We start from the raw sequence: 961,534 nt of genomic DNA on the forward strand, positions 1-961,534 counted from the left end.
TTCTCCGAAGCTCTGGAGCGCGGGGCGCTGGGTAGTCGGGCTCCTTGGGCATGAAATCGGGCCCCAGGGCACCGCCGGCCGTGAGGGAGAGCTCAGGGGCAGGCACCTGCCCAAAACCTGTCACTGGTACTGCCGCTGTGGGGACATTTCCCCAGGCGGGGAGACTCCCTGGCAGCTCCTGGAGAGCCCCTCGCAGGAGAGGAGCTGCCCTGGTGTGGGCTGGTGTGTGGTGGTGTGGGTGGCATGAGGAGGCAGCTGAGGAGGACGGCTCCTACGGGCCCAGCTGTGGGGCCCAGTGACATCTCGGTTTCCCCCCAATAAACCACATGTGGTAACTGACACATTCCCCAGGGGCTGCAGTGAAATGTGCTGCTAATGCCAGCTCTCCAGAAATTGCACATGTAATGTCCTCCTTCAGCTACAGGCCAGGTTTGCAGGGAAAACGCAAGCAGGCTCCTCTCTGTCGCTTAACCTCCATGGCTGGGACCTTCCAAGATCCAAAATGTTCTCACATTTCTTGTTTTCAGCCCAAGAAACACAAACGTGCTTCCATTTGCAAAGCAGAGGCAGTACCAGGTGCTGAATTCAGCAGGGGTGCTACACTTCAAAGGGAAGTTACCCAGGGGAATCCTCTGCGCGCAGCACCCACGTGACTGTGCATACGGGGCTTGGCCTGAACGCATTATCCAGAATGCATATTTCCAACAGCTGTCTCCTCTCACCAGACTTTCAAGCAGCTACTTCATCCAAAATGCAAGCCAGAACTGTTCCCAGAACATTCAGCTGGAAAAAAAAAAAAAAACAACAAACGCAAACCCTTAGGAAATTGAAATGCAAAGATTACACGAGGTTTCTCTGCATCATTATCTTCTCCCTGGATGCACCATCCTCCTTATTCTTCTTTGTTTCTGAATCAAGCAAAGAGGCACAGCCACAAAAAACATGGGCCTTAATGTTAACTGGCAAACATCCAGAAAATAAAGCAACTGAAATCAGTGGGAATTTCAAAACATTGCATGCAAAAATCGTTTCCCAGATTCACATAGGAGGTGCTTGGGCAGAAGTATGAGCATGGCACTGACTCTGAGTTTCAGGCTGATGCCCTGACCCCCAAATCATCTCCTGTTCACAAATTAAACTAAGAAGAAGATACCATGGGGTTTTTTTCCTTACATCTTTTTGCATATCCCTCTGCTTGGAAAGCAAAACCAAAGCAGAAAGCTGCCTTCCCTCTCACAGTTGCTTCTCAATTACTTTCAGACTGCTGCTCTCAGCCAGCAGCACAACACAGTGATGTTTGAGCCAAACATGTTCCAAAATGACTAGACAGACAAGACATTTCTACCAGTCCCAAGTTTTCTGCTGATTTTATGAAAACATTCCTGACCTGGCATAGCTCTTAAAATACTGTATTCCCAGTAGCCTTGGTGTAACTCTTAATCTTATTCACATTCTCTGGATTTCTGACAAAAAATTTTGCAAAACATGGTGCCCTAAACCTTAATTTCTAAGGAACAATTCCTGGTTTATAATATGCTCTACTTCCAAATGGAAAGTATTTGAGGGCTAGCAAGGAAAAGGTCAGGACACACTATTGTAAATAAAGTTCTAATGTATGCTTCAGCTATGTATAACTTTTACAAATATTTCTTAGGTAATTAAATTGATTTGTTGCCATTACTGCTGCTCTGCTTGGCTGCTAACTTGGCCTCACCATATAGTCACTGGTGACCAAAGGGAAAGGGGGATGTGGTGGGAAAGGAAAAGAAGATGACCCTAGAGATCACCTAGCTGGACAAGCTGAGCATCTAGCATGGCAAACTGCACATCCACAGGGCTGTGCTGTGGGTCTGGGTCGCGTTCTGTGCAGCCGATCTTCCCACAGTTTCCATGTAAGGGGAAAAATTAGTTCTCCAGGGCCTTATACTGGAAGTAAAGCTTCAAGGTGCTTTAATCCTCTTGGACAACAAAGAATTGGGAGAAACTTCATAGCATTCCTAAGAAATCCAACACAATTTCCTCCTTTCCACCTTTTCTTGGAGACTGAGAACAGGGCTCTGTGGGTAATATGCAGGATTAACGGCCATGGGTGTTCTGTTCCTGTCATGCCCACTTACTCCTGTCAGCAGTGCCTTTCTAACAAAGATCCTTCCTGTCTCAGCAGGATGGCGGGATAGTACACTATTCCCTAAGGACCTGAGAGTGTATTACACACACACTCCTGATAATGCAAACTCATTATCCTCATTGCAGATACCTGGAGGCTTAACAGTGTTCTCCCCTACTGGCTATCTAAAACAATGTCAGTGATTAAATCTCCCTTCTCTAATCACACCATAATAATATCCCTTCTAGGAACATGCCATACTAGTATAAACACTACAACACAAGCATTTTTATGCTGCTGTTACTGTGCTTACCCAAGAGGAATTCCATCTTTTTGACAATACAGGCAAAACAGTGGGAGTTCGTGTGCGTGGATGAGCACTGAAAATGTTCAAAAATACTTCCAGAAGGTGCCATATTGTCTAGTAGTGATACAAATCTACTACGGGAAGCAAATCAGCAAGTACCACACAGGCTTTCTCCTATCATGCTCTGAGCAGACCTGAACAATATGCTTGCTAAACCGAGACATCCTGTTTGCCTGATATTTCCATCTTGGTAGTGCTGCATCAGAGATGAGCAAGCAGTTTCAGAGTACTTCAGAGAACTTCAGTATAGGCAACTTTTATAAGAAATAAAAAGGTCTTTTGCCAGGCTCCTGAAAGGAAGAAACAGAAGAAGGAAATGTTGAATGGTGATGCTATATGTTAGCACAGCTAGGTGTTCATTTTGAAATAGTGGGCATAAATATATTTAATAAGCAAAGCTATGCAGTTGCCATCATTAATACAGAAAGGATGCAAATAGCAAGAATGCTTTAAAATCTTTCTTCCATGGAAAAGCATCACGCAAACAGCTTGTCAAGAGCCATGGGCTGTGCATAGCAGAAGAATATTCTCTAGCACAAGATACACGTACTTCTTAGGGAACCATGTTTTACAGCTTGACTATACTTTCTATCTCAACTGTCTAGATATGGTTAATCCTACAGGGCAAATACTTAATTCAGGTTCTCTTTGCTTCCATTTTAGAATGGGGATTTCCCCCACATGGCCATTTACTTCTCTCCTGCTGAAACGCAAGGAGACTGGAGCCTTGGAGTCTGCAGCTTTGTGTTTAGTCACTGCCTACAGAGTCACTGCAGATGGTATCTGCTCAATGTTACCAAATGCTAGATGTGTCTATTAAGAGCACAAAACGCCTCGTAAAAGTATTTCAAAATGCTTTCAAAGTACACATGCCTCTTCAAGGGGGTGAATAAGTTCAGTCAAGGGTCCTACTCAAACACATTCTGTAAATTCAGCTTTAACTTATGAAGTATGTATTTTAGTGTCATACAGGACAAAAGAAAATGTCTGTGCTTCCAAATCCCTCCAAAAAGATAATTGCATAGGGAGGACTGGATCTTGTAATTATTATTTTTATAAATTTGTTTCAGTTGGACTGTTCCATGGCAGGGAAGGCTTCTTTTCTCAGTGGGGCTCTGTGTACAAGATAACCAGGATTAAAGACCACAACCATTCAGTGAATAAGAAAATCCCTCAGAAGAGAGAAACAGCTGGAGAGAAGCCAAAATCTCTGCCAAGAGATGCTTCAGTGAGTGAGTGTATTCACTCTGATTAGGAGGGGCAGAGGATGGCTCTTGAGAAACAGTTCCTGAATTAGCTTTCAGTCTTGTTATCTGGCAGTGAACTTTATAGCTCTCACAACGAGGAGTAGGCTTCACAATCCAGCCCAGTGTCCTTCCAGCGATGACATACTGGATGTCACTAGACTGTAGGAGAAAGACTGTCAGCTAAGGCAACCTGTTAACAAAGGGTTGAAATGTTCTTTTTCCTTACTGTGTATTGCTTTTGGCTCAAGAACAAAACTGACAGTGCAAAAGGAAGGTTGCCAGCAAAGTAATAAAGAGAAAAGGGATTAAACCGAGTTTAACTTTCTAAAAGTGACTGGTTTACATTAATGGTTTGCCGGGAACACAGAGAAAGTACTGGGCAGTTTGCATGGTGGTGAACAACTGAGTATCCAATACGCAGAGAATCGCAAAGGATTTTGCCCTTTCCATTCATTAGTGAAGACTGCTTGTAGCTTTGCAGGATCAGGCCTTACCCAAACTGCTCCTTAAACTTGAGATTTCCATTATTTGAACAGGGAACAGCAGAAGGTTAAAATATCAAATGAACCCTACATCTCTTTGAGGTGCCATTTACTTCTTTCTTTTGAAGTCACTTGTGGCTCTTTAATAAGTTGTACTCACCGCATTTTATATGTCCTCTTAAATAAAACACGTGTGGCTTTTGGCAATGCAGCTTATATGCTCATAAAATCTGAGTAACTGTGCTAAATTCTAATTAAGAAATTTAATTGAGCCTCCAGTTGCTACTCTGCCTATGTAAGCAGCAGCTGGGGACCACCTAATCATTCAGAGATCTGTGCTACTTATTTAAAGAACTGTACATGACACTGTTCTTTCTTTACAACAAATTCCCTTGAAATATTGGACAATGAATGAAAACAGCGTGTGTAGGCCTTGTGGCTATTCCTAGACAACCATCTGAGTACTCTGTAACTGATACTGAAGCTCTCTCTTTTTGCCTTAGGTCAAAACCCTTTCTTGAGTGGTGCAGAAAAATAGAAACATTCTTCATTCTTGAAAGCATTTACTATTAGAGAGGCTAAATTGTCAAAAGAAACATTTTATTGTTATAGAGATTTCACTGCAATTATTTTCCACTGTGTTCTTCACTCTGAGACTTTGTTACACATCAAAAAAAGAAAAAAAAATTATCCAGTGTCAATCATCTGTCTATTGGTGGTAGAAAGTGACATCCATATGAAGATCAGAGCCTTCAAATGAGACTTTGAGTTTGCCGTACTGGTAAATATCCAGAATAGCTTTGCTGCAGTCATTACAGATATTCTGGTGTAACTCAGGTCAGGCTCTGTGTACAGTGGCCAGCTTCCTCTGAGAAAGATCAGTTGCACTCCAGTAAATTAAACAGTAACACAAATAACAGCCCAGACACCCAGATTTTTCAAAAGTCTTACCCCTCCCAAGCCTATTTAGCCACGCTTACATATAATTAAAGCATACAATAGCCTAACTGCTACCATATTTCAAAGCGCCTGCATCTCGGTTTTGTTAAGGGCCCAGTTCCGTTGAAACGGTTTCAGCTGATAAGATTATTCTGGTAAGCAGGGCTTAACCTTGGGAAAACAAAGAATGGATTAAAATAGAGAGTTCACCCTTCCCTTCTCTTCCAGTCTGCACATGCACGCACAGGCTACTTGCACTTCCCTCTTTTTAAACCCCATCCACACCAATCATCTTGCCAGAATGCCATAGCCCCTTCCACGCGTTTCCCACCGCAGGGTGCAGAGCGCTGATCGGCCTCTGCCACCTGCTGGCAAAGCCAAAAACGTTCAAGACGTTAAATCGGAGGCTAAAGCGTTGCCTACGCACGTCTAAAATCGGCTCTTTTAGCTAAAAACCATCACGGTACAAACAGGACAATTTGCTGGTGCTGTTGCATTTCCCACAGCTTTGGCTGCAAAGCCTGTGCTGCCAGAAGTCTGTCAGGAAAATACCTCCAAAATGAAAATAGTTGTTACTACATACATACAAAATAGGTCTTGGCTGCTTATAGCACAGTGACAGGATGTGAGGCTGATAATGTGTTTTTAAGGCAATCAAAAAACCTTAAACTTCTATGATACCTGCATCTGTTCCAGAATTAAGACTGAACATCTGAACTCATCCTCATTAGGCCTAATGATTTCTGCTCCTGAATGCTGGTAAAAACTGAAATGTAGGTCTGGGTTGAAACCTTGGCAATGGCAAAGTTAAAAGAGGCGAAAATCTGCTTTTCAGTGTCATGTCTTAGGCCCGGTATGCAAAGTGGGCCACCCCCCCACCCCCAATGCATCTGCATAGGCCTGGTGTGTGTTAGCTGCTTATTTAACATACTGCATGAAGCCAACAGACGTCGGTGAGAGGCTAATAACACCCGCGTGAACCAGGGCACACCTGGGTAATTGCTCCAGTTAAATGCTTTAGACCCACAGCAGTTTCCAGAGATGAAATTCTCATGCAAAATCCATTCCCATGAATTACCAGAGTCCATCAGAGATTCTTCTCACAGGAGTATTGCATAGTGAATTCCTTGTACTGAAGCTTGGTTTTGATCAGAAAAAGCATCAACACAGCCTGGCAATACAAACCCCTAAAGTTTTTCATGTGTGCCGTCAAGCTGTCTTGCTGGTCTGTCCTCCTACCCTCCGGCAAAGCTTCCTCTGGGAAGGACACTGTCCTTCTGAGAAGCTTCAGGCCCAGGAGAGAGATGGAGAGAGAATAAAGGTCTGCCCCGGTTATTAGGCTGTTAGTGCATTTGGCAAAAAACACCCGCGCTACACGCCAGGCCTGCCTCTTGTTTTGGGGCTCGTTTGCAAGGATGTGGCCTTTGACCTGGCAAGGAAGAGGGGTGGCACAGCAGCGCTGCCTCCGTCCGGCCTGGAATTCTCTTCCTTGCACAAAAGAACCTTATGAAATAGGTTTTACCTCATCTCGCCTCACTAGGCTGCAGAGCCGTTGCGCGCTGCCCAGCAGCACGCCCGCAGGGGGCTGCTCTGAACGGACCCTCTCTGCACGTGCCGAGCGCCCTTCCAGCAGGAAGCTTTCCGGGCGGGGAACGGAGCCGCGCACATCAGTTCCTAGCGGAACCGCCTCGCCTGTCCTTTTTCGTGGCGCGGGAAGGAAATAAGCCCGGCCCGTTTTAATCGCACATGGTGGCAAAATGTAAGACTTTCTGTCTTATACGGCGTCACAGCTGCACACGCAGAACTCCCTTCCGCGGGCAGACGCGCGGGGCCCGTCTCCACGGAAATCCCGCGTCCGGGACGCTCCCGGGCGCACCCGCACGCACAGGCCCCGGCGGAAGCGGGGCGGGGCGGCGCGAGCGGCCATGGCGGCGGGCGGCGCGGAGGAGCTGCGGCGGCGGCTGGGGCGGCTCTCGGCGCTCTCGGTGTACCGGCGGGTGGCGGGCGCCGGGCGGCTGGAGCGGCGCGGCCGCGGGAAGCCGCCGCCCGCGGGCGGCAGTAGGGCCAAGGCGCGGCCGAGGCGCGGCGAGGCGGGAGGCAGCGGCCCGCAGCCGGAGCCTCCGCCACCGCCACAGCCGCCGCCGAGCGCTGCCGCGCCCCCCAGCCAGGCGGAGGCGGAGGCAGAGCCGGCCAAGGCGGCGGGCGGCGGACCTGAAGCGAAGCGGAGGCGCGGCCCCGCGGCGAGCGGCTGCGGCCCGCGGCCCACGGGAGAGGGCGGCGTGGTGGGGCTGCTGCGGCGGCTGGGGCGGCTGGAGGACAGCCGGCAGCGGGCGGGCGAGCTGTTCCGCTGGCTGGTGGCCCCGGTGGCGCCGGCAGAGTTCCTGGGGCGGCACTGGGAGCGGGCGCCGCTGCTGGTGCGGCGGGGCGACCCCGGCTACTACACGGGGCTCTTCTCCACGGCCGAGTTCGACGCCGCCCTGCGAAGCGGCCGGGTGCACTTTGGGACCCACCTGGACGTGACCAGCTATGCCGACGGCGTGCGGGAGACGCACAACCCGGCCGGCCCGGCCCTGCCAGCCGTCGTCTGGGACTTTTACCAGAACGGCTGCTCCCTGCGGCTCCTCAGCCCCCAGGCCTTCTCCTCCACTGTCTGGCAGTTCCTCTCCATCCTGCAGGAGCACTTCGGCAGCATGGCGGGGGCCAACACGTACCTGACGCCGCCAGGGACACAGGGCTTTGCACCCCACTACGATGACATCGAGGCCTTTGTGCTGCAGCTGGAGGGGAAGAAGCACTGGCGTGTCTACAGCCCCCGGACAGATGCCGAGGTGCTGCCTCGCTTCTCCAGCACAAACCTGACGCAGGCTGAGCTCGGCAAGCCCGTGCTGGAGACTGTGCTGGAGGCTGGGGACATGCTGTACTTCCCTCGTGGCTTTATCCACCAGGGTGACTGTCTCCCTGATGCACACTCGCTCCACATCACTGTGTCTTCCTACCAGAGGAACACCTGGGGGGACCTCCTGGAGAAGCTCCTCCCAGCTGCTCTGCAGATGGCTCTGGAAGAGGACGTGGAGTACCGGCAAGGGCTTCCCATGGACTACCTGGGCTACATGGGGGTTGCCAACTCAGACGTAGCTGACGCTCGCCGAACTGCCTTTATGGAGAAGGTGCAGAGCCTGATAAAGAAACTCGTGGACTATGCACCCATTGATGCAGCTGTGGATCAGAGAGCCAAGTCATTTCTTCATGACTCTCTCCCACCGGTGCTTACGCAAAGTGAAAAGGTGCAGAGTGTGTACGGCTTCCCAGCCCGGTGGCAAGATGGAGGCCCCTGCAATGTTGATATACTTATAACAAAAGATACAGAAGTACGTCTCCTCCGCCATGGCATCATTAGGTTGTGTAATGAAGAAGCAGGTGTGATGCTATATTATACGACAGAAAACTCAAGAGTGTATCACAAGGAAGAACCAAAGTTCCTCGAGCTAGATCCAGAGTATACAGATAGTATTGAATTTCTGCTGTCTTCCTATCCAAACCATGTCAGCGTGGATACCCTTCCATGTGAAACCTTGGAGGACAAGATTTCTCTAGCCACACTCCTGTTTGAGAAGGGCATTCTGACTACAAAGAAACCTCTGGTGCAAGTGTAACTTTTATTTTTTAACAAAATAAACATACATTTGTTCTAGGAAGTGTTCCGTCTTATTCTCACCTTACACCTGTCAGGTGTGAATCAGTCTGGATCACGCTGCGTCTTCTAGGGGCAGAAGCACTTCGGCATGGGTGGAGAAATCAAATGTTCTGATTACAACAGGTGTCACTCTAGAAGCAATACTGCATGGCTGAGTGGCTAGAGAAGGGAAGTGCATAATTTGTTATTTTTTCCTTTCACCAACCATATTACTACACGCTAAGTAACTTCAGGAAGTTAGTGAACTTTTTTTGCAGTTTGTAATGTGTTTATAGTGTTTTAAAGCAGCCTACCCTACTACAAGAAGTACTCTCATTACTTGCAGGTGTGCCTGTGCTGTGGCACACTGTACATGCAGTGTGGCCCTCAGGCCTGTGCTCTGTTGCAAAGATCCCTGGGCCATGTGAAAAGCTTGGCCAACTCTTCCTAGAAGTGGAGCCCACATGCAGCTCCCACTCAGTGCCAGCGATTATGCTGCATGTGTGGCTCTGCCTTTACTGAACAGTGCTGCAAGATTTTCTCGTGTGAACATGAGCTACTGCATTTGAAATGCTCTGTCTCCTCTTTTTCATTCTGCCAATTTCAAGCTGTCTTAGTGATAGAATAACGTTCCCCACTAGTCTTACCACAGAAGCCCATAGCAAGGAAATTGCTGGTCCTTTCAAGGCAAATGGGGCACTCTTAATATGGGAGTTTTCAGGCTGGGTGCAAAAAGTTTCGTATTGGGACCTAACAAGTTACATGAATACATGCCTGGCTGTGTGGGCAGTTCCCATAAATACTGACAAGCATCAGATACACTTTTGTGCAATACTGTTTTATCATTGCAGTCAGCAGGTGACAAATATTCTGTCTTTAAAGCCTCCTGAAGCCATACCCACAAGGAGCGGGCTGTGTTATCCTGTGCTCCTCTGAGCTGCTGGGTCATCAGGGTTTTGCAAGATGGTACCAACACACACTCTTTAATTGTTTAGGATTCAAGTGCACACTATATCCTCCAAAGCCCCATACTTGCAACAGCCAGTGCACCAGCCTTCCTTTTCCACTTCTGCCTGTATGCTTTTGATAAATCTTGGGCTGTGTAAAACTGCACACCACAAGAGTGTGCTGAGGTGCACCCGGGGTGGGGTGGGGTGGCTTTGCTTTGTGAATCAATAGTGGCTGGACAGAAATGCTATTGCCACATACATCCTCTGACCCCTCTGTCTGCTTATCCTCACCAGAGGATCAATGGTCCTCATCCCACCATTCATGCCGCTGGCAAATAGCTTGTGCTTCAGTGGTGTGCTTCCTGGGCCGTTTCATGTGCCCACCTTGCAAGAAGTGGCACCTGCACCACAGCTGCCTGTGCCACAAGCACTTGCAATGCATTTGGCTGCATAAAGGGCAGCTGTATGGCAGGCACCTGCACCGCAGCTTGCTGCATCAGTAGCTCACGCAGCTCCTTCTGCGCTGGCTGTAAGCACTGCCACGTCGTTTCAAGCATGTTAATCATATTAGTAACAAAAGACAGCACAAATTCTTAGCTTTTCCTTTCCCTGGCCCCTCTTTTCTAAGACAGCATAATACTTAAGCTGGTCTGGGGCATTCTGATAATTCCTCGTCAGTTTCTAAATCTACTGGGGAAACTGCCTGGGCTAAACACCGTGCAAATACTGCTCTTGGATTTGTGTGGGGCCAGCCAGGCACAGAGTTTCTCTTCCAGAAAGGCATTTCTTACTGAGACCTGCTGACTGCACCAGATGTTCTGCACTAGGAGGTGCTGATACATTATGGTCTTGGTAAGAAAGGCACTCACATTCTGTAAGGTATCATTAAAAATGCTATGTATTAGAGCTAACAGTCTAAGAAGAGAATAGTATAGTGTATTGGCTCTGGCTGAGCCCCACAGCAGCCCTCCCAGTGCTGTGCTTGTACTGGTAGCCAGAAGGGTGCTGCTAACACACCGGTGTTTGGCTGCTGCTGAGCAGCGCTCGCACAGCACCAAGGCTGGCTCTCCAACATCCCCCCATCACCAGCAGGCTGGGGGTGGGCAGGGTCTTGGGAGGGGACAGAGCCAGGACAGCTGACCCAAACTGACCCAAGGGATATTCCATACCATATGACATCTGCTCAGATACAAAAGCCAATGGAAAGGAGGAGGAAGCATTTGTTACTTACATTTGTCTTGTGGATCAACTGCTATACACACACAGAAGCCCTGCTTCCTGGGAAGTGGCCGAACATCGCCAGCTGATGGGAAGTAGAGAATAACATCTTTTGTTTTCCTTTGCTTTGGTGCACACAAATTTTGCTGTTGCTTCATTAAACTGTCTTTATCTTGACTCACAAGTTTGGGTTTTTTTCCATCTTATTTTCTCCCTCCCTGTTCTGCTGAGGAGGGGCGAGAGAGAGCAGCTTGGTGGGCACCTGGCATCCAGCCAAGGTCAACGCACCACACACAGGTAATCTTACATGCCTTTAGATGTTGGGAATCCTGAGCAGTGTAGCATGTAACAGGAATCCAACCCACATACCTCACACCATGCAGATATGGTCCATAGCAGACAATCTTACCTTTTGGTCTTTCAAGGTATTGTAAGATATTTATATAAATAGGAAACAACTCTATTTATCATGTCTACTGTCAAACATAAACAATGTTCACATGAAACATCTTGCTGCACGGTTTGATATAGGCAAGGCCATACAGGTAGTACAATCACAGGTACTGGGTGGGAGTGCCTGTGGGCTCCTCTTCCTGTAAGGAAGAGCTGGCAGTGTTCCTCCTGTGGCCTCTCAAGAAGTAGAAGCTCCAGAGGGTTGATGAGCAGCCCATGTTGCTCCACCACAGCACGTGCACAAGCTGTGATAGCCTTGAGCCTATTGATAATGTGTATGCTTGTGAGAGCCCTCGTTAAATGTTCTGATGTCACACTTTATCACTGGGGATCTGGTACTGGAGAGGAAAATGTGTTCAGACAACTGGCATCGCAATCTTCTCTATACTTCTTACATATAGAAGATCTCCCTGGGATATATTCAACAGGAAAACAGAGGAGGCTTTCATCATTCCCATAGCTGCCCTTTGTTTCCCGTTTCCCTGCTCTAGAGATGGCATTTCCATGCGACCTAAAGCAGTTCAGTCAGAAATGGGCTTCCAAAATGACCTCATGGTGGTGAAGAGATTTGCAGAATGTGAGTGGAACTCTGAAGCTGCCGTGCCCACAACAGGAAATTCCTGGAATTTCAGCTTAAACCTCCTCATCCAAAGGCTAGCTATAACTATTCTCAGAGTTTACTGTTGATATTCCTTTACTGGGAGGAAATGGGAAAAGTGCAAGAATACACTTGTATTATAGTCTATCTATGGGTAAAACAGTTCTGCTCCTCTAAGTGATCATACATTATCTGCCACAGGGCACTTCCTCTGCGCAGTTTTCCTGTCATCACATCTTGGACCTCACCCCTCATGATAACCCTATACAACAATCTGATCAATGGTCTGAGGATGGCTGCCAGAAGGAAAGGCACAGCTGATGCATCAGCCTCAGTCCTTTCTGCTCTGTCAGAAACCTGGGTGTACCCTTGGTACTCCTACAGCTGAGTACTAGTACTTAGATGTCCTAGTGTCTGGATTCATCCTATTCACCACACATAGGTGATCTCCAGTATACTTTTTTGAGCACCCAAACTGTTGTTGTTAATTCCCTACATACATGAATTCGGGGAAAGGGGCAACCCTTTCCAAAGGAGGCCTGCGGCTTTGCCGAGCTTGGGAGAGAAGTCTGGGTATGGGGCTGCAGCTGTACCTTCCCCTGGGTCCATTCCTGCAAAGATAATAACCAACAGGCCTGAAGGCAGATTGCTCCCAAGAACCTGCCCTGTGTTTGCACTTGCCATTTGGAAACTGCCCCCGTGGCAGCTGGATTAGGTCTTTGTCTTCTGTGCCTTGGGTTTGTCCCCCCCTCAGAAATACGTGCTCTGACTGGAGCCACCTTCTTTTTAACCACAATGCCTTGGTCATCCTGCAAGCTCCTCTGTCTGATTTATATTCAGTACAATCTTCTTTCAGAAGAACGCAGTATCCTTTTTGCTTTGGAATAATGGGGAAAAAATGGGATCAGAATTCCTTGAAGTAATTAGCTGAGCTTTCATGGGAGCAGGGCATTTTTCTTTGGACCACATGAGGTGAAATCACTTTATGATTTCATATGAGGGAGTATGGATGCCAGACTGCACATATAAAGCCCAGATAAGAAAGCACATGACACTTACAGAGGGAGAGAAAAAGCAATTTTCTTGGACAAGGAAAATCTCTGGAGAGTCTACCCAGTGCCTCTGACTACTTGGTATTACAAAACGGGACCACCTAAGGGTTCCCTCACATGTCTCCAAGCAGTGCAGAAACACAAATGTAGCTACAGGGAGCAGATCCACCATTTTTTCCAAGAGGAGCTGTGCAGGACAGGAGAGCTATGAGAGAGCAGGGCTTTATTTGCTGTCATAATCAGCCCCTCTGGGGCTCTGGTACAGCATCTTTTTGAAGCATACAAGGACTACTGGCTTCACAACAGCCACATGGGGCAGGGAGAGAGGGGAAGGGAGCCGGCAGTCCTACCCCTGCCAGCGCAAGAGGAGGAGGAGGCAGCTCTCCATGACAGGCTGCCCAGGCGCAGGAGCCAGGACATACGACTTAAATACAATCATGATGCAGTTGAGTGGATCACAGGAGCAGCAGCAGATTGCTCCCATCTTTCGTTGCTGAGCACGGCTGTGGTCATAGCAGACAAGGTTTCTCTTGTCTAGCATTTCCACATCACTCATCCCCAATGGTGGTCCCAACCATTGACCCCTTGCCTGCTGCCCACAGCCCCTGCCCTCTCCTCACAGAAGCCATCCTTATAGCTCCCCACTACCAAAACTTTTCCACGCTAGCTCTGAATAGTTTTACTTTTCTCCTGCAACTGGTGCTCAAATGCTGCCAGTGTGTTTGCTGTGTCTTGGCTGTTGTCATAGCACTAGGGAACGTTTTTCATGGGAGTGGAAGAAATTTGTGCGTAGGAGGTGCTTGGCACTTGTCCAGAAGAAAAACCGATCATTGCCATTGCCTTCTCCATGGTGTTTTGCAAACTCCCAGCGCTATGCAGTGTCCCTCTCCAGGAACCAGCTGTCGTGTTTCTCAGCTCAGTACTGATGGGGATTTCCTCCTGTCCTCCAGGTGAAGGGACCAGGGGTTGGCCTGCTCGGTTGCTCCAAAGGTGCTGATCTGTGTCTCACCATGGCCGCCTTCCTGAAGAACATCACGGCCGTTGTTTCCCTCAACGGCCCTGTGGCCGTTACGATTTACCCGCTCTGTTACAAGGATAAAACCATCCCCGCTTTGCCCATCGATGAACAACAGGTCAAAATCGTTGACTCCAATCTTCTTGATTATTCCGACATCCCTGCTGATGCCTTCCAAGCCCCTGGCAACCAAAGCCTGATCCCACTAGAGAAAACTGAGGCACAGTTACTGTTCATTGTTGGGCAAGATGACCATGTTGTTAAAAGTGAGTATTACGCTACTGAAGCCTGCAAGCTTTTGCAGGCTCAAGGGAAGGAAAATTTTCAGATTCTCTCCTACCCTGGAACAGGGCACTGCTTTGACCCTCCCTTTTTCCCTTTGTACTCCATAGGAAGCCATCCCATTTTTCACAAGCGGGCAGTCCTGGGTGGGGAGCTCAGGGCTTATTCTAAAGCTCAGGCTCATTCTTGGCCACGGATCCAGGCTTTTTTCAACAGGTATTTAAATGACAACTAATGTGCAAGAAAGACGCAGCTCTTAATGACCTAACCTGGCAGATGCTTTCAGACTTGCCAGGTCAAAACTTGTTCACAGTTGCACCAGTACAGCTGCAGTATCTTCCACCGCTTTGCACATCTGTAACTCAGAAAAGAGCTGCGTTTGCCTTTTCTGGTTTTCCCTGAACTTGCTTGGGTAAGTGTTAAGAAAAGGAATGGCAAACAGGTTTGCATTAGCCATTGATAAAACTGGTCACGTGCAAAATGCACAGTTACATTTCTTAGGTGGTTTCTGTTCTTCCAAATGCCTGGCAGTACTTCACATATCACTGTGGTCTCTACATGCATACCTCATCCTCAGCTTTAAAGCAATCTACTGTAAAGCAACGCCTCTCAAATGCTGATTTTGGACCAGGGTTTTCACCACTCTTGTGGTGATTGTCTCATCGTAAACGGAAATGTCTCTGATCTCTGTGCTGCTGGAAGTGTGCAGGAATGGATGTTACAGCCAGGATGCTGGGGTGACTCCGGTTAAGCCTCAGGAAGGGTTGCTGGCCCTCTGTGCCACCTCTCTGTCCTCTCCTCAGAGGAAGTGCTCTGGTTCATCGATACTTCTGGCCCCAAGATGTCACACAAAAAGCCATTCTGCTAAATGTACAGCCATTGTGATCTTCTCCCACATGATGTGGAACTTTTTCAGCTTTGTTGTTAGGGTGAGAATTGTAATAAAGAGACTGAGATTTGAAAGCCATGGAGTCATTTGCCGGGCTTGGGTTAGAAGCAGGGATCTTTGCATCTTGAACACTCTCACCTCAGGGTGGAGCAGGGGGCCTATGGGTGGAAGGCCCTGAGGACCTCCTGCCCCACCTTGGCAGAACAGCCACACTCACCCCAGCACACTGGCATGTGATGAACTACCACCAGCATCCCTGTTTTGTCCCCCTCTAGCATGCCAGGAGCCATCATCCTTTTGGTTTCTGGAGAGTTTCCACCTCCCTTGTGAATGCCAGCTCCCACCACCCTGCTGAAGCAGCTGTCCTGGATGTCCCCAGGCTTTGGGTGTCCTCCTGGCCAGCCTGGAACTCTGGAACAGAACTTAGAGCTGTCAGCTGCCTCTCAGCCCTGTCCTGTTTTCTGCACCTGGGTGTCCTCACTGTGGCACCACAGCCTTTCCCTGCCTGGCAGGTTTTGTAATGGATGGTATCCGCACGCTGGCTGATGCTGGGTAAAGCACTCTATCTGGGCATGGGCAAGAAGAGCAGGTGACAGAGCAGGAGAGATGGGGTGACAGGAGCCTTGGGGCAGGCTGTGGTCATGCCAGCTGATGTCATCTGGTAAGAGGTGCAAGACTGCAAGTCCCAGGGGATGCCAGGAGAGCAGCGCCGGGATCATGGGGTTGTCTCTGCCCTGAGATGCTCTGCGGCCACAGCCCCCTGCACCCACACTAGCACAGGGCCACACCAGCCCCTTTGGAAAGTCCCCACCAGTAAGGTGGGCTCCCATCCCATATGAGCTTCTGCAGAACATCTTTCCCTGGGGGGGTAGGTGGGGCCTGAGCCCTGAACGAGCTCCCTTTGTGCCCCATCTAGCTGGCTTGGAGCCCCCCAGAGGTTGAGCACAAGATCCCCCTGGGACGACTCCTAGCAGTTCCTGCTGCTGCAGAACATCTCTCTCCACATGCATTGGCATGGGACAGGAGCTGGGACAGAGGGGAGTGGAAAGGAGCTCTGTGCCAGAGCCTGCCATGCTGCCTTACCCCTGTCCCCGTGCCGGCAGCTGGTCACACATGACAACGCCCTGCTGGGTTCAGGATCATGTCACAGGGGTGGCCTTTCTCGGGGCAGCAGCCCACGCTGGTGGCAGGAGCAAGCTGCCAAAATGCTGCCAGGCTGTGTTGCCAATTGCCTGCAAGTCTGCAGGCAGCACAGCTGTAGCCTTTTCCAAAGGGAGCCTGGAGCCTGACCGAGTTCAGGAGGTGAAAGACAAGAGCCTGTGAGAGAAGCCCAGGGCGGAGAGCTGCACCTGCACCTGGCCTGGGTCCGGTCCTGCAAAGTAACCAGCAGGCCTGGTTCGGAGAACTGCCCCCGCAGCAGATAAGCACGCTGCCTGTCAGCAAGTGTCTGCGCAGAGCTGCCACCCTTCACAGCTACCCCACAGTGCCACGCTGCCAGCTGTGCCGATCCCGCCCTGCCGTGGGTGCTGACAGGGCTGCAGCAACGACTCCAGGCAGCCTGGATGTCTCCCAGCATGGTGCGGGCCCACACAGCTCCCGCCGCAATTCCCCTCCCCTCGCCTGTGTGTGGGAGGCAGGGAGCAGCATTTGAAGACGAAGCCTCAGCCTGGACGCAGACACAGTGAAGGCAGCAACCAGGGGCCATGTGGCACGTCGCCGCCCGCTCCCTGTCCCGGGCCAGCTCCCGCGCCTGGCAGAAGCAGCTGCCCCGGCCCAGCCCCGCGCCCGCAGCCCCGCAGCGCCGCGGCCCTGCATGGACGCCCGGGATGGCCTCCGCCCGCGGCCTCTCCGCCATGGCCCCCTCCATCCGCCTCTCGCCCGCCGCCCGCAGCCTCTTCGATGAGCCGCTGGCCATCGCCGTGCAGGGCCTGGGCCCGCGGCAGCAGGTCACGCTGCGGGCGTCCTTGCGGGATGAGGCGGGTGAGCTCTTCCAGGCCCGCGCCCGCTACCAGGCGGGGGACGACGGGGAGCTGGACCTGGCCCGCTGCCCCGCGCTGCCGGGCGGCAGCTTCTCCGGCCTGGAGCCCATGGGGCTGCTCTGGGCTTTGCAGCCCCAGAAGCCTTTCCGGTATATGCTGAAGAAGGATGTGCAGAGCCCCTTCGTTGTGCAGCTGGAGGTGTTCGAGGGCCACGGGGAGCCCCCCGGGCGGCTCCTGGCGCAGGCACAGCATGAGCGGGCGTTCCTGCGGGATGGCGTGCGGAGAGTCCCGGTGCGAGAGGGGAGGATCCGGGCGACGCTTTTCGTGCCCCCCGGTGAGTACTGGCTGCAGCCATCCTTTTTTCCCTAAACCAATGTTCTGTCAGTGCAAACTGTTCCATGACTTCTGTAAAGAGGAGTCTGTGAAAGCCCCTGTCCTTGCCTCCCTGCCTCCCTCCCCGTACCACCAACCAACCTGACCTGATTGTTCCCAATTCACCTGGCTGTGCGGGCACCAGGACATGGTTGCAGGAGCAGGCAGAATAACCCTTCTTGCCCGGAGCTTGAGATTACAAATGTGGAGAAAAGCACAACAAGTGCGGAGTGAGTGTGCCTGGAGGGCCACTGGAGATGAGAAGCTGCAGAAGAAAGTGGTGGAGAGGGGCTCTGTGCCAGTCCTTGACAGTCCTCCTCACTGAGAGGGTCTGGGGGATCCTCCCTCTCCCCCCAGCACAGTAACAAGTAACTATATGGTGACCACGGTCCACCATGTTGGGGGTCCTCTGGGCATCATCAATTCATGAAAGGGGGAAGAGGGGGGACTCAAGAACACTTACAGGGATGAAACCTTTCCAGCAGGAAAAGGCAGTCATTTAATTGCTCTGCAAAAGGTGCAAGCACCTTTCTGAGGTGTAAGAGTTGCCCAAGACAATCCCAGGCTGCAGCATCTTCTCGGCACCTACACGGAGATTTCACTGCCAGAGTCCATGGTGACGAGGGCTGAGGCTCAGCATCCCAACAGCAGCAAGGTCAGGGCTCCCTCGCTTGCCTCACCTCTATGCCTACCTGCTGACTGGGAGACAGAAGCAGCCAGCTGCATACATTTTGTATCTAAAATGTCCTGCTTTCCCTGAGATAAGGCACTTAAAGTAAGCCAAATATTGCTGCGTTTCCCCCGTGTCCCCTGACCCGCTCCTTTGGTGTGTGTTTTAAAATGATAGGCCCTTGCTGTACTCTCTGGTGCTTTGAATTGTTTCCTAGGCACAGGACGGAAGGCATTCATTCTCATCCTGCTCTCACCACAGCTGATGGTCAGCTTAGAAAGACTGTAGGCTTGCTCTGTAGTCAGTATTTCTGCTACACGGAGAGATGTTTTGCCACCATGATTTCACCACACTCAAATTGTCCTGCACTGAGATACCCCCATTGTGATTTTCTGTTCTTGGGAGTGCTCTCTTACAGTACATCTCCACATGTGGATTCAGGAGCTGGATACTCTGAAACAAACAACCTAAGGCCATGTAAACTCTACAGCTCAAAGGGCTTTTGCTATAGTACTGTCCCACATCCCCTGTGCACCACCGCAGCCTTATTCACTGTTACCACCTTTTCTGTGCATGTTCAGTGCAAGCCCACAGAGACCTGTGACACTCAGCTGAGCCATGGGCCACAGATAACTGCACTCCTGGCCTCTGAGGTACACAGCCACTGCTCTGAATGCCCACCTTCTATGGAGAGCCAGTAGATGTGCTGTTGCGAGCATGCTGACAGTGGCAGAAGGAAGAGCACAGTATCATTGTGGATGGTAAGGCTCTCCTTGTCCCAGGGTAGAGGGTGAGCAGATGCTATGCGCTTCATTCTCCTCCATGACCCCCAGCAGCATGTTCCCACCTTCCACAGGATGCACAGGCCACCATGGTGCAGCGTGTGAGACCATGGCAGGAGACATCCCTGAAGAGTGGAAGGCATGAGCACACTCAGTGGCTCTCCTGAAGCCAAGAGCAGGGGTGAGCTGGGTGGGCATCCACTCCTCAACATGGCCAGGGGCACCTTCTTTGGCTTGGGGCCTGTGGAGCTTTCCTGGACCCTGTGGTCCCAAACCCCATCAGGCTGTAGGAATGCAACATGCAGAACACCCTCTATCCTTGCACTGGGTGGACAGGAGCAGGATTTTCACAGGATGAGGAAAAGAGGATCCTGGGGCAAGAAGGGGAGATCCAAACAACGATCTTCCAATCACCCAGTGAGATACCCATGGCATCCTATGCCGAATTTGATACTGATCACAGTCAGAGACATGATTCCCAAAGATGAAGTGCTGGCTGGGTGGATCCCACTTTTCAAGGGATCCCAAACATTCAAAAGACACAATACAAACACAAATGCTTACCGTTTCTAGTTTAATAATATTACATCTATCAAATCATGATATCTTGAGGATTTTTACAGTGCCAGGTAAAGTGGGCATTGTTACAGGGCTGCTTACAGGGAGAAGAGAAGCTGGGACAAGACACCTTCTCCGAACAGTCCCTGTCTGTTGGCCCTAAGGACAAATAGAAATACTGCCAATACTTAAAACAAATAAGGGTTTGCACCTTACCTAAGATGTTCTGCTCCTCAGCCTTTTTTATCTCTGCAAGACACTCTAGGGTTTTTTTCAGCTGCTGACACCACACAGCTGAGTGATTAATCATGTCCTTTCCCCAAAAGATGACTTTCTGCAGTTCCTGTTGTGTACCTGGTTTGGTGCTTTCTAAACCAGAAAAACATTTAAATGAGTAATTTCAGGCAATACTGCTCTTCATCTTGTTTGCTCCAGGAGAAGATGCCTTTCCAGGGGTCATTGACATACATGGACTTGGAGGAGGTCTTTTTGAGCAGAGAGCCAGCCTGCTGGCCAATCATGGGTTTGCCACACTGGCTCTGGCTTATTATCAATATGAGGACCTGCCCCAGCAGCCAACTGAACTCCACCTGGAATATTTTGAAGAAGCAGTGAACTATATGCTGCAGCACCCACAGGTAGGACCACCCTCCCTGTCCCTCTGGGTTCCCCTGGGAGTGCTTCTTCTGCAAAGTGCCTGTCACTTTGCCTGAGTTATCGCTGGAGGAAGCTGCTGAAATACTCACCTGGCTCCATCTGCCAGGAATTTGGGTGCCTGAGCTCTAGGAAAAAGGAAGGGTCAAACACATATGCACTAGAAAAGCAGAGGATGGGTACCATTCATGTACCATTATCTGGAGTGACAGAGATGGTGTCTGAGACATAACAAGGTAGTGAGGTTGTGGAAGACAGAGACATGCATTTTTCAAAGCAGCATTCATGAATTGTCACCACATGCCCCCATATGAACCCTTAGTCTAAATAATACAAAGTAAAAAAAAAATTGCTGGTATCTAGCTGTGGTGGATTGATCTTGGCTGGCTGTCAGATACCCACCAAGCTGCCCTCTCACTCCCCTTCATCAACAGGAGAGGTAGAGAAATTAAGATAAAAAATCTCATGAGTCAAGGTAAGGACAGGGAGAAAACTCACCAATTATCATCACGGGCAAAACAGACTGACTTAGGGCAGATTAATTTCATTTATTGCCAGTAAATAACAGAGTAGCATAGTGAGAAATAAGAACAAAACTAAAACCACCTTCTGTTCCCCGTCCTGTCCCTCCTCCATCTCTGGGCAGCAGTGGGTCTGTTTTGGAGCTGGCTGAAACTGCCTGTGTCCAACATGGGGGCAACCCCTGCCCTCTCCTCACAGAAGCCATCCTTATAGCTCCCCACTACCAAAACTTTTCCACTCTAGCTCTGAATAGTTTTACTTTTCTCCTGCAACTGGTGCTCAAATGCTGTCAGTGTGTTTGCTGTGTCTTGGCTGTTGTCATAGCACTAGGGAACGTTTTTCATGGGAGTGGAAGAAATTTGTGCGTAGGAGGTGCTTGGCACTTGTCCAGAAGAAAAACCGATCATTGCCATTGCCTTCTCCATGGTGTTTTGCAAACTCCCAGCGCTATGCAGTGTCCCTCTCCAGGAACCAGCTGTCGTGTTTCTCAGCTCAGTACTGATGGGGATTTCCTCCTGTCCTCCAGGTGAAGGGACCAGGGGTTGGCCTGCTCGGTTGCTCCAAAGGTGCTGATCTGTGTCTCACCATGGCCGCCTTCCTGAAGAACATCACGGCCGTTGTTTCCCTCAACGGCCCTGTGGCCGTTACGATTTACCCGCTCTGTTACAAGGATAAAACCATCCCTGCTTTGCCCATCGATGAACAACAGGTCAAAATCATTGACTCCAATCTTCTTGATTATTCTGACATCCCTGCTGATGCCTTCCAAGCCCCTGGCAACCAAAGCCTGATCCCACTAGAGAAAACTGAGGCACAGTTACTGTTCATTGTTGGGCAAGATGACCATGTTGTTAAAAGTGAGTATTACGCTACTGAAGCCTGCAAGCTTTTGCAGGCTCAAGGGAAGGAAAATTTTCAGATTCTCTCCTACCCTGGAACAGGGCACTGCTTTGACCCTCCCTTTTTCCCTTTGTACTCCATAGGAAGCCATCCCATTTTTCACAAGCGGGCAGTCCTGGGTGGGGAGCTCAGGGCTTATTCTAAAGCTCAGGCTCATTCTTGGCCACGGATCCAGGCTTTTTTCAACAGGTATTTAAATGACAACTAATGTGCAAGAAAGACGCAGCTCTTAATGACCTAACCTGGCAGATGCTTTCAGACTTGCCAGGTCAAAACTTGTTCACAGTTGCACCAGTACAGCTGCAGTATCTTCCACCGCTTTGCACATCTGTAACTCAGAAAAGAGCTGCGTTTGCCTTTTCTGGTTTTCCCTGAACTTGCTTGGGTAAGTGTTAAGAAAAGGAATGGCAAACAGGTTTGCATTAGCCATTGATAAAACTGGTCACGTGCAAAATGCACAGTTACATTTCTTAGGTGGTTTCTGTTCTTCCAAATGCCTGGCAGTACTTCACATATCACTGTGGTCTCTACATGCATACCTCATCCTCAGCTTTAAAGCAATCTACTGTAAAGCAACGCCTCTCAAATGCTGATTTTGGACCAGGGTTTTCACCACTCTTGTGGTGATTGTCTCATCGTAAACGGAAATGTCTCTGATCTCTGTGCTGCTGGAAGTGTGCAGGAATGGATGTTACAGCCAGGATGCTGGGGTGACTCCGGTTAAGCCTCAGGAAGGGTTGCTGGCCCTCTGTGCCACCTCTCTGTCCTCTCCTCAGAGGAAGTGCTCTGGCTCGTCGATACTTCTGGCCCCAAGATGTCACGCAAAAAGCCATTCTGCTAAATGTACAGCCATTGTGATCTTCTCCCACATGATGTGGAACTTTTTCAGCTTTGTTATTAGGGTGAGAATTGTAATAAAGAGACTGAGATTTGAAAGCCATGGAGTCATTTGCCGGGCTTGGGTTAGAAGCAGGGATCTTTGCATCTTGAACACTCACACCTCAGGGTGGAACTTGTACCAGCTTGGGAACAGGGGCTGCCCAGGTGGTGCGAGGATACTAGAGAAGACTGACACACAGTTCCCTTACCTTGCCCCTTCCATTGCTCTTGGGGCACCAAGCCTCCTGGGCCCTTTCCCTTAGCATCTGATCCAACATATGGTCAAGGTGGTGCTCAAATCCAGCACCGCAAGGCAACGAGTGTTGCTCTCAACACCATAAATTGCCACACATTTAGAGCTGGGTGCCAGACGACATGCCCTAATGCAAGATGACAAAGCATCTCACCTGTTCAGGAGAGATGGAGAGATGGAGCAATCTCCAGGTGGGACAAAAGACTACTGAGGCTCTGCCCAACACTTTTAACCACTTAGTATTTGAAAATAGGACAATGCTGAGGATTCCCTCAGATGTTTCCACTTATTTCACACCACTAAGTCAGGCATGTGGAGCTCTACCTGCATCTCCCAGGAAGATTTGGTGTGCCTGAGGAAGTGACTCTGCCTTTGCAATTCCCTTTAGAGCAAAAGATCCAGCTCTGGGTAAGACAGACAGAATGGCCTTAGTAAAGCCTTGTGCAACCCATTAGTGGGAGAACCAGATGTTTCTTAACCTGCTTAAAGAATCTGTGACAGCACCCCTCCCTCATGCCTCCCACACCCCGTACCACCCTCCCAATCCATCCGTCTGGGCAGGTGCCAGGGCTGGGCAGAGCCTGATGGAGACATAACCTGCCTTGCCCAGGCCTTGGGGCAACCAGCGCGGAGGAAGAGGCTGCAAGAAGACGTGTAGCAGTGCTGGGCTGGCGCTGGGTTGGCTTCTCCCCGCCGTGGCTGGGGCTGGCTCCAGCCCCTCGGCTGAGCGACACAGCACGGCACGGCCCTGCATGCAGGGCTGCTGCTGGCGGGCTGGGACCCCCGCCTGCCCGGGCCACCATGGTGTCGTGGTGTAACCCCGGCTGGCAGCAAAGCACCACGCAGCCTCTTGCTCACTCCCCCCCCAACCCAGAGGGATGGGGAGAGAATCGGAAGGGGATGTAAAACTCAGGGGTTGAGATAAGAACAGTTGAACAGGTAAAGCAAAAGCCACGCACGCAGAGCAGCAAAGCAAAGCAAGGAATTCATTCACCACTTCCCATGGGCAGGCAGGTGTTCGGCCACCCCCGGGGAAGCCGGGCTGTGCCATGTGTAATGGTTACTTAGGAAGACAAATGCCATAATGCCAGATGTCCCCCCCCCCCCCCCTTCTTCTTCCCCCAGTTCATATACTCAGCATGATGCCGTATGGAATATCCCTTTGGCTAGCTTGGGCCACCTGTCCTGGCTGTGTCCCCTCCCAATCTCCTCCGACCCTCCAGCTCTCTCACTGGCAGGGCCCGAGAAACTGGAAAGTCCTTGATTTAGCGTAAACATCACCCAGCAACAGCTAAAGACATCAGTGTGCTATCAACCCTGTTCTCACATCAGAGCCAAAACACAGCACTGTACTAACGACTAAGAAGAAAATTAACTCTGTCCCTGCTGAAAGCAGGACACCCGTCCCTGCGCGGGCGGCTGCGCACCGCCCTTCCCTGTCCTGGCAGCGAACCTGACCGCGATGCTGCCCGGCGGCACCTCTGCCCGCCCTGTCCCGCACGTCGACCACTGCAGCCGCCTGGCGCTGGGGAGCCCGGGGGGAGCCCGAGGAGGAGCCCCGGGCGCTGGGCAGGTCTCAGGCCACGCAGCCTGTAGCCGGGATCCCCCGCAGCCGGGGCGGGGGAGGAGGCGGGCGGGCAGGCGGGGCGAGGGAGGTGCCGTCTTGCTCCTGACAGGCCCTGGAACCCGCCCCAGAGTCGGAAGCGTCCCGCGGCCATGTGGCACGTCGCCGCCCGCTCCCTGTCCCGGGCCAGCTCCCGCGCCTGGCAGAAGCAGCTGCCCCGGCCCAGCCCCGCGCCCGCAGCCCCGCAGCGCCGCGGCCCTGCATGGACGCCCGGGATGGCCTCCGCCCGCGGCCTTTCCGCCATGGCCCCCTCCATCCGCCTCTCGCCCGCCGCCCGCAGCCTCTTCGATGAGCCGCTGGCCATCGCCGTGCAGGGCCTGGGCCCGCGGCAGCAGGTCACGCTGCGGGCGTCCTTGCGGGATGAGGCGGGTGAGCTCTTCCAGGCCCGCGCCCGCTACCAGGCGGGGGACGACGGGGAGCTGGACCTGGCCCGCTGCCCCGCGCTGCCGGGCGGCAGCTTCTCCGGCCTGGAGCCCATGGGGCTGCTCTGGGCTTTGCAACCCCAGAAGCCCTTCAGGCGCCTGATGAAGAAGGATGTGCAGAGCCCCTTCGTTGTGCAGCTGGAGGTGTTCGAGGGCCACGGGGAGCCCCCCGGGCGGCTCCTGGCGCAGGCACAGCATGAGCGGGTGTTCCTGCGGGATGGCGTGCGGAGAGTCCCGGTGCGAGAGGGGAGGGTCCGGGCGACGCTATTTGTGCCCCCCGGTGAGTACCAGCCGTGCGGGCTCCTTCCCTGGCGGGTGCTGCCTCCCCCCAGCCGGGGCCGGGCTCCCTCTAGATGCCCCTTGAGCCTGGCACCAGGCCGAGGACGAGCGGGGCTGGACCATGCCAGTCGCATGGGCCCTCCAAGGAGCGGCCTCACAAGCCCGGCTGGCTGCGATCTGCTGGCCACATGCCTCATGCAGCACGAGGCATTGATCACAGCACCCTTTTTGTTTTCAAATGCCGTGGGAGGTGGTGTCAGCTGGTCTGCAAGGTACCTTTCCCCTACCTGGCTGTTTTCCAGGGAACGCAGCTTGTAATTCTTTGAGTCAGTTGAAGGTTGCTTTCCAAAAGCCTAGCCCTAAGCCTGCTGCTTCTCTTCCCATCCCAGCCTCTCCGCACATGCCGAACTTGGCAATGCCATAGTAGCTGCAGCCCAAGCTGCCTTTTACTGCTGCATTTATTCCCATTTCTTCCCCATTTGTGAGCAAAAGACCAAGTAAAGCATCAGATAGGTGTGCCCTTACAGTATTTTTGTCAGAAAATAATCATTGAGAGGGTCTGTGAGGTTTTCAGATTGCCTGAGAAATGCTGTGTTGTTCTCCCAGCAGCTGTCCAGACTTCTGCTAGTGGTCTTTAGGAAGCCTCATCTCTTGCCTTGTCTGAGTGGTCTGTAGCAGCCACACCACCACCACATTCCACCTTCCCTTCCCCCTGTGATCCAGAGACTTTCACCAGGCTTGTCTCTGGAACCCATGTACTCAGGGAGCTCCTCTGTGTAGCATGTGCCTTCCCCGCTCCCCTTTCTTCCCTGTCTGTCCCTGGTAACTCCTCCACATTAGTGCCAAAATCATGTGCTGTCCCAGCAGGTTGTGCTGGACCCAGTGTTGTAGCCTTGTGCCTGGAGGTGAATTTCCAGTTGTTCTGGTTTGTTGCCCAGTTCTGTGTGTTAGTCTGCAGGCACCTGAGGGAAGCCTCAGCCTCCCTTCTGAGCAGGAATGTGAGTGGCTCTCTTGGTCTCCTCCTCTCAGTACTGGAAGTCTGCAGCAATCCCAGCATGAGGACTTCAGTCCCTGTCTCCTGATGAACCTCATGTAATAAAGCTTCCCCCACCAGGTAGCAAGGCTGGTTGCAAATACTTTCTTCTCTTAATCCCAGAAAAAATGGCTGTAGTACATCTACACTGAAACTGAGAGGCTGGAACCATCAGAAGATGAGAGTTTTTGGATCAGTCTTCTGAGAAATGCATAGGGAAGAAGCCTTCTGGGTATTTTTGAAGCAGAGCTCGATACCTTTGCAGTGAATTTGCTATTTGCATGAATTTGGGCTAGTTGTGACTGTCAAGGGATCCCAACCCCTTCCAGCCATGTGTTCTCTGATGTCATCCAAAACATCAGCAGGCCTGCTATTTTGTGCTGTCTTGTTTAATCTTGAAGTAATGTAGCCATTTACTGAAAACTGGCACAGTAATTTAGGACCCTTAGAGTACAATTCTGCTGCTTTATGATTTTTTTTCTTTTAAAAAGACACATTCTGAGGCCTGTGAGGGGATTGAGTGCACCTTCAGTAAATTTGCAGGTGACACCAAGCTGTGGGGGAGTGTTGACCTGCTGGAGGGCAGGCAGGCTCTGCAGGGGCATCCGGACAGGCTGGACCCGTGGGCCGAGGCCGGTTGTACCAGGTTCAACAAGGCTCAGTGCCGGGTCCTGCACGTGGGTCACAGCAGCCCCACACAGCGCTACGGGCTGGGGGCAGAGCGGCTGGAAAGTGCCTGGGGGAAAAGGGCCTGGGGGTGCTGGCTGACGGCCGGCTGAACGTGGGCCAGCAGTGTGCCCAGGTGGCCGAGAACCCAACAGCATCCTGGCTTGTGTCCAAAGCAGTGTGGCCAGCAGGGCAAGGGGAGTGGTTGTCCCCCTGTACTGGGCACTGGTGGGGCTGCACCTCAAACACTGTGTTGAGTTTTGGGCCCCTCACTGCAAGAGGGACATTGAGGTGCCGGAGCGTGTCCAGAGAAGGGCAACGGAGCTGGTGAAGGGTCTGGAGCACGAGTCTTATGAGGAGCGGCTGAGGGAACTGCGTTTTTTTATTCTGGAGAAAAGGGGGCTCAGGCAGGACCTTATCACTCTCTGCAACTACCTGAAAGGAGGCTGTAGGCAGGTGGGGTCAGTCTCTTCTCCCAAATAACAAGTGACAGGAAAAGAGGAAATGGCCTCAAGTTGCACCAGGGGAGGTTTACATTGGATATTAGGAAAAATTTCTTCACTGAAAATGTGGTCAAGCATTGGAACAGGCTGTCTAGGGAGGTGGTGGAATCACCATCCCTGGAGGTGTTAAAAAAATGCATAGTTGTGCCACTTAGGGTCATGGTTTAGTGGTGGACTTGGCAGTCCTGGGCTAACAGTTGCACTTTATGATCTTCAAAGTCTTTTCCAACCTAAATGATTCTATGATTCTATGAATTTGGAATGCAAATTAAAGATTGTGGGTTAATGTGTTTTGTTATGTGGTCTCTTGCAGGAAATGGTCCCTTTCCGGGAATTATTGACTTGTATGGAATTGGAGGAGGACTCCTTGAATACAGGGCATGCCTGCTGGCCAACTATGGCTTTTCTGTGCTGGCTCTGGCTTTCTACGACTATGAAGATCTCCCTAAAGAGGCGAAGGAATTCCACCTAGAATATTTTGAAGAAGCCATAAACTATATGTTACAACACAACCAGGTTGGTTTCTTCATTGACACTCTCACTACAGGGAACTCTCGTTAGTCAGGTCCTGTCAGACTGCAGATGAGGCGGAGCTGCTGTACTTAAAATAGCATCTCCATTCAAGTTGGCTGTAATTAACTGGGTTTGTATCTTTAACTCACTCTCATTACAATGGTTCTCTGGCAGATTATTCCAATTGTTCCTTTTGAACTGTCCAGGTGACACAGTGATGCATAGGTCATGTACTGGTAATTTCTATAACACTGGTAACTAGTGTTACAGCTAGGGTTGTAACCCTCGTTGCAACCTCTGGTTCCCTGGAGGTTTATTGGACTTCCAGCAGGACTTTTAGGTTTATGCTCTGTAGAATGTCCTTCAAAACTAAATGCCCTTTTCAGCCATGGAGCACTTGATAACCTTCTGTGAGCCGGGTCTCAAGGAAGTCCACCAGTACATGTTTGTTTCTGTGTATTGTATAAGCTGTTAAAATCACTCCAAATGGTAATATTTGGTGAGCGTGTGTTTTAGTATATAGTTGTGAACTTGGGGTTCCTTTTAAGTTGATACCTCTTGGAAGAGAACCCTGCTTGGTCCTGCATCTCCTTCCAAGTATCTGTGCATGACAATAACTAGAATTACACAAGGCAACACTTGGTTTCTCTGGAGAACTCAGATACCTTCGTCAGCCTCAGAAAGATGAGTAGCTGTTTAAAGGTCTCAGTTGGTTTTCAGTTGCCCTAACCCCAACTGCTCATGCCACCTCTTTGCCCAAAAAACCCTGAAAATTGCTTCCCCTCTGCCTTTTTTTCTTCCTCGAGAGCAGTACCATAGCCTTCCGTGAACACCTCTGCTGATACCCTCACCATGCTTTTAACATGTTGCAAAGTTTCAGCCATATGTTCTCATTTGTCCCTTTTCATGCTTCAGAGTCAGTGCGTTTGGAGCCTATTACACTCCTGATAAGGTACAAAAGGTATTAAATTCTGATGCCGTCTCAGTCGCCTGTTTACCCCTGAGGGTCTTTGGATATTGGAGCAGCTGTGATATTAGCTAACCTTCCAACATCCGTAGAGGATTTCAGCACCCTGTAAGATCATTTAGCTTTCCTGTTCTAGTTAATTTGCCTGTGTAAAAGAAAAGGAGGGTAACCTATTCTAGATTGACTCCAGGGGACTGTACAGTTCACTTAGAAAAATGGGTTTAATAGGTTATTTTTTAAAGATACATTTTAACGAGTAAGGTGCCTCAGAATATTTCCTTTTCACTGTGAGTTAGACACCAACCATACTAGAGGAACAGGAGAGCAGCTGATAGGGAGCAGCCTCATGTTAGCTTATTAGTAGGCAAATCAAACACAGTGGTTGAATATAAGAAATGCATTATCATAACTGATGACAGTTTCATAGCCATTGTTGACTTGGAGCATTTGTAGAAGAGGCCTTCCCTGCCCCTTCCCTCTTCTTCCCCAAACTGCCTTATAAGCAAAGTGAGTCAGGGACCGTGCATCTGCATGCTTTTTGCAAGCACAGCTGTACCCTCTGCATATGCTTCAGCACCAGGCCTTGTAGCTTTATTAGGATGATGCTGCAGTCTCAGCAGGGCTTATGATCATAAATCAAGCACGGAAGAGTGCCTCAGGGTCCCTTGGGTGTGGGCCCTGCACACAGGTCCTTAGATCCTGTACCTGGGGTCTAGATTCAGGACAGACCCTGCTGCAAACATGGCAACATTTTAAAGAAGCCGTTTGCCATTGTTCATTGCTTGTGGTTTCTCTTCTCTCTTCTCCAGGTTAAAGGTCCAGGGATTGGGTTGCTTGGATTCTCAAAGGGGGGTGATCTGTGCGTCTCCATGGCCTCCTTCCTAAAGGGCATCACAGCCACCGCCCTGATCAATGGCTCAGTGGCAAATGTGGGCACAGTGCTCCGCTACAAGGACATCACCATTCCACCCCTTGGTGTCAATGCAAAACGCATCAAGGTCAACGAGTCTGGGATTGCTGATATTATTGATGTACTGAACAACCCACTAGAAGGGCCTGACTGCCAAAGCTTTATCCCTCTGGAGAAGGCAGAGTGTCGCTTCTTGTTCATTGTTGGCCAAGATGATCACAACTGGAAAAGCGAATTCTTTGCAGTTGAGGGGAGCAAACGTTTGCAAGCTCACGGAAAGGAAAAGCCTGAGATAGTCTGTTATCCTGGAGCAGGGCACTACATCGAACCCCCGTTTTTCCCGATGTGTGCAGCCTCAATGCACCTGCTAGTTGGCAGGCCTGTGCTGTGGGGAGGGGAGCCCAAGGCACACTGCGATGCACAGATAGATGCTTGGCAGCAGATCCAAGCTTTCTTCCGCAAACACCTCGCGGGCAAGCCATCTGGAACATCTAGTAAGCTGTGATCTGAGTTAGGTTACTTTACAGATGAAGGTGCTGGTGTTTCAGGTTTGTTTTGTTAAATGGCTCTGTTGAGAGCAAAGAACATCAGCAAATTAGCTGTTGGGTTTCTTGGAGAATGACAGTGGGTGAGAGCATGATTGCTGCTTCCTTTAACACCTTCCTCTGACCTTGGTTAGAGGTCTTGGCCTCCTGTTGTCTGGTAGTGTGGGATCACAAGCTGTGGAAAAATGATGGTGGTAAGGTTGGGTCTGCTTTGAATGTGAATTTAAGTAGAAGGTAACTCATCCAAGCTGAGAACTGTGACGAAAATTTGCTTTGGCTTTCTCAGAGGAAACACGCTCTGTGCCATTGCCCTTACCAGAGCTAGCTTCATGTTCTAGTTTTTCTGGAAGCAGTTTGTTTTCTCTTCCTGCCTCCAGTGATTTTTCTGTTGTGTGTGCTTCCCTCTCCTTTGTTGTGCCTTCCTTTTCTCCCAGGTCACTGAAATGCATCTGCCTTAACACTTCATATCTAATATTTCACTTACCAAAAGCAGCAACACTGTGCCTGCATCCTCAGATCACACACACACTCCCCCCCATTCACAGACAACGGCCCGTAGCCCGACGCGGCATTCGGGGCACATGCAATAGAAATGAGACGTTTGTACCGTTTTGGGAAGCTGGTGAGCACGGAGACAGCGGCGCCGGAGCCCTCGGCAGCGTGCGGGGACTGCTCGCGGGCATCCCCTCAGCGGGGCGGGCTGTCCCGGGGCGGGCCCGCAGCTCTGCCGCGGCCGCTCCTCCCAGCCTCCGCGCTCCCTTAACGCGCCCACCGCTGCCTGCGCCGAAGTGCTGCTGGGGACAGCGCGGCTGCGAAGGGGCCCAGGCGGGCGGCAGCGGCCGCGGGGCTCCCGCCTTCACCGGCTGGGCCCCCCGGGGGCGGGGGCTGCGGCCCGGGCTCTGCCCCCCCCGCCTGGGCATTGTCGGTCATGTTTGGCACCCGCCTACGAGCCTGAAAGAAAAAGCGCTGAATATTGCTCGTGGGGTGCTGGTGAGTTTGCACTATTGTATAAAAAATAAGTTATTAGCACGGCAGTGCCTGACGCAGCCGGGCCGGGCGGGTGTAGGCTGAGGCGCCGTTCGTGTTTGTTGTGAATTCCGTGAGTGCGTTGGCGCGTTTTGCACTCGCTGTTATTTTATTAACGGATTAAAATGAAACGTTAACCGAGGGCTGGTGGCGCCTGGTGATTTGGTGGTTTGGGGAAGGCTGGGGGGCGGGAGGGGGCGGGCACGGCGCCGGTGGGGGCGGCTTTCCCGCTCCGGCCCCGCGCCGCCGCAGTTGCTGCCGCCATCGCGCCGTGGGGCGGGGGGTCCGCGGGCTCCGCGCTCGAGTGAGGCCGCCTGCAGGGGCGGCGGCCGCGCTGCCGTTACTGCGGTTGGCGCCGCCGCTCTCGCCCACCTGCCGCCGCCATGTGGAGAGCGGTGGCCGCCGCCTCGGCCTCGGCGCGGGCCCTGCTCCGCGCCCCGCGGCGGGCCGTAAGCGTGGCCGTGTCCCCCGCCGCCGGCCTGGCGGACGAGCGGGTGGAGACGCGGGTGACGGGGCTGGGCCCGGGGCAGCCGGTGACCCTGCGGGCGCTGGCGGCCGATGAGCGCGGCTGCCTCTTCCAGTCGTGCGCTCACTACCGGGCGGACGGCCGCGGCGAGCTGCACCTCGGCACGGACGCCTCGCACGGCGGGGACTACACTGGCGTGGAGCCCATGGGGCTCTTCTGGAGCCTCGCCCCAGCCGGCATGGAGAGGCCGTACCAGCGGCTGGTTCCCCGCAGCACCGGCACCCCGATGAAGGTGGAGATGTCGGTCCACCGGGGCCACAGCCTGCCCGGCGCCATCCCTGGGCCGGTGGTGGCCAAGGCCGACGTGGAGAGGTGGTTCACGGTCCCCGGCGTGCGGAGGATCCGGCTGAAGGAGGGAGGCGTGAGGGGCTCCCTGTTCCTGCCGCCGGGTGAGTGCCCGGCCGGGGACCCCCAGCTTCTCCGGCCTCCCCTAAAAGAAACCCGAAGGGTATCACCCGGGAGACCCGCGTCCCGCCACCGGTCGGAACGCCGCCCTGCGGGCAGGCGGCCGGTGCCTTTTGCCTTGAAATCTTAGGGAGACGCTCCCAAAGGCGTGCGGGGACGCGGCCCCGCCGCCGGCTCCGCACCGGGCAGGCACGGGCAGGTGGCGCTTGTGACAGGCACGAGCCAAATGCGAACTGGGCCTCTGGAGTTCGCCGTGTCGCTGCTCGCAGCGTACGGTTTTTCGGCAGGTTTGATGTTTGCTCTGTGCTATCTGAACCTGTAACATTCTGCAAAGCTGATACGCTCCATCGTGGGAGCCTGCTGTGCTGTCTCCCAAGGGCTTTACTGAGAGTAGAATTGAATCGAAAAGGCTTTTTTCTTCGGTGTGAAACACACGCCAGTAAGCAGAACAGAAGAGATTCTAGAAAATACACTGGAGTATTGCAGCTCTGTTACGCCAGGGCTGAAGCTGAGTTAATAGCTGAGTTATTTCAGTTGTTCTGTGGTAGAAAATCAAGATATTTCTGAGCAAGTTCTACCTGTTCTGTTTGTGGGATGGTTGTGCTTTATGAGGTGTGATATTCTGGTGGACTGCTGGTGTTGGAAAACAAAACCTTATACTGATAATGGTGTTTGTACACTTGAGATGTGATCTAAACTTGTATTTGCCTGAGGGTTGTGCTACTAGAACTGCCCTCTGTATTACCTCTAAATTTATAATGACTTGGTTCAGCAAATCTTCTAAGTACTGCTACAGTTATTAGGGATTGAAGTATTTTCAGTGGATTATTTTCAAACCAATAATCTTTTTACCCATTTAGATACGACTCCAAAGTCCGCTGAAGAAAAAAACAACAACAGAGACTGAACTTTGAATTTTGGATCAAATGTTTAGTCAGCATGCTGGATTTTCCATCACCAAGATGTGGTTGTTTTGATCTATCCTGCCTTAGAGGTTGAGCTGGATTTCTGTTGAGCTCAGTGGGAATCCAGAAATCGGCAAGATGGAACTGCGTTTTTCCCTTTAGAAAGTCTGGTGGTGTAATAGCATGGAAGAGTCTGGAATCGTTGCTGAAATGATACTGGCATCCTTCTTGATGAAGGATGCAGTTACAGCAGTACTACCATACCTTTCTTCACTTCAGGGATGGAAAAATATTAATATTATAAAGACAGGAATCTTGAACGTGAACTGTTCTTAGTGAAAGTGAGATTACATGAGTGGGTTTATGCTGTAATTTTAATATAAGAGATTTCTCAATTTGGGCATGAGTTACTAGTGTGGGGTTTTGTTTGTTTTTAAGCAGTAGTAAAGTTGTCTAGCCCATTTTAGTCTGCTCTTTAGTGAGCTATGCGGAAACTGTATACTTGGGCATATGTAGGCACTCGGGAAGACAGTGCAGGATCATTGTGCAAGTTAAAGGTTGTCTTCCTGAAAGAGAAGCACATTCCTTCTTGACTGTGTAGAGCTTTCCAGGTAGGGGTGATAAATGAATACTTTTCTTCTAGCTATCTAGACTGACTGTTGTTAACTAAAAGTTACTGTTGATCATGGTATGATAAATTTATCCAGACATAGCTTCTCGCAGACCTGAAAGAAAAATAACCCAAAAGCAAGGTTCAGTGCTTTTCTGACTTCCTAATGCTTGTATGGCGGGAGGTTTCCACTGTCTAGCATGACTTGTCCAAAACTTCCTTTTCTCAAGCACCTTGAAATGCCAGAGATCTTTCCTTTATTGCATAAAGGTAATATCAGAGAGTTAATGTGCTCTTGCACTTTCTGCTGAGATAGTTGTAGTAAGCTGGATCAGAGTACATCAGTGGTGACATCAGGTGGCCAGGAATAAAAAAAGACATTGTCTGCCTGGGGTCTTTATAGTTCCAAGGGGTTGTATCCTTAGTCTTTTAACCCAAGATCTGCTGGCATGGCATACAGTGATACCACAACACAACCTTTGGCTGCAAAACCATGCTCATTTAAAATTGTGGTGCTGATTGTTTCTGTAGTTTTGTGGGACTGACTGTACACATGTATATGCATGTTATCTATATATCAGTCACGCACACAACCGCACCCATACAGCTCTCAGTTTTACCCTCTCTTCACATCTGCAGTAGCAGTTCTTCTGCGAGGTGTTACAGTGCTGATGTTGAGACAGAGCCTGTAAGTCCACCTGATTTCATCTAGCAATGGGTGTCTGCTGTGCTTTGTTCAATACACCTCACTTCAGAGTTTGCGTAACTTACAGGCTGAGCCCTCTTGCCTCATTAGTAATGAGCTTGCACTTTGCTAATTAAGGTATGACTTTGTGGGAAAACAGATGATTTAGAGTATGACTGTTCTGAGGGCAGGAGATTAAGACCATTAACCAATTCACATATTTTTACAGTAAGGTAAGGACCTGTTCTTAGTTTGAAATAGCTAAAGTGGGATACAGCACTCTAATCTCTGCTGTGCAAATGGAAAAGTAATGAGAAAACGTTTTAAGCCTTCTGTATTTTCTTAATCACTCTTCACCAGATAGTTTTTAGTGTCCTGTTTGATAACTTGTCCTCTGTACCTCTTCTTTTTAATACAGGGGATGGCCCCTTTCCAGGAGTGATTGACATGTATGGTGATGAAGGAGGTTTGATTGAATTTAGATCCAGTCTTCTGGCTACCCATGGTTTTGCTGCTCTTTCTCTGCCGTATTTTGACTTTGAAGATCTGCCCAAGGTCATGAAAGAATTCAAACTTGAGTACTTTGAGGAGGCAGCTAGATTCCTACAGCGTCACCCGAAGGTGAGTGTAATGAGACATGTCTCAGGACGAGGGAGGATTTGACAGTCATGCCCAAGTGGTGGTGGTGATTTATTTTTTTTAGTATTGGGTTCTGCTGGGCAGGCTTAGGCCCAATAATGGAAAAAGTGTAGGTCCTGCATAGGTGGCTACACATATGACTGCGAAGAGTGAACTTCTTCTAGCACAAGTTGTCTGTTAAATAAACTCATGCTGGAAACTACAAGATTCCTGATCATTCAAACAGCGAAGTGCTGGAATATCCTCTGAACAGGAGCAGTGGTGATAAAGATAGGTTTTTTTTAAATGATAGCAATTAGTTTAAGAGAGGATTATACAAAACTGCTTAATAAGCTGCAAAGGAATGAATGTGATGACTTGGGATGTTGCTTTCAGTTTTATCTTCCAGGCTAGAAAAGGACAAGACTAAGTATAAGTACTACTTTTCTAATCCTTCAAATTTTACTTGTGAGGATACTTTATTTGCCTGAGAGGTATATAGCAATAGACTGTGCTTGAATTTCTGCTACCTATTTTGGGAAAAAAGAGAAAATATTTGCATCAACATAAGCATCAGGGACTAGGTGAGATCCAAGTGATGGTGCATCTTGTGCCTGTTTGTATTATTTTTGTGGGCTTTGACTGCTCATGGTGTCTCTGAAAAATAAGACACTTAAACAGGGGGGAGCCTGGGTCCAGGCTGTAGCTTTCCAACAGGTCACATCAATAATTAACCTAACTTTTTTTTTTTTTAATAACACAACTCCAAAGGCATTTAATGGCTAATCCCATTATAATGCATACTTCCTTTATTCCTTTCTTCCTCTCTTCCCCACCCTCTATTTCATCTGAAGGTGAAGGGCCCAGGAGTTGGAGTGATTGGGACTGGGAAAGGGGCAGAATTAGCACTCTCCATGATCACTTTCCTGCCAGAAGTAGTGGCTGCTGTCTGTATCTCCGGCTGTAGTTCAAACACAGTTGCAGACCTCCATTATGGTGAGATGACTCTGCCTGGGCTGCGTTTTGATATGAGTAAGGTCAGTGTTTCAGACGCTGGTGTATTTGACATTTTTGAAGCTCTGGATGACCCAACAAATCCTGCTAATTCTCCTTGCACAATCCCCATTGAAAAAGCAGAAGGTCACTTTCTCTTAGTGGTAGGGGAAGATGATCGTGTGTGGAAGAGCTCCTTATATGCTGAGCTGGCAATTGCGCGTCTACGCCAGCATGGGAAAGAAAACTTTGAACTCCTGAGTTACCCAGGAGCAGGTCACCGAATTGATCCTCCTTCTACTCCATTCTGTCAAGTAGCTATGGATCGTGTTTTGGGGGTGCCTGTCCTGGGGGGTGGAGAGAGCAAAGCACATTCCCATGCACAGGAACACTCCTGGGGAAAGATTCAGGAGTTTTTGCACTTGCATTTGGGATGAACGTTTTAAGTACCTGCAAGCTGTTGCAGAGCTGCAGAGGACTGAGCTTGAGCCACCAAAATGACCAGTGAATTGGAGGGACTGACTGAGAAAAGCTTTGAAATATGGAATAGCCAAATGACTACTTAGCTACAAGCATAAATCCAAAAGGAAAGTGATTTAATTGGACTGGCCTAAGTTATTTTAACTAGGTACACAGAGAAGTGGAACAATAAGTAGGCTGCATTATAGCACAAATTTGGCAGCTTGAGTTGGTGATGGTATCAAGAAACAAGTATCTGAAGAGAGTAGTAGGTACTTTCTCACTTGCAGTATTTCCGACTTCGAGAATTTAATAGCTAGCTGCACCCTCAGCAATGACAGACTGCATCGCACCTGGGGAATGATGGCAACCCATGGATGATAAATTTTGACAACAGAACAATGAATGATTCTGGCTTTGGGTCTTAAGTTACCTTAGCCCAGAATGCTGATTTACAGCCATAAACACTTTGGAAATGTTTTCTATTTACTTGAAGCCGACAATATCCATTTGTTATGAGGCTCATATACCTTGACCTTAGGTAGTGGTCTTCTGGTGACACAGTCTGTTTCCAACAAAAAAATACCTGTAGAGTGGGAAAATTAAGAATAATTTTCCTGTCATCCAGGGAAAGTGGCAGCACTAGCACTGTCTTGTATTAAGAATGTAATCATCTATTCCTATAATGTCTTAAGATTGGCATTTGGCACTTGGTGGTATTAAAATTCTGTTGGATAGGTTAAAGAATGGTTAAATGCAGTTATGCAATGTGCAAGTCTTCCTTCTCTCTTAGTTGCTTGTTTTAAACTAATAACACCTACTGTTAAGTTAGGGATTAATTACTTGCGGAACTCTTCAGTAATGATGTCAGTGGATGCTGACAGCTGTTCTTAGGAAAGAAGCACACTTGAGAGACAGAAAACCTAGCCAGGAGGAGATTAAGACTGACTGTAAAAAGCTGTCACCTTATGGCAATGATTAAGTTGGAATTGTAATACTTAAAAAAACCCAAACAAACAAACAAAAAAACCAAAACAAAACCAACAACCTCCCAATCCCTCCCCCCCCCCCCCCCCCCAATTCAAAACCTAAAAACCCCCACCAAAACCAAACCAACCTAGGGTATCTTTTCCATGACTGCCTGAGATTGTGGTGAGTTTTTGTAATCCTAATTAACTTTTGGCTAGTGCCTTATTTTTGCCTGCCATCTAGGTAGAAAGAAACTTCTTCCCAAATGAGCTGATCTCTTGAGGTCTTGCTGGAATGGTGCCAGTGCTGAAGGCCTGTTTAAAAAGGCCCTCCATCAATACAATTTCTCCAAGGTCGTTTTGTCAGATCAGTTTTGAGAGCTGCCCAGAAAGATACAAAATCTTCCTTTATGTTACTCAGTTTTGCATTGCTCTCAGGGATCTTTTCTCTCCAGTTAACTGTCATTATGCTGCTGCTCAGGTCTCATTAGCTTTCCGCAACTCTTATTACTCCTTATCATTTGATTGAAGTCACATGTTCTTCACATGCCATCACTGCCAATTGAACAATTTATCCATCCACTCCTTACCAGAGAAGCTCCATCTTGCTCACTCCATTCAAAATGTCTTTATGCCTAGTCTCTCTAAACTCCCTCACTAGTTGAAGAGGCTTTTGCAGTCATATCTGGTACTTGAACTTCCACTAAAACCAGCAGCCCCATAAGTCCAGGACCACAGCCTGCTGTGATGCACATGTTGGTGTCACCCGTGCTTAGTACACTGCCTTTTTTCCAAACTCACTCCAAGTTGCAATTGCAGAGGAAAGGGTTATCTGAAGGCTTCTGTTTGTTCAGTCTGCCTTGTCGCGTGCATCTTCAGTAGCTGGAGCTGTGTAACTGTGGTAGAGCAGTACCTCCCCTAACCCTTTTTGTTACCCTCCCAGTACTGATAGCTGTGTCTCCACACTGCAGTCCTACCTCGGCATATCGACTGCCATGCAAGAGTGCAAGCTGGAGGTTCAGGAAGTAGGTGCTGAGTTGTAAGTAAAACAAAAATGAGGTAGTTTAAAAGTCCTCAGACAATTTCTAGAGCACAAGCCTTCAGAATAATTCATTGTTGTATGTCATCAGATATATGCAAATTGAAAGAGAAGTAAACCACTTCATTAAAAAGCAAGCCTGTCTGTTTGATGTTATGGTTTTGTTTCTGAATAGTTCATTTGTTTGGAAAGCTGAATGGCATTTTTTAAACAAAGAAAGGAGAAAAAATAAAGAAAAAAAAATAATTTTACTGTGAAGATCCTTTTGTGGACAGGTCAGGGTATTCCTGGACAAAATAATTCACAGAAGGGTCTGTAAGAGAGCAGCCAACTTTCGCACTAGTATTCTGCGTATTTATAATGGTACTTGGAGACCAGAGACAGATCGCAGACAACGTAGCTATTTTCTGAAGTATACAGTGAACTGAGTGCCCGATGATGGCCTTAGTTCAAGTGACATGATTCCTATCGTTCTGCATTCCTTACCTGGCAAAACTGCCATAGCATTTCAATGAGAGTTGCTTGGGTGGTGGGATTGGCTTCTCTTGCTGCACCTGGGGCAGGCTTGGGCCTGAGGCACAGCCGACCCTGCGGCTCCCAACCCGAGGGGACCGCGCAGCCCGCGGAGCTCTGAGGGGCGCCCCGGGGTGCCTCACCGGGCCCTTCCCGCCCCGGCGGCCGCAGCGCAGGGTGCCGGCGCCGTTTGTCATCTGCACGTTGCTGTAACTTTTTTTCACCGACTGGTGTCAATAAAAGGCGTTTGATAAAGCTGGGGAGGCGGGCGGCTCGTTTTTCACCGTCAGGCCCGCCTGGCGGGGGGACCGCGCCACGTCCCACAATGCGCCGCGGAGCGCCCCCTACGTGACTTCCGGGATGGGGCTTTCCCTGTGGGCGCGCATCTCTATGACCGCCAGGTGCGGCTGCCTTCGTGCTCGGCCCCCCTGCCGCGACGTGTTGGTGGCGCTGCGCATGCGCGGGAGGCGGCCGTGCCATAGCAACCGGAGCGTTAACGGTAGCAACGGCAATGGTGGGTCCTGCAGTGCCGGCGCGGGCGCCGGGCGGGGAGGGCGCTGGGCCTGCGGGGGCGGCGGCCGGCGTGGCGCCAGGTGGGGACGCCCGTGGTTTGGGGAGACCCTCAGCCGGGGCGTCCTCGGGACCTGCCGGCGGCGGCGGCGGCCGCGGCCGCGGGGGGGACGGGACGGCTGGGGCCTGCTCCGGGACGGGACGGCCGGCGCCGCTCCCCTGGTGCGGCGAGGTGGAAGGTGCCGGGCCGCGTGTGCGCGGCGTCCCCTCAGGGCCGCCCCGCCCCGGTGCTGCGAGCGGCGGCGCGGGGCCGGTGCCGCCGCCCGAGCTCCGCCGGCCGGGCCGGTGCCCAGCAGCCCGGGCAGGAGGCGGCCCGGGGCTCGGCGTGGCGCCTGCGGCCGCGGGCCGGGAAGGGGGTTTCGGGCGGGGGGGTGGCGGCGGCGGGCGGCGGGGGTGCTGTCGTCTGAAACACGCGGTACAGGGGCTGGAGGCAGCGGTATCTGCGGTTACTGCAGCGATTAGCTTGGTACCTGCTGCTGTGCAGTTCTCATTTGCTCTATTTAACGTGTAAATAAATGTTTGCAAATGAAGGCAAAGTGTCACTGTTCTGCTTTTTCTTGCGGGTCTGAATTTTGTAAATACTCTGTGTCTGATATCCATGTCTTTGGGAGGAAGAATACTTCTTCTGTAACAACTTTTATATGCACAGGGATGGGTTTTTTTCCCCTTAAGGTGTTACAGTTCTTGTTCCCGCCATGTTGATGGTGACTCTTCAGGGCGGCAGTTTCAGCTGTTGATCCCTTGCTGTTATGAACATTTTAAGCAGTATGATTTTGTTTAATCTAAATACCTGTAGGAGACTGTTCAATGTGGAGGTAGAGGAACTCTGAAAATAGGCTTCTCAGAGGGAGGCTGGCAAAAGATACTATGATTTATCCACAGAAATTTAAAGTGTACTTCAGGGAAAATGATATCCATGATATGTGTTCTCCAGACAACCCACTATGCTGATTTTCCTATTTCCACCAAATTGGATATTATGATGAGAGAGACAAGTCAGCAGAGGTCAGGGAAGAAGCTACTCCTTGTGCTCACATGGATCACTAGCTTTAAAGTCCAGTCTGGGTTTAGGGATGTGTTTGAAACAGAAGCAGGCATTGGTCATATAAATCCATTTCTGTCTTCAACGTGAGTGATCAAGATCACGTACCTGAATGCCGTAATGATTGCTTACCGTAATTATGAAAAATGCAACAAAGTTTCTGGCCAAAAAACCAGATTAACTGGAAGCCGGCTGTTTTAGCTGGCACGCTGGTAGCTGTTAGTTAGGTTTCATGCGGCTGTTGAAGTGGGAACTAGGGGTGTGATCTTCTGAGCAGGAGCAGGTCACATGGGTGTTTATCTGCAGCAGACACCAAGGAGATACTGCTGTAGTACAAGCTTGCCAGGTCGTCTACAATGGGACCTAGAGCTAGCTATCCCATGGTATAGCAGGATTAAAATGAACGCCCGTCAGTGAGCAGAAGCAGGTGGAACATCTGAGGATGCTAAGTGATGTATGTCTAAAGCAAGGTATATATTGATGTCTGTGCATGTATGCTGAGACTCCTTGGTATTGCTGGGTCTTAGACTGTTGCTGGGTGTTCAGTGGCTGTGGCCATTCATTTACATGCAGCTGCCTCAACTGTTGTCGTTTACCGTTGAGTCCAGAGTTTCCAGTGGTCTAGAGTAAAGTATCCAACCCTAAAGCTCTGTGACCAGCGTGATTGCCTGTAAGATTTTGGGTGGAAGTTGTTTGTTGGTTTTAACTTTTAAAATCTGATTGCCCAAAAGGCTACTTCTATCCACATGTCATAGTGCTACACATAGAGCAATAGAGATGGCCAGAGTCCTCCTGTTTTTGTGGAAAGGAGGCTGTTGATCAGTTTTTGTGAAAGATTGGTCTCTGAAACCTTTTTAATCTGAAAGACACCTTGGAATGTGTTTATGTTTAGGATATATTGGTTTCTTTATATGCTACTGTTTTGGATATCATTGTGGAGTTTTGATAAGACTCTGATGTGGGGCAGAAAAGATGGAGTCAATGACAATAGAGAGTTGGTCAGTAAGTCAGTCCTTAAAAAGCCATGTACAGCAGCTCTCAAATTTTTCCTAACAGAATAATACATGTTTTCACATCGCATGATGTGATTCAACATGAAACAATTGGAGAAAAACAAACAATCCAGCTTGCTCTTGAGTTTTGGCAAGACATACCTTATTTTCCTCAGTGAATCTTAAGAGGCTGTATCATTCTGTCTGCTCACAGACTTGCTTTCAGACGGGAAAATGCTAATGCACAATAATAGAAAATGTGGAGTTTTAAGAGCATTAGACCACATTTTTCAGTGCAGTAACAAGAATTCCTAAGTCTTTGAATTGAATTTCACCATCACAGCTAACAAGCAACATCCTAAACCCATGCTCTAGACAGGGCAGAAGGTAAGATCAGGAAGGTAATACTCTCACGTGAAGCCCATTTTGTTGCTTCTGAAAGTGCTGCTGAGTACCCCAGAAAATAAAATTACAGGACACTGAGGAGTTCCAGGTTCTTAGACTCAGCTGGAGGAGGATAATACATAGTAAAGTGGGTGTAGACAAGCAGGATAGGGAGACAGAAGCGAGAAGAGATAGGTTTGCACTGAACAAGCCAACTACAAGTTTGCAATGAGTACTCATTTAGATTTTTTTCATTTTTAGGCAAAAGCAACAACTATCAAAGAAGCTCTAGCCAAATGGGTAAGTACTAGAACAGTATGTAGCTGCTTTGCAGTACTCCATGGCATGGTGTTTGACTGGATTCAGCTAAATTTGTTTTTCAAACATTGTAAGAAATATGTTTGCTTGAAACATGTGCTATAAAAAGTTTCACAAAGTTAAATTATCATTATCATTATTGTTACATTCTGTTGGACTTTCTGTGTGTTCTTTAAATTGATATGGCTGGTAAAGATGAGTCTTTTACTCTCCTGCCTTGTTCTGCTGAATATGCACTGATGGAAGGCCTGAGGCTATGAAGAGATTTAAAGTTGGGGATGTCTTATGTTCTAATTATGCTCTGTTCATTTCACCTGAGTTTAGTCCTGCCCACAGAATAAATAAGTATGAAATTCTCACTGTACTGAAGTTGGTGAAACTTCTACTGTTGCCTTTTAACATATTGTGCCCCATATTGTGCAAAGCTTAACTTGGAATGAGTTTCATGCTCATTTTTCTTCCCAAAGTACTGTGTTAATACAGGCAGTCATTTAGGGTGGTGCCTGACCTGGTCTTGGAGCCTTCTAGAAAGCTGTTTGTTGGCAAGGATGTGGGCATAATTTCAAATGATCATATAGGATGCTGTGGGGTCAGGTTCACACTCCAGTAAAACCAGTGAGAATCTTTCCCCAGTCTCAGTGAACTTTAGATTAGGGCCCAGATGTGCTATTTAGTATACACGGGCTCTCCTGCTAATTCTGGCTAGCTGCTAGAGCAAGAGTCTATAGATGTTTTGGTCTCTAGAAAATCTGGATGTGAGGCGGTGTGGGCGTGTACAGTTAAAAGCCAGAAGATCTGTACCATCAGCTCGAGGTACTGGTCTGTAATTGAAGACTACTTCCTTTTTGAATTTTATCATTGTTTAGTACCTTCAGTGTTTCAGTTTCTTTTCAGTTATGTTGGTATATCCCACAAACCTCACTCCTGCTCTCCCAATAAGAACTAGAATGCAATAACTTGCGGACATTGGCAGTGCCAGAGATGTGAACTGAATGTTAAAAAATTTTGCTTTTGCTCCCTCAATCTTTCAGCCCTCCAAAACCTCAACTCCATGTTTCCTATTAAAAATTTATTTTCCATTTGCTCCTGTCACATGTGTCTTAGAGATAATAGACCTGTGTCAGTGAGTTTCCGTTAATGTTAGACATGAGGCGCTGAATTTGCTTTTCTGTTCATGTTATTGGGGGTGGGTCTAAATCTTCCTTTTGCTACTTGTAAAATTGGATCCAGAGTGTTGTTGCATTCTGGATGTTTTTCTTCCCTTTGGCATAAGGGTTTACCTGTGCCCTACAGTCAGGGTGACATTAGTTAAAGCAACTTTAATTTAGCAAACACTTAACCTGTTCTTAAAAAAGTGTCTCTTCTACCTGTGGTTTCTCTGTGGCTTATTGTGGTTGTTCAGCTGACCTTTCTTCCAGAAGTGCACAGCAATTGGGATGACTTTTCTTCCCGAAAGTGCTCACTGCTGGCCACAGTCTGTGCTGAAAGGCCTCTCCCTTTCATGTTTTTAAGAAAAAATGTATTTTTATTTGGTGGTATGAACTGATAGATTATAAACTGAGTATAAATGCAAATATATATATAGTTTTGTTCTTGGAAAATAAAATGAAAGTTTCACATTTATATAGTGACTTAGTTTGAACACATTCACGGTATTTAGCAAAACATCTGACATGCTTATTTTCTAAATCACTAAGTATGAATAAAAATATTATCACACTGTATTTGGACAGAAACTGAAATATAAGTAAATGCACAAGGCAACATGCTTTTTTTTTAAAATTAGATTAAGTTGCCTGAAGTATTTTGGGTACATAAGAGAAAATGATGTTATCAAAACTGGGTCTTGGGCTGTGGTGTTCTTAATGACTTCTGGGATGCAATTAATTTCATTACAAAGTAGCCATATAAACCAGGCCAGACCTCAGCTATCTCACTTTCCAGTAGCTGCATAAAAACGGGGGAGAAAACAAGAGTCCTTGTTTTGAAAGCGCCAAGTATATTTCTCCTTTGTTAATGGACCTCCAGTACTCCCACTGAATGCTGAGAGAACTGACAAGTGCTCCCTTTGTGCTGTCGGTGAAGTAGCTGTCAAAACCGGTGGCAGTACAGATACTTGTGCCAAGTGTTTAGTCAATAATTACCATTGTTTCAGAATTTTAAAAGATTTAATAGATCATATTTTTTAATGTAAATATTAAACCCAAATGCTGAAGTTGTGGATGTTTTTCTAAAGCTCTGAGCTTTATGAAGTAACCTAGAAAATTACCAGCCTGGGTCGTAAGTAGGAAATGTGTCTTTTGCTGTACTCTCTAAATGTGGTGAAATCTTTCCCCACTCTTTTTTAATGGCTAATGAGATTTATTTTTTTATATTCTTAACTCTGTGAATCTGTTGAGGTTCTCCCCCAAAACACACTCCCGTGTGTTCAGTTTATGTTGTGAGTTAGACTTGAGTTCTGAGTTTTCTGGGTCAAGTTGGAAGGCGATTTTTTTTTTGTCAGAGCTTTTAAGAATCTGCTTCTGCTATGGGTTGGTCCTAGCTGAGGCTCCTGTATGTCAGTCTCCATGGCAGTACCTTTATTCAGAATTTTAAACCTCTGTCTATTCTCCATTACTTTACAGCAGAGGGCCCCTTAATTAAATTGCTCAAGTGTAACACAACTTTTAAAAAAATCATATGTAATGTATAAATTCATTTGATATCTTGAAAATAAGCTAGCCTTCCCCTCTTTGTGCTGTGCCAGCAGGAATCTTGATAAACAGCATTCAAAATGCTTTCTCTGTTCAGTAATATGTTTTAGTAGTATATTGGAATTACTTCTATAGTAATTACTTTTATAGTACGTTTTTAGTATAGTAATTTTTAGTAACTGCATGTAGCAGTGAGCATGTTCTTCACCTTCTCTTTTCTTTAGGAAGAAAAAAATGGCCAGAAGGCTTCAGAGGCAAAGGAGGTGAAACTGTATGGTCAGATTCCTCCTGTAGAGAGGATGGATGAATCTCTCTCCACACTTGTTAACTGCGAGTAAGTTCAGTTAAAAACGATCTGGAAACCAAATAGTCTCTTCTCTTTGTATTAATATTCAGTGTTTCTGCTGTCCCCTGTGAAAATATGTATTTACTCTGTTTAATACATCAAAGCAGCGGCTTTCCCTTCTTTTTTGTCAGCTGAGCTTCTCTTTCCACACACAGTTCCTCTTTTTAATTCAAAGATCCCTGTCACTTAACTGATAAGGTGTCAGGATAAATTCTGTATTTATATTTGTTCCCAACAGAAAAAATATATATACTGTTTATCACTATAGAATTACAGGTCCATGTTTGGAGTTTGTCAGCTAAATGGCACATTTATGATCCATTCTAAAATTTATGAAAAAAAAAAAAAGAGAGAGAGAGACTTAAGCAGGATTTCCGGAAAGAGATTAGAGACATTTCAAAAATAAACGTCCATGCATTTGAAAAAGTTAGGCATAAAAAGATAAACCAGTATGTCATGTTACTTACATGTTACATACCTTCCCAGAAGCTAGGTAAAGTTACAGCATTGATGATTTGAGGATATTTTGAGTCTGTTTACACATCCATTTAGTTTGCCATCCTAATGAGAGAGGAACAGAGAATTATTTCTAACGCAATGGTATTTGGATGTGGAACTCTTTTGATACAGTGATCCCCTGTATACTGTGAATTGATTATTCTTGCTTTTAAAGGAAACTATCGCTGTCTACAAACTGCATTGAAAGAATCGCCAACTTGAACAGCCTAAGTAAGTGACAAGCCAGTGATCAATTATGTTTGTTTTCTAGTTGTTTGGATAGGATGTATACCATAATGCATTATATGTGTTCAGCTTTACACTTATTATTACCCTTTTAAATTCCTTCCTCTTAGAAAATAACAAGTGACCTTTAAAATTATTAGTCGTACTGGGATATTAAAGTGCATTAAAATGTATCCCTGCATTAGCCTTGGCAGTTGTCTCACTCTGCAAGTTTAACAAAAGAAAAAAAAAAAAAGCAAAATCCATCAAAAAGGCAGCTATGAACACTCCAGTGGGCCTAGTTGTGGTATTCAACACCTAATCAGTTCTGGAGTAATTTATTGACCAATTTTCACACTCATGATGGAGATAGTCTGCAGTTCAAGAACTCTGTAATTGTGGTATTGGTTGGAGCGAGGTTGGGGTATTGTAGACCTGGGTGGAAAAATGTCATTCCATTTTGCAGAGGATTAGAAATATTTGGTTCGGTTTTGTTTGTACTTACAAGAGGTGTGCCATTTATCTAGAAATGGAACTGAACTTTTATTTTTTGGGCAGCTGTCTATAAACCTTGAAACTCATTGGGTTACTGACTTTGGGACAGAATTCTTACTGGTCTGTCCTCAATAATTTAAATCTGTGGCATGAGGCTGGCTGCAGCTTCCACACTTTTCTGTCCCCATTAAATTGCCAGGTGGACAGACAAGGAACCTGGAATCCCATCCTCTCCAGCTACACACCAATGTGGCTGTCAAGGAGCTTGATAAATTCATTTGTTTTCATAATATGCTCAGACTTCAATAAATTTGCATATCATAATCAGGGAAAAAATATTCTGGTAGTCTTTCCAAATTACTGTAGTATTTTTTGCTCATGATAAAGTTACTCAAATGGAAATAATTAGGCAGTTATATATAAAAGCTAAACAATGGATTTTTTTAGTAGGACAAAACATTAAAAGCTTTTAAAGCATCTTACATATTTATATTAATAAAATGTAAAATCAAAACATCCAGTCTATACCAAGTATATGATCCTAAAGCCAGACAAACTGGAACTATGTGCTCTGCCTCTTAAAGGTACAGAATATGAGGAACTCATTGTCTCTATTGGCTTCTGAGAAAGAGAGAGAAAGCAGTGCTTACAGCTATGAAAACCAAGCCACTAATTATTAGATACTCGCTTTTGCTTATTGCGGAGAGGAAGCTGAGAAATCCTTTTAAGCATCTACACTCTCTTCAGACTGAAAAGATTACTGTTAGTTTATATACCTGCTACTGCAGTTATGGCGAGTAGATTATTCTGTGTAAAAGATCACACCCCTGTATCTGTAAATGTGAGGAAGATGTCTTAGATGACAGCAACAAGTGTCAGTTTTGTGGTTTAGAGAGTGTAAATGTTCCATGGGGGAGATCTATCCCTTTAAAATACAGAATATCTCAGAACAAGAGTAACAAAAAGCAGTAACAGCAGTTAGAAACAATTTTAAGGCATAGCTTTTTGAGCAACTGTCATTTTTGTATTTGTAAGCATCCTTTCATTTCTTAAAAATTTCAAAAGTTAGTGGAAACTTATAATTTATAAATGTGAGTGTCATGGTTTAACCCCAGGTGGCAAGTAAGTACCACGCAGCCGCTCGCTTATACCCCACCCCACTGCAGTGGGATGGGGAGGATGATTGGGAAGGGATGTAGAACTCGAGGGTTGAGATAAGAGCAATTTAATAATTGAAATAAAATAAAACCAATAATAATTATTATCATGAAAAGGACAGAGATGGGGAAAGGAATGAAATCCAAAGGGAAGGCTTACCAGCTACTGACTGATGGCCAGCCAGTCCCCAAGCAGTGATCAGCAGGCCCCAGGCATCCCACCTCACCCCCCCCTCCAGTTTACATACTGAGCATGACGTTCTATGGTATGGAATATCCCTTTGGCTCGTTCAGGTCAGCTGTCCTGGCTGCGGTCTCTACCAATTTCTTGTGCCTCTCCAGCCCTCTGGCTGGCAGGGCCTGAGAAACTGAAAGGTCCTTGACTCAGTATAAACATTACTTAGTGACAACTGAAAACATCTGTTGTCAACATTACTCTCACACCAAATCCAAAACACAGCGCTGCACCAGATTTTAAGAAGAAAACGAACTCTATTCCAGCCAGAACCAGGGCAGTGAGTTACGGAGACACTAGCTGGCTAGACCAAAAGGACATCTCCCAGCACTTCTCCCCTGTGGATGAGGATCCTTAGGGATAATCTGGAGAACAGCAGCAGCAGTAGACTTCAGATTTACTGATTATGATTCTTGAATCCTCATCTGTAGCAATCTCTAGCCACTACATGTGCAGTCTATGGAGTATCTGTTGCTACTAGGCTGGAATTTTCACTGGTTTTGCCATTAATTATTGTACCTTGTATTTTTGATGATTATACATACAAGGGTGAAACAAGATCATTAGGTATTTAATCCTTAATGCAGTTAAGAAGAAGCATTAAAGCATTCATGAGTGGTATAGATCCGAAGTTAACGCAACTGCATGCTGCAACTCAGTTTGCTTATTTACACCTGCAAGAAAGCTTGTGTGAAAAATGAAAATCAGTTATGCAAAGAGACTGCTGTTTTGTGATAGCTTTGCGTTACACTCGTATTACACTAAACCCCATGAAGAACAGCTCACTTGGAAAGGCGTTTTGTCTGGGTGCTGGACTAAGTTTCAATTACTCTCATCAGATTTCTGAAAGGCAGCTTTAAATGCTGACTCCATTATAGAAATCCAATCTGCTGCCTTAAGATAAGATGGGAGCAACTTTTGCCTGGAAAAGAAGGGGTATGAACTATGTAAGGTCAAAATTAGCAAGTTAGCAGTTAGAGTTCAGGTGCAAGGTGAAATAATATTTCTAATTCAGTATTTATCTGGACTGAATTTCAACTAGGTAACCTACACATGAGCAGCTTGGCATTCATGGGCATGTTTCTGAGCTGTTCACTGCCTTCATTCCTGATGATCTGTGTAGGTCAGGAGGTTTTGTTTCTGTGAAGTCATTATTTTCTTAATAAAGTCTGTTCAGAGTGCAGCTTGCTTGTAACTAGAATATGGTGTTTTATGTGACTTACAGCATCTTCTTATATTGAACACCCCCCCCCCCCATATATTAACAAGAAACTTTCTTTTATCTATTACAGAAAATTTGAGGATTTTGTCTTTGGGAAGAAATAACATAAAGAACTTGAATGGATTGGTATGCACTTCTTAGTATCAATTCTTTGCTAACAAAGTGGAGTGCTGTCTAGAATGTGGGATAATTGCCCTATGTTCATAAAAGTCTTTGCTGAATTTACATTATTGCCTAACCATTTATTTTCTCCTTTCACTACAATCTGTTCACCCTCTTACACATTGCTTCTGAATTTTCAGACAGTCCTTCTATTTTTTTCGTTTAAGCACTCTTCACATTGTGAGATTCTTCAGGGCTGTTTTACTACATAAAAGAATTTCAGAGAGAGATTTTGTTGTCTTTGACAAAGATGAGCAGAACTTTTATCTGAAAACTGCTGTCTGTAAAGCCCTTTAACTTCTACTGGCTTTGCATGAAAATAAATCCTGCAGACTTTTTGTACGAGGAATTTTCTACCTGAAGATACTTAGCCTATGCTTCTTTACTACAAATACCGGCAGTCCTATGAATGCACATTTCATGAAAGTCTGTTCTTTTTCTGTTAACTACCACCTGGAGCAGTATGGCTTCAGGGGAGAAGGTGGTGGCAGGACCAGGTCTGCTAGGCGGGGGAAAATCTGTTGAGGAAAAAATGGGGTCAGTGTTGTTACGTTTGAATTAAGGGCAGAACTTTTTTTCAGTCACTTTTTTTTTTTAATGAATATAGAAATTCTTCTCTTCCTCAAGAGATACTGTGTGTTTCTCCAGAATGTTTCTCTTCAAAGCTATTCCCACCTTCAGGGATGCCACATCTCTTAAGTGTGAAATGCAGTCAGTGTGTAATGGCTGGTTTACAAACCCTCTATTTTGAGAGAATTATGAAAGCACCTTCTGGCCAACAAGTACAAACATACGTGCACCTGAAATGAGTCATTCCCTCCTGTTGTATAAAATGCCTTCTAAAGTAGTTGTTGAATTGCATTCACTTTTATGTATACTTGCAGTGCACAAGCAGCCAAATTTGTCTCCTCTGCCCCTATGCCTTAAGAACAACTACTCCAGCCAGCTATTCCTTGTCTTATTCTAATATTGTGGGTTTTGTCCTCCTAAATACATTTCAGATCCTTTCCTCTTAATTTCTGTGAGTATTTGCCATGTATAATTAGGGACCTGCTTAAAAAGAAATGAGGACCAATATACCTCAGTATTTTCTCACGTGATGTGACCCACAAGGGGGTGAAGAGAGAATCTGAAGAATAAGGAAGCTGTACTTTTGCTTACCTGAGTAGTCCTGTCATTTTCCAGGAGGCAGTTGCAGATACTTTAGAGGAGCTGTGGATCTCATATAACTTCATTGAGAAACTGAGGGGTATCCGTGTAATGAAGAAGCTGAAGGTTCTTTATATGTCAAATAATTTGGTGAAAGACTGGGGTAAGCCATGCCTCTCTGTTCTGTAACTTCTCTTGTAGTATGGTGAATGCATGAGTTAAGTCACCAAGTAAAAAGTAGTTCTGTGTGTTACAGGGCTGTAAGTCTCACTGATAAGCCTGCAGACATGTGCAGAATCCCTAAATAGCCACTCATGCAAGAGAGTAAAAATAATTAGAATATTGAATTTAACTTCTGAGCCTTATTGGAGTTTGTTCTTTGAATCATCTTTCTCAGACTTCTTTTAAAACGCATACCTGTCTTTAACTTGATACCAGTTCAAGTCCAGCAATCCCTATCCTGTTGTATCCCGTGCGATTTATGTTTGCACTGCGTTTGAAAGGAGTGTGTGGTGCAGATGTACTTTCCGTGTTCCACAATCTGGTTGGTGTTCTTACCTTTGTGGTTGCAGCAGAGTTTGTGAGACTGGCAGAGCTGCCATTACTAGAGGATCTGGTGTTTGTAGGCAATCCACTGCAAGAGAAATACGCCTCTGATCAGAAGAACAATTGGATTGAAGAAGCAACCAAACGGGTACCCAAGCTGAAAAAGCTGGATGGTGAGTTTGGGGCATGAGGCAATTTGTGTGTTAACAGCTTAATATAAAGACAACCACAGGGAAGTGAATCATAACCTCGGAAATTCATCTGCATGCCCATGTAATTAGTATTCCTCCCTCCTCTCTTTGGAAGTAGTTATGCAGATCCTGGCTGCAGGATCTTCCGAGTGTTTGATGGATTTTTGAGTGTTAAATCCAAGTGGTCTTGCAGCCTACAGGTGGTCTTCACTCTTGAAGTTACCCAGGCAAATAGCTTTAGCATGTAACTAATAGGGAACAGAAAGATTTAGCATTAAGTAAGTTAACAAGGCTTTCATCTGCCAAGCTGAATCACAGTTTTCTCACCAAATTTGATTTAGTTTTCCCAACAAAAGAGGGTGACGTGGGGGAGCGGGGCTAGACAGGGATATGCTCTTTTGCTTCGGTTGCAAGGACATGTTTTCAGAACTCCATGCAAATTTCCTGAGTGCCTGTATCCCCCTCTTGTCACTGCAGTAAGCCTCAATTTGTGCGCTGTCCTCTCCTTTTGGAGTCACTGATGTGAAAATATATTAAAGCATGTCCTGATTAGTGACTGAAATTGAGATAATTTTTAAATATATTTTTAAATATGTTGATTTCTGTTAATGGAAATGTTAGCTGTTTACTGTTATCCCCTGTTTACTAAAGTGGTGAAGAAGAGAGCAGGACTGGTAACACTCGTAGTCAGAGTAGCATCAGGGAAAGTACAAGTGTAGGGATGGCGACAAGAGGACAGCTTCATTACAGGGAGCAGTAGCTGGGAAATCGAAGCCAGATCAGCTGAAGTAGTACGCATTACTAGGAAGTGGAAGCCTGGTGAGAGAAGTGTATTGCTCTGAAGGATGGCCTGCAGTGGTCCATTTGTTGTTGTAGTAAGAAACGTTTTTAGAGTAAAACCAAACTGGGATAGGGCAAATATATGGGTAAAGAGTAACCTTGTTAGTATAAGGTTAGACCCTTAGTTCCTGAAGCATTTTTGCACCCTGGAGCAATAGACAGCTCTGAATTGGGCAGGTACATTTCCTATGCAACGTAGAAAGAGAGGATGATATTTAAGAATGGAAACCACAAAAGGTAGAACGCTGAACAAAAAAGATGTCAGAAACACTGTAGCTGGCCATAAGGTTGCCTGTTGCAGTGCCCCAGGGTCCTGTTACGCTTATGTATTGTATGTGAAATGGCTAATACAGGGACCTCAAAATTATTGAGATGGTTGAAGATGTTCTGAACAAAAATAAGCACCGAAGGTCTCTTTCAGCAGGTGCGCATCCCTTTTCTGTTAGTTCCTGTGCCAGGAACCCTGCTCAGCGGTTAGGTGCCTAAAGCACAACACAAACCAGGCTCTGGTGGGTTTATTTTCCTTTTCCGACCTGTGAAAAAAGAAACACAGCACCCCAATCTTACAGTAAACGAAGGACTCTCACCACAAAGCCTCGCCATAGTCCTAGTCTGCCTCAAGCTGAGCAAAGCATCAGCGTGACCCAGCTCCCGCTACCCAGGTGGCAGCACAGGTGAATGGACATACACCTTCATGACCTGCTGTTCTTGTACTAGTTATTTAGGCGTGTATTTGATTGTGCCATTTCAGCATGCTGTGAGCTTACCTGTACTACTGGGTTTTGCTACTGTCAGGAAAATTTATGACTTGATAAATCTCTTTTGACTATTGCATTTCAGCTTATTTTAAGAACAAATTACCATGAGGTGGCATGAACCCTGCAGACTGCCATGATCTGAGGTGTCTTTGCTCAACATGGCTGTTAAAAAGTGATATTATTTAAGTACCCAAGGGGTGGGTATAGACTATGACACTACTGCACAATGCCTCTCTATTCCATGACATCCAAGTTATCCCTAAGATGTGACCATACAGCTTCTCAGATCCACATTGATATAATTGTATTTTGTAGTCTGGAACTACTACTACAAGGAGGTATCCTGTACTAAAACTTGGTCATGTATGTTGTGGAAACAGCAGCGCAAAGTAGGGGCCCAACAAGGGTGATGTGCTAGTTGGTCATTAGCAGTTGAACTCATGTGGTGTGTCTCCCAGAGACCAAGGCAGGCTGATATTTGCAGGTCCTGCTTTAGTACCTTTTTTTATTCCCTATTACTTAAGAAGTTGGGAAAACATCCAACAGAAGATGTCATCAGTTAAAGGCTTTTCCGGTTAAGAAAGTTCAAGTATGCAGAGGTTTATGTCAGTTAGAAGCAGTGGCAGGAAATACAACTCCTTCTGCCAGTCCAGCTCTTTCCAACAGTCCAGATGAGCTTTCAGGTCTATCAGTATTAACTATTGTCTTTGCATAATCTGTTCCTAAACCTCTTCAGATTTTTTTTCTCTCTTTTTTCCTCTTAGGTATTCTAGTTATTAAACAAGAAGAAGATGAAGAAGGAGCAAACTGATGACACTTTCTTGTTGGGTATTTAATTATTTAAGTAACTCCAGATAGCTGGGCATATAGAACTTTTATATAAAATGTTTGTTTTGAAGAAAATCTTTGGGCAATTTTTAAAAGACCAGCTTATCTGCAGAGTCTCACCCAAAGAGTTAGTTACCAAAATTTGGGCACTCCAATTTTGTCAAGCTTATGACACCTTCTGTAGAGACTAGTGGAGCCAAGTCTATCTGCTGTTTGGCTAGCAAGAGATCTTCACCTAAACTAATACATAGCTATTTTTAATCCCTGATTAATGGTGCTTGTTGTTCGCTCTTGGGTTCTAATAGAACCATTTTAGCTCGTTAGGTGCAGCTGGCCAACGTTGTCATTGGAGATGCTGAGGCCAGAAGAACAATGTTGTGGTTTAGAGACACATTGCAGGTTTGTTGTGTTTAATTTTTGTCATGTGAATCCCTCAGTATTTTAAATATGCGAGTTTGCCTTTTCATCCCCTTAACTGTTATGCCAAACAAGCCCAGTAGTTGTGGACCTACGCACAAACAAGGTATTGGTTTGATGATAACTTGTTACCGGCCTTAAGTTTCGAATTGGGCTTCTCGCAGTGGAACTCGACTGCATCGCTTAGAAGGCCAAGTATAACTTATATTTATTTATTTTAAAGAGGCAATGGGAATTTGCATGGTTTCAGTGAGACTAAAATATCTGCTAGCTTTTTCTTTTTTTTGTCTTTTACTAAGAAGTTATTTCAGATTGGAATATGTGGCCTATTAGCCTACAGCTGGTTCCTAGTCTTGGTTTGGATCACTGGTGGACATAATCCTTCTCAGCTCTGGAATCTCCCTATAACTAAGTAGGCCGATCCTAAGACAGACACAAACAATGAACGGAAAACCTGGGCTTGAGGACAGAAAATTGTGGCCTTGATGAAAGCACAGACGAAGCAGTGAGAGGAAGTGTATGTAGTTAGTGAGGAAGGTGAGATGAGATGGAAAGTGGGCATTGGGAATAAACGTATTGAAGATGTACCAAGTGTGCTATATTGCAGGGTAAGCAGTTTTAGAAAAGCTTCCTGATACAACAGGTAACTACTTTTAGTGGAAAGCATTAAACAATGATGAAAACATACATGATTGCACTGTTGGATGCCAACAGTGTGCTTTTCTTTTCTTCAGAGAATAGATCAATATTCTCTGTCACTGGAGTAGATTTTTCTGCAGCTCATTTTTGGTTTTTTACAAGCTTTTCTTCTAATTCATAGTACCATCTTTTCTTAAATTAAAATGGCAACAACCTGCCAGGCATAGAAGGAATGGAGGCAGAACACCATTCTTAATTGTTTGTGAAGGTGTGGCAGGAGTTGAAATCTTGGAAGTCATGGTCAGAGATAAAAAGGTAGAATTGGTCCAGGCAACAGTGGTATTGATCTCAAGCTCCAGATAGAAGTGTAGTACAAGATACTCTCTCTCTGATGAATTTCTAAGTGAAGAGCGTGAAGTAGATTACAAGACAATCACAGTCTAGTTTCTATGATTGTTAAGAGGCATTCCAATGTAAACTGGCGATTGCTGATACAGCTTGAAATTGATTTAGATCTGTTATTTAAAACAAGGTCAAGAGTGCAATGGCAAGAACTGTGGACATTCTTCACCTAGCACAAACTATTTCCAGACATTTCCATTTCTGATCTCTTGACCAGAAAGCAGTTTCTTAGTTAACAAGCTCACTGGCTTGTTCTTGCAGACAACTTTATATTCGTATGTAATTTCTTTTAGAATGACTCCCCTAGCTTTAGCGTGAGTAAAGGCACCGCTGACCAAGCAGCACAGCGGCACGGAGGGTATATATACAGTCAACAGCCATTTCACACTGGCTTCTTTTAAACCTAAGCCATTCCGTTCACTTGCAGCCAACCGCTTTGGCAAAGTGATGTGCTTTGGCAGCACACTCAGCCCCTGCTGCCCCCAGCTCCTCGGGTGGGTCACGGGGGTTGGCCTGTGCCCTTGACGACTGTAACTGAAGTGTGGTTAACGTGAACCAGAGCCAGAGGGGAGCGAAACTTGACCTGTGAATACTGCCAACAAATGGAAATGCCGAATCCATCTCCATGTTTAGAGACGTTTTCAGAACAGACCATGCAGTGCTCATGCGCTAGTGCTTGGCCACAAAGAAAAGCATTTGAACCCCCGTAGCTGGTCCCTCCTAGCACATCATCTACAAGTGTGGTACGTGTGGCTACGTTAGCACCTCAAATGGAACGCAACGGGAGAAAAAGTGAGCAACCAGCACAGTCCAATGCCAAGAAATCCTGCTGATTGATGAATATATAAATATGGTCCAAGTCTGTACGTTTCTGAAGGTCATGTTTGATACAGCAAATACTCTATGCTTTGGCTATATTTTGAGAGCAGAATAGAAACTTAAGTGTACCGACTGCCTGGTGATGATTGGAATGAAACTGCTCCCGTGAGAGGACGTGAGGGGTAAGAGCAGTTTCTGGCTCCTGTAAGTGACCAGTACAGGCGGTACCTGTGGGAATTGGTCCAAGAACTGTTGCAGTTGTCAGCAGAGCTGTGTGTATTGTGGGGCCCACTGTCATCAGCTCTTTTCACAGATTAACAGCACAAATTCACTAACTTTTTTTTGGGGGGGGCCTGTATTATAGTTACCACCAAAAAAGAAAAAAAAAATCAATATTGAAGGAACGGAGCAACCAGTCTCAGCACAATTATAACAGCAGTAAGGGCACTTACAAGATTTCCCTCGCCTTTCACCCTTCATGCTGTGATAAATTAGCATAAAGTTAAAAACCTTTCAGATAAAAACTGTATGTCAAATCTCAATGAATCAATACAGTAAGAAAAGAATAAACTCTGGCTCTCATCTGTCAGGAGATGCTTCAGGTCAAAGCTGGGTGGAATATTCAGCTTCATGTTGCTTCGCCTGATGAATCATGATTAGTCTCAAGAAAAAATCAACCTCCCCTGAACTTCTTTTCCTCCAAAATAAGTAAAGTTTTCCTAAATTTTAAAATTTGCACTTTAAAATTAAGCACTGGATGTGGTGGAAGACATAGGTGGCAGAATTAAAGCAGCCGATCTGCGTATCGATGGTGCTACGCCATGTCACGTATAAGCTAAAAGCAAAGCTCGACCTGCACGCCCATAGCGAGGGGCCGTGTAAAATGCGGAAAGGCTTGTCTTTCTTTGCTCTTCCCTATCACGCCGCATCCGATAAAGCAGTAAGCACATTATTATTCATGGATGAAAAGAGCACCCATGTAAAACTTGCAAGCCATATAGAATTTTGCTTTTCCCAGTGAAATATGAAGGATTAGCATCCACTTTATTCCTTAGAGAAAAATCCTAAAATTAAATTAGTGATAGGAAATAGCTAGGTCTTTTACTTGCCTGTTAGCACACTGACCTCTTTTCAAAGAGCTGATATATGCAGTGATTATATTGAGAATTGCTGGAAAAATGTGAGAAGAGACCTGAGAACCAGCAGATGACTCAGGTTACACTAGAAGTAGACTCATCTAGAAAAACCTTCAAGCAAGAGAGCACTTTTAACATCCTCTTTGGCTATCTTTTGTATACAGTAATTTTGTAGCATGGCCAAGCTGTTAAGTCTGCTGTGTTTAAATTATTTAGGCCTATGTTTATAAATGTTATTCTGTGAAACTTGTTTAAAAATAATATAACGTTATTTTATACAAACGTCTGGCTGTTGTGTAATGAAATAGTTCAGCTTGTGGAGAGTGTTCAGAAATTAAATTTTGTTCTCATTAAACTTTCCTAGCTGCTCAGGGAGCAATGTATTTATAGTATGATAGTATGTAAATGCTGTTTCCTTATTGCCTCTATATTTTAGAATAGAAAATAACCTAGACTTTAAAAATGCTGATATATTGTGATTGTTGTCATCTGATACATAAATATTTTTCAATCTTTTAAGACACTGGTTGTCACACTTTGTTCTTAGGTCCTAAGAGAAAAGTCTACTACTGCTATATGAGGGGAAAAAACCCCTCAAGTTAAATAAATGGCTAGTCTTTCTTCAGTACAAAATTACAATTCACTTGGAATTTCAGTTTTGTTAACAGCAATATTCTGTCAGTTCCATTAAACCCAAACCACAGAAGGTTAACTGATTAAAAAGACAGTGTCACTGAAATGTAATTTCAAAACTCCAGTATCAAGAAAAAGCTTTATACCCCACAGTCCACAGCAACCAGTCTCAATAACGACAACAATAGCACCCTGCAACATGCATGGCTTCACAGTTTTAGCACAAAGTAGTCAAATCTTAGCACTTGTGCCAGTTGGCTTTGACAGGGAGGTAAATACATTATTTAAAGCCCTAAGTAAAGTCCTGCTCTGCTATCTGAACCAAAAGCTTCGGTGCTCGCCGTCTCTTTTGCCCACCAAGCAAAATATGACTTTTCCAAATGCTATTGCTGACCAACAGCCACAGGAGTAAATTAAACCAAGGGTTTCTAGACCAAGCTGAAAAAAAAAAAAAAAAAAAAAAGCAGCATTTTAATGGCTTCAGCTGAGTCTTTCTCCTGCCAGCTTTACCAAGAATACTGAAATTAAAATTTGCCAGCATAAATTAACAACTAAAACCAGAACAGGTGTGCTGCCATAGGTTGAAACCTAGCAGGAGGCCAGTCAGACACAGGGACGTGTTTCTGTCATCTGCTTTATGTAGTGAAACATTTGCAGCTTTTAAAGACTTCATGCCCACAGGTGTGAGAAACACCTCTGTAGCTTAGTTAACTAAAAACCAGTTAACTACCAAAGCAGAAGGAACCTTTGTTTTGAGGCTGGGTGGAAGCAAATTAATATTGAAAATTAACAGCAAGAGATCCAGCTGCTGTCAGAGGAAGTGAGATTAGCACTGTATAAAAAAAAAAAAAATGTTTAAAAACCCCCTTAATTCAGGTAAGTGTCTTTAAGGCGGGACTGACTAAAACTTTTTTAAACTCTACCATTGAAAAATACAATGCAATATGATTTACAATTGAAGTAATTGTTTCTACAACCAGCAGATTCAACTACTAAACAGCAGGAAAACATTAACTCTTTTTTCCAGCAGCTCTGGATTTACTTCAGTCTCTATTTTCTGTCCCAGCCACAGCCATCCAGGAATTCAGACTGGATACAGGCCTCTCACGTACCAAGTTACTCCATGCTGCCTTTGCCCACTTGGCTTTGCAGTTGTTTCAGGTAGTGTCAGAATCCCGCTGGCCTTACTTACTACTTACGGCACGGCAGGCCTAGAACTATTCCCCAAAAATTTCTAACCCACTATCAAGGTTGTTGCTGGCATCCTGGGAAGGTGCTCGGGACAGCCCCTCAACACTCCTGTAAAGCAACAGGAGCTGCATCTGCCAGTTATTTTCTTGGACATAAGACATAAAACACACTGCAGGCTGCTGTCTTCGGGGGGAAGTTTACATTGAGAAACAGCCTCGAGGATTGCTGTGGGAAACACAGAGGTGGGTATGATGAGAGCAGACTAGCTACAAGGACTTGTAACCACTTCCCTTGCATGAATGCACCACAGTCACTATCGGCCTGAGCCCCCCAGCCACCCCCTCGTACCATTGAAAAAACTCGGCTATGAAACTACTTTTTAAACCTCATTTAATAAAAGGGTTTTTAGATAGATAGAGGATATTAAGTAAATAAGTTACATAGTACATTACAATCACATCAGCAAGATTTCCTTTAGTGTATTAATATTTTATAAAAAAGCACACAAAAAATAAATTCAGTCCAGTCTATCACAACTGTACAGCAACAGGTAAATATATTTATATATGTACATTTTAAACATGTAACAGTCTTTTAAAAGGTGCCCTAGGCAGCAAACACGCAAAAGGAAGTGTCTGCTCACTTGTTAAAATAAAAGTAATATACTTTATTATAAAGCATTTATACAGTAATTACAAAGGCTGACTGCTCCTGTACAGTACACCAAAGCTTTGCTACAAATTTAAAAACAGAACATAAAAAGAATGAACACAAAAAAGTTGATATCAAATCTGAACTAAAAGGGGAAAAATACATGTGGAGAAGCTGCAGGAAACGTTTTTAAAATATACAATTACATTTCTATAAAAATATATGTTGTCTTTAATCTGGAGAAGTTAAGGTTTTTTCAGGCTCAGCTGTCAGCGGAATCCTAGTCTTGGAAAGAAAAATCCTTAGACAGCTGGGGATTCAACATCTGTGTCTTTCTAACATTTGACACGGGAGAGAATGAGGGCAAGGAAAGCAGCTGAATCCAAGTGACAAATTTACAGAGAAACTCACACCCCCCCCCCGACAAAAATCAAACATCATTTGTAGACACTGCTTCTCTGTCTCTTTAAAGCTTTATAAACTTTCAGACATACATCAGAAGATAGAACAGGGAGAAAAGGAAGTCTGTGGGAAAACGTGTTTTAGAATAAGGTTTCTGGCAGAGGTAATCATTGGACTAAAAGTGCCGTTGTATGAAAGCAGACAAGACTTCTATGGCTATAGTCCTCCCTGCTCCCATTTCTTTTAAAATAGGATATGTGTATATATATATATATATATATATATGAACTTTCTAGTCCGCTGCCTGAAAGAGAATTAAGAAGTGTATAATCACTGAGAGCGAGAAAGCTCACTCTGCATGGTTTAGGAAACACCTTTTAATTGAATGTTGATTTTAATCTAAGCTTGTTGCAATGCGAAGTGACCAAAAGCCTCAGTTTGATAAATTAGAGGGTATTAATAGCTAATTTGGACTTCACATTACACGTCCAGTATGGGATTAATAGATGAGTTACTTTTAAGCTTTAGAAAGTCTCTTTGACCTGCCTTTAAACAGCTATATGCCTACCTGGTCCTAGCCAGCAAAACACCAAGGTCCTGCACAGCCGACTGAAATTCGGTAGGCCTTCGACTTACAGAGTTGAGTTCTCTCAGATACTGTTATTACCTGTCTCAGTAAATGGAAAAATATCAAATAAATTAAAATGCAGAGTTGTTCTTGCAGCTAGACTGCAAAACACCTGTAGCTGTATCAGATATGCATCAGAAGTGCATGCATGTATCTAGCAATTATATTCACACGCAGTCTTAAAAAACTGAGATGCTGTTCCATGCAGATCACAAACCTGAAAGACTGAATCTATCCGTAAAGGGCAGACAACACAGGCAGAAGGATGCAAACAGGGCAAAAGGTGATCCGTCGCTGCATCTCCGCAATGCCCAATGCTGCCATCAAGACTCAAACAGGTAATGGTTTTGAAGTACAGCCACCTGACTGCTTGGGTATATGACCACCTGAAGCCTGATCTCACACTGTGAAAGGCAAATCTATTAGGATGCATTTACACAATTGCAGTCTGTATGTATTTGTTCCTATAGCAAAGAGATGCTTTGTTCAAACTCAGCTTAATGACTGAGCATATACTGCCTTTTTTCTAAATTAACAGCAAGCCCCTTTACTAAATGTAATCAATAAATAGGCCTTTAAATGATGGAAAATAATGAGCATAGGTTTTAAAATGGACAAATCAACAGGACAGAGACAAGAATTTTATATCATAGACAAGATTTAAAAATCATAATTGGAACAACACAGCCTTAAATTAACACTGTGCTGCAGTAAAGACCCACTCAAGTTACTTGTTCTCCTGCTAAGAAAAGTAAAAGATTTCATTGCAGATTAGACAAATTCCATTCAAATGCTTTGTCCTCAGCAACTGGGGGTTAGTTGGTTTGTTTGTTTTAAAACCATTCTCTGCCAGCTTTTGCTAGTAGGCAGGATCTAATTCAGATGTAGATGAATTCCAAACTCCTACTGTAAGCAAGCGGGCAGCAGATTTGCTGGTGTTTGTTTTTAAACAAGACACTAGGGAGCATGTTTACTTATTACCATGACAGAAGAGAGCTCTTCTGGTGGCTACTAGCAATATGTAAACATGCTCAGAAAGATTTCCATTTGATGCCACTTGCTTGGAACATTTACCTGATTTTGGTCAGCCACGCTCACCCACAGCTGTCTGAGGTTATCCTCAGAAAAAGCCCTTTTCCAATTTTCTTCCAGTGACAGACCTCACAGTATCAAATTTTCCTGTTTTCTTCTACTGCAGCAGGGTGGGAGAGAAACAACCAGTACTAGATTCAGTGTGTAACAGACACACTATTTTTGGACAACTAAAGAAAACACCTTATTTGTTCTTATCAGCACCTCAATAGCTTATTGTTGATGAGAGGAAAAATTACTCTCATATCAATTTCCTGTAATAGGGAGAATCAGTGAAAGACCTGGTCTTTGGAAGATTGGGATAGTGCTTGCATTCAAGCATCATCATATCTAAAAGAAGATTAAATTGATACTTAAAGCAATCCCATGATTTGCTCCCTAAATATTTGTACTTCATTTCATCTGATCAGTTGTCACCATAATTTGCTATGCCGTATCTAAAACTACTTCAAGCTTGATGACTTGAGGGCCATGACTAAATGTTTGCTCATTATCACACACAGGCATACTTCCAGATACTAAAAATACTAGAGTAAATGCAGGTAGATACAGAGAGCAGAAGAGTAAAAGGCAGAGAAGTGTCCCGATTTTCCGCCCATGAGGAGAATGGTACATTTCAGTGCACATCTCTCTGCAGATTTGCCTTACAAACACACATAAGTTCTTCTACTTTAGCATCCTATTTTCTAGCTAGAACTACACCGGCTAGTCCGTACTGTCCCTCGCTTTTTTCCTAAGCATCTGCTCCTGACCACTGTCAGAAACAAGACCAGGAGCTAGACAGGGCTTTGGTTTGCCCAGTATGAACAGTCTTCGTTTTTTCCTAAGGGGTCATACACTGTTTGATTTTGCACTGTTTTAGCAAGGATAGTAAAGGCATTTTCCTAAGACAGTTTGTTTAATGTTATTTTAATTCTCAAGTTTAATCAGATCTCCCCTCCAATCTAAAAAAAAAAAGTAAAAAAAATAAATCTTCCATTTTTTCTGTGTTTCTCACTGTGTGCCAGTTCAACCTCCATCTCCCTTTTGTATGCGTTTCTAGGCCTTCCCAGTTTCTGTTAAGTACCTGTACGCTGTTCTGCTGCTGCAACACGCTATTCCAGGCAAAGGCATTCATTCCGACAATATAACAGTAACTACATTACTTTAAGTCCTTTTTAGATATACTCACAAGCCCTGCTTGTTTCTGAACTGTTGCCCTGTAGTTCTCAAGATCTAGAAACTACTGGTAGTTTCCCATAAACATACTTCAGAACTTTAAATGAATCATTGCTTTTTACTGGAATTAACCCCAGCACAAGCCAAGCACAAGGTCTGGCTGCCGCACCTACTGTCTGCCCTAGCACAGTGTGCTAAAGCTTCTCTTCTCTCTCAAGGCCCTGGGATAATGGCAGACAAGCATCCTCTCCAATTTACAAAAGCAAAAAGCTAACAATCAACACTGAAACTCTTAATAGGAAGACTGATTTGCTGAAGCTGCTTCTTAAAGATTTGTAGCTTTTAGTCCTTCGCAGTTTTTGAATGATTTTAACAGTTCATGACATGCCATCTGCTTCCACAGCCTAGTTAGTCAACCAGACCTGTGCATGTAGGGACATGGAACAGTCATCCAAATGCTGAAAGGAAACCTAATTTTGTTAGGAATGAAAAATACACCCTTGGCAGAAAATTGAACACTTAAAAGGCAAAAGTGTCAACATGGAAAGAAGTGCAGTCCTTAATGATACTCCTACTTGTTTTGTAAAAGTAGTAACTGTTTCTGCTACCAAGAAAAAGGATTCTATCCAAAGGCATATATATGTCAAAGCAAACATGGTACAACACACAGCCTCCCAGACTTGGAGGGTGAAGCAATCATGGCTGCACAAAACCACAGGGCAGGAAAAGATTGCCAGATGGCACACTGGAGTTAAAGCCACTTTCCATAGTCAACCTGGAATTTATCTAGCAGCATGAAGGGTCAAGATTTTTTTTTTTTTTAAAGAAAAAATAAATAAAAAACAGCCGGTCAGGAACACTGTAGTTCATGTCCAGCAGCCCCCCTAGGATCCCTGCTCGGGAATACAGGAGCAGTTGGCTCCTGCAGCACGGCCGCAGTGGCGCAGTGCCCACGCAATCTGACGCAGCGCTGGCACTCGGCGGCTGGGGGCTCAGCGCTGTGCTAAGCGCTGGCTAGAGGGAGGGAGCTGAGCCAGGACTGACCAGCTATGAAGCACAAGGAAGTGATCCGTTTCCTTGCGTTTTTACAAAATAATGATACATGTGGGCTATAAAGATGTACAGAACGTTCCTGTGCAAATCTAACATTTATGTCACCTGGACTACTTCTCTGTAACTCTCCTTCACCAGCAGGCTTTTGGTGGCTAGACTTTTTGGGCTGTTAGCATGTGTCAGTTCTGAAGGAAGAATCGGCCTTTCAGCGGAGAGCAAGGCTCACAGCAGGACAACCCCGCGGGCAGTGCTGTCCAGCCACTGGTGTGAAAACAAGTGATGAGCTTCTCCTGTGTGTATGTACTGTCTGACAGGAGGTGTTTGGGAAATGAGGGCCCCACCACACAGGCTCCTGGTGATGGGCATTTCAAGGAATAAATGAGGGCTACCACAAGACAGAAATGGGCACGTTGAGAGGTAAAAGCCATGTAAAAGCCATTCACAGAGGGATCACTGCTGGAGACGAGAGTCCATTCCTCCCATCTCGGAGGTGCACACAATCCAGCGCACACGGTGGTCCTGGTTCATTTTCGCTAAACCAGCTTGCTCCCATTTATGCAAAGTCAAAACCAGCAGTTTTAATTTCAAATTGCACTTGTAAAGCCCAGACTACTTTCCATTGAGTCAATCAAAGGCAGACTATTTTGTTTTCCAAGATGAGACAACCCACAAGCTCTGTGGCTACTCTAATCCCACAGGATTTTTTTTATATCCACTGCTGCATTCTTAATGGCATAAGAGAAACCACCTCAAGCTTCTTTCTGAAAAATAAAACTTCCTCTCAAAAGGAAGAAGAGTGTCTTGCTCATCCCGCTTCTCATGTTTGTGAAGCAGAGGCCAAAAGCGCACACCATCTTTCCACAAAACTTGTTGGCTGCCTGAGTAAGTACTCAGAAAGGAAGGCAGGAAAGTGTAACAGGAAGGAGAACTTGCTGAGAAAGGAAACATCTAGAAATCACCAGTGTCACAGTAACTGGATACACTTAGCTCAGAGCAGAGCATAATTTTCTCACTTTTGTCTGGAAACTTTTATATTTCAAGAGTCCTGTTATCACAATTCCTGTGTCGAGCACAAAAAGAAAGGTCTGACTGACCTGAGAGAGAACTTACTTCCACTGCAGGTGACATTGTTCCGTTACGTACGTCAGGTATCATTATAAATAGAATAGAAACCCCTTATTTGTTTAAAAAAAAAAAAAAAAAGCCAAGTTGAATCAAATCTTTTCATCCACCATTCCGGCTTGGTCAGTACTGGCAAGGTGAAGTGGAACACGTAGCATGAGGAAACAGCAGCACTGAAACTGAGACCTGATGTTCAGGTAAGAAAAGTGCAAGCAAAAAAGAGTGAGACCACCAAGAGGGAGGTTGGGTCCAGCCTTGCTACTCCCTCCACTTCTGGTCTGCTGCTATATTTCTTCATCTGAGCTCTCGCTGCTGCTTCCACTGCTGCTGCTCCCGCTGTCACTGCTCTCTTCCTGCCGGGCCCGACTGTGGGCTGCTGCTGCTGCCGCTGCCTCTTTCTCTTGCTGCTTCAGTGCAGCTGCCTTCTTCTCCTGCTCCGCGTGGCTTTTCATGTGAGCACTGCGGCTCTTCACCTTGTAGAACACCCTGAGGAAGCACGCACGTACGTTAGCATTGGTCTCTCCTACAGCCTCCTTCATTAATTCTCCAAAAGAGCTTCTGCTGCTGCAGCCTCAAGTTTCTGACCTTCAGCACAGGAACTCACTTTGGCATTGCAATAGATCATCTACAGCAAACACTCCTTCTGACTCGGCACTGCCAGCGCTAGGTGGAATACCAGCGGGGATCCTGAGCACCCTCAAACCACTCGCTTTGTTTCTTAATGTGCCCATTTCCTCTTACCTCTCATTCAGCTCTTAAGTTTTCTAAATTCAGACGGGCAGCACGGGTACCCGAAATATGCATGTGCTGCTTAACACAACAGGGCCCTGGTTTTTAGGAATTCCCCCTATGCTGCAAAAATACAACAAACATGGAGGTGAACAATGGCCAAATGCCACTACTCCTGAGCCTCGTCCACACAGCTAGAAATGCTTGAGCTTTTTCCTCCGTGACTTTGCACTTCTATGACCTATCCCTCCATCTTTCACCAGTAACTATTTGGCTTTTGCACCAAATGCCATGAGAAAAGTTTAGACAACGTTAAGAACCCTTGTCTGCTTCTCCTTTGTCAGTGGCCAGGATCAAATCCTAGCTGCCCAACGCCACATGCTGTCTGAGGGCACAAAGGCAGGGTACCTTGGCAGGGCCAGCTAAGTCCCAGCCCCAGCAGGAATCTATCAGCACTCCTGGTGATGCACCTAGACAGGGTTTTCATTTCCTTGCCATGCCCTAGTTTGGTGCCTTTTTTAAATAAAGGGATAACCCTGGTATTACAAGAGACACTGTTGTTTGAAGAGTAAGCAATTTATGGAATCAGAACCATTTAGGTTGGAAAAGACCTTTAAGATCAGAGTCCAGCTGTTAACCCAGGACAGCCAAGAACACCACTAAACCATGTCCCTAAGTGGGAACTGAATTTTCTTAACATTTATGAATCTGTTGGCAACAAAGCTACAAGAACAACTAGAACCGTGTGAGGAAATACAAGTATATTTTACAGTCACAAAAGACGGGTACAAGTTTAACCAGATGTAATATCTGCTGCTACATCAATGGTAGCGTCTTGTATTTCTACACCACTGTTCATTAGAAAGTCCTAATGTTCTTAATATGTGATTTAGCAAATATATAGAAATTACTCATTACAAAAATAAGCATTACAGAGGGGCAATATAGCAGCTGTTTGAGAGTGCAGCTTAACACCACATACTGCACACAGTTGAAATGCGGGTAGCGTCTCATTCCATTTGAGAAAAAACAGTCAGCAGCAGCAGGTAATTATCCAAGTAGTAGTATCTTAATATCAATTATGTAAAAATTCCTAATCTGCAAGTATGAGTAGGGTAATAAGTCATTAAAATTATGGCCAATGTCTCTGGCCTAAATAGACAGAAGGAAAGCTCATTTGAGAATACACTTCCACAGGAGATGGCCTACTGCAGTCCTGTGACTATTGCTGGAAGCGGAGTTGCTCTTACCTGCCGCATTTTTTACATGGAAACGTGTTTTCTGTGTTCTGAGTTTTACTGGTAGCATCTGCTTTTATCTTCTGTTTCCGCCGCCTCCTCTGCACTGGAGCAATAATGGGTTTTCGAGGCTTCACTGTTGTCTCCCTTGGCTTCCTTCCAATTCTGCCTGTGACAATTGCCTCCTGACTGCCCATATTTGCATCATTGGCCTTTGGAGAGAGGGGACAGTTAAGGCAAACTGAACTTAAACCCACCATCAGAAGGAAAACAATGGCTGAGCTCCTGTGCTTCGTTTATTTAATTTAATGAGGAAGTCTTCAGGATATTTCTCATCATGATCCTATGCACGCACCAACCACAAAGAATTATATTGGGTTTTTTTCCCTTACTCATCCCAGTTCTCCCACCACAGCACACAGTTTGGTTGCTAGTAATACTCTAAGCTACCGCAGCCCAGTCTTGGCTCTGGGAGAAGTTAGAGGTGGAAACTTTTTCTGTATGGAACTCTGCACCTGGTATTTTCTAAACTAGCTGCAGAGTGCAGGCGGCATAGAAAGCACAACACGCACAATGCAGCACTTACTATTGTTACTGCTACTTACTATTAAACCATCTTGTAGTGTCTGTTCATCTTTGAGAGGAACTGTGCTCTTCTTTCTGTTATCCAACCCTTCCTCTGCCTCCTCTTCTTCCTCCTCTTCCTCCACATGCCCCTGTTCTTCACTGTAAATGTCCCGTCTGGGAGGAAGAACACGTGCAAACCTATGGGAACTCTTCACCAGAAGATAAAAGAATGTTAATTTTGGTGTCTGTCAGTAAATGTCATTACAAGACACAGGGCATAAGCTTCTGAGTCTAGACTTTTCCACACTGGCCAGACCATTTCTGCTTTTGATTTTACCAGCAAATGAGACAACACACAAAATCAGACTTCACACCACAGCCCAAAAGAGGTGAGAAAAATTTAGGAAATTACCTTGATGTCAACTTCAGCTTCATCTTTCATAGATTTCTCATTAGCACCATCAATGTCCCCAAAGATTAAGGTCCCATTCCGACCAATTTTCACTTGTTTCTTGTATGTGTAGTAGAATTCCACACACTGCGCCACTGTTTTTGTTTTTATCTAGTGTTTAAAAAACAAAGTCCAACAGAATAGATGATTTCAAGAAGGCCTATAAATAATCACTAAAGGTGCAATAAATACACTTCATATTTTTCTTTTCTCAGTAGGCTCCATTCCATCACAGCTGCTGTTAGAGCTGCCTTTTCTGCATCATATTCACCTGCATGCCCCATCCCACAGCCCATCCCCTATTGCCACTGTTATTCACTGGTCACTACAGGACCAACTTCCCAAAGAGAAGCTGGTCAACGTAAAGGTGACAGAACCTGGCACTTCATAAGCTTAGCCTCCGAAATGTTCCATTTGAGCTGTCAGGCTTGAGAGAAGCCTTTCAGTTTTATGGGGGACCTTTATTTTCCAGCAGCACTTCAGAAGACCAGACCAGAATACCAATCCAAAAATGGAAAGTAAGTTTTGCAGCTCTTTCCCGTTTTGGACACATGCATTTCATACACAAACAGTGGTAGAAAATTATCAGTACAGACCTGCGACCATCTACATATTCTCTATCATTGATTTTCCTGAAGTTTTGGAATATATTCTTAGCTTCTGGGCTTTTGCAACTTGAATGCCTTTTGGGAATTTATTCAGTAAACATGTACGCAGCTTTTGGGTTTGCACTCTCCTTCAGTGATTTCCCCAGCACTGAAGTGTCATACCTCGTGAAAATAGGCGGGAGGGATCATTTTTACCGTCATTGTCACAGAAAACTGGAAAGAGATCCTAAAAGATGCATCATTCACATACCCTTCTTTGGTCCTTTTCATCACTAGCAAGGATGTGTTTCTATTTAGTTTTATAAGCAAGCCATTTAAGCTGTACTGGAACACAACCAACGCTCTAAATACACCCTGTAAAAGTGATACCTGCAGCATGGACTACTGGAAGTGATGCCGTAAGTACAAGGGTTAAGTAAACAACGACAGCAAAACAAACACACTATTGTTCTAGCTTTCTAGTGAGATTTTATGCTGTGCTGGATGATAAAACTTACCCGAAATCTTTTGAGTGCGGGAGTTAATACCACAGTTTCATAAAAATTAAGATTGAACTCCCTGTATTAAATGCTGAACAAACACATCAGAATGTATCCTAGCTGTCATTAAAAAACACAAAAGTAACTTACAAGCTTTTGGACCAAAAAAAAGTCTTTCTTGTAGATTGCAATGCCTTTGTTGAAAAGTTTTTTTTCAGCAACTTTCCACTTGTCTGATCCTATAGAAAAAAAATATTGTAACAGAAGCCCTTGAAATTTGAAATGTTTAGTCTTCTATGTACTTTTTTTTCATGTTTGCCTTAAATAAGACAAATAACACACACACAAGGGTGCAGTCTCTCATCATACCTAATCCAGCATAACTGTAAACTGCTGTTAATGCCTCCCCTACCGCTCCACTTCAGCCTGCCTCTCATCACTGTGTGTTAGATCCATTACTCATCCCCACCGGTTAACTCAATTCAGCTTGCAAAAACCAGTCAATTAGATAAATTAAGATGTTTTCCAAAAAAACAGCAAGATAAATAGACAGACACACTTTCTGGTGGCCCAGTCATAGGATTTTATGCAAGGGAAATGGTGTGGCAGGAAAACAGCATCTTCCCCTTCATCAGCAATCCACTGTACTTGAAGATCTATTACATCTCAAATATTCCTACTGTCCTAGCACCCTCCCCTCTAATAACACACACATTTTGGAATCTCCTCCTGTCTTATAGATACTACTCAAGTACTATTTCTCAACGATTACAGTAGGAGCATGCAATAGTGAAGAAATGTAATTTCTATAGTTTGTCGCACAGCTAGTAGATGTCTCTCCACCACCTTACATCAAGTCTTTCAGGTGGCTAGGGCCACTCTAAATCACCGAAGTTAATGTTACATGGCTAGCTATTTTCTAATTAGGTACAAGGCAAAACAAAGGCCGTTTATGGCACTTAAGATTTTGCAGAAACGTTGACAGACGTCAAAAGTTGGCTGAGGTTTCTACAGCAAACTCTTGAAAACTCCTCCCACGAAACTTCCTCTTTAACTCCACCCTGGAAATTCATGCCAGAGAGCCTGTGGTTCTGAGGTTACCACAGCCTTTCTTGTATGTACTAGCTATCTTTCTGCATTCTCTGTGGCTTGATGTAAGAGATCATATTCCCTTTTCCCCATGAAGAAAATCAGAACACACACATGCAAATTCACACATGCACATGTTCTGAGAGGTGCAGTGTTTTTTACATTAGAAGTGTCATAATTTGCACAGGCAAAATTCCTGGCAGACCATCGTTTGGCTTATCAGGGAGAACAGCGGTCTTTTAATCTTACTTTAATGTTACAGTGTTTCTCAAAAGAACAGAAAAGAATAAAAAGATTCCTTTATGATAGACAGGCAACACAGTTATTCTGGTTAACAAACCTGTGTAGTGATAATCTGCCAAAGGGTGGGTAGGTGATCGTACTGGCCTCTTCAATAGCAGTTTGGTCAAAGCTCCCTAAGATAAACATAAAAGAATTACTTTAGTGTTTGGGGTATCCAAAACAAAGATCAGACAATTGTTAATCCCCTCCTTTCTGGCAAGCTAACTGAAAAGAACGGTAGCACAGTTTAACATCTGGGACAATTTTAAACATCACATTCTTGACTATCCACCGAGTCTTACAGGTGAGTGGTAAGCTCCCAGCACCCCTTCATGTCTCTGTGAATTGCCACTTTCCAATGCAACCACCACAGCACTGGGAGAGAGTTAATTCCATAGAGACCATGCAGCAATTTCCTCTCATTTACTGAAGGCTAAAGTTACATACTCATATCCAAAACCACTGCCCTAAATGATGTCTGTCTTAAACATTCAAGTCATTGTGATCTTACCTCATTTAACTAGGCAGTATTTCAAACTAAACAGGGCACTCACATGACTGAAAGATTCCGCACCAAAAAAAAAAAAACAAAACCCAAACAAACCTCTCAAGCTGCTTTTTACTTCGCATTGAAATTGGAAGCGCTTTCAAAGTTAGCAGGAAGGAAAGAATGGAGTCATGCTTCCATCAGCAATTTACATCACCCTAACAGTGAGCTCCTGCAGCCAGGGGCAACCTTGCGCCTCCCTAATGCCAGCAACAGCATTTGCAATGGTGGCTGGTTTGGGGAACTTACCTAGCAGAAACCTAACACATATGCACAAAAGTTACTTTTTATTTGTTCTCTTCTCCAATGTAGGTCAATACAGTCTCACAATTGTCAGTGCTAGCACACCACAGGGGACACGAAACAAGCAGCCAGGCAAAAAAGGTGCGGGATACTCCTGACCACAGGGCTGATTTATGCCAAGTCAAATCACTCACAGAACTAAAAAAGGATGACAACCCTGTGCCATACGCTATGCTCTGCTCTTTCATGTTACCTCCCCAGGGGTGTCAAAGGGCATTCACGAAAGTGTATCATGTCTTACAGTACTGATGTAAAATTAGCAGCACAGCCATTCTATAAACATGCACAGAGAAAGCACTTCCAAAAACTAAGAGGAGCAAGATACTGCGCTTCATCTCAACTTCAGCTCCAGCTTCTTATTTTTCCTTCCAATGGTCATCTTCCCAGGAAGACAACATTTAAGATTCATTTAGCAGTCTCAGCTTGCTCACCCTGGTAGACTACCAGTCTGTTGGTTAAAAAGCCAAACATGTCAAAGTTGGAAATGTGCAACACAGTAATTGAACATGGCGCTGTACATGAGGCAGAACCCACTTTAGGAACATCCAAAAGACACTAAACAGTGGGAGCCATGTGCATAGGAAGGAGTTTGCAAGGTTCTCCACTCAGGAATGACAGGTTACCTGGCCTTCATTAACATCTTTGACCACATCAAGGTGAAAAGCTGGGAAGACTCACCAGAACGCTTCCCTTTGCTTCATGTAAGAAATGCAATGCCAGCTCCTGGTTGGTTCCAGCCCCAGGAAAAATGCTTGAACAGGCAGCAGCTAGCAGGTTTTCCACTATTTCCACAAAGGTACCAAACAAATTCAGATAAGAAGATTAAAATGGATTTTCCTACAGGCTTTGCAACATTAATCAGCTCTTTTGAAGCAGGACTAGGCATAACAGCAAGTAAAACTCTCAGCGAAGTTGAACATCCTTGCAAAGTTATCTGGGTCAAATTTGAACACAAGAACTGATTAGACCACAAGGTCATACAGCATTACTCTGCACGCAGCACTTTTTATACAGGGAGTTTTCTGCAAATCTCCTCCCTCCTGTAACGTCTTCCCATCTCCCTTCACCTCAGAAATTTCCCAAATTCCCCCTTACACTGTGAATTTCCATTTCCCAACACACTTTTTTCCTCTCTCTCATCAGAAAGATTTCTTCCAAGCCTGCCTACTTCCTCTTCCCTTCAGGATTTACACATGCCACAATCCCTGTGCACCAAGAGCTCCCCAAGTCTGCTACTAGCCGCTTCCTTGTCCTTATTTCCATCTATAACTTGATTTCTCAAAAATGCTATTATGTGTAGAACACCCCTTGAAAATACAGGAATTGCATGCATATGGCATTCAAATGTTAGCAAAAGACAAGGAAGCTTCACTGAGCAAATGCTGCTCTCTGCCTGACTAGTAACATATGGTCCCATTTTATCTCAATTAACAGAATTCTATCTCTCACACACACACACACACCCCACCCCATCAGACACAACCTGAGTTTTACTCCTAAGACTGTTTTCAAGACCACTCGAACTTAATATCTCTGAGCTACCAGTTAAGTAATAAGTTACACATACAGTAGATATGTGGTTTCCCCTACTACAATTGTGACAATTCAGTCCTGTTTACCAGCCTTCCACATTCTTACCATTCTTTTGGGTGACTTTGTTGGTTTCCAGGTCACCCCATGGCTGCCACACCAGCTCTGCTTTATGTTCATCAGCTGCTGCCAGAGACCTGTCTTGGAGTGATGGGATTTCTGCCTGAAAGCGAATTCCTACATTTATTCGCCTACAGAAAACGTAAAAAGTAACGGTCAGGCCCCCTTTACAATATCCAGGCAGTCTCCATCTCTGCTAGAAGCGCTAATTGTGAAGAAACTGAAATGCAGCAAGCTCTTGCATATAGCATGAACAGCTTTCAGGCGTTGTAGGTTACATCAATAAGTATGACTCAAAAGGTGAGAGGTTTTACATTCATTACCAGTTTCCATTGTCTTATCAACAACAGTTGAAATTGGATTTAAATTAGGATCCCCTAATAACCGCTCAAAGGTCAAAACCTGGGGGGAAACAAAAAATATCTGTCCAAGAAGGGGTTCCCCTGGATAAGTGTGAAATTAACCAACAACTAAGAGATCAATTAAGCCATTTTCAAAACAGATTTATACACCACCAGATGTGCTTATTTCCATGAATGGGCTCAGTCTGGAAGGGATCTGCAAAAGTGACAAAGAATAATCTGGGTTCATTCACCATTGAAAATTTCCTCAGGACAGCCTGCTGTCAAAAGTGCATAGAACAGCTTCAAACAGGATGGTAAAAATGGAAAAAGGGTGAGAAAAAAATATATTGGCAGCAAACGCTCCATTCAATTTTTAAAACACAAGCCATTTTGAAAGAAAAAGTAAAAAAATCTAGTATTTCTCTGGGGACAGTTTGAGTTAAACATCTCCAACGTTACAGGATACACTGCCGAGTCAGAGCAGGTTCCTGCCTGCACAGTCAGCAGTGCAGAGCCATGTGGGCGGTTTTATGCCATATGGGTGTTTCCATGCCATGCATCTCCACATTTAGGTTTCGCAAGAGTTCACTAACCTAAGTGTAAGAATGAATTGGAATTATCTTGTTGTAGTTCCACAGCACCGAACTTGAGCTGATAACACTCCCAGAGGGTCTGCAAGGGCTGTGCAGAGACATTTGCTACTCTGCTTACGTTTAACAGGACCGGCGCCAAGCCTGAGCTTACAACTTCAGCTTCAGTATCTCCAAACTCTGTTCCCTAGTGCTGCTGGGTCCACATATGTCTGAGCTTTCCCAGCATACAGCCAGCTAAACAGACTAATGAGGCTTATTAGCTCAGGTCACACACACTGTATGCAGCCAGTTGTAGTGCTTTCAGACTGAGCTAGCCCACGAGGGAGCAAAGTCATGTTCACAGTTATGCCGCAGCTAATAACCACATGGACAGCTTGCAATCAGGCCAGTTAACGTGAGAGCTAACTACATTTTTCCATACATTTTGGCCTTCCTCTAAAGAAGCATTATTTCCCTACTCTGAAACAAACATACAGTATACAAAGAAGTGTTTGTATACAACAAAAAAGGACAGATTCCCCTTTAGCTGACAAACAGTATTTCAGCCCAGAGACAGATGGGCACTAACAGAGAGCAGTTAGTATCACCAGAATTACAAGGTGCGTTTGCCCATATAAATTTTATCTACCTTACTGAATAATTTTTATGAAGACAATTTATATTTTGAGTCACTGGTAGGAATTGCTTTAATGTTTCTAATAGATACATCAACTGTACAGGGAGCAGCTCGAAGGTTTAGGAGGAAGAAAGGAAGCACATTTACTACCAGGCTAATAATCTACTGGGTACTTACGGTTCAATGCTGACTGGGGTGGCTTCCCCCACTACTGTAAGAACAGGAGGGGTAACTTCTGAACTATCTGCAAGGAAAAGAAAGAACTGCTCAGACAGCTCATCTTCACATTTGAGATACACTCTTCACACAGCTTGTAAATGTAATCCTTTTTTGAGAGCTGGATAGCTATGTAGCTATACACTAAGGGAGTTTAAGATAACCAAGAACGTACCTTCCAGTCACCATCTACATCTCAGTAATAACTATTTACTGGCCCTTGGTTCAAGATAATGACAATCTATTAAAGAGAAACTGGCTTTTCCATTCCTACGAACGTCAGTAGGGGGTGTTGCAGATTACATGGAAATGCATCTTGACATGTGTGCCCAGATGGAAGCACTATCGCATTTCCCCCATCCTAGCTCCCCAGACTATGATGGAGTTGTCCCATTTCCACATAACCACACTTCCTAAAGTCATGATCTTCCTCCTATCACTCCACAGCTCCTAATCATAAATTAACCACGAAAGGAAGCATAAAGCGGAACTTACTTGATCTAAGAAGAGTTCTGTGAGCACTTTTAGGAGTCATGGGAGGTGGAACTGAATGACCACTTGAAGAGAGGATAGCATTAAAATATAGCCCAGATCCTTCTCTCACAGGACTGAGAATTGGCGGAGGAGTGTAAGGAGGTAGCTCAAAGTTCCTATCCGAAGGATGATCTGCCAGACGGACAGGTGACCTTAAGTGGCTCTGATATGGAGTAATGTTAGAATAAACAGGTGGTGCAATAAAGGTGCCAGCTTTTGGTGGTATGAAGAGGGGCTCAGGCCTTGGCCGCTGCTTTGGTTTCCGGGCAAAGCCCTCTGCTTCATCCTTTGGAACAGCATCTTCATGCTATTAGAAAAAAATTACATACTTAATTTCATTTAAAAATCTCAGGAAATTTGAAAAACTTCAGTGAGATTAAAACATCCCTTCGTGGCAGCTCAAAATCTGGACAGGACAGTCAGAGGGCGTCTCAACAATTAGCACAAAGGGAATGAGGGAGGAAGAAGATGGGGAATGGAATGGCCACAGAAACTATTAGGTAGCAACACTAGCTCTGAGTGCTTATGAGTTATATTTTACGAGAACTACACATATGTCCAGTTCAGCCTTTGGTTGGAAAGAGAATGACCTCACGGTAGCTTTAAAAAAAGGACATAAAAGTGTAGCAGAAACCTGGTACAGAGACAAGGTCACACCAAATAGCAATAAGAGAACAGAAGGCAATATAACAATATTGTCTTAGATGGTCAAGAATTTAAATGCGTAAGAAACTGCCGCAGATGCCTGTAGTTTCTTTCTTATCCGAACATTCTATTGTACTCCTGAATACAAAAGACAAAAAAAACCCTGAAAAGTAAAACCTGACTCAACAGCATCCCACTGAAGGGGAACACTCAAGTGCTGACCTTCAGAACCTCAGTAATAGATTTCAATTGCTTGAGAATAAATCTTCACTTTGTATTTTATTCATATACAGAGATATGTGCACTACTCAGAGTTTATTTATTATTATCTGTGTATGTCTGGAGAAAGCTGTCTTTACTTGGACAGCAATTTATTCTAGTGTTATTGACCATCTGACTTTATTCACTATTTAGTAGTGCGGCAATGCTTTGTTGTACTAGCATTAGCTTTAGGTCATGAAAAGCCAGTGATACCCACATATATGGCAATATTATGATGAAAACAATTCACAGTACCCAGAGTACATCCATTCCAAGTTCAAGCCCTGATATTCAATAGAAGAGCTTATGGATAAAAACTATGTTATTAAATCTAACAGATTTGGTTCACCCTTGATTTCTTAGTCTATCCATACCTGATTTGAGGTTTCCATGTTAGTATTACGATTAGATCGCCTCCGAGTGACTATCACAGAAGGCTTGCGTTCACAAGGAGCTCGATCGTTTGTTTGGCCTCTCTGGAGTTTTCCATCCTCAGACTTTTCCTTTCCAAGGCTCTGCAAGTCAATTTTTCTCACTGGCACAGACACAGGAATGATAAGAGGCACAAGGCTGTTATCTTCCCGGGCTCTTTTGGGAGCTGGTGAAGAACTGGCAAATTCCACAACACTTTTTGCAGCTGTAGGTCCTGGAGCCATTTGCATACTCTTCTTCTCTTCTGAAGTATCCAGTTCCTGAGAAGACAAATAGATTCCTTAGAAGTTCTGTAGCACTTACATAATAAATCAGAGAATATCTCACCTTCAGTGTGTATCAAGTTTCTCAATGCAATTTCCAAGCTGAAATGGGTTTGAAAAAGTCTTACTGGAGGAAAAAAAAGCATACTTCACAAAAGTGTTACCAAAATTTCTTAGTATTATTTTAGGACTGACTGAAGTCTCAACTGCTAGAATCTTTGTATAAATCACTCTCCAGTATCACTTCACTACCTATGGTTTGACATATTATTCTCCAGATATATTTTTTTTGTGCCCTGCCATATAACTTCCAACAAACATTCTTTAGTTTTAGTAATGATCAAAAGCTGCAGGTTACTAATTTCAAAGATTGGACCTCCATTCCAGGAAAGACCAAACCATGATAATCTTAATTAAATCTCTCATACAAAAAAACAGAGCTAGCTTTTTTGCTGCATTTTTTCCAATTTACACAACAGAAGCAACTTTCCTTATTATAACTGGAGCCTTTCAGGTTTGTTGTCTAACCAGGACTGAGCCTGAAGGACTTTTGCTCAGCAGAATCAACAAGGCCTAACTGCAAGTGTGCACTTCTTGCAGAGACAGCTTCCGTGTCTCTGCTTTCTTTTACTCATGGAAACTCTAGAAAAATGAGCTCCAAGGAGATGGGAACGGAGGGCGAGTTACTGAATAAACACATGGGTACTGTAATACCAAATGGTTTCAGGCACTGTCACATCAGTGAGTTCTAGTCCCTCAAATGACTATCCACATATTCATTCCGCTCTCAATTCAAAAGCGGTTGCCAGCTCACTTAGAAGCCAGATGTTAAACTTTTAAAAACACCTTTCTTCAGGGATGCAAAAAGTCTTCTTCAGGTCTTATGAAGTGCAATCTAGAAGCTGTAGAAGATGCTCCTTTTGGTGTTTCAGAACTTCTCTCCTGACGCTCTCTTTCGAAAGACTTTGGATAGGATTAAGTATGTAAACTCATCCTCTGTCAGAGCCACAATCTACTGAGGAATCTACCTGAACATCTGTGTTTTGTAGGTGGAAACTAAGGCATGCCATCTCTCAGGTATGACAAGAGGTCTCCAAGCTAGACTTCCAAAATTTTGAAGGTATTTACCAAAGTCCTCAAAAAGAACCTATTGTGTGCCATTAAGAATACCTAATCCTGATTAAAAAGCTAGCATAAGCAGGTTCCATCCTAAGGATTCAGACACATCCCCAGTCATTTCACTGTGGTCATAGATCAAGAAAGCTGGTTTTACTGATGAGCGAGAGAACACACTCCAGCTGGCCCTCAAAGAGCCAACCCATGATAGCTACAAGGACATGAGACTCAAGTCCCACTCTGATACTATATTTATTGAGGGAAGCACAACTGTATTGTCACAAGATGCGTCAGAGCCTGGAGTTAAGCGCTCTGGCCTCTCTCTGAGACTCCTGGTAACTTTTATTACTTTCGTAAGTAAACAGGTCCACTCTGAAACACTAAGCCTTCAAGAAAAAGCTATGTGCTAAGCTTGAGCAAATAAAATCAATCACAGTAAGAAGATTTAGGACTGCCTCCTTCCAAGACCTTTTATTAGACTAAGGCTAAGTGTGCACTGAAAGGTTTGTCCTGGAAGTGATACTTCAGTTTAGAAGTCTGACTGCTTCTTCACAGAGACTGAAGATACCTGCCCTCACCACACACAATGATGGAACACACAACTGAAGAGTCACAATTGTCATCAGCTGCTCCAGATTGCACTGCAGAAGGCATGAATGAGCTCTCGAGGACCTCCCTTCACTCCAGGTTGGTGACATGCACCTGTATTTCCCCATGAGACTATCAGTTTTGTGTTTGGAGGGCATTCATCATGCTGACAGATATGTCACTACACACCACTGCCTCTAGATAGTAAGGGGCTCTTGCAAATTTTTGTAGCCTCCCTCCACTACTTCAGGAAAGAGACTAACAAGGATGCCTTTCCCAACATATAAACAGGTGATGGAAACCAACACCAGCTTCGACTAGTTGTGCCCATACCTGAAAAAGCAGCTCACATACGGCTTATGCTGACATACATGGGCCTCCATTCATCAGGGAAATTTATCCTGTTATCACCTTCATTACTGAAGCCTAGTTAAACATCTGGGAAAGCTTTGGGATCACCTTCTGGCGGTAAGATCGATAGTCAATAGTTTTGCACCACTGCTCAGAGCAGTGCATTCATACTACATCTAGATCGCTGCCAAGAAAAGTCTTGGGTTTAATCAGGTTACTTTTTTCCCTCCTGACGTAGCTGTTACTAGTGCAAGCACTGTGGCATACTTTCTGGGTATCTGAGAGGCTAACAGCAATCAAACACGTAATGACAATACAAATACATGAACGAGCACCAATTCTGACCAATCTACAAACCTCGGATATGTCCTGTGTGCTACACAGATCTCTGTAGGTCAAGAGACATGAACTAATTTCCTGACCACAAGGAGGAAATTATGACAGCTAGTCACACAAAATATATCACATTTCTCTGGCTGAATGATCAGTTAACCATGTTCCTTTTATTTTCAAGATTAGGAGGTAACCAGCAAGGACTCTCCTTCCTTGATGATGGGAGAGAAATTCAAGATAAATGAGGAAGGAGGAGACCTGAATAGTTGTAAAGACAGAGAGAAGGCACCACTGAGAACTTAATATAAGCAATCGAGACACTCTTAAAGATGCTCTGGTCTACACCAGGGCTTTTCTGGTCATGAAAGATCACACATACCTAAGGTTTACCAAGAGAGGACACAACTGATTTTGGAATTAAGCTATTTGCTCCAGATCCCTAAATAGTTTGCTTACCCCTGAGCATAATCAAACAGTTAAGAGAAAGAAGTCACTGAACAAGTGACAGGACTTTCATTTGTAGAACTGCTAGGGGATTTTCAGCTAACTCAGCATTTCTGTTGCTGAATTTAAAGCAGGAGGGCTGCTGGATAACTCCAGTAAGCACAACTTGTTGCACTTCCACTTAGACTCTTGCATAAATACTGAAGGATGAACTAGTGATCAAGAGTCCTCCAGAACACCCACAGAAACCCATCAGAGTCTTTCTGGCACTGATCCTTTCTATCCTTCAAGTGGTTTCTAAAAAAATTTAGAATTCACCGACAAAACTCAATTGCAATAGCTGGAAGAGCTGTTCCAAGGTCACTGCTGTGATCAGACAAGAAACCACACCACCCTTCTAGAAGTACCTGCCTGTACAGTGCTTTCTGCCATCATTCTGCATCACCTTGCTAACAGTAAAGGCAGCTTCTCTTTGCAGTCAAACTGAAGCTTGTCCATGGAGAAGGTAAGTTCAGAACTGCAATTTCTTTTTTTCTTTTGTATGCAGCTAGTGCCTTGTCCTGTGCCAGGGGAAAGAGCCCAGGTAATTAAAACCTCTGCCAACCTTCCATGAAGGAATATTTAAATCCAGGCAACCTTAAGACTACCATTTCAGATCTAAGTTTTCTGCACTGTTAAAGAAAACAAATTACACTGACTTTTTGCATACAACAGTTACATGTGAAATGAAACCATAAAACAAAGAGTTGAGAATTTGCTATGGCCTGTAAGCAGCAGTAAGCTTCCACCTCCTGAAAAAGGCAGGCACAGTAAGATGGGCAGTTGTGGTGCAAAGCATCAGTACTTACACTACATGTAGAGACAACTACTGCTGTTGAAAATAATGTTTTGTATAAGGTACACACACCTACATTGCAATGTTAAACCATCTGGTTCAAATTATGAACATATCTTCTTTCATCACTAATTTAATCCTATGGCCTTCTTACAAGCTTTCCACATAACTTCCACTAGAGAACTTTCTAGGTTTTTTATAACAGAAAGACACTGGTAAGAGAAGCAGACCACTCTCCTCCACTAAACATGTTTCATTTTTCTCCCTCACGTGATATCCAACCCCTTGAAAGATGTAAAATCCATCAGATCTCAGGTAAGAGCTTTAACATCTTTCAAAACCTCATCCTGAAAGCCTGAAGAGATCTAAACATAAAGAGGAGTTCTGCTAGAGCCATCATAGAAGCAAACAAGCTGCTTGCATAACTGCAAAGAACAAAAGAGCATCTGTCAAAACACTTTTCTGATGGGTCTTTACATTACAAATCAAGCTGCAAACAGGCATGCCTTCAAACAGCCAGTTTCTTGCTTCACCTCTCAGGGCCTTTTCCTAGATGATTTATTAGCTTTTTCTTGCCACTGTGTTGGTGATCAGACCAGAATGTGAATCATAGACCTTCCTGCAATAAAACCATACAATGGCTGGGACAGTATGATCAAATAGCTCACGTTGCTAACTACTACTCATTTTTTATCAAATCTGCTTGTTCAACTGGAATTAGAGCAAAAAAACCTTGAAGACAGCGCCAACAGTCACTGGTTGCTGTCTGCTGTACAAGAGATGGAGCAGGCTATGGATAGTTGCCTCATTGTTTATTAGTTCAGTTCTTTCACTCAAATAACCCATCCATCTAAGGAAGGGATGAGAAAAAAATGGCCACAGACAGACTAGGAAAAAAAAATTATGACAAGGGAAACAGAGGGAATAAAGTTACCTTCCCTTTGTTGTCTGACTGGACAGCAACTCAGGTGGGGAAACCGTAGGCAAAAGTAGCTCATGCTCTAACACCTGTATTTCAACAGCCTCTAGCAACAAGGCCTCTGAAGAAAAGCGTATCTTTACTTTTCATGAGACACACTCAATGAAAGATTACTCAAACCACAACTGAAAGAAAACCTTAAGAAAAGCCCTCAAGAAATCCTCACCCAACTGCAAAAGTCTCACCACTTGCCTCCCCTAGGCTAATTAATATTGAACGTTGTCATCTGGCCATATGGAACACATACTGTTCAGTTTAGACTGACGGGACACCAAAAGGATGAAAGTAGCCAACTACCTCATCAGCCAACCCTAATTTCTACCCCATCAAGCCCTACAGAACATCTACAGGCAGACTTTGTCCTCAGGTTACCAATCTCTTAAACATTTGCTGCAGGTCATTCCCAGAAACAGGATACCTGATCAACCTTTGTTATGTCTGGTATAAGTTCTTCATGTAAGTGAGGCTTCCTCAGGCTTTTAATATTTGGGAAATACTGAACATGTAACTTAGGTAATTTTTGGATAGCACAGTTTAGAAACACCTCAACAGCTAAAACTGAGAAACCGGCAGGTGAGCAGTAGTCTTTTAATATAAAAGGAAGATAACGTTACATTGATAAAAAGACACCAAGTGAACCGCTTATACTTGTCTCTAAATTCCTGATCAGTTTAAGGCTTAAGCTGCAAATGTCCATATTTTGAAGCCCTGAGCTAAAATCACATTCAGTATTAGCGAAATAAAACTGTCCTTAGGTGGTTTCACTGCACTAGGAGGTGTCTGTTCTCCCGCATCTATGAATTACAGAAGCTGAATTTACATGCCACCACTCCAGAGCTGCCCTTGCACTACTACAAAAGTTCTTGCATCAAGGTACCATCCTATCCTGCATATGTCCATAGGTTCACTTCATTTCAGCCCTATTTTGTCGTCCAAAACATACTGGTAAGGATGTATACCTTACCTTTACATTCTGAAGAGAAGCCAGCTCAACAGCTTTTTGGGCCAAAGTTAACAAATTGGCTTCTTGGGAAACACGCCGTCTCCGCCGCGTACTCTGGATTACACCACCCCTGACACCCTGAAAATCATTAGTTCTCTGAGTGGTTTCTTCAGCTGCTGCTGCCTGTTTCTCCCCATCTCTACCATTCTGGGCTGTGGCTTCCCTGTCTGTTTCCATCTGGCACAGCTCACTGTTGACCAGGACATCCTTCTGGCCCAGATCTATTCTCTTGGGGTGTGAATAGCTACTTTTGTTGTGGGCCAGTGATTCAGGTGGCTGCTGTAATGGAACTTCTTGCTGATGCGTTTGCCAGTGATGCAGAAATAAATTGGTAGGTTGTTCTTCTGTCTGCTTGGAAGCCAGCACTTCTCCTGTAGATGTCAGCAGGACACCTTCTTTGGAGAGTCTCCGTGACCTTCTTGGAAAGGGAATCTGGGTCTGAGGTAGCACCGTCGGTTGGTTCTGCTCTGTTAGAGCCTTGAATAGCTCCTGGTTCCTCTCTGTTTGCTGAAACTGGTGTGCCATCATGTGATGCTGAGGTGCTGCTGCTGCCACATGAGGCTGTGCTATGGAAGTTGTTTGCTGCAGACCAAAGGCTTGTGTGGCAGCCTGTTGCTGCTGCTGCTGTTGAGGATAAAAATTTTCAAACAGTTGTAGCTGGGGAAGAGCTTGCTGTTTCTGTTGGGCGGTAAATGCTGGACTGGAAGAAGCTGGAGCTTCTTGAAAGACATGTAATAATTCAGGAAGACCCTGCTTTTGGCCTTGGTGACCAAATGCTAGTTGGAAAGGCTGTAACGGCAGACTTTGATTCTGCTGCTGCTGCTTCTGCATCTGATGAAAAGAATTCATCTGAGCTTGCTGCCTAACCAGGGCTTGCTGTTCCAGCTGAGCCTTCTGGGACATCATCTGCTGGACAGCATCTCCATACAAGTCAAGCTGTGACACAAACACTCCTTTCTCTTGATTTCTTTTAAGGGCTTCTGGGTGGCCATAGAAGCCTGGGGCACCAGCATTGGAGTGGGGCCCTTTTGGGTTGCCCGCAAAAACCATACTGTGGTTCCACATCGAAGGTGGAGACTGCCAGTGGCTGTCACCCCTCTCTGGCAACCGGTTTCCCATTAGTGAATTCTGCCATTTGACAGCTGTTACTGTCTGGGACATCATCATTGATTCTCCCCTATCTTGATTGTAAACAGAGTTCATCAAAGCAACATTGTTGGGGGCACTTGTTAATCCTCCTGCATGAGACATCTCCATAGTTTGGGAGACAGGTATATTCCCTCCATGACCATAGAACTGTCCTTCCTTAAGCTGCTGCTGTGGTTCTTTTGATGACACATTTATTTCCTGGTCATTAAAATAGGCAATTCGTTTTCCAGTCCTTTTGCTTGAAGACTTTTGCTGAGCTTGAAGATTCATGGTTCAGTTTATTCTCCCAGCTGCACGCACTGTATTTACAATCCACCCATCCCTGAGGCTGGGGGAGGAAAGGCACGGAAGTTTCTCTTTTCCATTCAGTTCTAGTAATAAAGGGCAGGAAAGAAGTCCAGATGAAAGTGCATCCACTTCCTCTTTCTTTGTGTGCTTCTCTCACTTCTTTTCACTCTTACCCTTTGTGGTTCAGAAGTCAGTAGGGTCCACTTAGTTACAGGTCCTGAAACAGAGAAGCAACTGCAATGAATCATCAAAAGATATAACTGGTATATAAACTCTCACGCGATAAGCAACAATGCATATGTCTGTCCCATTTCCCATGGAAACAAAGATCAGGATAACATGTGTAAGAAATAATAGAACTGGCCTGCTAGAAGCATGTAAAACAAAACAACTTAGTTTACAAAACAGGTATCACACTGTATTTGCATGATGCAACTCCCAACTGCACGCAGACTTCTGACTAATCACTCGAGCTCATCCTGAAGGTTTTTCTTTTGAACTCCCTCTCATCTGGCCAATTACTTCTATGGCTTCCTGTAGCCAGAATAATCTGTTTTTAATCTGAACTCAAAAACACAACGCAAAAAAAATGCTCGTGACTTGCCAATAACAGAAAAATAACGTCTCAGGCCGCATTTCCCAAAGACATCTAAAACACACACATGTACGTGATAGCTGCAGCCAAACACGTAGCAAGATGCTGAATTCAGTGTTGTGAAGGAAAGGATCAGGCAGCAGCAGCTCATCGTTCACACCCCTTAACCCAAACATTACAGTTCCTTTCCAATTAAGAACTGCCACCAAGCATCCAAGCACTGAAGACAGGGCCTGTTCAACCTGTTGCCCTCTCAGATGCTTTCTTCAACAGCTGAAAACAACTGCTCCTGCTCAGGTCACACTCATGGAAAAGTAGTGCAGGCAGATTGTTACAGCTGCTCCAGGGCACCAGCAAATATCTGTTAGTGTAAAGCTACAAACATAATAGGAGAAAGCCTTTCCAGAACAGGCAATCTAGGACAACTCTACCCTACTCTTCCACAGAAAAAGCTATCCACAAACTTAGGCTTTAAAAGCCTAGTTTGCAGGATTAAAGCCTAATGTATTAACACATACACCATTGTTTCTATTAGGACCTAAAACCTTCTAAAAAGTTTACTTTTGAATTCATTTAAATTCTTAAACTAATGTGTAATAACTTGAGTTTTAGTAGAAGTCCTATTACTATGCACTCTTCCACTTCAAGTCACACTGCCAATGTATTACAGAAAGATTTTAGTAAATTGTTAAACACCTACTTTTATTGCTATAAAACCAAATTTCTCTTGAGCGAAGCAGGTAAGATTAACACACACATTCCCTCCAATAAAACCTGCAATTCACTTCTCTCTATAAAATGAAAAATAATAAAACAAGAGCATTACAGCACACTGAAGTCCTGTAACCTGTAACCTCCTCTAAATGGATTTGGCTACAGTGCGGATTTTAATACCGAGGTGGGGTTGGGAGCATGAGGAGGAGGAAAGACAAAGAATTCAAATTAACTTACGCAACTTCCACCTCAGAGGCCAGGTTTGGCTTCAGTGCTACTGGAACCATGGGCCTGTGTTTCAGAGCGAAAGTGACTCACTTCCTCAGGCTGTTACATAGCTGTTCCCCCCACGCTCCCTCCCCTCTTCGTCTTGGCTAGAAATTGTGGACCTCTGCCACCCCGTATCACAAGGGCCTCACTCCTGTAAGCACAATGTTTCAGCTCATTTTCCAGCCCTCTCTCAACAGGATGAAAATAACTCTAGAAGAAATTATGGACACGTGAGACGGAAAATTCTCCCTAAACTGCAACTAGTACACAAATAAGGATGTCATAAAGTAAGTTTTTCCTATTTCAAAACTTCACTAGAAGAGGAAAAAACATCCTACAGCAGTAAACTAGGTCCCTGGTAGCAAAAATGTAGAGTGGAAAGGTTGCTATGTGCCTTTCAGAAGTATTAATGTTATATATGTGGCAGTGCTGTAAAAATCAAGGAGAGAGTAACAGAGATAACAGCTAAACCACAGTAACTGAAGTATATACTACGAACAGTGGTTTCTGACACTAGCTTACCTTCTGAAATCATCACAAGCTACTTTTCTCTCCAAACCAGACCATCTTGTAACAGTTTTCCTTTTACTGATGCTTGTGTGCTTTTGTATTCATCAGTCACATGATTCTGATGAAAACAATGCAAATTTTTCCTGTATATCAGAAGACATTAACACTAGATCAAATATAAACCTGCCAGACAACTTTTAGCAGCTCTGCTGTAGATATTCTACACTGTGAGGAAGATCGCAACAATAACTGCCCAAAAGCTGGGATACAATTCCAGGAGTCCTTGTTTTCAACCCTTGTAAAAAACCAAAACCAACCAACCAAAACAAAACAAAACACCACCAAACCAAACAAAAACCCCAAACAGCTCATGCTGTTCTTAATAGTGGTGGCTGAGATTTGCAACTACCACACACACACACAAGTATCCAGAACACCTTTAGAAAGGGGGCTCTCAGGTTAGCAAGAACACATTGCATTGGTCCAGCTCCCCGAACCTCCACTTGGACTTTGGCTCTGTTTCCTCCATTACTACATAATAAGCCAGAAGCATTGCAAAGCCTAACTCAAACCAGTTTAGAACTGCACCTATCTAGGAAAGAGATATAACAAAAGTATTAAGATGCAAAGTTTTTCTAAAAAAAAGTTCAGAGACAAACTAGAGGAGGGAAAGGAATGTGCGTTCCACCAAGGGAGTCCTATAAACACTATGTATCTCTTACGGAAGTTATCTTCATACTTAAGACTGTAGTGATTGAGAACAACTGAAGTTACAGCCGCACAAAAAACAGGATAGTGAAACCACCATCACCAGGGAGGAAAGAGATTTAAGATACTTTGATCAAAACATGCTTACTGACCATCTCCGTTCTCCAAACTGCATGCAAAAATAAGTGAAACCTAACTAAGAGATCTCAAAAAAAAAAAAAAAGGGGGAGGGGGGGGAAGGGGGATTTGGTGCATCCAGTATTAGGTGGTAAAGTAACACATCACAAAATTAGCTTTTTAGAATTTCTTTCTATATGGAAAAATTTCAGGGAAATGTCTTGTAGGTCATCCCAATAATAATAGTCCATAGTTTAAGCTGAAGCGATAAATGCTCAAGCTGCAGCATGACTGTGCTCCAGGAAAGCTCACACTTGGCTGCTTCACTGGCTGAGCACTGCTGGCCCTATGACTAAGCAGGCTTCCCTCCCTGAGGTTGAGAGATGAGCTCACATTATCATCATCCCAGCCAATTACTAGCTTTGGTGGATTTTTTTGGTTGTTTTTTTTTTGTGTTTGGTTTTTTTTTTTACTTTAACTTCAGCACAAGAGTCAGCCTGCAGTAGCGCAGTAAAATGGCAACACGCTTCCAGTCTTAAGTGTGCTTTGGAACAGTACACCCCTGACCACTTCTTACCTTTGCATAAAGCACAGAGCCAGTTCTGATACTGTATTCCCAGAAGATACTGTGTCTTGCCTCCAAATATACTGAAGGGTTAATGATACCTTGCATTGCTTTTACACTGCACAGAGAAAAAGCAGAACCTAACATCAGTATATTCTGTTTTAGTAACTCTTAAGATTTCTCACGCAATATCATCAGTTATTTTCACTTCCAGGAACTTTTGGCATGCAAAAACATCTCTCAAAATTTCCTTTGGATGAATATGAATTATATGTCACCTCCTTTAATATTGTAAATACTTTCAGATTTCTAAGGAATTTTACATGTTGCAAGGCTTTCTCTTCTAGACCGAAAAAGAATGTCAAATTAGAGACACATATACCCAATGGGCACTTATGCAGTATTTTCTGAAATGAAAAAAAAAAATTAAGTAACCTACGGCACCTTACTGAGAGAAGATGGTGTTAGCACTTTTAGCTAAAACTTCTCCAGCATATCTGCGCTACAGCATTAAAGAAAGTCATAAACTCATACAAAACACCACATTGGCTAGATTTAGCCAGTCACCTGAAAGACTTACTTAAGTATACAACAGAACTAAGGAGGGGTCTTCTGCCTGCATTCAGGGTGCAGTTCTCAAATTAATAAAGTCCTTCAAAAGCAGAGAGATCTGAGGAGTGCAGGGCACTCACAGGCACTCACTAGGCTGGTACCAGCCCTAAGCACCCATTAGCAGATTTTATTCAACCCAAAGTAAGTTCTACAGAATTGTTTGGATGCCCCTATCTGTTGCAACCATCTTGTCCCTGTTTATCATTAGCCTGGAATTAGCCTGGAGAGTTTGCTATAAAACCTTTTTAAGGTGGGGGGTGGGGGTGTGCGTTGGGGTTTTTTTCTGTTTGTTTTTTAATTAAAGTTAAAAGGTTATTTGATTTTGAGAACAAATTAAAAACACTCAGTTGCAACCATTTAATTTTAAATCCCTTTATGTCCATTTAAAACCTTTTGCCTGTGTATTTAATAACCACCTACCATTATTCCATCTCTTTATATATTCTCTTCACTACGTATGAGCATATTTGTATAATTTCACACAGCTAGTTCATAACCTCACACACTGTAGTAACCTTAAACTCTACTCTTCAGCCCACCTGTTGAGGGCTGTGCTGTCCTGTGCTTTGCTCAGTTCATTTGCTACACCACCTATATTTGGCATGATAAGCAAGTTTAAATTTTGCACACTCCTAATCTTCTTTGAGATCATTTGTACACAATTCTCTCCAATAGAATGCTGCAGAAATTACTCTGGAAAGACTGATTTATTCTCTAACCCTGGCAAAGTTAAGGATGTGGAAAATAGTAACAAGTGGTCACAGACCATCTCCTATTTCACCACTTTACTCTTAGCTCCTAAAATACTTCTATTTTAGGTTTTTTTTTTCCAAGTTAAAAATGAAGTTTTCCTGTGTTCTACCTAATGTACTTTCTCAGCCCCAGCTGCAACAATGCTGTCACAGTTCCTTGCAGGAAATCTGTCAACTTAGTGTAATAAGAACAATTTCTTTCTAAATCCTCCTGCTGCCAGCAACTCAAATCACTGATCTCCCCTGTAAGAAGCTCGATCACTTTTAATGATGATGAACAGAAAATGTAAGAAATGTTCTTGGTTAAGTCAAACACAGCAAGCTACTTGGTGTCCTTCTGAGACAGAGCAATTGAGCCTTCTTCTCTAAATTGCTCATTATTATGGTCAAATCCCACATCAGGTAAAGAATCATGACACACATTTTACTGCTGAGGAACAAAAATAGAGGAATTAACTCACTTCTAAGATCACACAACAAACCAAGTCAAAAACCAAGAGCAGAATATAGGATACTAGTTACCAGTTTCCCTCCAGTCCTGCAAGAAAACATGGGCTTAAATCTTGCATGCAAAAGATAAAAATTGGGTGAACTATTTACATGCGCACAGAAAGGGCAAAGAAAATTTAATTCATTCAGTGCAATAGCAGGGCAGAGGTCATTCAACAGAGTAGGTCTTGTTTCTGGCTTTTGTGATATTTTTTTTTAAATGACTGGAGACTTACAGGGCATCACAAACAAGAAACTTGCTCCAGCTAACAGAAATTTGTCCCTATGAAATCACCACCACCACCTATTGCAACAGTCTTGAGCAACAACCAAGAAAGCAATGAAAACATGGGACAGTTTTTGTGTTTGGTAGAAGATTTGCAAAGCTTATTGCACAGCTTATCCATATCCTATGCTTAGCTGGCTATATATGAAAACAACTTCAGTCTCTCCCTCAAAAAGCTCTCCCGCACACTGTCACATTTTTTTCCAGACAGTTAGCTACATCAAAATTCCTGCAGATTATCTGCAACCTCCCACTCACCACCTTCAGACACCTTGAACAGCAAGAATAACAGCACAGCTTTCCTACATACTGCACTGGGAGGGAACAAGAGAAAACAAAACATAGACCGTGTTAGTGAATTCTCTACAGCAATGCACAGCAATCTACCTTCTGAAGACAAAGAAAAGCTCAAAGCAACTGAGCAGCACAATATTGTCCAAGAAAGCCAAAAATGCAAATGAAGGATGAAGTTTTTATGTTTCTGTCACATTATTCCAAATGGTGTGGCATTCTCCAGATATCTAGAGAGCCTGTCTCTACAGCAATAGGTGTATTTTTCCAGGAATCTAGCACCACAGAAGAGCAGCAACTGAAGCCCAAAGAGAACAAGCAAAACCAACCCAGTGAACAGTCTCTACTTTAAAAGCCCACTGCAAAAGAACATAAGCAGGTTAACAATTACACCACCACCACCCACACCTCCAAGTAAAAAACTAATCTAGGGAACTGTACCAGACCATAGTCCTAGAATCAATACAGTCTACGAAATGGGGAAGGCTTACTTGTTTGTGAAACGTTGCATAGCGAAAAAGGAACTCTACAGCATGCCCATATTAGGGGCATAGAGATCAAAGAAAGCGGCTTCACAGGCAGACAGACAACAACAAAAGGGGAAACACAGCATCCAGGAGGCTTGACAACTTCCACTGTTGCCTGAAAGTGCCTGACCAAATCAGTAGCACACATCCAAGATGTTTATGGCCCACCCAGGTTTTCATGTGATGAGCCCATTTTCTCACTGCAGAGAAAGCTGAAGCTGTGATTGACTTCAAGGGCACCTCTGCCCTGGGGACAGCATAGTTCAAATTACCTTGCTACCACTTTCACTTTCCCATTTTCAGAGGCTGGGAATTGATAAAGCTGTATTAAACCACTGTACTAATCAGAGATTCAAAAGTGAAATCCATTGGCTGTCTGACTGAAGCAGGGAAGACTGGTCATGCTGAAGGACTATGTGCCAGCAAAATCAGGTAGCTTATATTGCACCATTAGATGTGACTACTGCTCCAATCTAGACCATTCCTGACGTTCAGCATCACAGCTTAATGGTTAATAACATAGAGCAAGCAAAATAACACAAAATGTATAATTAACATATTGTTTGGAGGAAATACACATACCCAAGAAGAAAATATTAACTATGCCTCGTGAACTAATCAAACCAATAATAATAATAAATAAAAATCCTACTTAAGTAAAATATTTTCATCTATTACAATAAAGGATGTAATAATGGAAAGGCAGTGAAAATGTGTTCTCACAGATGTTATTTAATTAGGCAGCTTCCTTTTCTGTTTGAATGGTCTTAAAACTCACCTAAGCATGCATTCTGGTTCTATTTTGACCTACTATTTACATTTGTGGACATGATTTTATTTATCACTTATCACCACAGTTTTCCATATTCCATCTAAACACTCAGATGCATTCTAGTATGCAGAACGTTTAGAGAAGGATTTTTGGTTTTTGAATTATGGTGTCTGAAGCACCACAGATGCACCTCAAAAGGAAGTCTGCAGTAAACACTTCTGAGAGAGAGGAGTTGTGTATTTTCAAGGAATAGTCCAAAAATAACCTGTATTTCGGGTTGTCTTCCTCAGTTCAAGTGTAAACTCAGTACAGGTATTAGAGGTTCACTTTTCAAAACACATCTGGGATGGTCCACATAATTTTGTTTTAAAGGGATGAGGAAGGCACAGAAATTTTTTACAATGAAAACATCCATTAAGTGCTGATTAGTCTTGTCCTTACAACAAATGGGACAGGCAAAACTGGCACAGATGAGGAAGAAAGACTATTAAGAAATTAGGTGGGTTGACCTTGGCTGGACACCAGGTGCCCACCAAGCTTGCTCTATCACTCCCCTCCTCAGCAGAACAGGGAGGGGAGAAAACCAGATGGAAAAAAAAAATAATTGTGGGTCAAGATAAAGGCAGTTTAATGAAGCAATAGCAGAATTTGTGCATGTGGAAGTGAACAAAAACCAAACGATGTTATTCTTTACTTCCCATCAGCTGGCGATGTTCAGCCACTTCCTGGGAAGGACAGCTTCAGTACACGTAGAAGACAAACAACATAAATAACGAATGTCACCGGCCTGCTGCCGCTGCCCCCCCCTCCCCCCTTGGCTTTCATATCTGAGCAGACGTCATATGGTATGGAATATCCCTTGGGTCAGTTTGGGTCAGCTGTCCTGGCTCTGTCCCCTCCCAAGACCCTGCCCACCCCCAGCCTGCTGGTGATGGGGGGATGTTGGAGAGCCAGCCTTGGTGCTGTGCGAGCGCTGCTCAGCAGCAGCCAAACACCGGTGTGTTAGCAGCACCCTTCTGGCTACCAGTACAAGCACAGCACTGGGAGGGCTGCTGTGGGGCTCAGCCAAAGCCAGTACAAAAAGCAGACCAGAATTTTATAACTTAGCAGATTATTAAACAAACAACAAAAGGGGAAAAATAACCCACCCCGATATATTTTTTAATGAAACTGACGTTGTTTCTCCCAGCTACTGGAAAGGTACTATAGCAAATGCAAGTTAGATCCTCAATTTATCTTCAAGCAAAACTTTGAATGGTATAATTGGAACTTCGACCAAACCTCATCTCATGAAAACAAAAAATTCATCATTTGCACCAGACCCATCTTTCATCTTTCACAGCAACAACATGCAGTTCTTAGAGAAAACTATGAGAAAGAGACAATTACATAAACTGGACCTTTGCAAATAAATATGCAGGAAAGCCCATCTTTACAAATGGCTTTGCAACACAGTGCAGGCTTACCCTTTAATAAAATACATACATGGTGCATTTCTTAAATTAATGTTATAAACTGTACTGAAGTTAGGAATATTAGTTATTATAATCTGTCATCATGATAAACACCATGATCTGAAGAGGCTTGGGCAGCCCTAGACTGCGGAAGGAACACAGCTGTTAATGAGTATGAAATGTTGCTTTGAGACTTTGTAAAGTTACATTAACATACTATTCTTTCCCACTGGAAATGGGTTAATAGTTCTTCCCACTGTAAGCACTTGATAGTTATTTTAAGCTTTTTTGTTTGGAGCTGTCAGGGAAGGCAGTTGCTAGCAACAAAGAGACCAACACTCCAATATGCAGGAATCACAGCAGGCGCCAAAGTCAGAATGGCAAAGAGCAGGCCAAAATCTTCTCCCTGCCCTCACATTCACATAGCTGACATAGCCACATTGTGTCCTTTCGCTCCAAATGCCCCTACAGCCACAAACACACTAGCTGCAGAATCACATCGATACACCCCAGAGACAGAACAAATCTCTGCGATTTAGCCCTGAGAAGAAAACACATCTGAGCACCGAGTTGCAACAGGAAAGATTGCTGCAGGTTCAGTTGTTTTCATCTTGACCTCTCCAGCACTCCATCACAAACAAGACATAAAAATAGGTGTCCAGTGTATGAATACCATAGCCTGAGCGCTTCACAGATTCCTTCAAGGCTTTGCAAGAGTAACAGCCTACAAATAAGGGAAGAAAAAGGGGAAAGTTCATAGAGGTGAGAATACTCTCCATTCCCAGAAGTTTCTTCACGGGAGACAAAAATGCACTCAATACTCTGACCATAGCTCTCAGCAGAGATGCTCTTGACGCCATGAAGGAGGATAATCACTCGCCCAAATCTGACTGGACAATAGCTGGGACTAAAAGCCCAAGCAGAACCTCAGAGAATGTGGGATCAATTTCCAGTTCTGCTACAAACATGCATCTTAAGCAAGCCACTTCAGATCAGTTAATAAAATGAGAATACCACCTGAAAACCAATACACTAATACTCAAAAGTATTTTGAGGTCATAAAAGTCTCTTAACACTAACAGGCTACATGGGGATTCTTTCACAAAGACCTTAGAAGTCTGACTTGAGACATGATGCAACAGGGCAGTGATAACCAAAGAAGAGGGAGCAGTCCAAAAAATGAAGGGAAAAGGTCACACAAATAATAACATAGTTGTTCTTTTGTCATATGCCTCTTTCTGCCTCACCTGACCCAGAAATATCTTTTTTGGTTTTCAGCAGTTATCTAAGATGAAGTGGCGCTGATCTTGATTTGCCCACATCCACACACAGCCAGACAGATGCCAGTATTGACTGGGCTCATAATTATAAAACTACTCAAGTAGTCAGTCTTTAACAGCACTGACACGACTTTAGTTCAGATTTCTAAAATTATGTCTTTTAAGTAGTCTTGCGGTCTCTGTTAAATATAAAAAGGTCTTTTAATTGTGCTGGTCTGCTGCAAGGTACAGTAACCTCTCGGCCATGACTGGGGCTATCAGGCATTACAACACAGCTAAGCAAATGCACGCTAGTGAATACTAGGGGTAGAAACACTAGAAGACATGGGCAAGCACAGTCACCACACAGTGGAAACGAGCAAGGTTTAAAGAATCCAGGGGCCCAGAGAGCACTCTGATTTCTTAATCTTTCGTTAGAGGAATCAGAACACTCTCCAGGCCCTTGGATTCAGAGGTCCCTGCCAGTTACCTGCCAGACGCCTGCCCGATCTCCTCCTTTTATCCATAGGGATCTCAGCAGAGGAAAGAAAGAGCAGATGGTTGGCACCAATACTGGATCAAATACAAGGCAAGCCTCTTCTATTTCTGTAGTGACTTATTTGTATCTGTACTAACATTAAAAAGCATTTCCACAATTGGACATAAGCGACACCAGCCTCATATGTACTCAGAGCAAAGTCAGAAACTTCCTAAAGATTCAGCTCAACAAGTCTACCTGAAGCAAACCACCCATCCTGCACTCTATAACTAGAAAGGAAAAATGTCATTCAGTAACAGCATGTGGAAAAGTGCCCTCTATTAAGCACGCTTACAAAGCTATTTTAAATTGAGCAAAACACTTTCAATTATTCTCAGGAGAACACAAAATCAAGGTCACAATGATCAAGTTCAGTATTACGGGAAAAGTTAAAGCTCACACATTAATCCACCTGCACATGGAATTCTGTGAGCATTAAGCTGATCAGAAGCATAACATGATTTTACATTCCCTCCTGCATTTATATAGTTTGCTCTGTGAGTCCTGGAGCAATATAAATACATTTTATCAGAAGTAATAACATTTTTGAGTCAATAATCGCACATTACACTTTGAATAGCTGTATTTCCTAAAGATACAAACCATGTAATGGCTATTAACAGGAACAGTAAGTCCCTCTCAATTGTAAAAAATAAGGCAATAAATAATTGGAAAGTCACACAGCAGCTTACTAGAAAAGCCAGTAAAAGTATCAGTGCTAAACACCTGACCATCTCCAAAAGAAATTGCTAAGCATTAAAAAAAAAAAATCCTTTACATAATCCAGTTTTCACTCTCAGAATGAAAGGCTAATGGACTAGTTATCCCTTCAGGTGTATGGGTTGCATCAACCTGATCCTCTCATACCAAAGAAAAAGAAATTCTGAGATTGATACTCCTTTAGAATCCATAACATATCTAGTGAATTCTAAAGGATCTTTCCATGCCAGCTGGATCTCTTATTTCAAACAGTTTACTAGTTCAGCTTATATCCCACAGCTTCTGATGACTTTACTATTTTCAACAAATCTCCAAACAATGAGAACGAACATCCAGTCTCTCATCAGCAAGCTGACATTCATTACACAGTCCTCCCCCATTTGGGAGAGATCTACGAATCAACCAAGGCAGAAAAATATTCTACTAGTTGCTACCCTGAAGACAAATTTTGTTTGGGGAAAGTAATTGAAGGAACTTGCCCACAAACAAAGTTGATGTTATTGGAATACTTAACATTTAGGTAACCATTTGCAACAGTTAAAGCAATATATTAACACCAAATCATCCAACCACATAACATGTGTCGTGTGCAACATTCTGTATTTTTAATAGGCAAACAATGAGAGACAAAGCAGCCTGTTTTGCACTAAAGAGTGAATGGGTAGCCAACAAGAGATTATTCTTCTGGAATTCCTTGATCTCAGTTTTGTCCACTGTTCACTCATTCATATTGTGTAGATACAGACTGCATTTGCAAGATGTCAGGTAAAGCATCTTAATTTTGAACAGATACACTAAAATTCAGAAACTGGTATAGAACACTACTTAAAATACCTTGCAGAACTTCCCCCCCCACCCCGATATAAATGTAAAAGCTATTCTGATATAAAAATCACAACGTATTCTAAAACACATAAAAGTTCACCCACCCAGTATCTGTAGAAGAGCTCTAACATTAAATTGTATATGGCAGTATTATACTAGAGATCTCTAACCAATACTCTACAGATGCAGCATTCTACAATACCTTTGTATGGCCCAGGAGCTCTGCCTGTACTGTGGGCTAAAGGGAAGGGCTCTTCCACTTGCATGAATTGTACTGGTTGGAGCTGTGTTTTGGTGTTTCCTTTTTTTAAAATGACATTAGCCAGCTGACCACAGCTTCATTTCTTGCACTGTAGTACAGAAACTGAATTATAGCAATTTCTGTTTAACACAGTTGCATGGCTTCATAATCACAGCATAACAAACAGCACTATATACTCTTTCATGTACTTAGTCTGGCAATGCTTCTTTAAGGGAAGGAACTACTATTACTCGCTTTTATTGAAGGGGACTAAGTCAGAGAAAGAAACTATTAAGTGATTTGCCTGAAGAGGTCTGCGACAGATCAGGGAACCCAACTCAGTCTCAAGCTAGTGCCGTACCCTTTCAAATCATCTTTAGTCTCTTACTCAGTTTGAAATCCCATCCTAAGGATGGCTAAAGTGCAAATGAAACCACCCTGAAACGTTTGTCCCTATTTCAGCAGGCCCATGAGACTGTATGCCATGCATAATAAACAACTCCAAATAAGCATATGGCAGTCAACGCAGATTCATTGTGGATCTGAAGATATTCTTCTAGTTTTCATAAGAGTTGCCACCTATGAGGCATATATGCATAATGATACACTAGCCTTGGCTGCAGGAGCGTCCATGGGGGACACAGAGCAATTCAGGAATACTAGGCAGACCTATTCAGGTGTAAACATGACATGATTAGTAATTTTGTCTAGGGATTAGGTAACAATGCTGAAGAACCTCATCAAATCCCTTCCCTGTATGCAATTACAAATTCAAATTAAGAAAGAAAGGGAGGAATATACTAAATTATAGCTGTAAGTAGATTGGCTTCGATAAGTATTTTCATCTGTTTACATCTCTTAGGATCACCATAAGCATAAAAGCATACTTTGGAATCAGAGAATAAAAAAAGGAAAGGGAGCTCTTAAGTTCTGTTAGACAGTGCTTTTAGCAATTACCATGACATACATATTCCTCCCATCTTTGCAACCTCCTTCCCAACAACCACTCCAAGGGAAAAGAATTTTTGTTCTTTTCTCACAACCACAACATCTGAGGCACCACAAGTAAGAAAGAGTTTTCAAGCCCACAAGAAACGGATGTGTTGGGAGTTGCACATGTTCAGAGCCTGCCCAGCCAGGAACAAGCTTCCACCCCTTGAACCCTCTAACTGGATATTCTGTTTAACCCTGTCTCTGGCCAAGTTAAGAGCAAAACTTGTACTGATTTTTAGCAGGAACGTGGCAGACACAGCAGCAGCTGGTCTGTAGGAACAGGGACTCTTTCAGCAGACCATGGAAGGGGCTCTGCCACTACCACCACTGGCCTTTCTGAGGCCCCACCGGCGGGCAGGCACTGTGGTCCCGCCCCAGTGTCCCAAACATCACATTTCTGTCATTTAAGGGAAAAAAAGGGGAAGAGAGGGGGAGAACCATCACACATTTGGTTGTGAAATATAATGAAATGTCATGGAAAAATAAAACAGGGGTCAGAGTTTTTAAATTCAGAGATTAAATCTCAAGTCTTCTTTTTCCCCTTTCCATAAAAAGCTATGTATTTATAGCAACTGCTTTATTAAAAAAAAAAAGCCTTGAGAGTTATGCATGAGGATGCATGAGGAATGCTAAGGCACAGTATTACTTAGAACGAACAAGTACTAATTTGCACATAACTGTGATGAAATTCACCTATTACAGTAGATTAAGTTGTTAAGTCAATTCCGCTGCTAAATCTCCCACCACTTGCATTTGTGGCTTTGTTCTTTCCCTTACTCTAAAACTTGAACACTCAGCACAAAAGGCTCCCCTGCAGACAAAATTTGTCAAATCAGAGTCACAGAAGTACTGTCAGAGCCACGAAACTGAACAAAAAAGCACAAGAAAATTCACACTCGTTGCTACCTCTGCATAAGACCATCAGGAAAAAAAGTTCAGATTAAAAAATGGCTTCTACACATAACGCAGTTCTTGCACATGGCAGGCTAGGTTTGTACTGTAGCCACTTCTAAACTTACAGCTTTGCTTAAGGTTTTCACATTCTTCAGGTATCTTCAGCTCACTTTCTGCAAGACGCGTGACCCTGATTTTGGCATAAAGCTTCACAGCAGCATCTACAAAGAGACAGGGATTCCCCCAGCTGCAGTTTCAGAGGCCTAAGGCTGAAGAATTTATCACTTTCAATTTTAGATTGAGGTCAAATACAATGGTTGGTTTCCATTCATGTTGCAACACGTAGGAAGCCAACATGTGAGAAAAAGGTGATACGACAAAAAAAACTAGCAGGAAGAAGATAACATCTCCCTTCTGAAACCAGAAGTGTATCAGTCCCTGCAGATGCCCCTCCTCTTGTACCTACATTCCCAGTACATTTTCTAGCACATGATGCCTTCCAAGTTAAATGTAATTGGTTCCCAAAGATACCATGGCAGGACAAACTGTTTGAAGAGGCATGAGCCACCCATCCAATGAAGCAACTATAGTAAGTTCTTAGTGTTTTGTTTGGGTTTTTTTAATAGCTTCTCACAATTGGCAATTTCTTTACTATAATTTTTTTGATTTCTACCTTTATCTGAAAGTAATAGGTCAAGTTAGGACATAAAAAAGCTACAACTAATAAACAGAAGTTGTTTACCATTTTAGTTACTACTTCTCAGCTCCCTTCCTTGAAGAAATAAAAGGTTTTCCCAAATGTTTCAGTTAATATATATTTTTTAATTTTATGCACAGATATTTGCAGTGAAGAGGAATTAACCCTTCCTTTTTTTGGATATGGAAAGAATATTGTGTGCCAAATTTCTCAGTATCACTGGAGGAACTGCTTATAGTTTGAAAGATTGTTAATTCTCAAACACCAACTGAAGAAATTCATGCACATACCTCCCCCTAACATTCAGTAGACACTGGATTTAAAGGTTCAGGGTTTTAACAGCAGCAGTTGCTCAAGTCCCAGTATCACTTCACTAGCTCTCTAGTCAAATTCTAAAATAAGCAGATCTGCCACTCTAATTTTAAAAAAGGAGATTGCTTACCACAGTCCAACTTTTCAAGCTTTTTATACCTTAAACAAGTAAAATGACACTTCTTTGAATAAACAGTTTAAAATAAAGTCCATAGCAATAAAGATACTTTGCTTGCCTAGCTGCAATAGTAAAAATTTCCTCAGTCGAGTATGGATGTGTTCTCTTGCTGTTCATTGTGGAGAACTAACTCTTCAGTAACAAAATCCACTCACTGTGTGTTTCTTGCAATTCTGTGTACTTACCACAGTCTTGACTATCAAGAGCAACTTAGCTGTTTCCCTAAACTAGCCTAGGACTAATTTCCACAACCATTCTGAGGAGGAATGAGGGAAGATGTACACTTGTAAATGGTTAACACTCTCCCCGCTGCCCTCCAAGCAAATTGCACACACAAGCCAAAAGGCAAGGGAAATAATTAACCTTCCAGCTCCCAAATTGGAAGCTTCAATTCCCTGAAGTAGCTTCATGCACAAAATCAACATGTGGAAAGAATAATCAGTGGTGACCAGTTTGCTGAGAGTTGTGGAAAACCAGCCTGTGGAACACAACGAGGGCTTGCCAGAGATCTGCTGCAGTCTCTTCCGCCGCACAGACCTCAGTGAACGTGCACCACAAGAGCAGCACCATGTCCTTTCCAGGCATTCTGGAAAACCTCAGTGTTTAAAAGCAATCACAGACCACCTCCTCCTCCTCCCTCCCATGCTAAAGCTTAAAAACTTTTTTTCCTTTTTTTTTTTAAAGAAAAAAAAAAGACAGCCATACAATTGCAAACATATGCACTAACTTAAAGCCACTTTGTAGTCTTTAGGGCCATGTGACAAAGTTGCATGCCTTAAGGCCTCCTCTGGATACTGGCACCGTTTCTGTCAGGAGATACAATCCATTTATTTTAAAACACAGAGGGTGTTGTTTAAATCTACAAGTTTGCTTTCAGTTTGAAGCTGCCTTTTTAAAGCAAAACCCCATCAGTAACAACTGCCTCTTCATTAAAGTACCTTAGTATTTGAAGATGAAGTGATGAACATCCTGGAATGATCTTATACCAGATCCACTATTTCAGTGTCATAATTCCCTCCTGAAGAAGCAGCAGCTGTCATAAGTGCTGTCTGCATATAATTTTAGCTCTGTACTTTGGTCTACTTAGTATCAAATATTTTAGGAAGTGTATCTGTAATTACTAAATATCTTTCAAATTTGTATTATTTAAAAAAATAAAACGAACACAACTTATTTTTCTACCTAAAATGAAATCTGTATGTTGGAACTTGCAAGACACTGGGTTTCCCCCTGGCAGGGGAAGGCTCTCCTCCCCTACTCTCTGAGCATACTGACATCCAGTATGTTAGTACCTCTGGCACATACACCTCTGTTATCCAGGTCCGCTCACACTGCTGTAGAACTGCTCACAGATGCTTTTGTAGGCATCTGGGGAACAATAAATTTTAACACACATTTGCTGTTGTAGCTCATGGCCTGTACCTCCCTAGCTTCTTTAGTTTTTCAAACTCCCTGAAGTGCCAATCTCATTTGCACTAGGCAGGAGTAGTCCTCCAACTGCTGCTGCAAGAAGCTACTGTAAGGACAATTTCCATTTATAACTCTACTAAAAAAGTTTTTTCCTCTTGTTGAGGCAAAGACTGGCCTCAGTATGATTACAATCCATCTGTGCATATATCTGGTAGAACAGTTATTTCCTCTTACAAAGGGATATATTTATTTAGCTGTAGTACAGCTGCTCCAAAGCCACTTGGAGTCTAAAAGCATGCTTTTCTGATGTTGCATTTCCCAATGAAATGCATCAGCTGCTGAGCAAGAACCCAAGTGACAGCCTGAAGAAACAGTATCTCTGAAAGGGTTTAAGTCCACACTGCAGCTGAGCTCACTGGTCTCAAGAGTCATGAAGCTCAGGCTGCCCTCAAAACCAGACACCTGGCAGCTTCCCCCGCCCTCGCAGGCAGCCTGGCATGCCATGCCCTGTGGCTGCAGTGACATCCAGTCCCCACCCCATTATTTTAAGGACCCCCAGGCCCAGCCAGGCAGTAAACACCCCTGCAAAGACCGATGAAGCACTACACATTTGCAGCACAACCATGGAATCCCGTACCCTCTTTAGCAGTGCACATAAAGGCATCCCAGAATACATTAATTTCATTTAGGTCTTGGGTGAGGATTTTTAATTATTCTTTTTTAATATACAGCCCCTTCTGTTGTTTATACTACTTGTTCTGCATTTCCATGAGCAACGAATATACATGGCTTCTTTTTCAACTTCTGCATTAGAAGGAAATCAAGCTCCCTTAAATGATAAATTAGATTAAAAAGAGCCTTGATACATCACAATTGTTCATACTTCACTAGAAAAGAAGGGGTTTCTTTTGAATAGTAAAAAAAAATAATTATACACTGCTACCCATAATCCCCAAGAAAAACCCTAAAACAAAGTATCTCTCAACTGTTTTAATCCTTAACTCCCAAAAGATGCAATCCTTTCCATGAAATTAAGGCTATAACATATTTGCAGCTTGGTCCCTGGTCAAAAATGTGTTCTCCCTTACACTAGCATCCAGTTTATATTTGGATATTTTGTTTGGCAAGAAGAGAAAATGAATGCTATTTGTAAAGCACATTTTGTTTGAAGTCACAACACTATGCAACTCCTGTGATCACTGATCAGCTGTATTCTATCTTGGCTATATATTATACCTATATAGTTATGTGTACATGCATACATTTACATGACTACATCCACTGCAGATAAGAACCAATTTAAATGAAAGGAATTCTTCAGAAGTAGTTTACTTAAATAATTTTTTTCTTAAAATGATGCTTTATCTCCACAAACAAACAAGCACTACACAAACAATCTGATTAAATTATGAAGGCTTCAATGTACCAATAATAACTTTGCAGTCATGAAGAAAACACTCCCTGTTTAAATTTTTAACTAAACCCCATTATTTTGCTTTCAAGAAGTTATTATAAAAGAGATGTGTCAAGGACTTGAGTTTTCTCACCTCCAAAAATTCAATTTGTTTGAGAACCTTCTCAGTTATCAAGAAACTCTTAAGCAACATGAAACTACTACTACTACATATTTTTAAATATATTTTTTTCAGAGAATTTCTGATGGTATAACAGTACAACACATTTAAAGCCAAAAGAAAACCAACTTTCTTCTAGAATAAACTCCCCACTTACTCCATGCCTTGTATCAGCTCTCCAAACCAGGATTTGTAGTAGTAGCTACAAGGAACCCAGTACAAGAAAGCTTTCTTGTTCTTACTCTCTTACACACTACGCTAAGCGGTAATAGTTTTGTGCAAATCAGTCAGGTGCAGAAAACATAATAGGAAGGGCAAAGTTTCTGTAAGACTTCGCAGTTGTTACTGTCAGTTTTTGATCCTGTTTGCTGGGTCTACCTCTAGCTACACAGTGCAAGAGCAGTATCAGTGTCAAGCAAAAATACAGCTGTGCTTCTGTACATAAATACAACTTCCCTCAGCTCCCTATTTGTTTCAGAATCCTGTATTACCTGTGTGCAAAACAGCTGTCTTCTCTGTGTAGTAGCATTTGTGCCCCAGACCAATTCTGAATCCAAGCCACAGCTATTGCCAATGAAGCGTATAACATTATAAAGGGTTACAAACAAGCTACCACAAATGTTTTTTCCCCCTTTTTCAAACAAGAAAACTCCACACGCTTCAAACCTGTTGTATGATGCATTTAAGCAATTTCATGCTGATGTAGTATTAGATCTTAATTAAAATATATCAACACCATACAAAAATGTTCAGTGGGAAAGCAAGGGGCTAAAAACCTCCATTACAGTTGCCACAAAGAAATAGTTGCAAGTAACTTGAGAAAATATTCACTAAGTTTCCTGCATTCAAAGTCATTACACGTTTCCCCTTCAGGCAGGGTCACTATGTCCTGCCAATTCATGAGCTCCCAAAAATAAACTAGTTGAGTAACTAAAGATGTCAATAGATTTTCACATTCCCTCCGTGCATCCAAACTGTACAGCTCAGATGGTTACTTGTAAACAGCTAGGCACCCTACATGTAATCTAGAGCACTTTCCCAAGCAAATTCTGTCACTTACAGTAACTGAGTTATAGCTGTCACTAAACACAAAGTATCTTTCCACCTCCAAACTGTACTTTACTCTCATAAATCAAGTCACTCAGGAGTAACTGTCATCTTAAAATACTTTTTAGCACACAGCAAAACTGAGTAATTCTGTTCAATCCTCACAATAAAAAACATAATAGAGCAGCTGACAGATGAATAGACCTGGCAAAAATGTCCCGAAACCATGTTCCAAGGGAGAAAGTTGATTAACCGCTTTGGTTTCCTCCACCTTTGACCTTTTCAATGACACTGTCAAAGTTGCCCAACTGAGAAACAGCGAAGTATGAAACAGCTCTCCATAAGAGCCAGACTGAAATCACCTAAGCCACAGAGATCATAATTTTGTTCACTGATGACCTCATTTAAAGCAAAGTAACCTGGCTAGGGAAACTCTACTCAATCTGCTCTACACAGAAACTGGGGCCTCATTTCTAATGTGCAGTCCAGAAGCCTCAGTTCCATATCTCAGATCTGTAGAACAAACATAAAGGGATTAAGCATCTCGCAGAGAACCAAAAGTCAGACTTGCAACCAGGATATCCAGGAAAAAGCCAGTCAAAAGGGCCCATAAAGGATGCATCATAGGAGCAAATATGTATCTTCATCTGAATGAAAAAAAGTTGCTATTCCACCTAAGGCCTAAGTGCCTCTATCTGCTGGAGGCCCACAGTGGGTCCACAGACTCTTTCTGAACAACAAAGCTAGCTCCTTCCTAAACAACAGTAGGTGTGAGAGAGCATGACCTGTACAAAGCAAGCTGACAAAACACACACCCAGCCACCCAGATGCAGATTCAGACTCTCTTGTATCAGCCTTCCCCTAATGGACATGCATCCCCATCAAGCAGCTCCCTTGGATGGAGCAGCATCTCTGTTCCCACTCTTGACCTTGTATGCTTCTTGTTAGGTCAGAGTATAGTTCTGTAGCCTTTGTTGAGGGTAATATCATCAACACAGATGATAACAAGGCACAAACAATCTAAGTTGTAAATTTACATTACAATGTGAATTAAAGCAGTGAGATTGCAAGAAAGGGAGAAGGTTGGGCAGTTTTGTTGTATGTCTTGTGTCACCAGAAAACACTTCCTCCCTGTACAGTATTTTTTTTACCTTTTCTTTCAAGTCTGTCTTTGGTCTTAGCTGTCCCACAATTGTCTACCAGTTTGTAAATCTAAGTGTGAACTCACATATTAGATGCAGGAAACTCCATGACTGGAAAATCTAATGGTCCTCTGGGTCAGGGCAATGAGCAAGACTTCCTCTAAATTCTAGGTACCTGCTTCTTGCTACTGAGCATTTTAATTTCAGTATAAGCAGCCTGTTGTGACTACTTATGAATAAAAGGCTCAATGAAATGATAAATAGAAACACTTCCGCCAACCCCCCAAATAGTAACACCAGTTAACTTCGGAGGTGGAACACCAAAAGCACTCCAGGCTAATAAAAGAGGTGAAGAGCAAGATTTTACTTAAGATTTTTAAAGGCTAAACAAACACTTCTTGGTAAGACTATGGATGTAATTTCTTAAACATTTTAACCCAACTAATACATTAGAAAGCTCCCCTTAAATTCAATTTCTAAGCGGTATTCTTGAAACAGACCTCCATAAGACCTGCTGGTACAGATCCAGTCACAGCATTACAACCTCCACTAACAGATCAGACCCGCAAATTTGCTTGACAAAAGGGACAGCTACAGCTCACTTAGAACTTTAAGGTCTACATGTAGCCTGCAACTTGTTACATATTATTCAAACTAAAATGGTAAATCCGTGCAGTTTTTATGTTATGAGCCTGCATATTGGCTCAGAATATGAAAGAGTAAAACTGCAGACTTATCTATACCATGTAGCCTGAGAATTACAAAGCAGGTGCAGTCTTTTCTCTTAACACTCACCATGTGAAGAGCAGAAGCAAACCATCATAAGCAGATCTGAATTATTCTCAAAAGTCTCTTAAGTAGATTTCTGCTCAAATTTTTTTACAAGAGACTATAGAAAACTGAATTATTTTTTTTGTTTCTTAAGAAATTATATTTCTATATTAGACACCAAAGACCTACTGCAAACATCAGTGCCATCTCTGCTGAGTAACATGTGAACCAGCTCAAATACTGGGGTTTCTTGTTTGCTTTTTGTCATGCAGTCCTTGAAACATTTTATTACTGTACTAGATGGACTGAAGCGTTTACAACCTGAGATCCTGATCCAAGTATAGTTTAAATACCAGTACCTTCCATGAAGGAAGCATTAAAAACTTCTAAATCAAAGTGTTTTCCTACCTTGGTGCTTTTTTATTTTGTGTGTGCTTAAGAAGGATTTTTTGGTTTGGGGCTGTCTTTTAAAATCAAGAAGTTTTGCCCTTTCATAGAAAACTCATTCAGTAAATAGTAAATTACAAACATCAACAGTAACTTCACAGTATTGTAACAACAGAATATTGCTGGTCAGGATTGGAAAAGATTATTGATTGACATTTACCACCACGGGGGGAAAAAAACACAAAACACTTCTGTTTTAAAACAGTAAAAGCCAATTCAACATCACCCAAATATATAGTCAGCATAAAAGCAGCAGCATCTTGCCAACATGGCTGTTTTAATATCAGCTCTGTCCCTTTAACTAAGTATCAAGCAATTGTTGATGTTGATAAGTATTTGGGCCACTGCCTTTGGTCTCATACTTCCCTAATGATACTTCTGACAAAGGTGTCTTATGGAGAAATCCATAAGTTTGCTAAAAAAGCAGCAGTGCAACCTGAAGAGCCGTAAAAGGTCTCCAACCTCGCTCTGTCACCTCCAAGTTAGAGGGATGCTTTGCTTCTTTATGACCAGCCTGCTCAAGTTCCTTTTGTCTCCTGGGCTTTGCACTTCAGCAGATACATGCTTCTGCCATTCTCGGACAAATAAACAAAAACCTGCATCTTTGCATAGATGTGTGCACAGGCAGGCTACTTCGTTTTAAAATGCCAGGAGAGATTACCTGAATGAGGAAACTGAATCTTCCAGCGTGCAATTTGTATCAATAGTAATTATTATTATTTAAGAGCATTTCCAGATGTAGAGAAAAACTTAGAAATCAAGTATTCAAATTTGCATTTTATTTCTTTTGCTAAGAAAGTTATCCGATTTTAATTTCCTCTGTAAAGGTAAGGTAACTAGGTTTATTTATATTGCAAATTAAAAACTTCAGATAGGCTTTGTTTTTAAGGAAAAAATACCAGCATTGACTGCAATGAAGCTTCTTGCAAGGTAGCCCATTATTGACCATTAACAAGCATAAAACCAGAGTACAGTACCATGTGTAACAAACATCTGAGGTTTTTGATACCTCAGTACTTCAAATGTTTATAAATTAATTTTAATTTTGAGTCTGAGATGCAAAGAATAAGGAGTTTAAGGAGTTCTATATTCTTTGCATATTCTTCGGCAATAGAAGAGCATTTTCATTTCAGATCAATTTTTTCTACAGAAAAAGTTATACTACATTTTCTATACAAAGTGGTAACAGCAAAATAAGCCAGCTAGTACCATAACTAAAATATTTCACTTTTGCCAAATAAAGAGGACTATAAAACAAACAAACCCCAACAAAAACAAGGAGTCAAAGTAGTTCTTATACTGCCATAGGAAAGAGGAAATGTCTTAAATATATTTTGCATTCTTGCATGTATTTAGAAAATCATGGTAACAGAGACCACTTCAATACTGAAATTATATCAGAAAAAAATGAAGCCCATAATCAAACACAACATTTAGCACAATTCTTTACTTGCAATAACACCCTTTAAGTAAAAAAGACTTTCTGAATATTGAAAGAGGGCAATTTTTACTTAATACTGACTTTTAATACTAAGAACGCTCAATGGTAAAGTAATACTTTTTCATTCCTAGCTTTCATTTATAGTATATTTACTTTCCCCCAGCATCTCAACACCCCTTAAAACACCTTCATTTAAACAAATACTGATGTAGAAAGACTACATGATTTACTTACGATATATACTTGAAAAAAACTTACATTTTCTAAGAATGTGCAAATATTATAGCTTTCCAATTAAAATACATATAAATTTATAATCTTAATTCAATATAATGAAGATTATATTATAAATATTCCCAATATTTAGCATGTCTCATACAGGATAACATCTAGAGTTTGTCGAAAAAGATTCTAAGAATACAATTCAATACAGATTTTTTCTAAGTAATGAAATCAAACTAAACCATAGGGCCAGTAAGTTTTCCCTGCCAGTTTCACATACACAAGTATTTGGCATCCTAAGTTGTCATCATTGGAATCTCCTAAAGCAATCAGAATGCCTTACAGCTGTGATGCTCTCTCCTCTCACCAGGAATTTGGCAGTGCTGGGATTTCATTCTCAAATGGTATAAAACCAATTCAAGATAGAAAAATACTTCTCCACCCAAGTGTAGTCATTTCCCACAAACACAGCAAATTCTCCTTTCAGGAAGTGCTTGAAAGAATGAACAATACATTATGCAGGAAGAAATAAACCCTGAAAATAAGACAATTTAATGGCAAATAGTCCAACAGAATCCCAACAGTATTTTTAACATATGGCACTTTGTCTTACTTTTCTTCTGAATGTGTCTAAAGGTGACTATTCAGGATCAAAAATCTGAACAGTTAAGAATATTACTCAATGCCAGACTTGTTGACTTGCATTACTAAAAAACTCTAAATAATAATGTAATTTATGACAAATTACTACGAGACTGATGCAGGAGTTTATAAGGAGATGCTCAAAGAATCGTAAGTGTACACAGACACGGCAGATATGGCTGCACCTAAACATAAATGATTAAGCCACATTTGAAATCATGCAACATCCTCAAACAACCTGGGATCCAAACAGAACTGCAATTTTACCCTATGAACTATACCGTAACATAACAACTTGAAATTATTCAGACTCCTGGAACTAGTTTCAGCTTTAGACTTCATCAAAATGCACACTGCAGACAAGGTGACAAGCATTTCAGCAATCCTTCTGCCCCACAAAAGGTAGCTTCAGAGAACAGATTCTATTTTACCCATGCTGAAGGGATGCAGCCAGTCTGGTAGCTGGAAATCAACCATCTAAAACTGTACTACAACTAGACCACAAAGCCAAACCAGTATTTCAAAAAGCCTTCTTAGTTAAGAATAAAGATAAAGAAAAGAACAATCCTTGCAGCCACAATTCACATTTTGGTCACTATAGCTCTAGAAATACCAAAAGCAACATTATTAAAAACAATCAACTAAGATAAAACCCAAAATTCAGCAATATTCAAGCTTGAAATAATAGTACAAACAATCAAAACTTTTAAAAAGTTTTATAAAATATAAACAAAACTTCACAAGCAGTACTCTAACACCACAAGAAAAAAAAAAAACACATTTGTTCTCAGGGAAACTGAGTTTAAAATGAGAAACATAAAGGTATATAACAGAATAGTGTTTGTGTACACATAAATATACATGCACATTTAATTTGTCTTCCCAAAATAAATGAGAAGAGGATACACCAAGATATATTACAGTGTAACCTCTCCTATTAGTAAGCTATGATGGGGAAAGCCAAGCATCTGAGAACCAATTTTCATGTGAGAAAATAATATACAGTAAAGAAGAAACAAAATGTGAATACTGACTTGATTCCACTTCCTATCTCTTTACATCCCAATATTGACCGCGTAATGAATCAATAACATATTTAGTAAGAAAGATAACAGAATTGTTTCTCAGTTTACTAGTTTGGTCATTCATAATATTTAACTTGTTTCAATCTTTACCAATACTTACTATGCAAAACCTTAAAACTGATTTTCAAAAACTAAAGACTAAAAATGAAAGCATTATTCCATGTTTTGCTGTAGGCCTTTAAACAACAACAAAAAAGAAAAAAACAAACCACTGAACACTTTGCCACCCCTCCAAATCTAGCCTTTCCCAGTTAACTTCTTTATCAACAACAGCTGTAGATGCAACAAGAGGCATTCATGTAATTTACTTGTACATAAAAAAAAAAATAATTCATTTCTAAGACGTAAATTTCAAAGCATATCAGTACATCTTCCATAGTACATATAGACTAATTAATGATATTAATACAGGTCTGCTAATCAGGTGGCTGTCAGTTGCACCAAATGCGATAAAAAGCATCAACACAGCCAGAAAAGCAAGGAATTAATTACCAAGATTTATCTCTACATCCCCATTCCATCATTTGCTCCTGAATACCTGAATGTTGGCTGCATTCAGAATGCATACACTCACATTTTTTCCCTGGCTTGAAGAGCATAGCTTTTATTGTAACATTCTGTGTTATTTTTCAGTTGGTGGAGCTGATCAGCAGAGCACTCAAGAAGGGGTACAGTTGGAGACCATTCAGAGTCAGAAGTTACACAAAACGTTGTGAAGTGTTTATTGAGCAGCCTCATGCTGGAAACACATGCCATTTGTGCACTGGGAGCTGCTGTAGCTGCCAAAGAGCTTCCACATGGAATGCAAGTTGCTGGTATGCAGCTACAAAAATTTAAATTATTACTTGAGCAACCACCTCCTTCAAGGGCCTACGTATCACACAGGCATTTCTTGGTTTGAATGCTCAAATCACACTAAAGGGAACATGTGATTCAAAGCATGGACAACTCCTGCTGACAGATAGCTCTGTGCCACACTTCCAATTGCTAGGGGAGGTCCTAACGATGATATTTCCTTGAATTAGCAGTACATCCCTCCTATTTACAAATTGCTCAGTGACAAGTCTTCCATTTGGAGCTGACTCATGAGCCTCGGCTTGCCTGTGCCAGAATTCGCTAGCTTTTTGGACACGTGTTGCAAAACCTCACTGCATGAACTCCAGCCTCCCCTACCCCCCGGCCCCACCCCTCACCCCATTTCACATGATACTCAGAAAAGTGGGGGGTTTATCCCTTTATGGGAAACATAACTAACTGCACTGGAGACAATAAGCATATTTACTACATTTCATTTTAGCGTAAACTGTAAGTTACTGCAACCAGTACTAAGATTTTATGCAACGCCTCAGAAAATGAAAAAAAAAAATCTTTTTTTATAAAAAAAAAGGTGAAACGACAAAAAAAATCAGCTCTTATCCCTAATACAAGTCCCTTCAACATCCTCATTCCACGATTTGATCAACAGATTAAAAAAGCAGCTGCTAAACGTTTACCTGAGCTCAAGGGAAAATTAGGTACATCTCTTGAGTAGAAACTCCTCAAGAATTGCTAAGCATATAGAATACATATCCATCTTTGGAAACAGGATCACGGGCTAGACAGACTACCATCCTTATTCATGGCAATCACTCCTGTCTTACTACATGCCGGAACACACCCCTCCACACAAACTGCTTGCTACCACCATCACCCAGGTAGCCATTTCCAAAGAAAGGCTACAGGTCCTGCATCAGTGGCAACTTAAGGGATTGCCTGGCACAGCTTGGCAGAATAGTATCATGGGAGGGATGCCAGGCTTGAAAATACCTCCTACAGTTCTGCAGCTACCACTTATGTCACTTATGGATGACAATAAAAGTGAAAATGCAAAAGCATAAATTAACATCTGGAATGATTACGTAGGATCCCAAAATGCTTGTTCCGTGCTACAGCCCTCAGCATTTCATATCACCTACTACTCTCATGCACCTGGAAGGGTTAAAGGCCAGCACAGCTACACCTCCCTTTGCTAACATGTACACAAATGTGTATCTATGACTAATTCCACTGAGCACCACAGGACAACTCATGGACATTAAAGTTACCTACTCCTTTGTATACAAGCCCAAAGAATCCTGACCTAAAATGTTTTCCCCCACCAGGTAGGCTGTGAAAAGCAAAATACTTACCTTAAGTAATAGTTACGTTGTATCACTACCACAAATGAGTCAAGGCATCTTTAAGCAGTTTCTATTTTCACCCAGAAGTAATTTTGACATTAAAACACCCAGTATAACATAGATTGACAAGCCGATCAAGACATTAAGAACAATCCAAAGAAAAAGCTACAAATAAAACATTGTAGTAATGCACAGATAAAATGTAACTTGACTTATTTTGTGTTAAAACAAAATGCTCCTATAAATTTACAGGATTATCATGAAAGTCTGTCAAGTGATAGGCCTAATACAGCGGTTAATCAGCCACTTGCTAACAAAACAAAACTGTAACAACCCCCTCATCCCCCCCCAAAAAAAAACCCCAAATGTAAACTTCAGCACATCACTATGTTCTTCATTAACAAAGCTACATATATTTTACATGAAGCATTTAGCTGACAACCTGAGGGGACTACCAGTAATAAGATGATCTGTGTGTATTCAACTAAAATATGTTCCAGTTGAACACCAAGAAATTTTAAAGCAGCTTTTCATTTTCACATTACTTTCCATCACAGTGCTCAAAACACTTTATAAGCCTTCACAGAATTTATTAAGACATCAGCAATGATGGTTAACACTTTTCCAGAAAATTTTCACTAATCTTAGGTCGATTTCTGAGTCCAGATCTGAAATCTTTTGGATTTGATACTTCATGAATTTCAAGTACTTCCAAACTGATAAAATTACAGGTAACCAACATCTCTGAAAAACAAATCTTACGAGTTGCATCCACAAGAACTTCGGCATAATTTTGACAGTCTTTTAGTTGAAATTTCAACTTGCTAATACAGTGTCTGTGGCTCAATGCCTTGTCCTGTCTCTCAGCCAGCGCTGCCTGCAAGATCACCGAGCACGATGCAACTCTTCAACTAAAGTTGAAACAGCATGTTCAAAATTTATGTCCAGTCCAGCACTCCTGTCAACCTCTAATTTTTTGTGGCCTGACACATAAGCTCTTCCAGTTCTCTCCATTTCCAAGAAAGCTAGCTGAACTGCAGTTGCTAGAAACAAACCGGTGTTTCTCCCACACAAGAACTTAGACTAGTGCAAGAACTGCACTAAACCTGCAGGACTGTTAGCTAGCCTGCCTGATTTTCACCTGCTGCATAATCACTTCAGAAACATGAACCTCAGATACAACGAGCTTTCAGTTTCTTCCGTGATTTCAGGGACTACTGGTGGCGTTTCTTTTCTGCTGACTATTTCAGGTCTGCGACTTCTACTATCAGCCTCGTTCCACTTCTCCTCCCCCCCCCTTTCGGTAAAGTCGAAGAGAAATGGGGCGGTTCAATGCAGAATGCATTCTCTTTTTAGCATTTGCAATGCAAAAATAGGTTTTGTTCGGTACAGAAGTCTTGCACAATAGCCTGTGTATACGTATTCGGTCCAACAATGCTGTCCTATGCAATCATTCTGTAATTACACACAGTCATAAAGCTGCTGCTCTTGCTGCCTGGAACTGCAGTCTCGCCCTCTAAACAACCTAATATCAGTCTCCGCATTAGGACATTTCTTTTCTCTCTTCCCCTCCCGTAACTGCTTACTCCAGTACAGATGGCCTTTACACTGCGCCCAAAACACGTAGTCGGGAGGAAATCAAATTATTGTAAAAATGAAACTGTTTTAAAGAGAATGCCAAGTAAATCTCCGTTGAGCAAAGAGAATATTTCTCTGATTCTGCAGGCTGCAACCACATAAGACTTTACAGACCATAAATAAATCCTGCTTCTGCCTGTTTAAGAAAAAAAACACACGAAAACCAACCACACACACCAGCAACTTAAGTATTATATAAGACTCTCACATACGTGCGTGGGTGTATTGTCAGCTTCTACTGGTAAACTGCAAAGAATCAGTCCTTTGCAGTTGCTGCCAGAGAAAGAGCTGTACATTTGAGAGCACGGGATTTTTCAGAAATTATCAAATAGATTTCTCCCCACCCCATCCCCCTTCCACTGCGTAAATCCCAGCAAAGAAACCCAACCCTTGCAAGCCGAGCCCCGCCGCACGGCGTGCTCGCCACAGGCCGCGGCACACACGGAGCTACCCCGCTCCGGCACGCAGCGAGCACCGAGAAAAGCACACACACCCCCCAGTCCACCCCCCAAAATACCGTCCGCGGGCAGCTCACCCGGGCGCGGACACAGCCTCGCCGCCGCGGCAGCCCAGCGGCAGCCGGGGGGCCCGCCGGAGCCGCGAGGCGGCAGGCAGCGGCGAGCAGCCCCCTGCAGCAGCGCCGCGACCCCGGCCCCGGGGGGCTGCTCGGCCCAGGCGCGGAGCCGCTCAGCCCCGCCACCTCCACAGGTGCCTCTCCTCCTCATCCTGCACCCAGCGCCCACAAACAAAGCACATACCACACACACACACCGAAGACAAAAAAAAAAAAAAAAAAAAAGCGCCCCAGGAAAGACACCCCTTCTCCAAAATGGCAGGAAAACGGAAGCAAATCGTGCGGAAAAAGAAAAAAAGATAAACCCGCGGAAAAGAGGAGAGGGAAGAAAACGTGCTTGCTCACCTGCGAGGCGAGGCAGGGCCGCCGCGGCCGGGCACCTGCGGGGGGACGCGGAGCGGCAGTTCGCAAATGCGTGGGGGGTGGGGTGGGGATGCTAAAGAAGGAGGAGAAAAAAAAAACCAAAACCCCAAACTTTGTTTCTTTCTCTCCGGGACTCAGGGAAAGCGTCACTTCCTAGTGCGGTAAGCGGGGAGGCTCCCGGGCCCGGGCTCCTCAACTCCTCCTCCCGCCTCCCTCCTCCAGCCCCCCCGCAGCGCCGCCAGCAGCCCCGCCGAGCTCAGCCTCGCCTCCTGGCACCGCCTGGCTCCCCTGCCCTTCCACAGATCTCGGCATGACCTTCTGTGCTCGGCGGTGGCTGCAGTTTGCAGGGAAGGAGGGGAAATCCCCGACGAGTAAGGGGCGGGGAGAGAGTTTGCGACGCTGATTTGGAAGCCAAGCCCTGCAAAATACTGCCATGTTCAACACCTGGCAAAACTCGCCGCTCCGATGCCCCGAGTCCAGTGCCAGCCTCTCCAGCGCGATCAGGCCTTGTGGCCTTTCTTTCTAAGGAAAAACAAAGAGCTTTTTGGGTTTTAGGAACCACTCGAACCCGAGGAAAACGTGGGTTTTGTTTCCCCCTTTTGGCCCCTTTTTTCACAGCTTTTTCTGAAGAAAAAGTGAAAAAACAGGGAAGGGAAAAAGGATTTGTATTAGGTACACAAATCCTCAGGTCGTCTCTATACTGTTGGCTGTTTTACCAAACACCTGAAATTTACTTTCAGAAGAAAGCTTAAATCTGCTTTCACAAGAACACATACTGCTGAGGTTCCTAAAAATGTTCCGCTTGCCTGCTGGAATATGGCTTCCTTGTTGCCTTGGTCTGAAAGTAAAAAACAGAGCGTTCTGGCAAATGCAGGCACGCTACTTAAGGCAGGAAATAAAGAAGTTGCTTCTTCACTGCTCCCCCTGTAGACTGCTCTGATACTCGAGTTTGTTCACAACCAACGAAACTTGCAGAATATAAAATAACATTAAGACAGCATTCACAGATTAGACACTCGTTCAGTGAAACATGCTAAGCAACACGAAAATGCCAAACATTTTTCCCCGACGTGCACGCTGCCACGTGTTTACCTTCATCCAGCCTTAGATCATCCAGCGCACAGCAGCGCAACTTTTTTTTCAGACCAGCAGGGCAATTTCCCTTCTAGCATGTATTGCTTTATAGAGTGAAATACAAAAGTAATTTCTGCACTGCTTGTTCTAGTTTGCATTTCTTTCATGACAGTTCCTGGCTCCTATGCAGAACTTTTTACCAGGGAGGCTCAAGTTGTGTGGAAACAGCAGCCCAGGGAAGTGACTTACCCATGACTACAGAACGTATCTGATGCATAACCAGGTTTCTCTGATGAGTCCCAGGTCAGTAGTCTAATTACCACACCCAATCTTTTCCTGTCACAGTGCAGAGAATAATAAAGACACATGGAGGTGAAAAGCAAAATAGTAGCCACAGGTACTGCTGGTAACGTTTTTCTTCTTTCACAACCAAAGGTATCATTTGATACAACACTGTCTCAATAGGACATTCAAGGAAAACTCTTCTACACTGCCATTAGTACATTTGCTTTTCTAAACTCCTGAATAGACTGGAGCAATGGGTCAATAACTATTTAAATCAATACAGAAATAATATTCACAGCTGTTCATAAATTAGCTACTATGTAAAGCAAACTTAAATAACTGAACATATAATGACTAAAACTGAAGTCAAAGGCATGCAACCCATTAGTTTAATTTGCCCTAATAAAGGCTGAAAAGACAGATTTCATAAACTGGAATTATTTCCTCCTCTGTTATAAAATGTTAGACAACCACTGCCTCCCAATGAAGCACATCAGATATCGATAAGATTGAAACTGCTTATCTCAACTTTCATTGGGGAAAACAACCAACCAACCACCAATCCACCGCTCTTCTATGACTGTAAATCATGTTGTAACACCAAAGCATAGCTCCTCCTTCCAGCCAGAACAAATGCACGTTGTACCTCACATGTGTGTTTTCAGTTTGGGAAGCAAAATTATGAGCAGTGTCTCGTGTTTCACAACACATAATCACGTAAGAGCAGCAGACAATGGCAGAAACATCATCATCTGGCTACAGAAGCTAACACTGCACAGACCGGGGATTATGCTTTCTACCCTTGTCTAGGAGACATGTTAACATTGTTGGGTTTTGATAGTTGCCTCCTAAATAACGTATAAGCTAGATAGGAGTCCTTCTTTACTGAGCCAAAGACAACATAGTAACCACAAGGATGAAGTTGAAACACACTGTAAGATGCAAAATCTACAGGAAAGGATGGCACCTCTTCCTAAACATACCAAATGGGATAAGAACAAAACCAGGCAAGCATGTAGGTACACCGGACAGCTGATAGATCCGAAACAGAAGCAGCACACTTCAAACACATCATGGCATGAGGCATGTTTATAGAGCTGTATGCTACTGTTTATCTTACTGAGCCATAAACAGTTTTATGAAGTGTTTTGTAAAGATTTTGCCACTACACGCTCTTCAGTTTTTAATCTGTTCCTCACGTTATGCAGTCCTTACATCTCCTCCAAAACCAGCTATCATAATTTTCCTCCTTGCAGTAGCAGCTTTTGCTATTTTTTTTTTCTTCTTTTCTCAGCATATGCTGAGACTGCATGCAGGCTGCACTTCCTTTAGTTTTACAGTAACAAAATTTAATACGCATATATTCCCTGTTACATTGTTATTTTATTACTGCACTGAAGGAGATTGGAAGATTTCCTAGCTATCACCATATAAAAATCTTAGGTTTCTTTGGCTTGTACAGACACATCATGTGATGTAACAACATCGACTCATATCATTAAATAAACTGGATTGCACTGAGTCAGAATCTGGATTAAAGACCATGTTTTGCATACTTACGTTTGCACAGCTGGGCGATAGGCTCAGTAGGTGGCACTTTTCACCAAGTCAGGGTAGAACAAACACCCCATCCTCTTTCTGGTCCCCAGGAGCTGAACTAGTGCTCTGGTATTACAGGAGACAATATGGAGCTATTACTTTTCCCTGAAATTAAGTATAAAATGAAGGTCTTAATCACTATCGCTAGTAAGAAAATAATTATGCTCTTTGTAATAGAAGTTTCAGATTCCAATAAGCCTAAAACTTCCATCTCAGAAGATAAGCTAGAGAATCAACTGACAGGAACCACGTGAAGTTCAGCACAGACTAAAGCAAAGCCTGGCACTTTGGCTGAACTAACCTTTTGCCATTTCACAGGCTGGGACTGACAAACTACTTGGAACCACTGGATAAGATCTGGGAGGTCCTGGTGAACAGTGGGGTAAACACCAGCCAGCAGTGAAGGCTAACAGCATCCTGAGCTGTATAAAGATAAGCACAGCTAGGTAAAGGGAAATAACTATTCCTCCTTACTACTCATTTGTTATCTGTGTCTGGAATACTGTGTCCAGTTTTTGGTATCCGAGTACAAGAAAGAAGTTGATAAACTTTAGTCAATAGAAAGCCAAAATGGTCAGAGGCTTGAACACATGTTCTCTGCAAAGACAGGCTAAGGGAAGCTGGGCTTCTCTAGTGTGGAAAGGAGAACAGGTAGCAGAGACTTAATGCCAGCCTTCCAGTAGCTACAAGGCTAGATCTTTACCTACAAGCAAAGGCAAAGCCAGGCTCTTTATTGAGGTGCACAGGGGGAGAAAGACAACGATCATAAATTGAAACAAAGCTGTTCCAACCAGCTAGCGAGGACAGTGAAGCAATGCAACAGGTTGCCACAAGAGGCTGTGGAATTTCCTTTCTTGGAAGTTTCCCATAGCTGCCAAAGAAAGCCCTGAGCAACATGGTCTGATTTCAGTGTTGACCCCGCTTTGAGCGGGTTGAACTGGTGACCTCCCAAAATCCCCTCCAACCTGAGTGATTCTATAATTCAAGAAGCAAATCCCTTCATCTCACATAAAAGGAGGATTAATTAAATGATAGGAAAATAGTTTGAAAAAATCTTATAGGAAATACAAGTTGTTTGTATGTTTCAGGTTGGTTGGGCTTTAGTGTTGAGGCTGTGAATTTAGATCATCAGCATAAATACAAAGATAGTCAGCATTTTTCAGCTGCATTATTGCCGGAGAAAATGCTTATAAGAATGCTTTTATTTCTTTTTATACAAGATTAATTATTCCTTATTACAGAGAAATTTCAGTTTCCCCAGTAACTATGTCTATCTCACATCTTTGTCAGAATTAAAATGAAACACTCAAGCTGTTACATTTGAAATATTATTTTAGTGTACAACTACTCTTGGGAAATTTGATGCAGTCAGAATGTTTGGAAAGAAAGGGTTTGCCTTTCTTAGAAGGGTTTGCAAAAAAACCCAAACTTGCGTATTTATTTTACTCTTCATATCTGAGTTTAAAACAGAACACTGAGTTTGCTTTACTAACTTGAGCAAGATTCAGCTTCTTTGATCAACTGTTTTATTTATAGAGCGTGTGTGTGTAAATACACATGTATACACACACAGAAGTATCATGAACTGGCTCCCTGAGAACCAGGATGAGACCCTGTTATATGAGGTAAAGGGAGGGACACTGTGGTGGTTTAGAGGAGAAACCGCATGTAAAAAAAAAAAAAAAAAGAAAAAGTTATTCACATTGATTAAACACTACTGAAAGAAGATTAGAAACCATGGTGAGAAAGACACTGTAAGAATCTATGAAGTACCAATGTATGTGGCATGCTGAAAACCAGGACTGCTGAAACTTTCCTCCTAATTTTACTAGGTTGTGCAGCCTTAAACACACTTTGCAGTCCTTTCTGTGTTTACTATCACTTTTCCCAGAATCCCACATGCTTTATTTTACAAACAATAGTCTGGGGTAACATTATTCATTGTTTACAATTGAAAAAAAAACAAACGTGGAGAAGCTAAGCAGTGAGCTAAAGGCCACATGGAGGTTCAATAGCTGAGCTTTGGTTAGCAAACTTTTTTAATCAAAATTTATCAATTTTTTTATCAAAATTTATAATAAAAATCAATTTGATGAGCAAGTTACATCATATTGATTTTCATGTCTGGACTCCAGAAGTATTTTGGCAGTCCTCCAAGCTGCCTTCCAATGCCAACTTGTGTCTACCTCAACTAGCAGTCTGTTTATCTCCATGATCTCTGAACATTCCTTAATTCTGTCATAAGTTACATAGCATGTTCAATAATATAGAAAAATAATTCAGTTCCTCTCTGTATGTTTATCGGTACAAATCTCATTATGGAATTTTCCCTTTTTCCCTCCACTTCTGCTGGTTTGTTGTGGGGTTTTTTTTTATAGTGAAAACTTGGTAAATCTTTTTTTCTTGCCAATAGGAACCTTAAAAAGCCTCATGCTCAAAGTACACTGTACAACTACAGCTATTTTGCAATATCTACATAGGGTATAAAATGCAATTTTAAAGCATAGCCCTAGCTAGGATGTGGTATTCCAAGGCAGGAATGCTTTCCAAGTATGGATGTGGTTATATTATTGTTGTCCACTGAGCATTTGAATTACCAGAAATACACTAACAACACTCAAGAGAAACACATACCTTCATGGCTGCCACAAGATTGCTAGCCTGAAGAATATCAGAAGCAGCAATTCTAACAGGCAGTCACGATGTCTTTTATCAACCCATCTCAATATATTTTGCATGTACTCTTAAACCCTCCTCTTTCTACAAACTAAGCAGGATCTTTCCTCCCTTGCAAATGCATGCTCCTCCCTTATTTCCTACTCTGCTCCTGCAGTCTTCTTTAGCTCCTCGAAGCCACAGTGGACTGAGAAAGCAAAGAAAACAAGCTGGAGGACGCCAACATAACGAGGAGCTACAGCAGAACAAACACAGGAATACACGTGGTCTATGAAGGCACCAACTGAAGAGGTATTCAAATAGCAAGCAAGACCACTTGCTGTAGCATTATATATCTGACGGATTTACCACAGCCTCTGCTTACAGGTACTTATAAATTAGTTTCTTTGCTCTCTCCTCACATGTACGAAAGAGGCATCCTCCAGTATCACTACTGCCTCAAGCAATCATCATCAAGCAATCAACAAAAGCAATCATTATCCTGGCCTCAGCAAGATCTCCTCCCCACAAGAAATGCTCTGAATATGCTTATGTTGTCTTCATGCTGCCATTTTAAGAAACAGCAGAAATCCACCATGCTCAAGGCAGGGAGTATCAAATCCACTGTCTACCAGTAATCACTGTGGAATCATGACATTGGGCTTTACAGATCAAAGTACATGAGAGAAAGGATGGAGATAACTTACCACTTCTAGAGTCTCTGAGGAATGGGAAGTGCAGGAAATTTGCACATGAAAAATGCAGGGGGAAAAGCAGCCCAATTAAAAAACAAAACAAAACAAAAATCACCTACAGACAACCCTCAAACCTCGTGTTTCCATGAACCAACTATGAAAGTTAGGAAGAAGTTATCAAGTTATGGGATCATCATTCTTAACATCCGCATTACTAAGAAAACAAATGTTACTACTGTTCAATATCAGGCGACTAAAACGGTTGGTGGTTTTTTTCCTCGTTTTGTAAAAGATTAGTGGAAGTTTTTGAAAGGTGCAGATTGGCTAAGGAGAAGACAACATTACCAGAGGATCAAAGCAACACAGAGGACAAAAAAAGAGGACTTCCCAACAACAAACACTGTCACAATTCACTATGAAAGATTATTTCATAATTTGCAGGGCGAAGCTTTGCTGCACTGGAGGCACACAGAAAAATTGATGGGGAAATTCAAAATGAGATAATGGACTTAAACAGGAGCCTATTTTCTGAGACCACTGTTTGTAAAAATTACAACCTCTCTCCTATTGCATGCACTTCAGTCTGAGAGTCATCAGCTGTGGTCTGAATATCACCAGCAGACCCTCAACCACGATTCTCCTAGTCTGTTCCAGCGAACAGCATCCTGTGTTCATTTCTCTGACATCCAAACAACATTCTGTCATGGCATTTCAGCTTCCAAAAAGTAGTGGTGGGAACTGTGAGAAAAGACTAATTATAGAAATTATGTAACAAGTTCACTTGGACAGCTCCTTGATTTGTAGACCTGATATCTCAAATTAGTCATGTACTGATAATAAAAATAATAATTAAAATATACACGTTTGCCAGCACTATGATATAGTCTATTTATTCCTATTCAGCATTCAACATTCTATTTTAAATTAACACAATTTGCAGTGTTTGCAAAGCCAGTACCCACTAAGGGACTTAGAGGATTATCCTGTTAGTGCTATCTTGTATGGCCCACCGAAGAAAGCCACACAAAGAACTAGGCAAGAAAGGCATCCAAACAAGATCTCATTTCCTCCATAGATGTACAAATGATCTCCCCAAAATGCCCTTAGAGACTGTCATTTAGATAGTCTCATGTACTGCTTAGAAACAGCGGAAAGCCTCTTCACTGCCAGCCAGCGATGCTTGGTAAAGCACAGTATGCCAATTATGATCTGAAGCAGGTTTTGCTTAGTTGCATCAGACCTTCCAGTTACCAATTGTTGATCAGCCTCTAAAAGACAACCCTTACCGTTACACTGCAGTTGCTTAGCTGAGAGTCAACACAGTTGCATCTAAGTTTCACATGTCCAATAAAATACTTGATCATCCATAATAAGAAGAGTAAGCACAACATCCTAGAATACAGTCACTGACACCATTAATACATTCCAGGCCAGTTGTGCTTACCAATCCTGCTTCTTTTCCTTAGAGGAAACAGGTGTAAGTCTTTACAAATTCTCATCTCCAGGCCAGTGGAACACAACAGCTGATTTGCTAACATCAAAGTTGTTAATAATTGACTGATAATAACCAAGTGCTGTAAATTTCCAGAATGGAATGTCTAAATGCTGAATAGATGAGAAGCATTCTACTAACATCCAGCAGCTCTGAAACAAGCACTGCACAGAGCTCCAAAAATATGCCTTTGTTATCTTGAGACTTTGCAAGTCTACATAGTCCTCTTCCACAAACTATTACTTGCTTTTCAAAAATAACACATCTTGCATGTGATGCTAAGTGCAAGAAAAGTTCCTTCTGAAGTTTTCTCATTCATTTTCCTCTTTTTCACACCTGTCATTATTCACCTTTTATCAGCTTCCATCTTTCATCTACATCCCAAATGTGTTTTCCCACAAATGCATAGGTTGAAACCCACAAGATGGAACTTTCCAATTCTGTTTGGTCAAGGATTAGCATACCAAGGAATCTTACAAGGAAGCTATACTACGTATAACTTCACACAGTCCCAAATACATCCCTCATACGAACAATATTTTTTCTAATTATAGAAGACCCATTTCTCTTTCTGCTTCATTAGCCATTAGCATCAGCTCTTCTAGCACTGGGATGCATAAGAAAACAGGGCAGTTTTACAATTACTTTGAATTTCAAGTATGAAAAAGAACAGAAATATGATGCACTATTTATTAACATTAGGATTTCTCTATGCAGCACAATCTATCACCCACTGCTGCCTCCTGCTCTGGTGTAGCAATCAGTAGCATTTTCAGCAAAGGTACTCATACATTTTCTGTCCTCAGTTCAGACAGAAACACTTGTCTTGACCGTTTTCTGTCAGCAATTTTAAACCAAAGAAACATAACCTAACATTACCATAAGTGTGATTGTGCAAAGATCATTTTGCGTTCTGAATAAGTCATTCCAGCCTTCATGACAGCACTTCTTCCTTCCCCCATTTTTCAGGATGGTCTAATATCTTGGTTACCTACATAATACATCTTAATTTATGATAACTTCTGTTCTTTCTAAATTACAAATTTAGTTTCATTTCCACTGAATGTTGCCAGTTTCCATCCACATAAGCTCTAAAATCACAGAACGGTCAGGGTTGGAAGGGATCTCTGGAGATCATCTAGTCCAGGGGTCCTCAAACTACAGCCCATGGGCCGGATATGGCCCCCCAGGGTCCTCAATCTGGCCCCCAGTATTTACAGACACACACACCCGGGGTTGTAGGTGGAAACTGAGCAGCCACAGATAACTTCCTGCCACTTCTGTGCACCGACCCACTGTTTAAAAAGTTTGAGGACCCCTGAAGTCCAACCCCATGCTAAAGCAGGTTCACCTGGAGCTGGTTGCAGTCACATCCAGGTGGGTTTTGAATGTCTCCAGAGAAGGAGACTCTACAACCTCTCTGGGCAGCCTATTCCAGTGCTCTGGCACCCTCAAAGTAAAGGTGGTCTTCCTCATACTGAGAAGGATTAATGTGTTGCAGTCTGTGCTCATTGCCCCTTGTCCTGTGGCTGGGCACTACTGAAAAAAGCCTGGCCCCGTCCTCTTGACACTCACCCTTAAGATATTTGTAGACATCGATAAGATCCCCTCTCAGTCTTCTCTTCTCCAGGCTACACAGGCCCAGCTCTCTCAGCCTTTCCTCACAAGGGAGATGCTCCAGTCCCATCATCTTTGCAGCCCTCTGCTGGACCCTCTCCAGTGGTTCCCTGTGTCTTTTGAACTGCTCTGTTGATTACAACCCTCTGAGCTCTGCCATTCAGCCAGTTCTCAGTCCCCCTCACTGTCCACTCATCTAGTCCACACTTCCTGAGTTTATGCATGAGTATGTTATGGGAGACAGTGTCAAAAGCCTTGCTGAGGTCAAGGTAGGCAGCATCCACTGCTCTCCCCTTGTATGCACAGCCAGTCATTCCATCATAGAAGGCTATCAGGCTGGTCAGGCATGATTTCCCCTTGGTGAATCCACACTGACTGTTCCTGATGACCTTATTTTTCTTTACATGCTTAGAGATGACCTTCAGGATGAGCTGTTCCATCACCTTTCCAGGGATGGAGGTGAGGCTGATTGCCTGTAGTTTCCTCACTTCTCCTATAAAACAAGAAAAAATAAGGGATCACTTACATTTAACATATTTATTTCCAATCTTGCAGTATTTTTTTAGACAAAGTGGAGAAACCAGCAGTAGAAGGAAATACTTTCAAGGTTATTGGTATTGTTCATCTAAAAACCACTCAATCTTTCCTGGTTTTAACTATAATTATGCATTACAAAGCACATACAACAACTACAGGCCATGACAACAAAATTAAAATTTAAACTTTTCAGTGGTGTCTACAACAGATGAGCGGTGACACTTCATATTGAATTGCAAAAATTCAAGGTATTTTTCCTGATACAGACATGCATGACTGAATCTTAAAGTATGAAACAATACTTATATTAGTACTTCACTGGTTGCAGATTTCTAGAGTATTAGTAGAACCATTTTTAAATTATAACTGGGAGATAGCATTAAATGGAAATGGCACACGGAGCGATAAAGAAAGAAATTTCCCCCATAGATGTGTATGCTTATCTAACATCATGATTCTAGATCAGAAGGTCCTGATTTCCTCAACTGTTCTGCAATAAAAAATGAAAGATATGATCCTAATATGATGCTGCACAGCAACAGAACAGTTCTCATCTACAATGTGCTCAGGTTGTTTATAAACATTAAATAAGTAGATATACCAAAATGTAGCTTTACCATATTTAATACTATAAAAGTTACTAGAAGATCACCTGACTTTTGGATTTGATTTAGGAAACTCACTAACAAACTAAAGACAACAGGAAAATCAGTCTCTGCAGCAAGCACTTAAATATTTTCTTCTCTTAAGGATAAAAAAAGGGTACAGACAGGAAAGGAAGCAAAATTATGAGTAAAACTTTGTGATAACCAAACAGCAGTAATCACTATCAGATTAAAATAACAACATTGTGCTCAGTTTTCATGTATTTAAAAGGTTTTACAAAATGGTAAAAGATCAGGTCCAACAACATTTATGCAAAAGCCTTTTAACCCTATGTTTTCATTACAAAAGTCAGATATCAAGTTGTGTTACTGACATAATTTACTTTACTAACAAAATAAGTTATTTACCTTAAAATGAATGGGATTCTTCAAGATGTGCCCTACAGACAGTCTTAAGGGTGAACATATATTAAAACCAGTAGCTTTGACTAGCAAAGTCTGTTTATAGAGCAAAACTTCCTTACCATCACAAAAGTGTAAGTGACAAAACAAATTCAGAACCTGCCTATGCCCTTTGGCCAATCAGAATCCAGATGAACATTTTAAAACAATGGCAAAAATGCATCAGGGCATTCCCAAGCATTACACATCAGAAAAACTAAGTTATTATAAAAAGTAGCAATTGGTTCTTTATCAGTATACCTACCAGCACAGATGAAGCCCACTTTGTGATTAGCTAGCAATTAGCATCAGTTAGCATTAGCCTCATATGACAGCTAAGTGGCCACCTGCAAAACTTTCCCACAAGTATTTCTGCCTCAGGCTAATGCTCAGTCCATCAGCAATACATTGTGAAGTTTGTTTCTTTTTACAGAACAAGACCTGCATGAATAAAAAATGCAAAAGCAGAGCAAAATTTAGAAGTGGATGGCATAACTTGAGTTGGATGATAGCTTGCTTTCACCAGCTGTCTACCCTTTCCAACATTTTCAACCAACAGGGAGCTGAGCTGCTCACAAATCACCTTTAAACTGCACTCTACAGCATGGTAAGTCACTCCGACATAAAGTCAGCTAAATGGCTCAGTTCAACCTCAGCAGCTGTCTCAAGTTAAACTTTTTCAGTTCATTTCTTACACTGATTCAAGCAATCACTGCAAATTGTGGTAATGACCTTAATGTGTTACTGTGCTCTGCTAAAGTTGTTGCATCCAGTTTAGCTAGCAGAATGAATCATCCGCAAGCCCTTAAAACATTTCATGCAAAGATATGTAGATTAGCTCAAATTAGACTCAACAGCACGTCACTCAACATTGCATTGAGTGAACAAGGGTGCTTTCTCCTTGTCTGCTCTGGCTCAGCAACGAAGGCAAGAAATATAACTGAAGGCTGGTAAACTAATGGTTTAGAAAAACAGAAACATCAAGCCTGCTATGGATGATTTTGCAATAATTTTTCTTACTGCAGCATAAAACACTGTTTTAGAATTTGTAGGACAAGTCAACTGGTTTTGTTACCCATTAACATGGAAAGGTATTGCTCTCTGAGTTCTTCCATAAGGCTGTTTTATAAATGGAGAAGGCACACTTTTTCTCAAGATACTTTCAGCACATTTCATCAGTTCTGTGAAGAATAGCTTCAAAGATGTTTAACTTTCTGTACACTTAAAAAACTGCTTTCCCACAGCAGAAAAGGGCATCTTATTTTCCTGTCATGTGAGACTTACTATCTCAAAAACAAACAGTTAAATTATGTTGCATTTGAGTAATGTAATTGATCATTCCTATCCACAGAATCCATGAAGGATGTTTCTGGAGAGACTTCATAGACCACTTTGCTCCCTACACACACAGGCTACAGAATCTGGTGTTATTCAGAATGCATGCACACCCTATATTTTGACGGCCAAAACATAGCTGCATTCAATTACATAACCGTCTACATTATTCATCTATACAGATTTAAAAAGACTACTTATTATAATGGTATTAATTAAAAATAACAAAGAAAGGGCACACATCTGTCAAGACTGTGAGTTACCTATGAAAATGGAAATGCGTAAAAGGTGAATTATTATTACATACTCTCATCAATATGATCCATGAGCCCAGCAATTCTTGGAAAATGAACAGGACTACTTTGTACTTTGAAATCATTTAAGCCTCACAGTATAGGCAGAATATGTAAGGTTTATATTTCGATATTGAGAGCAGGTAAACAGAAACAAAAAGATGATCTTCAGTTAGCTAAACAGTCAGTCAGTCTTAAAGGGAAAAAAAAAAAAAAGCCACCAGACTTTGAGTTCTATTTTAATCATTATCATTGGCTTCACCAAAATTGACAGCAATGTGATTTTAATCACTCTGAACCAGACAGCTGTTCCACTTTTATGTTCTGTCCAAGTTTACAGGATTCTGGGAGCTAATGACTTTGTATCCATGAGCTTTTTTTTTTTGTCCTTTTTTTGATCCTTTCAGATGAAATGGGATGAAGTCTTTTTAATCCCACCATGTGGCTAAGATACGTTTTTGCTTTCTCAAATTTGCCTGAAGTTGGTCAGAGAAAACTTTGAACTGGGGGGAGTGTCTGTCCAGTGAAGTAAGGCTCAGTGGAATGACATATCCCTATTCAGGTAGGCAGCGATGGTTTTTTTGGCAATGACCACAACCGTCTTCCAGCATAAACACATCCCCCATTTCATCTCTACCCCATCACTGTTTGACTTTAAAATGACAACACTCAGGTTGATTTAGCCTTATTTATATGTGGCAACAACCCCTAATATCTGTTAGGTAACAACTATTCCACTACCACCTGCTTGCAAGGACAGTTTTCTTTCACGTGAAAGGTGACTTTGTGTGGTTTGGTTGAGTCTGAGGTAGATTAAGCTAAACCACAAAAAGGCATTCTTAGAGTAGAACATGGATCCACAAGGCAAGTTAGTGCAGAAAAGCTACTGCATTTTAAATTCACACCTAAGCTTATTTCACAATAGCTTCATTAACAAAAGAGATAAGGGGGGGTGGGTGAGGGGTGGAATATAAGGGTTAAAACAGTAAACTGCAAATGATTGCTGTAACCACCTTTCAGGATAATCTTGTTTGTGGAGAAAACAAAGCTATGCTGTGCTAGGCAAGAGAAGGCAGGGTTGTACAGAGATTTTAAAAGCCCATTTAATGCATTGGGGTTTGGGTTGTTTTGGGGTTGGGTTTGTGGTTTTTTTGTGTATTTATAAAACATCTGAAGTTGCACTGTCATTATATATGGGAAAAAATATGCTCATGTACCCATATACAGCATTTGTTTTCACCACTTTTCTTTCAATTATTACTAGTCACTGAGATATACTACTTCTAAATTAACAGGGAGCTGTTCTCCATTAATACACTTCATAATCTTTTCCTGTTTGCTCATATAATGACATGTAACACTGGTTTCTGAAATAATTATTTCTGTAGTAATTGGGCTGCTCTTTTCTTGCACAAGTATGAAGCAAGTCAGTATTCGTTCATTTTAATGCAGGCCTTCTACATACAAGATAAGCCCATTTGAAACCACGGGGACAATGAAGAGTTATTTTCAGTGCATTACACTAGTAAGAAGTTGACCTATCTTTAGATCAAGTGATACTAGAAAAAAAAAGTATGGATGTATAAATCCCTTATTAAGATTCCTCATTCTTTCCCCTAGACTGTTATAGTTCCAGTAATGTTATTTCAACTAATATGAAAGGCAAAATTTTGTATATTACAGTGGCACAAATGTAAGTCATTCTCTTAAGACATGTATTATTAAACCTCTATGGGTAAAGCTACAATAGAAAGGGCTTTGCCAGCCTTTATGTGAGAGGCAGAGTACAAAGTCATCAGGATCATTAGTTTGGAAGAATTTTTCCAGTATTTGGTGGTCACTTTGAGTCTGCAGTAATTTCCACGGACTCAGTGGCCACTTCATGGACCTGTTTGCCTTTCCAGCATGGCGAGCCACCGCAACGAAGGGTGAGTACACAAAGCAATCCAGTCAGGCAGTGCCAGAACCTGAGCCCCACCCCGGGAAAGCTCTGGTTCCTCAGTTATTCATCCTTCTACAGCTGGTTCTTTCAGTAAAGATGCTTCTTCATCTGTATTCCACCATAGCAAAAACATGTATATAGTAAATACAACATTATAATTATGCAATAGCAACTTTGCTGGAATTCTACAAATGGCCATAATACAGCTTTGTATCGCATCAGTGAACAACATCTCATCCACTAGCAGTCCCAGGGACGAAGTACCTCTCAGCATTACTCTCTCTCTCCAAGGAAAACACCCCATGAGCTGCAAGGGCCTCATAATACAGACTTACATTGCATCAATGAACAACACCTCATCCACTAGAAGACGCAGGGAGAAAGTATCTCTCAGCGTTACCCTCCCTCTGCAAGGAAAACCCCACAGGAGCTGCAAGCGCCTTGTCCCAGCACCTCAGCAGATGGGCCACCATCACCTCACCCGCACAGGCGGCCGGGCCGCGAGGCAGGAGACCCCGGCTCACAGCCGTATCACCCACTCCCCGCGACACGGGAGGGCAAAACCGGGCACCTGGTGCCGTGGGAGACCATAAGCGGCCCAGGGCTGAGGACGCAGCCCCTGCCCGCCGCCCCGCGCCACTGCCGCTCTACGCCGCGCTCCTCAGCGCTTCCCTGTTTGAGGCGCGCGCGCATGCGCGCGGCGGGGCTGGGGCGGGGCCGCCCGCGCGCCCCGTGACTAACGTGCTGGAGCGCTCGAGGCGCGGGTCAAGGTGAGCGGGGGCCCCTCGCGGGTGGCGCGCGGGGCGGCGTGCGGCGGGGGCCAGGCCCGTGTTCGTGCGCGCGCGGGGAGGGGTGGCGCGCGCTGAGCGGCGCGGCGGGGCCTCGGCGGCCTCCGGGGTCGGGCCCGTGGGCGCCCGCCGGCCCCCTCGAGATGAGCCTGCCGCGACGCCCGGCGTAGAACCGGGAGGCCCTGCGGCCGCGTCCCGCCTGGAGGGAGCTTGGCAGCGTCCTCCGAGCCCTCCCCCTGCCCTGCTGCCCGGGAGCCGTTTCCTCAGGGGAGAGCGCCGCGTCGTTGCAGGGTAGGCGGGGGCGCAGGTGTGACGGTAGGAAGGGGCTGCTGTGGGGTCGCCTGCTCCCTGGAACAGGAGCTAGTTTTACCCAGTCTCCGCATTGAACCGTGGCCCGAGGCAGCGGAGGATCCCAGAGGAAAGGAGGCCTCAGCGCCCAGGACACGGCCTCTCTGCGGTTTGTGGAACTGAACGTCCTCCATTGCTTCTGACCTCTCGGTTTCTCTCTCTCACGTTATTCTGTCTGCAGCTTCTGAAACTGGTAGAACTATCTGCAAGACAGTCTTCAGTGGCTTTTCTGCCTTTGACAGCAGTGACTTCTAACTTGGTCTTTGGTCATACCTAGGAAAGTGGATAATCGGTACACTCTTTGGGATTGCTGTCATGTGGGAGCCTGAATACTACACCACAGGTTTCTCAAAAAAATATCAGGTGATGCTCCTGGCTTTCTGGGAGCAATCTGCATTCTTCTGTTCATTCCCAACTTGAAATTCTGCTGAAGAAAACCAGGCCTTTTGTGTTGGAATGTTTACAATTTTCAGCAACTCCAATACAACTTTTTATTTATTAAAAAAAAAAAAAAGTATGCCCAAGAGGAGGTAACTGAGAGCTTTCAGCTTTTCTGATGCCTGGATCTGAAAAAGTAAAGTTTATACAACCCTGTTATGTGTAGATGGGTGTATACTTTTGCTCTGTATGGCAGTCAAATTTGATAAAAATATCAAACATATTAGGCTTCTTGGAATATAAAAAGGATGGCTGGATCAAGATCCTACTACTATTGTCATTCTTCCATATTCATCTGTTTCTTTCTTGAGGGAAAGACTGCAGCCCTACAGTGTGTCAGGGAATCCACATGGAGAAAATACCTATGGGAGGGGGAACTTCACACCAGAGATTTCAGAGATGAGACATGAATCACTGGAAAATCTGAATTTGTTGGTTCAGTTCATGAAAGTACTTAGCTTTTTATGGCATGCGTTTTTCTCCATTCATGATAGTTAGTGTTGATACTGGCTTCTTTTTGAAAACTTTAGTTTGGAATTAATTAACATTCTTCAAGTGTAGAGCTCCTTAGTGGTGTGACGGAGAGTTTGGTGCCTAATCCATTACATTTGCTTTTCCATTTCCATTCACCTCACCTTACCAGTTGAAGTTACCATTTTTTTGCTTTTTGCCCAGCCATTCACATGAGTTTGCTTGGTTGTGTCTCATCTATTGTTCACAGTTTCTCTGGTTCTCTTTCCCCATTCTATTTCTCACTTTCCTGCTTTACTAGCCTTTAAGTTGCTATTCTTGCCATGTTTATCTGTTCTCCCTGATTCCTAGTGGCAGTCCTTCCCATCTTTCCTTCCTGCATGTTCCTCATTCAGAGTCATTCCTCCTTGAAATGTCTTTCCTTGAGTTTCCTCTGAGGATCCTCATTCCAGCCATTTTGAGACCACAGTTCCAGAAGACTTTCAGTCTTACTTGTCCTCCGTTTAGACTGATTGCCACCTAGGCCTGATACAGGAGGGATAAACTACCTGCTCTTCATTTTTCTATTAGGTTGCACCTGGCATGGGCTCTAACAAGTTGGAAGCAGGTGAATCTTTTTGGCAAAAGCATATGTAACTGTAAACAATGTCTTATGGGCAGTCTAACAAGAAGGTAGAGGAACCAAGCCCAGGATAAACAAACTGGAGCGTTTTAGTGCTGAGGAATTTATTTAACATTTTTAAAGGGACCTGTCATGTCTCTGCAAAAATGGGAAAAGAAAAGCAAGGGGAGAAAGGGGTAAGAATAAAACTGGGCAAGAACATACTAGAGACTCCCCTGAAGGTACTGCTGTTGTGCTGCTTAATGCTTCCGTTGTACTTGGAGGGTGGGACAGGTGATCTTGGCATAGAATGATGATAAAACTTATAATGGAGTTTCACTCCATTTGAGTTAAAAAATAGAACCATCTCATTATTGTTGTTTGGAAAAGCTAAAAAATAGTAATGCATGTTGCTTCCTGTTGGTCTTAAAAAAATATTCAAAAGCATGTGTCATATTGGCATCATGCATATATTGAGAAGGATTATGTATATGATACAAATCCCCTTTATTTAACTTTTAAAAAATCTTCTCTTTCTCCAAAAGGTTTCCTCAGTTTATGGTGCTAAAGGATGGTGCCTCTACCTTACTTTGTTTAGTCACTTCTGCATTGTTTATAATGTGAGGAAAGTTTGATTGTTACTATGTGATGATATTGGTATGAACATTTGCTTGTGTAATGGTGTTATTTATTTCCACCGTAGAGTGAATGCAGTTATATTTAGAAGTAAATGTCCATTTCCAGTGTTGTATTTTACTGTGACAGCTGTCATAGAATGAGTGACAATTCAGTTGCCAGCCTCCCTTTCTGCCCACCCACTCACAGTATCTGGAAGATCTTCAAATTGAATTTGAAGGCTTCTCAACACAGCCTTCTCAACAAAAAGCTGAGAAAATGATCTGGGAAATCAACAGTGGTTTTGTTCCCTCAGAATGTCAGGCATTCAAAGAAGTAATCTGAACTTAAATTGTATGCTTTTTCCCCTCATCTTTCTATGCTGCTCTGTATTGCTTTTGCTTTAATATGCTAAGATCTATGGTTTTTTTCTTTAAAGACCTATTTTTTCCCCTGTACTATTATAGCAGATATTTCAAGCATGTGTTGGGCACAATAAAATTGCTTTTCATCATCTTTTTTGTTGTTCAGATTGGGTTTTTGTGTTTTTATAATACAGGTATTTAGTTTCAGGATAAAAATTGAGTGAGTAGTGTTGATGGCGGACGTTTCTGTAAGGCATGAGCTGTAAAGCAGTTCTGCTTACTCTGTGTGGTTTATAAACAGTGGATCAAACCCCTAACACCATGGACAGATTTAAACTGACTACAAATAGTGATTTGCCCAAATTTCATGTGAGCTGTCAAGATTGCTGGCGGTTTATATTCACCGCATTCTTAACTTATTTCTGCACAGGGTAGTTTCATTAGTGGTTATGAACTTCAGCCAAGTTCTGTATGTCTACAAATTATTTACTGGGGTAAAGTTGTTTTAAATTGCACTGGGTACATCTGACAGTTTATAAAATGCTTATTGTATTAGCAGAAATTCTCAGATGCTAAGACAGTTGCTCTAGGGATAACAACTGTACCACTTCAATGTAGTTTTGTTAGGCAAATGTTATCAGGAGGAATTTGGAGTTTCATTCTGAAAAGTATTTTATAAGAGAAGTACAAAGTGATGTACCCATGATCACACAGAAAGTATATAGTAGAGTACATTTATTCCAGAGCTGTGTGGATATAAAAATCCATTGTTATGTTTCTTTAACTGTTAATTCCTGTATTTTCAATGCTCATTTTTAATTTTTTAAACAGTAACTAATAACTTAATCAAAGTGTGGGGTTCTTTCCTTTTGTTGTAGACTGATATTCTACATTGTTCTGTCCAGAGAACTGTGCAGGTCACTTATTTTTCACTGATGTAATGCTTTAAAACACATTTGAGATCCATTTCTCATAGTTTTTCTAAATCACTTTGGCAGCTCACAGTTGTAAGAAGACACATTTACAGTCCTCTTTTAAACTGTTGAAATTCAATGAGAAATTTTTCAGTAAAACAGATCAAACGGTGATCTAATTCTTTCTTACCTCTGAGCCAGACCATTTCATAGGAGAAAATGCACTGCTAATAGAAAGACTTGCTGTTTCATATGGAACATCTTACACAACAATCTTTTTGTCATGTATCTGCATAGTGCTATTGCTGGCATGAGTGCATGCCTTTTAGTGAGTTGCATCTTACACATGCAAAGCTGCCTCGGTGACTTAGGTGGGAGCAGTGTTCTCAGCATGGAAAGCAAACCAAACACCTCTCCTACAGCTTAGCACAGTAGGGAGTGATGATCTTACAAGGAGCACAGTACATTATAATTTTCAGTCTTTCCAGAAGGTGCTAGTGTGACATTGTATAAAATCACAGCTCTAACAAGATAAACAGGGAAACTATTCACAAGTTTGTTTTTATTTACATTTATATGATTCTTGGTCATAGATGCTGAAGTTGGTGAGGCACATATTTCATCCCACTTGCAAATTACTAAGTACTTTACACCATACTCTCTTTCAAGAAAATTTATGTTTCAGTCCTTGAAACAATGTTTTCCTTTGCAGGAGCCCAGTGTGAAATTGCTGCAAAAGCAGGGATGATTATACAGAGAGTAGTGCTGAATTCACGCCCCGGTATGTATTTCTCTCCAATAAAGGAGCAGTATTTTCGTTATGGTTGCCTAATGCTCCAAAATGGTGAGGGGAGAAACAGACACTAACTTAAGAGTTACTGACATTTATGTATCTTAATACTGCATGCAGCAATAAGTAAAGTTTATTTTGAGGTGTGTTTATTTAGTCTGGATATACAGATTTCTAAATTCTTGGGTGAGAAAAAAAAAGATTGTCACATAAAATGTGAGAAACCCCAAAGTGAAGAAACATGACCAAGCATTGCTTTTTAGTTCTGACATTTATTCTTTTTGCATTTTAAGAGATGACTGAAATAGTGTTTTGTTACTGTTAATTTTTGTTTTCTTTCAGTAAATACTAAATCTTTTATTCCTCCCATGTTTCAAAGTTTTTATTTTTTAAATTTACACTCTTGACTATTTGTTTACTTCCTTGTTTACACATTTGCCTTGTTACGGATGACAGCACAATATTTTGAATAGTGAGTTTATAAATAGTCTGTTGTAGAAAACCCACATGTGTGCATTAAGTTTTTGGGGCAGTATTGTATGCTGCTCAATGCCAAAATACTCCTAAGAGGTAAGAACTATTGTGTGACCTGCAAATAAGTCTTTATTAATGCAAATCTAATTTTTCAGTGGTAGCCTGCTGTAGTCACCCAGTCACTCTGACTTAAAACATACATGGGTATCTGTCTCTCTCCTTTTAGTGCTGGTGGTTCCAGTTGTTAGTCTGATTGATCCGCTGTATGCGGTACCAACCTGAGGATGAAGCCTCCAGGTCTGGGGCTCTTGACACACATTTTGTAGGTGTTTCTGGGAAGCTTTAAGGAGGTCCATCTGTGACTGTGAAGAGATGCTCTTGCAGCATATGCATGTGCAGTGGCAATGGTCTGTATTCCCCCAATCTCACTGAGTCAAAAGAGACTGAAAGGTGAGGGTTTAAAATTTACCTAGTTAAAATGTATGGTCATTTGCTACTCACAAAATAATACACAGTGGTTTTGTTATGTGAGAGAACTCCCAATGCATGTTTTTGTTTTGAAAGTTAGGGGCTTTTTAGTACATAGGGTATATAGACCCATTTTTTGAGCATGAAACCTTTTTTTTTTTCCCCCTTTAATTTGCCCTAATTGTTCATAAAAATTATGTGTAGCAAACAGCACAGAAACTGTCAGTCAGTGCAAGTGCTTGGTGCCGACCCAGGTAAATGTAAGCTGACAGATCAATGGGTCTTCAGTTTGGATGGTGGTAGCGCACCCATTTAAATCATAGTCTGTGACACAAAATCCAAATTTTGTTTGGTAGTTTTATACCCGAGTAAAGATAGACCCTAACTTGTTCTAAAAAGCACTGTCTAAGGGCTTCCCATATTGATTAAGGGAATCTTTATATTGATTCATTTATTTGTTTGACTTTAAAACAATTCTAGGTAAGAATGGAGTGCCAGTGGCTGAAAACTTCCGGCTGGAACAAGGTACAATAGCAGATACAATCCAAGCAGGACAGGTGTGCGTTAGAACCCTTTATCTCTCTGTGGACCCATACATGGTAGGTTTAAAATATCTTCAACTCTATACCTGTCATGATGTTTAACACCAAAGTTACCAATTATAGCACAAATGTATCTCTAGTACTAAACAGTAATTCTGTTCATTCTGATGGTGTTCTATTGGGAAGGAATTTGGCATTAATGTGCCTGCAATATATATAGGAATATGACTTTATAGGACCAGGAGGAGACTGTGAGCCCTGGTATACCATTACAAATTTGTATCAGCTTTTTCTGAACGTTGTCTTTTTTATATGTACATTTTTAACTTTTTTTTTTCTTCCCCATGGATGGAAATATTTTTTAATTGAGGGGTGTGTGGGCAGAGGAGGAATAATATTTCATGATGAAGCAAGGGAGTGACATGATCAGGCAAAAAGATTCCAGACAAAACACATAAATGAATCAAGTTAAATGTTATTTGGCTATTACCAGTTTTGTTTACATATGAAAGTCGTATTTTCTCCTCAGGTGGGTGATAGCAGAACAAAATGTGTCAATACTTTGTAAACAATGACAACAGAGAGAGGATTAGTGAACGAAGCCATAATGAGCACTTGTACCTAATTCTGCAAAACTGTAGAAATCATGTGCTTGGGAGAGTTTGTTGAAATGGAAGTGAAAGTAGGAGAATCAGGCAGACCTGGTCTGCTAATATGTAAAAGTTTGCTATAAGGAGAATTCTGATCTTTTGTTCCTGCACAGATGAAGATAGTAGGAAAGAAGCATTCTTAATGTCAGGAAAGTGCATTTAGCTTGGAAATTAAGGAATAGTTTAAGAATCGTGAAGTACTAACTCAGACTACAGGGGGAGATACAAAGAAAAGACTTCAGACTTCAAGATGTTCCTTAAAAACGGATCTCTGTTGGGGTGGTCTACTTAAATTTGACTGTTCTTCAGTGCATAGGCATGGACTGAGGGACTTGTGGGTGTTTTTTTTCAATCCTGCATTTCTGTGGTTCATCCAGTTAAGGAATGGCATTTACAGGATTCTTGTCAGACCCAAGCCAGTAGTCTTTGGTTGCACAGCTGACTTTGAGGCAGCGTCTACAGAATGTGTTGGCTTTGGTAAAGCTGCTGGAGGTGATAAGAATTGTCCGTCCTCCTTTTGTACTGAGCAAACAAGCGGGGAAAGAGGGATCTACGAAAAGATGATGAATATTTGGGGCTTACTGAGAGATTTTTGAGTAGCCCTTGTGTTTGAAGTTCTAAACATACCTCATCCCCAACTTCATTTGAAGTTATAAACAAATTGTGTGTTCCACCAAAGCCTTGCATTAAAGCCTTGTCTTTCAGCGCTGCCGAATGAATGAGGATACTGGCTCCGATTACCTCCTGCCCTGGCAGCTGTCCGAAGTTGCTGATGGTGGGGGCATTGGGGTTGTGGAGGAGAGCAAGCATGATAACCTTGCTAAAGGAGACTTTGTAACTTCCTTTAATTGGCCCTGGCAAACAGTGGCAGTTCTAGACGGAAGCTTGCTACAAAAGGTAATATAAATGCAAAGCCCAGATTGTCACTATTTTCTTTTATTAAACCTTTTTTTTTTAAGTAGTGGCTAATGATACTTAGTGAAAAACAAGCCAATATTTTTAAAACAACTAGTTCTCAAAAGGCAGCTCAACTCACAGGTGGCAAAATCTACATAAATTTCTCTCTTTTCTTAACAAAAATGTAAATGCTTTTGATGGTTACCAGACATGTCAGTATTATTCCAGTAGTTGGGTTTTAAATCAATTTCCATGAAGCTGCTTCTGTTAATTAATTCTGTAAATTATTCTGATTCTAGTAGAATTCCTGATCCTTGAGAGTGTGGTCATATGACATGAAAGGCTTCATATATATTTAATTAAATTTATTTTACTAACATATGTTAGTGAAAGCTTTTACTTGAGGCTTTACATCCACAGAAGAAAGGGTATTCAATATTAAGTTGAAAGTGGAGAGGAAACAGTCCATTAGGACTATTGTGTTGATCATCCTCATGTAACACAGAAAAATATTGTAGTTTAGGAATGTATACTTTCCAATAAACTCTTTCCTTTAGGACCCTTTGCCAATGATATGCAATCACAGTATTTGATAAAGCGGTGCTGTTTTATCCTTAACGCTGGCATAGGGGTAATTCACCATTGCTGGAAACTTATCTCCCAACTGCCTTTTGACAGGTGCATCATTTAAGTTTTTGTGAGCAACTTGGTTTAAAAACATTTTCTAAAACTATAGAAATGTAATCTTTGTTTCATTTTGTATGAACTTGTTATTAGGGTAGAGCTAGTTTATAGATAGCTTGTCCCTACCAGTTGTACCTTGCCTGGTAAATATCCTGAGTTGGTCTTCTATCCTCAGACAATCAAATAGCAAACAGCAAAACCGCACCTTAAAAAGAAATGAACACCACCATGCGTTTCTGTTTTGTAGCTTGTTCCACAGCTTGTAAATGGACACCTTTCCTACTTTCTCGGTGCAGCTGGCATCACAGGACTGACAGCCCTGCTAGGTATAAAGGAGAAAGGACACGTGGCTGTGGGTGCAAATCAGACAATGGTGGTGAGTGGGGCAGCTGGTGCCTGCGGCTCTCTGGCTGGCCAGGTAGGTAGACTTAAGATACACAAGCATACTGTGTTACCGAGTCTGTTTTCTGATACATGCTGGTTAGTAAACGTACATATAAAATCTAAAATGTAAAAGTGAGCAGGAATAACTCCATGGGAAGGGTCAGTTTCACAGATTTGGCCAAACTCTCACTGGGAAAGATTTTAGGTGTGAACCTTGTTTCATGAAACTGGGATAGGAGAAAACGACCCAAGGTGATTACTTGTCCCTAGCATAAATAAAATAGATGATACAAATACATGTGTATATGTATAGTAATCTGCTGTTTGATGAGTTGACTGGCAACTTTCATTTTTTTCTGTATTAGAAAATAGTCAGTAAAAAAAAATGTAATAAACCCTTCATTGTGTTGTGTTCCATGATATTCTTTGTTTTTTGAGATTTACAGCACTTTTACTCTCGTTAGCTTTGCAGAACTTGTTACAGTGTGTTTGTGTATCAGTGTCTGTGCATATCTACAAATGTACACACACATACACGCATATGGAAACATAAACACAATAGATATTAAGTAAGCTTAAGACTTACTGATAAAGAGAAGCTATGAAGAAATAATGCATACGCAAATCTGTGAAGAATGTATTTAAATAAATTATTGTCCAATCTTTTTGGCCTTTTATTAGCTATTATCTTTTATTATGGTACTAGGCAGATGGTCGTTTTATACTATCATTGGCTCTCCAATCCTGCCAGTTGTTGGTGATGACTCAGACTAGGTCTCCTGCAGTCAGCGAGTTTGGAAAGATGGCAGATTGTGATTTTATCTGCCCCTTCTCTAGGTGTGAGGACAGAGTGACAAGAGGCAGTTGTGTCACATGACAGAGGAGATAGGAGCCTCTGCTGAACTTTGCTGCCTGGGGTTTAGTGGGTGGGGGATAACTGATAACACCCCTTAGGCCCCCTGACTCCCACTGGTACCTTTATGCAGATGAATGATCTAACTTCTCTTTATTGTTTGGGTTTTTTTGTTGTTTAACTGTGTGCCTGCAGATTGGCCGTTTGGAGGGCTGCTCTAGAGTTGTGGGGATTGCTGGCACAGATGAAAAGTGCTCCATTTTGGTTGAAGAAATGGGGTTTGATGCTGCTATCAATTACAAGAAGGGGGATGTGGCAGAGCAGCTACGTGAACTCTGCCCGGGTGGTGTGGATGTTTACTTTGACAATGTTGGTGGAGACATCAGTGATGCAGTTATAAGTCAGGTGATTATACTGGCTGTTGGGTTTATTCTAGTAAATCTCCAATGTCTGCATGTCCAGCTTTGACTCAGTTCATACTGGAGACAGCAGAGCAGGCTTTCCACTTCACTGATCTAATCCAGGTGCTGATTCTGGTCTTTGGGAGAAATCAGGTATTTGAAATCAGTGTCTGTCATTTGGACTAGCCTGGCAGTATAGTGATAGAAACACAATTTCCGCTGCTTGTCTCTTGCTTCTTTGGCCGGGAGACTTGGTAATATTCTAAAACCCCTTGTCTGTCAGTGTAGTAATCTTGTGTTTTTTCAGCTTTGGTTTTCTGGTTTCACAAAAGACCAGCTCTGCTGGGCCTCCATAAAGGCTCTTGACCAGCCCTCTTCATTGTTAACATGAAAATACTCTCTCTTGGTGGGGGAGGCTTTGGTGGCAATGCCATCTTTGGGAGCTCTAAGTCACAGCTGTATCCAACAGCTGGGTGAAACTTCTTTGTCCTGTTGCCCCTCTCCTCCTGACAAAAAGGGCACACGGTAAGGTAACAGTTTCTCACATTCCTTGTATTTGATGCCTTTTTAAATTACACATAGGCTGCATAGAGTTTATTTTTCCACTATTGCCCTGCATTTGAATGTAGTCATAGGTTGAATGGGACTGACTGCAATTTTCCCACTCTTTTCTAGGAAATGTGGCTTTAAATAAGGGTACCCATCTGGAAAATTTGCAATATAATCTATTGCATCTCTAGAAAATGTAGTTTTTGAGACCAAGGAATGTAATTTTCCTTTGTGCTGTCCCAACAGATGAATCAGAACAGCCATATCATCCTGTGTGGACAGATATCTCAGTATAACAAAGATGTGCCATATCCTCCTCCACTGCCTCCTGACATAGAAAAAGTACAGAAAGAAAGGAATATCACAAGGTACATTTCTTCTTCAGAACTTGTGACCAGGTTCCAGCTAGATTGCACATGTGATGTTGTGACTCGAGTGTTCGGAAGGTAGCCTGTAGATCCGCAGTAGGCACGTTTTATTGGAACAGAATATTAGCATAGTAAAAAAGGAAACGATAATCACGATGTCAGTAAATCCTTTCTCTTACGTTTGTCTGTATCAGCATAAAAAATGGGAAAGAATGTTGTTACTTGTTAACATAGTTATGTGTGTTTGTGGTTGCTTGATTTAGTCCTGGAGTCCCTGACAGATTCTTCAGTATGAGGGAAGAACGTGTTTCCATGGTTCTGTTCTCGGATGTTTTGCAGAGTGCCTTCTCTCCAAGTGTAATAGTTCAGGCAGAGAGAAAACCAAATAATTTTAAAGTAAGGATGCAGCTGACGTGGTGATTGTATCGAAATTACATCTTTTGTGTTTGGGGTTTTATTAGATAATGGATATGTAGGTGTGACAGATACATACAGATAGAACGCTGATTTTTGTTCTGACTCTGAGAATTGCTGAATCTCCTACCAGGATTCAGGTGGAGCTAAGGCAGAGATTATGAGCAAAGTCTTAAGAGACTTTTCATTTGTTGCACTGCAGAAAGTTAGGGAGACTTTTGATTTCCGTGCAAACAGATTGACCTCTTCTAACTAACGTTCTTTTCTTATCCCTGTTACTGTTCTCTGCGCTTTTAAAAAATGGATAAAAATACTAAACCCCACCATGCATAGTAGAAGGCAGTGGAGAATTTAGTCGGTATGTTGCTACAAGTAATTATCATCTTTTATGATTGTTTCAGTTTCTCTTGATTGTTATAGACAAATGTGACAGCAGGATATGCAAAATTCTGGGGAGCCTGAAAGTCAGTTTATACTCGCCATCTAGTTGCAGGTCCATAACTTATTCTTCCTACCACAAAACACCGAACACCCTCCTGACACCCCCCGCCACGCCCCCCACCCCCAAAAAAAAGGAATTCACTCACATTTTATGGACATTTGCTTATTCTGGCAATACTACTTGATTTTTATTACTTTTCTCCCTGGTACTTTAACAGGATAACTTGTCTAAGACCGATGTTACTGTCAAGCTCCCGCAGCAGGGAGCTGTCTCAATAAGCTGACAAAACTCAGAGTTAGGTCTCATTGTAATTAGTACTCATAACCCTTCAGTTTCAATTAACGCTGTTTCCTGAAAAGATTTGTAAAGATTTCAAAATATGCGTACCAACGTTTCTTAAGTCAAGGCTCATTCTTGTCTTCCACAGGGAAAGATTCTTAGTGTTGAACTATATGCACAAACAAGAAGCTAGTGTATTACAACTCTGTCAGTGGATCCAAGAGGGTAAACTGAAGGTAAGAACTTTTACATTTAATCTATGGCCTTTAATACTATTTCCTCCGATCATGGGCTGACTACAGGAAGTCCAATTTCTTTTCCCTGGCTCTCTTCCCATGCCTCAGGATTGAGCAGATTTTCTTAAGAATATGTAAGTATAATTGAAAGCTTATTAAGTAGCACTGTTTTAGTAGGTACCTGCTGAGGATGGCATGACTGTAATATGACAGACTTTTCTAATTACACGCTGCTGATATCTGTATTCTTTCTTTCAGCATAGGGTGCAAGGGCTTTTTTACTTAAGGGATCAGACCTTCTAAAATACGTACTTTCAAATACCTGATTAATTAGTGTCCTGAATGCTTTTGGGGATCTTGTCTGAAATTTTGTTTCAAGCTTTATAATCAATCACCGTTTATTGTTTTGTGATGGGTAGGTGCTTTATCCATCCCTTCCCTGTGAATCTGTCTAAATTATTTTTTGATTCTTTAAGTGATCATTCAGTTTTCTTGGGATAATCCCGAGATATGAAATTTTGGCAGGGGCAGGGATATTCTAGTTCTGATTGAAGAATTAAATCACCTACATGTTTATCAGAAAGTATTTCTCTTTTGATGAAAGCATCTGGCCCAAACAGAGCACTGTCCATTGTAGCAACAGAATTATTTAGATTTTTGTAGTTTCTTTGGCAGTTTCATGGCACATAACTAAGAAATGTTAATCTTGTTTGAAGAAAACTAAAAGGATTTGTTTGCATTGACAGGTCAGAGAGACCATTGTAGAAGGCTTAGCAAACATTGGTGGTAAGATTTTTACACCATTTTCTAAGAGTAATCATCTGACTAAATACAATGACGGTAGAGGTGAACTACCTCCTTTGTTTCATTTGCCAATTCAGATTTGTGCATTTTATCTAAACTGTGATTTTTATGTTTATTACAGACTAGATTTTTTTGTTTCCTTCTTAATTTAGCACATCATTAAGGATAAATATGTCTGGGTCCAAAACATGATCCTCCTTTTTGGGCAGCTGTTTGATATATTTGCTCGTACCACTTTTTTTTTCTTTTTTAAAAGCTACTGGTCACATTTTGCTTGGCGCTAACTTTTTTCTTTATTTCTCTTGAAGCCGCTTTCCAGTCTATGATGAATGGAGGCAATATTGGAAAGCAGATCGTCTTGGTTTCTAAGTGAAAGTCATTGCTTCAGGAAAAATAGTTGGATTCTATCTCTAACAGTGAGCAAGTTTTTACTTACGCTAATTTCAATTTTCTTAAATAAACTATTGACTTGTTCTGTATGTACTGAAAGCAGAGATTCTGGGATGCTAATAAACTAAATAGAACTGGAAACAGGAATGTAATCCTTTATACTAGAAACTAATAATATGTTCTTTGACACGATTTAAACAGTTGCTGGCTAGCACATTTGAAAATATTTTATGTTATGGTTTGAAAGTTAGAGTGTCCCAGGGAACCATTTCCAAAAAGCAGTTTGTATGCAGCCACCTAGTTTTGGTTGTTAGAAGAATTTACTAGCATAGATGTGCACCATTCACGTGCTAGTTTGTCTCAGTGGCCAGAAACTTCTCTAGGAATTTTTAATTTACTGGTGTGAGTTTGCCCTGACAGTCCAGTCAGTCTGGCTAATTATTTTAAAATTTAACTGATGTCATTTTTACAGATAATTGCAATGAAAAATTCAATTTCTAGAATTCAGCGTTGCTTATAACAAAGGTATTTCCATTTTACCATCTGGAACAAATTTCCACTGACCTTCTTGCCCACTTCTTTGCATTGTATCATTATATCCCCTATTTTCAGAGCACTTGAAATCTAATTCAGTTACAATTCCATCTACATGCAACCCGAGACTTTAATGAGAGATTGGTTCCGATGTAGGATGAACTTTATTTACTCTTCTCAATATTTGCATTCCAAACTTAAGTGAAGTTTTCTTTTTAAATTCCTTTTTAGAAATCTACTGTATCTTATTTTTATGGTAATCTTCCCTATTTCAGTAGTTTTTCTGGTTTTTACACCTCTCCAAGATGTGTACCACAGGACAATCTTAAAACATGTTGCTTGATGACAGAAGGTAACTTTGCAGACAAATGACCTTCTGTTCCCTCAGTAACTTATCTTGGTTCAGAACTGTTGGTCAAGCAATGCTCTTTTGCCATCTCAATAGGGAAACTTGAAAAAATGAGTCACCATTTCCAAGTTTGACTATCATAACCCCAAGCCAAATGGGACTGATAAGATTAAGTCTGTGTCTTCATAAGCAAGGAACAGAGAAGGGAACAGATAATTATTTTAAAGAGATTAGAATTCCACTACTGTGTACATTTAGAAACACTTAACACATTTATTTAGAGTACAGGATTATTCATATTGGTTTTGTTTTTAAGTTGTTTGCCTTTGAGAAGCGCTTCCAAACAGCAGGGTCAGCTGAACTATCCAGAGAATGGATTATGTAGATTTGTGTGAGTCACTACCTAGGCCAAACTAAATGGAATCCAAGGACTAGGAAAGAAACACTGTACAAGAAATTTGGTATTTTATAAATCATTTGGTGTGCTGTGGAAGGTAGGCGAGTATAAAAAATGCTTGATATGGTTGTGAGCAATATGAAAAACAGTCCTTTCATTTCCTAGTTCTGAAGCTGGCCCTAATAGAAGGAAGCATGCAGTGATGGATGCCATAAACTTGAGGAAGAGAAAGACACCTGCAGTATAGCATTAGATGGTCTAAAATCTTCCAGCATGCATTTTTCACCTACAAAACTTATGACTGGTTCACTTTCAGCTAGATTGTGAATCCACTGTCAGCATAACTAACTCAAGCAGCATTAGTAAGTGTTGCACTGGGATAGAAGCCAAAATTTTTATGCAGTAAAATGAGTATGATCCTAGTTGGCAAATGAAGACAGAAAGCAACAGGTGAGTGAAATTCTATGAATTCGTGCATATTGACTGCTCATAGATGATAACTCAGTTGTGAAAGTTAAGCAGTGCAGGCTTGCAAGGCTTGGTAATTCATATATCCATTAAAAAGAGGCAGGAGGAAATGCAGTGATCCTGACCACTGTCTCTAGGCTTGGATTCCTGTCATGTCTGCTGTATTTAATGGGGAGGGAGATGATGGAACTACAATTTCCAAACACAGGTCTAAGGAGTGTGCTGATGTGTCCGTTGTCCCCTTTCCGTCCTTTCCTCCCTCCCACTTGCTCCCACATGCATATGCCTGATTGATAGGAATATTCAGAGTGAAACAGCGTCACCATCACCCTATGCACCCTATATTCTGCATTCAGTTTTTGTCAGGCAGCAGATGAACTTCAATGCACTTTAAGACACTTAATCTTTCTGAACAAGTGTCCTCATTCTTATGTTATCCGAAGCCTGGGTTCTTCACCCAGTGTGAAGAGCTGATCCACACAGTGTCCAGATACTTGTTTATTGCAGGTCTGCACAGAGATGGGTGCTAGGTGGTAAATCCACAAAGCTAGCACCCCTTTTAACACATGGTAAAACTTTTTATACCCTTTGAACAATTGTTTACAATTACATTTAGTCACACTTGAGTCTCATTGGTTCTTAAGAGCCTTGTCTCCATCTAAGGTACAGCGCTCTTCTTTTTTACCTCACAGGTTCTGTGGGGAGGGGGCTTTGTTAGTAGGGGGCTCGATTTGCTCAAGGGTGGATCTTTTAGTGTGCTAATTAGAATGGTTCACACATAGTTCAACTAATTTTCTGTTTAGTCTCAAATTCTTTCTTGTTTTTCACTATAGATACTTAATTTCCCCACCCCCTTTTTTAAAAAAAAATAAATAATTCTTGTATTGCAGTTCATTCCTAAAGGAAATAGCAAAATGCAAAAGAGAACAGTCCACTCTGTGTACATGACCAACAATTAACAGTCCACACCCCCGCAGCAAAGCTGGTCTTAACGTGAGGCTCTGTTGCTACTACTGAAAACTTACCAATGCAAGAGGATTTTTACAAATGAGAGTATTGGTATTGCCATTCCTGCTGAGTTGAAATAGTATCAGTTTTACTTAGGAACAGAAAGTCCTCCATTTAATTGGAAGTTGTGTGTGTGTCTAATTGTACATAAATATATGTGTTGTTTTTTGGGGGCATGGTGTCACCATGGTGTTTTCCTATTCTTTTCCACCTCCAAAGGGTAACCTCCTCCCACACACAAGTTTCAGTGTCCTATGGTATGCATTTCCCTGTATTTGGCTTCCTCCAAGCTATCAATTTTATTTCATTTTCAACAACCTGTTTTGAGAAAAATGCCTTTTATTCTTAAAACTGAGGACCATTCTTCTGTTTTATTTCAGCCTGCTTGGAAGGAAATACATCATAGGGTAGTATCCAAAGCAAGCTAATTAGATACCTGTATATTTCAAAAGGGACTTCCACTATGAAAAAACCAATACAACCCCCCCAAAATCAATACATTTGTGTTGTATGAATGTAACAAAGCAATCGTAACAATAACAAATTTTGAACATATTTGCTGAGGAGCTGCTCCAGAGTGAGCTCATCTCTGGCACTGTGAGTTGACTCACCTTCCAGGAATGATAGTCCTCTAGGAAGTTACTTTTCACAACTGAAACAAAATATGATAAAATTGTAAAATTCCCAGCACTATTACTTTTACAGCAATTACTTAGCAATGCACCCAAGTCATAAGCCTGTTAAGACCTGATGATGTGAGAGCTGATCCAGAATCAGATCATGCTGAGATACTGACTCAGGCAGCTTGCTTGCAGCAGCATTCCTATAGTTAGGTAAGCTATGAGAGCCATATAGGTTTTATCTGCATTAGTCAAATGGCTTTAGAGGGAAAAAAAAAATAAAAGATGGTGACAGGCAAATTATACCTTACCCTGGTACCCTCAATGTTTAGGGTTCTCACAGAGGCATTTCTTTACTTGTGAATCCTGGCTTATGTTACCTCTTAAGAATAAATACAAATCAAAGGGTGAAAATGTTTTAAACCAAGCACCCACAGTTGTAAAAAATATTAATACATATTTTTTTCACCTTGTCTTAATGTCTTAGTTATTGTAATAGTGTGACTCTTTAGCAATTTTACATTTAGCACTGTAGGAGAGGTCTCATTTAACAAGGTGTGACAAATATTGGTAACAAAAAACCAAGATGCTTTGGATGTAGTAGTCACTGGCTGCAGAAGACCAGCATTTGTGAATGTTTACATGAGTGCTTCATGTAAAGCATGAAGCTCTACCTTGTGAAGATGGTGAGTGATAGTTGTAAGATCTTAAGCAAGGGCAAGCATGAATTCAGAGTACGAGTTGTGTGACCACGGTAAGGTACTAGAAATTCAGCTATACAGTCTTTATAAATAAACATATCTCATTGCAAAGGGCAACAAAACTTAAGTAGTATTGGGCAGAGAGACCTTTTTTTCTTATTTTTATTTGAGCCAATCTTCTGCTTGGTTTGCATTTGGTAAAGTTTCATGCACTCCCATTTCCATCCCTTCTGTCTTTGCACCTTGAAGAGTAGCTGTTGGCTGTCCTGTGTTTCATTTTATTCCCTTCTGCTTTCTTACCCTCCATTCCCCCCTGCCCCTTTTCCTTAACTTTTATTTAGTTCATCATATTTCTTGTCCTCCTTCTTGGCTTCTTCCTTGATAATCAAACATGCTCTGTTCACAGGAACACCTGTTAGTGGTTTAGTGCTAGGCTGTGTAGTTTAATGTCAGGATTTTATGGGAAATGTCAGCAATACCTTGAAAAGAGCTTGCCAGCCCAGACATAAATGTTTATTATGCAGTTTATAGTAGCTGTTGTTACAAAAGTGGAGAGTGAAGGCAGATGCCTTTCAAATAGCTTCATGTCTTTATTCTATATTTGAATGCATTGATCATGGAAGAAGCAGATGCAGGATTACTTAGTCCTGTGGTTTGTCACATTGCTCTCCTCTATTGCTCCTCTGCCTTTCTCTTTACTGGGCTCTCTTCACAGTGGGAAATGTTCATACAATCCATAAATAGACTGCTAGGGAATAAAAGATCACAGGCAGAGGGCATTATCACGCAATAGGACAGGGTAACAGCAGCTGGAATAAGCTCCAAATTGAGAAAGTGTTTTGTGAGACACAACTGGGAAATCTTTAGGAAAAGCGCAGAAAGAAGCAGAAATGAGTCAGGACTTTTTAGCCACAGGAGTACAGAATTTTGCATCCAGAAAGATACCCTGGATAGCAGAATTCAGGTTTGTTACAGCACTCTACTCTGGGCAGAGTGGTGGTGAGAGGGTGGCTGAATAGGTCAGAAGTATTGAAAGAAAACTGGAAGTATTAAGTGGCAAAGCACGGTTTATGCAGGGATGGGGAGGTGCAATTTATTTGTATTGAGACTGAGGGCAAATGGCGAGAGAAGGGAGTAAGGTTTTGTGGGGCTATGGGTCTACCCTCTGCTCCACCCTCTTCTGGGATGGGCTTCTCCATATATCTGAGACCTTCCCTCAGTCCCTACTCCTCTGTGAGAAGGAGCCTTCCTCACCTGATCAGCCCCTACTTGCTTTCCCTTGCCTCCCAGGCAGGGGAGTGTGGGAAGGGAAAGGGCCAAGGACCAGCTCTGGTGGGGTGAAGTTTGGGCAGGAGCCAGCATGGTTGGACATCCTGCTGGTTCTGGGGGTGACTGTGGAAGGGCAGGACTGTCTACTGGTGCTTTTCCAGCTGGGATGGAGCTGCCTTTACGTCCCACTACCCCCGAGTAATACCTACATCTCGCTTTTGGCAGTAACAATCCCGTTAGAAAGCTGCATGGACAGCAACGAGCATTTCAGACTGGAACAGCCTGTTGTGTGTCCTTGGGTCAGGCTGCCCGTGTGAGCCTTCGGTGCCCTACAGGCAGCAGTCTCTCACCTCTGCCTTGGCTGGCTCCAGAAAGAGGTTCTTTCTCTTTGAACCTTTGGAGCTGTTTTGGTTGGGGTTTTTTGTTTGTTAGCTTTTTTAATTTATTTTTTTTAGTATGCTATAGATGTAGTGGGGAAAACCACATAGAAAAAGCCACTGTTGCCTCCTGTCCTGCATTTTCCACTACACTGAACGCCAAGATGACTGGGTTGGACAGGCCTTCACTGATGACAGTTATAGGAAATTATGCAAGGCAGCAGCATTCCCCTGGGAACTTCCCTTTGCAAGTTACTGCTCAGCCCTCAGAACGCTGAGGGTAACGCACATAAAATAACCTCTCTTTTTCCTATTTATGTTACGCATTTCATAGCATCTTGGATGTATTTCACTGATGAATGCAAGAATTCCTTCATAAGCAAACAGCAGCATGAAAAATTACATGTGCTTTTTCTAAGAATTAAAAAAGCAAACAACAAAATGTATTTGGAAGGTATGGTCAGTTTTTTTTCCCCAGATAATAATTTCAAGTGTCCTTTTAGAGTAGTTTCAAATGGGAATCAAGTATTTTAAAGGAGCTTCTCTGTGCAGATTAAAAAAAAAAACAAATGCAAATCAAACCAACAAACCCTGCAGAGTATTGTAATAGAAACATTTATACTATGAAAGATTGATTTATCGTAGGTCACACTAATGTCCGTCAGCAGTATGTAAAGTACTTCGGCAGCCTGGTTCCACGATCTGCCACGTGCTTTGCTTACTTCACATAGCTCTGATTGTCCTCCTCGTGAGCAGCTTGGAAAGACTGCTCGTGATTTCAGAAGACCTCTGTGTTCTCTGGCTTACCCCAAAACGGCCATGCAGTAGTACTTTAAAAGAAAGATAACTGTGCCAGAAGTAATGAATGCCAAAGCCATTTGCTTCTGTTTAAGTAAAAAAGTTCATAAATAAAATCTTTTCATCCATAATCTGGAAAAAATGTCGTAAACCGTGTAACACTATGAGAGATCTTACACCGATGATGATTGATGTAAATGCTAAGATACATTACAGCACAATATTGTGTTGTCTCAGTAGAAATGCAGCCTATCAGTAGAAGAGCTTAATTTGAAAGAAGGCCAGACGCAGGCCGTTCACCAGGACTACACGGGGCCTGTTAACCCTGGGAATGTCACTGCAGCCCGCTGTGTCGATTGCTGCTTCCTGGGCACCACGGGCCAACAGAGGAGTGAATGCAGTTTTCTTTATAGGGTGGTTTGCAGGTTTATCATATCTGCATAGGTGTCAAAGGCTTGGCCAGTTATCACAGATTCAAGTGACTGGTGATGTGTTCTGGAAGGTGGGCTGCAAGTTATATAGCCAATTTATTTTGTTTGAATTTTAACAGAAAACATCGTGTATTGTGATTTTTGTAACTTATCGTTAACTTGGGCAACCGCTTGTCTATATGATAAGGACAGCTAAATTACAGGCTAGCTTCTAGTTGGTGCTTCTACAAACTTTTAGCCTACTGAAAGGAATTAAAACATTTTTAAGAAGGTATGGGTAAATAGTTTTCCTATGTTAAAGTGTACAGCTCAAGTAGGAAAGTTAGTATTTTCCCCCTAAGGTATTTAGAATAGTGGAAAACTGTTTACGGAAGAAATCTGAATTAATGTGAGACAAGGTCAGTTTTAGTTGTCTGTTAAGCAACAAAAAGCTGTAATAGCTGTGCCTGTAGAACATGAGCACTGAGTTTCTACAGTGTGCTGTAGAAAATGTGATACCAAGGTAGTGGGATAGTCCTTTTCTCTTAAGATTTATTACATGATTCCCACATACAATCCACACATCAACTATGTTTCAGAGCATGTGATTCTTACTTAGGTCCTTGGAGCCAGGGATTACACAAATAAACCATCTTTGCTTGCCACGCTAAGAATAGAGATGAGAGATTCTTAACAGAATTCCATCTGTCTACCAGACACATCCTATGGACCCAAAAAGTATGTATTTGATGGATTGTAAGATTTTTAATCTTACACAAACCAGACATTGGACTACATTGAGATTTTATGACACTGCAATCTACTGCTACCACCACAACAAAAAAAAAGTCTCATTTCAGAACAGGGTCTTGTCACAGGGTATAGATATATTTTATTGTCACTTCTTATGCTCCTGATCATATAAAAGTAATTTGTGAAATGTCCGTTTTGTTATTAATATTTCAGTAGTGTTTCTCACAAGTGAATTTTGTGCCCTGCCCCTGATTTTCTAACAGCTTTGCAAGACAAACATGTAGCGGCAAATGACATTCTGTTTAACAGTGTATTTAACTTGTGCAGATGAGAGCTGTTACTCTCTTTTTCCTATTATAGCATCAGTCATTGAGGAACAGGAATTAAGGAACAGGAAACCTGTCACCTTTTAGAAATAAATGAATGAATGAATAAATAAATAAATCGTAGTTGAAGTTAATATTTTCTTCCAATTCAATTTATTTTCCCATATCCTTTTTCTTGAGGAGCCATAAATAAGTTACTGTAAAATTACCTCAAGTCTTTTGTTCCACTCACAGCAGTCTAGTGAAGTAAGACAGTGTTCTCCTTACTTTACAGATAAAGGCACCTCAGCTCTCTTTCTCTGGCTCATTGCATTCTTCATAAATGTAACTATTCTATCATTTTTAGACTTAGAAAAACTGAAAACTAATGAGTTTTCCTAGGTCACTCTGGCACATTTGACTGAGATGCAGAAATACAGCTCTGACCCCTCTCACTTACAGACTTTATAGGTATCAGACTACATGATTCCTTCGGCCTCTCCCGTCCCAAGGACGTTGCTTCCATTCTTTGCTTTAAAGCTGACCTCTGACTACAGCTGGAAATCCCAGCAACATTGATCATTCACTGTCCTTTCACTGGTGAAGTGTGGAAAAACTGGCAACCTGGGCAGTGGAAAACATAACTCCTTCCTCCCAGAGAGAGAGCATGTTAATAGCCAGCACTCCCGGGACAGAAGCAATAGGCCATGGCTCAGCTACACATGAACACACATACGCACCTAATAGCCTATAAACTGCTCATATATAGCATTACGAAGTGAAAAAGTGTACAAGCACTTACTGTACGGACTCTCACTGAGAAGGGCACCACAGCACCTTTGCAATAACCATTAATTCATAAAGGCATCCGGTCTAGTCTTGTAGAAATATATGTAAATCTTGAAATAAAAAGCAAAGTTAAGCACAAATCCTGGAGTTCATTATCAAAGTCTGTGCTCATTTTTCCCACCATTATAAAAGTCAATAATTTAATGAATTAAAAATATTTTTTCCATTCACAGTGGTAATAGGCAAACATTTCCATTTGTGATCCATTTGGACATACCTGTCTTCTTATCACAAAACCCCCTATTAAAGAGATTATTATACAGTTTACTGTATACTGTATTAATGTATAACTGTATTATATAACCTGTATTATACAGTGTGTTGTATAATACAATAAAAGTATGTATTACAGATTGTTACACATTCACTATTTGATACAGCTCTGTAGCGATGCAAGTGGAGCTTCAGATCTTGCCACCTAAAGGTTGGGCTGTATAAAATTCCAGCATCACAAACTATAGGTTGTGCCTTCACAGTTTTTAAGTCAAAAAACTTTGAATACGTATATTTTGCTTCAGGAGCTCTGACAGTTTTTCATTTCTAGAATGTAAGTTCTGAGCTCAGATGATTTCAGTGTCCAGGTTTTCCAAATCAGAGCTGAGGTCAGCACCACCAGCCACGTTCTCATCGGAGAGAGGAAGAAAGCCAAGGTCCCGTAGGTTCGCTGCAGGAAATAGCAGGAATAGACCTGCCAGGCCAGGAGGAGTGCCATTGCCAGGTGGACAAGCACAGCCATGAGGCGTGGGATGTGATGGACATGAGAATGGAAGCTGTAACCCTGGCATCGCAGCAACAGGCACCAGCACAGGTAGGCCATTAATGGCAGGTTGAAAAACAACAGCTGAAAAGAAGAGCAGAGAAAAGTAAGATGATGAGCAAAACAAGTGTTCTTGGTAACATGCATGAGGGCACAGAAAGGTAAGGGCATATAAAACTGCCCCATCGTAAGGGCCAAGTACAATTCCCAGACCTGGGATCTCAGGATGCAGTTCCAAGACTCTGCAGCTGACAGACGTGTGGCTGCCTGTGCCTCAGTCCCTGGCCAAACGTTCCTGTCCACTCCCTTGCAGGGGGAGGCACTGGCACACATTTGACCTTTTTTGGAGCTAGTTCAGGGAGCTAGAGTTTGGCAAAATACTAGCACAGTAAAAAAGGAAGGTCCTTACGTCAGTGTAGCTCTCTGACCCAGCCCACTGTGATGTGAGACAAGTGTTAGCACTGGCATAAGGGCCAGACCGCAAAGCAGGCAATACTAGCACAGTCTGGCTTAAATGCCAAGGAACAACACCCTCTCTTTCAGACTAAGGGCAGCTGGGAAAACCAGAGGGCAGGCAGGTCAGACTGCTGGGAAACCTGGACTTGTGTGTACTGGGAGTGATGCCCGCTGAGCTGAATGGCTATTCAGTCTGCAAAGGCTGCCCTGGCCTTTCAGTTCCTTTTGCTTAAATCACTGCAACCCGCACCTGAACTGAGGACAAAAAAAAAATAAAATAAAAAAATGGTGTGGTAAATCTGTAGAGATGGCCTCTACTCCAGACATCCAGGGAGACCAAAGCAACATCAAATAGAGGAAAAGAGAAGTTTGAGAAAATATTGTACAACCTCCTTCCCTTCTGCACTTCACATTTGCAGAAAGGTAAGAGCTGTTTGTGGTCAGGCATGGCCACTAATCTCTATCCTTCCGAGACTCCTTTCTTTATAAAACTATATATAAAAAACCCCCTCTTTTCTTGAAAAAACATATACAAAGATCAGACACACCACTACCCCCCCAGAAGAGAGCAGTTTGTCAGCCTTAATTTTTATAAATATGTACCTGTAAAATCCCAACCACAAATGTCAGACTGCCCTGGAAGAAGGAACCACCAACAAACAGCCCAAAGGAAAAACAGGCCCCCACCTGGCCATCTATCAGTTCACCTACAAACCACGGTCCTGCAAGAGAGGAAACCAAACATACAACGCTATCAGAGAAGACAATGTAGACATGGCCCTTTTTCACACGGCCTTTCGTATTCCTGAGCACAAAGTGGTTAACTGAGGCACGTGACTTCTCTACTGCTTGTCTATAGCAGTGAGGCTCATGTTTTCATCCTCAACAAACAGCAATCTGATGAACCTTCCTGATGTGAAAGTATTACGGTACACCAATGAGCTGTGGCATGCAATGAAAATACTTCCATGTTGGTTTAATCTCTCTGGCCGTTTTGATGATCACAACTAAATTTTTCCTTATGGGAGGAAGTGAAAAGGCAGATTCTTCCAAATGCTGTCCTTTTCCCTGAGTTACAGTAAAAGATATGAAAGACATGGTCGTAAACAATTCCGGCTCGGCTCAGCTTAGATGTCAAAATGGGCAGGCTGCGCTATGTTATGCATGCTACCCTGACTGCCAAGAAAGGAGCTATTTTTGTAATTTATATTATCAGAGGAGAAATAAACTGATATTGTTAGCACCAGAGCTAAGCTTAGTGACATGTCATATGAAACGTCCATTCCATATACTCATTTTACACCACAGTACAACCAGATCTTACCCAAAGAATAAGTGAAAGCCAAATTAAAAATAATCACTTTTCTTTCAGAGCAATTTATTAAATTAAGTTTTTAATTCATTCTAGGGCTTTTAAGTTAGGCTCTTACAAACTAATCTTTAGTCCTTTTGGATGTTAGCTTTCTAAGTTCCACATTTATTTTGTAACTTAAGTAGATTTTCCCCATTCTCCAAGATGCTAGAAGTCTCATTTTTCATCAGGCTTTGATGTGTAATAGAAAAATACGAATTTATATCCGCCAGTACACTAGGTTACTTACCTAGAATGGTGTATAAATTCAAAAACATAATTGAGTAATAGAAGGTATTTGTTTTACTGAAGACATGAAGGGAATACGAGGTCAGAGTAAGTAATCCTGGCTTTTCTAAACAGAGACAACATTTAAGAAAAATACCCTTAATTCAGGTTGCAACACACAAACACACACACATATATACATATATAAAATATTGGTCTTTCTGAAACAAATGTGCACGTTATTTACGCATTCTATTAAATAAGAAACATAAAATTAGTATTTGGCATGCCCACAGAACAAACACAAAAGAATGCATTTCTGGTGCTACTGTGATACCTGAAAGTAAGGAAACAATAAATATAAACAATCTATGTTAAAACCATCAGAAGCTGCCATTCTAAATGAGTACACTTACTGTATGTAAGTGAAACTGAATGACCATTCTACACCCAGAAAATTAAGTTAGCTAGAGTGAAAAACATGGAGAATGTTCATATTAAATGAAAATAAGAGATTCAAAAAAGTAACTGTGCCAACCCAAAAAGGCTGGTCAGCAATGACTAGATTAACTGGATTTTCGTTGATTAAATCTACTTAGTGAGATCTGATAGCAAATCAGATAAAACGAAGGCTAGGGGTTAAAATGGCAGCGTTCGGAGATCAAGAGAGCCTTCCTATAAAAGTTAGCTTGTAGAGTTTCACCTGTTACATGGCTGCAGTTCTCACAAAGCATTAACTCCCAGAGGGCAAGCTTGACCAATGGAAATACACAGCTCTAATAATTTGTTCACTGATCTGTAAAACATTTGTCATGGTCTACAGGGACCTAGCTGATCACAGAGTGCTAGCTCTTCATTTTTAGCTGCTGAGTACCATAAAGGCACCTGAAAATCTGTTCATCTATTCTTTTTCTATGAGGGCAGTTGCTGTAGTTACCTCAGGATGCTATGTGATCAGTGTTAAGCAAAGGACATACACCGACATGAACAGGAAGGGAGGTGGCTTCCAGAAAAATCTCATTAGTAAGCTGTGGTTCAAGCAATTGTTTAAAGGATAAATACCACAAGCTTAACAATATTAAGTTTAATCTACCAGATTTATCACAAACAAAATACCAAGTTATGATAGAACTGGTCTTTGAGAAAGACCCAAGCCTGTTCATGCTTTTTGTAAAGATCAACAAACATTATTTTTATAGAAGGAAATTGTTTCTCCACTCAGGTGACTGAATTTTGTGCCAGCTCTACTGAAACAAGCACACATACAGAACTAATGCAAAATAAAACATTCCTTTCCCTATGCATTGCATTCTTCAGTGCGACAATTAAAATTAAACCTTTAGACGTCAATTAATTGAATTTTTGTTTAAACACAAGATACCTGATCCAGTTTTTAGGTTTTAATTTACTTTATTTGATATACAGAAGATTTTCTGGGTCCCCTTAAAAGCAAACCAGCAGTTTCTGAGAACCCAATCAAAGCCCACAGTACTAGATGCAGAACGCGCATGGTGATTAACAGTGCTATTACTTACGTATTGTTAGCATACAGATAAACAGTGAAAAAAAGTTTAGGGAAATCAGAATGTCTAAAAACCACAGACAAACACCGGTACATACCTTTAAGCGTTGGCTTTTGGAGGTATCTGAAAATAACGAGCAAGGTGATCTGAATCAGCACAATCAGTCCAAAGAGCACACGAGCCTGAAAAGACAGTTGTCACTCTAAGCCAGCCCTGGAGCAGTAGCTGCCTTTGAGCCTTATGGACATTGAAAGAACGATACAAAGATTGCTAACTGAAACACATATTCAGAGCTTGATGGTGCCATTGAACTGAAGAACAAAACAAAACTTAGGAGTTTCTAAGTTATTGAACCTGCATCTTATGGACTTGAATTCAGTTGGATGGCTCAAAGTGATAGACCTGAATCTTTAGAAAAATGGATTGTAAACCACATCCATTGAAAAAGTGTAAATACACTTCCTATATAAAACATTTTTGCAGTGAGTACTAAATAGAAATGCAGTTCAAGACATTGGGGAGACTATCAGTTACTGATTAACAAAAGTAATATAATTTTGAGCCAATTATGATACTATCTACAGTCATGTGGACTTTTCCACCTTGCTCTGTAAGTGCACCTAATCTATTATGGCATGCCTTCTTTGCATGTACTGAGCTGTAACAGTTCCGCGTATGACCTGGAACTCACTGAGGTCAATGGGAATTTTGCCTTCCTCTTTGCTAGAGCTAGCTACAATGTCAGCAGCTGATTTGAGACTTTTTCCAGCATTTTTGCCAGTACATGTATTGCAATAGGCCACAGTGAAGTCTTCTTTGATTTAATGTTTCCTTTTTCTACTATGTCCATAGCTGCTTTTCCATTTCTTGCTTGCACAAACTGTATGTATACCAATGCCCAGAAATGGACAACTATGACTAAATCGACTAAGTCAAATGTTTGCATGAACCACTGCTGCACATTCACATTTGAAACGTGCAACGTAAGAAAGGAAACTTGAAATATTTGTGAAATTCCAATGGAGTCATATCTGGAAACAGCAAAGTGCATTCAAGTCAGCCAGGAATTAGGAAAATGCCTCGTGCAGTCTCTGGGGAAACCAACACGGAATGACAGCTGTTTTGCTGAAAGTACTTACTAGAACATAGTAGTCAATGAGAAGAATAACAGATGGCCAAAAGTCAAATCTACGAGAGAGATTTTCTTCCAAAGCAAATATATGGCTCCGTGTGCTAATTCTTCCTGAAGCATCCTAGATTGACAGAAAATAAGAGAGCAATTAGATACCAGTAGCACACAAAATACCTAGTTAAAGTTGTTAATCATCACTGCAGCTTTTCTGGAAAGATCCGATTGGCACATGCATGTCTGGCATACTGCCATGTTAAATACTTTACCTACAAAGGAATACTTACTGCCAATTTTGTAGTTTCAAGTAAATTAAGATTATGATTTTATAATCACCAAAGTGCTGTGTATAATGAGATCCTGTCAGAGATTCAGCAGTTTGTAGAAGACAGTGACTACTGCCCCCCCCTTGTTTTCTGAAAGCTCAGCTCTAGATAATAGCCCATCTTAGAATACTTTGAAGCTTTGTCATGCTTCTTTTCTGACATATTTGCTAGTAACTGATATTGCTAATCAGTAACAGTGCCACATTTATTCATCAATTCGATATTTCTGCATGTGTAACACTGACATCTGTGGTGGGTTGACCCTGGCTGGACACCAGGTGCCCACCACAGCCATTCTGTCACTGCCCTCCTCAGCTGGACAGGGGAGAGAAAGAACAAAAAGCTTGTGGGTCGAGATAGGGAGAGGGAGATCACTACCAATTACTGGCACAGGCAAAACAGACTCAACTTGGGGAAATTAGTTCAATTTATTACCAATCAGATCAGAGCAGGATATTGTGAAGTAAAACCAAATCTTAAAAACACTCTCCTCCCACCCCTCCCTTCTTCCCAGGCTAACTTCACTCCTGATTTCCTCTACCACCTCTCCTGCAGTGGCTCAGGGGGACAGGGAGTGAGGCGTTTGGTCAGGTCATTGCACATTGTCTCTGCTGCTCCTTCCTCCTCAGGGGAGGACTCCTCACACTCTTCCCTGCTCCAGCACGGTGTCCCTCCCACGGGAGACAGTTCTTCATGAACTTCTCCAGCATGAGTCCTTCCCATGGGCTACAGTTCTTCACAAACTGCTCCAGCGTGGGTCCCTCCCATGGGGTGCAGTCCCTTCAGGAACCGACTGCTCCAGCGTGGGTCCCCCACTGGGTCACAAGCCCTGCCAGCCCACCTGCCCCAGCGCGGGCTCCTCTCTGCACGAGGCACAGGGCCTGCCAGGAGTCTGCTCCATCACAGGCTTCCCACAGGTCACAGCCTCCTTCGGGCATCCACCGGCTCTGGTGGGGTCCTCCACGGGCTGCAGGTGGATATCGGCTCCGCCATTACCCTCCATGGGCTGAGGGGGACAGCCTGCATCACCATGGTCTTCACCACGGGCTGCAGGGGAATCTGCTCCAGTGCTTGGAGCACCTCCTGCCCTCCTTCAGCACCGACCCTGGTGTCTGCAGAGTTGTTTCCCTCACATATTTGCACTGCTCTCAGCTGGCTGCTGTTGCACAGCTTCCCCCGCTCACCCCCACCCCCTTCTTAAATATGCTATCACAGAGGTGCTATCACAGAGGTGCTATCACAGAGGTGCTATCACAGAGGTGCTATCACAGAGGTGCTGCCACAGAGGTGCTGCCACAGAGGTGCTGCCACAGAGGTGCTGCCACCGTTCCTGATGGGCTTGGCCTTGGCCAGTCGCTGGTCTGTCTTGGAGCCAGCTGGCACTGGCTCCGGTGGACACAGGGAAAACTTCTGGCAGCTCCTCACAGAAGCCACCCCTGTAGCCCCTCTGCTAACTAAAACCTTCCCACACAAACCCGATACAACATCTTATCTTCCAGTACAAAATCAATGGTGTATTTATGGTAAAGGATTCAGTATGTTCAGTGTGATAACAGCTGAGACAATATTTGGGCAATCCCAGAAACAATGCACAGCAAGTGAGTGTTCGTATTTTCTCCAGGTACCTAACTCCAGTTAACACTTCACCCTCCTTATTTTCCCAGAACTATTCAGTTACTAGATGTAATAGTTATTTATGAATGGAGGGGAAAGGAAATTGTTTTTTTTAAAATCCCATTCAGCTACCTGATAACAAGCATAATTTGCAAGCAAACTACTGCTAGGTAGGCCTGTATAACCCTCTTCAAAGGTTACTCAGCTTTGTGCATATGTTTTCATCATCATTAAAAAACCAAAAAAATAAATGCAGCTTTCCCAAGTAAAGCATCACAGAAAACAGTAACAAGCTAGGAGGTCGAACACTGGCAGTACAAAAAGGCCATTAGAAAAAAAAAGCAGTATCGCTTTTGTCCTGTGAAAAATAATACCTAGCTGGGTTCCATCAAGCAGGACAAAGCTTCCCATTTTCCCAACTATCCCATTACTATTGTGCAAATGTGCAGAATGTTAGAACAGTCTGATCAAGTTCTTCCAAGACCACTTGAAGATACAAAAATAAAATATAGTACAAGAACAGAAGCGTTCACTGGAAAACATTTTTTGCACCCAGGAATCTAATACCAGTTAAGTCTGATGTTCTGGGAAACAGAAACCATATTCACTGTCAGACTGTAAGAAATCATGAAAAGAACTTCAAATAGATAATCAAAGACAGTATTCGAATCTTCCAGATCCAGTTCCTTTGCCTTCTGGACTAACATGATGTTATTTCCTATTTTCCTTGATCAAACCCGATCTTTTCTTTCCCAAGACAACCTTAAAAGTTAATTGTTGTCTGTTACTGAATTTATTTTTGACCAATTACTTGCTCTTCTGTCATGTCTTACTATATTTCTCATGAAAATAAGAATCCTTTATTTTGTCCAGATGCTTTACAAATGCTTTAGTGCTCAGCAGCGTTTTTTCATTTAATAAATCCTTTGGTTTTTGTAATCAGATAAATATGAAAGGAAGTCTGTTATCACATATTTTGTCCCTAGTTATGTGATGCAGAAGGGTGATGGAGCAGACATGACCACACAGAAATCCAATACAAAGAATGCCAACAGGTACCTTACCTGGACAGTCACATCTATGTGATGGAACCCTTCACTGTAGTTTTGTGGGCTCCACTTCAGTACATAGAGAGGGCCAGACACTGGATGCGCGTTCCCCAAGTGAACTCCGTCTATATTGACTTTGACAGAGATAATGACAGAAGGAGAGAAGGCCAGAATTCTAAGGAGTGAATAAAAAGTAAAATAAACAGATTTGTTACAGGACTTGCAGATTTGTCTTTACTTCCTGAAGAAAAGCCCCTAAAGATTATGCTACCTTGTACTTCAGAGTTCAAAAGAGTTAGAAATTAAAATGGTGAAATATGTAGGCTAACAGTCACATGGTAGCTCTTTCCTACAGTTAAAGAGAGAAGTTCAGTATGGTATTGTGCAAAAGATTAGGATAGAAAACCGGGCTGTGGAACAGCTGCAAAAGTGGCAGAGATCCTCAGGTCCTGGCAGAAATAATCTTAGAACTCTTGCTGTCAAAACATTTGCTAACACAAGTGGGATGCATCCTCCTGCACACAGACAGACACATAATCAAATACTTGTAGATACCTCAATTAAAAATTGCCAGTCTCTCTCTCTCTAAAGTCCTTTGTTACTTTTTTTGTTTGGTTGGTTGGTTCCTGCTTTTTACTTTTGCTAGTCAAAACATAACCTCTCAATCTTTATAACTGAATTTATGAGAAACTGAGTGGAACGCAAGACTGGTATTACAGATCTGAGATACCAACAAATTCAGTACCACTTGGCAGTGCTTATCTTCAGAGAAACAGCCATACTAATGTAGACTCAATATATTGCACACAAAACTTCTTTTATTTCTGGTAATACAAAAGGCATTCCAAAGCATGTTTCAGTCAAAGGAAGGAGTCCACCACTAAGCTATGTCCCTAAGTGCCACATCTACATGTCTTTCAAATGCCTCCAGGGACAGTGACTCAACCACTTCCCTGGGCAGCCTGTTCCAACGCTTGACCACCCTTTCCTTTCAGTGAAGAAGTTTTCCTAATATCCAACCTAACCCTGCTCTGGCGCAACTGGAGGCTGTTTCTCTCATCCTATCACCTGTTACCCAGGAAAAGAGACTGACCCTCACCTCGCTACAACCTCCTTTCAGGTAGTTGTAAAAAGCAATAATGTCTCCCCTGAGCCTCCTTTTCTCCAGGCTAAACAACCCCAGTTCCCTCAGCCACTCCTCACAAGACTTGTGCTCCAGACCCTTCACCAGCTCCGTTGCCCTTCTCTGGACACGCTCCAGCACCTCAATGTCCCTCTTGCAGTGAGGGGCCCAAAACTCAACACAGTGTTCGAGGTGCAGCCCCACCAGTGCCTAGTACAGGGGGACAATCACTCCCTAGTCCTGCTGGCCACGCTGTTTCTGATACAGGCCAGGATGCTGTTGGCCTCCCTTATTTATGGAGGAGTTTTACAGAACAATATGGTTGGATTCAATAATCTTAAAGGTCTTTTCCAACCTAAATGATTCACTGCTTCTACGTTGAATGATTTGACCAGTTCATATATTTAATATAATCATCAGAAAGGTTCAGATCAAGTTCAGATAAGGTTCTAAATAGGAAACTGGAAAGTAGGTAGACTTAGTAGGACACTGCTTCCTAACTGAAAGTATGATGAACCTCTTTTAATTGTAATTCTGTGTATGCAATATGTATTTCATGCCTATTGGTCTAACAGCAAATTTAAGACACTGGAAAGGGCACAGAAATTTGAAATACAAATAAAAAAAGAAAAGGTAGAAAAGGAAGGATGGAAAGATCTAAAACCAATATGAAAATTGGCAGAGGCTTCAGATGCTTTAATATATAAGGGATGTAAAACTGGAAAGACAAGAGGCTTAGGAGTCTGAAGCCAACAGAGAAAACACTTAGAAAAATACATACAAAATCCTGAAATCATCAGTGTCAAATGTGAACATGTGAAATAAATAACAGAGATTATGTGTTAATCTAACTCTACCAGCTTTGGGTACATAAAAAAGTTTAATTGACTTTAGGGGGAAATAACTGCATAAATAAACATGAATTGCTACTATATGATCTCCTTTTATCACAGATATGATACGAAGTGAGTTCTCAAGAACAAACTTCCAGAGAAAAGGGGATTCTGAGAACAGTAGACACACATTTAAAAAAAAATAATACATTTTGGGTATATACATTTTGGGTATATACATATAAATATAGATGTACATCACAACCAAGACAGACCCCCAACTATTAAGATGTAGTTAAATATTGTGAAATCAAAAGATTACAGGGTACCTGACATGAGTGGAATGAAGAATTTTGACTAGCGGTTCATGAGCAGAACTGCTGTAAAGGAAGGATTTGGGATTGGTGATGAGAACTACAGGCCATTCTTCAAAGTTAAGATCTGAGAAGCTAAAGAGGTCATGATCAAACGCAAGGATCCGGTACCTATAATGAAAGGGAAAAAAAAATTGTTAATACAAATTACTGCATGCACAGCTGAGTCCCATGCTTCCCAAGTTCCTAAACAGAACTTGTTTATTTTCCATTTATTCTCTTCTGTAGTTGATCCCATATTAAACAACTTGCTGTATTTCTGTACAGCTGGTTACCTCTAATCAGCTTCATTTTATTATAAATCACTGAAGCACTACTCAAAATTCTGAACGTCAAGTTCTATTGAATTTTGCACATGAATCAGTTAGATGAACATTATGTTAAAGTTTTCAAATATAATGTACATTACTACAGTGTCCGAGTAGGTACTCTAGTTATGGACAAAGACCCCAGTGTGCTCTCTTCCTGCATGCATACAAGTATCTTAGGATCACTGCAGAATAAAGGCTAATACACTACTATACATTCCATATAGCATCGGACACGTTTTGATATGCTGCTAACATAACATTTCTCAGGTAGACTATTTCCGTCTCTAAAATTCTGATTTTTATCAGATGCTGAATTTTATTACAATATATTTGTCTATTTTGAATACTAAACGCATACTCAATATTTAGATATCCTCTTTTTAATTTTTAAACACCAAGAATGGATAAAAAAATTACTTAATTTATTAGGACACTGTTGGTATAGGGAAAAAAAAAATCCCAAACTTAAGAGAAATTTCTCAAAAGCACTAATAGTAATAACCAGTCAGGCAGATCTAATGCTTCTTTCAAATTCTCCAAACAGCATAAAAGGGAATCACAGTATAACCAGGTAGGCTCCATATAGTAATTTGCTCACTTACTTAACAGGAGGTTTTACTTACCTCCTGTTATCCATCCAGTCTCCCAATTCAAGTTCCAGAGTGCCGCCACGGTGTTGACTGTGCAAGGCTGGCATCAGCCCACCCAGTGTATGGAGATGTCCACATAAATAGGCTGTGGCAGAACTAATAAAACAACACAAGAATTGTGATTGTTTGGGCGGGAAGGAAATACCACTGCAGAAAACCTGAAAAGTGACAGGCAAGCATGTGAAGAGAGGCAAGAAATGTACCTCAGACTGAAAACATACAGGGAAAAAAGAAGTATCTTACCTCATTAATGTTCGTATGCCTGGGGCTGAGGAGATGATTGTTGAGGTGGGAAAATGGCCAAACCAGATAGTGTGATTGCTGTGCAGACTTTCTGTTGCCATCAAAGATAGCTCTTTCATTTGATTCTGAAATAGGCAGGTGTTTGAAAGACAACCAAACAAACTTCTTTAACATTCAGCGTATTTAGAAAGAATAGCAAAAGGAAAGCAGAAAGAAATTAATCAAGAATGTAATTCATCAATTAATCTTTTTTTTTTCCTTCAGAGAATAGTCTCAGTTGCTTCAGGGACCTAAAATCCAATGTTGGAAAAATAAAGTGAAAACAAGACACTCAACATCTTCCTTGCAACTGAACACAGGCAAAGTGCAATGTAAAGATTTTAGTGAACAATCTATCTATCCTTTCTGCTGCGTATTTATATAGTCAAAGACAACACACTTGAGTTGATTTTACAAACATCTTTACCTTACAGTTATCATCCCTACTATCTCTTTTGAGTTGCTAGATGGCCTTTTATAGGCATGACAGACCACAGAAACTGTGTACCATATGCTTCAGTCATTTAACTGGACTAACTCTGGTGCTGAATCTTGAAAATATTGCTCAACCATTGCTGTTAAAAGTTAAGCAAAAGTAACACTTACACACAGCAGGTAAAATTTCTCTCCTTTACTTGTTTGACTTCCAATATTAAATCAACCACTTACTGTCCAGAGAGACCCCCAATACCAATAAGGTCTCAAAGTCTAACAGAAGAGGCAAAAAACTAAAACCAGAAAAGAACACAAATCCTCTCTTTCACCATTTTGCAGATCATATTTTAGGGTAACCCTGAGAACCACCATCACATTCTTTCCAAACTACCTGAAAAGAAACACTGATGGGCATGAATAAAGGAAACAGAAATAAAGGTATATTAAAAAAGAATGGATTCAGTATTTGCTTTTATGAATTTGGGCTTTAAGAATATGTTTACTTAAGCTACACAATCAAATCACTGATACAAATCTAATTTATTTTTGAAATTCCTGGCAGAGGTTTAATTCTTAGAAGTTACAGGTATCTACCTTGACTTCCAGTTTTGTGCAAAAATCTGCTCTCTGGACTCCTGCAGCTGGGTAATTAACAACCAAATGCTTGACTTACTGCAGCCAAGGACAGGAGTTCTAGACTCAACTGCATTTCTTAGCTCCTTGAGTTTGTCTGCAAATCTACTGCACCCACTACAGATTACAGTAAATTATGAAAACAGTGCTTGGCACTTCTACATCACCTTCCATTTAAGTATCACCAAGCGCTTTACAAACAATTAAATGTCAAGCCTCCTTTAGACAAGATTAGAGGGAGACCACTTTACTTTTAATCACAGGCAAAATATGACATCTTTTTACCAGAACACAGTAACTTTCTGCCAACACTTCAGAAGAGTATCTCAAGAACAGCATATCAACAAACTACAGAGAAAAAAAAATCACAAAGAATCAAAATGTTATCTATATGCCATGTTATCTGATATGCGATATAAACATTGCTATTAGTATTATACTTTCAAAGCAATACTATGTCATTTTTATGGTCTCAGAAGATCAGAACTCACTTTGAGGTGATGACATTTCTTTATAGCATTACCTTTCACATTATTCCATTGATAAGTGCAATACTCATCTGTAATATTAATAAAAAAATAATGAAAAAAAGCATCTAACAAAGCAAAAAGGAGTGAAATCAGAAAGTTTTTGTTTGGGTTTTTGTTTGTTTTTTTAAAAATAGCTTTACAGCATATAAGGGAATTATCACTCAATTCTAGCTAAATGTTAAGAAACTACTGACAATGTCCTTAAAATGTCTAATTTGATGTTTTTGTATGAGATTATTTCTTAAGAGAGAGAACACAGGTACTCTATATGTTGACTCATTCATTTTTCTAAATAAATGCCCCACATGCATAACTTTAAAACATAGTCTCTCTTAGATAAACACAAATCTTTCAGACAAGCCTTCTTTATAAAGAACAAACAAACAAAACCCCCAAACAAACCACTGTAGAAGTAAAATAGCCAGAAAAATGGAATGCCAAGACTTAGAAAATACCATGTTTAAAATCCCGAAGAAATTATAGGGTCTCTTAGGGCCTGGGCTGAGTGTGGCATCCACACAGATGAATGAATAGTTCCCAAAAGAGGTGGTGTGGATGTAATGGAAAGAGCCATCTTTTCGCCAGGAAGAGTATTTCCTGCCAAAATAAATGGCAATATTGCTGTTAGGAAAGCTTGCAGCAATGACAAAAGCAACCTGCATAGTATAAATACAAGATTTCTTGCATTAAATCTAGCTCCATCTGGTTACTGCAGTGAAGTCTCTTCTTAGTAATCTATGACATTGAAAAGTCTACACTTGAAAGAAGATGCATGACATGGGTCATGTATTAAGACAAGAAGCAGGTTATCACACAGACATTTAAAAAAAACATGTTAGCACAAGTACATTTTCCCTGGTACTTTTTACATGGTACTTATTTTATGGATAAAGGATAGGCCAGCAGCATAAATGATGCTAAACAAAGGCAAGATGACAGCAGAGCAGGATCTTAAACACCCTTAATTAAAGGAGATCTGCAAAGGAAAAAAAAAAAAAAGCCTTGTGTTTATTGTTGGTGTCTGAAAGAATCTGTCAAAAAGGATTTCTCCTTGCTTACCTAGAAATATCAAAGACCTCAAGTCTTGTCTCCACCATTCTGTTAGAGATCGCTTAAATTACTTTTACGTAGAATGATCTGCTGTTGGCTACTGGAATATGATTTTGAACCAAAGAAATATTGAACCTTTTCCAAAAGTTCCAAACCAGAGATGCTATACTACACCAAATCTTATAAATAGTGAAGACGGCAGCATTTCCTCTTGCTTATTACTCTTTTGTGTTTCTTGACATAGCAAATCTTACCAGTTCTCCTGTCACCTGTGGAATGTCATCAGAATTCTTCATTCAAAGAGTAAAAGGAGAGAGCAAAAAGGGTTGCTGCTCTTTTGCATGTTACCTGATGTTAATTGATTCTTGAATCTTCATCTTAAAATACTCTAAAGAGAGAACTGTAAACAGGGAAGGACTTAAAAGACATGTCAACTAGTTCCACCTTTTCCCCCCCCCTGGTTTTATGCTAATATTGGCTATGATAAATATATGTAATAACGAATATACACATTGCTTTCTCTCCTTCCACTGACAACAGGTATTTTCAGTTTTTCTAACTTCTAAAACTGAAGTGCTTTTGATAATTTATGCTAGATGGGAATTCCACATATCCTCCACTGGCAAAGACAGGCAACGTTCCAACTAATGGTACCTAACACATTGCTCAGTTAAGAATTAAATTCTATAACTAAAATTACTGTGAGTAAATTTGAGATTAACTAAAATTTATTTGGTTTAATTGGGGGGGATTTTTCTGTTTTCTTTTGGGTTATGTTTTTGTGTGCGTGTGTGTGCGCACACACATTTGGTTTTGTTGGTTTTGGGGTTTTCATTGTTTGGGATTTTTTTTTTTTAACTCCCTGCATGATATGTGGAAGCTAAAACATCCCTGAGTTCAGATAATGAGTATAGTTTGTAAACAGCCACCCAGAAAGCAGTTCTTATCACTATTACTCTACCAATCAGATTAAACAATAAAAACACCAAAAAGGCTGACCTGAACAGAATAAAAGCCAATATATCAAAAAAAAAGTTTCAGATATAAATCAATACTGCCAATGTCATAAAGACACTTTCACAATGCTTTTTTTTTTTGAAGTTAATGTTACCTTTATGAACATCATGAACTTCAATAAGAAAACCGGAAGCTCAGTATCAAAATGCTCAGACTTCTGCCTTTAGTCCCACTTAGAGTATGTGTAACAGTTGAATTATCCTCTGCTCATACTGTGGACATAAAATAGGAACCCACGTTTTTCTGTAAAAATGTTATTGTATTTCAATACAACTGCTGCCTTCTTTAATTTTAATACTTACTCAACACCACATCTGGTGTTCATTATCCGTTTTTCCTAGCCTCTGTTTGTATCTGCAAGCTTGCAGTGCTCCAACGTGTATGGCAAAAAATGAATTATTTGTTCAGGAATCACATAAAGGCAATCAGATACTGCCTTACTGTTGCTCAGACAACAACAACAAAAAAATTACATCGTCCTTTTGACTGTTTAACTTCACAGGGGCAGGTGGGGGACACAAAAAGGCTTCCACAAGACTCCATTTCACTCCACCATCTCCTCTCTCTTCCTAGAGTGTGGCACATTTACTAAAATTTTTCTTGATCTTTATATTTTATCAATACATTAGATTATTAACATTGTCCCTGTAAAGATAGTTCTGTCTTTAATGATGCTTAATAGCTTTTGAGGACTCTTAGTGCCTTTCTTCAGTCTTAGATAGAAATTATGATACATCTCATTAAAGTTTCTTTATTTTGCTATGATAACAGACTACAATGAAGCAAAAACCATTATGAGAACACATTTGTTTAGCAAGAGACTGTTAATTAATAAGGAACGACTTTTTCACCTGACTTAGAACTCCACTCAGAAATTCTTAGGTTGGCTAAATTGCTTTGAAATTTCATCTTAATCCTTTCTAATCCCTTTTGCTGTCAGCGCGTCTTCAGTGTGAACTACAGGCAGGTGACTGATACATCTTTCCAAACAGTAGAGCTCATCCAGGCCAAACAACAATTCAGGGATGATCTGGCAAATTCACTGGTGCTACACCTTCCCATGTGTATCACTAGGACCTCTGACAGCAGCCTTAAACTAGGGCGGAAGACTGATACTAGATTGTTATGAAGCCACAACTGTGGCAAAAGATACAGGGACATGCACTGCACTAGCACATCCATAAACTGTGTTAGCACCATACATTCATCCCTTCGTGGTAAACCCACATGCGGATTCCATGTTCTTCTGCAAATGCAGCTGCTGTAGAATCCTGTCCCACAGAATTTATGGGAAAATGTATCTGCTCCTGCTGGGCCACAGGGAACTGGAGCAAATTGTACTATCAGATGTTTAATCTGTGTTCTTATTGCAAAGTAGATGGCTACAGAGCCTGAATTAAAGTAGAATTTAAATTTCCAGGTCCTCCTCCAGTTCCAAAGAGTCAAAGCTGAAAGCACCACCAAAATTACAAATGAAGATTTTGTGTTCAGATATGAAGGACAGGAGAAACTGAGAAGTCAAACACGAGTTACAACTGAGCCTATCTTTACAATATACAGGCAAAAGAGCCAGCTGAAGAGAGGAAAGTTTCCTCTCCTATCTTCACATTTAAATCTCAAGTGTGTTCCTCAAGAATATTTGTCCACCCATCACCATCATCTGCCTTCAATACTTGCATTTTCTAAAATGACTCCGACGTGAAGAATTGGCTCAGATAAGATTTAGACCCACACGACATGAAAAGCCCTTTTGGGCATGCAGAAAAAACATTTAAAAATAGTGAAGTTTTTTTCTTGCTTTGTTTTTCTTTTCTCATCTATTTTGAGGCATAAACGCGTTCCTTTGAGAACACTGGTTTTACAGAAATATATCACACAACTGTTCTGAGGACACTGAACACATAATGCATAGAACATCTCCTAGACATAGGCAGATTTAAAATATATTCAATTACAAAACATGGAGGTATAAGAGATATGAAGTCTGCACAACGAATTCTCTATTTTCTCAATCTATTCTGCTCTACTAACTGGCAATGGAAAAGCTAGAGGAAGTAACAAATATGATCCTTGACTATAGAAAAGTCAGTGAAAAGGCATATATGATATATGTGATAATTGAAAACAGAATATCGTTTAGTGATTTTTATCTTGAATATAACAAGATCTGTATGGTAAATAAAAGTACCTGTAATAATTCCAAACGCTATCCAGGTGTGGAATATTGAAGGAATCTGTAAGAGAGAGAAGGAAATGAAGAAACTTTCAGACCAAAATGATCATTGACCTCTGCATTTTATTTCCTAATGTTGAGATAAAGCAGTCTCAGCTGGCACTGAAGAGCTATTTTTCTAAATATATAATTGACAAGCAGACTGTGAAACTGTGCAGAGAAGAAATGATATTATATATATATATTATCATATATACTTGATGCAGTTGACCTAGAAGTGGGAGTAGTTTTTTCATTTACGTTTCCGTTCAAAGATAACAGTTGTGGGAATGTAAACTGTCATTTAGTGGCTAAAAATTAACCACGTGTCTCCACTTTGGCTATAAAGCTTTTCAGAAGCTTTTTGGATTGGGCGCATTTTCCATAACTAAGACCTAACTCACTGAAGGAAAATAAAGTAGTAATAGCATCACAGAACAGCATGTATAAAACAGACAGCAAGCTGGGGACATTTGTACTGTGACTGGGGTCCACCTCTCCATTAAAGCTGGTAACAGAAGCCTGATCATGAAATGGGAGTAAAATGTCATATATGGGCTGTATAGGACAAAGCATGCACTTTTTTCTTCCCCAGTGCTAGGCTTCCTAGTTTTGCCCTTCCTCTAACAGCTGGGTTATATAGCCTACAATGTTGTTAGCTTGTGTTTGAATATTTATAATATAGTGGCATCTACAATGTGCACAAACTTCCATGAGTTCCTTCTGTTCAAAAGAAACCAAATTTCCTTTGATTGCTGAACCTGTGATACTTCTTAACTTAAATCTGTGGGGAGAGGTCTATGAAAATTAAATTCACACCATTTATTCAGTAGGGTAAGGTTACAGTTTGCCCTTCCATTAAAAGATACAGTATATAAACTAATGACCTGGAAACTAACATCCAAAGCTATGTTCTATCACTTGCCAGGCAAAAGCAATAAATGAAGAGTCTTGCTTCCCTGGTATTAAAACTCCAGTCGGTGTCTGTAAACAAAGCGTGCCCTCAGTAGAGCAGACACGTGGATGGCAGGCCCCTCTTCAGACTTATAACGACTATTAACATGCTAGTAATTACTAACACTTTACCTCTATGCTCTAACTTGCCTAAATCAGCTCTGCAATCACAGAAAGGAAAGAGATGTTTCATTTCCTTCTTACCATGATTCCCTTTGATGTCTATCCACTTGGTTTTTTCCATGACCCTTGATCTCTTCAGGATTGAGTGGTAAGTTTTCCATTCTACTTCTACCTGCTCAGATCCCAGTTTATCTCTTGTCTTAGCATCTGTCAGGTCACCTAAAAGAGTACAAAGGTAAGCTATAACTAGAGCCTACACAGCTTACACAAATACTGTCAGTAGGCAAGCATGCAATCCAAGCCTGCTAGCGTAGGCAAGCATGCAATCCAAGCCCGCTAGCGTAAGCGGCTGCAAGTCTCCCGTGCGCAATCTGGACGTTCCTGTTGTCTGGTCCAATTGGTTCCTATAAGGGCAAAGGCCTTCTAACGCAGACATGGCAGCCTGTTCAAACATCAACAGCTGGACTTGATGACCTTAAAGGTCTTTTCCAACTTAAATGACTCTGTGCCTCTATGATATATCAGCCATGTCACTGCAGTGCTTTCACTGATTCCATATCAAAGTAAATTGTTACACATTCGTTATACCTGAAGATTCATAGGAGCTTGTTTAACTTCACACCTTCTGTACCCCCTCAAGCTCCAATTAATGTTCAAACCATTCCCATTTCTGTTCACATAGTAAGGCCTCCCTGCACTGCTAGTTAAAATATGCTATTTCTGAACTCTTAAAAAGCAAGCAGATTAGTAACTCTCTATAGAAACAAAAGTACAGGTCTATCATTAAGATGCTAAAGCCTTGCATATGTCAATGGCTCAAAGTCTTTCTGATTTGCTTGCCAAAACTTAATCCATTTCAATAGCAATAGCAAGCTACCAAATGAAGAGGCAAGGCTTATTTCACCTGTCTTGGTATGCTATGTTCAAATGGAAATCAGCAATGAAATCTTACGTTAGCTCACAGGTGAATTTCAGACAAATGAGCAGGGATTGTTCTGAAAGAGAAACTGTCTCCTAATGACTAATCAGAGACATTGCTTACTTCTGTAATTTCAAATACACATGACGTAGAATCACTACCAGGAGGACAAGAAGGAAGATAGTTGCTAGCAGGGACTAAGGTTCAGCAACAAAGACTGGGAAAACAATAGCTATATTGCATAATTACATCTGTTACATATATACACACGAAACTCACTATCAGACATAAGACATTGAACAAAAACTAATTCTCTTGAGAAGTTATTCTCTTCTGCTTCTAGGAGTCTATCTTTAGCTGCAATCTCATTTCCATTGCTTAAAATACCATAAGGCTTTAAAGCTCTCTCTTGAGATCCTAGAATTTTGCTTATTTGCTCTTCCTTTGACAACATTCAACAGGAAATTCACACTTTTGAATTGCTTACCTGTTGCCAGAACAAGTGCGGGCTGAATTATATCAATTGTTTCAGAACAGAATTTTTCAAAGTCTGGAGCTCGTTTGGGATCCCGAAATCTACTGATATGGATATCTGACACCTGCAAAAAAGAAAAATGAAATGCTGTTCTAAGCAGAGGGTTATTGCTCCACAGGTTATTCTGCAAAGCCAACTACGTAAGAATGCAACGTAAGAGCAGTTATAGTGATTCATATCAGTAAAAGGGATACAGGGAGAAACAGAGGAGGATGACTAGGGGAGAACAAAAGCAGAGTAAGCATATGATATTGCACCTGTAACCCATAAAATCACATTTACATCAAGAAAATGTCCTTAAATCTAAGGGTATACAATAAAACGGGGAAATACGTAGCTATCTACAGTAAGTTTTGATGGCTCTAAGGGCCTGTTGACTTTCAAATTCTGTGAACTTCTGGTGCAACACAGTGATCTTGCTGCAAGAGAGAACACTTAAGTAGTTCTGCAAAGCAAGAATAGGTTAAAGTTACCTAAGACTTGAAGCATACTGATAACTGAATTTGTACCTGGTGTGACATTTCCAGTAGCTGGGTGGAAGGACTTCTAACATTCTATCCGTGCATTATAATGGAGCAAATGAGTGTGTTTAGACCCCATTCCATATGTCTCCATGAAGGCAATGATTGTCCAAGAAATGATACCATTTGTACAGAACTGTAAAAGATGCTGTTCATTTCTGAACCAAACACTCAAAGTCCCCTATCAGAAGTCTCATACGGGGTGGGATGGGGGTGATAATAAAAATAAGATTTTAAATTATTTTTTTTAAGTATTGTGGTTCTTCAGGTTTCTCCAAAATTAATCTTGGGTGAATGCTTTCAATTCCACTTTCCACACTTCCCATTCCATTTCAGTCAGTCAATTAATAAATCATTCTCCTCAGTTTAGACAAATGGTATTTGATACTCAAAAAAAAGTGAGCACATGGTAACAACCACCTGACGATATCACTAACTGAGAAAGAAAAACATAAACTTTTGCATTCAATTTAATAAACCTGGCTTTTAATTTTTTAAAAATCCAGATAAAATACCTTAGAGACAAAATGCCTTAGCTTCTACTTACTCAGTCATTTGAGTATATAGCAAACATTGATTGAATTCCATTTTTTAATTCTGCTTATGAAAATCCCCCATTTGCTTATATGGAACTTTTGCTGAGATCAGAATCGGATGCTAAGAGGAAAACACTTTTAAACATAAACGTAACTTCATTTTTTTTTACACGTTCAAGGTAGCATGAATCAAAGAGCACAGTAGAACTACCTTGATACATCAAACCCAATTTAATAATTGACAAAGATACAACATCTTATTTTGCTTCTCCTCAGCCCCTGGATTTGCAATTCATCTATTTCAGCAATCAAACAGAGAAAATAAAAACTTCTGTTGTTGCAGTCTCCAGATTCTTGAGCAAAAAGTCTTAAAAGAAACTTTACTCCTGTTCTGCTGATAACTATGGAGCATGTACATTTCCAGCCTTTTAGCAGACAGTGGTTGGGAAGCCTGATTTTCTACAAAGTTCTTCCCACTTGTTTTCCCCCTACGTTATACAAGTTTAAGGTTTGCAAAATTGTAAATGTACAAAGATCAAAATTTAGTTCAGTTTAAGAAGATACTGTCCTGTGGATGGGAGGATAAACAATGCAGAAAAAGGCTGGGGGCAGAACCAGTCGTCTTGAGCTCTAGCCAGTGACCTAGATTAGACCTATGGAGTCACCAGGGAGCCTGAAGCCTGTTTCCCACAACATCATCATACACAACATCAAATTTAGTGCTTGGTTAATTTCCAAGTTAGGTCATTGATAAAGCAGCTGTTAAAGGGCACGTCTGAAAGAGAACATAACCACTTGAAAATAAAGCCAATTCTCAAATTAGCTGTGCTATGACCCATCCTTGCGAGAGCTCCACTTGAAGTAACACAGAGAGAATATGGCAAGAGAAGTATGGAGTGGAACATGCTGCTTGTCAGCAATAGCTCTGCAGCTGCTAAATGCTACTGTAGTCGACTTTCAAAACATCAACTCAAGATAGGGGGTTTTATCTACATTAATGCAAGCCTATCTTTAATCTTGACATGTGTTCTGCATTAAAGATAAGCCTTAAGTAATTTAAGGAAAAATTACTGCAAAAACTGACTTTGACAATACATAGCAAATGGAAGAGAACGAAAGGACTAGTAATACAGCAGCAAACATGTAAACAGCTTGCGGTTAGTTACACACTAAGTGCTTCAGAAATACCTGGGGGTGTGACAGTGGAACAGTCAGAAGAGAGGCCACAGCAGCACCCAGATGTGACAGTTTACTTTCAAGGCTATGCCAGGTTAATTTGGATTTTATGTTCAACCTGGAAACAAAGTTGTGCACATCGAAGCTAACATACATTGCTCTCTCTCACCCTGGCCCAGCACTTCTATTGCTAAAAATCTGTGTAACTATTTTCTCAGACACACAATTCTGAGTTCTGGAAGGGGAAAAGGACAGGCAGGGCCCACATGTCTCACTGGGACGTCGGATAATACCGCGTCGGCTACTGGTGCAACATATAGGATAGTGTAGTAATTAGGCGAGTTTTAATTACCTGCTTCTACCACCACCACCACCTTATCTTCTGGACAGTCTGGCAAACCTGTAGCTTCGGCTTGACCGCCAGCCTCCGGGACAGCAACGGGGGACGCCGGCCGGGAGGTGCCGCAGCACCGCGGCGGGGACCCTCCCCGGCCTCGCACAGCGACCGCCGCCGCTACCGAGACCCGCAACGCGGGGGGCGGCCGCACCTCAGCGCGGCGCCTCCCGCCGCCTCCCGCCGGACCCACTCACCTGCACTACCCACAGCAGGTTGGCGGCCTCCGCACCAGGTGCAGGCCGAGCGGCCCGGCGGCGGCGCTGGCCCACGGGCGGCTGCACTCCCGAAGGCGCGTACGAATCCAGCAGCAGCGCCACGGCGGCCGCCGCCAGCAGCCCCAGGACCAGCTTCAGCATCCTGCTCCGCGTTACCACCATGCGCGGCCCCGGCCGGCCCCCGCGCCTCCGCCGGGCAGCGCCGCCGGCTTCAGCACTTCCGCGTGGCGGCCCACCTCCGCGGCTGGCCGGGCCGCCTGCGGCGCGTCTGCGGTTGGCTCGGAGGGCCGATGCCGGCGGGGGAGGGGTGCGGTGGGCACTCCCCGTATTTTGGCGGTTTTATGTGGTTTCATTTTGGCGGGCCCGCCTGATGCGGCCCGGCCCCGCGGCCCTAGGCCGCCCGCGGCCTGCGCTCTGAGGCGCCGGCTGCCCCCCTAGCTGCAGGGCGCTGGAAGCGCCTCGGCGGGAACGGGACAGGCCGAAACGTTGGCTGAAGTGCGCGGCCTGCCTTAGTCTGTAAGCCCTTGTCGTTATCCGGGGGGAACAATGTACCGTGAGGGGGCCTCGGGCCGTCTTCAGTCAGGAATGGTCGGGTCAAAAACCAGACACAGAGAGATCAGCGTCCCATCCTGCTTTCTTCCAAGGACAGCATGTACTTGGAAAAAACCCTTTTTTGTCTCCTGGCAGTATTTATAAATCTGCCTGCTCAAAAATCTTGGCAATTGACTTTTTTGTTTTACTCCTGACTTCCTTAAAAAGTCTTTTTGTGGTCTTTTGAACACCTTTTTTTTTATATACATAATTTTAACCTTACTATAGCAACAGTACATAATCGTACAGTTTGATAATTGGTAACTTACTCTGTGCTATCAACTCTTGTTTCCTAACTGCTGCCCGCATTTACTGTTGAGGTTTTTTTCTTACCAGCTTAAGCACGAGTTTAGCTGAAAAAGCTTCTGGTGCTTCACAACACTTTGCTTTGATATTTAATGCAGTATTCTCAAACTTTTCAGAAGTTTCTAATTAAATATTGCTTATTATTAATTATCTTTTTATATAATTTGTCATAGGACAAAGATTTAATTTTTAGCATTGATCAAAACCCACACGCTTCAGATCGGTTACACTTTATTAATATATTACACCCTTTTTCAGATGGTCTTGATAATTTAGCTGCACTTTTGTGGGGCTTAAAGTATGCTTGCTGTCTTTTTTTCAGCCGCTTTCCATCTTGCTTGTCTGCTTCCTACTTCCTCCAGAAAAACATGCCAAACAACTGCTCTTAAACCAACATTTAGCAATCGATATTCCTGGTAATCTTGGGGAGTAATCTTGAAAATTAGGGTTTGCACTTCTTCATGGAGCTCTACTGTTTTCTTTTAGCTCTAGCAAGACTGCCAAGCTTCAGCATTTTGTCTCTATTAAAATTTATCTGAACTCCTTTTTTGTTGTTCTTATTTCCTCTATTACTTTAGTATCCATGGAGATTGTGGTGGTTTGTGCCATTTCTGCCTGGGTAGTGGAGCCAACTTTTGTTTCAGAGATTTGCTGCCCCTTCTTTTGCTGTCTCCCAGCATATGTGGGTTCCAAATCTTTCTTTTTTGTATTATTTTTGTTGTGTAAGTCTATACTCTTGTTCAACTAAAGCAGCTGGTTTACATTAGCATAACTTCTTCTAAAAGTCCCACAGTAAAGTGAAACCATACTAGTAGTTCAGCTAAAAGATGTGGCCACGTGAGAGACTTGTCTCCCAGCAGAGAGGACCACAGGCAGCCCTCCTGCTGCTTGAGCGTGTTTGTTGCTGTCTTGGAATTACAGCATTGCCTCTCTTGCTTGACAATGTTGGAAGCTGGATTATACAATTGCTACTGTCGATGCTAAAACATGAGGAGGACTCCAGCAATGGCAGTCTAAACTTGGCTGCTGTGCAGATAGCACTGCTGGTTAGTGGTCAGCCATGCTATCGAAGAGGATTGCGTACGAATCTGCAACATGTAAAGACAAAACTAGATTCAGCTTTGAATTGATTGCTCAGTGGCTCAATGGCAAAATTAACTTTGTTGGTTTTGTCTGGTGTCTAAACCCATTTCAGTAACAGTATCTACACAGTAATTTTAAGTGACAGATTTCAGTAAGCCTGCAGTGACCTCTTAAAATGAAGTGGGAGCTACTACAGAAAAGCTACAGTCAGAGGTTCTGAAGACTTAAGAGAAGACCTTTGAGAGTACCTGTGACCAGGTACAGTGAGAAAAATCTACTGAATATACCTGAAAATGTCATATGCAAACTTTATCCGATTGATACTGATAACTAAAGAACATGGAAAAGTTGTTTGGAGGCTTGAAGCAGTAAGACTGCAATGGCAGGAGGCAGTCTTTTTCCAGAGATACTAGACATTTGATAGGTGGTTAGTATGTATGCCTGCAAGGTCCAAAGCTATGGCTATTTGCCTATTCCCCCAGCCCTAAAAAGGTACAAACACAGGGAATTGTGCAGCTGGACTGGTTTGCAATAATCTGGAAAGTTTGCAGCAGTGCTTAGGCCAGGTCTGTCACGTATCAACCAAGTTCCTAAATGACCTAATCTTCTGCTGGAGTAGCAAATGCAGAGTACTTGGAACAGTTATATGCTGTAGCAAGGAGGCATGGAGGAAAAATGTTGACCTTGGAGACAATCATATACCTAAAGCTACTGTCGCCTCCTATGCTTGTTTGAAGTTCATTAAATTTTGCCTTCACTTAATCCAAATGAGACACATGCCATGTCTGCTGAAGGAGTATCAATCTGCATTAGCATATATGAAAATTACTTCAGGTATCACCTTGTTATTAAGGCAGTGCCCTAAGTGAACACCCACACTGTGCAGTTTAAGTGCCCGCAGAGGAACTTCGTCCGCGTAACTTCACAGACAGAATCAACCCAAGTTTCGCTCACCGACCATCCTGACAGACCCTGGGGCGGCGCCTCGCTTCAGCCTCCCGTGGGAGGCCGGAGACGCGGCTGGACAGGCCCGGGCCTCCCCAACCCCTCACGGCGCTCCTCAGCAGGCCTGGCCGGGTCACGACGACCACACCCGCCGCGCCTCCCGCGCTCGGTCATCGGCCCCCTCCGCCCGGCCGCCCCGGTGCGCACGTCCCGCCCGCCGCCGCCTCTGCCCTCAGCCCGCGCCGAACCCGGCCTACGGAGCATGCGCGCGGGGCGGCCCAGGCGGCCGCGGGGGGTGGGCTGAGGAGGCGGCGCGGCGCCGCGGCCGGGTGACGGCGGCGGCTCCTTCCGGGCGGTGACGTCGTCGCCGGCTGCGTCCCTCGCTCTCAAAATGGCGGACGGAGCTGACGAAGGGCCTCGAGCGGGAGCAGCGGGTGGCTGGCTCCCCGTGCAGCCCCAGGAGCGAGCCACGGTGAGGCTGTAGCCCGGCGCGGCGGCGCGGTTCCCTCTGCCCCCGTTCGGGGGCCGCCTGTGGGCTGCCCGCGCCGCGACCCCGCCGCCCGGGCGAGCTTTTCCGGCCGCAGGGCGCCCCGCCGCTGGCGGCGGAGGGAGCCGGTGGGGCCGGGGCCGCCGCCTCCTCTTTGGCGGGGCTGCTGTACCGCCACGCGCCGTTGTGCGCTCGCTGTTGGCGGCGGCACCCACCGAGACGCGGCCGCGCGCCGTGGGGCCGGGACGACCGGGGCCGAGGGCGGGCGGCCCGCTCGCTGCTCCCCGGCGGGGCCCGGCCGCGCACCCGGCCGCTGCCCGCCCCTGGCCCCGGCGGCGCGGGCTGCCCCCGGCCCCGGTCGTCTGTGCGCGGGGAGCGGGTCCTGCCTTCAGCCCGGCGAGCCGCTGCCCGGCGGCCCGGGGGGACGCGGCTGGTCGCCAGCTCCCCGCAGCGTCACCCACCCCCTGTGCCGTGTCTTCGTTTGACCTCTACGTTATTAAACGAGATCAAACTTAAGCAAGCCCAGCGCCCTTAAAACCTTATAGCATATACATGCATCTTTTATCCTTTTTCTGACCTTACGTTTCTTAATTTAACGTGATTTTACTGGGGGGGGGGGGGGAAGACTGAAGGCTAACAAATTATTGTTTTACGGAGTGTGAATGAAGCCACAAATAATGGAGTTTAGAAAGGATGTAGATGGAGATGGTTGCTTGTTTGCTGAACAGAGTTACCTTCTCTTTTTCTTTTCTGTGAATTCCTTTAATCGTCTATGGATTTAACAGTCCCTCACTGAACACATCTTGGTGTTGCATCTGTCCGGTGGTGGTAGATAAGGGCGTGCTGTGCTTTCCTTCACAGCCTTGTAAAGTAATTGCTATGCTGCAAGCACTTTTGCTGGAGGAGTTTAAAACCCAGAGGCTGTCAGTTTAAGAGAGGGAGCCTGAATGTGTTTCAGAAACCTTACATGTTTAAAGGGATGTTTAAAAGTCAAGCACTGGCAAGCCTGCGCACCACTAAAAAAAATAGGGGGATATAAATAGGAAAATGTTTACTCATAGATCTTTTCTCACAGGTTGCAGTGTTAAGCCAGCAACTTTATTCACTGTACCTTTCCTCTCAGAATTATAAGAGTGTATACAAATCATGAGGTTGCAGTCTGCGACTACAGAGGCACTTCTAAAGTGAAGTATAATTCTGTGGCAGTAGCAGACCTATGTGTGGCTTTTCTTTCTGTATTGCAAATGATTTAATTTTAAACTCGTGAAAACGTAATTCGATTGCTTTATAGCGTCAAAAAATGCAACCTGAGTCAGGCAACTTCCTAAGCTTTGAGAGCCATGTCTAGGGTCAGAGGCACTGAGAATAATAGTTGCAATTGGCAGCAAAGCAATGTGATCAGCCTTTCATTATTTGGGGACATAAGAAGCTGAGTTAGCTCAGGCAGCCCGTTAAACTGATAATAGTCATATTGTGAAAAACATAGGGGAAGATGTCGAAGAGATCTTCAGGTGCTTAAAGTTGATACTGATCCACTAAGTTGTCTTAATTTGTATGTGGTTTCAGCCAATTGAGAATCTCTGTGCCAAAATTATCATTATTCCAGGACAGGCGGGTGGCCGCCCAGGCGGCATTGTCTGCCATATACCCAAGCAAACTGCAGAAATTTTCATAGGGAGTATGAGGTGAGTGTATTGCATCAAGGGAGAAGGGGAGCTAGGGGTCTGGGCTTAGGTGGTGTCCGATAGCATTCATGAAGTCAGGTTGCAAACCTAGCTATACTGATGTCAGAGAGCTGTAACCTGGAAGCAGTACTCCCAATTTATTGTTGTAGTAAAGGTGGTACTAGTTAGGTGGAACTAACATATCCTGATTGCCTTATGTTTTCACTGTGCGCAGCTGGTCTGAATGTTCTTTCACTGTGGTGCTGGAATCAGGAAGTTGAGGGACTGCGGAGCTGAAACAACTGACTGAATGGAGTGAGATTTGGCGTTGGTGAACTTGTCAAATCTGTCTCGGTGTCAGCCCAGTCAGACTGACTCTCACTTTCCATCTCTGGCTTTGGGTGCTGTGCAGTACCACACCGTGACTAGTAAACCTTCTTAGAGTGCTGGCTGCATGATGCAGGATTACCTGAATGATTCTGCAGGAGCAGCACTGATTCTGAAATGGATTTTGATGATTTGGGTAGTAAACCTTTCAGCACGCAGTCCAACTTGGTGGTTTCTTCTGTGTGCTGAACTCCAGCTCTTTGAGTTCAATGACTGCAGTTGGAAATACCTGAGTTGGCGTTTCACTGTATTAGTTGAAGTCATGTCCTGGCTCTGCCCTCTACTTACTGTAGTGGCTGTATGCTTCCTGAGCTGAACCGCCCTGAGAGAGGGAGGGCTGAATTTGGGGTGTACTGGCACTGACCTAGTAATAAACTCTGTCTACCAAACTTTTACTTTCTTTCTTTCCCAACGGCATCTTAAGTTTGCTTGGCTGATTGGTGGGCTGGACTTGGCTTGTCTAGTAGTTGGCTAGCAGGCATTACTGGTGGCCTAATAAAAGCCTGCTTAGCAGGCTGGATCCATCCCTTTAGTTGGTTGTCCATCTGTATTCTAAACAAATTCCAGTTTGACTTCTGCCTGCTTTGCTGGCTGGTATCTGGAATATACGAGCAAGGTTTAGATATTAAAACATTTCAAAGATTTTAGTTTATACTAGATCTTCGAATTTTGACATATATGTACCTTCTCCTTTATAATTGTGAGGAAAAGGGATTTTTTTCAGAACTACTGTCTTGTCATCAGTCAGTATGTCTATAAAAATGTATAGATGTAAGTGGGGTACTGGTGTTTAAGAAGAGAAGAGCTTCATAATGAGGAAATTGCCTTTAAAGGCAGGAAAATAATTTTATTTTGATTTTTTTTTTAATCTCAGAAAGCAAAACGATGCAGGTACTTGTGTATTCTAAAGTATTTCAGATCTTGTGTTGTGTGTCATTCAATGCTATTACATAGTTGAAGAAATGCACATGAGGAGCCTTGCTTCTGTAGTTGTATTGTAATCAAGTAGTAATATGGAGGGGATACTCATATACAGGTTATTTGTTGAGATTAATGAAATTGGAGCCAGGCATCTTATTTTGGAGTTGCAGTGACTTCTGCCAGTTTTAAATCCAATCTCTCCTAAACTGAATTAACCTGGTTAGACCAGATGATAGTCCACATAATTTTATATCAGGTTATGTTAAGCTAAATTAGTTTAAAACTTTAGGTAAACCAGCATGTTCTTTTGTGTAAATAAGTCCTAAACAGCATATAGTCAAAGCCGCTGGTTTTAGAACAGTGCAGTGTATTAGCAGAACAGTGTATTCTGTGCACTTGTATTGGTGTCCAAGAAGTGGAGTCTGTGAAGTTGCAACAGGTAACTTGAGCATCGCCTGCTTGCGTCCTTATGCTTTTATTTTGTCAACGGCATTGGGCAGTGCTGTGTCTTCTCCTTCCTCGTCTGCTTTCATGTTTACTCATAAGTCTTGGTGATTTTTGTTGCTTTGTAAGCTATGGTTAGTGCAGGAGTAAACTGTCATTTTGAAGGTATCTTTGCTCTGGTCTGCATAAAGCACACAAATTTTGGTTGCTGTAATTCTGCTATAATACTGTTACAGTGCTGCAAGAGGTACGTGACTCCAGGAGAATGTAGCTGCAAGTGGATGTCCCTGATAGCATGCAGCTGTTTAGGTGGTTCCTAGATCCCAGAGCAGTAGACAATCAAGGGAAAAACAGGCTGGTTTTGGTGTACAGGGGAAAGCATTTGGGAGATGCTGAGTGAGTGCTAAATACAGATAGATGTACCTGAATTTTATTACACATTCATTTTTGCAGAATTAGACTATGAATACGATGGATCTTAAAATTAATGGTAATTGGAAAATTGGGTGGTTGTAAGACAAGTTGGAGTACGCAGGAATTAATACAAAAACCTAGTGGGTTTTTTGTTTTCCCCAAACATAACTGTACCAAATTCATTAATTACTACTTTATAAATATCAACTGTAGTTGCCATTTCTGAAGTGCAGCGTCCTGTGAAGAAATTTGATAGATATTCAAGGGTAGGAGAACATGGAATAGATGTTAAGGATCAGACAATGAGAGAATCAGATTCTTTCTTTTGTTCCTCTGGAAACAAAAAGGATCTGTTGAATAGTCAGAACTTTAAGAAAAAGTTTGATTTTAAAATCTCAAAGACTACAAATAACTCTGCAAAGATGATAATTTTGTTATTTTTCTAGGGAGAATAGCTCCCCCCCCAATGTATTTTGCACAACGTTTTGTTTAATTGTGTGATACTGAAATCCTGTTTCCACTGTTAATGGTACATTGCTGTCTACCTTATGCTTGTTTGACCAAAAATTTTGGAACATAAAAGGTGTTTAGATTGCAGTGCCTTGAAGACTTGGGAATTAATTCTAGAATTTCTGGCTACTTTGTTTTGCCTGTTGAACCTACTTAATAGTATCCTGCTAATTTTGTAGCATATTTAGACTAGAGTGCCTAGTTGGTAGACAGTATGATAGAGATACCTTCAGCATGGTAGGGAGAGAACTGTGGGCAACGCTTTTACTTAAGGTGTCTCCTTGGGCACCTGATTGCATTCAGGCACTTACCCTCATAAACTGAAGCTGCACTCTTGTGTTTTGGAGATGACTGTGATTTAAAACTGACGTCTGACCCCATGGTTTCAAAAAGGTTGAACAGCCTTGCTCTCTTGTGTTGTTTACCCTGAAGCCGACATTTTCGGCTGCTGGACAGCTAGAACTAGAGTAACCGGTGGTGTTGGTGGTTACTTTTTCTTCTCTGATTGTCACTGGTTTGCTCTGGTTCAGCTACATTGGCAGTTGTTGAAGACTACTGGAATCAAGGTAGATTTCTACTGTAGTCAAAGCTTTAGTTGTCTGCGCTGCTGTTACGAGTCTCATTCCCATTGGGCAAACACCTGCATCATTAAAGCATCTTTTAACATTAATTGGCACCCTGCTTTGACTTAGGGGCCAAAGTTTAAATGAATGTAGAGATCAAACAGTTCTTTCATGTCTTCAGGTCAGAGTTGATGTTTTGTTAGGACAATGTTAGGCAGTCTGGAATGTTACCCATGTTTTGCCAATAGAAAATAACTTTTGAAACCAAACTTGCTTCTTTCGGTGTAATTACAGATATCCAGACCAGACTGAATTTTGGTATATGGCTGGTTCCCAGCCATGTTATATGAAGGAGCCATGTGACTGACCTGTCAGAGAACAGGTATTTCATGATTCAGTTCTAAATGGTAATTTTTTTTTTTTAGATTAGCTTAGATTCTCTACTAAAACATTAGCTTTATTTTGTTAGAGAATGTGAAACACATCATGAACAGCTACATAGTGCTTCTGTGACAAAAACTAGAGGAGTTTCCATTTTAACTCCCTGAACTGTGCCCTTCCTGAGGTAGTAAAATTTATGCTCCTGAAAAAATCATTTTGATTTATGGCAGGGAAGAGCAAATATGCTAATTAATTTCTAGTGCTGATTTCTGAAACCTCTTCTTTGGGGAATATAAATCTTTGAGGTTGAAATAGATTGCCTTATCTCCTTGTTACTTTTACTAAAAATAATGCCTAGGTGTTCTGTACTGTAGTTGGATCTTATTTTCAGTGCATTAGAAAACTGATATTTTTAAACCAAATTAAACAGAAGGGAAAATTGAACTAAAAATTTAAAAGCAGAACTTTATATGGAAATGTTAGTTCAAGAATCTTTTGGAGTTTGCTTTCTAAAGAATTTTTAAGTGTTCTGTATAGTTACCAAAGAACTACTGTGTGGTTATCCTTTTAAAATGTCTTTTATAGTTGCTCAATTGCATAGATAATATCAGAATAAAAATTTTCTGTGATCTGTTGTCCTGCTAATCTCTGATTAACTAGTAACATTAGAGCAAAGGTGCATTGGAGCAAAGCAGCCTTTTGGATTTGGTATTTGTTGAATGGCACCTGCTTGAAATCAGTTGTGTCCCCAGCATTTTATGTATTTACTTCTAAAACCCTGCTTCTATCTGCTGTTTTGACAGGCAGCTGGTATTGCCATCTCGTGCTTGACAGATTTGTGTCATGTACAAACTTCAAAGTGGTTTTTTTACTACTACTTTAAATTGGAATATTGGGCCAGATAAAGGTTTTAGTTTGTGCTGCTGGCAGTGCCTATTCCTTCATAATTTGTTATTTAATGTGTATAAATATTAATATTCCTTCTTGTCACTGATTGCATCAAAACTATATTTTTAGATATAGAAAAATTTATATGGTCCCATTTGCACTAAAAGATCAGTGTGTTAATCAGTGCAGTTGAAGTAGAGCTGCCTTTTATAATATTGCCTAATACAAAGTGTTAGTTTGAAAAGACTTCAGAATTCAGACAGAGCTGTGCTTAGAATGTAAATCAAAAACTTGTCATGGAAGGTGGTGGCTACTGAATTAATGTATGTAATAAACCTGTTGCAACGATAAAGAAATTCTGTCACAGTGGTAAGAAATCTCATTTGATGCTTGATCTATAAGTGAAAAGGGAATTGAAAGAGTTTGTTCACTTTTTTCTTTATATGCTTTACTTAGCTCTCATTCCTATTATTATTTGCAGTATTCACAAATGAATGCATATGTGAATGACAAAATTGGATATAGATACATTGGATATATGTGACAGATATTTTGGTTTTTTCATAGCAGTATTTGTGGGGAAATATTCTTCATCTTCTCTGACCTTTTCTGATGTGATGCTTGTTTAAAGGGTTTGGAAAAAGCTTATACGCTGTCTTCTTAGGTGTAGTAGAAACCTGTGTGTTTGGTTGGAATTGACTTGGGATGATCTGGGCATGCTTACACATGAGAAGGAATATTGGTAGTCTGATCCCACAAAGAAACACACGTTTCCATGCAAGATAAGAGACTATCTCCTGATCTTTCTCAAGTGGTATTGCAAGGTACCGCTCTTAAAGATTACAGACTACTGCTTTTGTTATACGTAACAAATCAAATGGTTGGGACAGAATGGTTGCTCTCTCTGCTCTTTTGACAAAACTGCTTATGCTTGAGAAACGTAGCTTTACAGCTCCTCTTCATTCCCTTCATGTAGTTTGAGAATTATTGTAATCTTAAAAAAAGGAGAACGTGACAGGAATCTGTGATTAAAGGAGGAAAAGAGGTGGGGCTGGAGAAGGTTAGAGATACTAAATGTAAAAGAAAAGAGGCAATAAGTGTCTTTGATGCATGCTCTTCACTAGTGTCAGTTTCCCAAGTGTCACTTTTGCCTGTCGTTTTAGATGCCTGGCAGTGCCCACCGACATGGGGTGGATGTTGCTCCCTCAGCAGCACGGGTGGTGGTGTGCTGCTGCTGTGATTACTCCCTCAGCTCACTGGTCATTGTGGCGGTTTTATTTCTGGACCATGTGTATGTCTGTATGGTAATTCTTCAGTTAACTTTTAATAAAAATGAGAAAATGACCAAAAATCCAATTAAAAGAACATTACTAAGATTGCTAATATAGATACTCAAAAGCTGAGAAATTTCAGAATTCAAATTTGAGGTGAAGCCTTAATTTACTCCAAATGTATGTGGAGGTGATATTTTTTCTAAATTCGGTAATTTTCGGCTTGCAGCCTAAAAATACTTTGCAGTGGAATAATGGCAGTTGGAGTGGAGCGTGTTCAGGTCTGCTTTGTCTGGACTTTGCTCTGTTACAGTGTCCTGGGCTGTGAGCACTGGGGGGCTGTGGAGAGCCAGTCAATGGTAGCATTTTAGTTACGTGATAATGTTTTTATCTTAATTGTGTTATGTTATGACCTCTGCCTCTTTCAGTACCTATTTCAGATTTATTCTTGAGTGGAGTCACATTTGGAAAATTACTTTTCTGTGGGGCTTACTTGTAGAAGAAATTGGAATTTTAATAGGGATTGAGAAAGAAACAGTATTTCCCCTGGTGAAGGCATTTGAATCACAGAATATTTAGGGCTGGAAGGGACCTCTGGAGGTCATCCTGTCCAAACTCCCTGCTCAAGCAGGGTCATCTAGAACAAGTTGCCCAGGTCCGTGTCCCGTTGGCTTTTGAGTATGTCCAAGGACGACACCTCCACAGCCTCTTGGGGCAGCCTGTGCCAGCGCTGGGCTGAAAGCTGCAGTGCAAAAGCCCCCTGTCTGTACTTGCAGCTGTCTTGTACAGCTCCTGGGCTTTTCTAGACTCCCAGCCTATCCTGTGCATAGGATGGTTGGAACTTCATCGATGGTCATCAATGACCAGTTGATGATGATACAGTAATTTATTTCCTCTTCACCAGTCAGTATATGATCAGTAAAGGAAAACTAACAATTTAATTTTTTATGGTTTTTTGTATCTGTAGCAACTAAGGACTTGACAGATGTGTGCTTAGGTAAAGGAGTGTTCATCAAAGTATTCAAACCTGAGTTTCAGTATATGTGTGCAAAGGGACCAAGCTAGCATTGGACAGTCAATCTGAGCTTAGGGGTGTGCTTTATTTGGCAGCTTCTGTATTTTTTCATGGGTTTGTGCCTAGTTTTATACAGTAGAATATAGCATACCAAACACATTTTGATGCAAGGAATAAATTACTTCTAGGAGACACAGAGTATGGAATAGATCTGAAGTTTAGCCTCGGGCAGCTTTTAGAAATAAGAAAAAGAATATTCTTCTTGTGAATATAATGGGTATTTCCTGGGTAGTGTATAGGTTGGAGATGTAATTTAGTGTGTTTACCAGAAGACAGCCAGCCTGCTTGAGAAAGTTTTCTCTCTTCCCTTCTTCCCTCTCGTTCCCTATGTCCTGTCATCCTTCCTCTGAACAGCATTTAAATAGAATTAAAAGCTTTGCACAGGAATGCTTGAAATGTTTGTGAATTAGACTGTATGAGAACCCATTCTACACTTCTGGCAGATTTTAAGGAAAGCTCAGCCTTGTGTTTCTTAAAGCTATGATGCGCTCTGTTCCAACAACGCAGAAGCTAAATTTATACCATCCTTTGGGAATAGAGCTTACCAAGATAGAAGAGCTACAGACTGGGATTCTCTTGTGCTTTGCTAAGGGATCACTTACCACGCACCCCATGTGAACAAATACAGTAACCAAATTGGGAAGGGAACTTGCTAAAGCCATAGTGCAGTATAGGTAAATTAAAACAAAAACTAAAAAACAAATTAGAGGAGGGAACCTGTTTAAGGAGGAACATTAGATTATGGAGTTTCATCGTTACAGGAATAATTTACTTCTGCTCATGTTAAATCAGACATATAAAAATAGAGACGTGATCAAGGAATTAAGTTTTCAGTTAAATTTAACAGTATGATATCTTTCTGAGAACCCCCAGCTAAGTGTGATATTTTTCTTCTTTAAGTGTTGTTATGCAAGTATGTGATAAATTAGGATTTCATTTTCGGTTGCTTTTTAAAATTTGGTGTCTCTTGCCCCAGGTAAGCATAATTTTTATTTTAAAAAATGTTGCTAGGTAGTTGAAAAATTTGAACAACTTAATTAAAAAGGCACTCAGCTAATTTGTGTCCTTTCCTTTGGTTCCTTTAGCACTGTGAATATGTGAAAATAAATAGGTACCTATATATTTGAGTGCATATCTGTATATGTATACGGAATGCATATGTATTACATACATGTGTATGCTAAAGTTTTTATGACCAATATGATGGTCACAGTCATGCTTACTGTTCAAGTAATAAATCTGTTCTTGATCTAGAATTTTTATTAGAATTGGCATTTAAATAAGTGGTTCCCTTCACTTCATGGATGGATATGTAAGGATGGATTGAATGCTTTGTGATTCTAGAAATCTGATTAGACTGGTCAACTTGCCCTTATAAAGTGAGGATATTCTAGGATGATTTGAGGACAAATTTGCTCTTCTGCTTTACCATATTATTCATGAATTTTCTTTTCCATCAGTGTCTGCCATGCATTTTTTTCCATAACTTTGAGCTCATGGATCACCATGATAAATGAAGTAATGGACTAGCTAAGGGTAATGCTAAGGAAAATTGGTGGGTAAAATACCAGTAGAAGCCTTGGGCTAAACCTAAACATATTAGTTTAGCACTACAGAAGTGTAGTGTCTTGTTAAAGACATGAAGAAAGTGTTTAGAGTGACTACAACCTGGAACAAATCTCCTTAAACAGATTAGTTTTGGGCAATGGATGTTATTGTTAATCTAGGCTGTTGCAACATTGTATCTTGTTTCCATTTCTTCTGTTTAGGTTTTGTATGTAGGCAGTTTTTTGTGGTTGGTTGTTAGATAAACATGCCGTTTTTCAGAAAACAAATATGCAATTTCTACAGGTTGTTTGCAGATCTGGCTTTCAGAGTACCTGGGATTGCAGCACTTTGGACTGCATATATTCCGGATGAATTTCTTTTTTTGGAGAACTGTTCTGATCTAGGCGGTAAACTAGGGAGCTGTAACCTTATAGATCTATTATTTAATCCCTTAGCTCTGTCGATTTGGGGGATGGGGGGTGGGCAATCCAATGGTTTGATTGATGTAGTTTTCATTTTAATTAAGAAACTGGGGTATTTTTTGCCTTTCACATAAGATAATGTGCAATTTCATCCTTCAAAAAAATTGAATAGTCTGCTTCATTGAGCCTTCTCTCAATCAGAATTCTTTGGGTGATTGCTTTGCTTATTTTCTGCTTGCTGGCCTAAAGGAAATTCCTTTTACAGCTATTTGTGAACCTGCATACATAGTTTTTTCTTGAAAAATTAATTTTGGGGTGTTAAGGTTGTGTATGAAAGGATGTTGTCTTTAAGAGCCTTGATGGGTACAATTGTTACCTGATTTGCAGTGGGGAAAAACATGGTATTTTGAAGTAATGGGACGAATGTGAAGGAAATAATTCAGACTTGAAGGACAGAAATAGAACAGTTGGAGAGAACTGTTCTGAAACTAGAGTAGTTAAAAGTAGAATTAGGGACTTAAATTAAGAAGACTTAGAACCTCAAGTCAAAACACGAGTACTTTCTTTAATTGTCTTATAAATATAAAATTGCATTTTAGTCTGGTTTCCCAAGGGCATTAAGCTTACGTAATCAGTTGTTTTTTTTTTTCCCCCTCAGCAGCTAGTTAACACTGACGACCAGTTTCAACAAGGCTTTACTGAAGTGTAACATTTTCAAAGACATTTCAGTTGCTGCACGTTTTTTGATTATCAGGAGGCTAAGGAATGAATCCCAAACTTATTTCCCAGCTAAGACACAGAAACCTGCTGTTGCTTTTTCCATTTGTTGGCAGCTGAACAGACATCAAGATTTGTATATTCACTGACGTGTTGGCAAGCATGTAGTTGAAAATGAATTAGTGCATGCATTGCTCTACAGTAGCATACTTGCCAACTCTTGCCTCAGAGCGTTTTACTAGAAGACTTCAAGGTAACAGAGGTTACTGTGGTGGGTACTGAAAGGAAAATAGCAAAGAAATCCTGGGAAAACATGATTTCTTGGGTTTTATTGCTTGCAGAACTGACTTGTGATGTGGAAAAGAATTCTGGATTCATAGAAAAAGTGCTTAATGTTATTTTCTTTTTATTTATTTATTAATTTATGTTTATCCACGTGTGTACTTTTCTTGCAGTGGTATGATGAAAGATTCAACTTCCAAGCTACATTTTTACAGTGCTTGGCAAAACATGTGCCAAATATTTACTCAGCTGAAATGGACCCCTTGCTGGAGAAACAAGAAGAAATGGTCCAGGCAGCAATATTATATCCCTTGGAATGTTACTTGTTTGGGGAAGACCCAGATATATTCCTGGAGAAACTACAACAGAGTGGAACCTCCCAGCTCTGTGGGAAAGTGTTCAAAGGAGGGGAGACAACATACTCTTGCAGGTAAGAATGAAGGTATGTTATCATGAATGTTCCCATGTGAGATAAGTGGTTTAATAAAATCAGTTGCACTGCTAACTAGTAATTTCTTGTGTCATGGTAGGTCTTTACTTAAATGACAGTGGCATTTGCTTCACATTCAAAACCACTTCACAGTGAGGGAAATTGCATATGAAAAGCGGGCTCTGACAGAGAAATGGGAAAGAATGTGGAAAGGATACTAAAGGTGCTGAAAGCAATTCGTTAAAAGTACTGGATGATAGGGTATGAGTATGGGGTCTCGACCTGAACTGAGCGAGAACAGGCATAAAAATCTGCGCGCTGTACAGGGCTCACCCTTTCAAAGTCTGAAACAGAGTCCAGCATTTCTGAGCATCATTGGTCCTTTGCTTAAGCAATAGGTTTGTGACCAATGGTCATTTTTTCACCTTCTTTCTCATCCTGGAATATATGAAAGATGGCATTCCATTGATTTGATTAAAATTATTTTATTAATTATGATTAATACAAATATATTAATATGAATAATATATTGATACTAGAAAGCCGGAGGTCTCTGGTGGATGTAAAGACTGCAATAATTAGCATTAATATGATACTGTTGTCATAGTTTATTGTACTTTCAGTTTATCTTAGAAGCCTAGAAAAATTCATCAGAAATACTGAAGGAATATTGTTAGGAATGATTAATTTTATTATGGCTAAAATAACCAGCCCTTAGAGTTTAGGAAGTGTCAAAGTGAAAGCTCTATGTGAACTTTATGTTTATGAATCACACTGTAAGGTTTTAATCAATCACATACTCTTCAGCTTTTCCTAGGAATGAATTAGTGTTGTATATGAAAGGAGAATGGTCTTTGAAGAAATCCTTACGTGTTTGCTAAAAGGTATATAGCAAATGCAGCATTGGACTCTACAAAGGAAAAGGATGGTCAAGGCAGTTCAGTGCTGCTGTAACAGCAATAACTCTGTTTCTGCCTCTGCAGAGTTCTTATATGGTAGCAGGCAAAAAGGCAAAGTTATGTCAGAGGTGGTCACTTTTTCTTATTTTTTTGAGTTCCTTTCTTGCAAAAATGTGGCAGTATTTGTACAAAATGCTGTACTTAACTACTGCAACTGCAGTTAATATGAGTTTGCTTTAGGCTTCTAAAATGCTGAAAATAATAGATACTCTGAAATATTAAAATCGGAGTGCCTTGAATTGGCCATTCAAATCTAGCAGGCACTTCTGGCTTGTTTTTTCTTTTAATTCACTTTGCAGTAGATTTATGGTAATAAATGAATGTTAGTTAAGTATTAAATTATTGTAATGATGATGATCATCTAAAGGTTTAAAGAAAATTTATTCTGTAATCATAATTACCACACTATTTTATTCATATTGTAAAGAAGGCTTGAACTAAATATTGAATGATGGTGTGAAACAAAAAACTTCATATATTGTCATGGAACGCTTGTCATCGACATTTTGCATAGATTGAAACAGCATTTAAAGCAAGAAGAGTGACGCATGTTTTAGGGAAAAAAAGGCAATGTAAAAAAGCATATGTTTGGAGCATGGGGGGGGGGGGGGGGGAAAGAATTAATTGCCCATGAGTGTAATTCTGGATTTTCAGATACTTGAGAGCATGACTGAAACTGTTAAAATTAAATTTTAAAATGTATATATTCTTTGGCTCATTTAATAAAGTAATTATCTGTAGACTTTGACTTTTAACTGTTTTGAAAGTTACAAACATAACCTAGCAGAAGTGTAACAAAAGTTTCATTAGCAAACTGGCTACAGTTGTTGGAAACAATAATAAAGGTTACTTCAGAGTCATCGTGGTTTTTAATAGCTGCTGATTCTTAGCAAGAGAGAAATATGTTAGCAACAAGTTTTGAAAGTGGAAATCAGGCATGTTTCTGATAGAATCTGGTATAACAGGTTCAAGTACGTGGTTCAAGCCTAACAAGATAAGCTTTCATCTTCTTTCTGTGACATGGAGTAGCCAATGTTTTTGTAATTTGAATCTGTTAATCTCTATTCTTATTTTCAGAGTAGCATTTTCTTTTGTGCCTGAAAATTCTGTGTGTTTGTTTGAGAAAGTTTTCCAGTTACCATCTTTGTTGCAGAGACTGTGCAGTTGATCCAACTTGTGTACTCTGTATGGACTGCTTCCAGAATAGCATTCACAAGAACCACCGGTACAAGGTAGAAAAATCTTAGATTAAGAAATTGTACTTTTAGCTTTAGAGAAGATTTTTTGAGGATATAATAAACTGCATATAAACCATATAGTAATTTTTATTTCAAAACATAAAATCTGGGATTAGTTATTTATCTGTTTCTCAAGTTTCTAACTATGAAAAGCCTCTTTTAAGAATAATAACTTTCTAATTCAAGAACCAATGGCTAAGAAAGTGTTTATGAATGCATACGTTGTTACTCTGGCAATATCACAGAAGCGTATGTCAGAGCAAAAAGCTGTGACTGAAAATGACGGTCGTGTCCTGAGTCCCAGTCGGTACTCTTTGGAAATTTAGAATGAGAAGGGCCATTACTTCAGCACTTACATCACTGATGAAGTCTCGTGTGTTTCTACTCTGTTATTCCATTTAGATTTCTGTAAACTACTTTCTGCTTAGTGTGGACTATGATAAAGTTAAAACAAATGTTAAGCATCAGGTTTTTTGAGGAGATTGTTCTAGAATTGGATCATCTCTTTCTGATATCCTTTTGATTCTCTTCAATCCAAATCTGTTATCTTTGAGAGATTCTCATGCTTTAATTAAAGAAGGATCTTTTAAATATTCTTAGCTAGCTCATTGCCTAAACTGTCATCTACTATTTCCTTCCCAGGCCCCCTCTTTTGCTCGCCCTCTTCACTGGGCACTCTGTAATTTCAACAGCCTTGGAAGCAGAAATGGAAAACGATAACATTCTTATTTTCAAAGCTGGTCTAATTCTGTCTGCTGCAAGAGGCAAGAAAATATACCGAAGCATCATGTATTCAAATTGATTGTCTTTGACGAGCAAAAAGTGGGCTAGATTTTTTTCAGCTATTCCTTCTAGTCATTGACATGACATCCATTGAAGAGATTTGACTTTGTATTATCAGTTAGTCATAAATCCCCTTCAAATTGGTATGTTTCAATGAGAGACGGTTTTGAAGAACCTAGCATTCTCAACATTAACTGGGACTGAAATACAATATTCTGCCCCTCTGTATGCGACCTTGTATACTGATCTGAAAATGTATTGTAAATATTGATTCAAAGATGCCCAAAACTACTTGGATAATGCAAATATAACTTCCATATACACATGCACGTGTGCACACTTCACAGAGGTAAGGTGAAAACTAGAGGAAATAGTAGTGATTACAGAGCAATTTGGGATCATGGCTGGACTGAGGAGCTGTTGTCCTTTCCCTGTTTTTCAGTAGCTTCTTCAGGCAAAACATCAGCCATGGAAATAGGTGGTCAGATGGGAGCAGATTTACTGCATTTCCCTTTTAAAGATGCAGCCTAAATAATACAGATTATGCTTTTTATAGATCCATAGAATATCTGGAAGGGACCTAAGGAGGTCACGTAGTCCAACCTCCTGCCTGAAGTACGTCTGATTAGATCAGGTTATTCTAAAATGTTTCAAGTAAATAACAAATTTTTGAATGTCTTTTTATTGGGTCACTTAGTGTTTTTTATAATTATTTTAGGATTGAGAATTTAGAGTAAGCTGAAGATAATTATTTTTGCCTGAGTTTTGTCAGAACTTTTTGCTAAGGTGAAGGGTCAGAATTTGTACTTTTCTGGAAGTGTAATGCAAAGGTAAAGTTGCAGGAATGTATTTAGGTGCTGATTATATCTTATTTTCTTTGTTTAGAAGTAGAGATACTACTAAATGTTCAATATATGCATGTCCTTGTTTATATTGTTTTCTGACTTTACTAAGTATATTGTAAAGAAGGGTTTAAATAAATTTGCTATAATTTTGCTAATAAAATCAGGAAGCACTTATTCATCAGTCCTAGGCTTTTTCACACTCTTTCTAGTTAAATTTGTTTGACTTGCATACCTTTTGCAGCAGCAACTGTATTTCTTGCTTTATTTTCTGCTTCAAAAAGTTTAGGTTTTTCTCCTGCACTCCTTTGATAAGTCTCCTTTTATCTAAGAAAAGAAAAAAAATGTAGTTAGTCCATTGGTTATGTAGTGATTCTTGTATTTTGTAACTAGGTATTTATATTTGTGTTTAACTTAATGCATGTTTCTATTTATCTTGCTTTTTATGTGCATATTTCATGACTGAAATACATGTTTTTTTACAGATGCATAGCTCCACTGGAGGCGGATTTTGTGACTGTGGGGATACAGAGGCATGGAAGGCTGGACCACTGTGTACTAAACATGAGCCTGGAGCATCAGGTTCTCCAAAAGAAGTAAGAATATTGCTTAAAGTGAAAGACAAAATATTGTAAATATCTCCTTTTTTAAAAAGTTCTGTTTCCTGTGTATGGAAGTATATATATTGTATAATTCATGTAGCAGGTCCAGTTGAGCTGAATCAGGATTTCCTTGGTCAAGGTGTTTGGGGGCCAAATGTATATATTTGACATCCTTTTGTCTCTGAACAAAAGGCAAAACCCAATAGAACAGTTCTATCTTAAGCATTTCTGTCTTTGGTTCAGAATTTAAATTGCATTTTCTTGCTCTTTTCTTTGCTGTGTGTGTTACTCAGTTCCTGTTGATAAATAATGGGTTTCCCAGGGATTAGTAAATGTTTAGATATAGTGCTTGATTTTAATATTTTCTTTTTCTTTATTACTGAACAGTTTTTTTTGGGTTTTTTTGTCAGTTATGTCTGTGTGATCTGTCACTGTGACTAAAAGAAGTCCTTATGTTTTAAAACTAACCTTATGGTAGGATGCATCGTGCTTAAAGGATGCATCGTGCTTATTATACTTGTTCAAGCAGCACATTAACAAAAAATATGCCATCTTATAAGCAGTTCTTGAAGAGAATATAAGCAAATCAGTTGCTTCAGGTAAAATTGTTTTTTCAGAGTCCTACATTCTGAGATAACCAGGACAAAAAAACCTTAGCATTTCTCATTGCACATAGACGCCTAATTCCTCCTGGCTTTGTTGCAAAAATACTGTTCATTATGATCTAGCAAAAAATCAAATGGAAAAGGCATAAAGAGCACTGACCTTACAGAAAAATGTGACAAAGATTTCCTTCACTCATTCCTCCTTCAAAAAAAACATGAGACTGAAAAGTCCTTGATGTAGTATAACCATTACTTAGCAACAACCAAAACCATCAGTGTGCTATCAACATTGCTCTCACACCAAATCCAAAACAAAGCACTGCACCAGCTGCTAAGAAGAAAATGAACTCTATCTCTGAAACCAGGAAATAAGTGATATTACTCAGGTGACCAGTTTCTTACAGACAGTAGCATACGTTATGGATTTCACCTGTCATGGCTCACAAAAAAAATAATCACACAGATACCTGGATGAATGTGGGCCTATGAGGCACATTCAGAACTTTAACAAAGAGATTCTAAACAAAATACATTGTATCTCCCTGCGTTAAAAGTCTTCTGTTCTAAATCTAATAGATCTTCTAACAGTTGTTTCAGTACTTTACTTTTGAGAATCATAGTATTTTTTGGTTCCACCAACTCTGACCAGAGTCCCTAAAATGGTTTATGAAATGTTTACCTCCAACTGGGGAACCTGTTTCTCTGCAAGGTACAGATTTTGACCTCACAGATATGGTATTTGCATCTGTGACAGCATATTCTGGTTTTTACCTCCCTTTTCTTTAGAACAACTTTTTCATAACAACAAAATAATTAAAAAAAAATGTTAGGATAGTCACCAATACCATTATCAATAGAAGTTTATCGCATGCTTGTCAAGCAACAAGCAAGTCTTTTCTGGATGATCCTGACCAGTGTTCTTTTGATTACTCTAAGGGCAGAGGATGTATCTTGCTAGGGTGTTCATAAACTTACTCTGATAAGGTAGGAGCAAGTAAGAAGAGGGATATGTTTGCAATATGTTTGTCTGCTATGCAGAACGTGGTAAAAATGTGCTTAGGAACTGGCTGCTATTTTTAAAAGGTAGATTAAGTTTATAGTTTGATCTACAGAGTGACCTCTTCTTGAAAATGAGCCCCGAGTAGAGGACAGGTTTCAATCTACAACATCAAAGATAAGCACCAGAGTTTTTAGCATTTCTGAGATAATGAGGTGAGCATTAGTAAAATACGGTATTAAAAAAAAATTACAGTGAGGAGATATTTATGAAGCTTGGTGTGTATGTAATATGGGCTCAGAAAAGCAACCCTTCATTTTAGAATCCCTACTCCAGGCATTTGGGAGTCATCTGTTCTCTATTGGTTCCAAACTGATGTCTTTATTATGCTTGTATATAAAACCTTTTTGCCTAAATCTATCCTTAAAAACAGATAACTGAGAATTCATGTCTGAGATAAACAAATGGACCTGGAAAGTATTTTTACCTTTTCAAAAAAATAAAAGATAAAAAAATTGGTGGTTAGTTATTTTTAAACTTTGAACATACTTAGTTCATTTTTCCATGATTTTGTTTTTTGAAGCTTTACCTGAAGCTTAAAAAAATACGCATTTTTGGGCATAGTTCTGAGGCAATTCTATTTTCACACTTTCAATTTACATTAGCTGTATCTTAATTCATTTTAGTGTGACTTCTACTAATGTGGATAGCATCGCAGGTGGCATTGCATCATTTAACTTTTCACTACTTGTATGAGTGCAATCCCCACTTTCAGCAGTTTGATGTGGTTTCCTTCGGTTTGTTCTACAGACTGAAGGAGAGCAGCATGTCTTACTACAGGTTCTTGTTCAGAGTATCTCTGTGTGCAGCTCTATTTTCCTACAGCTCTTATCATTTTTGCTTAATGTGTTACTGCTTAAAAAGCCAAACTCCTAAGAAATACAGGGGGGGGAAAAATTAGTATATTTACAACTCAATTCAACTAGATTATTCATAGTGCTGTGGTTTATTCATCCTTCTCCAAACTTTATGATGATGATAGCTTTGTCAGTCTGGGGGGAAAAAAAAAATTACCCTAGACATTACATTCTTAATATCTACCAAGATCTACTATGAGCTTATCCAAAACTAAGTATGTACACACAGTGATATTTATAGACCATGATTTCATTGGCAGACATTTTAGATTTTATGTTTGACTCCAAATTATTCTTCTAATGCTTATGAGGTCAGAAAACTGTTCAGTGCTTTGGAAGCAGTTGATCATGGTAATGTATTTTCAATTATCTTACACTGTGTTTTTAGCTTTTCCATTATATGGACACAACATGTTTTTACTTGGTTTTTTATTATATTTTTAAAGCAATCTGCTTCATAAATGGATAAATGTGACTTTAGTTGACTGAAGAATTTTTCAAAAACATGATTCTTAGCTATATTAAACACATCACTCTTTCTGTTCTTTTATATTTAACATATGCCAGTTTGTAGAGGTGAGAGTGCCCATAGTACTTGGGATTAAGTCACATGTGAAAAGCTTTATTTTTGGAACAGATCTTTGTTTCTCATCTTTTCTGACTTTGGTAAATACATACGTACTCAGATTATGTAGGCAGTTTGGGTGATCCCAAAATTATAGGAAACTTCGTGTGAATACTCTAGAAAATATCACCTTCTGTCATATTTATATACAAAATTAATGGATTTGGTTGTGTTAACATTAATAACATTATATAACATTTTATATATTCATACGCTGGAAGGAAGGAGGTATGGGGAAAAGGTCATCAGGGCCCTTGGATTAAAACTCTCTTTTCACACAATATCCTTGTCGTGTATCTGTGTCTTGTAACTGAATATTGATTGTTTCATTCTTAAGTGTAGATTTGGTAATTATTTTCTTAGCTTATAACTTAAATTGCTCTCCTGTTTACATGCTTATGGGAAGGTTTAATAATGCTGTATGGCGTAGGCAATTCACTTTGAGTGGATGGGAAATACATCAGTTCACAGGGATATTTTAAATGATTTCTAGACCTGGGATGGGATCTCTGTAGAGAACAGAATTGGGTTCCTTTAGATGATTCTGTTCAAGGAGAATCATAAGTATTTGACAGAATATTTGGAGAAGAGCAAGCAATGCAGGGGAAGAATTTTGATCTGGCCTGCAAACTTTTGGTATCTTTAGGTGTACAGAAAGCAATTAACCAGCTTTTTAAAATTTAAGTTTTAAAAATAAATTGAAGCTTCCTAACACATTTGGTGAGGCCTTTTGTCATCTATTCCTACACAAAAACTGTAAAAAAGGTAGGTGAAACTGTTGGAATACTACTGAGAGCCCTTGGGGTGAAATAATTTTTAAGAGAAGAAATTAGGCGATAATAATTTGCTTGAAAATCATGAAAAGGCTAAATTTCCGGCAGCAAATACAGTAATAAGATATTCTACCAACCGTTTTTTTAATTTTTTTTTTCCATATTAATGTTATCTTCTGTTTTACAGAATTCTGAATGTCAGTTGAATGAAGAAATCATGGAGCATTCTAGGAGGGTGTTTCCCTCTGTGATAAAATACATTGTAGACATGCTTATATGGGAAGAAGAAAAAGAACTGCCTCTGGAGCTCACAGTTAGGTAGGGAGTATTTCCAACTTTCTCTTCAGGGCATTAAAACTGATAATAATTTTGCCTGTGGTATTCTTACAGACATGCAAACATTAGTGCCAAAATTCCTGTAAATAGCACTGTAGCAATTTTGATCTACAGTTATATAGAGGAAAGCTCTTGATACATCATGGGAAAAGTAGTGCGTGACTGTGCTCCATCAGTCACTGAGGGAGCTGCTCTGGTGTCAGCCCTGTCCACAGCAGAGCAGCAGATCTTGGTGCACAGTGGGTCTTCCTGAGGCAGGGAAAAGCCGGTGGAGAGGCCCACCAGGAGCTGACAGCTCTCGTGGGAGATGTTGACAAGTTCTGGGCATTGCCAGAGTGACCACGACTGCCTCCATGCCTATAAAAAGCAGCCTAGGGAGCATAAGTGACCAGGAGTGCTGCAAGCAGTGTGGCATGTCAGGCAGGGCATGGCAGTTTCTGCTGCAGGGCGTGTAGGAAGGGCATAGTCACCCTGCTGGCTCAAGAGGTGAGTTCATTTGGTGGTCATCACCCTCTCAAAAGGAGCTTAGCTGTGGTATCCACCCCAGTGGAAAGCTGTGTCCTCTGCACTTGCCAGAATTGATGTGGTGACCCAGACAGAGCTCCCACAAAAACATGCAGCCATCTAGGTCTCAGGCTGCAGAGAGTGCCAAGGGCCTTTCACTGGTAACGGATGGCAGCAGTGGGAACAGCTGTGTGAGGTGCGACCAGATAGATGATTTGCTCAGCCTGGTGGCAGTGCTGTGTGAGGAAGTAGAAAGGTTAAGGTGCGTCAGGGAGTCTGAGAAAGAGACTGACCGGTGGAGCCATGCTCTGCCCTGCCTGAGACAGAAACAGGAGCAGCCACCAGAAAAAAAAACAAGACCAAGGGAATACTGTACGCTCCCCCTGCCAGGCTGGAGACAGTAGCTTAAAGGAGAGAAGTGAATGGAGACAAGTCCACATGCAGGGTGGCAATTGAAAACCCTCCTTGCCCACCTTGCTTTCCCAGGTGCCTCTGTACAATAGGTATGAGGCTCTGGATGTGGAATGCAGGTCAGTGGATGATGATCCATCTACACCAGAGGTGTTGCTATGGTCAGTAAGGCCTACCCCACCCCACTCCCACCCCCCCATCACAACCACCTCCACAAGGAGGGAAAGACAGGTTATAGTATAGGCAGCTCCCTTCTGAGGGGAACAGAGGGTCTGATACGCTGGACAGACCCTCTTAGGGAAGTCTGATCCCTCCCTGGGGCTTTGGTTAAGGACATAACTAGGAAACTTCCCAGCCTGGTACAGCCCTTGCAGTACTACCTGTTACTGCTCTTTCATGTGACTGGTGATGAAGCTGCAACATGTAGTCCAAGGGTGATCAAGAGACTCAAGGCCTTGGGGTGGTTGATAAGGGACTCTGGAGCACAGGTTATTTTTTCCTCCCCCTCAAGTTGTGGGCAGCAACACTGGAAGAAACAGATGGGTCTAGTCTATTAATAAATGGCTCTGTGGTTGATGTCACTGCCGCAGTTAGGGAGTTTTTGATAATGGGATGACCTATGTGGCACCAGGCTTGCTGGTGTCAGATGGGATTCACCTTTCTTGAAGAGGGTCTTTGCTCACAAGCTAGCCGGGCTCTGACAGCTTTAAACTAGGCTTGAAGGGGAATGATACGGGGCTTGCCCGTGAGGAGCTGTGGGATGCCATGCCAAGGTTAGAGGGTCAGGTGCTAGCAAAGGCCCTCAGCCTGTTGCTTTGAGACATGCTGGCTATACTGCAGCACACACGTTCAAGTGTCTTACAGTCTTACAGAGATGAACCAGCAGGTCCTGGGGTAACAGGATCCGACAGGGAAACACCAGTGAAATAGCCCAAAGGAATTAGAGGGCCTTCCTCTAAGAAGGCAACATGGCCAGCAGCCCAGCTGAAGTGCCTCTATGCCAATGCACGCAGTATGGGCAACAAATAGGAGGAGTGGAAAGCCACCATGCTGTTAGAAAGCTACGACCTAAGTGCCATTACTGAAACTTGGTGGGATGAATCCCATGACATGGCTACAGGCTTCAGAAGGGATAGGTGAGGAAGGAGGGATGGAGGTGTTTGCCTCTACATCATGAAGCGGATAGTGTGAATAACTGTGAAGAATAGCCACAAGCAGGTTGAAAGCATAGGGGTAAGAATCAGAGACTGAGGTAACAAAGGGAACCTTGTGGTTGGTGTCTACTACAGGCCACCCAATCAGTGGGAGCCTATTGATAAAGCCTTCATACTTGAGGCTCTTGTTATGCTGGGGGACTTCAACCACCTTGACATCTGCTGGAAAAGTAGCATGGCGAGCTGTAGGCAATTCAGGAGACTCCTGGAATGCATTGAGGATAACTCCTTAAGCCAGCCCTACCAGAGGGGATGTGATACTGGACTTGTTGGTCACCAATGCAACTGAGCTAATCAGTGATGTCAAGACTGGAGGCAGCCTGGGCTGCAGTGATCATGCACTGGTGGAATTCGCAGTCCTGAGGGATATGGATCACATGAAGAGTGAAGTCAGGACCCTGAATTTGAGGAAAGCAGAATTCCAGCTGTCCAAGGAGTTAGCCAGTAGGACCCCCTGGGAAACTGTTCTCAGGGACAAGGGAGCAGAACAGAGCTGGCAGATCTTCAAGGATGCTTTCCATAGAATGTAAGAGCTCTCAATCCCCAGGTGTATGAAATCAGGAAAGGAAGGCAAGAGACCAGCATGGATGAGTTGAGACCTGCTGGTCAAACTAAAGGCCAAGAATAAAATGCACAGGCAGTGGAGGCAGAGACAGGTATCCTGGGAAGAGTATAGGGATGCTGCCCAGTTGTGTAGGGATGGGGTCAGGAAGGCCAAGGCACAGCTGGAGCTGAACTTGGCAAGGGATGCAAAAAATAGTAAGAAGGGCTTCTACAGATAGGTCAGTCAGAAAAGGAAGGTTAAAGAAAGTGTGACTGTTAACACTTGCCACTGGAAAGTAGCAAACTAGTAACAGTAGATGAGGAGACAGCTGAGGTACTCAACTTTTTTGCCTCCTATTCACTGGCAGTCTCTCTTCCCACACCTTCTGGAGTGGATGGACATGAAGATGGGGGAGCAGAAGCCCTCCCACTCTAAAAGAAGAGCAGGTTTGTGACCACCTGAGGAACCTGAATATACAGAAGTCTATGGGACCCGACCAGATGCATCCCAGAGTCCTGAGGGAATTGGCTGATGTAGTTGCCAAGTGATGCTCCGTGATATTTGGAAAGTCATGGCAGTCAGGTGAAGTCCCTGATGACTGGAAAAAGGGAAACATTGCACCCATTTTAAAAAAAGGTAGAAAGGACGACCCTTGGAATTACTGACCTGTCACCCTTATGTCTCTTCCTGGGAAGATCATGAAACAGATTCTCCTAGAAGCTACACTATGGCTGACACAGCCCAGCTGGCTTCACCAAGGGGAAATCCTGCCTGACCCACCTAGGGGGCCTTCTATGATGGAGTGACTATATCAGTGGACAAGGGAAGAGCTATGGATGTCATCTGTCTGGACTTCTGTAAGGCCTTTGACATGGTCCCCCACAATATCTTTCTCAACAAATTGGAGAGATACGGATTTGATGGCTGGACTGTTCAGTGGATGAGGAATTGGTTGGGTGGTAGCATCCACAGGGTAGTGGCCAACAGCTCAATGTCCAGATGGAGACTGGTGACAGGTGGTGTCCCTTAGGAGTCTGTACTGGGACCTGTACTGTTTTAATATCTTGATCAATGACATAGTGGGATTGAGCGTACCTTTGGCAAGTTTGTAGATGACACCAAGCCAAGTGGTGTGGTTGACACACCTGAGGGATAGGATGTCATCCAGAGTGACCTGGACAACCTCGAGAAGTGGGCCTGTGTGAGCCTCATGAGGTTCAGCAAGGGCAAATGCAAGGTCTTGTACCTGGGCCAGGGCAACCTCTGATAAGAATACAGGCAGAGGAATAAAGGGGGATTGAGAAGAGTGCTGTGGAGAAGAACTTGGGGGTACTGGTGGATGAAAAGCTGGACACCAGCTGACGATGCACGCTTGCAGCCCAGAAGGCTGTATCAAAAGAAGCATGGCCAGCAGGTTGAGGGAGGCAGTTCTGCCCCTCTGCTCCACTCAGATGAGACCCCACCTGGAATGCTGTGTCCAGCTCGGGAGCCCTCAGCACAGAAAAGACATAGATCTGTTGGAGTGGTTCCAGAGAATGTTCACAAAAATGAGCTGAGGGCTGGAACACCTCTCCTATGAGGAAAGGCTGAGAGAGTTGGTTTTTTTCAGCCTGCAGAAGACCCTAGAGAGACCTTATTGTGGCCTTTCAGTACTTAAAGATGGGGACAGATGTGTTAGGAAGGCCTGTTATGAGAGGACATGGGGTAATGGTTTTAAACTGAAAGAGGGTAGATTTAGACTAGATAAAGGAAGAAATTTTTTACAATGAAGTTAGTGAAACACTGGAATGGGTTGCCGACAGAGGTGGTAGATGCCCCATCCCTGGAAATGTTCAAGGTCAGGCCAGATGGGGCTTTAAGCAACCTGAACTAGTTGAAGATGACCTGCTCATTGCAGGGGGGTTGGAGTAGAGATCCCTTCCAACCCAAACTATTCTGTGATTTAATGAAAACGGAAAACAACTGTTGTGTGTCATGTTAAGAAGACAAATGGTATCATAAAACAGCAGAGAGAGGGAATAATAATGGAATAATCAAGTAACTTAAAATCTCTTTTGTACTTGGTACAGGGTTTTTGTGGCTTTTTCTGGTATAGATGGTGAAGGGTGTGTGTCTTTGACATGAAAAACATGCTTAATTTTCTTCTGTAATTTTTTTTGTTTGACATTTTTCTCAAGCTTGTCAGGTGTTGCTTATATTACATAGGACACTACTTTCAGTTTTATTTTTATTTGTTTGCTAATATGTTGGCTTTTTCCCCAGTAGAGAGAAGGTAGACAGCTACTACTGTGTCCTTTTCAATGATGAACATCATTCTTACGATCATGTCATCTATAGCCTGCAAAGGGCACTTGGCTGTGAACTTGGTGAAGCCCAGTTGCATACTACTGCCATAGATAAAGAGGTTAGTGCATTCTGGATATGGGAGAAAGTAACTTTTTAATCACTAAGAAGTACTCCTGTAGTCTCTGGATCATAGAATTTTTGTTTCTGGGTGCTGGAGCTTGAGGAGAGAGAGAAAGGCATGTTGCAGAGTAACTGTTAATCAACACTTGCTTCAAGAAAGCTTGTAAACTGTGTTAATTTTCTTCTTCAGAATAAAAACCCACTTTCCTGACAAAGGGAAGAGCTGATTAATCTGAAGTTGCTCCTTGCATGTTTGGCATACTTGCTTTACCTTTTTTTTCTTAGCTGAGATTAATGTTTTATTTTAATGGTATTTGTCTGAAAAATATACAGGTCAGCAATACGCATATTCAGTTATATTTCATCAGAAATGTACCTTACGTTTTGCAAGAAGAGATAGAGCTTGTTTTGGCTTATACTTCATTTGAAACTCTTAAAGCTTCAAATTAAGCAAATGAAACCAGGAAGAATCCATGAAAGAATGCAAGTGAACTTGACAATTCTACTACTTCATTTTTCAAACTAATGTCCTATGTAAAAACCTTACATTAGTAACCTAAACTTTTTCTACACTGGCAGGGGGGGAAGCATGATCAGTTTTTGAACAATCTCAATTGCAACCGTATTTTTTACCTCACTAAAGTACAAGACTTAAGTGTTTGCGTATGGAGAAACTTTGTCTATACCTCTGTATATGTGTTATTTCATATGTAAATAACATATCTTACTAATATTAGAATCCTTTTTTTAATCTGTAAAAATTGTTTTCGTGTTTCTCTTTGTTTGGGTAATGAGATTTTAGTTCTGTTTAGTTCATAGTGTCAGTCTTATGTAATTACAAGTCTTGTCTGGCAGTTGCAGGTTTTGTAAAACGTGTATACGTGTGTGCTTAGAGTAAATTGGAAAGGTTTTCATTATGAAGGTTCCTTTTGATTGAAATCTAAATTTTAGATCCAGAGTTGATCAGACTTTTCATTTTACAAAGCACCTGCTCCAACACAGGACTGTATGTTATATTGTTTTAACTGTAACAGCTCCACAGCATACAGCCACTTCCCCTCTTCTTGTGTGCAGTTTTGCTGTGTGGAGAACTTGTTTTGGAAGCCTCAGGTATGCCTCTGAAGTGCTTTGAGTGGAATTTGAGGTCTAAGCTGGACCTAATCTTGGCTTTATCAAACCCACACTTATAATATATCCTGCTATTTTCATATGCAGAAGTAAGAAATAGTAGGAAAGACTGTAGAAAAGCAAATTCAGGATGAGTTGTGCTAGGAAGAAAGTTGATGTGGTTTGTGTTTAAAGTATTCTGCAGAAATTCCTCTCATCTGTTTTAATGTGTACATGAGTGTTCCTTATCTAATAATACCTGAGTAAGATACCCAGACTTTACTTTGTTGTTCTGTAGTTAATTTAATTAAAATAGCTTTTTTTCTAAAGATAATTATGTTAATTTTGATTTGCTTCTAGATGTCTAAAAGCATCATGAGTGAGTGATATTGGTCCCTGGTTTGTTTTTTTATGTATTAAAAAAACATAATGGGTCAGGCTTGTGACATTTTGGCTTTGCTTTATGTTTGTCTCATGCTCAATATTTTCTTTAAACAGGGTCGTAGAGCTGTTAAGGCAGGACATTATGCCTCTTGTCAGGAAGCAAAAGAAGAAATCAAGGTAAGTTCCTAATTTTTTTAATTAATTACTGATTAAATATTTTAATAAATATTTATTATTAATACTGAAGACTTACTTCTCTTAACTTTCATGCTTTTATGACCTGCCTGTGAACTTTTTGAAATCAAATTCACATTACCACATTTGGTATAGGTAGGTATCTTATCTTGAGAAATAGAACATCAAACTGATTTCTTCTTTTGCTTGGGAGATATAATGGGTGGCAAAGGCAAATATGAAAATTCATGTTACATTTATTTTATGTCTCACAATATTTACCTGACTCCTAGAGGCATTCTGAAAATGTTTCTCAACGACCACTTCATGTGGAGGTTCTGCATGCTGATGTTATGGCTCACCAGAAGTTTGCCTTGCGCCTTGGTTCTTGGCTGAACAAACTCATGAGCTATTCAAGTAAGCATAACTGATTTTTGTTATGATAATGCCATGTCAGTATTTGAATGACTAATTGTCTCAAAAAATGTGTTTAGTAGTGTTATATATGATATTCCCTTATTAAAATATTTCATATTCCTCCTAATAAGTACATTAATAATACAGTAGTACAGGTTCTGATATCCACCAGTATAGTTATGAATAGCAGTACTTCTCTTTTCCTTCTTGCTAAAAGTACTTCTCTTTTCCTTCTTGTTCCTCTTAAAAGTTTTACAATCCTTAGTTTCATCATCCCATGCCCTATGTCAGTGACGATTTAGCTTAAAAGCTGCTCTCCCTGGTGCTAGTGGAAAGCTGTAGAACACCTCCATTAGTAAAAGCATACATCCTCTGCTTGAAGTAATTCCCGCTTCAGATTTGATAGCTGTGACTAATTAGACAGGGCCAGTAAAACAAAAGCCTTAGTTCAAGATTTTGTCCAGTAGTGGAAGGTCTATTTTAAGCTTTCAGACATTGCTCTGGTGTTTGATGATACAGTTTTAAACAATACTTCTGAATCAATCTACTTTTGATTGCTATTACTGGGTTTTGTCATACCTGTGTTTTGCCGAACTTAAGCCATTATAGTCTCTTCACCGTACAAATATGCATAGATTAAGCTCTGCTCACCACTTCCCCTCCTTCTTGATAAGATAAATCTGTTGGTCTGCTTTAGCCTCTTTTGTAAGCTTGGGTAATAAAGTGAATTTCTTATCTTTTTTCCTGAATGCTTATTCTCTAGTCTTTTCTTTGAAATACATACGTCAGAACTGTACCTTTTTGTAATTTTTTAAGAGTTTTAGCTTTCTGTTATTTTCAACTTTGTATTTATTTCACTGATGGTATTTTCTTGCTAGTCTGAGTTCCTCAGTTGTTTTTAATAGGCACAAGTTTTACCTATGTGGTTTTACCTGTGTGGTTTATTTCAGGGTTTCTAGTGTAAGTTCAATTTCTATCCACATTTTTCTTCCTAGATAATTTTTATTATTTTCAATTTTGAGATTCCTCTAAACTCAGCTATTGACTCTGAGTATAGACAAGTCAGTGTCAATACCTCAGCAAATCCTCACATTTTTATGTTTCTAAGCATAATCTTTTTAGCTGATGAGATAAGCTAAAGCTAAAAAGGAGTATTCCATGTTGGGTGTAGCATTTTGGGTTAGGAAATTGTTACAGGTTAACTGATACTTTAATATGTTTTATGAGAGTCTTCAAGCACAAGGATTGAAGTCTAATAATCCTGTCCTTGTTCTTCTAGATTATATATGTAGATGCTTTATGAGCCTGATGTTCTGTAGTCAGTTGGAATTTTTTTGTGGTCTGGTGGTTCCTGTTCTTATCCTGATTTCGCTTCAAGTGGCAGAACAGGAATAAAGAAGCATTCAATACTATTAATTTCCAGGTTGTCAGGAACTTTCCACTTCACTTTTCCATTTGAAATTAGTCATGTAAGAGCTCATTTTCGAATGTTAGTAACCCATTGATGACTCTGATATGTTGATACTCAAAACTGCTTCTGCAAGTACTGTATTTACTAATAGGTGCAAGGAAATACAAAATACGGTTCTGAAATTCTACAAAAGACTTCCAGGGCCCAAGGTCGGGGCCAGTGTAGACTTGCTTAGCCTGTGCATTTCTGTGCTGACGTAGTGAACTGTTCTTATGGATCTGCTTTGCAAAGCTGTCTAAATTATTTTAATCTTAAAATACTCTTAACTACTTCATAAATCCAGTGATGCAGAAGAATAACAGGAAGAAATTAAAGTAGTGTATGTGGGAGTATATTCACTGAGAAAGAATGTTGTTAAGAAATAATTCAATTTGAAGTGCCTTATTTTTTCTTTTTATTTAAAGAACAGAATTCTGTAATTCTCATTTTATTGGCTCACATAATTTAATTATCCAAGCATTCTTGTACAAATGAATAGTTTTATCTCTATAGGTGACTTTCGCCAGATCTTTTGTCAGATATGTCTCAAAGAAGAAGCTGGATCTGAAAAGCCATGCTTCATAAGCAAGTTGATGCTGTGGGATGCAAAACTTCATAAAGGTTTGTGTGTCCATGTTGCTATAAACTAAAGAAGCAAATCAGTTTCTCATGTGTGTAACAAGTGTGTAAAAGCAAGTGCTATGCAAGTGGGGTTGTTTTTAATTATGATTTTTGTACAGCATTTATTTGTACGACTGAGATTCGATATTTTGCCTTTTTTCTCAATTTTTCCTGCTTTACATATTTTGAAGAATCTTTTCAGAAGATCTAGCCTGATTGAGTGACTTCATGCTTATTTACCCTGTTTTAAATATGTACCAATAAATGTTAAAAATAGGAAAAAAATAATAACTTTTTTCATATACTTTGTAACCATTTCAAGCCTTTTAATGATTTTTTTAAACTGTAATTTAATAATCTCTTTCTCTTTTCTACAAAAAGCTGCATCTTAGTGCAATAAAGTGACATGCACTGTATTGGCTTTTCACAGGGGCAAGGAAGGTTCTTCATGAACTTATCTTCAGTAGTTTTTTCATGGAAATGGAATACAAAAAACATTTTGCTGTGGAATTTGTGAAGGTAAATGGTCATTTGTTTTTTATGCTATGAATTTTACTAGCTTTGAAAAACTTGCTCCAACCCTAGAAATTGTTTCAATATAAATAATGATTTTTCCACAAGCAGAGCTTTAAAAACTAACTCAGCCTTTATAGAGTGTGTTGATTCCAATGCCATGGGTTTGTTCCTTGTAATCATGTAGGTATATGCTCATTTTGAATGAGTATTGTTAGCCTTCTGTGTATCTCTTGAAATGACAGATGAACTGCAACTAACTGGTTTGTTTTGGTTGGTTTTTTTTAATTAGATACAGTAGTTAGAAATATACACAACATAAGACCAAGTCTTTTTTGTTTTAGGGTGAGATTTTTCTTTTTAATCCTAATAAAGGTGACTGACAATTCATGGTTTTCTCTGGTCGCTTTGTTTCAGTCCAGACTTCAATTACTCATTGTACACATCTTTTATAGTCAGCTGTTGAATAACTATCCATGCAACACTGTAAGAGGAAGACTTGTGTTGTAATAATGTAATGTCTTTATTGATCTCTTTTTTACATATTATATTTACTGGGGAAGATTGGTTGTAGGAGACGAAATATTTTGCTTCCAAACTGGCAGAATAGTTAAATTTGTGCTTATCTTCAGTATTGAGTCAGTGGGGCACATGTTTAATTGGCTTGATGCGTTGAGGATGTTGTGTTGTTTTTGTTGTCTGAACTGCTTCTATTAAAAAGGAAGAAGGACACTGATACGTAATTCTTTCAAATAAAAAAAGTGTTTTAAATAAACACTTGTTTTATTTCATTTCCCCAATATTCTCTTTTCCTAGTATTACAAGGCATTGCAAAAAGAATACATCAGTGATGATCATGACAGAGTTCTTTCTGTCACAGCACTCTCAGTTCAGATGTTCACCGTACCTACTCTGGTATGTACAGCCTGTCTCCTCTAGAAACATAAAATATATTTGAGAATTGCTAGCAGTACCACTTTTGCAGACTGCTGTACTTGGCAGAGAGTCTTTATGCGTTGCTGAGTTGAAAATGATTGTTCAGGTTTGTTGAGGCCGATATGAAGGCACAAGCTTGATTTTATGTGAATATTCATTACAGAAGGTAGAGGAAATGCAAATGAGTAGAAATTTTAGGCAGCATCCTTCTTTGCATTAACTTTGTGTTCTTTTACTCTTCACATTTACCTTCTTATGTAACTTTAAAAACTTGGGGGGAGGGGGCAAAAATGATTAAATGTTTTTTTTTTTTTGTGTAGCTGAAATATGTTAAATCCTGTGAGAGGGAAAAAGTATACCTCTAGGTTTTAAAGGTTATATATTTCTTGCCTGAAATACTAATATAAAAGTACTTTTCTACGTGATCTTTCTAGAAAAAATAGCATATCTCTTACATTGAAGCTGTCAGAGTGAGAAACCATGTTGACTTGATGGAAACTTGTGTTCATACATGATGAATATTATGGGAGGTTTTGTAGTTTGGACTTTTTAAAAATGCTTGAAATATTTTTCCTTTGAATCCAGTCTTTTTGATTAGAAATTTACTTTGACCCTTCTCTTCAACAAAAGTAGGAAGAACATTTTTTAATTTTCTTCTTATAGGCTCGGCATCTTATTGAAGAGCAAAATGTAATCACCACCATTACAGAGACACTCCTAGAAGTGCTTCCAGAGTACCTAGACAAAAATGACAAGTTCAACTTCCAAGGTTACAGTCAGGACAAACTGAACCGGGTATATGCAGTAATATATGACCTCAGGTAAGTGTAAAGCTGAGAAGCTAGGGCAATTCTCTAGAAAATTAGCAGTAGGATGAGGTGTTTCAATTCAGGAATCTGATGATAAAACTGCTTTAAAAAAATGCAAACTCCTCAAGAACCACACGTGAAACCTGAATGTTTTATTTTTCAGTGGAAACATAACATTTTCAAATACCAAAATTATATTCTATAAAGACATTTTTGGTGATTCTCACTAATATAATTCCATAAAACAATTGCATTAATAAACAAAATATATCTACTGTAAGACAATACAGGTAATTTGGCTTCTATTCATTATCATTCTGGCAAAGCTGTTTGTAATTCTCATCTGCATAGCGTTTTCCACTCTTACGGGTTCCAGATTACTTCAATAAACAGCATATGTAAAAGCAAACCACCCCAAATACCTTGGAATTTAAAAAAATCTGTTTATTTCAATTGATGGAGTCGCATCAAGCAACTCTAATGTTTAGTAAAAATGTTAAGAGGAGTTTGAGATGGGGAGGGGGATGTAATGTGATGATGCAATTCATTACTGTAATACAAAGAACAATAAATACAAGCAGAAACGGAAGTTTGAGCAAAAGATGATAATGTTTTCTTTGGGGACAGGTATGTCTTAGTCAGCAAGCCTACATTATGGACAGACCGTCTGAGGGAGCGGTTCTTAGAAGGATTTATTTCTTTCCTAAGGATTCTAACTTGCATGCAGGTACAACGCATTTAAACAATTTCTTTCTAATATGCTGTAATAAACATATTACAGCATTTCTGTTTGCTCATCTTTTTGTCCATAGCAATATTGTGCATATAAATGTGCAATTATGATGGTAAGTTCTTCAATCCATTTCTTGGGTGGGTGTACAGGTAATGTTTATAGAAGTATTCTTCAATTTTAGCTACATGTATCCGAATAACCTATATTTTACTATTTGCTTACAGAATTTTCTGTTGTTTTAAGCCTGTGTTCGTTGATTTAGCTTGAGTATTTTGTGGCATATCCATTTCAGGGAATGGAGGAGATAAAAAGACAGATTGGTCAGCACATTGAGGTGGACCCTGACTGGGAAGCAGCTATTGCTATACAGATGCAGCTCAAGAACATTCTTTTGATGTTCCAGGAGTGGTGTGCCTGTGATGTAAGTGTATCAGTTGTCTGGGATTCTTACACGCATGCCTTCTGTGAATATTCCTGAGTGCTTTTTAAATAGCAGCTTTTTAAAAAAGCTCACTATAGTTCAATACAGATCTCCACAAAAAATGAGCCTGAAAGAATTAATCTGTGGTGTGAGAAGGAGAGGTGGGATCTCAGGAGAGTATAATCTGGCTGACAAAGCTGCACAGGGGTGTCAGGCAGATCATAAAGGAAAATACTTCCCATAATACTGTTAGGTTTTCAGTTTTTGAAGCATACGGTGTTAATTTTCAATTGCAAGGTAGACTGCAGAAACTTTGTGCTAATTGAGGAATTGCGCTGTAAGTATTCCTAATCAGTGCTGGAGCTTGTCACTGTGCTGGGGGAAGGGAGGAAATTGTACACAATTTAAAGATATTTTGAAATTGGTTTCTTTTTTGTTTCTTTTTTTTTTTTCACCAGGGAGAGAAAGGATAAACTACAGCAGTTCAGGAGCTTTATCCCATTTGGGGTACAAACTGCAAACTATTGAAATATCCCATCTTAAATAAGTACATGGATTTTAGAGCATTTGACAGAGCAGCTTTTTTGAACAGAAGCATATTCTTGGTTAGCTTTAGTGGATGCTCCACTGTTCCAGTCCGGTACTTCTCCATATAAGAAACAGAATAGTAATATATTGTGGACTTTAACTGTTTATGCCATCAGAAAAAACAAGTGAGGAATTTCAGTGCATACATAGGATTTTTAAACATAGTGCTATGCATTTATTTTAAACTCTAGGAAGAGCTGTTGCTGAAGGCCTACAGTGAATGTCATAAAGCTGTGATGAGGTGCAGCACAAGTGGCCGCTCACGGGAAAAAACAGTGTTTCACTTGTGTGGCCATACTCTGGAGAGCAGACCTTACAGAGTGTCTGCAGATCCTGTCAGCATACATTTACCGCTGTCTAGGACTCTTGCTGGTAGGTGGTGTGTTTTGTTTTGATTCATGTTTGAATTACCTTTATCACCCATCTCGATTTCTTTACTCTAGAAACCATTTAGATGAAGTGCTTCATGGATCAGTCACTGTCAGACTTTCTGACATACTCATGATCAGGCAATGCTGTTCCCCACATGTCCCACGAAAGGAAGGTTTTCCTCAAAAAAAAAAAAAAAATTGCCATGGAAGTTGGAGGTCATTTTTTAAACAGGAGAGAGATGAGAAAGTCAGATGAGAAGGAAAAAGTTCCATGTTTTAATGAGATCTTCAGTTTTCTCTGGACTATTTCTATTTATGTTGCTGTGTTTCTGTTTCTACCTGTTCTGCCTAAATGAATGTTCATTATTACTGTATCTCAAATCTGTTTTCCTGCTACCTGTATCTTAGGACTTTTAAAATGCTCCTCCTAAAAGACATATGTTTGCAGCATGCCAGGACAGATTTCCAGTCAGTGTTCAATGGTTTACAGCAGTGGGGGATCGCTGCTTTTTGTAGAATACAAATGAAATCATACGCTATTATTAAGCTGTATATTCTTTATCACATCATTTGATGCCAGGATACCATCTGTTAAGCCTTGTAATCTTGAAATTCAGTTATTACTGACATACGATTTAGATGTGAAATGAAAATTTTGCTAGTACTACTTAGCATCTCAATTTAAATAGTTTTAATGGATTCATTAAATGAATAGATTTATTCATAAAATAATGGATTGTAAGATGGGCAAGAACTGTTTTCATAATGTAATAGATCTTCTATCTTAAAATAAAAAGAAAAAGAAAATTAAAAAGCAAGTCACAAGTCTTTCCTACATAAACAACTTCTTTTCTGTAATTTTCTGGGTTGTAGATGATTTAGCTATCATCTAGAATGGGTTGGAGGAGAAACTTTACTAATTTTGATTTATTTTCTGATTTTCTTCCTGTTGGTTTTGTAGGTCTTCACGTACGATTAAGCAAGACTGGAACCATCTCAAGACTGCATGAGTTTGTTTCTCCTGTAAGTTGGCTTCTTCCCTCCCTTCCTTCCCCCCAGCCCCCGAGTGTTTGTGATTTATACTCTGGGAATGAAAAATCCTAAAATTTTATCCTGTAACTTTCATGGCACACACACAAGTTATTTAGCAACTGTCAGTATGTCTTTGTTCATTAGGACTTACACTTTAAAAATCACTGTCAGACTCATTATTGCTTGATTTTTCTTTTCCTTTTTTAAATTTTAGGAAGAATTTCAAGTGGAATTGCTAGTAGAATATCCTTTGCGATGTCTTGTCTTGGTTGCTCAGGTTTCTGCAGAGATGTGGAGAAGGAATGGGCTCTCACTGATAAGCCAGGTATTCTTAAAATTTTCAGTAATGAATTGGTCAGTCCTGTTGATGTATGCAAGTGTTTCTCAGTAATGCTCCCAGTGGTGGTTTCATCCGGTGCATAAAAAGGTCATGGGGGTCATTCTCACACTAAATAGAAAGGTTTCTAGGTGGGAGTTTAGATGACTTGGGTTTATTTCCAGCTTTATCAGTGGCTTGTCTCCCCATATTACACAAATATTTTCATCTCTCTTATGACTCTTTCTGACTGTGAAATGGTGTTTCTGTTACTGACATCTACTGGTAAACTACTTGCAGATCTTAGGAAGAAATCACTGCATAAATACTGTTAGTACTGTTGCTTATAAGAAAATGTTAGAAGAATCTCTCAGTGTATGGTAGTCATATGCAAAAGTTAAATCGATGTAAACTCATACTAAACTTTTCAGTGCAATATAACTGGATATAACAAACATTTTATAATACTTGCGGGCTTTTTTGTTGCAAGAGTGAAGGTAAAAGGAAGAGTCTGCCCTAAAGTACTTGTATTTTGCCTGCTTTGGCTTCACTTTTTTTTTTCTTTTGGCAGAAGTTCTCTGAGTTTCCCTTTCACAGGACCCTTTGCTGCAATCAAAGTAAATACCGCTAGCCCCCTGTAGAGTTGTATCTCTGACAACTGGGGTACGAGAAGGAGGATATTTTGACTTTAATCAGTAGCAGCCATTAGAATTATCTTGTCTTGGGTGAGGGTATGAAAAAGTACAGCATAGACTTTCTCTGGATAAGTGAAAAAACATTTTTAACTTCCATCAAAGTACATACTTGTTTTGAAAGAAGCATCAGACTTTCCCTTAATAGAGGTGCTGTACAGTTTAAAAAAGCTTCAGTCATTAATCGGTATGCATTTGATAGTGTATTACTTCTCTACTTAAATTTTGTTTTCCTCTTTCTCAGGTATTCTATTATCAAGATGTTAAATGCAGAGAAGAGATGTATGATAAAGACATCATCATGCTCCAGGTATAATGTTCTGAATCGTTGCTTGCTTGACTCGGAATTGTCATGGAATTCCTTTGAACTAGATTTGTATGATTGTAAACATTTTTCTTGGTAAAGTATTTTTCATAATTAATGAAGAACTGTAGTAGTAACTGATACTAATATTAGTTTGGGTTTTTTGATAGATAGGTGCATCCCTTATGGATCCAAACCAGTTCCTCCTGCTGATATTGCAGAGATATGAGCTTGCTGATGCTTTCAAAAAGATCAAGCCCACCAAAGATCAGGTAAGTGCCAAGTGTTTCTGCTGATGAATTTTTTTGCTTTGAATTTATGGAGCATTAATAAGAAAAACTAGCTACTGGTGATAACTGCATTTTTATGACCACACTAAAAGTCAGTCAACACAGGATCTAGTTGTTAGATAACTGATTTGAAATCAGAATTTGTAGGAGTTTATTTAAAATTAACAGGTTTTGCCCTCTTTGACCTTTATTTCATAAGGCATCTACCAAATTCCATGTAAATTACTTACCTATAAAATTTCTATGTCTCTTAAGCCATTTTATGTATTCTTGCTTTGGCTGGAAGTTCCTTGGATTGTTGTGCTACTTCTTGAGGCTTGAACTTTCATAAAATCCTTTATCTGGGATACTCTTTTAGCTGTCACTTCTTTTCCTGCGTGTGAATCTTGCAATTCCATTGTGGAATAGTATTTCCTCTACAAGCACAGATATTTTTCCAACTTGTTAGAATGGAGTTTTCTTCTTACATTATGGTGCTTTGGCAAAGTAGTGCATCTGAAGGCTGAGCTCCATGTTTGACGGATTTTCCTGCTTGGTGTTGTTTGTTTGGTTGGTTTTTTGGTGTTTGTTTTGCTTTTTTAAATGATTTCTCTAACTCTTGTAGGATTTGATCAAACAATGTAATGTGTTAATAGAAGAGATGTTACAGATTCTCATCTACGTTGTGGGTAAGTTTCATTTCTCTCTGTTGAAGTATTGGGTTATTACAGTTTGACAAAATAGGCTTAATGACTTTGTTTAATGTAGGTGGTATGGAGAGGATACGGCAGTATGCCTATTTTAAATAGATTGTTCAGTAACACAAGTAATTGTCAACCAGAATCAATAGGGGTTGCATAGTGAAAAAAGCTGTTAAGTAACTTCATAATTGACTATTAAAGTAGCATGTGAAGAGATACTCCATGTCAACCCATTTTCTTAGGAAGCTAGGCTAAAAAACATTTTTTTTCTCAAGACATTTGGGGTTAGGTTTCTGGCAAATGCAAGCTTTAACTATGAAATACCTCAGCAATAGCATTACCTCTGGTTAGGTTTCTGGCAAATGCAAGCTTATACTATGAAATACCTCAGCAATAGCATTACCTCTAAGCAAAATTCAAAATTGCTTTGTAACTGTCATGTTTGCTGTTCTCCTTTTGATTCGCTCTGGTAGGGGAAAGATACGTGCCTGGAGTGAGTAATGTGACAAAAGAAGATGTTATTATGAGAGAAATTATCCATCTGTTATGTATTGAACCAATGGCTCACAGTGCAATTACCAAGTCCTTGCCTGAAAATGTGAGTCCTGGTTTATTTTTTTCCTGTTAATTTACTTTTTCTTGGTTTATGTCTTTTTCTTCTTTAGCTTCCATATCTTTATATGGAAGCATTTTATTTCTGTTATAAAGCTCAATTGTTGGTTTCAGAATTACAAAATGGCATGACAAAGGGTCTTACACACCTTACTGATTTAAAGGTAAATGTCATAGATTTGAGTATGGTACAATCTGAAAAGGCTTGTATGGAGATTGTGGGTTTTGTTGAAGAGGTAAAATTTTTTAGGATATTCAGCTGTAGTTCTCCTAGATTCATAAAGAAAAGTTTTAAAATTATTTTCTCTTTTGGCCCTGTAGGACCATGCAGTTGGATTCCACTCTGCCCTGTGTACCATCAATAAATTTGATCCTGTAATTTTGATCACTTAAACCTGTACAGATCCATTGGAAGTCAAGTATTCTACAGGTCTATTTGAAAGCACGGATTTTCCTGCCATTATATTCCAACTTTTCAAAATTCAAGCAGAGGAGAGGGATGTGGATTAGGTTTTGTAACCTGTGCAAGTTTTCAGGCATGGCAATCGATGCAAAACCCCCTCAGTTTTATTGTAAATTAAATAGCTTGGAATACTGTTTTAAAAGACTAAAACTCTGTTTTTCCCTTCATTGAGGTTGGGTAAGGCACGGCTTTGTTTCTGGAGATCACTCTTACAAATGAAATTTTACATGATTAAATGATAGTATTATCTCTTTGACATGTTACATGGAAGTACCAATTATGAATATCTGCTTTCTGAATAACAGTGGGCAAAATATATTAATTCATGAATTAGAGAACTGATCTAAATCTGTATGTCTATTTTTGTTACACCTAGCATAATACTGAAGATATTTGAATCATTATGTATTTATCCCAAACTAAATTTTTTACCAGGAGAACAATGAAACTGGCTTGGAGAAAGTAATTGATAAAGTGGCTACATTTAAGTAAGTTTTTAATATTGTTTTATAAGTCTTGAACATGAAATAATTGTGTTATATTATATGGGTTAAACAAGCTGCACTGCACAGTCTCTGTTCAGCTAATATTTTGCTGTCTTGGAAATACATATGCTTTCAAATATACATAGGAAAGAAAAGCTTATGGAATATCCAAACCTGCTGCTTCTCTCCTTTTGCCCTTGTCAGTCTTCAAATTCAGCTTGAGGGAGTCTCAGGAGTTTAGTAATCTCAAATCCTAGTGGGCAAGTCTTAAAAAGTTAATTTTGTGTCAAAGGTGGCTGGAACTGTAACAGGTCATTGTACCTTTGACAGTCCCCACCTAATCATTGGTTTAGAAGTTACTTCGTTGCTAACTTGCTGTAACTTTCAGATGGGAGTTATTTTTTTTTTAACATATATAGAACAACTGATTGTAGCAGTTGAGAAAAAGTAGTTCAAATGTCTATTTTTGTCACAAAAATGTCTTTTAATTATTTTAGTATATCTTATTTGAAATTTCATGTGTTTCGCTTGTGTGTGTTTAATCAAGGGCAGCTATAGGTGTAAGTGGGAATTTTGCTTTGGGAATTGTATGGAAGGTTCAAAAAAATCTCACTAGCTGGAAAGTTCATATTACTTGTTTTGTATCTTGGTTAAAAAAGTAATTTTCTTTTTACTGTAACATCCAATGTCTGAAATTCTAAGCCATGAAGTTAAAAAGAATTTACCTGTCAGAGGCTATGTGGTGTGCTGTAGCTTGTGTAGACTAGAAACATTTTGCTTTTGGGTAGGATTTACAGAAGTAAGCAGTCTTGAAAGACTGATTGCTGTACTCACTCTGTGCTTTTAAGTTAATGAAGCAACCACCACTATTCCATTTCTTACTAGCACTTCCTTAGAGAATAAATTGTGTCACTGGTGTGTTTACATTTAAATATGTGCTGAACATAAATTATTAATCTGTATATCATGAAATATTTCTCTGTAAGGAAACCAGGTGTGTCTGGCCATGGAGTTTATGAACTGAAAGATGAGTGCTTGAAGGAGTTCAATATGTTCTTTTATCACTATACTAAGACCCAGCACAGCAAGGTGAGCAGTGTAAGATTCACTCTCAAAGGTTAAAAAATAGTACATATCAACTAAAGAAGTTTGTTGAATCAAAGGAATTAATGGTATTTAAAGAAACTGATTCAGTAGAGAGCATATGCAGCTAACTTCAAACCTCTAATGAAGTTCAAATTGTTAATACAAATTCATGTGGGTGGTTTGCATTAGTGTTTTCACTAAAGTGACTTCTATGTTAACTCTGTTAACTGTTTATGCTAAAGAACAAAGTATGATATCTCTTTGAACTGGAAAACCCCAAATTTATCTATTGTAATTCATGCTGAGGAAGCAAGTATGTCCAATTGTTTTATATCTACTACTAATTGAAATAAAATGCAGTGTTGTTAAACAGATTTCAGACAAGATTCTAGTTAAATGACCAAGTATTGACTATGTATCTTCCCACATTTCCAGTTTAGGATTTCTAATTGCTTCATTCTGTACTTCTGTGGAAGTACTGATGTAACAACACTACTTTTTCTGTAGGCTGAGCATACACAAAAGAAAAGAAGAAAACAAGAAAACAGAGATGAAGGTAAAAATTTGAAACTGATGACTCAACAAATGTGATAAGTCAGTAGTGTATGTAGTTGTGCATATAAAATGAGCTGTGGGAAATGTGACTTAATTGTGGATAGTTGAGTTCATATTGTTTGTTGTGATCTGTAGTAATTGTAATTAATTAACTGCTGTTAGCTTTTATCTTCCCCCACCCCCTTTTTGTTTTTTAACAAAGATAGAGATTTTGGAATTTTTAGTTTAATTTCCATGTAGACAAACATGGCATAGTATACATTGACAAAATGAACAACTTGAAGTTTCTAGGGAGGAGTAACTAGGAGGCAGAAGTTTATTTTTTGTTAGTGCAGTGTTGAGGCATAATAATGTCATGTAGAGAAGGCTGCCACAGGAGCTAGTGCTCGTATCCATTCTGTAAGTAGCTTGAGACTTAGGTTTTATAAATCAAAACTTTATTTTTTTTAGAAGCTACAAATACGTGTAACAGTAAACCCCCATGTTTCTGTTGTAACACAAGTGTGTTTTCCTTTTGAGTTTACTGTTACCTATTCAAGTCATGAGCATTAATTGAATTGATTTGAGGAAGACTTTGTAAGCTGAATGAATAAGTACAGTGAACAATTTAATAAAATCAGCTATCACCTGCTTTTTTAAGTTGCAACAGATAAAAGTGTTTTTCTTTTCCCAGATTGCCCTTCCAGTTGAATACCTTAATCTTTACTTCCTAATCTGAAGTATATTTTTATTTTTGTGTACAATCAGGGGAACTACAGCATTTCATACCCAAGATGACTAAAATTCATTCTGAGTAAATTTTACTTGCTTTGGGTTCCTTTCACTTGAAAAAATGGAACTGAAGAAGAATTAATTAGTATTGTCATTTAGGAGGGACACAAATAAATCAGGAATCGGATTCTCTTTGAAAAAAATGTAATTTCCCTCGGTTTAAAGTAACTTGGAATATGACAGCTGGAAAAAAAAAAGAGAAAAAATATCTTTGGATTACTTTTGGTTTCTTTCTCCACTTCCTGTTTTATACAGTTGTCACATTTTCATTAGTAACTTTTCAATGTTCTGCACCGTGCCCCCCCCCCCTTCACTTCAGCAGCTCTAAAATGTTAGCAAGGATGTTTATTTTGTGGAACTTTAAATGCAAATACTGTGTCAGAAACTCATACAAAGATAACTTTATATTAATGTGTGTTCCCCTGAGGCTACCCATTTTGTTGCTTATACTTTATGCATATGCTTTTGTGTGGCTGTGTTGTCTTTGTCAGTAAGTTTTTAAAATTCATTTAGTCTAAATTGTCAAAAGATTGATGGTTTCAGAGACACACTGTTCATAGAAGTTTTCAGAAAAGAGGCATCCAGGTACCAAGAGAAGGCTTAAGTCAATGCTTCCAGGTAGGGAAAGGTTGCAGCATTAATTGAGCTGCTGTTAGTAGCTGCCAAGATTCCAGGTGGCTTCTGCGTGAGATACCACATCACACAGTTTCAATATTAGCTCAGAAAATGTACTTAGAAATTATCGGGATGGCCCAGTAGCAGGAAGAATTTAAACATCCAGCCATATTAAGCATGGGACACGGTAATGTGAGACATCACACTCTAGAAGATCCACTGCTCACTGTTCTTTAACTACTTAAAAACTTGATATCTGATGCAAAACATAAACACTATGTTTATTAGTGATACTTAAATAAGGCAGTGTAAAATATTAAATATTTGCATTTACCGATAAAATTAAACACTTCTGATCGATTGTTTAGCTTAGCTTGCATGTGTTTTATATAAGAACTTACTAAAAGTACTTAGTTTTGCTAAAGATAAAAGCTGACTTAGGCAAACAATTGTGTTTGAGCGTGGTTTTATTAATTTAGAAGTCCATTTGTCCTTTCACTGGAATACGTGTGTTTGCTCTCTGCTTTTTGCCTGCAACCTTTGAGGTGCCAGTTTGTTAATATATTTGCGCGTGTCTGTTTTCTAGCATTGCCACCACCACCTCCTCCAGACTTCTGTCCTGCATTCAGCAATGTGGTGAGGATTCTGAACTGTGATGTTATGATGCACATACTGCGGACTGTTCTTCAGAGAGCAGTAGAACTGGAGACCCACTTGTGGACCGAGGCTATGATCCAAATGGTATGGTTGGCTTTGGTCTTCTTCCTATGGTCATTCCTGTGTTGACCGTGTTTGCTTATGATGAGATCAAAATGTGTAAAGATGAACTTTAAATTGGAATGGTAAGAACTTACTTTTTGTCCCCAAACATCTTTCCATAATTAGAAATATTTTCTTTGTTGATAACATTTATTTACCTCCACTGTAAAATAGATAAGTGAAATGCAATAATATCTAAATTGGGAATATTCTTCAGTTTGCTACTTTGCTTTCCCCTCTGTGTTGCCTCATCACTGAAGCTGTTTCAATACGTAATTCTCCTTACTTTGTCTTTTTCTTGAAACTTCGTATACAAATAAGTAACCCTTTAATCACCTTAAAGAAATTGGAGTTGCTTCATCTTGTAAGCTGCAGAGTCTCCAAATAAGTAAATGTCTTTGGGGCCTTAGCCATGAAATAATAAAATTTTGGAAGTATTTAGACATTGGATTTTACCACAGTGACTTTATGCTTTAAGAAAAAAGGAATTACTGATGTTGTGAAGTTCTTTTTGTGGGTGCTTTTTTTGTTTTGTTTTTTTAAGTATTTATACGATTAGGACCTGAAGTTACAAACTGATTGAATTAATCAGTTCTGTTAATTAAAGTCTCTAGATTATTTAATCACTTTGACTTACCTGCTAATTGTTGGATTATGGAAATAACCAAAGATTTTGCTGATAAGAATTTATTAAAAGATTCATATGTTACTAATGTAAAGCGTGTGCAAATTTATTAGGTTTAGTGCAAGTAATATGCAGGAAAATTATGTTGCGAGTTGTGATTTCACTGTCCACGTACAATCTCAGCACTTCTTCTCATTTCTGTGTTTTGTCATGGATATAATCAGCATATAGTACAGAACTATACTAAACATATTAATTTTATATGCTGTTTTACCAGACATCTAACAGTGAATGATACTTACTTTTTTTTAGGTGCTTCATCTCCTTTCTTTAGGGTTATTAGAAGAGAAGCAGCAGTTACAGAAGTCTCCAGAAGAAGAAGTAACCTTTGATTTTTATCACAAAGCAACACGTATGTTTCATTTTCTTTAAAAGAGCGAAGTATATTAGGCAAATGTGATTTTGTGAGGACAAAAATAGAGTAGAAGAAAGTGTTTGGTGATTTTTAGATAGAAAGGATTTATTTTTTGCTGTAGAATTAAAACATGATAAAATAAGTATTTTAAATAATGAAGAAACCATGTTTGGACTAGCTTCCTGTTTCCTTAGTTGCCAGATATGTTGAAAAGGGGGTGTGCTTCTCTTTCTGGAAGAGAAAAGGAAAAGTAATACTAGTGTTACATAACTGAAAATGGTTCTTCCTTGACAAGAACATGATTGAAATGGGAGCTAAGAACTTGAGAAATGACAGTGGATTTAAGTGAACTGTCACCATCTTTTTTACTCCTGAGCTGTACAATTACTGATTGACCTGCAAGTTAGTTTTTTACTATGGTACTGGTAATAGAAGCAAAAGTTAGTGGCTGTGAAGCCACTTGAATACTTTTCTTCTTTCTTTACTTTTCCAAATCCCTACAGAGCACTTTGTAATCTTACATTCGAGACTAGTGAGTGTGAGCTGGAATCTACATTTTCCAAATAATCTTATCTAGAGTTTCTGCTTCACTGTGTAAGAAGAAATAATAAAGATTCCATTATCAAGCTAGACATAATTGTCACTTCAGAGGTGAAACGGAGATAAGAAATGTGAAGTAAAATTATAGAATCATAGGATTACTTAGATTGAAAAAGACCTTTAAGATCATAGTCCAATCATTAACTTAGTACTGGCAAGTCCACCACTAAACCGTGTTGTAAGCACCACATTTACACTTGTTTTAAATACCTCCTAGGTAAATAAATACATAAAGCTGCTGAACCGCCTTTCTTTAGTTTTTCAAAAATGTTGTGTAAACAGGTGTTACTGAGTTTGAAAAGCACTCCCATTTCACTTTTTTATTTTTGATTTTTTCTTACTGTTGAGCAACAAGAATTGTTATCGTCACACTGAATGTATTTCTGTTTAAGAAGCTTCATGTCGACTACAAGAATACACTAAAAGGAATTACAATTGAGACATTACAGAATTGTTTGCCAGCTTTAGTTTTGCATAACGAGACAAACAAAAGCCCCATTTATACATAAGGCATGCAAAAATAATCAGTATTTTTGTAAGAAAACTCTTATTGAGAAGTGAATTAAAACTCCAATACTATTTAAATGTTTGTCTCGCTTCTAAAAACATGCAAATTAATTTCAAATGGGAAGTGCTGCAAAAGAAATGCAATGGAAGAGAATGGTCTCAATTTTAAATCATGTTAGAGAATGGCCTAGGTGTGAAGAAGCAAATAATTACTGTAATTATAATAATTTTTGTGATAGAAATAACTTGTGCACTGAGCTGTTAGCAAACTCATGTAAACTATAACATCTTTACAACTTCTATTTGAAGCAAAAGGCAATTTTGGTTTTGTCTGTACTTCTGCCCTTGGAAGGAGCAAAAATGATTGATCTACGAGGGGTGAAGAAGGATTATACTATGTTTAAGTGAAATAAACAGATGAAATTAAAACAGAAATGTAACTACACAGATTGTATTCATGTTTGTATTACGTAATTAGCAATGTTTTAAGGCATTTCCATAGTTACAAATACATTGAAATGCTGAGTTTTTTTCCCCTCAAGACCCATGCTTTTCTGTTGTTCTTTAATTTGTAAAGGAATGGGAAGCTCAGCCTTGAATGCTGTGAACGTGTTAATGCTTTTGGAAAAATTAAAGAGAGTTCCTCAGTTAGAGGCACAGAAGGACACAGTCAATTGGATACTGCAGGTACACAAGGGGGGAGATAGGAATGATCTTGGTTTAGTAATTTAGGAAACTTTCATTAAAGAAGCGATGATTCCTGCACATAACCCAGTGTTTACAGCTGCAGTGATTTCTTGAGAAGCTTAATCTGATGTAACATTTTTTCCCCAGATGAGATGGTCTATTGAATACTGTGTTAATGTGTCCATTTTACTTGCTATTGCTACTTTCAAGTATTGGGTCAATTTTTGCTTAGAGAACTCATTCCGGTAATGATATTTTTAATGCATAAACTTTATTCCTCATATGCTGCAAAATAACAGCAAGTGATAAGTAAAACTTACATTATTTGGGAAAGCATTTTAGAGGCTGCTTGTGGTAAGACTTGAGTCATGTGGATGTGACTAATGGCCACATTGTATGTTTGGCTTGTGGATTTTTTCCATCCAACTGCTTGCCATTACCCAGTAAGAGAAGGGAAGAACCTCTGGAGCTGTGACACCTTCTCCAGTGTAGGAGGCTGCTGCTTCTGCTTAGCAGTAATACTGCTGTGCTGTTGCATTTTGGGTTTCCTGGTTTAGGTGGCAAATGTAGAAGACGGTGCTCTTGGAAAAGAGAGTAAGAATCCATAGTAGGGTTCCAAAATTATCCTCAGCTATTAACATTGGACTGCCCTTGTACATTAGGGAGGCAGGTTTGAAAATTTTTTTGGAGAAGTTATTCCTCTAAAATTCTAAGGGCAAAAGTAAAAGTGTACTAAGTACATGCAACTTTTTAATTATATGTATAGTAAATGTAGGATATTTAGTATTAACCAAACTTCAAGATGCATGTTAAAGATAGCTGGAGAAAGTAGTAAATTAAAATTGAAGGCTCAGTTTTAGCTAATTGGACACATGCTGTAAAGCTTTCTTGATGTTCCAGATGTATAGGTGTTTGCATGATTTCAGTGACTATTTCCATGAGGTGATCCACATCTCACCTATTTGAAATAAGCTAGCAGCCTCTATCCATGTTTCTAACGTATGGAATCTTCAGCTGTTTAGCAGAATTAGTGCCAGAAGACTGAAACATTTGGAAGAATTATACTTCCCTTCACACTGAGCAGTGCTCGTCAGGTTTAGGATACAGACACAGCAGTGTTACAGGATGCACATTATGGTCTGTTAGATGTTTTTGTTATTTAGGAGTATGGCAGTTGGTTTCATCCATATCAAAATCTGAAAATAATGTGAAACAAAGTATCAGGATCTTTAATCAGTTTTATTTTTAACATCTAAGTTTCTATTCCTAGATGTTTGAGACAGTGAAAAGAATGAGAGAAAAATCTAGTGTGACAACAGTAGTAGCAGCTACATCAGGCTCAGAAGCTACAAAAGGTGATGAGGTAATAACAAAAAACCCATGTTCTATGGAAGCCTTGCATTTAATGTTTTGAATGGCTGTTTTCAAAAAGTTGCCTAAATTTATTGCTACCTTAAATGACAGTTTTATAAATACTAATTTCTGATACATTGCCTAAAAATAGGATTAATAATTTTAATAAATGAAATTTATGCTAAGCATGTTTCATGGAATTATCAACAGCTAATGTGGTTTTGGTTGTACTTCCAAATTAAGTGAAACAACGGAGGGGGGTGAAGAAGTAATTTGTGTTAATTGCTCTCTATCTTTGTGATTTGACCACCTTTTCTATGATGTTTACATGGTGCAATAATTAGAAATACAAATCCACTTAGAATGATGTCTTGTATGTGACCTATGAAGAGGTTATCTGCCTTGCTTTGATTGTATAAAGACGTCAAGCTTAGGTGATTATTCTGTCTTTTTATCAGTCTCTACACACTTCCCTCAAAATAACTTCTGAATCCAGTGGCCAGATGAGAGTGAAATGGAGATTTCAAAGATTACTGCAGTCCCATGAATTCCTTTTTTGTTTTTCTAAATTGGCAGTTGAATAGAAAAGAAGAATCCAGTTACCCTTAGGCAGTGTACAAAGACAAGCCAGTTTGCTCTTGCACATTCTGTTTGGCAACAGCTCACTGCCAAACAATTTCTTGGCTAGTCATTGCATGCATAGCTCTAAACTTATCAAGCATCCGCTGTGTTTCTTTTTTTAGAAAGGTGTCCTGTGATATCTAGTAAGGTAAGGGAACAAAATACAAAAGTCAGTAAGAAATGAGACACAGTTCCACTACATGTGGAGCAATTTGTTGTTTCGTTTCCTCAAAAAGTAATACCACTGTGAATGGAAGCAATATGTATAATGCTGAATTGTCTCTAAGTAATTGAATAATTAGTTAGGTTCTGTATGTTTTAATTAAGTCTGTGGGTTTTGAATCCTGCATTTCCAGAGCATATAAATATTTTGTTTATAGTTTTTGAAAACATGGTAGGTGAGGAAATACTGGAAGAAGAGTTTCCCAGTCTACAATAAAGAAGAATAGGGGGAAAATACAATCTTCAGATGCATAAAATGCTGACACAAAAATGTAGGAACGTTCTTTGTGTCGTGCATAGTTCAAGATAAATTTTTCTTGAATTCCTGCAAAGGAGGTACTGAATACTCAGTAGGGGCTTGGCTTATGGGGAGAATAACACAACACTGGAGGAGGCTTGTGATGTTACCTTACTGAAGTTTCTTAAGAACGGACAAGCACCTAATTAAAATAGATCAGGTATTATTGATCCTGTCTTTGGGCAAGGGATTGTACTAGTGATCTTTTGTGGAACGCTCAAAATCTTTCTGCTGACTAAGTTAATGGACCTAGTCAACATTTAAGATTTTTGTTTTACATTTTTCAGACAGCAGTTAACTTTCTTTTTTATCATTAAAGTGTGCCAGTTAAGGAATTTCTCAGTGGTTAGAATGCATATAGTTGGGGAAAGAGTCTTCTCATTTTCTGATGTTCTCTGTTGTGTGTGATTTCTTTATTCTCTTTTATTGTAAAACCCAGAGTACTCAGGACAAAGAGAAAGCTGAGCGGAAGAGAAAGGCAGAAGCAGCTAGGTTGCACCGTCAGAAGATAATGGCCCAGATGTCTGCGCTACAGAGGAATTTCATTGAAACCCATAAGCTCCTGTACGAAAACACACTAGAGGCACAGGGGAAAGAAGATGCAATTATGGAGGAAGAAAGGTGAGAAACAACAGAAATCCAGAGTTCCCGTGGAAAGAGTTTGTTACCTTCTACATATGTTCATTATGCTACCTTAAAATTCTGAAAGTACATTCAAGAGAAGGATTGTGTCATCCCAGTCAGCAAACTTGTATCTCTATTTACTTCTAAGTAATCTTCCATTACAGAATTATATATAAATATATGTAAACTAGCATGTATATGCTAATGTAAGAACAGCGGACTCATTTGTGGAGCAGCATAAGATAAACAAGAAAATTCATTATTTCTTCAAATGATGGATCATTTAATCGTTTAACATTTGAAAAATTATGTTAGAAAGCTGCTGAGTTGACAACATTGTAATTTTGGAGGTGACTGTCTAACTTTCATGAATATTTAAGTGTTAAATTTGGAAAGAATATAAAAGCCCATATGCCTTAAGGTTAAGTTGCAACAAAGAAAATGTTTCTTGTAGCTCGAGTCACTGGTATTTCTGTTCACTAGTTTTTAAAATCTGATTTCACACTGAAAACTTTTGGTTTATATTGTTTGTAATTCTGTTGTTACGGGTTGCTCCTGTTGTAGAGATGCTGCAACAATATACCTAATACAACTCACAATATTGGTCATCTTGGGGCTGCACAAAACTAATCTGATGTCAAAAAAGTACACTTCTGTGTGCTTTGATTTTTAATCATTTTCTGTAAATCATTGTTGAACTCTGGAATAAGGAATATTTAAAAAAATATATGGAAGCGTATTGTGTGTCAAACCACTGAATTAAGGTAGTGGCATTCATTTCCAGTATATTTTCTTTAAGAATGGGGAACATTTTTAATGTATCTGTAAGATTAAAATATATTTAATCTGATCTACATTAAATACAGCTTCGTGACTTTCCTACTGTATGAAAACCATTTCATTGTGTTTTTCTGTTTCAGTTGGCTTTTGCTTTCTGTTTTTAAAGAATACTGCATTTTAGGGAGGATTGAGGTGTTTCTTCATTGTTTGGTCATCATTTGGTTTTGTAAAGCACTTCGGTGTAAAACTAGGAATGTTAGCAGTGTACAACATATTTAGATGCCTGGAAGTAGTTTGCTTGGAAAAAGCCATCTGATTATTTTGTATCTCTGTGTCACTTATGGTCTTACAGCATGTCTTCGGCAATTGACTACTCAAGGATTGCTTTGGGTCCCAAACGAGGTCCATCTGTTGCTGAGAAAGAAGTTCTGACCTGTATTCTTTGTCAGGAGGAGCAGGAAGTAAAGTTGGAAAGTGCTGCCATGGTATTATCTGCCTGTGTCCAGAAATCAACTGCCTTAACTCAGAATAGGAGCAGAATTCTTGAACTCTCAGGGGGTATGCAATCTTTCTTCTAGACTCAAGCAGTTCTGTACCTAGAGGTCATACCCCTTGAAACTCATTAAACTCTGTACTCTGTCAGATCGCTAAATGGCTTACTAAAATGAAGGTGAAAATTTTGAAATTGTTATAAAATCCATGCTTTAAAACAGGGGTCCTCAAACTACGGCCCACGGGCTGGATATGGCCCCCCAGGGTCCTCAATCCGGCCCCCGGTATTTACAGACACCCCCCCCCCCCCCCGCCCCCCCGCCAGGGGCTGCCTGCCACTGCATCCGCGCGCCGGCCCCCTGCTTAAAAAGTTTGAGGACCCCTGCTTTAAAACTTAAAAATGAGAAATACGTAAAGATTTTCATTTGTCCCTGGGAAATCAGAAATTGCTTTAATCTCACAAGAAGATTTAATAAAACTTAAGAGATTTGGTAGTAGATGTCACTCTGGAAGAAATCCAAGAATGTTAAGTTCTGTTTATTCAAGCATAGCAACAAATTTTCCCAATATGGAGGAAATGTATGAACGTTATCAGAGGCCAATATGGCAGCCCCAGGAGGGTTTGGGTTTTGTATTGTTTCTGTGGTTTTTTGTTGTAGGTTAGTTTTTTGTTTTGGTTTGAATTTTGGTTTAGTTTGGTTTTGGGGGGTGTGTGTGTGTGTTTGGGTTTTTTTTCATGTCCAGAAAGTAATGAAAACATCAACATAATAAAAATACAGAAAAGTGTAAGCAAGAATTATGAATAAATAAAAAAATACAAGAAAATAATACAAACTAATGAGTTACAGTTGCACAATAGCATATTGGTAGCAGGAAGCATGAATAAAAACCAGAATTTTTTTGTAACAGCTGCTTAAACATGAGAAAGATTTTGATCAGTTACTCAAGGGGAAGAAAGAAAATAAATAGAAGGAAAAGGGAAAACTTCAGTATTCACTGATTTTATTGCTTTTTTTGAAAAAGCATAATTAATAATAATTAAGGATCAGATGCCCGATTAATTTTAACAAGAGAGAAATACAGACCAGAATAGGATAAGAAAAGTTGAAATGATATATAGGTAACTTCAACATATTCATCTTGGTAATTATTAAAGTAATACTGAAAGTTTTATCAGAACCATTGTCTTCAGTGTAATCTTCAACTATTTTTTAAAATCATAGTAGATAGTTGACATCTCAGAAAGCTAGTAAGGGCAAACAAGTATTTGTCTAAAAAACCCACCAAAAACCCAGAAGTGAAATGAGAAAGTTCTGAGAATTTGCGTGTGCCATCCAGCCTGGATGCCAAGTATGTTGGATGATAGTAATTATTTTCTATATTGTCCTATAAACTAAAAATAAAGAGAGACAATAAAGCAGTAAGAATTGTCAAAAATGAATTTGTCAAGAAAGGAGCTTAGTAAGCCACCTGAATTCTTTGACCAGGTTTTGTGGGTAAGGAGAAGGTACACTAATCTATTCTCATTATATTTTTTGGCTCTGTCCTACTTGATATACAGCCTGGGCAAATGTTGTTTAGGTGTAATCACCCCAAGGTGGCTACATTACATCATAAAACTAGTAGTTCAATTCAAGCACACTATAATATTAAATAATAATTAAAAGTTAATGGTCATTTTTCCCTGTAAATTGGATTATAATTATTTTAACACAGAAAAAAATGTGAATAGCTGTTACCTATTAAATAATGAATATGCATTCTCTGTGTATCTGCCCATATATTATTATAAAGCTGAGTCAATAATTGTTTCAAATCCTGCTTATTCAAGCTAACTAATATATAAGGAATAAGCATGTAGCATTGAAAGATATTTTTTCAGTGACACTGCTGTCTAGCAAATGGTTTTAAATTCTGTGTTCGTGTAGTTCAGAACCACTCATGAATGTTATCAAAAAAACTCTAAAGAAAAGGGAGGTTCAGCATTGTTTTTTATTTCTCTAGGGCTGTAGGGTAGTACCCTGTGCTCTGTCATGCTTGCAGACCTTTACCAAGTTGTGTCACTTGATAAGATGTTTTGTGTTTCCTCTTCTGGGTCATTAAAAAATACTAAACAGTCCTAGACCCAGGACAGACTCATACAGAATCCAGTTTGATACATTTTTCTTTTTAACAGTGACTGATAATGGCAATTTTGAGCCAGCTGTATAGAATTTTTATCTAGGCCATCTACTAACTGCATCCTTTTTTTCCCCCTTCCTCTTTTCTGTGGTACTCTGAAGTACAAATTAAATCCTATGCTCCTGTAGTCAGATACACTTGTAAGCTTTCTGCAGCGACATGTTGGGCTATTGAAGGAATTGGACAAAGAAGGAAATGAAGTTCCTTTTCCTAAGTCCACTTCTGGATATTATTCATAGCACTTACTCTCTGCTGCGTGGTCCTCTGCAGCTCATCAGTTAGAAGTAGGCCTGTAAGAGCTTTTGTTCTTTCAAGATCTAAGTAAGTGGGAAAACGCTTGTTCCCACAGCAGAAGTGCAAATAGTGACAAATTAGTGTTATACTGATGTTCATTTTCTTGTTTCAGTCTCCATTTAATTTAGAACAGCTTCAGCTGCTGTCAAATAGAATTATATTATCAGTGCAATTTGGATGCTATGTGGGTTTATTTAAAAAAATTACTTATTTTTGTTTTCATTGTGTCAAATTCAGGTGTATCTGTTCCAAATCATGAACAGTGCACCAGGTGAGATTTGGAGGACTACCGTTGTTCAGCTCAGCATTATTTAGGTATCTTTAAGGGGAAAATGGAATTTCACTTCAAGTGCATATGCAGCACAAAGACACCATTACATTCTCATAATGTTTTTGCTATTAAGAATTCTGTAAGATTAGTAAAAAATAGACTTGGCTTTGTTATTCACCAGTGCTCATTAGCTGTAGGAATGCCTACTCTTTCTTGTCCTTAGTAGTTTTTTTTTTTATTATTTAAAAATACAGCAATGAATACATTAAAAACTGCAGTGATAGAGAATCCATCCACAGAGCTATTCCAGTACTGAAGAACTCTTTATTTTTCTTTTTTTTTTTTTTTTCCTGACCAATTTGCTATTTGTCATCTCTTCATTTGTAATTAGTGGAAAGCCTTCAGTAGTTAGTGGGCTTTGTCTCTTGACTACTTTGCTGGAGTATTGGTCTGGAAAAGCTAGCCAAAAGGGATTTTAATGTGCAAACTGCAGGAAAATAAAATCCGAAGGCTTATGTTCAGTGTATACTTATGTTCAGTGCTCATCTGTTTGTACCGATGGGAAGTTATGTTACTGTTCTTTAAGTAATTTCTTTCTGCTGCATCTTTCTAGATACACTAGATCCTCTCTTCATGCACCCTGACTTACCTTGTGGGACTCACACAGGAAGCTGTGGTCATGTGATGCACGCAGCCTGCTGGCAGAAGTAAGGATGTGTCTTTGCAGCCTTTTAATGTTTTTTTTTCTATTAAATTTATTTTCCAAAACATCTAAGTGAATGCTAAAAGCACAGTACAGTAAGTGCAGATGTAATTAAGGAGTCAGAACTATTTGTACTCATCAAAAATGAAATATGGCACAAAAGTTTTGACTTGAAGAAAATCATCATCAAAGTTTTTAGTGCCTTCTATGACCCAAAGAAGAATCTCTAAGGACTTATGAATTTATGCAACTAAAACCAATGGAGTAAAATTGGTCAAGGATAAGAAATTGTGTGTAGTAGGTTTATTTTTAACAATCCAGTGAGAACCAGTAGAAATCTTCCAGGTGAGCTTTCTATAGCAACAGTACTTTGAAAGTCCGTCACCAGGTCAGTACTTAAAAGATGAAGCTGACTTACTCCACTGAGTCTTTAGATGAGAATCCAGCATTCAGAACAGAATATGAATGGTTAAATCTATCAATATTTGTTCCCCACCCCTCCTCTGTCAGTGAACAAACTCTTACTATAAAAAATAAGAGGGAAGAGTTGATACAGTGCTTAAAAACTTTAAGCAATTGATCTAGTGATTTCTGTTGTTGATGGGAGCCCACAGTTTAGACCAAATGTGTTGGATTAGAATGAAACCTGAAATATTAAAAGATCGAGTTACTTAGCCTGCAGAATATAGTCAGCCTGGTTGCAGGTACATTTGTAGGATTATGGAGATCAGAACTAATGCTCTCAGCATTTGACTCCACAAAGGTCTGGCAAGTCTAAACAAGATAAATAGTGAGAAATAATAATAGAAATAATCCCACTGAAACATTATCAACAGATAAAGATAGTTGGGTCATGCAATTGCAAGCTACATTGTATTGTTGTATGATATAAACAGTCTCTTGAGGTTTGTTGTTTGTGTTTGTGCCATTTTACTTCAAAAAAAATCTGACTAAACTTCTAGTGCTTATTATTACTTTCCTATAAATATGTGTCTATATATTTTTTTTTAACAATACAACATCAGTACAAAATAAATAGGTGCACACACTTCAAATGATACGGAAGTATGTTCCTTGAGTATAATACATCTGCTCTTGGCAGATCCATCTACATCTGCGTAGATCTAAGTAGTGCAACATTGGAGCTCAGTTCCCTTGCTCTTTTTAAGAAAAGATGACTTGCTGTATGGGTATATGGGATTAAAATGGACAACAGGCTCTTCTCATACGGGATGGCACAGAAGGTTTGAGTATAGTCTTTTATTTATTACATAACAGACATTCTAACTTACTAATATTCCTCCAAACAATGCCTGCCACACCTTTCTAGAGTATCTGTGGAGCCTAAAAATACAGCAGAATACTCTCTAGAACAGTACAAGTTCAAATGAACTGAGTATCTTTGTAGTTGCCATGTATCAGGAAGAGGAGTTGCTTGCAAAAACATAGTTGTTTGTTTTGAAGTAAATGTATGCTTTTGTTGATTGTAACAGAATACTATCCTAAATATTCTGTAATCTCTAGAACTTCTGCAGATGCCCCTGCTGCACGCACACTTTCTTTTTACTACATAAGTGGGATTTTATTTTTTCACTTAAGATGTAAAATTTAAAGAAAAAAATAATCTAGTTACCTACCTTAGTGCAGAAGTTAGATTATTTCCTATCTGTCTTTTAAGATACTACATACCCAGTCTGAACATGAGTACTGAATTTAGTTGCTTGTCTCCAGGCAAGATGATCTGAATGTTGCATTTTTTTGTTCCTAATAATACCGCTGAGACATTAATGAAATTGAAGCCTTACAATTGAATCCACTGAGACGGCAAAACTATAATGAAATCTGTATAAAGATCACTATTGTTCTCTTAGTTTCCTTTTGAGTTTAAAATAGCTCAACTGTGGTATTGTAATATAAATTATCTTCTCTGTTAAAAGAAGGCTACAGTTTCATTGTCTAGTCATGAGGCTCAGTCATTGACATTAATAGCTGATTATTCATTCATGAAATGTTGCCAGTAGTTTTTCCTGAAATTAAATAAAAACATGTACAATCCCTGTTTAAAACTTACTGTATGAGTTGCATATGAGAGATACTGGGTACAAAGTTTCATTGTGTTGTTGAAGATGCTGAGAGAAGGGTAGAAAATCTAAAGACTGCTTGTCTGTAAAAATGTTAATGAAATTTAGAAGGATCTTAAAAGCAAGGAGAAGTTGCCATCATTTTTGCATGACTGGTATACCATGCATTTTTGCATGAGTTCATCCATGTATTGAAAGGTTTTATTTTATTTTCACATCCAAGCACATGAAAGAATTATAAATCAAAGGAAAAGACTTGTTTGTTGGCTTGGATAGGTATTTGCTAGATAATAACACTTTTAATTATTTTAATGTTTGTTTTCATGTTACATTTGTGCCATTTCACTTTCTAGTAATTTCCTTTTCAATGTTGTAGGTACTTTGAAGCCATGCAGCTAAACTTTCGACAACGTCTGCATGTTGAACAGATATTTGACTTGGAGAATGGAGAGTATCTTTGTCCACTTTGCAAATCTCTGTGCAATACTGTGATTCCTATCGTTCCATTGCAGGCTCAGAAAATTAACAGGTGAATTATACCAGATTGCATAGCCTTTAAATTAAAAACAACCTCCCTCCTCCCAAAACAAACAAACAAAATTAAAAATTACTTTGAGGCTGATTGGCTTTTCAAATTTTTGGAAAGAAAGCTTGGGCTGACCTTCCTAATCTGTGTAAAAGACTACATATCTCCTTATTGACTATTCAGCCAAAAATACTGCTTCTGGTAGTAAAGTGGGTGTTTTTAATATGTATTTAAAAAGTAGCATTTTTGGAGTGGCTAGTATTTGGAGCTGATATCAAATGAGGAAGTACAGAGATCTATCTAGTATTTAGCCTAACACTTCATTTTGTACTGTTTGCTTAAAATTTACAAAGCCAGCAAAACTGCAAATACTGAGTTAATGTCTTTTGATCTAAATCTGTCTTCAGTTTTTGAAGATATGGTGTTTCTTTGAGTGTTAAAGTAAAACCTGCTTTCTGTTTCTGTTTTCAGTGAGGATGCAGAGGCAGTAGCTCAAATTCTGTCCCTGGCTAGGTGGATGGAGATTATCATAGTCAGGATATCAGGCTACAGTGTGAAAAATGCCAAAGGTTTGTTACCTTAATTTTGAAGCTATTCTGTGGGATTTCTAATATGCTAGTACATATTTTAACTAATACCAAGATAAAACTTCAAAGACTACATTTTGCCATCAATGAAGACAGTATCAAATAAAGCTGGGGATATAGTCACAGCCCTTTCTGAGCTGATGTCTCGGTTTCACAGTGCCCTCACCAATTTTCGAGTTTCTGTTAAATCCTTTCCATCTTTCCTGTAGAACAAAATTATGTACACTTGGAGAGGACAGCCACCAACTAGCAATCAGAGTTAAACTTTTGTGTTGACTTGGGTAAAAAAAGAGAAAAAATAAATTTAAAAGGTCAAAATAAAAACATGTATGAATGTTTAGAAAACAGAAAGTACCAAGAATCAACATATTCCTTTGACTCCTATAATGCAGGAAAGTTCTTTTTCCTCACCAGTAAAGCACTACTTTTAATCCTCATATTTCTGGGAATAGAAGAAAATGTTACTTAAGGATGAGGGTTAGAAGGCAGTCTGGCTGGTGAGGTCTGTTAACAATTATTTTCAAACCAGTTTAAAATAAAAAGATGTCTCACTTCTGTTAGACTGCAGTATAAACTGTAGCAACTTCTTTGTTTTTTAATGTGGATGTAATCTTTTTTTTTTCCTGGAAGGAGAGAAACAAAATCTTCCAGCTTTCACCAGCAAGGGAATGGGGAACTCTGCTTTGGAATTCCATTCCATCCTTAGTTTTGGAGTTCAGTCTTCGTAAGTGTTACTGGAAGTGCTCTCTGCATTATGCTAATTCTCCCTAAAATAACCTAGATAGGCTTCAGGATTTGTATTGAAGGAAAGGCATATGATTTGCTTGGTCTGAATATGGGCTTACTTAAACTCTTCCTTTAGCATTCACTGAATGTCAGATATATACAGCTCTAGATGGACCGCTTGGTCAAATCCAGTCTGGTAGTTCTTACATTGCTGGCACAAAGCTAGGAGTCTGGAATCTTCTAATCCATAGTTCCAATTATTTGGGTCACTTCCTGTGCCTCCAGGCAAGTTTTATTTAATGTCTGTCTGCCTTAATTTTCCTGCTATATGTCAGTTTCAGGGATAGATTTCACTTGGGTTTGGATGCAATAATGTAACATAGGTTAGTCAAAGGAATAGGGCTGTGTTGTCCTGTTTCTATCCCAGTGGGCAAAAGCACTCATCCACGAAACCAGAATGAATTAATAGATAGTTTTCAAGTCTGTCATCTTTTTGGATCATACTAGAAGTACTCTGCTTCTGACTGACATCATAGTTACGCAAAGTACTTGGAAATATCTGCTATTTGTAAAAATGTCATCAGAAAGTTGAATCAGATTCTTTCTTGGTAACTGGTCTCTGTGGAAAAAAAATATAGTTTTCCTTTAAACGGTGTGGCATTTAAGTATGAGCCTGGCTAAACCCCAGACTTCATAGTACAGTTGTTTTGGTTGTAGAGATTTGGAGAATTAATATGAATATTAAATATTTCTGTTTAAAAGTTCTGTGAATGATTTTGGAAAAACACAAGCCATTAAACCTGTACGTGTTTTTGCCTAGGCATTTTTCTGATATAACTGCATTTACATAAACTAACCCAATGTCAGTTGAAAAGAGATTAAACATTAAAAAATGTGTTTTAAAACACGTTTGAAATGTCTGTCTTCCCATTTCTGGTGCCTTATGAGATGGGATACGTATTCACTCCAGAACTTACAATTATACTCTTATTCGCATCTGTTTTTTTCGTTGTATTTTACATGGTTAAAATGTTTATATTTTTTGAATGCAGATTATAATACAGTATATAGAAATAGACTCCTTCTAGCCTGACAGCTCTTAATCTCTCAATTTGTAGAGCCTGTCATGTCAAGGTACTTGTTTACTACTGGAAACTAGTGATTTTTGTCACCTCTGTACAGACAGAAGGCCTTTGTAGTCAAGAATTCTTTCATAAGTAACTTAGACTTACTGGTCAATCAATCGCTAACAAAGTAATAAGCTCTCTTGATAATTCAGACTGAATTTATCTTGGCTTGATTTTGCAGGGTAAAATACTCAAGCAGTATCAAGGAGATGCTTATTCTCTTTGCCACCACCATTTATAGAGTTGGGCTAAAAGTTGCTCCAAATGAAGCTGATTACAGGATTCCTATGATGACCTGGAGCACATGTGCTTTTACCATCCAGTGTATAGGTAAAGAATAACTGATTGTATGAATAATAATAATAGTTCTACATAAATAAAGGCAATGCTGTAGTATAACAACTTATATGTAATTGCATATGTAATAATAGAATGATAATCTATTATCATATTGTCACAGCAGGGAGTGACATGTTCCACGTTACTAATTGTAATATTAGGCATGTTCAGTGAATATCTTCAGGCTTCTAAAGATCATTGAGCTGTATCCATCTCCTACATAACTAAATATCTAACAGCTATGAAATAGTACTCCCTCACTTCATTTTGTCTGTGTTGTCAAAGAATTATCATGGAAATTGTGGAAGAAATAGTCTTCCATATTCTGAAATTGCTAAGCATATATCTGGTAGAAAAAAAAATGCGAACAACCCCAAAAATTCTCTGGCATGAATTTATTTTTGAAGGCAGTATAATTAACATAAAAATGATGGCATTTTCGGGGATAATGTGCTTGTTTAGCAGTCACTCTCTTTTCATTTATCTACTATATACACAAAGAAGTTTGTGCAATAAACACGAAGCTGTATATAAGTCTGTAGTGGATTCCAGGCAGGGAGAGAAGCAAGAGGAAAGTCTGAAATGCATACTGAAGGAATGGAGAATGTAATTGTACCTCTCCACAAATAGGATTGGTCATGTATGACATTTTTTCTGCTGAAGCTGTTGAGATACTAGTGTAGTCTCTCTTAAATCTATAGTGGACTTGACTCAACTGGAGTATCAAGTGTTCAAAAGGTTTTTAGGAGAATTGGGAATATTCTGATAAGGCAGGATTAGTCATGAAAACTGATTACATCGGTTTAGTGTTGGGTTTGATCAGTGTTTTTTTAATGAGTCGGGGAAGGAGTGGAAGTCACTCAGCTCTGTTAACATTAATGCACCTAATGCTGTGCCACTAATGAGCACTAGAATAATATACAGTAAGGCAAGTCAAGCCCCATGGCAACCACAGGAGCCTGCCAATTAATAGCTAAACAGCAGTAACAGTTATATATTTGATCTGGCATGTTCCAATCAAATCTGTTGTTATCTTGAACCCTTTGAGCCCCATGTTGGGCACCAGAAAGGGCTGTCATGGTTTAAGGCCAGCCAGCAACTAAGCCCCATACAGCCGTTCACTCACTCCCCCCAGCGGGATGGGGAGAGAGTCAGAAGACTAAAAGTGAGAAAACTTGTGGGCTGAGATAAAGACAGCTTAATAAGTAAAGCAAAAGCCACACGCACAAGCAAAGCAAACCAAGGAATTCATTCTCCACTTCCCATTGGCAGGCAGTGTTCTGACATCTCCAGGAAAGCCGGGCTCCATCATGCATAATGGTTACTTGGGAAGACAAACAGCATCACTCCATATGTTCCTCCACTTCCTTCCCGCAGCTTTATATGCTGGGCATGATACCATATGGTATGGAAAATCCTTTTGGTTAGTTGGGGCCAGCTGTGTCCTCTCCCAACTTGTGGTGCACCCCCAGCTTACCTGCTGGTGGGGTGGGGTGAGAAGCAGAAGAGTCCTTGACTCTGCGTAAGCACTGCTCAGCAATAAGTAAAATGCTGTTTTCACCACAAATCCAAAACATAGCCCATACTAGCTGCTATGAAGAAAACTAACTCTGTCCCAACCAAACCCAGCACAGTGGGCATGCAAGCAAGGAACCTTAGCTACCTGTTGTTAATGGAGTCTCTTTTTTTTTTCCCCATGTTTCATCAGCAGCTCCACATGTTGTGTGTTAAACTGATATATGGAAGTTCTAAGTTAAAACACTTTCACTTTTTGTTAGAGGTGGTTAAAACAAACAAATAATAACAACACCCCACCCCCCCCACCCCCCAAATAAACCCAATGAAAACATCACAAGACAATTTCTGAGATCTTGGAAGTGTACTGATATATCACTAATAAGTCACTAAAGCACAAAACCATTTTAAATTATACCTTTTTTACTCAATTAAGTTAATTTGGTTTCTTATTTTTATTGGCTTATTTTCTCATTATTATCCCTTCAGAGCCAATGCACTCAGGGAGGAAAGCTGAATTCTCTTTTAGCCTGGACATTTTGTTTTCAAACAGTTTTTGAAACTACAGTCAAATGCAGTAGTGCAAATCTGAGGGTAAGATGGCTGTATAGCATCCCTGGAAACATACCCAGAGGCTTCTGAGCACTGTTTAAGGGTGACTGAAAAAAATGCAACAAAAATTGTAGAATGTCTTGCTATTCATGTGAAATGGTGTTCCTTTAAATCCCTAGTTAGCAAGATCTGAGAACCAAATGTCTTTTAGAAGCTTGTTGCAACCATTTATCTGGGAAACATTAAGTACCATTTAAGATAGAATTTTCAAGAGAATTCTCTTATCACAATAAAGTTGAACTTTAAAAGTAGTACATACACTAAGAATGAATTAATCTTGGACTAAGTGTATTCTAACATAAATGTTATGTTAGTTTGTGTGGAACAAAACAGCTTAATTCTTTCTGTGTTTAATTTTAAGAAAACCTCTTGGAAACAGAAGGCAAGCCCTTATTTGGATCTCTACAAAATAGACAGGTATGGGCAAGTAAGATATGCAATACGTTTTAGATAAAAAGTTTGCAACTATATAATACACATGCATATATATATATAAAATAAAAACTTATTGTTGCAACTGCTAACATTAAGATTGTTCTCTGTTGAGGGATAACTCTCAAAATTTTTAGTTTGATAACATAAAGAGCATTTTGGAAGAAAAATATTTCTATTTCTACATGGAAGTTCATATTAAATTAACTTAACAATGTGTTTTCTGTCCACAGAAGTAGATATGTTTTTACAGCTTTATTTCACTATTGTATCTTTCCTTTTTTCTGTCCAACCATTTTTCTCTTGCGCTCTAGCACAGTGGCCTTAAAGCATTAGTGCAGTTTGCAGCTGCTCAGAGAACAACATCACCACAGGTCCTGATTCAGAAACATCTGATTCGTCTTCTAGGAGGTATTGTATTCTATTCTTTACTACCTTTGTTGTTGCAGAAGCTTCTATTGCAAAATGGCACACACATTAATAAAACACAGGAGCAAAGGTTAGACTACTGATAACAGTTAACTTCAGTTTCTCTAATGTTGCCTGAAATCACGGAGTATTCCTTGAAATGAAGTAATCAATAATTCTGTTAACCCAGCCCTGTATCACAGAATTGCTCAAAATGTCCTCTATCCTAGATTTGACTATCTCCAGGCCTAGGTAATCTGGAATATTTACAGTGGTGAACAATCTAGTTCTGGTAGTGTTCAAAATTACTCAAATTCTTTGCCAGACAGGTGGATAAAGTGACAAAACAGGTACTATTCTTTAGTAATTGTGAGATTTCATCTTTTCAATAGTTTTAAAGGACTGCTAGCAGCCTAGTTTAAGATAATTTGGTCTCAAGGAGAGCTAGTTTGAGACCCATAGCTATCCTCCGTGTTTCTTACTGATTAAGATAGCATGGTGGCCTTTGTGAATCCCACTTTGACTTCCCTTTTATTCAGTAGGATTCTTAGGTGTGGTACAGGCTTTTGTTTTGGGCTAGGTTGTGAGGCCTCTAGTGTTGCAGCGCCTAAGTACCCTTGTGGACTTTGCAGCCTTAACACCTTGTGTGTGCTTTATTAGAGCTGGAGAAATAATTGAGGATTTTTATCTCAGAATTTTTAAGATACAGTTATTAAAATTGTAAACTGGTTGGTCATGTGGAAATAGCTAGAGATGCACGATTAAGTAAGTGGTAGGCAGTTAATTAAACAGATACTTCCTTAGTTCAGAGACTTGAACATTTTTTTTTATGAAAACACAGAAATGATAGAAGCTGTAAAATCAGATTCTGATATTGTAGTGCAATCCAAAAGAAGAAAATAATATCAAATGAATAATTGATATCTTTATTTTGTAGTTCTTCTACCAAACTTTAAAGTGGAGGACACTCCATCCCTCTTAGAAGTAGATATGTTCCACATTTTGGTAAGCAGGTTCATTTTATTCTTCATATTAATACTTTTTTTTTAACATGGATTTTTGTGTACTTTATCCTGAAGATAGTCCTGCAGAGTCAAATGATTATACATGAGCATTGCATACAAGCAAATGACTACATATGGCTGCTATATAGGAGTGTTTACTTTCAGTTCTGCTGTTCTTCTACCTTAAGTCTTTGCTGTCTCACTCTTACTAAATGTCATGCTTGCAGTCTCAGTCATCTTTCTACCACCGCCACTGCTATTAAGCCTCAAAAAAACCCTGAGAAATGCACCGCTCTGCTTGTTTCCCCTCACTTTCCCTTTGCCTCAATAGGCCTCTCATACCTTCTGATTTTCTCACATTCACACCCCTTACCTTCTGTAACTCTCCTTAGCCTCGTCTTTCTGTTCTTAATACAAATCTGTATTATAGTTTCTTTTACTGTTTAAAAAAACCCACAAACCCACACAACAAAAAAGCCAACAAAACAGAAACAAAGAAAAAACCAAACCCACCAGAATAAAACCTGTTTTGCCCTGGTTGCCTCTCTTAACTAATGCTTGGTCTCACTTCGAAAAAAAAAAAAGTGTTTTGTCTTATGTCAAAAACCAGAAATTAAGCTTTCTAGGAACTGGACAAGATTTCTTGGTGTATCTCTAAACTGGCCATTACAGTGGATTTATATCCTACGTGCTGGAGGCACAAATAGTTAAGATTTTCCAATGAGTTTTTACTATACTTTGTGAATTAAAGCTAGCTAGATAAATGTACGTATTTAAATTGACTACAGAAATGAAATATATAGTGAGAATGTAAATTCTGTTACTCATGTAGATCTTACCAAACTTCTGTTAGTTTAATATTTGCTCCTTCCATTTCACTGTAGGTGGCAGTTGTGCTGTCCTTTCCATCTTTATACTGGGAGGATGCTGTAGACTTGCAACCTTCATCAGTTAGCTCAGCCTATAACCACCTCTACCTCTTCCATCTGACAACACTGGCACACATAACGCAAATTGTCGTCTCTTCAGCAACAGGTAGAGGTGTATTTGGGTTGGATTCTTCTGGCATTTTCATACAGTTTCTTAAAAATAATGAATGGACACTATTAGTGTCTTCCAGGTATAAACGTCCACATAATAAATGACACCTTGTGCTAGGTAGTAATAACTGTGTTCTGGTAAAACATAGAACTACATAATTTTCAGAGCATTTTATTATTTCAGTTGTGTGTGCTTAGCCTAAGAAAATAAAGTAGTTGTTGATATATCAGTACTTGGTCAAGTCTGTCATTTCACAGTGGTAACTTCCCCTCTTCACACCCTGCAGGAGAAGCAAAGCTGTGCCCAGCAGCAGCATTCTGAGCTGTACAGTGACAGTTAGTATGCATTTGGGAAGTAAACTTATCTTTACACTTCAACCTAGTAAATAACCAGAGCCGAAGTACAGAATCCTGTAAACTGATAGGATTTAACTTTTAATTTAATTTAACTTTTCTCTATATTTCTTACTACTGTTAAAAACTGTCAGTAATCTGCAGGTTCCCTAGCTACTACTTTGTTTTCTTAAGCATGATGGGAATTAAAAACCCAAACCACCACAACACATAACAAACCTTTAGCTTAATCTATGTAGGGCAATAACTTCAGGAGTTCTGGGGAAGGAAGCAGTTTTTACATGAAGATAAGCAATAAGGCAGTAATCCTGATTGTTCTTTACAGCATGCAGTTTTAGGAGAATATTTGTTACGGTAAAAACATCAAATAGAAAAGAATTAGGCAAAACAAAGTGGAAATACTTCTGTAATGCAATTTTTTTTTTAAAAAAGAGCCCAGGATGTGTCATAAATGAGTGCGTTTACAGTGGGATTCATCTTTTTGTGTGCAGAATCCCCTACTGCTCGATCATCTGACAACAGTGAGGAGGCACGGTCTGCACAGTCTTTCTGTAGAGAGGTTTGCCAGTACACCAGTGGGTAAGTAGCAGTTACAGCATTGCGTTCCCCTGGAAAGATGGCAATCCACAGGGATTAACCCGAACGGCGGAGGGAATGGGGGAGGGGGGGAAATACAATGCCTTGTGCTTTCTTCCCATACTCCTGAACGCTGAAAAAAAGGAAACTGTTGAAGGGAACACTTTTAGTTAATATAGCTACTTCTTGTGGACAACAGTAAATTCTTAGTCTAAGGATGAAAAAATACCTGTTATCCATTCTGGAGAGGAATACAACCACTAACTATAGTAGTTATTTTTTCTTTGCCTTGATTGGTTTTGTGGGTTTTTTTAGATATCTCAGTTATAGATGGAAGCCAGAAAAAAGGAAATGGTTCTACTATAGAAGGGGGAGAAGTGTAAAGCCAAGCACAGTTGCTTATTTGTTTGAGAGTCGGTGGCCATCTTTTCAGACTATTTTTGATAGATATAGCTACAGACTCTGTAGTACTTCAGTATTTGCACGTGAAATAAACTAGAAAATACAGATTCACCCTCTGCATGTTCTGCTTTTGTTTATCTTCACCAAAGCTAGTTGCAAAGGTGTGTTTCTCAGGGACTGACAGCGCTACCCATTTACCTAAAAGTTTTAAGTCAATACATTTCTACATATTTAAAATTTGGTATTTAATTAATAGGAGTAATTTTTTGAAGGCATGAGCTTTAGAGCCCAACCGTAGGTGCTGCGTATTTTGGAAAATCAGGTCACTGTACTGAGATGCCTAGGTACAGAAGTAAATGCCAAAGATTAGGCAACCCAGCTCTGAAACTTCTGGTGTTGCCTTCTACAGCAACTTTTAGTAGTTGTGTTCATTTCTATGTATGCGCTGTTGTCTTCTAACTCTGACCTTAAACAGCACAGTCTGGATAATAATTTTGCAGTGGTCTATGATGTTATAATACAGGTTGTTCTTCAGCAGTAAGTTAGTTAAATTTACTATGAAATTTAGAGTAAATGCTCATATTGCCCAAACTACAAGAATAATTAATGAGGAGTATCACTCCAGTATTTTTGTCAAAAAAAGGATTAATATAGCTTTATTTTAAACTGAGTGTTACTGTTGTGACTTCTATAATGAAGTATGGGGTATTAATTTTTTAATTCTGTTAGGTTTTTTGTTCCTGAAGAATATTTATGTCTGTTTGTTGTTTTCTCATTTTTGAATTGGATTCCAAACACCAACTGAATGAAAAACTTTCACCATTTCAAAAAATTGCTGGCTTTCGGTAATAAAAACCCACCAGTGTAAGAATCAATTATTCTGTGTGATGCTGTATTGTACAGTTTAAATCAGGTTATTTTGAGTTACCTAGAGATGGACAGCTATGTATCTGCTCTTTATTTTTTAGAATTCTGAAAAATAAATTGAGATAATTTGAAGGCTTAATGTAGGTGTTCTATGTAAACTTAGTACTCATTCCTTAGGCAAAGGAGAAGTGGGAAGTTAGGTGCTGGTGGCTATGTTTCACAGAATTTGGGGTACATCAGTGTTAATTCTACACAGCTGCTGTTCTACCAATGCTAGCCAAAATGTGAAAGTGTTAGAAGGATTTGCACTGTGAACTACTGCAGCTGTTTTCTCATTTGTGTATTACAGTTGCTTTAGTCAGGATATTCCAGGCTGGCTTGTGTGGGACTGCGTTAAAAAAGGCATCATGCCTTACCTTCGTTGTGCTGCTTTATTTTTTCATTATTTGCTGGGAGTTTCTCCACCTGAGGAACTACTACAAGGTAAATATGAGAAAGCAGATCTATCTATATATTGACTTTGTTTACTGTTTTCTTGGAAGAATGGAAATTTTAAGTGTTCACAATAGTTAAGACGTTAAAGTAAGACTTGGAAAGAAAAGAATATATTAATTTGTATAGGAAGGGGCAGGCATGAGAAGCTGAGTTGTCTCAGTCTTCTTTGCATGGAAAGGAGCTACGCTTCTGAGTATGTGCAAATATGTGAATTATCAGTGATGTATTAACAGTAAGTATTTGTGGATACAAAGATTCTGTGATTTAAGGATAATTCTGTGGGCTTAGATTACATCGCCTGAGAATTACCCTGGAGTGTATTTAGGAAAAAAACCAAACCTTTTTGTGCAGTTGCTAATGTCAGTAAATGCTAAAGACATAGGCATCCAGCAAAACAGAGCCAAGTAGAAATAAAGCACATTATAAAACTTGAACCTTTTCCTTAAAGGATTTAATGCATTACAGATACTATAGCCAAAATTAATTACTTTGTCTTCTGTCAAAATGCAATGAAACACAGAAGCTATTTGGAAAGGAGGACCAAAATTGCTATGAAAGACTGAAACAAAATACAGCATCTTAAGTAGATTTAGATAAACTGTGAACTAAGTTTGAATTTGATTACTATATATGAGTCAAAATCTCTGCGCTTTGGGATATGCTGTTGTCTTCACCATTAGTTTGGAACTTTGATTCTATAAAGAAGAGTCTTCCTGGTGAATCAGCGATGCTATTTTCTGTAGCAGAGCAAATGAATGACCACCCAGCAAACTATTAAACTAGCCTGACTTTATGTAATGTGTTAGCACTGACTTGATCGTAGCAAAATTTACTATCAGTGCAGGCCAAAAGGATAGTAGAAAGCTAAAATATCATAAGTACAGAAATCTGCTACATTAACATGTTTTACTTATTAGGCAATAATTTAAGCAAGGAATTCTGTTATTAGTGACATATGTGTGACTTAAAAATTACTTAATAACATCTATCAAATTTGTTAAACCTAAAGCAGATCGTCAGCTAATGCAATTTATTATAGCTCCAATTAAGTCAGTGGAATTACATCCAATTTTATTAGCTAGGAGCTATGCTGAAGCTGTAAGATACATATTGTTCAATGGAAAAGGGATTTGGAGATTTCTAGTTTTGAGTGAATTATTAGGCAGTATTGAAATGCTGTAACCGTTGTTCATGTTTTTCTTTTGCAGTTTCTGAAGAAGGGCAGTTCAAGGCCCTTTGTAGTTACCTCTCTCTACCTACCAATTTGTTCCTGCTCTTCCAGGAATATTGGGACACAGTAAATCCACTGCTTCAAAGGTACTAGCTGGGACTGGACAGGCCACGTTTTTTCTGTTGTGATAACCTTACAGGAATTCTGGATCAAATTTGTTAATAAATGACTGAGCTTGAACTCATACTAGAGTTCCAAACATTTGTTTGATGTGCAGAGGTATACAGAATCTTTAAAGCACTTTAAAAGAATAAAACATTTCATATTTTATGGTAATCCAAACATTAAGCAATTACAGTTTAAGGGACTAGAGCTTGCAGACCTACATGAAATCATTCATGCAGAAAGATGTTATCATAAACCTTTGCTCTCATGGTGTGCCACTTACTGTTCATTGGCCTATTTTTAATCTGTCTACAGCGAAAGTGCTGATTACACGAGCTATAAAATGAGGATATGGAAAATTACGTAGCTGGCAGGGTGAGGCTTCGTACTGTTTGTTCTCTGGATTTCCAAAATAGACTGATGAATGCTGAAGTTAGCTTAATGGTTAAAATGTACAATTTAGGTATTATATACACTGCAATCTAGCAGTAAAGAAATAACTGGTAAATTTCTCCTTTGAAAAACACAAATTAAAATAAAGAGGCATGACACGCCCCCACACTAGCTCTGAGAATAACCCTGCTGTATTGTGCTGGAGAATGAGGACTTGGTTGCACTAATGATCATCCCTGGTTCTTTCTTGGCAGAATTCTCTGGCTCACACTAGTTTTTGATGTTGGGTGGGTTGGTTTGTTGGTGTTTTATCTTTGTTCTCTTTTGTTGTCTGGATTCCTTCAATTTAGGGACTTTGAGCTGTTGACTCCAACCTACAGTCCGTATAACTGTCAAATGATTCCCTACATACAATTTTACTTCCACTAATTGCGTTTCTAGTATATATTACTTAAAAATTAATAGCATTTTCACAAGTAAATTATTAAATAATTGTCTTGTACGTTTATACATGGCTACTCAAAGACATAACGGTGCTTATAAAAGAACGCAGAGGATAGGTGCTTGGGAACATTAGAAAACGTTCACTAGATGCAGGGCTAACAAATCCATTGTAGTGCTCCCAGTCAAAAACAGAGGTTTCAAGTAGGAGGCTACATATTTAATGTAATAGTAACAGTTTTCAAATCATCATGCAAGTTCCCATATGTTTTTTGAACGAATCTTTTTTCAGAAGACTAAATTTGATGATTGTCGAGATATGTGTTAAATGAAGCTTACTAGATTGACCATCTGCTACAGTTCTTTCTCCCTTCTCCTTTTTGTAGAAATAACTTGAAAGACATACCAATTCCTTTGTTTAGTAACTCGCCAATATCTGCCATTGTTCTGGTAAACACATTTGGCCATTCTAAGCAAGCATACAACATGCAATAAAAGCATTGTAAAATAACCATTGGGTCATAGTTATTAAATAAAAGCAATAAATATTTTCCTAATATAACAATTATAATAACAACAAATATTATCCTAGTACGGTATTTTCTGATGCTGTGGCTTTCAGCAGATATATTCCAAACGGTGGTGTGTGTTGTAGCCCACTTTGAGAACTGGAATATATCTGAAGACTGTTAGCATTTTTAAACTCTGTAAGCACTGTGTCTTCGTGTGCATGTCAGTAATTTAAAGCACTGTTCTTTCTCACATATGTTTCTCTCTTGTGTAAAAACTTAAATTCTTTTCCTGAAGCAAAACTGTAAAGAATAGCTGTTTCTCCCTGTGAAGTTTTAATTAGAACTATCAGTGCTTTAGCTGTGCTCTGTATTTGCTTTGTGGTTTAGTTTAGTGATCCTAAATGTATATTATTATCTAACACTGTCATCTGCAAATGTTTGTTTGAAACAGGTGGTGTGCTGACCCGCTGGTGTTAAGTTGTTTGAAGGGGAAGAGCATTGCAGTAAGGTAAGTTTGGTTTTGTTGCTAGTGTTGTTTTTTCTTCTGTTTTTGACTTAAAACTGTTGAAAGAATGAAGTGCTTGTTGTGGGCAAGTTAGAGTGCTTGTATCTTCTTCCTCCTGTTCTGCTACCAGAAATAGGTTTCTCTCTAAACGGTTGTGTATTATTTCTCATGCAATGACTCTTGGTTGCAAATGCACAACATTGTTAGACAAGCTATCCAGCCTACTCTAGGGAAAAACAAAAGCTAACTGGAATACGAAATGTCTTCATACATGTAGGTTACATATGGAATTTAATTCATCACCTTTGCTGGAAGCTAGAAATGCTGAAGCTTCCATGTGGAGCCTCTCTTGGGCTCCTAGGACTGAAGAACCGCTCTAGAACTGTGGCAGTTTACAGAAAGAACTGAAAGCTTAGCAGGAATTTATACCTATCCATTCTGTTCTTTGCTGCGATCTTTATTATTCTAATTATAGATGTTTTTGTTTTTTTCTCAGATACCCTAGGAAAAGAAATAGTTTAATAGAGCTTCCTGAAGACTATAGCTGCCTTCTGAACCAAGCCTCTCAGTTTAGGTAAAATATGACATGTTTAGTTGTCTTCGTAGGTTGTTTTGTTGCTTTTATATTCTTGCAGTACTGTAACTGGTGTTCAAACTGTGTACAGAGATTATTTTGCAGAGGGGAAGGCACTGTTACAGTTATACTGGCCAATGTTAATTTTAAACCTGCATTTAAATCATGCACATGTTCATTTTAAATCTGAAACACAACAGCTTACTAAATGAAGTCACTTGGTGTTTTATAGGATAGCATATGAAATTATTATAGCTTAATGTGCTGGTTGTTTTTCACCAGTGCAATGTGCATTTGGCTTCACCATAAGCCTGAAAATAATTTTTGCACCATAAGCCTGAAAATAATTTTTGCACTGGACACAAGAAGCCCGGAAGGTTGGCACTGTTTTATGCCAGGAAGAGTGAATCATAGGATAATTCAGGTTAGAAGGGACTTCAGCAGGTCATCTAGTCCAGCATCCTGCTTAAAGCAGAATATTTTATCTTGCAGATAAAATTTTCCAAGCAATGTAAAAACATAGCCAATGGAGGCGGATAAGTGAAATACAGTTATGATATAGTATGTCTTAGGTTTTTGATTGTTTGTGGGCTGGGTGTTTTTTTTGCTTTATTTTGTTTGTTATTTTTTAAGCAACATTATCCATAGTTAACTTTTCTCTTGAAGTTTTAATTCCAGCACTAACATTCTGGTTATGCTTCTTCTAGATGCCCACGGTCTTCTGATGATGAACAAAAACATCCAGTATTGTGTTTATTCTGTGGGGCTATGTTGTGTTCCCAGAATACTTGCTGTCAGGAACTGGTGAATGGGGAGGAGCTGGGAGCCTGTACTTCTCATGCTCTTCAGTGTGGAGCTGGAGTCTGTATGTTTCTCAAGTAAGTAGCTAGCCAGAATTGGATGTGTTACAGAGTAAAGGGGAATATTTGAAGGTCAAAATTCATAACATTGTTAAAGCGCTTGACTCTTCTTGTCAGAGATGAAGAAACATTGCTTTGACCTATAAACATAGCTCACCAAAAATTTAAAAACTTGCTGGGAGTTGTCTTGTATTTTAAGTGTAGCTATTTTTTCCTTAAGAATCAGGGAATGCAAAGTTGTCCTCATTGAAGGTAAAACCAGGGGCTGCTTATATCCTGCTCCCTACTTGGATGAATATGGAGAAACAGATCCAGGTCTGAAGTAAGTAAATGTTTGACTTTTTCTGAATTTCCACTTTGGTATCTCTTTCGTTTCTTGTACCCATTAGACAACATGTTCTTCCAGCTAGCATGTACAGCACCGTAATATGTATCTTGGCCTGGTGGACATGAGTTCAAATTCTTGATGGCAGTTCCTACTCATGAATGGGTCATTAATAATGGAAAAATACCCTTTTTTGTTACTGCTAAACTTTTCTCAGGAATGCTTTGTATGTTCTTTCATCAGAAATGTGCAGCAACTACCATTGCTGAAATGTCATCTGGGATGGCAGTCATTGCTTGTCACGTGTAGAATTCTTTCATTTCCAGTAGACTTGTTGGAATTGACGTTCATACAAGCATTTCATGTGTTCTGCTTATCTTTAAGAGTGTTAATGCTAGACTAGTAACGAACAGTTTTTCAGTTGTTATTCTGATATGCTTATTGGGTATTCTCCTTTTTTTCTTCTATGAAGAAGAGGCAATCCCCTGCACTTATGTCAGGAGCGTTACCGGAAGCTCCATCTGCTATGGCAGCAACACTGCATCATAGAGGAGATTGCCAGGAGCCAAGAAACAAATCAGATCTTCTTTGGATTCAACTGGCAACTGCTCTGAGTCTCTTATTTTTAGTGAAAACTCTTACCTTTGGCTGTACTTTGGAAAAGGAAAGGAGGGTGGCAGTAAGTAGTCCACTCTCAAGTGGATTCTGTAGTTCAGACACAGTTGATGGATTCTCCAGGTTGGATGTATTACTGACACATTGAAACAGAACCTCACATCACGTTTTGCTTTTCCTCTCCCCCCCGCCAAAAAAAGGAAACCCATATTATATAATTATTACTGAATATTCAGGTCCAAAAATACATCCACTTTTTTGAGAAGTTGTAATTGTTTCACGTGTTTTGAGGAAGGCAGCTTCCCAAATGCTGTGCTTCTGGGCACATACTACATTTTTGTCTCTTCCATGCCTTGAGAATATACCTAAATGTTGTTGTTATGGAAAAGCTGCCTTTATTTGTTCCTGGGTTCTTTTCCCAAGCTTAGTGAAGCTTTTAAATAGGTCAGGATCTGTGGTATAACGCTGGAGTGGAAGTGATGCCAGGTCTTTAGCAATCTGTAGCAACAGGTACAGCAGACTAAGTTGTACAGAAAAAGCCCGCATTCCACTATATCCCGGGTTGTAATGAAGAGTTTTCATTAATTGAACTCTCAAAAGGAGAAGTGTGGGATAGAAACTGCATGGGGGAATTGCCATCTTGCTTGTTGCATCAAAACAAAGTCTGTGCTGTTCGCATTGCCAGAACTGCACTTCGTCTAATGAATTTGTCCTCTGTTAAAATTCTGTATGCCAAGAGGTCTAGGGCTACGCCATTTGGCTAGGTTATGATTAGTTCTTGTACAGTTTGTCTTTTGAGATTTTCCCCAAGAACCAAACATGGAAATGCTGTTGGGTAGTTGTAGCGTAGCTCTGGAAGTTGTACAAGAGCCAGAGACTTCAGTGAAGTAGACTGCCTTCAAAGCTACCACTGAATTAATATCAAGACCCCAAACCAGCAAGTTTTAGAATCAGAAATAAGTTTTTGTCCATATTTGAGGAGTTTTCCACTCTTCATCTGTCACTGTTGTTGGAGCTCTGCCTGCATAAATGAAATTGTGTGTTTTGAGGGGCATGTTCAGTGGTTTGGTGCCACTTAGAGCACAAGAGGGGGGGGAAAAAAGGTGGCTAGGTCGGCGTCTTTGCCCTTCAGTAGTTAATAATACATTGTGATTGAACTCTCTCAATGATACGTGATTGTGCTTTAGTTCTAAATGTTTGTTGTTCTGTTTTCTGAACTTCAGCCACAATATACATGAGAGAATTTGTAATACGATGGGTAAAAATGCTTTCCTAGGAAATCCCGTTTCTGTATGCAAGTTTGAAGTTGTCAGTACTCTAAATTTCCCTGTCCCTTCGCTATTTGAATTTTTATGTCATTTTAATAAGACTTGCAAGGGGAGGTTTTTAAATTAATGTCGGAGAGCACGTTTTTGTTTGGTTTCTTTTCGGGTTTTGTGGGTTTTTTTTGGTTTGGGGTTTTGGGGTTTCTTTTGCCACTGATTGAGAGATAGTAGAATCACAAATAATGATTTAGATTTAAATGTCATTGTTCTCTTTAAAAGTTTTTAGAGTTTGAGTGCACTGAACGGCATCAAAACTCATTTAAAAATGGAATACTGATGAACTCAAATATTGTTCAAATTTCAAATACTTTTTCTGTAAATTTTGCTATAATTCTTCCCTGATGGTATAAGTAGTTGGCTTTGGTATGTTTTCCAGGTATTCTTTCTTGCAATTAAGGCCGCTATCCTTTGTTTTGATTCTTCTAGATTTTAAACCTGAATATGAAACTCTCTTTAAAGACAAACATTATTTCTGTCAGTCGTCTCTAAAATGTATTTAAAATGCATACTGAATTTAGTAGAACAGTTGTCGTAAACTTGCATGCACTGGTGATTTCCAAGGTCATCAGAACACTTCTTACCAACAAAAATACTGGATATATGCCTTGTTGATACCAAAACTATATTAATTTACTGTTTCCCTCTGGTATTTGCCTATTCATTTTTTTAAAAACTTTCAGTTACCTTGCACTTCAGTGATACAACAATTCCGTTATCAAACATGCAGTGAGATTGCTTTATTTTGTTTTCTGTCTGAACTGTGTATATAACAGGAGCTGGGCTGAGCAGGTGAGCTCATGTTTAAAGTTCTAGAAACCTCTTTGTAGCTGAAGAAGTGGGAGAGGAAGGTTGCATCTATCTGTACGTTTGCACATACTAATTTAGCAAGTGGGCTCCCACATCATTCACTGACTAGCGTGGTCATCTTTCATTTCATAAATTACTATGCAGTTTTGTTCACTGTGAGTATAATCTGTATTTAGTGATCGCAAGATGCTTATGCCACTGATTTCTGTTCCATCCAAGCTGACAGAAGACGTTATCTGATAATGCACATATTGGTATCTTTAATTGCAAAAATGTAAATTTGAAACTTGTATAATGTTCTTGTGCTTTTGAAATAAAATATCTTGTATATGTATATTTAAAAAAAAGAAATAAAATAACTTCTCATAGATTATTCAGTTTTTATTTGGAGGTGCTTTGACACTTCACAGCTGATTTTACAAGAGCATTATAGCAGTGTCTGTCAGTATGGAAAAAGAGAAGAGTTAGTAAATGATTGGTAAACAATACCAGTTATCCCTGTAGTCCGTATCATCATTGTACCAGTTAGTAATGGTGGCACACTTTTTTCTTATTTGAAGAAATACTCCACTTGAAACTTGTCCTGGTATTTTACAGACGCAAATTCCTGCAGTGTCTACCTCAATTAGTAAAAGAAGTCTTAAGTACAAAATTCAATATTTAGATGACCCTGAACCGATTAGTTGAGTGATTCTGGTTTTGTAGCTTCTTAACAGACAGTACAGCCAGTTCTTCTTTATTAGTTACCCTCTAGAAAGGGAAAGTTTGTGGGTTTGTGGTGTTGGTCTGATGTGCTGTATGATACATATTAAAAAAAAAAAACAAAAACAAAAACAAAAAACCCAACCAAATGTATTTTATTACAGAGATAAGCAAACAGCCAAGAAATCTCACCTAAAAAAACAGCCGGTACTTCTTGCCCCTTTTTATGTTACAAGCTGCTGGCTGTCATTACTTTCTCACTGCTTTGTTGTAGCTTCGGGCACCATTAAGCTTACAGAGTTTGGGTGTTAATGGCATTGCTCTCTCTATGCTTAGTCTTAGTAAAGCAAATGTTTCAGAACAAATTCCTGAGGTAAAGGTAGATAGATTAAAGTCTACTAGGAAAAATGTTCTGAAGAACATTAGAACAAGCAGCCCGTTCATTAAGGGGGGAAAAGGAAAAAGCTACAGCACCATTTCTTGTGTGGTAAGAATCTCAAGGTTCAATGTACAAATGTACAAAATCGTGTGGAGGAGGATTTTGGCCATCATACACTTTGCTTTGTGGTTGAAATCCACTTTAGTTGCTAGACAATATCCTTGAATAATCCCCATTGTAAACTAGTCAGATTCGTGGTAAATCATCTAAATTTTTTACTTAGATTCTTTTAACCTATTACTTGACAAGATTCTTCAAAGATGAAAGTTGTTTCCTTTCTGTGGCACAATCTTTTATTTGCTTTTTATCTGTTTTGCGGGTAGGCTAAATTTGGGGGTTGATACAGAAAACATGGATAATAATGAAAATCCACTCCTATACAAGTGTCTCAAGCTCCATTATTTCTAATCCTAGCTACATTTCTCTAAACTTACGTTCATTATGGTCGAAAGCATACATGAAAGAGCAGCTGTGTAAAGAAAAAGTGCATTGAAGGAGAGCAAGCTGAAGTTCAGAAGGGTTATATATACATTTTTTTGTGTTTACAGTTAGAGGAGACCAGGTATAAGCATGAAACATTAAAACTGGACCTGAGTTTTCATTTCTGTCTGACTATAGTTCGTGAGATCAGTGTCAGAAAAAGGAGTAGTTTGTGCTAATTAATTACAGGTTATTAAACAACTTTGAATACACCAGACTCAATTTTAGGAGGTTTCTAGGCTTCGTGCTTCAGTGAATGAGACTCAGCAGTATGTTGTGAAGTGGGTAGTTGGGCACTGTGGATTTCATGATGGTTTCGAGTCCTTGCTGTATTTGTTAAGATCTGTGGTTAGCCTTTTTCAGCAGACTGCTGCAGAACCTTGTGTCTCCTTCCTCTAGATAGTGCCCAAAATGTAGCATTAGCCTCTGGGTACAAGTATTGAGATGTGGTCTCCAGTGCTTGGAGAGAGGTCATCCCGGTGTACCAGAGTTTCTGCTTGACGGTTATCCTGAACATACCATGGCAGCCTGAGGAATAATCCACTCTAGATAATAAAAAGTCTCCAGTCTTCTTTCCTCTCATTTTTCATTCTGTGAATCATGCTGACCTCTACTGAAAGTGGCAAAACCAACGTATCTCAATCTCATGACACTGCAGATGACCTAGGGATATTTATTTCCCCAATCCAGGCTTAAACAGAACTTCATGGAGCAATTCAGTTTGCATACTGCGGGCACTCTGCCTCAGTTAATTGACACAGAGGAGCAGGACAAGATCATCTATTGAAGTGACGGTCTCCTCATAACTGAGGACTCCACCTGTGTTCCTTGAGCTTCACACCTTTCTCGTTCTTTGCTAAATACAGAATACGGCATGCAGAGCCTATAGCGCTCCCAGTGTGGGAAACTTGATACAAAGCACATGTGTACCAAGTGATTTGCAAGATTTTAAATATCATGAATCTTGTGTTGTAGAGAGCTCTATGTGTGCAATTTAAAAAAATCTGTTTGCAGAAGGGAGGTTTCTAGCTTCTAAGGATATGTGCTATGTTCATTTTTTTATATATAAATGAAACTCTAAATGTGCTTTACTTGTGTATTTCTTATTAATATTTTTTTCTTTGTGATCAACATAGAACAAGCGTTTTCAGTGGTAATCGGAAAGCTTTAAAGGAAGAGCGTAATCATTGCAATTTCTACAGGAACTGTCAATAGTGCCTTCACCAGAAACTGAACGTTAAAATGTTTCAGTCTTTTTTTTAATTAAAAAACTTCATAAAGACGACAGTTTTATGCATTAGGTGAGTTCCTAGCTCTGGAAGTTGCTGTTGCACAAATGTATTGTTATTAATTCTGACTGGATTAAGCATTAATAACAAATAGGATAAGAAGTGTCCCCCAAATCGTATTTATTTCTGTATCTGAGCAGATGCTCCGGCTTAAAGGCTTGGCTTGCTAATGCTATTTTTGTCTTTGTAAATTACAGAGAATTAAAGATGGAGTCTGTGCTGCTACCCGAGTTTCTTTTCTTGATCCAGTGGCTGTAACATGAAATACTCCAGGAAACCCAAACTATTGTGACAGGTGCTGTAAAGCAAGTTAGATATGTAGGGTGCACATCCACTGTCTGAGGGAAACATACAAAGCAAAGAAGAAAGCATTTATTTTAAAAAGTAAATTTTATACTGATCACTGTGAAATGCGCTGTCATCTTTTTGTAATATATCTATATCAGTGGGGACTCTGAATGCCTATACAGAATAGAAATGAACAATCTAATGACTAAGTAATTAATGGTAATAGTCAAGACAACAACTGTTCCCTGTGAAATGTATGCTGATACTCAGTTAATTTCACAAGTGATCCCATTGCTAGCCACTGCTGCAGGTTTTGGCAGCTGGCTGAGAGACAAAGGTAAACTTGCCAAATATTAACTAGTCTTTTTATGGTGAAATGTGTTATTTTCATACAACAGTAAATGAGCTCTGGGGGCTCAAGGAGAATGGGGAAGATGTGTGGCCGGACAGTTACACCTCTGCTCTTCACGCTAATGTGTTACAGCAGCTACTGTGAAATTTCTGTTTTTACAGAGACGCTCAGGCTGGATGGTCATTGTAGTTCACTCTTCCTTCCAAATCTGTTTTTCGGAGCAGATTCTTGACAAATCCATCATACAGGGACCTCTACTAGAGAGTTATCAAAAGAGTAAGCTCACAGTTCTTGTAATATACTGCAAGGTAGGTAGTTGACCTAGAGACACTTGTTAAGTGGTACAAAATGTCAGGTTTTGTCTGCTTCTACAGTTAAATATGTCGCCATTAGGAAATATTTCCTAAAATACAGAATAAGGTTTCCTTTTTTAAAAAATTATGATCTTATTTCCTGTTTTACAACCTTTTTCATCATGCTGAACCATTATTCGCTTTCTTTTCATTCTTTAAAGTATTTTAAGTTTTAAAATTTACATATTCTTAGTCCCCTTGACTCAGTTTTTCCTAATGAAGCAAATCTACAGAAATAATTTCTGGTTTTCTCCGACTTATTTCTGATTCTTACACATTTTTGTTACTGAAAAATCTAGAGCTGTTCTTCCAATTGTACATGCACTGAAATTGTGTAGAGGAAGTGATTGCTATTGACTGACGCACATGGCACTTTGCATACTCATCTAAAAAAAAATTGCCTTAAAAAAAATTCTGCTGCAAACTCTGATTAATTTGCAATATATAGCAAAGTCTTTATATATATTTTATATAGCAAAATATATATTGCAAGTCTTTCTTCTTCATCCCTCAAGGTACTACAGCTTTCTGTGTTCACTTTTTTTCCCAGTATGTATCACCTAATTCTAGTGCTGCTGGTGAGGCTCAGGATACTGTTGTGCTCAGTGTTCTGCAACACCACCACCACAGCAGACAGTGATGCAGAAGTAAGATTTTTTGGCTCTCGGAAATGGTTGAAGGAATTATGCACCCGTTAAGTTTAATTCCACACTGGACAAAGTGATTGAAATGAACAGAAGTTGACAAATAGGTAAATGCAGTGCAAAGGGAAGAGTTAACATATAGTTCTTGTAAAGGGAAGGCTGAGCTTACAGATTGAATTCTCTGAAGGAGTTAACAAATATGATGAGGATGTTGAGCCAATCAGTAATAATGTGGATTTCAAAAAACTTTGACTAGTGTCTTCCAACTAACTCACAGAATTAGAAGAAGCTGTCATGAGATAAATGGAAGATCTGGTTCAGCAACAAAGTAAAAGAATAAATGGTGCATTTAACAACTGAGATACACAGAAATCTGTGTGGCTTTTTCAGCATTTTCAGAAGTGATCTGAAAAAGGGAATTATAAAGTGGCAAACTGACAACGATACAAAGATATTCCATAAAACTTATTTTGAATGTTTTCAGGAGGCTGTTACTAAATTTAGCAGCTGGATAATAACAGAAGGTTTAGCTTTTGGTAAATGAAAATTAATGTAGCTATGCAAAAACTAACATTTGCAATAGACTAGACTATGTCAGTTGGAAGAGACCTAAAATGATATCTGGTCCAGCTGCCTGACCAGTTCAGGGCTGACCAAAAGTTAGAGCATGCCAAGGGCACCGTCCAAATGCCTTGAACACTGACAGGCTTGGGGCATCAACCACCTCTCTGGGAAGCCTGTTCCAGTGTTTGACCGCTCTTGGTAAAGAAATGCTTCCTCATGTCCAGTTTAAACCTCTCCTGGCTCAGCTTTCAACCATTCCCATGTGTCCTACTATCGCTGGATACCAGGGAGAAGAGCTCAGCACCTCCCTCTCCACCTCCCCTCCTCAGGAAGGTGCAGAGAGCAGTGAGGTTGCCCCTCAGCCTCTTCTTCTCCAAACTAAACAAAGCCCACAGTCCTTCGCCGCTCCTCACAGGACATTCCTTCCAGCCCTTTCACCAGCTTTGTTGCCCCCTGGACACGTTCAAGGACCTTCACATCTTTCTTAAACTGAGGGGCCCAGAACCGCACACAGTACCCCAGGTGAGGCCGCACCACCGCTAAATACAGCAGGATAATCACCTCCTGTGGCCGGCTGGTTGTACTGTGGTTGATGCACCCCAGGGTTTGCCCTCTTGGCTCCAGGGCACGCTGCAGCTTATACTGAGCCTGTTGTCGAACAGCACCCCCAGGTATATTCATGTCAAAGATTTTCTTAGTATTTTTATGGATAGTCCTGTGAAAATTTGTCTCTGCTCATAACAAGTCAAAAACAATGATAGGAATTCTTAGGAAAAGGATAGAAGACCTATTTAGTTCATGATGTCTTCGGCTCTACACAGCGTTGTCCATTTCAAAATGATAAATGGAGAAGAGTGGTGAAAATTATCGAAGGTATGAAATAACTTCCATAGAGTAAAAGGTTAAATAGCAACTTCTTCAACTTGGAAAGATAGGATCAAGAGAGATTATATTAGAAGACTCTAAAATTGGGAACGGCATGGAGGGAATAATTAAGGAATGACTGTCAGCTACATCTTACAGCAAGAATTGGGGGATACCTGACTAAGTTGCCAGGGAGTTAACAAGCGAAGAGAAGCAGTTTTACAACAATGCAGAACTGAATTGAGGGTTAAAAATCTGAAGCTCACTGTTGTGTCTTAAATATCAAAACTATAAATGAGTTTTTTTTAAAAAAATTACTATGCAGATTTGTAGAAAAAACATCCACTGAGATTTTTTTAAAACACAGTGATACAAATACCCTCTTTGTCATACCAGGTCCCAAAGAGCTGTTTCCTGGAAGTCAGGAGGCTTTGTCAGGGAAGCAGCTATTTTCTAATGGTGTTGCCTCTTATGTGCCTTTGCAAAACATCTGCTACAGGCTACTGGTGCAGACAGACCACATCTGTCTGGTTTTGTTTAATATTCCTAGGTATAGGCCTAACATTTTAAGCAGTGAAGCAATCGCATTTGAAATTATGATTGTATATGTAGCCTGCTTGAATTATGGTACAGATTTTTACTTCACACTTTGTTTACCATATATTATTACAGCATAATTCTTGCTTACTCTATTGCTGTAGAAAACAACATTGCTTAGACAGGTAAAACTTTTACTGTTACTTTCACACAATTTCAAAAGTAGGAATAGTTATGCTTTGAATATCCCAGTGGTGTAATCTTTACTTGTACTTGATTGTACGTGAAAAATGGCTGCTCATGGCTTGGGCGGGTGCACTCTGCGCTGGGTAAAAAGCTGCTGGACGGCCGGGCCCAGGGAGTGGTGGTGGATGGAGTTACACCCAGCTGGTGCCCGGTCACAAGTGGTGTTCCCAGGGCTCAGTGCTGGGGCCAGCTCTGTTTAGTATCTTTATCGACGATCTGGACGAGGGGATCGAGTGCACCCTCAGCCAGTTTGCAGGCGACACCGAGCTGGGGGGAGTGTTGACCTGCTGGAGGGCAGGCAGGCTCTGCAGGGGCAGCCGGACAGGCTGGACCCGTGGGCCGAGGCCGGTTGTACCAGGTTCAACAAGGCTCAGTGCCGGGTCCTGCACGTGGGTCACAGCAGCCCCACACAGCGCTACGGGCTGGGGGCAGAGCGGCTGGAAAGTGCCTGGGGGAAAAGGGCCTGGGGGTGCTGGCTGACGGCCGGCTGAACGTGGGCCAGCAGTGTGCCCAGGTGGCCGAGAACCCAACAGCATCCTGGCTTGTGTCCAAAGCAGTGTGGCCAGTAGGGCAAGGGGAGTGGTTGTCCCCCTATACTGGGCACTGGTGGGGCTGCACCTCAAACACTGTGCTGAGTTTTGGGCCCCTCACTGCAAGAGGGACATTGAGGTGCTGGAGCGTGTCCAGAGAAGGGCAACGGAGCTGGTGAAGGGTCTGGAGCACAAGTCTTGTGAGGAGCTGCTGAGGGAACTGGGTTTTTTTATTCTGGAGAAAAGGGGGCTCAGGCAGGACCTTATCACTCTCTGCAACTACCTGACAGGAGGCTGTAGGCAGGTGGGGTCAGTCTCTTCTCCCAGATAACAAGTGACAGGACAAGAGGAAACAGCTTCAAGTTGCAGTAGGGGAGGTTTAGATTGGATATTAGGGAAAATGTCTTCACCAAAAGGGTTGTCAAGTACTGGAACAGGCTGCCCAGGGAAGTGGTTTAATCACCATCCTGGGACATATTTAAGAGATTTGTAGATGTGGCACTTAGAGACATGGTTCAGTAGTGGACTTTGCAATCCTGGGTTAACGGTTGGAAGCAATGATCTTAGCCTGGGAGGTTTAGCCTGAAGGAGACACAAGAGGGATCTTTATTGCTGTCTATAACTACCTGAAAGGAGGCTGTAGGCAGGTGGGGTCAGGCTCTTCTCCCAGGTAACTAGTGACAGGACAAGAGGAGACGGCTGCAATTTGAGCCAGGGGAGGTTTAGATTGGATATTAGGAAAAATTTCTTCACTGAAAGGGTGGTCAAGCATTGGAACAGGCTGCCCAGGGAGGTGGTGGAATCACCATTCCTGGAGGCATTTAAAGAACATGTAGATGCGGTGCTTAGGGACGTGGTTTAGGGATGGACTTGGCAGTCCTGGGTTAATGGTTGGACTTTATGATCTCCAAGGTCTTTTCCAATTTTCCAAATAATTCTATGGTTCTAAAAATGCACAAGCTGTCCAAACTTACATTCAAACAATGCATTATTCACAACAATAACAAGTAAAATATTTTATTTGGTCTTTTATCCTCTGTTCTGTATTGATATGTTTTTCTGCTTGCGAGTAATGATGAATTACAGTCACAGGGCATTCTGTATCTCTCAGTGTCTTGGGTGTAGAAGGCTCTCGCTTCGTGCTTTGACAAAGTTCCTGAGCTCTGTACTAGGAATGTGATGGAGATCTGTCAGTCTGTGGCTTCATTGGTTCCAAATAATCCCTTATCTTCCAGACCCTGGATCTACGTAAGTACTTTTGAAGAGCTTTTAAACACGTAGGATTATTACTGTTTATTTTATGGGAAGTGTCTGCTTGTTTTTAGATTGTGCTATCACATGTTACTTCGAATTTTAAATATCCTGGCATGAGCTGTCAATTAGTTTTCTTGAGCAGAGAACTCCTTTCAGCAGTACCCATTGACTTTGAGGGAGGTATGGCAGCTGGCTTTCCCTGAACTATGGATGGAGAAAAATTAAGAAATACTCCAGACTATTCTGGGGAAAAAAATAATTTGGAATAGCTTATGCTAATTTTCATTGCCTTCAACTCAATTTCACTACCCAGTAGGTTCTCTTAGAAGGGCTGTCATATATATGTAGAATTGTGCTAAAATTTCCCCGATCCTAACTTGGACTAATAGTTTTCATTTCAGAGTTTTTGTCTTTTTTAAAGAAACTTTTTATTTGGTGTAATATTTTTTTTTTATTATTTTCCTGCTGCTGGGATTTCTATAGACGTATAGACATTCTATATGACATTAATGACAAACGTTGGTACGCAGGAGACCAATCTGTATGTTAGTAGATGTAGACCCATCTTATCTGGAACATTTGTTTGTGCATAATCATTATTCTGACGTATTCAGACCATGACAGAAGTACGTAAGCAAGGGAGAGAAAGTGGAGAAAATTCCAGAAGTTTATTTTGTGCAGTGTTGACAATCGGGGATTTCACAAGAATGTGTAAAAATACATCCAGCCAAAGAAGTATCAGTTTTTTTGGAGCTGTCACCAGTCCATGGTTTGTTCAGTTGTCTTACTAGTTTTCCTACCCTTTTTTGCCTACGAGTGAAAAGTCCGGTATCTGTAAGACTGTAATATGTCAAAGCTTGTGATACAGTTTCTGTGAAGACTTGCCTAGCTAGCTGCTGGGATAGATTTTGTTATAACATTGGTTTTGCCACAGTTTGTGTTTTGAATGTCAATGTTGGGGTCGTTCATGCCTGAGACAGTGGAGATCTGGTTGGCTTTGCCAAGGTTCTTAATGATACTGATGTTGTATTTAGCAGTTTCCACAAAGCTGTTTTCTAGTAACCAACCATCTGATTCACCCTCCAGATCTCCTAGCAGAAGGACGTTCTTCATGGCTGTTTGTAGGTACCGGACACCAATAAGTACAGAGAGCTGGAAACAGTTAATGGTTAAACAGAGAGTTTAAATTACAGCCTTGATCCTACTACTAAGTCAGCTTTCTGACGTGTGTTTACAGGCCTAATAATTAATATTGAGTAAAGCAGACAGATTCTTTATCTCAGCAATATTTCCAACCGCTCTCCCAATTAATCAAATTTTAAAGAAAGAAAAATACCAGGGAGAGATTGATTGATTATCTCTCTGTTCTTCAGGTAGCATTCCCATTTGCGTGTTACTAGCACATAAATACCTAGAGTTACTCGGGAACAGTGCAGCCTTAGAGACTACAACTAACTGGTGTAGAATGAATGATCAATTAATGGAGCCATCAGTCACTGGGGAAGAAAAAGTTTAAATTATAGTGTGTTAACTTCCATGGATTTTTTTTTTCCCACTGACCTTGATTAAACTGGTATTTTCTCAAAGGAGTTCAATTATTAATATGTAAGTCATATGTCTCCTACATGGCACTGCATTAAAATTAAGAAGGATGGCCTATAGTAGAGGCTTAAGTTTAGGAAAAAGTTCCACATTCATAGTTCTGTTGGATTCAAGATCAGTGTGCCCAGCTTGTCAATATTTAAGGGAGCACAGAGAGCTGGCTCACCGCGTTTTCAGGTCCTGCCAAAGTCCTGTTGTTTCTGGCACCACCCCTGCATCTAGCACTGCTTGAGGACTGTTGTGAACTATTTTAATTATAGTGGTGTTATTTATGCAGTAGAGCAATAATCAGAAAAGGAAAACTTATTAAAAAGGGAGGAAACCCATATTTTAGCCTATGCCACTGGGGAGTCATTTACCTGTGATGACAACATTGAGACAGCTTTCTTTACAGGTGCCAGCAGAAAGACCGCTGGCCCGAAATATGCCATGTTTGCAAGTACTGTTTGTATGGTGAAGCTATGTAATGTAAAAGGAGGCTTTGAGATATTCATACTTATGCTCAGTTTTTACTATAAATAAAATTAATGTATTCAGCCACAGGCCTGCCAACATTTTGTACTTTTTTTGTCAAAATGGACTTAAAACAATCCTCAGACCTTATCACCTCATTTCCTTGCAGTTGTGTCACTGCATATATCATCCTGTATCTGACCCCAGAAATGCTTCAGGGAAGGCAATATGCCATAGTCTATTGAAAAAGCTGTGTAAATGTACAGAAATATATACGTAATTTCTATTAGTTTTAATCTTCAATGAGATTTGCTTTTGCTTAGGGGACTTGAGAAAGTTGCCTTCCTAAAGGAAGTCCTGTAACATTCTGGAAGTGCTTGTGGAATTTATATTAGATATCGAGGCGCTTCTCATAGATTACAGTGTAATTGCTTCCCATCCTAGAGAGCAGGAAGACTCTGATTAATCCGATACAGGCCATTTTTATTAGACTTACCTCAAACAACCAAATAAGCAACGCTGCAATACCAATGGATCTCATAATAGCTGTGTAGTAATCCAGCAGGGCCTCTCTGCACCCCTTCACCCAGATGTTGAGCTCCTCTGTCAGAAAATCATAGTTGTAGTGAGCACTGTTGTTAGTCAGCTGGTACTGGATACAGGGCCGTGGGGAGCTTGGGTTGCAGCAGCTGAAGGGTACTCCATCCACCAAGAACTTGCCATCAACATTGCTCTTTAGGCGGCTGCAACAGCACAGAAAGTTTGGGCGTTACAAATCTGCTATCAGCAGCAGGTAGTGTCTGTGATGTTTATAAAAGGATGTAATGCAAGTCTGCTGCAATGTAGGGCTCTGCAATGTAACAAAAGGAAAATGGGAATATATTTTCAACTGGAAAAGTTGCTTATTGCAGGAAAACTAAATTTTTCATTTGCTCTATTTGCGTGGTATCGGCACAGTATCTCACATGGTTCTCAGTACTGTGTGTGCAAGGTGTGGAATCGGCGTTCACAGCGATGATGCCTTTTTTGGTATCTCTGTGCTGAAAATACTAAAGACAATTTCTGAACTTATTTATTGTGGTGGAACTCTAATGGAAGTTACAGCCTTAGAAATCCTTCTGGATTGATTTTTAACACAAGCATTCCTTAAGAGAGAACCTAATTCGAGGATAACTTTGCATGCCCCAGGAACCACTGGAAATTGTCTGCTGGCGTTCCATCATTGTACCTCTGTGCAGTGGCTGGTTTGGTGCCGTGGTTTGAGACTACTTCACAATGGAGTTTCTACTTCTTGTAACTATACTATTTCTGACTTTTGCAACTATATTTATGGTTAAAAATTATTCCTTTCTCTCCCTTATACGACCAGGATAAGAACAAGTGGGAAAAGAAGGAAGATACAGGAGAGAGAAAAAAAAATCACAGGATGTAAAGAGAACGCAGTCTCAGATTAATGGAGTTTCTGGAACAGTTAAATGAATCCTTGACGTCAGTTTTCCTTGTATTGCCTGCTCTTTAGCTACTGTATCCTTGTGAGGACCTCTGTTTCCAGGCAGGCTCTTTGGAGAAATAGATTTTCCAGAAACTGGAGAGTATATAAGATGTTAAGAGATGCTCTCACACTTTGGGGAAGTTGCCTCTAACCATGTATCTATTTTCATGCACATTGCAAAGGCTTATTTCCTGAGACAGCCCCACAGGTGAGAACTGTGGCCTGTTTTAATGAAGCCCATGCCCTTCAGCCTTCGTTAGGGAGCCAGAATACATGAAAGACAATTTTCTCTTAGATATCCAGCTTTTGCCATTTGCTAATAATAGAATTTTTAATATTTTCCAAAACCCCACAGAGGGAGGAGAGGAAGGCCAGCACATTGTGAAAGGGGAGCTTTTACCCAGGCCAGCAAAACACCTTGTATATTTTAGTGACAAGACCCAAATACAGTACAGCATCTAAAATGGTTAAAATACAACCTCAAACTAAGTCTTTAGCTTTCCTTTTGATGCCAAGCACCAATTTAGTTGCGTGGGGTTTTTTATCTACTTCCTGCCACATGTTATAACAAAGAATGTTCTTTCTGCTGCCAACAACAGCAGTTTCCAGACTTGGATAATGTGCCCCTGCCATCCTGTTTCCTCTACTACTGACAAATTAAAGAATGATGCATCTTGGTACTGTTAGAAGGGAAGACTTCAGTAACAGAGCTGACAGAGTGAGACATTCATTATTTGTTATTGCAATTCAAAGTTCTTAGGTATTGTAAAGCTAAATTTGCTTTTGAGACTATAAAAAGATGATTTTTACTGAACCAAAGCAATGATAGAATCAGGATGGTTTGGGGTGGCAGGGACCTTAAAGATCATCTAGTTCCACCCCCCCTGCCATGGGCAGGGACACCTGCCACCGGACCAGGTTGTTCACAGCCCCGTCCAGCCTGGCCTTGAACACTGCCAGGGATGGGGCATCCACAGCTGCTCTGGGCAGCCTGTGCCAGTGTCTCACCACCCTCACGGTAAAGAATTTCTTCCTAATAGCTGATCTACATCTGCCCTCTTCCAGTTTGAAGCCATTCCCCTGTATCCTGTCACTATGGGTGCCTGTAAAAAGTCCCTCTCCAGCTTTCCTGCAGGCCCCCTTTAGGTGCTGGAAGGCTGCTGTAAGGTCTTCCTGGAACCTTCTCTTCTCCAGGCTGACCAACCCCAACTCTCTCAGCCTGTCCTCATAGGAGAGGGGCTCCAGCCCTCTGACCATCTTTGCAGCCCTCCTCTGGGCTCGCTCCAACAGGTCTGTGTCCTCCTCATGTTGGGGGCCCCAGAGCTGAATGCAGTACTCCATATGGGGTCTCATGAGAGTGGAGTAGAGTGGGAGGATCACCTCCCTCAACCTGCTGGTTAGGGACTTTACTGCTGGTACGACCTGGATGGGATTGTGTCCACTGTAACCTGTCTCACCCTCCTGCCGTTCCCGTTGATTGTCTCCATTTCTTGTCACGTAGTGGTGTTGGCAATGGAGACACAGAAGAGAGGGGAGAGAAGAGGATTATGAGGGAAGGTGCAAAGTTCAGTTTTGCAAAAGTTACATGCGAGTTGACAGTATGTCAGTTCTCACCTGCTTTGCCTCTCAATCTACCAAGTATTAATTGACATACAGTACAAAATGAAACCCAGAAAAATATTTGGTTTCTTCTCCGTTCTTTCTGAACATTACCAGCTGGACTTTGCTTCCAACAATTTAATATCAAATGTTTCACTACCAGATTTTTGGAAATCATAGTGTAATTTGGTTATACATCACCAACTTGGATACTAGCAATTCAGATGGAATTATCCAATTTATCTACAGTAAAAGAAATTCTGCAGTGTAGTAACTGCTCTCACATGCATTTCACTGGCAATTTCTGCCTACATGAGGCAAAAATTAACTGACAGTGTATTTTCAAAACAGTGGCAGGGCACAGGTGACCCTGCAGAAGGAGAGTTTAGCTAAGACCCTGGGTAAAACATTGTTTCTGCATGTCTCACAGAAATAAGACTCAGTATATTTTACTTTTGTCCTCACAATAAGATGCTACTCCTAAGTTCCTGTGGACCACCTTGGTTGTCATGTCAGTTTTTGGTGTAGAACGAGGATTTAAAACATGTCTTGGGTCACTGCTTTGTAGCACTGTTGCTTTCCAGCTTTTCCCTTGAGAACACTTTTCTAAAGCTTGTTTTATTTCCACAGCCAACTGCCTTATGCACGTTGACGCCCTCTTGTCCATATTCTCCTAGGTCCCATCCTCTGACATGTTTGTAGCTCTGTACGATGGCAGTTTCAAGTTGCAAATTCTGTGAAAACAAGATCTTCAGCTTCCCTTCCTCTAGCTTTGTTGTTGCTGATTTTTGAGTTCAACAAAACAGAACACTTGAAAAATGCCAGTCAAGCTTTTTGTGTTTCTTTCCCAAGAATACATAACTACTATACTCTGTCAGTGAAGACTTTTTTTTCAGCTTTAGAAGAATTGTCACATATTGGATTGTCTTAATTTAAAATATTTTTGTCACCTTTTCTACTGTCTGTAAGAATTACCAGACTCTTCTGTTTAAGCATATAATTTTATAATAGTTACATCATGTAAAGAACCACCAAAAAAAACCCCAAAACTAACACACCCACACCCACCCACCCAAATTTCAAGGATTTCTCTCCTCCTTTTTGATGCAGTGTATGTGGTGTTGGCAGTTTCTCACATGTGAACATACAGATTTGAATCTGGGTTTGCAAAATCTTAAAATCTTGAAGGAGAAAGATCTTTCAGTGTTTAGAATTGACTGTGTATTGATAGTACAACCCTTTTTCTCTTTCCGTTATCAGCTCACTTTAATTGAAATCTTTAGGTAGCTAATTCACCACATTAAAAAAGGAAAGATACATCTTTGCTTTGCTTAGCGACCCTAAAAAGCTAGCAAAAAGCAACTTGTGATTATGCATGTAGTTAGCGTATTTTGTGAGTAATGTGGTCATCCTATGGTTTTTTTTAAGAAACAAAGGTCCAGTAAAAGCTAGTACGTACTTTGCCTTCTTGAATGAGTTTTTTCTCCTATAATTGTTACAACTAGTAAATACTTACTCCAGAACTTCCTTGGAAGCCATATTCAGGTAACGAGGAGATACCCACTGAATTTCAAACCAGTCTCTAAAGCCATTGTTTCCACAGCACTGGAATGCAATTTGTAACATATCCACTCTTTTCTTCAAGAAGCATCGGCCAGGTATGTCTGTGTCCTTATAGAACTTAATAGCATCCCTCAGTCCCAGATAGAGAGACTCTTCCAGCTCGTTCCTCATGGTATAGCACATGAGAGCACCAACCAGGATGCAGAAGGTGAAACAGAAGGTACATACAATGTATGGGAGCATAACTAGTTTCCATCGAGAGAACTTGTTGGCATCCGAGCAGTCATAGCAGATTTTGCCACCCAGAAAGTTGATGATACATGCTATGACCCCTACAGAGATCAGCATGTTGGGGAGAGAGTTAACATCCCCTTTTGCCATCACTTCATTGCGCTTCTTGATCTCTATTTTCAGGAAGAGGCCAAGACTGAAGAGAATGATCCCGCTCACTACAGATACCCAGTTGAGGATCCATAAGATCTGAGCCAATTTGTCCCTCTTGGTTTTGGTGAATTTTACTTTGAGGACAGCCATAGTCAGATCAGCATTAGGAAAAGAAGCGTAGGTCAAGGAAAACTTCTAAGCTCTTTAGGAGCATGTATCCAAGGCATGCAGCAGAAATCTGATGAAAAGAGAGAGATGGATTATAGTCTGTTTGACAAGGTATTTGTAGAGACTACAGAAAACTTCCCATAAAGCCTCATGCACTGTGAGTCCTGCCGAGGGAGTGCCCTGGTGAAATTTATTGCTTAAATTTCATACAATGTGAATCACTTAAAAAATAAATTCTAAGAACTGACTAGAACAATTAAAAACAAGTGAACAGTAGAACCAGTGAACCTGGATTCTTAGGATTTTTGTCAAGAGCAATTTTCTGTGCAGGTTTTCTGATGTCTAGAAGTGACTTGATCTGCTGTCTTTCCCTCCGGAAGACTCATGGTGCCCTTCTACTTGTTGCGTGTATTTTCTTGGTGATTCTAGGAATTAATCATTCCTAGATTACTATGTCATGGTCAGATTTGCAGTCAAAAGTTGATCAAGCAGGACAAACAAGCAGATAGATACAGCATAATCACATGAGCTTTTTTTCCAGATGGAAAAAAACCCAGAAAATAGTACCAGAAGCACAGTATCCCATGGTTATTTTGAGCCATTTCATGGATAATGTGCAGTAAAACATGATTTTTTTCTACCAAAAGGCAGTTTTATGCCTACAGTTACACTACGAAGATAAAATCCCTCTGGCAAAAACTGCAGGGGGAACTGAGCATGGTTATCCACAGACACAAAATGCTCAACAAATAGTTAAACTATCAATGACTCTGCTGTTTTTCTAGAAAATATTATGAAACTTTTATTAACTTTTAAGAGTTATGACTATATATTATGACTGAATATATTACTGGTAACAAACTATCCTCCACTGCATGTTTCCCACTTGATCTGGCATAAAAGCATAACCATTTTTATGTGAAGTAACATACCACCCTACAAAAAAAAGCAGAGTATCTTCATACCTGAAGAAAAAATCAGCAGTTTAAGATGCTCTGATTTTTTTGTGTGATTGTCCTTCCTTTCTTTATGAAAGTTCTTATTAAAAAACAGGCTTTGGAATAGCATGATGTATTAAATGAGGCCTATTTAATCCTTAGGGAATCACCATTACTGTCTTAACCTCTGCTCCTGCAGCTGAAGTTGCTTATTCTTTGCCTTTGTGCTGCGAACTGTGACAGTCACACCTTTTTCCAACCCTCCTGCCACCTGCAGACTGGTTTCCTTTCTGGGTCTGCCGTATTCCAGTCGGAATCCTAAACTTCATTCCTGGCTGCATGTTCTGCAACAACCTTGACTTCTTCACCGCCCGCTGAACTGCTTCCGTTCTCCTGTCTGAAGAAGACTCTGCAGCCCAAGTGACACCACAGTATTTTTTGGAAGGGTGGAACCATGTGAAAAATGACAGTAAACTACTTGTGTTTAGTAATCTGTATCTTGTATGTTTTATTTTGATTTTGAAACACCTACTCTTAAGTTATTAACAATTTACTTCCCCATGTAATCTACAGACTCTTATTTCTCTCCGAAGATCACAATGATGGGCATAAAAAGTATTTGAAGACTTCTCCTCCCTGGCCCTGAGTTTCAAATCTGGTATTTCAGAGTTTCACAGCTGAAGGAGGCCTGCCGTGTTTCAAGGTCTGTCGTCTTTTCTCCAGGTATTCTAAGAATCTAAGAATCTCCAGGATCTAAGAAAAAATACCATCTTTCCCAGCACTTTTAAACTTGCTTCTTTGCAGCACTACTAATAACTTCTCCTTTGTACCTCTCCAGTTATATCATGATCACAAGCAGAAAACAGCTAATAACATCCAAGATCTAAAACTTCTTAGAGCTGGAGACAATGTGTTTTCAGTGTATGTGATGTGGATGTAGAACTACACTGCAGTACCTCCGGCTGAAGCCATGAACTTTTACCCTTCTTCAGTGTTTCCGATGCTTTGTGATCGCCTTTCCTCAACATGTGCAAGCTATATAGAGTTCTTTCTTTCCTCCCCAGAAAACCTGCTCTCAGCAGGGTCTCCAACTAATTTAGCAATTTTCAAGAGAGTGATTTTATGCTATACAACTATGTATTTATATGATTATAGTCATCTAATTCTGCTACTACAATGGCATTTATAAACAGTAAAACGTAATCCTGTACATTTGGGGAAACAGAGAAGCATAAGCCTCATCATTTTCTTACAATGTTTTTTAAGCTAGTGGACTCCACTGCTTTACTTTATTGGAATAAAGCTGGTATCTGCTAAAACAGCATGAAAACCACCTGCAGGCAAGCTGTACAAAAGTAGGGCTACGCATACCCGCTAAAGGATCCACAGCTGCAATGAAGCTTAACATGGGGTAAGCAGATTGTTGTAGAGTGCAGCTTAAAAAGGTAATGGTATCCCAGTGTCTTCATCTGTGTATGTCAGAAGGAATCAGTTTTGTTTGTACAGGCAAGGGATAGGTTGTTCCATTCATATTAAAACATATTAATGCCTGTGAGATCTTAATCATTCATGTTGTGTGTATTTTCTCTGCATTTACAGAGGAAACTAATTGCCCTCAAAACTATTCACCTCTGTATATCTTTTGTACAATACACAGAACAGTGTGCAAAATGCACAGTATTTTTCTTTACCGGTCTTCTTTCCAAAGGTGTTGAGGCCATCAGCTCTCGGGAGTTTAAAAACAGGGTCCTGATTTTAATGATTAAGGCTGATTATCAGTTATGGTTGAATATTAATTGTGATCATAATGTGACAATCATATAGAATATCATGATGAAATACTGATTACTGGTAGACACCTCTGTACAAACAAGTCCAGAGAACAGGTATCTATAAAATGGCACCGCTTTCTTCACACCATTCTTCTGTGGTACCCTTCAGACCTCATTTAAAAGGATCACGCTCTGCCGGCAGAGAATTAAGCCTCCATACGAATTCAGCTGACAGCCTGTCTGCTAAAGCCTGGAGCCAGTATCTTTGATTGCTTCACCAGTTAAGCAGTTCATGACTTGAACTTAAAATAGCTGTAAGATGGCTGCTTTTGCCCCCAGTACTCAGGTCTCAGAGCTCACAACAGAGAGAATCTGTTGTGAAATTTCCTAGCTGCTGATATGCAGTTCAAAGCCAATGGCCAGCGTATATGAATGCATCACTCGCTGTTCATTTCTATGAAATACATGTACATATTTGTTAGGCACACATATAGTTAAAGTGTCACTGAGAACACCCTACTTGCCAAACACCTTTTGCTTTAACATTTGAACAAAAGTTGTAAAGTTTTACCTTTTCCTAAAATTCATCTACTCAAGAGGCACTGTTGATGTAAATTTGAGACTTTCTATCATGTTATAGCAATGAAGAAATTTGTAGCTGAATTCCATAAGCAGGAATACATTCAATCTCGTGTAGCTATTCTGAGATAGCACCCTTCCCCATTTTTAGATGCCTAAAGTTAAAAGAGAAATTTCTGTACAAGAGCAACCTTTCTAGTAAGTCCATGCCTCCTGTAATTATCACAAGGTATTCCCAGCTTCCTTGGTGCAATTTTATTATTGTTGTAAGACCAGATTTCATACACATTCACCTAACAGATGTACCCACGCTACAGTGCTCCAGCAGTATAAGATCTGCTATTTTATATGAGCCAAACTGTCAGAGGAGAGAGGGGGGAATGACTGGTTGTTGTAGTGCAGTGAACACTCCTTTACTGACCCTGGCTGTCACTGATATACCTGGGATTGCACAAAGGATCTTCGGGGGATGCTATGCTTCTCATTAAATGTGAGTGCATCAAGTCTGGGACAGAAGAACAGCTTACCTACTCTGTTGCTGTGTTCCCAGCTTCTGTGTGGGTATTTCTCTTCAGATTATTTTTTCCTATGCTAACAGTTTACTGAATTTATTTTAGATGAGAAGAGTCTCTTCCCATCGCAATAAATTTTGTAAATACATCATAACATTATTCTTTCCCTAACTGTTCAACAAAGTATTGAATATATTTTAGCATAAGATGTATTGCAACACACACGCTGCCATATAGTAGCATTTTTTGAGCACCATGAAGGAAGTTCTTCCAGCTGAAAGAACTGAAGTGCAGTTACGAGCTGAAAGTGTCATTGTCTTGCTCTGCAGTATGTATCTGTTCTTCAAGTTGTATTTGACAGTGGGCTATTGTAAAACCTCAAGTGCTCCTAGTAGTTCAGTGGAATAAACATGTATATCAAAGCTCTTAGAAACACACTCCACATGAGCCACTCCAGAGTTATGAAGCATATATAAGCAGACATTTTTTCCCCAGCTATGGGACAGCAAGCTAGATTTTTATTCTATAGAGGGAGAAATATTTCTTTCAACAGAAGAAGCCAAATACATGTGGAAATCTCTCCCATATTATTGATACTGTTCTCAAATTTTCTTTGTCTAACTCACTTCAAACACTGCTTCCATCAGCATGCAGTAGCTTTTTGCTTCCAGGATGCCACCTACCTGTTCTTTCACTATCAAATTCCCCATAGTACATACAACAAGACAGCACAGCTATTTATTTGTTTATAACATTTACTTATTAGGTGCAAATTGTCCAAAGAAATCTGGCTTGCAATTTTGTCATATCTTATCTTACCAATTTCACTAAAATCTGCCATTTTAGCTAAACACATGTTCCTATCTGTGACTTACTGTAAAAGAAACCACTAACCTGCTTCACAGGACTGAACAGGATCTCGAAACCGATAACTTGCTGAGTACAGGGGAGAAAATACCTGGATCAGGCATCCTGAGAAAGACTGAAGTACCCTTTTCCTGATGCCTCTGTAGTTCTTCTGTCTTTACACTGACTCACCAGTGGAGATGCAGAAAAAGACTTCAACTCTCCTGCCCATGCTAATCTCTCTTTCATCTCTAATCGTAGCTAAGAGATTTATTTCAAGGTTCTTATGCCACCAGGTTAAATCCTGCAAAACAGGCCAATTAACTGAGTGTGAACTGAGATCTCACCAACAAAATGGATTTTTAGTAATTTCTTTTACCTTTTTGTCCCAAAGAGGTTTGGGCTAGTAAACAACAGAGACTGTTCAGACTGTTCTTCAGTACCTGCTAATGTCTTTATTAGTTCTTAATTTGTTCTTAACAATAAATACAGGTCCGAGAGAGAGAAGAATGAAACTAATGAAACTTTGTGCTTCTGTGGGAAGGGAGAATCTTAGACAATCATAATTTACATTCACTGTTACGTGTCTTACTGATCATTCCATATTTTCCTGCTTTGGATGGAACTGTCTGTTCTCCGTATATTGAATGTATCCAAGAAAGGAATTCAAGTAACCAGGAGCAATTGGATCATCCTGTATGACTCACAGTAGATTCTGGTTTGGGAAGCTTTCCAGGTTCAAGAACAATCTAGTAGAAACCCTCTGTCCTACACTCTTAAAAGCTTTATCCCAAGTCAGAAGCAAAAGCGTCTTGTCCTCTGACATTTCTGAGCCCAGCATGTAGCAGTTTGCAGGACAGACATGGCTGGGTTGAACTGGCAACAGTAGCGGCAACAAGCTCAGTCTGCAGCAATGCCTGGTGAAGCTAGTGGTGATGCTAGTACCAGAACTGAATCACTAAGCAGGACCAGGTTTGATCCACAGGGTCCACACCACATCAGCACAGCAGAGGGGGTTCAGTGAGCGCACATGACTGCAAAGGACCCTGCATCAGGGATTGTAATGCATATGGATATTCTCAGAAGCATAAATGGTCCTCTCCCAGCTAATGATGAGCAATAAACTGATACCATGATATTACTGGGGTTAAACCGCAACAGTTTCTAACGCTGTATTCTGTGAATATGCCTGCTCACCCTGTTTATAGTCTCATGCTTTCTTAAAGATAGACACTCCTCTGCATACAGCAGTATTATCACACTTACCAGGGAAAGGTGAAAGGTTAGTTACCAGTGCAACTCAGTCTTTCAAAGTCTTGAGTAAAGCAAAGACTGGAGTATCTAACTACAATATTGTAAGAAGAAAATACAATTAAGACTTGTTCACTTGGCAAAAGTAATTTCATACATTACTGCGTGGAAGAGGGAAACTCCTAATTGCCAGTGTCACTCTGTGCCTCCACAGGGAGAAACAACCCCAAGGACATGTCCCAACAGGATGAAGTCACACAGTGAAATTCTCTCCCTTTCCAGTTTTTCTGATACAGTCAAACTCATAACTAATGTTTATGCTGAAGGCTCCATCTAACAATCCATCATCTAGTACCATATGACAAACTTGTACAGAGCCACTTCCTTGACATGTGGGGTTCCCTGGAAGCCATATGTGCCTTTTTGCTGGCAACTTCACTTCAGAAAAATATAATTTACTTTACCTTCACCTTTGTAGTGGGTTTGCATGGCAAGATTCTGGTAGGGGAAGGGGGGCGCTACAAAGGTGGCTTCTGCGAGAAGATGCCAGAAGCTTCCCAATGGAACCAATGCCAGCCGGCTCCAAAATGGACCCACCAGTGGCCAAAGTCCAGTTGGTAGTGCCTCTGTGATAGCACATTAAGAAGGGAAAAAAAAATAAAAATCTGCACCAGTGAGAGAGAGAGGAGTGAGAAAGCAGCAACTCTGCAGACACCAAGGTCAGTGCAGAAGGAGGGGCAGGAGGTGCTCCAGGCGCCAGAGCAGAGATTCCCCTGCAGCCCGTGGTGAAGACCACGGTAAGGCAGGCTGTCCCCCTCAGCCCGTGGAGGTTAACGGTGGAGCAGATCTCCACCTGCAGCCTGTAGAGGACACCATACCGGAGCAGGTGGGTGCCTGAAGGAGGCTGTGACCCATGAGAAGCCTGCACTGAAGCAGGTTTGCCAGCTGGACTTGTGGACCCATGGAGAGAACCCACGCTGAAACAGGCAGGACTTGTGACCCCCGTGGGGGTCCCATACTGGAGCAGTCTATTCCTGAAGGGCTGTACCCCATGGAAGGGACCTACACTGGAGCAGTGTGTGAAGAACTGTAGCGCACGGGAAGGACTCATGCTGGAAAAGTTAACGAAGAACTGTCTCCCATGGGAGGGACCCCACACTGGAGCAGGGGAAGAGTGTGAGGAGGAAGGAGCAGCAGAAACAACATGTGGTGAACTGACTGTAACCCCCATTCCCTGTTCCCCTGCACCGCTCAGGGGGAGGAGGTAGAGCAACTGGGAATTAAGTTAAACTCAGGAAGAAGGGAGGGGTGGAGGGAAGGTGTTTTTTTCTGATTTGAATGGTAATAAAACTAATTTTCCCCAGGTCGAGTCTGTTTTGCCCATGGTGGTAATTATTGAGTGATCTCCCTGTCCTTATCTTGACCCATGTGCCTTTTGTTATATTTTCTCTCCCCTGTCCAGCTGAGGAGGGGAGTGATAGAGCAGTTTTGGTGGGCACCTGACACTCAACCAGGGTCAAAATATCACAAGCTTTTTAAAGAAAATATCTGAAATAGGGCTTCCAGCTTTCTATCTTGCTTATGTGCTGATGTACAGCGCATCCAGGAAACATCAGATCAAGAACGTATGCGATACATCTGGGAGCTGCTCGACCTACTGCATGTGGACCGCGGAAATGCTTGCATATGATCAAATATACTCCAACTGCATTGAATTAGTCCTATGTATATGGATCATTCATGGTTTGGACTTGCTGTACTTGTGCAGACCACAAGGAATATGTTAAATCTGTTCAAATGTGTACATCTGTGCATAGATCAACTCTATGGAGCATATTCAACAGGTGTAATATATTCCTTCGAGACAGCACAAGTACACAAATGGACACATTTGCCTGGGGTTTTTTAGCTGTTGCTTTGGCTGGGGTGTGATACATTAGAAATCCTGGGTAAATGTCTGAAGTCCTTTTCTATGCCCAGAAAAAGTTCACATCTGACCCCCCCCCCACATCTATAGAACTTCAGACATATGTTATCCCTGAATATTAGATGTTATTGCCTCAGACACCTACTAGAAGAAAAATGCACCTTCCCTGTTGCGTTGTGATATAAACATAGTACTTGCATGCATGAAGGAAAGTAAGCAGAAGATGGCAGTGCTGCTGTATGTAGTTTTTTTCTACAATGCAAAGTTAGGTTTTTTTTTTTTCATTTGTGTTAGGTCACTCACAGCTAGTGGAAGCTCAGGAATATGCATCATTTGATGAAATAACTTAAATCCAATCTTAATGCAACTAGAGTCAATGCCACCTGTATTTTTTTTCCATCTCATATCGGGAAATGATTTCAGCTGTAAAGTTAATATAAAAAGTTGAATTATTCAGAAATTAGTTTTGTTTTATGGCAATCTATAACTAACCATGATGTACTTTCTTACAGACCTGCTGGGAAGCCTGGACACCAACACCATAATGATAGAGTAGCATTTTGTAACTCAGCAGGAGTGGTTGTACATGTGCATCTGCTATCTGTCATCCAGTGCTGTAGAAAGAAAAGACTTGCCTGCTAACAGTGGAGATTGCTGTGCGGTGGCTTTGGATCTGAAAGAGGTAAATTTAATAAATGTTTGGCCAGTTACTTACCTGTTTAGTACCATTCATATATAAGTCCACAAGTAAGGACAGATGTGTTAGGAATTAGCCTAATTACATAGCTAGTTGGGATGATGAATGCTGCAAAATCTAAATTTACATCTAGTTTCCAAAAATTAATGGTTTATTTTTTTTTATATTGGGATGGCTTTCCATTTCATCTTGTATTTAATTCAAATGATAACTAACAATAAGAGGTTTTGGAGTAATGAGCTAAAAACTGGAGGCACCCAGCAAGTCTGACACAAGCAGGTACTATACACCCTTTCTTTCACATGTCAGTGCTTCTCGCAGGAGCGTCTGTGTTCAGGAACAGATTCTCACTGATATGTGTTAGTGGGGAGAGGGTATGAAAGAAGGAGTTCAGACCATCTGCTTTTTTTTGGCTTTTGCAAAGTTGTGAACCACACAGTAGATACTGAGGGGCATTATTAGGCAAATAGAAGCAACTGGGTCTTTGCAGAATATTCATCTCTCAATTACATTTTTGAACTTTTCGGAAGAAAGTATAGCGGTATCTAGGTGATTATGGTTGTTTTGGTTAGATGAAGATACCTAAGTTAAATCGCAACATTTGAAATTCTTATGGAATTGCAGAGTTGGCAGGGGGAATGCTAAAACTCAAAGGCAAGAGGTAATGGGACAGACAGTAATTAAAAAAGACCCAGTTTGTATATTTTCACACCATAAAGCTTATTGCAAACTAAGCCAATGGTATGTTGTCACAACTACAGCTATACACCGTAGTACAGTTGTACCAGAAGACCCACTGTACTATGTTCCAAGCAAAATACAAACACTGTAACTGTATCTCATTTAATTGCCCAAAAAACATCACAGATTAAACAAATCAGAAGAAGAAGTATTACAATTTTCATTTTTCAGATGTTTAAAGGTTACAACAATATGGATGCTGGAGCCAGTCTCAGGCAAAAAGGAAATTATAGCAGACTTGCATGAACTGCACTGCACATGTATGCAAGAGCATATTCCGGGAAACACCTTGCAGGTAGCTATCTGATTTCAGTGCATAGGAGCTGTACTGTTCATAGGAGCTGTACTGTCCATAACCTCTGAGTCATCTGCTCCTGACTCATGGTGAGTCATTACAAATGGAAAACCAAGGCACAGAAATAGTGTATTCACCTTAAAATCAGACCAGCAGTCAGTAGCAAAGCTGGAAAGTAAACCTGTATTTTAAATTGGTTGGTAACCTGAAGCTTCCATCTTGGCTATAACTTTTTGTGAAGATTAGAATCCATTTTTATTACCTTATTCATAATTAGACCATGCAGCAATCTTGCTTTTACCTTTGTACCTTATTCACTATGGATTGTATCATCACAAGCCGGTAATCAGAAAGCTTTTTGCAGAATGGAATTATACACATATTAGGAGGGTTCCCAACAAAATTCCCCTTACATAATGAGGTAAAATTTCTTTTTTCTATTTCATATCTCATAGCATAAATACTTTGGTGTACTATACTGCCAACTGACCTTTCTTCCCCTAGCAAAGTAGTCAGATATACACTCTCACATTTCTCCTCAGTGAGACCTCCTACACGAATCAGGAAGTCTCCCTGCTCTTACCTTATTATAAACTGGATGTTGATGCTGTTCTTCACTCTCTAAACACCATTTGAACTGAACAATATTACTTGGGACATCTTGTAGGGAATCTGAGATTCTTTTAGAAAGAGATGAGACAGTTACCTAAAAAATAATAATAAAAAAATGGACTCACAAAGTTTTTGAAGCTGTCAGATAGACAAAAAACAGCACCTAGACACATTACTCTTAGAGCTCTTCTGAAAAACACACAAGATCCCTCTGTCCCTTCAGCAGCTACTTCAGGCTTATTGACACTCTGTGCCTAGAAATCATGATCTATGAAAAAAGACTGAAGGAACTCAGTTTTCTTAGTGTAGAGAAGACTGATGGTAAGAGGTGAAAATAACATTCAAGTAATTTTAAGGTAATTGCACAGAGGAAGGGAATAAATTCCTTTGGTAACAGGAGGAGAAACAATGTGCGAAATCTTTCTTTTAGTGAGAATAGTGGAACAGCCCATGAAAGAGCTTGATCTCCATCCACAGAGTACTTTTAGAAGAGGCTGACAAATACTGGCCAGGAATGCTGTAGGGACAGTTGGTCACTCCCTGGAAAAAGGGCTGAACTAGATGTCTCGAGATTTTTCATTTGCTATGAACTAGATAGCTGTTTAAACATCTACAAAACTTTGTAAGCACTATCCCATCTTTGGTCAATACTTCTTTTGCTCATTGACTTTTGCCTGAAACATGAGCTTATAAAACATATTTACCTTTCTACTCCTCAGTGACAGCATTGTTTCCACCTCCATTTGTGTATTAAGTTTTACTTATAATTTTAAACAAATTCTATTACTTGGTGGATGTTAATTTACTGATCAACCAAACCTATGAATTTTCCGTCTCTTGGGAATGAATACTTATAAAGTCTGTGCATCTTGCCATCTATCCTCTCTCCTCCTTCCCCCCCCCCCCCTTTTTTTTTTTATTTTTCTCTCTTCTTTTTTTCTGACAATCATTTGATTTCTGACTCTCCAAAAAGCTTTCTGGAGTTTTGTTTCCTACTTCTGTGGTCAGCTAAGCAGAAACATTATTCAGAACTTCTGGCTCATACAGAAATAAATAAATAATCCCAACACCCTGACATCTAGGCAAAGAAGTTCCAATGAAAATATTTGAAATCAAGGAGTCTGTACTTTGCAGGATGAATCATGTACTCCCATACATATTTGAAGAAAATAACAGCAGAATTCAGAAGGTCTTACACATTGTTAATCATGTCACCCTTCTCCATCAGCATATATATGCATCTTTTTGTATAGGTGTGGTTTTTAATTTTTAAAGATTCCTTGAAGAAACATTAAATCATTCCATTTAGAAAAAAAAAAAAAAAGAAAAACCCAAACAAAAAACCTCTGATGAAAATTCTCACATTTCCCTTACCCCATAAGGAAGAAGGTTTCCAGGAAAGCAAACTTACTTTTCCATCATTACTCATTATGATGCTTAAGAAAGCAGAACTTGACACACTAGAAAGTTGTGTTCCATCTACAGACAATCCTGGAAGTTCTGATCTTGTCCCTCAAACACGAAAGATAGATATTGGGAGTTTATATCTAGGTATGTTCTCATTCTCTCTTCTTTTTTAAGTAAAAAATCATAAAAGCTAGAGTTGTGTCCAGAAATAGTTTACTGTCACTTTGGTCTTTACAGAATTGTTTCTACATTTTTAAAATTCAGAGCAGTCCTATTTATTGCTTCATCAGGTGATTTAATACTTATTATTAAACTGAAGCTATATTAGATATGGAAGAACATATTTATAAGACTGGGAATTATTTTTCATACAAACTTGTATTGCCATGCATATGCCATGCACAACTAAATTTTTCTCTCTTGTTTTTGTTCACAGCTTTCTAGAGCAACTACTTGGTTATAATAAAGTTTGGTCAGGAATTTGGATTTTTGGGGTAATTTCTGCATTAAGTTTGGATGCGTAGTGTTGATTGGGCTTCTCCTCCAACTTCAGAGTTGTCCTGCAGTACTCTTATTTTGTATTCTTGCAGTCTACAGCCACATTAGACATTTAGGATTGAACTAAGACAGTCTGCTTTACCGATTTATTTTGCACCACCTGAGATACTTCACAACAAACACAGAGGTGTCCATTTGTAGCGGTTTACAGCTGTTGACTAACTTTGCTAAGTAACTTCATTTTCCCTCTAATATGGAAGTAACAGACTAAAGTTTCTGCTGATACAATCATTCTGACTTCAGAAAAGTTAAACTAGAAGACAGTTGTTTCCAGGACTTTTTCTTCTCCATCCCAAGGTGAAATCCACCTCTTGGCAAGATCTGAACCTTTGCTAATGCAAATAATGATTTTCCCCTTCCTGTGATTGTAATAATTTATTTATAAAAGTAACATTTTTGGTATAATTTATGATAAAATGTTAACTTAATTTCAATGTGTTTCTCAGGAATAATGAAAGCAATGTAATTGTTTTAAGAAGAAATACCTAGGTATACTGTTTACATGCACAGACAAGTAAAATGTACTGATGAGAATTCCCTTTCCAGAGAATATTCATAGTAGGAATAGACTCAGAGATCTGCAACAGATTGGAGTTAGAAGCTCCTCTTCTTTCCCCTTTTCTTTCTACATAAGTACTAGTAAACTAAAATTACTAGATTAATTCACAGCCACATCAGAGTTAAATGTTTAGCTGTGCTGTGCTTGAATATGAATATATATTCACTTGAATATGCTTGCAAGAGCTGTCTGGTTTTATAGGAGGACCTAGGATGCTCATTGTCATTCCATGGAGATTCACAGATGGCTCCTCACTCACATACGTTTGATATAGATTCAAAGGCTGCACGATAAACTCCCATACAAAAAATACAGATACTTCAGAACATAGGAAACACCCTGCAGGGTCAGACCAGTTATCCACCTGGCCCTCTAGTCTGTCTCTAACAGCAGAAAGAGTAGATACTATTTAGAGGCACTTTTTACAGTTAATCCCCCTTTTACTCCCCCTGCATCCCAAACTTTTGTTAATGGGATGTTACGGAATACCAGATAATTACCACATAAAGCCAGATAGAGCAACAAAATAGAATTGGCTAAAAGATAAGAACAAGGTCACACTTACGCTGCAAAAAGCAGCACATTTTTACATTGAGATACCCTATTAGAACAGGGTAAAACCTCCATAAAGGGCATAGGACAGTTTGTGGCTTAGGGCAACCTTTTCTATGCATCTAAGCTTAACTACCTGTACTACCACAAAAAAGCTAGAATAGCTTGATTCCATATTTACATAGAGATTTTAATGTTATGGAGTTTGTTTGTTTGTTTTGTTTTGATTTTTTTTTTATTGTGGTGAAGATATTCTGCAAGTTTGCACTGACAGAGGAAACACTGGTATCTGTTATACTTACCGTCATCTTTGAACCAAAATAGAACAGAAAGCCCTGAAGAACCTCTTGGTATATTTCTGGAGCAGTGAATTAAAAAAGATTAGATCTTTTCTGTAAAGACCTCCTGCACTTAAGTGGAAACAGATTTTCCTTTTGAGAAGACTCAGCTTTTAGTTTATTTTTTTCCCTACTTGACTTACTTGAGCCATTAAGGTTTTGTCTGCTTATGAAGAGTTCCTGGTAATTTGAAAACTAACAGATCACTGTAACTTTTAAACTAACTGATGACGGAGGGAAAGGCTATTCAGTCTTTTAAAGCTTGCAGTGTGCAGGCTGACTTACAGTATGCTAAGAAGGAATGTAGTCATGATATGATTTCTGTGATATTGTGCATGACAATGTGGTTATATTAGAAAATGTATTAATTTTTGAAGTTACAAATTGATAGGAGAAACTATGCACCTTGGATTAGCAATGATAAACAGGTACACAGACAAACCAGATAAACAGGATATTTAAAGCCTTTCCATTCTTTTTAATTGATTCAGAAAATTTTCCTGAAGAATTGTATACCTCAGGCAATACATCAGTTATTTGGGGAACAATAAAGTAGTCTTCAAAGTTGGATTCATATTCATGAGCACCCCGTTACATCTAACACACAACGAGTTTTGTTGGCATTAACGTAAGAGGTGGTTAGGGCATTCATCTACCCACAATTATAGTTTGGGAGGAAAAATTATGTCTACTTTAGAGGGAATGTGAAAAATTATTTGTTTAGTGCATAAGAGTAGGTATAAAAAGCAGGCCTATCCCAGAATAATTGTCACTTTTGCAATGCCTTCAAGACAGATTTGAAAGAATAAGTAGCTCCAACAGAATATTTTCCATCTCAGAAACTGTGAATGTCTATTAATAGTAAGTAACTCGTAACTCCGTTTTGCAATTGGGGAAAAGATGTAGTACTGAAAAAAAAATGAAAAAGAAGAAAAAACCCTCCTCACCTATTTCAGTCGAGGTTGGTTCATTTCCATTGACAAAATGAACATTTCTTCATAATATAAGCTTTCTTATTAACTGTTTCAGCTGTTATTTGGGATATAGAATACACACACACCCTCTCTATACACAGAAGAATATATGCTTATCACCAGTGTTTATCCACACCACAATGACTGGTGGTCTGCTGCTTGAGGCAGTTCACTTTGTGAATGAAGGAGCATCTGGCTGAAGTTGACACTGAGCAAGTCACAACTGTTTGGGCTCACTTAGGTTCACAGCTCCCACTGCTGGGTAATTCCATTTGTAAATGACAAGCACTAAGATCTTCCTATTCATAAAGCAGCAGCAGTAGGAGATACTGTTTTCTAAATTTACTCTTTGACTCTGATCTCCTTGTGACGCATGAAGAAAGGGTTTACATTAGTCACACTAGCATCATCTTATCTGCCTGACAGTAAGGAAATAAAAGCTTCTTTTTTTTTTTCTTTTTCTTTTTTTTTTTTAAGGAAACTTCACATGAGGGGAGGATTGCGGTGCGTTTACTCACTTTGTATGAGCTGCTGCAAGCACAGCAAATCTGTCCATACCCCCTCATCACAGCACAGATCTTTCCTAGCTGCCGTCTGCCAGACGACTCCAGCCTCTGGGCTAGCACCGTGGCCTACAAACGCCTACTGTCGCATGCTGTCGGCAGCCGTGCGACACGCTGGCTGGCACCCACCAAGGAGTGCCCGCTCCGTTGCCTCACGAAGCCTTCCCTTCGAAGGGGGCACTGGCCCCTGCGTGGGGTACATCAACCGCTTCCTACTGCCGCAGCATGGGACCCGCTGGGACAGCCCTCTTGTGCCATTAGGGCAGCGTTTGTCCCTGCAGGGCCCAGAAGTCCCTGAGGCGATTCAAGGGGCCGACCTCGCCCCCTCCTCCTCCGCGCCAGCCTCTTTCCTCAGCCCTCACGCCCCGCCGCGGCACGGTGGAGGCCGCAGGGCAGCGGCCTGGGCCCGCGAAGGTCTCGGGCATCCTCGAGGTGAGGGCAGCTTCGCCGATGAGGCCCGGGGACGGCCGAGGCCGGGCCGCTGAGGCGGAGGCCGGTGCTGCAAGGCGGACGCAGCTCGGCCCCGGACCTGAGCGGGCGCTGCGGCGGGGAGCGGCGTGCGGCGGGGAGCGTCGCGGAACGGGCACGGTCCCCGCCACGGGCACAGCCCCGCCACGGGCACGGCCCGCCGCCCCCTCACAGCTTCGGCGGGAAGCAGCGCGCGATGGGACTACAGCGCCCAGCGCGCACCTCGGCCCCGCGGCGGCGCGGGGGTGGCCGTGGCTGGCAGCGGGTCTCGGCGGCTCTCAACCAACCCCGCACACAGCGCCGTTTCCAGGTGCGCCCGCCTCCGCTGTCCTAATTGATGAGCCTGACAACCAATCAGCCGGGAGGAATCTCCGCGGCTGCCCAATCACCGCTCCGGAAAGGGGATGTGGGCAGCGTCCCGCAGGACAGCGAGCTTGGTGGCGTCGCGGCTGAGGACGGGCGAGAGCGGGGGAGGCGGCGCGGGGGAGCGCGGCCGGCACTGCCGCAGGGATGGCGGCGGCGGCCGCGAGGGGGTTAACCCCGCCGGAGAAGGCCGCGGGCCCCTCCGTGACCCCCTGAGCGTCCCTCTGCTCTGCGCGTACCCGTCGTCCCTCCCCGCGGGCAGGCCGGCGCCGTCCCGGCACCGCAGTCGCCATAGAGACCGCGCCGCACGCCATGGGGCGGAGGCTGAGCCGGAGGCTGGGCCGGGGGGCGCCGCTCTAGCCCCCGCCCCGCTCCGTGCAGACCATCCCCTGCGGCGGCCGGGGGCACCGGGCTCCGCAGGGACTCGCCGAGCCGCCGCCGCCCCGAGGAGCCGCCGCCGCCTCCTCGGCCCCGTTCCAGGTGAGGAGCCGCGGTGTTACGCGGCGGCCGTCGCCGTTACCCCTGCGCGCCCCGCGGCGCGGGCCCCGGCGGCCGGGCGAGGGTGTCCCCGGGGGGCGCTGCGGCCGCTTCACCGGGGCGCGGCTCTGGGGCTTCGGTGGCCGAGCCCCTGCCGCCCGGCCGGGCGCGGCGGGGCTGCGTGGGGCCGCGTCGCGGTTTCGCTCCCCGCCGGAGAGGGAGTTCGCCGGGCGCGGGAGCTGCGGGGGCCCTGAGCGGGGCTTATTGCAGCGCGGGGAGCGCGGGCGGGACGGGGCGGCCCTCCCCGCCGAGTTAAGGTCAGCGGGTCCGGCGGGCTCTAGCAGCGGGCACCGCCGCCCCGGCCTCTACGGAGAATTCAAATTTATAGGCACGAGATCTTTTTTGTCCCTCCCACTTGCTGCAGGAAGGCAAGCGGTAGATATTTACGTGTTCCGATGGCGAAACGTCCCTGTTTTAAAATAGCTGCAGCTATATTTCCAGTCCTTAATTGCGGCATGCGTGTAACGGATGCATATGTGGGCAAGGCTGGATGGGGGCATCGGGCTGTCTGTCGTCTGGCGCTTTAAGTGCTGGAGCCATTAGCGGCAGTTGCATCAATATATGAATACAGATATGCCTGGCTAGGCCGCGGATGCACTCGCTACGGTGATAATAGTAAACATGTAAACTGCATGTGGAAGGAATTTCACAAACATTTTTACACATACTTTTAGCTTGAAAAAAAAGGAAACGGGGAAATACCTTGTTCCTGAGTCTACAGATGATCTCTGGATCTGGAGCTGCAGCTGCATCCTTGTACTTCTGTTGTCACTCCAGCAGAAGCGATGAGAGGACAAAGATGGGTATGAGGTTTCTGACCCCTGGTGTCAGCCAGAGCTGTTGAGAACAAACTGCTAGTGTGAACGGGGGCGGATTTGCAAATAATAATATTAGCGTGTTGTCCTCGGGAGAGGGGGACATGAACACAAAGGGAAGACCCCTGACTATAGCACAGCCTTTTGAGAATTTTCTACTGTATTTATAATCAAGACCATAGGAAATGAGCTATAAAATAGGTTGTAGTGGCTTTCTTAGTTAGACTGTATGTGCAGAACCAGTTGAATTTCAGTTTAAATGTTCAGAATTAGTAAGCTATATTGAGAGGAAGGTTGAGAGCCCTGAAATAAACCATACTCTATTTATTTTAAAATAATGTTAGCCTTAGAGTGAGTGATTAGTTTCCATGTTGTGGCTCTGGAAAAAACGAGCAGCTTTTAAATATATTCTGCGTAGTTAATGCTGTACCTCTGTTGAACACATGCTATGCTTGTGTTATGCTTGGTTACATTAGTTGTTGTAACGGTGAAAACAGAAGATTCAAGCTTATTTTGCTGGTCTTGTTTGATTTTTGTAGTTTTTTTTGGAGGGATCTTAACAATGTGAACTCGCGGTACAAAGATACCTGACATTTTAATTCTGTGTTAAATTGCACAGAATACTTCATTGATGATGATTCCTTTGTTTTATGGTGCAAATTACACTTAAAGTATTAAAAGTTTTTTAACTTGTTAAACCAGAAGTATGCCTATTAGCATACTTGTTTGGCTTGTCAAAAAATTGTATATAGGAAAGTTTGACTACAGTAGTATGGATATTCATTGGTCAAAAGTTATTTTGAAAATAGTGCATCAAGATACCATAGTTCAAAAATGTGAAGATGGTACCTATTATCTCTGACAGATACTTTGTTCTTTTCTGATATATTTCCAATGTACCATTATGCTCATCAAGTTCAGCATTTTTTTAGACTTCTTGTTTTGGAAATGATGGGGTTAGAATGAGAAGAGCAAATTGAGCAACCGGAGTATTGTGATGTTGCTCAGATGTAGTGTAGTCACTGTACTGCTGCTGCGTGCTGCAGGCTCTGTTACCTCTAACATTACAAATTCCAGAGAGGTTGTTCCAGTGTGACTGATCAAATCAAGAAGGATTTTTGAATGTGACAAAAGAGGGAGATGAGCAGAGTTTTTTAGCAGTTCTAGATATGTGTACAGAAGGTTAAACATTTGCTTAGTGTATGGAGTTGCACTATATGGTATATTAATATACTACTGTGTTTTCTGTGTTAGCTAAGATTTGTTTATCTAGTGGGAATGAATTGATACTTTACAACAGGAGGGTGACAGTTTCTGTGTATTCTTCCTGTGTGTTGTGTCGTCTCTTTACCCTGCTCTGGGAAAGCACTACACGAAGCCTTTGTGTTTGACTAGAGGGGAGGAGAAACAGCTGCCTTTTCAGTACAAGACACCAGGATCGTGGTCTCACAGGGATGTGTTGTATGTGGACTAGCCACTGTCCTTCCTCCCTCATTCTGTTAAAGCACTCTTTCCTCATGACAGAGAAACCTGAGCTTTGTTTGATCGATCTCAGGAGAGCAGTGTGTTGCGCCATGGATCTGGCAGATCAGTCTGATGGACCAATTGTTAAAAGAATTGATGGGCAAGAATTAAGACGTGCAAAATTGACCAAATGGAAGGTGTATGTTAAGGAATCCCAGAGCTACAGATCATGCGTGTTTAAAAGTTACTTAAGTATCAACTTGATTTCTTGTCAGTGATTGGGCTGAAAGGAACTTGTTCAAATGGGTAATCTTTTATTTGTTTTTTTCTTTTAACTGTTTAGTATCTAGACTACTTAAAAGGGAATTAAACATGTTAACTTTAAGAAGAGGAAATAAAAATGGATGAGAGAGTATAATTAAACAGAGCAGTTTCATTTTGTTCGTTTCCATAGAGAGTACTGTATTCTGTGTCACACAGTGGTAGAATAAAAGTTAACTTCCTTCTCTATGTTGGAAACATTGAATACTATGTAGTGTGGCTTTTAGTAACTATATCTTATATGTTCTTTCAGAATTACTTCTATGAAAATATCATCCCATCTTTTACTTATTCTTTAAAAAGACATCATATTTATTAATTTTAAAGTTTGGTTTTTTTCTTTCCTTTTTTTTCCCCTCTCTGTTTTTCTTCCCCTTCAGTGCTAGATGTTAAGTAGTATGCTTTTCAGGGAATCCGGTAACTTGGGTTTATTTTTAAGCTGCTTATGAAATTGAAGTGCCATTCTTAGCAGTTTAAATTTATAGTCTTTTTTTTTCTTTTTTCCTTCCTGTATTAGCTTAAGGTCACTAATCTTGAAACCTAAGTAGTGGAAAATTTAAACAATAAAATCTTATCTTTTGACACTTCACCTCTTGATCTTGTTGAGTACCTTTTTCCCATTTTTGAGATGTTGTGCAAGTCATAACTTTCAATAACTTATTATTAAAATTTGGTTTTCAGTTAATGAAGACAAATCTTTGAAAACCTTGAGGAATTTCTGGGGAGAAGGGAAAGACTGTATTTGAGAGCAGAGAGGGAAAGGAGGGGAAACTGGGAAACCGAATAAGTCTGTAGTATTTTTCACAAAACTGTATCTGTTTAAGAATTCAAAAATGTGTTCATTGTTATGTTCATACATGTTTTTCTGTGGTTCTTGTACTACATGGTTGAGAGCAATTCTGTGATGAAAAGCATCGCTGGAATGCTGTTTCATTCTGTTGTTTTGTCTCTGAAGATATTGATGAATTATTGAGAATTAGGTTATTTGCGTTGATGATGAACTCCATCTGGTAATTCTTCCTTTCAGAGAAATGTGTATGTTGCATATCCTTGTGTTTGAGTGCAAGAGAAGCTTCTGGGCAGTTGGAAGAGTTGAAGGCTAGCTGGGTTTTTATGGATGGCACTTCTCTCACAACTGAAGCTACACAAAAATTGTATTGTGTGTTAATGCACTTGTTCCACTGGACTTACCCACAGTTACAGTTAGGAAAGATCTTGTCTTTCAGACTTTGCATCTTTTCAGTACTTGGGAACTGTCTCCAATCAGCAACTGCTTACTGATTCTGAAAGAGGGGGTGTGTTCTGCTCTCTATCACTTCCCAGATAATTCTCAGATAGCATTTATTGCTTCTGTCATGCAGTCTCTTAGGATATTAACATTTTGTGAGGGTTTTAGCAACACTTATTTGAAACATTGTTCTTCAGCAGCGTAGTAAGAATGAGATTGCTTTGTTGTGTGGTGTATCAGCAGGATGTGTCTTGTTGCAGCTGTTTACTGCTATTGTAATGCTTCAAATGCTACTCTTGGTGAGCAGTATGACTTCAGAGCAAATTAAGTATGTCTGTTTAGCTTCACACTGTTGAAGTATTTAAAAAAAGGGGGCGATGATCTATAAATAGAGCATTCTTTTCAGCATCAAACAGGTGACTTTTTAGCATGTACTTGTATTGTTGTTTTGTTTTATATAATGCTATATTGAGTTATTTACTGTCTGAAATAAATATTTTCCTGGCTTTCCATTTGTCAGCTTCCTGACTTAAACAGATCCAAAAGGGGCATTATCAACTGGTTGAAATTGTATTAGGTGAGGAATGACTGTGCTACTCCTGAAGTTTTGTTGAATGCCCTGCCTTCGTTTGTGACGCTTTAATTTTCTGTTTCCAGTAGTCTATAAAATCAAAGTATAATACCCTAAGTTGAGTCAGCTTAGAACAAATTGGCATGTCATAATCTGAGAGCTGAAGGAGAGGAGGATTTTATATTGGATCATGATTCTTTTTCTGCATAAAGTGTATTTGCTGTTTCATCAGGCTCTAGAGATTACTGTGATAATCATTATCATATTGGTGAAATTATAGTTTTACAGTTTTGAGCAAGATGGTGTTTCCAGTGGGGAAACCTGTTGAAGAGTTTGTCTGGATGGAGAAAAATCATGAAAGAATCAGAAGATAGAGCAGTGTGAAGAAAGTATTTATTGTCCTGCAGGACAAATGTGCTAGCTAGCCTAGTCAGTTCTTGTCTTGACTAGGCAAGAACTAAGAAGTCAATGCTGAAGCTGAGGAGCAAGCCGTGAGCCTCCCACAGTAAAGCAAATGCATGCAGGAAGGAGGCTCCATTATTGACTGCCTGGTGCTGGCTGTCATTTATTTGTAGGTATACATACATATAATTGTATTTTTCACGTGTTAGCTCCTGTGGATGAAATTGCACATTATTGTTGAACCAGTCTAAGAGCTAGCTGCTGTTTATAAGCAGAAGATGATATCCTCCGCCTGTGCCTTTTCTAGTGTCCATTGATCTCTGAGCTACTGTGATTCAGCTTGCTAATTTGACAGAGAATGATTGTAAGAAGGGTGTCGTTTATACTGCTTTTTTGTTGAGATAGGTTTATAACTCTTCCTAGGTCATGCTGTTATGTGTAACTTCACCCTGAATGTCCAGCTGATATCTAGTCATAACCAGCTCTTTCTATTACTGTAGCCTGGTGCTCAGCTGATAGGTCTTTCTGCCCTATCGTCAGCTTAGGGAAGAAGAAAGAGGAAGAGGAACATCTTATCTGAAGGACTGCTTTGAGGCCATGTTGCACTACTTTCTCTGTTGATTTGAAGGAAGTTCAGCTAGATGCTAAAATTCAGCCTGGACATTTTGCCCTGTTGTCCATATTGGGTGTATGTGTTTCGTAAGTTTTGAGCCTCAGATACCTTGATCGTGTGGCCATACTTCTTCTGTACATATCTCCAAAGGCTGGACCAACCTTTCCTTGATGAGTCAATTTTCCCTTGACCTCCCTCTGCAATTAGGGAGCAACTGTACTTTGCTTGATTTGTGGGAGTTTGTAGGTAATACTTCAATTCTATTGTTGAGAACATGTATCGCCATGTAACGGCTCCCTGATTTTTTTTAATTTTTTTTTTTTTTCCTGGAGTGGTGATCTGGACAGAATTGATTTACGGTCTGAGTGAGGACCAGGGCCTGCCATACAAGTAGCCCTGCAGTAGATATTGCTCATATTTGGTGTTGACATGTTATAATGTACTCTTATATTCCTTGCTCTGGAAGAGGTAGAAGCTGGAATCTTGTTCTTAATAAAGAAGAATACAGTTATTACTACTCTTACCTGTATTATTACTGTTCTAGTTCCTTGTATTAATAAAACAAAAATGTACACAGATTTCACCCATATCATTGTTTCCTGTTTCTCAATAGAAACCTCATAACCCCACTTGCCATATGTTTGCATATCCAGCATGTTCTCTTATAGAGTAGAAATTAATTTTTGTTCAAATAATAATTTCAAAATGAAAAAGTATCTCACCACAGTTTAGAATTGAATATCCTTAAAACAAAGGTAATGGCTGTTAGTGTATTTAAAAAAAAAAAAAAAAAAGGAAAACAAAAAAAAACCCCAAACCCTTATAACTTTTGTTGATGGAATTGGGTTTCTTATAAGTACATTCAAGAACCTATCAAGTACTGCTATTATTTTAGTGTTATTGCACTTTTGCCATTATGGTGTCATGTGTTACTGTTTCCATATCTACAAAAATAAATCTGCACTCAATGTGAAGTAAAATTTAATCTAGTTTTAGACATCTTATTTGTATAGATCAAGCATTTAAATATTCAATATATACAAATATAGCAGGTTATATGTAAAAAATACAACCAGGAATATTTTTAAAGCCCAAGCTTTAATTCTGACAGATTTGGTATTGAATATCTTTATTTACACACAGCAAGTATTTCTTAAAACATGATACCAACGTAGTACTTTTTTAATTATTTAAGTAAGGATGAAATAAAAGGCTGTAATGGGTTTTGGGAAACTTTGCTGTTGTGTTCTTAGGAATAATTTTGTGTTTGGCAGATAGCTAAAATTTGAGCTTGCACTGTTAGCTGCTCTTGTGTGTAATAAATTCACATAACTTTTGAGAGTCTCTTGATCCCCATGTTTGTAATACTTAAACTTGCTGATTCTTACGCCTCATCATTTTTATATATACATTTATGTATATCACTATATATATATATGTCAATATATACATTTATATATATCACTTTATATATAAAAGGCCACGCTTTATTTTTTCAGCTGATTGCTGGACTGTTGAAAAGTACTTTTGTGGATTTAGGACAGTCTCAGCATACTAAATTTGCCTGGGATAATTATATTTTCATAATGAAATATACTCATATAGTTAATTTTCAAAGATAAAATACTCATCACTTATCTCAGCCTGACTGCTTTAAGACCAAGGGAGCTCTGGTGGTTATTGAGGCTACTTCATGCGTAACACCAGCTTCCCTAGGACTTCTCTGAATTACGTGTGCTAACAGTAGTTGAATAAGATCATATAATTTAGAAAATAATTCTGTTGTCTTTTAAGAATTTCAATAATGCAGAATTCAGTGAAATATTTCGTGAAGTATTCTGATGGAATATCTCTATTGACTAAAATTAAAGACCATGATCTTTTTATGTTTGTAAGTAATCTAAAGGTTCAGCCTTTTACCAGTATGATTTTGTATGTTAGAATGAAGATCTTTTGTAATTTCTTAGCCTAAAGCCATTTTTATTCGATAATCTGGAGGAATTGAGCTTCATAATTTTGACACTAAATACATAGACTCTGGTATTTTATTATTTTGTTCTTCTGCATCGTTTTGTTTTTTCTTGAAATGTGAACACCGGAACTGGATATAATATTCCAGCAGCAATCCTACAATGAGCAGATGGAGAGGTATTATGCTCTCCCATAGAACTTATTTCCCTGCTCATCTGTAGTTGGTATAGCCTTAGCGCCGCATTTATCAAAAGTGGCTGATCATCTGTAATGTGTTAGGTGATGTTTCCATTTATTCTTTGCTCCTTGATGTATATTCTCTTCTTTTATCTGAGTTGGAACTTGTGTAGCTTGGTTGCAGTCTGACAGCTGATGAAGTTTGTGCTACACCACTTCCTGATCTCAGTATCAACTACAAAATTGATTTTTGTTTCCTCCCTAGTAAAAAACCTTTCAGGATAAAGTCAGAAATTTATGGGACTAATTAGAGAAATATTGGTTCAGTTGAATTGCAGTTATATTTTGGGACCTATTATTTAATGTGTGATCTGTTGATTTTCTGCTATTTTAGTTTCTTAAAAACAGACCATGCTGTGTGGTGCAAACTTAGATGTCTTCCAGAAGTGTAAGTGCTGTAGTAACTGTTACGTTTATAGGCCAAACTTGTAACGTAGCCAGAAAAAGTTACTTTGACAAGGAGGGGAACTTGGTTGAATGGCAGTAATTATATTGTCTTCCTTTTAATTTTTAATACTCGAGTCCTCTGTTTTGCCTGGCATGTGTATCAAGCGGATGGCCCATAGTTGCCAAAGGAATTTTAACGTTTGGAAAGGATAAGTAACATTAACTGTCTTCTGGAGTCGTCTGTGTTGGAGGAATTTGTGGGAATCCGCAACTATAAATCGGAAGTCTCCTTGAATATCCCTAGGACAACAAAGGATATTCAAGCGCCAGTCCAGCTTAGCAGCATCTGACTGATACTGATCGCGGGAGCACAAGATGCATCGTCACCGCCACCCGTTTCCCCCGGCCCGGGGCTGGGCGGGGCGGCGGCAGCGGCGGCGCTGAGCTAGCCAGGGTGCTGACCGGCCCGCCCGCCTTGGCCCCGGGGGGGGGCGCCTTGGCCTCGGGGGGGGGGAGGGCGGCAGCCTTGGCCCCGGGGAGGGGGCCCGCGCACGAGGCAAGTAGGGAACGACTTCGTTACAAAAGAAAGGGTGCTGCGAATGTAGCATCTGGTTTATACATATCGTTATGTCCTGGGGCTTGCGCAGGAAATCTACACCATTGCTGGCTGTACCAGAAGAAGATGCTACTGTGAAAGAAGTTTTCCGGGAATCACAGCTCCGGGCTTTTTAATAGCCCCAGTCATGCTAAACTCGTCGTCATCAGCAGCAGGTTCCTTGTCATCCAAATTATGTCAAATGTATTTACACCATCCCTGAGCAAGAGATACAAACTTTTCCAATGCACTTCCAAAAAGTTTCACTCTGAAGTGTAACTTAACCAATCGCTGTACATCACAGCAAACTTCCAGGCAGTGTCTAAAGGGCAAACCCATTAATCTGCCTGTAGCTCAACAATTTTCACAAAACAGGTGTTTTGTCATCTCAGCTCTGGCCTCAAGATGAACATGGAAAATAACACTAACATCTATAAATAACTTCCAGTGTATTACAGATGCTAGTTTCAATTTTTTCCCTCCACGTCCCACTAATTGCTGTCTTCTGTCTTCTTCCCCACATCACTCTTTTATTTCTTATGTACTTCAAAGATGATTAGTGATAGGACCATTTTTAATTATTATTAGACAGAAACCCCCTTGTTTGAGTAAATCACTTTTACAAATGCCTTACCCCATTTACCAAGCATTAGGGCATGTTCATTTGCATTTATATGTAGCTACGTCACCAAATTTGCAACAGTTTTATCTAAGTAGGTACGGTTAATAACATGAATCTTCATTGATACAATTAGGAAGTTCTGTATTCCCGTAAAGTATATAATGGTGTATTTGGAATGTACACATAATATATATGTAAATGATGTAAACATATGTATGTATAATGTAAAATTACATGTGTGGGGTGTGTATGTGTGTGTATATATATATATATGTATGTTATGGAATATTCTTTATTGCAAGGTATGTTAGTGTAGTGGTATGATTCCCTGCATTAGTTTTTGGCTTGATGCAGATATACCTCAGCTGATGCAGAGCAGAAGCTGCTAGGCTTTGGTGACCTCATTAGCAGTTATGAGGAAGTAGTTACAAGAACTGGGAGAGAAGCAAGACGAGGGAGTGCCATAGTGCTAGAAGGTGTTTTGAACATCTGGCATCTTCCTCTTCCTCCCCTTTTCCGACCAATTTAGTTTGCTTCAGGCCTTTCCTGGTGAAAGGTTTGGATGCCTTTCTGCTGTGAGGACTCCATGGCTCTCAGGCGAGAGCCTGCACTTCTTGAGATGGCTTCTGTTCTGTGTAGTGCAAAGCAATCAGAATAAGTAAGGGAACTCGAGGGAGGCAGCTATAGATGGATTAAAAAAAAAGGGGAAAAAATAGAGGATTCATTTATTTTTATTTATTTAGTCTTTGTGCGTGAAAATTGGATTGTGTAGTCTCTAAACTTGGCAATGGAAAATAATGTCTATGAATTTTTTGTTTGAAATCCATGACGTATTTTGTTAAGTTTTGTAAGTTTTGATAAGCTTCATTTCTTATGTGTGACCATATGCCTGGCAATTTTATTTGACACAAAAAAGTAATCTCTAGTTAGTTGATTTAACTACTTTCCTTTTTTTGAGAGTATGACTATTACTTTATCCATGGGTGCTTTTTTTATTTCCTTAAAAGTAAGATGTAAGCCTCTTGAATCCTTTTTTGATTTCACAGCTTTAAAATTGTTACAGAACAATTGTTAGTCGTTATTGAACTCCTATTGCTAGCTACCGGACTGAAGCAAAGGTACTGGACTGAAGCAATTTTAAAACACTTTTAAAACTGCAACACTGCAACCTTCAACACTTAAGTAAAACTTCTGAAAATGCACCTGAGACTTGCATCTCTTCTGCTGTTGTTTCTATTACCAGCTATCTCAGCTCAGCAAGCTTTCCAGGGATAGGTTTTTCTTTTGTCAGGCTTGACAACTGATAATGACCAACAGATAGATTAAAAAGCATACTTTTGCATGTATTTTTCCCTGCCCTGTAGGATCTTGTAGGATTTTAAATATTTAATAGTGTGGTTTAAAGCCTAGTCCTCTTGAGGGAGGAAATTCTGTGTCAGCTAAAGTGTGTGATCCTTTCTCTAGCAAAGATGTAGAAATCTTCGTACCATTCTTTCTTTTATGCAGGTAGTACCAGATCAAACCTAGGTGTAACTGGGCTGAATGTAATTAGGAAAATAAAAAGTCTTAATCCAGTGGTAAGAATTGAACCGAAAAAGCCTGCATGGTATTGCATGTAATCAAGATTTGCCTCTTTGTGTTTCCTGTGAGAAAGGCAGCAAAGATTAGAATTTAGCTAAAGTTCAGAGATTCCTTATGAAATTACATTAGAGAATATCCAACAAAAAACATATAAAAAAATGAAAAGAATGTTAAGGGGTGTGAATGTTGTATCAAGTGGCAAAGAATTTATATGAATTCTTGTCCCCTTTTTCATCAGTTTAACTGATTTATGGAAGGACAGTCATATGTCTTCCCAGTTGTTTTACAGCAGTTGTTTATGGCTGTTCATGAGAGACAGATTTTTTTTTTTTTTTTTCTAAATGAAACACAGTATTGAAAGTTCCCTGAAGTAACCTAAAGTAGATATGAAAATCACAGTAGTTGTGGCTGTTTATACCCTTGCTTCTCTTGATGCTCAGACCTCTTTAGCAGCCTGAAATTTTTTGGTGTCACCTATATAAAAATCACTGTCATATGTTTTGCTGCTGCCAGAAGTAATAACCGGTTTTTAAATGCAGATTTTCAAACTGTAGCATTGCTGTACCTGGCTTGTCGGTGCATTCTGTGAATTTTAATTGTTAAAAATCTTAACCTTTGTGTTTGCACCAGCTTTATTAAGAGAAAGCCTTGAGGTTATGAGATATGTATTAATGTGTTGGTTGTCTGTATCCAAGTTACAGAATTATTCGAGTGTAATGATCAGAGGCATTTCCAAGTATTTTATAAAGCCAGATGCAGAGAAGGAAACCTATTCCTTGTCAAATCAGTATCTTTGATCAATCAGTTATAGCGTGTTTTTTTATCAAATTAAAGTTGTGTAACAAAGTGACATGGTAAAATGATAACAGCAGAGATAATGGCATTAGGATTGGCATGGATGCATTTGGTGTGACATCTTTGGCATCTGTAGGATAAAGTAATGGAAAAATTACAAGTAATGTGTGAACTCATAGGTAAGACAGATTTGCTGCTTCCATCTGATCAATGTGTGGAAGTCATCAATGATCCTTATGGCTCTGGAGGTTCATCTGCCCATGATCACCACTATTGAATCACACCATGCTTTAAAGTTCTACTAGCTCAGTTCTGTGCATGCATGACTCCCTATTCATTAAGAAGTGTTAAGACCTGTTGAGAAAAATAATTGAGTAGGTGAGTAGGTTAGGCATTTAAAAAAAGAAAAAACAAACAACAAACAAAACTTGATTGTGATGTGATTAGGATTTATACAGAAGACTCAGACTGTATGGTTTTTAGTGTATTTTGTATTAAAATTATTTTGCAGATTCTGCAAGTTTTTTCTGGTTGTTAAGATGGTTCTAAATAATTGAATTAACAATAACAAAAAGTTATTTTGGCATAACTTTTGTCTCTGGGACAAAAAACTTATTAGAGTGCATTGCATAAAGGCTTTTAGCTAGACTGGAGAGGAGAAAAATAAATTATTGACAATAGTAATCAGAATCGTTTTACTTGGAAAAGACCTTTAAGATCATTGCTTCCAACCGTTAACCCAGGATTGCAAAGTCCACTACTGAACCATGTCTCTAAGCGCCACATCTACAAATCTCTTAAAATATGTCCCAGGATGGTGATTAAACCACTTCCCTGGGCAGCCTGTTCCAGTACTTGACAACCCTTTTGGTGAAGAAATTTTCCCTAATATCCAATCTAAAGCTCCCCTACTGCAACTTGAAGCTGTTTCCTCTTGTCCTGTCACTTGTTATTTGGGAGAAGAGACTGACCCCACCTGCCTACAGCCTCCTGTCAGGTAGTTGCAGAGAGTGATAAGGTCCTGCCTGAGCCCCCTTTTCTCCAGAATAAAAAAACCCAGTTCCCTCAGCCACTCCTCATAAGACTTGTGCTCCAGGCCCTTCACCAGCTCCGTTGAGGTGCTGGAGCGTGTCCAGAGAAGGGCAATGTCCCTCTTGCAGTGAGGGGCCCAAAACTCAACACAGTGTTTGAGGTGCAGCCCCACCAGTGCCCAGTACAGGGGGACAATCACTCCCTTGCCCTGCTGGCCACACTGCTTTGGACACAAGCCAGGATGCTGTTGGGTTCTCGGCCACCTGGGCACACTGCTGGCCCACGTTCAGCCGGCCGTCAGCCAGCACCCCCAGGCCCTTTTCCCCCAGGCACTTTCCAGCCGCTCTGCCCCCAGCCCGTAGCGCTGTGTGGGGCTGCTGTGACCCACGTGCAGGACCCGGCACTGAGCCTTGTTGAACCTGGTACAACCGGCCTCGGCCCACGGGTCCAGCCTGTCCGGATGCCCCTGCAGAGCCTGCCTGCCCTCCAGCAGGTCAACACTCCCCCCAGCTCGGTGTTGCCTGCAAACTGGCTGAGGGTGCACTCGATCCCCTCGTCCAGATCGTCGATAAAGATACTAAACAGAGCTGGCCCCAGCACTGAGCCCTGGGGAGCACCACTTGTGACCGGGCACCAGCTGGGTGTAACTCCATCCACCACCACTCCTTGGGCTTAGCCAGCCAGCTAAGTTAACCTGTGCTATTACTTTACATGTAGGTACTTTAACACTGCCACCTTGAAAACAATTCTATCCATTCACCCTCTCTCTTGATAAAAGGATTTGTATTGCCACTTAGTGATTTAGATCAGGCAACTGAGCTAGCTTAAAAACTGCTTTTCTGAAAGGGTTAGTATTTTATGTTCCTTAGGCCAGTTCACTGTGTAATCTGGAGTGTTAAGGATGAGTTTTTAATGTGATGGATGAATTTACTCAGTGAAGTGCACTCCTGGACCTGTTACTGAGGAGTAAAGAAGAACTGGTCACACATATGAAGGCTGATGGCAGCCTTGACTGCTAAGATCATGAGACACACGGTGTAAGACCAAAGGGAAGCGAGGAAAGTGAGAAGCAGCATAGGGACATTAGTCTTGAGAAGAGCAGACTTTGTCTTATTCAGAGAATGAACGGGTGAGATCCTGTGGCAGGCTGCTCTGAAGTTTACACGAGCTGACGATATTTTTCTACGATTCTGTTGGTAGAATAGAATTAGCAAAAGATGTTCTTCTATGGACTCTCAGTAATATCAGTCTGTTTTGTGAAACGAATCACCAGTTTTAGAAAAGTTTAAAAAACCTACATGTCTGCTGCCAAAATAGGAGTTGGACTCTGTCATGTGCTGTAAATTGCAAGTGCAACCTAAATAGGAAAAGTTTTTAAAAGTACTTTCTAAACTGTTTCTAACTTTTTTATTAATCAAAAGAGCTGTTGCAATTCAAGTAGCAATACTTAGCTGTGATATCATTCGAGTATGATTATATGATGATAAGTGATTTTGATAACACTGTACATTTTAATGTTTGAAAGTCTTTTGCTATAATAGCATATTCTATGAATAGCCTCAACTTTTTTTCTATAGCAGTGAGTATTACTGAAAACTTTACATTGTTACCGCATAGGATTATAGCAAAAGCAGTATTATAACTGTTCGGTATTTATGTAAGAATTTAAGTGTGGTCGTAACCATCAAAACACAATGAACATTAATTAATTGTCACCAAAACTGAGGTGTGTTTAATAGCCTATGAATGGTTTGATCTCTGCTATAGTTAAAATTGCTTTAAATGCCACACTACACTGTGACTGCTCCAAGCCATTTTTCCTTTCATCTTTTTTGTGTAAGTTAACGTTTATAAAAGATACATGGAAACTCATTTTTAGAAACGTTTTTTTCTGTATTTTTTTAAAATGCATATTGTAGTAGATTTTGATGCTTCAGCTGAGGAGTATGTTTCTAATTTTACTGGTTGGCAGGATCACAAACTTGCTCTGTGTAATGATACCAAATTTAAAAAGGAGTATTCTGCTTCAGTTATAAGTGAAAAAAGATGAATGAATACGAAAGATCATTGAAAGTAGCAGACGTACTATAGCTGCAAGTTATTAGATCAACATAATTTCACTGCTGTTCACAGACTTGATGCACCTTTATTAGAGGTAGAATTCAGGCTTATAATATTAGTGATCAGTATTAGTTTTTAATGTGCATGTGAAAATCTGCATTTGAGTAAGAAGCCTGGTGCTGGAGGGGATAGAAATATGCCAGCTGATGGGAAGGGCATTATAAATAGAAACACTGAGATTAGAGTTTAAACCCAGCATGAAATGGAAGGGACATAATGTGGAAAACAGAAGTTGAAATAATGGAAAAAATTACACCCGAGTGTTTCTTGCATACAAGTGTTTATAAATTCTCCCCCGCCCCCCCCCCAAAAAAAAAAATAAAACCCACACAAAACCCCAACAAACAAACCAACCTCACAGAATGCCAGAAAGAAGAGTTTACTTGAGTTGAAATGGTTTGCTTTCTGCTGTTATTCCCACACCAGTTAGTCAATAGTTTGAAGGTTGGAGCTTCTTTTAAATAACTGACAAAAGATTACACACAGGAATTTAATTCAAATTGTAGCTCATCAGTTCATATAATTTGAATTTATTATTTATAGGGAGTAGAATTTCTTTATTATCTCTTCATCTTCTCAAACATAATGTATGAATGTAAAATTCTGGAGCAGACTAAAGGTCTATCTTCAAGAGTGGTCATAAGTGGATGCCTAAGGAAAAGTGCAAGAACAGAGAAAATATACATTATACTTTCCTCTAGTACTTTTCCATCTTCTGTTAAGGGACTTCCGGAGCTGAATATGCTTAATATGTATTTTCAGTAACCCATAAAGTTTTCTTTTCCATGTAGTTGTCCAATGCCCTCTTGAACCATTGTGAACCTTTATCATTCACAGTATCCATTAGCAAGAGGTTGCACAGGTTAGCTACAAATTAATGAAGAACTCCTTTCTCATGTTTGTTCTGAGCCTGGCTCTTGCTGACATCTTTTGATATTTTTTAGTTCCTTCATTGAATGAGATTGTGATTAGTTGATTCCAAGCCAACCTCTCTGCACCCCTAATGATTTTGTAGACTTCTGTCAAATACACCTCTCTACTTCCCATTATTTCTTAAAAAAATAGTCATTCATTACCTCATGTGCAAATTAGTCTGTACCTCTGATTTTTTTGTTTCATTTTTTGAACCTTCCCCCTCCCCCCCCCCCCCCCTTTTTTTTTTTTTGAGATGGGAAGGACTAGAATTGCGTACAATAGTCAAGGTATCAGTGAACGATGGAGATGACATATACATGATCTTCATGTTGTCATCAGTTTTGTCTGAATTCTTAACGTATGATTTTTTTTGACTGCTCTTTAGTATTGAGTTGCCATCTTTTGTAACTGTATATCATAATACCAAGACCCGATTCTTGATTGCTAATAGTTTCTCATATTTTTAATGAGAAGTTAGGATTATTTTTCTGACATACATAATTTTACATTTACCTATACAGAACCCCACCTACCATTTTATTGCCTGGTTACTCAGTACCATAAAGTCACCCAGCAGTTCCTCACAGTTGTCCTTCATCTTTTCTTGATTTCTGTTTTTTAAAGACCAAGTCACATGTTACTGTCAGCCAACTTTTGTTACTTTAGTTCTCACCCTGTTTTCCTTTAACTGCACAGATCATGTTCTGCTTCTTGCACAACTCTGCTTGTAGCCTCGTTCCACTGTGTGAAATCCTGTGTTTCCTGCCTTTTTGCCATTTTTTTTTGTGTGTAGAGGACTTGTCCTCTTATGCCATGCCTGTTTAGGTTCTTTAAAAAGACTTTATCAAATACTTTTTAGGAATCCAAATAGACTTTATTTGGATCATTCTTACCTGTCTGACTGACTGTCTCTTTTAAGAGCTCTGAGATTTGGAAGATGGCACTTTGTTTTATCAAAGCCATGTTATCTTCTCAACTCTATCACTTATGTTCAAGTGTTCAGTAATTCTGTTCGTTGTTACAGTTTCTACTGATTCATTGGGTACAAATATTGGATTTCCAAGCCTGAAGCTTGGATGTCCCGTGTAACCCTTTATTGGCAATGTATTTGCCACACTCCAATGCAGGTATAAATGAGACATTATGTATCATCATAAATAGATTCACAATTTAATTCTTAAGTTTCTTTCGAATCTAGTGGCCTGGTTTTGGCTGGGATAGAGTTAGAGTCAGTTTTGCTTTGTCCTTGTTGTGCTTTTGCAGTTGCTGCAATTTACCATTTTTTTTTAATTATTTGCTTTCTTCTGCTTAGAAATTCTCTTAACCTGCTGTTCTTTCATGTTGGCTTTGCTTTGACCTTTTTCAAGTCTGTCTTAATTGATATTTTATGCTTTGCTTCCTGCTTGGGTTTGTGTTAGAGAGACTGCTTGGTTTGCAAGACCAAAATAAAACAGAAACAGAAGATACGGTCAGGCAGTATCTCTAAAAAATGTGACTATGAATTATGTCACATGCTGAATAATGATCTTGTGAAGAAAGATTGTGTTTAGATATCTAAGGAATCCATTCCAAATGTGAAAGCAGAGCTGTTAATGATCCAGATGGAAGATTATGATTCAGGTTTTCTAGATATGAATAATCTGTGCACATCAGCCTAAAAAGTATACCTCTCTGTGCTGTAGTGTGTATTCACAGATGGTCTAGAAAAGATGCAAATGCTGAAGTTACAAAGTCTGGTGATACAAGGGTATTGAAATTAGTAAAGATGGAGAGAAGGAGATGAGCTGGAGAAAGACCTTGCACCTCTGAGGTAATACGTCCTGGTTTCAGCTGGGACAGAGTTAATTTTCTTCTTAGTAGCTGGTGCAGTGCTGTGTTTTGGATTTGGTGTGAGAACAGTGTCGATAGCACACCGATAGGTTTGGTTGTTGCTGGGTGATGGTTATACTAAGTCACTTTTCAGTTCCTTGGGCCCTGCCAGTGAGAGGGCTGGAGGGCCACAAGGAATCGGGAGGGGACACAGCCAGGACAGCTGACCCAAACTAGCCAAAGGGATATTCCATACCATATGATGTCATGCTGAGCGTATAAGGTGGGGGGACATTCAGCATTATGGCATTTGTCTTCCCAAGGAACTGTTGTGTGTGATGGAGCCTGGTTTTCCTGGAGGTGACTGAACACCTGCCCGCTGATGGGAAGTGGATGAATTCCTTGTTTTGCTTTGCTTGCATGTGCAGCTCTTGCTTTAGCTATTAAACTGTCTTTATCTCAACCCACAAATTTTCTCACTTTTACTTTTCCGATCTTCTCCCCCATCCCACTGTGGGGGGAGTGAGTGGGTGGCTGCGTGTTGCTTTGTCACCAGCCAGGGTTAAACCACAACATAATGATAAGTGAAAATTATTATAAAGCAGTTAATGTAGGGAAAAATAATTTTAGAATTTACACAGTGATGAGCTTCTTTGGAATGGGATCTTGCAGGTTCTCTGAAAATAGCAGGTCAGTGTATAATAACATTGCTGGTCTCCACATCTCAGAGGGGATGTCGTAGAACTGGGAAAAGCACACAGATCAAAGTCAGTGAAAGACTAAATAGGAGAAGAGATAAATGAGGGGTACATGGTAGCAAATGTGTTCCCTGTGTAGGACTAAGGTGAACAGGGAGCAACAGTAAACTCTACCTTCCAGTACAAGGGTCAGTGAACCTCAAATGTAACTAGCAAAAGACAAATTGGAAACAAAGATGTGCTTCTTCCCACAGCATGGAATTAAGTTAACGATTTACTTGCAGTAGATGTGTTACGGATGCTAAAAGATTTCATGGGTTCAGAAAAGATCTGATGAACTCAGAGGTGAAAAATCTTAAATACCATCTTTGGCTCAGAATGTGTTTTGTGTCCCAGCTTGTTACATCCTCAGAAAATATTCTGGGAAAGTATGAGTTTATGCTTCCTGCATCCTTGTATTCTTCCTTAGGCGTCTGCTGCTGGCAACAGTCAGAGATGGGAGATTGGGCTAGGTGGATCTTTGATCTAATGCAGCCTGTCTGCTCTTGTCATTAGCTGTCCATGCTATTTACTTTTCTACTGTCTAACCTAGTTTTTTTCTGCTGAAAATTAAGTCGATATTTTTGGGTTTGTCCCAACTTGAAATGCCTTTGCTGAAGTTCCATTTCAGTTTTCTAATACCTGTCTCCCATTTCAAACTTAAGGACCTCCAATTAGGAGCTCAGTTTTCAGTCATTGTTTCTTGAAGCTGCCATCAACTATGGCTACAAAACAGGTGCATGCTCTGGCCAAGTCATTTTATTGACTCTAACCCCTGTACCTTGGAAGTTCCCAGCATGAATATTTTTTAGGGGCAGACTGCTCAGGCAGTCCTAGATGAGCTACCTTTCTCCTTTGCTTTTCTGGATTGTGCTTCTAGATTCAGTATTGCCTGAGCCCATGTGATCATTGTGGAAAATATCCTGTGAGCAAGAGAGACTCCCTAGCACTGTAGAAAGCCCTGCTGAAGCCAGATCAAAGTGAAGATAAAGTAATAGCTTGTGCTGTTCTGCTGGCAAGAGCTTGTACGTTTATTTTAGCTGCCTTAGTGCCATCTTCCTTCAGCACAGCCAAGCACTAAGCCATTTCCCATATCTCATGTCATTTGGCAGTCCATAAGGGTCCACTTCAAGTGACTGTCTCCTACCCACTGGCGCTAGCGATGTTGACATCAGTGCTGAGTAGTTGGTCTTGGCATGAGGGTCAGCACAGGGTCTCTTTTTTTTTTTTTGTCTTTTCTTTGTGTCTGACTTCTGTAGGCTGTTACCTACTGCTGGAAAGTACTCTGGTATCTCCTGCATAAACTAGAATGTGATGGTGTGTCTTTCCTCCTTAACTCTTTCAGGGATTGCTGCGTTGTGTGGCAGGATGGCTGTGCATTCCCTTCATCGAGGAAGCCAAAGCCTTTCAGAGTTTGGTAGACCTCCTGCACTGCATGGACTCACTCAGATTCCATCTTCCTGTCAGCTAGGCTCTTTTGAAGTCTTCTTGCTTGGTGTAGCAGTTACTGACCTCATTTCACACACTGACTAAAAGGAGAGTTGCTGTCTTCATGTATTTAAGGAGATGGGATACCTTTGTGTGCATGGCCGGTGCCCTGTCTTTATCACAATACTGCTGCAGATTTTAGAGTTACGTGCCCTTAAGATAAGGATGCTAAGAGATTAGACATTACAGATTAAAAAAAGATTATTCTATTGCTTTTCTCCTGTTCTGCTTAGCAAACTGTTGGGCCTTATTCACTATGTTTTTGTGATGTGCTTTATCAACTGACGTATCAAGGGAATTCTCAGCTTTTGTTAGTGAGGTCCAGATCACTTCATGCATAGTGCTGCAGCCTGAGCACCATACAGTGAGTATAGACTTGTGGTCTGCCAGCTGGGCTGCTTGTCTGCCTCTGGCAGTCTGGATCATTTGAACACTATCAGTGCAGACAGCATTTTGCTGTTTGCGTGTCGTCTGTCTCATCATCTCACCAACGTTCCTCTGCCGATTTTTTTATTATTTTTTTTTACACAACAAAAATGTTGTGTAATTTTTATTTTTATATTTAGTTTTACAAAATTTATATTCAGAATTTACCTTGAACTTTGCTTGATTGGATAAAGCATTCAGAGGTTAATAGCAGTTAGTTGTATATACGTCCTTCCATCATTCTTGCACAGTCCTTAGCAGCAGCTCTTCTCTATAAATCACTGTTTATCTACTGCAAAAAGTTGTGTAGGCTTTGGAAGAAAATCTTCAGAGAAGTGTGTTGTTTGCCTTCTTGCCCTCTGTAGTTGTGTGTTGTATGCCTGGGTTGGGCGTTTATGTTTTTCCTTACTGAGAAAACCGATTTATGAAATAATAGAAACAGATAGTACTAGTGAAAAAGGCGATAGTTCAAAGTGTCTTAAAGGATCAGTTTATGTTAATCTTGGCATATAAAGTTAGTGGCATTGATGGTAAGCTATTAATATTCTAAGTGTATCCTATGGAGATAACTGACTATTCCAACATTTCAAAAAACTGGAAACAAAGGTTTTATTTTGCTGATAAATAGTTTTATATTATATTATTGTGCCGTTATTTAAAATATCTTAATTGTTTGACTTCAGGCTGTCTTTGTATCAGTGTTCAAAACTATACTTCACTATCACTTAGCTCTTCTGCAATGAAAATTTTACAAGGATCTTTGAAAATAATTACTGTAATGCTGTATAATTTAGGTAATTGCAGAACTGACTTTCCGTTTGTGTGTTTAAAAGTTTTTTTCACTTTATGTAAGTGATCAGAGACCTAGCTTCTTTGAAGAAGACTTTTATGAGAGGTAAACCAAAATCTTATCATAGGAGAAAACCTTACTTTGAGTTTCATTTATGTTTGTTGTAAATACCACATTATTTTTTTTTTTAAGAAATGACACTTCTAGGATTTTAAAATTAATTTTTGCATAATTAGTAAGGTTGCACAAGCCTCTTTTTTACTTGGAACTCATTCTGAGTTGTGGAAAAACCTGAGACTAATAGTGTTATTTGGCATGAAGGTGACCTCTCCATAGGGTTAGGTTTCCCCATTTATATTAAAGGCTCTGCACCTGAGGTTGTAGTTCTACAACTGGTTTGAGTTGAAAGCACCACAGTAGTCCAACCTTTCCCTGTCCCCCACAGCTAACTTCCATTCTTTCTCTTGTTCTGACATTAAGTCTTTGTGCAATTGTGTGACAGATCAGATTAGGAAATGAACTCACTTGTCTGAAAAATACTGTGGCAAAAATATCATCTAATAAATGGAGTTTTTGTTTCATGGGTCATTCTAATTCTCCTTGACCAAAAATTTCTGATTGTCTGTAGGTAATAAATTAGGTGCTGTGTTTCTCATAGGAGCCACAACCCTATAGTCTCTCCCTGTCACACGCATATCCAGGTGCTTCCCTTTCTTTATGGCAAGTATTGAATACCTTTTACCTCAGTTGGTCTAACCAAAAAACATAATGAAATTTACTGTAGTGCAATTGCTTTCAAGTTCAGTTTAATTTTAAAGTTCTCATTCTATTTTGGACTTGAAGAGGGGTTTGTGTGTCTAAAACTTGTAGGGATTTGCCACCTGTATTAGTTGGTTTAGTGAAAGATAATATACTCCTTCCATAAACTTTGCCTTACTTGGGTTTTTGTAACATTTTGGTGCTGGATTCTCTTGCAAACTGGAAATAATGTAGTAGCTTGAAATATGTGTTTTTAAAATAAGATTGTCACTTGAAACTAAATGTTATATTTTTAACTCTGTCTTCAAACTGAGGAAATATTGCCCCTTTTGTAATAACAACATAGCTGTAAGTGCAGAAGTTGCCAGAAGGAAATCTAGACTCTTTAGCTATAGCACACAAGACAGTTGGGAGCTTTTCACACCTGGAATCTGCAAATCGTGATGAGTATTTTGGCACCCAAGAGCTTGAGATTGGAAAACCTAAAATGGCATTGGTTATGTGTTGGATCTTAAAAAAGATTTTCTTCACAACCAGTACGGTTGGAAATTTAGGTCAACACTTTAAATTTGGTTTTCTCGTTGACGTACTGAATAATGATTTTCAGGACCCCAGCTTGTAATGAATGCATTTAGAAAATATTTGGGTTAGAGGTGCAGGATAGCTTTCTAGTTTGGATGCTCAAATAGACACATTTAAATTCTGGCTTTAGAATTTACAATTTGAACATGCTTCTTAGCCTGTCTAAGAAAATGGACTTTACCATAAATGTGGTGAAATTAGGACCTTTGACTACTTCCTATCCTGATTTTCTCTTTATGCTGACTTGTTACATTTTCTTTGTTCCTTTAAGTTCTTCTGTTCAAAAGTAAAAAGTACAGAACCTTAGATCTGGATTTAAACAACTACAAAGGCTGGTAAGCACAGATTGGCTTCAGTTTAGAGCCATCTCTAAAGAAATATATACATGCACACAAATTACGTAAAACAATTGACTTTGCTTGCTGAGCTAGAATCAGCTTTTACAAAATTGAATTTGTTTTTTTCTGGAGTTTTAAAGCTTTTTTCTAATAGCATATAATCTTTCAGTATACTTGGTTGGGGTAATTTAAAGAAGTCTTGTGGGGATGATACATAGCTAAAAGCAGTTAAGTGGATAGAAGAGATTTAAATAATGGATGCTGTTTGTACAATATTCAATTCTGGATATAAGTGCTAACCTTCCTTTAGCTGTTCTCATGTTATACTGTGATCGGTTCCCAGGCAAAGGCTTATGTTATGGAACAAAGTTTGTACTCATTGTGTTGTCCTAGTTATTACATGACCTGTCACCTGGAAATAAATTTGATAGAGGGCTAATTGCCTTTAATTGTGATAATTCTGTTACCTTACACATTTCCTTTGATCTGATAAACTGGTCTGATAATGAAACTGATGTCTTAATGGAATGTAGAATTCCATGAGATATATTGCAATTAAAATGTCTGTTACTTTTTTAGGAGAATTATAGTGTTCATTGTGCAGAAAATAACCATACTGCCACCTGTAAAATTGTACTGCCAAATGATTCATCTGTTGAATGAGTAAGGGAAAGCTTGCACCTTAACTGTATGTCATTAACCAATCACCTGCTTCAGTGGGATACAGATCATACAGAGCTTTCTTAATTGTTTAACAGCATTGTAGGCAATATATGCCTGTATTTCAGTAATACAAATGGAACTGTATCTACTTTTATGGTCTTTAATTCATCTGTGGAGTTTAGAATGCGCCAAACTATCTGAATTCAGGTACTTAAAAATTTAGAGAAGTTTCAGTTTTGTCCTGAGCACCACCTCCAAAGAATGCATATTGATGTCTGTCCAAAAGTCCTTTAAATATAGTCCTCTCCAGTAACGTCCAGGGTTTTTTCCACATGAATTTGGAGAACGTGATTGTAATCTAAATTGCACCTACCAGGATACGTGTTTTCTGTTATTAGGTAAGGAATATAAAGATATTTATCTAATGCAGTACATTAATAACTAACAGATTTTCAGTTATGCAGTGTTAAGGTTGTTAGAGAACACAGGAGCAATGAAACCCAGTCTATAACAAACTTTGAATAAAAGCTTTAAAGAAACCATATTCTTGCAGCAGTGCCTGTGTATAAGCATCTGGGAAGAGTTGTGATTTAGCAAAAGTATAGAACAGCTTCAGACTTAAATTAAGGAAATAAGACTGCTATCACAAAGAAATAAGAACCCCTCTTTTCTTCATATTAGGTATTGGTATGCTTGAGTGTAATTCAGTGTTGGTGTCTAACTCAATTTTGTTGCCCATAACACAAGAAGAATGGGGAGCAAGGAGAGGATTTTCAGAGGCCTACAGAAAAGACCCATGGGATAGAGAGGGAGGCTTAAAGCTTAATTTAGAGGAAGTTGAAGAACTGTGTTTAGATGCTTAAATGAGGTGAAATTACTGGGGATGAAATTTGGTTTCCAAAAATGTAACAAAGTCCTGTAGTAAAAAACTAAAATCAGACAGATTAAACTGTGAAACAAAGCAAGTCATGCTTACTGTGAAGGAAGAGATGTACTAGAACATGTTGCTAGTGAAGATTGGGGACTCTTAATCATTTGGAGTCTTACAAATTAGCCTGTGCTAGTTCACTAAGGGAGTGAAGTTCTGTGGCCTGATCAGGTAAAAGTTCAGGCTAGTTTTAAGGTTTCTGGCCTTGAAATTTGTGATTGAATCCTCCTGCTACTTTATGTAGGGTCTAGAAGAAAATATAATTCTTCAAATTAACCTTAACATGTTTGTAAAACATTTTTAAGTAAAATACTGCTTGCCTTCAGGGGGTGTTTAACACCTTGTCTTCAGGGGTTCAGGACAGAAATTTTTGCCTCCCTGTGTGACAGTTTAATGGGTCCTGGGGTTTTGGTGCTTTGAATATGAGTGACAATGCAGAATAGATTTTATTGCTCTGTAATGACATAGGATGACAAGAGATTTAACAAGGAATTAGTGTATTGGAATAGGATTGAGGAATTGTGTATAAATGAAGATTTTGTTGCCCTGGCCCTGCAGATGTTATCTACAGTAATACAGTACTTCTATGATGATTCTTAAAATATGGGATGGTTCTGTGGATATATGTATTTTACCATTGCACTCTGGGCCAGTTACTGGTGCTCTGTTAGTATGCTCAAGAATTTGTGAATGAATAGCTATCAGAAATGTTTGTCAGAGCTGTGCCTGTACGTTGTAATTTGAAGTGTATTTAAAAAAAAAAAGTTCAAATCAGGTATTGGATCAAGGCTGATAGCAGTATTAACAGAAAACGCTAAAACCACTGTTGTCATATCTTTGCTTTAATAAAGCATTTACTTTTCCTGCAGGTGATGAATTTTGCTCATGTTTGAAAGCTGTAGCAAAAGTCATACTTGCCAATTTTAGATTTTGCTCCAGTGAGATGAATACTTCCTCTATTACTGTTTTTTAAGCAGGGTTCAGAAAAACACCCCTTGAAGTCCCAGTATAGGAGTAAACATATTACTTAGTGAAGACCACCACCTACTTTGATGTAACTGGGGTGGTGGTGGAAGGGGAAGCAAAGATCTGAGTAAATGAAAAAATCACTGTACATGCTGTAAGCATGTAATTTTGGAAATAAATCTTTTTTCCTTCATTAGTGCCATTTCATTTTCTCTTCAACTGACTTAGTTCCTGACTGTGTTACAATAATTCTGTTAGAAAGGTCAGTAATTATGGTCAGTGGTTAGTAATGTTAAGGGTGTTCACATAGATGACTCTAGCTCTCTTTAGAATTTTGACCTTATCTGCAGGGGAGAATTTACCAGCACTGGTAGAATTTAAATTGGTTTAGGTCAACTTGATTAAATTGCAGCGTGGATGCTGTTACTCAGAGCACGCAATCTTAATTTGGTTTCCCTTCATTTGTTTGAATTAAACCAATTCAGGCTACATATTCTGAATGAACAGTCTTTTACAGGGATGTAATCTACTCTAATTTGGTATAAATTTAGATCTTAAACTAATCCTGATTAATTTTTCTCCAGAGGGGTCTGTTTTGTTTGGAGTTGGTTTAAATGTCAGAATTTACAATTGAAGCAAGAAAGGTGTAAATGAAATATAAAAAATAAATATGAAAGAATATGAAAAAAAATCCCACAGTTACTGTCATGTCAAACAAACATCTGTTTTAAAAGCTAGGTCATTCAAGCAGCAGATTGTTTTTTAAAAAGGCTAATTTAACCCCAGTAGTAAACTTGGCATTTACCCACATGGAAGGGCTTACTGTTAATTTAAATCAGAGTGGTTGTACTAATTTAACATACAATTTGTGTGTTGATTCAGTGAGAAAAAGAATTTTTTCGTTTTCAGTTCATGCTATTTTGGAAGTGATAGAAATAAATTCAAAGCAAATACGCTTCTGAAGAGTCCTATCGTTGGATGAGAGTTTATACAGAGTTACACTTGTATAATTATACCAGTGTAACAAATAAGAATAATTCTAGAAAAACTTCAAACAATTGGAACAAGCTTTTAATTGGTTGTAGCAGTTGCTAATGGGAGCCATTATGGATGGATTAATCTCCAAAACACAAACTTTTACGTTGCTATATAAAATTTGATTTACAGATGATTGCCTAAAGCCAGAAAATTAAGAAATTAAACTGATGCAATTACCTAAGACAATTTTTTTCCTTTAGCTATTTGTACTCTGAAATAAAACAACAAAATTTTACTTTAGACATATTTAATCATTAGTAATCCTATCTATGTTGAAACACACTGTAAAATGTGGAATAGTCTGTATGCAATGCAATAAATTAAATTGCAATGCTGATTTTAATTATTTTTAATTCTGAAATTTTTTGGTTAATACTACTTCAAACTTGTTATTATACATTACTATTACTTATGTAACCAATTATTTAGTAAATTATTTTTTTAGGTTTAAAAAGTTGTTTTTATTACAATTAATTATAAATGTAATTATGATTTACAACAATTTGAAACTGCCTGCAGAATATAACTTTGAAAATGTTGATATTCGTTAATACTATTTTGAGATTGGGCTTGAGGATTTCAGAGAGAACAGGTTAAAAAAATAAAGAAGAGTATACTTGACTATCTTTCTGTACTGGAAGTTATTTGGCTAGAATTCCAGCTTGAGTCACGGTGGGATACAAAACTTAGTTAAGATTCTGGGTGAGAAACACAACTTTTTCTGTATTTCATGTTGTTCTGTTGTTATTCACTGAGATCCCATGTTCTGCTCTGTTTCTGCAGTCCCTGGTTAAATGGAAGCCACTCCTGGGATCTGGATGGTTTCTACTGAGATAGACTTTGCATAGCAGCTCCATCGCTTCAGGAGGTTGCAATGAGTGGAGGAGGGGAGCAGCCTGACATCCTCAGTGTGGGAATCTTGGTCAAAGAAAGATGGAAGGTGGTGAGTATGCCTTTCTGCAATTTTTTCTCCTTTGAAACATGTTTTTAAAAAGAAGTAGTTTGTGGCTTGAAATCTGTTTCAAAATTCTTGTGAGATATGTTTTGCTTAATACTTATGTTAAATGGTTAAAGGACTTTACAACCGTGTGTTTCTTTTAGCCTACTTTAAAAAGAATTTATATGCATTTGTGTTGGTGTTTTTTTTTTTTTTTTTTTTTTTTTTTTGTGGTAAGGACTTAGGAAAGCTTATAAATCCTGACTTAGTGCCTGTTCAGAGCACAAGTGGAAGAGTCCTGTTAGTATATTGAATCCAGTCAGGCAGTGATTATGTCAGCCTGTTTTGGAAATCAGTCAGGCACCCTTTTGAGACTAGTCAGATTGTGAGATTTGTTAGTTCTTACAGGAAGACCTTTCAGGACCTTGCTGCTCTTGCGATTAGAAATGATTTTTGTTTGTTATATTTTGTAGCGTAGATTTATTCCTGAGTGATTTATATCCATTTGATTGTGTGCCAGTATCGGTGTTACTATAAATAGCTCTGTTCCTTTTTGGTGTTCATATCCTTGATTTACATCTAGAGGGAAATAGAATCCACTTGAAAGTATTTTTGCTGGGAAGGACAGGCTTAGTTCTCACAGTTCCTCCTCCATTCCCCTAATGACTTAAGAATTTTTTTGCATGTGTATTTGTTTAGATCTAAAAAAAAAAAAAAGGGTGGGGGTGGGGGGGAAGAGCCAAAAAAAAGCACCACTTCATAATGGAACATTTTGGGTATCTCTTTGTGTTTAGTAGGCTGTGAATGGATACTGAATCACTATTTTTTGCGCTGTCTTTGGTTTATATTACTCCCATGTTTCAATATTTTATTTAAAACTGTGACACTGAGAAGATACAGATTCAGCATTCATTTCAAATTCATATAGAGAAAATTTCAACTGTCTTGTGTCCTGTCCTTCATTGAAAAATGCAGGAAGCTGATACTAGCTTTGTGTAGGAAAACTTTATATTTCCTTTTGTGTAAATAGAACATACTTATGCTCCAAAGATAGCCATTTATTTGTAAAATGTCTTCTTACATTGCATCTTAATATTGCAGTAAAGTAAAAAGTGAAATCATAGTCTTGAATCAGATCAAATAGAGTAAGATAGAATTATAAATAGAAAACAGTATACTAATATATCACTAGCCACAAAATTACTCCGTTGTCTGATACGTGCAACAGTAGTCCTGTTTCCTGCAGATTTATTTTCTTCCCTAGATAATGAAGACTGATCATCAGATCAGTGTCTTTTGGAAATTTTGAGAGTAGGCTGTTGTTCATCTCATGTGATTATACATTTTAACTTGTATGTTTTCCAAATAAAGTATTACAGGTAGATGAGTGCCAAATATTGTCTGGGGGTAACTCTTAATTTTCTTAATTTCTGTGGCAGTTATTAAGGATGTCTTGATGGCATCTAGAGGTGATATACTTCTTTTGGAATTCAGGATTTCACAGGACAGTGTGCCAGTGGAAGAACATAACATACAAATTTTAGAAATTCCTTAATGCTTGAAATGTACATTAACATAAGGAGTACTGTTCTGTTAGGTTATGAAGTTTTTTGCTAGTGTTCTTGAAACAGCAGTGTACTTAAAAATTCCTTGTGTAGAAAGATGTATAAACTGGTGGACGTTCAAAATTTAGTGGCAATGAGTACTGTCCCTAATTATCAGTAGTACTTCTGATTTTTCCTTGTGGAACTGTCCCAATATCCTGCTTTTTTTCCTCCATTGAAGAATGGCAGCACTGTAGTATGATTGCATGAGATTATTTTGTTGCAACCAGTTTAAGAAAAAAAAGAACACTATCTGGAAGTTATGTGAAGATTTGTGGCTGAAATGCAATTTTCAGAATTTTTGCTGTTCAGGACCTTGGTCTTTGTAATTGTGAAAACATACCTGGAAATTGTGGACACGAACATTTTTTAAAACTGTGCTCAAATAAATTTAACTTTAACCTAGACATTTTTTAGAGTGATTCTATCTTGAAAAGACATAGAGTATTTTTTCCTCATTGATACCCTCCCTCTCTGCTGGTCTCTGTATCTGTTAATGCTTGCTTTTATCCTCTGTCAATGCCTTTTCTCGTCCCTCTGTTTCGCCTTTGAAATGTTTCTTAGAGTCCTGACTTGGAGATACTTGATTGTAATTAAAATTGGTTTTAGGTAGGTTTAAGAACATCATTCAATATGCAATGTAAGCGAAAGTACCAAGATAAAATATGTTGGAAATTGTATGCTGTAGACTTGAAGCATACAAAGAAACAGGAGTTGAAGAGAGAACGGAGAGGATGAGTTTGGGGTATGAGATGCTGAATGCAAAGAAGAGAAGCTTGAAACTAATGTACAAAATGGGAGAATGTGGTGCAGGTGTAAATGAGGGCAGCATGATCCTTGTCAAGGTAAAAGATGTGCAGATGTGGCAGGAGGTGAGTATGGTTGAACAGTCATCTCCTGTCTGAACTCAAAAGCAAAATGGAAGCAAACAGAAGGTGGAAACAAGGATGGGCTGCCCAAGATTAATACGGAGACATTACCTCTGTGTGTTGGGATGAATGTATAGGAAAGCCAGAGCTCAGCTGGCAGTCAAAACTGGTGAGGGATGTGAAAAGCACTGAGAAAGGCTTCTACAGGGATATTGGCAGCAAAAAGACAACCATGGAAAACATGGGCTCATTGCTGAATGTGGTGCATGACCCAGTGACAAAGGGCATGGAAAGTATTTTTCCTACAAGCAGAGGTGCACTTGTGCTTGGAATTATTGACCAAGGTCATTATTGAATGTTTGTTAATGATTCTGGTGTACTTTCTATCTAAGGATAGAAATTGATCTGTTTATTTTATTAGTATGGTAATGTGTTTGTTTTTTAATTTTTTTTAAGCACACAAGCAGAAAAAAACCCTTTCAGTAGCAGTCTTTCTCAGTCTGGCTATTTCTCAAGGCCAGTAAATGAAGATATATGGTAAACTGCTGTAAGTCTGCGTAGAGGATGGCTGTGTCGCCTCTTTCCTTTTCCCCTCTCACCTTTTTCTCCATGCATTCTCACTGTCCATTGTCCTTGTACTATGCTGAAAATTTATGTGCTTATGCTGAAAACTACAGTCAGATCAATGTCTATGCTTAACTCTTGGAGCCCTGTTAATAGCTCAGAGCTCAGTGAAGATAATGGCATTACCAGACCAAGAGGTGGAATGGAAAAGTACAGACTTAAAATGGCCAAACTAGTCACAAAGCTACATCTTTGAGAGATATACATAGATACACACATAATTAAAAAATAATCAAAACAACAAAACCATATATGTAATCCTGTTAGAACTTCTTTTTTTTTTCCCTGATATGTAGATGGCAAATCTCCTTCCCTTATGTAAGGACTATCACTCTGCATATATTGGATACATCTGAATGTAACAAAGAGATACTGAATATTTCACTGGACTTGACAGGCTTCTATTTTTCACAGTTTGTCATTATTTCAGAGTTAACCCTAGATTCTTACCGTAGTAGTGCCTTAAACAAGTCGCGTCTGAAGACACAAACTTCTTATTCAGGATTTGTGATACTCTGATCTTGAATTTGTTAAGTTCTTGAAACGTGTATGCTAAAGAGTAAAGGTGTAAGCCTGCATTGGTAGTATGCGTTGGTAGTATTCAGAGGAAGTATACAGCCTGTGGAGGAAATTGTGTTTGCTAACAGCTAGTGTGCTTATTAGAAAGAAATAAACATCTGAACTTGCAGGCAGCAGGTGTTGCACTAGAAGCGTATGATTAGGTGCATTAGTTCTGTAGGTCTGAAAATGTGGTGTACTGTCTATTTTATACACCTCTTTAAAATTGGTAATGAATTGGCCAGAAGTGAGTAATTTAGATCATGCTACATATCTTGAACCATATTTTCCTCATCTTAAGAGTACTGAAATAGCAGTTGCTTGCGCTGGTCAAACATCTTCAGGACAGAAGGTACATGGTGAAATACTGAGTACTGTTGTAATCATACAGAACAAAGATTTCATGCAATACGATTTGAAAAATGCAGGTAAACAATGTGAGTATTTTATCTGTTACCTTCTTCCTTTTTCTTAGGGGCCTAGACTATTTTAAAAATTGTTATTCCTTCTCAGTCAGATGGCTTGTTTTATTTTCTGGATTAGGAGACATGAGGTTTATTTTCAGAATCTGAAGATAGGTCAGCGTATTGCTGATCTGCAGATCCCCAGGATGTTTAGATGACCCTTAATACACTATACTCATATAACCTTATGTTTTCAAATGATGTTTAGAAAACAATGTCATTTCTTTCAAGGTAAAATATAGTAAAAATACAATATTGTGTGTTTCTTAGGGTAATTCTTTTTGTTTCCTTTTCTATCAGCTTTAGAATGGCAGCTACAGGGGAGATCACTATATGAAAGCATTACATGAAATAACTTTGACATTTTTGGTACTGAAAACCAGACAAATCTCTGCTCCCTGTGAAAATTTAAAGCAGGGTGAAAATACAACTATTAATATTTGCTCTGAATGTAGTGCAAACTGTTCAATATGCCAGGAGCATTCTTTTTACCTCTTCCTAACTCGGATGAACTTTCAATTGTGCAAGTTTCTTGAGTGTGTCTGTTAATAAGAATGGTACTGGTGAACCATGAGTAAGTGTGAGTGTAACATTAAAATATAATCTTAGCCATTTCTTACTATTTATGATTTAACTGTTATGTGTAAATCACTGGATATAATAGAAAATGCTGTCTCTTTTCAGTAAGTCCAGGAACTTTTATACCTTTGATATTCAGTGTGTTTATCTCTGAAAAAAGGGAAAAGATGGCATATTTTAAAAAATTCACTGTACTTTTGTATTTGGAGGTCTCTGGGTAGCATGTGAATATTTGAAGAAAGATTTTATTTAGCATGATGACTTTGGTTGTATTCATGTTGGGAATGCTAGTGCATTCTTCTATTTTATAAAATACAAGAAGTTTAGTGCAGATGGAGATCAGGTGCATTAACCTAGAATTTCCTAGAATTCCTAGTTTTCCTAGAATTCTCTTACAAACTTTATTTAACCATACCTTTGTAGATTATTCAGTAGCTCTTTTATGTACTAGAAGGCTATGATTATGTTATTTTAAAATCTGTTAGTAATACAACAGTGTTTGCAGTATGGCAGGCAGTACAAAGAAGTATTGATGTTTTCTTTCCTTTCTTCTCCCTTCTTTTAAATATGTTTTTGTTCTTTCTGTTTTTTCCCAATATAGTTGAGGAAAATAGGAGGCGGAGGATTTGGGGAAATTTACGATGCACTGGACTTGCTTACTCGGGAAAATGTTGCACTGAAGGTGGAATCGGCTCAGCAACCAAAGCAAGTGCTGAAAATGGAAGTAGCTGTGTTGAAGAAATTGCAAGGTAGGGCTGTACCCTGGATATGCTAGAAGCAGAATGTCAGTGTATTGCCTTAAAAAAATCATTATAATCTCTATTTAGTCACAGTTTGAGAGAATGTTCCCCATATTCTGCATGTTATTGCTAAATGGTTATGAAATGTGGAATAGAAGCTCTTCCAGCTTCTGAAAGTTTTGCAACAGTGAACCTTTTCTTCGAAACAGGGTGATATGAAAAAAAACCCAAGAAAAAATTAAACCTGTTTTAATGCAAAACCTGTTCTCAACTGTGTTTTATTCTGAATCCATATCTTCTCCTTACCTTTATTTCTCTAGACTTTGTTGTTAGCTTTTTATTTCCCCTTCTAAATTGGTATCTTTTTTTCCTATACTGTCTAGCATTGATTATTTGTGGGTTCTTCATATAGCATCCAGGATAAGGATGTTTGTGTTTCTTTGCCTTTGCAAGTATTGCCAAGAATAATTCTGTTGTTGAAATGGGAGACATATTTGAACCCCACACAAACAAACAAAAAAACAATTTTAAAATGCTGTAACTTGTAGGAAAAAAATTATATTATTGGCATGTAGGAACCTGAAATACTTTAGGGTTCAGGTCGTTGGCCATTCAGAATCACAGCTTTGAATAGTCACTTTTGATGTCTGAAGCTATCAATACAGAGGAATAGGCAATGGCTTCTTGTCATTGGTTTTCACAACATAGGATTATAAAAAAGTTTAAATTGCGACTTTTTTCTTTAAAACAATTATTTTGTATCTGGAAGATTTTGACTAATACATCCATCCCTGTCAGCAGCTCGATTTTTCCAAACTCTTAATTTGAATAAAGCAAAATCTGCATGACATATGGTGCTGCCTAATCTACTGTAAAGGTCACATTGCAGTAGAAATTGATGGCCTCTATAGATTTGAGAGGGCAAGCATGTCACGTGTCACAGTGTTAACAAACTGTTCCTACGTTTTTATCTTTTTAAATAATTTCACAAAAACGTCTAGCATAATAGTCAAGCGAGGAGATTCAGGAACTGCATATTGGTTTTCTTTCAGTTTTAGAATTTCTAGTACAGAGATTAATAGTAAATTTCAGTATTACCAATTCTGAATTTAGAAACCATTTGTGAGGGTTCTTGAAAGAAACTGTCTTAAACATCGTGTGTTTTGAAGTTACTCTATAACTGCTGGGTTTTTAAATGCTCAGAATTATTTTTTCAAGTTGTTTTTTTTTTTTTTTTTTTTTTTTCCTGCACAGGAGCTTGATTTTGGTTTTAACAAAAATGGTCTTTCAAATGGTGTAGGTGAAACAGCTAAAGTAATAAGGAAAACAGTAATAACTGAAAGATATTGGAATTTGGTAACACTGCAAGGCCAGTGTTTCTAAAAACATAGCCTTATATATGACTGCATAACTTGAGTGCTTTATAACTTTCTACTGTGAATTTAAGTGAAATCTGAGTTAAGATGTTACAAAAATACTTTTTTCTTATTAAAATCTTATTTACCTTTTGAAAACCAAGAACGTTTCCTGAAATAATAAGAAATGGATTTGTGAAGAATTGCCATAGGGCCTTAGAGAAGTTATAATTTTTGTTATCAGTCTTCCTTTGGGAGTATAATTCCTTTAACAATGCGTCTTCCTGCAGAGGAGTCTCTGGTTCCACTCAATCATGGGAAGGGCTGTCTAGATGAAAAGAACAGAACAATGAAACACCTGAACAACAGATCCACTGAGGCGAATAATCCAAATAATACATAATCCAAACAATATATAATAAAGCACGTTCAGTTATTTTTGTTCCAAATGTTATTTCTCTGAGAAAACAATAAAGAGGAGTTTTTATATGACTGAAACCCTGATTTGCTATGAGATCTTCAGAAGGCGCTCTTTTGACAGTCTTTAGGAGAAAACAATCTAAAAATTATTCCTTAATTTTTAATGTCTTTTTTTAAAAAAGATCTCTTACTATTCTCTAGCATATTTAAAAAAAAAAAGTTGATGGTTCCATGTAAGTAACACTAGAGGCGATCTTTAGTCAATGAAGTGCAAGTTCCTGTGTAACTGCTCTGGTTGTAGATAGGGAATAGTTCAGATGACCGGGAAAGTCACTGCAGTAAGAGACAGGTCAAGGCTGAACCTTTTGCATATATTGAGATCTGTAGTTTGCACAGATGGATAACTTTATTTTTACATGCATACATTTTCATCCATACTTAAAGGATTTTTATTCAATAAGATTATGGTAGAGATCATTTTATGTTTTACATAAAATTTTGATTCCTAGGAGACATTTCCATTAATTATTCTACCTTCCCAAGTTTTCAGTATGCAAGAGCTAGAAATTTGAAGCAGAGAGAAAATCAAGAAAAAGGAAAAAAAATAGGCAGTAAAACCAACTTTATCATATTTTTTAATTAAATGCTTCATTTACCATGTGGAAATTTTTCTTATTTTTGACAAGGTTTTTTTAATGCAGATTCAGAGCAGGTGAAATTGTAAACAGTTCTTTTAGGATATTTTTGTAACAACCTTCTAATAGCATATATCCTCTGAGACTTTTTTTCTTCTGTCCCTTTTTGGCGTGTGTGTGTGTATATGTATATATATGTATGTATATGATTACTATCCTTTTCTCAAAGGGCTTATGTTCTTTTACTTTCAAGGTGTTCTAGTTACCTTGAACATAAATCAGAGGAAGGAATGTAATTGTCATAAAAATCCTTTTCCTTGCAAATATTTGGGAAGTTTTTTCTACGAATAGTATGTAATGAGAGACAGGGAGCTGACAGGTTCATTCAGAATTGTCTTGGTGTGTAGATCTGATTTTTAAAATATGTATTTATTAACATGCTCTGTTTCTGGGGAAAATTATGTAAGAAACATATGGAGAGGAGTATGTTCACTGATACAGCCATTTATTACAGCTTAGTCATCAACTGTATCTTTGATTTATTTACTTGTTTTTTCCTGCTAATGATGCTGTCTCCTAATTATTGTTGTCAGAATACTGTTTAACTCTTTAAGCTCTGGGTTTTTTTGTTTTGTTTTAAAAAAGAAATCTGCTGCAACAGATTGTTGTTTTAATCATGTTGTTAGGCCATCTGTTCCCACAGTCAGATGGGAGAAGACAAATTTACCACATCTCACTCAGTGAGGGTGAGATTCACTCAGTTGGTTTCCGTCTCACACAACGTTACAAACTTCTGCCTCACTCACTTACAGCTCTCTAGCATAATTTAGTGATGGGTTGCATCTGGTATGGGCTGAAAAGCTATCTGTAGTGATACACTGCAGCCTGGGGAATGGCATGTAGGCTTCGTACCCTCACTAGGAAGCTTTTCAAGGGCATAGTTGTTCACTGCAGCCTAGTACCATCTTTTCCTCCTGCTCCCTAGCCATATAGCTCACTGGTGTGAGAAAATCCTCTTTTCTCACTGAGGGAAAAGGAACTGAAGGTATCTGCAAGGGTGAAGTTAAGTGTGTGTACCCACACTGGAGTGGCAGAGGATCATGCTATTTGAATAAGGTGCACAGGTCCTACTTCTGTCCTTTGCCGTTTCCTCCGATTTTTATAAATGTAGTTTCCAGGCAATATATCACACAACTTAAGTTGCTGCTGCAGTTAAAATGGGGTTTCTCTGACCAGACTGAGTTTTGGACATTTACTGAATTTGTCAGATGAAATCTGACTAATATCTGTTTTTCTGAAGATGTTCCTTCAGCATACCCACAGTGACTGTAAAATGAATCATTAATATTTCAGATGAGACTTTATTAACTGGAAACTGCAGCAATGAATATACAAAATTTAATCTTGACAAATTTGCTGCAAATCATTTTTCTTCATGAAATTACAGTGTCTGTAATATTGCCTGTCTTAAACAAATGAGTGGAAGGAAAAAGAAGAGGAAGAGCAGCGGTACTTACGTGCTTGGCAGAAGTTGTAGAGATTTCTTTTTAAATAATTCTTTTAAAATAAATTATTTTGTTTAATCCTGTACTGTTTTCTTTGCTTAAATGATCCTCTTTCTTAATTGTATGTGGCAGGGAGCTTCCTGAGGAAGCAATAAACAGGCAACCGCTCTTCTGTCAAGTGAAGTGAGAATATTCAGAAGCCGTAGGGCCAAGTTTTAGGGGTTTGGTGGAACTATGAGTACAGCAGTAACAATAAGTCCCCCCTGGATCTGTATGTAGCAGTAATAGTATTTTGAAAGCAGTAATTATTATTTTTTTAATTTTTTAAATTACTTTTCTCCTATGAGTTTTTTTTACTGTTTTTTGGGGTTTTTTTTTATTTATTTATGACATTCTGGTAATCCTAAGGGTAAAGATATTCATGAAAGAAACGTTAGGTGACACAAATTTTAGATAGCTTTAGCAACCACTTGTGCCCATCTGCTTTCTCTTGGCTATAGCTTCCATGGTGTCAGAACGACAGGTAAATGGCCCGAGGGACTTAAACCCTGCCGTTCCCTGTTCTGTCATGGAGTGGGGTCATACGGGGTCCCACCTTCTCTGCAAGTCAATAAATAGAGATACTGGAATGACAATGAGGTTGCATTCCCTTTCTGTTTCCCTACTGCAGTCTTTGGCTTGCCTTTTTCTCTATTTACATTGGGAATCTTATACTTTGGCTTAGAACTGCAGGATATTAAGGAGAAGATTTTTGACCAACCCTCTTCTCCACAGTTTGTTCCTGGGACAGGAGGAGGCTTTAAAGAAAATTGGCTTAAGCCAAACTGTGGTTTTTAACTACTACAATTCTTTTATCTCTGCTCAGTGTACCTGAGCTGAATTTGTCTTTTGTAACTAAACAGAAAAGATCATATTCTAGAAAAACATATTACTAAATTGGATTAGTTGAATTACTTTTTGTACAATTGTTTTTAATACAAAATGTGACCTGCAGTTAACTGCTACTGTTTTCATTCCTTGTGGCAGCTGCCCCTTATAGAAAAAGGGGAATCGTGCCTAGGAATATTGTCTATAAAAAGCCACCAGCTTTGCAAGAAAATAACCTCTTCCCAATCCAAAATTCCTCTAGTTTGTGGACATTTAGGCATGTTGTGATGCATGTTTTCTTATGGAAGAGTGATAACTGTGGTAGGTCTGCATATTTTATGGGAAAAAACTTCTATTTAATTGGGGGTAGAACTGACATTGCTTTACAGCTCTTGAACTGTGGAGATGAGAAGCTTAAATAAAAAAAAATCTCCAAAGAAATAAAATCGCCTCTTCCAGCAATTTGCTAGGTTTCCAAAGGAATAAACCACAGAATTTAATTATTATTGGCTAATTTGCTTCTTTTTCTCTCAGGAAAAGATCATGTCTGTAGATTCATTGGATGTGGAAGGAATGACAAATTTAACTATGTGGTCATGCAGTTGCAGGTCAGTATCAAACAACTCTCCAAGTTTGCTTGCATGTTTTGGTTTATTAGCCCAGCATGTATGAAAACACCAGCAAAACTTTAGAGGATGGCAAATTCTAAAAAATCCCAAAGGTAATAAGCAAACCTAAACTAAGCATATATATATATCTTTATTCTTTGATATCCTTTCCATAATTCTCTCAGAAAAGAGAAAGTTTGCATCCTCAGAAAGACCTGACTATTGAAAGAGTGAACCATGATGTCTTCTGAGATAATTCATATTCCTTTGAAGTCTTCATCTGAAGATGGTCTAAAATATAACACATTAGTCTGTGCATTTTGTTGGCTTTTTTGATGAAAGTGAAAAAATACCCTTTGCAAGTAAAAGAAAACAATTAATTCACTTTACTGAAAGACTTGTTCCTGTGAAGAGGGATAAAATGGGTGATTAACACTTAAAGTTATGGGATTATTGTCTTTTATCATCTTGATAAATGTGAATACTGGAGAAAAAAAAAAATGCCCTGTTGCTGCACTCTCCAAACTAGCCAGCTGCAACAAGGTCTTTTACCATCTCACACCAACACACTCTTCATGTCAGTCCCTCTGCTGCTTTCTCCTAGTCTCTCCTTATCCCAGGCACACATTCTCTCTCTCTTCTCTCTACTTCTTCCTCCTCTCTCTTCCTTGGCTGCTCAACCACTTAACAGAACCAGCCACAGCTGCACCTTATCTACAGCAGCCAACCCACTGCCACTGAAGCCAGCCCACAGCTATATATTAACAATATTCATTAACCCAGCTTCATTCCTCTACAATTCCTCCTTTTTTAAAAAAAAATTTCATATCATATGTTACAACCTTTTTACAAATAAATTTTTTGTACAGTCCTCCAGAATTCCTCTACAATTCCCCTCCTTTTTAACATTTCATACCTTAGGTATTTAACAATCATCATAGCTTTTTTACAAATAAGCTTTTCATACAGTCCGGACAACTTGTCCCTGAACAAATACTCATATTCCTTCTTCACTTTTATCTTGGGCTTTTCATCTTCTGCAGGTTGATCACCTTTCTTCTTATCTGCTTTCTTAGCATCGGGGATTTTGATTTCTTCAGAGGGGGGTTCTGATGAACTTATAGTGCCTTGTCCTTTCACCTCTTGGGTCACACTGGACAGTAACCCGAGTGAGTTTTCAGCAGCAGCAGATCTAGAATATAGCACTGACACATCATTCTGTGTCCTGAAAAACTTCTTAACATCCTTGTGGTCACCCATTTCTTCTACAAGTGGAGACACCTTCAACAAGCACACAAACACCAGCAAGAATACCACCAGGCCGAGCAGCAGCAGCAACGGTGGGAGCTGCCCACGGCACTGCGCTGCTCCCACACCTTCCCCCGGCACAGCCGTCACTGCTGTCTGGCCAGACCCGCTCTGGACCCACCACAGCTGTGGGCTGCTGCCACGTCTGGCCATGTACTTTGCTGCTGTCACCCGTTACCCTCAGTCTCTTAACTCCATGGCAGTCAGGCTTCCTTCTCCTTGATCCCAACAGCTCACCTTTACCGGTGTCTGATCCAGATCCCCAGGTTCTTCCCACCTATCTCAACGTGATCTGGATCACAGTCTATCCCCCCCTGTCTCCGCTATGTTGGGCACCACCATCACTGTTCAAAACTTCAAACATCCCCCAGCACAGCCATCACCGCTGTTGCTGCTCGTTACACTCAGTCTCATAATCCAAAGGGCCTCACACAGGGCACCAATTGTCACAGCACTCTCCAAACTAGCCAGCTGCAACAAGGTCTTTTACCATCTCATACCAACACACTCTTCATGGCAGTCCCTCTGCTGCCTTCTCCTAGTCTCTCCTCATCCCAGGCACACATTCTCTCTCTTCCTTGGCTGCCTAAGCCTTTAACAGAACCAGCCACAGCTGCACCTTATCTGCATCAGCCAACCTGCCCCTGAAGCCAGCCCACAGCTGTATGTTATCAATGTTAATTAACCCAGCTTCATCCCTCTACAGTGCCCTCGTTCACACTGTTCATCTTCTGTTATTTTGGCAGACCAACAGTTCTGTGATATTGTGGGTGTGTATTTCCTGCATAGTATGTTTTTCATCTCTTTGATTAAGTAGTCAGAGATGCACTGTATAAATAAATAAATGATGTACTCTTCCTTAGAGGTGAGTGTGAAGAAGTCTTTGTGAGCATTTTTTCAGTGGCCTCTTTTCAGGTTGATGCAGATACAATGTTAATTAATAGTGTATGTCCTAGTCTTCTAATAGAGATTAGTTTGGTCCATGTTATTTAGAAGTAGAAAGATACTAGGATTCATATATTCAAAAATAAATTATGAACTTAATGTTGGAGACACTCAAGGACATACAGTCATTGCATTTAGGTAAGATATGTTATTATTGTGTATGAAGATAGGCAATGAGTATTCCATGGTTAACCATGAACAGCTAAAGAAGTAGGAAAACTACACTGTCTTGGTATTAGTATTTTTTTATGAAAATGTCCTTTTAATTTCATCAGGGTCGGAACTTGGCAGACCTGCGTCGGAGTCAATCTCGAGGAACATTCACCATTAGTACCACTCTGCGGCTTGGAAAGCAGATTTTGGAATCTATTGAAAGTATCCATTCTGTGGGATTCCTGCACAGGGACATAAAACCAGTAAGTCTGCCCATTAAATCCAAACAGGCAAGTAATATATGGTCATTAGATGGCTGCATAAATAAGAATAGGTTCTATACTGGATGTTAAAATGAAAAAATGAGAAGGGACAGAAACTTGAATGTTTGTTCATCAAGGGCAGATTTTTTCTATTGATTAATGTTGAATTGCAACAACAACTGCAGTCTTTGTCATCATTGTCTCCAGTTACTTAGGACTCTTTGCAGTTTCCTGTAGCTAAAACTTCCAGCTCTTACCTGTAGCATCAAGCAATCAAGAGTGTTTGTCATGAGTTTGGTTAATGGCAATTAATATCTTCACATAATAAATCTAAGAGAATAGATACTAAATGTAGGGTGTATTTGTAAGATCTTCAGTAGCATTTTATTTGTGGTTAATATATCTAAAACAAGGAAAGAAAAGACAGAGAAAACTATTGAATTGTTTTATTGTGCAATTCTGGTAAAATGAGTGTTGTCAAATGTCATGAGGGCAGTGCCTTCTTGATAGCACCATGCTTTTGTTCTTATTGTTTTTTATGGTTTTCTTTCAATTGATTCCTGGTTTATTTATATCAGTTCTATATTAAAATTACCATTAGAACTCTGAACTTTCAACATTTGTAAATGAGAAAAAATAAGTGAATCTTATGTTTTCTAATAGATGCAAATATGGCTGGTTATATCTGGCATATATAGCTAAATTTCCTGTCAGCTGAATAATATTTACGTAAAACTTCTGGTAAGTTTCTGTGCATTAGGGAATTTTCATTTTCATCACTTCTTCCTTGCAACTTTTATAAAACTTGCCTTCTCCTGACCCATCCCCAAGACTTCATTTAACAGGAAAAGGATACAGAAGCAGTGAATGTCAAGTGAAATAGGTGAGAAGGGGTTAGCTGGAGCACAAGATTTTAATGATGAAAACAATTCAAGTTTTGAATGGGAAATGTGTTCCTTTATGGCTGGCAGGATGGATTGGGGACATCTTGTTATCTAGCTGTATCTTGGAGTTTTTTGGGCCAAATAAGATGGAAATGGAGAATGCTGTTAGGGGATGGAAAATCCCAGAAAATTAAATGTTGAGCCAGGATAAACAGCAGTGTAAGGTAGTATATTAGATTCATAAAACAAAGAATTTTTCTTCCCCTTTACGAGTTATGTTGTGACTTACATGTGCAAAAGAAGGCATGATTGCTTTCTAACATGCAGTTTTCCTGGCTTGAAAATTCAAGTCCATTTTATTTTTTATTATGCATTTTCTAGATAGATTATACTAAAAGTAAGTGTTGCGCTGAGCTGAAATCTTGAAATCCTTGGTTGGTTTTTTGACTTGTGGTGAATTAGGCAATACTGAAATTCTGTTCCATTTAAAAATAATGTTAAACACACTCATGTCAATTTATGGTTTCAATTGGTTTTCACCCTCATCCTTTGACATTGAAGCAGCTGTGAATTTCAGTTTTATTTAGAACAGTACTACTGTTTCACTTCATGGGAAAAGCAAAGTAGTTTTTCTAGAGTTAACTGCATTAAGCTTCCAGTTTGCTCAGATATGTAGTTTGAATTCCATTTCACAGAACTTGTTTTTAGCTTTATCTTTTTTAATCCATTTTAAGGGGATTTGGTGGGGAGAGACTTGAACCAATATAGCCAATATGTTCAAGCATCATAAACTAGGAGTGTTGAAGAATTGTTTTGAAAGGGCTAACGTGGAATGGTAATCTGTAGAGGCAAATAAGAAAACTTACTGAAGCTTTTCAGAATTAATTACCTCCATAAGTCCTCACTAACTTTACAGCTCTTACTGTTTAGTTGTTTTTGGGTTTTTGGGGGGTTTCTTTGGTTAAACCTGATTCTTCCCCCTCACATGAAAAGCAAAAGGCAGTGTGCGTGCCCTATTGTGCATTCTGCATATATGATAGTGCATTTGTTTGGATGAACTTGTCAGTCCCAGGGTTGGCAGTTTTTTGAAGTGTCAAAACCAAATGATGTGAGTAGGTGACACAATTGAAAAAATTCTTGCTAAAAATTAATATATTCTAAGTGGCAAAGTAAGATGACAATCTCTTTGGACCATGTAGGCTGCTGCTCAGATACGCTAACTTGCATGTCTCGTTTTCTTAACAATGTTTTCTTTAAGTTTAATGAGAATTTAGTAGAACTGAAAATATGGAAGGAAGGATAGAGAGGTAGAATGTAGATTTTCTATGATTGTGTTACTGCATTGATACATGCACATATTGAAATGTATGTGTATTTATCTATCTTTCTCTCTGTATTTGTTTTTTTTCCTAGTCAAACTTCGCCATGGGACGTTTTCCTAGCACCTGTAGGAAGTGTTATATGCTGGATTTTGGCTTGGCACGACAATTTACCAACTCATGTGGGGATGTCAGACCAGTAAGATTCTTTCAAAGTTTCAATTTGATTAATTGAATGTGTTAGTATGCTGTCTTTTTTTTCTGGAGAAGTATGAGACTTGCATTGAACTGGTAACTGGTCTGAACTTGACAAACATTATCCCAGATCAGAAATGCAGTGTGATTTATTGATTATATTAAAAGATTGGCAGTCAGGAGTGAATTACGTTTCTGATCATTGGCTTGAGCCAGAGGTGTAGTCTATAATATTTTTGGATGACCTCTCTTCTGGAAAGAAAAAGAGGAAATCAAGTGACAAATAGGTTTTCATTAAATATCAGAGTAATACACCACAGTTGAATTTCACTTGGTATTAAATATTTCATTAAAAAAAAATCTATGTAGGAGAAAAAAATCAAACACTAAACTGAATGTATAATCTTCTGAAAGAGAAAGTCTGAATAATTAAAAGTGATAGGAGACTAATTATAACATACAACAGGACGTAGTTATGTGCAGTTGCTTTATTCCCATGTGATACAGTCTGAAGAAAATTGTAGATAAAAGCGTATCAATGAGGACATTATAATTTTAAGTACAGCAGAGCCTCCCTAATTCACTGGTGGGCAGTCCTTTTGTTAATTTCAAAGTTTAAAAATGAGCAAGTCAGTACTGTGGTATATGGTGATGTTTAGTTTACGTTTTGGTGGTAATACTGAATAATGTACTAGTCAATATTGTGTAGCATATTTATTAATGTGATGTGATTTGAGTGGTAGAAACCATCTCTACAGGATTTTCAATTTTATGTTGGCTAAGACATTGGGAAAGCAGCAAATTTTTGTGTGCAAATCATGAGGTATGTGAATTAGTACGGTAAATTAGCAGGGTTCTGCTGTACTCTATTCCTTCAGCCATAATGCTGGACACTGCAATGAAAGCAAAGAGCAGGGGAGACCAACAGAGTGGCTGCTGCTGTTGGAAAGGTGAGCTAAACATTTTACGTAGTTTTAAATTTTTTTTTAATTTTTATTTCTCAGTGTTCTTGTTGTGTTCTGTATGTTTGGCTGCTTATATTTTTCTAACTAACCTGTAATTTCGAAGAGAAAACAATTTCCAAGATTCTGTAATTTTTATATATATACACACACCCCAGTGGTAGTATTTTCAGGAAAAAATAGGCGATGACAACAGAAAATTTAATATTTCTGCTATTCTCTCTTTTGTAACAACTCAGCTCTTGCCTTTTTGTTTTTCATTGCAGTGCCCTACAATGTAACTGAAGTAATTAATTGATTTAATGTTTAGAATTTTCTGACAGTGTAATCCATATTAGTAGAGTGGCAGTGAGGGGGAAAAAAAAAAGACTAGTTTTATTTATACTTAATAGTCAGAAATGGCTCTTGTATTGATAGCAACCATACTGTTGGCCTTGCTTACTAATAAAATGTATTAATATTTTCATTAAATGTGCTATATGCTTCTCCTTAAGGCTATCCTTCTTCTAAACTTCATTAGATTTCTTCAGCAGATACTGCAAATAACCTGGAAAAATGTAAAAGCATGTTCTACAAAAAACATAGTACTCTGTTGGTAAGAACCTGTTCCTTAGTTAAGGCTGATTGTTAGATTATTATGCTAAGTCTAATTTTCTACATACGTGACTTTCACAGAAAGAATCTAGTCCCATTGAGATTTTACATATCACCACCGAGTCCTTGAATTTTCAGTGTGTTCTAAAAGAATGAGAAGAGCAGTTTTGGAAATTATAGTATCAAGTTTTAGTCCTTTAGTACTTTTGTATTCCGCCCAACATTAAGGAATTCCTGGTGGCCATAAATCTGTTTGTTCAACTCAAAAAGATGGAAGAAACTTATATGGATATATAAGTTGAAAGCAGAAAAGTTTATGACAGGACAGTATTTCCCTCCGGAAGTCATTGGCCAGCACCACTGGTTAGCATATACATTGCAACAAGTGGAGAAAATAGTTTCCTTCAAGACTGATAGAGAAGAAAGGTGTGTAGTTCTTAGACAAAATGCAATTTAGACTGGCAAGTGGGTTGAAACTAAAACACAATTACAAGCATAAATTATAATCAGCTTTATAGTGTACATCTTCTTGTTAATCTAGGTAGTATTCACTTGACTGAAGTTCAAACAAGAAGTTGAAAATAGGTCCTTATGGTAAGGGAGACTTGCTTTATCTTGTGAAATGAGGTCAAGAAGCAAAGAGGAAGTGAGAAATTTATCAAACCATTAAGCTACCCAACATTAGAGTCTTGGTCAATTGCAGTATATTGTACCAAGACAGAGGAATGCAGCAGAGTTTCATACGTCTTCAGTGTGATAAGGTGTTCTTGTTTCAGATCTGTTATAAAAAGAGGAATTATAAAACGGGAATCTATGGTTTTATTCTGGTATTTGCCTGAACTATGTGCTGGTGGCTACTACTATGTTCGACCATCCATTTGGACTCTTCCATATTTCTGTTAAGCCTGTGCTTATTCTAGTCTGAACCTTTTCTTTTGTTTCCCCGCTCTGGTTTCCTTTCTACATCCACCTTCTCATACTGCTTTGCTTCCAGTTTGCAGTTTTGGTGCCCACTGGAATAGTACAATACAACTAAGTGAAATTTTCTTTGCTCTGAGTTTCTCTTCTTGGCATCATGATGAAAGCTGAAAGCGTTCTGGAGTAAGAGAAAAGAATTTCAGGCTGGTGCAGCTCTGGATTGAATTATGCCTCGTGACAGATAGAGCACTTGAAGAATCTAGATGCCTTATTCAAACAAGACTGTACTGAGTTTGTGTGAAATACAGCTTTGCAAAAGCTCAGGCATAATCAGTTTGTGATGGCTAGTAGAATATTCCTTGACATCATCATGGTACACTCTCAGATCTCTCCTTGTCTACCTTAATTCCGAGGCACACAGGATGTAGGGTTCCTACAAATTACTGTGAGAGTTAATAACCGAAACAAACATTTGTGTCAGCTGCATTAAAGAACAGTTAGAAATGGTTTGCTGAATTAAAAGCAAGCAGCTACAAACCCAGTCATCTAACATGAAGAATTTCAACTTAAGTTAGTAATATGCCATAAGTTTCAAGTGGCTGAATGCAGGAGCTTATATGGAAAATAGTGGCTAGTGTTTAAGTATACATTTTACTACAGTTGCTACATATGATACATTGGCAGCGAAGTTCACAAACAGGCAGCAGTGCTAGTGAGTCTGGAGGAATTTTGATGAAGTTCCAGCAATATTCTAATAGAAAATGTTTATGCTTCAAAGTAGAAATGAAGATTCATTCAGGCTAGATAACTTAAATATTTCTGGTGCTATCTGTAGTAATTACTTTTTTTGTTTCACATTGTTATTACAATAGTTACCAAACATACCTGTTTTCATTACAGAAAACACACTGATGATACAGACACTTCCCTGGCATGGACTTGGTTCCCCCTCATCTTTTCTATGCTGTATAGACCCGTTCTGAACATTAGTTTCTTCATGTGTACTGACTTGTCTATAATACTCCAAATCATGACCTATGGAACTAAGTCTCCCACGCATACTATTAATTCAATTGCAGCGGTTTAATGAGTTATCAGACTCTTTCTGGGCAAATTTTACAGTAGCATTGGATCTATTTGTATTTGCTGCAGTCTGTTTTCTCATCTTGCTGCCATGCTTTTCTACCTTCCCGAATTAAGTTAAAAGCAGAATTAAGTTAAAAGCATCTCTTATCTTCCATGATAAATTAAATTATTCTCTAGAGTAAATAGATGTTATAACAGCAAAAATTGCTCACAGGATTTTTGTGCATTACAGACAAACAAAGCCTGTGTTCAAGTACTGCTTGTTTCAGTTGAACTTGAGTATAATCTATATTTTCCTCCTTTTTGGGTGCACTGACATCTTGAATTCTCATTTGATTGTTGTTTATTGCTAGAGAGTTTTAGAATGAGACATTGACACATTAACTAGAATAAGAACATATTTTAATTTATGATTACTGTGAAATAAAATAAGATTTATCTCACTGTTTTGTTTTTTCTGCTGTTGTTTACCATAAGTAGTGTTTATTATAAAGTTCACAACAAATAAAGCTATTCTGATTCAGTCTGCCTTGAAATTAAAAGTGGCTCATACATTAATAAGTTGAAATTATTCTATTTATTAAAAAAAGATGTATTAATTAAATTGTCTAGGGATCATAATATAATCAAGCTTGCAAAGAAAATTGTGTAGGTAGTTTACAATTGGAAGAAAATGTTTAACTTGTCTTTAGTGAGAGATGTTAGCATCCAGAATTTTAAAATTTCTGTAATTATGCCATCAGAACTAATTTATATATTTTCCCATGCCCATCTGATAACTACATCCCGTCTATTGACATCTTCTTTTCCTGTGCTGGTTTTTCTTCTCACCATTACTAGCTTTTCTCTTCTGTGATTCCCATCAGCTTTCTCTCCTTTTCTCAGTTTTTGCCATTTTCCATTAATAGAAGTCTTAAACCTGAATCCACATAATTTCTGCTTCTCTGTCTTTGGTGACAGTCTTGCTTTGTCTCACTTTCCTCTGGCTTCAGCTTCTTTCGTGATTTAATTTCAAGTCTTCTTTCTTCAGTGTATCCCCCTCTAGTTTTATGTTCCCTCCTTTTCCCCTTTATCTTCAGATAGCCTCATTCATAAACGCATTTTTTAATCTCTAAGCATGTGATTCACATTTATGATACCTCTGTTCCAGTACAGTTTCCTTCTGTTCAAACTAAAACTGTCATCTGTCTCTACCGTCTTGTTAACATCTTATGATGAACTCAGACCCAACATGCTCTTGGTGTCCTTTCTCCTGAGCCAGCCACTCAGTGCTACTTCTGTTCCTAGTCATGGCACATGAGATCATCTTCCTGTCACCAAGGCCTACTGGCAGTTTTGACTTGGTGTGTCTTTATATCCAGGCTCTATACAGAAAACACTGTCAGGATATATAGAATGTGTGCATACATTCACATGTATATGTATAAGGTGGGTTGGATTTTTTTTTTTTTCATTCACAAACCTGAAGATCTTGTGTAGGATCACCATCCCCTGCCCTGACTGTTACAGTACCCATTTTCTGGTTTGATGAATATAAGGTTTTTGTCTTGACAAACACCAAAATTCAGGGTGCTACTACAGATAGAATTTACGTGATTTGTTTTGATTATATTACCCTTCTGAAGTGCATCAAACAAGCTACTTATTTTCATTTTTAAGGCTTCTAAAGATCTCTGCCCACACAGCCTATTATCTTTCATTCACAGGACAGATAAGCAACAGTAAAGATGCTCTGTTTACTACTTCTGGATTTTTTTAGAAAAGGAATTTAATTCTTTATTTCAGGCTGTTGCTTATGTTGGGAGGGAGATTTCTATAACCACCCAAAACCTCACTGTTTTCTTTTAAATCACTGTTTGGAAACAAAACTGGACAAGTATCATTGTTTTCTGTAGGAGTTGGAAGTAATATTTGTTTGTCCCTAAACCTTCAACTACAGTCTTTTATGACTGTAGTTGTTATTTAAGGTTTAAATGTAATGTGTGCTTAACAGCAAAAAGCAGAATGTAGTGGCCAGTCTGTATAGAACTACACAAGGATGGAGATAATACTGCATATGGAAAAGATTATTTTCTAATACAGAAACTATACATGAATGATAGGAGGTCTTATATATGCATGTGCTATGTACATATTGCTGGCAGCTTATTTTTAATTACTCAAAAAAGTAGTTTCAATATTGCATTTTCACTTTGGCTGTTATTAATTATTTCTGGTAGACAGTTATGGAGGGAGGATTTTTTGTTGTCAGTTTGTTATTTTCTTCCTGAGAAGTTATGGTGTCTCATTCGACTTCTTACCTGGAAGAATGGTCAAGGCACAGAGCTTAGAATGAGAAAGCCTTTCTTGAAGATCATCCCGGCTAATTCCATGAAGGGTTCAAACCATACTTGAAAATTAAAGGATCCCACAGATTTTTGCTGTCATGCTTGTTAGATCCTAAGACATCTCAGTCTTGTTTTCAGAAATGTTGTTCATCTTTGTACTCACCATCTCAATGTCTGACTCCATGGTGATTTAGCACCATTAAATTTTTGCTACTAGGGAGTCAGTTCAGCTGTGGTTGCTCCTATCTAAATGCTGTTTTGAGAAAAAGCAGGTTTAATATAAAGAGCTTCTCAGAAAGTAATATTTAAAGAACAGAAAGAGGAGTCCTAAGTGAATAATTCAGTTCTTCAACACTTGTAGTACTTACTGTATTTTTCATTGCATTTTGGAGTGTCACATGTGGACTGTCTGTTTACAGAATTGAAGAGCAAGCAGTTTTCAGCCCATTTCACTGTTTTTTCCCAGTGGGATTTGCAATAGCATGTTGTTGTGGTTTTTTTCCCTTGGATTAGGTTATCTAAAATGATCTTCATTTGGTTTGCAGCAGCCAGATGACAGTAAAGATGATTTTGAAAGTAAAAAAAATGAGACTTGAAGGAGCTATATTGTTGCTTATCCACCAAGAATGTGATAGAATCTAAGAAATTGTTTCTGTAGGTATTAGACGTCTTTATATCCACGTTTTTCTATCCATCAAATGCCCTTTTTCAAGAAAAATGCAGAACAGTCACAAAGCTTAGGCTTTTGAAGTCAGTAAGCAGCAGTTTTCATATGAACTGCTGTTACAGGATGCACTGATTTTTGCATGTCTGAAGGACACAAATGATTCACATGAAATATCTGTTTTTCTTCTTAATTATCAGTTAGCTTTTCCTCATTTATTGACTCGGGGACCTGGCCAGTCATGTTGTTTGGGTCATCCATTCCATCTGCTCCAAGCTTTCAATACAAATAAAGGAGTTAAAGAGCACAGGATTGCCACCAGTTTTTACAATTGGGAATAAATTGCTGTAAACACAGAAGCATATGGTATTTTTGTTTTTCCTTATTCTTTCTGGTTTCCCTTGTACTTCTGTCATCGCCTTTTTTGCTTTTTTACGGAAGCTTCCCACACTGCAGCTGAAATAGCCTTTTATAGCCTCTCTGCAGAACTATATAATTTCTTCCTCCAACAATACAGAACTCTTTCAGAAAACAATGAAATAATACATCTCCAGTGTATTTCCCAAATATTTTAGTTGTAGCTGTCTTGGTTCCCTTCCCTACAAAGTGAATGCATAGTTTCAAAGTCTTATTTTTACACATCAACTGTATAGGTAGTAATCTGTTGTAAAGTTGATAAAAAGGGATGGAATTGATCATAAATATAATACACCAATGGTTAGAGGAGGACTAATCTGTTCTGGTATTCCATAATCATTATCTAGACTGTAACTTCAAATTCAGCGTTTTCCTTATGGGAAAATAATCACCCTTCTTTATAAAGATGAGTAAAAGTTCATTTCAGGAAATTATTGGAAGGAGTATTTTAAGAGAGGATTTTATGTAATGAAAATGTTTGTGTTCAAGCTTTATTGGTCTGTGTTTAATTTTTGTTTTCTGGGAACATATTTTGACCACATATTCTTTTGGGAAACCTTGAGCAATGGTATGTGTGTAGCTGGGAATAGGATGAAGAATATGGAAACTCGGGCAGTATCCAAAATCTGAAACTAGATTTTACATGTTGAGGACAGTACTAAGAAGCAGGTATTTGGGGCAGATGTAGAACTAAATTCTAGAATGGAAGTTGGTAAGGAAACACTTATTGGTGTGAGGAGCTTTGTCTGGTGACAGAAAAGATTGGAGGAGAAAAATGTGTGTGGGAAGAACAAAAAAACTGCTGGGGATGATGTAGGCTGTTAGAAGAAGGAAGGAGGAAATAGGGTCAGGGCAATAAATTGTTGGAGAGAGGAAGCCAGTAATTGAATTAATGGTGTAGATAAGAATTGATTACTGCAAAGCAGGGTAATTAGAATTTAATTGTGGGGAGACTCTCTAGTCATCAGGCAAATATATTTAGCAGGGTGCAAATCCAGTATATTTATGAGATTCATAGTCTACTGTTTATTGTTTTTTGAGACTGTTGTCAAAGGGTATTTTACCTACCATTTTGTTTTCCATTGTCCTAGTGATAGCTGAAGTAAGTAGTACCAGCATTTGTTTTTTCTTAAGACAAAGAATAAATTATTCTTTTTCAGTGTAAACCTAACTTCATAAACCTTCAGTTTACATATATCTATTTACATGGCGATAGTGGAAAGTGAAGGTGTCAGCTGTGGTTCAGAAATAAAAAACCTTGAGGGACAAAATCCAAAGGACGCTTGTATTCTTAATATCATCAGTCCTACAGCTAGCTCTTGGGCAGTTGTCATCAGCCTTGTTTTAAAGTGAATGTTAAACACAACTGTTCTTTGAGGTACTATTAAATTTAATATAAAGCAAGCAAAATAAAAGAAAAAAGAAGCTGCTAGTCATTGCTTTTAAACACATTAACCTTTAAAAATGAATTTGAGTTCATAATTCTTTAAAAAAATCCGTAAATTCAACCATCATGTATTATCACAGGCCTGTGTTTTGTCATCTTTCATTTATGTGGACTTCAAGTTACAAATAACTGAAATGTATTTGTTTTACAGAGAAGATAATATAACTTGTATGCAAGCTGAGATGACAAAGTTAGGGAAAAACACATTTGAATTGAAAAAGTGTCTATAAGAAGGTGGTGTTTAGATAAGACCTTTTTATCTAAAACATTTGTGTTTTTCTACTCACTGACTGACAGCCTAAAGAATTATTGAATTAACAGCCAGTCCTTTGAGTCTGGTGATTTGGACTCAGCAAAGATGATTGAAGGAGAAAACTCCTTTTTGTTCATTTTGGTGCTTAGTTTGGTATGTGAGCTGCCTCTTTCAGAGTATTCTAACTAGTGGGTTAAAAGGTGTTCTAATGAGACTGTTTAGTCTGTGGAACTGTGCTATTTTTGATAAGTAAGGTTTTTTAGGTCAAAGAGAGAGTTACCCTATGACTGCTTTTCTCCCTCTCCCCACCTTTTTCCTGCCCTTCCCAGTGACTAGATTTTGGGTCATTCTTCCATTGTTACATAAAATGGACAGTTCCCACCCTCATAGGTTTGTTTAGCATCACCTTAATTTCAAGTGTCTAAACTTTCTGTATTTATTTGAAATAAGTAAAAAATTAAAATTAATTCTTTTAACATACATTATGGAGGTTTATGGTATTTTAAATCTAACTTGCTAGATTTCTTTTTTTACCTGGAAATTTGAGATCTCAAATCTAACCAAGCTGGGAAGTCTTGATTTGAGAACAACTAGGAAATGTAGTAACTGTTTTTTCTGATACCTTTGCGTTAAAGGAGTCACAAAACTCTTACTCTAAACATTAACAAAAGGATTCAAATCCAAAGGAGACAGAGTACCCACCAAAATTTTCTGAGGAATTAATCATGCTCTTTACTAGTCACCTGTCAGTAACAAAATTGTCTCTGACTCCTGCTAAAGCAGAAGATACAGCAGCTGCTACACAGTCTGACCCTTAGAAAAATGCAGTGAAAGCAATTGTGAATGCAAATGTTTAGATCTTTTTATTGTCTAGGGAAGCAATTACAAACCTGTTCACATCAAACAATGAACATATTATTCTATCCAGGTGTTTATGTACTAAATCAGATAAGTACTGCTTGCCTTTCGGCAGTGCCCTCAGGTTCTGAGGATTTTCCAGCAAATGAGTTTTTATCTTCAAGTTTCACTTTAGGATGACAGATGGTGTCTGGGAAATATACTTTGAAGGAGCAGAATTCTTTGCGGGGGGGACAAGCAACAGGAATCTCAACAAAAAAACCCAAAACAAAATAAACACCTAAAACCAACCCCACCCAGCCCCTGCACAGAGTGCGGCACAGAAGTGAGTTGGTAAATAGCAAAGCAGAGTATTAGGTACATTTTGAAAGCTTTCAAAGTCTATTGTACTTCAGTTAAATACAGGGAGAGAAGGTATAAGTTTCTTGTATATTCATCTTTTACTTTTGTTTTTTACTTCATGAAAATTTGGGACTGGTTATGCATGTGAATGGCATAGTGTGTGTTTCTTTTAATATTCTGGATTATCTTGATTGCTTGATCTCCTGTCACCTTGACAGAAGAATTGCAGATTGTTTATTTCTGTATTTGGAAGAGAACATAGTTTTTATGGTACTGAAAGAGTGGAAGCTATATCCACTAAATGCTTTCTATGATGGGAGAAAGTGTGGAATAATTTTAAGGACTAAAGGAGCAATGGTGAATCTACACTGTTGTAAGAAACAAAATCACTGTAAATCTTTAGTCTTCTCTGAAGGCAGTTTGGACCCAGAGACTGCTTAAAGATGGATTGCTCATATATGCTTCCAAATCTCATTTTCAAGTAAATGCTGTTATAGCCTGATCTGGAAACACTGATATTACTTCAAGAAAAAAAAGTCTCAAATGTGGTCGGTCCACAGGTAGTACTGACTAAAACTGGTGCCGTTTTATTTGTTTGCCCCAGTGCCACTGATGATTTAGAATTTGTGTCAGTAACTAGTCCTGAATAATACCTTGACTGTATGCATTTATTACAAATAAAGAGTCTATATACTGGAAGTTGTGCAAGAATAGTTACTGAACATTGCATCTGAATTAAAATTTGAGTTGAATTGAGACTCCTTATTATATTTAAATTATTGGAGCACTTTGGTCACCTCCAGAAATTAGTGAATTTATCAGGTTTTGGTTTTATTTAAAGAGCAGGAAGATACATTGTATCTTCATCAGTTTCTTGATACATTCTCTGCTTTGAATGACACAGATTAAGACAAAATCCAAGGACAACTAGGACGTGTTTTATGAGTACAGTATTAAATGGCAGTGGATTATATGAAAAAAATTAAATAGTACAAAAAAGTTCCAGGGAGCTGTTTCAATTCATAGTGCTCCATATTAAGCATATAATAAATAATTGGCTAAAATATGTAACAGGTCTAAAAAGACCTCTCTTCCAAACCTGACTGAAACTGTTGAAAGCCAGATGCTGCAGGGTAATGGTCCACGTCATTTTATTAAATGTACTGTTCAGTGATTGTTTCATCCTGTTGAGAAGCATTTTGTTGCTGGCATTTACCTTATGCTATCTTTTCTCAGTAATGTTCTCAGTCCCTAACAGTACATTACACAGGGATGTGATTAGTTGAGGACTGCATATTTGCACCTAAACAAGTAAAATCATATTTATTTTTCCTTTTGAAATCTTACCTTCCTCAGCTATACTGCCTGTCTTATATTTAACACATATTGTCACTTAAACTTGCAGTACAATTTTTGAGCTCCTCTTCATTTCATTTTTACCTTCAAGTTGTCACTAAATCATATTGTTTTCTCATGGAAACTTATGCAAACGTCTCTGAAATTTATCCACATGCCTTCAGTCTTTGGATAAAATTTTCATCAATCCTTAGGTTATTTCCTTGTAATTTATTGCAACAACTTCTTTTTAGCCCCCTCTTTTCAGTGTCACTGTTGTGTGAGTGTAGTTTACTGGAGTCATGCCTTGCTAATAATTGCGCTCCTGTGTAGTTAGGCAGCTCCTGTCCGGGCTGCAAGTGATGATCGTGACAAAGAAGTGTCTCTGCAGTTGTAGGTGCTATGGTACTATAAATAATATGTTATAAAGAGGAATTTGAATCTGAAGATAATCCTGTTTACCCTTCCCTTTTATCGTTTTCCTAACTGGTTTCTGAAAAACACAAGAACATGAATAGTTCAGCATGCATTCTCAAGCTGAGTATGGAGGCACCCTGTGACATGGAGCAAGAGCTATGTAATTGTTCAGGCATGGCACAAGAAGCACTCAAGAGCCTTCCAGTGCTCCCATGGGGCTAATCTGCTCAGGCTCAGCAAAGGCTTGTCTTCATTACTGCTGTACTGGACTAATAACAACATCACCTTCTCCTCTTTACTGTCATAGAAAGATTCAAATTATGGGAAGGATGATGGAGGAAGCAAAACTTGTTAATCATTTTCTATGTGTATAATAATGCTCTGAGGCTTTTACACATTGATATGCTTTAGAGTAGATCTTTCACAAGTTGTATCTTTGAGTGAACACTCCATTATCTTGCAACAGAATTTTTTAAGCAGGGAAGTGATGAAAAGTTACTTTTCCCTCAGCATTTGCATGAAAGCTATGCATGCTGTACTGGACACCTCAACGCTACTGGTTATAAAGCATGTGCATGTTAAAATTTGGCATGAGAAGTTCCCAGGATGAAATGTCTATAACTGGGCAATCCTAAAACCAGATTTTTTTTTATTAATTTCTACAGTTTGTCTAACAAAGACATAAATTAATGTGAAGAATGCACTGAACACGTTGAAGTAATGTCAGGCATTAAATGGTTATGTATCTTGCAGTGGCTCCTCCCTATCAAATCCTTTCAACCAATCTTTACCAAATCACTGTGAGTTCCAATTAACTCTTAAAATTCTCCCTTATTCCTTGTGAGGTCTGTGATCAGATTTCTTGAAATAAGGGAGAGAAATGCAGTGTATGAGGTATGAGAAAGTGCAAGGGAAAAACAGGAGGAGGAGGAGGAGAGGGAAAAGGGTGACAGAGAGAATGAGTATTATTTACCTGCCCCATTCCCTCTCTACTGCAGAAGTAAAGATATCAGGTGCCAAAACAAAGAACAAGAAATGTTTGGTGATAACCTCAAAGGTAAATGCCTCAGTGACCTTTAAATCTGGAGGTAGTTCAGCTGTATTAGTGTGAAGCATTGTGTGGGCTATCTGGCCTGGGGAGACCACTGTGCTCTGCCAGGACCAGAAGTAGTGCCTGTCTCTGTAGAGCATTGCACGAGGTCAGCTGCGTCTTGAAAGAGTTTGAGAAATATTTCTTCTGATCTGTATGAAGGGAGGAAGAAGACATGACAGGGAAGTGGGGTGTAGTGCAACAAAGCTAACCAATTTTTCATTGTTTCCAGCTTAATGAAGAGTTTGACATGATAGAATAAGTGGCAAGTTGCAGTTTTAGCTTGAACCATAGGACAAGTGTCTTAATCACATATTTTGAGATCAGCCTCCTAACAGCCATCTCTCTTCTCTTCAGCACTTCTTGGGAAGATTCAAGAGCTGGGGCTGTAAAACATTAAAAATAAGTAATAGTTTTGTAGTGAACTCTCTAGCAGAAAGGCATAGAATGAGCAAGAAATTATAAACAAAGGAATATTTTAAATATTTGGTGTGTAAATCTTAGTTTATGTTAATAAAGTTTTGCACTGATTGTGTGTTTTGCAGCAGTTAGCAAAATTACTTCAGCTATTATGGCACCAATGAAAATATTTAAGGAGGGACCAATGGAGACACATGTATGTGATACAATTAAGCTGCCAAATAGAATGTGATAAAGTCCTGAAAATAGAGTTGGAAACTATTTACTGCATGTTCTTTGTTTCTAAAATAAATATTTTTATTAGTAAATAATGTTTCAAAAGTAGTGTTGGAGGAGAGGACTGAGGTAATTTTTTTGAAACCTGACCATCCTTTCCTGTTGTAGCCCATTTCTGCTTTTCCTGTCTATAAAATTAAACTTTGTACATTTTGCTACTGTAGAACAAATAAAATGTCTAAACAACAAAGATTTTAAAACTGTGTTTTCAGGTTTTCTTCACTAAATCTGCATGCCAGCCTATATTACATGTATTTTTGGAAATAGATGAGATCTGCAAGATTTCCTTCTGAATTCTGAGCTAAGCATTTGATAGTTGATAGCTTTCTAAAAAATGAACTACTTTAAAGAAAAGAAGATTTGTTTCAGTAAATGGAGTTCTGTTGAAGAGTCTGAGATTAATTATTACAGTTTTATATTTTCTTTATTACTTTCAGTTCTGTTGCAAAGGAATTGTTATATAACATCAGAGCCATTCAATGCAAGACATAAACAAATAGCCTCATTCTTAAATAACCTGTACATATTCCTTAATTCTTTCCCTCATCATCTAAGTCAACAAAGACTGGAGCCTAATTAATCTTTTCTTTTCTTTTCTTTTTTTTTTCTCCTTAAATCCCAGGGAATACTAAAGAAGGTCTAGATTTTTATGTCAAAATGTCCTACATGGAAATGGTCATTTGCCGGGGAGACTAAACCAAGAGGCCTTTGTTTTATTAGTCTTACCAGAAGGAATCTGCATGAGTTGAAAGAATTAGGACATTAGTCATTTCAGGCTCCATTTCTGAATTATGACAACTTTATAGGGAAAACAAGGCAGTTAGTTTGGAGAGGTTTTTGCAGACCTTATTTTTTAATAAAGAGATTAAAATAACTATTAAATAGTTATGTTTCAAAAATTTTTGAAGTAATGCATAGTTGTGATATACCTACCAGTGTTATACCTGTGCAGATATAATGACACAGCTGTGTTATACCTACCAGTGTAACACTGTTACGTTTCTCTGCCATAACGTCCTTCAAGGACATAGAGGGAGATTATTTAAGACATATAGTCTTTATATGTAGCATTTTGAACATGACCCTTCCAAGTTTGATTGTGCTATTACTGACAAAGAAGAAATGAAGGAAATCAGTGTTATAGAGACAGACAGCTGGTGTCTTGTGTGTGATGTGTGATAGTGTGAGGTGAAAAAGGCAGGTAGTGAGTTAAAGATGAAAAACAAGAATTATGAATTGACTTACAAGCGACACAAGTAGAATGGGTATATGAATTGAATCTGATCTGATATTTTAGAACATCTCTATGGAGTATTCTTGCAACAATTAAATGAAATGAAAAACTTGAGAAAATCATGTATGGTTATTTGTTTGAGAGGAAGATTGTTTGTGACCTGGTGTTTGAGAGTTTTTGGGTGAAAAATAAAAAGAATATACAGTCTATTAATATCCTTCCTGAAGGAACAGGTTGATAAATAGTTGAGATATGAAAAAGATTTAATTCACATAATACAATACTTTGTAATTGTTGGAATATATTGGGTTTTTTCTCCTTTCCTGTGGTGTGCAGAACACTGATATCATATCCAGACAATCACTGAACAGTTTAATTCTGATACAGCAGTTCCTTTATTTTCTATAGAACTGACAGATGCCTAGGCGAATGGGCTGTTGTAACAGTCCATTAAAACAAAGAGAAATAGTTTTTCCACTGAGATTTGATATTATCTTTGAAAAAAATCAAATTATTTCATGCATCATGAAACTTACTTCATTCCTATAGTTTTGTGTACTGGTTCCCTTATGCCCTCCAAACTGCTTAGTATTTTCACCTTCATACTATACTCTGCCTTTGTGACCAGTCCGTAGTCACAGTTCTGGGACTAGGCATGTCTTGCGTGCCATCTAAAGTGCATGCTGATTGACCAGCTGACTGGTGTCTTTTAAGATGGAAGTGAGCCATTTTAATTGTATTTTAACGGTCTTCCTCTGTGTCAAGATAATAATTTGGGTTCTATCTGTAATCACTAATTTTCATTAATCTTGTAGAAACTGCTGAAAGTCTTTGAGAGCTGTCCTGTTTGCTTGAAATTAAAAGCTATTATCGTGGAAAGACACATGGTTTGGTCCAGTAAAATTTGTTTCCTAGTGAAAATAGAAGCAAACCAAAGCCAAACCAGAAACTTTAGTTTCTAATTCTTTCTGAGCTATTGACTGAATTCTCTGCTGAGTTACGAAAAATTATTTCAAATAGTTTAAAAGAAAGAAGGAAAGTGTGTTATTTTATGTACATTAGCTTGCTTGAGACCTTTTGCTTCTCATCCTTAGTTGTAAATAAGTCTACTACTGAAATAAGTCTACTTCTGGATTGATGCAACTCTTTAATGTATGGTATTATTATAAATACTAAATATGATATGTACAAAACAATTAAAAATTAAGGTCTCAGTTCTCAAGTCTGCTAAAAGCACGTGACTTCCCATAATGCAGAACAACCATAGAATTTTCACTTACGAAGATAAGTAGAACAATATTCTGTTGTCTGGGGAAATTCTCTGCCAAAGCATTAGGTGGTTTACGTAGGTAGTCTTCATCTCACAGTAATCTCTGCTTCAGCTCTTGGTGGGAGAGAAAGATGGCACAGGGCAAAGCAAACATACACATGGTAGATTTATCATGTGTGATTTTTCACTGCAGTAAGTTCAGGTTTGTGACAGACACTTGGTAGGTTGTTCCCACCTCCAGCCCACCAGACGTTTTCTCTGCATATGAGTCAGCTGTGGAATGATTGCCATTTTCTGCTAGTGCATCACATTGGCTAAGTAAATGCTCCAGATTGAAAACGGAGTAGCTTGGGAGCTGGTTTTGCATATCAAATACTGCTGTTTAGAGATGGTGATGCTCTTTATAGCATATGCAGTTGGAGTTAAATTTTCATTTGTCACTACACATCTGTTAGAACTCACAATAGCAAAATTTAATTGTACTGTTACATGTTAATTGGGCTTGTTACCCAGCTGCTGCTGGAATGAGGTAACATAGGATCAGACAGCTGTAATCAATATTTGGAAATCATGACTTCTGTTTAGGTATGTCTGAGTCCAAATAATGTATCATACCAACAACTGGCAGGAGGTGGGTCGATAAAGAGTTCTAAGTACAAGTACTTGGTTGTTAGTGTCTGATGTAGTTTTTACAGGGGGCTAAAAATGCAGCTTTGAAGAGCTGTGTATATAAGGTGAAAACTAATACGTAGAATATATTGTAATGGCAATTGTATTTCAGGTGCTTACTGTTTCTTTACCCAAATGATCCCTGAATTTTTCATTTACTTTAAACTGGTGCTAACACATGCTAGGCATTAAATTAGATTGCAAAGCCTACATCCACAGAAAAGGGGGGATTGGAATGTGAATTATTGAAACCATTTGGTATGAAAAAAGGCTCCAAAGAATTGGAACTGTGTATAGTTCCAATTCTGAAAATACATTCCTGTTGGGTAAAAGAACTTTTAAAAGTTCTTTTTAAAAGTTTTTTTAAAAGTAATAGACTTTTTAAAGGGAAAAGAGAATAAAGGAGGATTCTACCTTTAACAAAGGGAAATAGAGGTAATGGAGGTGGGTGCTTCTCTACCCACCCCACTATGTGCTTTAGAGGCAGCACTGAGAAGGTGGGGGTCACTGCTTGAGCTGGTTTCTCAATCCAAAACATAAAGACACTTAAGAATTCTCAGCCATTGCCTGACTGATAGAAAGAAACATGGTGTGTGTCAGGAATAGTGTAAATAATGATTATTATTTTATTTTTCCATATTTAATATCTAGTTTACATGACTGTAGTAAAAAGTTAACTTTTTGCTCTGCATTAACATTTCCAACATTGCCGAAAGCAATAAACACAGAACGTTTAGCTAGAGATACTCAACTGAGCTGAGGATTGTTATTTCCCTTCTCCACAGCCCCTCCAAAGAAGCAACAGTCATAGACAGGTTTGTAAGCATAGTGTCTCCCAGGAATCTGCAAACCTGTGTGCTGGGAGGAAATGGTTCGCTTTTCTAGGAACTCCTTATTTCCCGCATGTAGTTTATCTAAGACATTGTCATGTGTTTCCAGGGCAGGGCCACCTCCAAAGAAAACTGATGTTACGTTAAAAAGTACCTTTGTGTGTAGAAAAATTCTTCAAAGTCACTAAATCTGCTTCATATGCATTTATCTTAAAAAAATATATATTTTAACTTATATTTGAAGAATCTAATGATAGTAATCAAATCTGAGACAACTCAGACTTCCAGATCACCACTTGAGCTAATTATATTAAAAAACCCTTTTTTGTGTGAACTGATGCAAACAAGTTACAGTTTTGTAGATTGTCTAAGTATTTTTTCTGTCAAATATAACTATGGAAGAACTCTAGTCTTGTTTGAAATTATATCCCTTATTCTAATCAAGTGACTACATCATGTGATTTGTATGGCCATTACTACTAATTTAATACCTGGGATTTAAGGCAAAGGTTTGTAGGAATTATTTTTTTTGCAGAAAGTATGACTCCCAAAATTTAAGAACTCTTCCCTAATTTTCTGTTTTTCTTTCTGTGCCAGTTTGAGGGTGGTTTATTTCAAATGTTTGCTTACTCTGTCTGAAGGGAAAACTTGCTGGCAATGGTTGCTGTAAATAAACAGAAATGAATGCAAGCTAAATAAAGATGTTAAGTACAGAAGAGCTGGAGAATGGAATCCACTGCTGAGTGGACTGTTAATAGATACCTGCAACTGAGACAGCATCTGGATGTGGCAGTTTCTCCCAGTCTGGAGAAAAAAAAAACCACTAAATTTCAAGTGAAAAAACAGGAGAATGTTGATTATGACATTCGTCATGGAAAGGGACATAGATGTGATCCATTTTAATCAAGGGCATCAGGGGAATTCACAGGTGTATTCGAATGTAAGATGCACTATCTCTTTAGTGCAAATACCCTTTCCAGCTATATCCTCCAAAAATGCCATAGATTCTATTGGTTGTCTTAATAGGTCACCTGTAATGATTTTAAAAAATGGTCCTATTAAGCTTTTTTCTCAGCATGGAAATCTACTTTGCTTTAAGGAAACTCAGTTGCTGTGGTAGCAGCTTGCTTAGATAAGGCATCTGGAAGACAATACTATAACCAATGTTTCTGTAAGGCTCTTTTCCATTCTTCCCCTGGTGGCAGGTGAGCTCAGACGGAAAATTTGGCGGTGTTTAAAAACAAATCGACATGATCAATAACATCAGAGGAGGATTTTATTTGAAAAAAATGCAGGGAATTGTTCAGGAAGTTGCTATTTTTGCCTCTGATATTTTGCTTTTACTACGTGAGCCATTGTGAGACGCATAAAAAGCTCTGAAACAGTTTCAGAAGTTTTGCAAATGCTCGGAAGTCTGTAAATTCTATTCTGAATTGGGCAAACTTGATTTGAGCTACTAGGGACATCATTCATGTTGTTAGTGACACGATGGAATTTATTTATTGTTGTTGTGCGGCATTGTAATACTACTGTTAAATAGTGACCAGCTGCATTATGAAAGATATTTCATTATGTATTAAATTACATATGCTCTTAAGTCAGATTTATGCAAACTACACTTTAAGGCAATAGATAGTAAAAGGAGGCAAGAAATTGTGAAAGGATTTAGATATCCTTGCTGGGGTGAATAATTCAGAATTCATTTCCTGATAAACTAACGTATAGAAACAATATGTATGGTTGCCCCCCCAGTGAGGTGATTCTCAGATGATTGAAATCATCTTAGGGCACATGATTTCATAGGGTTGTCTAGGGATGGCAGTGACTTTTAACATTTAAAAGCAGTTGAGCTGGTACACAATGAAATTCCTCATATGGACATTTCTCCACCAGGACAGAACTGGAATAGGTCAGATTATTAGTTTTTGTAAACTGTATGGGATAATTTAGATTCCATATGCCATTTTTTACCCTTTTTTAATTTCCTTGTCAAGCAACTGGAATGTTTTTGTGTTAGTTATCAAGTAAGATTTGAAGTTGTTACTCTAGGAATAAAAGCCTCATTTCATCATAGTTTTCCTATTTTTCATTAATCTTAGAAGAATGGAAATATTTACCTTAGTAAAACTGAATATAGTCCTTCCTTTTTAACATTCAGACCAGAGGCTTAAGACAGTAAGCATTTGGTTTCATCTCCTGAAACTTTATGCTCTTGGGATTTACTGAATTTCTGTTTCTGGGTGTTCTGAAGTTAAGGTCTCAGTGCCCTTCTGAGAAGTGTTAGTCATCAGACTGCATCTTTTCTGGAAATTTACCTGTATTTTGATTGTCTTGGCAGTAATGCTGTATTATTCTTACTTGGATGGTTTGCCAGTCTTCAAAGCTACTAAGGAGACTTAAGTCCTTTTTTTGAAAAATGTAGTTTCTACTTAAATTTAGCAGTTCAAAAGCATTTTGAGCTATTCTTTTTATAATTGCATGGTACTTGGAAATTTCTGCAACTACAGTGTTATGCTTCATTTCAGGATAATGTTCAGTATGCAATATGATATAGTTACAAGATGTAAGATAGTAACTCAGTTGTCTGTCCTGCCTGGACACAAAATGTGTTCCAAGTACCATTTACACTTTATGATAACGTGCAAAACCTAAGATTTAAGGAATATCCTCTGAGAACCTGGTCATGTTAACAACATCCTAGAAAATACTTTCCACCTGAACTAACGTTGGTTCAGCTCTCATCGTACCACTCTAGCAGATATTGATTATATGGGCTGTTGAATCCCTTTTAAAGACATTTAATGCATAATCCTGCTGTATTTAATTGATAGGGTTATTAACAGTAATGGCAGCTCCTGACATACTTAAATGATAACTCTCAGTGTAGCGTCTCTTGGTGGATAAGAAGAAATTATACCTATGTATGTATAGATGGGGAGATACTGAAGTGTTTTATCTTAATAGGGTAATAATTATGTATTGTAGTGATCTCTGTGTGTATATCAAACCAGACTTTTCAACGTAGTGTGCAAAATTTTTAAAAATCGTAATGTTCATGAGTCTGGGGCAGGCAGACACATCACCAATACCCTTTTTAATTACAAGACAGAGCTGAGGAAAATAATTCAGGTTTCTCACATTCACTGTTAGAGGAAATAAAAAGAAATATTGATTGGGAAGATAAGACTGTGTAAAAGAACACAAATTTAGCAGTTCTGGCAGTTCCCTCTATATAAAATGATTAATTAAGGAGGTGACATGGATTTGATATTTGTTTTAGGCAAAGTAATATACCACCGTTTGATTTTTTTTAATTGTAAATGTATACTAATTATGACTATTATCAATTATATAATTCCTTTTGTAACATTTTATTTGAAGGAAAGATGTATGGGAATATATACTCTCTGATTACAAAACACCAATTGACTCATGTTCATACAAGATCTGGAGTGTCAGGGAGAAAATGCCGGTATTCATGAACTAGAAAAGAATGAAATGTTTCTAACTGATGCTTGTAGTGCAGCCCTTGTTATTTATTGCTTAGCCGCAGCTTTGAAACTTACCTGTGGCGTTCCCTACTTTTTGAATTTCTCAAAAAATTGATTGGTTTGTTAGTTCGGAAAAGAATTTGTGAAAATGTTGCTAGGACATTTCAATAAATGGCTGGTTGTCTGTTCATACCACATAATATTGGTGTATTTTAGTAAAGTGGAAGAAATCATTATGGTTTATATCCTGTCAGAATTTAAAAACTCAAACTTCTAATGCTTAAACCCAAGAAATAATTTCATTATTGGAGAAAAAAGAGGAATAGTTCTGCCATATAGCTTTTTTGAGGGATGAGGTAACTAGAACTTGATGTCTGTGAGAACAAAAACTGACATAAATCGATGGTTTAAAAAACTATGGCATATGTCACTGTATGCTGCCAACTTGGATTTCCACTGAGGACTTGTAGATACACGGTAAATTGAAATAAAACAAAAAGTTTCAAATTATATGTGTTGTGGCTCCATACTCACTTTGCAGATGCCAAGTTTAGTAGTCAGAGGGTATATTTCTGACAATAAGAATCTTTTTCTGTTCTTTGACAGCCACGAGCTGTCGCTGGTTTTCGAGGAACAGTACGATATGCATCGATCAATGCTCACAGAAACAGAGTGAGTATCTCAATCTGTATCATATCCATGTCATGTAGCTGAAAGCAGTCAGTAATGCAGTTACTATTGATTTTTTGTATTCTTATGTGTGAATTTATTGGGTAGAAATTATAAATTTTGGGAAAAGATAATAAATTTTACTGTAGTGGAGTATAAAAAAGTTCTTGTAGAAATAATAGTAGTTTAACTAGTTACCTTTGGTGTTCAATTGTATTTTAAGTTAAGAAATTAAAAAGGTGAAGTTACTGAGTTTTATAAAATATAGAATATCTATAATATCCAGTATATCATCTTAACATCATACGCTAAACAAATCTGAATAAACAGCTCTTCCAGTATAGAGATCTGCAATGTTATTTTAACATACTTCAGCTTCTGTTTTGTTTCTCTGGTCTTCTGTGGAAATTTACTTGGCTGTTTCTACTTGAAATAGTGGCTGGATTTAATTATACAAAATTGTTTTGCAGTGTTGATTATAGTAATTTTATAGATAATAATTTGTCTCCAGAGCAGTAAAGAATCTATGTTCCCTGTTGTCTTATAGGTATTTGTAAGATGCATTAGAATAATATTTCTTTTTCACAGGAAATGGGTCGGCATGATGACCTCTGGTCCCTGTTTTACATGTTGGTGGAATTTGTGGTTGGGCAACTGCCTTGGAGAAAAATAAAAGATAAGGTAAACCTAGAAGCGAAACCAAAGAGCATGAGGGAGATTTACTTCTGGATTGCAAGTGAATGCTGTGATATCCACTAAGAATCACTAGTTTGTTACATTTTCCAGTGTTTTCTAGTGTTCTCATTGCTAGTGTCATGCTATAAAAAGCAGACAAGTTTTACAAACTGTTCTAGGCAGGCAGTGGATTGTATTTCTAGTTTGCAAATGTTTTACAAGGCCGAAGTAAGTGTATATATGCCACTTATTTAATTTTTCTGTTTTCACTTGAGGACTTTTTGATTTCACCTATCACAAGTTTAGAGTTACTTATCTATTTTGATTATTTGTGAAAGGAGTGTTTTTTTACTTGCTGGTGAAGAATAGTGAATCAGTCAATCTGTGGTAGTGCCTTTAGTCATGTATCACAGGTGAGGTATGCAAAGAAATAGTGTCTAATTTGCCTGTCATTACTTCTTCCAACTTCTTTTGAAGTTAGATTGAAACAAGATTACTCTCTGATGTAGTTTATGCTTTGGTAGATGACAAAGTGGTATACAGTCTCTTTTTTGGTTTTGATTTACTTGTCTTACACTAAATAGGATTTGCTAATCTTAGGCAGTATGATGTGATGACCAAATATACACCAATAAGTGGCTGGACTTCAGATGATGCAGCAGGATATTTAAATCTGTAAAACATGCTTTTTAGAAGGGTTGGAGTGTCTAATGACAGTCCTTGATATCAGGCAGCATTCAAACACAGCAGAAAATTAAATGGCTTTTCATACTGAATTTCAAGTTTCAAAATTATTTTGCATGTGCACTGAGGGGAATGACACAATCTCTTTCCTTGCTGTCTGATGTAGTCCACAGTACTATTCAGTGTAATATACTTACCGGTCTTTCTGGCCACTCATGTATTGAGTGTGTTGTAGCAGAGAATGAAGGCGTGTTAATGTTTGTTGTATTATTTACTCCTAGGAGCAAGTGGGCTCCATTAAGGAAAGGTATGAGCACAGACTTATGTTGAAACATCTTCCTCAAGAATTCAACATCTTTCTGGATCACATTTCTAATTTAGATTACTTTACGAAGCCTGATTACCAGGTAAACATTTTTCTATTTTGTCTCTATGATTTTTAAACAGCAGAATTTTATGCTGTTTCATCTTCAATTTCCTTTGATTTCATTGTTTAGTCTTGGTAGTTATGATGGATTGTGCCATCACAAAGTTATTTTTATGACCTTCTAGTGCCGTGGAAACTTTGTAGTTCAAAGATGTAATTTTTTCCCATTTTGGAAGAGTAAGGCAGTTAAGTTTCTAAAAACAATTGACAGTTGCTTTACAGTCAGTATGCGGTGCAGTCGGGTGCTATCCTACTATTGTAGCTTCTCGTGGGTGCTCCTTAAGTTAAATCAATCATACTGTTTTCTCAGTCATAGTCATTCTGGCAGTTTTCCAAAATCTGGAGCTCAGCACCTACAATATATACAGCTAGAACACAACGTGCAGCCATGGTGAGTTTTTCAGACTGAAGTATTGCCTCCAGAGATCACCAGAAAACTAGTAATTTTAGTTTGTTTAAGAGCATTGCCTGTTCAAATGAACAGCCTCAGCTTAGTGATAAGGTGACAGCTGCCAAGAGGATATGCTGTAGAATGTGTCTTACTCAGTGTTGACCCATGATTTAACAATAAATAAAACACAAAGACAGAACTTACTTCAGTCCCACTATGTGGAAAGCGGCAGGGGAATGCTCAGGGAAAGCAGGGAGGGAGAGACTGAGTTGTTGAAGGTTGGCAGTGACTTTAACATTCAAAAGTGACTCTAACATTACGCTGCAGGTTGTCCCTGTGTGCCTTCCCTCTGGCTCCCAGAAGCACACATTCTTGTCAGCTTCCCACTTACATTACTTGTCTGCCTCTGTGCATTTGTTCAACTCACTAACTCGGCAAACCAGAAGGAATAGTTTTCTGCTGATGTGCAAGCTGAATTGGTTCAACTCAAATAAATCATTCTGACTAAGTGTGGAATTGTAACTTTGATAAGAATGATTCCTGTGCTTTACTTAGATAGATTAACAGAGAAATCAAGATATATAACATTTGAAATAAGAACTGAAATTCTCAACTAATTTCCTGTTAGTAAATGAATCTCATTAGATGTAGTAGTATGTTCTTCTGCACATTTGCAAAAAAAAATAAATTCATTTTTGTGAAAAAATTTGATGGCAAAGAAAAATCTTATTACAAATACAGGAAATGTTTAGCCTTCCTGAAAAATAAATACCTTGGGTTTTTTTCCTTTCCTATTAAAAATTTCCATGGAATTTATCCAGTAGTTTTCAATTAAGTGAGGAAAATTATTAAGAAATTTTTGAGTGGTTTTTGTGCCTAGTTATAAAGATGAATCAGATTTCTTTTTTTTCTTCTATGGTAAAAATCACTGATTGCAGAAATTTTGATGTTGTATAGAAAAACCTTGATTGTAGACTGATAAATATGTTCTATTTACATTATACATCCTGAATGATAGCACATACACACAGGCATATTTTTGCAAAACCTTTTCCTTGTGGTCTACTTGTATCTAACACGGCACATGCTCAAGGATTAACATGATACCAGGATAGAATTTCTCTGTGATAGAGACAGCCCAGTAATTTACAGTCCTCTGGTTGGTCATGGAACATTTGCAGCTGCACAGCTGCAGCCTGAGCCTTCCAACAGAGTCTTGCCTCTGTGCTTTAGACCAGAGCAGGGTGGTTTTATTTAGAGCCGTGAGGAAGTGCTTTACTTTCCATGGTCGTTTAAGCTCTGGTCTTTCTTAACTAGTATTTGTTGTAGTTGTTGTAGCAGTGCTATGCATGCCTTCGATATCTATTGTTCTTTGTTTATATGGTTAGGCACTGAACAAGAATGTACATGGTCAGGATCCCTGCTTTGAAGAGTTACAGTCTAAAAAGCTTTTTAGCTTTTAGGAAAAAAAAAAAAAAGACTAATTTTAGAAAGGTTACAGAGTAAGAGATGATGTGATATGGACACAACCTTCCCACCAGTGACTAGAATTAGGCAAAGTTTTTTCACAGGGAGGGAACAGTAGACGCAATTTCTTTCTCTGTCATGGACACAAATTGGTCTAGGTGAAAATTGGTCTAGGTGATTTTTTCTTTGCATAAAATGAGGGTGGAAGGCTTCCAGTGTGACATTTCTGTGGGATGGATGTCAGCATTAGATAAAATAAACAATACGTGGTTCTAAATAACAGAAATGTACGAATTAGCAAATCATTATCCTTCCCTATGTACTCCTCATTCATTTCCTTAGTTTCTAGTGGTGTTACCAAATATATTATTTTATCTTCCCCTGCTGGAGAGCCATTTGATGCTATTCTGAAGCAATGTAGTTATGCCTCTGTGTGCCTTTCTGTCTTCTTATGGAAGGCTATGGTGTATCTTTGCCTTTCTTTACTGATGAAAACACAGGTGTATATGTGTTTTTTAAAAAATAAAACAGAATTTTGCATATCTTGAAAAATAAGAAATGGTTACTATAAATAACTGTGTCCTTATTTATGTAAATTGTCTGTCAAAATCTTGAAGAGACATATTTAAGTATTACAGGAGGATATTTTTTAATCGCTTGGTCTCTTAGACAAAAGTTAAACTTACTAACTTTATTCCTTCATTTTTAGCTTCTCATGTCTGTGTTTGACAACAGCATGAAAACATTTGGGGTTATTGAAAGTGACCCTTTTGACTGGGAGAAGAGTGGAACTGATGGCTCTCTGACAACGACAACAACTTCAACCACACCTCAGTTACACACTCGTCTTACTCCAGCTGCAATTGGGTATGTATGCACATTGTGGTCACTTAAAAAGCAGCCGCAGAGTACCAAAAGGAAATTATCTCCATAATTTAGGGGGTTTGTGCAGGATGTTGAATAAATAGAGGAACAGCAGTTTGGGAGCATTTCAAGTGTTTGCTTTTTTAGGGTTCCTGTCTGTACTATCCTGAAAGATCAGTACAGCAGACTTAAATTTATGGCAATAAAAAATAGTACCTCAGGAAACTGCATATAATTTGCTAGTCCATCCTTTGCTAAATCGTATTTTGTGAAACTAAATGGTTTGCCCTGAGTTTAACTGCCTGGAAATAAACCCATTGTTTTCTGTAAACTTTGAATAAACTACTAGCTGCTGTCTCCTTATAACTTTGAAAAATGAATGGACCTTTATAGGAAATTTGGAAATAGCTTTTGGTCATGTTTAAAATATTATGTGGTCTTTGAGATCTTCCATAATTAAGTTGAATGAGATGTGATGTTTAGTAATACCCATACTCATCTCAGGAAACTGGAGAATAGAAGAAATGTTTATGGATGAGAAGGAACATTTTGTGCCTGTTCTGGGCCTTGAGTAGATCAGCTTTTTATCCAAGAGTCACAAAGGTCGTGACATGGGAGTTTTGACAGTGTAGTAAGGCTGAAAATAGCTAGAATTTCATGTAGAATGTATTGAATTCCCAGTATTTCAAGGTAATTAAAAAAAAAAAGTTAAAATAAATGTCAGTCAAGACTTTAACTGGTGTTAATATTACACAGGTGTACAGTGTGCGCTGTTGAACACACTGAAGTTGACAGGGATTTTGCATAGGATTCAGCCCCATTATCACACTAAGCATCACATAGGAGTTATCAATAGTCTTGGCTGCGGTTAACAATTTTGGTGGCTATAAAGAAATGACTTTTAATTGACCTCCCAACCATTCATTTTTTAGATACAGCGTTGCTTCAGTTTCAGAATACTAAGCTAAGCCTTAGCCCTATTTAGCCCCAAGTCAATGGTACTACAGAACTTCAATTAAAATGTCCTGTTAGTGTTATGCTTATAAGTATAGTGATTAAAACTGTTTAAAAATTTAGTCTGCTGAGTGATTTGTCTTCCTTACACAGTATGTTTTGTTTTTCTACCAAATTTTGGGGGAAACTATATTATGAAAGTTGCCCATTCGGGTTTTTTTAATAGAAAAATATGTGTAGAAGAATCAGGAGCGTAGCTGAGCCTGGACTTGATCTGTTACAAAGTTGCTGAGAAGTTACTTCAAAAACATTCATAAAACAGCTTTTAAGTGATTGGGTTTTCATTTCACCTTTTGTTATGTGCCTAAATTAAAGAAATGTGAATTGTGAAAGCCAAGAAGTAGGGGGTATTATATTAAATAATTTAAAAGATTTAGTTTTCTACAGAAGCATACTTTTACTTGAAAGGTTTTTTTCTTTTAATAGACTAGAAAATAATTGCAAGAAACACATTAGAGTCTCAAAATTTTTACCTTTCCATTTTTTTTTAAACTACTTTTGTAGAATTGCCAATGCCACTCCTATCCCAGGAGATCTGCTGCGAGAAAACACAGATGAGGTGTTTCCTGATGAACAGCTCAGTGATGGAGAGAATGGTATTCCAGTTGGTGTCTCACCAGAGAAACTACCTGGATCCCCTGGGCATCAGCGTCCTCAGGAGAAAGACGTTTGGGAAGAAATGGATGCAAACAGAAACAAAATAAAACTAGGGATCTGTAAGGTACTTGCAATTCTGCATTGTGTATGCCACCTTTGAACAGTTTCCTGTCCTCATAGTGCACATAAGATATAATAAATAATGCAGTCTTATTAATATCGATTAGCCAGAATGGTCTAAGAAAACGAGATTTATGGTACAGCTAACACATTTTATTAGAGCAACTTATGTACTGGAACAAGCAGACAAGCCTTTGGGCCTTGTGTCACTTTATCAGGTCTTTATGATGAATGGTATATTGCTGATAATTTGAGATTCTTTGCAGTTTATTCATATTCATGTTCTTCAGACACAATTTTGATTCTGAATCACTGAATGAAAGCAAAGCAAATTTCCTGCATCTTGCATGCGTGGCAGTCAGATATTGAATATACAAAACTGAATTTAATGTTATTCTTCAATTGACAGGTTGGCAGTGTGATTGGCAGTGTCCATTTACTTCACTTGGTGGTTTTGCGTCCATAAGATACGATACCTTTGTACTGATCCAGAGTGGTTCATTGGCTAGTCTTTAGAAGGGAATGCTGCTTTATTTTGAAAAGTAGTCTCTGAGAAATGATTCCTGTCTCCCTTGCTCACAATCACAAGATTTTATATTCTGACAAATATAGCCCTGTTTCATTATATAAACATATTTATTACATGAAGAGGAATCTGGTACTGAAATGTTCTTTAGCTAGGAGAACTGTCTAGTTTGAGGCTGTTACTTCTTGTTTACTAGAAAAAAAAACATTGTGGGAGAGAATATGGCATGGTGTCTATTTTCAAATTTTCTTACTTGTTTGTTTTTTACCAAGGAGGGAGAAAGATGATTATTCTGGTTTAAACGAAGGCAATTTCTATTAGCTATACCTGTTCAAACTAAGGATGATTGTGATTTCCCAGCTCTACATCGTAACTAGTCAGTGTACAAGGTGTAATGCGATTTAACTAAAACAGTTCTGTCACAGAAATATCTAGTAGATTTAGTGTATAACAGTGTTACATGGTCCAGAGAATCATAAAGACAGCTTAGAAGCTAACTTCTTTTTAATAAGAGCACTTGAGTATAAAGCAGACCGAAGAACCTACCAAGTGTCAGGTTTCAGACCATTATTAAAGAAAATTTCAGAGATCAATATGAAATATCAGAGTAAATTTAAGTGTATTATTAGGCTTTTGGAACTCTTGTTCTCAGACCTACCCAGAACTAGTATATTACTAGTATTTTGTCAGTTGTAGGTGTGTGCTGAAGAGCATATCTAAAGTACATTAACTATGGCATAAACTTAAGGACCATTCCAAACACAAATTGGCTTGTCACAGGCTAAAAACCTGGATGGTGTCCACCATGTAGTACCTTGTCTTCCTCTGTTTTGACACTCCTAGTAAGTTATATTTTTACTTTACTTTTTGAACAGGTTGCCACAGAGGAAGAAAACAGCCATGGGCCAGTGAACGGAATGCTTAACGCACCAAGTCTTGGTTCTCCAATTCGTGTTCGCTCAGAGACCACCCAGCTAGACAGAGATGTCCCACTGGTGCGAAAGTTACGTTCAATTCACAGCTTTGAACTGGAGAAGCGCCTGACATTGGAGTCTAAGCCAGATACTGATAAATTTCTTGAGACCTGGTAAAGAAATTATTTTGTTCTTATGCTTAGATCTTTTCAGAATATGTGGTTAAGATACTGTCATCTTTCTTCTATTGTGTGAAAACCAGGAATGGAGCTACTGGGTTATGCTTATGCAAGCTACAGCAAAGTATTTATTATGTTCATAATGTGTCTGGATAATGGATGTTACCACTTGGCAGCTTCTTTAAAAAAAGATTAGTGCTGGTATACAGTTAAAGCTGGACTTCCACACTTGAGAATTTTTTATTTCAAGACCTATTGGTCTAACCCTGGTATTTATTACCTTTTTCTTCGGTGGGATACTCTTGACAGTCAGTACAACTCATCCTAAATAAAAAATGATGACATCAGGTGCTCAGTAGAGGTAACATGGAATTAGATTATATGAAATAAGGACAGTTTACAAGAAGTGGAGTTACGAAGTTAGAAGTCTGTCTGCATGCAGCAGGTTTAGTTATGCCCAAAGGTGTTGCACCAACATTAAAAAAGTCTTGATAGAATTAAAATAAAAATGGCAATTAAAGGCAGAGAGAGACAGATATATGAGAACAGGTTCAATCAGTTTGCTTATATGTAGAAAAAATAAGGGGAGAAGGACACAGTGAAATCTAGCTGAAAAGCAGAGGCTGAGTGGGGACAGTGGAAGACAGCTGAGATGCTAACAGTGGCAAAACCTTTCTAAATATGTCATAGGAGGGTTAGGAATTTGTTTGATGAAGCAAGTTATGCAAAGCCCAAGTAAGGAATCAAAACAATCAATAACATTGGTCTTGAAAGCATCTACTAACTTCTGCTGGAGACATCTGTTTCTTCTGTTCTGCTTTGAATCTCTGCTTTGTAGCATAAATTCAGTCCAGTGGGCGTCTGGTGGTAGCCTCACCACTGAGCTGATATCCACTCACTATGCTCCCTTCTGGTAATTACATTTACAATACAACATGATAGATTACAATTACACTTACAATGTGTGCAAATTTCTAAGACCATCCACCCATTTTTACTTGACATCAGAGTTATTTGTCTCAAATTGTGGATTTTTCAACCATTGTAGATTCTTCTAAAATATGACAACAAGTTTTCATATGTCTAGTTTTCCTCTACTGAAATAATTTAATTCATTCTTAACTAAGTCACATATTATCTTCTTTTCTTAAGTTTGGAGAAGATGCAGAAAGACTTGAATGCTGCGGCAGAGCCTCCTGTTGCTGCTGTTCCTCCTCTTTCTCAGAAAACACCCATTCCTGCTCCTGTAACTGCCCGTATGGACCATGTTTGGCACTATGATGAAGAATACCTTCCAGATGCTTCAAAACCTGTGTCAGCTAGCTCTCCAGAACATGTTGATGGTGTTATTAGCAATGGATTTGTAGCGGTCAACTTAAGTTCCTGCAGGCAGGAGGTTGATTCTAAGGAATGGGTGATAATAGATAAGGAACGGGACTTGCAGGACTTCAGGACAAATGAAGCTTTAGGTCACAAAACAACTGGAAGTCCCTCAGATGAAGAGCCAGAGGTACTACAAGTTCTAGAGGAGTCCCCTCCAGAAGAACAGCCCAGACAGGGTGGTTGGGCAGGAAACAGTGTCCATGCCAAGAACCAAACCTCAGGGGTGGAGTTTGTTCTAGCCATGGAGTGTCATCCTGCTGCTTCCGAACAGCTTACAGATAAATTGGAACTTCTGTCTGGAGCTGCTGGACAGCTTCTTGCAGCCACCCCTACAAGTCCTATGGAAGCTCAAGCAGAAGGAGCACTCACTCCGGTAAGAGAAATGGCTGCTGTTTTATTAAACCTCTCTTTATTCAGAATTACATGATGAGACAGTAAGGCAAAATGCTGTGACTGAAATACAGTAGTGTAGCAGAAATTCCTAGTTTCATCAGATATGGGACTTGATTCTTGAGGAGTGATCTTCCATGTTCTGTTAATGAGTGTTTACATTCTCTCATGGCGGTGGCTATTAGTTCTGCAGGTATGTTCCACAGAACTAGCCTCAATCAAAAAAAAAAAATATATATATATATATGTACACACACAAACAAGCTCCTTATGCTTTGATTCCTAATCAGTGAGAGATACACATGCAAATATATATATTTACATTTGCAGTACAGAAATGTACGATGACAATGAATGTGTAAAGCACTGCTACAATGTTTCACGTGTTTCAGGAAAAGCCTAAATGGCTGAAATCAAAGAACCAGAGTTACTTGCTCCTCACCATCATCGATGTAGTGTTTTCTTTTGGAATTCCATTTGTTTCTTCTGAAATTTCTAGTGGTTCTTTTACAAACAACTTGTTGGCTTTTATAAATAGTTGCTACTTCTGACTTCCAAGATATTTTTGCAGCCGCTGCTTTGCTCCCAGAATTTTCTCTTCACTAAGACAGATTGGTTTGCTTCCATTGCATCCTCTTTTTTTTGTGTTTCTGCATCTTTTCTAAAGAATTCTCATTTCTACAGTTTTTGAACATTTACTTTTTTTCTTTTGTCACTGACTTTACTGAAGGAGGAAGTGAAATTAACGATTAAGTGATTTGGCATCAGCTCCTGATTTTGCTTCTCCCCTTTTATGAGTAGAAATTGTGTCATTATGATATAAAGGGCAATTCTTTCAAGCTCCTTTGAGCGAAGAAACCTGGCTGTACTTCTTCCTCACTTACCACCACTTCCTGTGAAGGTTACAGCCAGCTCATTAGAAAACGAAACTTGTCACCTACACTCATTTATTATAAAGTGTGGAATATACGGTGAAAACGTAATTAACTATAGCTGTACAATAAAATTTCAAATACACCTATGTTCTCTGGAAAATACAAGATTGTATCTTTCATACAAGATTATAGTCACTTTGTGAATTACGCAGTTTAAGGAATATAATAAGTTCAAAATACAGAACTGTATTAAACAACAGAAGATTTTTGAGATTTAAGTTGAAATATTAGTTGCGTTAAGTTTTTGATTGGTTAAAAACTTCTAAAGACTAAAAATTAATTTAAATTGCTCGGTTGATTTCAGTTTGATTTTTGTATTTTAATGTCAGTTTTAGTAAAGCAGACAAGAAAGAGCAACACAGTCTTGTACAAAATACTAATTATTGGGTGTGTTTATTTTGAAAGCTATTAAAAAACAGCTTTCAATTTTGTGTGCAAATGCACTATCCCACTTTATACAAATTTGGCTCTTTTTGGGGAAACAGCTATTTTACTTAAAACTGAAAGTAGAGGTGATATAAACATCATGCACTGCAGTGCAAATAATGGACAATATCTGGAAAGGAAGAAGCTTCTAAGCGTGGGAGCAGCAATAGTTATAAACAAGGTCAACAAATTACAGGATGTATTGCAAGAAACACTGGTTGAAGTAGACACTGGGGTAAGATTATAATTTAGTCTGGCTTTGCAAGCAGGTACGGGATATTTGTCATGACCTCAAAAATGGGGAGAGTGAATATGATTTATATTATCCTGGAAGAGCAAGTAGTGCTGTGAGGGCAAGATGACTGGCGGGAAGGAGCTTACTGTTTTGAAGGTGCGTCATGTGGAATTGAAACAATAAATAGAACTGGGAATAAAGAAAACAAATTATTTGGCTGATTTAGAAACTGGGAACAGAGTATGTCTATGCAGTATGTCTATTCCAACTGTAATGCCAATTTGCGGTAGTATTCCCTCTACTTCATTAGCCCTTGAAAGTCCAGGAAGATATTTGGAGGCCAATTGTTCTTTCTGTCCTTCGTTGGTGGTATTGCACTTCATAAAAGTTACTTAAATATTCCTTGAGATGGGTACTGGAACCTAGCTGTTCTTTTAGGTGAGTGTCCTAGTCACTTCACAGGGAGACAGTATACATATGCCTCTTCATACAGTATTTCTGTCTGTTCCAGAGACCTGGTGACCTTTAGGAGCTGTTTGGCAGAGTCCTTTTTCTTCTTCCTCAAAGCATTTACCCACCTGAAACTGTTCTTTGAATGGGATTCTTGTTTGCAGATCAGATGTTCTTGTTCTTTAGTAATTTTATCTAGGTAGTGCCTTCCTGACAATACAAGTAATAGGTGAAGGGTCGTATTTTACTTTTGTGCTGATTTAATGATATTGCACCAGTTACTAAGAGCAGGTTGGGATCCAAGAATGTAAGGTTAGGACCATAAATCAAATTACTTAAGTATTGATAAAAGGCGTTAAAAATACATGTTGAAATTTTAGTAGTATAATAGCTTAATATAATTTGTGAAACCGTTTACTCATTTCAAATGGTTTGAAACTGTAGGATGTCACCACTCACGGTCATCATGCTTATGAGTATGCCTCCCATACGGATTTCTAGTGATGCGCTTCACTGTCACTTAGGAGAAAGTATGATGAATTACATTCTTTGAGCTTATTCTAATAGGTTTGTTAAATATGCAAGCAATTACTTCAATGGTGAATGAATAAAATAGTTTTCCTGTTTTATATAATTTTTTTTATTTTTCATTTTTACTTTGATGATTCTTCTTTCTTTCAGGGCTTTATTGCTCACTATTTTAGTAGTAAGTAGTAGCAAGGATGTTTCTATATGAGAAACTAAAGTTTCATATACTCACCCATAATTTTATTTTCTCCTGGAGAAAAGAAATTGCTGGTCTGCAGTCCTCCCATTTGTAGGTAAATGTTCTTCCTGAAACTGTGTGTACACGGACTTCCTGTTATTGATGATAATATCACTTCTTACCCGTTTCATGCAGCATCAGCATTCTAATGGCAATGTTAAGTTGTAGCAGTTCAGGAAGGAAAACTGAACTCAAAAAATAAGGGAGAAGTTATTGGCTTGGAGATGAGCAAGTTTCAGGCATTAAAAGATAGAGCAAGTTATGCTATCTATTATGAAAAAAACTCTGCAGGTAAGAGAACTAATTTTCATGTTAGCAGTCATGGTTTTCCAGTTGCAATACAGATTCTGTGTGCTACCAGCAAATACCAGTTTGATCTGGCTCTGTCATGGGCGCATGGTCACGTTCCTGTTGATCTATTCAGAGCATGCTAAGGTGTATATGCTGGCTTCACGCTTTCCTGATGGCTCTGTGTTGACTTTGGCTGCAGGAAGACAGACAGTACCTGATTTACTGTAATATCTGGTGGTATAACATTAATCTGTCAAAAGAATTAGAACTGATCTAGACTAGTGGTGAATTTATATTGGAGCAGCACTTTACATCATACAGCTCTAGTTTAATTTTCCTTGAGCTGGTACTAAGAGCCTAAAGCTGGACTTGCTGTGTTGTTGAATCATGGCCTCAGTAATTTACTGTGTTTGTAGGTTTTAACAGTTGGACTTGATCACCTATTGCGGTTTAACCCCAGCCAGAAATCAAGCTCACTCACTGCCCCCAACCCCAGAGGGATGGGGAGGAGAATCAGGAAGGAATGCAAAACTCGAGGGTTGAGATAAGAACAATTTAATGATTTGAATAAAATAAAATAGGAGAGGGGAAAACCCCACAGCAATAATAATAACAATTATAGTGAAAAGGAGGGTGAAGGGGAGAGGAGTAAAATCCAAAGGGAAGGGTAAAAAAGCAAGTGATGCACAATACAGTTGCTCACCACCCACTGACCAGTGACCAGCCAGTCCCTGAGCAGCCAGTTGGCAGGCCCGGCCGACTCTCCTCAGTTTATATACTATACTACCTTCTATGGTATGGAATATCCCTTTGGCTCGTTCAGGTCAGCTGTCCTGGCTGTGGCCCCTACCAATTTCTTGTGCCTCTCCAGCCCTCTGGCTGGCAGGGCCTGAGAAACTGAAAGGTCCTTGACTCAGTATAAACATTACTTAGTGACAACTAAAAACATCTGTTGTCAACATTACTCTCACACCAAATCACAAACAAAAAACACAGCACTGCACCAGCTACCGAGAAGAAAATCAACTCTCCCAGCCGAAACTAGGACATCATCTTAAAGGTCTTTTCCAACCCAAGTGATTCTATGATTCTACTGAATTGCAGTGAACTCCACACAATGCATGCACAAAACTTTGCAATGTATATTTGTCAAGGAGATATTTCAGCAAAGAAATTATAATGGCATTGAAGTAATAGAATATGTAACAGCTAATTCCATTTTTATCTTCAGTTTAAATTAAACTATAGTTTGCTCTGGTCAAACTTTGTTGACAACCTAATACCGTGCGTGTGTGTGTGTGTATGTATTTATATACACACAAACACGCGCACACACACATGTGCACACATGGTTAGAAAAGAGGTTTGATTGTATGGATCTATTTATTTTTATTATTTAGAAATATTACTGAAATGAATATTTTTGTACATTGAGGTACTAAGTTTTATCAAAAACTTGCTCTTAAATTTCCATTTATTTCTGAATTCTAAGTTGTTTAATTTTCATGTACCTTCTGTTCTCGGTTGATGCATTTGTGAGATACTGGAAATACTCTTTCCTATTTTTTTCTAGTTGAGAGACAGCTATGCATTATGGAAACTAAAGCTTTAGGACTGAGACAGTTCAAAATACCTTTTCATTAGATACTAAAATGCTTGATAGGTGCTCTGTTTCCAAGACACATAGAATTGCAAATACCATGGTAGGAAACAGAAAATCACCTTCATGAAGATTAGAGATATGGAAACTTTTTGCAGTCTTCATGGTTTTGTTTAAATATACTTGGAAGAAGGGCTTGCAAGCTGTATATAGCGATCTCATTTGCAGGTATTTGGATGTGTCACCACCAGATACTTATTCAGCACTGGAAAAGGTCTTGCAAAAGATCAGTTCGTTTCAGAGTTGTATGTCAAAGCTGTAGGTTTATTAGAATCATCAATAACCAATTTCAAAATGTACTTTCTCTAAAATGATTAGTTTGGAACACTTTGCAGCTCCTGGTCTTTATTTTTTCTTCCCTTTTCTCTAAATGCTTGAGCGATGTACTTCAATATGAAGCAATCGCTCATGGATTCTTCAGGCCAGCGTATCCTTCCAGTTCAATCCTATATTTGGGATATTTCATCAAAATTATTTAGTACTAATCTTACTGATTAATCCTGTCAGCTATAGTTCTTAATATGTGCTGCTATAGCTGTAGTTACACAGTCACATTTCTAAACCCTGCAGTGGGTGTATGTGCTAAAAATACAGTCATCTCAGAAAACAATGCTGTTGCAGGGATGTGCTAAGCATTTGCAAGGACCAGTCAACAATCAATTAGTTTGTGTACACGATGCCCTTGGAACAGACTATGTTAGTTTATTAAATATGCCCTAGATTTTTACTGACTGATTGACTGAAGGTAGGAACCAGCTAGAGAAAGGATGATGACTTCTGATTTTGATACTTGATTTTTAAAAATTGATGGAAAATGTGAAGATTAGACTTAAGATGCCTCTTAAATTGTCAGCTTTTAACCTGTGAGGAACTTGTGAATATGGTCTTCTAAGAAAATGTATCTAGGCAAGACATAAACAAGAATTATTAAAATATTGATTTATAAACCTTATTTTCTTCCCCACCATGTTGTTCTCACAGCTCAACTCATCTCATGCGCTGCATTTCTCCACTCCAAGAATTTCAAGTCCCATCCTCCGCACCATGAGCCCTATAGCCTATCTATCCATCCACTTGGACCCTCTGAAAGAGGCTGGTTTACCAAGGAGTCAGTCAGCTGAGAGCCACTCCTCTTCCTCCCGCTCAACTGGTCGTAGGCAGCTTCCAGTCATTCCCTGTGGCAACAAGTTCCCCCCTGCCATTTGCATCTCAAAAGCACAACTTCAGCAGGTGAATAAGCCTTGTTTTCATAAAAGTGACTGCATTTTAGCAGTCATCTGCAAAGTTTAACATTTTCAGTTGCTCTGCACAGTCCAGTAGTAGGCATATGCTAATCATACTGCTATACCCAACATCCAAAAAAATATTTTGAAAGATCAAGTTGGGGAATAAGAATGGATCTTGTCCAGGACTAGAGTCAGGAGTACTCTATGAGAAAGATGACTGTCCCACTTAGAAGAGGTAATATTAGAGAGAGAGGAGTATTTAAGGAGGTTGTGGTCTGGAGCATCAGCCCTCTCTGGATGTTCTGGAAGATAGACTCACTTCCTCAGAGGGATTTTCTGTTGAAAAAGGTAGGATTATAAATTCTGGAAAAGTTTGTTGCTTCTTTCAAAACTAAGATTAAAATCTCACTTTTTTTATGTGTTCCTATAATCAGTACCAGGTGGATTTTGAATGAGGAACACATATTAAAATTTGGACTACCTTAAATCATTTTAATGTGAGGAAAAATATCTAGAGATAGTGGAATTGCTACTTGGGGAATGAACAAATAATGAATTGTTCCACTGCTTGCAGTATACAAAGCAAAGATGGCAATTATCAGGAGTCATAGCTAATGAAAATGTCACTAGAGAAAGGGGACTTCTCATAGTTTTGTATTCACAGTTCATTTCAACATGAGAAAGATGAAGGCTTAGAATCATAATTGAAGTTAATCATAATTTGTCTGTTAGTCACAAAAATACTGAAATTTGCTAAGCAGCATGAGCTTGCATTGACTGGTAAAACAGTATGACATAGCATTAATGCATAAGACCCTAACATATCATCATCATTTTACCATTAATATTTCATTTGGATTATATTTTGTGTGCCTTTTATTTCTAATGTATTTTTTCAGTATAAATATTTCTATATTTATATAGACTTCTTTTTTTTCAGTGAAGCATGCACAGGAGTATTGATATTAAAAGTAACCATCAACATTAGCTTCTTTCAAACTTCCACAGGATCAGTGTTGAGTGATAACAAGGCAAACAAAGCAGCTAGTGTCAACATTTTGTCTGTTAACTCAAAAAGCAGTGTTTTTTTCCAGCAACTCCTGGCTGCTTTTTATCTGAATATAAAAAAAACAGTTCTGTCCTCGATGTATGGAAATGGAAAAAGAGTAGCTCCCAGATGTTCATTACTGTGAACTTTATGAGATACCAAAATACCACATTCTTCATGATGACTGACATATTGACTAGTGCAAAGGACTTAGAAGAAATTAACTCATGAAAAGTTAAGCTTCAGTATTTTTCAGGATTAGTTTGTATCCCAGGATGCAAAATGGCCTCTAAATTTTTTTTGCCTGTATATGTATGATTTAAATACTCAAAGGAAGTAGGTTGGCAGAGAGGGTCTTCTCTGGCTTCTTTAGTACCCAACAAATGAATAAAGCTGCAATATTAATATGGGCTGCAAAGTGATACACTTCCTTGTCATGTGAAAAAGAACTGGTATTGTGTCAGGTGCTGCTGCTACTGAGTGGAGTGAGGATTACATGTAGCATTCTCAGCCTCCTCTTTCTTTTTACCTGGTAAGTCCATGACTGCTGTGTTCCTTTTCAAGCTGTGGTTTTGAAACTCCTGACTGTTGAGGATTTAACTTCCAGTTTTTCATTTACTATGGAAACTACAAGCACATGATTCTTTAGTTCATTCCAACAATGAAGGCCTCGTGTACTTCATGGCTTACTGAAACACTGAAATACTTCTTCAAGTGTTTCTCTTTTCTACAGTGCAGTAATGTTAGGTATTTAGCAAACTGGAAGTTCCAGCAGCCTGAAAGATGAATATGCATGTTAATAAGCTAAAGCTTTTCTCTAGTTTAATATTAAAAATAATTTGTATGTAATTCTATATTGTTCTATATAAATATTTGGTACTGAATATATGTTTGTGTATTTCATGCTGTTTGCAATTTGGTTCAATGTTCATAACTCATGAATTGCAGAGGTCAGGGATCTGTGCTGTTGAATTTAGTTTCCTGTATTAAAAAATAAAAAATGATACATTTGTTCCTGAAATCAAGCAAAGGGATTTTCTCTCCTCATTGTTGATGAGTGAGGGTTCGGAAGCTATAGCCCACCTCCCTCTAGTTTGACATCAGATAGAGGAGGTCATGAAATTTCTGTATATTCCGTGCTCCCTAGTGCAGAGAGGGTATGGGATGTCGGTTTACCTTTACAATATAAGACATATGATAGAGAACTGCTCTCTTGCCATATATATGTTATGTAAAAGAATTGAAGTATTTTGCTTCAACTCTCTGTATTTACTCAGCTTGCAGCATAGAAGAGCCTGGCAGCATTAGAGCTGACAAAAACCAGAATGAATGCTTTGACTGTACTTGAATCTGAAGAGTGGGGCTAGAGGGCTATTAGCGTCATGTGCCTCTGTAGCATGGTCAAATTGTACGGCAAATCCTCTTGAAACATAACCTTTTCCTTTCTGTGAATTTTTCAGTCAGGTAAGTTCTCTGAACTCTGCTCATTAGAGGACTGCGTAGCGTGTTGTGTGAGGCCAATGGAAAAGGTGATGTGATGGCAGCAACTACTGGCCAGGGCTGTGTATGAAGAGACTGCTTAGGTAGACGTTGTGCTAAATGTGTAACTGTGTCTTGAGAAACAATCAAAATAAGTGGTCTCAGATGTTGATCTCTGTGGTTTCTCAGCTTGAGTTCTTCAATAAGATAGTAAGCACCCCTTCTAGCCACAGCAGCCAGCTAAAATACTTGTAAACTGGCTGCTATACAGTCAAATTCAGCCCTTAACAAAGGTGGATTTTGTATTTTTTATTTTTATTTTTGGTCATGCTGGCATATTTTCATTTTGTGAATGTGCTTAATGGGACATGTACAAGGGGACTAATTTTAATCTAATGATTTTGTGGTTATTCATTGTGTTAGGGAAGGATAATCTGTGTGTCTCAGGTTAAGCAGTTGAAATTAGTTGGCACTTACACAAATATTTTATGTCTTAATTTTCTGAAATTTCTACCTTACTGGAACATTTTAAAAATTATTTTGTAGCTATATAGACATGTTATTAGTTACAAAGTGCTCTGAAATCTTCCCACACAAGATGCTATGGAAATGCAAACCATCATATTCATATCCAGGATGAGAAATAATATACTGATCTGAGTTGAAAAATTTACCTTAATTTTTAAGCATCTCACTGGAATTCAGGGACCTATGGAAGAATAAGGTAAGACTTCTTGACGTGTTCAAGGGGTATTTAGAGAAAGAATGCATATCCTTTATCATTGTAACTTTATTTTGGATGTTTTAGGTTTATAAGCCAGGAGTGCACGTAAATGTTGTAAATTTTGCCATTTTTTATGAACTAGTTTTGGCAGGTTTCACTAGTCTGCAATAGCAAGAGATGAACGTTTACATTGGTTTTCACATTTAACAATCCCTTTTAGAGCCACAAATAAACAAACAAAACCCTAAAGATGCTCCTCTCTTGTTACAGTGTTCTTTTAAAATTATTTTTGGTGTCGGCATTAACTTGAAGTTTTCATGTCTGTTAGGATCTGCCTTTGGTATAAAGAAGAATTAAAAATTACACCATGTTAGGGTAGCTTTTCCTTCAATGGAAACTTCACACGTTGTAAAATAAGAAACAAACGGTTGAGGACAAGCAGTCAGTATAAATGCCTTGGTTTTTTTCAAATAGTGTGTTGCCTGTAGAGAGAACATCCATTTTTAATGACAGAACACTCTTGGTCATTTTTCTGCAGGTTTCAGAAGCAGCAGAGAAGTCATAGTGAAGGTCAGGACAATAAATTAGCCTTGGTAACAGCATCCACATACACCGATCATGTAGGAAAAAAAGAACCAATAAAAAGTTGATAATTGTTTAAAATGTCCATGTCTTCTGGAATCCACAGTACTTTTAAGATTCCCAAAATTGATAACCACATGGTTCATCTGTTCTTGTCTGTCCTTGAAGTGGCCAATTTTTATTTTTTTTAAAAAAAATCTTATCCCAAACATATGTGAATTACTACATTTTTCTAGCATCATAATTCCATTAACTTGGAATAAGTAAAGATAATTCAGGAAAGCTAAATGGTCTGTGGGATTTGCCATGGAGGGCTGCTCAACTCTGGTGTCAATAATTGTTTCCATGATGACAATTCATGCAGTAATATTCTTGCAATAAGTAGGTGGTTACAATTCAGAGCGTAATGGCCAAGGACTAATGATTATTTCTCATGTAATTAAGGTATAATTGATCTAATTAATGAATATTGTATATAAATAATTGCAGATATTGTCCATCCATAAGAGAATCTTCAGTTAAGATGTATTTATCTCTTAAAATCTTTTTCCTGCTGTCATTAAAATCACATATAATACTAGTCCAACTAGAATTACAGGAAAAAAAATATCTTTATTTGGAGTTTGTGAATGTGTCAGCATCTTAGCATTTTGTCCTGGTTAGATAGGTCTGTCATAGGGAAGGAGTAGACAAAATAGGGAAACAACTAAAATTAGGACAAGTGCTCTGTGGGGGTCTCTAATATTTCTTAACTGCCACAACGTGATTTTTGAAAATCAGTTCAGTTTCAAATTATTATTAAAATTTCTAGTATTGGGCAACTCTACAGTGTTGCTCTACATGAGCCACAGGGATGTGTTTACATATTACCTAGCTACAAATGTGGAGCTCTTCTGGCTGCTTTCAGGCAGCTTCTAGAGACAGAATATATGTAGACAGCTTACAGATGGGCTAAAGTGATACTCCCTTATTGGCGTATCTAATCTTAGTAATCAGGCTAGCAACCAAAACAGAATCAGAACAAACTGGTGGTGCCTTTGTAAGTATTTTTAAGGAGCTTGCAACATGTATTATACTGTAGATCACTTGAGTGCTTGGATGGAATCAGCCGTGTTATAACTGCTTCATGGAGGTGTGCTTTTACATTTATCATCACTCCTGTTCACAGAGGCAAGGCTATGTAATATAACAGGCTCCCAAAAGTTCTAGGTATTTCATTTTTAAAAGATAAGCTGGATTCTAATCGTATCTTTGTGTCTGTAAACTTTGTGACTATAAAACCTTGTGTGCAGAGGACAGAATATATGAAAAGACACTGTAAGAAAAGAGAAGGACTCTTAGTATAGATAAGATGCTTATCTCTAGGTCTGTCTTCTCTAAAGGATATCTATTAAACATGCTTATAAGCAAACTGAAAGCAGCTAGTTCTTTATGTGAATTACAACTACTGTTGGTGGTAGTGCACTGTGGGCAGGAGAAAACCCATAATGCTTTCAAATAGATCCTGACAATTCTGAGGAGAGATATTAAGAAAATTTTAATCTGGATTTCAAGATTGAAAATTAAATTTTATGTGTACAGTAATTTTAATTCATCTGAAATTAGCATGTGTATTAAAATTATACTTGCAGGGTTTCATCAGTTTTTCTGGTATGTTTGACTCATCCATAGAAATTTTAGTGTTCACAGATTCTCTCCCTTGCAAACATAACACAACTGTGGGCAATGTGCTAACGTAGTGCCAGTCTTATAACTGGATAGAACTGGATTTAATTTATTTCAACATACAAATGAGTGGATTCACTATCTGACTGGAGGATCACAAGTCAGGAAGACTTAATTTTGATATGGTTGGTTTTTTAATGTGTTGCTGGAGCTGCTTTTTTAAAGAATGTTGCTGTTAGAACATGAAACATACTTTTACCTTTGCAAAAAATCAAAAATACAGTGTAAATGGCAAAACTGAAGCATAAATGTAGCACAACAGTAACATGTGAATTACCGATACTTTGTGATGACCCTTTATTGGAATTGATAAGTTGCAGAGGAATATTCAGTATTAATCTAAACAGTAGTAGCCAGACCCCACTGTTGTTACACATAAAAGCAAGTTTTATGTGATTGAGTCTCTTTTTCATGACAGAGACTCTTTACTTGAATTGAACCTGGGTTCAGAATAGAGCATTTCAAATGAATTTTCCAAAGGAGATACTGGGTTAAAAAAACAAACCAACAAAACCAAAAAAAACCCAAAGCCCCAAACCCCCCCAAGTACTGGCCCTTAATGTGTAAAAGGTATAGTGTGGCTTTGAAAATGAGAGTTCAGGGTTTTCCTGAGGAAGTATTAGCCTGTGTTTTTATTGTTTCTTAAAATTGCAGGTATTCTCTCTGTAGGGACAGATATTAACGTAGAGCTTAGCTTCAAAAAGATCAAATGTAGTAAAAATTGTTTCTAAACTAAGAAAAATATATACTAATACATTTCTCACAGCTAGCTGCTGAAACAAAGCAAGGTTTACTTAAAGATGCTTACATCATTATTAGCTATGATAATAACAATAACAGTAATAATAGTAACAATAAAATGAAAATATTTTAACTGCATTTTATATACCAAAAGTGGTTGCACCATTAATTAAAAAATAAATGTCACTTCATATTTAATGTTTCCTCTATTAGAGGAGGAACCTTCTCATTTGTGGTGTTGTATTGTGCTTCTTAACAGAGTACCTAAGTATACTTGAGCAGCACAGTCCCTAAATATGCTTGAACATAACCTCTCATGGAGAACTAATTCACATCCTATTGAAGATTGTTAGATGTTTTACAAAATCTAGATTTAGAAATGCTAAATATATTATAATATTTATTTCTAATTCTATAATATTATTTATATTTTATAATAATATTATATTATATCATTATAAATATATACTTATTCACCGGCTTTCATACTAAAACCACAGTCTTCATGGAATCGGTAGTTTCCAACTTCCCAGAGGAAAAAGTCTCCAATTGGGCAAGCTTCTGAAAATAGTTCTTCATCTCTAGAACTTTTGTGACTTTAGAAAATAGCCATGGTAAGGTAGGAATTCAGTTTCTGTAAACAAGGAAATAATAGCATGAGATGGGAAGGTAGAAATAGGCTTTAGTTGCCATCTTCTCACATCTCTGAACTGTTCATTAAGGCAAATTCATGCTTTCTTTGTTAGAAAAAGCCTGTTTCTGTGGTTTTCAAGAAAAATATTACAATACTGGCCCATTTTTAATAGGAGTATATGGCAGGAGTATTGTGTGAGTGTTATGAAGTAATAGCCTGGAAGCACCACTGCTTCCCAGTTCTCCAACAATATAAGTAAATGTCGAGAATATTCTTCAATTGGTTTATGCACTATATAGCAGTTTCAAATTACATGAGTACTTGTTTTAGTCACATTACCAAACTAATTAGCCACTTATTACAATGACAGTCATTCTCTAAACACAATTAAAGATACTACTTTTAGAGCAATCATTATCTGCCCTATTGGATGTTTGAGGACAAAAGTTTATGTTAGAACAACAAAAAAATCTTCCTCTACCTTGTAAGTGGTGTAGGAATAACTGAAAAGGGAAGATACTTTAAAAATACTGAAATTAAGCCATGATTAATAAGTTTTAAAGTAAGACTGTACACACAGATCTGTGTATTTTATCCTCAAAAGATACCTATCACATAAAAGAATGTGAAAACCCAGTTGTCTTGTTAATTTGCAGCTTTACATCTGTATTCCATCCTCTTCCCATTTCTTGCAACCTCCATATAAATTGATGCAAAAATTAGCATTATAGAATAGCAGAAAGAATATATCTGAGAAGTTACGGAGAGCAACACAGTCCTCTTTTCAGCCAAATACAAGTAAACCTTCAGATGTTGCTTTAGTTTATGATTAGGGCCTGTCATATATGAATTATTAACAACAGAAGGTAGTATCGTGGGGAACACCAGTTCCTAAAAACGCCTGCAATGCTTGCAGTACTACATATATATGTGACTGTTCAAAGGGATTCAGTATCAAAACTTACAATCATCTCTGGTCTTATGTTCCATAACAGCATGAATTGCAGCCGTATATTCCTCCTGTTTATCCCCATATTAGTCTACCTGTAGAAACAGCCTATGTATCTATAATCAATTATATTTAACTTCTTCTCTGCTGTGAATTTAATCTGGGAAGGGATACAAAGTAAGGGATACAAAGGATTAGACTAAAATGTCAGTAAGTAGTAGGCAGGGAGGATTTTGAAGAGTAGAAGGGGTGTCCTGAACAGTAACCTAGGTTGTCTACAAAAATGTAAGCATAGCAGTGGTTTATTCATGTGAGAATAATGCTAGCAGTAAATTACAGGACAGTGCATTAAAATACCCTTTATGCTTTCATACAAACTGCAGTTCACGTTTCTTTGCAGAGGCCTATGGTTGTGCAAGTAAGTAGAAATTATGTGACATAAATAAAAGAAAAACTCAAGAAGTAGAGGAAGCTGTTGAACTGGAAAGATTCAGGGAGGTTGTTCGGTATTGCAGAAGCTGCAGACTCATACTAACATTGGTCATATTCCTGGTAGGCAACAGAGCTAACGACAGATGAAAAAGAGAAGCAGGGAAAATAGAAAAGATATGAGTTTTGTTCTCATAGATACATAAACTTTAGTAAGATAGGAAAGAAGTTCTGGAGGGTAGACATTAGGTAAAGTGCCTTCAGAATGCCAAGTAATATGCTAATGGCTTATTGATGTGAGAAGTTACAAATAATGACAGTATTAGCCGAACAACGGATCTGTACATATGTTTCTAAGAGGCCTGGAGTCCTGACAGTACTGGACATGCTTGCACAAGTAGCAGACAGCATGAGTGGAGGGGAAAAGCTGTAGCTGAGGGGTCAGATGTTTACCTGCTAGTGTTGTACAATAATCCATATTCACACCTTTAGCTCTTTCAGACTTAGCAACTTTTCGGAGCAAAACTCAGTATTTCACTCCTCTGCAATTTGCTGTATACATTCACAGAGAATTTCATCCAAACATATCACTTGCTATTGCAGCCTGTCAAAGGTTTAAAAGGAGGAAAGTTTGTCAGATGTCATAAAGGATGTCCAAGAGGTATTTATGTTGTTGTTATTGTTGTTTTGTTCTTTTTCCTTCTTAACATCCAACTCACCATCTTGTAAAGTTTCTTGAAGAAAGTGCAGTCTAATTTCTCGTCTTTGTCAGGTGCTAATTTGAAAAATCAAAAGGGGGTTAAATTATTTAGGGAAGGCAAAAGAATTCAAGACTGTGGTGGTAATAATTTCATTCCAATGTTTTGGAGTGAAAGGAGAACCTCAAATTCATTGTTCCATAAATTGTCTCAGCCATTTTTGGTAATCTGCTGCATTGCATAACTTCTGCTGAACTATGGAAATCGTGATAATCAGGTAGATAGTGTTATAAACTGATTATCATAATGAGCTGAGAGGCAGCATTTTAAATTCTATTCCCCACATTTTTCCTCTTAGATGAATTGCCCATAACACATTGTATTATTTGTTCCTTAGGTTCAGTGTTTTACAAAATTGACATGACTAGTCATAGAAATCTCATAGCATACGATTTTAATTAGTGGCAGAAGAAAAGAAAGTATGAGGATTATTTATGATTATGATTTTTTAAAAAAATTTACAAGTTAGGCCATTTATTATTTGTTTTGTAACAAGACATGTATTGAATAACCTTGAGATTTCTGTCTCCCTGAATTAGACTAAATGATAAGATAAATTGGTTATTTTGTATGTCTTGGGATCAGCCCTCCTCAGACTGCTTGATTCTGACTTCTGTCTTGCAAGGTTTCACAAACAAGAGAGTGAGAAGACCATGGGATAATTAAGGCCACAGGATTATATATTTTTCCCCCCCTTAAATTGTTTTAACAGATTCAAAACTTCCTCCAGTCTTTTTACTTAGAATCCTGCATAGTGTGAATCGTGAAGTTATCTGTAGTGGCCAGCCTTGTAAATAAAGAAGCTGATGCTTTATCCAGAGAAATCTTACAAGGGGCCTTAGGAGGATCATCTACAAGCTTCTTCCATTTCTTCAATAATTGACTATTACATCCAAGTTCTTCCAAATGAAAGCATTTGTATCACTGCCCATGACAGGGGGCTTGGCACTAGATGGTCTTTAAAGCCCTTTCCAATCCACACCATTCTATGATTCTATGTTTTAACAGGATTCAGTTCTATGCAAGTTCTGTTTTCTCATACATGTTCCCAGATTTTTTAAAAATTGGCCTTGCTCTGTTGTTTCTCTCTTAAAGCTGCACCTGAAGTTGTAGCAACCCTTGCATGAAAAGCACTTCTGCATGATTACCCATTTAAATGTCTTGCATGTATAGGTGAAATGTCAAGCCCAACAGGGATATAATTTGATTATTGTGCCTTGAGAAGACTATTAAGAGGTTTATTTACCATCTGAGAAAACAAGCTTTTGTTTGTTAGTGAAGAATATCACAAATCAAGAAAGTGATCTATATGTTCAAAAAGCCATTTCTGAAACTGAACTACTCAGTAGTACTGAGTCTTTGATGGTACTTAGTCATCCAGTATCTGGTTCTTTCCTCCACTTGTTCAGTGTTTTTCTTTCATAAGTAGTTCCTGCCTGTTCTATTGTAGGCTGTTCAACAAACTTCTATTTCTTAGGTGTAAGGGTTAAATCTGAGTTTGCCAAGATAGGCCTGAAAGGAAATTCTCTCTCCAGATGTGACAAAGGATATAAAGTCTGTTGAAAAATGTAATAAATTTCAGGTCAGAGCTGGTTTTCGTTAACAGAGAGTTGACATACGAGAGAGAGGTCACAAGGAAAAGAGAGGTTGAGCAAAGGAGGAGTTAAACGCAATTGCAGCACTTCTGGAAATACACCAAGAAGATAAATATCTTCCTAAAAGCAAATAATTAAGGTTGTCTTACCTCTGAAAATTGAGAGGACACCAGAGCCATTTGAAGGGAAGCCATCCTTCTTCAAATAAGTGGAAGACAACTCGGTTTTTTTGATTCCTGTGTTATTTGAATTGGCAACCAGATTAGCTCATCAAGTGAAAAGTTTGGAAAAGGAAATATTTTACCAGATTTTCTTACTTTGGGGATTCTGCCTGCAGCCCTGGGGAACAAGGTGTTGAAACAAGCTGGAGACAAAGCTGAGTGGACAGCAGCTCCCCAAGTGATCTCTGGAAAATCTGAACCTGCTATGCCAAGGACTATGTTGCAGTAAAATTTTATGAATCCACTTTTTACCCAGCTTGTAGTTGAGAATTCCTAAGAGATTTGATGATTTTTGTGTGACAGGCCAAAAAATGTTCTCCTGTAATATGAAAGCGAGTCCTTCAATACCTGGAGATGTGTTGCCTCAGGGCAACTTTCTAGAGAGGTAAGGAAACATGTGGAAGAGCTGCCCTGTTTCCTAGACCTTTTTTCTTCATTTTTTTCTCTGGTTTTATACCTTTTCCTTTCTATGCAGAGTTCTTGCTAAACTATTTTTGTTTAACACTCAAGATTTAGGCACTAATTGACCTAATCTGGAAATGTGCTTTTAAAAAAAAAATAATAATCTACTTCCTCTGGTATTTCTGTAGCAAAACTAATGTGCTTGGATTCTCTCATAAGAAAGCTTTTTGAAGTAAGAAAGACTTCTCTAACTCAAAAGAGAAATAGTGTCTCTTTCAGAGGAAAGAACTGAGACCAAGAGTAAGAGGAGATGAGGAGGACTGTTTGGCCAAAACTAAGTAACTTCAGTTTGTTTCTGAATGTGCTATTTTAATTCAGCAAACTTGAAGGGACTGTAGTGGTCCAAACTTGTAAACAAATTATCAGGGAGACAAAAAGTAGCCTCTTGCTGCAGGTCTTAAGTGTTGGGGGGTTTTTGTTGTGGTTTGCTTTTTCCTCTATTTCAATAATAGAGAAAAAAAGAGAAATTTTCCTCTATTTCAATAAATCTCAACCTGGGAAAGATGCTACAGACAGCTTAAGTCTACTTAGAAAAACAAGAGTTCAATTACCTTACATTTCTGCTCTTCCTGCCCCCATTCCAGTGAAAAATACCACTTGCTGTAGCCTAACAGCTAATCCTATTTAAAAAACTAAGGAATTTTTTTTTCCCAAAATTTTTTTTTCCAAATTTCTCAAAAATACGATTCCACATTTTTAGTTTAAGGTCCAAAAACTGCATTAGGTAAATTAGAGAGGTTCATAATGCATTGTATAGTATAGAAATATTTTCTTTAACATAAATAATTGTCCTCTCTAATTCAACTTTATGCCTGTGATTTGTGTTTCATGTTTTGTTTCAGTGAACTGTTTATAATATCAGTTGAATGTTTGTGTTTCATGGAGGTAAATGTGTGCCCATAATGATGAAAATTTTATTGTACAGGACTATGAAAAAAATGCAAAAAGAAAAAGAAATCAGCAAGAATGTCAATGATGCTGTTATACTCTCATGGGAAACCTGAGAAATCTCCTTCACTGTCAGTTCCCATTTTTTATTTTGGAGAGGTGTTCTATATTTGTGAATTTGAGTACACAGTGTAAATTGTTACAGGTCCTGACAGATGAGCTTGGTCTCTACCACCCAGTAGTACCAATGTACTAGCTCTTACAAAAACCTGTTAAGCTCAGCAGCGTGTATAATTTCTGCAGCAAGGTCAAGTGAAATCTGTCTTGTAACATAGAATCGTGACAACACTGGAAATAGGCTACCACTAGTGGTCTCTTCTACAATCAGTGCATCAAGAAGTCTTTTTGCCCAAACCCAGACTCCAGTCTTCCACTTTCTGTTGAGGGTTACAAACTCAAACTGTGTCAAGTTAATGAGGCTAAAGAATATCAGGAAAAAAAGGAGCTGAACTCTCTATACATGTAGAGAAAGATGTAAGGGTAGCCCCCTGAGGTTTTTTTACTGTCATTTACAAATGACTCAATCCAATATGTATAAACCAGAATCTAGGACTCCTCTCAACATGACAGCGCGTTCCTCCCTTGGCCATAGAGGTAAAACTCCCCTCACTTTTGTGTGTGCACTGTCACCCTCTGACCTCATGACTCTTGCATTTCTGTTGGTGCAACGGCCTGACTTCAGCAGGGAAGGTGAGAAGCAACTCTGTTCTGATTTTTCCATACATGATGGGAACTGGGGCAAGTGGGTTAATGTCCCTCAGGTGGAGAGTGGGGGTTTCCTGAACGTGTGCTCTAACAATTAAGCTGTGTGCTAGAGGCAATACTCATCATGACGACTGTTTTTCAAAGGGACTCTGACTAAATACTATATCTAGGTTTTAGGAGTGCTTTAGGTGTATCTATTGGATTAGACCCGTTAGGGGATTTAGATGTGTGAATATTTAGTTTGTGAAGCTCTTAATGACCTTAGGTAAGGAGATGTCCTAACCAGTTTGCTTGGTTAAAACGAGGCATAAGCTTCTGTAGGGAAGGTAACAGCTAAAATTTGGGTATTCGAGAAAGTTTTTCTGGACAAAAAATATAGGTATTACAGGTATGGATGTATTTAATTAGGTAAATAAAGTTTTTTGTTAATTGTTTTGTTAACGAAGTATCTAAATTCTGCCTAAATGGAAATTTAAGTCCATTCCTGAATCTGGATCTCACTGTGTTCTTTGTCTTCTGTACTTGTCTAAAATATTGTTGTGCACTTGTTAAAGATTGTGTGTTTATATTTTATTCTAAGGGTATTCAAACTAATGTAAAATAAATTAAAAGCCTACCTGTTAGGCTGGATCTCATTTCCAGGAGGGTTACTTGGTAACTGCAACATTTTCCACTGAGCTTATGTTTGTTTTTACCTGTTACACATTTCTGTCTTGGGGTGATAGAGCATTTTCTTTTCTAATTATTTAGATGTAAATTACGAAATTGGGTATTACTTGAACATTGTGAGTCATAGGAATCATTCTGTAATGCATCTTGAAGACATGGAATCAAAAGTGCTATTTAAAGAATGTTAATCTGTATAACATTCCAGAGTTTCTCACCTTTGCCTTCTCTAATTTTCCAATGCAGATAACAATACCCAGACCTTCAGTGGCATCCACACAGTCTGCTTCGGAGAGCTTTCATTATGGCCACCAGCTAGAGAAAAGAGAGCAGGATGCTCAGTCTGTGGAACACACTGTGGAACTTTCCTCTCCGAAGGAAAGTTTGCCAGGTTTGGTTGTAACAGAAGACGCACTTCCAGCTAGTGCCAGCAGGCAAGATTTGGTACTTAATATCAGCCAAGAGGTGCTTGACAGGGAAGGACTTGTCAAAGAATGTGTCAGCATCCTGGACTGTGGCCAAAAGGACCTACCTGATCAACATAGTGGGATACAGGAAGGGAAAGAACTTGAAAATATGCCTGTGGAGGCAGCTGAGGAAGAAAGGCTTCCGGTGGTTTCTGAGGATGCCATTGAAATGCTAAGCAAAGAACAGAATTCTTTGCCAGGAAACTCAAAATCTGCAGAGGAAGAACCTCTAACGAGTACTGAAGCTGCTGAAGAATCAAAGCCAAGGCCTGTCTGTTTGGTGCCAAATCAAGATGAGGTTCTGAAGTCGATAGCACCTAAAACATCAGAATTTTCTCCTTCAAGATTTACCAACACACACGTTAATAGACAGGCAAGCAAAATAGCACCAGTTCAGGAAAATGGTTTTCATTCTAATAAGGAAGAAGTTCATATCCAAGACTTGAAATGCCACCAAGTGGCCCTTACTACTTTTTTGCACCAGGAGGACAAAAAAGAGAAAAACGCACCCAGAAATGGAGAGTTATTCCACTGTATTTCAGAAAATGAGAATTCTCATCGATCTAAGAAGGACTTAGTTAAATCTCCTTTTGTATTCAGACAGAGCCGAATCCCAGTTTTAGCACAAGAGATAGACTCAACGTCAGAGTCCTCTTCTCCTGTTTCAGCAAAGGAAAAACTTCTTCTAAAAAAGGCCCATCAGACAGACTTGGTCAGACTACTTATGGAAAAGAGACAGCTCAAATCTTTCCTTGGTGACCTCTCAAGTGCCTCTGATAAGTCACTGGAGGAAAAAATGGCTGCTGCTCCAGTACAGTTTTCTGAGGATAATGTCTTATCCTCATTTTCTAGATTGACACTGGACTCTCATTTCAGCAAGCAGACAGAAGACATCTCTTTATCTCCAAGCAGCCCTCAGTCCAGAAAAAGCAAGATTCCAAGGCCAGTGTCGTGGGCAACCACTGATCAAGTCACCAGTTCAAGTTCAGCTCAGTTCTTTCCTCGGCCACCACCAGGAAAACCACCTACTAGACCTGGGGTAGAAGCTAGGTAATGCAGAGAAAATAGAAACAGGTTTGCGGGCTGAAAATGGATTTGAGCTAGACTGCAGTTACTATGCAGTGTGAAATCCTGTAGAAGTTCCATCCTTTAACTAATATTTTTTTAAATGCTGGACTTCAGTTTTCTGAGAAATCTTACATTGGAGAATGAATGAGGAGAGGCTGTTACACAAGAATGAGCCTGCTTCACCGTTAAACCTTATACATCTATAGTTGTGTATTCAGTATTTTGAAACCTGTCAATCTATAACTAAATCTTTACAGTTTTTTCCGAAGTGGGGTCACATTTCTGGAACTGTTGATTATTCACAAACCCAAAGAGATCAACAGGATTTGTCATATCCAGCCCCTTTGAAAATTAAACTGTTCTTATTGTAGACGTTTTAAGTATTCAAGAATTTGGAGATTCCAGCCGTGAGTACTGAGTGAGTTAGCTATGCTTAGATCATGGCTAAGTAAAACCAGCTAATTAAAGGAGGGCAGAGTGAAATCTAGAAGCCCTCCTTTGCCAATTCTGTATACAGACAACCATGATCTAGTTTCTTCAGTGCCTACATTACCAGGATAAGGACAATTTTGATACAGTAGTGTGAAATCCTCTGAAGGAAGTTGTGGTGTACCTTGTCATCCCCTAAAATTGTGCACAGGAGTGTATTGGTGGTGTGCAGGAATGGATGTACTCCTCCAAAACAGGCAATAAGCAGTGCTCTTCAGTGTACTTCTTCCAGCACCACCAGGACATTTCAGTTATCCTGTAAACACGTAGGCTGTTTAATGTGAGTGAGTTTATGCAAATATAAATACTGTGTTGATTTGAACAATACAGAAGCCAAAGCCTAGATCCAAACACCTCTACCTTATACGAAAGATCAGCTCCAGATGTCTGTTCTGCAATGTAAACTCATCTGTAGTTGCTAGTGATACTGTGTTTCTAGATGAACTTTAGTGAATAGATGGGAACAGAAATAATCTTTCTTCATTTCTTCTTAAGGTTACGCAGATACAGAGTCCTAGGGAGTAGCAGCTCGGACTCAGATCTTATTTCTCGTCTGGCTCAAATCCTACAGAATGGATCTCAAAGACCAAGGAGTTCTACCCAGTGTAAGAGCCCAGGATCTCCACATAGTCCAAAAACACCACCCAAAAGCCCTGTCATCCCCCGACGCAGTCCCAGTGCCTCCCCTAGGAGCTCTTCTTTACCCCGTACTGCCAGTTCTTCTCCATCCCGGGCTGGGAGACCCCATCATGATCAGAGGAGTTCATCCCCACATCTTGGGAGGAGTAAATCACCTCCTAGCCATTCAGGCTCCTCATCTTCTAGGAGATCCTGCCAACAAGAGCACTGCTGCAACAAACCAAGCAAGAATGGTCTGAAAGGTTCTGGCAGTTCCTTCCACCATTCCCCAAACACTAAAACTCCCACAGGAAAGAGCAAATCAACCACTAAGCTTAGCAGATAGGAACTGGGCCTTGACAAGGTATAAAGCCTCCTCCTAAATCTGATGCATGTTATGTCTGTGTACTGTGTATTTAAAAAAAGAAAAAAAAAAATCAAAAAAATACATTAAAAAAAAAAAGGTGTTGAATCTGCGCTTTTTAAAGAAAGTAAGCATCATAAACTATTCATGAGAAAGCATACTGTGTAAATAAGTGGCCAGGCATTGCCTAAGAGCAGGCAGCAAGCAGATCTGCAAGAGGGGAAGTGGAGGCCAGGATAAAGATGACTAGACAGTCAAAGAGGTGCAATGTATTTAAAGTGAAAAATATCTTAAGGTGAGTGTTTTAAAAGGATATTTATTTCTGGTTTTAATTTACCTAGCTAAAAGGTTTGGCCTAATAATTTCAGGCATTACATACGCAAGTAGTATGTAAGAAAACCTGAAACAATTATTCCCAAAATGACATCACCACTTGGGAGATAAATAGTGCTCAAGCATGTCCTTGCAGTTTTAAAAAAGCACACAATTTAGAAGACAATTTTATTTCTGCCTTAGAAGTCTCTTCCATTTTGAGTGACCATCTCTGAGTCACTCAGTGCTCGTCTTCTCCCTATCTACCATGGCACAGCCTTTTTATGTAAGGAAGTATCATATACCTTGTCCCTTCTTGACACTGATGACATTTTAAAAATTAATATTAACATCTGCCAAGACGTTTTTATAGCTATATTCTTTAGAAATTTGTTTAGTACTAATTAGGACCCAAGAAGCTAATTCCCAGTTCTGTATCATATGCTTCTTTGGGAGTCATGGTGGGGTTCTTCAAACTGCATTTGGTAGAATTTGGAAAAGCATTCCTGTCTAGGAAATGAGGGGAAGGAGGAGATGTCTGCACTTCAGTGGATGTTGCAGATTTACGATAAATTGCAATACAAGTTAGAAAACTGATGTACCTTTTTTCCCCTTAATTCATCTGCTAAAAGAACCCTTGTTTGTGCTGGTTTTTGTTTTTCTGTTAGTTATGGCTCACTTAAGCCACTGATCTTACCGTGCAGAGATGATTACCAACCCAGATTTGCTTTTTTAGTCATTCATTTTATAAAAACAAGAAAGATGGAAGAGAGATGAGGAGATTATCTACTTCATGAACTTGGTAGGTTATAGATGACAGAAATATACTTAACACCTTTACAAAATGTTGTTAATAGTAATAGCCATCAAAGCAAAATATACAGAAAGCAATCTGAGTTATATTTTTTATTGGATTCTTGTCATTCTTTTGCCCAAATGTTTTTTGATAGCCAGGCTTCATTATCTTTCAGTAAAGTCCATGGGTTCTAATTTCTCCAACTTTGGATCTCTGTAGGGAACATAACGGTACAGCACCTTTTGCTGTATTCAGAAGAGAATAGTGGGTCAGGATAGTAATGCACAAGAACACAAGCCTGAGAAAGATGCAGCCAGCTCACCGTAATTATTCCTCTTGTGGTGATGCTGGATGCATAGGGGACTTGTCAGTTACTGATCTGCTTGCTGTAGTCATATGCCTCTTCAGCCAGCATCCGTGCATTTTTATTTAACCTCTGCCAAATGAATACCTTTGGATTAAAAAGGGAATATTTTGTCTCTGAGCTAACACATTCTAATGCTGCATTAAAGCTGCCCTGGAGCTGCACTGAATTTCACTTGCTTTGTCAGACTATGTTGATTTTATTTTTTTTCCTTTTCTTACGATGAATATGTATATCGTTTCCCATATGTAATGTAGCACAGTGTGGAACCTTAATTTCATTCAGGTTTCAAGCACTACAGATGAATGCAATAGGTAGGATATACCTGCTTTTTCTGAAGAAACTGTACCATTGGAAAGTCCTAATCCTTTGTATTATATTGTATAATAGGTGCTATACCAATAATTGCATGTCCTCATGGTAAATTATATAATATAAATATTTATATATATACACATATGTATATGCTTATATAAACTCATCCTTTCTCATTTTTCATTTGTAATTTATGGACCACAAATAATACAGCTCCCTTTCTGTTAGTTCCTGAATACTTTTGGCATTACATCTTCTATTTCGCCCCAAGAAATTCTGGTATGCACAAATTCTAATAGCCTTTATACCTTGGTACAAGATTGAAGGACTGCTGATTTTTCAACCAGCCAATGTTTTGTCTTGCAGCTTGCTTTTTTTCTTTATAATTTTGTGTGCGCATTTGCATATGGAACAAGAACAGAGACTCAAAGGTATTTTTATTTTTGATTACAAGTAGAGCTTGTCGTTACTAATTTTTATTTCATAATGTGAGTTCTTAATTATTACAAATACTCATCATATAGGAGCAGTGACAGTCAACGGATACGTAACAGACAAATGTGACAACAACAAACTCCATCTTTTCCTTCCTATTTTCCTCATGTTTCCTTAGGTATACCATAAAGAGAATTTGGTGCCATTGTGTTATTTTTGCCCTGGGCACTGCTGGAATTGTTTGTTAAGGTGGTGTAGCAGACCATGATTATTTTTCCTCTCCTCTCCCTTATTTCTGAAAAGCATTCATTATGGTCTTGTAAGATTATTCCTACATTAACATGGTCAGCTTTAATAGGTACCAACTTCATGCATCCTTGCGTGAAATGCTGAAGTTGAGGAGTTTGTATTTTCTCTCCAGTCTCCAGAAACAGGTAATTGCTTTAAAGGTGAGAAAGAACTGTCTTCAAAGTACAGACTTGTCCATTGTTACATATTACAATGTAAAGTCAATGCTGTAGAAATTAACTTGAACTACTTGCCAATGTAAAAATAGTAAACTATGCCAAAATGGAGAAAGAGGTATCAATCGTGATTCATGACCTGGGCTTTTTCAGTGCAGAAAAAGGTAAAAGGACTGTATATCCGAAGTTGCTTTTTGCTGTAGTTTCAACAGGATCTAGTGAGAAAATCATGAAGATACGAATGGAGGAGTGGTTGTGAATAACTTGCCATGAAGTACCCGCTCTTCCGGAGTTTTTTGTTGCTTGATACCTTCCCCTCAAAAGTTTACAGAATTGCTTACTATAGTCTAATGTAGCAATCAGTTAATGTAGTTAGGTAATGGTCAGCTGATCAACTCATGCATAAATATTAGCTTAATATTTCTAGAGGGCCTGTATAATCATCAAGAACTCTGTAAGCTTCAATATTTGAATATGCAACTGACTGCATAAAACCACCAATGTATGTGTGTGGCCCTTGCACAGAGTGTGAATGAATGGTTTAGAGGGTTATCTGCAAAAAATTTTCAGGGACAGGGAAGATTTTTCTCCATTGTATGAAACAGTTACAGTTATTCTGCATAGCATGGAGCAGCTTACACGGGTTTTTTAGCTGGGAAACAATACAATTCAAGGAGCTGTTGCTTTGCCCTCTTCAAGCCTCCTTTTCTTTGTAGGGCAGTGCAGTGGAGCCATGACATGTAGCAGATGCAGATGCTGCACACGCTTTTTCTCTTGATGGTGTTTCCTGTGTTGTGGCCAGCACTTTGGAGCATTTTTTAGAGAAATAGAGGCATGAAGCCTTTAAACTAAAATAGAACTTGAAAAGACTGGACATTTCATGCAGACTTTTATGCTGCAGTATTGCATGGTATAATCAATCTAAATTGCAACCTCAAAAATCTATATTAATACTAATAAAACTCATTATTAATTACAAATGCCAATTACTAACTAAGCAAAACCCTGTTAGAAGTAATAGAAGGTGTGATACAGTAGAGCAACACTGGCAAGTGGTAGGATGCTAGGCACCCATCTACTACTTGAGCAGGATCGGTAAGCATAGAAAATTTCACTGCTCAAAGGCAGGAGCAGTATGAGGTCTTAACTGCTAGTTACATACAATTACTGAGGAGGCAGACTCCTGGGGAGTGACGCGGGGCATTCGTTACAGCCACTAGTCACATCCTATCCTGGGAAATCTGGACATATTCTTGCCTTGAAGTCTGCATGTTCGAGATCAAGCTTTCTCACGTGACTCACTAAACAGTCTTGATGTAAAGAGGAGGATCTGGTCCTATATATTTAAAAATAGCTTGAAATATTTTTCAGCTGAAAAAGACTTGCGAGAGCTCTATCATTTACAATTTGTAGTATTATCTTATTAATTGTAGCTGGGAAAACACGATTTTTGTTTTATATATATAAATACACATTTGTACATAAGTGTATCTATATATACGCTTATATAGATACTGTATATTATATGGATACATATATACATACATGCATATGTGTGTATATACATATAGATAGGAACAGTCTCAGCTATTGCATCCTGTTTACTGGAATTTATTTGCCAGAGTGAGCCAAGGCCTGTTTTGCTTTGATTTGCTCTGATCTCCTCCCATCTACCATAATTTGCTATGCCCTAATTCTCATTCTGCCTTTTCCATATTACAAGGCCTGATCCTATAGTCCTATGTGGGCAAAGCTCCCATAAGACCTTCTTATTGCAGTAACATTTACGCAATGGTTGACTGTAATGCTTTAAAAAAAAAAAATGTTCTTTTTCTCTTCATTGAGAATGTACACAAAGCCAGACTTACAGTACAGTCTCTTTCCTGTAAATAGAATTTTTCCATAATGAATTGGACATTTTTGTGGATCACTAAGATGCGTAAATTCTGGTAAGAAGAAAGTGATTATTCCAATTTCTTAAAAGGGTCTAATGGCAAACTAGGGATATGTACCTCCATTATTTACAATCAATGTTAAATGAGAGAGGAATCATCTGAAAAGGAACAGGAGAATAAAAGAGAGCTCGAAGTCAAATCAGTTTCTCATTATAGGCCTATAATATATTGATCTTAATTTTTTCATGCAGGACTAATGCTGTGAGCTGGCAAAAGCCATGCCTGTCTTGTCAATTCCAGCGAGCAAGGGGCTGTGTAGGTGTCTTAGGTAAACACCATGATTCCTTATGCTGCATTCTCAGTATGCTTTTCCACTACAAGTAGTCAGAGAACTGTCAGCTATATAAATCAAAGCCTTGACAATTATCTGTGATTCCTTTCTTCAACTGCTAAAAGCTTTGGATGCTTGTTCCTATTTCTGAAACTTGTGGAACAGTGCATAATATTTTTATTCTACTTTTAGCTAATCAAATAGGCAGTGAACTGAAGGGGTTTGTTTGCTGTTTTGCTTTTGGCTTAAATGACATTGGTTGCAATTTTCAGTAACCTGTAATGCTGGTGAAATGAAGCGAGGTTCAGTGTTTTGACTACATGCAATACGTAAGCAGAGGTCATACATTTCTTAGCTAATACATGCAGATCACATAAACACGCACCTCACACAAGAATACCTCAGCTGTCTGCTTGAAGCCAGTCTTCCTTTTCCCTACGCACAACATTTGTAAAAAAAGAAACTAAGTAAAAGTCAGCCTGAGTTGTGTAATAATTGTCTGAAATTATCTTAAGATACTGTCCAATGTTGAAAAGTTCTATCGCTCATTTTCCTGTGGTTTAAATAACCAGGCTTTAAAATACTAACCTTTGAGGTTTTGGTTGTTTGGTTTTTTTTTTTATTAAGGCAAAGTGCAAAAGAGTGTATTGTGTTGAAGTCTAATATATTAAACTTGGCAATTACTCTAGCCATCCAAGTTCGAACATGTAACTTGATTTTTACTCTCCGTTGTTGCTAACACATTCTCTCTTAACAGTGACAATCCCAAATGTTAGCATATGCCATTTAGGTGTTTTGCTTCTGTTTCTCCGCTACATGAAGAGCTTGGATCCTTGGGAATTCTTGCTGTTCCTGTGCAGGTGAAACTCTCATCAAAATCAGTAGAGGGTCTTGTTTTGTTTTTTCCCATTTAGGGACTGAAGGAATAAACTCAGTCTATAAATACCGTATTTGCAGTTGCTGTATTTTAAATTGCAAAATGTTTTTTTTTTGGTTACTAATACGACATGACATGCCTTTTGATCTCTACTTTTCTGTAAGAATTACTACCGAGAGCCAGCTTTGGCCAAGAGTACAAAGTGGTTTCTTCTAAAACAATACTGTAAGTGAGCTACTCATATGAGGTCCATATGATCATCCACAACTCTGTGGGAATTCAGCTGACGTTTATTTGAATTACAGATACTTGTTTCCTTTTGCGATCACTTGATCTTTGACCTAAATTTTATATAAAAGACCTATAATAACAGCAGACCAGCTTACTTAAAAGATACAGTGTAATTAGTTTGGTCTACCTGGCTTCAAATCCTTTAAAACAGGTATCTACTGCATGGCAGGCAAGGTCATAAAAGTTTGACACAAGGTGAGGTGGGATTTTTTTTTTTTTTTGGTATTTCACTTTTTTTTTGTCTGACTGGAGATCTGGATTGGTTGCCTAGCAGCCTTCTTTGTATCGTCTTAACTTTCCTTGGCTAGAAAGCAAGATTTGAAATTCTTCCCCAACTTCTTTCTTTCTATAGAGTCAGCCCAGGGATGAGTTGCAGTACTTGTGCTAACAGATGTCAATTTTCAAACGCTTTCCTGTGAATATCCAAACTAGTAAATTAAGGAAATCACCAGCAATGCCTTCAGACAAGTACTGACTTTTGAAGCTGCCAGCCAATGGCTACTAATCTAAAATCTCTGGGCAGTACCACAAAGCATGAAAACTGTGTAATAATTAAAAATACAATATTGTCACCCCATAAGAAATTAAGTACTCGATAGTAAAATCTGCAGCATGATTAAATTAAGTGGAAAGTAGTTCCAAGATTGTTTGTTATCACTGAGGAAGACAAATGTAGAGTCCTTCAAATTCTCTTGCTCAGTAATTGCAGTTCTCTTCCCCTCCTTGGAAACCTTCTAAGCCATTCTTTTCCTTTTAAGTTTGCTCAGGCACCCAAGAACATAAAGAGTTAATGCCCTTATAACGGTCATTTGTACATAAAGTTGTAATTATTTATTTTCTCATTTGTACCATATCAAGGCTTTGTACAATGTTTTAAGTTTTGTTTTCAAATTATTTTGTATTTTATTTTTATAAACTGGTTCTAAATAAAATATTCATTCAGCATGCAAAACTTCAATTCTTGATTGTGTTTGTATAATGATTTAATTATTTATGAAACTTCAGTTGAATTTTTTCAGTATTTTTTATTATTGTAACCCTGTACTTTAAATGGAGAAAGTGCTTTGACAGTGATGGTGGGTTGTTTTTTTTTCTCCATTAGAAGAAATCAAAAAGCAAATGTCTGTTGGTCCTACTGCAGCATGAATTGGATGTTTGTATTGTAACTCAGAATGATTGGATCAATGGAAGTTTTACTGATTTAGTAGGTTCATGTGTTGTATATGAATAAGAATAGAAAAACTCAACTGGCCTCCTTAGAAGCCTCCCTTTCTATTTGCTCATGCTCTTATCCATACTGTCTGTATTCAGCCAAACAACGAATGATTGCCACAACCCAATCAGATCAATTTTAGAAATGACATGGTGGATTACAGCCTTGTTCTGAAAGGCCAGCTACTTCTTTTTTTTCATCCATCCCCCCCCCCCCCCCCCCCCCCTTTCAAAATTGTAGTTTCTTATTTAGTCAGAGGCCACCATAATTGATTTCTTTGGAGATGATCAGCTATCTGGAAATAGTCACTGAGCTTTTACAGCCTCTTGAAGAGACCTGTCATGCTCTGTATGGTATGCTTAAGTGGCAGCTAGCGGAGAAATGAACAAACTGAATCTGAGCAGTTTGAGCTCTGTGGAAATGCAGTGTTAAGCTACTAGTTGCTCTAGTTTCCTCTAAGATCCTTTCCTTTCTTTTTCTAGTAAAAGTAGGTAAGAGTAGAGTAGAATATCTTCAAAATTTATACTTGTGGTTTGTGTGCCTGCATGCCTTAGCCCTTGTATGCTGTGCAAAATGCTGCCTGCTCATTGCATAGCAGAGCAAGGTTTTTAGGGAAGCGCAGAAGAACTGGAGAAAATTCCCTGGTTCTCTTTCTCAGCATTATCACTGTTAGGCCTTGCACATATGGCAAAATAAAAGCCAGCTCTGCTTTTGTTCAAATTATTGGTAGTATTTTCATTAAAGCTTCCTGACCAGGTCATTAGCTTTTGTCACTTATATAAATAGCCCATATTACTTTGAATGACAGGAAACAAATTGGGAATTCATTTACACAGTAACATTCTGAGAAAATTATGTTTCACCTTGTGTTAAGAGCAGCCAGAAATTTAACGGCATGCTTCTGGATGGCATGTGCTTCTAGTGGTCCCAACAGAACCTCCGTTTGATCACAGAAAGGGCGCATAAATAAATAGCAAGCCAGCTGTATTAATATGAAGATTAAAGTAACAAATTTGCTCACTCTGTACTGGTGAGAGGTAGCTCAGTATCCTTCCTAGTTTTAAATATGTAAATCTGGATCATACCAGAAATGGAAGAGTGGGTTTCATCTGGCTTCAGTATACAGTATCAGTACAACTGGCAGACTGTGGGAAAGAGGCAAGATTGGAACAAAGACACTGTTGAGGTCTGGTAGCTGTCTGACCACTGAAGTGTCTTCTAGCATTGCCTGGCTTTGTCATCTTCATTCATACAGGAGATCCAGTCTGCCCACTCCACTCTTAGGATCTTGCTGCGCTTTGCACTTGCACTGTACCTGCCTCTCATTTAAATTTGCATTCAAACATGAGAAAGCTATGTGGGAGACAGAAGTCAGCTCTCCCTAGAAATGCTGTTGTAAGTGAAATTCAAGAATTAAGTTAGAGAAAGAATTGAAACATTCAAAAAAAAGTCAGAAAGGTAAGAACCGGCTGATGCAACCTGGACAAGCTCAAACTGCTGCCCAGAAGGACCAGGTAAACTGTAGATCACAGTTTACTAATCTACCTGGAATGTCACAGTAGCGTTAATTGTCATCTTTGTACATGAGAACAAAATCCAAATGAAGGATGCCTTCTTCAGTTACAGAAAACACTGCTTGAGACAGCCCATCTGTACTAATGGGGGAGAAATAATGCTTCCAACACGTGAATTTGGGAAGTTTTAACAAGATAGACTCTACATTACATTTAAAAACAGGAAATAACTAATCCTGCTAAAACGAGCAATTTAGAAATAAGGCAGTGATACCTGTCACCCACACCATCTCCTTGTGTTAAGATAAACCTGAAAACAAGAATCTCCTCTTCTTCGAGGCGTTAATCCCAATTAACAATGCTTATGTTTTAATTTTGTGAGATATTTGCGTATTTCACTCCATCTATAATACTGAAGGGAAGCACTTGCTAACAACATGACTACCCTGTATTCACATTTCATTAGGCAGCAGCTGTTGTTTTTTGAGACGTACGTGTGCATGATTGGTATACCATAATGGTCTAAGGGCAGAAGTAGTACTTCAAAGTATGTTTTCATATGCTATAGCGTTCTGTCAAAACTGACTGCAAAAATGATGTATCTTACCCCAGGATTGCATGTTCTTATGCGGCTGGGAGAGGGACAATTGGGTTGCCATTCTCTACATCATTTGCATTTGCTAAATTCTTGCAGTAGGAACGCTTGTGCAAAATGATTCAAAAACTAGAGGCAGCTAGTCATTGGTATAGGCCATATTTATCTGTAGAACTTTAATATTGGTGGTAAATGCTTAAGAAGAGAACTGCATGATTTTTCAGGTCATTGGATAAAATTACAGGTGAGAAGCTTTTTGTTTCCCCTTCAGCATGGACACTGGACATAAGAACACAGCACCTCTGCTAATCTTGAATTGTGCAAAGTAGAGCGACTCTTAACATATAAGCCTTAAACACATCTTAAGAATAGCACCAGTGACAATAGTTTCTTCCTATCTAAATGTGAAAAGGAGGTTTTTATTTTTCACATTAGGATAAAATGATTCCTTTGTGCTTGTTTTAGAGTTGACACTTAACAGGTTGCTTTTTCCTTCAACTCTACCTTGTCTTTCTTCTTCCTTGGATATATAGTTAAAAGAATGGAAGATATTATTCATCTCTCCAATACGTGAAGAGGAACGCTTCAGAAACTATGCAGGAGCATTTGTACCATCTGGAGCGAAGTCAGCTCCTGCCTCCTGTAATTTGTTTAACAGCCGATCTACTGTTTCATGTAGAATAAGGAAACTTTTTTGCTCTCTGTATTTCAAATGTTGCGGTATTGATTCCAGAAGTCTTGCAAAATCTGCTGCAGATACAGCCTGCTCATAAACCATATGGAGAAAATTTAGTCCATGTAAAAAACAGGCATTACTCATCAATTACTATTTTTTGCTGTATTTCTCTATTTTAATCTTGTGACAAGAGCGAGCCTACCCTGCTAGTGCAGTAAAACAAAATACCTCTGTGAAGAAGGTGCATTTGACAAGCTGGGAAATGAACAATAGCCAAGTGGAACAGTGCTGTATGAATTCTAAGTACATTCATAATTGAATCAACAGCTCAGTCCTAAACCATTCCTAAAGTAAGCAGGTACGTCACTCTTCCTGTGATGCCTTGCACAGCGCAGGCTTAAAACATAAAAACACCACCAAGCAAACACCCCCAACATTATAATTATTGAAAAAACTAGTACTTAAAAAAAAATCAACTACTTCTGAGGTTTGTATAAGCAACTTGTGTAAGACAGCTCCTGCTGGTCAGTAACCATAATGTTACTTTTTTACCCCACTCATGCCTTTTATTTTTCAAAAGGTCACATTAAACAAAGGATGATACAGACACCAGTCTTAGTCAAAATAAATCTGGGTTTTTTTGTTTGTTTTTTTAAGAGAATGAGAGGATAAAGAAAACAGAAGAAAATTATTAGCCAACTGCACAGAGTTAACAAACAATAGACTGGTAATTAGTGTTTAATGCCACCTATAGCAAAATGTTTCCCACTGGGAAAAATGTGGGAGGCAAGTCCACTTTGCTCCTTTGAAATCACAGGCCGGAGCAGAACATACAACAGCACCTAACACCACAGTCACTTTACATATATTCAAGTTTTTACACATCTGCAAAGCAGAAGTAGTAGCAGCCATTTGGATGTTCTTTCTTAATGGTTCTCAGGGGGGGCCTAGGAAACTCTGAAGGACCTGGTTCTTGTGACATGGAGCTGGAGCTGCAGCTGCTGCTTCTGCTGCTGCTTCCAGCCACCTGCACTCTACCTCTGTCCTCAGCGGAAGAGACCTGGGGGGAGCCTGGGCTCAGGTACCCAGCCGTGGTTTGAGTAGAGGCAGTGGCATACGTCGTCGGGCCAGTGTTGTTTTTCACGTAGACGTTTTTGATAGCAACAAGCGTATGCGCCATGATGCTGAGGCTGTTACTCAGATCTTGCATGCCTTGCTGCAGCAGCCGAAGATTGTGGTTGACACTGTCAAAGCCAGACTGGATCACCTGCATCTGGGTCTGCTGGATCTGCACTAGGTCCTCTTCAGTTATTTCATTTTGGTCTGCCTGGGATCTGCCTTTTGTTTTGGCTTTTACTTTCCCAGAGGAACCACCACCAGGTGTCCCCAGAAAAGGCAGTTGTTCTTGGCTAGGCGGAACCACTGCCATGTCCTCAGAGCTTTCTTCTGGCTCTACCACTTTCACTACTATCTCTTCTTTGAGGTTCATCTTCTCAAGACTGGATTGATGAGATGTTCCAGGATCATCATTAAACCCTAGAGGAGATGGGGGGAGAGGAAAAGCAAAGGAGAGTCAGTGAGAAACTTCATGACCTTGGCGGTCAGCGAACTGTGTTCTCATCCACTTAGGACTAATATTCGTCCTCGGTGAAATGTGTTCTCATCCGCTAAGGGCTAACATTAGTCCTCGAACCAAGACTCTAACTTGCACTGCATTATCTTTGATGCTTTTAAAACGCCTATTACCTTGACAGGTGGGACAAAAACCATGAGGAAGCATTCACCAGTTAACCATATATTTGCATGCTACAGATCCCCTACCGGCCCCACCACAGAAAGCAGTTTTAGGCTCCGAGAGACAAAGTTCATTGCAGGCTCATTCCGCGTGCACGCCAGCAACAGCACTGCTGAAACACTGTGATTGCATGAAATCCCTCGGTATTGAAGGCGATCGTTGCAGCGCACTAACGCGATGCCTCTCTGCTACGCACAACGCTGGGTACTCGCGGCACTCTGTACTGCCTGCACCGCCCGGAACCAGCCGGTACGGCCCTTGGCACGGCCAGCGCAGGGTGAACGCAGCGGCCGGGTCCGATGCCTCACAGGCAGGCATCTACCGCGGGACAGGGCTCGCTCGTAGGCGCCTTTTTATGGCCCACAGCGCAAAACATCCCGGTTCTGCGCGCGTTTACAGACCGTTTGCGCCTACGAGGAGAGAAGCCCGCTCGCCAGGACGGGCACCCTCAGGCGGGGCCGGTGCCGGCGGCGCCCGGCGGGCAGGCCGAGAGCGGGGCGCTCCCCGCGGGGGCCGAGCATGCGGGCGGCGGGGGGAGGCCGGGCGCTGGGGCCGCGGCAGGGCCGCGGCGGCCGGTCCCGCACTCACCCATCTCCCCCACGACGGCGCCGGGCAGCTCCAGCGTGTCGATGCCGCCCACGATGGGCACGGCCTCGGCGGGCAGCAGGGAGCCGTAGGCGCGGTGGTGGTGGTGCAGGTGGTGGCGGCGGCCGGGAGGCGCGACGGCGGGCGGCATCTCCTCGGGGGCCAGCAGGAGGCCGAGGGCGGGCGGGCCGGGCGGCCCGCAGCCCTGCGAGAGGCGGCAGAGCTTGCTGCGGTCGCGGCGCTTCAGGTCCCGCCAGCGCTTCTTCAGGTCCTCCACGTCGCGGGGGCAGGCGGCCACCGGGTTCACCTTGTGCCGGATCAGCTCCCACACCTTCCGCTTCTGGCCCGGGGAGGCGCGGCCCGGCCCCGCCGCGAACAGCAGCTGCTCGTGCTTCAGCACCTGCTCGATCAGCACCTCCGTCTCCGCCTCGTTGAAATTCGCCTTGCGCCGCTTGGGCGAGTCCTCGGCCATCCTCCGCCGCGGGGGGCCGGGGCGGCCCGAGCCCGGCGCCGGCGGCCGGGCGGGCGCGGAGCCGCGGGGGGCGCCACCGCCCCTTCCCCCGCCCCGGCCCGCGGGCGCCGCCGCCGCTGCTAGGCCGGGCCCCGAGCCCTGCTGGGGAAGCAAATACCGCGCATGAGAGGAAAAGACGCGCACGGACCGGCGCAGGCGCCCCGTGCCCCGCGTGTTGACATGGGGAGGGGGCCCGGCCCCGGCCCGCGCCGGCCCCGCCCCCCCCCGCCGGCCCCGCCTCCCCGGCGGGAATCCCCGTGGCCGCCCCGCCCCGGCGGGCGGGGAGGGACGCGACGGGCCCGGTCGGGCGCGCGCCGCGAACTCTCCCGCCCGCTCGCCCGCAGCCGGCGGCCGCCCGCCCCGCCCCGCCCCCCCACCCCGGCGCGGGCTGCGCGCGTGCTCGGCGGCGGCGGCGGCCGGGAATGGCGGCCGTTTTGGAGCTGCTGCTGCGGGAGGAGGTGGCGGTCAGCGCCGTGGTGCGGTGGCTCCGGCACGGCCCCGGCCACCGCCCGGCTGAGGTAACGCGCGGGAGGTGTCGCCCCGCTCGCCCGACCGCAGCGCGCTGGATCTGGCGGGGCCGGGCCCGCCGCCCCCCGCACCCTGCCGCCGCCGCGGGCCGGGGCCGCGCGGGACAGCCGGCGGCGGGGGCGGCCGCGCCGCGTCGCGGTGAGGGGCGAGGCCCGCGGGGTCAGGCCCCCGCCGCGGGCGGGCTGCGGGCGGAGCGGAGCGGAGGGAAGGCGCGGCTGCCGGCGGCGTGCAAACCGTTAAAATCCGCAGAGCTGAGCCCGCCCGGACCCGGCGGCCGCGGCCTCCGGCGGGCCGTGGTGCCGCGCGGCCCCGGGGCGGGAGCGGCGGCGGGAGCCCTGCGGCGGCCGGCGCGGGCAGCGTGGCGCGGTGCCTGGGGGCCCTGGCTGCCGTGTGCCCGCGGGGGGCGGGGGCGGGGCAGCTGGCGTCTCGAGGGGCCGCGGTACGCGAGGGGCCGACGCTGCCCGCGCCTTCGCCGGGAAAGCGGCGGGGCGGGGCGGCCGGAGCTGTCACCCGCTGCCGGCGGCGCTGTGCGGTGCCAGGGCCTCGGGCCTGGCGCGGCGGGGCGCGGCCGCGTGCGATCGCCGCCGCTGCGTGTCCCGGCCTGGGTGTTGAGGGGGCTCTTGGGGCACGGAGAGGGGCGTTGCTGCGTTTGGGTCGCCTGAGTTTTGTGACAGGGTGCGGCTGGGGAGTCTGGGCTCCTGTGGCAATAAAAGCATTTATCGCCGTAGATGGACTATGCGTGCAGACGTTTCACTGCTAATGTGGGGAAGTGACCTCTGTTTAAAGCATTTTCTGCCTGAGCCCCTCGGTGCACGTTACCTAGTATTAACGAAAATCAAAACTCGCTACTGTCACCCCCATGAGTTAGTCGAGTATCGCTGTCATCCTGAACTTCAGCAGGAAGAAGGGACCAGCATTTCATGGTATCTGGTATTTCCTAAACTGTGACTTGCAGAAGCAGACCTGTGGAGGCTGTGAAGTTTGAGATGCTGGCAGCTCAGCTCACATTGCGTGATTGAGGGATGCAGAGGCCAGAATGTTTGCCCTTACAAGGGAGTTGCCAACTGCCTTTTGCTGCTGGGAGCAGCTTGGTTGCTTCAGAGTGAGAAAGCAAGTGGGAGGCTCGCAGTTGGCAGCTGGTTGCTGCTAACAGGTTGCTGTTACCCAGCCATGGAGGAATAAACCTCTATTGATTTGCACACGGAGAGATGAGTTGAAAGCACGTTGTGCTCTGAAAAGCTGAAGAAACTACCTGACCTTGTGCATAGCGCAGACTGTAATTGTCCTTGTTCCTCTGCACTAAACCCAGGGGGCACCTGAGGAAACCGTGGACTATGTCTTGCACTAGCTTCCCTGGCAGTTTCAGACTGCTGGTGGTAGAAGCTGGATCTCCTGACACCTCATGGGGTTTGTGTTCTGACCTGGGTTGTTTCACTGAGTGCTAAAGCAGGGAGTCTTGGCCGCTTGGCTTGTTATCCAGGCTGTGCTGGAGTCTCATGCTTCTCCAGGAAGCTGAATTGGTCTCATACTTTCAAACGTGAATTTCAGCCTAAGTGTCAAGGATTGTAGGAGTCTAGTAATGGCTATGCTTTCACGCCTCCTTTTGGACAAAAAAGTCATGCAGAAATAGCATTTGCTTTCTTGACTTTTCATGTAGTGGAGGTGTGAATATAAATGAACAGGAATATGTGTGCAATGATTTTAATATTGGTAAGGAATAAGTTGCTGCCTGTGAGAGCAGCTCTGTTGTTTCTGGAAGTGGTGCTGATTCCCATTGACAGGAAACAGAAACCTGGTGCAGTGTTAGGAACAAAAGAAATTTTACCCAGGAAATAAAACTTACAAAGTCTTTTTTTTTTTTTTTTTTTTTTTTTGTGTCTACATTTACCCTTGTAAGATCACCACCGCTTGTTTAGATTTTAAATGTGTTGAGTCTGTGGTGGCTTTTTTTGTTTGTTTGTTTATGTTTCTTCCACATACCTTAAAAGCTGCAAGGTCTTGGTTTAGACCTCTGTGAGGTCTCAAGGGAGCAAAATTAGGTAATTGAAATGCAAGAGCAGCTTTGGTCTTGTATTTGACACTGCCAGACCCAAAGTGCTTAAACAACTGTTGTTATAGCACCCCTCTGTGGAAGCAGGTGCCATTCATAGACACATAGGGTATGGAGAAGTTGCAGATTTTAGATTTTTCTGTTAGAAGTAGCTACTTCATTATCAGTGTCTTTGAAATGTTGAACTTAGGGGTGCCAGTTGCTCCAAGTTCTCCCTGGCTGTAGCTTCAGTAAGTATTACTGGTGTTCCCATGGAACAGTGCCACTGTTTTCCAGTCAGAGACCAAAGTGAATGACTCCATCTGAAAACTTCTGCCAAAACATCTTATGTGGAGGCTGAGTTTCAGATCTATGGCCACTGCTAAGGTTGCTTGAATTTCAGTGACCTGCTTTGACAAGTCATGTTTTTTATTGTGCGTTGCAGTCCCACAGTTACTACTTAAATGAGTCTGGGTAGGTGGACAGAAAGAATCGGGTAGCATCTTTACATTAATGCTTTGTCCTCTTTCCTTGTAGGAGAACCACATCCATGACAAGCTGATATCTCTTAGTTTGCTTCAGAAAGACTTTGTGCCTTTTCTGCTAAATTTTTTAAGGGAGCAGACCAGCCAGATCCTGACTAATGGACCCTCTACTCCTGCTAAGACTCCTAATTCCAAGGCCCGCGGGAGCCATGGGATAGGATCGGAAAGAAGGGCAGGCCACGCAACCAGCAGCCGAGTGCAGCTCTTTTCCCAAAGGATTTCAGTGACCACCAGCACCACAGATACCAGCTTTTCTTCTGCTGCAGCACCCAGCAGCTCCTCTTCCTTTTCTGGGTCAAACCTGTCTAGCCCTTGCGGTGACTTCCCTAGCATGGGCTCCAGTAGCAGCCCGAGCTTTGGGTACAGCCCTGTGCTTAACCACAGTGAGAGGCGGTCATCTCAGAAGGCCAGCCTGGGGAGCTTCCTTACAGCCACGCCTGAAGCCCTGCCAGCGAGACGAGGCCGGAGGAAAGGCAGCAACTCGGTCAGTGCCTCTGGCCGGCAGGTAGCTCGGGATCTGGGGCGTTCCCTTGCTGACGAGGAAGAAGGAAAGAATGAGAGTCTATCTTGGAGCGGAGGGAGAAGGAAGCGGAGTGAAGTGCCTCTTGTTTCTGCCAGATCCCCGCCCAGCCAGCTAAATCTTAACAACTTGGAGGAGTTTCCGCCTATGGGTGCTGCCTCTGGCTGGACAAAGTAAGAGCAAGTCTGCCTCGCTGTCTCATTTGGATTTTGCTGCGGGTTACTGTTCCTTGGCTAGCTCATCCTGTTGTGCATGTCCAGATACACAGAAGATGCCGTAATAAAAAATATCTGGGAGCCGACTTCTGAGCTCCTTTGTCAGAACTGCTTTGTTACGGCTGCCGTGTAGGGAGGGGAATTGTTTCAATGGGTAGTCAGGCTTTTAATCTAGCAACTTACCCAAGACACCTCTTTAGCCTCTCACTTGTGATGCTTCCCACAGCTTACTGGTACACAGGCTGATACGAAGCTGAGCACATCTTTGTCCCTTGCATGTTCTAGCAAGTCAGCATTATCTTGGCTCTTCACATTTCTCATTTAACGCAATAGCAATTGCTAATGAAGAGCAGTCCTGGAAGGCTCTTCACCTTTACTGATGCTAGCAAAAAAGCTTTCGGATTGACGTTCTGTGGCTTCTCGTAACAGATGTTAGCATGCGGCTTCATTTGTGCTGTGTGGTCAAGGACAAAATAACTAGTATTATTGATGCCTGTATTCTTTCTGGTCTGCAGCAAGCCCTGGTCTCCCTGATGACTTTGGCTTAGCTTCTGGGCAGCTGTTTGTGTTGTGGTTGCCTCAGTCCGTCTCTTTATCTTTGAGATGTTACTCTTTAAAGTCCTCATTACCAAATATAACGCTTTTATGTTAGTCTGTTTGCTCCAAGTAACCAGCACTGGTCTCTGAAAGTGGGCCTTTCTAGGTGGACGTGCAGAATTCCAGCTGAAATTTGATAGGTCTGGGTCTGTACAGCAGACACAGATGCTGGGTCTAGATGGCACTCTAGATGATGCTTTGGCTGAGGGAGATAAGGTGTGTTTCTAGCATAGCCAGTAAGTCTCTCTTCCTCAATTGCACTATGCCCGATTAGGAAAAAGAGTAAGGAAAGAGGTTTACAGGGTTTTGGGAAGCCAATGCTGTAGTGATTTTGAGAATACCGTAGCAATTAATATGTAGCAACCAGCATTTCCTTGAGAAATGTAATGCCTTAGGTTTCTATATCTCATTTCCACTATGTCTCTTACTGCATTACAGAGCCACTTCCTAAAGGACAAATCTAGGTATGATTTATGCAGGGAGGATGGGTTTTCCTAGACTGAAAGGGCCTGTGGTAACTCGGAAGCCTGGACTCTTACTGATAGACAATGACAGCGTGATGTTTCTGGGGTTTTGGTTGTTTTTTTTCCCCTCATGGTCATATTAGAAGCTGCCAGTGAATTAGTCTCTTATTAAAATGAGGCACATCCTGTCCTCTCAAATTAAAAATGTTTGGAAGAGTTGTGTGGCAGTGTGTTATCTGTTCTGTGACTTGGTGATTGACAATTAACTTCACAGCAAGGGTCAGCAGGCTGTTTTTAGCAGCCTGTAGCTCTGTGACATTTTATTCAGTGACAAGAATGAAGTCAGCAACTATGTGCACAGTTTAGAAGTTCAATATTCTGACTTCATATCCATTTTATTTTAGCATTAGGTTCTTCTGGAAGAGTTGCATACATCTGTCTTGAGACCTAATTTTTTTTTGTTGTTTAGCTTGATTTCAGTGGAATCACTTCTCACTTTTTCAGCAGAAGCAAACCATCAAGGCGAATCAACCCAACTCCTGTAAGTGCTGAGCGCCCCCTCTCAAAACCAAAGATGTGCTTCACTTCTACGCCTGTCAGCCAGTCTCCAGCTGCTCGATTTTCATCTGGGTCAAGCCTTGAGGCCTTTACTGCTGTCCAGGAAGGAAACCTTACATCTGTGATAAGCACCAGCCTTCAGGAGGAGAGGGAGATGCTGAAGAAAGAACGGTACAGTTTGAGCAGGGTGGCAATAGGCTTGTATTGATATTTAATTCTCTTGTCTTAAGGTGGTACCAATACAAGAGTGAAACAATCAGAAGAATATCCAAAATGAGTATTGGTGACCTTAAACTGTAATTTGCCTAAAACCAAGTGTGACTCTGATATCAGACTAGGATATTAATGCAGCTAGCTCATGTTTATCATTTTAGAGGTGTGCTGACTAGGACAATGACCCTCACTTTTTCAGAAGTCCAGTTAATACTTACTGCTTTCATAAGATTACCTCTTCGTGGGCTTGCACATGTGGCTGTCCCCTGTGCAGCTTTCCTTAGACTGCACAGGTGAAGTGAGTGGGTTTGAGTTGGTATAATAAGGCTGTCTTTAAAGACTGTGTCTGTGATGGAAGACACACATGTGGGGAAAGCGTTAGTGATTTTGCAAGGTAGGCAGACTAACACAGGCTTGCAGTCAGAGAAAACAGGACATGGGTAGCATGAGATTTTGTTTTAAAAGTTACTGCTGCAGTTATCTGTTGAAAATGATGTTTGGGAGATTAGGCGAATTCTAGCTTCTAATTTTGTCTGCTGTTCAGTTACTGTGTGACTTTCATCCTCTGTAAAGTTAGTCTGTGAGGACTGATACTTCAGAAAAAAAGTAAAGCACAGTAGTAAAGAAACTATTGTTTATAATTGCTGACAGAACTGTTGCAGTTCTTTGTAGATTTTGTTCTGGGGAAACTCCTCAGGACGTGTGGGTAGTCTTTTCCTGCTAAGCCTTGCAGTTCACTTCAGCAGGACCAGAACTGGCTGAAACAGACCCAGTAGAGTTTCCTGAGTCACTGCTTGTGTTGCAGCTGTAACAGAACTGCTCAGGATTCAAATCTGCTTCTCTGCACTTCAATGAAGCACATATTTCAGTCTGAATTCTACCAGAAATGTCCCCCTAATCTGTATAAGCTAAGTTCAGCGAAATAGCAGTATGTGGGCTGGAACTTGCCTGTGAGGTGATCTCATCCGATCCATTATGCTTGAGAGCTGGGAGCTGCTGTTGTGTCCTCAATAGTAGTGGTGAAGTGAGATGCAAAACTAACACAGCACCTAGCTTGCTCTGAGCAAGGGCAGGAGGTGGAATTCATGCTGAGGTAGATGACAACACTGAGGCAGAGGTGAAGCAGAATCTAACTACATTATTGAAGTCTTACCTTGGTGGGTTTACAAAGTGCTTTATACATAATTTTCTTGAGTTCTGTCAGTTGGGTGCTTATGTTCTTTTCAAGGGAGATATTAAATAACCTTTCTACTCCCATTTTGGGACTAATTTATTCTTCACCACAGCCATTCCACTAGAAATTGGCCAATAGAAAAAGTTCTTTGCTGCAATTAAAAAGGTTTCTGTCTTCCCCACAGCCTTTGAAGTGACTTTCAAAGATTTTTACTATTTGAGACAATGTGGTAAGAGGTGCTGTGATGTTCCAAGTGTGAATGTTCCACTGGAGTCTTTCAGAATCATTTGATACTGCTGTTACTGGCTTTTTTCCTGCTTCTCATGTGTCTTACATATGCCACTCTGCTGCTGCATTCTTGAATGACCTCTGTAGGTATATTTTTTTACAATATCTGTGTATTTAACTGAGTGATCATTGTTAATTTAGAATGCAGCAATTATAGTTTGTTCCTTCTGTTGTTTAACTTGCCAGTATGGAATTTAATCAGTTGTTGCATTGCCTTTCAACTTAGTGATATTGGATCTTCTCAGGGCATTGTTACCTTACAAATATATCTGAAGGTATGGATGTGAACCTTATTTTCGTAGATTTCTTGAAGTGTCTAGCTGTCAGAAATTGTACATGTAAAAATTTTTTTTAGGACCTGGTCTCTAACAGATTCCATGTCCTTAACAAATACTGGTTTAGATGAGAAGCAATAACATAGGTTAGTTAAATGATTTGGTCAAAGTGCCACGCTATTTTAGTAGAGTTGGAATATGAATGTCATTCTTTTTGAGTTTTTTGATTGTTAGCCCTAAGATCTTTCCTCATTAAGAGAAAGAGGAGTTCAAATATTATTATGATGAAAAGCAGCTTTAGACAGTGTAAATTACATGGTTAGTTATTGCAGGAACTCCTTCATGCTAGACTGCAAGAGAAAGACCTCTTCTAGCCACATGGCTGCTGTGTATTCATCTTCAGTCATGTATTATGTTGTTGCTCTTGAATTTCAGATGCAAACTGCTGCACCAGGCATCTTCTCCTGCAGGGATATCTCTTGATCCTGGTACTGCTACTAAGCCTAGCTACACTCGCAGTGCTAGCCTTCCTGCTGAAAGCCATCTGGTGACTTGTGCAAATCCTACTAAGGTTTCCTGCAAGAAACAGTTGGAGTGTCTGGCACAGCTCTATTCATCGTGTATAGCAGGTGAAGGCCCAGAAGATGTGAGACTGACCTTTCTTTGAGCTTTGAACTTGCATGTGTGTTGTGAGGGGGAGGTAGATGAGAAGTGAAAGTTGTGGGACAGTTACAGTGTACAAACAAATAACATCTGGAAAAATAAACTAAGCCAACACTGTTATTAGAAAAAATGGGTGCTAGGTAAAAGTTGAGGGAATGAGGTGAATCTGATGCAGTACTCTGAGCTGTAGTAGGCTGACGTTGTATGGCCCTGTCTGAAACCAGGCCTCTCCCTAACACATCTTTCCTGTAATTCTCATATTGATTTACACTGTGGCTCGGGTGGGGTGGGGGAGGGGTTGTTTGCTGACTGTGCCATAGAACAGGTATCTATCTTTTACCTTTGTTTATTAAAGCAGGTCAATACTGAATATCCACCTTTAGTATCTCATTTCCTCTCTTCCAGAAAACCTGGTACCAAATATTTTTCTAGAGCTCTTTTTTGTTCTGCAGCTGTTGACATCTAAAGGCACTTCTACTGCAGAAGATGAAGATAGTGACCTTGAGGTCAATGAAAGAAGTAAAGGTAAGCACTAGTACTGAGCGGAAAGAATGCTACTTTCAAGGAATGATAATATGATACAGAGTAGTTGCCTTTAGCTTGGACAGTTAGCCTGAAATTCCATGAAAATGGGACTTAACTGAAATGCTGACAAAAATCATGCATGTATGGGGAGTGCCTCTACCATATGATAACGTGGAGTTGCTAGATCTTGTTTGAATTGAGTTTTCTGCTGTTGTGTGAGATTTGCTGTAGCTACTTGCGAACACTGACTTTCACAGAGAAGGATGGATATGCTAAAGTCTCTCTTCCATTGGTGCTTGCAACTCAGAAGTGCTGTTGATCTGATACGTGTTTCTTAAATTTAAGGTTGGGTTATAAGTGCACAGAATCTATCCATATAGATGTGTAATCACTGCGTTTGTTTTTTGGCAAATTCACACTTAACTTGATGCAGTTAGTGCTTTGATATGGGTATATAAAAAACAAAACAGTGGCTTTAAGATGGGACAACGCCCACCTCTAGATGCCCCAGCTTGATTGACTTTTGTTTTGCCACTTACTGATTCTTAGGGGCTAAGATTAAGAACACGAAGTCTCCAGCTACAGGAACAGCAGCTGGTGATTGGTTGCAGTCAGTCTGCTTTTCATCCTTGATCTGCTTACTGTTGGCCAGAAGGCTGAGTAGGAATCTTTTCTTCATACAGCGTTAAACACTTCAGTTGCCTTTAGTACAGGAAGGATAGGGACGGGAGGATTTGTCTATTCAGGTGGCAGGGAATGGAAACTTGCGTAAATTAGATACTGCTCTGGAAGACTATTTCTGGATATGGCAGTTCCTACTTTCCTTGGGAGTTAATTGTTGTTGGTCTTTTAGTTTATAAATGGTGATAGATGCTGTTGTCTCATGTTTCTTTTTTTCCCTTAGATGCACCAGGGAGACAGCATTTCCGAAGTGTGCACAATTGTGTTTATTTTGCTGTTCAAGTCTTGGATTATCAGTATGAGTGAGTTGAGTATTTTTTCCCCCTCTGCTTATGTCTGCAGATGTGTGAGATTAAGCAGGTGTGCTTGGACTTGAGAGCTTTTACCTTACAGGGACAGAGTTGTTAATTTCCCCTCAAAACATACAACTTGACCTGGGTTTGGATATCTTGAGTTTTTCTTGCACTGATTTGTCTACTGAACTTCAGTGTAATTGTGCAACAATGGGAGAGTCACGAGATTGTAACGATAAAAAATGACCCTACAGATGCCAGTAGGATTTTACAGTGGGTGCCTGGGGCTTAGAAGTCTTTACTTGGGAGCCTCATAAAAAATGAGCATAAGCATGTCTTTAGGTCTGATAATGTGTTGTTTATGTCTGTCTGTCTGGGTTTTAACTATGTTGTCTTGGCAGAATTATTTCCCGTTTAGAAAAGGGGATGCTGAAGCTTTTGGCTGAAAATGAACGGATTGCATCTTTTTCTCCCACCTTGCATGAGAGGCTCAGGCAGGCTTATGAAAGCAGCACAGCCAAGGTAAGAATTGGCAGACCTTAACTGACGTTGCTTCAAACCTTTGTGGTGTTGCTCTTTTATCTGTGATGACTTTCATGTTAAATCTCATTCCTTCTACTTCAAGTATCTTGTCGTGTCATCTTTGGCAAGTGTCTAGAAACTACTTTTTTTTTCTTCTCAGTGGGTGAGTAAATTGCTAGGTCCAGTGATTGTTAGCTGCAAGTCACTGCTGGATAGCCTTGCATTGTGCTTCAGGCACTGACCTCAACCAGTGACTTTAACAGGGTCAAATTTTGTTTATGAGATTCTCATTTAATGAACATGGATCCCAGAAGAATGATTGGTTAGATGCAATGTAAGAGTGTAGTTTGGAAGAAGCGGAGTTGTTTCATACCTACAGACTCCTTTTAGGCAAGCAAAGCTTCAGAGGAGACCATGCAGCTTGTGAAAACTCATTTCCTGATCTGGGTTAGGAAACTAATGCTAAATGGTAGGAATGCCTTCCTTAATGTATTTTGTATCTTGTTTCATCTGTCTTTTAAAAATGGAAATTACTCTTGGCAAAGAAAGTAGTGTACTTTCTGAGACTAGGGCATTTCAATAGCTGAGCTTTTTAGTTAAAGCTGTAAATAAGGGTCTTTTGTTACTTGAAGGCATAGGCTTTTCAAATAGGAGAAAGAAGAATAATACAGGAATTTCCAGCTACTATACTGCATTGTCTGGAGCCCTGTATGGAAGGTACACTTTAGCTGTTTGCAGATCATTCTTTCCAAGCTGTATCAATACTAGTTGCAATCTATTCTGCAGAGATTTCTGAGAGAGAGACAAGGTGCTTCCACTCATAATGTTGAGTGATTCTGCCTCTGTAGTGTAATGTAGGTTGTAAAACTGTTGGTGTTTACTACAGTTAGCAACTGGGAAATGGCTAGTGTCTGAACAACTCAACTAGTGGTACTTGGTTTCCTCATCATGTCTTTTCCCTGTTTTTTTGAGATCTCATATTGTTGGATAAACTAGAGTCTTATATTAGTCTAATGGCTGCCTTTATATTTTTAACAGGTGTCTCTCATGCTCCCATGCTCTGTACAGTCTGTTTCTTTCCAGCCGGAAACTGACAATCGCTCTAACTTTCCCAGTGACAGAGCATTTCACATATTTAAGAAACAAAGGTAAGCTTCTTCTGCTGTTAACTGTATGGCTCAGGGGGTGTAATCTTTCCATGATTGTGAACAAAGGATATTAAGAATGTCTCGTGTATACTACATGCTGTAGAAAAATCTTGAGTTTTCACTCTGATTAAAAAAAAAAAAAAGAAAAAAGAAAAAAAAAGTCTTTGTCCATATTGACTGCAGGAGCTAAATGCTTAATGTCTTTAGAGAAGAACAGCCTAATTCTTCAGGAGTTAATGAGACTTCTGGTAAATGCCAGTACAGTGTGTCACCCTACTGGATTGCTTCTGCATATAAATCTGGTATGCTTTTATTCTTCCTGCCACCTCCCTCCATGCTTGCAGCAACAGGGTGAGGGGAGAATGGCAAGTTGTCTTGGTCCTTTTTTCTCTCCTCATAGGTATTATTTCATGTGGCTTATTCTTTCCTGCCTCTCAGTCTTCAGTATGTCTGGTAATGGGTGTTTTGGTCAGTCCGTCAGAGCTTGGGCATAACAAGCTTAAGCACTTGCTGTCAAAGACATGGAAAATGGAAACTCGCTGAAGTACCGCTAACATTAATGAGTTTTGCAAAGGTATCCGAATGCTTAGAGGCTCGACTTAAACTGAATTAGGTTCTTGCTGGGGAACTTAGGAGCAATTGAATATTCATTTGTTGTTACTTCAAATTTTGAAGAGCTTCATACCATTCAATGTCTTGATTCTCAGGGATATATTTTATGAACTGCTGCGTGAATGGGAGGATAACCATGAAAAAACTGGCTGGAACTTTGAAGGAGTGCTGGGCAACAAGGTCAGGTAGGAGTCTTAATGAATGATTAAGCAGCTTCAGCTAGCCCTTTAATGTAGCTGGATTGCTGGTAAAGCATACTAGACTCAGCGTACTAGCCTCAGCATCCTAAGTTCCATGTTCTCCCCAAGTCTTCTGCACTAATCTGTAGGGAGCTGTGCTTCTTGGAAGATGCTGTCCATATAAACTTGCTTCTGTATTTGAAAGTATCAACTCTTTATCTTGAAGAAACAAACCATAAGTGGCAAGGGCCTAATTTGATCAGTCTTGGTGTAGCTCTTTCCCTGTTCATAATCACAGGAAGAGCCACTGACACAACCAGTATGTTGTGGTCTGAACACTGTCCTTGTACACACGTGTGTGCGTGTTTCCAATGCCCCACTCTTAAGTGTGGAGAAGTATGTTACCTGTTCAGAAACTCTTAGTGTATTGGCTCTGCAAACAAGACAATTGTGGCTCTTTCTTTGGAAAGCAGACTGGTTTATTCATTTATTGCTTTATCAAAATAGAATATATATAAAGAAGCTGTTACTGTTTTGAAAGTAGTTGCCTGTTGGGTTTCAGTCGTAGTCTTAACCACCAGCCTACTCCAAGTTACATGTATGTAGGTGAATTCGCCACAGGAGCAAAACAAGGCTGAGATTAAAACCAAGAAAATTTCCTTCTTTTAGGGCATCAGAAGCATTGCAGGTTTTGTTTTCTTACTTGCATATGTGTGAACTCTCAACTTGCTGCTGTGTGCAGGGGAGAATGGGAGCAGAACGAGTTAAATTTTCTTCCTAAATAACATGATCATTGCAGAAAAGAGAGAGAATCTTTTTATCTCTACAGCTGTGTTTGCACTGCAGGTGCTTGGGGAGAGCTTTTGCTTACATGTTCAGCAGATGGGGCTCAGCACTTGGGAAACCTAGTTATAAAGACATTGCTTTTTGCAATGGACTTTGGAGATTGCTTTCTTAAAAGCATTTGTTTTTTTCTTTTCATATAGTTTGAGGTTAGAATAGGTTTTTTTGTACCACAGAAATCCAGTCAGCATTTTGTGATGTTTTCCTTCACAGGGCCATGATGGCTCACCTATCTGCAACCTGCAACCACAGCCATTTTGCCAGGCTCTTTCAGAAACAGCTTATCCAGGTAAATGACTTTTTTTTTTTTTTAAATGAAGATACACATCAAAGCAGATTTGCACCTTCCTTTGCCTGAGAAAACAAACCATGTCTTGCAAGTTTCTTCGAGATTTTCTTATTGAAACTTTTTTTGGAAGAGCCAGATTTTCAGGATGGGAATTTCCTTCCTCTTCCAGAAACAGAAATCGGTGGCAAATTACTGATGAACTCTGTAAATTGGGGATAAGGCACACTGAGCACATAATGAGCTGTAAGAATTCATTCTTCGTGATTATTTACTTTGACCTGCTAATTTTAGAACAGTTACAGTTTTTAGAAATTGTAAGGATATATTTTGATATGTATCAAATGCAGAGGCTTGCCAGTTACGTTCATTAGCAACATAAGTGTACTACCTGCAGAGTCTGTAGTTGTTCTGTGTAACACTGCAGCAGCCTCTTTTTGATATAGTGTTGCTGTTGTAGTTTACAGGGGGTTTTTTTGGCCAGTTTTAAGCATCATCTGACTTCGCTGTGACTGAGAAATGAAGAAAGAAAAGATGCTTCTGATTGGAGTGTAGATATTCACTGTATTCTCTATAAATGGCTGGCTTATTTGTGGGCTCCTTTTGGTCTGATGTGTATGTTCAGGGAGATTGTGGGAAAGAGATTAGAGATGGACTTTGTTGCATCAACAGGACAACATTAGTCTTAGGTACTTGTAGTGAGTGGGTTTGCATGGCAGTGTTTTTGTAGGGGGGGTGTGCTACAGGGGTGTCTTCTGTGAGAAGATGCCAGAAGCTTCCCCCATGTCCAATGGAATCAATGCCAGCCGGCTCCAAGATGGACCAGGCACTGGCCAAGGCTGAGCCTGTTAGCAAAGGTGGTAGTGTCTCTGTGATAACATATTAAGAAAGGGAAAAAAAAAAATCTGCACCAGTGAGAGAGAGGAGTGAGATGATGTGAAAGCAGCAACTCTGCAGACACCAAGGTCAGTGAAGAAGGAAGGGGAGGAGGTGCTCCAGGCGCCAGAGCAGAGATTCCCCTGCAGCCTGTGGTGGAGACCGTGGTGATGCAGGCTGTCCCACTCAGCCCATGGAGGGTAACGGTGGAGCAGATCTCCACCTGCAGCCTGTGGAGGACCCCACACTGGAGCAGGTGGATGCCCGAAGGAGACTGTGACCTGTAGGAAGCCTGTGATGGAGCAGGTTTTCCAGCAGGACTTGTGGACCCATGGGGGACCCATGCTAGGGCAGTCTGTTCCTGAAGGGCTGCACCCTGTGGAAGGCACCCACCCACGCTGGAGCAGTGTGTGGATAATTGTAACCTGTAGGACAGACTCACACTGGAGAAGTTAACTGAGAACTGTCTCCCATGGGAGGGACCCTACGCTGCAGCTAGGGAAGAGTGTGAGGAGGAAGAAGTGGCAGAAACAACATGATGAACTGACTGTAACCCCCATTCCCCTGTGCCACTTTCGGGGAGGAGGCAGAGAAATCGGGAATTAAGCCCAGGAAGAAGGGAGGGGTTGGTTATGTTACAACTGGAGTACTGTGTCCAGTTCAGGGCTCACAGGTACAAGAAAGATACAGGCTTACTAGAGCAAGTCCGGCACGGGGCCACATAAATGTTTAAGGTACTAGAGCATTTTTTTGTATGAGGAGAAACTGAGAGAGCTGGGACTGTTCAGCCTGAAGAAAAGGCTCCAGGTTATCTTAGCACTATATACAAACACCTGATGGGAAGGAATGAAGAAGAGGGAGCCAAATTTTTCTCAGTAGTGGTCACTGACAGGACATGAGGCGATAGACGCAAACTGAGAAAAAGGAAATGCCACCTGAACACAGGAGGACACTTCTCTACTGCAGAAGTGTTAAAACATTAAAACAAGTTGCCCAGAGGGGTTGTGAAATCCCAGTCTAGAGACATTCAAAACCCACTTGAACATAGTCCTGGACAACCTGCTATAGCTGACCGTGAGTGAGCAAGAGGGTTGGAGATAATCCCAGATGTCCCTTCCAACCTAAACAGTTTTGCAACTGTGTGATTCTTTGAGTATTGAGTAGCATCTATGAGTTTGAGGGATGGGGGCGTTAATTTTTTAATTTTATTTAGCTCTGTGGAAACTCCAGGAAGACCTGGTCTGGGAATGCATATTGCAGTATCACAGTTCTTGGAGACTGGGCTAAAGATCCTACTAATTAGTTCGTTAAGACTATGCAAGTGATAGGTGTTCTCTTCACGCATCCACATGTAGCCTGCTAGATGTGCCTGAGTTGAACGTATAGATCAGAATTACATCTCTCAAGATCTCTAAGCTGTTCGTGGCCAAGGTGGGTAGCATGTTTTGGCATGAAAAGAGACCTTCTGTATGTGGGCTGCCTGAAAAGGCCATGCTTGGATTACTCTGAAAACAAACGCTTGTGAGGAAGGGAGAATATGTGGCATAAGAGATGAAGTGAAATGATGCCTTATTACAGATTTTCTACCTCACTACTCTTTCTATCTCCTGAAGATGTGTAAAGGTCCTGTTGGTGGTGGCGCAAGCTGGGGAGATGCCCCAGACCAGGATGTCCTTAATATGCTGGGTTCTGATAATCTGAGCCGTCTGAAGAGGCTGCAGGAAAGATTTGTTGTTCCTCAGAGCATCAGAGGTCCTTGTCCACCCCCTTCGTTCCCAGGGTGCCAGCAGTTCTTCAGGGACTTCATCCTCAGCGCAGGAAGGTTAGCTGCTCGTGGTTGCTGTTTCCTTCATGAAATGTGTGAGTGAGTGGGAAATACCAGCATGTTGCTCTTGTGGCGGGGAGTTGTCCAGAGAGCTTGAGGTGTGGTGTAACCTGGGCAGAGCGTATAAAAAAATTACTACGCTTCGTGTTCTTGGCCAGCATGCGTGGTGAACGTGTCAATAAGCAGGCAGGTTCTGTCTGGGGCATGGAGTGTGTATGTGTGCTACGGTAGGCTAGACTATATGGTAATAATTTTCCTTCTATAAAACCATAATATCTTGTCACAGGCCATCAGCATTTCCCAGTGCCAAGGCTTGCAGTGCTGCCTAGCAGGGGCACCGGACTGGCCAAGTTTTTCTTGTGTGGTAGTGCACGAAGCTAAGGAGTTACAGGATGAAGCCAGGTTCATGGTTTTGTTTAATGAGTTTTACACAATCCACAGCATGGAGGAGTTGTGATCTATGGGAGATTTGACTCTTCAGTTATTTTACAGCTTCCTCGTTTGACAGACCCATATTATTATCCTTATGCTGGGACTTGCTAAATAGTGTTTGTTCAAAAACAAGTATAAAGTAAGAGTGGAAAAGAAAGGGGTTGGCCAGTACTAGTCTTGTCCTTTGCTTTCTTGTCTGTCAGCCTGTCTGCTGATGCTTGATGCAACTCATGAGACAAGCTTGGAATTTTGCATTGTGTTAGTTGAGGTTTTACTGCTGTTTTCAGCCCAGTCTGACTCAACATCTTTTGCTGAAGTTACCAGTTCAATCAGCACCTGATGGACAGTCTGTGCCTGAAGATACTTGAACTGAATGGCCTTACTCTGGTGGAGCATGAACACAGTGATGGAGAAGCAGATATGGATGAACAAGTAAGCTTGTTTTTTTGCAAACACATCTGGCAGGAATTTCCCTGAGCTGTTCCAGTACCCAGAGAATTACTGGCTTGATTGTGAGTTGCCTAGAGCTTCCACTGCTGTATTTGCAGGACAAGAGCTTCTTCATTTGGTTTTATCATTTACTTGTGGTTTTTGGGATGCTTCATAGAACTGTGTCGGAAGAGGATAATGCACAATAGTTTGAAAAGTGAGAGCCTCTTCTTAGGTAGTTAGTACCCTGTGTTAGATCAATTAAGTAGTTGAGTTCAGTTGTTGGACTTAGTTGCAATAGCTCCTTGTTATTTTTCATGTAGAAAGATTTTAATTAGAATGAATTTGTAGTCAGCCCTGTTCATACCTGTTTGTACGTTTCTTCACTCATCTATACCTATCAGAGGTGTCACAGCTCATAGTCTGTTAGGAAAGTAGTAGCCAAAGGTTCATGTAAACTTGCAGAGCAGTAGTGGTATAAAGGAGACGAGAGGAGATCAGTTTTCTGCCTTCTCGTTGACTCCAAAGTTGTTAATATGAAGATATGATTGAATAGCTGCTTGTTTTGGAAAGCTCTTGAATTAATTTCTTCTCACTGTAAGTGAAGCAGTGGAGGCAGAAGGAATTTAAAATGATTAATAAATATCTAGTTTGGAAATTTAGCTTTATTAAAAGAAGTGATGAAGCTATGTGGTCCTTTTACATGAAGGGACTGGAAGTTTAGTGTAGGTAGTTGCTTTACCAGTTTAGGGTGGCAGTGCCCCAGCTTGCTTTTCTCCATTTCAGGATGAAAAGAAGCGTTTCACCGTGGTCCTGTTAAGCCTACGACTCCTCGCCAAGTTCCTGGGGTTTCTTGTTTTCTTGCCATATCGCACTGTGGAGCAGCCAACCAGAGACTTGCAAGACTCTGCAGTAGCATTAAGAAACAAAGTAAGGAACCAAACTCTTCTAAGAAGTCTAATACGGCCTTTTGCTTGACAGGCAGGTTTTCTAATCCAAGCAGGGGATTATGAATAGTTACGCCCTTTCAAAGCAAGCCAGTGGTTCCTGGGCTGGTTTTACACTGTTCTGTGCCCCTGCTGCACATGCTGGGATTGGGAACAAAGGAAAGGAGAGTTTCTGTAAGCTAGAAAAGAGGGAGTGAATGCACTGATGGTGAGGTACTGAGTCTTCTGTTATTTCTGCTAATCTGTCATACCAGAACTCTGACCGTGCCAAGGAGGCTTGTATTTATGGTGTAAAATCCAGCTACCAGGAATGTTTTTGTTAGTTTTGCACCTGTCTCCTAGCAGTGTGTCATACTGAATGCAAGGAGGCAGGGCTTACACCTTGAGTCCACTTGTACATAGCCAGGCATGCAGCCTTACTTCTGAAAGTCCCGTGGGACCTCAGGTTGTCATCATGATGTGCTTTTTACTTCTACACATGTGCAGAGAAATGTTTTAAATAGCCGGAAAGTCACCTCTTATTTGTATAAAAGGTGAAATCCTAGAAAGAAAAGTCAAGATGTAGATAACATTTTTCTAAGTATCAAAAGGTAACTTCAAAGCTGCTGCTTTAACTTCTGTTGTCCATAAAGACCCTGCCTGCACTGGATGTATTAATGCTTCTGAGACAATCTATTCGGGATCAACGTTCTATCCTCACTATTCCTTGGATTGTGGAGTACCTTTCCCTCGTGGATCATATTGCTCCTTTACTTGATTACTACAGGAAAGTATTTTGTCTCTTGCTGCAGGTATACAGGTAAGAGCCTGGGAAAGTATATTTATCAAGAACTTTTCTGTGAACGTTTGCTTATTTAGTTGAGGTGCCTGGCGTTTGGGAATGCATGCTGGCCCTAGTTTGAGATTCTATTAGAAGTACATTTTTTTGTGTGCATAAAGCTGCAAAAGGAGCACATCCTAAACTCAGAGATTACTGTTTGATTTAAATATGTGAGTTTTCATTAAGGAAACAAAATTCTTTAGATCCCCACTTACTCATTCTGCAGATGCAGCTGTGAATTTTAAATGTTGAATTTGAACCTTAAACCTGCAAAATCTCCCGGGCCTAAGTAATGCGCTAGTTTTATTTCCTATATACATGAGGAAAACTTGAAGCACATTCTAGAGAGTTAGTTAACGCTGTCTTTTCCAGCGTAAGCTTAAAACAGCATGTTATTCAGACGCATACATTCATAAAAGTAGAGCTTGCTCTCCACTCCTTTAAGCATACAAGTAAGGCATGTGCACATGGTGACAAACAGTGTAATTGGGAAGTGAGTGGTATCAGATTTTTTTTCCTTAATGAGAATGAAGCTACTGTAATCTAACACTTTCTGTTGCTGCTTTTGCTTCCTGGCAGGTTAACGGTCCTTTCTGAAGATAAGGAGATGAGTTTCCTGAACAAGCTGCTGATACTTGCAGTACTGGGTTGGCTTTTTCAGGTAGTCTCTCCTGTGTGTACACAGCTCTTCCCTGAAGAAAAACCTGGGCACAGAACTCAGTAGAAAACAGTATTAAAATCAGCTAAAACAGTAGTTTGTTGTTTTGTTGAGGTCTTTTTACAGTCATGTGGACTTTCAAAGAATCCTCTGTATTCTAATGGAGAATTATTTTCCTTTAGTGGAAATGTGTAACGCAACATTTTTTTTCCAATATGAATTCTAATTGCTGCTGAAACATATTCTGTACTTGGAAATCTGAATCTTGTAAGCAAATTCACAGCTCATTCCTGTTAGAACTGGAAGCTCTTGTCACAAACATGGAGTGCTAGCTGGCAGCATTGAATTCCTGGGGAATTTTTTGTCTGAAAAAAGGATGGGAGGTGATGAACTTCTAAAATCCTTCCGTGCCTCCAGTTGGAAGCAAGGTAACTGCTTAGCAGGAACCTGCTGGAAGGGTGAAAGGTGCTGTCTGGGGAGGGTAAGGAAGGCAGTTTCTGTTATTGTGGTCAAACTATATCTTTAATTCTATGGAAAGGTTCTCCATAGGGCAGAAGAGAGGACCCTTAGTGCTAGTTATGTTTTGTGTGGGTGGCAGGTTGGTGAGATTTTACTGTCCTTTTTATCAGAAATGGTGTCAGTTACTGACTGATGGTTTGGGTTGTAACTGCTGGGGTTTCTGTTTCAGGTTCCGTCAGTCCCTGAAGAGTTGTTCTTTACCACTGATGTCAGGCAGGAGGGATTGATAATGGATACTGTGACATCTGCTGAGGCTTTGGTGAGTTAGTGCAGTAGCAAGTCCTCTGAATCTGTGGGTAAGGGTAGATCAACCACGGCCTCAGGAGTTTATCAAGAACTTGGCTTCAGTGCAGCTGCATTGAGCATATGTAATCCAATAGATGTGATGCCCCAGTTTGTCCAGGTGCCTTAATTGCATTGTGCCCTGGATTGTAAACTCTCTGTGTTACAGCTCTGGGGCTTTTGTCGAGCAGGAGCCATCTCACCTGCTGCAATGGCTTGCAGGTGTATCTTGTTCTAACTAGAAAGTTCTGTTTTGCACTCTCTCTTCAGTGTCATAGATAATACGCAGAGATCAGCTGGTTTTCTTCTTACTTTTTTTTCCCCACCAAATGAGTGCAGTGTACGGGGCCTGCATGGATGGGTTCTGAAGTTGCTTTTCCTCCCATACCTCTGGCTGTGCTGTGTAATACTGGGGTGACATTACTCTGCAGTGTGGTGTTCCAGTGAGACTGGGTGAAGACACTTGCGGAGGTGTAACACATAGCAGATGTGTCTCATTTATTCTTCTCCATGGACAGGTTTCTCTTTTACAAGTAGCAGCTGTTGCCAACGGTCCTTGTTGCCTTCTGTAATCATCAGTTTTCAGCTGGGCTTTGACTAAATGTAGAGCAGCTCAGTTGTGGCTTGGACTGAATGCTTGGGCTGCAGCGTTCATAATTTTACTGTGGATTTGGAATCCATGTATCTTTTATTGTTTTCATGGAAAGACAGTTCTGAAACCTGCCTGTGACCATGCACGTGGGATATCTGACTTGCTGAAGACTGATCCTTTCCTGCTGTGTCCTTTCAGCATTTCCTTCCTTTTCTCACCAGGACTCTGTACCCTTGGTGGATCAGCAGTTACTTTATACCTGCTGTCCCTATCTTGGTGAGTATTTTATTTGCTATATAAATAAAATATATTAGTATATATCTGTATTCACTTAGGCTTTTTGTTTTTATTTATATTTCTCCTTTGGCATTGTGAGTCCTCAGATCATCTTTCTTGCCCCTCCTCACAACTTCAGGTCTCAGTTGTGTATGAGTCAACCTTGGTAAAAAGCTGTATTGCAGAAGCTCATGCAGCTGTGAATAATATCTGTTGAAATTGTGGGAGGGAGGCTACACAGTCAGGATAGCTGATCTACAGAGCTTGAATGCAGAGGGACAGGGGAGCTCATCCTTCACAAACTGGAAGGAAACATTATAAGGAGTAAGTGTATAACTTTTCCATCCCAGGGTGTAGGGAAAGATGTTTGTACTGTGAGGAATGCCTTGATCCTTGAGCGTATTTCTGCTGCTAGGCAGAGAGGAAGAATCCTTTTGTGCCTTGGTGCTTTATCAAGTTGATGTTTGAGGTATCTTTTTCCTGGGATCTGACTGCCATTGGTGAAATCCCTCTCTAGACAACAGTCCCACCCAGATGGTGGGATGGTGCTCTGCTTCTTGGGATTTAGCTGCTAAGAAAAACTGTCATGTTAAACCTGTATCGTGAAGCTTCTAGGGGTCAAACATGTCTTCAGGCTTTGCCCCAGGTATTTTCTCCTGACCCTTTTGGAATTTTATGTAGCTGCTTGCCTTGTAGTCCTTGTAGACTTTACAGTTCCCGCTTGGCATGCTAAAAAGGGATGCGTAGAAATCACCGCTCCCTGATCCTTTTGAACAAGTCCTATGTACCAGGGAGCTTTTTGGAAGCTTCGTCATTTATCATCAGAGCCTTGCCTGCCTTGCTATGCCCTGCTGGTTAAATGAGTGGGATGCCCCTCTGCTCTTCTGGAACTTCACCTGTTACAGAAGCTGAGAGAATCTGCTCCGGAACCAGGACTGGCAATGTGAAAGGCTCTTGAGTTTTGATTTGTTTCCTTGCTTATGGGGATGATGACTGCTTTTGTGTCTTTTTCCTGTACAGGTGAGCTGCGGAAACTACTTGCCTCTTTTGTGGCTGGCAGTGGAGCAAAAAATGGTGGCTTTATGAGGAAAATCACTCCCACAGCGGCAGAGTCCTTGGCACCCAAGGCATCTGTCACACAGCGGAAACTGCAGGTATTGAAATAAGGGAGTCACAAGGGGAAGCAGGGCAGGAGAAATTGTGTGAGGGTAGGGTACACAGTGATATCCTAATGCCAGGGAAAGAAAAGAATGGGCAGCAGCAAATGTTGTGTTAAACAGTCAGGTATCCTTACTTCTCATTCTTCTGTTATAGTAGTGTGGCTGGGATACTGTGTGGTTGTTGAAATCCAGGTAACTTCAGTAAATGTTCTTGCAATTGGAACAAGTAGCCTAAAAGTTGGTGTGTTTCTCATACTCTTGTTTTGGTTAGATTAGAGCCATGCTTTCCACCAAAAGAATGAACTGTGTAGGAGCTTACAGGATTACCAGCCTGTAATTAAAAGAGAGGATCCTTTTTAAAAACAAACCCTGTGTGGTGACCCATTATTAGTAGGTGATGTCAGAACTCTCCCGTTCTTCCCTTTACTGGGCTTTTGCTTTTGTAGCTTCGTAAACCCTGATAATGAGCTTTGGGTTAAATGATTAGAAGGAAATAGGGAGCAAATACTTTACAGGGGTGCTGAATGCTACAGTAGCAGAAAATTCTAGTGTAGGCAAATTGCATGCCTTTTAGCACAATTCCAGACAGTAGCTCTGTCCACCCCTGTGCTGAGGAGAGGAGGATCTGAGTGGAATGCTCTAATCAATTGTAGCATTTTTCTCTTGAACAGGTAGAGCTGGAACAAGCTTTCTTCCACAACCAGCCTCCCTCCCTACGGAGAACAGTTGAATTTGTGGCAGAGAGGGTGGGATCCAATTGTGTCAAGCATATCAAGTAAGTGCTCGTGATCTATTCTGTGACTGAAGAAGTAACTTTACACTAATGAGACAAAATGTTGATCCTTTAAAACTTTGTATGGGGGAAAGAAAATTTCCCTCGAAGTATGCTGTATAGCAGAACACCAATACTATAAAAGGCTAAGACAGTGGGGTCGGGCAACATCTGATTGCCATCGTAGAGGGGAATTTGTGAAGGGATGCAGAGAGGAGGCTTATATGACTGTGGGACACCTGGAATGTGAACATAGTGCAGCATTTTGAGACTTTATATCCCTTTCAGAACATTCTTGCTAGCGATAGGAAAATCTCAGGTCAGAAGGGGCCTTTGGAGGTCATCTGGTCCAAACTCCTGCTCAAAGCAGGGCCGGTTTTCAAGTTAGATCAGGTTACTTGGCACCTTTCCCAGCTGAGTTGTGGAAGTCTCTAAGGATGGGGATTCAGCAGCTTCTTAGGGCCATGTTCCAATGCTTAATTTCCCCAGACTTTGTCAAAAATGTTTCCTTATATCCTACCAGAATTTCCCTTGTTTCAGCTTGTGTGTATTGCCTGTCAACCTTTAGCTGCATACTTCCTGGAAGAGTCTTCTGTCTTCTCCATAACCCTTTCTTCTCCCTTTACCTTCTCTTCTCCAGGCTAAATGAAACTGGCTCCCCCAGTCTCCTTTCAGGTCTTGTGCTCCAGCATCCCAGCTATCTCAATGCTTTTTTCTTTTCTCCTGCAGTCACTCAAATTATCAATGACTTTCTTGTACTGGGGTCCCAAAGCTGGACAGGGTACTCCAGATGCAGCCTCACAGCACCAAGGGAAGCAGTAACTTCCCTTGACTTGCTGGCTGTCCTGTTGCTAATGTCAGCCCGGTATAAAGCTGGCCTTCTTTGGACACTGCTAACTTATTTAGCTTGTCTACTGGGAACCCCAGATCCTTTTCTGCAGAGCTGCTCCCTAGCCAGTAGACCCCAGCCTGTACAGGTGCACAGTCACCACCCCACTGTCAGCCCTTTTCTCCGCCTTGTCACAGTCCTGAATGGCAGCCCTGCCCTCCAACATGTCACTCCTGAGCTTGCTGAAGAGTTTGCACTGTCCTGTTCTCCAGTGTGTTGAAGACAGTAAAATGATACCAGCCTACAGGAATGTTGGTGGTAGTGGGCTGCTGTGGACAGTTTTGAACTTCTGACCACTGTCCATGGCTTAAGAGTATAAGGGTATTGTTGCCAGAAAAAATACCTGTAACCATATATGTTTCTATTAAAACCTAAAGGCTTTTGACTCTTGAGTATTAGTAATATTTTTATATCTTCATTGCTGCTTTCTTCCTTACAAAAAGAGCAAGGAGATGGTAGAGTACTGAACGCAGCGTGATTAACTGTTTTTTTTTAGCAGAGTTTTATTGCATTTGAGATGGCTATCCCCCTAAATCAGGGAGGACAGCTGGTTACAGTCGGTGTGCACTGTTTCTTGCATTGATTTCAGTCTCTCTGATTGTTCTTGTCTTTTTACAGGGCAACACTGGTAGCAGAGTTGGTTCAAAGGGCTGAAGTCATGTTGCAAGATAAAGTGAAGGAGGATGCTAATCATGACAAACTGCTTGAAGAGGTGTGCGCTCATCTGTATGAGGAAGGGGCCCAGGCACTCATCAAAGGCAGAGAGTAAGGAGGAAAAGTTATTTAAACTTCTGCCTTCCCTTCTGTTCTTACTGAGGAATCTATAAGCCTAATTCGGCTTGGCCTGTCATGCTCAGGTTCTGGTAGTTATAATCCCTGACCTCTGCTCTTCTTAGGGTGACTGTCTGCTGTGCCTCCAGCCAGTTAATCGTATTTGTAGGAAGGAATAAAGGTGCTGTGTGTCCCTCTGCGTCCAGCTCCAAGCGGACATCCACTGCAGCTATTGTATTTCCCCTGTTTGGAAAACTGAGTATTGCAGCTTGGTGGCTTGTAATCGCTCTTTCTTTGTCTGGTTCTTTTGGTCTGAATTATCTCACTGCAGTCTTCCAACTGGTTTTGACTGTGAGAGAACATGTGAAAGTTGCTACGGTAACCTCTGAGTGTTGTCCAAGAACTTTGACTAATGCTGCGGCACGTTTTCTTTCCTTTCTTGCAGATTTTGCAAAAAGAAGGGTCCTGAGGCAGTAAGGGTGTTATTGCCAGAAGAGACATCTGCAGCAGTATGTATTTCCATTAAAACTTACTAACTAAAGGCCTTGACTTCCAGTCTGGACCCATTACCATTTTTCCATTGCTGCTTCACTTATCCATTAATGGCTTAGGATGTTGGAATCTATTGATGCCCTCGCGTGAGGACTGATAGCTAAGGAGAGTCACCTCTGCCAGGCTGCCTTGGGTATTCTGGGGACCCTAGCCAACAGCTAACTGTTGAGACTAGAATGGCATATAAATTGCCTTCATCTTGTGAGGATATCTCATTGTTTTAGCATCAACTGCCTCAAGAGTTGATGGGGTCTGTATGGGGTTGATGAGGTTTGAGAAATCAAAATGGGTCAGTCCTGTTGCTCAGACTAGCAGTTCCCACAGAGGTGGTGGTCCTCTATTTAAATGTTGCATGTCAGATTTTAAGCTTTATCCCCTGTAGACCTCCTTCTGACTTCTCACTGACTGTGGTGCTGTGGCTGGTAGAAAATCTTCTCTATCACTTGTTATCCTTCCTGTAAGGTTTTAAGTAGCGCAGAAGACATTGCAGTGGAACTGGCTACTGAGAAAGCCTGTGGCTGGCTTTCTGCCAACATTGCAGGTGAGTCTCCTTGCTCTGAACGGGGGCTTCTGACCTGTGTATTGTACTCTTCTTCTGAGATCAAGGGGTAGAATTTATTCCAGTGGTATAAAGTACTTGGCCCTACTCATTTTTCTTTTAGTGGGAAGTATGCAGTTGTTCTGTCCCTCCTTGTTTAGAAATAAGAGGAATGATTTCTAGCTCCAGGAACCTTCTTCAGGGACTTTTCAGGCTTGGCCCTGTAAGTGATTTTTAGTTATGGAGGCTCGTAGGATGGTGAGAATGAATGCTGTGGAAAGCTTCTTCTAAAATGTCATCCAGGCTGAAGTTGTCTTAGTACTTCAAATGAATGATACAGATGGCTGCTCTTTCAAGCCACCTTATGGTCCACATGTACAAGGTCTTTCTGAAGTGTTTTATAAAACAAACTCCTCTTGGACTGGGTGTGTATTCAGCAGGCTGAAGCTGAAGGCAGTTGTGGTCCTTTCACTCTGTAATAGTGCTCTGGCAGCTCCTCAGAATCTCTGAAAACATGTTGTTTCAGGAGGTTGTGCCAAGAATCCAGGGAGGAATATCCAGCACCATTTGCAGCAGCAGCAGGAGTTTAGTGTTTTGGATGCTGGTCAAAACTTATTTTGGTAGAAAAGTATGGTTTTCATGGGCACAGTGGTTGAACTGGTATGATCACGCTGATTCAGCTTTCTGCTTTGGCATTGCTTCCTGGCTTAGTTACTGTGTTCATTAAACCTGAAGAAATATTTTCATAAAAAATGAGATGGGTTGCCAGTGGTACCTGATGGTAACGAGTGGCTGCCTTTTAGAGCTGTGGGTTAACACGCTCCACCTGTGCCTGTGCCCCTGCCCATTAAATATAACAGGAGCTGGGGGGGGGGAAGGGGAGGGGTTGAAGATGTAAACTGTCGTTTCCTCATTTGCCGTGGCCCTCAGAATGAGAGGCTAAGATGGGTAGCGTTTGGAGACAGTCGTCTGCCTCGCTGAAGAGAAAAGCTGAAGTAGTCTGGATTTGTTCCCTGTTCTTTATAGCACTCATCAAAAGAGAAGTGAAGGCAACCTTCAACAGAATGCTCAGGGTCCCAGGATTTCCCTTGCCTGGTGAGGATGCTCCGGAGCCGAGAAGGGACTGCCCTCCAGGCTGTCAGCACTGTGCCCAGTTTCCCTCCCAAGTCATCAATGAGATTAAGGTACGCAGCCTTCACTTCCTGGCTTGCCCAAACTCCCTTTTTATTTTTCACATTGGTGATTTTTGTTTGTTGTTGTGGTTGGGGCTTTTTTGTTTGGTTGGTTGTTTTTTGGTTTTTTTAGAAAGGGATATTCTGGTTCTAAGGATCTGGCTGTGAGTGTTCAGGAAGCACGATGAAAAGGTCTCATGTTTTTTCATCCCTCTGTTTGCTGTCTGTGTAGATCAGAGTTCCCTGGTCAGGAGTACTGTCTCAAACACAGGATTTTTGGTAGCATGGCAGCGGCCTGTTTGACACGAGTAGCATAGAAACCCTAGTGTGGGGAGTGTTACATACAGCTGTATGCTGAAGAGTCAGCATATTGAAATGGCTACTTTTTTGTAGACCTACTCTTTTTATGGAGAGTCTCCTGGCCTCTCAGGAGTTCAGAGTAGTTTCTGTTGGTTCTCTCAGTTCTGTAGAACTTGGTAAACTGTCCCACCTTACATGCTAGGAATTCTACGTTGAACTAAGTGTCAGATGGATCTGTACAAATCTGTTGAAAGACTTTTGCTGGTCTGTATCTGCATCTTTGTTCAGCTACAGTAAGGGAGAACCAGAGTATCTTAAAAAGGTGATGATGGTATGGGCTTAATTTCAGCCTTAGGTCTAAACAATTTTCTACTCAAGCTGGTTCAAATTACATTTTAGTCTTTTCTCCCAGGCTTTTAAAAGGGCTATGCTTTTTTAAAAAATCATGCAGTTAGATAACCTGCATGAGTAACCCGTAAGGAAAAGAACTGTAAAAACCTCACTTTTTTACCATTACATGTTCTGCCTTTTTTTTTTTTTTTCCTGTTTCTTGTCTGTTTGAGCAATGATACTGGATCTCACTGCCATTCCCAGCATCTGTATAAGAATGACTACACATCCTTTAATGCTTTCTTGCTTGAGCTATAAAATAAAGAGGAGGTAAAGTGAGGAAACCAAGGGCCTTTTTAATAAACTGTTGCTTTTTGATGATCCAATATCTTGAGATACAGCTTCTAAATTTTTTTTTCTTTTGTTTTCCATCCTGGATTTCTGATACTGGATGGTAAATTGCTGGTGATGGAAAGCACTACCACATGAAAATTGTCTAAGCCAGTTTTCACACCGTATCCCTGTTAGCGCTCTTCATACTCAGCTTTGTGTTGACACTGAAGCTACCTTGACAATGTAAGAGGACTCTGCATTTCTGTAGCACTTCTACCCTGGGCTCGCTTGCTGTGATACCACATCTACCAAGTGCTTTGGGAGCTAGTTTCTTTTAAGAAGGATGAACTGGTTGCCCTGGTTGACGTTGACTTTGACTTCATAACATTAGCGAGAACTATGGTAGAAAAATTAGACCTAGGTGAGGTTGTGAAAAAATCAGCTTTAATCTGTCTTTTGAAGTGAGTAGGATACAAGCTTAATTTTACTGCTTTATTTTTTTTTTATGAGGACCTGAGGACTGTCTGAACTGCTTTATCAAGGGTCCAATCTGTTTGTGGAAGTGCAGGTTACTAATAGGTGAATTACTGCTGTCTTTTTTTATCAAGGATGTGCTCTGTGTTGCTGTGGGCCCCCGGGATGAGGGTGAAGTGGTTGACTGCGCCTGGCTGGAGTGCTTGCTAGGAAGACTGAGTCAGACACTTCGATGCAGAAAGGTAGAAGAAGTAAAAAAGCAACAAAACTCCCTTTGGACTACTTTGAGCTCTCTCCATACCTGTAAACTTGTTAGCTTCCCTTGCCTCACAGTTGAGTTCAGTTGAGTGTTTTTTGTTGGAGCTCAAATGTGACGAAGTTGAACTGGGTTGGTTTTTTTTTATACTGTAGATCTGCTTGTTATTTCAAGTTAGCCTTTGTGGGTCCCCTTTTCATGTATGATCTTTTCTTGTCTTTCAGTCTTTAATGGTTTCCTGATTACAGCTCTGTGCTTCTTGCTGTAAATTGCCTGCTCTTTTCTGATATTTTTATCCCTTGTGAAGCCCTGTTTTGTCCAGTCTGCAGTATGGGGACAAAGATACTTTTTTTTTGTATTTTCCAGTTTATGTGTCCCACATCAGAACAGCAGCTGGCAAAGTGCACGGTTGAGTTGGCTTCTTTGCTAGGTGAGTCAGTCATGATAAGCTATTTAAGACGGAAATCTGTTATTACAGTTCTCTTAAGTCCTTGGGGTCAGAGACTGCAGTATTTCGAGTTCGTGGATGTTTGATTCTTTTTGCTGTCACTGAGTCTGCAGATTTTTTTTTCTGTCAGATTGAGTGGTTGGTCTTATTCCCTTCCACCTTCTGCTAAACAGCCTTATACTGTGACTAACCATCCTTCAGGTCTGGTGTTCTTGTTCACATCTCCATTGTTATTTATTGATACCTTCATGTAAACGTGTGTTACGTTTTCCAGTATTTCCACCTCAGAAAAGTTGCAGCTGAGTGTTTTTTCCCCTAAAAGTAAGGGCCTGTTCCCTTGAATTATATTTTTATGGCTCTTTTTGGAGAGAATGGAAGTAAGTTGTTTTCTGCGTATTGTCAGTTTGGTGAATGTTTTCGGGGGGGGGGGGGGGTTCCCCTCTTGCTCTAATGTGTTAAATACAATAATTTTCTCAGTGGGAGCTAGTGATCTGGATGCAGGTGTGTTTTCATTTGGCGACTTTCTAATGTCCTGAGTTTAGAACCTTCTTAAGAAGTTTTATACATGGTTCATTCTTTCAGAAAGCAGTTCACATCTGAATATACTGAAATTTCATTCTGGGGGGTAGCATTGTTAATCTGCCCCGCTCCATGAGACTGTACCAAGGAGGATCTGGTATGTTCCCTCTGTGTATGTTTAGCTGCAGTTCAACACCGTTCAGTTTTACTTTCACTTGTATGAAGTTATGCAACTCTGCCTGTAGGCAAAACTGAGCAACTGTTTAATCTGTTTATAGATTTAAATGTTGTCTTACTGAGTTACTCTCCTCTCCTTTGAAGTAACACCTAGGCCCTCTTTTATTAAACATTAGGCTGACTTGTATGTATTAAGTCATCTTTCAAGGCTTGGGGCTATATGCCAACAAAATGGTATTCTTTATCTGAGTAGTATAAATCTCTTACTATGTAACACTTGTTTGAATAGTTTCAAAGCTTATAATCTTGCATGTTTCTGAACTACAGCCCTCTCAGGTTCACTGGTTTACACTTAGTAGGTGTTTTTACTTCAGTGATTGTTTAGATACCAGCTATGCAAAATGTGCTGTTGGACCAAGATGATGACTGTAAAAGGAAAATAACGCAGCTATAGAAGTTCACTTTTCTTCCTTTTCTTAGTTTCAGGTCGTGTTCCTCTGAGTCTCAGGACCAAGTCCCCAGAGAAGAGCTCTGAGAGGCTTCATGTAAAGAGTAATCCCACCTATGGCCTTCTAAAACTGCTGCTTTCTGTCTGGAAGGAGGACTTCGGGACACCTGTTCCTGTGCAGCTGATGTTCAGTGAGAAGAACATCAGTTACCTTGCAGGAGTTAAGCAGCGAGAGGTAAAGCTTAATCCGACCTGTGGAGCTGCCAGTTACCACTGGTCCGTTCCCTCGGAGCTCTGCCTGCCTGCAGCCTTAACGGGCTGCTTGTGCGAACGCGGCCGGCAGGACTTGGTCTGCTGTCAGCTGGTGTTTCTGCAGGGGCAGAGAAAAAGGCAGCTGCATACTGCTTGTTAGTGTTTGATATCTGTCTGGGGGGACCGTTTGATTTAGGAACAAATGGCAAAATGGCCCATTTGGCCTGGGAGATCGAGGACTGAATGCATGTGACACTGGTTGCATTCGTGTATCTTTTATCAACTTTCATTTTTGCATGCATATTAGTGTTATAAGACCCTCAACTATGAAGCTGAAAATAATTTAGTTGCAGCTAAAACTAGTTTATTTCAGAAGGTAAGAAAATAGTTTTTCAAGCTCTTCTTGGAACACACAGGGATTAAATACTTGGTGTGTTTGGAAACTGGGAATGAGAAATTTTGAGACTTTATGGTAGGGTACAATGTAGGAACTGAAGGAGTTTTGTTCACTCATTTTGGATGTTGCTCTTTGGTGTCCTTCATTGCCACACCCAGATTATTAATGTGCTTTCTCCTTTTGCTCCTTTTTTACACATTCTGATCCAAGAAGAAAAACATGAATTGTATGTAGGTCTAAAGAAGCGATCACAAAATCCATTTTTTTTTTGAGTTGTTGATTTATTTTTTTTTTCTCTTCTGCAGTGGGATTTGTTCCTTTTCATGCTTCATGGACTTGTAGAACATGACCTAATGAGAACTAATGAAATAGAGAGTTGCTTGCATGGCCTTAGAGAGCTCCCTTGGTCTTCAGTAAGTAATTAGATGTGGAGAACAAGAAGTGAAATAAGAAGTATAGCTACATGAACAGTCCATCCTTGTAGTTTTATTTCACCTGCATGAAACCCGTAACCTTCCTATCTATAGTTCCTGCTGAATGCCGCAGAAGCAGTGGCTTCCAGCAGGCTTGTTCCAGGTGTTCAGCTGAAAGCTGTACCTGTGTGGATCCCAGCATTGCCATGCAGGGCAAACATTTCCAAGAAAATTGTAAACAAAGTTTGGAGACCAGCTGGCTCAGCTGCCAGCTCTCAGTTCTAGCCTGAGTGTGTTTGCTGTGCTCCAGCTGAAAATGACGTGTCGGGCTGGGTCTTCATCGACCAGGTTTGCATTTAAACCTCTTTGCCTCCTACCACCAGAATGGGAGAGGAGTGGGTCTATTCTAGCCAGAGTCCAAATGCAGGAGACCACCCAGCACCCTTGCTAAAAATGGAGAGCGTTTCAAGGCTGGTGAGCACTTGCATACTGGAGATGTTTAACCGTTCAAACTGGCATTGATCTCCTCTGAGGAGATTGTGGGGTTTAGAGGAGAGTCCGAACATGTAGACCCACAAGCATTCATCTTTACAAACAATGTTGTAGCTTGTCTAGGTTTCTGCACTGGAAAGCCATCAACATGTTTAACCTGGTAAAGTTCTTTACTAGAAAAATTAGGTAAGCCTCTTCGCTGACATTTGTTAATAAGGGTTCTCTGGTTTGTTTATGTTTGTTACAGAATTTCTTAAAAGAACTGGAAATACTGTCCAGAGCATTTGTATCAGAACTTCGTAGAGAAGAGCCCAGGACTAATCGTTGCAAGCTGACCAGACAATCTCTAGGTGCTGTGACAGCCCAGAGTTAGCGGAGGTGGACTCTCTGGGGGCACAAATTACTAATGAAGATGCAAATGGAATTTTTAGTGTTTCAGAATGTGTCGTGAGCTCTTTGCTGGGAGCGTACCGCAGAGAAGGGGTCACTGTGCAAAACCTGCACTGGTCTTTCTGTTCATGGATGTTTTGCCATGGTGATGCTATGCTGAAGGATTTACATGAGCAAATGAATCTCCAAGTCAAAAGTCCTTTAAAAGCACCTTGATCATGGCTCAGAGCAGCCGTTTTTTAGACTCAAGAGACACATTTTGTACGTGTGCAGCAGCAGGCTGTGACCAAAGCCAGGAAGCAATTCACGTGGAGAAGTTACTTCATGGTCAGAGAGGTGGTTTCCTGGTGGCTGTCTCTTCTCTTAAGTAAATGTGATTTCTCACTCTGCCTAGGGGAGGGAAAAGCTGAACCTGTATGACATGGAGATGAGCCTGTATTTATTTTTCATTTTAAGCTCAGTTTTGAAGGTTTAATTTTTTTGAAGGCTCATTTTAAAAGTTAAACCATATTAAATATATACACCAGAACATTGATGGCATCTTTCTTAAAGACTGTAGATGCTTAAGTGTTTTTCCATCTCTCATTGGAAACAGAACTTGTAATTTCCTGAGGTTTTTAACAGAAATAAGGGAGAAAGATATCTGTTTATATTTTTTACTGAAGGCAGTATTTTTAAGACACTTTTGTAGTATGTGAACATAAATGGCATCTGGCTGCTATTCACTGTTTTTTTATAAACCTTCTTGCCTTGAGTTTGGGTTTTATCATACAGGAAATGCTGCAGCAAGAAAACTACAGCCTGGAAGAGCAGACAAAAAAGCAGCACAAGAGCACTGTGACATCCCCTGGAGGGCTGCTCTTGAAAGGAATCCTTTTTGTGAAGGACAGCGGGTGTTCTCTGCTTCTCTGCCCTTGTGGATAGATCACCACGGGTGTGACCTCCTGTTCACACTGCACCGTGCCCCCTCCCCCAGTATTTCTTTAAGCTGGGGTTTGTGGTAGGCACTGCTGGTTGTGAGCAGAGTATGAGTAGACGCTCTTTGCTGTCTCATGGGGTTCCCCCTGCCCGTAGCCGTGAGGATATTGCTGCCTTTTGTCTGGGAGTGTCCTATTAGTGCAGGTTTTTCCAGAAAGCAAATACTGTGTTATGTAAGAACAATATTTAGACAAAGTGAAGCCCAGGGCTTTTTAGCTTGCTAATTAACTAACCCCTTCCTTCTCTAAGGTGAGAAAAGGTAACATCTTGCAGTTGATGACTGAAGAAAAACCACAAATAGGACTAATTAGGAAGAACTGTGGCTTCTGGTAAAATATGTGTGATACAGATAGAGAAACCACAGAGGCACACGGCTGTCTGAAGTGTACCGAGCGTTTTCTTGACTTGGTTACTAAGCAGTGCACTGGAAGATCTGGCATGTTGCACCTGCGTACCTCATTTTAGGGGCTTTCTGATATGAATGAAGCACAGTGTCCCTAAAAGTGTAAGCATGCTGTGTATGCAGCAAGGACATGGTACTACAAATTGAAATAGCAAGTAATCGTACCATACCTGCTCCCTGAGGCTGAGCATTATGTGACATTTTGCTGCAGGTGTTGGTTGACGTTGTTGTTTGTCATAATAAACATGATTAAATGTCCTGGTTTGTGTTCAGGCTGTTCGTATACAACCTCTTTGTATTGGGGTGAAGTAAAAAAAAAAAATTGCCTTGCCAGAAAGCAGTGGGCAGAGAAAGTATAGTAATATTGCTTGTCTGGCCTGCTGCTGCTTTGTTTATACTGAAATACAACTTTCATTTTATTATAAAAGGAGGGGGATGGAGGCAGTGGAAGGGGGAAGCAGCTGGAATCTGCGATGGTAAAAAAGGTGCTCTCAGCTCTGGAACTGACTTTATTTGGTTACTGTAAAGCTGTTTGCATAGATACCATGGCTACAGCTGTCTTCACGTACTCAATTATGTACTGAATTCTTCTCTAGTACAACATGCTTGGAATTTTTAATTTAAAAGGTGACCAACCCCGCAGGAGCAGTTTGCTGTGTCCAGAGAGCACAGTTGTGCCCAATGGGGCAGAAGGCAGGCAGCTCTTCAGCGGGAACCAACAGGTAAGACATCTCTGTTTCCGTGTTCTTCTGGGTTGATGCGGTTGCTCTAGTTCCTGGGCATCCCGCGGTACTTGGCCTTCCTTGCTCTGTAGCACCAGACACCTGACTTTGTAACTGAAGCTGAGGAACGGCTGTGCAGCGCGCCGTTTGGTGCCGAGGGATACTCGGCAGCGGGCCACGCTCAGGAGGGCGCATGGCTCTGCAGTCCCCCTGGGCTGGTAGGCTCCTCGTGGTGCGAGCGCTTCAGGTGTTGTACCCGCTGCGGCTCCAGCTGTGGTGCCAGAGGTGCTGCAGGGGGGAGGGAGCTCACAGCCAGCTGGGTCAGCGGGGCCTGCCTCTGGCGGCCTTCCCTGCTGCACGCTCCCCGCGCCCTTCTGTCCGAACTGCCTTCTGGCCCTGTAACTGCGCTTAGGAAGACGCTTCAGCCAGGGCCTCGTTTCAGAGCAACACAAAACCCCCTTCACCTGGACAAGGCACGGGGTCGTGGCTACCAAACTTCAGCAGCGACGGGCTGCTTCGCTTCTGTGCCGCAGATGCTGGTTCCATGCATGTTCCTCCACAGGTAAGTAACTGGGAGACCTACGTCTTCTGTCACAAGCCTTTATGCTATTTCTGCATCCAGCCCAGTTCCATAGGTGGGTATCTTAGCTGCAGCAAAATAAGGTGGGGCTCGTTTCCTTGTGTAGAAAATACCATTTATTGTGGATATGAAAATAGCAATCTTGATTAAGAGCAGAGATGCAATAGTAGGTGGTACAATACAATTGGTTTGATCATCTACTGCTCAGCAGTAACTTACAGGAATTTGGTTTTTGCCTGTTGTAATTTAACAAATTAAATATCTGCTGCGGTTTTATTCTTTCCAAACAAACCAATGCCATACATTAACACGTACCATAAAATGTTGTATTTGCAAAAGAAAACATTCATATAAATAGGCTTTTTAGTATCAATTGACGATTGTTTAAAAAAAAAAGTTACATTAATTCACTACTGATAAAAATAAAACTTAGCTTTGATAACGTATAAAACCACTTCAAAACAAGCATATATAAATAACTTAATTTGTAAACATAGAAAAAAAATCTTATGTATATATAAAAATAAACATCTGATGCACTGTACAATAAGACATTATCCTTCACAGGCACCATTGATCAACAGGAGTCCCCCTAGATGTTTTTCCTACAAAAACTGCTTTATCACTTAGTGCCATGTCCAAAATAAAAGGGGGAAAAAGTGAAGCACTGAGCAAAGTTTTGTGGATTGGATGCAGACCTCCCCTACCTCCTCTGGAAGCCTATGGGAGCACCACTGGGGACAGAGCCAACACACTGTGCTGCTGTTTCTGCTTATTTTTTTTACGTCTCTAATGTACTGCTACCTTCGCCCTTCCTTTCCTGGGTTCCACCAGAAGCGGGGACACTGTGTGACAGGTTGTAAATCTGGAAAGCCATCTTTTTTGCTCAGTTGCACAAAACTTTGTGACAGGTCACCCCTTTTTCCTTGAGGGGCTATGGAAGATGAACCTTGACGCTTGAAATGAACTATGCCATGACTCAGTTGGGCAGGCTTTTAAGAAAAGGCTGAGTCTCACCAAAAGAGACCAGTACTATATTGGCGTTAAGATTGTAACCTTCACCATCTAAAGATAAAACAAAGCAAATTTGTAAGTGAAAGGTTTTATCCTACCTGGTATAGTTGGGGGGGAAGCTTGGGGCTGGTATGTCTCAAAACTGCTATTTTCTTAAATATCAATTTAAAATCGCTATTATCTTTTCTTTTAAAACTTAATATCCTAGGAACAGGAAGTAACATAGAAGCTGAGAGCCGGAATTACACCTGTGCAAAGGTACAGTCAAAGCAGATCTTGGCTCTTGAACTCAAAGGTGAGAAGTGCAGGTAACTTCACTGGAGGCTGGGAAAACACAAGTTTTACTGAAAGTAACTGTGTTAAAGTACAGATGCTGACTCTGGTAAGGTGGATACTTGAATACATATTTCTCACTTGACAAATTTATAGTGCAACAGCTTCTTGAACAATGTGGGCTTTTTTGAGCTACAGAAAGCATATCATAGCAGCTTTTATTGCTTAGATAAGAGATCTAAAGTGATTCTTTACTGTTGTGCTGAAGAACTACATGAAGTTATTCAGATACTTGCGGTTTTGTTCAATTTTAGGAATGTGTAACTAAACTAAAGGAGTGTGTTGGAACAAACACATAAAGCCTGGTAGCAGGAGTGTTGGACCAAGTTCAACAACAGAAATACCTTGAGGTATTGAATGGGAAGAGTCTGTATTTGCTGCAGTGAGACAGCTGGTCATGTTAGGAACAAAGAAGTGCAGTAAGACTATGACCAGGCTAGATTTTCAACTCTTAATGCATTTGGGTAAGCGTAGAAGGACCAATGGAAAAAGCCATTGTGGAAAAATGCTGGAGCTACTACTCTTATGAGCAGGATTTAAATTCTAGAAACAAGCTGATTACTCAGTATTACTCCCTATTAATTACAAAGTGTCACTGTTTCCAACTGCCAGTTTGGTTTCTTTATTTCGAAGCACCTAGTTCTGCAGCGCAGTAAAACTGTGTCCTGAGGTGTGGTGGTTTGCACTGATGCTGCATAGTGTCGTGGCAATCTTCGCGAACTTTCAGCTGCTGTTAAGCGTCCAGTTTTGTGCCAGATGCTAACTAGCAAGGAAGTGTGCCAGTCGAGCGATCACCAGAGGCTGCCGCTTAGCAATGGAGCTCAGGAGCCTTGTGGGGATAGCCGGGGCACCCAGATCCACCTGCAGGAATGAGAAGAAAGGCCGCACGCTGGGCTTTGGAGCTGGTTTTGGACAAAACGTGTCTCCAGCCTGGTACAGCTCTGATGTTGCAAGTACATGTTAAGCACAAAAGTAGTTCAGAGCCAAGTGCTATCATCATGGTGTGGTTTATAACGTCTCCTTCCCAGTACTCTATACACGTTCAAAGCTTTGTTATTTGATGTTACTTTCAGCAGTATGGCCCGTGCTGCTTTTGAGTTTAAGCTTAGATTAAATATTTAAATATATATTTTATCTAAATGTATTTTAATTATTTAATTTACATTCTTATTTACAAATACATATTATATATTATTTACATACTATATAAAATCATATTTAACTAAAACCATGCAAATATTAATTTTAAATATTGCTTGTTTGAGACAGTGTTACTGAAAATGTATATGTGTATACTGAAGTGCAATATAAAATGCACATAAAATTTTAAAATACAGTATGCATTGTAAAATGCATATACTAATTAATTAAAAAATAATACTTTTAGAGTTGTATTTTAAAAACATGTTTTAAATAGGTAAGTTTAAAGGACTAATGCCATTTAGCTCTCAGATGAGCACTTTAAATTACACATACGGTATTCCCTTCTGGGCATTTTTAAGTACTTGGTACCACTGTCTCAAAGAGAGCCTCCATTTCAGATGAGTCTGTAATAAATGGATGGCAGGATTTTCTTATTCTTAACTAGAATCCTCATCTTGACTTCTCTTTTGCATCTATTAAGCATGAGGAATGAATGACTTCAGTTAGAAACAGTTAACAAGTATTTCTGTGCATTTTGAAAACAGCGTAACCTGAGGTGGACTTCCTGTGTCCACAGCAAGATGAAAATGCAAACAAGACCCTCCATCCTGGCTCACCATGTGCGTAAGCATAATCCCAGTAAGATTCTGTCTGCATTGCTGTACGTTGTGCCAGGTAACAGCGTGGAGGTGACTTTTAGTCACTTCATGGCTGATTGGCTGATACGTAATAGCTTTTAGCATTCACAGTTGGACATACAGCAAAACCTTACCTGTGCCATGTAGATAACTCTGGTGATATCTCTTCCATTGACTACATCAGGTTCCAGTATCCAAGCACTTGGCAAAATCTCCCCTCTCACCACTTCCTTACACGGGTGAGGCATGGATGCATCATACACAGACTGAATAGCCAAGACGGACAAGTTCTCCTGCGTGTGACAAAGTGTAAAGATGACAATTTGAAAATTTGTTATGCATAGAGTAAGACTTTTTTTATTTGCAATGAGGCATATTATTTCTTTTTAAGTGATCTGAGAAATATTTCTCATGTTATTTATGAAATAACTTTCTGTCATACTCTTGCATGTTTGTAACCAGAATATACTGCTACACTGCTGTTACTGCCTACAACGGGGCTTGGTTGGTGACTGTCATTCACAAGGCTGTTTTAGCTATAGTTTGCTTCTGCCATATCAGTGTGGCTTTTCTTCCTGTTACGCTGCCACTTCTGTAAACGTGAGCATGGACTTTCCTTCCTTCTCTCCTTTGTCCTCGAACCATGAGTTCAAAACAATTATTCCTCTACACTTCAGAGGGAGCGTTCACTTTACCTCTTTGGCTTCTACAGTAATGCAGCAGAAATCCCGGGGTTGTTTTAGGTAGCACAGGGAGGTATCAGTCACTAAATACACTGTGAAAAAAAAAACACCCAAAAAACCAAAAACATGGGGAATTAGACTTAAATGCACATGCATACTTTATTTTGACTTCTTGTTGCTAAAGAGCAGAGCTCTAGTTAATATGCTATAATGTGTCATTAAGATGTTCTTTCAAGCCACTTAAGGTTTGTTTTTATTTTTAAACCACTGTCTCTAGCTGTGCTTCTGCAGCAAGACGTGTTTAATATTATCCTTACTTTGGAATAGTCTTGCAAACCTGAAGTTTCTGTATTAAATAATGATATTGTTTATTCAAACCTGAAGAAATGAAGTAAGATGCCTCTGAATTTCTTCCTGGCTGACAACCTGAGCTGAGAAAGTACACAATGCTAATGGCGGCCAGCCATTCGCGTTGATACTCACCCAGCTGAATGTGGCTGGTTACCTTCTTGTGTATTCGAGCGGTGTTGATAGTTCTGTCATACAGATGCCTTTTGCCAGGGTCTCTCACTAGTCCCCACACGTAGGGAAGAGGTCTTTCTATCACTCCTGCTCCCAGAAACCCGTGCCTTGTTGCTGAAGGGAAGACTTTGTAGTAAACCTGCACCTCTTTTTCTGTACATTGATATCTGTCAAAGACAAACGAAGGGTATTTGCACACAAAAGGGCCAGGTACATGGAAGGGCCTTCCATTGTAAAGATCTGCCATAAGCTTACTTCCAACCAGCTGCGGCTTGGCAGGTGTAGAGGTTCCTCAGGTTATGAGAGCATGCTGCCATTACCTTAGAAAATAAACAATGACAAATGTACGGGTAAGAGAAAGCTGTATAAACTGCGTTCAGCTTTTACATGCTGCTACACAACCTTCTAAGCAGGCCTTACCACAAATAGTTTTACAGTGCTTAGTAATCCCTAGGAAGTATTAACAGCCAGGCTGACTTACCTGCCATACTCTCTGCTGAAGGAGAATATATATAAAATGTAGCCTGTATACTAGCCTAAACTGTTGTGAGAAAATGGGAGACGGGAGGAGCCTGTATCTCCAAATGACGAAGTGACTCCACCCGATCTGAAATACAAAGTTGGTATGCTTTCCTTCCAGCTGCACATTCACTTCTTGCCATACACGCACACATAAAACCTGCACTGGATGTTGTAGGAATTTATGGACACTAAAAGAATTCAGCCACTTCACTCAAACATTTCAACTGCCGTGCAGCAGTCTCTTCTGAACCCACTGCTGCAGCCTGGCTCACTTTCCCCTGCCATTTAAAATCATCCCGTGTGTGTCTCTGTAACTGACAAACAGGTAACTTGGCGCGTCCCACACATTTTTGCCAGAACTTCCAGCAAGAGGTAGAGAATAAGTGAAAACTGCTTGTTTACTTACCTCAGTGGTAGCATTAGCCAAGATATGTTTGGATAGATCTTGGTATCCTTTTGTTGAAGAGGAGCTGACAGAAATAGTTAATCCATGAGTGAACCTACAGCTGATGCTGCTAGAAGGAAGGGGTGGCTGAATTCTGCCAGCTTCTGCAGGAAACAAAAAAGCCATAGAGGAATTTAAAAAAAAAAAAGTTAACCGACCACTATTCTGCAGTTGTAAGGACTTAAACCCTTCACTGGAGCACCCAATCCAGATGAAGGACTAGTAACATCCCTTTTCTAGACAATCTGGTGTTGGTAATTGCACTGCAGTTACGTCTTGTGTTACTCAAGTTTAACAAGTTATTACCACATACAAGCTATTAAAATAACCTAAAGAAGAACAAGCGACATTGGTTTTGAGGATAAAAATAAGAACTTGCACGTACAATCCTATACTCGCTGCATCTTTAGCACCCACACATACACCTGCCCCGCCTGCTTCCTTGGTTCATTCAAAGCATGGTCCTCATAGCCTCTCAGAACAATGTACTTTGACATCACCAGATCAAAAGACCAACTTCATAGGGACCAAATCACCCATTTACTTTTCCATGAAATTCTAAGCAAGCTCTGACTACTGGTAACAGTATTTTTCTTAAGTCATGCAATGGTAGGGACATCCTCAAGATACCTACAATCAAATTAGATTTTGATTTGCATAAATGACAGATCTCATTTAGGCTTTGGGATACAACTCAAAATATTAGCAGACTTATGTTTTTCTTACCAAATGTTGAATCCTTCTGCAGCTGCTCTAACACATAAAGCTGACTATTTCTAACAGCTGAACGACCTCGTGTATCTCTTGAAAGCAAAGCATTTCCAGAAGAAACCTGATTTAAGAGAGAGCAGAAGTGGGTGTGAAGTGGGAAAAATAAATTATGTTACATAGCAAATGGAATAGTTGTAGCAAATGTGCCTTACAAGCTTGGAAGCTTCTCTTTAACAGAAGGTAACTCCTTTGCCTTTCCCCTCGTTACGAAATGGTACCCTGACTCAGGAAATTTAGCAAACCAAGTGTGAGGAGCTAGCACAGGTGCATACTCCAAACTGTAACTTCAAGAAGGTCTGTGTTCACATACACAAACTCCTAAGTCAGTGTGTGCATCACTGAGGGAGCCACACTGAGAATATCGGGTTCTGTTTATCACAAGAAAAGGCCTGTTGTTTCCAAAACATTTGACAGACAGTGCCATTCCTGGCAATAGCAACACTATCTGGTTTTTATCTGAGTGTAAAAAACCCCACCGCTTGAAAAAATAAGTGTGCCATTGTCCTTTGCAATTACATGGCAGTGCTCCCTCCACCCCATGTCACCCCTCTTGTGTACTAGTGACAGAAACTTGTCCTGTTTGATAGTTGTGACAGAGTATGAACCATCTCAAAAAAACTCGCTTCTGTTCCTACATTATCTCTGTTATTGCTGAAACATCAGGAGACATCAGTCACACAAGTCAGCTGTTTCTCACCTGTCCTTCCTGGCTGCTGAGGTTACTCGCAGTATACGTAGCAGTATTACTGCTATTGTAACCAGATGTTGGGCCAGAGGAGAGGCTGAGGCTGGAGTCTGTACATAAACTACTTGTACTTGCAAGAGTCTTCAGCCTTGCTTCTTCCTGTAATAGGTATCACAGTATTACAAACAAAAACACCAGGCAAAACTTACCTTGCACAACAGCTAGTCAAAACAATGATAACAGCACTAAGAGATGAAGGAAGAATAATCTGAAGTTAAGTCATTTCATTCAGGTAGTGTTGACAGGACAAAAGCTGTTGCCATACAGAAAGTATTAAATAAGCGGGCTCGTCTGAAAGACTAAGATTATATAAGCCATAGAGCAAAACACCCTTGTAAAACTTGGCAGTCAGGGAAAATGCAATGGAAAATGGGTGCAGAGCAATGAGATAAGCATTCACCATATTTTATGCCAGATACACATGAATGGGGAGAGGAGGTCTGCAGGTATGATTGAAGCTGCATTGTCAGGCAGTGACAAAGGTTACTGCATGAAAGTATAGTCAGAAACGGGGCAGAACAGACACACCCCCACATCCTTGCATCCAAGAGAAAAATGCATATGCCCAGACTGTGCCAGATGGGTAAGAAAGTGCAGAAGAAAAAACCAAAAACACACATGGAAGACAATCTAAAAAGAGAAACAGGAAAATAAAAAAAGATCTGTATGTTTAAGTACATACTGAAATAAACTCGGTTTATTTAGCAAAACTCTTCCATGGACTGGGCAGATGCCCCACAGGATGGCTGTGTAAGCTTGATCCAATGAGAAAACATTAGGGTTTCTTGCACATAAAATGTGGCTTCAGGAAGATGTAGTTCAGAAGCATGAATATTATCATTCAGTATTACTGAGATCTTTTTAAAGCACAAATTTGCATTTAATTCTTTGGGTTTTCTATGCTGATGCATATCAAACAGGAGAATTACTTAGCCATGGAACAAGGCCTTTTAAAAAAAATGCTTTGATGTGAAGAACGCGTAATGGTTTCCTCCATAATGCTCACCTTCTGTAACTGAGAAAATATTTGCTCCCGTATGCGCCTTTTTTCTTGCTCAGCTCTCTCCCGAAGTTTGTCCCTAGCTCGTGCAATTTCAGTTTTGGTTTCCTCTCGTGCCCTCTGGTAGTCTCGGAGCAACAGTTCAATGTCTGAAGGATGCTGAATGCTTCTTTTTGGTTCTTGAACTCTGTAAGGATAGGTAAGTGTGGGAAAATACACATAAGTACTTGAAATCAGGCCACCTGACAAAATACCATGAGAAAATAATCTTTCAACACAGAACAGGAAAGTTTGCCAGAAAAGCAATTAAACCCCACCAGATTAGCCTCCAAAGTTTCTCTTTGCTCACTAAAGGCTGCACAGACATCAACCTTGGAAAATTATTCAGATTGCAAGTTGTTTACCACTGAGTTTACTCCAGAAATTGCACTGGTTTCTGAGTCAGCTCTCCAAATGATCTAAGGTTACCACTTTGGCATATCACACACAAAATAATTGTGTTGGGAAAATAACTGTCTCCTGACCTTCCTCAAAGGCAGCAAAAGTCATTCAGGGGATATGGTGGAGGATGAGAAATTCTAAACGGTAAAGTGTTGCAGAACTCTTCGATATTTAACATGAAGCTATTTCCTCTGGCTTTTAAGTATGTGAAGGAGTAAGAAGACAGACAGGTCTGTAACGAGTCAAGACTGAATACTTGGCTGTCCCCATAAATCATACACATAAAACAAATTAGACGCTTGTTGTGGACCGAAATAAACTAGACAGAATATTTCAATGAATGTTTTCTAAAATCAGCCACATTTTTCCTGAAAGCACTTTCTGTCGCAAAGTTCAACACTTCTGCATTGAGAAGAATTCTGTCACAGAAGTCTCAGATGTCAGCAAGAACCATTAATGCGCACCCACTCTGAACAGTTAACGTACACCAGGCCAAAAGAGAGGTTCGTAATGCCCTACCTGGTATTTTCTACCACATCTCTCCTCAGCTGTTGCAGATATTCTCGGCGTCTGCTGGGGAGATCTAGATCCCTCTGACTTGCATCCAGTGTCTGCAACAGACTTAAATGCTTTTGAGGACTCAGACTTCGGCTTCTTTGGTATCTTTGCAGCCTTTTTTCCCTTTCTTTCCTCAGAGTTTCAATAGTCCTCATGTGTCTGTTGGGGAAACGTGATTAGAGCAACAAAATGTACCCTGTATGTTTCTAGTAACCTTTACAACCCTGTACTTCAGAAAACACTTAAATATTAGGTAGCTTTGTAATGTCAAATTTATAGGAACCTAGTACCACACACACTCTTCGCAAATACCCCTTTGGCCATATGGTGACAGATGATGCAGAAATTCTAAAACTCCACTGCTTTTATAACAGTAGGAGATGCTTAAGAGGGTCTTGGTTACTGCTTATTTGTAATGGCTGAGAGACAAATTGAAGACAGAGGCTAACGTAGCTACTGCTAAATATTTTTAGTTACAAGAGCTTCCTAAACTGAGTTCTATAATCCAATTGCAAGCATCTAGGATCTTGATTTTTTCATAATTTTGTATATTTATGGGGTTTAAAAAAATTTTTTGCATATTCATACAGCAGCATTTATTCACAGAAGCACAAGTGAGATACTCCCGTAAACAGCATGTATCCATTATTTTTACATTGCAATTCATCAACAAAATACATTCCCACGATCACCAGGTACTCATGATCACTCTTACATTTGCTAGAAGTTTTGAGTGAGGTGACACTAGATTGGATTCTTAAACTTTTCCCTATTTTCTTGAAGTCAGCCCAAAATTTTGTCTTAAATGCATTACTTAACTGTATATAAAGTAAGCTTAATACTGTATCACTTCACATATAGTTCATTCTGTGTGACTAAGTGATTTAAGTGCTCATTACTAAATGCTCTTTATGCTGCATGAAGTGTACAGTACTTAATAAGTAATTACCTTTCATAAAGTTGCTGCTTCACTGGAATTGCCACCAGGTCATCGGTAGTTCCACTCTGCAGGACCTTCAGCAGGGCGTCTGTTTCCCCGATGCCGTAATTGAGCTTTGCTTCGGTCAGTTCCACAGTGAGGGGATGCTGATGCAGATCCAGGTGAATGCCAGACATGATCTGAGCGCGCTCTCTTTGAAGTCTCTCGATCTCTCTGCTCCTGCTATCACAAAGCTGGGCCTTCCCTTCCATTTCTGTTGCTCGTGTGCTTCTAGGTTTCTTTTCTGCCTGACTTCGTAAATCGGTCACACTGCCACTCAAGCTGAGTAACGAAGAAGGATGGCTCCCCTTAACACCACACCAGTTGCTAAATTTATTGTGTATGGGTAAGTCACGGAGGCTATAGCTGCGAGGTCTGTAAGGCTTTGTAAAAGTAGTGTTTTTGTTGAGAGGAATTTCAGTGTCGCATTCGCTTTCACTGACAGAACCTGTATTGTCGTCTTGGAAGGAAGTTTGCACGTCGCTCACATCAGAGAGGGGGGGAAGGCAGCTGTTTTCATTTTTCCAGAAGAAATCGTGAAATTGTAGAGAAGATGCTTCTACCAGAGGTTCTGAGGACACACCAGCATTTGTCTGACTTGAAAAAGTGGCACTAACTTTTTGATTAAAAAGTAAGTCAGCATTTGGAGGTGGGCAGTTATGAATCAAAGCAGTGTCGGAATTACCAACATATCTTTCATGTGTGATTCCAGCTGAAGAACCTCTTCCTCCCCTTGTGACATACATACAACGAAGCGAATGTGCCAGTGGGTCTCTGAGGTCTCCTGTTAAAACTTCCCTATGGCCAGACACCTCCAACATACTACTGGAGTGATACAGCCGTTTTGCACAAATGGTAGCATGGGAGTCAACCATGACTCTGGGCTGTTCCAAGTCTTTTGAAGCATCCTGTCCCAAAAGCTCTTTGTCTGCTTTCTTATCTGAGAAACTTTCCAATTTCTTTCTTACACCCTTATGTTCTCTGGAAGTGCTAGATTCACTGTCTGTTTCTGTCTGTGAAAAACTGTCCACACGAGGTTGCATGGACTGTGGACCTGCCCTCTGCTTTCTCTGCTTGTGACGGGGACTTGAAGTGTCACCAGAATGTCCAAGAGGCTCTTTAATAGGGCAGACAGACTTGCTAAAAGCAGTCTGGCTGCTGGGACTAGCACTAAGAGTAAGAATAGGAGAAGAGGCCCTATCAACTAGCAGGGTGGTTTTGTAACAAAATTTTCTTTCTGCTGGGACCTCCAGTTCACCAAGACTTCTTTTATCCTGAGCATAAGACGCTGGAGATTGAGCAGTGTTATTAGTAGGGCTGCTAACTACAGTGCACGAGGAGCCATCTTGCCCTGAACTCAACGAAGACGATGTGACAGATGAAACTCTGGTACTAGCAGAAGTAACATTCTGCTGTGCATTTAGTGATGTTTTTTGAAAATCTAAGTTAGGAGTGGAGGTTCTGGGTAAGAGTGGCAGACTCATAAAGGAGTCTTCCAAAATGCTGTCAAGACTATCCTGGAAGTCAGGATTGCCCAGATTTCTCATCCCTGTTCGTTCTTGTGTTCTTTCTTCAAGAGAGAGTGTTTCCTCTTTCCTTTTGGGAATCTTACCTACTGCATCTGCACCTATTCCTTTCCAATCAGTATTTACTGCCTGAGCTGCCCTCAATTCATTTTCTATTTTTGCCTCCAGTTGTTTTTCTTTGTGTTTGCTTTGAGGTTCTTCCAAAATCTCAGTTTGAGTGCCTACATCTGCTGTAGTCTGAGTGCAGCTATCTGATCTAGTAACCTTTACAACCTCTTCAGTTCCTCTTTCATTGATTTTGGCATTCTGCTCATTTTCTATAATACTCTGTTGGGAGAGACTTCCCAACAGCTCAGAAGTGTTCTGAAGCAGCTGTGACAGATGCATGGACAGATTTTGCATGCTTGTACAAGAAGAAGGTTGATGAAATAAATCTCTGTTTGTTTCCTGCTTTCTTGCAGAAACATCTGTATAGCTTCGCTGATGTCTTCTCTGCCTTTTATACCTTCCTGTAGCTGTTGTTTGTGTTCCCTGCTCACATGTAATCCCTGGCAGTTTTTTGGAAGACCTTTCAGACTCAGAAGGATATAATAGTACAATTTCATCAACCTGAACTGAAGAGTTACCAGGTTGTGCAGAAGGATTCTCAAATTCAGCAGCGTTATTTTCTGGATTAGTTTCCAATATCTCACTGGATGCGTTGCTATACCGCTTGGTACTGTCGCTTGAGTATGCAGATTTTAAGTCTTGTCTGACACTGTCCCATCCTTGAAGACCTTCAATGCTGCTTAAAGTGCTCGACAGAACTTTTGCTGTAGCATATGAACTGAGATGAGAGTGAAAAGGAGAATTTTGAGAATTCAATCCATTGTCTACACTGGAACATCTCATAACTTTACGATTTTCCAGGTTTAAAGGAATTTGATTGCAAGAGACATCACTTGCACTTCCAAAAACATACTGTTTCCAGCCAATCCTGCATGACCCACCTTGTGGCCATGGTTGAATATATGGGTTGATATCACTTGAACTAAAACGCATCGCATCTTTATTGTCTTGCAAAAATAAATCTGTTTCAGGCTGGTATCTGGCTTCTTCAACTTCCCCTTCACTACACTGAGCTACAGAACTACTCTTTGAACCAACATTTGCTTCTACACCCACAGAACAGTGAGCTGTGTGCTGTAAGGACAATGGAGATTGGGTACTACAGTCTTGTAAAGACTGGCTGCTTTGGGTTCTTGCTGAAAAATTTTGCAAATTTTTGAGGTCACAGTTTGCAAGCTTCTTAGTTTGTGCCATTCTTTGCTGAAACCTGGGTTTAGATTTAACTTGTAGAAAGTTCTTTGATTCCAGCTTTGAAAATCTTTCAATTCCACGAAGATCATCTTCAGTTGGTGATGGAGGCTCTACACTCATATTTAAATCTTGTAGTGATTTAGATGCAGAATATAACAAAGGATCTCCCTTAGGTGAAGCTTCCAAAGTATATTCTGTATCAGAAAAGACAGCAATAGCTGGGGCTGATAGTCTGTGACTGTATAAATAAGGTCTCTGTTCACTTTGTTTACAGCTCTTTGTATTCCGTGTAGTAGAGTATGATCTTTTGCTCCTGAATTGCACCAATTTGGATTCTTGAGGAAGCAAATTATGGTCTTCTGGTAAAAAATTTACAGAGGTATTTTCATTATTCATTACAGAAAACTTCAGTCTTTCTGATTTCAGAGTCTTATTCCTCATTGTAGCATCTCCCATTGTTGAACAATTGTCTGCATCAGCATCAAGGCTATCAATGCTTGAACCTGTATTATTTTTGCAAAGTAAAATCTCTTTTCTACCATCTGTATTTGTTCTGTCTGGCACCTGTTCTATCTGTTCACCTGCAGGCATATACTGACAATTATCTTGCACATCTGCAGGGTTTTTTTCAAAACCCAACACCGTGTGATACAGTCGCCTGGAATGAGTGCTTCTGCTGTATGTGGGATATGCTGGACTAAACAAATTGCAGGTGTGTTCATGATCCACATCAACATCTTCTGGATATAGATTTTCCAACACTGTAACTTCTGAGCCTATTAATTCATTTGCAGAATTTGAGGACGCATTAGTTTGCTTTTCAACAGGTTCTCTACTTAATGTTTGTCTCTGCTTTGTCTTTACTGCAAAATGTTCAGCCTCAGTATTTGAACGCAGTTCTTCCTCATTTCTGTTAAGTATTTTTCTCATTTGTCCCTCTTTAACAAGAACTGCCCTTCCAGTATCCCAAAAAGGTAATGATGGTAATAAAAGAGAACTATCATTTAGTACTTGCTCTATGTGTTCTGTGCAAGCTTCTTGTGGTGAAACTTTACTCCAGTAGTGCTGATCGACTTTTATATCATTGTCAATTTTTTTATGATTACTTCCATATACAGGTTCCCCATCTGCAGCAGAATGTTTATATGAAGTAGAGTCTGTGTCTGATACTGGACAATGCCTGTTTTCTTTTGCAAGAGAAAGTAAAATACTTCCTGAGGCATGTATTGGCTCGTCAAATACCACAGCCTTATCAGACTGAGTGTCTTGTATTTGCAAAACAGCAAATGGAGGTTGTTTCAATGTACTTGTATGTGAAATATCATATACGCCAGTTTCACCATGGCCTATATCTGGAGTTAAAAATGATTCTGAAAATGGTGTTAAGGATGGGTGATTGTCACTTGCAAATACTTGGGGAAAACCTCCGTCTTTCACAGAGCACACATCAGCAGAAGTGGAGGAAACTTGCTCGGTCAAAAAGGTGTTTTGAAGTGAGTCCTCAAGCTGACTAAATATTAGAGATTTTGAGTCATCAAGTAAGCAAGAAGTGTCAAAAGCACTAAAGTTCTTGGAGCTTTGAAGTGGTTTATCAGTTGGAGCATCACCTGCAAGGTAGGATGGATGAGACTTCGATTCTTTGCTGCCAGTCCGTCCTTGGCTCTGAAAAGCAAGTGAGCCCGATTCTGGTATAGTCACGCTAGAAGTGTTACTGTAGTGTTCTGAGTACTCATGAATTTTATTTTCTTCTATGTCATTGCAATTCTGGAAAGAACCTTGAATTATTTCCTCCTTTTGATCTGCTCCCACAACTTTTTCAGGGAGTTTATTGTTCTGAGCATATGTAGCCTCTGCAACTGCAGAATTATTTTTTCTTTCATTTCCTTTTTGAGAAATGTCAGGAAAAGTTACAGATACACTTGAAACCGTTGAATCACTTTCAAAGTATTTAGTTTCTTCAGAGAGAACAGCATCGGTTTTACCTTTGTCTCCATTGCTGGCCATCAGAACATCTGCAGATGATGCTGGATGATTCAGGAGACCAGGGGAATGTTCAGAAATGCCTGAGTTCTTATTATAATTTAGAAACTCTTTACTGTAAAGTGGATTTTCCCACGGAGACTTGTTCAGGCCTTCTGAAAGGGTTGAAGCATTCTCAGAAACAGTGCTGCCTGGTTGGTCTACACAGCGCTCTTCAGAAGTCCCGTGTCCCTGATTTTCTCTGGGCTCATGCTGATACCCAGCTACACCAGGAGAATTTGCATTTTTACTGTTTGTTGTAGTATAGCTTGTGCTTAAAAATTTCTCCTCGTCATGCTGTGATAAAGTCCCTGAGTGAAGTACTTTCTGACTTGTATTAATATTGTAAAACATTTTTTGTGTAGAGATTTCTAGTAAAGAATGCATTTCCTGCCCCCCTGTATCTTCCATCACTTCTTTCTCTGAAAAAGAATGCAGGTTTGAATTATCCAAGAGCAGTGAATCGGGCCCAATGGTACCCTTTTCCTCTTGAGCTGTATCTTCTACGCAATTAAGGCAGTATTTTGATAGCTTATTAACCGTTAAATCCACACTGTGTTCTTCATGAGCACTGTTAACATCCTGAATTACATCTTCAGAAGAATCTGATTTTTCCAAGGAAAATGAGTTTCCTTTGGCCCCTTGCTGAAGTACAGCAGTTTCAGACTCAGGACCGCCTGCACTGTAGCGGGGGGAAGAGGTGTTCTCATTGCCAAGTTGCCCAGATATGGCATAATCAGGTGCACTGTTAAATTCAAAGGGTTCTTCCTCCTGCCTGTCCTGTGTGGTCCTGGTTTGCAGAAAAGCTACATTCTTTCTTTGCATTTTATCAGGGAGATATTTGTCTTCTCCCACTTTGTTGACTGCAACAGGCATACCCGCACAGACCTCACTCTCCATAAATGTTTCATAGTAAGGCAGAACAGCTCCAGTTCCCACACTGCTGTTAGACAGTTTTGTATGTCTTTTCAATGCAGTGGGAACATCTTGAACAAGATGGGAATCATCACCGACTCCAAGATACAAAAGATGATCTACAGACTGGAATGGGGAGTCTTTAAGTGAAACTTCTTGGGTTTTTTCAGTAGACGTCAGTGTTGTTGGTGGATTTTGTTGCTTGCTGATATCTTCATTATTTCTAGAAAAGCTGGTAGACACCCACTGGCTTTCTGTTAAGATTTCATTTAATCTGCTGTCATCACGCGTTATTTGGCAGCTGCCTCTGTCTTCAGGGAATAGTTCATTCAGCTTTTGTAAAATTATCAGTTCTACCTCCTCCGTGTTTTCTACAAACATCTGCTTTTCTTTGTCTGTTTTGGCCATCTGTACTAGATTCATCAAATGCACTTTCTCCTGCTCAGTTCTGGAGCCTACTGGATCCAATTCACAAATACCAGGTCTTCTAACAATACTGACATTCAAGTTTTCTGAAGTGCCACCACACTCAGGATATTGCATAGAGCAACTCATATACATATGGCTGTCCTCTTTAATGTGGAGACTTTTAAATTCTTGTTCAATTCTATATTGGCCAATACCAGTACTATCATCAACTGAATATTCATATGCATTGATATCTTTCATGAATGCACTTCTTGTATCTGTAACAGAGTCCACTGAGCCACCATCTTCATTCATTTCAGTAGGGTCATGGTATCTTGAATCATCTTCTAACAGTATATTCTGTTCTAGTCCTGAAGCTGTCAGGTATCTTTCAGGAATCTTAAATTGATTTAAAATTTCCTCTTTGTTATCTCTGTCACAGTACATCTGATGTACAGCTGGAGACTCTTCAGTAAATAAAACATTTTCATCTGTGCATATGACTTCTTGCCTTGTGACAATCAGCCCCTCAGTGTTTGTCATGGTAATTTGTTTTTCACTCCCAGTCTCATCACATTCGTTAATTTTGTCTTCCCAAGGCAAACAGCACGGTACACAACTTTTCAATAAATTGCTAGAATTTTCTCCTCCTTCATTTTCAGGTTTTGCTAAAATATTGCCTTGCCTACTTGTGATTAGTACCGTTGCAGCTACGTCCTCTGTATTAAACACATTTTCTGTTGTTCTGTTCATCTGTAAGAGCCCCTCAGAAGTATTAAGGAAGCCTGAAGTATTCTGAGTAGTATCTGCCATGCGGGAACACGCAGCCGAAGCAGTGTTTTTGGGAGCAACAGAAAATGCTGGTGAATAAATACCTATTTCTTTTTTCTTGCTGTTTTCTTTTTGGCAAAAGCTGCTTGTTTCAAGTTGGCTGCCAGAATGCACAAGTGCTTTTGGTTCCCGCCTGTGTTCTAACCCAGTGCTGGCTACACGGAGTTCATCTTTCTCAGCCTCATCATGTGTCAGGCACAGATTTGTATAAAACTCACACTGAGCTTCACAAGCTACAATATCAATAGGTTTCTTTGGATTCTGAGACAGACTAATGCCTTTAAAATCCTCTCTGTTCCTGTCTTCAGTTACACTTTGGATTTTGGCTACTGTGTAGTCAGGTAAACTTTCAATCTGTCTGGATTTAATTTCCAATGCATTTTTTTCAAAGTTGATTGCACTATTGATTAATTTTATTTCTTCATCAGTGTTTGTTTTTGTATTATCATAAGAAGTCACAGTTTCTTCTGGATCAGCTTCTGGGTTTCTTAAAAATTTGAATTCTTTATTTATGTATGGACTCTCCTCTTGAGAAACAGTGGCTGATGTATTTGTGTTGTATTCAAATACTCTCCCTGACTCTGAGTTTACATCATCAACAAGCAAGATACCCTCCGGACAATCACCTTCCAAAAAGGCCTCTTTCTCTTCTCTTGATTCAAGTAAAGATTTGTTCTGTGTTTCTGTTTCCAAGAGAATGGCTGCATCAAATTCCACAGAAATGTCGATCATCTTATGTGTACTGGTTTTCTGCCCTGTTGATTTTGAAGAACATGTTGTGCAAAGGCAGCCAGAACGTGCATCAGAACAACTTTCTGTGGCACTAACTTCCACAGTAAGATTAGATGAAGCATCACAATCTCCTTTCACTGTTGTGACATGCTCCAGTCGTTTATCATAAGTTTCAGTCTCAGATGCACTTTGAAAAAGATTAGCTTTTGCTGAAGCTTTGTAAAAAATGCTTGAATTGGATTCTGGGAGAAAATCATTTGTACTCTCACAAATATCAGCAGGGAAGGACTCCGTGTGTTTCCCATTTACATTCACTATGAGATAACTTAGTTCATTTACCACTAAGTTTTCATATTTGGATGAAAATTCTTTCTGAACTACAGCCTCAGAATTCAAGATATTGTGTTCTTTGCTTTCACTGCTTTCTTCTCCTATATTACCAATGCATAATGTAGAATTTTTGGAAATTTGTTGGGATGAGCAACTTGCCCGACTCTCTGCTAGAGCACATTCATGGGAATAGTTTTTTGAAACAGATTTGCTTTTGAATTCATGATTCAGTGAAGACAAGTCTTCATCTTTTGATTTGTATTCTTCATTATCTCTGAATGAAGGCACCTCTGGCACAACCTCTGCCAAGCTATCTGTGCTTATTTCCATACAGATAATCTCTTTTTGAGACATCTCTATTGGTGTTGCAGATTGGTCATAACTTGCACTGCGAGCAACAACTGAAGGGTTACATCGGTATGTTGTCTTCTGTGAGGAAAAATCTGTCTCTGTTGTTACTTCTTCTGCAGTTATTTGTTCATAATCCATTTCTTGCATTGTTTCCAAACTACTTTCCCCGGATCTGAGGAGACCTACTGTAACAGGTGATTCTGCTCCTTGTCCAGCCAATGTCTGAAGCTCATAACTCCTTACTAGAGAGCAGTTCTTGTTTGTTAATTCACTGAGAAAGAAACCCTCATCACAACATGCTGGTATTTCCCCTCTCGGAAAAAGCTGCCCGTGGGTTCCAAATTGGACTTGTTTCACTGCAGTTGTCTGTGGTGAGGTCATATTATGAGCAAGTCCTGTAGAAGGTTCAGCAGCAGGTGCACTGACACAGGCACTTCTACTGCCCGAATCTGTTGATTTTGTCATCAAGTTATTGTAGTCATCATTGAGGTCATCTTTTTCAAAAGTTCTGATGAAATCATCTTCTAAATTTGCATCTATGCAGCCATTTCTCTGTTCCAAAACTTGCATTGGCAACACAGTAATAAAAGGTGGTTTTTTCAGATTGCAATCTTTTGGCAGGTCTGGGTGAGTCGTAGAGAGAGAGTCCTCCTCTTTCCCAGGTACCAGTGACAAGCAGTCTGCAGCGGAGATGCTTTCAAAACAGCTGAATGTTTGTGTGCATTCAGTGGTAGACCTATAAGTAGGCAATTCACTCATTTGTTCTTGTTCAGGATGATTTGACCTTGAATTTTTATAATAATCATGCTTTGGTGAAATAGGAACAAAAGAGGAGCTTGGTCCTACTGAGCTGACAAATGAGGACATTATGTCTTCAGATTCCAAGGAAGAATTTTCATTAGAGTGTGTCCATCCCTTAAGAATCTTATTTAATGATCTGCTCCCAGGAACAATGCTTGCAGTTGTTGTTTCAGGTAAAGGTACTTCTGATGTGTCAGATGAGAAAACTGTGTTTATTTCATTTATGCGATGTGATAAATGAGTAATACTGTGTATCTGCTTAGAGCCAGACACAAAGCAAACTTCAGCAGCTGACTGCTTTAGATCATCCTTCTTCAGCCAAAGCTCTGGTTCACTCAAAGAGCACAGATGAGCTTCTTGAAATTCCAAATTTTCATGGGAAGAAGGCACTGTTATTCTGGGGCTGCTGATATCAACCTTTGAGTCACAGGAAGACCAAGCATCAGCAGTAAGCAAAGGATTTCCGCTTGTGTAATACAGTTGTCTATCAAGAGACCTTTCCTGTTCTACAAAGGAGACTTCTGTCTCCTTCAGCAACTGCTTGCAAGCATTACTGGAAGCAGGTTGTTGTTTAGTGTCCAAATAAAAGGAACTGCTCAGTTTCAGATCATAGTTTGTCCTTTCTGTATCTCCGTCGCAGGTCTTGGACTCATGGTCTTCCTCAGTCTGTATAGTTGGTGATCTAGGAGTTTGTAACTTCCAAAAAATCTCTGCTGGCACTTCATCAGATGAATCAGATTTGGATTCTTCTACTGGATCTTCTGCTGGCATCTCTTCTCCATCAGCTAAACTGTCGAGAGAAAAGCTCCTTTCAGGCTTTCCCAGTCTCCTACGAGATGCATATGATGTCACCAAAGATGAGACATGGTGATCTGTTCTGCTTTTGTAAAGCTTAGCTGGCTCATGGTGGGCCTTTGACTTGTGAAATCGACTTGTATTTTGCTTTTTGGTTTTATTTTCCTTTTCTACCAGAGAGTCTTGTGACATTTGACTGTCATCACTCTCAGAATCTTCTGGGTTGGCAAGACATTTATTTCTGTCAAAATCCTCTTGTTTCAGTTTCTCTGTGAAAGCTTTTGCGTAAGCGCAAGACAGAGAATCTACAGAATAGGAACTGTCAGTATCAGAAATCTCATTTTCATCATCCTCTTGCCAGTTGCCCAGCACATCTGTTGCTGTTTTGGGTACTCCAGCATTTAGCACCTCAGCACTGTGCCACTTTTTTTCGACGTAAGAGAGTGGTGCATGTGTATTCATCTTAGTGAGATTTCCTACTGATGTTGCTACCACCAGAAATTCTTGCTGTTCCACTGATTTCTCGTGACTCGGCAAGGCTGAGTTTGGCTCTCTCTTCCAGTTCTTGACCATTTGGTTTAGATGCACTGATGGTGGGTTTCCGTACACTGTTTTCTTCATTTCTTTAGGAAAGTTTTCTGGAGAAGACCTGTGGCCTTTTCCATTGCTATCCATTCTAGTCTTTTTATGAGATACCTGAGCTCTATTTTGTTCTAGGCTGCTAATTACAGGCTGACTTAAATCTCCTAGCACCTTTGCTTTTGTCATTCTTGTCCCTGTAATAAAGGTTTCAGGCTCATCTTTCTCCTTAAAAAGATCAGGAGAGGGGCCTTTAGAGGTCTGGTTTGGAGATCCAGCTTGCCCTGGGTTATTATCCAACTTTTCAATTTCTTGATCATTTCTGTTATATGCCATGATAGCTGAATCATTGGAGTCTTTTTCTGCTACTTTTTTATTTCCAAATGAAGATGTTTTTTGTTTTTCAGTTAGCTGCCTCTGGACTGAAAAGGAGATCCCTTTTTCATCATTAAGGTCATCGCTCCCAGAAACGTCTTCACCTCTTCTGCAAAGATATTCTACAGATGACAGTCTCCCTGTTGTACTGCCTTCACAGCATTGATCAGTATTTGATGAGGTAGATAACTTTGAGACAGTCTCCCTCTTCAACAAACAGCTATGGAAATAAAGAAAAAATAAAGCCCAGTCCTTGCTTGAATAACATATTTAACCACTTCCACATCAGTAACGTCTTGTAGTTAAGAGTAACAACACATGAAACAACAATCTGAATACCTTTCAAAAGCAAATTCTAAATTCTAGCAGAAAGAAACAAAAAGGAGGAAAAAAAGAAAATTCTGACAGTTATCATACAGTCCCCTAGATACCCTGTAATATGTTCTGCAACACAAAGGAATAGCTCAATGCTACGTGGTGTAGCTTGAAATTTAGTCTCTCTGTAGGCTCAAGTAGCTGCAAACATTAGTTAAAAATAAAGAATGGCTCTATGTCACAGAAAACCACTTAGCAGAGTTTAGCTGCTTAGTTTAGTTTTCCTGCCTCCAGGACCATGTTCTGATAGACACCCTAGTGCCTCGATCTTTTAACGTAGCATAGAGATCTTTATTTAGCTTAGAGAAAGGCTGGCCAACTTAGAAGTCCAATCCAGAATCACCCCAATGACACAAATATTCTGAAGGAAAAGTTTTACCCTAATCAAGATAAAATAATGCAGAAATTAGTATTTAACCAACAGTTTGGACAAGGTAAGAACAAGAGTTAAGCCAGTTCTGGAAAGCATGCACAAAGAGGTTAAAAGTGCCGAAAGACTTGAGAGAGCAAAGTAAAAAACAGTGAGAAAAATCATGTCAAAGCGCTAAGCGGGGAATGTGCTGTACAGATCTGAGGAAAAAGGACAAACAGCTCCAGTGTGACATATTTTTTAAGTTCACTGATATTGCAAGTTTTCAAGTTGTTTCAATACATTGAAAGGCATTCTGGATGGCCACTGAAAATACCTTGAATTTAAATTACTTTTGAAAGTGGAGAAGAATTGGCAGATGTTAACTTACCTGGGTACCTGGGGCAGACGTGGGTTACAGAATGAATGCTGCCTGTGCTGCAAGGAACTCGAACCAAATAACTTCCTTCCCTTTTGCAACTGGTGATCTGAAGAGGACCATACAGCAGTATTTTCATTTAGCACTTGGGATTGTTTCACACACTCTTCATTGAGCCAGCAGCTAGCTTCCAGCTGCTCTAGGTTTTGCTTGGCTTCGAGTAATTTCTGCTTCTTGACTATCCTTTCCAGTTGGAATTTGACCTTTTTCCGCCTGATGTTTCTTTCTGCCTTTTTTAAGGAGTATCTTCGCAAAAGCTCCAACTGCACCAGTTTCTTCTTGTTCTGCTGGAGCAGGGAAGGGCAGATTTCCAGCCCAATGGGACACTGTGCCTCAGCCTCTGCATACAGTGTAGACTCTGTTTGCACTGCAAACTCCCTCTGCTGTTGCTGAAGGGCAGCCAGTCGTTTATTTTCATTTATAAGCCACTGCTGGTCTGTAAACAAAACAATGATTAAAAGAAAGTACAAATCATAGGGAAAACATTGTTTGTTACTATCTTGCTTCTTAATTTAATCAGCCTTGATTGCTCATCTGACAACAGAATTTCTATGCATGTAGAGCAGAGTCTTGACAAACCATTCAGAGAGAAATGTATCATTGCAGCACTTTAATGGTAACCGAAAGCCTCTCCATTGCGATAAGGACTCACCAACAACTGCAAGAGATAAGCAGGAGCTTGGCTGATACACCTAAGGAGACTAGTAGATAAGACCTCGTTTGTAAGGAAAAAGTAGAACACATTTCAATTTCTCAAAGAATACACTCAAATGTCACCTCAATGTTATTGTTAAAATACAGCAGAAGCATTAAAAGGCCTGAGTTCAATTCTGTGCACTTTTTAGACATAGGGTATATATTCACAGTAGCAAAGTATGACTTAATTAGCTTTTTACTGTGAAATATGCTACTACTACTGCTTTATTTATTCTGAAGTCACATGCTAAACTTTGTATGTGTTACTTCGGGAATTAATGCATGTGCACTGAGAGCAGAGTTAACAAGGGAACCAGAAAAGGCAGTTGTACAGAGCTAAACAGAGCCTCTGTGTTAATGCAGCAAATGGAAATTCATGCACACGGTAATGAGCCTTTGGCTAATAAATTCCCACATTTCAAGTGAAAAAATAAGTACTTGTGCAATCTTAAAATGTTACTAACTTCTCACCACAGCATTTGAATGTTTTACAACGATTCTAAAATGAACATTTCTCTTTGTGCCTTTTCCTTCTATCATTTCCTTCTTGACTGAACCAACAAAACCCACCTGCAAACGATTTTCTCTCACTTACCTAGTCATGCAGAAAATGAGGGAGTCCAGAGCCATGCTAAGGGAGCTTGTTTAGTACAGCAAATGGCAATTTTTATGCTCTCCCTTATCAGTGGCAAGTTCAGTGAGCCTGAAGGCTAGACCTCTTTACACCCCCGCTAGGACGTGCCTCATTTGTGGGAGCAGCTGCCAGTCCTGCAGATGGGCATGCAGCTTTCAAAGTGGGTTGAGGACAAGGCTACAAGGAAGCCACCTGTACAGGTACCTGCTACACAGTTCTGCCAGCCTCTCTAAACCCACCAGATGAAAACTTCCCAAGCAACACAAGCCCTGTGTGGCACCTAGCTGAGGTAAAGCAACAACCACAAATTAACTACCTGTTGCAACTACAGCTGCTCCAACAAGTACTTGCCAGAACAGCCTGATAGAAGCCCACATATCTTGTACATGAGCACTTTAGCAGGCAATGTACTCAAAATAAATCAAATACCCTCACGGCAAGGACACAGGTAAAGCCAACACAAACTTTAGCTAGGACAAACACAATTCAAAAAAGACAGGCTCATACCACCAGTGAACACATATTTTTAATAAAATAACCACTCCACAAAAAGACTTAGCTTCTCTGGTTTTGTTACTGTCCCCCATATTTCATACATGCTAAATATGCTCACCAACCAATTAACTTAATTTGATAATAAAATATGTTACCTCTGCTTACACACTTAGTTTTCTCTAAAGGTTCAGAACCTGATCTTTGCACTCAATGGGGAAGCAGTAGAGAACACAGAACACCAGGTGGATTTGTTTTAAACCCTGGGTGCAAGGCTACTTTATACCGTGTTGGGGATGTGGCTAGAGCTTTTTCAGAGTGCACTGGCTTCAATCTGAGCTATGATGAACGGTAACAATCAAAAGAAGGGATTACTGAGATTTCCACTGCCAGATCGTGTCTGATGGCTTGGACATGTTCTCTTAAAGCAGTTTATTCATTTTTGTGCTGCTATAAAAATATACATATTCAGCTGCACAAAGCAAACACAAATATATCCTTAGCTGAAAAAGCAATGTAAAAATCATAGGCAAGCTTTCTTGAGAAGGAGAGCATTTCTTAACAGACCAAAGCTTTGCAAAGCATTTATGTCTTACTAGAAGCAACATTTTTTTGGCTGGGTTTACCTTCAATCTGCAGTCCTTTACTGAATAAGCAATCTTTCTTTGCTTATTTAGGGGGTTAGGAATTAAGAGGTATTTAAGTCTGATGTGGTGAAGGAAGGCTACCCACAGCTCTGCACAGCTGAGCTGTAAGAGAGGAACTTTGGGTTGTGGAAGTTTCCCTGATGTAACAAATCATTAGTGCACAGGCAATGTCGGCATCACTTGCTTGGTGATCTTTTAAACATATTTCATTGGTGTCCCCTACCACAAAGAGTCTCCTGTCCTGTTTGTGTTGGCAGCTCTGCACATAGCACGTGCACAGAGGTAGGAATTCTAACTCTATGGTTACCCTAAGGATAAAAGGGATATATTTGATTAATTATTTTTGTTAATTTTTCTTAATAACATTGTTAACTTTCACATACAACATTTTTTTCTCAAATCTATTTCTACATCGGTTCTCTTTAGCATGTTTCTAGGAAGCAAACTATGTGGCAGATGTTTCCCTGCAAGAGAGCTTCAAGCTCTAAGATGCTAATTAATCTCTGCTCACAAACTTGCCTCTGTCAGGGGCTGAGACACAGAGGGCACAGAAAATAAAAAGAACTTTGGTGGGCTGCCAAGTGAAGAATTTTATTTGGCTGGCCAGAACTACCTGCCTGGCTAAGTGTAAAGGGAGCACAGCAAAACCAGCAGAACTAGATGGAAGCAGAGAATCAGTCTACAGAGTCATGAAATAAAGACATTTTTTGGGAACTGTCCTAGTTCTCTCTATTATCTAGATATCCTAAGTCCATTTCTTCTGTATTCCATCCCCACAATTTCCTCTTAACCAATTCATTGTGGATGGTACAATTAAAAGACAGCAAACTGCATAAGTTTGGGTCTGACAAGTTTCAAAAAATTCACAGTTTTCTTCTTCCAGGAACCAATAGCAGGTTTTGCCAAGCGGGGGCAGTGCCTCTGTAATAGGCATATTTTGCTTATCAGGAAACCTGGATCAAATCGTTAATTAGAAGACAAACTAGAGAACACTATGACCACCCAATTTCAGTAGTCAAAAATATCTCAAGGTTTAAAACATTCCCAAATCAGTCTATAAACTCATTAAGGGGCAGCCCAACCCCACCAAACTTGCTGATTATGTCTGCCGGCATGCAAAGCAAGTACCTCTGGGGGCCAGGAGCCACTGGCACTAAAAAATACCTCCTCAAATAGACTGTGGCTCCACTTTCTGACATAGCTATTTGCCTTTCAAAATGATCACTGATCTAGCCTTTAGTACTCTTGCATATCACTGTAGAACTTCCTAGAAATAACTCCTATTTGAACAGAAGAATGCCTCTCTTCCTTTAATCCAGTTTTGGTTTCAAACAAATTCAGCAGTGGAGAATGCAACACCACTAATTAATCATCTATAAGGTAAACAAAACTGGCATCTTACTTTTAATATTAATTTGTCACACTTTAGTTTCTACGACAGAATATCCTCATATATTTTTCTTCACACTATAAAAGGGGTGTATGGTGTAAAATATTGACTATATAAAAGCCAGTGAAACCCTCTTTCCCTTAACTGGGGCTGGGATTTTAGCTCTGAACTTTGTGTCCCACCTACTTCTCAGGTGCACTTTATTTGTTTTGATTGTTTAAAACTCACATAGTAACCACAGAAAACTCAGTTTGAGCTGCTGTCTTATGTCATGGCTCCATTTTTCCTAATGAGTGAAAATCATTGAAAGCACATGAAAACGGTTTATATTGTTACAGGTGACATCATCAATGAAATGCGTAAAGATAGTACCCTAGCTGACACACGTCACTGTCTTAGAAGTGCTGCTTGGTTCCTGTCACATCCTGTTGTTAGAGCAGTTTCCCCTGAAAGCTTATGGTAGGAGTTACCACAGTCATCTCAATTTCAGTCTCCCAGAACAACTCATTGGATGAAGCGCAGGTATATCACAAGAAAAACTTAAAACACAACAGTAGCTTTGGTCTACATTGCAACATGGCGGAGTTGCACTACAAGTATGTGCAGAGCAAAGCTGCGGGGAGCTTGGATGGGGAGCAGCTTGGGAGACAAGAGGCTCAGGGCCACAGATGGCATGCTGGTGCCATCTCTCCCAGCAGTGAACCTGCAGAGCTAATTAAAGAGTGCTGCTGGTGCACTGCAAAGGAGGCCCTTTAGTCCTGTTAATCAAAGCTTAATAACTGTTCTCAAGCAAAAGGCAATTATAAGAGAAAACTAGTAGTAAGCTGTAATAAAAGTTTCACCTGTAATATAAAGCATAACTAGGACAAAAACATCGAGATGATGAAAGAATGCAGCAATGGAAGGGAAGTGAGAGAGGGGAAGAGGCAAGTACCCACTTTCTTGGATCTGCTGGTTGATTAGTGTTTGGTCATTTTCAAGTTCCTGCTCTGCTTTGATCTGTCCTCTCAGGATCTGCTGCTTTAAATCCTCAACATAGAGCTGCTGCCGCTGAATTTGTTTTCTGTGGAAAGCTTCCTGGTCTCTTAGTTTCTGCTTGTACTCTTCATGCACTGCATCTATTTCTCTGCTGTTAGAAATGTTGACAGTGAATTTAAACCAGAAACAAATACCAAACATTTCTAATAAAACAAGTCAACTTACTAAAGAAAGACAAACAATACTGAAGATATTGTTTTGTTCAACAAAAGTGCATTGTAACAAAACCTCATGATGGTAAAATAGCTGTGTACATGCATGTCACAGCAGGCTACAATCCTGTGAGTATCATAAATCCCAGGAAACATAAAAGCTCTTGTCGTGCAGCAGAAAATTTCATCACGAGAAAGATAATAGCCAAAAGAATTTAAAAAAATATTATCACTTTTCATTTTGCTGTACATCTTCCAAAAACAAAACTGGGGAGGAGGTATTCCTTGGTGCCAGGGAAGGTTATGGAGCAGATCACCTTGAGCACATGCAGGACAACCAGGGGGTCAGGCCCAGCCAGCGTGGGTTTAGGGAAGGCAGGTCCTGCTTGATGAATCTGATCTCCTTCTGTGACAAGATGACCTGCCCAGTGGATGGAGGAAAGGCTGTGGGTGGTGTCTGCCTGGACCTTAGTAAAGCCTTTGTCACCATCTCCCACAGCTTTCCCTGGAGACACTGGCTGCTCACGGCTTGGGCGGGTGCACTCTACGCTGGGTAAAAAGCTGCTGGACGGCCGGGCCCAAGGAGTGGTGGTGGATGGAGTTACACCCAGCTGGCGCCTGGGCAGGTGGGGGCAGGTCTCTTTTCCCAGATAACTGGTGACAGGACAAGCGGAAACAGCCTCAAGTTGCACCAGGGGAGGTTTAGATTGGATATTAGGAAATATTTCTTCCCTGAAAGGGTGGCCAAGCATTGGAACAGGCTGCCCAGGGAGGTGGTGGAATCACCATACCTGGAAGTGTTTAAAAAACACATAGATGTGGTGCTTAGGGTCATGGTTTAGGGATGGACTTGGCAGTCCTGGGTTAATGGTTGGACTTGGTGATCTCCGAGGCCTTTTCCAACCTAAATGATTCTATGGTTCTATTTTTATGTGTTACAAAACTTTACAACCACTACACAGGATTTTTGTCATCTAAGTACTTCACAGTGCCTTACAGAAATAACATTCTGCTCTGTTTTCAGATCAAAAATCTCCAAGCTAGAAAGGGTTACAGGCATTGCTGAGGTTACACTGAGTCTCTGGCAGTACCAAGGAAAGAACTTGATCACGCAATTCTCTGTTGGATGCAACAACTCTGTTAGGTTACTGTGCCTGTATCCGGAGCAGAAGTGTGATCAGGAAAGTGACTATAAACTGTGAAAAACTGCCTTGCAGTCCCTTCCAAGATGTTTGGCTCCTGACTGTGTGCCAAAATTTTACATGCACACACAGACACAGTAACAAAATAGTATCTATTCTTAGCATGGTCCATGATAATATTCAAAATACTTTAACCTTCTAAAAGGAATATATATTCTACCTGTTCACACATTATCGTGAGAAATTCTTGATGTTAAAGTTGTATCATATATAAAGGTGATATATGATCTTGCCTGTTGTTTTGTTTCTAAACACATTATTATACGAAACCTCAGGAAATTAATTTTTTAAATCTTGAAAACATTTGTAATATATTTTACTTATGAATTAAATTATTTATTATAATTAGGTATTTATTATCTTTTTAAAGAGCAAAGGTATCAAAACTGTAAAAAGTCCCTGAAGATCAAAAGAAAACAAAAATATAATTTCAAAGGAAATGCTTTGGAAACATCATGTTGTTTGCAAAATCATTTGCAACACAAGGTCACCTGTATGAAAAGAGCATTTGACCTTTGATACATAAGAATTACTTTAACATCTTTATTTAGAATTATGTGTTCAAAGCAACCATTTCTACAGCAACTACTTTGATTTTGTGTGCTAGATCAGCAGACAAAATAGATGAAACAAGCAGCCAAAGTCTACAAATCTTCTGGAATACCTTTACAACTTTATTAAGCAGTGGGAAAGCTTCACTACATAAAAGCCTTAAGATTCTCAATAATTTACAATTTTAATGTGACTCTCGCTCACCTGAGGAAAACAATTCAGTTTGTTTTTAATGTTTACATAAATGTAATGCTGGTGAGAACAACTGAAAAGAAACATCATCTGTTCAGTTGTCTGGCACAGTGCAAATATTTAGAGTACAAACTTTGTTACTGTCATCTGCTGAATGGTTTGTGTCTGTTTGGGACCCACAGGAACAAATTGTGAGAATAGGCAACTCCAAGATCCATTTGTCCTTGGCTCGACTACAAAGATGCCAACAATCTGTGATTTGTAATTTTTTCCTCTTAGATACACTTTAGTTGATCCCCAGGAAATAGGAGTGGGATGCCTCATTTCTCATTCAGCTGAAGGAGGTTTGAACTGACACTTGACTGCAGCACTGAAACACTCGTATGGCCATCACAAATCTCCAGCTGTTCAGGTATTTGTAATGCCACAAACCACTAAGGGACAAACTCGAAGGTTAAAGCTAGATTGGTCAACTGAAGAAGAATCACTTTTCAAACACAGTATTAAAACTGAAGCATCTTGTTTAGGAAAAGCTCCTGTGGTTTTAATGATAACTCTGAGGGAGGCTTTCCCTGAATATGGCCTCCAGATTACCTTCCATATTTTCAAAGGGAAATGTAATGGAGCAGCCAAATAATGTGGAGATTAAAGTACTAATCTGAGAAAAAACCTCTCTGATTTTGGAGTAATTATGTCACCTCTGAGCCTTCATGTACTTAGACTGCAAGATCTTCAGAGCGCAGACTGCCTCTGGCTGCCTATGCACTACACCTAACAGCCCTGATGTCCGCTGAAGCCTCTTCTTGCTGGTATGTCAAAACCAATAAACCTTAATAGCAATTGTAAATGTTAAGTCTCTGCACGTACTCTGCTGATGGGGTAGTCTTTAACCTGTTTTCCTAACAGACACAGAAAAGCTCTGATTCCTACGGTGGTACGAAAGTTGAAAAACGTCAGTCTAAATTTGTTATTGGACAATTCTGTGACCTTGGGCAAGTCAATCTGAGACATATGTGAGAGAAGCAAAGTACATTTATCCAAAAGGAGTGACAAGGATCCGTTAACATTGTCAAATCTCAGAAAGTCAAGTATCAATGCTCAGATTTCTTTAACACTATTAGCACCATTCTGTATGAGATTGAGAAAAATGGAGTAAATCATTGCCAATAGGGCTGAAAAAGGGAGTGTGATAGTAAAACAATAGAATTCTTGTTCTGCAACTGTTTACTAGAAGAAGATTAAAAAAAAATTCCTCTTACAAAATGTCTCATATTCTTCCTAACCATGACTTTTAGTTCTAAGCCATCATTTTCATAAAATCAACCTATCAGACTTCAAACTGATTACAAATTGAAACCCAGAACATTTAAGTATATAAAACAACTCAGTGTCGCATTTCAATCCAAAGACCTCACAACGCTCACTGAGGTGGTTAGGTAACATCTGTTTACAGCTGGGAGAGGGTCACAAGCTCTTCCCATACTTCCCAACAGTGCTGAAACGGCACCCCACATTCCTCCAAAGTATCAGAATAAGCAATGCAAACAATGCACACAGAAGTATGTTGTTTGCTATTCTCAGCAGCATTAGCATATTCCCTCATGTGTGTGGTAATGGCTTTTTGCTGAACTACCACAGAACTGTAAGATCCTTTCCAACAGGCACGTGTGTTTGCACACAGAGCAGAATACGATGCAGGCCAAACTGCTGTTACTAATCACAGCTCCATACTATGACTACACCCCAAAAAGGCATAGTACAGAGACATACCCATACTTTAAACCTTGGAAAAAAACCCACACACAATAAGCACTACAGTATTATTACTGCTTTTGTTCTGGTGGTGTAGCTGGTTGGTACAATTCTCACTAAGGTTACAGATTCTGTAATAAAATACTGTTGCTGAAGGTATATATACAAATTGCAGTTCTGCTACTATTTCAGTGACCCTCTTCATCTTCTAATTTTTAAGAGTTCAAACCAAAAACCAAGCAGGACAGTAAAGACAGGTCTGAATACAGAGACAGAACATTAGAAAACCCTCTTTAAGAAGCAATTTCATAAAAAGATGTCTAAGTGGAACAAAAAGATAATGAAAATTCACCATACCCACTTATATAATACAGGTATGCCAGAAGATGTTTTTCCTCTGGCTGTGAGACTACTGACTGTGAGAGCAACATGACTGGCTGGTATGGGATACAGATCTGTCCCTCACAGAAACTGCTGAAACCAAGAACATGAAGTAAGAATGCTCCCCTTCTACCTTTGAACATGCTTTGTCATGTCAGCACACTCTTGATGGTTTCTGGAAATCACACAACAAACTAACAAATGAGGTGACAACGGCCCAGAAAGAAAATAACAGATTTCCACACACTTCATAGCTAAATCACCTAACAGACAATTTAAAGACCAATCAGTTTGTGTAACACATTTCTGAATGATTAAACTAAAAGCAAATATCAATCCAGTTAACATAGAATTGAGTGGTCTCATCTACCTATGACAGAAAATGGCTAAATTCTTTTCAACTAAAACAAATTAGATATACTGCAAATATAGGAATACTAAGAGAAACAGGAATCAAGCATAGATGAATTTCTGCTATGGCTTGTATTGCTGCCTGACTACACAAGCAATCTATACGTGGTATAGTTTTAGCAGGAAATAATATAACCTCAGGACAAACATAAGACAAACATCTTCACAGGTATCGAGACATACATAAAATCTCGGTTTCATGGGACCAGCACACTCTGGCACACAGCATATTAAAAAAAAAAAAAAAAAAAAAAAAAAAAAGCAACCCAGCACAGAATTTCATAAAAGCATGCAGATTTTTAGGTGTACTAAATGCAGCAAAAAGTGTCAACAGTTACCCCTCCTCCAAGCAAACATTTAAAACCAGCAAATAAAATTAAAACAGAAAGACACCAACCTTAAATTAAATGTAATCACAAATTAATGAGAAAATTTTCATATTATTCCGATGCTGTCCGATTGTGGAGAGAAAAATGAGATGGAAAAACAAAGTTTTCATGACGCATGCTAAATGAACCATCTGTAAAGCCACATTTTTTCCAGCCTGTTCTGTTGTCAGCTCTCCAGGATTGTATTGTGCAATTCTCCTCCCCTCTTCCCCAAACACTTCTACTGCTGATGCAGACGCTGGCGGCTGCTACAGCATAATGCAGTTTTCAGTAACTATGGCAGCAATAGCTCTGTGGTGAGGCTGCAACAAAATCTTAAGGCTCAGACAGAAACTCAAGTGAAAATAACCACTGTTGCTAAAAGCTGGAATTTGCCAGTTTTCCCAAAGAAAACATCAGTCAAGTTAGCATCCCCATTCTTCGGTCTTCCTAGTGTTCAAGCCCCATTTTTCTTTCACAGATTATTTTTTCCAGGGGAAGAAGAGTTAATAATAAAGCAGAAAAAAAAGATGTTGGCAAGGCATTTTTACACCCTTGCAAATCCCAGCACTGAGAGCAATCACAAGACAAGGTTACAAGCCTATCCACTGATACACATCCACCCCCACTTCACCCTCCCCCTCCACCCATGTCCACTCCAGGGCCCTTCTCACAGGGCCTCACAGCATCACACAGCAGCAGGCACCACGCAGCTGCACAGGATCATACATCCGCTCCTGCCTAGTACAGAGGCCCAAACCTCTCCCTTCTCCTCCCTAAAGCAAAGGGAAGAGCGATGAAGGAGATACAAAGACCTTGTATTATCATCTTTTTCAGCCTCCTGAAGCAATGCCACTTGCACGATTCAAAGCAAAAGTGGGGGGACACAACCAAAATCAGTCAAAACAGCCAGCAGAGTCAGAAACCTTTAGAAATAAGGGACCTCTGGAAATGTATACAGAGAGTAATGCCCTTCAGAGAAATTACCATCAGAAGTATCATTTGGATTTCTGATTAGCTGGTTTACTCACAGGAAAAGCACATCTGAGCTTTTTTTTTTTTTTTTTTTTTGGGGGGGGGGGGCAGGTGTTCAGTCTTTCTATGCAAACCCTCATTATTTTATTTGCCTAAGCTCCCAAAACAACAGTAAGGCAACAACTTACTTTAGGCAACCCTTTAAATACACCTCTTTTTAGCAAGGAGTCACAAACGCAAGATGTAGCCACACACTGCAGTAAAGGTCACCACTGCCTTGCTAAATTCCAGTTCAGCTGGAACTACGATCTATTACAGATTTTCCTCTTACAATTCTAGTCATATATAGAATCAGTTAGTTCCCCTGCTAACGCACTATATGTGATTCTGCTGTAAGTTGTAGAGTTGCTGTAATTGCCACACTGCATTTCTTTGTGAAATAAAATTTTGAGGTATCTTTAAAAGAGATACAAAAGATATCTTTAACTTGCATTTGTAAAGCACTTTGAAATTCTCAAATGAAAGCTGTTAGGAAGAACTCAGTATTATTTTTATAAATATTAGTTAAACGCATTAACTATACCACATTAGAATAGTAATTGCGTTGTGTTCTCCAGCATCAGATGCCATATCTATGGGCTCTGTTTCCCTTCCAGTTCAGTAGAATTTCACACATACTTATAAGATACTTCTTTTCTCAGTTTAATAATGTTGGTATTTTTAAGGAAAGAGAGCTTAAACATGTTCCAAGCAGCTAAAATTAATTATTTTATTATAATTAATAATTATAATTATATAATTATAATTAAAGCAGCTAAATTTAATTATTAGAGTCCAGTGTTGTATCACTGGACTCTAATGGAACTAAGAGAACAATATCACGTTTATATTTATATGCAGTATGGTATAAAGGCAATGGCAGGAGCAAGAACTTAATTATCTACTTATTTGTGGTGGTGCTATCATATGAAAACTGACACCAGTCACAAGCCTTTTGCATGTTTGCTGGCTGACAACAAACGTCAGAAGTTTGAAGTGCTGGGGCTCTTCTGGGTAGGGTGTATAAGCGAGCAGCCAAGTGAGAGTACAATGGATCACCAATGGAAACCCCTTTTCAAGGAAAGTTTCATGCCTAAAGTTTTAATATTTAGGTGCAATGGTAGAAATTTGTTTTTCCTCTCATTTGTCAAAACATTTAAACATACAATTAGAGGCTGAACCAGTAATTCAACCCATGAAAAGCAGATGAGAAAAGTTAGTCATCATACTGACAGCACGGGAGATAAGACTATAAGTAATCTTTACCATGATATATATGTTTATATGTTATGAAATAAAAAATCCAGAAGAAAGCAAAGTACCGTCAGTTCTTGATTAAAAAGTACTTAAACCCATGGATGACCAACAATTTCTGAATGATTTTTGTGAGCAGCTGCTGTGCTTCTTTGCGTGAATGAACCATGTTCAGTGCTAGGGCTTCTTTTTTGGACACTTCCATAAAGCTGTTTTCTTCTCACCAGAAGAGAACATAATTTGTCCAAGGAATTTTCAGTGTACTAGAGTATTCATAGTGCCTACTACTGACATAAAATTTAACATATTTTAGGCTTCTTACATATTGTAAATTGGTGGCATCTTCAGCATAAACCCCACTCTAGTCAGATTACACATGCGAAAAAGGTGCCATTTGCACAAGACTGAGTATGAGGAATGAACATGGTTGCCTGTAACTCAGCTGCATGTACAGATTCTTGTTTCAATATCATAAAATCAAATTAAAGCTTGAAGCCTAGTTTACATCTCTTCTGGAGGAAATCAGTGTAGCACACAAGACAGACAAAGCTAGAGGGGCCAAAAAGTTCAGCATGCCTTAGACATATTCTTACCTTAGTTCAGAAGAATATTTGTTTTCTTTACAGTTTCTACATTTTTGACTGTAAAAATAAAAACAGCAAATCATAAAGATGTTCAAAAAGAAGGCAAAAATAGATTCCACTGAAGTCTATTATACACAGAGGGGTTAGTGTATTTTTCAGTAGAGGGAGACTCCAAGATGCAGACTGTTAGCATCTGGGAGAACATCAAGAAATATGAGTTCTTGTGAGATCTATCAAGTGAGAGGGGGAAGAAAGAGGGACAGACATGAACACACAGAGACACCCGGACACAGTTTGTCCTGTTCTTATATTTTCCTCTAAGCATCTCTTTCTGACAGACAAGATCCTGCACTAGGTGAACTTCCTGCTGATAAGCAAACAAGCACTCCCTGTCATTCACTTAGTCCTGTATTGCTGTTTGCAAAGTACCTCAGACACACCTTGTAGTACTTGACAATGACTTTTCTTCATAAAAGCTGGACATTTGAGAGACCAATATGTCTTGTTTTATTCTCATATTATAGATCTTAGGATAGATGTCTCAATCATAACTCCCTCCATGAGCAAAACTACTTGTCTGGACAGAAACACAGCCTTACTGGTTACTGTAAAGGAAGGCTGAGTGGATCAATTCAGTTTACCTTTGCCCAAATCTATTCAAGAGGAAAAAAAGACCACCGGATTAAGTAGGGTGAAAGATAACTAATATTAGGCATAGTTATTAGCTTATTCCTGTAAGATGATGGACATTCATAAAAATCATGGAAACGCAATAGCATAATGCTTTTCATTTTCACTGAAGTAGCCACTTAAAACACCCTAGGTAAGTATAAGGGTAATATTAAGTAATGCTGTATGTATAGTCCTATCCAAGTGATTAAAAGAAATGATCAACACAAACAAATCTGCTATCTAAACATGGGCTGAAAACAATGAATCAGAAATGTTTTGCAGTTTTGTCAGGTTAAAAAGGGGAATACCAAGTGCAATTCTGTGCTAAACTGTTCACAATGCTTTGGAATTTCAGCATGTTTTCTAGGACAATCAAACAAATTTCTGTGACAAAAGCTCCACCTCTGATGTTTATACTCATGTAAAGAACAACTTAGTATCTACTTTTGACAATCATGACACAAATCCTTGTTTTAAAATTCTTTACATTTTTTACAAAGAAAATAAAAGCAGTGATGTTCAAAATGTACCTCATTAAAGAAATAAAATGAAATACCATTTTGTATAGAAAGGTATCACTGCAGCAAATGAAAGGCAAATGAGGATTAGATACATTAAAGAGAACACAGAGAAACACACTATCCAAGGTAGAAAGCAAGCCCCTTGACTAGATGTATGAAGAGATTTTCAAAACAGAGATAACATTTTATACTCCTAAAAACAAGATGAAAACCAAAACATCCTCTAGAAAGAGATAAAAGTTTCCCAGTATGTTACCACACCAAAAACAATCTAGCAAGAAGCAGAACTATCAACAGATATGAATGAGAAGATGGTTGTTTCTTGCCTTTAACAGATCAATTGAATGTACCATGCTGAAAGAACCCATTTACATTTAAATCTGTGATGTTCTTCTTCCAGTGTTATGAAATTATATGTTATATGATATCTTAATTCATTTTTCTGATACACATTAATCACTGTCTTAATCACACCAATCCTTTCCCTTTCAGAAAGGCTCTGCCATGAAAAGCGTACACTAGACACTGTGAGTATGAGTAGCTCTTCAACATTTCAGAAGCATTCTATGCCTTATTTACTGCTCAGTTTTAAAAAAGGAGAGAATCACAACGGCTTTCCGAGATGAAGGGCTCAATGACAGCTTGAAATGAAGGGAACTTCTGAACAAACCAGCCTTCTGATTTCCACAACAAATTAGCAGGGATACTGAATTGGTAATAATTACCTTGCCTAAATCGTATCTAGAGAAATCCATTCTATGCACTGAGGTAAGAATATTGTAAAAATTACAGATTAGCTTATAAATCAAAACGGCTATAATGCAGATGTGCAAGTGAACTGAATTAAGGCTGTCGGACAGTCTCATCTGAGGCGTTTTCTTGATTGTGCGTCAATATTCATTGTGCATCAGTAAATAATTTTTCAGGTTTGTTGTCTGGATATTGTAACAACTGTATTAGTCAGTTGGCCAACATTTTCTTGTACACTTCTATCTGATCACTTGAAAACGTGATGGGACCTAATCTATATACAAGTTAGTTTTGTCTGAACCAAGCCCTGGTTTCAGACATCATCCCAGATGAAAATTTGTTTGTTAGTTTTAAACTTACTTGTCAAGAGATGGAAAGATGTAGTGAGGAGAATGGGTGCAACTTCCATCCAGGTTGAGCCAGTCCAATGCTCCACAACTCAGAATGCGTCGGGTTTCATTAACCTACAAAGCACACAATGTAAGAACAGGAAGAAAAAGTATCACAGCAACCCAGGAACTTCCAAGTTATTAAAATACCACCGTTGCTAACTACTGTGTGCCATTCTGCATAATACCTCCATGTGAATTTATAATCTCACTTACACTTGTGCTTAGCAGTTTTGCAAAGCATTAAAGGCTAAGTATTTGTTACTGCGTACACCTCTTCTTGTAGCTCTGTTTTAATGTGCTGCATGTTTCATTAATCAAGAAATTAAGAATGAAAACAAATGGAAGTTAAGCCCCTTATCTCAACTACAGAGGTGAGTACAAAAGGACAATGGAGCAGAAAGTATAAAATGTTACTATATGAAAATCCATTTTAAAAGGTAGATTCTTGCCAATATCAGTCGGTAATATGATTAAGTCCTAAAGCAGAAAATATATGTTCTTTAAATTAGGTTTTTTAGTTATATATGCCAGTCATTTTAAGAATTACCCGATTTTTTGGAAACATTATTGAACTAGCTGACCAAATAATATCTTGCAGTAGTTAGTTCCTGGGATTAACATACCAAGAAATATTTTATCTAATTCTGATGTATGTAACAATTACATGTTTTAAGAGTCAACAATACTGAAGCAATTAATCCTATAAATTTTCCATTTCTTCTAGTAGACTTCATTCAGGACAGTGAAATTACAGAGAAAGAAGGTAATTCGAAAAATTATTAAATGTGGAAAGATTCTTAACTGGTGTTTTTACTGCAGCATTCTGCCTTTCTGTTTCAATTCTACTACAGTCATGACTAGAAATAGGAAGCACTAAATTATTTAAGAGATCTGCATCATCTTTAGCTAAGCACATCTGAAAGAAGCGCTAGTGTCCTCCTACAAAAGGTTTAGTGTCATTACAGACCATTAGATGGAGGAAACGAAGCAAGTAAATACGAAGATGAGAAGAAATATTACCTATATCGGACTTGCCTTTAAGAGGGAGAATAATTAGGAAAATCAATGGAGAGAAAATGGAGAGAAAAATACAGTTTTAGAACTTACCGATCTTCTTTGTCTTAAGATAGCAGCTTCTGCTGGGTGATTGAATCTAAACTTGTGAGACTTGCCAAGGACAACAAGCGCCCCTGTGAAAAAAAATTAGAAACCTACAGACATAATTCATCAAAGTTGGTCCCTAGAACATTAGCAGTTTCTTAACTCCAGAATACAGACTTCTGTATATACAAACTACTACAGAATAGTACATTTAAAAAAAAATAATATTGTTTTGACCAACAGCTTTCTGACTATCACAGAACAGGGAACTATTTTTAAAATTTGCCACTATGGAACAGCAGAGTTATCATTCTATAATGACAGCAAACTAATCTTGGAGATCTCTGCAAACTCAACATAAAAGTAAATTCCCTGTTCATATTAAAGATGACTTCATGTGAAATACACAACCAATTCACTGCTGGAAACTTGGTTTTACATTGTCCTTTTAAGATTCCAGAACACTGCAAGTTCTCAGAAAGTTGATTGTTTTTATTTTAAACAACTGTAAAGTATCAAAGCCTGACCCATTTCATCTGAGCTCATTCACCATAGCCTATGACTCAGTGACTAGTACCCTCCACCTAAACACTCTGTGAAAAAGTTGAAGGTCATTTCAACCACATTACATAATAACCAAATAAACCCACCAGTGGTCAGCTGACTTAGAGCCAGTCTCCACTACTTTTCACAACAGTGCCTCTGACTACAGCTCTTCCCTTTTCAGAAGGTCACAGACTACTGCTGCCCAAAGGGGTCTTAATATTGTCATCTGTGTCTTCATTTTACTTTCTGTGAGTTACTTCCTTTTTTTGTCCCAGTCTGGAAGCTCTAGCCATGGACCAGACCTTGTGGTGCTAGGCAGCAGTAGGAGACTCAGAGATCCGTTTCTTGGATCTGCATGAATTCCATAAATCTTTGTCGCTAAACTCCAGATATAAGTTGATTATAATGCAGCATTCACAGAAAAAGCAAGGTTTACCTTGTGACAGACGACATGACCCAGTGACTTCACATCCATTCACAGTGCAGTGTGCACCCTGAACCGGTCGCAGGGTCACAATCCCACAGTTGTTATCTATGATACAATGATCCCTTTCAATCCACCGTCCCTGCAAAACTACAATATATAGATTTGTATTATCTCACCTGTTGAAGCGGTTGGGTTTGCAATATTTTCTTCAGAATGAAGTGTCACGTGCTGTTTGACATTATGCTGCACACTTCATACCTCAGAGATCTATGTCATGTGCAGAACAAGGAGATTAAATCATCATCTTTGATTGCTAGCCAAGTACCCCATCACAGAAAAAACTTACTTGAAAATAGTGACATTGCTCTTTTAAAGTACTCCTGGTTTTGGAAAACTGTACAATACTTTCTGATTTGTGAGCTGATGTGCAAGTTCTTCTGTTGTCCTGAATTTTCTTATTGATATTATAGTATTTATTGTTTATATTTTACTAACCTACTGGCTGAAAATAATCAAACTTAAGTAAGCTTAGCAGAACTAACCAGAACTGAGATTTTACAAAGTTTCCAAGTTCAGTACAAAGTTTCAGCTGTCTATCATAATTCGTAGCTCTTGAGATTGACTATTGAAATTAAGAGCAGAAATAAATAAAAAATATTTTGGATCATTTGGATTTTGTATCTAAAATACTCTGCCCAAGCAGAGTTGAAAAGCATTTTAAATGTCTCATGATCACTTGCACCACTAGAACATACCGAGATTTGGATGTTGGACAAAGATATTTTTAAACTCTAGTGTAGCATCTCACAAGTAGGAAGAAAATTCTGAAGAGATCTCAATTAGGTCAAGACCATTGACTTTTTGACTTCTTAAAGAAAAACAAAAAATAACCAAAAGATTTTAACCAACTTAATTATTCTCTTCTACTTAACCTCTTCTATAAAGAAAGCTGACAAACAGAAACATTACCCAGCTATTACACACGACAAATGCAAACCTCTTGATTTGACCTGACCATATCATAAAACAATGTGTAGTATCATTCTCTTACCAATGTCTTGGTCTTGGTCTGAATCACTTCTTCCAATTTTGGTTGTTCCTTCCTAAAAGAAGAAAAGAACCAAGTTAAAAGTTGGTTACTGAAAGGAACCATACATAATAATTAAAAAAGCTTTGGTACAGCATGTTAGCAAATACCTGAAATAAATCACCTCTGAATGACTGAATTGTTTTAGAGCAAACTATCTACTAATTCATAATACTACAGTCTGCTGTTCCTCATAGCGATGCAATTACTTCTTATTGTGCAGCTATGTCAGCTCCTCTTATTACAACTTCAGTAGATGAAGTCACCTTCAGTGAATGATTTTTGAACTGTGCTTGAGACACATATTTTGAATATGAATACATGTTATGATGCTTTGCAATTTTACAGTAAGACTTGATGTTTGTGGAAATGAGATCATTCTTTTTATAGATATCCATGCAGGAAGAAAGAAACTGCAAAATGATTATTCAGTTAACTAGGCTTTTCAGATATAAAAGTAACAGAATTCCTATTTTGGGAGGAACTTTGTCAGAGATTATGAAATCTTCAAACAAACTACTAAAGGAGAACTTTCTTCCCAAGTGAAAATGATATTTATTAAAAGTCTTCTTGGTGGTTATGGAATATGGGCAAGTTCCCAAACATGAAGATTTAATAACTTCAAAGAAAAGAACTGCCTGTGAACGAAAGTTTCTAGAACAAGCAGACTCAAACTGTATTACGAGTCAGTGATGGGAGACAGTTTTCTTATGGCATAGTGCAAATATCAACAAAACAGAGTCATTTCATCAATACTGTGAGAAAAAAACTATCAAAAAAAGCAATAAATTTACCACTGTCTAGTATGTTCCATTACCGGTTCTATATTTTCCCTTAGGAAAACAAAGAGAGATAATTTCCCAGCTCTGATTATTGATTATTGTAAACTGATTAGTGAATGCAATCTAAAACAACTTTAGCGGCAACTCTGTCAGTCATACTACAATTAGTTATGGTCATTAAACTACTTGATTTTTGTCTTCTATTTAGAATGAATTGAATATGCTTTCTGGTCCAAGTATATTACAACCTAGATTTAAAGATGAAGCAAGAAGTAGTGATCAGAAGCCTGAAGACTGGGAAAAAAGAAGCTGTGTGTTACTGTAAAAGAATGCAATTATAGGTAATTATGGGTAAATCACAGTGGGTTTGTGCACTGGAGGGAAAGGGAGTGATTATAATTCAGTTCCTCACAGAGCTCAGCTGTTTGAACCAACAAACAGACCCCGCTGCTACAAGCCCTGCTGAAACTCCCTTGCTGGAGAGGCTGAAATATGAACTGTGTCCAGTGCCCCTGCTTTGGAATAATTATCAGCCTACATGTCAGCTTAATGTTCAGTGCACTCAAACACGAAATATCCACCTGACTTGGACACAACTTGTAGAAAACTTAGGATCCATACAGCCTTTGACTCACCTCACACAATCAAGTGAGTCAGCAACATGTATTTTATACAGAGAAGCAAACCAACACCTAAGACTTATTTACCAATTATCTTCTTAACTAAGCAAAGAAATAGTTATTGCCATTCCAAAATAAACTTTTTTCCAGTGTGCCGAAACAACCCTCTGGTAATACAATTCAACTCAGAAAAGTATATTACAGCAGTATTGGCTCATGAAATTCACAACAGTATCCCAGTTAGTGGAGTAATTCTGGGTGAGTTTAACTACAACTAAAAATTACAGCTGAGAGCAAGGGTACAGAAACAATACAACTCAAGTTAGCAAACTAACTCAAGAAGAAAACAAAACAAAAATAACCATAACCCAGTCCCATGACAGTTTAATTTTTTCAAATGCTATTACTGAGCTAATAATTTAAATATTTATTCTCTTTCCTAATTCAATATTGAGTATTCTACCTGAAAAAGCAAAAGACAGATGATTCATATGAAATTATTGCACTTCACCTTAACGTATCGAGGTACATCTTGGTATCTGTTGAAGTGCTTTTATATTGTAAACTTCTTCTGGCAGTGTTTCCTGACTAAGGGTAGAATTCCCAAAGTGCATTATATAACCATGAAGAGTAAGATTGCTTTCCCCCTTCAGTTTTGGGAGTACTACAACTTTCAAAAAAGTTTGTGAAGCACATCTGTTTCTAAAACAACATAAGAAAATCCCGTATTTTTAAGCTATGCAAAAAAGTCAGATAAATTACAGGGAAAATGTGTTTTTTGTTAATGAAAGCCAGAAAAAAAGAACAGAACCTAAGAAAGAAAGGTCCTTTAAGCATAGACACAGCACTGATCAGTGCAATTAATACTATGGAAAATGAACAGATTAAAAGAGTAACACAATGTTTATTCTATATGATCTGAAAACTGCTGCCATGACCTCTTTCTAGAAGTACAATATAAAGTGCTGTTACATGTTGAAGCCCTAATACGTAAGGAACCACTGTTTTACCTTCTTGCTGTTCAGATGAAGGTAATAGACACCAGAGTCTAAAAGATGCAAAGCACAAAGAAAAGAAAAGGCAGCATCTAGGAGCAAAGAAAGAGGGGACAATGATGTTAGTGTGACAGAGAGACAACAGTGACTTCAGGAGGTGACCTTCAAACTAGGCTTCTCCATAAAAATAAGTATCATTAAATTACTTTAGATCTTGTCAAAATTAGTATGTGAAAATACCTGACATTTCCAATATGGCACGTAATGGAAAAACACTTAAGTAGTAGCAATTACTTTCAATAAATATTTAATGTTAATGTAAGATTGAGTAGTTAAAGCTGCATGTTGATCAGCAATGGACATTATTACTTAGTCCCTAATTATTACCTGGTACAATTTCTTTGTGCAGGCATGAGAAAAATTAGTCAGGTTTCTCTTTCAACATGATAAAAAACAGCATCGTTTCTGCTTCAAACATTTGTTGTGACTTTTAATGGGAAAAAAAATTCCTGTGTCCCTAAACTATATCAAGTACCACAAAACCTAAATTCAGATTAAGTTACAGCACATTTTTTGCTAATGAGTACACCTCTGTGGAGATGCCCATCCATCATTCCCTTTATGTTAAACAGCACCAATATTTCAGTAATGTCCATTCATTTATACAACATTAAGAAGTTAAAGTCCAACTTAGCACTGAATTATTAAAAATAAAATCTCCTAAAACTATTTGACATAGCCATGCACGTGATAAGCTGCAATGTGGAGTAATACACAATGTTAGCTAAGTTTCTCGGTGAAACCTTGCCTTAAATGAACAGCTACACAGCAAAACAACATGTATGAGGCCAGGATTTCCACCTGATCCTGGAAAATAACCACTCAAGTGGGATCACAAGTAATTAGCATTCAAGCTACACACCTAGAATTCACAAGGAAGGCCTGGTAGGGTTATAAGAGCAACATATACGAGTCATTGCCAAAGTGAACTTGTGCTTGTTAAAGCTCACTTTTATCTTTGATCTACACATACACAAGTATTCCAGTCTCAAGTATACAAGTACCTAGTAAAATCTGGACCAGTACCTCTGGTATACTTAAACACCACCCTGTATGTTTACACATACATGCACGCATGTGTGCGTGCACACACACACACCATCCTCATGTTTTGTGGACAAACTACTAATGCCCAGTTTGAGAATTTTGCTTGGCTTATGATACATTATTAATGCACACGCATTCATAAAAGGTCAACTTAGTATTCCATATACAAAGTCTTCTCCTCCTCCATTTTCATGTACACTTTTCTGCTTTTTTTCCCTGTTATGTGCGTCTTGTGGGCTGTGGCCTTTACTTTTTAATAACTGTTGTTGTGATGCCACCTTAATCACTCTATATTTCCAAAGAAACAAGTGTTTTCAAATTCAAGGGAAAAATAAGACAAGTGACAATATCTCACCCTGAGATGATACAGCACCACACCTGTGCTGAGGATATCATCATCCATGACCATTAGATGAGGTAAACTAGAATCTATTGTTACTCCAGCTTTTTCTTTGTTGATGTCCACACTATATTCTTCCATAATGGCTTTTCTGTCTGTCCACTTACTTGTCCAGTCTTTGGTCAATTGCTCAATCTTAAAGAATAGAAGAAAAAACTTTGACTTACTAAGCAGGTTAATTTTTCCCACACAAATTTCTTCAGAAAGAACAGCATTTTTTTCCAGTTACTGGATGCAAAAGTCTTTCACCAGCTGCAGTGCAAGTGTATTTCTAATTGCAGTACATTTCTGTGGCAACAAAAAAAACAGGTAAATCTGCACTTCCACCTCATGAAGCACGTTTAATTTATTGAAGACTCATTCCCAGAATATCAGAAAGATATATAATCATGCTAACTAGTTATTTTACCTGTCTTTAAGCAAAACTTAAAATTAAGATCTCCAAAACCTTTCCAGGTCACTAGTGATCAAATCTTAGTAATTTAGTGGCTGCACAATAGTTTCCTTTGAATAAATTGATGGAGTTTAATCTTGGAAGAGACAGGCTCTGGGTAAGGAATTAGTGATATATTGAGACAGCTTTCAAACATGGAGTAGATTGTGCAGACTTAGTAGTATGCAATGGACAGTATCCTGCTAAGGACACGAGACTTTCATCACAAACTGGTAGAGAGAACCCAACATGCATTAAGAATAGCAGTTTTGTGCATATTCAGAGCAAACAAGAAAAGATCAGGTCAAAAACATTTTCACTGTTGTTTCAGAATATAACAATGCTATCCCCCCTGGCCCAGTGAAACAGGAGAGAGTTACAGCATCAAATACATCATACACACCTTCATTTCATTCTGAAGAACCAGCTCGGTCAGATTTCCATCTCTCTCATCGCTCCAAGCAGGACTGGAATTTCTCTGTACAAACAACAGCCAGCAAGATCTACATGTTAGTTTCCTTATTCACAACTGGCAGGCATGTTCTTTCAAACTCCAGGATTTCAAGGAGATGAAGTAAGGAGAAGGGAAGACAAAATACACAGACATTTGTTGCTGCCTTCTAGCATCTAGCCTACACCTCTTAACTATTGCATGCAAGTTTTTGTGAAGAACTGGTGAAAGGGCATTAACAGAGAGATATTTCTGTGTAAATAAATCCTGGACTGTAGTTCCAGTCTCTCCCAGCAAAACATGCCCTTCACGCCATGGAGAGCAAAGATGCTATTATTATTCCAAAGGAGAAAAAACAGAAGGTATCAGCTGTATTGTGAGAGCTTAGAGATGTTCACAACATCTTTTGGGAGACAGAGTGTGCAGGCATGGTGAAACCTGCAAAATACTGTTGAGGTCTACCAGTTCATTTTTTGGGGAAAGAGGATTGTAACAAGTCTGGCTGGGAAATTACATCAATGGTGAACATTTTTTACAGTCTTGGTGCTTCCATATCCCTACAAATAAAATATTTCTATTTCACAGTACTCCTGGACAACAAAACCATCTGACTCTACAAAAGACAAGCAAGGAAATCCTTTCTAATCATTACATGACTGCTTATACTTCAGGATTATCAATAAAATGCCAGAAAAAGAGAAATGACAGAAATGCAGTTAGCCTTATAATCATCGTGAAATCACTCAGAGAACATTTTAATTTCCCTCCAGTTACAATAAACATGGAAAGATAAACAGGTAAGATGAAAGTAAGCTATTGTAGCTACCTAAAGCACCATTAGAGCTCCAGCTGGGAAGTATTCCTACGTACCAGTTCAAAGCTCATCAGCATAGTTTTCAACCTATCAATTTCTTCTCGCAGATCTCTGATCAGTTTTACATTTGCATCCTGAAACATTGAGACACAGATGTTGGAAAAATTACTCTTCAAAACCTTCTAGCTAAAGAAATAAAGGCAGAGCTGTTCCGAGAGTCAGGAGAAGAGAACAGGCACACTCACAGCAGCACTCCTTGCTCCACTATTCCAGAACCCCAGGATGTACTGCCTAGGGGCAGGTGGTTCCCATCTTCCATAGGTTCTCTTTTCACATAAAATTTGTTCCATCTCTTTTCTGAATACAGACCTACCATAGCATTTTTTCCCATCATGACAATAGCTGGATACATCACTACTTTTATGGATTTACCTTCAAAATAGCCCCATCAGGTCAGAAAAATGCTGTTATTTCTGTCACGCAGAGGAGAAAATCAGGCTAGAGACTAAGTCAGAATGTCATCAACCATGGTATTAAAAGCCTTTGCCCCATTACACAAAGCATTTCCTGCCTAATTGTGAGGTGGCATTTATCTCACTTTCAGAGTAAGCATCTGCACCGGCAGTGTCTGGAGACCAGCTTTTTGCAGACAGTTCAGGGAAACTCTTGAGCAGAGTCAACTTTCTCTGGGCATCCAGTGACACATTGGCTCAGGCCAATTTGCAGTGAGGGGAAGGCGGCAGCTAGAGGAAGGGATGGAGTTAAGGGTCTAGTACTGGCTGTGCAAGAGAGCAATGGGCACACAAGCTGGGAGGCTGAGAGGCTGTATGTGAGAGTCTAACCCAGGACGACTGTATTTACTTGCATGCCACAGAGTTAAGAACTGCTGCTGCCAAAACCAAACACACTATTGCTGCCACTAGTGATGTCTAAAAACTAGTTTTAGTCACTGGTAACAAGGATGCAAATTAGATTTGGGAAACCTTGGTTAGAAGGATTTCCTTCTGCACAAGATTTAAGAGTATCTTTAGGAAAGCAAATAAATGAAGTACATTTCTAAGATTCTATCCTTTTGTCTATGGATAAAATCTTGATACACCCAGGTCAAATCACAGAAGAACCCTACTAAAGTTATAAAGTCAACTGCTCAATGATTAGGAAATGCTGGAATCAAGACATTTTGAAACCTAAATTCAGTCTCCTTTAACAGACACACTGTGATTCAGTCCTTAAGTTATGGGATCACTGTAAGACAGCAGCCTCATGCAGAATGCCAGGTGAAGAATGCTCAGTTAAAGCAGTAATTCAAGAGTTTTATATGTCTAGCCTGTCTGATTAAAGATCTTGATTATTATGTGCTATTTTAGTTTTGCTGTGAAGACAGAGAGAACTATGCATTTCCCATGGATTTTTTTTATGCCTGTTCTCATCACTATAGTGTATAAAACCTCCACAATTGCTAATCAATCTGTTTTAACAGCATGTCTTCAGGAGAGCTTATGTTTTTCCCATTTGATAAATGTAGACTTGGGGTAAGGGTGGAAAATGAGGAACAAGCACACACTGAAATTTTGCTAGCACTGACAAAGAATGCTGTAGCTAGGGCAGTGACAGAATCCAGTCCTCCAAGGCAGCATCAGACTCCCCCCTTAATACCCTGCCACCTTCTAACTTGTGCAGCCTGTGAAGGACCCCTGCACAATCAAACAGATGAATCTGCCATAAGGATCAGAGTTCATACCTGGAACAGGCCTATTTTGTGCAATGAATGAACCTGGGGTTCTGTGGCAAAATTTGTTTCCGTGTATTTAAAGGACTCATCATTTTGTGTACTGAAAAGAAGACAAATTGAGGCTATACAGACTACCTCAGGCCTGGCATATTAACTTCTGAATTCCTTGTGACATTTACAGAGTTCATTTAACATGTCAAAAGAAAGGACCACAATGGTTATGTGCTTATAGTAACAGGTTGAATAGTAACAAATGATCCTAATAGATCTGTAACTCTGCTAATATTTAGGATAAAAATAGGGTAAATATTCATATCATAACAATTCAAAGAGAAGGAGGACTGAAGCTCAATGAACAAAGATGAAGAATGTAAAATAGGTGTGAAATTCGAAATGGTTTAAACTACAAGGGATCAAAGAATTTTTTTCTGTAATATCCAGGGTCCTATTCAGCTCTCATTAATGTGGGAAAAAGAGGGATGAATTTTATTCAGAGAGCAGATACTTTGAATAAACCTTAAATAATAGACACAACAAACCAGAACAAGAATGAAAAGCAGAAGTCAAGGTTTCACCTCATTCACTCTGGGCTTGTTAATAATATTTTTGGCGTTTGAAGCATATCTCAGGGTACTCATGGTCTCGTTGTAGCTGGAGCTGGCAGGAGAGATAGCTACAGACGGAAAACAAACAGAAAAAGAAACACTATTTTAAAAAGTATCAGCTTAACCCACCACTTTTCAAAAAGGTGGATTTTTTCAGTCTTGCTTCTATAAAAAACAAAACTAAAACCATCTTTAGGGATATTTCATCAAGCTTACAGATAATGTCTTCTCAAGATAGTGTTTATAACCGAATAAATCACTTTAAATCAAAGCTATGACCTTGGAAATACTCTTAAGCTTAACTTCATGCACAATCAGCATGCCTCTTCGTTTCCTTGAGTATTCTATGAAGCATTTATGAAAATCTTTACAAGGACAGATTCTAAGTGATCTAGCTATATTCTCACTGTAGTAGAGATATATGTTAAGGAAGTAATGTAGTGCAAAATGTTAACAATGAATAGAAACCAAACTCACTGGCAATCATAATGGTCTTGGAGTTGCCCCCCAGACTGTCCTTCAGAAGCCAGGTAAGTATGGAGTCACGATACGGGATATAAGCTGGTCGCCTGCTCCCATTGACACTGCCTGTGGAAGGACTGTCCGCATGACTGCTCTCCCCTTCGCTTGTTATGGTGTTTATGCTCTGGCAGCTGCTGAACATCTGTGAATTTTGTGCTGAAGGAGAAACACCACAGAGTTCAGGAAAGGGGTTATCTTCTTCTGTCACGACTATTTAATTTTCTTAGATGGCATTACAGTTTATGAAGATGCCACACAGCTGTTTTGTTCAGTGTTTTGTTGTAAATATAGATAAATATTAAGACAGCACCTGATGAGTGAATCCTATGCTTTTATCACTACCCTTCAATATAAAGAACTATTGTGCTTACCTAAAGTGGAGATGACAATTCCAAGTGTAACTAATGACTTGTTAATATTGGCACCTTCGGTAATTCGATCTTTACAGTAACTTGGATCAGCCCTTTCACTGTAGCACACAAGCAAGGAAAAGACAATGCAAACCAAACAACAATACTTAATTATTAAAACACAATCAATACGAAAAAAATGATGTATTTTACTGACATACAAGAAAACAGAAATTGCGATCTTTGAAATTAAAAAAAAAAAAGAATATGCTTTGAATACTTTACATTGCTCTCTGGTTCAGAAAATCCAAACAACCATGAGCAAAGGCCATTGGCACAACCTACTGTTAAAGGCCCATCAAAACATAAATCCCAGCCTGAACTGGGCAACCCAATCATAATTGTTCTGAACCAAAAAAACAACAACACAAATTTCTCAACTCTGCAAGAGTATGCTGGCTCAGCGCAGAAGTCTGTATATTTCCTCAATACTATTTTCTCTGCCCAGACATGTATGGAGATTTACATTCTTGAGAAATAAAAATCTCCTGTTCTCCAGCTGCTCTACAGCTCTTCAGCACAACTTCCATCTTTCTGTTCTCTAGTCATGTTCAGCATAACATGTCATAACCACATGTTCCTCACTGAAACATACAGCTAAGATCAGAGACTTGGGAACTTTTGGAACACAAACAACGTAAGCAATGAGTTATGACTATTTTCTCCCACCCATACTAGGAAGCAATGAGGAATACTTTCTTTTTCTCTCTCACTTTACAATCTCAGATTTGGTAATTACACCAATAGCTACTGGAAAAGCCACTTAATAAGAACACAGAGTTGAATGGAATTACCTTAAATGTATGCAACAGCACAATACTGGATCTGAGGACCCAGGAATTCCCTTCCTTAATGAAATGCAAGACCCAATACAGAAGAACATATGACAGAGACAATATTAGCTCAATATTCCTTGTTACTGTATACAAAAATCAGTCTTATTGTTAGTTTAATGAGGTTTTAAAATAATAAATTTCAGCTTTTAAGGCACTACTACCAGCGTCTTCAAAGAAAATTACCTTTTTGCCCCTCAGTATATTATTACCTGCCTGCAAGGTCCACTAAGTTGATCTTGCTTGCAATTTCAGAGGGGAGATTGTTCTCCAATATAGCCTGAAGAGAAAAATATACATAAGGAAGATTATTCCTTTTAACTAATTAATCAAATTAATTTCTTTTGTTTGAAAATCTTTTATTTGAAACTGAACTGTGCACATGACTGTCCCACTGTCTTCCTTTGTGGCCTTGACTCACTGACTATGTCCAAACCATTAACTCAACAGCTCTCTCAACCAACAGAGAAACAATCCTCTTATGCCCATTTCCTCTTGGAAAAAAAACAACTTTACTGCCTAGTGACTGTGAAAGGCTTTCTTGTAGATCTTGCTGAGTTATTTTCCACTAATGTATTCCAAAGGTCTTTTGTGAAACTACTGAAAAATATCCCAAAACGTTCTGCGATTACAGGATGTTAGAAGTGTGAGATAGAAAAGGTCTATTGGATCAATGAATGACTTCCCTGCCAGGGAAGGATATAATTCCTCTGGAAAAAGAGTGCATTGTCTCTGGGAGAGTACTAGATGCCAAGTGCTAAAGAGATGAGCACATCTGAAAAGCTGGACAGATACAAAATTTTGGTAAGCACTGCTTATACTTCAATTAAGGATCCTAAACAAGTGTGACAAAACATAACTTCAAACATATTCACACACAATTTTCACAGCATCCTAGAAGGAGTATTGCATTTCAAAGGGCTGATTAAAACTTTAAGCATTTCTTTTTACACTGAGACTTTGGCATCGCCTCTGACTATAAGCTTGCATAAAGGAACAAGAATACTTCAGTAAACACTCAACACATCAGGCAATGTAGGAAGTGTAACACAGCTGCAGTGTGATCCAAAGGAAATAAGTAACAGCTTCCATTGAGGTTATTACAAACAGCACAAAACAGTGACAAGTAAAGAATGCACAACACACTGAACAGTTCTTTTTGAGCATGAAGAGAAAAGGAAGTTGAATTATTTCATCTAACCTGAGTGTAGTGGATGGTGAAGATAGCATGGGATCTGCTGCTGGCATTGTGAATATGTGTAGCTGCTGTGATTCTAGAAAGAAAAGCAAACCACCCAATTACAAAGGCTTATTTACCTCTATTCAGGGAAAACAAAAACAACAAATAAAGAAGATAAATGAAGGAATGTGAAACTTGGAGAATATGGTAGGTTGTATCCTTGGATCTGATCACAGAACGTTTGGCAGAGGACCTGGAAGGGTGGAAACTGAGGGTCAGTTAGAAGTTTTTTTGTCCACCTGCAGCACTCTGAAGAAATATCTTAAAGCAGCCTTACAGCCCAGGTGTGAGGCGCTGCATAAGGGAACTAGAGCCAACAACAGTATCATACAGCTCAACCTCAACACCACGGAACGTACTGGTCCAGTACATTTTCTCCGTATTGTCCCCACTTTTATTTCTTGGTACTTCAAAGGGTCCAAAAAGCTTCATACACCACTTGTGGGGCTCCCTTCTGTCACAGAGCTGATACAGTAGTTTTACACTGTTAGAGGAGTCCAATTAGATTAGGCAGTCTACCCATACGAGTACCAAATGAATAATGTAATTCACTCTTGTAGCACTTGCTTGGCTTTACCACTGGCTCTAGCTCTCTGACCCACTGCACTCTGGCTAGCTGGTACCAGAGTATGAGGTACCATACATACATACAGAGGAGGAAGAAAAGGAGCAGCAGCACTCTTCCGCTGACTGTAACAGAAACTTTTGGAAACTCTGCTTTCTTTGTCATCGTTTTGATTAGACAAACCTAAAGAAAGCAGGGTGGCAGAAGCCAGGTCACAGGTCTTTTGCTTTGTCGTTCTTGTAGCTTGCCTTGAATATCAGCTATATGCACAGCTTTTAACATCAGTTTTGCCCAGCTTACCCTCCACAACAGCACATAATTTTAGTAGTGCCGACAAGGACTGCAGAACCACATTTTTGTTACAAGCTCAGCTGTCAGAGGACTGTAGAAACCAGTTGCACTAGAGAGCAGAAAGCTGCCGTTGTACGTACACTGCTGAGCACCTGCCACAGGAGGCCAAAGCCAGGACTCTCCTCCCTATTGCTCTCTGCTTCCTACACCTCCAGAGCCACGTGATCGGGCACTGCCAAAAGCTACAGACAGCCTAGTGCGTCAGTTATAAGTGAGCCTAAGGCAAGGAAGCAGGACAATGTGAACTAGTCTCCAGATGTTGGAGGAGGAAGACAAACAATTAGGTAAAGGGCAGAAGACAAAAAACTGTTCTACAGCAGGCACAGAACGTAACAGAACAGCACTGAAGTTTATAAAGCAAGAGAAAAATAGAAAAAGCCCCAGGATTTGGAGGAGAAAGTGTTAGTACTCACTTCCCACCTCTGACAATACACAGGGTAACTGGAGAGCAAGTTCACATCTCAACTATTCACAACCTATGCGAGCATTTTATGGGAGAATGGATGTGTTAGTTTTTCATCACCGTATGTGGTATACATTTTAATGCTTTTACCTACTCTAATAATATTTTCTAGATTCATCAATTGTTTTGCTTTACACAGCACAAGGGGCTATGCTTTTGGAAATTTTGAGATTTGTATTTCCTGCATTTTAAAAATTTTATTCTTAAGCATTTGAGACTGAGTCTTTCAAAGTGTCAAGAGAAAAAAAATAGCATTAAGAGTTACAACAAAAATAATGATTGCATGTTGAAAATCATATTTGTTTGTTTTATAACAGCTAGGTGCAGCCAGAGCGGGGCTGATAAACCCAACTGGTAGAAAAAAATGCCTTCAGTAAACTCTGCTTATTTTTGGCACAGGAACTGCCTGCCCACCCACCCATGAAAGGCACCACCCATGTTCAATGGAAGCTTCCCCCCCGTCCTTCCTATATAGTCAGACCTCGAGCTGTCACTCCCCACCTGCTCTTCTCCTGTCTCCTATATGGGGCAACTGCAACCTGTCCACCACCTTCTTTATCCATAAGATCTTGATGTTCATGTTTCATCATGTTCCATTTGCCAGACTGCAGATGTTTTAAGTTACTTGTTTGCATTTATAATGTGCTAATAAATACTCTGCAGCATATTTCAGAAAAATAAAGACTAAGGTAAACAGGAGTTTCCTGTATATTCCAAGTAAGCTTTTGAAAAGTTACTCAGAAAAGGAAGTTGCTTGGTTTCATAGAAGTGATAAAGTTTGAAACTTCAGCATCACAAAAACTTACACACAAAATACTGATTCTGTTTTCTCTGCATCTTCTATTTCTTTAGCAATAAAACAACTGTAGGATTGCACTAGTAGACAAACAGGAATTTTGTGTTATTCTGAAAAAGTATCTTCCTACCACAGAGTTGCTTCTATTGATTGCTACAAGCAGAAGCAGCAAACTTAATCCTGCTGTATATTCTATGTGGTTTTGTAATAATGCAGCTTAGTTTTTGTTTACTTCCCAGCATCACTGATATTCTAAAATCTTGACCTTTCTTATGATAAGACTTAACATCAATTTTGGAACTGTGATTTGTATTTGGAGGATCCTTTCAAATATAACTCATTTACATCACTGTAATGGCAGTTGTATCGATATCCAATGCTCCCTGTTGAAAAAGTAAAAAAGTGTCTTGACTAATTGGAGCTGAAATCATTGGCTTCACTGGTGTGTCAATTCCTACAGTTCTTGCATAGCAAACATGCACAATTTGGTCTAAGAACTTAGAAAAATACTTACAAAAATTAAAACAAATAACGATAAAACAAGTACATTTAGAAATTAAATAAAAATACTCTCTTTCCAACAGTTTTAAATCACTAAGTTACACTAACAAAACGAGTTGAAAGCTATACAGTCTAAAGTGTCATGAAAAAGCGGAAGAGAAAAAGAGAAGTCTATTTACAGCAAAACATTTTCCTGGCATGCATTTTTTATCCCAGGCAGATGGTTGAATCTTGTGGGTAAGTCAGCATGGGATCAGTTTTGAAGAAACAACTTCATGAGTGCTTGTAGCTTTTACTGTGGATAATACAAGGATACATAACATCTTATTTGTATAAGACAAATACAAATATGACACTTATATGACAGGTGTACATCATCCTGTCACCACAAAGCATTGGCAACACAGTCAGCAAAATAAACATCAATGAAATTAACACATGGTGAAAGAAGTGTTAAATAAGGTTGGAACTGGTTTTTTTTTTATACAATACCTTTTAGCTATTCCTTCTTCTAGAAGTTCTACAACTTGCTTGTAGTCTGTAACTAAATGTTGAGTCAATCCTGCCAAAGATTTAAAAAGACTTAACTGCATATTTTTCTCAGGAAGTTTCAGTCAGTTTACCCAACAATTTACCCAACACCAGGAGCATAAGGATGTTCTGCTGGGATGCCAGTCTATTCTCTAAGTAGTCTCTTAACTGGAGTAACTATTTTACCTTTAAAAAAAAAAAATTAAAAAATTGCAGTCCATCCTTCAGATGCAGTGATATCAGTATAAAAAATGCCTTGTACCTTCAAAGTACAGACCTTTTTCCTATCTGTCTGCAGAATAATGGTATTTAAAAAACCAATATAGTTGAAACTCCATAAGGAATTTTCAGCTATGTCACTGATACTAATTGGACACAGATCCTGTAAAGCAGCTTTTTGCCACTGCCTCTGGGTAACGGCTCTGCTCACACAACTAACAGAATTAGCAACTGTGAATATTTACCATCTACTTCACCAGTCTTCAGCCTGCAACACATAGGAGTCTTCACTCTTTTCTCCCCATAGGATAACCAAATAATGACATGAAACATCTGGACCTTTCATATCTTCTACTTTCAGGCGTTTTGATTAATTTTTATTTTATTTTTAAGGGGGAAAAAAACCCACTGAAAACAAATGAAAGCAGCACTGCATTCGGAGCCTGCGGTGTGGGAGTGGTGGCTATAACTCACAGGGCCCCAGCGGAGGGCAGTGTGCTGCTGTGCTGTAGCGGCACTGCCAACCCCCTGCAAAAATGCAAATATCCGACAGACGCACAAAATTAACCTCAACAGACTTGTATTTCACATAAATCCAATTTCATATACCTTGTTTGCATTTCACGGTGATGATTAGTTATCATTTGTACTGCAGTGACTCCTACAAAACACCTGAGTTGTGAAGCAAGCCTTTGTCATACAATATGGAGTAAAACACTCCTCTGTTGAATGTTTTATCCCAGCTGGAATCCAGGACATCCGCTGCCCCCCAACACTGATTTAGGTCTGGTTTGTTTTATTGCAGACCACAAACGTGTGGATGAAGGCAGAATACTGAAAAATGTGGTTTATTTGGATCAAATAATTTATGTACTGCTAGAATGTGTCAAGATGAATATAAAATTCAACAAGACTGAATGAAATAAGTACTTCTGACGTTGTTAGAGTCTATCCTTACATGATAATAGCTTTTTAAACTTTAAATGAAAGCACGATCTAAGCCAAAGATGGGAATTTCTTTTAGTCCTTTAACAACTGATACACATAAAGAAAAAAACCCCAGATTTTTGGATCACCCACACTTTAAAGAAAAGAAACCCTAACTGTAGCATGCATGCATGCATGCACACCCACACACACAAGAAGTATAGTATGATTTTCTAACAAAAGCATTTCTTCTGCTCTCTAGTGTCCCTTTACAATACATTAATTCCAGAAGTCATCACATTTTCCATTTGAGAAAGAGGCCCATTATTTTTCCAACAGCACTGGGATCTTCAAAGCTCAGAACATTGAAACTATCTTATATTGTTTTCCCAGACACTTTTTCAGGGTCTTATTTAACTGAATAAAAATCCAGTTACAAAATGGAGGCATGGAAGAAATTCTTACCTACCTACATTTCCATAAGTACTGGAAACGTGAATCTAGCAGAGTTCAAAACTTTTAGTTTTTCAACAAGGTAAATGAAATATTGTAAATTATGTTTGAAAACAATTGACAAAGTGTTCTGTTGGCTGCTAGAGAAAGAAAGTTCAAGTTCCAACGAAAGATCAAAAACACTTGCTTGTCTAGAAATCTGCCTTGGAGTTAAGAAAGGATCTCCCCCAGAAAAGTGTCTCAGAGTAACAAAATAGATTGCATCATTTCCTGATTTAAGAGAGGCTGATTCCTTAACAGTGCGACCATCTGTGAGGGAGAAGTTTGAAATGATTCCAACCCAAAGCACTGAAACACTTTCAGCATTTTAAAGGCTACAATCTCACAGCCTTTACGTGGAAAAATGATGGGCTGGAAACTATTCAAAATACTTGGTGTTCAGAGCTGGGACTTCCTGACTGGACTTGCAAATGGAAAATGCATTGCCCAGAGCATCTAAGCATCCTTCAGTAGTGTAAGTTTTCTGATTTACTTCTCTGTTCTTCATCTAGTGCTATGGTATACATACATACATATATGATACTCTGGGTATCATTGACACCAACCACACAACTGATAAACTAATGGTACACTGGGGAGCTCCTGATCAAAGTCAGCAAACCTTAAAATTGCTGATGGCTTGCAAGAAATATGATGTAAATAAATAAGATGCTCATCCTTAACATACTGGATCCGTGGGAAATAATAGAAGATTTCTGAGGTTTGCTGTTGTTCATCATCTTTATTTCTTTCATACAGCAAATCACCCGGAAGGGCAATACAAAACAAGCGCCCCTTCTCATAAGCTTGCTGATAATTATGATCCCAGCATCTAGCTACTGGAAACAATACTCTTACACTCTGATCCTGTACAGAGACACTACATATAAAACTGCCAAAGAGTACTTTAGCACGTAGAAGGCCCTCATTACAGAGATCAGGAACTGTTGATTGCAGCAATACATTACTGCAGCTGAGAAGGGCATTTTGTACCAGTGTTGTGAACCATTTCATTTTCTTGAATTTGATGTTATTAAAATCAAGCTGACTGTACTCGTCTCACCTACATTCAAAACACCTCTGGACTTTCTCACTACTGTTTATTTTCAATGTGAGCTAATGAATATAGTTCCAAAAGGAGCTATGTCATCACACCTTCTTTGTTAGTCCCTCCTCCAAAAGACACCAGGGTTGTCTCAACTAAGACAAACTGTTCCAGTTCTTAATTGCATAAACTGTACATAAGCATCTTTGTTTATTAATATATATTTATACATATTTTTTTAAAAAAACTGTCATCTGACCGTTGCCCTAAGCCACTGACTCATCAGCCTGAAATCACTTCCGTTCATGTTCTCTCACAACAGCATCTAATTATACCCCATCATGCCTTTAGCAGAGAAATTACTTCATTTTTCATGCATGTGATCAGATTTTCTAAAAATGTGAATCACATTTATCATTACAATTAATTTTTTTCTTATAGACACCAACACTGATTTTTTTTTTTTTTTGAGGCTGTCATAAGATACACAGAGAAAGGATCTTCTAAAATAAAGTATTCATACTGGATTTACATATGTGGCCAAAGCTGGCAAATATTATTTAGGTTAATCTTTCTCCCTTATCTTTTCCTCAGATTTTACGAGATCTAATCACTTGGGAACTGTTATGGGATATTTCACAATACTAGCATAAAATTGTTCCACTTAAAGTTTTTAGTTGTGTCTAAGTATAAAATCCTTATTCAAAAGGGGTAAAATTTAGTTTAAAAAAAAAAAGACACAAAACCAAAATCCACCCAACCAATCAACCAAAAAAACCCAAACCCCCAAAAACCCAGAACTGAAAAAGAAGTGACAGATTTGGCCTGGAAGGTTGCAGATGAAGACAAAATAGTGACAAAAGGCAAGCCAGCCCATTGGCAGAAGCTGTAACTTCATTTTCTTTTAAAACAAGGAAACGCCATTATGCAGCCAAGGAATCACTGGAGATATAAGGCTTGAGAAAAGGGATGGAAATTGCCAAGGAAGGAAGCAGTTTAAAGACCTTTTCTTGCCTGGTGAATGAGCAGCTGCTAAAAGAAAATAATTAGTATCTGTATTCCACCAACAATTAAGTTCTCCAATAACAAACAGGTAGAAAGAGAATCTTGGAAAGACCTCAGCAAAGGCCAAATGTTTATGAACCTGCTTTACAAAGAATGATAAGCTTGCCATACTAATGAGACCATCAATTCATCTATTTTCTAACTCTCCTTGAACAGGATGCTGATGCGCTGGGAAAGCACTGCTGAAATAACCAGAATGCCAGATAGTCCCTTGTGTATGGGACCATGCAAGTTCAACATTTCCCAAGTGCTTATTTCAAATTTTGAGAGGAGGAACTGCTAACAAGCGTTGGTTGTTAGATGCCCTATGACCAATATTGCAGGTGCCCAGGGAATAAGAGCTGCAAATTCCAGACTCCATTCAATCACATTGTCAAGTCACCCTATCTGTTCTTACATCTTGCCTTAATCTCTGAAGTAAGCATAACAACCTGACATGTAATGCCATGATAACTAAAGAGGGAGAAAAGTAAACCAGGGAGAACAAAAGGAATTCACAAAACAGAGACAAGGCAGAACAAATCAGTATTTGACCTGATCTGACAGGACCAATAAAATTCTGTGGGATAAGCATCTTGCATACTAAATACACACCCTCCACGTGTTACTATCCACTTGGTGGCCAGCCTGTTAGAGACAGTGATACCAGAGGTAACTCTGGAATTCTGCCCACTAGATATAAGGCACACTGAAAGGAAACATATGCATTTACTTTCTAAACAAACTCACTAATTTTTGAAATTTGCATGAGTTTGGAAAAGGCTTTTCCTTCTGACCTCCACTGTAAAGCTACCCTGTATGATTTTGCATTGGTGCAATGATTTTGAGACACATGCCTTTTGTTAGTTGTTGGTCAGATAAAGGGTGACGTAGCAGGCAAACTTTACATCAGGAGCTAATCAATTTACAAAGTACCAATGACCAAACTCAAATTTAAAGCTACGTAAGACCCTGAAGTGAACACACCAATTAAAACTGAAAATTAACTGGAAGTACAAAAACAATGAGAAGATAACAACTAAATGACACACAAGTGAAACAGAAAAAATACACATGGGGGAGTGTTTTCGTCTGTGTCACCTGATTTGAAAGCTATGATTCACTAGAAAATGCAAAGCCACCTGAGGGGCTGCTGCTGCTGGCGTGAATTAAAGCGTGTGATGTTTTTAATCATATAATGCACCTACACTACTCATTCTGTGCTTTTTCAGTTAATGAAGGAAAATGAAGCTTACTGGGTTCTCACTTGGGTAATACAGATTTTCATTGCTTCTCATGGCCTGGCCTGCAACATCAAACAAGTTGAGTTTATCTACTTTTTAAATTGTTTTATATATGTAATGCTGCCAAGGACTGAACGAGGTATAGAGGGACCTTAGGCTGGTCTGGAGAACTCATTTAGAGCTGACGTTAGTAGATTTCTTGATTAAGATTTCTTTAAAACCAAAGAAAGCAAAACACTGTGGCTTCCATATGACTTATGCCTGGAAAGGCAAACAGGAAAGTGTAGGATATCTAGTCAGTGGGATAACAGAGGCAAAGCTTTCAGTGTATTACACATGTTCATATTAACAAGCAAAATATTTGAGGAAAGTAATGCCTGAAGAATAGAAGCAATTAGGATCACACCAGGAAAATATGCAAAGACACATACAGATCTGATCCACATTTAATTGAAATTCTGATGCTAGTTGTGAAGCCCACTCTCACCTTGTACATATGGTCCTGTTTCAGGGTGTTCTCGGACTCGAAGTGTGTAAGGTTTCTTTCGGTCTGACTGTTTTAACAGATCTCGGACACGCTCGTTATAGATTTCAAGAAAACTGAAAAGCAAAGAAAAAAAAGAATGTAAAATGCAAATTATTAAAAAAAAAGGAAGCATATATTTTGACAAAATACCTAAATCTTACATAGATCTTTCATGATATAGTTGATGAATTCATTTGTGTTATCTCTGTTACTACCCCTTCCCATGCAGTGCATGTAGAAAGAACACATAGTAGCAAATTTCCAAGAAGCAAGAGGCATTTAGTATTTTATTTAAGCATTCATAAAATATGCTTTTTTAACACTGTGGACACAGTCTACAGATTTCCAAACATAATGCTTCATTAGATCACTGGAACAACAAATAAGAATGGAATGTAGGATTATGGCTCAAATTTAAGAGTTAAACAAACAAGAAACAATTTTTTAATGCACTCCTATTTCAGCTGTCTATACAAAAGTGAACAGACAGCATCTAAAGAACTATACAGAGATCAAAAAATAAAACCAACAGTTTCTCATCTATTCTCTGTGTTCTCCCCCTTGTTCCAAAATGATTAGGCAACTGAGAAAACAGAAACAAAATAAACTAGTCTTTACTCTGTTTGATTACAGGAATATGTTGTTGAAAGCATTCATAGCATTGGCCAAAACACTGACAAGCTTACCTGACCTTTACTCTGCAAGATGCTGTTTGGTCTGAGTAATCATCCTTCCTTGAAAAAAGGCCCTGTACAAATCAGAAGTTTACGTAAGTTTTAAATCCATTGAGAAAATCTAACTGCTTAAACAAATGCAAGTAAAAAAAAAAAAAAAAAAAAAAAAGAAAAGAAAAGTACCTCACATATACGAGGTGTCAGCCCAATGGATGCCTTCAAATAATAAACAGGAAAAAAATTAAGCAATGTACTTGCTGTGACTCTTGCAAAACTTATTTTTAAATAAAAGCCAAGTTACAAGAAAAGGACAGAATCACAGTGCAGCATTAAAGTAATGACTGTATGGTGGATTACAACACAAACCACCCTGGACTGTAGGTCAGAACAGCATGGCAATGTTCTACTACTCCAGCTGAAGCATCTTGCATGTGAAATTGCAGGGTCTCTCATGCTGTGCCATGTCAGCTGTTTCAGCTTTAGTGCAAACGTTCTTTACAGCAGAAGTCATTTTAGAGCAACCTATACAGCAGCAATGAGAAGTTTAGAGGCAACACTGAAACTAGCTTAACTAGTCATGAATATAATGCTTTTTTCTTATTCTACTTTTATTTCTTTATGCTATGGCATCACAGAACAGGCTTGGAACAGCTTTATGTTCTAGATTCATAAATCCAGTCTCTCAGAGAGAATGGTATAAGGCTACTAACAGCACCCAAACTAGCCAATTTAAACTTTGCCAAAACAGTCTACACCAAACTGAAGTAACAGTGTTTTTCATGTGATAAACTGCTCTTATAACATGATTGCTTGCACTTCGGTGATCCAGTGCCAACACACCCTGAGAAAGACTTCGGTAGAATCTGTTTGCTGAACAGCACGAAAGGATTTTAGAAGGCACACTTGAAATGGTGTTAGGGGAAGAAAGTCCAAGTTCATCAAGTGAACCACCATGGGCAAAAGTTCAGTTTATACCAAACACTTGTTTCTTCCTAGTTTTGAACACTGTTTAACAGTGAATACCGTGAAATATTAAAGATCAGATCAAAGTAGGATTCCACTGGAGAAAAAAATCATTTTATAAGCCACAAATCTCTTCAAAACACAACACCTGGAAATTGCCTTAGAAATAATAACTTAAAGATGTGAACATTCTGAATTGCTAAGATATTTTCAAAATAATGTAATAACAAATATCCTAGTTTGTCACCTATTAACCACAACTTTAACAATTCTTCAGGCTTCCATGGAGTTAAGCTTGATTTCACAGAAAATGGATGGAGAATCAGGTCATGATTTAACAAAAACCTGTTGCTGATGTCTGTGGGGAAAACAAAATCAAAAAATCCAAACTCTTGTCAAAAGTACAAACCATGCCAGAATAGTCTTTTTTTCTTTTCTTCAGGGTTAGAACAAACTTTACCCTCATTTCACATTAAAAATTGAATCCCATGGGTGTAGGAAATAGTAGTCCACTCATGCAAACTGTTACTTTTTTTTTTCTTTAGTAACAGGTTTCACCATCAGCTGAGAATATTTATGGACAGAGATCAAATTGTCTTGTGTTGCAGCAGAACACAGGAAATCCTCAACTGACTTCATTGATCTGAGTACCAAGACCAAAATGCACTTTAAGTGGTTCCTGGTAGACAAGAATCTTAAAATGCAACAGCTTCATTCAAATACATTTCAAAACTGGAAGTGAAGAAAGTGCTAGTTTCCACAGGCCAAAGGATAACTTCTGCAACAGATAAATGTCTCAAGTACAGAATGAAGCCGTTACAAAAGTATTCCTGTGAATTGTATCCAGTTTTATTTGTGAAAGTGATTTAATTTCAGCATAGGTCAGATAATACAAAATATTCTCATGGAATTTTTTGGCTATCTTGAGCTATAGATTTCTAATACAGAACTATTCAGAGGCATAGATTTCTTCACCCTCACCCCCCGCCATAGCAATAAGATTCATACATAGTAAAATGAAGATTATCTAAAATAAATATTTAAAGTACCGTCATATTTTCTAGCAGTTTAGCTGAAACTACGTTATTTACCTAAATGTAAAGGCTTGACTCTCATTTCATATATATATAAATACCAAATAAAACACATATAAAAGCTTTCTGCTCAACATGCACCATAATCACTGTTTAAAAATAAAGCGATATTTCTGCTGGACATCCTGCCCTCAACTCTGAGTGTAAAATGAATGGCGTAACTCACAGGTGTTCCCATCATTGTGTAAGTTTTTCCTGAACCTGTCTGTCCATATGCAAAGAGGCAGATGTTGTATCCTCTAAATGCACCTGACAACACAGAAGTGCCAAGGTCCTGGAACACCTGAAAAAGACCAAAAGAAACAAAACAGTCCATGAATAATTGGATAATTAAATACTCCTCCCTATAAACACTCTGCATTACCTGTAGATCTTGCAGCTTTAATAACTCCTTGGGAACAAGCATCTCCACAGTATTTGTCTTTCTAATTTATCAGGCACAATATTAAGCACCCAGTGTTCACTTGTTACATCTTCCTCCGGATGCTGATACACCAAGCATGGTGCTGACAACAAGCAGTAGCGTTTAATTGTGCTTCCTTGCCTTTACTTTACACTTAGACTGTATGATTTCTCGAGGATCTCTCCCACCGCAAGTTTTTACAGTCCTCAGCATAAACCTGACAGAAAACGTGATCAAAGCTCTTTAACACAATTACATTAATAGGAGCATTAGGCATCAGAACTATAGGTCAAAAGCTAAGCAAAGTCTAACCCGTAGCCTGCAAGCAGACCTCACCTAAGCAATACTTCTATCTTGCCTATCTGGTCAGTAAGTGATACCACCAAAGGCTAAACACTATTTTCTGTTCATGCCACACGCATAGTGATGTGTCACCTTCCACTCATTGTAATGCAGAGCTAGGAACTGTTACCATCAAGTCAGTGTCAGCCTCTAGGGGCTTCTAAAGCTTGCACTGTTCCCACTGTGGCTGCAAAAGCTGGACCATCACAGCCAGACTACCCATACAGCAAGATCTGAACAGTCATTCCTTGTGTATTTTGACCTTTCAAAAGAAATGTTACAAGTACTAATGGTTTTGCTATTCACACAGAAAACTAGCTAGTACATATAGAGAGATGAATATGATTTCAGTGGTTCACTGCTGTGAAGTCTCACTCACTGCCAGGTCATTTGCTTCTCCAATGGACAGATAAATGTACTAAACCTAATATAAGAATCAATAGAAAAACATATTTCATAAATATCACCACTTTTCTATACTCTGCAGAAAAAAATAGTAAAAAAATCTCTGCCAAGACTTTTATTTTCACATCATATTTCAACTCAAACTGAGACAAGATGCTAGTTTCTAGCTGAAGAATCAGCAACGTTCCCATGCGGCAGAATTCGGCTGCTCCTGCGTGTATTTGTAAGGGTATGTGGCATGTCAGAACATCTGCTTCATTAGGATTATCAGATCAAGTAACTTTTCCATGCAAAGAATACAGTGAAAGTCATAAACAAAACACATGAATACAAATGTAATAGACAAGGTATAACAAAGATAGTGACAAACTCACCAGTTGCTACTGGACAGGCCATTAAGAAACTGAAGCATAGCTTTGGAGAGGGCCAAGCTGGACTTCATAACCAACAAGTGGGGGAAACAAGAGGAACAGGAGGATTTTGGATATTTGAGGAGGGCCTGCAGGGCTATACAAAACTCATTAAGGAATGTTTAAGGTGAGGTGATCAGAAAGGAGAAGAGGGTATATACGGGGCTGGTCTCGTGTAAGCAACAGTAGATCAGTACGCTTGTCTGACTGAGCCCTGTGCCTGATTACAACAGTCTGTCCTGTTTTCTTACTAAATCTTTTCTTGATGATCTTAACATGTAACCACACTCCATCCCATGTGTGACTGCTGTTAGGACTAGACGCCAGCATCTGGAGAGACTGGAGTGAATTTGGGGACAGCAATGGAGTCAGAAGACCTCAGGCAATATAGCCATCACATCAGTGGTGCCAGCAAACGAAGCCAGTGAGAACCTCAGCATTGGTAGCCAGTGTGGCCATGGACCTAAGAAGCGTGGGTCCAAGGTGTTAGCTACTGGGGAAACTGGGGGGAAGTAAATTCAGGTCAGCAACCGAAATCAGCCTCAGGTTATATGTCCCCCATATCTGTGGTACCAGCAACTGGACCAAGTTAGAGTCTAAGTGCCATCCATTAGAGTGGGACTATGTGTCATAGCATCTATGTCCCAGCTACTAGGGGAACTGGAGCAGTGTGAGGGTTTGTGTCAGCAGCTGGAGAGGGGACCATGGGTCCCAGGGCCTGTGTTGCAGGTACCAGCTCCTGGGGTAGGTGAGGTGAAGCAAATGAGCATCTCAGCATCAGCACCTGGAGTAGAGAAGCACCATGGATGGTGGGGGGCAGAGATGGGGCTAGAAGGCTGATATACATCAGTGTGGGCATGTGTAATTTGCTAGCAAACTTCAAACTGGATAAGCTGGTGAGAAGGTGGTACAGACCTTCTTGATTTGACCACAAGCATGCCATTGCTTTAGAGCATAGTGGTAAACAGAACAAGCTACATGCTAAACACAATGATTCTGGAGCTTCTCCTTTCACTAATATTGATGCACTCCCTCTAGCCTCAGTAAAGAAAGAGGTCGGCCTCATATTTACATCACGATAACAGATTAACTTGGTTTCCATCAACAAAGATATCTAGAAAAGCATCTAAGCATTAACAGCAGCCATGCAAATCACTGTAACCAATTCTTGGCAGGAGTCATCAATCAACGCAAGATATAAGTCAAGTTCCTTGACATTGTACAGCCCATAGATCAGTCTAATGACTTCAGAAATCTGTTTAACTAATCCTTTACAGTAAATCTGTACACTGACCAAGGACAAGACAGGAGACTCAAACAAGTATGCAGGCCAATAATGACTCACTAAACAAACTAGTGGCTTTATATGTGATCTCCGCTCTCTTGTGTCTCCTGCAATTCTCTCACAGATATTTCAGCACCCACCACCCCTACACTGCTTCCTGCCATCCTCCTGCGTATCTTCTTATCCACTCTCAGCTGTCCTTGGTCCAGAGCAGAGACACAAGGTGTAATGCTTTGGGGAAGAGGATATGACTGATCAGTCAGAACATGGGACACTGCCAACTGCTCCAGCAGCTGCCAGCTACCAGTGGAGAGGCATACAAGCCTTGCACCAAATACCACAGACTAATTCTCAGCCCTGGCAAGCCACAAAGAAATTCACTATAATTTAAATGTGTCATCAACTGCATGTCATACAGACTTCTAAAAGATGGAAGAACGGTACCCTCTTCCAAATGTCTTCCATGTTACTCAACAGTCCTTGCCTTCCTCCCCTCCACTCTTTGCCTTCTGCACCCCAGCTTCCAGAATTCACTTCCTCTCTGCATCCCCGGCTTTTCCACTTTGCTCCTTACTATTCACTTAGATGCCATAATCCTCCAAGACTGCAAAGAAAAACAATCATAACATAATTCCTGAGCCACCTAACCTTTTTGCTTAAGGCCTTCCCTCTTAGGTTTGTGTTTCGATGTGAATTCTCCAGTAAGCACTGGACAGCAGACGCACCGTTAGGATCTCTTTCCTAGTTGGTTGACACATAAAACTTGTAGGAACGTAATATCAGAGATCTCTAACCCTCTTTCAAATTGGTTCAACCTAGCCAGTTTGGTCAAGAATTATTGGGCAACATGGGCCAAAACCAGACAGCCATTGTAAAACCACATTTTTTTTTCAGAAAATCAGGATAAGAGACTGTGGTTACTACCTATTCAGAAGAGTCTAAGATTTCACCAGCTATTTTTTTTTCTGTAGATTCTGCCTGCTCTGGCATACTTCAGCTCATGAGGTGAGAAGGACCTTCACCCACATTCCAAACTGGACTACTGTGGGCTAGAACATCTCTAAGACAGGTCACTTGAATTCAGAGCAGGAGAAAGAAAGTTTCTCCTGCGTGAGTGGCTCAATTATTTTCAGTAGCTGGAAATGTGAACAGAGAGGAGGAAAGAATCTAAATTCAAGATGAAAAGAGCTAAATCTGAAGATTGACAGAGGACCGGGGAACAACCAGGTAAAATAACAACTGCTGAGAAACAGTAATACTGAAAGGAAGGAATGAAAAGAGAAGGGGACTGATGAAAGGCTCTGAATAAGGAGAAGGAGGTTACGGCTTCAAACTGGACAGAGTTAAAGGAGGGAAGATGAGACTAGTATTCATTTGGAGCAACAAATCAGTGGGAAAGAGATTGAATTTGGAAGCCAAAGCTCAGGAAACCATTGTGTTGGGTTGATATGGAAGACAAGGAACAGGGACAAAAGTGTGAAAGGCAGACATTTGTAGATCTGGAGTCTAAAGGGTAGAATTTTGGGACAAGCCACATGGGATTGGAGTCAAGCAGTATAAAGAACAGGACTAAGAAATGACAGGATGCATTATCTCCTAAAAGAAGAATATTCAACTCCAAAGTCCCAGTTAAGCAAAGCTCTGTTACATTTAGTCTCTATTGAATACACGTGGCTGCTCAGACGCTTCAATTCAAATGTGTTTCAAATCAGTCCTTTTTGAATTAAGCCTTGAGAGAAGCCGTGTTATTACAAACAAAACTGGTTAACTCTGAAAACAGTGCCATAACACTATGACGATAATGAATGAGAATTTTAAAAATTATTTACTGAAATCCAATTATAAGTCAGTTCATACTGTTTTGTGTTTGTTCTTTCTGGTGAATTTCTCTCTCTCCTTTTGTGAGGATAAATTACAATTCATTTAATTGAATATAGTCTCAATTTAGTCAGAAAAGCCTCTTTGTTTTAGTGTACTGCAGAAAAAAAATGGAGAAGTGAAGCAGAGCAATGAATTTATGGCTTGCTTAAAAATAAAGAAGAGTAATTGAAATCAAAGCTTTCTCTTTGCCAATATCAGAGGCATTAGTCCAAATACGTATCAGTATCAACAGCTGCAGATTATATAAGAAGTACTACGATTAATCATTTTGGACATACCTACTAACATATTTCATGATATAATGGAATGAATAATAGTTTTTGTTAATCATGAGGAAAAAAAAGAAAAAAAAAGGATTCTTCTGGGATTCTTCCAAGTCTCATTTTTGAAATGAAACTTCATGAAGATGAGGTTTTACAAAGAACATGCGTTGGATATAGCTTCCTGCGGAGAGCACACCATTTGGCCAAGACAGCTATGTCTTCCTTGCATGGCTGCTCTGTGTGATTGGCACTGTTCAGTTTGTTCCATGCAAGAATGCTTCTTTCAACAAAGCCTTAATTGGCTTTGCTATGCCTTGTTCTCACACTTGCCCAGCTGTATGAGGTCCATATCACATGGTGATCTGTGAAACACTCTACAATTTATTACCTGTCAACTGTCCTAATAGTGGAAAAACCATGCCTTTCTGAAAAAGTTATGAGAAGGCATTAAAGACAACTGTTATCATTCCAGGGTCTTGACTGGCATGCTCACTACAAAGCTGCCAGGTTCCAGTTCAAATCTAACAAATCCTGAAGTTAGCCCTCATTACAGGACTTGCAGTACAGATGTAATGTAGAGAAGGGGAGAAGTTTTGGTCTTAATTATGCACTCTTAATTATGCAGTTCAGGCATACCAAAATGCTGTCCATGTTGTTGCAATATATACATATTTGGGGTTGAAACTGTTTAATATTAGATAAGGATAATCTGCTTCAAGTGTAACAACAGATCACTTAACCATTTTAAAACCTACTTCAGTGCTCCTTTAGAAGATACAAGAAATAACTCAGTCTAAATATTTGCAGAACAGGTAAGCTGGTCACTGTGAAATCCTGTTTAAGAAGTTGTGCAGTTATGTACCTGTATGTTAGAAGCATATAGAAAGATCGCAGCAGGAATCCTGCCCTTAAAAAACCATAATGGAACATATAAAAAAGGACTTAAGTATATATTAAGGTACAAGGCTTACCAACTCTTAAGCAGCAACCTAAGTTTTATGACTCAGTCCTAACTCAGACAAGAAATCACAGAACTTAATTTCTGAAAATTACAGTGTTAGTAATTTGCCCTTGTCCATACTAGAAAACCAGGCCATTTTAACTAAAACTTGTTTTTAAAAAACATTTTAAGGTTTACAGATTTATGTGCCAGGGAGGCTACTTTTACTATGATTCAGTTAAAAACAGAACTATATTCAGTTTGATCTTACCTGTTTTCTTGATTTTTTGAAGCCATTTGTACAATTCATAAGCTTACACTCTTTAAACACATACAAACTTTTTCAATCCTCTTTGGCTGTACTACCAGACTGACATCACACTTTAGCACATGAGATAGGCAATTGCTACTCAGGCGAAGTTCAAAGCCTCAGGTGGTACAAGAGCAAGCTGCAACAGTTAATGCAGGAAACTTAGAAGATCCTGGCCCAGCCATGCAGAAGGACCTTGTGATCATCAACAGCTTGAACAGTTACGCTATCTTTCTGAAGCAGATAAATGATTTTCTAAATGCATAGCCAGTGCACTGGAGTACTGTTGACCTGCCCAATGTCTTTCTCCTCTTTTTGTCTCTCTCCCTCCTTCAGTTAGCACCATTTCTCTTCAAATAAGTGGTTTCAACAAACCTCCAGTGCAAAACCTTGTAATCTTATGAAATTCCACATCATCCAAAGAAAACTACTATTCAAGTAAAGAATCACAGACCCAAATCAAATGCTCCAGAAACTTGGGCTTGGTATTAACAGCCCTGACAAGTGCCTTTAAGTGTCTATGAGATGGTAGACTATTTGATCACAGAAAGTTTTATTCCTTGCCTCCCTCTTAAAATATATTAATTTTTTAAATTAACATTTTTTAAAAATAATTTCAGGATTATATTCTCATTCAAAATTGTTTTAAAGACAAAAAAAATGTCACTCTTAAGAGATTTTACACATCTCAAGTCCAGCATCTTCGTCTAGAATTACAAGGTCAAGTTTACCATTGGCTATCATGCTGAAGTGAATGCTTCTGTGTGGGGTAAGTGTGCCTGCTCCCCACCAATTTATGCTGCTTGCTTTTTTTCTCCCCTGGTTTGCACACCAGCTCTTTTACTTTAATCCCTACATATTACACAGGACATTTTTAACCAATTCTAACACATACTGTTTAGACCTGGACTGTAGAACTTTGAAGACACAAACAGAAAATACGTCAGATGAAGTCTCACTACAGTGTATGTTTTTCAAATATTTATGTGAACACACATTCCGAAGCCATCTAAATCCTAAAAATTCAATTTCATATAAACAAATGTATCAAATAAAAGAATTTTCATATGGTATATAAGCAAACATTAAAATAAGGATATATTCAGTTTCTAATTGCTGTTATGTAGGGAAACAAAGACGAAGTTGTAATTTAGTGGTCTAATTGTTACTATTGAGTTAATCCTAATTAAAAGCTAGGAAGATTGATTACATATTTGCTTTGAAACCCAAATATATTAGAGGCCAAAAGAATTTGCCACTCTGCAAACAACCTCCAAAACTTTGTTGGAAGCAAAACAGTATGAAGTGCAAACTGCAGTCAGCTTGGAACACAAAGTTTGTATCAGGTCACCCTTGATAAATAAGTGTGGATTTATTACCCATTTCAAAAGAAAATAAAAATCGATGAAATTAAATAAAAACTGAGCCACATTTTGAGGTTGCTTTTTCTAAAGTACTTGAGAATTTTAACCTTTTCCCACAGACCATTTTTAAAATGGCATCTGAAGAATATTAATTGGAAATGCACCTTGCATTATGGAAAGACACAAAAATTGAAGGAGCCCAAGAGATTTCAATGAAAGCACACTACCCTGTCCAAAGAAACAGTGATAACCAAGTGACAGGAGAATTTTTTTTTCCCAAGTGATGGGAGACATATTTTCTCCCTGTTGAATTAACTTTTATAAAAACTGTTTCACAACATCAAAATCATAAAACTCTTCCTTTTTAGAAACTGTGAGTATGCTTTGCAATTAGATTTGTGCGTAAAGAACAAAACCTTTTTCACTATCAGGATATTTATATCAGGGAATGATACTCTGTTCTGATTTCTTCCCATTTGGACAGCAGAATCAGAAATCTTCTGATGGTAAATTTTCAAGATATTCAAAAAAACCTTATTTATTAGCTTGAGATTATATCACATTTTATTACATTAGACCTGCATGCCTCTGTCTAAATATGCATAGCAGACTCATGACTGTATTTTTTTCTGGAATGAAAACATACCAAGAAGAAATAAAATATAGCACAGAGCACATCCAGTCAGACATCATAAGTGACAGGCATTTATTATTAACAGTGATAGTTTGGGACTTTGTTATTTTACATCAAAATCTCTGCTTGGATATTAGAAGTGTGAAGCATCTTGGTTTTAAACTCATATTTACAAAAAGGCATATTTATGTTTGCAGTAAAAGTTTTAGCATATCCTACTTCTCCCAGCTGCCTGTGTATATTATGAAGCCCTTCCTTTCTTCCATATTCCTTGACCTCCAAGTTACTATGAAACCTCTGGCCTGTGGATAAACCCTGTAGTCTATAACCTTCTGTGTGTCACACACGAAGGACAGAAGTGTTGGTTGTCATTTTTTCTTTTGCTCTTAAAAAAGTTAGAGATAATTAAACTCTCCTTTAATGCACATGATTCAAACTAAAGCTATTGACTATTGTGACACAAGGCTTAGTTAATATCAGTATCTTTGACTTTTAATTGAATTGATATGCAACTAGGACAGCTGATGACAGCAAATATATACTTTACATTGTAACTGCAACAGGCTTCCTTTATTTTGTGATAATTTCCCTCTTATAGTAACAAATGCTTTAATTTTGAATATAATGGAGGTATTTATCAGAATTGAAGTTTTGGCAATATAAATTTACTGAATATAAAAACTTTCCTTTCTTAATCCAATCAGAACCTGAATTGCAGAAGGAAACTAAAATTAAACTACAGTAAACTGTCTGTTATGCTTTGGGGTTTAATAACTTGGGAAACAAAGTTTTCCCAAGTCACTTGAGCGAAGTCTCAGAGTAACCTGGGGGGGGGTGGGGGTGGGGGTGGGGGTGGGGGAATAATTCAGTAAAACCTCCAGGGACAGCATAAAATTTGAAAATTTGCAAATTTCAGGGATCAATACTGATAAAGGTTATGGGGTTTGCTGGTTTTTTTTTTTTTTTTGTTTGGTCGGTTGGGTTCTGTTTTGTTTTTCTACCATAAATAATTTCTGGTAAATAGTACTTTGCATTTTGCTTAGACTACAATGAACAGGCTAGGATCAACTCTGACTGAAGCAGAGGAAAAGGGAAGAGAAAGTGGAAAAAGTAGAAGAGAAGGAGCTACACCTTTGAGGTGGACAAGCTAATACAATAATTTATCAAGTCTTATTTGTATGGTAAGATTTCTTATTTGCAAGTGTCTGAAATGGTCAATATTTAATGTTATCATTAAAAAACTAAATTAAACTTGGAAATTTCAAGGGAGTTTATTTGGTCAAGGCAAAAAACCAGACAAGAATAAAAGCTTCTGGTAATTTTTAGAAGAGGTTTTTGAACAAATAAAATTGCTACTTGTTACAGGCATAGTCCACATGCATCAGTATGAACAAACAACTCACTAAAAACAAACTACTTGTACTGTAAAACATTAGGCTAAATTCAGAATATTAAGATAAATACCCACAGATTAATAACTGGAACCAAAACCAGAAAAAAATAATCTTCTTGCATAGCACAATTTTAAAATAGCCTTTAAAACCTCACTGATATAATGAAAGAGGAAAAGACTAAAGAAAGACATATGCCAACAACTGCTTTTCAACATAGAATCAACAATGACTTTATAAATACTGAAAAACTCAACAGCTCTATTTCCATTAAAGGTTTGCCACACAAGCAAGAAAACAGAAAGCTTCATCTGTAGATCAAAAGATTGAGAGCATCTAGACAGTCGCAGCAGATCCAGGTATAAAATGAATTTAGTATAAAAAAAGGTGCTGTTATTTACTATGCAAACAGAATCACTCTCAACTGATAGGTCAGGACAGTTTAAGCATGTGCATAAAATATAAGAGGCTTGGTCCTTCAGTAACTATTTGTCACCATCTCCACTATGAACTACAGATGCGCAGGATCTTATATTTGGTGTGTTTTCCTTACAGAATCTTGCCCCCCTCAAGCTGTTACTGTTTGGGTTATGAACAAATTCTGTTTAATTAAAATTGTTGCTACATCTCAGTTGTAACATCCAAGACATGGATTTAAGGTGAAGAAATATCTCATGGAAAAATATTATGCAGAACTAAACAATTCCTGCCAAAATAATGAAAGCCTTGGTTCTAAAACCTTTACAACCCCCCCCCCCCCCCCCCCCAAATTAATTTAAATAAAAAAGGCAGAAAGAGGATGCAAGGAAAGAATATCTGAAAACAAATTTAGGGGTTTGTTCCAATAATGCAACGGGTTTTCTGCACATGTTTTCTCTTAAAGAATATTAAATGTCAGCTGAAGGGCTTTCTATACATGGCCAAAGAAAGCACAAGCAGAGGGAAGCACATTATGCCGATCAGCTGCACAGAAGCCTCTACTGCGATGTTAGGATTACTTCAGCAACACTACTTTTTGGTTTGAATAGGATAAAAGGGGGGGGAGGGGGGGCACGGAAGCATCAGTTGGTTAGTTTGGGAACATTTCCTCTCTCTTGTTAAGAGGCCGCAGCTTCACAACTAGGATTACTTCTTTTCCTTCTCTCTATCCAGCCTTTTCAGTTTATTTTCCCAGTCAAACCGGAAGCAGGGGAGTGAAAGGGACAGCTTCTCTCCAGCTCAAGAAGCTTGGCCCATGGCAGTGGTATTTGCACCAGAACTTAAGAGACAGTTCAGTTCTTGGCTCTGCCAACAGACTTCGTGTGTGTCCTTAAATCCCTTTGTGCTTTAATTCTCCCTGTGAGAGACAACAATGATTTCTTTCTTCATCTTATCAGCTGTAATTTTTTTTCCAGTAGAAAAACTGCTCTTTGTGGTAACATACATACACACACTATATTTAACAGCATGAAAATTCAAACTTGATGAAGGTATTTATGTGTTATTGTAAAATAGTAGAAAAAGTCACAGATAATGTATGACAAATATATACTGTTTCTCTGGTGGGGCAGGAGTGAGAATATGAGAAACACTGACTAGGCTGAGTGGTTGCTTTATATTCCTGCCATTTTATTACTGAATTATACAATCATGGAAATACACCTTATCTGCTCATCAAAAATCTATTTTATTTTGAGAAAAGAAAAAAAAACCAAACAAACCCAAAACACAAACCACCAACTGTGCTTACCACATCAATCTAATTTATAAACTTTCTGATACAAGTCTTGAACTTCTAAAAATTCTGGAGTACTCAATCACCAAGGATGGAATTCCACCCTCTTCTTTTCAGGTTTGTTCTTTGTTTGGTTTTGTTGTTTTGTTTTGGTTTTGGTTTTTTTTTGTTGTTTGTTTGTTTGTTTGTTTTTTATTAAATTGCTGGTATTCTACTGTAAACATCAACCTGAAACAGCAGACACTCACTGCAAAAATATTACCTGGTATTTTCACCTACCTGTACAACACCACAGTCTTCTCAGATCCCTCTTTTCCTGCCCAACAGGGATTCCTATTGTGCAATCACTGAATTACAGAAAAGTAATTTGAATGCAACAGCCACACAATCCAAACCCCACAGCATTTGACACTGTATCAATATCTGACTTAGCTCAGTCCAGTTATACTTGTCAAAACAAAGCTTTCCACACAAGAAAAAGAACCTGATACGATTTTTGGCTTTACTAATGAATACTTCAAATAAAACAAAATGTAACGTGTAAATCTTAAATTTTATCCTGGTAATTCCTTCATCTGCCCATCGAATTAAGGTAGATGAATCCTATCCCTTAAGGACTGAATTAAACCCCTTTTACTTAGTGAATTGTGAAGCAGATGTTAGGCTTGGTGATTCTCTTCAGGAGAACAGCAGTATTTGTTAGGGAGATACAGTGAAAACAGCCTCTGTTTTTCCTCAAAAGCTAATAGGTATAAACCGCTACTACGTAACAGGAATCACAGGAAAAAGACTGTCTTGGGGAGCTGTTTATTCCTCTGATCTAAACCTATGGATCAGCTGGCAGAAGTCCAACTTCAGACTTGAATTCTCTTTCAGTACAGATATTCTGTAAAACAGAATTGTCACAGGTACTCTATTTTTCCAAGAGCCCTGTTCAATTTATGTAAAATAGCCCTTACAGATACAGTTACTTGGACATACACAATTTCTCATGTATGTCAAAGGAAAATTCAGAGCAGTTGTATAATTCTGGATTTCCTTCAGGAATACATCCTGCTTAACTCCCAGCTAAAGAACACTCCTTGATTGATTTTGAGCAATTCTTCACTTGATATAAGAACTTCTATCAGGGCACAATTGCACTAAAAGGGGGGGGGGGCATGGAGAGTCAAATTGATCCATGTGTTAGGAAAAAAAAAACATTACTAGATCAGACATGCTCAAAAAACACAGAAGATTCTTGTTATGCCTACTTTCTGTGAAAGAGTGAATGACTGTCTTGCAGAAGGCAATGAAAGACTGTGGCATCATTGTATTATGGAGATTAAAATGAACAAGCATCCTCAGGGAAACCAAGGAGAAAATTAAAAGTAAATAGCTAGCCACACACAACCTGCAACATTGTGTCTACAAACCACTTCACGAGCAGACGAACAACTATTTTGTTTCTCTGTCCCAGGAACCTGAGACTACAGGTTTGAATGTTGCTCTATCCAGAGATGCTTGTTTGCTGGGTTGGAACAGAATTCTTTCCTGTGCTATGCATCTTCACCAGCAGAATAGCAACATGCTGACTTACAGTAGTGCCAGCAATATGCAGCTAAGCAATATTTCTCCTGAGTGAATTCTGGGTCAGACCACGCAAGAATGGAACCACAGGGGAAACTAAAAGCTTCAGCTTTTCTAAAGGCCTAGCAAAGGCAAATGTCACAGCTGGAAGAAGAAGCACAATGTTCTCGACATGTAGTCATACTGTTTTACTCCACCAGGACCAGAAAATGTTTCAGACATCCCACACCCCTGTCCCAGATATTACTTCATGCCAGAAAAATAAATTTATTTTGTCAGTTTAAATGTTGTGATGTGATCATTATCTGTGCCTGAATGTCTACCAAACAAAACAAAAAAAAAAAAGGGAGGGTGGGGAGGGGAGTAGTTTTACTAATATCCCTTATAATGAGCAAAATAAATACTGTGAGAGTTATTAGGGGTTTTTTTTAATACTGAATTATATCGTTCTTGCAATGAAGAGAGCAAGGAATAAATAATAGATTATAATGAAGTTATAAATATCCTGCATTTTCTACCACCACTGCTAGCTCTTGGCTAGAATCCCAGGTCATTAGCGGATTCTGTGATTCCATGTGAAAGGAAAGTAAAGAACAACATAAAATTAGTAAGTTTTATTGTTTAAGGCAGCAGGGACAAAATCAGTTCTCAGTTGTCTCTCTGAAAATAACTACCATTAATTTTTTGAGAAGATAGGGGATGGAGATGGAAAAAAGAATGTTTCTTGACTTTATTACAAGGGCATGGGAGCAAAAAGTAGTGATCCAAGTTTTTTGGTAATCCAGTAGGGGCTAACAATCATCTGTAACACTTGGACAACAGCATGATATCATTATCAAGATTAGATTTCTGCTTTTTTCCTTTCAGCTAGAAATGAGTATTCTCTTTTCACGTGTCAGCTCATTCAAGTTGATGTTTTTGCTATTAGATCATCAGCTCTTAAAATTACTACACTGGAAAACAGTTCTTAAGCCTATAAAATAGACCTTCCCAGCAATAATCTCATTTCTTCACCTTCATATAAGAGACTTTTTTTGCATTGCCAGAAGAAAGTAGAAATGAAACAAAAGAGATGACAAGACATTGAAAAACTAATTTATATAAACAACTCTTTTAAAATACCACTAGAAATTCTACAAGGCAGATTCCATTTGTAGAACTATCAATAACTGAATTTCAACAGTACCCAAACCTGATAGGCTTCACTTCATGCTTCTGAAAGCAAATTTCCTGGGTTGGTCATTGTTTAATCTGGGCTTGCAAGCACTCATGGAGTTTGGTAGTGCTTGGTCTCAATTGCGTCTCAAATTTCAGTTTTTGGTAATTACAACTATGATAGCTGTTGGAAAGATACACAGTAACAGTTTCAATAAAGTATGTCTTGAGTTTCATCTACATAAATACTATAAGCTAATAAAAGAATCATAGAATCATTTAGGTTGGAAAAGACCTATTAAGATCACTGAGTCCAACCATAAACCTAACACTGCCAAGTCCACCACTAAACCCTGTCCCTAAGCACCACATCTACATGTCTTTTAAATACCTCCAAGGATAAATAAAAAAAAAGGGGGGGGGGGGGGGGGGGAACAAACAAAAAACCCTAAAAAGCCAAATCTTCTTGAAATACTGAAAATCTAGAAGTACAGATTTTGAGTTCCACTGAAAACTGCATTAAAAAAAATATTCTCTTTAGACTTTAAAAGACTTTAAAAGGCATAAAAATACAGCAGTTACTTGAACAGTTCCATTTTTAAACTTTTTTCACTGTCCAAGCTCAGAACATTAAAATCCAAATAAAAAGCAACTACCTTTGCAACAACAGAATTTTCCACTTCATAACAAATTAATTGTATTATTAGCAGCATATGTAAAAGGGGTTTCAGATTTCTTGTAGTAATTTGTTTCCCTTTAAGCACACAAGTAAATGCAGTTTTACTTGCCAAGTCTGGGACTGAAGAATCTGCACTTTTCACACAGCAATCAGCAGCAGTTAAGCAAAGAAAGGAGTGGCTTACCCTGTTCTCTTACTCTGGTGAATACACTGGTTGTCTTGTCAGATTCAGCCAGGGAAAAATAAATCCTTTGACTTAAGTTGTTACAGATGTATCAAAGGAAGAACCAATTTTTAACCTGATTCTATAATACAATATAGACATTTTGTTTCTAATTTGGGATATTAAGCAAGCTATAGCAGCATTTTTGTTAATTTTGTTAATAAAGCAATTAAACTACTCTTTTTATGATGATACTGGACACACCAGAAGTGTTGCCACTTTAAGACAAAAGTCTATATTTAAAGTAAATTATGCTTCCATAATTGGAGAGATGAGAAGGTTTAAAGGACATTTATTTATAATACACAGTAGTCACTTCTACTTTTGTATTTCACAGGAAGAAAGTAGATTAATGTATTCCTGCTAGTTTCAGGCAACAGACTTAGGACTACATCTATTTTAATCATTAGAAGGATTTTTTTCTCTGTTGCTTGTTTTCTTAAAGATACAAAAGTACATACCTTTTGATAGGAAAGTTTGACCAGCTTTTAGAATATGTGCAGGGCTTATTGCTAAAAGAACAGGTTGAGAAACAGATACTTCATCAGCCCCACTTGCATACATACATATATGTGTGCATGTGTGTATATATATATATGTTTCATCCTACACTTATAAGTACCAGCTATCTTCATTAAGCATGGTTTACAAGGGAGGAATCTGCAATCACTATTTTCACAGGCACAGAGACAGATATAGAATCATAGAATAGTCTGGGTTGGAAGGGAACTTTAAAGGTCATCTAGCCCAACCCTCTTGCAATACGCAGGGAACAATGATACAACAGTGATTCTTCCACTGAGTAAAGGTCTTTACACCAATGGAACTATTTTTACACCTGTGTTTTGAAATACCTATCTGACTACTCAAGGACTAAATGTGCACAAAAGAGATATAAAGGAAAAAAATTATACACTTGTACAAATTCAGATATTACTTCAATTTTTATTGAGAAGAGTGAGAACCAGTCATCAAATCCCCAAATGAGTTTCTTGACCATGGTTCAGTTCTTCAAAGATTCTTGCAGAATTGAAGCTTCGTGGGATTTTTTTAAATTGCATTTAAAAAAAAATGCCGTCTACAGTGCGTCCCACAACTTTTTAAAAAAAGGTTTGGAGCTGTACAAAATCCTCAGGGAAAAAAGTCCTTTCTACGTGTATATGGTTTTAGCAGCTTCTCAGAAAATCCAAACAACAGGAGGTAATTTAAGGTCACTTAGGAGTTCATGGAGAGCTCTTGGCATCCTATTGTCAAGAACGCATGAACAATAAAATTTGCCAGGACCAGTGGTTGAGTAAATTGTTAATTCTGATCTTTTGCCAGGTCACTGGCCTCTGTTCATTTCCAGCTTACAAGTACTGGGGGCCTGCATATTAACAGCCAAAGGTGCAATGAACAGTCACAGCACACTTAATTAGAAATATTGCATTAAAAAGGCTGCAGGGACTATCATTTTCTTCTATTTTTGCTCTCCTAGTGACAGAAATTACTTAGGCTGGACATAACTGCTTCTTTCTACTGTTCTTCTCTTCCCCACTCACTTCATACCACACCAACCTCAAAACGAGGCAAGCCATACTATGAAGACAGCTCAGTGCTTCTTACTGCACTTTGCTTAACTAGACAGAAAGCAAAAAGCAAGCTGGTGCATGTCAATCAGCCCAATAATTCCATAAAGCAAAAGATAAACCCATACATTTTCAAAAAGAAAAACGTGCAGATCTGTTACAAACAGAGAACAAACAGGCATCAGAAACAGGGAATTCCCATGTCCCAATTAAGGTCACATATTTCTGTGTCATTACAAGCCCAGTAGTAAACCAAAACCTTGGTATTACCAGGATGAAAAAAGAAAGACCCTTTGGCAAACTGTCAAAATACCCCCACCCTCATAATATTATGACAAGACATTTCCTGTGAAGACAATACTGGAGTTTTCCTCTCAGATATGAGGCTTTCTGGGATTAACAAAAAAAAACCCCAAAATAGGCCCTAAAAATATTCAGAGGAACACACTTGATTGCCTAAGAAAAACAGCATACTTTTACCCTGGAGTAATAAAATAAATGAAAAGGGGTTTAGTTTTGGGGTTTTTTTCCCCTTTTAAAATGAGAAAGGAGGAAGAAATTTCATCAGCATTTAAAGTTCCTCCAAGCTGAAGATGCATTAAATTTTATTTCTTTACACATTAAAATTTTGTGCTATGCAGCACATTAAAATAGGCAAGAAATGCACAAGCAATGGGCAGAGAACTGGTAGTTCAAAAGAAGGGATTTTAAAAGGATTGAAATGTAAGTTATTTATGTATTTACACTGGATTTAAGTAACTATCCACCCTTCTGCATATACTTTCCAATATGTTGGTACAATACTCGTTATAATGAAGTGTAGATTTTGCCACTTATAGTTTGCAACTTAAATTGTCAGTTCTGTCTCAAATTAAGTTTACTATATTAAGCATATGTTAAATCAATACATTTTAATACATGTTCCTTAACACTTTTTTTAACACAAATGTCTTATTACAACAAACTGATTCAGAAAAAGACAGGTTCACACACAACCTGAGGACATACTGGAATATGACAACCTAATCATGCATATTTCTGCTTCCACTATTTTCTTTTAAACAGAGAACAGTTGCATTATTGACGTAACTAGAAATTCAGTTATTATATTGTTTCTGTTTCAAAAGATTATTTAATATAATGACCACATGCCTAAGTTACTGGATGATTTTCAGATAACTGTGCTGTTTAAGGCAACAATATATCTCCCAAGGAATTCAGCTCAGGCTTCTCTCTTTTCAGTGTAATAACTTACAGCAGAAACACTGAGTGTTTCTTACATTCAATATATGTATAGTCTGCTGTCTTAAAAAAAAAAAAAAAAAAAAAAAAAAAAAAAAAAAAAAAAAAAAAGGCCCCAGCATCTGCAAATTCTTTGTTTTTAAAAATGGCTGCCAGCTTCGATCAAAGCTGCACAAACAGGTCAAAGTAGCACAGTGCTCTGTATAAATTAGAGCATTTCACTTTTAACACTTCATATTTTATTAGTCCCTCAACCATTTTTAAAAAGTCAAAGTCTGATTTGAAATGGGTTTTTAACACATACTTTTAAAATATTATTCTATGTATATCATTGTTTCCTCCAGATTTCCATCATCAAATAATTTTTCTCTCCAGGTCCTTTTCCTCATTTTTAGAAATTACCTTCTGTTAAGTGTGCTTTTATTCTATGGTAAGTAACAATAGAAAAAATAGTTAATATTATGGCAAAATATTTTTGAGTAACATTATTTCATATCAGTATTTTAAATTGCATTAATAATTTCATCCTTTCAAGATGTTTCCTTACCCACTAACTGCTATCTTAATTTTGTATATACTGCATGTACAATTCTAGCAAATTAGTAATACAGGTCTTTCTATTTAAACAAACGCCAAAAAAAAAATTATTGGAAAAAAGCATAGTTACTGGATTGTTGTTTAGGAAGCGTAGCATAGAAAACTTTTTGTACGCTACAAGTTTTAACCAAGTTTATACCACTTTAAACTCAACAAGAGAACACTTTACATTAAAATATTTCAGCCAAGTCTATTGAAAACTTCTTCCAGTTCCTATATAGATTATTTCTTGAACTAAAGGTGTATGTCTCATACTGCCTCATTAATAACATTTTACAGTTGCTAACTGCACTGCAAATTGAAAGCAAATTTTTTTGATGCTTTGTGCATAAAGGTATCAGTGCTTACACTGCTGACTGTAATAAATTTATGAATGTATAAAAACTTCTGGTAGACAGTAAGAATACTTTTTTTATATTAGAAGCAACTTGCAACTCATGTCATTCCTTCTGGGAGGAAAAATGGGGCTAGAGGTTAATTCTATACAGAGCTACTCTGGCATTTTCTGTGAGAACACAGCATTTTCTGAGTTCTCAGCCAGTGTTACATGGATGACTTGCGAACTGTATCTGTGATGGAAATGGTTGCAAGGACTTACCTTGCAGCCTGAGCTGTTTCTTATAGCTGGGTCTTAGAAGCACAAAAAAGGACCTAATGAATTTCTCTTTCCTTCAAGTGACAAATTGTCTCTGCACCCTGCCTAGCCTTTTACTTCTTATTAATGTTTCTTAAAGATTTTTATTCTAAATAGCAGCCATTCACTACCTCAAATGTGTTAATTTTGCCCTATTTCTGTCTGCTATCTCTTCCTGACTCCTACCCTTTTTTTTTTTTTTTGCCTGAAAAAAAACCAGAGTCTGAGAAATACTTCTGTATCTGTAACAGTAGCAAAAAAAAAAAAAAATCAGGAGGCTGAAAGAATACAAAAGGAAGGTAGAAAACACTAAAAATTTTCAGAGATCCCTGACATTGTATAGACATGCTAAAGAATGTGCCCTCGTGTTCTGGGATGCAATGTCGGGTGCCTCAATTGATGAACAAATGTAGAAACTTGCACAGAAAGCGTGCTATACAGAACCAGCTCTAATGGTAAATCCATCTTTAAAACACAAGCTGCGGGGACTCTCGAAGGCTGGTATACAGACACAGGAAATGGATTTATACAGTCTCACTGTCAAAGGGGCTCCAGATTCCTGCTCAGTTGTATCAGTCCCAGAACAACATCATGATGCACATGCTACCAGCATCTTGTGGACAGCATATTAAAAGAAGAAAAAAGTTTCGATGCTTAGCATGAAACATAGCCATTAAAACAAAGGGTGCTGAACTGCGTGCAACAAGTTTCAGCCCCCATAATTAACTCTCCACCCCTAATCCCTCTGCTGGGAACAGAACCAGCTCCCATCACAGCTTTAGGTCTGCTGCTGGTTATGCATTGCAGGCGATCTTGTACCCCACAAAGACACAGGCAGGTATAATGCCAACATAAAACCTGATTACTTACTTGCCCCACAAATCTGGAAAGACAGAGCCAGAGGCATATGTCTGAAAGACATTCCCCCCTTCTCCAAGTGATAACTTCTAGTTGCTTGCAGAAGCATTTCAGAATCACTTACAAAGAGGGCGGGCTACAAGCACTTCTGACAGGACCATGGAATTACAGCTGCAACACTAGCAATGTAAATACACCCCACCCATCTGTCACAGACCTGCCTACCTTCATCCTATCAACTACTCTCAGCCTCCAAAGCAGGGTAGCCACATGCAAGCTGCCCGTCAGCAATGGTCACGGTCCCTGTCAGTTACTGGATGGCGTCTAGAAAGTGTTATAAGAAGTACCAGCTATCCCAGCCCAAACAGTACCAGGAAGGAGCCTTAACAATTTAGCAGTATAGATAACCAAGCTGCAGAGCACAGGGAATATTCCTGGGCATTAAACAGGGCCATTTTATTTACTTGTACAGATACAGACTCAGTTTGGTATGAGGAAAAACCCATAGACTCCAAGTTAATAAAACAAGGAGCAAAAGGTGACTTTCAAGTCTGTTTTGCTCTCTCTTTTAACTCAGCGTGCCAATAACATTCAGCTGTAGAAAGGCACTTACATTCATAATAAATAGAATAGAAAGATTACATTCCATACACTATAATAAGCAATAAATTTATGCAAATGACATGCAGTAGGATGAGACAATAAAAGCATTGTGCTGTACCAGAGTCAAACACACAGGAATGATGTAAAGGAGGACAGCGTGAAGAGCTGGTAGCAAATTTCTACAGTCCTCTGAAATATTTGTGTTTTCAAACTAAATGTATCTTTAAGGCATTGATAGTTCTTTTGAGTTTCTGCTGAATTCAAGTTTAAGTTAAAAATACCAAAAGCAATTTAAAGCCTGGGCTTAAGTAATCTCATTCTCCATATATAGGAATCAAGAAGGTTGCCAATTTTCTGAACGTGAGCTGAAAATTCAGCATTAGTTGGTTTAGAGTTATAAGATACACTAAAAATAACTAAAAGGTGCTACAATATTAGTTGTCAAAAAAATAAAAAGGAACAAGTTACAGCCTCAGATTGCAGACTAGAATATTTCCCAGTTGTTAAAGAAATGTGATGATTTTTGGCTTTAAAATGCTAAATAGCTCCACCAAACCCATTCATTTGATTGGAATTTAAAAGTAAGGACTGGAATATGTGAAAAACTCATTGTTTCAATAATAAATTTGTATCAACTCACTTTCTAGATTGTTAATATGATCCCACCTTTTTTTCCTATTTCAAAACAGCTATGAGAAATACTCTTAGTTCTAATAAAAACAAAAGGAAAACAACAAAGAAAAAGAAAAATATAAAAGCATTTGGGTTTCAGATTTTGTTTAGCTAATTAAAAGGTCAGTGAATTCAGACACATTTCAAAGCAGAACTTGTGTTCTATTAGGAAACAGGTTACAACATACAGCAATTAAAAATAAAATTTTTATATATAAGTAATTCATTAACTACTGTGTCTATTACTTTCAGTCATTAAGAAACAAGATGCAACTAAGAGCATCAAAGAAAGATAGACTAGAAAACAAAATGGCCTTGGAGCACTGTCAGTTATTTGAGCAGCACGACATGAACGATGCAGGGTAACCTGAGTTAACCAACCATAACCATCAGCAATAACACTGCCTATGTACATCAGGTCCTGGAGATGATGTGTGAGAGGGAGTGCAGAAGTCCAAAGCCTAAGCATGTGGGTCACAACGCCAACAGCTAAAGGAGCACTTTTCAGTTCTGCACATAGAATTTGTAGATGCGTCTCTCCCATCCCAAAGGGATATATGCTTTCAAGCTACTATATAAGGAAGCTCTTCATCATACTTCCAAGGTTCCAAGTGCTCGGGTTACATTTATTGGTCATGCCACAAAATTATTATTGTGATCTTTACTGTGAAGGTCATAGACAGGTCCAATAGGGCTTGCTTGAAAAGACTGGAAATCATTGCTTTAAGAGATTTTTGGCTTTTAAAATCCATCAGGAAACCTCTTTCTTCTACAATGAGGATAACAAAAAGTATTACCCACTGTAGCAGGTTTGCATGGCAAGGTTTTGGTAGTGGGGGGACTACAGGGGGGGGCTTCTGTAAGAAGATGCCAGAAACTTCCCCCATGTCCAATGAAACCAACGCCAGCCGGCCCCAGTATGAACCCACTGCTGGCCAAGGCCAAGCCCATCAGCGATGGTGGTAGCACCTCTGTGATAGCATATTAAGAAGGGGGAAAAAAATCTGCACCAGCAAGAGAGAGGAGTGAGACTACGTAAAAGCAACAACTCTGCAGACACCAAGGTCAGTGAAGAAGGAGGGGGAGGAGGTGCTTCAGGCACCAGAGCAGAGATTCCCCTGCAGCCCACAATGAAGACTGCGGTGAAGACCGTGGTGAGGGAAGGCTGTCCTCTTCAGCCCATGGAGGGTAACAGTGGAGCAGATATCCCCCTGCAGCCTGTGGAGAACCCCATACCCAAGCAGGTAGATGCCTGAAGGAGGCTGTGATCTGTGGGAAGCCCATGCTGAAGCGGGTTTGCTGGCATGACTTGTGGACCTGTGGGGGACCCACGCTGGAGCAGTTTGTGAAGAAATGTAGCCCATGGGAAGGACTTACACTGGAGAAGTTAACAGAGAACTGTCTTCTGTGGGAGGGACCCCACACTGGAGCAAGGGAAGAATATGAGGTGGAAAAAGTGGCAGAAACGACATGTGATGAACCGACCAGAACCCCCATTCCCCTGTGCCACTTCTGGGGAGGGGACAGAGAAATCAGGAATTAAGTTAAGCCCAGGAAGAAAGGAGGGGTCAGGAAGGTTTTTTTCTGATTTGAATGGTAATAAATTACACCAATTTTCCCCAGGTTGAGTCTGATTTGCCCATGGTGGCAATTGCTGAGTGATCTCCCTGTTCTTATCTCGAACCACAAGCCTTCTGTTGTATTTTCTCTCCCCTGTCTAGTTGAGGAGGGTAGTGATAGAGCAGTTTTGGTGGACACCTGGCCATCAGCCAGGGTCAAATCACTACACCCATGAAGCTTTCAACATTGTTGTTCTAGCCAAAAGAAGTTATCTATTCCTAAGTCTATGAGCAGTTTCTCAAATCCATTTTCTGGTATGATAACAGAACACACTTTGCAAAACCTAACACAAGATAAAACATGTCTCTGTCCCCCTTCAAAGCAACTGGACCTTTCCTGAATGTTGCTTTGCTGAAGCCCAATTTAAACACACCTTGAAGGACCTTCTACTAAAATCTGGGCAAAACTTGCAAAACATTTATGGTCTCAGAAAAGAAGCTACCAAAGCAAAAAGCATAAAGCAGTCTTGCACCAGTAATTTGAGCTCCTTTTCTTTTTAGTTGTATTCCAAACAAAACAAAGTCCTAGAGACACTTCATTTTCAAAACCACCTACGAAATACAAATACAACCTCCCTGAAAGCTTGCCTACTTTAAATCTAATACATAATTCCCTGCAATTTCATATCTCTGCTTCTCCAATGCTAAGGCTTTCCTTACCCACTGATGTCAAATTACTGACCTCTGCCTATGAAATAATAAAATAAAATTATTTAAAATTTATAAATACAAAGAAAAAGAGGTAGGCCAAAGTAATTCATTCTGGCCTGGATCCTTACAGTTCCTTAATTTTTCAGACCTGATGCTTTATATGTAGGTCTGGCACATGGGATGAGGCACATACTCTTTACAGACTGACTCTTTTCTTCATAAGAAAAGCTGGCAACGATACTGTAAAGGCACACAGTATCAATGATACAATCCATGTATACACTCATAAAGACACATGTTGTGTTCACAAGAGGGATGTCTGAAAATTCAGAATGGAAAACCTTGCAGTAACAGCAGAGCACAAGCTGGGACCCTTCTTGAAGTTAGTAGATGTAGTTTGAAAGCAAGTCACTCCTTACAGGCACAAAACAAAATCCAGGAAAATATTCATTGCCATTCAATATCTCAGGAATATAACCTATCCAGCAAGGATTGATTCAAATGGTCCATTCCAAAACTTATTAATCAACTATTTCATGTGACAGTGATAGTCTGTTAAGACATACTTCAAAATACATTTGCCAATCTAAGATACAGAACATCATCTCTTCTGCTTCAGCTGAGAATGTTCCGACATTGTAACACTGAAGTTATAAAGAGTGAGAACCTCATCATAGCATATACACTTGGGGGTAAGGAACCTTAAACTGACACTCAAAATTTTTATTTTCATGTGGTGAGGCTACTGTGTTTCTAGACTGAATTAATGTTATTCATTTTCACTCTTACACAATTTAGGAGCACTGGCAACAGAATCTACTTTAGCAGAAAAGCAACAACTGAACAGAGATGTTAATTTTGCTTTTCACATATGAGCACTCAAGGGCCAGAGTTTTTATTAATTAAAAACAAAACAGAACTGGGAGTCAACATGCAGGTGCTCAGATCAAGCCAAAAGGGTGATTCATTCAGTTTGTGTTCAAGCCCCCCCCACACATCTTTCTGAGGCATATCATCTTAGCTAACAGAAAAATACAAGAACAAGCACAAATCTATAAAAAAGGGACATCCTGGGTTTTGCTATAATATAAAAGAACAATTGCTGTTCGCACCAAACACTTCAATAAGCAGTAATAACAGAACACATGCATATTACTTAGGTTTTTCAGGCCTTAGCTACTTAAGCATGCAAGTCCAATCTCATGGCTGCAACATGTCAGAAACAGGGCACATTTTCAGAAATAAACAAAATAGCTGTGTTGAACTTGGTCACAGCTGCTGCAATAAACATATCTCACTATTCTGTACTAGCACAGACCTGCCCAACAGTATCTTTCATAAGCCAGCTGCCTGCTAAAACCACATAAAACCCCAAACCCATAAAATAAAACCCCCAAACCTGGCCCAGTCTCCCACTAAAAGTCTGTCAGCATCCTTCCATCCAGTTACTACAGAACTCACAGATCTATATGATCTTGGAGACTTAGTTGCTAAGTTCATATTAATTTTTCAGTAATTTCAGTTCCCAAAAGACCAGCCTAACTGAAATTATTCACACAAAATTGCCAAGATCGGAGGAAACCTACTCCAGGTTAAACACTAGTCTCAGATCAATCTGCTACCTTGGAAGAACCATTTATATAACCTTCCATTCTGTGTCCAGCCACACTGTGGAAGTACTTGCAGATGAGTAAGGGAACCTGTTTGCCAAGCAGAAAGAGTAAGGAATGCTCCTCAGATTAAAGTAAGAAAAATGTATCACTACTTTATGAGCATGGAAAAAAGATCAGTATGATTACATAGAGGAATTTTATTTGTGAATGTTAATCTGCAAGTAAGAAAGAACAATCAACATCTGCATACAGCTTATCTATATAATACTGTTTTTTAAAATACACCTCCATCACTAGAAGTTAAAAAAAAAAAAAAAAAAGTCATCCTTCCAAATGACCATATGCTGACAAGTTACTTCAGAAAGCTTACAGGTCACCAGCACCCAGTTTCTGGTTTTACTTGTAAGACACACAAAAATCACCAGGTTTATAGGAGTAACACAGATTGTGAATGAGCAGGTTCACTGCAACGTGCATGACAACTGACAACCCAAAGCAATTGTTATTCTTTTTCTTCTAAGTTGCTGAATGCACTTACACATCTTTTCAATACTATTTAGTGAATTATACTGCCTGCATATTGTAAAGAATGTGCTCTAGGTATCTAGTAAGTAACAGTCAGTGCCTATCAGGGACTATGAGCACTAGCAGATTGAACAGTCAGAAAATATCTCATTTCATAGTTTGTGAAACAGTTTATTGATTTCTCTCAACTTGTTACCAATATTAAGCTTAATCCTTTCTTGTGTACTCCTGTTTAGGTTTCATATTTTAACTGCATCTGCATTAAATTATAATTGCACATGTATGTATATGACTATATAATTATTTCTGTCAATTAACTCAATGTCTCAGTTACTTGAAACTAATTTTTTTCTCCCCAAAACATATTTTTAATGTTATGCATGGTAAACTCAAAGTCAACTTAATTCTTCTTTGTCTTCCAATAAAGCCTGCTTTGAAATTTGCAATTATTCATGACAATTTTCAGATAAGTTTTCTGAAAAGAAATCTTGGTATAGCCAGAAAGAATGACCTTATTAGATCACAAACTAAACACAGCAGCTGTGTTGCTGGCAGAAGATATGTAGCACGCACTCACGGTGGTTTCCCTCCCTCCATCATAATCCATTATATAGTGATCCAATTATTGCACAAAAAGCCTTTTTCTTATAGCACGCTCTCCTTTCTACTTCTGTTTCACGCTGGTTCGGAGAAAAAAAAAATCATCTTGTGGATGGAATGCTTACTGCTTCTCAAATATTTAATGAAAAAAATGTCATTTACACCCACAACCACTGCCGCCTCTTCTTTCTGTCTCCTTCTACACCAAGGGGAGTGGGGGTGCAGAGAGGCAGAGAGAGAAAAGAGAACAAATTGAAGGATTTTTCAAAATATTTAAATTAGACCTTTATTATGTCATAATTTTTAGAATTAAGCACATATGCCAGATAACAGTTTTTAATATGTCTTGAGAATTCACAAGACAAATAAAAACTTAAATCTCACAGGGAATGTATGGAGGCACAGAAGTATCACAGACTCAGCTTACAAAGGAAAGGTCTCTCAGTTAAAGTTCTTCAGAAGTGTGACTACGTATGCATTAAAAAAAAAAAGAAGAAAAAAAAAAAGAAGTATAGTGACTTAGTTTGACAAAGGGTGGGAAAGTATGTTGCAATGTTTTGCTTCCAAACAATACTGTTGTGTAACTTTTCTAAACCTTTTCAGTCAGCAAACAAAAAAAAACCTCCAAAAAACAAAACAAAAAAGCACTGCCATATTGAAGATCTTGCATATTAAAACAAACACATCTGCTTCTTCTATTTGCTTTTTGGTTATACTCTGACAAGGAGGTAAGAAAAGCATTTGCTTGCCTGCCTCTTTCCCCAACTATTTTTCTTAGCTGGAAGTAGTATGAAACCCAACTATGCTGGGAAGTCAAATGTGATAAAAAACAATTATGGTACTTTAAAAACAAATAAATGGGAAAAAAATCTGTTTAAAAGGGTCATGTGCATTCACTCACTTAAGCCATCAGCAACCCCCATTTCTGCCTTCAGAGCACAGAATAAACCCCAGTCTCCCCAATGAATCTATTTATAAACAAAGATAGAAATAATTAGATAATATGTTTGAACAGAAAGGAGTTCTTCCTAGCATACATTTGGAATGGGCAGACAGGCATAGAGAACCTGTGTCACTTGTCATATAAAGTTTAGAAATAAACAACTTTAAATTTAACACAGTTTTGCTTTTGGACAGTCTTATAAAACCCTCAATGGTTCAAATGCACAGTGGAAGTGCACCAAAAACCAGAATCACAGTTATTCTCTCACTTATATTAGTAAGCCAGTGCTGAAGAACTGGGGGTGGGGGGTGGAAGGGAGTGATAAGGTCAAGAAATTAGGAGCAGTTACTGACATTTGCAATAAGACTTGGTTTTGTACCCTTACTGCTTTCTCACTGTAAAATCATCCTGATTTGTTAAGACAATGCTTGTCACATGTGACATCACAGTGCAATCTCCACATACAGGGAAATCCACATGAATTTTCAAATGAAGATTTTTATTTTCTTTTTTTTAATAGGCAGCCACTTCTCATCAAACAGACAATGTAATATTTCAGGGGAAAAGATGCAAGAGTATATCATCACTCAGCTACTTATAACAGCCTCAGTGCACTCTCACATTTCTTGTATCTACCTTATTTTTGTTTGGTCACAGCCTTTTTGGTTGAGTGCTTTTATGACTGCGTCTTAGAAGGTTCAATGAGGGTCATAACGTTACTGAAAATTATAATAGTCAGAGACGCAGTGAAGGAAGATGCACAGCTGCATAAACCTAATACAGTATGCCAAACCAAAATAAAATCCTTATCAAGTCAAGCCCAGAAATCCTTGACCAATATGAATATCATTTATGTCATTCTTTTGACAGCCTGAGTAAAAATTCTGAAGTCTAAATTATTATTTCCCTTATAAACATTAACATCTCCATTTAACTGATGCACTAAGGTACAAAAACTAAGCTTGAGATCTACAAAAAGCATTTCAAGAAAACCCAGTCTGACATTTGGATCCCACTAAAAATCAGTGCGAGTTGGGCACTTAAACACTTTTCTAGATTTCTCTCTCTACCATTCAAAGCCTATTAGCCATGGGATGTATACCTCTTATCAAAAAAGAACAGATTGCTACACACCAGCTATCTATGGGAACTGCTGTGTGTAAATACCTGCTTGTACATCCTGTGGGTCAGCCTGCCCACCGTGCTTACTGTGCATACACAATAACCGGATGGGTAGGATGGCTGGAGGGAAGCTGCGAGGACTGGAGCTATAACAACCAGTTACAAGAATACTTAATGCTTGCATGTGTTCCTTTAGCCTTAAGAATACCCTTGTGCAGACACTTTGTTTAACTGCACTTGCATTAGATCAAGCTGAACTATTATTTCTTTTTGTCAGTAGGATTTAAATGGGCATTTACTTAAGTTCCGCAACTGTTTTAAACATTTTCCTTTGCTTGGTGGAGCTAAAACAGACCTGAGGAGTTCATTAAGGGGTATCTTAGGTTTTAAAAAGGAAACTCAAAAGATTGAAACAGACTGTTCTATGCCAGACAAAAATTAAGTAAGTTTAAATTTAGATGCTTGTCTGCAGGACAACTATAAAGGTCTCAAAGCACCTACATATTAACTATCATATTCATCCAGCAGAATGAATCAGTAAGCCTGAATCTGCCTATAAGAATAAAAGTTATAACCCTAAATATCAGTATCACACAGTATTTTTACCAGAAAATGGAAATATGTCATGAATCTCTATTAAAGGATAATCCCATAGTTATACAATGGCCAAAAACTGTGTGTAGTTCAGGATTGTTTTCCAAAGACTACATTGGAAATCCATCAGCTTCCTGAAGACATCTGTGGAGGAAGGGTGCAGGGGAAAAGGAAGCAATAGTCACTTCTACACAAATGTCCCCTGACTTCTACACAAATGTCCCCTGCTACTGGTCACCTTCCAAAAAAAAACCAAAAAAACCAAAAAAACCCACCAAAACCAAAAAAACCTCCCAAAACACAAGAATGCAGGAAGACATGGTGAAACTACTTCATTGTATGGAAGCAGTAAAGCCCAGGTGCAGACTAAACTAATTCTGCAGCAACATGGCACAGGGAAAAATCAACAGTTTGTGTCAAAAATGGCAGGAAAAATAACATCACCAGAAGTATTACAGGTTCTTGTGGGTTTTTTTTTTTTTGGTTGGTTGGTTTTAGTTTTCTCTCTCTCTTAAAGAGTATAACTATATCTTGACAGTGATGGTGTGGAAAACCATTCCCTCATTTATAACCATGGAAAATGCATGTTACGAATTGCAAAATTAAGATCAGAAAAACCATGCATGACCTTTTTCTCATAAATGTCTATAATCTTTTAGAATTTCTTTTTGTTTCTCATTTCATATTTTGCCCATTAAATGTGAATTCATATTTATTTGTTGCAGTTCTTTCTCTGGTCCCACACAATGTTTTGATACTCAGTTTCTTTCCTTCATTCTATCCATGTAGCCCTAGTGCCTAGTTCATCCTTTCATACTTAGAATGATTTAACACATTTAATTCCTTTCCTTCTTCCTTTACTGGCTGGCAACTGGTTGATTTAGACAGTGACTCTTCCCTTAGGGTATTTCTTAATTCCTCTATTCTGTTTATGCACCAACAAATCCACAAAAATTGTCTTTAAAAAGAGAAGGTAGGCTCCACTTTGGAAAGAACTGCACATCTGTGAAAGCAGATGAAAACCTTAGCTCAATATCAACGCAAAGCGTTCTACTGCCTAGTAAGAAATCAAAAGCAACAGGCCCAAGGATCAAAAACCGGCCGCCTAAAAACAGAGATCTCATTGTAAAATTTGGCATTCTACTTATCTGGAAAATGAATACTTGCATAGGTGAGCTATTGCAAAAATATTACATTTTGTGAAGAATTTATGTAACTTCCAAATGAAGACTAAGAATTAGGTTTGCTTCTAATGGACTTCTAAATTAAGCTTATAAATTACTGGGTTATCATTAGAAACACTGTATAGCTTTATATTTCACCACAGTTAGGAGAGAAATAAAGAAAAAAGAACTCTGACTCAGATCTAATTAGTCAAATGTTTTAAATGTGAGAATAATATTTAATAACAATCAAAGACTATCCACTTGTACCTGAAACCATCTTCCAAAACCAATTACAAACCACCAGGTTCTCTCTGCTAAAAGGCCTGCTTCCCAGACATGAGTGATGTGCTCTTCCTTCAGTAGTCAAAAATCAGCTTTGTTTTTAATTTAGGAAACTCTCTTCTTTTCAGAGATATGACAAGGCTTAAATTATTTATGTAATGCCAATCAAGAAAGCTTGTGTATATAATGAAGTGAGAATTATTTTTTAAATTCAGCCCTAAATAAATACATAGACAACATTTCCTAAAAATAATTTATATATTTGACTCTGTTTGCTCCAGCTTTTAAGGGAAAAAACATTTCCAGTTTCAGTGCTGTAAAAGTCAGGGGTGTGGGTGGGGTGGGGAGGTAAAGGCATATCATCTGTCACTTGGGCATTGCAAGTTTTACTAAATTGGTTCAGTTCACTGTATTGCAAGGTCTACTCTCCCCAAACTAAAGTGAAAAAAAAAAAAAAAAAAAAAAACACACACCAAAACACCTTCCCAACCTTTTTTGTTTTCTTTTTTTAGATTAAAATAAGGCAATAGAAGAAATATTAACATGAATATATTAGGAAAAACAAACAAGGTGGGCAACATGTATTCCCATTTTGGCAAATACAAGTAGAACAGAGGTGGCAGAAAAAGCACAATTTTTATAAACAGAACAATAAATCCAAATTTTTCAACCAAACATTTTAAAGTACTTACACATGTGTGACTTAAGTCTGTCACAAGTACCTGTGAAATACATGATAAAAAAAAAAGGGGAATAAAATGCATTCTGTGTAGTTATCTCTGGAATGCAAGGCACTGGAACCTTAAGTGAGCAATGTTAACATCTGGAAGAAACTCTAAGAAGTATTCAGAGAAGTGGATTTGCATCTTGAAAATCATACTTTTACCTGAACACTAAGATTTGCAGCCCTTCCACTACTGTTTTGTTGTCACAGAAACCTTAATAACTGAAGAAACCGCAAGGACTTCATTTTATACATCCACCCAGAGGACCAAAAAAGTTTACTACAAGAGAGCATTCTACAAAAATGAACCTGAAGGCAGATACTTTAATCTACTTTTCATCCTCAAACAATACACCAATCGTGTATGATAACTGTTGGCAGGACATCTTCAAGGAAAAAGCAATCCAAGGTCAGCTCATGAAAGCAAGCTTTTACTGGATGACAATGTTAACCGAACCTCCTTTGGCTGCTGATAGCATCGCTGCTGTAAGGAAGCTTAGAAATGTCAAGCTCAGCACTGAAGTAATGATTCAAAACATGGAATTAATACAATAAACTTCATTCATACAGTGTAAGGGGGCAAAGAAATGCACAAAAGCATGGTAAGATTGCAGTATTCTTGCAGCCCTCTTCTCAAGGACATTTAAAGTATGCTTTACTGGTTCTACAATCACCAGGACAGGTAAAAGCCCAAGAAATTCATTTATGACTCCAGGCCCTTTAAAGCACCTGTCCATCTTTAAACTTTCCTTAACTTGATGAAATACATCTGTCTAAGGCTCAGTAACCCAATGGTTACATGAAGCAGCACTGGGTGCCCTTTCAGCCAGCATCAGGCACAAGTAAGGAAACTATGGCCCATTACTTAATTTTCTAAGGCCAAGGAGTTCATGTTTTCCCTCAGTGTTTTTGTTACATAAAACTGTATTGTATGATAACACAAGGCTCTCCACAGTGTCTGAAATACCTACTCAGCCCCAGCAAGGAAGCTGCACTGTTTATATTGCATTTTACATTCTTTTTTGATCGCACTTGTATTTAACAACAACAAGAACAAAATATTACACTTCGTAGCCAGTATTTACATTTTCCATTTGGCAGTTCTGATAATTTTTCATACATAGTAGAGATAAAACTGACTTGGCAGACTGTATTTATCAACATTTCATCTACTGAACCATTTCAGCTAGAAAGCCAACTGTATTGTCAACAGCTCTAAGAAGGCTGTTTCTAAGCACAGTATGAGAGAAACCCGCAAAGAACACAATCAAAATAACCCAGTAAGACAACATAAGGGGAATGACGGACCCCAGCAGTTCAGCACTTAAAGATTTGTTATTTGTAATTGTTAAAATGGAATCTTACCTAGTGCTGGATACTTTAGAAAGACAACTTACTTTTTTAAACACTAAATACACTTCCCAAGTTCCCCAAACTGCTTCCACACTATTGCACCAAGAAGGAAATGGAACACAGTCAAGAATTTAAACTGTAGTTCTGGTAATTGCCAAATCTGGTAGTTTTTCAAATGTTGACTCCCGTAAGTAAAACAATTCTGTGCTTATCACTACCAGAAAGACAAACTTCACCAGACTAGCTCAGCCTTAAGTGATACTTTCTGTGAAAACAACACAATTATACAAGTTGAAATTTCAGGAACAATCACACTGACAACAGACAAAGATGAAATGGTACAATTCTGAAGACCAAACAGAGGCAAACAATTATTTTAATGCCAACATGTAATAAAATGCATACATAGTGAAACATTTTGATAGTTCTGCTGTGCATTATATTTATTTATAATAGATGTAATAATTCCTTGTTTATTAACAAAAATTTGTAACCGTATTCAATTTAAATACTGAATCCTTCTACCTTCTTTCTTAATCAAACCTTGGCTCCTCAAGCTAGAAGTAATCTCCATTAATTATAAGAGGTTTCTGATGTTTCATTAATGAAAAGTGCTCTCAGAACAGTATTGTATAAGTAAAATAAGTACTGTTATTTAAAGATGTGATTACTTCACTGTTGACCCTCTCAGAATTGCCTCAACACTCCTTCCTCTCATTTCAGAGCTTTGTCCCTCTAGAATCTGATCCCCCCACCACCCCTGAACAAAATGTCTCATTGCTAGCCTAGAGTCCTCAGATCATTGAAATTAATGATCACTACCAAAGTTAACATATCTAATGAAAGCATGCATTACTTGACAAACAAGGGTATTACAGTCCTACTGCACCAACTTAAGATAAAAGGACTGAGTACTGTGGTATTAGAAACAAAATAAGAAAAAGATGGGGGCAGAAAAGAAAACAAAGTTTTAGGTATCCTGCATCTCTGTCTCTTCCTGTGGATGTGATTATAAAGGACAAAACAGAATGGAAACACAGACATGAAGAGCAGCATCACTTACCATTTCCTGAGATGCATACTTTGGATCTTCCGGATCAACTGACCAGTAGCAGTAATCAAAGCTGAAGGCGACAGTCTTCTCTCTCGAGTCCCAAGTGCTATCAGGCCTACTGTCAACCTGACAACAGAAGGAAACAGACAGAAAAAACCATTCACTTTGAAGCTAACTGAAAAGCAAGCATTTTAAAACAGGAAGTTTAACTAGGATCTGTGCTGTGGAAAAGGAATGACAAATAGTTTATCCTCTTTATTAAATTTTCTTTGATGTTCAGAGTGATGCAGAGACCTCCATGACAGACCTGCTGAAGCCTTTTTGCTGAAGGGTTCATTTACTACAGCTAATATTGTAGTAAAATGTAGTAAAATGAAAGCAATTTAGTTAATCTTCACAACATCTACATACTGGCAGGAAAGCTCTATAACCCTTTAGATATTTCTCTGTCCTTCTGTTTCACCAAGAACCACATGACAGAAATGAGGCCCCAAGTGAGAAAACAAAACTAATATTCTCACTGCATAGTTGAAAACACAGGTCTCTTCCCCCGTTTTCCCTTCACTTTGTCATGGTTGCAAGCAAATCCTTCTGTCACTGGAACTGCGCACTACAAACCTAACATTTACAGTTTAGTAATAATGACAGTGAAGCCTTTCTAGCATAATAGTCAGAAATGGTGACTGAAATTAAGGGAATTGTTTAAGTCTGTATAATCTTGCCCAAGTGACTTGTAATAAAATATATAAGCTTATGAACTATACATTGTTCTACTCATCAAAGGAGAGCAATGAGTCAAAACATTACACAAAATTAACACCATCCACATGTAATTCTGATCTTACCACTAACTTTATTGTAGCCTTGACATTTGGAATAATCTAAGCAGAAAAAAAGGTTTGATATAATTTGCTACCTAACGGTAGCCAAAACCCAAGGGTGACAGTGCTGTCTGCCAGATTACTGGACAAAGGGCACTCTATGCACCAAACTCTGCCACTAGCTGTGATGTTTCCAGGGAAAACTAACTTACAGGCTCATCTGACAGGTTTGTGACTTTTATGGCTTTATTAAATCAAGAAAGAGCACAGCAAGAGGACAGATACAATTTTAAATTATCTTTGAAGTAAAGAGGTAGGTATTTTAAACCCTGCATGAGTCCAAAGTTGTCACACTGAATTAAGTACAACCAAGGTTTCCTTTAGTCGGAATTAATGTCTTAACAAGCCTATTGATCATCTTCAGTAATGACATTTTCAACATGGTGATTCAGAGATTTTTATGATTACCTTTATTTTCTTTGGTTTTCTACAGCAAAAGCAGAAGACAGCTTGCCTTCCTATTGGAATGTGTAGAAAAAACCAAAAAAACCCCCAACAAAACAATTCCCTTTTACCTCAGGAAAAGCAGCCCCTGACCACAGCTGGGATAATTTTGCTTTGAACTACAATGCGTACCTACCCCAGATATAACACGAACACTAGTGTATAAAGTTAACTTACACACTAACTTGGATTCATCAAAGGCTGCTTAAATTTAGTTTATGCGTAAAGCAAACTCACGCCCATTACAAAACTCACCAATTGGGAAAGCTCAAGAGAGAAACAGTCCACAAACCAGCCACTGTGCCTCCAAACCACCATTCTCGGCCTGCTGCGCGCAGTCTGCCCCACTGCTGTGGTAGCCCCAGTGTCCCGAGGCAGCCCACAGCGCCTCTTGAAACAAATAAAATTAAAAACCCTCCAGGTCTAACAAGGCTCAGCTGCACCCTGTCAGGCAGCTGCAACACCCAGGCCTCCACTCACTGCGGGAGGGGGTGGGCAGCCCTCTGGCCAGGGCCCCTCGCAGCAGCCTGGGGCCCCCCAGCCTGCCTGAGAATGGCCTGGGGATGGGCAGCCTTGCACCAGGGCGAGAGCTTCATCACATGTATGAAGAACTGAGGAAAATTATTTCAGAAAGTAATGAGCATCAGACTCTGCAAACACAGCCTTTGGAAAGGAAATACCCAGAAAATAGGCAACATTTTACATCCGTGATACCTTTCTTTAAAAACAAGCACCTGTATCATCAATACAAGAATAATTGTAACAGAAAAAAGTAAATAGTTCAAATCTTTCCCTTCAATTTTTGACAAGGTTTCTCTTCAACACATTTCTCTTGAACCAGCAATCTAGAATCACTGGGTTGCTTGCAGATACAAACAGGAGACAAGAAATACAACAACAAACCCGCCTTCTAGCATCCCCACAGTAATCTCACTGTTCATTTATTTGCCTTTCAAGCAGAAACGTGCTTGACAACACAAAATTGCTTTGCTCCTATTCTATTAATTTTGTGAAAGACCATGGCAGCTTTAAGTAGTTCAAGAGTCTAAACCAGAGGGCTGATTCCCCAGCACGCTGGCTCCGGAGCTCTCACCAAGGATGACAGCTACATTCAGTTTAGTCTTATAGTTCTTGGTCTTTTATCAAGGCCTGAAGCATAGCTGAACACATTTTGCTCCATTTCATGCAAGTCAGTTGCACTTTGAGTGTAAACATGAGAAGAGGAGACACACAAGGAAAGAAATTATCCAGATGTTAGTAAGATAAGCACAAAATCCTAAACAATTTACTAACAGCTTTGAATGATGGCATGCAGCCAAACAGCAGAAGCTTTGACAAACATAAAATACAGAACACATAACTACATGTTAAATCCACTGTCACAAAAAAAACCTACGCCCCAAACCAAAACAATCCTCCCCAACACTTTTATTGCAATTGTTCTAGAGCTGTGCCAGTTTAAACTTCTCCCTTAGTATTTTTATTAGAATGATCCAATAGCCAAGCAAACACAGAAAAGCATCAGGATATCAGGATCCTTATATAAGAAAACAACAAAAAGCATACCTTTATATTTCTGACTTTTGCCACTTTGTCATCAACTTCTACAATCACTCTTCCTCCTTCTGCACTCTCTCTGGAAACAGAACACATTTAAAAATCCATTTAAAATACGAAGACACAGAAAGATGCACATCAAATCCATAAATCTCAGAAATTTGTGTTTACTTCAACAAACTATAAATCGAGCTATAAAACAGATACTGATAAGACACTTGTAGAGGAATGAAGCTGGGTTAATTAACACTGATAACATACACCTGTGGGCTGGCTTCAGGGGCAGTGGGTTGGTTGATGTAGATAAGGTGCAGCTGTGGCTGGTTCTGGTAAGGGCTTGGGCAGCCAGTGAAGAGTGAGCAGCTGAGGAAGAAGCAAGAGAAGAGAGAACATGCCCTGGATGAGGCGAGATGAGAAGGCAGCAGAGAGCTGTATGAAGAGATGCTGGTATGAGGTGGTGAAAGACCTTGTTGTAGCTTGATAGTTTTGAGGGTGCAGTGACAGACACTCTGTGATGTTAAGTAACATCAGGAAATCTGCAGCCAGGTATCTCAATAGTGAGAGGGGGGAAAAAAACCCACAGGACTGTGGCGATTAAACAGTTTCAAAGTTCTTGTCCTAAATACTTTGTTAGGATATTATTTCTAATTAAGAGTTGTTGTTTTAAATTACATTTACAAGGAGGTAGAGTGGAGCACCAGTAGACTTCCTGTGCTTTGTGAAGTAGGGATCCATGTCACAGACTTGCAAGCTGCAAGCGTCAAGTCACACTGTCTCATTTTTACCCTGTAATCCAAAGTGTTTGTTGTAGTCCTCAGAAAAGTACGCTTTGGAAAAAGAAAACTGTCCTTAAATGTAAATTAACAGAATTGTTCTTCAAGTGCAGAGGGCCAAGCACTCTTATACACTGTCTAAACTTCCCACTGAACACAGCTATGAATGGCTTCTAGAGCCAACTTCCACTTCCAAAATTAGTCATACTAGAAAAGAATGAAAAAAGGATGTGGCCAAAGCAAAAAAAAAACCAAACCCAAAACAACAAACAAAAACCCCACACCAAAACCCCAACCAACTTATTTCTGGGCCAACAGCACAACAGCTACTTGAAGTTAAGGAGATTCTTATTTAGAGGTGTGTTGATTCACATCCCTCTCAATAATTATCATGTATTTTTTTAATACATAGCAAGATAGAAATGAGGAAGAAGAGGTCAGGAGCCTAATTCTCTGACAGCAGAAAAATAAACAAACACTTAATTACTGAGAAGCTAAGAACAGGAGAAAGATTTTTGTATCCTTTGTATCTCTTCTATATTTTGCTTTGCACTCTGATACTGACAAATCTTGTAAGCTGTAACTTTACCAGAAAGTTTTACTTTGATGAAACCTAATGCCTTTATAAATTTGGAAGGAAATGGTTTAGAAATAAAATCAATGCCCTTAGTGCAGTTTTGGCACACTTTGTTTAAAAGTAAGCTGAAGACACAGACACTGTCATATGAGATTAGCTGTATAGCTATCTCCTGATAATCAGCTGCATCAGTACCGTAAGATCAATTAAAAACTAGATAAGATAAAACAAGAGTAAGGAAATTCAAATCCAGTTGACCACCATACATTCATGGCCCTAGATCCATCTTTTAACAGATTCCTTACATGTGTACAGAAGTAGTTACTCCCCCACCCATTACAATCTTCACTGACAGCTCTTCCAGGGAGCACAATGTGCCCTACCTCTGAGGTCCCTCTGGTTCTCACTTTCTGTACCAAAACAATATTCAAAACAATGCCTTAGAACACTGAAGGCTTCCACAGAGACACTCATTTGAGCTTTACAAGCATAAAGGAGTTTTAAACACATTTCTCAGCATAGGGTGTCCCCATTTTGCAGATAGAAATAATGCTTTACCTTAACGTCTCTCCGCTTCATGTTGCTAACTTTGAGCACCTGCCTGGAGACAGACTGAACTTAGTATTTCTATAGTACATACTTATATACAGCACTTCACTTAGAAAATACACGCACAGCTTCCAGACTTTTTAGTTAAGCTGTGAGTATGCACCAGTGCAATATTATCAGCCACCAGAGCCCTGAATTCAGCCCCAGAGGAAAGTGGAACACTCAAAGGAGAGAGAATTTTCATTACATACAGCTGATTACTGAACAGAGGCCTCACAAGGCTCCCTAAAAAACAACAAACAAGGGCAAGCATCTAAGGATACAGGCTGTGAGCATCTAAGGTAGAAAACTGCAACTGATGCATTTAATCTGTACATGTGCTTTTCAAAGCACGTACAAAGTTGCAAGTGTTTTCCAACACAGTAAGTTTGGGGACCTGCATATCCACATACAAACCTCTGCCAGGTGAGCTAATGGGCAAAGCTGACAGTTACCCTGTACAGCACACCAGATCCGAAAAAAAATGGGACATTGTGACAAAGAATTTCACAAGAATTTAAGAACAGCAGAAGGCAGACAAAACCAGAGGGATCCCTTAGGAGGGAGCTTGCTTCACTTACACATACTGTTTCCTCCACTGCCTCAGTACGATCTTGGCCCTATCCTGCTTCCTAAGGACAAGAGCACTGCCTATTTTTCAGTCCTGCTGTTAGCCCTCCAGTCTTACCACCCTAGTTACAGTTCACTGAGTTCCTGTCTTCCTCCCCTTCCGCACACACATCATCCCTTACAGGTACCTGCTACCTGTTCTCTCTGACATCTTAACCATGGGCCCACATTCAATCTTAGTGCTTTCAACTGCTCTGCAGGTCTTGTCTCCCTTCTCCTACTGCACTGCAGCTGGTTTAGGCTGATCTCCCTGCCCCTAAGGTACACAATCCTACTCTCTTTGTTAGCTCTTCCAAGTCTCTATCCCAAGTTTATTTTTACACTCCACAGCTGAATCAGTGTTTCTTTCTTGACACCAGCTGGGGTCAGCAAACAAATTATTGAGAATAAATGGGATAGAAGACCGTGTTCTCAGTTCCTATACCTGGGTTTCAATTGTGAGCTGGACAACACTGAGCTCAATTTATTAAAGCAGTGCTCAACTGATTTTGACTTAAAGGAATGGTGCAAGTACAATTTGGTCAACATGAAGGAACACAAGTTCAGATGCACTCAGGGAAACCAGATCTTTTAAAACTTTCGTCTGCTGTATTCTTACAAGTCTTCACTAAGCATGTTAAAGAGTTTCAGTTATTTAGAACTTGGGCAGAAATGGGTAGATTCAGATGGGGAATTTCAAAAATACATACCAGATTTCCACTTTTAAATCAATTGGGAAATTCAAATAAATGGTCACCCTAAGTTGCTTTTAAATATTTTAAAAACTAGTTTTCCCTTAATTTCACCTTCAGTAGCAGCTGAACTGTTCTGGATGAAGCCTAAAAATAATTAAAAATATCTACCCTCAGGCAAGCATTTATGAATGGAAGATTTCTACCCAAATTATAAAGATCTGGCAAAGCTTTTAATGGTTTTAAATGCCAGATGTAAGGCAACCTCAACAACAAGCAGTGCTCCCAACCCCACCTGTAACAACTAAATGAAATTCACTGTGTTCAGTCCACTTGTGTTATACACAACCCTATGAACGAATGACTTTATGCTGTGGTTTCTCATCACCTGATGTTCTCCCAGGCCACAGTCATTACTGAAGAGTCAAGATAAAGAAGAAATTCCAAACATAAAACCTTTGAGGTACAAAATTTTTTCATATATAAAAATCATATAGTCATATTTATATTATAAAATAACTATAAACCCTGTAAAATATAAACAACAAAATAAAATTACCACACCCTCTAGGGCAGGCTACCAAGGATTCCTCACTATGCAGGCAAAAAAGCTCTATGCAGCAATCAAATAGCTTTGTTCAAGTCTCACACAACAAGAAAACTACCAGCAAACAGGGATAGAACTAAACTCTCCCCTTGCTCTGCATGCAAATTCACAGCACCCAGACTTTTATCTTAACTGCAGGCTGTTGCTGCAAGAAGCAATTTCTCTTGCTGCTCCAACCTCCCACATGTGTTCCCACTTTCCCACTTCTTTTCTTCCATCTGATCTAGCAATCACACCCCCATGCTATGACTCAGATCAGCTGTGATCAGAAAACAAAACACACCAAAATAAATAACCACGGCACCACAGAACCAGCGAGCTCTTCCAGAGCACAGTGGTCGCGCAGTTGCCAAGCAGAAGCAACAGACAGGACAGGAACACACATGGTGGTGGGAACAGAGACCCCTCCCTTCAGCAGCACCTCACAGCCAGAAAGCATTAAACGTAAACAAAACTCGACCTGCAGCCATCCTCAGCTCTACAAACCATACTTCAACCTCCCCATAAACTTGTGTTTGTATCATGCTTCATTTAGGTACAAATGAGAGAACTCTGGGAAAGAAACCACAGTTTAATATCTAAAGCCCTGGAGGCAAAGCAGACTCACAGCTGTTCTAGATGTTCTGGACTTAACTCCAGACTGCAAACATTACAAAAGGTCATTCAGCAAAACCTGTTCGTCAGTACAATCTCACACAGATGTGCATCACAGTTTGCATTTGACTGATAAAACACATATGCATCCTTAGGAATGGGTGCTCTGCTCCACAAGTATGAAAGCTGTGTTCCTTGTACCAATAAAATCAACTCTAAAGTATGCTTCTCTAGTAACACATTTGACTTCCGCATCTCAGAAATCACAGTGATCCTAACATTTAGTTTCCCCATCCTCCCTTCTCCCCTACCTCTTGAAAAATTCATGCTATATTTGGGAAATTCCTCCCTTCTGAATTACTTTGCATGAAAACCAGTCATCTCTACAAAGATAAAGCTGTAGAAAGACCGTTTAATGGCACACATCCCAAGAAAGACCTGGATCTTCTTAGACACAGAAAGTCTGAGAAATGCAGACCCAGCAACAGAACGGTGACACAAGTACAGAATGCAGTGGCAGGGCTGTAACGGGGAGCTACTAGAGAGACTGGACAGCAGCAAAGCTGCTGCGGCAATCTAAAAAACAGGGGCAGTCCAAAGCTGCTGTGGCAGTCCAAAAAACAGGGGGAGCCCAAAGGAAATCTCCTCATGCTATTTGCTATTCTCATGACAAGTCATTTCTGCAGTCAACACGTAAAGTTAATGCAACCCTAGGACAAGAGACACTCTGCAAGATGTAGAAGTACAAAACAGCAGAAAAGAAACATGGGAAGATCAAGACCCCTGAGAAGAACATTTCCACAGATTGCTGGATCTCACTGACAAGTTCAGAAACAGAGTACAGAAATGCAAGAAGGTATGTAGAGCTGGAGGAAGCAGTGTACGGAAAGAAATGGGGCGGTTGTTCATTTGAGGCTTTACAAAATTTCCCCACTTCTCCACCCTCTCAAATGTAAGTCAGGCTCTTGCAGAACAAAGGAGCTGACTTTTTAAGAGTCACATGTACATGCAATAAAGCAAAAATACTGGAGTCATTAACAGTAGTCATGCCATGCAACAATACAGCTTCTACAAATACCACCAAAATTACTCACCAAAGCCAATATACACCATTCAAGTACATGAGAAATGCTAAATAAGTTTTGAAAGACTCACACAAACTTTCAAAATAACCCTGCAATGTAATTGTTGCAAGTACTTATGCTTTCCTACCAATTTCTATCACCCAAGTAAACTCCAAACCCAATCTCAACCTGTACTGAGAGGACCTCAAAAGCAGCATGGCAATGGTGTCAATCCCTCTCCTCTTGCAGAAAATTCTTGCTGATTGGGCAATTGCGTAGGTTCTGGGTTTTGGAACAATTCATTTTCTAGACTTTTCTAGAAAAAAACTAGCTTTATGTGGCTTACTGTCATGGAATGCATTTTCACACTCTGCTTACAAACACACGCAAAAGCACACTCGTGAGCACGGCAGGATGCATGCCAGCGGTCACTGCTGCTGTCTCTGGGACCCTGCCATTTCCCAGGATATGGGGAATGACTATCATATGACTACAATAGCCTATAAGTAAGGCACAACATTTACCAAACTACCTCCACTCGTACCTGGGACACTTTGTGCTGTCTAATGGCACATCTATGCAATCACCATGCCAGCAGCTGAAGTATAATCCTGAGGCAAATCTAACTCGAGGTTTTTCTTGGTCATGAAGTCTAAAGGTTTTATGGGGAAAATTTCAGGTAGCCAGATTTATCTTTTCCTTTCCATTAACAGTATATTGTACAGTGTCTCTGCCTCTTGCTTACTGGTGGCCTTGGCAAAGGTATCTTTGAGGTGATGACTGACTTTGGCCATGGAAACAAGGAAACAAACAATGGGGGCATATTTTCTAAGTTTTGCTAGTCTTCAGAGAACACTGTACCAGACAAAACAGGTTGAGGACACATCTGTTGAGAGACCAAAGGTGCAATGAGAAAAGCACTGAGTCCATGCTGCTCCGTCAGAAATTCTTGAGATGAATGTCAAAGCCTTCAGCCATTACAGCTTCTGCACTCTACTGACAAGCTAAGTAAGGCACCTACAACCACAACCTTCCCAAACACAGCATCCCCCCCTCCTTAACACCAGCATGATCTGTATCCTTATCCCTCCTGCTGTAACGTAAGAAAGTCAAACTGCTAATAGTATGAACATCCTCACTTTGGCTCATCCAGGATTTTTTATTTGAAAAAAAAATTATCAATGATCAAGTAAATGTAAACTAAAGTTTGTTTTACCCAAAGTTTATTTACTACCCAATGCCATTTCTGATATTTCTCTTTAAGTATTTTTTTTTCTGTCTGGCAAATATCATTGCACACTCAGTCAGCAATCTGAACAGAAGTCTATAAATAACTTAAAAATCTATATTGAAGCCAAGTACACAGAGTTCACCAAGACAGCATGCTGCTATACTAGGCATGCTGCTCAAGTTACCTTTCAAGCCTGCTCCCAGCTGCATAGAGCTCTCATTGGTTCTGATAAAGGTTAACACAATCTGAAAGTCAAAAATCACCATTCCTAGTGACCACCATCATCCACGTGTGGCTTCCCCCTATTCTTTGCAAATGTTATATAGCAATAAAAACGGGGAATATTTGGTGCAGAGATAAATGTGAGGCACTGTCAGTGCTCTTTTTGGATACAGGCCTGCTCAAACAGTTAAAGTCTTTACTTAATCTTACCCGACTTTTGATATATGTATCCACGAGCTGGGAGGGGAAGCGTGGGATGGCTTCCTCCGGTCACAGTAAGCTCTGCAATCCTGCCCATGCAATGTCACAGTACGAGAAGAGCATTTCTGCCTACACCATCTCTGAAGTCTTGCACTGCTAGAACAAGAGCTTCAGGCCCATTCCTTGAGCAATCCAAGTCAGAAGTACTCCTGATGATCCATCAGTGCTTTGAACAGCTGCTGAATAGTGCTGCTTTCTCTTGAACGCAGAGGCATTGAGGGGAGAAGGAAAGAGGAGAGGAAAAGGTTTTTTCATCTGTCCTACCCAGCATTTAAGGAAGCATGAAACATGGGGGATTTAAAACAAAGCTACGGTCCGGTTTCATCCACCCTTGATTTCCCGACTGTTTACTGAGCAATGAGATAATATAATTCACACACTTCTGCATCGAAGAAATTCTGTGCACATGCCGCAATTTCCATGCAAACCAGAATTTGGATGTAGTGGTCAGTTTTCATTCCACCGACAGAACTTCAATCTGCAATCACAGATTAAATAAATGACTGTGACACTGAATGCTGTGATGCACTGTCTCATCCCTCATGTTTAGGGACATGACAATCTTGTCCTTTTCTTCAAAAAAAGTAGTGGTTCTATATTTGAAAATTAAATCCATATGGAACATATGTTGAATACCTATAAAACCAAATTATACTACATCAATTTTCCAGAGAATTTTTGACTGTAATATATTTCTTGTGCTAATGTAAAATATATACAGGTTTCTAAGGAAGTTATTTCCAATTACATCCAGTAAAGCAGTTAATGGAGTTGATAGCACTATTCCATTAACAGAGAGCTAATTTATCTAACACACACTTGGGTCACAGAGGAAAGTTTATGTCAACTCAACAAAAGTACGAAAGGGAAGAAAAAAATGCCTCACACTTAGCTTTAGAAACATAAAGGGAAATAAATGTTCTCTGCTTGCAAACACTGGGGTTTTATTCTAAGACAGTTAAATACAAACACTATCCAAATAGCACAGAAAAGCTAACTTAAGCAGAAGTTGAAGGTGTAAAAAAAAAACCCCAACTGTAAAAATTCTAATGATGCCCGTATCTTGTGTCATTATATTTGACTTGGATCAAATACATTTGAAGTAGTGTATCACAACAACAATTTGAATAAAGTAGGATCATGGCTTTTTTTTTTTTTTTTTTTTTTTTTCTCCTAAATATAGTTGGGAAAGCTTTTGAAATGTTAACCTAAATGTCTATGGCTATCTTTCCTCAGAATACATTCCTCTTAACAGTGGCATTATGAAGTTATAAGACAGAGATACATGCACCTGAACAGGGTTGGTTCAAAAAGTGCCTGAAAAGGGCAGCAGTGAGCAGCTAGTGAAGAACAAACGTTTTAAAAGGAATATGCTTGAAGAATTTGCTCTGGTGGGGTAAGAGGGAGAACAACAATAATCTCCGATCTGCTGTTGGTTTAATTTTATTTTGATACAGCATTTAACATGTTATGCGTAAGATTCAAGGAACTGCTTTCTACAAAATTTGATACAACTTATCACTCTTGCCAGCAGTAGGCCATATTGCTCTAAGTTCTTGTAGTTACACATAAGCATGTAAAATAGCTAATAGCACAGTCTATAAAAGAGCAACAAGTCTCTTGCTTACAAAATAACCCTTCCTTTTACTTACCACAATGTGATGACAAAGAACAAAGGAGGTGGACCACAGCAGAGAGACTAGTTAACAAAGCTGACCCTGCAGCAGATTAATAAAGGCATACCCAGTAAAAACCAATAGTGACTTACATCGTATCATTTCCAGAATGATTTTTAAAGTAATTCTGCTTTTCCACATAGCTTTCCTTTTGAGTAGACATTAATTTTAGATATTCATATCATAATGCGCCAGTCAGCTGAATTCTTCTATCACCTATTCAATGCAGCTGTGCTCAACGCACTGCTCAGGTTAGCCTGGCACAAGCAGCATGGTTTTGTAAACAGTTCGCAAGAAACTTTCCCTACAATTTCCTCCCAGCCTTGGGCTTGCTCACACCCATCACCCAAGTTCTTAGGACCACAAACTTTAATCCGCTACCCCTGTCCCATCCTCAACCCTCGTTGCCAGCTGCAACCCAGGAAGACAATTAAGAGGACTATGCCATATAGAGCAACAGTAACAAGGAAAACAACTGCTGCAGCTCAGAATGTGATAGTAAACACCTACACAACTGGAAGTTCAGTTCAGCTTTGCCACTTGGAACTACCCAGACATGTCTTTGATGTTCTCATTTGCCAAGGATGAAGGCCAAGCTCAGGAACTCCCAAGAGGATCGGGAAATAAACAGCTGGCCAGGAGGCTTCAGGTTACAGCCTGGAAACAATGAGAAGCAGAAAAAGGCAAAGGGCAGCTTTTGGGGTAATTAATCTGTTTAGCAACTCTTTCAGGTGACATGTCTATGAAGTTTGTAGAGCATGTTCATTTCTGAGTTATTAAAGACACCTTTCAAATAGGAGTTTCTTGCCAGTCTCTCCTTTTCCAGGCCAGAGAGGCAACTGAAAAGTGGAGAAGGTATTTTCAACAGCAGAATATGCCTTCTATTTTGCTGGGTCTTGCACAAATAGCTCCCAAGCTTTTTAACTAACACCACTATAATTTTACAATTCAATTAAACAAACTCACTATGAATGATTTTACCCAGGCCTCAATGCATGATCCATAAAGGAATGCAACGCCTTCTAGCCACTGATGCATGCTACAAAAAGAATCCTATAGTAATGCATGAGGCTTTTTTCACTGTAGTATAGAACACTGTAAAATTCTTCTTTCCCCTCTTTAAGACTGCTTATACAGCAGTTCTCAAACTACACCATGACAAGGGAACACATCCTGAGTATGCACAAGTGAACTGAGGCCAGCTGGATGCAGAGCAGAAAATGCAGATCACAGAGGGAAAGGCACAAGGCAGCTGTGCTCCATCCTGGTCCCAACAATACGGTCCTGGACACACTGACCACTCCCCTCCCAGAAGGCATCTCATGTACAAACACAGCCTCCCTCCCTTCCTCTCATGTAACAGAGGGCTGAGGTCCACCATAAAAGCCATCAGCAGACACAACTAGGGAGTAGAATTGTGATGGGATACCACAGGGACAAACATTTTTGAAACTAGCAGCACATAAAAACTAACACTGTTTTTTACTGGCCTACATAAATAGTAAAAGGGCATGTCAAATGCTGCAGGTGTTTCTGTAGCATATAAACACCCAACTTAGCTTTAAGAGAGCTACCCAAGCACAGGGAGAGCCCTAGACAGAGTACTGAAATACTTGAAAAGCAATGTACCCTCCTTCTCAGCCAGTCACGCTATTTCCAGGTCAGGATCGGGGGTCAGATCTGCTATCACAGCACCATGCTGCAGACCATGGTGTTGGCACACCCCACAGCAGAAATCAAGAATGAAAAAGAAACAACATTCCTAGTTCACATAGCTACGTGCTAGCATGGAAAGTGTTTCCATCAACAGTTTCTGACTGACAGCCAAAAATAACACTACACTTTCATTACAAAGGTCTAATATCTAACTGACCAAGCATTAAGATGTCCAGAAATAAACCATAAAGGGATTTCATCCGTTCCCAGGTCCTGTTTAATATTTTTACCTGATTATTACCTACCACTGTATTCAATTTATAGCACACATTCAAGCCCCCGTATTTCATTCCTAGGGGAAAAATGTATTTGCACAGAACAAGTATCCATGTAACAAAGTAACAAATCTTCTTTACTATGTATAATACTAAATGTGTAACAGACTTTTTTTAAAGCAATGTCACTCCAGGGAACATATTTGAGGGAATTTACTGACAATGTTTTGGTGATAAAAAAATCATTTAGTCTGTAACAGAATGACGGATGGCATTAGGAAGAACATTGGCTACAAGGTATTTAAAGTTTAGGCAAAGGAAAAACTGCCTTCTGTATAACTGTACTTGCTTTATAACGATCAGCAATTATTTGTGCATAGCAGCTCTCTGTCAAAGCATGCATTGTGATGGGCACCATACAGGCACAGAACAAAAAGACCACTCTTTGCCTTATGCTAAATAACAAGTTGCAGATGTGATTAATATAGTTTATAAAAATTGGAAACTTTAAAAAGAAAGCATGATTTTATGAATTCCCCTATTAACATCTTTTAACATCTGAATATTCTATAAATTTTAAGATGCAAAACCAACATTCATCTGCTATTGTAAATTAAATGAAAGAAGCAATGAACAAGTAAAGCTTGTATGATAGTTTAGAAACAACCAACATACCCTCTAGTTCCAGCCTTTGCCCCCAGCTTTTCAGTTTTGGGGACTCTTAAAAAATTTGGGCTGCGATTTGCGATTGTACACATTACAGTACTTCAATCCAGTTGAACTGAAAATTTTCTGCAGGAATGCTTTCTTTCTAAAGCACCTAAGAGATCCTAGGAGCTCTGGCAGCACAGGTACCTGTTAGAGGCGATCATGACATGTGTGTAAAGAGGGTGAGAAGGTTGTGTGACCACAATATGGAAGTGATATAAGAAGCTGGAATAGAAAAAAAAAAAAGGACTTTATCCCCACTGACAGCTTTAGTCCTTTCAGCATCCATCAAGGTTACTTTAAGCCTTCGTATATTTGGTATTTGCCTTGAAGTCATTACATCTGGACAATTTTAGTCTGGGCTAGAAAGCAAGTTCTCATGTCAGATCCTTCACAGACAATATCCAACCATGCCCCCTTCCCATTTATAATACACAAATCCATCTTGAAATGCTTTTGCTGACCTCAGCTGTGGCAACGCAGTACAAGGAACCAATGGCTTGTTGCCTTTGGGGTCAAATACCACAAGACTGCTCTCTGCCTTCCCATCCCATCTGTTACACCCCCACAGGCTGAGTAGATGGAATTACTTAAGTCTCTTCCACATTTCCACTCTCACCTTCGTACGAACATTTCTGTTCTAGCACCAGATTAGCTTCTCCCACGTGCAGGAGGCTTTCCACATTTCTGATCCTACCTTCCTCTCCAAACTATATTCCTTATGAAACAGCTGGCCTACACCCACTGTATCGAAGGTTCTCCTGTTTAGCACACCTTATCTGACAGACTTATAGGCTCTGTTTAATGCTGTAATGATGTATGCACTCTTAGGCACTATTTAATGCTACCCATTGGGGAAAAAACACCAAGACACATGTGGTGCAAAGTTCCTCATCAGGGAAGGTTACACTCCTGCCAATTCAGTCTTTGGCCTCTCTTCCCCAGCTGCTAAGAAACACTCATTTTAACTTATGCCTACAGGACACCCTACCAAGTCCACTACATAATTGCAAACAGGCAGCCAAATGCTGTTGTGGGAGAAACAAGTATGTCATTGATGCACAATGAAATACATCACCAAGTTGGACTTTTAAATACTTTCAATCGCCAGTGAATGCTGCAAGACTGAAACAAAAGGGTCCTATGCTCTGGATAACTTACTTATCATTACCAAATTGTCATTTAATGTTAATAGTTAGCACTTGTATACTGCTTTTTATTTCTAGAAAGCATAACGGCTATTTATTTAACCAGCAAATGCTAAGAATGACTAACAATACAGAAGAAAATAAAAACCAAATATCTCCAACACTAAAGCAACACTAAGCAACCAAAGGTTAAACTTAGCTTACTTCAATGCTGCAACTCTTCTTACAGTATGCCAGTATCTGTTAAAAGCTATTCCATTCACAGCTGTACAACAGATAAGAACTACAGTACCCAAACACCCTTTTAAATGAAATTATGGACAGAGTGTATTTTTAATCTGTTACCTTTGAGTTAAAGGTAAAATATATTGAAAATCTGTGAACTACTTTCCACCTTTTCCTTTTCTATTAGTAGTAGCAGGTTTGGTTGGGTGGAGTTTTTATTTTGTTCAACACTCTCTGGTACCTTTTATCGAAAAAGAAACAACATCCATAGACAAATAAGAACTTAAAGAGTCCAAAATATGCTAGTGCACTGCCGGCTAAATGAGTAGGATAGTTTTCTGGCTGGGCAACTCTTCAAGAATCATTTGCTCTGCTACATGGAAGAGTTATCACAGAAGTCAATGCAGTCAGAATACACGAGGAGCTCAGCTAAAAAGAAATGTGCCATCAAAGCAAAGACGGGCCCTCAGAGCTCGTACCGCTTTCCAGACCATCCCTGCCTGAAGTGCTACTGCATTTCTGTGACAGGAGGAGTAAATTACCAGCCGCTGAAACTGGGGCTGCGCGCTGCTTCTCTTTTTCCTCCCCGAGTTTCCAAAGTCTGCAAGGTTTTAATTATGTATTATATCCAAACAACACAGAGCATTGTGCTACGGCATCTTCTTGTTTGTGGGAGTTGTCTTCAAGCCGTACCGTTTAGCTTTTGGGAATTCTATTGGAGCCAAGCACGCCGGGGAGGGAGCGGAGCCAAGCGACAATGGGAATATCCGGCTCTGCCTCCCGCTGGAAAAAAACAGCAACAACAGGAGGGGAAGGGAAGATTCCCTGACGCTGGACGGCAGCTGTCCTATTTCGGGGAGCTCAGGAAGGGGGAACTCAGCCCCGCAGCTCCGGTGGGAGACTTTTCCACGAAAACCTTCCAAGCTCTTCAGCGAGCCGGAGAGCCGAGCCCTGCCGCTCCCCGACCCGCACCGTCAGGCTGTTCAGCGCCAGCCGCCCCTGCCTCAGCCCCAGCCAGGCCACCTCCCCGCCGCCGATGACAGGACCAGCGGCCGCCGATGGCCCCTCGCAACCGCCCGTAACTGTCCCGCTGACGCGGCTACCGGGACCTCCCCGCCCGGGTCCCTGCCCCCGTCCCCCCGCCGCACCTTTTGCTGAGAGGCCGGACCCGCACGGCCACCTTGACGTTAGCCATGGCCCAGCTCACGCCCGGCAGCCGCTGCCGCCCGCGCCCCGGCCCCACATCACGCCCCGGCGCGGCGCCTGAGCGCCCGGGGAGGGGAGGAGCGGCGCCGCCCCGCCCGGCCCGGCCCGCCCGAGGGGGGAGGGGAGCGCCCGGCCCGGCCCCCGGGCGGGGAGAACCTCCCCGGACGGAAAGGAGGGGTTTCGGGGAGACTCCCCCCAAAGCAGCCGCGCAGCAGCCTCCCCCGCCCCCACACCGCGTTTCTCCGCCCGGGAGAGCGGGGCCTCCAGACCAAGAGTCGGTGCTTCCACGCCCCAGGCCCCCGGCGACACCCGCGCTGCCCCCGCAGCAGCGCCCGCTCGCCGGCAGCCCCGTAACGACCCGCGTTTCGCTCGCAGGGCTTCACGCCGACGGTCAGGCAGATGGGTGCTGCCACGGACGTACTCCCTAGGGGCTACCCCAGAGAAACCAGTTTGTTTCAGAGGAAAACTGCCAGCCCAGCCCCACCTACCGTTTGATCAGGTTTCTTTTCCTAGGAACATGCAGGCAATCAGAAAACCAGCACCGTTTAAAGCGCAAAGCACTCCACGTTTAATTAATTTAACGGTAATTTAAGGAAGGCAAGCGCCAAAGGAAAACTCTCAAGTGTTTTAAACTCCTTCAAAAACCTCTAATCTTTATCTGCGTTGTACTTAACGGTGTAAAACAAACTTTTGAAACTGAAATCACTGTCAACCTGTTGCACTTACATAGGGTTTGCACTTAGAGAAATATAAAAACCACCAAAAGTGTAAAAAATATTTGCTTTTTAGAATATCGTCCCTGTCAGCTGCTGCCATTATTGGGAAGAAGTGAGAGCAAGTAGCATTGGCATAAACAAGATTCCTGCTTGGTTTTTAATTTTTAACTGGACTCTTTCTGGTTTTGCATTTCAAACTCTGAGCTATAGCTGAATACTGTATAGGACTGTTTTTCAATCCATTTTAACAACTTCTGTTTAAATGGCCTTTTAACTGTACTATTTATTTGTGCTTTAAGTACAGTTCTCCTCATGAGACTATTTGCCTTATGCTCCAGAAACAAGTCTAAATGAAAAAGACACCACAATACAGAAACCTTCCAGACCGAAATATGGGATGGATCCTTTAGACTCAACACTTCTCCCACTTCATGAGCCACCACAGAGACACTAAAGTAAGTATCTACAAGCTGTGAATCACTGCTAACTTCAATAGACTTATCCCCTTAATCATGCTGAAGAATCAATTGGTACAGCACTCACAAAGAGTATTGGCTAAACTCTATCATGCCCATCGTCAACTGTCTAGTAAGATACCATAAAAGAAAAAAATATGCTTGACTCTTTGGGAACGGCAAAACCACATTTGTCCTCACTCCAAGGAATTATAATGACCAAACTAACCAGAAATGTTTTCATCCAACCTCTGGAAGCATTAATTTGCCCCACCTAAACCATCACTGTAACGCAATCAGAGAGAGGTTAAGCCTGCGATAGATACACAGGACAACTATTCCAGAAGTCTGGATGCTGTTTCTTCCCATTTCACATGCAAAGTATTTTCAGTAAAAATGCCAGCTCCCCTGCAATTGTGTGGGAGACCTTAGTTTCCACATCTGAAACAACAGTAACATGGGATTTTGGACTCAAATGTTGCAGTGATACATAGCAAGTGTTCTCACAAAGATCCCATTAAAGTTTATGGGACTCAATTGTCAGTTCTATTCTCAGATTCTATCTACTGACATTCTGCTTGACTGAATTCAAATGGTTACTATCCTCTTAACTTTTCTCAACAGCCGCAGAAAGGAATATGAGCTACACTTACATAGTTCACTAGAGAATTGTTAAGCTATACACCTTGTCACCACACTCAGCAGAATGGTGTGGTCTACAAGGATTAAAATGGCATTCTCAGAATATTTCAGATACAGAGTAGACTGATCACAAGTAAACTCAGATCAGAGTGTGCTCAGAGAACGAAAGATTCCTCCTTAAAAGTAGAATTAAGTAACTACAGTGAAATTTGTGTAGTACCGAGCCATCTAGTGGTTACTTTCAAAAAAATAAAGGTCTCATTTTCAGAAACAGAAATCAACAGGTTGGATATACAAAAAATTCAGCTAACAAACAATCAGTAGAAAGGCATACATCGGCATTGCTTCCGGTTTGTTTTATATCCCAAATACAAAACTGGACATCCTTCAAAGACAACCAACTATCCTGGTTTACAGATGTTCTGCCAATGACATTTTACCAGCAAATCTCATGACATAAGAGTTGCTTAGGTTGCAAACTGGAACAATCGATGCTTTTGCTAAATTGCCAGTTGTAATCGTGTCACAAGAGTCTTACTGTAGATGGGGCACAGAAAATGGGGCAAGCAACAGAAAAGGAGAAACTGAAGAATGTATTTGTCCTGTCACAGAAGCGTAGTTTGCAGATCAGTAGACCTGCCATGTATCACAGACCCTATTCCCTGCTTTCCCACAAAACCACATCATAGCCATAAAAACTAACTTAAAAGTAGTTTGGTTTCTTGGTTGGAACTCCTATGGAAGCATAAGCAGTGATCTAAGACTTTGCACTGTTCTTTTAATTATAGGATTTTAAAACAAAACAAAAAGCAAGAAACAGCTCTTGAAATCTAGTGCTTCATTGAAGTTTTACAGTGACATACAAAATACAGCGTATTATCAAGACATTTATAAAAACTAATACAGACACTATAGCAAGTGCATAAGAAATATCAAAACAAGTTTCCATTGAAGAAATAGCCTCCAAGGGAGTATTGTCCAACTATTTCAAAAAGGAACTCCATCAGTCTTCTCTGTAGTCTGCCTTCCTATGAGCTACTGTTCATTGCCCCCCCCCCCCCCCCTTTTTTCCCCCCCAAAAAAAGTCATTGAAGAACTGTTACAGAAGAACAGAAATATAGCTACCTACAAAGGCCCTGTTGGATTAAAGCACAAATTTGTTGTGGGTTTCACAGACTGTAAGGAGGTAGTTCTTTGAAAAGCCAGCCCATCTAATGAAAATTTTTTGTTAGGTTCAAGATAAGCCAAAGTCCAATTCAGCAGTATTGCAGATGCTGTCAGAATATACTTCTTTTTGCAGTTCTCTCCATTTCAGTATTTGCTTTGTCAGATCCTCTAACTCCATCACGAGCAGCTCTGTTTTTGTCCAGGCAGTGTCCTGAAGCAGAAAAGAGCTAGAGTTCATCTCTATACATCCTGTCAATCTAGCAGGACATAAAAACAACCTATACAATGAAACAGCATTGAATTCTTAATGCTGGAGGAGACAGAAGGCTCAGGTCTTCTGATACTCACCATATCCCTCATGATGTTCGGTATCCGAGGGATGCTTCTTAAAGCCTGCAAATGGCTTTCAAGCTTCTCAATGAAAGTCACAGCCTCAGCCAACAACTCTACTATGTATCTGTAATAAGAATGAGCACCCTACTCAAAAGTTGTGCAAAACGAGGATTCAATACTTCCAAGCTCTTGTTTCCCCGCCCCCCCATGGGTGGTCTTAGTCCTCTAGTTTTATACAGGTTCCTAACCATCTAATAATTTCTCGGCAATTACACTTTTATGACTCTCGGCAACAAGTAGGGCAGGAATTACAGAAGTTAATATGCATTTCTTCAGTAACTGGACTAGATTTTTAGACAATAAGAAGGATTATATTTTCCAACTTGTACTATGCATGCCTGGGAATCATTGACACACTTATTCTGAGCAAGTGACAGTGGAAGGAAGATGGCAAATGCTTAAGTAAGAATTCCTACCTATGCAGAAGCATAACAAATCAAGCATTCAAGACACCTATTCAAAACAACGCATCACAAATTGTTCTGTAATCTTCAGAATACAAGACCAATAACCTAAGCAATTATTCATGAAAATATGTATCACCACCTTTCTAAGAATTTAGCAATTAATTACTAACTTTTAGCTGAGGTTGTGCTACCTTTTACTACAATTCCTATAAATGGAAAAGTGAATGCAAGCATGCAATTCTTATGCCTATTAGTTCACATTAATTTGGACTCATGCAAACAAAGAACTATTATTTTCTATGTGCCTACTTGTGGAAAGTAGCCTCAATAGGCAGGCTGTCTTGACATTTGGGCTTTATCAGCCTCTTTCTAAGACATTTCTTGTTCTTCAGTACGGCTTCCAAGTGTCTGTTCATATCTTGCAAAATCTCACATTTTTTGCCTGTAAAATAAAATTGCAAAGTTGAACTCATTGTCCTGCTAAAACAAGAGCAAAATTTCTTCTGGAGAAAGACTGAGAAGTCGTCTGATCTATTGCACTGGACAGGTTACATTTGAGAAAGATAACATTTATCAGAATTATTTTTGTTGGGATTATATAGAACTTAGTATCAGCATGCATCTCAAAGTCATAATATCTACTTTTTAAAGATACAGCTTTGTTGATTGTTTTACCTTATCTATAGTTTTAACTGTCTTTGAGATGAAACCAACTTCTTAAAACTATACTATGACACTAAAGCGTTACAATATACTTCACTAGCCTAACACAGCAGTAGTAAGCTAGAATGTTTTCAAGCATCCGTCAAATCATAGTTAGAAAAGTGCCAAATAATAAAGAAATTAATACATTGCTCCTACAATACTACAATAAAAACCCAAGAGATTTTAGGGGCATACAGATGCAGCAAAAAACCATCAAGTTCATGGAAAAGCAGCAAACTAGCACACAGGGCAAGGGAAGCAAGTCAGGTTACTGATGATCTCTGAACTCCTGATGCTGCACTGACCCTGGGAAACTGACCACACACACACCCCCCTTTTGTGGGGAATGAGTTACCCACAGAGCTGCTATTCAGACAGCAGAGGATGAAAGTTCAGATAGTATGGAAACATTTCTTAGGGGCTGATAAAACACCTGCCATCTCTAACAAGCTGTTCAGTGGAGACAGCTGCAATAACTTCTGGAAGTGTCACACAGTCAGATAAAACCTTAATATGCTGATGAAGTCACAACACTCTTGGTTTTTCTAAGGAAAAACTGCACTTACCTAAGTAAAAATGGTGAGCAATGTCTGCTGTCTCCTTCACCAACTGCAGAATTTCAATTTTCAGTTTCTTCTACAACAATAGTAACATCAAATGAAAATGCATTTATCCAGATACTGTTGACTTTTTAGGCGTGGGGGAGGAAGTAGAAAGGGAGAAAGCGGAAGCATGGGGGACAAGGCGCAAGTGAAGGAGGGAGCATTTGCATGAAAGCATGTTACCATGCTCTACAGAGGGTTTTATTATTTGGTGAGGCTTTTTTGGTCAATAGGAAAAGACTGTTAAAAAAACAAAAAACAATTTGGTGATTTATTGGGAATTTGTGCTGGAAAAGACAGATCCTGCAACTAATTCATAAAACACAGAAACTTACATCTCCTACAAAGCAGTTTCATAGTCTATGTTCTACTAACAAACTTTTCACAGCCTCAAACTTCCTCCTTCTGGCAAAGATTGGTTTATGGTGCATTGGGTTGTTTTAATGGTAGGAAAAGCACCTTCAGGTGAAACTCCTACCTTTAAGTCTTTCCAATGATAAATCAGCACAAGAGCAGCAGATACCTTCTTGTGGCTGAAAGAATTTGTGGTACTTTTGGCTAGACAAGAGAAGACTGAGGAAAATACAGAAGAGGATCACATATCAAGTCTCTCGGGACACACAGAGAACTGTTGCGTTGCTTTTCTTGATCAGTGAGGAAAGGACAAAAGTAAGCCTGCTTCACTCATAGCATATTGAACATCTGTCAGAGTACTTCGTATGTGAAATCCTTCAGCAAGGGAGACTGAGTAGCCACCTTACTGGGACCTCAAAACTGCTCATTCCTTCTGCCCATCAATACAGGATGATGGCAGCTGTTTAACTCATCCTCCAAAAAAGCAAATGATGAATTTTTAACACTGCTTTGCAGTAAGCCTTTGTAACTGCTGAAGCACACACTGCACAACTTAATAAGCACAAGTTTTTGTACCAGCCAGAAAATCCTCAGAACACATTATCACAAAATACAAGCCAATAGCCAATTCAGTCAGTAGGAAAAGACTGAGGTTACCCCTTGCTAGCCAACAAAATGGTCACACTGTCTATAAACAAACTCGTCTTCGGGAATTCAAGTCAACTACCAATTCTTATTTGTTCTTCAGTTTCCTCAGAAGACTTCAGGTAACACTTCAGTCACAGATGCAGGCTGCTGCCTCTTTCCAGTTACACCAAAACCTTTTGTTTCATAATTCTGGGGTATTTTTACAACAACTCAGTCCACCAGGGAGGAAAAGTGCCAACCACAGTTACACCAACTAAACTGTGAAAAAAAACCCAAAACATGAAGCAATAGCACATGGCAGTCCGATACATCATCGGTGCCATGTATTATCTCTAAGTATTGAAGCTTTGAGTGTGCACTGACAACAGTGTACCTCTGGCTGTACCTCATCGATTTCAGCTTGAATGTCTGCTATTTTTTCCATCTCTGATAATTTCACGAAGCAAGGGGTTTTTCTACAGGTTAAATCCAATGTCTCCTGTGAAAGGAAAACAACGGGGAAAAAACACAGTCAGCAGCCAGGTCGTGCCAGGCAAATTCTCAAGACTGGCTTTTAATAGTCTAAAGTTACTGTTAATTTCTCACACTACGCCAGACAGCAAGTTTCACCTGATCAACTGACAGAATACACGCACCGCCTGGGGAAAACGAACAGGAACGTGGAGAAAAACGGGCCGGGGTAAACAAAGGCGCTGCGGGGCCACGGCCGCTCGGGAGCACCGCCCAGAAACCTGACAGCCCCACCGCAGCGGGAAAGGATTTCTCTCCCTTTCAAGTTAACGCGCACACACTTACACACCCGCAGCGCGGCTCGGCACCGGTAACGCGGCGGCACCCCCAGCCACGCAGCCCCGGCGCGCACCCAGGTGTGCGGGCCCGCAGGCCGCGCCGGGGGGCGCCGGGCACGGGCGGGAGCGGGGGCCGCCCTGCAGCGCCTCAGCCGCGGCTCCTCCGAACCTCGCGACCTCACCCGCCGCCCCCGGCCTTCGCAACCGCTCCAGCCCCCCGGGCCGCTACCTGGCTCACGACGCCCGCCGCCAGGCACCGCGCCAGCAGGGCGGCCGCCGCCGTGGGGTGCTCGCCCTTCCAGGGGCGGCAGGCGGCCGCCGCGTCGCTCGGCATGCCTCGCCACAGCATCCACTCCGGTGCCCCCCGGGGCGTCCTCCGCACGGGGCCCGCCGCCACGGCCGCCGAGCCGAGGGGGTGGCGCTTGGCCCTGCCCAGCATCTCGGAGGCCCTGGCGGAGCGCGGCGGCCGCCGTATGCGGGTGGCCGCCATGTTGGGTGTGACGGGCCAGGGGGAGCGAGCGGCGTCCGGTTCCGGGGCAGCCCTTAAGTGCGGTCGGTGCTCGAAGGGCGGGGGCGGAGCGCGGGGGGCTGCGCCGCCGCGGAGTGTGGGCGCCGGTGCAGGTGGGTTGGGCCGCGGGTGGGGGCGGCGGCGCCGGGCGGGGGCCGGGGCGGTCGGGGCGAGACCGAGGCGGGGGCCCGGGGCCCGCGGCGGCCGTTGCTGGCTGCGCCGCTTGCCGAGGGCCCCGCTGAGCCGCTCCCAGCCGTCGCGGCGCGGGGCGCCTCCTCCCTTGGGCAGCCGGTCCCGGCTGCGCTGGGCTCTGCGGCCCCCCGCCTGGCTGCAACCCTGGCGCGGCTCCTTCGGCCTGGGGCGCGGCTGAGCCGGTGCTGGGGATTAGACCCCGCTGGGGCTGCGCGACGTGGGCGTCGTACGTCGGCATTTAGAGTCGCCGCAGAGGAGCCAAGTCCGTAAGTGGAACAGATGTTTCCAAAAAAGCAAATAACCCCCTGGCACTGACAGCGGGTGGGTGCTGGTGGATGCCGTCACAACCACGGCCAGCCTCCGCGGGGGATCGCCTTGCGCCGCTGGGCCCTGCAAGAGGCAAAATGCGGAAAGCGTGCAGGTCTTCCGCTTAGTCTTAACTCGATTTGTCGCGTCATTTCAGTATTCAAGCTGCCTTCATTAAGGCACCTTAAACTAGATAAATCTTTTAAGTTCTAGGTTTTAGTTAGAGGGACATGAAAACGCAGCAGTGGAACGGTTCAGCATGTTGAAATACATGTAGCATTGAAGATGGTGTATGTAAAAAGTCATTTTACATTTGCTTTATCACAGAGACTTTGGATTGCAGTTCTCTAGTGCAGAATAACTGAGAGAAACTGGCAGAGGCTGTCACTCAAACTCTGTACGCCTGCAGAGAACTGTTAGGATGGGCAATAGCGCATTAAAAGCCCACCTGGAGACAGCACAGAAAACCGGAGTGTTTCAGCTAACAGGAAAGGGACTTACAGAGGTAATGTAACCATAGGGGAAATGTGGCTGTTTCTGTGCCTGACTGGTGCTTCTGGAGAGAAGTTTCCCGCCTCAGTGTCATAGTGCATTGCATGCATGTATTTCTCATAAATAGTGATGGATAATACTATTTCAAGAAGGTTTTTTTCCTTTTCATAGAGCAGATTTTTCCTTGCACTTGCTTCTGAGTGAGGATTTATCTGTCAGGGCACCTGTATGCTTATGAGCTTATGCTTTTAGAATGCATGTGTGTTCAAGAAGTACTAGTTATGATGTTTTGCTTTTTAAAATAATAAATAAATATATTAATAAAAGAATAAAAATATTTTTTAAAATAAATTTGAGGGAACAAATGTAAATTTTATAACCGTATTGTTACCTAGAAAGACACTCCACAATCTGTCACATCTAGATATGTACGCTGTATTTAATTGTAGTCATATGAATAGTCTGTACAGGTTGTTCACTGGGCTGTAAGCATCCTGAAGTTTATTAAGTCAGAAATTGTCATGACTTTGACTGAACTGCAGAAAAACACACAGTGTCCTGGGGCCAGAAGTCGAGTAACAATTCAAAGCATAGCCAAAATAACTCTACACTGCAGTAATTTTTCCAAGACTTTCCTAAAGTGTCTTCTTCCACTATCCTACCTTCTGACTTTGCTTTTCTTGTGCCAAACCAAAGGAGAATCAAAACCACTGTTGCCTGAGATTCACTGGTGCGATTTTCAGGTTTTTCTTCCTTTTTTTTTAGCTCAGTGCCTAGTGCAGATTAAAGTAGTACAGGATGTAAATAATAAGAAAAATGCCTTACATCATTATTTAGAAAGTAAGACAAAAAATTGCCAGTCCTGATCTGCCAAAATCTAGATGTGTTAACTAGCTGTAGAATATTTTTAAATGAAGGCAAGTATAAGAGAAACATACAAGAGGACTAAAACATAAATGAGCTTGTGTCTTGGTGTGCTTCCTTCGCCCTTTTTAATTTAAATTCTTTAGGTTAAAAACTGTTCTTCCTAGATGTTAGGACTGTCTAGTTTGTATCCCTTTTCCCTTCTTCAGATGAATAAATATTTATAAAAATATGTATTAAGTAAATTTGCCAACTTAGTTGCACACTGTGGTGATTGGACATTGTGATACATATGACTTTATAATAGTGATACAAATTTCAATTAAAATTCTAAGGTGTGTAACTTGAACATTTGAAGTATTTAATATTTTTATTTATATTTATAATAAGTGTATTTAAAATTAATTAATATTAAATACAACTATTTAAATGCTGTATCTTTCTTCTCCCCCGTAGTTTCCTGAGGATCTGCAGAAGCTAACAAGCAACTTAAGGACAATAGACTTGTCAAACAACAAAATAGAGCTCTTGCCACCACTCATTGGAAAATTTTCCTTTTTGAAGAGCCTTGTTCTAAACAACAACAAACTGAGTATGCCTGCTAATTAATACCTCCACAGATTTTTAAAATAATAACCTGACTTTTTTGATCAGAGAAACTAAATTTAACAATTTAACTCTCACGGGATGTAAATAGGGAATTTAGTTGCCTGAACTGAAATCTTTGGAATTCACTTACAGTCCCATAAATTCTTCAAAACTAGTTGCCAGCTTAGTTGTATTATCAGTTTTACAATGACATGTAAGTGCTTAAAACCATAATGCTTCTGCACTATGACTTGTCTGATCTGAAGGTTTAACAATGTCAGGTGGTTTAGTACTTGCACAGAGAACAGGTAGTGAAAATGATCTGTAGAAACTGGTGCTAGCCATTCAATGGTTGTTAGTTTCTGTTGAACGTCAAACTTCATGGAAAAGTTAGGATGAGGTTAAGGAACTTAACTTTTTTTTTTGTGGAATGTATTATCTGCCTTTTTGGAAAAAGAAAAGTAATTTGCAAACCTCTTTGACTCTGTAGTGCAAGTCAGGAGTGCTACAGGTTATACATGTGTGTAGGTAGCATGAGGGGTGAATAAATGCCAGCAGAGCTTATCTGGTGAGGCTTATATGCTGGTATGATATGATATGCTTTGTCTGAGAACTTACTTTTGAGTGTGTTGAGTAATACCTTTAAAGCGCTGCAGTAGACCTGAAGCTGTGAACTGTGTGGTACCTCAAATGTCATAGAATACATTGGCAAAGTGGTTAATAAGGAGCGCAACTGATAGGCTAAAATCCTCTGAGAGTAGTGTTTTCAGCCTGTGATTTGAAGGTTTGTCTTATCTGCATACGATTTTTAAGATACTTATGAAAGATGGTTAAAAAGCATGTATTGTCAGTGGGCTTAAGTTTCTGTGCAGGGTTCTGTGCCTTAATTGGAAAATGGGGAGGAATCCTGTGAGAAATTACTGTAATATGGCACCGTTTGCCATGCAGAAGCTTATTTGAATTAAATGGGTATGAATGTTTACTGCTCTTTGTTTAGGTCATCTCTTTGTTATGTCATTTATTTCTAGCTGCTTTACCTGAGGAGCTATGTAAACTGAAAAAACTGGAAACACTACACTTGAATGGCAATCACTTGAGGCAGCTACCAGCTGCGTTTGGACAACTTTCGGCTCTCAAAACCTTGGGCCTTTCTGGAAACCAGCTTCGGGCTGTGCCTGTGCAACTCTGTGGTCTTCGCCACCTGGATGTGGTAGATCTTTCCAAAAATCAGATTCAAAATGTGCCCGACACTGTGGGAGATTTGCAGGCTATCGAACTCAATCTGAATCAGAATCAGGTCTGGTAACTGACATATTATGGGCATGTAGATTTAAGACATGGTTTATCTTGGACTTAGTACATTCACAGGACGTAAGCTGAGACCATCAAAACTTTGTAGCTAAAAGCCATCTCCCAAACGTAACATAAATGAGGGGTCATAACTAGAATTTATGTAGTGATACATCCAACTGCCTGATTTGACTAACAAATCCTCAATTTAGTCATACAGAAAACTGGTTGAACAGTTCTTCAGTAGGAATCTGATAAAGACATGTAGTTCATCTGTCATGATGGAAGAAAATATTAGTCTGAAACAACTGCAAGTAATCATGGATCACTAAAGTTTTAATCCCATTATTTTGTTTTTTAATTTCTACCAGATTTCCCAGATCTCAGTGCGGATTTCCCACTGTCCACGCCTCAAAGTCTTGCGTTTAGAAGAAAACTGTCTAGAACTCAGTATGCTTCCTCAAAGTATCCTCAGTGATTCCCAGATCTCACTGCTTGCAGTAGAAGGCAACCTTTTTGAAATCAAGAAACTCAGAGAACTGGAAGGTTATGACAAGGTTTGTGTATTTTTTTTTATTTTTTTTTAAAGAAGCTTCTGGTGATGTCATAACCCAGTACCTCCTCAGAATACTAAGTATTTATGCTAGTGAATAAAAGCATGATCAGTCTATCGCTGTTGTCACTGTTCCTGGATTTGTAACTAACATCTGAGAAGAATTTCAAGAGTTCTTCAAAGATTAACTTTTTCATAGGATTCAGGATCAGTGTTCTTTCATCAGCATCTTTTGAAGGGTAGCTAATGATAACAAGTGTGTGTCTTCACTTTGATCAGATAAAAATTAATGGATGCTTCCTATTATGCAGCATTCTTAACTGTTTAACGTTAGTTCATCCTTAACACTTGAGATTTGACTGTTGAGCATTGTAAGGACTTTCTTTCTCAAACATGAATCTGAATTACAGCAAATGGCAGAAAATTTGGGGGTTGGATTTTTTTTGTTTGAAATTTTCAGTGTAAAGCTCTAATGGTTATATCTGGGAAATGAAAATATGCAGAGTGCTTTTGAGTCTGAGAGCAGAAGCTTAGCTGCTTTCAATAGTAATGAATCTTGTATTAATTTCCGAATCTTACTTTTTTTTGGTTTTTTTAGTACATGGAACGATTTACAGCTACAAAGAAGAAGTTTGCATGATTGTTATTCTGACCCTGTGTATTCCCAGTAAGAAGAGTTAGTGACTGAAGTACCTGCTTCACTGACTTAAACCATGACTGATGAAGGAGATCATCAGAGCACTCCTCCCTTAGTAGTCTGATATGGTCTGTTAAAGCCATGTCGAACCAACTTGAACTAGAGAACATGGGTATTGAACTGATGAACCTGCCCAGGGTCCAGTTTTTGAATTTTGAGCCGCTATAGCTTTTAACACAATACTTGCTCTCCTTTTTCAGGGCTTGTTCTTTCACAGCAAAAGGGAATGAGCATTTCAAAGTTGCTAGTTCTCTTTTGTCAGGAAGCTGGCTGTTGATGTGCAAGAGGATTATTTCTTCTGGAAACACTCTTCCATGATAACACGTGGAAGTTCTACCACCAAAGCAGATGTGAAACATTGTTTGTCTTGCAGTAAGCACTATTCTACAGAGAACTTTTACAGATGAGGTTTTAGTTTATAACCTGTATAAGGTTTTTATGAAGCACAAATAGTTGTGGCTAAGTTAAGTGTTTTATTAACTGCTTCTGGTAAACAAACCGTGGTTTGGGCATCATTCATTCATATTTCACTGTGCAGGCTTTCTTTTCCCATAAGCAAAAATTGCACTACAGTCCACTTCTGCTTGAGTTGTATCAAATAAAAGACGAGGTTCATCTTCAATGTAAAAATGTTAATTTTTCAGTAAAAATGTATACTGCTGGAAAATCCTTGCACTGAATCCTTGTGTACAGAACAATGCTGAAAGTTCTAGTCATCAACCTGCTGCTACCGCCTTATTACCAAAAGCACCTAGAAAGAGCTAAAAATGTATGCAATTGTGTAACTTATACTGAAAATGGAAATGTACTTATTTTAGTAAATAATTTTCAAAAAATCAGTTCCAGTTTATTTGGTGTAACTGCTGCTGTTTTCACTTCAACAAGTAGTACTAAGCCATCACTGAAAGCTGTTACTTAATGTACTTGGTTCCATCCGTTGTTGTTAACAGCTATACTTCAGCTGCTTTGGGAATGCAGAGGGTATGAATGTGTCAACATGTTGGTAGCAATTTTATTGGTATGTACTGCACACTCAAAAACAGTGAAGTAGGAGCTGTACTAAGTACACTTTTTGGCAAGATAAGCATGGACATCTATTCCTAATAAAACTCTTACGTTAATTACTGTTCTAGACTTAGCTTTCCTACGTTAGAAGAAAGGACAGCAAACCACTTAAAGTTGCTGCTGTAATCATTAAATGTATTCAACTTCTTATGCCATCTGCAGTTAAGAAGAATGAAGTGACCTCTGTACCCATCTTTTCCCTCAACGTAACAACTATAATGAGATTAGTGATAAGTGATTCTTTTATAAGATGCTCAGAAGAGGTATCTAGTTTCCTGACCCCGTTGCTGTCTTATTTCAGTGCTTACATAGTGATAACTATTATAAAAGTTTTTTAGGGAACATCAACTCCTTATTCAAAGGATGGATGTGATCCATCATTAAACAGGGAACTAGTTTTACGTGAGAACCCCTATTCTAGGTGTTACTTTATGGAAGAACTAATAACTTCCTCTAAGAGGTAGCTGACTGCAGACAATGCTTACAAGGCTACTTTGATTTGCAAGACAACTAGAGAACTGATTTAAGAACACATCCTATGTTACCATAATACAAGGCCCAGTATACTTAGAAATTTATTCAGCTTCATACTAACAGACTTCACAGATTCTGATGTGCAAATCCAGCTGTGAATAGTTTAAAGCCTCAGGCTTGTTTTAAATTTCAGGTCCTTCCATTTGGTACCTAAAGCCCATTTGAAGTATTAGCTGTTTTTCCTAAAGATTTGCCATGTGCGAGACACCCAGAGAACAAAGCCCCTCCGTTAACAGAGTCCCCCTTTGCATTCACCAACCTGGACTACGAAGGGCATGGTCTGTCATCAATATGTATGCACTTGGCAACGTTGTGCTGTGGTGGATTTTTGTTGGTTTTGGTTGTTTTTTTTTTTAACTGGAAATATCTGCTCAGACATGCTGCTTCTCTCATTTAACATTTGTTTATCAGGATTCTTCTGTCTATTCAGCAAAGATGTGTAAAGAGAGATGGTAGATCAGAACATTTAGAAATTATGTAGTTAGCATAGCTATAAAAAAATTCTCACTGCTTTTGGAATTATTCGAGAAAGTCAACATTTCTCTTATATGATCGCTAGTACATTTAGAAACCTTTCAATTACTTATTGTTAGTCTTTCCTACCTTGAAGTTATGACAGCTATCAAAAATTTTGTAAAGCAAAAGGGAGAAAACATGCAAAATACTGAACGGTGCTGAGTTAGTCCTGGATTAACCAAATTTGTACCAGAACAGAGAAAGACTATTTCTGTTTCAAGAAAAAAAGCTGGCCAATACCCTCACATGTTTTAGACCACAGCAATAAATAACCGTGACTGCGTCACTTAGTAGAACACTGTTCTGTACATTTCAGCGCTGCATGTAATCTGTTAGTAGTTTCATATTGGGAGTTTCTCAGTTTTCCCTTCTCATCACCCTCACTCTACAACAGGTGACTAGAAAACGATTTTATTTCCATACACAATTACACTAGAAGCTTTTTTGTTTTGGAATGATTGAGGTAGAAAATGCGACCCTAGTTAACAACATAAACCATTAATGTATTTTATTTCAGTTCTGTATCACTGGCTTTTCAATTTTTCGTTGGGGTAAAACTGACTTTTTACGCATCTATTCAACATTTAGATAGTGCATTGCTGTTCCCAAATGCAGCAAAGGTGAATTAGCAACTGCAAGTCACAGCACTGTGTAAACAGCAAATTGTTTCACCGTATAGCCTTCACAGAGGAAGGTTCTGGAAGTGGCTGCACAAGCAGCATGTGCTGCAGTTCATGCTATAGCTACCCCTGAATAAAAGGCTTAATTAATCTTTTATCAAAGAATAGGTTAATTTGATTTTACCAATTATTGTCATTTAAGCATACCCACGGGACGTGCTGCAAGCTCAGAATAGTTACATATGCAGGCTGTCCCCAGTTTTTTTCCGCCCAGTTATGGGTAAGAATATACTACATGAGAAGTACTTCCAGGCCATTCCCAGGTATGTTGTTCTCTCTTGCAGCTCAAAACTGCTGCAAGTCAACACAAGCTGCCCCCAGGCATTCTGGGAATCCAACATTGTAGTATCACAAAAAATACAATTTAAATTGCCTTAGAAGTGAGATTGTAATAGCAGTAGGTGAAATCTAGTCATTTACTATCTAGGTATTTGGTAGGAATCTTGTTACCAATACTTGACTGGAAAGTTTGTTATTTTACTTAGTTCCTTTATCATCCTGAAGTATAGTCCCATTTCAAATAACGGCCTTTCAAAGAAGAGATGGACACATTTCATAGTTTGAAGTTAGGTGATGTTGATTATGCGGGGATGAAAACTAGATTTAAAAAAAATATTCCTTTTTTAAAAAAAAATCCTGTCTTTCCAACCACACCCATTCCTTTGTTAACATTAGGATTTCTGTGAAATAAAAATAGAAGGGAAACTTTTTAGTTGCAGAGTAGCAACTAGTTCTGCCAAGTTTTTCAAGGACAGGAAACCAAGCATAAACACTTGTGTTTTAACCTTGGCCAACAACCAAGCCCCACGCAGCCGCGTGCTCACTCCCCCCCCCCATGGGATGAGGCAGAGAATTGGAGGAGTAAAAGTGAGAAAACTCATGGGCTGAGATAAAGGCAGTTCAAAAGTAAAGCAACAACTGCACACACAAGCAAAGCGAACAAGGAATTCATTCAGCGCTTCCCATGGCAGGCAGGTGATCGGCCATCCCCAGGAAAGCTGGGCTCCATCACATGTAAGTTACTTGAGAAAACAAATGACCTAACAGGCAACCTTCCCCCCCTTCCTTCTTCTTCCCCCAGATTATATACTCAGGATGATGTTCTATGGTATGGAATATCCCTTTGGCTGGTTCAGGCCAGCTGCCCTGGCTGTGTCCCCTCGCAGTTTCCCGCACCCCTCCAGCCCTCTGGCTGACAGGGCCTGAGAAACTGAGAAGTCCTTGGTGCGGTTGTTACCCAGCAACAACCAAAACCATCGGTGTGCTATCAACATTGTCCCACACCAAATCCAAAACACAGCACCGCACCAGCTACTAAAAACAAAATCAATTCCATCCCAGCTGAAACCAGGACAGACATTTCTAAGAGAAAATAGTTTTTAAGCACATTCAGTGATAAAGGGTGTTATTTTTTGTGCATCTCACACAGGTATTACCTCAGCTGCCCCCCAGCAGCAGTGACAGGCTCAGGGACTCCCTGCAGCATGTGACCTGGACAGCTGCACATTCACCTAGGAGCTGTCTGGGCCACCACATGCCTTCTGGCACTGGCTTTTGGCTGAGTGGAAACCATGGCAAGGGTCCTTCTTGGGGGGGGGGGGGGGGGGGGGGGGGGGCAGGCGATGACCACTATGGAGCTCACCTCTATGGGATTTTAGGGGAACATCCTCCCTGATCGCCGAGTCAGCACTGACACTTCCCAGGGACACACCACTTCCCACTCTGAAAGGAGGGGGGGCTGCGGCACCATCTCTCTGCTCTCGCTTTTCCTTTTTGCAGATTCATGGAAAGTTCCCCACAGTGCCTTGGCACAATCCTCCACTCCAGAGCACATCTGTCAGAGCAGCACACCTTGGAGACTTCTGTACTACTCGAAGGAGGACAAAAACACCCCTGAGCATACAAATCCCCTATACTTTCCCATACCCGCTCGTTAGAAATGCAGTATGCGATGTTCTTAAAAGTACTTCTTTGCTACTTGTGTTTTTAAGTACATAATCTCCATTTTCTAATGGGGTAGACTAGTTTTTTTGATTAGTTTTCCAGCAATTACCATTGTCTAGCATTGGCCTATTACATGCATCAGCTCCATCCTTTCGTCAGTTTTTCTCCCTGCTTGTTTTGTTGGGTTTTTTTATGTTTGTGGGGGGTTTGGGTTTTGTGTGTGCACGTGTGTATCGTCTTTTTTTTTTTTTTTTTTTTCTTTAAGTTGTTCTGGAAGTGAACTGAGAATTTGCCAGTAATAACGATTGTATTTCTCCTAAAAAAAAAAAAAAAGAGAACAAAACACTTAATATTGTCTTACATTTCAGTAGATTAGTGTCACCTCTCTAGCCCTAGGATTCATTATTAACAGCTACAGGATGCTGTGGACTGTCTTTCCAAAAAGCCATGCCATAATGCTATTAGTCTTAGTTATTCCTCCAATTGACTTTGTTTGAGTATTTTTGCCATCCAACACTGAGTATCACAGGTTAGTCCAAAGCATCATTTTCACCTTTAAAAGAGGCATAATATATTTCTGAGTTAAAATTATACAGGTCACTTGCCATTTACTACAAGAAAATCCTGGGAATAAATCTGATTATATTACAGTAAAATCAAAATATTTTTCTTCTTCATCAGAAGACAGCTTTACCTCACCTGGTCAGAAACTCCTCTATTCTGCAACAGAACAGGAACATTTATGTTGCAAGCAATTTGGATGTGCAGTATTTCCAATTGCCAGTCCCAAAGTCTGCAATAAGAAGCCAGTCAGTAATCTATTTAGAACTAGTTTATTTAGAACTAGCATACAGTTCATAAATAGGTTCTGCTTCCTCCAGACTTGTGACAAAGAAGTTTCATAGTAAGCTTCTGTTTTCTATATGTTTAAGAAGCTCCCCCAAAGTCACCACTGAGAGCAAACTCTGCACCACATCTGTCATTATTTTGCACTGGAAAAAGGCATAATCTGAACTCCAGCGAAAACTGGCCAAAACAGAATCTCATATGGGATGTGAGAAAGCTGCATGCTTTTCATCATTCAAACACTAAGAGTTAACTTTTAAACATGGGGCATAAAATTTTCCATCAAATAAATACTTCAAGGAGATAGTTTTTCTACTCACATGTGCAGGGGGTTTAGATCAGGCATATATACACACAACAATTATCAGAACAATGCAGCACAATTTCCTAGTCATGACCTCCAAATCAACGTCCATTTATAGTAAAGAAATGGCAACCTGCCTATCCCTTCAGTTACCTTTAACGTTTGCGTGGTTAGGAAGTGTTTTAAACCCTCAACCTTTAAGTAGTGGGCCTCTTCAATTCTGTAATCCACAAACTCAATCCCAAATCAATTATGTGGTTTGGATTGTAGAACTATGGTTAGCCTGCTAGAGATACAAGTCAGACAATATTCACTAAGTCCCTATTTTAGTGAAGACACTCAACTTATGAGGTATTTCAAACAGTGCATAGTGCCCTCTCCAGCATTCCACAACCGTGAATTCAGGTTACCCTGCTTGTTCATCTTCAATGAAGGACTATATTTTAGGTGCAGGAAAAAAAAAAATAAAAAAAAAGAGAGAGAGATGGGAGGGGGAATAAAGCATGCAAGAAGATTCTCAAAGCCGTAACCTTTTAGCCCTGAGCAGTTTAAAGAACGTGAAGGCAGATGAGTAGGAGGAAGTTACATTGGCTGCTTTCTTGGAGTCAAGGCCATGTTTACATGAAGCAATAAAAACGTAAAAGAAAATCAATCCCTATAGAAAGGGTACTGCTTCATTTCTCCCAGCCCCTCTTATTTCAGAATAGAAGTTTCACAGATCCATGAATAAGGTGGCTTGCAGCTGGAGAGACCATGTCATTGAACCATGACAGCAGGCTTTAATTGTCAATTAGTTTCTTGGCTCTGATGTTGGCTTGCTCAATACGTTCCCTGTTTGTATCGGCCTGAAAGAGAAATTCACAGGTCATTTGCAGACTCCATGCAAAATAGTTTCAAAATTCAAACTGACATGAACTTCTGAATTGCAGGGTGTTTTCACTGTGGCAGACAGAAGGAGACCAACTTTTATAAGCTGGAAATAGTTCTTTTTCCTGCCCTAGCCAGCATATGCTGTCAATTCTGGCAGAAACTGAAGCAGGTGAAGTAGTTTTTAACCTTAAGCTGACCCTCAAAACACAGAGCAGCTTGCCTCAGCAAGTCAGGAAGGATATTAACAGAACAAGAGGATAAAAATTCCCTCTTTCCAAATGTTTAGACAGGTTAATGACCTCTACAGAGCAGCTTTGTTGCTATGGACTAGAAGTAATAGTCAAAACTGGACGTGACCTATGGGCATAAAGTCAAAATTAAAATGCCTGGGTTTAATCCACATGCCCTCCAGTGTCCTAGTGTCATATTATGGTATCTGTAAACGAAAAGCACTTTATAATTGTTTTACCATTACAAAAGTCAGCCACAGCATCTAAGCTAAACAAATGTCACAATACAGTTTTACCAAAAGGTATGATAAGCAGCTTTGAAATTCCCTGTTTATCCACCCTGCAGTGGGGAATGAGCAGGAGGGGCAATAAGCACGGAAGTAGTCTCTACCCTCACCATGAGTGGAACTCCTGAGAACTCTACCTGTGCCTAGCATCAGCCATTTCACACTTCCATCCTGCAATGGGCTAGGAAGAGGGCATTGGCAGTTCTAGCCCTTCCCTCCAGTTCTTTCCTTCCTGAACTTCCGGTCAAGGGCTGGGGAGGGGCAAGAATCTACTACAGAAAAGTGAGAACCCAACCTGTTAACACCACTTTGGAAACACACTGACCTAGCTACTAGATCATCTTCTCAGGAAAAGACAGTAATGTAAGTCACCCAGTCAAGACTATTTACTTCCCTGCTGAGTTGGAATTTTTCATATTTTTTTTTTAAAGTAAAAATAAAAAGCATCAACTCTATTCTGAAGTTAAGCCTAATACTGCTCTTTGTTTCTTTATACTGTCCTTTGGAAATTTACCCTCAACATTTTGATTCGGTTTCCACACTGTTCACTAGATTTAAGAAACAGTTATCAGCAAAAAAGGTTTAATTTAAATGTCCTGAGACAGGCTGCCAGTCTCAGAGCCCGGAATCGCACTTCTATTTTTATTGCTGTTTTGTAAAGCAATTCTAACTTGTTTACATCATATTTTAATAGTAAGACCTGATAATCAAGATTTATTCAGACCACTAAAATGAAAAAGCATCAGGCCAAAACATGTGCTTGAAGCTACCAGAAACACTACTGCTAAAACCAGTAATTCCCGCTTGCAGTTAGTTTGACCAGGAAATTTTCAGTCCACTTTATAATCTGTAAAAATTTCACACCTTGCTTTAAAACCAGATTAAATTTTCTAGTGTTCCTTAAAAAGTTTGACTTCTTTTACTTGACAATCACCTCAGATCTTCATTGTCGTTCAGTGTTCCCTGAAACTGCAGTAATCTTCCATAAGATCATGTTGATTTGCCTTATTAATACTCCAATGCCTAAATTACTAGACAAAAATTGAGATGCTGACATAGGTACAACCAGCATTTGTGTCAGCTCTGTATATTTGATAAAATTCCATTCCTCTTACTTTTAACCTTACTGGGCATTTCAGTGGTATCTTTAACTTCCCATTTTGTCTTAATACTATAATTTACATCAAGTGGTATTCACTTCTGCTTTTAAAAAATCTTTAACACACACTATTCATTAAAGGTTTAATTTCCTTTCTTAACCAGGATGCCTGTAAAAGAGCTTCCATTCATTTTCAGAATATGAGGATTTATAAAAGTAGGGTTAACTTCCTCATAAGTTCGCCTCTGAAAGAAAATTCCCCCAAATATATTTATAAATGATTCACCTGTTTTGTTAATCTTTAAAGCAATAAAAAAAATGTTACTGGCTATGACTAACTTCACATGCAGATGAAGGCAGACCATGTCCCTGAGCACCTACAAAACCTACTATTCCAAAGTCTCCCCAGCCCCAACATTAACTTGTCCGTAAGAATTAGGGCAGTGAGCTACTTGTGGTTTATTCTACATTCAATGATTATAGTGAGTTTTCCGAAATTCCAGAAGAATCTTGCTACTGTTAAAAATACCTATTCCCTACCACATACAAGATTCCCTACAAGCAACAATCCCCCAGTTATACCTCCAGTAAACGTCTGCCCTTTTGAGCTGATAAGGTGTAGTTGTTTCCAGAGTAAGCTGTGACCTGTGTATATCTAGGTTTACTGACACTCTGAAGCATTTGAATTTTCAGCTATATATCCAAACGCCAAGATGTATGCTTTGCTCCAATCACTGCAACCTAGAGGATGGTATAATCTTAATGCACATTTACTGTAAATACAGGTAGATAAGACAGTGAACCCATTCCTTATAACTTCTCTGTTACAACCTCTAAGCTGAAGGCAGAGAACACCCTTTGACACTTACCTTTACATTTATCCGGTCTATTTGTTTATTCTGGGCATCAATCTCATTGCCCATATCCAAAGCCATGTTTTTCAAATTCCCAAGAATATTTCCCACTTGAGCAAGATTTTCATCCATTTCATCTTCTCTGGCATCATTTGTTATCCTGTTCAAATAATTAAGACAATGTTTCCACGAATCAAGAACTTGCTTTTCCCTACCCTCAATTTACTTTAATAGAAATTGTTCATTGACAGGCAATGTATTCAAGCCAAGGTACATTTTCCCCCTCTTTTAAAACTCCACTTATTCCAAGCAAGCAGCCCACCAAAAATGGTACTAAGCTAGCTGCTATTACAAAAAATAGCCTTAGAATTCAAAAGAATGGCTACCAGAAGCTTAAGACATGAATTTGTCTCAAATATCTTTTATGACAGTAAGAGTACTTGGTATTTTTTAACAAGCCCCTCAATAACTGAGCATTAAGTCCTCACATCGAGAAACAGACTGATAATACCACCACTACGAAAAAAAAATGGAAGTGTAAGATAAACACTACAATACTGAAAGCACAGGTATCTCATCTCCTCTCCAAGCAGTAACAGCTCCTCCAAGCAGCAGAGAAAACTTACTATTTAACAACTTTACCTGAAATGCATCCAAAAGAAGCAGACAACTGGTAACTTAGGATTTCTGCATTTGAGATTGAGAAATATGAAGCAGCAAACCTGGTAATATATCCACCACTTGGTCCTCCAGAGTTCTGAGGCTGCTGTTGATTTATACTTCTTGGCTGCATGGATATCACATGATCTGCAGAGTTCTCTGTTCCATCTCCCCAGGTTGCTCTGTATGCTTTGCTAGCCTCGAAGTTCTTCGTCCTACTCCGTAAAAATAAGAAATCTGAGCTGCTACATCAGAAATATGGCTTCCTGACTGAAGTTCTGTATTAATCAAGGATTTTCAGAAACAAGTCTTGTGCTTTAAAGACATTAGATTTTGTATAGGCAAAGCCTTGTCTATACAATAGTGTTTCTCATGTTTGTACTCTCCAGATACAACTGGGTTACTCTAGGGACAGTGATTAATTCAGTGTTAAGCTTTAATACAAGCATGGTAATTTCCTTAAAGTAATATACTTAACCAGAAGAGGGGAAGCTTACATGGTCATATGATAAAGTTGCATTTACGACAGCAATTAGTCTAGAGTCAGGACTACTTACTTTTCAGGGAACAAATGGGGATGCAAGAAAATACTCCCCTCAAATACAAACAGCTACAGTATGCAACAAAATCATTAGTCTCTACTGATTTTTGTCAAACATTTTCTGTTGCCAAATCTTTCTTTCTAAAGTCAATGCTTCTCAGGTTAATTCTGACTATGAAATAACAGCAAATATGTTTAAATAGCTCCTTCATTCTGCAATTCAGTTATACTAACTCCACTGAAGTGGCAAATCAAATTGCTTCATGTCAGTGTACTTTCTTTAATTTTTTTTCCTCTTCTGATTTATGGTAATCTCAGAATCACAGACCCACAAAAGCAAGAGGGGAAGAAAATATAAATGAAAAAAAACCTGAATATAAATTGGGGGTCAGTTCTCATGAACTCTAAAGAACACATTTTGAGAAGAATATTCTCATGGTCACCTTGTTTGCTGGCATTTTCAGGTTTAAGATAGATAATCCAGACTCCACTGCTACTTTTCTGTCTCTTTAAAAGCCTGTGAAGGTGAGTCTGTAGTGTCTTTCAGAACAACTAACTTTGCAACTACAGGTAATCAATTTATTTATACTGCCTTTCAGTAGCTCAGATGTTTCACATTTGAAGTGTGAAATTAGCTGTAATGAAGAAATATTCCCCTCATTCTTCTGCCATTTATGTAACCAAAATAGGAAATTGTATTTCATAGGTCAGAACTTATGAAAAGTAACCTAACAGGAATACATCAAGAGGAAGAAATGGAATAATTTCCCAGTTTATAATGGAACTGTAGCACCCAGCAGAATCCTAAACAAAACTAAACTACTCAATTCTAGCTCCTGGTTACATACACAGGCTTGAAGATATCTTTATGTTTACTGCAGCTAGATCAAGCATTCTATTTTTTATCTCATTCATACTAAAGCTGCAACAGCAGGAGTGCTTTGTATGCTTGGATTCTGGATTACCGAAGTCTTAGGTGCCAGAGGTAACAGAGCAATTTATTGCATTAAAACAAGTGGCCTGAAAACTATTTGCACATCTGAAGTAGGCTACTAGAAACAGAATTGTTGCTCAAACTAAGCACAGTTAAGAACAAAGCTTCTCACCACCTGATATTTTTTTTTTTTTAAAGAGCCGTTATTCAAATTACATTCACTTTTCTCATGTTTCATTTCTATGAGAGTAAGGTATTTTGTACAACCTGTCAAACCAGCAAGGGCTCAAGCAGTTGTTGAGCATTTCCACAGCTAATGCACTCTGTAGTAACTGACATTTTCTGTTCACATGAGCATTACAACACATCACAGTCACAAGGAGACCTGCATGCAGACATCATGCATTCAGCAAGCACAAATCCAATAGAAGCACCACTTCAAACAGCTGGTTAAATGCACTAATAAGACTGACCTTGTCCTAAAATCCGCTTTCACCAGTTAAGTGAATACAGCTTCTTATCCTAGTCTTCATTTTTAGAAAGCAAGCATCAGTGTTAGGAGAGAATGGAAAAGAGAAGAAAGAATAGTAAAGACCAGCAAACAGGTAAATTGTTATTAGTACATAGATGAGAGTACTGCCAGTATTTTGTATTCTCACAAAGCTTTAATGAATTATGTAAGCCTAGGAGAAATGTGAAAAGCAATATTTAATTCAGCAACTGTTCTAATTTAGCTTTATGAAAAAAATGAAAAGCTTTGGAGATAACTGGTTAGACAAATAACTCTGACATTGACAGAAAAACTGGTGTACCAGTAGATATACATAAAGCATTCAGCTTCTTCTCTAGTGGTTTTTTCTATACATTACTGCCCATTTTGGTACACAAATTATTATTTCTTTTATTGTTATCCATTTATTGCCACAAGAGTTAAATTCTGAGCTTGCTCAGTGTTAATAAGCAGCTTAGCTTCAGTGAAATAAGACTGTCAAATACAGAAAACAAAGACCGAGTGTCAAAATGCTCAGAGTCCATCAGCCTGATAAAACTAATACAAAACAGAAAGGACACTATCCAGAGGTCAGGACAGAACTGTTTTTTCCAAGATATTAAAGCACTACGACTTTCAGCCTTGGAGTCCATGTTCCCATCTATCCTAAGTGATTCAAAGTATTATTCTGTTGGATAAGCAGACTCAGCTACACCAAGGAATTTTTACCTAAATTTCTTCTATCTCTCAGTTGAATGACAATGTTTTTTGCTCATGCTTACAGAGCAAAAGTGAACACACCCACTATTCACTTCAGTGGTCAAACTCTTAACTTATTTCTCCTTCAGCTGGAAGAACTATGATCCCATCCAACTCACACAAATTGATTTGATACTTTGGCTAAACAAAGCTAGCACACCTCTAAATAAAATAGTTTTCCTTATAATACTGATTTCTGATCATTGTTTGTACTTCTAAACACCTAAACAGCATCAATCAAGTGCCATAGAAAAGATCAGATTAATCTTAACTGACTTGGATGTGGTAGCTGTAACACTGATGTTATAGAGGTAGTTTATGTAGTACCAGTGAGAGATTAAAAGCTTTAACATCGTCTGTTCTCCTACTCTTCCTCACTACAGCATGAAAAATTTTTAAATGCCTAGAGAATCAATATTACTTTCCTTCTCCAAAACATGTTTTCCTGCTTTTAAGTTAGTACCAAAGTACTTTAGTGAAAAAATTATTTTTGGAGTCAAATTTCTAACAGACAAGCATTTAAATATAGCTGTTTGCAGTCCAACTTGGTCTCATCTGTATGGACATTGATAGTATTCCATTAACTATAAGCCTTAAGGTGATTCGGGCACAATTGTGCAGGATGTTATACAGCAGCTATATTTACAGTGAAAGGGGCATAGTATACAGTTAGATGCAAGCAAGCTTTAGCTACTCTCATACAATTCTAATAGGATGCAGCTCTATGATCCAGAATAGTTGACCTTCCTACAGATCCAGCATTTTTTAATTAGCTCTTTCATTAGCAACCATCTCCCATACAGTAGCTATTGGGAATATTCTAGAACGTCAGACAAAAGTACCAATTTAACTGACCTGTTACAAGGACAGACACAGAGCCCACAACATTTGTTGAGCTCTGTCAGTGTCTTCTCAGCTTCTCTCATATCCTTATTTATCTGGTCCATACCTTCTTCTATGCGATTTAGTTGTTCTAGAAGAGAAACAAGTAACCTGAATAAACAGATTGGGGGAAGGTGGGGGATATTAATATTTCTCAAGCAGGAATTTCTAAGTTTCAGTTCTATCTTTACACCAAAACTAATGCCTTTTTTCTTTCCTGCCTTCTGGGACTTAAATTTTTTCTTTTGTTATTATTATTTCTTAAAAAGATACCGAGTAGTAAGTTTTGTTTACTACATTAAAGATACTTCGCCCCTATTCTTAGGGCAGCACTTCCGTTGCTGCTTTTAAGAGTAAATGCAGACAGTTACATTCATGCTGTGGTGGAAAGGATGGGCTTCTGTAGCGGAGCTGTATTACTTGTAACTAACATGATCTCTCAACTACTTAAAAACCTCTTTTAAATACTGCACACGGGAATAACTGATCAGCAAATTTCATGTTCACATAAGTAGTCTTTAATAAGCCTTTAGCTTCAGCAACAACTCTTGAATGATAATCCTTTTTTAGTCACAAAATTTATTTTTAGTATTAGAGAAGGAGGAAGAACTCACCTCCCTGTTCATCCAGCATGGTAATAGTTTTGATACCAACATCCTGGGACTGCAGAAACAAAAACAGATTTCAATACAGCAGTGCTAAATCAGCAGGTCTCTATAGGAAATTTGATAAGGCAACCAAGTTTGTAATAAAACACTATCCTAAGAATACATTCTGCAGTAAAATTATGCTAAGTTTCAAATTAGACCCTATGTTAGGCTGACAATCTCACCTGTTACACTATCTCAATCAGTGGGTTCTTGTGAGTTTTTTTCATATTAAAACAAGATGATAACATTAATTGTAATAGATTGAACTATGACAATATCAAGCTAAAAAAGGAAACCTAGCTGTGCCTTGTTCTGAAAAGTAGTATTTAGTTTGTTCTTTATCCCTACGCCCTTCACTAGGGCTGACAAGGCCTTTAGTCCTAGAAGACAGAGTAAGACAAAGCAAAACAAAGCCTGCAAAACCATTCTTGAGAATTCAGCAGAAGAGATCAGGAAGAGAATAGCTGTTCACTAGTTTTAGAGGCAAGCAAAACAAATCAGCATTGAGGAATATATCATAGTACTGCCTCAAAGTCTCGAGAATCTAGCGTGCAAGTCACACCAATGCTTTACCATAAACTGGCAACATACAGCTGTATGGTAGGAGTTATTTTAGTTTCTAGGAATCACCAAACTATAATATCAGGAGAAATTATGGTGGCTCATTACATGTTCTTAACGTTTGTGTTTGAGAAGCATTCATTAGGCTATGCTGGTTCAAATGCCTCACTGACAACAGTAGCATCCTCAGTTCCACAGCAGCCTGCTACCTGGACTGTGAATACAGGCTCTAAAGCAGTAGTGACCAAACACTTTAGGCTCCTTATTCACAGGATTTTTTTTTTAATGTTCTCACACTCACAATAAATTGTCTCAACTCTTCAGCATTAGAAGTCTGGACATTAGCTTTGAAAGGCATTATTGCTTAGCCTCTGGATTCCCATTTGTCTATGGCATATCCAAGTACCAGCAAAACTGTCCTGCTGAACCAGTCAAGCTTTGTTAAGTCTACCAGAGCTGACTACCAACCATCCTATTTTACTCCCTACCAACAACATGTTCTGTTTTTTTTTCAAGTTACAGTATCAAAATTATCAAGTCATTTTTGCAATGGGGCATGCACACCACAAGTATAGAGGAACAGATTTCTCACACGTCATGTAAATGAACGCAAAATACAGATTTAAGTCATGTACAAGGGCGTTAAAGAGTTTAACCAGCATACTTAACTACCTTTAAAGTTAAAACTGATTAACAGATTGTAGTAAGGTGTATGTAGAACTATTTTTGTTCAGAAACAAACCCCACCCTCTACTACCTGACCCAACTGAGCTCCACCCTCCTCCTCAAAAAGACATTTTCACACTGTTCACAAGCAAAGTGAGCTCAAAGACAAATGGAAGACGTTAGGAGAAGCAAGTGATGCAGCAGCCAAAGCCATAAATGACCATCACAGAATATTTTTTATGACTGATCTGTAGCATTTGGAGATTAGTCCATTCTGCTTAGGAGGGAAACAGGTAAAAAGAATACTGATCCTTGAATTTACATAGTGTGAAAAACATTAGGTTTAAGTCATTCCGACCCTACTACTAAATTAGATCAGCAACTTCTAATAATGAAATATGTATCTCAGTTTGAGAAAGACAAAAAAGTGATTAAGATGACTTCATGATAGTTAACATGCTGCCTCTTATACTAAAATTAGTAAATACCCAGGGAATGCAAAAGCTTTTCCTCACCTCAATGGCCAAGCCAAGAATCCTCCTTGTGCTTTCCAAAGACTAGAAAGAGAATTTTCAATGAGTGTGTTAACAGTACATATCAGTGTCTGAAAAGCTTTTTTACCAGTTCATTGCAGTAAGGCAACTAGTATACAGAGGTTCATCAGCCTATTTGTAATACACACTACAACACAATCATACTGGCAGCACATCAGAGATGTTTTTTCAGTAGCATAACCCCTTGGTTTTTAGTACTTGCTCATACTTTGCTTATCCCATCTGAAAGTCACTATGAAACAAAATATATTCAAATGAATTTTAGTTAATTAAAACAGTCATGAAGTATCAACATGATTACAAATAGTTCAGGTACCCAGCCTGTGTTGTCTCAGTAATCATGACTGGGTGATCACTACTCAGTCAAGTAGGTGGCTTTACAATTAAGAAGTTTAAATCCATTCTTACTTTCAGGAAGGAGTAGTCTTTGCTCTGGCATTTAACGAGTAAAGCAAGAGTTTGAAACATTTGAATACCCTTGCAGAATCACTACCTTAGACTGCCTTTATTTTAAAAAGATACTGCAATCTTGGCAGGTAAGTACTGTAATCCTAGATGGCCTCCTATAATATTTACCTCATCAGTGACCTGGTTGGCCCTCAGCTGAATTTCTTCATGCGATAGTTCAGCCATGATGAGGAACTATTACTTCAAGTAGTCACGTTAAATAGAATCTTCCCCCTGTAACAAGAGATACCAGTTAAGCATCAGAATTACCTTTTTATCAGTATTTTCGGTTTAAACTGGAAGACAGTTCAAAGAATGAGAGCCTATACATTTCATTCCGCTTGGTACAACACCTGGTTAGGACTAGAATGCACTGAAAGAATTACTCAACTGATATGACCTAAGAGAGGAGCTAAGAAAAACGTAGGAATAATCAGTAGGTAAAATAGTTTCCTTTCCAAAAGACTTTCTGAATATTCTATTATTGTTAGTTTAGGGTACAAATCAGGAAGTATGTCTTAAAAAAGCTTCTCCATGTTGGAAAAGCACATTCATTTACCCAATAATCCATAAAGAAATTCATTAAGGCATTTAATTACTAGCATAAAACTTTAAGTGTTCTTCCTCTTCCCTTTGAGGGAATTCAGACAGAAGGGAAAACATTTTCACTGCCCAAGTACCACCTAAAATGGTTCCAGTAACACTCCAGAAATAATTAATTCTTATGGTATGGTGAATCCTTCAAATGCAAATGGATCAGCAGAAGTTTTAAATGGTACATCTGCAACTCCAGCAAAGGTTTTTCACATCTACCTTTTTCGTAATAAAGAAAGGATCAAGATTCTGATAACTGAAGTCCCAACACACCATGATTTAACCTTTGCTAGAAACAGGAGATACATTTTTGCCTGAGGAGACAAGGGAAAAAAGCAAGCCCATCAATAACTGTATTCTTATCAGAGCCAAGAATCTGTATTTTTTTGGAGGAATGGTAGTAAAGCCAGCATTCCTACCAACGGGAATATAGAGCACCCAGGCTATACAAGTATTTAATGAGATAGCACATAAGCTGAGAATAAGAGGTTTTTTAATCTATTAATTTTCCCTTAACTTTAGATTAACCCTTGCTCTTTCACCTTAGTAGCTTCCCATTAAGTTCACATTATCCCTTGAGATCACTCCAAATATCCTGCTTGACTCTATGTTCCATTTTTCCCTACAAGGTCAATATTTTCTAAGACATAAAATTAGTAACTGCCCCTAGAAGGGCAATTTATGCAGACTCGCCCAGCTATTAGCTAGACAACAGCTCTTTGCAGGACATGTGCAGACCTCCAACAGTCAACTGTCGTCAAGACACCTAATCCCTTACAGCTGAAGGATGCAGAGAATACTTCAGCAGGTCTGACATATCTCCTCAGCCTATGACAGGAGCTCTAGGAGGTTTTTATAAGTAGGTGTCAACAAATGTTATTTTGTGTCTGACTTTTTTTTTTACATGATGGCATTCTCACACAAGGTCTCTAATGCTCAGTTTGCAGTAGTCCAATATCATTATATAATCAGTGACTTACCTTTTCATTCACAGCCTTAAGCTCCTTCCATAAAGTTTATTTTGGGCACCTCAATCCTAACTTTGAGTTTGAGAATGCCCTTCAAGCTGGTTTACACAGCTAAGGACTAGTAAAGCAAGGACAGGGAGGAAATGACCTATTTTTGCACTGGAAAGTGCTATCAAGCTGGTTCTTTGGATGAAAATCTCACATTTATTTAATATTCAGAAACAGGATAAGATTTCAATTATATAGTTGCACCAAAGCAGCAATATCTCAGTTACTGTAATTATTGCAGGCTTGGCCAGCCTTTCCCTACTTTGGTTGCTACGGTTAGGTACTTCTGCAGCTTGGAGCCATAAAACATATCACATCCCTTTTGCTCTGCAAGATGAGATGTCCCCACCCTCTGAATATAACAGCTTCCCAACAATTCCACTGTAATTGCAGAATAGGGCCAGAAATGCAGCTGTATTCCCAGAGTGAGCTGCAGATTTCTTTTTCAGCAGCCCTGGTGTCCCACTTCCCTTTGCAGCTGTGGGTTCAGGCTACCTAGGAGTTCACGTACCAGCATAAGCATAACCGATGGCTGTATGATGTAATCCCAGCTCAGAGGCTGTAATCGAGTTACTGAAGAGCCACATTGCAGCCAACACTACACAATAACAGTTTCTTGAGGCAAGGGAATGACACGCCTGTTCCCAAAGACTGAAGTACATACTTGATAGTTGCACACCTAATTGAAATAGCTGCATATAGTAGATGCCTTCATTGCAAGATATCTCTAAAGAAGTTATAACACCCAAGATGAGGCCCCTTGTTTTGAAATAATAGCTCAACTATTCCAAAAGAACACAGCATACATACATAAAGGATATGCATTAATCTTTCTGCCTAGGAATAGTAAGCACCCATTGAGGTATCCAGCTCTTAAGCTAATGGCATATGATAACATGATTTTATATCCAAGGTATTAAGATTCCTTAATAAAGACAAAATATTCAGGGAGAAAATATTCAATATGGCTAAAGTATTCCTGGCATATATTTTTATTATAATGCACGATTCGCTAAGGCAAGCATTTATTTTAATATCAATGCTCAACATCTAGTGGCTTTCCCTCTCCTACCATTTTAAAAATCCGAGTTGCAATGTAAAAAAAAAAAAGAGACTTTAGAATTATATTACAACAATAATCTGCTATTTTAGTTTATTTTCTCTCTGAAGTGGAAAGTTTTAAACATGAAACTAATATGTCTACATATATATATAAAGTAGAACTCCTTCAAAGAAGGAAGTTTGTCAGCTGTATTTACTTTGTTATCAAGAAGTTCTCTGCAGAATATACTCAGTTACCAAACTGCAAGGATTAAACATATTCCAGCACAACTCCCCCTCTACCTCTTGTGTAGGAAAACATGGCACCTACAGAGTATGCATAACTAAGCTTGCTACAAAAATACCTTTTCTTGAAGTAATGGGCCTCATAAAACTTTTCTACCAGGAAACTTAGAAGACTAACACATTCATCATAACTATGACTGTCAGCCATCATCACTATCCTAAAAAGGAAGATTCATCAAAAAAACAAGAGCATCAAGGTAATGAACACAGGACCTGCAAATGATAAGAATCTCTCTTTTCTGCTGTGTTTTATTTTGGAGATTGCAGGGGCAGAAAGAGTGCTTTGAAATTGCAATTCCAGCCACAAGCTTTAGATAAGATGTTATGTCTTCATAAGACTATTCATATTATGCTTAGCCATCCTACCAACTCACTATTATAATGCATATTAAAATTAGGATATTATGGTCCAAGCCAGTTGAGGATGGATTAGACTTAAGTTACTTCTATCTTTTGGACAAGAGGAACAATGAGGTAAGGCAAATAAATTTGTCTGCACAATCTTTTTTCCATTTACTACACATTCAATCATGGCTCCTGAAAAGCCTTACATTCACTCTCTTATGTGAAACTTGGGTAGGACAAGGATGAGGAAAACACACAGCAAAGGTGATTTAACAGAACTGTTTAAAACCTCGAGGTACTTCCTGCAAGAAAACAAGGGACATGACGGGCACTTCTGAGCTGGTTTTAGCATTGTGCCAGACCCATTCAAAGAATCACTGGCTTAGAGATCTTTATTTGGTTAATCAACACAATCACACAGCAGCTGAAGCATCTTAGTAGGTTCTTGGTCTAACTTGAAAAAACTGGAAGGTGACACAGACTGATGTGAACTACGGCTACATTAGCAGTAGGGTGATCCTGTGAGAGTACAGTGCAAGCTTTTGTTTGGGGAAAGTGCTGCTCACATTACCACATTTCAGCTGGATCAGTCACAAGTATTTAATCAGAGTTCTGCCCCTACCCCAGCTACTGAATTGAGAGCTAACACCTGCCAAGCCGTAATTTTCTTAAGACTGAGTGCAACAGCAGCACCATTACTGCATACTACTGCAGCAGGCTCATTTTATCCAACAGCAGCTCTCTGGCTGGGATTCCCTGACAACAGATACATTAAAAACTTTGAGGGGAAAAAAAATTAAGCATCTGAATTGACAGAGCCTCAAGATCAAAGTACTGTTTTCTGCAGCCTGCAACAACAGTCATCTTTGCCACCTGTCTCCCCAGACCACACAGTAAAAAATTAACATAAAATCTTTCTTTGTGGTCTCTGTCATTGGTCTAAGATACTCCACTGAACCACTAAGGGTTTTTCTTACAAGTGTTTTTTTTCCATCAGAATTACTTGTAAACTGGCTGCCAGCTATTTACGCCAACACTCAGCTTCCAACATAAACAAGTTTCAAAAGCCACAATAACAGTGAGGTTGCGTAGTCTTTTCAAGGGTTTTTCAATCCCAATAACCTCCTGAGGCTTATAAAACACTTCCAAGATAATGAAATCTATAGTAGACAATTTACATGCAGTTTGAATCTGCTTTTCTTCAGCACTAGCTGAAAAGCAATTCTAAGGATTATTAGCTCTAGGAAAACAAAAAATTACTTCCTTGTTTTACAACAGTTACAGCATACTCAGGCTGTGCTACCCAAAGCACTCAAAAATTCATAAGAACTTTTTGTCTTACCAATCTTTGTGAATTTGCACCAACTGCAGGGCACCACAAGGCATAGGAAAGTGCTTTTTCAACTGCAACTACACAGTCCGCACCTGGATAGGGCTGCAGGCAGGAAGAGGCTGCCATCCCTGGAAGCGTTCAAGGCCAGGCTGGATGTGACCTTGAGCAACCTGGTCTAGTGGAAGGTGTCCCTGCCCGTGGCAGAGGAGCTGGAACTAAATGATCTTTAAGGTCTCTTCCAATCCAAACCACCATGATTCTATGGTGACAAGTTTTCTTAAACCAGACAGGTCTACTTGCACCAGACCAATGAATTGTTCTGATTGCTTGCACTTTTTGCACTTTTTTGCCCTCCATCTCTGGCTAACATGCAGCTGTTTTGTGCCTCTGACAGGCTTAATGCCCTTCAGAAACTTGTCATAGATCCATCACAGTTGCTAAATATCATAAATTAAGTCCTTATTCAGCACCTGGGGGCCCTCTATTTGAACCTAGCCCCCTCTCTATCAAGTAATGCTTCTAAAACAATATCACAAACTTTTCTTCCTCCTTCACTGATAACTTTTTTGATAACATTGATAACAATGATAACATTTCCTTTTTTTCCTGTTAAAGATATTTTGATAATATCAATAGCACACAGCAGGCTGTGCCTTGGTGCCTGGTTCCACAGATGGAGAATAAGAGGTCTGCAATTTTCTTCTGAGCAGTAAATAAAGTGACAGAAGAAGAAACTGGCATAGTATTTGTGGCCATGGAAGACAATAGCTATGAGAGCTGGAAGTTGGTGTACGTTTATCTCTTTAATGCCAAAACACCATAAGGCATATTAAGTTTGCTTTAAGAATAATTTTTTTTCTCTCTCAAAAGAGCTATTTCCAAGCTGTGAATGAAAACCACAACTCCTACAACATGTTATAGCAAGACTCCATGCTTATATCTTCACATTGTTTTCCTCTTCAAAGTCTAGCAAAAGTTTTTGGCAGTCAGGAACTAAATGTAGGAGAGTTGAGTGGAAAGCTTTCATACATTATGTTCAAGTTAACTCATTTTTATACAGTCATGATATGAAAGAATCTTACCTTTTCTATTTCCAAATAACTATATTTGACTACCTCTTCAATTCAGATACAACTGCAAGGAAAGTAATACTTGTACTTTATTCTTTTAAAATAATCCACTAGTAAGAATACCAAAGTATTAAACCTTAAAATCCTACAATCCTCATCTGACTAGTTCTTTCCTTGAATGTTTCATATACATACCAGGAAAGAAAACTTAAATAATACCTACTAACCAATACCTCTGAAAGTATGATTGAGAAATGCAGCCTATGCCTCATTTTGTGTAATCTTAGCACAAAGGTAGAACTAAGTGACACAACCTTGTTGTTGCAGCAGTTAACTGAAAGCCAGTATCACACGAGCTATACTTTTAGCCATCAGTGAATTGGTACAGCCTCAGGTGATCATGGAATCTCTCTCGGTTCCTTCTCTTGTAAAGGAAGTTGTTGCCTTGCCCAAAAGATCATGAAATGATCGTGACAAAATCATGAAAACGTATTATTCGAAAACCATGAATGTTATATCAATGTATGAAATTTCTGTGCATTCTTGCAAAGATCAGAAGTTAGACGGTTTTCAAACTAGATTACTTAGGGCTGGGTTTTTTTTTGTTCTTCCAAATTCTTCATATCACTAGTGTAAAAGGAGTTGTTTTTTTAAACCCTTGGCTTCACACAAACAGTTATCCTACTTGTTAGTCAGCTGAAATTCAGCTCAGCTAATGCAGGGTGGTACAAGGTATCAGCACCAGAATGTACTGCCTACAAGATAAATGAATAAAGCATCTGTGACCCTGGGGAAAAAGGCCAGGGTGCAAGAATAAGACACTACTTCCATGCTTCCTGCTTTGTCTTATCTGCTTCCTGAACACACTGCACAGAGGCGATAACACAAAGAATAGGCTCTAGTAATGCCACCTCCTCTGTGGAGTGTGTGCAGTTCTATACTTGTCTCAACAATTCATTTCTGTTCCTGGAAAAGCCTCGTGATACCTCCTCCAAATTAGTTACTGGCCAATACAAACCAACAATCAACCCTAGATCCACATACAGACAGTAACAAATCCTACTTTTTTCTAATGACACAAACTGTGCTATATAATAATGTACCTCAAAAACGGCAGAGCAGAGGAAGTCAGGCATATAGTTTGGTCACTAGACTGTCAGCAAGCAATTAATTATTGCTCAAGTCAATGAATCAAGCAATTGACATTACAGGAGGCTTTTCCTTTATCCCTAAACACATTCCTACAGAGCTGTTCTCTCTGCAGCACAAAATCTGGTTTGTTTATGAAGGAGAAGTAAAGCAATACCCAGCTGCATAGTTCTGAATGCTGAGCACCTACCATCCTTTTTAAAAGGGTGAAAAAGAGGAAGGTAAACAGCTAGAGAAGTTGTATAAAGAAATTTCCAAAGTTTCCTTAGCTCATTTTCTTAGGTCATCAAATCACGTGTGTTGATTTGATAACTTCTGTTGTGCAAAACACAAACGAAAGTGAAAAAAGGAGAAAGAAAAAATGAAAAATAAAGCTGACCCTTCATTAGCTTCCCAGAAGCGCCAAGGGCATCAAGATGTACAACGAAGAGAAGCACAAAAGTACAGATTAATCTCGGTGCTTATTGCTCACCACGTACCACAACAGCACCTCACCGGCGAGTCTCAGGGCCGCATGACACCCAAGGCGAGGAGGGCGTACCAAGAGGAGGTGTTTCTGCTGTACCCTCCCGACAGCCCAACCCCGGGGCCCTCGCCAGGCAAGAAAACCACCTGGAAACAGCACCGAGGGCCCCCGCCGAGGAGGGTCGACGCGGCCTCCGGCACGGAGAGCCTGAGGCGGGGGCCTGTGGGATCCCCCGGGGGGGCCCGCCCCGCGCCCCGCTACCCCGCGCAGCCCAGCGGGCCCGGCCACCGCGGCAGAGCGGCACCAGCTGGGCTAGCGCGGCCGCCCCGCCCCACCCCGCAGAGGCCCCCGCCGGGCTGGGCCCGCCCCGCACGGGGCACTGCGCGGCAGGGAGGCTGCCGCCGACCGGAGCCGCCAGCCGTCTGCCGCGCCCGGGGCGCAGGGAGCCAGTAAGCCGCAGCTACCGCACACCTACCAGCCCCGCCGCCGCCGCTCTCCAACCGCGCCGCGCTGTGGCGAACCGCCCCCTCAAGAGCCCATGTCCCGCCCGCGCCGGTGCCGAGCGCCGACCCGCCAGCGCGTCGCTGCCCGCCCCCCGGAAGCGGAGCCCCGCACCGCCCCCCGGAGGCGGCGCCGCGGGCCGCTCCCGACGTGGCGGGAGGACGCAGGCGCGCCGGGCGCCGCGGGCAGCCTCCGAGCACCCGGCGTGGCGCCGCGCGACGGCTCGTGCGCACGCGCCAGCGCCCGCCCCTGGCCGTGGCAGGTAGCGCGCGGCCCGGCCTCGGTGGCGGCGGGCGCGGTGGGACCCAGCGCCGGGCAGAGGCGGCCCGGTGGCTCCCGGCCGGGGATGGCTGCGGGAAGCGCGTCCGCCCCGTGCTTGTCACCAGGAGGAGAGCAGGGGCAGAAGGGGAAACTGCTGCTGGGAATGACAGATCCTGTCTTCCATAGCCTTTCCTGAGACGTGAGCCTTCTTGGGTGCGGTGACTCCTCCCTGCCAGCAGCTCTCGCGGCATCAAAGCCGCTCTTTGAGCCTGTAGAGTCAGATAATCGTTTAGGTTGGAAAAGACCTTTGAGATCATCGAGTCTAACCATTAACCCAGGACTGCCAAGTCCACCACTAAACCCTGTCCCCAAGCACTGCATCTAGATGTTTTTCAGACACCTCCAGGGATGGTGGTTCCACCACCTCTCTGGGCAGCCTGTTCCAATGCTTGACCACCTTTTCAGCAAAGAAATATTTCCTAACATCCAATGTAGACATCCCCTGGTGCAACTTGAGGCCATTTCCTCTTGCCCTGTCCCTTGTTATCTGGGAGAACAGACCTGCCCAGACCTGCCTACAGCCTCCTTTCAAGTGGTTGTAGAGAACAGTAAGGTCCTCCTTGAGTCTTCTCCTCTCTGGACTAAACAATGCCAGTTCCCTCAGCCAATCCTTGTAAGACTTGTTCTCTAGATGCTCTTCCAAGGTTCCTCTTCCAGTAAAACCGCTGTGATCTTGGACCCAGGCCTTGTTTTCCCTCTGTGTATGCTCAGAGCTGCTGCGGACTTTGGCTCCTAGAAAGGCCCAATAGACTAAGGCTTATTGCACCCTGCACCGCCTGGGTGCAATCACATGCACTTGTCCCTCTGTCTCCCGAATCGCTGCTGGAACAGCTTTTTCAGACGCAGCTGCCCCGGCAGGGCTGGCCCAGCACGACCGCAGCGGCTTCTCGCTGCTGAGGCACCTGCCGCCTTCAGCGCCCGCTTTTCAGAGTGGTAGCGCGTGGCGCTACGTGTATTTACGGCGCTCCGTTTCCAGATGATAACAACGTCTGTTACCTTTGTCGGCTGGATAACGCCCCTGACTGACAACAAGCGCCGCTGCCCTCGCTCGAACACCGCGCCCGGTGTCCCGCCGCCGGGACTACATTTCCCGGCAGGCAGCAGGGGGGCGCAGGCGTCGCTCCCGGCGTGCAGCGCGGCCGCCGTCCCGCGGGCGCATTGGCTGTGCCGGGCGGCTGCCCCGCCCCGCCGTGCGCCGCGGGTCTCGGTGGGGTCGGCCCGGCGCTGGTGCTGTGCGGGCGGCGGGCTCGGGGGTAGGCGGCGGCCGGGCCTGCTCTGTCCCGGCAGGGGGATGGGTTTTCGGGCCGCTGCCCTGGCGAGGGGTGCGATGTGTGAGTACCGGGGCTGCGGGGAGCAGAGGGCTGCGGGAGCGCGGTGGCGGTGGCGGGGGTGGTGGGGGGTTACTCCGGCTCTGGCGGAGGGGGCGGCCTCAGGGAGGGGAGCGGGGCAGGCCCGGCCTGGAGGGCGTGCAGCGGGCATCATTCTTTGGGGCGGGCATACCTTTTGTTTTGCGTTGTGAGCATCCTGTATTTGTGGTAGTGATGCCTAAACTTTGTTAATTCTGTTAAATACTAGCTTTGTTAGAGCAGGTGTGTAGCTATCATGCTGTCTCTTCATATCCTCTAGAAGCGTTTCCAGCGTTGAAGTGTGACTTTGGGTACAAAGTTGCCTAGTTACCTTTCTTACAACATACAGCTAAAAACGTGATGTGTGAAAGCATGTATAAATCTGATGGTAAATATTGTTAACCTAAAAGGAGTGGGACTGATGGTGTGAAACAAGTCTTAATAGTTCAATGAAATATGAGATATTTAAAAGTAATCAGTCATCATTACAAGCAGGGTAGTTCACATGCAAACTTGCATTAAGAACTGTTCAGGGGTGCTTATGAACTTCAACTTGGAAAAGTTTATGAACATTGGATAGAAATGGCATTGATAATTCAATATATTTTGTTGATAGTGGTTTGATAACAATGGTCTTAGGCAAGTAAGAAATTCTCCTTTTCACCTTATGTCCTATGCCTTCTGAAGTGCAGCTGTAAGGAGCTTTGTAGTACAGATGAGTTCTAAGGCATGACCTGAGAGAGAAGAGGACTGAGATTTGACTGACTGTTTTCAGCATGAGTTCCTGGAGCAGCTTTTCCCGTATCTTTGCTGGTTATTTCTGCTCTTTTGTTATGTGCTACTTCTTTCAGTCAAGCCTCAGTTACTGTATTAAACTAATTGACTGTTTTGGTGAACTGATCCTAGCTTTAAAAAACACTTAAGCCTTCCAAAAATTTGATTAATAGTTTTGCTGAAATTTAAAAGAAGCTCCCCATTAGCACTGCAATATTTGGGATGAATACTGCAAGTCCTAAGGGTCAACGCAGTGTGGGTTGGTAACTTCTTACCTTGGAAAATAGATTCCTATCCTGAAGTCCCTTCTGTTAAAGGCAACTATTTTTTGGTGGGTGTTTTTTTTTTTTTTTTTTTTTTTGTGCTTGCTTGATTTCAACTGAACTAGCAGTATAAGGCAACTGCATTTGCACCACCATGTATGTTCCATAACTGACTTATTTTTGTACGTGAAGTTTGTTGAATAGGTTCTAGTGTTTTCAATTTGGAACAAGTCATTGAATAGGTTCTAGTGTTTTCAATTTGGAACAAGTCATTGGTTTTAACCAACTATGTTAGTCCGTTTCCTGCATCAGTTTGGTTGCTGTGACAAACTTCGAGTAACTTCTAGCCCGTATGTCAAAAAATGTCATGTTTGAAGAGATGTCAGCCAAATGCATCTTAATTTATGCAGGGCTGTGATATCCAATACAAAGAACAGCAATCACGTGTTCAAATTGTGTACGGAGATGCTAAGACTTGTAGATACCTTCATCTAGGGGACATTAAGGTAATTTTCCATTAGTTTTTCCACTTCATCTTGTAATGGAAAAATTAATAAGATATCTGGAAGCAAATTCTTTTTAACAGCTGGTAATCATCGCCTGTGAATTCTGCCACCAGATGGTGTCATAAGATTTGTGATGTTGCCTGACTCAAGCCTATAGGAAAACAAGAGAATGTTACGCATTACAAATAACTTCTGTTTTTATAAAAATGTTTTTCTTATTTGTAGCGTAAGGGATTTTTTTTGTTTTTTCTCATCTAGTCCTAGACTATTTTATATTTTGATCCCAAATTGATGGAGCTGCTAATATTCAGCCCTGGGACAAACTGCATTACAGAGAAGTAAGAATTCAGACAGACCCCTCTATTTCTATTGCGTTGTCATTAGTGACTGTTGTCTTAATGTTTGGGATCCTTAACTTGAATTTACTTGGCACCAAAGCTCCATGCACTGGAGTGACCTGATTACCTTGGTTTGAGTGCCTCAAATCACTCTCCAGTGGTTCTTCTTACTCTGTAGTGACTGTATAAACAGAAAAATCCCAATGACTGACTGCTCTCCTACACACACTTGTGTTTACATAGGTCTTTCTTAGGGACTCTGGGTCATTTTACCTGCTTCTGTTGCAGTAGATAGGATGTATAGAATTGTCTTAAGATGGCTTCCTAGTCCCTGTTCTTAACTTCTCATCCGTGAAAAAGATGGGAGTATGCATACCTGTGAAGGGTAATATGAGCTTAAATACCCTAGGAAGGGAAAAAGATACAGCTAAATGTTACAGAAATAAGTGTAAAATTAAGTGGTGGGTATTTCTGTCATTCTTATAAGGGTCTGTTTGTTGAAGACCTTTTATTAAGTGACACACGGTTATCAGAATAAGCTGATGTGAATTCTTTTGCAAGTCACGGAAATACCTAAATCAGTTATTTGTCCCACATCTTGTGTATCACTATGTTGTTTCTTAAGAAGACTGCTCAATCATTATTGATTATGTTTTAGACATACTATGTAATGGTAATAGAGGTATAAAGACAATTCCCTTCTCTGAAGGGTGGTAATAGGGGTCTTAGTTGGGGTGCTGTGTCCAGTTTTGGACATTTCTTTTAGAGTGTTTTGGGCAATTTGGAAAGAGGAACAGCAATTTTAATAGGCTCAGGAAATGTGGTGTTTAAGGAAAACATCTGAAGAAAAAGAGCTTGTGTATGTCTAAAAATGAACTGGGAGTATAGGGGAAAACAGAAGCTTTCCAGTTGTGTGGATTTTAGGTGTCTGAAATGACAGCATACAGCAATGATGCTGAACAGCTCTCCGTTCCAATTAGGACAGTGTATATCCCTGAATCTTCCAGTACGTAAAAGGCTATAATAAGTTAGACAGTGATAAGGCATTTACTTACACTAATGAGGAGTTATCATCTCACTTCACAGCGAGGAAAACTTAAGTTTGGATATTAGGAAATCATTAGCATTGCTTATATATAGGGAATTAGAAAGATGCGGTTTGATTGTGACTTAAAGTGTGTATATTGTTCTGGTCTGCACCCTTAGATTTACTTAAAATAAAAATAGACATCTGTAAAAACTCTCTGTTCATGCTGGGTGTTCCTGTGTCTGTTTAAAGTATTTCTCTATAGTCTCCCTATCTCCAGTATACCTTTCCTGTATGTTGTAAAAAGCCAGCTGTACTCATGGGGTAGCACACAGATGGTTTCTGCTAGGTGTCTTCTAGACTAGTTAGTGAAGTCTACTTTATCGCTTTTAACAGGAACTTAAAGAACTTTGATCTGTGAAATCTCCTCCTGGCTCAGCGTCAAAACAGTTGAGTCTCAGCTGCTCATTTATAACATTTGCTATGCAGTGGTGCTGCTTCAGTGCTGAGAGGTCTAGAGTACCCTGTCGAGAGGGTGAATTTAAATCTTAAAAGCAGGGAGGAATTTACCATAAAAGTCTTGCTTCTTGTGCAAGTATTTTAACTGTTGGGCTGTAATATAGTTATCGCTTTGTCATGTTAAAAAAACCCACAACCTGGTGACTACAAAGTAGTTTATACAGTGCATGATAGTGTGCTAGAAAATAATGCTGTTAATCATCACTTAACTGTAGTAAGTCCTTACTTTTCTGTCTGTTGATTGGATTAGGTTGTATAGATCAGCATCTCAGAAGGAAGGTTAAAGTGCCTCCCACATATACCCAGAAGTAATGTTAAGGTAATGGTTAAAACTTAAGGTCTAGCAAGGAAACGTATAGTGAATTCAGATGTCTCTAGGGCAGTGAATCCGGGAAGGAAAGATAGTCTTTGAATGTTGGTGCTTTGTTCCACTAAATTCTGCTTAAGGTGGTGAAATTTGAGCATAGGCCTCTATCTTGTTATGATTAATGACTTGGTTTTATACAGCATTCTTACAGCATTACAGGGCTTTGATGTGTGGAGCAGCATGTAATACAGGGAAATGGTTTTATAGTCACAAAATTTTTCCTTAAGAAAATATTTCTCTATTACTAGGCTTTAATAAATTATTATTAGTTAGATTAGCAATCATATTGCTTTGTAGATCCAGTTATCGTATTCTGTGGTTGGATACAGATTTCAAAGGCCTGTGTGGAGTTCTCCAGGTTTTCCTATGGAAAGACTAGGCTTCATGACAGATCAGCAAAGTTAGTTGTGCTGATAATGAAAGTACATATGGTCTAGCTTAGCAGTGGTTGTTTAAGTTCTTCCCAGGGCCTAAATACGCTTCCATTCCTAATTCTTCTGAGGAAGAGGCTTCTCTGAGTCAAAATGACCTTGTGTCCACCACTTCCTCCCATCGACCAACTAAAGATTTTATGAATGTACTTTGTGGTGAGTCGCTTCTTTCCTCTCTGCTCTCCTCTCCCATGTTTGTGGCAGCTGGATTAGTGTTTTGCAGCTCAACTAGGATGTCTGCAGTCAGTTGCTGCAGGAGAGAAGTCACTAAAGCAGGAGTCACATCCCTGTGAGGAGCCGAGGATCGTTTGCTGCCAAGCATTCTGACACAGTGAACTTCTAGACTTCTGCTCTTCTCAAGTGTAGAGTTTCCACTGCTGTCTGTAGGGACGTGCAGCATTCAGGCAGGCCTTTAAGACAGGCCAGTGCTGCTGATCTCTTTGAGGCCTCCTGAGGATTTCTAGGCAGCTGGAATGCTGGGCTGCCTGCCCCACTCTATGGTACTTGTGGCTTTATATAGTCAGTGTTCAGCCACTGGTCTGTAGCAGATTTAACCTTGACGTACGTTTTTAATGTATGTTATCCGGTAAGGTTGAATAACTGTGGACAAATGGATGTTGTAGCAGGAAGGAGTCTAATGACTTTTTTTCTTTGTAGACTATTTTTACTCGTGAGAAGTGTTCTCCAAAAGTGTCTGTAGCTGCCTTGCTTAAGTTCATTAAAAACTCTGTGGTATTTCCAAGCTCTGGGCAGGTGCAGGCTATGGGCAAGTTGCGCTTGTATCACACAGTTGGAAAATGCATCCCTTCCTTTAAAACAAACAAATAAAAAATCACCCATTGAACATTGAGGATTACATTCCCTCAAAATAGTTGTCGTAGTGTCTCGTTTGTTTTGAAGGCTTTGCATTTTGCTCTTGACGTGTTTCTCCTTATATGATGGTGTGGGCTTTTGGGGTAAAACCTTATCTTTGCTTGCAGTTTGCTTGTGTTTTAGAGTAGCTCATTTTCCTATTAATGTCCCTTAAGTATTCTATGCTATGGAGCAAGCTGGTGATTTCAAAAGCACAAACTGTTAAATCCAATAAAAGCTTGAAGGTTGTCTGCTGTTTAAAATATGGGATTTTTTTGTTGCTGTTGTTAAGAATTCAAATATGTCTGTATTTATGTAGAGAAAGCTCTGTTTCTGAAGTTTCTCAGTATGAAAATTTTGTGATTGAACAGACCGGTATATGATGAGATTAAATGCCATCACGGATTGCGTAGCTCAAAAGCTGTCTGGTTCTTGTCGCTGTTGCATAGTGAGGGTATACCTTGGATTTCTGTTTTTCAAAGTACTTCATGAAAGTTCTTGTACAGTGAAATTGAAGTACTTCATTAAAGTGAGCCACGGGTTTTATAGCAGGATTTGGGAGAAAGCTAAGGGTGATAGGAAGTGTTTTATCTCTATGTAGACGGTAAGTCAAGAGGTGAACTGGAAAGAAAACATGAGACTGTCTTCTCCCAGTCCCTGTAGCATCTACTGACTCTCTACTTCTAAGTCCTTGCCTCTTAATGGCTTGTCTCTGTGGAGGTGAAAGTTTCACTTTTCATAGTGACATCCAATAGCATTTGAATTCCACTGGTATTTTTAGTACTCTGTCATAAGTAATGCCCCATTGATTGGGCAGTTAGCCTAAAACTTCCTGTAATCATGTATAGTCACTGTATGTTTTAATTAGCCAAAACGGGTGTAATGTTAGCTCTACTTGTGGAAGCTTTTTAATGTTACATGCAAACTGGCGTTGGCAAGTCACCATACTTTACTGGCCTGCTTTTCCTGATCCAAGTCCTGTGCTGGTGTTTCACCATTGTGCAGAATGAATTCTGTAAATGCTTGAGTAATCTTGAACACATGTAGGATATTACTCCTCTAAACTACAAAGTAATGCTGGTGAAGAATGTGGAGCGAGCACAGAATATTTTAATGCAAAAGGAAGTATCTGAAATTGGTGCAAGGATTAGCACCCTTGCTTTTCAGGAGCAACCTCATATTAATCACATTAAAATAGCTCCTATATTAGGTAGTCATCCAAACCCTTATCGCTTGCGTATAATCATAAATAATTCTCTTAGATCTGCTGCAGCTGCACTGATCTGTGTATAAACAATATGTTGGTCATGTGCTCCTGTACTCATCTAATAACTTACTGGAAAATCATGAGACTGAAATACCTCAGTTTATCTCTACTCAATATATTAACTTGAACTGCTGTCTCAGTTGAAATATGTTTAAACCCAAGTTATACTCTTTATATGTGGTTTCAAAATAATTTGTTCCAGAAGTTGGTATTTCTGTGTGCCGACCTTCCATGAAGGCAGGTAGGTGCTTTTGCATGTATGTCACTGATACCATATGAATTCATATGCATGCTCTGTATGACCTAGGCTGGTACAAAGTTCTGAATGATCTTGTACCTTTGTTGGGGGCGATTTGTCAAAATAAATAGCTGTTACTAACGATTCGAGTACATCAGGTGCCTGTGTGATGAAGCTAGAGAATGCATATTTAAACACTTATCAGGTATTTCAGTAAGATCAAGAATGGCACCCTAGGAGTGTTGGTAAGGTAACATAAGAAGGTGACTGAATCTCCTTAAAACACAAAACTATTGTGTTTTAAGTGTGTTTGTTTTGGTATGATTTTTTTTTTTTTTTTAGGGAGGAAACTGCTTTCTCTGTTGCTTAAAGGTGAAAGGGCTATTGCAACTCTCAGTTCCTTCCCCTTGATACTGGTGGATAGCTAGACAGAAACTAGAGTGTATGTTAACTGTAAATGAACATGGAGGAAAAGAGTTGTTTGTCAGAGAACTACATTTTGGAATTAGAGTCAGTGTGGGTTTACTTGCTTATTTTTAGTTGTTTACAGTTGGACAGTACCACTGAATGTCAGAGCTTCTTTAGGTAATCTGGATTTGGTAAAAATCCAGTTCTTGCCCTTTGCTCACAGCTTCAAGTCAGTATCAGACTCAGAGGGTTTGATGCCCCTGATACAGAGGGTTGATGATAAATAATTAGAATTAACTTTGTAGGGTAAGTTGTGGAAATGAGCTGTGAAGAAAGCTCTTGTAGGTTGTTTGATGATATCAGCTAAGTTAGCTCTGAAGTTGGCTAATGGCAAAGCTTGGAAGGATTTGTGGTTTTGTTTGGGGATATAAAAGGTCCTAGTAGTAAAAAGATACATTTCTTTCCACTTGAGGGTGAGGAACTGCCTCTGCCAATCAGTAAAAAATTACTACAATGCACAATTATTCTGTATTTTAGCGTCTTTTAAGAAAAAAAGGGCAAAGATTGTACTTTATTACTTCTGCAGACATGTCTATCCTTGTATTATAACCTAGACTGTTATGTACCTCTCTGATTTAATTGTTCTCCTTATGAATTAAATATTGTGACAAAAATACGTATAGCATTTAATTTGACGTGCTGGCTTTCATTGCATGTATGCATAGACTTAATTTCATTTTCCTAGGGACTTAAATATCTTACTTTTACTGCCCTGTGTACCAAAATGAAGATCTGAGTTTACAGTGCTTGATTTCCCCATTTCCTTATCTCCCTCTCATCTTGGTAGTTGAAAAGTGTTTTGTTAATATGATTTCAGTAGCAAGAGGATTCCTACAGACCTGTATTTGCTTGTAAAAGGAAGTCTTGGAGAACAAAGAACAAAATGAAAGAAAGGGAAAGCTACTTTTTATTATAGCTGTTTTAGATGACTGTTCAAAACTACTTTTTTTCTTTTTTTTGGAGAATATTGACTATGCACAAGAGGTGAGTATTCTTTTAAAGAAACTCAACACAGGTATTTTCATGAATAGTAACTTATTTTTACTTTCCTTACTAAAACAGGTTAATGAAAAAAAATCCTAAATATTGGTTCTTTTTAAATTATGTTTATTTGCAGGTGTGGGATAAGATCTCTCCAGAGTAATAAGCATGGTTCAAGAACGAAAATGCATATTATGTCATATTGTGTACAACTCAAAAAAGGTAAATAATTCATGCTTACATCTACTGGTAGATACCAATATGAAAAGTGTGTAAGAAATGCTTTCGTTTTAAAATTGTGTGAAGTGTGGAGGATTTCTCCCTCTACCAGGAATATACTGAACTAGGTCTATCACAAATCAAGTAATGTATTTGCATGTGCTTTAGAGTATCTTTCTTGAAATGAGCTGTGCAGTATACTTGATTCTGAGCATTAAAAATATTGAGGTCTTGTGAGTTTTTTATATTGTATAAAGATACGAAAGTGAAAAGCACTGACTCATTTGGCTATAAATTGTGTATCATAGGATTCTTAACATATCGCATTTTCTTAAATTCCGTTTGGGAGGTCTGTTTCTGTATGGAAGGAAAACATGGAATGTTTCTCTTCCAGCTGTTGTCTTTCAATAACAACTATTTATAACAGCACTGCACTTCATGGATCAAGGTTGCTGTAAACAACAAGTTGTAGGTGTTATATACATCGCAGTTTCTGAAGTGCATCTAGCAGAGTAAAATAGGATGTGATGATGATGAAATTACAGCGATGTCATAATACAAACACAGACTGCTCAGGTTGCACAGGAAAACTGTTTTAAGTAGTGTGATTCTGGAGAGTGGTATCAATGAGACTTCTAATAAAAATGATCAACAGTAATTTGTCAAAAATCAGTTTAATACACTTTGCCACATGCACTCCTATTTGTCTTTCTCCTGGAATTCCGCACCCCTTCTGTTGAATTCTGGTGACTCCTGCGCGTCCTTCCTCAGGAAAGGTAACATTATATAACTTCCTGGGAGTGTGACTGTGCTTTCACAGTCATAGAAATGGAAATGGCAACTGCTACAGCCCTACAGGAGTAGAGTACACCTTCCTGCAAGGCAGGAGAGCTCTCAAAAGTGAGCTTTTCAACTGTGATACACCATTTTGTTCAGTTCTGACCAATTTTACTGTTTTTCCTCCATGTTGAAGGAGATGGAAGAACACATGAGAAGCATGCTTCACCACAGAGAACTTGAAAACCTGAAGGGAAGGTACGAGAACAATCTTGCATCCTTCCTCTCTGCATTTTGTCTGTCACTCTCAGGAAGAAATCATGTCCTGTTTTCCCATACAAGCTGAGTTGCACAATTTATTTTTATGTATCACTTAATTGCATGCCTTGTGATAAAGCTGTGAATTAACATGTTCTCTTAATGTCAACCACTCAGGAGGCAAAGAATGATGTGGAAGAAAGCTCTCTTGTATTTCTTGGACTACAGTGAAATAAAGAACATGTTTTTTAGGTCTTGGCAGTTTCATGCTTGGTTTTTGGAAGCGCTGAAATACTACATTTGGCGGAGTTACTGGTGTTTTCATTTCTAAAAAGTTTTCAGTGATACAGAAGCAATTGTTCATCTTTTAAACCACTGTGAAAAGACTGATATTTTGTATGTAAAGGCTGCATCTGCTTGAGTGACTGCCTTGTCCTGTGCCACCCTGGTCCAGCTGTTTGGTTAAGGGACCTAACCATGTGGATGGTGTTTTCCTTCTGGTTTCCTTGGTTTAATTCGCAACCTTTGGAAAGCAGGAGGAGGGAGTTAAGGGGTATTTAAGTATCATCCTGATAATATGAAATCAGTTTGTAACCAGAGTGCATTTTTAAAAATGCTTTCAGGTGTATGGATTTTGAGGTACCTGGCAAGATCAGATAGTCTGCACTTGAATATTCGATCTACAGACTAATTTTTAATATTCTTGCAGCACAAACTTTATGTGGAAATGGCAAAAATTTTAATGCCTTTTAAAGGGCTAAGAAGTGATCCTCTTAAAACTCTTAAGAGGTGTGGGAGATCCATTTTGTCAGGACATCTATCTTGTATCCAGGGAAGAAAAACTGTAGACCATTTGCGTTCACACGCTAGCTTTTTGTTCACATAGCTTTTATGCTGTTTTCTGTAAGGTGAAAGCAAGCAGCTGTTAGGGCTGCTCCAGGCCCCTTTTTTAAAAAGTTGACTATTAAAGAAAGGCTAAATGAAATTAAGGCTCTGATCTATACCATGATAGATACTAATGGCCACGTACCATGTGGTTAAGTTGTGCTGAAACTGTTCTGTTTTACTACGTTTCAAAACTAGAGGAAGTTAGAAACTTACTTCTCTTCAGTAACTCTATATGCAAAGTATGTGAGTAGCTGCAGAAAAGTGTCCGCATTTGGAGTACAAGATTGTATTACGTACCTGCCACAGACGAAGACCCTTAATTGAGCCAGCTGTATAGTATTTTATACTACTATTGTGTATAATCACTAAGTATTGCTGTAGTTTGTCTAAATCAGCACTTTAAAATGTTTCTAGGTTAAGACTTCCAGAAAATGCATAGCGTATGTGTATGCCCACTTACATCTGCTAACATTTCAAATTCTGTGTAAAATAATATAACCCTTATGGCAGGACAGTAAGTAAAAAGATACTGCTTACCTTGAAGTGCATATTAACTGTCTGTTAACAACCTCTGTTGTCTAATTTCTGCTTCCATTTAATATTTGATTAATTTGTCTGCGGCTTCACAGCAGGTTAGTAAACTGGGGAAAAAAACTTCCACCTTTAGAATCTTTATCACCAACCTGTTTTAAGGCGGGGGTTTGTGGACTATCAAAATGTGATTATTTTTCTTTCTGATATATTTTAACTCTTGAAATGAAATTTGTTTTAGTGGGATTCGGAAAACCTTCAAGTTATCCAGATCAACAAAGTTGTTCTTGTGTCACACTGAGAAAACATATGAAAGCAGCTTTTTGGAAGCTATTTCTTTTTTTCAGTAAAAATTGCTTTGTAGTAAAGATGGAGGACATAAAAGTGATAAATTCTCCATGTTCCCCACCCTTTTCTTTTTTTTTTCCCCCCTGTCCTGCCATTGCCATCCCTTGCTCAGCCCTACATTTCTTGGGTTCTTTTTCTGAATTCAGCTACTTACTTAAAAAGAAAAGAAAAACAAAACACAAACAAAACTCCCAGATAATTTTGTTTTCTCTGCCCTGTACAACGGTATCTTGGGAGCTAGGAACGTTCTGAAAATATGACTGGGATCAAGCGCATCATGCTACTTGGTATCTGTCCTGTTGAGTGTGAAAAGGATGTTCTGTTACTGAACAGCTGGGAGGGGGTGCTCAGAAACTGGAATGTCCTCTGCACTAAAACCTGCCTTGGGGCTTCTGGTCAGCTAACTTGTAGTGCATTTGTGTTCTGGACTTTCTTTGGATGGTGATTCTGAGGTCTTCTTAAAATTTCACACATTTTGGCATCTTATTTCTGGCCTTCTAAGTTAATGTTTGTTTATTTTTGTTAGTTTATGACTTTTGAAGGTCACAGTAATTTCAAGTTTACGTATGTGTCTGCAGTGACTTTTAAGTGATCTGACAGTTCTTGGGTTTCCACTTCCATAAGACCGAAATTAAATTAAATTTGTTTCATCATAATTTCATTTTCTGTTACAAAGGTAACTGTCTTCATTACTTTTAGAAGAATGCATGGAAGATGTTTGTTCTCAAAATGAATGATGAACTTCATTTTTCACTCTGCAGAAGCAGCCTTGTTCTCTTCCCCTGTGCTTCTCCTTCTTCCTCTCATTTAAGATTAGTAGAAGTCTTTTCAGAGCCTTGCAGCCTTGTAAAGCAAATGGTACTCTCAAGTAGAAAATGTGAAGCACAAGCAACAGCCTTGTGAGTGTGGTTGAATTGTGTAACGGAGGATAATACCGTTAAAATGTGTAGTATCAGCATCTTATTACCTTCAAGTTTAGCATCATCGCTTTTTAGATTTTCTGTAGGGAAGAGGTAAAGGAAATGCATACATTGGTTCACAGTTTCCTCCTTTTAAAGTTAATTTAGTAATCTCAAGAGCTAGAATAATTTTCTGAAACATTGTAAGACTCTTCTCTTCTTGAAGTCTTATTCCATGTGATACATAGGGAGAATTGGTTGTCAAGAACCGAGCTTTAGTGGTTTTGTTTTGCTTTTTGGTTTGTTTTTTGTTTTTAAATTGAAATGAAATAATAGTCTTGTATGAGGCATATTGAGTCTGCCATCTGAAGCACACGCACATCCAGTAAATAAAGCTCTTGAATGTGTTCATACTGAGAATACTTTTGTTATGTTTATTTCAAACTGCTTTTGGCCTTCTTGTTGAGCAACTGTGATTTGCGTTCCTGTATGATAGGGAAATGCATAGACATGATCAGTGTGTGTCATGGAGTGTGCTCGGTTCTGGCTGATATTAATGGGGATAGGTGAAGGAAATAACTGATGGAAATCTAAATTCCCTTGAGTGCAACTAGCTGAACCACTAACCAATTCATGTTAAATTAAAGCAGTTTTTCTTATAGAAAAAAATAGTGGTTTTATTCTTCGGATTCATAGAGATTAAGAACAGGACAGAGAAGTCTTTTCTTTCCAGATGGTCAGTTAGTCCAAGAGCGACAGCTTTGTAATTAGGAACTCACAAGTTATAAGTGATAGAAAGAAGTTCTTTGTCCTTAGGCCAGCTGCTAACTCACTGGCTTTCTCCAAAGTAAGTAAAATCTTGCATTTATTCAGTTAGTCTATAAATGAGGATGATGGTTTTATGAAAGAATTGAAACATGGGTCATAGGGAGGATTTGGATTGTTTTCTAAAACCTAATTAGTACCACTGTTTCTTATTGAAGTTTCCTTATGATTGAAGTGGAACGTTATGTAAAAAGAACACCTTTTTCAGCAAGAAACCAGCTTTCTATTTGCAGTTTGCCTTGTGTGATGTCCTAAGTTAAAAACAAGTCTTATTAGCAATGCATAGATGTGGCATTTATGAACATGGAGAGGATTCTTCCAATGGCATTAGTAACATTTACTGATTGTATTTGCTCATCTTTATTGGGTTAACTTGCATATTTATTAGTGAGTGTGAAGTGCAAAATGAAGTACACCCTCTGGAAAATACAAACTAAATTGTAGGCTTCTGACTTAGTAAATATTTATCCAAATATTTAATCTGGAATTAGTTAGGCCGCAACATACAAAATAAATGTAAAAAAAAATTTTCTAATAATTAGTCTATTTAAAATAAAATCCTCTCTAACGGTGCCTGAATGACAGCATTGGTTAAATAGCTCAACTATGTTAGCAGGAAACCCGCAAATTTCCAGGATAAATAAGACATAGCTGCTGACACGCCATTAACAACTCCAAAAAGGATGTTTGCTCAATATCTTGAGTGAAGGTGCGTCTTTTGCTTTTTTTTTTCTTATTTGATTTTTAACTTTGCTCAAAAAAAAAAAAGACTTCAGATTTGTCTTTTTTTTTTTTTTTTGTATGGATCTGATTTTTTGACCCCCAGTCATGAACTGTGTGTTGGTATTATAATGCAACTGTTATAAGACTTTGGTCTCAAGTGTGCCATAGGGATATGCAGATCTGCTTTTATGAATTAAACAGAATTGAAGAAAGCATTGTGGAGGCAGGCAGTGGGTCCTAAGTTAGTCCTGCTGAGTTATTTGCAGTGGATATGCTCTCATTAATTTTTTTCTGACTTTTTTTTAACTGGTGCACATACTTTCCTTGTTTAGGTTTATTATTAACAACATATTTCCTTAATAGTGGAGTATTGAAAGGTTTTGTCAGGAGAAAGAAATCAGGTATTTTTAGAAATCTGAATTTCTTGGGGAGGGGGGAGGTAAAAAAATGTTGTAACCTTAATCCAGTATTCACAGAAACATGAGTAAAGCCATTTGTCTGACACAGCTGTCAACTTCCTCCAGCTGAAATAATTTCTGTATTTTTTAAGATCAAGTCCTCTAAAGTAGAAAGCAGACCTCATGCACACTTGAACCAAATAAAGTACAGTGAACTGAAGACACCCTTCCATCACTCGCTGTGCTGTGGAGTCTTTGCATTCCAGGCAGCAGTCTCAACTGTCCCAGTTTAGATTATGTTGTATCAGGATTGGCTGTATGCATGTACTGCGTCCTCCCTCTTCTAAATTTCACTGGGGGAAGGCTCAAGGCAAGGATTAAATGTAGAAGCTGTCACCAGGCTTCCCCAGTGCAGCTGGCACCATGGATGGGCTTCAGAGCAGCTCCTGCTAGCTCTGTAAGCCTTCCACTCTGCCTCCGTGCTCACTATGTTTCCTCTGATAAGATTTTGAGTACAACAATTCAAGAAGAATTCCTTCTCTCAGTTAACACAGCTTTATTACCAAGTCATTTACCTCTTGATTGTTGGAAAAAAAATCTTCGAAACTGACCATCAAGAAACTAGACCTTGAAAGAAAAAACCCCAGAGAATTCAAGTAAGTTAAATATACTGAGCAAAACTAGTTGCCTTGAACTTGGGCACATTCAGAGGAAACAAAGTAAGACCAGAGATACGTGCCGTGCCATGCCTGTTGGCAGAACTGAAAGTCCACCCTCTGCCTCTCTTCCTAGGGACAGTAACCATGAATGCCAGGTGTGCAGGGTGACCCTGGTGGGTTTGTCAGCATATGCCAAGCACATCTCCAGCCAGCTGCACAAAGACAATGTTGATGCCCATGACAGGAAAGAGGAAGAGAAAGAAGAGGCAGAAGAAGAATACCTTGACAAAGAACTGATTCAACTAATCAAGCAAAGGAAGGAACAGAACCGGTGAGTCTTCCTTTCTCCTATTAGGTCATAGAATTGCTTTTAACACAGTTGGGGTATGCTCGTAAGGTGTAGGTGCTCACGAAATGTACACTGCCTGTAGCCAGCATATATGTTACGAGAACAATCCAAGTGATCTGTGTGGATATTGTAGTTTCAACATGTAAATGTGGTTCTGCTGAATGTGCCTGTTCTGTTGATCTGCTACTAGTAAGGAAGCACAGCTATTCTCCATTATGGATAAAAACAGTCCCCAGTGTGGAATCGTGTATTTTGAGAGCCCAAATATTTTTATTTTAATATTTGATACCCATTTAACTGAAAGGCTTAATAAACATGACACTAGTGCTAATACTCTTTAGGGTGAGGTGTGTCTATAGGAACTGGCCTTTTAGAAACTGTTGCTGAAAAGGTTATGTTATAAAACCCTAATCTGTCTATTTTTAAAATTAATCGGATTTCTCTGTCAGTGTCACACTGAAATCCCGTAATCCTTGAATGAAATTTCTTACCTGTTTTATCTTGCTGCTTACCATTAGCTAAACATAATTCCGGTGGCTCACTATGAAATGGAAGGCTGCAGAGAGTAATAAGTATTGCCTTTTATCTTCTGTGTAACTCTGCAAGTGTGCATTGCAAATATGTTCCAGTTGGGAATATATTGTTTGAATAGATTTATGGCATGGGGGTGGTATTAAAGGGGCATACGATTTTTGAAAGAAACTCTTGCTTGTTGTGGCTAGAAATCTCAAATAGTGTCTCCCAGTGCACAAATCTGTGGTTGTTCTTGGTTTTGACAGTGTTCTGTCATACTAGGGTGTCCCTGTACTGCACGATGGTAATGTTTTCATATTGGTTAACGTAGGTAGCAACAATGTCACTTTTCCTGTTTTATAGTAAAGGAGTAATGCTGTCAGTACAGTGGTATTCTGAGGCAACAGATCTTAGAAAGTGTGTCTGCTGAATGCTGGTTTGGAGTGGGGGGGAAAGAAAGTATGTGGATTAAGTTACTAATACGGCAGGGTTGGTTTTTTTTCTTTTACAGCAATAGTCAACTAGATCATAATCTAGTTGATGCAGCTCCTAGAATTTACAGTATCACGTAGGCATTGTTTCTTTGAATCTTTGTTTTAGAGCTCAACTTTATCTTATGCAGTAGGCCATTTACTATTAGAGAGTAATTATTTGCATCTTTTAGCAAAATTGGAATGCGTTGAAAACTTAGAGTGGTACAATAGGAATTTTTAGTTCACTCAAATCAGTTGTTTTTGGGCAGTAGTGTGAAAGTTTCCTGTCTTGTGTATCCAGGAATCTGGAATGAATGTATTCCTGTGATGCCAGAAAGAAGCGTTTCTGTAATCAGTTCTTGGAAAAAACTTTTATTAAATGTGGAATAAATACTTGGAACATTTAGACTGCTGACCCTAGGAATAGCTGTTGGTGTTAAGGTAGCATTTATCTTTAAATGTGCATTTAGTAATTTACCACGTGCTCGTGATAAGTTGTCAAGCACAAGTACTATCCAAAGGGCAGTACATAGCACTTCTGGGAGGCTCATACAGACTCAGCGTTGCAGGCTGTGGACTGTTCCAGTCTGTTGGTTAAAATAAGAATAAATATTTTTGTATCTGAGGTAAAATTTCTGTGGATGTTTTACATCTGTGTTTTAACTGAAGCTTTATAAACTGGCTCATGATCTCAGTTGTTTTCTCCACTAAGTAACTGCTTCTCTCAGCCAAACTTTCCTTCTATTTTGTATCAATTTGCTCTAGATATGCTATCTAACACCAATGGAATAGTCTTCAGAAAAAAATTATCTTACTACTAATTAATTTTTCATCTATCAAGATTACTTAAATAACAAAGATTATACAACAGATAGGAGCTCTCTTTTTGTTTGTTTCTTAATATTCCATTCTATTTACTAGTTATTGGACTAGTATCTTCTGAGTTAAACAGAAATATTTAAGAATTAGTCTATTGAACTGTCCCTACACCAAACCAGTTGTTCTTGTAAGAGCAATTTTGAAATACCGTATTTAAGTGAAGGTACTACATTAGTTTTGAAAGTTGAACACTCCAGAAGCCTGAATAGTAAAGCAGCTAAATAAACTACCTCTGTCTCTTTTTATTAAAAAAAAAGTTTTCTTCCCAGTGCAAATAAAACGCATGAGACTTGTGTGCTGTTGGATTTGTGTGGAAAGGCATCAGTATTTAGGTTTTCTCAATTGTTTTGTAGGCAAGCTGAATCAAGCTGTGCAAATCAAGAATTAGAATGTGATGATAGGAGATCACAGAGAAGGCGAGAAGAAAGAGCTACTTACAAAGAAAGAGAAGCTTATGACCAGTCATTGTGGCATCATCATAATGCATCACAAAGGGACTGGAAATGGGAAAAGGATGATTATATTAACCCTAGACAAGGCAAATTTTCACACTCTCAGAGGAGCCTTAATATAAACAGACATTCACTTGGCCCAAGGGGACACTCTGGATGGCACCAGAATGTTTCAGGAAGCTCTTCAAATTGGCGTAACTATGGGAATTCTGGAAATGTTTGGCATCCAAGTGGGCGGAGAGGAGGAACATCAAACTGGCATCACGGTGCCAGGGAGAGAAATTCTACTTGGCACTCAGAAGGAACAGGTCATTTTTCTAGCTGGAATTCAAAGAGTTATGGAGGAAACTGGAAATCTAGTCCTCATGGTGCAAATGGCTGGAATTTTGGAAGCTCAGGAGATACATATTTGGTAGATCCTATTAAATATAATAAGGAAAGATATGCATGGCAGCAGCAGGAGAAAGATATTGATGTTCTGCCATATAGAGATCGAAAAAATAAGAGTGACTTGCTTGATTTTACTAGTGATAAACTTCCTTCTGAGGGGGCATTGGATTTTGGTATGTTGAAGCAACCAGAAGGCAAAACTTCAAGAGTCAGTGGGAAAAGTGGCAGTCCTTCCAGAGATAAAATGTATCGCTGGACTCCTTACCGGTCCCAGAAAGCTGCAGAGCAGCAACCATGGTCTGAAGATAATGTTTCTAAAACTCCAGATAAAATGGATTCTGTATTTATGCCTCTTACTGATTCAGCAATGAAGGGAGAAGCTTGTGAAGCCAATGTTAGTCTTTCAAGACTTAAACAAGAAGCATCTTCCCCTTCTAATGTAACCTCAGATCATCTTGATTCTTGCAAGGTAATGAAAGACTGTTCCAGTGGTGAAAAGCCTGACAGAGATGATGGCAGGAGTAGTAGGATGCCATCACTGAAGTCTCCTCTTCTGAATATCACAGATATAAAGTTATCTTCCCCAAAGCAAGACACAAACAGTCTTTTAAAAAATGTCAAGCTCCTGTTATCCTCAACTAGTGAAGAGCGGAATCATTTGAATGCACTGAACTTGGAAACAAACAGTGTCTCCTCTTATTCATTGAACCGGCATCGTGCGTGTGCTGGTAACTTACAAGACAACACAGATGTGCTTGGTAGCAATCCAGAGCCTGTTAATAACTTCAGTGAAGCAGAACAAAACCCCAAAGATGTTCAGTCCAACCATTCCTTGCAAAATACTCCCTTAAGCTCTTGCAAGCATACAAGTAACCAGAATAGTGAAGAAACTGGGAAAGCATCACCAAAGAACGAGTTCAGACTAGATTCATTAGAAGATGTGAGCGATGATGATTTGACCGCACGTGAGAAGTCAGAAGCAAGAGTTGAAAAGTTGTGTTCTTCTGTTAGTTCTTGTTTACCCTGTGACACTCCAGAAGGTAAACCTGCCACCTCTGAAAAGGAAGGTGATGAAAAGCCAGCTGCTTCGAGTGTTGTTTCTGCCAATCTAAAAGATTCTGCGATTCAGATGGGATCCACAGTTTCTCCGTTGAGTGGTCAGGACCATTTGCACGTGCGTTTGAAAACTGCCTCACAGGATGGAGAAGGGGACGAAGAGCATGTCAAGTCACATGATCACTTTGAAATGGAAGGTTTTGAAAATCCTTCAGATCATGAGTTGCAAAAAGGAGGAAGCCAGTCATTAGGCCTCCTTCTTCCTGATTTAAGCAAACTTGGCCTCCCTGCCTCCCTGCAAAGAGACTTGACACGACATATTAGTCTGAAGAGCAAAGTTGGGACACATCTTCCAGAGCCCAATCTCAATAATGCACGGCGTATTCGGAATGTGAGCGGCCATCGGAGAAGTGAGACAGAGAAGGAGTCAGGGCTAAAACCCACCCTTAGGCAGATTCTTAGTGCTTCCCGGAGAAATGTAAACTGGGATCAAGTCATCCAGCAGGTAACAAAGAAGAAACAGGAACTTGGCAAAGGTTTACCAAGGTTGGTAGCTTTCAGATCTAATGTGCTCTGTGTGCTGTTGAGGGGAGTGGGTGTTTTTTCTCCAAATCTGAAAAGAATTCCAGAATCCTAAAACTAAGACTTCAGAATGAAGCTTGCTATACCACGATCTTTTGCGTATACAAATAACTTTAGAGGTTTTGTGATTGATTGCTACTATGGATGTCTATCCATAAATAATAGCAGTCTGCTGCTCAGAAAAGGTTCTGATCATTTCATAATAGTTGCTTAATATTTGAATATGGAGACTAGCAATAGACTTTTCAAGTTCTAGTAAGTGGAAGAATGTAAAAATGCAATCACAATCTGAACAGTGCTGTGACTTGCTTGTTTCTTCATTTATTTAGGACTACAGGAAATGCTTGTGTTGCTGCAGGCAGAGTAAATGCTTCTGCTTCACTTGTTAATCTTTTAACCTGATACGCTGGTTTTGTGTTTAGGGCAAGCAATTATATAATACTTCACTTTTGAAACGTTCTTCAAGCCTGAAGTTTTTGAAGCATCTTAAAAAGATGTCATATTTGCTTATTCCAAACCAAGTTTAGAATAATTATAGTAACGTGATTTCCGACTTGGAAATCATGCTGTCGGTTCTTAGCAACTAAATCTAATTCTGTGATACACAAGAAGATACTCCTTTGCCAGATGAGACAGAAAGCACAGAATACCGGTGTAATGAGTTGCCTGATCTCTTAAAGCAGTAATGTGCATTTGGGGAAGGGGGAGGCTTTTTTCTAGATTTAGCTGGCTTGTTACATGTGTATTTATTTTTCTTTTTATCTTGTTAAAGGTTTGGCATAGAAATGGTGCCTCTTGTTCAAAATGAGCAAGAGGGTCTAGAGCTCAGTGAAGAATCTGATCTGTCTACTCTAGAAGGATTCCAGTGGGAAGGGATTTCCTTAGCAGTTCCTGGCTCAGCCAGAAAACGTAGCTTTTCTGAAAGCAGTGTCATTGCAGACAGAAATCCTTCTGCTTATAGTTTCTTCAATGAACAAGCCAAAATGAAAGAAAGTGGGCAAATAGTTGCAGCCAGCCACTCACATCACATAACATCTGGGTATGAGGCACGCGCTGACATTGAGGCTGACTTGAAACGGAAGACATCTCCTCTTGCTTTGTCACCATTTATGTCTGAAAGAACTGAGACTAGTGGAAGGAGTGACAGTCTACAGGCCACCTCTGAGGCCACAGGTCTCGCTAAACAAGACCAGGAGAGCCCAGAGAAGAGAACTCCTCTTCTTGAAAAACAAAATGTACTAGAAATCTCAGAAGAAAATCGTCCAGCTTCAAATAATGCTTCACTTTTTGCAGTGTCTAATAACATAGATGCAGCTACAGATAGTAGCTGCACATCTGGTACTGAGCAGAATGACAGCCAAGGAATTGGAAAGAAACGAAGAGCAACTGGAGTAAGTGTGCAATTTTGTCCAGCTTTGGTGCCCTAAAAAATGTTTTTTCCTGTCAGTGGTTATTCAGCCTTGGAATTATCTCTGCAAAGAGGACTTTCTCCATTTGTAGCCTCAAACTAATTTGCTTATTTGACTGAATTTGCTTTAAGATTTTTTTTCCATTTCTGCCTTCAAAGTGCAGGACTTCTGCTTAATCTTTTTTAATAGTAGAAACGGCAAATGCTCTCTAACTTTTATTTGGTAACTGGCATGCTCATGCTGGTAAATGAGAGCTGTTAAAATGTTTCCATCAAAGTACCTGGTGTAGCAGAAAGGCTCTTTGTCTTGTTTCAAGAGTCTTTGTTTCAAAACTTAAATGGAAGCTAGGCTGTAGTAGAAATTTGTTTTCCTTGATGTTCCTGATCTTATGGTCAAGCAAGACAACCGTTTTACAAAATTATATGCTTAAAATTATGTCTCAAATCTTAATTTATTTCACTGTCCTGTCTTGGATTTACGCAAAGGGGGAAAAAAAATGTTTCTGATCAAAATGTTTTTGTTGTGTGCAGAAAGTAATGTTTTAATTCCTCACTGATTTAATCCTCTAGACCTTCAGCTAAGGGCAGAAAATCTGACCCAAGGTGTAGTCTTAAACATCTGAGCAACTAGAAGGCTGTTGGCTTATCTGATATTTCTTTGTAGCCGAGATGAAAACATGGTGCTCACTTTGTTGCCTTCCCTCTTTTTAAGAGCAGACGAAAAGATGAGTTATAGAGAATGTGCAAAATTGGTTGTGTGTTCCTCTCTGAGGGTTATGGTAATGGTTGAAAAGACAGTGGGTGTTTGACTTTTTGATCTAGGCAAAATGGTTCATGTAGCTTTTGTTAATAAATGATTTTTACTTGCAGGAGGGGTCTTCGCCTGAAATCCCTAGTCTAGAAAGAAAGAATAAGAGAAGAAAAATCAAAGGGAAAAAAGGTGAGTGGATATCATACTACTAGGTATTTATAACCTCTATATCAGATTCACACATATATTTTGACTTGGTTAAAATGCTAGTTCCATAATGTTATTTTAGTGCTTCTTGGGCTCTTAATGAAGATCATAAGGTGGACGTCTCTCAAGTCTGCAACACATTATTCTCTTCAGAGTCCCATGTAAATTTGTCAGAAGTTATTTCTAAGAGAAAATCTTGCACTTCCTTTCTGCCTGCACTTTATGTGCTTGTTTGCACAGATGGGACGCTTGCTTTCCCCTGCTCAGGGAAGAGACCTTTTTTTCCTTTTCAGATGGAAGTTCTGAAGCAGGAAGCACCCATCACTCCCTTCTAATTCAGCCATGCAACTTTCCCTATCTATTTCTGGGTGGTCTCACCAGAAAACTTGTACTCTGTGTAACTTGGGCTGTGTTCTGGTTTTGACATCTCTGGCAAGACTTCCTATTTTTTGACTCCTCCTTCCTTGTCCTCAATGGAAATGAATGTGGAATGCCTCACTCCTTCCTGCTCCTGACCAAACAAAACTCTAATTCTGGCATCAGAAAGGTCTTTCTCAAATGTGCCTAATTAAATAAATGTGCCTAATAAAATAAATACACATCACTGTGTATCAAAATGAACCATCTGTGTTTTAGGCAGAATGTTTTCTTTGGGAATTAAATCATTGCATCACCACCTGGGAGCTTTGGGGTCCAGAAGATAACTTTCAAATGTTCAATTTCTCTTTATTAATTATTTCTTTATAGTAAGAGGTGTTTGGAATGCAGGGCAATTAATATGGATCTTCTTGTGCAAACCAAATTTCACTGCTTGAAAAGGTGGGGTTTTTTATCAGCCTCTGTGTCTTTGATGTCTGGTGTTTATTATGGAGACTAATAACACATTCAGTGAAATCTTTTTCTCCCTTTCTATGAGTTTGCTTTAGCATCATTGTTAAGGTATTAAATCTACTGAAGGAAGCTATAACCTGAATGAACTAAGCAGTACTCAAACTGAAACTTAATTTGGAGAATCTCTGTAATGCCAGAGGATGGTAGAAGGTAGTATAGTAGGATCTTTTACGGAGTACAGTGCTCAGAGACTCTTTCTCAAGATATCAGAAACATGAGTCTCAAGTCCCAGGATCATCCTGGACAGTAAATGATTGATTTTTTTTTATTTTTTTTTTATCATTAGGTTCTTTTTCTCTTAAGCTGCATTTCCTCAGTTTTTGGATTAGTTTAGTTTAAATCTTGTTTAGCTTAAATTTGCTTTTGCCTTTTTGATTACATTAAAGGCAAGTGTGTATTTGTACTTTATGTACACATGTACTTCAATAAAAGATCTTTGTGGTTTGTTCAGCTAAACTAAAACAGTGCTGACAAAGCTATGATGGAAATAGTAGTGTCAAAGTTGAGATCCTGTAAAGAGGAATTACTCAACTTTGCTCTTGTTTTAAGTAGACCTGACTGTTCCTGTGCATAGATACTCCTTTCCAGATCCTTGGGTGACTCTTGCCCTGATTAATGTGATTTTTTTATGTTCCGAGGTGGTAGTACTTATTGAGGTACCATGTGTAATGTATTGTAATGTCTGGTCAAGTAGAGTTATACTCTCATGTTTTGTTTCTTTTTCAGAGCGTTCTCAGGTAGATCAGTTGTTGGCTATTTCGCTGAGGGAAGAAGAGTTAAGCAAGTCCCTGCACAGTGTGGACAGCAGTCTCTTGCAGGCTAGGGCTGCCCTGCAGGCTGCCTATGTTGAGGTTCAACGTTTCCTCGTATTAAAGCAACAGGTAACAGTGGGCTTTCGAGAGCCTCCGAACTAGAAGTTAGCAGCCTGTAAAACTGCCTTAATTAGGACTGATTTAAACCACAACTGTTTTGCAGATAACCATGGAAATGAGTACACTGAGAAGTCAGAGAATCCAGATCTTGCAGGGGTTACAAGGTACATGATACCACAAAATCACAACAGTGGGATGCTGACTCTCATATCCTTTGAGCTAAGCATCTTGTAAAAGTTGTGTTTAGCTTGAATTCAGTCATTTAAAACGTGCAATAAATTGTAGGCTTTCAAATGGAAGTCTTTATTGTTCAAGTCTGGTCTGTCGTCTTTGGTAGTGCCATCTAGTGGCTTTTTTACAAATTACTCTGTGCTCACAAGAAATGAGCTCTTGGCACTACTAAATTTTATTGTAAAATGTGAACATTTTTGTTCTGTGAATTTCTTGTGCTTTTTTTCCTCCCATCTCCTCTTTTTCCATTAGAAACATATGAGCCTTCTGAACTGCCAGAGCAACTTTCCTGCAGCATCTTGAGTGAGAGAAGAAATAGCAAATCACAGATGACAGCTGACTTAATTCCTGCAGGCTCCTTCCTGCCCCTTTTGGACACTTTGTCGTCTTCTGTATCTCCACTGGGAGCTTCTGTTCATGTAAGCATGCCCTCACCATTCCAGTCTTCTGGCATCACACCTACCACTCCTCCTGACTCCACAGTACAAGTTAAACGAGAACCTGTGTCTCCAAAAAGCTCACAAGAAAATGTGAATTCAGTGCTCCAGAGCTCTCCATGTGCTTCCCGAGCAGGAGAGGTGAAGCAGAAGGATGGTATGTATGGCTTCCCTTTGTTTTAAGAGAACTAGGTTTAAGAAAATAAGGAAAATTTTTTTTTTCCCAAAAAGAATGGAAGTTGGGTCTCAAACCTGCAGCATGCTGTACAGGGGTGAACTCCCATTAACTTGTGTAGAGCTTTGTCAACTTAATGGTCTTAGAAGCTGGGATCTTCTTCACAGCACACCCAAATGGATTCTACGTTTTTGAAATTAAGCACATGCAAATTGTAGTCATACGCACCTACAGATTTCTAGTTTTACTTAAAAAATAGAATAGACATGAATTTGAAAGTTACATCCTTTTAGTTAATTAAAAAAAAAAAACAAACAAAAAAACCCAAAAAACCCCAATGCAAAACAAAACAAACAAAAAAACCCCAAAACCCCAAACCTTAAAACCTCCCCTGTAATTTTTGTCTTCTACTCTGCTTCCTAAGAGCCTGTGAAGTCAAGCCAGGTGACTTATGACAGTTGTTTGCCATAACAATGTCACTTACCCAAACCTTTAACTTAGATAATTTAATATAAAGTTTAATAAGTAAAATCCTTGTTGAAGGTAAATATAGCCAACACAAAAAGTTTTTCTTTGGTTTAAGTGGAAAACACTATTGGAAAAAGCTGTGCTGCTCTACTTTTATAAGTGTGTTTTTTTCTCAAGCACAAGATAAGTGTTGGCTGAATTTAAGCTTAGACTACTGTAAATAGAAGAATTTTAAAGGTTTTTGGTTTTATACCTTTTTGCAGTTTGCTTCAGATGTAGAATTCTGTATAAATAGTGTTCTTTGTGCTTTTTCAGTCACCATTGCATTTCCTGTATTCCACTCTGTTACATTAAGTTACATTGATGTAGTTATTGTGAATTTTGCTTCGTCTTTTTTTGGAGGATTTGACAGGGATTATGAAGCTCTAAGGGTGTATGCTAAAGTAAACTTGTGTGGCAGGGGAGAATCTGCTTTTGTGTTTGTTTGCTTCGTTAAGACTCAGCTTTTAGGAAGCCACTATCTTTCTTTCACTTTCCCATTTTTATTGGCATATGCCATTCTCTTATGTTGAAACATCAGTAGGGAGAGGTGTAATTTTTCTTTAGAGTTGGAATACTCAGAATAAAGATTTAGTGATCACTAGCTACAGTGGCATGAAGCATCTTGCTTGCAAAATCTTCAGACTTCACTGAGGTTTGTGCAGGCACAACAGAAGCTAAAGAGTGCGGTTTGGTTTTTTCTCTCATAAAGGTGAACCTTCAATGTATAGCTGTATTTATTACTTAAATGATTACTTTTTAATTGTCTTCATCGCATTAGCATATTTTTCAGTTTCCTACAAATTTGTTTTTGATGTTTGTCAAATGTGGTTTTGGTATTGATCAACTTCTGTATGCATTAAATTTTAAATATGTCTGCCATCAAATGAATTTGGTAATTTTTGGGAAAAATAAGGATTTGCCATCAGGTAAATTCTGTAATTTGGTGGAGAGGAGTTCTCTCTGGGGGCTGGCTGTATGCTTTCTGGGGATTGAACACCTGGCTTGTTAGCTTTCCTAGGATGTCAGCTCAGCCTTGCTTTGAAGGAGCTGATTGCATTTGGTTTCCCCTAACTCCCAGCAATCTCTCCCACCTGTGGAACTGAGTGATTCTGTTTTATTGCCCTACACCATGATTTCCTACTTCCTTTTCTAACACCTACAGTACTCCCAAGTGCTGACAATTAATAACTTTTGGGTTTAGAAATTTCAGTTTAAGTTGCCAGTTACTTTGATTTTCCTGGTGGTTTTGTTTTTAAGTGACTGGACTTTCTTCCTTCCCCCTTCCTGTGGGTAATGAGGGATGCATGATATTAGAGGTGTATTCAGAATTCAAGGGCTTGTATGCCGCCTTCCCAATATAATTGCACACAGTAACTTCAAACCGTGTCTATAAGCATTCATTTCTTCTGCCTAGAGGGTTTTCTAACAGGTTGCAGCTGTGTGTGACAGCTATGGGTCAGGGGAAAAATAGCTTTCCATTGACTTAGTTTAAATACAATATACTTGGCTGTCAGCAAGTTCTAATTTTATCTTGGAACTTCCCACCTGAGGAGGCTGTGGGGCGAGATGCTCACGTTTAAGCTGTGTCTAGTTGGATGTGTGATTTCAAAGCATCAAATTTGTACTACGATGTGTTAAACAGTCCAACAGCTTTGTCTAATCATTGCTGTAGGTTTAATTTGCTGGTTTCTAAGAGACGGAAGCAGGGAGGTGTTTCAAATGTTGCCAGCTTCCCATTCGCATTGAGAGATCCCACTCAGTAAATGCAGTGAACTTGAAACATCCTGTTCTGGATTGTAGTTACTGTAAATGCAGCTGTGGAACTTCAGGGTGTGGGAAGCACAGCTGTGAGAGATGCTGCCTGTGCTCTTAGCTTGTCTCAGTTGAGAGGTTGGATGCATTTGTTTATATTAGCTTCGAATTAAAGTGACAGGGAGAGTATGTTTGCCCCATTGCTTAGGCCACCACTGATGAACTTACAAAGCTTGTCCTGGTGGCTACAGTGCTGCCATTCCCAGGACCGAAGGTTGCAGAGTGGGTTGTGCATGGCTCACTTTCAATTGGGCCCAAGTAACTTGGTAGAAATAACTAATGCAGATGGGTTTAGTGCAAGATCTTCAAATTGTGTCTCTGAGTGTTACCGAAATCTCGGAATGAAGAACTTATCGACACCAATGTGATGTAGATAAGCAGACACTTCTTTATTAACGGCTGGGTGCGTGAGTGAGTCTTCTCACGATCAACGCACACCGAGTTTCAAAATCAGACATATATATAGAACTTATTCATGCATAATCATTAAGTATTCATGCATAATCATGATATTTCCCGAAAATCGTTAACATATTCTCCTCCCATATCCGATTCTGCGCAGTAAAGGTTAGAAAGGTCCAGAAATGGGTCTGGGGTACGATTTGGGTAGGTGGTATAGGAGTCGGTGGTTGCAATCTCCCCCTGCCAGAATTACCTTTTACTAAAGTTCACGGTTTCTTGGCAGATAACTACAAGCTGTTCCAGTCGACTCTCCCCAGTTCCCATTAATCCTATATTCTGACATTTCAATACACTTTCTACATACAGAAGACTAGTTAACTACAAAGAAACCTTTCAAACCCTAAATTTACTACCTGAGTTTTAAACACTGATTCTAGCCCATTCTTCTGGCCTTGGTATGGGACTGTACAAAGGATTTCATAACGGCTTTTACTGTGCAACTGTAAGTTTCATTAAAATATATTTCTTATCCCTCTATATTTCTATTAAAAATGATTTTATAAAATCAAATAAAGTCAATCAATCTTAACTTATTAGCAAATCTGTAACATGAGCAGCTGAGACATACTAGGCATGCACTGGCTAATACCAGTCCTACAGCAGTGGTGACAGCTGGTAAGAGAGCACCCAGTGAAGCCGTCAATATAGGATTCACCATAAGCTGTTTGTCAGAACTTTAAAAGCATATAGTCAGCCAGCAACTTGAGTGATGTGCCCCATTCCTTTGGTTCTGGGTACACAGATATACATTTTATTCTTCAGCTATGTTGTGGGGTTTTTTAAAGGCTGGATAGCTGACTGAGATAGCGAATCTGCATGTGCATGTAGCTTTCAACATGTGGGAAAATGTACTTTGCATGCACAATTAAGTATAAACAGAAAAATGCAGGGAAAGCAATTTTGCGTAAATATTTATTGCTGTACAGATTGAATATAACACTAGTCTGCTTTCTTCAGAAGAGACCAACCAGAAGACTTCAGTATATCCAGTTATCTCTGAAACCATATCCCTATCAGAGCTGGCAGCTTGTTTCCAACACACTAATCAAGATGTTCACAAGCCTGCTGCAGACAGGGGAAAGGCTGGACTTCCTGCAAACCTTTCTCCTCATTCACTGTCTGTTTTTAGCAAGAGAGAAATAAATGATACGGTGACTGAAAGCTTTTTACTGGATCAGTGTAGCACTCCTCTTGCGAAGCATTTAATCCTTCCAGAAACGCCAATGGATAAAACCCCCAAACTGTCAGCAGAACCGTCCGAGCAACAGATGGCAACCACTGTAGCCCCAGCAGAAAAAGGAAACAGGAGGAGGAGAAAGTTAAGGAAGAAGAAAACTCTGAGGGCAGCCCACGTGCCAGAGAACAGTGATACAGAACAGGATATAATTGACTCTAAGCCTGTCCGGAAAGTCAAGGGTGGAAAGGTACCTAAAGGAGAAAAAGTTACTACATCCACTCCTCCAAGACAGGAGGATGGAGTTGCTGCTCAAACAGCAAGAAACAAAGATGAGAATGACAGTGATGCTTCTCTGGAACTAGTGGACGTTCCAGCACCCCAGTGTGAGGTGGTTGACGTAGGTTCATCGGAGTCGGGCGACGAGAAACCAGACAGCCCATCAAAGAGGGGTTCACGCAACTCTGTGAATCAAGCAGTCCTAGAGGCGTCCTGCTCCGGTTATGATGAAGTGAGCTCTACCAGTGAGATTGGCACAAATTATAGGGATGACGGGAAAAGAAGGTGAGATTATTGTAGATCTCAAAAGTAAAAGCACTATACAATATTCATAAGGGCCTCATTTTTTATTTTTTTTTCCTATTCAGAAAGTCTTACAACATCAATAACTTTTAAATTTCATTCAGGAGTGAAAAAAGAGGGGAAAATGAAAACTGAATTTTTTTTTGTCCAACAAATGAATGTGTCTTGTTGCCTACTAATTTCTTTAATGCAAGAAGCAAGGCTGCCCTGCACAGAAAGTTTGTTTTTGAGCTTATCTGTTACAGCCTGTTTTCTACTAAGTGCAGTGTCTTGTTTTCTATTGTATTACAGCAATATTTTGTCTGAAAATGAACATATAGAGTCTAATCTTAATACTCTTTATTTCTGTGTTACAGTGTGGCTGAGACACAGACTTCCATATCATCACTAAGAGGATCAAAGAACTCATCAGGTATATCTTTTTAGCTTTTCTTCTCATGCTTTATGTATGTTAAGTCTCGATCAGACTGCTTCCAGAGGGGAATTTGGCCCCTAAGAGAAAAACTGAAGTGGGAAGTGATGCATACTCACTTTACATCATCTCTCACTGCACGCTTTGTGCCTTGACTCCTCCACATCCTCCCTCTTCTTCCCACACGAACACTTCTGCACCACAGTCTCCATAGTGTTGTAGGACAAACAATATACAATCCTTTTGCTATTTTAAAGATCTTTCTGGACTCAATGTCATATAAAGGTCTTTCTGATATTTTATGTTGCCTTCTGCTGCTCACAGGCTTTAACTGGGACCCACAATGAAATCTGACTTTAAGATGCTGAGACCACAAAACAGTTCTGCTGTTTGGTAATACAAACGACAGCAGTATGTTTGCTTGTGTGTGTTCCTATAATCAAAGTACTCATGTCTCTGTCCTACAGAAGTGTCTTCAGAGCCAGGTGAGGATGAAGAACCTACAGAGGGAAGCTTTGAGGGACATCTGGCTGCAGTGAATGCTATTCAGATTTTTGGGAATTTGTTGTACACCTGCTCAGCAGACAAAACTGTTTGTGCCTACAATCTGGTAGTAAGTAAGGTTGTGGGAATAGTGTTAATTAATTGCAGTTACAAGGCTACAATTCTGGTTTTGTAAAGCCTTACTATATAGTTAAGAAAGCACCTGCTTTTCCAAGCACCTGGGTTTTTTTATGCTGTTCTTTTTCTTCAAACCTCGCTTCTCCCCCTCCCCAACTCCTTCTCCCTATGAGAGGGGTAAGGGGAGTTAGATTGCCGCATGTATCCTGCTTTTGTTAGCTGTCCTACCCTACTCCATCAGGCACAGATCCTGAGAGGCATTATGGGCCTGTATGTTGACAAATCCTGTGCTTTCCTTTTTAGAGCAGGAAGTGTGTGGCTGTCTTTGAAGGACATACTTCAAAAGTGAACTGCCTCCTGGTCACTCAGACAAATGGGAAGAATGCTGCACTCTTCACTGGCTCAAGTGACCACACTATCAACTGTTACAGTATCAAGGTACTCAAACTTGGTGTTGATTAGTATGTACTGCATTTTTATGTGAGTGTTTCTTTGCAAATATAAATGAAGAAAGCCTTTTAAACCCATATGAACTGGACATGAACCCAAATTCATACTGCATTAGAGCAGAGCACGAAAAAAAACCCAACCCAAGAACCCAAAACAAACAGCAAACCATTAAATGATTTACTATCCTAATCTTTTGGCTAGCTTGTCAGTGTAATTTTTGCCAGAACAGCATGATAGGACCCCAGATGTCAGGAACACCAAAGTGCAGAATGGTTGTCTGACCACGATTGTATGTCTTGCTGTATTCTGAACTTCGTTGCTTATGGAAGGCTCTGCTGTCTGTGTAGAGAAGTTGTAGAGAGAACAGGTATCTGTTTTTCTAAGGGTAGGTGGAGGAGCAGACTTGAGTCTTCCTGAACCTGGATTTTTACAGATAATTGATTGGAAGGCTTGTCCAGCCTGTGGCTTGAAGGACTAGAAAGCAAGTATCTGCTTCAGGGGGCAAACTGCTGGAGATTTTTAACTCTTAGGCTGATGCTTCGTGGCACTTTATCTGTGGGGGACTTCATGGGGATTCCTCAAAATCAAGCATGTAACGGGTTTTTTTCATATATATATATATATGTATATAGTCTGTAGTCTAAATTTCTATATACATTAGAGGTTGTAACTAGAATAAAGCTTTTAGGATTGTAACTGGTTGCTGAAGTACGGTCAAGTCTCAGAGATGGGAGTGAGCCGAGTAAAAATAGGATCAAACTGCCATGTGACACCAGCCTTTCAGATGTTTTTCTCTAACGCTGTTGGCTCAAAAAATGCAGCTTGTAGGTGAAAATCATCATTCACTTCAAGCTTTTTTCCCTGAATTGTTTTCAGTTAATGAAAAACTTTAAAAACTTTCTATTGCCAGACCAAGGAATGCATGGAACAGTTTAAATTAGAAGATCGAGTGCTCTGTTTACACAGTAGATGGCGGATCCTTTATGCAGGCCTTGCAAATGGCAGTGTGGTTACTTTCAGCATAAAGGTTAGTTCATGTAAATATTGGCACCTAAAAGCCTGTTGTGATACTGGTTTTTTCCACTTTGTGTTTCTTCCCATTCTTTCTCTTGAGTAGTAAGTGTATTTGTAATGAAAGTGTTGGCCCATTCGGTCCCTTATTTTGTCAGTGCATGAAGCTGTCCCATCTCCTCTTCCCTCTGGTTACCTTTCTCTTAACTGCTGTATTGATGTCACACTTTTCCTTAAGGTTCCACCACATGGCCTACCAGTCATGTGTCATGAGAGTTTGCTGACACAGTTGATTATTTATGAATCTTCCTTTCTTGTCCATCAAAGTAGTGTGAGAGACTTTAGTGTGGTGCTGGTTTAGTCTGCTCTGTTTGCAGTTATAGAAGAGACTCGTTCACGGGTTTTCTGGCAAAGAGGCTTAATCAGCAGTCCCTATGATGTTTAAAGATGAATAAAAATAATTATTTAAATAGATTATTTTCTTCATGCATCCTAGACTAATTTCTCAAGTTTATCTGTAAAAGTTCATTCTGGTTTGCATTTTTTCTCGTATTTCCTCTCATTGTTCTAATTTGGAAGGAGGAATTACTGGACCTTTGCTAAATAATGAAATGTTTTTTAAAAAGACAGGAAATTGAAGCCTAACATAAGGAGTCATTTCCTTGATTTGGAAGCTTAGTTCTTAAGATGCAACTCTTACCGCTGCTGAAATGGGGCGTTACTAAATTCAGATGCTGTAACAAGTACAACACAAAAAAGACTTGATGGCCTAGTCAGTGTCATAGCAAAGTTTTAATTCTTAAATACCACTTTTTTTTCCTCCCCCAACAGAACAACAAGCAGGTTGATACCTTTGAATGCCATGCTCCTAGAGCAGTGAGCTGTCTAGCCACAGCTCAGGAAGGAGCACGCAAGCTGTTGGTAGTGGGCTCCTATGACTGCACCATCAGTGTGCGAGATGCACGGAATGGGCTGCTTCTCAGAACCCTGGAGGGTCACAGCAAGACTATACTCTGCATGAAGGCAAGTGTCTCTGAAAATACATTTTTGACAAAGAATGCTTAAAATGATGTGGTTTTTCTTCCTCATCTAAAAGTGAGCAGATTGCGGTAGGAAATAAAGGATTCCTCCATTTTAAATTATAAAAAACTGAGTAATTTGGTAGCAAAATTGTCTCTGGCTGGCTGCCTTATCTCGTGTTCCCAGCAAAGCTGTAGGGGGGGTGTATGTAGGAAGCATGTCTATTTTGTTTTTTTAGAAGATTCAGGGAATATTGAAATTTGAGTTTGCCACCAGAGGGAAAGTTAGGGAAAAGGTTAAGTTTTTCACATACTGTCATAGTACAGACCTCAGAGGAAACTAGAAAAAAATTAACTCTAGAGAAATGTTCTTCTTTCTTAATAGAGGAGTAATTAACACTTACAGGTTTCTGGCTCCTGAGATTACAAGCTGGAGCATATGCTTGTCTGACTGCCTTGCTGTGACCACCATGTAACAGATAGGGGATGACTTCTATAAATTGTATTTGTCACTTTAGGTGTTACGGTGCAGTGGCTCAGCCTTTTTTGCTCTGTGGACTATCCCAGTCCTGCTTGCATGGCAGCATATTGTGGTGCCTTCTTGATCCATGATGGATCTGTTAGGCTTCTTTTCTAGATCAGTACAAGTCAGGAACACAGTCTTTCTTACACGACCAGAACATAAGTACACAGCACATCCAGTATTTCCAGGAAGCGGTGAGCTTTACTATGCGTGTGCAGAGCAGCATTCTGCATCCAGTTTGCTTGGCCCCCGACCTGCTGCTGAGCTGTCCCTGAGAACAGTCCTTAGGTAGGATGAGTTGGCCTCGTAGGCTGCGAGTTAACAGCTTCTAACATCAATTGTGAAAGTGTCAAAAGTCATTGTTAGGGGATAGCGTAGTACATTTTATAGCTCTTATGTAAAAATCTCAGTGCATGCTTTTTTGGCATACTCTGTTGATTTTAATTCTGTCAAATTTAGGAGATGTTACAGTACAACTTTAAACTGAACAGCGTCTTAATGTTTTGCTTGCCCATTTCCATGTCTGCTACAAAAGTAATACAATATTATTTTTTTTTGTAAGGTTGTGAATGATCTGGTATTCAGTGGCTCCAGTGATCAGTCTGTCCATGCTCACAACATTCATGTAAGTCTCATATACAAAGTTGGAATGACTTTTGCTATTAAGGCAGTGAATTCCTGTGCTATAAAGTCAGTATTTACAGGATTTTTGACTGACTGGTGGGGCAAACTGCTTCCAGGAATGGAAGTCATATGACTTTGTTAATGTGACTGTGCATTCTAGCTAACTAAGGAGGCACGCAGAGGATAGATGACTCTTGTAATATGATATGCAATGCCTTTTTATCTGGGGATCTTCCTTTTGCAAAAACTACACAAATGTGCTGATAATGTAGAAAGGGTTTAGAGCAAAGGTGTGTGAGGGAAGAGTTCCTCTATTACAGGGAAAACTTGAGGGATACAGTGTTCCAAACTAGCTGGTTCAAAAGCTGTTATACTGTCATGAATGCTTTGTCTCTAGCCTGCCGCTCTTTTCCTCTTTTACACCATCTTTCTCCTATGCTAGCAGAAGCATTCATGTAGCTATGCAACAAGGTAGATTAAGAAACTTAACAGAGATAAATTTTAATTGAAAAAAGAAATGTGTATTTAGCTAAATTTGCTCACTGATCCTTGTGGCTACATAAATACTGCTAGTAGTAGCTGCACAGTGCTAGTTGCAGGACAGGTGGGAACATGTTACAAATGATAGAAGGAGTAGTAGACACTTTTTGTAGTGGCACACATTTCTAGTGTACTGGAATGGCTCTGTGTTAACATGGGGAGGAAAAGGTAAGTAGTGTTTGATCATAGTCTAGAAGTACCTTCACAGGAGATGGAATCTAATAAAAGGTGTTTGCATTTTCCGAGCAGTGAGCATTAAAGGTAGCTATCCTATCTAGGTTAGGTAAAACTTTTGTTTTAATAAAAACAAACACACACCTACTTGCCTTTGCTTTTTCTTGATGCAGACTGGAGAGCTGGTACGGATCTATAAAGGTCATAACCATGCAGTAACGGTTGTGAACATTCTTGGGAAAGTGATGGTGACAGCATGTCTAGATAAATTTGTTCGTGTTTATGAACTACAGGTAAGAAAACTTTTAGTTACTAATGACATTTAGCTAATACGTGCTAATTATTTAGGAGTCATCTTTGTGCTTACTGGGCTCTGGCCCATCCTTCTCTTTCCTGTCACTCAGACTATATCGTTATCTCACCAGCCAAAATAAATGGGTTTTAAAGAATGTAACCTGAACCATGTTTTTTTAGAACCTGGGTTATCCTAAGACAATGACAGCTCAGGAAAGTGGGAAATGTTAGTTTTGTCTGCTGAAAGACTAAGTGCTTAGTTGGACAAAAAGACTCACAAAAGTAATGTAAGCAAAAGTGAGATTTCCTGGTGGCTCCGAGGTTTGGAATCCACCAGAGTAGTTTAGTTGCTACTCAGGAAGCTGCTCTTGGAAGCGTTGTCATTTGCGAGTCTGTGAAAAAGGGCTGTTAACTGTCATGCTATTAAATGTTTGTTTCTGTTTCTTTCAAGTCTCACGACCGCTTGCAAGTGTATGGAGGCCACAGCGATATGATCATGTGTATGACCATCCATAAGAGCATGGTAACTTCCTTCTTTCTGCTGGTCTCAAAGAGAAGGTTGTATTTTCCACAAGCATATGCGAGACAGTTTTATTTTTTCAGATAATGAAATCAACCTGCTGTCTGACTAAGAAGAACTTAGAAACATCAGCCAAAAAATAAAGTTACTATAAAGGCTTTGTTTTGATGTAATATTATTGTCTGGGGAAAAATTACCTTCTAACTTACTGTAGCATTAAAACAATTATTCTGTTTGAAGTGATGATTGCAATGAAGAGTCTAGAAATAGTAAAATATTACCTCTTTTCAAGCATCATGTTTGACTTCTACTCAGGAGAGTCACCCAGATGCTAGAGAAAAACTTCACCCACAGTCAAACCTCTAGTAACCTTTGATAGAATGTAAACAAAGGTATGCAATTGATTTAGGCACGCAGAATTTCTTCATACATCTGTCCTGCAAGATAGGTTTCAGAAGCACTTCTGGATAAATAAGTAGCTTAAAGTAGTCGTTAAAAGCACTTATTTGCCTGCATATGTAGGAATTTGTTTGCAAACTTTCAGATTGTAAAATGAAAGGTATAGAGATGATCTCTAATAACAGAAGCATCAAATCTAACAGAACTGTCTCCTGCTAATTGGTATGCATACTGCCCAAGCCTCACTTCTTACATGAGAGAGACTGAGAGCTACGTGCACTCAAGCTTTGCACAGTCTGAGGCTTGAACTGTCTCCCAGCAATAATCTGTTTTGGGCATTCTCAAAAAAATGTTCAGATCAGGAGCTTAGTGATGAGTGGAAGATTATAATTTTCTGTAGCAGTCTTAAGTATTAAAGTGTAGTCTTTTACACACAGCAGATTGGCTGTTATATCCTAATGATGAATTTCCAAGAGACAAAAATACTTGAACAAAAATAACAAATGAAATCTTCAGCTTGCAGAGTTTTCTTTATTATGTGAGTAATTATAATATTAAGAGAGTATTCTCTGTTATGTATTATATGATGAAAGTTCTTTATGGGCTTACAAGCATCTGACATCTTTTTCTTTCCCAAGGACAATTTTGTGTGGTGTGTTTGCCTAACAAAAGTGTTTTTCAAGATGACATTTTGCCTGTGTTTTTAGGATCTGTGTCAGTCGTCGTCTTCTGAAATCCTGATGTTCTTCCTCACCCTTCCTCTTCATCCCTTTTTGATATACACGTAACTGTTTAAGTCTTGGAAATATATTCAACTTGACATTTGCACCCAATTTTTTCTTTGGTTTTTTTGGTTTTTTTTCACTTCAGTGGATAATAACATATTTCAAAGTATTCTGAACTTTTACACACAGGACACTATCAACAATAGAAATTATGGAAACATTTCTTATTCACTAGTAGGCTTTTGTAAACTATGAATGCAAATCTTAAAAGAGTTAGGTTAGACCCATTTTTTTAAAATTCAGAATCATTGCAAGTTGGTATTTTCTTGTTTTTCACCTAATATACTCTGCACTGAAGCTTCCTCCAACATTTTACTTCCTCCTCCTCCCACCACCACCCCTGCCCCATTATTCCCAGTTTGCTTATCCATAAATGTTTTTTTCACAGATCTATACTGGATGCTATGATGGCAGTGTCAGAGCTGTGAGGCTTAATCTGATGCAGAATTATCGTTGCTGGGTAATGAGAAAAATGTTTTTAGCCTTCTTTTGTTATAGTTTTTGGATGAATCTTCTGGGCATGGTCACTACTCAGTCTTAGATAGTTTGACCTTTAATTTATTGTAATTCAATAATATTTTAAAAATGTATATGTACATTTTTCATGGTCTTTAGTGTATGTGTATGCTTTGGGGCAAGTTGATAGCAGCATCTTAAATTATTTTTCTTTCTGTCAAATTTTAGATAGTGACATGTAACTCTAAAACCAAAAGCTTCAGCTGAGTGACATAGAAAGCTAAATTACTCTGCTAAATAAATTTAATTAAATCCCCAATGACTCTGTCTCAGGTAAGCTTCAATTTGTAAAAGCCTTAGTTCCTCTCTTTCTCCTGCCATTCTTGCTGATCGTCTAGGCTTGGTGAGAGGCAGGATGAATTTCTGTAAAGCTATAATTCAAGGAATAGAGATGAAAAAATGTACAGGAGGTGGCGTACATGTGAACATGTATGTCTTGGTAAAATATTGTGAAGTTGCAAGAAGAAAACTACTAGCTAAAATTATTTTTCTTTGGCTTATTCTGGTGTATATTTTCTACCAGTGGCATGGATGTTCACTGATCTTTGGAGTTGTGGATCATCTGAAACAACACTTGCTGACTGACCACACCAACCCTAATTTTCAGACCCTAAAATGTCGTTGGAAGAACTGTGATGCTTTCTTTACTTCCAGGAAGGGTTCCAAGCAGGTATGTGGTTGAACTAACATAGTTGTATTTGGTAGCATAAAGTATCTACATCACCACAATTGTGGGACTTGATCCTGTTTCTCTTTAAAAAGGGTTAAATTCTTACAATCTTGACAGGCTTGACTGCATACAGTTAGTCATACAAGGCTAATAGGCTTCAGTTCAACCTGTGACTGATAAAGAGTGCAACTAAGTATTATAACTTGAGATATGGTCAATTTAAAACAGAAATACTATATGGAAATAGTAATATTCTTGAAATATTAGAAGAAATTCTGATAACCCTACTCAGGATGCAAGTTTCTGTAGGAAAAAAATATTTTTTAAGATGAACAAACATCAGTCTTGAAACAGGTTTTTATCCTCTTAACTTTTATCCATCACTATCCCCCTTCATTGTCGTGGATGCTGATACTGTTCCTTGGCATATGAGATTGGTTTTGCTAAGAATCATTAAATAAGTAGTGCATACATTTCTGCGTGAATGTTAGCATAGGTGGGAAAAAAATGAAGAAGGCATAACAGTTGGATTAAGTGATGTGCAAACGGTTGGGGGGCGTGGGTGGAAGGAGGGTTGTTACCTACAGACTGATAGGTAAAATCCACGTTTTACTCCTTGGCAATATAAACTACCTTCCTGTTGAATGCTTCTCAAAATATGCTATGGAAGGAGGTTTCTTAGAAGACTAAGAACCAGCAGTAGAATCTTTAATTTTTTCTTCAAGCACTAGCTTTGTATATGTTGTGTTTATTTGATATGCACATCTAGTCAGAAAGGGAACTGGGTTTTACTTACCTTGGATCATGTGGTATGTGAAATATTTATAGAAGTGATTTAAGAACTTGGCATTGATAAATTTTTCAAGTTTGTTTTTTTTTTTTAGAAGCTTTAAACCAAAAAATGCATATTATCCAGAATATCACTTTCAGTGAGGCTTCAAGGATCTTTTGCAAAGTCATTTGTTATTGTTGTTGCTATTATTACTATTATTTTTAACTGTCTTCTGTTTTTTTTTTTTTCTAGGATGCTGTAGGACACATTGAAAGACATGCCGAGGATGACAGCAGGATTGACTCATGAAGCTTTTCACCTCCCACATTGGGAAGTAATTTTATATGTCAGAATTATTCCAAATAACATCAATTTCTTACTCCAGTCTTTCCTCTTTCTTTTCCCACTTGGAATCCAAAGTTAGAGTGGGGCTGAAATGCCTTGCTACAGAGACTTCAGGTTGTGTTGCGCTCTGTAGAAATAAGGCTGGTCAAGTAAAATTCGGCCCAAATGGAAGATTCTTGCAAGATTTTAATACGTTGACAGATAAGAATATTCCCTCCACTTGTCTGCCTTGGTTTTTTGTTGGTTTTTCTGGTTTTGTTTTTTTTTTTTAAGAAGCATAGTCTGAGGGTCCTTGGGAAGTCCAGAGGGTGTTGAGAACTTAGATGACAATAGGTGCTGGTGTCTGCAAACTCAACTTGAAGCCTGTGAAGTGTCTTTAAGACATGTCTGATTTTATGTTGTATCCCATTTTTTTAGCTGATCTTAATAAAATTCTGCAAACCAGAATATGACAGATTCTAACAATGTAACCTGAATTTCCAGTGTACATTTTGACTTCCTTCATAAAAAGAAGAGGTATTCTATGGAGAACTGGAATAAATTAACTTTTTTAATGTTCATTGTAACTTATTTTTTATTCCTTGTGTAAAAATTGCTACAACTAGCACAATATATACAGTGACAGACTTCCCGAAATACTATACCTTCTGAGGTATTTTGTTTATTTGCAAGAAGGCAGTTACTTCTTGAGAGGTATGCCAGGAGCAGAAAAACAGCCAGAAGAGTGGCTCTGCTCACGTGCTTTGCAATCTTAAGTCTTTTTAAATATTGGTCCTTATATACAGGAAAGAAGTAAGTGGTGTTGGCTTTTGTTTTAGTTAAATACCAGCATAGCCTCTGCTATCTTGATATGCCACCACAGCTGGATTCCTGATTTTATTTGGAATCTTAGTGACTGAGTTTTGTATTTCTGTATCTTCATGGCATAGCAAACAGAGAAATGCAAAGGCACTGCCTAAGTGCATCCACTTAGGTAATGTTTTGTTTCTGTTGTGAACTGGCTTCATTGGCTTGGGCTGTGTCAAGCTCACAAAAACTCAGCTGGAAAGAATGGAGCAGGATTTTAAAGGGTAAAGTTCTCAAGCAGAAGCTGAGGATACAAAATGCATATAATGTATAGGAGTCTTGGTTCTACTAATGCAATAAGGTACCACAGAGAAACCAGTGCAGAGTGGAAGATTGTTTCTACTTGTCAGGACTCCTCTGCAGGTGTCCCTTGGCATGGAAAACTTCACCCATTAAGTTCAATTAAATGTACTACTTGTATTTGCAGTCCTGTCGCCTGTAATGACACAAGTCTAGCAAAGCACTCTTTTGAACAATGAGACTAATTAGTAAGGGGCTTTGTGTTCACATTTGCCTAACTTGTTGCTCAGGATAAAAAAAGCTGAAATTTAAGTAACAGAAGGTAAAGACAGCACAGTGGCGAAACTGAGCTGCTTGTAAATGAATCCCGTGCTTTTCAAACAAATTGAATGTACTATTTTGACTGGGCATCGCCTTCACCACTTCTTTGAGGCTTGGTATGTCAGCCATAGACCAAATGAGTTTTATAGCCTCATCTTTGACTACAAAGAAGCCTTTTTAGGCCAAGAAAGTGATTGAGGAGAGCCCATGGATGTTCCACTGCTGTCAAATCAAGGAACTTCAGGGCCTTCTCCGAAGCACGCTGTTTTTGTATTGTCTTAGCAGACAAGCATAATTTCTCTGTGATTGCTTGAGATGGATGACTTTTTTGTGAGAGACAGAAACAAAGTAGGAATGAGATGTAGTAGCATCCTACTTCAAAGACATGGGAATCTCTCAGGTTCCAATACTTTTGCAGTGATTTGTTTGGGTGTTTTTATTAAGCTGTTTGTGAACAGGAAAAATTCCCGATATGTGACTCAGACCCCACGCTGTTTTGAGGGAGTTTTTATTTTGGCTTTCAAGGTGTGTGTGTGTTTGTGGTTTTGATTTTTGGTTTTTTTTCTTTTTGTGGTCTGTGGATGAAACAATTCAAAAGAGAATCAAGTTCAGGGAGATCTCTGAGCATCGTACATGTTTTCTGATGTAGGTTGTATTGCTCTAATGTCTCTGAGAGTATTTGTTTTTTTCATGACCTAAAAGCTGTAGACTGCGTAATACTTAAACCATTTCCAAAATTATTGATATTCAAGAGTTGTTCTGGGCTTTTTTTCAACCACAATGAGGGAGCATGTCAACATGTGGCATAAATAATGTGAATGTTTCAAGTGGTCCTCCATGGACTGCACTTGAAGTGGAAGTGTGTGTCCTTAGGACAAGCATGTGGAGTGATTGTAGCATTCTGAAAAATGGTGTGTGAGACTAGATATTATTACTGCTTCCTTATGATTCTTCACATTCTTTCATCTGTTTTCAGGAATGTGTAAAGATCTTTCTCACTAGGTGTTGCAAAAGACACAGTTATTACACTTTATTTGCATTCCTGATTGCTTGTTGAGTTTATCTGTTTCAGTTGGTGGAAGCAAACTTTCTTTGCTTGTAGTCCATGATACTTCCTTATCCGTCCTTGAAAAGACTGGACTTCTGAAATCCAGCTAATTTCAGATATATTGTAAGAATCTTAAAATGGATGAGACGGGGCAGTAGCAGCCGCATGAGTGTTCATAAAATTTTGCTTCATAAATTAAAAACCATTTTAAAAATTGCTCAAGGGTTCGGAGGAAAATGCAGTGCTGCTTCATCCTGAGGGCGTCTTAAAAGGTTTTGCTGTGAAGTTATTGTGCAGCTGTGGAAATCCCCAGGCATCTCTGGAGTTCTGTGGGAAGGTTTCATATTAGTTCAGCTGGAACTCGGTGCAGCTTTCGCTATTGGCCGTTCACTTCTTCTGGAGGTAATTGCAGGAGCTGCCAAACTAATGTATTGGCTTGGTAGCCATTAATGACATTCTCTCCAGTCTTGCAGCTTGGGGTTTTGATTCTTGATACACCTCCAGTCAAAGAGTGTAATGACTTTTGGGAAGGCAGACTATTTGCCAAATTTAGCGGAATAATATTTGCCTGAAAAGCAGCGCTGCACATGAGCCTGTTTCAGGACTACTTTTGTTTTCAGGTTTGGGTTTTCTCTATGCAAGTAAAATGTTCTAAGTGGAAGAGTGGGTAGAATGAGGGTTTATTTTGTGGTTAGCTGTACTTGTTTTGTTAGTCAAATGTTAAATAATGAGCTCTGGACTTGATATGTGGCTGACTACGTATGGCAGGCCCTTTGGGGGACAAGCCACCATTTTCCTCTTAGCAGGACTGACATTGTGCTTATAAAGCTATGAGCCTCCTCAGCAGACAGAAAGTGCTCAGAGGCCTTTTACACTTTTACGATATAAAGAGTGGGCCAGCCACTACTGAAACCAGTTACATCATTCTCTTCAAAAGCATGAGAACTTGTGCTATAGGCATACCAAGCCCTGACTGAGCTCCGGAAGGAAGGTGTGTAGCATAAAGTTATGACTTGAAGTTTGCGTGACCTGCAAAGTTTAACCTTCCCAAACCCAGATAGCCTTGCATGTATTGAATGGTAAAGACAATGGTAGGATTGTCTATATTCATTGCTTCTTTCTCCTTCAAATCACAGAGACAAATAACAGCTAACTGGCAGTGCAAAATACTCTATGGCCTAACACTGCTGCTTCTGTACGTGGAAGGGGCTGGAGGGAAAACTGGTACGAAGATGCGTTAAATATCCCAGCTTCTGCTTGCCTTGTGTCACTTTATGTGTGGGCTGCAGACTTTAAACATATTATCAGTGCATGAGCTGACTTCTGCAAAATAGCAGGAGTTCGGCTGTGCGGTGCGTTTGAAGTAGTGCAGTTCTTAATGCACATTTTCAAACTGTACAATAATGCCAGATCAAGGTAAATGGTAACTGAAAACTCGCAATAAACTGCAGGTTCCCAGAAATAAAAATGTGGTGTTGAGAAAATATTTTTCCCTATTTTTGAAATAAAACACAGGTACAGATGAATCTTGGTTCTCAGGCTTGTATGGTACTATCATTCAAACAGTCTAGGTTGTCCGGAGTTGCAGAATATGTGAGGAAGGATAAGGAAACTGTTTCAGTTACTGTTTGTAAAATTTAATTGTGAAAGAGCAAACTGTGTGGGTATATATTCTGTTATATGCACCTGCCAGCTTCTCAAATTTCATTTTGCTGTAAGTGTTAAACAGTCTTTTTGAAGAATGGAAGTGGAATAAACCAACATAATTGAATATTTAATCATTTAAGCTGTGTAGAATATGTGCACAGATAGATCATGGTTTTCTTCTCTCACTCTGGTACAAAGCTGTGAGTGTAATAACAAAACTACACAGCAAAAGAAGAAAAAGAAAAAAACCCAATAAAAATAAAAGTTCTTTATATTGTTATGGTTTGTCAGTCTGATTCTTCTTTGTTTGGAATAGAGTGATTCTTTCACAGGATTTGGTAGAACTGGATTTTTTTCCTTTTTTAAGAGGGCTGGATAAAATCAAGACAGGCCACTTTGAAGCTCCAGCACTGGCAGGAATGTTGCAAGTTTTTGCTCCCAGTGTGCAGCAATCTCAGACCTAGGCCTTCAGCAGGGAAAACAGGAACGGTCCACCCAGCTGGTGCCTCCAAGATGATGTACTGACTCCCTTGCTTCATGGCCTGTTGCAAAGGGAAGTTCTCTAGAGCAATTGGTAGTTCACTCACCAGGACTTGAAGGACTGATTTTGAGTTGCCAGTCAAAAATCCTGATTTTGATCTTTTGACTGAGAGATTTTGGGTTTCTCTGAACATCCCAACTGAGAGAATCTTGGCCATGTTTTTTTGTATGGAGATAATGCATGGCTGGAACAGAGGGCTCCTAGTGTTCTAGTCATCTTAAAAATGTGATTTGGATTAAAACAGGAGTTGAATTTAAAGGAGAATAACTCTTCTTTAGCTAAACTTTAGGATTTTCTTACTCTTTCAGAGTAAGTTACACTGCAAGACAACATTAAGAACTTTTTAGTCGAAAGTTTTTCTGTTTCTTGATGACCTTTCAGTTGAATGTGCTACTTAACATCCACTCAAAGTTATTCTGGTATGATTTGGTTTCACAGTTTTGCATTACAGGAGTGGATTGCTTTGTTACTTTTCACCACTAGAGAACTAAGTGGAAGGTTCTCCTGACAAAGTCTGGTCTCTTCACACCTTTTTTTGCACATTTTGTTTTTCCTTCCGGTTTTATGTTGATCAGTAATTGACCAGTTGTGAAAGGCTGTCATCCTTAAAACTGGTAATGGTGGAACCTGTCAAGTTCAAGTGCTTTTTTGTAAATGCATTGAAGGAGTGTGCTGGCAGGTATTTGAGATATTAAGCTGATTTCATGCTTGCCATAAAACCCCAACAGCTGCTGTATATTCAGGAGAATGATGGAAGAGCGCTCAATGTTTCATCTTCTGCTGTTCTTTCAAAATAAAACCAAAAAGAACCTCTAAAAATTAGGCCAAAGTCCAGTTGATTTTATTTTCAATTCAATTAAACTGATTGTACTTACACATTCTAATAACCTTGCCAAAGTGGTCATGCTAACATAGTGTCTGATTCTGCTGCAAGTCACATCTTACAATAAAGAAATACAGAATACTGTCAGGAAATCGGACCCTGAGGTGGGGGGAGAGTGGGTGTGTAGATATATACATTTGTATGTATAAGAGGGTTTATGTCTCAAATAGGAAGCAACTTTCTCAATGTTACAGAAAATGCAGTTACAATAGAAAACATTCCAAATGTCCAATGTGTAATTAAGATACTATGGCGGTACTAAAAATGAGAGCAAATTGCTTAGTTCCAGTACTTTTGCTGAAGCACTAGACTAGGCTGTACCTAGATACTGCAGTCTGTTGTGCCTTTCTGCCACGTTCCTAGCATAGCAGGGAGCCAACCTGCACAGCCACATCTGTAACAACGTGATTGGGATGCATAATATTAATGTAATCTGGCACAGTCTTGTGAAATATTCAGTCAATATCATGAAGAGGCTGTAACTGATAATATGAAAAGCAGGACAAGGAGTTAATGACTAATTACAAGGTGGTAGTGAACACCTCTGACTTTCACAGTTAGATACAGTACCAATTCTGCTTGACTTGAGGGAAGGCTTTTCCAGTTGTCAGCATAAGCAGAATAACAATGCATGCTCCGTGTCTCAACCATGCAGAAAAAGCTTAATTCAGTCATCAATAAATTAATCCTTGTTGCCCAAAGGAAAATGTCAAGAAATTGTAACAGTAGTTACAGAATATGCGCCCTGGTCTGCCTACTGCAGTGTGGTCATCTTTTTTTTTTTTTTTTCCTAAGGGCTTCTTCCCATTATCTCGGTGACCGAAGCAAATAATTGGGAAATGCTCTTCTTTGCACTTGGAGATGAATGGAGCTAGTTACTCAAAACAGAGGTCTTGATGAAGGTAGACGCTGGCTCTGGCGTTACGCATACATCGTGAGCTGCAGCCACTGAAAGAAGAGTTAGAATAAAAGGATGGAAAACTGGTTGGCATCCTCCAACAAATCGTACTTGAGACATCACCATCTCTAGCTGGAAGGCAGCTCCTTGCTGACACTTGGTATGAAGCATAGTGGCAGTGGGGAATTTTAAGCTTCTTGCTCCTATTCCTCCTTCACTTGCAAAAAGTGAGGGGTCTTTTTAATGGCCTACTTAGCAAAAAGACATGCTTTTAAGTTGAAACTTTGTAAGTCTTCTTAGTAAGATTTTAAAAAGGTAAAGAAAGAACTATGTTAAACCCTGTTATCATTTAATGCTATATCAGTAGGTTTGATTTAAATTGCCCTTTTAAAAAAAAAGTCTCAAAAGTTTTGTGAAGCACTTCAAAGATGATACAAAGAGTCCGCAGCTGTGCTCTTCAGCACCAACTGGAGTCTTACAGAGCAGCTGTTACTGGCAGATTATGGATGTTTTCCATGTAAAGTTGGTAGCAAAATTTTTAGGAGGTTTTGCGACCTCTTACCAACTGGATGACAATTTCAGACCAGTTCTTGTAGGCTCCTTTGAGAACGTGTGCAATGAATAATACGACTAAAATTTAGCGTTGTGACATTGTGTTAGAAATAGTAGCGTAAAGCTGTTTACCTCCAGGACGTTGAGCTTAATGATGCCATCTCCGTCTTTATCAAAGGCGTGGAATGCCCCTGAAGCAAGGAAACAAAAATATATGGAGTAGATTAAATTGCTCTGTGTGTAAAGGTAATTCCAGGTAGTAAATCGAATTGTGCTCCTGGTGTGTTATACAGAGTTGTGCAGGTATTTACTTATGTGGTCATAAAGTATTTCTGCATACATGTTTACCTTAGCCAATACAATGGTTTCTTGTGTTTGTATGAGATGGCTGTCATATTTTAGATTCCCTAAGCACACATCTTTAATTATTAATACCATATATATAGGCAGGAGTGCTTTAAACAAACTTCGTTTTGAGTATGACTGCATTTGGGGGGCGAGGGGGGGAAGTACAGCTGGGGCGGCCACTCACTGAACATGGCGTCCAGGCGCACGAAGCAGCAGATGAAGCTGTCAAAGTCGATGTTCATGTTCTTGTCAGCGTAGCGCATGGTGATGATGTCGTAGAGCTGGTTGTTCAGCCGAAACCCTGCGGAAGAGCAGAAATGGGGCAGAGCTGTGCCACGGCGGGGGAGGCTCTGGGACACCCAGGCCTGTGGCCGCTGTTCGGCCATCGGCACGTCCTGGGCCCGGCCGGGGCTCGGCCGGAGGGTCCCGCTGCAGCCGCTACATGGAATGAAGGAAAGCTGTGAGGAGCTTCCCTGTGTCCAGCCACTTTCTTAAGACAGTAGTAATATTCTGAAATCGCAGTTTAGGATTTTTGTTATTATAATTTAGGGTATTTAGGAGAGCCAGCAGCATGTGAGTTACCTCACGCTGTATCAAGAGCAGAGGGCTGTGCCCAGCAGTCTGCGGCTTAGCTGGGCCTGATAAGAGCAAAGGAGCAAAAGCTGGGCGACAGAAATGCAGGAGGAGGTCGCTATGAAAACAAAACTACACAATGGTCAAAAAGCAGATGAGGAGGTAACACCTCGGCAGGGCGTCAGGGAAGCGTGGCACTGACGGCTTGTGGCCCTGCTTCCTGAGGACTCTGTTGTGGTCTAGGTGCTGACGGCTGTTGGATAAACGCAAGGTCATGCACAGCCTGCGTGAGAAACCTTTATTGTGGAATGTGTTCTCGAGTCTAAAATCAGGGCAGGAGGTATTCAAATAATTTTTTTACATTGACAGCTTTCCTGGTGAGAATGGAAACCTGGAAAATAAAAATAACCCGTATTTCTACTGCAGCAGGAGCCCAAATGCAGGTGTAGTTTTGTCCTTAGCAAAGGATCAAATCACTGATGTTTTGTAAAGTACAAGATAGCCATCCATTTCTGTTCCTTGAACTGGAAAACAATGTGCCAAAATACTACTGAAGTGCCACTGAAATCATCCCATCTAGGTTTATAGGGACACTACAGATTTTCTGATTAAAGAAGTCATCTTGCTCCCTTAGAGAGCTGATAAGGACATTTGCTGGGGGAGGCCTGCTGTCTAGGGGAAGGAGCACACTGGTGTGTTTGAGACAAGAAGCAAGAAATGTCGAGAGCTTCTCTGCTGAACAAATTTCATTAACTGCAGGTTTTGCAGAAATTCTTTTTTCTCACTGCAAAGGTAGAAGAGGAGACTGAGCCCACAGCAGCTTAGTGCCTAAGAAGCATGAGCAGGACTCAGGAAATGTCCATTCAGTTGCCTCTGATGCAAACTTGGACATTGACCTGCTGCGCCTCGGATTTGGTGCCTGTACACTTGGGTTGAAGGTTTTCCACTGTTCTTTGTTTGTTTCTTATGCAGACATAAAGAATCCACAGCTTAAATGAGAGCAAATGTCTTTGGCACTCCCTGGTCCCCCTGAACAGCAGGATCCTGAGTGGGAGATACTTAGGACAACAGAGTATCATTCATTGGAAAGTTTAAAGAGCTGAAGAGATCAATTCGGTTGGAAAGACATACAAGGCTTGCTGTTTGGATATTTGACAAGCTCTGCTGGAGAAAAAAAATTACTTATAAATTTCTCCAGGGTCAGTCTTTAACAGGCATCACAGTGTTCCTGATTTCACGCTGTGATACATCAAACAAAATAAGGTTTCTTCAGCTGTTGGACACTGGGGGAAGTACCTGCATCATTGACAGCATTGCGCATCTCGTAGCTGTTAATGGTTCCTGAATGATCCGTGTCATAACGCTTGAAAATTTTCTGGAAGAAGAAAAAAAATACACAGCAGAAAGAAAAGCTTATACTAGTGTTGAATGTACCCGGTGACTGGATATGGGATGTGTGCCTCAGGCACCTGGAGGTGTTGCTGTTTGCCTTATATTGCCGCTGCTGGGCAGCCTGGGTTGTTAGCTTTTGAACTCCTCTCAGTCACAAAGGAAAATAATTCAGGTCCATACCATGAGAGGCAAAAAGCTCATGCCTTGAGACTCTCCTTAGTTGAATTTGAGTTTACACTCTCTTTTGATTGTCCTAATTAAGCTATTTGTGAGGCCTGATTCTTGTTCCCACCCTCCTCCTCCTCCAATTTGTATGCCTCTGTGCTGTTGTCATGGGGGAAGTTCTTACATGACTTGGAGCTTCAGAGATTCAGGCTATTTGCTTAGGCTGTGAGTAGGGTGAATGAAAAGAGATACTACTTTTCTTTTTAGAAGCTAATTTTCAATTTTATAGGTTTTCTTTTTGTTGTAGCATATGTAGAGAGCTCTGGTTTTCCCACACAAGCTTTTGCGCTGCAGAAGCTGTGAAGAACAGCACTGTGAATACCAGCAATACCTGCCAGCTTTTAATCTTGTCCCAGAGATGTCGAAACTCATCAAAATTTATCTTCCCTGAGCCATCTGTCTGTGAGACAAACATTCAGGTAAAAAACCCACAGTATTTTTAAGAGAAAATTAATTAAATCTGCAACTACTGGTGAAGGGGTGAATGTGCAACTGAGCTCAGGATCTTCTCGATGTTACAGGCTGGCTGAGCTGTGCAGTAAAATACTGTGAACGTTTTGGTTATTGTGCATAGTATTTTGTTTCAGGAATGTGAAGCACTATTTGTATAAAAGCAAACATCTAGTACAGGAGAGATGCTTGCTCCTAAAGTACATAAGCAGAGGTTTAGGTTCTTTCCAAATACCTCCAAATGTGAAGCTTACCCAACATGTTCTAAGACAACTGAGCTTCATCCTAGCTTGAAGCTCTTTCTGCCTTACTTAAAATGAATTGACAACGAAGCAAAATGTTGACTAAAGCCAGTTACAAAAATGTGTTTGGGTTGCAACCATTATGGCTCTGGGTTGTAGTTACAATTTTGTTCTGGTTATACTTGAATGCACTTATGTTGTCTCAAAATCATGTGTTATGTCAAACAAGAAAACTGAGTGATGTTGTATCAGAGGTAGCCCCATACGGCATCTTGTAGTGTGTTTTATTATCCCTACTCTGAGACAATTTCCATATGTGTTGCATGCTAAGCACCCAGTGGAATGTGTAATACATTATAAGCTTAAAGATAAGAGAGAAATATACTAAGTCTATTGAGAAGAACCGTAGTATGTTGAGTTGGTTTAAAAAAAAAATAGTTTTAAAATCATGCTTTAGCACGTGAGCTGCCAATTGCCAATCCCTGATACCTAAGGAAGGGTATCGTATGGACTGACTCATTCTGTAGTTTTCTGTTTGGGGATATTTTCATCATGCCAGCTATATTGAGATGACTGGAGTTAAGGTGTGCCAAACCAGGAATGCTGTGTTATCTGACTACAGACTATAATGTACTGTTCTGCTTCCCTGGCTTGCTAAGGGGTGTGTGTGTGTGTGTGTGTAGTGGTGGGAAATACAACCCAAGTGGACTGCTGTGGTATCAAGCACTCCACCTTCACCAGAAAAGGATACATCCATTAAAGCAATCATGCTGCGGCAGGATTCCAGTTCAAATCCTTCTGTCTTTAGGTCTTTATCTGAAATAAATTATCCCAGGTGAAAACCAATCATGCATGTCAGCAAGCGCTTCTTCCTCTTAGGTGTGACTGTACTCAAAGTTGAAGCCAAACCTACTTCCTTCATATAGTAACAAGTGAGTGGTAGAGAAATCTGAAAAGACTCTTAAGTAATGGTTATTGCTGGTGAATTAGAGATTACTTTTCTTGACCTGTTATACACAATAAACACTTTTGGAAAACTCTTAACTTCCTTTTAATTAAGCAAGCCCAGGGTCTGTAGGCTGAAGTTTGCTAAAAAGGGGAAAGGTCTGCCTCTCCATTAGATTTTTATCTTTTTTAAAGGGCTTTTGCAGACTGCTAGAAATACTGTATTATCCTGTGTGGTGCTTCCAACAAACATTTGCTCATTTCTGTGTTATCAGTACTTGATCACCTGTAGAGAGCATCTCTATGAAAAGGTCAGCTTGCTAAAGTCTTGGATGCAAAGTCTATGGAAGTATAACTGAAATTTGTGAGTTTGAAACCATAAATAATTTTTGGAGTGCAGCTTGGGAGTGGAAGGTTACATTATATCACAGATTTCTTTTTCCAGGGTTACTGAAAAACATGCTTAAACTCACGTTTTTTTACAACATTGTTGAGAACATTCCTGAGTTCTTCAGCATTGATCTCCATGTCCTGGTGGGAAATGTGTTGAGAATACCATTAATTACAGCATTCCTTATTAAGCAGTTTATTTTATGAATGAATATGCTACACGTATGAAGTCTTTGGTCACTTTTCAGTCTGGCATATACATGCTTCAAACTAGAGAGCATTCTAGTTCATGTAAACATTCACCCACATCTTTCTTGAGACTGCAAGATCAGTCTAAAGTTACCATACATTATTAAAGTACAACTACAAGAACGACCAGTAATCTCAAGCCACTTTGCAAACCAAAAAGCAAAATGTGAAAATCCCTGTAACCTATTTGCAGCCTCTTGACTTACACAGTTCTTTGATATGTTTTACTTTTAACTTCCCTCATTAGGCATGTACTGGAAGGCATTGCATTTCTAACTTGTTTATACATGCTATGCAAAATAGCATCTTGTAGTAGTGATAGAAGTAAAAGCCTGAATTTAAATAAGGCTCCCTCATATACAATGGGAATAGCTTATATGTACATATGAGGATAGCTGTATATTTAATTGGATTTTGATTTGGTTTTGCTTAGCTTCAAGTCTCAAAGGAAATTTGATGGAAGGAAATTCAAAGTAAATTTTAAAATTCAGTGTTTTGAATCCATGAAGCAGTTGACTTAGGTGCTGTTGTCGCTAGGCTGCTTTGATGGCAGAGACAGGGATCAGTTGCATACTCACATCCCCAGCAATCTGTTGGAAAATATTCCTGAACTGGTTTTCCTCTTCACTACTCTCACGAGCTTTTGCTGAAGGACGCTGAAAAGAGACAAGCAAAGAAGAGGGATATCCCCTTAGCTCAGCAGGGAAGGGAAGGGGCCTGGATGTCTCACTTGCCCTTACGTAAGGGAACCTCTTTGTGAATCTAGAGATCTTTGGTGGGATGGGTTGTCCTCCTGTTCCTTTCACCTTTTTTTGGTTAAATGTGTTCCTTGGCAAAACTGCTGAGTAGTTAACTTCATCCCATTGCTCTCCTTTCTCTTGGAAGGAGCTAAATGATTACTTTCACTGACAGATATTTGTCTTTTAATTTTTTTGTTTCAAAACATTGCAAAGGAGAAGTTGGAGCAGAAGAGGCATATCTGCTCCATAGCCACCCTGTAGGCTTTGAATTGCCCAGAGAGACTTGGGCGTGAGAGTTCTTTGTAATGCGGGAGGCCCCTTGCTGGAGAGAAGGGGCACAGGAGACAGGAAAGCAAAAGTGAAGCTTTCTCAGACACATGCAAAGAGCAAGCCTGAACTCTGAGGCTGGTACTGAAAAAGGAAACTATAGTTTATTACAGGAATTGTGTGTAACAAAGTAAAATTAATTTCGTAAGTTAGTTCTTATTTTCATTTGAGAAAAGTTAAGGTTGGTTCACGTTTCACCACCTGCACGCTTTGGCAGTCATGTAGCAGAAAAGCACACTCCCTGCAATCAGACACTCCAGCCATGCCTCTAGATGCCCCAAGCCTGGACACAGGCTGGCTGCTGCATCTTGTGTCCCTCACCCACCTGTTGGCAGAAACTGAATTTTGCTACGCTGCTTTCCTCCTTTCTGGTAGTGAGAGAAAAGAGGAGGGGTGCAGTAGCTCCTGGGTTTACTCATCCTTTTCTCCTCTGCCAAACAGGAACTGCTATAGGGATGCGTAATTTGTAATGGGGAGAGGCTGTGATCATTGCCAGAAGCTCCTGAAACCCCTTGAGTGCAATTTATGCATGTGCCCTGTGTAAAGCGGGTACCACGTAAGGGGCTGAGCAAGAGTGAATTGAACTGTGTTGCTCGTGGTGAAGGGATCTCTCACAGCTGGGATCCTTGTATGAGAGAGCAACCAGGAAATGTTTTCAATGGACTAAATCCTCCAGCACAGGTGTTAAATAACTGAAGGGGTAGTCTCTGTTCGCTCATGCTCATTAGATCCACATAAACCAGATGCAAGTTATGGTAAGATTTGATGAAAAGCTGCTAAGTATCTTAGGACACTTCTTTGCCCCATTCCTGTCCTCTACCCAGCCACTTTCATGTTAGTGAGACCAAGCCCTATTTTCCCCTTTGCCACTTGCTGCAGAAACCTTTTTCTCATCTAGATTGTTTTTTTCACCATCTTTGCCAGCATCTTCATCTGCTGTCAGCTCCTTATTGCTGTTTGCTCTGTCAGAAACAAAGATGATAGGCTAGAAGAAGAAGGAAGAAAGCAAAAGAAAAATGGAAATTACACAAGAAATATTGGGAGGTGACACAAGAAATATTTGGTGACAACCAGTTAGTGGTAAAGCACATGCAGCAACAGCTCCTGTCCTCGAGAATGTGACCAGGGAAGTTAGAACTGGGAATAAAAGAAAAAGACAGAGGAATTTCTGAAATTACTGCTCTCCTCATGCTAAAACAGCTGCAAAAGCCTTTTTGCAAAATAGTGCAATCTGTTTCTAGCTTTCCTTCTCAGAAAGCAAGTAACCATTAACTGTTTAAATGGGTTGTGTGGTCTCCCCATCATCACCACCCCTGCAAAATAAGCCTCACAGATTATCAATTCTCAGTTAAACTGATGAACTTGACCCTTTCTATGACGGACAGTAGCACTGAAAAAACCCAGGATTGGAATCCTACACAGAAAGGGACTATTTGTGTAGGAGCCTGTTAGTTATGCAAAGCATATGTGCTTTCTCTGTATTAATTCTTGAAGCAGTCAGCTGTAAGGAGCCACATGCAATTGTTCTGTTTTAGTGCATTTAAAACAGGGAAAGCTGCTACAAGATGCGAATCTGTTACCATAGAGTATGAATTGCAGGCAGCCTGTGTGGAGATTGAAATGTCTAATTACATTTTCAAGGTCCTAAATGTGTCATGTACAATCAAAAGGAGAATCCTGGACTTTGGTGAGGAAAGAGGAAATGTAGCTACTCCTCAGGAAAGAGGAGTTAGCTGCATTAGGCAATAGAAAGCAAATGTGAGGGCACGTGTCTGGAGAAGGGGTGCTTTTCACCGAATGCTGTGTCGGGGTGCTTGTGAAGGGGCAGGAAGGAAGGGCAGTTTGAGCAACCCAGAGGATCAAGCTTATAAAGCTAAAAAGTTTCTGTTACCCTTTTGCCCCACCCCTTGAGTGAGAGGGGTATATGATGCTAATGCTATTTCATTACAATGTAGCGTAGAAAGATAAAATCTTTGCTGCCTGCAAATGACCTCTTACCCTGTGCACTTCATTAACGAGGTCAGTTTCCAGATGAACAGAAATCACAATAACAAGGAACTCTGCTTCTGCTGCATGCATTGCGCATGCTCTTTGCCTTGCTGGCACTCAGCACATTGCACAAGTACTCACCTTGCCCTTTTTCTTCTTCTGTACAAAAAGAGACAATTATTATTTTTTTTAATGTGTCTTTAAATAGAATTACAGTTTTTACCTAGATTATGCAGAGCTAACGACAGGGTTTTTTTTCTATTGCCCTTTCTGACATTTATTTTTCTTGTTCCTATATTCATACTTTTTTCCCCCATTTCCTGTATTCACAATTTTCAAATCTCAAAAAATTAGGGAAAATGCTCCCACCAAGAAATTGCATGCTGAAGGACAGAAACTGCAGAAACTATAGCAAAACAGTGTCCCATCTCATCTGGGGCTTTGTCTGCTTGAGTAAAATTTCTATTGTATATTTACCCCTGACTATTCCTTTTCTTTTTCCCCACCTGTCAATGCACTGGAAATTGGGCTTCTCTGCCCACACGTCAATGCTATCTGAAATGGCAATGAAATTCCATCAGATCTGGACAGATACTTTGTTATCACAACAGTAAATGAAAAGGGAACACTTCTGAGCAAGGTTTGATGAGCTCAACTCTGTGCGAGAGCATTTCCTCTGATTTCCTCCTTCCCCACCCCCAACTAATTACGCTGTATATAATCTAGTATATTCCCACAAAGATGTATAAAACCCCAGGATAAAGTTAGAGCTTGTCATGGATGCTAGTTGGAACAGAGTATCATTAAGATCCCTTTCCAGAAAGCATGTACTTCAAAACAAAGCACTTTTTTTTTTTTTTTTTAATTAGGTGCAATGCTGATTTCTCACACAAAATATCTTGGAGCACAATTAGGTCTCCCCTAGTAAATGAATAATCTCACTGATGAGGCAAAGGCAGTACTTAGCATCCAGCTGCTTTATGTCAGGAGCAGATTTCAAACCTGGTAAAAGATTTTGGTCTGACCAAATCAGCAAATAGTGTATATAAAGTGTTAATAGAAGTATCTTGATGAGAAAAAAAGTGGGAATTTATGCTCCAGGAGCTGCCATGTGGCTGCAAAATGGTTTTCTGCTGTAGGTTTCCCTAGATGTGATGCTCCTCCTCTCCCTACCCCTGTTCATGTATGGAAGAGGCTCAGGACAGTACTTACCGATGGACGTTCTGCCTCAATCATATTTTCAGCCTCCCTAGAAGAAAGCAGAAAGTAAATAAATCAGGAAAGTGACTGTTACCAACGTTGCTTGTTTCTGTAGCTGATTTGTAAGCAGCCACTTGAACTTTCCAAACAGCCAGCGGTGTGGGCTGGCTTCCAAGCAGTACAGCTGCAGGCTCCAGATGAAGCTTTTTCCCAGTTTGAGCTGAGCATCCCAAGTACCACTTCCAGAAGCGCTTACTCCTCTAAAGAGCCTAGATAACACTGAACTTTGACAGCTGGGACTAAACCAGGAGCTGTTTGGCTTAAGTAGAGTCACACTAGCTGCTGGGAACTAGTTGAAGAGCAGGATAGAAAAGAACTACCTACTTCTGTGTTTCATTCATGACTGAAATTAGATCTGCTTCAACGATCTGTCTGGCCAAAATTTCAGCCAGTGGCATATAGCAAAAAACCCCCAAAGAGGTTCACTTTCATTATTAAAAATGGCTAATGGTATGTTTACAAAGGATGTTCTGCAAGTAGTAAGCTTCTCCGAAGACAATTCAAAGCAGGATCTTGTTAGACTATACGGGAAGTCCTGGGAAATGAGTTTGCAGCTTGGAGTTTCTAGTGAGGTTAAGAAAATTACAAGCAGGGTGTATGTAGCAAACTGGAAACATGACTTTAGCAGACTGGCAAGCTCACCTCCACCTTTATGGCCAGATAAATGAATCTGCAACTTACTCTGAAAGACTTCTTTTCTCTGAGAAGACCCTCAGGATGAATTCTCCCTCCTGATGGGGTTCATATGTTGACGGGATGATGACATACTCATTGGGTGGTAACCGGAAGCGCTCAGAGATTTCTCGCATGTTTATATAGGTTTTACTTCTAGCTTTGGAGGCATTGTAGAGGAAAAAGTCCTTTTGCAGGTGGTGCTTAGTACTATGCATCTGCAGAACAAATAAGTCAATTTGTCTTCAAGGAAGTCTTACCCATTCCCCAGGTGGCTTGTTACGCGGGCAGTACATAGTTGGGACAGAAACCACAAATGAAGCAGCAGCTTAGCAAGCAGGGAGCTGTCAAGGGATGGTACCTGGTAACAGATACGGAGTCTGTCACCTTTAAGTAGCTACTGGCTAGGTCTAGTTGGCTTCTGAGGGCTGCCTCAGGACCCACCTGCAGAGCATTGGCTGACCTCTGCTGTGTGGGCACTTTTATCTGGCTGTTTTGTTAGATGTTAAGTTGTGTGTAACCAAAGTTCATCTACTTTCCTTGGAGGGTGGCATGGCAAGGTATGGTATATGCAAGCTCCTACATGCAGTGTGGTAAGGTGAAGGTGTTTGCAGTGGGAACTTGCCCTTGCCTGGATGAACCATGGATTCTGTATCTGCTGAAGAAACATGGTACATTGCATTGGTTCACATACGACCATTAAGTCAAGAATTGTGGGCTAAGAACGCTTGCAGGCTGTTTTCTGCAGAAATAACCACCTGTAAAATAGTCAGCAAGGACAACATTCAGACTGTTATCTTCATGTTTTCCAGGTAACATTGCCTTCAGGTGAGATTGTTTGCAAAACTTGTGACACCTAAGATTCACAGCTGGCAGGCTCAGAAAACCTTAAATCTGTGTACTTATAATACATTTTCTTCAATGGTTGAAAATACCATTGATTTTCCAAACAAATACTAATGCTAATGAGGAAACTCTGTGGCTGCAGGATATAGTCCACTGGCATTATTTGCAGGAGGAAATGGAAGTGGTTTAGGGTGGTTCTGCATGGGGTGGAAAGGCAAAGTGCTTGCTGACACCGCTTCCTGCAGCACAGGCTCACTGACCAGCCCTGCAAGCCACGGCTGGGTCTCATACCGGCTAGAAAAGAAGGACTGAGGAAAAGGTGCAAGTGAAAATCAGGTGTGGGTGAGAAGGAACTAAAAATTGCTGGTGAAGTGTTACAAATAAACACTCGAAGTAGTAAGGTTAGCAGTTTCACTTCTGTTACATCCCTGAAAACAAACTTGACCGGGCGGTTTCCTGCTGACTTACAGACAGGCACAACAGTAACACTAGCTGTGAGCATACACCGAGATGTCAGGCTGCCTCCGTTCTGTTCATACCTCTTTGGGCACCTGCGGGAGAAACGGAGAAGAAACAGTCATAGCCGCTGGGCAACTCCACTTGTTTGTAGATCACACACAAGAGTGTTCACATAGATTTCTGGGGACACAGCCAGTAATTAAACTGCTCCAAGTTTAATTAATTAAAAATTAATTTTAAAATAAATAATTAATTTCTCTCTTCTTTTCTAGATTTCTTGGGATCTACATGAGATCCACTAAGGTCTGAACTAAATATGTGCAAGGGACAGGGTAAATTGACTTCTTCATGAAGTTGATAGCAGGGACAGAGGTTAATTGCTACGTATGCATTATGGATGTCTGTTTCCTTTTTTACACTATTCTGCCAATGAAATGCTTAGTTTCAGCAAGCATGAAAGGGAGATTGGAGAATATATGGGGAAGAATATGTTAAAACCTGGCATTAAGTCACTATAAAAGCCTGAAAAGTTTGTTACTTATAGATGGAGTAAAGCCTGAGGTTACTAGAGTTTGAATGCTTACAAAGCCTTGAATTTCCCTCCTCTCCTCCATTTTCCCTGACTTCCTCGCAAAGTAAAAATTGCAGTTGATGTAATCAGGCTGAATGATTCAGTGACTCTCTTGGTGAATGCATACTGTCAGGATTTGCAACCATGGTGCAAAGAACAAAGTCTAAAGCTGGTACCTCATAGATGGCAAAGCCAATCGTGTACAGGTTGGCTCCCAGCTTGCGTTCTTTCCTCCTATTTTTCTGCATCAGTGCGACGAGGAAGCTGCAGACAACCTCTTCATCCTCAGGATCATCATCTTCCTCCAGGAGCTTCAAGCGGTACTGGGGATTGGTCCAAAATGTATCTGTGAAATCCCAATGACAACCCAAAGCAAACACATAAAGCTTCAGTTTTCTAATGATACTCATTACCAAAGAGAACTTTTATGTTCCCAGCCTGTGGCTCCTGAGGGAAAGGTTAAAACTGGGCTAATGCATGTATTTCTTTTTTAACATGTTATGGATTTTACATAGTTCTAACAAAACTGCACAGCAAAGGAGGATATAAAATGAAGAACTGACATCTGACAAACTTCCAAAACACCTAAAACTATCAGAAAGTGGATTTCCCAAGTGAAATCTGTTAGTGTGTAACTGTTGCACTGTGAAGTATTAGAACGATTATTTTCTAATATCGTTAGATATTAGAAAATAATTATCATTAGATAATAGAAAAATTAGAATGATTTATCTTTGCCAGGCCTGCCTTTTGCACTTGTGAAGTGCTGTCACAAACATAGAAGATTACCAGCCACAAATTCACGTACCTTATCCACTGGGGAAGCAAGGCTTTCCCTATGGCTGAGCCCTGATGAGGCTGTGGTATGACAGCCCGTGGGATCTAACACAGACCCCACCAAAGAGGCTGTATCTCTCAAGACCCATTGCTTACCTGGATAATTGCGGCAGCCTCCAGCTGAGCAGCCTCTCACCCAGCGCCCTTCGTTGACTGACACAGTCCAGGTCTGGAGTTTATCGGCTTCCAGAGTATCAGGTGTGAGGTTACAGATCTCGAGTTTTGTGAAGTGCCTCATGAAATCTTCAAATGATATCCTGGAGGAATTGAGGGGAAACTGAACCCGGATGGATTTACATGGTGGGTTGGTTGTCTGAAAGATCCTGGTGAGGTGGCAGAGGGTGACCAATGATGCTGGCACTGTTAGGGCAAGTTTGCAGTGGGAGTACCATGATTTTCTGATGCATTTGGCCCACTGGTTGGCCAGTTAATGTGGGTGCAGCTCCAAATTGGGGGAATCTGAGCTGAGAGAATGGTACATAGGAAGGGTGATGGAGAGCTTGTGGAAGTGTGGCCTAATTAGGACTGTGCTGGTGGTACTTAGTAAACCCTGGTGGGAGAATGAGTGGATTGCAGAGTAGGACTTATTTAGAATATGAAGGGAAACAGGGATTACTGCAATAGTTTTAGCAGATTTAAGTAGTGCAGTGTGATTCATTTTTGCTATGGTTGCGTATCTCCTAGAGAAGCACAGGTTTTTAACTGATATTCTCACCAGAACTCGCCATCCTCGACGATCTTGTGCTGCAGGCGGATTTTCTCTTCTTCATTAATGAAGTTCCACTCCTCTGACCTTCAAAGGAGTAAACAAGTTAGATTATGATTTGCAATTCAGTTTTCATGAAGATTTCTACTCTTCACTGTAAGCCTTGTAGAGTAGAAATTCAAGAGTCATCTTGCTACATCCATATAATATTTTCTTTGTGAGTCTTGCAACCGTTTGTTGTTCTCAATGCTACCCTCCTCTCCACATGCCCAGATTAAAGAAGCAATTGCCCTCCTTCTCCCCTTCAGACTTCCTCTTAGCAGCTCTCAGAAATCTGAACTGAGTTCATTTTATTAGCTTGAAGAAAAGAAGTGTTTGCAGACTTATTGCTGGAGTAGCTGTTGAAATTCCTTTCTGTAAGACCTAATGAGAAGCTTTATCCAAATTTGCTATGTACTGACATCTTGCTTCATCCAGTTCTCTTATAACTTAACAGATCTTTCCACTGTCACATCTTGTTCTGAAAATGGACATTGCTGAACTTTCTAGACAGTAAAATCAGATTGACTGTGCCACTAGAATGGTCTGTCTCTGAATTTTCATTGATTGAAGCCCCTCAACATCTTTTTTAGGTACTCTTCTTTTTACAGTTTCAGCTAAGTGCTCAGCTATGATCGCCTTCAGAGTGCATGTGTCAAAATGACAGCAAAGACAAATCAGATACCTCATCATTAAATGTTAGGGTCATGCCATGCACAAGCTGCATAAGGGCAAATAAAGTTGCATTTTTTTTTTCCCCCAAATCACATGGAGTACTGTTTTACTCACTTGTCACTCCAAGGTCCGTTCCATTCCACCTGCCCCCAGGGGTTTCTCAGCCTTACCAGACGTATTTTTTCCCCTTTAAATGTTGTCTAATTGAAAAAGAACAAGAATAGACTGAGAGTAGCTTCAAGAGGAAACATTCTGCCTGTCAAATCACTGATACCAGCCCCTCCAGTGATGGTGCTTTCCTGGGCCATCACCCAGCCTGACCTGCTTGGGGTGAGTCGGGGAAGGCTGTAAGACCAGGAGGTGGCTGGATGTGGCCACCTTTGCCCAAGCGGTGGAATATCCATCTCCCCAGAAAGCCAAAACTTGGATAGGTTTAGTTCCCCATGAGGCTTTCATTTCTTTAAATAGTAATTTTGTTTCCTTAGCTTATAATTTGTTTTGCTTTTTTTTCCCTGCTCAATAGGTTTGCTGACATGCATGGTACTAGGCCATGTAGACCACGGTTCCCCATAGCTGGAGGAAAGGGCCTGTACGTACCTCTTCCACGGCTGTGACAGAGTAGGCATGGCCTTTGACAAGCCCACAAGACATCCGGGTTTCGTACTGCATTGGCACTATGGTCTGTTGAACACAACATAAAAACTCATAAGAGTCATGCAAAGCTCAGCCAGGTGCTCTAAAGCAGGTATTGCCACTCAGGGCTTTTGGAGGGACAGTGACACCGTTCAGGTGACAGATTTTTTTATCTTGTCCTCTTCTTTGCATTTGCCAAGGTGGCCAAGCTTCATGCCCACAGAATTAACGTTGTTGGTATCATAAAGGAGTGAAGCATGAACTAAAAAAGGAAAAAGTTAATAATATCAGTTGGAAAGGACATTTTGTGATTTGTTTTTTCCCTTTGTGTAGGTCACTGCTTTGTGCACTTATAACATGCTAGTATATAGCATGCTTAATCAAAATAATCAGATTTTGTATTAGTGGGACTCCTCAGCCATATCTGGGGTAGTATATTCTTGTCTGGCTTGGTAAGGCTATTGCATATTAACTGGAAACATCAGAGCAGATCAACACTTAGAAGAATGTTTTCATCTTTACACACGGCTGCTATCTTACCACAATGACATTAAAACACCCTATTTAATATATTGTCCCTACTAACTTACACTATTTTTCAAAAAAATTAATTTCCTGTGGAAATATACATTTTATTCCATATTTTTTTTTAAAAAATCATGAATGAATCTTTTTCCAGCTGACATTCAGGACAGGCATAGCTTTCTTCAGCAATGTATTGCTCAAGTGCAAATACACTTGCTGTCTTGGTAATCAACTACTAGTGTGCCTGAGGATTTTTTTTTTTTAATTTGCAAATCTCAGAATACTATTTATCTCTGAGATAAAGAGTCAAGAGCAAGATGGCAGGTGCACACAGTCCTCTGTACTTGTAAGAGAAACACTGAGATCAGTGGGATGGGAGGGCTCTGACAGTGTGTGGGGACCATGGACCCCTCCTTCATTATGTCTGTCACCAAAAGGTGACTGCAAAGCCCTGCCAGTAAACCTGCCATCCCTTCTTGACACATCTGAGGGCATGAGAAAGGCATAGCTGGAAACGGAGAATTACTAGTCACACAGGTACATTCTGAGCTTGCACAGGGAGGATTCCACCCAAATACATCCTGGCTGTTTCCTTTCTGCTCCTCTTTCTTTCTTTCTTTCTTTTTTTTTTACCCCCCCCCCCCCCCCCCCCCCTTGCTCCTGTTTCCATACTTTTTGTGCCTAGAACCTCATATCTATTTCCTTTTTTCTTCATTTCTACTCACATTGTTGCCATCATTACTTACCAGAACCCCTTTCTGTTTTTTCTGTTTAAGAACATTAACTTCTGCTGGTGCTCTGGACAACTTCTCAGAAGCACTTCTGAAGCCTGTGCTATCTGCCTCTTTTCATAGAGAGTCATGATTTTTTTCTCTGGTAATGGCTCAGAATGTGTAATAACCAGCAGCACAATGGCTATGGGGACAGCAACTATAGAAAGAGTTTTGCAACCTTCGTTCAGTGGACAGGCACTGGGGAGGAAATTCCCCCCAAAACATGGGTGATTTGGGCAGCTGTGCTTGCAAAATGAGACAGTCACACTCAGCTTTCCTGAAGAATTACACCATTTCAATCTTTTAGGAAGACTAAATACGAATGTCGAAAGAGGAAAAATCAACTATTTCTGCTGCAAATACAGAAGACAGTTTGCACAACCAAAAGTTTCAGATGATGTAATTGCGGAGGCTTTTTGTTTGCTTTGTCCCTCTCTAAAGTGTATGTAAGTGTATACAGCAGACATAATTTCATTGTCATGGAAATGCAGCTCCCTAAAGGGCAAGGTGTCACAGCTGCCTGATGGGGAGAAGGAGAAAGCAATGTGTCCCTCTACAGATTTGAAAGTTTTTAGGTTTACCTGTTTGGAATTTTTCTTAAATGGTTTTAACATCCCTCTCTTTATTTTCCTAGATACTTAGGTATGTTGGAGTTACTTTGTATTTCACCACACATATAAAATTCTACATGTTTTTTCTTTTCCTTGTTAGGTGTTTTAAATGAGGATCTTAATGGCAGTAATCTAAAAGGAGCATCCTGAGAACAGACTCCCTTCCACTTGTGGGCAGAGCTCATAGCACTCTGTCTCAAAATAAGTCACCAAGTACTTTTGTGCCGGGAGTGAGAGCCATGCAGAGTTTGCTTTTTCTTTCTTTCACATTCCCCACATGCTCAGGGATCTTGTTCTGCTCTAATATTTTAATGTTCTTGTTTTCTCCACCCTTTGCAAGCGAGGGACTTGATAAAATCCACTAATCATTTCCTGTTCTGGAAATTATAAGCTCGTCCCACAAGCCAACAGCCCTTTGCCTCAGTGTCAGCAAAGCACTCCAGTATCAGTCACTGTGTCTGAAAGCACAGAAGTCTTTTAACATATGTCAAATAGCATCCATAAGAACAGGTCTTTAGTGTTGGGATAATTCAGTGAAGCCAAATAATGATTCAAAAGCATAGGTGATACGTTTCGCTAACTGTTTGTAAATAAAAACACTGTGAAGTCAACCACTTCTGGAGATATACGAACCCAGGCTGGCCTCTCATCTGTCCCATGGTAGTCTATAGTGGAGTGAGTCATCTGCGCATTTTCTAGATTCTTCACCATTCGAGCAATCAGTTCCCCAATGTTGCTTCGAGGAGCTGATCCATAGGAAAAGCCTAGGTTATCCTGGTACAGACAACAGGAGAGAAGTATCATGCAGAGAGATGAGACAGGGAGAGGGAAAAGAAATGATACAAGAAAGATGAGTGGTAAAAGATAGTTTAGATAATTTCTCTTCTCTCTCATTATGTCCATACTTATCTACAGTGGCTGATAGCACTGGTTGTTCTCTTGCCTTTACTGCAATGTCATGCTCCATAATGCTTATCAAAATTATTTTTTTTTACTTTTAAATTTACAATGATAAATTAAGACAATCTGAGGCTGTGTTGGCAATCAAAGGGTTAATTTCCTAATTGTTTGCACACTTAGCATCTTTGACATGACAATTTGTGTCTTAACAGATTTGCAGCACCCCCATACTAACCTCATTTTACTGGGTGAGGGCACTGAGGGCGGGGGGTGCTGGTTTTGCTGATTGCATCCTTTCTCTCCACCTCCATGCTTCTGTTCATTTCCTTTTTCATGCTTGCTGTTTGCTAATGGGTGGTGTCTAGTGGAGATTACTTGATCTCCTAGGAATGGATGTTCGCTACGTGGACTAAACCAAGCAGTTGCAAAAGGTGGCATGTATTTGATTATGGACGGAGGGGTCACTCTCCTGTACCATTTCTTATGGCTCATCTGCAAAGTTCATGTGGACTCACATCAATGGAGCTGGCCATGAGAGATCCTCTGTCAATGGCATGTTTCATGATTTTATAGATATCTCTAGGGGCATCCTTTATGTCATAGAACTCTGTGACTCCTCCGGTGAAGTCCTCCATGGCTTCGGTGGTGTTGCCTCCTTTCAAAGCTTCGTATGATCCATGAAGTCTTGGAAAGAGAAAAGAAAAAGATCCTCTTGTACACAGATAAAGATACCTGCCTATATATTTATATCTATCTTGTGTGTTTATAAACATAGATGTGTAAAACCGCATACTAAACACCTCCCACCCCCAACCCATCTGTTTGGTAACCCACAAGATAAAAGTTTCAAAATATGCCACCTGCACACATCAAACAAACAAAAAGAAGACATACTGACAATGAAATGTAGACCTCTGAATGAGTAGCAACCCCCTCCCTAGAAAATATGCTTTATCCCATCCCCAATTCTGAGGCATGAGAATGTATGGGAAAAGCAGTGGTATGTTCAGAGCCTCTCTACATGCTCGTTGTAAGTCTTGTGCACAGCGGTTTAACCACCTCCCCAGCCGAAGTTTTGGCAGGGAGCCTGACATGGTCCAGCTGGTCATTTTACTTTGCATAGGCCTTTTCCAGGAGGGCGCTCCAGAACTCGTTACGCTGGGAGGACTTCGTAAAGACCAGCTGGTTGTTGTATGTGGGTAAGCAGTCATCGACGACGACGTCCACCCAGTCTCCGTAGCGCCAGAACTGAATAAAGGCAAACAGAAAAAAACCCTCGGTTGTCTTGGTGCAGGCAGGGGGAGCCTGGCTGAAAAGCCAGGCTGAGAAAGGAGAAATGTGGAAATTAACTTCTTAACGTGGCAAAAAGTGATGGCTATCGGGAGGGAGGCAGCCATACTGAATTCCCCTGGGCAATGCCTGCGGGACAGTGAGAGGTGTCTTATGAGAGCCAAGGGAAATGTGGGAAGCAGTCAATCTTTCCTGAATTAGCGGTTCTTCAATAACTTGTTTTTGATAGACCAGCTGCTTGTGGGTCTAAAGATAGATGCTCTTCCCAACTGCCCACGTGTCTGTGCTGGCCATAGTGCCGCATCTGAGCAGCGAGGCAGGACCGGGCACCTGTTGCTATCCCTTATGTGCAGGACGCAGCGATCTGCAAATGCTTCCTTGGTGGGTTAATGCTCCCTAATTGCTTGTACGGGCTGGCCCTTCTGTGACTGCCCTCCTGGAAGAGTTTGGGGTGAGGCAATTCAGTCCCTCTTCCTTCTCCATTGCGGCTCATGCTTCCAAAGGGCAGAGAAGCAAGAGGGAAGAGCATGCTGAGAGCTGAGCTCTCTCTTGGGTAAATACCTTCCCTTCCTGCTAGATGAAGGCACTCACCTGGAAGTGAAAGATGCCAGCATAGTTTTGTATAAAGGACTGGTCATGAGGTATGACTCTACAGAGTAGTTTTTTATTCAGTGTCAGGCAAGCAATGGCAGCCAGGAACCAGCAGTCACCTGCAAAGGAGCAAAAGCAGCAGACAAAATGAAGGGATAGAACAACTACAATCGAAGGGAAAACGTGAGATACTGCAAAGTGACACATTCATTTTCAGTAATGCATGCTGTCGCCTTTCAGGAGAGGGCTCTTCTCCATGTTTTCTGCAGTACTTTAGCACTTTATTTGTGCTCTGGCAATGCTTGTTGGCATCATTCATGGCTAGGTACACAGCTGTTAAATAGATGATGTTCCCTGTACTTTAGGAAAAAACCTAAAATCTGATGAACACTGTTCCATGTGAATGCCCATCTGACTTCCTGCATTAGTTATCCTTCCAAGCTGTCCATTAGGACAGAGACCAGCTGAAAGAGGGCTCTTTCACAGGTGGAGCTCTGCACAGCTGAGTTTCAGTGTCTCAGTTTTCATGTTCTGCTCTCAAGATAAACCACTGTCCCAACCATTATTCTGTGGGGCCTCTTTCCTGCTTCATTGCTCTGATGCTTTTTCCTCTTTTTGAATCTGTCCCTGCACTGTTGTAAACACTGTCCCCTTTAGTGCTTTTCAGTTCCTCCTTCAGACGCTTGCACAAATTTGCTGCCTCTGTGGGAGCCTGGGGAACATGGCTTTCTCCTATAGTACTTCTATGTTCAGCAAATGTTGCCTCAACTCTTAATTAAAACCTCCTAGCTGCTACTTTAAGAGAGATTATAGGGTAAGCTTGCCTGGGCAGTGTGAATGAGTGGGGTGAGAGAATTACACAAGGCAGTGAAAACTAAACCTGATTGCAGGAAGTTGTAAAATAAATTGGTGAAACTGGTGGAATGATAAAACATATAGAAATACATATATGCATATATATTGGAAAGCCAACGCTATACATATGGCAGTACCTCCTAAGTTACCTATTTCCCATTAGTAAGGATGTGGGGGCCACGGTGACCAGGAGTTTTCTAAACTATCAATATTCATCAGAAGTCAAAAAAGGTAAACCATGTTATGAGTAGTTGGGAAAGGAATAGAAGATAGAAGAGAAAATATGCATGTAAATTCATTGTGCCCACACCTTGGCAACTGTGAGTCACCTCAAAAAGAAAGGCAGTTTAAATAAATTTAAAAAAAAACAACAAACAAACAAACAGAAAAAGTACCGGGATGGTGATGAGGACAGTCAGAAGCACAGAACAACAATTAAATGAAAAGATTAACTCACATTAGGATCTATTAGCTTAGGAAAAATACCAGAGGAGAAGTTATAAAACCATGAAAGATGTGGGGAAGCTGAGTGGGGAACGACTTTACAAAGCAGTGCAGGTGAGCACTGTGTAGACAAGCTGTTGCAGAAGCATCACTTGTACCTAAGTAGTGGCCCTCTATATCAAAGTATCTTTGACCATCTGAGATTAAGGTCTTCAATATAGAGGTTGTCCTTGAGTACAAGGCACACTTAGCTGGAGGCATTCAGAAGCTCCTGTATGGAAATAACAGGTCTAAATACCTGAAAAAATACAACAGTAGCTGATTAGATTTTTCTTTCAGTCAAATAACTCCTCTTTATCTCTTATGCTTGTCTTAACTAATTTTGTCTCTTCTGAAAGCCTAAACAGTGTTTTATAACGCACTTATTAGTTCATTAAAAGCAAACCACCCTGTAAAGTATCTTGTCTTCAAGTTCTTCCCTAGATTGTTACTAGGCTGATATCGATGATCCGCTATAGGGAGAAGGAATTGCTAGATGTGTAGTGGTACACTGAGACAGAGGATTTCAAATATCACCTTGGAAGCAAAAGAAAATTGAGACCTAAACTATGATGTAGACTATAAAAAGTGCAGAGTTGAAATAGGAGTTTCATACCTAATTCTCCTTGGCAGATATCTGTTCTGTTGGCTCCGCCAATAATAAACCGTGGATTCTCACAGATTTCCTGCAAAATATAAACGGATGTATCAGAGGAAAAGCATGCATTACAATACCTGTTTGCCAGAGTTAGGCTGTGTTAGGACGGTGTTTTCCATAGGATATTTTGTGGGTATCAAAATGTCTGACAGTTTTCAGCTGCAGAGTTTCACTATGAAAATGTTTTGGAATATGGGTGTTCCAGACTTCAGCCGGAGTTTTCTCCATGTATCTACAGGGTCTAATAGCCAGCCTGGGGGGCTCCCTCTGCACAGGGTGCAAACACTGCATCAAAATGAGAAGAATAGGGTAAAATATTTTTCTACACAATAATGAAGAAAAAAAACACTGGAGAGGACAGGAGAGCAGGTCAGTGGAAAAAGCACCAGGGGACCAGATTAAATTATTTTAAAATGACTGCAGGTTTAACATGTCCAATTTGCAGTAACTATAGTGTGCTGGGGCATTAGTAAAGCTGAAGAATGCATTTCCTCAGGAATGAGACCCAGTAATGCTCCTCCTTAAAATTTGCCCAGGATCAGGTCTTTCATTCTCAGGAATAAACAATTGCTGTTTACAAGATTTTATTCTTTTCCTCATGTTGCCGTTTTTAATTACCAGCTCTGTATTCAGAAATGTAAACAGACATCATCTGTCTCTGAGAAGAGGAAGGTCTTCTTTTGTCCTGCAATTAGAACAATGTATTGGCTTTATCAGTGTTTATACTAGTACGGAATGGGCACAAGATGCTGTACAGGCATAAATAATCACGGAATTGCTGTAGAGAGGGAAGGGCTATGTAGGAGCTGCCAGCAGAAGAGGTGGGACTATTGCAGGGTTACACAGAACGTTTTCTATATGGGACAAAGAACCACAGTATATAAGGAAGCCAGGGGAAGAAGCAGGTACAACCTCTCTTGCAGAAAGTCCCTGCTTTATCCCATCCCGTATACTCAAATACTTGGTATGGGGAACGAAAAGAGGACACAACTTCTGGACCCATCTCTTGCGAGGGTAAGAAAGAAAGATATTGCTACCTCAGGACCACTTTCCTGAGCAGCTGTGAACAGGGAAGAGAACAAAGTGTGGTCCAAGAACCCAATCTGCTGGAAGATGGCAGAGCTGGAGTAGGAAGCAGAAAGTAGAAACAACTGGCAATTTTTTGTGTGGCAGTACAGGCAGCTGGCTGCAGTCTAAAACTTTTTTTCTCACATCATCCGGGTAGCCCTGGATGTTTCCAGACTCATGTTTCAGCTCTAGTAGTTTCACTTGGCTTACACCCATTTCTTTGCTCCTTCACAATAATCAGCAGAGTTGCTTTGATGTAAATTTTTGGATTAGTCATATAGCCAGATAGAGACCGGCTTCCAGCTCCCAGTAGCAGTCATCTTATTCGCCTCAAGGGAGGGAATGGAGGGATTGTCCTGTTATTCTGGGCTTCGGTCAGCTGTCCTGGGATCCAGTTCTGTCAAGGCAGCTGTTTGAGATGCCTTCATGCTTTTTTCCACACGCTTGCTTTGTTGAAAGTATCCTTCCTCATATTGCTGTGGTGCTCTCTTGAAAACTATCCGTGAGATGCCAGGTTTTCGGATTGTGTTTTTTTCAACCTCTGTTACTGTATTTTAGCTTGATCCTGCTTCTATTGAAGTAAAAAGCTCTGAAATCCAGCAAGCTGTGTTTTAGATAAAGGTAGTTAGATGGTGTCTAAGTGTTTCCAAATATTAACTGTACTGCAATGATCGCTCCTCAGAGCCATTTATTACATCTTGGGCTTGTTTGCTTTGTAGGATGGTTGGAAAAGGAATGCAAAGGGAATCATAAAGTTGTCATATGGACTGATCTAGCTATGACAGAAATGCTTTTCTTGCATTTTTTTGTGGTGGCCAGGTGTGCTTAGTACACTGCGGATATGCTTCTAATATTGTATTACTCTCGTTCATCTGCAAAACTGTGCTGGTTGTGCTGAGTACAGTCAAAGTTACATGGAAAGGCTTCAAGGTCTTCCACGGCTGATGAAAAGTACTCAGCAGAGCGAGACGACCTGGTGTTGAAGGTGCAGGTGGCAGGTCTGTCCTTCCAGATTTCCTGGCTGAGCAAGGGATTGCTCTCCACCTCTTAGGTCGAGTTATCACAGAGAATACATTGCACTTTGTTGATGCAGTGATTCATCCAGATCTGCATGACTCTGATCTGAGTGCCTCAGACTGCCTTGCTACTATTCAAAGGACCTTTGGTTTCACGAGGTTGATTCAGTTCAGATGGTAATTTCACTACAAAGAGTCAAAGTTACTGCAAAGGAGACAGAGTCCTAGGAAAACCCTGCACGCTGCTTTCTGGGCAGAGCATAAGATATGAGTCAGTTGGAAGGGAGCACTGGAAAATGCAAAGACAGCATGCAACTAAAAATGACATTTGACCTTCATTATATTTTTCAGTAGCTTTTCCTCTGTGTCAGGAAAAATCTTCCTGTCAGCTTATATTGTTACAGCAAAAGGCATTCATTCCTTTAAACACTGCTGTTAATAAACTATAGCATTCTAACTAAACTCTGATCTAACTAAAAACTGATCCTATCAAGTAGAAGAATAATTTTCTTTGGTCTGCCTAAGACAATTTGTAGCCCTGTGTTTCTCCCTTGGCCTCTCTTGGTCTGGACCATGCTATTAAATGGTTGTGCTGCACACTTCAAGGCTGAGCTTGATGTTGTCAGATACCAGGCTGGTTTTAGAGTTTCAGAGTTGGATTACCCTCATCTGAAAGTCCTGCCTTGGTGGCACTAAATGCCCTCTTTGCATTGCAGTACTGCCTGCAGAAGCACACATTCTGTGACGACTAAATTCAAACAGCTTTGCACCTGTGCAGCAGATGATCTGGTTCATTTTCATTCTAAGCAAAATCCACTAGTCTGCTGACTTGATTTGATTTATATTCATTATGAAAAGAAAGCTCCTCCTGCTGATTTTCTTACTATGGAGAGTATCCCCATGGGCAAGTCATTAAATTCGGCAGTTAATGCTGTGACCTCCTGGCTGTGAGCAGGGACAATGACAGTGGTGCATTTGAAAGTACAGTGTCATGGCAGAGCCATCCTATTAATGCCCTAATGTCATTAGCTCCAAAGAGGACTGTTGCAGGACCCCTCGATGCTCTGCACTATGTTACAATACAGACTTTTTCTCAGCTCTCAAAGATCAGCAACCTCATCCCTGCTCCCAGCTGAGAGAAGCCTCCGAAGGCAGCCTGGGTGTGGGAGGCTGTTAAGAAACCTGAGCACAGCTCAGCTCCGGGCTGGATATAATCAGGTGCAGGTGACAACGGCTCTTTGGGCTCCTCTTACTATCCATGGGTGAGCAAATTATTTAATATTATGCATTAACTGAGGGGGAGTTTTGTTCCCCTCTATGTACCTAAATCATGCTCGTGCATACTCTGAACAGAAACACTGGATGGATTTACTGTTAGGAGGTCTGCTCTGCACATACGTGTGGTGGCATGGCACTCACTAGCTGAGTGGAATTACAGGGGCCTTCTCGCAGCCCCCCTGCCAAGTCTCACGGCTGCCCTGTGTAGCAGCCACCCCCGCTGGAGGCACAAGACCAGCCCTTGTGCCCTCGCTGCCCTTGCAGCAGCAGGGGCCAGTCGTTCCGGGGGTGGCAGAAGAAGACCTGACCTCTAGGTAGCACCGACAGCAGGGAGAGGAGCCGGTAGGGCCAGAAGCATGAGAACGAGGGGTAGCTCTGGGCTGGGATGCTGGACACCTCTCACCACCTTGGTAATGCACTGCAGGAGCCCCGAGGGAAAGGGTCGAGTCACATCACAGCCATTGCCAGGGGAAGCGGGGAGAGCCCAGGTCCTCACAGCCCGCGCGTGGGAAGGGGAGCTCCCCATGCCAGGCTCAAAGGGCAGCTCAGCTCGGAGCCAGGGAGCCGGGGAGTGTCATCCCTGTGACTGACTTGCTGTGGGGTGCTCACAAACCCCAGGCACAAAAGCAGACTCCCAGCCTTTCCATATGCCAGCGCAGTGTGCGGGGAGCTGCAGCGAAGCAGCACTATTCAGCTGAGGAACCGCACCGGCACCAGGGCTTGGTTATAGCATTGGTAATCAACAAACATGTGCCCTTTAGGTTATTTATTATAGACATTATATTAAATATATTCATTTGAGTTTATTATGTTCTGTTAACACGTCTATTGTGGCTATTTGTGTATATAATATTATCAGACAAGTCCTCTTGTCATTGCTATATAACCTAGAGTTTCAAAACCCACTGAAGCCCTGGGTCAGTCGGAGATCAGTGCCAACAGATATGTCTTTTGCATCAGTGCCCAAGAGAAGTCTCACTTTGCAGTTGTGGTGACAGAGCATTAAATGTGAGTCTCTCCTCTTCGGGGACCTGCTGGGTACGGCACTGAACTGAATTACAGGGTTTGTTTTAAAACAAACACATTTGTAACAGAAAGCACAAGGATCTCTATAAATCCAACCCACTGTGTCCCAGGCAGAACAACCATCTCTATTGGGGTCAGGACTGACTGGATCTATGATCCCACAGCATGCCAACACTCGGCAGGTGCAGACCGCAGCTCTCTGGATCTCCTTTGCTCTACCTGCAGCTGGCACCACTGACACATCAGGTAACTGAACACTTGTATCAACACAGGTGGCTTTGGTTTTGATGTTGCACTGTACTTTGAGTCTTCACACAGTCCTCAGCTTGTTGCTACCCAAGTATAGAGCTTCCAAACTTATTTGTTAATGAGTGGCTTAAAGAAATGTCTTTGGGATAAAGACCCTCAAGTCTGAACCTTCCCAAAAACAAAGGCTGGATATGTGGATGCTCAGTTATATTAGACAAGTCTGAGGTTACACTGTGCTTTTTTTTGTTTTGATGCTTTCTCATATGCACACTTGCAGTCTGTTTGCCCCAGGGCACCGACACCCATCCACTGTACCGCTATAGCGCTTCCCTCTCCGTGGAAACAGGAAATCCGATCACTTTGATTGACTTGTGGCTGCATTTAATTCATTTGCACTCATTTCCAGGGGCTGATGTAGCCATGGTGATGATGAAGGAATGACAAACACACAGGCACAGGGCACAGCATGTTGCTCCCTCCACATTGCTCACGGTGTTGTGACTGCAGCACATGGCCTTCCTCTGCGCCTGGTCTTCCACTATTCAGTTACATTCCTGTGGTCAGTTTTATCTGTCACCACTGACTTTGCCACTGAAGCACAGATTTGGGTGTTGGGGAAGTATGGCAAATCTAGAAGAGGTAGCCAAAACCTGCCAGAGAGAGGGAGCTGGGGAAGCTTCTGAGAACCACGTCCTCGCTGCTGGACAGGGGACAGAAGGGGCTGAGGCGATGTCCTGGGGGCTGCCCTGTTGCAGGAATGGCAGGGAAAGAGGGTAACTTCCTCTGCAGTAGGACAGGAAATCACTTGGGAATTGAGGAATTAGTCCTCTGCCCGTGAGAGAGACTCAGGGTGGGAAAGAAGAGGAAGGCTGGCAGGGGAACACCCACAAAATAGGAAAAAGAAATAGGATTAGTAGGCAGGAGTGGGTACTCATAGTGGTTAGAACTCCCAAGTTCATAGTAAGTGGATAATATGATAAACACCTTTTTCAAGTTAGTTAAGCCATGTTGGGAACAAAACAACTGAATAAAAACATGCTTCAGACCAAAACCTGTCCTTTTATTTTCACAGATTAGGAAAACAGCAGAATACTGAAGTAAAATTGTAAGTGAAATAAGATAGTGTTTAAAAATTAAGCCTCAGCAAACACAGTAACTTGTTGCAGAATGAGAATTTTTCTTTGGTAGTTTCAGACAAGAAAATCCCTAGCAAATAATGCAACAAGAAAATTAAATTCCATGTTTGTTTTTCTACGTATTTAATTCCATCTATTTTTTTGATTTCATTTTGGTTTATTGTATTTTAGTCATTATATACACACACTCTGAGCTTCCACAGCCCTAGCTAGTCGTCTTCCAGAGCTCTTAAGGAAATACCTCTCCAGCTTATTCCCCCTGCCTCCCCCGATACACGCCTTCTGCAAAAATGTAAGTTCAGGATGAATACTTCAATTTACAGAAAGTAAAAGGCACTCAGAAAACATGTTACTTACATGTGGCCTTTTCCATTCGAACTTGATGGGGATTTTCTGGCTATAGAAGAGGGAGGACTCATTTGGCGGGAAATCAGGATCTTCATAAAGAATGTTTTTCTCCAGGCACGCCTTGTGAAGGTCTTCATAGGTCTTCTGCTTTACCTTGATAATGGGCTGGTTGCGACTTATGATGGCAGAATAAATCCCCCCTGTGCCCCCCCCCACACCTTCAGTTGTGGTGCTGATAGTAGCGCTGGGAACGGACCCAGCAGCTGTCTGCTGAGCCACTGCTGCATTTATGGCGGACGGCATGGGAATCAGGCTTATAGCAAATGCTGAAAGAAAGCGAGATCTTGCAAACTGGAAGGAAATCTGAGAAAAGAGGAAGCTGCTGTGTAAACTGCTTTTTCTATCCGTTTAAAGTCTCCCAGTCAAATCTGCAATCAACAAAATTCCCTGTGGTTGAGCACGTTGTGCATCCTCTCAGAGGGCAGTGTTTTGTCATAAGAAGTCGGAATTTATTCGTTGATGTGGAGGAACAAGATAATCTGTTGCTAACTCCTGTGCCCGAGTTGTAGTATCTACAGCACGTGTGTGCCTGCCCTGTGCATACAAGCGTCCAGAAGGGACAAGCTTTAACCCGTGAAATCTAAAAATAACTACAGGCAAAGAGAGAGAGAGGGAAAGTGAGAGGGACGGGCTTAGTGAGATGGTGTCAGTCTTCTGGGAAGCTCATGCGGGGGCCAGGCATGTTCCTGGGACAGGCTCTCGCTTCCAGGCTGACCCCTGGTGCACGCAGCTCATCCTTTCCTTAAGTAGAGAGCACAGTGAAACTGGAAGCTAAACTCCTGTTGGTTTGGGAATGTATTTATGAAGTACTGCCAGCCAATAAACTAGTCCTGACACCCCTGAAGGAGCTGTTGTACTCGACTTGCTGCTTTTACTTATTGCTGTGGACAAGATACATATTTTCACTAGCAGAAAGGATTATCTAAACACATGCACCAAACAGTGAAAAAGGTAATTATTTGATGCTACTGAGGGCAGGTCGATACCTGCCAGCTGGGTTTGGCTCCCCTAGAGAGCAGCTCACCAGTGCTAAGATTTACCTGGTGACAGCTACCTCCCATGTAAAAGGCACCTTCTCATACAGGTGCAGAAAAGTTTACAAGGGGCTCAGTGTGGAAACTCTGGGTGTTCTCTGTGTGTTAGGATATACTAATCTTAGAGGAGATGTCTGACTTTGCACATTTATTTTGTCACACAACAGTGGGATAACGGACAAAATTAGTCTCCTGTGAAAGAAGATTTAATGACGTTGCTCTTCTTCATAACACAGTTCTTTAAAAGGTGACATTGTTTATGTGTCAAGAAAAGTCCCTACACCTTGATTTTTCTTTGACTGGGAAGTCTTAAATCACATCATGACATCAGTATTATTTCTGCCTGATGACACTAGTCTCTGGACTCTGGCTCACGTAGTTGCTGACCTTCTGCCCTAGTGCTATGGTGTTTTCCAAAGCACTGATTCTTCATTTCTTAGCCATTTGCTTGGCTTACACATTTCAAATTAACAGTACAACGGACCATCTCTACAGCTCATTAAACAAACTCCACTAGGGGAACTTCTAAAGAAGGTAATATAGTTGACAAGCTTGACTAACCTCTAGGCATATTAATTCTCAGTCTTCTAATGGTAGCCTAAATTATTTTCTTTTTATCATGAATACAAGCCTTTCTGTACCAACAGGACAATCAGAAAGAATGGAATCAAGTGTTTGTGGAAATAGGAATGTAATTGCTTCAGAGTGGGTTGTCCAGATGCAGAATTGATGACTTCCTCATCACATTTAGATGCAAGGATTGCAAGTCTCATATTTGACATTACTTTGTAGGACAGCTTGGCAAAGCCATGCATCACTCTTTCCAGGACATTTCAAGAGCAATGCAAGTAGTGAGATGCAAGGGCCTCTCTCACTGCACAGCTTCAGCAAAAATGCTTATTTTGTAGCCTGTGCATATGTTCTTTCTCTCATATTCTCCCTTCTTGCCTGATTATAAAAACTGTTCTTCGTCTTGTACACAGAGCTCTGTTTCAGGAAGGTGTGGTGTTTGACAAACTCCTTGTGGGCTGCTGGGGAGGATCAAATGAAGGATTAGCCATGTTTTTATATTTTTGCTTCTATTTCTTGGGATGGTCAGCAAGTGTCACAGTATGACCTGTTGCTACAGCTACAGCTAACAGTTCAGCTAGTGCCTGCATAGGGAGTAGCAGGTGGACACACACTCCTTGCTTCTAACCCAATGTTGCTCTTTATGGATGTTCAGGAGTATTTTGTAGTTATACCTGTTCAAAAAACAGTTCTCCCTTTCTTAGTTTTTACTGGACAGATGGTTTTGTTATATAGGTCTTTTATGTGAGATGATATTTCTATTTAATTTTAATGAAATTTTATCTCCAGGTAATTGAATTCAGTTACCTTTTTTGTAAATACATACTATAAGTTTACTTCTTCACTTATGGCATAAGTATATGGAAAAGTATGTGAGTTGCTACAAATAACAGCGTAAATTATATTCTTTGAAACGTATTTCCTCAGATTTAAAGACACAACTGCTAACATTTTTAGCTACTAACTCCTATCGAAATCCATAGAAGTTAGGCACATACTACGGAAAATTTGCCCCATAAGTACTTACTGTATCTATTTACACTATATATAGATAGATATCACACTGAGGGCGGGAGTGTAAAAGCTAGTCATCTGCTTTAACCAGATACTCTTGGAAGAATGCTTGGTAGTGATTCTCAACAGTAGAAATAAGGTTGGAAAGAATAAGGCGTGTAACTCGCTTCATTGTTCCTTTATTTCACTTACTTTCCGACTTCAGAAATACCAGTTAAAACATTTCACTAAAACGCTCCAGACAATTGTATCCTGTCAGAAGCACTGCTATGCTTAAATATAAGAAGCAATCATCAATTAAAGCTTAGAAGCTGATAAAAAAATAGTGTCTGTCTCAAAAATAGGGTCTGTCTCTCTTCACACAGATGTAAAAGATCTATTTGCTACTGTTCTACCTGGATTAAGCATCTGCGTTAAGCACAGCAGTATTTAGGCTGCCAGTTCCTGGAGTGGAGGCTCACACTGTCTGCTAGAAGGGGCTGACAAACAGCTCTGCAGAATAAAAAAGAAGGAACCTAAAGGTCTGGTGGGGAACAAACTGCCCTTGGTAGTCAAGAGCGGAGTAGTCACAGATTGCTCTTGCATTTGCTGTTCCCAGACATCTGCCCTGCAGAGGACAAACAGCAGCAGGTGGGAATGACTGACTGAGCACAGGGAGGACTTTGTAAGAGTAGGGAACAACGTACAAATGGACTGTTATGTTGCCTTTAATTGGCAAAAATGGTGACTATCCTTCTCTGTTTCCTAAGAATTAATTTACTGGTATTTTTAGAAAAAAAAAACACTTTCTTATTAAGTAAATTTTGCCCTTTTATATCCACAAAACCCAGCTGATGGCATGTCCAAGTTTGACTCGAAGCAGAACTGTTTTTAAAATAATATAGTTGACAAGTGTACAAATGGAAAGGGCAAACAACTTGAGCAGTGGAGCACTGGTAGCCTGTGAAAAGACATGCCTGATATGGAAAAGGCTGTGGGAATAGGTAGGATGTAGGGGATGTGGGACTCAGTATGTCTCCTATTTTTGAAAGGGAAGAAAGCATCAGGACATACCAGCTTTGTTTGCAGAGATGACGGGAGAAGGAAGCAAGGGAATACTAGACTGAGTTGTAAGAGAATGAGGGAATAAGCATGAAGTGGGATGGCTAAATGCAGAATTAATCCCATTAAAACCAAAAATTTTCTTCATAAATACCAAGCTTAAATCTCAGCCAGACACTAAAAATTGACCAAGAAATTACTAAAATATGTGTAAAGGAAGCCAAACCTTGGCAAGAACTGGAAGATGTGGAGAAGCAGAGCTCTCCCTAAGCAGAGCTGCTTCACTGGGCTGCCTTTAACCAATGGCATTCCATCATCCAAAAATGCCAACTCTTTCCTAACAAAAGACTTTTTTTCTTATGTAGTACTTGCAGAGAGAGGGGAGCAATAACATGGAAAATGTTTCCGCATGAGTCTAGCTGCTACTCTCTGCCAGTATTGCACTTACATAGACCTGTGCCCTTTCAAAATCCAAACAGCAGTTTCAAAGCCAGCTATTGGAGAGAATTCTGCACTCCCTCATTACTGTCTTTTACTATTGCACAACTAACTGGCCCAACCTACTCAAACCATACCTTCAATGACTGAACTGTTTGGCTAGCCTGTTGTTTACTTTCCTGTACAGAGTGCCTAATTCTGCGTTGTCACAAGGGCTGGAAAGGGGAAGTGTCTGTAATCACACTGGGTGGCTCCTGTTTTCACAAGGCAGCTCGCAGGCAGAACTCTGATGATAACCTCTGTGTCTGGCTATGTACTGATGCTGCTTGTCAAACTGGCCCAAATCTGCTCTCCTCAAGTACTCCAGTCTCTGAGCAGTGGGACTTCCAAATACTTACATTAAACCCCATGACAATGAGCACAGTCTATGATTTTTGTTGCAAGTGAAGGCAGAATTCAATCCTAATACCTAACTGAAGCTAGCCTGGAGCAGACAGTATTTAGCTTTTTTCCCCCAAAGATACAATCCTAGCACTATTACTCCTGCTGTATCCAAATTTAAATCAGTGCTTCAAAAGAAAAAAATTGTAGGAAATGTTAGTTTGGGGGTGTGGGTGGGAAATAGGTTCCTCGGTTCCATTGGATTCAAGTGAATATTTAAGTCCTCCCACCTTATTTCCCCTCAGCCTCTCAATGACTTCTCTGAAGAAGTTGAGTCTCCTTTCAGTTGATGTAGATCTGCCAGTCAGCATCAACACTCAGGGCTAAATTTTCCAACGTCAGTGCAGAGGTCTTCATATTGTATGTGAAAACCACTTCTTTTCCTTTACCATCTGAACAAGACAAGAGAGTTTACTATATGATTTAAGAAGAACCCTTCTGAAACAGTCACACATGACTTCCTCCAGTTTTTAATTCTCATTGTCCCTGCCACTGGTGGAAAGGATTGATGAAAAAAGAAACAGTAGTCAAATCTGCCCAGTATACACATATGAACACAGCAGAACTGGAAAAACTATTTCTTTTTTTCTGACCTTTCAAAACCACGGTACATCAAATTATGGAACTATTTGAGGGTTTTTCTGAAAAAACAACCCTTGTTTCAGCACAGGTTTTCCTCCAAGCACCCTAGAAGTCCTCAAGATGGACAGGTGGAGGCAGAAAGTCCATGTCCACACGATTCCCAAAGCAAAGGGGTGTGCTTGGAAAGCAGCCAGAAATTATAAGCCCTTTCTGTAGATGCTACTGCTTATTCATATGGGATCCCTCACAGCTTCTACAGATCGCCACATAGTCAGGAACTCCAGACACTTTTGAATGAGCAAGAAAACAGAAAAATAATTCTGGTTTTGTCTGCAAGTTTCCTGTTCTAGACTAGGCAGGCCTACAGATCTGAGCAAATGGTCCTTCATTTGAAACACTACCTTGGACCATATTCTGTGCAGGATAAAGTTACCTGAATTTGTTAATTCTGAACCACTTTTACTGATGTATCTATTGCCTTACAAAGCAAGTGTTCTTCGGTTCTGCATGTAATATTAGCGGTGAGTAACCGCTGGTTCCTTTCACTAAATTCTGTCCTTGATATCAAAAAAAGTAGCAAAGAAAAGTAAACAAAGATGCTCCCTTATACAGTAACACTTCCTTTATAGAGCTGTAACTTTGTTACCTCTAGTGCATGGCAGCAGAGCAACAGTATTTAAAAATTTTGTAGTAAAATAGAAGTCATTTTGTTACCCTTGGAACAGGCTGTCACAAAAGTGGGCTGCTGTCCAAATCCCAGAACTATCACCCGTTCAACCACACATGTAGTGTGGTACTTCCCGCTTTCTTCTGTGCGGCTGAAAAAAGAAAATTATTTCATATATGTTACTTTCTGCTCATCAGCAGTTCAGCATCACGCAGAGAAAGTATTACTTCAGTCTCACCCTGTAAGTTCCCTATACTGGTTTCCTTTCGTCTGCCTTTCTCCTGAAAGAAGTAAAACTCTCCCCCATTGGCAGCTAATTTTTCACTGCGTAGCAGATTTCAAAAAGTTAGAAGAAAAAAAGTTTGAGAAGGTATTTTGTGGCAAAAATCATGGCATTGACAACCAGAAAAGTTCTGTATTTTTGCAAAATAGTGGCTAAAACTCTTAAGTATAAACATAAAGTTGTTTTTAACATTTTTCAAGTAAGATATTTCGATCTGAGACACAATTGCCTTTCATTTTGTAACTAATTTAATTTTTATTCAAAAGCTCTAAAAAAACCTCAAACCAAACTGAAATTTTCCTTTCCAAATAGAATGTTATATCATTCATCTCAAAATTATTTTTTTCAACTTCTAGGTTTGCTAGCAATTTAGCAACATTTTTCTATTACAGTCTGAAGATTTAAGCTTTTCAAGATTTCATATCCCAGATAAAGAGATTTAAAGCATACTTTTAACTACATTATCCAAGCTAGTCTACAGTTTTACTCTGTGCTAAATTTTACAGTTTCAAGACCACTTCCTGCATATTTTTGAACCCTAAAGGAATAAAGAAATACCTGTAAAATCATGATTTATGCACTGCACAGCCTCATGGGCAACACACTTCAATAGTAGAAGTGTCATAGTGGCATATTTAGCATTTCTTTCCTTACAAGCAGCTATGGATATTTTTTGCTTTTAGGTTGTTTCACTCAGCCTTTGCAGGCTGTGTCCTCTCATGCTTCCTTTCAAGTGCTTTTCTTATATATTTTACCATTCTAGTATTTATGGTGCACTTGTTGATTACTTTTGGAGACCACATGTAACGGTGTCTATTTGTGGTTCGCACACAGAATCACAGAATATCTCAAGCTGGAAGGGACCCGTAAGAATAGAGTCCAACTCTCTGCTCCTTGCAGGACTACCTAAAACTAAATCATATGACCTAAGAGCATTGTCCAGACGCTCCTTGAACTCTGACAGGCCTGGTGCCTTGACCAGTTCCCTGAGGAGCCTCTTCCAGTGACCAACCACCCTCTCAGTGAAGAATGTCTTAGAAAAATATATCTTAGAAAATACAAACACTTCAGGTGTTGCCTATCTGCAAATCTCCCAGTTTATCTTTGTCTCTCTGGTAGGATTTACTCTTTCTGATTACTTCCTTTGTATTTGAGTAAATCTGTAGAATCTCTAGACATGTGTGAGTCAAGGCAGTATTTCATGTGTTTCTGCCCTTAGACTTCTGCAGAACATCGTTTACCTCTGCTGTTTTAATGACAGATTCTGCATGGTCTGGGACTTCACTGAGCTTCCAGCGAGACTAATACATCTATGTTTGTAAGAAGGCCTAATGAATTAGAAAAGGCATTTACAATGACAGTGTGTTGGTGGCTTTTGTCCATAATGGCTGTTACCTGGAAGAGAGAATGTTCTTCTGGAAAGTGAATTTCTGATACAGGAACTGCTTCTTGTGGAGATATTGAAATGAATGTCCATCATCTAGGTAGAGCTCACCTATTGCACAGGCCTGTGAAACACACCGGATGGAGTACAAATCAACAGCAGCTTCTAATACTGGCAATGAAACTAAAAATGTCTCACTGTATGTAATGCTTCATAGTGAGGGTGTGTCTTTATTTTTCTTTAGTGACTTGTATCTCTGGAAGGCTCAGGGAGTCCAGCTCTGAGAGTGCATGAAGGCTTGAACATCCTGGTTTTCTAAATTGACATAGGTGCCAGATGTCATCTCATTTATTAGAAAAGACAGTTGTGGGAAGTTCTCCCTCTGTGTCCAAGAAGTTTGTGGCCTACTCGTTCTCTGCTCCTTCCTCCAAGAGACTAGAGGAGGGATGAGAAAGGTCAGAAAAATGTTCTGCCTCTGCTATACTTGGATAGTCTTACTTTGAGGGAACAGTGGAAGGGAGATGGGAGCGCCCCCCCCCCCCCCCAACTAGGAGAAGTGGAGGAGAGCCACTGCGCATAGAGATGAGATACCATTGTGCTGATCAAACAGGCAGCAAGGACATAAAAAGGTCATATGGAGTAAAAGACAACTTTGTAAAGGGAACGTCATCTCAGAGTACCTCTGTGTCCAGGGCCACATGGAGTTCATAAGAAATATCTATCATCCATTCAGTGGATTTTGCAGCCCTGGTCTTCAGAGGTATCACAGTGCCCCCCCGCTGGAATACAGGAATCTGCAAAAAAACAAAGCCAGGGTAGAAAGGTTTCATAGACTCTGATCATGTAATTTTAACTTGGAACAGGGATAACTGAAGCTTGCTCTCAACAAAGTTCAGAAATGAACTTTCACCAGGAGTACATAAAGAAAACTATTCAAGTAACAATAGGAATAGTAGTAATCTTCCAGTATGAGTACAAGCAAAGTATCTTTGCTTATAGAAGTCATGCTTACATCATCTCACTTTTCTCTGCCACCAGGACACATTAGTGTTCCATCTAACTACAAAGGAGACTTTTCTTCTCTACAAAAGCTCTTTTAGATTACATTCCTACAAGGAGATTGAAATGTCACTTTTCTGATTTCAAATGTTGACAAAACAGAAGTCTATTTGGGTTTATTTGCTCAGTGGAAGTAGTATTTTAAAACAAAACCATACATTCTCCAGTGTTACCGGGATCTTCAGAGTGCCTGAATCTTCCATTCGTTTAAATTTCCTGAAATCATACCAAATCTATAAAAACCAAAAAAAGAATGAGTGTGATACATACAGCAAGATCTGTTGCCTCTGCAGATGCAGTTACGCTTCTGCTTAACCTTGCTGTCACTATTCTTAGTGACCTATTTGATGTGCAAGAAATACAATTTAATTTTCAAATCAAATTACTTTCTGGATGGAAGGAATAAATCCTCATTCCTGAAGCACAAAAATAAGCTGATCTTTTCTACAGTTTGCACAACATCTTTTATGTCTTAAAGCATCTGGAAGTGCAAAACAAAGAAATACCATCCTTTCTCTTTTTTTATTCGGAACTCAGCATTTCTAGATTAAGCGTATTCACATTAAAGTGAAAATTAGTAACAAAGTTACTAATAACAGGTCACAAAAAAAAAGCTACATCTGAAACTTCCCATATACCACACCTGCCAGCAGGTTTAACTGCTTTAAGTGTGCCAAGCAGTCAATTCCCACAGAGATATTGATAAAAAACGTTTTTGTTTGGAGAGCCTAGTCTGGTTTTCTCCTTATATTGAGAAGAATTCTAAATGTCCTTCCGTGCATTAGCAGAGTCACAAGGCTCCGCATAGTCTCACACACTCCTCTCTGCTGCTTTCTTTCCTCTTATGCCTTTCTAGAGTCTCAGGCTCTCCATTAGGAACTATTTCCCCCCCAAATTCTTTCCTTTCTCCCACCTCTCAGCTGTTTCAGCCACTCTGTAGGAGCGGACCACAGTGCCATCCTGTGGATAAAGAACTTTACTTCAGAGAGGAACTGATCTCTCTACATGTCAAAGCCTTTGCTACACACATCCCAGGCTACTGAGGCTTGTATTTCCTTGTTATAATCTTCCCTCCCCACAGCTTCCCACTGATTTCCTTATGACCTTTCTTCGAAGATCACTTTCCTTCCACATAAAAGTCTAACCCAACGAGAAATACGTGAAAAAAAAGGGAACTGACAATTTAGCGAAGCTGATTCTTCGTGTTCCATGAGAAGCAGCAAGTCTTGAGGGGAGATTTACATTATAGGAGACCTGAGGTTTGTGCAACAACTCTTGGAAAAGCGCAAAAGTAAATTTTCTGTGAGCCAAGCATGTGAGGTATCAAGATGGAATGGCCAGCCGGTCACTGGCACAGCGGCAGTACTCCGCAGTTATGAGACGAGGAACTGGAAGATTGCTGTATACAACACTTCTTTGGACTGAACAGCTGAGCAGCTTCATATTCATCCTCACCTCCTCTGACCCTGGAAGCAGAACACTCACGGCCTTGGCTTCTTGCTCTGTGACTGGATGCACCAACAAAGCATTTCCTGGAGAAAAACATAAACACAGCTGTGGTCCTCAAGGCCACATCTCACCGGAGCAGAAGCTGTGTGCTCTGGGGTTGTCAGCCTCCCATAGCCATTTTAGGGGCTCGCTTAGGCACACCATATGCTTAGGTTCACTTTCTACTGGAAAAAAAGGCATGTGTAGGGAGCTGATGGCTGCCTGGGTCTTGTTCTGTTACGGCACTGGGATGCAGCTGTGCTTTGCTGCATACCCACCAGCCTGGAGGCACTTCTGGCCCCTCGTAGTCTAAGAGATGACTTGGTTTTGCTCTTTGGTTGAACAAAAGAACACATTTTTCTAACGGTCCTGGTTTCAGCTGGGATAGTTAATTTTCTTCTTAGTAGCTGGTGCAGTGCTGTGTTTTGGATTTGGTAGTGAGAATAAAGTTGATAGCACACTGATGTTTTCTGTTGGTGGTAGGTGATGGTTATACCAACTCAAGGACCTTTCAGTTTCTCAGGCCCTGCCAGCCAGAGGGCTGGAGGGTCACGAGAAATTGTGAGGGGACACAGCCAGGACAGCTGACCTGAACCAGCCAAAGGGATATTCCATACCATAAAGCATCATGCTGAGTATATAAACTGGAGGCAGTTGGCTTGGGCCTGCTGACTGCTGCTCAGGGACTGGCTGGGCATCAGTCAGTGGATGGTGAACAATTGTATCGTGCATCACTTGCTTTTTTTCCCTTCGTTTGAATTTTATTCCTCTCCTCCTCTGAAATGCTCTTTGCCACACTTAGCTTTGCTGCTGCATCTTGCCTACCTTGGTCAGACTTCTGTGTGAGAAGAGAATGTCCCTTCCTTTGAAAGTCATTATTAGGCAATCTTGAGACCAGAGGTAAAAAACAATAATACTGAAATGCAACACCCCCCTCCCATTCTCTCTTTCCATATAGGCTGAATGTGCTTTACACAAACACACTCATCTCTTCAGCTTAACTTCTGAGAAAACTGACTTCAGCAGCCAGCCATACTGGAGTAAAAAATGATCGGCTTTGGATGGTAGTTGTTTGCTACTATCATTTCTGAAGCAAACTGCCGTCTTAGCTGCTACATTGAACTTCCACATTTCAGGTCAAAACCGACCATGTTTTTTCAAAGTGACTAGTGAGACTGAACTCAAGTTCTTCCATCTCATATGACCCCTGTTTTCAAAGTGCTGTCAAAAATGAGTCCCTTAAAGAGGTCTCAAGTTCTATATTCAGTTACAATATAATTTTTAAAAGTCTTGGGCAGAGTTTTCATGTTTTGTTTTTGTTATCTGACACTATCACCTCAAAAATATTTCAACTCAAACTCCAGAGAATGAGAAGACACCTGCTTACCCAGCATGTACTCATTTTCCACACCAAAAGTTTCTATTTTCCCTGGAAACTCTACCCAGAGAGGCCTGTAGAAAGAAAGATAGAGATCCAGTTAGCTTCTCCACTCCCACTAGCCTGCTCAAAGCTTTCTGGCATTTTCAGGCTCCATTTTCTCTCTCTCTTTACAGGGTACAGCTATAAAGAACTGAAGATAGAGCAAGGTCCTCTTCTGTGCCTTAAAGTACCCCTTTTGACTCACTGATGAGAGTTCCCAGTAAAACATGGGTTAAGACACTCCAATACACCTATGGTTTGGCCTCCTGCAGCATCACCTTCTTCCCTCCTGCCTTCTTCCTTACAAACCTGCACTACATATACCTTCCTTCTAGCAAAGGAGAGGTGGATGAGCCTGTCTGTCATAGCCTACCAGCAGCGCTGACACCTGATGAGCTAGTCCCTGCAGCACAGTCCTTCCTGTTCTCAGCAGCCCGCTACAGCTTTCATAGCATCTCCTCCTGGTCATGACTGAGAAACCTGCACCAGAAGTTAATTTTCAGTCTTTCTCAAAAACGGGTAGCGCAATCACCAGCTGGTTACAGAACAGGAGTTGTGTATTTAAAATCTGAGAGATCATGACAATAATAGCTCATTCAGAAGCAGGCTCTGGGTTTTCTTACACAAAAAGCCTGGCTTATCTGCGTACTCACAGGCATCCACTTGTTCACTGCAGCCCTGCTGTTTGTGTGCTTGCTAATGAGACACGTTTTCTACTCCGCTTGTTTCAGTGAAAAAAATATCATGCTTCCTCTAATTCTGTACCTACTGCAGCAAATGTAGCATACTCAAAGTTTTATTTGCTATTGTGGGCAGTGCATGCGTCAACATAAACTTCATTTTAAGAAAGACAGAAACCCACTCTCTATGTCAGTGCATACAACAGGGACATCTATGCCTGTGTAATACCCATATACCTATGCAACAGATGCTCACACTATGTAATGCAAATCGTCTTTGAAACTCAAATCACTCAACTCTAGTCAACAAGACCTTAATGTTTTTAAAACTCAGGAGATGTATTGTATTTGGGTAATAGTAAGTAAAGATAAATGTAGTGCAAAAAGACAACTCCAGGGCAACCTCAAAGACACAGCAATACCTGGCAGATCAGTGACATTCATTTCTCGCTGAAAGGATTGTTGCATTCAGTTCCACTGAGTCACTTTTTTAATAGAGGTTAGAGAGCAGCAGAACAGAAGTTTATTTTCTAATTTCACTTCTGTTCTAGATTACTAGATCATTTACTAAAAGAAAAATTGTAAGAAATGCTGCAGAGATAAATGATCAGATTATCAATAGGAAATAAGCTTTTATAACAGTATCAATTCAGCCATAACAAATATTTTCAAGAGGGGCAAAATGACCTTTAGGTTTTTAGATCAGCAGGTTCAGAGACCATCAAGCGCCGTTTTAAGTGTGAGTCGGAATACTACATAATGTTCTTTATCATGACGAGAAGTTTGGAGCTCACAATACTTTAAAAACATGTTTAAAGTCTGTGCAGTGTTTACTGAATTAGTGTGGTCCAGGTGTCATTTGGAAAAAAACACAAAAAATGTAGTCTTCCTCTGTGAACCCTACCAAAGCTTGCAGAACGCACGACAACAGAATTTAGTAATTTTTGTGTCTTTTGTCTTTAATATTTAAATAAGTAATCCCAAAAAGAAGATGGTAATTTAACTTCCCTCCTCCAAGTAATTTCCTGAAGATAATCACTAAACCTCCTGACATGTTCTTACCTCATAACTGGTTCAGCCGCTGTGTGAGCCCGATAGAACAGTGTGTATAAGTATGGCAGGAGGACGTAGCGCTCTCTAATGGCTTCCCTGATGATCTGGGTGTTCTTCTCCCCAAAGAGCCATGGTTCTCGCCGTTTGCTCTCCATGTTAGAATGACCTCTGAAGAAGGGCTGGTAGGCTCCAGCCTGATACCAGCGAACAAGTAATTCTGGTTCTGGATCTCCAATAAACCCTCCCACATCAGCTAGATATTGCGCAGACAAATAAAAATACACATTTTTGGAAATTATTCTGAAAAATGTGCAGTTCTTCTCTAACAAACATTCTAAGTGTATAAATCCATGCATTTCACAATGTGCTTGCAGTTCTGCTGTTGGACGGCTGCTTGTCCAAATGAGAGTGGAAAACTGGTGTAGTATGTTATCCTTTAATAAAAATCTCAAGTGAGCTTTTGGAGGCTAGGTGAATGCCTTCCTCAGTGACAGAGGACTGTCACAGTGATGGTACAGACCACCACCTGAGGACTGCTGCTCCAGATGGGATGCAAACACGAGATAAAAATTAGTGGAGGTATGATGGTGAGAGTCAAGTTACTGGCTTCTGAAGCCAGACTAATCTGTAAAACTGCCTAGAAATGCACTGAACTGTTTAGCTTGGAATACAAGCTTGGTGGCACCACCGATGGTGATTGTAAGCAACCAGCCGAACACCTTACCTCCACAGAACGAAATCCCTGCCATGCTGATGGTAAGAAGCATTGGAATGGATATTTTCAAGTAACTCCACTCTGCTGTGTTGTCTCCAGTCCACACTGCCCCTGGAAATACCCAGTTTCAGCATTACACAGGGAAGTTGGGCATACGCTTCAGTTTATGCTTGCAGTTAAGGAAAGAAGACAAGAATGGTCATGAAATACCGGTGAACTGTTCATTGCAACTTTTTTTTCTTTATACACACACACTCCTGAAATATGCAACAAGAGCAGGTAGTGGTTTGTCACAGGACACAGGTTGTTATTCTGCCTTTAACTTGTACACACTTTACCAACCTCTCTCGATTTAATCACTTGCACTCTTATAAGCTCACTGTGTCAGTATTTCTAAGTATTTCTAAGTTCACTGTGTAGTAGTAATATCTGGAAAGGACAGAAACTAATAGAACAAAACAGCATGGAAGGCATCCAGCTCGTCCTTACTTACCATACTTCTGTGATCCTGCAAAGAAAGACCGTGTGAGGACAAATGGTCTCTCTTTTCCTGAAGAACGTCTTATGAGTCCTTCTGCAGTTGCCATTTGCTGAAAATCACGAACATAAAAGTCAGGAAGATAAACTCTATAATTAGGATATTCGCCACACCACCTTTTTAGCCCTTCCAAGGCAGGAAAATCAAGAAATCTGTACCCACAAATAATAACTATTATTAAAGTAACACTTTCTTATTATAATACACTTGAAAAAATATTAATATTGTGTAGTTACAGCCAATGTCATTTACACTGTTATGGTAGAAAGGCATGGATGTTGTCACATTTTCTTGTGATCAATCACAGAGTTTATTTCAAACATGGCAACATCCAGCACAGCAGAGTTGATGGACCTTGATGGAGGTTACACAATACAAACTACTGTGTAAATTACCACATTTTGTTGTGGTTTGTGTCTCCAGATATTCTACCTGGTAGAATCCGTAGAGGTTGTGTACTTCCCGATGCTCCCAGTTGTTGTAGTGCACAGCATCTTTCTGCATTGTTAGTTCTGCCCCTTTGAAGACTGAAGGCTCATTCATGTCGTTCCACACAAACAGGATATTAGTGGATCCCTACGATACAGGGTAGCAATTAGGACATAACACAGCCATTGCTGTGACTTGGTGTGGTTATCTCTAGTGGGTGTCAAACAGTCTGGGGTATGAGTTGAAACAGCAGCAGCAGCAAAGCAAGACATGTTAATTATACTCCTGTGGTCATTTGAAAGCTGCCAGTCATTCATCTCATCTCTCCTGGTGGCCCTTCTGGTCAGGGTGGTGGCCTATCAGCCCACTTGATTTTTGCAATTCTTATAATACTTACTAGGTACTTACTATTCCTGCCTGCTGGTGAGGGAAAAGAGGCAGGGAAAAGAGAAGTAGCAAATAGCCGTGAGGAAAAAGATCAGAGAAGGCCAGAAGAGAAAGACTGGAGAGGAAAAGCAGCATGGGAAATGTCTACTATGCATGTCTGCTACAGGAGTAGTTTCAACAACCCTACTGCAAAGCAGAACTTCGGGGCGGGACGAGGTAGAACTCGAGATGTCCAGCAGTGTTTACCCACACACCTTCAGCACTAGGCAGGAGTGCTGGGAGGAAGGTCAGGGTGAAATCACCATGAGCTATGAGAGAACATTCTCACATCACTCCTTGTGTGCTACCATGGTAGTAAAAGCTGGAATTGCAGCAGCAGTGTTAGATTACAGGCTGCTAAAACGCCTGCAGTTTGTCCATCCTACTGCTGCAACTAAATGAGCAGGTTCACTAGTGGCATATGCATTCCAACTTTCTTAGTGTAGATAAGCTCATGGAGAAAATCCTTCTGTGGTACTTCAGCTTATCAAGATACTTTCCTCTACATTATCATAATACAGCTACAAAAGCCACCAACTTGCTTAACCCGTAGTTTATCTTCTCTCTTTTCACCATTTTCAGGCTTTCTGGAATATGCAGATCAGAGCAAATAAATACACACCTTGTATGTTTTGAAGGTAAACTGATCTGCATACCATTTTCGCACTTCAGGATTGGTGAAATCCAGGTAACAAGAGGAACCTGTGGATATGGGAGATCCCAATTATTTACCTGATTTTAAGAGCAGACTTGCTTTGTCTTTGCACATAAATACAGTGGCCAAAAGCTAGGATGCTTTCCACAATGGGCAGCAATAATGTAGTTGCTATTGTTTCTGAGACAAAAGCTCAAGAGCAAATTCCAGGCTGACTTGGAACTCAGTAAACCTCTTGCCATGTTCTGCAGGCCAACACATGTAGATGCTGATGGTCTAAAGCTCAGCACCACTTAAAAATGACTGCTAGCAGTTTGAAGCATGTTCAGATGTGAACAGAACGCCAGGGAGAGACAGCATCCCTGGCATTTTGAGCTCAAACAGGAAAGTGTCACTGAAAAGCTGAATAACTAAATCCTGTCATGCTACTAGAAGTTGTAATATGTCCTTGATTTTTCCCATTTTCATTCCTTTGCCGGAATTGTGGGTTTTCTGTCTGTAAAGAAGGGGGACAAGCTCCTTTGCCTCCCTGCAGTAAGATCTCCTCATGAAAAACAACGTGTCAAATCAGGGTTCACTTAATTCATCCAGCCCACATAAGCTGTGCTCACCACAACAGACCAGCCTGCATTTCTGTTACCCAAAACAATTTGGGAAGAGGGATAGCTGTTCTGACCAACAAATCCAACTTTTTTAGTTTGAGACACTTGGACTATCTACAGATCCAACAGATGTAACAGAGGAAGTTGTACAGCTGAAGCAATTGGAACATGACAAAGAAACCACAAAGTAGATGAAATTGTGAATATTCACTAAAAATGCAAGGAATGTAAGAATCCCAATTAAACTTTTCCAAAATTTTTAAAATAAATAGCTTGAAATGTAGAGACAGAGAAGCTTTTTACCTGGCCAACAGATGCCCTCAAAATCTTGCCCATTTCTGTCTTTCACAAAATATCCTTTGTCTTTTGCCTGTGAATACAGGGTATACGTGGGATCAATCTTAATGTGGGGATCTACAATGACGACAAGCTGCCAGGATAAGAAAATAAAAAGCATCATTAGCAACAACTGTACTGAATAAAACAGTAGAGTTCACTTTTGATAAAGGGCAAATAATGACTTCACTTCAGGTAAAGAAGGTAGCTGTGTCAATAATTTAACAAAGCAGTTACCAGTTCTCGTATATACTGTGCTAGACTTATGTATAATAGCTGAATTTACAAGGAGGGCAGGAACTCATGCTTACCCCTCTGAAATCAGGGCCAAAAAACATTGTTTCAGACAAAAGCAAGTACCCTCACCCCTAAAACCACCATGTTTAATTCACTGCTGTATTCTGTGAATGGGAAAACACCTGACTTCCATGTTCATGTCCCTGCTTAAAATCATTTGCCTTAAGACACTTAAACATATCTTAATTTATATAGCATACAACAGCAAAAGAAATTTCTAATTAAAAAAAAAAAAAATGTATTTTGCAGTTACTTTCTGCTGCCATTAACTGCCTTGCTGTTAAGTGAAAGTACTATAGTTCCAACTAAAAGATTATAAAACTTGAATGCTATTTCAACAGTCCTCTGTTCATTGACTTTTAGCAAAGGTTAGGCATTAAGCCATTCCACAACTGTTAGGCATGAACTGTCTACATTTTAATACCTCCATAATTCCAAGGAAAATATTTTAGCTGTAAAAGCAGAAATAAAGACTAACTAAGCTAACAGGCTGCATATCATACCAGGACTTCACCAGAAGAAAAAAAACCAATTTCGTTTATGGTAAGTAATCCCATCAACAGAAAGCACAAATTAAAAAGTAGTGTCAATACAAAGAACAGCTGAAGCAAGGATAGTAACTACTGATGGTGAAAGCTCAAGTTAAGTAGGAAGATTTTCTACTGTGCCCATCAAGGACAGCACTGGGCTGCTTCTGTAAGGTGGAGCTTCACAGGGGTCAAACTTAGCCTGGTGGTCAGGGTACAAAACCGACTATGAAATAATAAAATGGCAAGAGAAGCTGTATTAAACAACATAGCTTGCATACTGGAAGCATCACCAGACTGCAACACAGTCTGATTTACTCTACTGTAGTTAAACTGCTTCCAGTATCTGAAATACCTTCGTTAAAGCTAGATTGGGTAGCTTCAAACTACGAAGAAGTATTTTATATCTTCCTGCTATATTATTTACCTTGCGTTTTTTCTTCCTGAGATGTTCTTGCATCTTTCTGGGGTTCTGGAATTTCTTTTTGTCCCAAGTAAAATACCTTTTGCCATCTGTGTGCTCTATGTCCAGCCATATCACATCATAAGGAATGTCATGTTCATCAAAGCCAGCGTCTACTGCCTTGACGTCTTGCTCATCCTCATAATTCCACCGGCACTGATGGTAGCCCAGAGAAAAAAGGGGGGGCAGGGCTTGAGTGCCTAGGGAGAGTATATAAATTAAATCAAGGTAGCACTGTTAATGCCCTTCAGGATTTTATCTAGAGACTCTAGAAAAGTTAACATGATTAATATGTATCTGTTTGGAGCTAGGAACTGCTAGCCTGAGTTGAGCCTAAAGCACATTCTTCATACTGAAGTGACTGAACTCTTGAAATAACAAACATTACAACCAGCTCAACAGCCAGAAAGAGCAGAGGGCTGTAATAATAACACAAGACTGAGAAGGAACTCGCGGCTCCATAATGATGAAGTGTTATTTCAGTAACTAGTGTAATTTTTTTCTTTTTTTTTTCTAATGTAAATATAGTCTAGATTAGCTTAACTGTCATTAATGCAAACAAATAGATTTTAATCAGTAGAATGCAATTCCTGTGACTGCTTGAACCTGAGTACTGTAAACAGGCCCACAGGTGCTGCCGTACAAGAAGAACCATGGAATTGCAATTGTTAGGAATTTTTAAAATTAGAAAACATGTATGTATATATGTATATGGCCAAAGGGAGATGGGAAACCTTCCTGAGTGTGCACTTCTGCTGGGAGAGATCCTCTTGCAACCTGGCTACTTTCCTATTCCTGTTCAGCTGAACCACGTTCTCTCCATAACATCTGTGCAGCAAACAATCATTGCTAATACACCAAAGAACTATCAGGGATGTTTCTGTGCTTTTAATTCTCTTTAGTACGTAAAGAATTTTGCTTTTGTAACATGTTCATCCTCTTGCCTTCAATTTTTTCGTCTCTTTCTGAGCCCCTTGTGTCCTTCCTTTCCCCTATCTGCATGTTGTCTCTTCTCCCTTCCCTAATGGAACCACTGGACAGTTACCAATATTCTTTCTCTACATTCCAGGATATGTTACTCTGTGACTTCAGTCTTTTCTCATTATAAGGTGGCCTGCCTTGACAGTGACTGGCAGTTCTAGCCCCCTGTGTCTCCACACTTCATCCAAGGCAGCAGATTCAGACAGCAGTAACTACGCTGGCTTCTCAACTAGGGCCAAATGTGACCAGCTGCAAATGCTATGAAAACAAGGATGGAGGCCTGTCTTCACAAAGTACCAGCCTTTGCTCTACCAACTGCAGTTTGGGAACAAGTGGCCTCCTGCACACAGTGGGCTAGGTAAATATTAACCCATGCCTGGGTACAGCATGTTCCTCTGAGAATCTCCCAGGTAAATGTGCCATACTGACTCCCATTATGTGAGTTAGTACCTGTCAGTTGTGCAAACTGCTTGAAGATATCAAATGCAGTGGGTCCCATCAGCAGGAAAACATCAATGATCCCACTTTCTGACATCCAGCGCACATCAGTCAGAGGCACCGCTCTCTGCTTAGCAGCCTCTGCTGCAGATCCGGATGACATGGGCTTTGAAGGAAACCAAGGTAAAAGTGAGTACATCTCTATCAAACTTTTGTTCAGTCAAGGAGCAAAGATGGAAACCCACAAAAATCAGTAACACACACCTGGTACCTGGCAAGTATTAGGAATATACATTGAATGTCTCTTATATATCCTTCACAAATCCTTTACCTTGCATGCTGGTTATACAAGATAGAGTAATAGTTAATGAGGAAAAATGGATAATGAGGGGCAAAGTAATTAAAGCTTTTCTGTAATTATAGACTATGCATTTTCTGCAGGAGTTTTGAGCAGTATCTGTAACTGCATCATAAATAATAAAGAAAATTAATAATGTTAACCATGTAATGAAGCAAGATTTTTTTTCTCACTGTTTCAATTGTAACAGTATTTATATGTTTGTGTTTCAAGAGTTGAGGGAGTTCATTTCCTGAACTTTCTATGTTTCTTGAAGGTCAGTTACAATCTACAGAAGAATAAGACTACTAAGCAGAAATGTGTGGCAATTCCAAGAATTTAAAAACTCAGAAAAATTTCTCAAACCCAAGAGATTGTCAAGATATCTGTCCACCCTTTTTTCTGCCTCTGCATCCACTTGTGTAGATTTTTTCTGCTCCAATATTACATATTTCCTCTCTGCCTTCTCTGCAGACTTGTTAAGACACAAGTTCTTTAACTTGACTCTTGAAAGGAGTCATCTCCTTGTTCTTTTTAGTGGTTTGATGCAATAAATTTAGCAATAGGGAGGACAGGAGGAAGAGACTGACAATTTTCATTAGGGAGCAAAAGATAAATCTCCAACAATGTTGTTATGTTCATGTTGGACTTGCCCTGGTGTGTTTTCTTTATTAAATTCTGAGGAAAGTGAGCAGCTCACCTCAGCTACTGCCTTTGTACTAATATCCACCAGCGTTTCTGAAGAGTTCAGCCAGAAAATCCCTGCAGTTCTGTTAGGCTTGTGTGCTAAGAGAAGGGGCACCGAACCGTAAATGCCTATTTTGTCATGTATCTTGTGGCCGAAGATATCCAGATTATAAAGCCGGTAGGCATCACCATCACTAGGACAAACAAACAGATGTGTCTGTTATACATAAGCATCCCACACTAGGCCGATTTTAGCTGTATTGCCATTCCTCTAAGCCCAATGAACACACTCTGTATTATGGTCTTTTGTTTAGCAACCAAAGCTGAAATGTGGACAGCCTGGATTGCTACTCCTTTGCTTTGGTCCTAGCTATCTTAATTAAACATTTTTGCTGCCAGTCAGACTACTGTTCATTTGCTCTAAGTCCTAAAATATAAATTCTGAACTCTCTTGTCCTTCCATGGAGTTGCTCTTCTAAGAGTTCTGCTTAAACATGACCAGTCCTGCAATTCACAAAAAAACTGCATGGAAAATTGCGTGAGAAGAGAAGGGGTCATTCATGAAATTGCAGAGTGGAAAGGGAAAGCAGAACAACTTACTCCATGTGGACAGGGGCTGTGTTTGCTGTACCGTTACACTAAAATATACACTATAGAATATACATATCTCGAGCTGTTGTCTGCGTTAAATTATTAAAGACAATGTTATAGCTCTCATCTACAAAAAATGATACTGTTTTCACTAGCAATCTACCACCTTTACCTGGTGTTTTTGAGAAGAAGTGCTTCTGTGTGTTGTGGTATTCCATAAACATGGTCAAATCCGTGTAGAGAGAAGTCCGTGCCTACCGAACTAGGACCTGAGGGAATAACATTAAAAGAGAAGACTACAGAGTTCCATTCTCAGGCTTAGCTGAAAGCAACAGAGCAGAGCAATCTAACTGAAAGAAAAATATTAAAAAGCAGGTTTTAATAATCAGCTCTTTCATTCTTGCTTTCAGCTTCACTTCCATTATTACCTCTATGCTACAGAGGTAATGTTTTAAACAGATTTTATGGTACTTATTCTGATTTTGATCTGCTTATGAAGATAAAATGAATCACTTAAATAGAAAAAAAACAATACATGTAATAGCAGGTATCTTCCTTATTCTGTAGTGAAACTGCTTAAAATTATCTCCTGTTTCTATCCCAGTACCTACAAGGCAAGCTTTGCAGCACAGTGGACTTCAGTGTCAGTTGCCTGTTTTGTACTGCTCTTCAGCCTCAGCCAGGGAAGCAGCATGAAGAGCCCCTGCCAGTGATATCATTTTGTCACATCACTGAGTCCAGAGCAACTTTTGGCAGGTGACCAGAGATCCCGCAGACTGACAAGCAGCGGCCTCAGGATCAGAACCTGACCATATGGACTTCTTCCTCTAACACAGAGAAACAGGAAAACATGATGCCGACCTCATACATCAGATACACCGTAAACAACAAGCTTCCTGCCCCTCTGTGTCTTGACTGTGAACTGAAGAAGCTGCTGTCACCCAAAGGAAGCACTTCCAGACCTCTCTCGCTCTACTGCAGCTGCTAGGTAGTGCTGGTTGCTATATAAGTCTGCACGATAGTGGTAATGGACAAAACTAACCAACTCAATTAATGCAGAATATAACTGGACAGACAGCACACGATCATAAAATCTGGTAATTAATAATTTAAATTGTATTTGAGCTACTGACCTATACGGTTCTAGAATCTCCTTCTTATCCCTTAAGACTGCTCAGTATTTCCTTTTGTAAGTCCTCTACTTAAAAAGTTTCTCTGCAACAATTATTACTGCTTAGATATGATTTCTTATATGTCGTGAGAATAAACTACAAGTGAAATCAATGTTATGTGATGATATTCAAACAGAAAAAAAAATAAATAAAAAGGAAATAATACATTATATACCAGTCAACCAATGCAGATAGGGCTATGCTGCATCAGAAATGGCACTGTGAGCTGATGTGATGTGTTGCATTTAACGTGTTCCCTCCTGAACAGAAATCTAACAAATATTTCCAGTACTTTTGTCAAATTTGTTACCCATTACTCATATCTGATAGGTTAAAAGAAGGCACGAGTGAGACACTGATAAACATTAAGCAGCTAAACAGAATGCAGACAGAAATATGAACACAGGTATATACAAAGCAGTAAAGCTGTTTTCAGAACAGACAGACTTACCATGAGCTTTGACATCTAAGAAACTGCCAAATTTCTCTTGCCAGAGACCTAGATCCTCCTGTTTCCCCTGCATAAACAGAAATAACTAAACCTAGAAAATGCAACGGCTCACACCATCTATTTCTAAGAAAAATATGTTTATTCACATGAGCTTTGTATATTGTTAACTGCTTTTTTGCTAAATATGGTTAATATAAGTAAATCCAAAAGACAATTCAGATCCTGCTTCAGCAATTTACACTGAAGAACAGATGTGCTAGTGGAGCACACATGCACTCTGCTACAGCACAAAAGTAATACCTGAGGTCTTGGATAAAATCATAGAATGACAGAATAGCCCAGGTCGGAAGGGACCTCAGAAGATCATCTGATCCAACCTTTCATGGGAAAGGGAGCCTAGATGAGATTATCTAGCACCCTGCCCAACTGCATCTAGAAAACCTCCATTGATGGGGACTCTACCACATCCCTGGTGAGACTGTTCCAGTCAACAATTGTTCTCACTGTAAAATATGTCTTTCTTCTGGATGTTGAACATGATTATGAAATGTAAAGACTGCATGGATGGAACAAACAGGAAAACCTATAGAAACAGAAACGGACCCGGTCCCCTACACAGTAAGGGTCAGACAACACAAAAGCTCTCCAGACTCTCTGGAGTCCTGTGTAACTGATACTTTTAGCTTCCTTCACACTTTGAGCCTTGTGCCCTGTCATTCATTGTCCTAGAATTTCCACTTTTTGCAGCTTCTTTCCCAGTTTTATTTTCTACATTTGTCCCAGAATAAGCAGGCATGGCCTCTTGCAGCTGTGTGACTCCCCAAAAGCAAGCATGCTCCCTGGCAGGACTCAGAGTTCAGACACAAGTATGCTCAAGGCAACATAGCTCCAGCAATTTATAACAGGAGGGTGGAGTAAGCAGCCATCTGCTCTACAGAAGGCTAAAATTGTATCATGGGCATAACTCATCCTCCTGAGAAAACTGGTATGTGCCTTTATGTGCTGCCAGGGTCCAGTCTTTTTTCAGAGAGACTCTCACTTCTGTGTTAAGCATGAATGTATGTGGAGGCACATTTTTGGACTGTTATAAAACAGGTCTTGCTTTTTTTAAATGCTCCTTGCAATGAGCAGGGAATTTGAAAATTACTAAATATCACCACAAAACTCCCTTTTACATGTCTACTCCAAATCAAGCAAGAGACCAAAAGAGAAAGAAATTCTTCATAAAAAGGCCACAGAAAAAACATTTTTGAGCTAGATGTGCCTGACTGATGCCTTCTACAACCCTCGTAAAACACATAAACCTTTGTTCAGCTATAAATTTGCAAAATATCTCAATACAAAATAGCAGCTCCTTTCTGATTTTCACTGGAAAGTGGTTAGACTATGCTTGTAAACATTGTACCAGAAGTAAAAACCATGTGATTCTAATTCTTTTTTCTACAAAATATTCATGCTGAATTTGCAGTAAGCATGGGTTACCTTGCAGGAATCACTTGCTGCCTCCTCATTTTCTCCTGTAGGTTTTCTAGCAAAAATGAATACACAGAAATGATCAGTTTATTGTTAATGCAAGGAAGGATTTCAAACAGAAAATTCATAAAACATTATGCATTGCCTTACACATTATGTAAGAGTTTTGGTGCTCGCTTGACTGTTCTGAAAACTGATGCCATAGTTGAGAGCTCTAAATGGCAAATAATTTTAATATTCAATGTGTCAAAATAAACTCCACTCACTATTTGAGTTAGGTCGGCTCCCTGGCCTTCCACATTTATTTCCATTTGCATCAGCATTTTACCTGCCCAGAAGATCCTCACTTCTTTGTCATTTTCTGTTAAGGGCTGACTGTTAATTACAATTTCTGAAATAATGTTTTCTAGGAGAGAAGTTTGCTATGCTCTTTTGCTAGTCATGACATCTCCTGCACTGTGGTTTCTCACCCTTTCAGCACTTAGTGGGATTGACCTGTAAAATCTTGCAGCTACATGGCACATTGTTAAGAGCTTATATGGCAAGTAAAACTTACCTAAAGAGTAAGTTTAGTCATAAAAGGAGATGAAACTAATAACCTCATTATACTACTATCACTCATTCCCAAGAAAGACAAGGGGTACCAGGATACTTTAGTGTTTTGCACTGAATTGTTTGGCCATTAAATGAGGTTAGCATTTTGCACATGGCTGCTGCAAGGGATTAAAAGTCTGCAGTTAACTGATCTAGAACTTCTTCGGTAAAACTTCACCATTGTACTCACTGGTATGAAGTAAAAGAGAAGACAGATTTCAATGCATAAGAGCTTCTAACACAGAAATTGCAATTCCACAGAATTCTTTATCTTCAGCTCCAGCATAATCAGTACATACTATGATGCAATAGACAGATACTGTACCTATCACAGGGAAGTGGTTGTAGGTGCTCAAAATACAACAACCCATTGGAATTCATGCTCAGAACAGTCTCACCCTTGGACTGTAGCTCAACCTGGAAGGGATTTGCTGTGACTTGAAGTTTGTAGTCCTCGCTAACACTTGACAGCACCAAAATACCTGCCTCCTTCTGGGATATGAAGAGTCTGGGAAATGAACAGCTTTATATGAACAAGCAGCACATGAAATCCACCGTAACTAAACAATTATTTGAAACACAAGATGGGCTGAGAGTATCCACATACATTATAAAAACCTCAAGGCTAACACTGAGGTGAAGAACATCAGAAACACATGCTGTGTGCAGGGTTCACTGCACAGTGCAACAGGTAGCTGCAGAACTGCTATGAAAACTACCCAGAGTTTGCATTCCTTTCACATTAACAAGTAATTAATGCCTTAGGTAAAAATGATGTATCATAACAAGCAGGGTATTTTCTGATTGGGTCAAATAGCCTCAAGTTTCTTATGTATATGACAAAACTTTCTCCTACGTATTTAACATGAATTTTTGAAAGTAAATTAGCCACATGCGTTGTTATTTTCTCTTCCTGTTAACAACTCTGTGTTGCAGAGAAAACTAGTGTAGCACAAATGAGGGAAAAGGGAAAACATTCTTGCAAATGAAGCTGCGCAAGTTACTAAGGTGTTAAATCATCTTCCCATCACTTACCTCTGGGTGGTAGGTTCCTTTGTAAGAACATCAGGAACTTTGTATCTTGCTCTGAGAGGAGTTGCCTCATCAATTTTAAGCCTGAAAATATTGCCTTCTATTTCACAAATTTCTACTTGTAGAAGAACCTGGGAGCAAACAGATGAACGGGCCGCGATAAAAAATAGCAACCAACTTTTCAACTCAACATCACCAAACACTTACTGTCTGGAAAAAAAATGCCTGCTTTCTGATTTGATGTTCTTTAGCATTGGTCAGCTACAATCATCACCCATATGAACTTGCACAGGCTAACTCTACTCCCCTTTGAAGAAGCAACTCTTTTTAAATGGACTCCTTATCTTCAAGTCTCTCATGTCTAGCACTTTGCAGCTTTCCCCAAAAGCAGCATGGAAAACAGGGGTAGTATACACCAATCCCAAAGTTTAGACAATTTCGTTACTGTGCTGTCAATGCAAGAGTGGGACACTATTGAGATGTGGGCTTTTTGCAAAAATGTCAGTGCTCTGTGTTCACTAGTATCCACAGTGGTGCTGACACTGATGAACTGTGTCAGAAAGACACCTAAAGAAAATGTGTAACACTGCCTTACCCACTGTAACTTGCTATTTTAAAGTTCAGGGAACTGGGAAGTCACCCTGTTCTAGCTCATACAACACGACTCATTTCTCTTCTGTAGAGGATCCTTAAAGCACAAGTCTGATTTTTTTTGGTTTTTGTTTTTTCCTTTCTTCATCTCTCCTTCCATGAGACACAAAACTGGCTGCAGAATTTTGGCCCGGTATCTTTTCCCTCTACGTGAAAGCCAATCAGCCCTGCTCTCTTCAAAGACATAGAAGAATGAAAGAGCCATAATACCAGAGGTAGAGTAGTCAAGAGAGAAAAAATTAATTTGGAGCTCCAGATTCTGCTTCCTAGGAAATATATTATGTTTTGTATAAACCCCTGAATAGTCTAGGAAGCTACAGAGCCTTCAGTCATTTACCTACCTTAAAATCTAGACAAAGCATGTGCTGACTGTAAAGAAGGTCAGGATTAACCAGAGAGGCAGAAAATACTTTTTTGCAGAGTATCTACATAGTGTGATGCTTATGAGCATGGAAGAGAGCTGTAGTTCCAAACTCTCATCATCTGAGGATGGGTTAGGTTGCCTATTGTCTAACTGAATGTGCTAGCTGCTAAGCTGGTAAAAAACCCTCTTCCTGGCTGTCGTCTTAAATGCAAAGACGACTTCTTTTCCCCAAAAAACTGCCTTTGAGCAAATACAGGAATGCAAAAGACATGGTTAGGAGGTGCTGGAACATAGGTCTTTTTATTACATTATAGAAAAAGAATTTATTATTTTGGAATAGTGGAGAAAACTCTGATTTTTTTTTAAAAATAGATACAAAGAGTTCTATTCATAAATTCGTTAAAGATTTTTTTTTAGTTCCTTAGAATACCTGTTCTTGCACAGTCTCAAGCTGCCAATAAATACTGACCACTAAGGACATCTTTAGGCTGATACTTCGCATATCTGAAATATCTGTCACTGAAGAATCTCAAAACCTGCAAATACTATCAGACTTGTTGGTAATATTCGCTGCTCTTTCTGTACACACACTCTTCTGGTAGGTGGGATCTCACCTTATTCTCCTCATGAATAATATGGAATTTGACATTCTCATCACTTAACATGACTGAATCCAACAACACTCGATACAAGGATTTTCCAGGATACAGACTTTTCTGACGCCTGTCAAGACAGAAAATTACTTTTGGTCTCCTTACTTGTTGTGGCTTATATCATACAGAGGAACATAATATCATTAGAAATGTTTACTTAATAATTTTGTCTTGAACTTTTTCAAATACAATTATTACCAGTGTTTCAAGTCAAGGGGAAAAAAAGGAATATAGTTCTGAGAGCACATACATGTTTATGAATGAGATGTTAGAGGGGTTTGGCCACCCATCACCACTCCATATTTTTTTTTTTAGATAGTAATAGTCTTAATCCAAGTGTCCAACTAAATTCTCAGCTGTCCAGTTACATTTTTTTCTTCTCTTCACGACCCCAGAAATTTCAGTGGAATAATCCAGTTTTAATTTTCTGTCATACACCCCTGCTTGGTCTGCAACCCCCTGGTGAACAGCTTCTACAGTTTGTGGTGATGAAGCAATATATACTGTGGAAACTGTTTTTCAACAAGCCTTCTGACGACAGAGTGTTGACTACATCTTTTGGTCCTGATAATGTTTTTAGGACAGAGACCCTGAAACAAGAGGCTCTTTCAATGCTTGTGGAATGCTCCTTGCTGAGCCCAGGTTTTATGAACTATTTGAAGATAAATGTCGTGGAGGCTACCTTAAAGGGAAACTTCCTCATTAGTAAACTGATTTTGTTTCCTTGCAAACAGATAATGCACAAATGTGAGCAATCAGATAAAGGATTTCTTTTAAAAGCAGAGCAAAGACGTTTGCCGATGTGTGGCAATCTCTTTCTAAGAAATTGGATGTGCTAAGTTAAAATGGCTAGAAAGGGCCGGTGTGAAAAGAAGGAGTCCTGCTCCCACTGGCAAAGTGTTATTTGGGGTTTTCTGAACATAATTTCCTGCAGAACAGAAATAAGTATCTGAAAATGTACCCCAGTATGTCAGTGACTAATTGCTATAACAGTGGGCAATCGTTCCTTTCACTCAGCTGGCACAGGACAGAAGGCAATGGAGGACAGGAGGAAAAAAGTTGGAGGAAAGGTATCTCAGTTAGAAACGGGATGAGAAGAATCACTTAGCTTAAGGTTAGCTTTAAGAGACTAATAAGCTAGAAGTTAGATTTGATGCTGAATTCTGGCCAAGGTACTTGTTCAACAGGACTGAAATCATGTATGTGACTGTCACAGACTAATGGGTTCTATTGAAAATTCTCGTTTTGAACTATGGATATTCAAGAAATATCCACATCAAGAAAACAACCTGCGTCTGAGTTTACCGATAGGTAAAATATTGCTGGGGTTTTGTCAGATGAGAGGACTGACTCTTGAATTTTAACAAAGAGGTTTCGGATGTAACATTACACCTTTTAAAATATGCTGACTATTGCTTGCTGAAGCCCACTTTGAAAGATAAACTCTTGAAAGTAGCAGGCTTACTGTGATTAAAAATCAATATGTAACTACTTCTTGTATCTTTTAATATTACTAGTTTAAAAAAAAACACCTTTCACTACACTTCTTCTCTTTACCTGTAAAACGCAATCTGGTTGCATTCCTTAAAAGTGCTTTTGTCCACAGCCTCATCTTGGACACTAGAAAGAGCAGATTAAGAAAATGTTTAAACGTGTTCACTATACACCTGCTGAATGATCAGATGGTGGGGGTCCTCAAGAGGGGTAAGGATTAAAGAAGGTGCAGACAACTGTGGTGACATCAAATGTGTTGGACTTTGAACTACTGTGTTTGGATATCGCAAGAATTTCTTACACATTTAGTTCCCACCCTAAACCACCTCCTTTCAAACTTTGACCATTTTGGCGAACAACAGATTTCTACATTTTGATCCTGCAACTGCACACTTGCAATTGTCTTGCTGCAAGACATGAAACTCAGCCTTTGAGCTACGCCGGACAAGTGGGAAAACCCTAACCCTGACTAACAGAGCTGAATTTCAGCAACAGTGAATTCTTAGGGCTTTGTGTTTTGCAGCCAGACCTCTCCCTGCAACCCTCGTAGTGAAGTATTACGTTCCAGCAACAAGCACGGAGGAAGGGGCTGGCCTGGCAGAAAAGCAGAAATCCTGCGCCCTTCCCTGCTGCCTGCAGCGGGGCTGCCGATGGCCCTGCTGACGCTCTGCCTTACCTCCGGGCTTAACGGAACTTCTCATCTATTAGAGAACAGTAAGTTGCTGCCCAGCCTGAAAAAACGGACTGCCAGTTGTGGCTGTCATCAAAACACTTGCCAGAACATGCAGAGTTCAGACACACGTGGAAGATAATAAGGTTTTAGTGCTGTCCGACGATGAGCTGCTGCTCATGAAATACTTATTAATTATATACACGCAACATATAACATGCAGATGGGAGCCACGAAGGCTCAGTCACAGTCACCGTGACCTAAACATTATTAGAGACCGCGCAGCAACCAAATATCGAGGCCAGTCAGCCCCTGCCGGTTTCGCCCGAAGCCGCCACACGCGCTCTGCGCGGGGCTCCGCTGCCGCCCCCCGGCCGCCCCCGCCCCGCCCCGCGCGCCGCCAACGCCGGCGCCCACCCCGGCCCGCTCGGGGCCCGCACCCCGCCACCCCCTGCGGAAAGCTGGGGGGCCCGCCCGGCAACGCCGGGAGCGAGGAGAGGGCCGGCCGAGGAGTCGCGTTACCCGACTTTCCCCGGCGTGAGCGCCTCCTCCATGGCGGCGGCGGGGCGCGGAGGGCTCCCCGGAGGGAGGGGCGGCCGCCGGGCTCCCCCCGTGACGGCCGCGCCTGGCTCGCGGCAGCGGGCGCTCCGTCAGCGCGGCAGCCGGCGGGCCCCGAGCGCGGCCGGGCCGGCGACGGGCGCCCGGGGGCGGTGACAGTCCGGGCCCCGCCGGGCGGCGGCTCCGCCCTCAGGCCGGCCCTCGGCAGCCGCCTACCGCCGCCGGGAGCGGAAGGGGCGCGGCCAGCGCGGCTGCGGCGGCCTCCGTGCGGCGGGATGGCGGCGGCGTCCCGTTCCGGGGGCTGGCGGCGGCCTGAGGCCGTTCTCCTGCGGCTGCTGGCGGTGCTGCTGCTGGCGGGCGCGGCGAGCGCCGGGCAGCGCTCCAAATGGCGGCTCCCGGTGCTCATGGTAGGGGCGGCTGGGGCGCCGCGCTGGGGGCTCTGGGCCGCCGGGCCAGCGGGCTGCGGCGGCGGTCGGAGCGTACGTGTGCGTGGCGGCGGTCGGAGGCCGCTGCCGCTCGGCTCGCCCTCCCCGGGGGGAAGCGGGGCAGCGCCCCGGGGGCCGGAGGGAGGGCTGCGGCCTGCGGCGCCTGACCGCGTCCAGGGCTGGTGCGGGGGCGCCGGGCCCCGTGCCGGGCTCGGACCCGCTGCGGCGGGTCGGCGGTGGCGACAGCACAGGGAAGGGCTTTGCGGGGAATGGCCCGGGTGGGCGGCGGGGAGCGTGTCCCCTGTGAGGCCCGTGGCGAGGGAGGCGGCCCCCTTGCCTGGGCCCGGCCCCGTCCCCGGTGGGGTCTGCGCGGGGAGGGGGCACCCGCGCCCCGCGGGCGGCTGGGCTGCGGCCTGCTGTCGGGAGCGCTGGGCCCCTGCAGCGCTGAACCGGCAGAGGTGCGGGCTCTGGGAAGGTGGAGTGGTTTCCAGCACTTCTGCTATAACGTGTGTTTTTGAAGTTGTGTGGAGAAAAGTTATTTTGCCTCACGTGAAACCTGCCTTCATCTGGCCGTGGAAGGGGGGAATGTCGGCTTTCTGTGGGGCTCTTGAGCTTCAGGAACGAAATTAAAGGATCGCGGTGAACGTTCCTGTTGATTCTTAGGACAATTTTGTTGGATACTCCAGACTTTCTTATCAGGAAGAAAATGCTTATTTCAACAGATGTCGATGAAGTTGATTCAGTTTTGCAGAACAAAAAGCCCCAAGCCTCTCAAGCTGAAGGGGTAGTGAAGCATGACTGGAAAGTCCAGTGAGGCTGGCTTCTGATTTGGCATTTGCTTTCATTGCTGTATTGAAGTAAAACTTACAGTGGAAGGTGACGTGTACTTAAGCTAGGTGACATTAGGCCCACTAATACCTTCTCGGTTTTTTGTGTCTTTGCAGGGGAAGAAGTTTAACTTCGGGAAGATTCTCTTCAGCAACACCACCATTTTCCTGAGATGTAAGTGGTTACAAGGGATTAACCTGTTTTCTCTGCTGTTTGACACACTGCCACCCCTTTAACATTTGGGACTCGACACACTGTGAAGTGTTTAACTGCAGTGGTTGCAGTGACAGCTAACGTAGCACTGAATAAAAGCCATAGCTCTGATACGGCTGGGTGTGTTAGCAGCCTTGAAGCTTCGCAGCTGTGATCTGTTTAGGCTGTAGCAGAAATGAATGGTTCTGTTCAGGCCCTCTGTGGAGAGGGCGAGATGGGCAATGGCAGCACCACTTCATTTCAGATAGCAGGTAATCAGGCATGGGGTGTGCTGAAACCTACTATGGGGGTGTGCTTTCCCTGTTTAAGATATGCTAAATTCCTCTAGCTGGGAGATCTGGTGCTGACTGGGACAGGGGCTATTTCTGTTGCAGAATGATTGATGCCAGTGTGCAGGAGACTGTGCTTTTTGAGCACCCTTTTTAGCTGGGTGCTTCTGGGAGTGGTAAGGGGATGCTATTGCATGCTATGGCAGCTCTCTTGAGAGCTGTTTTCTCCTCCTGGTCACAGCGTGTGAGTGCCACAGAGCAAACATGTTTGCAGCCGTCCCAGTTGTTCTTTCTGTTTATTGCTCTTTGTTAGTCTGGCTAGGGCTATGGGTTATGTAGGTAACTGCTCAGAGGAGAGTTTCTGTAAAATACCTCTTAGCTGTGAACATGAGGACAGTACTTAGATGGCAACAGGATGATGTAGATGACATGTGGAAGTGACTAGCTGAATTAGAAAAGCTTGAAATCTTTTCCATGCACTCTGAGCACTTTTAAGGTGTTTGCACCAGTTCTTAACTGGGGCGATGGGGAAGCGGCTGTTTGATTTCCAGCTGCTAACCAGGTGGTTATACAGGTACAGTGCCTGTGAATGCCCTTCATGCAGTTGTGTCAAACAAGGATAAAAGTAACTGTAGAGACTATTTAGTGGGATCTGTGCCTTTGTCGCTTCAAGACTCTGTTGCTGCAGAGATTGTGCTCTTTTTTTTAACAGAAAATTAAGGTGGTGTGAGGGTTAGCTGACGCTTCTTGATGAAATTGCATGTTGCTGCGCTCCATTACGTTTAGTACTTACCTTATCGATTTTCAGGTTTAATTTCAGATACCTGCCCTTCTTGAGACAGTGTTTCAAAGGGATTTTGTTGAAGTTCCTCCATTAATCCCACATGAATCTGAAATAGGAGACTAGTATTGCAGTAGTTACTAGTGAAGGTCCATTATGTCAGGGTTAGGGTTTTCCCACTTGTCCGGTGTAGCTCAAAGGCTGAGTTTCATGTCTTGCAGCAAGACAATTGCAAGTGTGCAGTTGCAGGATCAAGATGTAGAAATCTGATGCTTGGGGAAAGCCGGGACAGGAGTTGAAAGGGCGTTTGTAGCTTTGGTAGGTGTTAGTCTGTGTTTTCTAAAGTTGAATAGAAGTAGTGTGCTTGTACTAATGTGGCATCTAAGATGTGGGTCCCCTCAGTGAAATGTGTGGTAAGTCTAATCATGAGATGTACAGCTGAAATACTAAGAGAAAGAAGAAACTAAGGCACAGAACAAATAAAATGTTTGTTACAAGACAGGTTTGTGGCAGATCTGGCAGTAAGAATTCAATCCCCTGGCTCCTGTTGTGGATTCCAACTACATTGTGTTGTCAGCCTTTAAACAGTCATTAAGCCTTAAAATTCTTAAAGACATCTGTTTTACATACCGGTGTGATTAAAGGATTTACATTAATTTAGTTAATCACTGCAAGAGGAAGGAACAAAGGCTAGGAACTTAATTTCAGTTCCTCAGCCTAGATGATACTAAAACTGCACCTGGTACTGGGAAGCTTCAGCTTTACATACTGCTTCTTTGCTGCTGTGGAAACCAGCCTCTCTTCTTCTGTTTGCTGTCTGTTGCCTCTTCCATCTGCTCTGGGATGTTTGTGCGGACAATATGACCCTTCTTGCCAAACATGACTGCTCATGGGTTGTTCTTGGTGGTTTTGGTGAGCACCTGCATCTCCTCCTCCACCACCTCCTCCTCTTTCCCCTTCTTGGGGTTTTTGGGGTTTTTTTTTGTGTGTGTGATGTATTGGTGTCTGATGCTTTTTGCTTCTGGCTGGAAAGACTGCCACTGGTGCTTAGTACTGTCAATAATGATTTTATTTCTATCTTCTACCTTTCTTAAGTGCTATTCTAGTATACATCAGGCTTCCTGTCTAGGATCATGGTAGAAATCCTGCTCTCTGTAAATGAGTACAAAGACTGCTTTTGAGTGGAATGTTGCTGGTTTTGTTTGAATGCTAAGGGACTTGGATTTCCATGTTGCTGAATCTAGTAAATGCCATGGATGCCTTTTATGTCTTTTGGAGTACTTCCTTTTCAAGGTCTCCGTAATCTTGATGTTTGCAGATATTGGTGGACTGTTCTAGTCATGACCTGTTTTGCCTTTAGGTGGTGTTACTGCTGAATGTAAAAGTTTCAATAATCTTAATTATTTTTAATAGGTAAAAATGTATTTAAAAGGTATTTTTGAATCCCTCCTATTTTTTCATAGCACTTTTTTGAGGTGTTCCTCATTTGATCAGTTTATCAAAGAGTCTTTGTCTTCTATGAACTTGCCATGTACCCATGTCACTGCAGTGCTTGTGTTGACTGTTAGTTTCTTTGTTGTGCCCTCTGCAACATCTAGGGCTATGTGGAGAATGTGTGCCTTGTTTTCATGCTTACCAGAAGGTGTCATAAGGAAACTCACATTTTTGCAGTGATTGTATTCCATTCTTTTTTTTCTTTTTCTTTTTTTTTTTTTTCTTTCCAATCTTTGGTATTAGAGACTCAGTTTTTGAGGTTTTAGGTCTATGTATACTTGTTTTAGTAGTCATGTGGTTTAAAGTGGGATTAGTCAGTTAAGACTCTATGGCAGGATCTTTTTTTTTTCCAACTGCAGTTTTTACCAACAGTGGTCAATAAGGAAACATTTCATTAAAAGCTCTGTACGTGTAACAAGTGTGTGGATGTCTGTTCTGAGGTTGAGTGTTGCCTGTGAAGGTGTGAGCACTTCTCAGCTACTAGAAAGAAGCTGTCAACTTGAAAGAGTTTTGCTATCTGTTCGGTGGCAAAACCCAAACATAATCATCTGAATGGCTCTTCCAGAACTGTTAAGGGTGAAGCTTACCTCCTTAAATTCTCTTGATCAGGCTTTAGTTTCAGGATGAGATGTGAAACACAAAAATCAGACAGTCTGTCCTGGGGCGAGTGGCAAAGAGGGAGAGGGAAGTCTTGTGGTTCACTTTTCATGCATGTTGTTCCTTAATAAATCAAAGTGGAAAGTTGTCATTGCTGTTTTAAGTAGGATTGCGGCTTTGACAGTGAGCTAATGTATAGATGGCTTGTTTGTCTTATTGGGAGTGTGTGGGGTGGATGTTGACTCGCAAAATCTTGCTTTTTTTAATTTATTTTCTTGTTGATGGTGTTGATATTTTTAAATTACCTGTGCAATAGGCCCTTAGCATTAATATGTTCCCAACTCTCTCCACCTGTTATGTGTCCCACATATCTTGGAAAGGGAAGTCCTTTTGTGTATTTTAATCGCTGGGAGTCACTGCTGTTCTCCTTTTGTTTGGTATTTGCGGTTGCTGAAATATCCCCGATTGTCTTGAAAACAAAAAGTTCAGCAATTTAAAAGGATCGTGTAATGTTCCACATGCTGCTTCCTTTCACTGAACTGTAATGGATTACTTGAGAAAAATGTTTTTCTATTGTTTTGCTTTCAGTTTTGTGTTTAATTATGGTAGTTTGGCACAGAATGAGAGGAAAAGCACGGCAGGTAGAGGGTGTCTTACATGTTCTTATCTGGTTTTTCAGTTGAAGGAGATGAAAAAACATGTGATCCCTCCCAAAGTTACAATGTTACTTGGTACTTAAGATATTCTGACTGCTACAATGAAGTCTTCAACTTTGGGGTAAGAATTGTGTGGGAGAAGATGGGTTATGATTTTTAGGGGTGAGCTGAGTAGATTGCAGATGTCTCACTTGCATCCTCATAGCTCTTTGGGCCTAAAAGACACTTGTGCATTGGTAGATAACAAATTTCTGAATCATTGGGAATGGAAAGGAATTGATCCACAGCTTGCTGGAATTACTGACTTTTCTGGGTTTTGAGTAAGGTGGAAGTGTTTGTCAGAATTCTTCTAAACCCAGAAGCTTAAATAAGTGCGTTGATTCTGAACTGAAGTGTGTGAGTTTGAGGTAGATGAAAATATTTACAGCAATGCTTAATGACAGCAAATAGAAAAAATTGACTATTTTCATATTTAGTCTAAATTCTGTTCTTTATGGATGCACATTGCAAGTATTAAGTTAGACAAAATGTATAGTGTCTCTGTCAAATGTGGTAGAACACAACTGTGGTTCATACCGTGTAACACCTTCCCCATGTTTACTTAAAATACTAATTATGATAGTTGTAACTACTAAACACATTACTGAGGTTTTTAGTCTTTTAATATAATGTAGAGTTTGTTTGTGTAGACTGAGCTTTATGATGGCTGCTGCACCTCCATTGCAGAAATACTGGGATTTCTTTTTTTTTAAAAAATTAGGTATTAATTTTTACTTAAAACCTGTATGAGGGGGGTTTTTGGGCCCCCTTTCTTGGCCCTCATTTTTACAGTCTTGTGTGGTCTTGATGGCCTTCATGCTATTAAATTCTCTTCAGGGCTGTGTGCAGAGGGAAGGTATGGTGCTCTCCAGGTCTTGCAGCTGCCTACTGAGATAAACCATTTGATATATTGGATGCTAACCTGAGATCTGTTCTATGTTTGGCAGGATGAACAGGCAGAGTACTACTTTGGGGCTACGTCTGAAGAGCATCCTGGTTGGTCAGGATACTATGCCACAGCTTCTCTCCTCTTTCCAAATTGCTCTGAGCTCTTCAGACCTCAGGTATGGGTAGAAACTTCTGTTTGCTCTGTTCTCTCATCCAGTATACAGAGAAGGTGGTAGTTCCTGTTACATGTGTTAGCATCCTATGTAAGTATCACTGTAGATAGGGAGGTGCTTGTTATTATCTGTTTGACAACCAAACTGCAATGATAATTTTTTAATTTTGCTTTACTTCTGGCTTGCTATTCAACATTTGGCCCACCATGAGGGGAAAAAAACCCCAAACCACAGTAAAGTTCAGTGCTTCTTTTTGTTTATGGTTCTGTGTTCTGAATTTGTTTCATTTGCACAAGGCCGCTGCTAGTTGAGTAGAAGTGTGGATCTCTGGCAGCAGAGTGAAGCTCCTGCTAAATTTGGTTTGATAAAGGACTGGCATTTTTTGCTCAGATAATTTACGTTACTGTAAATGAACATTAAAGTGTGTTGAGAAGTGGGTTACTAAAACACTGATAGCAGATTAAAAATAGGTAATGTTAAAACATGTTTGAAACAAATCAAATGGAGAAGACAATGCAAAATGGCACAGGGAAGTAATGTGCAAATGTAGGCTCTGCACCGGCTGTGTATCCCCAGCCAATGCTGTGTGATCATGCTAATGACTATCAGTATAACATGCTGTCTTTAATTGTGTACTTAAGAATTCAAGGTAGATTATGCAGTGTTGTCTCTCTGTTATGGGGTTTTTCTTTGCTGGGTTTTTTGGTTATGAAAAAAGGTGTGCCTAAAGGTGACTTAAAAAAGGTTTTTAGTAACGTTTGTATGCCTCTAATTCCTTTGATATGCAAAGATGGCTTGAAAGGTGGGTTTTTTTTAAATTTGTGTGCTGCTTGCTTTTTATGTTTAATAATTGAGAAGTGTCAGTTCTACTTGTTTTTATAGAAGAGATCTTGTGGATTTAGATGTGTAATGTGAACTTGGGCGTCTTAACTGCATGTTCAAGTTGGTGAAACTGGGGTTTTAAAAGTCTAAGTGACTTTCCTCCAATTCCTTTGATAAGTCTATTGAAATTTTAACAAAAGGTATTTCTCTCAGATACTAATTTCTGAAGTTTCACATAAATTTCTCTTTTTGATTGTTCAGCTTATTTCTTGTGGTTTAGCAGTTTCACTAGATCTCAAGTCACCATAGTTTGAGTGTTGGCAAAATCTGGATCTCTAATAGGCACCCACTCATGTAGGGACTTTTTTTGCACAGACTAAGGCAGAAGGCTCCAAATTGTGTATCTGTCTGTGTGGACTTCATCTAGTAATGGAGACAGCAAACAGATTCATATTTGAAAAATGAAATACTGTCATGTCTGTGGGTCTAGTTCTAAAAATAGACACCTGTTGTCTGAGGGGAGGAAAGTAACTCTCAAATGACACAGTATTAATTTAAGTATTAAAGACTCCATCTGCAAATGGACAGTTGTTTGATTTAGAAAAATGAAAGTTCTCTAATACAGCTGTTACGAGACTCCTTCCTTTGTAAGCAAGTTTACTGGAAGCTGTTCTGGCAATGTCATGTTAATATTAAGTGCCTATAAATACTGTACATTTCTTATCTTGCAGATTTTCTATAAAGAATTTGTTCATCCAGAGCCTCTCTCACCTGAGAAACAAGAGGTGATTTTGCCCCCCACCCCCCCTCATAATGAGCGAGTGTGGGCATGGAAGAGATAGGTTTGGCGTATTGATTTATCCATTTTTCTGTTTTTCTTCAAGAGCTTAAAAGATAAGAAGGAGAGTGGAGGAAATCACACAATGGTGGCAGATAAAACTGTATGTATATTGAGTTTAAACATGACTTGGAATCCAGCAGTCTTAATTTGTTTGGTTTCTGGTTTGTTTGTTTTTATTTCCTTGTTCAAGAAATTACTGGTAGCATTTACAGGGAAGATGCAATTATCTGGGTTTTTTTGACACCTGGATTGTTTATATCTTGAAACTAGGTAGCAATGTGTGAAAGAACAGAGCAACTGCTGCTTCTATATGTGAAATATGAAACTCATACCATTCAAACTAATGGTATAAATGTAAAAAAAATATTTTTTCATAGTAATTTAAAGTATGATCTGTTTTAAATGGTGACTAATACTTAGAGGTTATGTTTGATTTCATCTTCAGCCGGTCAATCTCTTAAAACATTGTACCTAACAAGTTGAGCAACTGATTTTCAAATTTGTTTGTATTTTTATTGTGTACTATGTTCAAGCCTTAACCAAGAACGGTTGTCAAAATAACTTCAAATTGGATGTCCTGGATGCCAGCAAAGAAAGTGTATTTAATTCCCTGTGTACTTACAGGGCCATTTACCTTAAAGCTAAAGGTAAAATAGCTGTGTGTGCAGTTGTGAAATAAGGAATCGGTGCAGCAAGAGATGGAGATCACATAAAGGCAAAATTCGTGTTTTAAAAAAATATGCCCATTTTCTTTTAAGTTTACTGTGTTTTTTAACTAAGTCTTTTAATTTCAGTCAATATCAACATAAACTTTTTTTTTTTGGATACTTCAAATTCTGTTGACTTTAAGTCTTGTAATCAGGAGGTTTCTTAAATACGTGCTTTTAATACTGAAGTTCTCTTGGAGAAGCCATTATAGAAAATGCCTTTGTGGTAGTTCTGCAGTAGTCATGTGAGTGGCATACATGTGGATAGTCTTAATTTTAACCTTAAAGCTCTTGGTAAATATTGCTGTTTCAGAGATGGCTAGAACTTCCTCAGTTGTGTAATTAACAGTTTTGTATCCTGAAACTCAAGTCTCTGATTTATTCTGTGGTGCATATGTTTATCTGGGCAAGCTTCCTCTGTTAGTTGGCAAGGTTTCAGTCTTACAGGTACGAGAGCTGTTGCAGGGGCAGTAGTAGTTTTCAGGGGAAACAAATACTATAGAAAATTCTAATTTCCCAACTACCTCTTGTATCTTACACTGTAAGATACAGCCTTCACCAGGGAACTGAGTTATATGCAGCTGTGCTGTTGCCAAACAATTGATTTCAGGAGCAATGAAGTATCTGTGTGGTGATCATCATGTTTCTAGACTGAAAGCAAGGAACAGGATGATGTGCTGAATTCTTTGTAGCTTTGAGATGGCTCTTTGAGATTTTTTGTAGCCACCTTTGAGATGACTCTTCAATATTAAATTTGCAAATAAGCCCAGATTACCTGCCAGGTCTTTGAGGATTTATCTGGATTCAAACAACTAAATTTTAAGTATCATGTCTAATAAATAGATTTAAAGTTTACATATCAAATATTTATTAACAAGTTTTAGGCTTGGGAAGAGATGAACTTTATTTTTGCATGGGAGATATCACCCATGTATGGTAAGTCTAATTCTGTCATCTTTGTGTCATCTTGACTATGCACTGTCTACATGTAGACATTTTATTTTCAGGCAATGAATGCTGTTATCAAAACTTGGCGAGATGGGCCATACATATTTATTGTGCAAATTGGAATTACAACTGCAAAGGATTCTACTACCAAAGTTAAAAGAATGGAGAGAACAACACCTTCCTCATATCAAAATAAGCCCTTTACAAGTAAGATACTTTAGGCTAAAAATATAGTGCCTTTTTTATGTATACCAGTCTGAGTGTATTCTGAGGTACTTTTAATATGTTTTAATTCTGCATGGTTCAGTTTGATAAGACGCTATCTTTCACTTCAAACCAATGTTAAGTATTGTGTACTACAATGCTTTCTTATCATAAGAAAATAAGTGATTGTTAGTGTCTTGAAGATCCTAAGGCTGTTGGTCTGTCAGATTAATGATGGAAGTAAAGAAGAATCCCAAGCAGTTCAATTTTGAGGCTTGGTAGCATGTTTCAGAAGTGTGCAGACCAACATGGTGATTTATATTAATAAGCTCAAATCATGTAGAATACAAAGATCATAATTGTCACCTTGAAATTATATTATAGTATATTTAAGTGTGCATTGATAACCTATCCAAGCGTTAGAGAAGTTTGAAAATCCCCTTTAAAAAAGTGAGCTTATGTGTGTTTCTGAACTTTCCTGTTACACATGAATCTCCAGCACAAATTACTTTTAAGTAGTTACTTGATAATAGTGTGTAATTTTAATTGCATGCTTTTAGCTGAGTGTGTTGGGAGTCTTGTCTGTCTTTGATTTAAGTTCAAGTTAGATTTAACAACTGATTTGGAATTTCATTACACTTGAGTAAAAAAATCTTCACATAGCTAAGTACTTTATCCTGGCTTCCTCCTTTTGGTTCTTGTTCAATTTGATTATTGGATTGTCTTTTGACAGTGACAGTAGAATTGAAGGGGCCATATGAGTACCTCTCTCTTGCAGACTATCCTCTGATGATTGTAAGTAAAACAGCTTTCCTTTGACTTCTAAATTTGCCCATTGATTGGAATCTCAATTAAATACTCTTCTTCCATGCTTTAGGAAACAGAAGGGCAGTGTCTCAGAAAAAATAATTTAGCAGAGGGTGTTTTTTGGTCTGTGTGGTGGTTGGTGGGGGCTTTTTTGTACTAAATACAGGGTAGGGAAAACAGACATAATTTTAGACATTTGCATATGCTACTAATGTCCTTTTCTGGATTGTTTGACTTGGTGCCTGTTGATTTGTAGTTCAAGAAGTTACCAGTATCATTGCCTCTAAACTGACCAGTTTTACTGATGCTGTTTTTCTCCTTAGCTCGTATCTTAGAAAATGTGCTATTCTATGCATTTGATTACAGCTACCCTTTCATTTGTCACTGCTTTCTTTGTTCTTTTACAGCTTTATCTTCCTTCCTCCACCAGCTCTCTTGCAGCCTGTGAGGAGGTCCTTAATACTGCCTAACAGTGAAAGCATAATTGAACTACAGAGCTAATCCCCTTTTATTCGAAGGAGTTACTGATTTGGTTGCTCATTCCTTCTGTTGAGGAGACTAAGAAAATAAAATAAATTCAATATTTATGTGGTGTAAACAGACTTTAGCTGGGGATTGCTAACAAGTAAGGTTTCTAGCTTGACTATATTGGTAAGAGTTGCCTGTAAATAGGAGAGCCTGAGGGTATTTCTGAAACATAGGTTTTACTTCCTGCAGGAGTAAAAAGCCTCCAGCAGCTCTGTTCACATACAGTCCACTGGTGTGAATATCCCTATGTGGCAGGTCCAGAAAAAGATCCCTGTCTAAATGTTTCTGTAATGAAGCATCTAAATGTGAACTACATGTCTGGGTCTTTACCATTTGAACTGTATGGATCAGTCAGATGTGAAAATCTGTAAGGATTAGTAAGATAATGAAGGTGTTCTCAGTTTGTGAAAGCTTCAACAGATTTTGCAGCTGACTTCAATGCTTGCTTGGTTTATAAAAAAGATAATCTACCTCTGCAAGAGGAGACTGCTTGATTATTACTGTCCTGTACTTTGGCTAAGTAATTCCTGCTATTCAGTTAATGTCTTAGACTCTCCTTCTTACTCCTCTTCTTAACCTAGTATCCTTTTTGAAAACTTAACTTGCTCTGGTATGGTGCTGTTAATTAGAAAATTCAGCACCACGTAGCATAGTCAAGCTTATTGTTTGCTGTAGGAGACGTACCCTGAAAGTTCTTCTGAAGCAAGTAACACTAGATGGGGAAAAAATACTTTAAAAAATCACAAAATTATTTTAAATGAATATCTAGGTTTCTTTTTCAGTTCCAGATTTTTGGCTGACCTAAAGCTTGGTCAAAAACTGAGTTTGCTGGAAATTAACTTCTGAGAGGAATTGTCAAATTATTTGAACTGGGGGATTAAAACCATCAGTTGCTTATCTCTGTTCTGTGGAATGGTGTGTGAAGGTGACTTGTAAATTTATTTGGAGAGTAGTGTAAATGTACAATTAAGTTAGTAATAGAAAAATATGTGAGAAGGAACAGGGTTTCTAGTACTCAATGATTTGCTTGAGCTCTTATCTGAGTTTTTGAAAGGTAGTAGCACTTGATATCTTCCTTAGAAAAATTGCCTGTGAAATAAATTGGCAGACCGCTCGAGGGAAATTGTTCAGAAATTCAATTACTGTGATTCCATGTACTGGCAGTGGGAAATTAGGCTGTCAGTGTAAAAGAATCCAGAGAAGACAAATGAAGCAATGTTTGTTTCTAGTCAATTTTGTATATAAGACTTCAAAAGTTGCTACGTTCAAGGAGAAAACAGATCTGTCTTACAGTTGTGGAATGGAAACAAGGATATGATTTTTCTGGGTCTAAGGTTCATATTTCTTGCTTCTTTTTGTGTAATAGTTTTTCATGGTGATGTGCATTGTGTACGTATTCTTCGGGGTTCTATGGCTTGCATGGTCAGCCTGTTACTGGCGGGATCTCCTGAGGATCCAGTTCTGGATTGGTGCTGTTATCTTCCTGGGAATGCTCGAGAAAGCAGTTTTCTATGCAGAGTTCCAGAATATCCGCTACACAGGGGAATCTGGTAGGTAGCAATTGCAGCTTGCAGTTTAATTGATGGGGCATAGCACTAATGGCTTATGCTAAACTGGGCTGACATATGCATGCTAAGTATATGATTACTTGGGGATTGTTTCAAGACAGAACAAGAAACCAGAATTTCTGCATTTTTTTAATATGTTGTAAATACGGTGATCTGTGTTATTCTAAGGCTAAAATGCTGTTGCCTTCTCTGACTCCTGAGTGTAGTGTCTTGGGGATGTAAAATGCTAGGTTCTGGAAAGTATTCATTGTAGTGCTAGTTTGAAGTTTAAAATAGGACTTCTTAAGTGTAGCTTGTAATTAATTTGCTGTTGGCCTTGGAAAGAGACTTTGAAACTCCTTTTTCAACATGACAGCATTGCAGATGACTTGATATTCAGCCCATAGCCTGATAATCCATCTTAAGTGATTCTCTCCACATAAAGCTTTGGGGCTTTGGTTTTGAGTTTTTAGGATGGATGCATATAAATCAAACTCTGCAAGTAAAACTTCATTGTGACTTTGTTAATTGGCCACACCCATGGTATAGAAGGTTTTGTTGCTTGACTTGTTTGGAAGATCATCCAGGCTGATCTTACAGATAAATGTTTCATGGATCATTTACTCTCCACTTTCTATGGATGTAAAATTTTTCAGTACCTCTTTTTATGCTATGTGACGTATCTTTTCTTGAAAGCTTACTCCAGATGTAGGTAAAAGATTATACTGTTTAATAGTCCACTTTTGGAAAAAAATGGTCTGCTCTCATGCTACAATTGCATGCAGTAGCTAATAAAACAGAAATTTTATTTTAATAACCTAGCTTCCTCCTCTTTGCTTTTGGTAGTTCAAGGAGCAGTAATACTGGCAGAACTGCTTTCTGCTGTGAAGCGCTCATTGGCTCGAACTCTGGTCATCATAGTCAGCCTGGGATATGGGATAGTCAAGTGAGTGATTCTGTAACAGATTTGTTGTGTTCTATTAACAGGCTTTTCACTGTTGGTTTTTAATAACCCACCCCTTTCTGTGTACCACTGTTGGGTAGGCTTCTGAGTCACTGTTGAAACACTGCAAGGACTGGAATGGGAGCTTTATCTGCCTTCCTTCTGGGCAAGGAGGAGCTTCTAGAAATGGGGGAGGTCAGGAATTATTGATAGGGGAAGGGATCTGCTTTAGGAGGCTTCTGCTGTCAAGATTGCTGCTGATCTGTCTGTCCCCACCTGTATGGTAAAAGAACATGCTGTGTGGTAGTAGAAGCTTCCAGCAGGTGTGGGTGTGCTGGGGGAACTGATGAAGCAGAGGTGGGCTGAGACTTCTTGAAATGGTTGTAAAAAGCTAAACAGATTAACTAGGAAACAAAACTGTTACCCATATCTTCCTTAGTCACATAAGTTTTGAGCACCATAATAAAAATATTTCTGGACCTTGAAGTGGCTTGTCACAAGGACCTTTTATTCATATGCTTCATGCCTTATGTTAGACTCAAATTGACATGAGTTCACTCTTCCCCTTCCCCCCCCTTAATTAAATTTCACTTTGTTTTCCTACAGGCCTCGCCTTGGAGTTACTCTTCACAAAGTAGTTATGGCTGGAGCCCTTTATCTGTTATTTTCTGGCATGGAAGGTGTTCTTAGAGTCACAGGGGTCAGTAACTGCTTGAATTTTCCCATATGTCACAGATGCTACTGGCTTTATTTACTTACATGCTAAGGGAGAATCCCAGGGCTATCCTGAAAGAAGGGAATAGAGACAATGAAGTGGTTGAGTCTGTGGATATGGATTATTGACAATTATTTTAAGTTTGATGTCTTCTCAATTTATCAGGATGTAATTTTGTGTATTTTAATGTTAATAATTTTCTGATTAGTGAGGTTTCAGACACTATATTCTGCCTGGACCCTTGTGTCTAATATTCAGATTATGTAGGGCTAGTTGCAGACACAGATGTACAGCTTGAATCATCTGGCCATGAGTGCGCATCTCAGGAAGTAGATTGCTGTTGTTCTGTGTTTGGTATTTTGGAATAAGGTATTTAACATATATTTGGTACTTTTTCAGTTTTTCTATGACACTGTGGCTCTGATAGCAAACTTGGCCCTGTCCATGATTGATGCCTGTATGATTTTGTGGATATCCTTTCATAAAATGCAGAGTGTTACAAGCTTATTCGCAGCTTATTATTTCTGTCTTTATCTTAAAAGGAATAAAAGGTGATTTGTTTGTTTCAGCTGGGACTTCGGTAGTTCTCAATGTACACACAAAAGCAGTTCTTGCCAGTTTCAGTCAAACTCATGGTTGCCAGTGGAGCATTCAGTTCATCCATGGAAAGTGTAAAAGACTTAATTACTACATCTCTTAAGAAGCTGATTGCTAGTTTTCTGTAAAGGAACTGGCCAGAGCACATTGTTGCAGCCATTGCCTCAGCAGAGACTCCTTTGAACAGTGCTAGGTTTACTTCATGTGGAAGACTACGTCTTGCCTTGCTGGTTGAGAACTGACAATGTGGTGTTGTCAGTTCCCCTCAGTGCATTGAGCTAACTTGTGGTTCAAACCCTCTGCTTCTGTAGTAAAGCTCAAACATTGTGATGGAGTGTTTGTGGTTTCTCATAAAACAGCCTGACCCTCTTCACTTCTTCTGTACCTTGTTTCCTTTTCGGTTTGTTCTTACTGGCTTTCTCTTTGTCTCCAGGCCCAGAATGATCTTGCCTCCTTGGCTTTTATTCCCCTGGCTTTCCTAGATACTGCCCTGTGCTGGTGGATATCCTTCACTATTTTACTTGGTGGGGTGTGTTTTCTTTCAAATTTGTTTTTTGGGGGAGTCGTTTTGGCTGAACTCTTTTTAAGATCAGCTTCAAGTATATGTTCTTTCTACTTCAGGTAGAATTGTTAGAACCTCTGTAATTGAGTGTTCAGGTAAGCTTCTGCTACAGCCAGTTCAAGGAAAACTAGGTAACCAGTAGACACCTGTTTTAGAGCAGCTCCTGAACATAGACTAGGTAAGTCTGCCTCTTACCGGTCTCTGATTGTTGAAGTATGAAATTAATTTGTTGTAGTGTAGCACTGTAACGGTACCATAGCAGTAGCCTTTGGAGAACAGACTCAGTTGATGTTTTGGGGAGAAGGTTGCTTAGCAACATCAAACCTAAAGTTACTTGTGTAAAATTCAAACTTGTCTTGAAGTAGGTGACAAAATGGGGCAGTGTTAACTTTTTGGTGTCTTGACATACTACATACAAACTGCTATAGTGTGACTGTAGCAACTGCTGTTGAAATGCTGAACTCAAAGCCATTTATATCAAAATCCCTGTAAAGTATTTTTAGCAAAAGTCAATCACAAAACTATTTAAAATGTGAATAGCTTGCTGCCCAGCCATGACAACCCCAATTCTCTCCTACCATGATGTTTCTCCTAAGCACTTGTTCTCTTGCTATGGAAATAAATTTGTAGGCAAAAAGACACTTGTATGCTCTAATTGGATTTTAACTCACTTCTAGTTCAGACTTGATTTTTCATTTATCAGAAGTACATCTGACACTTTTCTGGAGGAATGGGCCGTAGTCCAAAATAGATGCTTGGATGCCATCTTTGTGTGATGAATTCTAAGTGTAGATGATTAAATAACGTGAAAGGGATGGATCCTGCTGTTTGCTACCTTTGCTATAGGATGAACTTTTCTTCTACTGAGTCTGGTCTACCTTTCTGAAGGGCTAAGTGTGTGGGTGGGAGAGCTGTTGACCCGAAGATCTGTGTCCTCCTAAGTCTGTGACCAGCTTGTCCCTTCAGAGGCTTTCCTTGACTCTCCTTACATATTCATCAGCTTAACTCAAACAATGAAACTGCTAAAACTTCGAAGGAATGTTGTGAAACTCTCTTTGTATCGGCACTTCACCAACACGCTCATCTTGGCAGTAGCAGGTAAGCAGAAAATAACTGAGAGCATTTGCCATTTCCATATATGGCTTGATTTGATCACTAAAGCAAATTTTTAGTTTGGTGGCCTTTCTTTAAACGCAATCAAAGTACTTGGGATTTCTAACATTTAACCAATTTCTAATAGTGGGTGTATGCCAAGTGTTACATCAATGCTTCAGAGGTAATAGATTATTGGTCCTGATGTTATAAAATCAGTAGGTTTTATGCAGTGCCTCTTAACAGAGCACTTTAGTCCCTCTAAAAGCTGCTGGGGGCAAAAGATTATTATCCTGTGCTGTTAACTTCATAAAGGTACTTCACAGAGGTGGTTTTTGCCACAGTCACAGTCTGTGTACTGCAGAATTTTTAAGATGGCTGAAGACTGGAGTGATTCTTGGAAAAACAGTATTCTTAGTATTGTAACATAATGCCTTCTGTATTCTGGAAGAATACAGATCCAAAATCTCTTTCCATTTGTAGTAGTAATGAACTGAACTTCAAGAATAAACCTGTTGGTGCTTCTAGGTGCTCAGCTGCTCTTCTATTTCCAAGTACAATCCAATGAGCAGAAAACTTCTAAGGACCGAATTTTTGGGTGGATTTAAACCAAAAAAAATTGAATTCCTTTTAATCAACAGCTCTGATTAAATTCCTTTCATCTGTTTTTTAGTCATCATAGAGCACCTTAGTAGAGGAAAGTGTCATCTTCTAAAACTGTGGTGATAGTATTGTTTGAGCATTGGAACTCCTGTGGGTCAGGATCTGAATGCCTAGGCATTGAGGCAGGTTGGGTGGTTCAGTTACTTCAAGGTAGTCTTTATTTGTCAGCTGATGACAAATGGTTTGGTGGCTAGATGAAAGTAATGTAAAAATGGTGAATAGGGATGAGGAGTTGGCAAAATACTTCATACTTGATAGGTGCCTTGTCTCTGAAGAACCATGAGGAAAATGTACTAGTCCTTGTCTAAATTACCATATAAGGTTAGTGTGATAAATCAATCTCTCGTTTTCCAGCAGTAATAAATTGGATTCCAAGAATTCACTGTTCAAGTCTTTGCCCTTTGTTTGGGAAGCACAGTCTTGTTAGTAGTATTTTTAGACGAGCATCTTTTGTAGTCATAAGCAGCTTGTTTGTTTTAATATTGCAGCATCTATTGTATTTATCATCTGGACCACCATGAAGTTCAGGCTGGTGGACTGTCAGTCGGTAAGTGAACATTGAATACTTTCTGCCGTTTCTGCCTCTTGATAACTTTACATTTGGCAGTGTAAGAGGTGAGATTGGAGGAACAGAATTTTATATGGATTATGTCTAGAGTAATATACCACATGCTAAAATTCTCACTGTTGTGGGTAATGAGCCTTTGTCGGATGCTTTTAGTTCACCTTTGAAAGGAGCGGAGGTCATGGAGTCTCTTCCTCCACAGCCTGTTCAATTTGTGCTGCTGTTTGCCTTGACAGGACTGGCAGGAGTTATGGGTGGATGATGCCATCTGGCGTTTATTGTTTTCAATGATCCTTTTTGTCATCATGATTCTGTGGAGACCATCTGCTAACAACCAAAGGTTCATCTTTTCTTACCTCTTTCTAAAAATACTGGGTTTTGGGAATGCTTGTTGATCCAAAGAAGTACTGGTGGATGATTTTAGTTGCTGTATGCTGATCCATAAGGATTCTAAGCAGAGTGTGTAGGGGCTTGAGGAAAAGTAAGTGTAGGAAGTCACGTAAATAAAACCCAATCTGTTCCTGGTGGTAAACTTACTTAAAAAGAAGTGACTTGAACTCCTGATTATGTAGTTTAGCATAGGTCTTAAAAACAACGAACCACACAGAATAGTGAAGTCATGTGAATGTTGAGGTAATGAATCTCTTGGGTGGCAAAAGGTATTATTCTAAGATAGCTTTTGTTCTTTCCCTCCTAAAGGTTTGCTTTCTCACCACTGTCTGAAGAGGAGGATGATGATGAGCAGAAAGAGCCAATGTTAAAGGAAAGCTTTGGTAAGAGAAAAGATATTGTTCACCTAGCTTAAGTGTGGAAGAGATGCTTCTGTGGAGTGAGGTCTCTTGTTCTCTGGTGAAAGTTCATTACTGCTGTAAGAGCAGAGTGCATGCCTCCTTGTTGCCATTGATTTATGTAGTTGTAGAGGAAACATTGGCTTTGTTTAGTGTTCTACGTTGCCTGTTTAGTTGTGGGGGGTTTAGATTGCACTGAACACACTGCTGCTGTTGTGGTTGCTTTACCATGTCCACTGGACTTTATTAAAAGTGTCAAGTCATAGATTTGGATCCAGTGACGACAAGGGTCTCTAGGATATTGTTGCTAGGCAGTGGTTTAGTTTGCAGTGCTCTTAAAATCCAGTTTAAGGATTTTCATTTATTATCTCTTCTTTGAACTCTGCAGTCTTCTTCATTTTCCATATCAGGGCCTAGAATGTCCAGTATAAACCTATGGATGAATATGTTTACATACTTACTAATTTACATATGAATGAAAGAATCCTACTCTGTAACACTAGATTGCGTCTTTCCCTCCACTCACCCTCCTCCTACTGTAAAACCCTCTTCTCTGCCTTCTATCTCCCTACTATGTCCATTGTAACATTGCTCTTCATAAGTTGTGCAAAAGGTAGGGTGACATCCCTGCTGAGGCTGTCTGTCCACAAATCAGTTCTGCTGGCATATATCAGTGCTGTTGGACTTGTTTAGGAGCTGCAGAGCAGTGTATAATCCCTTAGGTGGATTTGCCAAATCAGCTCGCTCTGGCTGTCTGCTGGTTTGGGAGATGCATGTTGCCTCTCAGCTTTTAAGTCAACCTTGTTGGCTGGTCAGCAGTCAGTATGTAAAATAAATTTTGGGAGTTGCATATGTCTCAGAATGGTTGAGGCTGGAAGGGACCCCTGGAGGTCATCCTGTCCAAACTCCCTGCTCAAGCAGGGTCACCTAGAACAGGTTGCCCAGGTTCTGTCCAGATGGCTTTTGAGTATCTCTAAGGATGGAGATTCCACAGCTTCTCTAGGCGACTGTGTCTTTGAGTTCTGTGCTGCTGGTGCCTGGCTTAAAAGGACTCGAAATTGGCATTTCCTAAGTAAAATGGCAAAAATCAGGAAAAGCCACGTATTCCACCTGTCAGGAAAAAATACTACAAGCCTTTCAAAGGGAAAGCATTGTCTTAATCATTAACTTTTCCTGTCTTACTCTTTCTCTTTGGATTTGATTAAATATTCTGAATGAACATTAAACTCTTTCACTTGCAGTCTATGAAAAATTACAGTTCAGTTACCCCAATCTTTTTTTCCTTGTCTTCAGAGGGAATGAAAATGAGAAGTACAAAGCAAGAACCAAATGGGAATGTAAAAGCAAACAAAGCTGTAAGTATGCCCTCCCTACCTTGAAGGTTATAGATCCATCTCTCTTGTTTTGTGAGCTGCTGCTGGGAGGCAACCAATATGCAGAGCTTTCAGTCTATAAATGTGAGTTTCATAGTTTGCTTTAGAGTGGGAGTGAGTCAGTTTCATATGTTTACAGTACTTGTGATCAGAAAGTAAGCACGTTTTTCATCTAGCTTCCTGTAAGTGCAATAGAAGCTTTAGAATTCAATCTGTTCTTTAGGAATGTTTGCATAGTCCAGTATAGATAGAACTGTATAATACCATATTCTGGTAATGAACAATACATTATTTTTAACAAGTTTGTCAGGCTGAGGAGGAGGCTGAGCTGTATTTTAAGTAAATAAATTGCCTTCCAAGTTTGAGATTTGTGATTCATTACTCAAGTGAGTTGATGTGTATATTATTATGTAACTACCAAAGTAGTTTGGATGTAACATTTTTAATATATCTGCGTTTTTTTCCATGTGGTTTACAAGCAGAGGTGGTTTCGCATTCAGCTAGGAGGTAGAAAGTATATCTCAGTCTTTTAATGGAATTCATGCATAAATTTAAAAGTTGAAAGAACCTGTAGGAATTCACGATAGTAGCATGAATATTTGTCATTAATGTTTATCTCAAAGGTTAGTTGCAACTGTATTCTACTTATCTGAGGATAACATGAAAATCAAGCTTTTTTACTTTGGGGATGGGGTGATCAAAAAGGGTCAGTTCTCCAACTTCAAAACAAGTGTGCTTGTGTTGTGAATTAGTGTTTACCAGCTACACATGAGAAACGCTGGCAATACCTTTGCAAAATCTAGGTTGTGCTTTTTATAACCTTTCTTAATCTGTAGCATCTTCTAAAGATAATGTTCTTTTGTGGGAGACTAAACTAGATTACATAAGTAACCAAAGTGTCCTGAGGGCCTGCTTTTGCTAGTCACCATTAGACTATTATAGAGTTCTCAGTAAGTTATAGGTGGAGGGTTGTTTCTTTTTTTCTTGGAATGTGTTTTCTATAATCCAGAAAGCAAGTTAAAGGTGGGGTTTTGGTTTTTGGTAGTGTTTTGAACTGACGTTATAAATACATTGTTTTTTTGTCAAGTAAGCTGAGAAGAAAAAGGCTTGCATGTGACAGCATTTTGGGAGAACTGACTTTTGTTTTCCATTTAATTTTTGTACTTATAGCAAGAGGATGACCTGAAGTGGGTAGAGGAGAATGTTCCTTCATCAGTGACAGATGTGTGAGTATTTTTATAGTCACAATAAAAGCAGGTTCCTTGCACATAGGAAAATACAATTAGAAATCTTTTTAAAATATTTTTTAACTTATTTATTTAATTTTTATTATATTATATAATTTTTATGTATATAGTATATAATATAATTAATTTAAAATATTTTTTAAGAAACAATTATTTTTTTAAAAAAATACATTAGAATGACTTAAAACTTGCATGCTACACTTACATGAGCAGTTACAGAGTTTAGTCTGGAATTGGCCCTCTGACTACTTAGCATGGTTCTGTTTGTGCCTATGCAGTCTGTCGGCCTTACAGTTTGTGCCACTTGAACACATGCTGACTTAACTGTCTCAGACTCTGAAATCATAGGCTGATTTGTTTGTACTTCACTGAAGTTAAAATTAAATAAAAAAAATCCAGAAAACAAGGAACAAACAAACCCTCTCTTTCTGTTCAGTGCTCTGAGAAGTCCTTTGAGTATCTTGCTGAATGTAAACCACTGAATGTCATGTAGGTCTAAATGTTATTTGGAATGTCTGTTGAGTCATTTTTATGCCTCTGGCAATATAGTCAGCTATGTAGGCAGTCCATATCTGTTCTGCTTTTGATAACTTTTACATCCTAAAAATTTCAGTGTCTGTGTCTATAAATTTTTTTTGTAGCAAAACAAGCTCACAGATTTATTACATTCACAACTCTGGCTGATTTTGGCAGAGGCTCTGGATTTAAGTACAAAACTCTGCTTGAAGTTAAAGACAAGAAATCAAGTGTAGCTTCAAGAGGGTGAAAAAGTGTATTTTTTCAATTGAATTTGTTTTTTCCCCATTCTAGTACTTGTTTTTTGAAGAATGGTAGGATTCCTTAAGAAAACAAGGACTACACTTGTATAAGCTGGGAAAGGGCGCCTAGAGGTAGTCTGCTGCAGGGTTTTCTGTTCTTGAAAGTATGGTCAGGGCTGTGAAGAGATGAGGTCCCAGTGGGTGGGAGATCTATTGTAGCTGATAAGGCTATATGATACTAGTGTAGCTTGTTTGATTTCTGTGATGTGTTTTTGCAGTATGAGACCGTATTGTAAATGTCTTCAGTGTATTTCAGCAGTGTTCCTGTATGAATGATGCCGCTTATTTCATGGCAACGTGGATTGTTCAGTTGGTAATGAGAAGCTTAGAAAAAAAGGATTTTAAAAATATAAAGGTCATTGAGGATCCTTCTTGGGCTCTTCATCTTTTCTGTGCCTTTCTCTGATTTCTCTGTTTAGTTGAAAGGTCTGGCTTTATTATTGATCTCTTGTGCCCAAAAAGGCTTAAAGTGAAACACAAGACTGAAAGTGATTGTCAATAATATGCTCTCAGTAGGTGCTCTAATTCGCTTAACTATTTTTTTTTCCTTCCCTTCCCTTGCCCCCTGCAGTGCTCTTCCAGCTCTTCTGGATTCAGATGAGGTCAGTAAACTTGCAGTTCAAAATTAGTCTTCTGACATGCCAAAGGAGTCATGAGTCAGCTGTGAAGGGCTTGGCTTACTAGAACTGCACTCTCAGATCTTGCCAGTGCAGCAGTAAAATACTACAAGGAGGGGAAGGGTAGTGGGGACAACCATGATACAACTGCTTAGAATAGAAATGCGTATTCTAAATGTATATTCTAAAAGAACTGGTCTATCTGCTGTGTAAGTTGTACTCCTGACTTAAAAGGCATATATGAGTGTGCATTTGTTGTGAATGTGCAAAGTATACTACCTTTTTTTAATAATGTAAACTTACTGGGGGAAATGACAACATTGGGTATTTTATTTTCCAGGAAAGAATGATTACACACTTTGAAAGATCCAAAATGGAATGAAGGAGTAGCTTTTTGCTATTGGAAATGGAGACGCCTCTTTTAAAGTTGTTTGGTGGAGCAAGTTCATCCTGCTGATTTATTTCTTGATCTCAGCCTTGGAAGTCTGATGCTTTATTGCCATGAGGGCGTCTTGCTGTGGAAGAAGGTCACAAGGACATTATAAACGTTTTGGAAATTTGAATTTACAAAGTTGCTGCAAGTTTGGATTTTTAAGCAATTTAAATGTGTACTGCACCTTCTGTAACTTTTCAAATATTTAATCTGTGAAACTAAAATTCCTAATGTCTGCTTGAGGAGTTTATATTTCAATGTTACAATTGACACTTAGAGGTGTGAACTGCCTGTACCTTTTTTGGGGGGAGGGTGATGACAGAGAGAAATAAGCACTGAAGAAACAACAGACCCATTTTCTGGTAGATAATGGCTTAATGCTGTTGTATGTCATGTGCTGAACGTGAATGAGAAGTTTTTAGAGAGAAGCTCCTGTTAATGAAGAAAATTAAGATGCCAGAAAGGAAATATTTGGAAAAGTTACAGTGATATGAGTTTTTAACAAAATCAAGTGCAATTTTATTCATAACACTGTGTAAGAAAGATTTTTCTATTTTAAATGCCATTGACCTATAGGTAACAGCTGCATAGAGCTAATGCTGTTGTGGCACATCTCATTGCCGGCAATGTGGTGGATGCCTAGAAAAATGATTTGCCCCTACCTTCTATGTGTGTTGCATGATTTAATTAAAAAAAACAACACAACAAAACCAAACATCACCAAACCCACTCGTGCAGTGCTCCACAAGTGCTTGACTACTCATGTTAAGCAGATATTAACTAGACGTTTCAACAGAACTTTTCTCCCTGCACATGTAACATCTCCCAGCAAGAAGCTGGCACTCTTCTATGATAAGATGGCATTGCTTTTTAGAGGGTGCAGGCACTGCTTACCTTACTTGAAAGAGTCTTTAATAGAAGCCCACAATGCTGGGACCATTCTGCTCCCAGTGTCTGTGCAGACTTGCCTTCCATGTAAGTGATTTGATGATGGGCTTTCCTGTCCCAGTTGGTCCCTGTGGCCAAGAGGTACTCTGAGATCACTGTGTTTAAGTCAAAGCTGTAGATTTCTATTCTATATAATTGCTTTTTGTTTCTCCTTTTCAAATGAAGAAAGAGCTTGTGGACAGTGTTCTGTTTTTATTCGATGCTTGGCTGTAGAGGCTTCACTTGCAATAATTTACACATGGAAACCCATTGTGGACTGTGTGACAAAAGCTCTAATTTGGGTTCATAACCTTTACAGCTGATAATTACCAGGCAAGCAGCAGCACAGCTGGGCTTCTACAGAGCTGCTGTGGAATGGCACAGGGAGTCAGTTTTTCTGGTTCTTCACTCATAGCTATGTCAGCAGAGGTGAACATGTGCCTGTACTTCACTCATTCCACTGTAAGGTCGGGTAGCTTAGCTCTAGTTCATCTTCATCAGCAATTAATGCTAAAACTTGGCACTTTACAGTAGAGTAGCTGAGGCACAAGTGCATAGTGTCTTCTGCTAGCTGTGCTGTGGGGGCAGCAAATCCTCAGTGGATGGGTGGAGAAAAAAAAAGCTGTGGCTGTTACACCTCAGTCTGCCTCAGCAAGAGTTGCTGGAGCTCTTCTGCCATCCCCTTTAGGCCACAGGTAGAATCTTTGAGTAGAGAATACTTCTAATTTGCTATGCTTGATTGATATAGGTGGAAAAAGCATTACCTCCATGTCCTTCTGGGGAGAGGAAATTTTGTGAAATAAAGCTACACAAAACTTGCTATTTAATTTTTTGTTGTTGGTTTTTTTTTTTTAGTCCTGTTGTTTTGGGTTTGGTGGGGTTTTTTTGAGACAAATAGGGGAAAACGTTCTCTATTGGAAGCACAAAAAGGAGTTTATATGTGCTATTTAATAAAAGCTAGGCGAAGAGTAGAAAGGCTTACATTGTGTCCTTCCACTTTCTTACTATCTGTTCTCTCACAGACAGCATTAACATCTTCAGAAAGCTGCCTCGTTTTTCTTTTAACTCTTTATTGCACGGTATTTATAATGCAGTTATTCCCAATAGCTTTTTTTTCTTGTGAAGTTTGACAATAGAGTGGAAGTATGTCACTTGAAAAGCTGATATAGATAGGGCAAAGAAGACATTTCTGAACAAAAGGGAAAGACCTAGACAGTTTTCCTAATTGCCTTCATAGTTTAATAATTTAAAGACCAAAATAAATTTAGTAGCAGCATGGTGCTTTCAGCCTACAGCTAACGGTGATCTTGGGCAGTCCTCTCTGCCTTCTACCCTTCCATCCCTGTAGTAGTAACTTCCATCAGTATTTGAAGTTGTTCTGAATTCCACAGGGGGCTCGCTGCTCCCTCAGTTACCTGTTCTTGGGTTTCTGCTAGTTTGGCAGAGTTTGTGTCCTTGGAAGGTAGCATCTGCTTCCTAGCATGCAGCAGGCATGTGCTGTGACTTCTCTGTTCGCAGGCTTACAGAGAACGTTCATCAAAGCCCAGTTCCCACAGTATCATGCAGGCTATGGGCTCATGCAGAGCTACTGCCGCAACTATGATTGTGGAAGAGGTGGCTAAAAGCAGTAGATGAGATGTGGGTGAGGAGTGACGCGTATGTGCGCATGGCAGTTGCAGTAACCTGGCCTCTCCCCTGACAGCATGTTTGGTCTACTAAGGAGGTCTTTGCCTCTCTGGATTCCTGATTTTGTTCCTAAAGATGTGGGAGCTCTGTGACATGTCAGGAAAGCTCCATCAGCAAGCCAGTTTGCTAGGATGCACAAAAGCAGAAATCCTGCAGGATTGTTACCTTGAATTATGTAGACGGGGGAAGACTTCATTCAAATTCATACCTGTTCTTTCAAAACGGGTACTGTAATTTTAAAACAAACTGTATGGACTACTCTGAAGACCTGGTGAGTGGGAGGGAGAAAACATATCTACTCTTTAGGTCTAAGATCTGCAGAAGTTTTTGGTGACTAGAATAGTATGTAGAACCTGAATTTTCTTTAGGAAATTGGGCTGCTGGCCAAATATTTTCAACAAGCTGTTCTTAACTGAGATAATGCTCTACCAAATGTCTGCCAGGAATTCAAATTTAGAGGGAGTTTTTTAGAGTTCCTGTGCCTGATGAGTTTTCTGTGTGTGGATTTATTTGTGAGAAGTAGCTGTGGTATTACTGATGCAATCATACCATGTGCATGTAATGCACAAAACTGAAAACAAATTCACAGTGAAGCAGATGATGTTGACCGGCTTTTCATTAGGGTGACAAGATGTTCCTGCTAGGAGTGCCAGAGGAGGGACTGAGTAATAAGAGATCACGTGGCATGGTGAAGAAATGCAACAGGCTTGATAGCACAGAGTGAGTCAGGATCATAAGACCTGGGGTAAGGAAGGGTATGTTTGTCTTTTTCTGCAGATGTAGGGGTGTGTGAGTTTGTGGGCTTTTTAAAAACCTTCCTGTACACTTTATATGGTATTTTGTTTGTGAAGGGAAAAGTATGCTACTTTTTAAAACCTGAAGAGGTGCCTTGCACGTAATTTGCATTCTGGTAAAAATCAGGTGAAGTCCTGATTACTTGGTGTTAGTGAAACTTATATTTTCTTTCACTAAATTGGTGCTATCTCTGTATTCCTTTTGTAGGAATCCTAGGTCAAGGAGACCAGATACGTGCCTGAGCCATAACTGTCAATTTGCAGTTCTGGTACCTGTGAAGGGGATGTGACTTAGCATGGTTTTGTGCTCTAGCAAGGTTTCATTCCTGAGCAGGAAAGAAGCTGGATGCAAGAATACCACACTTGTTCGCCTGTTCCTGTGCTTCGGTCTCCCAGCACAGAGCATCCTCAGTCCCCTTTTTCTAAAACAGCGGTCTCTGTCAGTGAAGATGCTCACCAATCAGCACGATGTGCTTTTTCAGTTCGGTTCAATTAGTTTAGATTCTAGGCCAGTGGTGGTGAACGTTGCACCTCTCTGTGACCAAAATGCCATCGTGGCCTGTTCTGGAAGGGACAAGGTAGCAAGTGAAGATTCCTTCCCAGAGACTGAGCTTCACCTGCGAAGTTCATTGGAGAAGTTAATTGCGGTAAAGCGTAGGCCCTCCAAATCCAGGTATTTACTTGCAAGAGATGTTTTGCTGTTCTCATCTGGTTTCCTCAGGTTACTCAGGCCAGTTTTTCTCTTGATATACGCGGTGACTGTCCTGCCTGCTGTGGTTTGTGTTAGCAAGTGGCACCCTGACACTTCCGATAGCCAGACGAGGCTCCGGCTGTCTCGCCCCCTGTGGGCTGCACGAAGGCGCAGCGGGGCTCTGTCCGGGCGAGGCCAGGCCCCTCCGGGCCGGGGAGCGCGCCCCCCGCCGGCGCTGCCCGTGCCCCCCTTCGGTTCCCGTTGGTGCCCCAGCCGCCAGGCAGGCGCTGCGGGAGAGCGCTTGCTGTGCGGGCTGCCAGCGCGGCTGCCCCGTGCCCGCCGGGCCCTCACGGGGGCCGCAGCACCGCCCGCCCGGGGCGGCGAAGGGACGCGGCGAGGGCGGGAACAGCGCGCGGGGCGGGGCCTCGGCGTGGAAGCGGCGGCGTGCGGGTGCGCGCGGCGGCTGCCGGGAAGGGCGGGGCGCTGCGGGCCTCGGCGGCGCTTCCGTCGGGGGCCTTCCCCCGCCCGCCGGTGCCGCCGCTCCGCCGCGCTGCGCAGGGGGAGCCCCCCGCGGCGCTGCCTCTGCCCGGGTGGCGGGTCGCGCCCCGAGAAGCCGCCGCCATGCACGACGCCTTCGAGCATGTGCCGATCCTGGAGAAGCTGCCGCTGCAGATCGACTGCCTGGCGGCCTGGGGTGAGCCGGGGGCCCGCGCCGCAGCCCCAGCCGTCCCTCTCCTGTCCCGGCCGGCCGGGGCGCCCCGTCAGCCGCTCTCGGGGCCGGCCGCGGCCTGCCCTGCGGGCCGGGGTCGGTGCGGCGCTCGGGCCCGGCCGGCTGCGCGCCGGGGGGGCCCAGCCGCCTGACAGGCCTGGCCGTGCGGGAGCGGTCCCCGCCGTTTGCCCGGGGCGCTGGCGCCGGGGGCCGCTCGGGGCGGCGGCCCGGCTGCGAAGGCTGCCGTGATTCCCGGTGCGGTAACCCTGGCCCGGCTAGTGTCCTGCCAAGAAGCTTTCCTTATGTTTTGACTAAAAGTTTTTTTGGGAACCCTGTGTGGTACGTTCCAGTCCCAGGGTTAGGGTCTGTTTGCATGCGTTAGCGGGGCACAAACACAGGGTTATATTTTTGGGCACACTCGACGGTCAGCATTTTGGTCAGGTGATTGCACCAGCTGTGGTGTTGAGAGGGCTTGGTAAGGCTTTTTGGGCTGCTTGAGTGCTTTCCATCAGGTATGCTACCATAACACAAAACTGGTATTTACAGTAACTCAGGCACTGTGGGGCTGTGACCCCTTTAATCTGGGGAACAAAACCTGAGCAGCCCTGCCATGTTTAAACATGGCTTGTTTATGCTAGAGTTATGTAGTCGAGAAGGTGTGAAGATGCTTTATCCCTGCGTTTAGGCTTTCACCTCTTTCAGAGTGTTTACTGAAGTGGAAAAAAAGCCCTAAACCCATAGGCCTATGGCAGTATAGTTGTGTAAAAAGAGGTGTAACTCTGTCTCTACAACTCTTTTATTAAATAGTGGAAGAAAGGTCTTGCAGGAAACAAGGTTTTGTTGGAGTACCGTTATCTTTAGCAATGAAGGAGTACTGGATGTAGAAAGGAGTATTTGTGTATGCTTCTTTCCTGTATGATCTTCAGCAAAGAGGAAGGATGTCAGTTGTATTTTATGACCCAATGAAGGCGTTGTGCCTTTCGTATGCTATAAATAGGAAGAGTCTCAAGATTTTGTATATAAAAAGGTTGTCTTTTATATCTTGAATCTTGAAGGACTGCTGCTTGTTCAGGCAATTCAAACGCTACTTAAGCAAAGCTGCCACTGTCCTTCCAGGCATAGCTGACTATTTGAGAGGGTTCTTATAAAAACTTGGACTAGTTCAAAAAAACAAACTCACTCATATAGAACTCATTTTTCTTCCTGACAGTTCTTCCCGTTCTGTAGCAGTGTTCCTCTCTGGGAGATAGCAATGTCTGAAGAGTAGTTTCTTGCCTCTTTGGATTGCACAAAAAATGGAGTGGTTTTCTGCTTTATTTTTGTGTAAACAAGTGGGATGTCATGTTTAGGCTGTACTTTCTGCTTTACTGCTTGATCTTGGGCTGTCCTCTCCTGAGAATGAGAGCTACTTCTGAGCACTTCCAGCAGACATGATGGGAGACAAGTGTGTAGTCACCACAGAAAGTCTTCTTTGGTGTGTGGAACAACTTTCCAAGTGTTCTGATAAACGTAACTTAGCAGGGAAGGGCAGTCTTGGCTGAAACTAATTAGACTCTTTTTCTCCCCCATCTTTGTAGAGGAGTGGCTCCTTGTTGGTACCAAACAAGGGCATCTCCTGCTTTACAGGATCAAGAAGGACATAGGTAAGTTGACTTCAAGAAAGTCGCAAAAAGTTGATGATGTTATTTTTATTTCCCTGCACTTTAAGAGGCTGTAGTAATGTTAACACAAATGTGTTTAATTGCTGATTTTGTCCTACATAGAGTTTAATGAATATTTGTGGTATCTTTGGTGAAAGTGTACTTGCCATTTATCAGATGTGCAAGAAGGACAGCAAGTAGTGTCAGCCTTCTTTTCTGTTTTAAAGTGTGTTTTATATCAGGTATCTATATGTTTGAATTTATAGTAAGTTAGTGTAATTTTTGTGAATACAGTGCACAAACATATGCAGAACCAGTGCAGTTTGCTTGTTGCTAGAGGTTTGGTATTTGTTAATGAAGGACTAGATTAGTGGAAGAGCAGCTTTATTCAGTAGGTCCGTGACCATCAAGGGGTGGGGCAGCGAGATCCCTCCTAACTAGTTCTGTCATGTATTTACTCTTCTCCCTGCCTCTTTGAAAGTCATAAGTTTTCATAGTCTATTCTACAGATGCCACAAATAGAACTGTTCTATTTTTGGTTTAGTTAAAATCGATTTTTCACTAAACAGATTTCTATTTTGCAGTGTCTGGTATTATGTAGAAACTGATGTTATTGAACACAGTAAAGTTGTGTAGTGTAGGACAGGAAAGAAAGAAAGCAGACATCTTTTTCCAAGTTCATTGGCTCTTGGAAAGGTGTTCATTTGTAGCTACTTGGATTCTAGAGACTGAATTCAGCGTGCTTTTTCTGAAACTTGTAGGCCATATGTTCCAATCAGAGCATGCTAGTCTTGAGTTGCTAGTGTCTTGTCTCATGTGGTAAATTTCTCCCCCTTTTTTGCATCAATGCCAGGAGAGGTTATGTCATCAGAAAGTGTCTGTAAGTCTTTATCCCTAAAACTCCTTTTAAACCCTTGTGGTGTAGTGTTTATTTCTTGTCTTTCTTTGCAGTGATATGCTCCCTAGCAATTTAAATTGCTGGTAATTTGGTGTGGATAAATTCTTTACGGGTATCTATGTATCTCTGGATTTCAGAATACCTAAATATAATTCCTGTAATCTAAAATTCCAGAAAGGCAAAAATGTAACTTTGTGAGTCTTTCAGATGGGTACAAGAAGTGTAATTTACCTTTTCACTTGACTGTGTAGAAGACCTTCTGATGCATTTAGCTATTAAGTAAAAGATAGCCCGGATATGTCAGACGATTCTTTTAGTTTTAAGTGGCCAAGTTTGCTTTCATAATTCTTTGTAGTCTATTTAGTATAAGGTATATTAGTCATAAATTTAAGGGCAACTTCAGTTTACATGCTATCTCAAATCTCTCTGGTAGGTTGCAATACGTTTGAAGTGACGCTAGAGAAATCCAACAAGAACTTCTCAAAAAAGATTCAGCAGGTAGGAAATACCATCTTCTTGAAGTGGGGAAAATTTTATAGTGATTTCAGCCAAGAAATGAAATACCAAACTTGTTTCTGGAAACTGTAAAGCTTAAGAAAAAAAACTCCCCGAACTATAAATTCTTCTAGAGGTGGCACAGCCTGGGTTTTTTGCACACTCTTCCCGTAACAGGGATAAGTTTGGTTTGGTTGCTAAAGCAGAAAGCAAAGAATTGGAACTTACAGGTTTATTTTTGGCTTTTATGGAAATGCTGTTTGCAGTGAATCTTCACCTGCTTTGACTGAGAATATTTGTTAAAATGATGGTAATACACCAGCAGACTGTTTGATTCTTGGATAAAATGCTATAGGAATGTGAATGTAATTCTTCTTATTTGGAATTTACAACTAAAATAACAGATTATCTATTGCCGGTCTTAATTTTTTTTTTTGAGAACTTTTGTTCATTTGTTATATTGATGCTCAGGAAAGTAGTTGGCTCAAAGATTATGCAGCCTCTTTCAGTAACGCTCTCCATTTCCTTTAGAAGTACTTTTGTACTAGTAACATACCACTTACAGCACTTTTTACTAGATTGGGTTGCAAGCTCTGTGTGCTAGCTTGTAAAAACTGTGTAAATGAAAGATGTTGCAATAGCTGGAGGAAGGTTGTGCATACATAGCTGCCTTGTCTTTTCGTCATTTGCAGAGTATCTAAAATGCGTTTTCGTAGACTTTCTATAATCAAGCCTTATTCAGAGGTTTAGTTTATGAATGGAGTCACTGATAGCATTCTTTCTTTCAGATTCATGTTGTTTCTCAGTTTAAAATTCTGGTCAGTCTATTAGGTAAGTGAAGAAAATATTTTAATATTTAAGGAGGTCTTCTTGATGCAGTAACTTGGCTAAATGTGGCACCCTTTCTACATAACTGCATAGTAGTCTAGTTGTTGAAAAGTCATTGTGTAGGATTTAAGCGTTTTCACTTTGCAGAGGAAGCACTGCAGCATAGGTTGAGAAGCAGCTTTGCTTGTTGTAAGCCAGCTTGGAGAACAAAGTATTAACATGAAGTTTTGTGATTAAAAATCAAAAAATACGTATGTGCACTGAAGTGTGTGTATATACAGTTTGTCTGTATTGGCATGTGTATATACATACATGCGTGCATATGTGTGTGCACCATGTGATAGGGGCTAAAACTTCCATCCAGACTTGTTTGATGTATGAAACTCACATTGATGTGTTACACCAAATTCAATTTATATGCAGATGGCGATCTTTTACCATCTTGTGGAAGATCTAAGTTTGCTTGTCTCTGGCTATATTTGTTTAACCTTATGGTCTTCCTATGTCTTTTTTTTTGCTTATGATGCTACTCCCTTCTTTATGATCTCCAAGTCCCAGCTCTTCCAACTCCAGCATGTGTAGATTTCTGCTGCCTGCGTCCTCGTGCGTACAAAAACTTGACCACAGTACCCTCCATTTGCAGCCATTCACTTTCCACTAATTTCAGGAGCCAGTTCAAAATGGTCTTTGTTCATACAATCTTCCATCATGAACTTGGTCTCTGGCCTGCTTGCTGTTTCTTTTGTTCCCACTTTCACTTGGTTAGCACCTGTTCTCAATTTCTTCATGTAATTTTGCCAGTGCTGGTGTTGGTTGTCTTTTCTGCATTTATTGTATGTGCCTTAGCACTTTTCAGCTTTTGGGAAAACACTCATTTTCCTTTCTTGCAGCTCTTAGTTTTACAAGTTCTTCTTTTTATGTAAACGGGAAATGCGATAAAATACTTGAATTAGCAATGAGCTCTACATGTATTAAATATTGAATAATAATTGGAATTTTGTTTTAAACAGAAAACAACATTTATGTGCATGACCTGTTGACATTTCAACAAATCACCACGGTTTCCAAGGCAAAAGGTGCATCTCTCTTTACTTGTGATCTTCAGGTAAGAGAGAGAACACAATGACACGATGTTGAAGCTTTGCTTAAGTGAACAGTTTTTAATGTAGTCACCTTGATTTTCTTCCTGTGCTTCCTAAGATATCTTCCTGTGCCTGTTGTGACTGTAGGCTTTGACCTCCTGATACAAAACCTCAAGGGATTTTTATCTTGTAGTAACTCTGTGTCTCTTCTTTTTTGAAAGATCCTCTTCAATATAAAAGCCATTTCCTTCCCTTAAATTGCTAGTGTACTAGCTTATAGTGAGTCCTTCTGCCAAGCATCTTCATCACTGTTTTTGTTACATATTTGTTTCTTTTAAACTGTATTGGCCCAAGGAGCACCAGGGGGAGTTATGGTAGGTTCAGGCTGTAAAATGGTTCCATAAGGTTTAGTAATTCTCTGTTCATATACTGTGGTTTAAGTGACTCATTTCTATCCAAGTGAGTTTCTCAGCCTACCCATGCCATTCAGAAACCTTATTCATAACCAGAAGGGATGGCTTAGTGTTCTTCAGCACTTTTATCTCTCTGCCCGGTGGGAACTTAGTGTTAAGTATTTTCTAATAAATACTTAGGGTTTTCTAGTTGTTAAAACTAGCGATGTATTTCAGAGCACTTTTAAATATGGTCATTCCGAAGTGTCTTGTTGTTTTGTGTGTACAGGCACTTAGGTTTGCTGGGATCTCTTCGTCAGGAAACTTTTCTGATAGGCTAGAATATTAAATGGCTATTAATGTTATTATCTGTCAGTATAACATGTTCTTTACATTATTCCATTTTCTCCCCTCTCCTATACTGCAGAGAGTTCAAGCTACTTATCCTAGTCTTCAGGGCTGGGGTGATAACTCTCTACTTATATTCTTTTTGTCCATGTGTATGACTTCGGTACTCTTTAATTTTTTTGTTTTTATTTCGTTGGTGTCACAATCCTTGCCAAAGTTAATTTTTAAGAATCCTGCCCCCCTTCTCTCTGTGCTTCCTTGTTTAGGGAATGCCCTTGTGGCATGGATGAGCAAAGCTGCTCTTCAGCTGGCAGCTTTGCTTCAGGCTGAGGATTTTTTGGCCTTGTATTGTCTTACTTGGTGGTTAGTTTGAGTGCCTATGAGTTAGGCCTGTCTGTTTTCACAGCAGTCAGATACAGGGGAAGAGGTGCTGAGAATGTGTGTGGCAGTGCGGAAGAAGCTACAACTGTATTTTTGGAAGGACAGAGAGTTCCACGAGCTACAGGTGAGTTGTGCGCCTCAACACAGGGACTGTAGTTGTTCTTTACTGCTTGTTGTGCAGTCCCTGTAACTCAGAGACACAGAGACTTTCAGAGCATTAACTCCAGTTGGTTCTGCAGTGACTTAACAATGAAGCAGCAAATAAAAGTGAAAATACATGGTTGAAATCACAATTAATGGCATTAATGCAGTTTTATCAATTAAATCAAAGGCTGTGTTCTCTATTTTAATGTTGTAGTTGTAGCATACTTGTAGGTCAGTGAAATGTATTAGCCTGCAGCCTCTATAAATGTAGAGCTAACAGTAACACTGTGAAAGTGGGTCACTTCTATTCAAAGGTTTCCAGGTATGTCATTAAGTCAGAAGGTAGTTACTGATGACAGGCATAGAGAACTGCACTTGTAAATACCAGATATTGGTATGATAAAAATAACCAATGGAAATGAATAGATGATTTTTCAGCTACGCTGCTCTTCTAGGAAGTTACCGGCTAACTTGAGAGCCCACCTCTTTATTGTGCAGAAATATAGCCTTTTTAGGTGAATACTGCCAGCAGACTAGCAGAAGTCAGATGTGTGGTGGTGGGGAATACAGTGTCAACAACAGTGCTGCCTGTTACAATCAGTGTTGCCAGATCTGACCTGCCTTTCTCTTGTAACAGCCATTTTAACCTGTTTTCCTCAGGGGGACTTCAGTGTACCTGATGTACCCAAGTCTATGGCCTGGTGTGAAAACTCCATCTGTGTAGGCTTCAAGAGGGACTATTACCTGATACGGGTAAGGCTGGAATTTGGAATACAGTGTTTCAGATGATTTGGAAAGCAGTAGACACTATGGAGGCTGCTCCTGTGCTCAGGGATTTGGCTAACAGACATTTATGAAAAATGACATCTGGTACTCTTGCTGTATGTAGTTTTGGAAAGGGCGGTCTAAGTATATTCTTTTGAACTGGTGTTTTGTCAGGAAGCGATCTTCTCTTTGTTGCTGTTGAAACCAATGTTGGAAGCTCTTGCAGAGAAAAGCCATTGGAAAAGATTTGTTTTGGTTTGACATCAGTCTCTGTAAGCTCAGTTTGCATTTTATTTAACGTATTAAGAAAGGAGATAGTTATAAAAGGGAGGAAAAGACTACGATATCTTCTTATCTGGCGGATGGTGGAGCGACATTTTTTCTTTTTTTGATTTTTTTCTTTTGCTGAACCGTAGTTGTTTCAGTTAGAATGCCTCTAAACTTAGTGTTGTTAATTTAGTATTACAGTTTCCACTTACGCTTTGTGTGACAACTATATTTGATTCTCTTCTCTGCCTTTACAATTGGCTTCTGCTGATACTATAGGAAAATGAGATGAAGATGAGGTAAACCACACATACGTATGTCTATGTACATGGGTGGCAACACTGCTCTGTAGTTGACAGGAAAATTGCGCAGTAATTTTTACAGTCCCTTCAAACTGACACTGCTCACAAAAGATGCCTTTCTGCATCCCTGTCCTAGATGTTGATTCCTGTCATTCTAGTGATAGGAGCAGCTGTGCAGCTGCTTAGGCAACCAGAGTGGAGACTTGCCATCCAGGCATCTACTTTGGGTTGGCTCTGGTACTTGACTGACCTGTTACTGAATAGCTTTATTTCACTAAATAGGCAGAAAAAAACCCACATATTTTTATGGTATTGTTTTCTGCTGGCTAAGTCTTGATTTATAAAAGTGCTTGAGCTGTAATGCAAAGGAAGCAGCAGGAACATGTAGCTGGAGCTGAAGGAGGAAGGATTCTCTGTTTTGGTGGCAGTAAGTTGTTAGATCAGGCCACAAAACAGCTCTTCGGATTAGGTTTTTTTTTTCTTTTTTGGGAGGTGGGTTCAGTTCCCTGGACAGCATGCGGCCACAAGAATGAGTGGCTAGGGCTGCTGGAAAAAGGCTAGGTAGGTTGCTAGGCCTTTAGTTTGTTTTTTATGTGGCAACATTTACTCATGCCAGAATAGAACCAGGTTAAAGTTGTGGCCTAAATTAAATCCTCTGGTTACACCAAGATGTGTTTCAACACTTCAACTGGTTTTGCTACTATGCCATGAATTTTGTAAACCTGTATGAATTATGTGCTCAGCTGCTGTTAGGGTAACAGGAATACATCATCTCAGACACAAAGGTATTAACTCTTTATTTGCAAATGATGTATAAGCAAGATAAATGATGATATGCAGAAAAATTTATTGCTGCTCTTTAAAATCAGACTTGTCCTGTTAGTGATTAGTCTGGGTTGTAAATCCCTCTAGGGTACTTTCAACTGAACCCCCCCTGAATAACAGTTGGTTTTTATTTTCTTTATTATCCTAGGTGGATGGAAAAGGATCCATCAAAGAACTGTTTCCCACAGGAAAGCAACTGGAACCATTGGTAGCTCCTGTAGCAGATGGAAAAGTTGCAGTTGGCCAAGATGATTTAACAGTTGTGCTCAATGAAGAAGGGATCTGTACTCAGAAATGTGCCTTGAATTGGACAGATATTCCTATAGCCATGGGTGATTAATTTTTTTAAAAATTGTTTCCTTGCTTCTCTGTATATGACAAAATTCATGTGTTCCTGGTATTTAGAAACTAGCTGAATTTGGAGTGTGGCAGTTACTGAAGTATTTCAAGTCATGCTCTGTGGAAGGTTTCACATGTTTATTTTTGTTTCTTCCTCTTTTTTGCTTGTAGTCTGTATGCCTGTTGCAGAAAATAGGCATATTGCCTATCTTTTATAAAGGGACAAGATTTTAAATGGAATGTAGTATGTTAAAACACCCTAGTTCTGGGCATCTGAGTGCCACAGAAATTCCTCCTGTTGAAAGATGAACAAAAAACCTGGTAGTGGACTGTTAGCAAATTGCTGTCAGTGTTGGGCATTGAGTTTTGTTTTTAATAAGCAAAAAAAGGGACATATTTCAAGCAGGGGTGGGGATTGAAGAGAAGCCTTACTTTTAAGTCATGACTTGTTTCAAGCAATACTTGAGAACAATCAACTTATTTTTTCATTTGTTTCACTAATAGAACACCAGCCTCCCTACATCATAGCTGTTCTGCCAAGGTACGTGGAGATCCGCACTTTTGAACCCCGGCTGCTGGTACAGAGTATTGAGCTGCAAAGACCACGCTTCATCACCTCTGGAGGGTATTGAGCATAAACGATAATTTTTGTCAGGCTGTCTGGGTGTATGGTAGCACTCTGAAAAACTGGGAGAGGAATAGCTTCTCAGCTTAAGTAGTAGCATTGAATCAGTCTGGTTTTTATGAACAGATGGGTGGAGGTTATACTTTGAGGAGGAAATGACAGAGTTGAGTGTCTTTTTGGTATTTATCATCACTGGAGATACAGTCTTCTCCTTTCTGCTTTGCAGTATTGCTCAAAGTGCCCTTGTATCTGATTGATCCATGTGTGTATTAACCAGGAATGTTTTTTTCAGATAGGGTATTGCTTCTTTCTCAGAGCTGGAACTTAGTAACTGACCCTTTTGTCTTGTTTACAGCACAAATATTATATATGTGGCAAGTAATCACTTTGTCTGGCGGCTGATTCCAGTATCGATAGCTACACAGATCCAGCAGCTCCTGCAGGACAAGCAGTTTGAGTTGGCTTTGCAGTTGGCGGTAAGTACTCACAAACCTTCGGGTTTGCAGTGGATGCACTTGTGCAGGAGGATATAAAAGGGTGTTTTCCTTCTGCTTGACTGTAGCTAGTCCAGAGAGTTTAACCTCCCTGCTGTTCACATTGCACAAACTGGTAAACTCTAGCCTTTTTGACTTTTTAGTTTTGTGCTGCCATTTTTCCCTGTGGATCTATTGTGGTTTAGATTGAGATACCATCTCGTATTTGGAAGATTATCTCTTAGCTGCTTAGTTGGTTGTCGCCTTTTCAACTTCAGTCAGCTGGACTTCAGAGTCTTCAGACTGCTAGTAAACGGTTTTGCTTGGAGTTGTGTGGGTTTTGTTTTTTTTTAATAGCCCTCCATATTACTTCTGAAACATCATAATTTCTTAGAGATGCTGAAGCAGTACATTTAGTTATATTGCTCCTAGGATTTAGGTTTTAGGATTTTCTGGTTTCAGGACACTTCCCTGGAACTACTTTAAAATGAATTAATTACATTTTGTGTTACTAACTTGAAAAAATATTTTGAAAAGGCAAATGAATGAAGAGATGCTTGCTGTGATAGAGTGAGTATATACATAACTAGAGCTAGCTTTCAAACCTTTCAGGTTCTCAGTGACACAATAAGTGTAGCATCTGAGAACCACCTTCAGAGGTGTTCACTTTGGAAGGTTATCTTTCTTCTTACTCTCTCCAAAGCATAATGGTCCTATTACTTCTGTAGAGTGTTTCTTTTTTATTTACAAGGCCCAGGGGTTTTTAATGTTCATTTATTTGTATGTGTGTAGGAAATGAAAGATGATTCAGATAGCGAGAAGCGACAACAAATTCACCACATAAAGAACCTCTTTGCCTTCAACCTCTTCTGCCAGAAGCGCTTTGATGAATCCATGCAAGTTTTTGCCAAGCTTGGTACAGGTGAATTCTTGGGTTGACATTGAGATACCTAGGTTAGGAGGAATGAAATGAAGCTCACAGACTGTTCTGTGGGTTTTCTTGTTTTCTGTTTTGTTTTTGTTTTAAAACAGTGTTGTCTTGTGCAGACCAGTCCCCTGTGAATGGCAAATAGTGTACTCATTTATTTAGCTTTTTTTTTGTCAAACTGGTTACAGTACTCTAATTAACTTCAGTCAGAGAGTTAAATCATGAATTCGTCCTTTGTGCAGAATATATTGGTATTGTAGACTATTTTACAGCATGCATAGCATGTACATAGATCTTGGAAGTAGAGGGTTTCAGCAGCTGCCAAAAGCCGGCTTTTAGTTTGGAATGAAAGATAAGGATCATCTGTAGACTTGCTAAATCCTTGGATTTGAACCAAACTGAGGATCCTTAACCCTGTTTCCTCAAGCTGTTGAAGCCAGGAAACTTTTAAGTGGTTTTGGAAGTCAGAGTAGCCTCTGGTGCTGTTCCTCTGGTTTGTACTGGGATTATTGGAAGAACACCTGAAGACTGGACTGTACCATAAAATAGTGCTTAAGACTGAGATTCTATGGTGACAGCATATCCCTTGTGCATTGAAACAGAATTTTTACTTGTTTTGATGACATCATATTTACTTTGGAAAACTACAGTGAAAGAAAAGGACTGATAACTCAGAATACTTTGAACTTAAATCAGAGGGCAGTAGTTCTGAATTTTCCTAAATTTCATGAAAATGGGTGCTCATTAGTTACAAATGGCACTAAATCAGTTCTTGTTTCAAAAGCACATAAATTGTCCCTTAAAACATTGCTTGTTCCTAGAAATCCTGTCCTTCTGTCAGAGTTGTTAATGCTGGGATTCTGGAAGAAGAGCAGGAAGAGGATTATAATAGTGGCTTGTCCTGCAGGTGTGCCAAGCACACAGGTTGGAACTTGTTGTGCTTGGACTTTGAAACAGTCTTTTTCTTGCTGCTTTTGCCTTGTTTTAGCTTCTTGTCTGTAACAAGCAATTTTTGCTATCTTGAACTTTGTGTACATACAAGTTGTCTACAAACACCGATGTTGGAAAGCTCAGGTTACTCAATGGTTGCATATGTTTAAGAGTTTGCAGAAATAATGAATGGTTACTAATACTAGTTATTTTTTGCTTAGATCCCACTCATGTGATGGGTCTGTATCCTGACCTCCTGCCCACAGATTACAGGAAGCAGCTACAATATCCCAACCCCCTGCCAGGGCTGTCTGGGGCAGAGCTGGAGAAGGCACATTTAGCTCTGATAGACTACCTAACTCAAGTGAGTGCTCCTGTATCAGTTTTCAGAGCAGGTTTATTCAGTTTTAGCATACTTGGTGGTTAACTTTGTACAGGAAGCAGTATACTGGTTCCAGCTCTGTCATGCTAGCCATAATGGGCTGTCTTCATGGTTGGAAACTATGGCAGTAACTCCTGAGAAAGCAGGGGAACTGGAAGACATGAGGTACCCCACAGATAATGTGGGAGGCATCATACTTATGCACCAGATCTGAATATGAGTCCAGTATTTTATTTCTAGAAGCCTTCTGAAGAGGGCTTCAGCTCTTGATCTTTTGGTTTTGTTTGGTGACTGTTGTGGAGGTCACACTATCCAAGAGACAGGTCAAAAGCATGCAATAAAAGGTGGAACAGGAGGTAGTGGGTACTGTAACTTCCTGTCCTCTCTATTTTGTTGTAACTGGAATCTGAATTGTTCTGTTGCTGTTCTTACTACACTAAAAGGAAGCTTGTGTCTGAAGGAAGATAGTTTTTGTGCCTAGTAGTTCAAAACCTAAATTGTTTTCCAAAATGTTCTAAATGTCTCCTGAGTTCTCTAAAATGTCTCTGTTTAGGTGAACAGAACTTCCTTCTGACTATTTTTGCAAGATTCTGGACATCTTGCAAAACTATAAATTCGCAGAACAAATACATATACGTGAATGTGGTTGGAAAGGTGACGTGTTGAATAGGTAGTAACAATAGAAATTCAATTGGTTAAAAGAAGTTATTAATTTAGTTTAATTTAGTCTTTTTACTTGGTGGGATGGAGAAATCCATAGCCTCTTCCTGATAAAATTTCCTTTGATGTCCTGCAGAAAAGAAGTCAGCTGGTGAAGAAGCTAAATGATTCTGACCATCAGTCCAGTACCTCACCCCTCATGGAAGGAACACCCACAATCAAATCCAGAAAGAAGCTGCTACAAATCATTGATACCACCCTGTTAAAGTGTTACCTCCACGTGAGTTTCTGCCTGACCTAGAGGCCTTTCCATTATCATGCAAGCTCTATTGGAATTTCAGGCTGAAATGTTTGAGGAGCATAAGGAGCTACTTCAGAAATTCTGACACAATCGTCTGTCTTTGGTCTAAAAACAATCTGTGAAACTTTGGCGTTAGCTAGTTTGCTCACTGGTCAGGAAGTAGTGTCATGGAATAAAGCAGATGTATCTGTTTCTGGTTGCTGCCTCTGTCAAAGGAATGTGGCCATGCCTGTGTATTTTGAGGTTCTAATGAATGCTTCTTGTCTTGCTTTGTACTGTTGAATGCAGGCGAGTATTATCTTTGCTGTCAACAGTGTTTTTCAAAGCTGACCACTATTCTTGAAAAGGAATAGCTCTCATATATTGTTTCCTTTCTGTCCCAACAAATTATGGAAATGAATATGGACCTTGCTCTAAAATTTTGAACTGTCATTTCTTATGCTATCAGACTGTTCTTTTTATTACTCTTCCAGCTCATGTTTTATACCATAAGCTTAGGAGGTGCACATTAGAAGTATTAAGTACTCCCTTTTTGCTTGCAGACAAACGTAGCACTGGTGGCACCATTGCTACGTCTGGAGAACAATCACTGCCATATTGAGGAGAGTGAGCATGTACTAAAGAAGGCACACAAATATAGTGAGCTGATAATACTGTATGAGAAGAAAGGTCTGCATGAGAAAGGTAGGTGTGAGTTTGGGGTGGAGAGAGGAGAAGAGATAGTACCATGTATTCCTAATAGTGAATTTTAACTTATCTTCAGTGAGCAGGCAATATTCTGAAGAGACTTCGTTTCTGGGTCTATCTTGTGATTGAATAGTCTTTGTTCTTGTTACTGGTTTGGTCTGTGTGTTTGAAACAAACCCTTGTATTGTGTTTGGTAGCAGAAAAGGAAAAGTGCACTTTTTTGTGGGTCAAGTTGGGATGATACTTTGGTTACAAAGGAATGAACCTTTTTGTTGTTCTGAAAGCATTACAGGTACTGGTGGATCAGTCAAAGAAAGCAAACTCACCATTGAAGGGTCATGAGAGGACAGTGCAATATCTGCAGCATTTGGGTGAGTATGAAGGAGAGCGTTTTGTGAAGGTGTTACTTTTGCTGGGCTTAGCAGTTACTGTACTGTTCATCAACTTTATAGAGACGACTAAGCTAAAGCATGTCCTTGTCATCTTGTCTGGTTTCTTGCATAAGGGAAACTTCAAGGATTAGTTTCTGAGTGTCTTGTTGAAACTTGAGTATCTTACTGGAAAACACTCCTTATTTACAATAAAAACTTCCATTGGTAGAAAATGTGCCATAGTAGTATTTTGAATTTTCTTCCAGTGATGATTTACCGTCACTGACAAAAGGAAAGTCTAACTTCTGGCTTAGGCTTTCCCGCTGAAAGTCAGACTTCTAGTTGCTGGGGCTCCTATCTTTCCTGAGATGAGTCCTATAAGAAGGTTTTTTCTGTGTTTAGGTAGATATAGATAATGACCTAACAGTTGTAGTTGCTGGTCACAGCATCATGGTAGTAACTTGCATGGCTGACTACTCATTGTGAACTCCCAAGTCCTTTTTTGTTTTTGCAACTTTTGAGAATAGTCCTCCCATCAAATAATATTATTTATTTCTAAATGCACAGCTTTTAAAAAGTATTGCACTATTAGTTTGAAAGCAGGTCGTTTATGAGGGAAATAACTTTGTTCATCTCATAGTCTTATACTGTTGGCAAAGTTTGATATTTTTTCTATAATTACTACTTCTAAGAACTACTGGCTTCTGTTGGCAGTTTGTTTATTCATTGATAACGTTATTTAAAATGACATGAGACCTTTCCTATTTGTATCACATCTCTCATGTTTCTTGTGCCTTGGTGTAATTTGGTAACATCACTCAGAGAAGTGTAGGTATGTTATATGCAGCATACAGCTTTACAAAACAAACCTCTAATCTAACTTAAAAAAGAATTCTGTTATCTTGATAAATTCATCTTGATTGACCTGTGTCAGCTGTTCATTTGTTTTTTTCATTGGTGAGATTGATGATGTTTAAGACTTAGAATTATCCGAGGTGTCTGGAATACTTCTCTAAAATCTTGGCAGCTTGATAAATTTCTTTAAGACTTCTGGAGCTTCTCTGTTTCAGGACCTCCTGAAAATCAGTTTTCCTGTATGCTTCTTGCTCAGCTCTTTAAAACTGATAAAGGACATTTGAGTCTGTTCACTTCAGAGTGGTGAAATATGGTGGAAACAAGCCTAGAAAGATAACTATTGGTAATAAATGGAATGTTTCACACTAGTGTTGCTTGCAGATTTGCAGATGGGTAAATAGCAGAAATGTAATACTGTGCATGTGTGTGGTTTTTTTAATTGTGCTGTCCATTCTGCCTTGATTGGTAAGTTTCATTTCTGGGAGTCCCTTAAATAAGGTGATAAAAGCATTTCAGACTGAGGTTTCTCCAGATTTATCCCTCTGACAGCCCCACCCCCTTTTGGTGTGAGGTGTAGTTATGAATTTCTAATCTAAGTAATATTTGATTTAAAAAAAAATACATTTTCAATTTTATTTATGCAGGATGGATTTTTAGTTGCTTTCACTTCACATTGAGTGAAGTAGAAACTCTTCCTTATTTATCTCTTGTCTGTTTTTTGGGGCATTTAATGAAATATTCTTTAATAGTTCTCAGGTAATTAGGGAAAATTTCCTTCAGGCTTGTAGCTGTGGTCTTCTAAGTCATCAAGTATGTATTACTGACTTGGATTTGATACTTGTCATGTGTCAGCAGAGTAAGCACTTATTGTTCATTGCATTAAAGCAAATATTAATTGTTAATTCCGTGATTGGCCATGTCCATCAAAAATATATTTAGTCTGTGCAGGGGTAGGCACAGGAGAACTAATGTATTCAATTGCATGGTAGATAGCTTTCTGTATTACACCATTCTTTATCTGTTAGGAAGAAGTTCTGCATAACACTATTTTATTATAGCTCATATTTAGAGTAGGGATTTGTTGCTGAGAAAGTTTAGAAATTCAGTGTTGGCTTTAATTCTAGCAGCAGAAAATATCCTTGCCTGTGACCTTCAGTATAAATCGCCATTTAGCTGAATATTGTGTGCTGAGGGAGCCAGTGTTCTGTGGTGTGATGTTGGCCTTTCAGTATTGTGATCTATAAGCTTGATGAGTTCCTTTTCTCCTGCCATCTTGAGCATTTTGAGTAGGTTGTAACTTCATGCTTGATTTGGTTGCCATTTCAGCAGAGGCAACTTGATTCAGTGCTTTGGAAAGGAGCTATTCTTATTAAACTCACACTTGATTAAGGAGTTAACTTCCTCTTCTCTGTCTCTTGTTCTACATAAGAACTTACTCCCATGACTTGTCCTGCCCTTTATTTAATTTTTTTCAGTGAGGCTAGCAAATCCATTACCATACAATGCCCTGTTAATTCAGAAAGCTAATCAAAGTTCAGCAAAATTCAGACCCATGACCTTGGTGCCACTTGACAAGTTACTGTTTTGTTCCTGTAACTTTGAAACTGACTCTTCTGGGCACTATACTTTGTTTTACTTCATAGCACCCATCTTCTGTTTTTCAAAATACTGCTACTATGAAGATGCTGCTTTGTTTAAGAAGTAACTTCTTTATGGTATTGTGGGATGAAAAAAAGAGCAATGACTGCCTTTCTGTAGGGTTGGTGTAGGGTTCTGTTTCTTGTATAGCTTGTATAGTTGTGTTGCTGCATTGTTTGGGCAGTGAACGCCTCTGGTTCTCATCAGGAGGGTGAGAGGAAAGGCTTGTTTTCCTAACAGGTTTTATAAACCAAATTGTCTAAATGAAAGTGTTCTTTTAAAGAGACAGGTCCTGAATTTTCTTAAAAGTTGAAAAGTTATTACCTGTCATGTAGTTTCTGTGCCCGTTACTTCAGTACTATGATGTTTTACTACCTGTTACAAAGTATTTGACCATTTGCTGTAGAAGTTAGTAGACTGGCAGGCTGAAAATGGACTGAAGCAAATTACACAAGTGAAAAGTACAGTGCTTTTTCTACCGTAATAAAAACAAATTGTAAGGGAAGGCCTTTGGAATGTGGTTAAGATGACTGAGCTTGGTTGTGGTCTGAATTATTTATGTTTTGTGGCATTTAGTATTTGAGTTCTTATTTCTGTTTAAAATCATGTTTGTAGAGCAGTGAAGTTGTGGCTTTAGTCTGGAATGTGTAATTTACTTGACTGGAGAAGGGAAAAACCAAATGAAGTTTTTCCTGTAAATTAAGCTTTGCTGGCTCTGAAAGCATTTGCTTGGGTTGGGAGTAGATAGATATTAAGGATTTTAACATTGAGCACTGTTGCCTTTTGTATTCCAGGCACAGAGAACTTGCATTTGGTGTTTTCCTACTCTGTCTGGGTGCTAAGAGATTTTCCTGAAGATGGACTGAAGGTAAGTGCGGTTGAAACAGACACCTTGCCATTGAGATTCTTAGTGCAGTGTATGGAAGTGGGAGAGCTCAATGTAAGAAGCGATGTATTAATGGTAAATCCAATTAAACATATACATTATATTTTCTATGTTCAGTACTACGGTAAGATTAGCAGTAGATACAACAGGACAGCCTTTCAGTTTTCCTTATGCTTTTTCATTCTTGGAGTTACCTTATCTTGCAACAAGTAGGTAGAAACCTTTGATATAATATTTATTGTTGTTGATGTCACAGTTTTTGCACAAGAGCCTGAGTATTTGAATGTGAAAAGTTAATTTGCCTTTCTTATTTTTCCTTTCCTCATTGATATATCATTTACTCCCTGTATTTGGGATGTGTTGGGCACTGTAAAAGAGTGTTAACTAAGGCAGAAGTGGGAATGTTTATTAATCCTTTCAGATGCGAGATAGCTTCTCAGAGCCTGAATAAGCTGTTCAGATATTTTTTTTATACTTCCTGTACTTACTCTGTGGACATATGTGATGATATGCTGGGTATTGGTGTCTCAGGGAAAGTACACTGTGGTGCTTAATTTTTTTTTTTTTTTTTTTTTTTTAATCACCATTCTGTGGATAAACTTTTGTTTAACAGATATTTACAGAAGACCTCCCTGAAGTAGAAGCTTTGCCTCGAGACAAAGTGCTCAACTTCTTGATAGAAAATTTTAAAAGCTTGACTATTCCTTATCTGGTAAGAACTCAGTCTCTACTAGTGCATTACATTTGGTACAACATGTTACATGTAAGGCTTTAGTTCTCCAAGCGTTTGAGCTTGATGCTATCTCACAGCATGCTAGCTTTGCCATAAATTGTGCAAAGAAAAAATAATTAAAATATATGAAATCCTGAAGTCAAGGTTGGTAAAGGCAGGCATGGGACTGTGTCTTATAACAAATGACTTTCCAGAGGAAGTGTCTGTAACTGAACCTGACTGTGTATTTACAGGAACACATCATTCATGTCTGGGAAGAAATTGGTGCAGAGTTTCACAACTGTCTGATCCAGCTGTACTGTGAGAAGGTGCAAGGCTTAATGAAAGAATATCTCAGTTCTTTCCCTGCAGGTATGTTTAGCCTTTTCTGGTGGGAAGACCAGGGGCATGGGACTGTACAGGGGAGCCTTCACAGTGTATTGCTTTAAGCCTTCCCTGTTCACATCCAGAAGATGTCCCAAGTGATGAAGGAACTAGAACACAGAAGTTGTGGGTTTGTAGGGAAGTCTGCCTCCCTAGAGATCTTAAAGGACCAAGTGACACTTTATTCATGATTAAGTGGAATGGCAGCTACTGCTTCCTGAATTCTGCATGTTGAGGGTGGAGAAGGGTCTTGAATAGCTGAGTCTATTGTTTAACCACCCACTTAATGCGTTTTAAGGAGCTGATGTAATTTGGCAGGTGCATCAGAGTCAGAGTCCCAGTCCCACCTGTAACAGTTTCATCAGCACTTGGTTCTTCCTCATAATTATTTATTTTTTTCTGTGTACTAGTGTGGTGAAATAGTTGTAATACCATGGCCTGTGTCATTTTCTTCCACATAGATAAAACTCCAGTGCCTGCTGGAGAGGAAGGAGGAGAATTGGGGGATTACCGGAAAAAGCTGCTGCTTTTTCTGGAGAAGTCTAGCTGGTATGAACCCAGTCGACTAATTAGTGACTTCCCCTTTGATGGTGAGTTCAGTTTTCCTAGGTTATTTAAACCCTAGCTTATTGCATTGTACAGCAAAACCTCCTCACTTATTGTAGAGTCATGGTAGCTAGCAACAGAAGATGGTTATATCTGTAGTTGTAGACCACTGGTGTATATACTGGTGTATACTGACTGTTTTTGCTGGTGTAGTTAGGTTTACCAATCCCTGCAGGATTCCTGTAACTGTGGGCCCAAGACATTGTGACATCTCCCATCACTTAAATATTTAGCCTAACTTTTTGATGAGCCTGAAATGGTCTACAGATCTGAAGTTTGTTGTTTCTTAAGTTGCTTAAGAATTCATAAAATGTTACTGAGACCAGTGTGAAGTAGGCTTACAGTCTCAGTATAACTTTAACCTGTGCTTAGACTTTGGTTTATAGTTCCTTCTGTTAGTCTGGTCACTAATGAGCTTATGTTGTCACTTCTCTGTGTAGCTATTGGCTAATCCTTCATGCTGTCACTAGGTCTCCTAGAAGAACGTGCTCTGCTCTTGGGTCGTATGGGGAAGCATGAGCAAGCTCTGTTTATTTATGTTCATATTTTGAAGGACACCAACATGGCTGAAAAGTAAGGGCTTTTTTGTTTGTTTGTTTTTTTGCAAGACTTGGTTTGCTCACTGCCCTGTGGATATGATATGTAATGAAATGTTGCTTTATGTGGAGCATAAATGCTGTAAGCCTTCAGGATCTTCTGGGTTTCCATGCTTTCTTGACTTTTAGGCTCTTCCAGGTATCTGTTCATTACAGATGATCATGCTGTCCCCTTGAGGTTTACCTTCTCATGCTCTTCTGTAATTGCACTTCAGAGCAATATGACAGTCATCAGTGAGTTCCTTGTTTCCGCCTGTCCTTTGCTTGTGAACTTCTGTACGTTGTTTTGCTTCCTTTCTCTTTGGAGAGACATTCATTAGCCCGCATGCAAAGTTAAGCTCCTTCAGTTAGCAGAATCCTCTCTAGTAAAGGTACAGCGTTTTGCTGGATGTATCTTGTCAGGGAACCTTCCGAATGAATCTGAAGTACTTAAGTGAAAATGGAATTAACTGATAATAGCAGATATATCTGAACATTGGGGCCTGTTCAACATAGCTTCTTTTGAAGCTAATTTCAGCAAATGCCTGTCGGAGAACATTCAACCCTGGTATGCAGTGTACACTAATGAACACCTTCTCTTCATGATTCAGGTACAGTAATTGGATACATCTACACGTATTTTTATACTATGATGTGCTGACTGGAGAAATCTCCCCCACCTTTTTTTTTTTACACAGCTGAATTAAGTTTCTGCATTAAAGCTTTTGAAGTTGATTGGAAGTGGGGGACTTGCATGAAATCTCCCTTTTCTCAGCATTGTTATGCAAAGTAAATGATGTAATTTTGTTGTGCAAACTTGATTAATTGATCAAAATCAGATGTGCGGTCACCTAATTCAGTATTTAAAGCGTTTAAATGTTAATTTCTGTGGACTGATTCTCTGGGTTCTGAAACTGTCCCTGCATTTCACTTGATTCTTTTCTGTTCCAGCTACTGCCATAAACATTATGACAGAAACAAAGATGGGAACAAAGATGTAAGTAGCTTCATCTTTGCAGCCTTCCTTTTCAGTAAGGATGTATTAGACTATTCATACCATGTTAGGGACTTTAAAGTTTTTCCTCAATGTAGACTTCACAGTTTCTGTAGGTGGATGGGAACCTATGTATAAGCTCTTGGAATTTTGGAATTACTAGATGATTGGGGGTTTGAAATTGGAGTTGAGTGCATATTCTGTAGCTAAAGTTCTGACAGAATTCAGAAGACAGAATATGTACACGTGTATTCCACATCTACAGAAAAGTTACCGTTAAAAAACAATGAAGTGTTGGCTTCTAAAGGCTATGGAGTTATGCAAGTTAAATGAAGGAAGCATGATTAAAACTGCTTTTATCGAAAAACCTTAGTGTAGAATGCACGTCTTAGAAGTACCAGTGATGTTCAAGGCCTTTTAACTTTCTGTTTTAAGAATAGAGCTGTTTAAATGGACACTTCAGAATTTTTGAAAGGCATGGGTACAATGTTCTAGTACCATTGCTGTGTTCTACCAGCTCTGTCAATTGTGGATGCATGTAATAGGTTCAGAACTTTCCTTTTGTGTGCCACAGGTCTATCTGTCACTGCTCCGGATGTATCTCTCCCCACCTAGTGTTCATTGCCTGGGACCAATTAAGATGGAAGTACTGGAGCCTCAAGCCAATCTGCAGGCTGCTCTGCAGGTTTTGGAACTACATCACAGCAAACTGGATACAACCAAGGTAAGAAAGACCTGCAAGTACTCTGTACTGTTGACAGAAGGTGATAGAAGGCACTGGAGTAGGTAAGTGAACAGATTGTAACTGTTGTCAAGCTAAATGTGTTGATTTCTGTTCTGTTTTGCTCTCTGTTCCTTCTTAAGTTTTGCTAAGTAAGTGTATTTTGCTCTAGGCAATAAACCTGCTCCCCGCAAATACACAGATCAGTGAGATTCGAATCTTCTTAGAGAAAGTCCTTGAAGAAAATGCTCAGAAGAAAAGATCTAATCAAGTACTCAAGAATCTTCTCCATGCAGAGTTTCTGAGGGTAAGTACCCACCACCTGTCATTTATTGGAATGGTGGTGTAAAACAGATGTTCAATATTTAAATTAACTGTTCCTTAGGCGGAATGTGTGTCATCTAGGTGACGCTCTAGTGCGCTTGAAATTAGTATATGGGCATCAAGTAGACTGAATGTCCCTTTTTCTGGAGATGGCGAGTATGTTCATTTTAGTTTGGATGAGGTGTGTGTCTTTGCTGTGAGTCTCTGGACTCACTGTGCTCTGGTGTGCGTTGCAGGATGATTTCAGAGAGCATGGACTGGATTTCTTTCAAATAAGCTAAACCAGATGGTGCAGTTCAATAGTTCACCTGCACATCCCTCGGTGGTTAGAATGATTTATCTGTGGACCAGACTAGTTGAAAATAACATCCTCTAATTCATATAGTGTGGGTGTTGGGTATTCAGTGTACCTGCTCTGCTCTACAGACCTGCTGCTTCTGTGCTGTACAACTTGCTATACAGTAGATATAGCCACTGAAAACTAAACACTGTGACAGTTTTCAGTTTCATCAGACTAGAAAGGAGCTGTGGTGTGGCGTTACCTGTTCAAAAAGTTTTTTCTTCTTCTTTAGGTCCAGGAGGAGCGAATCTTGCATCAGCAAGTGAAGTGCGTTATTACAGAGGAGAAAGTGTGCACTGTTTGTAAAAAGAAGATAGGTAACAGGTGAGCGACCATGTATCTTAAAACTTGTGCAATTACATCAAATATGAATCTGGTACACTTAAACTAAGAATATTGCAAAACTTGGAATCTTTATGTACACAGAATAGCAGTATGAGGGAGGCATTTGAAGGGTGTTTCAGTTTACAAATTACATCACTCAACTGGGTGGCTGAGAAAACATCAAAGCTTTAGTTAGGGAAGTTTACTGCAAGTGTTTAATCCTCCTTTCAACAAAGGAGAATAAAATCCATTCAGAAACTCTTTAAGGCTTCTTATTTCACAACTCTAGAAGGCAGAAAATCGCTTCTCATACTGAATTTGGAAAAAATTTTAAGGACACTGCCTAATACCCACTTAACTAGAATTAAGAAGGATGATATAAAGAATGTCAAACTAAGGTACATGTGTAGTACTTTTCTGTATCTGATGGCTTTGTGGTTCACTGGCTTATTTACATTGTGTAGCCTAATTATCTTGGGACTTGTAAAAGTCAAATTAATTCACTTGATAACCAGATGCCAATAACTTTCCTTCTACCATTCCTAGTAGTTAATTATCATAGAATATAAATTTTATCTGCTTTTTTTCCCCTCTGAACTCCAGTGAAATGCCATGTGACTAGCTTATTCACTGTTTCTTTTGTTGATGTGAACCCTTCTGAGGTATCAGTAGCATTCACAATGATAGGGGAAAGTTTTTTTTCCAAAGCATTTTAATGAACATAAGTCTAAATATACTTATTGCTATGCATATATGATTTTTTGCTGTTAGTGTGTGGCATGTAGCATCAGATTTTAAATTTGCATATGCAGTATTGGTTTAGGTGTTTAGGATTTTTCTAATGCTGTGAAGTTCAACAAGATTTTAAAGGGCAAGCATGTCAGCATGTCACCCAGTCTTTTTTGTTAGCAGTGACTTCAAAGTAAAGTGTATTTATAGAAACAAAAACATAGATTTTTTTCTTTTTTTAAATGAAGCTTACAAAATCCATAGAATTCTTTTGTCTGTCTTTTTTTTTTGAGAATAAATCAGGCTGTAATTTACACAGTGTCACTTTCCTGTAAGCATGGTTCTGCACAACTTGGATGTTTTTGTTTGAATTGGGGAAAACTGTTTGTCTCTACTGACAGTTGGGTTTTGTGTTCTGTCTCTTCACAGTGCATTTGCTCGATACCCTAATGCAATCGTTGTGCATTATTTCTGCTCCAAAGAAGTCAACACATTGGACACCTGACCTTGTCATGGTCAATAATCCCAACATTCATATGAAATGCAGAACTGACGACTTAAGAAGTTGATGCCTCTGAAATTTTTGAGGCTTGTTGTTAGGTTCTCTTACACTGGGTAGAAGTCATTTGTATCTTTGGACTGACTGTACCTACCTGGTAATATTGATTTATTAGAAAATGACTTTAACCATGTTGTTACAGTGCGGGCAACTACACTGAACTTCTCAGTACTCATATGAAGAATAGAAACTGATTTTTGTACTAAGTTTTGTATTACACTCCAGCCTTGCGAATGAATTGTTAGACAACTGTTGGGTGTTCACAAGTCAAGTTTTACTATAAAACTTACTTCCCTAGGATGACAATATTGTGATTTGGCCTTGTATGTAAATAGTTCTTAAAAAAAAAAGAAAATTATTTTAAAATCTTTGCAGCTGTATCAGTATTACATGAAGATCACCAGGGGTTTGGCATGGAGAAGGCTTCTGTGCCTATTTCTAGACCTAGAAAATATAACTTTACTTTCATCTCAGTAACGGGAATGTTTTAAGTGCTGGCAAAAGGAATCTTTTTATTGGTACTCAGTGTTATCACCTGACCTTCTGATTAGGAGATAGTCAGACAAACAGTAGTAAGGATTTTTTTTTTACTTTAGTTCAAGAGCTGTAAATTGAATCAACTTGTATGTTTGCACTGAATATGTTCACTCTTAGCATGAGTAGAAGCTCAGAGACTGTTCTAAGAAGTTCACATCTGCACTTATAGTAAAAAGCAAAGAACACTTTGAGAAGCAAGTTCTGAAGGGAGTGAGCTATAGTTATTGCTTGAGCTTCTAGACTACACTTGAGATTTGTGTATGTAAGTTCTTTGGTCTCTAGTTCACTTTCCAGCATTGAAGTAAAATCCAGACTATTTCAACATCTCCATTTTAAATGCTGTAGAACTGCGTTCTGCTCAGGCTAGTATTGTTCTGAAGTTACTGTTGGGCTGGAAATCTTAACTACAAGAACTAGATTGTACCGTACTCCTTCTAGGCTGTAATATTTTTGTCTAACTTATTTTTCCACAAACTTTTAATCTATAGCAGATTGGTATGAGGGCTATTAACATGTTTGATTGGTGCAGAAAGTCTGTGCAGTGGTAATGAAAAGGCAGCAGTAGCAAATAAACCAGCAGAGTGGCTATTTGACTCCCAGCATCCTGGTCTAGCAATCCTTATAAATATGTAATTATTAAATAGTACAGAGCATGGCATGTAACTATGAGGTATCACCTCTTAACAGACATGTAGATGAATAAAGCTTGTCTGCCTAAGATGTAATTGGATCTCAGTTAACATTGTAGGTTTACTTAAGCCATTGTTACGTGGTTTTTAGGAACAGATCTGCCGCAGGCTGACGAGTCCTAATTCACTTTCATTTGCCAGTGTTAATAATTTTGCTTTAACCTTATTTTTTCTGTTTCCGCATGTGTGTTTATTTATTGTTCATATGCCATGCATTTTTGTGGATCTCTTGGTCCGGTGTTTTGCTACTTCTGTACTGGGATGTCTTGGGCAGTATTGCTGCTGATGTCTTTCTGCAGAGGCTGGGTAGGGGGAGTCTGTGGTGTTAATGTTTTTAATCTTGTATTTCTTCTTTTTGAAGAAGAGAGCCTGAAAATACTTATATTGCATTTGCACATTCTGTATAGATCTTTATATACTAGTTCAGGTACAGAGGGAAGATGGTTTGGGAGAGTTGTGTTTACAGGTCACTGAGAATGAAGAAGGGTATTTAAAAAGTCCCTGTATTCTTTGTATACAGATATAACAATATTGCTCTGATTTTTTCATATCTTACGTTTAGTACTGTTAGTCTGATTTTTATTCACCTTCATTATCTGTTGCCAGGAGAGCTTTATTCACATGAGGATCTTCATTGTGCTCTTACTATGGTTAAGGTTGTGCCTCTCTTCACCTCCACTGCATACCTTTTACAGAGGTGTAGTTTGTGCTGTATTTTTTTTTGTTGGTTCTTATAATGTGGTTTGGGTTTACTAGCCATACGGCAGGTTTATCTAAAGCAATAGATTGTAATAAATATTGTGAACCAGTGTGTGTTTCAGTCATTGTGCAGTTAAGTTTCTCTGGGGTGCTGTAGATTAGGGTTGGGTTTTTTTAATATTAGTCCTCACTTTCTCCTCAAAGTCTCCTCGAAGACCCAATGCAGGGACTCCCAGTATCACTTCTGCTTTAGTATATGTAACTCAGATGAGACCATGTCATATGAGAGCTGTCATCGCTTCTCACCTTTGGTTTTTAAATCTACAAGTTTTTAGTATGCTCGTGAATGTTCTCAGAATCCTACTACACCACTTTTGTATTCTCTTTGAGTAATTTTTTGAAAGTCTTGTACCATTAAATATGTGCTTACTAGAGAACACTAAAATTACTGACAATTTTTTTTTTTTGAGTGGTGGTATGCTATTTTGGGGTGGGAGAAATGTTGAGCTCTGTGTGACTAAGTCAGGAAATTTCTAGATTCACAGGTTTGCAGCTGTTTGAATTGTAGGTCATAGACTAGTCTAGCGTTTGAAGTAGAATATAGATCTCCAGTTCTGCCATTCTGTAGAAATGGGAGTAATCAGCACTGAATAATAGTCTTTTGTTTCCATATTGCACAATTAAGTATATGGCTATTTCTGGAGAAGACCAACCCACCAAAAAAACCAACCAACCAAAACCACCCCCCGCCCCCCGCCAAAACCTCCAAAAAACCACACCACAAATCAAACCTTGCTAGCATCCTTTGGAATCTTGATCTCTTCTAATTATGCACTGCATCTCTGCCCCCATTAGCAGCCCTAAGAGGAGAGCTAAAGGGGTGCCTTGTGATATCTGTGCATATTTTAAATACTGTATAGTATAGTTGGTGTCATCTATTCATGCTGACAAAAAAATAACTGAAATAAATGTAGATATACATCTACCTTTACCACTATGGGGATGCTAATCCAAGCAGAAGTAAAGTTACCAGGTGTGAGGCTGTTGCCTCATCTTTTGGTTTTTTTCCTTAGTCTGCTGGGAAATGACAAAAGCAAGTAGCTTCTCTTTGGATATTAAGCTGGCTGTGAACAGAGTCTGTAGATAGCTAAAACTGCACGCAAACACTGTTTGCTAATGGAACAAATCTTAAACATATATTCTAAAGAGCTTTCGATTTTTCTTGAGAGAGAAATTCAAGAGAAATTCTATAAACATGAGATCCTTGTGCTGAGATTTCACTGGAAGAGGAGAGAGAACTTTAGGAGAACACAGGTAAGCCAGATTTTAAATGCAACTGGACACTCACAAGATAAAGTACAGGCTTTATTTACTGCCTGTAGTAAACTGTTTATAGTAAGTCTGATTTCTCCATGTTAGCTCACTGTGTGAGCCCACCTCAGTTTTACTGTAATTTATAGTCAAGCTTAGATTAGATTAAATATAAATAAATCACACTTATGGTTTTGCAATTTTCAAAGGTAGATAAAACCTAGTATGATAGCCCTTGACTTTCAGTGCAGTGGTATGTAGAAATGCAAAGAAACTGCTTTTTCAGTCCAGTGTCTTATCTTTACCATACCATTTAGTACCACATGAGAGCTTTACAGCCATTGCTGATCATTTTGCAGTGGTGGTGTTTGCTTTTTGCCTGTGCGTTGACTCTTAAGTCTGTAAATTTGCTAACTTGGACTGACTTGTGTTCCAGATGTCAGTGCCTGTGCTTTTATTAATTTTCTTAAATTCTGATCTAGTGACTGACACTAATGACAGGAAATGATTAATGAATGGGATCTTGCTGAGAATGTGTCACATTCTCATGTTTGTGTAGAACTGGTGATACGCTGCATTACTGGCTTTTGTACATTCTCTGCCACTTTCTAATTGTTGAAACACTTAAATTTGTTTAGCTTCATTTCAAGCTCTTTAATAAAAGTTCCAGACAAGCCAACTGTCAGCAGCTGTTAATAAACTAATTGCTTCCAGGTAATCTCCTTTGCTGCTTAAATGTTTTTTAAGGCACATTAGACTCATTAAAAAAAATAAAAAACCTGCTCTATCAGTTGTACCATTTTTCAGGAATCTTTGGTGGAAGAATCAGGACTGCTACATGGAAAATGAGAATAAAGGGGGGACCCATGGAGGCTGCTCACAGAGTGAGGAGAGGTGGTGAGTCAGTGTCCTCTGGGGCGTCCTAACGCAGACCAAGCTGCAGCGTCTACTTGCCTCCCTGCAGCTTCTCTGAATGGCTGCAGTCAATGGCAAATCTGGATTTGCTTCAGCCTTGTAAGATGGGTATTTCTGTTTAAAAATATTCTTTTAGGGTATGCTGAAATTTTGAAAGGGTTTAAAATGGCCAAAGTTCTAGATGAGGTTACTGGAACACTCAAAGTAAATCTGGGCTAGGGGTTTTGAGGTTGTGGCAGAATCACTGAGCGGTGCTTCCTCCTACCTAGGGCTTCCATGTCCGTCCAGTGCTGCTTTGCTGCCCTTATCTTCTTACCAGTACTTGAAAAACCTGCCAGCAAGGTTTTGAACTGGGTTGTTTGTCAAGCGCAGGCCACACCTCTGCTTGCAGCTGGAAGGCAGCCCGGTCCTGCGCAAAGCAAAGCTTCAGACTTCAGACGGAGCCGGTGGCCTGCAGCCTGCCACAGCCAAGGGTCCAGGGACTCTTATTTTCTGCATTTCCCTGTCAGGTTTTCTGTGGAGACAACAGGGCGTTTTCCCCATGTTCCATGAGGTGCTGCGGGGCCCGCTTCCACCCAGAGTGCTGCCTTTTCTGGCAGCTGTGCTTTTCCAAAGGAAGGAGAGGAAGGAGACTGGGTTTTATCACTGGCGGGTAAGAGGAACGGTAGCACTGTTTTTGAGACAGCGTTCCTTAGCCAATGTGTTCAGTAGTGACTTGCTGTGACTGCATGTGTGGAAAACCAGGCCTGCACTTGTGCAGGAATTGATCAAAAAGTTTGTCGGGGAAGATTTTGGATAACAAAAGTGTGCTAATGGATGTTCCAGGTTTTTACTAAATTCGGGGTCTGTGTGAGGCAATGCAGAGCAGGTCTCTGGTTCCTTAGGTTTCGGGGAACAGTTAAGCTGTCAGGTACTTTTGGTGGAGCAGGGGAGAGTTCAGGAGACTGTGCTTCTCATCAGTAGAGACAAAATACTGCTTATGTGTTTTCTTGCAAAATGTCCTTGATTACCATTCACTTCCTTTCTGCTCTCTACCTTATCCCATGGGGCTTAATGGTCTGAAGTAGACAAAGATTAATGATTACTTCACCCCCTGTTCATAATGCAGTACAACTACATTAAAGTGGTTTCAGTGTGTTTGTCCTTTAACTGGTGTAAGATCATTCCATTGTGTAAGACAGTCTGGCCAGTAACCTTGATTTTGAATTACACTAAATGTTTGTGAAGGAGCCTTTGCTTTGGAGGTCTGATCTGTTGTCTGATTACCTGTGTGTGTGTGTGTGTTTCCCAAAATCTGCAACTTAAAATTGAGGTGACTGTTAAATGTCACAAGATGGTATGGCTTGCTGCCTGTATGCCTCTCCACACTTCTGCTTGCTCTGTGATAAAAATTATCTTGATAGGTGGTGGATTTTTTTTTTAATGTTGTAGTTTAGTACTTGGAAAATCAGGGTAGAAGAGACTAGTGTTAGCCTGTGTGAATTCCATTAACCCATAAACCACTGGATGTGATGTTTCCCCTTTAGGTGCTCACTATATAAATTTCAACACTACTTAGCAAACTTATGCTGGCTGGGGTGGAGAGATTTTGTATTGACTAGTTAATAGCAACTGAGCAAGAGATGGAACAGAAGATCACCCTTTTGGCTTTCTAGGTGAATTCAGCGTGATCAGATCTCTAATTTTCCAAAGCTTAGCCTTGGTTTCACATATCTAAAGACAATGGTAAACTGGAAACAAGCCCACTGTTTGCCACTATTGTGATACCAAGCTGGTAACACTACCTGTATTGCCTGACTGATTATAAAACTTGCCTTCCAGAAGATCATGGTTCTTGTGAACTGGGTCTGAAGTCTCCTTTTATGACTGTAGGTGTACACTTCTGGGGGTGGAGGGAAAGTTAGGGGTGCCTAGGGCATCTGAGTTTGCTTTTTGGTTTAAAAGCAAACTTCCGGCACTCTGGCCATGAGGAAGGGAATTACAGGCAGCAGTGTTTTCCTTGGGAGCAGGAACAGGGGAGAGAGTGCTTCCTTGGTAGACCAGACACTTCTCTGCCCACCTGATTTGCCTAGTAGCTGTGAACACAAAAGAAAACGTGGCTTAGGAGTTACATTTTTATTTGCTATTGACAACGTTTTTGTAATGAGATTGGCATGCTTATAGTGAGTCCTCTGCATCCACTGAGAGATGTGGAGTGGATCCCAGCACTTACACCCCCCTGTATAAAGGCAAGTATTCTGGGCCATATGAGAATAAAGACTGCTGGGTCCTGCAGCTGGGGTAATCTGTTTTGCAGTCACTTGCTGCTGCATCAGCATCTTCAGCTTACAGGGAAGATACAGACAGTGGTTAGCGGGGCTGAGTGTGTGAAAATTCAGTTTTGTACCCTCATTTAAGGCTTTCAAGGTCTTTTTGCTTCAAATGAACTCTCTTGAGCTCTGGAAAAGGGGTGATTCTGAAAAATCCTTAAGCTGCAAAGTAGAAATTGTTTGGTTGCATCAGTCGCATACACTGGTATGCTGTCATGTACACTGGTGTAGGCAAAACTGTCATTATTTGTTGTTCATTTCCCGTACAGATTTCTTGCCTGCCTTTTCCCTGACACATTCAAATGGATCATATCTAATACTCTCAAGCTTCATTACTCTGTAAGCTCACCTTGCACCATGCTATGACCTTGCTGTGCCTTGGCTAAAAGACAAATAGAAAAAGCAGATGGGAGGGTTCTGGTATAGCACAGACTTGTAAGCCCAGTGAAAAGTCTGTTATATGCCCTTAAACTATGATCTGGGCGTGGAAAATGTGTCCTCAGCTGTTTGATGACTGACTGCAAATCGAAGTTCATTAGAGACTTTCAGAAGGACTTTCTTTTGAACATGTAACTATACGTTGACAGATGGTGTGGGTTAAAAGAAGGCTATGCTATCTTCAGGGTGTTCTGTGCTTCCTCTGCTGATAGTGTCTGAATTTCAGGCAATAGCCAGGCTACGTGAGTAAAGATTGCTTTGGCAGTAGTGGGAGTGTGATTATGTAGCTTCATTTCTCAACAACCTGAAGAGTTGCAGCACCTTTAGGAAGCTGGTGAGAATAACATATGCAATCTTAAATTTCTCTCTGTAGTCCATTCTGCAACCTGATGAGGTAGCAAGGAGGTTAGGTATTGCCTCAGAAACTAGCGTTGGTGGTTGAGCAAAATAGAGGTGATTAGGAAAAGTTTTAAAAGAAAAACTAGCATCTGAAGGGTAGAGTTCATGGTTAAGTTCAATGTGAAGGTATGCCTTGCTCCTAGAAACAGATCAGGGAAAGAGTATGTTCAACATGTTGATACTGCAAATAAGAACACTTTAAGAGTAATAGTAATATAATTGGAATTTATTTGCACAAATTTAATCTGGCACCAGTGTGAGAGATCTTAGACAATGTGTGTAACTTTTATCCTTCACTCGTTCATCAGGGTGGATGGTAGTCACTTAATACAAAGACATTCAATATACAATGTGTGTCTTGGTTTTGTGTTGTTCACCTGGTAAGCTGAGAAGTACTTTGAAGTGATAAGAAGTAAAACACCACAAGCGTGTGACTGCCTAACAAACATAGTACAGTTCCAGTTATCAGCTAAGGAATATTCAAGAGAAGTTTGACAGTTCAAGGTTCATTGGTTTCCTTGAGATCCTAGTTAGTGATATGTAGGGCCTATGTTTTTATATAATAATGGCACTCTGCAGCACTTTGTTGTAAGTGAAGATCCTGTTGAATTCAGTTGTAGATGAATACTTAGCCTATCTGAAATTAAAGTCTGGTCCCAGGTCAGCTATGTAGAAAATTATGAACATGAAATAGTGACCACTTGTGAAAAGCATTTTGAAATGAGATTTAAGAATAGAAAAAGTTCTTAGCCTGCCAGGATTGTGTCATAACTTATGGAAATGAGGCAGAATCCCATTCTTTTCACCGTATACAATTGTTGCTGGGCAGTCTCTGCACTAAATCCCTTCAAGGTATTTTCTCTGGTCTTCTTCTGCCCTCCCCCTGCTAGTTCTTGATCTTCTAGGATTCAGTCAGGCTTTTTTTTCCCCCTCTTCACATCCAGACATCTAAATACTAATATTACTTTCCAAAAATAGTGTCCCAGAAGCTTTCAAGAGCAAGAATTACATTTTGATCTGTGCTTGTGAAGTGGCACATGCATGTTTAGAGTGCTGATACTAGTAACTAGTCCAGAATGAAAAGGAATTTAAGGTTTGCCTTTTCTTGCTCAGACTGCCATGAAGTATGTGTTCCTACAAGAAAGTGGTTTGGTGGTTGTTTTTTTCCCCCCTCATTGTAAACAGCATATGCTTCTTACGTCTTTAGACCATGCTGTTAAGATTCTTGTCATGTCTGGTATTACTCAAGCATGCATATGCCCTTGGCAAGTAGTCTTAATTTATCCAAGTCATGATTAAAATTATTTGAGCAGCTTTAGTATCTGTTTATCCTCCAGCAGGAATGAACTAATGAAGGAATTCAAAACTGATCTATAATTAGAGGAAGCCCTAAATAAGGAGCTTATTTTCTGAAGTCTGTGAGGAGTTACCCTAAGACATCACTCATTGCCCTGCTGAAAGGGAATTTAGTTTCCTTCTAGACTCCTTTAGTCTTCTTGCAGGGCACTGAGAGTGCTGCATATGTTCCCAGACTGACTCAATAGTTTATTTTGGGTTGGCTGGTCTGATCCATTTCTCTGGACTGATACTAGTGTGGTTATAGAACAGGCACTGCAACTGAGACAGGTGCTGAGCTTGTTCCTCTCTTTTCAGTGGGAGAAGCACCCTTACTACAACCTAACAGTAAAAGTCCTCCAAGCCAGAAACATCAAGGGTACAGATCTGCGTAAGTATTTAGTCAAGTTTATATGAAAACAGATAGTTTGTTTGTTGCTTATCTGTAACACAGGTGACGTTGTTATGGGAACTTCTTACTGACACATAGTGTATTGTCTTTGGTCTGAATAAAGGCTTCTCTTGTAAAGCTTGATCTGAGGCCAAGCTGCAAATTAACCCTTCTACTATGCAGAATTAGATTGGGTAAGTCCTGGTAATGTTTTGCTTCCCTGCTTCTTTACATCTTCTATTGTGGCCCGTTTTGTGTTCCTTGGTCTGGATTCAGCGCTCTGGCCATGGCAAGTTTCACGCTTGCTTCTGCTGAGCAGTCGTCTTACACCTGGAAGCAGCAATCTTCAGTTCTAGATTCCAGATGTTTCTCAGTTGTAGCAGTGCTTTCTTTCACATGCCTGCTATTTTGTTTGTCGTTGAAACTTTTCAAGGAGGTAGGTGGTTGTCTGATTCCAGGACAAGCTGCTTTTTACCTGTTCCTGTTTTTGATAGCATGGTATATATTCCCTTCCTGTTATGCATCTGTGTTGAGTAAAGCTCTCAGGGCTGTTTGGGTCATTTGGATCTTTAAAAGTAATTTGAGATTCAATTACTTCAGATATAATGTAGTAAGGTAGTCTGCCTGCTTTAAGTTTATATCTGACATCCAACATTGAACAGCTGGAATGCTAAATGACTGTCCAGGGAATGAAGAACCCTTCTGAAAGGCTGAGGGCTAGAGTCACACTGTGAAGAGAGGTTCATTTTATGGCCTTTCTGTGCAATTGGTGTGATGAATGGTCCCCATGCTTATGTTGTTAAAGGGGCCTTAACTGGAAGAAGGAAGGAATCTGAGGCAATAGGTTATTTTCAGAGAAAAGAAACGGAAAGCTTACCTCCTGGCCACACTAGATGTGGGTATAGCAGTGGTGGATATTGTCTACTTCGACTTCAGTAAGGCTTTTGACACTGTCCCCCATAAGATTCTTATAGAGAAGCTGATGAAATATGGGCTGGATAAGCAGACAGGGTTGGATTGAAAACTGGCCGAGTGGCAGAGCTCAGAAGGTGATGATCAGTGGTACAAAGTCTAGTTAGAAGCTAGTAACTAGTGGTGTAACCTAGGGGTCAATTCTGGGCCCCATCTTTTTCAATGTCTTCATTAATGATCTGGGTGATGGGGCTAAGTATATGCTCAGTCAGTTTGCTGATGTTAAAAAAACTGGGAGTAGTGACTGGTACACCAAAGGGTCACAATCCTATCCAGAGGGACCTCAACAGGCTGAAAAAGTAGGCTGACAGGAACCTCGTGCAGGTGAACACAAAAAGAAGTGGAAGTCCTGCACCCTGTGCAGCAGTGTACGCTGCGGGCTGATGAACTGGAAAACAGCTTTGCAGAAACAGACCCAGGGGTCTTGGTGAACAGCAAGCAGGCCATAAGCTAGGAGTGTGCTCTTGCTGCAAGGAAGGCTCACAGTGTCCTGGGCTGCATTAGGAGAAGTGTTGGCGATGACAAGCAAAGTGATCCTTCCCTTCTACTCAGCAGCGGTGAGGCTGCGTCTGGAGTGCTGTGTCTAGTTCTGGGCTTTCCTCTGAGAGATACTTGGGCTACTGGAGAGAGTCTATTGAAGGGCCACTAAGACTGTAAACAGACCGGAGCATCTCTCATATAAGGAAAGGCTGAGTTCTGGGACTGCTTAGTCTGCAGAACAGAAGGCTCAGGGGGACCGTATTAATGTGGACAAGTATCTGAAAGGAGGGTGTTAAGGACATGGAGCCACACTCTTTCAGTGATGCCCAGTAACAGAACAAGAGGCAATGGGCCTGATATCAGCAGTAGTCTTTTTTTGAAAAGTTGACATTCTTCATTTTGAATGATAGTCCCTTTTATGAAGGGCTTTATGGTTTGAATGAATCAGAAAAAATAAATAGAAGTGCCTAATGTTCACTTTGATGCTGTTTAAAAATGTGTATTTCATTAAAGGCTTTTGCTTTACAAGTCCAGCCTTGGTTTTGCAAGTTTCTATGATGCAATGAGATCTAGAAAATGAGCTCATGGGAAAGAGTATGTTTGATTAACATTATTCTGATATCTGTCTCTACACTGTGCTCTAGTGTCCAAGGCAGACTGCTATGTGGAACTAAAGCTGCCCACTGCATCTCCCAAAGTGTTCCGAACTCAGGTTGTTGACAACTCTGATAACCCAGAATGGAATGAAACTTTCAAGTATCGAATCCATAGTGCTGTTAAGGTAAGGAATGCGCTTTGTGGAGCTGATTGAGCTGTGTGCATTTGTGTACTGGCTTAACTTTTGATCATTCATTATTACCCTCAAAACCAGTGGTGCTTGTAAGGTATCAGTTGTTTTCAGTGGTACAAAAAGCTGTACCATGCATGTCCAGTGATAACCACAGCAATTCGTAACTGCACTTATGCAAGTTGCAGCTAGAATTTTCCATAAATATCCTTCTGATGCAATTCAGGAAAGGGGAGTTATGGCGGTACAAGGAAGTTCCTTGGTAAAGCAAGTTTCTATTTGAAGGTTGCTTTTTACTTTGACAGAGTAGCTGTTACCTTCTTTAGTTCTACTTGCCTTACACAGCCAAGTGGCTGAGTGAAGGTAATGGGAACTAAATTTCAAGTCACATTGCCGCTTAGTTCATTCAGTCATGTTTTGCCATCAATTCCTATGATCAAGAAAAGCAAAATTCAAACTCCTAGAGACAGTACATCTGTCTGAGCAGGACCAATAGAGTATTGAACAAAGTCTTCAGATTGTCAGCGTTCATTCTCAAAGTAGACGCTAATGGTAGATGGAAGGAAACTGTACTTTAAAAGGTTAGATTTACTATGACACTATTGCTTTCAATAGCATCCTAGCCTTTGGAATAAGGTGCTTATTAACAAGAAACAAACTCCCTCACTGGAGTACCTTTCCATAATGGTTGGTGACAAAGGCAGAATAGTAATTGACCTAAATCATAAGGAAATTGCAAATTAAGCTTTAGAGCGTGTGACCTTCTTCTTCCCTTGCATGGGGGACAGCCCCCCCTGCATGAGGCCTTAGTCTGGTTACTGCTGCGAGACTGTGCCAGCACAATTCTAACTTGAGTCTTGTCTCCTTGAAGAGACAAGTTGTTGCAAGGCCACTTTTTAGGTGCCATATATACTATGTTTATTTGAATTAGTTTCTGCTGGATTTACCTGCTCTGAGACTGCTGAGCAGGAAGTGATAGTTCCCTATAACATCCTGGACTAAATCATGCTGAAAGAGTGGAAATTGCTATTGCTTCTTCAGGCAAATCTGTACCTGAAGGTGGTGGAGAATACTGGCACATGCACTCATCTGGGACCTCTCTTTATTTGGGAATCTCAGAAAATCTTAGCTAAAAACTGTTACCTAGGAGCTATTTGCTTAACTATGCTGTAAGCCCTGCTGGAAACAGTGAATTCTCTTCAGGAGTGGGAAGGGTATTGATTAATGCTTAAAGTGTCCATTGTATACAGCTACCCAGGTTTATGGAAGTGTTTCTGTCTTATCATCTGAGGCTGTTTCTGTTTGGTTTTAGAACATTCTGGAATTGACACTCTATGATAAGGATGTCCTCGTCAGCGATGAGCTCACATCTGTTGTCTTTGATGTAGGGGGCATGAAGCTGGGTCAGCCTCTGCTGCGTACTTTCAGGTTGAACCCTGAGGTTAGTCTTTGGCTTCTACCCAGGTCAACTGTGAATAGCGGCAGCTCATCGTTACAGAAATCTGGCAGTACATGCTGGTTGACTTTTCTGTTGTAGAAGCCAGAAGGGGAAAATGTGTCAGCAGGTAATGACAGCATATATGGTTTTACTGTCAGATGTTTCTAAAATCCCTAGTGATTTTTTTTTTTTGTGTTATGTGTTCCACAGCTTTTGAGATGCCCACCTAAATAAAACTTGGAATGACTGCTGTCTTTCAGAAGATGTTAAAACACCTTTAAAGGGTATTGATTTTTCAGAAGACTAGAGGGGCATAAAGTGGGCTCAAAATTAAAAGCATTTACAGGCAGCAGTCATTGTGGGGTCTGCAGACAGTCTTTAATTGATCATCATCAGCTTGCAGTGAAGAAGTTTATTGCTGTAAAAGTTAGCTCTATATTTAATAAGTCAAAAGCCTAAGGAAATCTTACGTCCCTGAGATATGTTCAGTTAGATTTAGCCTCTGCTTCAGGTGGGTGACATTGGTGCATATCAGCTGCTCTCAGTCCCCATGGACCTGTTTATGGACTTGCAATAAGACAGCTTGTTTTATGTACCTAAAGCCACATCACCACTCTGATCTTTTTTGTAACTGCCTCAAATACATTGGTACAGTAGATCTGGATTAAAGGGAAGCTAGTGATGTTTCTTGAGAAATTGGACTTCAGTGCTGTTGGTGCAGTCAGAAGCAAGCTAATTGGTATGAAGTTAGCAGGAAGGTTTTGGTCAGTGTTACAAGCACTCTAAATGATTTGTAATCATAGAAAGAGGGTTAGAAACTCCCTTTTTTCCACTAGCCATCCTGTTTGCTAAATGCTTAAGTCATCTTGATCAGTAATTACGGAACTAGAAACTTTAGTAAATAGAATTACCTAGATTGGCTTCTACTTGGTTATTTTAAAAGCTGCATTAGGTCTGCTATCGAGCATTTACTGTATGCTATGGTAGGGGCAAAGATGGTTGGATCAAAGTGTACAATACAAAGACAGCAATGAGTGAAGAGAGCAACCTATTGAAATAATAAATGGGAGGAAGCACAAAACCTCATGTAGAACCTGTTTGCGGAGGTGGCACTGCAGTGATACTTGAGCCAGAAGAGTGTTTTTTTTTCTCATTAGCAGAGTAGTGGATCTGAGACCCAGCTCTCACTTGTGTGTACTTGTGTCTTGTCATATAAGATATGTCCAGGGGGAGAGGAATCTTTAAAAGAGTAACAACAAAAAGCATGAGTTTTCAACCTTCCAAAAAACTGGAGCTTCTGTAAAAGCAACAAAAGTAGTTACTATAATTTGTAACAGGAAGAAAGCTTAATCTCTTGGAAAAAGCCTTATATTCAAGATCAAGGGTCACCTGTGTCCAACTTTTATTTTTAAAGGCTAATGAAGAGCTGGATGTAGAGTTTTACTTGGAGAAATGGTGAGTCTCACCTGAAAAGCTGAAAGAACTTGTGCTCTGCCAATACGTTTTCTTAGTTGCTTTTTCTGGGCAGGGACAGTCTTGTCCATAAAAAGGCTAATGCTTAACAGTTCTCGGTGATGTTTGAGTTGATTCAGCAATGGCAGATCACAAATATCCTTAAAACACCAGTCACCAAAACTTTTGGGATACTAAAAAAAAATAATAAAATTTGCTGGACTTTGTGGGAATGGCAGTGCTGCAAAAGAAATGAACATTTTGTAGATGAATTACTTAGGAGTGGAAAGCTTTCACAATTAACCTTGCAATATAAAGAAATAAAAGCTTTATCTATCTGACAGTCAATCTAAGCCCAGCTTTTCTCTAGGTTGTCAAAATAACTGAGATGGGGAGACCTTATAGCACATGCTTATAGTTGCACACAATTTTTTTCTTCAGTATTTCCCCCCACATTGTTCCATGAAGAGTATACTTGTGTCAATCTAGTTTGCATAGATCTCTCACACTGAGGACTTTCTCCCCCAGTGTTTATCCAGGCAGTTTGTAAAGTAGGATGAAGTAAATTAGTAACAAAACTAATTTGCATTAAATCTCTTCCTTTCACAGCTCAGATGCCCCTACAGAGGTTTTGACTAATGGAGCCCTTGTGGTGAGTACATGGAAGCCAATTACATACATGTTGGCATTTACTCCTGAAGATAGATAATAGCAAGAAGACAAGAATTGTTGAGAATGGCTTCCTGGCTTCCAAATAGCTCCTATTCTCTCCAGCATCTGCCTCTCTTTTAATTTTGGTTTAAAAAGCTTCCTCAATTTTTAAAACTTGATACCAACTCACAGAAAGGGTTGGTTTTGGTAGTTTGGGTTTTTTGGTTGTTTTTTTTGTTGATTTTTTTTCCAGTGGGGTTGTTTTAAAAGATGTAAACAAAAAACGTCTTTAGAAGGCTAGTGAATCTTGCACATTTTACTGAGTTTCTAGAGTAGATGCTGGCCAGGTACAGTCTGCCACTTTAACACCTATTATTTATAAGCTTTTAACAGTACCATTAATAAGTAAGTGATGCTTCCCACTCTCCAGACTCTACCCTCACAGAATAGACACATCCATTAGGATGAAAAGTCCTAATCAGAGAAAATCAGTGCATTATATCTTAAAAATACAGGTGTTTTCACCTCTTTTGTCCCCTCAAAGGAAAGGGACCAAAGTTTTTTAATAAGGAAAAGAGGATGGGAAGGAGTTCATCATTGTTGAAATGTAGAGTTTTAACATTTTTTCAGGAAAAGTCGGTGGCATTTTACAGCACAGTTCTGCAAACTATTTCACAGGAGAGAGACTTTTGTGTTCCCATTTCCCTTAGCAAATAGTCTTATATTCAAGCAGTGGAGGAGTTTCTTATCCTTTAGGGCAATTATGGCCAATTAAGTATTTTATCTGCTGCCCTAGAAGGGAAGCTGATGATTGAACGGTGTGAGAGACTAAACTTCATGAGCATGTGGACAATCCAGGACAGAAAGTCATGGCAGAATTTATCAAGTGTTTGCTTGGATCTGCACGGGCTCAGAATAGGTACTCACACATACATTAAACCAAGGTAAACAGAAAAACCCCTGGCATTGAGAACTTGTAACTATGAAGTACTGGTTGCAAACAAAAAAACCTCCAGTAACTGGAATAGGAAGGGTAGTTTTGATTTTGAAATGTTTCAGCAGGATGGGATATTTGCTCAACTTGCCCTTTATTTGAAAGATCAATGTAATACTTAATGGGTTTTTTTGACAGCTTGCAGTTGTAAATCTACATCTTCTATAGTAGGTGGATTAAGTTTCAACACAGTAGTAAACTAAAAATCTCATAACCAGAACTGGTTTCTTCTTTTCATAGGTTCATCCTTGCTTGTCTTTGCAAGGCACTATCAACAAAGAGGAAAGAAAAAAAGAGAAACAGCAAGGTAGGGCTGCCTGAAGAGTTTGTCAGATCTACTTTTCAGCATGTTTACTCCTTGGGAGAGAGGGGAGACTTGATTCTCTGTCTATCCAGCACATTTTTATTTACTGACTAGCAAATTGACTTTTAAAGTTAATTTTGCTTTTATTTTTAATGCTAAATAATATCATGTCACTTTCACTAGGTACCTCAGAAGAGTTTTTGCTTGTGTTTTCATCATCTTAGCTATACTTAACAAGTACCTGATTTTCAGCATCTATTTAAATGGTTCCTGTGGTCTAAACTTCTTATTCTAATGCACAGGGAGCTGTGAGGTCAAGGTGTCTGTTCCAGGGGCGTATCAGAAGCAGTTGTGCATTCCTTGGAGACTAGACAATGAGAAGGATTATGGAACCTCATTTGTCTTTCATATGGATAAAGAAATGTGTCCAGAACTACAAGTGGAGCTGGAGCAAACCATATCTGTCTTACAGGTAAGCAACTGGGCTGACTGCTAGGAATTTTACAGCCTACTTTTGAATAAATCTGTTCTGAAAGCAGTGCCTTTTGGACTATGAAAATGTACTTGAATGGCCTTAATTTAACGTAAGAAACCAGGGACAACTTCAGATGTTTAGGGATGTCAGTTTTGGGTACATTATTTGGGTACCTGTGGATATCAAAAGCTGGCATTGGAAGCAGATTTCTTGTGGACTCCTATATGTATGTGGTGCTGCAGACCATCTATTATGAAGGTTACTAATCACTTACAGTTACACCTTTTTGAACTGAACTCTATAATGTTGTAACCGCTGAGATCAAAATTTTCTAGACTAGAAGCCTGTCTTGAATGGATGTATTATTTTTTGGTTATATATTAGAAATTTATGGGCAGAGATATAAGTTTTTCTCTAGTGTTGCTTTTTACACTACTATTTTTTATTTTAAAAATTGATGAAAAATGTCAGACTTCACATTGAGTCTTTGACTTTGGTAAGGAGGTGAACTTGTCTTAAAAGTATACCCTCCCCAACTCTTTAAAATCTGTTCAAACTTGGGGATTAAAAAAATCTGATTCTGCACATGCTTGCCACCTAAAGACATCTTTCCTTTTGCCTGTTGAGATACTCTGTAGAAAGTCTTTTCTATTAGAAGCTTGTGGAGCACTTGCCACTTGCAAAGGTTTATTTAGCTTTGTCTATAACTTCACAGTTTCTACAGATACCCACGCAGTGTGTCTGTCCCATAGGAATGGCTGAATATTCATTGTGATAACTGCTGCCAGTATGGCCTAACACCAAAAACGAGAGCAAGGAAACTATATATTCTGTGATGTTTTTCATCCCCACAAGCAGTTGGGCAGCATGAATGCGGATGGTGATCTTGACTACTCTAGAGGCAACTATGAGAAGAGAACACAAAAAATAATATGGAAGAATAGCTTTGCAGTGGGGTTGATTGGGCAGCAAATATGAGCTGAAGAGAGAGACCTGGACTTAAGCAGTCAAAACCTCAGAGCCAGGCAAGCAAAAATACAGTAGAAGTTGACTGTGGAGATTGGTCCAGATGGTAAACCTCAACCAAACCACCCGTGGTAGCTAGCAGAATGTACTCCTTCAAGAGCTGGCATAGAGCACAAAGCTATCAAGTCTGACCTTTCCTATCTTATCAGAGGTAGGAGAGTGACAGGAACATAGTCATGTTGCTTGCCCTGTACCTAAATGCATGTTGTTTGTCCCTGTTAGAAGGACAGTGGGCTTAGAGGGACATTTGACTTAGGACACATGGTTTTGGTCAGAATACATCTGTGGAATCTATGGGTAGTTCCTTGTCTGTCCAATTCTTGTTGTGAGAAGGGTGACCACCTGTTGTTTCTTTAAGGTGCTGTCTCCTCCCAGGGGTTGAGGCCTGCAGTGGTTGTAAAGGCTCCAGCCCACCTGGTAGGCTGTGTAGGTTTTGAGTGTGGCCCTGTGATATGAGAGGGTTTTTTATATGCCCCTTTTAAATATAGGAAACTGCACACAGCTCTGTATTGAGTGAACTTGCTCTTGCTAATACAACCTGGCAAACTTCATTTTGCTGTGCTTGTATAAGATGATTATGTTTTTTAATTACATACTACCATTTCTCCCAAAGGCTGTATTTTATTTCCTATTTTGTGGTATTTGTTCTGTATGTCTAATGCTATTGCCTTGCTGGTATCTTTTCCAAATCCTGCTTTCAAGACAGAATGCCAAGCTTACTTGTAAGCTTTCTGATACATGTCAGACCACAATTATTTTGGGGGGAAATTTGGAGATGGAGAAATTTTGCTTGTGGCAGACATCTATATTAAAAAACAACAACAACAACAAAAAGCTATTTGAGTGACACAAATAATCCCAGAAAAGATCTGTCAAGCAGAGAGCAGGATGATCTTGAAAAGCCTTAAACTTCTGGGAGAGATTTAGTTATAATGATCTTGAGGGTTGTTTGCTGGTTTGACACATGAAAGTAATATATTTAACTTTTTTCTGGATTTTTCATTTATTTTATTATTCATTATTCATTACACCAAATATAAAAATAACATTTTATTTTTATTAGGATGGTATGAACCCTGATATTGAAAAACATACTACAGTTCTGGGACTGGGAACTGTGCTAGTTAATTCCCTTCCTATTGGACAAAAAGTTGAAAGAATCATTTCTCTGGGAGAGGTAACGTCAATGTTTTGCATTTGTTTTAACATGCTTGGAATAACTTTTTCCCCTATTGCCTGTAGGGATTTGGAAAGTTAATCTGCACATGATTCTTAGGAGTGCTGTTTTCTTGAATATCTGGAATGAAATACTGAGATTCAAAAAATGTTGTCATGGATGTGTCTTGCAGAATAGGTATAAAGTACATCACTTCCCAAAGAAAAAAGTCTGTTAGGTTGTGAAAGAAAATATCAGAGGAAGAGAAAAGCAAGAAGCTTGCAGAAAAAATAATTTTTTTCACCCTGCTCTCAGAGTACTTGTTTCTACTTTCTGTGGAGACTACTGAAAGTGTCTGAAATAAGTGCAAGGGAAAGGTGTTCCAGAGAGAGTTTTGTGGGTGAGATTGCTGTTCTGGTTAGTATCTAGTGACCCCGCTTATGTTATAACCTCTAGTTAATAGTTTCGCCTACGTAGTTGCTATCAATTGCAAGATGTGTTCTCTCTTCACAGGGACAAAGTTTGGATATGAGTTTGAAAACTGAAGAGAGGTGAGTGGGAACCTCATAAACCTCTAAAAATCAGGAAAGACCTTTATTCTCATAGTGAAGTAGCTGAGTGATTCTCCCTGATATTCTGGGGAGGTCTGTTGTCTCTGTTGATCTTTTGGGGTAGATTAAAGAAAAATATCGCTGGTTATTTTTCTTCTGAGGGCTGTGACTCTTTGCTTTGCTGATACTGTATTGGAATGGCGTCAGTCTTGCTGAAATCTGAACAAATTTTGTGTTCCTAATACTTAAGTGTAAAATAGCTGACAGTGTAAATCTTAAGTAGTTTTGTTAGGGACAGATGGTTCCCAGAATATGTGCAGCGCTGTACTGACAAATAGGAAGGGACGTCTCTGCATGTGAAGAGGTTGAGCTGTGAAGTAGAGGAAGGGTGCAAGAAAGGAGTGATAGGGGAAGAATAACACACAAAACTGAGCAGTTGGCTAGTAAGTTGATAGGGTTATTTCGTATATAGTCATTAACTGAAGATTCTGCTCCACTTTTACAAACTCATAACAAGTTCATTGGCATTCACTTGTCCATTTCTGCCTTGTAAGTTCAGAAATTTCTGTTTTAAAATTACTCTTCCCTTCATTTCTTTCCATGTCAGTACAGTGATCTCAGTTGCACCTCATACAATCTTCACCTACTGAGAATCTTTACTTTGTGAAATTCCTGAAGCTTAATCTGAGAGCTGTTTGACACAAGCTTTGTATTTAGACATTAAAGGAGAAATTTAATTTTAAATTCCAAAAGCTGTTGTTTCAAAATAGCTGGTGTATAGATATACACACTAAAAGTTCATTTAAGAGTTTGATCCAGTGATTCAGATCAGCACCAAGATAGTGTGTTCACAGAAACTGTTTTCCCCTGGTAATTACAAATCCTTCAAAATTTTGGGGTTTTTTTGTCTTAATTTCTATTTCAGCACTTGGGATCTTGATATACGTCTGGGTTTTGACCTCTGTAAAGAGGAGAGAGAATTTTTGGACAAAAGGAAGAAAATAGTTTCTGAGGCACTGAGGAAAACTCTTCACTTAAAAGAATCCCCTCCAAAAGATGAGGTATTGAGCTCAGTGCTGTAGTGAGATTCATAAAATCCTTTGTGCTTGGTTGATAATTAAGTATTGTAGGATTCTTGCCTGTAACCAACAGAAAACATGGTTTGCAGTCACCATGGCGTGAAATACATCCCTGGGACATTTCAGTTCTGAAGTCTGAAATGGTGTATTTCTAAAATTTTGAAGGATGGGTGTGTGTTTTGGAACACAAAACATTGAAATTTCAGAACGTGTGTACTTTCTTTAGTTGAACTCTTGTATCTTGGGCTTTGAACTCTGAATTGTGATGGGGAAATCTGTTTCAGAATAGTTAAATTGAAGCTCAGACCACAGGAACAGCTTCATAATTTGAGGACACACTTATATCTAGATAGCCTGATACCTTGCTCTGTGTTCTTAGTGTGCTGTTATAAGAATGATTACTTTTTTTTGTCCTTATGTGTATATTGTATGGCATGCAAGTAAATATGTGGTAATATACAAAATAATTTCAGTGATTGTCCCTAAGATGACATGCTGTGTCTTACAGTAAACAGTATATTTCAATTACAAAATAGAGAAAGGAATTATGGTTGAAATCTAACTGAAATTACTTGAAATGTGAGTAGAAATAGAGATTTTATCTCTTTATTTTTATAAGAATGAGACTTAAATAGGATTAGTTCTGTAATTTGTTGGCAATTCAAAGGTCTGTCATTGTGACTCCTGATCTGTAGGTCCCAGTTGTAGCGGTACTGGGGTCTGGAGGTGGGATGAGAGCACTGACATCGTTCTACGGCAGTCTTGCTGGGCTTCAGCAGCTGGGCCTTTTGGATGCTGCAATGTATGTGTGTGGGATTTCTGGCTCTACTTGGTAAGTTACATTCAATGTTGATTTCAGAAACTTAGAAGTGAATATGTAGTAGTGTTGATGTAAATCAAGGTCAAAACTGCATTTGTGTCATCTGTAGAGAGACAACAAAGTCAAATGTTTTATCAGCTCTCATCTGTGAGTTCTGATGGGGGTCCTAAAGAGTCTAAGAGATTCAGTATCACTTCTGATACAGCTACTGGCTAAATTTATCAGTCTGCTGCTTTTGCAACAGCTTGGCAGTTGAATATTAGAATGTATTACATTAATAAAACTGCTGTGTGTTCCCTCAGAGCCCTGACTTCAAACACTCCCCACTTCCTTGCTCTTTCCAAGAGGATAACTGAGGTGGTGCAAGTCACTGGAAACATGTTCTCACAGACCACTTAGGTTACCACCTTCCAAAATGGCATATGTGGCTGAATAGAGGAATAGCACCGGCGTACCCTTTGGTGGACTGGAGCAATGTGCTGAAATGTTAGATGTGGCTAGAATGTTTCAGTAGCTCAGTTCTTGGAGTTTGTGGTGAAATCATCCTTCATAAGTACATATTGTTTTTGTGAAATGGTTTCACCAAGTTGTGCAACTTTACAGTATAATCTTTCCTTCCAGAGCTTTGTATGTTAAATTAACTCCTATGTACCTAGTATTCTTCCACTGACCTCATGATCTGACCTGCGCCTTTTGATTCAGAGGCAAACTTTCAAATGTAGGCATCTGTTCATGTGGATAGCCAGTAGTCCAAACTAGTTTCTCGTTTAATCAGACCTGTGTTCTGATAAAGGCTGTGGCCTCTATTGTTGTATGCAGTATAGCACCCTTACTGTCAGCCAGTCTGTCAAGGTTCTGGAGTTCGCTCATATTTATGAACTGGTTCATGTGCGCTAGCTAGCATGTGATGCTTGGAACATCCTTGAAAAGTAGGTTAGCAATCAGGATGAAGTTGTCCTCTAGGTGTCAGGGTTTTCAGCGTGTTCTGGAGTTCAGAGATCCATCATTTTTATGGTCTCTTTTCATGGTTTTATCTTTTAGCTAGACTTCTTAGTTTAGTGCTGCAGCACTAATTATAACTAGCTAAAATTATTGTTTACACAAGAGTTGTTACTACTGATGACATTAATATAAGCATTTTCAGGTGTTTATCAACATTGTATCAAGACCCTAACTGGTCACAGAAGGACCTTCAAGATGCAATCAGAAGAGCTCAGGGTGCTGTGTCCAGCAGTAAAGCAGGGGCATTTTCCCCAGAACGACTGAAGTACTATTTCCAGGAGCTGAATGCAATGGAGATCAGTGGACGGAAGGTTTCCTTTACAGATTTGTGGGGCCTTATTGTGGAATATTTCCTACAACAGAAGGTAAAAGAGTTCATGTTTTGGGTGTGTACTGCTGTTTGTCTTCCAGGTGGGAGCTCTGAACACCCCGTATATTGTGTGTCTAGAAACCAACTTCTCTCTAACTACCCAGAGCTGTCCTGGGATAGATGTTGTGGAATAAACATAGGGAATTATTATCTCTTTCTGCCCTGAGTTTCCCAGCACCCTTGTTTAGTAAAGAATTTTGAAGTAGTGTAGATCAGTGCTGTAGGAAAAGGTAGTATTTATTTGGAATGACTGTTATCAAATCAATAGCTGTTGTATTGGGCAGGTAAAGAGTATGATGTTGGTTTTGCAAACCGGTATTTAACCAGTATTTTCATGCTAGTTGCAATCAGAAGTCAGAGAGTAACTAGTTTATTAACAAACACCAAACATTCGAAACATGCAACTGCAGAAATATTCTGGCAAAATCTAACCATATGCGTGGGTTATGCAGAGGGAGGAAAAGGGACTTTGAATTAGTGGTATGGTTAGTCTAAAATGCTAAGCAAGAGCTTGAAATTATTGAAATAAGGGTATAGAACTTACTTGATTAAAGTGTGTTTCTTCTTCCTTGCTTGTGACCAGGAAGATCCGTCAAAGCTGTCTGATCAGCAAGAAGCAGTGAAATGGGCCCAGAACCCTTATCCTATCTATGCAGCTGTCAACGTGAGACCCAATATTAGCAGTGGCGACTTTGCCGGTATGAACATCACAAATTTATTTTTATTTGCTAAAATCCATAAATCCTGTTAACATATAGAGTTCCTTGGGTAGTGAGTAGCTAACAGGAAACATGGCTCAAGTAGCAGCTGGTAGTGCAAGAGGCCATAGGATTGGCAGAGTGTTATTGTCCTGATTGTAAATGTCTTCATGGCTATAATGGAGAAAACAGATTCAACTCTGCTGGCCACTGCCCATGTTTTGCTAGGAAGTGCCTGAAATTTTCAGGAGCTGAGAGGGAAGATTCTTACAGTACATGAGTCTGTGTCCAAATAGGAGAATTGAAGTCCTTGGTTATTAGGTGACTGACTGACTTTTATAGTCTCAGATAATCAATTTGTATAGGATTCATGTAAAATGATGGATTGGTAACCTTAGAATCGTTTAACCATTTAGGCTGAAAAAGACCTTTGCCATCATCAAGTCCAACCATTAACCCAGGACTGCCAAGTCCATCACTAAATCATGTTGCTAAGCACTGCATCTATGCATTTTGTAAACACTTCCAGGGATGGTGATTCCACCACCTCCCTGGGCAGCCTGTTCCAATGCTTGGCCACCCTTTCAGTGAAGAAATTTTTTCCTAATATCCAATCTAAACCTCCCCTGGTGCAACGTGAGGCCATTTCCTCTTGTCCTGTCATTTGTTATTTGGGAGAAGAGACCTGCCCCCACCTGCCTACAGCCTCCTTTCAGGTAACTGTAGAGGGCAGTAAGGTCCCCCTTGAGTCTTCTCCAGACTAACAACTCCAGATCCCTCAGCCACTCGTCGTAAGACTTGTGCCACAGACCCTTCACCAGTTTCCTTGCCCTTCTCTTGACCGCTCCAGCACCTCTACATCCCTCTTGCAGTGAGGGGCCCAAAACTCAACGCAGTATTGTAGCATGCATCATGAAAATTGTGGTATTTAGCAGCCTGGGTTCTGCTGGTTGTACAATTACAGTAAAAGATGAAGGCCAGTCCTACTCCAGGTCACTTGAAACTTTAAATATGGTGCAACAAGCGAGGATAGATACAGTGGGACAGGAACGTGAATTCTTTTCTCCATCTGTGTACCACTATGAGACTTCCTTGTTCTGGAGGAGAGTGTGTGTATGCCAGTGAATTTGATCTGTAAATATTTGTGGAAAGCTTTCAAGCATGAGAGAACTCTTTGATAAGCAGTCAGTGAAGTCTGACACAATGGGTCAATTGAATTTTCAAGTCAGTATGATAACAGTTTATGAGATGGTAAGTAGTGTGAAGAAAGCTGAGAAAAGTGAAGTAGGCTCCATTTGTGATGGCAAAGGGAGCCACCAGAATGGTTTAAAGTGGAAGTAATGTAGGCAGGCTATTTCTGCAGAAAAACAGTCAAGATGGAGCAAGATGAATTCCCTGCCCTCCCCATGCCCCCCCACCCCCAAAAAAAATTAAAAAAAAAAAAGGCCAAGAAGGAAGGATGTTGTATTTAGTCAATGAAAGCTTGTACAAGTTTTTATATTAATCATGTGTAAGATGATTTACTGAGGAGTGACAGGGAAATCCATAGTCATGGTGAAAAGTGGAGGGAGACTGTTCTGTCTCCCTTGTGTGAACAGAAGTCAAGTGAGCATTTTCACCAAATGTTTACTCTGGGATGAGTAAATATCCTCTTGGCTTGTTCTTAGAATGGTGCGAGTTCACTCCCTATGAAGTTGGATTTCGCAAATATGGAGCTTTTGTCCAAACAGAGGACTTTGACAGTGAGTTCTTCATGGGACGGCTCATCCAGAAACGTCCAGAGCCTAGGATTTGTTTTCTACAAGGTATGATCTTACAGTAATGAATGAAATGGGCAGGTGGAAGGGAGCTATGCTGCTTTTGGGATTCATCAACTTAAACCCATGCATTTTTGTCTCTTCCTAAAGAATTTGAAGAAGGGAAAAATGTCAAATCTTTCTCCAAAGGTTTAGGTGTACATTCATAGTATTACAGTCTAATATTCTGAGTTGCAAGACAACTGTAGTATGAGCAGCCTGTCAAAATCTTTGGCTCTAGATCTTCCCAATCTCTTGCTATCTTTCCCTTGCTGATAAAAGAGATTTTCTGTTGGAGAAATTTTTGCATAATGTTATTACATCAGAATTTGTCATGTGATTACATCAAAGGTTTAAACTCAGTCATCATCTTTTAGAATAGTAGGGGTCATGTGACACCTTTCCCCATGACAAATGGCAGCTGAATTGTAGGCCTTCTGGTTAGACTGTGGAAAGCCTTTTGATTATTAAATTCTTCCAAATTTCTCCTGCAGGAATTTGGGGCAGTGCCTTTGCTGCAAGCTTGGATGATATCTGCCTGAAGGTGATTGGTATAGGACTGGGCTTTCTAGATTCTTTCAAAGACGTTATCAGAGTTGTAGGTAAGAACATACGTTAAACATACATTAAACTAGTACAACTTTTTTGAAAGATTCCTGATTTTGGAATACAAATCATACAAATAATATGATTTAGTGTGCTGTGTATAGTTTTCAGATTAGCATAAAAGATGGATTTGGACGGATCTTTCATACCGTTTATCAGTACACTTTCTCTTCCTCCTTTTTTAAAATTTTATGGCTGATTTTACTATAAATCAGCTAGTTCTAGGAGCTGTCTTAAACACATACTGCATTGCAGGGGTCTTAATCGTGACAAGAGGAAGAACAGAAGCTGTACTGCTAAGCAGGAGGTGAAAAATAGGTTTTCAGTTCCCTCTTTGGTCCAATTTTTCTATTCTTGGATAAGCTAGTTGTATGTTTATGCTTTGTTCTCCATTTGTGCAATGCCTCCCTAGCAGTGAAAAGGAGGTGTATTAAAGTTGCTCAGGTATATAATTATAGCCTTACAGTAAGTAGTGGGAGGAGATATTTTTTTTTTTCTTCTCTGCTTTCACAGCCCTAGTTTTTTCTGCCCACATTTTTATTGTTGTAACTATAAATGCTGCTGTGTATGGATGTCTTGTCTTATGAAACAGAAGCAGTCATTGTTTGGTAACAAGAGTTTCTTTGGGTTTGAAATCAATGTGGACAATGATTTATGAGTAATGCTATTCCCTTTAAACAGGGCAGGTAAATTATCCAACTATAGAATATGCAGCTGATTTAAATTTCATGACAATACTCTTTTTTTTAATTAAAGGAAAAATTCAGCCTTAGAACAGCTGGTTAAATATTGTAGAAAAAAAGTCTGATCAAAATGTTGGAGCTGGACAAGCACTTGCTATGTGTTCTGTGGCTTCTGCAGATGACTGCCGAAGATTCCATTTCCGAGATCCAACGCGACTGAAGACTCGCTTGGTTATACCTGGGGGCCCCTTGTTACAAATTTTTCAGGATTTCTTCAAGTCCCGGGTCACATGTGGAGAAACCTTCAACTTCATGCAGGGATTGTATCTTCATAAAGATTATGTTAACATCAAGAAATTTGTGGCTTGGAGAGGTAAATGAATCTGTCTTTATCTGGGATATAAAATAGTATGTTAATATTTGTAACAGTCGTTGTTACAGAACATAAGTGAGCTTGACTTGGTTCCGCTGAAGTCAGGGAATTTACCCCCCCTTATACCATAGCAAAAATTGCGAACCACTATATATATTCTGTCATATAAGACAAGCTTATCATCAGACTTTACAGGTCAGTTTCAGATGAATGTGCATGTTGGAATGTCCTTTTTTCTTCTCATAGCCCCAGCATAAGCTTTGTTTATTGCATGTACCGAGAGGTGTGTAACGAATCATTATAGTTACTTGCGTTACTTGGAGTCTCTTCCAGGCACTCATCTGGATGCATTTCCCAACCAGCTGACCCCCATGGAAGAGAGCTTGTATTTAGTGGATGGTGGCTTTTCTATCAACTCTCCCTTTCCTTTGGTACTTCAGCCAGAGAGGGATGTGGATGTTATCTTGTCATTCAATTTTTCTTGGGAAGCTCCATTTGAGGTGAGAGATGTAGCTGAGCATTATTACATGAAGATAAAGCATAGAATCATATTCACAGTGGCAGCAGGTCGGTTGATGTTGAATACATACACTAATGAAAGAATGCATTAAAACAAATCCTTACCTCTTTCAAATATTATTGTACTATGCTTTTTACTGTGAATATCATGAGGAGACAGTAAGTGACAAATGTAATAAGATTCCAAACTTTTCAGAGGCCTAAATAGATTGTTACCTAAAATAAAAGTGTTTGTGTAGCTTGTATGATCCATGTTACTTAGATACGTGGTTCTAATGGGAAAGTGGCTATTGGTGATTTTCTTCATGCAAACAAATAATTTCCTGTATACACGAGTGTTTATTTTTAAGTGTGGAAAAGTAAAGGTGAATATATTTAGAGCAATAAAACAAACAAAGTTTCAGCTGCAAACTGTTAATGTTTGGTAGCAGTTCTCAGTTTTGCTCTTTGTTCTTCTGTATCACCAGCCAGAAAAACTGTTTCTGCCAATTTGAAGTTGGATTTCTGTCACTTTTTTGGTGAAAGTCTCTCTCCCTTTGTGTATTGTAGTTAGATGATCTTATACATGTTTCTGGTATTCTACCAAAATTATTTTTGTTCTCTGACAACAGGTTTTAGAACTGACTCGGAAATACTGTGAGGAGCGGGAAATTCCTTTTCCAAGAATCAAATTGAGTGAGGAAGATGAAAAGAAGCCAAAAGAGTGTTACATGTTTGTAGATGATGATAATCCAAAGGCTCCAATTGTGCTCCATTTCCCACTGGTGAATGACACCTTCCAGAAATACAAAGCTCCAGGTAAGGGAGATGTGTCTTAAAGAGCTATTTTAACAATCCTTCGGGTGTGTTGATAGGTAAATTTCAGTGGGCTCAATATCCCTCCTTTCATTCTTCTTAGTGTTACCATGTTGTTAATAAATTATTACATCACTTTAAGAAGAATCAGCTTCCACTAGCTTTTTGGAAGAGGGAATTGAAGAAGCAGCTTACAATTTAAAAAACATAAAAATCTGAAGGCTGGAAGAATCAAAATTAGGCAGCGTTTTTGCTTCTTTCTGAACATTTCTGCCCTGATACCTGATTTTGTTACTTGTAGTTACTCTGAATATATAGGAAGGCACTATAAATCAGATTAAATTGTAAGTTCATTTTATTTATTGGATATGAATAAACCATTAATCAACAAAGTTTTGGGGACCAATCTGTATGTCAGATCATGTTACTCAGTGCTAAGTGACCTGTGCCCTTGTTAGGGTAAGGTCAAGTGATAAATGATCCTTGCTTCATTTAATGTGATAAATACCAACTATAAGGCCCAGCTCAGTCTATCAAGCAAGAGCACTGGGATGAAACAGAGCTATATATTTAAGAAGGGATAGACAAAATTCAGTGTCCTTTGGAATACGTAGGAAGGAATGTGTAGAACTGACGCAGGCAAGAAGATGTAAGGGACCCTGTTGATGCTGCCTGTGTTAATACTATAAAGATTGGCAGGCCCTGGCTGCTTTTCCACATCAACAATGAAGAGTTTCAAAGTGCTGGGCTTCAATATGCTTCAAGACTACTATTTCTGTAATAGCAACAAGCAGAAGTGTTTTTAGCAAATTTAACGTTTGTCTTTCAAGATCGGTATTTAAATGTAAGTGGCAGGGTGCTAAAAACACAGGTTATTGTATTTTGAAGAGTACATGCCAACCTCCTAAGGTCAGTTGAAAGCAGGGTGCTAGTGTCTTTTCTTTTAGTACAGAACAGCACTTTCAGGAAGGATTGAACTTTGTATTTCCCATTTTGAGTATGATAATCCTGGATGCACTGAACTATTTATCAATCTAGTGGAAGGATAATAATACTTTACCTTCAGCTTCCAAACATTTTGGATCCTGAAGGAGCTGAAATCTATGAGGAGGAGCTTTGGGGAAAAAGTTTGGGTACAACAGAGTTATCTGTGATAGACTCCTTGCAGAATCCTAACTAAAATGAGTGTCCCACAGCTGGCTTTTTTTGGTGGTGATTTGGGTTGTGTTTTCCTCCCCCACCCCCCTTCCTTGCTGCAGGAGTTAAACGTGAGTCAGAAGAAGAGAAATCCTTTGGTGACTTTGTCATTGAGTCAAAAGATTCTCCTTACCGTACACTAAATTTCACCTTTGAGCCGTATGATTTCAACAGGTTAGTAGAAGTGAATCGCTACAATGTTCTGAACAGCAAGGACACTCTCTTCAAAACCCTAAACTTGGCTCTGCAAAGGAGAAAGTTGAAGAAAGTCATCAATACATCCAACACATGAGCAGCTTCCATAGCTGAGGATACAGACAGGCTGCAGCGTACAAAACTCATGTGGTGCAAGACACAATATTGAAAACTCATAGCTGGAAGCTGCCCTTTTGGGAAGTGAGTGGCACTAGTGACACTGAAAATTCATTCTGGATAACAGATGTTCTTATGAAAACTTAAGGGATGTACAGTACAACATGGATGTTGCTTTGTTTTGTGGGGAAGAGTAGAGAATTATCTAGCATGGTATCTCATCTGATAGTGGCTGATACCAGATGACTAGGACCATCTTTTCAAACAGTTCAAGCATCAGGAGAATAATCTTTGAGACTCCACTGAGTGAAGCATCTCTTTTTGTCAAAGGTGCAGCAATGTTTGAGGAAACACTAATTTCTTCTATACCTTTATCTCTCTTGCTTTATGAACCTCCCTCCATGAACTTTTACAATTTACATCGTCTGTCAAGGAATTCCACAGATTGTACCTATGCGCTGAGAGAGGGAATGTGTCCTTTTTGCTTTCAACTTGCTACTGCCTGATGCCCATGTACTTTCAAGACTGAACAGTCATTATCTGCTTTCCATTTTTGCCATTCGTGGTTTCAAGGATCTCTGTGATATTCCCATCCTACTCTTCGGAAGGATTATAATGGCTTTTAGTCTCCCAGAAGTTCAATGTAGAGTACCTTACTTAGGTAACTGTTTGGTTTTGAGGACATAATAGTTCCCTTTTTTTATATTTAACAATTAAAGACATATCATGGGATTGTGTTGCTGCTTCCTACAGTTTGATCATCACAAACTGATGAAACAGTCAAAATGCTGTAAGTTTAATCTTTCGCTTTCTCTGTAAGAGGAAGGAAGGCTCCTTTGAAGAATCTGAATTAGATATTTTTACCTTACACTTGGGCTTGCAATTCAGCCAGACCTTTGTTCAAGGAATTTCTGTGTATCTATATATTTTAGAAACATCAATATTCAAAGTAGGCACACCTTATGAATGTGAATGAATAAAATGTCAAATGCTGCTACGGTGTGGGATGGAATTCACCTCACTTTGCAGAAAGCTCAGGGAGAAGTACTGAATTATGCACTTGGAAAATATCTTATAGAAAATGGCGGCAAACAAACACCATGTACCTTTCTGGCTTTTACATTGAACTGAATGTATTGATTCTGTACTTGAAAACTGGAGACAGGAAATTTGTCTTTTCTGAAATTATGTAAAGGCTTATAAACAGGTATGATTCTTGATATTTTTTTAATGTGTTTCTCTTAATAAATACTAGTTTTGTTAATGTGCTTTTCATGATTTTTCTTATAAACACTTAATATATTTTTCCTTATTCTAATAAAAAGTAAGCAAAAAAGTCAATGTAATACTATATTGCATAGTTTCGTTTATTACATCAGGATACCTGACAGTGAGAAAAATGACAAGTCTATCTCAGACTGGTATCGACAGCAGTGGGAAGTAATCTCTTCATTGTGAGACTCCTCTTTGAGGAAGCATGGCTCATAACTGAATTTTTTAGATGTATTTTAAACAGTGACTTCATCTGGGTGATTAGACTTACCTGGTATCTGGAAAGATGTATTCTTAAAGTTCTTAGTATGTGTCTACTTAAGCTGAAATAAGAGAAACAGCAACTTAATGTTAACATTCTTCTGTGTAATTGTTGCCACGCAGCTACCTGCTATGTAGGATTTGGATATCTCATTCACTGAGCGACTTTTGTGTTTTTTCCACATAAGATTCGCAACTATTCTTGTCTTGCCTGCGTTTCAGCCTGCCGCCATGCCTTTGAATGCTTGTTTGTAGCAGGATGGTAGTTTCTTCTGTTTCTCCTGACTGAGTTGGTTCCTTTTTTTTTTTTTTTTTTCTGATATGAAACTGAGTTGAACTGCCTGGTTTGATTTACTTTTACTTTCTTGGTTTTGAGGTCCTTTCTTAATGGGAAGTGCTTGGGCACTGTGGAGATACAGGTATTTAGATGTCAGCAGATGGATGGGAAGATGGAACATTTTTCTCCCAAAACTGTATCTACTCAAATTTACTAGGCATATACAATGGAATCTTTTAAGGCACAGTTTCTCCGTAAGTTCTTCCACAGTGACAGGGCTTCTTTGTTGGAACAAGGTATGGGGCCCTAATAGTGAATTTTAATTTCGTAAACTGGTGTGTAAGTAGCCCTCTCACTTAAAACTATGGCAGGAGCATTGTCCACAAGTCTGTGCACTCACTGTGCAGCATATGTTCTTCGGTCTTGCTAAAAAGCTTCTGTCTTTTAGAAGGAATGTGTCTTTTTGTCCCTGGCATATAAATTCTATTCTAGTTATTAAGTTGAAATCAGCCTGGCATCCCAAGTCAAAGGAGCATTCAGGAGAATGGGAAGCAGGTAACTGTGGGATTGTTTTGTTTTGAGGTTTTTTTTGGTTGTTGGTTGGTTGGTTTGGTTTGTTTTGCAAAGCCCAGGATTAAAGCTCTCTCACAAAGGAGTGCCAATGGGGAAAGGAGCCTGGAAGCGCTGGTGGCTCCAAGCTCCTGTTACCGCTTTCTTCACAAGCCAGCACCACAGCAGCTTTGCTCGTGCTCTGCCACCCTACGCTGCTCGTCAGCATTCCACTCGCCCTGGCTACAGACCAGGTCTGAAACTAACTCCTGTCAGCTGATAAGCCCCTGCAGGAATGCCCCGGACCGAGAGGCGTCGGCGGCCTCCGCCTCCCCTCGGCGGCTCCTTCGGTGCCACCGGCAGCGCCGCCCGGCCCGGCCGCTGCAGCCGTAACCCCCTCGCCAGCGCGTGGGCGCAGCGGCGGCGGGAAGGGAGGCGGGCACCGATTGGCGGGGAGGGGCGGGCTGGGCCGTGTGATTGGCCGGAGCCCGGCGGGGGCGGGGGGTCAGTCAGCCGGGCAGGGGGCTGCGGCGGGCCGGGGGTGCACCGCGAAACGCGGCCCCCATGGCCTCGCAGCCGTCGCAGGGAGGGAAGCTCCAGGCACTGCCGGGAGACACCCGAAGGTGTGAACGTGTGGGGGGAAAGGTGCACCGTGGAGGGAAGCGCTGGGCGTGGGGGACCCGTTAGGTGGCGCTGTGGGGGGACTGTAAAGAGAACCAGGTGTACGAACGGCTTCCAGCCCTAGCCCACGCCGAGGGGGAGCCCTGGGCAGTGGCTCTGCCTTAGGTTCCTGGCCTTTGGCAAGGGAGGGTCGGGTGTTAGCGCAGGGGCAGGGCACCGTCGGTGGGGCTGTGGAGGGCCTTCCAAGGGAAGGTGGGAGCCTGAAACAGCTGTTGCCCCCTGCCAGTTCGCTGTAGGAGCCTTGCCTGGAAGCTTTCTGCATTGTTTATTAGGTCTGGCTAGAGACAGGCAGTAGACGACAGAAACCATGTGGTGTCAGAACAAGTGCAGATCCCCTCAGTTGGTGGGACCGTGAGGGGAGTGGGTGAGGACCAGCAACAGTTCTCACTACTGGCCACTTCTATCTGGGAGCCCTAGCTGACGGCCGTCTCTTTTCTTGTAGTCTATGGCAAAGGTGATGATTAGTTTCTACAGTAAAGCTAGAGTACCAGTGGTGCTGGCGATATTACGGGGCTGCTGTCGGAAAGTAAATTCCAGCAAGATCTTTCAGTCCTGGCCCATGTGTCTGGGAGCCCTTGCTGGAGGTTTTCACCTTTTGGATCTGGGCTCTAGCTGGAGTGAAGAAGGATGAGGGAGATCATCAGGTGTCAGAACAAGCACTGAGTAGCACCGCTGTTGGTGCTGTGGATGAGCTGCAGAGGGCAGCTGAGGCCTGGCAACAGCTTTCAGTCCTGGCCACTTCTGTGTGGGAGCCCTACCTGTCCTGGCTGTTTTCTTGCTGGGCTATGAGGTGTTCAGAGCAAAGACAAGAGACCCAGTTTGGATGAAGCTGTAAACTGCCAAGAAAAGGTGAGTGCCGGTAACAGTAGCCTTTGCTGGTCCTGTGTGGGAGCCTTACCTGGAAGTTTTCTCTGTTAATTATTAGACCTGCCAAAAGGGAGGTAGTAGATGATGGAAATCATTAGGTGTCAGAACAAGCACAGATCCCCCATATAGATGGGATTGTAAATAGGCTGGCAAGGGAAGGTTAGTGCCAGCAACATAGTACTTCTGTCTTCTGTGTAGGAAGATGGGAGATTTTCTTTTTTGAACTTGGGTTCTGGCAAGGTTGAAGGAGTATGGTTAGGGTTCAGGTGGGAGTTAGAAGTCTGGGTTAGGGATAGGGCCCTAGTGATTTTGATTTATTTTTAGGGTCTGTTTGGCTTAGGATTAAGGTTAGGTTTAGGGTTAGGGCCTATAAGGTTTAGTGTTAGGGTGACATTTAGGCTTATGGTAAAGGTGAAAGCCATTAGTGTAAGTTTTATGGCCATTAGGGTTAGGTCTGTTAGGGCGCATTAGCATTTGTGTTAAGGCATGCTAATATTAGGTTAGTATTAGGGCCTGTTAGGTCTAGGGTTACAGTAAAGTTAGGGTTAGGGCCTACTAGGATTAGGGGAGAGTAAAGATCTGTTGTTAGGGTTTTTTATTCCTCTTCCTCCAACACAGCGCTGATGGGCCAGATTTAATCCGTGCATCTACATGCAAAAGTATTTATTGTAGTAGGAAAATCTTTCCACTTTGTAAAAAGGGAGCCTAGAGGAACTCCTGTTAGAGCAAAGCAGTAGGTGACAGAGTCTTCTAATTGTTAATGGACTTTAAAATGGTTTGATTTTAAATCCATCAAAAAAGCTCATGGATTTTGCGCGTTATTTTGAGTTGGCTTGTTGAGTTCTTAAGTGTGGGTCAAATGACCTAATTTTAATCTCTCTTCTGTGAAATTTATTTCCACATCTATATAGAAATATCAAAAGGGATAATGAATGGGTACGTTATAGTACCCATAATGCTTGAGAACAGAAACCCCAGGTTATTTGTTAAATTAACTCCTGTTTGTTCAAGAATTAACTATTATTAAAGATCGACAATAGAGGCTTCACATAACAGTGTTTAAGTGATTAAAATTAAAGGATAAGCAAAAAATGTTATATTGATACTTGTAACATTTTTAAACATACAAAATACCAAGAATTATCTTAGCCTTAGAATTTTTTTGTCATCAGTGATATTGTTAGAGATATAGAAATACGGAGATACAAGCAATTGTGGACTTGGACCTGCTTGTGACAGCCATTGTGGAGTCTTGTCTTGTGCTTGTACTATTGCTGTTTAAGCATCACTTGCCTATAAATTATCTTTTCAGAGGTGGTGTGGAGAGAGAATTCTTGTGCTATGGGCAAAAAAGCGTAACTGCTGGGGAAAAAAAAATCCAGCCAGTGTTATAGCCTTTCACTTAACTACTTAAAGATTGAGCTCCTGCACTTTACAGTTCTTCACAGGAACCTTGCTGGAGTAAAATTTAAATATGCTAAATGGCATGTGAGGATTTATGTCTTAGAAAAAAAATGTTTTGAGAAATTGCATGTGAAAATGTTTTTCTACCTATAAAACCTAATAGGGATTATATAAATTTTATCTCCTGTCATAGCATGTAAAGATCTTGCAAGTTGAAAGAAGAGATATTTACAAGTTAAATAGTAGAGGCATCTCTGAAAACGTTATGAGCCTGCACAATTCTGGGGTTTTGGTAAAGAACCGAGCTTTGCCCAGCACACAGCTGTTCTAGCTCAACTGTAGCCTCTGCTGGACTACCGCAGTGGTGCAGATCAGCTGATTTTGAAATAGCTGTCAAGAATGTGAAAAGATGAACTGTACTTCTGAGCACAAGTGCTCCCACTGGAATGCCAAAGTAAATCGAGAATAAAATTCTCTGCATCCTTTTAATGTAAGGAATATTCAGTAAAATGCAAAATAACCCAAAATATGATTATTCTTCATACCTGATGCCTTGCTGGCTATCACACTCTGCCTTGCTCACACATATAGCCCAGGAACTGTACTTTCTGTGTTGAAGAATGTAATAGAAGTAAAAAACTTGGTGGTTTTTTATGGATGTGGATGGAAATACCTTCTTCACAATTCTGGAGATGCAGAGGAATCTGTAGATGCTCAGTGTTAGAAGGCATGATGTGGAAGCTGGCATGTACTACTTAGACTTTGAGTGCTCTTGTTTTGTGTTTCTGCTTTTGTATGGATAAGAGAGTAATTGATTGCATCAGGACCCTGTGTAAGCATCTTCTGACAAAAAACACATTGGCTGTGGAGTGTGGAAGTTGTAATTACTGTTGAGTTTCAAGAGCAAGAAGAGGTTATTTGTACTAGGTGGGTGGTAGGGAGAGTTGGCTGAGTTTAGTCCTGGAGACATTCAGTGCCAGCAATACAGGACCACTGGAAGTAAAATTACCCTGCTGAGAAACAGTATAGGCAATCTTCATTTTCTTCTTCTTCCTTCCATGCAAATACTTGTGCAGATGTCAAAATAATTTGCAAAAAATCAAGATACAGATGAGCATGATCCTTGTCACTCCTCTCCTTATTGGATATCTCATACAGCATGAAGGGTTTGTTAGTAGGTGAGGAGCACTGAGACAGGTGTTTCTGTGGAGTGGTGGCGGTGATGAGGAGCACCTGGTCTGCACTAGCCCTGAGCTACTGCTGCTCAGTTGGATTGTGCAAGGAGAAAATTAAGATGGGGGATTAAATTTTGTCCCAGTGAAAACTGTTCTGCATGGCATACCTGTCACAGGGATGTCTTCTGTACTTTTGTTCTTGGCACGAAGGAAGAGCCAATTATAATATGGCTCTTCTCCCTGTTGGTGCAGTGGCACAAGCTGTGGCTGCCAGGCCCTGGGGAGCCACTGGAGCCCTTAGCCCTGCAGTGCCCTACCAGCAACATTGGCATTGGCACAATCTTACATCCTCCTCCTTGTACGTCTTACAGCACTGCTAACGCAGAGGGTGCCCACTAACCCCAGGATTCTGCGTGAGGAGGCGGTTGCATACACATGCTTCAGAGCCTGCATGGCTTGTGAATAGCGTGATCCTTTAGTGCAGCTTTTCTCTTTACATCAAGCCATTATATGCAAAAGAAAAATGCCAGAAGATGGGCTGTTGAAACATTTTTGTGTTTGTGTCATAGATACCTATTCATAAATGTGCAGAGGTGTCTGGGGCACCTCTGGTACAGGTTAGAAAAATATGAGTAGAAAAAAAAGCCATGTGTCTTGCTTATTAAATTTTTCATTCATGTTGTTAACAAATTGCAGTTAACAGGAAACTATACAAGCCCAGAAGTAGGTATTTTAGTCAGTCACATTTTAAAAGCATATTTACAGTAAATCTGCATAACTGTATTAGGGCCTTGTGGTTGATGGATTGTCATGGTGGAAGATGGGTTGAAAGGAGTGCCAGCTCTGTGGGTTTTGTCCATGATGCTGATGGCTGTGCAGCATCAGGTTAGGACACACAAGGTAATTCCTCCAAATTTTCAAGGTTTGGAAAGTACTACTTTAATTAGCAGCCCAAACAGAATATGTTTGTACCACAACTGTGCATTTTAGGTAGTAAAATTTATTTTGAATGTGCTCGTTGCTTAATTCTATTTATTGCAACAGACTGAGAAACATTTTTCTGTGGTGTTCAGTACCCTTGTTTTGGCTGTGCCTATTGGTTTTTCTTTTAGCAAAGTAATTGTTTCATTATGAAATAGGCAGCTGCAATAAAATTAGAGCACTTTTCACAGTACACCTTTTATACTGTATTCGTATCCTCAGGGGGGTTACCTCTCGGGAAGAATGTGTGTAGCTGTTATGCAGATAAAAACAAATGGTTGGAAAAATGAGTAAGAGGAGGATATCCAAACAGATACGCATACTTTTTGGAAGAAATATCAGTGATAGTCATCACTGATCTGAATTTTGCAATGTTTGGTTGGTAGAGATGAAGCTGGGACATGATCTAGGTTGTAAAGTCAGTAACAGCCCTCCTGTATCCCAGCCATTGCCTGTTAACCCTCTGTGGTGTGGTACCAACCTAAAATAGTATTGCTGCAGCAGCACTTGATTTGATAATCCCAGTTCTTAAACCAAATGCTTTCTTTAAAACAAATCGGTATTGCAGACACTGCCATAGTTTTCTGATTTACAAGAATGAGACTTTTAAGGCTAAGGAGCAAAGGAACTTGACAATTGAACTGAGGTTACATGCAATAACATGCTGCAGAGCAATCTGTTGGAAAGCAAGACCAGAGCCCTATCAACACTCCCTGAATGCTAGTTGTAGTAGGCTTAAAATGGTTGATGGATTTATAATTGTTGCTTACATTCATTACGAGCAAAAAACAATGCCCGTAAGAACTACCAAACAGCTATGATACTTTCAAAGACCACAACTGAACTTTCATATACCACCTTTCATTCTAACTGATCTACTGTAAGTTGATGTATGGAGCAGCTGAGAGCAGTTAGTGCACATTCATTTTTATTGGTATAGGTACAACTGTATGTATAGGCTGCTTGAAGAATTAAACCTATGTTTGTACAGATGTGGACAAAAGCTCTATAGAAACCTCTCCCCAAATAGCCATTTGCAATTCAAAAGTAATAACTTCAGCAAATGCTTGTAATCTTTCCAGAATGGCTTCTTCCAAATGCAAAAGTGACTTGAATACACCTTTGTGAAGGTTAATAGAAAGAAAATTCAAACTTTCATGGATGAAAATTTGTATAAAGTGAACTTGGATTTCACAGAAGTGACTGTTTTCCCTCAAAATTCTTTATAATAAAAGTTATATTCATTCTGCTAAATACCAGAATTTATATTGTGTGATGAATTGTAACTCAGCAATGTTACAGAAGAAACAGTACAGTGAACTCTTTTTAGGTTCAAAAATCCAAATACACAAGTATATATGGATTAATGTATTTGCATGGATGGAGTTAGTAGGCAAAGGAGGTAGCTGCTTGATAAATAATTCAGAATAGAGCTTTATTTCTTTGTTAACTATATTGATGGGACATATTAAATGCAGACAAATAGACAGGGCCGAACTATTCATTTTGGACAACATACTGATTTCTAGCATATCTGAGAAATTCAGTGGCTTAGGGTACGATGGATGAGAAAAGTGATTTCCTTATGAAATGAAAAAAAACTCTTCTGTGTTCTTCTGAAGTACGGGCACCTAACTGGGAAATGTCCCTAAACAATCTCTTTTTAATGGCAGTGAAACGGGCAGGAAATTAATCATTCTCAGTGGACAAACTGGTTGAGACAGAGATGCAGGGAATTTTTAAGTATTAAAATTATCCTAGTATCTTGAGCAGCACTAAGGATATTCCTAAAAGTGTACTAGGAGATAATGCTTGGCAGAAAGCACAAAGGGGAAGATGACTCCAAAATTCAAGTGCTGTTTTTGTTACTCTAGTCTGTCTCTTGAAGCAGACTACAATGAATTTATCCAGACTGGCAGAGGGGAGAGAGGGAGCAGAAAAATGTTCCCTCAAATGTTCATTGCACCTGGATAATTCAGGCTGTGGCATGTTTTGTGCTGAGAAGGAAGCACGGGGCGGTTCATTATCTTGGTTTTCTGCCATCCGTGGGCATTCTTTCATAACTTGTACACCAGCCTTCTGTCCACTCTTTCAAAAATGTCAGTTTTATAATTGTAACTGCAGGGTGGGAAAAAAAAAAAAAAAAAAAAAGAAACCTTGTAGAAAGTAGTAGTACCAGTCACAGTAGGAGGGGTCCTTCAGGTGGACTTCATGGCAGCAGCAGAGTGCAGAAGTCAGTGTCCTTTAAAGTCAGAGAGCTCCTCTTTTTCTGTTAAAGCTCTTTAAAGTCACAAGAGCAATTTAAACTCTCCCAGGCGCTTTGGAGTATGCCTTCCACTGTTTGAGAGATAAAAGAATTATAAATAAATGGGGTCTTTGGTTGGTTGTATTTTTTCCTTAAGATTACCACAGTTCAGAAGAGATCAGCAGTGTTACTGCTACAAGGGCCGTTATGTGTGTGTGTGTCATTTGGCAAACACAGTCTAAAATTCTCAGCTGAGGTAGTGAGACAGCTTTGTTGTCATCAGTAGAGTTATAACTGTACCACTTTACATTTAGTCCCATGCTATTGTTTAGAAGCGGAGACTGGGTGCTATCTCACGACTATAGGAAAAAAGATGAAGAAAATAACCAGTCACCCTAACACCACCCCACCCCCCACCCCCCGAGTTTTCAGGATAGTTATGAAAAATGGATGCTGAAGTAGAAGTCAGCTGAAATGAGGTGTCCTGCTTTCTGTTACCTCACCAGAGAGCACTGCTCAATTTTTCATATTTCATTCTGTCATTTTTCTTCCTCTGTCCCCGCATCTTTGCTAGAGCTTCTGATTTAACAACCCCCAAAAATGCCTTGTCCCCTGTTTTCCCATTCCAGGATGCCACTGTTTTCTTCAAGAGAAAGGAGCAGAATTCTTACAAATTTCCACAAATGAGAATTCTACAGATCTTGAACAGGAAGAAAACAGCTATTTAGAGCATGTTTTCTTACTCATGCCAAAGTACTAAGGCATAACTGTATTTACAATGCATCTTGTTAATGGGTTGTTAAGCTCACAAATCAATTCTACTTATCTCAGTTTAACGTCCAGAATTTTAGTGCATTGCCTTGCTGTAACTGGCTTCAGAAAAAAAAAAATCAGGGTGATGCAAAACACCTATGATGCTAGAATCTGTTTTTACTCCAGAAACTAGTGAATTTTACTGTCTTGCAACGTTTATGTCATTGATAGCTTCTGTTCCACTGATCATCAATGATCACCAAGGCCTTATGCTTTCAGTTATGAAGGTTTCATGGCATATTCGGAGTCTACTGCTGGCCCAATAGAGCACGAGCTAGAATTGGTAAAACAGTATTCTCGAATATATATTTTTATGACTTTATTTTCACTGGTGTCTTTCATGTCAATGAATTTGTTCAGTATTCTTTTATTGGCTGAAGGGTTTGACAAAAGGAGTAGCTCACATTGCCTAAATCCTAATGTGGAATGCAGGTAAATCTAGCCAGAAGCGCTAATACCCCAGAGCTCATTGAGAGTTACTAGATTATTAGAGCTGGTTGACAGCCAAATCTGAGTGATTACAGAATATTCTGTTTGGGCTTAGGCAGTCAGACACCTGATATTTTGCTAGATTTACCCATTTGCCTCCTCAGTGGATAAATAGCAAGCTCAGCTGTGTTTAGGATGAATAGGATCTGTATTGCTGACTGCATGTTAGTCCACCACCACCTCCTGCAAAAATTTAAAGTATTCTCGTGGAAATGAACCTGTACTTCTGCCCTTTTGAAATCTGTGGCCAAAAGAACAGCTTTGTTCTGCTCAGTGGCTGGCTTGCAGCCTCAGTGAATGTACAAAGGCTCCTGAGATCCTGCTTCCCTTCAAAATACCAATTCAGAAATGCTGGGATCTGTGCTAATCTTTACTTCTCTGCATACTGCAGGTATTTCAGGAAAAGCATTAGACAAAAATTGCCTGGATTTTTTTTTCATTTTTACAAATGGCTTGAGCTGCTCTATACTGCTAATCTTTGAAAAGTATGTTTCCTATTGAATGGAGCTCATTATGTACAAACAAGTTTACTTACAGTTCTTGTTGGCTGGCTTAGTTTCTTCTGCTTGAGTAAAAAAGGAAATGCCTAAAAGGGAAAAAGATAACTCAGTGCAGTACTTTTCTTCATAATTTCTGAACTGAAATTGAGAGCCAAGTTCTGGCCTTTTGCATCATTGCTAGTGAATATAGCTCAGCATAGACATTGTAGAAAATGCAGACTATACAAGTATGAATTGATTTTTCAACTTATCTGCTGCAAAAATGATTTCATGTGTACTGTTTCCTTTCTCTCTGGTCCCTTTGCACTTGGTTTCTGCTGCCATCTGTATCATAGCTTCTCACCATTTCTTTACGCTTGTATTAGTCCTTTCTCATTCAGCCCCTTGTCCCTTTAAAACTACTCCTGCCGTTTTCCCTCCCTCCTCCTCTTAACTAAAAATAATCTCTGTTTGAACTCAAATTTTCACAGGGCTGGACCTTGTCTGTATTAGTAGGACAGTGTCACCATTTAAAGGAGTCATTACATTTACAACTCATAAATAAATGCATCGCACATACAAATCTGCATTCAAGGAACTTAATTCATGTTGTAAGTCCAGCATGCAAAATTGGAAAAAGCTAGAATTAGGTCTGCTTGTGTGGCCATAGTTTGGTCCATCACTTAAGTATGTTGTGGCAAACTCTTACGGTTTTGGACCATATACTGCCTTTCCTCACAGGCCTTGTGCAATTCGTTAAGGTGAATATGCATGATCTGTTGTATTTCAGTTACTGTCAAGTGTTCAGTCTGTGAACTGACTAGAAAAAGTTAAATTTCTTAATAAACTTTTCTTCCTATCTCTGTATTCTTTAATTCCCTTAATAATATCTTTGTCTTCTGTATTCGATAATTTTCTTCTGAATGGCCTGTCTGACATGATACATGAACACTGGGTGGAAGACAGAGATGGTTGTCAGTCCCACAGGAGAGCTGTGCCATCCTAAAACAGAGTTGTTTTGTTCTTCTGGCAGCCTCTAAGTCTTGCTGATCTCTACCAGTCTTACACATCTATTGACAACAGTCTCAATCACTGCACAACCCTATAACAATTTGAAAAGGCATATACATATTTTCTTATGCACTGCCTTGTCGCTGGTCTTCCCAGTCTCTCAGTGCTCCTGTTCCTTTCAGCTTCAGCCTGCCCCATCATGTTTGCCATGTACCTAGATCACCCTGCGATGCTGCCTTCTCCCTTTCTGGTCCCTGTGTGTCACTGGCCGCTCTGCCCACTGGGCAGCTGAGAGGTGGGTAATGGACCAGTAAGGGACGGTTAAATTCTTAACATGTTGTGACACAGCAGCTGCTCACCATCAGGAGCCACTGGCAGTGTCAGCTCCCATGGGACCCTCAGGACTTGCATGCCTAAGCCCTTCATCATTTTCCAGCAGCCCTATGGCTCCAGTTTAGTGAAATACTCCTCTAAGCCAGGGAAGGGTTAAGCTATTGAGGGCTTCAAGCAACTAAAATGCTCCTCAGTTTCTCATTGCTAGGGCATAGGGAAATTAACTTCTGAATTTCCCTGCTTAGTGGAAACTCTTTTGTTCATACCGTAACAAAGGACACTGGTAGAATTACCCTATCTTGGTATAGACACTATTTAATCTTTGGGAACTAGTGAATATAGAGAAAGGGTATCTGCAACACAGATTTAACTTCTATTTCACTTAAAAAAACCTGTCAATAACTTAGTTTTTGAACCTAGATTAATATAAGCAGTAATAAATCTTCCAAGACAAGGTGAAAATAGTAAATTACAAGTGTTTCCATTGAAGAGCATCATGAAAAATGCCACTAATGAGGTGGATTATCAGTGCATACTGCATTGATAATAACCCCATCAAAAAAAATGTTGCCTACTTTTTAAGAAGCAGAGCAACCTTCAGTATTTTGAATTACAAGAATTACAATATTTATATGTCTTTCTATATCCAGAATGTAAACCTCCCTCTGATTTTATGCTGGCTGACTAGTTTCAGTAGAAAGACCAAGGACAGACCAGTGCTGGGGTCTCTTTGGAGATCTGACTGGCTTACAGAGACGAGCCTGGTCTGCGTGTAATTGTGAGGTCCAAAGTTGCATTGGGCTTTTCTTCTGCCTGACATATTTCTGTGTACTCCTCATATCTAAATGGCCTCTATGGTTTGCCTTTCTTCAGTACTTGAGGTGTGTATCCCATATTTTCTGTTATCATGAAACACACAAAAATGCAATGCCTTTTATTTTACAGGTCTTGTAACAAAAACGTGGTTTTGTTACAGGTCTTGTAACAAAAACGTGGTTTTGTTACAGGTCTTGTAACAAAAACGTGGTTTTGTTACAGGTCGTGTACCAAAAACGTGGTTTTGTTACAGGTCGTGTACCAAAAACGTGGTTTTGTTACAGGTCGTGTACCAAAAACGTGGTTTTGTTACAGGTCGTGTACCAAAAACGTGGTTTTGTTACAGGTCGTGTACCAAAAACGTGGTTTTGTTACAGGTCGTGTACCAAAAACGTGGTTTTGTTACAGGTCGTGTACCAAAAACGTGGTTTTGTTACAGGTCGTGTACCAAAACCGTGGTTTTGTTACAGGTCGTGTACCAAAAACGTGGTTTTGTTACAGGTCGTGTACCAAAAACGTGGTTTTGTTACAGGTCGTGTAAACAAAAACGTGGTTTTGTTACAGGTCGTGTAAACAAAAACGTGGTTTTGTTACAGGTCGTGTAAACAAAAACGTGGTTTTGTTACAGGTCGTGTACCAAAAACGTGGTTTTGTTACAGGTCGTGTAAACAAAAACGTGGTTTTGTTACAGGTCGTGTAAACAAAAACGTGGTTTTGTTACAGGTCGTGTAAACAGAAACGTGGTTTTGTTACAGGTCGTGTAAACAGAAACGTGGTTTTGTTACAGGTCGTGTAAACAGAAACGTGGTTTTGTTACAGGTCGTGTAAACAGAAACGTGGTTTTGTTACAGGTCGTGTAAACAGAAACGTGGTTTTGTTACAGGTCGTGTAAACAGAAACGTGGTTTTGTTACAGGTCGTGTAAACAGAAACGTGGTTTTGTTACAGGTCGTGTAAACAGAAACGTGGTTTTGTTACAGGTCGTGTAAACAGAAACGTGGTTTTGTTACAGGTCGTGTAAACAGAAACGTGGTTTTGTTACAGGTCGTGTAAACAGAAACGTGGTTTTGTTACAGGTCGTGTAACGAAAACACACAAGTGTGGGCTCCTTGAATCAGAAAAGAAAAAAAAAAAAAGCCAAATTGTTACTGAGTCTGGATTGTGGGTAAAGAGCTGATGCAAAGGATCTCTTTAAGTCCTGATCTTTAGTCTCACTTCTAGCCCCATGCAGCTAACTAATTCAGCATTTTAGAAAACGGTATCTTTTAAGACAGAGAGGCTAAAAGCAATCACTGGGGTGTTTATGAGGGCAACAGCAGTATTGCACTGCTGAATGCCCCTAAGTATAAAAGATTTTGCATTTGTCCATGGCTCAGGAACACCTGATACATGCCCATTTGCTGTGCCAAAATCTTTGAGAAGCTATTATCTTGTTCTCCAGCATCTCAAAACTATATTTAGGACAAGAATTCTCTAGTTACAGTCTTGTGAAGGAAGATCCTCCAAAATGTGAATACAAAGTAAACAAAGGATTTGAGTCTGCGTAAGTTTGCAGAACAGCCAAAATGAAGTATCTGTTCTGTTTCATGAGATCCAGCACTACCTGGAGTACCAGTACGTTGACCATTTTATTCCTCATTTAAAAGAATGCCAGGAAATATCATTTATTGTGAGTGGCATCTCACTGTGTTACTGTACGTGAGAGATGGGTGAACTTTGCCCCATTTGCCTCTTCCTGCTTGTCAAAAAGCCATCAAACTGAACAAGGCTACTACAACCGACAAGTACGTTCAAACTGCTGCTAAAAAGCCAGGCTCAGTGAACACAGTGGAACATGGACACGCTCTAAGAACATCCTGAATATCTGCACAATTTGCTGTGCATGCCATCTCCTTTGCCAACTCATACGGACTGATTCTGCGGGGAGAACACAACCATCTTTGATGCATTAACCTGGCCCTTTTACGTTTCTCAATGTAAATGTAATTTTATTGTATTTGAAACACAAAAATCTGCTTCAAATTTGGTCAAAACTTTTTCAGGGAAATGGTTTGTCTTTTGAAACATGCCTAATTCATAAGACAGAATTGTTTGCAGGAGTGTTTTAAGTTCAGCGAAAGCATCATCAGACAGCATTTCTACTACAAACGTATCTCTGGTCAAGACACTTGCATCAAGTAACGAAGGCCTCAATTCACGCCCATGTTCTGCCTGTATTTAGATGATGCTCCCTCTGGCATTATCTTCTTTCTGTGAAGGAATTTTGGAAAAGGAGGGAAAAGTGGTAGCTGAGGTAAACTATAAACCCTGTAAAGAGTTTCAGCTTTACAAAAAGGTGAAATACTTGTAAAAAATTTTTGCAAGATAGGATGGTGTTTTCTCTGCAGCAGTACGATGAATAGCAACTGTTTTTTACTGTTTTACTTTGGTACTGCACTATGAATTATCCTGAAGTAAAAAGCAAGAGGTAATACCTAAGGCCATCACATGTGCTAAGAGCAAGCATTGAGTCAGAAATTCCTTCAACAGTGCCATGATAGTAACAGTGTGTCTGAAATGCAACAAAACCACATAATTAATGACAAAATAAGACTGTTGGCTTCACATGCAAACTTATATTCTAACTAACCGTTCTATTTGCATGACATCAAGGCTGGCTGTTACAAATTTAGAGTTCCCTATTCTAAAAGTAATCCCAGCCTTCTTGGAGTAAAATATTACTTGACCTGAGTACCTACAATAGTGTTTGGTCCCTTCGTTCTAGAAAACAACAGCTTTTTAGTTTAACCCATCACCATCATTTAGCAAAATATTTTCATCTACTTTGCTCATCCTGTTCTTAAACAGACTCCTCTCAAAGGCTTGATCTGAGAAGATCTCCCATGCACAAAGCACCCAATTAAGTCTCACTAAGCTCACATGCAGTTTAAAGTTGAAATTAAGTTCAACAGCATTTATAAGGTTTGTTTGATACAGGACCTAAAACCGACAGAGCTTTGGTGCTGCCATTGTACCTTTAATTGCAGAAATGCAACCTAATCAGGTAGCTCAAATTCAGTCTTGGCATAATCTCCTGGCATCTCCTTTCACACCCTGGAAAACAGTGGTGCTGTATCCCCATAAACAGCCCACTCCCCCGTAAGACACAGAACCTTACGTTTTGTATCGGTTAAACAGAAATGCTACAAATGTGAAAACGCACAAAAGCCTCTTTCCCAGCAAATATATTTTTCTTCTGTAGTTACATTACATGCATCACTCATTTTCCCTCCTACTGCCAAAAATGTCACCAGTTTTCACTGTCCTATTATAGAGATACGAAGACACTCAGAATTAATGGTTGTGCATTTGCTATCGCTTTGAAAATACATTTAGATGCACACACGTCCTTGTCATCTTCAGTTTTATCAAATGGTTCATGTGGCCTTCAATTCATAAAGCTTGGCTTCCCTGGTTTGAGGAAACTGATGCAATATTTTGTTATGTACAATACCTCGTTTTGTGACTGTGTTGCCTCCAGTTTCCCATTTCCCCCATATGTATACAGCATAAAGTCTTCACTAAGAAGCTTTCTGGAAACAAAAATAAACTACAGTTCTTTTAACAGTCTAGAAAGCAAGAAGAGTCAAGAATCTTGGTAAGTACTACATTCTGTTAGCACACTCATGCTAAATCATTATGAAAATCCACAGATGTGAAACAAGATACCTTAAAATGAGCTGCATTATTTGGAACATAAGTTATTTTGAAACATTTTAACTAAAATACCCCTAGAGTAGGATCTGAACAGACCGCGTTGCATCAGGGCCTGGACTATTACAGGCTCAGGAAAGAGAAACAACAATAACAGACAAATTTCCTCAAATACAACATGTTTAACAACCCTCCCCCCCCCCAATAAAAAGCTAACACTGAACTGAATTTGAATTGTCCATAAGGATTTTCTGAAATGTACTATATTGTGCTGCTAATAAAAAATTAATTGAAATAAATTTCTTCATAACAAGAAAAAATATTACTCCCTTCTATTTGTATCATAACAGAGACAATGTTTAAGAGTAACTTTGTAATTACTACAATCTGCCATTTAAATGTTTTCCTCTGGGTTTTTTCAGTACAAAAATACTCCTCTGTATGCAATTAACTCCCAAGACGGTATGATTCCTTAGAACACTCCATCACATACTTATTTTTCTTCAGTTTTAGAAGATACGTTCCATTTCTGGTTTTAATTGAGTAAGAAAGATTGTCATCTGAATGCTCCTGGAAACAGAACAAAAGATACCACTTAATCAGGTGGTTTTTCTACTTGGTTGTGTCCCTTCCATGTTTTGTTGGAGAAGAGCAGTCCAGCTACTACGTATGATTTAAGTGTCTACCAAAACACAGATTCCTAACCCTCATGCCTTCTATATTTTGGCCTCAGCAGCACACTTTATGTTCTTCCCTGTGGAAAGTTTAAATTCTATTACCGTATAAATTTTCACTTGGAAGGCAGAAGGGCACGGCCCATGTATGCACTCCTTGTCCAATGACCACACCGTGTTTCCTGACACTCCTTATGTTAATCATTGGTAGCCGGATGAACAACTCACAGATTCTACCTTAATTGGTTTGCACAAAGATGACTAATGTTATTTCATTAACAGTCACTTCAGTAATGGACTCGTTACCTAGCACAAAAGAGAGTTACCTCAGAACTGAAGAATTAAGGCTCAGATCTTTCTCTTTTAACTCATTTGTTTAACTTGTGCGACTCTGTGGGACCGTTTCTACAAAGCAAGCACCAGCCCTTTAGGTGCTACATGGCTGAAATCCTCCGGTTATCCAAAGGCCAGGTTCCATGAGTAAAATAACACATACAGCATGGTTCAAGTTCAACATCTAATCCAGCTCAGAGGAAATGGAAATAGTCTTTATGTTCCTTCTCCCTCCTGTTTTATAAGGCTGTTAACAGCACTAGAAGCTTGAAAGGTGCTAGCTTGGACCGAAATCCCAGACATTTGGGGAACAAATATACTCAACACTAGTTGAAAACACTAAGAATCTAAAGAATGAGTGCAGGGCACATTTCTTCACAAAAATATGTATACTATACATTGCGTGTGTGTGTGTAATACAGGGCAGTATCAGGAAGAACAGCTACATCAGAAGAAAAAATCAGGTAGAATGACAAACCTCATGAAAAAATGGGTGATGTTTCTCTCTGCCTGTCAGACTTCGAGGAATAATTATTTCTAATGTAGAAAGTCTGGATGTCTGTTCAGAAGATACACCTAAAAAAAAAGTTTGAAATGTCTAAAGAATCAGAAAGGGTAAGTAAGATGTTACGTTGGCAGCTGCACAGTGGTGATTGCCGAAAGACCATTCTAATCTGGCTGTAAATGGAGAAAGAGTAATTTCACCAGTACAGGACCTGACTGCCCATGCTTCAGTTTGGGCTGCTCTGTGCCAGAGCTCTTGGATTATGCTTGGAATGTCTCAGAAATCAACATTTTGATTCATGGCCATGTTAATCTTAATTTCTGAGTGTTTAAAATGTGGCCTCATGCCGTTTTGACTGTACTCAAGGTTACACCACTCCAAACAACTGATGTAAAGTGCTAAAACCTGCAAATTCAAGCAAAACTTTTCTTTAACAGGGTGTTCAAAACTGGCTGGCAATCTTGGCTTTGACTCTTGGTCTTAGTTACATTATAAGCTTGGATAATAGGTCAGACTCTTCTCATTCCTTCATATAGACAGTATCAAACCAAATAGATTAGTCTTTTAAAAAATAAACCCCTCAATGAATATGACACTAACATAATAGAGAATTCCAAGAACAAGAAAAATTAAAATAAAATAAATAGATGCCTTCCTGTATTCAGTGTATGTTTTGATAGTGACGAAGAAAGTTTAGGAATAGTCAAATTGATTAAAAAAAATTAACTTCAGGTTAAAGCTGGGTTCTTCTGAAGCACATAAAGAAACACTATCACATGATTTAAACAATCTTAATTCTCACTTATTCTGGATTATTAATTTTGTAATTTTGTCTATAATTTTCGAAACATTTTTTTTCTCCCATGACTTACGCTTTTAACCTGATGTACGACAAAAAAATTATACAGCTGCCATCTCTGTCCACCTATCTGTGCCATCACAGTAATTTTTTAAGTAGCTGGCCAGTTAAAATTAACTGCAAGAGATGCAAACATCTCAAATGGAATTCAGTTCCTTCAAGCTTTGTGAAATCACCTTGTTGGTGCCAGGAATACTGTGCTGATCCGTAAATCTACAGCAGGGCTCTCTAGGCGTGGCTGGCACAATGGACCTGGTGTAATTGTATGGTACAATTGTTTTCAATAGTGGGTCCAACTTTGCCAGGATATTTCAGAACTTGTTAGACAGATAATTGGAGAATATTGTATCTCCAGGAGAATAATTCCAGTCCCTAAATACACTGGGGGATGTTTCTTACTTTCTTCAACTACTTCGAGTTGCTGTTAGGTCCTGCACTTGCTCTTCTCCCTCTTGCTCATACTTCTACTTCTTTCGGCCCTTTCCTTGATTAAATCAACTCTCCCTTCAGCCCTCTCGTTCCACATAAATGCCTTTACTCGTATTCCTTCCCCCCTTGCCCTGAATGAGGAATACTTGCAGTTGTCCTCTGGATATAATTCTGCCGCCCACTGCATGTATAGTCTTGGCTCACCATGCTGCCTCCTGCCATCACCTAACGCTGCATTTTGTTTGTTCAAGTGACAGTCAAACCTTTGCAAAAGGTTTGTGGCCATTTAAATCATATCACAATTATCTCCAGAACATCATGCCAATGCAGGAAGCTAAAGATGAGAAGTCTTCCACATATCTGGTTTCAGGTAAGTGGTTTTATAAAGTCAAAACCAACCTCCAGTGACTTTAAAAAAAATTGCGTGAAATTGAATTCATCTTCCTTTTTCTTGTCAGCTCATCAGTCTGGTTTGAGTGTTGACTTTAATCAGCGGAGACACAACTGTTGCTATTAAACAGGCTACAGAATCAACAACATGGGTTTTAACAACAAAAGTGGTTTCTTCCCTCTTAAATTGTTCTTTCATAAGGAAACAAAGAGATTTCTTCTCATTTATGGCAGTACAAACTCACCCTCAGCCTCCCACGTTCCTGTGAAAGGAATTCACAATTGCAAAGAAGCCACGTAATCACCCATTCAAAGTGGGGAGGAGGATTCTCCAGTGTAATGATGATCTCTACCTATCAGGTAACATCAGGACTTTTATAAGCTAGCTGCAGGCTGCACATGTTTAACATTAAAGACTGCCATTGCAATCAAAATGTGGAAGTTGCTGTTAGTGAACAGGTCTGCAAAGAATATTGGCGCTCAGTATTTACTTCTGAATTTGCCCTTAATCTTCAATAATTTCACTACCTAAATAACACAATCCATTCTGCTTCATGAGTTAAATGTGTGTTGAGCTAGCAGTGGAAACGCGGTTCTAACAATTTAAATTCTGACACCTGAAAGCAGGTCTTTAATGTGCATCATAAAAATATCACTTTCTGAGAAATATTTCGGTTCTTACAGCTAAATCTAAAATCTGAAGACAAATCATAAATGGAAATGAGTTAATGAGGCACTGAAACAGAACTGTAGGCATTTCCTTCACAATCCTGAAGAAGAAATCTTTTTCTACAGTCTGTACTATTGATGAAAGTGACAGTAACTGCAGTTGTCACCACCCGTGTCCTGTATGGAAGATGATGTATTTACCTACCTATACATCCTGGAGAAAAAAACCCACAACAAACACAAAGAGCTCAACTATAAAAAGGTTCAACACGTAATCTTTTCCAGACACCTTTTTCCCGAACAAGATTTTCTCAATTAGCAGGTCAGCTAATAGCCTAACAGCTGGGAAGAGCCATGACTCGATTTGAAAGGTGTGCATCGTTATGATCAGGACTGGAGCGTACAAGAAGACTTGGAGAAACTTTCTGAGTATGTAACAAAAGCTGAAAACTTACCTTTTATCCAAAAAGGTTTTCCAGTTAAAGTTAGTCCAAAAGTGAACAAAAAGAGGCTGTGTTTTAACATAATTAGGTTTGCTGGAGAAACTAGTACAGCATCTGAGCAGACTGTGTACCTGGCTCTTAGCTGCTCTGCACCAGGGAACTAGAGGAACAAGAACCGTCTGCTCCGATGGTAAACAACAGAAAAAGTACTCCGATACTTCGTCTCTGCTAAGGAAATGGGAAGTAAAATTTAATCCATTAGGCTTGCAAAATAACCTGGTTAGGCAGCTTAAGGCAAATAACAAGCAGCGTGTCCTTAAACGCTGATTGGAGAGAGGACCAACCCATGCTGGGATCAAACTGGTTTGTTCTAAAGGACTTTGATACCACAGTGAGATCATATGAGATTAGAAACATAAAACAGTGCTACCAACGTATACAATGTTTAGGATGTTTATACTGGCTATTATCAGCTCAGTTAAAAAACCTCTAGTATAAAACAATCTACTGTTTGAAATTTCAGCTTGTTGTTCTCCATTTTTTCATCTTTACTTTAAAAATATCAAAAATACAATGTGTATGAATGCATGGAAATCCCATAAACATGTGGAAGTCCCCCAAACAGGGATCTTACCCAGCCCCTTCTATGTTAAAGATAATTCTCCTCACCAAAGTAATTTTGTGCAGCTCATTGCTCTTCCAGGATCAGAACAATCCTCCGAGGCATCCTGCAACCACATTGCCACCAAACGCAGAAAAGAAATGCCTCTAAACCAGGATGAATTTGCTATGTGTTTCCGAGGTGTCAAGCGCATTCAGAAACTCAAAAAGGAGACCGAGACAGCAGTTTTCGTTCTAAAACATTTACATTAATTAATTTTCATTCATTCATTCATTAAAACAGAGCAAATCCGTTTTTTCCATTGCCAGTAAATTACATCAAACAACGGCTTAAGTGAAAAAAAGGGGAGAACCGACTGCATCAGTAAATATTAGCTTGTACAAAGCCTGCTCAGATCCACTGCCCCGTTTGCACGGCCTAATTACGGCCCCTCAGCCGGGCACCCACCGAGGAAGGCGGCACCCGCGTCCCCGGGCGTTCGGCCGCCTCGCAGCGCTCCCTGCCCAGCAGCCGGGATCCTACTGGAAATGCGATGAATCCCATCTTTTATTTATCGCCTGTCTCCTATGCGGTGCACCGTCGGCGGGCGGCTCGGCGGGCCGGGCGCTCCCCGGGGCAGGCCCGGCGCTGGCACCTGCCGCACGCCGGGTGTGAGCTCGGACGCCTGGCGGACAGCGCCAGCACCGCCGCTCCCCCCGCCCCAGCCTTCGCTCCCCGCGGGAGGGTGACGGGACCCCGGCAAGGCCGATCCCGGGACGCGAGCCCCGGGCGGGGGTCACCGACCCGCCCCAGCCACGCTCCCGCCGCCCGCGCATGCGCAGCCCCGCCGCCCGCCACCCCCGTGCAGGCGCCTTCCGCCCGCCCCGCCCCCGCCCCGCTCGGTTCCGGCCGTGGCGCAGCGATGGCGAGTGGCTCCGCGGCGGGGCTGGCGGCCGAGCCGTGCTGTGTGGCGGCGGGGTGCTCCTGGCCCTGCGCGCCGCCGGGCGGCCTGGCCCGGGCGCTCTGTCTGCGGCGGGAGGCGGGCGGCGGCGAGGCCAGGTGAGGGTGGTGGCGGCCGGGACCCTCTGTCGGCCGGGGAGGGCCGCGCTGTCCCCCTGGGTCCCCTCGGGCGGCTGCGGCCAAGCGGGCGGCGTGAGGGGGCGCCGGGCTGGGCCGCGGTGGGCGGGCGGGCGGGAGCGAACCTGGGCCTGGCGGGGCAACGCGGCCGTGGCGCTTCCCCCCCGCAGCACCGAGGCCGTCGTCGTGGAGAGGCGGGCGGGCGGCGAGGCGCCCTGCGTGCTGCACCTGGAGTGCCGGCCCGGCGGCGCCGCCGAGATGGTCTCCGTCGGGATCCTGAGCGAGGCCCGCAACATGGAGGTGTACGTGGGCGAGGAGTACTGCGGCACCGGCCGCGGGCAGAGCCTGGGCGCCGCCCGCACCGCGGGGTGAGTGGGGCCCGGGGCGGGCGGCGGGTCGCTGCTGGGTGCCCAGCCAACGCGTCTGGCCCTTCTCTTACTGGCAGCCTCCTTGTCTGTGTGTCCGGGAGGTGCCGCGGCCGGTAAAGCCCCGGTGTCCGCCTGCGCCAGCCACCCGGTTGGGGCTTTCTCGGAGGTCTGAGCAAAAGTGGTTCATTGGGAGCGGGCACCGCCGGGGCTGGGGCCCCCGCTGCGCCCCCCGCGCCCCCCGTGCCTGCGCCGGTGCCGCCGCCTCGGTAGAGCCGGAGGGCTGCAGGCGTGCTGCCGCCATCTGCGTTCTGTTACTAGTGAAACGTTTGATGAAGTTACAAAGTGCCACTTTGAAATTGCGTTGCGTGAGACCACAGCAGGAGTTTAGGACAGGTGCAACCTTCCTGTGCTGTTTGCTCTTTCTGGATGACGGATGTGCTTGTCTCTTCAGCAGATCTCTTTTAGCTTATCTTTATCAAAAGATCTCTTGTCTCTTTGGTAAGTAGGCATTACCCACTTTTAAGGAGAAGAGAGAAAACAAAAAAAGGATTTGTTTTCCCCTTTAATACTTCCATGCTTTCTTAGGGGAATTAAGGCGGTGTGTTCTCTTCTGTTTTTAAGTCATTACATGGCACATCTGCTTAATTAGCTGAATAAAAACAGCTGATGCAGCCTCAGGGAAGATGCATGAATAATGTACTGAACCTCTAAAGCTTCACTAGCAGATAATGTAAGTAACACACAAAGCCATTTTTATACACTATCCACTAAGATTCAGTATGAGTTGCATATAAGCGTTAAAACTGCTATACCACATTAGAAATATTTTCCAGTCACTCATGTTTCTTATCAAAATATTTACTGATACAGAGTATTTCTAAAGAAAAAAGTACTTTATGTAGTGATGTCACAGCTCATTTATTTTATTTTTCTAGCGAAACTGACAAGGTTACTTTATACAAAAAGTACCTGAAGTTCGAATGCCCTGCAGCCTCCTGTAGAATTAAGGTAGGGACCTGAACAGGATTGTTCTATTTTTCTTCATCTTTTTAATCACTTAGTCGACTAAATTGCATTGCTCTTAGTCAAATTATTGGTTTTACACACTTTGGTTTGTATAGTCACTTAAAAATCAGTTAGATGGCGCTTCGTCTTGAAAGCAGAGTTCTCCTTTTAAATTTGGATTACAGATTTCTTTTTATGAAGACAATATTTATATGAGACAGAGAATGCAGTCTTACAGGAAAAAGCTTCATAAACCAGATAAACTGCAGATACTCAATAGTTGCTGTGTAATTGGAACTGTGAACTCTGATGCAGTTAAATAACCGTATGAAAAACTGTGTGGCCACTACTCTAAGTGCTTAAAGATCAAGGCCTGATTCATCTTTAGGTCATGCAGTCACCGCTGTTCCAGTCAAGAGCTTTCTGAAAAGTAATAGCAAGGAGAAATCTGCTTAATTTCCCTGGAAAAGAGTTCAATATTGTTTTTCCCAAAACTCAAGAGTAATGCATTGTCCCATTCATATAAAGAAAACATGAAACTAATTTTCCTAACCAAAGTATTTTTTTTCCTTCTTGCAATAGCTGCTCTCCATTGGTGAGAAACAAAGAGTACTCATCAGTAAAATAATTGTACAAGTGAAAACAGTGTCTGCAAAACTAGCAACTGATATTCCTTCACTAGGCTCAAGTATAGATCTAGACAGAGTGCAAACTATAATGGAATCTATGGGATCCAAGTTGTCTCCGGGTGCTCAGCAGCTCATGGACATGGTTCGATGTCAGCAGAAAGTAAGTTGCTGTGCTTTTCCATAAACATAAATAGTACAGATCTGTGACCTTACCTTCTGTAACTTTTAAGCATGTTCTAAACTGATTTGGTGAGAAAGATTGTTGATGTTTTTTTTTTAACCCACACCCTCTGCCATTTTAATCCTGGTTTAGCTGTTGCCACTCTTAAATTAGTGCAATGAATAAAGATTGTGTGCTCAAGGAATTGCTGTGCATACACAAAATCCAGAGTTAAGAACTCGGTATCATCATATCACTGCCACCCTACTCCTCTTCTGTGTGTTTCCATTGTCACTACTTGTCAAGGATGGTGGGCATGTTCCCTGTAATGGTTGGGGTGTAGGTTGATGGGTTGGCTTGTCTCCTTTATGGCTGTTAAAAGGATGTCCCCTTCAACTAGAGAGAAGATGCTCATACAGAGTATTTATTTGATTTAGATCCTAATCCTGCAAAGTGGGCTGTTTCCACAGAATCCTGAATCCATCCGATGTTAATAAACTTGGGGATATAGCGTAGTAAAAATGAAGTCGTAAAGCTGTTTTGCTACTTTGAGACTGACAAGATAATTAACGCATAGTAGGTACAGGGAAAATATTTTCCTGTGCTCTTCCTTAATAATATAATTCAGAACTACTTCCCAAATCTCTGCATCACAATGGTAGAATGCTGACTTACAAAGTCTCTCTTATTATTGTATAATTTTCAGTATATTTTGATACTTAAATGTTAATAATTTTTTTTTTCTTCCTATCAAAACAGTTTATCTCTTGAAGACAAATTTAACTGGATCTTTGGGAAAAATTCAGACCTTGGAGGTGATCATGCAATAGATGGATTGCGCAGTGCAGCAATTCAGACATCACGAGACCAATCAGCTGCTGAACCTGTGCCTGTTAAAAATCATTTAACAAGTGAAACAGTGTATGAACACTTAAAAATAAGTCATGATCTGAACTCACAGGTACCTGAAAGAGGGAATACTCTTGATTCTGAAAGACTTGCTGCTCAGCAAAATACAGTTGACCTCAGAAATGATTTTAAAGTCATGGGATCTTTGCATATGCAGGAACAAGGGAGTAAACCCCCAAATGTAGCTGTTCCACAGGTGCTTCTTCCTTTTCTTCAAAACTTATGTAGTCAGGTGAATCATCTTCGGTTAAAAGATGGCGATAGGCATTTTGGTAAAAATGCAGTGACTGAAGAGGAAGGCATTCAGTGTGTTGGGTAAGTTAAATTTGGTACACTTATTATAGTTGTTTGGCTATTTAATTGACAAGTTTAAAAAATAAACAAAATACATAATGTGGGTGTTTTATTCCCGTTAACAATAATAGTGACTCTTAAAATACGTGGTTTTGAAGGCTGTGTGGCCTTGTACAAGACCTTACAGGTCTTGTAACAAAAACGTGTTTCTGTTACAGGTCTTGTAACAAAAATGTGTTTCTGTTACAGGTCTTGTAACAAAAACGTGTTTCTGTTACAGGTCTTGTAACAAAAACGTGTTTCTGTTACAGGTCTTGTAACAAAAACGTGTTTCTGTTACAGGTCTTGTAACAAAAACGTGTTTCTGTTACAGGTCTTGTAACAAAAACGTGTTTCTGTTACAGGTCTTGTAACAGAAACGTGTTTCTGTTACAGGTCTTGTAACAGAAACGTGTTTCTGTTACAGGTCTTGTAACAGAAACGTGTTTCTGTTACAGGTCTTGTAACAGAAACGTGTTTTTGTTACAGGTCTTGTGCAGGAGCGGTCTGCAAACTAGGACCGTGCATGGCAATCAGTTAGCTGAGGGGAATTTGTTCGAGCTTGTCTAGACAACAATTAGCATGATGAGGCATGTTTGCAGAGCACAGGGGAGTGGGAGACGGGTGGCGCCAAGGATGGCGCCAAGGAAAGGTAACACCTTGCTGTTAATTGCTGGTAGTTAACCACCAATCGGGGATTGCCTAGTATGCAAGGCTTAGCTTCAAGAACCAATCTGTTTAAAACGCACAGCTTCTGAAAGTCTATAAAACCTCGTGCTTCTGTACAATAAATTGACATTTGCTTGCATCAAGCTGCGTCCCGTCTCTTCATTCGCCGCAAATTGGTGACCCCGACGTGATCCGTTTAAGGATCTGACGTGAAGGGCTCTCGAATCGCCTATCTGAGCGACTTGCAGCGAATCCCACAGAACTTTGAATGATCTGCTGAAAGGAAGCAGGAGCCGGCCAGAAATCCCTCCGGAGTTGAGAGGTGAGCTGTGGGAAATCCGTAACGGGGAATCAGGCTTTGTCCCCAGAAAGAGACGTATATGGACTCATGAAGGGTCTTCTAGTCAGATCAGGGAGTCCGTGCCTCAGTTTCCTCAAATGGTGACCCCTATGGTGGTGTTCCGAAGCCTTGGAAGAATAAGGACGGAACTGGTCGATAAAAAAGACAGCTCGTGGAAGAGGGCTGCGTTCCGGAGGAGACGGCTTGGCTGAACTTGCTATCTGGACCAGGCGGACAACCTAAACCCCGAGGATAACACCTGTATTCATCGAGACAGGTGAGCAGCCAAGAAACTTTAGAGACTTTGAAAGAATGAAAGTGTGTACATACAGCAGCCAATTGTATGATGCTGCCGCGGAGGGGAACTCGGTGTCGGGAATGCATTTAGCATCTTGGTGGCAAATTCTGACTACTCTTTGCCAAGTGTGGACTAATTCTACTAATGGTGCTAAACCAGAGGAAGCTGTAAATTCCACCGACAGCACGACTCTTCTCAAGACACAGTCAGCGATGGCGATTCCGTCCACACCTCCTCTGCCCCCAAAGCTTCTGTCACTGATTGCAGCGACCCTCACAACACAGGACCAAGCACGGGAACAGGACAACTAGGACATTGATTCCGTTGACACTGATAAACCTTTTGATCCAGGTCCTATAGATCTGGAAAAGGAGGTAGACCTTTCCCCCACCCCCTTGTCTCTCCTGATGCATTGATTGTATTTTCGGGGAGGGTGAAAGGGAGTCTGAGGGATTGGTGACAGGAATGCAAGTGGGAAACACTTCAGTGATAGGTTTTGGGAGTCGCTATGGCATGTTTAGTATTTTGTCAGACAAATCAACCTGCAGAGTGGCAGCCTGTGCAATACGAGGCTGTTAAAGAATTAAGCAAAAAAGGGGAGGATAGAGAATGTCTGAGGAGATATACAGGAGAGGAAACTGGAGAATATTTGACCTAACAAGACATGAGAGAACAGCTAGGTATTGTGAAGGAGAACAGGAAAGATAAACATGGTTATCTAGTGTTTAATAGGTGTCTGCATGCTTGTAGTGATATATAGCTATGTAACTGCATGAATGATTTCTGCCCTGAGCCTGGTGGAGCATTCAGCTGCGGTTTGTGTCCGGGCTCAGAGATGTAAATAGGGGCTTCTTTGTTACGGTAAAAGTGTTTCTCTTTGCATAAAAAAGAGAGGGAATGAAGGGAATGACCCCAGAGGTATGTTCAGAGAAGGCATGCTATGTTTCGAACTTTTTGACTGAACCAGTTCTTGTTTGGTGTGCCCTTCCACCTATGTATAATGTTAATCCAAAAGATGATATTGTTTACACTTTGAATGTCGATAATTGTCTTTCTGTAGATGCTAATGTAGTAGGAGGCTATGATGGGAACGTGTCGCAGCGGTTCTTATCTTACCCAGTCTAACAGCAGGGAAAGCATTAAAGAGTTAAATCACCTTGTTTGGTAGGCAGTTAAGCATGTGAGTCAAAATTTCCACTGCTTTTTGTTGTTGGTTCAAGGACATGGCTGTGTGGATTTTGATGGTATGTGCTGAATGGATTTTAGGCGCCCCATTGCAGCAACATGTTATCAAAATCTGAGAAAATGTCAGCCTTTTTGGCATCCATTCACTCAATTGGCAGTATTGTTTGTTTGCTATTACCTTGGTTGCTGTCATGTTTGCAAGGGCCCTGCAGAACATGGCAAACCTGGTACTAGCTGTTCAAAAACAAAAAGGGGAAATTGTAAAATTGTACGGAACAGAGACAGTGGGTTATTTTGACATTGATAAAATGTCTCAGTTGGTTTTTTATTTGTTCTATTACTATACCTTGTTTTTACTTGTTCGGTTTCAAAGGTTCTTTTTGTGCAACAGGAAGGGGGAGATGCAGGAGCGGTCTGCAAACTAGGACCCTGCATGGCAATCAGTTAGCTGAGGGGAATGTGCTCGAGCTTGTCTAGACAACAATTAACATGATGAGGTGTGTTTGCAGGGCACAGGGGAGTGGGAGACGGATGGCGCCAAGGAAAGATAACACCTTGTTGTTAATTGCTGGCAGTTAACCACCAATCGGGGATTGCCTAGTATGCAAGGCTTAGCTTCAAGAACCAATTAGTTTAAAATGCGCAGCTTCTGAAAGTCTATAAAACCTCGTGCTTCTGTACAATAAATTGACATTTGCTTGCATCAAGCTGCGTCCCGTCTCTTCATTCGCCGCACTTGTAACAGAAACGTGTTCCTGTTACAGGTCTTGTAACAGAAACGTGTTCCTGTTACAGGTCTTGTAACAGAAACGTGTTCCTGTTACAGGTCTTGTAACAGAAACGTGTTCCTGTTACAGGTCTTGTAACGGAAACGTGTTCCTGTTACAGGTCTTGTAACGGAAACGTGTTTCTGTTACAGGTCTTGTAACGGAAACGAGTTTCTGTTACAGGTCTTGTAACGGAAACGTGTTTCTGTTACAGGTCTTGTAACGGAAACGAGTTTCTGTTACAGGTCTTGTAACGGAAACGAGTTTCTGTTAACAGGTCTTGTAACGGAAACGAGTTTCTGTTAACAGGTCTTGTAACGGAAACGAGTTTCTGTTAACAGGTCTTGTAACGGAAACGAGTTTCTGTTAACAGGTCTTGTAACGGAAACGAGTTTCTGTTAACAGGTCTTGTAACGGAAACGAGTTTCTGTTAACAGGTCTTGTAACGGAAACGAGTTTCTGTTAACAGGTCTTGTAACGGAAACGAGTTTCTGTTAACAGGTCTTGTAACGGAAACGAGTTTCTGTTAACAGGTCTTGTAACGGAAACGAGTTTCTGTTAACAGGTCTTGTAACGGAAACGAGTTTCTGTTAACAGGTCTTGTAACGGAAACGAGTTTCTGTTAACAGGTCTTGTAACGGAAACGAGTTTCTGTTAACAGGTCTTGTAACGGAAACGAGTTTCTGTTAACAGGTCTTGTAACGGAAACGAGTTTCTGTTAACAGGTCTTGTAACGGAAACGAGTTTCTGTTAACAGGTCTTGTAACGGAAACGAGTTTCTGTTAACAGGTCTTGTAACGGAAACGAGTTTCTGTTAACAGGTCTTGTAACGGAAACGAGTTTCTGTTAACAGGTCTTGTAACGGAAACGAGTTTCTGTTAACAGGTCTTGTAACGGAAACGAGTTTCTGTTAACAGGTCTTGTAACGGAAACGAGTTTCTGTTAACAGGTCTTGTAACGGAAACGAGTTTCTGTTACAGGCCTTGTAACGGAAACGAGTTTCTGTTACAGGTCTTGTAACGGAAACGAGTTTCTGTTACAGGTCTTGTAACGGAAACGTGTTTCTGTTACAGGTCTTGTAACGGAAACGTGTTTCTGTTACAGGTCTTGTAACGGAAACGTGTTTCTGTTACAGGTCTTGTAACGGAAACGAGTTTCTGTTAACAGGTCTTGTAACGGAAACGAGTTTCTGTTAACAGGTCTTGTAACGGAAACGAGTTTCTGTTAACAGGTCTTGTAACGGAAACGAGTTTCTGTTAACAGGTCTTGTAACGGAAACGAGTTTCTGTTAACAGGTCTTGTAACGGAAACGAGTTTCTGTTAACAGGTCTTGTAACGGAAACGAGTTTCTGTTAACAGGTCTTGTAACGGAAACGAGTTTCTGTTAACAGGTCTTGTAACGGAAACGAGTTTCTGTTAACAGGTCTTGTAACGGAAACGAGTTTCTGTTAACAGGTCTTGTAACGGAAACGAGTTTCTGTTAACAGGTCTTGTAACGGAAACGAGTTTCTGTTAACAGGTCTTGTAACGGAAACGAGTTTCTGTTAACAGGTCTTGTAACGGAAACGAGTTTCTGTTAACAGGTCTTGTAACGGAAACGAGTTTCTGTTAACAGGTCTTGTAACGGAAACGAGTTTCTGTTAACAGGTCTTGTAACGGAAACGAGTTTCTGTTAACAGGTCTTGTAACGGAAACGAGTTTCTGTTAACAGGTCTTGTAACGGAAACGAGTTTCTGTTAACAGGTCTTGTAACGGAAACGAGTTTCTGTTAACAGGTCTTGTAACGGAAACGAGTTTCTGTTAACAGGTCTTGTAACGGAAACGAGTTTCTGTTAACAGGTCTTGTAACGGAAACGAGTTTCTGTTAACAGGTCTTGTAACGGAAACGAGTTTCTGTTAACAGGTCTTGTAACGGAAACGAGTTTCTGTTAACAGGTCTTGTAACGGAAACGAGTTTCTGTTAACAGGTCTTGTAACGGAAACGAGTTTCTGTTAACAGGTCTTGTAACGGAAACGAGTTTCTGTTAACAGGTCTTGTAACGGAAACGAGTTTCTGTTAACAGGTCTTGTAACGGAAACGAGTTTCTGTTAACAGGTCTTGTAACGGAAACGAGTTTCTGTTAACAGGTCTTGTAACGGAAACGAGTTTCTGTTAACAGGTCTTGTAACGGAAACGAGTTTCTGTTAACAGGTCTTGTAACGGAAACGAGTTTCTGTTAACAGGTCTTGTAACGGAAACGAGTTTCTGTTAACAGGTCTTGTAACGGAAACGAGTTTCTGTTAACAGGTCTTGTAACGGAAACGAGTTTCTGTTAACAGGTCTTGTAACGGAAACGAGTTTCTGTTAACAGGTCTTGTAACGGAAACGAGTTTCTGTTAACAGGTCTTGTAACGGAAACGAGTTTCTGTTAACAGGTCTTGTAACGGAAACGAGTTTCTGTTAACAGGTCTTGTAACGGAAACGAGTTTCTGTTAACAGGTCTTGTAACGGAAACGAGTTTCTGTTAACAGGTCTTGTAACGGAAACGAGTTTCTGTTAACAGGTCTTGTAACGGAAACGAGTTTCTGTTAACAGGTCTTGTGACGGAAACGAGTTTCGGTTACAGGTCTTGTGACGGAGACGTGTTTCGGTTACAGGTCTTGTGACGGAGACGTGTTTCGGTTACAGGTCTTGTGACGGAGACGTGTTTCGGTTACAGGTCTTGTGACGGAGACGTGTTTCGGTTACAGGTCTTGTGACGGAGACGTGTTTCGGTTACCGGTCTTGTGACGGAGACGTGTTTCTGTTTGTTACCGGTCTTGTGACGGAGACGTGTTTCTGTTTGTTACCGGTCTTGTGACGGAGACGTGTTTCTGTTTGTTACAGGTCTTGTAACGGAGACGTGTTTCTGTTTGTTACAGGTCTTGTAACGGAGACGTGTTTCTGTTTGTTACAGGCCTTGTAACGGAGACGTGTTTCTGTTTGTTACAGGTCTTGTAACGGAGACGTGTTTCTGTTACAGGCCTTGTAACGGGGATGTGTTTCTGTTACAGGCCTTGTAACGGAAACGGGCTTCTGTTACAGGCCTTGTAACGGAAACGGGCTTCTGTTACAGGCCTTGTAACGGAAACGGGTTTCTGTTACAGGCCTTGTAACATAAACGCGTTTCTGGTACAGGCCGTGTAACAGAAACGCGTTTCTGGTACAGGCCGTGTAACAGAAACGCGTTTCTGGTACAGGCCTTGTAACAGAAACGCCTTTCTGGTACAGGCCGTCTAACAGAAACGCGTTTCTGGTTCAGGCCGTCTAACAGAAACGCGTTTCTGGTACAGGCCGTCTAACAGAAACGCGTTTCTGTTACGGGCGGTCTAACAGAAACGCGTTTCTGTTACGGGCCGTCTAACAGAAACGCGTTTCTGGTACGGGCCGTCTAACAGAAACGCGTTTCTGGTACGGGCCGTGTAACAGAAACGCGTTTCTGGTACGGGCCGTGTAACAGAAACGCCTTTCTGGTACGTGCCGTGTAACAGAAACGCGTTTCTGGTACAGGCCGTGTAACAGAAACGCGTTTCTGGTACGGGCCGTGTAACAGAAACGCGTTTCTGGTACGGGCCGTGTAACAGAAACGCGTTTCTGGTACGGGCCGTGTAACAGAAACGCGTTTCTGGTACAGGCCGTGTAACAGAAACGCGTTTCTGGTACAGGCCGTGGAACAGAAACGCGTTTCTGGTACAGGCCGTGGAACAGAAACGCGTTTCTGGTACAGGCCGTGGAACAGAAACGCGTTTCTGGTACGGGTCGTGGAACAGAAACGCGTTTCTGGTACGGGTCGTGGACCAGAAACGCGTTTTTGGTACGGGTCGTGGACCAGAAACGCGTTTCTGGTACGGGTCGTGGACCAGAAACGCGTTTCTGGTACGGGTCGTGGACCAGAAACGCGTTTCTGTTACGGGTCTTGGAACAGAAACGCGTTTCTCTTACGGGCCTTGGAACAGAAACGCGTTTCTGTTACGGGCCTTGGAACAGAAACGCGTTTCTGTTACGGGCCTTGGAACGGAAACGCGTTTCTGTTACGGGCCTTGGAACGGAAACGCGTTTCTGTTACGGGCCTTGGAACGGAAACGCGTTTCTGTTACGGGCCTTGGAACGGAAACGCGTTTCTGTTACGGGCCTTGGAACGGAAACGCGTTTCTGGTACGGGTCGTGGAACGGAAACGCGTTTCTGGTACAGGCCCTGTAACAGAAACGCGTTTCTGGTACAGGTCGTGGAACAGAAACGCGTTTCTGGTACAGGTCGTGGAACAGAAACGCGTTTCTGGTACAGGTCGTGGAACAGAAACGCGTTTTTCTTACAGGTCTTGGAACAGAAACGCGTTTTTCTTACAGGCCGTGTAACAGAAACGCGTTTCTGGTACGGGCCGTGGAACAGAAACGCGTTTCTGGTACGGGCCGTGGAACAGAAACGCGTTTTTCTTACAGGTCTTGGAACAGAAACGCGTTTTTCTTACAGGTCTTGGAACAGAAACGCGTTTCTGTTACAGGTCTTGGAACAGAAATGCGTTTTTCTTACAGGTCTTGGAACAGAAACGCGTTTCTGTTACAGGTCTTGGAACAGAAACGCGTTTCTGTTACAGGCCGTGTAACAGAAACGCGTTTCTGTTACAGGCCTTGGAACAGAAACGCGTTTCTGTTACAGGCCTTGGAACAGAAACGCGTTTCTGTTACAGGCCTTGGAACAGAAACGCCTTTCTGGTACAGGCCGTGTAACAGAAACGCGTTTCTGTTACAGGCCTTGGAACAGAAACGCGTTTCTGTTACAGGCCTTGGAACAGAAACGCGTTTCTGTTACAGGCCGTGTAACAGAAACGCGTTTCTGTTACAGGTCTTGGAACAGAAACGCGTTTCTGTTACAGGTCTTGGAACAGAAACGCGTTTCTGTTACAGGCCGTGTAACAGAAACGCGTTTCTGGTACAGGCCTTGGAACAGAAACGCGTTTCTGGTACAGGCCGTGTAACAGAAACGCGTTTCTGGTACAGGCCGTGTAACAGAAACGCGTTTCTGGTACAGGCCGTGTAACAGAAACGCGTTTCTGGTACAGGCCGTGTAACAGAAACGCGTTTCTGGTACAGGCCGTGTAACAGAAACGCGTTTCTGGTACAGGCCGTGTAACAGAAACGCGTTTCTGGTACAGGCCGTGTAACAGAAACGCGTTTCTGGTACAGGCCGTGTAACAGAAACGCCTTTCTGGTACAGGCCGTGTAACAGAAACGCCTTTCTGGTACAGGCCGTGTAACAGAAACGCGTTTCTGGTACAGGCCGTGTAACAGAAACGCGTTTCTGGTACAGGCCGTGTAACAGAAACGCGTTACTGGTACAGGCCGTCTAACAGAAACGCGTTTCTGGTACAGGCCGTCTAACAGAAACGCGTTTCTGGTACAGGCCGTCTAACAGAAACGCGTTTCTGGTACAGGCCGTGTAACAGAAACGCGTTTCTGGTACAGGCCGTCTAACAGAAACGCGTTTCTGGTACAGGCCGTGTAACAGAAACGCGTTTCTGTTACAGGCCGTCTAACAGAAACGCGTTTCTGGTACAGGCCGTGTAACAGAAACGCGTTTCTGGTACAGGCCGTGTAACAGAAACGCGTTTCTGTTACAGGCCGTCTAACAGAAACGCGTTTCTGGTACAGGCCGTGTAACAGAAACGCGTTTCTGGTACAGGCCGTGTAACAGAAACGCGTTTCTGGTACAGGCCGTGTAACAGAAACGCGTTTCTGGTACAGGCCGTGTAACAGAAACGCGTTTCTGGTACAGGCCGTGTAACAGAAACGCGTTTCTGGTACAGGCCGTGTAACAGAAACGCGTTTCTGGTACAGGCCGTGTAACAGAAACGCGTTTCTGGTACAGGCCGTGTAACAGAAACGCGTTTCTGGTACAGGCCGTGTAACAGAAACGCGTTTCTGGTACAGGCCGTGTAACAGAAACGCGTTTCTGGTACAGGCCGTGGAACAGAAACGCGTTTCTGGTACGGGTCGTGGACCAGAAACGCGTTTCTGGTACAGGCCTTGTAACAGAAACGCGTTTCTGGTACGGGTCGTGGACCAGAAACGCGTTTCTGGTACGGGTCGTGGACCAGAAACGCGTTTCTGGTACGGGTCGTGGACCAGAAACGCGTTTCTGGTACGGGTCGTGGACCAGAAACGCGTTTCTGGTACGGGTCGTGGACCAGAAACGCGTTTCTGGTACGGGTCGTGGACCAGAAACGCGTTTCTGTTACGGGTCTTGGAACAGAAACGCGTTTCTCTTACGGGCCTTGGAACGGAAACGCGTTTCTGTTACGGGCCTTGGAACGGAAACGCGTTTCTGTTACGGGCCTTGGAACGGAAACGCGTTTCTGTTACGGGCCTTGGAACGGAAACGCGTTTCTCTTACGGGCCGTGGAACGGAAACGCGTTTCTGGTACGGGCCTTGGAACAGAAACGCGTTTCTGTTACGGGCCGTGGAACGGAAACGCGTTTCTGTTACGGGCCGTGGAACGGAAACGCGTTTCTGTTACGGGCCGTGGAACAGAAACGCGTTTCTGTTACGGGCCGTGGAACAGAAACGCGTTTCTGGTACGGGCCGTGGAACAGAAACGCGTTTCTGGTACGGGCCGTGGAACAGAAACGCGTTTCTGGTACGGGCCGTGGAACAGAAACGCGTTTCTGGTACGGGCCGTGGAACAGAAACGCGTTTCTGGTACGGGCCGTGTAACAGAAACGCGTTTCTGGTACGGGCCGTGTAACAGAAACGCGTTTCTGGTACGGGCCGTGGACCAGAAACGCGTTTCTGGTACGGGTCGTGGAACAGAAACGCGTTTCTGGTACACGTCGTGGACCAGAAACGCGTTTCTGGTACAGGTCGTGGAACAGAAACGCGTTTCTGGTACAGGTCGTGGAACAGAAACGCGTTTCTGGTACAGGTCGTGGAACAGAAACGCGTTTTTCTTACAGCTCTTGGAACAGAAACGCGTTTTTCTTACAGGCCGTGTAACAGAAACGCGTTTCTGGTACGGGCCGTGGAACAGAAACGCGTTTCTGGTACGGGCCGTGTAACAGAAACGCGTTTCTGTTACGGGTCGTGTAACAGAAACGCGTTTTTCTTACAGGTCTTGGAACAGAAACGCGTTTTTCTTACAGGTCTTGGAACAGAAACGCGTTTCTGTTACAGGTCTTGGAACAGAAATGCGTTTTTCTTACAGGTCTTGGAACAGAAACGCGTTTCTGTTACAGGTCTTGGAACAGAAACGCGTTTCTGTTACAGGGCTTGGAACAGAAACGCGTTTCTGTTACAGGCCTTGGAACAGAAACGCGTTTCTGTTACAGGCCTTGGAACAGAAACGCGTTTCTGTTACAGGCCTTGGAACAGAAACGCGTTTCTGTTACAGGCCTTGGAACAGAAACGCGTTTCTGTTACAGGCCTTGGAACAGAAACGCGTTTCTGTTACAGGCCGTGTAACAGAAACGCGTTTCTGGTACAGGCCCTGTAACAGAAACGCGTTTCTGGTACAGGCCGTGTAACAGAAACGCGTTTCTGTTACAGGCCGTGTAACAGAAACGCGTTTCTGGTACAGGCCGTGTAACAGAAACGCCTTTCTGGTACAGGCCGTGTAACAGAAACGCGTTTCTGTTACAGGCCTTGTAACAGAAACGCGTTTCTGTTACAGGCCGTGTAACAGAAACGCGTTACTGGTACAGGCCGTGTAACAGAAACGCGTTACTGGTACAGGCCGTGTAACAGAAACGCCTTTCTGGTACAGGCCGTGTAACAGAAACGCCTTTCTGGTACAGGCCTTGTAACAGAAACGCCTTTCTGGTACAGGCCTTGTAACAGAAACGCCTTTCTGGTACAGGCCTTGTAACAGAAACGCCTTTCTGGTACAGGCCGTGTAACAGAAACGCGTTTCTGGTACAGGCCGTGTAACAGAAACGCGTTTCTGGTACAGGCCGTGTAACAGAAACGCGTTTCTGGTACAGGCCGTGTAACAGAAACGCGTTTCTGGTACAGGCCTTGTAACAGAAACGCGTTTCTGGTACAGGCCTTGTAACAGAAACGCGTTTCTGGTACAGGCCGTGTAACAGAAACGCCTTTCTGGTACAGGCCGTGTAACAGAAACGCCTTTCTGGTACAGGCCGTGTAACAGAAACGCGTTTCTGGTACAGGCCGTGTAACAGAAACGCGTTTCTGGTACAGGCCGTGTAACAGAAACGCGTTTCTGGTACAGGCCGTGTAACAGAAACGCGTTACTGGTACAGGCCGTCTAACAGAAACGCGTTTCTGGTACAGGCCGTCTAACAGAAACGCGTTTCTGGTACAGGCCGTGTAACAGAAACGCGTTTCTGGTACAGGCCGTGGAACAGAAACGCGTTTCTGGTACGGGTCGTGGACCAGAAACGCGTTTCTGGTACAGGCCGTCTAACAGAAACGCGTTTCTGTTACAGGCCGTGTAACAGAAACGCGTTTCTGGTACAGGCCGTGTAACAGAAACGCGTTTCTGGTACAGGCCGTGTAACAGAAACGCGTTTCTGGTACAGGCCGTGTAACAGAAACGCGTTTCTGGTACAGGCCGTGGAACAGAAACGCGTTTCTGGTACAGGCCTTGTAACAGAAACGCGTTTCTGGTACGGGCCGTGGACCAGAAACGCGTTTCTGGTACGGGTCGTGGACCAGAAACGCGTTTCTGGTACGGGTCGTGGACCAGAAACGCGTTTCTGGTACGCGTCGTGGACCAGAAACGCGTTTCTGTTACGGGTCTTGGAACAGAAACGCGTTTCTGTTACGGGCCTTGGAACGGAAACGCGTTTCTGTTACGGGCCTTGGAACGGAAACGCGTTTCTGTTACGGGCCTTGGAACGGAAACGCGTTTCTGTTACGGGCCTTGGAACGGAAACGCGTTTCTGTTACGGGCCTTGGAACGGAAACGCGTTTCTGTTACGGGCCTTGGAACGGAAACGCGTTTCTGTTACGGGCCTTGGAACGGAAACGCGTTTCTCTTACGGGCCGTGGAACGGAAACGCGTTTCTGTTACGGGCCTTGGAACAGAAACGCGTTTCTGTTACGGGCCGTGGAACAGAAACGCGTTTCTGTTACGGGCCGTGGAACAGAAACGCGTTTCTGTTACGGGCCGTGGAACAGAAACGCGTTTCTGTTACGGGCCGTGGAACAGAAACGCGTTTCTGTTACGGGCCGTGGAACAGAAACGCGTTTCTGGTACGGGCCGTGGAACAGAAACGCGTTTCTGGTACGGGCCGTGGAACAGAAACGCGTTTCTGGTACGGGCCGTGTAACAGAAACGCGTTTCTGGTACGGGTCGTGTAACAGAAACGCGTTTCTGGTACGGGTCGTGGACCAGAAACGCGTTTCTGGTACGGGTCGTGGAACAGAAACGCGTTTCTGGTACACGTCGTGGACCAGAAACGCGTTTCTGGTACAGGTCGTGGAACAGAAACGCGTTTCTGGTACAGGTCGTGGAACAGAAACGCGTTTTTCTTACAGCTCTTGGAACAGAAACGCGTTTTTCTTACAGGCCGTGTAACAGAAACGCGTTTCTGGTACGGGCCGTGGAACAGAAACGCGTTTCTGGTACGGGCCGTGTAACAGAAAAGCGTTTCTGTTACGGGTCGTGTAACAGAAACGCGTTTCTGTTACGGGTCGTGTAACAGAAACGCGTTTTTCTTACAGGTCTTGGAACAGAAACGCGTTTCTGTTACAGGTCTTGGAACAGAAATGCTTTTTTCTTACAGGTCTTGGAACAGAAACGCGTTTCTGTTACAGGTCTTGGAACAGAAACGCGTTTCTGTTACAGGGCTTGGAACAGAAACGCGTTTCTGTTACAGGCCTTGGAACAGAAACGCGTTTCTGTTACAGGCCGTGTAACAGAAACGCGTTTCTGGTACAGGCCCTGTAACAGAAACGCGTTTCTGGTACAGGCCGTGTAACAGAAACGCGTTTCTGTTACAGGCCGTGTAACAGAAACGCGTTTCTGGTACAGGCCGTGTAACAGAAACGCCTTTCTGGTACAGGCCGTGTAACAGAAACGCGTTTCTGTTACAGGCCTTGTAACAGAAACGCGTTTCTGTTACAGGCCGTGTAACAGAAACGCGTTACTGGTACAGGCCGTGTAACAGAAACGCGTTACTGGTACAGGCCGTGTAACAGAAACGCCTTTCTGGTACAGGCCGTGTAACAGAAACGCCTTTCTGGTACAGGCCGTGTAACAGAAACGCCTTTCTGGTACAGGCCGTGTAACAGAAACGCGTTTCTGGTACAGGCCTTGTAACAGAAACGCCTTTCTGGTACAGGCCGTGTAACAGAAACGCCTTTCTGGTACAGGCCGTGTAACAGAAACGCCTTTCTGGTACAGGCCGTGTAACAGAAACGCGTTTCTGTTACAGGCCGTGTAACAGAAACGCATTTTTCTTACAGGTCTTGGAACAGAAACGCGTTTTTCTTACAGGTCTTGGAACAGAAACGCGTTTCTGGTACAGGCCCTGTAACAGAAACGCGTTTCTGGTACAGGCCTTGTAACAGAAACGCCTTTCTGGTACAGGCCGTGTAACAGAAACGCGTTTCTGGTACAGGCCGTGTAACAGAAACGCGTTTCTGGTACAGGCCGTGTAACAGAAACGCGTTTCTGTTACAGGCCTTGTAACAGAAACGCGTTTCTGGTACAGGCCGTGTAACATAAACGCGTTTCTGGTACAGGCCGTGTAACATAAACGCCTTTCTGGTACAGGCCGTGTAACATAAACGCGTTTCTGGTACAGGCCGTGTAACATAAACGCCTTTCTGGTACAGGCCGTGTAACATAAACGCGTTTCTGGTACAGGCCGTGTAACAGAAACGCCTTTCTGGTACAGGCCTTGTAACAGAAACGCGTTTCTGGTACAGGCCGTGTAACAGAAACGCGTTTCTGGTACAGGCCGTGTAACAGAAACGCGTTTCTGGTACAGGCCGTGTAACAGAAACGCGTTTCTGGTACAGGCCGTGTAACAGAAACGCCTTTCTGGTACAGGCCGTGTAACAGAAACGCGTTTCTGGTACAGGCCGTGTAACAGAAACGCGTTTCTGGTACAGGCCGTGTAACAGAAACGCCTTTCTGGTACAGGCCGTGTAACAGAAACGCGTTACTGGTACATGCCGTGTAACAGAAACGCCTTTCTGGTACAGGCCGTGTAACAGAAACGCGTTTCTGGTACAGGCCTTGTAACAGAAACGCGTTTCTGGTACAGGCCGTGTAACAGAAACGCGTTTCTGGTACAGGCCTTGTAACAGAAACGCGTTTCTGGTACGGGCCGTGTAACAGAAACGCGTTTCTGGTACGGGCCGTGTAACAGAAACGCGTTTCTGGTACGGGCCGTGTAACAGAAACGCGTTTCTGGTACGGGCCGTGGAACAGAAACGCGTTTCTGTTACGGGCCGTGGAACAGAAACGCGTTTCTGTTACGGGCCGTGGAACAGATACGCGTTTCTGGTACGGGCCGTGGAACAGAAACGCGTTTCTGGTACGGGCCGTCTAACAGAAACGCGTTTCTGGTACGGGCCGTGGAACAGAAACGCGTTTCTGGTACGGGCCGTGTAACAGAAACGCGTTTCTGGTACGGGCCGTGTAACAGAAACGCGTTTCTGGTACGGGTCGTGTAACAGAAACGCGTTTCTGGTACGGGTCGTGGACCAGAAACGCGTTTCTGGTACGGGTCGTGGAACAGAAACGCGTTTCTGGTACACGTCGTGGACCAGAAACGCGTTTCTGGTACAGGTCGTGGAACAGAAACGCGTTTCTGGTACAGGTCGTGGAACAGAAACGCGTTTCTGGTACAGGTCGTGGAACAGAAACGCATTTTTCTTACAGGCCTTGGAACAGAAACGCGTTTCTGTTACAGGCCTTGTAACAGAAACGCGTTTCTGGTACAGGCCGTGTAACAGAAACGCGTTTCTGGTACAGGCCGTGTAACAGAAACGCGTTTCTGGTACGGGCCGTGTAACAGAAACGCGTTTCTGGTACGGGCCTTGTAACAGAAACGCGTTTCTGGTACGGGCCGTGGAACAGAAACGCGTTTCTGGTACGGGCCGTGGAACAGAAACGCGTTTCTGGTACGGGCCGTGTAACAGAAACGCGTTTCTGGTACGGGTCGTGTAACAGAAACGCGTTTCTGGTACGGGTCGTGGACCAGAAACGCGTTTCTGGTACGGGTCGTGGAACAGAAACGCGTTTCTGGTACAGGTCGTGGAACAGAAACGCATTTTTCTTACAGGCCTTGGAACAGAAACGCGTTTCTGTTACAGGCCTTGTAACAGAAACGCGTTTCTGGTACAGGCCGTGTAACAGAAACGCGTTTCTGGTACAGGCCGTGTAACAGAAACGCGTTTCTGGTACAGGCCGTGTAACAGAAACGCGTTTCTGGTACAGGCCGTGTAACAGAAACGCGTTTCTGGTACAGGCCGTGTAACAGAAACGCGTTTCTGGTACAGGCCGTGTAACAGAAACGCCTTTCTGGTACAGGCCTTGTAACAGAAACGCCTTTCTGGTACAGGCCTTGTAACAGAAACGCCTTTCTGGTACAGGCCGTGTAACAGAAACGCGTTTCTGGTACAGGCCCTGTAACAGAAACGCCTTTCTGGTACAGGCCGTGTAACAGAAACGCCTTTCTGGTACAGGCCGTGTAACAGAAACGCCTTTCTGGTACAGGCCGTGTAACAGAAACGCGTTTCTGGTACGGGCCGTGTAACAGAAACGCCTTTCTGGTACGGGTCGTGTAACAGAAACGCCTTTCTGGTACAGGCCGTGTAACAGAAACGCCTTTCTGGTACAGGCCCTGTAACAGAAACGCGTTTCTGGTACAGGCCCTGTAACAGAAACGCGTTTCTGGTACAGGCCGTGTAACAGAAACGCCTTTCTGGTACATGCCTTGTAACAGAAACGCCTTTCTGGTACAGGCCCTGTAACAGAAACGCCTTTCTGGTACAGGCCCTGTAACAGAAACGCCTTTCTGGTACAGGCCCTGTAACAGAAACGCCTTTCTGGTACAGGCCCTGTAACAGAAACGCGTTTCTGGTACAGGCCCTGTAACAGAAACGCGTTTCTGGTACAGGCCGTGGAACAGAAACGCGTTTCTGGTACAGGCCCTGTAACAGAAACGCGTTTCTGGTACAGGCCCTGTAACAGAAACGCGTTTCTGGTACAGGCCCTGTAACAGAAACGCGTTTCTGGTACAGGCCCTGTAACAGAAACGCGTTTCTGGTACAGGCCCTGTAACAGAAACGCGTTTCTGGTACAGGCCCTGTAACAGAAACGCGTTTCTGGTACAGGCCCTGTAACAGAAACGCGTTTCTGGTACAGGCCCTGTAACAGAAACGCGTTTCTGGTACAGGCCCTGTAACAGAAACGCGTTTCTGGTACAGGCCGTGTAACAGAAACGCGTTTCTGTTACAGGCCTTGTAACAGAAACGCGTTTCTGGTACAGGCCGTGTAACAGAAACGCGTTTCTGGTACAGGCCGTGTAACAGAAACGCGTTTCTGGTACAGGCCGTGTAACAGAAACGCGTTTCTGGTACAGGCCGTGTAACAGAAACGCGTTTCTGGTACAGGCCGTGTAACAGAAACGCGTTTCTGGTACAGGCCGTGTAACAGAAACGCGTTTTTCTTACAGGTCTTGGAACAGAAACGCGTTTTTCTTACAGGTCTTGGAACAGAAACGCGTTTCTGTTACAGGCCTTGTAACAGAAACGCGTTTCTGGTACAGGCCGTGTAACAGAAACGCGTTTCTGGTACAGGCCGTGTAACAGAAACGCGTTTCTGGTACAGGCCTTGTAACAGAAACGCGTTTCTGGTACAGGCCTTGTAACAGAAACGCGTTTCTGTTACAGGCCGTGTAACAGAAACGCGTTTCTGTTACAGGCCGTGTAACAGAAACGCGTTTCTGTTACAGGCCGTGTAACAGAAACGCGTTTCTGTTACAGGCCGTGTAACAGAAACGCCTTTCTGTTACAGGCCGTGTAACAGAAACGCCTTTCTGGTACAGGCCGTGTAACAGAAACGCCTTTCTGGTACAGGCCGTGTAACAGAAAGGCGTTTCTGGTACAGGCCGTGTAACAGAAACGCGTTTCTGGTACAGGCCGTGTAACAGAAACGCGTTTCTGTTACAGGCCGTGTAACAGAAACGCGTTTCTGGTACAGGCCGTGTAACAGAAACGCCTTTCTGGTACAGGCCGTGTAACAGAAACGCCTTTCTGGTACAGGCCGTGTAACAGAAACGCCTTTCTGGTACAGGCCCTGTAACAGAAACGCCTTTCTGGTACAGGCCCTGTAACAGAAACGCCTTTCTGGTACAGGCCCTGTAACAGAAACGCCTTTCTGGTACAGGCCGTGTAACAGAAACGCCTTTCTGGTACAGGCCCTGTAACAGAAACGCGTTTCTGGTACAGGCCTTGTAACAGAAACGCGTTTCTGGTACAGGCCTTGTAACAGAAACGCGTTTCTGGTACAGGCCGTGTAACAGAAACGCGTTTCTGGTACAGGCCGTGTAACAGAAACGCGTTTCTGGTACAGGCCGTGTAACAGAAACGCGTTTCTGGTACAGGCCGTGTAACAGAAACGCGTTTCTGGTACAGGCCGTGTAACAGAAACGCGTTTCTGGTACAGGCCGTGTAACAGAAACGCGTTTCTGGTACAGGCCGTGTTACAGAAACGCGTTTCTGGTACAGGTCGTGTAACAGAAACGCGTTTCTGGTACAGGTCGTGTAACAGAAACGCGTTTCTGGTACAGGTCGTGGAACAGAAACGCGTTTCTGGTACAGGTCGTGGAACAGAAACGCGTTTCTGGTACAGGTCGTGGAACAGAAACGCGTTTCTGGTACAGGTCGTGGAACAGAAACGCGTTTTTCTTACAGGTCTTGGAACAGAAACGCGTTTTTCTTACAGGTCTTGGAACAGAAACGCGTTTCTGTTACAGGTCTTGGAACAGAAACGCGTTTCTGTTACAGGTCTTGGAACAGAAACGCGTTTCTGTTACAGGTCTTGGAACAGAAACGCGTTTCTGTTACAGGTCTTGGAACAGAAACGCGTTTCTGTTACAGGTCTTGGAACAGAAACGCGTTTCTGTTACAGGTCTTGGAACAGAAACGCGTTTCTGTTACGGGTCTTGGAACAGAAACGCGTTACAGGAGCGGTCTGCAAACTAGGACCATGCATGGCAATCAGTTAGCTGAGGGGAATTTGTTCGAGCTTGTCTAGACAACAATTAGCATGATGAGGCATGTTTGCAGAGCACAGGGGAGTGGGAGACGGATGGCGCCAAGGAAAGATAACACCTTGCAGTTAATTGATGGTAGTTAACCACCAATCAGGGATTGCCTAGTATGCAAGGCTTAGCTTCAAGAACCAATGTGTTTAAAACGCGCAGCTTCTGAAAGTGTATAAAAACTCGTGCTTCTGTACAATAAATTGACATTTGCTTGCATCAAGCTGCGTCCCGTCTCTTCATTCGCCGCAAATTGGTGACCCCGACGTGATCCGTTTAAGGATCTGACGTGAAGGGCTCTCGAATCGCCTATCTGAGCGACTTGCAGCGAATCCCACAGAACTTTGAATGATCTGCTGAAAGAAAGCAGGAGCCGGCCAGAAATCCCTCCGGAGTTGAGAGGTGAGCTGTGGGAAATCCGTAACGGGGAATCAGGCTTCGTCCCCAGAAAGAGACGTATATGGACTCATGAAGGGTCTTCTAGTCAGATCAGGGAGTCCGTGCCTCAGTTTCCTCAAATGGTGACCCCTATGGTGGTGTCCCGAAGCCTTGGAAGAATAAGGACGGAAAAAAGACAGCTCGTGGAAGAGGGCTGCGTTCTGGAGGAGACAGCTTGGCTGAACGATCGTCTGGCTGTCTGGACCAGGCGGACAACCTAAACCCCGAGGATAACACCTGTACTCATCGAGACAGGTGAGCAGCCAAGAAACTTTAGAGACTTTGAAAGAATGAAAGTGTGTACATACAGCAGCCAATTGTATGATGCTGCCGTGGAGGGGAACTCCGTGTCGGGAATGCATTTAGCATCTTGGTGGCAAATTCTGACTACTCTTTGCCAAGTGTGGACTATTTCTACTAATGGTGCTAAACCAGAGGAAGCTGTAAATTCCACCGACAGCACGACTCTTCTCAAGACACAGTCAGCGATGGCGATTCTGTCCACGCCTCCTCTGCCCCCAGAGCTTCTGTCACTGATTGCAGCGACCCTCACAACACAGGACCAAGCACGGGAACAGGACAACTTGGACAGTGATTCCATTGACACTGATAAACCTTTTGATCCAGGTCCTATAGATCTGGAAAAGGAGGTAGACCTTTCCCCCACCCCCTTGTCTCTCCTGATGCATTGATTGTATTTTTGGGGAGGGTGAAAGGGAGTCTGAGGGATTGGTGACAGGAATGCAAGTGGGAAACACTTCAGTGATGGGTTTTGGGAGTCGCTATGGCATGTTCAGTATTTTGTCAGACAAATCAACCTCCAGAGTGGCAGCCTGTGCAATACGAGGCTGTTAAAGAGTTAAGCAAAGCAGTGCGGGAAGGGAGGATTCATAATACATTTGCTATGTTCCTTCTTGAAGTGATGGCAGAGCCTTATATGCTCACACTGCATGATTGGAAGTTATTGCTTTGTATGGTACTAACTGATACAGTCTATGATGTGGTTATCTGATTTTTGTGGCCTTGATTGAAAACCTTAATCGGGGAATTGCTGTTAACTATGAGCAGTTGGCTGGAGAATATTTGACCTAACAAGAGATGAGAGAACAGCTGGGTATTGTGAAGAGGAGAATAGGAAAGATAAACATGGTTATTTAGTGTTTAATAGGTGTCTGCATGCTTGTAGAGATATATAGCTATGTAACTGCATGAATGATTCCTGCCCTGAGCCTGGTGGAGCATTCAGCTGCGGTTTGTGTCCGGGCTCAGAGATGTAAATAGGGGCTTCTCTGTTATGGTAAAGTATTTCTCTTTGCATAAAAAAGAGGGAACGAAGGGAATGACCCCAGAGGTATGTTCAGAGAAGGCATGCTATGTTTCGAACTTTGTGACTGAACCAGTTCTTGTTTAGTGTGCCCTTCCACCTATGTATAATGTTAATCCAAAAGAAGATGATATTGTTTACACTTTGAATGTCGATAATTGTCTTTCTGTAGATGCTAATGTAGTAGGAGGCTGTGATGGGAACGTGTCACAGCGGTTCTTCTCTTATCCAGAGTAACAGCAGGGAAAGCATTAAAGAGTTAAATCACCTTGTTTGGTAGGCAGTTAAGAATGTGAGTCAAAATTTCCACTGCTTTTTGTTGTTGGTTCAAGGACATGGCTGTGAGGATTTTGATGGTATGTGCTGCGTGGATTTTAGGCGCCCCATGGCAACAACATGTTGTCAAAATCTGAGAAAATGTCAGCCTTTTTTGGCATCCATTCATTCAATTAGCAGTATTGTTTGCTATTACCTTGGTTGCTGTCATGTTTGCAAGGGCCCTGCAGAACATGGCAAACCTGGTACTAGCTGTTCAAAAACAAAAAGGTGAAATTGTAAAATTGTACGGAACAGAGACAGTGGGTTATTTTGACATTGATAAAATGTCTCAGTTGGTTTTTTATTTGTTCTATTACTTATACCTTGTTTTTACTCGTTCGGTTTCAAAGGTTCTTTTTGTGCAAAAGGAAGGGGGAGATGCAGGAGCGGTCTGCAAACTAGGACCATGCATGGCAATCAGTTAGCTGAGGGGAATTTGTTCGAGCTTGTCTAGACAACAATTAACATGATGAGGCATGTTTGCAGAGCACAGGGGAGTGGGAGACGGATGGCGCCAAGGAAAGATAACACCTTGCAGTTAATTGATGGTAGTTAACCACCAATCAGGGATTGCCTAGTATGCAAGGCTTAGCTTCAAGAACCAATCTGTATAAAACGCGCAGCTTCTGAAAGTGTATAAAAACTCGTGCTTCTGTACAATAAATTGACATTTGCTTGCATCAAGCTGCGTCCCGTCTCTTCATTCGCCGCAACGCGTTTCCGTTACAGGTCTTGTAGCGCAAACGCGTTTCCGTTACAGGTCTTGTAGCGGAAACGCGTTTCCGTTACAGGTCTTGTAGCGGAAACGCGTTTCCGTTACAGGTCTTGTAGCGCAAACGCGTTTCGGTTACAGGTCTTGTAGCGCAAACGCGTTTCGGTTACAGGTCTTGTAGCGGAAACGCGTTTCTCTTACAGGTCTTGTAGCGGAAACGCGTTTCTCTTACAGGTCTTGTAGCGGAAACGCGTTTCTGTTACAGGTCTTGTAGCGGAAACGCGTTTCTGTTACAGGTCTTGTAGCGGAAACGCGTTTCTGTTACAGGTCTTGTAGCGGAAACGCGTTTCTCTTACAGGTCTTGTAGCGGAAACGCGTTTCTGTTACAGGTCTTGTAGCGGAAACGCGTTTCTGTTACAGGTCTTGTAGCGGAAACGCGTTTCTGTTACAGGTCTTCTAGCGGAAACGCGTTTCTGTTACAGGTCTTGTAGCCGAAACGCGTTTCTGTTACAGGTCTTCTAACAGAAACGCGTTTCTGTTGCAGGTCTTCTAACAGAAACGCGTTTCTGTTGCAGGTCTTCTAACAGAAACGTGTTTCTGTTACAAGACTGCGGCGAATGAAGAGACGGGACGCAGCTTGATGCAAGCAAATGTCAATTTATTGTACAGAAGCACGAGGTTTTATAGACTTTCAGAAGCTGCGCGTTTTAAACAGATTGGTTCTTGAAGCTAAGCCTTGCATACTAGGCAATCCCCGATTGGTGGTTAACTACCAGCAATTAACAGCAAGGTGTTACCTTTCCTTGGCGCCATCCTTGGCGCCACCCGTCTCCCACTCCCCTGTGCTCTGCAAACATGCCTCATCATGCTAATTGTTGTCTAGACAAGCTCGAACAAATTCCCCTCAGCTAACTGATTGCCATGCATGGTCCTAGTTTGCAGACCGCTCCTGCATCTCCCCCTTCCTGTTGCACAAAAAGAACCTTTGAAACCGAACAAGTAAAAACAATGTATAAGTAATAGAACAAATAAAAAACCCAACTGAGACATATTATCAGTGTCAAAATAACCCACTGTCTTTGTTCCGTACAATTTTACAATTTCCCCTTTTTGTTTTTGAACAGCTAGTACCAGGTTTGCCATGTTCTGCAGGGCCCTTGCAAACATGACAGCAAGCAAGGCAATAGCAAACAAACAATACTGCCAATTGATTGAATGAATGCCAAAAAAGACTGGAATTTTCTCAGATTTTGATAACATGTTGCTGCAATGGGGCGCCTAAAATCCACGCAGCGCATACCACAAAATCCTCACAGCCATGTCCTTGAACCAACAACAAAAAGCAGTGGAAATTTTGACTCACATTCTTAACTGCCTACCAAACAAGGTGATTTAACTCTTTAATGCTTTCCCTGCTGTTACTCTGGATAAGAGAAGAACCGCTGCGACACGTTCCCATCACAGCCTCCTACTACATTAACATCTACAGAAAGACAATTATCGACATTCAAAGTGTAAACAGTATCATCTTCTTTTGGATTAACATTATACATAGGTGGAAGGGCACACCAAACAAGAACTGGTTCAGTCAAAAAGTTCGAAACATAGCATGCCTTCTCTGAACATACCTCTGGGGTCATTCCCTTAATTCCCTCTTTTTTTATGCAAAGAGAAACACTTTTACCATAACAGAGACGCCCCTATTTACATCTCTGAGCCCGGACACAAACCACAGCTGAATGCTCCACCAGGCTCAGGGCAGGAATCATTCATGCAGTTACATAGCTATAAATCTCTACAAGCATGCAGACACCTATTAAACACTAGATAACCATGTTTATCTTTCCTATTCTCCTTCACAATACCTAGCTGTTCTCTCATCTCTTGTTAGGTCAAATATTCTCCAGTTTCCTCTCCTGTATATCTCCTCAGACATTCTCTATCCTCCCCTTTTTTGCTTAATTCTTTAACAGCCTCGTATTGCACAGGCTGCCACTCTGCAGGTTGATTTGTCTGACAAAATACTGAACATGCCATAGCGACTCCCAAAACCCATCACTGAAGTGTTTCCCACTTGCATTCCTGTCACCAATCCCTCAGACTCCCTTTCACCCTCCCCAAAAATACAATCAATGCATCAGGAGAGACAAGGGGGTGGGGGAAAGGTCTACCTCCTTTTCCAGATCTATAGGACCTGGATCAAAAGGTTTATCAGTGTCAATGGAATCAATGTCCGAGTTGTCCTGTTCCCGTGCTTGGTCCTGTGTTGTGAGGGTCGCTGCAATCAGTGACAGAAGCTTTGGGGGCAGAGGAGGTGTGGACGGAATCGCCATCGCTGACTGTGTCTTGAGAAGAGTCGTGCTGTCGGTGGAATTTACAGCTTCCTCTGGTTTAGCACCATTAGTAGAAATAGTCCACACTTGGCAAAGAGTAGTCAGAATTTGCCACCAAGATGCTAAATGCATTCCCGACACGGAGTTCCCCTCCGCGGCAGCATCATACAATTGGCTGCTGTATGTACACACTTTCATTCTTTCAAAGTCTCTAAAGTTTCTTGGCTGCTCACCTGTCTCGATGAATACAGGTGTTATCCTCGGGGTTTAGGTTGTCCGCCTGGTCCAGATAGCAAGTTCAGCCAAGCCGTCTCCTCCGGAATGCAGCCCTCTTCCACGAGCTGTCTTTTTTATCGACCAGTTCCGTCCTTATTCTTCCAAGGCTTCGGGACACCACCATAGGGGTCACCATTTGAGGAAACTGAGGCACGGACTCCCTGATCTGACTAGAAGACCCTTCATGAGTCCATATACGTCTCTTTCTGGGGACGAAGCCTGATTCCCCGTTACGGATTTCCCACAGCTCACCTCTCAACTCCGGAGGGATTTCTGGCCGGCTCCTGCTTTCTTTCAGCAGATCATTCAAAGTTCTGTGGGATTCGCTGCAAGTCGCTCAGATAGGCGATTCGAGAGCCCTTCACGTCAGATCCTTAAACGGATCACGTCGGGGTCACCAATTTGCGGCGAATGAAGAGACGGGACGCAGCTTGATGCAAGCAAATGTCAATTTATTGTACAGAAGCACGAGGTTTTATAGACTTTCAGAAGCTGCGCGTTTTAAACAGATTGGTTCTTGAAGCTAAGCCTTGCATACTAGGCAATCCCCGATTGGTGGTTAACTACCAGCAATTAACAGCAAGGTGTTATCTTTCCTTGGCGCCATCCTTGGCGCCACCCGTCTCCCACTCCCCTGTGCTCTGCAAACATGCCTCATCATGCTAATTGTTGTCTAGACAAGCTCGAACAAATTCCCCTCAGCTAACTGATTGCCATGCACGGTCCTAGTTTGCAGACCGCTCCTGCACAAGACCTGTAACAAAGACACGTTTTTGTTACAAGACCTGTAACAAAGACACGTTTTTGTTACAAGACCTGTAACAAAAACACGTTTTTGTTACAAGACCAGTAACAAAACCACGTTTTTGTTACAAGACCTGTAACAAAGAAACGTTTTTGTTACAAGACCAGTAACAAAACCACATTTTTGTTACAACACCTGTAACAAGAACAAGTTTTTGTTACAAGACCTGTAACAAAGACACGGTTTTGTTACAAGACTTGTAACAAAAACACGTTTTTGTTACAAGACCTGTAACAAAGACACGGTTTTGTTACAAGACCTGTAACAAAGCCACGTTTTTGTTACAAGACCTGCAACAAAGACACGGTTTTGTTACAAGACCTGCAACAAAGACACGGTTTTGTTACAAGACCTGCAACAAAGACACGGTTTTGTTACAAGACCTGCAACAAAGCCACGGTTTTGTTACAAGACCTGCAACAAAGCCACGGTTTTGTTACAAGACCTGCAACAAAGACACGGTTTTGTTACAAGACCTGCAACAAAGACACGGTTTTGTTACAAGACCTGCAACAAAGACACGGTTTTGTTACAAGACCTGCAACAAAGACACGGTTTTGTTACAAGACCTGTAACAAAGACACGTTTTTGTTACAAGACCTGTAACAAAACCACGTTTTTGTTAAAAGACCTGTAACAAAACCACGTTTTTGTTACAAGACCTGTAACAAAAACACGTTTTTGTTACAAGACCTGTAACAAAAACACGTTTTTGTTACAAGACCTGTAACAAAGACACGTTTTTGTTAAAAGACCTGTAACAAAGACACGTTTTTGTTACAAGACCAGTAACAAAGACACGTTTTTGTTACAAGACCTGCAACAAGAACACGTTTTTGTTACAAGACCTGTAACAAAGACACGTTTTTGTTACAAGACCTGTAACAAAGACACGTTTTTGTTACAAGACCTGCAACAAAGACACGGTTTTGTTACAAGACCTGTAACAAAAACACGTTTTTGTTACAAGACCTGCAACAAAGACACGTTTCTGTTACAAGACCTGCAAGAAAGCCACGGTTTTGTTACAAGACCTGCAACAAAGACACGGTTTTGTTACAAGACCTGCAACAAAGCCACGTTTTTGTTACAAGACCTGCAACAAAGACACGGTTTTGTTACAAGACCTGCAACAAAGCCACGGTTTTGTTACAAGACCTGCAACAAAGACACGGTTTTGTTACAAGACCTGCAACAAAGACACGGTTTTGTTACAAGACCTGCAACAAAGACACGGTTTTGTTACAAGACCTGCAACAAAGCCACGGTTTTGTTACAAGACCTGCAACAAAGACACGGTTTTGTTACAAGACCTGTAACAAAGCCACGGTTTTGTTACAAGACCTGCAACAAAGCCACGGTTTTGTTACAAGACCTGCAAGAAAGCCACGGTTTTGTTACAAGACCTGCAACAAAGCCACGGTTTTGTTACAAGACCTGCAACAAAGACACGGTTTTGTTACAAGACCTGCAACAAAGACACGGTTTTGTTACAAGACCTGCAACAAAGACACGGTTTTGTTACAAGACCTGCAACAAAGCCACGGTTTTGTTACAAGACCTGCAACAAAGACACGGTTTTGTTACAAGACCTGCAACAAAGACACGGTTCTGTTACAAGACCTGCAACAAAGACACGGTTCTGTTACAAGACCTGCAACAAAGACACGGTTTTGTTACAAGACCTGCAACAAAGACACGTTTTTGTTACAAGACCTGCAACAAAGACACGGTTTTGTTACAAGACCTGTAAAAAAGACACGTTTTTGTTAAAAGACCTGCAACAAAGACACATTTCTGTTACAAGACCTGCAACAAAGAAACGTTTTTGTTACAAGACCAGTAACAAAGACACGTTTTTGTTACAAGACCAGTAACAAAGACACGTTTTTGTTACAAGACCAGTAACAAAGACACGTTTTTGTTACAAGACCTGTAACAAAGACACGTTTTTGTTACAAGACCTGTAACAAAGACACGTTTTTGTTACAAGACCTGTAACAAAAACACGTTTTTGTTACAAGACCTGTAACAGAACCACGTTTTTGTTACAGGACCTGCAACAAAGACACGTTTTTGTTACAAGACCTGTAACAAAGACACGTTTTTGTTACAAGACCAGTAACAAAGACACGTTTTTGTTACAAGACCAGTAACAAAAACACGTTTTTGTTACAAGACCTGTAACAAAGACACGTTTTTGTTACAAGACCTGCAACAAAGACACATTTCTGTTACAAGACCTGCAACAAAGACACGTTTTTGTTACAAGACCTGTAACAAAAACACGTTTTTGTTACAAGACCAGTAACAAAACCACGTTTTTGTTACAAGACCTGTAACAAAGAAACGTTTTTGTTACAAGACCTGTAACAAAGACACGTTTTTGTTACAAGACCTGTAACAAAAACACGTTTTTGTTACAAGACCAGTAACAAAACCACGTTTTTGTTACAAGACCTGTAACAAAAACATGTTTTTGTTACAAGACCTGTAACAGAACCACGTTTTTGTTACAAGACCTGCAACAAAGCCACGGTTTTGTTACAAGACCTGCAACAAAGCCACGGTTTTGTTACAAGACCTGCAACAAAGCCACGGTTTTGTTACAAGACCTGCAACAAAGCCACGGTTTTGTTACAAGACCTGCAACAAAGACACGGTTTTGTTACAAGACCTGCAACAAAGCCACGGTTTTGTTACAAGACCTGCAACAAAGACACGGTTTTGTTACAAGACCTGCAACAAAGCCACGGTTTTGTTACAAGACCTGCAACAAAGACACGGTTTTGTTACAAGACCTGTAACAAAGACACGTTTTTGTTACAAGACCTGTAACAAAACCACGTTTTTGTTAAAAGACCTGTAACAAAGACACGTTTTTGTTACAAGACCAGTAACAAAGACACGTTTTTGTTACAAGACCTGCAACAAAGACACGTTTTTGTTACAAGACCTGTAACAAAGACACGTTTTTGTTACAAGACCTGTAACAAAAACACGTTTTTGTTACAAGACCTGCAACAAAGACACACTTCTGTTACAAGACCTGCAACAAAGACACGTTTTTGTTACAAGACCTGTAACAAAAACACGTTTTTGTTACAAGACCTGCAACAAAGACACGTTTCTGTTACAAGACCTGCAAGAAAGCCACGGTTTTGTTACAAGACCTGCAACAAAGCCACGGTTTTGTTACAAGACCTGCAACAAAGCCACGGTTTTGTTACAAGACCTGCAAGAAAGCCACGGTTTTGTTACAAGACCTGCAAGAAAGCCACGGTTTTGTTACAAGACCTGCAACAAAGACACGGTTTTGTTACAAGACCTGCAACAAAGACACGGTTTTGTTACAAGACCTGCAACAAAGACACGGTTTTGTTACAAGACCTGCAACAAAGACACGGTTTTGTTACAAGACCTGCAACAAAGACACGGTTTTGTTACAAGACCTGCAACAAAGACACGGTTCTGTTACAAGACCTGCAACAAAGACACGGTTCTGTTACAAGACATGCAACAAAGACACGGTTTTGTTACAAGACCTGCAACAAAGACACGTTTTTGTTACAAGACCTGCAACAAAGACACGGTTTTGTTACAAGACCTGTAAAAAAGACACGTTTTTGTTAAAAGACCTGCAACAAAGACACATTTCTGTTACAAGACCTGCAACAAAGAAACGTTTTTGTTACAAGACCTGTAACAAAAACACGTTTTTGTTACAAGACCAGTAACAAAGACACGGTTTTGTTACAAGACCAGTAACAAAGACACGTTTTTGTTACAAGACCAGTAACAAAGACACGTTTTTGTTACAAGACCTGTAACAAAGACACGTTTTTGTTACAAGACCTGTAACAAAGACACGTTTTTGTTACAAGACCTGTAACAAAAACACGTTTTTGTTACAAGACCTGTAACAGAACCACGTTTTTGTTACAGGACCTGCAACAAAGACACGTTTTTGTTACAAGACCTGTAACAAAGACACGTTTTTGTTACAAGACCAGTAACAAAGACACGTTTTTGTTACAAGACCAGTAACAAAAACACGTTTTTGTTACAAGACCTGTAACAAAGACACGTTTTTGTTACAAGACCTGCAACAAAGACACATTTCTGTTACAAGACCTGCAACAAAGACACGTTTTTGTTACAAGACCTGTAACAAAAACACGTTTTTGTTACAAGACCAGTAACAAAACCACGTTTTTGTTACAAGACCTGTAACAAAGAAACGTTTTTGTTACAAGACCAGTAACAAAACCACATTTTTGTTACAACACCTGTAACAAGAACAAGTTTTTGTTACAAGACCTGTAACAAAGACACGGTTTTGTTACAAGACTTGTAACAAAAACATGTTTTTGTTACAAGACCTGTAACAGAACCACGTTTTTGTTACAAGACCTGCAACAAAGCCACGGTTTTATTACAAGACCTGCAACAAAGCCACGGTTTTGTTACAAGACCTGCAACAAAGACACGGTTTTGTTACAAGACCTGCAACAAAGCCACGGTTTTGTTACAAGACCTGCAACAAAGACACGGTTTTGTTACAAGACCTGCAACAAAGACACGGTTTTGTTACAAGACCTGCAACAAAGCCACGGTTTTGTTACAAGACCTGCAACAAAGACACGGTTTTGTTACAAGACCTGCAACAAAGACACGGTTTTGTTACAAGACCTGCAACAAAGACACGGTTTTGTTACAAGACCTGCAACAAAGCCACGGTTTTGTTACAAGACCTGTAACAAAGACACGTTTTTGTTACAAGACCTGTAACAAAACCACGTTTTTGTTAAAAGACCTGTAACAAAACCACGTTTTTGTTACAAGACCTGTAACAAAAACACGTTTTTGTTACAAGACCTGTAACAGAACCACGTTTTTGTTACAAGACCTGTAACAAAGACACGTTTTTGTTAAAAGACCTGTAACAAAGACACGTTTTTGTTACAAGACCTGCAACAAAGACACGTTTTTGTTACAAGACCTGTAACAAAGACACGTTTTTGTTACAAGACCTGTAACAAAGACACGTTTTTGTTACAAGACCTGTAACAAAGACACGGTTTTGTTACAAGACCAGTAACAAAGACACGTTTTTGTTACAAGACCTGCAACAAAGACACACTTCTGTTACAAGACCTGCAACAAAGACACGTTTTTGTTACAAGACCTGTAACAAAAACACGTTTTTGTTACAAGACCTGCAACAAAGACACGTTTCTGTTACAAGACCTGCAAGAAAGCCACGGTTTTGTTACAAGACCTGCAACAAAGACACGGTTTTGTTACAAGACCTGCAACAAAGCCACGGTTTTGTTACAAGACCTGCAACAAAGACACGTTTTTGTTACAAGACCTGCAACAAAGCCACGTTTTTGTTACAAGACCTGCAACAAAGACACGGTTTTGTTACAAGACCTGCAACAAAGCCACGGTTTTGTTACAAGACCTGCAACAAAGCCACGGTTTTGTTACAAGACCTGCAACAAAGCCACGGTTTTGTTACAAGACCTGCAACAAAGACACGGTTTTGTTACAAGACCTGCAACAAAGACACGGTTTTGTTACAAGACCTGCAACAAAGACACGGTTTTGTTACAAGACCTGCAACAAAGACACGGTTTTGTTACAAGACCTGCAACAAAGACACGGTTTTGTTACAAGACCTGCAACAAAGACACGGTTTTGTTACAAGACCTGCAACAAAGACACGGTTTTGTTACAAGACCTGTAACAAAGACACGGTTTTGTTACAAGACCTGTAACAAAGACACGGTTTTGTTACAAGACCTGCAACAAAGACACATTTCTGTTACAAGACCTGCAACAAAGAAACGTTTTTGTTACAAGACCTGTAACAAAAACACGTTTTTGTTACAAGACCAGTAACAAAGACACGTTTTTGTTACAAGACCAGTAACAAAGACACGTTTTTGTTACAAGACCTGTAACAAAGACACGTTTTTGTTACAAGACCTGTAACAAAGACACGTTTTTGTTACAAGACCTGTAACAAAGACACGTTTTTGTTACAAGACCTGTAACAAAAACACGTTTTTGTTACAAGACCTGTAACAGAACCACGTTTTTGTTACAAGACCTGCAACAAAGACACGTTTTTGTTACAAGACCTGTAACAAAGACACGTTTTTGTTACAAGACCAGTAACAAAGACACGTTTTTGTTACAAGACCTGTAACAAAGACACGTTTTTGTTACAAGACCTGCAACAAAGACACATTTCTGTTACAAGACCTGCAACAAAGACACGTTTTTGTTACAAGACCTGTAACAAAAACACGTTTTTGTTACAAGACCAGTAACAAAACCACGTTTTTGTTACAAGACCTGCAACAAAGACACGGTTTTGTTACAAGACCAGTAACAAAACCACATTTTTGTTACAAGACCTGTAACAGAACCACGTTTTTGTTACAAGACCTGTAACAAAGACACGGTTTTGTTACAAGACCTGCAACAAAGCCACGGTTTTGTTACAAGACCTGCAACAAAGCCACGGTTTTGTTACAAGACCTGCAACAAAGACACGGTTTTGTTACAAGACCTGCAACAAAGACACGGTTTTGTTACAAGACCTGCAACAAAGCCACGGTTTTGTTACAAGACCTGCAACAAAGACACGGTTTTGTTACAAGACCTGCAACAAAGACACGGTTTTGTTACAAGACCTGCAACAAAGACACGGTTTTGTTACAAGACCTGCAACAAAGCCACGGTTTTGTTACAAGACCTGCAACAAAGACACGGTTTTGTTACAAGACCTGCAACAAAGCCACGGTTTTGTTACAAGACCTGCAACAAAGCCACGGTTTTGTTACAAGACCTGCAACAAAGCCACGGTTTTGTTACAAGACCTGCAACAAAGACACGGTTTTGTTACAAGACCTGCAACAAAGACACGTTTTTGTTACAAGACCTGTAACAAAGACACGTTTTTGTTACAAGACCTGTAACAAAACCACGTTTTTGTTAAAAGACCTGTAACAAAACCACGTTTTTGTTACAAGACCTGCAACAAAGACACATTTCTGTTACAAGACCTGCAACAAAGAAACGTTTTTGTTACAAGACCTGTAACAAAAACACGTTTTTGTTACAAGACCAGTAACAAAGACACGTTTTTGTTACAAGACCAGTAACAAAGACACGTTTTTGTTACAAGACCTGTAACAAAGACACGTTTTTGTTACAAGACCTGTAACAAAGACACGTTTTTGTTACAAGACCTGTAACAAAAACACGTTTTTGTTACAAGACCTGTAACAGAACCACGTTTTTGTTACAAGACCTGCAACAAAGACACGTTTTTGTTACAAGACCTGTAACAAAGACACGTTTTTGTTACAAGACCAGTAACAAAGACACGTTTTTGTTACAAGACCTGTAACAAAGACACGTTTTTGTTACAAGACCTGCAACAAAGACACATTTCTGTTACAAGACCTGCAACAAAGACACGTTTTTGTTACAAGACCTGTAACAAAAACACGTTTTTGTTACAAGACCAGTAACAAAACCACGTTTTTGTTACAAGACCTGTAACAAAGAAACGTTTTTGTTACAAGACCAGTAACAAAACCACATTTTTGTTACAAGACCTGTAACAGAACCACGTTTTTGTTACAAGACCTGTAACAAAGACACGGTTTTGTTACAAGACCTGCAACAAAGCCACGGTTTTGTTACAAGACCTGCAACAAAGCCACGGTTTTGTTACAAGACCTGCAACAAAGACACGGTTTTGTTACAAGACCTGCAACAAAGACACGGTTTTGTTACAAGACCTGCAACAAAGCCACGGTTTTGTTACAAGACCTGCAACAAAGACACGGTTTTGTTACAAGACCTGCAACAAAGACACGGTTTTGTTACAAGACCTGCAACAAAGCCACGGTTTTGTTACAAGACCTGCAACAAAGACACGGTTTTGTTACAAGACCTGCAACAAAGCCACGGTTTTGTTACAAGACCTGCAACAAAGACACGGTTTTGTTACAAGACCTGCAACAAAGCCACGGTTTTGTTACAAGACCTGCAACAAAGACACGGTTTTGTTACAAGACCTGCAACAAAGCCACGGTTTTGTTACAAGACCTGTAACAAAGACACGGTTTTGTTACAAGACCTGCAACAAAGACACATTTCTGTTACAAGACCTGCAACAAAGAAACGTTTTTGTTACAAGACCTGTAACAAAAACACGTTTTTGTTACAAGACCAGTAACAAAGACACGGTTTTTGTTACAAGACCAGTAACAAAGACACGTTTTTGTTACAAGACCTGTAACAAAGACACGTTTTTGTTACAAGACCTGTAACAAAGACACGTTTTTGTTACAAGACCTGTAACAAAAACACGTTTTTGTTACAAGACCTGTAACAGAACCACGTTTTTGTTACAAGACCTGCAACAAAGACACGTTTTTGTTACAAGACCTGCAACAAAGACACGTTTTTGTTACAAGACCTGTAACAAAGACACGTTTTTGTTACAAGACCAGTAACAAAGACACGTTTTTGTTACAAGACCTGTAACAAAGACACGTTTTTGTTACAAGACCTGCAACAAAGACACGTTTTTGTTACAAGACCTGCAACAAAGACACGTTTTTGTTACAAGACCTGTAACAAAAACACGTTTTTGTTACAAGACCAGTAACAAAACCACGTTTTTGTTACAAGACCTGTAACAAAGAAACGTTTTTGTTACAAGACCAGTAACAAAACCACATTTTTGTTACAAGACCTGTAACAGAACCACGTTTTTGTTACAAGACCTGTAACAAAGACACGGTTTTGTTACAAGACCTGCAACAAAGCCACGGTTTTGTTACAAGACCTGCAACAAAGCCACGGTTTTGTTACAAGACCTGCAACAAAGACACGGTTTTGTTACAAGACCTGCAACAAAGACACGGTTTTGTTACAAGACCTGCAACAAAGCCACGGTTTTGTTACAAGACCTGCAACAAAGCCACGGTTTTGTTACAAGACCTGCAACAAAGACACGGTTTTGTTACAAGACCTGCAACAAAGACACGGTTTTGTTACAAGACCTGCAACAAAGCCACGGTTTTGTTACAAGACCTGCAACAAAGCCACGGTTTTGTTACAAGACCTGCAACAAAGCCACGGTTTTGTTACAAGACCTGCAACAAAGACACGGTTTTGTTACAAGACCTGCAACAAAGACACGGTTTTGTTACAAGACCTGCAACAAAGACACGGTTTTGTTACAAGACCTGCAACAAAGACACGGTTTTGTTACAAGACCTGCAACAAAGACACGGTTTTGTTACAAGACCTGCAACAAAGACACGGTTTTGTTACAAGACCTGCAACAAAGACACGGTTTTGTTACAAGACCTGCAACAAAGACACGGTTTTGTTACAAGACCTGTAACAAAGACACGGTTTTGTTACAAGACCTGTAACAAAGACACGTTTTTGTTACAAGACCTGCAACAAAGACACATTTCTGTTACAAGACCTGCAACAAAGAAACGTTTTTGTTACAAGACCTGTAACAAAAACACGTTTTTGTTACAAGACCAGTAACAAAGACACGTTTTTGTTACAAGACCTGTAACAAAGACACGTTTTTGTTACAAGACCTGTAACAAAGACACGTTTTTGTTACAAGACCTGTAACAAAGACACGTTTTTGTTACAAGACCTGTAACAAAGACACGTTTTTGTTACAAGACCTGTAACAAAAACACGTTTTTGTTACAAGACCTGTAACAGAACCACGTTTTTGTTACAAGACCTGCAACAAAGACACGTTTTTGTTACAAGACCTGTAACAAAGACACGTTTTTGTTACAAGACCAGTAACAAAGACACGTTTTTGTTACAAGACCTGTAACAAAGACACGTTTTTGTTACAAGACCTGCAACAAAGACACATTTCTGTTACAAGACCTGCAACAAAGACACGTTTTTGTTACAAGACCTGTAACAAAAACACGTTTTTGTTACAAGACCAGTAACAAAACCACGTTTTTGTTACAAGACCTGTAACAAAGAAACGTTTTTGTTACAAGACCAGTAACAAAACCACATTTTTGTTACAAGACCTGTAACAGAACCACGTTTTTGTTACAAGACCTGTAACAAAGACACGGTTTTGTTACAAGACCTGCAACAAAGCCACGGTTTTGTTACAAGACCTGCAACAAAGCCACGGTTTTGTTACAAGACCTGCAACAAAGCCACGGTTTTGTTACAAGACCTGCAACAAAGACACGGTTTTGTTACAAGACCTGCAACAAAGCCACGGTTTTGTTACAAGACCTGCAACAAAGACACGGTTTTGTTACAAGACCTGCAACAAAGACACGGTTTTGTTACAAGACCTGCAACAAAGACACGGTTTTGTTACAAGACCTGCAACAAAGCCACGGTTTTGTTACAAGACCTGCAACAAAGACACGGTTTTGTTACAAGACCTGCAACAAAGACACGGTTTTGTTACAAGACCTGCAACAAAGCCACGGTTTTGTTACAAGACCTGCAACAAAGACACGGTTTTGTTACAAGACCTGCAACAAAGACACGGTTTTGTTACAAGACCTGTAACAAAGACACGTTTTTGTTACAAGACCTGTAACAAAGACACGTTTTTGTTACAAGACCTGCAAGAAAGACACGTTTTTGTTACAAGACCTGTAACAAAAACACGTTTTTGTTACAAGACCTGCAACAAAGACACGTTTCTGTTACAAGACCTGCAAGAAAGCCACGGTTTTGTTACAAGACCTGCAACAAAGACACGGTTTTGTTACAAGACCTGCAACAAAGCCACGTTTTTGTTACAAGACCTGCAACAAAGACACGGTTTTGTTACAAGACCTGCAACAAAGCCACGGTTTTGTTACAAGACCTGCAACAAAGACACGGTTTTGTTACAAGACCTGCAACAAAGACACGGTTTTGTTACAAGACCTGCAACAAAGACACGGTTTTGTTACAAGACCTGCAACAAAGCCACGGTTTTGTTACAAGACCTGCAACAAAGACACGGTTTTGTTACAAGACCTGTAACAAAGCCACGGTTTTGTTACAAGACCTGCAACAAAGCCACGGTTTTGTTACAAGACCTGCAAGAAAGCCACGGTTTTGTTACAAGACCTGCAACAAAGCCACGGTTTTGTTACAAGACCTGCAACAAAGACACGGTTTTGTTACAAGACCTGCAACAAAGACACGGTTTTGTTACAAGACCTGCAACAAAGACACGGTTTTGTTACAAGACCTGCAACAAAGCCACGGTTTTGTTACAAGACCTGCAACAAAGACACGGTTTTGTTACAAGACCTGCAACAAAGACACGGTTCTGTTACAAGACCTGCAACAAAGACACGGTTCTGTTACAAGACCTGCAACAAAGACACGGTTTTGTTACAAGACCTGCAACAAAGACACGTTTTTGTTACAAGACCTGCAACAAAGACACGGTTTTGTTACAAGACCTGTAAAAAAGACACGTTTTTGTTAAAAGACCTGCAACAAAGACACATTTCTGTTACAAGACCTGCAACAAAGAAACGTTTTTGTTACAAGACCAGTAACAAAGACACGTTTTTGTTACAAGACCAGTAACAAAGACACGTTTTTGTTACAAGACCAGTAACAAAGACACGTTTTTGTTACAAGACCTGTAACAAAGACACGTTTTTGTTACAAGACCTGTAACAAAGACACGTTTTTGTTACAAGACCTGTAACAAAAACACGTTTTTGTTACAAGACCTGTAACAGAACCACGTTTTTGTTACAGGACCTGCAACAAAGACACGTTTTTGTTACAAGACCTGTAACAAAGACACGTTTTTGTTACAAGACCTGTAACAAAAACACGTTTTTGTTACAAGACCAGTAACAAAACCACGTTTTTGTTACAAGACCTGTAACAAAGAAACGTTTTTGTTACAAGACCTGTAACAAAGACACGTTTTTGTTACAAGACCTGTAACAAAAACACGTTTTTGTTACAAGACCAGTAACAAAACCACGTTTTTGTTACAAGACCTGTAACAAAAACATGTTTTTGTTACAAGACCTGTAACAGAACCACGTTTTTGTTACAAGACCTGCAACAAAGCCACGGTTTTGTTACAAGACCTGCAACAAAGCCACGGTTTTGTTACAAGACCTGCAACAAAGCCACGGTTTTGTTACAAGACCTGCAACAAAGCCACGGTTTTGTTACAAGACCTGCAACAAAGACACGGTTTTGTTACAAGACCTGCAACAAAGCCACGGTTTTGTTACAAGACCTGCAACAAAGACACGGTTTTGTTACAAGACCTGCAACAAAGCCACGGTTTTGTTACAAGACCTGCAACAAAGACACGGTTTTGTTACAAGACCTGTAACAAAGACACGTTTTTGTTACAAGACCTGTAACAAAACCACGTTTTTGTTAAAAGACCTGTAACAAAGACACGTTTTTGTTACAAGACCAGTAACAAAGACACGTTTTTGTTACAAGACCTGCAACAAAGACACGTTTTTGTTACAAGACCTGTAACAAAGACACGTTTTTGTTACAAGACCTGTAACAAAAACACGTTTTTGTTACAAGACCTGCAACAAAGACACACTTCTGTTACAAGACCTGCAACAAAGACACGTTTTTGTTACAAGACCTGTAACAAAAACACGTTTTTGTTACAAGACCTGCAACAAAGACACGTTTCTGTTACAAGACCTGCAAGAAAGCCACGGTTTTGTTACAAGACCTGCAACAAAGACACGGTTTTGTTACAAGACCTGCAACAAAGCCACGGTTTTGTTACAAGACCTGCAACAAAGACACGTTTTTGTTACAAGACCTGCAACAAAGCCACGTTTTTGTTACAAGACCTGCAACAAAGACACGTTTTTGTTACAAGACCTGCAACAAAGCCACGTTTTTGTTACAAGACCTGCAACAAAGACACGGTTTTGTTACAAGACCTGCAACAAAGCCACGGTTTTGTTACAAGACCTGCAACAAAGACACGGTTTTGTTACAAGACCTGCAACAAAGCCACGGTTTTGTTACAAGACCTGCAACAAAGACACGGTTTTGTTACAAGACCTGCAACAAAGCCACGGTTTTGTTACAAGACCTGCAACAAAGCCACGGTTTTGTTACAAGACCTGCAAGAAAGCCACGGTTTTGTTACAAGACCTGCAAGAAAGCCACGGTTTTGTTACAAGACCTGCAACAAAGACACGGTTTTGTTACAAGACCTGCAACAAAGACACGGTTTTGTTACAAGACCTGCAACAAAGCCACGGTTTTGTTACAAGACCTGCAACAAAGACACGGTTTTGTTACAAGACCTGCAACAAAGACACGGTTTTGTTACAAGACCTGCAACAAAGACACGGTTCTGTTACAAGACCTGCAACAAAGCCACGGTTCTGTTACAAGACCTGCAACAAAGACACGGTTTTGTTACAAGACCTGCAACAAAGACACGTTTTTGTTACAAGACCTGCAACAAAGACACGGTTTTGTTACAAGACCTGTAAAAAAGACACGTTTTTGTTAAAAGACCTGCAACAAAGACACATTTCTGTTACAAGACCTGCAACAAAGAAACGTTTTTGTTACAAGACCTGTAACAAAAACACGTTTTTGTTACAAGACCAGTAACAAAGACACGGTTTTGTTACAAGACCAGTAACAAAGACACGTTTTTGTTACAAGACCAGTAACAAAGACACGTTTTTGTTACAAGACCTGTAACAAAGACACGTTTTTGTTACAAGACCTGTAACAAAGACACGTTTTTGTTACAAGACCTGTAACAAAAACACGTTTTTGTTACAAGACCTGTAACAGAACCACGTTTTTGTTACAGGACCTGCAACAAAGACACGTTTTTGTTACAAGACCTGTAACAAAGACACGTTTTTGTTACAAGACCAGTAACAAAGACACGTTTTTGTTACAAGACCAGTAACAAAAACACGTTTTTGTTACAAGACCTGTAACAAAGACACGTTTTTGTTACAAGACCTGCAACAAAGACACATTTCTGTTACAAGACCTGCAACAAAGACACGTTTTTGTTACAAGACCTGTAACAAAAACACGTTTTTGTTACAAGACCAGTAACAAAACCACGTTTTTGTTACAAGACCTGTAACAAAGAAACGTTTTTGTTACAAGACCAGTAACAAAACCACATTTTTGTTACAACACCTGTAACAAGAACAAGTTTTTGTTACAAGACCTGTAACAAAGACACGGTTTTGTTACAAGACTTGTAACAAAAACATGTTTTTGTTACAAGACCTGTAACAGAACCACGTTTTTGTTACAAGACCTGCAACAAAGCCACGGTTTTATTACAAGACCTGCAACAAAGCCACGGTTTTGTTACAAGACCTGCAACAAAGACACGGTTTTGTTACAAGACCTGCAACAAAGCCACGGTTTTGTTACAAGACCTGCAACAAAGACACGGTTTTGTTACAAGACCTGCAACAAAGACACGGTTTTGTTACAAGACCTGCAACAAAGACACGGTTTTGTTACAAGACCTGCAACAAAGCCACGGTTTTGTTACAAGACCTGCAACAAAGACACGGTTTTGTTACAAGACCTGCAACAAAGACACGGTTTTGTTACAAGACCTGCAACAAAGACACGGTTTTGTTACAAGACCTGCAACAAAGCCACGGTTTTGTTACAAGACCTGTAACAAAGACACGTTTTTGTTACAAGACCTGTAACAAAACCACGTTTTTGTTAAAAGACCTGTAACAAAACCACGTTTTTGTTACAAGACCTGTAACAAAAACACGTTTTTGTTACAAGACCTGTAACAGAACCACGTTTTTGTTACAAGACCTGTAACAAAGACACGTTTTTGTTAAAAGACCTGTAACAAAGACACGTTTTTGTTACAAGACCTGCAACAAAGACACGTTTTTGTTACAAGACCTGTAACAAAGACACGTTTTTGTTACAAGACCTGTAACAAAGACACGTTTTTGTTACAAGACCTGTAACAAAGACACGGTTTTGTTACAAGACCAGTAACAAAGACACGTTTTTGTTACAAGACCTGCAACAAAGACACACTTCTGTTACAAGACCTGCAACAAAGACACGTTTTTGTTACAAGACCTGTAACAAAAACACGTTTTTGTTACAAGACCTGCAACAAAGACACGTTTCTGTTACAAGACCTGCAAGAAAGCCACGGTTTTGTTACAAGACCTGCAACAAAGACACGGTTTTGTTACAAGACCTGCAACAAAGCCACGGTTTTGTTACAAGACCTGCAACAAAGACACGTTTTTGTTACAAGACCTGCAACAAAGCCACGTTTTTGTTACAAGACCTGCAACAAAGACACGGTTTTGTTACAAGACCTGCAACAAAGCCACGGTTTTGTTACAAGACCTGCAACAAAGCCACGGTTTTGTTACAAGACCTGCAACAAAGCCACGGTTTTGTTACAAGACCTGCAACAAAGACACGGTTTTGTTACAAGACCTGCAACAAAGACACGGTTTTGTTACAAGACCTGCAACAAAGACACGGTTTTGTTACAAGACCTGCAACAAAGACACGGTTTTGTTACAAGACCTGCAACAAAGACACGGTTTTGTTACAAGACCTGCAACAAAGACACGGTTTTGTTACAAGACCTGCAACAAAGACACGGTTTTGTTACAAGACCTGCAACAAAGCCACGGTTTTGTTACAAGACCTGCAACAAAGACACGGTTTTGTTACAAGACCTGCAACAAAGACACGGTTTTGTTACAAGACCTGCAACAAAGCCACGGTTTTGTTACAAGACCTGCAACAAAGACACGGTTTTGTTACAAGACCTGCAACAAAGCCACGGTTTTGTTACAAGACCTGTAACAAAGACACGTTTTTGTTACAAGACCTGTAACAAAGACACGTTTTTGTTACAAGACCTGTAACAAAGACACGTTTTTGTTACAAGACCTGTAACAAAAACACGTTTTTGTTACAAGACCTGTAACAGAACCACGTTTTTGTTACAAGACCTGCAACAAAGACACGTTTTTGTTACAAGACCTGTAACAAAGACACGTTTTTGTTACAAGACCAGTAACAAAGACACGTTTTTGTTACAAGACCTGTAACAAAGACACGTTTTTGTTACAAGACCTGCAACAAAGACACATTTCTGTTACAAGACCTGCAACAAAGACACGTTTTTGTTACAAGACCTGTAACAAAAACACGTTTTTGTTACAAGACCAGTAACAAAACCACGTTTTTGTTACAAGACCTGTAACAAAGAAACGTTTTTGTTACAAGACCAGTAACAAAACCACATTTTTGTTACAAGACCTGTAACAGAACCACGTTTTTGTTACAAGACCTGTAACAAAGACACGGTTTTGTTACAAGACCTGCAACAAAGCCACGGTTTTGTTACAAGACCTGCAACAAAGCCACGGTTTTGTTACAAGACCTGCAACAAAGACACGGTTTTGTTACAAGACCTGCAACAAAGACACGGTTTTGTTACAAGACCTGCAACAAAGCCACGGTTTTGTTACAAGACCTGCAACAAAGACACGGTTTTGTTACAAGACCTGCAACAAAGACACGGTTTTGTTACAAGACCTGCAACAAAGACACGGTTTTGTTACAAGACCTGCAACAAAGCCACGGTTTTGTTACAAGACCTGCAACAAAGACACGGTTTTGTTACAAGACCTGCAACAAAGCCACGGTTTTGTTACAAGACCTGCAACAAAGCCACGGTTTTGTTACAAGACCTGCAACAAAGACACGGTTTTGTTACAAGACCTGCAACAAAGACACGGTTTTGTTACAAGACCTGCAACAAAGACACGTTTTTGTTACAAGACCTGTAACAAAGACACGTTTTTGTTACAAGACCTGTAACAAAACCACGTTTTTGTTAAAAGACCTGTAACAAAACCACGTTTTTGTTACAAGACCTGCAACAAAGACACATTTCTGTTACAAGACCTGCAACAAAGAAACGTTTTTGTTACAAGACCTGTAACAAAAACACGTTTTTGTTACAAGACCAGTAACAAAGACACGTTTTTGTTACAAGACCAGTAACAAAGACACGTTTTTGTTACAAGACCTGTAACAAAGACACGTTTTTGTTACAAGACCTGTAACAAAGACACGTTTTTGTTACAAGACCTGTAACAAAAACACGTTTTTGTTACAAGACCTGTAACAGAACCACGTTTTTGTTACAAGACCTGCAACAAAGACACGTTTTTGTTACAAGACCTGTAACAAAGACACGTTTTTGTTACAAGACCAGTAACAAAGACACGTTTTTGTTACAAGACCTGTAACAAAGACACGTTTTTGTTACAAGACCTGCAACAAAGACACATTTCTGTTACAAGACCTGCAACAAAGACACGTTTTTGTTACAAGACCTGTAACAAAAACACGTTTTTGTTACAAGACCAGTAACAAAACCACGTTTTTGTTACAAGACCTGTAACAAAGAAACGTTTTTGTTACAAGACCAGTAACAAAACCACATTTTTGTTACAAGACCTGTAACAGAACCACGTTTTTGTTACAAGACCTGTAACAAAGACACGGTTTTGTTACAAGACCTGCAACAAAGCCACGGTTTTGTTACAAGACCTGCAACAAAGCCACGGTTTTGTTACAAGACCTGCAACAAAGACACGGTTTTGTTACAAGACCTGCAACAAAGACACGGTTTTGTTACAAGACCTGCAACAAAGCCACGGTTTTGTTACAAGACCTGCAACAAAGACACGGTTTTGTTACAAGACCTGCAACAAAGACACGGTTTTGTTACAAGACCTGCAACAAAGCCACGGTTTTGTTACAAGACCTGCAACAAAGACACGGTTTTGTTACAAGACCTGCAACAAAGCCACGGTTTTGTTACAAGACCTGCAACAAAGACACGGTTTTGTTACAAGACCTGCAACAAAGCCACGGTTTTGTTACAAGACCTGCAACAAAGACACGGTTTTGTTACAAGACCTGCAACAAAGCCACGGTTTTGTTACAAGACCTGTAACAAAGACACGGTTTTGTTACAAGACCTGCAACAAAGACACATTTCTGTTACAAGACCTGCAACAAAGAAACGTTTTTGTTACAAGACCTGTAACAAAAACACGTTTTTGTTACAAGACCAGTAACAAAGACACGTTTTTGTTACAAGACCAGTAACAAAGACACGTTTTTGTTACAAGACCAGTAACAAAGACACGTTTTTGTTACAAGACCTGTAACAAAGACACGTTTTTGTTACAAGACCTGCAACAAAGACACGTTTTTGTTACAAGACCTGTAACAAAAACACGTTTTTGTTACAAGACCAGTAACAAAGACACGGTTTTTGTTACAAGACCAGTAACAAAGACACGTTTTTGTTACAAGACCTGTAACAAAGACACGTTTTTGTTACAAGACCTGTAACAAAGACACGTTTTTGTTACAAGACCTGTAACAAAAACACGTTTTTGTTACAAGACCTGTAACAGAACCACGTTTTTGTTACAAGACCTGCAACAAAGACACGTTTTTGTTACAAGACCTGCAACAAAGACACGTTTTTGTTACAAGACCTGTAACAAAGACACGTTTTTGTTACAAGACCAGTAACAAAGACACGTTTTTGTTACAAGACCTGTAACAAAGACACGTTTTTGTTACAAGACCTGCAACAAAGACACGTTTCTGTTACAAGACCTGCAACAAAGACACGTTTTTGTTACAAGACCTGTAACAAAAACACGTTTTTGTTACAAGACCAGTAACAAAACCACGTTTTTGTTACAAGACCTGTAACAAAGAAACGTTTTTGTTACAAGACCAGTAACAAAACCACATTTTTGTTACAAGACCTGTAACAGAACCACGTTTTTGTTACAAGACCTGTAACAAAGACACGGTTTTGTTACAAGACCTGCAACAAAGCCACGGTTTTGTTACAAGACCTGCAACAAAGCCACGGTTTTGTTACAAGACCTGCAACAAAGACACGGTTTTGTTACAAGACCTGCAACAAAGACACGGTTTTGTTACAAGACCTGCAACAAAGCCACGGTTTTGTTACAAGACCTGCAACAAAGCCACGGTTTTGTTACAAGACCTGCAACAAAGACACGGTTTTGTTACAAGACCTGCAACAAAGACACGGTTTTGTTACAAGACCTGCAACAAAGCCACGGTTTTGTTACAAGACCTGCAACAAAGCCACGGTTTTGTTACAAGACCTGCAACAAAGCCACGGTTTTGTTACAAGACCTGCAACAAAGACACGGTTTTGTTACAAGACCTGCAACAAAGACACGGTTTTGTTACAAGACCTGCAACAAAGACACGGTTTTGTTACAAGACCTGCAACAAAGACACGGTTTTGTTACAAGACCTGCAACAAAGACACGGTTTTGTTACAAGACCTGCAACAAAGACACGGTTTTGTTACAAGACCTGCAACAAAGACACGGTTTTGTTACAAGACCTGTAACAAAGACACGGTTTTGTTACAAGACCTGTAACAAAGACACGTTTTTGTTACAAGACCTGCAACAAAGACACATTTCTGTTACAAGACCTGCAACAAAGAAACGTTTTTGTTACAAGACCTGTAACAAAAACACGTTTTTGTTACAAGACCAGTAACAAAGACACGTTTTTGTTACAAGACCTGTAACAAAGACACGTTTTTGTTACAAGACCTGTAACAAAGACACGTTTTTGTTACAAGACCTGTAACAAAGACACGTTTTTGTTACAAGACCTGTAACAAAGACACGTTTTTGTTACAAGACCTGTAACAAAAACACGTTTTTGTTACAAGACCTGTAACAGAACCACGTTTTTGTTACAAGACCTGCAACAAAGACACGTTTTTGTTACAAGACCTGTAACAAAGACACGTTTTTGTTACAAGACCAGTAACAAAGACACGTTTTTGTTACAAGACCTGTAACAAAGACACGTTTTTGTTACAAGACCTGCAACAAAGACACATTTCTGTTACAAGACCTGCAACAAAGACACGTTTTTGTTACAAGACCTGTAACAAAAACACGTTTTTGTTACAAGACCAGTAACAAAACCACGTTTTTGTTACAAGACCTGTAACAAAGAAACGTTTTTGTTACAAGACCAGTAACAAAACCACATTTTTGTTACAAGACCTGTAACAGAACCACGTTTTTGTTACAAGACCTGTAACAAAGACACGGTTTTGTTACAAGACCTGCAACAAAGCCACGGTTTTGTTACAAGACCTGCAACAAAGCCACGGTTTTGTTACAAGACCTGCAACAAAGCCACGGTTTTGTTACAAGACCTGCAACAAAGACACGGTTTTGTTACAAGACCTGCAACAAAGCCATGGTTTTGTTACAAGACCTGCAACAAAGACACGGTTTTGTTACAAGACCTGCAACAAAGACACGGTTTTGTTACAAGACCTGCAACAAAGACACGGTTTTGTTACAAGACCTGCAACAAAGCCACGGTTTTGTTACAAGACCTGCAACAAAGACACGGTTTTGTTACAAGACCTGCAACAAAGACACGGTTTTGTTACAAGACCTGCAACAAAGCCACGGTTTTGTTACAAGACCTGCAACAAAGACACGGTTTTGTTACAAGACCTGCAACAAAGACACGGTTTTGTTACAAGACCTGCAACAAAGACACGGTTTTGTTACAAGACCTGCAACAAAGACACGGTTTTGTTACAAGACCTGCAACAAAGACACGTTTTTGTTACAAGACCTGTAACAAAGACACGTTTTTGTTACAAGACCTGTAACAAAACCACGTTTTTGTTACAAGACCTGCAACAAAGACACATTTCTGTTACAAGACCTGCAACAAAGAAACGTTTTTGTTACAAGACCTGTACCAAAAACACGTTTTTGTTACAAGACCAGTAACAAAGACACGTTTTTGTTACAAGACCAGTAACAAAGACACGTTTTTGTTACAAGACCTGTAACAAAGACACGTTTTTGTTACAAGACCTGTAACAAAGACACGTTTTTGTTACAAGACCTGTAACAGAACCACGTTTTTGTTACAAGACCTGCAACAAAGACACGTTTTTGTTACAAGACCTGTAACAAAGACACGTTTTTGTTACAAGACCAGTAACAAAGACACGTTTTTGTTACAAGACCTGTAACAAAGACACGTTTTTGTTACAAGACCTGCAACAAAGACACATTTCTGTTACAAGACCTGCAACAAAGACACGTTTTTGTTACAAGACCTGTAACAAAAACACGTTTTTGTTACAAGACCAGTAACAAAACCACGTTTTTGTTACAAGACCTGTAACAAAGAAAAGTTTTTGTTACAAGACCAGTAACAAAACCACATTTTTGTTACAAGACCTGTAACAGAACCACGTTTTTGTTACAAGACCTGTAACAAAGACACGGTTTTGTTACAAGACCTGCAACAAAGCCACGGTTTTGTTACAAGACCTGCAACAAAGACACGGTTTTGTTACAAGACCTGCAACAAAGACACGGTTTTGTTACAAGACCTGCAACAAAGCCACGGTTTTGTTACAAGACCTGCAACAAAGACACGGTTTTGTTACAAGACCTGCAACAAAGCCACGGTTTTGTTACAAGACCTGCAACAAAGCCACGGTTTTGTTACAAGACCTGCAACAAAGACACGGTTTTGTTACAAGACCTGCAACAAAGCCACGGTTTTGTTACAAGACCTGCAACAAAGACACGGTTTTGTTACAAGACCTGCAACAAAGACACGGTTTTGTTACAAGACCTGCAACAAAGACACGGTTTTGTTACAAGACCTGCAACAAAGCCACGGTTTTGTTACAAGACCTGCAACAAAGCCACGGTTTTGTTACAAGACCTGCAACAAAGACACGGTTTTGTTACAAGACCTGCAACAAAGACACGGTTTTGTTACAAGACCTGCAACAAAGACACGGTTTTGTTACAAGACCTGCAACAAAGACACGTTTTTGTTACAAGACCTGTAACAAAGACACGGTTTTGTTACAAGACCTGTAACAAAGACACGTTTCCGTTACAAGACCTGCAACAAAGACACGGTTTTGTTACAAGACCAGTAACAAAGACACGTTTTTGTTACAAGACCTGCAACAAAGACACACTTCTGTTACAAGACCTGCAACAAAGACACGTTTTTGTTACAAGACCTGTAACAAAAACACGTTTTTGTTACAAGACCTGCAACAAAGACACGTTTCTGTTACAAGACCTGCAAGAAAGCCACGGTTTTGTTACAAGACCTGCAACAAAGACACGGTTTTGTTACAAGACCTGCAACAAAGACACGGTTTTGTTACAAGACCTGCAACAAAGCCACGGTTTTGTTACAAGACCTGCAACAAAGACACGGTTTTGTTACAAGACCTGCAACAAAGACACGGTTTTGTTACAAGACCTGCAACAAAGACACGTTTTTGTTACAAGACCTGTAACAAAGACACGTTTTTGTTACAAGACCTGTAACAAAACCACGTTTTTGTTAAAAGACCTGTAACAAAACCACGTTTTTGTTACAAGACCTGTAACAAAAACACGTTTTTGTTACAAGACCTGTAACAAAAACACGTTTTTGTTACAAGACCTGTAACAGAAACACGTTTTTGTTACAAGACCTGTAACAAAGACACGTTTTTGTTACAAGACCTGCAACAAAGACACGGTTTTGTTACAAGACCAGTAACAAAGACACGTTTTTGTTACAAGACCTGCAACAAAGACACGGTTTTGTTACAAGACCTGCAACAAAGCCACGGTTTTGTTACAAGACCTGCAACAAAGACACGGTTTTGTTACAAGACCTGCAACAAAGCCACGTTTTTGTTACAAGACCTGCAACAAAGACACGGTTTTGTTACAAGACCTGCAACAAAGCCACGGTTTTGTTACAAGACCTGCAACAAAGACACGGTTTTGTTACAAGACCTGCAACAAAGCCACGGTTTTGTTACAAGACCTGCAACAAAGACACGGTTTTGTTACAAGACCTGCAACAAAGCCACGGTTTTGTTACAAGACCTGCAACAAAGCCACGGTTTTGTTACAAGACCTGCAACAAAGACACGGTTTTGTTACAAGACCTGCAACAAAGACACGGTTTTGTTACAAGACCTGCAACAAAGACACGTTTCTGTTACAAGACCTGCAACAAAGACACGGTTTTGTTACAAGACCTGCAACAAAGACACGGTTTTGTTACAAGACCTGCAACAAAGCCACGGTTTTGTTACAAGACCTGCAACAAAGACACGGTTTTGTTACAAGACCTGCAACAAAGCCACGGTTTTGTTACAAGACCTGCAACAAAGACACGGTTTTGTTACAAGACCTGCAACAAAGCCACGGTTTTGTTACAAGACCTGCAACAAAGACACGGTTTTGTTACAAGACCTGCAACAAAGCCACGGTTTTGTTACAAGACCTGCAACAAAGACACGGTTTTGTTACAAGACCTGCAACAAAGCCACGGTTTTGTTACAAGACCTGCAACAAAGACACGGTTTTGTTACAAGACCTGCAACAAAGCCACGGTTTTGTTACAAGACCTGCAACAAAGACACGGTTTTGTTACAAGACCTGCAACAAAGACACATTTCTGTTACAAGACCTGCAACAAAGAAACGTTTTTGTTACAAGACCTGTAACAAAAACACGTTTTTGTTACAAGACCAGTAACAAAGACACGGTTTTGTTACAAGACCAGTAACAAAGACACGTTTTTGTTACAAGACCTGTAACAAAGACACGTTTTTGTTACAAGACCTGTAACAAAGACACGTTTTTGTTACAAGACCTGTAACAAAGACACGTTTTTGTTACAAGACCTGTAACAAAGACACGTTTTTGTTACAAGACCAGTAACAAAGACACGTTTTTGTTACAAGACCAGTAACAAAGACACGTTTTTGTTACAAGACCTGTAACAAAGACACGTTTTTGTTACAAGACCTGCAACAAAGACACATTTCTGTTACAAGACCTGCAACAAAGACACGTTTTTGTTACAAGACCTGTAACAAAAACACGTTTTTGTTACAAGACCAGTAACAAAACCACGTTTTTGTTACAAGACCTGTAACAAAGAAACGTTTTTGTTACAAGACCAGTAACAAAACCACATTTTTGTTACAAGACCCGTAACAAAGACACGTTTTTGTTACAAGACCAGTAACAAAACCACATTTTTGTTACAACACCTGTAACAAGAACACGTTTTTGTTACAAGACCTGTAACAAAACCACGTTTTTGTTACAAGACTTGTAAAAAAACACGTTTTTGTTACAAGACCTGTAACAGAACCACGTTTTTGTTACAAGACCTGTAACAAAGACACGGTTTTGTTACAAGACCTGCAACAAAGACACGGTTTTGTTACAAGACCTGCAACAAAGACACGGTTTTGTTACAAGACCTGCAACAAAGACACGGTTTTGTTACAAGACCTGCAACAAAGCCACGGTTTTATTACAAGACCTGCAACAAAGACACGTTTCTGTTACAAGACCTGCAACAAAGACACGGTTTTGTTACAAGACCTGCAACAAAGACACGGTTTTGTTACAAGACCTGCAACAAAGCCACGGTTTTGTTACAAGACCTGCAACAAAGCCACGGTTTTGTTACAAGACCTGCAACAAAGCCACGGTTTTGTTACAAGACCTGCAACAAAGCCACGGTTTTGTTACAAGACCTGCAACAAAGCCACGGTTTTGTTACAAGACCTGCAACAAAGCCACGGTTTTGTTACAAGACCTGCAACAAAGACACGGTTTTGTTACAAGACCTGTAACAAAGACACGGTTTTGTTACAAGACCTGTAACAAAGACACGTTTCCGTTACAAGACCTGCAACAAAGACACATTTCTGTTACAAGACCTGCAACAAAGCCACGGTTTTGTTACAAGACCTGTAACAAAAACACGTTTTTGTTACAATACCAGTAACTAAACCACGTTTTTGTTACAAGACCTGTAACAAAGACACGGTTTTGTTACAAGACCTGTAACAAAGACACGTTTCCGTTACAAGACCTGCAACAAAGACACATTTCTGTTACAAGACCTGCAACAAAGACACGGTTTTGTTACAAGACCTGCAACAAAGCCACGGTTTTGTTACAAGACCTGCAACAAAGCCACGTTTTTGTTACAAGACCTGCAACAAAGACACGGTTTTGTTACAAGACCTGCAACAAAGACACGGTTTTGTTACAAGACCTGCAAAAAAGCCACGGTTTTGTTACAAGACCTGCAACAAAGACACGGTTTTGTTACAAGACCTGCAACAAAGACACGGTTTTGTTACAAGACCTGCAACAAAGACACGGTTTTGTTACAAGACCTGCAACAAAGCCACGTTTTTGTTACAAGACCTGCAACAAAGACACGGTTTTGTTACAAGACCTGCAACAAAGCCACGGTTTTGTTACAAGACCTGCAACAAAGCCACGGTTTTGTTACAAGACCTGCAACAAAGCCACGGTTTTGTTACAAGACCTGCAACAAAGACACGGTTTTGTTACAAGACCTGCAACAAAGCCACGGTTTTGTTACAAGACCTGCAACAAAGACACGGTTCTGTTACAAGACCTGCAACAAAGCCACGGTTTTGTTACAAGACCTGCAACAAAGACACGGTTTTGTTACAAGACCTGCAACAAAGACATGGTTTTGTTACAAGACCTGCAACAAAGACACGTTTTTGTTACAAGACCTGCAACAAAGACACGGTTTTGTTACAAGACCTGTAACAAAGACACGTTTCCGTTACAAGACCTGCAACAAAGACACATTTCTGTTACAAGACCTGCAACAAAGCCACGGTTTTGTTACAAGACCTGTAACAAAAACACGTTTTTGTTACAATACCAGTAACTAAACCACGTTTTTGTTACAACACCTGTAACAAGAACACGTTTTTGTTACAAGACCTGCAACAAAGACACGGTTTTGTTACAAGACCTGCAACAAAGACACGGTTTTGTTACAAGACCTGTAACAAAGACACGGTTTTGTTACAAGACCTGTAACAAAGACACGTTTTTGTTACAAGACCTGCAACAAAGACACATTTCTGTTACAAGACCTGCAACAAAGAAACGTTTTTGTTACAAGACCTGTAACAAAAACACGTTTTTGTTACAAGACCAGTAACAAAGACACGTTTTTGTTACAAGACCAGTAACAAAGACACGTTTTTGTTACAAGACCTGTAACAAAGACACGTTTTTGTTACAAGACCTGTAACAAAGACACGTTTTTGTTACAAGACCTGTAACAAAGACACGTTTTTGTTACAAGACCAGTAACAAAGACACGTTTTTGTTACAAGACCAGTAACAAAGACACGTTTTTGTTACAAGACCTGTAACAAAGACACGTTTTTGTTACAAGACCTGCAACAAAGACACGGTTCTGTTACAAGACCTGCAACAAAGACACGTTTTTGTTACAAGACCTGTAACAAAAACACGTTTTTGTTACAAGACCAGTAACAAAACCACGTTTTTGTTACAAGACCTGTAACAAAGAAACGTTTTTGTTACAAGACCAGTAACAAAACCACATTTTTGTTACAAGACCCGTAACAAAGACACGTTTTTGTTACAAGACCAGTAACAAAACCACATTTTTGTTACAACACCTGTAACAAGAACACGTTTTTGTTACAAGACCTGTAACAAAACCACGTTTTTGTTACAAGACTTGTAAAAAAACACGTTTTTGTTACAAGACCTGTAACAGAACCACGTTTTTGTTACAAGACCTGTAACAAAGACACGGTTTTGTTACAAGACCTGCAACAAAGACACGGTTTTGTTACAAGACCTGCAACAAAGACACGGTTTTGTTACAAGACCTGCAACAAAGACACGGTTTTGTTACAAGACCTGCAACAAAGACACGGTTTTGTTACAAGACCTGCAACAAAGACACGGTTTTGTTACAAGACCTGCAACAAAGACACGGTTTTGTTACAAGACCTGCAACAAAGCCACGGTTTTGTTACAAGACCTGCAACAAAGACACGGTTTTGTTACAAGACCTGCAACAAAGACACGGTTTTGTTACAAGACCTGCAACAAAGCCACGGTTTTGTTACAAGACCTGCAACAAAGACACGGTTTTGTTACAAGACCTGCAACAAAGCCACGGTTTTGTTACAAGACCTGCAACAAAGACACGGTTTTGTTACAAGACCTGCAACAAAGACACGGTTTTGTTACAAGACCTGCAACAAAGACACGGTTTTGTTACAAGACCTGCAACAAAGACACGGTTTTGTTACAAGACCTGCAACAAAGCCACGGTTTTGTTACAAGACCTGCAACAAAGCCACGGTTTTGTTACAAGACCTGCAACAAAGCCACGGTTTTGTTACAAGACCTGCAACAAAGACACGGTTTTGTTACAAGACCTGCAACAAAGCCACGGTTTTGTTACAAGACCTGCAACAAAGACACGGTTTTGTTACAAGACCTGCAACAAAGACACGGTTTTGTTACAAGACCTGCAACAAAGACACGTTTTTGTTACAAGACCTGTAACAAAGACACGGTTTTGTTACAAGACCTGTAACAAAGACACGTTTCCGTTACAAGACCTGCAACAAAGACACGGTTTTGTTACAAGACCAGTAACAAAGACACGTTTTTGTTACAAGACCTGCAACAAAGACACACTTCTGTTACAAGACCTGCAACAAAGACACGTTTTTGTTACAAGACCTGTAACAAAAACACGTTTTTGTTACAAGACCTGCAACAAAGACACGTTTCTGTTACAAGACCTGCAAGAAAGCCACGGTTTTGTTACAAGACCTGCAACAAAGACACGGTTTTGTTACAAGACCTGCAACAAAGCCACGGTTTTGTTACAAGACCTGCAACAAAGCCACGGTTTTGTTACAAGACCTGCAACAAAGACACGGTTTTGTTACAAGACCTGTAACAAAGACACGGTTTTGTTACAAGACCTGCAACAAAGACACGTTTTTGTTACAAGACCTGTAACAAAGACACGTTTTTGTTACAAGACCTGTAACAAAACCACGTTTTTGTTAAAAGACCTGTAACAAAACCACGTTTTTGTTACAAGACCTGTAACAAAAACACGTTTTTGTTACAAGACCTGTAACAGAAACACGTTTTTGTTACAAGACCTGTAACAAAGACACGTTTTTGTTACAAGACCTGTAACAAAGACACGTTTTTGTTACAAGACCAGTAACAAAGACACGTTTTTGTTACAAGACCTGCAACAAAGACACGGTTTTGTTACAAGACCTGCAACAAAGACACGGTTTTGTTACAAGACCTGCAACAAAGCCACGGTTTTGTTACAAGACCTGCAACAAAGACACGGTTTTGTTACAAGACCTGCAACAAAGCCACGGTTTTGTTACAAGACCTGCAACAAAGACACGGTTTTGTTACAAGACCTGCAACAAAGCCACGGTTTTGTTACAAGACCTGCAACAAAGACACGGTTTTGTTACAAGACCTGCAACAAAGCCACGGTTTTGTTACAAGACCTGCAACAAAGCCACGGTTTTGTTACAAGACCTGCAACAAAGACACGGTTTTGTTACAAGACCTGCAACAAAGCCACGGTTTTGTTACAAGACCTGCAACAAAGACACGGTTCTGTTACAAGACCTGCAACAAAGCCACGGTTTTGTTACAAGACCTGCAACAAAGACACGGTTTTGTTACAAGACCTGCAACAAAGACACGGTTTTGTTACAAGACCTGCAACAAAGACACGGTTTTGTTACAAGACCTGCAACAAAGACACGGTTTTGTTACAAGACCTGCAACAAAGACACGGTTTTGTTACAAGACCTGCAACAAAGACACGTTTCTGTTACAAGACCTGCAACAAAGACACGGTTTTGTTACAAGACCTGCAACAAAGCCACGGTTTTGTTACAAGACCTGCAACAAAGACACGGTTTTGTTACAAGACCTGCAACAAAGCCACGGTTTTGTTACAAGACCTGCAACAAAGACACGGTTTTGTTACAAGACCTGCAACAAAGCCACGGTTTTGTTACAAGACCTGCAACAAAGACACGGTTTTGTTACAAGACCTGCAACAAAGCCACGGTTTTGTTACAAGACCTGCAACAAAGACACGGTTTTGTTACAAGACCTGCAACAAAGCCACGGTTTTGTTACAAGACCTGCAACAAAGACACGGTTTTGTTACAAGACCTGCAACAAAGACACGGTTTTGTTACAAGACCTGTAACAAAGACACGGTTTTGTTACAAGACCTGTAACAAAGACACGTTTTTGTTACAAGACCTGCAACAAAGACACATTTCTGTTACAAGACCTGCAACAAAGAAACGTTTTTGTTACAAGACCTGTAACAAAAACACGTTTTTGTTACAAGACCAGTAACAAAGACACGTTTTTGTTACAAGACCAGTAACAAAGACACGTTTTTGTTACAAGACCTGTAACAAAGACACGTTTTTGTTACAAGACCTGTAACAAAGACACGTTTTTGTTACAAGACCTGTAACAAAGACACGTTTTTGTTACAAGACCTGTAACAAAGACACGTTTTTGTTACAAGACCAGTAACAAAGACACGTTTTTGTTACAAGACCAGTAACAAAGACACGTTTTTGTTACAAGACCTGTAACAAAGACACGTTTTTGTTACAAGACCTGCAACAAAGACACATTTCTGTTACAAGACCTGCAACAAAGACACGTTTTTGTTACAAGACCTGTAACAAAAACACGTTTTTGTTACAAGACCAGTAACAAAACCACGTTTTTGTTACAAGACCTGTAACAAAGAAACGTTTTTGTTACAAGACCAGTAACAAAACCACATTTTTGTTACAAGACCCGTAACAAAGACACGTTTTTGTTACAAGACCAGTAACAAAACCACATTTTTGTTACAACACCTGTAACAAGAACACGTTTTTGTTACAAGACCTGTAACAAAACCACGTTTTTGTTACAAGACTTGTAAAAAAACACGTTTTTGTTACAAGACCTGTAACAGAACCACGTTTTTGTTACAAGACCTGTAACAAAGACACGGTTTTGTTACAAGACCTGCAACAAAGACACGGTTTTGTTACAAGACCTGCAACAAAGACACGGTTTTGTTACAAGACCTGCAACAAAGCCACGGTTTTGTTACAAGACCTGCAACAAAGCCACGGTTTTATTACAAGACCTGCAACAAAGACACGTTTCTGTTACAAGACCTGCAACAAAGACACGGTTTTGTTACAAGACCTGCAACAAAGACACGGTTTTGTTACAAGACCTGCAACAAAGCCACGGTTTTGTTACAAGACCTGCAACAAAGCCACGGTTTTGTTACAAGACCTGCAACAAAGCCACGGTTTTGTTACAAGACCTGCAACAAAGCCACGGTTTTGTTACAAGACCTGCAACAAAGCCACGGTTTTGTTACAAGACCTGCAACAAAGCCACGGTTTTGTTACAAGACCTGCAACAAAGACACGGTTTTGTTACAAGACCTGTAACAAAGACACGGTTTTGTTACAAGACCTGTAACAAAGACACGTTTCCGTTACAAGACCTGCAACAAAGACACATTTCTGTTACAAGACCTGCAACAAAGCCACGGTTTTGTTACAAGACCTGTAACAAAAACACGTTTTTGTTACAATACCAGTAACTAAACCACGTTTTTGTTACAAGACCTGTAACAAAGACACGGTTTTGTTACAAGACCTGCAACAAAGACACGTTTTTGTTACAAGACCTGTAACAAAAACACGTTTTTGTTACAAGACCTGCAACAAAGACACGTTTCTGTTACAAGACCTGCAAGAAAGCCACGGTTTTGTTACAAGACCTGCAACAAAGACACGGTTTTGTTACAAGACCTGCAACAAAGCCACGGTTTTGTTACAAGACCTGTAACAAAAACACGTTTTTGTTACAATACCAGTAACTAAACCACGTTTTTGTTACAACACCTGTAACAAGAACACGTTTTTGTTACAAGACCTGCAACAAAGACACGGTTTTGTTACAAGACCTGCAACAAAGACACGGTTTTGTTACAAGACCTGCAACAAAGCCACGGTTTTGTTACAAGACCTGCAACAAAGACACGGTTCTGTTACAAGACCTGCAACAAAGCCACGGTTTTGTTACAAGACCTGCAACAAAGACACGGTTTTGTTACAAGACCTGCAACAAAGCCACGGTTTTGTTACAAGACCTGCAACAAAGACACGGTTTTGTTACAAGACCTGCAACAAAGCCACGGTTTTGTTACAAGACCTTCAACAAAGCCACGGTTTTGTTACAAGACCTGCAACAAAGCCACGGTTTTGTTACAAGACCTGCAACAAAGACACGGTTTTGTTACAAGACCTGCAACAAAGACACGGTTTTGTTACAAGACCTGCAACAAAGACACGTTTTTGTTACAAGACCTGTAACAAAGACACGGTTTTGTTACAAGACCTGTAACAAAGACACGTTTCCGTTACAAGACCTGCAACAAAGACACGTTTTTGTTACAAGACCTGCAACAAAGCCACGGTTTTGTTACAAGACCTGTAACAAAGACACGTTTTTGTTACAATACCAGTAACTAAACCACGTTTTTGTTACAAGACCTGTAACAAAGAAACGTTTTTGTTACAAGACAAGTAACAAAACCACATTTTTGTTACAACACCTGTAACAAGAACACGTTTTTGTTACAAGACCTGCAACAAAGACACGGTTTTGTTACAAGACCTGCAACAAAGACACGGTTTTGTTACAAGACCTGCAACAAAGACACGGTTTTGTTACAAGACCTGCAACAAAGACACGGTTTTGTTACAAGACCTGCAACAAAGCCACGGTTTTGTTACAAGACCTGCAACAAAGCCACGGTTTTGTTACAAGACCTGCAACAAAGCCACGGTTTTGTTACAAGACCTGCAACAAAGCCACGGTTTTGTTACAAGACCTGCAACAAAGCCACGGTTTTGTTACAAGACCTGCAACAAAGCCACGGTTTTGTTACAAGACCTGCAACAAAGCCACGGTTTTGTTACAAGACCTGCAACAAAGCCACGGTTTTGTTACAAGACCTGCAACAAAGCCACGGTTTTGTTACAAGACCTGCAACAAAGCCACGGTTTTGTTACAAGACCTGCAACAAAGACACGGTTTTGTTACAAGACCTGCAACAAAGCCACGGTTTTGTTACAAGACCTGCAACAAAGACACGGTTTTGTTACAAGACCTGCAACAAAGCCACGGTTTTGTTACAAGACCTGTAACAGAACCACGTTTTTGTTACAAGACCTGTAACAAAGCCACGGTTTTGTTACAAGACCTGCAACAAAGACACGGTTTTGTTACAAGACCTGCAACAAAGACACGTTTCTGTTACAAGACCTGCAACAAAGACACGGTTTTGTTACAAGACCTGCAACAAAGACACGGTTTTGTTACAAGACCTGCAACAAAGCCACGGTTTTGTTACAAGACCTGCAACAAAGACACGGTTTTGTTACAAGACCTGCAACAAAGCCACGGTTTTGTTACAAGACCTGCAACAAAGACACGGTTTTGTTACAAGACCTGCAACAAAGACACGGTTTTGTTACAAGACCTGCAACAAAGACACGGTTTTGTTACAAGACCTGCAACAAAGACACGGTTTTGTTACAAGACCTGCAACAAAGACACGGTTTTGTTACAAGACCTGCAACAAAGCCACGGTTTTGTTACAAGACCTGCAACAAAGCCACGGTTTTGTTACAAGACCTGCAACAAAGCCACGGTTTTGTTACAAGACCTGCAACAAAGCCACGGTTTTGTTACAAGACCTGTAACAAAGACACGGTTTTGTTACAAGACCTGCAACAAAGACACGGTTTTGTTACAAGACCAGTAACAAAACCACGTTTTTGTTACAAGACCTGTAACAAAGAAACGTTTTTGTTACAAGACCAGTAACAAAACCACATTTTTGTTACAACACCTGTAACAAGAACACGTTTTTGTTACAAGACCTGCAACAAAGACACGGTTTTGTTACAAGACCTGCAACAAAGACACGGTTTTGTTACAAGACCTGCAACAAAGCCACGGTTTTTTTACAAGACCTGCAACAAAGCCACGGTTTTGTTACAAGACCTGCAACAAAGACACGTTTCCGTTACAAGACCTGCAACAAAGACACGTTTTTGTTACAAGACCTGCAACAAAGACACGGTTTTGTTACAAGACCTGCAACAAAAACACGTTTTTGTTACAAGACCTGCAACAAAGACACGGTTTTGTTACAAGACCTGCAACAAAGCCACGGTTTTGTTACAAGACCTGCAACAAAGCCACGGTTTTGTTACAAGACCTGCAACAAAGACACGGTTTTGTTACAAGACCTGCAACAAAGCCACGGTTTTGTTACAAGACCTGCAACAAAGCCACGGTTTTGTTACAAGACCTGCAACAAAGCCACGGTTTTGTTACAAGACCTGCAACAAAGCCACGGTTTTGTTACAAGACCTGCAACAAAGACACGGTTTTGTTACAAGACCTGCAACAAAGACACGGTTTTGTTACAAGACCTGCAACAAAGACACGGTTTTGTTACAAGACCTGCAACAAAGACACGGTTTTGTTACAAGACCTGCAACAAAGACACGGTTTTGTTACAAGACCTGCAACAAAGACACGGTTTTGTTACAAGACCTGCAACAAAGACACGGTTTTGTTACAAGACCTGCAACAAAGACACGGTTTTGTTACAAGACCTGCAACAAAGCCACGGTTTTGTTACAAGACCTGCAACAAAGACACGGTTTTGTTACAAGACCTGCAACAAAGACACGGTTTTGTTACAAGACCTGCAACAAAGACACGGTTTTGTTACAAGACCTGCAACAAAGCCACGTTTCCGTTACAAGACCTGCAACAAAGACACGTTTTTGTTACAAGACCTGCAACAAAGACACGGTTTTGTTACAAGACCTGCAAGAAAGCCACGGTTTTGTTACAAGACCTGCAACAAAGCCACGGTTTTGTTACAAGACCTGCAACAAAGCCACGGTTTTGTTACAAGACCTGCAACAAAGCCACGGTTTTGTTACAAGACCTGCAACAAAGCCACGGTTTTGTTACAAGACCTGCAACAAAGCCACGGTTTTGTTACAAGACCTGCAACAAAGCCACGGTTTTGTTACAAGACCTGCAACAAAGCCACGGTTTTGTTACAAGACCTGCAACAAAGACACGGTTTTGTTACAAGACCTGCAACAAAGCCACGGTTTTGTTACAAGACCTGCAACAAAGCCACGGTTTTGTTACAAGACCTGTAACAGAACCACGTTTTTGTTACAAGACCTGTAACAAAGACACGGTTTTGTTACAAGACCTGCAACAAAGACACGGTTTTGTTACAAGACCTGCAACAAAGACACGGTTTTGTTACAAGACCTGCAACAAAGACACGGTTTTGTTACAAGACCTGCAACAAAGACACGTTTCTGTTACAAGACCTGCAACAAAGCCACGGTTTTGTTACAAGACCTGCAACAAAGCCACGGTTTTGTTACAAGACCTGCAACAAAGCCACGGTTTTGTTACAAGACCTGCAACAAAGACACGGTTTTGTTACAAGACCTGCAACAAAGACACGGTTTTGTTACAAGACCTGCAACAAAGACACGGTTTTGTTACAAGACCTGCAACAAAGACACGGTTTTGTTACAAGACCTGCAACAAAGACACGGTTTTGTTACAAGACCTGCAACAAAGCCACGGTTTTGTTACAAGACCTGCAACAAAGACACGGTTTTGTTACAAGACCTGCAACAAAGCCACGGTTTTGTTACAAGACCTGCAACAAAGCCACGGTTTTGTTACAAGACCTGCAACAAAGACACGTTTCCGTTACAAGACCTGCAACAAAGACACGTTTTTGTTACAAGACCTGTAACAAAAACACGTTTTTGTTACAAGACCAGTAACAAAACCACGTTTTTGTTACAAGACCTGTAACAGAACCACGTTTTTGTTACAAGACCTGCAACAAAGCCACGGTTTTGTTACAAGACCTGCAACAAAGCCACGGTTTTGTTACAAGACCTGCAACAAAGACACGTTTTTGTTACAAGACCTGCAACAAAGACACAGTTTTGTTACAAGACCTGCAACAAAGCCACGGTTTTGTTACAAGACCTGCAACAAAGACACGGTTTTGTTACAAGACCTGCAACAAAGCCACGGTTTTGTTACAAGACCTGCAACAAAGACACGTTTTTGTTACAAGACCTGCAACAAAGACACGGTTTTGTTACAAGACCTGCAACAAAGCCACGTTTTTGTTACAAGACCTGCAACAAAGCCACGGTTTTGTTACAAGACCTGCAACAAAGACACGTTTCCGTTACAAGACCTGCAACAAAGACACGTTTTTGTTACAAGACCTGTAACAAAGACACGTTTTTATTTTATTTTGTGTTTGATATCTGGAACACTAATTGCATCCTTATGTTCTGTGAGATGAAATACTAGTATCTGCCTTAAATGCCTGCAGCATCTAGGAGCTCTTCCTGAGTCATGTTGCACAGCTGTAAGCTGTTGATATTAAAGTGGGGAAAGGAAATGCAGTTGGCATCTAGTTTGCACTGCTCACAGCAAAACTTCAACCATTCACAGATGTTGTGCTTACTTGGTATTCTGGGTGGATGGATGTCCAAAAAGAATAAGATTCTGCCAACATATTTGATAAGGAAGAGGAACATGGCAATGTAAAAGTCATAGTGTGCTTCATTTTAATAAGTGTATTTCAAACAAAACTAATCCCTCTTCCTCCTTCGGTGACAACTGCAGTCTTCCTTCCTTATTCCTCCAGAACACATCAAGCCCTGCCTTTTGCATTTTTCTGTCTCCTATTGTCACAGCCTTTTGTATTTCAAATATTCATACTAATTGTGTGAGACATTTCAAGAGAAAGTGCTTACGTGTGAAAAAAAAAAAAAAAAAAGAAAGAAAATGCCCCTCTTAAAATGGCAATTCAAAGCAATTAAAAAAGATTAGAGTACAGAATTTGTGAGAACTCTGCAATAAAAAGGAGTGATGCATTCCTAGACTAAAATAACTTCGGGTCTTAGATGTGAAAGTACTCTCATTCAAAGACACCAAGCTACACTCTGTGGCGGATGGGTAAATACCATCTATTTATTATTATTTTCTTTACAATTCCAGCAAGTTCTTTCATCTAAAATAATCTTGTTAATGTTGTTGTAGAGAATATAGTGGTTTTTTTAGATCAGAAACTGAAAAATATGTTACTGTTGACACACTTACCACTGGAGAAGCATTTAACAGATAAAAGGAAGAGTGAAAGAGCTTCCAAGTAAACCTGCCAGGCTATTGTAACCTAAAACTACTTTGCCAGTTAAATGCCCAGTTTTTTAACAGGCTTCTCTTCTCAGCAATGCAGTTACCAGCAGAATCTGTAGAAATATATATCTGTATTTGCAATAAACATTTTTTTTCCCTACAATAGCATATTTTAATTATTACTGATGTGAAATGTAGTCCTGCTATGATAAACCTGTTTGCTGCAGCTAACAAGCATAATTTGTGAATCACACACTTTTTCTCTAGAATCGAACACAGGCTTCTATTACTGAAGCTGATTGGGTTTGTATTGATGGGTGCACTCTTCAAAAAGCTCTGCTTTTTCTTTCTCTGGCCCAGACAGCTACATGCATGGGAAGGTCTAATCTTGCAGTGTTCTGTTGGATGTCTGTGCATATGCAGATGGCTTTTCTGGGTGATTGGAAGAATTCTGAGTAATGGCAAGGATACGTCCTTTCTGTATCCGTTCAGATAACGCTTAGGGAAAATAGAATTCAAGTCTGCATCTTGGAATCATTATTTCATTCATTACTCAAGTTACTACTATTATGTTAAACTTTTTAAGGTTAACTAGTAATTTCTCTCAGGTGTGATTCTTAGGCAGTTACAGGTATCCCAGCCTTGACACATTATTGCTTTAGGAGCTTTAAAGATTTTAAACTGGAATATGTTATCTGTAATACTTATTATATCACTGGAGTGCCACAGTTACAGAACAGTAAATAGCAACAGAAAGGCAATCAAACATATGAATGAGAGTAGGGTAAATAAATCATAAAAGGTTTAGTTTATTTTCACGTTTTACAACATCTTGCACTTGACTTATATTTCAGTTTCTTAGTCCAGTCATCCATTATCTATTATTTCATTTTCAAATGAATCCTGAACATTTGATTTTAGGCATTGCTTATATAAAATTGTTATTCAAAATGGGTTATGCTAGCACTGCAAGCCAAGTGAATTGTGTCTGTTATTTGTCTAGACAGCCAGTTCAGGGTGCAAAATGACACAAATAGGCTGCATGAGTTTCCATAGTAAAATTAACCCAAAGGGTTCAAAATTTGTGACAGGATGACTGAAATGTGGACCTTGCATCCTACATGGCTTTGTGTAAAGTAGTTAATACTTCTAATTATAAGGCATAAAAGTTTACAGAGGAATTTGTGGTTGCTTTCATGAATCTTTCCCATGCTATAAATATCTTCATATGTATGCACATACAGAATTAATGTCATACTGAATACTGTGTTTTAAACTCTGAGATGTTACTGTGAGATCCTAGCAAAGCGAAGAGGTGGGCAGAAGTACCGGGTCTGACTTTTGGGACCCATAGCTTGAGGATATTTCAATCTCAGATTTTATTTACTTCCTTATTTAAAAGGAAAAACAGATGAGTTTGACATTGGATCAGCTTTCTGAGCCCTGCAGACTGCACACACCTGGCTATTTCAGAGTCCGAAGGCTTCCTTGGGGAAGAATGGGAGTGCTGGGAGCACCAGGCTCACAAGGCTTCTGCCAGGAAAAAAAAAATCTTTAAAATTAGGCTTGAGCTCTACAGGAATCCCAACTTCAGAGGCTGCTCAAGAAAAGCAGAAAGCTGAACCGATCCCTTTGTGAACCAGGCTTTTTCTTATTTTTTAATCCTCTGCCAACAGCCTTCAGCCACCCTTTGGAAAACTGGAGCATCACCATCCTCAGCTAGACTGGCAGAGGGGCCTCCCTGTGGGGCTGGGTGTGATTTAGCCCTGTGTTACTGCAGCAAGCCAGGCCAGACCCTTTCATGTATCTGTGTGCAATACATAGCCGAGTGCAAAGGTCATAGCTTTGTTTTTCTATCTACAAGACTGTTGGATTGCTCTTTTTTTTTTTTTTTTTTTTATCTTAAGGCAACATGAAAGAAAAGCAGTACTATTTATTACACCATTTCATATGTACAGTGAACAATCTTGAAATATTTTGGCCATTGGCCTTGAAACTTTGACTTGATTGTGATAAATATCAGCTTTGCTGACAATTATTTGTAGTGTCATATAAATGGCACAGCATGTTTCTTTCATGGAACAGCACTCATCTGGTCCAGCTTCCTTGTTTGCTTTGGCTTTGAAAAGGCTAATTTTTTTGTGGGTTTGGGGTTTTTTTTAGAGTATTTCAGGTCCCCCTGAAGCACTGTTGTGTATGGTGAGCATCTAAAAGGTGCTGACACCAAAATTTCACCTTTGTGTGTGTTCACAATTTTTATTTCTCATATCAGAGTTAAGCATTTAGGGAGCTTTCCCATCTTCTAAATGATGGACGTGCCCAAGGTATTATGCCACTGTGGAAGAAAAGATCTGCCAAAGACAAAGGCTCTATGGAAGATTCAGGTTTTCTTTTAGAGAAAAAGAAAGGGGCAGGTAGAATTTCGTATCACCATACAAAAATATAAGGGTAAAAGCTATGCAGTAAGATAAGGTGGGGGCAGGTAGATACCCCAGTGGCAGGAACATGCCAGAATTGTGCCTAAAACTACAGCCTGAAGGCGGCGGAGGAGGACGACAGCTGGAAGGATGATGGTGGGTAGCTGAGAGCGGAGAAGAAAGCACAGAATTCAGACCTTGCCCTTTCCACCATTTTAAGGTGATTTCCACTGCTTGTTCAACTACATAGACGACCTTATTGTACTTCCCCTTGAGCCTGGGTGTTTAAACCCTTTTGTGCTGGGTAGTGTCCAGCCCTCAGGGAATGGCATTTGTTGACATTATCTTCCCAGACTGCACAGGTTGTTTCAATCAGTAGACTTGATTCATGTCTGCTAGCTAAGGTGACACTGCTGAAATAAGTCTCCTGCCTTGCGGGGGCCGTGGTTTTTATCAGTGGTGACAAGCAAAGCTATGGAAGGCAGTAAGTATCAAGTAGGTTCAGGAATGCAGGCCAAATAAAAGGCAGCTGTCCGGAATTTCCTGGGATGCACTGATTTCTGCATGGCATGTGCAGGCAAGCTAATACGGTATGTGTGCTTACAGTGGGGGAACACTGCTATCAGCCATACCAAAACTGGAGGATCTGTTTATTTGTAGCCCAGGTTTAATATAGGGGAGGCAGATCATTCCTGTATAATTAGGCCCACATTTTTGTCAGCTGGAAAAGATATATTTCATTTAGGCATAATGTTTTAATTTTTGGAGCTAGAATTTTTGTGTATTTTCTGTACTGCTTTTCCTTTTTCACCCACTGCTGGAAAACAAAGAGAAGAAATTAAACTGACACAATATTTTTGGTGTCACAGATTTTAACTTCCTCCACTTTGTATGTAAAAAAAAAAAAAGATGCCCCCAAATATAAATCCTGATATATTCTGATTGCCAGAAAATAAAAACATTAAAATGAGCAATGTGGGAACTGTAAAGGGAAACCCCATAGGAACATAGGCATGGTGCACTGTCCCAGGCTGAAGTCTGATTGGATTTGCTGGAACAATTGCACATTTTTGGAAAAAATATTGTAGAAAATTACTTTGGCCTTATACATAAAAATACTAGTGCTCTTTCTAGCACAAGAGCTGAGCCCAGTGATAGCCTGTAAATCAGTGGTCTTAATCTGTTTCTTTCTAGGCAGGCTTGCCATCCCTTTTTCATTTGTTGAACCTTGAGCTTCTACTTTGTTTCTAGGAAGTACAAAACTGGTTTTTCAAAAGCTATAGCCATCACAACCCTTGAGCCTATTACTGTCACCAGGAGAAGGTGTAGGTTGAATGTTACTATGTTGATTTACATTCTTCTCTGGCTTCAGAGCAAAGTACTTTTCTGTTCAAGGGTTGCTTGTGCAATGCTAGTGGCACTGCAGTAGTGGGTTTATTTGTGTGTGCTAGAAATATTAAATGTACTCCTCGGCTACTGTGGAAAGGATGGTAAGACAACTCACTGACTGGTTTAAATTTGATTCAGGAGAGAAATTATTGTAATTGTGAAGGACTCCTGGAATACCTAAAATAATCAAAAATTGAGCAATAGAAAACATGTGGAGGACCATGTTTGGTCCTCCAATAGAAAACATTGTCGAGCTACTACCCTGGTCAGAAAAGGCTAATTATTTCCTCAGCTTGGCTTTGCTTTGCAAGAGGCAGTATGACCTGATTGTGGCCCAGAGATGTGAATCTTAAGAACTCAGGGGGCTTTGCACTTAGTTACAACTGGTGTTCGATAACAAAGTTGCTGGGGTATAGATGCTGAACCACGGGTCACCTGGATGAATTCAGGGCTGCACAGGTGTAGGGTTACAGACTTTATACTGTTAATAAGTAACAGACTGCAGTAAAGCTAGAAATTGTCAAAATGCCTCAAACAGGCTGCTTTGGCAAATGCTGATCTGCTGATATCAGAAGTTCTTTTGGGATTATTTCAGTTTCACTGTTGTGAGTTTTGTGCTTGTGGGTTGTTTTTTTTTTTTTTTTGTTTAAAAAAGTGGAAGAAAATTTAATAACTGGAAAATCTATAACAAAAATTAAGGCAAAAGAAGAATTATCTGACTGATCCAAGATTAAGTTTACATTGAATCACATCAGATATTTAAAAATGCGTATTTAAATTCTAAAACAGAATACTTCTGTGATTTCACATGGAATTTAGAATTGTGTTCTAAGTTGGAATGAAAACTAATATGGAAACAATATGAGTTTTTTAGCAATAAAAATTCAGTTCCTGCAGAGCTTTAAATACAGCCATTTAGTTGAAAGAAGAGATTTGTATTCTGCCTTGTATGTCAAACTTGGCTATACAGAAACAAAACAGTACATCCTCAGTGATCATGGGTTAGTACCATCAGAAGCCATGTTCTATTTCTTATTATTCAAACTATGCCTTGGCAGGAATGGTCTTTTCTGTAAGATCAACAGTGTTTGCATTTAAAAGGACAAAAATAGCTTTGGAAGAGAAAAAATGTTGCAGAAACCCATAATTTTTTCCTAGTTCTCACCAAAAATTTTGCTTAAACATGATAGATGTTGTCTACTTGGACCTTAGTAAAGAGTTTGTCACCATCTCCCACAGCTTTCTCTGGAGACACTGGCTGCTCACGGCTTGGGCGGGTGCACTCTGCGCTGGGTAAAAAGCTGCTGGACGGCCGGGCCCAGGGAGTGGTGGTGGATGGAGTTACACCCAGCTGGTGCCCGGTCACAAGTGGTGCTCCCCAGGGCTCAGTGCTGGGGCCAGCTCTGCTTAGTATCTTTATCGACGATCTGGACGAGGGGATCGAGTGCACCCTCAGCCAGTTTGCAGGCGACACCGAGCTGGGGGGAGTGTTGACCTGCTGGAGGGCAGGCAGGCTCTGCAGGGACATCCGGACAGGCTGGACCCGTGGGCCAAGGCCGGTTGTACCAGGTTCAACAAGGCTCAGTGCCGGGTCCTGCACGTGGGTCACAGCAGCCCCACACAGCGCTACGGGCTGGGGGCAGAGCGGCTGGAAAGTGCCTGGGGGAAAAGGGCCTGGGGGTGCTGGCTGACGGCCGGCTGAACGTGGGCCAGCAGTGTGCCCAGGTGGCCGAGAACCCAACAGCATCCTGGCTTGTGTCCAAAGCAGTGTGGCCAGCAGGGCAAGGGAGTGATTGTCCCCCTGTACTGGGCACTGGTGGGGCTGCACCTTGAACACTGTGTTGAGTTTTGGGCTCCTCACTGCAAGAGGGACATTGAGGTGCTGGAGCGTGTCCAGAGAAGGGCAACGGAGCTGGTGAAGGGTCTGGAGCACAAGCCTTGTGAGGAGCAGCTGAGGGAACTGGGGTTGTTAGTCTGGAGAAGAGGAGACTCAAGGGGGACCTTATCACTCTGCAGCTCCCTGACAGTGGGCTGTAAGCAGGTGGGGGCAGGTCTCTTCTCCCAGATAACTGGTGACAGGACAAGAGGAAACAGCCTTAAGTTACACCAGGGGAGGTTTAGATTGGATATTAGGAAAACATTTCTTCCCTGAAAGGTTAGTCAAGCATTGGAACAGGCTGCCCAGGGAGGTGGTGGAATCACCATCCCTGGAAGTGTTTAAAAAATGTGTAAATGCAGTGCTTGGCAACATGATTTAGTGATGGACTTGACAGTCCTGGGTTAATGGTTGGACTTGATGATAGCAAAGGTCTTTTCCAACCTAAATGATTCTGTGAGTGGCTTGTGCTAATTTTCCTTTCAGAGCCTGTTGAATCATTCAGCCTGAGTGCAGAGAAGAATATTAGGACTGTTTAGGAATTTAAATTAACTATTTAGAAGGGGGAAGATTTCTAACAAGTAATACTTAAGCTTCTGAACATACAACCCGGCCTGAAACCAGGACATTTGGAATTAATTCCTTCAGAGTTGGGATCTCCACATGAGATGTGTGGCCTGGTAAAGCGTAGCGTTTCCATATGCACAGTTAGAGGATTGCGTGCTTGATGTTGGCAAATTCTGCCAAGTGGAGAACTGTTGCGTTGTTATGGATGCATTTCTACAGCTGTACCGTTCTCTGGTGGCTTTCTGCAGCTCTAGTTTCATTTATATGGTCACTGCTAGGCATTACAAAGTTGCAGAGCATTTGAGCAACTGTAAAACTCCCAAATTTAATTACACTTCTGTTACGTAGCTGAAGTGCTGTATTTGGGAATATTTTCAGTGATAAATGCTGCATTTCAATCAGATGGGGTGAACAAAAGTAATCAAGAATCTGAGGTCATAGTTGTCCTGCCCCTCTTAATGAACCATGCTGTCCTTTGGAAGTTTCTGCTTGCATTAGCTGTAGCATTTTTTTAGATGAAGGGGAAAGCATCAGATCAACACAAGGCATAACAGAACTAAAGCTGTTACTTCTTACTACTCTTCCTGTGCACTTTTATGTTGCATGGCTGGTGATATGCCTGAAAAGGTCAGTAAGACGAGGAAATAGAATGCATATAATAGAAGGCTTAGCAGCAGTTTCGGAATCCATAGCCTGTTTGTTGCATGAATAGTCTTGAATGAATTAAATTCAGATCACTCCTGAGTTTTGAACATTGTACTGTTTTTTTCTATTTGTGTCTATCTACATACCTTTTTGATGGTCACAGGCAGTATAGTAATATTTGGTTGTCCCAAATAACCCTGTCAAAGACATCAGGGGCTCACAAACCATTTTGTTTGACAGAGACATGCTCTCAGTTACTGACTCTAGCATCATCTTAAAATATTAACACATTAGTTGAAGATCAAATGATAGTACTAAGGACCAAAGTCATAACACTTCAGGCATTATTCCCTTACTGTGTATGTACAGATCTATGAGGGACCATTGCCCACCATTGCCTAAACCTCAGCAGAAGCTAATGATGGTCTTCTGAAACTACAGTGAAGGAATCAAGAAATTCAGAAACAACGTGGGTGATGAATATAGAATAGGAAGATTTACAGTAAAAATGTTTGTAATGATACATTCATAGGAATTTGAGAATGCAATTTATGTATGTAAAAATGAATGAGGTATAAGCCATAAAATAATTAGAAACATGTGCATGAGGTTGTGGTTTAATGACATCATTGGTTAAAAATGTTTTGCAAGTCCCCATAGAAATGTATGAGAAAACATCATTCGGGCCATAGGGATACTGACTTTGTAAGACACTGCCACAGATGTCAGCCAGTCCAGAGTGTGGGAAGATTAACAAAGTCTGAGAAAAAAATGTGTTTTCAAAAGAGATTAGAAGTTGAGATATTATGCAGAAAATTGGTTGTACCTTCAGGGAAGAAGGTTCTTGCACCAAAACTGAGATGACTGAAGAGTAAAATAGCAGAGAACTAATGTTTCTTTCACTGAAACAAATGAGTGGCCAAGGAAAATATGAACTAAAGTAGTAGGTACAGAAGAAGATAATTTTTGCCCTTCCCTTTCATTTATACATGTATCATATACATATGCATGCATGGATTCATCTGTTCTTTATGACTAAGACTCATAATGCCTGAGTCCCTACACCTGCCGTATGAAATTTAGTAGAAATGGTGATGGCTTAAAAGACTTGAAGGAAAGAATTATGGTTCTTTATGTTCTATTTCATGTCTGCTTTCCTGTTCGAGATAGACTGGAAATGTTCCATGGACTAACTGCTGTAAACGCACAAATGGACCTGATTGTGGCTCTTGACTTTCAGACATCGCACAAAACTGCTCGAACTAGTTTTGGCTCTTTTCTTCAGACCTTAAGCTGCTTCTGCCTTTCATAACTATTTTTAGCAAAAGACATCTGAGATGGTTAGAAGGGTAATATGATCTTAAAGATCAACGTGTAGTCAAAATTTTTCCATAAAGCTGTGTATACTGAGATGTGAAGGATTCAGAAGTTTTCATGGATAGGTTGCAGAACTGAAAGAAAACTCTGATCTCAGTCTAAATAAAGAAATGATGAGATATACGGAGCACGGAAACATTTGGAAGGCTCCTGAAATCCTTTGATATGCTGAAATTCATATGTAGGGCAAGGTAATAGTTCACGAACATCACATATATATGTGTAATTGTGCTTTTGGATCTATACCGTATATTCAGTGAGCAATACAGAATTTTACAGAATTCATACAAAGTGATCCATGCAAATCCAGCGGTCCTGTCTGAAATATAAGAGGATTACCAGAATTTAAGATTGTGATGGTTCCAATCTGATTTTTTTATTTCTGAGTGCCCCACACAGAGAAAGGTTCCCAATGTCATATCCATGTAGAAGGTCAAAACAGTGACATTTTTATCAGTTCTGAGTTATTGCATAATGTAATCCAAATCAAAATAAGTACAAAATGCACTTATTTAGTTTTTTGTGCAATTGCTTTAATGCTTAATTCCTACTTTAATGAGATGATATTGGCTTACTATGTACAGAATTCTGAAGTTCACAGGGCCAAGTAGAAAGAGATCAACCACTTCTTACTACAATGCAAGTGTGTTGACCCAAGTATCTTTGAAAAACAACAAAGTAGAGACCTACTCATGTTTACCATCTAGGTAAAAGAAAATAATTGTTTACCCAAAGGAAAAATTATTTTGGCCCTCTTGAAATCAATGGGAATTCTTCAACAGAAGAATTTCACTGCTCATTAATCACCAAGGGGTGGCAGGACAGAGACATGCAGAGGAGCTGGATAGAAAGTCACAGAAGAACAGGTTGAACTGAGTCGCTGACAACCCAGATCTGTAGTGACAGGACATTGCCAGAGATGTACCTACATCTGTGCAGTAAATGATGCCAGTTAAAAATTCTGAAAAAGGTGGAGACCTTCCAGGACATGTGTTGTGACCATGATCTTCCCACCTGTACCCTCTGCAGCCAGCATACTCCTGTTCCTGTAACAGTCACCCCCACAGGGCAATGAGCAGCACGTTGTGAGTATACCCTGGTACTGACTCAGTGGTCAGAAATAAACTGCTGAAAGCGAAATTGCCATTCTGGAGAGAACAGAATATCTCTGCATATCATTGGAGAGACATGTTTTAAGAATGATTGCAAAGATGATCTGTTCAAAGTGTCTCCCCCACTCTCTATATCTGCCTCCCCATATGTAAGATTTCCCACAGATAAATGTCTAGAATGAAATCCCAGTCCTACTCAAGACAGAATTTTCCCATCAAATTCATCAAGGATAGAATTTCACAGTTTATTTGTACTGGCTGTCAGCAGAAATAATTTCTATCTGAGAGTTTCACAAGTTTAAGAGTTACTTCTTACTAGAAATGGAAATTAAAAAGGGTGAGAGGAAGGTGAGTTCACATTTTCTTTACAGTTTCTCTGTTGACATTTTTAGGCTAGTGCTTTTAGTGAAAAAAGAAAAAAAATGGAAATACTCACGGCTTAGATGAAACAATGTTATGCAAGATTATAATCCTTCCTCCATCAGGGTAAGATTTAGCTAGAAAGGTAAGAAGCTGTTATATTAATATTTGCACCACTGCTATCCAAATGGTAATGGCAGATTAGCAGATTTAGCACCTTGCTTGTGAATTTCATAATGTTTTTTCAAATGTGGAAAGTAGATTTGCTCAAGGTGAAATGATACCTGGGCAGATGAATGAACTGTTACAAGCAAAGAGGCGTGTGAAATAAAGCCAAACCAAAACCATTGGATATGAAAAAATTCAGAACTAGGCTCATGCTTGGTTTTGTAGTTTATTGTGAGGGAAACTTATTTCTCCAAGCTGGGAAACTTACTTAGTGATGTGGAATGGCAGCCTCGGCCCCTGCTGAGGACTAGACGTGGGCTCGCAGGTGTGAGGCAAAGCTGCCGGCTTCAAATCCTACCAACAGGCTTGACCACATTGAGACGGGCAGCAAAAGCCATTTGGGAAGTAAAAATCCTGTTTTATCCCTACTGCTGCTCCCATGTAGAGCTATAGGTGTTCCAGAAAATAATTATTCATATCATTGGCAAGGATAATCTCTTTTCAAATATTTTATTGAAACAGGATATTGGTTTGGGTCACATCGAATAGTATTTCAGTTAGCTGGTGCTGCTTATGTACACACATATATCTGCTTAAATACACTTTGGGGACATAGAAAGGGGAAGAGGCAGGCAGGTTTTTCTAAACAACAGGAGCACTTTACAGCTCTTGGTTTTACTCCAATTGGTACTGGGTTCAAAGAAGCTATTAATTAGCTGTCACATTACAAATGATCTCTTGATTTAGGTAGACAGGCCTAGATTGTTAATTTTTTAAAAAGTATTTGTTGAGGCTCATCCTTGTCTCCACTATTCATTCATTAAATCAGGTCAATTGTTTATCATTGAGAAAACTCGTGATGCACAAATGAGAATGGCAGGCAGTACATCAGTTTGATGCCTGATGAAATCATCACAGCAAAACCACTTTGACAGTCTATAGCTCTTTTAAAAACAATGACTTCAATAAAGAAATGGAGCTTACTTGTAGGTAGGTAACTATGCCTGATGCAGCAGTTAAGTCCAGAAGCAGATCTTGGAAGCAAGGGGGAGCAGGAGGCTTTAACAGCAGCACAGCCTGACACTTTGGAAATAAAGCCACCTGCAGGACTGTGATCCATGGAACACCTTACAGACAGGTTCGTTTAGTTTTTCAAGTTCTTATACACACCCCTTTTGATGACAGTGATAATATATGGTATAACAAAGCCCAGGAATCAAGGGAGAAACATTCTCAAGTGTGTAAAGTTTACCTTTATCCCATGTTGTTTTTTCCTTTCTCTAAAAAGTATTGATTCACGTGAGCATGAGTCTTGGACCACCTTAAGCAAATCTTTTGTTTAAGCACTTGAACTAAGGAGACTCTCACTGTTTCTTTCAAGACCTTAGCATGTAAGAAGGGCTGCCGCATTTTGTTCAGAGTTCTCAAAGCCCATGGAGTGACATTCTCACCATTTACATCTGGCAAAGACCAGGATGCAGAAAAACGACTGACTTAGTCATGCAGCAAACCACACTGCATGTGTTAGAGAAAGGACAGCACTCATCTCGTGTCAGACAACTTCTCTGGCTGAGCACAGTGCCTCTGAGATCCACAAAACCTGCTGGATTTTAGCCCAGATGCAGCTGCCTGTAGGTCTAAAATGGCTGTAAAGTGATTTGAATGTTCATGGATATGATGCTTGGCATTATTAGAAGCACCAGATCAGAGACACCAGCGGTGGATAGAATGGAGACTGAAATGAGTACATCTAACATAAAATGATACTTCTTTTTAGTATAAATTAGGAAGAGCTTTGGTCAGCCTAGATCAAAATATATTTTTGTGCCACAGAGGCCCATGTTAATTAGTAGTCTCTTGAGGATGCCTGCATAACCAGCAAGAATTAAAAATTTAGGCACGTAGGTCACCTCAATTCTCCTGAGACATACTATTTCTAATACTGAAAATACCTCATTGTTAATGTATTTTAGGTGGCCTTTGTACTAAAATTTTCCCGTCTTCAAGAATTTGTCAACCAGACCTGTCATTTGGGGTGGCAGAGGGATGGAGGAGGGAGGAGTGATTAAATCACAGAATCACAGAACAACAGAATGGTCAGGCTTGGAAGGGACCTCTGGAGATCATCTAGTCCAACCCCCTGCTAAAGCAGGTTCACCTAGAGCAGGTTGCAGAGAGTCATGTCCAGGCGGGTTTTGAATGTCTCCAGAGAAGGAGACTCCACAGCCTCTCTGGGCAACCTGTTCCACTGATCTGTCATCCTCAAAGTAAAAAAAGGTCTTCCTCATATTCAGAAAGAACTTTCTGTGTTTCAGTGTCCCTGGGCACTACTGAAAAGAGCCTGGCCCCATCCTCTTGACGCTCACCCTTCAGATATTTGTAGACATCGATAAGATCCCCTCTCAGTCTTCTCTTCTCCAGGCTACACAGGCCCAGCTCTCTCAGCCTTTCCTCACAAGGGAGATGCTCCAGTCCCCTCAGCATCTTTGTAGCCCTCTGCTGGACCCCCTCCGGTGGTTCCCTGTCTCTGTTGAACTGGGGAGCCCACAACTGGACACAGCACTCCAGAGGCAACCTCACCAGGGCAGAGCAGAGGGGGAGGATCACCTCCATCAACCTTCCAGCCACACTGCTTCTAATGCACCCCAGGGTCCCACTGGTCTTCTTGGCCCCAAGGGCTCACTGCTGGCTCATGGGCAACTTGCTGCCCACCAGCACTCCCAAGTCCTTCTCGGCAGAGCTGCCTTCCAGCTGGTCAGGCCCCAGCCTGTGCTGGTGTGGGGGGTTGTTCCTCCCCAGGTGCAGGACCTCACGCTTGCCTTTGTTGAACTTTATTAGGTTTGTCTCTGCCCAGCTCTCTAAATGAGGCAACAGAGGCAGAAGCTTGCAGGATCCCTTTGGTTCAGTTTTCTTCTTTTCTTTTATGCTCTTGCTTCAAGTGAAAGCCTGTATTTGCTCCATTGCTGTGCAGGTAGAGTGCCTCATCAGCTTCACTGTGCTGCTCTTGTGCGCATGCCGTGTTAGTGGTGCTGCACAGCATGCCTAGGGAGAAGCAACTGATGTAAGGTAATGCTGTTGCATGGTGTGAATACAAGAAGTGACTCAGAGGGAGTGTCACATTTTATCTCCCCAACATAATATGGGCCATGCCAAGATGCAGTGCTAATGAAGCTGGCAGAGAGCCAACCAGGAGTAGTGTCCTGGCTAGCCATTTCAGAGCAGCAATTGTACCAGGCGACGTACCTTCCATTACACAAGATGGTGTCTGACAAACATGACTGGAGCTTCATCTGTGGGCTCCCATGTGGGAGACCCTTAGCCCTAGATGATCCCTTCTTCCTTTGCTCAACTGCACTCGCCTCGCTGTCCTTTAACAAACTAAATTGTCTTTCTCCCACTTGTTTCTTTCTGTTTTCTTCTCTGCTTACCTTTCTTCTGTTTTTCTTTTTCCACTTTTCTTTCAAAATGACATAATGATGGAGTTTGCCTCTACCAATGGGGAAAATGCATATATGCTGTGGTCGTTCTGTTGCAAGCAGATCCTTTCAGAAACACAATTATCCACTGTGTGTGAAGCCAAACAAAGGAGTTTGTGCAATAGCTTATCAGTTTGTCCAAAGCAACAGTCTGATTTCCTGCAATGTGGCTTTTGCATTGATCAAGCAGCATACAGACTGTGCGATCATCCAGACAGGAAATTCTTGGTAACCTTGTAAATATCAATAACTGTTTAAATAAGGAGTAGCAGTTACTGTACTGTGCAGAACGGATCTCAAAGGCTGTGTAAACAACATGATAGGTATAGCCCTAAGAAATGAGCCAGAAAAAAAAAAAAATTCCTCTCCTTTCTTTGCCACTCAATGAACATATTTAAAGAAAATGTGCAATTCTCAAGGATGTGGAAGACTTCTCTTTTCATTTCTTATAGACATGCTTCTGCACTTGTGAATTCACAAGGCAGTATCAGTCCCTGCTGTGTACTTTGTCTTGCACAGAAGTGCCTGAGCCTTGGTGCTCAGCTTAAAAGACCTGCTTTTAAGTAAGATTGACTGAGTAGCAGGAAGAAGTTATTACTGGATTAGCCCTTGACACCATCTTTCACAGTTTTTAATGAGAGTGCCAATCTCAGAGCTTTGCAGCCTGATTGGAGAGGTATTGCTGATGACTGCAAAGGGACACTCAAGATTTCCACAGTGAGATGTTTCTGATTCAAATTTATCTCAGATTTTGACTGGCTCAGTTGAACTTTGTTCACAGACTATTAAACTCAATTCATTTGATATTTTCTCAGTTTATGGCCCGTTATTATTTTTTATCTCACTCTCACAGAGTGGAGGTTTATTGTTTATTGCATGTCTGGGCAGAGATGGGTGCTAGTCGTAATCCGCAAAGCTAGCACCCCTCTTAATACATAGTAAAACTTTGAACAATTGTTTACAATTACATTTAGTCACACTTAATTCTCATCGTTTCTTATGAACCTCGTCTGTATTTAAAGGTTCTTTTTTTTCACTGCATATGTTTTGTGAGGAGGGGTCTTTTTTAGTAAGAAGCTTTCCTTGCTCGAGGGTGGATATTCTAGTGTGCTAATTAAGATCGTTCACACATATTTCAAATAATTTTCTGTTTAGTCTCATTAAACGTTTGGTTCTCCTTAAGCTTATCTTGTTGTGTCCCAGCTTGACATCTTTATGACGTCTATTCCTTCTCCCAAGGCCATGTTTTCTTAACTGTTTGTAAGAATTTAACTAACATCCTCTGTTTTTCAAATTCTTTCTCTTGTTTTTCACTATAGATATTTACATTTTCTCTCTCTGTTTTTCTTTTTTGAAGTAAATAATTCTTATATCAAATGTCCCTTTTGATACTGTATAAGGGAAGACTTTCTATTTTTCCCGTATATTACTCTCATCTTTTCATTAATTCATCCACCCAAAATCAAACATTTCTATGTACATTGAATTAATACATGTATACTTATCAAATATTAGAACTCTTAGAACCACAGTGTGTCTCACTTTTTTTATCCATGAATTTTAATCTGATACCTAAGAGGTCAGCCATTTCCACGTTTCAGCAAAGCAAATAGAAGTGTCATTCCTTTGTATCTCATGTAAACTTTTAGTTTGTTTTCAAATCTCATTAAGGTCGGTAGATATTCTACCACTTTGGTACACATACCCCCCTTAGATGCTAATGGCATGTCAATCTAATTTACCTGTTCCTTTTGGAGCTGGGAGATCAGGGGTAGTTACTTCCCATTCCTGTTCTATTCCATGGCTTATATTAAAGGATATGTTTGTCCATAATTCTCCCCAAGATACATTAGAATGGTATTCCTCATTCTGAGGCTCCTCAGAAGTGCGTACAGATCCAGCAACTGGTTCCTTTTACTATTTGTATTGTTTCCTGTATTAGTTTTAAAGTGCATATTTTTCTTTCGAAGGTCCTTTAATGGCTGCCTCTCAGGGTTCCTACATTATTCTATCACTGTAACTAAGCAAAGGATAGCAATTTCTAGTACAACGATGCACTCTATTACTACTACTATTCTTTTTACTTATTACTATTAATAGCATTAATAATACAAAATTAATCTAAGTGCAATCTAATTCAAGATATAGTTTTCCAGAATCCTTTGTACAGTTCATCAAACTTTAGTATTACAGTCCCTGGGTTGTTCCGTGGTCCACTGTTTTGTTATAGGTGCTTTCTTCAGTTGGGTATAATGTATCCAGGATTAATTTCACTGCTGTGTGGGTGGTTAGTAAAACAGTACGTGGTCCTTTCCGCTTTTCTTTTAGTGGTTCAGCTTTCCAACTTTTGAGGTAAACCAAATCTCCTGGTTGAAACTGATGTACTGGTGAATCCAAAGGCAAAGGAGCTTTTTGATTTACATATCTGTGTAAGGAGGATAAGATCCATGACAGAGAGATTTAAGTGTCTCCTTAGTATTTATTCATTTATGAATATGCATTTGGTCCTCTTTTGTGGTTAGGCTATTAACTGGATGTGGTTTCCCACATAAAATTTCAAATGTACTAACCCTTTCTGTTGTTGTAGGGTCAATCTTAGTTCTCATTAGGGCCACAGGTAATACCTCAATCCATTTCATATGAGTTTCCTGGCACCATTTTGTTATTTATCTCTTAATTGTTTAATTCATCCTTTCTCTTTTCCCGTGAGATTGTGGTCTCCAAGGGGTGTGCAAAGTTCATTTAAACTGGAGGAATTTGGACACTAGTTGGACTATCTCTGCGACAAAATGGGGTCTATTACCAGAGGACAGTCCTTCTGGAATCTGAAGTCTAGGTGACGTACGGAATTAAACTCTATAACTCGAAAGTTATAAAGTAGGTATGTTTATTGTGCGCAGATGCATGGGGGATCGCTCCTCCACTAGCGTGCACGCCCAAAGTGACGAACCATCTCACATTTATACAATAAAGCAAACGAATATTCAATTAACACCTATACATATTCATTACCTAAATCCACTTACTCTCACTTCATGTTAATTAGCTTATCAGTCCTTTGCTTGGAATGTGGTGGTCTTGCAGGTTTGTAGGTGATTCATGTCCTTGTGACCATCTGATCTTCTCCAGCAAGAAGACTTAGCACTCCCTCCCTCTAGATAACATTGGAATGTCTCTCATCCTTTTCTCATCCTTTTTATAAATAGCCCCTTTGTTAGAGGAAGAAGGGTAGGTGTCTCCTCAAAGCTGTTGGCTATGTGACCATACACCACACCCATGACCAGTCACCATACCCACATTCCTTGAGCAGACATATACAATCACGATCGATGTCCATTGTCCCCATTTCACACTATTTCTCCATATCATAGGTGTAGAGGGATGAAGCTGGGTTAATTAACATTGATAACATACAGCCGTGGGCTGGCTTCAGGGGCAGTGGGTTGGTCGATGTAGATAAGGTGCAGCTGTGTCTGGTTCTGGTAAAGGCTTGAGAGCCAGAGAAGAGAGAGCAGCTGAGGAAGAAGCAGGGGGAGGAAGAAGCAAGAGAAGAGAGAGCAGGCTGTGGATGAGGCAAGATGAGGAGAAGGCAGCAGAGGGGCTGGCATGAAGAATGTGTTGGTATGAGGTGGTAAAGGATCTTGATGCACCTTGATAGTTTGGAGAGTGCTGTGACATCTAGGAATTATTTCTTTTAATGTTACCTTAGTGACTTCTCTTGCCCAATTAGTATGGTAAAGGAAAGTTTCTGGCCATCGTGAAAAGGTATCTACTAAAAGAAGCAAATGCTTGTGCTGATTGCACCTTGTTAACTCCGAAAACCCCATTTGCCAGTGTTTCCCAGGAGCAATTCTACTCTTCACATTTCCTGCCAGTGGTTTCTTTTGGATTTTAGGATTATTCATACAGCACATCTGGCACTTCTTCACAGTGATATCTGCAAGGATCTGCATTTTTGGTCCTACAGTATATCTTTTGATACTGTCTACTAAGGCTTCTGTTCCCCATTTCTGCATGAGTTTTTCCATCATTCTTACAGATATTAATATTTGATGATCATGTGTCACCCACCATCCTTCAGAATTTTTGGAACGCTTTAGTATTCCAGCCAGTTTATCTCCTTTTCTGTATATTTTGGTAACTCCAAATGCATTCTTCTTTTGGGTATCAGTGCTTCTAGTATCGATCCTTTTATTGCCAGCCTTCTTGCTGCTGCATCTGCTCATTGATTTCCCAAGGTTAGGTTCTTGTGCTGACAGAGGCAACAGCGTGGCAGGGTTCAGGGAGGTTACTGTTTTAAGATCGGTGTCATCTTGTTCTAGTTACATTGGCTTGGTATCTTACTAGTTGACTAGGAGAGATCCAGTGATGTTCTTTGTGTTCTAGAATGGCTGTTACTGCATGGGGCACTAGGACAGTTATTGGTTGTGGGGGTATTTACCTTGCCATGGCTCCAGTTCCTTTGCCAATACGTTACCGGAGCAGGGCTGTTCTTGAAACCTTATGGGATCATGATTCAGCATAACTGCACTTTTCTTCTGGTGGTTGAGTTCTTCTGCTCAAAGGTGAAGAGGGATTGACTCTGCTCAGCAACAGGTGTTTTTTCTTTTTTAAAGTAAATAAATCTTATATCAATATGGTCTGAAAAGTGTGGTGGTGATAATAACATAAACACTAATCTAGTTTTTTTCTTTCAGCTAAAACAGCAGAAAACACGATTAAATCAGTTTCCTCCATTTCAAACTGACCAACACCAAACAACTCAAGGTCAACTCTCCTATGATGGGAGACGATGCAATGAACACACGTGCACATGTAGACCCTCTAACAAGAATCATGCCACTTTTTTCTAGAGTAGCAGAAGTTTCTAGGAGATCTGTCTGGAAAAATATTTATTGGAAAAAGATATCCTGCTTAATGAAATGATAGACTGACTGAATAAATTAACTTTTTTTCTTTTCCACAATAGTGTTCCCTACAAATACTGACATACTTCTGAAGAACTGTTTGAAAAACAAAATTCTGAAGGTTTAGTGACATGCATGATATATGTTAAATATTCTATTGCTCCCTCATTTAACATTGTGTCACCTCATGTCTCACCCTGACATTTGCAGTGAGGTTAAGTAAAAATGCTCCAAAAATCTAGGTGGTTGAATAGACTGAAATATTACTGTGATGTAATTTTTGGTTTGGATTTCTCAGGCTCCTGGACTGGCATAAATGTTCACAGACATGACTTTGTGAGCTTTTTCCATGGTAGACAGTGGGGAGGGCAGTTCAGAGGATGAACCAGAGCCTCTTCCAGGCTCTTTTCTGGCAACTGGGAGGCTGGACCAGGATGACAGGAACCTTGGGGCCACAGAGGAAACTGTCATGTACAAAGGAGTGTAACTTGCACAGATTCCTGGTAGAGCTCCGTAAGGAACTAAACCCCGTGGATCTGACCAATGGAGAAACTAGAATTTCAGATGTTTCTCACATTCCAGCATATCTAAAACCCCTCAATGTCTTCCTGCAATAATCTGCCAATCAGTAATTCACTATGCCTACCTTCTGCCACACTGCAACCTGAATGTGACCAGCTCATGCATAGACTTGCCTGAACTATCACACTTCTGATAGCACCCTGGTGCTCAGCGTTTACTAGTGGCATGAATAGTTAGTTATCCAGGTTTTTGCTGGGTTTTTGTAGCCTTTACTCCCACAGATTTTCTCAGTCTCCTGAAAAAGTACAGATTTTCCAAGGGATTTTTTCCTGTGTAATCCCACATAGAAATAGTGCTACTGATTAGGGACAGAGGAGTCCCCAAGTGATAACACAATTAGTAACATGTTTAAACAAGGCTGCAGCATACCACAGATTCCCAGAATCTCTTCTGACATATCATTCCCTTGTATCTATAGATCCTCTACACCAGACACAGTGGGGAATGGTGGAAGCACTGACAATCTTGGCATTACGTGGGACAATCATTGTCTGCTAAAGGTTCATGTCTTGCACGTTTACTGCTCTTAAAATTTTTTTGTGAGAGGCCATTGTTGAATGTTCTCAGTATTAGCATATATTAGAATATACTGGTGGCATAAAGAAATATTGAGAAAAAAACAAAGCCTGATTAGACCCTTGGTGGTGAATAACAGGGAGCTCATGAGCTTTTTGAGTTTATCTGGCTGCAGCTGCTTGCATTTGTAGCTGGAGGTGAGTCGGAAAGGAAACATTGGTTCTCCAGCCAGCCCAGCATCACGGCTTTGACTTCTGTATAGAAAAGGCTGCTTTGCTGGATTAATTTTGATGCAGAAAATCAAAGGTGTGTCTTTGACCTTTGAAGTATGATTGGAGTTCCCCTACAGACTAAGCTTGGAGGGGTTAGGAAATAGTAGTATTTATCAGTCTGAGACAGCATAAGGGTTAGAAAACAGCAGGAGAGATCAATTTAGTGCTGCAAAAACTATCACCCTTTAAAAATACCTTGTGTATTAAGGTAGATTCACCTTTATTTAAGTTCAGTGCCCTAACCATAGAGCTGTAAAAACAATCCTCCTCATGCTTTGGCTCAGACTTATTGCAGCTTAATTAATTAGTCCATGCAATGCGAAATCCCCTTAATTAGACTAATTAAAAAAATACCATACTACAACATGGCTGTCTCATAAGCAGTAAAGAATGTGGGGTCTTTAGGCAGAGGGGGAGTCTGAATTTCAAGTTCTGCATCCAAAGCCCTGGACTGAAAGGCAGTTTGCTCTGTGGAAGACTTGGCTGAAGCCCTCTGTGCTAGGCAAGTTTTGGAGACATTGGTGGGCTTGGATGCCTCCAGTATGGTGGCTGAGGAAGGGTGACTCTGTGGGTCCTAGACAGTGTGCTTGAAACCTGACATTTTGGTAACTGGAGAATATAACCAGCATAAATGAGGAATTTTTGATATCTTTTGAGTAAAATCTGTGAGTCTGATTCTTCAGGTTTGGGCAGCATGACAGCTATGTGAGTTTATGGTGGTCAGTCTGTGAAATTTGAGTGGAAGGTGCTATGTAATCACATAATTATTAGGTTTTACAGGGAAGTACAGGGAAACATGTTGTATATTATCTACCCTGGCACAAAGCAGAGCCTGGTTCAGATCACATCTCTTATCCATACTCTTCCAAGCCAGAACAAAGAAGAGGGAAGGGCAGTAAATATATCCTGGGAAGGGGAAGCCTCGCAGAGAGCACACAACCAGTTGTGAAAGTTGGGGAAAAAAATTCCCCTCTTGACTCTTAAATCATCAGCTGATGGCATAAGCCATAAGGTTCAAAAGCATTTATTGCTGTCTGTCTGCATAACTGAAGTGGATAATCATGCTGCTGCAGTTGTTGAAACCCAGCTGCCCCATTTGTCTCAGTGATAACCACCTTCAGCAGCAAATTCTACAGGCAGGGCTGCTGTAGAAAATGTTTCCTCTTAGGGATCACTGTTGATCACCCTCATTCTTAAGACACATCTTCAAGAATGCAATGTCTTGTTAACACAGCAGCAAGGAAATGGAACCTTTTTCCCTCCTGTATATTTTCAGTCTAGTTTTGTATGACTCTTTGCTGAAGTCAACTCTAAGAGATCTTGTGTGGATCAAGCCCTAACCTGCCACTATTGCTTCCAAGCACAGCAATTCAAACAAGAGCTGAGAGGAACCAGAGCTTCCTCTTTTTGCTGTAGAGGAACACCCTCCTTTCCCAGCAGAAAATTGCAAAGGAAGGGGAGGAAGGATGAAGGAGGAAAAAGCAGGTTAGAAGTTAGAGATTCCAGCTGCAGCATCATAAGCTGGGTGAAAGGAAGGAAATAGGACGTGGGACAAATATTTGTGCTACTGTATTTGGAAGTCAGACAAAGCAACTGGAGCCCTTGCTCGGCAGGGTTTGCACAGCATATTGCAGTGTGGAGGGATCTGGTTTCCTGTCTCTTACTGCTTCCTGATGACCAGTCCAGAACCAGGCCTGATCACAGACTGACACAGCCTTGCTGAGGGTGCACCATGGCCGTGGGGTCCCATTGCAGCCAGAGGACTGCCAGAGAGTGTTGTACCCCACATATAGCCTCTGGGTGCAGGGCTCAGCTGGGGCATCACAGCCACTGGTGGGATGGGTGTGGGTTTTTCTGTCATCCCCAGCAAATGCATAGCGGGACAGATAAGCAGCACCCATTTGTGGTATTTGGTGGGGATAGAGGACAGGGTGATAAGAGAGGGCAGCTTTGCAGCTCCCGTAGAAGATGAGTAAAGCAAGGTCCCAGTAACTCACAGCTCTTGCTGGCATGAGAGGACCATTTGCCTATCGCTCACTGATGAGCTCCCTCTCTTCCTCACACTTGCTGTTTGTGCAAGACAGTTTTCTTCCTCGTGATCCTACAGTGTACCAAAAAGCCAAGCTTTTAGTGTTATGTGTGAAACATGAGATCTGACTCTTTGCTAGCACTGTATAAATGCTTACCTCTGTTAACAGTTCTAATTAGTATCTGTTTAAAATGTAAGGGTCATCTAACCCCCAGGGACTGATGACATTTATTCATTCTTCAGCGTCAGATCCTTTGCTTTCTATGACTGCTTTGACTTAGCTTATCATCATTCAGGCCCAGTGACAAAACCTGCAAAGCTCAAATCGGCTGTGACGGATGTGATCAACGTCACGCGGTGTTCATGTGTCACACGGTGTTCATGTGCGTACTCCCTGCCCCTGCCTGCCGCCACCCCTCCACCCCCACCCCCCTCCCCACCCAAGGCATGAGAAGTAGCTAGAAAAGCTGTAACAAAACTCCCAGCTGCACCATCACTCATAGCCTTGGGTTTAAACAAAAGGGCAATGTAGTTCTCAAGTGAGAAACTCTAGATAAAAATATAAACAAATGAGTGAGAAATGGTGCCAAGTTTGGAGGGATTAAGGGATTCAATGAAAGATGAAACTTCAAAAAGTGTTTGAGCCTGTTTCTTAATCCTTGAAACTGAAAGGCACAGAAAAGTAACCTCTTAGTTGCTACACACCTGTGCATGACTGTCACTGCCTGCAAAAGCAGCTGATATGTTTTAGTGACCAGAAAGGTGGACATCTCTCAACCATAGAGCTGCACACAGTTCCAGTTAAATAAACTCTTTCCTCTCTGTCCTTGTATGAGAAACAAATTCTCTCTTACAAGCACAAAGTCCCTCTTATGCTTGTCTGTCGATACTAATCTAACCTCATGGAGATGTTCATGACTTGCAGCACAAGAATCAGAGAGTGGAAATACTCATGACAGCCTTAGTTGGAAAAAATGGGTTTATGAGAATCATTAAATCCTGCAAGACCCCCTACTGTCCTGGAGACTTGCAAATGAATGGGACTATCCAAGTAACTAGTTGGATTTCAACAAAATTTTTGTCATCTTCAGTGGTACAACATAGAAGGACAAAATGTTCACTTATCCTGATTCAAATGCATCTGGAGGATACAGACAGGAAAAGAGCAATGGTTCTTCTGCCCAAATTAGACTGTCTAGATGGTAGGTCAAATAGGTAGGCATCTTTTCATTGGAAGACCTTCTTTCTCAAGCAGCATACCATTAATACTGCACACTAGTTTCTTGGCAGGAAATGTTGCTTCAAAAGTCCTCTCAAACCATGGCTGGGAAGCTCAGTGTCCTATGCAGGTCCTTTGGGACACAGTGAAGAGCCGCTCAAAGTACAGCCCAGGGACGACAGAAAGCAGCTAGCAACAAGGACACTTGTGGCTGGCTTCTTGCCATACTATGCATTTCTTTGGGGAAATGCACCCATTTGAGTTTTCCTTCAGTTTAATCCTGAAAATAGGCGTAGCAGTAATTCGTACTATATGGAAGCACAGTCAGTGACTGTCCATCACTATTTGGAAAGGTCACTTAAGCTTGTTTTAGTGTTTCATTATGTTGATTTTCTCCTCCAAATGACCTTGTAAACTACTGGCACAGCAGCCAGCTGAAACTAAGCCTTAACTAGATGGATTTGAGAAAGAAATGAAAATTTCTGTGTCTGCTGTTTCTCAGGAACATTGGGCAGAACAGAAAACTTAATGCTGCCAATGCTGTTGGCTCAAACAATGCTTTTGATGTTTCAGGAATTAAGCATGAAGGATTAGCAGATAAATGCACATTGTGCATGAAGAACAATCCTTAACCCTTCACACATCCCAAAAGGATATGCGCATGATCTGGGTGGCCAGTAACAAGGCACTGGGGAGAGGGCATTTGGCTTACCCTTTGTCATTACAAAGGATTCACTTTTGAACTAAGAATCCCAGGGAACTTGGTGGAAAAACTGTAAATGTTAGGGCAGATGAGTGATGGAGGAAGGGCAGCAGGGGTGGACATGCTGCAAAGTTTTGTGTGCATGACAAGAAATGGATCAGAGGAAGTGTTAATTTGTGCTGAGTTTACATGCTGCAGTTTATAAAGGGGAGGTGAGAAGGTGGCTTTCAGGCCACTACTGCAATCAGGGAAACATCCTGGAAAGATTGTCACTGTGGTGCTGCTCAGGATTTTGCAAAAGCAGTGATGGAGTCAGTCCTTGCCTTAGCTGAGGAGTTCCTCATTAATTCCTCATTAGTAAGGCTTTGCAGCATTGTAAGTGGAACCTGGTAACTAGGTTTCTGCTCAAAGAGGAGAGTAAGAGGACAAGCAAAGGAGCAGGAGGTGTGGATGATAGGTATGAAAGCATACCAGTGCAGAAATGAGGAGACAGAGGAAAAAAGCGGTAACACATACAGCAAGATTTAACTAGAAATCTTGGGAATCGCTGGCCCAGTCCATTCTTCTGTTTTGAGGCATAATCAGCATCTAGATAACACCTGAGAATTTTTCATCCAACTTCTTATTAAAAAGCATCAGTGGAGAAAGTGCCTCCCCTTCCCTGAATGGTCCATTACCATACTGTTTCAGACAGCTTGGATCCAGGTTTGAAGGTGGCCAGAATACTGGGAATACCTTTACTCCTGTAAAAAGTGTTTTTCAAACTCCATTATAAACAATATAAGTTTTAAATGAGAGCAATGCAGCATCCACTGTTGTCATGCTCTGGTACTGGGACAGAACCATTCCACTTGCTGGGTCAATGCCTGCCAACAGCAATCGCACTTTTGGCCATCTCATGTCCAACTAGTCGTCGTATTTGACCTGGCCTTGTTTAAGAGCTCTTGAAGGATCAGAATGCAAGACTATATGACTACAGCTCTGCAAAAATTTGATGGAAGATAGACTGAAAGCTAGACTAGGATAAATTGTCATTGTTAAAAAGAAAGTTAAATATCATCATCTTTGAATCATAGAATCATAGAATTGTTTAGGTTGGAAAATACCTTTAAGATCTTAGAGTCCAACTGTTAACCTAGCACATCTTACTCTCGGGGATTAAGCTACAGCGATTTAAGGCTACATGAGAGCACTGAATTAGAGGTTTAGCATATACATATCAACTTCACGTGCTTGACTAATTCCTGTCCATTTTCCTGAATAGATAAATGACAGTCAAAGGTTGTCCAGGAAGCAAAGGAGCTGAACTGGGAGCTAACAAGTATGTTAGTTTCTGCAACCATTGCTATGTTTTTCTTTTTATATGGATCTCGGCTTATATGACCTCCTATTACCACTCATTAATTCTCCATTATGCTGGATACAGATCTCTCCCCAACGAAGTTTTAGTGAGGAAGTTTAGAAGGCACTTCCTTACTGCATGGCCAATTCCTCTTACAACACTGAAATACTGTCAGGTCTTAACATGCTCAGTCTGTACCAAGGCCAAGTCAGATAGTGATCAGTTGTCATGCTTTGCGAACATTTGCTCGTAATATGTCTCTGTACATTTCTGTGGGGGAAGAGCTGCAAGTGAGGTGCCCTGAGAGGGCAGAGGCAGGGAGCAATGGGGAACGGCTGTCCTGCGCATGTGCCAAACACCTACAAAATGAGGAAGGTGTCCTTGTTCGTTTTTGCTGTTGGGGTCTGCAGTGGTGTTTTTAAAATTTCAATTTTTCCTTTGGGATATCTCAGAGATTGCGTTAGCACAGCATTAGCTGTCCTATAGACTAGACCCAGAGTGGGATACAATTGTTAACAGATACTACTTCTGCAGTGACAAGTAATGTAAGTTTTACAGCCATTTCTTGCTTCATTTTTTTAGTCAGTAGTTAATATTATTCTTTGTGCTATCTCTTTTTTTTTTTGTGTGTGTGTAAAGCTGTGAACATTATCTTTTTGGAAGGAATCTCTAGCATCTCAGGGATTTTTAATAGGCATTTCTGTTTTCAAATGGGAACAGTCCCTTTATTTGTGTATTGTACCTGGAAGAAGTCTTTAGTGCTTAAGCTGATTGCTGTCCTCATTGGCCTAGGCACCTGATGAGGTAAATTTTAGAGTGTCATTCCCATTAATATAACTAAAATCCTTTAAGATACATGAATGGTTAAGTATAGGAAGGTAGGTAGCATCAGTGTGTTTCATCTGTCATTGCAATGTTATTCTTGAAATGAATACAATAACCATACATAACCTATTTTTTTAGAGGAGAATCTGTTTGAAAAACCTCAGCAGAAAGCAGGTTTGGATAGTACAATTGTCTCAGAAGTCCTGCTTGTAATTACCTGTAGAACAAGGATAAAAATACGGAGGAGACATCAACAGCAACGGCCCCTTGCTGCTCATTCAGGATGTTATTAAGTGTTCTAGAGCTCCAGGAGTTTGAATATGCTTCCATTAAAATTCTGTCCACAATTTATGTATAAGCCAGTCCTTGTAAGTACTTCACAAAATGGAACTCTGATCTGAAACTCGTTATGCATCTTAATCAATCAGCTACAGTAAATGGCATCAATTGACTGTCTGCAGTAGCCTTACATGAGATGTATAGACTCATTTTGCAACCATCTCTCTTACTAGCTCATTAGGGGAAAAAAACACCAAACAACAAACAAACAGAAGAATAACAGAATAATTAAGGAAGAAATTATATATCCTGTGGCCCTGAGAAACCTCAAACTCAATTCAGGCAGAGAATTTTCAATAAAGCATATCATTAGAAAGTAGTCTTAAGAACTGCAACAGACTGCATATAGATAATTCAGATTTTTAGAATTAAAGTAAAACCCTGATATTTTTTTTTTCAATTTAAAGACATATAATAGCTGGGTTTAATTCTGCTCAGGAATTTAAATCAAAACCATACTTCAACTCCAAGTTTCCCTAGACTCACAGACCCGTTTTATCATATGTGATGAGTTGCACAGATTACATACGTCAAGTGGGACAGAGCTGATCTGCGAAGAGTAAGTTAGGTGTTCCCAGAGTTCCGCAAAGTGAGTCAGAGGCTATAGCAACTCCTTTGTTCTTTGCAAGATGATGATGCAAAACAGATCAGGACGATCACTGCTTTTACTTTTGCCTTGTTGTCCACCAGGTGGTGCCCTTTCCCTTGTGCTGAGGTGGTGGTTGGTCAATCCGAATCAATTACTACTTGGCCCCTCTGCGTCTCTTTATCTGTCTCTATCGACGCTGTGCACCTGCATGCATTGCCACTGGGTGACTGCCTTTGGCCAGCTCTGCTTTCACAGATCTGACCTACAGTTGTGCATGCCTGCTTTACAAGATGTTTGGTGTCTGTTTTGTTCTTCAAAACTTTATGCTTCATTGCAAGACTGTGATACTGCAACTGAGTCCAATCACATTGCATCAATACATCCCGATGCTTTGTTACCACCATACATATTCACCTTTATGGCACTGAGGCAAGCAAACCAAGAAATGAGGTATCCTCTGTGCAATGCCACACACCAGCATGACTGGTAGTGGTCATGATACATTAATCAAGCATGGAATTATGACCTGTGATGGAATGTGTTAGCTCTTTGGAAATTATGTATTGGTTTCTCCAGACTAGGTCTATATCGCTGTAAACAAGTAGATGGCATGCCAAATTAAAAACAAAGGCTGAGTCAAGCAGGAAACAAATCTGATTTTACGGCGTCTGCATCCTGTGATTTCCAGAGCACTTGCCTGGTCACCGGGCTGTCTGCTCCCTGCTGAGGGCAAGCTCTGATCTTCCAGCAGGCAGAGCCAAGGCACTTTGGCTCACCCAGAGCAGCTCACCAAAGAGCTCTTGTAACTTCCCCATGTGTCTAGTACCAGGAAGATAGCCAGGAAAGGGTGTTGTAAAGGCTTTGTTGTCTCTACTAAAAGCTCTGAAAAGTATAAAATGTTGTGTCCCATAACACATTCCCTGTCATTTTAGATGTACGTAGCGACACCACTCAGAATAGTAAAGGCACCAGTCCACAAATAACATTTGTGGGACCTGAGAAGCCCCCAGCCACTGGCTGCTTAGTGGTAGGGGGGAGGGCTACAGACCCAGCTGCAGCCCTGTCCTTCAGCTATCAGCATCCTCAGCCTGCTCACAGCTCTCCATAGGCCTCACCTCTGCCTTTTCCGTGGACCTTCTTTTAAGTAAAACTCCTAAAATAACTAAGCATATATTTTGCTGTAAAGTTTTTCCTTTATTTCTTTCTCCCTCTCCATATATTTAGCCTGCTGTCAGTCCCCACCCTGCCACCCCCCCAGACATAGTGTATTATTGGTGGCGTTGAGGCGATACACCTGCCAGATGATCAATGATTAACTCAGTGTCAGGAATGGGTGGGGGTCCCAACATCTGATATAAATAGATGGTGGGCAGTAGGATTTGCTTTTTTTGTAGGACTTTTGTGCTTTGTTCTGGTAATGTTACTTGGCTAGGAAGGAGGGAGGTAAGAGATTGTAGTTAGGGAATTAAGCCTTTTCATAGGAAGTGCTTAAAGTATTTTTTAAGACCGAGAATTATCACTCCTTTGTTCACCTCTTCATGAAATAAGACAGACGCTTGCCTAGGGTGCGTGGTGAGTCGGTGTTGAATAGGTATGCCTGGGCTGTAGTTTGCATCTTCATAATGCATTCTGGGGACTCTGTAACAGAGGCAGATTTAAAAAGGGGAAAAAAATTATTAAAGAAAAACTTGGTGAGAACATGTGACTGTAATAAACCTAAGGCTTGTAACTGTTGAACCCTATCCCCTCTTGTTGGAGGCTGCTAATTCACATAGGTCCTTTCAGCTGTAGGTGAAGTACCATTTTAAAAACAGTTAGGACTTTTGCTAGAAAGCTGAACTAAAATTCTATTCTCCATTTTTTCCTTCTTTTAGTGAGAAAAAAAGTTTGTAACTGAATAATTTCAGTTTCAATTTTCATTTCCCCCTCTGATTTCATGTTTTTTCATGGTCTTATATGCTATTGTGGATATTGCATTTAGTTAAACTGCAAAAAGCATTATATTGTCCTCACCAACAATTAGCTGATTACTACAAATAGCTGCTTCTCAGTCTGCATGGTGCCCAGTTGCATGGACCTTGAGACCTGTCTTGAGCTTGGTTTTCCTTGATGTTTTAGTGTGTATCAGATCACGTTATCTGTTGTGAGGTTTGTGCTTCCTGCTTTTTCAAATGGCTAGGTGCTATCACCTTCATGGACAGATTCACGCTTAAGCGAAAAGGGGCAAAAATGTACCCCCACAGTTACGATTATAGTGATAGAGCCATTGCGTGTTTGTGCCAAATACTTGAAGGCAGCAAATGACAGCAAATCCTATGGCTCAAGATCTGCTTGTTAGTATGAATTGGAAAGTCTGTTTCAGTTTGGTCTTTTCCTACCTTTAGAACCAAATCATAGGAGTGGGCTTCTCCTCTTCACTCTCCAGCTACTTTAAAAGTAGGTTGCATTTACAGGAGAAGGAAAATTATTGGAAGAATTTAAGCTTTCATCTGATCCACTACCCAAGTGAAAAAAATTTAGAGTATTTGTGGCTAAATGAATTCTTTCTTTCCCATTCAGAACTGCTTGATTCATCTGTCTCTGTGAATGATTTTTTGCCAGATGACCCAACATTACACTGACGTGTGAAAGTTGATTTGGAAACAGTCACAAGTCTTCATCAGATGGGACAATAGGGCTGCAGGAAATACTCACTTTGCTGAAGTGCAAATTGTATAGTATGCGTGCAGTAGAGTTAATCCAATAAAAAGTGTTTTTGTCTCAAGACAATCACGCAGTTTGAAACTGTGCTGGCCTTCCTTAAACATCTTAATGACAAGTGGATAGAGATAAGCTAGTGCTCAGAATTACAAGCTGATATAATACTTTGTATTGAGATCAAAGGGATGGATAGCTTGCTTTACCAGTCTCAGGCATGGGCAGGCAAGAGAAAAGGTAATGTCAAGATTTGGGAAGGGTCTGGAGATCCTTCCTCCCTACACCAGCCGGCCTAGGGCAGTGGAAGAATAGCTCCATTGCTGGGCCTGGTGCAGTCTGTCTGGGCTCTTGATGTTTAGCATAGCACTAGTGATAGTTAATGGGCCAAAAGTTACTAGGAGAAATGGCTTTTGTTGAGTCATAGACTCACATAATACAATGAAGATAGTCTTGCACTGACAAAGAGTGGTAGGTTGATCTAATGTCTTAGTTCTGTCTCAACTCTGAAATTAACAGCTACAAATCTATGATCAGGTGAGCTAAAGCAGGACTCTCTGAGGAAGGAGTGGACTTTGCCTCCTAAAGGTTACTAAGGAACTGCCATGATTCAGAGCTTATCAGAGCTGAAGTGACAAGAATGTGCCTTCCAGAAAGCCTCCAGCTATCAGCTATGCAGCTCAGATGGACACTGTTCCTGGCATGGAGCTGTGGTATTGATTGCTGGGCTAGCACTATCTGGTGTCCTTGAAGTTGATGGCACATGTCTTCTGACTTTGCCCTCTGCATTTAGATTTGTGTGCTGGGTGTTAGAGGGCTCTTTTTTTTTTTTTTTTTTTTCCCCTCCTCCTTTTTTTTTTTTTTTTTTTTTTTTTTTTACTTTTTTCCCCTTCATAGACACTATGGTAAACACCCTGTTTAAGTACCAAAAAGAATTCAATGTCCAGGTCAAGTTCTCATCCACTACTAAAGTCCCCAGGAAAGATGTTCAAAGGCAGAGTGAGGAGTATGAGGCACTCTGCAGCACTGACAATGCCCCCTCGCACCCACCGAGACGTAGCTCCTGTGCCTGATACACCCTTTTCAGATACTGTGAGCATTTCTTGGGGAAATGCATCTAGCTGAAGGTCTCTCAGTCATACCCCTTTTTCTCTCTAGGGCACAAGAAGAGCCGACAAAACTGTACTGTATAGGACCTGCATATTAACGAAGCAATGATGAGTTTCTCTCTGTCTTTCTCAAGGGAACCTGGAAGAGTCATTCAAAGAGCTTTGGGAATATATGTTTTAATAACAACCCTGGACTCTACTTGCTGGTCTTTGCATTTGGCTTGACATTTTGTTTACTATAGTGTTTGTGAAATAGAGACAAGCCATAAACATCCATCTAGCTGCACCTCTGCAATGGCATGCTCTGACACGCATGAGTATTTTCAGTGGAAGTGTTCCTGCAGCCATCTTAGATCTTTGTGGGTTCTCAAGTCATCCAGTTAGAGAGAAAAACAACCATAACATGCTACTGAGGTCAAGGATGAATAAGACATTATGAATAGTCATGCTGGAAACAAAAGCTCTGGCGAATACTCAGTGAGAACTGTGGGGGTTGACAGAAGTTTGTAGAACAGTTTGGAATGATGGAACACACAGAAAAATGTTAGCTTGTGAATAATTTCCAGGCAACAAGAGTTTATGGATAAAATGTTCAATGTGGGGATTTCACTCACCCTTATTTGCATCTGAGCTGTGAATCATCTGGTCATAAATAGTTAAGTAAAATATTTAGGGGGGCAGGGGGGAGGAGTGGAAATCAATATGTCAGGTTTACCCTATGTCCCAGAGCAGTGAATATTTCTTTGTGTTGCTGTAGCAACTGATGGCTTAATCCCCTAAGCTTAAACTTCTCACCAGCAGTGTCAGATCTTCTGCGTGGGTCACAAATAAATGAGAACATATCTTCTTTGCATGAGAAATTTTGCCAACAGACATAATACCTTTCTTTCCTATTCCCTTTAAAAGAGGGCACGTACTAACATGTCCACATAATTACTTGTCCGTTTGTGACAAAGCTTTTCTCTATATCACATCTTACTGTTGATTCACAACTTCCTTCATGAACTGCTGGTATTTTATCTGAAAGTTTCAATCAGATGTGTATTTATAAGCTCTTCTCAAATATAGATTGTGAACATATATACATTTTTTCTTCCAGCATGTGTATAAAATGATATAATGTTTTACATGTCTCGAACCGAAAGGCAGGTATAATATAAACTGCCTACGGTCTTGGAGAAAGACTACGGTAGAAAGAGAAATGCACTCCAGTTTTCCTAAGTTCAACCCCAGACCCTTAAATGCACAATCATCCAAGCTAAACAACAACTCTGCAGTCATGGGTCCAGTCATAAGTGTCCTCACTGTGATAAATGGCAGAAGTATACTGGCACGAAATGATGGGGCGAGCTTGAGTGTCAGAATATTTACTTTTCCCAGTCTTGCGAAGTCCTAGCATGATGATCTGTTTTTCCTCCCTCTGAGGTAGATTTTCAGATTCTTAAGTGATGCATCTCACTTCAAGTTCACTTTAGTCTTTCAGTCGCTTATTTCCCCTTTCTTCCACAAAATACAAAGAGGTTTGCCACCTGTCGGGAAACTTCCAAGGGAAGAACAGAGTTGGTAGCAGCAATCAGCTGAAAGGATGAACGTGCTTATTACACAAAAGTGCATGCTTAGCAATTAAAATATTCTAAAATAACATTGTAGTTGTTTTTTTCCTTTATGTACAGTATTAAAAATAAAATAGTCTACCACAGGTAATTTATGAAAGCAGCTAATAATGAGTTCATTATTACATAGCAAGCCAATGTTGCAGTCGTGGTTTTAGGCCTGGCCAAGGTCTTTGATCTTCTAGTTCATTAATGTATAAATGAAAAGACTTTAGCTTTCATCTCACATTCATCGGCTAATTATCTCAGTAACTGGTCTCACTCAGGTCTCAGTCACTTCTTATTCAAGGACTTACCCTTTCATTTTCCATCCTCTATACAGGGAGTGAGTCACCAGAGTCATGATTTATTGTCCTTTCGTATAAGAGATTTGTTATTTTCACAGCTCTGTCCAATGGACTCACCTGTCTATAAAATTTGCAGCTGAAACAATTTGAAAAATACCAGGTGATGTAGCTATTTGCAGTGACACCATTGGATATTAGTTAGGAGGAGCTGATTTTAAATAGGAAAATGCAGCACACAGCCAAACGCAGGGCTAAACTGAGTATCATCAGAGCATTACTGTACTCTTTGGACTAGTTCTGCTCCCAGTTGATGAGGACACAAAATCCATGGCTGTGAATAACATCGATGTTAAAAGGGCCTTTAAAAAAAAAACAATTAAGTTGATTTGTTGGATCTGCTAGGCAGGCTATTAGAGTGCACTCTGTCAGGAATGAACAGCAAAGAATTTCCTCTTGGAAAACTTTATATCAGTTTAAAGCTTCCTGTCAGCTCTAGGATCTCTATGCAAGTACATTGTGTAGTTTAAAGCTTTCATTGACTTCCGAGTATTGCAAATAGCCACTTCTGTTCAGATCGATTTCAGCCAAAATTATATATATATAAATTCTCAATTCTAAATGAATGAAATCTGATCTGGATGGTGGTTTTAAAATGTGTTGTTTTGTTTTATACACAGATTGTGGTTTTCACCTTGCCTCTCAAAAATATTAATAGTTACAGAATGGTGCTCAATAGGTGCTTGCTAATCTTTCTCTCCCCTCCATCTTTTCCATTATTTTAATAATAATAAATCAGTGTTAGTAAATAGCAAGATTAAGTTCCTCACTTAGAACTTGCATACCGAATATTTTATGCAAGGATGCTAAGGTGTACATCCTATATTTCTTATTACTGTAAAAAAAAAAAAAAAAAAAAAAAAAAAGCATGTTTCTTGAAGAATTGTGTCATTAGAAAGTCACATTAAATTCATATGTTATGGTGTAAAGATGATTAGAATGGTAAGACTACTGATATTTCTGCAAGTTCTAGCATAATTTCTTTTTTTTAATATCTTTCATTGAGTGATGAATCCATGTATGAACATATCATGGCTTACCTCCTTATCTACCACTGATTTTTCCAGGGATGAGAGCTGGTGCTGGGAATGGAGCTTGTTCTCGGCAGCTATGCTATATGGAGAGAAATGCTGAAGGTGATATTTAGCAATGGTTGAACTCATGTATAATTAACCATCATTTTCAGGTGAATTTTCTTCTGTTATTTTTTTACTATACACAATTGCACATGAACAGGTGGCTGCTTTCTTTTAACTTGTACCCTTGTGGACAATGGATTTCACAGTGACTCAGTGCCTTTACATATAGCATTATTTGAGGTATGAAAAGGGATATGATGTGCAGTTTAGAAGGTGAAGTGACATTGCAAGAGGAATATGACAGTGGATTATTATTGGAGCACATGGTTGAACACGAACAGAGCAAAACTGAGACAGCTGACTAGGATAAGCTTCTTGACAGAATGTGATAAATCATTGAATGGTCTTGTAAAGAGGTACAAGTACTGTCCTTAGGAGCACTTAAAACTAGCTAGATGATAGTCTAGTTACAGTGGTAGTTATAATAGTAGTTTCAATTTGTGGAATACACCTGATTGATCAAGGAACTGATTTAGAGGGATAGATAAAGCTCTAAAGCCTATAGCAACCTGGTCTGGTCGCTTAGCTGACTGTGGATTGAGCAGGAGATGAAATTAGAGACCTTCAGAGGTCCCTTCCAATGTGAATTATCCTATGAAATAAATACATCCAAGCGTATAGTGAAGAAAAATACAAAAAGTCACTGTACCATTTCCTATACAATCTGTAAATTGAAACTTCCCCTTCTCTCTGCTTCCCCCACCCTTTTTTTTCCTCTTTCCTTTTCTTCTCTCCTTTTCTTCTTTTTTAAGTCCTAGGCATATTAACACACTTTCCTGTGTAGCTGTGTCGTGATCCAAGAAGATGCTTTTTGTGCACCCATTCTTGGGTCCATACCTAAGAATGCTCAGAAATAAGCATGTTGTGTCAGTCACCATTTAGATTAGATCATCAAGAGCAATAACTAAATTATGTAATTGGCAGTAATGACAGAATAGCTAATTCATTTTAGTAGCAATGGTGCAATCTACTAGTACAGAAATTGTTTTAAAGACGGTGACCATTCTTTCCTCCAGATGTGGATGCTCCATAGGTGCTTCTTTCAGGTATGCTCTTGAGAGGCATTTCTGCAATGTGTGTATGTGTGTGGAGGTGCATGGTAAAGCCACCTGTCTGCTTAATCAGCAGGTCACTTCACTCTTTTGGGGGGATTGACTCCCACTACTAGGGTGATTGCAGCAGGCATTGCTACCTGTTAATATGTCCTGACACTCTGACACTTACATAGAATTACTTGCACACAAAATAAGCTTGTAGAGCTCTTCTGTAGAAACTTCTTGTAAGTAGAAGGATTGCCTGCAGGGCATGAGACCAGCAATGGAGTTGCCTGAAGATCACAATTCCAGCTCCAAGGCTTTTGCTGGCTTACTAGAAGAATAGGGAGCAGCTCAAGGAGACACTCACTCCTTTGAAATTCAGGGCTGTTTTGCTGTGGGTCACTGAGTCTAGTTTGCAAGCCACAGAATGAGTCCTAGTAAAGTTACTACAATTTTTCTCATTCTTTCCTCCCACAGATGCACCATGCCAGCTGCTAAAAGCCATTTCAGAAAGGGCATGGGAGAAACCTGGGAGAAGGTATTTCTTTCTAAATAAATCAAGTAATTAATTCTGAGTAATGGAATGTTGCATAGTAACACTGTACAGGGGTGACGAGGTGCCAGCTTCACGCCAGCGTGCCTCGCTGCAGTACCTGTGATACTGTTCACATGGTCATTTTCCACAATTTAACAGCCTGGTTGGTAAAAGGCAAATACAGCTCTCCAGTGCTCACTGATCAAACGACTACATAGCTGAATAAAATTGGTCCCTTCTCCTGGCAAAAATGGTGTACGTGTACTTTCAGATGGGAACAATGTGCCAAATGTAAGGATTAGAAAAATGAAATCTTTGCAGAGTACAAGGCATGTGTAAAATATTGCTGCCAGACATGGACAGCCCGTCTCAAAGACTAATGCAGCAGAATACTAAGGACAAAGCCTGAACTTCTTTGCCCCTCAAGTTTAATTAGCATGAGAAGTGCTAGTACAATTGTCTGGCATACACAAGATTTTTGTTTATGGGGTACCTGCTTAACTCTGTAGAATCTTCCTATCTAGACATTTCCACTGAGCCTTGGAATGTCTCAGAAACAAGATTGCATTCGTCTTTATAGTGTTACATTGTTACAAGAAGAGTTACCTCATTTGCATCATAGACTAGATAGACCTAGAGAGGCAAATTGCTGAAAGGCGACTCAGGACTCTGAAGTCCTGTCGATGTCCTGCTTAGCAAAAATATCTGCTCCACGGTGCAAGTTCTGTAGTGGGAACCAGCTTTCTCTGACTTTCTCTGAGGTCAGTGTGAAATATTTGCTTAGTCTATCCTCCATCTCCAGTAGAACAATATTTGCCCCAGTCATGCATGCAGTGAACGTGCATATTCCCTGGCAGATAGTGTACTGTCATGTTGAACTAAGGGATGTCAAGGAAACTCCTGGGACATATAAGGATATGGCATATATATCTACTGAAAGATTTCCTTTTAACTGCTAGCAAAGTGAAAGTATAGTAAGGAAAGGGTGCATTGTTTTAATTTCATTATACAAACAAATAAAAGTTCCATGGAATTTTAACACAGTTAATCATAAACCTCATATTTGCATATCACAGGCACTGAACATTTTGTAGATATTGGAGTTGGGATAAACTGGTTTGGAAAGGTTTGACTGCTTCAGCTATGTTTAAGGGTTAACCCTCACTGCCCTGCTCAGGTGCTGGCAAAGGAAATCCTCTCATAATCACAAAGATTGGAAGGTAGCCTATGAATTGTTCGCATCTAATGCTTTTTTGGGGGTAGCTGCTTGCTTTGTGATGTCCCCAAAAGATCTCTTCTGGTATGTTTAACGACAAAGGGTTGGGTTTTTAATATCCTTTGTACTATGCAGTTCTTAGCCCCCCTTCATTCATTTCTGTGATGCTATTCCAACTTTGCCTTATGGCAGATGCATCCACTTCCTGACTAAATGCTGAAATCTTGGAGGCTTCTTTAATAGTCTTTCCCAAATACATGAATGCGCCCATTTGAATGCACTCCGCTCACATTTATGCACCAAGACAGACATATGCATAATGAGTTTCTTACTTAATCCCCTCCTCAGTCATTCAGTCATGCAACGCTCACCCACATGCACGCAGACATGCATGAAAATGCACTCATACAGAATGTCATTACTCTTCAATGTCATGAAGAGTGAGAAGTTCATATTGAAGAACTTGGTCACCCACATATTCATGCTGCCATGGGACTCTGTTGGGTGTGTCCCTACTGCAGCAATCCAGGGGAGCAGCACTGGTGCCATTGATTCCTCATAACAAATCAAATCAGCAATCTCCCTGTCAGATGCTCTGCACCCCAGCCTGTCTGTCTCTGTATTCTCCGTTAGGGCCTATGTTGTGCTGTCCTGCCCTTGAATTGCTTTTGATCTATATGTGGATGCGGGTATTTGTGTCCAGGCATGTCCTTGAGTCCTCATCTCTATTTCATTTTGCCGTACCATATGGATTACAAGGGTGACTGCCTTGAAAAGTAGCTGATTACAGTGTGAACAATGTCCATTTTCACATAACTGGCCCTGCCATCCCTTTTCACTCCTGTTTTATTGGCTTCTTGATCACCTTTATGACATATAACTGGTCTTATGTCAGCCTGTTGTTCTTACTTTTTTAATTTCCTGCTTTCCCAGCACATAAAAGAAACCACACTTGCTCTTGTAGGCCTCTGCTGCAGATTATCTCTGAACAGCTTGTAATTTTGGGAGGCTTCAAACCATTTAGATTTACAAAGACCCCAGCCAGTTCTTAGGGAATCCAACACCCTTGAAGTGGCAGAATTTTAATTTGATAAGAAACAGTTAGAATCAGCGTTCTGCAGCTGGGAACCTCTTACCTATTTGTAGGTTTCTTAAAAGGGTTGCCATTACATGCTGTATGTAAAATGCCATAGCGAAATACAGGTACAGAGTCGATGATGAGCATCTAAATGCAGGAATTAACTTGAACTCTTGTTCAGACAACCCACAGTGCTTATCTCCACTTGTTCTTATATTTGCAGCTCAATACTAAGGTATCTACATGACAGAAGGCCTCTTCTAAGCTCTATACTTGTGCTCCAGTTCCTGTATCTGTGAACAAGTGGCAACTGGGGGATTACACAGTGGTTTGTAGTTGTGAATGGTAATAGCACAAGCACTTCTATATTCACCACATTTTGGGAGGGAGAGGTGCTACGGTCATAGGAATGGTTGTGCCTCTCCTCGCCCCTGTGGTTTTGTCATGTCCTGGTATATGAATATAACAGGAAAAGTATTTGAGCCCTGCTAAAAGTTTGTCTCACTGTATTTGTGCTCCATTGTTTATATTTGTGCAGTACTTTGTGTTTGCATTCAGTGAAAGACAGTTTTATGTTCTGAAAAATTAAAGGTTTTGTTTTGCTTTGGTATGGCAGCATCAAGGTGTTTGCTAAGAGATTCAAACCACAACAGATAGAAAAGACCTATTAGGTCATTTTGTCCTGCCTGTTGTTTAACACCTACTATTGCATAATTATGAAGTTTTTTCTCTGAGAGATCATTCATAGTCAGTATAGCCTCCTTATATATTTTTTGACTCCTGAAAAGGCAATATACACAACTATATTAAAAAATGCTGTTAGACGTACATTGCCAAAACCTCGCAGAAATCCCTGGAACTGCATCAGTTCATATAGGCAAAAAATAGTCTTATAAATAGTTTCTTACAAATTGGTCCTGTGGACTCCTTACAAATTTTTCACTTTTTTCCTTCAAATGAGAAACATAACTGGTGCAGCACTGGGTTTAGTGTTCTCCTTGGTGCTACATATCTTTTTATTTGTCACAGACATTATTTATTAATATTAATCTCTCTCTCCATTTCTCACACGAGTTTACTCCTGACAGTTTGAGCAACAATGGAAGGTCTTGCACAAAGGAGAGTGGCTGGATGCCACTGCACTGTTATATTGAGCTGGTTTGACCTGCACACTGAGGAGACTAAAACAAATACATAATTAATAGTAAGCCTACATTTTCTCTAGGATTTGCATTTTTTTCTTTCAGTGTTTGTGTAAGCAATTCATGTTTGCCCTGCTGGTTCATTCTGGCCCTTTGTTACCCTTATCTTTTCCATGGAAAACTTAACTTGTCATTTGAAATTTTATTTGGTTTCTACCCTATCCCCAATCAGTTTCTCAGTCCAGGTGTCTTATGTTTTTTTCCATGAATCTCTCTCTCAGAGCATGGACAGTTTTGCAGTAATCCTTGCAAAGATTCCTGCATATGTTTTCCTGCAAGTCTGTAAATCAACAGATGCAAGCTGGATTTTGCCTTCTCTTTACCTTTAGACTGCCATGATAAGAGAAACCACTGTGATGTTTCAAAGAAAATGTCCATCCCTTGAGCTGCGATGTGTAGGAAGGAGACCAATGGGTCAAGATGGGGGGGCTCCTCCCCAGAAGTGGTGCTTGAGGGGTACTTGCTAGCTGGCAACTGGCTTTGCTGGGGAAGGAATTTGAGGGGGCTTGTTTCTGTCCCTTTGTTCATCAGGTTGTCCAGTATCCCTTTTGAGGCATGTCTGGATTTGCAGGGCATCTTCTTTTCATCAGGAGAGTATACAGTACCAAAAGGATTTGTTACTCAATTACTTCCAGTTCGTTGGTTCCATTTACAGCAAGTTACGGTCTGCCTGATGATTGGGATGTGTGTGAAGAAGCTGAAAAAATATTAATATACATAGCTGTATTGGTTTAGAAATTGAACCTTCATAGAATTGTATGCAAAGCTGATAGTGCCTTGTGCCCTAGTTCCACAGTGTCTACCTTTACTTATAATTTATCCAAATGGTCACCAGCTATAATGGGCTTTTGCTTGAGGTTGAATATGTTTGGAAAAATCCAGACAAAGTGGTTATGCTATCTCCTAGACTCATGCCACTATTTGTTCACATTTTTTAAAAAGTAATCAATTTCTTCCTCCTTTTTCTGGGAGAAAAAGAGTCTGGTTTACAGAGCTGCTATGTGCTAAGTTCTGAAATGGAAGTGTATGAGAGCTCTACTTTCAGTACATACATAACTATACTAAGCTCTTTAAATACCTGGTGCTTAGGCATCTCAGAATGGATACCTTGAATTATTACACACCTTTATCTAGTCTTTAGGATTCCCCATTAAAATAGGGATAATAAATTATTAACTTCTCACCTCACCAGAGAATCATAAAGATAAATAAATTTTTGGTGCTAAAATGGTAGTATTAGTGCTGATGTGTTAATATAATGTAATGCACTAATATACATTATAAATAAATGTGTTAATATAATACTTCAAATACCATAAGGATGAATGCTGTAAGAAAACTCATGAGGAAATTAATAGAAGTTTTCAGAGCAAGTTTGATTCATGTACAGCAAATACAGCTCAGGGCCACTCCCTGAATGCATAGTATTGGCTAGCTTGTCTTCAAACAAGTACCATGTTGGCTATGTCTTAAGTACAGTAATTCCTAACTTGTCACAATGTTAATAATTTTCTTTTAGTTCTGTTTCTTGTGAGTGGTTTCTAGGTTTTACATAAGTGATGTGCAAAGACAGGTATTTCAGCATTGGGGATCCTGTCGGTTAAGCCCATGAATAAAACCTTTAGCTCCCCTGTACAGATCTCTGCCAGTTGTACTAAAAGCAGCTGCTGGGCCAAGTGGGGAACTCGCTGCAAAATTTGCCTTTTCAGGGGCTGGATGCACAAGAATAGGCTTGGTTAGCTGGGAAAGCCCTGTGAAGCCAGGAAGTGGAGAACACTCAGTGCAGAAGGAAGCTGCAAGGAATGCGGCTCTTCATCATGGAATCCATTATGTGGAGTATGATTTGTCATTGAGCTTTAAACTGGCTAACATTAGTTGGATTTTATTGGGAATCCTAAATAGCACACCTTTAACTTGACAACCGGTTGTAATCAGTCCGTGCTTCAAAGATATATTTCCTGAGCTTTCCAAAGAAAAGATAGGAATGTTTTTTACTATGAATACAAAACACAGTATTTTTTACCCTGTCTTTTTTAATTTGTCAGAAAAACATACACTATCATGGATGACAATTATTCAAAATTTTATTGCAGAGCAAATGTCTGTGATGGAAAATTAGAGTTTAACCAAACAGCTAAGGGCTAGAATTTGTCAAAATGTAAAGAAAAAAATTACAAGGTCTTGCAAGCCTAAGTAATGGGCAACCTTAGTAATAGGTGGTGCTTGCCTATAACATTGAACACATCTTGGAAATTGCATCTGTCTTGCTCCTTCTGGCTTCTCTAGTGATGTTTTTATAGGCAGTGTACTATTTTACAGCAAACTTCATGAATCAGTTTTGATTTTGCTGAAGAATGAAGGCAGGAAAATCATACCCTGAATTCTCTGATTGCTTGGCATTTCTAACCTACATATCAACTTCTTACAATCTCCTTTTGATACTCCTCTGGAATTTAACAAATTAAGCAGAGATTAATATTAATGGAAAAGTAGAAATTACCATACATTTGTTCTCTGTTTTCATTAGATGTCAGACACTACAGTAACAGACGCCAATTTAAGAATCTAGACAGATTTAGATAATTCCCTCGATGCTTGATGGCTATAATTAAATTAATTCTGGGAATCTGCACTGACACTTCTGCCATACTGTGAATGTGGCCTCCTAGCTCCTAATTATAGAGGTTTTCATGTTTACTCTGCCAGCTAGAATTGTGTGGGGACCAAAATCATGTTAATTTTGTGGCTGCAGTGCTGGAGAAGGATATGTAGAGGGAAAGGTCTGCCTGTCTCTGAAAGCCACCTGTAAGCCTCTCTGTGCTGAACCACATGTAAGTGTCAATAAGCATACTTGGGAGCATGGGGGCAGCATAGCTGGCCAGGCAGGGCAGTAAATTTAAGGAGCCACCACCCCTGTGTGGCACCCTGCCTTTGAAAATAGCACACTAGTAAATAATGCATGCTGGTATGCCGACTAAGTTAGCCTCACCTTGCCCAGACCTGTTGGTACAATGTGCTTTTTTTGTCTGTCTGGAAGTATTCTGGGTCTTAGCAACCAGAGCTGTCTCTGCCCTTGGGAGCTGAGACAGAAAAGGATTACAGCCACACAAAAAGAAAGTGACACACCAGTCGAAGAACCGTATTTGAACCAAATTTCTGCTGCTTTTGCTGGTACCCTTTCTAGCAATAGGAAAAGTCTGATTTCCCTAGCTATGTTGAGATCCAGCGGTCACATCCTCCTGTGGTGCTTCTGCAGCATATGGAAGAGATGTATTACAATGTGACTCTTAATCTCCCACGTTTAGCTCAGTGAGATGATGTAAAAGGTGGGTTCCTTGTTAAAGATGTCCTTCCTGGGAAGGGAAGTGCTCTTTATTGTTTTCCTATTTCTTTCTTTGCTTACTTGTAAGCTTTTTCTTGTTTTCCTGCTCTGGATTGATCATCCATGCTGATATGATAAGACATGATTTTGATGATGAAAGCTTTAGTATAAATACTCACCAAGACATGAACTGGTATGCAAATACTTAGACTTGGTGACATGAATGCTTAGAGAAATCTGACAGGTAGTAGACCTACTTATGAAATCTCCAAATAGTTGCCTAGCTGTTTTCAGTGACATCCTTAACTCTTTGTGTTAAAACTACAAGACAATACTGCTTTCCAAGACAGACGTTTACAGCCTTCCTTCATCCTCAAGGGCAACTTTCTTTGATAGATGAGAATCAAAGTGAGCAGCCATGGAATTTGACTGTAATCTGGGTGAAAAGCAATGGGATCTTTTCAAGCAGCACTTGTGCACAGGTACATCATATTTGTGTGAACAAAAGCAACTCAGGTTTTAATGTAATTGGTGTTGCTGTCGATGATAGGAGCAAAGGTGACATTCCTTGAATCTGAGATCCACTATTTATCTTGAAATCAGGTTCAGCATAAGTAACATGTATGAAATATTTCCCTTACACTGACAATGAGCCTTGATTAATAATTAATAGTATCTTTGGATGTTGAAGAATAATTCATTCCCTGTGCTTGCTAAATCTAACACTGAGAATGCTTGTCAGCATCTGTTGGGAGGGGAATTTATGATGAGACCTAGAACCAACAGTGAACGAAGACTGGAAAACTCATACAGACCACTGAACAGTCACTGTATAATAATATTCTTGTGTTTTATGCACATAAATTAACCTCAGAACCTTCTACATTTTACAATACTACATTTTTAGCTGTTTTTATGTTAGATGCCTTTTCTGACAAGTGAAATAATGAGAGACAGATGAGGGTTCATATTTTCATTTAGGCAACTCATTTCCTGTTCAGGGTCATGGTTGCAAGTTGGAAAGGTAACCCACACATAATCAAGGAAAACTTTGGACTCACAACTCAGAACGGTCCTGCAAGCACCGATCTTCCATGAGGAAACAGCCTTTCTTTGCTCTTCACCCCAGCTGAGGGCTGAACTGATGACTGAATTAGTGAAAGGCCTCTAATGTGATGCTCAGGCCGTGGCTCGCAAGAGTAAGCAAAAAATATTTTGCCCGACTTCCATGTACTGTGGAGCAGGTACCTTACGAAAAGTTTTAGCTTTCCTTGCTGGTCTTAACCTTCAGAATTAGAAAGATTAAAAGCAGGGAAATGTAAAACTGAGCATTCATCTGCCCACCTGCTAACCTGCATGTAGTTGAGCTTTCATACTCAACCCCATAGACATGTATGGTGATGATTTTTTTCCTCATTTTCTTTTTACCTTCTCTTAAATACCCAGAGAAACTGGAAGACTCCCCTTTCTGCAGAGTCATGCATTTCACAGGATGCTCAATGTATGAAAAGCAAGAATTGAGCCCATGATATTGGCTCACCCAGTCCACCTCCCTGCCAGCACAGGGTTATTCCATACCATGCATCTCCTAATGTTATTTCCAGACTAATCTTAATTTAGGACATTCCTGCTTTTCAGTTCTCCTCATTCTAATTATAATCTCCCTATCTACCTGAAATAACCTCCATTAAAAAAATAGGGATGGTCTTAAAAAAACAACTCCAAAGAAATCAATCCCTCATCCATTACCAGGTTTTTCTTTTGTTCTGGAGCCACGCGTGTAACCCGGTTAGACCTGTTCTCTTTGAATACTGAGGACTGAGCTGGCCTTATGCAAATGCTCCCAACCTCATCTTGGTTGTTGTCATTGCAGACCCAATCAAACGAACAGGAAGTGACCTAAGAAATTTCCCTATTGGCTGCCCGAGTGTTCAGCAAAATGTTTTAAAATTAATATCACATTCATTTATCTTCACTCCTGGGAGTCTTTAGGAGACATAACCTAGTACCTGTGTTTACCCAACCTACTGTTCTGTAGACAGTTTTCCCATTGCCTCAGTTAAGGATTTCCACTCCAGAATCTGCAGCTAAATGAGGTAAGGTGTTTGGGGTATTTTTTTAAATATACTTCCTTTAATTTAACACCAGTGAGAATTAAAAAAAAAAAAAAAAAAAAAAAAAAAAAAGAGAGAGGTGTCTACTGGATTCATGGCCACCCTACCAAGCCCCTCCCTTCCCACTTTGGAACAGCAGCTAAGCTCATTTCATCAAAAGGCTTTTTTAACATTACAGTAAAGACTTCTGTTTTCCTATTTTGAATTTGTATCTTTCTTCTGTTTAAATATTTCTGTTGTGTTTATGTATGTTTGACTGGGGCCAGATCTGCTGCCTTTACTTACCCTGAATGTCATTGACTTTGAATTGAGCCAGTGGCTTCATCAGGATTACTTAAAGATTCCTGAGTATTCTTTTCATTATGATGTACCTAAAAATGTTCTGGGTCCTAGGTCTGCTGCTTTTGTCCACAGAGTGGTCATCTGTTCAGTAAGGCAAGGGGTGAGAAAGTAGACCTTCCTAATACCATTGAGAGTGCTGGTGTCGCAGAACTGGGAGACACTTTACAATGATGGTGTTTCTGTTGCTTTTAGTGATAAGGATGTTGATGGTGATCGTACTGATAACAAAAAAATCCTAAAGGACATTTATAATTTGGCTTGGGTTTATCCTAAAGGCAATTTCTTGGCAGTTCCTGTGGTAATGCGTGTTCTGCCGATCACAGTCTCTTTTAAGCTAAAGCACCACACAGAACCCAGCTCATGCACTGGGTAGGTAAATGCAGTGTGAGTAGGGAGACCTGCAGTGTCTTTGCCTGTTTAATTTGTTTCTCTTTCAATGGTAATTTTATTTTAATAGAACCAGAATTGGCCCCTTAAGGTATAGACACAGCTGTTAAAGTAATGGTAGAAGTGAATGTAAAGAAAAAGTTGTGCAAAATCTATGTTGATTTTGTAAAATATGTGTAATGGGTTTTGCATTTAAATGTTTGCATTTCACCACAAGTCATTTTAGGCACATACTCCTGTATCTATGGTTATAAAGTTATTGAATGTTATCAGTAATGCGCTTTTGGATTGCTTCATCTAAAAATATTGTGTCACCTTTGCGCTTCTAAAGTACATCCAACTATCCTTTTTTTTCCTATTCTTTAGACAATGAAACCAGTTCATAATGACAGAAATTAACCTTGAGGTAAAAGTTTCATTTAGTGATTTCATTTGTACTTGTGTCACATGGGACTGAGTTAAATATACCTATCTCACACAAGTGTTTCCTATAATTTGTGAAAACTGTAGTGGAATAAGAAAAAGCACTCCTCTAAGTTTTGTTTTGGTAGCAGATTTGAGGGTGGCAATTTGAGTCAGTTTTCTGACACCTGTTTTTCACTGTAGCAAATAACAGAGCTGGAAACTATAGGAGTTTTATATTTAATGCAAATGCAGAAACTAGAAAAAAAACAGTTGCAAATGAAACTAGAACAACAACAGGATTAAGGAGTTTCACCAACAAATATCACAATGACAGGTTAATTCCTGGTCCTTACAGTTTTCAAAACCAGAAGTGACTGCTGCAGAAACAACACAGGACTTCCCAGAGTTTTTCAGAGTTTAACTACATGACTTGAAGTGGAGCTTATCTTCTAGAAAACTTCCAATCTGCCAATGAAAAAAAAATATATAAATCCGTAAGTCCAGTAATGGAAAATTCACCAGAACTTTAAGTGCCCCAGCAATTAAATACCATTCCTCTAAAAATATTTTATCTCGTTTTCAGTTTGATGTGGTCTAGCGTCAACATTCAGCCATCTGATTTTGTTGTCTTTTGATGATCAGTGTGAAGTCCTCCTGAGTGGCAAATTTCTTTTCCTTGTGTAGGTAGCTCGGGACAAGTCCTTCTTTAGCTGTCTTTGATCATTGTGGTAGACCGAGCTCCATAAGCTCATCCCTCTCATGAGAAAACTTACACTACAATGAAAACCTCTAGGACCTAAACCTGTTCCACTGTAAGCTTTTCCATCCTTTAATCACTTCAATTGTCCCCTCTAATTTTTCAACATCTGCTGTGAAATTTGGATGTCAGAACTGGACACAGGCTATAGGAACTACAGCGCCAAACACAAAGGTAATGTGAGTCAATATACTGGGAGGTCACAGTCAGGGGTTTATAAAGCATGCCCAAGGCTTTCTTAGTCGTTGTCCTCCAGACCCCCTTCTCGCCTTTGAGCATTGGTCCTCCATGAAGAGGCAAGGTTATTGTCATTAGTAGAGTTTATGTTTGCTTGCTTTTTTCTTTTTCTTTGGTTTTTTTTTTTTCCAGTCCTAGTGTCATTTTTAAAGCCTATAAGGATGGTAAAAAAGTATATTTTCCTCAAGTCATAGTAGTAAAGGCTCTCATATCAGGCCAGAATAATGCTTTTTTTTTTTCCTGGCACAAATTAAGTAGCCCTTCACAGCAATTTATAGGGTGACAACAGTATGTATTACCCCAGTCATGCTAAGAACAGGTAATAGAATGTGGACTGTTTAACATGAGATATTATTACCCTCTTTTCACCTGAGAGAATACGCTGTGGTATTGCCATAGTAATTTCATATTACTTCAGATATTGTCAGGGTGTTGCAAGTTTTCAGCAGTGATGGGAACAGACAATAGGACAGTTGGACAAAGGTAAAATTAAATCTTTTGGCTCCCACTGAACTTTTTTTTTTTTTTTCATTCTCAATGAATTTTATTGTTGACATCAGTACTTGTTCTGTCTGGGAGGTGCAAGGTAACAAATTGCAATGGAGAGAGATCAAACTAAAAGGAAAAATCATCCAGAGACACAGATGAAGATTGATTAGAGAGGAAAAGGAGTATTTCTGTAGGTGTGTCTTTCTCCAGACAGGACTGATATGTTAGCCTGTTGCATGTCCCATAGCAATTTGCACCAAAAATAAAACCCTGTGAGGATGAAATTCTACACCTGCTGAAGAAGTGAATATTTATGTACAATTCTCACAGAAGAGGATTAATGATTTTATTGCCTCAGTGAACTCAGAGATCTGCCCATGAGCCAAGACACCTTTCCAGAATCAGTGCTTACCTTCCCTCCCTTGTTCACCCCATACATGCTCTTTATAAAGATGTCTAACTTGGTCTCAGAACCAAACCATTCAGTCTTCTCCTAGGCAAACTTCCTACAGGCTGCAATGTAGCCTGGATCTATCCTGTAGAGTCTACAGTTACATGTTTTCTATTGCTGTTTACTCGCTTACATTCAATTCCTGCGCAAGTGTCTGAGCTCTTTCTGCAATACAGTGAATACCATCTCTGTGGACTGGAGCAATGACCAGCTGTATGGAGAGACAGGTTGGAAAGTGAGTGCTGCAGGACAGGCCTGTCTGGCTTAAAACTTGGTCAGTCTGCCGAGATCAAGCTATGGATATAGACGAATGGCCTCTTCTTATTCTGATGGTAATGTGACCATTTTATAGAATGTCACCTATAATGTGACCACCCTTTATAGGATTTTCTGTGGTGTTCTTGCAGTGCTCTCTTTCTCATCAGCCTTCCTACAGCTGTAAAGTAGGTATTCTTGTTGAGGACTAGGTTCCTGTGGCAAGCAACACATAAAAAGAAAAGGGTCACAAACTTAATTGTCAGTTGTCATTGCTAATGACACATGATGTTAGGATGTGGTAGAACCAAATATAAAAAGGCTTTGCTGTACATGAGGAAAAGAACACAAATGCTAACGATTTTTGTAGCTTGCATAGTTTGTGATGTTTAGTGCAGTAAAGTCTCTGCCCAGTCTAACAGCTTGGTTGCTATTGAACTTTCAAGTATAAAGTCATGGAGTTTTCTTCCTAATAAGTGCCTTGTGAGCACCGGCGAAGTCCAACACCATCTTCAGCAAAGCGTGCTGGCTTTAACTCCTCAGCCAGCCTAGTGCTCAAGTGCGCTTCAAGATGTCTTATCACAAACCTCTGCTTCCCTTTCTCCCTGTCCCTGGGTTCAGCACACTCTGCAGTTTACATGTGTTTTGGCCCCTGGTGAACCAAGGGTTTATTTTAGTAAGTTTCCAAGGAAAGGGTACATTGCAAATTTGGTAGGGGTGAAATTCATAAGTAACATTACTGATAGAAAGGGTAAACAAAGAAGGGTTTGTTTGCAGAGCTGGTATATGGAAAAGTAAGGATTAGATTAATTTCTGTGGAAGTCACCTGGAGTCCTTCTTAGCTCCTTTGAGCTTTACTGTGGATGCATCTTGCACCAAATCCCTCGCTGAATGCCTAAAATACTTGGGACATTTGTTGGTCGTTGTTCTATAGACAGGTGAGAATGAGTAAACATGAAGTCATGTAGGCAGTGGAGCAATCAACTGGCGTTTGGCATTTTGCGTCTCTCTCTAAGGTAGAGCCCTCAAAGGCTTCCTTTCTAAAAGCTGACATTGCACGTGGTTATCGTTACCTATTCCTCTGCTGATCTTGTGAAATGTGCTCCACAGGAAAGGGTATGAGAACTAGTAGACAAAACAGCTAGCTGGGGCTGGATAATCACTGGTTATAGACCAATAAGTTGGGGCAATAAAAAAGAATTGCTTTGTAGCGATGAAAAGAAAGTAATTGTATTTAAAGGATCTGCAAACACATAGAGTAAAATAAAAGTTCCTGCCTATGATGGAGGAAAGCTGCAGGCATAAACTCGAGATATTTCCTCAGCTCACAATCAGATGTAGCCAGAATAGTCTCCTGAGCCCCTACAAGTCTGTAAGGATTAAGCAACTCTGTGTAAAAATATGCTCTGTTGTCCAAATTGCTAGTGCCATCAGCAGGAGAATTGGTTTTGTTTTTTAAAGCTGCTCTGGGTTTTCTTTCATCTAACAGTGAACAGGTAACTAATTTATATTGCTGTATGATTAGTGAACTCATGTAAAACTCCCCAAGATGTCATGGTCAGGAATCAGACTAAGTCCATGATATAATGATTACCCCCCCACTTTCTTAATGATTTTTACTGAAACATGTAATTATTATTACGCAACAGTTCAGAAGCTTGCATCTTGATGATGCACTTTCAAAGTATGCTTGGTTAAGCAATTGTCTCATAGATTGGCATGGCTATGGAAGGGTTTTATCAGGGAGTCAAATTCTGACACATTCAAGGGTGCTGTTCTCATCTCTTTTGCAATGGGGTCTAACACTACTCACATAAAACTAATTTTACTTGAAATATGTCCAGGCAGCTGCCCTGACAGAGGAAGACTAGAAAGTTTTAGAAGACTGAATTAATAGGTGATTAGATGAGTAAGATATACTTACAGACTTATCAAAAACAGGACGTACAACATGAAATACAGTTTTTCCTTCATTTAGTGACTTGTTGATATCCTTACCCTCTCTAAGTCTTTTCTGGCTGGAGCTGTAATACTTTGTAAGAACAGGTAGAAACTTCTCTTCCTTCTTTAAAATCTTAAATGATTAAATGTTTTTGGATGATAGTCAAATTGTAGTCAATCCAGTAAATTTTTCCTAGTCTGCCTGTAGCTACTCCTGATATGCATACACTCACACAAACATACTGCATAAAGTACATGCACATGCACATCCCTTATCTCCTGTGCAGGCTTTCTTGCTTTACTTTTTAAAACAGGAATTCAGATATTTGCCCCAATTTCAACCTATTTGCTAATCAGAGTAACTCCTTCATTTAATACTTTAAAATGCAAAGCTATTTGCTTTTGTTATTTGATATATATGTGTATTTTGGCAGGTATAAGTGACTGACTAGCATGGTCCTGCAGCAAGTGAGGGGCTGCTCATGCCCAGATCCTTAGGCTGAGCTGTCTGCGACTTCCACGCCTGCTGGTTTTGCCCTGTGCCACGGTAGTTTTTCGTGCAGGAACACGTGCACGGACTGACAGCTGGTATGCTCAGGGCTGCCCTTCCCCAAACCCCGGACCGTGGGTGGCCGGTCTGCAGCTCTAGCACCAGCCAGGCTCTTGTACGCTGGCACTGATAAAATGGAGAAGGCACGGACTCAAAGGTGTTAATGTAATCGCTGCTGCTGTACATGTGAAAAGCTAACGGCTTTGGGTCATTTAGGGCCAAGTTATCAGCTTGCCTTGTGTTATGACACATGTTCAATATTAAAAATCTTACAAAGATTTAATCATTAAAGATAAAAAGAAAACAAAAGCAGTCTCCAGCACCTGAAAATAGCTGTTATAAGGATCTCTGCTAACACTAATTTCCTAGAACAATGTAAAAGTTAGTATAATTCACATGGTAATAAATCTCCTTTTGAAGAAAACAGTTGTTTGAAATAGTCCGGAAATACTTTTATTGGTTTTGTTGGTGAAACCTGTTCCAGTTACCTTGAGGACAAAGTGAGATATATACCTGTACAGGGCAGCAAAAAGAACTGAGGGAAGCAAGCTTTTTTCCCTGTTTCTGACTCCTCCAGCCTCCATCCTAGAGACCAGCCACAAACTGTGGTTACTGTAAGACATGGCACTCTTGTGCCACAGGTAGATGATTGTGTTTTTGTCTGGTTTACTGGTTACAGGCTTACAGTGGTGGTTGAAAGAAGCTTCCTTGGCCAGGTCAGCCAGTCTGACTAAGTAGAAGGCAAGAAATGAGAGAGGGAAAAAATGAAACAAAATTTTTAAAAAAGCAAAATAAAAGAAATACGTATGAAGAGAAGGAACAGCAGCAATCAGCAAAAGAGGAGGAACAGGACTGCAAACTTCATATCCTAGGTAGTGTCTGAGACAGTCCAATCTGGTAGTCCACAAAGTCTGCATTTCAAGATTACCATGGTGAGGCTCTGCAGAGGGTTCCCTGGTGACCATGTACACAACAGCCATGTTGGGCAAGTTTATTGCTTCTAGCGCAGCTGCTCCATGGGGACATTACTGCCTGTTTGCAGCAATATCTTAGCTTGGTATTTGATATTTTCTGTCCTTTATAAACAATTCTACATAGCAGTCTGAGTTGCACTTTCATTACTTGGACAACTTGAATATAGGTTTTTACATGTAAGTTGATTTGAATGGGGATCCTCCCCCTCTGTTGCCAGGGAACTTGTTTTTTAAAATTCCTTTCTTTCATTGTGATTAAAAAAAAAAGAAAAAGAAAGAAAAACAATGCCTTGAAATAGCCACAGTTCTGCAGAACATAAATTTTGAATTTCAGCCAGCTCTACTTAGGAATTTCTAGCTCAGGATCATACATAGGTCAAGGGCAGGTTTTTTGATTTAATACTTTGTGTGTAGATTTAATTGTTTGGCTAACATAACATTCAAATCTCTACTAGGCACGAAATAGCCATGATGAATCTTGGTTTCAGTCTGAACAGGTTTATTTTTTTTATAGAAAATTCTTTCCCTTATTTAATACCTTCTCTTCACCCTCAAAAACCCCATGATCAGACTAATTCATCTGCATGTTGAAATTTTTGCTGGAGACGTGATGCAATGGGTAGCAATGGGTCTTGAACTGGAAGGTATGAGTTGGACTGACTTGTTATATGACTTAAGCAAATAATTTCAACTCTGTGTCTCAATTTACCTATTTGTGATAAGGAGGTAATGTAAGGAATGCTAGGTCCTTCATTTCTGTGCTTTGTGCTGTTTACTGCCTTCGTTGTCTCTGTAGACCCTCCCTTTTCTGTTTTGTGGATGTCAATGCTTTAGGAGTTCTTCCATCACTGTAGATGCTTTTACAGTAGATGAGCCCTGCAGGCTTAATTTTCAGAACTTAAAAGTAGCCCATTTCCTACCTGAGTACCTACTTCTCATGGACTTATTTTTTTACTTTCTTTTATTTTACAATAGTGGATTAAGGGTTGGAGTGTGTGTAGGTTCATAAGGGAAAGCAAACCCTCCCAGTGCTTGCTTTCTCTCTCAACAATGTTCCTTTACTGCTTACACTTAATTTGTTGCTTTTTCCTGCTATTTTTTGAACCACTGTGTCTCAGCTGATTTTTCTTCATGTATATTTTATGATACCTCTTCTGACTTAAGTCTTAGAACAGCGTGTTACTTTGACCTGTTGAGGTTTCAGTTGATGGAAAAGTACAGTATTGAGCTGTCCTCCGACACCAAGCTATTCTGTAGCAAAGGACTATTCATGAAGCGGGAGAGAGTTCACGTAAGAATTGAAAGAGTACATTTGCACAAAACCCAATGGGAAAAGCTCTATCGTCAAACCGGCCCAGGCTGTTGAGGCAGATGCCTGACTTTGCTTTTTTGTTTATATTCCAACAAATCAAAGCTGACCTGTGTAGTTATCGGACTACAGCAGCAGGTGCAAAAAAATAACTCTGCTGCCAACTCAAACGAAAGGGTAAGACTAATACCCTCTGGGAGGTATTGAGAAGATAACAGAGCGCCATGCCAGCAACTGAATTAACGGCTCTATTTACGGTGGGTTTTACTTAATAACCTGCTCCTAACACTGACACATAAATACTCCATTGTATTGTTTAACACAGCCACTAGAGAAATCAATGGAAACAGGATGGGCAGTTCTTGCTGTGCCAGGTGAGAATGAGCGATGCCATGGAGGTGTTTCTTCTCTAACCACAGGCAGGAGAGCGAGGAGGAAGCTGTTCTCAGCTTTTACAAAAGTGGAGAGACATTGTTTCCCACAGCTTCTTGCCTTACTTATAGAAGGTGGCTGCAGAGCAAGGAAACTTCATTCCCCCCCATATTCTGGTTGTTTTTAGTGAAGACAGGGAGCATAAATGAGCTCCAACATATATGTCAGCTACTGTCCCAGTGCCATGTGTCTCCAGGAGGCTCAGGGCCAAATAAGCCTGCTGCTACACCCAGGGCTGAAGCAGAAAGCTCTTGCACAGCCAGTGGATTGGGATGCCAGGGCAGTGGTATTGCAAACTCTTAGTTTTTACACAACAAATACAATATGAAGAAACTGCATGGATATAGCTGGTCTCCAAATAAATGTTTAGTAAACACACACCAATGTGAAAACCTTAATGACAGTCAAGTCATGGTCTAACATCAGTTTTCTGAAACAGGGTCAGTGAGCTCCATTAAAGTATTTCAGTGATAGCTGCCCACCTGGAGACCCTTTACTTTGCAAATAGCTGCCCACCTTGGGATACTTGGTAGTCTAGAGAGGAATGAAGGGGAAGCAGGCATTCTGGCTGGAGCTATCACACAGGTGGGATCAGGGAGTCCCAGCTTGGCACTGGGAAATGTGGCTGACCCAGGCACAGGAGTTAATAGTCAGCCATATAAACCCTCCCGGTTGGCTGCACAGAATGATCCTTCCCACCATGAGCTCTGCAGTGCCTCTGCTGTGTCTCCTCCTTGAAATAGCCTTTTGCCATCATGCCAGCAAGAGTGTGATCAGATTGTGGTTAGTCAGGCCGTGGGTTATAATAAGGTATAAACACTGCTATTGACTGGGTTAGTCCTCCGGCAAGCTACTTAGCTTATGATAAAATGCTTTACACTCAGCTTCCAGCTTCCCCATACTAGCTAATTTGTGCTGTGCCCCTCATGTGTTTAATGAAGAGACATGATTAGTTTATTGATCGAATGAATCGATTAATGTAAAAAAATAGTAGTCCCAATGGGAAAATTTGCATGTTCCCCAAGACACTTTCCTGGTTTTGGTGTCCATCCCACGTTCCTTAGTCTGTTTAGTTCTCACTTGAAAACCAGCCCCAAAGAGGAAACTTGCAGTTTCCAAGCAGATGCCCTTTGAAAAAACAAAATGTATGAAACAGAGTTTAAAAAAAGGAAAAGAGGAAAAAAGGGTCTTTTTACTGTGGAAGCAGGCAAATTAGTGGTTGTTACTCTTAAAAACCAGACTAGTCCCATAACAAGAGAGAAGTGCTGGTGGTGGTAGTGGTTAAAATAAAATTCTCCATGAAATACTGGCTGCTGCAGCTGCGTGTATCTGCGTGGCTGTTATGTCAGAAACACTTCAGCAGCTAATGAGAGCCAAACATGAATACAAACATAACTATTATTGTTATTATTTGTCATTATTCACTAATAACTGAACAGTCACACAGACTACCTTAGCAGTATGGAAAGCAGTTCCCTCGATATGCTGTTAGTATTTAACACAATACAAAGAGAAGCTGTCGTGGAAGGTAGAGGGAAGTGGTTGGGGAACCAGAGCCAAGGGAAAAGAAGGTGTTAGAACACGATGGTAGTATTTTGTTAGCTGATGAGGTTCCTGCCTAATTATAGACATGTGGCTCGTCAAGCTTCAGGGCCATCTAGAGCGCTTTTTGGCCATTTGTATATTTAGTGTATTGTAAGCAAAAGAAAAATGTTTAGCAAAAGGAGATTAGGGAGATGAGCTGGCTCCTGGTTAGAGGAAGGATGTACCAGAGAGATAGGAAGGACATGAAAGGAGGTGTGGAGTTGTTCCATGAGGTGTGGTATTAAGTGCTGAAAGAAGAATAAAGAGCAAAGGCAGTTTTTCCCATTATTGTGTTTCCAAGACTCTGTATCCCTGAGGCTAGACTGATGAATCTATGGCAAATGACTTCTAAATATTCAGGAAAAATGGCTGACCCAAATTATCATGAACTTGCTGAGGTGGTGCAGACAGTAATGAAAGGAGTGCCATATGCCGGTCAAAGCCATGTTTTGCAGCACTAACTCTGAAAAAATAAAAAAAGAAAAAAACGTGCTTTTTTGCCAGTTTTTAGCAGATGTATCTACTTGTTCCAAACATTCTAAGGATATGTTAATGCAAAAATGACATGAATATTTATGACAAGAAATAAAACCTTTTCTTGACTCTCTTTTGTCTTAGCTCTATGACTAGCAATTCCACTAATAATGCACAGATCTGTGCACAGATCTTCTGCAAGGGGAGAATGAGCTTTTTGACAGTAAAATAAGTGTTGATATTCTTTTTTTATATTCAAAAACTAGTGGCATGGCAAGAAGAGGCACATCTAGTCTGTGATGCGGCAAGGAAGCACTGGTCCGGAACACTGGTTCCTTGTTAAGAGGCAGGTTCTGGTTGACTTTTTCCTCTGTTTAGGTAAAATTTGCAGAAGTACCAACCTTTGTCAGTTAGCACTGTCAGACACATCTATGCCTTGAGGACTCTCTGTTCACAGTTGGCCTTTTGTTTGCTTCTGATTTAGAAAAACAAACAAACAAAACCTCTTTTAAAATTCTGCCTTTTATTTTCATTATACTAATGAGTACCTTGAAAATTGAAGTCAGTTCATATGAAGATTGTTGATTGTGAAAAAAAGGGGTCAGAGGAAAAACAACCTATGAGACTTTGCATATCATCAAGTAAATTTTCTTCTTTTTTTGCATTCATAAAATGAACTTTGTTCTCGCTCAAAAAGGAAACTGTACTATGGTTTTGTCTTTAAATTACATCGTTAAAAGAGAGATAAGAACCAAACCCAAACCCTGGAGCGGAGGGATAGCGCAGATACAGATCTAGATCCTAACTTTTCTACCCAAGCTTCTCTTTAGTTAAAATATATATGCAAGATTTTGAAGCATCCATATGAACATGTTAAAACAACCACCACGTATACAAAAGTTGCCTTGTAGTGCATCATGAAAATCAGATCTTTAGTAATAAAAGATTCCAATCAAGCTTTATTTGATTTTGTTTATCATGATCCTATCTGTAATGTAGGTAAATGGTAAATGCTCCTTTTCTATTAATCTTTCTTTTTCTGGTCTTTCAGTTTACCTTCATGTATACATTTAATATACAAGGTTCAAAGAAAACAAAAGAATAAACCCAACTCTTCCTTTCCAAAAGCCCACAACAGTAAATGATCAAGGTATTAATGTAGTCTCTGAAAGCTCACCAAGAGTCAGTTTTGCACATGCAAAGGTAGGTTTATGCATATGAACCGCAGCTGTATACACCAAAAATATAGTAGCATAGGTATGTGCTGTTCAGAGAGGTGCAGAAGGGAAGAAGATTGTCCTCAAAGGCCCAAACCAGATCCTAAATGCAAAGAGTTTTGGAGATTATTTAGAAAATTTTCTTGTAAAAATGATTCCTTGAACTTCACACTCACAATGTGATTCAGTAAACACATTTTGTTACTGTGGCCCAAAGGTACATATGATGGAATAAAAATGAAGTGCATCAAACACTTGGTATGTTATACAACAAATAATGAGTGTGATCATAGTGCTTCTTCATATGAATTTTCTTCAAAGCTTTCAAAGAGATTGGAAACAAATTTTTACGGGGTATGTTTGCAGTGATATTAGTGGTGAGTCTTGAGATTATCATCAGGCCAAGCTGCATATGCTGTCATCTGAATGGTACCTTGCAGGTCCTAGCAAAGTGGTCCAAAGTTGAGCTTTTTGTTGTGAAGTAGATATCTTCTGGGAACCAGCTGGCAGATGAGTTGTTTCTTTTGAGGCTTCTCTCTGCTTTTGAGGCACTAAAACAGAGAGGTGGAAACAAGGAAGTGTGCGATGGCTACATGTGGATCTACACGGCCAGGAGAGATCCTAACACACTGCAGAATAGGTCATATCTGAAAGTGAGCTGTGCCAGGGATGGTATCTTATTTGGGAGTTTGGCACAGACACCAGGGATTAACCTGAGACCTTTGTAAATCAGAGAGAGATCACAGGGCAATCTTAGGGTCAGCCATAACTGTATCTGTAGGCACACTATCTCAGAATAAGACCCTGGTGCCCTGGTAGTAATACACATTAAATGAGAGGAAAAAAACCCACCAGAAGACCTAAAGCTCACAGTAACATACAAACAGACTCTCAACATTCATGTATTCAGTTTGTGCCTCCCCTTACTGCCACTGGAGATGTAAACTAGGTGGTTGGAATGCAAAACAGCTAATTGATCATATACAAGTACAATGCATTTATGTTTCTGAAGTAACCATATATGTAAAGCAGGTCCACCTGCTTTGTTGTATATGTCCTTTGTTTCTGGTGGCTTGAAAAGTCGGCCCACTTGGTTGTCTTTTGCTATTTCAAGAAAAAGATTAGAATCCAGATCCTATTCCTCTGCAGCTGCAGTTATTACTGGGTATCATTTATTTTAGATTGATGTTTAAGTGCTTGACTGTAATCCAAGGTGCAGTAATGATCTAAAATACTTAACATACTCTGTAGATACTTGTTCCATAAACTCCAAGCCCTGAAAAGCAGGGATTGTGTCTTCACTGTGTACATAACATACTTCAAAGAAAATAGGCCCAGGTGAAATCTGCATTTGAAGTTCAGCCATGATGGTAAAAGGGGAAAAATGGGGAAGGATCCCATAGGTAAATACACCAAAAGAGATCCACCCTTTCGGACACGCCAGGAGGAGCTGCACCGAGCTTGTCTCAGCTAGAAGTCACTTTTAGACTTTGCATAGCTTACGGGTGGAGTCATAGTTTAATAGTTTCAGTCAGTTTTGCCTTAGACATCTTTTTTTTGTGTTTTGCATAGAGTACATAGCTTTGCAAACCAGAAGGCTGTAGGCTCCCTTCCCCTATGGGCCCCACACCCCCTCATATTTGTAATTAATGAGACCCTTATTTATCAATGTCAGAACAATCACTCTGGTTGTAGTACTTTAGGATTTGCTCATTTTCTCTGTGCTGCTTCCTTGCCTTTCGTACTGTGTTCAGCATTTTTCCTGTCATGTAATATGAGCTCTTCTTGAAAGATTCTGGTTCAAAGAAAGGAGAAACTCATTATCTGGATGTTAAGACTCATTGGGCTGAATGTGGAAATGAGGATCAGAGTAATTTATTTTCAGAGCACACCTGTAGTGCAATAAAATAATTTGAATAGAGTGCACTATACAGTGTTCAAGGTTCAAGGATTTGTAAATATTTTTTTCTGCAATGCTGGATTTGCTCCATGGGCTGGCCATGGCTCCTTGCTCTTTCCATTACTGCTGTTTACTCAGAGTGTTCAGGCGGTCAAGGAAGACAAGACAAACAGAGCAAATGACCTCCTGTTACTGCCAAGTTGCTGGGTTGTGGCTCGGTCAAAGCTCTTCCTGACTCCAAGTAAGAGCTTTCAGTAAGCGAGGCCTTAAGGGTTTGGTCTTTGAATACCACCTGATATACTGAACGTAGGGGAAAGATCTTTTTTTTTTTTTTTTTAAGCATTCATCCTTTCTCATAGGACTCTCTCTAGAAAGAATGTTGCTGAACACCAGTGGACAACTATTTTTAACCTTGCTGATTGAGTAAAGTGTTATTTGCTTCCTCTCATAACTGTGCAGTGTTCCTACTAGTGTTACAAGATTATACGCCAGAGATGGCCCTTCTTCAGCGGAAGAGTGGAAATGTGTGTACAGATATTGTACAGATACCTGCAATGCACACACAGAGAGGTGTGTGTGTGTATGTAAATACATGTGAATATATACACATATATTTCATGTGTGCTTTCATTTATAATGTACCATCTTAGTAGAGAGACAGATCCCAATATTGCTTTCCAAAATCTCAGCTCAGAGAGAATCCCTTTTTAACAGTTTCCTAAGGAAATGGGGCTTTTGTAGTTATTCTGCCTGTGTGTTGGCTTTTGCATTTGGCCTGTAACAATCTTTGAGTTCCATCGCTAATTTTGATTAAATTTGATATGGGGTAGAAGTCTCAAAGATATGAAGTTCTTGCAGGATTAATGAAAACTGGCTGCCAAGTACAGGAGGAAAATCTATTAATACTCCGTCTGAAAGAAAGAGTGAAGCTTGAGCTCACTTCTTTGAGACAATGAGATATTATGAATGCCCCAACCGTGGGAAAAACTTCAATCAGTGCTCACATCTTACTAGACACTAGAGAATCCAACCACAAGATACACATTCATAGGAAACCAGGCTTCATTAGTTCCACTGTTCGCTTTGATACATGGCATATGATTAAAAGAGAACTGAACATATTATGTGTCCTTCCCCTTGAGGCTTCACACCCTTTAACCAGGTTTGTCTGTACACAAGGGAGATTTGAGTATTTGGCCTTAAACTAATGAAGAGCACACCCCTTCCAATATCCTGACTCAAAGTCTTTCCAAGTATGGGATGAGGTGCTGCTATAAGCATAAATCTGCCATGAACTTGTGTCAAAGAAAGGCACACAGAGGATGAAATGGAGAAAATCACATTTTGGTTTTCATAGGGAAAATATTCTTGAGCGTGATGCAGTACGCTTCCAAGCAAAGGTGTGGAAGTTAGATTATTATGACTTTATACTCATCCTGAACAGAGTGCTAAAATCATTTCCAAATAAGGAACACCCTTGCATTAAGATAAGGAGGTGACTTGACAATTTTCAGGTCACCAAAAAAACCAGCACCTTGAATAATACAGAGAACTTTGGGGAAGTTTGGATTAAAGCTAAATCCAGTCCTGTTCCTGTAATTGATGTCATATTGCAAATTCTTCCTCTTATGCACAATTATTCTCACAGATGGTAATGGAAATTGATTATTCTGGTTGAGATGACTTATATAACTTTCAAAAATGGGATGTATTCATTGATTAATTTGTAAAGCAAGTTCCATGGACATTGTCTGAAAATACTATGATTGTTTACGGATACTGTGGAGAGGAGTTGTCTGCTAGTCAGTGAAGGAGGAAGAAGATTTTTGAGGAAAATAACTGAAATCCACATCTAGGGAAGAGGCTGTCAGAGTGCTTCTTCAGAAGTCTCTAATGTGCATTGGTTTTGGGTACTGCTGGGGTGCAAAAACTGTGCAAGACACATGATTTGGTTTATTTAATTATCCATAGTTTCACTTGCTAAATCAAAGTGTCATAGGATCTTTTGGTCTGGAAATTCTCCTGATTAGTTATGAAGAACGAAAACTGAGAGTTTACCTAACTGAATTTTCAGAGCAAAATTACACAGGAGCTTGAACACAGAAATAATTTCAGTTGATATGCACACATCTTCCCAGACATATTTTTATTTGCATGAGTATCAGGCATGAAACTTGCGTAGAATTCCAGAAACTGTCTAAGTTGCAGAACACAAAACCACGTAACACAGCACCTGAAATTCTGAGGTGGCTTCTGAAAATGTGACTTCAGATCAACAAGTTGAAATCCGATATGAAGTACATGTTGTAATTTTTAAAAAAGAAGTGAATTTACCAAGCTAAGTTCCTCAGAGTGTTTTGCTAATCCTCAAGTTTCTAGTTGTTCCAGAATAGCCCGTATTCTACCTCACCTCTATTTGATACTGTATTAAGGTCTTCATCATTAATACTTCATTCATTCATACCTAATTGTCTTAAATGATTAAACCCCAATGTAAATAAATAACTTGATATATCATCAACCAGTACAGTCTCAGAAGTGTATGTATTGACTGTCAAACATGCATTATAGCTTAAAAAGTCTTATGTATCAGGTATATGAGATAAATTACATACATGCTGAACAATTTTATAATCAGTATAATAAATTTAAATGCTTCCTTACACTTTCTCTCTCACAATAATAAGTCAGTTGGCTTTAAATGGGACTAAAAAATGTCTTGACTTGCATAAATGCACTGACTGATATGACAGTCAGCCATATTTGGCCAGAGCAGGACAATAGGTACCTCTCTTAATTATTAATATTTTATACCCCACATACCTTCTATGAGAAATTAAATTCTCCTTGCTGGTGGTCACTGAGTCACAGATTGGTGAGGATTATGAGTGAAAAACAACAGGTAAAACATCCGTGGTTTGATTTTGCCATTTCGTATAGCTACAAAAAAGGGTCCTGAACTAGGTTATACTGTGAAGCACCATTCCCTGTGATAAACTCCCTAATGCTTTGGCTTTTTAAGCAATTCTTGGTAAATTCTCTCTCCCTCTCCCACTCTAAATACATTTTGAGGGGAGAGGGAAGAGAGAGAGACTTGTAATTTTAAAAAGTTGCATAATTTATTTTAAATGACAGAAGGGAACACCAACCCAGGTAATTTTTAGGCTGTTCTTTAAAACCAAGGTGGTAAGTATTTCTGTTGACTCTTTCTAACAAAAAGGTTGCAGGTATAAGCTTGTAGGGGGTCAGGCTGTGCTCTCAATGGAATTTTTCTCATTGGCCTCAGTGGGAAAACAACCAAGACCAGTGACCTTACTTTTCACAAGTCCATTTTGTATTTCATCATCTTTTTAATTCCAGGGTGACGTCTAGCTGCGTGCACATGCCATCCTGATGTTTAAGATTTTGTTTTTACAGACTTTGTGGTTTTCTGTTTAGAATATTTTTGAACAACAGTTTGGTTTTTTTCCCTGTGTATTTGTATAAGAGTAACAATCTGAAGCCTTTATAGTATTTAACAAATTATTTTTCCAAACTCTTGAAGAATGTCCATGGTTATAATGTGTGTTTTTAAACATTTTAACTTCAAACCACTGAAAGATAAGTTAAAATATAAAAAATACCTGGAGAACTGTGTATACCTTCACTGGAATGATTAAGCATGTGATAAATATGTGACATTTTTCTAAAATTTCGTAAAAGCAGGGTGGAGTTTTTTAAGTATAACTGAAATAAAGGACAGTTTTATTCATAGTGCTAATTCTAGGTAGGTAGAAAGTAAAGTTTGTGTTATTTAAAAGAGGGAATGCTGGCTTCGGGGTGGTGTCACTCCAAAATGCTGTTTCTGTTACAACAGTGGCTTTCTCATTTATGAGATCTATGACCATCTGATTTTTCAGTAGTTTGAAATGTGTGATCTGTGATATTTGTTACTGAGAAGTGTTACAGACACTGCTGACACAGATCAGATAAGAAAGTGGGTCACCTGACAAAATATTCCTTGTAACATCACCTCCCTGTAGCATTAACATGTACGTCCTTCTATGTGAGGGAGTTTCTGAACATGGGTTGTTGTCAACTGTATAGTTTCATTTGCAATTACTGAAAAGTCTTCTCTCTCAAAAAAAAAAAAGAAAAGAAAAGAAAAAAAGAAAAGCTTGTTTAAGCCATTTTTGTCTTCAAATTACATGTAAAATAATGAAAATATTTAGTATTTCATTTCTTAAAGCTTGGCAATTTTCCTGTATTGCTCTGTCAGGAGCTTTGTCTTTTCATTCAGCTTCATTTCTGATTACAGGTTATTCATTTATGGATGGGCAGCTGTAGAAACTTGCTTCTTGCATATGCAAATCAATCATGGTAATGTTTATCATAAAGAGATTTTGTGGCAGTGGAAAAGGGGTTGTGGCAACATGTTCCTGATTTCAGTTGTATCTTCTACAAATGAAATTGGCTTCCTCACTTCACTTTCAGTGGATTTTTTTGGGGTTTTTTTTTGCCATTTACTTCTTGGACTAGACACAGCTCACTAAGCAAGCTGTTCGATTCACTTACAGATCATGATTTTGGAAGGAGCTGGCAGAATGAGTATCAATTCCGGCAGCAATCTACTCCATCAGCAGCCTTCCTGGACAGACGGATATTCCACATGCAATGGTAGGAGGAATTTAGCGGCTCTGAGCCGTGTTTTTTTGGGGAATGCAGAGGAGAAGGGGCTACTACACCTTTAAGCATGCACAGATGTTATTTTTCAGTAATACTAGTTTACTGGAGTTTCACTTCTGGTAAGAAAAATTTCCATTTGCTACTTTATTTGTAAAAAGCTAAACTCGCAACACTAAGTTTCTGAAAGTGACCGGTTTATGGTTCATTTCCTTAGTGGTTCTTTTTCTTAGAATTAATTTAGTGGTAAATTGAAAGTGCCAAATATTCCCCCTCCTTGGTCCGGAATTCTTTCTCTCTTATCTTTACCCCTGATGCTTTCTCTGAAACAACATTACTCTTCGTTGCTAATCACCCCCCAGCTTTCCAGGGGGAATGGTCTTTTTGCTGCTTTACCATATTTGTTTTTTCAGCTCAGATTACTTGATAACTTTCTAATTAGACTGACGTTAGAGCACTAGATAGTTTGTGATCTGAGAACTATTTTTTCTTACTATTTTATGATTATATGGCTGTATATATAAAAATATGCTTATATATATTCCCCCTCGGTATAAAAATATAGATAGAAGTACATACCTATCTATCTAACTATCTATCTATAGTGTCTGATACAATTTCAAAATCATTTTTATCACTCAATTGACAGGTAAACCTTAAAATCTAAGCAGACGAACACATAGTGCAGTTCTCCTAATGCAAATAATGTTGTACAAAACTTACAATACAAATTCCCTCTCAACTAAACTTTTGGGGTTTTTTATTACACTAATTCTAAATTTATAAATTTCTAAATACACAGGAGTACGTAAGTATGCACTTAAATAATGTGCTGACCTGTCTGTAGCATGTTCATGGGGAAAAATGTCCTACTGAGTTTCACTTTGCACACGATTTTGTGGAGGGAAACGGTGGGGTCTATTTTCATGTTTCCAGTGTGGATGGAGCTCCTCAGGATTCACTTATGTTTTAGAGGGACAGGAAGCCAAAAGCTCTAACCAGCCTCTATCATCATTCACCACTTCACTTCCTTTTACCCAGCTAGTATTTCCTCTCACTAAAGGTTCTCCATTTACATTAAGAGTCTAGTGGCCTCTGAAGTTCCTATATGCTTCTGAAGTGATGGAAATACATATCAACCTCCTTTTCAGGGTATACTTGACAGTCCATCAAATCTTTATTCTCTGACATACCACACTTCATAATTTGCACTCTCATTCCCCAAATCCTTCAACAGGAGGATAAGAGACAGTCCTGCAAACTCCCTAGGTTACTGACACGGACCTTGTTGGCCAATATTTATGAAGAAACCTAAGTAACTGTGGGGCTTTTTTGTGTTTACCTGGAAACTAGCACTGCGCACAGCCTTTCTCAACCAAAGAGGCCTAAAGTCTAGTGGGAACTGAGGGGAGGTGATTTCCTGAAATGTGCCAGCTCTGTTGCTTGTGGTCCTCTAGCACTATCCACTGTTGTCAGTATTTCTCACAGCTATGTATGGGTAATTTTTTCTTGAGGACACTGAGAACGGACTGGCACCATATCCTGGAGTGAGGCTACTGTAGAGCAAGGCTGTGGCAGCCTTTGCTCCTCCTGTAATTCAGCCACCTCTGCAATTTCTCATTCTCTCATCCTTAAACCCTTTATGCACTTGTGAGCATTTTATCATGCCACCATCTGTGCCTGGCATACTCCATTGTCCTCCTTTCCCAAGGAATAAATTGCACTGAACTCCTTTTGCCAGCCCTTCTGTGATGGCCGACAAAAGCAGTGCTGCCTTTGCTCTTTAATAATTATTCTATCCCCACATACAATTTCTTTCATTTGGTCACGTAAATTATTGTCATGCAATGACATAAAACTGAGGGCAGTTTAAAAGATTGTCAGGAAAAGATTCAGACAACCTGACAAGAAAATTAGGTGGCTTCCATAACTAAAAATGGGTTTTACAACCGCATTCAGAAATCACCTTAACAGACTACAGAAGTAACGTGCATTCATCAGAAAGTGGGCTCTGTCATGAAGCTGAATAGTGATAGGCTTTCACTGTGGAGCAATATGAGAGTGCCTTGGCTTTTATCATTCTTTGATTAAATCCCACAGTTCATATTTAGTTCTTATTAAGTCCTTATTCAGAGAAAATTTCCATGTCACATTATGAGATTTTTGCAAGGCTTCTCCATCATTTTCTGATGCACAAAATTATTTTCCCACTTGAGGATCAACATACCTTTTCAACAGTACTTCTGTAAGGCATATTCTATCAAAGAATTTTGGTGTATTTAGCCAACATCAATAAATTAATTCCTACATACTCAATCTGCCAAGAGAGGTGTAATGTAATAATTCCCAGTTTTTAATTGGAAAACTGAGGCAAAACCGCATAACAATACCTTCTCCAGAAATAGCTACTGAGCTAGTGTTAAGGACTGAGAAAAGAATCTAGATCTGTGTACTTCCAGGGGGTGCAATTTAGCTATAGACCTTTCTTGTTGTAGACGTAATCCCGTGGCTCTAACAGAGACAGCAAACACCTATTTTCTTTTCCAGTGTCCAGCAGCTTCTATGGAACGCAGTGGCACGAAATACACCCGCAGTACTGGACTAAATTTCAAGTCTGGGAGTGGCTGCAGCATCTTCTTGATACCAACCAACTGGATGCCAATTGCATACCTTTCCAGGAGTTTGATATCAACGGGGAACATCTGTGCAGCATGAGCCTGCAGGAATTCACTCAGGCAGCTGGGACAGCAGGGCAACTGCTTTACAGCAACCTTCAACACCTAAAATGGAACGGTAAATAGATGTGAGGCAAAGATGCATGTACAGTGGTCAGAATTCTGGGGTTGTCAGAAGTCGCTTACATTCCCCAGAGACCTAGCTGGCAGGTCTCATTTGCTATGTTTACTATACTGCTTACACCTCATTCACTCTATTGCTAAATTGCTTAGATATGACATAACACAGAATTTTGAAGGACCAGGGCAAAGGGTATGTTTCCTGCTCCAGATTTAGCCCTCTGGCTCAGCTGTAGCAGTTGCCACTTGGAGCTAATACCTTTGATTCTTCTGTACTTGTTGTCATACATCCTATCTGCCATGTTTTCTTGCAGGCCAGTGTGGAAGTGACATGTACCAATCTCATAATGTCATTGTGAAGACAGAGCAAACAGGTGAGCAACAGCTGGGTAAGCTGTCTTTTAATGATGACAAAAGGGGGAAACTCTTCATTCCAAGAGAGCTATGTCAAAGTGGCATTAAATTAAATGGAAAGTGTATCATGCAGGATAAAGGAGTAACACAAATATCAGTCAGTGTCTCCTTTTTGAAGTTTCAGGTAGTACCACCGATCTTAGTTTGCATGTGGCCACTTTTCCTGGGAGACCTCTGCAGTATCAGCAGTATATACTCCTGTTCAGAGTTGGAATAGTTTGCAGTGTTCAGTGAGTGTGGCTTTGTAGAGGACTTCATTCTGTGCTTCGTTCAGCAGATTTGAAAACCAACTATTTTCACAGTATTCTCAGTTTATAAAAAAAGAGAGAAAAAATATTTTGTTGTGAAGTGCTATTAATGCTTGAAAGATGAGGAAATTTCCCAACAAAACAACCTGGAGAGAGAGAAAAATGTTACATTTCCATTTCTTCACATTTCAATGAAACTGAAATTCAGGTAGCATTTTGGTTTGAATAAATCTGCATTTTTCCTGTTGCAGTCTCTTTTTCTACTGTGTTCATAGCTAGATCCCTTTTCTCCCAGGACTTTGTTTCACTGAGAAAGAACATCAGCTAGGTTCAATCCCACTCTTCAGACATGATTATTTTCCTGGTTCCTTTGCCAGAGTACCTCTGTCTGTACCCGAACTCTCTCTATCCCACTAGTCCCAGCCCCTTTGTATGTGGGTGTGTTCGTGAGCCATGTTTTAGTATCTCATGGCAGAATGAATGCAGATTCATAGCGTGCGATGTCTCTGACAAATACTGCCAGCCTGTTTATTCAGCTAATCCAGAGGAATCCAGCCTCTCCAGCCAGGGATACTATTTACCTTCTTCTTGCAGTGGGCCAAGCATTACAATCTGCCATCCACTCTCTGCCTGTGCCTGCATAGTGTGGGTGATGTGCATGCAGCAGCCTTAATGCTTGCCATATAGGAAACTACAGTAATCCTTCAAGTCCTTATTTATGAGATCTTGGTATAATATTAGTTCCTTCTCCCACCAGAGATACACAGGGCAATGAAAAGTACCTCAGCTGCACATCCTAGAAAGGTCAAAGCCCTGGACTAACTGGTGGTTCTCCTAGCTGTGGTGAATCAGGAGTGGCATGGTGGGGCTCTGGCAACGCTGACCGTGGGCAGTGGGAGTAGGTTTAGTTTCTGCATGGGGAGGAACAGGTGGTACGGATTAGGGCTGCCGCGAAGGGGACTCCTTGTGAGCCAGCAGGGATGGGGCTGGCGGTTTAGAGGGGTGGCCTGCCTCATCCTAGTAGACTGTTGCAGTTGGAAAGACGTGGGTACTGAAAAAGGCCAAAATAGGAAGACAAGCTGTCTCGCCATGTTCTGGCTAGGTAAGGCCTGTTTTCAGAGGCAACATTAGGCAGATCAGGTGTCCAAGCAAGCAAAGGGTGTGTGCTATTGTAAGAACGCAAGCTCAGGGTGCCCAAACATGCAGCTATTACTTAGCATGCCTGCTAAATTCCTATGTCGTAAGTGGTAACTCAGCCAAACATGATGATTTAGCTATAACTAATTTTTGATTTTTTTAAAATTTTATTTATATGAACATGAAGAAAATGAAGTAAAACCTAGACGTAAACCTTACATCTTATCCTTTCTGACCTGGACTCAAATAGAAAAGAGATTTTTAAGGCTTCTGACCTCAAAAAATGCACTGTGAAGAGAATATTTTTCTGACCAATATACAGGTCATAAAGACAATACTTCTGTATATCTTGCAATGTACAGGTCATAAAAAAAAATACTTCTGTTCTGCTTATCTTGATCCATCTGACCAGAAGGTCACTAAAAATAATTCCTCTTTTATCATGGAGATGCTTTTTAGGTTAAGGATGGGGACCTGACATGCCTGGAATAAAATGGTCCTTCATCTAGGAAGAGGCTTTCATGTTTCTCACTATGGGCTTACACGTGAAGCTGTTTCAGGGGGGACTTTTGAGTTCTACCATTATAGAAATAAATACTCATTATAGGCATCCTCCTGTTTTACTAGATATTTGAGAAGACTTTCATCTCTATGGCACCAAAGCACTGTCATAATCACCAGGGGCTGAGAATTCAGGACTGGATTGGATAGAATTAGAGTTGATCTGCCATAGGAAATCTCCTTCAAGGGCAGGCATTAATGATATATATTAGCCAGGAAAAGGAAGAGCCTAATACGTTATTTCTAAAAGTCAGTGCTTTGTGTAAGTACATTTGCCTGAGCATGCAAAACCCCATCCATAATTTTGAGTGAAAGAAAATAATTTCGTGCATAGCCCCTTCACTTCTTGGTTCCCTTCACAGCTCTTTTTTTGCACATTTCTTATTCCTTCAGTGCTCAGTATTCACCTCTGTGCTAAAAAATGTTCTTTTAGTGAACTAATTTTCCTTTTGGTCCTTTACCTTCAGATCCGTCACTAATGGTGTCCTGGAAAGAGGAGAATTACCTATATGACAGTGGCTATGGTAGCACAGTAGGTAACTAACATCACAATACTTCATGCATTTCTGAGATGGTTTTTATTGTCTGAAGCTATTGCTATAAATGTCTTCTTTTTAATTCCCAGAGCTATTAGACAGTAAAACATTCTGTCGTGCTCAGATTTCCATGACGACACCTAGTCACCAGCCTCCTGGTAAGGAACTTGTAATTATATTGTTAATTGTTTGTCACTTGTCCCAGAGCTACCGACGTGTAATAGTCTCTGTGGTGTTCTGTTGTAGGATTGAATCTGAGCCTCCAGTAATTTTAAAACAAGTAATACTGATTCTGACGCTCTTTTAGCTATCATTATTACAATAGCTTGCTTTAAAGAAATGCTTTTCTCTCTGTCAAGACAAAGAAGATCACATAATCTGCAATCTCCACTTATCTTTTGGAATGGCTGAGTCAAAGGGGAAGGTGTTAGTGTCAGAGATGAGATGTTTCAGATCCACCACACTTTTCTGTGGTGCAAGCTGGATCTGGGCAAATGAGTGCCATGTTCCTCCCCAGAAGTGTCTGCATTTCCCTCGTGAGCCAGTGGTTCACACTGAGTAGGTGGCTGGGTTTGGGGCTGGCCTGGGGGAGCCGTAGGGCTAACACCAAGCCCTCAGTCCAACTGTGCCAGCAGAAGGGCTTCTTCATGGAGCCTGTCTCGGCTGACAGCAGGTCAGGCACTGCACGCCTCTTCACCGTGCTTCCATGAGGCAGAGCTACAATCTGCCTGCTAAAGGGCAGGAGAAAGAGCAAACCCATTTGCCACAGCGCCTGGCAAAAGTGCAGTCCCGGCACATGTGTAGGGGCGGTGGGACTGTGGGCCATATCCTGGGGGTGGAGGCGCGAGAGCGACGCAGCAGGAAAAGAGGAGAGCAGAGGTGGCAGGGGAGTGAGAAAGGCGGGAAGGAAAGGCAGGTCCTTCTTAGGAGATTGTTAAGCAAACAGACCCGAGGGGGAAAGCAGTGAAGCTCAGGGGGGGCTGAGAGACGAAAGCACACTGCTGTAGGTGCAGCCCCACAGGTGCTGCCTCCGCGCTGGGGGCAGCCGGTGTCGCTGCCGTGTCGGTGCCGTTCACGGCATCCCCTGGCCTCCCAGCACAGCTGCATTTCCCAAGTGACATACAGTTTAAACTCAGCAGTAAACAAACAAACAAGCAAACAAACAAACAAACAAATAAATAAAAGAGAGAAAACCTGACCAGAAGAGAAAACCACCAAATCTTAAAGAAAAACCCAACCAAGCACTCTGTTTGCTTTCTGCACTGCCTCCACCCACTCTCACAAGATGGCTACCAGGATTTCAGAGCTCTCTGACAGGAATGGGGACCAGTCAAGATCCTGGCACAGTGTGTTTACCCGCTGACTGCTTAAGCCTAGAGCTAGGGTGGCACGCCAAGGGCACAGCCTCCTGTAAAAACTAAATTTGTATATCCCGTAAAAAAATGGCTCATTCCTGAATCATATGCAAATACTGTGCAACCTTTTGTCAAAAGTTTTGTAAGACAGCTTTGTTGAAACTGCATCATAACTCTTTTCATCTGTCAGGCCTCAGCCTCCTAACATGGCATGTTTGAAACTGGTCTCCACGTAGGAGCGGAGGCAGAGCGGGAGGCTATTTACACAGCTGAAATCCAGAATATATCACCAGATAGGCAGAAGGCAGCTAAACTTCCAAGAATAAATCTCCAGCTAAGTGGAGCATAACAAACATTTGCAAGCGAATTGTGGGATTACAAAATGAGAAGGAATTATGTAAGGGCAAATAAAGGACTGAGTCCTGCTTTCCTTGCCCGGAGTTCCCACAGGCTTTTAATAACATCAGGGGAATCGTAATCTGGGGAAAGGCAGCGAAATAAGACTAATTTTACTTTTTCCCCCCAAGCTGAGTGAGGTTCAGGCTAGTTCCTGCTCTCTGAGACTGGGAAGGCAAAATGACTCAGAGCACGTTTGCTGCTTGGGGGTCAAGGACAATAATTATGTCAGGCTCAGAACAGTGGAGGTTAGACTTATCCTCACTGACCTGTTCAGTTTATATTTCCAGTTATGTATGAATAAAGCAGGTGTGTGAATAGCTTTGCATCTACCTTTTCACATGCAGTTGTTGCAGTTGCTTGTGCAAATCTGACAAGTTTCTATGCAAATTAATATTTCCTGTGAGTCATTTTCCCATGCAAATGCCCGGGTTCCATGAAAAGTATGATAATCGTGCATTCATAGAAGCTGGGAAAACATGCGTGGGACCTTAAGCTTTGCTTTATGGAATTCAGGCATGAAGTAGGCTGAAAAGCAAACACAGAAGGGGCTCCCTCTTATGACTATCCCACAGATTTTGTGAGACTTAGAGCAATCAGATGAAAGATATTCATTAATGACAAAAGGAGAGCCAGGCTGCGGTGGTTTGAGGGCAGGAGGGTTGAACGTGCAGACTGCAAGGTAGGTTACAGTTATGAACAAGCAGAACTTTTCTTTTTCTTCATTTCTGAAGAAACACTTGTGCCAGAAATCCTATTCTTGCTCTGGCTGGCTGCAGTTGATAAAGTACCATTGATGAGAAATGGCTTGTTTCTATGGCTCTGAGCCATGGAACAATATATGCACGTCCAGCTGCCAAAAACTCCTACCAGCGCAGCCCTGTTCCCCCCTCCCCATTCCCCCCTAAACAGCAATGCTTTGCCAGTTCATTATGTTTTAGTCAGGTAGGTGTTCTGTGCATTGGTACCAGTGCATACATTTCACATTAGATCATCTCTTCAGAAACAAATAAGCCCCCAAAGATACATGCTTCTGCAAAGACTAAGACATAATGGGACAATTCAGGATTCGTTTTGTAGAGGTGATCATCTTATTTTTTTCTCTCTCACACAAAACATGAGGTGAGGTATTTGTTAACCAAATTTAGGTTTCAAAAGCCAAATGTTTACCTCTGCATTCATTCTTTATTCATCAATGATCTCTTTGTGAAGTGTGCTGATTAACATATAGTACAGAAAACAAAACTGTCCCCCTTCCTCCTTACTTAGATTACCTTCTGAAAAGTGATTATCTTTAAAAGAGATATTCGTTCTTTTTTGTGGTTTTATTTCTTTCAACCTGCTAGTCAATGGAAAGCCTTTAATCAAATTTACAAATAGGCTTCATTTTCCTTCTCTGCAGATTCTTCAGATGTGAAAAAATCGCAAGATCATGCCCCAAAGTCCCACACCAAGAAGCACAGTAAGTTGACATCCATGTTTAGGATGGTTGGTTGATCCGAGGAAGAGAAACCCATTAAAAGTAAATCCCCTTCGGGAGAGAAAAGGAAGCATTTTGAAAACAAAACTGGTTAGATCCTTATTACGATTGAATCCTCCAAGGATCTGACTGCTTGTAGTAATGTTTTCTTATGCTATTTTTGACTCAGTGTTGTTATACTTTTCAAATTGTTTTTTATCAGTGAGGGCTTATGGGGAAGCAACCAGAAACCAGTTGCCTCTGCCCTATGTTGAGCTGAGCTGGTGGAAGGGAGTAAAGGAATGATGAAGGTGACCTAGGACTAAATCAGGAAGGTCCGCGGGCATGGCCACGCTTGTGCCTGCACCTGCTGGGCGCAGCATGCACCAGAGACCCTGCTCAGCATCTCCTTGCAGAACTTCTCATGTACGGCATTACAAGCAAGCACCCGCCCCTCAATCCTGACACCTTCTTCTCCCCTGATATGACAGTCTTTGTACTCCTCTAATCTGCTTTTTCTGCTAGTTTTGATTGAACCTGACTCTGTAGAGGTTACCATAGTTGTGATTTCTGGAAATAGTTCCACTAATGTACTTTACTGAGATTTTAATGCTGAAAATATCCTGTGTATGTCTTTTGCATCCCGTGTCATTCTGTCATTCCCTATTTATAATAGAAACCCCTAATATTTGTCCCTCACCACATTTTGTAGTATTTGATGTCTTCCTGTTTCAATATGGTATCCAGATTGACTGTCTCTTCCTGACTCCTCTTCTTAGCCTGCTCTGTGACTTCGCCCAGCCAGAACTCCTAAACTTTTTATCTGCACACATTATTTCTTTTCTTGTGTGTATATCAAGATGGCTAATTAAAGGGTTAGATGGGACTGGTCTGAAGAAACCTGCGAAGAACTGAGGTCACTTGGTTTGTTCAGCTTAGAGAAGAGAAGGTTGAGGGGTGACCTCATCACAGTTTACAACTTCCTCAAGGAGGGCAGCAAGAGGGAGGCGCTGATCTCCTCTCTCTGGTAACCAGCAACAGGGCACGAAGAAATGGAATGAAGCTGCATCAGGGGAAGTTCAGATTGGACGTTAGGAAAAGGTTCTTTACTGGGAGAGTGGTCAGTCACTGGAACAGGCGCCCCAGGGAAGTAGTCAGAACACCAAGCCTTTCAGAATTCAAGGAGCATCTGAATGAAGCTCTTAGTCATATGGTTTAGTTTTAGATAGTCCTGTGAGGAGCAGGGTGTTGGACTCTATGATCCTTATAGGTCCCTTCCAACTTAAGATATTCTGTGGTTCTAAGAACTCAATCACAGCCTTGGCATGTAGAAAAGGTCATCTTGTCATATTGGGCTAATCCCCAACATTTTCAGTTTCTTCAGGACTGCTGTGTCATCACCTATTGGGTATGTTACTGATGTCCAGATAGACTAGGTCCACCACATTTTGGTGGTTCTAGAAAACAGTTATAATAATAAAGAAAAATATTGGATTAGTCGACTGAAATCTACTTCTACTCATGTCGCACTGTGTACCACTTTCTATTTACCTTCACATCTTTGACTTGCTTGTTTCCTTCTTAATTTGGTCTAAACCCTCGCATACTTTTGAAGTCAGACCAAAGGCCTCCTATCTTTCTAGCCTGCCTTGTCACTGTGCTTTTTATTCTCCATCATAAACTACTACATCTGACTTGCTTATTTAGTCTCTTTTTCTGGTGCCGCCTCTACAGCAACTGTGAGATGGATTTGTGTTTAAAATGGGAGGTATGCCTGTTGAACTTAGAGATGTAGTTTTGCCTTTTCTGATACCACGGTCAAACTTTTTTACACCCTTTTCACATACAATTTTGGCTAGCCAGCTTTTTCACTATCCCTCTATTCATTCTATGCCTTCTTACTTCTTCATGTATACCTAAGAGACCTGGGACCAAATACTCATTAATGTGGAATGGCATTTCACCTCCTTTGCCTTCCGTCTGTCTTTTAAATGCATGGAGATTCAGTGCCTGCTTCACAATTATCTTGGCGTTTTCACGTACCACATGATAATATCAGGTTACATGCCATGCTGTAGAAGAATATCAGGAAAATGAGCAAACGAGATGAGGGGAAGAGTTAAACATGTTATCTTCAGGGCAGAAACAGTGCCAAAGGCAGAAGGAAGCAGTGAGTGGTTTGGACTCTGCTTCCCCTGGCTGCTGGGGCTTCTACCTGCCTGCCACAGGGCTCAGACTGCCAAAGGCTGACGCTCTCCTCCACCTCCACATAGAAGGCTGTCAGCATTTTTTGCCTATATATCTCCGAGGTGGGGGTCCTGCACTCCAGGAACTATAGCTTGTCCTGGCCGAGTGGTCACTGCCTGTAGATGACATGCTGTAAGAACATGACATAAAAATAGCAAGCATAGCCTGGAGACCTCTTTAGACACTCCTTTTTCCTGCCCCCTTTCCTCTTTCAGACCCTCGAGGAACTCATCTTTGGGAATTTATTCGAGATATTCTTCTCAATCCTGAGAAAAATCCAGGATTAATCAAGTGGGAAGACCGGTCAGAAGGTGTCTTCAGATTCTTAAAATCCGAAGCTGTGGCTCAGCTCTGGGGAAAGAAGAAAAACAACAGCAGCATGACTTACGAGAAACTCAGCCGGGCTATGAGGTGAGCTGAGATGTCGCTGTAGGAGACTGGGACATGTAAAGAAACTACCTGAATGGAGAATCTGGTTGACTTTTAAAAATGAACTGTCAGCAGCACCAGTTGCTTTCTTTGACATTTGGGGGTCTCCCACTAATTTTGAAATTGTAACACTGTGTTCTTCTTTGCCTTTTCTTTCCCCTGCTGTTATATATATATATAACACATACATTCTGTTGCTGTCCACCCGAACAACCAACGTCAGAAAGAAACATGGTTGTAGCAAGCTGAAAGTTCATGTGCTACTGCTGATCAGGGAAGGCTTAAATGGCCCAGTAATGTCCAGATACCTTGTTATTTCCAGCAGCGCTCAGAAACTAGACATATCCCCCACCCATTATCTTAAAATAGGTTTACAAATTGTATGTGAGAGTTTTCGTTGCTCTTTGCTTTAACACTTGGAGCATTTTCCTGTCATCTATGAAAGTTATCATTTTAAATGGAAGCTGAGATTCTTTCCTGGTCTGATTTCAGATCCTGGCTTATCTGGACAAAACCCCGTGAAATCTCATGAGTGTGTGATAAATATAGCGATATGCTATGACCTGAAATATGGTGAAATTCAAAATAAGAAGATAATTAATATTAAGTAAAAAGAAGACTTCAATTTATTCTTCTCTATCTTTCAGTTATAATAATCTTAGGTATTAAGACTTTTCAGCTAGCTAAGTGATTGCCTATTTGGCAGTGGCCTTTTAGGACCGTAGGTGAATTTAATCTTCAATCTTTTTCTATGTTTTTATTTTAACAGATACTATTATAAAAGAGAAATCCTGGAGCGTGTGGATGGTCGGAGATTAGTATATAAATTTGGAAAGAATGCCCGTGGCTGGAGAGAAAATGAGAATTAAATATGTCAAGAAATAACATTTAAAACACCTGGATGTAAATATTCAAAGACTATTTTCTTATATTTATGTACCAAACTGGGGTGAAAAACCAATTCTACTTCTGTCGGGAAGAAGGAGCATTATCATTATTGGTGTTAAAATTATTTTATTTGAAGTATGTCCTGTATGGGGAAAAAATGTACACAGTTTTCTGTGATATAAGTTAACATTATAGAATTATGATTATTTTTCCCTTCTTGTGAAGTTTTTCTCTTTTTTTAAAATCATACAGGCATAATGTGATTTATGAGTCATGCAAAGAAAGGGAAGGAACAAAATACTAGGGCATTTAGGGAGTAAGATAATACACTTTGGAAGGCCACTGTAAGTGGAGGAAAAGTAAAGCATCTCTGAGCCAAGTAGTCTTCTTCCATAGTCAGCTGGTTTATAGCTTTCATTGGCCAATATCATTTGTTCCTTCCCTCCTCTAATTTCTGAGTAACACTTTGCTGGCTTCCAGTTGCTTTTGTTGAGTCAGAGAGTGGGTTCCTCTTCAGTTAGCTTATCCCAGCCACAGAGAGCAGTGGCTCTGCAAGGTGGCTGTCAGCATTTATTTGGAGAACCCATACTACCTCCACCACTGGGACCTTCTTTTGTAGGCAGAAGTTTAGGACCTGACCTTACCTGGTACTGTGTATCCTCCCTAATCTCCAAAGGGCATTCAGCTCATCCCAGGAAAAGGGCTATACATTTTTGAGGTGAACTGCAGAAAGAGTCAATCTCGGGGACCAAAAGCTATTGAAAGAAGGTTGTTTTCTCACTGAGCAAACTTACTAAAAGGCACTGGTTTCCCAGTAGAAACACTAATACTCCTCCCACCCTCTTGTACTCCTAATTAAAGCATTCAAATCCATGCCATACAAAGTAGTGAGGGGGTGGGCAAGCAGAACATTTATTAATGCCATGGCATGAGGAAGCAGTCTCCCTTCAAGTCGTTTGGTCCTCCTGGCAGATCAAGTCTCACCTGGACAGATAATTTCAAAAAAACTTTGAGAAATGCAAAGCTCCATTGCCTGTAATATATGAGTTCCCTTTGCTTTTCTCAAGTCTAACTCTATATTGTATTTGTCAGCTGTGCTTGGGATTCTTAGCTGGAAAAAACCCCACCAACACAAAGACCCTGAGAGTCTGGGGACATTCAGATCTCAGTCAGTATTTTGGGCTCATCTCTAGAAGTGCAATGCAGAGACTGAATGTTTGTTGGCAGCTTTTTCCTTCTCCAAGACACAAATGCTTCCTGCTGGCACCAAGCACACACAGAACATGGGGAAATAAAAACTAGAGGAGGCAGCACTTCACTAGGTCACTGAGTATGTGAGATATGGCAGTTGAGAAACAGGATTTTCTTGGTGATGTTAACAGAGGTGAAACCAAGATTGATTCCAACTCACTTTTTCAGGGATGGGGAATTTGGAAAACAATAACGGGGACTGAGAAGTCCAGGAGAAAAAAAAAAAAAGAAAATTAAGAATATTAAATCCATCCAATAACCATTTCCTCAGGCATCCCCTGATCCCCTAATCAAGATTAGCCTGAAATGCAGCAAGGTGCAGCTGGAGGTTGTAGGTTATTCCATTTTTTGTTTGTCTTAAAAGTTAACAGAGATGAAATCAAGAGACAACAGAAGTATCAATATAAAGGGTATCAAATGTGCTTAGCAACAATTTGTAAGCAAACATCAGAGCCTAGCTTGTTATCTACACATGTAGGGCATGTCAAACAATAACACCTCCTCCTACACTGTATGCCAGAGCTGTCACCATCAATTACCCATACATGACAATTTTTACTTTTCATAACCTGGGTGGAGAGAGGTTCATCTTATTTACAAATCAAATAATAAGTCTCTGTACTTCAAAGCATTTTTTTCTCTCAGTCTCTTTCTCTTTTTTTTTTTTTTGGACTGACTGTGCTAGCCTTGCTTGCTTTTGCGCAACTCAATAATTTCCTTTTTTTTTTTAGCTTGATTAGCTACATTTCACTTCCTTTACCATAATTTTGTAGTTCATATAACAAGAACCAGGCCACCAGACAAGGAGAACATCTTCACTTTGCTCCAAAGACCATTCCTTCCCCCCCACCCCATGGTTATTTGCAGCCCTTTGCTCCATGCTCTTCACCACCACCCACCACTCCCAATCCACACCTTGGGTGAAAATCTGAAACGAGTGGAACCATCACAAATCTGCAGTACTGTTGTACCTTATCTCAGGTTACCGTGCATTGTACAGCAACTGATTGTAGTACCTTCATAAAGCTGCTTTCTACCAGATCTCTCAACAAACTTCTTGGGAGATAAATGAACTTGTGATATACACGTGTCACTGCTTGGTTACTGAGCAGCAGCTAAACCTGCTTTTAAAGGTTGTGAAGGCTAAAGCTTTATTTAGAAGCATACTGTATAAATCTGGAGAGTGATTTATGCTGGGGTGCAGTATAAATGCCAGTCTTCCACTGTCATGTCTTTCAGCACGTGAAAATCATGCAGGTTTCTGTTCCCACTCTGCAGAACTTTTCAGACTATGTACTTGTCATTCAGCATTACAATAGCACAAAGCTGGAATAGAAGACGGCCAACATTTACTCTCTTTTACAAATATATTAACCTTTGTGTAAGACAAACAAAAAGGACTGTTTAAAACTACAGTTCTTGCCAAGGACAGATGCAACCAAACAAAGGGAGTCTTTTTACCAGACCTAACCAAATGGAGAAAATGAAGAGATTAATGTTTATGTAAATTACTATTTAAACAAGAAGAATTTCTGATTGCTCTTTTATTTTATATTTCAGAGGCTGAGCAATCATATTTTTAGATGTATCCTTTAAATTAGCAGCTGCTGAACTGGTAGCACCGTGTGTATAGATTTTCATTGTACCATAATTTTTCATATGTATAAAGCTCTAGAAAGGAAAGTATATTATATTTATATAGTTACAAGCAAAGTGTCAAAGGTGTTGGCATGAGCACTCTCAAACTATGTTTTCTGCACAAAATTAGAGCAATTTACTCTAAAAACATCCTGAGAAACTGTATGTAAGCTGGTGAACTACACAGACATTAAAATGTTTAGTTACATTTTCATCTTTCTGCAGCACGTTGCGTAATTCCTGCTTGCTTCTCACAGCATCATCTTCAATGTATACATGTGGAAACAAATCCGAGTTAGATATTTCACTATTGTCATTGTAAACCTCAGCTTGGAGACGATGTATCACAAAATGGTTCTAAAGGCTGTTTCTATTTTTGTGGATATGATATAAATTCAAATAAAACACTCATGAAAGAAATTTTCTGATGAATGTTCATCTTCACTTTTTTATGCCTTGAGATTGGAAGTGACTTCTTTCAATATTGGACAATATTTCAAGATTGGCGAAAGGACTGATGTAATTACCACAAAATCCAATAGCATAAATTCGCTGACATGCTGAATAGCCCATCTATTGTGAAGATACTGGATTTCCCAAACCTGTTTTATGTCTCACAGGCCTCGCTGGAATACTTGATTGTGTCGACACAGCTAGATTGACTTTCTTGTTCGACTGCTAAACTGTACAAAGGTCTTACTTCAGCACTGATTTAACTTCAAGCTATTTTGAAGTGTGTGCAAGGGCTAGGCTGATTAAGGATGCCATTACTCACACTGAGCATTTCCTTTACTGAATCAAAGCAGCTGAAACTATGAAATCCTGTCCTTCGTGTTATTTTTCCATCTAAGAGGTGGCTACAAAAGTGCTCAATAAACAAAGAGAACATCTCTCCTGATTTGGTCTGCAGCTTGAGGGAAAAAGGTGAAAACCCTAAAATTAAGAGAAAGTCAAGGTGGGATCGTCTGGCATTTGCACTCTGGCGGACTGTGGCTGTATCGGTGCGGTGCCTGGACCTGCCGTGAGCCAGCCTGCGGCCCCTGCCACCACCTCGTGCGGTGTCCCTAGCTGATGGGCAGCGCGGGGCACCACGGTAGTACAGTGTGGCACATCTGCTGCGGTGACTTGTGCCTGTCGCTGTGCCAGCATGTCTGGAGTTGGGTTTGATTCTCAAACTGGGAGCTTCACTGCAATGGGACACACCGCACTGTCATCCTCTATAATCTGCAAATGTGCTTAATTTTAAGCAAGCGAGTGATTGCACTGCATTTGAAATTATGTATATGGATGTTTGAGGATAGTGACTTTGCAAGTGTTCAGTCTATATTGAATCAGCCTAGATTCAAACCCAGAATTTCAAGGGGCTCCAGCATCATATCCACCTAAGTAGGAGAATATGTTTGAATTTTAAATAGAGCTACAACCGTCATGTTTAACGTGCAAAACCAGGCCAGTGCCCTGAAAGGGTTGTCATAGTTTGAGAACTTGGGAGTCCCAAGCCAGGTTTCAAAAGGAATTGGAACCATATTTTAAGCAAGTTCAGACTGAATTTTAAATAAATACACAGCTGGTTATTACAGTAAATGGCCAGGCCTTTCGTTTCCAGCAAGCTGAGGCCAATATTTGAGACGAATACAAACGAGAATATTATTTGGAAACATAGAAATAATGCACACTTAAAAAAACCCCAACTCTTTTTGGCTAAGACTTAAAATCAAGCAAAACTTCAGCTTTCAGCTGCATTCTAAGGCCATATGAAATAAAAATTCAAGGCAAAATTCAGAGTTTGCAAATCCTATGTAAATTGAGAATAAGTAAGAGGAGTGCTGTAAACAGAGTCTACCAAGCCACATCTAAACCTGATACAAATTTGTGGGCATGACTGCATCAAGGACGAGTGAGAACTGCTTCAGGTAAGTGAAATGTGGTACTGCAGAAAGATGAGCAATTAAGGGTTACCAATACTAATAGCTACCAAGAAGTGTAAGTGGGATAATTATAATAATTTGAAAGATAGATTATCTATCTGGGTTTTCAGCATTTGCTCCCTTGCGAATGGAGCTTTGCACAATGCAGTCCAAGTTCTGAGCTTTATATCAGCCAAGAATTTCCTCCAACAACCAGTCTTGCTGACTTTCCCTAGATATTGAGCTCCTTCAGTCACCTGACCGGTTTCAAAACATTAAAATGTTAGAGGAAATAATAGAGAAAGAAAGAAAAAAAAAAAAAAGCAGGAGAAAGAGACCGAGTAGTTGGCCAGGTTTTACTGCACTGAACAGTTTTGTGTGGAAATACAAAGCCTGTATGCACAGAAAAGTTGATGACATCCAAGTCAGTATTTATAGTCTTTCCATCAGAGGTTGGTTGCAAAAATTAGACATAAATTAGTGTTTAGAAGTCTAATTATAACTGTAAGGAGAACAAAAAATTAGAGCAATATGCCTATGTGCGCTGCATAATCTTGTGACCCTAAAAAAATATTTAATTATGAAAGTAAAATGAACAAAGCATTATTTCTGCTGAACAATTTCCCCCCTCTGTCTTCAGAATGGTATGATAGTCTCCTTTGCTTTCATCTCATTTTGAATTTTTAACAATAAGATTCAGTCTCAGCACAAGGAATGAAGAGGGAGACGGATGATCTGTGGTGGTGTAGCAGGTACTGCAAATCAAATAGGCAAAGTAAAGCTTCTTCTTCCTAAGTTTTTTGGTTCCTCATTCAGCATTTATACTGTTCCTGGGAACAAGGTGCTTTGTGTGAGAGTGGGGATAAATTTAGTCTAAATATGTAATGTCACTAAAATGAAAAGGAAAAATAAAATTATTTTTAAGATTGCAAATGTTTCTTTTTCTACAGCTGAGGTTCTAATGTGTCTGCTCCAGTCAGTTACTATACCACGTAGTATAGTTTTTCTTGAGACGGGACTGTTAACTTGAATAGCTACATCTGTTTTCAAAGGGCTGATTATTTCTGTGCGAAATTTGGAACATGATCAATTATTTACATTTTGATTTAAATAACTCTGTATTGTTTCTGCAGTAAAAGCCTAACACCAAGGTATATTTTACAAGAGTATTTTAATGTTCAAAAGCTCTCATTGGTAAATTTTGTTACTGAAAACCAAACAGATTTCCAACACAGCACAAAAATAACACAAAATAGAACAGGATGACAAAAAGTTGTCATTTTATTTTTAACTTTTGAGAAAAGGTTATGTAGTAACCTCCTTTTTGTCATTTTGTCATTTTGCACCAGCATTGTCATTGTGCACAGTCATTGCACCAGCAGTGAATCTGACTTAATGGAGTCACCCTTTAAAAAATATTATATATTTTCTATATCCTATTGAGCAGATGAAGACAGAGAGAAATTTTAATTACTGACAGCACTTGTTGAATACCTTTCTCTATAGACACATATTTGGGACATATGCATGCTGACATATCCTGGATGGGATGCTCCCACAGGAACTGGCTTGCCTAAATCTCTCAAAGAAATTGTTACATTAATACAATTCAACTAAAGATCTGTTAAGAAAACCATTCAGCAATGATAATGTAAATTCAAGCCTGGTGAGAAGCCCCACAGGTGGACAGACTGTCAAGGGAAGCTCCAGGAGGGGTATTGGTGACGCTTTTGTACTCCCCCAGTGACTCGCCTGTTTTAAGAACTTCCAAAGATAAACAGAGTGGTGAGCACCTTCAATCATGAAGCTCAAGACTCTTTGAAAATCCCATGCTCACTATGTTGGCATCACTAGCTCAGCATTCAGCTGCCCCTCACTGGAAAGTTTGTTCCAGGTTGAGGTTTTTCTAGGAGAACCCTGTTAATGAAAATTTCTAGGTAAAAATCAACCGCACCTGGCAGTTAGAATTGTATTTTGCATAAAGTGTTACGGTTCGCAAGCAGATCTGACATAAGCAATTACAGCTTTTTATTATAATTTAACTAATTGAGATCTGCCCCATGAATTTTACATCCTGATGGATCATTGCTGCTGCCTTGCTTCCCGCCCTGTCTACCACATCACGTTTCACTGTCAGCCCCAGTGCGTGCCCCTAACATCTGTCTGACACGGCGTTTGATCTGAAGCATTCCTTCGAATGCCAAGTGGGAAAAGGGGAAATCTGGGCTCAATCGACAAAAATCTCAACACTGCAAATTGTTTTGCCTCTCAAATCTTGTCAAGGGGAGACAGGCTGTGCCAGAAGTGCAGTTTCTATTCCTAGAGCTGGCCTGCAAGGCCCGCTCAAGAGCAACACAAAATGTGCTTTTGCCCCATGACTTTGCACACAGGATTGCTGCATATGCAGTACTTCTTGGCCATGGGGAAGCAGGAGCGCTTCATAAATGTGTTTCAACTGGTGTTATATATTCTATGTGTGTCTTGTACTTGATTTTTCATTTGTATCTGAGCCTGCAGTTTTATGGCACTCAAGATGTTGAAAGAGATTCTGCTCCTAGTGATTTAGTTCAAGTGACTTATTAAGTCAATCAGATCACAAAATGAGATTAGCAGGTGGGCTATTTATTGCAAATATCATTTATGGTGAAAATCACTTCATTTCCATTGGCAGATGCTTCTTGACTGATCCCAGATTTTTACATAAGTATAGGATACGCACTAGGATTTCCTCATTTCAGGCTATGGGTATTTCAGTGAGGAGTGAATGACTTTTCAAGCAATGATCTCATTATCGGTGACACATCTTGTGAATTTTGCAGAGGAGCAACCCCTCCCTAAGCATGGTGCAGAGACCATCATAGCACAAAGGTTCTCTGAAAGCCTCTTTCTTGGAATTGAAGGTGTTCAGGGGCTGACCACGACGCCTTATAACCTTTTCTGAATCTTGAAAACTTCGGGCAATAATCTGACCTGCAGCACTGTGTGGCAAGGAATTTATTGTGCTTCACAATTTTCGAGGGAGGGCTGCAGGATGGCTCCATAGCAACCAAAAGGTGAGGAAAAGTGCTGCACTTATGCAGGCTGCAGCCTCTGGAGACTGTAGGATTCACTGTGTACAGAGATTTAGTGCCACAGTACACCCTCATCTACCAGGCTGTGGGTCTTGCACTTCTCAGATATGCTGAGCAGGTGTAGGCTGAAGATTTTTAATATTCTTGGGGGAGCACCCCAAATGCCATGACTGTGAGCGCTTCAGAAAGATCAGGAGACTGATGGGACTGTTGAAGCTCCTGGAGGTGATGCTGCCATGAGGACTCTGAGATACAGCCCTCCACTGCAGGTCATGAAGTGTAGTTGAAGAGTGGATCCACCTTCTCCTTCAAGTTTTGCCAGTTTTGCTCATTGTCAGCTCCTGCCTCCAATCCTTTCCCTTATCCCCTTTTCCCAAGTAGGACAGATATAACATTGCACATCAGCAGGAAGAGTATGACTAGGGAAAATGTGGGCCCACTGCTGAATGTGGTGGGTGCCCTGGTGACAAAGGACACAGAGGAGGAGTTTCTGAATGTCACCTTTGCTTCAGTCTTCACTGCCAAGGCTGGCCCTCTGGTTCCCCAGACCGTGGAGGCAAAAGAGGAAATCTGGAAAAAGGAGAACTTCCCCTTGGTCAAGGAGGATCATGTTAGAGATCACTTAAGCAAACCTGACACCCACAAATCCATGAGCCCCGATGGGATGCACCCCCAAGTGCTGAGGGAGCTGGCAGATGTTATTGCCAAATCACCCTCCATCATCTGGGAAAGGTCATGGAGAACAGGAGAGGTGCCCGAGGAGTTCAGTAGTCAAAAAGGGCAAGAAGGACGACCCAGGAAACTACAGGCCATGAACCTCACCTCCACCCCTGGAAAGGTGATGGAACAGCTCATCCTGGAGGTCATCTCTAAGCATGCAGAGGAAAAGAAGGTCATCAGGAACAGCCAGTGTGGATTCACCAAGGGGAAATCATGTCTGACCAGCCTGATAGCCTTCTATGATGGAATGACTGGCTGTGCAGACAAGGGGAGAGCAGTGGATGCTGCCTACCTTGACCTCAGCAAGGCTTTTGATGCTGTCTCCCATAACATACTCATGCATAAACTCAGGAAGTGTGGACTAGATGAGTGGACAGTGAGGGGGACTGAGAACTGGCTGAATGGCAGAGCTCAGAGGGTTGTGATCAATGGCAGAATCCAGCTGGAGGCCTAGAGCTAGTGGTGTTCACCAGGGGACAGTGCTGGGTCCAATCCGGTTCAACTTACTCATCAGTGCCCTGGATGAGGGGACAGAGTGTGCCCTCAGCAAGTTTGCTGATACAGAACTGGGAGGAGCGGCTGACCCACCAGAAGGCTGCGCTGCCATTCAGCGAGACCTGGGCAGGGTGGAGAGCTGGGCAGAGAGGAACCTCACAAAGTTCAATGAAGGCAAGTGTAAGGTCCTGCACCTGGGGAGGAACAACCCCACACACCAGCACAGGCTGGGGACTGACCTCCTGGCAGGCAGCTCTGCCGAGAAGGACCTGGGAGTGCTGGTGGGCAGCAAGTTGCCCATGAGCCAGCAGTGAGCCCTGTGGCCAAGACGGCCAGTGGGACCCTGGGGTGCATTAGGAGCAGTGTGGCCAGCAGGTCAAGGGAGGTGATCCTCCCCCTCTGCTCTGCCCTGGTGGGGCTGCATCTGGAGTGCCGTGTCTAGTTGTGGGCTCCCCAGTTCAAGAGACACATGGAACCACTGGAGAAGGTCCAGAGGGCTACAAAGATGATTATGGGGACTGGAGCATCTCCCTTGTGAGGAAAGGCTGAGAGATGTTTCTTCATAGGAGAGGTACATGTTCCATCCCTCTGACTATCTTTATGGGCCTCCTCTGGACCTGCTCCAACAGGTCCCTGTCTTTCATGTACCAAGGACCGCAGAGCTATATACAGTACTCCTAGTGGGGTCTCACCAGAGCAGATTAGAGGGGCAGAATTACTTCCCTCAAGAGACTGACCATGCTTCTTTTAATGTTTCCCAGGATACAGTTGGCTTTCTAGGCTGTGAGTGAGTGCACATTGTTGGTTCATGGCCAATTTTTCATGCGTCGGTACCGCAAGTCCTTCTTGGCAGTGCTGCTCACAATCCCTTCATCCCCCAGCCTGTAGTGATACTGGGGGTTTCTCTGACCCAGGTCCTTGCACCCTGGAGAGGGTCCAGCAGAGGGCTGCAAAGATGCTGAGGGGACTGGAGCATCTCCCTTGTGAGGAAAGGCTGAGAGAGCTGGGCCTGTGTAGCCTGGAGAAGAGAAGACTGAGAGGGGATCTTATCGATGTCTACAAATATCTGAAGGGTGAGCGTCAAGAGGATGGGGCCAGGCTTTTTTCAGTAGTGCCCAGCCACAGGACAAGGGGCAATGGGCTGCAACAAGAAGTTCCTTCTGAATGAGGAAGACCTTTACTTACTTACTTACTTACCTTACTCAAAGAGGGTGACAGAGCACTGGAACAGGCTGCCCAGAGAGGCTGTGGAGTCTCCTTCTCTGGAGACGTTCAAAACACATTTGGACTTGACTCTGTGCAACCTGCTTTGGGTGAACCTGCTCTAGCAGGCAGTTTGAGTAGATGGTCTGCAGAGGTCCCTTCCAACCCTGACCATTCTGTGATCCTGTGACTGTAGTCTTACGCTGTCTAAGATCCCCTTATTTTCAAAGAAAGCTTAAATAGACAGACAATTAATTAAAAAAAGAGGGGCAGGGGAAACGCCTTGATTTTCATCCTTCTCATGGCAGATAGAATCATAATGTCTCAGGTAATTAACTTTGCCTAAGATGATGATCACTCATTTCAGGAGTATATAAAATCTATGAGTTGCGATGTGAGGCAACCGGCAAGTCTCCATGCATCCTTCTAGCGTTCCCTCTGTACTCTTATATCTCTCTTTAAATCGTACCTCCTTTCCTGGGGGAAGGCTCACCAGAGCTTATCAGATTCAATTACTGCTGTTTCATATCAATGTTCTCATGTGAAACCAGAATACAAATAAGTCAAGACTGCCTCCATACCCCTGAAGAATTACAAATGCCAATGATTCACCAGTTATTCATGCCAAACCAATATTTTTCAGCATTTTATTGTTCATGAGTGAAACATTTCAGCATGTTCAGGCTGAAATCGTTGGCATGCCAGGAGGCATCTAATGGCAATGGGACTCTGTGCGGGGATGCACAGCATGTTCAGCAGCCATCACACAACCACATACAGCTTATGGACACTCTGCTTTTCCGGTAGGTTTGGGGGTGAGTGGATAATAAAAGGTGTATTTGCATTCAAGGAAATTTATAGTTAGATGATGAAGCTAATCCAACTATTACCTTTCTGCCACTGGAAGAAGGACACGCTTTGCCCTTCCACCTCCCCAGACTTGCCCTCGACACAGCTTGGCTCCTGCCCACTGCTGTGACCCCTGCCCAGACACGCCAGTCCCCACGGCTCGGGGGCTGCGCGATGCCCCTGTGAGCTAGTGTGCTTCTGCAGAGCTCTGAGCGAGCCAGGCAGCTAAAGGGAGCAAAGCACCCCGCTGCGGCAGCCCCCTCATGCCCACCGCTGCCAGCGGCTGCAGGGGGCTGGCAGCTTGCCAGGCGGAACAGCTCTTTCGTTTTGCTCTGAAAACAGAGACTAAGGATGGCAGTGCTGAAAATGCAAAGGATCGGAGGACTGCAATAAATTTTGAGGCTGAGAATCACCCTTTGGCTCCCTAAAACCTAAGGTCACTACTTCAGTAAAGTAATCCCCATGCTGGGCTGTGTGCCTGCACCGGTGCGGAGCAGCCCAGTGCTGTCAAGTTTAAGGGGGCAGAACACAAAGACCCATTGTCGGTGTCCCAGGATCTGAGCAAGCGCCACCTTGTCCCAGGTATGTTTTGTTGCCATGAAGCCTGGTCTCCATGAACAGTTGTAACGAGACCTGCTTTTTATCTTTTATTCTATCAAATGTAATTTTTCAATACACATACAACAAAAAGTTATCTGCTGGAGTTTAAACTCCTTTTTTTCTGGTGTGTAGAAAGCATTTGATTCACTATGCACGGATAACCCATTTGTTTATACTCAAGTGAAGAACAAAGTCAGCTAATAAGCTTTGCTGTCACCCTTAATAAATGGTTTCACAAGATAATAGCTCCATGTGGCTACGCCCAAGGGCCATCAGCAGTTTTAAAGCCTCTTTACGTTTCAAGGAAAAGTCACACTGTAACAGCCAGGACACTGTGGGAGAAATAGTACAGACTGACACTTTTTTTTTCCCCAGATGTGAAGGTTACGAGGTACAGGGAACCTGTGGGCAGGGGACCTTTCGGCAGCTCCACCAGCCCAGAAGGGCTGTGCACCAGCAAGCCTTTCTGCAGCCGGGGGGAAGGCAAGGCTGGAAGTGGGGCCTTATCAGATGTGTATTTCCCAGCTCAGCCACCACGTGAAGCACCTTGAGCTTGATTGCAGGTTAATTTAGTCATCGCTTGTTTAAGCTGACTCGAGGTCCCTGCTGGGAGGGAGGGCTGCTCTGGCTGCCTGGTCCTGTTGTTCTGTGCTTGCTGGTGCCTGGTGCTGGCCCCAGTGCTGCTGCATGGGCTGGCCCCGCTCACTCACAGATTCCCAAAATCAGTCCGAAGTGAAAAAGGGTAAGTTCTTTGGTTGGATCTGTGCATCCTGAGGTCACAGGGTCATCAGTCACAGCCCAAGGGAGAAGGTAGAAACCTGCAGCCAGAGGAGCAGGGGGTGGTGGCTTCCTACCCCTTTAGCAGCTGTTTCCAGTTAGGTCAGCGTGAGCCAGTTTATGAAACCCCAGGTGATCACCTGCTCTGCAGAGAGGGACTCAGCGGGTATATTATGCTCTGGCAAATAAAGCAATGCTTTTCCTTAGATTTTCTATAGTAATGAAATAATTCTGTGTTTTACTGTGTGTTTGCCATGATGTTTCTTTGGTCTTAAGAGTGCTTTTGTGCACCTGGTAAAGCACAGGTCTCCAGGAACTGGTGACACTGGGGTGTGAAACTGGGGAACTGCCCCCCACCCCCTCCGCCCCCGATGTAACACAGACTGTGGGACTCCAGGGTGATTGCAAGGCTCCTCTGCTAAGCGGCAAGGATGAGTTTGTTGAGGAGCTAGTAACACAGGGTGTCAGTTTGGGAAAGATACCTCCCACCAGTGGATGTCCTCACAGGATGGTAAGGAGGTCATATGAGTCACAGGGATCTGTGAAACTCCGGCGTCCGTGCTGCCTGGGAGGGTACATACAGCCCATGCTGCCTGGGGAGCAAGGGAAGAAAGGGGATCAAACCTACTGATAACGGGTTTGGGTGTCTGGGGTTTTGGGGGGGCGGGGAGCGTGTATCACCAAGACGAAGAGATGTGTTATAAGTGGCAAAACATAATTAAGAAAAGGAGGAACTGAGAAGACAAATTTTGGTAGTAACGTCTTGACTGCGCAGCTTGTCCTTCGGAAGGGCTGGTGCTGTAGCTGGAGGTGCCTGGGTTGCAAAGCTGCACTGTGCTCGCTGTGCTGCAGTGCACGATTGGAATTAAAAACCATTATGACTGTAATGACTGAAATTGCAGTGTGATGCATCTAGTCCTTTTGAACTCTGGATGCTGCATTTGCATATTAATATCTAAGAACAATTACCTCATGTCTCCTAAGGGAAGTGGCTGAGGCCCCACCACTGAGCACCAGTAGGGCCTGATTTTCAGAGGCAGTGAGCAATCGCTTACCCCGTGAAGAACCAAAACGGAAAATAAACTGCAGATAACAATCTGGTACAGGCAAAGGGATAGCATAGGTGTGACCTGTTATGGTCTTTCCATCTCACACTTTTATGATTTGGCTGTATGCATTCCCCTAATATGCTTGTTAAAATAATAAAATTAAAGAAAAAATAAAATACTGTGTGATCCCACACAGCTCTGTTCCTCAGTCAGTTCCCACATCTCCGTTCCTCGGCCCACTCAAAGGACTTGTTGAAAAAAAACCCAAACAACAAACCCAACCAAAGAAACCACAGGCAGAGTGGATCATTACAACACTGCAAAGGCTTGGTTACAGACAATTAATTTCTCTGGGCTAGATTATTCCCTGTGTTTACCTCTGTCCAAAGGTGCAAGGCAGAATAAATTATCTCCCACCTAATGCTGAGCAGCAGCTACATGCTGGGGTTCACTGCACACGCCTTCCCAAGAGTAAGGACGCAGGGGTCAGGTGGAGTCATCGTGATGCTTCTCTGGCTCAGGCAGTGGGAAAGGGGAGATGGGAACTGCTCTGTGAGGAGTAAAAGATGATTCCAGTAATCAAAAGGAGTAAAACTTGCTTCCAGGAAAAGTCAGGAAAGAAAATATGACTCTCACTGAGTAAATTTGAGGGTTTTTTTTGGAGGCAAGATAGCTACAAGTATCCTTTCAATCTAACCCTACTTAAGGAGCTCAAGATAGTAAGAGGTCTGTGGTTTAAATGTTTGATTAGCAGAAATGGGACCCCTTTATATCTAGGGAGGCTGAGAGGCTGCAGTAGCAGCGTCCATCCTCCTATGCCTGCCAGGCGCTGGTGAAAAAGCAGGCAAATGCACTGAGGGTGCCTTGCAATGGAAAGGGTTAACGTTGAAAGTGTTAAAGTTTTACTATTTTAAGATGGTCTTGAGATGTTGTTTTCTATCTACCAAATGCAATAAAGCTTAAATAATAAATATGACCTGAATCGTTACCTGTGTGTGAAAATGTACCCACGTGATCATCCATGAGCAGTTTCCCAGAAAAAGCCAATGGTCTTCACTATGAAGTCCAAACTTGCTCCAGCATGTGGCCTCTCATTTTCTCAGCAGCAATGTCAGATTTTATTTTCTCCAGCTGTTGTCTTAAGGTAGTGGAGCTAGAGGCCTCATTCTTTTTTCCTTCCAAGTGTAATTGTAAATGTGTTTCTCCTGCTTTTGATAACTGGGGTAGTATGCTCATACCTCTGTGGAGTGCTGGGTGGGTGCTTAATAAGGGACTTGTTATGTGTGCGGGATCATGAAATGTGCCATACTGGTTTTGGTCACTTGGGGAGATCTTGCAGTGGATGGTATCAGCCATTTCAGGCGGAGACTGTCCTGTTTATCGCTGCGCTGTGTTGTATTCCAGACTCAAACCTTTCTCAGTGCCTCAGGTGACTGACTGCAGCTGAGGCACTGCGCGCAGAACGCTGACTTACACAAATGCGTGTGTGTGAGAGTGAGAATCAAGCCACAGCACCTCATCTCACTAAACTATTTCTGCAGTGTGATGTGCTTGAAAATACTATTTCTGCAATGCCTTGAAAATAAAATAGGTTAATGTTTTTCTGTTTTATTATACACCTTTATTTTCTGCACTAATATGGAGAAAGCAATAATTTGCCAATGGGAACCAGTATAATCCACAGATGAGACAGCTCAGGTAGTGGTCTCTGGAGTTGTTTGCTGTCAGTTTTATTTAACCACGTAGAAATCATAGCCTGGGTACTGAGTACTGTAGGCATATAACACAGCTTTAAATCTTGATACATATAGCATGGTATGACAAAGGAAAATTGCTGCTAGTAAGTTTTCCTTGATGTGTGTCCCAGGGAAAAACAGAAAAGAAATACTAATCTTCTTAAATTAATCACAAGTTTTTTCCCCTTTTTTTTTTCCCCGAAGGCTTGTTACAAATAGGTAAAAGCAGACATAACTTATAACTTCCAAAGTTTTAACATGTTATGTTTTTAAATCTCTTGTAAGCTTTTTTTTTTTTTTTTTAAATATATTACAATGCAAAAAATTGTTGTTTTTCAGTTTGGAATAGATTTGTTTTCCTTTTTTCACTGTCCCCATCTGACTAGTGAGAGCATTTCAAGCTACTGAAACTTTCTCACTGTAAACTTTGTTGGACTTCTGATCAGCGTGCCCACACAAATTAACATCAGCAAAAAAAGAAATGAGACTTCAGACTGCAAAGGTAAAAGAATATGAATTAGATGTTTCACATCAGCTGATCTTTTCGAAATCCATTCAAAACTGCTTAGGATGGTAGGTGAGGCAATCTTTGAGTTATTAACAATGACATTCAAAAAAGAAAAGCAGAGGTCTGGTAAACAGAAAAATACAAATACAGAAACTGTAACGGGGTGGTGAGAGGAGGACCAAGGCAAATACAGGTCAGGAAGTAAAACCTCAGCTTTTCCAGAACTATTGCTACAAATTATCAATGCATTTGCAAAACACCTACAAAAAACACAAGGGATTTCCAAGCACCGTTCCAACCAATTTTATTCTGTGATAGCACGACAGGCTGACATTTCTTTAGGAACAGGAGAGAGAATGAGCTAAGCTTTCAACTTAATACTGCTTCAGAGGAATCTTTCATTAACAAGCTATAGAAACATGGTCTTCATGAAATTACTTAAAACTGTGTTCAAGCTGGTTGCAAGCTTGTACTTCAAGAGTGATTATTAGTGATTCACTGTCAAACTAAGTTGGATTTAATGTAGCTTCACTGTGATCTGTCATAGGCCAAGTACTAGTCAATATTTTCATTAATGACATTGCTCATTAAAAAAAAGAGAGTCAACTCACTAAGTTTGTAGGTCATGCCACCTGGGAGACGTAGTAAACCCTTTGAAAGAAAGGATGAAAACAACGATGACACATTACAGAAATGATCTGAAATAAGTAAAAGGCCATTCCAGACAGGCAAAAGCAAAACCAATGGCTCAGTATATTGCACAAACATGCAACAGTTGCACAGGTATGAGATAGTAAATGACTTACTGGGTGGCTGTTTTGTAGAAAAAAAGATTGTAACATTGCAATGGATCACAGGTTAACCATGAGCTGGCAGTGCCATGCTGTTGTGAAAAAACAGATGAGAAAATATAAATAGGTGTGACAACTATGAGATAACAACACTGCCCTTCCAGCCTACTCAGCAGCAGTGAGACCAGCTTTAGCTACAGTACCGTGTCCAGCTTTGGATGCCCTACTTCAAAAAGAAACCCCAAACAAAACAAAACCAACCAAAAACCAAAGCAAAACCAGGAGCCTGGTAGCATAGCAAGAAGGGCTAGAGATGTAATAGACATGTTTTGTGAGGAAAGATTAGAAAATTGAGGTTATTTCACAAAAAGATGGTAATAGTCTTCAAACATGTAAGAAGTTGTCAGAAAGATAAACCCTCCCCTATTTCCAGTGAGACAAAATGAGGAATAACAAGCCTAAACTATAGCAAATGAAATTCAGGTTAGATGTATGCAAGAGGTTTGCGATGGGACGGATAGGAATCCCAACAATAGACATTTATAAGAACAAGTCAGACCAGCATCTTCTGGGAATTACATAACTGCAGCTGATCTTTCCTTTGGGTGAGGGATTGACTGGCATGATCTTAGATCTCTTCCAGCTTGGCTTTTTGTGATTCTGCAATATGTCTTCGCAAGTCATGTAGGTTTTGATGAAACATGAATATCTCTATGGAAAAAATAATTTTTTTCAAAAATTTTTTTTCAAATTTAGCTTTTTCAAATCTTTTGGCCAAGCTGCATGCATTGACAGTTTGTAAAGTTGCCTTTTGTGTTGTATCCGGTCACTTACTTCTATATTCTGCAAGAAATTACAGGTGTTTCTGGGACAGAACAGTAGCACGTGGACATTCCAATTAAAGGAGAGTATGTGCAAAACTCAAAGTGGCCACAGAGGCCAAGAGGGAGAACAGAACACAGTGACATACTCTGAGTTACATTTGAGCCTCACCTATCTAACCTGCTAGGTAATTGTTTACTGTGTACTGTTTCCCTGCAGGGAAGTGATAAAGCAAGTTCAAGTTTTAAAAGGAATTAGGAGAGGTTGTTGATGTCAAATTGTGGGGAGCATTAATCTAGATTGGCCTACACTTCTACATCATGCGCTGCAAGTAACTGCCCTTCTATCTACGGAAAGATAAGACAAAAATTTTCCTAAATGCATATAACATTTATATAGCCCATCCCGATGTACTATCCTAAAACACCTCCCAGTCCTGTCCTTGAAATATTGCTGCCAGAGACAGAAGTACAATTATCCTCTTTTTACACACTGTTTATACACAGAAAATAAAACCAAGATCTGTTTGGTGTTTTTGGGATGCTTGTGTACTTGTGTAGACTTGAGCTGAAGCAACGTCATCAGTCATGCAAATAGAGAGATCCTGAATGCGAATGCATCTACCAGATGCCAGATACAGGCAGCTGCCCTGCACTGGGATTATTCTTTCCTTTCATTTACCTGTCATGAGGCACTAAACTTCCTAGTGGAGGCACTCCCATTTCTAGTGAAATGCTTTTGGTTTTGATGAAAGTGTTAAAACAATATGGCTTGATTATTTTTTATCATCTTTCTGTTGGTTTAAGAAAAATTCTTATGAAAATTTGCCAGTCTGTGCAAAATGGATTGTGGTAAATGAATAGTGCGAGATCTTAGGAAAAAAAAACCAAAACACAACAAACCAAACCACCAAAACCAACCAAAAAACCACCACCACCCCCCAAAAAAACCCTGGAAAATGCAAAGTAACTTAAACATTTCTGGTTTAACAGGAAATCCCGTTGATCTTGTTAATCAGCCTGTCAAGTTGGGTTGCTTTTTTTTTTTCATGTACAATTCAAACTTTTAGCCATTCTCATACTTCTTGTTGACCAGTGGGAGACAAAGGAGTCCCAGTGGAAGGTGGATATGTGGAAGAAACGGTTTCAAAAGAAACAGAACAAGCTAAAGGAGTTTATGCTATTTTATTTTTTTCCTTTCACATACCATGTAGATCATATCTTCAGCAACACTTTCATTCTCTGGTGTCATTCTCCTCTAGTTTCAGTCTTCAGTTGAGTTCTTTATAAGTAGCTTAAGATAAGAGAAGCTGGGAAATCTCACCTGCCACTGAACTTCCATATGACTATCAACAAAGCAACAAGAAAAGGAGATCTAGCCATCCAGAATACAGCTGATACAAAGAAAATACATTAACATCAATCTTCTGAGTAATGCTTGGTATTTAGGGAGGTAGTAACAAAAGACTGGCTGCAGCCTACCAAGACTAATCACCTGAGGATCACCTGTAGTCAGTGAAAGCTTTTTGTGTTTGCATTTGAGTTTGAGACATGCAGATGTGATGTCTGTGTTGAGTCAGCAGACAAACTTGTTGCTGGTAAGCAGCCCACTCCAAACAGCACCCCAGGAGGAATAAAAAAAACCTATGCAAAACATATGCTGGTTCTGGTGTCAGACCAGATCAGTTTGTAGCAACTATAGGTAAGTGCTAACAACTAATTTCCTTCATACTAGTAAGTTAGTCCTACTACTTACAACAAACCTTGGTGTTTGGAGAATTTCAGTGCAAAATCAAAAGAGAGAGGATGACCCAAGAGTTTACAAGATGGAAATGTCTTACTGAACTTGCCAGACCACAGCAAAAAGGATTCTGGAGATCTGGAATGACTTGGCACCTGGTACTGTCATCCTCAGGCACATGAAATGATGTGGGATTTGGATGTGTCAGGAAGCAAGGGCTGATCCTCACGCTGCTATCTTCTAAGGATAACTTGCTGTCTTCCTGATGCCTAATAGGAACTGGGATATGCCTAATCAGACCAAACAAAAGATGGAGAGATTAAACTGCAGCATTAGTATGCAGTAATGAGATGAGTGGAGAAGATCTCTCACATGCAACAGCTTAATTTCCATGCTTACATGATTTGCTTCTTTATTAAGTCCACTTGAATCAGCATTTCATCTAGGGAAATTAAATGTATGTGGAAGAACAGCTGGCATCTTGACCACAAGCTAAGCTATGGATGCGGATTTAAATACACAAGCCTGCAGAATTAGACGTTACTAATGAATGAAACAGAGCAGAAAAAAACATTTGCATATACTTACCTTTGCCAAAAATGTTACAGAAATCCTGAAATGTAAATGAAGAGTACTGAAAAGTTGTAAGAAAGCAGAGCAATCACCAAATACAATTTCTCTGTTGCTTTCACCATTGCAGGAGAGTGGCAGAATTTTCTGCTTATAATTATGATCCTCACAGATTTAAGACTGTTACTTGTTATCTGACATTCTGGGAAAGATTTATAGCTTTGGAATACTCCTGTCCCCTGCTCCAGACCAGAAGCAGTCATGATACTTTGGCATGAAATGTTCTACTTCTAGAAACTGCTAAGGTGAAATTTTGCCTATGATTTCTTTGCAGATTTCATGGTAATTTTAAAATCAACTCTTGCCTCACCCCTCCTCAACCACAAGAGACAGGAGGAGGGATGGAGAGATGGTGCTGGGGACGGCGGTCCTGTTAGGCAGCACCTTTGTGCACCGGGGACGATGCTACCGTGTCGGCACCATCTGGCAGTTTCAGTCATTCCTGACAAGGGCTGTGAATTGGATCTGACTGCTGCAGATGAAAGACTCCGTATCCCAATTACTCACTGCTCAGCTATACAACACACCCAAAGTTGTCAATTTGTAGTAAAAACACATTCTGATCTTGATTCTCTGGAAAGAGGGCAATTTGTTAACTGTCAACTGATAGGGTTGCCTCTTGTCATACCAAATAGTTCAGATTTGTAAATTCACTGTGGCACAGAAACTGGAAACTTCCTCTGGTTAGAGTTTTCCCTTGCATTTATAGAGAAGTCACCTGGAATCGAAGCTGTGATGTGACTTTTCACCATGGATTTCAACTGAATTGTCAGTGAAAAATAATGATTTAGGGGCCTTCCAAGTTGGTTATGGGAGAAATCTTCACAAACAGCTATTTGCATTCATATGAAGTGCTTCAGATTAATATGTATTTAATTATGAACTGATAACAGATTTACTTTGCTGTTGTAAAATGAAGTTGTAGAGGCACATGCAGAATCAATCATCACAACTGACTGAGAAACCTCGAACCCTTCCCAGAAGCTGACGAGAAGGGGTGCACAGGAATGCCAGGAGACGCACTTTGATAGCTGAAGTTAAAGTAAACGCTCTGCTCCGAGCACCTCAGGGCCCCTGTCACCCACGGAGCCTGGCCTGGCGGAGAACAACGGGCTTTACTGGAGGCAGATCTGCGCGTTTGCATGGGCAGGGCAGGGGCTGCCCGGGGCCGGGTGGGCAGTGCCAGGGTGTGCATGGTCCTGTGGCTTGTTTCTGTTATTCTGACCCATTTCTGTTCGTCATATGGAAGAATATAGTCTAAACAAAAAGCCAGGCAGATAGGTGAAATTAATGAGGTAATTCAGACTAGCAGTGGAAGAATTTTATAAGTGAACACAGTTGATCAAGCGTTTGACAGGTTTTCACAAGAAAGCATCAGCAAACTGTTATTTTTTAAATGTTGGGGGGAAAGATTTGGCGAAGTGAGCACAGGTCACTGGGGAGCTGCCCAGGGATAACACGTGTGTCTCTGTGGCCTTTTGGATGCCTCTGAGCAAAATCCCGGGAGTGAGAGCCTGGTGGAGGCTGGGAGCCCGGGCACTTGCTGGTACCACAGCATTTGCTGCAGAGTCCCTGCCGGTCACACAAGCTTGCTCCCCACCCCCGGTGCTCATTCGGCAATGCTATGGTCGCTTTTGAATCAGATATTAGCTGGAGTTTTTTGCCTCAGGTGACTTTGTGTCTCTTGGTTTACAGGCTGTAGTCATGCGTGCTCTCGGCAATGACAGGGCGCTGCTGTGTGCGGAAGGTGTAGCTGATGGCTTCATGTTCTTGGTTCCTCGGGTTCAGAACCTGCCTTTCCTTCCACATGAGCTACAGAATGGTGGCTGGCGGCATAACCCAATGCTTACCTTGATATCTGGGTGCTAAACCAAGCACCTGGCAGGTAAACCTTTGTCCCCTAGTAACTGTCCCCTCTAGTTTCTGTATATAAAAATGTAATTTTCTTTTTGTTTGTCATTTTCTTGCCTATGCTACATGTGGTGATGCTAAAGCCAAGTTAATGAGAAGACAGTGAAGTTGCAAAAGGAGTCTGTTTATCTGATCATATTTGTTTTCCCTTGCTGTTCTGTTAAAAATAATTATACGTGATTTGTAATATTTGTTGTAGCCTGGCAAGAGGTATAGCAGCAACAGATCAGATTCAATCTGAGATGAAGCCATCATCCTCAGCTAATGTGTGTGGGAGAGGCACGCAGACAACTTTTTCAGCCCGTTTATTCAGTTATGTAATGGCCTTTTAAACATTTTCCACTTCTGGTCTCTATTTAATTTTAAGCCACAATGGTTTATTGTAAATCCAAGCTATAACATATCAGACAGCTCAGCCATAAATCAGACCAACCTTTGGTCCTCATGCATTTCTTCTTTTAATGAAATAACTAAATGTCCATTACCTGCCCTTTAAAACGAGCCTTGAGAAAATAAATCACTCATGTTACTGCATAGAACAAAACAGTTCAGAAAGACAAGGTCTTTGCCCATAACAAATGCAATAAAGATTTAGAAACTCTTCCTTTTAAAAATATTTCCACTCACCTTTTGTGTTATCTGGTTTTGTGATTGAAAGAGAAAACACAGTGGGGAAAATCAGTCTTGCAGTATAGCTTTCAAACTCTCGACAGCCGGGAGCCCTGGAAGGCTCTCTTTGCAGCATCTCCATGTGTCTCATTGCAGGGAGTTTGGCTTGGTGTCTAAATTAGAGTATTTACTGAACTAAGCAAAACCTTGGCTCCACTGTAAACCCGTCATAGCGGGAGTTTCAGCAGTGTGTGCTTCTTCATTTATCTTCAGTTTCGCACTTCACTCTTTGTTCATCTTTCCCTGTCACCAAGTGCCTAATGTAGCAATCAAGGATTTAACCTTTTTTGTTAGACCTGTCAAAGGTGAGTTACGTTATTCAGGCTCCAGCCTTAGGAGTCAATACTTTTCCTTCCAACCCTCCTCCTCCCTCTAGGCCCCGCACAAGAGGCATGAACCGGAAAGCAAACCACAAAGATGGGGCTCTAAGGAACATAACCCAAACCCTGTGGTTTCCACCAAAAAGAAACATAGCCCAGCGTGGGCTGTGGTGGGTTATGGAGTGCAGTCAGGCCCCTCTGCAATGTGCACCCCATACATCTCCCCCCAGAACGAGCAGAAAAAGTGAGCAAGGAACCTGGTGATGCCAGTAAGAGCTGTGTTTATAAGAAAAGCATCCTGGTGTGCTGAGGCCCCCCCTGCGTTGGAGCCAGCAGGTTCAGCTGGGGTGCAACTGAGGGTGCAGCGCAGGGGTGCCCTGGGTCACTGTGGGCAGCCAGGCTGGGTGCTGGAAGCAGGCTAGCTGCAAAATTAGTACAGACCCTCTACAGAACTGCCTGTGCACAGCACCTGGTGCAGCACAGAGGCATCCCAGGTGGTTTTACACTTGCTCCCAGGGTTGTTGTAGCTCCTTAATTCGCAACGTTAATATCTCGTATCATCAGGTGGATCGCTGCTCTAAGAGTGATGTTGCTTCTGGTGTTTGGACTGGTTTGTACACTTTCACATGGTGCTGCCCTGCACTCTGACAGACAAACTGATCCATCTGATCAGATGTTCTGCCCCTGTAATGGAACAATGAAAGGCACACTCAGTTGTCAATGTAGACAACCCACGTTGTAACAGAATATGTCAGCTGGGCACACAGGTGGACCTGAGGTAGCTTTCATTTAGCCTGCTCAGGTACTGGTGGCATGTGAACTGGGCATGTGTGGCCAGCAGCCAAACCCGCCTGGGAAATGGAGTAAACCCCATGGCAATTAGCCCGTGCGGTGCTCTGTGCAACCACAGCTAGACCTGCAAGCTCCAGGTGAAAGCAGCTGGGGTCTGTCTCCATCATGCTGCCTGCTTACACCATTAGGATGCACCCCTAGTGTCCTTGGTGCTCCTGGTGCTGACACCCATGGCAGGAAGGCGAGGGATGGCTGCAGCGCTGGTGAGCCACCTGGTTTCACATGGATGGCCAGAGCTCAGCCTGACCCTCTCCAACTGCTCTCCAGCTTTTCCTTGAGGTGCACTCCACATTCTTCTTTAATTTCTTCCTCATTAGAAGGGGCACATATGACAGACCTAACACAGACGTTAAGCCTCTACTGGCTAATTGATTGTTCGTGTGGTGCCTCCCTTTTAGCTGCAGGCAAAACTGGGGACAGAGGTCAGTCCCCTGCAGAAGGTCTTTGGAGAGGTCCTCCTAAGAGACCAAGATGTCGCTTGGTCCTTCTGCCTGGGTGAGAAGCTGGGCAAGTTCCTCCCATGGCATTTCTGAGGTTCATCTGATCTGGTGAAAAACACACAGATCTTTAAATTCCCAATATTTCAGCCTGAGAGGCTGGTCCCCAGGTCTGTTGGGTTAAGAGCATGGTGCAGAGGGAGAGTGAAACTCCTGCGCCTATTTCTGTGTTAATGAAGACAGACTGTACCCTATATTTCTTCTCTGTATTGACTTTATCAGATTTAAATCTGACGGGTCTGGTATATTTGCAAGAGGCTTGTGTGCATTGTTCTGCTGTTTGGTTTTGATAAAATGTGGTATTGTACTTGATGTTCTTTAGCTACGTCAAACCTTGCTTCATGGCTAATGCATGGCATTAGTCCATACCACAAGTTGTGCAACACTTTGCAGCAAAAATATTGATGCTTCTTGGGATTAAGAGTGTTATTTCAGTGTGAGGTTAATGAAAGAAGGGAAGGCAGAATTGGAGGAAGAATAATTTCACTGCAAAATTAATTTGGGCATGTAGATTGTAAGGAAAAAGCCCCTCTACCCATTCAAGCATTATGTATTCTTCTGTTTCTAGGAGCAAATTCTTTTCCCCCAACTTTTCTCTTCAGTTTTACTTTCACACTGAAGCAAAACAGTAGCAATAAAAAAGCAAAAATTTTTGACTGGAAGCCCTTCAGAGAACACATGTGAACAGGGCTAGAGGAGAGAATGGTGAAAAATTTTACAGTAGCTGGTCTCTCTCCTAGTGAGTATTTTCTGTAAAGTCTCAAGAATTGGGACAGTTCAGGCCAGCAGGAAGGGTGCAGTGCTTCTCTCACCTGACCAAATTCCTGCAATTCTGCTGACATGAATGGGGTGACACAGTGGCAGTGGATTTGGTCTGTTCTGCACAGAGCTGGCGCCTGGATGTAATTGCTCAGGGAAGCTCCGACAGGAACTAAACGTGCATGGCCTCTGTGGCTCTATCTGAGATGCTCAATTAAACAGCGAGGAAACACTTCTTGCTTGATCATTTATACCATTGCAGTCTCACAACATCCCTGGCACGTGTTTTGCCACTTTCTCGAGCAGCTCCCAGCATGTTTTAGGACTAGCCGCTCCCCACGGGAAGCCTGTTGGGGGCGAGGGAGTCCGATGGCCACAGGGACCGCAGGGCTCGGTTTGCCTGCAGGGGCGTAGTGGCAGGATCTGCAAAAGGAGCGTGCTTCGTGGTCCCAGGGAAGCAGGGGGGACAAAACTGGCTGTCACTTGGGCACCCCAGGCCGAAGGCTGCCTTTTTAGCTGAGCCCTTGGTGAGCTGGCAGCACTGGGGTTTTGGTCTTTGGGGCACGAATGTGAGGTTGTTTCCCCGGCAAAGCGCAAAGCTTCTTCCTGCCCTAGTGGTGCCAAATTTTTTTTGCTCCTCATATTGCCTAGCCAAGAAGGCCCCACACTCTGGAGGGCAAGGACGAATGCAGATGAAATTGCCCTGCTTACAGGAGACGCTGCCTCCGCTTCCCTAGGCATCGGCAGGATAATGCTCTTGCATCCACCCTTTGGACTCTGATTCAGGAGCTCTACCCATTCATGCTGGGTTGATCAAAGAGATTAGCAGCATGATGGGCTGCCACACCTGTCTGCCAGGGGTTATTGCCCTGCAATGGGGGCGAAGGCAAGGCAGAGTGTCAGCTTCTGATGTACTCTGGTTGTAGGCTGATAAGTGCACACAAATTGCTCTTTTGCTTTTGGTTTGTTACTGCTTTGAAACGTGGCAGTGCATGGCGGTGATTCGCGGCCCCTCAGCTGCAGCTAAAGAAAATTTGAAATGTTATTTCCAGCATAAATTCTTAGAGACTGTTTCTGGCTTTTAATTTATTAATTTTTCACAAAGCCCAGTCTCTACTGAGCTTGGCAGTTGCTACTCTGATATTAGCACTACTGCTACAAACCACAGCAATAACAACAGCAGTGAGTACCTACATGAACCAGACAATGAGTTTATTAGATGCCACAAACACTTTTTATCATGCAATGCAAATGCTTAGGTCATACAGCCTAAATGCCTTGACTACAGCTAAAACCCAGACCACTGGCGTTCTTTCAAAGTATTTCTGAGTATCCACAGAATAGCTTTGGGTCAGAGCATCACATGTCAGCCCAGAGCCAGGCTGTCTGAATCCAGCAGGTCAAAGAGGGATGTTCCACACTTATGCAACAATTTATTCCAGCGAGATCACTCCATCTCACTCTAAAACCAACACTCATACATATTAGAGGAATCTCTACCCACCAGAGTTTGCATGTGGTGTTTTTGCTTATTAAATTCCCGAGTCCTCAGGTCATCATTTGCATTGTGTATCTTCCTCTTTTGGGCTGACAATGTTGCAGTATTAAAACACTGGGGCTAATTGTTCTGCTATTACAAAGGCCTCTTGAAACAAGGTAGGTTTGGAGGGTAATTCAGAGCAGGTGCTTAGTACATGGGAAGTTCAGTTGTCCGAGTAACAGATACCACAAGAGTTTACCGGTTTGGTATTGGCTATATTAGTCTCTAGATGTTTCAAGCCTTCCTAAATAGAGAGACAGCTCAGACAACTTCCATGAGTATCTTCCATATGTAATGCTATGAACATATCATTAATTTATGTTTTGCAAAACTGCACATGTTTTTTTCTGGAGGTAGGTCTGCCTTTATTTTGCTGACACTGTTTTACAGCTGTTAGTATCTTTAGGGACATAGATTCAAAACTGCATTTAAGCACTGTGGATAAGTTGTATTAAAAAGATGAAGGAAGGAAATACTGCAAAATCCAGTGGAAAACTTTTCAAGCCATGCATAAACTTTTTTTTTTGGTAGGATGTTGTAACTCATCCTACTGAATATAAAAAATGCTATTGTTGTAGCAGAGCTTCATAGATCTTTTAAAGTTTTTACAGAAAGATTACCCATGAAATTCTACAGAATTTCCAGGAGGAAAATTAGAATATATGCCTTTATTACGACTATTTGTCCCTAGGCAGTAGTAAGAGAAAGAAGAACTTCAGCCAGTGAAAGGAGGGAAAGCTGAATATCCCATTGCCGATCCCTTGCAAAATCTGTCCTTTTCCTTTAGTTGCAACTCTTAATCGGTGGCCAAGAAAAGCGAGCAAGGCTGCAGTGGAGTCAAATACAGCAGCAACCGTATAAAGGCCACTGCATTTTAAAAAGTAACCTCTATATTCATGTAACTTAAAGGACTTTTAATGTAAGATTTGATTTGTTCAAGGGAACTTTGTAGTTGCAATCAAAACTGAACAAATCTAGGAATGTAAGAAATTTTACTATACATTATTCATGAAATACGGAGGCAAAACAAGAAGGAAAATTATTGTAGAAATCAATATGAAGGCGTTTAGAGTTGGCTTTTTTTGTGCTTACATATGTTAAAAAAATCTTTTTCTTCTTCAGTAAAATGCGAGTAACATAGGATGAAGGAAAACCTAACTACAATGTGGCAATTCCAAAACAGATCCTGCAGAAGTTGTGACATGATTTTGCCCTGAAAAAAAAGCTGGAATATCCATGTTTAAGCTAGTCTGTGAAATCTAGTGTTTGATTCAGCTGGATATTCCAGGGTAATTACTTCCATAGAATACCTGAAAAGTTGAACTACAAATGCACTGGCAACTGTAGCAATATCCAGTTACGGCATTTGATAGTCAAGCTACATTACTTTATGGTAATTACCTTTGATAGCAATTCCTTGTGTTTATTTTATGTTCACTTTAAAGCAGGCTCATAATAAAGCACGCTCATAATGACATGACTTTTTGTAATTCTATAGATTTACATACTGTACCTCATCAATGCAAAAAACCTTGAAAACCCACAAGAAATAGTCAATACTTTTCAGCAGAATGGTAGAGAAAATGAGAAAGAAAAAAAAAAAAGATTTAACAAAAACCCCAAATCACATGGAAATGAACACTTATCTCCATTCCTGCTGTGATGCCCAGATGATTAAACAAGAACTACTTGCCACTTTTTTTGTTAACAGATTGCTTTGCAGAATTATATAAGTTTAGTTCATTACTGAATTGTGAGCTGTAATTAGGGATTTCCTAGGTGCTGTCCAATGACCTGATAATTAATGGTCTTGCAGTGGCTCTGACATTAACCCCTCCATGTGTATACGCTAGCAGTACAAGTCAGTGTTAGTAGTAACTGATGGAGTAAAGGAGCTGCAATTACTGCACATGTAGAGTTAATGAAGAGTTGTTAATACACTCTACAGTTAGGTACCTGTGAAGAGGAGCTTTTATCCTGATGAGAGAATAATTTTGCACATAATTTTTCTTTTTTAAAAGCCTGCTAATTTAGCATTTCTTAGTTGATAGAGCCGATCTCCATAAAAATACATGGTAAGAATTTGGTAGAAACAGTAGCTAATTTTGTAATGCTTTTGGAATATGTCTTTATGTTACATACATAGAGTGACTACTTTCTAACTGTCAGTTTGGAAATATATGTATATCTGTGTATTATGTGAATGGGTGTATTTATTCATGTCTTTAAGAAAGTTTTTAGAAAAGAATTCAAATATTTATACTAGTTTTAGGAGCATCATAAAGTTAGATTTCTTAATAAATAGCTTGTTTTCTTTCTTTAGGTTATGAATCACATTTTATGTTTCTTAACTACCTAGGAGTAGTTCATGAATAATCAGTCATGCAAAGCTGTCACACTTGGTTAAATAACTCAGTCCTGTTTTTACTGCTTCAGTCCTTTATATCTTTAATTACCTTTATTTAGCTGATATAAATCACCCTAGAACACATGCTCTCCTAAACAGCCCTATTTCTGCACGTATTCTGCAAGTACTGATTGCACTTCTGGCTGAAGTGCAAAACACAAAAACAGTATCTCTTTTTCTTTGGCATAGTTATGGAAACCTTTTATGGAATAGTTTTTATGAAATCTTTTATTGGCATAGTTATGGAATCCTTTTATCTAGAAAGAACTCATTCTTCCCCCCCTACTCCTTCTTAGACATTTTCCTGCATTGGTGTTCTTGCTCAGTTGCCTTCTCATAGAGGTACACACATTTTTGTTTTGCGTGAAGTCCCTTCTAAGAAAATGTTATCTTTTCCAGCACTTCACTACTGGAACAAAGTTCCTTGGGTATGCAGCCCAAAATGCATTAATGAATTTTTCTCCCCTGTTATCAATTGGATCTGTAGTCCTCTGTGCCTAAAGTGCTTTGACTCCAAAACTGCCCCACACACCCAGTCTCTAGCTGACATCAAGGTACTCTATATTTAAGAAAGCAATTCACTCAGAAGGGGTTTGATAACTTCAAACATAAACAACATTACTGTCATAAAAAATGCCCGGGAAAGCCACTTGGCAACCTAACCTACTTAATCGGGTAGTTGTAATGAAAAAGTGATGATGGGTTAAAGTCATGGTAACTAGAAAAGCTAGTTGAGGGCTGCTGAAAACATTCTCAGACTAAGCTGAATGTTACTTTCCATTTATTTTCTCATAATCTATCTGTCACAGCGGTCAGACAGATTTGCTATAATGGCTAGTGTCTGCAGATTAAATGCGATTCATTCTCCAAAATGAAAGGAGTGCATCTTCATGCAAAAAGTTAATCAGGCTCTAAAGATTGTCTTGCAAATCTCCAAAGGAAAGAAGACAGACAAAAACCCAAAGATGACAAACTAGCCAGATTATTTCAGGATGATAATTTAGTTAGATCTATTACTTCAAATTTTCTCCTCTTTTTTTGAACTTTTCTGTTCAAGGATGACAGCCGATTACAAATATATGTGTATACCTGAATATAAACAAATTACTGTAGCTGAGAAGATGAAGTCAGGTGTCCTATATTTCTGATTCTGCAACAGGCTTGTGACCAAGGACAAGATATTTCATGTTTCTGTGTTTTGGACTATGTAAGCGAGGGTTCAGACAAGCTTTATCTCTCACTTCTTCCCTGTCCCCTCGAGCTTTCATCCTGTTCTCAAAATTTTCCCTTGAAACCTCCAGTTTGTGCGTAATATGGCAACATCTATAAAAACAATATCACCCGTGAAAATACCTGCTAAGGGGTAGCTGTATAACGTCAAACACATCAACAAGTCGTTAGCACCCTAAGCTGATCCATCACCTGACATCAGCGATGCCTGCAATCAGACTGGCAGAGGCTGCTGTTCCGGCTGGTCCTGCTTTTTCAAATTCCTCTTTGCATGTTCACTGCCAACTGTACAAAACTGATACGCCTTTTTGATGAAACAAAGGAAGTATTATTGGACAAGCTTCTGATAACAATATGTTGTTATTTGCATATCTAAATGCTGGCTTGTGAGTAAGTGCTGTAGGCCTGGGAATGGGTGGGTTTCTGTTAGAGTGACTCAGACGGTACCTTTGCCTAGTTCAGGAGCTTTAGTGAATAATAATCACCAAGTACCCTCCCACTGTATGTACACAGATATGTAGAAGCCACTCTTTCCAGTCCAGGGAAACCTTCGTCACTCAGTGTATATATAGGAAAAAAAAAAAAAAGAAAAAAAAAAATCGAGCTTTCACTCTAAAGTGAATTTTTCTTGGTGTTCCATGAAAACACTGGTAATTTCTATCACAGAAAGTCCCATGACATTTTTGCAGAGGTTTTTAACCAGGTTTGGAGTTTTTGATACTCAAATTTTTTAAGACTTGTGACCACACTTGAGTCCACTTTTTTGACTTTTTGAATGCAAATTTGTCATCTTTACCAGGCCTCAGACAACACAGCTACCAAGACTGTTTGTGCCTCGATCTGAATAGATTACCCCTTCAGCTGAAATCTAGTTCCAATGTTTTCCCCTTCTTTCGCCTCCCTGTCTGCTTACCTTACCTGCCTTTTATAGCATCGCCCCTCCACCTTTCTAGTGATAAACATCAATGTCCCCTCCAGCTCCCTTCCTTTTGGCTCCTGTTGTGCTTCCAACATTCGATCTGTTTTGCTAACAAGTTGACAAGGCTGCTCCCTTGCACATTACACCGGGTACAGCAGTGCCAACAGTGCAGGGCAGGGATGCTCTACACCTACTGCTTATTTATTCCCTCCTAACTAAAGCATACACTTGAGAGTCAGCCTGGATAGAACAGCTCCAGGGACCCACCCTTTGCAGGGAAAATCCCAGGTAAAAATCAAAATGCCACAAACCTTTTATGACCTGTATGTAGACCTGCTCCTTGTATAACAGGTGTTTCTGACACTGGAACTTCAGGTGCTTTTTGCACTGCTCCAGGCTTTGGAGATGGTCCAAAGCTGCTCTTGGAAGACCCTGCCGAGACATAGGTGTGTTATGCATGCGATGAGCCATTGTGTCACTTGTCCGTGGTCTCTCTGAACTCCATTGTTTCATGAAAAAAGGGGTGCTTCCTTCCAAGTCCTCTGATGAGGATCTTTCTCAAGACGTTACAGCTCTCCACCCATAGAAGAAATTAATTTGGAAAATAATTTTTGAGAGAGAAAAGAGAACGAGAGAAAACTCTCCTGCCCTGAATTTAGCTGAGAAGCAGGTTCTCCCTGTGCCATACCTGGGCACAGACAAGGGAACAGGAGTCCTGTGGCCCCATCATGCCCAGACCACTCCTGGGCTGTGGGATGGGAACGTGGTGGTGATATGCAGGGGGTAGCAGGTACCTGGGTTTCACCCTGGTGTGAGTTTGTATGTGTGTAGCTGTGTCTGTAATCAGATTTGAGTGCTCAGAAGCTCCCTGACTCCCAGTTTGTATGTGTATGCTTTACCTCCAGCAAAGCTGTCCAAGTAGTGATGTTATTAAGGAATCCTGGGACAGCGCAGGTTGTGCTCATGGTAATGAATACCAAGCCATGGAGATGACTCACCTGGGCCTTTTTAGGAAGCACAAGAAGCAAGAGAGAAAGAGATAAAGACTAGAGGTAGAGCAGCTGTGTGCAAAATACTCAAGTCATTGTCTGGACAGTCCCCCTTGTGTTTGTAGTTCATGCAACACCCAGACCCATCCACTGTCATGCTCACTCTAAGAACAGTAGTGTAAAAAAGGGACCTGGGTCGTTGTACGAGTGCTGCACAGTAGACACATTTATGATCATAGAATCCTAGAATGGTTTGGGTTGGAAGGGACCTTAAAGGTCATCTAGTTCCACCCCCCTGCTATGGGCAGGGACACCTGCCACCAGACCAGATTGCTCAGGGCCCCGTCCATCCTGGCCACCTTGAACACTGCCAGGGATGGGGCATCCACAGCTGCTCTGGGCAGCCTCTGCCAGCGTCTCACCACCCTCACGGTAAAGAATTTCTTCCTAATATCTAATCTAAATCTGCCCTCTTCCAGTTTGAAGCCATTACCCCTTGTCCTATAGCTACAGGCCCTACAAGAAAGCCTGTCCCCATCTTTCTTATAGATCTTCTTTAAATATTGAAAAGCTGGTATAAGGTCTCCATGGAGCCTTCTCTTCTCCAGGCTGAACAACCCAACTCTCTCAGCCTTATGATGAAACTGTGGGAGATTATTCCTGCCCTCAGTCTAACAAAACTAATCATCTTCTCATGATCTATTCAGCATTTCATCTTTCTGAATCGCCAGGGCAATTTGGAAAGGTCACTGTGTGAGCCCTTTTACAGATAATCTTACAAAACTGAGAGTATTAGACAGAGGATGGGCATTTTTGTTTAGCAGTGCCATTTTTAAGAGGTAGTTGAGGGGGACCTGCCATGCAGGGGTGGTTGCCAAGCAAATGATAGCTCTAACCAGGGGGCGAGTGGTCCAGGGTCCTCCACTGTGCGCACTGAATGCTAAAGGGTGCTGAGAGCCAAGTACTCCTGAATTCTTCTCTCTGCTGTGATCCAAGGTAGACCATTTTCAGGGTGCTATGCAAGTCCCCCTCTGCTAGGGTGGTGGGAACAACCGGAAAGCGGACTCTTCAGAGCTCTGGGCAATCCTACAGGCAGCAGCCTAGGTGCACCCCTCCTGTTCCTTGGTGAACTTCAGGGTGTGGGCAGGGTATGAACGCTCTGACCTGGTCTGCAGGCAAGATTGAGTAGGTAATGATGCCCTCTAGTGACTTCCCAAAGAGAAAATAGGATGGTGCAACTAACAAGGCAATATTTTTGATTTAGCGCAAGACCTATGTTGATAAAGAATTCAGGTTTTCGGTCTTTATTTTTTCTGTCTGACTGAATGAAATTTTTGTATTTATTCCCAGCAGCATGTTAAATCCAACATAACAAAAGCTTTGTGAAATGTTGGTCTTAGTACAGTTCAAGTTTCATCTCTCAAGCCTTTTTCTAAAGAATTCTGCTTTACTAGAGTGGGGTTTGCATAAAAAGAAAATGCACAGCTATACTAGTCCTCTTTAAATAAGCAAAGATTTTTTTATAACACAAAGGCTATGTTTTCATACAAACCTGCTTAGTCATACTGTGACTGTTTCCTTGCCATGGGAATACTTGAAATTCAGGTTAAAAAACACAGTAACTGCACTCACTTAGTAGACTTTGCTTAATTTTGGGGGATGTTATCACAATTTCTTTATTTTTTTCCAGATGACTTAGTTGGAATTTAGATCAGACATTTTATAAGAATGGTGTTAGTTATGCAGGCAGTGTTTTCTGAATGGAGAAGGTGAGCCACTTGCGAGGAGTGCAGGAATGGTGGACGTACAAGGTTGACAATCACCAGGTTTTCATTCAAAGGAGCCCTGATCCACTCACCCCCTCCCTTTGCTGTGCCCTTAGCTTGTCACGAAGCCATCCATTCTGCAGAGACAATCCTGTTTGCTCCCACCCTCCCAGGTCTGTGCAGCTTTTCTTGTTTCTCACATAAAAGAACATTATGATTTTTAATGCACTGCTTCCACTTGCTTACCAGCTCTAAAAAAGCCTTTTCAATGAGGTCTATCACATCTACACATACTAGTTAACTATCATTCTTGGATTACAATAGATATTTTGCTGTTTGGTATCTGTTCTTTTGGGAACAGAACTCTTTGACAGAAGAACCTTATTTA

General features: G+C 40.4%; 24 protein-coding genes across 68 annotated transcripts; 15 read left to right on the top strand and 9 right to left on the bottom strand.

Moving 5' to 3' along the window:
• The first annotated feature begins 3,908 nt into the window (after positions 1–3,908).
• On the top strand, positions 3,909–8,833 carry RIOX1 (ribosomal oxygenase 1). The gene has a single exon (XM_080397628.1). The coding sequence runs from the start codon at positions 7,068–7,070 to the stop codon at positions 8,793–8,795; it is 1,728 nt and encodes a 575-aa protein (XP_080253754.1). The 5' UTR covers positions 3,909–7,067; the 3' UTR covers positions 8,796–8,833.
• An 81-nt stretch (positions 8,834–8,914) lies between these two features.
• On the top strand, positions 8,915–15,815 carry LOC308067936 (acyl-coenzyme A thioesterase 6-like). The gene is made up of 2 exons (XM_080397657.1): positions 8,915–14,367; positions 14,494–15,815. Exons 1-2 carry the CDS (start codon positions 14,097–14,099, stop codon positions 14,616–14,618), a joined length of 396 nt encoding a protein of 131 aa, XP_080253783.1. The 5' UTR covers positions 8,915–14,096; the 3' UTR covers positions 14,619–15,815.
• Positions 15,816–15,827: 12 nt separating this feature from the next.
• Positions 15,828–31,069, top strand: LOC308067952 (acyl-coenzyme A thioesterase 1-like). 3 transcript variants are annotated; one of them, XM_080397695.1, is made up of 3 exons: positions 15,828–17,585; positions 27,682–27,884; positions 29,658–31,069. In XM_080397695.1, exons 1-3 carry the CDS (start codon positions 16,976–16,978, stop codon positions 30,261–30,263), a joined length of 1,419 nt encoding a protein of 472 aa, XP_080253821.1. In that variant the 5' UTR covers positions 15,828–16,975; the 3' UTR covers positions 30,264–31,069. The 3 variants fall into 3 exon arrangements, with proteins under 3 accessions (XP_080253821.1, XP_080253823.1, XP_080253822.1); XM_080397697.1 differs by lacking the exons at positions 27,682–27,884; positions 29,658–31,069 and adding exons at positions 20,069–20,271; positions 21,336–22,645; XM_080397696.1 differs by lacking the exon at positions 15,828–17,585 and adding an exon at positions 23,166–25,167.
• An 85-nt stretch (positions 31,070–31,154) lies between these two features.
• Positions 31,155–63,688, top strand: DNAL1 (dynein axonemal light chain 1). 8 transcript variants are annotated; one of them, XM_080397685.1, is made up of 11 exons: positions 31,155–32,244; positions 34,879–35,081; positions 35,933–36,115; positions 42,300–42,338; positions 45,274–45,383; positions 46,069–46,124; positions 49,298–49,353; positions 50,575–50,701; positions 51,111–51,257; positions 53,638–53,701; positions 55,587–63,688. In XM_080397685.1, exons 1-10 carry the CDS (start codon positions 31,713–31,715, stop codon positions 53,682–53,684), a joined length of 1,500 nt encoding a protein of 499 aa, XP_080253811.1. In that variant the 5' UTR covers positions 31,155–31,712; the 3' UTR covers positions 53,685–53,701; positions 55,587–63,688. The 8 variants fall into 8 exon arrangements, with proteins under 8 accessions (XP_080253811.1, XP_080253817.1, XP_080253810.1 ...); XM_080397691.1 differs by having other exon boundaries at positions 35,933–36,385; positions 53,638–63,688; XM_080397684.1 differs by having other exon boundaries at positions 53,638–63,688.
• Positions 63,689–65,105: 1,417 nt separating this feature from the next.
• On the bottom strand, positions 65,106–128,964 carry MIDEAS (mitotic deacetylase associated SANT domain protein). Of its 2 annotated transcripts, XM_080397677.1 has the most exons (14): positions 113,794–128,964; positions 87,469–87,574; positions 82,502–84,194; positions 76,571–76,888; positions 75,252–75,597; positions 74,718–74,784; positions 72,976–73,118; positions 72,016–72,119; positions 70,546–70,621; positions 69,267–69,355; positions 67,991–68,140; positions 67,617–67,787; positions 67,024–67,223; positions 65,106–65,530 (listed from the first exon to the last, which is right to left on the bottom strand). In XM_080397677.1, exons 3-14 carry the CDS (start codon positions 83,957–83,959, stop codon positions 65,329–65,331), a joined length of 3,324 nt encoding a protein of 1,107 aa, XP_080253803.1. In that variant the 5' UTR covers positions 83,960–84,194; positions 87,469–87,574; positions 113,794–128,964; the 3' UTR covers positions 65,106–65,328. The 2 variants fall into 2 exon arrangements, with proteins under 2 accessions (XP_080253803.1, XP_080253802.1); XM_080397676.1 differs by lacking the exon at positions 87,469–87,574.
• Positions 128,965–129,067: 103 nt separating this feature from the next.
• On the top strand, positions 129,068–142,687 carry PTGR2 (prostaglandin reductase 2). Of its 6 annotated transcripts, none has more exons than XM_080397702.1 (11): positions 129,088–129,151; positions 129,699–129,880; positions 133,634–133,702; positions 135,134–135,252; positions 136,551–136,742; positions 137,674–137,844; positions 138,859–139,068; positions 139,860–139,981; positions 141,265–141,352; positions 142,099–142,138; positions 142,465–142,687. In XM_080397702.1, exons 3-11 carry the CDS (start codon positions 133,666–133,668, stop codon positions 142,527–142,529), a joined length of 1,044 nt encoding a protein of 347 aa, XP_080253828.1. In that variant the 5' UTR covers positions 129,088–129,151; positions 129,699–129,880; positions 133,634–133,665; the 3' UTR covers positions 142,530–142,687. The 6 variants fall into 6 exon arrangements, with proteins under 6 accessions (XP_080253827.1, XP_080253828.1, XP_080253829.1 ...); XM_080397703.1 differs by having other exon boundaries at positions 129,699–129,809; XM_080397701.1 differs by lacking the exon at positions 129,699–129,880 and having other exon boundaries at positions 129,068–129,151.
• A 2,472-nt stretch (positions 142,688–145,159) lies between these two features.
• On the bottom strand, positions 145,160–177,732 carry TMEM62 (transmembrane protein 62). 3 transcript variants are annotated; one of them, XM_080397679.1, is made up of 15 exons: positions 177,578–177,732; positions 174,623–176,628; positions 171,751–171,862; positions 170,426–170,563; positions 169,244–169,289; positions 165,444–165,585; positions 163,352–163,476; positions 163,082–163,204; positions 162,103–162,258; positions 159,833–159,992; positions 156,839–156,952; positions 155,797–155,881; positions 154,199–154,303; positions 153,201–153,319; positions 145,160–152,225 (listed from the first exon to the last, which is right to left on the bottom strand). In XM_080397679.1, exons 2-15 carry the CDS (start codon positions 174,803–174,805, stop codon positions 151,899–151,901), a joined length of 1,935 nt encoding a protein of 644 aa, XP_080253805.1. In that variant the 5' UTR covers positions 174,806–176,628; positions 177,578–177,732; the 3' UTR covers positions 145,160–151,898. The 3 variants fall into 3 exon arrangements, with proteins under 3 accessions (XP_080253805.1, XP_080253806.1, XP_080253807.1); XM_080397680.1 differs by lacking the exon at positions 177,578–177,732 and having other exon boundaries at positions 174,623–177,563; XM_080397681.1 differs by lacking the exons at positions 171,751–171,862; positions 174,623–176,628; positions 177,578–177,732 and adding an exon at positions 166,387–166,438 and having other exon boundaries at positions 170,426–170,565.
• A 36-nt stretch (positions 177,733–177,768) lies between these two features.
• UBR1 (ubiquitin protein ligase E3 component n-recognin 1) lies at positions 177,769–252,742 on the top strand. Of its 4 annotated transcripts, none has more exons than XM_080397665.1 (47): positions 177,769–178,040; positions 189,716–189,972; positions 192,085–192,163; positions 194,280–194,390; positions 198,501–198,631; positions 203,585–203,726; positions 205,334–205,396; positions 205,687–205,810; positions 207,774–207,881; positions 208,312–208,400; positions 209,211–209,309; positions 209,994–210,151; positions 210,767–210,866; positions 211,165–211,293; positions 212,073–212,253; positions 213,214–213,275; positions 213,499–213,609; positions 214,537–214,602; positions 214,767–214,868; positions 215,491–215,554; positions 216,040–216,164; positions 217,077–217,129; positions 218,113–218,215; positions 218,720–218,768; positions 220,740–220,894; positions 221,850–221,949; positions 223,637–223,746; positions 225,017–225,109; positions 226,680–226,861; positions 227,997–228,202; positions 231,496–231,589; positions 234,043–234,195; positions 234,664–234,761; positions 235,410–235,503; positions 236,814–236,962; positions 239,460–239,515; positions 239,845–239,941; positions 240,876–240,943; positions 241,827–241,977; positions 242,828–242,915; positions 244,531–244,664; positions 245,885–245,993; positions 247,810–247,866; positions 248,360–248,437; positions 249,145–249,315; positions 249,518–249,619; positions 250,095–252,742. In XM_080397665.1, the coding sequence occupies exons 1-47, from the start codon at positions 177,960–177,962 to the stop codon at positions 250,234–250,236; spliced, it is 5,274 nt and encodes a 1,757-aa protein (XP_080253791.1). In that variant the 5' UTR covers positions 177,769–177,959; the 3' UTR covers positions 250,237–252,742. The 4 variants fall into 4 exon arrangements, with proteins under 4 accessions (XP_080253791.1, XP_080253792.1, XP_080253793.1 ...); XM_080397666.1 differs by having other exon boundaries at positions 203,588–203,726; XM_080397667.1 differs by lacking the exon at positions 177,769–178,040 and adding an exon at positions 182,878–183,340.
• A 4,028-nt stretch (positions 252,743–256,770) lies between these two features.
• Positions 256,771–273,806, bottom strand: LOC308067953 (photoreceptor outer segment membrane glycoprotein 2). 2 transcript variants are annotated; one of them, XM_080397699.1, is made up of 4 exons: positions 272,932–273,806; positions 267,574–268,242; positions 263,463–263,709; positions 256,771–262,063 (listed from the first exon to the last, which is right to left on the bottom strand). In XM_080397699.1, the coding sequence occupies exons 2-4, from the start codon at positions 268,152–268,154 to the stop codon at positions 261,797–261,799; spliced, it is 1,095 nt and encodes a 364-aa protein (XP_080253825.1). In that variant the 5' UTR covers positions 268,155–268,242; positions 272,932–273,806; the 3' UTR covers positions 256,771–261,796. The 2 variants fall into 2 exon arrangements, with proteins under 2 accessions (XP_080253825.1, XP_080253824.1); XM_080397698.1 differs by having other exon boundaries at positions 272,868–273,806.
• A 177-nt stretch (positions 273,807–273,983) lies between these two features.
• Positions 273,984–387,140, top strand: TTBK2 (tau tubulin kinase 2). Of its 3 annotated transcripts, XM_080397673.1 has the most exons (17): positions 273,984–276,679; positions 283,208–284,604; positions 311,639–311,798; positions 317,092–317,239; positions 322,547–322,620; positions 325,149–325,289; positions 327,587–327,691; positions 349,194–349,259; positions 349,845–349,937; positions 350,897–351,022; positions 353,610–353,767; positions 355,283–355,499; positions 356,897–357,108; positions 358,267–358,870; positions 364,632–364,880; positions 378,789–380,059; positions 381,062–387,140. In XM_080397673.1, exons 3-17 carry the CDS (start codon positions 311,730–311,732, stop codon positions 381,528–381,530), a joined length of 4,002 nt encoding a protein of 1,333 aa, XP_080253799.1. In that variant the 5' UTR covers positions 273,984–276,679; positions 283,208–284,604; positions 311,639–311,729; the 3' UTR covers positions 381,531–387,140. The 3 variants fall into 3 exon arrangements, with proteins under 3 accessions (XP_080253799.1, XP_080253800.1, XP_080253801.1); XM_080397674.1 differs by lacking the exon at positions 273,984–276,679 and having other exon boundaries at positions 277,712–284,604; XM_080397675.1 differs by lacking the exons at positions 273,984–276,679; positions 283,208–284,604; positions 311,639–311,798; ... (2 more) ...; positions 325,149–325,289; positions 327,587–327,691 and adding an exon at positions 327,726–328,637.
• A 5,101-nt stretch (positions 387,141–392,241) lies between these two features.
• Positions 392,242–394,782, bottom strand: LOC308067956 (uncharacterized protein). Its single transcript, XM_080397710.1, has 2 exons — positions 394,010–394,782; positions 392,242–393,162 (listed from the first exon to the last, which is right to left on the bottom strand). Exons 1-2 carry the CDS (start codon positions 394,476–394,478, stop codon positions 392,504–392,506), a joined length of 1,128 nt encoding a protein of 375 aa, XP_080253836.1. The 5' UTR covers positions 394,479–394,782; the 3' UTR covers positions 392,242–392,503.
• A 21-nt stretch (positions 394,783–394,803) lies between these two features.
• Positions 394,804–428,053, top strand: CDAN1 (codanin 1). Of its 3 annotated transcripts, none has more exons than XM_080397671.1 (28): positions 394,804–395,035; positions 397,612–398,312; positions 399,923–400,144; positions 402,359–402,552; positions 402,992–403,111; positions 404,016–404,094; positions 404,487–404,607; positions 405,646–405,755; positions 406,463–406,552; positions 407,603–407,678; positions 410,165–410,373; positions 411,126–411,240; positions 412,024–412,167; positions 412,817–412,983; positions 413,584–413,665; positions 414,351–414,440; positions 415,277–415,331; positions 416,352–416,485; positions 417,145–417,266; positions 418,771–418,917; positions 419,369–419,432; positions 419,938–420,016; positions 421,040–421,197; positions 422,757–422,864; positions 423,245–423,308; positions 424,503–424,705; positions 425,425–425,532; positions 426,272–428,053. In XM_080397671.1, exons 1-28 carry the CDS (start codon positions 394,940–394,942, stop codon positions 426,395–426,397), a joined length of 3,984 nt encoding a protein of 1,327 aa, XP_080253797.1. In that variant the 5' UTR covers positions 394,804–394,939; the 3' UTR covers positions 426,398–428,053. The 3 variants fall into 3 exon arrangements, with proteins under 3 accessions (XP_080253797.1, XP_080253796.1, XP_080253795.1); XM_080397670.1 differs by having other exon boundaries at positions 394,805–395,035; positions 399,920–400,144; XM_080397669.1 differs by having other exon boundaries at positions 394,880–395,035; positions 399,920–400,144; positions 417,163–417,266.
• A 238-nt stretch (positions 428,054–428,291) lies between these two features.
• Positions 428,292–544,459, bottom strand: STARD9 (StAR related lipid transfer domain containing 9). Of its 4 annotated transcripts, none has more exons than XM_080397658.1 (34): positions 541,974–544,459; positions 527,929–527,998; positions 525,047–525,163; positions 491,816–491,932; positions 489,776–489,808; positions 489,605–489,666; positions 488,880–488,992; positions 483,383–483,452; positions 480,176–480,248; positions 479,187–479,254; positions 478,103–478,200; positions 477,687–477,887; positions 477,180–477,277; positions 474,929–475,006; positions 474,011–474,085; positions 473,130–473,309; positions 469,235–469,286; positions 468,193–468,330; positions 467,217–467,299; positions 466,078–466,181; positions 463,784–463,831; positions 455,813–456,003; positions 450,968–451,451; positions 438,862–450,072; positions 437,874–438,071; positions 436,920–437,100; positions 435,866–436,012; positions 435,124–435,229; positions 434,359–434,501; positions 433,686–433,750; positions 433,392–433,597; positions 432,921–433,000; positions 432,360–432,518; positions 428,292–431,305 (listed from the first exon to the last, which is right to left on the bottom strand). In XM_080397658.1, the coding sequence occupies exons 1-34, from the start codon at positions 542,018–542,020 to the stop codon at positions 431,204–431,206; spliced, it is 15,198 nt and encodes a 5,065-aa protein (XP_080253784.1). In that variant the 5' UTR covers positions 542,021–544,459; the 3' UTR covers positions 428,292–431,203. The 4 variants fall into 4 exon arrangements, 3 of the variants coding, with proteins under 3 accessions (XP_080253784.1, XP_080253785.1, XP_080253786.1); XM_080397659.1 differs by adding an exon at positions 503,271–503,338 and having other exon boundaries at positions 491,816–502,613; positions 525,047–527,998; XM_080397660.1 differs by lacking the exon at positions 541,974–544,459 and adding an exon at positions 503,271–503,338 and having other exon boundaries at positions 491,816–502,613; positions 525,047–528,022.
• Positions 544,460–544,602: 143 nt separating this feature from the next.
• HAUS2 (HAUS augmin like complex subunit 2) lies at positions 544,603–549,492 on the bottom strand. 2 transcript variants are annotated; one of them, XM_080397711.1, is made up of 6 exons: positions 549,138–549,492; positions 548,494–548,598; positions 547,083–547,152; positions 546,121–546,253; positions 545,360–545,468; positions 544,603–545,222 (listed from the first exon to the last, which is right to left on the bottom strand). In XM_080397711.1, exons 1-6 carry the CDS (start codon positions 549,396–549,398, stop codon positions 545,079–545,081), a joined length of 822 nt encoding a protein of 273 aa, XP_080253837.1. In that variant the 5' UTR covers positions 549,399–549,492; the 3' UTR covers positions 544,603–545,078. The 2 variants fall into 2 exon arrangements, with proteins under 2 accessions (XP_080253837.1, XP_080253838.1); XM_080397712.1 differs by having other exon boundaries at positions 548,506–548,598; positions 549,138–549,483.
• On the top strand, positions 549,392–555,237 carry LRRC57 (leucine rich repeat containing 57). Of its 2 annotated transcripts, none has more exons than XM_080397713.1 (6): positions 549,392–549,529; positions 550,242–550,419; positions 551,727–551,862; positions 552,887–553,155; positions 553,520–553,705; positions 554,300–555,237. In XM_080397713.1, the coding sequence occupies exons 2-6, from the start codon at positions 550,336–550,338 to the stop codon at positions 554,339–554,341; spliced, it is 717 nt and encodes a 238-aa protein (XP_080253839.1). In that variant the 5' UTR covers positions 549,392–549,529; positions 550,242–550,335; the 3' UTR covers positions 554,342–555,237. The 2 variants fall into 2 exon arrangements, with proteins under 2 accessions (XP_080253839.1, XP_080253840.1); XM_080397714.1 differs by lacking the exon at positions 549,392–549,529 and adding an exon at positions 549,572–549,874.
• Positions 555,238–559,954: 4,717 nt separating this feature from the next.
• On the bottom strand, positions 559,955–579,928 carry SNAP23 (synaptosome associated protein 23). 5 transcript variants are annotated; one of them, XM_080397719.1, is made up of 8 exons: positions 579,910–579,928; positions 570,901–571,005; positions 570,286–570,327; positions 568,508–568,556; positions 567,867–567,984; positions 564,350–564,502; positions 563,643–563,787; positions 559,955–561,132 (listed from the first exon to the last, which is right to left on the bottom strand). In XM_080397719.1, the coding sequence occupies exons 2-8, from the start codon at positions 570,955–570,957 to the stop codon at positions 561,067–561,069; spliced, it is 630 nt and encodes a 209-aa protein (XP_080253845.1). In that variant the 5' UTR covers positions 570,958–571,005; positions 579,910–579,928; the 3' UTR covers positions 559,955–561,066. The 5 variants fall into 5 exon arrangements, with proteins under 5 accessions (XP_080253845.1, XP_080253841.1, XP_080253842.1 ...); XM_080397715.1 differs by lacking the exon at positions 579,910–579,928 and adding an exon at positions 578,567–578,712; XM_080397716.1 differs by lacking the exon at positions 579,910–579,928 and adding an exon at positions 578,105–578,335.
• A 125-nt stretch (positions 579,929–580,053) lies between these two features.
• ZNF106 (zinc finger protein 106) lies at positions 580,054–623,078 on the top strand. 3 transcript variants are annotated; one of them, XM_080397662.1, is made up of 22 exons: positions 580,054–580,244; positions 588,427–588,512; positions 589,483–589,544; positions 594,949–595,146; positions 597,383–599,473; positions 600,282–600,900; positions 601,788–601,857; positions 603,493–603,647; positions 603,742–603,802; positions 604,122–604,463; positions 608,223–609,003; positions 609,378–609,433; positions 609,901–610,046; positions 610,358–610,492; positions 611,415–611,531; positions 612,347–612,538; positions 613,620–613,682; positions 614,569–614,688; positions 615,141–615,212; positions 616,782–616,853; positions 617,433–617,579; positions 618,604–623,078. In XM_080397662.1, the coding sequence occupies exons 2-22, from the start codon at positions 588,459–588,461 to the stop codon at positions 618,658–618,660; spliced, it is 5,610 nt and encodes a 1,869-aa protein (XP_080253788.1). In that variant the 5' UTR covers positions 580,054–580,244; positions 588,427–588,458; the 3' UTR covers positions 618,661–623,078. The 3 variants fall into 3 exon arrangements, with proteins under 3 accessions (XP_080253788.1, XP_080253789.1, XP_080253790.1); XM_080397663.1 differs by having other exon boundaries at positions 608,226–609,003; XM_080397664.1 differs by lacking the exon at positions 618,604–623,078 and having other exon boundaries at positions 615,141–615,247; positions 617,433–617,573.
• A 1,080-nt stretch (positions 623,079–624,158) lies between these two features.
• CAPN3 (calpain 3) lies at positions 624,159–655,751 on the bottom strand. 4 transcript variants are annotated; one of them, XM_080397709.1, is made up of 24 exons: positions 653,057–655,751; positions 646,885–646,954; positions 644,931–645,049; positions 644,164–644,297; positions 643,565–643,733; positions 642,783–642,923; positions 640,205–640,288; positions 639,722–639,807; positions 638,903–638,980; positions 638,284–638,444; positions 637,527–637,696; positions 636,860–636,871; positions 635,484–635,692; positions 634,755–634,791; positions 633,684–633,701; positions 632,437–632,538; positions 631,065–631,142; positions 630,321–630,378; positions 629,654–629,718; positions 628,542–628,610; positions 627,890–627,968; positions 626,205–626,321; positions 625,805–625,863; positions 624,159–625,170 (listed from the first exon to the last, which is right to left on the bottom strand). In XM_080397709.1, the coding sequence occupies exons 1-24, from the start codon at positions 653,348–653,350 to the stop codon at positions 625,144–625,146; spliced, it is 2,436 nt and encodes an 811-aa protein (XP_080253835.1). In that variant the 5' UTR covers positions 653,351–655,751; the 3' UTR covers positions 624,159–625,143. The 4 variants fall into 4 exon arrangements, with proteins under 4 accessions (XP_080253835.1, XP_080253832.1, XP_080253833.1 ...); XM_080397706.1 differs by lacking the exons at positions 638,284–638,444; positions 638,903–638,980; positions 639,722–639,807; ... (5 more) ...; positions 646,885–646,954; positions 653,057–655,751 and having other exon boundaries at positions 636,789–636,871; positions 637,527–637,569; XM_080397707.1 differs by lacking the exons at positions 632,437–632,538; positions 636,860–636,871; positions 637,527–637,696; ... (8 more) ...; positions 646,885–646,954; positions 653,057–655,751 and having other exon boundaries at positions 635,484–636,851.
• A 139-nt stretch (positions 655,752–655,890) lies between these two features.
• Positions 655,891–683,458, bottom strand: GANC (glucosidase alpha, neutral C). Its single transcript, XM_080397678.1, has 24 exons — positions 683,360–683,458; positions 682,231–682,293; positions 680,635–680,743; positions 679,009–679,136; positions 678,299–678,481; positions 677,389–677,434; positions 675,907–675,973; positions 674,456–674,552; positions 673,706–673,886; positions 672,681–672,834; positions 671,214–671,449; positions 669,930–670,056; positions 668,992–669,071; positions 667,947–668,090; positions 667,470–667,566; positions 666,986–667,087; positions 666,271–666,514; positions 664,496–664,560; positions 663,076–663,152; positions 661,779–661,853; positions 661,242–661,355; positions 660,573–660,685; positions 658,942–659,045; positions 655,891–658,037 (listed from the first exon to the last, which is right to left on the bottom strand). The coding sequence occupies exons 1-24, from the start codon at positions 683,389–683,391 to the stop codon at positions 657,928–657,930; spliced, it is 2,748 nt and encodes a 915-aa protein (XP_080253804.1). The 5' UTR covers positions 683,392–683,458; the 3' UTR covers positions 655,891–657,927.
• Positions 683,459–683,613: 155 nt separating this feature from the next.
• Positions 683,614–708,329, top strand: TMEM87A (transmembrane protein 87A). 2 transcript variants are annotated; one of them, XM_080397682.1, is made up of 20 exons: positions 683,614–683,802; positions 684,765–684,822; positions 688,682–688,779; positions 689,645–689,761; positions 691,312–691,365; positions 691,465–691,521; positions 693,136–693,283; positions 694,014–694,075; positions 695,982–696,165; positions 697,009–697,108; positions 697,712–697,805; positions 698,220–698,291; positions 699,969–700,077; positions 701,223–701,281; positions 701,536–701,639; positions 701,999–702,072; positions 703,381–703,442; positions 704,631–704,686; positions 706,097–706,127; positions 706,483–708,329. In XM_080397682.1, exons 1-20 carry the CDS (start codon positions 683,671–683,673, stop codon positions 706,522–706,524), a joined length of 1,713 nt encoding a protein of 570 aa, XP_080253808.1. In that variant the 5' UTR covers positions 683,614–683,670; the 3' UTR covers positions 706,525–708,329. The 2 variants fall into 2 exon arrangements, with proteins under 2 accessions (XP_080253808.1, XP_080253809.1); XM_080397683.1 differs by lacking the exon at positions 698,220–698,291 and adding an exon at positions 698,851–698,919 and having other exon boundaries at positions 683,664–683,802.
• Positions 708,330–711,124: 2,795 nt separating this feature from the next.
• VPS39 (VPS39 subunit of HOPS complex) lies at positions 711,125–737,127 on the top strand. 2 transcript variants are annotated; one of them, XM_080395417.1, is made up of 25 exons: positions 711,125–711,367; positions 712,960–713,025; positions 714,354–714,418; positions 715,204–715,246; positions 716,254–716,348; positions 717,472–717,570; positions 718,251–718,343; positions 719,898–720,081; positions 720,593–720,713; positions 721,069–721,189; positions 721,979–722,108; positions 723,266–723,408; positions 724,223–724,366; positions 724,930–725,071; positions 725,359–725,445; positions 728,733–728,806; positions 729,438–729,536; positions 729,791–729,908; positions 730,382–730,510; positions 730,997–731,099; positions 732,053–732,098; positions 732,670–732,819; positions 732,989–733,123; positions 733,713–733,804; positions 734,963–737,127. In XM_080395417.1, the coding sequence occupies exons 1-25, from the start codon at positions 711,295–711,297 to the stop codon at positions 735,036–735,038; spliced, it is 2,628 nt and encodes an 875-aa protein (XP_080251543.1). In that variant the 5' UTR covers positions 711,125–711,294; the 3' UTR covers positions 735,039–737,127. The 2 variants fall into 2 exon arrangements, with proteins under 2 accessions (XP_080251543.1, XP_080251544.1); XM_080395418.1 differs by having other exon boundaries at positions 717,475–717,570.
• Positions 737,128–737,277: 150 nt separating this feature from the next.
• PLA2G4F (phospholipase A2 group IVF) lies at positions 737,278–765,915 on the top strand. Of its 4 annotated transcripts, XM_080395413.1 has the most exons (22): positions 737,278–739,042; positions 739,120–739,225; positions 739,753–739,895; positions 744,043–744,115; positions 746,212–746,348; positions 747,667–747,795; positions 749,207–749,247; positions 749,854–749,896; positions 751,130–751,196; positions 751,496–751,665; positions 753,758–753,871; positions 754,364–754,401; positions 755,327–755,462; positions 756,176–756,312; positions 757,445–757,667; positions 758,256–758,370; positions 760,038–760,175; positions 760,661–760,768; positions 761,634–761,828; positions 762,162–762,328; positions 762,959–763,145; positions 764,402–765,915. In XM_080395413.1, the coding sequence occupies exons 2-22, from the start codon at positions 739,174–739,176 to the stop codon at positions 764,629–764,631; spliced, it is 2,643 nt and encodes an 880-aa protein (XP_080251539.1). In that variant the 5' UTR covers positions 737,278–739,042; positions 739,120–739,173; the 3' UTR covers positions 764,632–765,915. The 4 variants fall into 4 exon arrangements, with proteins under 4 accessions (XP_080251539.1, XP_080251540.1, XP_080251541.1 ...); XM_080395414.1 differs by having other exon boundaries at positions 737,278–739,225; positions 764,514–764,649; XM_080395415.1 differs by lacking the exon at positions 764,402–765,915 and having other exon boundaries at positions 737,278–739,225; positions 762,152–762,328; positions 762,959–763,096.
• A 21,906-nt stretch (positions 765,916–787,821) lies between these two features.
• Positions 787,822–791,503, top strand: LOC308067119 (ATPase PAAT-like; the record flags this gene model as incomplete). Its single annotated transcript, XM_080395420.1, has 5 exons — positions 787,822–787,958; positions 788,147–788,344; positions 789,280–789,352; positions 789,932–790,138; positions 790,898–791,503. The coding sequence occupies 5 exons, from the start codon at positions 787,822–787,824 to the stop codon at positions 790,907–790,909; spliced, it is 627 nt and encodes a 208-aa protein (XP_080251546.1). The 3' UTR covers positions 790,910–791,503.
• A 77,979-nt stretch (positions 791,504–869,482) lies between these two features.
• On the top strand, positions 869,483–933,626 carry EHF (ETS homologous factor). Its single transcript, XM_080395419.1, has 9 exons — positions 869,483–869,564; positions 914,930–915,029; positions 917,583–917,828; positions 918,145–918,204; positions 920,658–920,726; positions 920,816–920,884; positions 923,880–923,939; positions 926,399–926,594; positions 927,382–933,626. The coding sequence occupies exons 1-9, from the start codon at positions 869,550–869,552 to the stop codon at positions 927,479–927,481; spliced, it is 915 nt and encodes a 304-aa protein (XP_080251545.1). The 5' UTR covers positions 869,483–869,549; the 3' UTR covers positions 927,482–933,626.
• Positions 933,627–961,534: the final 27,908 nt, after the last annotated feature.

This window comes from Falco punctatus, assembly GCF_963210335.1.
Source record: "Falco punctatus genome assembly, chromosome: 7".
NCBI classification, from domain to species: Eukaryota; Metazoa; Chordata; class Aves; order Falconiformes; family Falconidae; genus Falco; species Falco punctatus.

Bases quoted from the DNA above. Each gene is read 5' to 3' on its own strand.
- PTGR2 (XM_080397700.1), top strand. From the start codon at position 134,590: ATGGTCTGTATTCCCCCAATCTCACTGAGTCAAAAGAGACTGAAAG. The intron at 136,743-137,673 runs GTAATATAAATG...TCTGTTTTGTAG, and splicing joins ACGGAAGCTTGCTACAAAAG to CTTGTTCCACAGCTTGTAAA. The intron at 139,982-141,264 runs GTACATTTCTTC...TGTCTTCCACAG, and splicing joins AAAGAAAGGAATATCACAAG to GGAAAGATTCTTAGTGTTGA.
- LOC308067953 (XM_080397699.1), bottom strand. From the start codon at position 268,154: ATGGCTGTCCTCAAAGTAAAATTCACCAAAACCAAGAGGGACAAATTG. The intron at 263,710-267,573 runs GTAAGTATTTAC...GTGCTGTTGCAG, and splicing joins GCTTCCAAGGAAGTTCTGGA to CCGCCTAAAGAGCAATGTTG. The intron at 262,064-263,462 runs GTAAGTCTAATA...AACTGTTTCCAG, and splicing joins TGCTTATTTGGTTGTTTGAG to CTCTCTGTACTTATTGGTGT.
- LOC308067956 (XM_080397710.1), bottom strand. From the start codon at position 394,478: ATGGCCGAGGACTCGCCCAAGCGGCGCAAGGCGAATTTCAACGAGGCG. The intron at 393,163-394,009 runs GTGAGTGCGGGA...CATCTCCTCTAG, and splicing joins CGCCGTCGTGGGGGAGATGG to GGTTTAATGATGATCCTGGA.
- SNAP23 (XM_080397719.1), bottom strand. From the start codon at position 570,957: ATGGCTGAACTATCGCATGAAGAAATTCAGCTGAGGGCCAACCAGGTC. The intron at 564,503-567,866 runs GTCAGTTAAATT...TTTACGGAGTAG, and splicing joins TGTGTCTGTCCTTGTAACAG to GACGAAGAACTTCGAGGCTA. The intron at 561,133-563,642 runs GTAAGTGTCAAA...TTTCTCTTTCAG, and splicing joins TAGACCGGATAAATGTAAAG to GCCGATACAAACAGGGAACG.
- DNAL1 (XM_080397691.1), top strand. From the start codon at position 31,713: ATGTGGAGAGCGGTGGCCGCCGCCTCGGCCTCGGCGCGGGCCCTGCTC. The intron at 42,339-45,273 runs GTAAGTACTAGA...TCTTTTCTTTAG, and splicing joins AAGAAGCTCTAGCCAAATGG to GAAGAAAAAAATGGCCAGAA. The intron at 51,258-53,637 runs GTGAGTTTGGGG...TTTTCCTCTTAG, and splicing joins CAAGCTGAAAAAGCTGGATG to GTATTCTAGTTATTAAACAA.
- TTBK2 (XM_080397673.1), top strand. From the start codon at position 311,730: ATGAGTGGAGGAGGGGAGCAGCCTGACATCCTCAGTGTGGGAATCTTG. The intron at 349,938-350,896 runs GTAAACCTAGAA...ATTTACTCCTAG, and splicing joins GGAGAAAAATAAAAGATAAG to GAGCAAGTGGGCTCCATTAA. The intron at 355,500-356,896 runs GTACTTGCAATT...CTTTTTGAACAG, and splicing joins TAAAACTAGGGATCTGTAAG to GTTGCCACAGAGGAAGAAAA.
- GANC (XM_080397678.1), bottom strand. From the start codon at position 683,391: ATGGAGGAGGCGCTCACGCCGGGGAAAGTCGG. The intron at 668,091-668,991 runs GTGTGTATTTAT...CCTGTATCGTAG, and splicing joins TTACCTTCAAAACATACAAG to GGATCCACTAATATCCTGTT. The intron at 663,153-664,495 runs GTAAGCAGGTGT...GTTTTTCTCCAG, and splicing joins GGAAAATGAGTACATGCTGG to GAAATGCTTTGTTGGTGCAT.
- LRRC57 (XM_080397713.1), top strand. From the start codon at position 550,336: ATGGGCAATAGCGCATTAAAAGCCCACCTGGAGACAGCACAGAAAACC. The intron at 551,863-552,886 runs GTATGCCTGCTA...ATTTATTTCTAG, and splicing joins TCTAAACAACAACAAACTGA to CTGCTTTACCTGAGGAGCTA. The intron at 553,156-553,519 runs GTCTGGTAACTG...AATTTCTACCAG, and splicing joins TCAATCTGAATCAGAATCAG to ATTTCCCAGATCTCAGTGCG.
- CAPN3 (XM_080397709.1), bottom strand. From the start codon at position 653,350: ATGCCGTCCGCCATAAATGCAGCAGTGGCTCAGCAGACAGCTGCTGGG. The intron at 638,445-638,902 runs GTGAGAATATCA...CAATTCCTCCAG, and splicing joins GTCGAGGATGGCGAGTTCTG to GATATCATTTGAAGATTTCA. The intron at 634,792-635,483 runs GTAAGTTGCAGA...GCTTTCTTCTAG, and splicing joins GAGAAAAGAAGTCTTTCAGA to GGAGGCTGAAAATATGATTG.
- MIDEAS (XM_080397676.1), bottom strand. From the start codon at position 83,959: ATGAATCTTCAAGCTCAGCAAAAGTCTTCAAGCAAAAGGACTGGAAAA. The intron at 75,598-76,570 runs GTATGGATAGAC...TTTTTCTAATAG, and splicing joins ACATGGAAACCTCAAATCAG to CATGAAGATGCTGTTCCAAA. The intron at 72,120-72,975 runs GTAAGAATGTGG...TTGTGGAAATAG, and splicing joins CAAAGTCACCCAAAAGAATG to TGGAAAACCTGCTAGCTGCT.
- HAUS2 (XM_080397711.1), bottom strand. From the start codon at position 549,398: ATGGCGGCCACCCGCATACGGCGGCCGCCGCGCTCCGCCAGGGCCTCC. The intron at 547,153-548,493 runs GTACACTGTTGT...CTATTGTTGTAG, and splicing joins TCGATGAGGTACAGCCAGAG to AAGAAACTGAAAATTGAAAT. The intron at 546,254-547,082 runs GTAAGTGCAGTT...TTTATTTTACAG, and splicing joins TGCTCACCATTTTTACTTAG to GCAAAAAATGTGAGATTTTG.
- EHF (XM_080395419.1), top strand. The intron at 920,885-923,879 runs GTAAGGAACTTG...CCTTCTCTGCAG, and splicing joins ACCTAGTCACCAGCCTCCTG to ATTCTTCAGATGTGAAAAAA. The intron at 923,940-926,398 runs GTAAGTTGACAT...TTCCTCTTTCAG, and splicing joins GTCCCACACCAAGAAGCACA to ACCCTCGAGGAACTCATCTT.
- RIOX1 (XM_080397628.1), top strand. From the start codon at position 7,068: ATGGCGGCGGGCGGCGCGGAGGAGCTGCGGCGGCGGCTGGGGCGGCTC.
- LOC308067952 (XM_080397695.1), top strand. From the start codon at position 16,976: ATGTGGCACGTCGCCGCCCGCTCCCTGTCCCGGGCCAGCTCCCGCGCC. The intron at 17,586-27,681 runs GTGAGTACTGGC...GGTCTCTTGCAG, and splicing joins GACGCTTTTCGTGCCCCCCG to GAAATGGTCCCTTTCCGGGA. The intron at 27,885-29,657 runs GTTGGTTTCTTC...TCTCTTCTCCAG, and splicing joins ATATGTTACAACACAACCAG to GTTAAAGGTCCAGGGATTGG.
- LOC308067936 (XM_080397657.1), top strand. From the start codon at position 14,097: ATGGCCGCCTTCCTGAAGAACATCACGGCCGTTGTTTCCCTCAACGGC. The intron at 14,368-14,493 runs GTGAGTATTACG...TGTACTCCATAG, and splicing joins AGATGACCATGTTGTTAAAA to GAAGCCATCCCATTTTTCAC.
- STARD9 (XM_080397658.1), bottom strand. From the start codon at position 542,020: ATGGCTAACGTCAAGGTGGCCGTGCGGGTCCGGCCTCTCAGCAAAAG. The intron at 467,300-468,192 runs GTAAACCTTGCT...TTTTTTTCACAG, and splicing joins GTCATGTCGTCTGTCACAAG to GGGCGCTTGTTGTCCTTGGC. The intron at 463,832-466,077 runs GTAAGTTTAAAA...TTATTTTTACAG, and splicing joins ATCTTTCCATCTCTTGACAA to TCAAAAATGTAGAAACTGTA.
- TMEM62 (XM_080397679.1), bottom strand. From the start codon at position 174,805: ATGGTGGTAACGCGGAGCAGGATGCTGAAGCTGGTCCTGGGGCTGCTG. The intron at 162,259-163,081 runs GTAAGTAAAACC...CTTTCATTATAG, and splicing joins GACTGGATGGATAACAGGAG to GTACCGGATCCTTGCGTTTG. The intron at 156,953-159,832 runs GTAAGGTACCTG...CTGTCAATCTAG, and splicing joins ACATAGATGTGACTGTCCAG to GATGCTTCAGGAAGAATTAG.
- VPS39 (XM_080395417.1), top strand. From the start codon at position 711,295: ATGCACGACGCCTTCGAGCATGTGCCGATCCTGGAGAAGCTGCCGCTG. The intron at 724,367-724,929 runs GTGAGTTTCTGC...TTTTGCTTGCAG, and splicing joins TGTTAAAGTGTTACCTCCAC to ACAAACGTAGCACTGGTGGC. The intron at 733,124-733,712 runs GTAAGTACCCAC...CTTCTTCTTTAG, and splicing joins TCCATGCAGAGTTTCTGAGG to GTCCAGGAGGAGCGAATCTT.
- ZNF106 (XM_080397662.1), top strand. From the start codon at position 588,459: ATGGTTCAAGAACGAAAATGCATATTATGTCATATTGTGTACAACTCA. The intron at 588,513-589,482 runs GTAAATAATTCA...TCCATGTTGAAG, and splicing joins TTGTGTACAACTCAAAAAAG to GAGATGGAAGAACACATGAG. The intron at 616,854-617,432 runs GTAATGAGAAAA...ATTTTCTACCAG, and splicing joins TGCAGAATTATCGTTGCTGG to TGGCATGGATGTTCACTGAT.
- PLA2G4F (XM_080395413.1), top strand. From the start codon at position 739,174: ATGAGAATAAAGGGGGGACCCATGGAGGCTGCTCACAGAGTGAGGAGA. The intron at 739,226-739,752 runs GTGAGTCAGTGT...TTTCCCTGTCAG, and splicing joins TCACAGAGTGAGGAGAGGTG to GTTTTCTGTGGAGACAACAG. The intron at 761,829-762,161 runs GTAAATGAATCT...AGTCTCTTCCAG, and splicing joins GAAATTTGTGGCTTGGAGAG to GCACTCATCTGGATGCATTT.
- CDAN1 (XM_080397670.1), top strand. From the start codon at position 394,940: ATGGCGGCCGTTTTGGAGCTGCTGCTGCGGGAGGAGGTGGCGGTCAGC. The intron at 411,241-412,023 runs GTAAGCTTGTTT...TCTCCATTTCAG, and splicing joins AAGCAGATATGGATGAACAA to GATGAAAAGAAGCGTTTCAC. The intron at 417,267-418,770 runs GTAAGTGCTCGT...GTCTTTTTACAG, and splicing joins AATTGTGTCAAGCATATCAA to GGCAACACTGGTAGCAGAGT.
- TMEM87A (XM_080397682.1), top strand. From the start codon at position 683,671: ATGGCGGCGGCGTCCCGTTCCGGGGGCTGGCGGCGGCCTGAGGCCGTT. The intron at 691,366-691,464 runs GTGATTTTGCCC...TTTTTCTTCAAG, and splicing joins TCTCACCTGAGAAACAAGAG to AGCTTAAAAGATAAGAAGGA. The intron at 704,687-706,096 runs GTGAGTATTTTT...TGCCCCCTGCAG, and splicing joins CCTTCATCAGTGACAGATGT to TGCTCTTCCAGCTCTTCTGG.
- UBR1 (XM_080397665.1), top strand. From the start codon at position 177,960: ATGGCGGACGGAGCTGACGAAGGGCCTCGAGCGGGAGCAGCGGGTGGC. The intron at 209,310-209,993 runs GTATGTACAGCC...TTCTTCTTATAG, and splicing joins TGTTCACCGTACCTACTCTG to GCTCGGCATCTTATTGAAGA. The intron at 228,203-231,495 runs GTATGCAATCTT...GCATCTTTCTAG, and splicing joins AATTCTTGAACTCTCAGGGG to ATACACTAGATCCTCTCTTC.